General features: G+C 41.7%; 1 protein-coding gene and 1 long non-coding RNA gene across 2 annotated transcripts; both read right to left on the bottom strand.

Moving 5' to 3' along the window:
* Positions 1–209,782: 209,782 nt before the first annotated feature.
* FHIT (fragile histidine triad diadenosine triphosphatase) lies at positions 209,783–1,066,815 on the bottom strand. The gene is made up of 7 exons (XM_070359638.1): positions 1,066,723–1,066,815; positions 1,033,279–1,033,397; positions 510,210–510,355; positions 508,815–508,844; positions 422,211–422,279; positions 235,658–235,764; positions 209,783–210,075 (listed from the first exon to the last, which is right to left on the bottom strand). The coding sequence occupies exons 2-6, from the start codon at positions 1,033,379–1,033,381 to the stop codon at positions 235,663–235,665; spliced, it is 450 nt and encodes a 149-aa protein (XP_070215739.1). The 5' UTR covers positions 1,033,382–1,033,397; positions 1,066,723–1,066,815; the 3' UTR covers positions 209,783–210,075; positions 235,658–235,662.
* Positions 1,004,462–1,005,838, bottom strand: LOC138984710 (uncharacterized). Its single transcript, XR_011461990.1, has 3 exons — positions 1,005,740–1,005,838; positions 1,005,509–1,005,642; positions 1,004,462–1,004,554 (listed from the first exon to the last, which is right to left on the bottom strand). It is a non-coding gene; the product is annotated as an uncharacterized lncRNA (long non-coding RNA).
* Positions 1,066,816–1,153,433: the final 86,618 nt, after the last annotated feature.

The following is a 1,153,433-nucleotide window of genomic DNA, read 5'->3' as shown; positions in this document are numbered from 1 at the left end:
GGACGTCTGGTATCTCTTCCTGGCTGCTCCAGCAAAGCACAGCTGCTGCTCCTTACCTTGGACGAGGGGTATGGCCTCACTGCCGCTGCTTCTGACCTTGGACGTGGGGTATCTTCTCTCTGCTGCTCCTGCTCCTGTGCCGCCCAACTGCTGCCAGCCACTCCTGCACCGCTCGCCACTCAGCCGCCACGCCCTCTCTCAGCACCTACCGTCTTACTTGGGTTTCTCTTACCTTGGACGTGGGGTTTCTCCTTTCTGCTGCCTGCCACTCCTGAGCCATGCAGCTAACCCTGCTGCTGCTGCTAAGTCACTTTAGCCATGTCTGACTCTGTGCAGCCCCATAGTTGGCAGCCTACCAGGCTCTGCAGTCCCTGGGATTCTCCAGGCAAGAACACTGGAGTGGGTTGCCATTTCCTTCTCCAATGCATGAAAGTGAAAGTGAAGTCACTCAGTCGTGTCCAACTCTTCACGACCCCATGGACTGCAGCCTACCAGGCTCCTCCATCCATGGGTTTTCCAGGCAAGAGTACTGCAGTGGGTTGCCTTTGTCTTCTCTGCAGCTTAACCTAGGGAGTATCAAATAGTGAGAACTCACACAAAGGAAACCACTTCAATACCCGGCATCACCCAACCACCAGTAGCACCCTGTGCAGGACACCTCATCTAAACAATAAACAAAAATACAAACCCAACCATCAGAAGACAGGATTATGACCCTCTCAGCCTTGCTCATTATAGGAAAAACAAACAAACAAACAAACAAACAAAACTCAGTGCAAATCTCACTCTATACAAAGCTTACATAAACCACTGGACCAGCCTTAGAAGGGCAGAAACCAAAAGGAAGAAAAAATTCAACCTTGAAGCCTGGGAAAAGGAGACCTCAAACACATTAAGTTAAAAAAATATATAATGAAAAGGCAAAGAAATACTGCACAAATAAAGGAACAAATTAGAAACATAGAAGTCCAAATAAATGAAAAGGAAATAGGCAAACTACCTGAAAAATAATTCAGAATAATGATAGTAAATATGATCAAAAACCTTGAAAACAAAATGGAGAAAATGCAAGAATCAGTTAACAAAGTCCTAGAAGAGTTAAATAATAAACATACAGAGATGAACAACACAAATACTGAAGTTAAAAATACTCTAGAGGGAATCAACAGCAGACTATCTGAAGCATAAGAACGAATCAGGGAGCTGGAAGATAAAATAGTGGAAATAACTTCTGAAGAGCAAAATAAAGTAAAAAGAATGAAAAGAACTGAGGATAGCCTCAGAGACCTCTGGGACAATATCAAATGCACCAACATTCGAATTATAGGGGTCCTAGAAGAAGAAGAGAAAAAGAAAGGGTATGAGAAAATATTTGAAGACATTATAGTTGAAAAGTTCCCCAACATGGAAAAGGAAGTGGTCAACAAAGTCCGAGAGGCACAAAGAGTCCCATATAGGATAAACCCAAGGAGAAGCATGCTAAGACACATACCAATCAAACTAACAAAGACTAAACATAAAGAAAGAATATTAAAAGTAGTAAGGGAAAAGCAACAAGTAACACACAAGGGAAACACCATATGCTTAACAGCTGATGTCCCAGCAGAAACTCTGCAGGCCAGAAGACAATGGCAAGATATATTTAAATTACTAAAAGGGAAAAATCTACAACCAAGATTACTATACCTGGCAAGGATCACATTCAAAATTGATGGAGAATTAAAAAGCTTTTCAGACAAGCAAATGTTAAGAGAATTCAGTACCACCACACCAGCTTTACAACAAATGTTAAAGGAACTTATATAGTGAAGAAATACAAGACAAGAAAAAAGATCTACAAAATCAACCCCAAACAATTAAGAAAATGGAAATAGGAACATACATATCAATAATTACTTTAAATGTAAATGGATTAAATGCTCCAACCAAAAGACACAGACTGGCTGAATGGAATAAAAAACAAGACCCATATATATGCTGACTACAAGAAACCCACTTCAGACCTCAAGACACATACAGACTGAAACTAAGAGGATGGAAAAATATATTCCATGCAAATGGGAAGCAAAAGAAAGCTGCAGTAGCAATCCTCATTTCAGACAAAATAGATCTTAAAATAAAGAATATTACAGGGGATAAGGAAGGACACTAGATGATGATCAGGGGATCAATCCAAGAGGAAGACATAATAATTGTAAATATATATGCACCCAACATAGGGGCACCTCAATACTTAAGACAAACACGAACAGACGTAAAAGGAGAAATTTACAGTAACACAATAATAGTAGGAGACTTTAACACCCCACTCTCACCAATGAACAGAGTATCAAAACAGAAAATTAATAAAGAAACACAATTCTTAAATGATACATTAGATGAGATAGATTTCATTGATATCTTCAGTATATTTCATCCAAATGCAGAATACACCTTCTTCTCAAGTGCACATGGAACATTCTCCAGGATAGACCACATCTTGGGTCACAAATCAAGCCTCAGTAAACTTAAAGAAAATTGGAATTGTACCAAGAATCTTCTCCAACCACAACTCTGTGAGACTAAATATCAATTACAAGAAAAAACTGTAAGAAACACAAACACATCTCCATGAGATTAAACAACACATTTCTAAATAACCAACAGGTTACTGAAGAAATCAAAAGGGAAATTAAAAAAAAAAAATTCTGGAAACAAATGACAATGAAAACACAACAACTCAAAACCTATGGGATGCAGCAAAAGCAGTTCTAAGGGAAAAGTTTATAGCAATACAATCCTACCTCAAGAAATAAGAAAAACATTGAGTAGACAACCTAACTTTACACCTAAAACAACTGGAAAAAGAAGAACAAAAAACCCCCAAAATTAGTAGAAGAAAAGAAATCATAAAGATCCAAGCAGAAATAAATGAAAAAGGAATGAAAGAAGCAATAGTAAAGATTAATAAAACTAAAAGCTGGTTCTTTGAGAAGATAATCAAAATTGACAAACTTTTAGCCAGACTCCTCAAGAAAAAAAGAGAGAAGAATCAAGTCAACAAAATTAGAAATGAAAAAAGGAGAGGTTACAACAGACAATGCAGAAATACAAAGGATTATAAGAGACTATTATGAACAACTATATGGCAAGAAAATGGATAACCTGGAAGAAATGGACAGATTCTTAGAAAAGTTCAATCTTCTAAGATTAAACCGGGAAGAAATAGAAATTATGAACAACCCAGTTACAAGCACTGAAATTGAAGCTGTGATAAAAAAAATCTCCCAAAAAACAAAAGCGCAGGACCAGATGGCTTTACAGGAGAATTCTATCAAACATTTAGAGAAGAGCTGATGCCTATCCTAAAACTCCTTCAAAAAATTGCAGAGGAAGGAATACTTCCAAACTCATTCTATGAGGCCACCATCACCCTGATACCAAAACCAGACAAAGAAACACACACACGCAAAAACTAAAGGCCAATATCACTGATGAACATAGATGCAAAAATCCTCAACAAAATTTTAGCAAGGAGAAATCAGCAATACATCAAAAAGCTCATACACCATGATCGAGTTGGGTTTATTCCAGGGATGCAAGGATTCTTGAATATACACAAATCAATCAATGTGATACAGCACATTAACAAATTGAAAGACAAAAACCATATGACAATCTCAATAGATTAAGAAAAAGCCTTTGACAAAACTCAGTATCCATTTATGATTAAAACTCTTCAAAAGATGGGCATAGAAGGAACCTACATCAACATAGTAAAGGCCATATATGATAAGCTACAGCAAACGTTATTCTCAATAGTGAAACACTGAAAGCATTCCCCCTAAGATTAGGAACAAGACAAGGGTGTCCACTTTCACCACTATTATTCAACATAGTTCTAGAAGTCCTAGCTACAGAAGTCAGAGAAGAAAAAGAAATAAAAGGAATCCAGATCAGAAAAGAAGTAAAGCTCTCACTGTTTGCAGATGATATGATACAATACATAGAAAACCCTAAAGATAGTATCAGAAAATTACTAGAGTTAATCAGTGAATTTCACAAAGTTGTAGGATACAAAATCAATAGACAGAAATTACTTGCATTTCTATATATTAACAATGAAAAATCAGAAAGATAAATTAAGGAATCAATCCCATTCACCACTGTAACAAAAAGAATTAAATATATAAGACACTAATGAAAGAAATCAAAGATGACATAAACAGATATTCCATGTTCCTGGATAGGAAGAATCAATGTTGTGAAAATGACTATATTACTAAATGCAATCTACAGGTTCAATGATATTCCTATCAAATTACCAATTAATAATGACATATTTCACAGAACTAGAACAAAAAATTTCACAATTCATATGGAAACACAAAATACCCTGAATAACCAAAGCAGTCTTGAGAAAGAAGAAGGGAGCTGGCAGAATGAACCTTTCTGACTTTAGATTATGCTACAAAGCTACAGTCATCAAGACAGTATGGCACTGGCCCAAATACAGAAATATAGACCAATGAAACAAGATAGAAAGCCCAGAAATAAACCCATGCACCAGTGGGTACCTTATTTTTGGCAAAGGAGGCAAGAATATACAATGGGGCAAAGATAGCCTCCCAGTTCAAAAGCACTATAGCATCTAATCCATTTTCCCCAGTTAGGTCACTTACATTAATTATTAATAACTAAACAGATTATATGGAGAAGGCAATGGCACCCCACTCCAGTACTCTTGCTTGGAAAATCCCATGGATGGAGGAGCCTGGTAGGCTGTAGTCCATGGGGTCGCTAAGAGTCGGACACGACTGAGCGACTTCCCTTTCACTTTCCACTTTCATGCATTGGAGAAGGAAATGGCAACCCACTCCAGTGTTCTTGCCTGGAGAACCCAGGGACAGGGGAGCCTGGTGGGCTTCCATCTATGGGGTCTCACAGAGTCAGACAAGACTGAAGCAACTTAGCAGCAAACAGATTATAATATTTGAGATATATGGCCATGACATAGGAGGAGGGAACTAACTCAACATAAAAGAAAAAAAAAAAAAAGACCACATTCCACACATGTATGAGTTATGTTCTTCTCCCCTTGCTTTGCTTGTGGGGGACTAGTGGAAAGAAAGGTTGATCTGGTGAATCCCTGACTCAGGAGAAATGAAACATAGAACTCAGTCCACCAACAGCCAGTAATGCTTGCTCTCTGGCTCTGTTTCCTGATTGGTTGTTGGGTGGGATGGGCTCTGTGGGAGTGACATGCCCTTCCAGTGAACATGCAGAGTCTAGTGGAGAACCTAATTCATTGGCTGTAGAAGGTTTTTGTTGATAAGCAGTGTTTCTTGTCTAGAAAACCAAACATGAGAGGAGCACTGAAACATGTATATTACCATATGTGAAATAGATCACCAGTCCAGGTTCAATGCATGAGACAGGGCACTCAGGGCTGGTGCACTGAGATGACCCTGAGGGATGGGATAGGGAGGGAGGTGGGAGGGGGGTTCAGGATGGGGGACACCTGAACATGCATGGCTGATTCATGTCAATGTATGGCAAAAACCACTATAATATTGTAAAGCAATTAGCCTCCAATTAAAATAAATAAGTTAATTAAAAAAGATTCCAGAATGTTCAAAATGAGTAAAATTCCAGATACATGTTGACCAGTTAAGCGTATAGAAAGGGAATTAATTGTTTTTGCTGTTCAGTCACCCAGTCTTGTCTGAATTTCGTATTCATTGCATTGATGATGCTGTCCAGCCATTTCATCCTCTGATGCCCCCTTTTCCTTCTGTCCTCAATCTTTCCCAGCATCAGGAACTTTTCCAATGAATTGTCTGTTCACATTAGAGGACAAAAATGCTGGAGCTTCGGCATCAGTCTTTCCAGTGAGTATTCAGGGTTGATCTCCCTTAAGATTGACTGGTTTGATCTCCTTGCTGCTGTCCAAGGGACTTTCAGGAGTCTTCTCCAGCATCACAGTTCAAAGGCATCAAATCTTTGGTGTTCTGCCTTCTTTATGGTTCAGTTCTCACAACTGTTCGTGACCAATGGGAAGACCGTATCCTTGACAATATGGACCTTTGTTGGCAAAGTAGTGCCTCTGCTTTTCAACACACTGTCTAGATTTGTCATTACTTTCATGCCAAGAAACAACTGTCTTCTGATTTCATGGCTGCAGTCACCATACACAAAAGGAATTGAAGAAAGTACAAAAATCTCAGTTGTCTTCCAGAAAGTTTGGATGTCATGGAATTATTTATTCATATCTATTTATGAAGTTTCTACTATATTTTAAGGATTGTGCTATTAATAATATAAGCATCGTTTGGGTGTGGACTCTATTACTATTATTCTGCAGATAAGCCCAAATCAACTGTTAGGTAATACCCTGGTATTCTTCCTCTCTCCTGTCAAAGCAGAAAGAAACGGTTTGACTAAGTGGAGTAGCGGCAGAGAATCAGTTGAGCTCTTCTCTGCGTGAAGCCCACACCTTCAAAGGTGGAACTCACTTCCCATCAGAGGAATGAAGTGTATATGAATCGAAGCTAAAAGCTTTCTGTCACATTGCCTTTTAACATTTCTTGCTACTTTTAGAAAAGGGAGAGAGAATCAGATTCGGTGATACCTCTTCTAATGGAGTCTTTACCTTTGATGGTTTGTGAAGGAAAAAATCATCGTATGTGCTCTCTAAGAAATGCTTTCTGTCTCACAATGTCGGTTTGCTTTTTCCAGGCAGGGATAAGGATTCATATGCGGCACTGTGATCCTGAGGTCTGGAGCAGATGGACTGGTAGCTCCAAGGAGGTCATGAGGGCAGCCTCTGCTCATGCACTGAAAATGTCTGGGGATGATTTCCCTCTTGAGGGGGCCTGTGTCTGAATCAGGCCCTTTTAAGCCCTGGATTTGATCACGTTGGCATCTTGCTACCTTCTTGCCTCTTTCAGGCAACACCTCATTATGGTAAAGTCAGGCAGGGTCCTCACTAATCGTCCTTACAGCTGGACTGATGCTCTCTCTAGCCATCCAGAGTCCTCCTGCCCCTACCCTGAGTCCCTGGGGGAGTGGTCAGCTTTGCCTGTTTCCATATCCTTTTTCAAAGTTAACATTTAATACATTTATCAATATTAATTGCAAAATTATTGTAGGCTTTCTGAGTTTAGAAAACATAGGAAAGCACAAGAAAAATGTTAGTTCATCTTTCTATTGCAAATATTATATATTTGAAATATATATCTGTTGTTGTTTAGTCACTAAGTCATACCCGACTCTTTGCAAACCCATGGACTACTGTACACCAGGCTCCCCTGTCCTTCACTATCTGCTGGAGTTTGCTTAAAAAAAAAGGAAAAATATAATTTTTAGTTACTTTACATTTCTTTATATATAGAGAGTATACATATTTTATATACTTTAATAATATATAATAAAATATATATAAAGAGAAAACACAGAACAAAGAAATATAAAGTAAAAATATACATTAACTTTTTTTTTCTGAACACAGATCATATTGTATATATCATGCTGTTATTACCTTTCACTCAACATTTTATCGGAATATTGCCTTGTCTTTAAATATTTTGCAAGAGAAGATTAAAACTGAGCATTATTCTAGAGGATTGATGTGCCAAAGCCTATTTAATCTAGGTCTATTATTAGACATTTGCAGGGTTTTTTCCCCCTGTTAACTTTGTGTACTATTCTGCACGAATGCAGAACTATACTTGCCTTCGACTCTTCCTGAACATCTGTGATATTTTTTTCTCCCAGGATAAAATCTTCAAAGTGGAATTTAGCTGTTTTAACCTATTTATTTTAAAAGTTTTAGGAGCTTACATCATCCACTGTTGACCCAGGGGGACCCTTGGATTAAATTGACCTGCACACTGCACGTGGAGGGGTGTGTCTTAGTCGCTCCCTCGTGTCCGACTCTTTGCGACTCCACAGACTGTGCTCCACCAGGCCCCTCTGTCCATGGAATTCCCTGGGTTAGAATGCTGGAGTGGGATGCCATTTCCTTCTCCAGCAGATCTTCCCAACCCAGGGATCGACCCTGGTTCTCCTGCATTGGAGCCTGATCTTTATCATCTGAGCACTTGTAGTGGTTATAATCTTGCTTAATTTTATAGGTCAAAATAGGTATCTAACTGTTAGGAAATTTTTGTTTCTAAAATGTTTTAAAATTGTTGTTTTGATAACTATGCATTTTTAAGTGTTTTCCTCTTAGGTTGACTGTTTTTTTGTGTGTGTTTCCTTTATTATTATTATTTCTACTTTATATTATTTTATGTATTGTCCACTGTAATTAAGATATCTTTTTATTATCTTGTGCTTAACATAATGGATAGTTCAAAGGCTTTTCTCTGACTTTTATATTTTAACAATTAAGTTTTGATTTAATTTTTATGTGGCCAAGTATTTCTAAAATCTGTTTTCATGGTCTCTTCCTTTGCTTTCTGATTACCTCACACAGAAAGTGAATAAATTAGAGGGAAGTGTAAACTACATTCTCCTTTAGTTATTATAGGATTCAATATTTTTTTTTACCTTGGAATTAACTTGGATCTATAAGAGAAGGATATATTTCCTCCCTCCCACAAAAAATTAATGTAGCTACCATTTATGAAATATCTCCTCAACTGATTTAAATGCCTCCTTTTCCCTGTATTGATGATGTATATATTTTAAGATTTAATTAACTTGTATTTTTTTTCCCACCTGTCTACTCTTGGGTCAATGCAATAGTTTTAGTTATTAAAAATTTTACATATATTTTAACTGGACTTTGCATTTCCTGGATTTTTCTTTTTTAATTTGGAAATTATCTCAATTTCTACTTTTTCATGTGAGTTTTCCCTTTTTTATTTTTTTATTTTATTTTTAATTGGAGGATAAAACTTCACAATATCATGACTGTCTGTGCCATATAACAACAAAGGCATAGGTATACATTTGTTCCCTCCCTTTTAAACCTCTCTCCCACGTCCATCTCCATTCCACTCCTCTGGGTTATCACAGAATACTGGCTTTGGGTTCCCTGTGTATATGTATAACAAATTCCCACTGGCTATCTACTTTACATATGGTGATGTATATGTTTTAATGTTATTCTCTCAAATAATCCCACCTTCTTTCTCCCCTACTGTGTCCAAAAGTCTGTTCTCTATGTCTATATCTCCATTGCTGCCTTGTAGATAGATTCATCAGTACCATCTTTCTAGATTCCATATATATGCATTAGTATACCATATTTGTCTTTCTCTTTCTAACTTACTTCACTTTGTATAATAGGCTCTAGGTTCATCCACCTCATTAGAACCAACTTAAATGCCTTTATTTTCATAGCTGAGTAATATTTCATTGTGTATATATGTACCACAGCTTCTTATCCATTCACCTGTTGATGGACATCTAGGTTGCTTCTGAGTTTTCCCTTTTGATTATGTAGAAGAACTTTTGTTGTGAACGTTTCTTGAGTGCTTAAACTGACATTGTCAGCTTTCTCTCAGATTTTCCTCCTTCACTGCCTTATAAAGGCTCCCATCTTAAACCACAAACCTCTATTGCAGGCGTCTCCAATCCCTGGGATGTGGAAAATTGTCTTCCACGAAACTGGTCCCTGGTGCCGTAAAGGTTGGAGATCACAGTTCTATTGAGTGTTAGTCGACACCAGACACCACTAATGGTTATTAATCGTTCTTACCCTTTTCTTTTACCCCTCCTCTTCTCTCTATTTGTATAATGACTGTCTCTCAAACTACACAGTTGAAAAACTCAGACTCTAGGGTAAGTTTTAGTACTGTTTTTTTGTCTCGTATTTCTTTTTTCATCCTGTGGGATTTGGAAAGTACCAACATGCTCTCAAACTCTCTAAAGACCCAAAGAACATCAATAAGAGCAGTAATCTCAACTTGTAACTTGCCACGCAGGTCCATTTGATCTCCCTGGAAAGAAAATGAATGCTCTTCCTCCTGAGGTTTGCTCACTTGATAACGGCTCAGTGATTCATGCTAGAAACTGCCATCTTCTTGACCATAGGGATCAAGAGGTAGAAACTGTATGTCTTTCCTGCTTTCTTCCACAAGTTGAATGATAGGCATTATAGCAAATTCTAATGTAATACTGTGTACCATTGTGGGGGGGGGGCCTTTTATAAATGAAGAGTTAGCATACATGCTTTGCAAGTAAGTTTTCCACCCCACTAGTTTCGCGTTTCCCTGCCACTTGCTCTTTTAAGTGGCCTGGGGTGTCTGTCACTGTTTGGTCTTTTCTAGAGGCTTTGAGTTCATGCAGACATCTTCTGAGAGGCAGTAGGGCATCATGGGCAAGAGCAAGAGTCCATGACCTTTTCTTCATGAGGGAGATAGCACACATTTTTGGCTTTATGAGATGAAGGTCTCTGCTGCAGCTACTCAACTCTGTGGTCATAGTGAAAACCAGTCCTGGACAAGATGCAACTGAATGTGCATGGCTGTGTTCCAATAGAAGTTCATTTACAGAAACAGGTGCCACGTTGTGTTTGGCCTGTGGGACATGGTTTGCTGACCCCTAGTTAAGATTGTAGGTTCTGAAGCCAACTTGCTTGGAAATGGATATCTGTTCCTCAATCTCTAGGCATGCAATCCATAGTAAGCTTCTTAATCTTCTTGTGCTGCAAAATAACAGGGTCCATAAAATGAGGATGGTTCCTGGTGGCTCAGAGGTTAAAGCGTCTGCCTGCAAGGCGGGAGACCCGGGTTCAATCCCTGGGTCAGGAAGATCCCCTGCAGAAGGAAATGGCACCCTACTCCAGTACTCTTGCCCAGAGAATCCCATGGACGGAGGAGCCTGGTGGGCTACAGTCCACGGGGTTGCAAAGAGTCGGACACAACTGAGCGACTTCACTCACTCACTCACTCATACAATCTAAAGGGTCATGGTGGAGTTTGAAGGAATTAGTACAGATAAAGCTTTATAATTTATGTGCCTGGAAAATAATAAGCCCTAAACTGTCAAATGTTGTATTAGAGGTCAGTATACTACACAGATCATTGATAAATTCATCACTGTGAGAACGTTTTCAGCTAGCTTTATTTTAATGTACTATTTTTAAATTTTATTTATTTTTAATTGAAGGATAATTGCTTTACAGTATTGTGTTGGCTTCTGTGTAAATCACAGGTTTACCTGTCTCCTCCCACTTGGACATTCCTCTCACCTCCCTCCACATCCCACCTCTCTAGGTTGTTACTGAGCCCACGTTTGAGTTCCCTGAGTCATACAGCAAATTCCCATTGGCTATCTATTTTACATATGGTAATGTATGTTTCCACGTTACTCTCTTCGTACTCTCTCCCACCCTCTCCTTACCCCCGCCTGCCCAGCCATGTCCATAAGTCTCTTTTCTATGTCTGTGTCACTGCTGCTCAGCAAATGGGTTCATCATCAGTACTATTTTTCTAGATCCTATATGTATGTGTTAGTATATGCTGTTTGCTTTTCTCTTTCTGACTTCCTGCACTCTGTATAATAGGCTCATTTTAAAACATGTTTTAATAAACCTTTTTCTTTCTCTTAATTTCTATTCTTTAGACCTGAGGTCCTCCTTCTTCCCACCCAGTGTAACATCTCTAAGGACCTGCCGATGGAAAAGCGTGTCTGCTGCAGGCTCTTTTGTTTTATTTCCTGGAGGGCAGATTGTAGGGGCACCAGACTCTTCCCAGGGTACTGTGTAAAACAAAACAAGGTCGGCTTTGTTACAGCTACAGAGGATCTCATTGCTTGTATTTCTTTTCACACGGTTTGCCAGTTACTCCATGGTTTCTTGGCTAATTATTTCCAGCATGGCACTGATTGAGCTGTTAATAAAGTGTGAAGGTGCCTCACAGATACATTCTGAGTCCTAAAGAAGCCAGCTACATCTCCAACTGCAAACGTCTGTGTCCTCCAATCTCCCCCAATATTCAGGCGATAGCATCTCCAATTGTAAAATTAATCAAACTTCTCTCGGTGACAAAAATGTTAATTTAAAATTTTTGTCACAATTACAAGGAGTGTTATTGCAGCTTTTGACTTGTAATTAATTTCTCCTTCTCTTTCTCCATCACTGGGTTAGACTCCTTTGTAATAGTGATAAATGAAATAGCTGCCTGACCTTTTTTTTATTATTATTTAAAATAAATTACTTTACAAGAAAAAAATTACCTCTAGGTAATCAACACCTTCAGATAAACAGGGGAACACGGGACATTAGGTACTTTATTGTCTCTCTCTCTTTCTCTCTTTTTAATTTGCATGTCTTTGGTGATTGAAATGACAAATGGGAAAAGAGTGAAGTGAATCTACTTTATGGCTGCATTCTCAAGTGGAACTAATTTGGACTGCTGTGTTGGTTTTTATGGGGATGGGGCAACACGGGCAAAATCAAGAGTTTTGCAAAGGGGAATAAAAGAAATGCACAGAAGGGAAAAAGGAAACAAGATGTTATGTTTACTTGAGCAATCACTAGAGAGTTTAGTGCCCTCTCGGTGTGGAGCAATCCCTGACAACTCCCAGTGTGGGCCTGATGACTGGTGACAGCCGAAAGCTTGCTAGAAATGCAGAATCTCAGGCCCTTCCCTGATCCCGCTGAGTCAAAGAAGCTCTTCATGTAACCTGCATATATACTACAGTATGGAAAACACTGGAGCCCAGACTTAGGGATGGAGTGCCCATGGCAGGGAGGATACGAGTGAGCTTTATAAACAAACAGCCAAGTCCATGGTACATCACCTATACTTGCCCAGAGACTGAAGGATAAGACATTCAAGGTGCATCTTTGAATTGCAAAGTGGATGATTCATGGTCTAGGGATAAAAAGCATACGCACACACAGGAATCGCTTTTCTAGTTCCCCTGCAAATGGCCCCGCTTTGGTGTGGCTATCAGAACCGTCAGCTTTTGAAGGGCAAGGACCATTCGGCTCTATCACAGTACAAAGTCCCCAAACACCTGAGTGAGTGAGCAAAAGGGGAACAGAATCAACTGGACCTTACTGTGGGAATTCAAAGCTGTTGGAGTGAGGTTGTAAAACGCTTTGGTAGAGCCAGTGGCTCTGTTTGTTTGTGTGTTTAGCAAGAGTGTTTGCGAGAGAATGAATAAAGATTGCTTCCCTCTTGAAATCCGGTGACAGGGAATGGGAAAATATTACCTGGCTGAGATGCTGGAGAGTGAGAACAGCATGTAGGTGCAGCAACACTCACCAGGAACCCACAGCATGCCACCCATGCTGGGCACAGAAAGGGCAGTGCCACCATAAAGACAACAGGGGCTCTACTCGGGAGGAAATCAGAGAGTCTGAATACAGTGGGCAACAGACTCTGCCTCTCTGGGGCTTGGTTTACTACTCTCTTTGGAAGGCCTTACTTTTCTCATTAATCCAGTTGGTGGCTCTTTATTTAGCTCCCATTTTTGCTCCAGATCTTATCACAAGTAAAGCTAATGAACAGTGGTGACCTCTGGGGCCACATGCACGCCAGCTGAGACAGTTTGAGTACCACTTCCTGATGTCATTGGGAAGGTGCTTATTTGCTCCTGTTGTTATTAGTCATTAAGGTAATTAAAGAGGACCTTTTTGTTTGTTTGTTTTCCAAACCTCCGTCTTCAGCAGAAGGCTCTGCAAATACAGATTCCATACACAGTGCTTTTCTGGGGAAAATAAGACTGGCTTGGGATTTCTGTTGTGAAATCCTCTGTCAAAATTAATTAAGGGAATCCTTTAATTGCAATTTATGCATCACATGGCCCCCCGACGGCTTGTTTCTTAATATCAGCTTAGTTTTTAAACACATGAAATAACAAAGAAAAGACTAAATGACCCCTCTCCTTTTTTTTTTTAATTAATAAACCTTAAAGGAGCTAAAATATCTTTTATTTAGTTATATCTTAATGACAATAAGGTTAGGAAAAAGCTGTTTCCTCCCCTTTTAAACCTGCTTGTGTTCATTATAAATCCTCAGATTGGGTCCCAGGGATAGGAGCCCCTACAGACAAACTGGTATTATTTTAAAAGCCAGACCACGTTGCAGACAGCCGTATTGCTGGTGGCAAGGCTGGCAGGAGATAATTACCAGCCCCTGGGGTTCAGAAGGAGGCACACGCCTCCAGACTGAGCTCCTCTGGCCCTTGATAGACCGAGTTATCGCTAACACACACATGCCGCCGAATATATTATTTCATTCACCAAGTGGAGATTTAAAATGACTTTATAACATGCCAAATTAGGTTAATTATCTTTTAAGAGTGTTTTGAAATAAAAAGAAAAAACTCTAAATGTTCTGTAATAAGGCTGCAGGGGACTTGATGTGAGTTGGCCTTTTTTATTTAAGAATCAGGCATTTTTGTTCCTTTCTTACCTTTCCCTCCCTTGAGGGAAAGCCAGCGAGTGTCCCTGCAGGGACCTTCTTCTTCTGCCAGTTCAGTGTTACTTTCATGGAGGCCAAGGTCCTCCGGGGACCTCCCCTACCAGCTTTTCTATTCTTATCCCACTCTGTGTCCCTGGGAGTCTGCTGTGAATGAGCCATGACTGCGCTCAGCTCTGGTTCTTAAAGGCTCCCACCCATGTCTGTCATCTTGATTCTTTGACAGAGACATCTCAGGTGAGCAGGGCAGGAGGCTCATGAAGGCAGTCAGGGCTTTCTTCACCAGCATCCTAGCACTGGGCGTATTGTTGAGAAGCGGGCGCTGAGGGGTGTGTGTCCAGTGGATGCTGGGAATGACATCCTGTCCCCAGACTGTTGCTGGACCTCAGAGGTGGTGGACTGTATGAACTGTGTGCTTTCTCAGCTTAAAGTTTCTCCATTCTCTGTTTTCTGTGAGTTTGAGTCAAAACTCTCTAACATCACCTTCAGGGTCCTCTATCAGGAGGTCCTTTCAGACCATTTCTTATTCTGTATACTAGACTTTCATTCTTGGAGAAGGCAATGGCACCCCACTCCAGTACTCTTGCCTGGAAAATCCCATGGATGGAGGAGCCCTGTGGGCTGCAGTCCATGGGGTCGCTAGAGTCGGACACGACTGAGCAACTTCACTTTCACTTTTCACTTTCATGCATTGGAGAAGGAAATGGCAACCCACTCCAGTGTTCTTGCCTGGAGAATCCCAGGGACGGGAAGCCTGGTGGGCTGCCGTCTATGGGGTCGCACAGAGTCGGACACAACTAAAGCAACACAGCAGCAGCAGCAGCAGACTTTCATTCTACTCTGATTTTGAAGACCCAGAAGGCATCACTTGCCCTGTTGATATTGGATGTCCAACATGCTCTTCCCTTTCCCTGCAACAGTCTTCTGTCCTGTACTACCCCTCATGCTCCTTTGCTGGTTGTCTCCTACTCCCCTTTAGCTCTCTCTTTGGTATTATTTTCCTGGACAGCCTCTCTGAGCCTCCACCCCTGGTTCAGGCACACGTCTGCTTCCATAGCACCGCATACCACCCCCTACTCCCAGACTACTCAGGAGTTTCCCCTTCTAGATTGGGAGTTCACTGGGGGCAGAAGACACACCTGCCATTTACGGCTCGATCCCAGCCCCCAGCACGGTGCTCTGCAGAGACCAGGCTCTCAGTCCCTTTGTGTCAAAGGCGTAAGATGCCCCTGCTCAGTCAGGGCAAGCCAGTTGTCCTGAGATTGGAGGCTGAGGCTCCAGATTTAGCGGCATCATTAAGAGTGGAAGACGAACTTGGGAAGAACCTCCAGAGAGAGACTGGAGATGTGCCTGACTGGTAGGGATTCTGCCATTACAGTGACTGAGAAATGTCTTAGTCCGATGGGAGCAGGAATGCCCCAAGGAAGCCCCACAGGACAGTGGGTATCAGTACGTCAGGATCCTTGGGCAATCTGATCTAAACAGTACTCTAGTACCCAAGTGTGGAAGTTGCTCAATCGTATCCGACTCTTTGCAACCCCATGGACTGTCTACCAGGCTCCTCTGTCCATGGCATTCTCCAGGCCAGAATACTGAAGTGGGTAGCTGTTCCCTTCTCCAGGGGATCTTGCAACCCAGGGGTCAAATCCAGGCCTCCCACGTTGCAGGCAGATTCTTTACCATCTGAGCCACCAGGGAAACCCAAGAACTAGTACCCAAAGGCAGGCATTATTTGAAGTGTGTGAACTCCTGGAATTGAATGAAATCTAATTTGTGACTGGTAGAAGTTGTTACACATCTTTGAGTGCCTTGCCTTCTCCACCCCCAGTAAGTAGGATTACATTTTCCTGCTCATCCCTACTCACTCTTATATGGCACAAGATGCAAGATGTCGGTTAAGCAACTCTGTTGGTAAGGGATTCTGAATGCTTTTGTCTCAGGGGTCCTAAGAGTATATAGAATATTTCATTTCATCCTGTGACATTGCTACCAAATTCTTCCTTACTAGGTATATATGAGAACTAGTTTCAATTAGTATGTCAAGGAGCATCGCTAAGTTTGTAGAATGGCCTGGGAAATAAGAATTGCAGCAATTGCTACTCTTTTCTAGGCCTTTCGCTTGTTCTACATACTGAATAGAGTGCTTTTAATAATTCTATTGTGCTTCCCTGATGGCTTGGTGGTAAAGAATCTGCCTTCTAATGCAGGAGATGTGAGTTCGATCTCTGGGTTGGGAAGATCCCCTGGAGAAAGAAATAACAACCCCTCCAGTATTCTTGCCTGAGAAATCATATAGACAGAGGAGCCTGGTGAGTTGCAGTCCGTGGGGTTGCAAGAGAGTCGGACACAACTAAACAACAGAAAGGATTGTATCACCTTGTAACCTTGTAATATTCAGGCAGGTATTATTGTCCCTACTTTATCAGTGAGGAAACTGAGGCCTATAGAGAGAGAGACAGATTTGTCCGACTGCCCTCAGCATGTCGTTAGTAAGAGACAAAGTCACATCTAGGCAATTTGTTTCTAGAACACATGTTCTTACTCCATATATGTTGTAGCTGATCTTTGGGTTTCGTTTCACAGATAAGCAGAGTGTGGTTCAGGTCCCTCTGTGCTCATGGTTGGCAGAGTAAGCTTGGAATCAGCTCTGGTTCCCAAGTCAGTGCTGGTGACCCCTAAGCTGTTCTGTTTCCTGATGGTACTGCTTGTTTGGAAGCAGGGCTTTACCGAAAACTCCAGGGATTCTGCTGATAACGTCCTGCTTTAGCTGTATGGATGCTTCAGCACCGAGCCGCTCGTACCTGGGAGCCTCTTTTGTTCCCCGTTCTCCATGAAGCAGACACTCTGGTTACTTACTTCCCAGCCTCATTGCATCTGTGATTAATGTTGCTCTCGGTGGGTGTTCTGATGGCGGTAATGTTGCTAAATTGTCTTGAATAGAGCTGGTGTGATGTACATTATCACCAGCTATGAATGTCAGTGGGGGCATTACCAGAGTCTCTGGAAGTCTTTTGTCTTGAACACTCTGAGCATGGAATCACTCTTTGTTCTTCACTATTATCAAGTTCAATGTTGCAAAGCTGAAAAATGAGCTCTAACATGGTCCTAGGAATCTTTTAGAAAATATTCTTAATGATGTACCGGTAAAAGTGTTCCTTCTTTTGGCAAGATCTGTTCTCCAGATCACTGAGTTTGTAGGCCAACAATGGGTGTGGTCCAGCTGAGTTTGGTTTATCTGAACCCATCGGCCATCTGGCGGAGAGTATTCTTGCTTGGTGCTGACCTTCCTGACAAGACTTCTTTGCCTGTGTGTGATAGACAACGTTGTTTGCTTTCGTTCAATAATTATTCAGTGCAGGTCAACCTCATGCCAGACATAGAGACAGAGGGTCAATAAGACAGCCGTGACTCTTCACCTTGGGGGAGGTGGAGAATCACCAGAGAAAAGAGAGCCATCAAAGACATAGCTATGCAGCGGCCTAAGTGCCACGAGGGTTGCAAAGGGGAGCAGCGATGGTGATAGGATGGGCGGACCTAAATGCCAAGGACCATTAGGGTGGCCTCTTTGAGGAGGTTATATTTACATTAAACCCGAAAGAAGAGAGAAAGCCATGAAGGGAGAAGTGTTCCAGCAGAGGAAATCACATATCTAAAAACCCTGAGGTAAAGCTTTGGCAGTTTCTGGAACCTGAAAGTGAAGCATGCCGGCAGGACAGTGGGGTGTGAGGGACAGTTGTCATGTGGGATGCTGTTGGAGAAGTAGGTGAAGGGTCTGGGTTGTACAGGACCACATGGATCTTGGTGTATTTATTACACCCACGCAGTCCTGTATGCTAAGTCACTGCAGTGTTTTAGGTAGAGTTCTATTAAAATAGGCAGTGAAGCTACTGAAATGGCTTCCTCTTGTTATTCTATCAAGATTGAATTGGGCAGAAAACTACAAAATATTGCTGAAGGAAATTTAAAAGATAAAAATAAATGCAGAGACACCCCATGTTCAAGGATTGAAAGACTGAATAGCACTATGATGATTGACTTCGACTAGCCTCACCCTTGGAGAAGGCAATGGCACCCCATTCCAGTACTCTTGCCTGGAAAATCCCATGGACAGAGGAGCCTGGTAGGCTGCAGTCCATGGGGTCGTGAAGAGTGGGACACGACTGAGCAACTTCACTTTCACTTTTTACTTTCATGCATTGGAGAAAGAAATGGCAACCCACTCCAGTGTTCTTGCCTGGAGAATCCCAGGGACGGGGAGCCTGGTGGGCTGCTGTCTGTGGGGTTGCACAGAGTCGGACACGACTGAAGCGACTTAGCAGCAGCAGCAGCAGCCTCACCCTAATCCAAGGTACCATCTTCTCTTACCGTAGCCTCTGCACAAAATACTTTCTGACTGGTGTGTGGGTTCACACTCTTTCCCCTTCTTTCAATTCAATTTTCTTTTTAAAGGTGGTAAAATATACCTAACACAAAACTTACCATTTTAACCATTTTAGCTGAAATAAAGAAAAGGGTCCTTGTAGGTCTGTGAGATTTATAGGGATGGAATATCACCCATTAGTTGTTTTTGTTTGTTTGTTTTTTCAAATCTTGAGCCAAAATCAGCACACCTCTTACTTTATTTTACTATGAGTGAGAAGTAAGAGTTGTTCAATGGAAAGAGAAATTCTTTAAAAAGAACCTTGATCCTGGATAAACCAGACTTCACAAAACTCCATGTAAGAGTTTGGTTTATCTGAACCCATAGGCCCTCTACCAGAAAGTATTATTGTTTTGTGCTGACCTTGGGTTTGTGCTGATCTTGTTTTGTGCTGACGGGTGGGTTCAGATAAACCAAATGAGCAAAAACTATCTTTTAGGTGTTGACTCCATTGTGCTTAGGTGTTTGTTTAAATAGCGTTTATCTCCAGAGGGAGGCTGGGATTAGAAAACCTGAAACTCGAATCTTAAGTAGTAAACTATCAAAGACAGCCTTTTATATATCTAATGGAATAATGAGATTCATTTTACAGACCCATAATCTAGCATGAGTTTTTAAGAATTCATATCTTAAGGCAAGAGAAATCTTTTTCCTCTTTTTTTTTTTTTCTTCCACCCAAAGATCTCTTAATCCATTCACTGCCTTCAGAATGATACATTAGCTTTAGAATGTGAGAGCTGGAAGGGAGCTGAGAGAATCCAACCTCCTCATTTTACAAATGAAGAAAATCTGATTAACTCATTTGTCCAAGGTCCCACACCTAATAGTGGTGGGCTCAGGACTAAAACCCAGATGTCCTGATTCCTAAGAAGTGCAGACTTTGCTTCCAGCCTCAGAAGGGGGTAATTGCTTCCATAATTTGAAATTGAGATGTGTCGAAATCCTTCTGAGTTCATTCTCATCCTAAGATGGATGTGTAATTGTCTAAGGCATCATCTGTTATTCTGCCAAAGATTCAACAAACTCCTCAGTGGGAAACCAGTTCTAATTTAAGTCAGAGAAAATGACGATTTTTTTTCCTATTGTGGGGCATGACAGGTTTCAGAAATAATGAGCTCCATTCACCAGACTTCTCTTTGGCTTGGGTATTGCGCTCTAGAATTGTTCTTACTAATATCCTCTGAGGCGTTGAAGGGTTATTCATGGGTTCTCAGAGCCATGTTTTATTATAGAGATCATTCATACCAGTTGTGCATAAGCGCAAAGAGGACTTTGTATTGTGTGTGTGTTTAACTGAATGTGGAATGGTGTAGAGAGGTTTATGATCATATTAAGGTGCAGGTCTTATTTTTATGTAAACCCTCTCTGGCCTGAGGCACTCTTCTCATTACAACCCTACCTGCTATCACCTCCTGCCAAAGGGAGTTCATGGTCACGAATGGACATTTTTCAACTCATTGAAAAATATCAAAAGACAGTTTATTAATGTCAAGCATTTGAACAGCTGGTTGAAATGGAGGGGTGGATATAAATATTCTTAGAAACTCCTACACCTGGAAGGAGGCAGTGCCTTTTGTGTTATCCAAGCTTCACCGTGCTACTCAAATGCCACCACCACCAAAGCTTCTCTTTCTGTCTGCTGTGTGACCTGAATAATGTTTCTTAACCTTCTGAAGGCACAGGCTCTGTGGCACATCTGATGGAAACCATCAGCTTCCTCCAGTACCACACCCCCAGCGCACATGAATATACACACCCAACATTGCTCGTAATTTCAGAGGACTTAATGACCCTCTGGAACACATTGAGAGGCCTGGAGCTAAGAAACCCTGGATAGCATGCTGCTTTCTTTATCTTAGTATTCAGGACTTACAAGCTTTGAGGAAATTGCCTTTGGTTTCCTACTTGACGTTTGGACCATATCAATATCAGATATTGATCAATATCTGGCCACATTCCATAGTAATTGAAATAAATTTCTCATAAAATATTCTCTTAACACATACCAGGAATATCATGCCAGGTAACCTGCGAGTGCCTGAGATACCCTTACTTAGAATTAAAATCTAGTTACGGACAAAGTCAAACTAACACATATGATGCTTATTTGATCACAAAGTAGCGAACCCAACCAGGTAAGGTTCAGAAGGCAGAGAGATCTCCTTGGGTCACAGTGATGAAATGGTCTTTCCAGAGTTGGTAGGAAGTGATCTTATTGTATGAAGCCTCAATAACTTTAGGTAGGAGGAGGAAAGATGTAGGGATGGGAGAAGGATATTTTGAGCAAAGGAGGCAATGCATTAGTAAAGCTGTCGGGGAGAATGTCAGATCAAATAAGCAAGGATGAGTACCAGTGAGTACATAAAATAAAAATTTGCTATTCCTAGACCTGACTAACATAAATCTTCAAAGCTGATGGTTCTATTGACCTAATTCTGGTAAGAAGAAGTGGTTATTTAACCAATCAAACTAAAATGGCCACAGTATGAAGTTAGACATACAAAACATCATTTATTGAATGCCTTGTGTTCTCAGCTAAAAGATCTATTCATTTTAATCTTTTCTCTGTAATTCTTTTCAGTTCACAGGTATTTTCTGTGTGTCAGCAACTCTTAATAGGAGACTCAATATGTCTTCAACTTCTGCTGCAGTCTGTCTTACCTTTTTTATTCTTTTTTTTCCTATGGTTAATAAAACAAGTTAGATTTTTGTGTATTCGAGTACATATATCTAGTATTTGAGTATGTATTGTGTATTTGTGCATCCATATACAATTGCATATGTGCAAACATACTTACATGTGTGCATAAAAATTAGGACAGGACTCTGAAGGCTTTATTATAAAGTGCTGGCAGTGGTTGCCTCTGGGGACTAGAACTGGAAGGCGGTGATGGCAAGAGGGAAACTTTATTTTACTCCACATACTTCTGTATTGTTGCAACTTTTTACAAGGAGCATATATTACTTTTGTAATTAAAGATACAGAGAAAAAAAGAAGGAAAGAAATTGAATTTGACACACCTCCAAGTAATATGAAGCCTTTTGAAGGTATGAAGAAAAACAGTTATGCCTCAAGGGAAATTTATTTCATCAGACCTGTACTTTTTTTTTTTTCTTAATATGATGAAGCATCTTGCCCTGGATTTCCAGTGGGCCTGCTTTGTGTAAATGTGCAGAACTCTGCTAACAATTTGACAATTTATAGTACCTGGAAGAGGTGTTTGTTAGACTGGCTTCTCACCACATGGTCACATGCACACGTGCTTAATAGATACTGGTGCTCCTCACTCTTCCTCTGTAAAATTTCCCATAATCTCTCTCCTCCACCCTGTGGCCGTTTCCTGCACTGTGCCCCCGGTCTCAGGATGAGCTCAAGACCATGACTGTGGTGTACCTGACAAAGCTCCATCCTTCCTTCTGAGTTCTCACCTGTCTGTCATATCCAGAATGCAATGTATGTTCTCAGTGTAACATGAGCTAACCAGACAAACAGAGCTTGCCATTCAGGAGGTAGGGGTATTGTGTGCCTACATAAACAGATGGAAAATATAAAAAGATGGCTAATAATTAAAATGTAAAGATCAAATACATTTGGGGGAATAGAATTTTTACTGTGGAATTATGCTGTAATGTGATGGGGCAAATGAGCAAACAAATGCCATGTCTAATCTAAAGACTACTGTGTAAAATCACTCCTTTAATGGAAAGAGTAATGGCAGGAATACATGAAAACACTTTAACATGCTGTATGAAGAAGGCAGGAACATGGATGTTCTCTAGTTTTGAGAGCATCAGTTGCTCTGCTGCTGCTGCTGCTGCTAAGTCGCTTCAGTCGTGTCCGACTCTGTGCGACCCCATAGACGGCAGCCCACCAGGCTCCCCTATCCCTGGGATTCTCCAGGCAAGAACACTGGAGTGGGTTGCCATTTCCTTCTCCAGTGCATGAGAGTGAAAAGTGAAAGTGAAGTCGCTTAGTCGTGTCCGACTCTTAGCGACCCCATGGACTGTAGCCTACCAGGCTCCTCCACCCATGGGATTTGCCAGGCAAGGGTACTGGAGTGGGGTGCCATTGCCTTCTCCGTCAAGTTGCTCTAGGAAGTAGAAAAAAGTGTTTAAGGAATGACTTACCACATGCCTTTCAGAATGAATGTGGTAACTGGAAGCAATAATATAGAAATGCAGCATGGCATGGTAGCTAAAGGCATGGCCAGAGGAGGTCTGAATTCTGGCTTCTTAAGGGCTGTGTGACCTTGGACAAGCTACTTAACCTCTCTGTGCTTGAGTTGGCTCATTCTATAAAATGAAGTTAGTTGCAGTGACTATCTCTTGGGATTGTTAAGGATTTTAAAGGAGCTCATATTTATACAGCATTTAGAAGGTATGCAGTCCACAGATGATATGATGAAAAACTAAATTAATAAATATATGAAGCATGTATTGAGCTATTAATGCTTGCTAGACCCTGAACCAATTGGGTTGTACATTATTATTCCTCAGAAGCCTGTAAGAGTCTTATGACTGCTTCCATTTCATAGATGAGGACAGTGAAGCTCAGAGTAAAATGTGTATTTAAGATGGTGCCAGCAGCAGAATTTACATACAGGCCATTAGATTTCAGAGCTCATGCCTTCAACTATGACCACCTACTAGAGATGAAAAGGAAGGAATTAAAGAATTCTGATCCCAAACTAAGCATTCCATCCCTGACTTCAGATACTCTAAGTACCGTGGGCACAGGGTTTTCTTTTGGGGTGATGAGAAACTTTTGGAGCTAGATGGTGGCGATGGTTGTACAACATGGTGAATGAACTGAATTGCCAGTGACTCATTCATTTTAAAATGGTTAATTTTACATTGTGTGTATTTTACCACAGTAATACAAAAAGATTGGAGGTGCAAGGAGAAGCTGCTCCCACATGAAGAATATATTAACTGTTAATCTTGTCATCAGCTACTGTAACCAGGGTGCGCTAAGACAACGGTCTATCTTCTCCTTGAGGCTGGTGTCTCTTCCAGAAACAGAGATGCTCTTCCTTTTATTAAAAAGATATTCAATGCAAATTCTGGGTGTAATGAAATCTCCCTGTGGTGAGCACATAACAACTGTCCCTTCCATAAGTTGACAGATGTAATTGTATTCTCCTTCCTGATAATACAGTTCCTTGCATATTTTAAATCCTGAAAGTGAGAAAGTAGAAAAGCTTAGAGTCCAGGAGGGATTTTGTTTTCCATGAATAATAATTTTATAAGATTGAAGGCACCAAAGAGGAATGAAATTAAGGGGGAATATTAAGAAATAAAGCATAATTTGTTTTTAATTTTTGTTTTTGCTGAAGTCTGTATTGAGCCCATTGTCTGGTGGCTGAATAAGAAAAACAGTGGTTTTAAAATTCTTCTTGGCTGCTTACTACCAAAGATTAGGAAAAGTTTAATCCTTTAGTGAAGAGAATAACAATTGACAGTATGTTGTGGTCACGGGGTGCAAATATGAAACAGAACAAAATTGTTGACTGCTCAATTGATAGTAATAAGGAGATTATTTAGGGTAGTCTAAGCTGGGTTGACTCTTTAAGAACTTGTTTGTCTTATTTGTTATATTTACTATTTCTAACCCCAAACAGGGATATCAGAGCGAGTCATAAAATGTATATCCGCAGCATGAATCACAGCATTGTCAGCGACCTTGTGTGTCTTATTTCTTTTGTTGGCCGTGAAGATGAGGGGGATGTCTCCGTCTCATTTAAAGAACTTCTCTCATTACAGACACCTAGAGGCAGTTAGAAGAATTTTTGTCTTGTGGGAAACCAGTATGCAAAACCAGATTCTGATACATCTAAAATGCGTGCTACTTGTGCTGACTAACGAGAGGCCAAAATAATGGAACAGACTGTTGTTGCCACAAATGAAAGCCTGGTTACAGAGCCAAGGCTTGGCTAACACCGGACAAAATTCAGCACCAGCTCCTTACCATTACCCTGCAGGTTGTATGTAATTCCTTAATAAGTCGCCAGAGGAGACTCATGGGGTGATGCTGCCAGCTCCTCAGTTCTCCGGTTTCAGGACATTATGTTCTGCACTTAGGAAACACAATACTGCTTCTGTTGAATTTGAAAAGGGTGGGCTGACTGGAGTTGTCAACTGGGCTGACTACATTTTCCAAGGGATTTAGGATTGCACTGCTCCATCCCATGGAGATCCTCAAGTTAGGAATTAGCGTTTTTATATACTCCTTTTAAGATATGGTATTGTTTATGGCTCAGTCGGTAAACAATCTGCCTGCAATGTAGGAGACCCGGGTTCGATTCCTAGGTCCGGAAGATCCCCTGGAGAAGGAAATGGCAACCCACTCCAATATTCTTGCCTGGAGGATCCCATGGACAGAGGAGCCTGGCGGGCTACAGTCCATGGGGTTGCAAGAGTCGAACACGACTTAGCGACTTAACTACAACTACTACTACTATTGTCTATTACGTTTATTCTTACAACATTTGGTCAGTTCACTTTGCTACTGTTGGGCATGGAGGATATAGAAATGAAACATTTAATAATTCTTTGAAGGAGTTAAAATAAGATTCTTTAGAGAGTTTTTGTTGCCACTGTTGTGGTCAGCCTCAGTAGACTTAGAAATATAAACGCCTGAATTCTATATGATAAAATGGATTTGCATTCTAAAGATAAGCAAGCAAGCAAGCAAACAACCCTGGCGCTGCTATTCTAAAGTCAGCATTACTGGTTTTTGTAGCCTGCGAAAGAGAAAATGAAACCTGTGCAACAACAACAACAAAACAGCAAAATCCCCCCAGAACAACAACAAATAAACAAAGAAACCAAAACGAAAAAGCAAAGCTCCCTGGAAAGGTGAGCTGCCGGGGGCAGTCTCTTGACAATGTCATGTGGCCTCATCCCTCGGATCTCCCTTTTCTAAAGCTTTACTTATTTCAGAAGTGAAGAAGCACAGTATATGGGGAAGTACAGAAGGGTTTCAGGCTGGATGTTGACAATTGTTTTATTTTATTTCACACTTCTATGATTGGAAGCGGAGAAGGCAATGGCACCCCACTCCAGTACTCTTGCCTGGAAAATCCCATGGATGGAGGAGCCTGGTGGGCTGCAGTCCATGGGGTCGCTAAGAGTTGGACACGACTGAGCGACTTCACTTTTACTTTTCTCTTCCATGCATTGGAGAAGGAAATGGCAACCCACTCCAGTGTTCTTGCCTGGAGATTCCCAGGGATGGGGGAGCCTGGTGGGCTGCCGTCTATGGGGTCGCACAGAGTCGGACACGACTGAAGTGACTTAGCAGCAGCAGCATGATTGGAAGATGAGATGGCAGATTCAGTGGTCTAGCTGCTTGGATGGTCTTGGACTCAGGTAAGTAAGTAACATTTCTTTATATTTACTGATGAGAAACCAAGAATCCAGTTATCCCAAAATTGGATAATGTAGACAACAAAATAGTCCATGCTAATGAGTTGTAAGTAAGTAAAACATACATGAGGAGCAAAGTTCGTTTTTGGACTTAATTGGTTTCACTCATTCCCAGGGTGATAAATGTTCTGCTTATATGATAGTATTTTATGCTTTTGAAGGTCTGAATTATTGAACTTTACTAAGTGTTGCAAGATGCATTGTTTCTCAAAATTTCTTTGATGTAAGTGTGATCTGCATCTTAATTGTATGGTCTGGAATGGTTACATTTGTCCAGGATGCCAATCTCTGTTGGAAACATGGTGTCATATTCCCTAGTCTACCATAAGTCATGCATTACTGGTATGAGGATTTGTGGGTTTTCTTTAAATAATGTAGGACATAGCAACAGCAGAGTGTTAGCATAAACTTTTATTCCAGTTATTATGAATGGTATGTGTTACAATGTGAAACGTGTCACCTCTTTTTCTGATTTCTGTTTTTGTAAATAATATTAGGTGTTATAGACTCTCTGGTGATCCCAGAGCATCTTGTCTATGTTAATTTAGAATGGCATCTTGCTTATTTAAAGTAATATGGAAATGCCCAGATGACAAAAATCTTGTAAAATTTAAAAAGGGGTAGGAGGGTAGCAGTATGTCTTTCCCAAGAAAATAGAACTATGCCCTGGGGCTAAACTTGGGTTTTCTTTTCTTGGGTTTGCTGATCTGGATTTTGTTATCTATTCTTGGGATATAAGAGGTTAGATCCTGGTCCTGAAGCAGCTGTTTGTCTTTTGGATGGGGAAATGGATATCTAAGAACCTGCCTTCCTATGTGTCTTAGGACCTTATTTGTCCTCTGGGTATCTTGGACAGTTCTCCCCTTTTGGCCCTTCATACGATAAAGGGCTTCCCCAGTGGCTTAGAGGGTAAAGAATCTGCCTGCAATGCAGGAGTGAAGTTGCTCAGTCGTGTCCGACTTTTGCGACCCCATGGACACCAGGCTCCTCTGCCCTCGGGATTTTCTAGGCAAGAGTACTGAAGTGGGTTGCCATTTCCTTCTCCAGGGATTCTTCTTGACCCAGGTCTCCTGCATTTTAGACAGACGCTTTACCGTCTGAGACACTAGGGAAGTCTCCAGCAATGCAGGAGACCTGGGTTCAATTACTGGGTTGGGAAGATCCCCTAGAGAAGGAAATGGAAACCCACTCCAGTATTCTTGCTTGGAAAATCCCATGGACAGAGGAGCCTGGCGGGCTACAGTCCATGGGGTCGCAAAGAGTCAGACAGGATGGAACGATTCACACACATGATAAAAGTCCTTGGATTACATGGTCTCAGGACCCTTACACCAACAAACTGCTGAGGACTCCAAGGGGCTTCACTTACGTATTAACTACATTATAAATTCAAAGTACAAAAAATTAATTTATATATTTATCTACTTTAAAAATAACAGCAATCAACCCTTGATGTAGTAGCTAAATATTTTTATGAACAATAGCTGTATTTTCCAAAACAAAATGAAATTAGTGAGAAGAACGGTGTTGTTTTACAGTTTTGCAAGCTTTTTTAATGTATAGCTTTATAGAAGACAGATGGGGTCTCTTATCTGTTTCTGTATTCAGTGTACTGTGATACATTTGTTTTGGCTGAGGTGTAAATGTAATCTGGTCTCACACAGATGTGTAGCTATAGAAGAGATGGATATTTTGCTGTCCTCTTTTAGATCATTGTGGGTTTTCTTCTTTGATAATATACCCAAACTTGACAAGTGATAGTTTTTCTCAAGCTAGTTGTATGAAATCTGAAAACAGAAGAATTAGTTTTATGTTTTGTTATGTTACAATCTATTGATCTTGCTAGTATTTTGAGTAGGTCTTTTTTACCTATGAACGATTTTGTGACATCATTCATTGACTATTTGAAAAATATTAGTTCAGACCTTCCAACTGTTAGCACAATGCAATGTACAATATGAAAAAATTCATTAATATCACCATTTATCTTATAAAAAAATCTTTATGTTTTGGGAATCACTTAAGCTCACAAATACAAATATCTAACTTGTGTTTAGAAACTCACTTTTTATCATTGGCAATCTATACTGCAAGATGTTCGGTGGAAATGACAGTTACATTTTCTTTAATTTAGAAAAAGAAGAAAAGTCTGCCAAATACTGAAGTGTCAGTACTATTGCTTGTCCACTGTTCTTGCAAATAAAAGTTGTATTCTAAAAAAAAAAAAGGTTGGGTCCATTATCTGCTCAAATAGTCATTCAAGTGCTTTTCCTTGGGACAACCATCCTATTTCAGTGGTAATAGCAGGGTTTTATGCAACTTTCCTACTTTGTCTTACAAAATAATAAAAAGACATGTACTCAAGGGCCTGAATTTAATAGACTGATTTTTTTGAAAACGCCTTTACCTGGGATATTTTAAAATGTAACCTCCTCCTCCTTGGTCTCCTCTTTCTCCTCCTCCTTGTGTAAGTGCCCCTAAGTGAGGGAGAGGGGAGAGGGAAAGGGAGCGAGAGGGAGAGAAGTAAGAACGGGCAGAGGGAGACCGCTGTGTTCTGTGCTAAGCCACTTCACAGTTTCAGCACGATTACTTTTGCACCATCAGTGTATAGGTGGAGAGTGAAAACAGCAATAAAGTCTTAGGTTGATCACAACCATTGTTTTGACCTGTCGGTTTCCCTAAGAGGCTCCTTGCACCCCACACCTGCCGCCCGCCCCACAAAGGGTTCTGTGGACCCCATTTTGAGAACTGCTGCTCTACGCTAACTCTTGATTCTGGAGGGTTATGCTTCATGAAGCTTTGTTCTTGCTTTCCTTTGTTACTGACTTTCTGAACTTAACTAACTTTTCAACTGTACTGTGACTCCCATCCCAAGTGCTTTGCCTGTGTGAAATATTTATCTCCAAATGAATCGCTTAGCAGACATTCCCACTGAAAAATAAGTTAAGACAGAGATTGTCTGAGAAGAAAAAAAATATTAAAAAGCATTGATCCAAACCTTTAGTGACTAGGTAATATTACTGTGATCTAATCACAGCGGCAGAATGTTCCTCAAGCGTTGAAACGAACAGCTCCGTAATTTTCACACTGTGCTATATGACAGATGGCAAAAACTGTTTTGATTTTCCCAATATCTGAGGAGCAGCAAGTAGAGCTTGTGCCTCCTACTTTACTCTTGCTCTCTGTCATTTCTGGTCGGCCTGACAGCACACCAATTTTTACCTCTGTGATCTGTTCTCTTGATGACTATGTTTTCAATAGCTAGTTAGTATAAAAATAAAATGTGTGGGTCCCATCAAATAAACTAATTAAGGCTTAGAAAGTGTCAAAATCCAAAAGGCAGGGGGAACAGATTAGGCTTTGAGCAGAAGAGACACAGACACCTGACAACTAATGTGTTGCTATGGCAACAGGAGAATCAATATCCCTCAACTGGGCAGCTAGTTGACAGTAATTTTTCCTAGGTCAGAGAATTGGAGAGATGGAATACCACCTTCTGCTATGCAAAGAATCATTCTCTCCTTTGTAATCAAAAAGCTTCTGAAGGATTTGTAAATCCCTGTGGTACAATTCCTACCAAGTCTAAGAGAGAAAGTGATGGACCTGATCTTGGAGAAGGCCCTTGACACGTGAAAGGGAGTTCTGTTGATTATTGCATTTTCTTATGATGCCCTCATTGTCTTCTCCATAATCAAAGTATAAAGATGTGTGTTTCTTATGCATACTGTTTTCTGTAAATTAGTGCCATGAATGTATCTGAAAACTGGGATGTTTCATCTTTTCCTTCCGTTTATGAATAACCATAAAAACAGGAAAAGAGGCAAAGAATTTCTGCACATGATCTTCATTACTGTCTTGCCACATGCGAAATTAGTATTTTCCTGGATGTGGTATGTTGGCAAGGGGCAGATTTCTCCCCCTACTCCTCTTGGGTTCTTGTGGCTGGAGAGTACAAGACTGATTAACAGGAGAAAAACAAATTTTAATCATGCGTACAGAGGTCTTACAGAAATGAGGCCTTAGAAACGGGCCAACACAGGCAACTTTTATACTTCTTAGACAAAGAAACAATAAATTTAAGAGGAGTGGGCAGCACAAAGAAACACCTGGATGTTCAGTTAGTGATGAATCTAAACAGAGGCTGGGCTTGGGGTAGTCAATCAAAGAAGTAACAAGGTTTGTTGATACAGGCTTCTTGGGTTCTGAATCCCCTATCTCTAGAGGTTAGGGTGTCTTTTTTTTGCCTCTGGATGCAGGGAGTACAGTCTTTCACATGAGCAATTTATTTCCTGCTTCCAGGCAGACAGGAGGGTCAGAGTGTCCCTCTTGTGCTGGCTGTTTCTTAAGTAACTTTAATTGAAAATAACAAATGTGCCACAAGGCACATCTGCGGGCAGACTGCCCTGAACCCCAACAGGTGTCCCTGATGCTCTAACACCCCATCATGACTACTGAACAGATTGGAACAGACCTTACTTTGTGCTTTGTGGAAATTTGTCATTGAGCAGAAAGAGTTCCTCAGTGTTAACATCTATTTTCCTAAACATGCTTCTCAGGCATAGCAGGTTTCTGAGTTGGTTGGTGCATAATAATATCTGATCCAGTAGAACAAGAGGTTTCATACCAAACACATTTAAAAAAATGATGCAGTGCCAAATGGAATGGATGATAAATCGCAGAATGAAGAACAAATAGTTATTCCCTCTTGTATAGCAGTTCCTATTCTAAGGGTCTACATGTTCCTTTTTCTTTTCCTTCCTTTCTTCCTTTTTTTTTTTTTTTTTTTGACAACATACTCTTAATGAAACTATTTTGAACACTGTCCAAGAGTCCATATACAACACAGTCACATAAAGTTCCACGATGTCTTTTTGGTGACGGCTCTTGATGACTCTCTCTTATTAAGTGCCATGATGTGACATTACGGCAAAATTAAAATACAGGCATGCAGTTTTAGTACAAAGGCATTAACAGAAATGTCATCCCTAACAAATGAGGCACTGGGAAATCTGCCCCGTAGCCAGAGAACCATGCTTATTTTTGCCTTTTGTTATAACTTATAAAAACAAACATCCTGATGTAAATGCCTCTGGGTTAGATTTCCAGTAGAGAGGCAGGCAACAGGCTCCAGCGGGAAAATGGGGAGAGGCAGAGTTTCTGTTTGTTTATTTCAAAGGATTTCTGGCCTGGGGCAGTCCAGCTGCAACTGTTGTCAGTATTGAGGTGATGCGACTATTTTTCTAACTAGATCAAAAAGAGACAATGCTGACTGTGATTTACTGTATCTGAGAGAATGGGGTGTCGGGAGAGGGGAGAGGAAGAGGAGTAAAGAAATGAGAAACGGGTGATTGTTACTTCTCATGGAAATTATTTGCTGGAGCTGCCACTCTGAAACCAGAACAAACTGCAGCTGGGTCCATTGGCAAGACCAGAGCCTGAAGGAAAGAGGAGGGAAGTCCTGTGGTCCTCTGCTACAGGAGTGGGAGGAGGTGGCAGGTGCTGTGTCTTCTGAGAGAGAAAACTCCAGATCTCCGGTGTGACTCAGATCAGGTTTATACAGAACATGATTTCTTAGCCGCCAACTACATCCTGTTCTAGTTTTTCTGTCCTCGGCATCTCCATGGTACTGTTTGGAGAACATGGCTTTGGGGCCAGCCACGTGTCGGTTCTTCCCAGTAGCTGGGTGAAATGAACAGTGGCCAAAGAGACCTTCTGTGTCCTCACTCCAGCCACCTTGAGTGTGTGGACATGGTGAGAATCTGGACTTGCCTGGGCCTGTGCTCTCTTAGTCTCTTGATACTGACCCATCGCTTGGGCTACTCTGAGAAATCTGAATATATTAAAAAAAATTGTCTCTTTAATTCTACAATCTGCCTTTCCCCATCCATCCTTTTTTACTTTCAGTTGAGAAAATAAATATAGTGAGTGATAAAAACAAGAGAGAAATATATAAAGCTGAGTAATTGAATAGAAGGACTCTATTGGATTTATTTGTGCATAAAAACATTATTGAGGGCTTTCTCCATGGCAGCCGTGTTCCTGGGGATAAACATGCCATAGAACTAGCAGACACAGTCTTTGCCTCCAAAGGCCACAGTGCATTGAATCAGTAAGACTCCTATTCTGGCTCATTTTGTTACTTTGGTTAGACAGATACTTGGAGGTTAGCTTAAGGTATTGACTTTCTTATTGTTCTTAAAGATGTTTGAGTTTTGTATGAATTCAGAATTCATCAATAAAATGAATTAGAGAAGTATTAACTGATTTTATTGGAAATTCCATCCAAATTATCTGTTTTATAACATAGGCCATATTTTATACCTAGGAAAAGCATTATTAAGGTTAATAATGGTGATTTCCAGGCTGCATAGGCATGGTTAAGTAGATCAGAAAAATACCAAACTGGGCTCCAAGTAGCTCCTTCTCTTTGAGTCAGATTAGCTCTTGGAAATAGCTGTGAACCTTTCAGTGGACTGAGGGTGTTGTCCTATTGTTCATTCGCTCAGTAATGTCCAACTCTTTGTGACCCATGGACTTTGCAGCATGCCAGGCTTCCCTGTCCTTCACCATCTCCTGGAGTTTGCTCAAACTCATGCCCATTGAGTCAATCATCCCATCCAACCATCTCATCCTCTGTGTCCCCTTCTCCTGCCCTCAATCTTTCCCAGCATCAGTCTTTTCCAATGAGTCGACTCTTTGCACCAGGTGGCCAAAATATTGGGGGTCCTAAAACTGCTCCAAAATGTCAACCAATACTACATGTGACTATTTAAATTTAAACTTAAGCTAAATTACAAATAAGTTAAATTTAAAACTTAGTTTCTCATTCATGCTAGCCATGTTTCAAGTGCTCAGTAGCCACATTTGGCTAGTAGTTACCACAATGGACAGAACCTCACACAGAATGTTTCCATCACCCCAGAAAGTTCTACTGGGCTGTGCGGCTCACGTTCATCCCCGCCCCTCCGCCACCAGCCGTTCTTGTGCATCTAGTATGTGCCAGGAATGGTCCTGACAGAGTCAAGGCACAGTCTCTGCCCTCAGGGACGTGTGGTCCAGTGTAGAAGCAGGTCATAAAGAAGACAAGCAGAGGCTGTGATAACATAGGTGAAGAGTAGGACCAGGGTGGCTGGGATGGGCAGTAGAGAGACGTGTTACATAACAGGGCAGGGAGGAAAGGCCCTTAAGGAGCTGGTGTTTGAGCTGGAAGCTGACACGTGAGAAGCAGCCAGTCTGGTGAAAGCCAGAACAGTGGTGTTTTGGCACCAGAGATGACATGAGCTGAGCCACTGAGCGGGGAAGAGCTAGCCTTTTCTGTTGCTCCTCTTCATTACAGAGGTTTGCAGGGAACAGTGGAGTGAGGGTGGCTGACAGAGTGACGTTTCTTTCCTTCCCTGAGGTCTACCCCAGCTTACAGGGGTACTTTCCTTGTTTCTGGGCTCTCTTCCTATCCACATTAGAACATTTTTTCTGCTGTGATAAGAGGCCTATTCCCCTCAGCCTCACTATGAAGCTAGGGAGATGCTGAAGAAAGTACCTGTAGCTTTCATGGAAGGTAGTTATGTTTCAGGGACCTGACATGCTCTATCTGATTGGGGTTAACAATGAGCTGGGGAGGCTTGTCTGTGCTAATGTTTTTATTATCTTTATATGCAAAATTTCTTCCCAATTTAGACCTATGGGAGCTTCTCTAGGAAGGTGGGTGTCTGCTTTTGAGGCTTTTGCTGTTCTCTGAGTAGAGTTTTGAGTGCCCAGAGGGGCTGAATACATCTTCCAAGTTCGGGACATCGGGGCCTTTGAACCTGGGAGGGAGTCACACATCGTTCTGTGTATGCTGTCCTCTGAGGACTTGCAGGAAATCACTATGGAGAACTCCTTCCCCTCTGGAACATGCAAGAGGCCACAGCTCACACTGACGCTGGCCAGTGGCCTATGCTTAGAACTCTCTGTGATCTCCAGAAACCCTGGCCCAGTTCTTGGAGAAGGGGAAGCAGTATATGGTTGGCCTGGTAACAAGACTTAGCAGAATTCTTATTGCGTCCACCTCCCATAGACCAACAGTAAGAGCAAGCCTTGGAAAGTAGGGCTTAAAGCATTAAATCTTTTATTTATTTTCAGTAGGACACTCTGAGAACTGGGGCTGGAACTGTTGCTTGCTGAGGAAATGGAGTGGTAATGAAACTAATGAGGCATTAAAACGGGCACATAAAAATGTCACAGTGTTGAGACCGAGCAAACGGAAGGTCTTCTGAGAAAGTTCCCCACTTATCAGGAAAGTTACCTGGAAAGAAAACCCCAACCAAGCAGAAAAATAGTCCCTGAGCATATTCTGTGAAGCTTATTCTCATTCATTGTTCTTTCTGGTTTCCCAGATGCATAATTTGAATCTAACTACAAAGCATACCAAAGAAAGGCAAGGAGCATCTTTTGCAAGTAAGAGATGGATGGTACCGCCTTCTATATTATGTGTCTCTAATAGCTGCAGACATTTTTTATATTCAGGTGTATACTATTGCCCATATCAAGTATGATTTTCAACTGGAGAGAGTTAATCAAATGTGATTGAAAGGCTGCTTTATGAAACTAAAACCAAGCATTATTTAAGGACATGATTCTTTCTTCTTTTCTTATGAGCATATAACAAAAGCAACCACAAAACAGTTTAGTCTCAGTACTTAAACTGAGAGTATTGTGAGTGAGAAGGAGTGCCAGGTACTCTGCAGGGGCTCTAGAGATATTTACAAACTGTTGTCCATTGATGAGTCTTCAGGGCAGAATAACAATCATACTAATTCTTAAAATATTTCATTAATAGGATCCATGGCAGACAGGTATAGAAAGAAATTATGTTTTGGAAGTGTTTAATTTCCCTAGTAGCTTTGTTGGAATTGGGAGAAAATGGTGGAAGGGAGGGTGAGTCAATGTGGTTTATTTGGATTTGATTATTCTTTATGGGAAAAAGTTTATGGCTCTGTGTATGTGTGTATGTGAAAGAGCAGGGGAAAGAGGGAGAAACTTGCTCATTGCCTGCGAATTGAAAGGTGTTAAAAAGGAGGTGTCTCCTAGCTACATACAAACTGGGGCAGCATGCCCTCAAGAAAAATGTGTCTATACACCACTAAGAAATTTTTTCTTAAATTTGATTCATTTTGTACTGAACTGAGTTGCATTCTCTTTGCATTTGTACACAAAAGCTCATGATAAAGCATCTCAAATACACCACATATATTTACTTTGTGGGTAAGTAAAAACAACAACATATATGCAGAGATATGCAGAGATAATGCCATGACATAGGCTACTGGAAGTATATTTCTATTCTGGATAGACTAGGAAGTAACTTTTTCAGAGGTAAAATAAAATTAGAACCTGTTGAGCGAAATTGTCTTCACCATGAATCAGTTTTATTCTTTAGCATCAAACGGGATTCTCTGTGCTCACTGAGGATGTATCTTCTTTTTGTATTTTTCTGAGTACTTAGGGGGGACCTGGTGCATAAAGAAATCTGAAAATACAATAGCATTTTGACTTACTAGCTAGCCAGATCATCTAGGATTATTAATAATTTTATGGATCCAATGAGTCTTTAATAACTTAGTGCTTCCCCCTTTACCACTTTAACCCCAGTTCTGAAAACTGTTTAGTTCCATGAGATTCTTCTGTAGAAATATGAGAAGAAATTATATTTTCTGCATATTCATATAGAGTTTTCAAAAGTTTCATGGTACATTTTTGTTGGATTCCCTTTTCCTTTATTCTCCATATAGGGTGATAAAGAATAACCTACTCATAAAATTCACCCATTCCAGTCCATTTGAGTTCGCTGATTCCTAAAATGTCAATGTTCATTCTTGCCATCTCCTGTTTGATCACTTCCAATTTGCCTTGATTCATGGACCTAGTACTCCAGGTTCCTATGCAATATTGCTCTTTACAGCATCAGACCTCGCTTCCATCACCAGTCTCATCCACAGCTGGGTGTTGTTTTTGCTTTGGCTCCATCTCTTCATTCTTTCTGGAGTTATTTCTCCACTGATCTCCGGTAGCATATTGGGCACCTACTGACCTGGGGAGTTCATCTTTCAGTGTCCTATCTTTTTGCCTTTTCATACTGTTCATGCGATTCTCAAGGCAAGAATACTGAAGTGATTTTCCATTCCCTTCTCCAGTGGACCACATTTTGTCAGAACTCTCTACCATGACCTGTCCGTCTTGGGTGGCCCTACATGGCATGGCTCATAGTTTCATTGAGCTAGACAAGGCTGTGATCCATGTGATCAGTTTGGTTAGCTTTCTGTGATTATGGTTTTCAGTCTACCCTGTGATGGAGAAGGATAAGAGGCTTATGAAAGCTTCCTGATGAGATAGACTGAGGGGGATACTGGGCCTTGTTCTGATGGACAGGGCCATGCTCAGTAAATCTTTAATCTAATTTTCTGTTGATGGGTGAAGCTGTATTCCCTCCCTACTATTTACCTGGGCCAAACTATGGTGGAGGTAATGAAGATAATGGTGACCTCCCTCAAAAGACCCCATGCATGCACTGCTACAGTTCGTGAGTTCGTGCCCCCAACTCTGCAGCAGGCCCCCACCAACCCACACCTTCACCAGAGACTCCTGGACACCCACAGGCAAGTCTGGGACAGTCTCTTGTGGGGTCACTGCTCCTTTCTCCTGGGTCCTGGTGCACAAGGTGCTGTTGTGCCCTCCAAGAGACTATTTTCCAGTCCTGTATAAGTTCTGGCAGTTCTATGGTGGGGTTAATGGCGACCTCCTTCAAGAGGGCTTATGCCATACTCACTCCCAGAGCTCCTGCCCCTGTGGCAGCCCACCACTGACCTGTACCTCCCCAGGAGACGCTCAAACACAGTTCTGTTTCAGTCTCTGTGGGGTCCCTGGGTCCTGGTGCACACAAGGTTTGTTGGAGCCCTCTGAGCGTCTCTGGCGGGAATGGGGTTTGATTCTAAACGCAAATTCACCCCTTCTATCATCTTGCTGGGGCTTCTCCTTTGCCCTCGGACGTGGTGGGGGTATCTCCTCACAGCTGCTCCATTGCCTACCATCTTACTGGGGTTTCTCTGACCTTGGACATGGGGTATCTCCACATGGCTGGTCCAGCGAAGCACAGCCACCGCTCCTTACCTTGGACGTAGGGTATCTGTTCACGGCTGCTCCAGCGAAGCACAGGAATCCCTTAGAAGAAATGGAGTAGCCATAACAGTAAACAAAACAGTCTGAAATGCAGTACTTGGAAGCAGTCTCAGAAATGATAGAATGATCTTCGTTTGTTTCCAAGGCAAATCATTCAATATCACGGTGATCCAAGTCTATACCCTAACAAGTAATGCTGAAAAAGCTGAATTTGAACGGTTCTATGAAGACCTACAAGACCTTCTAGAATTAACACCCAAAAAAGATGTCCTTTTCGTTATAGAGAACTGGAATGCAAAAGTAGGAAGTCAAGAAACACCTGGAGTAACAGGCAAATTTGGCCTTGGAGTGCAGAATGAAGCAGGGCAAAGGCTAACAGAGTTCTGCCAAGAGAATGCACTGGTCATAGCAAACACCCTCTTCCAACAACACAAGAAAAGACTCTATACATGGACATCACCAGATGGTCAATGCCAAAATCAGACTGGTTATATTCTCTGTAGCCAAAGATGGAGAAGCTCTATACAGTCAGCAAAAACAAGACTGGGAGCAGACTTGAGGCACAGATCATGAACTCCTTATTGCCAAATTCAGACTTCAATTGAAGAAACTAGGGAAAACCACTAGACCATTCAGGTATGACCTAAATCAAACCCCTAATGATTATACAGTGGAAGTGAGAAATAGATTTAAGGGCCTAGATCTGATAGACACAGTGCATGATGAATATGGACAGAGGTTCGTGACATTGTACAGGAGACAGGGATCAAGATCATCCCCAAGAAAAAGAAATGCAAAAAAGCAAAATGACTATCTGAGGAGGCCTTACAAATACCTGTGAAAAGAAGAGAAGCAAAAAGCAAAGGAGAAAAGGAAAGATATATCCATTTGAATGCAGAGTTCCAAAGAATAGCAAGGAGAGATAAGAAAGCCTTCCTCAGTGATCAGTATAAAGAAATAGAGGAAAACAATAGAATGGGAAAGACTAGAGATCTCTTCAAGAAAATGAGAGATACCAAGGGAATATTTCATGCAAAGATGGGCTCAATAAAGGACAGAAATGGTATGGACCTAACAGAAGCAGAAGATATTAAGAAGAGGTGGCAAGAATATACAGAACTGTGCAAAAAAGATCTTCACAACCCAGATAATCACGATGGTGTGATCACTCACCTAGAGCCAAACATCCTGGAATTCAAAGTCAAGTGGGCCTTAGGAAGCATCACTACGAACAAAGCTAGTGGAGGTGATAGAATTCCAGTTGAGCTATTTCAAATCCTGAAAGATAATGCTATGAAAGTGCTGCACTCATTGTGTCAGCAAATTTGGAAAACTCAGCAGTGGCCACAGGACTGGAAAAGGTCCGTTTTCATTCCAATCCCAAAGAAAGGCAATGCCAAAGAATGCTCAAACTACTGCACGATTGCACTCATCTCACACGCTAGTAAAGTAATGCTCAAAATTCTCCAAGCCAGGCTTCAGCACTACGTGAACTGTGAACTTCCAGATGTTCAAGCTGGTTTTAGAAGAGACAGAGGAATCAGAGATCAAATTGCCAACATCCATTGGATCATCAAAAAAGCAAAAGAGTTCCAGAAAAACATCTGTTTCTGCTTTATTGACTATGCCAAAGCCTTTGACTGTGTGGATCACAATCAACTGTGGAAAATTCTGAAAGAGATGGGAATACCAGACCACCTGACCTGCCTCCTGAGAAATCTGTATGCAGGTCAGGAAGCAACAGTTAGAACTGGACATGGAATAACAGACTGGTTCCAAATAGGAAAAGGAGTACATCAAGGCTGTATATTGTCACCCTGCTTATTTAACTTCTATGCAGAGTACATCATGAGAAATGCTGGACTGGAAGAAACACAAGCTGGAATCAAGATTGCCGGGAGAAATATCAATAACCTCAGATATGCAGATGACACCACCTTTATAGAAGAAAGCAAAGAAGAACTAAAGAGCCTCTTGATGAATGTGAAAAGGAGAGTGAAAATGTTGGCTTAAAGCTCAACATTCAAAAAACTATGATTATGGCATCTAGTCCCATCACTTCATGGCAAATCAATAGAGAAACATTGGAAACAGTGTCAGACTTTATTTTGGGGGGCTCCAAAATCACTGCAGATGGTGACTGCAGCCATGAAATAAAAAGACGCTTACTCCTTGGAAGAAAAGTTATAACCAACCTAGATAGCATATTCAAAAGCAGAGACATTACTTTGCCAACAAAGGTCCGTCTCGTCAAGGCTATGGTTTTTCCAGTGGTCATGTATGGATGTAAGAGTTGGACTGTGAAGAAAGCTGAGCACTGAAGAATTGATGCTTTTGAACTGTGGTGTTGGAGAAGACTCTTGAGAGTCCCTTGGACTGCAAGGAGATCCAACCAGTCCATCCTAAAGGAGATCAGCCCTGAGTGTTCATTGGAAGGACTGATGTTGAATCTGAAACTCCAGTACTTTGGCCACCTGATGTGAAGAGCTGACTCATTTGAAAAGACCTTGATGCTGGGAAAGATGAAGGCAGGAGGAGAAGGGGACGACAGAGGATGAGATGGTTGGATGGCATCACAGACTCAATCAATGGACATGAGTTTGAGTAAACTCCAGGAGTTGGTGATTTATGGAGAGGCCTGGCGTGCTGCGATTCATGGGGTTGCAAAGAGTCGACACGACTGAGCGACTGAACTGTTGACTCATAAATCGTCAATAGCATTGACTTGTTTCTACCAAAAATTTCTTTTACTCTTTCACCTCACAAAACAGCATAATAGTAAATTGTTTCTTATAGCAAGTGAATCAGATGGTATATGAAGTTCAGACATTATTTGGCCCTTGTAGGAAAACCAAATCATTATTAGTCTTTTGTGAGTACATTTGGTTGATCTTCATGCAACCAACGGGAAGAGTAAATGCACTCTTGGGGAAAAAAAAGACTTTGGAAAAGGTGTAAAGATTCTAAGATGAATTTGTTACCTCCCAAAATTTATTTGTTAAAGCCCAGCATCTCAGAATGTGACCTTTGAAGATAAGATCATTTTCGATGTAATTTGTGGAGGTCATGCTGGGGTACATGTCTGCATGCTAAGTCGCTTCCGTTTTGTCTGACTCTCTGTGACTGTGACCTATAGACTGTAGCCAGGGGATCTTCCTGACCCAGGGAGTGACCCACGCCTCTGACATCTCCTGCATTGGCAGGCAGCTTGTTTACCACCAGTGCCACCTGGGAAGCCATACTGGTGGGTCCCTAATCCAATATGACTGATGACCTTGTAAGAAGGGGAAATTTGGAAGGTACACACACACACACACACAGGGAGAATGGCATGTGAAGATGAAGGCAGAGATCAGGGCGATGCTTCTATAAACCAAGGAGAGTCAAAGATTACTCGAAAACCACCGGAGTTAGGTGAGAGACTTGGAACACATTCTCCCTCTCTCTCTCAGCCCTCAGAAGTAACCAGCCCTACCAATACCTGATCTCAAACGTTTAGCCTCCAGAACTGTGAGATGACGCCTTCCTGTTGTTACTACTCCATCTGCAGTACTTCGTTATAGCGGCCCTAGGAAACTATTACTGACTGCAGGTGGAAACACACCACAGTTGGGCTCACCATAGCCACTTATTGTTTTTACACAGTGGAGGTAAAGAAGGGAAGGCTTACCAAAAAAGAAAAGGTGCTGGCAGTATTGGACTCTTTACCAATGTCGTCCTAAGGAAGCATAGTTATTAAAGGATCCGCAATCGCTGGGTAATTCAGCCCTTGACTTTGATGGATGGAACTTGGCTTTTCCTTTCTGCCAAAGCTGCTGAGTGGATAAATGTTTTATGCATGAGGCCCAGGGCAGGAAGGGATGCCAAAGGTTTAAGAATATTTTAAGAAACTCTCTGAGACGTCAGGCAAGTTGTCAGGAGGCGTTAAGAAAGGAAGCTGAGGTACTCCATCAACCCAGCTGGGCAATAAACCCCTTGCAAAGGCTAGAAATGATGCCTGTGGTCTTGGGAAGCCATTCTGTTTCTCTTTGTGTGTGTCGTATATATTTTGCATTGACTTGTATTCACGGTCAAAGCTCAAAGAAGTAGAAGTTCCTGCTATGGTTTGAGGGTCCTTCTGTCTCACTCAGGAACCCAGTGTACCCAGTTTGGAGGATAGTCACAGGCCTTGAAGTTGTGCCTGCTCATGGATCTAGTTTCAGGGTCTTTCCCCTGGATTGGCAACCGCCTGAGCCGAGGGAGTCGTTTAAGTGACAGCAAATAGCTTTAGCTTAAAGTCTCGGGAGGCCCATTAGCCACACATTTTAATTACCTATTAACAAAACAGTTTTTCAAATTCTTTAGCACAGCAGACTATTTTCTGCTATGAGGAGAGAGAGCAGCTTAAATGTGGATGAGATGGAAACATGACTCTTATCTTTACCTCTCTTAAAAAAGTCTTTCATGTAATAGCAAGTTCTAGAAAATAATGTTTGTACTTACTTAGCATTAATTATGCAAATTCTGAGTATATGCAATGAATTTCATGAAAATGTCCTGTGTCGTTTAATTCTCTATTAAGGTCAGATAATTTAAATAATTTACAATATCTACTAATAAAGTTTTAAAATAACTTGGACTGGAAAATCCCATGGATGGAGGAGCCTGGAAGGTTGCAGTCCATGGGGTTGCTGAGGGTCAGACACGACTGAGCGACTTCACTTTCACTTTTCACTTTCATGCAGTGAAGGAAATGGCAACCCACTCCAGTGTTCTTGCCTGGAGAATCCCAGGGACGGGGGAGCCTGGTGGGCTGCCGTCTATGGGGTCACACAGAGTCGGACACGACTGAAGCGACTTAGCAGCAGCAGCAGCAGCATATAAGAGAACCAAGAATAAAGTGTGGCAATGACATAGCTGTCAACCCAAGCATTTTCTTACTGCCAAGGAAACATGTGCCCAAGTCCATATGACTCTTGCACATTTTAAAACTCTGTTGAAACCATACCAGGTTAAAATGGAGAGATAAAATAGAAAATGTATCAGTGGATGAAAAACAGACAAGTTCTAGGTATCCATTGTTCTTTATGTTTGGGGGGGTTTCTGTATTAAAGACCCTAAGAACTTTCCTTGGATTCCTAGGTAGAAACAAAGAGAAGAAACTGACAGGGACAGCCTCTCTGAAACATGCTGTCAAGATTCATCAAAATATGCCATGGTATCCTCCCCTTTCTATCTGCCAAAACCATTGATTATTTTCAGTAAAGAAAGCCAGTGACAGTTGCTGGAATTGTAGAACTCAGCATAGCAAGAGGTGATTCCTGTCACTCTCTAAATAGACAGGTCAAAAAAAAATTTACTCACTGCATCAGAAGCATTATTTTGGAAGCATGATTAAATATAGTTTCATAAAGGATGACAATAAGATATAGAGAAAACAAATAACTATTAGACCCCAAGATTCTTCCTGGGTTTATTGGAGGTTTCCATGAAACTGCTTATTTTATGTTTCTCTCTCAGAACAGACAGCAACAAGTTAAGAGCTTACTCGAAAATCTTAAAATGTTTAAACTTTGTCCTGTGTCTTTATTGGATCAAGAGGTACTTTGGTAACCCTAGAGTTTTCAAGTCATCTAGAAATGTCATGATTCCTTGGAAGTGCAGCTGGCCAGACACTGCTGGTTACAGGAGTCGCTTTGGATCTGGGTTATGTGGGAGCCGTTGAGTAGCTTGTGTGCATAAAACTGTTCAAGCATACATTCCCTGGCTGTCTGGTTTCCCAGAAGAAGAACAGAACCCAAGATGAAGGTTTACTAAAGCCATACAAAGTAATGAGCACAGGGAAGTCTTGCCAGCAGCAGTGGCATGTCAGCAGTAGCCCATTTCTGGGGGCAGCAGGGCTGTGACCCAGGATCTGGGGATAGTGACAAGATGCAGGGAAGCCATGTGGAGGTTAATGTCAGGGTGCTCTTGCCAGGGATTCCTGGGGCATGATGTGAGCCTGGATCCCATCTTCCCAGGTTCCTTTCATTCTGAGCCTGGTTCTTCAGATTGTTTTCCATGAATGTGAGTTTCCCAGTGTTCTTCCAGTAAATTCTTATTATGTTTCTATCAGCCACAGTCTACTTATAATTTTTTTTCTTAGAACAATTGAAATCCTACTGATGAAATATTGTGATTTCATCTTCCTTGCAAAACCTCAGAGGGCTCAGAATGCAGTCAGGTTAGAGTAAAGCTATTAGCCAGAGCCTACTATATGAATATAAGGTGGTATTTGGTGTTTTTTCTCAGTGTCAGGCTCAGTTACCTCAACGTGCTCAGCCAATGCTAGAGTGCCAGACACTGTGCTAAAAGCCTGTATAAAATTTTTATTGAATCATCTCTATAATCTGAAGCCAGAAGTACTGTTATCACTACCATCCTCTTTATGTAGAAACTGAGGCACAGAGAGGTTATGTAACTCGCTGAGCAGCACACAACTAGGAAATTTGAAATGAGTTTGAATCAGAGAGCTGTCTGATGTGTAAGTTGTGACCCTCACAGGGAAGCCTGGTGTGCTACAGTCCATGGGGTCGCAAAGAGTTGGATACAATGGAGCAACTGAACTGAATTGAAAACCTTGTGTACATTTAGTCATTCTGCTTTTGACTATTAAAAAACCAGAGTGTCAAGATAGTGCTACTGAGACCTTGAGAGAAAATAGGTCTGCAAGTGATCATTAATGAATTGTATGTAAGATAACCCCAGAAACAGATTGTAATTCTGTATGTCTAAACAGGTGTTTAAACAAAAGACATACTGCTTGCTTTTTATGATTAAAAAAAAGGAAGGGAGTGATCTTTGGGAAGGTAGATGAGAACAGGCTGGGGAAACTGGGGATATGGTATATAGTTCTTAAGCATTTAGGTTCACTAGTTATATTAGCTGCCATCACCCAAGGGGGTTCCCTGGGTGGCACTAGTGGTAAAGAACCCACCTGCCAATGCAGGAGACAAAAAAGAAGTGGATTTAATCCCGGGGTGGGGGAGAGCCCCTGAAGGAGAGCATGGCAGTCCACTCCAGTATTCTTGCCTGGAGAATCCCATGGACAGAGGGCCCTGGCGGGCTACAGTCCACAGGGTCACAACGAGTCTGGCACAACCAAAGTGGCTTAGCACAGCACAGTCATCACCCAGTTGTATCTGCAGCTAGAGTTACAGGCAGAGCAATAAGTTTTTTTGAGATCTGCATTGGTTTCAGAAAAGAAAAAAAGATGCAGTGAAGATGTTTGCCTGGTATATTCTGGTGCAACCTCACTTGGAAAGCACAGTATCCCAGTGTTCCTTATACACTGTTCTGCCACTAGCTACTTGCACAAACAACTGCATTATGGGAGACATTTAAAGGATATAAACATCAATGTATCTACTTGGAATTCATAGTAATGAGCCCTGCTCAAAAGGATAATTTAAAGCTCTTCAGAAGAAAGATGTGAAGGATTAACAGCGCTTAATTGAGGAATAAGTATATTGGAACATATCGGTTGGCATGCTCTAATGGGCATTGTCAAAGAATCCCCTAATGCTTGTTCGGGGAAAATGCTGTCTAGTTTATGTACAACATTTTAAACATTTTATACAGTTAAAACATGGAGCCCTTGGAGATATTCTATCTTCAGCTAAGCAAAAATGTGTTCTTTTTTTAAAGTTTCCTTAAAATATTTAAAAACAAATCTATTACAGAAATGTCAAGAAAAGTATCCCAAGGAAGAACTAGCTTACATTCTAAGAGTAAATGTAAAATACACCCATCTCTGCTACTGCTCCTAAGTCACTTCAGTCGTGTCTGACTCTGTGTGACCCCATAGACAGCAGCCCACCAGGCTTCGCCGTCCCTGGGATTCTCCAGGCAAGAACACTGGAGTGGGTTGCCATTTCCTTCTCCAATGCATGAAAGTGAAAAGTGAAAGTGAAGTCACTCAGTTGTGTCCAACCCTCAGCGACCCCATGGACTGCAGCCTTCCAGGCTCCTCCATCCATGGGATTTTCCAGGCAAGAGTACTGGAGTGGGTTGCCATTGCCTTCTCCGACACCCATCTCTAAAATATATTATATATATATTAATTTATGTATTAGTTAAATGTCCTATATAATATATATAATGAAAATATATCTATACACACATGTGAATACATATGTGTTCTATATAATAGTCATAATATTAAAAAATTAGTACAATATAATAGATTAGAACTGGTTCTAATCTGTAACTAATTCTGCTTGTCTTTGGAACACATTAGACCATTAAATCTTGTGATGCTTTGAAAGAAGTATTGCTCCCAGCTGCTGCTGCATAAGCAAACCAAGAGGATAGTTTAAACTGGCATGAGAAGAATTTCCCATATAAGCTTCGTTAGTAAGAATTCCCTCTTCTGCACTCACATTTGCATGCTATTGTTTGAGGTTTAGCAAAGGCAAAATCCCTAAAAGGCTAATAGAATGGGGCAATAATCCATGATCGCTGCTGATATACAAGTGTCAGAGTTCGTGTGTGTGAACTAGCTGTGTCTGATTTGCCTTCTAAAAAGGCTTTCACTTCACTTATACGTTTTCTCTCCAGTCTCCATTTTTTTTCTTCCTTCATTGTTCTGTGGAACTAAAAATGCTTAAGAAAGTGAAGAAATATCAGAGCAAATATTTTGGATTTAAAGACGTTAGACTTGAAAGAACAGTGTTAAAGTAAATAGAACTCAAACTCTATATAGTGTGATATAATGGAATTTGTGAGCCCAGAAATGCTAATTCTTTTCTAAAAAAAAGAAACTTGTGCAGAGAATTTGGTAAATACTTGGATGATTGATCTACAATGAATTAATAAGCAAACTGGGAGTAACTTGGAGTTATTGGGAGAAGTTTGACTTCATGGATACAAACTATCTCCCTCACCAGAAAAGGAATAACTTCCTGAGTAGACAAGTTAAATCTGACTTGATTTACTTCATTGATTCATGAAATACTTATTGGATGTCTATTGTATGCCAGGCTTTGTTCTTGACGGTTAGTGTGTGATGTATGATACAGCCACGTTCCTGGGCTGAATAGGGCTTAACTTCGGGGGGTGAGAGTGATTATGATATTATGTGCTGAATGTAAGGGCAAGTAGAGGATGCCAGTCTCAAGGGGGAGGTTTGCAGGAGGAAGGGATTAAGCTGGCGTTGAAGGGAAGAAGAAATCAGTGGGAAAGGTGAGGGTTGGTGAGTAAGAGGGTTCCACACCAAGGGGAAGCCTGCACAGGTGCTCAGAGGTGAGGGAGAGGCTAGGATACCTGAGGATACAAAGGAGTGCCCTACACTGCAGCCAGTGACCTAGACACACATTGCAGGGAGTGAGGAGAGCTGTGGAAACACACGGCACTAGCCCATAACAAATGCCTTCAGTAACCAGAAAAGGGAAGCGAAACAAGTGAAATGAAGCCAAGTCACTAGGCTAGATTTCAAGACTAAAGGAGAAGCTCTGCCTGGATGCTGGGACAGATGGACTGTACATCACAGAGATGGATTTACTGTGGTGGACACAGGAAGGCTGGCAGTGACAGTGTTTGGGGAAATGGCTGAGTGTGTTTAAAACCCCATTCATTCAGGAACGGGCCTCAAAAGGCTGACATGGTTGATGATGATGAACATGGAAAAAGTGTATTGTTTTGAAGATAGATGGGGGTGAGGGTATATAAAACATGACTTTCCCTTTGGAGGAAATTTGGTAGGTTTTCTAGGGAATCTATTATCAATTCCCAGCAGCTTCTACTCCATATAACTCTGGGGTCACGATTAGTTATCTGTGATTGGCCTGTCTACGTTAAGAAGGCCACTTACTTTTAGAAAGTTCTTTTTAAAAATTAAATGAAATCTTTCAATGAGTATGGAGAATTGCCCAGGAAACACCTGTGTGTCTTCCACCCAACTTTACTAAATATGACTGGTGCCAAATTTGTGTAAGATACTTTTAAGAAATAAAACATCAGGTTGATTTTCCATGTACAACACTCTCCAAACCCATTCCCCTCCTTCCTTCCAAAGGGAATAATTATCTGGAATTTGGTGTTTCTCTCTCCTATATGTGTATGTTTTTTAAAAATAATTTTACTACATTTGCATCTATCCTTAAAGAATACACAGAATTGATATTTTTATCATTGTAAATGGCATTGTGCTTTAGATATATATCATTCTGCTTTATTCTGCTTTTGTGATTTTTCATGTTGATACAGTAAGCTACAAACTATTCAATAGTGTTCCATTCTATGAACATATTATATTGCAACACTTGCTTCTGTTAATAGATATTTACATATTTTTTGAAAAATTTGCTGTTATAAATAATTGTGTGGTGGGAATCATTTTACTCACTTTCTTGTGAAATATTGACTGGGTATGTATGCCTGCATGTGGGATTTCTAAGCCACAGGAAACATCCAGTTACTATTTTACTACATACAGCTCTCCAAAGTGATCTTATCAATTTGCACTCCCACCAGCTGCATATGGAAGTGCATATTTCTCTGTATTTTCATCAGCACATCGTTTCGTCAGCTATTTCAGTTTGTGTCGGTCTAATAAGCGTAAAATGGTCAATGTCTGGCTAGGAACATTCTAGATCTTTCAACAAAGGAAAGTTTATACAAGGAATTGATTAGACAGTTGACGGGACAGCTGAAAAGCAAAACAGTTTGGTGAAAAATCATCCACAGCTGTAGGAAGCCACTGTCAGCCCTAGGCCTAGAGAGAAACTCGGCCAAGTTGATACAGAGACCGGAAGCTAGAGTCCCTGTCAGAAACTAAAGCCGGGGTGGGAGACGGGAGTCGGGAGCTGAAGCCACGGAAGCTGCCAGAGCTGCTACAGGAATCACAGAAAAGAGGGGAGAAACCTTAGGCTCTCCCTCCACTTGTGCTGAAATCTCCCTTTGGTACCTCTCACTGGCTACACTTACCCAGAAATCGTAAGTTACCTGTCCTGTAGAAAGAGCAGAGGAAGAGAAGGTAATAGATCTGAAAGCAGACAGTTCAACGGAGCAAATGCTGTTGCGTTGTGGTTTTAGCTTGCGTGTCTCCGGAGTGAGCCTTTTAAAAATGTTTATTGGCCATTTTGTTTTCTGTGATTTTTTTAAATGTGTTTTTCCTATTGGCTGTCCATTTCTAATTTATTATTAGGGATTCTTTATAGATTCTGAATATTATTCAATTGTATGTATTGTGATTGTTACTCAGCCTGTGGCTGATTTTCCATTTTGTTTATGGTGGTGGTTTAATCACTAAGTTGTGTCCGACTCTTGCGACCCCATGGACTGTAGCCTGCCAAGTTCCTCTGCCCATGGATTTTCCAAGCAAGAATACTGGAGTGAGTTGCCATTTTCTTCTCTAGGGGATTTTCCCAACCCAGGGATTGAACCCGAGTCTCTTGAACTGCAAGAAGATTCTTTATCGACTGAGCTAAACAGGGAATTCCCTTGTTTATGATAAAAAGTTTTAAAATCTAATATACAAACTTGTCAGTCTTTACCTTTAAGGTTAGAACTGTGTTTTGTTCAAGGAGTTCTTCCCTATCCTGAGTTGTACTCCACAATAATCTGTTTCTATAAATTAATTTCAGTTTTCATATTTGTTTTTAATGCACTGGGGGCTCATTTTGTCTATCAGATCAGATCAGATCAGTCGCTCAGTCGTGTCCGACTCTTTGTGACCCCATGAATCGCAGCACGCCAGGCCTCCCTGTCCATCACCAACTCCCGGAGTTCACTCAGACTCACATCCATCGAGTCAGTGATGCCATCCAGCCATCTCATCCTCTGTCGTCCCCTTCTCCTCTTGCCCCCAATCCCTCCCAGCATCAGAGTCTTTTCCAATGAGTCAACTCTTCACATGAGGTGGCCAAAGTACTGGAGTTTCAGCTTTAGCATCATTCCTTCCAAAGAAATTCCAGGGCTGATCTCCTTCAGAATGGACTGCTTGGATCTCCTTGCAGTCCAAGGGACTCTCAAGAGTCTTCTCCAACACCACAGTTCAAAAGCATCAATTCTTCGGCTCTCAGCCTTCTTCACAGTCCAACTCTCACATCCATACATGACCACAGGAAAAACCATAGCCTTGACTAGACGAACCTTTGTTGGCAAAGTAATGTCTCTGCTTTTGAATATGCTATCTAGGTTGGTCATAACTTTCCTTCCAAGGAGTAAGCGTCTTTTAATTTCATGGCTGCAGTCACCATCTGCAGTGATTTGGGAGCCCAGAAAAATGAAGTCTGACACTGTTTCCACTGCTTCTCCATCTATTTCCCATGAAATGATGGGACCAGATGCCATGATCTTCGTTTTCTTCATGTTGAGCTTTAAGCCAACTTTTTCACTCTCCACTTTCACTTTCATCAAGAGGCTTTTGAGTTCCTCTTCACTTTCTGCCATAAGGGTGGTGTCATCTGCATATCTGAGCTTATTGATATTTCTTCCGGCAATCTTGATTCCAGCTTGTGTTTCTTCCAGTCCAGCGTTTCTCATGATGTACTCTGCATATAAGTTAAATAAGCAGGGTGACAATATACAGCCTTGACGAACTCCTTTTCCTATTTGGAACCAGTCTGTTGTTCCATGTCCAGTTCTAACTGTTGCTTCCTGACCTGCGTACAGATTTCTCAAGAGGCAGATCAGGTGGTCTGGTATTCCCATCTCTTTCAGAATTTTCCAGTTTATTGTGATCCTTATACTGTGGCTTATATCTTAAATTTTTCTTCTGTAAAGATAATCAATATTCCCAGGCCATTTAAAAATACTATTTTATTTAATTTTTTTGCTATATATATGTGTGTGTGTGTGTGTGTGTGTTGGTTCCTTCTGGTATCAGACTATTTTGGGGCATCTACTCTGTGTCTTTGGTGTAGTTTATATCCATGAACCACAACTCACTGTCTTAATACAGTTTTGAAATAAGACCTGATTTTTAGTAAGGTTAGTATATTCACCTAGTTTTATTTCATATTTGGCTAGGATATTTAAGACTTTTTGATGCTTTGAATGAATTTCAAGATTCTTTTTTCAAGTACCGTGAAAACCTGTTAAAATTTTAATTTATGTTTTGCTGAATTTGTAGATTAATATGAGCAAAATGATCACTTTTATAATTTTATCTTCACATTCATTAACAACGTATGTCTCTCATTGTTTAGTCATATTTTATATATTCTTTTGTTTTCAATATAAAAACATTATATATATTATAATTTCCTCCACAGAGTTATTACACACTTTTGATTTTTTCTTGATATGTGATAGTTTGGATTACCATTAAAATGGCATTTCAAAAAGAACATTTTTAATGCATTATTGCTTGTGCCAAAGAACATAGGTAATTCTATGGATCTACATAACATCCAGAAATCTTGCTAAACCTCTTTATTAGTTCTAACTAAGTCTGTAGGTTGTCTTGGATTTTCATGAAGACAAAATCATACTGAGTATGAATATGGTAAATTTATTTCTTCTTATCCAACCTTATGCCTTTGACTGACTTTTTGTGTCCTACACTGGCCTGAACATTTTGAACAGACATGGTGACAGCTGCTTGTTCCTAGGTTTGAAAGGTATTCTATTGTTTCACCATTAAATAGAATTTTAACTCTAGGATTTTTTGGTTAATTTTTTTCAGCTTACAATATCACTTTTTCCCCTCATTTGCTGAAAATGTTTTTTTTTTAATTTAATGAAATAAGTATCATTTATATCAATTGTGTTTTCTGCATTTATTGAGATGATCACATGCTTTTTCTGAAGAGTTCTTTGAAGAATGATGCTCTGCTGGAGTCCAATCTAAGCTTGAAAAACACAAAAATCAATACTATGTATTTTGTATGAACATGTGAAAAATGCTTTTTAAAAGGACTGTAAAGAAAAGTTATGACCAACCTAGATAGCGTATTGAAAAGCAAAGACATTACTTTGCCAACAAAGGTCCGTCTAGTCAAGGCTATGGTTTTTCCTGTGGTCATGTATGGATGTGAGAGTTGGACTGTGAAGAAAGATGAGCACTGAAGAATTGATGCTTTTGAACTGTGGTGTTGGAGAAGACTCTTGAGAGTCCCTTGGACTGCAAGGAGATCCAAGCAGTCCATTCTGAAGGAGATCAGCCCTGGGTGTTCTTTGGAAGGAATGATGCTAAAGCTGAAACTCCAGTACTTTGGCCACCTCATGTGAAGAGTTGACTCATTGGAAAAGACTCTGATGCTGGGAGGGATTGGGGGCAGGGGGAGAAGGGGACGACAGAGGATGAGATGGCTGGATGGCATCACTGACTCGATGGACGTGAGTCTGAGTGAACTCCGGGAGTTGGTGATGGACAGGGAGGCCTGGCGTGCTGCGATTCATGGGGTCACAAAGAGTTGGACACGACTGAGCGACTGAACTGAACTGAACTGAAGACTACATACGAAAATGATTACAACTGGTCCTTTTGGAGGAGAAAGAAAAAGAGATTGAAAGGAGATGGGTGGAGACAGGACAAGGATGGTGAAAAAAGACTCATTAGCTTTACCTGTAATGGTTTACTGTTTCTTTTAAAGGGGAATGCATTCATATCAAACTTTTATAATTGTTTTAATAGTGTGTGCAGATAAAGCACAAGTAGCAAATGAATAATGAGAAATTTTGAGTCACAGATATATGGGTGAACACTACTCCTTTCTTTGTGCTTTGCTATACCTTTATAATTTATAAGAACAACAACAATGGAAAACAAAGTATTATGCATCTTGATTATGGGTGGCATATGATTTAAGTTGTGCAAGTTCAAGTTTGGTCTTAATATTTGGAATCAGGAAGTTGAAAGTGTGAACTTTGCTTCTTCATGCACATTGTCAATAATTGAAACTCACGTATTTAAATATGTAATTGAGTATGGATTGGGCAAGACAATTATATAGACTTATCTAATAATATAGATGGAAAATATAGGCAGACTTTTTTCAAAGAAGCATTAAACCAACATGTGAATCAAAGTGAAATATTGCTATCTCATACAAACCAATAACGGTGTTTCTTGTCTGGATGTAACCATATTTCAGGTGTCCAGTTCATATTCCCTCTATATTTAAACAGTGTACTTTTCTCTGGGAGTCTGTCTTCCTTAATTTTTATATTTTCCTGAGTTTGGAACCCAGGAACTTGAAAAATCAAGCTTTTGCCTCATGTATGACATAGAGTAAAATGTCGCAGCATAAGCTTCTGAGTACTCACTGCTGGGTCGTCCAGCCAGCAGATTGTCAGTGTGAACATAGGCCAAGCCTGCCAGCATAACACTGATAGATAGAGCTTTACACACACGGTACATATTTGTGTGTATAGATGCACACACACACATGTATATACCTATATATATGTATAGGTATATCTGTGTGTGTGTATACACATATACACATCTATATATGTAAATATGTGATACTTCAAGGAAAAGTGGCTTCCCTTTTGGCTCAGACAGTAAAGAATCCTCCTGCGCTGCAGGAGACTTAGCAGAGACATGGGTTCAATCCCTGCATTAGGAAGATTCCCCTGGAGAAGGGAATGGCTACCCACTCCAGTATTCTTGCCTGGAGAATTCCATGGACAAAGCCTGATTGCAAAGAATCAGACATGACTGAGTGACTCACACTTTTTCAAGTAAAAGAGTGAAAGTAACCATATTCAGAAAAAGTAGAGTTGGATTCATGCTTGTTTCATGCTCTGTTCTTGATTTAGTTTGGGATGACATGTGAGGAGGGAATGAATAGAGGAGTGAGTATCAACCCTTCCAGCGCTTGGGCAGTTAAACATTTAAACCTGGTCTTGTGAGCCTGTCTGCTAGTGAGCAAAACAAAGGAGAAAGGGACTTAGTGAGATTTTTTTTTTTTTTCTGGCAGGTAATCCAGATATTTGCAAAAGACCTGAAATGACCTGAAAGCTGTATCAGGAAGGATGTACACAGAGTGAAGATGAAGTGGGTCATAGAGGTGTGTGTGTGTGCGAGCACATGTGTGTATAAAATATAGATTTAATCTTGAACAAGGTGAAAAAAATAATCAAATCTTCTCTGATTAAATGTCAAATGGCTTCAAAGAAAAATGTTTTCCCAGATGGTAATAGAGGATTAGCCTACGGAGGTGAAATCAAAAGCTAGACTCTGAGCGCGTGGGGGTAGGAGACGGGGAGGCCACGCTTGCTGCTGTGAAGAAGAGCATCTAGGGAGGAAAGAGGACAAAGGCATGAGGAATAGGCTGGATGGTATCCACTCTCACTGTTTCTCTTCTGACAGCCACAATCGATGCCTCTCCCTGAACTTGTTCATGCTTCTCAAAACTTCATCCTTTATGATGTTTCCCAGCTCCAGAATCCATCCTCATGTGGTCAAAATAAGTCCAGAGGAGTGAGGGCTCCGTGCCTAGGCTATTAATAACTCCACACATCACTGTTAGATACACAGATAGGCTTTTTTTTTTTTCCTGAGTATGCACAGAGCTTGCAGATATGTTTTTCACACTTTGTCATGCTGTTTGTGGTTACAAACAAAAAGAAAAGAAATTGGAATTTGTTAGGCTTGCATAATATCAGCAAGGATATTTTATTAAAACATCGAGTCTGCAGATATTAGAGATTTAGGTTCATCTTAATCTTTGCTCTTAGGACTATTATTGTACTAAACATCAGGATAATAGCATTTTCAAAATACCAGCCATGTTGCTTTATGTGGTTTCATAAGGATGGACACATGAGCAAATCATGTGGCTGGAGTCAGGTTTGAATCCCAGAGCTTTACTATATTCTAGCTGAGTAACCTTGGACAAGTTGTTTAATTACCTAGAGCTTCAGTTTTCTCATGTATAAAATGTGATAACCACAGCTGTCTCGTAAGTTTCCTGTAAGGAATATAATGGAAGAAAATTCAGCGTAACACCTTGAACAATGCAGAGTACTCAGGAAATAGTGACAGTGATACTGAGGTGGTAATTACTAGCATTGAATTTATCGGTAGTGTATTTTGTGCTTTTATGGCAGTAGTACTGTAAGCAGCGGCATATACACACATCCAACTTCAATGACTTAAAACCAAGTGCTGGCATATTTTTCTCACGTACAAGGAGAGGTACCCCAGAGTTCATATGGCTGATAGAGTAAATCCTGAAGTACCCAAACTCCTTCCATTTTTCTGTTGCACCGCCCTGAGCCAACGACCCTAAGCTTCACGGCTGCAACATTCTCCTGACCCTTCAGAAATCCTGCCGGTGATCCAGCAGAAAGAAGAGAAAGCACAAATGGCAGAAGGTGTGAGCCAGCTGAATCTGTCCTTTATCCATCTGGAAAACAAAGATTCTAGAAACTCTACCCAGTGCTTCTTATACCTCACTGGTTGGAATTTAATCACAGGAGCATCCCTGGTACAGGCAGCCTGGGAAATCATCTCCCTTAGTTAGGAAATTTGCTTCCCCAAGCAGAACTGTGGTCCTGATAGTAAGAAAAGAAGGAAGAACAGACATTGAATAGGCAACCAGCAGTGTTTGACATAGTTTGACATTAAGAATTATTTGCTGCCTGCCCTCTCCAAATGTCTATGGCCTAAGTAGTGAGAGGGAGGGAGGAAGAGGGAGAAGAAGGGAAAGAGAAGAGGAGACATAGTATTGTCTGGTTTAATAGAGGAGCTGGACAGTGCATGGCAAAGCCCAGTAACTTTTAAGAAGTAAACAAACATTAAGTGATAAGCAAGAATTTTTAGTTCCTCCTAAACGTTCTCCTGTCATAGAGGACCTCATGGTGTATTGGTTAAGAATGCGGTTCAGAAATGAAGCAGCCGTGACTTGGCATTTTGGGCATGCCCCTAGTTCAGTGCTCAATGTTGGACAAGTTATTTAATCTTCTATAATATAAACTCCTGTGAGGACAGTAGCTTTGTTGGTTTTGTCACTACCGTATCTCCATCCCCTAGGAAAGAGCTTTGCTATCAAAGGCTCTCAGATATTTGTTGGATGGATGGATGGGTGGATGGACTTAGTTGAACTCCTTAGCAATGAAAGGAACTACTAGAGACCATCTTCAGAGGCCATCATGAGGCTTAAATGAGAGCGTGTGTTGTAGAACTCGCCATTGACTGTATTGTTAGAAAAATAGATTTCACTTGGAGCTTCTCCAAGGCTCCCTGAACCTAGGAATCTCTGTGTGCTTGTTTGTTTTTTTTCCTCTGCCTATCAGCATGGGAGTTTTGATCTGCTCCATTTCTGACCAGGGCTGATCCAACCCTCCTTAGGCAACCTGGTAGTCCTCTGCTGCCAGGAGGTCACCACGTTGATGCCAAATTTAGTGTGACACCCTACCCACACAGCACCCTATGGCCCATACCTCCCGGGCTTTACCTGTTCTCCTAACCCACCTCACTTTGGAGTAATATGCGTTTGCAGGGCTGTGGGCTTTTTTTTCTAGGGCAGCTGTTGATTTCCAAGTCTGTTGGCTTCTAAGATGAGACACACTATTATGGTAACATTTAACTTTAGTACTATTGTGTTTAAAGCAAATATCCATGAAGTATATTTCCAAAATGTATTGGATGGCGGGATGAAGGTATATGGGCATGCATCTGTGTACTAATCTGTATACATACTTGTATTTGTGACTTTATTTTAGAAAGTTTGCTGAGCTTTCAATATCAGCTCTTTCAAACCTGGCTTTTTGCTAATTAAGGGTTAGCATGCTAAATTAGCTGTAAATTAACACTCATTTTTGTGCTAGCACACTGGAGTGGCAGGGAAATTACCTAAATTAGACTCAGGTAGTGATACGCATCACGGCCAAGAATAATGGAATCTAAAAGGGACTATTTTTTCTGTGAAACACTGAGAGTGAGGGATATCCATAACATCAAAAACTCTGGTATCCTTATTTAGTTACTTACAGTAGAGGAGTCCTTAAAAGTGGTGATTTAAAAGAAAATCTCCCTCAGTAGCACGTGCCAACCCACACAACACTTAGCAGAAGCCAACTTAGAAGGTTTATGGGAAAATTCAGAATTAAGGCTCAGACTGGCCTCATGCTGACAAAGCGGAGGTCGCCGGCTTGGGTTGCAGTGCAAGCAAATGCAACACGAGCAGGCTACCAAAAGCCAAATGATTCCCTAACACTCATGAGCCATTTCAGGATAGTTCACCATCATCAACTCCTCTCCATTACACAGCAGGGTTTCGGCACCAATGCCAAAGCTGGGATACCGTCTTTGGGGATAGTAGTCCTTGCTTATGCTTTCTAATTTGAATTATTCATTGCCTAGGCATAGTCGTGTTATCCATGGCCCTTTAAAATGTGTTCTCCTCTATCAGAGTAGACAGCATCACCAAATGCAAAAGTAACTACAACCAGCTTGATGCCATGTTTCTTCTCAGAAGAATGACTCACTCGTCTATAGAAGTTTACAATTTACAGAGGTTGTTCACATGCATTGTGTCATCACGAAAAGACATGATTTCCGACCCCATGTAACACCAACTGTGGGAAAGCATCAACCCATGCCTGACCATGCCTCTGAGCTCTGTGGTTCTTGAGGCCTGGTCTGGCCAACTCTGGGGTCTGGACCCATGGGTTTGGGTCTGGTTTGTGTTTCTACCCCAACCATTCACCCTGCTCTGGCTCTTCCTGAGACTACTGACCAGTCATTGGCCAGGTCTGGACAGGCCGACTTTGCAGTAATTATGAGTGAAAGATGCCAGTGGCAAAGCATCACATTCTGGATATTTCTACACATAGTCAGTATCTGCTTTTGTAAGCATGACTGAGCTCCAGATGGCTTTGCAGTCATAAGGGAATGACCAATTGAATAGCTATTATTTTATCCAATTGATGCTGTGCTTTTTGTGCAAAGTGAAACAGGAATGCAGGAGCATGCACATTTTACACCCGCCTGGTTCTTGCTTTCAATAGCTGCTTAAAAATATAAGCCATTCTCCCTAGGAAGCAAACTCCTGGGGAAAGGCTGCATGCAGCAAGTGGAAAACCATGTTAATTTTCAGCAAATGGTTATCCAAAAAAGATAGAGATTTCTACCGGAACTTAATCATTCGTGCACTTACTCCCAAGAGAAATATGAGTATTTATTTCATGGAATCTCCTGAATCCTCCTCCACCAGTAAAATAAATCTGAGGAAATAATCCAAATTAAAACACAGTTATCTTATCGGTCTTGTTCAAAGTCCATGAGTCCAGGCAAGGACAAAAATAAAGCTTTCCATCTGACGACAGGCTGTTGGATACTCTGAGATCAGTCCATGTTCATAGAGAAGAGAATATTCTCTCTTTCTCTTTTTTTCTTTTAATTGTGAAGTATAGTTGATCTACAATGTTGTATTAGTTTCTGGTGGACAGCAAAGTGATTCAGTTATACACACACACACGTGTTCTTTTCCACATTCTTTTCCATGAAGTTTATCACATAATTTTGAATCCAATTCCTTGTGTTATACAGTACGACCTTGTTGATCTGTTGTATATATAACAATTTGTCTTTGCTAATCCCAAACTCCTTATTCATCCCTCCCCTACCGGCTTCCTCCTTTGGTAACTGTAAGTTTGTTTTCAATGTCTGTGAGTCTGTTTCTATTTCATAAATAATTTCAGTTGTCACATTTTAGATTTTACATTTAAGTGATAGTATATGGTATTTGCCTTTCTCTTTCTGGTTTACTTCACTTACCATGATCATCTCTAATTTGAAACGATACACGCACCCCGGTGTTTATAGCGGCCTTATTTACTATAGCCAAGACGTGGAGGCAGCCTAAATGTTCATCTATAAATGAATGGATGGAGATGTTTTACATGTATGTGATAGAATATTTCTCAGCCAGTAAAAAATAATGAAATAATGCCTAGATGGACCTAGAAATCTCTTTTATTTTTTTTTACATTCTAAGATGCCATTGTATACCAGTGCCTCTTTACTTTTTTTTTTTAATGTGGACCATTGTTTATCATATTTTTATTGAATTTATTACAATATTGCTTCTGTTTTATGCTGGGTTTTTGTTTCTTTGTTTGCTTTTCACTGCAAAGCACGTTGGGTCTTAGCTTCCTGGCCAGGGATTGAACCTGCACACCGTGCATTGAAAGGCACAGTCGCAACCACTGGACTGCCAGAGAAGTCCCCTTTACATTTTTAGGGTTACTATCCAAATATCTAGAGATTGTTTTCATTTGCTCTCAATTATCTTGGTAATGAAGGCTTAATTATTTTAGCAAATAGTGAGAGTGGTTAGTTGGCACCTTTCAAAGCCACATTTCCCAACTACTGAAATGTCTAGAAAATGAGAGATGGAGGGAGCACATTTGGAGGTAGTTATAGTTGTCACAAATCCAACCAGTCCATTCTAAAGGAGATCAGCCCTGGGTGTTCTTTGGAAGGAATGATGTTAAAGCTGAAACTCCAGTACTTTAGCCAACTCATGCGAAGAGTTGACTCATTGGAAAAGACTCTGATGCTGGGAGGGATTGGGGGCAAGAGGAGAAGGGGATGACAGAGGATGAGATGGCTGAATGGCATCACTGACTCGATGGACGTGAGTCTGAGTGAACTCCGGGAGTTGGTGATAGACAGGGAGGCCTGACGTGCTGCGATTCATGGGGTCGCAAAGAGTCGGACACGACTGAGCGACTGATCTGATCTGATAGTTGTCACAAGAACACACAGCTATTAAGTGGCAAAACCAAGAACTAACTAAAGTGGACACTTCTGATCACTGTGTTCTATAGTCTCTCCACTACAGGCTTCCTGTGGCAATAAGATGAGTTAACAGTAGTGGCCGTATAAAAATAATAATAATAGTAGCAACAGTAGCATCAGTCATTGTTGGCTGCTCTCAGTTCTTTGACACACGGCTTTCTCCATAAGACAGCTTATTTCATCAGGGCGAGCAAGGAGAGTCTACCGACAGTATGGGGCTGACAGTTTTCAGTGATGTAATCCTAGAAGTGACATCACATCACCTTTGCTGTAGTCTATTGTTTAGTTGCCAGTCCTGCTCAGGACTCAACCGGAGGGACTTACGGAAGTTCATGATGAGTTCTGCAGTCTTGCATCAACGTTCAGGAGTGCAACATGACATGATGCCTTCCACCAGAGGGAAGTCTTGGGGCTGACTTTGTGAGTTAGCCACGGTTGAAAGTTCTCCTATGTTTGGGCCATAAACAAAGGCTCAGAGAATCCAGTGCAATGCTATTTCCTTAATTAAACAGATGAATGAGAATTGCATTCTGCAGAGTGAGCTTTAAGTAATAAGGCTAACTTAGGATAGTTCTGTCTATAAAAGGAAATGGCACCCACTCCAGTATTCTTGCTTGGGAAATCCCATGGACAGAGACGGGCTACAGTCCATGGGGTCACAAACAGTTGGACACAACTAAGCAACTAAACAACAAGGATAGTTCTTAGGAGGGGACTTTGCAGTCTATTCTCGATTTCTGCCACACTCATTGCCTTTCTGTTCAGTGTCTCCTTGAATTTTTCATCTCACATTTTTCTGCATCAGGATGATGGTGTGTGTGTGTGTATATGTGTGTGAAATATTCATTTTTAATTACACAGGCTTGGTAATAAGTGTGTAGTCATGTTGGATCTGCCTCAGATGCAAAACTCCTTATTTTCAGCTGATTATATCTTGAAAGGATTTGTAACCTCGGGCATCTGGAAATTGGAATGCATCATTGTTTACTAGTCGAACATCAAGGGACAGAAATTAAAGGAGAAGGGAGGACAGTGGCAGTTGTGGCCCTTGAATCAGCTGAGATGAAGGTGGATTGAACGACATTTGATAACTTGGGGTGGGTCCAAATGTCCACCCTGTTGCCTCCTCGTGATGGCATGCAGTGGCAAGCCACAGCCAAAGGTACCACAGGCCCTTCCCACAGGGAAGGGTTAAGAAGTAGGTCAAGCACGATGGCTTAGAGTCTAGTGTGATGTGGCAGGCAGGACCAGGTGTGGAAGGCAGAATGCCCCAGGGCAGTCATGGGTGAAGCGAGAAATACCCATCTCACTAGTCACAGAGGCCCGAGGCCCCCTCTCCCCACCTTTACAGCTTGACTCCTGCGGTATGACCGTGTGGTAGCAAGAGACAGCCTTGTCTCTGAAGCCATAAAAACAAAGACCTGGAAATAGGATGCTCAGACCGGTGGGTAGAGAAGCAGTCAGAGTCATTGGTTCTTAGACCCACAAGGAACTTTTTAATGCCTCTCTATCTGATGCGTTCATTTGGCAGACAGGGAAACTCAGTCCAGAGGAACTTGCATGAGAGCCCACAGATGGAGCCCTGTGAAAGCACACAGGCCCTTTACACCCTTTGCCCCTTTTAAGTGAGCATCCCCGAATGCTGGCGCCTGTACGAGCTTCACCGGCGTGGAGTGGGAAAAGCCAGGTTTTTGTCTTGTTTCTTCGGTCAGTGTTGTGACTGGGTTTATGGCCACTTCTAGCCATCGTGGACCGTGTAACCATCTCATCGTGTCTTCCAGTGGCCTTCCCAGTGAATCGTGTATCTCTGCCCCCACTTAACTCCAGTAATCCACGTGACTTGTTTTGGCCAATGCAATGTGAGTAAAAGGACAATGCTTCTCTTGAGAGGCTACTCAAGGTTCTTTCTGTCTTTTCCTCTGCCTTGAGATGGGCAGTGTTCCAGACAGGCTGACCCATCAGCTTGGATCCCAGAGGGAACATGAAGCTGGACAGGGACATGGCCAGCTGGTGACGGATCAGCGGTGCGAGCCGCCTTCGTTATGGAGACTACTTCAGGCTATCACCACGGCAGGAACTGGCCCATCCTGTCTGACTCGCGTGATGGGTGGACTGCATACACTCATACATGTGTGTAAAATCACTCTTCCCAGGCATACAGCCTTTCTCCGGTGTACCTGGAGTCGCCACTGCTTCCTCTTCCTCCTCCACCCTCCAGCAGGCCACCAGGTGCTGCATTTCCACTTTCTAAGTCTCATATCTCTCCATCCCCACTGCCTCCGCCCTCTTGCAGGCCCCTCATTGCTACTGAAGCTCACCCTGCCCCCTCAAGCCATCCTCCTCAATCAGCAGCCAGAGGGAGCGAAGAGTTGCTGCAAGATCAGATTTAATGTGGCTGACACAGTCCTTCCAGCAGTGGCCCTGCTCCTCCCTGTGTTCCTACTAGGACCCTTCTCTTCACTCTTGTACAAATCCTCTATTTTATTTTATTTGTTTGTTGGTTGTTTGACTTTCCCTCCCACCTGCACCGCTTCGCCCCCAGATGTCCTTGCGCGAACCCCCACCGCCGTTTTCTTGGTCCCTCCTACTTACTCGCTGCACCTCGCTCTTCAAGCCTCAGTGTGGAACCCCCTTCTCTGGGCAGCCATTCCTGGTCGCCGGAGTGTGACGTAGGCGTGAGTCCCCCGGTTCACAGCACCTAGTGCTGCCCTCGTCACCGCCCTGTGTGACACTGTACTGAGATTGACGAGTGGCTGTTCCCTGGTTAGACTGTACCCACTGCTGGGTTCTCAAAACTTTGCAGAGCAGTCGTTGCTCCTTCAAGCATTTTTTTTTTTTTGAATGTTGCTTTTTTCCCTAAAACAAAAGAAAATCATGCCCAGATACTGGAATAAAGACTTTATCTTGAAAATATATATATTTTTTTATACCAAGTGTTTATGTTTCACATGGAGGAAAGATAAAGTTGTTGGAAGGAACTAGAATTTCCAAAAATACATGGAATGAGCTACATATATTGTGAAATATGGGTCATAGTTCTGTCTGTTTTGAGGGTACAAAAATCACATTTTAAAAAATCAAGATAAATATTTAAAACCAAGTGTTAAAAAAAGCAACCATAGGTGCTTGGAGAGTTTGGCTAGGAGTGTGAAGTGAGGGAGGAGCAGAGGGTGAGTAAGAACTTGCTTGGTTCTGTGGGTCCTGGTGGATTCAGTGGGGGGTTTGTGTGCATGAGAACAGTGTTTTATTTAAAAAAAAAAATACTTCCTCCAGAGACTTTTCACCAGGGAGTCCAACCTTTTCTTTCCTGTTCTACAAACTCACCCTGGTTCAGGAAACAGAGTTGGAAGAGATGTTAAGAAATAAGAATCAATGGAGTCAGTGAGGAGATGAGAGGTGGGAGACCAAACGTGAGGCAGACCTGGGGGTCCATGAGCGTATCCTGGTAGCTGTGGCCTGTGTGCTGGGCAAAGAAGCTTGACTGGGTAGTGGTCTTCCTCTCAGTGACTCTTAGGGGATTGTTCCCAGTACATGTTGATTCCTGTAAGAATTATGGGTCAGTTTTTATGGCTAGAGTGTCCCCACTTCTGGTCAGTCCAGAATGTAAGGCACAGTGGCAGCATCAAGTTTCTCAAATAGGAGAAACATGAGCTTCGGGTTGACATAGTGTGACTCTGAATGGCCATAGGGCCTCACACGTATTCATGATAAGAATCCACTTGGGCATAGCTACTAGATAAAATGACTTTGTCAGTAAGTAGGTAAGTAGGTAGATATGTACACAGACAGGCTGACTGACGGATGGATGGTGATATGTACCAATGCAGGGGTATATACGAGTAGATAAATGAAGACTTTATAAGGAGCACAATCATGGAAATAGAATCCTCCATGACACACATCTGTGATTTATTAAAAGTCAATACAGAAAGTCTAAATAAATATGAAGTCCCACCAGAGGCTTAATTGAATTAATCCAACCTTTAAAACATCTATAATTGATTTGTATATTCAAAGCATGATTAATACATCATTTAGAATGAGGTATCACCCAGGACACGTTGATAAATGTAAAAACCCCTTCATCCAGGCATGAGAGAATTTCTCAAGTAACAGAGAGCTCATTTCTTCCTGTGATAACACAATTGGTCTCCACTCATAAAAAGACGTAAGCAGCATAATGAACAGATTAGGTGCAGAATCAACAAGGTAACAGACCTGCTAAAGCAACTAGCCCTTTGAGCTGACCCTCAGTGAGAAGTGGACCCAGGTTACATACAAAATGCGAGGGCTGCACACAAGCTAAGCATGATGCTTTGTCCACAACCAGCTGCAGCATGGCTGACCTCAAAGAGTATGTAGGAGGAGGCAGATTTGACACGGCTCTTGCCCCAGAACCAGCCATCCTTCCTTTCCCGCTGCAGTGGCCTTGCAGGCTGTGTCAGCCCCACACCTTGCCCTTCTTCAGAACACAGACACCTTTCTCTTTAGGTGAAAGGTAAAAGGGTTAGTATCTCGGATGCATCCTACTCTTTGTGAGCCCATGGACTGTAGCCCACCAGACTCCTCTGTCCATGGGATTTCCCAGGCAAGAATACCGGAGTGGGTTGCCATTTCCTTCTCCAGGGAATCTTCCCGACCCATTGCAGGCAGATTCTTTACCATTTGAGCCACCAGGGAAGCCCTTGCAATCACTAGAACCAACTCTGAGGTTCTAATGCTGCTGCTACTAAGTCACTTCAGTCATGTTCGACTCTGTGTGACCCCATAGACGGCAGCCACCAGGCTCCCCCATCCCTGGGATTCTCCAGGCAAGAACACTGGAGTGGGTTGCCATTTCCTTCTCCAATGCAGGAAAGTGAAAAGTGAAAGTGAAGTCGCTCAGTCATGTCCGACTCTTCGAGACCCCATCGACTGCAGCCTAGCAGGCTCCTCCATCCATGGGATTTTCCAGGCAAGAGTACTGGAGTGGGGTGCCATTGCCTTCCTGGCTGCTAATCCCATGACCCAGACTCAGAAGTAGATACACAATGATTCCAGGTGAACGAGTCACAAAAACCCAGACCATGAGTCAAGCCAATCAGAATTCTTCGTGGGGTGTTTCTTTCTAAGGGGATGGAGACCTTTCTTTTCTAGTTGTAAAGCCACGAGGATTGGCCATTAGGGAAATGAAGCCAATGTGCAGAAAAGAAAATGAGGAACAGCCAGGAAAAGGAGAGCATCAGCTTCCAGATGACATCCGAGTCCCTGAAATCCCTCCATTGGCCCCAATCTTGCCCTCCTGAGACCTTGCTGTTGGGCCTGTGCAGAGCTGTGAGCTTCCTCCCGTGTCCTTTCAGTAAGTACCAATTGTCTTAATTTGATCTACATTTGTGTCATTTGCAATGAAATGAGTCCCATATAGCTTCCTTCCTATCATGCCTGTTGCTGAATTCCTACAGTATGGATAAAGAATCCCCCAAATTTACCCTGAAGAGCGTCATGCTTCATGAAGGGCAGAAAAAGAGACATTGATGACTTCTTGTTTAGGACAGCGATCGCTGTTTCCTGAAATGTTACAACTTCTGTCCACATTATAAAAATCCAGTTCAGGTTGTAATATGGTGAAGTTTTCCTAAAATGACTCTGAAGGTAAATAGTTCTCTTGCGTCTCATAGTGTGAGTTGGTGTTTTAATTAAAACATTTGAAAACAAAAGTTTTCTGAGTGAAAGAGGTATGGAAAATACCAAGTAATGCAAAAGTATGCTGCGGGAACTTTCCGAGCCTCTAAAGCTAGTGCATTTTGGAGTATTGAAGAGAGGACCTGAGTGTGCAGAAAAGGAACACGGATTTCCAGCACACTCCTGAAAAGGCTGAGATTAAACTTCAGTGACGGCAGCAGAGCTTCCTGTTGGCTCCAAAGTTTACCTCTGCTGCTCCAGGGGCACAGAGGAATTGAACTTTGGGGAATGGAGACATTTCTCTGACTCACCGCAGTACCTTGGGGCAGGATATCAGAATGCCATCTCTATTTTTAACGAGGCAGGAGCTCACATTTTCCATTTATATTCTAGCTTATTGTCTCAGTTTCGTGTACCTTTATGCTTTTGCTATTTATTGATTTGACCAACGTGATTCCACTGTTGAGCAAACAGGGCCGCGTTAATGCGTTAAAAGCTCATTATGAGGATAATGGACACAAAGTAAAAAGGAATCAAATGATGCCAGTGTAAAAGGTTTTTCCCTAGACAGCTGAAAATAAATTGAAAACAAATTCAATTAAAATAACAGTCAACCTCTTTATTCCCTCCTTGGTGTGATTCCTCTAAGGGAGGGGCCCAAAGTCAGCACATTGGTTTGAAAGGCCGCCCCTCCTGACCTGGGCAGACCCAGGTGGACTAGAGGGGTCGTGCGCTGACCAGGGGGCTGGTTTGGGGCACTGTGCTCAAAAGCCACGTGTTCCTGCCTCTCTCACACGTCTCTGCCTCTGTTTTCACAATCCTTTCTACTTTCTTTCGGTGAGAACTTATGCAGATTTCTGGAGGTGAGGTAGATTTCCTATCATCTCCTACTCTTCCTTCATCTCAACCTTAGGGCCCAACCGGAAACCTTGCTGGTCCCAGCCTGTGTCCCCCTCCACCCCCACCTACATGCGTGCACCCTGTTGCTGCTTCAGTTTCCCTCAAGCATGATCGTAAACCTCTGCCAACAGGATTTTCAAGCCAGACCTGGGAGTTTTTCACTTCTTGCCTTTGCTTGTTTACTTTTCCACTCTTTTCATCATAAAAGTAATGCTTCCTCTATTAGCAAGACAAATGATGCAGTGGTGTATTTTAAAAGAAAATCTTCATCTCCCCTTCGTTCCTTCTAACCAAAGTGCTTCTGCCCTGGCCTGCCAAACATCACCGTGTCAGCCACGTCGACGTCTCCCCCTCCCCTCGCTTTCCTGTATCCAGCCAGCCCATCATAAAGTTCTTGGTTCTACCTTTAAAACTGTTTCCCATCAGTGCATCTTTTCCCTGCCTAGTTATCTATCCTCCTCGCCTTTGTCACCCTTACAAGATGTGTTAGGTGCCTAAGGCTGCTGTAACAATGGCCCAGAAACTGGGCAGCTGAGCCAATGAAAGAGTATCATCTCGCAGGTCTAGGAGCTCAAAGTCTGTAAATCAGAGTTGACAGGGTCATGCTCCCTCTGGGACCTGCAGGGAAATCCTTCCTGGCCTCTTGCTGGCTCCTAAAGGTTTGCCGGCCATCCTTGGCATTGCCTGGCTCTCGGCTGCATGAATCAGTCTGTACCCTGGTGGTCAGGTGGCGTTCGCCCTGTGTTTCTGTCTTCATGTGGCCATTTCTTCATAAGGACACTAGTGGTGTCGGATGTGACCCCCATCAAAACTAATTACATCTGTAGTGACTCCATTTCCAAACAAAGTCATGTTCTGTAGGGCTGGGGATGAGAACTTCAACATATCTGGAGAGGAAGGGGAGACACATTTCAACCCATAACATGAGGCTACAGGTGACTGCCCTCCCACACCCTAATTTGTACCTTTTCCTTTCCCAAAGCAGAGCATGCGCAGCAGTCAGAGGGTTCTTTTGGATTTGCATCCGATCCCAGCACTCTGCTTACAGCTGGGGAAAGGGTTTCACTGGAACCAGGATAGAATCCAGGCTCCCTGGTGTGGCCCAGGCCCTGTGTGCGCTCGGGATGCCTCCCAGCTCTGCTGCCCTTGTCCTAAAGCAGCCTCCTCCTGTTCCACCCCACCCCACACTGCCCCATTCTGCCTGGTTTTTTTCCCCTGTATTCATCAAAACTTCCTCCATCAAATTACACCATAGATTTTCTTTTCCTTAGAGGCTTCCTCAAACCCCTCCAAAGTCATCCCCCAAAATAGATTGTTTTTCTCCCTTCCTCTGCTGTAGGCTTATAACATCTGTGAAAGTGATAGTCCTTCAGTCATGTCCGGCTCCTTGCGATCCCGTGGATTGTAGCCCACCAGGCTCCTCTGTCCATGGAATCCTCCAGGCAATCCCCCTTCTCCAGGGAATCTTCCCAACCCAGGGATCAAAGCCCAGTCTTCCACATTGCAGGCAGATTCTTTACTGTCTGAGTCCCTGGGAAAGCCCTATAACATCTGTACTTATGTGATTATTAGGATGCTTGCCTCTCTTACACAGGACTTGACAAATTATAGCTAATGGGATGAATTTGACCCATGGCCAAATTTGAAAGTTCCTTGAGATAAGAATGATTTGTACAGTTTTAAAGACCGGACAAAAATTTGGCAAAGGGAAATATGTTATCGAGTCTTCACGTGGCCTGTACAACCTCAGATATTTACTCTCCGGCTCTCTATAGAAGCTTTGTTGGCCCTTGGTCTTACCCACTGTTGGCTCCCTGAGACTCAGGGTCTTGTGTCATTCGCTGATGTCCCTGGAAAACTTTATAAGGTGCCAGACACCTAGGAGGTCCCAGTAGATAGATGATGGTGAAATAAATAAGTTGTTCAATGAATGGTTGATTACCTATGACTATTGGTTAATCTAAGAGGAAAAAAACAAAAATCTTTTAATAACCATCAAAGGAAATTCTGTGGTAGTAGGTACAGATTTTGAAGATCTGGTAATGCAGTCATTAAATACTTAGTGAGGACAGGTACTGTTTCAGACAATGGGTTAGACTCCTTGGAAGAAGAGTGTTAAAGCATTTCTCTTGGGAACTCAGCTGCTGCTAAGTCACTTCAGCCCTGTCTGACTCTGTGCAACCCCATAGACGGCAGCCCACCAGGCTCCCCCATCCCTGGGATTCTCCAGGCAAGAACACTGCTAGAGGGGAAGAAATAGAGTGTAGGGAAGGTTTTACACAGGGAAGCATGTGATGAACTGGTAAGAAATTGTCACAGTGGATTGTTGAAAGGTCAGCTCCACCTCTGTGCTGGGAAACAGGAAGTAGGTAAAGAAAGGGAAGACCTAATTTATTTTCTCAACACACAGATGTCCTCCCCCAGCGACAGCCAAGTCCTGCCCAAATGCCCACGTTGCCGCTTTGCCTCTGGCCCCGACAGGACCGTGTCTGCTGAGTCAGTCCCCTGGTTGGTTCCTTGACCTCCTGCAGCTGTAGTGGACAAAACAAAAAGCTTAGCAGCTCTCAACCCCTCAGAGGAAGAGAGAAGGCTTGTCGGCTTGTGCCTTCCGTGGAAACTCTTGAAGAAACAGCTAACGGCTGCAGCCACCAGACACCATCTCTCCCCACGGGGCTGGTCATGAAGGCTGTCATGAGAAATTCTGCCTCTGCCTGTATTTTTCTTTCTGGATCACTGCAGTTCTAATCCCTATTTTCAGAAGCAGGATGAATCTGAGATGCACAATTTGCTGGGTGACCTAGCTTCTTATAATTCATCAAATCATTTCAAATTTGTTCTCTTGAGCCTCAAGGAATCAAGCTGAAGGGTAGCACTAAGCTGTGGGGGAGGTCATTGTTTTCCCCACTTTTGGCGAAATTAGAATCAGTTTGTCTTGGACTTAATTCAGAGCTTCAACTACAGAATTTACCAGGATCTTTTATTTCCTGCCTGTATTTAAATGTTCTTTTTAATGTAAGTCCTGAAGAGGCGCCTTTGTCGTGCAAATGTGCAGGAGTGTGAGCACAGAGTCGGCAGTTCCTCCCTCTGCCTCACCTGGCCCTTACCTTCTCTTCCTGCAGGTCTCCCCTGAAGCTACACCCTCATCCCAGGGGTCTTAGTTCAACAGGAGATGCTGAACATGCCTTTTTTTTTTTTTTTTTCTTCCTTTTTTTGAGGCTCTCGGCCAAAGTGTATTAGTCGCTCAGTCGTGTCCTACTCTCTGCAACCTCATGGACTGTAGCCCGCCAGGCTCCTCTGTCTGTGGGATTTTCGAGGCAAGAATACTTTCATCTTTATTCATCAGTGCCCAGATTTCAGAACATTTAAAATATTTGAAAGTGAAAGTGTCAGGCAATCGGTTGTATCCGACTCTTTGCGACTCCATGGACTGTAGCCTGCCAGACTCCTCTATCCATGGGATGGATCTTCCAGGCAAGAATACTGGAGTGGGTTGCCATTTTCTCCTTCAGGGGATCTTCCTGACCCAGGGATCGAACCCACATCTCCTGTGTCTCCTGCATTGGCAGGTAGATTCTTTACCATCTAAGCCACCTGAATTATATTATTTATATACAGCAATATAAAATACAATAAAGCTCAAATTCATTTATTCACAAGATGATGGAGAATTTCTTTTGTAGACAGGCCATGTAGCATAGTAAGTCCTGAGCTTTGGTGCTGAGGTCCTCCGTTGGAGTTGCACGAGGCCATCGCCATCCATCTGTGCCAGTTTCCTCCTGTGCCTCTCTGGGGATCCTCACCCAGAGGTGCCGTCAGCACTGGCCGTCCAAGGCCCCTGGAAATGAGGGCCCTGGATATACTGCGCTGGTCATCTTCTCTGTGGAAAAGGTCTCTGACTTTCCTATTATTCTCTGGCACAGTGTCCTGTTTGTTTTCTTTAGAGCATGTTTTCTGATGTATGACTATCTTATCTAATTTACTTGCTTGCATTCTGTCTACCCCTCCACTAGAATGTAAGCTTGTGAGAGTGGGGTTCATAGGGTGCCAGTCACCCCAGTATCCTCAGTGCCCGCCATCCAGTAGTGGGGGTGGGGTGTCTGTGAGCCCCATCCCACGGCGGGGAGGGGTGTCTGTGAGCCATCTGCGATGCACAAGGTGTGGAGATGGTGCCCCAGCTGCTGTGGGACAGTGGTTCAAACCACAGGCAAGCACCTGGTCTGGCAATTAAACCTCCACTGGTTTCCTTAGCAGCATTGTCTCGGCTACTTGGGTGCATGGCTGAGATGAACTTGATTAGTTTTTAGATTTTGAATGTGAAGCACTGTATAAGTCTTTCGGCCTTGATCTTCATTTTCTTCCTGTCCTCTTGCTTTCTTACTCTGTAATTTACTGCAGTGGCTCATCTCGGACTCTCCCTGGTTTCTGCTGTCATCCTGTTTCCCGAATTCCTCTTCCTTTACTCCATCCATCACCATCACGACTGATTCTTTCTCTGTCAAGTTGGGTCCTCGTTATCAGGACAGGGGGCTGGTTAACTGGATCTCCTCTGCCAGTGACTTGGGGCTCCATCATCCCATGACCTCTCTATCTGATGGCAGTATTTGGCCTTCAGTGTTAACTAAGTATCTAGATCAAATGTAGAGAATAGAAATGTGACTTCTGGAGGCAGGCAGACTTGGCATCCCAGCTCATCCTTAACCCGTGGTGAATCCTTGTACAAATGGCTTAACCTTTCTGAGTTTCAGTCTCCTCACCTTTAAAACAAGGACAGTGATAGTATCTTCCTCACAGAGTTGCTGTGAGGATGAAATGCATTCCAACAAGAAGCACATAAAACAGCATCTGGAGTATAGTAAGTGCCCGGTATGGGTCAGCTTCTTTGGCATTCTCACGTCTGCACATATGGCTTGGGGACAGTCTCTTAAGGAGCCCTCCTGTGGGGCGCTGGGAGCCGACATGGTGTGGGAGGATGTCTGTGCGCCGCTGCAGGCATTGGTTTAAATGTGGGCTTGGCCTGCACTCCTGCCTGGGGAGGAAAGCTGGGGACCTTGGCAGCGACCCCTGGGACGTCAGCATCTCTCCCCACCCCTCTCGCTGAGGCAGTGGCCACAGCTCCGTGTCCCTCTCTTCTTGACGCGCCACGGGGCCTGACGCACGGCTGAGGCCCGAGGGAGACGAAAGGAGAAAGTAAAGGAGACCTGAAAGCCGTGGAGGCCTGAGCCCAAGCCACGGCCGGGAAGCAACAGGCTGTGATGAATTGCTAGGCCGGGAGTGGGACAGAGTGCCAAGGAGCAGCATGAGGGGCACATCGGAGCTGCTCCCTGCTGAATCGTCATCTGCTTCGCAAGTAGCAAAGGCAGGTGCTGTCTTGAGAGACGGGGGGCTAGTGCCAAATGCCACAGACCCAGTGGCACAGCACTGAGACTCAAGCTGTGAGCATCCAGAGACCATCAGTGACAACTGAGCCCTCCACACCCCCTGGAGCCCAAAACATTGGACAGAGGACTTTCCGCCCCATTGCAGCTTTACCACTCCCAGTATTTACACGGCTCTCGGCAGCTTCCCCCAAGCAGTTCTCAGGAGCAGCCAGCAGATGGCGCGGTTTCTCCTGTGTTCCAGCCAAAAGTTCTCAACCGGCTAAGAGTTTTAGCTGCTGAGGACCAGGGATAATAAATACTTGTAATATTTTGAATATAAAATGTAAGAAGCAAAATACATTGGCGGCCACACATTGGGATGGCTTTTATTTTTAATTTTGTAGACACAAAATTGAATATTCATCAGAATGTACAAAACATTTTCACATTCATTATCTTGCACGAAAGAGATCAAAATAGATTTTTAACTCCCCTTTTGAAAAATAGGTAAGCTCCATCTGAGTCCCCTATCTGCATTTAATTGGAAGATTTTAAATTAGATCAACCCAAGATTGTGTGGCAATATTATCATTGCTGTAATAATATTGATAATGATAATTGCAGAAATTATAGCTATTATTTATTAAATGCCACTGCAGACTAAACATTTTACATGAATTATCTTGTTTAATTCACATAACAAGAGCACAAGGCATGGATCACATAGTGATTTTTCTGACAAATCTTGAGAATATGTCTGTATTTATGCTCACTGTCTCAGAAATAACCAGGAGCATCTTTAGAACATAATACTATTGCAGGGTGTGTGCGTGTGTGCTATGTGGCTTCAATTGTGTCTGACCGTTTGCAGCTCTGTAGATTGTAGCCCGCCAGGCTCCTCTGTCCATGGTATTCTCCAGGCAAGAATACTGAAGGGTTGTTATTTCTTCCTCCAAGGGATCTTCCCGATGGAGAGATCAAACCCTCACCCCTTCCATCTCCTGCATTGGCAGGTGGGTTCTTCACCACTAACGTCACTTGGAAAGCCCAGAATTACTGGGTAGGAACTCTAATCATCAAATCGCTGATGAGGGGGATACGGCCCAGAGAGGTTTAGTAATACTTCTAAAGTCACACAGCTAGCAAGCAACAGTTAACTCCAGAGTGTGCACTCCATCAGCTGCCAAGTTAATGGCCCTCAGATCTTAATTGCCTGAGTGAATCTGCCTCTGTTTAGTTCTTGGATTCACAGCAGTTTCTTCATTACTCCGAGGTTTTACTTACAAGAGCATTTTCTCAGCGCTCTGTCCTCTGCCTCTGTGGGGTTTGTTGGATTGGGGTTCGTCTCTGAGCTTCCATCCGCACGGCTACTGAACTGAACACCCAGCCCCAGTTGGCTAGTCCAGACTGGTGTATGGAGCACACACTCAATAGTCCAGAATAATCCCTTTTTTCTGAGTTATTAGGGGAATGTGACTGCTTCGCAGAGCACGTTGGTGTGTGAAATGTTCGCCTCAGCAGTTGCTCCATGTCCTTTGCGAGAGTCTCTCCTCTGTCTCAGGTGCGGGAGAGCCTGCTCCCTGCCTCCCCAGTTGTTTGAGAATCAGCACGGGGCTGAGCAGATGGTTCCTGCCTTCTTAACTCAGGACCACCCTTCGTTCAGTCTCCCTTCTCGCCTTCCTCTTCTCTGTCTCTTCCCACCCCGCTTTCCTTCACTGCTTGTGCACTTCATTTCCAGACACACATTTGTGCACCCATTTGGATGCGAAGGGGCTGGTTAGATGTGTGCTTTTCAGCTTCCCGTGAGAGCTTTCTCTTATTCACACTTGTGTTTTGAAAGTGCCTCATTGGCATACAGGATGGAATTTTTGTCAGAGGGCTTATTTTGAGGACTACTGAGAATTTCTGTCTGGAGAAGACAGCTGTCTCTTACTAATAGACTGAATCATCCCCAGTGCCAAGTTAGGAATCCTGTTGCCTCTGAAAATGGCGCTGTTGCTGGTATCCCAATTACCACCTCTCCCTCAGCCTTCATCAATGGCTCCGTCTTCATGGTTCTGTCCTGGTTTCTCCAAGTCTCAGCTGCTAAGGCTCAGATGGACCACTTCCTTCTTCCCTTCTGCTGCAGTGAGAATGTCCTGTGCCCAGGAAGATGTCCTGGTTCAGAAGTCACCCTTCAAGTGGGGAGCCACAGAGCATGTCCTGGAGCTGAGGGAGCCGTGAGGAAGCAGGAAAGGCAGGTGGCATGCTTCCAATTCCATCTGTGTGGCCAGAGAAACATTCCCTAGTGTTCCGTGGAGTGATATTGGGTGCCCCTTGTACACACATGTGTGCATGCACACACACACACACACACACGGAAGCAAAATGGTTTTCTGGTCCAACCCCCCTTGGGAACCATTGGGTCACAATGCTTTCTCTCAGAACGCTTAGTTCTTAAAAGGGGCCATAGCTTGAAGCAGTGTCTGCATTTTGTAGGCCAAGGAACCTCTTCTGGAAGATTATTTCATGGGGCTAATAGTCTATGGAATGCATGCTTAGGTATTAAGAAGTTAAAGGGCATGAAGTAGACAGTGTACTCTCAACTGACTCATAAAAACACGTTCTAACATGGATGTGTGAAAAATAAATGTTAGAAATGGGTGAACCTGTGTACAGATTATACAGGAGTCCTCCATATTTTGTTACTTTTTTCAGTAACTTTGGGATTATTTCAAAATACTCTCCAAGACGGTGGTTGTTTAGAAATAAGGTCCACCTCTGTGATATGAAATGAGAAAACACACACCGCCAACCCTGAGAAGCTGTGGATAGGGGGTTACATATTGGCTTCCGGTCCCCTCGATGGGGAGCCCTGTGCTCCACGTGGCCTCTTTCAGGAGCTGGGCAGAAAGCTTGACACTTTCGGTCTAGGTCTTGGTGCGAGGTCTGAGCTTGTTCTCCTCCCAGAGGACGTTAAAGAGGGCCGCTTCTGCCCCTGGTGGTTGGGATTGGGGCTGAAAGTAGCAGCGAAGGAGAATGAAGACACCACATGGCAACAGCTGCTTCGGCGGGGTTTGGGAGGGCCTTTCCCTCACCTAGAGAGTTCTGCAGGTTTGGATGAATGCTAATCTCATTATAAAGTTTATGGATTCCAAACCAGCATTTTCAGTCTTCTGATTCTATGAGTATGATGTCAGAGCATTCGTTGTTGTTGTTCACTCACTCAGCCACGGCCTATTTCTGGTGACCTCATAGACTGCAGCACGCCAGGCTGCCCTGTTCCTCACCATCTCCCAGAGTTTGCTTAAACTCATGTCCATTGGGTCAATGATGCCATCCAACCATCTCATCCTCTGATGACCCCTTCTCCTCCTGCCATCAGTCCTTCCCAGCATCTAGGTCTTTCCCAATGAGTCAGCGCTTTGCATCAGGTGACAAAAGTATTGGAACTTCAGTCCTTCCAACGAATATTCAGGGTTGATTCCCTTTGGGATGGACTGGTTTGATCTCCTTGCAGTCCAAGGGACTCTCAGAAGTCTTCAGCACCGCAATTTGAAAGCATCAATTCTTAAGATGTAAGAGCATAAAAGATCAAACTCAATGGCTGTTTACGATCCCATAATTAGAAGTTGGCCACCCAGACACTTCCCCACATGGCGCCTCGCATTTGCTCCTGGACGGATCTGCGAGCTGCTGTCTGTCCTGTGTCTGTCTCCCCTAACTTGGACCTGCCGCCCTGGGTCCAGCTCTCCACATCGGTTAGTGCCAGACCGCTGGGCAGAAACTTCCAGGCACCAGGGTTGACCTTGAGAGCTCCAACAGGGCTGACTTTCTGTGCTCCTGGAGCGCTCAGTCCTGGGTGCCAGGATGTGGCTGGCGCCAGGCAGTGGCAAAAAAGAAGCTCTCCTCCCAAATCCTCTCATACTTGGTCCCCTGGACCTCAAGGCCACCCTAATCACGCCCAGAGTTTCCCCACTTTTCTCAGGAACCGTGATTCTGCTCTGAGCTAAAATCTTGCCAAGACTCATATGTGAAACACTAAGTACACAAATAAAAATAGAACAGACAGAAGACAAAAGGACCTTGTCCTCCTCTGACTGAACAGTCTCCGTCTCCGCCTGTTATCCCAGCTGCAGGCACACCCAGCACTGGGTACTTCCTCCCCGCTTAACGTTTCCCGCCCCAGACTCCTCTCTGCTCCCAGACACGACACCTGCTCTCTGTATTTGAAGAGCCCTCAGGAGACGGTGAGAGAGTGGACATAGCAAGAGGAATCGTAGGCGCCCCACTCGGTCCCTTTCTGTGTGTCTAGCTCAGTGCTGATTGCATTCCTGTGGCTTATCTTCTTCAGCCCTTCCTGTCGCCAAGTTCTGGTGGTTTTCCCATTTTTCAGATGACAAAACTGAGAGGGTAGATAACTTGCTCGGGGTCTCACAGTTAGCCAGCACTGGGACCTGAACAAGTATCCAGAGCTGGTGGACCCCAGAGCCTGTGTCCTTAGTCCACTCGGTGATTTTGCCCCCCTCTTCCAAACCACAGAACTGATGGGGGTGCTGTCTTCCAGAGTCTGGGCTCTGGGGAAGTCTGTCCCAAATGGCCTGTCCCCATCACTCCTGTCAGGAGAGACGTAGGGCCTTTCTTAATCATTCTTACCCTCATTAATACCTGTGTTACAAATCTTAATGATGGAGTTGTTAAACTAGTCAACTCTTAATTCAGTTCAGTTCAGTTCAGTCGCTCAGTCGTGTCCGACTTTTTGCGACCCCCTGAACCGCAGCTCGCCAGGCCTCCCTGTCCATCACCAACTCCCAGACGTTCCTCAAACTCATGTCCATTGAGTCGGTGAAGCCATCCAACCATCTTATCCTCTGTCACCCCCTTCTCTTCCTGCCTTCAATCTTTCCCAGCATTAGGATTTTTCCCAGTGACAGTTCTTTGCATCGGTTCAGTTCAGTTCAGTCGCTCAATCGTGTCCGACTCTTTGCAACCCCATGAATTGCAGCACGCCAGGCCTCCCTGTCCATCACCAACTCCCAGAGTTCACTCAAACTCATGTCCATCAAGTCAGTGATGCCATCCAGCCATCTCATCCTCTGTCATCCCCTTCTCCTCCTGCCCCCAATCCCTCCCAGCATCAGAGTCTTTTCCAGTGAGTCAACTCTTCACATGAGGTGGCCAAAGTACTGGAGTTTCAGCTTTAGCATCATTCCTTCCAAAGAACACCCAGGACTGATCTCCTTCAGAATGGACTGCTTGGATCTCCTTGCAGTCCAAGGGACTCTCAAGAGTCTTCTCCAACACCACAGTTCAAAAGCATCAATTCTTTGGCACTCAGGTTTCTTCACAGTCCAACTCTCACATCCATACATGACTACTGGAAAAACCATAGCCTTGACTAGATGACTTTTGTTGGCAAAGTAATGTCTCTGCTTTTGAATATGCTATCTAGGTTGGTCATAACTTTCCTTCCAAGGAGTAAGCATCGTTTAATTTCATGGCTGCAATCATCATCTGCAGTGATTTTGGAGCCCAGAAAAATAAAGTCTGACACTGTTTCCACTGTTTCCCCATCTATTTCCCATGAAGTGATGGGACCAGATGCCATAATCTTAGTTTTCTTAATGTTGAGCTTTAAGCCAACTTTTTCACTCTCCTCTTTCACTTTCATCAAGAGGCTTTTTAGTTCCTCTTCACTTTCTGCCATAAGGGTGATGTCATCTGAATAATCTAATAGAAACCAGCGCAACTCCTAATATATCCACCTTTTATATTTGACTTTGGGTTACATTAAGGTTTTGTGGAACAGCAGACTCTCTTCCTTTATCTCCTTGGCTCTGGCTGATATTAAACTGAGTTTGTCTTCCCTGGGTGCCAGTGAATCCAAAGAAACATGAATAGCTCAAAAGTACATTGAGACCCCAAGAAAAGTTGGCCTGGGAGTTGACCATCTAAAATAGATAACCTACCATGTAATTATTTGAAAGCAGATGGTGCAGATTTCATGTGGGTTGCCAAATGGGTTTCAGGTGAGAAACCTGTTGCTTCTCGATCTAGTTGAGTTCTGAATCCATGCAGGAAAATACAGGTGAAATTCTGCTGACAGACACTCATTCATCCTCCGTTTTGTCCCCATGATCTACACTTGTCTTAATTTCCTCTCAATTATTCTCAGACATTAACTAATACTGACTAACTGCAACTGAAAATAATTATTGCTATCTGTTCCCTCTGTAAATATAACTCGAGCACAGAGCTAGAAGAGTAATGGCGTATTTACAGAAGGCAGCTAATTAAACTGAGTTCCAATTGCTTTCACTTTGCCAGAAGGAGCCGTTTTCACAGCAAAAATTGGGTGGATGCATGCATGCTTACCGGGAACAACTCAAGGTAACATAATTCAGGGTTCCCAAGACAAAAATTTAGCACAAGACAAATTTACATGAGCAATAAAAATCTCATTAAGAAAGATGTGAAGATTTTTTTTACTGCAGTGCAACAGCCTAAAAAGGGTATCATTCCGGTGGGTTTATTTAAGGAATAGTATATATTTCATTATTTCATAATAGGAGTTGCAGGGGACTCTTAGGCAATCTTTGAAGAACCCTTTAATCTTATTTTTGAATCTCTCCTTTTCAGTTTATGAAAATACTTCAGTGTTCTTGGTCTTGTAATTTCTGAACTTTCTAACATATCTGAGCATTGCTGAACTCAATGTAAAAAACTGTGAGAGTGGACCTCTCACCCTTTCTGTTTCTATTTCAGAAATTTGGTCTTAAACACAACTTAAGAAAGGTCACGTTGCTGCAGTGGTTTGGTTCCTGGAGTTTAGTGGAGCTCATTAGAAACGGGCGCATGAAGGAAACTCTCTGACAAATCTGGGTTTGAAAAACAGGACTTTACATTCGCCCTTTCTTTTGGATTTGTTCAAACTCAAACCAAACATAAACCACAGCTTCCCAAAACAACAACAGAGAAGCCACACTGGGCGGTGTAAAGTGCTAGATTCCACCCCTCTAAGGAAGAGTGTGCCCCCGTCCCGGCTTCAGGGGAGGAGCTCGGAAGCCTGCTGGTGCGTTCAGACTGGTCCTCTTACAAAACCTCCTCAGTGGCACCTCTCCTCTGTGTTTCCGGATGCTGTGTTGATTTTTCTTCCTGCCCGTGTGAAATTCCTGAACTTGTTCCTACCTACTGGAAGTAGTGATTTGGCAGACGTGGGCACTTTTTCCATGTTTAATTAATTCCTCTAATTTTGTGGTAAATGAGAATAATGGGGCTTAATTTTGCTATTTATGTAAAATTGATCGGTGATAATAGAGAGCACAGAGGATTTGGCTTTACAAAGGGAAATTAAATGACCTCTCCATCACGGTGCCTTGGCACACCTCATTCCCTCACCTGGAAAAAGCAGAAATGGCAGCACAGCAGATGTTGAGTGGGAAACGAATGTAGTTTCTGTGACCTTTGCAGCAGTTGAAATACGAAAGTTTGTGAGATTTTGTTTAGCATTTAAATGAGCTCAAACTGGACTCATCTTAGATGAGAAGATGTGCAGACAAAACCTGTCTGGCTGGGTTTTCTCATCTCATATTGGGTACAGTTTGGTCACTTTAATTGTAGTATATTCCTATTCATTGTGCTCTGAACAAAGCAGGAGGTGGGTGAAGGAGAGAGGGGGTCTCTTCCTGGAGGTGCTTTGTGTTAAAAGGAGAGCGCACAGAAGGTGGTTTCAGGGTAGAGGGTTTTAGAATTCTCTTGCTCTTGAAGCTTTGCTTACAGATCCAGATGATCACAGATTTTCAGTAAATGATACATTGTAAGTAATAAGAAATAGCTAAGGTGTTGTTTAGTTCCTAAGTCCTGCGGGACTCTGTGACCTCATAGACTGAAGACCGCTAGGCTCTTCAGGACTCTTGCCTGGAAAATCCCATGGACGGAGAGGCCTGGTGGGCTGCAGTCCATGGGGTCGCTAAGAGTTGGGAACAACTGAATGACTTTACTTTCCACTTTTCACTTTCATGCATTGGAGAAGGAAATGACAACCCACTCCAGTGTTCTTGCCTGGAGAATCCCAGGGACGGGGGAGCCTAGTTGCCTGCCATCTATGGGGTCGCACAGAGTCGGACACGACTGAAGTGACTTAGCAGTAGCAGTAGCAGGCTCTTCTGTCCATGGGACTCTCCAGGCAAGAATACTGGCGTGGGTTGCTATGCCCTCCTCCAGAGGATCTTCATGACCCAGGGATCAAACCCATGTCTCCTGCATTGCAGGCAGATTCTTTACCACTGAACCAGTGGAGAAGCCCTCATGGTTAGCTATAGGTAGGATTTAAGTGTAAACGTCTGCATCTATATGGCTGTATCTGTTTCTCTAAGTCTGTCCCTCTGTCTCTCTCTCTCGGCTTTCTATCTGAGAAGACTTCAGCACCTGACTGTTGTAACAATGAAAATTATTATCCATAAGTATCAAGATTTAGTTATTATCAGGGTGGATTTTTTTTTTTTAAGAAATCAGACAAAGGGGATTGCTTTTGCTTCTGTTTGGCACCATCAAAACTCAGTTCCTTGCTGGACAGCATTCAAAGTATGCTGAATGGCCAATAGGACTGGAAGAGACAGACACGAAAGATAAGGCAAATCATGTGCTTTCTTCCTGACAGTATGGCCTGGAAATTCTCAGGTGAGACAGAAAAAATGTTGAATCCTGGAAGCTGATGCCAAACTCCAAAGATCCTCTGGAATGGACTCGTATTGTTTAGGCACATAAAGAAAATCAAGTGAAGTCACTCAGTCGTGTCCGACTCTTTGCGACCTCCATGGACTGTAGCCTACTAGACTCCTCCATGCATGGAACTTTCCAGGCAAGAGTACTGGAAGGGTTTGCTATTTCCTTCTCCAGGGAATCTTCCTGACCCACCCAGGGATCAAACCTGGGTCTCCCACATTGCAGGCAGATGCTTTACCTTCTGAGCCACCAGGGAAGCCCATTTAGCCATATAGAGCTATTTAAAATTATTGACAGTGTATTTATTAGTTGATGCTAATTACTCTACATATTGTACATCTTTCATTTTTGGAAGTCCTGAGAATAATACCTTAAAGTTATAATTATTACTTTTGAAATAAGTAGGATATTTTTTATCAATACCATCCCTTGTGTGCTAGTCTGATGTTGTACCACAGTGGAATGGACAGAAATATCTGGTAGTATTATTTTCCCATAAGTCAATTTTTTTTTCTCCAATAAAGTAATTCACCCTACCTGTACTTTGAAGGTCAACACATAATTATAGGAAGATTTGCATTTAAGAAAGCCTCTGCTCCTAACTGAAAGCAAGAATGGAGTGCCCAGAGCACAGACACTGCCAGCAGGCCCTGCCCTGGTTTGGTAATTTGCTGGCTGTGGTCCATTTAGAGTCAGATCGTCAGTGATCAGCCTCAACTTTCTAAGTGCTTTAGAACATTCCATCCACTGAGGTTTAGGTGGAAAGTAGAGTTGAGAAAACAGAGAGACCTAGGGGATCAATTGCAAATATCACTGCATGATTAAAGATATTTCCTTATTTTTTTTTTATTGACTCCACACCTGTGTTCTCCCAGTATAGTTTTGATAACATTAAAATTCAGGAACTAGCATTGCCCTCCTGAAAAACAAATTTAAAAGTACCCAGAAAAACACCCAGATTCACTTGTCCAGATACACTTTCTTCCTTTAAAACCCTTCATGGTAAGTCAAATCAGATGATCATTTTTGCTTGTTGAAGCTACTGAATCAGAGGATTAGGCAAGATATGCAGTGGCTGTGAAATGTTTGGATCTTCTTGAATCATCAGGTAAAATCAGACAGAGAAACTAGCAAAATCAGAATCCATGGAATAAGCCTGAAGGAAAACCAAATGACAAGGTATCCACAGTCCTCAGAAGACAAGTAGGCGGCAGTAAGTGTCAGGAGTTGGGGAGGGGACAGAGGCAAGCAGTGCGGCCTCAGGAAGACCTGAGAACAGGAGCAAGAGCCCCTGAAAGACGCAGCAGACACTGGATGCGTGAAGGCTTGCCAGGCCAGTTTACAGTGGCAGCTAACACTGGGAGTGGTCTTGTATCCCATCACAGGGAGAATTCTGCTAGCTGTGAAGGAGCTGGAACAATCTTTCCTGTATCAAAACGGACCCACACAGTTTTGTTCTTTTTTCAGGACAGGGTACTAGGCCAAGGAAAACTGCTGGCAGTGGAATCAAACTGAACAGGAGAGGGTCAGTAGATACAAAAGAAAGGGAAGGTCCAGATAAACATGTGAGATGGGAATAGAGATAAAAAATCCCAAAAGAGCAGGCCACCAGTTTTAATACTACATTCGATAGTGGTTGGAAGTACTTAATACTACTTAATGCATAAGTAGTAGTTCAGTTGACTTTCCAGTTCTGAACTTAACAACAAAAAAAATAAAAACAGTTTGCCCCAACCAGGCTTCCTTCTAAAAGTTTAAGGAGACTAATTTCACATAGAAAAAGACCAATTGAAAATATCCAGATTAAATCTCATACAAAGTTGTTAAAAGAAAGAGAGAATACGTAGTAAAATATATCCTTTTTTAAGTATGAAAGTGTGACAAAAATGTATGATCAGAAAACAGATCAAAATTGTGACATTCTATTTCAAAACAAGTTAACACATTAAAAAATTATATAAGATATGAAAAATAACAAAAATCAAAATTAGAAAAATTCAAATTACATGACAGAACTCAAGAAAGGATTAGAAATAAAAAGATAAAAAAAGATTTTAGAAATACAGTTACTGGCTAAACTAGAAGAACCAAAAGAGTTAATAAAATAGTGTCATAAGAGAATAAGAAAAGGAAGGCTTTTTTTTTAAAAAAAAAACAACAACCAACCAAGAAGATTTGCATGGAATTGAGAAATACCGAAGATAGGCAAAGAAGCTTCAATGTACGAATAATGAGAGTTCCTAAAAAAGAAAACTGAAGCAAAGGACCAGAGCAAATGCCAAAAACTGTAAATGAGATTTTTATGGATTTAAAAAAAGAAAATTTAAATGCATATTGAAAAGGCATCAGATCAGATCATATGAGATCAGTCGCTCAATTGTGTCTGACCTTTTTCGACCCCATGAATCACAGCGCGCCAGGCCTTCCTGTCCATCACCAACTCCCAGAGTTCACTCAGACTCATGTCCATCGAGTCAGTGATGCCATCCAGCCATCTCATCCTCTGTCATCCCCTTCTCCTCCTGCCCCCAATCCCTCCCAGCATCAGAGTCTTTTCCAATGAGTCAACTCTTCGCATGAGGTGGCCAAAGTACCGGAGTTTCAGCTTTAGCATCATTCCTTCCAAAGAACACCCAGGGCTGATCTCCTTCAGAATGGACTGGTTGGATATCCTTGCAGTCCAAGGGATCTCAAGAGTCTTCTCCAACACCACAGTTCAAAAGCATCAATTCTTCGGTGCTCAGCCTTCTTCACAGTCCAACTCTCACATCCATTCATGACCACAGGAAAAACCATAACCTTGACTAGATGGACCTTTGTTGGCAAAGTAATGTCTCTGCTTTTGAATATGCTATCTAGGTTGGTCATAACTTTCCTTCCAAGGAGTAAGCATCTTTTAATTTCATGACTGCAGTCACCATCTGCAGTGATTTTGGAGCCCAGAAATAAAGTCTGACACTGTTTCCACTGTTTCCCCATCTATTTCCCATGAAGTGGTGGGACCGGATGCCATGATCTTCGTTTTCTGAATGTTGAGCTTTAAGCCAACTTTTTCACTCTCCACTTTCACTTTCATCAAGAGACTTTTGAGTTCCTCTTCACTTTGTGCCATAAGGGTGGTGTCATCTGCATATCTGAGGTTATTGATATTTCTTCTGGCAATCTTGATTCCAGTTTGTGTTTCTTCGAGTCCAGCGTTTCTCATGATATACTCTGCATGTAAGTTAAATAAACAGGGTGACAATATACAGCCTTGACGAACTCCTTTTCCTATTTGGAACCAGTCTGTTGTTCCATGTCCAGTTCTAACTGTTGCTTCCTGACCTGCATACAAATTTCTCAAGAGGCAGATCAGGTGGTCTGGTATTCCCATCTCTTTCAGAATTTTCCACAGTTGATTGTGATCCACACAGTCAAAGGCTTTGGCATAGTCAATAAAGCAGAAATAGATGTTTTTCTGGAACTCTCTTGCTTTTTCCATGATCCAGTGGGTGTTGGCAATTTGATCTCTGGTTCCTCTGCCTTTTCTAAAACCAGCTTGAACATCAGGAAGTTCACGGTTCACATATTGCTGAAGCCTGGCTTGGAGAATTTTGAGCATTACTTTACTAGCGAGTGAGATGAGTGCAATTGTGCTGTAGTTTGAGCATTCTTTGGCATTGCCTTTCTTTGGGATTGGAATGAAAACTGACCTTTTCCAGTCTTGGTAGACATAGGGGAGAGTTAATGTCTACCAAAAATAATCTTCCAGTGTAAAGGGCACAGACAGTTATAACATGTGAAAATTCAGGGAATAGAAAATTCAGGGAATATCATCCCATTTAAATGAATCTCCTAGAATGTCACCTTTATGTCACTAAAATGACTATAAGCATCATTATACAAACCAGCAGAGGACATTAGATGAACTGTAACTTGTATATCTTTAACTAAAAAGGGAGAAGATGATGCTAAATAGTGGCTCTATGACCTGACAATGCAGATGTAGTACAACCCTAAGATGGGGGTGGGGGGAGGTGATTTTAAGAAGTATGTAAAAGAAGCATTTTAACTATTTTCAGGAATAATAATTGGTGGTGTTAATATTACTGTTCTGAGACTTAGGTGTGTATATAGGTGCAATCTAGAAAAACTGAGTAAAATTCCTGTAGTCCTGAATTTGAGTTTTGTTGTCCCAAATTATTACACACTCATGAGGTACTCGGGCATTGAGCATTAATGACTGCCAACTTCAAGAAAGAGTAAAAACAGCAGCACATGTCTCCAGGAAAAATTGCACGCTACCACTATCAACTTTGCTAAAGGAATTAAACCTGATCTGACCAAGCCTCTGGGCTTGACTGTTATTTTTTAAGAAATACCGAGGACAGAGGAATATATCAAATTGCCCTGAGTGTACAACCAGCAGAACTCCAAACCATAGGAAATTCCACAAGTCAAATGCACAGACTCTCCAGCAGGTACATACTGAAGGAAAGAAATGGATGGAGGCAATGATCTCAACTCAGAGACCTTCTCCATCTCGCTTATGTATTGGAAAAAATAGTAGGAGTATCTAAGAACGAACACTTCTGGAATTATTTTAAACTTTGGTAGCAGGATAAGAGAACTTAGGAAAGATGTGAGGATTCAGTTTGACAGTGATAGAAATAGCTGTTATTTATGGAAAGTGTAGCATGTGACTGTTCTGTAATTTAGAACCATAGATGTATTATTCCCAATCTTCAAAAGTACTGTGAAATAGTGACTACTATCCCCATTTTATAGCTGAGAAAATAGAGACACTGACAGGTTTAATAAATTGTGCAAGTGCTTAACTAATGTTTAGCTGAGCTGACACATATTTAACTCAGGTCTACGGACTCTCCATTGCCATAATGTTCAACTACATCATGTAAAAATTATATTTAAAAATCCATATTGAGAAACCTACCTTGTAACCTTAATGCTATCATTTAGGAATTTTAAAAGGCTATTTGTGTTAATATCTTTTGTTACTATCCAGACATAAAGCTAAAGACTGGTGTGGGATTATTATTAATAAATACTTGAGTCTTAACCAAACGGTACTGGGATTGAATTGCCAGTGTACCAGAAAGAATTTATTTTGGATATTAATTTTCAGCTCACTTGAAACGTCATATTTTTTAACTCTTATTCTGTGCTTTGAGAATTGTCAACGACAGCTTCTAAACATTTTATCACTATCAATCTTATTTTGCATGTTTCATTTCATGGAGATTTTGTTTAACTACTTGCTTAAAATCTTGGTTTCTGATAGAATCAGAACAAGAAGATTTTGATGATGCCCCTGAAGGCAAAGTGAGAAATCTTTAAACAGTGATCAGTATTCTATAACCCATCCCTTGTACAAGGGAACTAAGCTTGAGGAAAAGAACTGCTGAGACGCTGACCCCGTGTAACTGGTTCTCTGCTTAGCACAGGCCAAACATCCCATGTGGAGTAAGCAGGGAGCAGTCTCAGAAAATGGCACTGGTTTCAAGAAATTTCTCACCCTGGTTGGGTGGCATATAAATTTACAATTTATTCTACCCTATAATATCTTCATTCAGATGCCACCATGAGAAACAGCATGATCTGAGAGCATCATGGACCACCCCAGAGATTTCTGGAGGAGATTGCAATAATAATATTTCAATTTGCTGTAAGGCCAGGAGTTTCAACTATAGAACCTTCCTCTTCCTTCCTATTTCTTTTCCTATCCAACTCATTCACACTGAACTTAAAGCCCATCTTGAAATGGTGTTAAATCTAATACCACGCTCAGATTTCATCAATCTTTGAAGCTGGCCAGGACTGCATAGAGTAAAAAGGCAAGCAAAAACAGGCCCCTGAAAATTAGAGATTGGCAAGTATTCATTAGAACACTCAGGTTCTGAAGAAACTTTCCCCTCGAAAATACAGGGATTGAAAACTGAACTGGTTTTCTGTTCTAAAATGCCTCAATGAATTTAAAACTCTCCTTTGTATTTGTTTGTGAGACCCTGTGTGTCCATGGCTCGTACTACCTTAGTTTCTTTATATTCGATTTAAAAGCAGAGGTGGTAACTTTCGCTGCTTTACAGATTTACCAGAATCCCATATTTCCCCATCATCTGCGTGTTGTTGATTTAGTCCCTGTCGCGATGGCTTTTGCATCCTCCAGAAAAGATGTAGATGAACCCCGCCCAGAAATATGGAGAGCCACAATGCAGCATTTCACATTGAAGGTCAGTGCATATTTAGGAATATAGAGATAAACAATTAGCCACAGATTTTTTTCAGGTCCAGGAAAGATGAAGCCAGAGGGAAAAAACCACCCTCTTCTCCTTAGGAGATTTTGTAGAGGAAGGGGATTTTTTAGGAACTGTTTAAATGATGGATGAGAGACCACTAACTTCATAAGGATTCGGTATTGGTGAATAAAATAGCTTCAAATCACTTAGGTATTGTGAGGAGAGTACTACACAAATACACAGCCAGATCTAGGTTAGAAGTGGTCCTTTAAATTTGATCACCCACCTATTTAGATTATCTAATTCCTCTTCTGAATGTCCGTGTGTTTGTGACTGTGTGTGTGGAGTATCCAATTTTGGTTGATACAGGGAATAATTTTAAGGATGATATAAAATAATTCCATAGGATCTTTGGAAAATGTAATGAATTTGCAGAGTGAAGTGTCTTTGGGACTGACGAGGGCTATTTTGCATGGCTTAGTAAAGGCGAGTGTCAGCTCTCTTCTCTTCAGAAAAAATGAGTTTAGTTATCTCAGTGAAAGATTTTTATGGACAATGATCATATGCTTTTCTAGTATAAACTTTCAGACTGTAACTTTTATAATGGCCAGGTCTCCCTAATTATGTTTTATTAGAAAATTTGACTTCTTCTTTCAATTCTTAAGAAGTTATCAGTATCAAAACCTTATCATCTTTAGTAAATACCCTTAATCTCAGTGGTTCATTAATTCATAAGCTATAAGTAAGAAAAACAACAGAAACCCCTGAAAGATTTAATCAAAGTTTCTAATTTTAGACAAAACATTGTTTGAGTTCTTTTGGTAAGTCACTTATCCTCAGGCTTCAATCTTCCCCTTTGTGCAAAATCCAACATATCTTCCACCCAAAACTTATTCTCCCAAATGGATAGATATATGAATAAGATGCATGGGTGATTCATGGATGGATGAATGAATGGGAGAACGAACGAATGCATGGTTGAGTACATGGACAGATGTGTGTTTGAGTGTGTAGATGGATACATGGCTGGATGTGTGGGTGAGTGCACAGATGAATACAGGTTGATGAGTGCATGAGTGGATCCATGAATTAAAGGAGAGTGGGAAGGAAGCTCAACATTCAGAAAATTAAGATCATGGCATCTGGTCCCATCTCTTCATGGGAAATAGATGGGGAAACAGTGGAAACAGTGTCAGACTATTTTTGGGGGCTCCAAAATCACTGCAGATGGTGACTGCAGCCATGAAATTAAAAGACGCTTACTCCTTGGAAGGAAAGTTATGACCAACCTAGATAGCATATTGAAAAGCAGAGACATTACTTTGCCAACAAAGGTTCGTCTAGTCAAGGCTATGGTTTTTCCTGTGGTCATGTATGGATGTGAGAGTTGGACTGTGAAGAAAGCTGAGTGCCAAAGAATTGATACTTTTGAACTGTGGTATTGGAGAAGATTCTTTAGAGTCCCTTGGACTGCAAGGAGATCCAACCAGTCCATTCTGAAGGAGATCAGCCCTGGGTGTTCTTTGGAAGGAATGATGCTAAAGCTGAAACTCCAGTACTTTGGCCACCTCATGCCAAGAGTTGACTCATTGGAAAAGACTCTGATGCTGGGAGGGATTGGGGGCAGGAGGAGAAGGGGATGACAGAGGATGAGATGGCTGGATGGCATCACCAACTCGATGGACAAGAGTTTGGGTGAACTCCGGGAGTTGGTGATGGACAGGGAGGCCTGGCGTGCTGCAATTCATGGGGTTGTAAAGAGTCAGACACGACTGAGCAACTGAACTGAACTGAACTGGGAAGAAAGGATAGGACCCAGAAAATGAAATATTTTTATGAAAATGAATTCAGAAGTAAAATGTGCTGAAATACAGGTGGAGGAAACACTAAAATTCATTTAACTGTGTCTTCCATCCCCAAAGATACTATAGTGCCTGAAATACTTAAAAAATTTAAAAAAAATTTATTTGTGCCAATCCCCATGCTAGATGTTTCGTATGTTTTCATTTGTAGGAAGCCCCTGTGGTTTTTGTGACTGGCACTTCATAGTGAGAATCCTCCATCATTAGAACATGATCTTTGCAGTTAACCACCTCTTAGTATTTGTCTTATGACCCAGCCCATAATCAGTTCATTGCCAGATCAGTTCATTGCCTGATCTGTAAAGAGAGGTACTAAACACTAGTCTGAAGGGTTCCTCAGTCCATCTACAGCCCCACAGTATACATAAAACCCACCAGAAGAGCTCTTGTTGTGTTAATTTGTTTTGTTAGATTAATGATTCTTCTGTTAATATTTAACCTTCTGTCAAATTGTGATGCATAGGGTTGTACATCTAGATCAATACAAATGAATAATGGGACAGGCATTTTTTTTTCCATCTCATTTCTTTTCCCACTAGTACACAACACTCTGCTTTATGGGCAGTGTGTTTTAAATGGAGCATAATTAATTAAACAGAAGATGACGTATGCTTTCACCACATGAAAAGAAACACCCATATGCAGATTACCAAGTCCACATTCTTTCTGTGAAGCAAACTGGGGCCAATTTGTTTAGCTTTTCTAAGACATCTCTCTGTAACCTTTCCTGAGGATTTGGAATATTGAAGGAATCTTTCTAAGGTATGAATTGAGGGGAGAGAGGCAGTATGCTTCATGGAGTGCATGCAGATCAGGTGTCTGGCAAAGCAAATCTGAAATCTTCTTTGTGTTTAGGTGATTAGCAACATCCAGGACATTATTGCCCTTCCCTCCAGTGGCTCAGATGGTAAAGAATCAGCCTGCAATGCTGGAGACAAGACCCAGGTTCGATTCCTGGGTAGGGAAGATCCCCTGGAGAAAGAAATGGCAACCCACTCCAGTATTCTTGCCTGGAAAATCCCATGGACAGAGGAGACTGGTGGGCTATAGTCCATGCGGTCACAAAGAGTTAGACACACCTGAGTGACTAGCGCTTCCCATTTCCCTACAAGTAGACAGAGTCAGAGGGCATTATTGGCAATGATACTAAATAAGAAGTGAAGAATACTTGGGATTTCTAATAACATAGCCTACATTCTACAGTTATAAAGCCTTCTCCTAGAATAAAGAAGTACAGGTGGATCCCTCACAATATCATTTTGCCAGCTCTTAATTATAAGAGCATTCTTGTTTATTCATTCTCTTAACAGATTTTGTCAGGGCCAAGTCCTCACTTCATATAGTACCCAGGCTACACAGCTTAATGCCATGGAACATGGCACACACCGATAATCTCCTCTGCTGTTTCTCTTCTTGTTGAAGTGAGGCCATTTCCTTGAATTGCTGTAGTTGAGAACTTCTTAGTCATCCCTTACATGCTAGGTCCCTGAGATTGGATAAATGAGTAGAGAAGTTGTAGAACCGAAGTGTTTGGCTTCAGTGATCATTTCTTCAATGGCGAGAATCATGAGGCCATTGTCCAGTGCTGTTCATTCCCTGAAAAGGTGATTTTTATTCTGCAAAGGGTGCCTGTGGCCGTGAACACTTAGCTCAGGAACTGTCTTCCAAGTCCCTGTGAACACCAGAGTCTTGTAGGACACACTTGTTCTTTCTGACTTGAGACTGTGACCATCGGCTGCATTTCCACAATTTCCAGCTCTAAGGTGCACCATTGCTTTTCCTTGCCCGTTGCCAGTCTGAAGCAGGAGCCATGGGGTCTTAATGTTGAGGGCAGTCACATCAGCCTCTGTTTCCAGTGACCTGTGGGCTCACGCTTCCTGCCTAAAGGCTGACCTAGAATCCTAATGAGCTGAATTCAAGCTGAACTTGCTCTTCTGGTTGGTTCGTTGGCCATCAATTGACCTTCTGCAGCTCAGGAAAGAGTTTTTAGGCCTGGCAGCATAGATAAAAGAGACATGGGTTGCATCTGCCAGCTCGCCTGTGTTTTTTGCACTCTTCCCTGTGTTTTTTACTTTTTTCACTTCCCAAGTCAGTGAGCAGCAAGTTTAAGCTGCATAAAGCATCCACTATTTGCATACTTGGTGCACTTAGCTGTTTCTGTCTTTAGACTATAGGGCCAAAATGATTCCGGTCTTATGGGGTTCTGTCCAACAATACTGGTGGAATAAATGAAGTGATAGATGAATGAATAAATAGTATTCAAATGAATTAAAGGTGGTTTTGCACTCATAATTATTGTTGACGTTAAGGACTTTTACCCAATGTGGATGCACCAACTCTGACCCTCTAGTCTGATCTAACCTACCTTCTTTGAAGATAACATCATGAACTACATTAATAGGACAACAGCCTTGAGTTCTTCCAATTGGTGGTGAAAGAGCCTATCAACAGAAAACCACTGTTAAAATAACTAGCTTATGATTATTATGGTCACATGTAAATGGCTTCCTGGTTCAGGTAAGCAGCATGTTTGCATAATGGCCCCTCCACTCTGCCTTTAACTCTAGCTCCTCTCCCCCCAGCCTCCCACTCTGAACTCCTGACTGCTGACTCTGGAGAGTACACACCATGCTCCAGGGAGCCAGTGTTGTTCTGGACGCTGGGCCCTCTCCCCTTGCTCAGGCTTCCTTTGCACCTGTTCCAGTGTTTACACAATACTCCTGTATGCTACCTTGACAGCTTGTGCGGCCCTTAGCTTTGCTGCTCTTCAGATAAGATCAGTGAGGTTATTAGCAGTGATAATTACTCCTCCAAGGCTTCTCTGCTGGCTCAGTTATAAAGAACCCACCTGTCAGTGCAGGAGACTGGGGTTGGATCCCCAGATTGGGAAGATCCTCTGGAGAAGGAAATAATAATCCAAGTATTCTTGCCTGAGAAATCCTATGGACAGAGGAGCCTGGTGGGCTACAGTCCACGGGGTTGCATAAGAGTCAGACATGACCAAGCAACTAAACAACAATAACAATTTCTCTTCTAGCCCTTCAAGTCTATATTCCAGAGCTTAGCTTATCCCTTAAAGAGTAACATCCAAAAAGCCCACACTCAAGGGAGAAGATGACCGTGATTCCAGGAAAGAACCATAGACTTGAACTAATAATCAGAGAGTACAAGCTACCCAGAGCTGACATGCAAACAGCATTGAGAGTGCTTCAGCCATCTGTGTCATGGTGTTTCTGGGACTCTTCTTTAGGAAAGGCACTGTTTGCTAACACACTATAAAATCTTGTATAATAATAACTATTACAATTACTAAATGCTAACGACTTCTTGGAAGGAAAGTTACGACCAACCTAGGTAGCATATTCAAAAGCAGAGACATTACTTTGCCAACAAAGGTCCATCTAGTCAAGGCTATGGTTTTTCCAGTGGTCATGTTTGGATGTGAGAGTTGCACTGTGAAGAAAGCTGAGAGCCGAAGAATTGATGCTTTTGAACTGTGGTGTTGGAGAAGACTCTTGAGAGTCCCTTGGACTGCAAGGAGATTCAACCAGTCCATCCTAAAGGAGTTCAGTCCTGGGTGTTCTTTGGAAGGACTGATGCTGAAGCTGAAACTCCAGTACTTTGGCCACCTCATGCGAAGAGTTGACTCACTGGAAAAGACCCTGATGCTGGGAGGGATTGGGGGCAGGAGGAGAAGGGGACGACAGAGGATGAGATGGCTGGATGGCATCACTGACTCAATGGACGTGAGTCTGAGTGAACTCCGGGAGTTGGTGATCGACAGGGAGGCCTGGCGTGCTGCAATTCATGGGGTCGCAAAGAGTTGGACACGACTGAGCGACTGAACTGAACGTACTAAGTGCTTCTATGTCCTAGGCTCTTAATTTAATTATCATAAAACATTGACATGGTAAATTCTATTACATCAATTTAAGACCCAGGAAAGTGAAGTTCAAAGAAATTTTGTATCTTGACCAAGAACACAGAGCTAATGAGTGAAGGAGCCAAGATCTGGACCTAATCTGGAGTCCTTAACCACTATTGCCACCAATTCTCCTCCTCCCCCCAAGAAATGAACCTCTCTGGGCAAAAATATCTTCTCATTTATAACACAGAGAATTAGCATTATAGCATTCCAGGTCCCCAGGAAGATTGCAAATATCAGGAAATACAATTGTTGTCAAGTGCAATGCATATAGGAAATGCTAAATCAAACTAAATTAAATTCAACAGAGTTCTAGACAGTTAACAAGTCTTTATTAAACCCCTGCTGTGCTGGGCACCCAGCCGTGACTTGGGTTAAGCCTAGTACTACTTAATTTATGAAAATGTTGCTATAATTATTCGGTTTCTTAAATTTAGGTGCCCTTAAGAAGAAAGTACGATTTATAATTAAATATAAGTTATTCATCCCAATTCTGATTTCCATTCCATATAACACACTTTTAGGAGGTACCAGATGTTAGTAGACACATTTTAGAGGGTCTGCCTAGGTCACAATTACTGCCTCTCTCCCACAGTTACCTCCCTTGACACCCCTGTGGAGGTGGGTTACTTACAGCCACACTGGAGCATCTGTTCTAAGTAGGGCCATTCAGGTTCATTCTCCTGTGACTTAACTAAAGTTCAGAATCTTCTCATCAGTTTTTTTTTTTTTTTAATGTGGCTGACATCTACCTCTTGAACTTGGAGAGATTAGACTATTTTGGTGCCATTTAGATGGAGCCAAGGGAGACCAGACTACAAAAGTGGGGAGGGAGCCACAATACATTTGCAGGAGACAAACAAAGATAAGAAAAATATGCATTGAGAGACACACACAGAGATGAACTGACCAGAGCAAGAGAGCCCAGAGCCATGATGAGAGATGTGGACTTGAAAATGGAAATTCTTGGCATAGTCCATACGTGGTGGTAAAGCTCGCCACTCTTAATGCTGTTCTTTGTAGAATGAGGACTTTGTCCTGATAAAATTCATTGAGAGCATGGATAGATAAGGATGTCTTGAAAATTAAGAACTGGCAAAGTCATACTTCAAGGAACTAAGGAAAACCTAAACTTTATCCTTCTTTTCTGTTCTCAGACAGAGTCTTGAAATTTTATATCATGAATCAGAAGGAATTCCCAGGTGATGTTTTACATCTGATTCAGCATCATTGCCAGTAATGGCCTAGGCATTACTAAAGGATACTATTAGGACTGGCCATTAATTACCACTTTGCTTCCTATTCTCTCCTCTCCTTAGCCCTTTTGATACCAAGACTAGCTTTCTGGTTTGAGTACTACTACTTCTTTGTAAAATGTGCTAGTCTGTATAAGGAGCTCCTGGGCAAGGCAGAGGTCATAGGGAAGTGTTGGAGAGCCACCTCTCCTTCCCACTACAACTAGGGTTTCCAGAATGGCCTCACCTGTACTGGTAAACCCTTGATGCACTTCCCTGGTGGCTCAGAGGTTAAAGTGTCTGCCTGCAATATGGGAGACCCAGGTTTGACCCCTGGGGCGGGAAGATCCCCTGGAGAAGGAAATGACAACCCACTCCAGAATTCTTGCCTGGAGAATCCTATGGACAGAGAAGCCTGGTGGGCTACAGTCCATGGGGTCGCAAAGAGTCGGACATGACTGAGTGACTTCACTTACTTACTTATTTACTTCACCCACTTAACTTCTGACCTGTGTCATCTTCTGAAAGTTTTCCTCCAAAGTTTCTAACTGCATTCTTGACTACTCTTAGCTGGGCCATTTCTGGTCTTCAGAGTCATTCCAGGACATTTCTGAAGGCCCTGGAGAAGGAGCTAGGGATAGGTCCCTGCCTTCGTGGTGTTGATGGCGTATGGAAGAGACAAAGAGGAAAACATGTGAGTATACCACGGAGGGTGATGACTGCCATATTGGGCTGTCTGAGCACCCTAGAGGGTGCCCCTCTGAGAGACACAGAATATCTTAGAAGGCTCTCTAGCAGAAGCAGCCTGCACTGAAGCTGTGTTGGAATGAGCTGGGTGAAGGGTGAGTGGATGGATGATGTTCAAGGTTGAGGGGCCGCCTGTACAAAGACCCAGAGTTAAGAAATGCATGGTGCTCTGCTGACCAAACATGACTGGTCAAACTGGGGCCTTGGGCTGTAGGACAGGGAGCTTGGCAAGTTGGTGGTCTGATCATGAAAGGTCTTACAAGCCTTGTTAGAGGGCTTTTGATTTGAAAGAATTGAAGAGTGGTGGGAGAGCAAGGAAAGTCACACACGCATTTTAGCTTGAATGTTCCGAAGATCCAAGTGGTTGAATTAAATCCAGAGCCACTGGTCAATTGAACTTACAAGACAACCTACATGCTTGCCTTGGTTGCAGAAACTCTCTCTCTTTTTTTTTGGGTAACTGTAAGAGGCAGAAGTCCCAAGAAATTAAACATAACAGGTGTTTTCATTTTTGTCTTGTGACCTCAGCTCACCAGAGGAATCAGTCATGTTGTGTTTGCCCTATGAATGCTTCTCAGAATTTTCATTTCCATGGCAATATCTCAAGAGACAATCAGAAAGTTGAACAAGCAGGATTTGTGGGACATGATCACTGGAGCAACTTTACTTTTGTCTGACTCAGACCGCTTAAGATTCATTGAGTGGAAGGCATTCTTCCAGTGTTGCTAGTTGAAAGTTCAGCTGTTCTCACAATTTTCTGATCTCTCTAAGCACTGTAATCACTTAAAAATTTCACAAATAAATTTAGTGGCTTAAGTCAAATGTTTCAGTCTCTGGGGGAACAACTTGCCACTCCATTCAAAGCTGCAGTCTGGGAAGGGATGTTTAGTCGCTAAGGAGTGTCTAAGTCTTTTGTGACCCCAGATTGTAGCCCACCAGGCTCCTCTGTCCATGAAATTCTCCAGGCAAGAATACTGACTCGAGTGGGTTGCCATTTCCTCCTCCAGGGGATCTTCCTGACCCAGGGATCAAAACCGCATCTCCTTCATTGCAGGCAGATTCTTTACCACTGAGCCACCTGGGAAGCACAATATTCTATTATGTAGACTTACAAGCTCAGTGCAGCATGTTGGGAAGGACTGGGCAAAAAGGAAAGTGGTGTTTCTCATGCTCCTTGCTTATGAAAAATGGGTATGGGACAGAGAGGGATTCACTGGCAGAAGTTAGGAAGAGCTTGAAGGAGGGAGACGAATGAAACAGAGAAGGAAGAAATCATAGCAAAATGCACTTTCAATGGATCTTTTGAGAAACACTCTTTCAGGAGACGAGTCATTTCTCTGGCTAGAAGTCATAACTGATCAAATAGATAGGCTTAGTTGGAGCCTTAGTCTGTAGCCTAGAGTGTTGTTTTAGTTTTAGGGAAGCATCCCAGGGATTCCTGAGAACGCATAGCTTATAAAAGAGCCTTTGGGTTTGTAAGAAAAAGTCTCACTTAGGATTCCTCAGCAGTCAGACAGACCATTAGCTTCCTCCATCCCCAAAGGACTCTATATTACATTATAAACCTTCCCAGGTGGCGCTAATGGTAAAGAAATCTCCTGACAATGCAGGAGACATAAGAGACATGGGTTCCATCTCCGGGTCAGGAAAATCCCCTGGAGGAAGGTATGGCAACCCACTCCAGTATTCTTGCCTGAAGAATCCCATAAAGAGAGGAGCCTGAAGGGTTAAGATCCCTAAGGTTGCAAAGAGTCAGATGCAACTGAAGAGACACACACACATAAATCACCTCACTGAAGACCAAAAGGCTTAATATCAGGCCTGATGCTCAACTCTGCAATTGGAAAGCATTTGTAGTTTTACTTCCCAATTTTTGCTTTTCTCTTTCATGTGCATGATATTTGGGGCCTTCTAATCAGAAAGCATCTGGACAAAGCAGAGTCATCTTGTGTCTGTAGTAAGATGCATTCTGGGGTACGTACACTGTGGTCCCAGGAAAGGCCACAGAGTCCCCATTCTCACTAGGGTGATGGTGAGCAGCCACGGTCCACCCTCCAGGACTGGCAGAGCAGCCCCCACTGTACCCGGTCTGGAGGGCAGAGCAGAAGTCCTCACTGTAAGTCTCTGGGGTTGGGCTGCTGAATAGAATTTTTTTTTTTTTTTTGAATGTCAAGATCTCAGTGGTAAATTTTGGGATTCAAATTACCAATTGCATTATCCCACTCAGAAAACAAGAAACTTATGTGGATGAAAACTGGAAGGTCAATTTAAATTCATCTCATAAAAACTCTTATTGACTAGGACATTCTAGCTATCTTTATTCAATGCCTATTCCTTTCCAGGTACTGTGTCAGCTCATATATTCTTACAAAAGGTAGTGAATACATTTTAGGGGTGTCCTTCAAGGTCACTGGTTCCCCTTAAACTAACCTTGCTATCAAAAGCAGTAGATCTCCTCCACAGGAGCCATCCTGTACAGAATGACCCTCTGTCCCAACCTCATCAGATCAGAGCAAACTTGGGTACCATATTACCCCAGCTGGACCAATCAGAATTCCTTCCTTGTGACTGGGAATTGAGATCAACAGAAATCAGTGGGGAATCTTCTTCATGTGGCTGGACAGGGAGCAGCTACGTTCAGAAACTCTGGTAATGCCGGCTTCTGCTAGCAGCCTGGAGCTAAATGAGAAGCCAAAAAAGTGGGGAAAGATGATGTAGATTCACAGAGAGAAACAGTCAAGAGATGGGGAAAGAGCACTGGATGAGTTCCTGGCAGCATCCCATGCCCAGTGTCAACCTTTCCTGAGGCCTGGATACCCTCTTGGCCTTGGTCTCCATGGAGGGTGACAGCATATTCTGGAGCTCCCTTCCATCGTTCAGACAGTCCACAGTTAACCCTATTTCTCTGAGGCCTTAATTTTCTCCTTGTAAGAGAACCCCCTTTTGCCCAAGTTAGCTCAAGCTGGTTTCTCTTATATACGTAAGGGCCAATGCATATATAAGGACCAATGCATGAAGCAGCCTGAACAAATATACATTTTAGGGAGTTACCGCCATCTTGCAGAAGAGAAAACTGAAGCTCTGCAGAGTTGGGCAAGTCACCCAAGATCAAACAGCTAATAAATGATTAAGTTGGAATTTGAACCAGATCTGGCTATCTCTAAAGCCTTCAGGTTTCAGTGTTTCTCAAGGACACAGACTTGGGTTGCTTTTGTAGTCAACAGCAATTTTGTCTGTCTCAAAGCCTCTGAAGACAGATTGGGTGTCCAAAAAATGAATCTCAAACTTTTCTGATTAAATATCTGCTTTCCAATCACTCTTTGAAATATGAGATAGAAAATGGCAATGCTGATGAAGATGAAATGAACTCAGGCGGAAGCCTGAGCTGAATTTAGGAAAGATGATTAGAGAATAGAGTGCTGGTAAGAAACAAAGAGGTTGTTTGCCTTTTTCTTATTATCCATGTGCTACTGAAGAGGCAGACACATTCCCACCTGAGAGCACTCTAATTAAAAAGGTTTTTTGGATAAGAATCCAGATGCACCAGAGGGACAATAAATTAAAGTGTATGTGTTCTTTGTACTGTTCTGGTTTCATTAGCCACTGGACCACATCTTTTTCTATTACACACCAGGGATCGTTATATAGAAGGGTGGTGAATGCAACCACCGGCAGAGTCTAGAAGGCCCATTGGACACTGTTTCTTAGACTTTCTTCTTTCCATGTAAAGTCACATCTTGCAGAAATGAGTCATTATATATATTTTAGTTAACCTTTGCTGGGTGCCACTTTTTTCATATAGGTCAGCTCTGACACAGTAAGTATAATGTGGCTGGATTGTCTCTGCAGAGATGACCTGCTTCTGCTTAGAACTGCAGAAGGGGTTTTGAACTGGACTTACCACGTGGCATTAGTGATAAAGAACCTGCCTGCCGATGCAGGGGATGTAAGAGACACGAGTTTGATCCCTAGGTCAGGCAGATCCTCTGGAGTAGGAAATGGCAACCCACTCTAGTGTTCTTGCCTGGACAATCCCATGGACAAAGGAGCCTGGTGGATACAGTCCATGGGGTCTCAAAGAGTCAGACACAACTGATCAACTAACACTATATCACTATGTCCCTAAAACAAGCAACGTCTTCTCAGAGACGGACCCAAACTGCCACCAGAGGGAACCCCATCCTGACACCACCACCCACAAAATCCCACCACCTTTCCTGATACATCCATTGTTGGCACCAGTCAGGGATCCTGGAAGCTAAAAAATCCCAACCCCAAGAGGATGACTGTTGGCATACTTATCTGAGTAAAGTGCTTACATTTTCTCTTGCATTTCGCCCTGTTCTCTAATGGCAAAGGAAGTGGCACTAACTTTACTGGTCAGCAATCAGCAGAGATGAATAAGAGAGCAGAACTGCCAATTTGTAGGAGAAGTGTTATTTCTTAAATAGCACGCCAGACTCCAGAATTACCTTGAACTTTTAAGAGCCAAGAATGGGTAAACCAGGTTTCATGACTTTTTCTTCTTTCTTCTTTTCACTATATTATCATTGTTTTGTTTGCTAATATAATTTGCTCTCGCTGTTTCCAAAGGGGAAGGGTTGTGGGAAGGAAGGAAAAGAAAGATGAAGGGGCAGAGGGGTCATGCAAGGAACTGGGAAAGTCCCATAAATGATCAGGGCCCAGAGGATGACATAATACCAGCTAGCAACTTTAAATTGTCTGGCAGCGTATGCATTGCTGACTGTCTTAATGGCTGGTCCTCACTGAGAAAGATCATTTAATGCAAATTCGTCATTTCATTACAATTCTCCAGTTAGTGTAAATCAAATTTCAAGATTTTTTTCAACCTTGAGCCTAAAGCCACAGACAGAGAACAGATACAGTTCAATGCCTGGGGCAATTTCTCCTCCTGCAGGCCCCTTTCTCTGAACAGAGTTGTCCAGTTTTGCTGTTTTACTGATGAGGCTTTAGGAAAGAGGCCCCAGACCCATGGAGCATCTTCTCTATTTATATGGTGCGCCCTGGATGTGGAATAAATGGTGGTGGGGAATCTAACGCTGAAGGAGAACAGTACAGGGTATGCATGATGACTCTTGATCTGCCAGTTGGTAAACCAAAGTGCGCTATCCCCATTGATGGGAAATATGCCGGTAAAGGGACCCCTGGGGGCAGGGGAGGAAACATTTGGTTTTTCAGAATATTCTTCACATTTCAGTTTGGAGGAACATATATCCCTTTTGTGTTTTTGCTATTAGATATTCCAGAAGAAGGAGGGGGGTGGTCAGGTTATTAAAAAAAAAAAAAATTGTCTAAAATTGGAGTTAGGGGCAAATCATGCTTTGTTCACATTTGAAGGAAAAGGGCCCTTGAACAGACACATGGAAAAATAATTCCCAGATGATTCTTTTCCTTCAGCTTAAGATATTTCTATGTGGTGAGAGTCACACATTCTCAAATATATTTACACCTAAATTACTGTACCAACATTTAGATCATTCCCAAGTAACAGTGTGAAACCAGCAGCCTCAGAAATATTTATAACTGAGCCACGTGATTGGTGGCACAGGAATTGCTTTATAAAATACTACACCTATCATTTTCGATTGCTGACTTAAGGTGAATGATCTGTATACAAATATAAATTATCTGTGTTAAGGAAGTGGTGATTAAATATGGGCTTTGTGTATTAGTCATTAATCATTCCATTTAAATGCAAATTCTTCATTTCAACCACTACCTAAAGATACTCACATCTAATAAGAAACAAGTTGGATCTTCTGATTTATTATTTCAGACAAGGCTTTTAAAAATATGCATTTTCTTGTCATAGGGAAGGGTGGGTTCTATTTACATTTAAAAAATATGCACCCTAAAAACCCAGCCAACCAAATATTACATGAAACTCAGATATAAACTTTATATTTTAAATTTGTGACCATGGGGTGTGTGTTTAAGACAGGGGTCTGGTGTTGGATACCCTTTCTCCTTTGGTGATTCACAGGTCATGGACTACTGAGGGGCTTGGAATTAATATTGGATTTTACCAACACTTGTCCCCACCAGGCATTATCTTAATAGTCAAAAAAGAATTATGTCTGGCCTACATATTTTAATAGTAATTAATAGCATTGTATGGTAGAAGGTCGCCATATCAAACTCTCAACTAGACTTCCTCATTTAATCCTTGAAATGATGTGGGTGTTATTTTTATCTCTAGTTGACAGATCAGGGGTGAGACCCAGAGATTAAGGAGCTGGACTAAGATTACGTGGATGTTGAAAGAGCCAGGACTCAAGCCCAGAGCAGCTGACAACCTGTGAATTTACCTCTAGACCCTGCTGCCTTCCTAGATTAAATTTTACTTAAAGACATTTCTGGCTAGTTATTATTTTTTTTAATCAGTGTTTAAAAAAATATGGTTCTTAAGTCTGAGAAGCCTGGGAGCCCTTCTCTAATTGAATGAGGGTCTATAGTTAATTGACTTGGGTGTTATCAGCAGGAAGCTTCCTGAAACTAGGAGATCAAGACAAGGTGGGGCAGGGAGTAGGCTATGGTGTGCAGCCATTCATTTGCTAGCTCACGTGCCACTCCGAGGCCATGGCACAGACTTCACAGCAGGTTCTCAGGTACCCTTCCGAGAGATGAACCATAGAGTTGTAACTACTAACGAACCATTCTGTGAATATAAGCTCTCCTGTTCCTTACTAGGTGACCAAGGCAGGATGGCCCCAAAGCAAAAATTAGTAGGTGATATGAAACCCAGACTGAGTTAGAAAACAGATTTGGTGAGGTATACTTCCTCCCTTAAAAATATTTGAGAAAAAAAAAAATGTTAGTAGCATCATCTAGTAATGTGTGGTAAGATTACTCTGTGATACTCCTACCAGTTACTCTGTGACAGCCCTACCTGAAGCATCCATAGAATGGACATACTTTTTTTTTTTTTTTTAACTCATTGATTTTAGAGGTGAGATCGAATAGAAGAAAGACCGTGGTGCCAGCTTCTTGGAAATGGCTTTGCCCTGACAGTGTTAGGATGGAGCTTGGAGTTGGCCATAATGTGAGCATCACTGACTCAATGGACATGAGTATGAGCAAACTCTTTGAGATGGTGAAGGACAGGGAAGCCTGGTGTGCTGCAGTCCATAGGGTCGTAAAGAGGTGGACATGACTGAGCGACTGAACACCATTACCTTGGAAATCAGCAAGTTCTATAAACCAGGGCTGCTGCCCGAGCCTCCCTCTTTCTTCCCTCCCCACCTTCCCGCCCGCCGCCCACCCCCACCCCCCGCCCCCACCACCCACATCCAGTTGATCATGAAAGATTTGACAGCAGAGCCACTGACTCTTCTCTGCCTCCACTTGGGTGATTTTGGGCAATAGCGTTCTGTGCAGAGTACTTCAGTGTCTTTGTCTATAAAATGGGAATAGTAATCTTAGTGGCTAATCATCTAATTTTGGAGTGAGTTAAATGAGATCAAGGTGAAACATGCTTCAGGGTGCTTGGCACCTGGTCAGTACTTGAGGAGTTTTGGCTCATTCATTCTAATTGCCATTCATTAACCAGAATGGACACGGTCTTTCTAATACAGACTCTTTCCCTGTGATTTCTCTACTTAAATCCTTCAGTGACCCTACCTGGCACCCTCCCTGCTCATGGGTCTCAGCATCTAATCATAGCTCCTTAGTGGAGAAAATGAAGCAAATGGCCCTTTGGGAGGCAACCCAGTGGCCTTCACCTCCCACTCTAGAAGGAGCATTTCCCCTTGGCTGGTAGAGGCCACAGAAGCTCTGGTACTATTTAAGGCTCTGTCCTTGGAGCCCCTAGGAAGTAATAATAAAGGACAAGAAGGGCTATTGTGGCTCATTTTGTGGGCCACAAAATCCGTCCAGGTGTGCAGTTGCAGAAAGAGGTCAGAAACTGGCAAAGGCTTATTTCAGAGACTCTTTAGGACCCTTGCCTGCATGCTAAGTCTCTTCAGTTGTGTCAGACTTTTTGTGATCCCGTGGACTGTAGCCTGCCAGGTTCCTCTGTCCATGGAATTCTTCAGACAAGAATACCGGAGTGAGTTGCCATGCCCTCCCCCAGGGGATCTTCCTGACCAAGGGATCCAATGCGTGTCTCTTATATCTCCTGCATCGGCAGGCAGATTCTTTACCACTAGCACCACCTAGGAAGCCCTATAGGACTCTTAGGTAGCTAATAAACTTTAGTCCATTCCACCCACAGGGCTTTATTAGGCATCAGAAGGTCTTCAGCTGAGAGTTCACTCCACAGCCTACTAACTGCATGGCTGTAGACACGTTTCTTTAAAACCTGTTTGACCTTGGTTACTCTTCTATACAATGAGCAATCAATTGCCAGCTTCATGGACTTGTCATAAGGACTACATGAGAGTAACATCCAGAAAGCCCTTCAGCCCAGTGCGGGCTAGAAGCCCCATCCCTGCTACTTTATCACCCCTCCCTGGACAAAGTGATAAACCCAGTGATGGGAAGAGGGCTATTCCACTGCATTTTTCTTTGTTCATTCGGATGAGATATTTGTTATAGCTACCTCTGTGATTCTAGAAATATTCTCTTTTCCTTTAGGCATGAGCTAAACCAGTTAGTAGCTTCAGTCAGTGATGAAAACTGACTTCATGTATCTAGTGCCTGTAGAGATCAGCCCATATCTGACCTCTCCAGCGTTCCCTTGGTTTCTGCACCGGGCAGCCCAACCCCACCCTGCTCCAAGCATGGCTAACCTGCCGTGAGAGCAGGAAGTGGGCAGCCTCTGAAAACAGAAATAATTGTAAAGGTTACAGTTGTTCATGGGGTTACAATTAACTGCTCTATTAGGTGTTTTACAGTCTCGGCACCACTGCAGACAGAAAATGTTTAATCAGGATGGAAAGCACCTCCGAGTTAATCCAGTTTTATGGTGGAAATTGCAGTGAAGTTACGAAATCAGGCACAGGAGAAAGAGCCAGCCCATCTTCCTTGCACGCTGGATCCCCATTGCTGTCTCTCCTGCTGCGGGTGGGAACTTCATCACTCAGAACTGTCCATGCGATGGAGTAACTTTTTGTTATAGCAGAATCTCCGTATCAGCCCTTTTTGAGGTCAGGATTCTTAACAGTGGCTCTACCATCAGAGGTCTGTAAGCCTTGGGCTATGTGGAAAATCACAGTGTGCAGCCCGGTCAAGCCTGAAAGATAAAGTGGGTTTTCTTACCTCTCCTCTTGGACTTGGGCCTCTGACCCTTCCCTGCAAGAGCACGGAACCTATCCCCCTGCCCCCATCCAGCCCTGCCCAAGGAGGGGGAGACAGGTGCTGAAAGTGTTCAAAGGTGGCTGAGCCCGGGTCCCCAGTGGCTTTGTGCTCTGTCACCACGTACATAACGGCCCTGAGTACAGCTGGCTCCACTGCTCTGCTGCTGGGCTGGGCCAGGTCCTTTGATTGTTCCACATTCCCCTTTCTTCACTGTAAAAATGACTTTGAGGGACTCTTGTAAGAAACAGAACTACAGTATAGTATGTATCCCACAGGTGGAAGCCACTGGCTTCCCCTTGCTGCAGTGATGAATGGATTCCATTGTGTTCTGCAACAGAGAATGTTTATTGTAGATGCCATTGTTCCTATTAATCTAACAGCTATTTTGACCAACTTTGTCCTAGATAAAGGACAAAGGCCACCCTATTTATTGAATAATATTATTAATATTCTCAGACAAATGTATTTGCTGACTTCAAAACCTCTTAGCTTTTACACAGGCAAAAATAAATATGTACCATAAAAAATTAACCCCTACTATTTTTTTCAGTCACATCCTCATCTTTATTTTAAGAATAGGAGGTCTTGTCCTTGGTGGTGATGAACTTCAAAGGAGTCACTTGGACAGCCTGTACCCATTCCACCAACAGCAGGCGTTTGCCTGTCACTGCCCAGCTGATGGGCAGTTTGAACTTGGTTTCTAGCACCTCTGCAACGCAGAGGTCCCTGTGCAAACACTTGACTGGCTCTGGATGGGGAACAACCAGGCTCCCGAGGCATTCAGGTCTAGAGGGTGCCAGGTCATCTCTTTGTACAGCGTCTGTCCCTACCTGAAGAAGGTGTTTATTTTTAGCTCTTCACAGTGTTTCTAGCACCATCCCTCCTTTGGAGGCCGACAGCTTGTTCAAGGGATCTTAAACAAGCTGTTAAAAGCAAGAAACTCTGAAAGCACAGAGGCAGCCGAGCAGCTGAGTAGGTGATTAGAACAGAGTTTACCTTCCGTGTTAGAGGCAGAAGGCAGTTTGGGTGGAGTGTCAAGCAAGTTGGCCAACAAAGTTTTAAAAGATGGCCTCGGTGACACTCGCTTGGAGATTTAAAGAAACAATGCTTGAAAGAACCTGAGAGCATGAAGGCAGCCAGGCACAGAGGCTCAGGCTGAATGTGCGACTTCTCACAAATAGCAGGACTCCTGAGCTCAGACTGCAAGCGCCAAGGGCAGACGCAGGGAAAGAAATCCAGGGTCGGTGACATTCCCACAGGGCCAGCTGGCTGGTGCCTGTTCAGGCTAATTCGAGGTGGCGGGAGGTCTGTGTTTGAGATCACAGCCCCGGTTGTGATGGTTAGTGTCAGAAGCCTGACACCACCCAGACAGTCCCTGGACACCTGCGGGGAACAGAGCTCCAAGGTTAAAGAAATCAGCAAGGACAGAATCTCCGAGCAAGTTAAGTCCCCCAGGGTGAGATGCTCTGTGGCAAGGAAGGAAGGGGGAGAGGCTGGGAACATTGCCTGTCGGAGGAGTGCCAGTGTGCGGAGTGCCCTTGATGAATATTAAATAGCAGTGGTGACATCATATGTCACCAAGTGTGCCTGCAGGGCTCAGGTCAGCCTGGCCGGGTCAGCTCGCACTGAGGGCTGTGACAGTCACCAGGGGCTTGAGCCCAAGGGAGTTCAGCACAAAAGGGGCAAATGGGAAGCAATACAGTAAATCCCAGAGGCTGTGAGGACAGCTGCCCGTCCCAGACCTGCTGTGGACATGAAGGAGCTCATTAGCACGACCACTGGGCAGCAAGCTGGCCGCCTGGCTGTTGTCATCTGTAGCAGACACAAAGGATGCAAGTGGATTCACAGAGCACCCAGGGAAGCAGGAGAGAGGATGGTCCTTCCCCCCAAGGTGTGTACCCCTGGCTGGGTCTTCGGGACAGGTTCAGAATCCTAGAGGCAGCTGAGAGGAAGCGTGGGCTTTTGGCTGCTCGAGAATATTGCAAAGAAATACATACCCTGCTGCTAGATAGCAAGGCAAGCATTCTCCTCTGGTTGGGAGAGACCTGCAGAAACAGGACACTGACCTCTCAAAAGGCACAGTGTTCTCCTTTTGAGTTCCTTGCAGTCTCCATTGATGACCATTTCTCTGAGGGTGAGCTGTGCATGGATAGTTGGCTGACTTCCTTGGGTCATGCGGCAGCCAGTATGGCTGAACCCCAGTGACTCGGTTGGTTGTTTGTGAAGGATGTTCAACCTTAAAATAAGTGAGGTAACTGGACATCAAGTCACCCAAAAGCTGAGTTGGGTGGGGCAGTTTTGAGAAGATCATGGCCTTAGAAATCAGAGTGAACTTCAACTCAAACCCAGGTCCTCTGTTTACTAGCTCCATGACTGTGGCTAAGTTCCTCAGCCTCTGAGCCTCAACTTCCACATCTGCAGTCTGGGGAGAAACCATGCCACCTTGGTGAGGCTGAGAGACAGTGTGTGTCAGACACGGCGGAGTGTCTGCCAAAGTTGCCATTTAGTTAATCCTCTCAATCTATGTTAAATAATCAAACCAACAAGAAAGCAGAATCCAAACAGCCATGTTTGTGGTCAGAATCCACAATGAGCTGAAACAGGCTAAGGACCCACGGCTTCAGATTGTGTCTTATGGTGTTCAAACTGACGTCATAGCTACTTAAGTGTACGCTGTGGGTAATCCTCTAGAGTAATGTGTTACAAGCAAATGACACTATCTCCCTGGTGTTTACCAGTTAGTCTATTTCATGGAAGGAAGAGAGCAAGTAGGAGAGTCTGGGCCATCGAGGAGAATCATGTGTGGATTTGTGTTTTTCAAGTTTGGGAAGGTGAGTAAATAAATAAATCAGTGATGCTGAAAGACAGGGTTCTTCCAGCCCCGGGCAATGGGAAATGGAGAGGAAGAAGGATTTCTAGCCACTTGGATGGGGGAGAAGGGCAGAGCAAGGTGAAGACCACCCTGGGGAGGCATCTGAGAGTCAGCACCCACCATACACAGAAATGAGTCTGGAGGTAGCTGAGCTCTTCTCAGGGGTCTTCTGAGCATGATCATGAGTGAAATGTGGATCGTGAGTTTGTTCAATTTGAACAAGAGCCAACATCAGCAACCAGGCAGCATCCATCAGCTCAAGCTGGAAGCAGGGGACTTGGGGAACACGGAGCCTACTAGATATGAACAACCTGTATCATCATCGTAAATATTTTATATGGGCACATATGAGCAGAGGCCATATTTCACACATTCACTGTAAATCTAAATACATTATTGTTGCCAGTTTTACCATTGCCCTCCACTGAAATGAGCCATTTATTGAGATTAACAGTATTTGGTTATATCACCAGTGATCATTCCTGGTTATCAGCAACTGGCCTGATAATTTCTCCCAAGAAAATGTTTGCCTCCTACTGGCAAACCCTGGAGACTGATGGGTGTGTTTGCCTTAAAGTGATTTCCGAAAGATGTACTGCTATGTGCATATAGTAAGGGAAAGGCTTATCTTCTAGCATACAGTAAATGGAGAAGAGTCGACTCATTGGAAAAACCCCCAGTGCTGGGAAAGATGGAGGGCAGGAAGAGAAGGGGATGATGAGGATGAGATGGTTGAATGGCATCATCGACTCAGTGGACATGAGTTTGGGCAAACTCCAGGAGACTATGAAGGACAGGGAAGCCTGGTGTGCTGCAGTCCATAGGGTGGCAGAGAATCGGACAAGAATGGGCCACTAAACAGCAACATTAGAGAGGAAATCACTTACTGAGCTTTACTGAGGTACGGAAAAGGCAAAAAAAGGCTCTAAATGAAGACCTTGATGTAATTTATATTTCTGTGTAAAATTGTGAGTGTGAATAAATACCCAAATCATGGTATATCCATAAACTGGAATAGTCTCCCATGACAAAAGAGAGTGCTGTGCCCATACATGCTACAATGTGGATAAATCTCAGAAGGATTATGCCAAATGAAAAAAGCCAGGCACAAAAGGGCAAATACTGAATGATTCCATTTGCGCAGATGTCCAGAATAGGCAAATCCACAGAGACAGAAAGTAGATTAGCGGCTGCCTAAGGCTGGGGATGGAAACAAGGAGTGACTGCTCGCAGGCACTGAGGTCTCTTCTTTCGGTGGTTGAAATAGTCTAAAATCAAATTGTGGTGACGGTTGCAGAACTCTGTGAATTTAATAAAAGATTATTGAATTTGTGCACTTAAAATGGAGGACTTTTATGGCATGTAAATGATAGCCTAATAAAGCTATTAAAATGAAAAAAAAAAGGGGAGGATGACTTTTGCTAGATGCAACTAGAAGATTTCTTTAGAGCCAAGGTACTGAAAGAAGTTTTGAAACTTCCTAGAAGGATAATAAAGTGGGGCACTGGCTGAACCAAAGATTCCGTTCCTCCTGGTTATAACAGCACCCTTCACTGTCTGGCAAAGATAGGACCAGTTTCTCTCAAAGTTGGCCAGCTGGCATCAAAACATGAGTCAGTATATGCACGGAGACAGATGCCCCAGCTCAAGGGAGAGAGGAACACAATGAAACTGGATGGGACCCATCCTCATGGTGGGGCAAAGAGGCAGTAACAACACCAGGAAAAAAAAAAAGGAAAACTGGATCAGGGGAGACACAATCCCCAGATAAAAGAGGAATTCAGCAAGAGTCAAGAGCCCAAATTGAGCGCAAGCCGGAGACAGTTGTATTACAAGCAGTGCTTATATCCTGATATAGCACCACAGAGCAGAGGGGCAAGGTTCACTGCCCAGCACAGGAAGGGGCGCCTCACACAGCATCTCCCTGGCAGTGTGACATCCTGCCAGAAGGAGCAATCCAGCTTATTATTCGTAAATGTGATTGGGAACCACACTTGGGTATTTTTCCACATCTATCTAATTAAATGTAAGTCCCAAAAGGCAGAGACCAGCAGGAGCTCCAGTTCATGCTCTCAGCAGAGTTTTTGGTGCTGGGTAAATATTAAACAATAGTCTAGTAATAAAAGACTAGCATTTTCCACAGGGCTTTTGTAGCTGAAGTGAAAAGAAACCCTTTGAATGGAGTAGCAGGAGTTCCTCCTGGTTTTCATATTTCTCAGCAAGAGGCTTGCTCTCCATTGTCAATCACATTTTTCATACTTGGTAAACCAAGGTGACTAAGGATTATAAATGAAATAGTTTCATGTTTGAGGATAGCTTTGTAAGACCTCAGGTGATAACTAGTTCTTGTTAGAACTAAGAAGCAACTGAGGAGTCAGTTCATCATGTCAGTTCCTCTGAAAGACTTTGACTCGGCTCAAGCTAATGCTAGATGGGCACTGTCTAATGGATTTTTTGTGATATTGTAAGTGTCCTGTAGCATAGAAATTGCATGCAGCTGGTGGCTACCATATTGTGTAATGGGGCACTAGAGGTTCTTAAGTGAGAAAAATTCAACAACTTTTTGGTAACCCACATCAAAGTTCATTTGTATACGACAATGAAAAATTATCAGTAGAAATAATCATGATGATCTCTCCTGGCCATTCAGCAAATATTCATTGTGGGATTTCTGAATGCCAGGCCCTCCTTCAGACTCTGGAGATACCTCAGTGAAAAACACACGCACACACACAAACAAACAGAAAAATGCAAACAAACAAAAAAATTTGGCAAGATCCCTCCTTGCTCTTAAGGAATTTATAGAAGCAAAATAAAACTGAAAGGGAAGAAGCAAATGAATGAATGGTTACAAATAATAATCAGTGTTTTCAAGAAGCACACAAGTGGTGAGATAGATACTGAGGTCCTTTATGCTGATCGGGGGAGGTCTCTTTGAGAGGTGGGATGAAAGCTTTAGTGGAAAGAGAAGTGCGAGGGAAAGATTGTTCCAAGCAGAGCAGATATGCTACAATGACATCCCAAGCAGGGCGGAAGAGCTTGAGGCAAGTGAGAAACTAAATGAAGGTGAAGGGCATGATCAGTGAAGAAGAGAGAGGAACAGATGGTATCGGTGATATAAGGCAGGAGGCAAAACATACATGGCTCTATACTCTGTTAAGATGCACTGGAAAGTCTCGGGAGGATTTCACATAGGAGACTGACATCAACAAGATATGATGCAAAAGTTTATTCTGACTGCAGAGTGGAGGGTGACTCCGAGAGGACAGGAGAAAGAGCGGGGACAACGGTCAGGAGGCTGCTGTGGCGATGAGTGAAAGGGAAGTGGTGATGTTGAAGTCAGAGTCTGAGCTGGGACATAAATGTTGGGGATGGATTTGAACAATGAGTTTGGGAAAATGATGGAACTGACTGGTGGATTGGATATTAGAACAAGAAGAAAATGGAGGCATCGAAGATCATTCCCAGATTTGGGGTTTGAGAAACTGATGGACTTCTGGTATCACTGGTGATATCGGAAATGGAATGGAGATCTCTCTTCCCACTCTAACACTGTCTTGGCTTTGCATGTCCACTAGTCTTTCACTGATTGTGCAACGTTGAGTGATAAGAGGAACTGAACAGGGCCTTCCCATTTAGTGCTGACGTGTTTCTGTTCCCAGACTCTCCCTTAAAAGTACCTTTTACATGAAGTGTTACTTGCTCAGTCATGCCCCACTGTTTGTGACCCCAGGGACTGTAGTCTGCCAGGCTTTTCTGTCCATAGAATTCTCCAGGCAAGAATATATATATATATATAGAGAGAGAGAGAGAGAGAGAGAGAGAGACAGGGAGGCCTGGCGTGCTGCGGTTCATAGGGTCGCAAAGACTCGGACACAACTGAGTGACTGAACTGAACTGATCCAGGGAGAGAAGGCACAGTGTGTGGTCAAATGGGGTAGGTCTTCCTCTCATTTTGTGCTGTATCCTGGAAAGCCTGTTCCTGCTCTGTGCCCTATATCACTTACCCCAGGCCAGCAGGGCCTGCACTGATCCCTTTTGTGCATTATCTCACCTTAATGTTCACAAAAATCCCATGAGATAGACTTCATGTTTTATACTGTTAACAGATGGGGGTGTTGAGCCTTCAACAGATAAAGAGTAACCTTTGGTTATCCACTGATTAAGAAAATATATACCAACAAAACTGCCATAAATTCAACAGTGGTTTTGGATAAGTTTGTGTCTCATTCATTTCAGCGACATTTTTCTACTTTGGAAAATTAGTTACAATGACATTCACATAATATTTTAATTGTGTTTAGAATGTCAAGGATTTGAGATCCTCTTGCAATTATCATGCTCCTCCCAGGGGTCTTATGGTGAAGATTGACATCTTCTTATCAAACCAAGCCCAAATTACTTGAAGTAATTTTAGAAAATTAAAATTTAAAGGGGGCCAGTGATTTGGCCAAGGGCAAAGCACTTGCTGATCACACAGTGGGCCTTCCATCTTTCTATTCAAATTTTTTACTACTGTGCCTCGTTCCCTTGTAAGGGAAATAGGTCATCTGCTTAAGACCTTAGAAAAGAATGGTGAATAAATGAGCCTCTCCAGGAGAGTTGAAAATCCTGTTGGTAGATGTTGCCTGGAGAGTATTGGAGAGTAGGATCCAGAGGCCCTATCTGAATTCTCTGGAGAAAAGTGTTGTTGTTCCGTTGCTCAGTCATGTCTGACTCTTTGGGATCACATAAAATGTAGTGCACCAGGATTCCCTGTCCTTCACTATCTCCCAGAGTTTGCTCAAACTTGTATCCATTGAGTTGATGTCATTCAACCATCTCATCCCCTGTCATCTGCTTCTCCTCCTACCCTTAATCTTCCCCAGCATCAGAGTCTTTTTGGCTCTTTGCATCAGGTGGCCAAAGTATTGGAGCTTCAACATCAGTCCTTCCAATGAATATTCTGGGTTGATTTCCTTTAGGACTGACTGATTTGATCTCCTTGCAGTCTAAAGGACTCTCAAGAGTCTTCTCCAACACCACAGTTCAAAAGCATCAATTATTCAGTGCTCAGGCTTCTTTATGGTCCAACTCTTACATCTGTACATGACTACTGGAAAAACCATAGCTTTGACTATACAAAACGTTGTCAGCAAAGTGATGTCTCTGCTTTTTAATATGCTGTCGAGGTTTGCCATAGATTTTCTTCCCAGGAGCAAGCATCTTTTAATTTCATGGCTGCAGTCACTGACCACAGTGATTTTGGAGCACAAGAACATGAAGTCTCCCCATCTATTTGCCATGAAGTGATAGGACCAGATGCCATGATCTTACTGTTTTGAATGTTGAGTTTCAAGCCAGCTTTCTCACTCTCCTCTTTCACCTTCATCAAGAAGCTTTTTAGTTCCTTTTTGCTTTCTGCCATTAGGGTGGTATCATCTGCATATTGGAGGGAGCTTGTTGATATTTCTCCCAGCAATCTTGATTCCAGCTTGTGATTCATCTAGCCTGTCATTTTGCATGATGTACTCTTTATATAAGTTAAATAAGCAGGGTGACGATCTGCAGCCTTGATATACTCCTTTCCAAATTTTGAACTAGTCTGTTGTCCCATGTCCAGTTCTAACCATTGCTGCTTGACCTGCATACAGATTTCTCAGGAGGAAGGTAAGGCGGTCTGGTATTCCCATCTCTAAGAATTTTCCACAGTTTGTTGTGATCCACACAGTCAAAAGCTTTAGTGTAGTCAGTGAAGCAGAAGTAGATGTTTTTCTGGAATTCCCTTACTTTTTCTATGATCCTATGAATGTTGGCAATTTGATCTCTGGTTCCTGTGCCTTTTCGAAATTCAGCTTATACATCTAGAAGTTCTTGATCCTCATACTGCTGAGGTCTAGCTCGAAGGATTTTGAGCGTTACCTTGCTAGCATGTGAAATGAGTGCAATTGTACAGTATTTGGAACATTCTTTGGCATTGCCTTCTTTGGGATTAGAATGAAAGCTTACCAGCATCTTATTTTAGGATTTGAAATATCTTCCTGATGTAGTGATTGATTTATGATTTCTTCCATGAGTACTTGACTGGGAGTTAAGTCACTTGTGCCATGCTTTTTGCTATGAAGTAGTCCTGCCTTTGTGGCTTTTAGGTGAATTTAGGCTGCTTGTCTTCATAGCGTGGAGCTGAGCTCCACATTCTTTGTGTCTATAAGTGCCAGGTCAAATGCCTTTTAAAAAAGAACAGAATTGCACTAGTTCTGGGAACTGAAAGAAATTGTCCATCTCCTTCCTGTCCCACTCATCAGCTTATGATTTTTTTCCTTACAAGCAGACACTGGCCGTGAAAAAAGTTTCAAGCCCAGTGTACAAAAACTTTCTCTGGCAAGGAAACAGTGGACAGGCTGAACTGAGAGACATGGGATTATGATAACTACGGAGTTTCCCTTGACCTTTATTTAGACATTTAAGTTAAAAAAAAAACAAACAGTAGCATTTAAAATTTTCACCACTCCTGTTTACCTCCAAACAGCAATTATATATCTGAGTATAGAGCTGTGCTTGTAAGTAGCATTGAGAAAGCAGAATTTTCAGTAGGAAACCTGAAACCCAGACAGAGGTATTGACCAGAAATATCAGGGCAAACTAATTCAATTACTTTCAGTGGAGTTTAACCTATAATCTTCACCCAAGCACACGGGTACCTCAGACAAAGAGAAAGACCTCTTAAAATTGATTGTTACCCCAGGAAAGAGTGAGCAGGAAGCTAGCCTTATGTGTATGAGGTTTCTTTGGAGGGCCAGAAATCTGTTTCTGTCAGCACAGGATAAACCATTATGGAACTAGGAAAGAAATGAAAATCAAAGTGAAAGTTATATACTCTTTTTTTTTCTTTTTTTTTCAGATGACCTGGTATAATTACTAAAATGCTGAATTGCTTCTTCTAAAGGTTTTTCCACTAGAAGGAAGAATGTCAGGGCCACTCCCTTAAACCTGCTCACTTTTTCAGAACATCTCTGAGAGAAAATAAGATGAAAAATGTATTTATATTCTTCTTTTCTTATGAGGGACTGGTAAGCAATTTGATCTCTTTTATCTGAAAGTTTTGCCAATGTTTTCATCAGTTCCTGCGGAGATGGCTGTGATTCCACTTTTCCTTTGAACAAAAAATAAATTGGGTTTCTTTGCGGTGGAAAATAGAAGGCTTGCTAAAAGCATTGACTTCAAAATAGTGCTTATGGTACATTTGGGAAGAGCATATTGCAAAACCCGTGCCTGGTGCTGCCTGTACCGAGAAGCCCACTTTGGCTTACATTAGGCAGCTGTGATCTTCTGGAAAAAGCCCTAGAGATGTACTCAGCTAGAGACAGTGTTGGTATTTTGCTTGGACTCACTTTCTGATTCGTTCATTCGTGTCTCCATTAGCAATTTATTTTTAATTCAGTGTTCTGTGGAGAAAGCATCTTGCTGGGCACATTTTGGGTGCATATGCCTGACATGTTGAGAAGTGAGTGTAACGCAACTCCACACTCAAAATAAACAAGTTGTCTTTCTCTTTCCCCACCAAACGATATTTATAAACCTCCAGGATGAGATTGCTAACGTATTTTCCACTGTCAGTACACTTTCCACTGTCAGTATACCTGACCTGGCTGTGTAAATGCTTGGCCGTATCCTTTGAAAGAACTCGGTTCTGCCCTGACCACCCAAGGTGCAGGGGTCACTGGCCGTCAGGAAGGCTGACCTCCAGGTGACCTGGATTCAGGATGGCAGTGCTTCAGCACTAATCTAAGAAACTCCCTTCGGTTTCCATGTTCCTAGTGGACACTCTGTGTGTCCTTGGCTTCTTGTAGGGATCTACTTCCTCTGGGTTCTACACATTCAGTAATAAAATCCGTTAGCACCCAGCAGATCTGTGGTGAATTCCAATTCCACTATTCTTTGAGATACTTAACTTCTCTAAGGCAGGTTACTCTTCTGTTTTAAAATAGGTATTAAATATATGTTTATACACACTCTTAAAAGGCTATTGTAAGGATTAAATGAGAAGATGCTTGTAAAGTGCTTAGCACAGAACTGCACATATTCATAACTGTTAGTTGCTAAGCCAATGACTAGATAACATTATTGGCATTTATAAATAGCTTTGCATTTGTTTACTGTCTTGAACAGCATCTGGAAAACAATTTATCCACATTAACATCCCTACTGCCATTTGATTTTAATAGCATAGATGATTTATCTGGGCTGGATTCTGAAGCCCATGTTAAGACAATTAGACTGCAACTGGGCCTACTTCCTCCAGGGCCCTGACCTACTGGGCAGTCATGATGTTCTGAAGAAAATTGCCACTTCTACGTACTGGCCTTGGATTGAGTCTTAGGGACTTAATCAAGTGCAAAAAGGATTTTTTTTCCTAATAATTAAAAAAGTCTGCAAAGCCAAAAAGAAAAAAAGTTATCTGTACATTCTTCAGCTGAATATTAGTGTCTCTTCAATTATAGACAATTCTTAGCCCTCTGTATATTCTTCTTCTGAAGCTTCTCTGAAACATTGATTTGGAACCAGTCCCTGTTGTCTCTATATTTGTAATGTATTCTGAATGGTATTCTGAGTGGTTTCCTCAATTCCAATTTAATTCTTTTTTTTTTCCTGGTGTATCTGATATGCTGTGAAACTTGCTGATTATGGTCTTAAAGTTAATGATTATAATAGGTTCTGTTGCAAATACTATATTTGGTTCTCTTTTGACTCTTCATGATCCTTTAAAAATAATGTTCTTTCTCTAGAGTTCCTCTACTTCTTTGTATTTTTTATTTTGAACGTATGTACTTTATAGTTTCAGTCAGATGATAATCTTCAGTTCTTGAGATGTGAATTCTCCAACTTATTGTATCAGCTGATTCTCCCTCATGGGTTTAATTTTTTTCTATTATTTTCTTGTGAAGATCATCTTTTTAAAAAATCATTAAACTTATCATTGGTGCTGGGGTGAGGTAGGGTGGAAACTTCTCAGCAAGTCCTTCATGTCCTGGATTATAGAAATACCACCACAGAGCAGTTACACATGGGATCTCCTATACTTATTTTTAGGTTTATTTCTAAGCTGGGGGTTCCCACGTCACATGGCAGTTGGAACTACCCCTGATCATCATGTGATGTAGGCTGCAGGTTTTGATGTCTTTGTGTGTAACTATTTCTCCCGCCCGTAACTCGGGCAGATTGAAGCCTGATATGCTGTAACTCTAGGCAAATAGAGCAGGTTTCTAGTCTTCCTCTCAGAGAAAGAAAAGTATTTAAAAACTTCAGCATTTTTGTTGTGGGCTCAAGTCGAGTCCCCAGCCTCTCATTATCCAGAACGGTCCCCATGCACCAGGTCTATTCAGATTCTGTGGCCCTCCTTGTTTCTGGGGATTACGTCTTGCTCACAAGCTCTGATATGTAAGTACTTGCTTGTTTTGTTCTTTTCATGTTTTCCCCTCCATTCCTTGTGTTTTTAATAGGATTCTCTCCTGGGCGCATTTGGTGTTCCGGGTCACCGCAGAACCTTTTCTTAGAGAGCACTGCTCAGGCCTGGCGTAACTCACGGAAGCTGCCCACTCAAAGCCTGCAGCTCAGAACTAATCCAGTGCTTTGATGGCAGCTTCGGACCCTTTGCTAAAGCTGTGCCACTGTTTTCTTTAATTAGTTGTCTTGAAAGCTATTGTGTGAGAGTGCATGTATGTGTAAAAATGCCCTAGGCATGTAATCATTAAAAAAATACAAAGAGCATTTTCTCATGAGGATGCTTCCTTACCTAAAGAGTGGACTAGAAATGCAGCTATACACCAGCTCCAGATTGTCTCAAAATCTAAAAGATTAAATGAAGGCAGTTTTTTTTACCCCTAGCACTGCTAGTCAGTATTTGCGTTTTCAGCAGTAAATAGACCCCGTCACTGGTGAGTTAGTTTTCAAACAGTGTCCACGTGGTATGTAAGGTATGAAATCTTTATGAAAACTTTGTCTACAAAGGTCAACACCCTTTCTTATTGACATGTTTTATTGACCCAGGCATCTCCCTAGTTCTTATTCTGTAGAAATATAGTTTGAGTCCTAGAAATATTCTGTTGTTAACAACAATAATAAAATAGTTTATTCTTATAGACTTTTCTCTTTTGTCTTAGAAAAAAATTCCTATGGTATAAAATAGCCACGTTTCCCTGGAGTAGAACAAGCGGAAGATGAAAAATCAGGACCTAAGACTTGGGAAGTTGGGGAAGAGTAGAGCAAGAATGATAAGGACCTTTCTTTCTAGGTGCTGAGACAATAGGTCTAGGATGAGGTCAGGCAAGTGAGGTGTTTACCTTGGCACAAAATTTAGAGAGACTCCAAGACACTCAGTAATTACTGTACATTATAATTTTTATATAGTATATTTAAAAATTTGGCAAACCGTAAGCCCCAGGGCATGGCCTGCTTTGGTAAATAACATTTTATTTTACCAAATCCTCAATCAGGTGCAGGATTAGGCTGTAGTGAGGAAGATATAGCTAAGTGCAGGGTCAGATACTGTTCTTATTTAAATGTTAATATGATGCCCACCATTTTTTTTTCATTAATGATTTTTAAGATAGTGCCTTAAAATATTATTTATTTTCATTACCCCTTTTATATATTATTCAAGGGGAGCGTCTTTATTTATGTCTCTGTGGGCCTGGCCCTTACTTGGAAAACTATCACAGAATTGGTGATATTCCAGCGGTGATGGTTAAGCAGTTATATTTGCGTAGCTGCTGATAACAGCGCCAAGCCAACACTCTGGGAGGTATGAACTTTGAGGTGTCTCATCCTCAGTTTTGTCATCTGCAAAGTGGTGGCACTAACAGCACTTCCTTTACAGGATCACACTGAGGGGTAGGGTAGGCTGCTCAGCACAGTGCCAAGCACATGGGCCCAGTGAGTGGAACAGCAGTAATACAGAACAGGGAAGGTAAGTTGAGTAATTTCTAAACAAAGGCCTCGGTTTGTTTAGGGCCTCAGTTGTCTAAGGACCTTTTTTTATTAGGGGTCAAACATATATAACATAAGATTTACCATTTTAACCATATTTTCGCATACAGTTCTGCGGCATTAAGTACATTCCCATTATTCTGTAGCCATCTCCAGAACCTCTAAAGGGTGTGAACTCTATCCCACAAGCTTGAAAGGACCATCAAAGGCTTTGGAGCAGGAAAACTGGGCTAAGGGAACAGGTGGGGAAGATGAATCTGGGAAGAGACCTGCCAGTGATGTAGAGGAAGAAAGAAGAGGAAACAGGGCACCGTTAGGAGGGCTCTGCAGGGGTCCAGGTGTGAAAGAGCCAGGGCATTGCCGAAAGTGACAGCAGGAGTAGTAAGAAAGGGCAGAGAAAGAGGCAGGCGGGTGTCACGAGACAAGCAGGGAAGGGCAGGAGGGATCAGATGAGTGAGTGAGGTCTGCAAGGAAGATACAGCTCATCGTAAAGCTCCCTTAGGCTTAGAGACAGTAGAGCTGTGAGTTATAGACGTGCCTGGCTACCAGTGCGGCTACTGTCATCAGCTCCTGCTGGTGGAGCCACTTCTTCAATTTTTAGGAATTTTATGAGCCACTTGTTAAACGCAACCTTAATTAAAAATTAAATATACATTTAAAATTAAATAAATTACATAAGGAACAAAGGTTATAAAGATTCCATACCTATCACTTCCTAATTATCTCACTACTTTTAGTATGATCACTGCTCTTGAGGTTATTTGATCTATTCTATTAATAACTGTATAGTAAAATACTATATAAGAGTATGTCATGGAACATCTTTTCACAATTCCACTTTCATTGACATTCTGTTAGTAGCTGGAAACTGACCTTGGTGAGAGTATTTACACCAGGAAATTAGCAAGCTACAAATTGGGACTGGATTCATTTTTACATTGACTGTCTAAGATCTAAGAATGTGATAGAAAAAGTTAATAATGCTGATTACACTTAGGGATGTGTTGTGTCAGTAGCCATTATCCTAGAAATATATCTTAAATCGAGGTTGAATGGCTATGAATAGAAGAGTTCAGCAAAAATAAAAAGCCATTCTATAACAATCAATTGAAATTTAAAATATAGAACATTGTATGTTTTACTATTACTTGTAAATTGTGCTCTGCATATACTTTGTGGGCTTCCCTGGTGGCTTAGTGGTAAAAAAATCGGCCTGCCAATGAAGGAGATGTGGGTTCGATCCCTGGATTGCCAAGTCCCCCTGGAGAAGGAAATGGCAACCCATTCTAGTATTTGTGCCTAGAAAACCCCCTGAACAGAGGAGCTTAGTGCTTTATAGTCCATGGGGTCACAAAAGAATCACCTTCAACTTAGCAATTGAACAACAACAGATATACTTTGTGTCAGTAAAATGTATTGTTGTTCTTTAGTCACCCAGTCATGTCCGACTGTACGCGACCCCATGGACTACAGCATGCCAGGCCTCCTTGTCCCTCACCATCTCCCTTATGTTAAACTTACAATAAGTAATTGTACAGTAAAACTTAAAATGAGATTATCTTTATTTATGCATAATTATTTTTGGCAAGTCAGTTGTTGGACATTTACCAGCACACTGCTAACCATAATCTAATCTGATAAAGAGATTTATTTGCATAACGTGAGTTAATCATTCTCTCAACCTTAAGCCTGTCTTTCCAAAGGACAAATGACTTGTTCTCCAGTAAAAATGAAAAACCAGACACATCCTCTACCTAATCAACACTGAAATTATTTTTCTCCAGGCGGCCACACTATTTCAGCATCTTACTTGTTTTCCTCTTACCTCCAGCAAAAGTCAGTGTTCTTTGAGCACCAGTACACCAGGTACTATGCAGTGTGGCTTATTCACATTTCAGCTCTCACTTGCCTCTTCAAGTTTCCAGTGTTCCATTTTATAGACAGAAAGACCAAGGTAGCTTTATTCTCCTACATTGTCTAGGTAGTAAGTAGTGAGGGAGAGATTTGAATGCAGACCTTTCTGGTTCTTTCTGATCATTTGCTTCTGATGCCTTTTCTACTATATTGCCTGCAAAAAAAAAAAAAAGTGTCTACTTACAAATAGATATATTTGGCAACAGTGAGCGATCACTCACTATGCCCCAGGTGCAGTGCTGGGCGCCAGGAAATTGACATGAAAAGTCTCTGAAGCGTCTTCTGACTCCCAGGAGTTCGTCCTGCTCCCCAGTGCTTACATGACCAAGTGGCCCCAGGTCTTCAGCAGCTGCTGCAGCTTTGCAGTCAGAGAAAGCTCTTCCCAAACAAGCTGCACTCTCCTCACAGGCTGATTCCAGTCCGATTCCATCTGCTCCAAGGTGGAGACATTCATTTCTTACATCCCTTCTGCTTGCCTCCTGAATCTCCCTCGAAGATCTGCCTCTCAGTGCACACTGATGCAGAAGTGAAGCAGTAGGTGCCTGCAGCCAGGAGGTCCACACGGTGGCACAATTATCTTCAGTTACAGGCCGTCTATCAAAGCCGTGTGCCGCTGTGCGTGCTCTCGGCTCCTCTACCTGAGATGCGTCCACAAGACATTTCAAGGGCCACCGAGCACCGTCATTTCCCAAGTGGATCAGTACAGAGATCATTTAACATTGGAGGCTTAGAACTAGGGACATGGTAGAGGAAGTTTTCAGTACTGGGTCTTCCTGAACATCCCTTTCCCCTGCTATTCCAAAGCAGCCTGAGTTTACAAACGCCTCAAGATTCTGGTCCTTGCTCTGTGTTTCCTCTCTCCCTCTCTCCACTTACCAAGACATTCCCCTCACTGTGTGCTTTGAAACTAGACCACTAATTAAGAGAGGAGTCAGAAATCATGTTGATGCATATCTGTGATGCAAACAGAAGCAAGACAGAAACAAGGTCTGCTAAAGATAGAAAAGCGATCCTTCTGTGCACCAGTGATGGAGACATAAAGATTCTGAAACATTAACAGTATAAATAGACCAAAGATAAACAAACATATATATTGACTTATATAAAAGTTGGAGCAGGCCCACATATAATGTAATGGCATTTATTCTTTTCTTTTTCTCAAGAGAAAAAGAAAGGGCCATTCACAAATGGGAGAACCCACTATCTAAACGTCTGTGTGGATCTGCCCTGTGTTTTGAATCTATATAAATACAGAGCTGGTCCTTGTCCTTGAGCGGTCTGCAGCCTACATTTCCCAAACTGGGAAATACATGCTGGTTCGTGCAAAGCCTAGCATCTCCAATGGTGCATGTTTTCCTGCTCACCAACAATCGTCTGTGTGCCAGGCTCAGGGGAAGAGCTTCCAGTACGTGGGCTGACCTGTGTCCTCTGCCCACCATACCCAGAGGAGGGGGCAGCAATCATCTCACATTGCAGGAAGGGGAGGTGGAGGGAGCTTGTGCTGTTTGTTCACTCTTACGGAGATGGTGATGAGGCGAGGCTGCAATTCAAACCCAAGTCATCTGGTTTGGAGGCTTGGCACTTGGCCTCCATGAGGCGGGGGCCCAGAGACCACCCAGACCTGGATTCAAAGCCCTCTCTGTCTCCTCCTACATTAATGTTGGCGGTGGGGATGGGAAAACAGACTTAGGTTTCCTTCCCTAGCCTCAATTTCCTCCACAGCAAATAGAAACCAACCTCTCCAGGTATCCTGAGGATGGCAGAGAATGTGAGGGAAGAGCTTCAAATAGGGCCTGGCAGGTAGCTGACAGTAATTAGTCACTGACTTGGATGACTAGCTCTGTTGTGAAATACTGCCCAAACTTCAACCAGTAAACATTAGATGTGACTACAGAGAGAATTATTATAAAAACTTGAATTCATCTGACGTTGATTCACTCATTATTTGCTCCTCTGTTCATCCATTCAACAAATATTTATTAATCATCTACTCTGCTGTGAGACATTTTCTTCAGTTTTTTATGTGTAGTATTTTTTTTTTAATGCAATCTGAAAATCACAGTGGGCAGGAGATAGGATTTCTGAGGCATCTTTTCAGCATCCACCAATCTAAGCTTTTGGATCACCTGTTGTATTGCAGGTACCAAGCTTGGCTCCAGGGTGACCCAGATGCACTCCTAGCTATGTCTGGGGGAGGGCTCCTCAAGAGCCAGCATGTGGCATCTGCAGGGTGCGAACAGAGACTTCTGAGTGCTAAGCAGAGGCAGGGATTCAGAGGATGGAAGACTTCACCTCTAATACAACTTTTGAAGGTGTTGGGGAGACAGGAGGGAGCAGGCAGGCCAGGGAAACAGTGAGAAACCCAGTTGAAGCATGAGGTGCAAGGCAGCTTGGGGGTGGAGCGTCCATTTACCCTTTGGAATCCAGTCTTCCTGTTGGCATGGCAACTGCTGCAAAATAAATTCAAGGTGGTACTTCAGACGATGCCTTGGAGACTGTCCAGGAGTCATTTAAATTGCTTGTTTGTTATATGTAAGCATTTGCCTAACCTCCAACCTACAGTTGCTGTTCGGCGATCTCTTGTTTATGGTGCTGATATTGTTTCTTGGGTCATTATCTTCCTTAAACCTTTGTATGTGTGTGTGTTTTATTCTTCCCATCTCGCAAATATGCCCAGATAGCATGTTGATTTTTCCCAGGCTCCCGTGAGATTCCCTCGGCCTTCTCTCTCTTGCTCTGATGGAAATGCTGTCAGGGTAGTGTTTGCCATCTCGTTTCTCAGCCCCGGATCCCTGCGCTGAGCTGTGGTGGGTGTCACAGTGCACTCAGCAACCCCCTCCCCAGCCTGTGGGATTCCAGAGACGGTCTGGAACCCAGGATCCTCATAGGAAGACACAGGTTGCTCCTTCTTGGCTGGGGATGGCAGTCAGTGCTGATGCTATAAAAGTCTCCTAGATACAGAACTGCCCTGCAGATCAGAGCCACATGTCTGCTGTCCCTGACTGATTCTAAAAGCAGAATAAAAGAGAATTCATGAAACACAAATGAATGATTTAGGGTTCCTTTCTGACTGGGGTTTTAAAACCAACAGAAGTCTTCAGCTTCTTAGATCAGTGGTAGATTTGCTAAAGCAGAAGAAGTGTCTACATCTCCTCTTCCTGCTGCTCGTAAGTGTGTGTGTGTGTATAAGAGACTGACAGACAAACAGACAAACCACAGGGACACAGGGTTGGGGAGGGGCGAGTCGGAAGGAGCCAGCGTGGCTTCTGCCTTTATAGGGAGAGTTGGTGTGCACGCCTCCAGGAAACGCTGAGTACAACTTTTCCTGCACATAAAGGGACCCCCCATATGTGGACTCTGGGGATTCAGTTCACACCTTTCTCTGCTTTCTTTCTCCATGTCTCTTTTGAACTTCAGGGGAAAACATTTCCTATGCTGCTCGCTTCCCTAGCTCTCAGATAATAAAGAGAAAGAACGAAGGGGCTTAAATATCAAGATTGGTAAAGCTGGGCAAGCTGGCTTCTCGAGGTTTGGAGCCAGAGTGACGAGCCTGCGTCGGGCTTGGTGATGATGGGAGGGAGTCCAGCAGGCAACGCACGCAGCAGACCCTTCTCTCGCCTTCACTCCCTTCCAGGTGGTGCTCTGAGAGCTCTGCAGGCTTAGTCGTCTAACTCTCCCGACTGTCTCTTGAGGTTATAACATTATTATTAGTGTTGCTTTATGTCCTTTTTGCAGGTGGGGAGCCTGATGTCTGATATGTACGTAATTTGCCCAAGACCTCACAGATAAAAGTATGAGTGCGGGAATTTGAATCTCTGCCTCCAACTATAGATGAGTGGTTTTCCAGTTGGGGGCAGTTTTTTGCCTCCCATGGGATTGTGAGACATTTTTAACTTGGTGGAGGACTGTTACTGGCATCTAGTGGAAAGAAGTGCGGGATGCTGCTAAATACCCCATTTAACATCCCTAAATGTCCTGGGTTTCCCAAGTACCTCAGATGGTAAAGCATCTGCCTGCAATGCAAGAGACCTGGGTTTGATCCCTGGGTTGGGAAGATCCCCTGGAGAAGGAAGTAGCAACCCACTCCAGTATTCTTGCCTGAAGAAGTTCATGGACAGAGGAGCCTGGCAGGCTGCAGTCCATGGGGTTGCAGAGAGTCAGATACGACTAAGCGACTAACACATACACAAACATCCTGAGAGCTGAGGCTAAGGGCCTCTGCCCTGGATATGTCACATCTCACACTGCTGGTGCCGAGCAGGATGGCCGAAGCTGAGCACCAGATATAAAACTCAAGGTCAAATGTTCATGCTGTGAATAGCCCAAATCCCCACTGGCCGGCCAGGCCGCCCCACTTCTGAGTTCTATGATGCAGGGAGCGAGGTTCTTCTGAATGACTTCTGCTTGGCTTCTGGCTGAGCTTGGCAGGGATCTGTTGGCTTTTTGCCTAAGTCATCGCAGGGGACCTGGGTTTGGAATCTCAAGACCACATGGTAGGGAACAAGAATTCCTTGCCTGCCTGTCCCCCCACCCCTGCCCTGGAAATCTTCCATATGAGAAGCTTTCTAAGTGGGGGTCCTTAGGAAACAGTCTGTGACTTTATAGGAAGCAACTGCAGGAGAATGGAGGCCTATGCAATCCTTCACTGAGGGACTTTTTAAGAGTTTCATCATGGTGGTTTGCTTTCAGTGTTATAGGAATCAAGCTTTCTCCCTGGGTTCCCCAAGGGTTTGCTTCCCTTGACCTAGAAAGGCTTAGTTTTAAGACTACCATCAGGTTTGCTGTGTTCAATCTGAATTTCCCATGTGCTTTTGGTGAAGCGTGGTCCTTGGCCCAGCAGTCCTGGCATCACTTGGGAGCTTGCTAGAAAAGCATCACCTTGGGCCGTGCCCCAGATCTACTCAATTAGAATTTATCGTGTAGCAAGGCCCCAAGTTTCTCATATACACTGGTCTGTAGAATTTTGATTTTCACTTTGAAAATTGTTCTTAGAACTGTGGGTTCAAATAAATGGGAACTCTCCTCTGTGTAAGCCCTGGATTCTGAAATTATAGAATGTTTGTCAAAGGGCTCCAGGGCCTTGCTGCAGCTCAAAAATGCTATGATGTCCCAGATTCAGGAGATCAAATAGTTTCCAAACAATCCTACCAATGAATCAATGCAGAAATGTTTGAGCTGCTTCACCAGTGATATTTCATATGCTTTCAGTTGAGCCCAGGCTCCTTGCAGGGACCCCTCCCACTGAGAAGGAAGATTTCTATTAACAGCCACTCTTCCTGGTTGTGACAGGTCATCACTCTTTTGACTTGACTTCTTTCATCACTCAGCAGTTCTTAACCCAGTTGCCGTGTCTCTAAAGGGATGCAAGTTTATCTGCTGCCCGGTCCTCTGTCACATGCTCTTAAAAGTGATCCCTATTTTTTTAGTTTAAGGTCTGGTTTTAAAAGGGGCTTCCCAGGTGGTGCTAGCGGTGAAGAACCTGCCTGCCTATGCAGGAGACCCAAGAGACACAGGTTCGATCCCTGGGAAGACCCCCAGAGGGAGGGCATGGCAACCCACTCCAGTATTCTTGCCCAGAGAATCCCCATGGACAGAGGAGCTTGGTGGGCTGCAGTCCGTAGGTTCGCACAGAGTTGGACATGACTGAAGCAACTTAGCACGCACATGCTAATTTTAAAAACCTTGCTCCAGGATTCTTAAACCAATGTCTCCACCCTCCATCTGAATGTGAGCACATGTCTCATAATCTCTGTCATGTTAGACCCACTCTTCCCTCTCATTTAAGCCACAAGGCTGTAGGCTCTGCCTCTATCAGCTGAACAGTTGATGTTGTAACATAGGTCTCAGCTAAGGGGGCTGCGGCCCTGGTGAGATGCTGGGATCATCAAAGAGGTGCGGCTGGGCAGTGCACGCGGGGTCACAAGAGCAGTGTCTGCGGGGGACCACAGGGAAGGGGCAGCGCATGTTACTGCAGGGTCTGTGGGACTCTGATGGAGAGGTGACACAAGGCGTGTGTACAGTCCCAGCTGGTCGTTTCCAGACAAAGAGCATCAGTGCCTTTATATGATCTGATGTATTCTTTTTTTTTCAAGTGCTATGTGTGCTCAGTCAAGTCCAACTCTTTGCGACCCTATGGACTGTAGCCCACTAGGCTCCTCTGTCCATGGAATACTCCAGGCAAGAATACTGAAGTGGGTTGCCATTCCCTTCTCCAGGGGATCTTCCCAACCCAGGGATCACACCAGCATCTCTAGCATTCAGGAGATGATGCAAATTTAGCTTGTGACATCTTCATATGTTTCAATACTGGTTATAATTCAGTCTCTTTTTGTTGTCCCCGCCTCCGCCCCACCCCCACCCCCCTGCAAAACTGGGTGGACAGAAAGAAGGTCTCACATCTGCAGATCTGAGTCAGACTTCAGGCTGGTGGCGATGAGTCACTTTTTGCATCTTTACACTGACGCTGTGAAGACGGGCACATGATCATCCCCATTTGATAGGTGAGACAACTGAAGTGAGGAAACTTGCCCAGCGTTTGAGTGCTAGTGAGTGTCAGAGCCAGGAGAGGATGCAGGTGAGCTGAGTCATGGGGACGGCGGAAGCCCAGCCAGGGTCAGGTTCAAGGTTAGCACTTGGAAGTGGGGTGGGGCGAAGACTGGCCCTTCTGTGGCCTGCAGATCCTAGATCTCTGCTCTCATCACCCTTTACTTGCCAAGCCCAGCTAGGAACAGCTTGGACTATGACAGCCAGAGCAGTAAATTACGTGGACTGCTCCTCTGTTTGACAAGAATTACCCAGGAATCAAGGAGAAGGAACCCTCAGATAGGCAGAAATTCTCGAACGTTCCCCTTGAGAAATAGTAACGCCTTGCCGGTGAGCTCGCTGTGCACATTTGCTGCTCTCTGGATGGGTCCCAGTTGGGCCAACTTCTGTTCCTGGCTGTTTGTCTGTATCCTGGCAGCTCAGAGGTGTGATTTCTCCAAATGCCACATTCCTGCTGAGCCCACGGGATGAATTGTGCAATTTCAGGTGAGCGCATCTTTAAACCTTAGCAAGGGCTTATAGTTTCTCCCCTCCTGCTTGCACGGCAGGCTCCACTTGGAAGATTGAGGGCCTGCAAGGATGCAGAGCTGAGAGTGGAGAAGGTGAGATGCTGGCTGGAGACTGGGGAGGACTGCAAGAGGGGTGTGGAGCAGCACTGACTGTCTGGGCAGATGCTGGGCCCCACTTTGAGAATCGGGGTCATATTTTATTGTCTGAAGTTTCCACTCATTCATACATTGAGTTGTAATAAATATTTTCTGAGTATCTGTTGGGAGCTACATACTGCTGAGTATCTGGGGGAATCTTAATGATTAGGAAGGCGTGCACGCGTGCTAAATTGCTTCATTCATGTCCAAATCTTGGCAACACGTGGACTGTAGCCCACTAGGCTCCTCTGTCCATGGGATTTCCCGGCGAGCATATTGGAGTGGGTTGCCGTTCCCTTCTCCAGGGCATCTTCCCGACGCAGGGAGCAAACCCTCATCTCTTATGTCTCCTGCATTGGCAGACAGGTTCTTTACCAGTAGTGCCTCCTTAGGAAGGCAACTCCACATTATTATGAGTGTGTATGATGGGAGGTGGAGGGTTGACTTAGTCAAGGCCAGGGACACCATCTTGGGAGAACATGTGACCCAGCAGTGATAGGAAGGTCAGAAGCGGTTAATATGCTCATGAGGAGCAGGAAGAGTCTGAGACAGAAGGAACAGCCCGTGGAAAGGGCAGGCAGAGGGCTTTTGAGTGTATGAGGAGCCTGAAGAGGACCTGACTCCTCCATGACCCATTTCTGAGCACTGACCGAGTGCTGGCCCTGAGCTGTGAGCTTTACAGACTTACAATGAAGAAAGGGCTTGTCTCTGCTTGTTTAATGGAGTCTCTCTGTTCCTCGGAGACCCACTGACTTCTACAGGCTGGGAACTGAAGAACCTAACAGGTCAGTTCTTTGCAGAGGTCCACACGTTTGGCAAACAGGGACAAGAGAAGGAACTTAGCCAAGGAGACATGATCGTTAGCCTAGATTTGAAGTCTGTCTCCTCCCTTCCTTCCTAGCGGTTTGATTCTCTTTCCATATCAGACATTGTGGCGGGTACTTTTCTGTGTTATCTCCACTCATTCCTGCCAGTCACCTGTGAGGTATGTTTTATCTCGAGTGCACGTCCCCGGGGAAGGGGAGTGAGGCTCAGAGAGGCTAAGTGTCTTGCCCAAGGTCTCCCAGCCAGGAGGCTGAGAACCACATCCTCTCTCCCCCTGAGGCCATATAAACTTGGTGGTGGGTGGCAGGTTCTCACTCACACAGAGAATCCTGAGGAAGAGCAGGCCTCCTTCTCATGTGAGCGGAGTCGGCAGTCAGTTCGTCTGGGCACAGCAGTGCTGAGTCCAGGGAAGGGCACGTCTTGCCCTGGGCATCAGCCAGCTGTAGGCAGCCCAGCCCAGCTCCTCGCACACTGGGCTCTCCTTGCAGCGTCTGCCGGAGGTGTCACCCATGCTCACTGGAGGCCTCCTGGGAACCCACAGAGCAGGGAGCACAGCACAGGTTTGAGGCCAAGGCTTGTAATCAAATCAAGTCCCAACTGGGCCCTTTAGAAGCAGCGTCTTGGCACAGGTTTCACAATCTCTCTGATTCTTCCTTTCTTTGTGTCTAAAGTGAGAATCATAACAGAATTCAGTTCACAGGTTCAAGTGAGGTTTTAAATAAGGTGATCAGTATGAAATAGCACACACAGTGCCCACCACTGAGGAGGGCCCCTAAAAGGGTAGTTTCTTCTAACCGTATCATCTTCGTCATTATCGATCATCATCATCAAAGACCTCATGGGAACAGGCCTTTGACACTCTTTCAGGAAATCGCCACAGACATGCAGTGGGAGGGGTGGGGTGGCCCCTCCGTGGTGCTGGAGGGCTGTCGAAGCAGTCAACCCTAGCTCCAGCAGAGCAGCACTCAGGTTAAGCTCCGAGGGTACACTTTATACCACAGCAGTGAACCCAAGGTGAGGAAGAAACACAGAAGGGCATGGGCATTTGCAGGGCTTCCCCAGAGAGCTGAATTGCTTATTTATTTCTCTCCACCACCAAAAGGCAAGCTTTGTGAGAAAAGGAACTTCGTCTTATGTCTTCTTAATTCTTTTCTGCTAGAACAGATTCTCAGCCATTGTAGGTACTTAATACTTCCTGAGTGAATGAGGGAGTGAATGAATGGATTATCCTCTGGCCTGGTGCAGAGATCACTTTGCTAGAGAATCAGGAAATGGAAATGACAAATTACTTAAGAAGTGGGTAGCATTATGTGGGAGACGTGGGTTTGATCCCTGGGTTGGGAAGATCCCCTGGAAAAGGGAAGGCTACCCACTCCAGTATTCTGGCCCAGTGAATTCCATGGACTACAGTCCATGGGGTCGCAAAGTCGGACATGACTGATTGACTTTCACTTTCACTTCACTCATGTCATCAGTACATGGGCATAGCTTGCCATAAATTGCAACAATTACTAAGTCTTATTAATTGCCTTCATTAATACTAAGTGCTCAATGTGAGTTATCTCACAATACTCAACAGGTATGCATTATTGTCATCCCCATTTTACAGATGAAGAAAAATAAGATTTGGAAAGCTTAAGCAGCCTATTCAAGATCATGTGTCCGTGAAGTGGTGAGTCCTGGGTTGGTTCCTGACTCTGATTGCAGAGCCTGTACTTCTAAGCCTCTCTAGCCTTTCCCTTTCCCAACTCAAGATTGAAAAAGGCTTCGGCCTCATTCTTTCCAGGACATAAGGATGCATTTTGGGAATGACAGACCATGTGACATTGAGAGTCCAAGTTCATTTTCCGGTCCTCTGGCCTGTGTAGTGCCTCCTCCCTGCAGCAACCAAGTTCTCTCTTTGTGGAGCCAGACGCACAGCCGCATGTCTCTACCCCCAGCCACAGCTCATGTATCAAAATATGTTTGTTCAGCGCCCCATTTCTTCCAAGTTTCTCTGTGCCCTAGTTATCCCAAGTAGCTAATTTGAGCCAAGTTATTAAACTGTTGTTTCAGACAGTTTCTCCAATCTCTAGTGCGTATCACCAGAAGGGACTGGAGAACCGAGGGCCAGAGCTCCCAGCCTCCCACCCTTGCTTCAAACAAAAGGGCTCAGCTTCTAACTCACCTCAGTCCTGTCCTTTGGCTTCTGCATGTAAAGAAAGGATTTTAAGGAGTAAGCAAGGACATGAAAAACTTTAAATACTGTTGGCTTACTGTAATCGTTAGTTCAATCATTTAGAAATATTTTGGGGTGCACTCCCTGTGCTTGGCACTGTTGTCAACATTAGAGGGGAACAAGAGGCCGTATGGTGGAGAGATACAAATTTAACTAACAAACAATTTGATATGGAAATAAACAAGAACACTAACAGGGTTAAACGGAAGGCTAAAAACCAATGACTTGCCATGGTGCAGTTAAATAAAAATATATGTCTGAGTCCTAATCCCTGGGACTTACAATATTCCCTTCTATGGGAAAGATATAATAAAGTTAAGAATCTTGAGAGAAGGAGCTTATCCCGGATTATCCAGGTGAGGTATAAATGCAGTCACATGTCTTCATATAAGAAAGAGGCAGAGCGGGTTTTAAGACAGAAGAGAAGCAGAGAAACCACAGAGGCAAAGACTGGAATGATGCAGTCACCAATCAAGGAATGCCTGGACCCCCTGGAGCTGGAATTGTCTCAGGAAGTATTCTTCTCTAGAACCTTCAGAGGGACATGGATGGTGCTCATATACTAATTATTTGCTCTCTGACTTCCAGAACTGACAGAGAAAGATATCTGTCACTTTAAGCTATCCATTTTGTGGTCGTATGTTACATCAGCACCAGGTAATTCGTAGGATCAGCCATATACATGGCTGCTTTAGACTGAGTGGTCACGAAAACCTTCTCAGAAGAGATAACACATGAGCTACTATATCAATTACGAGAAAGATTACTATGAAGATCTGGGGGAAGGACGTTCAGATGGCAGAAGCAGTCAGCGCAAAGGCCCTAAGGCAGGAATGAGATTGGCTGTTCCATGAACTCAGAGAAAGAACAGTGTAGTTGGAATATCACATGTAAAGAAAAGGCATGCAGGAAGTGATGTTGGAGATGAAGGGAGGAAACAGATTACAAGAAGTTTCATTAAGCTGGAAGAAGGAGTGTGGATGTTATTCTAAGTGTGAGGGAGATCCAGTGAAGGTTTTATAGAAGAGGTTGGTGTGTTCACTTTACATTTTTAAAAGGTTACTGGCTGCTGTGTGGAGATTAGACTGAAAGAGGCAAAGTTTTGAGCAGGGAGGCTAGTAGAACTCTTTTACAGGGTTGTGCCTCTCTCGAGATAAAGTGGTCACTGAGAAGGGAAAAGTAAACGGATTTGGAATTACTGTTCTTGTTCAGTCGCTCAGTTATGTCCAACTCTTTGCGACCCCATGGACTGAAGCACGCCAGACTTCCTTGTCCATCACCAGCTCCCAGAGCTTGCTCAAACTCATGTCCATCGAGTTGGTAATGCTATCCAACCATCTCATCCTTCATCATCCCCTTTCCTCGTACCTTCAGTCTTTCCCATCATCAGAGTCTTTTCCAGTGAGTCAGCTCTTCGCATCAGGGGCCCAAAGTATTGGAGTTTCAGCCTCATCATCAGTCCTTCCAATGAGTATTCAGGGTTGATTTCCTTTAGGATTGACTGGTTTGATCTCATTGCTGTCCAGGGGATTTTCAGGAGTCTTCTCCAGCCACTTTTTAATAACGCTTTTGTTATTGCTTTTGGTTTATAGGTTTATAGGTTTGTCATTGCTTTTCTTCCAAGGAGCAAGCTTCTTTTAATTTCATGGCTGCAGTCACCATCTGCAGTGATTTTGAAGCCCAGGAAAATAAAGTCTGTCACTGTCTCCATTGTTTCCCCATCTATTTGACATGAAATGATGGAATGGATGTCATGATTTTTATTTTTTGAATGTTGAGTTTTAAGCCAGCTTTTTCACTCTCCTCTTTCATTTTCATCAAGAGGCTCTTTTGTTCCTCTTCACTTTCTGCCATAAGAGTGGTATCATCTGCATATCTGAGGTTATTGATATTTCTCCCCACAATTTTGATTCTGGCATGTGCTTCATCCAGTCCAGCCTTTTTCATGATGTACTCTGAATATAAGTTAAATAAGCAGGGTGACAATAAACAGCCTTGACATGCTCCTTTCCCAATTTTGAACCCAGTTTGTTGTTCCATGTCCAGTTCTAACTGTTGCTTCTTGACCTGCATAGAGGTTTTGCAGGAGGCAAATGAGGTGGTCTGGTATTCCCATCTCTTTAATAATTTTCCACAGTTTGTTGTGATCCACACAGTCAAAGTCTTTAGCGGAGTCAATGAAGCAGAAGTAAATGTTAGGTCATGGAATAAAGTCAATGGGAATTGTTTCTGGAATAGATAGGATGTTGTGGGGAAAATAAGATTTGGCTTGAACTGCAAGGAGATCCAACCAGTCCATCCTAAAGGAGATCAGTCCTGGGTGTTCACTGGAAGGACTGATGCTGAAGCTGAAACTCCAATACTTTGGCCACCTGATGCAAAGAGCTGCCTCATTTGAAAAGACCCTGATGCTGGGAAAGATTGAGGGCAGGAGGAGAAGGGGACAACAGAGGGTGAGGTGGCTGGATGGCATAACCGCCTTGCTGGACTTGGGTTTGGGTGGACTCCAGGAGTTGGTGATGGACAGGGAGACCTGGCTTGCTGCTGTTCACAGGGTCGCAAAGAGTCGGACACAACCGAGCGACTGAACTGAACTGGAGAGAGAATGGTGTTGCTCACTGAGATGGAGAAAGAGCAAGTTGGGAAAGAAATCAAGAGATCTACCCTTCGTTGTACGGGACAGGCTTCTCAGGTGGCACTAGTGGTAAAGAACCTGCCAGCCAGTGCAGGAGACGTAAGAGATGTGAGTTCAATCCCTGGGTTGGGAAGATCCCCTGGAGAAGGGCATGGCAACCCACTCCGCTATTCTTGCCTGGAGAATCCCATGGACAGAGGAGCCTGGCTGGCTATGGTCCATAGTGTTGCAAAGAGCCAGACACGACTGAAGCAACTTAGAACACACACATGGGCTTCTGAGTTTGGGATTAAAAGCTGAATTTGTTTTGTAGATGTAGATTTGGTATCCACTGACAGACATCTGTACTATGGGACTTGGTGAGATTGTGTGGAGAGAAAGTATAGACAGAGAGAGAAAGGGACCAGAATAGGGCCCTGAGGTACCAACCTGAAGAGACCAGGATGATGAGGAAACAGACAGGGGAGCAGGCAGACTGGCAGACACAGCAAGAAGGAAACAAGTGGAGTGTGAAATCTCAGAAGCCAAGAGACGGAAGAGTTTCTCTAAAGAGGGAGTCATCAACCATGTCAAAATGAGTTCTTCTTGCCTGGTAACTTACATACGTTTTCACTGGGGAATTAGTGTCTTAGGTTTCAGGCCAATAGGTTTCTCCTCAACTGTCATGTCATATAACTGGTAGTGACTCTCTAGAGTTCTGGGATGATGAATATTCTGGTGTCTTACCTGAGCTTGGCAGGAAAGCCTGCTATGATCCTTTGGTGATATCTGTGTGAGAAGTTGGGGCAAGAGTTCCATGTATTTTATGACCCTACCCAATCCAAAGCAGACATGAGTTATGACGATTTCAGAGACTTTAGTAAGTCACAGGAGGTTAATTGAAGCTAGGGCAACCCATCAAATCACATGTCAAAAGTCACACCCATCTTTATGTAAGAGGCATCCTGCAGTGGATACAGGCCCATCTCTGAAAGAGGGACATGTGGAGGGACAGAGACCAGAGTGAGGACTGTGATTTAACCACCAGTGAGGCATCAAGGGACTGCCCCAGTGATGCAGTGACAAAGAACCCACCTGCCAATGCCGGAGACACACGAGACAACGGTTCAACCCCTGGGTCAGGAAGATCCCCTGGAGAAGGAAACAACCCACTCCAGTACTGTTGCCTGGAGAATTCCGTGAACAGAGGATCCTGCAGGCTACAGTCCATGAGGCTGCAAAGGGTCAGACATGACTGAGCACACGTGCATGAAACATCAAGGGCTTTGGAGTCTGACATTTTGATTCAGCTCTGAATATGATGATATGGGTAAGGTCATCTAACCTCCCTGAGCCTTATTTCCTCATCTGCTGAGTGGTATTAATAGAGTTGTGGCCACAGCAATATATAAGACCTTGTCTGCTGGGGATTCTAAAGCAAGATCTGTTGGTTGAGGGTCCAGGGTGACATCCTTACTTTGGGTTTTCTGTGATATAGTGAGAAAGGCCACAGCACCCACCTTATAGAGAATCTTGGACATGACAGGTTCTCAGTAAATGATCTAACAGACTTGCATTGTCGTGTCATTGATCGCGTGCTGTTGTGACATATGTTATCAGATTTCCTTAGATAGCAATCCCTTATTAAAGATACAACAATGCAAAGCACGTGACTTCGATTTTCTTATGCTCCTGGGCTTTTAGGAGAGTGCCGTGTTGACACGAGTGGATCACTACCGGCTGTCAGCTCTCTGTCAGTCAGATCAGGGTAATGGGTAGAGAGGCTGAGGGGAAGAAACTTACAGAATGGGACGCAGATTTCTCGACACAAGTCAGCATGTGGAGCAAGACATGGGGAGAGGGTAGAAATTACCTAGAAGTCTGGAGGAGGGGTTGAAGAGAAGGGGAAAGTAAGAGGTGTGGTCAGCATGGGCTAGACTACTTGAAGACAGGAGAGATCATTGAACAGCTATTAACACCAGGAAGAAAGAGGTATTGGGGAAAGAGATATCTAAGAAGCTGTTTTAGGAGGATTTTTCAGGGTGTGTGATATAAATCCTCTTTGCCACCCCAAGGGCCATTCAGTATAAATGGACATTGCTTTTCAGCACTTTTTGGAATTGTGGGGTGTGTGTTTAATAACTTTGTACTGAAATTGGCCTCAAAGTGGCCCAGTTTTATTTAGGTTCCATTGATGATAAGGTGTCTTCATGCTCATCTTTTACTCTGACCTTCATATCACATAGCTTAGACAAAAACTTAACAGGCTTTTGTTTTAAATTGTTTGCCATCCAAATAAGGGGGTAGCAAGCCTTGTGCTGTGTCTTTGAGTTCATGATCGGCAGGCTGTAGACTAAGGCCAGGTTTCCTGACCCTCAGACCAGTGGCTTCTCTGCTTCCCTCCCTCCATCACCCCCGTTTCCTCTCCCCTTCCTCTCCCCTCGTCCCCTCTCCCTGTTTCTCACTCTGCAGGCAATAACGTCGGCAGTGAACCGCAAGCAGGAGACATTTCCTAACCTGCTTCCGAACCTGTAGCTGAAAGGTTTTAGTCCCAGAGTCCCGAGCAGTGTCTTTGGGGAACAAGAAGGCCTGTGTGCGGTGCTTAGACAATGATGATGCCAGAAGACTGGCCTCGCTTTTCAGCGGAGAGGCTCGCGGAGAGCAGGCTCATGGTGGTGTGCGCATCTCAGCATCAGTCTCCGCAGGCAGAGGACCCAGACCACCTGGGGATTTGACACCTTGCTTGGGCCACGCTGACTTAATAACCCGGGAACACAGAAGCCACCTTACAGGCTTTTGTGCTGCTATTTAACATCCCATCCCATCTGGGAGAGCTGCTGTTCCCTGGGGCCCACACGCCTGCTCTCCTCCTCTCTCCTTGGGCTTCTAGAAGAGCCCATTCGTGTGTAGTTTGGCTAAGAAATATCCTGTTGCCTTCCAAGTGGATGCTTTGTTGTTTCTGTTACACAAACATCTGAAAAATCAGCATTTCCTGCTCAGCATCGAGCCCAAATTGACGGCTGCCTCCATATAATAAAGCGGCACATTTCCCTCCTCTCTTCTAATTGGAAGACAGAAGGTCTCAACAGAGAGAGAGAACGTGTTTATTTTTGATCAAGTTTCATCCCAGAAACTGGACTGCACCATGGGGACTTAGCAGAGAGGGGTGGGGGAGAGAGCAGGCCGATTTTAAATACCCTGTAAATGCTCCTTTAGCTGTATTAGTGAGCAGAGGCCTGTGAGGTGCCTAGAGCCCTCATGCGAATAAGCGAAGGCAGAGTGTAACATTTCATAATGACCCCAAAATTCACTGGTAGGTGGAAGGGGGAAGGACTATTCATTTCCTGGGTGGCCCATCCTCTTCGCTTATTTGGAAATGCATTGGTTCCCCAAATGCAGAGTGAATAAAACTCTCATGAATGCAGAGACAGGCCTGTAGGCTTGTAGGGAAAATAGGAACTCTTCACTGTGATCTCCAAAGAAGCCACAGAGGGATAGAATCTGGGGATAGAATAGTGCATCTGAGCAGAAGCCAAGCAGAGATTCACCCCTGGCCCTGGACATGAAGCCAGGAAGCAGGAAGGATCCAACTTTTCCTTCTCCAGTCTTGCTCCCTGCTAAGGCAATGGCACCCCACTCCAGTACTCTTGCCTGGAAAATCCCATGGATGGAGGAGCCTGGTAGGCTGCAGTCCACGGGGTCACGAAGAGTCGGACACGACTCAGCGACTTCACTTTCACTTTGCACTTTCATACATTGGAGAAGGAAATGGCAACCCACTCCAGTGTTCTTGCCTGGAGAATCCCAGGGACGGTGGAGCCTGCTGGACTGCCATCTAATGGGTCGCACAGAGTCGGACACGACTGAAGCGACTTAGCAGCAGCAGCAGCATCCCGGCCCCACCAGCTCACTGAGCCAGGCAGGCCTGCAATTGTCTGGGTCTGGCCTCCAGGGCCCCTCTATGGCCCCTTGAACCCTCCAGAATGAGCTTGCAGAGTCTCAGGCATGGCCTGCTGACAGCGGGAGGTGAGCCTCTGGCAGAACCCCCTGCTGACCCCTTCCAGCGGTCTGTGGAAAGCAGAGGGCACAGCTGCTGCCTGCCTGGCTTCTGTCGCCCCCCTTCACCCATAATGGCTGCCTTTTTATTTGCTGTACCCAGTGCTGTCAAGTCACCTTCTTTACAGACAAACTCCTGGGGTTACTTATTCTCCAGCTGCAGAACAGCTGTTGTAAGATCTGAGCCTTATTCCCATCAAGAACATGAGCAGCCATCAGATGAGTTCAGTTCAAGCACTCAGTCGTGTCTGATTCTTTGCGACCCCTTGGACTGCAGCACATCAGGCTTCCCTTTCCATCACTCAAACTCATGTCCATCGAGTTGGTGATGCCATCCAACCATCTCATCCTCTGTCGTCCCCTCCTCCTCCTGCCCTCAAACTTTCCCAGCATCAGGGTCTTTTCCAATGAGTCAGTTCTTCACACCAGTGGCCAAATCATGGAGTTTCAGCTTCAGCATCAGTCCTTCAAATGAATATTCAGGACTGATTTCATTTAGGATTGACTGATTGGATCTCCTTGCAGTCCAAGGGACTCAAGAGTCTTCTCCAACACCACAGTTCAAAAGCATCAATTCCTTAGCACTCAGATTTCTTTACAGTCCAACTCTCACATCCATACATGACTACTGGAAAAACCATAGCCTTGACTAGATGGACCATTGTTAGCAAGTAATGTCTTTGCTTTTTGTATGCTGTCTAGTTTGGCCATAGCTTTTCTTCCAAGGTGCAAGCGTCTTTTAATTTCATGGCTACAGTCACCATCAGTAAGTGATTTTGCAGCTCCTCCAATAAATAATGTCGGTCACTGTCTCCATTGTTCCCCCATCTATTTGCCATGAAGTGATGGGACCAGATGCCATGATCTTAGTTTTCTGAATGTTGAGTTTTAAGCCAACTTTTTCACTCTCCTCTTTCACTTTCATCAAGAGGCTCTTTAGTTCCTCTTCACTTTCTGCCATAAGGGTGGTGTCATCTGCATATCTGAGGTTATTGATATTTCTCCCCACAATTTTGATTCTGGCTTATGCTTCATCCAGCTGGGCATTTCATATGATGTACTGTGCATATAAGTTACATAAACAGGGTGACAATATACAGCCTTGACGTACTCCTTTCCCTGTTTGGAACCAGTCTTCCCATGTCGGATTCTAACTGCTGCTTCTTGATCTGCATACAGATTTCTCAAGAGGCAGGTCAGGTGGTCTGGTATTCCCATCTTTTTAAGAATTTTCCACAGTTTGTTTTTATCCACACAGTCAAAAACTTTGGCATAGTCAGTAAAGCAGAAGTAGAAGCTTTTCTGGAACTGTTTTGCTTTTTCGATGATCCAACAGATGTTGGCAATTTGATCTCTGGTTCCTCTGCCTTTTCTAAATCCAGCTTGAACATCTGGAAATTCATGGTTCATGCACTATTGAGGCCTGTTTTAGAGAATTTTGAGCATTACTTTGCTAGCGTGTGAGATGAGTGCAATTGTGTGGTAGTTTGAGCATTCGTTGTCATTGCCTTTCTTTGGCATTGGAATGAAAACTGACATTTTGCAGTCCGGTGGTCACTGCTGAGTTTTCCAAATTTGCTGGGATATTGAGTACAGCACTTTCACAGCATCATCTTTTAGGATTTGAAATAGCTCAACTGGAATTCCATCACCTCCACTAGCTTTGTTCATAGTGATGCTTCCTAAGGCCCACTTGACTTCACATTCCAGGATGCCTGGCTCTAGGTGAGTGATCACACCATCGTGGTTATCTGGATCATGACGATCTTTTTAATATAGTTCTTCTGTGTATTCTTGCCACCTCTTAATCTCTTCTGCTTCTGTTAGGTCCATACCATTTCTGTCTTTTATTGTGCTCATCTTTGCATGAAATGTTCCCTTGGTATGTCTAATTTTCTTAAAGAGATCTCTAGTCTTTCCCATTCTATTGTTTTCTTCTGTTTCTTTGCATTGTTCATTTAGGAAGGCTTTCTTATCTCTCCTTGCTATTCTTTTGCATTCAAATGGGTCTATCTTTCCTTTTCTCCTTTGCCTTTAGCTTCTCTTCTTTTTTCAGCTATCTGTAAGGCCTTTTTGTCTTTTTGCATTTTTTTTTCTTGGGAATGGCCTTGATCACTGCCTCCTGTACAATGTCATGAACCTCTGTCCATAGTTCTTTAGGCACTCTGTCTATCAGATCTAATCCCTTGATTCTATTTGTCACGTCCACTGTGTGATCACAAGGGGTTTGATTCAGGTCATACCTGAATGGTCTAGTGGTTTACCCTACTTTCCTCAATTTAAGTCTGAATTTTGAAATAAGGAGTTCATGATCTGGGCCACGGTCAGCTCCCGGTCTTGTTTTTGCTGATTGTATAGAGCTTCTGCATCTTTGGCTGCAAAAAAATGTCATCAATCTGATTTTGGTATTGACCATCTGGTGATGTCCATGTGTAGAGTCTTCTCTTGCGTTGTTGGAAGAGAGTGTTTGCTATGACTAATGCATTCTCTTGGCAAAACCCTGTTAGCCTTTGCCCTGCTTCATTCTGTACTCCAAGGCCAAACTTGACTATTACTCCAGGTATCTCTTGACTTCCTACTTTTGCATTCGAGTCCCCTATAATGAAAAGGGCATCTTTTTTGGCATGTTAGTTCTAGAAGGTCTTGAAGGTCTTCATAGAACCATTCAACTTCAGCTTCTTCAGCATTACTGATTGGGGTATAGAGTTGGATCACTGTGATATTGAATGGTTTGCCTTGGAAACTAACAGAGATCATTCTGCCATTTTTGAGATTGCACCCAAGTATTGCATTTCAAACTCTTTTGCTGACTATGAGGGCTACTCCATCCTTCTAAGGGATTCTTGCCCACAGTAGTAGATATAATGGTCATCTGAAATAAATTTGCCCATTTCAGTCCATTTTAGTTCACTGATTCCCGAAATGTCAATGTTCATTCTGGCCATCTCCTGTTTGACCACTTCCAATATGCCTTGATTCATGGGCCTGACATTCCAGTTTCCTATGCAATATTGTTCTTTACAGCATCAGACTTTATTTTCATCACTAATCACATACCCAACTGGGTGTTGTTTTCACTTGGGCTCCATCTCTTCATTCTTTCTGGAGTTATTTCTCCACTGATCTCCAGTAGCATATTGGGCACCTACCAACCTGGGGACTTCATCTTTCAGTGTCATGCCTTTTTGCCTTTTCATCCTGTTCATGGGGTTCTCAAGGCAAGAACACTGAAGTGGTTTGACAAATCAGTGAATACGTAATTTAAATACACTGAGAAATTGGGCTAAATATTGTAATGAATTCAGCTCTTAACCCAAAGTCAGAAGATCTGGTTTTGAGCTCTGACTCTAAAATTGAACTGAGGGAACTGTAGAAGAAATTTGGTTTTGAAAAATTTTATTTAGTTTTTTTTTTATTGTATTCTGATGATTTTTTTTTAATTTGGCAAAAAGTAAAAATGTAATATTTACCATTTTAATAATTCTAGGTATATAATTTAGTGGCATAAAGTACATTCACAGTATTGTACAGTACAACCATCATCACTATCTCCTTCTAAAACTTAATCACCCCAAATAGAAACTCTATATCCAGAGCAACAGCTCTCTGTTTCCCCCAGCCCCAATACCTCTAAGCTATTTTCTGTCGCTATGAATGTACCTATTCTAGATATTTTATATATGTGGGATCATATAATACTTGTTCTGTGTGTCTGGTTTACTTCACTTAGCATAATGTTTGTAAGGTTCATCCATGTAACATCACGATTCAGAACGTCATTCCTTTTGTGGCTGAATAATATAACATTGTATGTACATTCCACGTTTTGTTTATCCTTTGAATTGTTTAGGACATTTTGAGTTTGTTTTTATATTTTGGCTGTTAGGAATAGTACTGCATTGAACACTGGTTTACAAGTATCTGCATCTCTGCTTTCAGTTATTTTGAATCTGGACACAGGGATGGAAGTCCTGGGTCTTTCGGTAATTCTAGGAGTCAGCTTAAAGGAGAGTTCCTGGGTCTTGACTCTGGGGAGAGGCAGTGGGCCCAGGAACCCCTGGGAAATGTCTGAGGGTGAAAAGCAGAAGCTCACAGACTGGAAGGGAGGGAGTTGTCCCTACCTGTCTCCTGCATCGCACTCCTTCTAGGTACCTAGAAGGAAAATGCTCCAACTTAGGAGGAGGAGAAGAACAAGTAAGAAATTGAAAACGCACACACACACGTTCATCAGCCTTACAGTGAGGCAGTGTGACTGGCAGAGTTGGGAGCAGAAGCACGGGGTACGATCAGTTCAGTGATCAGGAGAATGGTGAGGCTGGGTCTCCTGGGTGCCTGATGATCATGGTGACAGCCCTGGCTCAAGGGAGGGCAGAGCACTTCCTCTCAAAGCAACAGAGAAAAATCCTCTGATTTGGCATCTTTGCAGCCAGGTAGGGGTTTTGTGGTACAGAGGGAAGGATAAACCCTCTCGTTACGGAACTTCACAGCACCTGGCTGAGGAGAGCTAGACATTGGAGTCTTAGAGGCTAATTCAAGAATTTCTCCACTAATTGCTAAAGAGGAGGTTCAGGTTAGCATGGATGTGGGCTGGTGCTTTGAGATGTCTGTAGGTGGAGGACGCTTCCTGCCAGAAAAGGCCAGAGGCCACTTGCAGTAGAAAATTGTTATTTGCTATCTGTTGAAACAATAGAAGAAAATTAAGCAGTCACCTAAGAGCACATTTGGTGAGCTGTTAAATGCAAAAAAAAAAAAAAAAAAAAAGACGGAGAGACAAAGAGAGGGAGAGATAGATAGGAGAAATGGTAATGGAAGAGAAGCATTGACTATCCGTCAGTCCGCTGGCTAATGGATGCCCATCTCTTTGTCCAAACATGACACCAGGCTGTACAACAGGCTCTCATGCCAGGCAGCAGCAGAAGCATTCTGCTGTATTCTTTGTAACCCTTTGCCTTGCCAAATGCCTGTGAAGGAAGCTCTCCCCTAGCCCGTCAACAATCAAGACTAACAGGGTAATTCTGGCAAGGGTTGTTGGCAGAAATCTCTGCCATCTCAAGCGCCGGGCTCTAAGGAGGGACCCAGTCCCCTCGTTACATAAACAAAATGTTGGCAGGCCAGAGAGTGGAAAAAGAAGCATGGCAAAAATGTATACTTTTGGAGGAAAAAAAATCTCAACTTAAGCCATATTGTTTTTATTGTCTCTGGAAAAACCTTTCTACTGTGTGTTTCCAATTGGAAACCATTTGAGGCGCTTTTCTTTCTACTGGAAAAACAGGGATAGCAAGATCTGCTTCCTGCATGAGGGAGAACAGGCTGAGAGCCAGGGAGAGGAAAGGTCAGTGTGCTCAGACCTGATCTCCATCTGTAGGGAGCAGAAAGTGGGCCGGGCGTGGAGAGCCCTCCATGTCCTTCTCTCCAGGCGGTGTGTCAGCTGCGCGTGCCCCCAGCCCTGGGGAAGCGGTGTTCACTTAGTAAGGTTGGTGGCTGCCCTGCACTATGAAGAGCACTGATCCCTGTAGCCGTGTCGAGAATTGGCCATGGGGCAGCCCAGGACTGGGGGTGGTGGACCAGGCTCCAGAGCTGAACTGCCTGGGCTTGCCTGGCTCCACTGGCCCCTTGCACAGGGACTTGGGGCAAGTTACCTAACTCTCAGTGCCTTGATTTCCTTCTGGCATGACAGTTAGCCAGGTAGTTAATAGTGAAGGCTCAGAGCCAGGCTGCCTGGGTTTGAATCCTCCACTTGCTGGCTGTGTGACTATGGGCAAAATTTACCTTGTCCTGGGTGGCATTTTTTCATCTGGAAGAAGGTGACTGTGATAGGGTGTCTGGGAGCCTGGGATGAGCTAATACGGGGGAGTGCTGAGAATGAATGGCTGCTGATGGGCAGGGCTAGGCCCCTCCTCCCAGCCTAGTCCCGCCCTCTCTCTCTCGACCTTTCTCCCTTCACTCTGGCTACTCCTGCCTCCTTTCAGTCTTGAACAGCCTGGGCTTTCTCCTGCCTGAGGGTTTTTCCCCAGACTGTCCCTTCTGCCTACAGCAACTGTCCGCCGACTTGTGACTTCACTTCTGCCTCCAGCTCTCAGCTCCTACATCACCAGGGAGGTTTTTCATAAACTCCTGGACAAGATCAGGCACACCACCCCACCCCTCATTTCATATATTTCCCTTTATCCCATTTATCACAGTTTTCATGTTTTAACTTGTCAAGGGATTGTCCCAGAGTCCTTGTTAGAATGCCAACTTGCTTCTTCACCATTATATCCTCAGCATTTTAGTATATGGCCTTTGCTGGGTGTTTGTGGAATGAATGGAGAGTGAGTGAGTGAATATATGAAGAATGTACCCTTCCCTTGAGCCAGCCTCTCTCCTTCTTATCTAAGAATGAGAATTGGGTTGTCATGGAGCCAAGCTTAAATCCACTCTGATTTTTTGCAAGGATGAGTGTTAACAATAAAGTCGTTTTGGCATTAGGGACAGACACTAGTGATGGCTTGGAGACACAGTGGTACACGCTGGTGCCCCTGAACCTGCAGGGGACAGAAAGGTGGTCTTGGACTCAAGAAGGTAGTCAGGTGGAATAACTAAGAGTGTGAGCTCTTCAAGCAGACTGCCTGGGCTGGAATTATTGCCAGCCTCATTAGCTGTGTGGTCAAAATCTTGGTCAAAATCTATGCTTTTACTATGTTCTCATTGACAAAAAGCTTCCTGGGATCATTGTGAAGAAAAAAGAAGTATTTGTATACAAAGCATATACTATGTCCTCTATAAATGCTAGTGATTTTTTTTTACTTCAGGTATTATTTTTTCAAACACTCATAATCAAATCCCAGGGACAGAAAAAAGAAAAAAAAATCTGACATTTCTGAATCCTGGTCTCATTTAATGTGTCAGATTCCTGACTCTAGCTGAGTGGAAATGTAATTAACAGAGCCATTTAAATTTATGTGTGTTCAGGATAGCTTGGTTGATGTTAACCCAAGCGTTTATGATCCCTTAAGGTATGTTTACAGTAGCTCCTGGAAAAAATGTAAAATGTGCACAGTGATTTGGAGAGGCAGGCTTTGGTGTCTGCAGCCGCCTGGAGCATGCAAATAAAAATTCAGCCCATCCAGGTGAACGTGCCTGGTGCCTCGAGGGCATCATTGAAATGCATGCGTATGTCCTCAGACCACACTTTGCTTTCCAAGGTTGCACAGCGAAGCCCACTGAAGCATGATCTGCCTGGACATTTGGCTAAAGATTGATATTTCAAACTGTGTCCCACTATGAAAAGGTGTTTGTTTTTTTTTTCCTGCCAATATCAACAGTTCTTCTGCCTACTGTTGCTGTTCAGTCACTAAATCATGTCCAGCTCTTTGCGACCCCATGGGCTGCAGCACACCAAGCTTCCTGGCCCTTCACTGACTCCTGGAATTTGCTCAATAGACTTCAGCCTATTAGCAGTGGAAATTTTTCTCCATTGCTCCTTCACCACCATCTCCATTTTCTAGAGAGAATAGCCTAATGTACCCAGTCTGCTAATGACCTGTGTGCAGCCTGAAGAGGAGGGGCCCTTCTAGCCTCGGCCTCCCAGGAACCTGCCAGCACTGTGTTTCTTTGGACTTTGGATGGAGGGTGGCTCATGGTATTCCCACTGACTAATTGCACCTCTGAGTTACTGGAGCCAAAAGAGTGTCTGGATGGTGCCTGGAAGACTAATGTTCATTGGACGGTGCCTGGAAGACTAATGCTCATTGCATGTTGGCTTGCGTGGGCAGTGCGTGATAAGCAAAGTTTTTGATTAATTGCTCCATAGCCCCATTTATGTATGGATTAAATACTGTGGTGTAGGCAGGCATTCTGATGGAGAAATTACTCAATGTTTCCAAGCTCACTGATTACAAAAATATGTATTGAGTCTCAGCTACATCCTAGGGACTGATCTAGTCTCTGATTACTCCGTGATGAACAAGATAAGCCAGATCTCTGCTCCTAAGCAGTTTACACTCTAAGCAGGGATGTAGATGATAAATCAACTAAGTGAAATAAATAAGCAAAAAGATAATTTCAGGTGTGGTACATGTGAAGCATTTAAAGAGGCTGGATGGCACAATGGGGTGTTGCTGCAGTTAGGAGCAAGTAATTGCAGTGCTAGAGATGACTCTTGAGAGTCTTTTGGATTGCAAGGAGATCAAACCAGTCAATCCTAAAGGAAATCAACCCTGAATATTACTGGAAGGACTGATGCTGAAGCTGAAGTTCCAGTACTTTGTCCAACTGATGGGAAAAGCCAACTCGTTGGAAAAGACCCTGATGCTGGGAAAGATTGAAGACAGGAGGAGAAGGCGGGGTGACAGAAGATGAGGTTAGATAGCATCACTGACTCAACGGACATGAATTTTGAGCAAACTGGGAGACAGTGAAGGATGGAGGAGGCTGGCATGCAGCAGTCCATGGGGCTGCAAAGAGTTGGATATGACTGAGCGACTGAGCAACAACGACAGGAGCAACTACATAGGCGGTGAGACCTCTATGGTAGAAAGGAGCCAGGGTTAGGAGGATCTGGGGAAAGAGGCTTCCATGCAGGGGAAGAGCAAGTTCAAAGGCCTTGAAGACATAAAAAGAACTTGGTCCTGTGAGAGAGGTTAGGAGCCTACCTGGGTGGCTGATGTCTGGTGAACAAGAGGGAGGCAGGAAAGAGCTAGGTCAGGTGGAGCCTAGTAGATACTGTTCAGAAGTTGGGTATCAATCCTGAAGGTAGGGGCAGTATTGTGAGTTTTGAATAGGGATACAACATGACCTCTCTGAACTCTGTAACAGACCACCCTGGATGCTGTGGTATCCTGACAACAGGGGTTCCTGCACACATTCAGATCTGTTTTTCCATCTGCGATCCTATTCTGAAGACTGACATAAAAATGAGCTACTTTTCCTCTTACCAGTACCAGTGAAGTTGCTCAGTCATGTCTGACACTTTGCGATCCCATGGACTGTAGCCTACCAGGCTCCTCCATCCATGGAATTTTCCAGGCAAGAGTACTGGGTTGCCATTTCCTTCTCCAGGGGTTCTTCCCAACCCAGGGATCTAACCCAGGTCTCCCACATTGCAGGTAGAGGCTTTACCATCTGAACCACCAGGGAAGCCCCTCACTTTTCCTCTTACTTTGAAATAATTATTTGGTGCCCTGATATTCAGAGAAGGCAATGGCACCCCACTCCAGCACTCTTGCCTGGAAAATCCCATGGACAGAGGAGCCTGGTGGGCTGCAGTGGGCCTACCAGGGGTCGCTAAGAGTCAGACATTACTGAGCGACTTCACTTTCACTTTTCACTTTCATGCATTGGAGAAGGAAATGGCAACCCACTCCAGTGTTCTTGCCTGGAGAATCCCAGGGATGGGGGAGCCTGGTGGGCTGCAGTCTCTGGGGTCACACAGAGTCAGACACGACTGAAGCGACTTAGCAGCAGCAGCAGCAGCCCTGATATTACGCAGTCACTGTAAGGACCGTGTTCTTATGCTTCCAAAGCTGCTGGCTTTGGCTTAGGTTTAGGAGTATATTTGATTTCTGTTATTTAAAAGTCACCCTGGTTGGGGAGGAGGGGGTAAACCCTTTATTTCCAGTGGGGATTTGAGGAGTACTTTTGCAATGCATCAAGTGGAGAAAACTGATACAAGCAGTAAAGAAAAGGTCTACGTAAGATAGATAGTGCCTGCAAAGGCATTTCTCAGCTAGTTCCATCTAGTGGTCTTAGTAGAAAGGAGTCGAACAAATGCAGACTCACAGTAGTCCAGGTCATGATTTTTCTCTCTTCGGAGCCTGGAGAGAATTGTGTGGAAGGCAAGTGGATTTAACTCCCAACAATGAGAGTGGTTTCTTATGAATGAGTATTTCAGAGACGACTTCTGGATGATGGACATCTGAATGTTTGGTCACCCATAAGCTGGAAGGTTAGAGCTCCAGTGACTCTACCCATCTGGGCCATCACTGTCCCTAGCACTTCATAGATGCTCAATAAATGCCTACTGAGAATGAATGGATTTCTCCTGTGCATCTGTTGTATTAAGTAGCTTGGCAGGAAATGATGGCAAGGCCATTTGCCCTGCAGTGGTTGGAAAGACAAAAATATAAAAATATATCCTCTTCTGCTCATAAGATTCAAGATACGACCTGTGGGTAGGTAACAGATCACTGGCACATGGAGGAGTGACTCATTAGAGATGAAGATGGTAGACCCTGAGATGTCACAGTGTAGATGGATTGTCACAAAAAAAGCAGGGGTTGGATGGAGTGCAAGTCCCTGATTTAGATACCCAAATGTCTGATGTGTGAGGAGGAATGGCCAGTATATGACAGTGACGGGGGTGGCGGGGTGGTAGAGCAAGAGGGTGTTACAGTTCAGTGGTACACATATCAAAGGATCACAGCTTTTTGCAGCTCCTATGGGGCTGAATTGCCATGAGCTGTTTGCCAGGCTTTCTGTTTACTAGACCACAAGCTTCTTGAGGGTCGTGACAGCACCTCATTCAATGTTGAACCCCCTGTGCCTGGACCATGGTATGTAGTCAATACGTCTTTGCTGGACAAAAAAAAAAAAAAAATCCCTTCCTGGTATGTTCACCTGGAAAACTCCTTCATGATTCACCAACTCCTGGTCACTAGCAGTGAGCTGCTCAAGTCCCTTTTCTCAGGTACTTGCCTCTTTAAACAGCACTTTTCTCCTCATTTGTGATTACTTACTTTTGTGACTCTCCTATAAAACAGCAGGCTCTGGGAGCAGGAGAATTGTCCCAGTCATCTCTGCAGTCCTGTGCTCAGTGCATTAAGTGCTATTTAGTAGATGCTAAGTGGCTTCGCAGGAAGCTCAGTAGTAAAGAATCTGCCAGCAATGCAGGAGCTATAGGAGACACAGGTTCGATCCCTGGATCCAGAAGATCCCCTGGAGGAGGACATGGCAAGCCACTCCAGTATTCTTGCCTGGAGAATCCCACGGAGAGAGAAGCCTGGAGGCCTGCAGTCCATGGGGTCACAGAAGAGTCAGGCACAACTGCATGCATGCATAAGTAGACGGTTAGTACCTTCAGTTAAAAATAAAAAGATTTTAAGGACATTCTACATGTTTCCTATCTTCTAAATCGAAAGATTTAAGTTGACTTAAGAGTTTTTCTGAGACAAAATGTGGTAAACGCATATGATTGTGTGTTAGTCACTCGGTTGTGTCTGACTCTGTCACCCTGCCAGGCTCCTCTGTCCATGGAACTCTCCAGGCAAGAATACTGGAGTGGATTGCCATGTTCTTATCCAGAGGATGTTCCTGACCCAGGGATTGAACCCAGGTCTCCCGCATTGCAGACAGACTCTTTACCAACTGAGCCAAACCCATGTGAAAGAGATGAGTTAACAGAATAGAAGGATGTATGATAAGTTGCAAGACCTACAGTGCACAGTTTTGCAATAAGAATCATCCTTATATACATGTGACCTGACCAATGTGTGTATAGTTCTGACCTTTTAGGAGATAAGCAGATCAGAGGATGTATACAGAACCCATAGATGCAGTGAATGGATGGTGGTGGCAGTCTACTTGAGTAGACTTTGACAAGTGGAGAAGTATGGCAGAAGCAGAGTGTGGACTGAGCCTTCCCCCGGGGTTCATTGAGAGTGAATTGAGAGATGTTCTCTGATAGCTGTTGAAAGCCAGGGTTCATCTTGAGTAGATAAAGCTTTTCAAGGTGCCACCAGTAGATGAAAGAGCTACGGAGATCAAATCTGACTGGTGTCAGTCTCAATAAGCTCCCCTGCTCCCCACAGAAAGGACACGCTCACTCTTCCTCTGCAAGAGTAAACTCTGCTATGTAAACATCCAGTTAAATGCATCAGGCACCTGCAAGGATGGCCAAGAAATTGTGAAATGCCCAGGGAGGAAGGGCCTCTTGGCCCTGGATTCAGTCTAATTTCACACTAAACTGGCTCCTGCCAGGTCCCCATCCCTGTATCGGGATCAACAAGTCTAGTTAGGTCAGAGCCCAACGTGGTTTCCACTGGCCACCTCCAAAACTGTTCAAAAGGCTCAGCTGAGACCACCACTAGCCTATTCTTGCTCCAGGAGATATGCCGACCTTATTTACTCAGTTAAGAAATGCATGCTATACACCAAGTGCTAGCCAAGCATTAGAACTGCAGGGAGCCTTGCCGGCCTTCAAGATGGTGGTGGGGAGGCGGACACACAGCCAGGGCTAATGAGCTGTGCTGGGGCAGCTGTGCGTGGTGGTTTTGCCTTTTAACTCTGGACTGAGTTAGGCCTGAGTTAGGCCTTCTACTACTTACTAGCTAGGTGATTCCAGGTAATTTAAATGACCTCTAGAAGCCTCAGGCCCACCCCGTGTGGTGGCTGTTATTGCTCAGCGGCTAGCTTGCATCCCACTCTTTGCAACCCCACGGACTGCAGCACACCAGGCTTCCCTGTCCTTCACTATCTCCTGGAGCTTGCTCAAGCTCATGTCCATTGAATGGGTGATGCCATCCAACCGTCTCGTCCTCTGTCACCCCCTTCTCCTTCCCTCAATCTTCCCAGAGTCAGGGTCTCTTCCAGTGAGTTGGCTCTTTGCATCAGGTGGCCAAAGTACTGCAGCTTCAGCATCAGTCCTTCCAATGAATATTCACGGTTGATTTCCTTTAGGATGGACTGGTTTGATCTCCTTATTGTCCAAGGGACTCTCAAGAGTCTTCTCCATCACCATGTGTAGAGTGATGAAGATAACTGCCGTGGTAAGGACTCAGTAAAAATAATGAACATAAAATAATTTTTTAGCCCAGTTTCTAGAAATAGCAAATGCTAAATACATCTATCTTCTTCTCTTCCTCCTCCTTTTATTATGCCTAGTACTGTTCCCATCCCTCCTGAAATTGTTCTGATTGCTTCTAGTATTTCACTCCTGCTGCACAGAGGCAGAGGCTAAGTAGGGGAGAGAGCCTGGAGGGTGGGAAGAGGATTCTTACAAAGCTTCGGGATAAAGAAGTATTAATTTCAGATCTTAGAGAATGAATACAGTTTCCCTAGGAAGGGAAGGCATATGAAGTCACCTTGGGCAGACGAATCAGTGGGACCTGACTACCTACCTACCTATGCACCCAGCCACCCGATTCTTTTTTTTTCATGTGTTCAGCTCATATTTTCCACATATCTCTTGAGTACACAATATAACCTCTACAAACTCCCGCCCTGATGCACTCCAGACAGACCTTATTTGAAAAACCAGAAGGCGCAATTTCTAAGGTCCAGTACCTCCTGCATTAGATGCACTTTCAAAAGGTAACCTGTCAGTTGGTTTTTCATAAATTGGATCAAACGGTCAAGCTTTCAGATGGCCCAGGAAAGCTTTCTACAAAAATTCTATGACAGACCTTCTGATGAAGTAGAAAATCCTTACATGATATGAGATGTCATCAGTCTTGCATTTATTTGTTGATAAACCTAAATATCGGATCCAGTCTCTCCTCTCACCCAAGGTATGCCGAGACACATGTTCCGCCAAATGGTGTGCTGTGCCAAGCAGGGGAAAAACATACTTCTACAAGGAAACATCATTTAGAATGGGATTTTGATATTTGTATCATGCCTTTTTAATTTGGTTGGCAACATCGGAGCTAGTTCCTTAGAGCGAACCAATGAAGGACATTAATGTGGTTCATTGTAGTTTTAGAAATCTGGACACTAAAAGCTGGGAAATGTATTAATAATTTGGTCCGTGTGGTACCACAACCAGCAAGGATGAAGTGTAGTTCACTGGTTCACAACTTCTGATTCCAGCAGCAGCCAGGACCTGTGTGGGTGCTGCTAAGACTAAACTTTGGGGGAGGGTGTGTGTGTGTGTGTGTGTGTGGCTAATCGTAACTCAGGTTTTCAAAGGTAACTCAGGTTTCAAATACTGGAGAAAGTGACTAGCTGGGGAAAGGAGCAGTTAAGGGATTTTGAAACATCGAGGAGATGTCTAAAATAAGTATTTTGGGCTCATAAGTTAGAACATCACATAAACAAAATATAAACATAGTCTAAAGATAAATACCTATTTGTCTTTAGTGTTGCACATTTTAGATTTCTCGTTGCTGATGTATAATGAAGTGTAATCAGAATTTCCATACAGGAATATTTAGGAAAGGAACCATTTTTGCTGTTTCCACTTCAGCCCACAGAAAAATCTTGGGAAAGACAAGGTAACAACTTACCCCCAGGAATCTTTGGAGAATTTTTTAACAGTCATAAAATGGTGTTGATTATCACTTAGATAACAGGAACACATGCCACAATTATTTCAAAATGTAATGTTTATGTATCAAAACATTATACTGTGGGTTTCTTGCCCAGTGGGCATAGAGAGTGATCTAGTCTCTCAGGAGAACTTAACATCTTTAATAATTAGGATGGCTCTCAACCATGTGGCCCTTTGTGGTTTTATACAGGACTTAGAACGGTATTGTTTTATTTATCCCCCATGGCAACCTGTGGCTGGTTAGTTGTCACCTTCATTTCATTCATTCATTCACTTCATTTCATAAGTGAATCTGAAGCTCACACGGGTTAAATCTTCCAATAAGGGTAACAGAATAAGTGGAGTGCTGTCGACTAAACTGTGTCCTCATTTCCAGTATCTGAATGGGAAGCTAGTTTCTGGGGGGTGGGGGGAAACACGCCTTACTCACTTTATCCTCAAACTCTAGCCCAACCTGGAATTCTGCTTCTTCTGTGACCCACTTAGATCTGTTTGTGCCTCAGTATTTAGGGAGTTCTACGTCCTTTGGACACAGAACTCTTCCACCAAATTAAAAGTGAATTTGAAAGAGCAGGGCTACAGAAATGGCAAATCTGTGGTTACATGTTGCTTCTCTCGGCATTGAACCTGGGTATGGACGCCCTGCCTGTGTTCCCTCTTGGCCGTTAGCTAACTGTTTGTCGCTCTACTTCATTTGTGCTCATTTATTAGCGAAGATTGGAGTCAGCAGCGGGTGTCTGTTTCAAATGAGAACAGAGTGAGGTTAGGTTTTCATTTTTATTTGAAGTCCGAGGCGAGTTTATTAAAGATAATTAGGTCTTTGGAATTGTGAAATTACAATTGACACAGGCCTTTTGCCAAGTTAGGCGAGCACAGTTTTCTAGTTACAAAGAGGCACGAAGTATCCTAAAGGAGTAGGATATCTTCAGACCCTCGGGCCTCCTCCATGCTTTCTGAGGGGATTAAGTTCCTTCTATTCAGATGCTCTCTCTGCCTGGAACATTCTCCACCTGGAATTTAAAACAGACTCTACCCAAAGCTGGACTGAAATGTCACCCCAAAGAGAACTTCACTGTCCAGAGCAGAGAGCCAGTCATGTTTAAAATCCTACCATGATACAGTAGTGTTTGTCGGTTATGTTCATGTCTGTGTCTTCGCTCCTCGTCTTTGTGCGATTAGACAAAGATCCATGAGAAAGGGCCTTTGACTGCTCTTTGCTGTATCCCCAGAACCTCACTATATGCCTGTCAGTTAATGTTGAATGAAGGGAGGACCTTGAGGAAATAAGCCAAATCCATCCTCTTTGATTGCCCAATGTGGTTTTTTTTTTAAATAGTTTTATGTATTTATTTTTGGCTGTGCTGGATCTTCATCAGTGTGCAGGTTTTTCTTTAGTTGCGGTGAGCAGGACCTGCTCTCTAGAGGTTCATGAGCTTCTCATTGCAGTGGCGTCTCTGGTTGCGGGGCACGGCTTCTAGGGCGTGCAGGCTCGTAGTTTGGCTCTCGGGCTCTAGAGCACTGACTCAGTAGTTGTGGCTCATGGGCTTAATTGCTCAGTGGTGTGTGAGATCTTCTTGGACCAGGGATCAAACCCGTGTCTCCTGCATCTCCTGCACTGGCAGGCAGATTCTTTACCACTGAGCCACCAGGGAAGCCCCTGCCCAATGTGTTAACTATTGAGTTATTAATTTGTAACATGCTCCCTGAAAATCAGTGGCTTAGGGTAGCAGCCATTGATCATTCATCGTGCAGAGTGCAGGCTGAGTGAGAGTGGTCTGGTCTAGGCTGGGCTTGGCTGGGGTAGGTCCCTAGGGTTGATTTACTGAGGTGAGGTCCCAATAAGCTGGGGCTGTACTTGACACTGTAAGTCTGAGGGTCCAGGTCGGTTGCACAAGTCTCCCAACCTTTTTGGACAAGCGGGCTGCCTGGGACGTGTGTTTCTCAATGTAATGGCAGAGGCACAAGAGAGCAATCTCTGAGGCCTCTTAACGCCAGGCTCGGAGTGCCCACTGGCACTCTTGCACGCATTGCCATTCATTTAAACAAGACAGATGACTGTGTCCAAATCAAGGGGTGGGAAGGTACATGTTGCCCATGATGAAGCTATGGCATAGTTGTGGATGGAGGGAAGGCAGAAGAACAGGAGCCAGTAATGCCACCCACCACACCCAGAGATACAGAACAATCACACATGCGTAATACAAAAAAAAAAAAAAAAAGAAAGAAAGAAAAGCACACAAATAGCACTGTGCCGGGTACAAAAGGCTCATCTCCTGCATTTTGCTGTGCCTGGCGTTCTCTTTCTCCCACGTCAGTCTCCTTGTATGACATCTTTCTGTGTCTTTTCTCTTTTTCTCTGTCCCTCTTGCATTAATGTGCTTTTCTTGAGTTTTATTAGCATTTTCTTCTATCATCTTAGCACTTTTATATCTTCTCTTAAATAAAAAGATATTTTTATTTTAATGGTATTTATTTCATAGTTTTAAATTCCCTATTACAAAATTTAGGAGACAAGTGAAACAGTTACACTAAATTCAGCAGCTTTCTATTTAATGTAGCCTTGTATTGATTTTTCTATATGTTATTTATACTCTGTATAAAACTACCTCTTTATCTGACACACATACATGCACCTTACATAAAGTGCTTCCCTTCTTCCAGACATTGTTGATGAGAATATAAATTGTAAGCCCTCTCAGGTGGACAATTTGGTAGTCCATGTCAAAATTTAAAACACATGTACGATTTAACTCAAAGTTCCCATTTGAGAAATTTATCTGACACAAATATTTGTACACGTACTCAAGAGTGTTCATTGCAGCACTGTTTATATTGAAAAATAAATCTGTAAAGAACTTAAATATCCATTAATAGGGGGCTAGTTAGATAAAGTGTGATACATCTACACAGTGGGAACTCATGTAGCTTTTTAAATGAGTGAGGTAGCTCTTTATATGACAATATAAAAAGACCTCCAAGGCATATTATTAAGTGATGAATTCAATGTATAAGCTATCCAATGTACAGAGTGCACAATAGAACTTAAAATAGACATACAAGTTTGTGCATAAATACTTAAACACATGTACATGCTTGTGTATATATATGAAAATTTCCTGGAAGAATGAGTAGGAAACTGTTCACAGTAGCTATCTTTTAAGTGATTTGTGTAGAAGAAGAAACTTTTTCTCATCAGGTATTTTGATGACTTGAAAATTTAATGGTCTGCTTTATTCTTGAACAAGAGCTAGCAAATTGCAGCCCATGGGCCAAATCTAATCTCCTATTTTTTTCTGTAAATGAACTTCCATGAGAACCCAGCCCTGCCCACTCATTTAAGCATTGTCTATAGCCGCTTTCACACTCTGGTGGTAGAGCTGAGAAGTTGTGACAGAGACTGCTGCTGCTGCTGCTAAGTCGCTTCAGTCGTGTCCGACTCTGCGCGACCCCATAGACGGCAGCCCACCAGGCTCCGCCGTCCCTGGGATTCTCCAGGCAAGAACACTGGAGTGGGTTGCCACTTCCTTCTCCAATGCATGAAAGTGAAAAGTGAAAGTGAAGTCGCTCAGTCATTCCCGACCCTCAGTGACCCCATGGACTGCAGCCTACTAGGCTCCTCCGTCCATGGGATTTTCTAGGCAAGAGTGCTGGAGTGGGGTGCCATTGCCTTCTCTGGTGACAGAGACTAGTGAAGCATAAAACATGTGCTATCTGGCCTTGCACGGAAAACATTTGCCAAAAAGCTTGCTAAACAGACGAGTTCTAGAGAGCTGAAGAGTAGACACTAACAAGAGTAGAAGAAGGTTCATTTCTGAAGGGTGAACAAAGAATAATCTATCTTGGGGAGAGATTTTTTCAGTGCAACAGGCAATGAACATTTATTGAGTAACCACCAGGTGCTGCCAGAGCTACTCCAGAATGTGTCGGGGAAAGACAGAGGGTGAATACAACGTGCTGTCTTCCCTGAAGGTGCTCACCATCTGGAGGGGGAGAAAGACACACGCTCATACAGGGTTCCATAAAGTCAGAAATAGGCGAGAAGGTATCATGCCATCCTGATCCTCTTTTATCTGTGAAAACAAAGGTTTCCTCACTGTAGCTACTCTGTCAGTAACCTTCAGGTAAGGTTTGGAGGACAGACATAAAGGAGAGGTTTTGGGAATATGAGGGACCTAGCCCGTGTGCTCTGGGGCATCCCTGGTGAGGACAGACCCTCTGAACTGCCCTTGAGAGTTACGTTTTCTGACGAGGGAGCAGAGCATGAATCAGGGACAGTGTGACCCATCAGTACCAGGGCACCTCCCCACTGCGGGTGGCACAGTTCATGCCCCATGGTCTGAGCCCCTCTGCTTGTGGAAGTCACCGTCTGCTGGGAGGATGGACAGCAGATGTTGGAACATCCAGCTGCCTGTCTCAGAACCAGAGGATCTGGGGCTCCACATCATGAATAGCTTCCTCATATCCCTCCCCACATATAGGTACATATCCCATGCCCACTCTATATTGCACCTACCTTGGTTAAGACTCTGGGTGGAAACCACTGCAGAATAATGTAGATGAAAAGAGAGGTTTAGCTTAAGAAAACAGGGTGTCTCTGGGAACCTCGGAGCTGAGACGGATTTGAATTAAGTTGTGGGAAGGCCTTTGGATCTGAGACTGACCCTCTCTTTATCTTTAAAATTATATAGTCTCTCATCTCTGTTTACTTCTTGTGTGTTCTCAGTTTTGACCTCCTGGCTTCCTTCGTTATTCCGTCAATCTTGAGTTTGCTTTTCCCCCTTCAAATAGTCAGGTCAGGCTGAGGTTATGATCTATTGATCCAATGCCAAATATGATACAAGAGATCATTAGATTGACCCACCTCATGGCAGTCAGCTGAGGTCCAGGCCAGCGATCATGTAGCATAAACCTAGCTTCTAGGGACCCAAGTCAGGTGTATATGTGTGTGTCCCTCTGTGTATAAAATATTACTCTACCTCAGCATCTAGCTAGAAAGGGTCAGAAATTAGGCACTCCATTTTTCAAAACTTGCCAATCTTGCCAGTCAGATTAATATCCATAGGCCTTCTTGACAGCATGCTTGAATTCCAGTTAATTACCTATAATCTTTGGTATGGACTTGGGCCAACCTACCCCTTTCCCCCATACAAGTCACAATTAAAAAAAAAAAAAAAAGGCGGGGGAGACTTCTTCCTCTCTTAAAAAAGGCATAAACATATGTTTGTTTGTTTGTTTTAATTTTATTTTATTTTTAAACTTTACAATATTGTATTGGTTTTGCCAACTATCGAAATGAATCCACCACAGGTATACATGTGTTCCCCATCCTGAACCCTCCTCCCTCCTCCCTCCCCATACCATCCCTCTGGGTCGTCCCAGAGCACCAGCCCCAAGCATCCAGTATCGTGCATTGAACCTGGACTGGCAACTTGTTCCATATATGATATTTAACGTATTTCAATGCCATTCTCCCAAATCATCCCACCCTCTCCCTTTCCCACAGAGTCCAAAGGACTGTTCTATATACATCTGTGTCTCTTTTGCTGTCTCGTATACAGGGTTATTGTTACCATCTTTCTAAATTCCATATATGCGTTAGTATACTATATTGGTGTTTTTCTTTCTGGCTTACTTCACTCTGTATAATAGGCTCCAGTTTCATCCACCTCATTAGAACTGATTCAAATGTTTTCTTTTTAATGGCTGAGTAATACTCCATTGTGTATACGTACCACTGCTTTCTTATCCATTCATCTGCTGATGGACATCTAGGTTGCTTCCATGTCCTGGCTATTATAAACAGTGCTGCGATGAACATTGGGGTACACGTGTCTCTTTCCCTTCTGGTTTCCTCAGTGTGTATGCCCAGCAGTGGGATTGCTGGATCATAAGGCAGTTCTATTTCCAGTTTTTAGGAATCTCACACTGTTCTCCATAGTGGCTGTACTAGTTTGCATTCCCACCAACAGTGTAAGAGGGTTCCCTTTTCTCCACACCTTCTCCAGCATTTATTGCTTGTAGACTTTTGGATTGCAGCCATTCTGACTGGTGTGAAATGGTACCTCATAGTGGTTTTGATTTGCATTTCTCTGATAATGAGTGATGTTGAGCATCTTTTCATGTGTTTGTTAGCCTTCTGTATGTCTTCTTTGGAGAAACGTCTATTTAGTTCTTTGGCCCATTTTTTGATTGGGTCATTTATTTTTCTGGAGTTGAACTGTAGGAGGTGCTTGTATATTTTTGAGATTAGTTGTTTGTCAGTTGCTTCATTTGCTATTATTTTCTCCCATGCTTTTAAAAAATGTTTTATATTTCATTATAGTTTGGATTTGAGGGGCCATGAATTGCACAGCCATCCTGGTTATCTTCCAGCTACCCTGGTTATCTTCTAGATCTCACACAGACCCTTGTGATCTCAACCCGAAGTTTTGGCATTTTTCTACTAGAACAGGTTTTTAGACGTTTGAACTGTTCTGTTACTTATGAGGTTTGGGGACAGTGGAGATGGCTTACACTTTTAATTAATCATATGCATGATGGCCTAATCCATCTTCTTGACTGTGAACCCCCTTGGGGTCAAGAGTCAATCCATAGGGCACTGCATCCCAGTTAAATAAGTTAAATAAACACTTAATTGATCAAATGTTAAATTAAAAAATCCCTTTATTTAGAAGTCCAGCTTTACCTAAAATTGCAAGTTATGGCATGCTCTGAGATTAGATGAGATTCTCCTTAAGAAAACTAGCTGGAAAAAAATTCAAGTTTTAAAACCACTTATTTAGACTAATTATTAGACAATGCTGTCCAAATATGTGCCAAGCCACATGTTGAATTTTAGATATTTTAGTAACAGGCACATTAGAAAAAGTGAGAAAAATAACCAGGGAAAACTGATTTTAATAATATATTTATTCAACTCACTATATCTCAGATATCGTTATTCAACATATAATCATTATAAAAATTTAATAAGATATTTTATGCTTTCCTGTATATATTTTATTCTTAAAAGCCATCTCAGTCTGGACCAGTTGCATGTCAAGTCCTCAGTGGGCACCTGTGGGCAGTGGGTACCCCATGAGTCAGTGTAGCTGTAGTAGCTCATGGCATTTGATCAATTATTCATCATAAGATCCTTCTAAATCAAGTGCTGTTTCGGAACATTTAAAATGAATTTCAAGTCACAAAGGTGAAATTTACATTAGAGCCCTTTAAGAATGACTCCATTTAATAGAAGAAAGTAAACTTTAAAGTGAAATATTATGGAATGGAGTTAAAAGCTCATCTTTAGTGTGGATTACTGATAACCAAATCACTTCTGAAGGAAAATTTAAGTATTTTAAACAAGGTTCAGAAGTTATAGACCACACCCAGTAAACACTTTGCTGGTGGTGAAACAGCATTTTTAACAGCAAGGGCCTCCAGGTAGGGGGAGAGTTCAGAATCTTTGCAGCATGTGTGTGAGAAGGGTCTGGAACCATGTCCTCTCTGGTGTTTAATGGGCAGCCTGTCAGTGGCACTTCAGCCACTTTAAGCCAGAAATGAGAAACTTCAAGGGCTGTTGAACACTTAGAGAATTTTCACAGTGGAGTGGGCAGGGTTGTTTGTGCAGAAGTTGTGTAAATTGTCACGGGCTGGGAAAACTCTTAATGCCCAGTGGCCTCAAACCCCTAGCTGCCTGGTGGATGAGTAGCAGACAGTGTCTACGTGATGAATGGGGACGTGAAGCCCTTGAAACCAGTGGTGGCCCCCAGATTCTCGTGACGCAGTGGACATTCCCCCATCACACAGGTAAGATCCTGGACTTTGAGCCAGAGGAGCTAGGACAAAGCTCTTGACTGCCGCCAGTCTTACTGTGAGAGTGAAACAAGCCATTGCAGTTTTCTCCATTTTAAGTGCTGTCTTTGTCAGTGTTCTTGAGCTAGAGATTTATCATAAGGGATTGGGTCCTGTGAATAAAGAGGCTGAGAAGCCCATAGTCTGCTGTTCGCAGGCTGGAGGCACAGAGGGAGCAGCAGTGTGTTTTGAAGGTCTGAGAGCTGGAGAGCCAGGGATGTGGACTCCAGTCTGAAGGCCTGAGAATCAATGCTGTCTGGAGCATTGAGGGCAGGAGAGGATCTATGCCTCAGCTCAGCATTCAGGCAGAAAGTGAATTCAACCTTTCTCTGCCTTTTTGTTCTGTTCAGGCCCTCAGAGGACCCACCTTGGGGAGGGCCACCATCTGCTTTCTGCCCAGTTCAGCTATTCAAATGCTAATGTCTTCCAGAAACACCTTCACAGACACTCCTCAAAGTAATGCTTAATCAGATACCTGGGAGTCCTCAGCCTAATCAAACAGACACACAAAACTAACCATCACAAAGTGCCTTATCTCAAAAACAGGAGGATTGAATGGGATCACCTCCAAGGTCTCTGGTGTCTCCATTATCTGATTCTGTGATTCCAAGGGAATTGTGTTAGTAGATGTGGGCATGCGAATGTGTGTGTAGCAAAATAGGGGAAGTGTTAGCTCCTGATATGAGCAAAGAGCAGTTAAACAAAAGGTGAACAGTTCAGCTTAGTCAATGATGTAGGTTCACGGGGACTCAGAAATAACTAAAATTCTCTTTTTTGGTCCTTTGAAAAATTTATGTTAGTAACATATGTATAACTCTGATTCAACCTATGTAGAAATATATATGGAAAACAATGAAAAGTTTCCTTCACCTTTTCTTACTCCAACTCAGCTTCCGAGAGGTAACTATTGTCACTGGTTAAGTGTGCATTTTTTCAATCCCTTTCTATGCACTTGACTGTATATTTAGGAACTCTACATACATTCTTATTTTTAATATATGTGGCAGCATATAATATGTGCTATCCTGGAAAGTGTTTTTTTTTTTTTTTTTCTTCCCACCAATAATATGTCTTTAGAGATTTTTTTTGTCAGTATATATAGGTCAACTTCATCCTTTTGAACAGATTCCATAGAATTACTGTCAGTTCAGTCACTCAGTCCTGTCTGACTCTTTGTGACCCCATGAGCTGCAGCATACCAGGCCTCCCTGTACATCACCAACTCCTGGAGCCCAGCCAAACTCCTGTCCATTGAGTCAGTGATGCCATCCAACCATCTCATCCTCTGTCATCCCCTTCTCCTCCTGCCCTCAATCTTTCCCAGCATCAGGGTCTTCTCAAAGACCCTGGTAAATAACTATGTACAATAATTTATTTAAACATTCTCCTAACTGATGAGTATTTAGGTTGCTTCCAGTTTTTTCCTGTTATAAGGTTGCAATGAAAGTGAAAGTGGAGAGTGAAAAAGTTGGCTTAAAGCTCAACATTCAGAAAACGAAGATCATGGCATCTGGTCCCATCACTTCATGGGAAATAGATGGGGAAACAGTGGAAACAGTGTCAGACTTTATTTTGGGGGGCTCCAAAATCACTACAGATGGTGACTGCAGCCATGAAATTAAAAGATGCTTACTCCTTGGAAGAAAAGTTATGACCAACCTAGATAGCATATTGAAAAGCAGAGACATTACTTTGCGAACAAAGTTCCGTCTAGTCAAGGCTATGGTTTTTCCTGTGGTCATGTATGGATGTGAGAGTTGGACTGTGAAGAAGGCTGAGTGCCGAAGAATTGATGCTTTTGAACTGTGGTGTTGGAGAAGACTCTTGAGAGTCCCTTGGACTGCAAGGAGATCCAACCAGTCCATTCTGAAGGAGATCAGCCCTGGGGTTTCTTTGGAAGGAATGATGCTAAAGCTGAAACTCCACTACTTTGGCCACCTCATGCGAAGAGTTGACTCATTGGAAAAGACTCTGATGCTGGGAGAGATTGGGGGCAGGAGGAGAAGGGGACGACAGAGGATGAGATGGCTGGATGGCATCACTGACTCGATGGATGTGAGTCTGAGTGAACTCTGGGAGTTGGTGATGGACAGGGAGGCCTGGCATGCTGCGATTCATGGGGTCGCAGAGAGTCGGACACGACTGAGCGACTGATCTGATCTGATCTGATCTGATGAATACCCCCGGGATCTCATTTTTTATGTGCATGTATATTTCAAGAGATAAAGTTCAAGAAATGGAAATTCTAAGTCAAAAGATCTGGCATTTTTACTTTTGATGAATACTGCTAAATTACCTTCAAAATTACAAAAGCCCCATGCATTTATGCTCTTAAACAGTATATGAAAAGGCCCATCTCTACACAAAGAACTAACACACTAACGGTCTTTTTAGAAAAATTTTCTAACCTTAAGGTTGTATTTTATAATTCCCTAACTTCTGGAGAGCTTGGGATCTTTTCAAATATGATTTGCACTTCTGCATTTTCTATGAGATGTTCTCTTCATGTGTTTCTAGGGAGTTATTTGTCTATTCCTTACTGATTGACAGGAGCACTGGTCAAAGTCTGGACATTAATGGTGTCCTTTGTCTTTCAAATACCTTGCATAATTTTTTCCAGTATATGTATATATTTTTTTAACTTTATGGTATACTTTGCCACATAGAAATCTTTAATCTTTACCTATTTCTTTGTTGGTTCTTAGTTTAAGATTATTTTGCAATAATCCTCCCAGACTTTTGATTCTATGGTTCTGAAATGTAAATATTCTTCAGTTCAGTTCAGTTCGGTTGCTCAGTCCTGTCTGACTCTTTGCAACCCCATGAATCGCAGCATGCCAGGCCTCCCTGTCCATCACCAACTCCCAGAGTTCACTCAGACTCACATCCATCGAGTCAGTGATGCCATCCAGCCATCTCATCCTCTGTCGTCCCCTTCTCCTCCTGCCCCAATCTCTCCCAGCATCAGAGTTTTTTCCAATGAGTCAACTCTTCGCATGAGGTGGCCAAAGTACCGGAGTTTCAGCTTTAGCATCATTCCTTCCAAAGAAATCCCAGGGCTGATCTCCTTTAGAATGGACTGGTTGGATCTCCTTGCAGTCCAAGGGACTCTCAAGAGTCTTCTCCAGCACCACAGTTCAAAAGCATCAATTCTTTGGCACTCAGCCTTCTTCACAGTCCAACTCTCACATCCATACATGACCACAGGAAAAACCATAGCCTTGACTAGACAGAACTTTGTTCTCAAAGTAATGTCTCTGCTTTTCAATATGTTATCTAGGTTGGTCATAACTTTTCTTCCAAGGAGTAAGCATCTTTTAATTTCATGGTTGCAGTCACCATCTGCAGTGATTTTAACCCCCCAAAATAAAGTCTGACACTGTTTCCACTTTTTCCCCATCTATTTCCCATGAAGTGATGGGACCAGATGCCATGATCTTCGTTTTCTGACTGTTGAGTTTTAAGCCAACTTTTTCACTCTCCTCTTTCACCTTCATCAAGAGGCTTTTTAGTTCCTCTTCACTTTCTGCCATAAGGGTGGTGTCATCTGCATATCTGAGGTGATTGATATTTCTCCTGGCAATCTTGATTCCAGCTTGTGCTTCTTCCAGCCCAGCGTTTCTCATGATGTACTCTGCATAGGAGTTAAATAACCAGGGTGACAATATACAGCTTTGACGAACTCCTTTTCCTATTTGGAACCAATCTGTTGTTCCATGTCGAGTTCTAACTGTTGATTCCTGACCTGCATACAAATTTCTCAAGAGGCAGGTCAGGTGTCTGGTATTCCCATCTCTTTTTTGCCACAGTTTATTGTGATCCACACAGTCAAAGGCTTTGGCATAGTCAATAAAGCAGAAATAGATGTTTTTCTGGAACTCTCTTGCTTTTTCCATGATCCCTCAGATGTTGGCAATTTGGTCTCTGGTTCTTCTGCCTTTTCTACAACCAGCTTATATTTATGTATATTATTGTTGGCGTCAAAATAATGGTACAGGGATTCACAATAGGCGTCATGACTGATGTTTCTGAAGATCTCTTGTCAGTGGGAGTGTGCTGTTTCTCGCATGCCATCCCCTCCTTCCTCCACAGGGCACTCCTGGCAGCTTGTCTTCCTGCCCTCGCAGAGAACAAGCCCGAGCCCGCCGCGGTGGACTGACCTGTCAGGGGTTAAACCTCGCCTTCCAGTCGGTTTTGCGGCAGTGACAGTAGCAGCTGCATTTACTCCAGCTTCCCCTGGCCTTTGCTTTCATAACCAGAATACACTAACTTCCATCTTCCCAAAGAGTATTTTCCCCACCCTCTTTTACTCCGTCCATCCCGCCTTCTCTTCCTTCCTCTTTCTCTTTCCCTTCCTTCCCTTTCCCTCCCTCCTTCCTTCCCTCCTCCTCTCACTTCTCTGCTTGCCTCCCTCCTTCCCTCCCTCCCCCGACCCCTTCGTACCCACACACTGAGTGTTCCCGGGGCTCTGGGGACACATCAGTGACCAGGGCAGACAAGTCCTGCCCTTGTGGAGCTCACATTGGCTTTTTCCAGCACTGCTGTATTTGTCAGGCTTGCAGTCTTCAGAGCTCACATTCAGACACACCACAGAAGCGGTGAAGAGCGTAGGTTTTGGCATCTGAGCGATCTGAGTTAGACTCTGGCTCTGCCTCTGAGATTCTATGTGACTTCGGTCAAGTTGCCTCAGTTCTTCCTGAGTTTTGATTTGCCCTTTGCCTTCGTGCTGTATGATGGAATGTGTTTAATTTGTTGTAAAGCCCTATATTAAGATCTTAAATGATGAGTTAAGTACTATTAACCCCCATTTTACAGATGCAGAAACTGAGATTCAGATAAATGAACCTACGTTCTTGTGATCATAGAGCTGACAAGTGACAGAGCTAAGATTCAGATCTACTTTTGAAGCAAGTGTTTAAATGATGGGTTTTCGAAGTGAAAATATCCTGCTGAAGGAAACAGGTGCATGAGCTGTGTGGTCGGCTTTCAGATTGTGATCCCTCCCCTCACCCCACACAGAGGCTGAATGGTATTTCAAAGGCATGGCAGGATCATGACGGATGAGCTAGAGGAATTCTAACCCCCTTCTAGGTTCACATTCCTTGAATCTAATCTCCACAAGATGCCACCTTCTCTTCTGTCTGTGTGCTAACATGAGGGGTGATTCTTCCATAACCCTAGGATGTTTAGACCATCCCTGAGAAGGTCGCTTGCCTTCCTGGCTAAGCCACTGGCCTGAGCTGCTGCAGGGCATTAAAGCAGCCCCCAGAGGCTTTCTCTTCCAACCCAGGTGGCAGCCGGAGATGCTGGAGGAAAGTGAAAGGACTCTTGAGCCCAGGAGAAACTGAAAGGCCTGGGTAGATTTTGCCTTTTAATTATCACTTTCAAAGTCTCCTTTATCTTGCTACCTCCACTCCAATGGTCTTTTGAGGGCAGGGCATCCACATGTCTTTTCATGCCTAACTGGACAGATGGGAAAACTTTGCAAACCAGGAACACGACTGCAGACAACGTGAGGAGAGAAGTTTTTTAATGTCCCCTCTGGCATTTCCCCTGATAACCAGACAAGCCCAAGAGAGTCTTTGCTGAGGCAGTGACATGGAGCATAATTAAAGAATAATTAAAACACTGTTGAATCATTTCTTCACCTCTGCTTGCTGAACTCCCCAGAGCAGAGTAGGGAGACCTGCCCTGACTGGAGAGTAAACAGCACTGCTGGGGAAGGGGTGGGTGGAGAGAGGGGGCAATGACACCTGAGTGAGCAGAGCCTGTCCAGTCACATGCACGGCCCCCTCCATGCAGGCCCAACAGGCCCTCATGGTGGGTGGGGAGGGGCGAGCCTTGGAGAAATAAGTTGCGTCCCCTACCAGGCCATTTTCAAATGACTTTCCTGGTGGCTCAGACGGTAAAGCGTCTGCCTACAGTGCAGGAGACCCAGGTTTGATCCCTGGGTCAGGAAGATCCCCTGGAGAACGCAATGGCACCCCACTCCAGTACTCTTGCCTGGAAAATCCCATGGACGGAGGAGCGTGGTAGGTGCACTCCATAGGATCGCGAAGAGTCGGACACGACTAAGCGACTTCACTTCACTTTTACTCAGATCAATTCATTTCTCTCTCCACTCATAGGAAACTCAGTTACTGCAGCAGGTTTGTGAACAAAATAAGCCCAACAAACAGTTGCTTGAAAATCAACAACAATCACAATTCATGTTTCTGTCGAAAGGTTTCTAAGCTTGGGAAGTTGCTCTTGCTCCTTATCTGATTTCAGCTCTCCGTAGGATGCTGTTCCTATCTGCTGCTCCTGCTGTCTGTGTGTGTGTGTGTGCTATATTTGAGCTTGCTTATTCTTAATCAAGGAGATATCTTCCAGAATATAGCAAAAAAAGAAAAAGAAAAAGCCTAACAGATGAGCTAGAGTGATTGCTGTGTGGTTTTGTGCAAACTCAGAAAGTGTGTCCCTGTCCTGAGATGCAGGAAGCCTTATGCCAGGATCCCTGTCTTGAGGAACAGAGGAGGGGGATGTGGCTACAGCCCCTGGCCAGTCTCAGTAGGCACCCTTGTTCAGGGGCAACCAGGCATGAACCCCTGTCTTGGTTCATTAAAAGCCCAATAGAACTGAACAAGGATGGGGCCCAAGAGCCCACATTTTCCGCTGACAATACTGGATTCTCAAGTAGGTTCTTCAGTTATGTAGATATGTAGATTCTTGAGTTGCTCAGTGATGTCTGACTCTTTGCAACCTCATGGACTGTAGCTTGCCAGGCTCCTCTGTCCATGGGATTCTCCAGGCAAGAATACTGGATTGGATTGCCATTTCCTCCTGCAGGGATCTTCTGACCCAGGGATCGAACGCAAGTCTCCTGTGTCTCCTGCATTGGCAGGCAGGTTCTTTACCACTGTGCCACCTGGCGAGTCCCTTGAGCAGTACAGTGGAGTTCAAACTGGCCTTTGAAGACCCTTTCACATTCCAAAGAGGAGCCGCAGGGGCTGATACAAAGAATGAGGTAGGGGGTCAAGAACATGTCTTTTTCATCAGTTCAAGCTTTATGACCAGCACAACATTGAGCTCTGGGATAAAAGTGGTGAGGGGGAAGGGATCCTGTGGCTACTAACAACAGATTGAACATAATCTAGTCTGTACTTCAGATCCAGCTGTCTAGTCAGTGGGAACCTTCTGGAAAAGGCTGTGTGTCCTTACCACTTACGCTGAGCATAGGTACAGAGCAGATTGTTTACCATCTTATTTTCTGGTTGTGATGATCACTGGCAAGTTTCCAGATATTTCTAGGTGTTTCCAGGTGGGGAGGAAGAGAAGAGTTTCTGGATGCTCCAGAGTTGTGCGCATCCTGAGGGGGTTTGGAGGCTTGAGTGTCGATGGCAGCTGGTCCCCCACCTATTGCTCATCCAGTGGACCTGACTGTGAGCAAGAAGGAGCCGTGCCAGAGTTATCAAGCCTGTGATTCAGGGATGGACTGACTCCACTGCTCATTGCTACATGTGTGAGGTGCGCTGCCATGCCACATGCTAAAGTGTCGTCAGCGCTAACTATCCCAAGGGCTGGGAAGTGGAACCTCATGCGTGTTTGCTTGTCTTCAGATGGCACGTGTCCCAGACAACCAGTTTGCTCCAAGAAGTCCACAGATAGAGTAGGGGGCTTAGGTCACTCCTGGAATAACAGAGCTGCTTTTGGAGCCCAGAGGACAACTCAATTGGGCTTTGTTTCCACAGACAATTGAATCGCACTTCCAGTTCTGAGCACCCAGTCCAATTGCTGATGACATGTGACTGTCCCTGAAAAAGAGACTGAGCTCCAGTGGGTATGCTCTCTGACCCGCTCAGCTGTGGGGCATCCACCTTGGGCTGAGTCATCAGCCTACTTGTCTCCTGGGGACAAGCCTGACGAGAAGCTGGGAGAGGAAGGCTGGTTTTTGGCCCAGATTGGCCCATGTAGAAGCTGTCCTTGGACTACCCAGGTGGAGCTGGAGCTTTCTCAATTGCACCTGGTAAATCACACAATAATCTTGGTGACTCAGTTGGTAAAGAGTCTGCCTGCAGTGTGGGAGACTCGAGTTCAATCCCTGGGTCGGGGAGATCCCCTGGAGAGGGAAATAGCAACCCACTCCAGTATTCTTGCCTGGAGAATTCCATGGAGAGAGGAGCCTGGTGGGCTACAGTCCATGGGGTCAGGAAGAGTCGGACACGACTGAGCAACTAACAGTTTCAGTTTCACAATGACTCATGTGTAATAATTCCTTAGGCTTTTACAGGGCTTTTAGACTTACTCTCTTATTAAATCTTGAATATGGGAAGGCTTACTTTCATACCTTTAGGCTATTTTAGACCAAGAAGAAAAAGTGGAAGGAGGAAAAAAGAGAATAAAAGACAAAGCAGGAAACTGATTCGTGGCTGTGAGTTCGCAGCTCTTGAGAGTGTGTGTCTCCCTGTTCTCACCATGTATGTGTGTGCCCTCAGTCGTGTCTGACTCTCTGAGACCCCATGGACTGTAGGCTGCCAGGCTCCTCTGTCCATGGAATTCTCCAGGCAAGGATATGAGAGTGGCTTGCCATTTCCTCCTCCAGAAGATCTTCCCTATGCAGGGATCTAACCCAAGTCTACTGTGTCTCCTGTGTTAGCAGGAAGATTCTTTACCACTGAGCCACCTGGGAAGCCCTGTCCTCATTACAAATCCTAATGCTAGTAAAAGCATATCACAACCACCATTTATTGAGTGCTGACTCAATTTTGGAGGGTGCCTCACAAGCATTAATTAATCTAATCATTTATTTGTGAAACAAGCTTTGAGTTTTTTATAATCTGAGTATTGCGCTAGCTACTGGGATTTAATAGTGTGCAAAAATAGCCAGAGTTCCACCTTCAAGGAGATCACATTTCTGGAAAGGAAACTAACAGTCAAATGATTTATCAAAGAAAGAAAATTATAAATGAGGAAGGTGTTATAAAAAAGGAGTGTGAGACAGGATTGGAGCTTCATGGATGCTTGGAATGTAGTTAAGCTGGGATGCAAATGATGCAATGGCCAGGGAAGATGATGAGCAAAGCACTCAGTAGTTTGTGGGCTTGCAGGTATCAAGTAGCAGCTGGAGAGATATAGATGTGCTGAAAGTGACAAAATAGAACATGATGAATACTCTGGGATTCAGAAGAGGGAACCTTCTCTTCCAGTCTGGATGGGATGTGAAATTCTGCTGCCAAAGGGGCCTTGAAAGGGGCCTCGATTGCACCAAGTGTGAGGGGGCTGTGCCCACCTGTTAGCCCTGCTACCTGAGACATTTGGGTGTGCTTCCTCTGTGTATGGGTTTGGCACCCGGAACAATCTCACAGTACCCTACAGCAGCAGTTCTCCACAGGGTCAGCTTTCTCCCCAGGAGACACTGGGCCAGAGCTGAAGGCATTTTTGGTTGTTACATCTGGGGGGTGGGGGCTGCTGCTGCTAAGTCACTTCAGTCGTGGCCAACTCTGTGCGACCCCATAGACGGCAGCCCACCAGGTTCCCCCGTCCTTGGGATTCTCCAGGCAAGAACGCTGGAGTGGGTTGCCATTTCCTTCTCCAATGCATGAAAGTGCAGGTGTCTTTAAAGCCATTTAGTGGGTAGAGGCCAGGGATGCTGCTAAGCATTCTATAAGGCAGAGGATATCTCCCTACAACAAAGTTACTGGACCCAAAATGTCAGCCTTTCCTAGAGTAGGAAACTTGGCCCAATGACTTCAGCAGGTCATAGGATCACCAGTTAGGAACTAATGTCCCTGGTCTCTATAGTACCTTTCAGAGACTTAGCCAGTTTCAATGTCTTTCCCACTATAGGCTGCTTACCTGTATCAACAACTTTATGTTAATAGTTACTCAAATGTTTGTTGTTATTGTTTAGTCACTAATTGTGTCCAAATATTTGTGACACCAATTGGACACAATTTAGTCGCTAAACTGTGTCCAAAGCACCATCGACTGTAGCCCACCAGACTCCTCTGTCCATGGAATTTTCCAAGCAAGAATACTGGAGTGGGTTGCATTTCCTATTCCAGGGGATCCTCCCAACCCATGGATCAAACCTGTGTCTTCTGCACTGGCAGGTGGATTCTTTACCACTGAGGTCCCAGGGGAGCCGTGAAACATTTGTTACTGAATCCTATATTATTCATCTCTCTAGCCCCTGTCATAGGACCTTCTATGAGAGAAGAAGGGAATGATAGAACCAGCAAATGGATGAATAAAGGAATGAGCCACTCTTCCCTTTGACCTCTTAAGATTTTTTAAAGACCGCTAGAAAAATGAAAATCCTAGCTGGACCTCTTCGTTCTCAGGGAGGATCTCAGATCAACTTCAGTTGGTCTTAGAATTGTCTTAGACATCTCTTTCCCTCACACCCTACATCCAGTGTATCAGAAAATCCTGTGGGTTCTATTTGAAAATATATCTCATCTCTGATGTCTACCCCTCCCCTCACCGTCTGGTCAGAGCCAACATGAGTCCTCATCTGGATTTCCTGTTCCTTCTCTTTTTCCCTTTCCCTACAGTGTTTACTTCTCTGCTCACTAGCTGAGGCTCTGACCCCATCTCTTATCCTCAGCCCTGCTTACTCAGTTCCAGTGTGAGCCTCTTTTCTGCTTCTGGGACGTCTATAGCTCTTTTCCTGCCTCAAGGTCTTTTTCATATGCTCTGGCCTCTCCCTGGGACAGATTTTCTCTTGAGATCCTTGTGGCTCATTGCCTTACCTCATCCTGGTGTCTGCTCATCACAGAAGTGTTTCCTGACTTCTCTCTACAAACTAGTAGATCTCATCCTTTTCTGTCCCCTTACTCTGCTTAATTTTCCTTCATAGCATTCAATGTAACCTGACATTATGTTCTGTATCTTTTATTCCTTCTCCTACACTAGGACATATGTTACACAAGGCCCAGGACTTTCAGCCAACCAGACGTATTCTCAGTACCTAGAACAGAGACTGGCCCAGCATGGTGCTCCATAAATTATTTAATCAATGAATGAAGGATTCAACTCCAGTCCATGGGAACAAATGGGGCCTTGAGCCATGGGACAGGAAGGGCAGGAAATTTAAGGAAGAAGAAAGACTTCAGTTCGGGTCTGGCAGTGGGCAGTAAAGTGAGGGGTGGGTCAGAAAGTCCCTGTAAAAGCTGCAGGGGGCGTGAGGCCTCTGAGCTTGTGCATGAGGACAGGTGTGCTTGCCCTTCAGCAACAGCAAGGGCACAAGAGCTGCCAGGACCTACTTGACCGTCTTGGCATGTGTCACCCATTGGCTCTTTCTCCTCCCAAATGTCATGCTGCTCGAGGTGGTCTTACCTTCTGCCAGGGATCAGGGGCCAGCTTCCCTTTGACTTTATCCTAGAACACTGTCAATATCAATTTAATTAGCATTTGCATAATCATCAGTTTATCTTTTCCAAGTCTAATTTATTTTAATTTCATGTGTGCTGATTTGATGATCAAAGAGTTTGTTTGTGCTTTGTTTCCATTCAAAGCATGGCATATTTATCCTCCTTTTAAAACTATTACTCCCACCTGTCTCCATAAAGACCCTCTTGGAACATAAAGAGACACGGCAGATTGGAATGGTTCATCGCATTTAGAATCTCCCTGCTAAGTTTCTTCTTCCCCCCTGTAAGCCATCAAAGAGAACCCATTTACAATAGGGCACTTTTAAAAAATGGATGAGTTGGCTGTGAGTGTTTTTGCCCCCCTCAGCTTGGAGTCTCTTTCAGAACAGATTCCAGATCTTAAAGCTTTAGTCTCCTCATATGGTCAGAGAGTTGGAGACAGGATAATGTCATGATTAACAGCACAGCTTTTGCAGTCAGGCAGATCCAAGTTCAAATATTGGTTCTGTACCACTGTGCTCTTGGGCATGTTACAGAACCTTGCTGAGTACCTATTTTGTTATCCATCATTTGTTTTTCCTCCATCATAATAGGTGGACAATAATGGAATATCATGGATGTGTTTGGCACTTATCTTTTTGTTGTGCTTTGGATGTTCTGTGGAAAGAGATGCAATATGGATACATAGACGTTCCATCAATATCCACTCAGTGTTTATCAGTGGCTACCATTTTTGTGTGTAGTTTCACACAACCAGACATTGCAGTTCATCCGTGGCAGGTGTGAAGCCATATGCAAGGGATACTAGAAATATAAGTAGGACAGCCTTCACTTCACATGTTGTGTTCACGCTTGGTTCAGTGGGAAGACCAGCGTGCACACTCCAGGTGGTGACAGAGTGAGCTGAGCGCAGTGATTGAGGAAGGTCGGTTCTGGGTCATGAGGGAGCTCAAAGTAATTGCAGCATTCTGGGGGAGAGGAGACTGAGGGTGGAGTCACAGAAGGGTCAGAATTTACATTCAGGCCTCAGAGGATGAGTAGGAATCAGCAGAAAAGGGAGGGAAGGCTGCGAGAATGTTCTGTGTGGAGGAAAATCGAATGCAGAGGCTAGCCCAGAACTGGAGTGCTTCTGGGAAGGCAGGTGCTCCAACCTTAGGTTCCCCATTGCCCAGAAACTGCTGAAGGATAGACTGTACCACGTCAGACTATTGGACACATTCGTCATTAGAGAGTCAGTTCAAGATCCCACATGACAACGTATGCCACACTCAATTCCTGAAGTCCTTGTCCTTATTGATTTCCTATCCTTCCAGAAGGCAAATATACTCACAGAGGTTTACAGTGACCGACAGTGATAGCTGGGAAGTTTCCCGTAGGAACTGAACCACTTCTGAAAGATCCCCGGTTCGTTCTTTGATGAGACCATTTCTTTTTGACATTTTGAACTGGACTCTAAAGACCTGTCAGTATGAGTTGGAATATGAGATACATTAAAACCTTTTCATCTTCTCAGTAGGTTTAACTTACTTTTTAATTGGTAATGTGTGTGTTTATCAGAAGGTTCAGTCACATTATAAAATTCCAGCACTGGCCAGCGATCCAGAGCAGTCACGTGGATTCTCACATCTGCTGCTTTGTCCTCTGTTCCTCCTCTCACTCCCATCCTTTCCAGCCCAACTTTCCAGCTGCTGCTGCTGCTGCTGCTGCTGCTAAGTCGCTTCAGTCATGTCCGACTCTGTGCGACCCCATAGATGGCAGCCGACTAGGCTCCCCCGTCCCTGGGATTCTCCAGGCAAGAACACTGGAGTGGGTTGCCATTTCCTTCTCCAATGCATGAAAGTGAAAAGTGAAAGTGAAGTCGCTCAGTCGTGTCCGACTCTTAGCGACCCCATGGACTGCAGCCTACCAGGCTCCTCCATCCATGGGATTTTCCAGACAAGTGTACTCCCTGTGATTTCCTTTTCAACCCATGTGGTCACCCTTCTGATAATGAGCTTCACTGATGTTATTTAAGAAAAAAAGAAAAAAAAAAAAAGGAAGGTTTAGGATAACCCTGCCTGTAGCAAGTCTGTTGGAGCCATTATTCCAACCGCATCCCTTCACTCGCTGTCACATTTTGATGATTCTCATAGTTTTTCAGATTCTTGTACTTGTCATAAAACTTGAATGGATGAAGAGCTGCTTCTTACTGATGAGCAAAGAAAGTGATTTTTTGAGAGGGAATCTGTTCCTGATGGGGATACTGTGAAGGTGGTTGAAAGGGCAATAAAGGATTTAGAATATGACATCAACTTAGTTGATAAAGCAGAGGCAAGTTTGAGAGGATCCACTCCAATTGTGAAAGGAGTGCTAAGGCAGGTAAAGTGCTGTCCAGCAGCACTGCATGCTAGAGAAACTGTTCGTGAAAGGGAGAGTCAATCGATGTGGCACACTCCAGTGTTACCTTTTTTTAAGAGATTGCCACAGCCACCCCCATCTTCAGCAGCCACCACCCTGATCAGTCAGCAGCCATCAACACGGAGGTAAGACCGTCCACCAGCAAAAGGACTACAACTCCCTATAGGCTCAGAGGATGGTTAGCCATTGTTAGCAATAAAATATTTTAAATTAAGATATGTACATTGTTTTTAAGATATAATGCTATTGCATATTTAATAGACCACAATTTCATGTAAATATAGCTTTTATATGCGCCGGGAAACAAAAAAAATGTGTGACTCGCTTCATTCCAACATTCACTTTCTTGTGATCTTGAACCAAACCTACAAGATCTCTGAGATACGCCTGTAATGCTGGTGGGAGTAAAATTGGCACAACTCTCCTGACTATAATTTAGCCATATTCTCATCACTTGCTGTTGAATACCATGGGGGCAAGGTGATGCTAGTTCTAGGAATGTCTCTTAGATAAATCTTTGTGTTAAAGATTTAACCAGAGATATGAACTTGGCCCACTCGTTTAAAAGAATAGAAAATTGAAGAGGAAACTCTTTAGTAACTATTAGTATGGGCTACCATAAATTATGGTATATCATAAAAGAAAATGTTGGCTTATATTTAATGACATTGAAAAAAGTCCGTGTTCTACTGTTAAGTGACAGAAACAGATGATCAAACAGCGTATTCAGTGTGATGCCATTCCAATTAACAAAAACAGGACTCACTCTTACTATAAATAGTGATAGAGGTGGATATAAATACATAGATATGTGACTACCCTTTTCTTCTTTCCTATAGTCTTAAAAATGCCTTTTAAAAAGCACACATTACTTTTAAAATTAGAAGGAAAAAGGTGATGTCCATCTTAGAAAGAAAATGCATGGCCCTGGGTCTCCCTGACCAGATACCCTAGAAGCCATCTGTACTGCAACTTCTTGTTAGCCTAGAGTCCAGAGTGCACACTGGTCTTTAGAATTCCCTAAGTAATGGCTTTCTTGAGGGAGTGGTCATGTTTTCCCCCCAGGAAACCTGGAAATAAATAACTCCCTGCTTTCTACTCTGCCTGGGGAGAGAGTTACCCTCAGCAGACGCCTGAGAAACTCAACCTTAGTGCTGACACAATGGTGTTTATCCCCCCTAGTTGTGGGAGGCTTATCATCTGAGTTTAAAAGAAGGACTTATGTTATGGTCACTGGCAATTTCCTTAGCACACGCATTTATGGTCTGATAAGTGCCATGCTGCTTCTTGTAGTCCAAATAAACCCTTGTCCTGCGATAATTCCTTCACAGTGGCTGAAATCTTGATTTCAGTATCTTCACCATACAGGTGGGATGAGGAAAGCTCATTAGAGAGCTGGCCACTGCTCCTTATATCAGTGATTCATTCTGTAGCCTGGAGCTTAATATAATCTTCCCTCCACATGGTCCATTGAACTTTGAGGATTTCAGATCCTCAAATTCAGAATTAGAAAAGGAATTACATGAACAGTCATGTGTTCAGCCCTTCCTAGGCTTTGCCAGAATCTGTTTATGCCAGAACAAGGAAGGGGCAATGCTTTTCTTTTGGAGCTGTCACACCTCTGTCATGTTCTCTTTTGTGGGTTCATAATTAAGGGCAACAACAAGCAGTAATGAGCTTTTCTCTACCAATTTACCATATGCTTTTGCATCCATCACCTCATCTGATCCTTATAATCACTCTCTGAGTCAGGTATTATAATCCCTGCCATTTTCCAGGTCAGGAAACTGAAACACACAGAAGCTAAGTTTTGTGCTCAAGGGTATTGATCAGGACTCCTTTCGTTGCAAATCCAAAAGCAAAAAAGGGAATTTATAAACTTGTGTAAGTCCAAGAGTAGTGCTAGTTTCAGGCGCAGAAGAACCCAGGTGCCCGGGTGGCACTGTCACGCTTGCCCTCCATGTCTGGGCTCTCTTTCCTCTCTGTTAGCTTTGATTCCAGCAGACTCTTTCCATACAGTTTGGAGTGGCCACTACAATGCCAGTCTGTGTCCTACCAGCTCAGCAACCCCAGCAGAAATAGTTCCCAACTATTATATACAAATTCCTAAGACTGTTACTTGACCCGTCTTTGGTTCTTCTGTCCAGACTGGTACCTGTCTCTGTGCCCAGGAAATGGAACATTCTGCATAACAGCCCTTAGGTGGGGTGAGGTCAGCCCCGTGGTGTTATGTGAACTAGGAAGAGGGCAAAGGAGTTCTTCAAAGTGAGATTTGGTGCTGTTTGCCAAAACGGCATGAACAGGAGGCAGGCAGGAGCAGCCACTTTCTACTGTACCGAGTTGGAGTGCCAATAAGTAGTGAGCCGGCACTCCTCGTGGAAGGTAGCCTCTGCAAGCCTCCGCAGGAAACCTGAAGAAGACTAGAAACCACTGTGCTCTCTGGTCCCTGACCCTTAAAGTACTCGACCATTAGATTATCTGGATAACCTTGAATTCATTGTTCATTCAGTATTTTCCTCTGAATTAATGCATATAGCTATGATTGGTAAAATATAAATCGACCTTAAAACATCACTGAATCTACAATGGGTTTTGGTCATTATGTGTTGTTCTTAATATACAGAAAATGTTTAGGTATTATCCTGTTCAGGATTTCTAGAAACATTTCATCTCTAAAAGGAAGTCTTCTTATTCAAATTGCTTAGTGAAAGAAAGAAGGTGAAGTTGCTCAGTCGTGTCCAGCTCTTTGCGACCCCACGGACTGTAGCCTACCAGGCTCCTCTGTCCATGGGATTTTCCAGGCGATAGTCCTGGAGTGGGTTGCCATTTCCTTCTCCAGGGGATCTTCCCAACCCAGGGATCGAACCCGGGTCTACCACACTGTAGACAGACGCTTCACCGTCTGAGCCACCAGGAAGTCCAAATTGCTTAGGAACTCCTAAAATATTGAAATAATGAAAGGCCCTCTGAAATAGGACTAGGAGCTCATCTCTACCATTTTTCCTAGTGACTTAGTGTTCCTCGGGCCTCAGTTTCCTGACCAGTAGTATGGGCATAAACTCTCCTGTCTACTTAAGGTTATAGTAAGGCTCTTGTGTAGAGGTGGAAGTATAACAGAAATGCTATCAAGTGTTTTTAAACTTGTAAAATATTATTGTTGATACTTTGATTTGATTCCATGTTCAAGGATATTGCTCTTAATGTGTTCTGGAAACCACTAATGGCCCCCAATGCAAAAATGTGTTTGTCCATATTTTTCATATGATTGTGCAGATCAATGAAGGTCTGTCTTACTCCATGATGAGCAAGAAGTTTATAGATTTTTTAAAAAAGATATGCCGCTTCCAATGGTATATATTCCAGGAAGCACATTTTATCTTCCTTATACCGAAAGCACACGAGTGACTGTAAACAGTGATCGACCACTTCAACTTTCTGTTCACTTTCCTCCTATAGTATAACATACAGAAGAGTGCATATGTTTTAAGTACACTCTTGATGAGTTTTCATAACTGAGCACATCTGCATATCCAGCACCCAGTGCAAGAAAGAGGACATCAAGTAGTCCCCAGAAGTACACTCCGTGGCCTCAAGCATACTCTGTGGTCACTTGCTAAAGCCCTCCTAAGGATAAGCTCAACCTGACTTCTAACAGCATAAATATGTTTTGTTTGCTTCTCGAGTCCATCTACATGAACTCATTTTCTGTCTAGTGTCCTTTCTTCAACACTGCATTTGCAAGATAAATTTGTTTTGTGGAGTGATAGATGAAGCATTTTTTTTATTGTTGCATAGTATTCCTCTGTGTGTGTGTGTGTGTGTATGTCTATCACAATCTATTCTATTTGTGGGTATTTGAGTGATCTCCGGTTTGGGACAATTCTTAAAAGCACTGTTATTGATATTCTATTACTGATCTTTAAATTACACATATGTGTAATTCTTTCTGGTCACAGAGAATGCATGAGTGTCAGCTTTAGTAGACACTGCTCACAGCTTTCTGAAGCCAGTGTACTGATGTATAGCCCCATACTTGCTGATATTTGGTGTTTTCTATCTCTCTAATTTTTGCCATTTTAGTGGAGGTGCATACTTTTAATTTGCAGCTTGTATTGTTGCTTTTCATTTGCATTTTCATGATGAGTAATGAAATTAAAACAATTTTTCATATTTATATTGGCCCTTTAGACATCCTTTTTTGTGGGCATGTACTTATTCAAATATTTTGCTTATTTTTTAATTTGGGTTAGTATCTGTTTCCCATTGGTTTGTAGGGAGTAGTTTGCCAGTTTGCTGTGCCTATTTCTTCAGTGGGCATTTTTTTTTTTTTTTAGTTTTAATGTTCATTTTTTAATATAAAATCTTTTAAATATCTCTCAGTCCTCATGTTATTTCATTAATTATCGGCTATCAGGGCAGGGCATTTATTGAGCACCCTTTCTTTGCAAGGACAATACTAGCTATTAGGTATACAGTGGTGAATAAAATGAATGTGGTCCTCACTCATATGGCACTTACTATCCGATGGGAAGGAAAGACCATTAAACAAATACGTACGTCACTGAGAGTTGTGGCCTATTACAAAAGTACCATGAAGGATTCAAATAGGGTTGAGGGTGGGGATTGTAGATTGGAAAGACTTCTTTTCAGTTCCAAAAGCTTGTCTGTCATTTAATCTGAGACCTGAAGGCTAATGAAGATGCAATGTAAAAAGTAAGGGAAGATTATTCTGAGCAGATAGAATGAGATATACTATTCCCTGAGGAGAGGAAACACTCTACATATTCTGAGATTTTTAAATGAAACAGTGTGTCTAGAGCCATGCTGTGCTAAGTCATTTCAGTCATGTCTGACTCTGTGCGACGCTATGGACTGTAGCCTGCCAGGCTCCTCTGTCCATGGGATTCTCCAGACAAGGATACTGGAGAGTGGGTTTGTTTAGAGCACAGGTCAGCAAACTTCTGTAAAGGGTCAAAGAAAGTATCTCAGGCTTTGCAGACCACAGACCAGGTCTGTGTTGCAATCATTCAACTCTACTGATATATTAATAGCATAAAAGCAGCCAAAGACAACATGCAAACAAATGACCATGGTGGTGTTCCAATAAAACTTTATTTACAAAGACAAGCAATGGACCAGATTTGATCCAGAGGCCACAGTTTGCAACCCCTCATGTAGACAATGGAGAAAAATGTCAGTCTGTTTCTTGGACTACCTTTGTAGGCTCCAAGCTAGCCTTCCAGCTTCCACTCTTACTCTCCTACAATTCATCCCCTGCAGAATATCCAGAGCAAATGTTTGAAAGTCCTAAATTATATGATGATACTCTTCTCTAATTAAACCTCTCTGGAAGCTTCCTGTTAAACCTAGATCAAACTGTAAAGCAGGGTCAGGCTTGGGCTAGATGGGACAGGAATTTGTAGCCATTGATTCACAGCTTTTTTTTTTTTTTTTTTAATTTTTATTGGAGTGTAGTTTGTTGTGCTACTTTCTGCTGTTCAGCACAGTGGATCAGTCATACATACACGTATGTTCACTCTTTTGTAGATTCTACTCCCATATTGATTCACAGTCTTGATTTCAGAGTGTATCACTACACGTGGCCTTACATCCCTGTGCTTGGGATCTGTGATGATGGTGGGCATGGAAGGGAGGGACGGGATGTGATACAGTGTATCGTCTCCAGCTACTCTTAAGCTCAGAGCAATCTCCCCTTCTTCTGAAAACCCACACATTCCTCTGTACACATCTTGTTGTCTACTTTCTACCATTCACTAATATGAGAAGCCCTCTAACTGCTGGTTCCTTTCTGGTCGGTCCATATCCACAGTCCAACAGCAGAAGCATGATACCTGAATGAATGATGAATATTATTTGTGTTCTAACCCCTTCAAGCATAGTGAGTAAATCACTGAATAAGAGAATGAGTAGATCAGATTTCGTAGATCAGATTTTGTAGAAGAAAGAAGCAGCAAAGATGATCCTTGAGTTTGAGGCCCGAGGGGCAGGGACGGGTGTGTCATAATTGGGAATTGGGAAGTCAGGTGAAGGGCCTGGCTTGTCAGGTGTCAGAGAAGATGGAAGTCCAGTGTGGCCACCAGCAGTGTCCGGGGGCAGCTAGAAATGACATCTGGAGCTTGGGAGAGTGATCTGGGCTGGGTCTATGAGTCAGGAATAAACTATCAGGGTAAAAACATTACAGCTAAGACTGGATTACATGCTGAGATATAGAAAGAAAAGTGATCCCAGGATGAAAACTATGTTAAAAGGTAAGATGTGAAAAATGGAAAAATTTTCCAGGAATGGCAAAACAGAATGACTGTAATATTTCTAGGTTTTCAAATAATAAAGTTGTTCAATAGGAGTGAAAGCCTGATTAGTCCCTCAAGTTCAATGCCACAGTTGTTTACTTACTTTGGTATAAAGTTACATTCAAATTCATGAAATAGCAAGGAAAGTCATTAATCTAGATTCTCAGTGAGAAACTCACTATCTTAAATGGAAAAACAAAACAAAACAAAACTATCTCTTCTTCGTTCTAAATTAGCCTACTATGAAAGGGCACAGAATACTGCATCCTTAAAAAACTGGATTTAGAATCAGTTAGGGCTTGAGGTCAGGTGATGACCCTGCTATCACCAGCTGCTTGATCTTAAAAATATCTTCACTATGTTAAGTTTCAGTGTCTACTTCTTTAAAGTGGGATGATAGCGTGTTCCTCAGAGCATGGTTATGAGGATTCAATGAGATGATCTGTATAAAAGGTCCTGGAACTAGCAGGGTACAAAGAAATAGATGTTGGCCATTATGAGTTAAAACCCATCTTCCTCATCATGGTATTGAACTCTGTCTCTGGAAGTCCTTGATTAAAACAGACCTCTTGTTGTTCTTGAGTCGCTAAGTCGTGTCTGACTCTTTGCAACCCCATGGACTGCAGCATGCCAGGCTTCCCTGCCCTTCACTATCTCCTGGAGTTTGGTCAGCCTCATGTCCTTTGTCAGCCAAGTGATATCTCTGCTTTTTAATACACCATCTAGGTTTGTCATTGCTTTTCTTCCAAGGAACAGGTATCTTTTAATTTTGTGGCTGCAGTCACCATCTGCAGTGATTTTGGAGCCCAAGAAAATAAAACCTTCCATTGTTTCCACATTCCCCCCATCTATTTGCCTACTTCTTACAGCAGGGTGACCTGAACACTGAACTTAATCTTCCAGTGTCCCCACCTGTAAGTGGGGCAAATAATAGCATTTCCTTCCCAAGAATTAAACTTCTCAACAAAGATTGTTTTGCAATTTGATCATTTTCATCATTACTAGATAGGTAGCCATTTTAAAGCAAGACACAATGGAAATTTTATTTAGTTAGGATTTGAGGTCACCTTAAGAGTACTTCAAGAAGGATGATCATAACATTCAGCATCTCAAACTCAACAAATGATTTCTCACATCTCTTCTTAAAAGTCTGTTAATTTGCCCCAATCAAAGTAACCAGGTTGATAGGAAATAAGAGGAGCATTTGCAGCAGGAAGGAGCACCCAGGTCTGTGCCTCACGGGTTCTCATGCCCAAATTGGAGACCCTGTCTCATCCCCTTCTCTCCATTCCCAGCACCCCTAGTGGAGGGAGATGCCCTATGGGAGAATAATCTGAACAATGGGGGTTATAATCCTACTTGCCTCACCCTATTGAGAGGATTAAATGACAGGGAGCATGAAAAGCCTGTAGCACAGATCCGATGGCTATCAAGTGACCCATAAATAATAATCCTTATAAAAACTGAGACCCAAAACATGACTCCCAGCTGAACTCCAGGGGGAAGGGCAGAGGCATGGAGTTAGCTGCAGAGTCAGACTCACACGAGGTGAGATTTGGAAAGGGCCGTCCCACGCTGCAGAGGTTTCCATCCATTGACTCTCCTGCTGAAGGGTCTCGGCCACCCCTCTGGGCTGTCAAATTATCAGTAGCTAAAATGAATGCAACTCCTATCACATGATGATCTCCTAACACCATGAGCGCTGTGTGGGTGCATGGGAGGGAGAAAAGGGGATGGGGCAGGGAACAGAGACTGCTTTCAGGGTCACCCAGGAGGCAGTGGTTGTTCCTTAAGGCGGGGGGGTCATGGCCTCTATCTCTGGGGTAAATGCACCCACATCCCCCAGTGACTAACACAAAACACTTTGCCTTCTTTGCTGGGGGAAAAAAAAAAGATTCATAAGGGAATTAATAAACAAGCCAAAGAAAATTCTTGTCTGCCTTTTAATTATAGAAGAGTGATTGCTATGCTAATCATAATCAGCATCAAGGTCAAAAGTTTCCACCACTCCGGAATGAACATTTAGAAAATAAATTAACCAGAATACCAGTGCTATTTCTGAACTCCCAGCTCACATGGGTTTGAAATAGAATGCTGTATCTTTTAAGTGTCTTTAAAGAGGAGCTATATAATATTCATACACTGTTTGAATAAATGTCACTCCAAACCTGCTAATGCCCAAGGCAGAGGGTAACCGCGAGCAGGCCCGTGATTCAGTGTGACTGCTTGGACTGCTAACGTAAAGGTTGGTCATCTGTTGGTCTCACCTCATCCTTGGCACGTGTCACCATAAAATGTGTTGAAAGTACTTACATCTCTGGCTGAAGTGGGTGATGAAATACACATATATTTGCAGAATTCTTTTTCATTCCCCCTACCGCATCCCAGTATTGGTCTCTACAATACAATAAAATAACCCTTGAATGTCTATGGTTTTATAGACTTAGATGCCTATCTCACATCATATACAAAAATAGATTCCAATTGTAAAACAAAGCAAAATAAAAGTATGTAATCAATACAATGAAATACTTTTCCACAATAAAAAGGAAAAGTGTACGGATACGCCCTACAACCTAGATGAACCTTGAAAACATTATGCTAAATAAGAGAAGCCAGACCCCTAAGGCCACACATATATTTATAATTCCACTCACATGGAATATCAAGAGGAGGCAAATCTACAAGAATAGAAACGAGATGAGTGGGTTCCGAGGGCTGGGATGGGAGAAAAAAGGGAGTGACTGCTAATGGGTTTGGGTCTTCTTTGGGGTGAAGAAAGTGTTTAGCAATTAAAAAGAAGTAATGGTTGTGGAGGGTTGTGAATGTTCTACATGTCACTCAGTGGTGCGTTTAAAAATATGCAATGACTGGTTTATGTTATAAAAGTTTAAGGACATTAAAATATATAGTGTAATATTTGTATCATCTTTAATGGTGGGAGAGGGTGGCTTCTTAAGTAAGGCAGAGACCTCAAAGCCATCAAGCAGAAAAGGAACCTATTTCCACATGTGAATTAGAAGCATGTGTATAGCAAAAGATACCTTAATCAGTGTAAGAAGACCAACAGTAAATCCGAAGAAAGTTCCAGGAGACCAAAAAAGGTACAATATGGTGACATAAAAAAATTCCTTCAAACTTATAAGGAAAAAGACAAGCTCAGAGGAAAAAACAATGGAAAATAATACAAGTAAGCAGTTCACAGAAAGTGGCATGTAAATGACAAACACTTCAAAAGATATTTCGTTAGTAGCCAAGGAGAAACAAAAGAAGAACAGAAGCTTTGCCCATCAATATGGCAAAAATTGAATTGTTTTTGATGATGTAAGGAAAGGGCATGCTGACAGAGGTGTGACAGGTCAAAACACGCTTGGAAAATAATGTCATAGGATCTATACAAATTTAGATGTGTACTCCTTTAACACAGCAATTCTCTTCTTGAAAATCTACTCCAAGAAGAAGAATGTAACCGTAATTATAATTTTTATTATAGCATTATTGTTAATACAATAACAAGAGACTGTCTGAACATCCACCAGTGAACAGTTAAGTAAATCTATACCTACATATGAGGCTTCCCAGGTGGCTGCGTGGGTAAAGAATCTACCTACAATGCAGGAGATGTAAGACATGCAGGTTCTATCCCTGGGTTAGAAAGATCCCCTAGAGGAGGGCATGGCAACCCACTACAGCATTCTTGTCTGGAGAATCTCATGGACGTAGGAGCCTGGCGGGCTACAGTCCATGGGGTTAGAAAGAGTCAGACACGACTGAAGTGACTGAGCAAGCATGCATGCACGCATACCTACATATATCTATGTCATGGAATGTTAAGCAACTATTAAAAGAATGTGGTGGAAACATACTTATCCATGTGGAAAGGTGTCCATGTTATATTGTTGGGTTAAAGAGAAATGAGTTTCAGAGTAATAATCTTTAAAAATATGAGAAAAGAAGAAAATTACACACACACACACGTTTCCCTCTGAAGAAGATGCCCTATCCAGAGCTTGGCATTTGCAGGCTTCCAGTAAATGGCAACTGCTCTGTTTCATCCTGGAGCCAGACGTAGATGGCTTCTGTCTGTCCTAATACACAGCTCAGAACTAGCACTTTCACTCAGTAATTCACACATGTGTTTGTTCATTCGTTCATCCATTCAGTAAGTATCCAAAGGCCTTACGGTGCCTAGTGTGTCCTGTACAGTCAGGCCACACACTCTCAGTCTTCCTGTCAACTGCCTTACCTCCCACCCTTTCCTGCTTCTTACTCGTCCACTTTGGCCCTATGGGCCTCCTCACTGTTCCTTAAATACATTCAACATGCTCTTGCCTCAGGGCCTTTGCTCTGGCTGTCGGCTCTTTCTAAAATACTCTTCTCACCTGCCATTTCATTCACGTGTCTGCTCACCTGTCACCCAGAGAGAAAAGCCATCCTCGACAGCAGCACCAGTGGCCATCATTTCAATCTTCTTTGTTCTGCGCATTCTCCTTTGAAGCACTGGCATCTATCTGGCTTTGTCTGTCTCATCCAGTTAGAATGTAAGCGTCACAATAATGGGGACTATCTTCCCTAGGTCCCCAATGCCTGTAGAAGAACCTGGCACCTCGTAGGCACTCAGTAACAATCGCTGGGTGGCTGTGTTCTCCAAAATGCATGCGTACCTCCCGTGAGCCACATGTACTCATACAGCGGGGAACAAAACCGGCGAGGTGCTTTCTGCTTCAGTTATAACAATCCTGACACAACACGGTTTTAACAAGCCGGCTAGCAGACTGTCATAGTAAACGTTGTTTATGTACAAGGCATCTTTATGCTGAGGGTAATAAAACAGTCCTCCGGTGCCAAAATCCTCAATCGGAGTGACTGGTTAACTGTTAGGCCATAAATAATTCGAGTCGGCGAGAAATACTCTCACTTAAGCGTGTGGCAGGACGCTGTCACCTTCCTGGATCCCATCTGACAGCATGTTGGCACGTTATAGACTAAATATGCAGCCCTAGGGGGACCACGGCCTGGCATCGGGGGCCTGAGACAGAGGAGGGTGGACCCTGACAAGTGAGGGGTGAGGGGCTGGACCCGTGGCCAGGTTCACCAGCTGCTTTCACTGTGTAGGTTTGTGTAGGCAACAAGTTGGGGACCACGGTTTTATCCAGGTCGGTGGGCCCTGCGAACACTGCGGGAGTGGGACGGGCACTCTCCAAGACTTCCCTCCAGGACGGGAAAGCAACTAGTCGTCCTATGCTGCTAGTGCTTAGGCAGCTTCTTCCCACCAAGCCCGCTGACCTGACGGTGTGTGGGTCATGTTCTCAGTACTCTGAGCATTTCAGAGCTGGAGCATGACAGACCTGGGTTTAGGAAATCAGGCTTGGCTGATGGCTACCTGCGTGCCCCTGAGGAAGGTAGCTGACCTTTCTGAGCCTCAGTTTCTCCAGCTCTAAAACTGGATGAAAACAATTATGATTCCACGAGTAAGGATTAAACATGATAATGCACATCAAGCATGTAATAACATACATGCCTGGCACGTTGCCAGAGCCCAGCTCTCATAATCACATTTGTTCAGATGAGCTTTAATACCTGATTTAAGGATCCCCTCCCATATCCAAAATGAATGGTTGCTTGTATGTCCCATAAAATAGACATGAAACAGACACAAGACAGATGCAGACGTTTCTCTGACGGCTAACGTCCTTGACATAGCCTCCAGGAGGGTGCTCTTGGGGCAAAGAATCCCTGTGGGGCAGACAGGATTCAGTCAGGCCCCCAGTCACTTCCACACCAACCAATTCAGCTACAGTTTCAACTATGTCAGCTTAGCGATTCACATAACACACGGACACAGTATAGCAAGAGCCACAGCCCAGGGGCTGGGGTACCAGATGAATGTGACCACTCTGTGGCTTTGGGAGCTCCCTTCCCCTTGGAGCCTGGGTTTCTTTCGTGTGCATGAAAGCTGTGTCGCAAGAAGTTTTATTCTGAAGCAGCCTTAGAATACCATGGACCCAGACTCCCTTTTATTAGATGCAGATTCACCATCTGAATCAATGTTTGTAATAAACAGATATATAACATATATTACTATCACTGAGGTTTTAACAGGATTAAACATTACATACATATGATTAAAGATATTAAAGAGGAACTCTATTAAAATAGGATTCAGCACCGGCAGCAAGCAAGAACACTTGAATTTTCCGTCCATCCTTCCTGTGCCTCTGGAGAACTGAGAGTTATCCTAAAGGTGAAATTGTTTGATATCTCCCACATCCGCATATAGACTTTTCGTTTTTATCTTTACTCTAGCTTAGTGGTCCTCAGACTGTAGCGTATTTCAGATTTGCTATACATGCCTGGTGACATAAAATAAGCATTTTCTACTTCGTGGGTATTTAAGGGATTTTTAACAGTATTTTGCCCATGTGTTGTACAATTTTCCTCTTGCTTTAGATTGTAGCCTCCATAGCACAGGGCCCCACAATGAAACAAACAACACACTGAACCAGATAATTTCTGCTGTTTCTTCCTTGCCCAGAAAATAAAGGTAATGGCAGTGGCTGTTTTAGAGTAAGACACTGAAAATCAAAATAGGTCACCTCCCAAACCGTCTCCTAGGAATGTGAGTTGCTGGAACGGCCCAGGGGCAGGTTGTACCACAGATGTTTCTGCAGCACCTGAGCTGCACCCCAGCTCTGCAGCGAGGAAGGGACAGTGACCTGGGTAGGGCTGCCTTTGAAGACCCTGATGCAGGATGCACAGTGGAGGGAGGTGGGCTGTCAGCCTGCAGAGCAGACCTGGGATGGTGGGAAAGGGCTAGGTGCTGCCTCAGGTAGCAGAGGGCTGGGCCAGTGGAAGATTCTTTTCTTCTTTCCTAGCGCCAGAGGGTTAAGAAAGTGGAGGGATAGGGAGTGTGGGAGAGAATCTAATCCAAAACCTGGATGCATGGCTCCCGGGCATCTGACGGATGGGCCAGGTCACGTGTCAGAGGGGGACCTCAGCCAGCAGCTCTGTAGGAAGGAGCACCTGAGCGGGCCCTCAAGGGCAGTCCCTGTAGGGGGCTCAGCAGCCAGGCCCCCAGCTCGGGACACTCGGGCCAGATCAAGGGAGTCAGTCAGTCCCCGCAGGCTCTAGGCAATGCCTTGGCAGGTCTTCTCATGTGGGTGAAAGTCCCGGCCCTTCTTCCTGGCGCTGTCATGTAGAGAGGTGACTGAGAGCATGAGCCTGGGGTGGGGAGACGAGGCTTGCAGCAAGCTTTTCAGCATTCTGCAGAAGTTTGAGCCAGGAATCCCATTCAGGATGAAGGGGAGGCTTCTCTGAAATAGAATTTAGTTCGAGAGCCAGCTGAGTTTGATGTTTATACACATTCCCGCAAATGGGAGTGCAGGGAATGTTAAACACTTTCAGAAATGACGACAGAAGCACTGAGTTTAGGAGGCTGAGGCAGAGCAAGGTTGAGCACCTGGAATCCAGCCTGGACCTTGAGGGAGACAGCTGTCCCTATGCCTAACCTTGCAGGGTGTGTGTGCAGGTGTGTGTGTGTATGTGTTAGTGTGTGTGTATGAGTGTGTGTGTGTGTTTGTGTGCGTGTGTGTGTGCGTGTGTGTAAATGTGTGCATGTGTATATGAGTGTGTGTGTGCATTTGTGTGAGTGTGTGTGTGAGAGTGTGTGTGTGACTATGTATGTGAGAGTGTGTGTGTGCATGTGTGTAGATGGCGCATCTCTTCCTGTTGATCTGAAGCCTGTAGAATCTTTACACTCACTCCAAAGGTTGGTGTGAACGCTAACTGAAGCCGTGAATATAAAGCATTTGGCACGGTCTCTGGGATATATTAAGCGTCTAATCAATGGAAGTTGTCGCAGTTGCCACTTCATCTGGTGGGATTTGCCGGGAAGGGAGAGTGAGTCACAGGAGGATGAAGCTCCCCAGTTAAGGGTCCAATTCCTCCTATATTAATGATATCAAATCCCTGAGGGCAGGGAAAGCAACACAGTGGTGTCCACTCTGTGTAGAATATGGCTCAAGGCCAAGATTCCCTCTCTTTCTCCCAACTTGCGGCCTCTCTCCATCTTGAAGGAGGTTTAGCAGAGCTTAAGGGAAAGGGGAGCAGAGCTGACCCCACAAACCCCAAAGAGCAAACACCCCCTTCACCCCAGGACTGGCTGCACCTCGCATGCTCTGACACATCACCCGTGTTTACGAGAAATGGACATCTTCTGCCTCATCCGTGACTTTGGGGATTCCCGTCGTAGTTCAGTGGCTGATGCTTGACACAGAACGGCGTCACCTCTTGCCATTATCTTTTAGTCTTTCTGAAAAGCAAACACAAACTGGACCCAAGGCCTATGAGTTTGTTGCCGGCCTCTCAGGACGTGCTCTCTCCTCAGTTGAACTGACAATGTGAAAGGCTTTGCCCTTGTGCATTTTCTGGGTCGGTGTCTGACAGCAGTACTTGGTTCCAGGCCATGACAATGGGAAATGACAAGGACATTTTCCTGGCAGCGTAGGTCATAGCAGAAGAGGGAGCTGTCATGAATGCATACAGACCCCAGACAGGTCCAACCCCCAGGTGACAGAGACCAGGCCCATCAGGCTCACTGGAAGTGTCTTCCTTTAATCTTTTCTGTATCATTTGAGTGTTGGAATTTGGTTGTAAGCAACAGAGCCCAAGTCTGGCTGACCTGTGCAGACATTAGCTTTGCTTTGAAGGAAAGATGGGTAGCTCACGGAATCGAGAAGATGGACAGCCCAGCCTCAGAAAGGACAGACGGGAGCATGCAGGGGCCTGGGTTAGCAGAAGGGCCCCTGCTGGGGCTTATCTCCCCCACCCCATGCTGCACGTAATCCAGATTTCCTGAAGATAAGGCTGCCTGACCCGCATGGCCCCAGGCCCAGTAGAAAGTGGAGCAGTTCCCCCCAGGAAGTCCAAGTACTTGAACCACAGAGGCAGCAGAAGGCTGCCAGGCGGTAGTGTCCATGGTAGGTCTGCAGCCGGCCCTGCCTCGAGACCCACGGGCCCCTTTCAGCATCGGTCCTTCAGACCAGGTCAACCAGCACAAGCAGAGGAATCTTTTCAGTGCTGCCATCCCCTAGAGAAGGTAATGACCCACCTATTCTGAAGACTCTGCCAAGAGCTGGGTTCAAAGGGCACATCTAAACCACCTCACCTTCCACAGTCTCTCCTGCATGCCTAGCTGGACTGAAACTTTGTTAATTTCTTTCTGCCTAACCTCAACCTCTTTAGCTGCTGAATAAAATCTTTCTTATAAAGCATGACCTAGACTTCTTTGATAATGCCATTCTGACTGGTGTGAAGTGATACGTCCTTGTAGCTTTGATTTGCATTTCTCTAATAATCAGTGGTGCTGAGCATCTTTTCAGGAGATAAGAAAAGTTTCCTATTTAGGTCTTCATAGGGAACTATGGGGCTTCCCTGGTAGCTCAGTTGGTAAAGAAGCTATTTGCAGGAGACCTGGGTTCAATCCCTGGGTTGGGAAGATCCCCTTGGAGAAGGGCATGGCAACCCACTCCAGTATTCTTGCCTGGAGAATCCCCATGGACAGAGGAACTTGGCAGGCCCCAGCCCATGGGGTTGCAAAGAGTTGGACACAGCAGAGTGACTAAGCACAGAACAGCCCAGCATTGGGAACTATACTGAATGCTTTGTGGTGAGCTCAGTGGGAAGGGAATCCAGAAAGGAGGGTATATATGTATACATATGACTGATTCACTTTGTTGTACAGCAGAAAAAAACAACATTATAAAGACATTATAAAGCAACTGTACTCCAATACAAAAAATAAATAGAGAAACAAACAAGGAAACACCATCTACAGGACAGGGTAGACTAAAGAGAAGGAATCTTGTATTTTGAGCCAGAAAGTCTGCCTCTCTCCTTTCTGAGTCTGTTTTCTGCTCTGTGAAATGGGAATGGTCATTTCCTGTACCACCTACAGGAAGGAGGAAAGAATGGAATGTTCTTGAAAGTTGTTTGCAAGCTGTGGTTTGTGATGCATCTGAAAGGAGAAGGACCTGATCAATATCCATGAACAACAGTGAGCACAGATGTGATTTATCAAACGAAAAGTCACTTGGAGCGCAGTGGAGGGACAAAGCAACAATCTAGGTGTCAAACATACCTGAAGATAAAGTTTCAAGAATTCTTTAGAGACTCAAGCAAATACTGGCAAACAGAAGAGTTGGGGGCACTAAAAGAAATTAACTTGAGAGTAAGGAGCTACGGAGATCAGATGTCTTTCATCCATTTGTTAGTTTATGTACCAGATAAACAAAGCATCTGCCACTTGATAGACATTTTATTGAATGCTGGGGATATGAGGTAAATAACACATAATCTCCTAACCCAAGAGGAAAGTTGGGAGTTCTGTCCCTAATGGTATCTTCAAGGTGTGCTAACACAGAGGGTCATCCCAACGTCTTTGTAAAGAAACTAGCAGAAGAAAAGAGACGCTAATGTAGTGCTGAGATGCCTTGTGCTGTGGCTTCCCTGGGTGGACCTCTGAGAAAGAACCCGAGGTCTCTCCCCAGAGGAGGACCCCTGTGGGAATCTCTTTACTCCTCTAGGAACTACCATGTTCCCACAAAGTCAGGGGGAAGTCCTGCTAGGTATAGAAGCAGAATGAAAATTTGAATAATGAATTGTCCATTTCCCTCTCTTCTTTGAAACTAAACAGAAGTGCCCTAACCCTTGGAATCAACTATAATTTCAGCACCTATACCCACTGTGTAGTTATAGCAGGGTGGTTGATGTATAATACATGAGCTAGTGGATGGATATCTTTATTTAAACCAGTATTTTTCAGGTTTGGACTTAATTTTATTTTGATATCTCTGTAGAAAGCAATTGGAAGCCCAAGCTAGTCTTGGGCTCTAAAAAGTTCTCTTCCTTTTTAGTATAGAAGACTCAACTAAGAGAGATGATTTTAATCTCCATGGTGTTAGAGAAATACTTGAGGTTATTACATACTTATCAGAAACAGTTAACAATTGGCCATCACTGTAATTGTTCAGCCACTTTCTGAGAATGACTTCGGTTGCCTCTATAATACCTTTGATCATGCCATTCTCTAAGAATAGAGATGATTGATCATTCTGTTAACTTGACCCACAAAAACCATGGCAGGCAATGACATATATGTGCCTTTATGGTCTCTGGACTAATGAAGAGTATAATTAAATCAAAAGGGAACTTTTCCAAATGAGTGCTTCAGGACCGATACTGAATATGTAGAGACGTGTGTGTGTGTGTGTGTGTGTGTGTTTCTGTTTAACTAAAGAGATTTGGATCAGGGTAAAGAATCCCTTGACAGTGTTAAATCACACAGTAAATTACAGTGAGCTGTCTTGTGCAGCTTCACGTGAGTGATAGGAGCATATTAAATGGAACTGAGCCCACGGGATGTGAATGCAATAACAGGACTCCTGCAGTAAGATCTGTGATTGCAACATTTTAAATAGGATGTTTAATTACCTTTGACTTGCTTCGTTTCCTAACCTCCCCCTCTCTTTTGCCCTGATAGAGGACTATTTAGCAAAATGAAGAATATTCCAGAGAAGGGGAAACAAATAAATACCCTTTAAAAAGAAAGCAAATAAATTAGTGTATTACTGTTTCAAATACAGTAATGCCATTCTCCTTTCTCACCTAAAAGTAGCTTGCCTCATATTTGGCTACCATTTTATTACCAAAAAATCATCTCAGCTTGGTACCTTCTGTGTGCTTCAATTCATTGCAGGTGAAATCCAAAGTAAAATTTTAAGCAAATCTACTCTGTGACAACTTAGAGGGATGGGATGGGGTGGGAGGTGGGAAGATGGCTCAAGAGGGAGGGGAAATCCGTACACCTATGGCTGATTCATGTTGATATATGGCAGAAATGAGCACAGTATTGTGAAACAATTATCCTCCAATTAAAAATAAATACATTTAAAAAATAGCAATTTAAAAATTTAAGTAAATCCAAAATTCCATCATCTTACAGAGAGTGATTTAGCATAAATGAAATTTGATTTTAAGCAACATCACGGATGTTCCCATTTGCTAGTTCAGTCACTTTACATGGCAGTGAAAGCCCAAGGACTTTAACATAAAGCAAATCAAACATGGCCGTTTTCACCTTGCCTTACACTGACGTTTAAAGTCTCGAAATAATATCCTTTAAATTTCGGCAAAAACAATTCTCAAGAGAACTTTGCTGTGCACATATAAAGGCAGCTGACCTTTCTGAGATATTCACTCTCAATATTTGAACAAGCAACATATAACACAAAAATACCCACTGCTATCCCGCTATCATCCCCTGCAAATTCCCCTCCAGAGATTTCCTACATCATGAAGGGAGGCAGTGGGGCTGAAGTTCAGTGATGAGTAGACCCCCTGAGCCTCTCAGGCTCACCAACTTAGAAACATAGCTATTTCTTCCAGTCTCAGATGTACATGTGACAACAGTTATTCTCCTCCTTGACCAGAATAGGATAAAGATGGTTGTTGGGAATTATATTTAATCAAGTTATTTTATGAGCTTAGAGTATTTACAACATTTCAACACCCAGTTGTATGACGAAATGACCCATTTCCACCTCCATCAGCCACGTGGTCAGCCCTCCCCACAGATGGAAATGAAAGATGTTTTGGGAGGGAAATAAAAGCTGGCCCTGGGGACATTTCACAGAAGCCATGGAGAAAATGAACTTTGTGATGTGCCCTAGAAAGTCTTAGACTGACGTTTGTGTGTCAGATCCACAATCTGTTACTCAGAGGTCTCTCTGCTGTGTTGACTTTTCTTGATAAGTTAATAGAAGTGAAGCCACGCGGGACTCTTATTTGTTCAGACTCTTAACTAAAGTTTTAGATGAAGATCAAAATTTCAAAGCCTCTTCCTGTTTCTGAAGTTACCTTAAGTCTGGTTTTAGGAGAGGTAACAGTCTGGCCCTCAAGCCCCTGCCAAAGGAATGTAAGACAGGTTTAAACATGCCATCTGCCATCTCATGATGGGGTATTTCTCTAAGAGAGATGATGAAATGGAAGGGGGCAGGGGAGAGCCTGGGGGCGGGGAGGAGGGCGTAAATATTCTCATCTTGACTTGAGAGAGTTGGGTTGCAGCTGCTGCTTAGTCGCTTAAGTCGTGTCCAACTATTTTGCAATGCTGTGGACTATAGTTCACAAGGCTCCTCTGTCCCTGGGAATTCCCAGGCAAGAATACTGGAGTGGGTTGCCATTTCCTTCTCCAGGGGATTTTTCTGACCCAGGGATCGAACCTGCATCTCCTGCTTGGCGGGTGAACTCTTTACCACTGAGCCACTTGGGTGGGCCCCAAGAGGTGGGTACTGAGGGACAAATGTGTAAGCGTTCAGAAATCGAGCATTTCAGATGTTTCACTTTGCTCTACGTGCACTTTACCTAAATGAAAAGGAATAGAAGGACAGGGAAAAAAAACAAAAAAAGAGCATCATAGTAAAAATCACACATAGGTGCATGCGTGAATAACAGCCCCTGAAAGATGTCCACATGCTGATCCCTGGAGCCTGTGCTTAGGTGATGTTTCCTGATATGAGAGACTCTACCGACTGTGATTAAATTGAGGTTGTGAAATAGAGAGATGGCCGTGGATTGTCCTGGTGGGCTGATGTCATCACAGAGGCTGTTAGGAGGAGTCGGCAGGAGGAGATGGGAGGACAGAAGCGGAGGTCAGAGGGGTGCGCTCTGTGGACAGAGGAAGGAAGGGGCTGAAAGGCTAAGAATACCGGCAGCCTCTAGAAGCTGGGGAAAACCAGGCAAGCACTTTCTCCCCTGGAACCTCCAGAAGGATCGCTGCCCCCCACCACCACCTTGACATTAGCCTAGAGAGACTGGCATCAGTCTTCTGACCCCCAGAACTGCATCATAATAAATTCATGTGTGAGCTAGCCGGTCTGTGGTCCCTGGTAACAGCAGCAATAGGAGGATCAGACAGGGTGTATCACTTGCTAGAATTACAGCCGAGTGCTCTGCCTCATCTCAGTGTGTCTTCCCAACTGTCCTGAGACTGAGGCCGGTGTCAGTATTACAGTCATTCTGTAAATGAGGAAAGTGAAGCTCAGACAGGTCTGCCTACACCCCTTGGCCCCCCACATCCCCCACCACTGAAGTGGAGCAGCCGTGATTGGAGCCCAGACGCCAGAGCTCCAGGCCTTTGTCCCTTGCTGCCACCCCTGGATGGGAGGGGCAGAGCTGCAGAGGTCGTGGTCTGTCCCCACGGGCACGTGCTGGCCTCAGAGTCGGCACGTCCAGCCTGTGGCGCTCACAGCCCGGCCTCCAGGATGCGGGGCTGTGAGGCAGAGATGAGGACCGCGGGGTTGCTGTAATAGCTTTGGGGACTGGAGACTTGCTTCTGGGCCATGGAAATATTTCACATGTGCCCACTGGGCATTGCATTTCACAAACGTGTGTTAACTCAGTCCACTAAAAATCTAAGTCTCCCTGGTTGTCCTGCACGACAACGTGAGGCTGTTGCTGTCAGTTGTGGTGTGTGCACACGAGCATGTGTGTCTGGCTGTGTGAGTGAGAGAATTCCACCAAGCTACTGGCTCTGTCTCCCCCTACCTTTGCGACTCTTTCTATCAGACGCATCTTTATTTACCAAATGGGCAGTCAGAAAACAGAACAACCAGTCTGTGCAGAGAATTCCAGCAACTAATATACGAGCCAAGCCCGTGACATTGGCTTACTGAGCTCCACATTTATCTCAACTGAGCGTAGGATAGTGCTTGCCCAGTTAACAGCAGGGAACGCACATGTTTCTCTCTGCCTTCTGGATGGCTCCTCCGCATCACACAGAGTGGCTCTGTTCTCTATTTTCCCTTTGCCCAAAGATCAGGGCAAACTGGTTAGTATTAAGGACTTTAGGGACAATCAGAACATCAGCTCCGCTTCCCACAAGCTAGGTAATCGTGGCAGGTAACCTATCCCTGTCATACATGGAGGGTCTGAAAGGGGACGCTCTCATTCTTCCAAACCAAAAAGAAGGTCAGATTTTTCAAGAACCTCAGAGATCATCTGGTCCTGTTTCCACATTTTGTAGGTGGAGAAATCTGGCCAAGGGCAGAGGTGAGTAGACAATCAACCAAGAGAGAAGCGGGTGGCCATCCCCATTGTATGGTTGGCTGTCAGTGCAAGGTTGACTGATGGTGAAAAACGCTTCCCATCAGAAGCACTTCCGGTAGACAATTAAGAGCTATGATACGGTAATCATTTGAACAACTATGGTTATTAGTCTTATTTGCAGACACAGCGTTCAATTATGCAGAGCACTCTAGTGCAATAGTCCCTTGGAAATTCTCAGCCATCAGCACAGAGAGTCTATTTTAAATGAATATATTCAGCACTTTCCTCAGACCTACTTATCATACACAGGAGACCAACTGCCTATGGAAAATCAGCTCACTACAAGAGGAGGCATGGGAGCTTTAAAGTTCTTATTGCACAGTAGCCAAATAATTTATTGAAAAAAAGAAAAAGAAAACACAGGCTTACCTTCTTGCCTTTGGGGCTGTCCGGAAGGCTGTATTCAAATCTCTAAGCAAGCAGAGGTTCATTTCGCAGCCTTGTTCTCCAGAACATCCCTATACAAAGAGATCAATAACTCAGTGTCCATGGAGCCCTCCCGATACTCAGAAACTGGTCTTATGTGTTTATTTGCAATGTGAGGGGAAGCAGGCTTAACATAAGCAGCTCTAACAAGACCACAGCACGTCTCTCTCTCTCTCTCACACACACATACACAATTCAATAACTATATCGTATGGAAACTCTTCTGAAAATCTCAGAACCCAAACCATCATGTCAGGTTTCTCAGACCCCTGTCAGAGCCACTGCTCTCACTGTCGAAGCAATAAAGCATGTTTACCAGAATCTTCCTTTCACTGGCTGAGTTGCCCCACTTCCCTGCCACGGACTATGAGCCGGCCAGAGCTCCTCTGAGAAGTCCTAAACAGAAGAACCTTTGCTCACTGGGAGCTTGTCAGAGTTTAGGGAAGTCTGACCACAGAAAACACTGAACAGTGCATCCTACTTTGGACTCGGGGGATTTTTTTTTTTTCACATAGCTTCTATAAAACTGGCCCAAGTGGTACAAAAGGATGAGGGACAGGGCTTGGGCTTGACCTCTCAGTTGGGTCAAATGCATACCATTGATGGGTACGGCTGCAATGGAAGTCCCGAAAGCACAGCTCTGGGTTTGACTTTGTGTCCTGCTGTGAAGGGTTGTAGCTACTTGGGCCCAGAGGCTGGGATGACGAGCTTTTCAAGTCTGTGCTCTCAGCTAAAGAAAAGGCAATGCTTTCAGGGCAGGGAAATTAACAGGAGCCTTTTCTACAGGTTCCTTTCAGGTTAGAAAGGATTCGGTTCAGTGAAGAGGCCATGAATAGGACGTCTGGGGAAACCTTTTGAGTAGATCTGGATACTCACATGGCTTGTCCTCTAGAGGAGCCCAGCGAGAAACCTGAGACCCACCTTCACCATAAAGATTGCACCTTCCTATACCCTCACGTTCTCCCTCTGTCAGCCTCACCCCTTGCTCTGCCCATTGCACTGGGGGTGCCTGAGGTTTCCTTAGCAAGGAAAGAATGGCTGAGGGGATGTCTCCCATTGCCCAGGAGTTTATCCACCTATGGATGTCCTGCTGACTTCGGACACATTGGTGTGATGAAATTCAGTCCCTGGGGAAAGCAAGGCAATACTTGCTATTCTAAAGACATTTTTTTTTTCCCCATTCCACTGAGCATTTGCTCTGTCCTGTAGGAAAAGTCCTGTGCTCAGAGTTTGGGTCCCGCTCAGCTATGAAGGCAGCTGTGGGGTAATGGATGGGAAGGCTGTGCTGCTGTGAGATTGTCAGCTCTTCACTTACTCGTTTATCCAATCTGCATATTCTTATTCAGAATTTCCTGTGTGTCCCTTTGTTAGGTGGTATGGACGCAGCATGAATAAGAAGGTCAGTTCATTGCCATCATGAAGCTTGCAGTCTAGTGAAAGTGTTAGTTGCTCAATCGTGTCCAGCTCTTTGCAACCCCATGGACTGTGTCTTCTGTCCATGGAATTCTCCAGGCAAGAATGCTGGAGTGGGTACCCACTCCTTTCTCCAGGGGATTGCCCCAACCCAGGGATTGAGCCCAGGTATTATGCACTGCAGGTAGATTCTTTACCATCCGAGCCCCCAGGGAAGCTTAGTGAGGGAGGCGGTAAGCAAATATACATGATGTTTCTGGCATGTTATATGGCGGGAGGGATGAAATAGACAGGAGGAGGACATGGCGAGTACTGGAGAGGACCCCCAGCAGAGCATGGGCAGAGAAGATCTCTAGGAGGCAGTATTCATGTTGAGTCTCGAATCTTGGGGGAAAACCACCTGACTCAAGCCAGGAAAAGAACATTCCAACCAAAGGAAAATAGCAGGTGTCAAGGCACTTGGGCAGAAGACATTTCGGTATATTTGAGATTATAGGAAAAGCCATCTAATAAAAGGGGGACTTGCGGAGGAAAAGGAAGAGAACTGTCAGAGAGGTGGGCAGGGGCGGGGTCCTAGGGAGGCTTGGAGACCAGGGACCAGGGGCCGGCGTTCCGGTTTCAGTCTGTGCGGTAGGGGCCCCTATAGGGTTTCAAGTAGAAAATGATGGACTCCAGTTGACACCATCTAGTGAGACTCTGGCTCCTTTGTGGAGAATAAACTAGGAGAAGATCAGAAGCTGGGAGAAGGGGCTGAGGCTGTCACCGAAGTCAGGCCAGAGGTGACAGTGGTCTGGCCTAGGGCAGTGATAGAGGGGAGGTGACGGATTTGCACGGGAGGAGCCCCCACATGCCCCATAGGGGGTGGTATGCAGTAGGTGCTCAATCACGGTTTCATCTGCAGTGAACCCACTGCTGGAGTTTTAGGCTCAAATTCAATGTTCGTCTCTGATGCACCTTTGTGCTGTAGGAAAGGAAAAATGATGTTCCCTCCATCCTTCCGGGTTATTGGCTGAGACCCACCTGTAATGAAAAGGCAGATCAACGTGAGAAAAAAAAATAGAATTACATATGTACCAATAGGAGCCTCACAAAGATATGAGACTCAAAGGCAGCTAGACAGTGGAGGTTGATGCAGCATCCTGAGGGAAAGAAAGGGAGGGGGGCTTGGGCTGCAGAGGAGGGCAGGCAGTTCACAGGAAGGTGAGAGGAGGAGACGCTTGGTAAACCAAGGTCCTCCTGCCAGGCATGTCAGTGTCCCAGGCAGAAAAGTCCTGTCTGGTAAGAGCTCTCTTCCTGATACAGGCCCCCATATGCATCCTTTAGGCAGTTAAAAGGGAAATGAGACCTTTTTTTCCCTGAGTCTGTGTATGAGTGCTCAGTCGTGTACGACTCTGCGACCCCATGAACTGTAGCCCACCAGGCTCCTCTGTCCATGGGATTCTCCAGGCCAGAATATAGGAGGGGTTGCCATGCCCTCCTCCAGGGATCTTCCTGACCCAAGGATCAAACCATAGTGGGTCTCCTCATTGCAGGCGGATTCTTTACTGCTGAGCCGCACTGGGTCTGATTGCCTTCAGTTCCATGTGCCTGAATTACATATTTTGGGGTTACACCTTCTGCTACCCCGCAGGGCAGACCCTCTTACCTCTCTCAGTGAGGGGATAGTGGGTCTGCAAGTCCTTCGTAAGTGGCCAGCCACCCAGACGCAGGGGATGGATGTTTCTGGAGACATCTGTGCATGTACTGATTCTACCAGGGGCTCTTGGAGCTCAGTGACCAAGGCTTAACTGCAGGTAACTGGGGAAACTCTGCATTTTATTTCCACCTCTAACCCTGATTTTGAGCTTAACTCCCCATGGGACCTTTCTACAGCAGGAAAGCAGGTGATTCTCCTTGACCTTCCATCACTGACTTTGGAGGAATCTGCCCAGAACCTTGTCAACTCAGATGCTCACTTGGCTGATGGAACCAGGCTGCTTCCACAGCCCCATCTCAAGAAAATCAAGGGGCGCCCTGGGGGCTTTGGGGGCTCATCCGTCATGGAGAGCATTTGGGTGCATGGCTGATCATATGCTTTATTAGGGATGCTAACGGGTGCTGGACGCTCGCACCGTATTAGCATTTAGCTTCAGTTAATGCCCAACCTCACAATCCAGCTGCACCAGTGTCTCCAGGTCATGGGCGCTGAGTGCGAGGAACACGCTCACCAGCCCAGACTCAAAGAATGGACTTGGAGACTTGAGGTGCAGTGGGAGGTGAGGGCTTAATGACACTCTTGCAAGATGGAGTGTCTGGTGGGCAGGCCCATCCAAAGTCATTGCATGGAGCAAGTTATCCCTGGGATGCAAGTCCCCCCCGTTCCTCATAGCTGAGTACTGTGGGGCAGACGATCTTCCCAGAGGTCGCCTAGGTGTGTTCCCTCCCTCTTTATGGGCTGGCCCCTCCCTGACATCTTGTTTCCTCCTTTCCTGCACACCTAGTCCCGTTCCTCTGTTTTGAATTCACCAATAGAATGAACCCGTGTGAAAATCCTAGGCATCCCACCCTCCCTTTGTTTGCCTGGACTTTGTAGTTTTGTAACCCTGGCTATCAGCTGTTATATCAGTAAGCTGTTCTTGAAAAGGGACCACTGTAAGTTTTGCATTATATGCCAACTTTTGGCAGTTTCACGGAAGGCAGTTCTTCCGTAGGCCACGGGATGGTTTCAGGATGATTCGAGTGCGTGACATTTATTGGGCACTTTATTTCTATTATTATTATATCAACTCCACCTCAGATCCCTGGGTTGGGAAGATCCCCTGAAGAAGGGAATGGCAACCTACTCCAGGATTCTTGCCTGGGAAATCCCATGGACAGTGGAGCCTGGTGGGCTACAGTCCATGGGCTGTCAAAGAATTGGACACGATTTAGCCACTAAACACCAACAATGAAGTGTATCACTGGGTTCACAGTCTCTCCTCTAGGTTGAAACAGCTTGCCGTGGGAAACAGGGCTGATGGTGTTGGGAGTGCACAGAGTGAGTTTCTTCCCGTAACTCTGGGCCGTCTCCCATGTAGCCTTGCGCTTGCACCGTATTGATGTGAGATTATTTTCATTGGGATAAAACCCTGGGCTGTGTTAAAAGAGTAGTATGGGGTTGTTGTGATTACTTCTCAGCATAATCACAAAGAGCCCCCATGTGGCCCTCCAGCAAAGTCAACTGGAGCCCTTCCTTTCTGTGGTTTCTGTCAAGACAGCCTTTGTGTTTTAAGAGAAAGAAAAGGAAAGTGGCGTGCAAACGCATTCAGCGTGTCCCCCTCAGCACTTTCGTAAGTTTAATCCTCGCTGATGACTTGCAAATACAGAGGATACACAAACTTACTTTTGACCTTTGCAGTAAAGAAAGTCATCTATTTGCTCTGCTCTCACTGGTGTTAAGAGAAGTTACACTTGTGAATCCCTAATACATCAATGAGATTACAGACTCCTGGGGGAGCCATTTAATTTTTTTACAACTATACATATATATATATATATATATTTTTTTTTTTAATGTTGAGCTGAAAGAAAGTAGAAAAAAAATTTAAAAACTGGATGTCCTGTATAAAGAACAACTTAGACTGACCTTGAGTCTTAGGTATTCTTTCTCAGAGCCCAGCTCCAGAGACTGGGCACCCAGGAGGGTCTGGTAGGGGGGGTGTTGAGTTGATGGGGCCAGTTACTGGAGCCTCACGCCTTCTGGGAAGGCTGGTTTGATAGTCTGCCTGAGTCCCCATCCTTTATCCCCACCCAGGGCTTCAGTCTTGCTCTTCGTCCTCTAATGGGACTGGCAAAGGCTCCTACCGCCCATAGTCAAATAAGAGGCGGTCTTTCCTTATGTACCTGCTAAAGAACAACCACCATGCTAGGTCCTTGAAATGCAGAGTTTCGCTCAATCCTCACCGGGGCTTCCCTAAGACCAGCAAGCCTGGTGTCCCCAAATCTCAGATGAGAACACCTGGAGAACACACATGACAGGGGAAAGTGACTGCAGTCAGACTGATTGCCAAGCTCAGATCATCAGTCTTTTCTTTTAAGGCACATAGCACATGAGTTTGGCTCTGCTAACCACAAGTTCTTTGTCACAACCCACTTCTGTCCTTGTGGAGGGAAGGCACCATCGACAATATGTAAATGACGGATATGGTCACATTCTGCTAAAATTTTTCCTAAAAAAAGTGGGTAGCCAGGTTCAGCCAGTCATCCAGAGTTTGCTGACCCCTGTCCCTAAATGCTTGCTGTTTTTTGCTCCTCCAGGCTTTTCAGTGAGGACCTCAGGCTTTGGAGTCCCATAGAGCTGGGCTCACACTTAGACTCCGCCACTTGCTTGCTTTGTCATGTTGGAGAAATAAAAAAATAGCTATAGTCCATAGGGTCCAAAGAGTTGGACATAACTGAGCAATTGAAACAAAAGAGGCTTGTTGTCCACCACCGATGCGTGTTCAGAGTAAGCAGGGAATGTTCCAGGTCCATGGACCAGCTTTCAATCCAGTCTCTGTCTCCAAAAGAGCAATTTGGCATCAGGGAACAAAAGTCAGAAACTTACAATAGGAATTCATGCCGCTAAGATCCCAGGGAACATGGGGTCCGATACTAAAAAATATGAGGAAAGCAAGGCGTTTTAAAAATGCTTTTTAGAGCAGGTAAGAGACACAAAGAGCCCCTCACTGCTTTACACTTGTAAGGAGACCCCTGCTGGACTCCCAATTCTAATCTGCAGTAAAAAGCCACAGGGCTTCTTGTTCCCTTGACTTGCTTTCTTGTTTCACCAGAGCCTCTGGCAGGAAAACTCAAACCAGAGAGGCGCCTTAGAATTGGCTTCAGCAGGGACTTCTCTGTCAATCAGCTGCTGAGACGAAACATAAAGGTGGCGACATGACACAGTTTGTTTTTGATTTCTTTGTCTTCTGATGCGATCGTCCTAGAGCACCATGGCCATCAACTGTGTACTCACAGCTCCCTTCGGTACAGAGCTCTGGAAAATTAAACCGTAGAATCAGATTGAAATAATGGTAATGGTGGTGATGAGAACACAGAGGCCTGGGGGGACTGGGGTCCTGGCTGAGCTCACAGAGGCAGGGTAAATGGGGTGGGTCATCTCGTTTAACAACGGAAAAATGGTGTCGTGCGCACGGATCTATTTGTTCCTTCCTCTTCTATCACCTGTCTTGTCGTTGTTTAAGTGCATTTATTAAGCTCACATAGTTTAAAAGTCAGGGGTCTTTTGGTTTCAGGTAGGGCTAGATCCAGGAAATTCAAACTACGCCATTAGAGTTTAGTCTGTGTGTGTCTGTTTCCTCCCCACCCCCCACCTTTCTACCTGTATCTCTCGCTTATTTATTCATGAAGAAGTTAAAAATTAAAAGGTCTCAATGACAATAACATCCCACACTGAGGTACAGAGCTAGGTGGGGGTTAGTCAAAGAAGATATGCTGAAGGAGGAAGTATCTGAGTTTGCGACTGTAACCCCCAGGGAGGAGAGTGATCTAAAGAGGTATTGTTCAACCTGTGGTCTCTGAACACCCACCCACAACACCCATCTGCTGTGCTTGTTGGTCATGCTGCAGTTTCCTGGGCCTCGTCCCAGACCAGCAGAATGAGATACCTGGAGGGGCGAGGCCCTGCTATGCCTTCCTTCAGCGTGTTCCATCTGGATGTTGTGTGTGTTCCAGTTAAAAGCAACCTTCCTGAGTCGTGTACACAGACCACCCTGACTTGGCAGTGAGTTGTGCTGAAGGCAGACAGCCTCCCTGAGGCCCTAAATTATGGCCTCCTCTTTTTCATGCAGCAGTGCAGAAAGCATGGGTATCTTGTGAAGAGCCCACTCTAGGTAGGCATAGTAGATATGAAATGCACAGGAAGTTTCCATGAGTTCCTTTCAACTATCATTGCAATTTTGGAGAAGGAAAGTGTAATGTCCCTAACTCATGTATCTTCTTGCTCTACGAGATCCTAGTGTGGGCTCTGAAGGGAGGTGGCTAGATTCACAATTCCTGCTCTGCCCCTTATGTATAGTCTGAGTGATCTTGAGAAAGTGATTAACATCTGAGTCTCAGTTTTCTCATGGGCAAGACTTGTCCCCCAGATGGTGGGTGAGGATTAAGAGATGAATCTTTGGAGGCATTTAGCATGCTGTCTGACATCTAATAGGTGCTCAGTACACCTCAACCACTGTGATTTCATTGTTCTTATCAGTACTTGATCTATTTCTGCCCAGAGAGGAGAAATAAGATTTTAATCTGAGAAAGCTACCACACTTCTACCTCTTCTGCAAACTACCATAGGGTCAGTAGAACCTTAGGGAAAGATTGGGCTTCTATTAGCTTCTCTGCTGGCCTTAGTTATGTAAAATTAATTGTGGATAATCATACAGAAATGATAATGAATATTTAGTTCATTTCCATCTGGGACTCAACAGAGCATGGTGGTGAAGAACAAAAGTTTTGGTGCAAAACAGATACACGTGTGAGCCTGATTCTGTCACTTACTAACTCTGTGACCTCGGGCAAGTTACTGAACCTCTCTCAGTTTTCTAGTCCATACAATGGGGAGAATAATAGGATTCTTCTCTTCGGCTCGTTGTGAGGATTTACTGGTTGCTGGAAGTAAATCACCTACTTGCTCCATAGAAAGTACTTTACCGTCTCCACCACCAACCTCTACCACCGTCTTCAAAGACTGTCAACTGGGGTGTCTGTCTGTGTGTTCCATGTACTGTATGGAAAGTGACTTTAGTTGGGTTTAATATTTTTCGTATTTCAAAATGGTTATGGAGTAAGTTTTTAAAGCTTCAGTTCAGTTCAGTCACTCAGTCGTGTCCGACTCTTTGCGACCCCATGAATCGCAGCACGCCAGGCCTCCCTGTCCATCACCAACTCCCGGAGTTCACCCAGACTCATGTCCATCGAGTCGGTGTTGCCATCCAGCCATCTCATCCTCTGTCGTCCCCTTTTCCTCCTGCCCCCAATCCTTCCCAGCATCAGAGTATTTTCTAGTGAGTCAACTCTTCACATGAGGTGGCCAAAGTACTGGAGTTTCAGCTTTAGCATCATTCCTTCCAAAGAAATCCCAGGGCTGATCTCCTTCAGAATGGACTGGTTGGATCTCCTTGCAGTCCAAGGGACTCTCAAGGGTCTTCTCCAACAACACAGTTCAAAAGTATCAATTCTTCGGCGCTCAGCTTTCTTCACAGTCCAACTCTCACATCCATACATGACCACAGGAAAAACCATAGCCTTGACTAGATGAACCTTTGTTGGCAAAGTAATGTCTCTGCTTTTCAATATGCAATCTAGGTTGGTCATAACTTTTCTTCCAAGGAGTAAGCGTCTTTTAATTTCATGGCTGCAGTCACCATCTGCAGTGATTTTGGAGCCCAAAAAGATAAAGTCTGACACTGTTTCCCATCTATTTCCCATAAAGTGATGGGACCAGATGCCATGATCTTCGTTTTCTGAATGTTGAGCTTTAAGCCAACTTTTTCACTCTCCTCTTTCACTTTCATCAAGAGGCTTTTTAGTTCCTCTTCACTTTCTGCAATAAGGGTGGTGTCATCTGCATATCTGAGGTGATTGATATTTCTCCCGGCAATCTTGATTCCAGCTTGTGTTTCTTCCAGCCCAGCGTTTCTCATGATGTACTCTGCATAGAAGTTAAATAAGCAGGGTGACAATATACAGCCCTAACGTACTCCTTTTCCTATTTGGAACCAGTCTGTTGTTCCATGTCCAGTTCTAACTGTTGCTTCCTGATTTGCATACAGATTTCTCAAGAGGCAGGTCAGGTGGTCTGGTATTCCCATATCTTTCAGAATTTTCCAGTTTATTGTGATCCACACATTCAAAGGTTTTGGCATAGTCAATAAAGCAGAAATAGATGTTTTTCTGGAACTCTCTTGCTTTTTCGATGATCCAGCAGATGTTGGCAATTTGATCTCTGGTTCCTCTGCCTTTTCTAAATAGTATTTTTACTAACTATATATATATTTTTTGACTGCGCCAAATGTTAGTTGTGGCCCATGGACTCTTCAGTCTTCACTGTGGCGCGCGGGTTCTTTAGCTGGGGCGTGTGAACTCTTACTTTTGGCATGTGGGATCTAGTTCCCTGACCAGGGATCGAACCCGGCATGGGGAGTGTGGAGTCTTAGCCACTGGACCACCCAGGGAATCCCCTATCAACACTCTTTACATTACCAGAAAGACACTCTACCAGCCAGAGAAGAGAAGCTTGGGTGAGAAGAAGGGGAGGAGGGGGATGGAGTGAATTTCTCAGGTTGTTCCAGGACTGACCTTTGGATGTGGGGAAGAGGAGTGGGTGATGAGGCATGTTACTAGGCCCTCCTGGGAGATGTATTTCTCTCCTCCCCATTTCTTGTCCTTCCCTTCTCTTCCCTTTTCTTTCTTTAGATGAATATGGAGATTTAGAGATTTTTTTCCCCCCTGAGATTGGGCCATCACTTTAGATTCTGGCAAAACACAGAAGTGTTTCTTCCTGTGTATTCATTCTCACCACAGAATAACAGAGAACAGAGGGAAGCACTATCAAAGGCATTTCTGTTCAAGGGAAAAGCTCCTCAATGATCACTGTTACCGTTGGAAGTTTCTTCTGCTTCTCTGACTGTGTAATGAGATGATTCTGAAATGATTCTGTAATCTGAAATGATTCTCTGGTGTAATGGTTTTTCTCACCTTGAGTTTTTTTTTTTTTTTTTTTTTTGCTGGTTTTCCCTGAGGCCCCTGAACCTGAGATGGTTCCCCCTCCCACCCACTCAAGACGTGCCCATCGCGTCGGAAGCCTCGGGGGAGCCGCATTTTGGCCACCAGATGCTCAGCCAGGCCACACACCACTGGTTCCATGTGGCCCCCAGTGGGGCAGTAGAGGTATATCAGGGGTCAGTGAACAAAAGATCTAACCCCCTCCTCCCAGTCCCAAGGTGAGAAGTTGCTCTCCTCCCACTTTCCTGTCGGTCCTCAAGGAGCAGGACTCTATCTGCCGCTGGGGTGTTTTCTCAGCTCCCGAACACTCCCTCATGTCCCTTTAAATGAAATGAGGAGGCAGGCCTCTCAGCAGTTGACCGTATGCAGTTAGAATTTAATAACTTTATATATCCCTCCTTGTGGTTAGCTTCTATTTATGGCACGAGATACTGGTTTTCCATTTGCCACAGTGATTTTTAGGTTCCTTGAACACTTGTAAGTCACAGAGAACTGAGTAAAAGAAAAGATTTAAGCAAATAACATAGGCGTCATGTAGGTTCGTCAAAAATGTTGGCTACTAGGGAGGTTGTGAAGGATGGAAGTTTGGGGAAACTGAGCTTGGTGCCGTGACATCTCTTCCCTCCTTGGGGTTCACTTCCAACGTGGAGCCAGCATCTCTTGAAACCAGTTGGCTCCATGCATCAGCTGGTGAGAGTCTTTACAAACTCACAAAGCCCAGCTCTCAGAGGGGCAAAGGCACGGTGCTGGGGAATATCTTTGTGTTGGTCCTCGGTTGGGAATGAAATAGTCCCAGGAGGCTCTTTACCTGGGATGAGAGTCAGAGCAGCAGGGAGATGGGAAGTCAGAGTTTGGTCACCTTGGGTTTCTATCTCAGCCAGGGAAGTATCACCATGGATTCTGGATTCACACCCCTCGGGTTCAAATCCAAAGCTGTGCTCCGGCACTTATTAAACTGGGTAACCACCGGCAGGTTGCCCATCTTTGGGCTGCAGTTTTCCCATCTGTAAAATGGGCTACTAATAGAGCTTACTGGTAGGGTTGTTGTGAAAGTTGAGTTAAGAATACAGAGTACCTACTAAAAAGAACATAGTCTCATGGTAAGTGCTTCATCAATCTGGTGCCACATAGTTACTATTGTCATCGTCGTCATTGTCTCTCCTTGGTTGCAGCATCGGCCGGATATCAGCTGCCTCAAAAGATCAGTGGTCCATGGCGGATACACAATAAATGCTGACTCCCTGCCGTTCCCTGCTTCTGCGAATGATAGACCGGAAGGCTGGTGCAGTCTTGCACAGCTACAGATATATGTGGCTTTGGTAGCTCGAGCAGTGGCATGAGCTCAGCGCAGCTGCCTCCCATGCGCCAGGCCACGGGGATGTTGGGTGTACACAGTTCTGGGAGGTAGATTGAATGTCACTCATTGAGAATGGTACCCATGCCTTATGATGGAGCTCTCTGACCAAGCAAGCCAAGCCAGGCCACCCAACTGTAAGAGTCCTTTTGTAAAAGCACATTCCAGCTCTAGCAGGAGTGACCTCCTCTTCTCTTAAGATCTTTGAGATAGAAACACTAACAACGTCAGTGTCTTCAGCAGCTAAGCCCAGGTTTAACCCCAACCTACTCCTGTAAGTCGGTAGTGAGCTGCCCATATTCCCTTTGTTCATCTACTATTGATCTAAACTAATCAGTTAATTAGCCCAGACAGGAAGTCTTCTGCGGTGTTAAATAGCTCTCAGTATCTGCTGGCGATGTTTGAGTTGCCTTATTGGCTGTGACCTGAAGTTCATTACTTCTACAAAGAGATGTTCCGTGCAGGGTCTGGAGGACAAGCTGGAATCTGCACTGACATCAAATTCTGTTTGTTTATAGGAAAAACAAAATCGTCGCTTTAGATCAGTGGCTTTCAAAGAGCGGGCCCTGAGCCACCAGCATCAGCAGCATCTGGGAATGTGTCAGGCCCCACTCTAGACCCACTGAATCAGACACTCTGCAGGCAAGGCCTTGCCATCAGTTCCTGAAGCCCTCCCAGTGACACTCACGGAGGCAAAAGCTTGAAAATCAGCGCTTTCTACTGTCTCTTCAGATTACAGACTCGTTCCGTCTTCTGGCAGAGAGAAGGGAAAACGGAAAGGATGGAAAAGAGAAAGAGAGAGGAGGGGCAGGAGAGGAAATCAGAAAGATGGGCAAACGAGACCTGAGCAATATGGACGGGAAGTCCGTTTACCAAAGTTTGACCTTGAGTAGCAGCGGGTGGCTCATTTAAGACCTGGGACTATTATTCCAGAGCCATAAAGACAGCATGTGAGAGGAAGATAGTCATCCTCGACCACAGTGAGTGGACAGGGCACAGAGAGTGACCAAAATGCTGCTCTATTGTCAACCGTGTGTGAGAGGACAGTGGGGTGTTTGCAGCGTGAGTAAACAGCGGGGGAAAGCCCCAGTGGTTCTCAGGGGGGACTCACACAGGATACTTAGTAAATGCTCTTTGACTTGATGGAGACCGAACCTTCGAGGCCTAGACTGAGTTCCCCCAGCTCGTCTGGATCTGGAGAAAGTAGGTGGGTTCACTGGGCCTGGTCTGTAGGGGAAGGCAGGGGGTGGCCATTGGGCTTCTGCTGTGCCCCCTCCCCCTGCCTTCTGCGACCCAGCTCGACTCAGGGGAAAGAGCCTCAGGCTTCATTCAGTACAGGGACCCCCACTCTTACTAGTGTGTGACCTTAACAAGTCACACACTAACTTCAGGCTCCTCCTCTACAGAAGGAGGAGAAGGGTCGCTGTGGGATGTTTGTGCTCAGCATTGTAGCAGGGACACCTACCTTCACACACAGTACCTGGCACACACAGCTATTGAGTAAGTATTTATTAAGTAAAAGAAAAAGAAAAGGAGGAAAGAAGGAGAATCGGTTGCTTTTTGTAAGACTTGTATGAAATACTGCTTTGAAAATGCATGGTGTAATTCTTGATACAATGATGCGCTGGAAGTGGTATCTATCATGATGAGGATAAGCAGAAAGAAAGAAAGCCTTCTAGGTGCCTAGAATTGAGTCTGTACTCTTGCTGAGAATGTAGCCCTGCTCCTCCCATTCCTCTTTCTCTGCAGTCCATTCTCCAGCTTTAACTTTGGGGCCCCCTCACTCTTGGAATTGAGTTCACGGCCTTCAAGTTCAATGCGTAGTAGGTGTTCAAATGATCACAGAACTGAAATGGACTGCAAGTTCACTTGAGGTTCTTGGTGGTGGTTGTTCCAAGTGAGACTGACATATTTTCAGTCTCTATAACTAATGAATTACATGTTATTTTACCTTGTCTTATTTCTAAAACAGGTACTCATTAACCATTTGGCTAATACATTTGCCTCACAGTCATAGTAAGCATTTTTACTAACATCCTTCCCATATGTGAAAAGTTATAGAAATGCCATTAGTTGCTTTCATTTATATAATTAAAAGGATGTTCTCATCTTGAAATTTTTGAATATTCCCTGCCTTCCCTTAACTACCCCCTCCTGCTTCCCCTTTGAACATCAGCACAAAGGACCAACCTGTCAAACCCAATACAGGAAAGAAATTGGAAGTGGTATTTATTACATTTGCTGAAAGTCCTTGGTTTTCAGTTTTTCTCCAAAGAGCATACATAGGTTTTGGGAATCAGGCCTGAGTGGATCCCAAATCCACCTACTATTAACTTTGTGACCTTGAGCAAGTTCTCTAACCTCTCTGAGCCTAAATTTGCATCTGTATTCTATATAGATTTTATGTGGATTAAATAAATAACATTTGCAAATGTATCTACAATCAATACACACCAAAAGTTAGTTTCCTTCTTTCACCAGCAAGTCGTGCGAGTATACTCAACAAATATTGACCACTGGCAAAGTAGGTCATTGCCCAGACCTCAGTTTCAAGCTAGGTCACAGAGAAGGGTGCATGGGAGAAGTTTATGTTCCATGAGACATGCAGCTCGTTCTCACCATCTGAAAGAACTGTTGGGGTCTGAGAAGTATTATTCTGTAATCTGGGATCAGCTGTGGCAAAGACACTCAATGGGGAAAGGTCCTTTCAGGCTCCTTGCCAAAAATAGAGTATTGTTCTCTTCTGCATTTTGCATTCTGATGGCAGGTGGACAGTGAAGATAAGAAATGGGCTTAGCGTTTTAAAAGTGAGTAGTCAGAGCTCATCAGAAGACACAGCTTCCTTTGATGCTGTTAACATAGCCACCGCTGTGCTGTTTTGCGTGACAAGCACAGCATTGACAATGGAACCCCCCCCCCCACACACACATACAGTTACCCACTGTTTACCATAAAATAAGCAGCTCTCCAGCTCTTGAGCAAAACAGCAACAACCTCGTGGGTATTTGTGCCCAAGGAGAAATCACAAATAAGGAATCACTCCTGGGGACACTTTCTGGCCTCAGCATGGTTTTCCATCGCCTTTTGTAGGGTCTCTATGCAGACCAGACCTGCCTTAGCAAATGGAGTAATAGCTGGTTTTCCCCTATTAGTATCTGTAGGCTTTATAAGTTCTTGAAACATCTATTATAAAGTCACCCTGAACAGTCCCTGTTGGGTCATCGTGCTTCCCAGCTAAGCATGGGCTCGGGGGCCTTCAGGGCTTCCCTTCTCACTCTCAGCCTCCACGGCCTCCCAACCACGGCAGGGTTGCAGGAAGACACGAACTGAGAAGATGCATGGGAGCACAGGCAGAAACAAGGCTCTTGTAGGGTTTTAACTGCAACATGGAAAGGAAAACTGCAGGTAGGCTTCCAGTACAACTCAACTATCTGTTGCATCAGTGACTAAGTGTCTATTCATGTCTTTGACCAAAAGCCAGCGAGTAAAATGTGGAATTAACCTGGAAGGCAGGGACCAGGGCTTCTGGGGACATTTGCTATTGAAACTGAGGTGGAATCCATGTTTGACCTGCTAGGGATAAAATTAATTGGTATTTTTTAGGGTTCTGCTTTGGACCACAAAGTGGCAAGCCTAGAGCAGGGGGAGATGACCAGCATTGGCCATCTGCCCTCGCTGGCATTTTATCTTCTGAACACATCCTGTTCAGACAGCAGGGCTTTCTACTTTCAGCTAGGCTTGGGAACCAAAGGCTCCCAGGTCTCAAGAAGTCACTGCCAATGATGAATAATTCAGGCTTTGGCGAGGACGTTCAAGGAGACTGGAAACAAGATGCGTTTCCGTCATGCTCAGTCTGCTGGCTTACACTGTGTCAGAAACAGTCAAAGCAGTGGGTTGAATGGTAGACGCCTAAAAGCTATGTCCATGCCACACCCCTGGAATCTGTAAATGTCACCTGATTTTGAAAAGGAGGCTTTGCAGACGTAATGGAGGTAAGGCTGTTAAGATCTTAAGGGCACCATTCTGGATTATCCAAGTGGGCTCTGAGTCCAATGTCAAGTGTCCTTATAAGAGAGGCACACGGGGAGACACACAGAGAACAGCAGCGGGTGTGAGAGAGAGGTGAGACGAGGGGGAGGCCAAGGAACTCCGAGGCTGCCAGCGGAACCTCTGCAGAGAGACTCCCAGAGCCTCCGGGGGAGCCCAGCCTGGCAGGACTGTGGACGTCTGGCCTCCACAACTGGGACGGGGCACACTTCTGCTGTTCTAAGCTGCCTAGTTTGGGGTGAATTTGTCACAGCAGTCACAGGAAACACTCACACCGCACTGGGGATGGCGTCACGGTCAGAGCAGTCCGTAAGCCAAGAGATTCTCAAGGAGGCTTTTTGTGAAGAAGAAAAATCCTGCCTTTGGTTCCTTGTAGAATGCTACTGGTATGTTTTATTTTCCTCTATAAACTCTAATCCCATTTTATTAATCTGCCAGAGGAAAGAAAGGGCCTGCTTCTGTCGTCCTTCCTTGAAGAAACTGACTGTCATGGGCAAGGGGCGTGCTTCCTACACCAACACTGAGAACCTTCCCATTCTTATCCTTGTGTTCCCGCCACTCCAGCGCCCAGACCAAGGAGTCCGATCTGCACATACCGTATTGATCAGTGTCCTGAAGCTGATTTTGCCTCCTTAGGCTCTGTCAGCTCTGTCTCTCGGCACCCAAGGCGAGAAGAGAATATAACCAAGGGAAGGGTGTACATTCCTCCTCCTCCTATCTTACTTACCTCTGCGGAAACTCTCTAAATCTTCTCTCAGCCTTAGCAGACCTTTGGTTTACAAGAAGCACGGCGGGTCTGAGCGATCAATATGCTCATTTGTGAGGTCCCCAAACGTCAGATTTTTCAGTTAGCCAACACGCAAGATAAATATTTTAACGAGCATTTTTATTTCCCATCCAGGCCAAGGGACAAGTTAGAAAAGTTCTATTCTAAGTACGTATCTGAGCAAGTATGGAAGGGCAAGTGGGTGCTGTGATCTTGAAGGCAGCCTGTCAGTCACGGTGATTGAAACATAACCCCTTTGGCTTCCACAAGCATAATAAAATGCTTTGCAAAAGGCTGTCGAATTGTAGGATGTAATAAAGTTTGCTTAGCTGCATTTCCAAGGCCACAGGGCCCTGAAGCATGAGGCCCGTTTCCTTATGCCTGGGGATTTGTTCCTGTTCCTTCCGTGCCTGGAAATGACAGGACATAAAACCAGACATTTAGTGAGAACAAATAGCATTTTTAAAATCATGGCAATAAACACAAGGTAAGTTTGCTCACTGCCGATCTCTCAGATGGCCATTAACATGCTACTTGAAGCCACATAGATGCAGGTATATGACGGGGTGTGGGCGGACTCCAGCCCTGCTAATGCCATGCTCCCTGGATCCCTGCTCTATGCTTTCTGTCCACAGCCCAGGCCCCAGGGGTCAGCTGCACAGTCTCTTAATTTGTTTTCTGGACACACATCTTACATAGCAAATGAACTAAATTCAGACCTTGAATTAGGTCAGAAGAGACTCCCAAGCAGAGCCTTTATCACGAGTACCCAGGAAGCTTGTTAAAAACACAGATTTCCCCAGTCTGTCCACATTCTGAATTAGCAGGTGTGGAGAGAAGGCCAAGAATCTGTGCTTGTTAACAAGTTTTCCATATGAGTCCAAGGCACCTGCCCCCGGACTGGGGAATTCTTGAGCTCGTACGTCTGTAGTGTGCGGAATCAGCTTTGCTGCAAGGCGAGCTACCTGAAGGATTTAGGCTGGGCCTCATGCAAATGAGTAACACTTATAAAGAAGGAAAGTTGGAGGAAGCCCTCTCATCTTATTCCTAGGTCACAGAAATGCATTTCACAGCTCTGACACCCTCTTCACCCTGGAGGAGAACTTGTTGGAGCCTCGGCTCCTGGGCCTTAGTTACTGCGATTAGTTACATGGTTATTACATGGAAGGACTGATGTTGAAGCTGAAACTCCAATACTTTGCCCACCTGATGCGAAGAGCTGACTCATTTGAAAAGACCCTGATGCTGGGAAAGATTGAGGGCAGGAGGAGAAGGGGACGACAGAGGATGAGATGATTGGATGGTATCACCGACTCAATGGACATGAGTTTGAGGGAACTCTGGGAGTTGGTGATGGACCGGGAGGCCTGGCGTGCTGCGATTCATGGGGTCGCAAAGAGTCAGACACGACTGAGCGACTGAAATCAACATGGGTGTGGTCAGGAGTCAGACTAGCTGGGACTGCTTGCTTGAAGGAATTGGAAAGGGCAGACCATTTCAGGAAACAGAAATTTAAGTAAGAAGGGAAGAAAGAGGAGAATTCTACAGCCTAGATTCCATAGTTTGAGGGAAGCTGAAAGAAAGGGGCTCTTAGGACATGTTGGGGCAGCTACCACAGATGTGATAGATGAAGAGATTTTGAGAAACATTTTTCAGAAGTGCAAAGAGACATCCCCTTGGGGTTTTCCAGAGACCTGAGTGAAGATTTACATAGCTTTTCATTTCCTGTTTGCTACTTATGGCTTTGAGTACAACACGTGGGAGGCCTACGTGCAAAGCCCTGCTGCCGGCCAACTCCAGTGTGTACTTCAAGGATATGCTCAATACAGGCCCATTCAACCCACCGGAAATGACACACCAGCACCCACTTCAGCCTCATGGAGTGAGTTGTTAGTGGGTCCAGCGCTATACATTTTCTGCAAGTTCGTGAGAGAGGCAGAAAGCAAAGGGCAGGCAGGGCCTTCCTTTGGAATTACATCGGCTCCCTTCTGGGATCCAGAACACAGCAGCACAGTCACTTCCGCTTCAGCCTTCATGTTTTAGCTCAGGGTACACTCACTGCCTCCCCAGGTCCCGATGTCTGTGAGTGAGGCGGGTATTGCACTCTTCCTGACCCCGCAGAAGGGGGCCTGTCTCCCTGTCGTCTGACACTTGGATCCTCCCCAGTGGTTCCCAGCACCGCCCATCTCCCCGGGACACATGGGTCATCTCCCAGTCATTCATCATCACCCTGGTCTTTGAACAATTACTGACTTAGAGTCAGAGGCACCTGTGCAGGCCTGGAAATGGATGTACCCTTTCTCTTCCTCCGCCTCGCCTGTCCAGGGAAAATTTATGTCCTAGAAGTTTCCCTCGGTTTTATTTTTGGTCTCTGGAACAGCGCGGCCCCGGGTTATTTCCTTCGCCCGCCCTTCCCAGCGCCAGCCCTGGGACTGCTGCCCCTCCCTGGATGCCCGTGTCCCTTCCCGAGCAGGCTTCCTGTCCGTGCACTTCCGACGCCTCCTGCACGTATCCTGTTCACAAACGTGGCACTCACACAGTCCGCCTGGCCGCTGAGGCTCTGTCTTCAGCAGCTCCTTGTCTCCTACTCGTCCGGAAGCTCGTGGGGCACAGGGTCCACTTCTCATGCCAGAGACAGCGAGTGAACAGGCTGAACTTTGAGACGTGGGGCGTGTCATTTCCTGGCTGTGTGTCTCCAGGCGGCATGACGCGTGCGTGGTGGGGTGATGGGGAGGAATGAGGGGGAACACACACAGGGGCTCAGCGCCGTGCTGGCACGTCGGATGGGCCCGCCGCTGTGAGCCTCGGTCGTCCTCACCGCTGTGCATGCTCTGGATGGAGCTGCCGGTCAGGGCCACCAGGCAGCAGGGACCCAGGAAACGCCAAAGCAAGTGGAAGTCAGCGCTCAGATACACAGGGAGAGTCAGCCTCATTGTCGAAGAGGGTGCGTGCGGGCGACGTACTCGCCCCGCGCCATCCTCTGGTCGGACCTCACACATCAGCACCCTGTGTGTCTCCACTTCCCTTTTGATCTCACCTTTAGACGGTAGTATTTTCCGTGTTTATATGGGCATATCAACAAAGGTGTATACTGAAGCGCGAGGGAGGTTCTCAGGAGGGTGCAGATGTGAATAATGAGATCCTCAGAGTGCTCCCGGCTCCTTTGGGGAACCACCTCACCCGGGGGGGAGGCAAGACAGGAGGTCATCAGGTGCCAGGTGAGCAGTCCAGAAAACGGGGGCTTCTGGAGTTTCCGAGAACAGGAGCCCAGAATGTCTGAAGTTTGACTGATCTCCCCGCTGAACACGTGCCTTTCAAATATTTCTGTGTTCCTAAGAAGCACAGGGCAGATGAGCTGAGAATATCCCCTCCCCCACGAGGAGGAGGAAGCGGTGACATCACCAAGGTCAGAGCAGGGCTTGGTTTTGCAAAGCAGGGAGTGACAGCAGAAGGGAGGCCCCGTGGCCCTGGCTGGTAGAAGAGATCTTTGGGGAGGGGACCTTTGAATTAGGAAGGGAAGTAAACTAGTCTGATGGAGAAAATTTAAATAAGTTTATATATATATAATTTTATTTATTTATTTATTTTTGGCTTTGCTGGGTCTTCGTTGCTGCAAGGGTTTTTCTTTACTTGTGGTTCGTGGGCTTCTCGTTGCTGTGGCTTCTCTTGCTGTGAAGCACAGGCTTTAGAACACAGGCTCAGTAGCTGTGGTGCATGGGCTTAGCTGCTATATGGTGTGTGAAATCTTCCCAGATAAGGGATCGAAGCCAAGTCTCCTGCATTGGCAGGCGGATTCTTCACCACCAAGCTACCAGGGAAGCCCTCAGTTAGGTTCTGAGTTAAGACCTGCTGTGGGCTCTTCACCCATCTCTCCCTAAAAGCTTCAGGAGAGTCTCTAGAATCCATCTTCAGTTTGTTGTCGTGACTGAGTGAGTGCAGGGTGAGTGCAGGGGGTCAAGGGATCCCAGCTGGGGTCTGAATGAATCACTCCCGACTTCCCCTTAATATGTGGGAGTCACCAGGCTCCATAAAGTCTCTCTTCACACACACAAAAAAAGGGCAGAATCCTTTGTTTTAAACAGATCCAACCTCTGTGTGTGTGTTCAAGTCAACCTCGTCTTACTGTGTCAGTAAAGGAGGCTCCTCCTCTTGACCCCATCCCTCCTGCATCCTAGAGGGCCAAGGGAGACGGGCCTTCTGCTTTGAAACTAAGAGAACAGATCACTCTCTTTCTAGAGAGGAACCTGGATGGGAGCTGCCCCCAGGTGACCTAACTGGTTGTCTTTGTTCGCTGTTCAGTCACTAAGTTGTGTCATACTCTTTGTGACCCGGTGAACTGCAGCAAGGCAGGCCTCCCTGTCCTTCACCATCTCCTGGAGTTTGCTCAAACTCATGTGCATTGAGTCGGTGATGCCATCCAACCATCTCGTCCTCTGTCGTCCCCTTCTCCTGCCTTCAGTCTTTCCCAGCATCAGGGTCTTTTCCAGTGAGTTGGCTCTTCACATCAGGTGGCCAAAGTATTGAACCTTCAGCTTCAGTCCTTCCAATGAATATTCAGGGTTGATCTCCTTTAGGATTGACCAGTTTGATCTCTGTGCTATCCACGGGACTCTCAAGAGTCTTCTCCAGCACCACAGTTTGAAACCATCAATTCTTCGGCACTCAGCCTTCTTTATGGTCCAACCCTTATATCCATACATGACTACTGGAAAAACCGTGGTGATTTAGGTTTAGTTGCTAAGTCATGTCCTACTCTTGTGACCCCATGGACTGTTGCCTGCCAGGCTCCTTTGTCCATGGGATTCTCCAGGCAAGAATACTGGAGTGGGTTGCCATTTTGGCTTTGACTCTATGGACCTTTTTAGGCAAGATGATGTCTCTGGGTTTTTTTTGTTTTTGTTTTTTTTTAAATTAGAGGCTAATTACTTTACAATAATATGTGGTGTAAGTTTGTCATAGCTTTTCTTCCAAGGAGCAAGAGCCTTTTAATTTCGTTCTAACTGGGTAGAGTGTGAAGGGAACACTTGGGACCATAAACATGCAATCCGCTGTCATCTTTCTTTAGGATACTGTTTCTATCCTGTGCTGCTCTGTGGGAATGCCCTAGGGAGGTCTAAACACAGCCAGGCCTCCCCTCCACCCTCAGAGACTCTGATCTAACTATCTAGAGTGTGGCCTAGTTCTCTGGTGGGGAATTACTGGGCATGAAGCCTTCAGGCCAGTTCCAAAGTGTGCTCCCAATAGAATGCTCTGAAAGCCCCAAAGCCATGTAGGTACTGGAGACAGGTTTCAGGAGGCTTCCGTGGCAAATACTCAGCCTCTACTCTGGTTGTCTGTCCTCTGCTTTCTTAGCAGAGCCACATGTGCAGGGCAAGTATTGTCCATCAAAAGTAATGCCTCTTGCCTCAAAGAGTGAATGAACAAACTCATTTTCCTTCCTTCCCAAAGCTGACGCAGAAATGGTTTTAAAACAAAGACAAATATTGTATATTAACACGTGTGTGGAATCTAGAAAAATAGTCCTGATGAGCCTAATTGCAGGGCAGCAGTGGAGAGACAGACATAGAGGACAGACTTGCAGACACAGTGGGGAAGGAGAGGCTGGGACGAGTGGAGAGAGCAGCGTGGAAGCGTTCTTTATCCTGTGCAACACAGATCGCCAGTGGGAATGCTGCTCTGTGACACAGGGAGCTCAACCCGGAGCTCTGTGACTCCCTAGAGGGGTGGGATGGGGTGGGAAATGGGAGGGAGGTTTAAGAGGCAGGGGACATATATACCTGTGGCGGATTCATGTTGATGTATGGCAGAAACCAGCACAATATTGTAAAGCAAATATCTTGCAATAAAAAACAACAACAACAAAATAACTACACTCACGCACAAAACAAAGCCATGAGACACTAACATAAAATTCCTCTGTGACAGTTCTCTGTTATAAAAGTAGCTCTTGGTTTGTAGCAGGCCTGTGTACGGGGCAGACAGGCATGGACAGTCATCCCACTCACACTGAAAACAAGGTGAGCAACTTTCTAAGAGAAGGCACCCTGACCCCTGCTTCTCAGATTTTTTCTTAATAAACTTGGTCTGAGAAATTGGACCACAAGAGCCGCTGGTGGCAATCTCTTACAGCGTGTAGGTAAAGAAGCTGGGGGAGAAGGGACAAGGATCAGAGAGCAGCTCTGATTAGTAACCGAGGTGATGCAATTGTCCTTCTGCCTGGAGGCAGGAAGGGGTTACTCCACCCAAGTGCAGGCGCCGGAAACCCAGAGATGTGGGGACGGACTCGAGAGAGCAGGGTGATTCCAGCATGTTTTCTCACTCAAAATTGTCCCTCTGCGGATTAATAACAGCTTCCAACTACTAGAGGGTGTTAATTAACTTCCCTTTAAACAAGGTACGGGGAGGTCTGTTTCCCAGTCCTGTGTGTTTGTCATCTCGAAGTGGGTACAGAAAGCAGCCCGGGCACCATGTGGCCAGCCCCCTCAGGAGGGGAGGCGCAGACCTCTCTCTGCCCTGCGGCGAGGCCAGGCCCATCCCCAGGCTGAGTGGCCACAGGCTCAGCATTGTCACTTTGCTCTCTGAAGGGATAAGTCAAACGCCAAGGATAGTGACTATGCAAGAAACACAATGCCAGCGCTCGTGGCTGTGAGTGACTGTGCAGCCCCGCACGGCTGGTCACCACTTTGATCCCATCCTGTCCTGGCAAACGTGACTACACCCACTTCCAGGCTTGGTGAACCCAGCCCTAGGCAACGCTTGCTGCTCTCTGGGCAGGTTCTCATGTCCCGCTTGAAGGTAGTAAGGCTTTTCTCTCCCTTCTTTGGTCCATTGACATCACCTCCTTGTATCTGTGCCTTGAAAAGGCTCTCCCTAAAAGGCTTTCTCATCCAGACAGAGTTTATGAAGAACTGGCTTCTTTATTTGTCTCTAAATCTGCAGCTTGATATTACCTTTCCCCAAGACTCAAGTTGAAATGAAAAAGGATTACTTTATATTTACTTCCATCTTTCATGAAAGAAACTAATTTTGAGAAAGAAAGTCCCTACAATGTGAAACACATTCCCTCCCTTGAAACCCTCTGAGGGGCAGAGGCGAGGCTAGGAGGCCTGCGTGCTGTTTCATTTACTCTGTCTGGCAGGGACTGCTTCTTATCGTGCTTTTGAGGGTCACCTTCCTTCAGCACTCTCCTCCACTCTAGTTGTGCGCTCCCGTTAGAAGAGAATTTTCCAGCCGAGCATGGAGCAGGACACCTTGGGTAATGAATGGCTCTGAGGGTTTGCTGAGTGTGTTATTTAATTAGTGGCACTTGCGTCTGGAGTGTCTACGACTCCATAGTTGAATAAAAGGTGTATTTGCTGAGGGATTACAGACAAACACTCAAGAATTGTCACAGTGAGACTCTGTCGGGGTTCAGCACATTTAACAGACTAATGGGGTTATTATTATTTTTTTTCCTTTCCACCCTTTAAAAGGTACTGAGGTTGACAGAACTCTGTTGCCTTTGCCTTGTGTGTGAGCTGAGATTACAATCCAGAAAAAGAAAAAAAAATCCTTAGGCAAATGGATAAAAGTCTATAACCTGAAGCAGAGCCTCTCACCAAAAACAGAGATGATGTGTTTAATGTTGTATTGCTGAGAAACTGATGGTCAAATAGGTTATGGTTTACCTGTTACTCACAAAGAAGTGCATTGCTTGCAAGCTGTGTATGGCACCCAAAGAGCAAGGGTTCAAACCCTTGACGAAGACACCACTGCAGGGTGTAGGGAACAGAGGCTGTTGTCCACTACCCCGCGCCTCCTGAGGATCTAGTGCTCAGAGCAGAATGCAGACGATGAAATGACAAAGATGACGCGGCCCAGACAGGGCACCGGCCGCCCGCACGGGCGCATCTGTGTGGCTCCTCCGCTGTGTATGTTCAGATGGACTGTAAGTACAGAGGGTCGGCTTGTAATCCTGTGCGTCACTGTGTGCACCCGGGCAGCTGACAGCCGATCTCCAGGCCACGGTCTCTTCCTTTGTAAAACAACAGGTTGAATTATATGTTCTTTAAAGTCCCTTCCAGCCCAAAAATGTAGTCTCTGATTTTTCTCAGTAGAGAGATGGAAGCTTTCTGCGCCTCTGATAGAGCTGATCACTCACTTTGGGGATTTAAGGGCCATTTAGTCTAGGACAAGAGCCCCTGAGGGTGGGAGGGCATATGCAGGGCCCCTTACACGAGGGCTAGAAGGCTCAGCTCTACTCCAGAGCTCAGCGGGATGGTCCAGGAGACGAGGCCTCGGCCTGGGGCCTTTCTCCCCGACTATGTCCCTCCCACTGCAGACCTCCCCACCCTGGCAGACAGTGGGGACAGAGGCTCAGGAGGCTCAACTGGAGTGAGGTGAGGGGCCCCAAGGCTGCTCTTTCCTAGGTGGGAGGGAAACCCATCCATCCAGGGTGTCAGTTGGCCAGCTGCTGTGCTCAGGGGTGTGCAGGCCTACGTGTGGAAAACTCCTTTAATCTTCCCATAAGTCCCGTGGGGTGGATATCAGAGCCCCAGTTTACAGCTGGAACGAGGTCACACAGTAAGTGGGACTGGACCCAGACCCGCCTAACTGCAGAGATCAGCCCCTTCTCAACACTGCAGTGTCCAACGTGGTGGCAGCCAGCAGGCACACGTGGGTAGCAAGCCCTGACAGACGTGGCTTGTCTGAATGGAGGCTGGGGAAACAGGTATCTACTGGCCTTCAGAGACTGACTCTAAACAAAGGACATAAAGCACCACATTTTTTTTTATGCTTATGTAATTTTTATATTATGATTTTTTATATTATTAAGATAGTGAAATGAGAATATTTGGATATATGGGGTAAATGTATTAACACTAATTTGTCCTTAATCTCAGAGAAGGAAATGGCACCCCACTACAGTATTCTTGCCTGGAGAATCCTGTGGATGGAGGAGCCTGGTGGGCTGCTGTCCATAGGATTGCACAGAGTTGGACACGACTGAAGTGACTTAGCATGCATGCGTGCACTGGAGAAGGAAATGGCAACCCACTCCAGTGTTCTTCCCTGGAGAATCCCAGGGACGGGGGAGCCTGGTGGGCTGCCGTCTATGGGGTCGCACAGAGTTGGACACGACTGAAGCAACTTAGCAGCAGCAGCAGCAGCAGCAGTCCTTAATCTAGCTTCTGGAAAATGTCAAAGGACATGTGTAGCTCACATTCTCATCCTGTTGGTCAACATGGCTCTGAGACAGCAGCCCAGGGCCCAGGCTCTGGAAACACAGGGAAGCTGGTCAGGGGGCAAGGGGAGCCCTGGGAATGTCTACAGAGTTGATTTAGTATTTAAGCAGCTGTGCTAACTCAAGTTAGGCCTCTGACTTATGTGTTATCTTTATCAAATTGCCTATCTGGGCCTCAGTTCCATCATCTACAAAACAGGAAAACAGCATCTATGTCACAGAATTGTTCTAAGGATTGAAGACGATACAGGTGATGCACTTAGCATAGTACCTGGTCCAGAGAAAGGTCTAGATGCTACAGAACTATAGTCGCTCATGCATTCACTCAGTGTTTCTGAGCACCCATGAGATGCCAGGGGCTGTTCTAAATGCCAAAGACAATGGCCCTGTCCTCAGACACTTGCTTGCTAGTGGAAGATACAGACAAACCAATGAGTCTATAATATGATGACAGGTGACGCTGAGCACTGTGAAGAAAAATGAGGCAAGTTTAAGGAGGAAATGGGGCTCTGCTTGAGATTGGGCACTTGAGGAAGGCCTTTCTGAGTGGGTGGACGTTTGAGTTGAATACTGAATGGAAGAAGGAAAAAAAAGAATTCCAGGCATGGGGGCCAAAAAATGCCAGGGCCCTGAGGTGGGAGCTTCTGTGATAGAACCTCGTAAGAGCAAGGAAGCAGGAAAGCTGGAAGCAAGCGTATGGGGGAGAGTTGGGCCCATGAGGCTGGATTTTATCCTAAGTCACTGGCTATGGCCTATACGACCCACTGTGATTAGGCCTGGCTGGCTGGCTTTACAAAGTATGGGGAAGGAACATGACCTGATGGCCCATTAAAAGGATTGCAATCTTAACAGATTTACTATTTTAATATGTTCGTTCTTTTTTTATGACCTTGGGTGAGTTTGAGGGTATGTTGCTGTAATTTTAGTTGCTAAGTCATGTCTGATTCCTTTGTGTCCCCATGGACCACCATCTGCCAAGCTCCGCTGTCCATGGGATTTCCCAGGCAAGAATACTGGAGTGAGTTGCCATTTCCTTCTCCAGGGGATCTTCCTGGCTCAGGCTACATTGGCAGGTGGATTCTTTATCGCTGAGCCACCATGGGAACCCTGATTGAGGGTATAGACGTGCATTTTAAGAGTCACAGTCAACAGTTAAAATAGTCTGTATAAAGAAGGTATATTTTTAACTGCAGTATCATGAAACCTCATCCATAATGAGAGGAGTTCTTAGGCTTTACTGAAAATAATTTTCTGTTAAACTCTTACACGACTTTTCATTTCCATTAAGTATCATTCTTTTGAAAGATTAAAGAAATAAAAATTAACCATAAACAATATCTTCAAACTTAAAGGAAAAAAAAAACCCAATGAACTGCCCCAATAGATAAGAGACCCTTAAAAAGAGAGTAATAAAGCAAGTTCTTGATAGGGGTGTCACAGATAAATGCTGATGCACTTCATTGCACATATTCCTTGTTCAAATTGATAACTCTGGAATTTGCAGGAGTCACAGAGAGATAAGAGAGGGGGCAGAGTTCTGAGAGGAGCCCTGAGCAGCCCAGACTGGCATTCTGCCTGGTAGAATGCTCCCCTTTCCCATAGCTCTCCGTGACTCTGGCTTATCATTTCTAATTAAAAAAATGACTCTTGCAATATCATGGGCTTTCATTTCTCCAAAACAATACCACCCCATCAGCTTGCAGCTCAAAATGTCCACAGTTCTGTACTATTTTTTTTGGAGCCTCACTGGAATATGGTATGGAGCGCTAGCAGAGGAAATTTGCTAAGAACATCTAATTACATTCTAAGTCATTTTTTTTGCCTGTCTTAAAGGAATGAAAATGATCTGCCGGTTTTTATAGCCCTTCTTGACCTAAAGATATCTGCTAGCGGAAAGAGAATCCTCAATTGGGCTCTTTTAATGCTTTAATTATTACGTGATCTATCATCTTATGCACTGACTTGCACACTTGGAAAAATCTCTTAAAGATGCATTAAAATTGATTGGCTAATCCTACACCATGGGGGTGGCTCTCGGAGGGCATGTAATTGTCTGTGGGCATGGGAGGTGAGACAGAATTGACACCAAGTCAACTACATCACAATGGGATAAGGGAGGGAAATGGATTTGACCCCAGGTAGGGTTGACACTGCACTGCCGACTTGCTCAGAGTGCAGTCACATGCATTCTCAGTTGCTGTGAGAATTCCTCTCCTCGGTTTATCTTTTGTCTCCCTTTCCTCTGGAGGCTTCTCCTGCATTGCTTTTCCAAATGAGGAGCAAGATGACTGCCAGAAGCCTGAAGTCTAGTCCATATCACCCTTGAGTCCACACACCACATGGCGGAGAAGTTGCCTTGGCTAACTGGTCGACACAACACCTACAGCTGTGCTTTCTGGATGAGACTGGCAGTTACCAAGTCCCATGTCTGCTACACCTGTCCTATTTTCTGCTTGACCCTCTCAACAGTTTTCTAAATGTTTTGAAATCCAAGGGCTAATTACAGACCCTTGGTGAAAACCCCCTATCTCTAAAGAAAACTCAAAACTGAAGGTCTTGAATGGAGCCCTTGGGAGTCCTCACTGATCCCAAGTGGTCCAGGGCTGAGTAACGGTGATCCACTCCTCTTCCTCAAATGCAGTTGTATCTTCCAGGCAAATATTCAGTCCATAATTGTTGTTGCCAAGGGGACCAGGGCAGCACTGTCTCTTTGGCAGGGTGGTTGTGATAAGTGGATAAAGTAACCTACACAAAGCCCCCAGCACAGAAATCACCGAATACTGGTACTTTTCCTGAAGTTCCAGGACAAGTAGGTTCCAGGTGGTTTCCTGAACCACCAATTTTAGTGTAAAGGTAAGTGTGGGCTCCAGAGTCAGACAGTCTGGGTGGCCCTAACTCTCCATGTATAATCTGGGAGTCCTGGGAAAAGTCCCAGAGCAATCTTAAGCTTCAGTTTCTACATCTGAACACTGGGACGATACTAGACGATGGCTGTGGGATTTCACTGAGATAAAACCTGTGAAGTGCTTCGTATAACTTGCCCATAATGAGATCACCATAAGTGGTATCATCAAGGATCATGAAAAATGAAGCAGCGTCAGTGCTGGTTTTTCCTGCTCAGCTCCTGAAATGATGATCTTCTAGGCCAGTGTGGTCCCTTCAAGTCTGGGAGGGTGGCCGAGAGGAGAATGGACTCAGATGCAGTAATGTAACTGAATGTAGGGTCTGGCTGCTCGCTGCTCAAAAGCCAATAAAGAGGCCAGGCTGGTGGAAAGGAAAGTTTGCTTTATTTTGGAGGCTGGCAACCTGGGGGCGGGCTCCTATCCAAAGGCTGACTCCCCGCCCCCTGCAACCCTCAATGACGAGCAGTGGACAACAGCTTTTACAGACAGAGGGAGGGGGCTACATGCAGAAACAGCACAGTTAGCTCTGGCAGTCGTGTTGACGCTGGTCATGGGTGGTCTGATCAGTGTCATCTCGATTGTCTTAAGTACCATTAATCTTCAGTTCCAGGGTCAGTTTGTTTCCATTTCCTTGAGGCCAGTTCTTGGAACTGTGGCAGCTTATGTCATGGCTACAGTCCGGTCATCGTGTAGTTAACTTCTTCCCCCTGGTGAGGGTTTCAATATCTGTAAGACAGCTCACAGAATTTTATCTATAGCACTGGAGGAACTAAAGGCTCCTGACTGTTTACAGACTAAACTATTATTGTTTTGACCTGTTTGACTGTTTTCCTTTGTTTTGGTATTTTCTCATTTCTCTGATTAAACTTATTCTTTGGCTAAAGTTTTCTTCACAGACAAAAGGCAGGCTGAGGATATGTGGTTGAGGGGGGCGGGGTGGAACATATAACCCTGCTCTGTTTCAGGAGCAAAGTGTCTGTGAAGATTATATGCGACAACTGTTCTTTTCTGTTTAAACTTATTCTGGAATAGCTGAATATCCAGCCAGCAGTTAGACCATACATTAGAGTCAATCTCTTCCTGCCTTTTCTCCTTAACTCAAAATTTTTCATGTATCTGATTTATATATAGCCCTTTTTTTACCGTTGAAATATGGGCTTCCCTGGTGACTCAGATGGTAAAGAATCCACCTGCAATGCAGGAGACTCGGGTTCAACCCCTGAGTTGGGAAGATCCCTGGAGAAGGGAATGGCAATCCACTCCAGTATCCTTGTCTGGAGAATCCCATGGACAGAGGAGCCTGGTGGGCTGTAGTCCATGGGGTCCCAAAGAGTCAGACACGACTTAACGACTAACAATAACTGTGAAATATAACATATGCAGAAAAGTGTTTATACACACACACACACACATATACACACTATATATACTTATATAGCTTATAGAATTAATATAAAGCAAACGTGTTTTGCCACCACCGTGACAAGGAACAGAACACTGCCAGCCCTTCTACCCTCCCAGCCCACACTCCTCTTCACAGGCTCCTTCTTGCCTCCTCCACAAAGATAACCACTGGGCTGATTTTTATGGTGATGGAATCTTAGCTTTCCTTTATAATTTTACTTCCTAAATAAATGTATCTCTAAACACTATAATTGAGTTTTGCCTGTTTGTGAACTTGATTTGAACACAGTCACGCAGTATGTCTTCTTTTGTGTTTCTGTTCTACATTCTTGCAGACACTTGATATTGTCAGTCATTTAACATTTTGGCTATTGTGGGTATACAGTGGTATTTCATTGTGTTTAAACTATGTTTCCCTGATGACTAAAGATTATTGGCCAGTCCAAAACCAATTTTCTACAAAGTGCATATTCAAATGGTTTTATAGTTTCTACTGGGCTGTTGACTTTCTCTAAGTGGCTTATACATTTTTTTCTTTTTCTTAAATAATACTGTCTTATGGATACTGGCCCTTCATTGTTCATAATGTGGCAAACACCTTCTCCCACTCTGTATCTTGCATTTTTCATTCTTACTCTCTTAATGGTGTTTTTCATAAACAAAATTAATTTGAATGTAGTCTAGTTTATCCATCTTTTTTATAATAATGCTTTTGTATCATATTTAAAAAGTCTTTCCCTATAGCATGACCATGACAATATTTTCCTATATTCCCTTCTAAAGCTGCACTTCAGACTTTGAACTATAATCCACCTGGAATTGACTTTTGTAAATGGTGTGAGGTGGGATATAGTTGATGGGTTTTCTACATGGATATCCAATTTTTCCAGAATGATTTATTGGAAAGATTTTCCTTTCCCCATAGTTCTTGGGTGTCAGTTTTATCTTATATCAAGCATTCACATATGCCTGGATCTGTTTCTGGGCTTTCTGTCTTATTTCATCAGTCTGTCTATCCTTTTTCCAACATCATGCTGTCTTAGCTTTTGTAGCCCTATAACAAGTCAGTATCCTTTAGAGTAAGCCCTCCTGTGCTTCTGTCTTTTTTTTTTTTTAATAGTCTCAGGCTACATTTCCATAAGCATTTTAGAATTAACTTTTAAATCTTTACAAAAAAAGAAAAAAAAAAGAAACCCATTACCACCAACAAAAATTACAGGAATTTTGATGTGAGTAGCACTGAATTTATAGGTAAATCTGAGAAGACTTGAGTCTTTATAAAATTGAGTCACTCTTATCTCCATTTATTTAATTCCTCAGTAATGGTTCTTAGTAACATTTTACCGTTTTCTACCTAGAAACTTCCATAAATTTTCTTATTTTTTGGTATTTGGTTTCTGAGGTTAATCTAAGCCAACTTTAATCTTTTTCGTTTTCTGTGTGGCTGTTATGGATTGTGTCCTTCCAAAATTCACAGGTTGAAGCTCTAACTCCCAATGTAACAGGACACAGGGCCTTTAGGAGGTGATGGGGTGTGGATGAGGTAGAGGCCCCATGATGGGCTTTGTGTACTTCTCTTCCTCACATGAGGACACAGTCAGCAGGTGGCCGGCTGCAGACCAGGAGGAGGGCTCTTGCCAGAACCCAGATGGATTGGCACCCTTATCTTAGACTTCCAGCCTCTAGCACTGTGAGGAATAATTATCTTTCATTTAAGCTACCCAGTCTACGGCATTTTGTTATGGCAGGCTGAGCTACAACAGTAGCTGAGAAATTCAGAACTTAATAGTCAGAGGCCTGGCTAAGCTTTCTGGTTAATTTTAATCATCTCTCAGTACATTCTTTGGAACGTTCTGCATGTATCATTTTGTCTATGAGCAACAGCAGTTTTATTCTTTCCTTTTTAATCCTTCTAAGTTTTTACTTATGGCTCTTGCTTTACTGCACTAGCTGAGACCTTGTGTAGTCTGTGAAACAGCAGAGCTAATGGCGAATATTTTTATCCCATTTGTAATCTCAGATGAATAGTGTTCAACATTTCATCCTTAACTATAAATCCCTTCCTAGATCAAGTTTTTCTAGAACTTTTATATTTATTAAGTTTGAGGTTGGCTTCTGTCTTTTCTTTCCCAGCATCTACTGAGATGCTTGTATTGTTTATTCTTTATTAGCCTGGTGAAAGGCATAAGACATGAAACACGTTGCATTGGTCATAATGTCTCATCCTTTTCATAGACTGTGCACACACACATGCAGTTTATCTGTATGCCTGTCTATCTACCCATAAGGTATCTGTTTGGTATTTGGTTTCTGAGGTTAATCTAAGCCATTAGATTAACATCCATGTTTCCACGTGCAATTAGCCTACAACTGCTTTCTGTTATGTTCTTGTCAGGTTCGTGTGTAAGGCAACTCATATAACAAATTGAGAATTGGGAGAGATTTTCTTTTTTTTTTTTTCCCTTTTCTCTGCCAGAATTTGTTCCAGCAGTCATAAGATTCTCACTGAAAATCCTACTCAGATTCTTCTGTCTTCATTGTGTGGTAGAATTCACCAGCACAGTTGTCTGGGCCTAACGCTGTCTTTGTGAGATGGGTTTTAGTTCAGGTTTGGGTTCTTCCAGTCCAGTCGCTCAGTCGTGTCTGACTCTTTGCGACCCCATGGACTGCAGAACCCAGGCTTCCCTGTCCATCACCAACTCCCAGAGCTTGCTCAAACTCCTGCCCCTTGAGTCAGAGATGCCATCCAACCATCTCATCCTCTGTCGTCCCCTTCTCCTGCTTTCAGTCTTTCCCAGCATTAGGGTCTTTTCTGACTATCGAGTTCTGTAATAGTTATCAAACTATTCATATTTTATTTTTCACTTTGTGTCACTTTGGGTAAGATAGAAATATGAATTTAAATCCAACCTTCAAGTTTATTGGCCTAAGATCATTCATTATATGCTCTTCTCCTTTTTAATGTGTGCAATAACCAGGAAGATGTTTAGCTTTTAGCTTTTTTCCCAATAAGTGCATAAGAGTCATAATCAAAAAGTAAATTATCCCCTCTAGATATGGGAAAAAGAGAACCCTCTTGCACTGGCAGTGGGAATGTAAACTGATGCAGCTACTATGGGGAACACTATGGAGGCGCCTTAAAAACTAAAAGTAGAAGTACCATACGACCCAGCAACCCCACCACTGGGCATATACTCTGAGGAAACTATAATTCAAAGAGATACATGCACCACAGTGTTCGTTGCAGCTCTATTTACAATAGCCAGGACATGAAAGCAACCTAAATGTCCATCAACAGTGGACTGGATAAAGAAGATGTGGTGCATATACACAATAGAATAGTACTTGGCCACTAAAAGGAATGAAACTGGGTCATTTGTAGTGACCAGAAAATCAGAGAAAAGTCAGTCAGAAAAACAGATATGTACATTAACACATACATACGGAATATTTTAAAAAGGGTACAGATGACTATTTGTAAGGCAAAAATAGAGACAGAAGTAGAGAGCGGACATATGGACACAGCAGGGGGAAGGGGAGTGGGAGGCGGACTGGGGCAGTAGCACTGACATATATGTGCTTCTGTGTGTAAAGCAGCTGGTGGGGAGCTGCTGTGCAGCACAGGGAGTTCTGCTCGGCGCTCCGTGACGACCCAGAGGGGACATACTTACATATTTAAGTATACTTTCCAAGCAGGAATATGGAGTGGGTTGCCACGCCTGCCTCCAAGGGATCTTCCTGACCCAGAGATCAAACCCCCGTCTCTTACATCTTCTGCATTGGCAGGCAGGTTCTTTACCACTAGACAAAAGCTGTTGCCTTTGTCTAATTATTGCTCCTTGGAAAGTAAGCTTTTTTTTTTCCTTCTTACTATTAAATCTAACAAACTACTATTTGATTTTCTGCAGTTGTATCATGATGTGCCTACACCCCCACTCTGGGTTTGGAGTGTTCTTGAATTTTTGGACTGGTGACTTGAAAAATTCTCAGCTACTATCTATTTAAGTATACCTTCCACTAGAATTCTATTTTGGAATTGTGCATATCCATTAGACTTTCTCAGTATATTCTATACTTCTGACCTCTCATATTTTTGCCACTCTCCTTTCATCTCTTCATGGTTCTTTAGGGATATTTTCATTTTGTTGTTGTCCAGTTGCTAAGTTGTGTCTGACTCTGTGCAACCCCATGGGCTGCAGCATTCCAGGCTTCTCTGTCCTTCACCATCTCCTGAAGCTTGCCCAAACTCATGATCACTGAGTTGCTGATGCCATCCAACTATCTCATCCTCTGTCATCCCCTTCTCCTCCTACCCTCAATCTTTCCCAGCATCAAGGCCTTTTCCAACAAGTCAGCTCTTCACATCAGGTGGCCAAATATTGGAGCTTCAGCACCTTCCAATGAATATTCAGGGTTGATTTCCTTTAGGATTACATGGTTTGGTCTCCTTGCTGTTCAAGTGACTCTCAACAGTCTTCTCCAACACCACAGGTAGAAGAAAGCATCAATTCTTTGATGCTTGGCCTTCTTTATGGTCCAACTCTTACACCCATACATGACTACTGGAAAAACCATAGTTTTGACTATATGGACCTTTGTTGGCAAAGTGACGTCTCTGCTTTTTAATATGCTGTCTAGGTTTGTCATAGCTTTTCTTCTAAGGAGGAAGCATCTTTTAATTTCATGGCCGCAGTCATCATTTGCAGTGATTTTAGAGTCCAAGAAAATGAAATCTGTCACCGTTTTTCCACTTTTTCCCCTATTTGAGATGAAATGATGGGACCAGATGCTGTATTTTCATGGCTCATCTGTAAGTTCACTAAATCTCTTCTTGCCTGCCAAACTCAGGCTGCTAAATTCATTCACCGAGTTACTGTATTTTTCAGTTACAGAATTTCTATTTGGTTCTTTTTCACATCATCTCTGTATTTTTAATAGATTCTAGCTTTCTGCGGATTTTTTTTTGAGGGGGGCATAATCTAGTCCTTTTCATTCCAAAAGAAAGTAAACAGATTTATTTTAATGGCTGCCTGGTGATTCTAACCTTGTTTATATTAAATTGCCTCCTCATAAGTTGTGTGTGCGTATGTATACTGGTATTGGACATTTCATTTGAAAACATTTATAGAAATAATTTAAGATTTTGGATGGTATTATTTTCTTCCAGAGGTGGTTTTTTCTTTGCTTCTTCCAGGAATTGAATGGGACTAGCACATCAGAATCCCATTAATTCAGTGTCTGGGTCTGGTCTGTTTAGTAATAGAAATGGAAGTCACACTTCTTTCCTGGTGTTCTCAAAACAGCCTGCCCTACAGGTCTTATTCTTTAATTACTTCTTGAACTAATTTCTTACCAAACATTTCCATAATTTATTATCTCTAAAGTGTAATAGAAATCAGAGGCAACATAACGCATCTACGCATTGGCATAGCCGATGGGTCCTTGCAGTTTTCATGGCTCACCACTCATTATAAACTGGAGATAGTAGAACATACTGCAGTGTCTTTTGGATCCTCAGAGAAGAAATAAATCCAGAAGGAGCACAATTTAGAGCTGCTTTTGCTAGCATATCCTGAATTAATTGGTTGCGAGCCCACATGATAACTTAGTTAGTGCCGGTGGGATGTCAGAATAATGGAGCCCTTCCTATAGAAGACGTGGCTGAGGCACATTTTAGGCATAGGATGGAGTGAATTGTGTAAATATTAGCTATTATTAAATGATGAGTCAAAGATGATTCAGGTGAATTTTCATAGCTTTTCTTCATATTAACCCCCCATGACCTCTTGGAGGGTCTTCTGTGCTCCCCCACCTTCCTTTACAGCAGAGACAAAGACAAAATGCGAAAAGTAGGAAAGAGAGAAGCAAGTAGACAAAGAAGAGTCTTGGGAGTGGGTAGATATTTGTAGAAGGTTTTGGCCTTATGGGACTATGCAGATTGACATGTGATAAATCATCCATTTCTGGAAATGAGATGAGGATAAGGATGATGGTGATGATAGACTTTATCATCTCACAAGATACAAGTAAAGCTTGAAACTTGAAAAAGTTCCTTTTGGCATTTGGACTGCAGTGTTCTGAAAAGGACTCTGTGCTGATGGATGGTGTAGTTCCAAGATTCAGAAGGGTTAAAATTGACTATGGACAGGAGTCATTTCTATGAACAGTTAAATTAAACCTCAGATGAACAGTTCTGTAGATTCTTTAGCCCTTAGAGGCCTGGAAAGCTTCTGCCTGAACTATTGGGTATATTTTATAGAAAGCTAGATCTTGGTAAAACATTTTAAAAATAATGAAACTGAACTAAAAACCCATTTTGGAACTATGAGGTGGACTTATTTCAAAAACTGTTTCTAAAAGGGAGGGTTAAAGTATAACTAAATGGTTTTTCCTTGGAGTTATGATAAAATTATTTAATGGGATGTTGTTGCTCGGTCACTCAGTCATGTCCAGCTATTTGTGACCCAATGGACTGCAGCACGCCAGGCTTCCCTGTCCTTCACCATCTCCTGGAACTTGCTCAAACTCATGTCCATTGAATCAGTGGTGCTATCCAACCATCTCATCCTCTGTTTCCCCCTTCTCCTCTTACCCTCACTCTTTCCTGGCATCAGGATCTTTTATGTTGAGTCAGCTCTGTGCATCAGGTGGCCGAAGTATTGGATCTTCAGCTTCAGCATCAGTCCTTCCAGTGAATATTCAGGACTGATTTCCTTTAGGACTTACTGGTTTGATCTCTTTGCAGTCCAAGGGACTCAAGAGTCTTCTCTAGCACCACAGTTTGAAAGCATCAATTTCTGGTGCTCAGTGTTCTTTAATGGGATAGTAGATTTTACTATTTCTAAAGTCTCTATGATTCTATGGTTTATTACTCCCAGTTTAGACCATAGGGACTTGATTTATATTTAGCTAATCCAAATAACTGAATTTTAAAATCCTTGCTACTGAAATCTGGTTCTGTAAACATACTCTACACAGAAGGAAGGGAGAGTCAGCATAATTCAGTAGAAAGATGCACAGCAGAGAAAGAAAAAGCAAACTAAACTATCTTTTCTTGCTTTACTTAAGGTGATGGATCCTTTATCTAAAGAGATTTAGAACATCATACTAAAGTATCAGTAGGGCAAGGCGGCATCTCTTACTCTCTTCAAGTATCAATTTGGGGATGGGCTGAAAGAGTGATGGCAACGACTTTTGCTGGTATTGATGATGCCCCAACATGGGCCTTACCTCGTAGGTTTAGCACTGAATTGGCCAAGGAGCTGAAGTTACTCTTCCTCCTCCACAAGGAAATAGGAGTGGTCTGACCTGCTCCTTGGGTCTTTTTCATGGGAGGCTGGAGAGCTGAGGACACCCTCGTGGAGGAGGCTGAGATTTTTTCTAAGTGGATGGGGTCGATTTCAAAAGGTACAATTGAGTGATCAGAACATGTACTCAGTAAGTAAACCTGTCCTTTCTTGTCCACCTCGACTGTCCATGAGTATATGATATGATATGTGTGGTCCAGTGGCTGAAATTATGGTGATTTTTCAAAAATTCTAGTGTCCAGATTTTGCTTTGACAGTGCATCTGTAGCTACTAATCATGCCGTTTTGGGCTGACTCAGTTGCTTTGCAATTGCAGTGCTCTGTTCTGAGTAAATGAGAGGCAGCCAATTATCTACAAAATAATGGTGTGCACAGAGGAGGGTTTGATGAATTACAGAAGATCTCTGCTGACACAACAGGGTGTGGAGACCCGCTCCACTATGACTTGCTAACAGTCAGGGGCGATGCTTGCAGATTTTACAAACAACACACCCCACTAAATTCCATCCCGGGGTGGGAGTGGGGACAGGAAGTGATAATATACAATGGTGTGGAGAGGCAGCCAACCCAAGAATTAAATACCTAGAGGGAAATTTAAAAAGAAAAAAAACTGTGAAACTGTGTTCCAGGAAGGGCTTCACTGGTGGCTCAGCTGGTAAAGAATCTGCCTGCAATGCGGGAGACCTGGGTTTGATCCCTGGGCTGGGAAGATCCCCTGGAGAAGGGAAAGGCTACCTACTCCAGTATTCTGGCCTGGAGAGTTCCATGGACCGTATAGTCCATGGGGTCGCAAACAGTCTCAGACATGACTGAGTGACTTTCACTTCACTTCAGGAAGGAATGCAAAGTTAGAAAAAAATGCAGATCCACTGCCATCTAATGTGATTTAGAACAAAGACTAAAAGCCGTCACAGAACACCTTCCCAGGAACTCAGCCCTGTGCGGGGAGGCGATGCATAAATTCACCTAAGCAGAGGGCACATGCTGAATTCGGGAGCCAGAGGATTGCTGACCTCACCAGGGATCTGTCATGTGGACGGTGAGGCCACCACGGCTTCATCCACAACCCCTAGGCTGCTGCTGGCTCTTCCTCTGAGTGCTGAAGGCAGCATCTGCTTTGTACTATTGCTTAAGCAACTGCCAACTCGCAGCCACTCTTCTGCTCAGCCAAGGATTCAGAGTGGCCAAAACACCAAGGCATCCCTCAGGGGTATATGGAAAGATCAGGAAAAGTCTTCTGCACAACTAAGCCCATGTTGGCACTGTGGTGGTTTCAAGAGGCAGAGGACACAGTTTCTGGTTTGGGAATGTTTGTCTCTGTGGTCGTGTGGTGGTCAGGCTGAGGATTAATCCAGGCCTCTGCATAAGGACGCTGTAGAACAGGGTTGGTTACTTACTGAGGGCTTGCTAGGTTTTCCCACACCAGACACTACGCGGAGGGTGGTTGTCTGTCACAGTCCCGTTTCCTAGCTGGGGCATCTCCTGTGGCCTGGCTGCAGCGTGACCAGGGAGGCAGGTACCCGAGTGGCTGGGATTGACAGTAATGGTAACAAAGTCCAGCAGGGGAGGGACGTCCTCACGGAGGAACCAGGGAGGCCAACGGACCAGGAGAAGAGGCTTAAGACACAACGTGGAAGATATAGGAGAGCTGGGGGAGGGTGGCAGTGCTGACTGGAGCCACAGGGTCTTCTACCCAAGGTGAACAGTAAGAGATGAAGGGAAAGCCCTTGGAGGTGGGGCTGTCTGCGTGCAGATCTGAGCTCCACCGCTTACTAGCCATTACCCTGCAATAGCGCTTAGCATCACTGAGTCTTGTCATCACCTGCAAGGAGGGATAATAAGAGAACCTATGTTGTCTATCAAGTCTCAGTAATGGTGGCGGTAATCATCCATTTTGGAGCTGAGCCCTGCCGTCCCTGCCTCCCTGCGTGCTGTGAAGTGTGCGGTCGTGCAGAGTGAGCAGCACCAGGGTCTTCAGACTGGCTCTGCCTGACACTGACTTGCTGATGAGGGAATACTCAGGAAAGCCTGGAGAGGACAAGGATATCTGGATTTCAGATACTGTCGTGAAGTCTAGGTATGTCCATGTCTTGCAGGACAGCCCTATTTATTAACCAACCTCAGAAAGTTCCATGAACCTCTTAACACTGTATGAACATTTGGTGCGTCAATGCATTTTGAAAAGGGAGGAGAGTGGGTATCAAAGAACCAGATTAACCAACCCCATGATCAGGTTTCCTGAAAGGAACGTTTCCTTTCCCCTTTGTCTCTAAAGAGAACGACACCGGGTCTCTCTCTCTTACTATAGGAGGTGATGCCCTTGGCAAAATCTGTGTTGCTGTTCACTCAGTCATGTCTGACTCTTTGCAACCCCGTGGACTGCAGCACGCCAGGCCTCCCTGTCCATCACTATCTCCTGGAGCTTGCTCAAACTCATGTCCATTGAGTCCATGATGCCATCCAAACCATGTCACCCTGTGTAGCTCTGCTTTTTCCCAGTAGCATTCTGGACACCTCCCTAGCCACGGGGCTCACCTTCTGGTGTCATATCTTTTTGCTTTTTCATACTGTTCATGGGGTTCTCAAGGCAAGAACATGGAAGTGGTTTGCCATTCCCTTCTCCAGGTGGTGAAATCTTAGGCCTATGTTTAGTCCCTCGCCTCCAAGTTACTCATCCTGTGCTCTTTGGCCTCCCTCCCATTTCCACTTCCCACAGCTGGCTGCAGGGAAAACTGAAGGTGATTTGTTTGGTCTGTAGCCAAACATCCTTAAAGAGAGATATTACTGTGAGTTCATTCAGAAGCCCATAGGCTCTCTGGCAATAGTTTGTGTAACAAGTTAAGGGGAATATCTTTCTGAAAAGACTTACAAGGCAAGTTGATTCACATGGAAGACAGGCGATGTTAGGCCCCAAGGCAAGACAGAAGCAAAAGCTGACAAAGCAAAGCATTCCAGAAACTCAGCTATGAAATTTCAATTCTCTTAAACAGTCCAGAAAACACACTGTAAGACAGAATCCTACAACTGAGCAAGCCTCAGGGAGAGCCTGCAGTGTTCCCGCCTGGCCCTGAAAGTGCCTGTTACATAAGAAAGCCAGAAAGGGGGGAAAAAAAAAAACAACTCAGACTAGAAAGTGGTGACACCATTTGAAGAGGACAGAGCTTGCAGAAGAGGAATAGAAAGACGTCTGTAGTCATGGCCATAGGCCTGTGTTCTTAGGTAAACTAGCTTGGTCCTACGGTGCGGAGACAAGGGAAGAAAGGGAGAAATGAGAAGGTGAACGGCGGTGGAGAAGATTAAAAAGAAAATATCAATTCATACTGATGCATAGCAAAAACCATCACAATATTGTAAAGTGATTATCCTCCAATTAAATAAAATTTTAAAAAGTCAGCTTCCGCTCCCACCACGCTGTATCCCTTCAGGCAAGTGGGTGAAGAGCTGACAAGCCACTGACGTGGAGAAGGCAGTGGCTTTCTATAATGCCGAGGCCGGAGGCAGCATCGATGTGAGCAATCCCTGGGGGTGTGAGGGGGTGTGTGTTTGATACTGGGTCTCTAAGGAGTTAGAATATTAAAGAGTGTGGCAGGGAGAAAGACCAGGAAATGCACATTTATTTTAAACTAAAACAGACTTACATCTCCAAATGAAAACCTAATACCACAACCAATGTTTTGTAGCTAAAAACCATGCTCATTAAGTGCTTGATACAATTTTATATAATGCAATTGCTACCAATATTTGTTCACTAATTGCATTTTTAATTTGTACCTGATCTACTTCAGCTGCTTATAATATAAACACATTTACACAAGACCAGATGAAACAGACAGTTTTAAAACAGAAAAACAATGTAGAGAAGAGGCTCTTTATTTGGGGTCCATGATCCCTGCAGAGATTTATTAACAGGGTTGTCAGATAAAAGACCCAGTTTAATTTGAATTTTAGATAACGAATAATTCTCTTACTCAAAGTAGGCCCCAGTACTGTTTATTAATATTGATACCTTTCAGAAGATGCCTGAACTCCTTAACATTGCGTACAGACGTGAAAAGGAGATTAGCTATCGCTTTCTATCAGTCTCAAATCTGTGATCTCCCAGTAGTTAAACATCATTAATGTGAAGAGGTAACTCTCTTTCCCTGTGGCCTGATCTTCCTGACAGCCAAGGCTGAAGGGAAACAGAAAGATACTTTACCAAACAGCTGCCAGGAGAGGTATGTGTGCGCTTAGTCTTTCAGTAATGTCCCTCAGTCCTGTCCAACTCTTTGCGACCCCATGGGCTGTAGCCTGCGAGGCTCCTCTGTCCATGGGATTCTCCAGGCCAGAATACTGGAGTGGGCTGCCGTGCCCTCCTCCAGGGGTCGAATCCAGGTCTCCCGCATCACAGGCGGATTCTTTACCTTGTGAACCACCAGAGGAGACCCAGTGAAAGCAGAGTCTGCCTGAGCATGGCTGAGCTGGTTGTGAGCTCTAAGCTGCAAGCTTGAAACAGAAATCTGAGCCTAAGGGCAGTGTGACTTCCTGGGAGGGTTTGGATTTTTTATTCTTCTCTTAATTGGTGAATAATTGCTTTACAATATTGTGATGGTTTCTGCCATACATCAACATGAATCAGTCATAGGGATACATATGGTCCCTTCCCTCTTGAACCTCCCTCCCACTGCTCTAGATTGTCACAGAGCACCTGCAACTTCTCAGTAGCTATCTATTTACACATGGTAATGTATGTACTTCAATGCTACTCTCTCAATTTGTCCCACCCTCTTACGCGCTGTAGTGGGATGGCTGAGTCATATGGTAGTTTAATTCATAGTTTTTTAAGAGGTTTGCCTTAGAGACTATCTCCAGTTGCTTTGTAGAGACTAGATTGGAGAGGACAGAGGGGACAAGGGCCTGGGCAGGAAGGACAGGAACAGAGGGGAGAGGTACAGAGAGGTGGTGTGGAAGTGAGACCCCCAGGTTGGACTAAGTGGCTCAAGGGTCAGAGTCCCCCGCACTCTGGCTTTAAAGTTTGTGCAGCCACCACTGGTGCCAGGGGAGTACGCGGGGCTGCTTCCCCGCCCCCACCCATGCTGGGCAATGAGCCCCGATTCCCGATTCCCGGGAGGCGCCAGCAGGGTCTGCGCGATGCTGAAGTAAACTGCAGTCTTACCTGTGTCACTGAAAGTAGACCCTCAGCGCTGCAGCCTCAGCTGCCATTTCCTCCTCTGACCGCCACAAGGCTGGGGAGTCTTTATCCTCTCTGTCGTGTTTCTCGAGCTTTGGAGGAAGAAAAAAAAAAGAAAAAAGACTCTTGTGTGATCTTCCTTTGGAACATTTATTGTGGGGGATCAAAACAGCATTTCCAAATCATCGGCTGGGGCACATATCTTTTCATTGTATTACTTGGCTAAGAATCCCCCTGCAATGCAGGAGACCCAGGTTCGATCCCTGGGTCGGGAAGATCCTCTGGAGAAGGGCATGGCAACCCACGCCAGTATTCTTGTTTGGAGAACCCCATGGACAGAGGAGCCTGGTGGGCTACAGTTCATGTGGTTGCCAAGAGTCGGACAGGACCAAGGGACTAAGCACAATTACTTGCCGAAATCCAAAAATAGGGAAGGGTTTTGTGTAAAAATCCACATTTCTAACTCCTGTAACACAATAATTAGATTACTCTACACTGGGGGCAGTTCACCGCCTTGTAATGATGCACTGAGGTTGGGAGTGGTGGTCACAGACTGGGGGGCATCCTGACATTTACCAAAACCCCCACCACCTTCTAAAATTATGCTTGACCAGGATCATCCGTTCTTTTCACTTCCCAGCCCCTGAAGACACTGTGTTGGCCACCTACCCACGATCATTTCCCAAGCTCGCCTGTGGTTAACCTACCTTCTCTTCAGCTTCGCCTCTCTTATATGAGCTCTGAGCAGTTTTGCTCACTGAACCAAAATGGCGCAGGCTAATTGATGATAATAATAGAAGCGCCGTGCATACTGAGTAAGAGATAAGAGTTGGTGCTGCTGTGTAGTGGCTAAGTTGTGTCTGGCTCTCTTGCCACCCACGGACTGTAGCCCACCAGAGTCCTCTGTCCATTGGATTCTCCAGGCAAGAGTACTGGAATGGGTTGCCATTTCCTACCTCAGAGGATCTTCCTAGATTCTTTACCAGTGAGTGACCTGGGAATTCTGAAGAAATAAGAGTATGTACATTAAAGAAGCTTCAAGCCTGCAAATGGTTAAAAAAAAAAAACAAAAAAAAAAAACCCACTGAGGAAAGGAATTAAATGAGGAGGCATCAAAAAACAGTCTTAGTCAAAAGAACCCTTTTAAAATCCTCTTCATATACCCATATTTATTAAAAAATATGTATTTTGTGTATGTCTCAGGTTGACATACTGAGTGAGTAAAATTTCAGTTCTATCAGAGAGAGAGAGGGGATGCTGTCAGAATGTTCTTCATTAGAAGAGCTCAATTCCCCCTTAATCTCCTATGCGGTTTAGTTTTATTAACTAAATTTGTTATTCCTGTCTGTAGCTGTAGACACTGTACAATGCTGAGGGTATACATTTCTCCACAGGAGGCACAGTGCAGTATTTCACAGTAAGTCATCTGAGGAGACTGGGGCCAGCTATTTAACAGCACCAATGATGGCTCGTATTTACAATGCGAAGGGCCATTTCTTCCTCTTCATGTATTATTTCCTCGTGCATCATTTCACTTCATTCTTACAATAGCCGATACACGAGGCAGGCACTACCTCGCTCCTTCTTCAGTTCAGTTCAGTCTCTTGGTCATGTCCGACTCTGCGACCCCATGGACTGCAGCACACCAGGCTTCCCTGTCCATCACCAACTCCTGGAGCTTGCTCAGACTCATGTCCATCGAGTCGGTGATGCTGACTCCTTCTTACCAAGGAAGAAACTGAAGTCTGAGGAAGTTCAGTCACCTATCAGAGATCACCCAGCCAGGAGCAGTAGTGCTGGGGGTGTTCCCCACAGTTTTTGCCTTTTTAAAATCTCTCCTGAGGAAGTGCAGCGCCACCAGAGAGCCAACAGTTCCACAGCTCCTGCCCCCCAGGTACCATGACCCAAAGGTCAGATCCTCCGACAAAGAATCTTAGCGACTCGGGCAAGTTGCACAATTAAAATAGCGGAGTTTGCAATCTAAGGCCCCAGTCACTCCCACCCTAACCCAGAGACCCCCACCCCAGCAACTTGCAGCAAATGGAGAAATGTCCCCAGTGTTTCAGAGCCAACTTTGATACAGAAGGAAAAACAGTGGGGGGACCTAGACACTGGTGGGGTGAGTGTGAGCCTAAATGAGGTTCATTAGCATGTACCCCAGCCACGAATGTTTATGAGGGTCATGGATCTTCTGCTCCATATCTGGCTGCCAGCACGCTGGTTTTACACTTTGCCACATAGATTTAATTTCCCTTAGTGGAAGAAAACCACATTAAGAAGTCATTTCCTTCCTCTGCAGAGGCAGAGATGACGCAATGGCTACAGGCGAGTCAAACGGGATTGCTATTTTTCTCCTCAAGAACTAATTTTCATTTTGATACTAGCTTTAGGTCTGTTATAAATCCATCTTGTAACTATTTCAGTAGGATGACAGAGAACAATGCAAAGCCCGGAAAATATGGCCTCCCCACTTCTGGTACTGCCGTCGGAAGACGGAGAAATCAAGCATTAAGTGGCCTCATCAAGGCAGATCGCACCAGATGAATCCAAATAATTTAGAGCCTGCAAACGGTAATGCCTCCTTGGTTATCAGGCTACCGTCTGTTATAGTCATATGCCTCCCAGATGGCAGCATCATGCCAATGCTTAGAAAGTTGTTTATGGGAAATAGGAAATAAGTAAAACAAAAACGAATGGTATTTGCAGAGCTCTATGGTATATGGTTTTTAAAACCTAGGGGTTTCTAGTCCTAAAAGTCCCCAATGGAAGCATGTGGCTTTCTTCAGAACAGCCATGCTCAACCCTGGCTGCCCACAGGAATCACAGAGAGAACTTTAAAAACTACAGATGGTGGCTCCGCCCCAGGGGTTCAGGTTTAATTGGTCCAGGGGGGCAGCCTGGCGGGTGGGGACTGTTTTCAAACCTCTCAGGCAATTCTCAGGTGCACTTGCAGTCAAGAAACAGTGTGTTTGGGAGAAGTTTGTGTGCACAGATAGAACCCACATATATTACAGAAAGAATATTATACATTGGCCTTTAAGCCCATTGTTTGCGACTCAACAGTATGGTGGCTTTCCTTGGCAACCTCTGCTCTGGAACTGCCCTTTTTCTCTATCCAAGGATCGTCTGAGCCACAAGGCTCTTTTCCCAGCTACATCAGGATGCTGGTCTGGTGCAGGAGCTTTTGAATTCATGTAGAGTCTGCAGGAATAGGGAGCCTGGGAGAGGCCTGGTGAGCAAGCCTCATGTCCTGGAAGAGCTGCCTGGGTGACTTAGAAATGAATTGTGCTGTGGGTCAGAGTAAGGTTCTGTTTCCCCAAGCAGCCCAAGAACCTGCTGGCTGGAAACCACTGCCTAGCTAACTAACAGATAAGCCCTAATCATGACTCTAAACAGCGCCTTATCCAAAGGCACTATTTGCCTCAAGTGACCTTCAATGGTGGAGGAGGGGATGGCAACCCATTCAAGTATTCTTGACTGGAGGAGCCCGGCGGGTTATAGTCCATGGGGTTGCAAAGAGTCAGACATGACTGAGCACGCATGTACCCATGAGCTTTAATGGAGGGGTTTCACTTAGAAGAACTTTCCAGATTACCTTAGACCATCCATAGGGAAAGGCAGTGACTACTTATTCATCCACCAGATACTTATGGTGTCCTTGCAATGCCAGGGCACAGCCCTCGCACGAATGCACCTACCAGACTGACTCCTCTACTGCCCTCATGCACCACCCAGGTGGGGAAGGTAACACCAAACAGTTGCTTACAGATGAGATGGGCCTTACCACGCGAGAACAGTGCTGGGCGGGGCTCACCTAGCCTGAAAGGCTTCTAAGAAGTGACTTAGTTTCACAAGGAAAGAAAGAGACTGTTAGAATAAAGAGCGATGGTGGTGGCGGGGAGTGGCAATTACCCTAAGGAACTTCCAGCAAGGGCTCTCCAAGAAGATGAGAAGTGCAAGCTCTCTACCCTCTCTCTGCCTCAGCTTCCCCCTCCGTAAAAGGAGGGAAGAGGTCTTTATGCTGATATGCATGATAGTAAGGGGTGTTGGGTGTTTGCGGCTGCTGCTACTATTACTATCATTATAGTTGTTGTTGTTATAGGCTGGATACACTGTCCCCTGACAGCAATCAATGATCAACCGACAGAGGTTGTATCTAGGCATAAGAGTACCTTTACTATCTTCATGGTTTTCCAGGGACCTTTATCTTTTAAATCTTAACTACTGTGTGGAAGGATTAGCAGTCATCATCAGAATTAAAACTGAACCAACTCATCTAATGAGACATTCAGGTCTGAGGAGGAAACTCAGCCCCTTCAGTCATGAAATACCGGCAATAACCCCTTCTTCTCAGAGTGGTTGTAAGAAGCGAATGAAGTATTAATGGAGGCTCCTGACTGGTAAAGGTTAAGACCCTGGAGTGAAAGCATGTGGAGAAGGTCAAACGCAGTCACAATTACCCTGGGAAGGTAGATGCCGGATTCAGCAACTAAAAGTACAGGGCATCCAGATCATTTGTTTTTAGTATATCTCATGCACTATTTGGGACATACTTATACTAAAAAATATTCAGAGTTTATCTGAAATCAAGTTTAACTGGACATCCTGTATTTTATCTGGCAGCTCATGTATTTTATATGGCAACTCAGGGTCTCAGAGACCCCTTGGAAAGGTACACTTGGAATAGGAAATGCTTGGTTTTATTTCAGTTGTTCCCTAAACTACCTAGCTGTAAATCCAGGAAAAGATAGAGAAGACTGTGTGAAGGAAGGTCAGATTCAAGGCTAGCATTTTATGTACTCTGGGGCTTATTATTATCTTTGCATGAAATGCAGAGGAAATTACCAGCACTGTTTAAATGGCAAAGTTCATCTGTTCTCAGATGTTAAATCACAGCATGTCCTACCATCAATGCTGCTAAGCTGCTAAGTCGCTTCAGTCGTGTCTGACTCTGTGTGACCCCATAGACGGCAGCCTACTAGGCTCATCTGTCCCTGGGATTCTCCAGGCAAGAGTACTGGAGTGGGTAGCCATTGCCTTCTCTGATCAATGGTCTGACATAATTTCATTGGCAGTGTTTTTTTTTTCTTATTAGTACATAAAATAACAGTTTGAATTAACTTCTTTCAAAAACAGTGTCTGGGATTCAACGTCCTAGAGTTCCCGTCTTGCCCCTCTGCAATGGGGCCACAGCACCAAATGATTAATACAATACACTCAGCACCTAGGCTCCTGTAACACTTATGCCTTCCCTTATCTTTATGCAACAGCGAGACTTGAAACTCTTTTCAGAAGCATGGTTCTTTGGAGGAAGGCTCATGCCAAAGTTTGCAGAAACTTGAACCAAAGTCTTTATTCACATTCTACAGAGGCGAGTCTATGAGGGCTCTGCAAAGTGAATTCTATTTCTATGCAACTTTTAAAAGAGGTTCAAGAAAAAACAAAACAAAACAAAACAATGTATCTGCAGTCATCCTGCTTTATCTGCCTGAAAGGATTTCTGGGGAAGGTAGTGTTAACAGGATTCCTGATTGAAGTGTGGATACGTGTCAACTTTGACACTGGGCTGCTTCCTGTCCTCTAAGTGTATTCTCCTGAGGCGTGAGGGGCAGTGCTTAATTCTGCAATGTAATGCTCAAACTGCCTTGACTATTGACATCTTTACAGGTCCATAATGGAATACAGTAGGTGGAATGATTCACAATAATTTAAATGTTTTCTCAGAATTTAGAACTAATCTGTAGTAGTGTCTTCAGAGAGCAAACAATTTAAAACCACTCCTTAAAGAAGCCAGTGGTTGGATACAAACTTGGGTGGTGTTCTAAAATTCATTAGTATCTTTCCTTGTTGTTAGTTTTATAAAACAATGTAAAGAGCAGAGAAACCGTTTCTTATGGTTGGTGGTTCTGTTTAGACAGGTGTTTATATTTATATAAACATTGCAAGGAAAATAATTTCAGTGGGAAGTAAATCTTTGTTTATTTTTTAGATCTGATTCTCTATTACTGCTTTCAGTTTAGACAACAAGCATTTCCTGACTACATAATATATTCCAGGCACTGTTCTAGGTCTTCTGAACGTTATAAAGATGCAGGAGACAAAAATCTTTGCCTGCTGGAGTCTTGCCACCCAACAGGGCAGAGAGATTCATACACACATCACTTAGTCCAAGGCAGTATGGTATAAACACTGGACCAGAAGTTCTCCCATAGTGCTCTCAGGATATATAAAGGAGAGTAATTCTTACTGGGGTAGGGTCTATAGTTAACTCTAAAAAATCAGGATTTGCCCTGGCTTCAAAGATGGTGATAGGATTTTAAGGACAAAGTTGTTTTGCGGAATGGGAATAGCTTCAGAAATGCATGAGGCATTTGCCAGATCTCTTGTAACTTGTGCCCATTGCCAGCTTCACCATCCACTTGTACTGCTCTTTACTTCCTGACGATCCTGCCTTGGCATCCTAGCCATGCTCACCCATCTGTCAAAGCTGTTGAGAGGTCGTGTACTCAGTTGCCATTTTGTGAAGCCTTAGCATTCCATGGTTAAAAGATGGGACCCACAGCCCAGTGGCCCAGAAGACGGCCTCCAGTCCTGCAGTTCAGAGCTGCACACAGGTTAGTACCCTATCAAGACAGATGTGTATGTGCGTGCATGCTAGTTGCTTTAGTTGTGTCCGACTCTGTGCGACCCCATGGACTGTAGCCCAACAGGCTCCTCCGTCCGTGGGATTTCCCAGGCCAGGATCCTGGAGTAGTTGCCATTCCCTTCTCCAGGGGATCTTCCCAACCCAGGGATCGAACCCATGTCTCTTACGTCTCCTGCATTTACCACTTAGCATCACCTGGGAAGCCCCACTGAGACAGATGCTCCATTCCTAATCACCTTTCTGTCTGCTGAGTAATCTAAGTTTCTGTCAGTACCAGCTTGCCCTGAAGATGGTACCAGTGTGACTTCTACCAGAATGAGAGGTGCCATCCAGACTCTAGCTAGAATACAAGACTGCTTTGTGTGGATCTTACTTATTTGAGGCTTATCTCCCATTTATGATGTCATCTCAAATTTCCCTTTAAAGTAAATTTAAGTTACAAATGAGTCGATTTGGACAATGTATTAGGTAAAAACATGGGAAATATGCCATAAAACACGGCACTAACCTTGGGAGATGGTCCAGAGGTGGGAGATGTGCTCGACATCAGGAAGCCTGGGCCTTTGAGAACATGAACTGGACACATGAGGTGGCTGTGTCTACTGAGTTGTGCAGAAGGCATCAGAATGTGTGTTTTTTAATGACAGATGCTTAGAAGTCAGAATGATGTCGTAGTATAAGAGGTCTGAGGAGAATCAGAGCACAGTGGTGTGCAGGGGTGCTGGAGCGTTGGGCAGGGGTTTGGAGCGAGGTCTCATGCAGAGGTGATACTTCAGCTGCGACATGAGCAATGGTTAGATGTCCATGAAGCAAGAGGCTGGGCAGACAGCAAGTGCAGAGCCTTGAGGGAAAAGGAAGCTTGGCATTTGGGTAACTGGCTAGAAGAGTGAGTGCAGGAGATAGCTGACCATTTACGGCTGGTGGGAATGGCTGGGGGTGTGCATTTTATTTTTGGTGTGATACCAGTCACTCAGTCCTGTCCGATTCTTTGCAACACCATGGACTGTAGCCTGCCAGGCTCCTCTGTCCATGGAATTCTCCAGGACAGAATACTGGAGTGGGTTGCCATTTCCTTCTCCAGGGGGTCTTCCTGACCCTGGGATCAAACCCGGTCTCCTGCAATACAGGTGGATTGTTTACCGTCTGTGCCGCTGGGAAATTGATGAGAAGAGTTAAAGGTGTAGAAGCAGAGAAGTAAAAGCACCGAAGTACCTTTTCATCAAGAGTAGCCTGGCTGGGGCCGTAGAGGGAGACAAGCTAGTGCAGCATTCAGAGAAGGGAGGGCGGGAGCCGGGAGGAAGCGGTGAGGAAGCGGCGTGTGCAGTGTGTGTGCGCTCGGCCTCTCCCTGCACGTGGACACTGACATTTCCCTCTGGGGCTTCCTTCCTCTGGGCACTCTGTGAGGCACACATTGATCCTGGCTCCCCTGCTCATGGCTTCCTGGAACCAGTGTGAAAATCACTCTGTTTCTGCACATCTCTCTTTAAGCATACACTCCCTGAGGTCTCCAAGAACCCTTCCCTCCCCATCCAGACGGGCACCAGGTGACAGTTCAGACCTGGATGCTGTTTCACTCTCTCTGTAGCCCTCATACACATACAGTCAGTGCCCGAACACTGAATAACCAGTGCTGCTTATTGAGCAGACTGTCACCGCTCTGGGCTTTCTTGGTGTCCAAATGAATCACCTCTTGCTTTCATTTGAGGCAAAAAAAAAAAAAAAAAAAATCAGTCTTGTGTCATCAAACTCTTACTGCAACTTGTACTTAGAACCCTAAGATTCTTCAAATATCTACTTGTGCAAAACTACGTTAATTTAATCCCTTTTTTCTCTTAATGGGAGGGATCCTGTAACTGTGGACTACACACTAGATAATGGCAACCACATTACCTCTGATTCCCTGTGTTCACTGCCGAGTTTCAAAGCCCAGGTCTTTGCTCTTTCTGGAGAGAAATTCTAGTAATCGATGGAGCATTCATCATCTGATTAGTTGCCAGAGCTTTGACTTGAGTGTTAACGTGCTTGAGTAAAAGCAAAAGTTGCTTTAGTGCTGCCAATGGGGCCAAAATGCTGAAATAAGCTATTACATTAATTAATGGCATCCTACTTTAAGGCGTATAGAGTGTTGACGTTTAAGAATTTGTAACCCCCCAAAGTATTTATGAACTAGAAAATCACAGCAGTGGAAAATAATTATGCCAAACCACTGTACTATAACAGAATCCAATTGCTTATCCAATTATACATTAAAGTATCACGTTGTCAAGCTGATTGCCAAAGCAGCAAATGAGGCTGCCTGCATCACACTGGGGATGGGATACCATCAACCAACTGAACTGTGAGTGGTCGTTACAGCATCCCTCGAGCCGCTAAACTTGCACTAACTGGGCAGGCAGTTCCGGTTTGCGAGAGTGCACACCCACCTACCGCCACACCATCACTCCAATCGGCAAGACATTACAGTTGGCACGTTTCCGTAAGACGATTGTTAGGAACAGTCCAGCAAAAAGCAGCTGTGGCTCCAGGCCCTATGCAGAGTTGGTTTCGCTGAAAACATCAGTGGGATCACTTCCTGTCAGGGGAGGGAGCAGTGAGGCCAACCCCAGGTGGGCATCTGAGAAGGGGTGGCTGACCTGGATCTATTTGCGCTGAATCTCGGCTGGCCGCCCGCCTAGAGCTTCCTGACAATGTGACATCAGGGCCACTGAGTAACAGGACTCAGCCACGGGGCTGCAAGGGAGCTTGGGGGTTGCTACAGGGGGTCACTACATTTGAGAATCATCAGCTTAGACAGACTGAAGAAAGTCTCTAAATTTCTGGAAATACTCCTTTAACACTGTTGCAAACATGGGTTTTAAGCAGTCCAAAAGAAAGCCAAAGTCACAGACAGAGATCAGCCTCTGAGCTGGGGTCAGGATCCACCTGGAGGGGCCTCCTCCTGGGTGGAGTTGTCTCCCAGGGGGCACGGTTTGCAGTAAATAATCACCAGGGCCTCACCCCAGGCTCCTTGCTGTGCGTGCTTTCCTGGCTTTTTTGTGGGGAAATTAGAGAAGGAAATGGCAACCCACTCCAGTATTCTTGCCTGGAGAATCCCATGGACAGAGGAGCTGCTGGCGAGCTACAGTCCACGGGGTTGCGAAGAGTCAGACATGACTGAGTGACTGAGTGCAAGGATGCAGGAAATTAGTCAAGCCCCGGGGACCAGAAACGTCTACCAGTTTGATTGCCTCAGGCCTTCTGTTTCTAGAAACATGCTCACCAAGAAATGAAAAGCCCTCTATATGGGAGTTTTGTGATGAAGCAAACTGCAGAGACAGAAGCATTTATTCAAAAAGCAATTTCCTCAGCCGGTCATGTTCTATAAGCCTCCCCACCACCCCGCCCTGTGTTGAGGATATTGGCGTTGGAGCAGGAGTGTTCTCCCTTATTCCTAGAGTGATGTCAACCTGAGGTGCTCAGGATGAGGAAAGGGAAAAGGCAAAGGGTTAGTTTCTGGTTTTGTTTGAATCTCCTGAGCACTTCATTCTCTCTTTGCTCCTGCTATAGTATGGCTTCTTTTTCCAAAGGCACCTTAGAAAACCTTTAGCAGCGAGGTCCAGGCAAGACAACCATCCCCAAGGAGGGTGCTGAGCCAGGACACAACACACAGGCTAAGCCAACACACAACCAGAACCACACCACCATACACGCAGCTTCAGAATCCTCCTTAACACAGTGTATCTGGGGGCAGTACCTGGGACCTCAAAATAAAACCCATTTGAGAAGCCGAACTAGGTGAAGGGATTGTGGGTCTTCCAAACACTGGAAGTTCATTTGTCTATAGAACTCATTCAATTATTCAACAAATAGTACTGTGTCTTCTGCTTGCTGGCACGGTACATGGAGCCAGCACTGGTGAGCGGGCTGGGCAAGGCTGTGAGCATTCAGGAGGTTTACATTGCAGGAGAGCAGGCAGGCAAATAGCAAGGAATCAAAGCTGTTAGAACCATGAGTGATGGGATGGTCAAGGAAGACTGCCTGGAGGAGGCAGGGAGGCTGAGAGTGAGCAGCAAGTACAGATCCCCAGGGAAGGCCAGAGGTGTCTGCATGGTCTCTGCACTGGCTGAAGGCCAGTTACTGAAGCCACGTAAGGAAGCGCCCACAGAGAGGGTAACAGAGGCAGGCGCTTGTCCCTCCCTGTGGGACCAGTCGTACAAGTGCTGGGAGAGAAGAGGGACTGGATGACTCACTGGTCCCCTCACCCTTGTTCAGCACCTACTTCTTCTAGCCTCAGAAGAGTAGTTATCGGGTGAAGGCGCAGCAAGTTCAGATGCAGAGAGGTGGAGGAGGGGTGGCCAGCCTCTCCTCTGAGCCCGGGCAGTGGTCTTGAGTTCTGCCTTGAGGTCTGCTCAGAGGCTCTCCCGTCCCCTTAGCATCAGGTCTTGCTAACTGGAAACCTTCCATGGAAAAGTAGGTGAGATGGAAGTTATTTGCATAAGTGGTGGCTAGCGGGAACAGCAAGCACGCAGGCTGACCTCAGAAACTCCTCTCCAAACGCCCAGCCTCTGTCCGGCAGAGCCGAAAGAACTTCCCTAGCACCGGAGGCCAGGTGCCTGGCCCCGAGACTACACATTAGCCGATGAGAAGGGACGAATGGAAAATCTACATTCCGGGGATGCTCACCACTCCCCTGGATTGCTCATGCTTCTTTCTCTTTATAAGACGATCGTTCTGCCACCCTCTGACGCTGCTCTGCACCCCTCGGAAGTCACCTACCCTCTGTGACTAAGGAACCCGCTCCTTTCTAATGGACCGGTCCCAGTGCCCTTCAAAGAACCTGGTCCGTGTGTGTTGCACAAACAAATGAGGAGCCAGCCTCTCCCAAACGCCTCTATTTCATTTAAAAGCCTTCTTTAATGAAGACATAAAGCCTTGGATGTGGCTGAAATGCTAAGCTTAACAGGCATGACAACAGATCTTTGTCACAGAGGATTTCACATGCATTAAAAAAAAAAAAAGAATACTTAAAATGAAAGAAATTGAGATGGGGGCTCACTTGTTCATTTTCTACACTCTATAAGTGGCCATAACTCAGAAATCAGCACAGACAATGGAGATATGAGGTGACTCCAAACACATACACACAGCTTCGCCAGAGTGAAAAATTAAAACACAATGCCAGGCTTGGGACTACTTTGAAGCTACTACAGAGTAAAAAAGAGATATCTGCACCTTTTCAGGTTCTTCTTGTGTATCCCGCAATTATTTATTACTGAGATAATCAATAGGCACTATACACGGGCACATATATATACAAAAATCCTGGGCTTGGCATACACACACACATACGACCTGATTTTAAAATATTAGTATCTTTGATGTTCCCATTAAAGCTGAAAATATTATTGTTGGGAGTTATAACTTTATGTATTAAAAAAAACATAAAATCTTTCGAGAGTCCTAATCTTTTAATTAATCTCACCTCAGTACTGCTCAAGGGTTTAAAGGAATTTATTTGGTTGGTTTTAAACGATAAAAGATCAAAATGCTTTAAAATAGCATCTTATAATTTCAGGTATCTATTTAAAGGTCCAGAAACAAATATTTGAAAACAGTTTGATGCTAGAATCAGGGTCTGAAACACATTTTAAAGCTCTCCAGTCTGAACGCCCACGTGACACCTGTATCCCTTCAGCCACATTGCGTCCCAGGGGCAGGAATGCCCTGGGCTGAATGTTCCGGGGATGGACAGCTTAGATAGTCTGTCTAATGCTCCTTAGACAGTCTGACTCCGGTTGACAAGGTGTACTAGGAGACCACTCTTTCTCAGCCTGAGCAACTTCTACTCATGAGTCCTAACTTCAGCTTTTCACCACACAAGATCAAGTTACCGTAAAGATACTACTTCTAAGTACTGACAACTTTGAGCTATACCTAAATCTGGCAATATGGTGGACGGGAGAGGATATAAGCCTTCAGGAGGGCTCCAGTATTAACAGTGAGAGAACAGATCAGAGCAACATCTTTGGAAAACCATTTGTTTTTGTCTCCAAAAGTTGACATCCATGATTCCCCAAAATCTGGCAATACTATGTACCCAGGTGTGTACTTGAGAGAAATTCTTATCCACATGCATAAGAATCTTCCAAGTAGCTCTGATTAAAATAGTGAAAGCCTGGACATGACCACTGCCATTCAGAAAGTATGGGAGTAAAATTCGATATACTCATATGATGGAATATTGCTCAGTGACCAAAATAACTGCTTGATGGAGACAACTAGCCCATAGGGACTGAGCTTCATAAGGAACAGAGGTAATTCCCCAAAGATAAGATGCAGTATGATACTTTTTTATAAACTTAAAAGTATGTATATTTAGTTGTTCTTTAGGAATGCATAGAGATGCCTAAAATGATGTAATAAGAAGTGAAGGGGTGGGGACCATATGATTCAGGGTGATGGACGGATTAGTGTAGGAGAGCAAGTGTGGGGTATAGATATATCACGCGGTTAGACAAAGGATGTGGTAGATATTGACAATGGAATGTTGTTCAGTCATAAAAAAAGAACAACACGATACCAATGTGCGGCAGTGTGGATGGACCTAGGGATTGTGGAACTACATGAAGAAAGACAAAGACAAATACGATGTCGCTTATATGTGGAATCTAAAAAAATGGTACAAATAGAGTCACAGATGTAGAAAACAAGAAAACAAATTTATGTTACTATTATATCTACTACTGCGGGCAGGAATCCCTCAGAAGAAATGGAGTAGCCATCACGGTCAACAAGAGAGTCCGAAATGCAGTACTTGGATGCAGTCTCAAAAATGACAGAATGATCTCTGTTCATTTCCAAGGCAAACCATTCAATATCACAGTAATTCAAGCCTATGCCCCAACCAGTATGCTGAAGAAGCTGAAGTTGAACGGTTCTATGAAGACCTACAAGACGTTTTAGAACTAACACCCCCAAAAGATGTCCTTTTCATTATGGGGGACTGGAATGCAAAAGTAGAAAGTTAAGAAACACCTGGAGTAACAGGCAAATTTGGCCTTGGAGTACAGAATGAAGCAGGCCAAAGGCTAATAGAGTTTTGCCAAGAGAACACACTAGTCATAGCAAACACCCTCTTCCAACAACACAAAAGAAGACTCTACACATGGACATCACCAGACGGTCAACACCGATATCAGACTGATTATATTCTTTGCAGCCAAAGATGGAGAAGCTCTATACAGTCAGCAAAAACAAGACCAGGAGATCACTGTGGCTCAGATCATGAACTCCTATTGCCAAATTCAGACTGAAATTGAAGAAAGTGGAGAAAACCAGTAGACCATTCAGGTATGACCTAAATCAAATCCCTTATGATTATACAGTGAAAGTGAGAAATAGATTTAAAGGACTAGATCTGATAGACAGAGTGCTCGATGAACTATGGACTGAGGTTCATGACATTGTGCAGGAGACAGGGATCAAGACCATCCCCATGGAAAAGAAATGCAAAAAAGCAAAATGGCTGTCTGAGGAGGCCTTACAAATAGCTGTGGAAAGAAGAGAAGCAAAAAGCAAAGGAGAAAAGGAAAGATATAAGCATCTGAATGCAGAGTTCCAAAGAATAGCAAGGAGAGATAAGAAAGCCTTCCTCAGTGATCAAAGCAAAGAAATAGAGGAAAACAACAGAATGGGAAAGACTAGAGATCTCTTCAAGAAAATTAGAGATACCAAGGGAACATTTCATGCAAAGATTGGCTCAATAAAGGACAGAAATGGTATGGACCTAACAGAAGCAGAAGATATTAAGAGGTGGCAAGGATACACAGAAAAACTGTACAAAAAAGATCTTCACGACCCAGATAATCATGATGGTGTGATCATTCACCTAGAGCCAGACATCCTGGAATGTGAAGTGGGCCTTAGAAAGCATCACTACGAACAAAGCTAGTGGAGGTGATGGAATTTCAGTTGAGCTATTTCAAATCCTTAAAGATGATGCTGTGAAAGTGCTGCACTCAACATGCCAGCAAATGTGGAAAACTCAGCAGTGGCCACAGGACTGGAAAAGGTCAGTTTTCATTCCAATCCCATAGAAAGGCAATGCCAAAGAATGCTCAAACTACCGCACAATTGCACTCATCTCACATGCTAGTAAAGTAATACTCAAAATTCTCCAAGGCAGGCTTCAGCAATACGTGAACCATGAACTTCCAGATGTTCAGGCTGGTTTTAGAAAAGTCAGAGGAACCAGAGATCAAATTGCCAACATCTGCTGGATCATCGAAAAAGCAAGAGAGTTCGAGAAGAACATATATTTCTGCTTTATTAACTATGCCAAAACCTTTGACTGTGTGGATCACAATCAACTGTGGAAAATTCTGAAAGAGATGGGAATACCAGACCACCTGACCTGCCTCTTGAGAAACCTATATGCAGGTCAGGAAGCAACAGTTAGAACTGGACATGGAACAACAGACTGGTTCTAAATAGGAAAAGGAGTACGTTAAGGCTGTATATTGTCACCCTGCTTATTTAACTCATATGCAGAGTCCATCATGAGAAATGCTGGGCTGGAAGAAGCACAAGCTGGAATCAAGATTGCCAGGAGAAATATCAATAAACTCAGTTATGCAGATGATACCACCCTTATGGCAGAAAGTAAAGAGGAACTAAAGAGCCTCTTGATGAAAGTGAAAGAGGAGAGTGAAAAAGTTGGCTTAAAGCTCAACATTCAGAAAACTAAGATGATGGCATCTGGTCCCATCACTTCCTGGGAAATAGATGGGGAAACAGTGGAAACAGTGGCAGACTTTATTTTTCTGGGCTCCAAAATCATTGCAGATGGTGACTGATTGCAGCCATGAAATTAAAAGACACTTACTCCTTGGAAGGAAAGTTATGACCAACCTAGATAGCATATTCAAAAGCAGAGACATGACTTTGCCAACAAAGGTTCGTCTAGTCAAGGCTATGGTTTTTCCTGTGGTCATGTATGGATGTGAGAGTTGGACTGTGAAGAAGGCTGAGCGCCGAAGAATTGATGCTTTTGAACTGTGGTGTTGGAGAAGACTCTTGAGAGTCCCTTGGACTGCAAGGAGATCCAACCAGTCCATTCTGAAGGAGATCAGCCCTGGGATTTCTTTGGAAGGAATGATGCTAAAGCTGAAACTCCAGTACTTTGGCCACCTCATGCGAAGAGTTGACTCATTCGAAAAGACTCTGATGCTGGGAGGGATTGGGGGCAGGAGGAGAAGGGGACAACAGAGGATGAGATGGCTGGATGGCATCACCGACTTGATGGATGTGAGTCTGAGTGAACTCCGGGAGTTGGTGATGGACAGGGAGGCCTGACGTGCTGTGATTCATGGGGTCGCAAAGAGTCGGACACGACTGAGCGACTGAACTGAACTGAACTGAATGGGAGAGGGGAGGGATAAATTGGGAAACTGGAATTGACATACACACTACTATATATAAAATAGATAACTAATAAGAACCTAGTGTATAGCATAGGGAACTCTTATTAAGCATTCTATAATGACCTGTATGGGAACAGAATCTAAAAAAGAGTGGATGTATTGTAAGTGATTCACTTAGCTAAAAACCTGAAACTCACATAAAGTTGTAAATCAAGAATACCCCAACTGAAAAAAAAATACTGTATGCCTCAAAAACTATGCTGCATTTTACTGCATCACAAGCCAGAAGCAACCAAAATGTCCACAGGCAGATGGATGGATAAAGAAGATACGGTACACAGATACACAATGGCATATGAATGAAAAAGAATGAAATAATGCCTTTGCCAGCGACATGCATAGACCTGGCGATGATCATCGTAATTGAAGGAAGTCAGATAGAGAAAGAGAAACAGCCTAGGATATCACTTAGGGGTTAGATAGAAAAATCGGTATCAACGAACTCATTTATAAAACAGAAACAGGCTCACAGACTCAGAAAGGTAACTTCTGGTCACCAAAGGGGAAAGGTGGGGTGCAGGGAGGGTAAGTTAGGAGGTCAGGTTTATCATAGTCACAGTAACACATGTACAAGAGATAACCCACAAGGACCTACTGGATAGCACAGGGGACTCTACTCAGCAGTCTGTAATAACTCATGTGGGGAAAGAGCCTGACATGTATCTATCGCTGAACCAGGTTGCTGAACACCCGAAACACACTCCCCTTGGTAAATCAACTCTAGTCAAGTATAAGATAAAATTTTAATTTAAAAATAAAAGAAAGGCCAACGATATTCCCCTCAGACCTGGGTGACCTGGGCTGCTTGTACATCCCTGGAGCCTGAGCAGCCTTGGGTGCTAAGGTGGGCTGAGGGAGCCGGGGAGGATGTGCCAGAAAAGGAGCCCCCCCGACCCTTGGACCTGGGCTGATTGGTCCCCTGTGGATACGACCCCAATCTCCAAATCCAGGCGGGCCCTCCTGGAGCTCACCTAAGCCTAGGGCACCCAAACAACAGTGGGCCTGCTGGGCAGGAAGGGCTTTGACACGGCCCCTGGTCTCCAAGTCTCCTGGGGGTGGGGTTCCCAGCGGCAGTCTCCTTCCAGAGTCTCCCCACCTAAGTACCACAGCACCCTCAGCAGCGAAGTTTGGGGAGGACTTGGGATTTCTCTGGGGTGCAGGGGAAGGGCAAGAAAGCATTAGATACAAGCCCTGGCACATTCCACTCTCTTATACAACCCTCCAAGAGGACTTTGTCTGGGGCTCCAGTGCCTAAGGAACCCAAGTGGGGTATGAAAAGGGCTGCCACCTTGTGGACATTTCCTGTAACTACAACTTGAAAACGGGCGAAAATGAAAGTGTTAGTAGCTCAGTGTGTCGACTCTTTGCGATCCCATGGACCATGGACTGTAGACCGCGGGCTCCTCTGTCTGTGAAATTCTCCAGGCAAGAATACTGGAGTGGGTTGCCATGCCCTTTTCCAGGGGACCTTCCCGACCCAGGGATTGAACCCCGGTCTCTTGCATTGTAGGCTGATTCTTTACTGATGAGCCACGAGGTAATCCCCCGGTAATCAAAAAGCAATCCAAAAGAGGACTGACCTTCAAGAGGCCAATCTCAAGAGGTCAATTTAACTCACACTGTTTTTTTTTTTTTTTTTCTTTTTGTTCTTGGAGACACATGAAAAGATGTTTCACATCGCTAAATATTAGAGAACTGCAAATCCAAACTACAAAGATGTATCAACACACACCGGTCAGAATGGCCATTCTCAAAAAGACCACAGACAGTAAAAGTGGAAGAGGGTGCGGAAAAAAGGGAACCCTCCTACTCTGTTTTGGGGACTGTAAATTGGTAACCGCTACGACAGAGAACACTAGGGAGCTTTGTTAAAATGTAAAAACGGAGCTCCTACAGGATGTGGTGTTCTCACTCCTGGGCCTCTACACGGAGAAACTGCGCTTCTAAAAGGCACAGGCACCCCGATGTTCACTGCAGCACTATCTGCGTTAGCCAAGGCTTGGACGCAGCCAAAACGTCCATCAGCAGACGGATACAGACGATGTGGTGTATATATACACACACACACACGCTGCCTAGTCTTTCTCCTGTGGTATATATGCCACATCTTCTTTATCCATTTGCCAGGACAGAGAGGCCTGGTGGGTCACAGTCCATGGGGTCGCAAAGAGTCTGACACAACTGGGAAACTGAACGATAACAACTCTATTATATCTATACACACACACATATGTATGGAATGTGACTTGGCCATAAAACACAATGAGCTAATAATGCCTTTGTCAACAACATCAATGGACCTGGAGATGATCATACTAAGAGAAGGATGTCAGATAGAGAAGGACAAAGAGCCTAGGATACCACTTATGGGTCGAATAGAAAAATCAGTACAAATGAACTCAGACTCACAGACTTAGAAAAGTAACTTCTGGTCACCAAAGGGGAAAGGTATGGTGGAGGGAGGGATAAGTGAGGGCTGGGGTTAACATATACACAGAAATATATGTAAAATATAACCCACAAGGACCGACTGTGTAACACAGGGAAGTCTACTCAACACTCTGTAATACCCTAGATGAGAAGAGTCCAAAGATACAATGATACAGATACATACATGTGTCTGTATGAATGAATCGGGTTGCTCAACACCCAAAACAAACACCACTGGTAAATCAACTCTACTCCAACACACATAAAAATTAAATTTAGAGAAAACAACAGAAAAGAAATGCCAAGAGTGTTCCTCTCGGGCCTGGGTAACCTGGGCTGGTGTCACATCCCTGGAGCCTGAGCAGCCTTGGGTCTCAAGGTTGGACTGGAGTGGGGCAGAGCTGAGGAAGCTGGGGAGGATGTACCAGCAAAGGAGTCCCTCTTGGACCTGGAGTGATTGGTCTCTGTGAATGGAACCCCAATCTCCAGATCCAGTGGGGCCGGCCTATGGCTCAAGCAGCCTAGTGCACTTAATGATCTGCAGACTCTCTGGACTGCACAAGCTTTGAAAAGTGCCCCCACCTAAGGTGTACAACACCCTCAACATCACTGTTTCAGCAGGACTTGGGATTTGTCCGGCAGTGTAGGGGAAGGGGGAAAAAGTAACGACAGTGGAGCCCTGGCAATTCCCACGCTATAATCTCCAAGATGGAGGCGTGAGTTTCTCGAAGGCTCCTGTTGCCATAGGAACATGCCCCTCGTGGGGCATGAGGAAGTGCTGCCGCCTTGTGGACATTTCCAGTAACAACAACTTGAAAAACCGCGCTCAAGGGATTAGACCTGATGGAGTGCCTGAAGAACTACGGAAAGAGGTTTGTAACACTGTACAGGAGACGGTGACCAAAACCATATCCAAGAAAAAGAAATGCAAGAAGGCAAAATGGTTTTCTGAGGGGGCCTTACAAATAGTTGAGAAAAGAAGTAAAAGGCAAAGGAGAAAGGGAAAGATATACCAAACTGAATGTAGAGTTCCAGAGAATAGCAAGGAAAGATAAAAGTGTTCTTAAGTGAACAATGCAAAGAAATAGAAGAAAATAATAGAATGGGAAAGACTAGAAACTGCTTCAAGAAAACTGAAGATACCAAGGGAATATTTCATGCAAAGATGGATACCATAAAGGGCAGAAATGGCAGGAACCTAACAGAAGCAGAAGAGATTAAGAAGTGGCAAGAATACACAGAAGACCTGTACAAAAAAGGACTTAATGACCAGATAACCACGATGGTGTGATCACTCACCTAGAGCCAGACATCCTGGAGTCCGAAGTCAAGTGGGCCTTAGGAAGCATCACTATGAACAAACCTAGTGGAGGTGATGAAATTCCAGCTGAGCTATTTCAAGTCCTAAAAGATGATGCTGTGAAAGTGCTGCACTCAACATGCTAGGAAATTTGGAAAACTCAGCAGTGGCCAAAATACTGAAAAGGTCAGTTTTCATTCCAGTCTCAAAGAAAGGCAATGCCAAAGAATGTTCAAACTACCATCCAATTGCACTCATTTCACAAGCTAGCAAGGTAATGCTCAAAATCCTTCAAGCTAGGCTTCAACAGCTGAGAACTGTTGAACTGAGAACTTCCAGATGTCCAAGCTAGATTTAGGAAAGGCAGAGGAACAACACATCAAATTGTCAACAGCTATTGGATCATATAAAAAGCAAAAGAATTACAGAAAAACATCTACTTCTGCTTCACTGACTATGCCAAAGCCTTAGACTATGTGGATCACAACAAACCAGGCAAAATTCTTAAACAGATCAGAATACCAGACCACCTTGTCTTCTGAGAAACCTGTATGCAGGTTAGGAAGAAACAATTAGAACCAGACATGGAACAATGGACTGGTTCCAAACTAGGAAGGAGTACCTCAGGGCTGTATATTGTCACCCTGCTTATTTAACTTAAATGCAGAGTACATCACTGGCAATGCCAGGCTGGATGAAGCTCAAGCTGGAATCGAGATTGCCAGGAGAAATATCAATAACCTCAGATATGCTGATGACACAACCCTTATGGCAGAAAGTAAAGAGGAAATAGCCTCTTGATGAAGGTGAAAGAGCAAAGTGAAAAAGCTGCCTGAAAACTCGACATTCAAAAAACTAAGATCACGGCATCTGGTCCCATTACTTCATGGGAAATAGAAGTGGAAACAGTGATAGATTTTATTTTCTTGGACTCCAAAATCACTGCAGATGGTGACTGCAGCCATGAAATTAAAAGATGCTTGCCACTTGGAAGAAAAGCTATGATAAACCTAGACAGCATATTAAAAAGTAGAGACATCACTTTGCTGACAAAGGTTATGTAGTGAAAGCTATGATTTTTCCAATAGTCATGTATTGATATGAGAGCTGGACCATAAAGAAGGCTGAGCACCAAAGAATTGATATTTGTGAATACAGTGCTGGAGAAGACTTTTAAGAGTCCCTTGGACTGCAAGGAGATAAAACCAGTCAATCCTAAAGGAAATCAACCCTGAATATTCATTGGAAGGACTGGTACTGAAACTGAAGCTCCAATACTTTGGCCACCTGATGAGAAGAGCCGACTCATTGGAAAAGACCCAGCTTCTGGGAAAGATTGAAGGCAGGAGGAGAAGGGGACGACAGAAGATGAGATGGTTGGATGGCATCACAGACTCAATGGACAAGAGTCTGAGCAAACTCTGAGAGATAGTGATGGACAGGGAAGCCCGGCGTGCTGCAGTCCATGGGGTCGCAAAGAGTCGGACACGACTAAGCGCCTGAACAATAACAGAGGTCATTTCACATGCACAAACCGTGCCAGACGGTAAAGAACCCCTGACCCCAAGCAGTCCTGCCCACAGGTAACTGAAACACAATTCAAAACACGGGAGACCTTCAAGAAGCCAATCGCAAGAGGACGTTAACTAACACTGTTTTTGCTTTTTTTTTTTTTGAGCCACCTGAATGATGCTTGACATCACTTATTATGGGAGAACTGAAATGGCAACTGCAGCGAGGTAGGACCTCACGCCAGCCGGAATGCCCATCCCTCCAAAGACCACTGGAGTTTTGGGGGAACCGACACCTGGAAGTGTATGGTTGAGTCTCTCTGTCCGCACCTGAAACTCTCACAACATTGTTCAGTGGTTACAGTCAAGTATAAAGTACAGAGTCAAAAGGAACGAAAAGACGACTACAGAGAGTAAGTGGGGGAGACGGCATGGAGAAAAGAGAGACCGCCTGTGCTTTGGGGGGGAGTGTACATTGGTCATAGTCACGACAGACAATAGTACAGAGGTTCCTTAAATAACTAAGACTAGAGTGACCACATGATCCAGCCTTCTCGCTCCTGGACCTCTACAGGTCAGGGGGAACCTTGCAATGCAAACCCACAAGCACCCCAACATCCCTGCAGCACTAATTACATTAGCAAAAAAAAAAAAAAGAGAGCACGCCAAGTGTCCACAGAAGACAGATGGATCAAGAAGCTGTGGTGTGTCTATATAACAGAATATGACTCCACCCTAAAACAGAAAGAACTAATGCCGTTGTCAGTGACATCGATGCTCCTGGAGATGTTCACACTAAGTGGAGGAGGTCAGACAGAGGAGGACAAAAAACCTAGGGTATCACTTGTGGGTCAAATAGAAAAGTCGGTGCAAAAGAACTCATCTATAAAACAGAAACAGACTCACAGACTAGGAAGAAAAAGTTCTGGTTACCAAAGGTTCAAGGTGGGGTGGAGGGAGAGATGAACCAGGAGGTTGGGATTCCTATGCAACTGTAATACATGTGAAATAGATAACCCACAAGGACCTACTCTCTAGAACAGGGAACTGTACTCAGTGCTCTGGAATGGCCTATGTGGGAAAAGAATCTAAAGAAAGTAGATATATGTATAACGGATCCACTTTGCTGTATAGCAGAAACCAGCACAGAAGTGTAAATCAAGTTCAATAACATGTTTTTAAAACAAGAAAGAAAAAAAGTCGGAGCTTTTGTTTTGGGTGATGGGCGTGAAGACACTTCTCAGTCTTCAAGCACAACTACTTAAGTAACTATAGGGCAGCAGGTCATGAATGAAGGCAAACAAGAGGACCAGCCTTGGCCAGCACTGAGGGTTACGACTCTGGATGGCAGCAATTCCCCTCACTGTGGAAATCCAGCTTCCACTCTGAGAGCCTCTGTAAGAATTACAACATAGTAGCATTTGCCGTATACAAGCACGGAAGTTATTAATTGGATTCCAGATGTCTGAAATTGATGTATCCCTTCACCGAGTGCCCCCCTCAGGATCTATTTTGGGTGTAACACCTCACACAGGATGCTGTTCTTAATTAACACGGCTCTGCCATAAGAGCTTTATGTCTGCGAGAGTTATCCAAACACTTCCTCACCATAAATTTGCTCCGATGTCCTATTTCTGAAGCAAAAGTAATACTTGCCTGGATTTTAATAAACATGTCTGCAGTAGTAATATAAATTGCACATGCTTTCTACATTTCATAATATCTCTTGGTCCCTTTCTCTACGCTGATTGCCACGCCTGGACCATATTTTAAAAGGTCTGTAGCCGCTCTGTCTCCATTTCTGCTGCCCACCACCGGGGGCAACACACCATATGCTGATGGCTGTTTAGGTAGGGCGCACAGACATGATGTTGGAAAAGCCATTAAAATATCCAAGCTGTTTTGTTCCTCTCCCTCTTTACTTTTTGATTTTGATTCCAAGTCACTGACACTGGACTGAAGCAGAGTAAGTTATCTGTCCAAGATCTGCAAGTGGTCCTAATTGGTTCTCAGACACCAAAATTAAACATTTTTTTAAACGAAGCAAACTGTTTTTGTACCCAAGAGGCAAAACAACGTGCTGATGGACTAGTTCCTGCACTCCGCAAAAGCTACCTTAGCTTTGGGTGGAGTGGCGACTCATCCACCTATAAAAGGGGTCAAAGTCGGGCCTTGATTCTTCCGCCAAAACGCAGCTGAATCACGAGGAACAAACACTGCTCTATGGCAGGGGAATCCCTGCCCGTGGCTGGGGGCAGAGATGCTCTTGGTCCAGTACTGGGGACCCTTCTGTTCTGGGGACATGGAAACATCCAACATGCGAGCCCACAGTAAAGATGGCATAACTGTGATGTTGTTCTGCTAGTTTTGTTACCATTGATGGAAGGCTCTTGAGTGCTTGCTGAGTATACAGAGAGGATATCTCATTAAACCCTCTCAAGAGCACCAACCACGTGGTGCTGCCAATCCCCTTTTCAGATGAGGGGACTAGGGCTCAGAGACATGCTCCTACAGCCCAGGGGTGGTGGGACCGCGCCGCTCCTTCAGCCAGCGTTCCCTGTCTCATAAAACGGTGCTGAGCATCTGCTGAGCAGCAGGGCTGGGCTAAGGTGTTGCCATCAAAGTACTTTCACCTATGGAACCTCCTTGGATGAGCTTTGGGGTAGGGAGAGGCACAGTGCTATTATTTCCATTTTACAGAGAGGGAAACAAGGCCCAGAGAGATGAAGTGAATTGTTGGGTCTCCTGCAGTCTTCGACTGAAAGCCAATGTGTTTCTCTACTGAAAAGGACCCTCACTTAAAAAAAATAACAGGGTGGCCTGCCTATAATTTCTGAACTGCAACACCACAACTGAAGTATGTATTGGGGTGTCTCTTATGAGGAAACAGAAGGTGAACTAGGCCATGGGCCAGGGCTGTTTCAGCTCAGTCTTTCAACCCTCGCCATCTACGCTCCGGCCCTGAGATCCTGGTCCTTGACACAGCTTTCTTGGCACGGTAGGCCCCCCATTTACCATGTCACCCTCCTCTCTCAACCCTTTGCACTCTTTCCACCCTGTCTGAGTAGCAGTGGTTCTTTAAACAGCCTGTCTCCTCTTTCACCACCAGCCCCTTGCATGTACTCTTCTGTCTGCACAGAATACATTTCCCCTCTTCTACCAAGGTTAGAGTAGGTGACTCCTCAGTAGGGTTCTGTTTGAAGACACTTATTCAAAGTATCTTCCCCACTAAAATTAAAGGCAAAACCATGTCCATGAGCAACGCTGATTCTTCCCTTAATCTTCAAAGCATTACTGCCACGTGGGTCAGTCTAGTATCTTAGCCAATGACCTTACCAAACCACAGCTAGACACACAGAAGTTCACTAAATGCTTCTTGCCCAAATGAGCCAACTATAACAGGCATTTAGAAGGGTGACATGGCTATAACCATCCTCAGTCCTCAGAGAAGGGTTTGAGTCTGTTCTCTTGAGCCAAATGTTGAAAGACTAATGCAGGAACAGGGGTACAGCCTGCAAAAGAGGATTGAGAACAAGATTTCTGTATAGCCCTCATCAACCTGAGATGTATCTTTCTTTGCCTGATGGCATTTCTGTGGTAGATAAACTTAGGAAGAATCTGAGTGAAGAGCCAAACGTTGGGTGTCCCCAGTCTTTGCCTCAGTGGACCCCCAGTGGCATCTCCCCTCTTTCAAGAACTGGAGAGAAAATGTAGACGGGCAAATGAAAGATACGTTTGTGCCACTTAGAGGCCAGCGCCCCACCCTTATTTGTGATCCACAAGTAACAGGCATTTCACGTTTTCAGAGTCTGGAGAAAAACCAAGGCAGCTGACTTCAGCCGTCTCATGGCTAATCATACTTGGAAGGAGAAGCTTGAGGGAAAATAAACACTAGGGTGGCCCCAGGCTGCGGTGGGGGTGTGCTTCCGCGGGCCATGGACAGCCCAGGCCCAGTCGTCCTGCTGCGCTGACCCTGTCCTGACGCCCTCTCATCTTGTGTTGCGTGGAGTGGCATTAGCAGGCCATCCTGAAAAGACCTGGCACGATGCCCGCCTGTTTCGACAACCTTCCTTCTCCTTGTGGGCACGCTCCTCTGTGGATTCCTATTTGTACACATGCACAGGCTATGTCCACAGGAGTTTCCTTTGCCTTTGCTCACAGCATATTGCAGTTTTAATCAGGATATATAATTACTTACCACAAACTGCCAGGCCAGATTTTCTGAGCATTAGTCTAATTAACTTAAGCTTGATGATTATATTTTGGATACCACAGCAGTACACACAGAATTTACAGATTACACCACCAGTTTATTTGATTCCAGTAACATGTCTTCTCAGGCAGTGGGTTAGCTTTGATTTTTTTTTTAATGACCATCTGATAATTACTTAGGTTTCAAAGTTTGCCCTCAAAAAAATCATTTGGCAATTTAAGATAACTTCTCAAATAATTAACACAGACTGCACTGAAATTATAATTTCTGTGCATTTTTACACACACGCTTTTTAAAACTAATATCAGCACAAGCTGCTACTACTGCTAAGTCGCTTCAGTCGTGTCCGACTCTGTGCGACCCCATAGACAGCAGCCCACCAGGCTCCTCCGCCCCTGGGATTCTCCAGGCAAGAACACTGGAGTGGGTTGCCATTTCCTTCTCCAATGCAGGAAAGTGAAAAGTGAAAGTGACGTCGCTCAGTCGTGTCCGACTCTTAGCAACCCCATGGACTGCAGCCCACCAGGCTCCTCCGTCCATGGGATTTTCCAGGCAAGAGTACTGGAGTGGGTTGCCATTACCTTCTCCGCAGCACAAGCTGATGAAATAGTAAAATACAAAGAATCCTGATGGTCAGATGACAGAACCTTCCATGTTTGGACTGGTCTGTGTTTTGCCTTTTCCATTTATACTTGCTTTTGGGTTGATGAAAAGTAAGAGGGGAAAAAAAGAAAAAAGAAACAGAAAACCTTCAAGACTTACTCAGATGGTACAGAAACTATCCCCAATGCAGGACACCTGGGTTTGATCCCTGGGTTGGGAAGATTCCCTGGAGAAGAGAATGGTGACCCACACCAGTATTCTTGCCTGGAGAATCCCATGGACGAGGAGTCTGGTGGGCCACAGTCCATGGGGTCATGAAGAGCTGGACAAGACTGAGAAACTTTCACTTTTCTCACTTTTTTGGGTTGATGAAAAATAGGAGGAAGAAAAAAAAAAAAACAAAAGAGACAGAAAATCTGCAAGACTTGCAGGCAAGAAAGATCAGCTTCTGGTTGAATTATGGAATGATAAATTCTTGGGCTCAAAAATCACTGTGGACAGTGACTACAACCACAAAATTAAAAGACGCTTGCTCCTTGGAAGAGAAGTTATGACAAACCTAGACTGCATACTAAAAAGCAGAGACGTCACTTTGCCGACAAAGGTCTGTAGAGTCAAAGCTATGCTTTTTCCAGTAGTCGTACTGATGTGAGAGTTGGACCATAAAGGAGGCTGAGCACTGATGCTTTCGAGCACACTGATGCTTTCGAACTGTGGTGTTGGAGAGGACTCTTGAGAGTCTCATGGACAGCAAAGAGATCAAGCCAACTAATCCTAAAGGAAATCAACCCTGAATACTCATTGGAAGGACTGATGCTGAAGCTGAAGCTCCAATACTTTGGCCACCGAAAGAGCGAAGAGCGGACTCATTGGAGAAGACCCTGATTCTGGGAAAGATTGAAGGCTGCAGGAGAAGTGTGCAACAGAGGATGAGATGGTGGGATGGTGTCACTGACCCAAAGGACATGAGTTTGAGCAAACCCCAGGAGACAGTGAAGGACAGGGAAGCCTGGCGTGCTGCAGTCCATGGGGTCGCAAAGAGCTGGACGCAACTGAGTGACTGTGAACAGCAACAACACGACTGTGAACAACAACTGTGCCACCAAAATGAACACACCTGCAGGCTCCCCAGCCAGTGTCGCCTCTGCCTGCGATGGCGGCACACACACTGCCCTTCTTTCCCACGTTCCTCGTCCAGCTTGTGTCTGAGGTCTCCCCACTGTAAAGTTTTCAGTGCATCCACAGCCCGGATGTACCTTGGATGGAATTCCAAGTGAAAGGCCCCTCTTGGCTCCCAGGCAGTCAAATGGGGCAGGCTGTGGACAGAGCCATGACAACACCCGTCACGCCTGCCTTCACAGAGGTCAGGAGCCTGAAAATAATCCACCCCACAGAAAGTGTGGCAAGTGCTGTGAGGAGGACAGCGTGGGCAACTGTGGGGCGCAGAATTGCAGAATCAGGGAGCATATTCGAGCCTGCGTGGGAGGGGTCCACAAGCTGTGTATCTCTGCTTTATAACAAAACCCACCCCCGAGATACCAGACTGAGCTCAATGCTGAGTGTCTGCAATCTGACCTCCCTCCCCCAGGACATTTCGAATTCAGCTTTGAGCGCTTTCTCCCCTGTCCTTCTCTTAGTCAGCTCCTCCTGATCCTCTGGGTTTCAACTTGAATGTAACCCCGTTTTAAAGAGCCTGCCTTGCACCCCCTAACTGGCTACCCGCCTCCAGTACCATCATGGTATGTTCCCAGCAGAGGGTGGCTATCGGCAGCCTTAGACTCCCGTGTGGGCCACAGCCCAGCACCGTCTGGGGGCGTGGTAGGAACGCACTGTTTGTGACTCCAGCCCGGGTGAGGGTTAAGGACTGTAAAGTTGCCTTGCCCAGCAGCGGCAGCCACCAGCCCCACTTGAAACATGGCTAGTCGGGGCTGAGATGCGCTGTGAGCATAAAATACACACCAGATCTAGAATATGAAGTAGCAGAGTAATCATTTTCATATTGATCATTATTGAAATGATCATATATTGGGTATTCTGTGGTAAATAAAACTATTGGTAAAATTAATCCTATATATTCTTTTTCCTTTGTTGCTGTTTCGTCACTAAGTCACGGCCGACTCTTTGTGACCCCATGGACTAGAGCCCACCAGGCTATCTGTTCTTTTTAAAAACATGGCTACTATAGAGTTTAAAATCGCATGTGTGGCTCACCTTGTATCAACACTGGACAAAGCTGCTTTAAAATGTGAGAAACGCTGGTTTAGGATAATGGTCGGAAGCCAATGTTCTTGGCACATGATGCCCTGAGGGTCCAAAGTGGCTCAGGGCCAGTTCTGCTAAACAAACTTTCATCACAACAGGGTCACATTCACTCATTACATATTGTCTGTGACTGCCTTCGTGCTCCAAGAGCACAATTAAGCAGGTACGATAGAAACTGAATGGCCCGCATAGCCTAAGCTATTGACCAGCTGGCCCTTCACAGGAAGAGCTTGCTGACCCCAAGTCGGAGCATGGGTTCCAGAGGTGGATGCCTGGCCCCAACTCCTGTCTCCTCTGGTACATGAGGTTGGGCAAGAGACTTCCTGTCTGTTTCTAAACTTCTGTATCTGAGAACAGGGATAAGAGTAGCTATGTGACCAAGGTATTATAAAGATTAAGTCAATTTCTCAATTGTGCCTTGACCTTGCTGCTGCTGCTAAGTCGCTTCAGTCATGTCCGACTCTGTGCGACCCCATAGACGGCAGCCCACCAGGCTCCCCCGTCCCTGGGATTCTCCAGGCAAGAACACTGGAGTGGGTTGCCATTTCCTTCTTGCCTTGACCTTAGTAGGTTCTCAATAAACATTGGCCCCCAGGGATTCCCCGGAGGCTCAATGGTAAAGAATCTGCCCACAGTGCGGGAGATAGATAAGTTTGATCCCTGGGTCGGGAAGATCCCCTAGAGAAGGAAATGGCAACCCACTCTAGTAGTCTTGTCTGGGAAACCCCATGGGCAGAGGAGCCTGGCGGGCTACCGTCCACAGGGTAGCAAAGAGTCGGACACTTCTGAAGCGACTGAGCGTGGTACTTTTGCTAGCAATCTTCACAAATCATGAGTAAACAGTTTGGCATTGTTACCTTTTTCCTTATGGGTTGCCCTACCACAGTACAAACCCCAGGAGAGCAGGGACATTTTCTCTGTTGTTCCAGCTATTTAACTGAGCACACAATAGAAATTCAAAAAAAAAAAAAAAATTTTGCTGAGTGAAGGAATGAGGCACAGAACCAGTAAGCGGCCAGGACTTGAGCCCAGTTCTTTCCGTTTCCCCAAACCCGCAGCTTTTCCTGCTATTTACCACGTGTGGTCTCTGACCAGCAGCAGCATCTGGGAGCTCGTTAGAAATGCAGAATCTTGGGTAGCACCCAGAACCACTGCATCAAAGACCCTGTACTTTAACAAGACCTCCAAGAGATTCATGGGCACGTTTAAGTTTGGGAAGTACTGCTCTGGGCTATAATTCCTAGTTAAGACTCTGCTTATTCACTCAACAAGTAATTAATGTAACATCAGTCTTTCCCCCGAGCACTCTCTTCGACCCCCTAATACAAGAGCCAATTATTTCCATTCTCCCCATTAAGGGCCTGGGGGTGTTGAGGTTCTGCAGTAAAGAGTACGGTGCTGTGTCTGAAAGGGCCCTTCTCCTGCTAGGTTCAAACTGCTGCAACACAGGAATGACTTCTCTGCCCAGAAACCGCTTCACATTCTATGCCAGCTTCTAGAGGCCCGGCCACAGGCCTGGAGGACGCAGAAGATCAAAAATCCACTCCTAAGTCATTTTCCTCTGGGCGCCTACCTCTGTGTACGGGTTCTCCTCTGTGTTTTACACAACAGTGGCTCTGCACCACCAAATCCACACATCCATTCCTCCATGGAATAGCTCAGGCACCGTCCTTTCTGATTCTACAGATGAAAGCAAGTCATCTACTCATCCTACAAACCAACTAAAATTCTCTCCCCATGGAATCCTGTCTTACTCGCTGCCTGGCTCAGAGGTTCTATGTTCTTTGCCTAACTATTTTCTTAGAGATGACCCATTCCACAGTACATCAGAGGACCAGAGCGCTTCAGGTTAGCACAGCATCTTCCACTGCATTCCCGTTTGTCACAGCAAGAAGTTTCCAATTGTGGTCACCAGCCAGACACTTTAAATTAGAAAAAGACTGATTAGCATAATTCCTAAAAGCCTGAACTCTCAACTCAGATGGCCTCTGAGAGGACTGATGGCGCATAAAGGAGATTAAGGTAAATCTAATTAGTTGGGGGTGTTCCTATTTCTGGAGTCAAGTGGTGAGCGATGAAGAAGAAGTGATGGATGGACAGATGGATCTATTGAAGCCCTATTAAAGTCTTTTTGATTCTCTCTTGCAATGATAGGCATATTACCCCATTAATGGTCCTCTGAGCTAACACAAAGTTTGGCGCAGTGACCTCGAAAATGAATCTGAATTGCCCGTCCAGCTCTTTACACATGTCCATGGGATTTAAATGAGGCTGAAGGCTCTGTGTGCCTTTCGTGGAGGCCTCTCTACAGCAGGGGCTGCAAACCCCACTAGGGACCACCTTCCTCCCAGCTAGCTTCTGAAGGCACTCAAGCAGAGGCCCCCCAGCCTTTCTGTTCCCACTGCTCTACAACTTGGCTTTCCCATATCAGTGGTCCCCAACCTTTTTGGCACCAGGGACCGGTTTTGTGGAAGACAATTTTTCCAAAGACTAGGGGGTGGAAGATGGTTCTGAGGTGATTCAAGAGCATTTACATTTATCATGCACTTTATTCCTAATCTAATGCCACCACTGATCTGACAGGAGGTATTGGTGCCTGGCCCGGAGGTTGGGGACCGCTGTCCTAGGAAGTGTGCTGCGCTGTGTGTTCATTCTGATGTGATGAGGTGTGGATGGATCACTGTTGTTCTTTTCATGGGCGGGCGTGACGGCTGCACATTATCACTACCGCATGCTGATCAGGGATGTAAGGGCAGGTTCTGAGGAAGAAAAGTAGCAAGAGAGTGCCCTTCTGTTGAGAGTCTCATGGCTCAGTCACAAACACGTGAGATAAGCAACAGCATACGACGTTTCACAGCTGGTGCAAGACGGCTCCAAGGCTCCAAGAACAGAGTGGAAACAGTGGTGGCCCATTGGGGGGGGGCATGGAAAAAGGTGGGCTCCCCCATTTCTCCCGAGAGGACCACCTAAATGTCTCCGTTCTTCTACAGTAGTAGCAGAATTCATAGACACACTCAGGCATCCAGCCTCCAGAACTCAGATTATCAAGTCCTATAACTCCTATTTTTTGGTCCCCACCCTCCCATCACACATGGAATAAAATCTACACTCCTCCTGACCTCACTGTGCTTCATGTTCTTCCACTCTCGCTGCATTCTAGCCAGGACTCCACGCTAGGTCCTCTCTGGTCCTTTGCACCTGTAGGGCCATCTGTCTGCCTGGACAGTTTGCCCACTCTCTCATATGTGACCTGGAAACATCAGATCAGCCCAGGTTCTCAGCCCTTGACCTTTCCCTATGTCCTTTCCCACTCCAGCAATCTCACGGCCATGGCTTTGCATGCCATCTACATGACTCCCAAATGTGTTTCTAGTCTGGGCTCTCCAATGAGTTCCAGTCACATACGTTCCACTTGCGTGGGTAGTGGGCACCTCGTATTTCTTATAATCAAGAGAGAACATGTGACTTGTAGCTGCCATCCTAGTTCAACCTTTCCAGGAAATATCACTAACCATTCAGGCAGATTGTGGTTGCTTAGTGGCTGAGTCATGTCTGACTCTTTGCGACCCCATGGACTATAGCCCACCAGGCTCCACTGTCCATGGGGTTTCCCAGGCAAGAATACTGGAGTGGGTTGCCATGCCCTTCTGCAACAGATCTTCCCAACTCAGAGATCAAACCCACATTTCCTGCATTGGCAGATAGATTCTTTACTTCTGAGCCTCTGGGGAAGCCCCGTATTCAGCTGGTTGCTCAAGCCCAATACTAGGCATTCCTAGTCTCTGAGGGCCGCCATTCAACTCTATCAACAAAACCTACCTCTGTGTTTCAAACACATTGCACAATAGCCTGCTTCTCTCCACCGCCACTGCACCATTATCTCTACGGTAACCGCTGTGACAACTTCCTAATTGGTCTCCTCTCTTGAGCTTTCAACTGCTCTCAGCCCAGCCAGAGGGACCCCTGTAAGCCTTAGGTCACGCTGTTTCCTTGTCTAACACCCCCCGATTCCAGCCTCATTTGAGGTCTGCGAGAATTCAGGCCACCGCCTGCCTCCATAACCATATCGCCTCTGCCCACTCACCAGGGTTCCAGGCCATGGGTCTTCATGCTATTTCCCAGACATGCCAGGCTCATTCTGAACCTGGGGCTTTTGCAATTGCTACTCACTCTACTGGAAAGCTCTCTGCCCTCGGGTTCTCCAGATTTGCCTCTTGGCCATTACTCTTCAGTTAAGACATTACTTCCCTGGTGAAGCCTCTTCTGACGTCTGTTTGAAGGCACGCTTTTATCTGATTACCCTGTTCCTTCTCGCTCCCTGAAATGATGGCTGGCTGGCTGTGTGTTCACTCATTTTTGTCTGTCTCTCCTACGAGAGTCCTCTCTTAAAGGCCTATGCCTGATCTGGCTGCTCATCACTGTGTCCCTGGCCTCCCACCCCGCCTTGCCTTTGTGGTGGTATCTGCTTCGTCTCCAGGGAGCCTTCAATTAGAATACAGAGCTAGTTCATCCCTGGGTGTCACCGTTTAGACAAATAAGTCCTCAGTTATATGAGGGAGGCATAGAGAGTGTGTGTGCCTTCACCTCATAAAAACAGCACTTTTTTTTTTTTTTTCAAAACAGCAGTTTCTTCTGTGTATTGACTAACTGAGATTGCCAAAGACATCTTAATACTGAGCAATAAAAGGCCTAGATCCTCTGCTCTGGACACACCGAGTCAGTCTTGCTCCCATACCAAGAAGTCCTCAAGCGCCTCTCCCCACTGGGCCATCTCCCCAGTTCCTCTCCCTCCATCTCCATTTCAGCCGGACCACAAGTGTATAACAGGGCCTGGGACCCTCCGCTCAGGCAGCAGAGAACACACGCGCTTAGAGCCTTACTGTACTCCCAGCACTCAGCAGCGTTCACAGAAACACGTAAGCAACAAAGAAATGATAGGGAAACTCCCAAACCATCAGAGCGCCAGGACGCTGAAAGGCATGGTCACGAATGTGCAGGGATAGAGTTAGTGCCCGGCTCGATGGGAAGAAGACTGAAACCGATCTTGTGGACGTACTTCCAGGCAGGAGGCGTACTGTGCTCATGGCTTTCACCTGCCATGTTACTGAATGTTCTCATCATCCCAGCAAAGTCGGTATTTCTAGTCTGTAATTTTATAGACGCTCTTATCTCCTCAAATGAAGACACACTGCCCACACTGAAATGCTGTGGAGGGAACTCAACAAGATATGCTGCATGTTAAGTCTTTAGTCAGCCTCGGGTTTGACACATAAGGGTTCAATGAATGGCAGCTGCTGTCATGATGGCTTCGTCCTTGTTACAGATGAAGAAATAAAGGCTCCATGGTTGACAGTGGCCAGTCCAAGCTACAGAATGTGTCCCAGTTGGGACTGGACCCAATATGTCTCATTCCTTCTCTAGTTACAGGAAGGGATAAGGACAGTATAGTGGCTCCACCCTCCTCTGCTCTCTGCCTTTTCAGCTTTAGCCCCAGGAGTCCCAGAGCTTTCTCAGGATGGCCATAAATTCTGCTCTAAGTGCTACACAGAAGGTTAGAAAATAGATTATACATCCATTATATTGTACACGCTAGACTTCTATGATACCTAATATATAATATATTTAAATAGAATATATATTTATGAGTATATATAATTAGAACTCAAAGATGTGGCTCAGCAGTAAGGAAACTGCCTGCAGTGTAGGAGCCCCAAGAGACACATGTTTGATTCCAGGGTCAGGAAGAGCCCCTGGAGGAGGAAAGGGCAATCCACTCCAGTATTCTTGCCTGGAGAATCCCACGGACAGAGGAGTCTGCAGGACTACAGTCCATAGGGTCACAAAGAATTGGATTTGACTAAAGTGACTTAGCAGCAGAAGCATAAACAGAACTCAAAGGTAATTCTTTGCGTAACAGACTAGAATACGAACCCTTCCTACACCGAGTGTGTGTGCCGATGTCAGCTAAGCCAGCTTCCTTCTTCGCAGGTGAAGACCCTTGGAATCTTAAGGGCGCTACAGGGCTGCATCCCATGAATAGGGCCTGACCTGGAATGATACGTAAGAGCACTAGTGAAATGGGTCCCAAACACGCAGCCAAAGGTCTTAAAGATGTGCAGACATCCTTGGAAAATGAAAGCCTTGCTGGCCATATGACTAACGAGCCTGAAAGGCCATTGCATTTGCCGGACGGATGAGGCAGTTTGCAAAGGGAAGTCGAGGTGCATTTGCTAGCTGACTGTGTCCCTTGGCCTGCTTAGTGGTGTTACTTGGTTCATAAGCCAGGGATTAAGTCAATTTTCATTTCGGCATTTTATTTCACCTTTAAGCAACCCCTAAGGTTTCCAGAAGAATTCTGTTTGACCTTTTTAGCTAAAGTTCAAGCTCTACCAAGTTACCGAGTTTGGATGGTCCCTGAGTGATCACTTAAGACAGATTTCACTATAATTCAATGAAAAGATAATCCCTGGCCTAAGAGTTCACAAAGGAAGGACTCCTGGTAGGCTTAGGGATGGCAAAAGTTATGAGTTTATCCCTGCTAATGAATCTGAGTGGTATTTTCATTGTGTAACATCGATCCCTGAAGTCAGCCTGGGTACATCTGCTAGACATTGAACCTAGGGCGTTTCTTTACCTTCCCCTGGTTCCAAAGGAGGGTTCTCTCAGGGCCCTAGAAAGAAGATGGCCCCACTGGCCCTGATGCCTTTGGAAGCTGTCATTAACTCCCAAAGTTACTGTGGGAATGTTAAACCCATCACTGGACTTGGACCTTGATGCCCAAACTAAGTAGGGTGTCTTTGCTGTAAGCAGATATACTTTAGACCTGCATTTCTCTAACATCTAGTTGTCAAAACTTCTCAGCCACACTCAGGAGATGTGGAGGAGGGTGGTGGAGCAAGAAGCAGGCTCTTCTGATTTAAAGTGGAGAGTGGAACTCTCAAGGTGTTTCCTTCTCATCTATCCGGACTTATTTTGTCTACTAGATCTGCCTGATTCTTCAGGAAGTATGTAAAAGTTTCTCAGTATGTGTATAAATTTAATTAGAGTTGTTTCTCCCCCCGCCTACCTCACATATTTGTGATTACGTAGTTACCAAGTATGGAGAAGGAACTGGCAACCCACTCCAGTATTCTTGCCTGGAGAATCCCATGGACAGAGGAGCCCGGTGGGTTAAAGTCCATGGGGTCACAAAGAGTCAGACATGAGTGAAGTGACTTAGCACGCACGCCATTAGCTAGTAGGCGCTGCACGTACACCATGGAGACAGCACCACCGGTGTTCCCACTCCCAGTCTGCACGAAAGGCGATCCGTTCCTATCCACAGATTGCATCCAATGTCCAGCTCACTCAGGAATCACAACAGGATGTCTGCTCACAGACATAGAAAAGAAAGGTATGGTTACCAAAGGGCAAAGGGAGTTGGGGAAGGATAAATCACAAGTTTGAGATTATCAGATACAAACCACTACTATATAAAAACATTATCCATAGGGACTTCTCCAGTGGTCCACTGGTTAAGAATCCCCCTTAGAGTTCAACGGACATGGGTTTGATCCCTGGCCCAGGAACTAAGATTCCACATACCGTGGGGCAGCTAAGCCCATGTGCCGCAGCTACTACAGCCCACAAGCCCAGAGCCTGTGCTCTGCAACAAGAGAAGCCAGCACAATGGCAAGCCCTCACGCCAGAACTAGAGAGGAGCCCCCACTCCCCACAACTAGGGAAAGCCCGCACAAAGCAACGAAGGCCAAAGCCCTGACCTGGAAACCAAGCAAACCACTGTATATAACAAGGTCCCGTTGTAGAGTTTCCTACAGGGAACTATATTAAATATTCTAAAATAAACCATAATGGAAAATCCTATGAAAGAATGTATAAATTTATAACTGAACCACTTTGCTTTATACACCAGAAACTAATGGAACATCGTAAATCAACTATACTTCAATAGAGAATTGAAAAAATAAAGAACAGGGTGTCTGCACCTGCCACAGTGCTCCCTCCCGCCCCCAGCATCTCCAGGGACAGGAGGATGCTCATTTTAGAGGAAAGGTTCCTAGCTTTCTGCGGAGAGTTCAGTGCCATGATGTGTCAGATTCAGCTTCCTGCATTCTTTTTCTTCCTGATTGGCATACCTCAGGCTATTACATTTATTAATTGCATGATAATTTTTTTTTTGGGGGGGTGAGTATACAAAGAGATAAATGTCTCACAAATAGACTCAAAGCTTGAAGGCAGGAGACACGCAGGGATTTACAAAGTGTTTATCTTCCTGGCTTTTTTTTTTTTTTTTTTTTAAGCCCAGGAAAAAGTAATCACTGCTACCATCCTCTGAAAACAGAGATGCTTGTTTCCTGGGAGGGCCTGCAAACTAGCCAAGAAATTCCTGAAATCTCAACACACCTGCTGGAGTGCTGGGCTGAGCGAGCCGCCCCTGTGGATGTACCTGAACTGCCGATAGAGTCACCCCAAGGCCTCTTCCATCCTCATGAGAGTTGCTGCAGCAGAGCCCAAGGTATCTGAGAGTGAGTGTGGGGCTTACTCAGAGCTTCTGCCTCTCTGATGGGCCACTCGGCCCTACTGTGATTCTAATCCTGGACACCCTTCCCCTCCTGTTTCCACATGTCCATTCTCTACTTCGGCATCTCTACTCCTACCCTGCACATAGGTTCACCTGTCCCACTCTTCTAATGCATATATGTGGGATCTAGAAAAATCATTCCGAGAATATTGAGTTTGGTGTTTCTCTGTCATTCATGTGGCTATAATGCTCAATGGACTCCCATTTTGTACCAGAAAAAAAAAAAAAAAAAGCACACTCTTCAGAGCAAACCACAGGATCCAGAAGAAACTTAATAACATCATTTTATTGTTCATTGTATTTCCTTTTGTAGTCGCCTTCTGCTTATGGCATGTCACACTGCTTTCCTGTTACAAGAATGACAGGATCTTTCCTTTTTCAATCAATTGAAAAGGCAGGTAAAGGAAGTTGATTTGAAAAAACCTTAATAGTAGTAGAAGCAGTTCCTAACTGTTGCAGAAACTGTGCTAAATGATTGATTTTGGGGAAATAAGGAGTTACCTGCATTCACATCAGGTTCGTCCACATTGATGTTGGAAAGAACAATATTGCATAGGAACCTGGAATGTTCAGTCCATGAATCAAGGTAAATTGGAAGTGGTCAAACAGGAAACGGCAAGAGTGAACATTGACATTTTAGGAATCAGTGAACTAAAATGGATGGGGATGGGCAAATTTAATTCAGATGACCATTATACCTACTACTGTGGGCAAGAATCCCTTAGAAGAAATGGAGTGGCCCTCATAGTCAACAAAAGAATCCGAAATGCAGTACTTGGGTGCAATCCCCAAAATGACTGAATGATCTTGGTTAATTTCCAAGGCAAACCATTCAATATCACAGTAATCCAAGTCTACGCCCCAACCACTAATGCTGAAGAAGCTGAAGTTGAAAGGTTCTATGAAGACCTACAAGACCTTCCAGAACTAACACCACAAAAATAACCTTTTCATCATGGGGGACTGGAACGCAAAAGTAGGAAGTCAAGAGATACCTGGAGTAACAGGCCAAGTTTGGCCTTGGAGTACAAAACGAGGCAGGACAAAGATTAACAGAGTTTTGCCAAGAGAACACACTGGTCACAGCAAACAGCCTCTTCCAACAACACAAGAGACGACTCTACACACGGACATCACCGCACCGAAATCAGATTGATTATATTCTTTGCAGCCAAAGATGGAGAAGCTCTATACAGTCAGCAAAAACAAGACCAGGAGCTGCCTGTGGCTCTGATCATGAACTCCCTATTGCAAAATGCAGGCTTAAATTGAAGAAAGTAGGGAAACCACTAAGCCATTCAGGTATGACCTAAATCAAATCCCTTATGATTATACAGTGAAAGTGACAAATAGATTCAAGGGATTAAATCTGATAGACAGAGTGCCTGAAGAACTATGGAAGGAGGTTTGTAACATCATACAGGAAGTGGTCATCAAAACCATCCCCAAGAAAAAGAAATGCAAAAAGGCAAAATGGTTGTCTGCTGAGGCCTTACAAATAGCTGAGAAAAGAAGAGAAGTGAAAGGCAAAGGAGAAAAGGAAAGATATATCCATCTGAATGCAGAGTTCCAAAGAATAGTAAGGAGACATAAGAAAGCCTTTCTCAGTGATCAATGCAAAGAAATAGAGGAAAACAATAGAATGGGAAAGATGAGAAATCTCTTCAAGAAAATTAGAGATACCAAGGGAACATTTCACACAAAGATGGGCACAATAAAGGACAGAAACGGTATGGACCTAACAGAAGCAGAAGATACCAAGAAGAGGTGGCAGGAATACACAGAAGAACTACACAAAAAAGGTCATGCTGCTGCTAAGTTGCTTCAGTCGTGTCCGACTCTGTGCGACCCCATAGACGGCAGCCCACCAGGCTCCCCGTCCCTGGGATTCTCCAGGCAAGAACACTGGAGTGGGTTGCCATTTCCTTCTCCAATGCATGAAAGTGAAGTTGCTCAGTCCTGTCGGTCTCTCCGTGACCCCGTACACTGTAGCGTACCAGGCTCCTCCACCCAGGGGAGTTTCCAGGCAAGAGTACTGGAGTGGGTTGCCATTTCCTTCTCCAAAAAAAGGTCATAATGACCCATATAACCACAGAGGTGTGATCACTCACCTTGAGCCAGACATCCTGAATGTGAAGTCAAGTGGACCTTAGGAGGCATTACTACAAGCAAAGCTAGTGGAGGTGATGGAATTCCAGTTGAGTTATTTTATATCCTAAAAGATGATGCTGTTAAAGTGTTGCACTCAATATACCAAGTTGGAAAACTCAGGAGTGGCCACAGGACTAGAATCCCAAAGAAAGGCAATACCAAAGAATGTTTAAACTACCATCCAACTGTACTTATCTCACATGCTAGCAAGGTAATGCTCAAAATCCTTCAATTCAGACTTTAACAGTACATGAACTGAGAACCTTCAGATGTCCAAGATGGATTTTAAAAAGGCAGAGTAACCAGAAATGAAAGTGCCAACATCCATTGGATCATAGAAAAAGCAAGGGAAACACACAAAAATATATACTTCTCATTCACTGATTATGCTAAAGCCTTTGACTGTGTGGATCACAACAAACTGTGAAAAAATCTTAAAGAGATGGGAATACCAGACCACCTTACCTGCTTTCTGAGAAATCTGTATGCAGGTCAAGAAGCAACAGTTAGAATTAGACATGGAACTACAGTTCAGTTCAGTTCAGTTGCTCAGTCATGTCCGACTCTTTGCAACCCCATGGACTGCAGCACACCAGGCCTCCCTGTCCATCACCAACTCCCGGAGTTTACCCAGACTCATGTCCATTGAGTCAGTGATGCCATCCAACCATCTCATCCTCTGTCATCCCCTTCTTCTCCCACCTTCAATCTTTCCCAGCATCAGGGTCTTTTTAAATGAGTCAGCTCTTTGCATCAGATTGCCAAAGTATTGGAGTTTCAGCTTCAACATCAGTCCTTCCAATGAACCCTCAGGACTGATTTCCTTTAGGATGGACTGGTTGGATCTCCTTGCAGTCCAAGGGACTCTCAAGAGTCTTCTCCAACACCACAGTTCAAAAGCATCAATTCTTTGGCGCTTAGCTTTCTTTATAGTCTAACTCTCACATCCATACATGACCACAGGAAAAACCATAGCCTTGACTAGACAGACCTTTGTTGGCAAAGTAACGTCTCTGCTTTTTAATATGCTGTCTAGGTTGGTCATAACTTTCCTTCCAAGGAGTAAGTGTCTTTTAACTTCATGGCTGCAGTCGCCATCTGCAGTGATTTTGGAGCCCCCAAAAATAAGGTCTGCCACTGTTTCCACTGTTTCCCCATCTATTTGCCATGAGTGATGGGACCGGATGCCATGATCTTTGTTTTCTGAATGTTGAGCTTGAAGCCAACTTTTTCACTCTCTTCTTTCACTTTCATCAAGAGGCTTTTTAGTTCCTCTTCACTTTCTGCCATAAGGGTGGTGTCATCTGTATATCTGAGGTTATTGATATTTCTCCCAGTAATCTTGATTCCAGCTTGTGCTTCTTCCAGCCCAGTGTTTCTCATGATGTACTATGCATATAAGTTAAATAAGCAGAGTGACAATATACAGCCTTGACGTACTCCTTTTCCTATTTGGAACCAGTCTGTTGTTCCATGTCCAGTTCTAACTGTTGCTTCCTGACCTGCATATAGGTTTCTCAAGAGGCAGGTCAGGTGGTCTGGTATTTCCATCTCTTTCAGAATTTTCCACAGTTTATTGTGATTCACACAGTCAAAGGCTTTGGCATAGTCAATAAAGCAGAAATAGATATTTTTCTGGAACTCTCTTGATTTTTTTGAACATCCATCGGATGTTGGCAATTTGAACTCTGGTTCCTCTGTCTTTTCTGAAACCAGTTTGAACATCTGGAATTTCATGGTTCAAGTATTGTTGAAGCCTGGCTTGGAGAATTTTGAGCATTACTTTATTAGCATGTGAGATGAGTGCAATTGTGCGGTAGTTTGAGCATTCTTTGGCATTGCCTTTCTTTGGGATTGGAATGAAAACTGACCTTTTCCAGTCCTGTGGCCACTGCTGAGTTTTCCAAATTTGCTGGCATATTGAGTGCAGCACTTTCATGGCCTCATCTTTCAGGATTTGAAATAGCTCAACTGGAATTCCATCACCTCCACTAGCTCTGTTCATAGTGATACTTTCTAAGGCCCACTTGACATACAGAGTAGTTCAAAATTGGAAAAGGAGTACATCAGGGCTGTATATTGTCACCCTGCTTATTAACTTACATGCAGAGAACATCATGGGAAATGCCAAGCTGGATGAAGCACAAGCTGGAATCAAGATTACCTGGAGAAATATCAACAACCTCAGATATGCAGATGACACCACCTTAATAGCAGAAAGTGAAGAGGAACTAAAAACCTCTTGATGAAGGTGAAAAAGGAGAGTGAAAAAGCTGGCTTGAAACTGGGAGTCCCTGGTGGTCCAGCAGTTAGACTCCTCCACCTTCAAGTGCAGAGGGTTTGGGTTAAATCTCTGGTCAGGAAGCTAAGATCCCACCTGCCTCATGGCCAAAAAACCAAAACACAAAAAAAGAAAAACAAGGAAAGCAATAAATTCAATAAAGATGTAAAAAAAAAAAAAAAAAAAAACCTACAACATTCAGAAAACTAAGACCATGGCATTCAGTCCCATCACTTCATGGTAAATAGATGGGGAAACAACAGAAACAGTGACAGACTTTATTTTCTTGGGCTCCGAAATCACTGCAGATGCTGACTGCAGCCATGAAATTAAAAGACGCTTGCTCCTTAGAAGAAAAGCTATGACAAACAGCGAATTTAAAAGTTAGAGACATCACTTTGCTGACAAAGGTGAGAATGGTCAGAGGTATAGTTTCTCCAGTAGTCATGTACAGATGTGAGAGTTGGACCATAAAGAAGGCTGAGTGCTGAAGAAAGATGCTTTTGAACTGTGGTGTTGGAGAAAACTCTTGAGAGACCCTTGGACAGCAAGGAGATCAAGCCAGTCAATTGTTAAGGAAATCCATCTTGAATATTGGAAGGACTGATGCTGAAGCTGTTGCTCCAATACTTCAGCCCTCTGATGTGAAGAGCTGACTCACTGGAAAAGACCCTGATGCTGGGAAAGATTGAAGGCAGGAGGAGAAGGGGACGACAGAGGATGAGATGGCTGGATGGCATCACCAACTGAATGGATATGAGTTTGAGTAAACTCTGGGAGTTGATGACGAACAGGGAGGCCTGGTGTGCTACAGTCCATGGGGTCACAAAGAGTCGGACGCAACGGAGTGGAACAACAACTTCCACATCTCTGTCTTTCCTGTCACTCTGACTCTCTAAGAAGGTGGAGTGGGCAAGAGCAGAGGGACAGGGCTGTGTCTGGTAATCTCTCATGTATTCTTAGGAGTTTGATGTAGACATCACTCCATTGAAATCTGAGTAAGTCCCCCGCCACGTGCTGGACACCACGCTGGACATCCCCATCATTGACCTGTGGTTTGTGGATTCATGACTGTCAACGCTATTGTGATTTCTACAGTGCCTGGTAAGATCGTGGCAGAAACAAGATGCCAGAAAGATATATCTTGGTTGGATGAAAGAAATGGAGAGAAACATGCAACCTCTTTTAGCCAGGTCTGGACCACACCAAGAGAAAGGCAAAATGAGGTAACCAGAGAATTGGTGTCAGTGAAGACGTTAACCCATTTCCTTGGGAATGGAGACAGAGGGGTTGACGGGAACCAAATGGGTGCTGCTTCTGCTTCTCTTTCTACGTGGAGCTGCAGAACTCGACCTCTCTGGGCCACTGAAATATGCCTGTACCTTGGCCCAGTTGCGTCTTGTGCCCAAGCAGGGAATACCACAAAGAACACGTGGAAACCAGCCAGACATAAGCCTGCTTCTTTCCCGTCTTGCTTTCTACCTGGAGCTTTAACCTTTACAGATTTGTAACACTTGAAGGTATGTTTCCCCAGCCAGTTCTGAATTGTAACAATTCCTTTTTTCCTACTGACAAAATCTGAAACTTAGCCTGGAGCACTTTCCTGCCAAGGAGAGAACCGTGTCAGGCTTGCGATGCGTGATGAAATACCATGGTAATGTGGAATAATGCTTTGAAATGTTGCCAGGGTGAGCATGCATGCAGAATGATTGAGACCGCCCACAAATACAAATGGTAGCTCTGTGGCTCATCTATAACCTCGACGTAGGAAAACTGAGATGTTATTCTCCCTCCTCTGTAATTCTGCGCTGCCTCTCGTCGGAAACTACGGCGATGATGCCACTGAAAGTAATGGCGGTGTTTACTCCACACACAGATTTTCCTAACGAATACGACCTCCCCGTGTAGTCATCGGTCTTGTGAGGGTCCCTCGGTATGCCAAGCTCTTCCCACGGATGCTGCCCCGAATGGCTCATTGAAATAATCACAGCGCTAAACACAAATGCTTTGTGGGAGGGGGTGGAGGTCACTTTTGCAGGGATGCAAATAACACCCACTGTGCCCATCTTAGAAACAGAGGCTGTATAACTCAGTGGGATTTGGTCCCCACTTCCTATCTTCCCTTCCTCTCCCTCCACACACACGACAGTGAATTCAGTGGGATACATCAGCTGGGTGAGCAGCATCATCTCCAGAGCCAACATTATGGGGTCCTTACTTTTATGAGTCAGGCACTGTGCCCTGTTTTAGGTGACTCTCATGACATACTACATGATATGTAGAAATGTCTCCATTTTAGCATTGAGAATGCATAGAAGGGATAACTGGTTTGCTCAAGTTTTCACTTGATAACTTGTGTTCCAGTCAGGATTTACTCCAGGTCTGTCTGTCTCCAAAGCTTGAATTCTTTTCATAAAGAGCATTTGTTCAACTAAAGCCAACTCCTCTCCTTTCCTGAGTTGTGCTTAAACCTTCATTATCTGTGGATCTTAAACATTATTTGCTGGTTGTCCTGTACCCATGACTAGCAGGATACATGGACCAGGGAGAAGTCACTTATTCATGAAGAGCCAGTAGCCTAGGTACTTTCTCATGTACAAAGTATGAACAAGCAGTAGAAGAAAAAGATTTCTCAGCATATTTCAAGGACATCCATCTAAATTTTTCATGAAAAGGGAAACCTCTTTTCCTTTTTCTACAAATGGAAATTAGAAAAATCGAAAAATGAAGTTAGTGACTAAGTAGTTCAATTCTGCTAAGGTAATAATGAGCTCCCCTGGTGGCTCAGCAGTAAAGAATCCACCTGCCAATGCAGGAGACAGAGGTTTGATCCCTGGGTCAGGAAGATCCCCTGGAGCAGGAAATGGCTCCCCACTCCAGTATTCTTTCCTGGAGAAATCCATGGACAGAAAAGCTGAGTGTGCCATAGTGTGGGGGGTTGAAAAAGAGTCAGATATGACCTAGTGGCCAAACAACAACAAGGTAACGATCGTTACTGTGGCTCAGGCACTTCCTTATGCCAGGAACCACACAGAGCACTCTACATGAAGGCTGACATAACCCTTATGACCCAGAGATGGAGGCCCTGCTGTCAGCCCCACTGGGCAAATGTGGGAACTGAGGCTCAGAGCCTGAATGTCTTGGCAAGGTTGGGCAGAGAGGTCGGATTCGTCCAGCTCTCCCAATGATGTCCGTCAATCCCAAGGGCTTCCTGGGCACACAGTGTGTCCAGAGCTGAAATTACTTCCCTAGTTACCTCACTCCTGCCCAGGCTCCAGGCCCCCGACCTTCATTCAGGTCTCCACAGGGCTCCCTGCCACCTCGGAACCCATGCACACGCTGCCACCCGCCGGGACCACGCTTCCCTTCCCTCCTGCTGAGGCCGGCTGCTTTGCCGCCTTCATGTCTCAGCTGCAGGATGCCTTGTCTGACCCCGTGACTAATACCACAGGTCTCCATCATCATGGATTGACCCTTTCTATGGTAACAGTTTCTTGAACCGGCTCCTCTTTGTTCAGATGGATCAGTGCTTGGGTCTCCCACTAGACCCACTTTTGTGTCCCCAAGCACCTAGCCCATATTCTAACTCAGGGGAGCCTCTCAAAACCTGTTGGTGGAAGAACTTGCACACTGATCACTACCCACACCTCCTTTCCCATGCTGACGAGGGGTGAGAGAGAGGATGGTAAACCCATTTCCAGTGGGGTCACAAGACCAGGTCTCCTCTCCAACCACCAAGAGATGGCCCAGAACCATGCTCTCTGCTGAGTTAATTTTCATGCTTTTTTCTCCCATCTCCAAACAGCAAGTGATCTTGCCAATCAATGCCTGAGACCAGAGACTTATGGAATGTTAAGAAGATTATGCACATAAATGTACCAACTATGACAGCCACGCTAAGAAGAATAGTAATACTGTGCCGAGTGCTAGTTTATCAACCTTTGCCACTTACAAAATTCACAGCCAATTTAATTAAAAATATAACAGCTCTGAAAGCTGGTAAAATGACTACAACAACAATCAATCATTTCGTAATAGTGTTGAAGATCCATTAGGGACGTCGCACTAGATGCCAAAATTTTTTAAGCCCCGATAGTAGGGGCATTTCATTCTGCACAATTAATGTCACCGCATTAAAATATTGACTGTCCATAAAGAAGAAAATACTGAACATCTTTATAACCCACATTTTTTATGCTCAAAACTTGCTTAGAAAGGTGCTTTGAATTTATTTGTTATAAGCTGCACATTTCACATTCAGAAAATTGAAATGGTTTCTACTGACTCATTTAATCATTTAGTTGATTTAATGAAAAGCACTATGCGTTTTTCTCTTCTAGGTTGCGAAGATGAATACTTTTTGTTCATTAGCAATCAAATATTGCAGGAAGGTTTACATCTTATTCTCACTTAACTCATTGCCTTTTATTCCCCCCAAATTCTAATAGAGTTTAAATGGTATCTTTTAAATCACTTTGAAATTTTTCTCTTGGTAACTCACTTCGTCTTCTGGAGGACACATTGCTAGTAGTGACACTGAGACATTTATCCCCAACTTCCTTTTCCAATCTTTCTTTTTTGAGTTTGGGGAGGGGGGCATGTATATGGAGGGGAGACAGGGCAGACCTGAGAAAAAATGATGAATCTAGCCTTGAGTGCCCCTAATTCATTAATACATCAGCAACATCAGAGCATCCCTTGAAAGTCTGATAAGAAGGGCTCTTTGATTTATTCTTGGGATTTTATGAGCTACCTGGGAGAATGAACCTATTAAAAATGTTAACTGTAAGCATCTGGCTTTCATTTAAGCAAGAAGTGCAGCCACAGTGTATAGGAGAAGCCTCGCACACACAGCGCACCTCTCCCCTCAATCACAAAGATTCCCCTTGGAAACGCCGCTTCATTGGAGGTGTGGGCCACAGCCATGGGCTCCTCCCTGCTCCCCGTCCCTATGCACAGCGCTGTGTAAGTGGGCAAGTCAGTTCCTCAGCCTGGAAGTACCAACAAAGGCAGATTCTACAGAGGAAACTTTTCGTGACCGGAGTGATTATGAAACAGTATAATCAATTTAAATTCCTGAATAACTGAGTCAGGAGTTTAAAAGCAGCATCTCCAGATTTTCATTGCCTCCCTATCAAAGAATGTGTTCTGAACCCCAAATGCTTGATGAGAGGAAATGAAAAAAGGCAGATGACAGTGTTTATACCGAACAGAAACACAGTGGTTTAAGGATGCAGGGTGTAATAACAGAAGAAAGTACTTTATCTGAACCGCCAAGAGGGTGAGGACAGATTAACCATTTGGGTTGTGTGAAATGGTAGCTTTCAAAGAGGCAGCCATCTAAGTACAGGGACACGTTTCCCTATTTTTTACTCTGTTTCAAGGTGTTGTCTGCTTCTCTTGTGTGAGCCCATGCCCTTGAGTGTGAGTAAATGAATTAAGCCAATGTTTCTCTGTGAGTTATTGTATTATTGGTGGTTGTGGGAGAACGCCATGTTCTTTCCCACTTTATGACTGTGACACAGGCACCCGTGTGCTTTAACCCTGCCGCAGCGACTGCTCCTTCTCAGCACTTCTGGAAAAGTGATCATCCTATCCTTTGTGCAATTACTGGTTTCACGTTTCTCCCCCTGATCTCCCACAGATTTAAGATCCATCAGAGCCAGAGCAGTGCCTGTCTTGTTCGTCCCAACTGTCCCGGCACTAACATGGTCCCTGGCACACAGCTGGTAGATGCTAAGCACATTCTTTTTGAATAACTGAATATTATTTTCCCAGGGCATTCCTCTTGGATCATTAGCACAGCAGGACTAGACCCCAGGTCATCTTCCTGTAGTATTGTTGACTTTTTATTTGCCCTTCAGGATTCTGTTCAAATGCCACCCCCTCTGTGAAGCATTTCTGAGCTTTCTTTCCCACTGCTTTTCTGGAGCGCCTTTAATGCTTTTTGCCCAGCCCTCGGCATGCCCAGCTTTCCCTCTGCCACCTTCTTTCTCAAGATCCCCCCTCTCTCTCTTTTTTTTTTTCTGGGGAACTATTCTATTTCTTGTGCTTAGTCGCTTAGTCGTGTCCCACTCTTTGCGACCCCATGGACTGTAGCCCGCCAGGCTCCTCTGTCCATGGAATTCTCCAGGCAAGAATACTGGAGTGGGTTGCCATGCCCTCCTCCAGGGGATCCTCCCAATTCAGGGACTGAACCCAGGTCTCTTGCATTGCAGGCAGATTCTTGACCATCTGAGCACAAGGGAAGCCTTGTGCTTTACATGGGGACGATTCCATTTCTGCCTGGCTGCAGGGTACATTCAGGATCCATATCTCATTTCACAGGGCACCCCATCCCTCTGGCAATGGTTCTTGGTTCAGCAATGGGCCTGTGATTCAAGTTAGGCCAGAGTTCTCTGAGCATATCTGAGAAAAGCAGTCTTTCTACTGTAAGTGAGTGAGATGGGTTCAATCCCTGGGCCAGAAGATCCCTTGGAGGAGGAAATGGCAACCCACTCCAGTATTCTTGCCTGGAACATCCCATGGACAGAGGAGCCTGGCAGGCTACAGCCCATGAGGTCACAGAGTGTGGGACATGACTGAGCATATAAGCCTCAAGCTGCTGGCATTTACAACACCTTCCTTGGGGAGAGGCCCCCTGAAAGATGCAGAGGCACAAAGCCCGGGTGACATTCTGTGCCCCTAGATCCAGCCGTGCTCTATCAACTCCTCCATTAGACTTCCTGCTACATGAGCTAATCCATTCTTTCTCTTGCCCTTTTAACAGCCTGAGCTGGTTTTGGTCACGTGTAATCGAAGGAGCTCTTCATTTCCTAAGGCTGTAGTCTGCTGACCATGGCTTCTTGAGAGCTGGCCTGGCTCTTTCCCGTAGCACCAGAGCCTGGTACATGCCCCGCCCTCGTGAAAGCCTGCTCAATGAACACACTTCCAGACCACACCCTTCCAGGGCAAGGACATTTCCATGCAGTCAGGCTGCGGGGGTGGAGGGGTGGGTTATCAACAGGAGCTGCCTGGGAGTGGGGCTTTATATATTTTGGATCAAACGCTCATATAATAAGGAAGCAATCACACGGACACTCAGCATTGGAAGTGTCCAGGTCAACCGGAAGAGAAGGAGAAGGGCATTGAGCCAGACAAGGAGGATCTTAGAGGAGCTTAGAATAAGACAGTAGGAGCTGGGCAGCCACCAGGTGGATTTCGCATTTCTGCATTCCTACAGTGACTAAGTCTTAATCATTATGACAGTATTTCTGCGGCAAATGGAATTAACAACCCCGCGTGCTTTGGAAATGTTAAATTGTTAATAAATCCCTTAGAGCTTGGCTTCTTCTTTGAACTCCAGTACTGGTTCAGGGCCAAACATAGGTGTGTTAAACCATCTCACTTTGAACTGGTAACTCAGGGCTTCTCGATGATGCCTAGGAGAGAGTCCCTTCCACTGTGGGGAGACACAGATGGTACTGATATTTGATTCTTGTTTTTAAATCTAAAGCCTGGCCATATCTAGCAAAAGAAGTCAAGAAAACATGACTTTCCAACCTGTTTGGAAGGTGAGGGTGCTAGGTATCCCTTCACCATGATCCAAAAATCTACACTATAGCAAAGCTTCTCCCAGGTTTGGGTTTCAACCCTGGATTTGGGGGCTGAAAGGCCTTAAACAGATAACTTAATGCCCATGTGCCCTGGTGGTCTCATGTGTAAAACAGGACTGCAGCACTTCCTTGCAGATATTTTACAAAGACTACATGAGACTGCTGATGTTAAATGCTCAGCAAGACAGTAAGTCCACAATAAGAGCTCTATGTACAGCAGCAATGACTGTGGTGACAATGATCAACATCATTTCGAAACTTTAAGCCAGACTTTGCAGTGCTGAACGCACTAGTGATGGCTGAACACCCTGTGTGTTTTCCACCTGCCACCGTTTCTCCAGGCACGGCCCACACCAGCACCATGCACGTCAGATTCCCATTCCTTTTGTTCTTATCCTCTGTTTAAGGTCATGAACTCTCGAGCTTCTGACAGAGGCTGAGAGAGGAGCTCCCTCTCTCAAGCTCCAAAAGCACCTTGCTTGCTCCACCTGAACCCACCACACCTCTCAACTACTGCCCCATGATGCCGACTTACTTGCTTCTAGCATCCGAAGAATGGATGCTTTTGAACTGTGGTGTTGGAGAAGACTCTTGAGAGTCCCTTGGACTGCAAGGAGATCCAACCAGCCCATTCTGAAGGAGATCAGCCCTGGGGTTTCTTTGGAAGGAATGATGCTAAAACTGAAACTCCAGTACTTTGGCCACCTCATGCGAAGAGCTAACTCACTGGAAAAGACTCTGATGCTGGGAGGGATTGGGGGCAGGAAGAGAAGGGGACGACAGAGGACAAGATGGCTGGATGGCATCACTGACTCGATGGACGTGAGTCTGGGTGAACTCCGGGAGTTGGTGATGGACAGGGAGGCCTGGCATGCTGCGATTCATGGGGTCGCAAAGAGTCAGACATGACTGAGCGACTGAAATGAACTGAACTGAACTGAGCATTTTCCTGATTAAAATGGAGGTTTTGGGGACTTCCCTGTTGGCACAGTGCATAAGAATCCACCTGCCAATGCAGGGGACACGGGTTCAATCCCTGATTCGGGAAGATGCCACATGACGTGGAGCAACGAAGCCCATGAACCCCAACTACTGAAGCCCGCGTTCCTGGAGCCAGTGCTTCGCAACAAGAGAAGCCACCAGGCGGCGCACCCACAACAAAGAGCAGCCCTGCTCACCGCAAGCAGAGAAAGCCCTTGCAAAGCAACGAAGACCCAGTGCAGCCAAAAGTTAAATAAATGAAAATAAATAAATACTTTTAAAAATACAATAAAATGGAGGCTCTGAGGGGTCATGTACTGTCTTTACTCAGATCTCCATTTTATTTCCGATGCTGAGCTCAGTATCTGGCAGAGAATAGGTGTTCAATATTCACTGAGTGAATAAATGAAAATCATAAAAATTCCCCTTACCCCTTAAATATTCACCTATACTCAAGCTTTAGCAGCTAATTTCAGGGTCTGTCTGGGGACTCCAGGGTAAGGACCTCTATTTTAGGTGATCATTAAAAATGAAGTAGGGCAGTTTGCAAGACGAATAAAGAAGCAGACTTTCTTTATTATAAACCAAAAAAAAAAAAAGAGGGCAAATCAAGCATCAGTCTCAAGAAAGGAAGGGCAAAGATGGCGCTGACACAGTGTAATAGATGTAGGAAACCTTCATCCAGATCCCTCATTTTATTCTAGGTGACAATGAGAGCCAAGGCTGCCCCAAGGTCATGTGACTGGTGGCAGTGCGGCCCCAAGCCTCCTGGCTTCCAGACCAGTCTCATCAAACCCTCACCTCTCCCACCCCTTGCCACCTTCCCCAAAGTGCAATCTCTGCAATAATTCAATATAGCTTCCCTTCAGAGCATTGCCAGAGGATAATTTGAGGAAATGCAGGATTTGCAAGACCTCGGTCTCATCAGGGGACAGGACTTTACAAGAAAGAGCTGATTCAAATTTATGAAAATCTCAGGAGTAAAGTGCTTGCCTTACTGCCTCATTTGAAAGATGATACCATTCTCTATTTTTCACCGGTGGGAATGTGACTTCAGAGGGCAGAAGACGTAGCGCTTGAGAGCAAGCCCAGTAAAGTCAGCGATCGTCCTTTTCTCCTCCTTCAGGTCCAGCGGGACTGTCAGCCTGCCCCCTACAGCACCCCCACAGCACTTCTCAACTGGGCTTCCCCCTCATGTGAACCCTCAGGGAACTTTCTTACATGGTCCACGTTTTCAGAACCCATGAATCCCACTGCCCCATATGCTGGGTGCTTTGCATAAACTTAGGCAGAATTTTTTTTTTTTTTCAAACAGAGAAAAAAAGAAACTTTACACCCCTCATCATACCAGATGCTGTATCAGATAAATATCACAGTTTTTTTTTTTTTTTGAGAGAAATATTATGTGATTTGAGAACATCTGCATTTCTCTAGAACATACTGTTGTCAGAAGTTGACTTAAAGTAAGTATTACACATCAGACTTTCCTTCAAAGGTCTTGCACTAAATTTCCCCATTACAGCACAAATGGGTTCTTTGAAACAGTATCAGACAGAATTAGAAATGTGCCAGCCCATTAGCATTACCACGACTCCATCTCGGATACACTCACGTTATCAATAACGGTGCTCATTCCTGTTTCAGAATTGAAAATGTAGAAGAGAGATGAATGACTTTCCCCCAGTTGTTACTCTGATTTGCAAAGGGTGTTATAGATTCAAGCCATCATTTGTTCTTAGGTTAACAAGAGTAGCCATCACTTTTTACAGAGAGTCTGGGAAAACCCCAGGCTATGTGCTAAGCGCTTTACACACTGAGCCTTCCTAATCCCCTCAGCAGCCCCATACGATGATGATGGCATGGCTGCTATCTTCCCTCCCAGGTCCCCGAGGACCGGCGGCCAAGTGACGTGTTTGTAGAGAACTTGCTGTGTGCTGGGCACTCTGCTGTGAGTCTTATTTAACTCGCACTTAATCTCACCAAAACCCTGTGAGGTCAGTGCCAGCATGAATTTACAGTTGAAGAAACCAAGATAGGTCTCAAACCCAGTCCCGATTTACTCCGAAGTTCAGGCACACTGCCCCCTTGACACGAAGTGGGAAGGTCACTGGTTGGTTAAGGGTAAGGACCTGTAGGCCAACCACTTGGACTCCGCCCTTGTTGACTGCATGGATGTGGGCACGCACCGGTTCACCTTTCTGTGGCTACGTTTCCTCATCTGCAAAGCAACAAAATAACAGCACCTGCCTCACAGGGTTCAGAGGATGCCCTGCAAATCCAAGTGTCTAGCACATAGTAATTACTCAACAAATTGTTACTATGATGCTACATAATGATAATGGCAGTAATAGCTCTTCTTATTTTCATGTGAAATAAAGCTACCTCCTAAAGCGTATGGGGACTAAAATAAACCAAAACAGGACAGTCAGTGTCAATCTTTGTGTTGATGGCTAAGCGTGGCTTTGTGTGTAAAGAGATGCTTCACAAAGCAGAATGGTGCTACGTTCAGTGAGGAGCGGTGGCTGTAAAGGCGCCTTCTCTCACTAGCTCAAACAGGCTCCTGTATCTGCCTCCTTTCAGGATCTCATATGTTGCTCAGGGGTTGCTGTAACACACAAGAAGCCTCTCTGCATTTTCATCTCTACCAGAATCTCTACTGAGTATCCTTCCCTGTGGTCCCAACTCTGGTACTTGGATACATTCTAGTTCCTGGCTCTAGGGAAGAGATGGCAACAGGAAACATCATCTCTGAGTTCAAGAGGGCAGAAGTGTGTACTGGCAGCAAGACATGTTTCACTACAGTCTACACTGAAGACAAAACCATGGCCGCTGACTGGACGCATTCACACTGTTGTCGGGCGAGATGTGGCACCTTCTCTCTGTGCCCAAATTTACTGGATGAGGTCACTCCTCGCTTATGCAGATGACACCACACTTATGGCAGAAAGTGAAGAGGAACTAAAGAGCCTCTTGATAAAAGTGAAAGAGGAGAGTGAAGAAGTTGGCTTAAAACTCAGCATTCAGAAAACTAAGATCGTGGCATCTGGTCCCATCACTTCATGGCAAATAGATGGGGAAACAGTGGAAACAGTGGCTGACTTTTATTTTCTTGGGCTTCAAAATCACTGCAGGTGGTGATTGCAGCCATGAAATTAAAAGACACTTGCTCCTTGGAAGAAAAGTTATGACCAACCTAGATAGCACATTAAACAGAGACATTACTTTGCCAACAAAGGTCCGTCTAGTCAAGGCTATGGTTTTTCCAGTAGTCATGTATGGATGTGAGAGTTGGACTATACAGAAAGCTGAGTGCCAAAGAATTGATGTTTTTGAACTGTGGTGCTGGAGAGGACTCTTGAGTCCCTTGGACTGCAAGGAGGTCCAACCAGTCCATCCTAAAGGAGGTCAGTCCTGGGTGTTCATTGGAAGGACTTGTGCTAAGCTCCAGTACTTTGGCCACCTGATGTGAAGAACTGACTCATTTGAAAAGGCCCTGATGCTGGGAAAGACTGAAGGCGGGAGGAGAAGGGGACGACAGAGGATGAGATGGTTGGAGAGCATCACTGACTCAATGGACATGAGTTTGAGCAAGCTCCAGAAGCTGGTGATGGACAGGGAAGCCTGGCGTGCTGCAGTCCATGGGGTTGCAAAGAGTCAAACACAACTGAGTGACTCAACTGAACTGAATTGAACTCCTTGCTTAATGCTTTGAACTCCTTGCTTAATGCTCTCTGATGGGTGTTCAGTATAGAGAGAGAGAGAGAGAAACAAAACTCCAAACCCTTTTCCACAGTCCTCCCCATCCTGCCTCTCTCCTTCCTCCAAGACCCATTCATGAGTTTCTCCTAAACACAAGGGCTCCTTCCTTCCTAAGCTCTTTACAACAGCCCCTCTCCCTCTGTCTCTGCTTGACTCCCTGTCCCAAGATTTCTCATCATGGCTCCTTCTTCTGGACCTTAGCTCAAAAGTCCATCTTCAAAGAGACCTTCCTTGCAACCCTGCAAACCACCACAATTTTCTTTATTCTTTTCCTCATGGGATCCACTGCTACCTGAAACCATCTTACTGGTATATGTGCTAAGTATTTGTGCCAAGGTAAGCACAAAATCATCTTATTTATCTGTGAGTTTATTGTCTGTCTCCTCCTTCAGAATGGAGATTCCCTGAGGGAAGAGATCATGCCTGAATATCCTGTGCCTAAAACATAGAAAGTGCTCAATGGATACTTCTAGAAAACAAATGAATGAAAACCAGACAGAATGATGGAAAGACCAGGAGTCAGGAGCTCTGTCTTTTCATCCTAAATGACTTGTTACCAGCTCTGGGCCCTGATTCAGTCCCTCCCTTACTGAGTCTTGCTAAACAGGACTGATGATGCTCATCCTTTTCTCACAAAATGTCTTTGATTAGCAAATGGAATTCAAATGTATAGGTCTATGAAAATATTTTATAAATTGTGAGTGATTAGCAGGAATGTGAAAGTTAAAGTCGCTCAGTCGTGTCTGACTCTTTGTGATCCCGTGGACTATACAATCCATGGAATTCTCCAAGACAGAATACTGGAGTGGGTAGCTGTTCCCTTCTCCAGGGGCTCTTCCCAACCCACCCAAGGATCAAACCCAAGTCTCCCACATTGCAGGCAAATTCTTTACCATCTGAGCCACCAGGGAAGCCCACAGGGATGCAAAGTAGGTTACAATTCCCCCATTGAATCCTATAAGATAGGTTTACATGAAGCACAGGCCTATAAGAGACCCCAAGGCTGCACTGTTCTCAGTGAGAACGGTGCAGCAATTGCTTAGTCATGTCTGCTGTGAGACAGGGAGAGGGGATTAGAGGTGCATGTGTCACACATGTGTTATCTGTGCCAAACAAACTTCAAATATGAAAATGCGAAAACTGATCATTTACAAACAGTTTTCTCAAGCTTATAACAAGGACCATGCTGGAAAGTAGGGTTTGCTAGTTTACCCTCTTCCCTCCACACAATTGCAGTTTACTCCGCTCACTGTACTACTTTTGTACTGCAAACAAATGATAAAAAAGCTCTTCAATGATTCCATCCTACATGCAATATCACTGCTAAAATTCTAACATTGCTTTAGCAAATCATCGGAAGAGAAAACACACAGGAGACAGTCAAGGAAGAGAAGACAGAAATTTTCCCTGTGTGACAGTGTAACTCACCGCAAAGTCTCATTTTGATATAATGAATTTCCTGAATAGTCAAAGGCAGCCGAGTGTTATTTATCTTCCCTTTCAAATGAAGCACAAATGGATAAGGGAGATGTTTTAAAGGGTTTCTCCTCTTTTATCCGACAGCAACCAATCACAGCATTCCCTCTGACGCCACTGTTACATAATTGTGAAGACATCCAGACAGATTTTAATTCATTTCATAATTAGGTCAATAAAAACCATTATAGCTGAGAGCTCCATTAAAAGCCCATAATGTTACCTTAATGGGGGAAAAACTAATATAGTTCTGCTGGAATTTCTCCATGAAATTAATATTAGCAAATTTTAGTGGGTGTCTTAAATAGCTTCAATAGACATTTTTATTAACGGAACTAATCATGGATTTAAAAAAATGAAAATCATTACATTTGCTATGATAAAGTATCCATGTTCTCAGGATTTTTATCAGGCCTGTTCCTGTGAAGAACCTGAACATTTACCACTGCAAGAGCAGTCTATTAACCTTGCCTGGATGGCTGCTCACGGCCCCCGGAGGGTGCCCATTGTGTTTGGGTGATCACCCTGTGAACGCTATGGCTCTTGTTTCTCAGAGCTTCTCTGCTGGGAGATGTTCCAGAATCATGGCCACCTCAAATCAAATCCTTTTCTCAGGTCCTCTCTCTGGTTGGTAATATTGAACCCCACCTATGATAGCTAGGACATCTGAAACAGCTCCAAGAAAGCCAAGACACAGAATGAAGTCAACCCTACCCAGAGATGCTGTATTCACGAGCATAGTCACTAAAGGTAAAGAACATGATGAAGTAGACTGCAGTACAGTATTCTGTGATTTGGGTCAATTCTGAGCCAGATCCTAGGAGGGAAAAAAAGCAGACCAACAGCTCACTCTCTCACCACATGAAGCCCACGATTCTATGAGTTACCGAAACACAGGAGTCTGTGTATGGCAGCAGCACTGCTTCTGGGGTATTGGTAACTGCTTTCATTTTTCATAACCACACATTATGGCTTCCGAGGTGGTGTTAGTGGTGAAGAATCCGCTTGCCAGTGCAGGAGATGTAGGAGACGTGAGTTCGATCTGTAGGTCAGGAAGTTCCCCTGGAAAAGGAAATGGCAACCCACTCCAGTATTCTTGCCTGGAGAATCCCATAGACAGAGCAGCCTGGCCGGATACAGTCCGCAGGGTTGCAAAGAGTCAGACACGACTGACGTGACTTGGATGCATGCAACAGCACTGCGTGGATTCAGGGGTGATTGAAACTGATCAAAGGCCAAGGTCGCAGAGACCCATAACACCTTTCTACATCGACGGGACATGCGCTGATACACACAGAGAGGTCGTGGCTGGAGCATGGGTGGGCACACGACGAGCACGGAACACTGGGATGGAAGAAGCTGCATTTAATTTCTGCTCCTCTGCTCCCAACAGTGTGACCATGGAAAGTCATCTCACCTCTCTACCCTTCAACTGAAGCACCTGGAAAATGGGGATAGAGAGTCTGTGATGGTTGGGAGATTCGTAAGAGACTGCTGACGAAAAATATCTAGAACTGTGGCCGGCAGAGAATAAGCCGTGTTTTCTTGTGGAAAGGGAGCCCTCTAAAAGGGTACTTGCACAGATTCCAGGCCTTATTTCTCAGGACACATTTCAAATATGAATGGGACAGATGGGAAAAAAGCTCCAGCTGATCCCCAGCTATATTGGTGTGTGCTTGGATAGCGTATGCATGGCCAGTCACGCTGGAACCACATCAACCCAAGGGAAGATGGATGTCTCTACCATCACTCCATCTCTTTCCCTGGAAAGATTTTCAGCAGAATGTGAATCCTACCAAAATATTTTTATTTATTTTTATTTGCTTTTAAACAACATCTGTCAGAAAATCCCATCTTATAGTTAAAAGGTCTTCCTTTGAAAGTGTGTATAGGCTGATACAGGAACTTCCCTGGGGGCTCAGTGGTAAAGTATCTGCCTGTGATGCAGGAGACACAGGAGATACGGGTTCAATCCCTGGGTCAGGAAGATCCTCTGGAGATGGAAATGGCAACCCAGTATTCTTGCCTGGAGAATCTCATGGACTGAGGAGGCTGGTGGGCTACAGTGCGCGAGGTCACAAAGAGTCAGATGCCTCTGAGTGACGGCACAGCACAGGGCACACAGGCTGATGTGTGGGCGACATTTGCAGCCAGTCAGCATTTCCGGTGACAAGGCAGGTCTTGTGAACTGGGAGGCCCAGTGCAAATGAACAACTGCATTTGGTTTTCCTGACTTCTGGTCAAGAGTCGGTGCCTGGGAGGACGCGGACAGGTCATCTGGGGTAAGGTTGTTATGGTTGTTGTTGTTCAGTCGCTCAGTCGTGTCCGACTCTTCTGCAGCCCCATGGATTGGAGCCTTCTGGGCTCCTCCGTCCACGGGATTTCCCAGGCAAGAATACTGGAGTGGGTTGCCAGGTTATAAAACTGTGCAAAGTGGAGAGAAAAATATCTTAAGGAAAACAAACAAAACAACTAACGGTAGAACTCACGCAGTTTCTTTCTCAAGGCCTATAATCGTCAGGGCACCAAGAAATAGGAATCATCTATGTTTTTTGTGCAGGGGAAGTAGAAGAGAAAAAGTAGAAAAAGTTGAAATAGCAACAATGTGAAGTCTCATATTTGGAAACCAACTGGGACATGTTGCCCTGAAGCAACCAATTCCTGTGAAGAAACCTCATAGCTGCAAAGTCCCATGAAAGAAAGTTCTGGAATCATCCAATAAACTTTATTTTGGAGAGGGATGTTGCAGAGAAGAGACCGTTTCTACAATTTATTTCCTTTCATTTGTGATAGCACTGGGCATTAACGTGGGATTCACTATTCCTGTGGCAAGTACTTACTTTTGCTAAAAATTACCAAATATTCTGTGGAACAGAGAATCTTATCAGAAAATTGATCTCTAATACATAAAGCCATCTTTGCAAGAAAAAAAATCCTTTGGGGGGATTTTTTTTTTAATGGTTCACTGCAGGCCTTTCACAATCTTATGGAAATTTGGAGATTGCTCAGATATTGTTTCCATGGAAGGAGGAAAAAAGGGACAGAGGGAGACATAATACTTGTGACTTTAGAGGTTACTACCATTTTTTCGTTTATTTGGGGGGCGGGGGGCAGCAGAAGTTAATAACAAAGAAGTAAAAACCATTCAGGAATACAGAATTATTTACCAAAAACACCCAGTTTGCACATTGCATTCTTTCCTGTTACTCCACCGGTTGCTGAGAAGTGTGACTGTGCTTGCTCAGTATTATTTAAATTAAATTATCAAATGCAAATGCTAAATATGAACGTCTCAGCAAAGCACTGGATTATAACACCACATTCCCTATGCAGACTAAAAGCTGATTACTGGTTCTGGAGCTATAAACATGTCAGACAATAATTTAATTGCTTTGCAGGTAGACGAATACACAGCATTCTTGTTCTCATTCTGGAACTCGACGAGACTCTTAATACAACATAATGATCATAAACACACACACGGTCTTCACTTGACACCTGCTTTATGGCAAAAAGCAGTGATAGCAGATTCCAGTAAAGCTCCAAGAACTGGGCAGTGCCAGACTTCATCACTAAGCAAAATGGGTTTCTCACCAAGAGGCCCCGGCTTTTCACTCTGGCTCATAGACTTACCAGATGCATTTTCAAAATGGGTTTAAATCTATATTGAATTTCAGGTGCAAAGGACCACCTTCGAGCAGCTAATTTGCTTCCTGTCTTCAACAGAGCTGTTAACCAGAGGCAGGCAACACGTGCACCCGTTCTTGGGCCACAGATGAACACAAACGTCACCATCAATACTCATCAACTCCAGGATCAGGATCCGAGTGGTACTCAGGAAAAGAGGTGGGGTCTAAAATATAACTGGGAGGACTGTGTGAGTGTGGTCTGAATACTCCAGTAGCTGAGGGGTAAGCCCACACAGGAGAGGAGTGGAGAGGTCCTGGGAGAGAAAGCGGAGCGGGGAGAGAGGTGGGGAGATGAGAGAACAACATTTGCTGACTTCCTCTGTCCCCAGAACTCTCCTGGCATGTGCTCATGAAATTCCCAAGGATCCTGGGAGGCTGGTAGAACCATTCACGTCTTGCAGAAGGGAAAAGAGAGGCTCAGAGGGACTCATCTCGCAGCACGCCATTCAGAAATGCCAGAGCTACATCATGAGTCAAGGTCCTCTCTCCATCCCCAGTTCACCACAAACAGGTGCTGACTCTTTGCCAACTGGGGATGAAGAGGAGACCTTGAAGTCTAGGGTCCAACTTGCATATTAGACTTCTACCAAGTGCTGTATGGAACTTATCTCTAGAATCATACAATTGTACCTACTAATTTGTAGTTCACTGCTAACTATTGGACTGGCCAAAAAGTTTGCTTGGGGTTTTCTGTAACATCTTATGGAAAAACCCAGATGAACTTTTTGGACAACCCAATGCTAGGATCTAACTCTGACTGAGTACCCTTTGCCAGGCCCTGTGAAACTTAGATTCTTATTTAATGCCCAAAGCAACCCCGTAAGCTTATAGGAAACATCCATTCTTATAAAATGCACATAAGGCTGTCTAAAATGATACACATCCAATATAATTAATGTTAGGACATAAATATCCAATATAATTAATTATCTTAGGACATAAATGTTTGCCTTTAATTTTTGTACTGTATTATTTTTAAACAAATTTTTTATGGATATGTATCATTTTTCACAAAATCAAGAATAATTTCTTTTTCACAAAAGACTGGATGTAAATACAGATCTGCCAAGAGCTTAACTGTGGTTAAGTTAATTCTTTGTGATCTTATGGACTGTAGCCCACCAGGCTCCCCTGTCCATGGAATTCTCCAGGCAAGAATACTGGAGTGGGTCGCTATGACCTTCTCCAGGGGATCTTCCTGCCCCAGGGATCAAACCTAGTTTCCTGCATTGCAGGCAGATTTCTTACTGTCTGAGCCACCAGGGAAGCCCATAATTAATTAAGTTAAAACATAAATGTTTGTCTTCAATTTTTGGTACCTTATTATTTTTAAATTTTTATTGTGGATATGTATCATTTTTCACAGAATCAAGAATAATTTCTTATTTGTAAAAGACTGGATGCAAATGCAAATCTACAAAGAGCTTAACTGTGGCTAATTCTGCTTGGTAGGAAAGAACATGTATTTGTGTATTAATCTCTCAGTCCTGTCTGACTCTTTGCAACCCCCGGGACTATAGCCCACCAGGCTCCTCTGTCCATGGAATTCTCCAGGCAGGAATACTAGAGTGGGTTGCCATGACCTTTTCCAGGAGATCTTCCCAACCCAGGGATCGAACCCAGTCTCCTGCATTGCAGGCAGATTCCTTACTGTCTGAGCCACCAGGGAAGCCCGAGAAAGAAAGTAAATGATCATTTTCTTCTTTGTACATTTCACAATATTTATCCTTCATAAATAAGTGAAAGCAATCTTTAAAAAAGACTTTTTTTTTTAGTCTTGAAATACAGAATTTTATTTTAAAACTGCTTAAAGTAGGGGAAAAAAACACCTTGTCAAGAAAGAAAACTGGGTTTCCAATAAACTGGAACTTTAGGGCAACTAATGTCTACATGGCCACAAAAGAGAAATAGCACCCTGTTATTTGAACAGTGACTTGTTGCTTTAACTTTGGGGCATTATAAATCACTGAATCAACTCTGAATATTAGAAGGACTGATGCTGAAGCTCCAATACTTTGGCCACCTGATGTGAAGAGTCAACTCATTGGAAAAGACCCCAATGCTTGGAAAGATGAAGGCAGGAGGAGAAGGGGACGACAGAAGTGGAGATGGTTGAATGGCAACACTGATTCAATGGACATGAGTTTGAGTAAGCTCCAGGAGTTGGTGATGGACAGGGAAGCCTGGTGTGCTGCAGTCCATGGGGTCTCAAAGGGTCGGACACGACTGAACAGCAACAAAATAATAGACTAGGAGGAAGAAATTTGACCTCCAAATCTTTCTGATCTCAAAAATTAGAGTTTTTTTTTTTTTGGAGGTGGGGAGTGGGAGTTATTTCTCTGCTGATCTCCAGTAGCATATTGGGCACCTACTGACCTGGGGAGTTCCTCTTTCAGTATCCTATCATTTTGCCTTTTCATACTGTTCATGGAGTTCTCAAGGCAAGAATACTGAAGTGGTTTGCCATTCCCTTCTCCAGTGGACCACATTCTGTCAGATCTCTCCACCATGATCCGCCCATTTTGGGTTGCCCCACGGGCATGGCTTAGTTTCACTGAGTTAGACAAGGCTGTGGTCCTAGTGTGATTAGATTCACTAGTTTTCTGTGAGTATGGTTTCAGTGTATCTGCCCTCTGATGCCCTCTTGCAACACCTACCCTCTTACTTGGGTTTCTCTTACCTTGGGCGTGGGGTATCTCTTCACGGCTACTCCAGCAAAGCGCAGCCGCTGCATCTGAATGCAGAGTTTCAAAGAATAACAAGAAGAGATAAGAAAGCCTTCTTCAGCGATCAATGCAAAGAAATAGAGGAAAACAACAGAATGGGAAAGACTAGGGATCTCTTCAAGAAAATTAGAGATACCAAAGGAACATTTCATGCAAAGATGGGCTCGATAAAGGACAGAAATGGTATGGACCTAACAGAAGCAGAAGATATTAAGAAAAGATGGCAAGAATACACAGAAGAACTGTACAAAAAAGATCTTCACGACCCAGATAATCACGATGGTGTGATCACTGACCTAGAGGCAGACATCCTGGAATGTGAAGTCAAGTGGGCCTTAGAAAGCATCACTACGAACAAAGCTAGTGGAGGTGATGGAATTCCAGTTGAGCTATTTCAAATCCTGAAAGATGATGCTGTGAAAGTGCTGCACTCAATATGCCAGCAAATGTGGAAAACTCAGCAGTAGCCACAGGACTGGAAAAGGTTAGTTTTCATTCCAATCCCAAAGAAAGGCAATGCCAAAGAATGCTTAAACTACTGCACAATTGCACTCATCTCACACGCTAGTAAAGTAATGCTCAAAATTCTCCAAGCCAGGCTTCAGCAATATGTGAACCATGAACTTCCTGATGTTCAAGCTGGTTTTAGAAAAGTCAGAGGAACCAGAGGTCAAATTGCCAACATCTGCTGGATCATGGAAAAAGCAAGAGAGTTCCAGAAAAACATCCATTTCTGCTTTATTGACTATGCCAAAGCCTTTGACTATGTGGATCACAATAAACTGTGGAAAATTCTGAAAGAGATGGGAATACCAGACCACCTGATCTGCCTCTTGAGAAATTTGTATGCAGGTCAGGAAGCAACAGTTAGAACTGGACATGGAACAACAGACTGGTTCCAAATAGGAAAAGGAGTACATCAAGGCTGTATATTGTCACCCTGCTTATTTAACTTATATGCAGAGTCCATCATAAGAAACGCTGGACTGGAAGAAACACAAGCTGGAATCAAGATTGCCGGGAGACATATCAATAACCTCAGATATGCAGATGACACCACCCTTATGGAAGAAAGTGAAGAGGAACTAAAAAGCCTCTTGATGAAAGTGAAAGTGGAGAGTGAAAAAGTTGGCTTAAAGCTCAACATTCAGAAAACGAAGATCAAGGCATCCGGTCCCATCACTTCATGGGAAATAGATGGGAAAACAGTGGAAACAGTGTCAGACTTTATTTTTCTGGGCTCCAAAATCACTGCAGATGGTGACTGCAGCCATGAAATTAAAAGATGCTTACTCCTTGGAAGGAAAGTTATGAACAACCTAGATAGCATATTCAAAAGCAGAGACATTCCTTTGCCAACAAAGGTTTGTCTAGTCAAGGCTATGGTTTTTCCAAGTGGTCATGTATGGATGTGAGAGTTGGACTGTGAAGAAGGTTGAGCACCGAAGAATTGATGCTTTTGAACTGTGGTGTTGGAGAAGACTCTTGAGTCCCTTGGACTGCAAGGAGATCCAACCAGCCCATTCTGAAGGAGATCAGCCCTGGGGTTTCTTTGGAAGGAATGATGCTAAAGCTGAAACTCTAGTACTTTGGCCACTTCATGCGAAGAGTTGACTCATTGGAAAAGACTCTGATGCTGGGAGGGATTGGGGGCAGGAGGAGAAGGGGACGACAGAGGACGAGATGGCTGGATGGCATCACTGACTCGATGGACATGAGTCTGGGTGAACTCCGGGAGTTGGTGATGGACAGGGAGGCCTGGCGTGCTGCAATTCATGGGGTCACAAAGAGTCGGACACGACTGAGCGACTGAACTGAACTGGAGAGTGGTATGGGAGCATGCTTCCCATTCAGTCTCTAGCTCAGCCTGGTAGTCCTTTATGAAAAGTAAAATTTGCTTTTATTAAAGCAAGCAGATATACTTATGTGAGTACTACAGACATAACTAGGGTTTGTTTCATGGGTCGTCCCAGAAGACTGGGCAGAATTCTGGGTCCTGTGGACACTGGAAGGGCGGGATGAGGTCAGCTCTGCAACTGAATCTCAACAATCACTGAATATGAGTTTCCTCTGAGTTCGGCACAGTGCATGTGCTACAAAATTTTATCATGAACTACCTGCTTGCTACACACATTTCAGGACAAGCTCAGGTATACATGGATATTGGTGTTCTCATTGTACAGAGGAGGATGTGGAGGTTTCAAGCAGGTCAGTCGCCTGCACGGGGTCACTGAGATGCGGCCTCCATTGATTTCTCTGGCCTGAGGTTCCATGGCTTCTCCCCTGACCCTTGTCAGACCCTGGGCTCCCATGACCAGAGTTCTTGGCCTTGTATGCCCACAACCTCCAAGTTCCCAGGTCCACACGTCTGCTCACTCTGCTCTTGGAAAACCTCTGTCCTGCCTCCGTCCATTCCTCCAGACCCACATCAAATGTTCCTCCTTCCAGAAGATTTCCCCGAGACACCTGGCTGTCCTGAACGCACCCCTCCCCGACATTCCCCAAGGTACACACCAGCGTGTGCCAAGCAGCAGGCTCCCAGCCAGGTCAGGCCCTCGGGATGCCTCAGACGGCTTATCTAGCATTTGGAGAACTTAAAAATAGTGATCAATACTCACAAATTGAGAGATTTTACACAAAACCTCTATATATCTAGTGGCCCAAGCCCCCTAGTTTGACAATCATGACTTGTAGCTAAGTGACCATGGCTCTGTTTAGATAAGAAGTGTTGGCTCCCGTTCTAATAATCTTCTCTTAATTCTGCTTATCCTTGGCCCATGTCTCATCACTCACTGCTACTGCCTGACCCCTCTGAACAGGTATGTCTTAGGCGCTTGAGCACAGCTTGCCAGGGATTATTGTTTCCGAGATACTTTATCTCCTCCTCTCTACCTGGAGACAAACCTGGTATATATCCGGTGTTCCTGCCCTCCTCGGCCCAGCACAAAGTAGGCGCTCAGTGAAGACCAGAAAACCCTGAAATCATGATTGCTGTAATCCCAGGGACAGAGAACAGTGACATGAGAGATAAAAAGAAAAAGAATGGCTCTTTGGAAATGACAGCTTTTATCCATTTCTTTGAACACTTTCTACCTTGGGCTGTGATAATAGGGACGCATATCTCACCTATTCTATGAGCCTGAACCCTCCATAAAGCATTGTGAGTGCGGTTTTTGCCCTGTGACACTCCTAGTGCAGCCCAGAGGCATGGTGCATACATACTAGGTACTAGATGGACATTATCATAAACTTTAATCCTGAAACCTAGCACTTAATGTTTCCACGACATTTTGTTGTTGATGTTTAGTTGCTAAGTTGCTACCGACTCTTCCAGCACCACAGACTCTACCCTGCCAGGCTCCTCTGGCCATGGAATTTCCTAGGAATACTGGAGTGTGTAGGCATTTCCTTCTCCAGGGGATCTTCCCAACCCAGGGATCGAACTTGGGTGCAAGTGGATTCTTTACCACTAAGCCACCAGGGAAGCCCCATTCCGCTACATTTAAAAACCAACAAAACACACATCCTTCCCTCCCACTCATTCAACTGACAGCTACAGTCAAGAGCCTAGGCTATTCCTTCCACTTTGTGGATGGGGACTGGCCCAATTTTTCCCCAAGTTGTTGGGACAGAAAGAAGACCAAAGAATGACGACCTTAAAGGCGGGCATAGGGCAGTCCGGGTGTCAGTTTCCCTGTCATCTCACGAGCTCATTAGCGATGCTCTTCATCTGGGTGAACAGGAGCGTCTTCACTGATAGGGATGTGAGCTGCCTCCCGTCGCATTAATAGTCCCCGAATGTGATTTGGCAGCGGTACAGGTCTCATTAGAGTGGAAGGGCGTGCGCGAAGGCAGACGGCCTCCCCTTTCTAAGAAAACACTTTGCATGTGAACAAAGGTGGACGGATGTTGGGCTTTTACAGACCATCTGGATCTCACTCATCACTTGGCGAAGTCCTCTGGAGACCCCGCTAAGGAAAGAACTTTGTGACCTTTTCAAGCTATCAAAGGTGACCCAATAAAGCTCAGGGGGCTTTGTTCCCCAAGTTTCTTTTCACCGGTTGCCTCCGACAACCAAGCCTGAACAAAACAGCCTCTGGGAGACCGCCACATAATAACCCCCTATTTGCTTCAGCAAAGAGCAGCTCAAAGAAAAGATTTTTTTTTTTTTTAAAGAAGAAAAAGAATATCAGAATGAAAGGAGGAACAAGGAATCTGACGATTCATGACACACAGATCCTGAGTAGTGATGTATGTACCCGGGGACTGATTGTCAGGGTGAGGTCTCCTAGCATTTCTAACAAGCAGCCTGGCATCCAGCAAGATGTGGATGTTCTTCACTGGAGTGACTATATTCCTGGAAGATTCTGCGTCCTTGAGTGGGGAAGGACCTCAAAAGCATCTTGCATAGTGACCATCACAGCAGGTGATACCCTTGCCTTTGATGCTTTTGGGGAAGGAAAGGAATCATAGAAACCACAAGAGGGGACTCACAACTTCTCACATGCAAATCCAGCCAGAGATGCTGTGGGTTGGTCAAGTTAGAAGAAATGTTCAAATGTAGAAAACAGGCCATACGTTTGCTACACCACAGCAATGTAGGGGTGATATCTGTCTGTCTTCTCATCCCACCTGGCTGGGTTTTCCCTTGAGGAAGAAGGCACAGCCATCTTGGTCTCACCGAGCAACTCTTTGCTGACTCTCTTTCCCAGGAACAGTAAGGCAAATCCTTTATACATATATATATTTTAAATTAATTTTTATTGGAGTGCACTTGCTTTATAGTGTTGTGTTTATTTCTACTGTACAGCACAGTGAATCGACCCCACGTTTTTGGGTTTCCTTCCCATTTAGTTCCCCTCAGCACTGAGTCGAGGGCCCTGTGCCACACAGCAGGTTCTCACTGGTTATGTCTTACACGTAGTATCCATAGTGTATCTGCGTCAATCCCCACCTCCCAATTCATCCCCCCTCCATGTTCTTTCTCTGTTTGGACTGGTCATGGCTACATCAGAACTTTCAACGTGGAACTTCCTGATCCCCGGGGGCATTTCCTACCAAGGTGACCTTTGTCACGGGCCCCCTCCCATCACCCGCAGTCACTGCTGCGTCATTCGAGCACCGCAGGCCAACAAACAACACACGTCCCCGCGGGCAGGCCCTGACGTGGCTGTGGAACATGAAGTAGTCCTCCTGGTGACCTGGCCCCACTCACTGCTGGAGCAACAACAACAAAAACCTAATACAGACCGCAGATCACAAGCCTAGGCCACCTCAAGATAAACGCAAGGGAGAGAGACCTTCGGCAAAGTCCGTGGCATAGTCACAAACAGGGCTGGGGGGACGCGAAGGACACCTGGACGGGGGTCTCCCCTGGACCGTCGTAGGCTCTGGCTCTGCCTCCTTCCATTCAAAACTCTACAGGGACCTGTTTGAGGACATGCAGAGATTTCTGGATCTCAGCTAAATCAGAGCAATATAAATAGGTTAGATATTGCAATCAACTTCTAAAATTTTATTTTGGAATGTTGTACCATATCTAATTATATGGGATTTAATCAAAATCCCAGGGAAGCTTTCATCTGTCCTCCCAAAGCAGATACCATTCATTTGGGGTGGGCTGGGTGAGGGAGGGAAGATCTCCCTTAAGGGTAATGAGAGTTGCAAAAAAGCTGGAGTTGCAGTGGCGGGGAGGTCAGGAGTGCTAAACAGGAATTCACTCTTGGGTGCCATCAGCTAGAATAAGGTCCAGAGCAAGGCAGCAGTTTATAAAGTTTGAGAGTAGAAAAGACATCAGCGGTCCTTTCAATTTACAAGTGAAGAAACTGAGCCTCAGAGAGGCTGACTGACTTTTTGAAGGATGCACAGTGAATTCAATTTAGGACCCAGGCTGACACCCAGATGTCACAAGTCCCAGGCCAAAGCAGGTGATTATTCCATCATAGCATATGCCAGCCACATGTCACAGCAGCAGTAAACTCCAGGGGCAGTGTCATCTCAGAAAAGCAGTGGAAAAGGGGGCGCATCTAGTGGAAGTTACCCATCCTGGATAAGGGACTTCAAAGATGAACAGCTGAAGGAAACAGGGTGACTAGTCTGGAAAAGCAGAGATACGGGGGTGTGACGATGCCTGCAGAGGTAGAGGAACAAAAGCTGGCCCTTTAAAAGGTGGCCCCATGGACAAGCAGGCAGAGCTCAGTTTGGTTTCATGGGGCAAATAGAGAACCAGTGGGTGGACTGGAAGGAAGGTTCTGTTTTGTTTTTATATTGTGGGGAAATATGCACATAACATACGGTTTCCCTGGGGGCTCAGCAGTCAAGAATCCACCTGCAGTGCAGGAGATGAAGGGGTCGAGGGTTGGATCCCTAGGTCGGGAAGATCCCCTGGAGGAGGGAATGGCAGCCCACTCCAATATTCATGCCTGGAGAATCCCTGTGGACAGAGGAAGCCGGCAGGTTGCAGTCCATGTGGTCACAAAGAGTTGGACACGACTGAAGCGACTGAGCATGCAGGCAGACATAACATAAAATTCACCATTTTATCCGATTTAAAGTGTGTACTTCAGCGATGTTTAGCACAGTCACAGTGTCGTGAAACAATCACCACCATCTAGTTCCAGAAGGCTTCCATGCCCCAAAGGGCAAGCCCTTCGCCCGTAAGCAGCAGTCCCTCCACTGGCCCTTGCCTCCAGTCCCTGGAAACCACTACTCTGCTTCTGTTTGTCCATCTGCCTGGGGGGTATTTCACATAGAAGAATCACACGGTACGTGGCCGTTAGTGTCTGGGGAAACTGGTGTGCCTTATACCTAGAATGGCAGAAGAATCGTGTACTCTGGGAGGGTTCTGCGTAGTCAGTCTGAGTTCTATGATCCTTGATTTCAGGCCAGGGCTAGAAGCCTGCATGATGGGGGCTCAGGTCCAACAAATGGGTGAGAAAGGATGGCTAGTCAGGGCTTCTGGACAAGCCCCTCCCTCCCCTGTGCTTGTTATCACCTCCTTCCTCACCACGCTGAGCCTGCCCCTGCGGCCACCCTTGGCTGTACACCCCAACACCCCAATCGTCCCCTGCCCCGTCTCCTGATGCTCTCCTCCCACCTCCTGTCCTGTTGACACTTGCCTGCAGATTTGCTTGACACATCATAGAACATCTTCTCACTCAAGTGTTTGAGCTGAATGCATAGCTTTCCGCGGAGCTGATCTGCAGTTTCAGCTAGCTGTGGGTGCAGCCAGGTACAGAAAAGGGGCTTCTGGGTGTCCTGATTTGGCCCAATAAGCTCAGAGATCATCTATAAATCCCGACAGCAAGGGCAATAAAATGAGCTGCAGAGGGACCGCAGGGTAGCAGCGTTGTCTTCAACTGCTCAGAGCCAACACCCCATCACACACAAGAGCCACTAGAAACGCTGATGCAAGTCTTCCAACAGCTGGGAGGACAGGCAACATGTTTGAGAAGCTGGATTAAAACGTCCGAGAGGATCTAGGGGGATCACAGAAGGGTCACTTTCCAGGTGGTGATAACAGATTTCATCCATGACCTGGAAATCATTCTAGATCAAGAACATCAGCCCTGCTTTGTGTTCAGGATCACAAGGTCAAAAGCTCTTTAAAAAAAACAGTAGCTAAGGGGACTTCCCTGGTGGTCCAGTGGTTAAGAATCTGCCTGCCAAAGCAAGAGACACTGGTTTGATTCCTGGTCCAGGAATGTCCCATGTGCCTTGGAGCTACTAAGCGTGTGCTCTAGAGCCCAGGGGCTGCAACGAGAGAAACCATGGCCACTGGAAGCCCACACACCATGACAAAGAGTTAGCTCTACTCTCTGTGACTAGGGAAAGCCCAACCACACCAATGAAGACCCAGTGCAGCCAAAAATACTATAAACAAATAAATGAGGCTATGTTGCACATGCAACTAATCCACTGAGTCTTGTGTCTTTTGTATCCATGTAACAGAAGAAAAGATCAATGTTAAAAAAAAAATTAGCTAAGGAACATGTAATTGGGTTCAATAGAGTCTCCAAAAACTCATGTCTCCCTGAAACCTCAGCATGTGACTTGATATGGAAATAGGGTGTTTGGATATGTATTTAGTTATGTGAAGTCATACTGGGTTAGACTGGGCCCTGAGTCCAGTGTCCTCATAAAGAGAGGGGGATTTGAAGCCGCACAGACACCCGCAGAGGGAAGGAGGCAGAAATTGCAGTGATGCAGCTGTAAGGCAAGAGAGGCCAGGTAGCACCAGCCACCTCTGGAGGCTAGGGGCAAAAGAGCAAGAACTCCTCCCCGACAAGAGCAGGGGGAGTGTGGCCCTGCTGATGCCCTGATTTTGGACTTCTAGCCTCCAAAATTTAAAGAGAATCACTTCCTGCTGTTTCAAACCACTCAGCATGTGGTGATGTGTTCCAGTAGCCCTAGCAGACTATAGAGAATACTCCCGATTCTCTTTTTTAAACAACTGTTCAAACCTATTTTAAAACCGATGGAAAAGACGTTAGCCCTTATGTGTTACATTTGGAGTTCGACCTCTGAACACAGCTTCAGAAACGAGTGCAGCGTCTAATTCTTCTGACTCAAGAAGGGCTTTCTTCCTACAGAGCGGGACTCATCTTATTTATTTGTCTGGTTGTTTGGCTTGTTAGCCGGTGAAGGCAAGGACTGGTCCTCAGACCCCTTTGTCTGCACAACTGCTCCTCCCTCTCCGGGATCCAATTCCTTGAGCCACCAGACAGTCTTACCCATGGCTGCTCATCCTCTGTGCTGACTTCTCTTTTTCCAGAGAGACACACCCAGGCCTCAGAGGCAAGCCCACACTGGGCTGGCTGAGCTGCGATTCCTCCATTTTGATTTTACTTTTTATCACATTATATGGGATCCCTCTGGTGGTTACTAAGAGACACGTCAGTTTGGAGAGATTAGAGGCAAAGGACAGAGTCTTCAAATCCAGAGGCTAAAGGACATGGGCTTTACAAGTCCCTGCGAGGCAAACAGATGCTCGACTGCTCGGGGCACCTCCCTGGGTCTGTGGGAAAGCTCCTGGGCCCACAGGGTTCCATTTATCTGGGGTATGACAGGTTGCATGGGTGACGCTTGAAAACCATCACCATTGTGTTACTGGGAACAGTGGATGCAGAGCTGTCTGGCCATAAGAAAAACAGCACAGAGGATCCTAGTCACATCTGAGTGGTTTCTGGCTGCAGGGGCTCAGAGGCTGTGACAAAGAAAGATCGAGGTGATGTCCATGGGAATGCGTGTTGGCATGGGGCATGTTTCTAAGCATCTCGTCAGACGTCTACACAAACTACTCCTGCTACTGACCCTCTGAAGTCAGTCAAGGCCAGCCCCCTTTCTTACTTACGGCTTCAGTATAAAACATCCATCTGGTGGGACCCGGCCTGTCCCTTGGTCTGTCACAGTGACAGAATGAGAAATCACTTACGAAATGAGTGCATTTTCTTGACCGGCTGGGCACTCTGAGTTGATGCTGGGAAGGCTTTATGAAGATGCCTTTATGTCCTCAGATGTATAGATGTGTTCATTTATAGCATATTCATCAGAGGACCTAAGTTAATTGCTCTCTGATGAATTGCGTAACACCTCCTCTCTGCTTCTCCACCCTCCCCGCCTCAAAGCACACTGAAAAGGTCAATGGCACTCTCACATGCAACACACTTCAACTTCCTTCCAAGCTTATAATTAAAGCTAATTAGTACTTTTGGTAATTAGCACATGTAAGCTCTCCACTCTCTGAATTAGTAAGACTTACTGAGGTTTTGAGCCACATAGACTTTTTAGTCCCGGGTTCTGAGTCCTGAGCTGCGTGTGGTTGGTTAATTTAAAGTGTTTCCCTGGGTCAGGAAGATCTCTTGGAGGAAGAAATGGCAACTCACTCCAGTATGCTTGCCGGAAAAATCCCATGGACAGAGGAGCCTGGCGGGCTACAGTTCATGGGGTTGCAAAGAGTTGGAGAGGACTGAGTATGTCAAAACTGGAATACTGGGAAAACTATTCCTTTTGGGGCCTATCCTCAAGACAAAGTGTGAGTTAGCAAGAGGCAAAGTCGAATTATTGCCCCCGCATAAGATCAGAGCCTTTTAGCGTCTCTGGGAACTGATTAATCTCAGCCTCTGGATGTGCAATGGTTGTGTCCAATTACTATGTCACTTGCACTCAACCCATCTCCAGAACCCCCTGCTTCACTGTGTCAACCACTGCCAGCCATGCTGAACACATCAGACCTTCTTTAGTAAAATGCAGAGGCGACGGCTTGGGGTGCCAAGAAATAACTGCTCATTTTGTTTCAAACAAAAGTCAAAGAGGAGAAGAATCGTTAAGTCAAATCAGCTTCTGCTCTTGTGTAGACAAAGTGATTCTTCACATAGCTTCATGGGTCTTTTTTTAGTCAGCGTGTGGGCATCCTGCAGGCCCAGAGAGAATTAAGTGTGTGTGAGTGTGTGTGTGTGTGTGTGTGTTTTAATCAAGAAATCTAATCTATATTCTATTAAAAGAGGAAAAAAAAAAAAACCTCTGTGATTTGTTTTCAGACTTTAGAAACAGTTTGAGAAAAATCTTCCATGGGTGATCTCCTTGTGCCTTCCCCCTCCCCTCAATACAAATCTTAGGTGCAAAAAAGAAAAAAATAGAACAATGATTTACTGGAGTCCTTGTAAATCCACAATAGTGGTGGTTGCTCATAGCACCAGTCATTTTGAAGCATAAAGGGAAGGCAACAGTCATTTCTGCGTGAACTACAAGGCAGCCCTGGGTCACCCGAGTGAATGGTTCTGATTTTAATGGCATTGTTACCATGGCTTATTTGGACCCATAGGGGTAGTGATATTATTTAGGAGCAAAGACATCTGGTCCCATGTATGGCTGCAACGTGATCATGACCAGGACTATGGGTTTCCATAGCCTCCTGGTCCAGTTTAGTGGGGGGGCCTTGTCTCCCATTGACTGATGCCCATGCCAAGACACAAGTAAGTAAGTCCCATAAACAGTGGACCTCAGCCAGGGGTAATCCTGCCCCCAGGGAACATCTTGCAATGTCTGGAGAGATTAGTGATTGTCACAACTCCATGGGTTTAGTGAGAGTTCCTATGGACATCAAGCAGGTGGCGACCCAGGATGTTGCTAAACATCCAACAATGTGCAGGACAAACCCCGACAATGAAGGTGATCTGGCCTCAAGAGCCAATAGTGCAGAAATGGAGGCACCCTCATACGGAAGGTCTACAGAGGATCTGACCCTCCTGACATTCACTGTGTAAGAGTCAAACATGAGCCTTCTTGCTCGATGGTGGACTGACTGTGGCCTTCTAACAGTTGGGCCTCCCGGGTGGCATTGGTGGTAAAGAATCTGCCTGCTAATGTAGAAGATGTAAGAGGCGTGGGTTTGGTCCTAGAGAATCTCCCGTGGACAGAGGAGCCTGGTGGGCTAGAGTCCTTAGCGTGGCAAAGTTAGACATGACTGAAGCAACTAAGCGTGAGAGCCCCTGGAAGGACTGGAGCTGAGCCCGGCGGGAAGCAGCAGACACACCAGGGTAGTCCTGGTGTGGGATGTGGGGCATCTTCCCCGCTGCAGCTTAGATGGACATCTTGCATCATGGATGAGCTCGCGTGCCATGGCGAACGGTTTAAGAACGATGCTTTCATTTAATGACTCCTAAGTGGTTGATTACTGAGGGTCAAGTTCCCGCTTCCTGTGGGAATCTGACATTTATGAAAAGCCCCGTGCATTAATTATTCAGCGGAGACGTCCTTCCTATGGAAATTCCCTCTCCTGATGCACTTGACACAGCCCTACCATTCCCTGTCTGCGCCAGCTACTTTGTTGTTAATCCTCCAAGCATTAATTAAATAAAATTTACAACTGAGCCAGGATGCATGTACCCTCAAATATTATGCAAAAAAGACGGCTAAATGCTCTTTGATTTTTTCCTGCTAGTAGCCAATCATCACCCGTAGCTGTTTACGTTCTTCCTTTTGTTCTTTAAAGCATAAACCTGGTATCTCTTCCCACTGAGAAGAAAATTCTGCTTAGTAATTAAATTACACCGCATTAAACTTACTTAACTTAAGTTCACCAGCAGGGAAAATTCCATGCCCCTGGGTTTCACAGTAACTCCTAATCGCACTTGCAAGCCCTATCTTTTCAGTGACTTGTTATAATTTTCGTTCCTGAAATTCCATTAAAAATGGTAATGTCATTACTCCTGTTAATGCTCAAAACCAGCAGCATAATCCTGCATTTTAATTAGTAATTATAATTAATCATTATTTCATTAATGAAATGTTTAGTCGGTAATTGTCTTTAAGCACCTCACTCCCTGGGCTTACAAGCATTTCGTAACATCGAATTCACTGCCTCTTTCTGATGAAGTGGTGCTGTCAAACTTATTTTATTTTAACACTTTCACATGGCTCTGCAGCTCAGGCCCGTGACCTCGCCTGCATATTTACACTTAGGAGATGTGTGGTTTCTGGCTCTCGATAAGGTCTGCACGAAGACTCACCCTCGCACACGGCTCTGCCAACTTAAGAAGGCAAGTCATCACGTTCCCAGTGAGCACAGCGTGTGAAGAGAAAAGCAGTTCTTGGAACCCTTCGTTAATAACAAATGTGGGATCCAAATTCATGGATTTCTGAGAGAGGATAGAGCAAGGATTTGGAGGTACTCTTTAGAGCATGAAGGTTGATTTTAGAGCTTACAGAATTAAGAATAAACTGAGAGATGTCAAGAATTTCATATGAGGCAGGATTTTTGTTGATCCTTTCGCAATATCATTGATATTCTTATTTACTTGGATTTTTTTTTTTTTTGAGGGGAGGGGAAAAGCCTGTCTTCTCCATGAAAATGTAAACGCCGAAGTACAGGTACCCCCATATGCCTTGTACCCGACTGCATTCTGCCTCCTAGAGCAGAACCCAGGATACACACCACTCAACAACCAGACGTGGGAGTAACTCTTCCAGGGTGGCATGTGGTTGGGCCGTGGAGAGGGCGAGGTGCCAGATGTAACAAATGCAGCTGTGGTTTTCTGATGGGAGTGAGTTGTTGGATGCTAAGGGTTAGCAAACTGGTAGACTGGCATGCTCATGAATGACCTGGGGTCAGAGCTGTCTCTGGGAATCCTCAGTGAAGACAGATGCATCTTAATGGCCTCTATGCAAAATATATCTTAATGTGTGTGTGTGTGTATACACTGTCTGTATGTACACACTGCCCCCCACCCCCACGCCCCCACCAACACACACACGCCACATAAACACCTACCACACACTGAACACAAAGAATTATTCAGGGAAGGAAAATCTGCTATCCTGAGAAAATTACACAGGAGGGTTTGAACCAACGAAGGATGTTCTGCTGATATCTCAAGGAAGAACTCGCAACTTCCAAGGGAAGCTGAGCTACAACACCAGGCTGGCTGGAGAATGCTCCGTGTCTGTTACGTATGTCAGGCAAGGCAGTAAGAAACTTCCAAACATATGTTAAGAAGGAAATGGTGGCCAAGAGCTTGGCCTCGGCCCGAGTATCAGAGTATGTACAGTTGTGGCCTGAGGTGACAGAAAGACAGGCTCTGCGATCCAGAGAGGGCCTTCCCACTGGTCGTCTTCATTTTACAAAATGAACACATATCAGAGGAAAGCTTAATTTTTTTCATCTTTTCTGAATATCTGTGCATAAGTTAGTGCTTCAGCACACAGAAACCATATGACAACTCGTATGAAATAGCATCAAAAGTCCTAATGAGAGACGCTTGGTGAATGGGGACGGGGGCCAACTAGACCTCCGACCTTGTCTCCACGCAGATTCTCTTTCTTTTCAAGGCGACGTTGAGATAATACGTTTCCCTTACCCGTCCGCTCAGTTTGCATTCAGCGCCCGGCTTGTTCCCGGAGCTGGGGAATGGAGCCCCTCCCTCAGGAAGCTCCCAGTCTGGAGCCAGTCCCCTCTGGTTTCCTGCCACTGGCCATCACCTTTTCTTTTCTAGCTCCCTTTGCTGCCTCTCTGCGTATCATCCAGGTCTCACAAAGGCTACTGTGATGGTGGGGAATAAATACGAAAAAGCCACTAAGATCGTTATGCCCACAGGTTCCTGTTTGTGAGGTTAGAGCAGGATCATCGATACAAACAGATGTGGCCTGCTGCACATGCCCCAGGCGTGGGTACTGTGCTGAGTACCCCACATGGGTCACTGGGCTTAGTCGGCTTTGGAGAAGCCGAGTGCAGTGAAAACTGGCAGCAGGCCCATTCCAAGCATGGCCAGGTCTGTCCTGTGCTTCGCTAACTACCTGGAGGGGAGCTCCTGCTTGTTAAACTCTGACTGGAACTGAGGTCCAGACCACTGTGGGGAGAAAAGGAACATGGCCTCACAGATGCCTTGGCCCGAGTCGAGCAGAAAGAGTAAGACAAATCGACTCCAGAAAAAAGCATGGCATCCTCTCAGGGGAGGAGAGAAAACATGCCGCCATTTCCTGCTGTTCTCACAAAGGAGAATCCGCTTGCCTGCTGAGCAGGTCTTGCTGAACCAAAAAACAGCGAAGTCCTGACCAGCCCTTGTGTGGGCCCTGTCCGTGTCTCACGGAGACTGACAGCACAGACTTGGCTGCAAGTCAGCTGGTCCTCCCTGCTCCCACCGACCCCCGTGCCTCAGTTTCCTTCCATGTAAAACAGGGACAGCAAGGCCTAGACTCCAGGTTTGCTGGGATGATGACATGAAATCATGAGCGTAAAAAGACGTGAATGCCGAAGCTGACCCATGGTTAACACTCAACTGTTACCATACTGCCATGTTCAATGAGATGTGATGTAGCCCTTCTGCTTCCATTAAAAATGTAAACAACAGCAAGGACAGCAGCAGTCACAACGGACTTAGGTTTGTAAGTCTGTGGGCTCCCCCCTTGGTGTGATTTGAACAGGAGGGAGGGACAGCCCGATGGTGCTCTGAGGTCCTGGGGAAGATATGACAGAGAATTCTGCTGTCAGCCTCATCCCACTCCAGTGGGAACAAGAAGAGCCACTGGAGCGACCTAAATGCGGTAATAAGAGCTGGAAAGTAGATCACTGGTCGACCACAGAATGTAGGCATGCCTGCGTACTAAGTCGCTCAGGCGTGGCCAACTCTTTGTGACCCTGTGGAATATAGCCTACTAGGCTCCTCTGTCCGCGGGATTCTCCAGGCAAGAATACTGGAGTGGGTTGCCATGTCCTCCTACAGGGGATCTTCTCAACCCAAGGATCAAACCTGAGTTTCCTGCATCTCCTGCATTGGCAAGCGGATTCTTTACCACTAGCACCACCAGGGAAGTACCAGAAGGTAGGGGCAGAGATAATTATTTGCTATATAAACACAGGATAAGAAAACTGTCTTCTCCAAAGTGCCATGGCTGTCATACCCTTCTTAACATGCCAACCTTATCCCTCTCCTGAACTACATTCCTGTTTAAAGAGCAGGTCACCCTAATGTTCACATTTATACCCCTTCAAGGATTGACAACTGGTTTATACTCAGGAAATGTTTGCTAAGTAAATAATCTGAGGGTCTGCAGACAATCAGCACCAACCACGACCGCCGTTCCCAGGGCGACAACAGGGATTCGAGTGAGAAAACCGGGGTGGGAGCGAAGGTCTCTTGAAAAGCATTTGTTCAAGGCTGGGATGGACCTACAGGAAGTGGACCAGAGTGACCCCGATCACCGATCTTTCCATGAGAAAGATTCCCAGGGATCCAGCTGAAACAGATGGAGTCAGCTCCACACGCCGCCTGCACTCCCCGCAGACCTCAGAGTTTTCGCAGATCGGAGGTTTAGCAGATGGTGTTTCTGCATTAATTGTCTAAATTACCATCTATAAGATCCTCTGTTTTCTAAAAACTAGTTGCCTTAAGCCTTTAAGGTTTGAATTTAACTCAAATGTTTGTGTGGAATGGCAGCATACCTATTTTGCAAGTTTTCTGTTGTGCAAAACAGGTACACAAGGGGCTGTGGGGGGATCTGAGGAGGGTGGGTTGGCAGCAGAACCCAGCCTGTAAAGCTGTAGCCTTGGTTCTCACTGCACTGCCTGCCAAGCAGGTGGGGGACCAGCCTCTGAGTTGAGCCTGAGAACAGCCGCGGTAGCATGGTCTCCTGCATCGTGGCTACTACAGCATCAGTGTCAGAAACAGACAACTTCTGGAGCTACGACACGAGTGGTCCCAGAAACTGTCCTCCAGCTTTGGGGAGGCACTAAAAAGCTTTGTTCACACTCACAATAGCTTTCACAGCAACTTGGGATGCCAGTTTCATTGGTTTTACTCACAACAGTTTTTTTCTCTCCAAATCCAAACTCCCCTTTCTTTTTCTTTTCCCTTTTCTGGAGGTGAGCTCCAAGAAAAAGAAAAAGAAATCTAATAGTCCTTGTTTTACTATCTAAAAAGGAGGCTGCAGAGCACTGCAAAGAGCCAGTACCAGAGGCTGAGGTTGACAACCTCCAGGGGGATTCCAAAAAAGACCACCAGAAGGAGCAGGAAGGAGGGGGAGAAACCCTGATGATGAGAGTGTTGGCACCCCCAGGATTCTGGGCTGGTGGAGAGGGGCGTTGTGGGACCAGAAGAAACACATCATGAGGAGGGCACTGGATTAAGACTTTATATGAATTCTGGAAAGGGAGAAAAAAAAGGCCTTTGATCCACTCCAAAGAGGGAGACACAAAACTTCAAAGCCGAGTAACAATCTCCCGCACTTTGCCCTGCATTCAGTACAAGGAGTATTATTCGCTGTGGATCAGCTCACCTGGTGCCCCCACCACACACACACACCCACACACATACACACGTGGCGGCTACAGACATGACATTTGGCTAGTTCAGCCTCCCTGAGAAGTCAGCACATGCCAGGTTTAAGAATATAAATACATGAGGCTGTCTGGTCCTAAATGGGGTCAATTCACTGGCCCCTCTGATGCTGAAGGAATCTCCACCTATGACAGTTGCCATTAAATACTAACCTCCTTTGCAAGATTCAAAAGAAGGAGTGGCATTTTGTTTCCCTGACGCCATGTGTCACTCACAGTGACAGGTAACTAAATCATAGCTCATAAAGAAGGCTGAGCAGAGAAGAACTGATGGTTTCAAACTGTGGTGCTGAGAGTCCCTTGGGTAACAAGGAGATCAAAACAAATCTATCCTAAAGGAAATCAACCCTGAATATTCATCCGAAGGACTGATGCTGAAGCTGAAACTCCCATAACTTTGGCCACCTCATGTGAAGAGCTGATTCATTGATGCTGGGAAAGATTGAGGGCAGGAGGAGCAGGGGATGACAGAGGATGAGATGGCTGGATGGCATTATGGACTTAATGGACATAAGTTTGAGCAAACTCTGGGAGATGGTGAAGGTAGGGAAGCCTGGCGTGCTGCAGTCCATGGGGTCACAAAGAGTCGGATATGACTGAGCAACTCAACAACAAAATAATAGTCCAGGAGGAAGAAATTTGATCTTCTCAAAATCTTTTTTTTTTTTTTTTTAGTCTTCTTTTTAATCTCAAAAATTAGAGTTGTTTGTTTGTTTTTTAGGGGGGTAAGAGTGGGATGGGAGTGTGCTTCCCATTCAGTCTCTAGCTCAGTATGGTAGCCCTTTATGAAAAGTAAAATCTGCTTTTATTAAAGTAAGCAGATCTGCTGTGAGCACCACAGACATAACTGGGGCTTGTTCCCTGGGTCGTCCCAGAAGGCCGGGCCAACTTCTGGCTCCCGTGGACTCAGGAAGTATGGGATGAGGTCACCAAACAGAGCTGGTCACCTGGACAGAGTTGGGGGGATGCCACACACAGGAAACATTCTCCTCCGCAGCAAGCCCCCCACGAGAGAAATCAGACAACTTGTCAGCACCTATCTGAGAGCAGCCCTCATATTTTTTGCAATGACTCACTTGTATGAGAATCAGAATCAATCAAAATGGCAATGCAGAGAAGACAGAGATAAAAAGAAGCATCCTGGAGAATTTTCCTGGTTATTTTAAAAATATTGTCTCTGTTGACTTGACGTGGTATAGAAACAGTTCCATATGCTGTATTTCTTTTTTTCCCCCATTGCATCTTACAGTTTAAACATAGATCTTCTATCGGATACAACGTCTGTTAACAATATGGCCTACTAGGTTAGCAAAGGAACTGTGTTCCCTGATAGCCTCTGGGTTTGGGAGGGCTGGTAAGTCATTGTCCTGATTCCCCTGCTCACATTTAATTGTGGAAAGCATTACACTCAAGTTCTTTGCCAGTCCATTTCTGTAACACAAACTGAAAGGACATACTTGTTTCTCTGGGTTCTTGCCTGGTTTGGACCCAGTTAATTCCCAGAAATCCCCCATCTTAGCAAGTGTGTCTCTGTTATTGAATATGAGACAATACGTTTGTCTGCGTTTCGTGTTGTGTTCTGGAGATTATTACTGGTGCTTCTTTACCGTTTTATTTTTCTTAAAAAATGTTTTCACTTATGCAACTTAGTAAATTTACTCACATATTTGTATAATACAACTTTAAAACAGATGCAAGATTAGAATCCCCTTTCACTACCCTGTCCTGGTTTCTCATTCCCTCCCTGGAGGTAATAGTATTACCAAATTGGCTCAAATTCTTTTACACATTTTTCTGTATATTTGCACAGATCTATGTGTATAGTCACGTGTCTTGTTTTTGTTGCTATTGTTGGTAGAGAAAAAGAATCAGACCCATAGAATGCACACTTCATGATTTATTTACCCTTTCCACTACTGATGGGTTATATACTTTGCCTGTTAATTCACTAAAATCCTGCTGCTGCTGCTGCTGCTGCTGCTGCTGCTAAGTAGCTTCAGTCGTGTCCTAGGGTCCAGTTTGAACCAGGCTGGAGTTGTAAAAAAGAATACAGAACTAGATTGGACTTTAGTCCAACTGTCACTAATGTCCAGGTGGTCTTGGGGAGTCAGTGTCACCCTAGGATCAACCTCCTCTGTTGGAGGTTGGGGGAGGGTGAGCGCAGTGGCCATCAGCCTGTCTGATCACAGTTTAGCCCCCAACTAAAGTGAAAAGTATTAGTTGCTCAGTCGTGTCTGACTCTTTGTGACCCCAGGAACTGTAGCCCACCAGGCTCCTCTGCCCATAGGGTTTCCCAGGCAAGAATACCTGAATGGATTGCCATTCCCTTCTCCAGGGGATCTTCCCGACCCAGGGATTAAACTCGGGTCTCCTGCATTGCAGGCAGATTCTTCACCTTCTGAGCCATGAGGGAAGCTCCAGAACTAAGGCCAGACTTTGCACATTGCAACGTGAGTGACTTAATCGAAAAGAAACGTATTTCTTATTTGTGAAAAATGTACCCATGTTCTCTATTATTCAAAGGCTTCTGCTCTTAGAATTATGCAGGTTTTATAGGGGTTGGTGGCACCACATTCTAACTCATAGGTCAACAACTTGATGGATTATGGAGTCTACAGACAGATTTTTCTCTGAGTCATGCAGAGGTTTTAACTGATTTAGTTATCAATATTTTAAAATAAGGATATTTCCTAGAAAAAAACTGTCTATTACTTCTCTTTGGAGAAAATCATCTTTCATCAAAACAGGTTTGTACATCTAGGCAAAGAAAAATTGCTAGTTGTTTAAGAAAGATGGGATCCCATGCTTTAGAAAGATCTTGGTGATGACCCAGACAATGTGGAAAGCAGAAAATAAAAGAAAAAGGAATGATTCAGAGTGATTAAGACAAGTATGGAGCTGAGCAATTCTCCCATCCACTCCCCTAAGCCTTCCCCAGTATTCCTAATCCTCCTTTGCTATTTTATTTTTCTCCCATCATTCCCACAGGCCATCTGATACATCTTATCTTTTATTTACATATCCATCTAGTGTCTCTCTCCTTATTATTCCAATAGTAGCTCCATGAGAGCAAATATTTTTATTCCTCTTATTTATTTTCCAATCTCAACATTAAGAAGGCCTGGTACATAGCAGTCACTCAAAAAAAAAAAAAGATTTATTGAATTCATAGAAAATACATGGAAGGATGGATGGAAGGAAGAGAAACACCGTTAACCTGGGGCTTGATCCTGGTGGCCATCTTTAGATGGGCTACTTGTCCTTAAGACAGCTACCAGCTTTGCAGCCCATTCTCCTCCTTTAAGTTTCCTTCTTGGCTCACCCCAGAAGCATCTGAGCTTGAGATGCCAGTTCTAGGATTCGTTTATTGAAATATACCCAAGTAGCTGACCAGAAATCAGCTCCCAGAGAGGAACCTTAGCAGCAGGGGTGGCAACTAGAGTGAGGTGAGGGAGGCTGTGGGCCTCTCATTCTCGGGGAGGCACTCCCTCTCAGGGTGGTCATCAGGTGCAGAACTGACATCAAACAACCCTGAGAGAAAGTGCTTCTTTCAAGTTTGTTTCCTGGGTCCCTCACCAGGCTTCCACCCCAGACCCACCCCGGCTAGCAGAGCCTGGGCACAGACAGCCTTGAATGCCGGTTCATCCCCGCTCGGTGCAGGGGGCCTGGCAGGCACGGCGGCGTGGAGATGCTTCTATCCCTGAAGAGAATCACAGTCCATCTAGTATGGGAGACACCTGTGCGTGCAGTTACCGAGCAAAAGAAGATGGGAAGCGTGAGCGTGATGAACCAAGCATTAGCACTGAGTAGGGGAGAAAGAAAGTTAGCAGAGTCAATGAGGGGAGAGTCTCAGAAGAAATGATATTAGAACAGAGCCAGAGAGGAATGACTAGAATCTCCCCACCTAGAGAAGAGCTCAGAAGTACATCCCACAAACACGCAGCTCAGTGTGCAAAGGGGAGGACATAGGAGCCTGCCTGGAGGATCTGAGACCACCACCCACAAGCTGCTGGACGGGGTGTAGCGCTCCAGTCAGCTGGCTTGTACGCAAGAAGCGGGTAAGGTGAGTGACATACTCGGACAGAATCCACAGCCCTTTCTAGTTGACTGAATGTACGAACAGAAAGCAAAGAGTCAACGGTTTCTCATTTCCAACTTGGAACATGAGGGAATGCCACCAACCAAGACGAGGATTGTGAAAGGAAAGATGTTTGTGACAAGGTGAGTAGAATCCAAGTTAGGGAACTTCTGAATTCAAGGTGGAGATAGGGACTTCCCTGGCAGTTTAGCGGTTAAGGCTTGGTGCTTTCAATGCAGAGGCCCTGAGTTCGATCCCTGGTCAGAGAACTAAGATCCCACATGCCATGCAGCATGGTCAAAAAATTAAAAAAAAAAAGAAAGTGTTGATAAAGATGCCCAGGAAGCAAAGGGAATATGAACCTAATCTTTAGGAAGGAAGTAGGGGCTGACAATAAAGACTCAGGCCCTACTGTCAAGGAGTGGGAGCAGAATTCATGGAGCACACCAGACCAGACTAGACCACACCTGGAGGCAAGTGAGTTCAGGAAGAAATTCTGAGAAAGCCCACTGGCTAAGGGGCTGGCCAAGAAAAAACCGAAGGAGCAGTAGTGAGAAGGGTAGGGGAAAATAAAGAGGAATAAATAGCATTAGCTGGAATCAAGACTGCTGGAGAAATATCAATAACCTCAGATATGCAGATGACACCACCCTTATGGCAGAAATTGAAGAAGAACTAAAGAGCCTCTTGATGAAAGTGAAAGAGGAGAGCAAAAAAGCTGGCTTAAAACTCAACATTCAAAAAATGAAGATCACGGCATCCAGTCCCATAGATGGGGAAACAATGGAACAGTAAGAGACTTCATTTTCTTGGGCTCCAAATTCACTGCAGATGGTGGCTGCAGCCATGAAATTAGAAGACGCTTGCCCCTTGGAAAAAAGTTATGACCAACCTAGACAGCATATTAAAAAGCAGAGATATAACTTTGCCAACAAAGGTCCGTCTAGTCAAAGCTATGGTTTTTCCAGTGGTCATGTATGCATGTGAGAGTTGAACTATAAAGAAAGCTGAGCACTGAAGAATTGATGCTTTTGAACTGTGGTGTTGGAGAAGACTCTTGAGAGACCCTTGGACTGCAAGGAGATCCAACCAGTCCATCCTAAAGGAGATCAGTCCTGAATATTCACTGGAAGGACTGATGCTGAAGCTGAAGCTCCAAAACTTTGGCCACCTACTGCGAAGAACTGACTCATTGGAAAAGACTCTTATGCTGCAAAAGATTGAAGACAGAAGGAGAAGGAGACAACAGAGGATGAGATGGTTGGATGGCATCACTGACTCGATGGATACGAGTTTGAGAAAGCTCTGGGAGTTGGTGACGGGCAGGGAAGCCAGGTGTGCTGCAGTCCAAGGCATCTCAAAGAGTCGGACACGACTGAGTGAGTGAACTGAACTGAACTGAGTCTTTGTGGAAGCAGAGCAACTGATAACTGGCTCTGGCAGATTGTCTTTGCTGGGCTCAGGAGGCATGCGCAAAGGAGAATACCCTGGAAAACCAAGCGGGTGCCTCCTGCCTCCTGTGGAAATGACCGTGGAAAACACCCACCACCCACCTTCTGCAAGGAGGCAGCGGCAGTTTTGCCTTTTCATGTGGCTTCCTCACACCCACCCCCTGGGAAGTGCGATATAATCTTCCCACGGAGCAGACGGGCTGCTGCTGGAGCTGCTCCTGCCCAGCAGAGCGCTCCCCCAGTGCAGTTCTGGCAGCGCCTGTAGAGCCGACGAGGCTGGCGCACCAGTGCTCACGCCCAGTAGCCACTGTGCCAGCCCTGCCTGTGCCTGCTTTATACCAACCGACAAAGCGTCCAGTGCCAAGACTGGAACTGCTTCCTTTTGCTCCCAATTCTTAGACTGTTACCTTCTTCATATATTTGGAGAGAGACAGAGACAAAAAGAGCAAAGGAGAGACAGAGGGAAAGGAGGAGGGAAGGAACTACAGGAAAGAAGGAGGGAAGGAGAAGGGAAAGAATAGAGGCAGAGGGTGGAAACTGACCAGGGGAGGAGCCAGGGACCTCGCACTGGGGGGTTGACGTGATGAGCCAAGCGACCTTGAAGGTGCCAGCATCGGCAAGGCTTCTGGCACAATACTGGACATATTCTGAGCCTCAGCATGTGTCTGCTATGACTATGTGGCTGAGTCTCCAGGAAACCGTTTGCTAATTTTCACACAGCCATGGAGCAAAACTCATCTTACACGAGTTGGGGGAATTCTACCTTACACTACATTATTTTTGCACTCTCGGTGGCAAGAGATTTTTGGCTTGAGTGGAAGCTGATACTTTAAAAGTAGTAACTTGAAAGAATGAAATAATGCCATGTGCTGCAACGTGGATGGACCTAGAGATTGTCATACTGAGTTAAGTCAGATGGAGGACAGATATCATATGATATCGCTTATACGTGGAATCTAAAAAAAAAAAAAAAATGGTACCAGTGAACTTCTTTACGAAACAGAAATAGAGCTACAGATGTAGAAAACAAACCCATGGTTGTTACCAGAGGGGGAGCAGCAGGGAAGGTATAACCTGGGAGATTGGGATTGACAGATACACACTACGGTATATAAAGCAGATAACCCGCAAGGACCTTCTGTATAGCACAGGGAACCTTACTCAGTACTCTGCAATGACCCATACGGGAAAAGAATCTAAAAAAGAGTGGAAATACGTACATGCATAGCTGATTCACTTTGCTGCACACTTGAAACTAACACAGCTCTGCAATCAACTATACACCAATAATTTTTTAAAGTACTAACTTGCTAAAGTGAGACATGAGCCTACCTTCTTTTATCAATAAAGAGAAATGACAACTATATTAAGACTATGAAGATCCAGTGTGTTTTATCAATATGTTGGAAGTACTTTAAATGCCCAAGGCTAGTTTCCAGCTGCTAACTTTGCTCTGTCTCCCCACCGCGTCCCTCGCTTTCCCCGTTGTTTTCCACTGCTGTTTCCTTATTCTTTTTATCCATTCTTCCTCCCATCCCAGTTGCGGCAGACTGATTTTGTTGTTGTTGGGGTGGGGGTCGACTTCCTAAGCCTTTGAAAATTTCTCCCTTTGGGAAGCTCTGCTATTAAGATCTTCCAGCTAGTTCTGCAAAGCTACTTTCAAAGAACTTTTGAAATCAGCAGCTCTACGTATGTTTTGGTAAAAGGAAGCGAAGGTTATGTTTGTTTGGTTCGGCATGCTGTTTGAAGTACTTCAGCCCCGCTCTGCAGCCTCCTACCATCTTCCAACTGTCCCCTCGAGAACATCCTTTGCTGCTGACTTGAAGAGAGCTGGATTCTTTTTCAATAGTGCATGTGCTGCTGTACTGTTGACTGTTTGCTTTAGTTCATAGTTCTTCTCTGGATGGATTTTCTATGAAGATCATCCCTACTCATTTGATCTTTAATTTCAGATCTTGTCGTTTTCTTTTCGAATGTGCTTCTTTTTAAAATGGATGTTTCTTTTGGCACTACAGCTTCCTATGGGCCTCAGCGGGTGTTAATGGCATTTTCATTTATTCTCATAGACAACTTCAATTTCTAGGTGGGGGGCAGTCGAGTTCTGTTGTGGTTCACAGGAGAAATACATCCTCTGGCAATTCTGGCCATTTTATTTCACTTCTGTGGCCTCAGATAGGGAGAGCACCTGAGAACACTGGCTGTATATGTCCACAAAGAGTTCTCTGTGATCAATTTGCTCCCCAGGCTGGAGTGTTGAACACTCAGAAAAATGCTCAGGCTCACCTAATTCCTTGGGTCTGTAGAAGAGTGAAACTATGGCTAAGGCACACAGACAGTTTAGGGAACAGGCTTTGAAAGAAAGCCTCAGTGTATCTTAACATCAGTGAGCCTCATGCCAGAGATGACGAATGGCCTCCATGCGGGCCTTCGGTGGAGAAGCAGATAGGTCACTGGACTGGCACTATGTTGGTCCCAGAAAACCATTTTCCCATTGTCCCCTGGGCAGGTTTTGAGAAAGCTCTCAACCAGAATGAGCTGAATTAATGGGGTGATTACAGGTGAACACAAAAATTTTTAATATTCTTTCCTTATCATTTAATGATCATTTTAAATGGCCGTTTTACACCCACGCACTGACCCATCCACCCATCTACCCAGCCAGCCATCCATCCATTCATCCATCTACCCAGCCATCCATCCATCATTAGTGGTAATGCCCCTACAACTGCTTTCGGTTAACACAAGGAATCTAAACAGCTAACCTAATGAAACTCATTCCAGTATCCTGTCACATTATTGAGCATCTTCCAAAACAGGAGTCCTTTGACTATTTCCAATTTAATTCCACAATATGCTTCCATATCCAGAATAAATACAAGTGTATCCACATCGCACTCAATTATTCTCGTCTACTCTGATCCCCGATTTTAACCCTGCAGTGTAACTCTCTCTCCAGCAACCCCCATTCTCCATAGACTATTTGTTACTCTATCACACTTATCACCTCCCAGCCTAATATGTACTGTACTCGTGATGTTTATGGCTTCTTGCCTGTTTCTAGCATGTCAACTCCACGAAGGTAGGGATCGCTGACTACTCGCTAATATACCATAAGTAAGTGACACATGGATTGATAAATATGCTTGACTAAGTCTTAAGCTCTAAGAGGGTATGGACCTCCGGTGCTTCCACCCAACACTCAGCATGTTTTCCGACTCTATGCTGGCATCGTAGGAGAGACAGATCCTCCACGCTCGAGTCTCAGACCTGCTGCAGACACGTGACCTGCTTGGTCCCTGCACACCTACTGCCAGCAGAATCCCCACTCCTATGGTCAGTGCAACAATTAAAAACATGCCTGTATGTTTCCAAATTCCCCTCATGGCTCTGTAAGGCTGTGCTTGATAACTACAGCAAGTCTTAGAACAAATCTTTTTTTTTTTTTCACACTGGACTTAGTGGATAACTTGTCCACTTTATGTCATTTTAGGGGTCCTCTCGGTGATGATATACTCTCCCACCTCACTCAACAGACTTCAGGATCCTTTCACACAATTAAAGAGAGTGATATTTTACAGTAAAACTCAGCTGTCATACATGTTTTCTATGTCAGTTGTTAACAGGCCAGTACACCAATATTTACCAAGTGCTTTGGGGTCTGACTCCATGGGTATTTTAAAGCAAAAATGACACCCTACCCACCAAGGTTGTGCATATGCAGGACTCTTATCAAATCCTTCCCCACATTTTAGGGAAATCTCAGACACTGCAATCAGAGAACAAGTAACTGATTTTTTTTCACTGGGCTGGTCAGTTATTCAACCGTGACAGACAAACTCATGAGTTAAACTGGACAACACAGTCCGAGAGAATGATATCTCAAGTCAGGGTTGGCAAAAATAATAGACATTTCTATGACAGAACATCAACAAATAATTACTGATTGTCTACTAGATACAAAGTATGGTGCTACAGAACACCAAAGGTGTGGTCAACATGGCATCAAAGGTCATTCTGCCGGGTGACGATGAAATGTGTGCATGGATACAAATTCAGAAATGCCTATACCGACAGCAGCTGTAGGAATGCTGGATGTGTTCTATCTCAGTTAATTGCTGACATGGATACTACGTGCTGTGCTGGGTACGCTGTGCTCAGTCATGTCCAACTCCGTGCGACCCCATGGACTGTATCCCACCAGGTTCCTCTATCCATGGGGTTTCTCAGGCAAGAATTCTGGAGTAGGTTGCCATTTACTCCTCCTGGGGATCTTCCTGACCCAGGGGTCAAACCTGCATCCCCTGCTTTGCAGGCTGATTCCTTACCTGCTGAGTCATCCATAAGGAGTCCAAAGTGTCTGTGTTTTGCAGATGAGGAAAATAGAGCACAAAGAAATAAAAGAATAAGGTCTCACTCAGCTGGGAATTGGTGGGGCTGGTACTTAAGTTACAGTTTGTTTGAGGCCCAAGAATTAAGTATGATGTGACAAATGAGCACTTTTTTATTGCCTGAAATTGTCAGTTTTTGTTTACCTTCGTTGTATTGAAACAAACACAAGGAGATAGGTTACATATATTTTAACTTTTTAAAAGCAATGTGTGTTGAATGCTCTGTAACTTACAAATCATGTCAATCTCTGTACCTCTAATATGTTAGTTTCTGCAAATTTGACATTTGATCATAAATTGCCCATGTTGAAATGAATTACAACTTCCCACATTAAAGAAGCACTTAGAGATCCATCTCTATTCCATTTGAAGGGAGTTCTATATGAAATCTTTTTGATCTTTCCTAAAATTAAAATGAAAAGCCAAACTCTGGCAATATCATCGAATAACACAAGTGTTTAATTCTGTGAATGAGGCAGAAGCATAATCAATTATTTGATGTTTAAGGCAAAGATTTACTTGTTTCATTTGCTTTTTCATTTTGGAACTCTACTGTCAGACCACGATCCTTTCTATCTTCACACAGCTTTTCTAAAATTATCATCAAAAATAAGAAACAACAAAAAAAGAAATAAGCTGTATTTTCTGTGCCTGCAGGATTTAAGACATTTTCCTCTTGGCGTGCACCCTAATAAGTAGGAAAATCTAGAATGAAAGTTGCAGTGTTGCTTCAGTAACTTCTATGAAATCGATACAATTGTGGTTTTCTACTATAACTCTCAAGGAAGGAACATTTGATGAGATTTCTTAGTCACTGACAGCTCTCTTCACACTCTATCCTGACCAAGTGTATGTGCCTACATATATAAAGGGAGGTTTTTGGTTTTTTTTAAGTTTGCATTTTTCTAAAGAGAGATGCAAAGATCCGAGACAAATAACTAGATATGACATATCCCACAGACTTTATCAAGCACTTGCCTAATTTCTTGGGTCAAATTCCATTAAGTCTTTGGGCAAAGACAATTAGCTTGCCACTCACTGAAAAACAATATATTAATGATGTCATATCCTTGGGTAAGGGAGCTCTATGGGAAAATCTCTAATACTCTATGATATTTCAAAAGTAAGCAGTTTGTTGAGTTTTTGCACTTTAAAGGAATAGAGGGTTTCTTAAAACAGCTACACACATACACACACACACCACCAAGTCATGTAGCTAACAGGTAAAACAATTTGCTCACTTCACTTGGTATCACGTAGACTTTCCAAGAAAGAAAATCTTAATCGAGTCTTCAAGCCCCTCTAGTTTAATCACAATGCCTATGAAGAAACAACCAGAAAATAAATAAAAAGTGAAAGATAAATACTGTAAAATAAAACATAAAAACAAAATATTTAATAAAATATAAAGAAATAAAAGATGAAAGATGTAAAGGTGAAACATAAATACCATAAAATAAATAAAATATAAGATATAAAAAGTAAATAGTCATGAAAGATGGAAAGTAGACACAGAATTATGTTTATTTTACATGTATATGTTATCCATTGGATACCACGAAGTAATAATCACTCCAGGTCAGTTAAAAAACATGGAACTAACAACATGAATTTCCATGGGCAAGGATACCAAATAAGTTGAGGCAACCACGGCATAATTAATGATATATATAATTCTAGTGCTTTGGCTTCTGAAAATTTATCTTGTTCTGTATGCAGGTCAAGAAGCAACAGTTAGAACTGGACATGGAACAACAGACTGGTTCCAAATTGGGAAAGGAACCCAATATACGCCATGGCTGTATATTGTCACCCTGCTTATTTAACTTACATGCGGAGTACATCATCTGAAATGCCAGGCTGGATGAAGCACAAGCTGGAATCAAGATTGCCGGGAGAAATATCAATAACCTCAGATATACACCACTCTTATGGCAGAAAATGAAGAGGAACTAAAAAGCCTCTTGATGAAAGTGAAAGAAGAGAGTTAAAAAGCTGGCTTAAAACGCAATATTCAGAAAACTAAGATCATGGCATCCTGTCCCATCAGATCAGATCACATCAGCTCAGTCGCTCAGTCGTGTCCGACTCTCTGTGACCCCATGAATCGCAGCACGCCAGGCCTCCCTGTCCATCACCAACCCCCGGAGTTCACTGAGACTCACATCCATTGAGTCAGTGATGCCATCCAGCCATCTCATCCTCTGTCGTCCCCTTCTCCTCTTGCCCCCAATCCCTCCCAGCATCAGAGTCTTTTCCAATGAGTCAACTCTTCGCATGAGGTGGCCAAAGTACTGGAGTTTCAGCTTTAGCATCACTCCTTCCAAAGAAATCCCAGGGCTGATCTCCTTCAGAATGGACTGGTTGGATCTCCTTGCAGTCCAAGGGACTCTCAAGAGTCTTCTCCAACACCACAGTTCAAAAGCATCAATTCTTCGGCGCTCAACCTTCTTCACAGTCCAACTCTCACATCCATACATGACCACAGGAAAAACCATAGCCTTGACTAGACGGACCTTTGTTGGCAAAGTAATGTCTCTGCTTTTGAATATGCTATCTAGGTTGGTCATAACTTTCCTTCCAAGGAGTAAGAGTCTTTTAATTTCATGGCTGCAGTCACCATCTGCAGTGATTTTGGAGCCCAGAAAAATAAAGTCTGACACTGTTTCCCCATCTATTTCCCATGAAGTGATGGGACCGGATGCCATGATCTTCGTTTTCTGAATGTTGAGCTTTAAGCCAACTTTTTCACTCTCCACTTTCACTTTCATCAAGAGGCTTTTTAGTTCTTCTTCACTTTCTGCCATAAGGGTGGTGTCATCTGCGTATCTGAGGTTATTGATATTTCTCCCGGCAATCTTGATTCCAGCTTGTGTTTCTTCCAGCCCAGCATTTCTCATGATGTACTCTACATATAGGTTAAATGAATAGGGTGACAATATACAGCCTTGACGTACTCCTTTTCCTATTTGGAACCAGTCTGTTGTTCCATGCCCAGTTCTAACTGTTGTTTCCTGACCTGCATACAAATTTCTCAAGAGGCAGATCAGGTGGTCTGGTATTCCCATCCAGTCCCCTCACTTCATGGCAAATAGATGGGGAAACAATGGGAACAGTGACAGACTTTATTTTTCAGGCTCCAAAATCACTGCAGATGGCGACTGGAGTCATGAAATTGAAAGAGGCTTGCTCCTTGGAAGGAAAGATATGACCAACCTAGACATTAAAAAGCAGAGACATTACTATGCCAACAAAGGTCAGTCCAATCAAAGCTATGGTTTTTCCAGTAGTCATGTATGGATGTGAGAGTTGGACTATAAAGAAAGTTGAGCACCGAAGAATTGATGCTTTTGAACTGTGGTGTTGGAGAAGACTCTTGAGAGTCCCTTGGACTGCAAGGAGATCCAACCAGTCCATCCTAAAGGAAATCAGTCCTGAATATTCATTGGAAGGACTGATGTTGAAGCTGAAACCCCAACACTTTAGCCACCTGGTGAGAAGAACTGACTCATTTGAAAAGACCCTCATGCTGGGAAAGATCGAAGGCAGAAGGAGAAGGGTATGTGATAGAGGATAAGAAGGTTGGATGGCATCACCAATGTGATGGACATGAGTTTGAGTAAGCTCCAGGAGTTGGTGATGGACAGGGAAGCCTGGCAGGCTGCAGTCCTTGGGGTCGCAAAGAATTGGACATGACTGAGTGCCTGAACTGAACTGAATGCTTTGGCTTCTGAAAATTTATCTTTGTCCTATGTGGATCTATATGGATCTAACTAAAGAATTCATTTCCACAAGTCAAAGTCCCGGGCAAGGGAAATAAAATATGTGATTTCTCTAGTGTTTCCCCAAGTTCATGGTCATCCACACTCCCTTATCTCTGCATCAGCAGGAGGAGAATGTGAGAGACCAAGAAGCCCTCAAATTCACCATCAGACCTGTAGGAGAAAACCCCCAAAACTCAGCCAGGTAAGTCTATGCCTCCTGGTTCTCTCATGCTATCTTAGTTACAGCACCAAGAGCATGTGTAACCTTGCTGGAAAGCTGACTTGAGTAAGTAGTACAGAAGTGGCACTGACTGCTCCATGAATATCCACATGCTCAGCTGCATTCCCAAACCCCTTGCAGATAAGGGACCCACATTGACCTGTTCTGGCCAATGGGTTCTGAGTGAAAACACCACATTGAGGACTAGAGAATTTAAGAGCCAGATATGACCTTCTAGCTCTTTCTTGTTCTGCCTCAGTGGTACCAAGAATGCATGAGCAGATGTCAGACTTGTAAGTTGCAGAAGACTAGATCCCTCATAAGGGAGCTGGCCCTGGAGAGCCACCAGTCCCTCCACACACTTTGGAAATGAGCTGTATGTGTTCTGCTTCTAACATTGAGATCTGCAGAGTCAAAGCTACGGTTTTTCCAGTGGTCATGTATAGATGTGAGAGTTGGACCATAAAGAATACTGAGAGCCAAAGAATTGATGCTTTTGAACTGTGGAGAAGACTCTTGAGAGTCCCTTGGACTGCAAGGAGATCGAACCAGTCAATCCCAAAGGAAACCAACCTTGAATATTCATTGGAAGGACTAATGTTGAAGCTGAAACTCCAATACTTTGGCTACGCATCAATACTTTGATGCAAAGAGCTGACTCAGTGGAAAAGACCCTGATGCTGGGAAAGATTGAGGGCAGGAGGAGAAGAGGGCAACAGAGGATGAGATGGTTGTCTGGCATTAACAACTCAATGGACATGAGTTTGAGCAAACTCCAGGAGAGAGTGAAGGACAGGGAAACCTGGCGTGTTGTAGTCCATGGAGTTGCAAACAGTCGGACGTGACTTAGCGACTGAAAAACAACATTTCTTTGATAGCAATTTACCCCGATTATCTATATCATCTATTAAAATAACCAAATTCATCTAAAGTACTACAGTGGGACACACACGCTAAACACCAAACATTGGTTTTCATACCTATTCTAACAGAGGGACTCAAGACAACCAACTATATGATCGACATTTCAAGGTGGAAAGAAGGGAATTTCAGGGAATTTCTCACTCTCATGGGACAGCTGTTGGGAATAAGCATATGACTTTGATCGAGGCATTTTCAGGTACTCAGAGATACCTTTAATGCTAAGCATATGCATAACTGGTTCACTGTTAGGGACTTTAAAATGTGCCCTGTCCAAACTGTTTCCTGAGAATGTTACATTGCAATTCGGAAAGCAAAGGTTGTTGAGAAATCTCTAGGAGTTTACAGTGTGCAGTTTTCTTCGACAGGCCTAAAAAGAATCATTAGACAAACCTTCCAACTCTCCCATTCTTCCATAGCCTAAACCCTAAACACAAGATCGTAATTCTGCAGATATAAATTCCCTCATTATCTGTGGACTGGGTCAACCACGACACAGACTGCCAGCCCCAGCTGACCTCCGAGCAGGGCCTTTGGCAAAGGCAGAGCGCTGGCCCTCAAAGAGCCTCGCAGCCAAGCTCGACAGGAGGCTCCAAGCTTGCACAGCAGCCAACCTTTATAATTGGGCCATTTGTTCACTGGGTGATTTATACAGTGTGCACTCCAGGCTGATGTTCTCAGAATAGCATGTCGGCTTTCCCTCAGCCACACAGGATGAAGCAGGATTGGGGTGCCTGCATTTACAACCTGTCCAGTCACCCTGGACCCGCAGAAACTCTGAGATGAGCAGTAGTTCCGTGGTATTGTGAGAAGCAGCATGTGTAATGCTCAGAGCCCGGACTCTGGAGCCAGCCCACTAGGGCTGAAAGACCTATTCCATCTCTTCCTAATTATGTCACCCTGGCAAGCTGTTAACCACCTGTGAACCTTAGTTGCTTCCTCTGTAAAATGGGGGGTTATAATCCTACCTACCTCTCTGTGGTTCTTGTAAAGATGTGCTTGAGAAGAGCTCAGAAGCCTGCCTGGCACAGGGAAGACGTTTGGTAACTGTTAACCAGGCATGTTGCTGAGCATTACTGACATGCAACATCAGCGACACATTATGGGTAGAATGATTTTCATCTTCATTATCCACAGTGATGGTGATGATGTGGTGATGATGATGATGATGATAGTCATATTAATAATAATCACTTCCTAAGTGCTTGCCATGTGCTTGGCACTCTGTTAAGTACCTTATGTGGATTATCTCATTGAATCCTCGGGGCGACTCTTTAGACTGTTATTATCTCCTTTTGACGGATGAAGACACTGAGACTCAGGCAGGTTAAGAAGCTAGCTCGAATCAAAGAGATAATGAAGCCAGAAGAGAAGCCAGGCAGGCTGCTCTGGAGCTGTGCCCTGTGTGACCAGTGCACACGCCCCTGTGGACCCAAACGCAGCCACAGCTGTTGGCCATCCTGACACTGACTCGGCACCATCAGACAGTTTTCACAGGATGGAGCCAAAACTTACTTAATGTACTCCAGCTGCCAGTAGCAGGAACCTGCTAGAGAACTACAATGTCTGAGTGTCCTGCCTCCTTATTTGAGCTTGAAAATCGGGGCTATAGGGGATGGGAATTCTGCCTGGAAGTAGAACATTTGCGATGGGAAAGGGTAGGGAAGGGGCTGCACCAAACAGAACTGCCAGAAATACAGGGCGGGCTTCAAGGGGATTGTTCCTCTGTGGTTCCTAGCGCGGGATTCAGTCTGTGGCCAAGAGACGACTGGGTTTGTACTGGAGCCTTGGAGAATGAAGCAAATGGCTCCTTTCATCCCCTGCTCCTACCACCTCTTAGCAGCTGTCTTCACCTCGTCTTCCCTCCACCAGGGACTTACTCCAGTTATCCTCTCACCCAGTGTCATCCAGCGATCCGCCTGCTCCCCTGTTTGCTTCAGAAATTCTGAGCACACAGAGAGAGCCAAGATGCCTTCTGCCCCGTTGGGAAAAGGCCTTGGCCACCCCTATGTCCAAGTCTAGCCTTCTAGCCCATCCTTTACCACACTGCCTGCTTCACTTCATTCTAGTCTATTGACTAGAACATTCTTCTAGAATATTGAGTTGTTTCTCCTCAATTTCTGGAGCCCTGGGGGCAAGACAAGAGGCATGAGTTACTTTTCCATCTTCCCAGTCATTTCTCAACCATTGAGTCACAGGGAGGTTTATCTTCCATAACTTAACCCCCACCTCATAGTGGTAGCTGGTATTTTTTTTTTTCCAACTTTTTATTCTTGGTCCAAGAGAATTATACATCTTTATATTATCTGTTGGGCTTCCCAGGTGGCACTAATAGTAAAGACTCCACCTGCCAAAGCAGGACACTTACTCTAGTATTCTTGCATAAAGAATCCCATGGACAGAGGAGCCTGGCAGGCTACAGTCCATAGGGTCCAAAACACTCAGACACGACTGAACTGACTTAGCACGTTATCTGTGCCTTCCTGCCACACTGTCAGACTTGGCCACATGACCTTCTTTGGCCAATGGGATGTAAGCAGATATAAAAAACCCCAGGTCTAAGCAGAAACTCTAAGTGCAGTTCCAGGGCTTAATGCCTTCTTTTGCCTTTCTGTTCTCTACAGTGAGAACAGTGTGACCCAGAAGGGGGCTCCTCCAGCCTGGGTCTCGGAAAACCAGAAACAGAGCTGAGCCATTGCTGACCACAGACTTGTGAGAGGGGAATAAAAACCTATTTATTTGGAGGTTATTACTGTAGCTAAGTCTAGGACACAGAATATTCGACAGCAAGAACGTGGTGTCCGCACAACACACAGAGATAGAAGGTGTAAAGGAGGCGGCATGCTTGTGTGGTCACACGTACTGGCTGAGAGGTCAAGACAACCCAAGCTCAAGGCCTGACTCCAATGTCCTTATTTACTCAGCTGGAATATCCGTGTTCTATTTATGATGTTTTATAAAGATTAAACGAGGTAATGCACTAGAGGTGCTTTTCACTGTGCCTGGCAGAGAACACGCGTCAAACAATTGATGGACAGAGATATACACACCTAGAAAGACTTCCCAATGTGTAAGTCTATAGATATAAAGATCTATATCCCTATGTAGTTATATAAAATGTAATTTAAAATGATTGGAAATCAAGTAATCAGTGAACCTCCTTAACAAGTTCCTAAATAGTTTTAAATTAATTAACACGTTGTACTGTTGGTGGCTTTCCTGTTTTTTTTCCTACACTGAATTTGATCAACCCAAGTTTATAAAGATATGTCCACCTTGTTCTGTCAACATCCCACTCCACTGTTTTCACAAACGCAATCTTTCCCTAATGGTTACAGTCGACTCTTGCCACACTGACTGCATGGATCAGAGGCCCTTTGACTTACATCAGCCTGGGCCAAAATAGTCACTGCAACAGATTTTGCACTTTCCCTCTTTAATGGACTCAACTTTTAGGATCTGGCTATAGTTTAGAAGTCAAATCAAGATCTGAACATTCTTTTGGGTGCAGAAGAAAGTGAGACTGATAATATTCCTGTTTTTCATCATTGGAGTTCTCTCTCTTGTCCTGTCTCTTCTAGCCAATGAAATTTTGCACTCAGTATCAACCTTTCCCAGTCTTCACTAACCTCCATAATAAGGAGAGTCTTTGTGTGGATTATTTCTTATACGCTTACAAAGACAGGCGAGGGTTATGCTAAAGCTAGAATTGTTGACATTTTTATGGATGCCAACCATAACTCATAACTCACTCATGATTACCAGGAGCAAACCTAGTTCCAATGGGTGAGTCTGACCAAGTCTCACACATAAAAGATCTACCAAGAGGCAACACCTGGACTAGTCTGAGGACTTAAAGACATTACTCTTACTCTGTCTTCCTTAGGAACCTAGGTCAGGACTGCATATCTTCCTGCCATGAGAATTACTCTATCAAAATACTCTATTAAAAAGCATCCATATGAGATGGTTAGAAACACCCTCATACTTGAAGACTATTAGCTTAATAACTGGATTAGTTCCTTGCCATCTTACAAAGAAATTTCAGGGCCTTGAGGGAATGAGATATTGGGTGATTAAATTTGGACCAAGCAAGGCATTACTAAAGGAACAAGTAAGAGGACGGAGGTTGCCCTGATAGCTTGAGAATGAGTCAGTCAAGGGGGCAGAAATCATCTAAGAGGACATGGTTCCCAAATGGCCCCTGTCTGGACAGGCACCCAGATTTTTACCATTCTCCCTTACTCCCTAGAATGCCTTAAATCAAGAATATCCATGGATGCCAACAAAGACAGCAGTCCCTCCACAGAGTCTTCCCCTGAGTTAATTAAATGGATAGAACCCACAAGTCAGTGAGACTCAACCTTGAGAGGAGCAAGTTTCTCACTAGATACTGCAAGAAAGTAGAGGATGAGCACATAGTTTGTGATTCTCTCCAAACTGTACAAGCTCAGCTCCTTTGCACCACCCCGTGCTGTCAGGTTGGGGCTTCTCATCCTTTGTGATGGCTGCACAAGAAAGAAAGTGAGCCATACTATATCTCTTCAAAGGGACTTAGTGCTAGTCTGATGTGCTTGTTAGCAGGCTCAAGCTAACTCAGTAGGAGGCATTGTAGGTGAGTCGCTACTGGCAAGGATGTCAGAGGCAGGAGGACCCAGGAAACCCACTTGGGGTTTCTTGGGCCTTCCTGCTGGCCCTCAGGTTTTCCCTCTGCCTGAGAATATGGAGTGAGCCCTCTGTAGGGGTGTCATTAGAAAGACTGCTGCTTCACTGTAGCAATTGAAGTCCAAATTTTTTAAGAGTAATTGGGCCGGGGCTGTTAAAGGGGGCAGCCACTTCCTTCTAGTGAGAAAGAACACCCACCATGTGTGTTACACACGGTGGACTCAGCAGGAAGCTGCCCGTCAAGAGGGATGCAGAGCCTGAGCAGAAGGAGGAGCATGATGCTGAGTCTGAGTGATGAATGGACGAGGCTCCCTGCAAAGGCAGGATGGACCCCAGCTCCTAATTGAGACACTCTCTTACCTCCAAATGGCTGGGTTTTACTTGTACTGCTATTTCTGGCCCCAAACTCACAGAATGTTTATGACACTGTTTCCTAAATTATACCGCACATGACACTTGTGTTTGCAGAAGCACAAGCGAATCTGCTGTGAGAAAAGAGTTCTGTTTTACATCTTTTCTTGGGAAACCCTGCTTTGTGCGGGCTCCTTCTGGCAATTCTCAGGGTTCATCATCCCATTAAAGAGCGCCTGAAAGGTCCTGGATTGCAGAAGCATGGCAAATTCAATTATTCTTTCTCACTCCAATGTATATTTGCAATGATAAATGTCCCACAGATTACTAGTTGAGAAAGTCTGGCTGATATAAGTAAACACACAAAAATAGAGACAATAGGATTTCCATGGCAAATTTGGCAAAGATCTCTGCTCCCACCATGGCTCACCTTCTATGAGATGTGGCTATACTTACAGGGCTCACAGGAATAGGTTTGGGACCACACTGTGTGGGTTTGAATACTGTCCCCACATCCATTAGTTTTGAGGCCCTGAACAAATTCCCAAACCTCTTTATGGCTAGTTTTCTCCAGTGAGGAACAAAGATAGTTGCAATGTTTTCTCCAGAGGATTCTGGGCAGACTCAGTCAGGCAGTCAGTTAGCGTATGAACAGAGTTGAGATAGTGCTTGGAACCCAGGAAGCAAGAGGTCATTGTTTACCATCGTTCCATCCCACCATCACCAAAATCATCTCACTGTCTCTCACTTGTTCTCTCAAATTCAGATTCTGAAAGTTGTTCTGACTTTCCCTTCTTCATCCACTTCTGCCCAAGCTGTACTATCCTGATCAATTCTCTAGTGCATTTAGGGTCAAGGTAACCATTAAGAATTCATGCTTCCAAACTGCGGTATTGGAGAAGACTCTTGAAAGTCCCTTGGACAGCAAGGAGATCAAACCAGTCAATTCTAAAGGAAACCAACCCTAAATATTCATTGGAAAGACTGATGCTGAAGCTCCAATACTTTGGCCACCTGACGTGAAGAACTGACTCATTGAAAAAGACCCTGAGGCTGGGAAAGATTGAAGACAGGAGAAGAAGGGGGCGACAGAGGATGAGATGGTTGGATGGCATCACTCTCAATGGACATGAGTTTGAGCAAGCTCTGGGATATAGTAAAGGGCATGGAAACCTGGGGTGCTACAGTCCATGGGGTCGCAAGGAGTCAGACACAACTTCACAACTAAACAACCACACAGAACCATTAAGTAGGAAAACAAACAAAGCACAACAACAGCAACAAAAGCATGCTAATCCAAAGAAACAAAGAAGAAAACCACCGTTCTGTGTGGATCGGGACCGACCATGAGAAGCACACGCAGCCCCACTCATACACTGCTTTCCACAGCACTTGCTCTAACCGTGACCACGCTGCCCATCTCCCTGGGTGTTTCCTGAGTTCCTTAGGAGCACGGCCTGAGTTTCCTCTAAACATGTAGTTCCCTCTAAACATGTACTTTCCTCTGTAAGGGCTTAAACACTTCCCAATGTCTTGCTCCCCACCTGCTCCACCAGAAATCACCCATTTCAAGTTCAAGCGCATTACATGATTCCCTTTCCATCCCCTGAGCAGGAGGCCCAGGCTCCCATATATCTGCTCCTCCCCACCTTCTGGCAAGATCTCCTTCAGCCTCTGACCCACCATCTCTCTCTCCTAGCACCAAACGCCAGCCAGAGAAGAGCTGCCTAGCGCCGCATTTCCTTAGCAGGATTCAGAGGATCACAGATATTAGAGACGAAGGAGAAAAAAAAAAAAAAACCCATCAGGACATCTCAGCCTCTCCTTGTGCAAAATGGTTCCAGCCTGAACATTTTCTAAATATTTGTCAGGCCTGGTATTAAAGGCTTGAAGCGACAGGGCCCCTCAGGGGAGAAAGTTGGTGTCAAACCTTACTATTTAAGATGATTTCTCTGACTGACTTTTCAGCCTCCCATTTCACCACTGAATCTCACCTCTCACTTCTAGTTAAAGGCCTTCTCACTACATGGGCTGTGATGAGAGGTGACTAGAGAAAGGCCACAGGAGGGGTCGGAGGAGGACAAAGCCGTCATTCTGTGGGCTGTGCGCCCTCTGGCTCCAGGAAATTAAAAGGACGGGCAAGGTGAAATCCTGACCTCCTGCTGCAACTTCTATCCTAAAGAAAAGGCACACTCTCAGTCTTACAGATCTCCTCTTTTCCATTCAGAGAGCCAAAATGCAATCTTGTCATTATAGGCATACCTCGGAGATACAGTGGGTTCAGTTCCAGAGCACCACAGGAAAGCAAATAATGCAATAAATCGAGTCACATGAGTTTTGGTTTTGTAGTGCCTGTAAACAGTGCGTTAACACTGTACCGTAATCTCCTAAGCATGCAATAGCATTATGTCTGAAGAAACAACGTCCATTCTTCAATTTTTTAAAATGCTTTATGGCTAAAAAAGGCTAATCAGTATATGAACCTTCAGACAGTCATCTTTTTGCTGGTGGAGGGTCTTGCTTTGAGCTGTTGATGAGTGCTGACTGATCAGGGTGGAATGGTTGCTCAAAGTTAGGGAGGCGATCTCAATTTCTTAAAAGAAGACAATGAAATCTGCTGCATTGATAGATGCAGCATATGCTGCTGTGTGATAATATTTTACCCACCTGAGCATGTCTTTCAAAACTGGAGTCAATCCTCTCAAATCTGCCCCTGGTTTATCAACTAAGCTGATGTAACATACTAAATCCTGTGTTGTCATTTCAACCATATTCACAGCATCTTTACCAGGAGTAGATTCCATCTCAAGAAACTACTTTCTTTGCTCATCCACACAAAGTATGTACTCATTTGTCATAGTTTTATCATGAGATTGCAGCAGTGCAGTCACATCTTCAGGCCCCACTCCTAGTTCTCTTGCTATTTCTATCATGTCTGTGGTTACTTCCTCCACCCAAGGTTTGAACCTCTCAAAGTCATCTGTGAAGGCTTGAATCAACTTCTGGCAAATTCCTGTTAATACTGGCATTTTAATCTCTTCCCATTAATCATGAATGTTCTTCATGGAACCTAGAATGGCAAATCCTTTCCAGTAAGTTTTCAGATGAATGCCCAAACCCATTAGAGAAATCACTATATATGGCAGCTATGGAATGGGTGAATTTAACTCAGATGACCATTATATCTACTACGGTGGGCAGGAATGCCACAGAAGAAATGGAGTGGCCATCATGGTCAACAAAACAGTCCGAAATGCAGTACTTGGATGCAATCTCAAAAACGACAGAATGATCTCTGTTCATTTCCAAGGCAAACCATTCAATATCACAGTAATCCAAGTCTATGCCCCAACCAGTAATGCTGAAGAAGCTGAAGTTGAACGGTTCTATGAAGACCTACAAGACCTTTTAGAACTAACACCCAAAAAAGATGTCCTTTTCATTATAGGGGACTGGAATGCAAAAGTAGCAAGTCAAGAAATACCTGAAGTAACAGGCAAATTTGGCCTTGGAATACGGAATGAAGCAGGGCAAAGACTAATAGAGTTTTGCCAAGAAAATGCACTGGTCATAACAAACACCCTCTTCCAACAACACAAGAGAAGACCCTATACATGGACATCACCAGATGGTCAACACCAAAACCAGATTGATTATATTCTTTGCAGCCAAAGATGGAGAAGCTCTATACAGTCAGCAAAAACAAGACCAGGAGCTGACTATGGCTCAGACCATGAACTCCTTATTGCCAAATTCAGACTTAAATTGAAGAAAGTAGGGAAAACCACTAGACCATTCAGGTATGACCTAAATCAAATCCCTTATGATTATACAGTGGAAGTGAGAAATAGATTTAAGGGCCTAGATCTGATAGATAGAGTGCCTGATGAACTATGGACAGAGGTTCCTGACACTGTACAGGAGACAGGGATCAAGACCATCCACAAGGAAAAGAAATGCAAAAAAGCAAAATGGCTGTCTGGGGAGGCCTTACAAATACCTGTGAAAAGAAGAGAAGTGAAAAGCAAAGGAGAAAAGGAAAGATATAAGCATTTGAATGCAGAGTTCCAAAGAATAGCAAGGAGAGATAAGAAAGCCTTCTTCAGGGACCAATGCAAAGAAATAGAGGAAAACAACAGAATGGGAAAGACTAGGGATCTCTTCAAGAAAATCAGAGATACCAAAGGAACATTTCATGCAAAGATGGGCTCAATAAAGGACAGAAATGGTAGGGACCTAACAGAAGCAAAAGATATTAAGAAAAGATGGCAAGAATACACAGAAGAACTGTACAAAAAAGATCTTCATGACCCAGATAATCACGACGGTGTGATCACTGACCTAGAGCCAGACATCCTGGAATGTGAAGTCAAGTGGGCCTTAGAAAGCATCACTATGAACAAAGCTAGTGGAGGTGATGGAATTCCAGTTGAGCTATTCCGAATCCTGAAAGATGATGCTGTGAAAGTGCTGCACTCAATATGCCAGAAAATCTGGAAAACTCAGCAGTGGCCACAGGACTGGAAAAGGTCAGTTTTCATTCCAATCCCAAAGAAAGGCAATGCCAAAGAATGCTCATACTACCGCACAATTGCATCTCACATGCTAGTAAAGTAATGCTCAAAATTCTCCAAGCCAGGCTTCAGCAGTACGTGAACTGTGAACTTCCTGATGTTCAAGCTGGTTTTAGAAAACGCAGAGGAACCAGAGATCAAATTGCCAACGTTCGCTGGATCATGGAAAAAGCAAGAGAGTTCCAGAAAAGCATATATTTCTGCTTCATTGACTATGCCAAAGCCTTTGACTGTGTGGATCACAATCAACTGTGGAAAATCCTGAAAGAGATGGGAATACCAGACCACCTGATCTGCCTCTTGAGAAATTTGTATGCAGGTCAGGAAGCAACAGTTAGAACTGGGCATGGAACAACAGACTGGTTCCAAATAGGAAAAGGAGTATGTCAAGGCTGTATATTGTCACCCTGCTTATTTAACTTATATGCAGAGTACATCATGAGAAACGCTGGACTGGAAGAAGCACAAGCTGGAATCAAGATTGCTGGGAGAAATATCAATAACCTCAGATATGCAGATGACACCACCCTTATGGCAGAAAGTGAAGAAGAACTAAAAAGTCTCTTGATGAAAGTGAAGTGGAGAGTGAAAAAGTTGGCTTAAAGTTCAACATTCAGAAAACGAAGATCATGGCATCTGGTCCCATCACTTCATGGGAAATAGATGGGGAAACAGTGGAAACAGTGTCAGACTTTATTTTTCTGGGCTCCAAAACCACTACAGATGGTGACTGCAGCCATGAAATTAAAAGACGCTTACTCCTTGGAAGGAAAGTTATGACCAACCTAGATAGCATATTCAAAAGCAGAGACATGACTTTGCCAACAAAGGTTTGTCTAGTCAAGGCTATGGTTTTTCCTGTGGTCATGTATGGATGTGAGAGTTGGACTGTGAAGAAGGCTGAGCGCCGAAGAATTGATGCTTTTGAACTGTGGTGTTGGTGAAGACTCTTGAGAGTCCCTTGGACTGCAAGGAAATCCAACCAGTCCATTCTGAAGGAGATCAGCCCTGGGATTTCTTTGGAAGGAATGATGCTAAAGCTGAAACTCCAGTACTTTGGCCACCTCATGCGAAGAGTTGACTCATTGGAAAAGACTCTGATGCTGGGAGGGATTGGGGGCAAGAGGAGAAGGGGACGATAGAGGATGAGATGGCTGGATGGCATCACTGACTCGATGGATGTGAGTCTCAGTGAACTCTGGGAGTTGGTGATGGACAGGGAGGCCTGGCATGCTGCGATTCATGGGGTCGCAGAGAGTCGGACACGACTGAGCGACTGATCTGATCTGATCTGATAGCCTTATGGAGTGCCTTCAGATCAGATCAGATCAGTCGCTCAGTCGTGTCCGACTGTTTGTGACCCCATGAATCCAGCTTTGCAATGTAGACAAAACAACCAGTTATGTCTACATTGCAAAACAACAAAAGAGTTATGGAGCGCCTTGCGTTGGTCGAAAAGTTAGTTTGGGCTCTGGAACACCTGGAATGAAATTTTTAGCCAACCCAATATTTCTCAGATAATATAACTTTAAAGTTGAAGTTACTCCTGGATCCACAGGCCACAGAATGGATGCTGTGTTAGCTGGCAAAAGGACAACTTGAGTCTCATTGTACATCTCCACTGGAGCTCTTGGATGATCAAGTGCTTTGTCAATGCTTAGCAAGATTTTGAAAGGAATCTTTTTTTTTTTCCCCCCTAGCAGAGAAGGCAATGGCACCCCACTCCAGTACTCTTGCCTGGAGAGTCCCATGGATGGAGGAGCCTGGTGGGCTGCAGTCCATGGGGTCATGGAGAGTTGGACACGACTGAGTGACTTCACTTTCACTTTTCACTTTCATGCATTGGAGAAGGAAATGGCAACCCATTCCATTGTTCTTGCCTGAAGAATCCCAGGGACGGGGGAGCCTGGTGGGCTGCTGTCTATGGAGTCGCACAGAGTCGGACACGACTGAAGTGACTTAGTAGTAGTAGTAGAGCGGTAAGTGGGTTTAAAATGTTCAGTAAACTATGTTATAAACACCATAAATGTAAAGGATGTGTTGTCATTCCGGCTTTGTTGTTCCATTTATGGAGCTTGGGCAGAGTAGACTTAGCATGATTCTTAAGGGTCCTAGGATTTAAAAATGGTGAGTGAGTGAGTGAGTGAAATCGCTCAGTCGTGTCCGACTCTTTGCTACCCCATGGACTGTAGCCTACCAGGCTCCTCCCTCCATGGGATTCTCCAGGCAAGAGTTCTGGAGTGGGTTGCCATTTCCTTCTCCAGGGGATCTTCCTGACCCAGGGATCGAGCCTGGGTCTCCAGCATTCCAGGCAGACACTTTAACCTCTGAGCCACCAGGGAAGCCCTTAAAAGAAAGTGGTAAATGGCTTCAACTTAAGGTCACCAGCTGCATCAGCTCCCAACAAGAGAATCAGCCTATTTTTGAAACTTTGAGGCCAGGCATCTACTTCTCTCTAGCTCTGAAAGTCCTAGATGGCATATTCTTCCAATATATGGTTGTCTTGTCTACACTGCAAAGCTGGTGTTTAGTGGAGCCACCTTCATGAATCATCCCAGCCAGATCTTCTGGATAACTCGCTGCAGCTTCTACATCAGCACTTTCTGCTTGACCTTGCATTTCTATGTATGGAGACTGTTTCTTTCCTAAAACTTCATGAATCAACCTTTGTTTACTTCAGACCTTGCTTCTGTAGCTTCCTCACCTCTCTCGGGCTTCAGAGAAATGAAGAGAGTTTGGGCCTGGTTCTGGGTTAACATAAGGGAATGGTGTGGCTCGTTTGATCTTCTCTCCACAGCACTCACACTTTCTCCATATCAGCAGTAAGGCTGTTTCACTCTCATCATTCATGTGTTCACTGGAGAAGCACTGTAAATTTCCACACGAACTTTTCCTTTGCATTCACAACTTGGCTGTTTGGCTCAAGAGGGAGGCCAAGCTTTTTGGCCTGTCTCAGCTTTTGACATGCCTTCTCACTCAGCTTCATCGTTTCAAGTTGTTGCTCTAAAGTGAGATGCCTGACTGCTCCTTCCAGCTGGACACTTAGAGGCCCCTTTGTTGCTCTTGTTGGTGTTTAGTGGCTATGTTGTGTCCAACTCTTTACGACTACCACGCAAGCCAGGCTCCTCCCATGGGATTCTGCAGGCAAGAATACTGGACTGGGTTGCCATGTCCTCCTCCAGGGGATCTCCCTGACCCAGGGATCGAACCTGCATTGGCAGGCAGGTTCTTTATCACTGAGCCATCAGGAAATCCCACAGAGGCCACTTCAGGGTTACTAATGGTTCTACTTTCAATAGTGTTGTGTCTCAGGGAATAGGGAGACCCAAGGAGAGGGACAGAGACAGGGAACTACAGGTCAGAGAGGCCAGAACACACACGACATTTATAGATTAAGTTCTCTGTGTTATATGGGTGCAGTTCACGATGCCCCAGAATAATTACAATGGTAATATCCAGTATCACTGATCACAGATCACCATATCAAATATAATGATGATGAATATAATTGAAGTGCTAGACAATTACCAAGATGTGGCACAGAGACACTAAGTGAGCAAATCCTGCTGGGAAACTGGCCAATGCAAGGTTGCCCACTGGAAGGTGGCCACAAACCTTCAGTGTATAAAAGTGCAGCATCTGTGAAGTGCAGTAAAATGACATATGTCTATATACGACAATGAGGAAGTCTTACATTCATGTCCCTACTGAGATTACCAACTTATATACCTAAAGGGGCCCCTCAAGACTGGCAAAGAGCCAGAACATGGAAGCAACCTAGATGTCCATTGACAGATGAATGGATAAAGAAAATGTGTCACATATATAGAATGGAATATCACTCAGCCATAGAAAAGAATGAATTTGAGTCAGTTCTATTGAGGTGGACGAATCTAGAAAATGATATTGATGAACCTATTTGCAAGGAAGGAATGAGATGCAGATATAAAGAATGAATTTGTGGACACAGTAGGGGAGGGAGAGAGTGGGACGAGTGGAGAAAGTAGCATCAACATATACACACCATTGGGCCTAAGATGAGTAACTAGTGAGAAGCTGCTGTGCAGCCCAGGGAGCCCAGCCTGGTGATGACCTGGAAGGATGGGATCGGGGGAGGGGAGGGAGGCTCAGGAAGGAAGGGATGCATGTACTGATTTGCATTATCATACAGCAAAAGCCAACACAACATTGTAAAAAAAAACCAAACAAAAAAAAAGATGGGCAAAACCCCCACTTTCAGCAGATTGCCATCTCCCAGGAAAGCATACCCTGTGTTGCCAGAAATCCAGATTTAAATATGAAATGTTATAATTTTTAAATGAATATTCAGGGTTGATGCCTAATAAACAAACACCTTACACCCCAGACTCCCTCTCACACCTATCATACACATGTGCACAGACATGCACACCCAGTCTTAAAGCTCTAAAAGCCTTTAAAACCGAGTCTTTTTAATAAATAGGAAGCAGTCAAGGTTGGTCACGAGGAAGACCAGTTTTGCATGGAAATCCATAAGCTTTATAGTCAGACATATCTACAGAGTTGGGAAGGAATATCAATTCTACTTTAATCTCTCTGTATTTACAGAGAGGAAATGCCAAGAAGATAAAAAGAACACAGCCTTCCCACAGATTTCTGGATCTTTGAGTACTTTCAGTAATATTTGTGTCTTCTAAAATAATGTTGGTGTTTGGGAAATTATTTTTAATAATACAAAAATAATAAATGACTCCTTTGTGTTAACACTCAATAATTTCCTCTCTGAAATCCCCAAAGTATTCATGGTTAAGGGAATATTACGGGAAGGGGGTAATGCAATGCAAAAATTATTCTATGCTGAAGTGTTCCAGCTTTGTTACTATGCAATGAACAAGCCATATAACCTGTTGCTGTTCAGATTGGCTAAAAGGCCTCTGCAAATGTGGTACCATATAAATATCATTGAAGAGCTCTACCAGAAAAGTAGTATTTCAAAGATAATTTCTCACATTCCCAAGAACAATAAAATATTGCAGGACAAAGATACCATGTCAGAGTCCATGTGTCTCATCCTTCACCCTGAGCACACAGCTGCATCTGTTATTCTCTGTTGCCTTTATATTCTGTTTTGCTCAAATACCTCCTCATCTTCAACGGAAGACACTGTGTTATCACACAAATCCTATGTTAGGACAGTGCTCTCATATAGCAACGTCAGGTTCACATCCTTTTGGAGGCCATTTAAGCTAATATATATAGTTGGTTGTTTAAAAATAAGATTTTCTCTTTGTAAAATGCATGTGAAAAAGATGAAACGACAGTGCATGCAAGATGGGCTGTGTCTAAGCTACAATCAAATTGAGGCAAAAATATCAAGATGCATATGAGTGATATCTGAAAACTACCCTCAACCTCCAACTAATAAATATATGAGACGTGGAAGAGACTTGGCTTCTGGGAATCTTTTCCTCAAATCTTTTCCAACAGATGCACCCGAGGGACTGTGGGGAAGGGATGGACAGGAGGGGCCCGTTTACTAGGAAGGAACTACTTGTTTTCCAATAAGACCAAAATATCTAAAACTGTCTGGTTCTCTAAAAGAAAGATTATTGTTCTTTAGTCGCTAAGTCATGTCTGACTCTTTGCGACCCCACGAACTGTAGCCTACCAGGCTCCTCTGTCCATGGGATTCTCCAGGCAAGAATACTGGAATGGGTAGCCATTCCCTTCTCCAGGGGATCTTCCCGACCCAGGGATTGAACCTGCGTCTCCTGTATCAGCAAGTGGATTCTTTACTGCTGAGGCACCTGGGAAGCCAAATGAATGATGAGCATTGTCCTCAGAAATAAAAATGAATTATTCTGAAAGGATTATATATAATCATATAAATATGAGTAGCTAAAAGACTGAGGTATGTATTAATTCTGCAGTAAAGGAAAAGTCTCATTCAATTTTGGACAGAGTTCAACAATATTACAGGAAAATATACTAAGTACACAGAGGCTACTTTTGACTGTAGTTCCTTACAATAAATATACATACCCAACTGTACATATGACAGCCTCAAAGATAAGCCATGCTGGGTTTTGTTTCACACAGCTTTCGTTAGGTATACGTTTTACAATGTCTTTTGAAATGATTTGCTAGGACCAAAGGCTAACATGAAATTTCCTGCATGCTGGCAGCTAATTCAATAAAAATTAGAGAGGTGAAGCTCTGTTCCCTGGAAGGGGAAGGTCTTAACACAAAACATTCATTATTTCCATGTAAATTGCAAGAGAAAAGATGCTGGATTTAGCACTGAGGCAGGAGGAAACTGTCACTTTTCATTACCAGTAGAAAAATGTTTGAATTTGCAATATTCCCTGGCAGATTTTGATTTGGCAACTCTACTTCTTTATCAGCATCTACCTTAATCCATTAATTTGCAACTTCACAGGTACTATGTTGGGCCAATGACTCTGGGTACTTCTCTTTGAAGGAATGGCACCCTGTGTTCCTTTTCCGGCACTGTCTCATTAAAATGAAACTCTGATTTGGAATAACCCTGGAAGACCTAAGCCCTCTGACGGAAAAAAAAAAGAAAGCAGTATGTCTCTCCTCTTAAATTACACAGCAGAAGTGAAACCTGGTACATCACACAAGGCAGAGAAGCTAAAGGCCAAACTATTAAAGTTAATGAGCTGATGCAAGCTCAGGGTCTAACCAGAGAGGTGAGGGACAGAAAAGATGGCCACCACTAAGGAACTTTCTTTAAAATATCAATTAAAACCGTGTCACCTCTCTACTCGGCTTCCACACTCAGCACTTGACACCAGCTATATGGGGCGATGACGGAGGATTCATGCAAGTCTGAGAACAGGCAGCTTGGAGGTGTGACCTGCCATAAGCAAGAGCCTTTCTTCATTCATACGTGTGGCGGTGAGCCGACAGGGGAAGTGGAGGTGGCCGCTACGGCGTTTCAGGAGCCTGATTTGATGTACTAATCAGCTTCAACCCAACCACAGCTCTTCTTTTCGACAAGGACCAGATGGGGGCTGAAGGTATTCGCTAAGTCTTTCACTATTGTTCCTTTACAAGAGTTGACCAACCAAAGACCAGCTCTTGGAGCCAGGTCTTCTCCATCCTGGAGCAGGATGAAGTTACGATGTTCTGATTCAGGACCAGATAGCTCTTCTTGGGTCCTGGGACAAGGTCAACCTGGCTGAGTCCCTCAGCTGATGCGTCTTCTCACACGTGACATCTAAAGGTGACCGTGGTTATAGAAGTGGTGGTAATCCTCACGGCTCCAAAACTAGCATCAGTTCAGTTCAGTCGCTCAGTTGTGTCCGACTCTTTGCGACCCCATGAATTGCAGCACGCCAGGCCTCCCTGTCCATCACCAACTCCTGGAGTTCACCCAAACTCATGTCCATCGAGTCAGTGATGCCATCCAGCCATCTCATCCTCTGTCGTCCCCTTCTCCTCCTGCCCCCAATCCCTCGCATAACTTATTAATTATTAAATCTGAACTGCCATAGATCATTAGCTATTAGTTAAATATCAGTTACAATGTAAGATTTAATTATGAATCATGACGATTAGAAGTAGCAATTTATGGAGCATTTCTTATGCCAGTCCCTGTACTAACTATTTTACATACATTATTGTATTTAATCCTTACAACCTCCATGCAAGGGACTTATTTTTAGCCTTATTTTTATAGACAAGCTGAGTGTGAGAGGCTCAGTAACTCATCTGAAGTTAAACAACTATTGAGCAGTAGACTTGAGGCTCACACCCAGGTCTGGCCAAGTCCACAGCCATTCGATATCACTTGATACATACCCAGCCTCTGCAATGCTTAGCTTTATTCTCAGAAACCTCTACACCATAGAGAAGTTCCTCTCACTCCCCATATCAGGCATATTAAATATAATGTGTTCTCAGTGTGTGTGTGTGTGTGTGTGTGTGTGTGCTCAGTCATTCAGTCATATCTGACTCTTGGCAACCCTATGGATTGTTACCCACCAGGTTCCTCTCTCCATGGGATTCTCCAGGCAAGAATACTGGAGTGAGTTGCCCTTTTCTTTTCCAGGGGATCTTTCCGACCCAGGGATCAAACCCGTATCTTCTGTGTCTCCTGTACTGGCAGGTGAGTTCTTTACCTCTGAGCCACTGGGGAAGCCCCATGTTCTCAACAGACAATAATATGTTGCCCAAAACAGCACAGAGTGTCACCATCCAAAGTCATCTTTCTCACCAGGATTCACCTTGACCTCTAGTGAGTCTGTAGTCCTCGTCAAGCTAGTTTCTTCATGGAAGTACAATGTTTAAACTGCAAGTTTAAAGCTTGTAGAAGCTTCTGACAATATGAAGATCAGGCATTACTTTGGAATTATTTTTAAACAAATCAGTAGGAATATTCCAATTAAGAGACAAAGAGTAGTCACACATACCTGTAGAACTGATTCTAATTTACACCTTAATCATGTTTCAATACACACTACATTAATCTCAGCTTAGACAGAGATAACAGTCACCCAGAAGGGGGATATTAGTCCAAGTATTTTAATTAAAAAAAAAAAAAGAAAAACACTATTATCCTGAAGAGCTTCTGCAAATCTCACATGAATGACAGTGTACTATGGAGTCCTGGTCTCTAGTATATGGGCCCCACCCCCACCCCCAAACAGCCACTTTCCATCTCCTTAGGCAAACAAGGAAAAGACCTTCCACGTAAATTTTTTTTTCATTTTTTAAACCTTAAATGACATTGTTTTTCCTGGAGTAGAGAGTAGAGCAAGGGGATGAACCACCAAACAGTATACCATTAGCACAGTGGCTAGCATTTATAGCATACTTACTAGTACCAAGAGATATGTTATATCCTTTGCAGAATATTCATTTTTTTTAAGGAGGCCCAAAGGATATTACCATCTTCATTCTATAGCTGAGGAATTTGACACTCAAAGAATGCGCATATTTCACATTAGTCACTATATGCTTCAAAGGGAAGCTGTGAAACCAAGTTTAGTGAATTTCATAGTCTGTTGATTTCATCACTGCAGTAGGATATACTTAAAATACACCATCATATAACAAAGTGGAATCATTGGTCCATCAGATATCCTCTACTTAAAAAATAGCAAGCTCAAAGCTTAATCTAAATTGACAAAACTTTAACTATCATCATAAGGGAACAGGGTTTTAAATGGGGAACAGGGATTTATAGTTTCCAGATTGAGAATAATTTCCATGGAGATACTTCTTTTTTCATCATGCTCCATTATGTGAGTGTATGTAAAAGAGAGAGACAAAGAAACCCTATCCTCTTATCCTATGTTGGAAATTTCCAGACACAATTAACTCAGCTACTTTCCATAAGTATCAAAATAAAACTATACTTATTTAGACTATAGAGTTCCTAACTGTCATGAAGATTCTGGAGTTGAAAAGCATGGGAGGCATGGAATGCCCTCATTTCTTTCCTACAATTCCACAGTCCCACCGTAATTCAAAAATCATCAATAGATAACGTCATCAGGAGCTACTTAGTCCCTTATAAAGGGAAGCCAAAGAAAAGACTTTAAAAAAAAAATCCTCTCCTCCCCCCTAACCGAACCAACAACAACAAATCGTTGGAACCATTGAGTAGTTTGAGGACATGAAAACTGTGAAGTAAATTAATTAGCTTTGCATCGATTGGTATCAAAAGTCATTATCCTGCGCTGCAAGGGAATCCCAAGAAGCCTGAATGTGGGGAAGAAAAGTCTGAGAAAGAAATCAATCTGTGCTCTTCAGCACTGATGCTTTAAAGGGTCCCCACTGTATAACTTGCCCAGAGGCATTCCAGGGGGAAGAACCCGTGGATTTATATCTGCTACACGTGTCACTGAACACAAATACAGCTGATAAATAATTGAAGCCGGGTCGAGAAAACTCCTCCAGCGTGCTCACGTTGCAGGGTGGAAGAACAGGGAGGGGAAGGCAAAGCGGTCAGATTGCCCATGTGAATTTCCACTTGGCAGCCCTCATCAGCTAGACCATTGCCCCACGCAAGCACCAGCTCATTGTCTTAGGGAATCCAGGCTCCTGCATCATACATTCAGCCAGGGAAGTTTCCTTCTCTTCCACATGACAGACTCTTTTCCTGAGTCCAAGCCCAGATCAGGACATAATTCATAATCATCACAACTATCCTGTGATTTGTACAGATAAAAAAACTAACACCCGGGGACAGAGGGCTGTGTATCACAGGGCACAAAGCTAGTAAGGAGGGTGAGGATGTGAACCCAGGTTTCAGAAAACTCTAGAGCCTGTATTATTGCCATACCAGCCCTATTCCCTGAATAATATTTATATCAAGTGAGCAAGGCGGCAGCCAGACTGCTCAGGAGCCTTCAGTATTAATATGAAGACGACTAAGAAGCTCATGGGTCCAGGTCTCTCATGCAATGGCACTTCCCTGGAAGGGGCAGGTGGTCTCTGCTGGAATCTCTCCACTGACAGGGAGCTCTCTACCTCATGGAACCTGGTTACTCGGAAGATAACAACTTGCTCTTCCATATACCTGATATCCAGTGATCTCAGTCATAACTTGTAAGCAGCTTGATCCAGTACAGCTTAGCATTACAGAAAGATCACCTTACTTCGGAATATGCCATTTTCCTAGCTGTATGATGTATGAATGTTGTCTAAACTTTCCAGTACTTAGTCTCCCTCTCTGAAAAGTGGTGTTTTCATATCTATTTAATTCTGTGACAATTAATGAGGTAAATAATACAAAGCCCTGAGCTCAGTGTCCGGAAGCAACAATAAGCAATAATGAGTCATAGCTACTATTTATCAAACGCTTAGTTACTTAGCTCAGCATTTTGTTTTAAACCCCTTTTAATGCTCACAGTCTCCAGAAAGGTAGATAGTATTATCCCCACTTAAGGAATGAAGTAACTGAGTCAAGAAGAATTTCAACAACTTGCCCAATGTCACACAAATTGCAAAAAGCCAGGCTAGTGCAACAATCACGTACAGTGTGAACGCCAGTGCACCATGAGCACTTCCAGTTGGAGGCAATGGCTGCTACTAAGACAGCACTTCCTCTGAGAGGCACTCTAGTTCCTTCCACGAGCACGGGATGTGTTCAACATTTTCGGGAAAGGTAGTTTCAAGTTGGGGTTTGATTTGTGACACGTGAGATTAAATTGTAACATTTCTACTGGAAAGGCTTCAGAGGGCAGGTATGAGTGATGCGCTGTCATTTATCCATCCCTGCATGGGGAACCTTGGACTTTCATGAGATCCGACATGTCATGGTAGCTCCCTCCACTCCTACCACAATTCTAGGTCAGATTTTTTTCTTCTCCACCCAACATACTGGCCACCTGCTTACCCACATGGGACTCTGCAGATTCCTGAAATATAAGATTTATGATAACTTCTCTTAGGCAGGGCTTATGACTTTGTTCCATTAAGGTTACCGAGAACAGTGCCAATAATACATTTCATATTTTCCTAGGAAAAGATTATTTAGATAAACAAGCAATCTAGGAAAATGAATGAGAGTTCTCAATTGAAGGGCAAGATGAATGGCAGGAAACTTATGAGGCTTGGGGACTCAGCTGGCTTGAAAAATTAGTCAAGGAAATATAGTGTTCCACTCTATTCTTCCCCCAGAGAAATTCGCCCATCGATTAGACGCAGTGAACAAACAAAGATTCAAGAATCAATTTGCTCTGTGAGTGTGGAAAACACGACCCCTGTTAAAGATTACACAGTGACACAGTTTATTACTATGCTCTGCAAGGTGCTTTCTTTGTATCTTAAGAGGCTTTATGTGTGCCTTTGTAGTACTGGTTCCTTGGAAGGGAAAACAACAAGAATGAGTCAGTTTCTCACCATTTTATGTCCAAAGTGATACTGAAAACTGTGAATGTTAACATATTTTCAAAGAGCTTTGATAGAGAAAACAACATGGTGAATGACAGTATTAAACAAGCCTGGAGACAGAAAGATCTTGAGCTAAACCTCTGGGTCCCAGCTGCTAGTCCCCTGACACCACCACCCAAACCATCCAGCTCTCTTCATTTTCTCTAGGGGAAGAGCTTTATGCCTAGTTGGCTCAGTGAATATTCTCAAATGAGTTCTGTTTTCAACTAGATGGAGACACAGCCTTGGAGAGAAGTAGGGAATGCTGAGAGAGTAAAGGAAAGCAAGTGGATAGAGAAGAAAGATTTGTTCATTAAACACAAATGCATATGTGTTGTGGAAAACATTTGGGAGAGTCTCAAACCCATCCATCAGTGAAAAGGCATAGTGATCTTCCCTTCCCTCACTTCCCACCTTCCTGCTCCTTTCCATCCTGGAGAGAGAGAGATAACAGCATCTTAGAAGCTGGGTGGGGAGAGGGAGGGGAATTTGGTGAGTGACGGTGGCAGCATGGGTAGTCGAAGCCTCAGCGTAAGGAGGGGATGTCGCATAGAGTGGGGCAGTGGTATGCGCTGCGTCTGAGGAAGCGGAGTAGAGAGGATGAGAGCAGAGGGAAGGATGGCAGAACATTTAGGAGAGTCCTTACACTGAACAAATGATTATATTTGTTGAGGAGAATGAGAGCCAGGTTTCTCACTGTCTGAGAAGGAATCTGAAAACAAGGAAATGGAAAAGGAGATTTGATTTGGTATAAAAGCATGACAAGAAGTGCATGTAAACACATGCATATTCATACACATACATAAATAATGATACATGTATTGGTAAACATATATGCATATATTTTCTAGCTCTGTGCTATAGCAATGACATCCCAGGAGCCATGAGCACACTAAGCACTGAGATTCTGGTCTCTAAAACCCTCTTGCACTAAAAGGAACCAAGGCTGCTTGGAGAAATGAGTGTTCCAAGGCTGGACAGGGAAAGTATAAGATGGTCCAGGAACTTCTCATGTGGTACGAGAAAGTAAAGACATGCTTAAGAAATGATGAGGAAACCTGGCAGACACCAACTACACTTGATGATCAACCGAGGGGACTGGTAATTGTAGTCTGGCTTCCAATGCTGTACAGTGAGAAAACCATCATTACACAGCATCATTACTGCACAATTCCTGCTAGGAATTTATGCAAGAGTACATGACTTGGGTCTAATCATGAAGAAATCTTGAAAGATCCATGTACAAGGTCATCCTACAGGGAAATGTGAGACAATGAAAGACTGAGAGATGGTTCAAGATCGAAGGGAACAGATAAACAATAACTCAGTGCAACATATGTTCCTGCATAGGATCCTAGACCAGCAGAAAAAAAGGAGTCATTGTTGAGACTGTTGGCAAAATCTTAATGGGGTCTGTGGATTGGATGTTAGGGCTCTGTCAGTGATATCCCAACCAGGACGGTTTTTACGGTAGAAATGAGAAGACACTCCTTGTTTGGGCAAGGCAAACACTGATAACTAGGGGTAATAAGGCAACATACCAGAAAAAAAAATCTGTATCTATATGACGAAAGAGGAAGAAAATAAATGAATTACTGTGTCAGAAGTTGAATAATCTGGGTGAAAGAGATGTGATAGTTCTTGCAGTTCTTCTATAGGCTTTATACAGTTTCAAAATAAAAATAACTAGTAAAAGTGCTGACCTCTAAAAAGAAGAAAACAATATATGTTTCAGGGGAAATTACATTATATATGGCTAGAATCCCTTCGGGGCTTGCTGAGAAGTACAGCTCCTAAAGAAGACTCTTTTTTGGGAATAATTGATAAGCAAGATGCTAATGAGAACTTTTAAAGGTGAGCCAGATGACTTAAGAAAAGGAAAGGCTCAGTATAAGGAAAGGAGAGGAGAGTGGTTGGGTGTGTGGATAATAAAAAAAAAAATTGCTAGCTAGATACTGATAGAGAGACAAATACACACACAAACACACACAAAACACTGCTATAGAGAATGGAACTTTAGGGAAAAGAAGATGATTACATTAAAGTTGAATGCATTCAGTTCAGGTCAGTTCATTTCAGTCGCTCAGTCGTGTCTGACTCTTTGCAACCCCATGGGCTGCAGCACGCCAGGTCTCCCTGTCCATCACCAACTCCTGGAGTTTACTCAAACTCATGTCCATTGAGTTGATGATGCCATCTAACCATCTCATCCTCTGTTATCCCCTTATCCTCCCACCTTCAATCTTTCCCAGCATCAGGGTCTTTTCAGATGAGTCAGTTCTTCACATCAAGTGGCCAAAGTATTGGAGTTTCAGCTTCAGCATCAGTCCTTCCAATGAATACTCAGGACTGATCTCCTTTAGGATGGACTGGTTGGATCTCCTTGCTATCCAAGGGACTCTCAAGAGTCTTCTCCAACACCGCAGTTCAAAAGGATCAATTCTTGAATGCATTAGGGTTGTATAATATAGTCCTTCCAATATTCCAAGACACCATCAATAACAACCACATGATTCATCAATACCATTTGGATGAACATAAATTTACACCTTTGTGTGCTGGTTTGGTTCGATGACTAGTATGAGGCTGACTGGAGGGCAGGTGTTGAGCACGCACAGGGCCACCCAAAGTGCACAAGTACATTTGAGTTTCATATAAAGAGGGAGATGAAACATAGTCATAAATGCCCTAGTACAAGGTAGGAAAGACTAAAACCAGGCTGCCAGAGACGGGCAGAGACAGCGTGAGAGGACTTCAGAGGATGGAATAAAAGGGAACATTCCAGTCCTTGAGCTACCAACCTGAAGTAGGGCTTTTTTATATCTGCTGTCACATTTACTCCTCACAATATTCTTAGGGGATGGAAATTAGATACATAAAATGGAAGACATGGAGTTTCAGTAACAGACCAAGCTCCCCCAGCTTGTAAATGGCAGGGCCGAGATATGACTCCCATGTCCATAGGACCACAAATATCAGTTTTATTCCATCCCTGGAGGCTGCCTTCTGCCTGGGCTTGGAGAAGGTTGATAAGGGAGGGAAGGCTTCATGGAGGAAGAGGCACTGAATAGAAATCTAAAGTAACCTTCGACCGGCTCGCGGGATGAGAAGAATGGACTCCTGGCAGAAGATGGAGTAAGTGCAAGCACATGGAGGTAAAGAAGCCTGGGTCGGGGGATGGGGTTGCTGAAACCTGTTTCAAAGATGGCGAGAATACAGGATGATCCATTCTGGGGCAAACACAGATGACAAGACCAAACACAGGATGATGGTGGCGAGGAATGTTGAGTCTAGTGATGCTGACTGAGGGGCTGTAGAACAGACAGCATTGGTGACATTTCTCTGCACTCCCCTGCCACACACTGAAGCTTCAGGTCAAAACCACATGAGCACTATTGCACAGGGAAATGTTAATTTTCAGACATCATTTAAGGAAAGCAATGACTGAAAGACTGAACGTGCAAATTTTCAAGGTGCTATTTCTGAAACTGCAGAAACTTCCAGTTTGGATTTTTTTCTGAAAATTTCCCTCATCACTATTAGCACTTTTGTGGAATAATCACATCCCTAAAAAGATTCCTTCCTTGATAATGCACGAGTGAGATCTCTTCACTGAGGGGAAGCAATGAGAGGAAGGTTGATGAATTGCAAATCAATCATAATTTATGCAGATATTCTACTGAAAACTACATTCATCACCTTTTCCAAATAACACCACATGAATTTCCTTGAAGTACAAGAAGTCTATTTTCATAAATTGGACCCTAATTTATTTCCCTAATCAATATATTTTTATGCCCCAAAGTCAAATAGTAAACAGTGTAGTTATGGAGGGAGTTATGAACTGGAAGGACATGAAATATGTTGCTCAGAAGGGAGAAACTGGAACAGCCAAATACATTTTCTATGGCCTTAATTCGGCTTTACAGTGCTTTTCTGAAAAGAACTTTGTGATGTAATTTGCCCTAGTCAGGCTGAATATGAATACAAAAACACCAGATTACTACAGATGCATTTGGGCAAAAACCTGCAATCGGTGCTACCGTGTACGCTGTCAGCTGCAGATACGACTACTAAATGAGCGGAGCTGTGCTGCATGGCAACCCACTCCAGTATTCTCGCCGGGAGAACCCCATGGACAGAGAAGCCTGGCAGGCTATAGGGTCGCAAGAGTCGGACACGACTGAAGTGACTTAGCACGTGCACGCATATTATCAAAAGTGCTGTCACAAAAGAGACCGGCATCTGAGGACCACTGGTCACTTAGCAGGACTTGCTTGCTATTTCTCTCACAAACAACTTTCTTTTTCTTTTCCTCTTGGCATCTCATTTGTAAAGGGGCAGCCAAAGAAAAATTCAAAGGCCTTGACTCTGGGGATTACTGATTATACATCTACATATGCTTGTCTCTGCTTTAGAGTTCCTCTAAAGCAAATCCTAAAACGAGATGGAGAGCAAACAGCTGGGTAGGAAGGCGATTCCAGAAAACACCAGTAGGGGAGAGGGAAAGTGAGATGGAGGATTATATCCTTCAAGTGTGTGTCATCAAGCAGGTTACCGCTTTGGCCAAGGGGAAGGCAGTGTAGACGTGTTTCAGTTATTTCACCAAGGAAGCGAGGAAACCTAAGCATTTATCCAAATTCCACTGGTCATGGGTGATAGCTGCTACCAAAGGGAGGTGGGGTGATGGGGAATTCCCAGCACTTTCGGTCCATTCTGTACTGTACACAGATGAAGTAGACACCAGTGGCTACAGAAAGCCCTTAACCAGAATGGCATGATTCGAGATGGAACCCAATATCAATGTCTAGTGGAATGTCAAGGTCCAGGTGCTGTGGGCAGGGGTCCTTTTATATGGAAATGCTCAGAAGCCTGGGTCAACATTTGATTCTAAGCCAATGAATGCAGTGTCTGCCTGTCTCCTCCCCACCCCTACCACCCTTTCTCTTTCTCTTTCCAGGATAAAGTCTAAGCAAGCATCAATGAGACCATCAGATGTCCATTTCAAGAAACATAGACATAGAGAGCATACTGGTGGCCACAGTGAGGGAAGGAGAGGGTGGATCAAATTGCCAGAGTAGAACTGAAACATATGCCACGTGTAAAGCATGGTAGCTCCCAACTTGTCATGGAAGTTGCTATATGATACAGGGAGCTCAATCCAGTGCAGTGTGACAACCCAGAGGGGTGGCATGGGGTGGGAGGTGGGAGGGAGGTTCAAGAGGGAGGCAACAAATGTATACTTATGGCGCTTCATGTTGTACGCAGAAACCAACACAACACTGTAAAGCAATTATCCTCCAATTACAAATAAATAAATAAAAAGACCTGCTTTGGGATGCACATTACTGCTTAGACTCTTCTGGTGCTCATCAATGTCTTAAAGACCAAGTAGTGTCAATTATCTGTACCTTTGTCCAATTATCTGCTTAAAGGACTCAAAACTGTTAGTTGATTTTGAAAAGTCAAGACACTGCATAAGAAGTTAGAATGCTTATACGTATAACTTATTTATTGTTGGATGACCCCATGGCCCCCTACACATCTCCTTCCTTTATCCTTCATCACATTTGTAATTATTTCTCTTTTCATTATCTGTCTTCTCTGAGAAGCCACAAACTCAAAGGGCCCAAAGGCCACATTTGATTATCCACAGCTCTATTCCCTGTGTCCAGCACAGACTGAGGACTCCATCATCTCTTCTGAATGGGATGAATAAAGAATAAGAATAAATGAAGACTACCACCATCATCCATAAGGCAAAAATGGATTATATATCTGAGGTGCTGGACTGCTGCTATCCATGAGGCAACTTTCTATAAATTAGACAAAGGTGTTCCTTACTCAATGCATATCAAGCTCTAAGTCAGGACTTGCTGCTTATCAAAAGGAATGTGGACTGGAATTCAACCCTTGTGTACCTACCCATCAGCAGGGTGCCAGTGATAGTCATAAAAGCTATACACTGATATTTCAGGTTTTCCTTCTTCCTGTGAATGAAAGGATCACACCTCCCTGTTCCCATGAAAAAAGGTAAGGCCTTGCGACTTGCTGTGCCCAATGAACAAAAGCAGAAATGAGCTACTTAGAGGTATGACCTTCAAGAGTTATCATTAACTTTCTGATAATGGGAACTTCCCGGGACTTCCCTGAGAACATCACTGGGACTTCCCTGGTAGTCCGGTGGTTAAGGATATCCTTCCAGGGGATACACCGTGCAGGGCAAGCAGATTTGATCCCTGCTCAGGAAACTAAGATCCCACATGTCTTGGAACAACTAAGCCTGAACGTTGCAACTATTGGGCCCACGAGCCACAACGGAAGAGTCAATGAGCCACGACGAAAGATGCCACGTGACAATGAAGATTTGGCATGCTGCAACCAAGGCCGAGTGCAGCGAAATCAATAAATATTAACAACAGCAAAAAAGGAAGCATTACCACAGTCATTTCCTTTGCCACTGCTGCTGCTGCTGCTAAGTCGCTTCAGTCGTGTCCGACACTGTGCGACCCCATAGACGGCGGCCCACCAGGCTCCCCCGTCCCTGGGATTCTCCAGGCAAGAACACTGGAGTGGGTTGCCTTTTCCTTCTCCAATGCATGAAAGTGAAAAGTGAAAGTGAAGTCGCTCAGTCGTGTCCGACTCTTCACGACCCCATGGTCTGCAGCCTACCAGGCTCCTCTGTCCATGGGATTTTCCAGGCAAGAGTACTGGAGTGGGGTGCCATTGCCTTCTCCTCCTTTGCCACAGTCACCAGCAATTCCCTAGATAGGAGAGCATCATTCTGCCTACATTCCCAAAGGGAAAGAGACATATTAATGAATGGCCAACTAATCTGCAAAGGATTTGTGGCATACAGTAGAAATAATCCTTCTACTATTTATATACTGAGGCTGTTTGCTACTACGGCACCTGTAGCCCATTCTGACTGATACAGTGGACAACCTACAGCCCCATACTCCATGGCCCTGGATAGATTAATATGACTAGTACATTCTCTGCTCCCAGGAACTATACCCTCAGGCACTCATTCATCTCCTCTCTGCAAACAACAGAACCCTCTAACCAGCATTGCTCTTCTAGGTGGAGAAGAAGACAGACAGGGTATGAGGCGTGGGCTTAACTTCCACTCAGAGAGGCACTTCTGAAGTCATGGGATGGAGAAAAAAATTCTACACACTCTTTATTTAGAAGGGAGTCCTGATTCTTCCATCCTCCCCAGAGCAATTGCTACACCATCAAGGCTGCCACTCCCCAGGGGGTCAGGGCTGCGGGCTCATCATTAGTTGTACTAGTACTACTATCGCTGCTAATTAATGCTCAATGTGCAGCTTAAATTGAAAACTGCCCATTTCTGCCTCCTACACTCTAAGTCAAATAGACAGTTCCCCATTTCCAAACTCTGCACTTTATCTTAATAGTGCAATTTCCTTAAAAAAAAAAAAAAATTAAAGCAAGGAAGAAATGACATTCTCCAAACTAGTTAGTTGGGTTATCAAAAGTAAAAGCATAAAAAATATTAATAATACAGGATTAGTACTATTAGAGAAATGCATTCAATCTTTTATTAAAATACAATTCTTTTAAACCATGGCTGTCATAGTTAAAATGTTAATAGTATTTAAACATAAATCCTTCTCCCCATGAAGCAAGAATCATTGTGCAGGCATGTTAGCTATTCTATTCACTTGGAGATGCTGCCTGGAAGAACATTTTAGCGGAAGCCTTGTCAGTGCTAATCCTGATGTCTGATGCTGAGATGTGTGGTACATTACTTTATGTAACTGAAAAATGGGAAGCCTTTATGTCGGATTACAGGCTGAAATAATGACCTCCCCTTGGAAGCAGGGCCTGGGACATAACGAGATGCCAAATGGGATTCTAGGTCGGAGCCTCTGCAGGACTTGAAAGAAGCCAGGTCTCTTGTTAAGACACATTCAGTCGCTAACAGAATGCTTTTACCCCATGCCGCCTACTTACAGCTCATCTACAAAGCATAAGCAAGCAAGACGGACCTGACTCATGGGCGGATGACCAGCTAAGTTTTGGACCTGAGTGGACAACAATGGAAATGTCCCAGCTAGCCCCTTCCCCACCGTGACCAGTGGTCTATTGCTATGCTGTTCAAACTCTGTTCATGGAGTCCAAGGCGGGGTGAGGGAGGGAGAGGCCACGTGGGCTCAGTGCCTTTTCCTCCACATACTGCAGCCACGAAGGGTCTGCTCATATCTTTTTCAGACACCAATGTTTTGTGAATGATGGCCTATGCAATTTACTTCTACCTTTAAGATAATTCACTAGTCCAATAAACATTTCCAGGAACAGACAGTAAACCCCTAAAAAGTAAGAACGTTTTAGGTAGTGATAGATGGTACACAGACAAGAAATCATGATGACGGGACAAGGAGAACTGGGGTACATACCACTTTCATATATGGTGGTGGAGAAAGCCTAGCTGAAGGGGTAGAATTTGAGGGGAGACATGAATAACTAGGGGCTTCCCAGGTAGCACCAGAGGCAAAAAACACGCCTGCCAATGCAGGAGACGTCAGAGACACGGTTCATTCCTGGGTTGGGAAGATCGCCTGGAGGAGGGCATGGGAGCCCACTCCAGTATTCTTGCCTGGAGAATCCCATGGACAGAGGAGCCTGGCGGGCTATAGTACAGGGGGTCAGAGAGAGTAGGACATGACTGAAGTGACTTAGCAAGCAAGCAAGTAATGAATGAGTAGAAATCATCCACCATGTGAGAGATACAGGAGAGAAACATTCCAGACAGAGGAAGCAGCCAGTACAAAGACCCCCAGGGAGGAACAGGTTCCATGTCTGCAGGAACAGGAAGAGGGTCAGTGAACAAAGGGAGACATGGAAAGACGAGGAGAACAGACCATGCGGGGCCCTGTAGACTCAAACAAGGACTTTGGATGTCACTGTATGAAGAATGGAAAGCAATGCAAGGAAGGGGTATGGCGAGATCTAAGTTTTAAAGACTTCTACCACAGGTAAGAAGACTCTTGGAGACAGGCAGACTCTTGGAGCAACAAGAAAATGTATACATATTCAGGCAGGAGAAAATGAGGCCCAGAAGAGAGAGACAGGAGCACTGAAGATGGTAAAGATTGCTTGTGTAACAGTAACTCTGGTAGGATGTGATGACAATCTGAAATTACTGACTCCAATTTCAGCAGGGCCGGGTGTATGCTATGTGTGGGAAAGGAGGAGGGGGCGGATACTGCTCAGAAAGAATAGAAAAATTGCCACTTCTATAGATAAATACATTAGTCACTCAGTTGTGTCTGACTCTTTGCAATGCTATGGACTGTAGCCCGCCAGGCCCCTCTGTCCATGGGATTCTCCAGGTAAGAATACTGGAGTGGGTTGCCATTCCCTTCTCGAGGGGATCTTCCCAACCCAGAGATTGAACCCTGGGCTCCTACATTGCAGGCACATTCTTTGTGGCCTGAGCCACCCAGGAAGCCCTACTTCCGTAGATAGCTTCTTGCTAAATGATTTGCTAAGGATCAGGACATCATCTCTGGGCTGAGGCTGGACTATTCTGCCTCTTTTTGTCCTTAAAGATTTCTATCTTTCTCTTTATTTGGCTGTGCTGGGTCTTCATCGCTGTGTGGGCTTTCTCTGGTTGTGGAGAGTGGAGGCTACTCTCTAACTGTGGTGTGGGGACTTCTCACTGTGGTGGCTCCTCTTGTCTGGTGCACAGGCTCCAGGCACAGGGGCTTCAGCAGTTGATGGGCGTTGTTGCCCTGAGGTATGTGGGATCTTCCTGAAGCAGGGATTGAACCTGTGTCACCTGCCTTGGCAGACAGATTCTTAACCACTGGACTACCAAGGAAGCCTCGGAGTGTTCTGCCTTTGTCTCTTCTCACCTAGTTCATTCTTCCTTCCCAATCTGAACAAGAATTAAGATGATTTCACAGCACCACAGCTTGAACTCTTTTTGTATTTCGGTTACCTCTTCCCTCATTTGAAGGTGGCCACAAACAGAATACATTCTTTCTTCTTCCTATGACAAATGAGGGATCTGTAAACTTCAGTAATGTAGGGACTAATTTTTTTTCCCAAGTTCACAACCATTCCATATAAATAGGATCTAATTAGTTAAAAGACTCTACAAATTATACCATCAGAGCAAAGTATGGCAAAATCTGATGGCTCTAATTATCTTAATAATCACCAGGACCATTCTCAACCTCATAAGAGAATGAGTCATATATGGCAATTTATGAAGATTGCTCACCTTCTCTCTTTTTGCTATGGAGTTTGCCCTTTCCAGGTTAAAATCTGGAAGCACTTTCTATTTGCATCTAAAAAGGCTGATTTATAAGAAGTTACTGAAGTAATACAAGATCAAAATGTAAGTAATAACCGCATTCATTCTCAATTAACATTACTGTAAAAGGAATTTATTGTAGAACACATAATTAAGTTATAAATGAAATCTCAAGACAGAAACTGCCTCCCCTTTTAAGACTGCTCATTGTCTGCACACTGAGAAATGGCAACAAGGACATTCTCCTTCTGATCCTCTATCTACCACTGAAATGGGGACTTCTTTGCTTTCCTGCTAGTTGTTTTATTTCGTGATTACCTTATCTTACGCCCCTCCCGTTTCTGCTTTGTGATTGCTTTAATCCTTTTATCTAGAACCAGAGGGAAATCTATTCCCATCACCTTTTTCAGCTGCTCCTCAGCTGAAGAAAAACTACTGTGTAATTCAAAATTAGTCCAAAATTCAGGACCAAATATCACGCACTACACACTTTCTAAAACTCTGATAGTTTCACATGAAATTCAAGAACAAAACCCTCCCTCATGAGGTCATTTCAGTTGCTCAGTCCTGTCCAATTCTTTGTGACCCCATGGACTGCAGCCCACCAGGCTTCGCTCTATATAACCAACTCCCAGAGTTTACTCAAACACATTTCCATCAAATCAGTGATGACATCCAACCATCTCATCCTCTGTCGTCCCCTTCTCCTCCTGCCTTCTGGGTCTTTTCCAAGGAGTCTGTTTTTCGCATCAGGTGGCCAAGGTATTAGAGTTTCAGCTTCAACAGCAGTCATTCCAATCAACACTCAGAACTGATTTCCTTTAGGACTGACTGGTTGGATCTCTTCGTAGTCCAAGAGACTCTCAAGAGTCTTTCCCAACACCACTGATCAAAAGCATAAATTCTTCAGCACTCAGCTTTCTTTAGAGTCCAACTTTCACATCAATATGTGACTACTGGGAAAACCATAGCTTTGACTGGACAGACCTTTGTTGGCAAAGTAATGTCTAAGCTCTTTAGTATGCTGTCTACGTTGGTCATAGCTTTTCTTCCAAGGAGCAAGCATCTTTTAATTTCCTGGCTGCAGTCACCATCTGCAGTGATTTTGGAGCCTCCAAAAATAAAGGCTGTCACTGTTTTCATTGTTTCCCCATCTATTTGCCATGAAGTGATGGGACCGGATGCCATGATCTTAGTTTTCTTAATGCTGAGTTTTAAGCCAGCTTTTTCCCTGTCTTCTTTCACTTCATCAAGAGGCTCCTTAATTCTGCTTTGCTTTCTGCCATAAGGGTGGTGTCATCTGTATATCCGAAGTTATTGATATTTTTCCAGGCAATCTTGATTCCAGCTTGTGCATCATCCAGTCTGGCATTTTTCATAATGTGCTCTGCACAGAAGTTAAATAAGCAGGGTTACAATATACAGCCTTGATGTACTCCTTTCCTGATTTGGAACCAGTCTGTTGTTCCATGTCCAGTTTTAGCTGTTGCTTCTTGACCTGCATACAGGTTTCTCAGGAGGCAGGTAAGATTTTCTGGTATTGTCATCTCTTGAAGAATTTTCCACAGCTTATTGGGTTCCACACAGTCAAAGGCTTTGGCATAGTCAATAAAGCAGAAGTAGATGTCTTTCTGGAAATCTCTTGCTTTTTTGATGATCCAACGGATGTTGGCAATTTGATCTCTGGTTCCTCTGCCTTTTCTAAAACCAGCTTGAACATCTGGAAGTTCGTGGTTCACATACTGCTGAAGCCTGGCTTGGAGAATTTTGAGTATTACTTTGCTAGCGTGTGAGATGAGTACAGTTGTGTGGTAGTTTGAACATTCTTTGGCATTGCTTTTCTTTGGGATTGGAATGAAAACTGACCTTTTCCAGTCCTGTGGCCACTACTGAGTTTTTCAAATTTGCTGACATACTGAATGCAGCACTTTCACAGCATCGTCTTTCAGGATTTGAAATAACTCAAATGGAATTTCATTACCTCCACTAGCTTTGTTTGTAGTGATGCTTCCTAAGACCCACTTGACTTCATATTCTAGGATGTCTGGCTCTAGGTGAGTGATCACACCATCATGGTTATCTGGGTATGAAGATCTTTTTTGTATAGTTCTTCTATGTATTCTTGTTACCTCTTCTTAATATCTTCTGCTTCTGTTAGGTCCATACCATTTCTGTCCTTTATATCTCCAATTTTCTTGAAGAGATCTCTAGTCTTTCCCATTCTATTGTTTCCATTTCTTTGCATTGATCACTGAGGAAGGCTTTCTTATCTCTTCTTGCTATTCTTTGGAACTCTGCATTCAGATAGGTATATCTTTCCTTTTCTCCTTTGCCTTTAGCATCTCTTCTTTACTCAGCTATTTGTAAGGCCTCATCAGACAGCCATTTCACCTTTTTGCGTTTCTTTTTCTTGGGGATGGTCTTGATCACTGCTCCTGTACCATGTCATGAACCTCCGTCCATAGTTCTTAAGTCACTCTGTCTATCAGGTCTAATCCCTTGAATCTATTTGTCACTTCCTCTGTATGTTCGTAAGGGATTTGATTTAGGTCATACCTGAATGGTCTAGTGGTTTTCCCTACTTCCTTCAATTTAAGTCTGAATTTGGCAATAAGGAGTTCATGGTCTGAGCCACCCTAAGTGTAAGTGTGTCTCCTTCAATAACCTCTTGTTGTTCTGACAAAAACGAGTCCAAGGAAAAAGTAAGGACTGAAGTCACACAAGAGGCTGGTAATAATCTGGCAACCAAGGCCCAACTTATTTTACTCCTTGTTAATGCTCTTTTAGTCTCAGTGAATGAACCGCTACTGAAACATTTTGAAAATAACTTGTGTCTCTTTGCATTGTGTTTCACCACTGTAAAGAACATGGCCCTACTGGAAAAGCTAATTTTAATATTTAAAAAAAATTAATCTTCTCAAAGAATCAATATATCCAAAAGGTGACCCCTTTTCTCTCTACACAGCTATATACCAAGACACCGTTCTCTACAAACACACGTTCTGGATTTGAAAGCAGGGAGATTAATGTTCTTCCATTTCCAACTCACAGTATTACATGAAGGAATAAGATTAGTGTTGTGCCATTTCCACACAAAAAAATTATTTTCTTCGTATGACTTTCAGTGTATGTGCTTAAAAAATGATAATGGAGAATGTTTAATACAAGGAATTGTTCCTTATTGATGGATTGTGAAAAGAAAATTGGCTCATGTATCCCTTGATAGAGAAAACACATATGAAGACTTGAATTACACCTTCTTGCTATCAATATTGTTTTGCTACAAGTCAAGTCAATTTATGCCTCTCCCTCATCCAGTACCACTTGGTTTGCCGTGCATTTCTCCAACAGCAACTCGAGCCCCAGACATGTATCACTCTTGCCTCCAAACCAACCAACATCAGGTGCAAGCTCTAGTCCTGAACTCCATGATATTTTGCAACTCAGAAGAATTCCCCTCAGATTCACTATCTCTTCTATCTGATTTTCTATGGGTGTTGGGCTAATTTCTTACTCATGTTGGGGTGAGGAGCCTGCAGGAGGAAGTGGATGGTTTTTGCCATTTCTAAGTTGAAATTATACCAGGACAGTGAGTCTAGATTGAAAGAGAAAGAGAAGAAAAATTCTTTCTTACTGTTCATATATAAAATTCAAGGAAAATAGTCTGATGATTCTGTTTGAATCATATGCTCACTTCTTAGTCCAATTGTTAGGTAGTTAGAATAGGAAAAAGAAGTCCAAAATGGTGGTGGCTAAAAGACAAAGAAAGGGAAAAGCCTGAGAAGACAGAACAAAAGAAAATCCATGGACGGGAGTGAGAACTTCAGGTGAAAAAAAACACACCCCCTTCTTGGCCAGCCCAATTGGTATAGAGCAGGCTCAAGGCAGGGAGGAGACAAATGTGTAAAAGGAGGAAGCCAAGACGATTGAGGTCTCTCCTTCTGCGTCGGCCTGCCCTCACACCTCCTTTGCTTGCCAAATAAAACTGAGCTGTAACAAAGCTGTAACACCGGTCCACCATTTCAGATCTTTGCTGTGGTGAGACAGAACCGAAGAAATTACACACTTCCTGACACAATCACTGTGGCCAAGAGAGGGAATAACTTGATTATATATGTCTGGTCAGGGCTTCCCTGGTGACTCAGAGGTAAGGAATCCACATTTTTGCCTGGAGAATTCCAAGGAGACTGGAGCCTGGTGGGCTACAGTCCATGGGATCACAAAGAGTCAGACATGACTTAACGACTAAGTTACTACCACCATGTGTCTGGTCACATTCTCATCCTACAACTTGGGAAGGGGATACTATGACTAGTAGACCACCACCCCCCCAAAAAAAAATCATATGAAATGTCGGGAAAATTGGTAATCCAGGAAGATGGGGTAGTATTACCAGAAATGTTTAAAAGTTATGCCTGTCATATAGAAATAACAGGTGTCGTCTACTATTTCCAATGGGTTTATTAAGAAAGGAAAATCTGGGCCCTCAATTCCAAAATAAGAAGTTAAACATTTATCATAAGCCAATAAACTCAAAGAGTTCAGTTCCTTCTAGTAAATGAATCAAGAAGCATAAGCAATGAATAAGAGTCTCTCAGGTTAATCTTTCTTTTCTGCCAAATTCCATAACTGCATCCACAAGGTATTCAGTAGTTGACACATTTCTTAACTTACATGTCACATTAAGGAAAATAAACATACCCTTTATCAAGTTGTTGTGTTCAGTGCTGAATGCTTGTATTTTCATATACTAGTCATTGTCCCACCCCCCCTTACAGTACATTCTTCCTCTGATCTAAAGTTATCAGATGAAAGTAAAAGTGGTACATAGTTTCCAGTGTTTAGATTTATCTCAGACAAGACCCTCCAGTTACATTAGTCAAATACAAAAATTGTGCCTAGCAGGAAGTAAGCTATGTAAGCCATCATTATATGTCTTTAAAAATTTTTATTTTTAATTGGAAGATAATTACTTTGCAATAATGTAATGGTTTCTGCCATACATCAACATGAAGAAGCCATAGGGGGGTGTGTGTGTGTGTGTGTGTGTGTGTGTGTGTATTTATATATATATAATCTCCTCCCTATTAAACCTCCCTCCCACCTCCCTCCCCTTCCCACACCTCTAGGTAGTCACAGAGTACCAGTTTTGGGTTCCCTGAGTCATACAGCAAATTCCCACTGGCTATTTACTTTACATATGGTAATGCATACATTTCAGTGCTACTCTCTCAAATCATCACACTTCTCTCCCTCCCCTACCATATCCAAAAGCCTGTTCTCTATGTCTGCATCTCCACTGCTGCCCTGGAGATAGGTTCATCTGGAGAAGGAAATGGCAACCCACTCCAGCATTCTTGCCTGGAGAATCCCAGGGACAGAGGAGCCTGGTGGGCTGCCATCTATGGGGTCGCACAGAGTCGGACACGACTGAAGTGACTTAGCAGCAGCAGATAGGTTCATCGGTACCATCTTTTTAGATTACATATATATGGGGCTCTTCCAAGGGTTCAGGGAAGGAGAGGAAAAATGGCAATGGAAAAAGAGGTTAGGAAATTTGGTGTCATCTTGGGGTTCATAATACTCAAACACAACCTCATACTTAGCAGGTAAAAGGTCACCTGAGCTCAGACAGTTACAGGAAGAAACAAATGACCATAAAGCAGCAGCAGCAGCACATGGAAGCTTGTGAGGAGAACAGGGACATAGGTGAGGAGACCGGCTTTTACTCTTGTGACTCAATGTCGAAGACAATAGTACTTCAAAAATGCCGTGGATCCGTGTATACTTAAGAATGAGAAAAAGTGAAGGTGAAATTCACTATATGAAGGTATCTTTGAAATTCCAGAGGGACAGTTCTTTTGGGGGAATAATAATGTCTATGTATCAGTAACAGAAGAGTTTCAGGGCTTAATGCAAAGTTGTCCACTAGGTCACACAACAAGAGACATATCTAGAATAGATACATAGCAAAAATAAATAAAACCCCACAAAAACCTGTAGATTTCAAGATGCTTCTCAAGAAGACTAGAGATTCTGGGCTCAGCAGATCACCCCATATTCCCTAGCTGTTGCAGTGATGATACCATACCCTTCAGAGTTTCAGCTCAGAGGCAGAAGTGGCTTCTAAGGGGGGCTTCCAGCATCCTGTTGTTCCTAGGCTTCAAATCCACATTTCCAGTTGCCTGTTGGGTGACTACACCATACCTGGCTAGCACACTGAACTCAGTAGGTACAGTTAAACACATCAGTTTTTTCTTATCAAACAGTACTGTTTTTACATCACCAGGCTCTTTCTTAGATTCAAAATCTAGAAGTAGTCCTGGACACCTCCAATCACCTTTACAGCCCAAATGAGTCAATTGCAGCTGGATTATTCATTTTTGATGAAATATCCTCTCTCCTCTTTCTATCTTCTGAATATTTCCTTGTTTATGTGCTCATTGCCTTTCCTCCACTTGTTTCCTCATCTCAACTGACTACTCATTTCAATCTACCCTTTAAAACTACCCTTTAAACAATCTACCCAATTTACTCCTGTAAAGCCTACTTCCACATTCAGCAGTCAGCACTTTGGCTGGCACAGGGTGGGTATTTAGCTTACATTTGTTAGGCTGATGAATGGATGGACAAATAGCATATTCTCTGATTCTTTACCATAGGCCTGACATCAGGCTATGCAGTGGAGATGAAACAGGAAACAAGGTATTTTCTAACAACACTTTTCTGCTCTTTAGTCTTTGGTCTTCATGGCCAATTACTATCTACAGCTCATCCTAGCATTCAACAGCCTAGTCCCAATAACTGTCTGACCCTAATCACTTAACTCTATATACAGACTCTAACCAAAGGTTCTGCAGATATCACCAAGCAAATATTCATCATCAATCAGGACTGTAAGCAAAATACTTGTGCAAAATACGTTTTAAAAAGCCACCATTATCCCCTACAATCCTAGGGGATGAGGGAGTTAAACAGAACACGATAGAGTCATCTGCAACAGAAAGTAAGAACAAAATAAAGATAACTTGCTTCTGCAGAATTAGCAGGAAGCATGGAGGCTCAGATGGTAAAGAATCTGCCTGCAATGTGGGAGACCCAGATTCAATCCCTGGGTCAGGAAGATCCCCTGAAGAAGGGAATGGCAATCCACTCCAGTGTTCTTGCCTGGATAATTTCATGGACAGAGTTGCCTGGCAGGCTACAGTCCATGGGATCTCAAGGAGTTGAACACAACTAAGGGGTGGCAGTGCGTTTTTTTTTAAAAATAAATTTATATAAATTTATTTACTTTTTAATATATTTATATAAATGTATTCACTTTTTAAATAAATTTATATCTTCTGGGGTGGATGGTGAGTGGGATGGTGGTAAATAGATACTTGTAAGATAAATCTTTGAGAAAGATGGAGTAAAGGTTAAAACACAGCAGAACCAATCAATTTAAACCACCCAAGAATGCCTTGGTGTTAAATAATTGCAGTGTCAATACACAATTACAAGGCTGGTTCAACCCTAAGCAGGGTTCTGGATAACTCTGTTGTGGGAGGGCTGTCCTGTTCATTGTAACATGTTGAGCAGTGTCCTAAGCCTCCACTGACTTGATGCTAGCAACACACCTCCCCATACCAGTTGCGGCAACCACAGATGCCTGCAGACAATGTCAAAATTCCCCAGGGAAGGGAGAGTGGCAAATAGGGGGCATAGAGGGTAAAGGGGTGGAGATGACAAAATCACCCAGTTGAGAACCACTGGTCTAGGGTGAGGCCCAGTTTATACCTATTGTCCCAGAGAAATTACTTACTGGTCCTGCCCTTCACTTTCAAAAATGTCCCAGTTTGGAAGACAAGTTATGTTATCTCCCTAACTTCTGTCTCCCGAGACATTCTTCTTCCTTCATATATGTGGTTCTGGGAGGCAAAACTGCCACCAAAACCTTTCTGCAGGAAAATATAAAGATTGTAAACCATCCCTGCCTTTCAAAACAGTCACATAAATGTTTACAACTTTTCTCAAGAAGCTGTATATCCCATAGATACCCTTCAGTGTTATGCTAACCTCAAATGCCTCAAAAAGTTGAAAGCACTCAAATCCACTGACCATCTTCTTTTCTAGGCAAGAAATGATTTCATTCCACACATTAATACCAAAGGCTCATTCGCTACTCATGAGAGAAGCCAAGGCACTTTGTTAAAAAGTTTAAAATGGGTCAGTAAATTTGAATAGTACAGAGCTGCTCAAGCTTTACTGTGATCTATCTTGTGGTCCCTATAGTGGTCTTGTTAAGCCAGAGACTGGAAAGCCTCACTCTCAGACTTCAGGAGGTCAGAGGGGTCAGATAATCAGCATTTATAACAAGTTCCCAGGTTGATACTGCTGGTCCACTGATCTAGAGGATGCCAACTGCTCTCTGCTTATTTCCTCACACACCGAGAGACCCTTCATGGGGTGGATTCGAGGAAGAGTGGAGCGAGGCCAGAAATTGGAATCAGATTGCTCGTTCAGGCATTTGTTGTTGTTGTTCAGTCACTAAATCATGTCCAACTCTTTGTGATCCCATGGACTGCAGCATACCAGGCTTTCCTGCCCTTCACTGTCTCCTGGAGTTTGCTTAAACTCAGGTCCATTGATTTGGTGACGCCATGCAACCATCGCATCTTCTGTCATCCCCTTCTCCTCCTGCCCTCAGTCTTTCCCAGCATCAGGCTCTTTTCCAATGAGTCAGCTCTTTGGATCAGGGTTTAAAGTACTGGAGCTTCAGCTTCCGCATCAGTCCTTCCAGTGAATTTTCAGGGTTGATTTCCTTTAGGATTGCTTGAGTATTGGGTTGGCCAAAAAGATGTTTCTGTAACATCTTAAAGAAAAACCCTAACAAGCTTTTTTGGCCAACCCAATGTTTGCTTTTCAGATAATCAGGAGAAAATTTTCCCATCCATGCCTGTGCCAGACACCAGGTGAGGCCCTGGGGATGTGGGGAAAACAGGACAGACAGGACCTCTTCCATGCACTGACTTCCCCCTGCCCACCCAACCACTGGTTCCCCTTTTAGAGATGGAAGCCCTGCTATGGGCTGCTGTTCCATCATTTCCCTGCCATTCCATTCTTCCCAGCACTCTGTTCTATTTATCAGCTGCTAATCAGAACCTTCAATCACTTTCCAGATCCCCATGAGACAGGTCCCATTTTTCAAAATCAAAGCCAAAGAAGCCAGGATAACAAAACAAAACAGAAAACCAAGAGTTTCTAGAAGCATCTGTCTCCTATGTTAGCAAGTGCCTCTCTTTTTCTGTGACTCTGATCATATCGTGGAAAACGCTTACTAGCACTGCGCTTACCAGTCACATCCTTTAAGTTCGCTCTGGAGCCAGGAGGGGCATGGGTCTACTCCTCATTTATCTGGGGTCCTAAGGAGAGCAGTGCTTTGTTCCCACACTGAGGATCAAGTCCGGAGTGCAGACTTGTTTCCAAGGAACAGTAATTCAGACTCTGATTTACGATGTTTCCTTTCTTCTGCCACTGTAACCAAGGCCTCTGGGAAAGCAATCTACATTTTCGTTGACCTCTAAGGTGACTGCCAGAGGTGTCAGTGTTTCTCCTTAACGACTCCTCACTGTTTACTTTTAAAGAACTTCCATGTCCCAGGGAAGACATTTCTCTGGCTCACCTTGTCATCATCATTTGGGTAGGTGAGAGGAAGTGTAGGCTAAGGCTCTCTCACTGGAGTCATCAAGACACTTATCTCATGCTGGGCTCTTTCTGGATCTGCTATCTTTGTTCAGGTAATACAGAAAGTATCCTGTGATTTGTAATCCTTCCAGTGCAGTGAAGGAGAAGCCTTTAAAATAACTATTTATATATATATTTTTTGCGATATTAGGAGCATCCAGATGGTTTTGCTTACTCTCAGTTTTTAGGGAAGGAAAATGTGCCTTTCTTTACAACTAGAAATGTGTTTTAGAGACAGTTATTTTGGGTTAACTCTAAATTAACAGACACTTAACCATGTTTTGACAGCACAAGGCGGCGAGGTCAGGGGTGGGCTAGTTTAGGAAGTACTCTATATGGAAAGATGGCTCATGACATGGATTATTAAGGCATTCATGGGTCATACTCTGAGAGAATGCAGAGTAGAAAGAAGGGAAGAAATTATATTCCTCATGACAATGTTTGTGCCAATGAGATAACCAACCATGGAATATCCTACTTTTGAATTTATTGGTTGAATTTTTTGAATTAGGAATACTATAATGTGCAATCAAGAACATTTTGCCTAATTGATTCAGAATTGTGATTCCTTCATGTATTCCTTGAGTCACCAAAAAATGTTTTGTTGGAAATGGCAGGCTACTGTTGTCCATGCCTTTGGAAAATTAAGAGAAAGCTGATAGTACAGATGGGATAAGTGTCTTTGGGAAAACAATGTTATAATGCTGATGAGTACAGACAGGATGAAGTGGCTTTGGGAAAACAAGAGGTGATGATGAGGGAGGCCCAGAGCAGTGACCCACAGCCTGAAGTGACAAATGACATCAGAGATGAACTTGTGTGACATGAAAACAAGCCCTGGGAATCTTCAGAAATAAGACCAGAGAGGAATTCACCTAAGACCTTGACCTTATTTAGACATACAGAATAGCAAGGAGATTTAAGAAAGCCTTCCTCAGTGATTAATGCAAAGAAATAGAGGAAAACAACAGAATGGGAAAGACTAGCGATCTCTTCAAGAAAATTAGAGATATCAAGAGAACTTTTCATGCAAAGATGGGCACAATAAAATACAGTAAATGGTATGGATGTAACAGAACTGGAAGATCTTAAGAAGAGGTGGCAATCAATGAAGGAAACTGTAAGCAAGGTGAAAAGACAGCCTTCAGAATGAGAGAAAATAATAGCAAAAGAAGCAACTGACAAAGAATTAATCTCAAAAATATACAAGCAACTCCTCCAGCTCAATTCCAGAAAAATAAGCAACCCAATAAAAAAAAATGAGCCAAAGAACTAAACAGACATTTCTCCAAAGAAGGCATACAGACAGCTAACAAACACATAAAAAGATGCTCAACATCACTCATCACTCATGCAAATCAAAACCACAATAGGGTACCACCTCACACCTGTCAGAATGGCTGCTATCAAAAAGTCTACAAACAATAAATGCTGGAGATGGTGTGGAGAAAAGGGAACCCTCTTACACTGTTGGTGGGAATGCAAACTAGTACAGCCACTATGGAGAACAGTGTGGAGATTCCTTAAAAAACTGGAAATAGAACTGCCTTATGACCCAGCAATCCCAGTGCTGGGCACACACACCGAGGAAACCAGAATTGAAAGAGACACATGTACCCCAATGTTTATCGCAGCACTGTTTATAATAGCCAGGACATGGAAGCAACCTAGATGTCCATCAGCAGATGAATGGATAAGAAAGTTGTGGTACATACACACAATGGAATATTACTTAGCTATTAAAAAGAATGCATTTGAATTAGTTCTAATGAGGTGGATAAAACTGGAGCCTATTATACAAAGCAAGGAAAGTCAGAAATAAAAACACTAATACAGTATATTAATGCATATATATGGAATTTAGAAGGAGAAGGCAATGGCACCCCACTCCAGTACTCTTGCCTGGAAAATCCCATGGACAGAGGAGCCTGGTAGGCGGCGTCCCACAGAGTCAGACACGACTGAGCGACTTCACTTTCACTTTTCACTTTCATGCATTGGAGAAGGAAATGGCAACCCACTCCAGTGTTCTTGCCTGGAGAATCCCAGGGATGGAGAAGCCTGGTGGGCTGCTGTCTATGGGGTCGCACAGAGTCAGACACGACTGAAGTGACTTAGCAGCAGCAGCATGGAATTTAGACAGATGGTAACAATGACCCTATATGTGAGACAGCAAATGAGACATAGATGTAAAAAAAAGACTTCTGGACTCTGTGGAAGAAGGCAAGGGTGGGGTGATTTGAGAGAATAGTATTGAAACATGTATATTATCATATGTGAAATAGATCGCCAGTCCAGGTTCAATGCATGAGACAGGGTGCTCAGGGCTGGTGCACTGGGATGACCCTGAGGGATGAGATGGGGAGGGAGGTGGGAGGGGGGTTCAGGATGGGGAACACATGTACACCCTTGGCTGATTCATGTGAATGTATGGCAAAAATGACAACAATGTTGTAAAGTAATTAGCTTCCAATTAAAATTAAAAAAAAAAAAGAGGTGGCAAGAATATACAGAAGAACTATACATGAAAGATCTTCACAACCCAGATAATCATAATGGTGTGTTCACTCACCTAGAGACAGACATCCTGGAATGTGAAGTCAAGAGGGCCTTAGGAAGCATCACTATGAACAAAGCTAGTGGAGGTGATGGAATTCCAGTTGAGCTACTTCAAATCCTGAAAGATGATGCTGTGAAAGTGCTGCACTCAATATGCCAACAAATTTGGAAAACTCAGCAGTGGCCATAGGACTGGAAAAGGTCAGTTTTCATTTCAATCCCAAAGAAAAGCAATGCCAAAGAATGCTCAAACTACCGCACAATTGCACTCATCTCACACACTAGAAAGTAATGCTCAAAATTCTCCAAGCCAGGCTTCAACAAAAAATGAACCATGAACATCCAGATGTTCAAGCTGGATTTAGAAAAGGCAGAGAAACCAGAGGTCAAATTACCAACATCCATTAGATCATCGAAAAGCAAGAGAGTTCCAGAAAAACATCTACTTCTGCTTTATTGACTATGCCAAAGCCTTTGACTGTGTGGATCACAACAAACTGGAAAATTCTTAAAGAGATAGCAATACCAGACCACCCTACCTGCCTCCCAAGAAATCTGCATGCAGGTTAAGAACAACAGTTAGAACTGGGTATGGAACAGCAAACAGGTTCCAAATCAGGAAAGGAGTACGTCAAGGCTGTATATTGTCACCCTGCTTATTTAACTTCTATGCAGAGTATATCATGTGAAATGCTGGGCTGGAGGAAGCACAAGCTGGAATCAAGATTGCTGGGAGAAATATCAATAACCTCAGATATGCAGATGGCACCACCCTTATGGCAGAAAGCAAAGAACTAAAGAGCCTCTTGATAAGAGTAAAAGAGTAGAGTGAAAAATTGGCTTAAAATTCAACATTCAGAAAAATAAAATCATGGCATCCAGTCCCATCACTTCATGGCAAATAGATGGGGAAACAGTGGAAACAGTGGCTGACTTTATTTTTGGGGCTCCAAAATCACTGCAGATGGTGGTTGCAGCCAGGAAATTAAAAGACACTTGCTACTTGGAAGAAAAGTCATGACCAATCTAGAAAGCTGATTAAAAAGCAGAGACATTACTTTGTCAATAAAGGTCCTCTAGTCAAAGCTATGGTTTTTCCAGTCGTTATGTATGGATGTAAAAGTTGGACTATAAAGAAAGCTGAGCACCAAATTTTTGAACTATGGTTTGGAGAAGACTCTTGAGAGTCCCTTGGACAGCAAGGAGATCCAACCAGTCCATCCTAAAGGAAATCAGTTCTGAATATTCATTGGAAGGACCGATGTTGAAGCTGAAGCTCCAATACTTTGGCCACCTGATGCGAAGAACTGATTCATTTGAAAAGACCCTGGTGCTGGGAAAGGCTGACAGTGGGAGGAGAAAGGAATGACTGAGGATGAGATGGTTAGATGGCATCACTGACTCAATGGACATGAGTTTGCGTAAGCTCCGGGAGTCGGTGATGGACAGGGAGGCCAGCGTGCTGCAGTCCACGGGGTCGCAAAGAGTGAGACATGACTGAGCATCTGAACTGAACTGAGACATGCAGAATAGGGACTAGGGTTACCATCATCAGATAGTAAAGAGAAAGGTAAAGGCTAGAAGCAGAAAATCTGGAGGCTTTCAGATAATACTGGCTGGAAAGAATCTCATAATATTGCCTTTCAAGAAAATGAGAGATTCTGATCTGATTTCCTACATCTCTCTTTGTATTTTCTATAATGATATTCATCAACAGAATGACAAATCAAAATTGTTACACTCAAACAAATGGAAGGGAAGACCCTTCCCCCACTGAGTTTGGTAACCATGTTGGTGATGCAGATGATACCAAGAATGTAAACACCCTCACTCAGGCCTGGGAAAAGTGTGAAAAGATAAAACTGGATGGTCAAAAACATGGTTTTCATTTTAATGGTTTACTTTCAGCTCTTTGTTAGAGCGTGTGCATATAGGCAAAACTATTAAGGAATGAGAAGGAATATTTCAGGTTAATAGCTGTACCGTGATTGGAACTCCTGGATCATACAAATGCAGCTAGGAGCATTTTCTGCCTGTTAAAAAATATTATTAATATAATGAAAGGAATGATTGATTGCACTTGGCGTATTTTTCTCTCTGTGGTTGTATTCCACTGCGATTATAAAAACACAATATAATTTTCCCATAGGCCATGGCTACCTGACAGAGGCATTTGAAAACAAACTCTCCTTTGGATGTCCAGGCATGTGTGCGTGTGTGTAGTCTGACAGTTCAGAGGAGAAACTCATATTTGACAACCAGGGCTCTGTCTTGCTGCTTCAGGGGGCTTCCCAGGTGTACTTATGCTATTCTTACCCAAGTTTCAATAAAATTGGTTTGTCAGAGATTCTTACTAGCTCTAACTGACAGCTTTCCATTGTACCCAGAACTGTCATCTTCATCGGAAAGTTAGAAGCCCACTGCTGACTCTCAAGGAGTATAAAGAAATGTTGCCTCCAAAAGTGAAATTCTGTCTCAAACACGTTCACCCCTGAAGCACCAGACAGAAGACAGACCTTTCAAACGTGCTAGAGGTTTAAAGATTTCACAGCATCAGGAACACAGCTTGGGAGAACACAGGAGAAACACATTAAAAAACAGCATCAACTGTGATCTCACACAAGTGGGGCATCAAGACGGCTGACCTCATGGCTTCTGATGGGCGTTTGGAGATGAACATACACCACGTGATGCTAATGAGAGGTGGTTTGGTACAAGTTTCTAGTGCAGAAGGAGGGAAAACTCCAGCTCCGTGACCATGGTTGCCAATGCTCTAGATCTGAGCACCCTGCATGTGATTATTTTTACCCACCTTGCTCACATCTTATGCTGTGATTAAACCAAACCATTCTGACTGTAAACCCTTTTGTTCTGTCTCACTATTTCACAGAGGCTTGGTGTGTTAATCAAACTGTCAGCAAAGAGAAAAAAAGAAAGAGAGAGAGCACATTTTCTTCAAATGAAGAAAAATTTGAGCTTTCTACAATAAACACATTTTCCAGCGGATGAGCTTTTCACAGAGTAATTATTTCACTTCTCCCCAAGATTACTGATTATAGCACACAGAAAAACTAAGAGAGGCCTGTTTTATCTTCCCCATCTATCTATGGTTCTTGTGCAAACTTATCCTTGTTACCATGAAAAATGACAAATTTGCCATCTGATCAAAATGTTAACAAGGTAACTGTCAGTGAGATGGATCTCTGACTGTCACTGCAAGCCAGAACATGAGGATACATTGATATTTCTCCATACAGCCACTGCTTCCCCAATGTTCACTAACAACATTTCCACAGTGGGAGTAATAAATCACCTGGAAATAACAAGCTATATAAGATCTCTGGGATATGATAGATTCATCCTACCAGCACTATCTGCAAGGTAGAAAACAATTGATAATGATCTAAAGAAAGCCCTAATCAACTGCCATTTGCCATAATGGGGTAGATGAAGCAAAGATATGAAATCTTAACTGTGTAATGCATGCTGTGACAAAATTGAAGTGCCTGGAAAAAACAAACAAACAAACACATAACAACAAATAAAACACAAATGAGTTAACATTCTATGGGGTCAAATAAGTGGAAAATAAAGTTAATAACAAAGTCCAGATACAATCATTACATTAGACACTGGAAGGAATGGGATAATCATAGCAATTGGTAGGTTCATAAGTAACCAACTCATGGAAGGTTCCTCATAGGACATGAATAATGACTCTGGCTCACTGCTTGGTTTAATAGACCTTCCCCCAGTACTTTTATGTTCCTTAAGACTCTCTGGGCCACACTGTCTCTGATCCTTTAATTCAATAGTTTAGCTAATGAAATCATTTTTGTCCCACTAGCATTATGACCAAGTGCCCCAACAGAGATATAAACAGAGAGAAGGGAACATCCACTTGGAAATAAGAAGAAATAGGAAATGAACCACAAGAAAGGAAAATTCTATAAGAAGATCATGACATTAGGTCACTCAGACAAAGAAATAAGACTTCAAACTGCCCAAGAGCTGCCCCATACCTACGTCATTTTAGGTTTCAAGAGTAAGACATTTTCACATGGATACAGTCTAACTCTTCCCTACTTGTCCATTCCTCTTTGGCCATTCGGACTTCTGCCGTTTCCAGACTACTCCAGGTTTCTTCCTTCCCAGGGCCTTGTGTTTGTGCTTCTCTCTGTTGGACCTGCGTCTCTTCCCTGGCTCCTCCCCTTCCTTCGGTTTAAAGCCCCTCCCAGGGTTCTTCCATGTCCACTTGTTTCGGAACAACCTTAACTCCCAGCCCCTTTAGTTTTGCTCACAGCCTCTTCTTCCAAGGCAGAGGGAATGTGTCTGTCTGGATCATGGCCACGTCTACGCTTCTAGCACACTGGCTGCCACAGAGAGGGACTAGGCGCGATCCAGATCTTGGGCTCTGGGAGATGAGACTGCCCGACTTTGAATCTTGGTGCCAGAGTATAGCAGATGTGTAATCCTGTGCAAATCCTCAATTTCTGCCTGCCTCTGTTTCCTTTCTTATAAAATGGGGAGAAGTGTGATGCCTACCAACAGCAGTGCTGTGAAGATTAAATGAGATAATTGATGTAAAGATCTTCAGAGAGTAACAGACACATAGGAAGCTACTGCAAATCATTAGTTGTTATGATTGCAAGAAGAGAAGCAATTTAACATATTTAACTGAATTCATTCATGATCAGATCAATGAGCCCTCTTCTTCATTGTGATTTGGTCGCTGAGTTGTGTCTGATTCTTTGCAACCCCATGAACTGTACAGCCCACCAGGCTCCTCTGTTCATGGGATTCTCCAGGCAAGAATACTGGAGTGGGTTGCCATTTCCTTCTCCAGGGGATCTTGCTGACCCAGGGATCAAACCTGAATCTCTTGTGTCTCCTGCACTGACAGGTTGATTCTTTACCACTGAGCCAACAGGGACGCCTCTGGGATTATTATAGCACATTATTTTTTACTAATAAGCAGAGCAGCCAGTAATTGAGTGTTTTTTTAGAAATTTCTCTGCTGGTACCTAGTGGAGAACTCCAAACTTGGCAACAGAGTGTAGTCTCCCCTTAGTGATGCTATCTCAGTCAAGGGGACAGATAACCCTCACCTTCCCACAAAGCAAACTATTTCTGCAGAAGACTGTAAAGGAGAGAGGAGGGAGGTGCTGAGAGGTTAGGCTCTCCGAACAACTTCAGATCAGGGGTAAGAAAGTCTAGAAAACCGAGCCATACTGTGAAGAGAGAGGCAGATGCTGTCACAAAAAATGGCTTCCTTAAAATGCCTGGCATCTTGGCTCTTTGGGCCTCCTTTCCTGTTACAGCCCTGGTTGTCTTATGTCACTAAAGAAACAGGCATCATCCCCAAACACTGAAAATATGAGGCTAGAGCTGATCCAAATTTTCCTGAGATCATAAAAGACAAAATGAAATTGAAACTGGTCACGAATGTGCTTCTAAGGAAAGGGTGATGATCAAGTTTTCAGTGGAAATTATTTTCTCGGGAGCATTCTTACTAAATCAGCTTCATTCTTCCCAAACTTTCTGAGTCTCTTGCTTATTTTGTCATTTACTTCAGTAGGCTACAGTAATGTGCTGGAACCGGTTTGAACTGGCGGCTTAAAAGAGCTATTAGTAGAATTTTGCGAAATTTTGCAAGTTAGTTGTTTAAACAATCATTAAGAATCAAATTTTATAACATAGCTAAATAATAAAACAAAGATAATAATAGAAATTTCTCACTTCTTAATTATTTCACTACATTTTACCATTATCTATGCTTTTAGGTTATTGATGTCTATTGCATCTGTACATGGAAACACTGTAATATCGTGTGCTCCTGTCTGTCTCTTTTCAACTTTGTGCAGTAGTGTCAAATTTGTAGTTTGAAATCAGTCATTGTGATTGGCAGACATTATAGAGTTATCGCCTTGTTGGTTATCTAACCTTGAGGAAATGATAGACAAAATATTAATAATCAGATTAAAATTAAAAAGCATGTTGTAGCTTTAGCTGTTACATTGTAAATAGCACAACAAATTGGGAAAATATTCTCCCAGTATCTAAAACCTATCTCATTCAGCAAAATGTCACTCCTGTTAATTGATGTATGAGTAAGGTTTCGACATCTATCGTCATTGTTTCATTTTTGTCTTAAGTGTTAATGTAACCAAAATATCATCTAACATTCATGTCCAAAACACACTTGTTTGTCAATGATGTTTGTCAAAGTTTTGTTGAATTGGATAGTGACCCAGCAATATTCCTCATCTGGATTTCTCAAGCTGAATTGCAACCAGAGGCTGACTACAAATACAAGAGTTCAGGCAACACATCACAGAAGCATTCTGAGAATCAAACTGTGTGCTGTACATACTTTGTATCAGTCAAACTTGAGATAAACGTGAACACAGGGATGGAGATGGATATAGATATAGACATTCACATATATTTTACTTTTCCTGAGGGACGGCTGTTAAACAATTACCAGCACACAACTGGATACAAACACAATAAATATACTTAGCAAGAGATGATCATTCAACTTTCCTAGGGACAATTTTATTACGGTTAGAAACTAGAAGCTTGGAGGTTTACTGGGCCATGATTAAAGTTCAATGAAGTCCTCTTAAAACTCTAAAGTTAGTTACATTGGGCCATAATATCAGCTATACAGCTACTTCCCCAAACAGATAGTGACGGACCCCAAATCTCTTCCTCTTACTTTGGGGGTTCACAGAGGGGTCTGGCTGGGGGATGGTGGGTACATTCACAGTTAGCAGGCAGGGAAGAACAGGAGAGGGCAATGCCTTGCCGCTGCCGGTAGACTGTGGAAAAGTCGCTACTGGATGTGATGGGAAATACTGAGCTGAAAGGTCATGAATGTGCAATCCTTGGGCCAATATGTACTTTGTGTTGAAATACTATTAAAAGATTGTTTGGCTTTTGACTATATTCAAAGCAGTTTAGAACTGTAATTAATGTGATTTCAAGGAGACGAGAAATCCCAAGTCAGATTGCCTGTGGTTTTATATTTCAGAAAACAGTAAACACACACACACACACACCTCCCCCTCCACACACCAAAAACAAAGCAACAAAATGAGACACTAAAATATACTTCCTAAATTTTAAAAATATTTCCAAGTAAAGACTTTATTTAACCTTTCTTTCCCTTATCATCCTCATGTCCCCTAAGGAAACATACCAATTAGAGTCATTTAGAGGGACCAGAAGTACATTTAACTACCAACCCTGAGAAGACACAGGACAAGTTTTGGGCTCAGCTGCTGCAAACCAGAGCTCCATCATGGCCGAGGCTAAGCTTCAGCTGCATAAACATTGCCTAAGACATGTAAAGGGCAGCCTGCCACGTGTGTCCTCTACTCAGGAGCGCCTGAAGGATGCAGCAACCTCAGGAAGAAAAATGCCCTCGGGAACAGCGACCCAAAGTGCTTCTAGCAAACAACACAGTGCTATATTTTTTCTTTTAAACTATTTACCTTTCTAATTTGACTTGCTCCAAGCTCTTTCAGCATCTGTAATGGAAGGAGAACACCAAGAGCTGCAGTCTGTGCGATCTGTCTGCTTTAGCAGAGTGTGTGCTAGGTCGTCTCTGACTCTTTGGGACCCCATGGACTGTAGCCCACCAGGCTACTCTGTCCATGGGATTCTCCAAGCGAGAATATCGGAGTGGGTTATACTCCAGGGGATTTTTCCGACCCAGGGAATCAACCTGCGTGTCTTACATCTCCTGCGTTGGCAGCGGGTTCTTTGCCACTGGTGCCGCCCGGGAAGCAGAGTGTTGTGCTCTTTCTAAGATCCAGTTTCACCTCCTAAGCACAGCGTCCTTGCAAAACTTTTCTATTTGAATGCTGCCTTTTCCAGTCCCTTAAGTACGTATGCCTGTGTTACCAACAGGTGGGGTTCTCTTAGACTTTCCTCCATGGAAGCTGCATGTAAGAAGGATGAGACGGCCTTCATTTTCCAAAAGATACCCGCTTTCTACCGGGAATTACAAGGATGTGCCAGGTCCCTGTGATGGCTTTTAAGAACTCCCACACATTCAGGATGGGTAAAAGCACCAGAGGGGGGTCTTGGTCAAGAAGACATTGCCTAATTTGGCTTGAAGTTTTCAGAACTCAGACCCCAAGAGAAGGCATTGTCAGGCATTCTGACTTGTAAAGGATAGGAGAGTCATGGGATGAACATTCAAGGGGACCTCTCTACTGGGCAATACTCCTCTAATATGGAGGTTCTCAGGCAGTTTTTTCTACCTCTGAACACCACCATCCTTTAGGTCTGTGGTTACACTTAATATTTTCTGCTACATGAAGACAGCAACAGAAGCAAGGCACTCCACACCCCCATTGTATATGACGGCGTGGAAACTCTCTCTTCCGTGAAGCGGAGAAAAACAAAAGCACTCCCCATCCCATTCTCCCCTCTCCTTAGCTCCACTTTCACCTGAGCATCTCAGCCCAAAGAGCTCAGAGGAAACAAAGAACCTCACGCACATGATTTAAGGACCTGACCAGGCCCTCCGTGAGCATTGTCTCATTCAGCGATTCACCCCACAGCCCTGTAGAGGTGGCATTTGGATCCCTGGTTTACAGATCAGGAAAGTAAACTCTTTCACTAAGTAAATATACATTTATGGATCATTGACCTCTTGCCAGAAACTTGGCTGCAGGGTTTCCAAAGAAGAGAAAGAAGGGGCCCCGACCTTATAGAATTCACATCCCAGTGGAGCTCCACAGCTAAGAAACTTCTGGCTGGCTGGGTAAATGACAGAAAGGCAGGATAGGAAGGATGGGGGGCAGTACAGGAACGGAAGAAAAGAGAGAAAACAAAGGAAAGGGAAGCAACTGTCCAAGGGTGCCCAGGGGCAAAGTTGAAGATCCCCAATTTTATATTCTAGCCTATGCATTTTCCACATAGCCAAGGGACCATCACCCTTGCCCCTTCCTGGCTAACCTTCACTGTGGTACATATACACAATGGAATATTACTCAGCTATTAAAAAGAATGCATTTGAATCTAGAATTCTAATGAGGTGGATGAAATTGGAGCCTATTATACAGAGTGAAGAAAGTCAGAAAGAAAAACACTGATATAGTTTATTAATGCTTATACATGGAATTTAGAAAGATGGTAAAGACAATCCATTTGCTTTCAATCCTATATGCGAGATGGCAAAAGAGACACAGATATAAAGAACAGACTTTTGGACTCTGTGGGAGAAGGCAAGGGTGGGAGGATTTAAGAGGATAGCATTGAAACATGTATATTACCATATGTGAAATAGATGACCAAAGTTCCATGCTTGAAACGGGGCACTCAAAGCCAGTGCACTGGGACAACCCAGAGGGATGGGATGGGGAGGGAGGTGGGAGGGGGTTCAGGATGGGGACACAGGTACACCCGTGGCTGATTCATGTCAATGCATGGCAAAAACCACCACAATATTATAAAGTAATTAGCCTCCAATTAAAATAAATAAATTTTTAAAAATTAATGAGAGAAAGAACAGTAGCTGAGGACCTTTTGCATGGCCTGACTTCATGCACTGGAGTCTGAGCCTCATTTTTGGGACAAGAGCTTTCTTTCACAGCTGTGAGAAAAGGAGTTGAATTCCAGAGTTAAGGCGGAGCACTGGAAAGTTTCAGAACACAGCCTGCCCTTTTAAACTCCTCTTTATAAATATTCTTCAGGCACATAGGTGCAATGAGAAAGTGCAAAATATAGCTCCCTCTGGTTGCAGCAGCAAGGAAATCAAAAAAAAAAAAAAAGAAGAAGATGGCACATCATGCCACCCTATTATAATAATGGATTAAAAGGGTACAAATAGGGTGCTAATTAGTGCTCATAAAAACTCGAAGCTGCAGATTGCTCATCTTCATAGCTGGGCACTAAAAGTGCCACATGTGCAGATAACATGGAAGTAAAATAGCGGAGAGGAATCTCACAGGATTCAGGCAGCAAGAGCCAGAGGAGGCCGCCAGCTCCAGCCACACCACCTGTATGCACTCAGGAATCCAAAGACATTCAGATGACGGCCCCAGAATGAACAATCAGCCATCCCAGACAGAGGCAAGCATCTCCGAACTCAGCAAGGGACGCTGGGGGACCTTGCCAACTTCTGATTGATTGTCTTCGAGTCCCTGTCCCCAAGATGTATTCCTGTCCATGGGCTCCCCTGGATTATATGCAGAGGGCTACTTCTGAGAAATGAGATGGTTTTATTAGTATGCAGAGGCCAAAGTGTAGCCTGAAGGAGAGATACCTTCATCAATAAAATCTTTTTTGATTAAATTCAGCCTTTCTTCTTGGGTCCTCTCAGAGCTTAGAAAATAAGCCAGGAGTGCTTTCTAACTTTTGTCCCCAATTTGTTCCCTGAGGATTTCAAGGATTCTGTTGCCATTAGAGCAATCCATAAGAACAAAGAAAGAAGTCTGCTTTCTTTAACTAGTTGCCTCTTTATAAATTCAGACCCAGTGACTCAGATTTGGAAATCCACAGCACTCAAATACCTACCTTAGCCAAGTGACTATGTATTCCAGGCTAACCAATTAATTCATAAATGACCATACACAGCACATATGGAGAGCCACCTTTTTAAAAAGAATGTGAACCTTTTTTTAATAAGGAGATAAGTATGTCCATGCATGCTCTTCACTGCCTGTGAAACTGAAGCTTAGTGATTTCCTTTTATGAATACACAAAAGTTAAAAAGGCTAAACTGAAGGCAAAAAAAATGAGGCAAATGAACTATGCAATAACCACTCTCACATTCATTCCATTTTCAAAATTATAAGGGATATGTATTATTTAACGGTATATACTCACTGTGCCCTGAAAAATGTGGAGGAAAAGATCAAGACTTTTTAAAAACAAAACAAACAAAAAACATCAGTTCTACCCTAGAATAAGAACTATTGCCCATATTTATTTATTTGCCTCCAGAAACCTGAGTAAATATCACTGGGATGGACTGAGTCCTAGTCTGTACAATCAGTGGTCTGGCCGGCTCAGTATGAGCCTTTAGAGGACTCAGAGTTTGTATTTCTCATCATGCTCCCTTTGCCTGAATGTGTCCCTACTGCTTGGAATGACGTTCAGAAATGTTCGACAATATGTGAGCACTGGCCAGTCAGAGTGGGACCAGATGCCAGGAAATCAACAGCCAGTCCCGGCTACCGAGTACACATGGCCTGTATATCCATCCAACCCAGCTGGTGCAAAGCTTCTGATGATAATGTGGGCTCCTTCCCAAGAACCTGTCTTCTTAACTGGATGCCTAAAAAGACAATTCATGAATGTCCAGTGGTGATAACTCTAGTACATGTGCCATAGGCCCATAGGAGAACCATTCTGACTCCATGAAGACTCTTCAGAGCCTCGAATTACACCATGGAAGTGAAGCCCTCACTGTAGTCCCTGACACAATGGACAACCATGGCCAAGCCATTTACACTCACCAGAAAAACCTGTTCTCCTACATAAAAAAACAGCTTTGACCCTGCTTTTCCTCAAAGCGATGGTAAAAGGTCAGGTAAGAGGAAGATACTGGAATGTGCTTTGAATGCGTCTGAAGAGAAGCACTCCTAATCCCAAGCCATAATTGCTAATGAATGACTTCTCTTTAACATAAGGGTTAAAGGATTTTTAATGCATATATTCTTTGGTGCTCATTAAGAAGACACTAATTCTTTATGGGTTCATAAGTGCAAACATAACTGAGAATAATTTGCAGCGACGGTGCAGTAATGAATGTAAAACCCTACTGAGAGAACGCACATTGGCTGGAAACATGTATTGTTCTTTCTGGCCTTCCTTCCTTTTGTTAGAGATATTGTTGAATTTTCTTCAGAGGATTTATTAGTGTCTGTTTAACATTATCCCTCTATTTCATATGAACACTTTCATTAGAATCTTAGGCAAAGCTTTAGGCTTTCGATGAAGAGGTTATTAAAAAATAATTAATATGTAAACGGTGCTCAAAATACCACATTACAGCTAATCAACAGGATTGGCACAAGGCACAGAGATGGAGACAATATTAAATACCAGAGAGCCCACCCTGATCCATCATCAATTTCACTATTTCCAAGCACAAAATTAACTTTATTTTTGAGAAGGGGGAGACTGATAGGGCTTCTGAAGGCTTCATTTGGTCCAAGCAGATGATTTCCTTGTGGGGACTCCACGGTGGGAATTAAACCTGAGTTTTTAGTGGTTTAAAGGCTGGTTCTCCACTTTTCCTATTTGTCAAGCTAGGATTGCCTTTAGTACAGTCCTGGGAATCACCCTGGGCCTCTCCTGGATTGAACAGAGAGTCAACCATTGGGATAGAATGGCAACCCATGAGCCTCCTACTTCACTGGAGGGACTCAAGGGGAGGCTGGCCTGAGGGTCCCCAAACAAGCAAGGCTGCCTCACTTCATTTCCTGTTCTGAAGCTCATTTGTTAGCTTTACAAGGAAAATGGTTACTTTATATACAAAATGAGAACCAGTTCAATACAAAATGAGAACCAGTTCAATCTTTCTCTTTACTACTGTGAAATCAGCCAAACCAGTTAATGAATCCTAGCAGTCTAAATCAGCAGTTCCCAAGGATGATGTTTGAAACACTATTACCACGCAACTGGAAGGGGGGGAGGGAGGTAGGAAGAAAGAGAAAGAGAAAAAGAAATACCATGGTTCAGAGTACTCTTGGAAATGCTGCTTATTTTATCTCTTTTTAAAGTTTCAGGAAGAATCCTAAGGTGTGAGAATTTCTGCAATTAAGAATTATATTTAATTTTGTTTAGCTGTGCATTTTACAAGGTTATTTACCACAGACTTTTCTTCATTTTTCCCTCCTCTGCTTCACTGCTGAAAATATCACTTTGGGAAGTGATGGTCTAAGGTAACTCGCACCTGCACCTTGCATTAGGTGACTGCCATCAATTTTGATGTAATTACACAAACACACACTCAGCATTCCTCCAACGTAAGGTGAGAATGAAGACAGTGCACTCTTCAAGGGTAAGTTCCCAAACTGGTGTGACACACACCAGCCCCTCCAAGGGCTTATATACTTTCCAGAAACCTCAACATCTAGAGCTGAAGACTATTAATCCAACCTTCCAGCTGCCCAGTAGAGGTTAAGGGCCAACTCTATGGTGGTGGAAATGTCAAGAACCAGGGAGACGAATAGGAACATGGTGTGACCTCCACCCTCAGGAGTTCACCGGGACACAGTCACAGACCACTCACCATAAGATGTACAATGCAGAAAAAAAGGAGGGGTGCATTCTGCAAGAGCACAGAGGAAAGTTGGCAAAGATAGTGACTGTCTAGTGGACTAGACTCCAACATAAGGATTTTTCTTGATGGAAGATGACAAATGAGTAAGTGGCATGGTGAGCAGTACAGAAGCTATAGACGTGAAATGGACGGTCCTTCCAAGATGTTAATCATCACTCCAACATGGGTGAACAAATGTTAGCTAATTCCTTCAGGCCAGGAAGGGGCTTCCCTTGGTGGCTGAGACAGTAAAGAATCTGCCTGCAATGTGGGAGACCTGGATTCGATCCTGGGGTCAGGAAGACCCCCTGGAGAAGGGAATGGCTATCTACTCCAGTATTCTGGCCCAGAGAATTCAGTGGACAGAGAAGCCTGGTGGGCTACAGCCCATGGGATCACAAAGAGTCATACATGACTGAGCAAGTAACACTTTCAGATCAGGAAACCACAGGACATCTTGCTAGACTACATCTTGCTAGACGGCAGGCATGGAGTGAGCCTCTGTGTTCCCTTCATATTGATCCACCAAGCCTCTCCATGTCTGTCACCCAGTAGCAAGCTTTCCATCTGAGTCATCTCTCTGAGGCCCAGCAGTGTATGGATAAGCATTTGTGTCTTGCCTTATAAAACAAAGGGCTTCCCTGGTGGCTCAGATGGTAAAGAACCTACCTGCAATGAGGGAGACCCAGGTTCAATCTCTGAGTCAGGATGATACCCTAGAGAAGGGAATAACTATCCACTCTAGTATTCTTGCCTGGAGAATTCCATGGACAGAGGTTACAGTCCATGGGGTTGCAAAGAGTCAGACATGACTGAGTGACTAACACTTTGTGAAACAAAAAGGTTCTTAAAGATTGGGTCTTCATGGATGTCGTACATGAAATCATTTTACACATCCATAAAGAATGACCCATGAAAAGAATTCCTGTATTGAATTACCTGGGAAGCAAGGAATCACATCCACTCTGATTTTCCTGAATAGAACATATTCCTTTTAAGGGACTATTGAATTTAGAGCAATGCTGTTTAGTAGACACATGAAAAATTCACTGTTTGCAAACTAGAGAAAAAAAGATAAAAGTAAACTTAGAAGCTACATACGTCATTTGACAATGATTTGATGTGAAATTATAGTCCCATCCATAAATTGAGTGAGCAAGGTTCATACCTTCTGGGACACTTGAATTGCCTCAGCCAGTTCAAAATAATGACCTCATAATTTGCAAGTTGAAGAATGTAAGAGTGGAACTAACAGATTTTACATCATTGGGAGGGACACAGCGAAACAGGCAGTGGTGTTTAAGCACAACAGAGTAAGCTTTGAACCTCTTAAGCAAACTGACAAATTGCCCTCCGGAGTCCAATTTCCCGCCTCAGCACCACTTGGCCATGATGGCTTGTCTCTTGCCTCTCCTGCCTAATGGCTCTCCATGCCAAGAAGGGCCGTCCATGCAATTAAAATAACCATCAACAAAATAGCCCAGTAATTAGCGGTATTCTTTGTTAAATATAATTCTGGTCAGCAAGATTGATAGGTTCTTTGGTCATTAACAATCTATTTAACAACTGTAAATTTGAAGTCATCACTTTCTTGAGTCCCAGCGTTGAAGAGGTTAGGGAGCAGATGAGACTCAGGCAAAGTCAAGAGCTGGAAAATTAAGCCAGATGTGAAAACCAAGAGTTACAAAGTATTATTTCTCAGAGAGTACTGTGGACCTACATGCAAATAGGGCATGATTAATGCCAGGAAATCTGTTCAACTACTTTTTTAAAGGGAAAAGAACTGTGGCCCTATGCCACAGTTGTATAACTTAGCGGGAGTTGGAAATCCTTAAAGATCAAACCCAGGCAAAATCAAGACTGTACTGAAAATGAACCACTGATCCACGAATCATAAAAATATTCATGTTTGTGCTCAGTCACTCAGTTGTGCCCAACTTTTTGTGCCATCCTGGACTGTAGTCCTCCAGGCTTCTCTGTCCATGGGATTTCCCTACTGGAGTGGGTTGCCATTTCCTCCTCCAGGAAATCTTCCCACCTTAGGGATCAAACACATCTCCTGCACTGGCAGGCGGATTCTTTACCACATCAGGAAAGACCCCTTCTCATGCCCGGACATCCTGAAAATATTGATCCCTGAAAAGTACTTTTTGTATTTTGCATAAAAATAGGTATAGAAACTTGGAAAACTAGTCTTAAAGTCATATTTTGAAAGATGAAACACCATTAGACACAGTCATTATAACTCACTACATTTTTTTAATATTCAGTTTTAATGTTTCCACCATGAATAAACCATTAAAACTTTGTACATATCAGTATAGTTACAGAACACCTCTGTCTAGTTATAAAATGCCTCAATTTTTCTTTTGATCAATTCAGGATTCCAACTCACTTTCTCAGTCAGCTAGAGAATTCCCTAAGGTCTCAGTACCCGGAACTGGTGGCTTCTTCTTTTTTTAATTGGGGAAAATTGCTTTACAAGGTTGTGTTGGTTTCTGCTAAGCAACAACACAAATCAATCATAATTTTATATATATCCCCTCCCTCTTGAGCCTCTCTCCCTTCCGCCATCCCACCCTGCTAGGCCATCACAGAGTGCCAAGCTGGGCTCTCGGAACACATTGTAAAACTGCGTCTATAAAATTCATAATTTTATAGTCAGTTGTGTGGTCCAGGTCCAGTTGGTGGCATTATTATCTTCATGCCACCAAGCTCTGACCTTCCAGTTTACAGAAGCAGTGACTGGTGTTGGCCCACTTGTTTTACTTGATGTTCTTGGATCATCCGCAGGGAAAGACACCTAACTCTCCCAGTGTCGTTCTCACTAGTTGCACAGAGAATCCATCTCAGGCTTCAAAGTGCCAGCTGGCGACCAAGCCCAGTCTTGCTCTACCCGGAGTGAAATAAAGGGTCACATGGCAAGAATCAGAAGCAAGGCCGTCTCCCCACAGCCCTCAGGATTTAGACTGCTGTACACAGCTCTTTCTAACTCAAGAAGAATATAACATATACTAAATTAGTGCAGGAAGCTAAACTGGATTTTGTAGACTCTCATCTAGAACAAACATTACTGGAATTGATCCTCAAAGGTATCCCCCACCAATGGAGACACTTGGGGTCATCTTCAAGGGTCTAAGGCTGGGACCTGCAATGTAGCAACATCACAAGTCTGCTGAATGCCACCTTGGTAAAAAAGGTATTCTACCTGCCTTTGTAAAATGAAAAAGGGAAATAAGACAACAGAGCAGAAAAGTACTAGTTCTATTGATTAAATTTCAGAGGAACCTAAAATGTTACTTAGGAGAAATATGTCAACCGTTTTTACCTGGCCTTACAAATTAACTGGCCATCAACTCACATGTATCTATAGCAACCCCACATTCTGTCTCAGAAGAATTTAAGCCTACTACTTGAGGAGAGAGAACTAAGGTACTGATGGGCAAGTAGGTTTGTTCTCAAATATCAAGTCTAATCAAGCAGTAGTGGCCTGTTTTGCAAATGATTCTAAGGCTATATCTGGACTCAGTGAAAAATAATTACTTGATCAATTAATAGTGCCTCCAGAGGTTAAGAGCATGGATGCTGAGGACACACTGACGTTTGAATCCTAGCCCTAAAACTTTGGGGTATCCCCAGTGGTGCAGATGTAAAGAATTTGTCTGCACTGTAGGAGACCTGGGTTCGATCCCTGGGTTTGGAATATCCCCTGGAGAAGGGCATGGCAATCCACTCTAGTATTCTTGCCTGGAGAATCCCATGGACAGAGGAGCCTGGTAGACTATAGTCCATAGGGTCGGAAAGAGTCAGACATGACTGAATGACTGACACACTTTCCTAAAACTTACCACAGGGCAAGATATTTAACCTTCATTTACCATGCACAAAATGGTAAAAATAGCAACAATGACGCTACAGAATTGTTATGAGCATTGAATACATATTATACTTTAGGCAACTTTTACAATGTCTAGCACATATTTGTCATTTAATAAGTGTTAGCATCATCACCAGCGGGACTAATCACCACTGTTGTAACTGACATTGCACAGTATCGCTGTGATGTGTCTTTTGCCCCCAAAGCTGACTAGATTCTAGAATCTGCTCCTCAACTCAAAGAGTAGAACTGGCAAGTACCATCCTCTGAAGTCAAGGTGGCAGTGGAGGGGTGGAATAAATAAAATCCATATAGTTCTTTGTATGATATAATGAACACATGAACTTTGTAGAACTAATCTCCAAAGTGCAATGTGTTATAAATGTGGTGTTATAACACCCTTAGATTGTGAGAGTTCAAAATGTCTTTCAATGATTCATATTTTCAGGGTGCTACAAAGTGCTCAAAATTGACGCATCTTGATTTAAACAATCACTTAAACTTCTAGGTTACTAATAGCATGTGATTCCACATTTCCTATGTTCAACCAACTGAATAAAGGATCAAAAGGACATGAGTTCCATTTCATGTGTTACAAGCTGCCTTCATGACAGTTTGCTTTTACTAAGAGGCAAGGGGACACTCTCAGACCTGACAGGTGATGAGAACAGGCTTCTGAACTTTACTGTATCAGGGCTTCTGCTGCTTTCTGTCATCAGGCAACATGGGTTGGAATTAAGGCATGACTTCTCAATTTGCCATACTGGGTATATTTAATGATGTCTGAACAGATTTCTGGTTGTCACAACTTGGAAGAAGGTGCTGGGGGCACCTAGCTGGTAGAAACCAGACGTGCTTCTAAACATCCTACTATGCACGGCCCCACTTCTACAGCTAAGGATTATTTAGGTCAGCCCACAAATAAACCCGTGCACTTAAGGACAATCAGTCTACAACAAATGAGGCAAGTATATACAATGGATAAAGCATAGTGTCCTCAATAACTGAAGCTAGAAAAGCTGGACAACTACATGTAAAAGAATGAAATAGAACTTTTTCTCACATCATATAAAAATAAACTCAATATGAATTTAACCATCTGAAATCATATAACTTTTAGTAGAAATCATATAACTTCTAGTAGAAAACATAGAACAGTCTTTGATATAAATTGCATCAATTCTTTTTTGGATTTCTCTAAGGGAAAGGCAATAAAAGCAAAAATAAACAAATAAATGTAATTAAATTTAAAAGTTTTTGCACAGTAAACAAAACCACTGATAAAATTAAAATTAAAAGACAACCTACTGAGTGGGAGAAGTATCAGCAAATGATATGACTGAAAAGGGGTTGTTAATATCTCAAATATATTAACAAATCATATAGCTCAATATCAAAAAGACAATCTGACTAAAAAATGGGCAGAAGACATGAATAGACATTTATCCAAAGAAGACAGAGAGATGCACCAACAGGCACACACACAGATGCTCAGTTTCACTAATTCTCAGAGAAATGCAAGTCAAAACCACAGTGAGCTATTACCTCACATCTGTCAGAATGACTCTCACCAGAAAGTCTACAAATAACCAACTAGGGTATGGAGAGATGGGAATCCTAGTATCCTGTTGGGAGAAGGCAATGGCACCCCACTCCAGTACTGTTGCCTGGAAAGTCCCATGGATGGAGGAGCCTGGTAGGCTGCAGTCCATGGGGTCTCGAAGAGTCAGACACGACTGAAGCGACTTACCAGCAGCAGCAGCAGTACCCTGTTGGTAGGAATTTAAATTGGTGCAGCCACAGTACAAGAAAGTAGGGGAAGTTCCTCAAAAAACTAGGAATATACCCATCCTATGATCTAGCAATTCCACACTTGGGTATATATCTGCTGCTGCTGCGTCGCTTCAGTCGTGTCCGACCCTGTGGGACTCCATAGACGGCAGCCCACCAGGCTCCCCCATCCCTGGGATTCTCCAGGCAATAACATTGGAGTCGGTTGCCATTTCCTGCTCCAATGCATGAAACTGAAAAGTGAAAGTGAAGTCGCTCAGTCGTGTCTGACTCTTAGCGAACCCATGGACTGCAGCCTACCAGGCTCCTCGGTCCATGGGATTTTCCAGGCAAGAGTACTGCAGTGGGATGCCATTGCCTTCTCCGGTATATATCTGAAGAAAATGAAAACTCATTAGAAGGTATACATGAAGTGCAGTGTTCATAGCAGAACCATTGACCACAGCCAAGATATGGAATCAACCTAAGTGTCCATCAACACACGAATGGATAAAGAAGACGTGGTAAACGTATACATGTGTGTAAGATTACCCAAACAAAAAAAGAACGAAATCCTGCCATTTGCAAAAATGTGGACAGACAGAGAGGGCATTATGCTTAGAGAAATAAGTCAGAGAAAGACAAATACTGTACATTATTGCTTATATGTGGAATCTAAAAAATGAAACAAGTGGATGAATATAACAAAACAGAAACAGACTCACAGATAAAGAGAACAAATTAATCGTTACCAGCGAGGAGAGAGAAGGGGAGGGTAGCAAGAGAAGGTAAGGGGAGAAAGAGGTAGAAACCACGATGCATAGAATTAATAAGCTACACAGATACAGCACGGGGAAATATGTATGTATACTTAGTCACTCAGTCGTGTCCGACTCTTAGTTGACCCCATGGACTGCAGCCCACCAGGCTCCTCTGTGCATGGGGATTCTCCAGGCAAGAATACTGGAATGGGTTGCCATGCTCTCCTCGAGGGGATCTTCCCAACCCAGGGATCAAACCGAAGTCTCCCGCATTACAGGTAGATTCTTTACCATCTGAGCCACCAGGGAAGCACAGGGAAATAAAGTCATTAATTTATATTAACTTTCAGCAGGATATAATCTATAAACATTTTGAATCACTATGTCGTACACCTGAAACTAAAGCATTTTACATTATCCATCCTTCAATAAAAATAATTAAAAGTAAAATAAATTGACATAAAAAAAAGAATTATCTGGTTCAATACATTGATACTGCAGAGGTAAAACTCGGCACTAGTATGGAACACAAATCCGTGTGGACTCATTTGCTAACCGTTTCCCTCTCTAGACTGGAAACTCTGCATAGGCAGGAACTGTTGCATCAAGAGTGCTTGGCATGGAACCTCATGCTTGTTAAGGACTTTATTAATTTTTGTGGAGTGAATGAACTATAACAGTAGAAAACAATGCAAGTTATCATATTTCTCCACAGCAGAACAAGTATTTCTTCCATAGCAAAGCCACATAAAATAAGGTGAAAATAGAAGATACAGGCAAACACGATTTGGGGGCACCTAGCACACTAGACACCTTCAATCAATCTGTCCCTTTCTCTGACACGCCTGTGTTCTCCACGGCAGTAACCGGTACCACATCCAGACCCAGCAGTAAGCTGTGTCAATTATTTCTAGAATCCACTCATTTCTCTCCACTGTTACTGCTACCAGGCATGCCCAAGCCATCATCATCAACATGTCTAATGGGTCACCCTGCTTTTGATCTTGGCTTCTCACTTCCATTCTGCACACAGGGTAATAACACTTTACAGTCACCAATCAGGCACATCATCCCTGTGTTTAAGACGTGCTGAAGTCCTTGTATGCTCAGTCACTCAATCGTCTCCAACTCTCTGTGACCCCATGGACTGTAGCCCGCCAGGCTCCTCTGTCCATGGGATCTTCCAGGCAAGGATACTGGAGTGGGCTGCCATTTCCTCCTCCAGCTAAAGTCTTTACTGGAGCTTAAAATGCCTTATACTGTCTGGTACCTGCTGACCTCTTCACGTTCTAAGCAGAGTAGCCATCTTCCTATGGAATCAATGCCCCAGTTCCTTCTCCTCTGAGAGTCTGTGCTATGGCTTGGAATGCTCTTCTTCCAAATGCTTCTATGGCTGGCACTTGCACATCATTCAGGACTGAGCTGAAAGTCAACTCATCCAGGAGAAATTTTCTGACAACACAGAATCGAGAACTGCCTTCTCCCCGCCTTTATCAGACAGATCACTTTCTTTTATTGTTTTCAGATTATGAGGCACAATCAGCGAGTTATTTTTTATTTGTTCAGTTATACTTGTGCATTAGCCATGCCGCCCCCATTAGAATGTCCACTCTGTGACAACAGGAAATCTGACTGTCTTGCTCTCTGCTGCATCTCAAACACAGTCCCTGGCACAACATAAGGATACCAGCTGAATGAACAGAGCTCTGAAGAATGAATGGATGGATATGTAAATGGGTATGTAAACTAAGAGCAAAAAAGACATCATCTGGAAGGAAATATGTGTTAACTGTCACTTGCAGGAGAGTTTCCCAGCATTTCTAAATTAAACCCCAAATCTCATTCTTTGTTTAACTGAGATCAATCCTACATAAGACTGATCATCAAAATAATAAAGAAAAGTGGTTCATCAATACCAAATATAACTCAGAAATAAAATTAACAATTTTTTATTATAAATCTCTCTCAGTCTCTTCATGAGAACTAAATTAAAATTCATCCTACATTTTTAAATCTCTTACTGAAGTTGAAGCTCCAATACTATGGCACCTGATGCAAAGGGTTGACTCATTGGAAAAGATCCTGATGCTAGAAAAGATTGAGGGCAGGGAGAAAAGGGGGCAACAGAGGATGAGATGTTGGATGGCATCACTGATTCAATGGACATGAGTTTGAGCAAACTCCAGGAGATAGTGAAGGACAAGGAAGCCTGGCGTGCTGCAGTCCATGGGGTCACAAAGAATTGAACACAACTTAGCAATTGAACAAGAAGCAAAGAGACAATGAAATAATGAAAGTACAAGGATTTTAAGAATGCTAACTATAACCACAGCAATGACTTTACAAGTCTCCAAATACGGTTCAGCAATGAGGACCAGTATAGAATGAAAAAAAAAAAATTGGGTGTTTTCCTTTTTTAATTTTTGTTTCTGTGAAAAACATCATTAAAATAGTTAATATTCACAGGCAGTATCTGAGGCAAGAGTAAGTGTGTCACCCTTTGCAGAAACATGGAGCGTGTACAAGTATAATGTTGCTTTTTTTTTTAGAATCGTGTGATATATTTGAACATATAGCAGCTATAAGAAAAAAATGCTGCCAGTATGTTGGTAATGGTTGGGAGGATGGTTAGATGGCTGCATATTGAATTAAGCAGAATCAAGGTCCAGAAGAACAAGGCTGAACTGCCACACACATCCTTACTACCTCCTGCGTACCTGACTCCAAGTATTATTGCTCCAGTAACACCCCAAAACTTACAGTGTTCTGAACTTGATAGTGTCTTGGGGTATCTGTATCTTTTTTTGACACTGTAATTCTTGATTGGCCATTAGAATTTTCTGCAGTGTCTCATATGGTAGCTGCTAACCATATGTGGCCACCGAGCACCTGAAACGTGGCTTACGTAGCCTGGGAACTGAGCATTTCATTTTATTGATTTATTATGTAATTTAAATTTAAACAGCCATATGTGGCAAGGGGCTGCTGGTGGTTGCATAACACAGGCCTAGATGGCTCCCTTTCTTCCTTTCCTAACTGGTCCAGCAAACTCCTGCTCATCCTTCAAGACCCAACTCAAATGCCCCTTCCTCCAGACTGCCCTTCCTGTTCCCTCTATAGCAGCTGTATGGACCTCCAGAATATATACTTATCATACTGTATTAGTTATTTTATGACATTGATCCTCCCACTAGGTGAGAATCTCTTGAGGGAGGGGAATCTGTCTGGCTCATCTCTAAATACTTAGTTGAGTGCTTGGAACATGAGAATTTTTTGACAAATATTTGCTAGATGCTCAAGCGAGACAGTGAAACCATCTTTAGATATGAACAAATATGAGCAGAGCTTCCCAAGAAAGTTCTTCCCCAGAGAAGGTTTTGCTGCCTTCACACAAGAAGTTGCAAACCAGTTATGACCTTCAGAGTTGGCAGTATTTTGTCATGTGTATTTTTTTTTAATGGAAACTGCTTTTCAGTGTTAAAAACTAAAGATTTCCAACATTTCTAGGAAAGATAATTGGCTCTGGCAATTTTAGTCCCACATTCCTGCTTGGCAACAATGAAACAGAATAGAATATGCAGCTGTGTCTTTTAGATAATAAATACAACCTACAGATTCTCTTTTCTTACTCTTAGCCAACTCTAATCACTCGTGGACTCTGTCTGTCTTCTGTGGGCATTTTACCTTTCAACTTCAGACACTGCATGAAGAGCCACAAAGCTCAAGCTCAGACACTGTCCTCTTGCTTACAGAAATAAAATAAGTTTCAGAATAAGAACAGCAACACTCTTAACAACACAGCAAAAATAATAATGGCTGCTAACATTAAGTGAGCATCACAAGCCAGGTATTCTGTTATTAGGCAATGAAGAAACACTGTCAGATGAAATCTTCCAAACCACCCCAGGACCTAGAAAATACTCTTAGCCTCATTTTATACATGAGGAGACCAAGATTCCAATGGGTGATACTGGGCATCAGCAGGAAGTTCAGTCCCCAGGTCTGACTATCACCAGGGTCCTTGCTGATGTTTCTCCATGATAAAGCCACATCCCTCCACCTTTTCCCTGCCCTGGATTACACCCTGAGTGTGATTCAAAGAGAGAGCTTGGACAAGTGACATAACCCCTCTGTGCTTCACTCCTCTACCAGCAATGAACTTCAGAGATAAGAGCTAAGGTTACTAAGGGCACATGTGGGCACTTGATATGATGCAGGTAAAATGGTGAACTTCTTAGACACTGTAACAAATGGAAAATGATCTCATCTGAGTAGGTGGATAATGGCTGGGGGAGGCTGACATTCCTGGTCTAGGCAGACAGGAGAGGTTTAAATCATTTAAAGAAAACAATGGCACTGTGGCTTCTCCTGGCACCTAGCCATGAGCATCAGGCACCCTCACTGCTAAGTCACTTCAATTGTGTTCGACTCTGTGTGATCCCATAGATGGCAGCCCACCAGGCTCCCCCGTCCCTGGGATTCTCCAGGCAAGAACACTGGAGTGGGTTGCCATTTCTTTCTCCAATGCAGGAAAGTGAAAAGTGAGAGTGAAGTTGCTCGGTCGTGTCTGACTCTTAGCGACCCCGTGGACTACAGCCTACCAGGCTCCTCCGTCCATGGGATTTTTCCAGGCAAGAGTAGTGGAGTGGGGCGCCATTGCCTTCTCTGCAGGCACCCTCACTAGGGAGAGTATATCTCAGTGGATCTAACAAAGATTTGACTTCCCAAAGGGTGCCTGTAGCTTTGTGCCAATTAAGTAACATTAAAAAGATGCAAATCAATGGAAGTTTCAGCTGTTGTGGGCCCGGCACTCTGCCAGACTAGGAATCAGCAAGCTTTTTCAGTAAAGATCCAGAAAGTAACAATTTAGGCTTTGCAGCCCATTTGTGAACAAACAACCATGGCAGTGTGCCAATAAAACTTTCTTTACAAAACTAGGCCAAGGGGCCACTCGTCATTGTTTGCTAACCCCTGAGCTAGGCAACAGGAAGGCAGAGTAGACACATTTCACCTGCTCTTCACTGACATTGAGCACAATAACAGGGACAATATAAGACAGTGCCTATTGGACTCATCTCTCTGTGTAGCTCCAACCTCTGAGGTCGGTGCCTGATAGTGACAGCGATTTAAGTAACAGGCCCTTAGTGGCTTTCAGTCCTGATTAGGCCCAGAGAGCTGAGGGCACTTTGTCTCTGTCTTTCTCCCAGTGAATGGTTTTTCCCAGGAACTACGAAGGCTGGACAGCAAAACAGGTGAGGTGACCCGGTCTTTCGGCCACATGATACGTAAGAAGCACTCAGGCAGTTGCCACACTAGGACGCGTTATAGATTTAGGCAAAATTGAATGGCTTTTCTCTTCTTGAGTGAGAGAAGAGCCATCCTCCTGTGCTTGAACTGCTCATTCTGTATGTGCCAGGCACACACCAAGACCAGGGGTGGCTTCTGCCTTAAGCCAAATAGTTTGCAGCCTGTGTAGTTCTCCCTTGATGTGACAACCCTGAGCTCAGTTGTTTTTCTTCCTACTGTGTGGCCAGTGTGATTCAAAGAAACAAAAATGTACATCATGTTTTGTCTGCTAACCGGGTCCCTCACTGTCCTTACGCTTTTAGTTTTGTTCTCATTTGACCCTGCTTTCCCTTTATAGTATCAAGTCTGCTTGTTTCTACACTACCTTTTGAACTTTATTGCACTAACGTATGTTTTACTGTCATTCTTCACTGTTTTACTTTTGAAGTGCAATGATGGTAAATATAAGAGGAGGCACACTATTGGGAAATGTCCTTGTGTCAGAGTCAGAAAGCCAGAGCTTCGGTCCTAGTCTGTTCGTGCAGTCTACGGAAACCTGGGCTGATGAGTGAACACCTTCAATTGCTTTACCTACAGCAATAAAGGTAAACATGCCAATCCCAGAGAGACTTTTCAGGGTTAAATGAGTTAACTCTGAAGATTTTTCAAGAACATACAATCTGATTTTTTTAAATCGGCATAGGATCTGAACAGACATTTCACCAAAGAAGTCACACAAGTGGCTAATAAGCATGTGCAAAGATGCTCAACATTATTAGCCATTTGGGATGGCCAATCCAATCACACTGCAATAAAATACCACTTCACACCCATTAGGATGACTATAATCAAAAAGAAAATAACAAGTGTTGATGAGAATGCAGAGAAATTAGAACCTTCACACAGTACTGGTAAGAATGTAAAACAGTAGAGATGCTTTGGAAAATAATCTGATGGTACTTCAAATACATAGAGTTACCATATGATCCAACAATTCCACTCCTAGGTATATACCCAAGAGACATTAAAACATAGGTCCACATAGACATGCATAAATGAATAGGGGTATTTATAGCATCATGATTCATAAGCATCATTCACAAATGGTGTTATTGATAAAGATGTAAAAACAATGCAAATGGCCACTAAATGATGAATGGATAAAGGACAAAATGGTAGAGTCATACAACGGAATATCATTTGACAATAAAAGGAAATGAAGTACGGATTCATGTTACATCAATCTATGAACCTTGAAAATGTGTGATTTGGACTTGCATCGACACCTCCTACCCCAATCTTCAGTAATAGATTAGGGAAAGAATACAAATTGAGATTTTTCTCTAATTTCACCCATTATCAAGACAGAAATAGCCTGAGAACATGATTTGGGAAACTTGGGAAAGGCCCAGAAAAACCTCAGAGAGTAGAATCCTGAGACTTCTGTCCAGCCATGCATAGGAAGAACCATGAGAGGTGTTTGGCAGGAAACACTGATGAACAAACAACTTGGTGAACAACAAGTTCTATCTCAAGGACAAAATTCAAGGATGAAGCTGATGCTGGAGGTGCATCAAGTTTTCTGAACTGGATCGTTCAGAATGGGGGTGCCAAGAGTAAGCATGGGCAGAAGAGGGGGGCATTTTAAGGGAAAAGGGTTGCATTCTCTTTTCAGATGCTTGAAGTTTGAGCAACTTTTCCCTTGCATTTAAATGCCTGAATGAAACTAACCTAGAACCTCCCAAGTAGTAAGCCTTTTAGAAATGAGGTGACTATATAGAAAATGTTAATTGAAAATGAAAAAAGATGGCACTTGCAAACTTAGATATTTTATATTACTTTTTCCCCCAACCACTATGAAATCAACAAGCTCAACAACTCTGAAAAATTTTCAAATTTCAAACTGTATTGTAGATATTACAGAGCCACAATCTGAGTCATCTTGCACTTAACAAATAACCATGACAAGCATATCAGAGAATTTAAAAAAATTGAGTATGGAACTTCGCTGATAGAAAAGACAAAAAATCCAATTCTTACAACTTATTTAAAGGCTGTTCAATATTTCAAGAAGATTTATGATAGGTAAGTGTCAAGATAATTGTTTTCTATACCTAGATTATATTCTATAATCCTCAGACATCAGAAATCAAGTCAATTCACAAACTCAAAAGTGCAAATATTAATGCTATGTGCAACAGTATGGCCTGCTTTTTGGAAGCTACTGTGTGATTCTGAAACTGAATTTTTAATTAAACAGAAGGTGAAAGATCCAACCATCAGATGGTTGGTGGGTTCAACCATGGGCTCACTAACAGAACTCACCACCCCGCATCTAGGGAATATTTCCTTTTCAAAAGACCCCATTCTCTCTTCACATACTCTGACACTTGCTCTAAGAGAGAATATTTAAATAGTTGAACCTTCTTAAGTGGAGAGAGGTGGATCTTGAGTGGACCCAATGAGCCTCAAGGATGTGAACACAATTCCCTGTCTTGTGTATATACATGTATGTGTATGTGACTGTGTGCATACAACTTCTGGCACAAAATCAATCTTATTCGTTTACTAGACTTTGAGAACATTCTTCTCTCTACCTCAAGTTGGGTATTATTAACCTGAGACTTAAAAAAAATACTAATATTAAATGCAATTCTTTAAGGTATCTGTGTAAATATTTAAATTTTTTCTTAGCTAAGAACTCCCCAGTCTTCAGCAGCATTCTCAAAGGGGTCTGTACTCAAATGGATCGAGAACCATAGCCAGTGGGAGCCCTAAAAATCAAAGACACTGAAAATGTATTTAGTGACTGCATGAGACAAAGAGCCAAATTGAGAGTGATTCTTGGGATTGGTTCCCAGAAGTCCCAATCACTCAGTGGTCGGGTTACAGCTATGTCTCAGCTGCCCCCATGATTGTGTGTACATGCTCATTTGCTTAGTCATGTCCAATTCTTTACGACCCCATGACGTGTAACCCCGTCAAGCTCCTCTGTCCATGAGATTTCCCAGGCAAGAATACTGGAGTGGCTTGCCATTCTCTTCTCCAGGGGATCTTCCCAACCCAGGGATCAAACTTGCATCTCTTTTATCTCCTGCATTGGCAGGTGGGTTCTTTCCCACTGAGCCACCTGGGAAGCCCCACTTGTTTGATTTTCCCTCCCTATTATTCTCATATCCAGTGAATTATTATCTTATTTCCAACCATAAAATAACATTCCAAGGGCTTTAGAATCAATCTTAGAACAGCCTTTCCTCCTTTTGAAAGGCTATTGTTGTCACTTTGAAAACTGTAAATAGCATTCAAGATGATATTTAATTTTTCCTTTGTGCCAGCATATAGTGGAAATGTCTAAGTTTTGAAATAGTAGGGAGCTCACATTCCATCTGGTATGTTTTCATTTCATCTCTCCTTCTCAGTGAATTTTAAAAGTCAACTGCGGTGTCAATATCCTTTCCGCTATGCTAATGCGGCCTCCGTGCGGAAATCAAAGGGAAGGAGTCCTCAGGGCCAGTGGTTCTTTCTCAGTTGAACTAGTTAGTGTCATGGAATTGCAGAGTGTCAGAGCAGAAGGTATGCTTAGAGGTGACCTGGATGAGACGAATGCCTCTCAGTTTGATGACAGGGAAACTGAACCCAGACAAAGGGAGCTGACCAGGGTCTCATTAGCAGCAGTGCCAGGACGTGAGCCTCTACAGGCAGGAGGGAAGGTGGTCATTTTGCAACTGGACCTCTGTCACAGCGCACTGCCCTGCAGTACTCAGGGGTTCCTACTCTCTCCATACTCGCTGTCGCTCATTTCTTAGCCAGAGGAGGCAAGTTAGTATTTCAAAGCACTCACTGACGTGTCCTTTAGTTCTTGACTCTCTGCTAGCTGAGTGAAAGCATCTCTACTGGGTAACGGTAGTCTCCTGCCCTCACCAACTTGGATTCTAAGTGCAAAAGGCAGTGTGAGAGAGAAATAATTCACGCAGGACTAAGGAAGAGGGATTAGCTCTACCTGCCTGTGCCCAGACTTGAATAAAAAAAAAAAAACAAAACAACAACAACAACAGAAGTTTCAAACTGGAGCAGGATCAGAGTTAAGAGAGAGAAACCCAGAAAGAGAGAAAGCAAGTGTATGTACTAGGGCGACACACTCTACTCTTCCCCTTACCCCGAACTCCAGGCTGAATCCTGAGTTTTCCTGATACAATAAGTCCCCTATGTTCGAACGAGCTCTGAGAGCGTGTTCATAAAGTCCAATTTGTTCATAAATCCAAAAAAGTTAGCCTAGGTAGCCTACAAACACAGTTGGCTGTAATAGGTTTATAATAATTTTCAGCACAAATAATACATAAAAAACAAGCACAGAAATAAAGAAGACACTTTTGATCTTACAGTACAGTACTCTGGAAAGTACAGCAGTACCAGCCACATCACTGCTGCGTTTACACTTGCTTTTGGACATCCTGGGCTTGAATTAAAGATGCTATGCCACTGCACTCTATGCAATGTGGTTGTCAAGTACACAAAGCACAAGCACCTGCAGAGGATGCATATATGTAACAATGTACAGCAGACACGTGAACTAACTAACGTGATCGGACATGTGAACACACGTTTTTGTCTTTGAAAGTTCGAAACTTGAAGGTTCATCGGTAGGGGACTCACTTATTGTACATTAGTTTTCTGTTTGTTACTGTAACTAATTTCCACCAACTTAGTGGCTTAAAACAGCACCAATGTAACATCTAATAGTTTTGGAGGCCAGAAGTCTGAAATGGGTCTTAACCAGTTAACATTAAGGTATCATCAGGTCTGTGTTCCTCTCTGGAAGTCTAGGGGAAAATCTGTTTTCTTGCCTTTCCCAGTTTCTAGGGACTTCCTGCATCCCTTGGTTCATGGCCTCTTCCATCTTCAAGGCCAGCGATGACCAGGAGCTTCTTTCTCATGGTATATCACTCCTGATACCAACTCTTCTGTCCTCTTCCACAGTTAAGCACTGTGTGGTTATACTAGGTCCACTGGATAATCCAGGGTGATCTTCCTATCTTCAGGTCAGCTGATGGAAGTTAACACAACCTGTTACCTTAACTCTTCTTTCTCATGTAACATGTTTACAGGCTTTGGAGATTAGGATGCAGACAACCTTGAGAGGCCAAGATTCTGCCTTCTGGGTGACTAAGTGGAAAATATCATGAAGAAAGAAATTTTCTTCTGCCCTTCTAGGTTCTTTTGTCTGGTCTAAGAATTAAACTGACATGAGACAGATGAACAGGAAGATACTGAACAAGAGTTTAATAACATGTATACTTGGGAGAGACCCCAGAAAACTGAGGAACTTACCATAATGGCCCAAATACCCACCTTCGATACCATCTTCAACTAAAAATAAAAGGGGATATTTGGGCTGATGATTTGGGATTTCAAAAGGGAGGAAGGCAATTCACAAGACCACGGGAAAGCAAGTGTTTGGTAAAGAGATGTTTTTTGGGGTCAGGGAGAGACTTCCCAGGCGACACTAGTGGTAAAGAACCCACTCGCCGATGCAGGTGGATGTAGAAGACGCAGGCTCAATCCTGGGATCTGGAGGACCTCCTGGAGGGGGGCACGGCGACCCACTCTGTTCTTGCCTAGAGAGTCCCATGAACCGAGGGGCTTGGTGGGCTACAGTCCGCAGGGCTGCACAGAGTTGGACATGACTAAAGTGACTTAGCCAGAGACAACTGGACATGGAGAGTCCCTGATCTCTAGGCTCTGCCTCAAGATTCCCTCACCACACCTAGCCCATAACCTTGGCAGATATCTCCAATGATAGCTCTATTCTAGGAACTGATCCTTTACTAAATTCTCTGGGCATCTAAGAGGGAGATAAAAAGAAAGACATCCTGAGTCTTCTGTTGGTTAAAAATCATCAACCTAAATTAATCTTCATGCCAAAGAGACAGGTTTCAGGAAGGCAAATTTTGCTCCCCCTACAAAATCTTCCCTTTGGATTTGGGGATCCAAGAGTAGAGTGGACTCGACTCTGCTCTCCCCATCTAGAACACTGACAGTAAACAGCTCTGTAAAGAAAGTGATGAAGGACTATGGTGACAGCATGAGTGGCTGCTGGGGATTCCTTGATCTCCTGAAGGCCTCAGGAAAGTTTGGAAGAACAGAACATTTCTTTGTGTGTGTGTGTATATGCTCATGAGAATAGTACTGAAAATCTGGCCAAGGGTACAAAGTAGGTGTCCTTCATGTGCTGAGACCAGAGGCCATATCAGGACCATGGACACCTTAGGGATGCAAAAGACCAATAATAGCCACCCTCAAAAGATGACTGTTCTCTTTATGGGTGTTGTCATTGACCAGGGATACACCCAAGGACCAGGAAAGGCAGATTACTTGGACACCAAATGCCAAAGAGCACATAATCCCTGTCCACCTCATGTGACAGAATGTTTACAACAGTTGGACCAGAACGCTGAATACAGAGATTATACACCAGAATGGGGCATAATTATAGGCTTGAGCTGACTGAGAAACCACTGAACCTGCATTGGAAAACCTGATTCTGGGATGATGAAATGGTTGCTGTCATAGCTCAGACGTAAACTAAGTTTGAGGAATAAACAGCGTTTCATTTTTGTAATCATGCTGGTGATTGTTAAATTAATGACTGTTACACTCAAAATAAAGAAAGCTGAGCATCAAAGAATTGATGCTTTTGAAATATGGTGTTGGAGAAGACTCTTGAGAGTCCTTTGGACTGCAAGGAGAGCCAATCAGTCCATGCTAAAGGAAATTCATCCTGAATATTCATTGGAAGGACTGATGCTGAAGCTGAAACTCCAATTCTTTGGCCACCTGACGCAAAGAACTGACTCATCGGAAAAGACCCTGATGCTGGGAAAGATTGAAGGCGGGAGGAGAAGGGGATGACAGAGGATGAGATGGTTGGATGGCATCACCGACTCGATGGACATTAGTTTGAGTAAGCTCCCTCCGGGAGTTGGTGATGGACAGGGAAGCCTGGCGTGCTGCAGTCCATGGGGTCGCAAAGAGTCAGACATAACTGAATGACTGAACTGAACTGAACACTCAAATGACCCTCAGAAAGAGAAGAGATGACTCAGCAGTGGAGGGGAAATCCAAGACAAGATCAAATGGATGGGGAACATGAGACCACAGGACATCACAGCGGTATGAGAGCTTGTATTAAGGTATCCTTTCCCCTGCCTCTCAGAGCAGGAAGTCAGGGAAAATGTTATCCTGAAAAAAAAAATTTTTTTTTTTTTTTTTTTCAAAAAAGTCTGAGAGTGGAAGCCCCCAAAAGGCCATCCGTCAATTAAGTGGTAGGTCACAAACGACTATCCCCCATGAGATCCTTTCCAAAACTAAAGTCTGTGTCTTTCTGTTCACCACTTGGTTGCTGCTCAGTGTTTTCCTTACATTACAGAATCATTACTCAGTTATTATATAAAGTTTGGGAAATGCCAAGGAGTATGAAGAAAGAACGGAGAAGGCAATGGCACCCCACTCCAGTACTCTTGCCTGGAAAATTCCACAGACGGAGGAGCCTGGTGGGCTGCAGTCCATGGGGTCGCTAAGAGTCAGGCACGACTGAGCGACTTCACTGTCACTTTTCACTTTCATGCATTGGAGAAGGAAATGGCAACCCACTCCAGTGTTCTTGCCTGGAGAATCCCAGGGACGGGGGAGCCTGGTGGGCTGCCGTCTATGGGGTTGCACAGAGTCAGACAAAACTGAAGTGACTTAGCAGCAGCAGCATAAAGAAAGAAAGAGGAGTGATCTACGATTCCATTTGCCAGCCATGACCGCTTGCAATTACTAGGTACGTCTGCTTCTACTCTATTCTTGATTTACATGCCACTTTCCCCCCTCAATATTATATTCCAATCTTTTATATTTCAAAACACTCATTTGTATATATGAACATATACCAGTAAAGTAGACTCTTCTATTATTTGGCCTTTAAATTATTTCCCAGGTGATGATTATTCAGATTAAATAGAGAAGTTATACAAGCTTTATGGACCCATGCCCCAAGGTAATATGGACACTATGACACAGACAACAACATTTTTGAGCCCAGACAGGACAAAATATAAATATCTATTATTCTCTTGGCAGGGTGTTACACATTTCCACAATATGAAGGTGCATGTGAACTGTTCCGTCTTAGGTTGGTCTATCTTAGAGAGCTAATGGAGCCCTCATTGGCCATTTAGCAAAGTAATTTCAAGTAGATTCCAGAAACCAGTACCAGGTCTAGAGCCAGTCTTTGTGATTTGATTCTGGAGCTACCAGCAAAGCCTTACTTCTAGTGAGCCTGATCTCAGCTTAAAAAATCTCATTCTTTTCCCATCAGGCTTAGCTAGTTTGAAAAATACTTTCTTATCTCAGGAAATGTAATACTTTGTACTGCTGTCCTCATTATGACGGCATAGGCTCTTTCTGTGGTTTGTTTCTTTCCCTTCAGTTTTACTCAGCAACAATTGACATACATCATTGTAGAGAGGAGGTTTCAATAGATAGGAAGGTATTCCCCCCGGCCCCCACCTCCCCCCAAAAAAGAGGGAAGGCTGCAACTGATAAAAGAAAGCAATAGAGCTGAGGAATGGGAGGTCCGGGCTCTGAATTCAGAGGGCTGGGGCTTCAGCAGAACAAGTACCCCTCGCGAGCCTCTTCCATTAGGCAGTGGGGTTTACCGGGTATGAGGAGGTAGAAAGGACAGAAGTGAACGCCTCTGGGCATTCTCAGAGGCAGCAGAGTAAACAAGAACTCAGACTCGGGAAAGAGAAAGCCTGACTATGAATCCCAGGTCTGTTTCTTATTCTTTCTATGACTTTGGAAGAATTACCAGGTCTTCACGCACCTCGGTGTTGTCATTACTTATCTGTTGGAGGCAAACGTGATTCCCTGCTCCGCCTGTATTTTACTGGATGCACTAATTCACCAGCATGCTCAGTCCTAATCACACCACATCCTCCCTCTCCACTGAACGGGGGGAACCAACCAAGGACACCTAACTTCTAACCCTGTAATTAAATGAACAAGTTTCATTCAGCCCTAGACCAGATCACCAATAGATGAAACCCCTTCAAGCTCCTTAAGCTCTTGATTCAGAGATGAGTTCTGAAAGAAGCCGCTATTCCAGGGCCACAAGGAAGGAAGGTAAACAGTAGACACATTATGTGGATGGGAAATGGTCTAAGAAGACAGGTCAGATTGCTCATCACATCATTTCAGGCTGCTAAAAACATTCAGCCTCCGATTTGACAACAGCCTGTTAGGGTGGGGATCCCCAACCCCCTAACCAGTCTGCAGCCTGTTAAGAACTGAGCTGCACAGCAGGAGGTGAGTGGCTGGCAAGCGAGCTCAGCTTCATCTGCCATTCCCCATCACTCTCATTACTGCCTGAACCATGGGAGGTGGAGGGCGGCTGTGTTAGGGAACTATAGATAGAAACCACCCACCTTGGCCAGGCCCACTTGCCTGAGGTGTCTAACAGCAGGAGATCCTGGTAAGGAACAGGGTGCTGCCACTGAAAGTAACTGGGAGAACTGAGGACAGGCCAAAAGGAGGAGGAGAACATCAACTTTCCAGACTCCTTCTCACTGTCCGTCTTGGCTGAGAGATGCACGTGCCACCAGGAAGGACTCTGAGTGAGACTACGGGCCAAGCAAGACGATCGGCCAGACATAACCCAGAAATTAACTCCATTATCATAAAGCCCGAGACTGTGAGCCACGTGGCAGAGCAGTTCTCCTGGGTTTCTTACCCTGCTGCTCTTCGCCCAAATGCCCCTTCTCAATGAACTCTCTTGCTTTGTCAGCACACGTGTCTCCTCGGACAATTCATTTTGGAAAGTTAGACAAGAGCCCATACTTGGGCCCTGGAAGGGGTTCCCCTTCCTGCAACAAACTGGTATGGTCAAAACTACTGGAGAAGCCAGCTCAAAGTTCATACATGAATTTGACCCAAACATGCAAATTTCTCTTTAATACCTGAAGAGTTTTCTAAGAAGAACTAAAATTCTTTGAAAGGAAAAAGAAGATGCTGGATCAAGGCTTCATTTCAGTGTAAAGGGAATATTCTATGAGTTCCTTAGTTACTGCTAATGTAAGAAGGATTCACAACAGGTACTGGGGCAGCTGGCCTAGAAGATATTTATGGTCCATTGAGAGTTGTAAGCAACGACTGTTTCTTTTTGAGGGGGGTGAAAAAAGGCAACAATTTCCTTTTAAATATTTTAGTGTGCTACCATGACATGAATACATTATAAGGCATGCAAAAGTATTTAAGAGGTTCAGCGTGCAAAACCAACTCAGAAAGGATGGCCTTGGAAAGTGTAGAAGCTTGGCTAGAGTGTGTTAATGACTTCTTCGTGTTAAACAAAAAGGCAAACAAACAAAAAAACTATAATAAAGTTTCTAAATGGGTGCTAGGGGCTTATATACTAAAAGCAGAGAAAATGTCTAATTCTGGAAAATGCCAATTGCTCACATTTTAAATCTTGCATACTTGATTAGCAGTCATGTGTCAAGACCTCTGGGGTTGAGTGCAAAGCTAGGATGTGAGGTGTATGTGTGTGTGCATGTATGTGCAAATGTCTCTAAAGTTGAAAACAGTTCTGGAAATTGTTCAAAGTTTAGCACTGGAAGGTAGAGCCTCTAGGAAAAACACTTATTTCATTATCCTCGAGTTTTCCATGAAAGGGAAGTTAATATTTGCCTCAGACCAAAGGCTTTGTAGTCAAACAAATTTTAGTATAAACAAGTTTGCCACAAGCTGGCTAAAAGGTAAGGCAAACACCCTCTGTGAAACTTAGCTTCCGTATAATGGTATTAATGATACTTATCCAGTGAGGTTTATAAAGATTAAAGTAATATATGCATATCACCCAGCATAGATTCCAATCCACTGTGGACTCTCATTAAATAACAATACTAATTCTATTATTATTTTTCATTAGTCTTCTCCCTAGGAACAAAGATGAAGAACTAGAATCATTTATTACTGTTAATCTGTTGTCTATCCATTAGCCCAAATCTATTAGATTTTTTTCTCCCCATTTCAATATGAGGAACATGAAAAACACTGAGATTTAAATAGCAATTCACTATTAAAGAACTTGTAACAAGTTACTGTATTGATCCAATGCATAGAATCTAGACCTATGCATGTGTAGGAGCCTTTTCGAGATTTTTCATTAGAAAGAAAATTAGGCATCTTTCAACTTGCTCTTTTAAGTTGGGGGTGGGGTCATAAAAATCTCTATAAAGCACTGCTTGCCACAAATCTAAAGCAAATTGAAAGACAGAATGAAACCTTAAGTCAGAATTTCTTCTTCTTGGAAAGGAGTCCCTCACTGTGCCTGAATGTCTGGATAGTGTGGGCTGCATACTTGGGGCAGCTTAAAAATTTAATGTACTCACAGATTACTGAGCTGCTGTGTCTGTGAAGGCTTCTCACCCACAGGCATGCATGATAAAAGTCATAAGCAATGACACTGAACCTGTATGATCTCCCCTTAATGGGTTCTTTGGATTTCAAAAATCTCTGGGGTCTCCAGCAAAGGTGGTCTCTGTCCCATGAGACTCCTCATCGCTCCCAGCAGCTTCTTAGAATGCTTCCAACATGACCTCAGGGTGATGATGATGATAACATCAATAATTACAACAATTATCAAAGCTAATATTTACTGAGCATTAACTGTCCACCAGGCATTGTTTTAGGGCTTTACATGTAATAACACTTAATTATCACAGCAGCCTCATCACACTCCCCATCTTATAGATGAGGGAATTGAGATATAGGAAAAGTTGGGCAACTTGTACAAGAACACAGAGTTGAGAATGAACCCCAGGAGATCTGGAGTCAGAGCCCCAGTCTCAACCCCTAGATGATGATACTGACTCAAAAAGCCATTCAATGTGTTTCTTTTCAAAAGTGGAACAGGAAAGTTCAGCCATCTGAATAATGTTTAACTGGGCCACCCTTAGAAAAGTGATGACCTTCAGAAACAGTGGTTAAATGGTCCTCCAAAATTCATGGATTATTCTTGGAGCATCCCTTATGATATTATTAGCAGAAAGATAAAAAAATAATAATAAATAAACTTTGTGTAGCAGGATCCATTTGGTTATCTTTGAGGTCCTTTCAACCTTTAAAACTTCAACAAAGTCTTGATCAAGGATGATAGAACCTAACCCAATTATTACACGACATAATTCTTATGTTATCATTTTCAAGACCAGGGAAAAGAAATGACTGTCCTCTGGATGTGGAGGATAAGGGTGAACAAATTGAGAGGTTTTATATCAAACCACACCTTATGAAAACTAATGAGGCTAACTGGATTGAATAAATTGTGGAACTGCACCACCCAGTCTGGGAGACACTAACCACATGGAGCTAGTCTGAGTTGAGCTGTGCTGGAAAAGCTAAAAACACTGGATTTCAAGAACTTAAACAAAAAAGAGGTGCAACTATCTCACTAACAATGGCTTATATTAGTTACATATTGAATGATAATATTTGTGCTATACTGGATTAAAAATTGTATCATTACAGTTAATTTCACCTATTTCTTTTCTCTTGTTTTAATGTGAGAGCTGGACCGTAAAGAAGGCCGAGAGCCAAAGAACTGATGCTTCTGAACTGTGGTGCTGGAGTAGACTCTTGAGAGTCCCTTGGACAGCAAGGAGATCAAAACAGTCAATCCTGAAGGAAATCAACCCTGAATATTCACTAGAAGGACTGATGCTGAAGCTGAAGCTCCAACACTTTGGCCACCTGGTGCAAAGAGCCAACTCACTGGAAAAGACCCTGATGCTGGAAAAGATTGAGGGCAGAAGAAGAGGGTGGCAGAGGATGAGATGGTTGGATGGCATCACCGACTCAATGGACATGAAATTGAGCAAACCCGTGAGTTAGTGAAGGACAGAGAGGCCTGGCCGGCTGTAGTCCATGGAGTCACATAGAGTTAAACACAACTTAGCAACTGAACAACAGCAAATGTGGCTACTAATCATTTTTAATTGTGTACGTAACTCATAGTCTATCTATATGGGGCAGTCTTGCTTTAGAATGCAACGTGCAAATTTCAGACTGGGGGCACTGAAGATAGATGTAACCCGATAGTAACAAAAGCACACACTGTGGTCACCCAAGCTGCAATTACAAATGCCAGGCTATGTTTCCAGGGTTCTATGTGCCATTCTCTGAAGCTGGCAACTCAGAGGCCTATTGTTCATCTCTGCTCGTGTACAAGACACGATAGTTTTAAAGACTGAGCCCTGCTCCAAGCTAAGGGGTAATGGGATTTATTTATAAAGGTTATTTGAATAAGTTCATCTTTCTTCGTTTAATGAATGACAGATGAGAACTGAAAAACAGCAAAGGCCTTTTCAAATGCTTTGGGGCTTTAAAATGGTGCTTTTATCTTCCTTTCCACCCTAATTCTTGCTTATTTTGCTTTTCTTCTTTAAAAGAGAGATCAAGCGAAATATTTAGGGGCTTTCCTCTTTGAGGCCGTTGTAATTTATATTGATAGAAATGTGTCAGCGTTTAATCCATATCTTTCTTCTTCTTGCTGTATTTATCCATTTCTGCTCAGCACTTATTCCTCCTATAATTTTTTTCCTATCCCCATTCCCCACACTCTCAACTCTCCAAGTAAAATGGATTTGAAAAAATTTCTTATGGGTGATGTTTATTTAAAAAAATATTTAAAATAAAAAAAAAAGCTTCTTTATTAAAAATATGTATTTATATATTTATTTGGCTGTCTCACGTCTTGGTTGTGGCATGTGGCAACCAGTTCCCTGATCAGGGACTGAAACCAGATTCCCAGTATTGGGAGTAAGGAACCCCAGTGTTGGTTCAGCCCTTGAACCAACAGGGAGTCCCCTTAGGGGAGATCTTGATAGTTGGCTTTAGTGGGTCATGAGCTCCAAAGTTATCAAAACTTTTTCAGACACTCCTCGTAAGAGACTGTTCATTGATTGCTATGCTAAGAACTATGATTACAAACCTAATTAAGACTACAAAAAACACAAAGATGTCTCAGTCTTCAAGTCTTGATATTAATTGAGGTTTGACACAATTAACAGTAACTAAGAACAGAATTGTGAGAAAAAGACAGACAGAAAGATACCCTGGCAACAAGACTTCTTACAGCAGATATCGTCCACCTTAACTAGCAAGTACCTTATATGTTTCTTCTGGAATGTGTCTGTAGAGAGCATTCCCAGTGGAGGGCACACACAAAGCCTTATTTAGGAAATAAGGAGGGAGGGCGCGTAGGACAGTTTGACGCCGTGGTTTTACTTGGTACTAGGGAAAGACTAACATGTAACTCATTTTCTCTTGCTTATTTCTCACTAACATGTAGCTGAGCATATTCAACTGAGAGAGAAGAGCAGCTTTGGGAAAACCCCAGGGTAGCAGTCCTTTGGAAACTAACTCTAGGAAAAACCATAGAGGTGGCATCATTTGCCTTTCAGCTCATCCTGCAGACCCTTGTCCTCTCATCGTCAGCTACTCTTCTGCCTTCTTCCTTCTTTTTCTCCTCTGAAGTGACCAGTGATGCCATGATTTGCTCTGGAGGCCCCCAGCCCACCATCATACCCTTCCATGCTTCTCAACATTCCACATGTGTAGACTCCACCAAATGTGAATAATCTGAATTACATCCTCCCTGAATTCTTACCTCTACCAGGAAAAATAGGTGGAAATAATTTTTAACCAGATAAAGTCTACTCTGCTAACTGTGTTTCTCTAATCCAAAGGACATACAGATTGAACTCAGTAATAATCTGATACAGGTAAGCGTAAGCCAGATGTCTACCAAGATCTTTTATCATTAAAATAGCTATCAAAAGACCCCTCGGAGATCCACTCAGTGAGAATTTGAGATCATTCAATTACCACTATTATGTATTTATTTGCTGGTTATGTCATACCCAGCTTCTTTGAGTTAAAAGTTCTCATGAGCTGAAGAGGAAGCAAAGGTGTATCCTTAACAAGTGGTGCTGGGAAAACTGGTCAACGACTTGTAAAAAAATGAAACTAGAACAGTTTCTAACACCATACACAAAAATAAACTCAAAATGGATTAAAGATCTAAACATAAGGCCAGAAACTATAAAACTCCTAGAGGAAAACATAGACAAAACACTCTCTGACATACATCACAGAAGGTCCTCTATGACCCACCTTCCAGAATATTGGAAATAAAAGCAAAAATAAACAAATGGGACCTAATTAAAATTAAAAGCTTTTGCACAACAAAGGAAACTATAAGCAAGGTGAAAAGACAGCCTTCAGAATGGGAGAAAATAATAGCAAATGAAGCAACTGACAAAGAATTAATCTCAAAAATATACAAGCAACTCCTGCAGCTCAATTCCAGAAAAATAGATGACCCAATCAAAAAATGGGCCAAAGAACTAAACAGACATTTCTCCACAGAAGACATACAGATGGCTAACAAACACATGAAAAGATGCTCAACATCACTCATTATTCAGTTCAGTTCAGTCGCTCAGTCATGTCTGACTCTTTGTGACCCCATGAATCACAGCACGCCAGGCCTCCCTGTCCATCACCAACTCCCGGAGTTTACTCAAACTCATGTCCATCGAGTCGGTGATGCCATCCAGCCATCTCATCCTCTGTCGTCCCCTTTTCCTCCTGCCCGCAATCCTTCCCAGCATCAGGGTCTTTTCCAATGAGACAACTCTTGGCATGAGGTGGCCAAAGTACTGGAGTTTCAGCTTTAGCATCAGTCCTTCCAATGAACACCCAGGACTGATCTCCTTTAGAATGGACTGGTTGGATCTCTTTGCTGTCCCAGGGACTCTCAGGAGTCTTCTCCAACACCACAGTTCAAAAGCATCAATTCTTTGGTGTTCAGCTTTCTTCACAGTCCAATTCTCGCATCCATACATGACCACAGGAAAAACCATAGCCTTGACTAGGTGGACCTTTGTTGGCAAAGTAATGTCTCTGCTTTTCAATATGCGATCTAGGTTGATCATAACTTTTCTTCCAAGGAGTAAGCATCTTTTAATTTCATGACTGCAGTCACCATCTGCAGTGATTTTGGAGCACAGAAAAATAAAGTCTGACACTGTTTCCACTGTTTCCCCATCTATTTCCCATGAAGTGATGGGACCAGATGCCATGATTTTTGTTTTCTGAATGTTGAGCTTTAGGCCAACTTTTTCACTCTCCTCTTCACTTTCGTCAAGAGGCTCTTTAGTTCCTCTTTACTTTCTGCCATAAGGGTGGTGTCATCTGCATATCTGAGGTTATTGATATTTCTCCCATTGATCTTGATTCCAGCTTGTGCTTCTTCCAGCCCAGCATTTCTCATGCTGTACTCTGCATATAAGTTAAATAAACAGGGTGACAATATACAGCCTTGACGTACTCCTTTTCCTATTGGGAACCAGTCTGTTGTTCCATGTCCAGTTCTAACTGTTGCTTCCTGACCTGTATATAGGTTTTTCCTGACCTGTATATAGGCAGGTCAAATGGCCTGGTATTCCCATCTCTTTCAGAATTTTCCACAGTTTATTGTGATCCACACAGTCAAAGGCTTTGGCATAGTCAATAAAGCAGAAACAGATGTTATTCTGGAACTCTCTTGCTTTTTCGATGATCCAGCGAATGTTGGCAATTTGATCTCTGGTTCCTCTGCCTTTTCCAAAACCAGCTTGAACATCTGGAAATTCATGGTTCACATATTGCTGAAGCCTGGCTTGGAGAATTTTGAGCATTATTTTACTAGCATGTGAGATGAGTGCAATTGTGTGGTAGTTTGAGCATTCTTTGACATTGCCTTTCTTTGGGACTGGCACTCATTACTAGAGAAATGCAAATCAAAACCACAATGAGGTACCATTTCACGCCAGTCAGAATGGCTGCTATCCAGAAGTTTACAAGTAATAAATGCTGGAGAGGGTGTGGAGAAAAGGGAACCATTTTACACTGTTGGTGGGAATGCAAACTAGTACAGCCACTATGGAGAACAGTGTGGAGATTCCTTAAAAAACTGGAAATAGAACTGCCATATGACTCAGCAATCCCACTGCTGGGCATACACACCGAGGAAACCAGAATTGAAAGAGACATATGTACCTCAATGTTCATCACAGCACTGTTTATAATAGCCAGGACACGGAAGCAACCTAGATGTCCATCAGCAGATGAATGGATAAGAGAGCTGTGGTACATATACACAATGGAGTATTACTCAGCCATTAAAAAGAATATATGTGAATCAGTTCTAATGAGGTGGATGAAACTGGAGCCTATTATACAGAGTGAAGTAAGCCAGAGAGAAAAACACCAATACAGTATACTAACGCATATATATGGAATTTAGAAAGATGGTAATGATAACCCTGTCTGCAAGACAGCAAAAGAGACACAGATGTATATAGAACAGTCTTTTGGACTCTGTGGGAGAGGGGGAGGGTGGGATGATTTGGGAGAATGGCATTGAAACATGTATATTATCATATGTGAAATGAATAGCCAGTCCAGGTTCGATGCATGATACAGGGTGCTCGGGGCTGGTGCACTCAGATGACCCAGAGGGATGGGATTGGGAGGGAGGTAGGAGAGGGTTTCAGGATGGGGAACACATGTATACCCATGGCGGATTCATGTCAATGTATGACAGAACCAATACAATATTGTAAAGTAATTAGCCTCCAAAAAAATAAATTAATTAAAAAAAAACCAAGAGGTAACAAAGTTTTCAAGCTGAAATTCTCCAACACCGCAAAACGCATGATGAGGACATCATTGAACCCAGAGGAAAAAAGCTAATTAACTGTCTCAATGAAACATTCCTTCCCTTTTGGAGAGTCAACTGGGGACCCATGGACTTTGAGCCCATTGTCAAATGGTGTGTGAAAGAGATCCAAGTTCAACAATAAATATTATCAGCAATATAATAGTTTTCTGCAGCTCTCAGGGCCAAATGACCTGCATTTTAGCAAATTGATTTTGTTCATGCATTGTGTTTAGCCAAGCAATCGTTTCCCATGATATGCTTGAACCCACAGTTGCTCTGTCTATGAAATTCATGGTTGAGTTTTTCCAATTGCTGATTGCTAGTCACATTGGCTTTAATAATAGTCACTTGCTTAGTCAGTAATGGGTTTTATACACAGTGCACAATCACAACCATTCAATGTCACCCATAAACATTTAATGAATTGTCCAATACAGTTATGAGAGTTGCTTATTTGGGACACAGCTAGGGCAAGCCTTACTGGGTTAATGAGATGATGTAGCATGGCATTAAGCAAGGGGTGTTTCCATTCCCCACAGTAGCTGTACATGATCTCTTATCCAAGGACACATTTATGTCATTATCATAATCTTCATCAACTTGTCAAGATAATGGAGGGTCCACTGACTTCAGAGAAAGTCTCATGTATTTCATGGAAATTTAAATAACCAGAAAGGGTCTAGGAGCACCACATAAATAAGATCTGCATGGAGAACTGCAAAGACAGGGCTTTACGAGAGGTCTGGCCTTGGAAAGGATGGAGCTTGAACTGTTTTGAGGCAGACAAGACAGACTAATCTTCTGAAATAAGGAGTATAAATTACTGAGCAAAATTCATAAGGGAAAACTCGGGACAGAGAGCTGGAGGAAGAGCAGATGAAGATAAACTCAGAAACGATAATCAAGGTTGGAAAGAAAGGAGGAGAAACTTTAGTGCTTTTTGTCAGCAAATCCCACATATGTGTTTGTTACAGACAAGCAAGTTTGGGTTTGAGAGGGGGTTTCTTATCAGCTTTGACATTGCTTAGCAATCAGACAAGTTTATAACGACTTCACCAAGCCCTTCTGATGTGCCGCAATCTGTAGCCCTGTGTACACTGATTTCTGGTCAACAGACTTCATTCCATCAATGCTCCATTACATTAACCTCAGATGGCTGATAATGCCATGTCAGAATCTCAACTAATGTAGCTATGAATTCATAAATCGACCTTCTGAAAAGCAAGATGTTCTCTTCTTTTAAATTATGTAAGGACTAGTAGAGAATTTCAAGTTTCTCTATTTCAACGCCCTGTTCTTTCAGGTATTCACTCATTTAACAAGTATTTATTTACCTGTTCTGTATCAGATTAGGTCCCTGTTCTCATGGCTTGATAGCACAGTTGGGGAAGTGGGCAGTGAATAACACACTAAGTTATTTTCAGTGTGATGTTATGAAGAAATAAGCATGGAAATACAATAGTCTTACCACAGAGGGGAGAGGGGATTAGCTATCTTAGATGAGGTGCAGGAGGATCAGTAAAAAGGACTCTTGGAGGAAGTTATATTTGTACTTGGATTTGGTAGAAGATATGGGAGCCGCATGAAGGAGAAGAGAAAACGGAAGAAGTCACAGGTGAGGAAAACAATCTATACAAAGAACAAGAATTTGACTAAAGCAAGTGGTGAGAGAGAATGAGACTGAGAGGAACTGGGGATGTGGGCAGACCCTCTGTTGACGTGAAAGGACTCGCCCAGGGCATTGTAAACAAGGGAGCAAGGAGGTGAAGCAGGTGTTACAGGTAAGTGGCATGCAGACTGGATGGAGGATACTGGGGACTAGTGATATTTGAAGCGTGAGCCATGACATAGAGATTGCAAACTCAAATGCCTTCAAGGGCCAAGCAGGTGAAAACAAGTGGGGCGAGTCAGGTAAGAGGCCAACAGTGGTTGTGACCCAGAGAGTGAGTGACATGCCTAATAGCATCCGGGCTCATTAAAAATGTGTTGCAGGCAAAATAGAGCCTGTCATTAAAAAACTCTTCACAAGCAAAATAAAACACACATGAGGAGGCAAACAAAGCCTGTGGAACATCAAAGGCAATGCAGAGCCAGAGGAAAACCAGGAAGGAGGCTGGGAAGAAGATTAATCATTCAAGTAATCGCATGCAAGTCAAGGAAGAGTTATTGCTTATATTTCCATGAACTGAACAAGAAAGACTATTTTTTATTAGGAAGCAACCCAAATGCTGGAATACTAACAACAAAAACCCTAACCCTAACTCTATTTGTTACAGAACTTATGTAACCTAAAGATGAAATAGCCAGATAGGTAAAAACAGGAGTCACAGAACCATGTGGCCCATCCAAGAACTGGATTGACAAGTCGTCCGGAAGAAACACAGCCATCCTCTCCATGCTTGCATAGGTCCAGTGATGGGAAGCTCACCTCCTCGCAAGGCACTCTAAGCGTTTACAAGTTTCTATCAATTTGACCTGCTCTTCTGTGGAACTGGTGACTGCCTCCTGGACGCCTAAGAGTTCCAGATCTGCTCTCTGGAACCATTTAAAACAGCTTCAATACCTTTCCTACCTGCCAGCCCTTCAGGTATTTAGAAATGGTAACCTGTTATTGCCTTCCCTCTACGAACCACACATGTTCTTCAGACAACACATCTTCACCTTCAGTGACTCCCCAGGTAACTGTTTCCGGGCTCTGTCATCCCCATCACCTCTGTGAACCTTCTCCGATTTGTCACCATCCTGCAAATAGCGCCTGGGGAGAACACAGCATTCCTAGCCCATTTGTAATGCAGAGCTTCTGCAGGCATCATCTTCTATTTCTGCAGCAGTGGGGATACAATTACGCCTTACGGAGCTCTGTCTCCTGCCGTCCCTACTCCACTCCCGGCCCTCCCAGGCAGCCTGTTTGCTGTGTTTCATGGAGAGATGCATAATCTGGAGCCAGTGCTCCCACCAGGATAAAGAATGCTGCCCCTCATCGCTCCATCACTCCTGATTAAGATCACTCAGTCTAATGTCCGTTACGTCTTGTACCAATAACGCCTGTGTAATGCCTCATGTTTCTCATGCTGCTTTCTAGACATTATCTTATTATGTGCTCAAACTGGAGATGTATTTTTGCACAAAGAGGAAGATGAATCTCAAAATGCATGATTTAAAACAGAGGGAAAATTGGATATCTGACCCTTGAAAAAAGTGCTCAGTGGGGGCATCCAATAACCTGGCTTCAAATCCAGGTTCTCCATTGACCCACTGTGGCTGTTTTTGTTTTTTTGAAAAACAAAACAAAACTAATAGCATTAATAAGAAGAGAAACAGTTACTTACTCATAAATGCTTAGTATGCACCAGTCTCTGCAGTAAGCTTTTCATGCAGTCCTCAACCTTTTCAGGATCAGGGATCAATTTCATGGAAGGCCATTTTTCCACAGACCATGGGTAGAGGGGATGGTTTCCGGATGATTCAAGCATGTTCCATTTGTCGTGCACTTTATTTCTAATCTAATGTTGCTTCTGATCTGACAGGAGGTACAGGTTTACAGTCTGGAGGCTGAGGACCCCCGCAGTCACATCATATATTACATGCAACAACATTTTGAAGAGTATGTTTTATATATATCTGCATTTTAAAGGCAAGGGGATTAAGTGACTTGTCCAATGTCACACAAGCAGTAGGTGGCACTGGAATTGGAACCTAACTCTGGCTGTCTCCAAAGTTCAATCTCTTCAAGTTTCTTAGCAGTTTCCCTTACTGGGTACTTATAACTCACCAAGTAATGGGAGGAAAAAAAAAAAAAAACAACAACTCTTTTAGCATTTACCTCTCCTGAGAAGCTTCTCCTAATAGGTAGGAGGTAGGGACACGTGTTGTGGGGCTGGAGACCCCGGAAGAGGGTACGCACGAGAGCAAAAGCGTGAGAGGGGAGAGAAAGGCCACGTGCCAACCTTGACCTTGGGCTCCGTGTCTCCACCAGGGCTGAAAGGTAGCCCTGCAGCTTTTGTCACAAGCACATTTGAAATACAAACAAGATTTCAAGGTGACAGTTCAGTCTAAGAAAACAGTGTTTTAAAGTACTTTTAATACCACTTTAGCAGTATTCACTTGTATATAAATCATGTGCTAATGTATTCATTAAAATGGCCTGTACTTGGCAACATTTTATTAACCTCAGTTTATGCTAATAAGATCAGTACTTGGATTTTTTCAAAATGCATCTCTTTTATAATTACTCCATAATTCTAATTTTCTTCCAACTCAAACTAAGCCCTTACTAACCCCCAAAATACATTCCACATCCAATGAAAATGAGTTCAGTTTAAAATACTATAGGACATAACTTTGAGAAAGTATACATTTGGGAGGAAAGCACATTCCCAAGCCTAGCCATGCATCAGAATCTCCTGGGGACTTTCTTATGCACATACAATTACTGACTCTTATGTGGCTCTGTAATATACTGGTTCAGTATTTCTGGGAATAGGACCTCTTGAGAACTGAGATTTGCAGCAATTGGTCTACAGAGCAGCACTTAGGAACCAGTGATTAGACTGTGTCTACCCTACACAGGTGGACTGCAGCCCTTGGAAAACACAGGATACCTAAGACAGTGAGAGATGCCCCAGACATGCTCACTTGTCACCTCGGAGAATTCAGTGACTCCCAGATAAATGATTTATAAGTCCCATTACTAACTGTTGACTTCTTGATCTTAATTTTCAGGGTTTGGGTAGCCATTTTAATACTTAGTTACTACAAAGAAACCTTATAAATATAAACATATTTTTAAAAGATGCATAAAAATCCCTATAAATTAAAAAAAAAAGTTTCTGACTGCTGGAAACCAGATGGGAATCATCAAAGAGGTCGAGTACCATGACAAACAATTAAAATTATAAAATGTGTTTGAAACATTATTCTCAAAGGGATAGAACAGGAGTGTCAAATAAATGGCTCCTCTCTCATATTTGATACCCATGGCAGACGCATCCAGAACAGCCTCAGAACCCTTCCCAACTAAGCACCCCAGGCCCCCACTACCATCTGATCAGCTCTTACATGTGGGGAACATATGTGCCCTTTCCTAGCTAGAAGAAATAGTCACACTGAAATCATTTCTTTTTTCTTCACACCAACACATCTATTACAGACTGCACAGTTCACGTAGCACAGACAGACACGCCCAGGTTCTCATGTAGGTGTGGTCCTAGGAGCAGATCTCCTGGCTCTTGCTGTTCATCTCTACACTGGGGCCACACTTACATCTTTGAAGGGAAGTAATAAGTTAACTGCTCAGTGCTTATGACACAGGGGTCACCCTCTTATTGTTGGGTGAAACACTGACTGAGGCCACCTGCCCTGGCCAGGAAGACACGTGAATGAGTCACTTGCATGGGTTACCTTACAGCAGGAGGTCCTGGTTAGGGACTCGGAACTAACAAACCACCATAAACCGAAGAAATCAGGAAAGGTCCAAAGGAGAGAGGAGATGCCAGTCCATATGTCTTACCAACCTTCCAGAGTCCTTCTGGCTGGAATCCATCTTGGCTGAGCCATGCGTGGGCCACCCAGAAGGGTTAGGGTTAGGGGTTGGGGTTAGGGTGAGGGTTAGGGTGAGGGTGAGGGTGAGGGTAAGGGACTCGGAAAGGACTCGTGAGTCAGAATGATTGGCCAGAGACAACCCGGAAACTAATCCCATCACCATAAAAGCCGAGGCTGCGAGTCACGTGGCAGAGCAGTCCTCCTGGGTTCCCTTACCCTCCTGCTTTCCAACTAGGTGCCTCTTCCCAGTAAAGTGTCTTTCTTTTTAGCCTGTGTGTTTCCTTGGACAATTCACTTCTGCTTGTGAGACAAGAGCACACTCTCAGGCCCTGGAAGGGGTCACCCTTCCTGCAACATTATCGTTCAAATCAACCTAGTTTCTGCTGGCCACAATTCAAAGTCCCACTCTGAATAAATGCTATTAGGAAAGACAAACTGGATTTCAAAGTGGTTTTAAAACTAAATGTAGTATTCAACTAAAAAAAAGTCATACATCAATCTGCTCGGTTTCCATTGGTGGCACTCTAAATTACCTCCTATGGAACCTCTGCGCTGTATCTCCACACAAATGTTCAGTGCCCTGGTAAATGACAGGGCAGAAATCACAAGGACACCTGGCTTCTGCCAGATTTCATTTGAAAAAGAAAATCATTGTAATTCATTTGCCTTCAGTTTCTGCAGTGGCCATTCTTGGCTTCTTGGCCTCTACGGCCCCTTTCCAAGTCTTACTGGGTAGAATATCACTGAAGACCACACCTCCAGTGTTCCTGATTCATCAGATTGATTTCATCACTCTGATGGCACCAGTGATCAAACAGTAAGATCAGAGAGAGCAGACCTACCGCATCATAGATGCTGTCATTCCTGTGAAAATCTCCAGCCTTCCTTGGAAGAATGTGGACGTGAACATGCTGAAAAATAAAAGAAAGAATAAAATGTGATTATTTCCTCATATATTTCGAGACTTGACAGCGATGCTCTCGTGAAGTCCAATTACTCCACATGGGTTCCTGCTGGATTATTTTTCAGAGGAAGATGATTATCATCTCCAGTAATCATATCTGAAATCTGCAGAGAGGAGAGAGGCAAAAAAACAAGACAGGACAATGTGGTGGCATATACGAGAGTTTGAGTGAAATGCCAGTGTTTTAGGGGCTCTGTGGAATTATTCATAGTTGTCAGTCTTGGTTGTATTTAGCCAGTGCTTTGAAATGACAGCACGTCTTCAAAGGTGACCATGGCGACTCTGAAACTGAGAAATGAGAACTGGCTAACAGAGAACTGCATAAGCAAAGAGCAGATGAGCGAGAGTAGAAAGGACTATGAACCAAATTACAGAGCCAGGACTTCAAATAATAATCATATAATAGTAACGTAAATAGTTCTCACTTATTAGGTGTTGAATTACTGTAAGAAAGCACTGTGCTTGGCTTTTGTCTCATTTAATGATCTAAATAACCCCCTACAAAGTTCTACTTTGATCTCCATTTTACAGATGAGAGCATCTATACTCAGAGAGGTCAAGGGCCCACCGGAAGTGGTAGGGTCAGCGCAGGAAGCCCACCAATCTGGCTCTTACTCCCACATTCTTCATCAGTACGTTAACACTGATTCTGTGAAGTTAATCTTTTAAACAGCCCATTTCTCTAGTATACTAAAGCACCCAGGTAATATACTTAGCAATGCTATTATGCAGAGATCATGAATCAAAGCACACTGCATATCTAATTCAATATATCCTTCAAGGCTAACTTGCCATTTGAAAGTTTTATTTTCCAAATAGCCTCTACTGTACTTCAACTGAAGTTAAACCTCATGCCTGCCCTTGAGCTATGTCCCCTCCTTTATTACAAACCAAGGGGAGGAATGCAAAAAGGAAAAGCCTAAATGTGGAGAAGCAGACAAAGAATCAGACCCAGTCTCTGATCATACCCACCCCTTCTTGATTACAGCGATCAGGCTCCAAGCCTCCCAACAGCCTCTGGAGACTGTGAGATTAAGCGTCCCTGTGGCTTTGCTGCAGGAGGAAGAGAAAATGATACACTATTAAAGCAGAGGCAGGGAGCAAGACCGTCCAAGGTGAATGAAGCAGACAGGAGCTTCACAACAGCCTCTGAGCACACGGTCCCCAAAGAGTCACATGTTTTTCCCAGAATATTCTCCAGTTAATGAGAAAGCCATTTACGGATTCCTTAGCACCTGGGATGAGCACATGCCTACGTCACAAAGACAAGGTGAGCAGTGGGAGACAGGGAGAAGAAACAACAGGGGGGAGCCTATCACTGACTATCCATGGAGCCAAACTCTTAGAAAGAACCAGTGCTGGATAAGCCCACACTGAAACTGACTGACGCACACGGGCTAGTTGACTTAACAGCAAGACTGGAAAAATGCCATAGTACATGGAAAGAGCCTATCCTTCATTCCATCTTTACTTCCTAAGCCTGCAGCTACCCTTTCCATCTTCTTTCCTCTTTCCTTCCTTCTCTACTTCTTTCTTCCTGTCCTCCTTGCCTTCTTTCCTTCCTTTCTTCCATCTATCCACCTACCCACCATCTACCTTGGCCTTTCTAATAATCAGGTATTCCAGACCAGTGTTCTGCAGCCAAAGGGCCTAATGCAACTTCTGGAACTTCCACTTACTAGCTTGTGTGGTCTTGCCTCATAAGTCCTGAATCTCAATACCATTACAGATAATGGGGACTGCAACCATTTCAACCGCACAGAGTTGTTAAGGGGACCAAATCAGCTAACCATGTCCTTAGCTTGCTGCTTAGTACATAGGTAATGCTCAGTACCGGAGAAGGCAATGGCACCCCACTCCAGTACTCTTGCCTGGAAAAATCCCATGGACAGAGGAGCCTGGTAGGCTGCAGTCCATGGGGTCGCTAAGTCAGGCACGACTGAGCGACTTCACTTTCACTTTTCACTTTCATGCATTGGAGAAGGAAATGGCAACCCACTCCAGTGTTCTTGCCTGGAGAATCCCAGGAATGAGGGAGCCTGGTGGGCTGCCGTCTATGGGGTCGCACAGAGTCGGACATGACTGAAGTGACTTAGCAGCAGCAGCAGTGATACTCAACACACATAACTGCAGTAGTATTACTCTTACTTTTTACTTATGTTTATTATTTTTCTAACTGGCAGATAGAGTAGAAATCACATTCAGGGGTTGGTTCCCATACCAGAAGGGAATATACTTATGAAGCTTCTTGAATGGAATATTAAAGTTATCCTGTTGCTAAAGCTTATTTCTGTTGCTATGACTAGTGGTTTTCAAATCTGAGCATGCATCTGTGGCTTGGTGAAACACGGATCACTAGACCCTTAAATTTTGCATTTCGAACAAACTCCCAGTGATATCAATGTTGCTGGTCCAGGGCCATACCTTGAGAACCACTGGTTCAGATTATCCATGTGGTTCTTGACCTCCTCTCCTGAAAACATGCTAACATGGGCATCCGAGTCACTCACTACTTTGCCTGCCCTATTGCATTCTGGGAGTCATATTCCTGAATGCTTGCCTGACTTCCCTCTCAATGGTCACCCTCTGTGCCTTGTCCTTAGGAATATGCCCATCTTCATTCACCAAGGACATATAGGTAGTTGTGAACTTACATTAGGGAAACTTCCTGGGTCCAGGCCCACACCACACCTCTGTTCCTTTACCTTGCTGTCCTGGGTTTAGTGTTCAGGGCTATCTCTATAGGCTCAGTTACCACCCAGTCTTGGAATGCTGCTCTTGATGACTGGTAACCACTTTAAATTCACCGTGACATTGATGAAAGCAAACAGCTCACCATACAGGTGATTTCCCCCAAGGGCATAGATCTCAACCCAGCCTGATGGCTTGACTTAAATTCTTAAGTGACAGATCGATCACAAGATCCTGACAACCCACTCAACTTCTCAGAAAAGGGAAGTGATGATAAAGCCAGCTCAAAACCTTGCTGTTGTGAAGGAACACCATTGCCATTGCCTTCCAATAGAATGGCCTTCTGATAAGCAGCACATACAGGGATAATTTGACCTAAGTTGTTCTTAGTGAATTCATGTTGAGCTTTGGTGATCACAATTGACTTTTCTAAGTGCTAATAAAACCTCTAATTAAATGTTGCAATATAAGAGTATTTTTAAAAATCTATGATGCACTACATACCAAAAAATTTTTCATGGTCAACTACAATTTCACAATGCTCACCAGTACACTGTCACAGAAGAGGCACCCAAAAGACACACGGTTACGTTTGTTCAATTAGCAATCCAGAAGCTTATTTAATTACGGAGATCTCTGTTCTTTATTCAGATAACATCTGTCTACATTTTTTAATAGATTTATTCATGCAAAAATTATTTAGAACCAGGTGTTATTCTGGAAACCAGGGATATAGTAATAAACAAGACAAAGTCACTGCCTCCTTAGAACTATACTGCAATGGGTGATGCAGAAAATAAACAAGTAAATAAATATACAACTTAATTTCAGGGGGATATAAATGTCATGCAAAAAATGGAGTGTGCAGAGCTACAGAACTGGAACACTTCAGCATTTGAAGTCTGGGAAGAGAAGTAGTAGGACTAAGACTAAGGATACAGCAAAGAATGAGGCCAATCAAGAGAGGGTAAGTTCCAAAATTGATGAAAGGAGGAGTTTCATGGAGAATATAATCAACAGAGTCAGCACTGTTGAAAGCCTATGTTGATTTCGATGAAACTGGTAAAATAAAAATTTAACTAAAAAGCACATAAGATGTTCAATATCACCAGCCATTAGTGAAATGAAAATAAAACCACACTGAGATATCACTTAGCAGTCAACAGCATGGCAATACAAAAAAAAAAAAGAGAGAAAATAACAAGTGTGTATGAGAATGTGGACAATTAGAACATTCATAGGCTGTTTTGGGGACTGTAAAATGACGCCACTGTTTTGGAAAATAGTTTGGCACTTCCTCAAAAAGTTAACTTGGGCAAATTCCAAGAATAGTGAAGGACAGGTAAGCCTGGCGTGTTGAAGTCTGTGAGGTCACAAAGAGTAGGACACGACTTAGTGAATGAACAACAACAAAAAGTTAAACACAGACTGACCATACGATTCAGGATTCCACTCCTAAGTACCCACCCCAAAGATCTGAAAACATGTCCACAGAAAAACTTGTACATGAATATTTATAGTAGTATTATTCATCATAGCCAAACAGGGAAAAGAACCCAAGTGTCCAGCAAGTAGGGAATGTATAAACGAAATGTGGTATAGCCAGATGGTGGAATATGATTTGGCCATAAACAGGAATGAAGTACTGCTACAGGAAAGAATTCACTAAGTGAGTTATGCTAGTGAAAGAAGTCAGACACAAAAGGCCAGATAGTGTATCATTGTGTTTATATGAAATGTCCGAAACAGGCACATTTGCAGAGAGAGAGAAAAAATTAGCAGCTGTCAGGGGGAATGGGGAGTGACTGCTAATAGACACGTCGTTTGTTTTGGGGAGGATGAGTATGTTCTGAAATTATATAGTCGTGATGGTTGTGCAACTTTGTGAACATACTAGAAAAACACGAAACTGTATAGAGAGAGTGCATTTTATGATATGTGAATTTTATTCCCATTAAGTTGTTATTTAAAAAACTGATGTGGGTTTAAGAGAGAGTAGAAGGTGAAGAAAAGGAGATAAGTAAGCATGGATGACTTTTCTAAGGAAAAGGAGTTTTGCAAAGAAATCAGTGGCGGTGGATGTAGCGGAGGAAAGAAATACAGGTTTAAGTTTCCTGAATCTTTAGGTCTCTACAATTATTATTATCCTTAGTAGTAGTAATTTTTTTGTTAATATTTATTGAAAGATCACTACATACCAGTCCCTGGGTTGATTCACATCATTACTTTAATTAATCCTTACAATGCTGCCCAGAGGTTGTTAATAAATCCATCACCATTCCCAAGAGACAAAGTAGACCAAAGGGGTTAAGCAAGGAGGTCACACCCCTGCAGGGAGTGACCAGTAGCTGATATCTGACTCTGAGTCTGTCATCAGAGGCCAGAACATTTGCTCTTACCACACGTGACACCTTATCTCAGGAGGCCACCCTCTCTCCTGATTCCAAATATAAGGACCACTCTTCAACATGGGCTCTTGATGTCTCTGCCAACTCTGTGACTTCTCAGTCATGTCTTTGATCACATCTCTAAGTTCTCTCAGACTTGCATCCCCTGGGGGATGGAACCTACCTTTGCCCTGAGACTTCAGATCACTTAAAGCAAGGATGCTACATCTTAAATTCCACTTCTACCTTACACCTTCCTAGTTCAAAGCCATGCCAGGTATAATATAGATTAGCCAAGTTGGTCAATATCAAGTTTTCTGCCCCTAATCTGTTAACTGTATATAGTTTGCCCCATGCAGTAGACCCACCCTTTCCTGGCTCATCTGCTTGAGAAAATTTTAACTTTAAAAGCCCTTTTTGTTATCTTTTCCTCCAAATGTAGGCTCTCCCTGATAATTAATACCTTAATGACATTTTTATAGGTTTTGCTTCTTTCGTACAACCTGTGTGTCTCCTTCCATGCTTTTGAATGAATTTAGTTTACCCCATACTCACCTGAGGATGGTTAGTATAGTCACATGGATGCTTTTTGTCCTTTTCAGAATACATTCTAATTTGGTTATAAAGGATAAAATCATGGTGGGGGAAAGGGCAGGCAAGACTAGAGACAGAGAGATACCCTTCTTCATAACTGGAGACCAGCAATCTCCACCAATTGCCCCTCAGTGTGTGAACACCTCACCCTCAAATCAATGAATAATCACAGAAGGGCAAGTCTGATTCTAAAGAATCAAAGCAAAAACTGCTGTGGGAGGCAGACTGTGGGCCCTTCAGTATCCTAACCCCAGGGCTGGTGAATATACTAAATTGTATAGCAAAGGAGAATTATGGATGCAGAAGGATTAGCATTGCAACCAATGTTAAACCAAGGTAGAGTATGAATGACCCTGAATTATCCATCTGTACCCCGTGTAATGAACAAACTCTAGGAGACAGCAGAGGACAGGGGAGCATGGCAGGCTACCTTCCCTGGGGTTACAAAGAGTCGGAAATGACTTAGCAACTGAACAACAACCCAGCGTAATCATAGGGGTCCTTAAAATTGGAAGAAGGTGAACATCACCAAAATTTAAAACTTTGTGCTTCAAAGGATACAGTTAAGAAAGTGAAAGGTAAACCATGGAATGAGAGAAAAAAAATTCTGCAAATCATCCATCTGATAAGAGACTTTTATCTACAACTTGTACATAACTGTTCCAACTCAGGAGTAAAGACACAAATCCCAACTATAAAGAATGAGCAAAGGATGAACAGGCATTTCTCCAAAGAAGATGCATTAAAATGGTCAATAAGCAGAGGACCAGAATGTGAAGGCTATGCCTTCAAAACTGCCTTCCTCCCTTCCTTGTTTCCCCCCTTAGAGGGGGGAAAGAGGCAGGTAAGACTGCTTAAAACCAGTAGAAATCAGGTTTCCCAACGTGAAACATACTATTGGTTAAGGGTGATACAGTTTGTTGTCCAAAGGGGAACTTCTGAGACTGAAAGGGGCATTGTTCATCACTGCATTCGCCTGTTTATGGCTACAGATGGGCCCCGACTTTCAATGGTTCTACTTACCATTCTCTAACTTTATGATGGTGTGAGTACAATAAGCATTCAGTAGAAACCACACTTTGATCTTTTCCTGGGCTAGCAATCAATATGTGGTTCCATATTCTCTCCTGACGCTGGGCAGTGGCATTCCCCACAGCAGCCACTCGATCACAAGGGGAAACAAGAGGTACATACATTGGCAACCATCTGTACTAGACAGCCATTCTGGTTCTCACTCTCAGTATAGTATTCAATAAGATCCATGAGCTACTAACACTTTGTTATAAAATAGGCTTTATGTTAGATGATTCTTCCCAACTGCAGTTGAATGTAAGTGTTCTGAGCATATTTAAGGTAGGCTGACTAAGCTATGATATTCTGTAGGTGTGTATTAAATGTATTTTCACCTTAATGATATTTTCAACTTACAATGGGTTTATTGGGGTGTAACCGTGTCATCACTCTTGCCTGGAAAATCCCATGGACGGAGGAGCCTGATGGGCCGCAGTCCATGGGGTCACTAAGAGTTGGACACGACTGAGCGACTTCACTTTCACTTTTCACTTTCATGCATTGGAGAAGGAAATGGCAACCCACTCCAGTGTTCTTGCCTTGAGAATCCCAGGGATGGGGGAGCCTGGTGGGCTTCCGTCTATGGGGTCGCACAGAGTCAGACATGACTGAAGCGACTTAGCAGCAGCAGCAGCAGCAACCGTGTCATAAATCAAACAAGATATGTACAGGTCTAAAGTCCATGGGGTCACTGAGAGTCGGACACGACTAAATGACTTCACTTTCACTTTTCACTTTCATGCATTGGAGAAGGAAATGGCAACCCACTCCAGTGTTCTTGCCTGGAGAATCCCAGGGACAGGGGAGCCTGGTGGGCTGCTGTCTATGGGGTCGCACAGAGTCGGACACAGCTGAAGTGACTTAGCAGCAGCAGCAGCAAAGTCAGACTTCTTCAAATAAACCAGGGAATACACTCACCCAGATATTGTTGCTTACATGGGAAGGATGAGAGCGTAAATAAATTGGGATCTGATATCCTCTCAACCTGGCTTAGGGGCTTCCCAGGTGGTACCAGTGGTAAAGAACCCACTTGCAATGCAGGAGACCCAGGTTCGATCCCTGGATCTAGAAGATCCCCTGGAGAAGGGAATGACTACCTACTTCAGTATTTGTGCCTGGGAATCCCATGGACAGAAGAGTCTGGCAGGCTACAGTCCACAGGGTTGTAGAGTCAGACATGACCGAGAGACTAAGCACCAAGATGCATGCTACCAGGCTTAGAATCGAGACCCACCACCATGACCAGTTTGGTGACCTTTGACAATGTACCTGCTCTCTGTAAGCCTTACTTTCCTCATCTAGTACAAGGGAGACAGCAGGAGTTCCTACATCTTAGTATTTTGGTGAGGATATGGTAATGCATATACAGAACTCTGCACAGTTGCTCATTCAGAGTAGTGGGTGATGCATTTATTTTCTGTGCTACTGTCAGTGAGGAAGAAAACTTTCTTCCACCCTCCTAGGTTCTTCTGACTGGTCTAAGAATTAACTGGACATAAGACAGATAGATCAATAGAAGAAAATTAAATGTACTACTGTACCTATGGGAACCCCAGATATACGAGAGGCTCAGCAACAGAAAGGTAAAATGAGGTACATGTGCTATCATGAGCTAAGGGATGGGATCAAGAATTTCAAGGACAGGAGGGTCATCCACAGGACAATAGGAAGAAGAGCAAAGTTTGCTAATTAGATGTCTTCCTTGCCATCTAGAACGGGCATTTAGATAAAATTTATCTCTGGTAATAACTCTTTTTCTGGGAAAAGTCCCCAAATGAAATTCTTCTAGGTAATTAAAGGAGGGGAAGTGGTCTCTCTTGAGCCCACGGGGTCTCCACTGCCTTTATATCAAAATAATCCACTTGCCTAAGTGCACATCCTGGGGAGATCTGTGCTGAATGCTTACATTACGTAGATTATACACTTAAGCCTCTAGAACAGGAGAAAATACGCTTGGGACTTCTTTTTGAGACAGTAAGTGGTTCTATTTGATGAAAAGAGGATGTTCTGCCCTTTGGAAGTCATGGAGGGGTAGGAGTAAGATGCCAAGAATCTATAGTAATTTGAGATGTAGAATCTCCTGGAGGAAGCCAGAGGAGTGAAAAAAACTAGAGGCAAGATAATAGGGAGGGCGCCTGTGTTAACGCGTCACGCCCAGATGCTTCTCTTCACGTGGCAGTAACTCATCCACCACTCTTCCCTTTAATTCACTTAGGAAAGGAAAACGGGAGAAGCCACTTGAAATGTAATTGTCTCTCGCTGGTCCTGTTTGAGGCTATTATGCAAAGAGTACGGAGATTTCTCATTTTGTTCTGTTTACTGGAGTAAGGTTAAAAAAAAAAAAAAAGGAGGAGGACCAGTCCTTTCAGCACCTGCTTTCTTAATTGTCAGTGATTTCCTTGCTCCCAAAAGTGAGTGGTTTTTAAACAAAGCAGATACATTCTCATAAGTGACATCGCCATCTTATAAACATATTGTTACAGCAGGAGAGGGGATGGAACCATGACAACAGGTCCCATTTCCTGCTCAAGGTCAGTGGCCCACATGTCACTCACCTTTTCTTTTTCTTCTCACTTGCAATCAGTGCTTCTTTTGCTTTACAAAGACACATGATAGAAAAGCTGTTTTCTTCCCTTATGTCCTGTTTTGAACTTGTGAGCAGTGGCTAAGGAAGTTGATCTACTTTTTATCTGTCCTATTTGTTCTACATTTCAGAGGAGGAAAGTCTTAAAGAAAACAAACTTCTCCTGGGTTTACCCACTGCCTATTGCAACATCTCCAGTGATCCAGCTCTTCGTGATAAAGATAAAGCTAGTCTTGCTTGCAGTGTGGAAGATGGGGGAAATTGATTGGCAAAATACATGCACTGACACTGGCTCATGTTTGTTCAGTTCTCTGGGCTTCTCTTCTCGTGGAGGAGGAATTGAGGAAGAGCCTGCCAATTATTTCCACCTCATGAGCTTAAAAGCTAAAGGAAAAGTCACATACCCACGTTTTCAGAGTTCGGTGACCCTCTCTACAGCATCAGATTTCATCAGCTTGCTTTTATTTGACTGGAAAAAACCTTAATTTGTAAAAAAAAAAAAAAAAAAAAATTTTTGAAATTTAAAGTTATCTAGTGAGGAGAAGCTCCTTTAAACTCTCATTGTGGTTTGGAGCCATGCATCATCAAAGGCGGGATGCTCAGATGATGTACTGCTCCCGTACATCATTGGAGCGCCATCCCTCTCATGATATATTATTACATCTCACAATTGGAACACCGCCAGTGATGTATGGCTGAAAAACACAATCGTTAAGCCACGAGACTCCACAGGGTCTCGACAAACTCAGGGTTTTATTTTTCTTTTTTTGGAAACTGGATTTGTTCTTTATCTTTTACTTTTTCTTCAAATTTCTCAGCTTGACTGGGACAACTGGGGTACCAGGAACACTGTGTGTTTCCTGCATTTCACGACAGGGACAGCAACTGCATGTGCTACAGGAAGGAGCCTGCCAGCACAACCAGAGACCATCACATGCCCACGCCTTTTGACAGATGACTATTTCTACCCCTGAGTTGACAGTGTCAAGGTGTCTGCAAGGCCCTTGAGCAGAAGCACTTCCAGGGACATTTATTTTGGAACTAAGGAGCTGGTAGTGTTTTCATGCTGACCTTAAGCTTAGCAGTAGAAGGTGAGGCCTCCCCCAACCGAGTAAGGAAGAATCCAGCCAGGAAGAAAACACAAGCTTTGGGGCTGGTGATGTCCTGGAATGGAATCTTCTTAGCAAAAGTCCCTGCAGAACCAAGCCTTCTGATTGAGAGAAGAAGCAGGTTGCCTAAAATATTTTCAAAACTACTTCTGTATAATATAGTAATAATATATGCCAGTTGGAATATGCCAGCATTAGTCTATATACTTTATCAATATATTTCATATAATCCACAATAACCTTATGCATTTTCTTCCCTGGTGGCTCAGACGGTAAAGAATCAGCCTGCCAATGCAGGAGACCCAAGTTTGATCCCTGGGTTGGGAAGATCCCCTGGAGGAGGAAATGGCTACCCACTCCAGTATTCTTGCTCAGGAAATCCCATGGACTGTAGCCCACCAGGCTCCTCTCTCCATGGGGTTGCAAAGAGTTGGACATGACCGAAGCGACTCAGTACACACACACAACATTATGCATTAGAATACTGGTTTTATCTCCACTTGAAAGATGAGGCAAAACGGAGGGAGTTATAGATAAAGAAATGGAGGCCTTGGGAGGGAGAGTGGATAGATTTTCTCAACTCCAAAGTCCAAATACAACATTTTCTATTGGCACTGTGGTATAGTAACACACAGCCCAGCAGAAGGCACCCCAAATACTACTCATCTCAGGCTTCTGAGCACGAATGTGAGGAGGTCCATGAGAGACTAGTTCTCTTACAAACTTACAATCTTGTAAAACATTCCATATTATCTTCTGTCTCATGACTGATTTTCAAAGTGGCATAATAGCTTCAAATTCTTAAAACCATTTAACAAAAAGAAAGAACTTGTAATTATCACTCTTAAAAAAGTTGACCAACTCACCCAAGATCTGAAAAACCATGATATTCTTCAAATCAGGTCATTTCTACAACATTAGGTTATGCTCCTGCAATAAGACAGGTGGAATCCAGGTAGACCCTTCCGGGGTAAGAGTCTTCCTGTTGACCCACACTATTCTTGCTTGAAGAATTTCACGGACAGAGGAGCCTGGTGGGCTACAGTTCATGGGGTTGCTAAGAGTCAGACATGACTGAAAGCGACTTAGCACAAACTCACATTGACACACACAGGCAGGAGGTCAGAGGTTCTCTGTGAAAATGATTCTGTTTGCTGTCTTGCAGGGAAAGCACCTTAATGAGGTTTCCAGCAAAACAACTTTCAAGAGCTACAAGAATATTTCAGGATTTGTCATCCTTGTGTTTTATGAGCTACCGTTGTAGCTGTTGCATTTACATATTCTTGCTAGAAAAAATTAGAAATTGGTCTTCCCTCCATGTGGAGCTCCTTTCTCTCCTATCTTCCTCTCACTTTTTAAGGGCCAGTTCAGATGCCACCTCTTCTGTGTGACGTTCAGACTCTCCAGGGCTCCTGTGATTCTTCGTATCAATCTCAGTAACTGCTTTCAGTACAAAATATCCAGAACTATAGTTCTCTGTTTCATTAATCTGGACCTCTAGGTGAGTCTTTACCATATTTTCCTTCTGATTATTTATTTTCCTCTCCTCCCAGATTCCTAGCTTTGAGAATACATTATGTAAGACTGTGGTCTATGCAGAGCCATTCTGACTGCATGGCATATGCCTTTCTTCCCCATGGAAAAGTTTCTTTTTATCAAAATGTAAGTTTGAAGACCTTATCTTCCCAACTTCCTTTTAAAAAACTGCTCAAATATGCTTGAGTGTCTGAAGCAAATAGCTTATCCTGAAAACAATCAGGACCCAGCTGACTGTCAAGAGGACAGATTCTTTGTTCAGCATTAACTGTGATAAGAGTCATTGTGACTGCCTCAAGAGAGAAGCAGAAACCCACCCTTTCTTTGGATACCTTCTGACCTTCACAAATTAATTCTAGGATGCATTATTCGCCAGCAAGCATACCTAGAATATGTACTTTCTATTTCCACACCGTATCAGACCATTAATCTGCAGAGCTGTTCCCTCTGGGTGCCTTTCTGTCAGGTACACAATAAAGGATTTGGATGCAAATGCAAGAGTGATGGCATTTTTCCTTGTCTTACTCATTTCATGACAAATGCACGTTGCTTTACTGTTTGCTGTACACATAATTACAGTTCTTTAATTTATGTTTCAATAAAATGTATAATAATAAACGTTTACTGCTCCATGAATAAACATTCAAATGAAGCCTCTAATGGAGGTTACATGTTTTGAAGCAGTTCTGTGGCTCTCCAGAATCTCGCCCTCTACTTAATGAGCATCATTTCCATAATCTGTGCATTATTGCTTAAGCCTCCCTTTAGGAATATTTTACAAAGCCAAAATTTTTATGAAATATTATCCATCCAAAGGGGGGAAATGTGAAGGGGATTAGCAACTTGTCCTGTTAAAGGGACAGGACAAGCTTTCATGTCCCTCCAGAGATACTGACACGGTAATTACAGAGATGGTGCTTCCTCATTATCTCACCAGGCAAGTGTATCACTGGTACAGTTTTTGCCTTTAATATTTGGTTTAAATAAAAGGAATGAGAAATTCAGAAAGGTCAGTCATGAAGGGCAAGCTTGGGCTAATTCCTTTTCTACTGCTAAAAAAGGGACCAGGAAGTAGACCTATAAATTGAGGGAAGGCTAGGATACCGTTCAGTGACTGCAGCCATGAAATTAAAAGATCCTTGCTCCTTGGAAGAAAAACTATGACAAACCTAGACAGCCTCTTAAAAAGCAGAGATGTTGCTTTGCTGACAAAGGTCCATATAGTTAAATCTATGGTTTTTCCAGTAGTCATGTACGGATGTGACAGTTGGACCTTAAAGAGGCTGGGCACCAAAGAACTGATGCTTTCAAATTGTGGTGCTGTCAAAGACTCTTGAGAGTTCCTTGGATGGCAAGGATCAAACCAGTCAAACTTACAAGAAATCTACCCTGAATACTCATTGGAAGGACTGAGGCTGAAGCTGAAACTCCAATAATTTTGCCACCTGATTCGAAGAGCTGACTCATTGGAAGGGACCCTGATGCTGAGAAAGATTGAGGGCAGGAGGAGAAGGGGGCGACAGAGGATGAGATGGTTGGATGGCATCACCGACTCAGTGGACATGAGTTTGAGCAAATTTTGGGAGATAGTAAAGGACAGGGAAACCTGGCATGCTGCAGTTCATGGGGTCACTAAGGGTCAGACATGACTTAGTGACTGAACAACAACAATAACAGGACACCACAGACTGGACATTTCTGAAAATGGAAACAGTCACAGGACTTGAATATCAAATGGTCACGCTGACGTAACTGAATCCAGACAAGATCGCAGGTTGGGCTTCAAGTTGATGGTGTCACACATTACTATCAGTGTGAGTTATTATTTAGGAAAATGACAATACAATTTAATGGTATTATCATTTCAAGTGGTTAAAAATTAAATGATTTTTGTAAACTGTTCTTAAAAGCAGGTGCTTTAAAAAATCACCAAAGCGTAATGATAGATCTATTTATTGGTTCTTTGTCCAAAAGTTAAGACTGGATTGTTTAGGAGAAAAAAAGTTACCAGGAAAAATCAAGAAACAAAGATCCTTGGCAGTGTGCTGAGATCCAGATACTGGTCCTCTCCTGAGAGGTGATGAAATGTGTTAAAGCAAAAACTGTCACTTCAGGACGTATTAGCCTGCTTTGGCAGGTCAGGAAAATTTATTTAAACTTAGGAGACACTCATTTACACGCTTTGAATAACTTTTGAATAACTATTGCTGGACTTGCATGCTACATCATGAGACAGTGTTGTTATCTACAGTAGGAACTACAGCAAGAAATTAAAAGTTCCTAAAAGGAGATGTGCCCTCTCCTAAGATTTTATCATTTGCTCTAAGCTCCTTTGCTATATGCTCTTTTCACTGTTACTGCAAAATTTTTCCAATGAACATTATCTTTCCTTCACACAAGTTCAATTCAAGCTTTCCACCACTTCAATACGGCTATTTTCACATAAGACTTCAACGAAATAAGACATTCAGCATAAATAGAATTTAGCGTGATCCAAATTTTATCATATTTCTCCTTTGGATTGCTTTTTTTGTTATTCACATCCTGCTTTTCTCTTGATCCATATGCTGTCTTGTTCTCTAATGCTCCTGAATTAGAAAGAATTAGGCAGAACCATCTTTTAGAGCATGACATTTTCCTCCTCACTCAAGCGAGCAGGTATTTATTTCGGAGTCATGCTTTAGAAGTGACATCCTCTTTGAGGATGGAGTAAATCTCCGCCTACAGAACTGCTAAGTGGAGCTGCTACTTCTTGAAAGGGTTCTACCCAGATATGCTACAGAGAGCATTAACTTCATAAATGAGATTCTTTTCAAAGTAGTCATTGTAAAATATACCAGGAAAACCGCCCCCACCCAACTCCCTGCAACCCGTGAGCATGGACTTGATAGCTCAAGACAGGATGAATGACTCCGATTAGGCCAATGATCCCTAGTTTTATAGGGCCCTCCTAAATCACATCTCAGTTTGGGTTTAGAAGGAACGCTGCTGGGAGCATCCAGAGGGCTGCATATCATCTCAGCCTGGCTCCCACACATGGAGCCAGGGAGATTTGTGGGACCCTGTCTGGTAGCTCGGAGGCACAGCGATGATACTACCAAAGCAATAATAATAAAAAAGGAAATAGGCAGTGGGGAAGCCCTGGAACCATCCCTCATTTTTCTCCTAATATACTTTACTGTTCAGTGAGACAGAATGATTCCACAGACAGAGCCCAGAAATTAGATAATATGAGACATTGATAATGTTTCTTTTTCTGAATGATTTTGGTAACTGAGGCCTGGGATTTCTGTTGACTAAACTTCTTTGATTCTTTCATCCAGAATGGAACACTTGCTAACTTCAGTCTCGCTGGTTCACCATTCATGGAAGACACGCTGCGTCATGTCCGAATCCTCCTTGAAACAGTCTGAATCCTCCTTTACAGAAGGAATTGCAGTAGAATTTTAATAACATCTTAAATTTGCTGGGACTCTGGCCACAGACCCAGGATTTATAGTGATGGAGACTTTTTTAGGAACATTTAGCATAAATGCTCCCTCATGGCACAGGTCAGGATTGCCTGTGCAGGAGGTGAGGTCAGAGGAAGCGTTTATGATGACTTTCCTGTGCCTCTTAACCTTTGGAATTAATTTTTGGTCAAGAGGACCATCCAATGCCTGACTGTGTGTTACTGTACAAAAACAAAAACATTTCTTTGCATTGGTTTAGGACACTGTCTGGCCCTGGTTACTGCCCACATTGGCTTAATTCATGAAAGTGATTAACCAACAATCCATCTCTTAAAATGAGTTGCATGAGCAGGCCATGCCAGGCTCAAGGATGTGAAAGTTGGGGGTCATATTCTAAGGAACATCATACATACACCATCAAGAAGTCTAGACAGAGAGCATCACAGGTTACACTGAATGAGTGAGAAGTCCCACATACAGTGCACGTTGTCAAGTGCTGACAACGGACACACAGCGGCCAAGTCTAGAGCACAGCAGGCGTAGAATTCACTTTAAACCAAGTGATGAGGGATGTAAAGTCTATGACAGGTCCCAAATCCTGTTTCACGGGATCACAATATAGAGATTCTGCAGCTAGACCACCTGAGCTCAACACCTGGTTCTGGTTATTACAAGCTGTGGGATGTCACCCATCTCAGAACCTCAGATTCCTCTTCTATAAGATGAACCTACCCCATGGGGTGGCTGAGAGGACTGAATGGGTTAGTACTGCAAAGTGCTTAGACTCATCTCATGCTTGGAGCTGAATCAGCATCAAGCTCAGTGTTTGCAGCTATCACTGCTGTTGCCGCTGCAGCCCCCACCTCTACTACAGCTGCCTTATCACCAAAAACGCTAAATTTTAAAATAAAATTTTAAATAAATACTCAAGAAACAAGTCATCTTCCAACTTTCTTTTAAGGAGTTCAACCCATTATTTAAAAAAATGTATTCACTAGAATCCTAACCTGTAAGGCAAACAGAAGTATCCCTAGAAACACATTCGAGACCCCTGCACACACATATCCTGGCCTCTAAAAGCCCTGGGGCTCCCATAAAGCACCACGCGAAAACCTTTGCTTTCAACTCCCTGGGGAAGGAGGCTGAATGCAGAGACCTGGGGGCCCTCCCTTAGGGATACAAAGCCTCAGGCAGTGGAGCTTAATGGTTAAGACAATGAAGTTCCAAGGTCACATGACCTAGGATGACATTCCCACTCCCACTCTCACTGTCTGAGTGAACAGGGGGATAGTTTGATACCGGTAAGCCTTGGGTTCCACACACATAAAATGCAGATAATAATGTGCCTTCTTCAAAGCGCTGTGGAGAGGATGAGATAACGCAGAAAGAGCCCTGAGCACAGCTCCTGTGGCCATAAGGAAATGCACGGCCAATCTGAGCGGCTTTCCTGGTTATTGTCACTTACATCTCTGTTCCACTCTTACCTCCTGCTGCAAGCTTGTGTGCCCCTAAAATTCACATGCTGAAACCCTAACCCTTCACGTAACCGTATTGGGAGGTAGAGCCTTCGAGAGGTAATTAGGTCAGGAGAGTGGAGCCCTCGTGAATAGGATCAGGGATCTTATAAAAGACACAAGTAAGTTTGTCCCCACACGTAAGGACACAAGAAGGGTGTCATCTGCACACCAGGAAGCAGGCTCGCACCCGACACCAGCTTTGTGGGGGCCTCTATCATAGACTTCCCAGCCTCCACAACCTCGGAACACACTGTTGTTTAACACACCCAGCCAGCCAATGGTGTCCTGTTACAGTAATCTGAACTAAGACACCTCCCTGACAAGTACTCCCCTCATTCCTTCATACGAAAGAGTCCCCCATCATAATGGTCTCCATGACACCATCCCCTTTCCCTTCTTGTAATTACGGTCTGCATTTGTTTACTCTTTAAGTTTCCTGACACATTCATAGTGGTGACTCCAGCACCTGAAGTGATGCGTGGCACACCGAGGACACTCAGGAGATAAGCACAGAACGAACCAATGAAGTGAAACAGGAGGAGAAGGAACAGAAAGGAGGCGTTCCCGCTCAGCATTCAAGAGATCAGAGGAATGAATCTCTTCACCTCTTGGACTTGAAACCAGGGGGTGCAGTTCTTTATAGAAATAGCAGAAATAAATGTGATGGCATGCACTTTTGTGTATACAGTAGGAAAAGATGATTGTGTTCAAACTCAACTACGCTTAACAGTGCTCTCTGCGGAGAAGTGTAGGCAGTGGGGAAATCAAACTAACTTAGAGGTTTGCCAAAATCAGAGTCCAGTCAAAATAGCAAGGACACAGAACACCACTGTTTCCAGCAGCCTCTCACCTTTTTCTTATCCTGAAAATTGCAGGAGACAGATAGAGACCTCTCTCTCTCTCTCTTGGTCTCTGTCTCTCTGTTTCACTCATACTTGGCTTCATTGTGTCCAAGCAAAAGGGTTCCTGTGATGTCACATATTTTATTTTGTCCTAAAATATTGTCTAGCTGCCTGTTGCGGGTTCTGTGTATACAGTTAAAGTTGGGAATCTTCACTGGCTTTATGTCTACTTTGAGAATCTGTGATGTATTAGGATTCAAAACATGCTATCAGACACTGGAAAGACTGCATGAGACCCAGAGCTGCAGGGCAGCCACCAGGCTATCTTGAGGCCCATGAGAGGCGGGTTCTGCTGCAGGGGCTGCAGGATACCCAGGAGATGAAGGCATATGGCCCCATCAGATCCTGTGAGGGCAGATGCCCCCAGTCTTTCCTGACAACAATCTCAAACACATGATTTGTTAAGGTGAGAAGGGTTGTAATGCAGAGAGGACAGTTGATCTGGGAAGGGTTCGGAATGGGGAGTCTGATCATGTGTGGAAAGTCGTGTTACCTTTGAGGGGCCCTTACTCTTGGAAATGACTCTCTTCCATCAACTGCCTGGCCCCATATATGGTCAATGAATCATCCTAAGATCCTAGGGTCTGGACTCTTCTCATGACCTCAAAGTGGCCTCAGAAACTAGGGATGATGGCTTCTGGGGAAATGAATTGGCATCACCACCATCAGGAAGGCTGTAGGCCCCTGACAGAGGGTCTCCAGTTGTCCTGTTTAAGCCTCTATTCTGGCTCTGGTAGCCCCAATTCCCCCATCTTGCTCTCCCAGCTTCAGCCTCCATGCTGTACATCCATATTTATCAATAGAGTCTCAGCCTGAATCTTTTATACATGGCCCTTCCTACAGGGGGCCTCTTAATTCTCAGGCAAACCCGATCCCAGACCCCACCTTTTCAGCGATCTGTAGAACCTGTACCCGGTGCCTCTTGCAGGAACCATCTTCTCAACACTCCCGTGCCTTAATTTGACTCTCCAAACCCGGCATGAAGCCACATCTCATTTCCACATCCTAACATGTCTATGGATGTTTTCTATCAGATTGTTAGCTAAATATCCCACCAAAAATAGGGGTGGTCAAAGAAATCTCACTTATGAGACAGAAATAAAGGCTTTCCCTTGGACAGAACAAAATAGCCACTCTCCTTTTCCCAGGTGGCCTCAGGAGCACATTCCTACAGCGGACCTCTTTCCTCTCTCCCCCTCAGCAACTCAGCTCTCTGTTAGAATTCTAGCTAAGCAGTTCCGCCTGAGAGATTATGATAGTTGAACTGGTTTCAACCAGAAAGCTAAGCCCCACTACTCTGAGCACAGACCTGCTCTCCTATTACACCAGTGAGAAGAAAAACCAAGGCATTGCAATAAATTTCTGGGTGTGTACTGGAAATCACACAGCTTTGCTCAGCTTTACTCCTGGCATCCCACACACATAGATGACACAGGTAACAAAGCGGAACATGGGGATCAGAGGGAGGCAAGGAGAAGGCTGACAAGCACCAAGAATTTTCAGGTTGACAGAAGTCAACGATTTTCTTTTTCAAGCCTGGGATGAAAGGGAGATTAGGCCAGCTGGATAGGGAGTGGACAAAGAACTATGTTCCATCGCAAATAAATCAGTATGGAAACTGGAGGACTTCTATCTCAGGGATGGAAGAGGAAGGAGACCACTCACACCTACTTTATTTGAAATGCCCTTGTCCTCCCAGCCTTTCTCTACAGTGACTATGAGAGGAGGGGCCCTTGGGAACTGAGGAATGGAATATATCCTGTCATAGCAGTAAGCAAGGATGTCACAGTCTTCAGGGATTCCAGCCCTCCAATGTGGGTTCCTGAGCCCTAGGGCAGGAGAAGAATACCTGCGGTCTAACAGCCATCACGTTGTTTAGCCACTCCCTAAAGGGAAGCCCAGGGGAGCTCAGGATGTTAAAAAACACAGGATACTGGCCCCAGCATAGCTGACATGCATATGAAGGGAATGCTTTCAGGAGCGCAGGCTCTTGTACCTTCCCATATATAGAAAAGCACTAAATTCGTTAACTTGGTATATCTGGTTTTCTTTAATTCAGTTCAGTTCATTCGCTCAGTCGCATCCGACTCTTTGCGACCCCATGGACTGTAGCACACCAGGCTTCCCTGTCCATCACCAACTCCTGGAGCTTACTCAAACTCATGTCCATCAAGTCAGTGATGCCATCCAACCATCTTAGCAATAATCTTTTGATATTCAAACTACCCGCCCTTTGTGGCAAAATTTCTCTACAAGCTGGTTCCTCCTCTAGCATCCTCAGAGCAGTTTTCTCAGGGTTACTTAAGATGCTGTCTCCTGGGCTTGAAGTTCTAAATACTCCCACCAAATAAAACATAACTCTTTAGGTTATGTCTATTTTTTAAGCCAATGCCCCTTATATTCACATTTCCACCCCTACCCTCATGGTTCCTAACTGCTGGCAATCAATAATCTATTCTCCAACAGTATAATTTTGTCATTTTAAGAATGCTATATTGGAACCATACTTTATTTGACCTGTTGACGCTGGCTTTTTTCACTTAGTATGTTAATGCCCTTGAGATCCAAGCTGTTGCCTATACCAACAGCTCATGCTTTTTCCTTGCATGCAGTTCACCCAAGGTAACGATGTAGCATATTGTGTTAAACCATTCACCCATGGAAGGACTCTCTGGTTGTGTCCAATTTGGGGCTCCTCCAAACACTCTACCAGGAATACTCATGTACTGATACATGTGTTTATGTGTACTTACATTTTAATTCTCTGGATAAATGCCCAGGAGTAAAACTAGTGGGTCTTATGGTTAGCATTTGTTTTTTTAAGAAACTACAAACCATCTCTCAGACTGAGAGTAGCGTGTTTTTTTTTTTAATCCCCACCTGCGAGATTCAGTTTCTCTACAACTTCACTGGCATTTGGTGTTGTCACTGTATTGTATGTGCTCTAATCTGTGTGTAGTGATATCTCCTGTAGTTTTACTTTGCATTTCCCCAAGACCTAGTGACGCTGAGCATCTTTTCATATGCTTATTTGCCATCATGTGTCCACATCAGGGAAATGTTTCCTTAGACCTTTTGTCTATTTTCTAATTGGGTCTTTCATGTTTTTCTACTACAGTTTTAAGAGTTCTTTTAATATTCTAAATAGGAGTTCCTTATTGGTAACTTTTTAAATTTCAGGAATCCTTCCTTGGTCCATTGAGCTAACCTCTTCTTTCTCTAACTCAGGATCTTTATTGCTCTCTACCCTGACTCTTCCAGAGATAACACTCCTAGCTACCTCACTAAACCATCAGCAGAATCCATGGCTGTCTTCCCCTCAGCTCTTTGGGAAGACTTGGGCATCTATCTAGCTTTCCACTGACGTCCACCAAGTGACTGAATCAAGCACACCTGGCTTTTCATTCAGTCACTATAAGACTTCAACCCAAATTAAAAAAAAAAAAAAAATCATGGTTACTATGGATACACAGCTTGGGAGGAATGTAAATCATTTAATACCTTGGAAAGGATAACTAATTACAAGAAGAAATACACAGACCCAGATGTGTTAGCGATTAATTTCTTCTCGGCTACCACACTTCTAGCTAACGTGGCGACACACGGCCGTTTATTGAGGAGTATCTATTTATGCCAACCTGGAGCTCACATTTGGCTAATTAAGCACACAGGCATTTCAGAAGTTGTGATCTGTGGGCTGTGTTTACATATGAACACCACATTCGATACCCAGGCCGTTGCTTCACACCTCTAACCTATTTCAAGCCTTATATTTAATTACATTTCTTATATTTAATGAGGAAGAGTTGCTAAGGGGAATGCAGGGGATGGCTTTGAATTAAATAAACAGCTATCTTCCTTACAAATTGCAACAATACATAATTAAATAATGAGATACCTGAGCTTTGTAGTCTTTCTTCCAAAGGAATTAAAGCTCCAAAGAAGACCAGGTCACAGGGGGAGTTGCAGAAGGCGGGTAAGAAAACATGGGGCTGGAGTAGATAGATTCTAGCCTGCTGTCTGGCCTCCCTGGGTCTCAGTGTTGTCACTACTTGTAAAATGAAGACACAAATAGAATCCTTTCCACCTTTCTCTGCTGTGGGTGTTCTAAGGATCAAGTGTAATAACAGGCACATTTCTTTGTTAAAAGAAAGCCACAATACAAAACACCAGAGATATCAGTGCAATTAGGTACGTGAATTGCATTACTTTTGTTTTACATGCAGACAAGAAACAATTGCCATTCAAGGAGGCTCTCCATGCCCACTCCCTCAACTCCCTCCCAACCTCACCTCCTGTTCTTCCTCCCCTCGTCCGGCCACCTTCACTTCCTGTCCGGCCACCTTTACTTCCTGTCTTCCCCATAACACCAAGCACCCTCTGTCCTTGGGGTTCCACACCTGCAAATGCCCTTCCACAGGGAACCTTCCCCTGCCTCACTCTCTAATCAAAGTTATCACACCCGCTCCCTTTACACTGCCCATTTAAATGTCTTCACATTTCTTATGACTATCTAAAAGCATTATGACTGATTCACATTGTTTTAAGGCAGAAACCAAGACAACACTGTAAAGCAATTTAAAAAAGATTTTTTAGTTTAAAAAAAATAATAAAAGCACTTTGTTTCTTTGCTTACTTGCCTTCTTTTCAGCTCCCCACCCTCCACCTTCCACCAGCCTGTACAAGAGCAAACTTGATGGCTTGGTGTTACTTTTATGCTAAGACCTCAGATGAGTTCACTGGAGTCTCCAGAAGGGGAAGGCATATTCTGTTCTCCAGGACAGACCTTATAGGCACTGGGCAGAAATCTTCCTTTTACTCTACTTGACTTTGGAAAATATAATTGATAGCCACTATTCTCCTGTTGAGTTCTCAATAGATCTAAGAATCTTACAGCCCATAAATGAGACAACTTCACAGGAGTAAACAGCAGCACTCAAGGTAATAGTATTATTTTGAATCCTATGAAATGGATGAGACTCGCTGTTTTGACCCAAATATGTCCATATGGTTCCACGGTAACAAAAATAGCAGCAGGAGCCCTTGCTATGCGTCAGGCTTTGTAATAAGAGTTTGATATCAATGCTGACAAAAAAAAATCACAACCTAAAAGCCGATAATTATGTCTTATTCTGCAAACATGCTGAAGATTTAAGTCCAGGAGACAGTCTCTCAGATAGCTCTGAGGGACTGTTCTGAAGAGGTAAGGGGGGAGTCAGGATGTATAGGAGTTTTGCAAAAAAACAAAACAAAACAAACTAGGTTGCTGAATATCAAAAGATTTCTGCTAACTAAAGACAAAGCAGACATGCGTGTGTGACCCAGGGATTGCACCCAAGTCTCTGACACCTCCTGTATTGGCAGGCTCCTGCTAAACCACCCGGGAAGCCCATAAAATGTAGACAACTTGAGTTAATCAATTTACTACTTTTCTTTGTATGGAAAGAGTCAAGAGTCTGGGCTCACTGAAATCATTCCTTTGATATGCAACTTAACCATCCAGGGCCAGTATCCTGTTTTTATCCATCCTGAATCCTGTCACGGTCCACAGTCAGGTGTGGCTGCAAAGCTACAGCGACGGGTAGCTTTTGAGCCACTAAACATCAGCAAACATCCTTTGTTTACTGATACGGCAGGAGACGTTCTGTCCACACCATCTCAGCTTGTACACTTCTTGCCACAGTCCTATAACCTATTACTATCATTCACATGCTACGGAAGAGAACACCAAGGTTTGTGGAGGTTAAGAGATTTTCCCAGAGACGATACGGCACCATCAGGCTACAGAGTGGGAACCCCTAAACTACACCGACCCCCAGAATTATATGAGTTAACAGGTTTCATGACCACAGAATCTGCTTCCAAAAGGAACAGAAACTGTTGATAAAATAGTATAGAAATATATATTAGCACTTCTTGTTGATGGTTCTTAAGACAGAGAAGAACTCTGAAGATGAGCCTGATACTAGCATGCAACGCCTCAGTCACCTCTGCAGCCTTGAACACTCGCAACTCTTCCGTCACTTCTACACCCTCAATCCAGCAGAAAGACCTAAGGCCTCTCACCTTGGGAAGGTGACTCTTCCTGTCCCATGTTGCATCTAAGCTCCCACCAGAACTTTAGGGTTTCTGAGCCCCACGCAGACCTCCTAACCTTCTGCCTCCCTCCCTCCCTGGATCTGCAACCACTATTCCTCTGGAAAGCCCCTGCACCCAGCAATCGCCAGTTCCACCATCCCTCCTTATCCAGTTCTTCAAATGGCTCACCTTCCCCAACCACAACCTTGGCATCTCAAAGCTAAGAATTGGGACAGGTCTTCTCTTGCCTCTAATGTCCCTGAGAACACTGATCTACAATCTTCACTCAATAGTCACCTCCTTTAAACTTGCATTGTTGGGTCTGTAGAACCCTTTTCAGTCTTGCTGATGTGACTATTGGCCTCCAATAGCTTTCCCCAGATTCTTCTCATGGGGCCTCCCACAGTCCTCGTCTCTGCCTGGTCCGGGATCTCATACAGGGCATCCACGGTGTGGCTATTAATAGCATCACCTAGAAGCTCCTGTGTTCCTTGATATGCAGTGATTTCACTACCCTCTGTTAGGTGGTTAGAATAGGAAAAAGGAGTCCTGAATGGTGGTGGCTAAAAGACAAGGAAGGGAAAAGCCTGTGAAAATGGAACGAAGGAAGGTCCGAGGACCAGAGTGAGGACCTCAGGTAGGACAAACAGCACTCCTGGCTGGCCCAATTTACATAGGGCAGGCCCAGGGGGAGGAAGACATATCAAAAGAGGAGTCAAAGGGCCAGGGCTCCCCTTCCTTCTCTTCAAGTCTTTGGGTCGGCATGCCCTCACGCCTCGAAGATGTATTTTCCTGTATTTTCTAAATAAAATTGAGCTGTAACACGGAGCTGTAGCACTGATCTGTCTAAGAGCTATAACATGGTCTGTTCGAGACCTGAAAGCTATAATACAGTCTGTCTAAGACCTGAGAGCTATAACATGGTCTGTCTGAGAGGTATGACATGCTGAGGTCTCTAACGTCCATCACTTCAAATTTTTGTTGAGACAAGACAGAACCAAGGAGAATACACTTGCCTGACACCTTCATTTAGCTACTATCCTCATGGTGTTTTAACATTGGCTTCATTATTATTTAAGTGTGGTGGAACCAACAGATCAGAAAATGATTGCCATTGAACTGAAAAGACAATTCAAGAGAGAGGGGACACATGTATACTTCCAGCTGATTGATGTTGTACGGAAGAAACCAACAGAACATTGTAAAGCAATCATCATCCAATTAAAAATAAATGAAAGAAAATATAAAATATAGGTGAGAAGCAAAATAATAAAACATGGAGAAAAAAAAAAAAAGACAGTTCATTATACTCCAAAGGAGGGCAGGGGACAGGCCATGTCATGGCAGCCAGATGGGGAAAAACAGATTGGTCAGGAGGCAGGGGGATGGGGAACCAAGAGTAAGAGCCTTTCTCTGGTTTCCATGGAAGGGAATAGGGGTAAGGCAGGATAAGCAGGTTTAGGATTGGCTGGTGTGAATAACTTCAGCAGGCTATAGGGCAGGGGCTGCCCCTAGCTGTCTGGTGCCTGGTTCTAGGGTGACCAGAGCAGGTGGATGGTGGTCTAGGATGTAAGAGCCATGTGAGAGCCTCATAAAAAAAGGTGGTTGGGGTGAAAGGGCGCTGGATTGGTTGATGTTAATATGAAAGGCTTATACACAGGCTAGTCTTTCCCTGTCTCTAGAAACTGGCTTGCCCAGGATGAACAGTCCCTCCAGGGTCATTGAAGTTCCAGAATTAAAGCATCAGAAATACAATACATTAAAAACTAAAAGACATGTGCTCACTTTGTGTCTTGAAGAGTCTTTCATTGCATGTTTATGTCCAGTAGATAATTAATACGTGACTTCAGTGATGTACTTAATATGACGTTTACTGAGCACTTACTTGGACTCGGGTTTTGCTCTGACTCAATTTCTATAACACCCCTACAAAATAGGTACTAAAGTCTTTACTATCTTATTTCTGAGATGAGGGCACTGAAGCACAGAAAATGCATTAATAAAAATGCCTCGAGTAAATTGCATGAGAAGCATAACAATAAAAAGTAAATAAAAGACATGGGAAACACCTATAGACACACTGTGGTTTCTTCTCATCATCCAAACTGCTCTACCTCCCCGGATGAAAACTCCTTAACAGCCCTTTCTGAAACAACCTGCTGAGTATCTCTATAAGAACAGCTAGACTGCACATTAAGTTCACCAGGCGTAACACTTAGGTTGTCATTTCATCACCAAAGCCAGTGTTCCAGACACACCAGGTTAGAGACCCTTGGGTCACACTGATCAATCCCTGCTCTCCCCCAGCCAGTCAGCTAAAATACTAGGCTCCATGGAGTATCTTCCTTCTCATGACCATTCCTTCAGCCACATCCAGTGTGACAGGCCATCTCCAGGTGCTGATTTTCCTGACCAGATAGAGGCATGGCCTTTTGACCGTCCTGTTTCTCGTTTCACCCCATAGAGACCACAGTCATGCTCACCAATATGTGTGATTATTTCAAGCTACTCTTCACTCGCATAAGATGAGGTTCTGAAAGTAGCAGCAAGGTGAAAAGTGTGGATGGTTAGGCTGCCCTGAAAAGATCCCTTAAGTGTGAAACTGAAAGTGTTAGTTACTCAGTCATGCCCAACTCTTTGTGATGCCATGGACTACAGCCTACCAGGTTCCTCTGTCCATGGGATTTTCCAGGCAAGGATACTGGAGTGGTTTGCCATTTCCTTCTCCAGGGGATCTTCCCAACCCAACCTGGGTCCCTGCACTGCACTGCAGACAGATTCTTTACCAACTGAGCTACCAGGGAAGCCCAAAGATCCCTTAAATCAACGTGCATTCCATGAATGGATTTCCCCTCAACAAGTCTGAAAATTCCCATTTTTCTCTCATTGGAACCAAACACTGCTTCTATAATTGAGCACCAGTTAGAGTCCTGGTTTGGGCTGAGGGGGCAAGAGGAAGCCAAGAAAACACCCTTAACCACCAGGATCACACACCCACAGCAAGATGCTCACGTGTGAGGTGTGTGGGACCGGGACCGCAGCCAGTGAGGGTGACGGTGGCCACCTTGGAGCATGTGTTCCATGACTGACATCAGAGGTTCACTTCCTTTCTCCCTATGTGTCTGCCTCTATTCATCATCACTGCATCTGGCTCTTCGTCGCCATTTCTGTTTTTCAAGTGTGTGTCTCTGTTTCCCCTTGTCCTTCTCCATCTGTCCTTCAGGGCTCCCGTCCTGACGTCTGTCATGTGTCTGTCTCTATGTGTGCACACCTGTGTGTCTTTATCTGCATCTCTCTGTGTTTGTGCATGTGTCTCTTTCTCTGTGTGAATGTCTCCCTGTGCATACATTTCTCAGGATGAAGGTGCCTGCCCAGCACTTTGAGTTGACTGATTTCACAAATGTTAACGGCACACTATTCTGAGCCACACTCAGTCCTGTTCTTTCCTCACAGCCTCAAGGGCTCCCCAGGCTGCAGGGTCAGGTTGAATTCTTTAGCATGACTCACCAGGCCCTCTGCAACCTGTCCCCATCAGGTGGGCCAGCCCCATATTCTGCATCACCACATGGATGGCACAATCTGGCTTAGCAAATATATTTTTTTAGCAAGGTACACTTTCCTTCTTTTCCCCAAAAACTCATACTGAAGGAATCTTCACATATAAAAGGGAAGGGTGTGAACTGCAGCAGGTAACTCATGTGAGGATGGTGGGGCCAGAGCCATGCTCGGCCTTCCCTCAACACCCTGCAGACAGAGACCAAATGAGTCCCCAAACCACCACTGGAACCTCTGTAGCCTCTGCAATTCCTTTGTTGTTCTGTGCATCAGAGAACACAGAGAGCTCCCGAGTCAAGCTCATGTGCCAACCAGTGGCATGCTGGTCTCTGAGTGTTTGCCCATTTGCTGAGGCACCTTCACGGTGAGAGATCCCAGCACCTGTAGTAAGAGCCCAGTGAGTGTGTGAAATGAGTGTTCTGCTTCAGCTTTTACGGCCAAGCTGCAGAAGTGTTGTCTGTCCTTTTGCCCTCTTTGTGCCCAAGGGGCAAGTCTCTGTGAGGGGGCTGTATTCTGGTCTTAATGCTCAGCTTAGGAAATGGCCTGAGCAAGAGAACAGCAGTTAAGTGAAGAATGGAGAAGAGAGAAATAAGGAGGAAACCAAATGCTAGAAGCAAATCAGCAGCCTTCATGGATACTCCAACAATTGGTGATAGTAATTCAGGGAGGGAACCTAACATTTTTTAGAGGATTTAGTTGTTGCTGTTGCTGCGTTTTGCTTTTCCAAATGTGTGTTTGTGCTTCCTTGTTAAAATATAGCTCACATTCATTCTAATTCCTTCAGCTCACCTGAATGAATCCTCTGAAAGACCTAGGGCTTTCAGAACGCAGACCTAGGGCTTTCATAATTTACAAATGATCCAATTCAACAAAGATCATTTGAGAAAAGCATTGTGCTTTGGCTTATTGTAGATGTACAAGAAAGGAGTATGTACTGTTGAAGTAGGCTTCAACAGTACATGAATCGAGAACTTCCAGATGCTCAAGCTGGATTCAGAAGAGGCAGAGGAACTAGAAATCAAACTGTCAACATCAATTAGATCATAGAAAAAGCAAGAGAATTCCAGAAAAACATCTCCTTCTGCTTTATTGACTATGCTAAAGCCTTTGACTGTGCGGATCACAACAAACAGTGGAAAATTCTTAAAGAGATGGCAATACCAGAGCACCTGACCTGCCTCCTAAGAAACCTGTATGCAGGTCAGAAAGCAACAGTTAGAACTGGACATGGAACAACAGACTGGTTCCAAACTGGGAAAGGAGTGTGTCAAGGCAGTATACTGTCACCCTGCTTAATTAATTTATATGCAGAGTACATCACATGAAATGACCAGCTGGATGAAGCACAAGCTGGAATCAAGATTGCCGGGAGAAATATCAATAACCTCAGAAATGCAAATGATACCACCCTTATGGCAGAAAGTGAAGAGGAACTAAAGAGCCTCTGGATGAAAGTGAAAGAGGAAAATGAAAAAAAGCTGACTTAAAACTCAGCATTCAAAAAACTAAGATCATGGCATCCAGTTCCATCACTTCATGGCAAATAGATGGGGAAACAATGGAAACAGTGACAATCTTTATTTTGAGGGGCTCCAAAATCACTGCAGATGGTGACATTGGCCATGAAATTAAAAGATGCTTGCTCCTTGGGAGAAAAGCTATGATCAACCTAGATAGCATATTCAAAAGCAGAGACATTACTTTGCCAACAAAGGTCCATCTAGTCAAAGCTATGGTTTTTCCAGTGGTCATGTATGGATGTGAGAGTCAGACCATAAAGAAAGCTGAGTGCTGAAGAATTGATGCTTTTGAACTGTGGTGTTGGAGAAGACTCTTGAGAGTCCCTTGGACTGCAAGGAGATCCAACCAGCCCATCCATCCTAAAGGAAATCAGTCCTGAATGTTCATTGAAAGGACTGATGCTGAAGCTGAAACTCCAATACTTTGGCCACCTGATGTGAAGAACTGACTCATTTGAAAAGACCCTGATGCTGGGAAACATTGAAGGCAGGCAAGGAAGGGGACGAGAAGATGCGATAGTTGGATGGCATCACTGATTCAATGACATGACTTTGAGCAAGCTTCAGGAGTTCATGGCAGACAGGGAAGCCTGGCATGCTACAGAGTCCATGGGGTGGCAAAGAGTCAGACACAACTGAGTGACTGAACTGATTGAACTGACAAGGAGAAATCATGGTCCTTTGCCTCTGGCATCAAACTATATAGGGACACACATGCACACTCACACACTCATGCGTCCTCTAAGGACAACTGTGATAAGTGTTAAAGGGCATGAGGGGACTCTCTTATTCTGAAAGATGGTGTGATCTGAGATAAAGGGAGACAGGAGTAAAGGACATGCCAGGTATAGGAACAGCCTGTGTAAATACCTAGAAAGGAGAGGATTTGGCATATTCCAGGTATGTACAATGAAACTTACACTAAATGCATTTATGGTGAACATGTTCACGTTGAATGTGAGCTCAAGGCCAGCATGGCATTGAAGTGGAGATGTTTCACAACTTCCTTTTGGAAGTTTCCTATATCATGTTAATGAGATTTAAGTTAAACTAAAATTAAATGCAGGTTCAGTTCAGTCACTCAGTCACGTCCAACTCTTTGAGACCCCATGGAGTGCAGCATGCTAGGCTTCCCTGTCCATCACCAACTCCCAGAGCTTACTCAAACTCAGGTCCATTGAGTCAGTGATGCCATCCAACTATCTCATCCTCTGTAATCCCCTTCTCCTCCTGCCTTCAGTGTTTCCCAGCATCAGGGTCTTCTCACGTGAGTCAGTTCTTCATATCAGGTGGCCAAATTACTTGAGTTTCAGCTTCAGCATCAATCCTTCCAATGAATGTTCAGGACTGATTTCCTTTAGGATGGACTGGTTGGATCTCCTTGCAGTCCAAGGGACTCTCAAGAGTCTTCTCCAACACCACAGTTCAAAAGCATCAATTTTTTGGTGCTCGTCTTTCTTGATAGTCCAACTCTCACATCCATACATGAATACTGGAAAAACCATAACTTGGACTAGACAGAACTTTATCAGCAAAGTAACATCTCTGCCTTTTAATATGCTGTCTAGGTTGGGCATAACTTTTCTTTCAAGGAGCAAATGTCTTTTAATTTCATGGCTGTAGTCACAATCTGCAGTGATTCTGGAGCCAAAAAAATAAAGTCTCTCACTGTTTCCATTGTTCCCCCATCTATTTGCCATAAAGTGATGGGACCGGATGCCATGATCTTCATTTTCTAGATGTTGAGTTTTAAGCCAACTTTTTTTTGCTCTCCTTTTTCACTTTCATCAAGAGACTTTTTAGTTCCTCTTCACTTTCTGCCATAAGGGTGGTGTCATCTGCATATCTGAGGTTATTGATATTTCTCCCGGCAATCTTGATTCCAGCTTGTGCTTCTTCCAGCCCAGCATTTCTCATGATGTACTCTGCATATAAGTTAAATAAGCCGGGTGACAATATACAGCCTTGACGTACTCCTTTTCCTATTTGGAACCAGTCTGTTGTTCCATGTCCAGTTCTAACTGTTGCTTCCTGACCTGCATACAAATTTCTCAAGAGGCAGATCAGGTGGTCTGGTATTCCCATCTCTTTCAGAATTTTCCACAGTTTATTGTGATCCACACATTCAAAGGTTTTGGCATAGTCAGTAAAGCATTGCTTTTTCAATGATCCAGTGGATGCTGGCAATTTGATCTCTGGTTCCTCTGCCTTTTCTAAAACCAGCTTGAACATCAGGAAGTTCACGGTTCATGTATTGCTGAAGCCTGGCTTGAAGAATTTTGAGCATTACTTTACTAGCGTGTGAGATGAGTGCAATTGTGCAGTAGTTTGAGCATTCTTTGGCATTGCCTTTCTTTGTATGCGTGTATATAATTTTCCCATTGACTCTAACTACATTATATGCCATCATAAGTTCTCAAGACAGACAGCATAGGTAACTATATGACCTACATTTACCAAACTACCTTCAAAATAAAGCCCTTCTATATCTGAGACATGTATTTATTACAAGGAAATACTAAAAAGAAGTATTTAAAAATCATAACAAAATTGCAAGACGTGGCACAGTTTTTGACCGAAGCACCATCTCTTGTATGCTGGTCCCTTGCACCAGAGCTCCATACGTGTCTAATACAGCAAGGTACTGGCTCACAGTAAGAAACAGCACATACACCGATTCTTTAACTAGATCTTGCAAATAAAACACATGATCCCTTTCAAAGAACTGTAAAGAATCACCAAGGTGATCCCTCCACAGTGAGAACTGACGGACATAGTTTAGGCTGTGGAGGAAAGGTGGGTGATTTCTCTTATGAAGAAAGCTCTCCTCTTACAGACTGATTTTCTACTGAAGAAGAAAAAAATATAGTGAACTAATATAACTATGTATCTCATATATAAATAAAGAGAGATAAACAAGATCGGGAGTAGCAGAGAGGTTTGGAAGCCAAGTGTCAACCACGTAGCATGAACTGCTGCTACCTAGAGGGTTATATCAAGAAGTCCGAACTTGAGAGGAAAAGTCAGCTGTGAGGAATGAGGATGTCTACCACGGGTGTCAAATGGAGAGGAGCAGACGCCTGGTTTATATTTGCTCTCCTGAATCAAACGTCTCTAAGTCCTTTCCAGTGTTAACTTTCTATGACCCTCTCCTCTTTTCTGCTCTTTCCTTACTCTTGCTCGTACAGTTGAGAAGAACAAGTCAGAATCTCTTGAGAATCCCAACTTGCTCCTCCAGTGTAAAGTCAAGTCTGGCTCAGTCTTCAACCTCAGGACTCAAAATAGCAACCTCTACCTCCCATTTGGTGTCATTCTAATCGTGTGTGGCTTTGGTATGTGCACTGAAGATCAGTACCAGTGTGTTGACTATCATTTAAATAATCAGACTAACCTATCTTAGACAAAGTGAGGTAACTCCTGGAGACTCAGATTTGTGAATGACCTCCAGGGTCCTCTCCTGTGGCAGGAGGCAGGCAGATGAAGCACCAAGAATACAGTACATGGTGCATGTCACGTGTAGTTACAATAATGCATTCAGTGAGGATGGGTCCATGCTCTGCTCTGTGGATGGAGAGCTGATAGAGAACATCACCACCACCAAAGCTACAGAATTCTTCCCCCACTTCTCTGATGCCTCTCAATCGTTATCACTGCTGTTGTTCAGTCATTAAGTTGTTTCTTACTCTTTGTGATTCCATGGACAGTAGCACACCAGGCTCCTCTATCCTCCACTATCTTCCAGAGTTCGTTCAAATTCATGTCCACTGAATTGGTAATGCTATTTAACCATCTCATCCTCTGTCGCACCCTTGTCCTCCTGCCCTCAATCTTTCTCAGCATGAGGGTCTTTTCTAATGAGTTGGTTCTTCTCATCAGGGGGTCCAAAGTACTGAAGCTTCAGCTTTAGCAACAGTCCTTCTGATGAACATTCAGGGTTGATTTCCTTTAGGATTGACTGGCTCGATCTCCTTTCCCTCAAGAGTCTTCTTCATCAGCATAAGTCGAAAGCATCAATTCTTTAGTGCTCAGCCTTCTTTATGGTCCAACTTTCACATCTTTACATGACTACTGGAAAAATCATAGCTTTGATTATCCAGATCTTTGTTGGCAAAGTGAGGTCTCTGCTTTTTAATACACTGTCTTATCATTGTCATAGATACTATTTAATGACTTCACTATAAATAATCAGTATGCCAAGAACTAAGCACAGACTATTTAATTTAATCCCTCAACCACTGAACCTATAAGACAGTACTGCCTTTATCTTACAGAAAAAATGAGGTCTAGGGAGACAGTGTAAGTAACATACAAGTAAAAGATTCTAATGAAGTGTTCTGACTTGGAACCCATATTCCTAAATATTTGGGATACCATTTCTCATCTCAATGCATAAAATATGTGGCAAGGCACTTAGAGAGGTGAAAAGTCTCACAGGAAGTAATCTGAGTTATTTATCCATTCATTCATTCAACCATCCATCCATCCATCCATCTCTCCATTCATTATTGCTTCAAGAGATATTCACATGCACCTATTCATGTACTTGGCCCTGAGACACAGTGCTGAGTAAAACAGACAAGACCCTTGACCTCACAGAGCCCCAGTCTAATGAAAGAGCAGACATTCATTGATGGTATGAATGTATAATCACAAATTAACTTCTTTCTTTAGGGAAAGGAATACAGTTCAGTGAGAGCCTATGACTAAGAAGGTAGACTTAGGCTGGGAGTCAGGTCTGAAGAAATGAGGCCTAAGATGAGAAGTAAAGGGTGAGTCAGCATTCATTAGATGGAAGAAAGGTGACAGAATAAAAGTAGAGCACTGCAGAGGGGAAAACAGCATATGCAAAGGCCTAGGGGCGGAAGTGCCGTGCAGTGTTCAAGGAGCTGATGAACTGTGTGGCTGGAACAAGTCAGTGAGGGGAACAGTGATGAGTGGGGAAGTGTGATAAGAGAAAAGTCTGTTGAAGTAAGTGCGAGTCAGATGAAGTTAAGGCGCATGGGTTGCAGTGGGAAACAATGGGAAGATTAGAGCATGAGAGATCGAGAGGGAGGGAGAAAGAAGTTGGCAATGGAACATTTTCATATGCAGTCAAATCTCAGGGGGCATAAGTAATATAGAAGCATGGCAGGGACCATATTCCGATGATCAATGAATAGGCCACCCAGTGGTTCAGATAAGAGAAGCTGGCAGCTTTGACTAAGTGGTGGCAGTGGTAATGAGCAGAAATGGATAGTTTTAAGAAACATGATGAGGTAAAATCTAAAGAATCTTTTGATCAATTGGTTTGGGGAAGATGAGAAAACAGGAGGAATCAGTGGTCATCCCTAGATTTCTACTTGATACTTAGGTTGTAGCATTCACTGGTAAGAAACTCCAGAAGGCAGTCCCACTGACTTGGAGGTACGTTTTAGGGTCCCTAGTAGAGAGGGTTAATAGGCTGTTAGGTGACAGAGGTCAGGAGGGAGCAAAGAAGTCTGGGATGGTCATATTAACTTGAGAGTTCACTATATACAGAGACAGATGGTTGTTGAGGCCTCTGGGAATAGAGAAGGTTACTGTGGAGAACAATGCTTATGGAAACCTGGATAAAATGCACTTTCCAATTAACTGTATTCTTGTAATTACTTTTCCTTTTGTTATGAGTACTTGCATCTCTCTTTCACTTCCACATTAACGGACCTTTCAATTGTCATTTACTTTTCCCATTGATTTTGAGTTTATAGTTTTTTTGCACATTCCTTTTATACTATGGATCCACATAGCTACTGCAGCTTTTGAGAAATGAGAAGAGAGAGAAAGGATCAATCACTAGCCATCAGTATATCCAGATGAGACGCTAAGAGTCAGATTACCCCAACAGCTAACACAGCAAGCAACAGATTAAATTCCCTCACTAATAGTGCATCCAAAGAAATTGTCTTTGAGATGATCTTTGATGCCTTCCTATCATGAACACCAAAATGTTTGAAAGTGGTGGAGATGGGGGACTGGATCCAGAATTTGATGCCTAAGTGATTCCTCAATGTTTGGTTTTTGGGTGCATTAAATTCACCATGACTAATTCAGAGAAAATTTCAAAGAAAATTCAGAGATGTTAGGACATACTAACTATTACAGCCATTTCCCTCATCTTCGAACTTACTGCTTAATTGATTTATAGCTCAAACTGATAGTTAGAGAAATGGAAATGAAGAGATAAAGCAGTCCCCAGAGGAGAGGGAAAAAAAATCCTAGAAACATGTAAACATGATACCTGTACCAAGTAATGAGTTTAATCAGTTAATTACTAGATACTAAGCACTCACATTTAATCAACACCTGGTACCTCAAGAATAAAATCACTCAATTTCATTGTTCTCATAGCCCTCTATTATGCCTTTCACAATATCTTAAAGCTCACTTTTTCATTTTTCTGAAGCTAGGCTATGAGTTTTCTGAGAGACAGGACGTGGTTTCTTTTTTTTTTTTAATTTCCCAGGCCCAGCAGTGTCTGGGACACAGCAACTGAATTAATGCTACCAGTTGAGCGATTGTTCTCAATACACAGCAGAAAAATACCACAAAATAATTTGTTAATAAAACAAATAAGAGATGTTCCATTAACACTTTTTGAACCAGAACGTTTAATTCAGCAGCCCTGATCACATCCCAAACAAAAGGAACTCTATGATGAGTATTTTCATCTTAAAACAGAACTAATATGGCAAACTGTTTCCAAAAACTATGAAAATAGTGAACAGAGTCAGCCTTCTGTTTTTGAACAAAAACTCCACCAACTAGAGATGGGGTTTTTAGAAAATACTTGGTGTTGCGCGTTCTCTCTCGCTCGCTTTTCTTAAGACCTACTTTGTCCAAAGTTTAGTCAAAATAAAAGAAAGCATAATCTATTTACAGTAAGCCAATACTCCATAGGATTACCTTACTGTATTTCAGCTAATTGCAAGTGTCAATCAACAGTTCTGGAAAGGAGAAGGCTCTGGAAAGGAAATATGATCCGCATGTCATTGGAGTGAGGGGGTGTTAAGGTATTAAATTATTATTGTTCTAAGTGAAAGGATGGCTAATGAGCTCCTAAATTACAGAGTTTAATCCCCAGGCTTATTGACTACAAGGTTATAGAGCTCTCTTCATTTCCATCATTAAAGAGATATTTAAACGTGAATGTCTTTTCTAACCTTGCAAGCAAACTGATAGAAAATGGTGACTATTTTCTCAGTACAATTTTATTTTCCTTTAAATTATTAGTTAAATATTAAAATCCAACTTCAAGCAATTATTCACATGTGTGTTTGCTAGGTCAAAAGCACCAACATCTCATGGGGGGATGAGAATCACATATAGAAAATAACAAAAGAATAGCTTGATGCATACATTTTTCTAATATACATTAAGTATGCATTTTGCATTATGCACAGAACTCAGGACTGCCAATATTTTATTTCTAACAACCCAGGTACACAATAGAAAAAGCATATAAATATTGCTAGTGTTACCGGTGTTTGTATCAAAAAACTAAAGCTCATGCTCAGTCATCCAAAGTCCAAATTTATATTCTATGAGTTAAATACTAGTAGAATTAGAACGAACCTTCACTGAGTAGCTATCAGGTTTCACTGAGCATCTATCATACCCAAGTAGTTTCTATTTTACAACCTTATTTATGGTGGCGCTGGTGGTGAAGAACTCTCCTGTCAAAGCAGGAGAGATAAGAGACTGAGTTGGACCACTGGGTCAGGAAGATCCCCTGAGGAGGGCATGGCAACCCACTCCAGTATTCTTGCTTGGAGAATTCAATGGACAGAGGAGCCTGATGGGCTACTGTCCATAGCATCACAAAGAGTCAGACACGAGTGAAACTCCTGAGCGTGCACACATGCACCACGTTAGGAACTTTCTTCTTTACACTCTTGTGCTGAGCTGTGTGGGTTGTGCTGTGCGTAGTCACTCAGTTGTGTCGGACTCTGCAACTCCATGGACTGTAGCCTGCCAGGCTCCTCTATCCATGGGGATTCCCCAGGCAAGGATATTGGACTGGGTGTCACGATGTTGAAGCTGAAACTCCAATACTTTGGCCACCTGATGCGAAGAGCTGACTCATTTGAAAAGACCCTGATGATGGGAAAGATTGAATGTGAAAGGAGAAGGGGATGACAGAGGATGAGACCATTGGATGGCATCACCAACTCAATGGACATGAGTTTGGGTAAATTCTGGGAGTTGGTGATGGACAGGGAGGCCTGGCGTGCTGCAGTCCATGGGGTCACAAAGAGTTGGACACAACTGGGAGACTGAACTGAACTGAGCTGTCACGCCCTCCTCCAGGGGATCTTCCCAACCCAGCGATCAAACCCAGGTCTCCTGCATTGCCGGCAGTTTTACAAAGTTATTTATTCCTAAAAAATTGAGTTTTTGAAAAATAGATTTTCCAGAGATTATTCATGAAGGAGTATTATTATTTCAAGGACAGATCTGTCAGACTCCATGATGATGTCTCTTTCCATTAAGCTGCACTACAAACTGGGGGAAATGGCTTATCTTAAAATAACTTGTGAATAAATAAATGAAGTTTTCATGGGAATATAGGCAAGGAAATGAAGAGAACAGTTTAGAATGTTGGATGTGAATTGGTTAACAGATGCATGACACTAAAAAGTCACATTTTTCATCATAATAGTTTGCTGTCTGTTGGCAAAGACCTCAGCAAAGCTGTTTTCATACAACAACAGCACAGCTGGTTGAAAAAGGAAAAAATCTGGTCAACCAACTAAAGTTTTCAATTCATTTAACGCCAAGTATCTATACGATTTTTTTTTTAATAAAGCAATCCATAAGTAAACTGACCCATAATAATTTGTGTTTTGGCTTTTTTTTTTAATTTAATGAGTGATTTTTTGGTCAAGGTCTTTACTAATAGACTATATATTATTCATGGTAAAAGCTCAAATACTGTATACTAAAATCGATTTTAGACCCAGGAAAATTCCTTTTCACAGAGGTATGAAACTAGAATATTCGAAATTAGCTTGAGATTTTAGTATATTTCAGATATAACATGCTATTCATGCTCACATGTTCTTCTATTCTCCACAAACAATGGGCTGTGTGGACAAATGTTTATCATCTTTAAGCCACTACTTTATCAATTGACATGTAGTATACAAAAGTATGTTCACGTCCATTATCCTATGTGATGGGCATTTAATTCATTTTCAGAGTGTAACATAAAACTATAAGGGTTTATACTTCACATGTGTGTGTGTGTGTGTGTGTGCGCGCGCTAAGTTGCTTTAGTCGTGCCCGATTCTGCTTCCCTATGGACTGCAGCCCACCAGGCTCCTCTATCCATGGGATTTTCAGGCAAGAATACTTGAGTGATAAATATAAATTAAAAAAATATATATATATATACACAAAAGAACACTGGAGTGGGTGGGTTGCCATGCCCTCTCCAGGGGATCTTCCCAACCCAGGTATCAAACCCGTGTCTCTTATGTTTTCTACACTGGCAGGGAGTTCTTTACTATTAGCGCCCACCTGAGAAATCCTATACTTCACATATCAAAGCTATTTATCTAATTTTTCTTTAGGGTTTGGTTAACTAGAACAGAAGTCTCTTGCATGCATATGTGTTAATTATAAAATGCCCCACAAAGCCCACAAAATAAATTATAACAAATAACAGCAGCACTCAAATACTGAACCTTTAGGAAGTAACAAGAGAAGACACACATCACTACCTATTCCCAATTAAAAATGTCATCAATTCAGAATTCTGGATTTAGACACTTATAAAATGAATCACATGATATTGAGCATAAATCTTAATTTCAGTGTGCATAAGCATAAAAAAGTGTATTGTATATGTATAATTATTCAGTGTTATTATTTTTAAAAGCCCTATATATCATACCAAAACAAATCAATATAATGCCACCAATGTGAATATCATTAGGCTCAGCATCTTGAACTCAGCATGAAATCTACCAGACCATAAATTTGAAAGGAAGAAATTCAACATCAGTCCCATAAATCAAATTACCATCAGGATAAAATCTATCAGAGCAAATAGTCTTATTCGGGGGAAAAGGATGTTCTCGCGGTTGGGGCAGGGAAGATGGTTTGTGTGACACTGCTCTATTAATCTCATATCCTGGGAAATATCTAATTATAGGAAGGTTTTAAGGCAAGTAGATCACAGAGTTAGCAAAACAACGCTTACATCATGACAGAAATTGATAGCGTACATTTTCATTAAACATTATGTCCTAAATTTGTAAGGCTTTAACTTGTCCAGCAGAACACACCATGAAATACAACACATGGATGCAGGTATCTGTGCTCATAGAAAATACAGACTCCATTAAGGAGATGTATCTGAGACATACGCATGCATATATGTGAGAATATATATAATGGTATACTAAATATCACAGAGCTACAGAAATATCTCCCTGCTTGCTTTATACCTTTACTGTAAGAGAATATTATTTGAGAGATGACAGTATTTACTATTTATTTTGTCTCTTGCAGAATTGTGTTCTCTTTGAGCTAGAGAATAAAACTTCTTGGTAGCATAGCATAATGTAAACTCTTAGAGTTTACATTAACACACTGATCAGTGATCAACTTTCTTCCATCCTCAACAAGAGAGGGGTAGACCTTCCAAGTCAAATGTAACAGTGGGGTTTAAGTTTATTAGACAAATTCATACCTCTAAGTGATTCTTAAAGAAACTTTTTAAAGAATATTAAGTACATCTAATTTCTAGCACACACAATACAATATCCAGGATTATAACTAACTTTATATTAAAGTCGATATTCAAAACTATAAATATTAAATATCCTTTGATCTACAAATACAACTAGATCATCAGAAAAGAAGTTGAATCAGCTTCTAATTTCCTGCTTTCTGCTCTGCCAAAAAGAATTATCAAGCTAGAAAAGGCAAATCAAACTGGTCACCCAGAGAACCAATGGCCAGACTGGGAAAGGAGACCACGAGGGAACATGTCATGTTTAAAGGCCTTTCTAGACTGGATGAATGGAAAGAATGTGTAGATGAAACTGCTGAACTGATGTGAGGTTTCTGAGAAAATGTCATCATGTGCAAATGTGTCCAAGAAAGGAAAACCCTAGAATTGGCAGATAAAATTGCTAAACTGCTTTGGGAGCCTGTGATGAACCAGTGTCATAAGCAGAGGTCTCCAAACGTGGATGACTGTAGCACTCAACCTTCTACTGGGTTAGTACCAAGGTGGCAGAGAAGGGGGAAAGTGCCCTTTTTTGGCCCCCATGTCTGGGGCTTACAGTGGAAGCCTCAACTGCACGGCATCCTCACTTCCACTTTGTCCGGGAACTGTCAGGCAAGACATAACCTGTGCAACCCACACATGTTGACCTTGACCTAAAAGAACCAACTACAGCCTAAAAACCTGAAAAAAGCTATGTAAAATTCTAAAACACAGTGCTTATAAATTGTGTTTTGGCAAAGATGTTCAAAGTTTTGGCAGAATTTGGCAAAGATGTTCACTAAGAATGAGCATGGTTCCCAGATGTACCTCAGTTTCTATATGTGTTGGATACACTTGGTAAATCTAAGGAGTGTGACATAATATCATGGAACGTGTTTAGAGCCACCACGATTCTTTATTAGGGAAGGACAGGGGAGAGAAGACTAAAAAAAAAATAAGAAAAAGAGTAGAAAAGGAGAAGGAAGGGGTGGAGGGGCAAAAAAGAAAAACAGAAGAAATAGAATGGAAAAAATGAGATACTTAGGAAAATAAAAAAAGGAAAATGGAGTAAAAAACAAAGAAACAATTAAGACCTATAACCCCATCTCTCACAACAGCATTGCAAAGAATGTCACTTCAATCGAACAGGGCAGAACATAAGCAACAAAAAGACCCTGCTGCCGGGAAAGACTGAAGTCAAAAGGAGAAGGGGGTGGCAGAGGATGAGATGGTTAGATAGCATCACGGATTCAATGAACATGAATTTGAGGAAACTCCGGGAGATAGTGAAGGCCAGAAAGCCCAGGGGGACTGGAGTCCATGGGATCACAGAGTTGGACACGACCTACAAATGAACAACAGCAGCAGCTATTCTAAAGGATCAAGGGTAGGTGGGAAATTTTTGTCCTTCATCAATTTGGAGAGACACTGAAATCAGGAAAAATACCCCCTCTCTAAGGAGGCATTTTTAATATATATGGAAGGCTGTGAAAGGCAAGGTGCCCACTGCTAACCTCAACTGTGTACTTTCCTACAAAGGTCAGGTGTCCAGGACTCTCAGCTGCAGGTGGTGAGATCAAACTGTTTCAATCTGATTTCACAATGTAAACTACGCGTTTTTGACAAAGTGAAGAACTACCCAGAGAGAAGGCAGAAACCTATGACAAACCTGAAGCAATTCAGGAAGCCCAGATGCATTTACAACCTATTTTAGACTCAGGGAAATGGGCTACAGGAAAACAAAATCAGAGATGCATCATCAAGGTATCTTTTATAAGGAAGGCTATTCCACCAAGAATCAGGCTATTCCTGATTCCAAAGATCCAATACCCTCACAATGCCTCCAGTTACATAGCTCTGCAGTTTCCTATCAGAGTTCTCTGTCCTCCTAGAGAACTACAGAAACAGCACCTCCGCACTTTTAATCCAATATTCCCCATCAAACGCATCAGCTACACAGCCTAGAAGACATCACCGTAGGTCACCATTTGCCAAAGTGTGTTTCCACAAACACTTGTGCTGAATGATGCGAAAACACGCTCTGTGAACAGAAGGACTTGCTTGTCAAACAAGTTTGAGAGATGCTGGAATTTAACAAAGCTAAAGTTGTTTATTTATTGCTAGATTTCTCAGCGCCTTTAAGATGCTAATAGAGCCTGTGAATGTCTAAGAGTGCTACATTGCCCAAACATGCTTCACGGGGGTCTCATCACCTTTTCATTTTGCTAAGCATCCTGACAGACAAGTGTTTTGTCAAACGCATTTTGGGAAATATGGAGACAAAGAACAGGTCTGCTAGATGGGAGGAGAAATTCCTATCTCACATATTGCTTGCACATTTAACTTTTTGCACAGATGCATTATGTAATTATCCTTCACTTCTGTGAACAAGAAATCCTTTGTACCTAAATTCACAGGGATATGACCTGCTGTATGCATAGGTGTGATGCTGCTTGGGAATGTCTGGCTATTTTTTAGTTCTAATTTTCATTCCATTATTCAATAAAAGAAACAGTTAATCACATTGCACCTAACCCTTTCATTCCCTTCACTTGTATGTGGTAGCAGGCTTTAAGTGAAATTCCTTGAGTGTTTTTCAAGGAAAGGTTTTACTCATACGGAAGAGCCCTCCAAAACTCTATATTTGGGAACTCCAGTATGAGTTAAATGGAAAAGTAAATGCTAATATTTCACTAATCCTTGAATTTCACCCTGACTTCTGCTGTGCTCTACTCTTTCTAAAGTTCTTGACTGCTTTTTAGTTCATCAAGAGCTCTGGTTAAATAAATGTTAAACTAACAGGAACTGTGTTCTATATAATGTGGGGTCATCATCAGTGATTTTGGGTTTTAATTGTACGTTCGTGTACAGTATATGCAACTCTGTTAAGCTCACCCGAGCTCACTGCCCTCAGCGGGGATAAACTCATGGTGCCTTTAAGATGACTTCAGTGACTATAGCTGCATCGCTTTTGCTAATACTCCCTTGACCGCAAGATATTTTCTCAAAAGAAAAATAACAAAGCGCTCTGCCTGCCAGATACTGCAGGGGACACTTAAACTGTCTATCACAAACCCAGCAAAAGGATCACTGAAGTCAACCAGCCTTGAGAATTTCTAATATTATACCTCCCTTTGGTAAAGCCGTTTCCAAAGATCGTCATTTCAAATGTTCCTCTCCGTTCAGCAAACTTTGCGTTTCCTTTACACCCCGCACCCAGGACAGGGCCAGACATCACTTTGCCGGGTCCCTGCTCTCCCTCTCATTCACGCCTCATACATTTTCATTTAACCACAGTCCTCAGCGAACACCACTGCTTTGCCACGTGTACCTCTGGCAGGACGGAAAAAGGATGGTCCTTATGAACAGATGGTCTTTTCAAGGAAAAGTAGCTACATTTAAATACAGATAAATGTACTGTAAATAATGGCCTTAAAAGGATTTAGGTCTTTAGGGGGGGAAATATGTGAGCATAAAATACTATTCTTTAATTACATGAGTTTTTTTTTTCCTTCCCTTGAAGACAAAACCAATTCCTAATGAAGCATAATGAATCGTAAAGAGGCACCAATGCTCATTCCAACAGATGTTTATTGATTAGTGTTGACTGAACACAAACAGCCAAGTGCCGCTTGCCACCGCTGGTTAAGTGGTGGGAAGAGGCACTGGCTCCCCTTACCACCACCCCCCCTTATGTTACTTCCAAAGACAAGTTGACTTTTTTTTTTGTCTCCAGCAGCTGAGCTCTTATTTTTAAAGGACTGCCTTATAACTAGGAAAGCAAGTGGAGGGAACAGGCTTTCCATGTCCAATGCGTTATCTGGCAAGGACAGATTGTTTTAGGGTGTAATGGGAAAGATTTTTCATGAAGCTACATTTCAAACGAGCAGCATATGCTTGATTTTCCCTTCTGCTACTCATCCTGCCATTTGTTAATTTTTGTTATTGTTGTTCTCCGGGACTCCTAAATTTTCATACAAGCTGTCTCATCTGAAACTAACACAGCTTGGGGTGGATTACCGCTTGCGATACAAAAACCTCCACCTCCACTCTAGCCTTTTTTTGTTTGTTTCCACATTTTCCATATTTAACCAGTGTTCACTGGTGAATGAGTGATTTCTAACCGAACGACGGGGCGGGGCGGTGGGGCAGTGAGGGGGTGGGGATTCTCCCTTTATATTAGCTGTCAAAGGCTGGAATGTGACTTTAGGATACGTGAGAACTCAGCCACCTAAGCTGCCCACACTCACGGGGTCACAGCCCAGAACAGAAGTCTTGAGCAATTCTGAAACTGGGAATTAGAGTGAATTTTTTCCCCGTTTAACACTGTAATGATTCTGTGGCCCTGTTAAATAAAGTTCAAGGAGATGAATTTCCGTCATGCAATCTGAGGCCTATTTGAAAGCAGTCAGCTTTACAAGATTAAAAAAAGAATTACAGCGAATAGGTAATCTATGGATAGCAGGTGCTTCGATAGAAGCAAGGATATTTTTCTTAAAAATGTGAACACACCTGGGAGGAGGCACCACTATCAGTATCTTTGCTGGGAAGGCCTTCTAATCAGAATCATCTTGTGTTTGGAGACTTAAGGCATGAACAGCTCTGTCTGAAGGGTTCTGACTCCAGGGGTGATTTCAGTACAATGGAAGCTATGGAAGTAGCTTTCAGTAGATTTCAGTACAACGGAAGCGTTTATAAACTCTGGGGCTAACATCCTTCTATGATCAGTTGAGGAACCTGGGGAGGTTCACTCCTCTAGGTGGGTTCACTTACAGGAAATCTGCTGAGACAGAGTTTGCCAAGAGACAAAGAGAATGCCCTGACGTTTATTTCTATAACATGTGCATCAACCAATTCTAAGAAAAGGATCTTGGAATCTGCCCAGTGTCTTTGGTTGGCTCTGGGCTTTTCATTCCTAGATTTCCCCATTCATATGTTCTATGACTGTGGGCAAGCTAAGTCAACTCCTTAGGGTTCAGTTCCCTCATCTATTATAAGGGCAAGATCATGTCCACTTCAAGGGTCACTGGGCAGATGAAATGAGATAGCAAAGGGTCGAGCATGCAGGAAGGGCACATTAAACGGTAATAAAATATAATCATATATATCACCAATGTCATTTCCTTACTCTATTTCATTTCTCCCATTTAGTTCATCTGGTCTAAACGCTTGGCTGTTTTCTAAACTCTCTCCTTTCCACTCATATCCTCCAGTCTGTATCCACTCAAACAGTACAGTGACCTTATCGAGAAACAAATCTGATTCCCTCTGTCCCTGGCCCCTCAGTGGTTTCCCACCGTCCGTGAGATAAAGATGAAGATCCTAAGCACAATCCAGAAGACCTCAGTTGGCCCTGCTCATCTTCAGTCTCATCTGACACCTTTGGCCTTCTCTAATCCTTTGCTCTCACTGTGTCAACCCCTCCCCCCTTGCCACAGGGCCTCTGTGCACGCTCCCCTACCTCATCTACTGGGTTGGCCAAAAAGTTATTTTGCACTTTCTGTAAGATGTTATGGGGAAATCTGAGCAAACTTTTTGGTCAACCCAATACTTCCCCCATCTCTGATTCAACTTAGTGAACACCTATCCATCTTTCACATCTCAATTCAATCATCAATTTCCAAACAAGATCTCTTATGGCCTTCCCAGTTAGGCAACTTCTCTTTGGTTAAAATCTTCCAGCACTAATATACCTTCTTTAAAGCACATATCAGATGCATAATTTTATGTTTTTGTATTTTTTTAATTAATTTCCAGCTATCCTATGAGACTACAGACCTTCTGAGTGTGGAACATGTTAGCTTGTATTCAACATCTCATCAGGAGGGTTCTGCATTATATGTATAATAGTTGCTCAATTAATATCTGGTAACTGGAGTTATTTGGGCCAAAAGGGAGGTTTTATTTTTCTCCTTATCCCACCACTTTCTGGCACATAGGAGGCTGCATACCTTACCTGCATTAATGAAAATATGAGTATAATGTCTAAAAGTTTCCTGTCTCTCCTAGTACTGCTATTAAGTAGAACGACAGTAGCAGGACCTCACAGGGCACTGTGGAGGCTTCCTGTATAAAATCTTTTGGGGAAAAATCTAGTCAGTGCCATATAAAAGGAACAATATGGTCCTCTTGGGCCACAATGGCATTTCTCAACAACTGATATGGATTGCTTCATAATTGCTACAGCCACAGCAATCTATTCTGGCCATAAAGGCAGGCCAGTGTGAACTGTTATGACCCCTGCATGTTACCTTTGCCAATGTTTTGCCAAGTTGTACCCCAACCTCAAAATGATAGATGGTTTTCTACAAATTGCCCAAGTAACAAAAAAGTAAAGTTGTGCATGGTTTTACCTCCATTTGCATAATAAGTATAAAAACTCTTTTGTGTTAGAAGTTCTCCAAAAGGAAAAACAGTGAACTTGTCCTCTTAAACCCTGCTCCTCCATGTGGTGGGTAGAGGCTTCCCTTCTGCAGTTAAACACCTACAGAAAGACTTCAGGTGTGTAGGCCATGATGGCTGAGCTCTGAAACAGGAGGAAGGGGGCAGGGCACAACCTTTGAAAGAATGACATAGCCCAAGGCACAAAATAAACTGGTTAGAAACCAGATGAGTCCAGGGTTGAAGGCAAGTGACTTCCACTAAACCTTGAGCCTCAGCACATGCTCACTGTAACACATCAGCAAGATTGAAGGCAAGTGACTTCCACTAAACCTAGAGCGTCAGCACACGCTCACTGTAACACATCAGCAAGCTAAGTAACACACCCACAGGTGCCATGACAGTTCCAAGGCCAACCATCAAAGACCAACAAGTGGGCAGGGGCCCAATTCCTGGAAATTTCCACCCCTTCCCCAAAATAGTGTAATCTAATAATCCTCCCACTTATTAGCATATGAAATTATCCAGCCCATAAAAACTAACCACATCATATTTCAAGGGCACTTTCACCTTCTAAGATGATCTGTACGCTCTGTCTGATGGGATGTTTCTCTAAATAAACCACTATTTTTTTTCCAAAGTTTAAACTTTTATTTTGTATTGGGGTACAGCTATTTAACAATGTTTTGATAGTTTCAGGTGAATAGTGAAGGGACTCAGCCATACATATGTCTTTCCATTCTCCCCCAAACCCCCTTTCCATAGGGATTGCCACCTAATATTGAGCAGAGTCCCTTGTGCTATATAGTAAGTCCTTGTTGGTTATCCATTTTGAATATACCAGTGTGTACATGTTGATCCCAAACTAAACAAACTGACTTCTTATCTATCACTTTGTCTCTCTCTGAATTCTTTCTGTGATGAGACGTCAAGAACCTGAGCTTCATTAAGTCCTGAAATCAGGTGCATGATCTCAGAAGACCATGGGTTTTGACAAGGTTCAAGTCTCAGCCGCATGCAGTCAAGTACCAATCTAACTTACACAGTTTCAGTTCCCCTGGCCGCTCCAGTGCACATAAGACATCTTTACCCAGTATAAGAAACAGACAGACTCTTTCCTAGCTCATCTATCATGCATTTCCTGAGGCTTGATGCTGCCACATATTACGTGACACTAATGCAATCAGCAAACACAGTGAAGGATGGTTTTGTGAAAGGCAACCACGCTTGCAGGCAGAGAGGACTGACTTTACATACATATAAATGCCAGCACTGTGCACAGTGGCCAAGCCCAGTAAATGCTGTATCTCAAAACTCCCATTAGAAGCCAAATGGACTTTGGGTGGGTGAATTCTAATGTCATGTTCCAAAGTTGTCTAATATACGAAGGTGGAAGGGGTATGTGAAAACAGTACAGGGAAGAGAGAAAAGTGTATATTACCAGCTGCTGAACTTACAGTGGTTGGGAGAATGAGGACAAGAGCAGGTCTCATCACTACCATGACTATTCATAAATAAGGACTCTAGTTACACATGATATTCTAATTCTCTGGCATGCGGTAGCCTCTGTTCTGACTTTATTTTTCTCCACTGCCTTTACCATCATCTGACACAAACAACTGTACCTATTTTATTTTTTGTGTGCCCCACCCCCTCCACGGGATGTAAACTGTATCATGGAAGGTTTTCTCCTTGCTTTTTTTTTTTTTTAAATCAGCCAGTGGTTGGGACACAGGAGACTCTACACGATTGTCTGTTGAAATGATGACGAGTCCTTACCATTTGCTATGCACTGTGGCTACTGCTTTTCAGGAATCAGGACAAGGTGGTAAAAACAAAGAGCCAAGAAACTTGGGCAATGAAGTCTGGATTGGTCCCTGGAGCACATGTGAGCCGGGTAAGGCCAGCGATGACGTACATCTATCTTAGCAGGTTTGGAGCTGGGGATGCTCTGGAGAGGGCCAAATGGTGAGGTGGGGACTCACAGGTTGGGCTAGGAATCCAGGCTACATGAGTTGCAACTCTGATCCCCTGGCTCCATTCCCTTTTACACTCAAAAAAGACTGAGAGCTTCAGTTCGCTCTCCAGCATTAGAATGTTCCAGGACTGCATGGATATTAGTGAGAGTGTAAGCTCTGTATTCACATGGACTTGGGTTCAAGCACAACTAAATCACTTATAAGTTGAGTGAACTTGGATGAGTTACTTAATCCATCTGAGTCTCAGGTTTCTGGTTTTTCTTTCATGTGCAAAACAGGAGTACTAACTGTATCTTCTCCACAGGGTTGGCATGAAAATAAAAAGAGATGATTCCCGAACAGTGTTCTGTGCTGTGTGTGCGGAAAGAAAATTTTCCATAATCACACAAACAGAGGCAGCATGCCATTTTGTGGAGCAAATGCTTTTCATAAAATCAACAAGTTTTCACTTCCCTGTCTTGACTCCCCAGGTATGCTGCTGCTGCTAAGTCACTTCAGTCGTGTCTGACTCTGTGCGACCCCAAAGACGGCAGCTCACCAGGCTCCCCCGTCCCTGGGATTCTCCAGGCAAGAACACTGGAGTGGGTTGCCATTTCCTTCTCCAATGCATGAAAGTGAAAAGTGAAAGTGAAGTCGCTCAGTCGTATACGACCCTTAGGGACCCCATGGACTGCAGCCTACCAGGCTTCTCTGTTTCAGGCAAGAGTAGTAGAGTGGGTTGCCATTGCCTTCTCCGCTCCCCAAGTATTAAAAAAACAAATAATATATGGTATTTGTTGTCATTGTTTTGTTGCTAGATTGTGTCTGACTCTTTTGCAAATCTAAAACCAGCCTCCAAAATCGTGTGAACAGTCAGCAGCTATCTTTCTTAACATCTTGGACAAATTAGCCCAGTTTCCAAACACAAAAAACTCTCAAAGAATTAGGTACTCTACAAATTAAAGTTGGAAAGTTTTTTTAGGAACTTTGTCTTAAGAATCAGACAAACCCAAACCCTGTATTATGCCATGGGGGTGCTCATAAAGAAAGAGAACTAGGAAAGCAGGAAGGGAGGTTCAAATTCTAGTATTCAATATCCTCATGCACATAAGGAGAAGGCGATGGCACCCCACTCCAGTACTCTTGCCTGGAAAACCCCATGGACAGAGGAGCCTGGTAGGCTGCAGTCCATGGGGTAGCGAAGAGTCGGACATGACTGAGCGACTTCACTTTCACCTTTTGCTTTCATGCATTGGAGAAGGAAATGGCAACCCACTCCAGTGTTCTTGCCTGGAGAATCCCAGGGACGGGGGAGCCTGGTGGGCTGCCGTCTCTGGGGGTCGCACAGAGTCAGACACGACTGAAGCAACTTAGCAGCAGCAGCAGCATGCACATATTCCCTTCCCCAAAACAGCCTTATATGACAATCAACCAACAAACTTGATGCTTGAAATCTGCCTAAAATGAATCTAGCTATGCCTTAGCACTTTCCAAATATCTTCATTTCTGGACTGATCCTATACTAATACTGACAAGGAAGAGCAAATTTCAGCTTAGATTTTAAGGCCAGTCATTTCAAAATGCCAAGCGAAATAGCAAATCCGCCATTGTGTTGATAAACTTAGATACAACAAAGAGATCCTGACCACAGAGATCAACCATTTAAGCATGGGAACAAGTACGAAAGGGATTTTTCCCAGCACAGGGAGAAATATTTTGGAGCCAAACATGGCTTAGAGGTACCATTTATAGGGAGCTCTCAATGAAGGCTCTGTCCACCAGCAGGGGATCTCTGAGTGGGGTGGGGTGGGGCAAGTGAGAACCTGGTGAAATTGTCTGCAAATATGGTTTCTATTCTCTTCTGTTTTTGTTTTTGGTAGAGCTGGGGCATAGCTTTCATCAACTTAGCAGAGGGGTTCCAAGAACCAGAAGAGGTGGAGAATTTCAAATGCAGTTTCAGCTCTCATTGTGTAGGGAGTACAACTGAGGCCCAGAGAGAACAGAAGTGCTTCTCTCAACATCACACATCTGCCAATGGGCATGGCTTTGCCACTAGGCAAGTACCCCCCAGACTCCAGCCTGCTATTTCTTTCATCTATCAAGGCTTCTTTGAAAGCTACTTGGAGGGCTTTCCTTGCAAAGACAACTACAATGTACATTCCTTTCCCAACATTTTGATTTATTTCTAGAGAAAAAGTAGGTTCTCTGAAGAACTTATTTAAAATAAAGCCAGCCTGCCAAACCAGCAGTGAAGTGAAATCTGAACCGAAGAATCCACCATCAGCCACAACAATAGCCAAACAAAAAGATCCTACAAAGAAGAAACACATTTATGTTTCCAAGCTTCAAAGAGATTATTACATATGATGGCAGGTCTTCTCTTTGTGCTGAAGTTGAACAAACAAACTGGATTCAATTCTACATTTTGATGACAGTAGCTGAGACAGAGCCATTGTGTTACCTAACAATTAGAAATAGAAATATGATATGTGAACAATTTGAAAGCACTTTCTCATGCCAGATGTGAATATATTTATAAATATTTATCTGTAGCTCCAGGACAAAAGACTTACATATACACACACAAATGAAACCATAAAAATAAAGTTTATTGACACTTTTTGGCCAAATTTCTAATACCTCTAGTTATGCTACTCATTAATTGATTGAGACACAGTGGCAGAAGAGAAAGAATGAAGTAACTGGAATATTCATAAGTGGATGGTCAATTGGCCAGCCTGTTTTTCAGCATCACTGTTTTAGAAGGACAGCCATGAAATTACAAGTTAAGAACCTCAGGCAAGTATACGGTATTATTAAGTATACCTAGCGAGCATTAACTGTGTCTCAGACACTACGCGCTGTATGGTTTTTCTCATGTACCATCTCAGGTAACCCTCACAATAACCCTCGTACCATTGTTAATTCCAGTGTACAGATGAGGAAACTGAGGCCTCCAAACAGGTTAAACAACTTGCTCCAATCGAACGGCTAATAAATCGAAATCTGGATTCAAACTGCAAAGTCCACGTGTCCTCTCTTCCGACGCTCTCTGATCACGGCCAGTGAATTTGGAGAAGCCCTGCTCTAAAGCTGTGCTCATAGGGCCACCTTGTGTGCCAATTAAGAGTGTATTTAAAATTTAAAGTACTTAATTTCTGCCCGAAAAGGGAAATAGAACATGAGACACCTCCAACATAACTATGCTGAAGTCAAAGCCTCTAAAATCACTCATGTATAATTAGCTATACCTGTGATCTGAATATTTAAAATATCATTAAAAACCCTTCTATAAATATTAGAGACTAGAATAAAGAGCTAATTAACTATCTATGCACTTCGGTTCACCTCTTATCATTTCTCTAACTTAGTTCTCAAAAACAACCAAAACCACTCTCTTGGCAGAAGCTTAGAACCCAAGGGTCCTTATATGCACCTTGGAGGGTGGGGCAGGAAGGGATTCCATGCTCAGAAATTACTGAAAAACAACTAGAGAGACATATGTAAATTTTTCTCAGGACAAAGTCCAAAGCTACTCTTGAAAGGGTCGGGGCCTAAAAAACAAAAGCTAAAAACTCAACTCAGATGCCACGATATGTGTAAGACTGTATGTGTGTGTTGGTTGCTCAGTCATGTCCAACTCTTTCTGACCACATGGACCATAGCCCACCAGGCTCCTCTGTCCATGGGATTCTCCAGGCAAGAATACTGGAGTGGGTAGCCATTCCCTTCTCCAGAGGATCTTCCCAAACAGGGATTGAACCCAGGTCTACTGCATTGCAGGCAGATTCTTTACCATCTGAGCTATCAGAGAAGTCCTTGAAACACTGTATATCCTGCAAACTAGATTACTTCTCCCCAGGTCCTGTTCCTCGGGAAGAAATGCATCTTTTCAAAATTATGGCAAATGTATTGAGAAGCAAGTGTAAAGCTAATACTTGAAACCATCCCCCACCTCCCATGAACAGCTCCTTCTGCACTTGGAATCTTGGGAATTCAGCAGACAGATGCATTCACACCATTCTGTGGACCTGCTGGAGAGCTGCTCTCACCTGACCTTGTTCTGGTTTCCCAATAAATATCTGAAGATCACTTTGACCTATGTTATGACAACTGTCACACCAACACTGTGATACCCCAGGGTGAGGACCGAAGCCAGACTTCTCCAAATCACCTCACCCGAGTACTGAGGACGACTCTGACACTGCTCCTGTGGATCTGAAGAACAAGGGAGATGAGGTAGCACTGTCTACGCACCGACTGCTTGTGTGCTTAATGCAATAACACCTAGCTCATTGGAGCCAGAGACACATTCATAAGTTACTGTTTCCCTCAATGCATTTTTATCACGTATTTTGCACATTTCTATTTCCAAGATTCATAGAAAATGAGACGTTTAGTTGAAAATGTTTACAGTGGGGACCTTATAAATTACTTGATAGTCTTGGGAGACAGAAGTATTTTGCAAAATACCAGCTACGGGAATCAAATATCAATATTTCACAGCATCCCTTGGGATCACTTTTGTATGGAGATAAAAATTCTTCCTAAATAGAAAAATCTCAAGTGAGCCTAAGAAAGTGCTGATAAAGCCCACTTAGGACTTGCATGCCTTCATAGAACATCTCAGGTGACGGGGGGCAGACTGAAACTCCAGACTAAGATGTGAGGGGCTGTTCTGTGGGGGTTTACTGCATGACTGAGGAACAGGTGGGTTACTGACTCCTGGGCCTCTCACAGGTCACTGGGTCCCATGACAGTGACTTTATCTCTCACGGGTCATTGAGTCCAGTGACTTTATTTCCAACCTGACAGAAACTGTGAAAATGGGTACCACCATGCTCCCACCTAAAGACCGTCGGTAAAAGCAATGGGTGTGTGCGTGCACGCATGCCTAGTCGCTCAGTCATGTCTAAGTCTTTGAGACCTGATGGACTGGGTCAAAGCTGGGTCTCCTGCATTGCAGGTGGATCCTTTACCATCTGAGCCACCGGGGAAACCCACAGAGAGTGCACCACCTTCTTCATGGGGCGTTCTAGTCACCCGGGGTTGGGGAGGGGGGTGAAGCAGCAGCTCTCTGCCAGCCCCTTCCCCGCATATGAAGGTCAGCTGGCAGCACTGCTCGACAAAGAACAGTTAATGTGTCTGACAGATGGCAAATACACCATATTGACTCTTCCTCCTAATTTAACAAATTTGACTCTTTTGTCAATTTTATTTCCCCAGCGAAAAGATGTTATAAAGCACCACTTAAGCTTCCATCGCTTTTCCCCTACTCTCCCTCTCACATATTATCTTTGACACTGTCTCAAGAAACTGAAACCAGCTCACTAAATTAACTCATCTTCCCAGCTTCCTTTGTAGCTCAGTTGGTAAAGAATGTGCCTACAATACAGGATACCTGGGTTCAATTCTTGGGTCGGGAAAATCCCCTGGAGAAGGAACTGGCAACCCACTCCAGTATCCTTGCCTGGAGAATCCCAAGGACAGAGGAGCTGGCAGGTACACTCTACGGGGTCGCAAGAGTCGGACACGACTTAGCAACCGAACTACCTACTACCTCCCAGCTATCAGTGATCATTGCAAATTCTGACATTGGCCTGAGTGTGTATTCCTCATTTTTGCTAACTATTATGAAGCTCTGCGTCAGGTGATGGGTAGCTAACTAACAGACAATGGGATCCTTGAACTCCTAGAAATAACACACAAAAGTATGTGTTTGTGTTCTTCACTTGAAGGAAAGAAAGGGACCCTAGTTTATCAGATACCCAAAGATGTGGTGCGTCTGCTTTGGCTGGAGGTGATTACATGGAGCCGAAACACTGCAAGCTCTGTTAGCCTTTGGGATTTCAGAGGATTTGCCTATGTCAGGTGGGCGGGGTGAGGGCAGAGAAGGGCTTTGGGCTGTGGTGGAGCTCTCTGGAATGCCAGGCTGTATAAGGAGCACTAAATGACATCAAGTTCAGTGTGGAGGAGTCATGGTCAAGTATAGCCTGCTGCCACAAGGTAGCAAAGGTCCTTCCACCACTGCCGGTGGTGGTCAAACCCCCACCAAGAGCCACCCCACAGGTGTCAGAGGAGGGCTTCAAGTAGGCCCGGGGGAAACTTGGATGGGCTGTGGAATTAGGCTATGAATCTAGATCTGGCAGAGTCTTCACTTTAGATTTCAGAAGCAGGGGAATTGCGCCCGACAGAGGTGCCTCTGATTTCCACCCCTCCTTTAAAGAGCAGTTCCTGATCCTCCCCATAATGGTGGTGATTCTTCTCACTTCCTTCCTGTGGTGTCTTGTGATGCTTACCCCCACCACACGCTCTTACTCTGGGGTGGGAACCAAGTGCCTGCCCTCAGACAGCTTATACTCTGGAGTGTGAGTGTATGGAGTAGTGGGTAGAGATGGGTGAAACGATTTCCTTTTTTTTTTTTTTTTTAAAGGAAATATTCTGATAGCAAAGGCAGCTCAGAAGAAAATAATATAATAGGGGAACCAACTGGAGAGCTACCCAGGTAGGTAAGACGGGCTCAGAGATCAACAGAAGGCTCTGATAAGTGACACAGGGAGAAAGGGCTAATCAGAAAGGGGAGCCCTGTGTAGAAATGTGGTGCAAGAAAATTCCAGGCAGAGGGAACCCCTAGTACAAAGGAAAAGGGAATGCACTTGTGTGCTTCATGAAGAGAGAAAACACCAGGATGAGTTCATCATAATAAAAGGGAGAGAGTGACCGCAGCAGAGAGAGAAGCCGTGCTGAGCTGTGGTATATCTTATTCGAACAAACACTGAAAGCGATCAGAGGGTTTTAATCAAAAAGGATGACATGAATTGATTCTGTCTCAAAAAGGGTAATGATGGCTATTTATCATAAGTTCCAGCGTGAGCTAAAATTAAGTTTAATCCTAACTATAAACCTAAAATTATAATGAACAACCCTTTTCTAATAATACCACTAATGCCTCCCCCAAATCTTGGTAGTTCTATTACCAAAGAGTGACTAGAGATCAAGCATCTACAGAGCTTTGTGTTTCTGTGTAAATGTTACTAAATGATCATCATAGACAATCAACAGTCCTTATGGAGTTTCTAGTATGATAAATGGTTAAATAGAGAAGTTAAACAAACATAAAACATTTAACATGACATGGCCTAAATATACCAAATTAGCCTTATATGAATCTGAAAGACCTTGGGTTCTGGAATTACTATTAATTACTTTTGGGAACTCAAGGAAAGCCTGATATGGTCAATTTTCAATCATATTTTGTGATAGAAAGCAATACAATCCCACAGGACTCAAGGTATCCATTCATTTACCTTCTTGCCAGAGTTAGGAAAAAAAAAAAACAAAACAACACTATTGATCAGCTATTAAAAATCAGTTGACTTCACTTCTCTCTGAATAGGTCCTCTCCAAGTTCTGAGCACTGGCTCTTCTTACCTCTGCCTCGTGACAGCATGAAGAGATAAATAGACTATTCAAAGGGAGCTCTTCACATCCCATTAGCTGAATAAATAGTGATGTATGTGTTTCTTTTCTCAAGCGCTACTTTAGCTTGCAGAGATGAGAGCCAGAAAGATGGGGCTTTACAAATCCTATTAGAATATTCAAAACAAACACAAAATAACTTCCCTGAAGATCATGGTTTAAAGGGGAAGAATAATATTTTGTTTTTTAATTGTAACTTTGGGGGCAACAAAAAGGTCTATACTAAACCTTTGAGGTTCAGAAGTTATACAAAATCACACACAAAAAATGTAATTTACTGTTTCATGAGCAGTATTCAGAAGAAACAGGATGAAGGCCCTGTTGTACTTCAGCAGGTTATACAATTATCACAAACCAATTTGGCTAAATCAAAGTGTGTTATCAAAATAACAGTTTTGTTCTGAGATTATTTTAGAATAGTTTTTACCCTCTAGAACCTGTTCCTAAGGATGCTGTGCTCAATATCCAGGGCAGACCAGTTGTTACAGAACAGGGGGAATCTCTGAGCCAGGGTTAGTGACAGTGGCCGATCACCAATATACGAAAGCAGTGTAATCAGTGCTTTGAACAGCATCACGTCCATTGGAAGCCACTGCACACACAGAAAGGGAGAGTGTACTCAGTAATGACATCAGCCACAGTACATCTGCTCTCTAAACTGTGAGTCCAGAACATTGCAGTGGCTTCTACACAAAACGGGCATCATTGCCAAACCCTAAGTTTTAGTAAATGAGAGATCATGGCAAGGAAAAGGAGCAGATGAAGCCCTATGCATCATAAATTCATCAGGATTCTTCTGGACCAAAAGCAGTGGGTGTTTTTAATTGATTCACATGAACATGCCCTAGAATGACCAAGCAGAGCTGGCAGAGGGGCCTTTGCCTCTCTGGGTTTTGGCTTCATTGTCTCAGAATAAAGATGACAGCCTGATTACAGAATGTGGTCTCAGGAAGTTCCCAACCTTGGAACCAGAGAGGAATGGGCGAATGTCCCCATCGGCACCAGAAAAGCCCCAAATAAGCAAAAGGGGGTCCTGACCTGGGTCAAGTATCCATTCCTTTATCACCACTCTGGCCAAAGGGGATTAAATTAGTAAAACTAGCCTGGTGATGAGGAAGGGGTGCTTGGTAGGCCAAAAACAATAACATTCATAGACCAGAAGAACTGGGTACCAAATACACCTTTATGAATTATGGTTAACCAAGTATACAACATATGAGAATGCTTTACAGGATCAGTACTTACTTCTTCGGGAATAATTTTTTGCCTCATAACTAGCATGCCGTTTTTAAAGTACCAGGATGAAATCCTGAGTCACTGGTAGCTGAGTAGGCTGTCCAAACATGTTTCCCCAGTTATAGTAGTAGATATGCTTAACTTCTGATTCTGCTCCTTATTGCTTTCTTACTAGTGTCTTAGACTGCATTCTCCAGAACAGACCCCGAGATGAGAAATTAAGTGTCGATAGGTTATTTGAGAGATGCTCTTGGAAAGCCCCATTAGGAGAGTAGAGGAAACAGGAAAGAGAAGGGAAGAAAGCTACTACAAGGTATATCCATATGCAGTTTACTACTTCCAAAAACTGGAGCTCAATCTGCTGGGACACTCTAGGACATAGCATGGAACAGGCCTCAGAACTGCCCATCAAGGGGCAAGGAGGCTGGAAGACATATCCTTCCACTCTTGCCTGTCATTGGCAGAGGGTCACTCTTGGGGAGCCATCAGCTCCCCAGAACTTCATGCCCGCTCCCTAGAGTGGTGACAGAAAGAAGCCCTGAAGTGGGGAGGACAAGAAACGTGTCAGAGGACGGCCTCAACATGAACATGAAGGGTGAGGCACGGGGGATATGGCCAAGGCACACGGCTTTGGCTCCCACCAGTAATACACATGTATGAAAACATGGCATCATTGATTCAACATCTACTTAGCAAGCTCTTATTATGTGCAGACACTCTTGTAGGTACTGGGAATACACTGAGGGGCAAAACAGAGATTATAGTCTTAATTAATACCCAGCACAACTGGGCTGGGCAGAGGCAGATTCTGTGGGCTACATATCACAATCTAGTTCACAGCATTGACTTTAACAGGAGTAGCAGGGTCATCATTATTGGACTTTCCCATCACCGTTCAGGTGTGCTGTGGCCTGTGATCTAGTTATGACCTTGAATCAAGAACTGGAGCAAGAGGGCTTCCCTGGTGCTCAGTGATAAAGAGTCCACCTGCCAATGCAGGACACACGGGTCCAATCCCCGCTCCAGGAAGATCCCACATGCCGTGGGGGGAGCTAAGCTCATGCACCACAACTCTGCTTTCCAGACCAGAAGCCAAAACTAGAGAAAAGCCCATGCAGCAATGAAGACCCAGCACTGCAATGAATAAAGAAATAAAAGAAAAATGAACTAGAGCAAGCAGATAGGTACTGGAAGGAAGTAGAGTTTTCCATTAAAGGACAGTGAAGTGTATTTTGCTTTCGAACTCTTTGGGGACATCTTTCCTGTAATGGCTTATGCCCAGAAGCACCGCAGACCTTCCTGCTATAGTTATGACAGCTGAGCAGGGTGTGTAGCCTCTAGACATAGAAAGGACTCATGTTAGTTTGACCACCTGGGGATTATACTGGCATTGGCAACTTCACATATGCCCTGCAGAAACTAAGTGATCTCCATTTCAAACAAAAAAATACTCTGCCTTCCAAATGATACAGAATTCTATTTTATCGACACCGGCCAGGTAGAACCAAGTATTTGCCAGAACTCTAGATGTGGGTAGCTGTTTATAAAACCTTAGAATATCGTCAAGTGTTGTTTTAAATAAACCATTACACTTACAAAGAAAGCAATAAATTGTGCGATTCAGGTGAAAGACATAATATACCAATCTGAAAAAAAAAGTATAAACAAATAAACATTTTTCTATTGTACCCTCCTATGTACATACTTTAGAATATGGTAAAAGTCAATTTTTACCTATTCTGGTGGTCTTTCCCATTTGGCATTTCCCATCTCATGGAAATAAGGTCAACTTAACAGGTATTGCTTAGCTCTGAGTATTCTAGTTATATTGGATTAAATATTGTTAAGATGAACTATGAATAATGGACTTCCCAGGTGGTACAGCGGTAAACAATCCATGTGCCAATGCAGGAGATACCAGAGATGCAAGATTGATCTCTGGATAGGGAAGATCCCCTGGAGAAGGGCATGGCAACCCACTCCAGTATTCTTGCCTGGAAAATTCCATGGACAGAGGAGCCTGGCGGACTACAGTCCGTGCGGTCACAAAGAATTGGACATGACTAAGTGCATACACACACAAGATAAATAGAAAACAAAGTATCAGTGGGATCTGGCAGGAGTCTAGACTGCCCTGCAGCAGGGTGAGCAAATAATGTGGCATGCGGCTTGGACAGACAGCATTCATGGATTACAACTCATTCTCCCCACACAGTCCTCCAGACAACATTGACTGATCTTCCAGAAGTGGACCTCAAGATGAGACCTATTTGACATTCATGAGATATTGAAAAAGCCTGATCCCCTTGATATCACATCACCAGGGGGCGGGGCTGGGAAGAAAAGACTGAAAGGGAAGGAGAGGGAGGGAGGAAGAGAAGGAGAGAGGGGAAGATGGGAAGGAGGGAATGAGGTGGGAGGAGGGAGGGAGAGGAAAAGGAAACACACTTTTAAAACAAATACCTCTTCCTTTGTTCCCTGCAAAGACTACCAATTAGGGGTTCAGAATAGAGGAGATGAGAACATGCTCCACCAAAATATGCCTCTTGCCAGATTAATTATTTTCACTGAAAGCAGTTAAAAAATAACACATGCAGGAAGGTCTCTCTGATTGCCTCCTTTTACAGAGCATACATTTTCTGTGAGAAAGCTATCCTCCGTGTACCAGGAAGGAGAAAACATTCTTATCACCAGGAGTTGATGCTGAATTCAATCTATTCAAATAAACCTACTAAAATCATGATCATCTTTCATTGGTTTCCCCCATATATTTCCTGGTCATCTTCCCACAATTTATTTCCCCTAGAACAAACCCCATTTTCCTTTGTCGTATCATGTCTCCACACTTTTATTTTTATTAAAATGCTCTATAAGCTCTCAAGCCTATCTGCTTCTTGAGTCATATATCTATATCTATATATATATACACACACACATATATGCCTCTGTACATCTAAAAATATTTCCATCGAGTGAAATTTAATGTTTTCCTCCTGCTTATCTGTCTTTTTTCAGCTAAATTTCAGGCCTAGACACAGAATTTAGGAAGGTAGAAGAAAAGCCTTTCTCCCCCTACCACACTTTATGACTACCCACCACAAAACTGTATCAAGCTAAGCTTCTTGTAAAAAGTCAGACACACTCTGTCTTGACAGAATTAAAGAAAGAAAAATGAAAAATGCCCACATTCTTAAGATAACTGAGCAATTCTCAGCATGAAGAAATTGCCCAAATAAAACTCAGTAACATTCTACTTTTAGAAGGATGGACAAGACTAGATACACAAAAAAATGTTTAAAAGTCCCAAGACCATATTCTCCCAAACTGTTCTCATTTTTTTCTCGTACTCTCCAAAGAACCATTCCTCTGCTTTATCGCCCCGCTGGCTGTGACTGGGTCTCCCTCAGAGCCCAAGGGACTGTGGGTAGGAGAAAGCAGTATAATACGTATTTTTTTTTTCCTGAAACTCTGTAGAAGTTTTCCTCACACCAGCTACTTTTCGTGGTGACCTAGATCATCATTCACCTGGTATAAATGAGCTTGGCTGTGAACAAGGTTAAGAATTAGACCTGAGGATGATCTATTAGTTCATCTTGCTTGTCTCATGGGGCAAAGCAGAATTGTTTCTCTGGAGAGTTTTCTTGAATGCTTTTCCCAAGTCTAACTTGAAATCTCATTCAAAATCTTGTGACTTTCCTCTTTCTTGCATTCCACGAGTAATTAGTTGTTTTAACACTTGAACAGCAATTGTAGCCAATCAGAACCAAAGGCTGATTCATGGTGAGGTTTGACAGAAAACAACAAAATCCTGTAAAGCAATTGTCCTTCAATTAAAAAAAAAGAACACAAACTGTATTTACACACAGCGTCTCCTGGTGCTGGACTGCAAGCTCACTTTTAGGCGTTATTTGTTTTCATAAACTGGAGCTAGGATGACTCTTTCCTCACTGCCTTTAATTAATAAGGAAAGCTTAATATGCACTTTCCCCCCCATCAATCTGGCACAAAAAATGCTGAATTGCTTTTGTAGTAATTTGAAAGGAGAGTTTGGGGCTATTAGAAGAAATTCACATCAGGCATTTCTTTCCATGGCCTAGTTATATTTTTCAAAGTGAAAGAATGTTTCAAGGAAAATGAAAAAACTTGGGGTACTAGGAAACTCTGCCCCATCTAAAGCTCTATTTTTCGATTTTCTACACAAAGACGCCTTATGGTGCATTTTAATAATGCAACTTGAAATATATTTTGAAAGAAGGAACAAGTCATAATCTGACCCAAAACAGAACAATGCCTCTTACAGATTCTTGAACAGATATCTGACTATAGGAGCCCTGCTCTTTTGTCTCATGGTAATTATTTCATACATCTGGGGGCTTTGGAGGGAACCCATTTGAGCTTTTTAAGTAAAATGGTGTGAGGCTCTATTTCTGGAAATCTGGAGGAAAATGAGAATATGAAATTAACAGGTAGTCTTCAAACCTGAACCAGAGACCCTGCAGGTCACCTTCAGCGCTGAATATTCCAAAGTTGCCTTCGTTAAAAATGTAGACACAGCTTGAGAACATATCTGACTTTACCTTTTAAAAGTAGAATTAAAACTGTAAGAAGCTTCATGAGTTTCCCTCCAATCAGGAAAGAAAATCCTCTGAATGAGATCTCTGCCTCCTTGCTCTCGGGGGCACTATCTGGCATTACAAGACAGAGGGGGAAAGTGTGCAGGCTCTCAGCACCACGTGGCCGGTTGCTTCAGTCAAAGTGCTTTCTAATTCTGTTTCCTGTGGATTTCATCTGTTGCTAGTTCATTTAAATCAGCTATTGAATGAATACATGTGAAATCTTAGAATACATTTAGAGATAGTATATTGTTTCATATTAAGCAAGCAGTCAGTGTTTCCGATTATTTGCAAGTACATGAGGGGCATCAGCTCTCACTTACCAGGCCTCAATCCACTTTAAAAACTGCTTACCCCTCAACTTTCCTCCCTAATTAGAGCATTTTGTCTTTGTGAACCTTCACCGTGACCGTGTCGTGATAACTCTTGGATAATACTCTGTGAAGAAATAGTTGCTAATAATCCACGCCAGCCTGAAGCAGATAGAGCAATGTGAGCAAAGAACTAGGTTGGTGTGAAATGGCTCAATGGCCACTTGGGGAAAAACACTGGAAGGGTTTTTATTGACCAACATGCTTTAACAAATGACACTTAAGTGATCTATTGGCATACTAGAACAGAGGTAAGATTACTGACCTACTGAGTCATTATAAAAATATGATAGGGTTTTTGCCATAAATTAAGAAAAAAAGATTTCAGGAAATAATTTTTCATGAAAAATTTCAAACATATATAGTACGGTCGAGAGAAGGAATTTGGAGCAGAATAGGGCTATTGATTACATTTTCCAGATGTCTTTCCTAAAAATCATCTTTATAAGAATCAGGATGAGCTGTTTTAGGTAAATGTGGGGGTTGAGAGACCTTGGCAGACTATCAGCTTCATGAGGTTAGGGGTCACATGTGTCCTGTTTACAACATGTGTGTACAAAATGCTAGGCTGTGTTTTGACCCTGAATGCTCCTCAGGAGGTGCTTGGGAAACACTCAACAAACAAATGAATGAGATTTCCTAGTACTGCCTGATTTTGCAAACAGAAAATCACAGCCTTTCTGAATTTAAACTTACAGGGTAAAACTCAATACTGTACAGGCTGTTAATGGTATTTTGGTATTTAGAAAGAGGATTAAGACCTTCTTCAGGTAAAAGGATGCATTACCCAGTATCTGCTGCTTGATCTGATTTGGCCTACAATGTAAATGATCCTGATAGAATTCTAGGCTCTGTGGGGTTCTACTAAAATGCTTTAGCTAATGGGATCTTGAATTTAACTCATATTTATCACTTCCTTATAAATTCACTTGCCTTACCCTGGCTCTATTATAATCTCTAGAAGATAGTAGACTTTTTCGGTGGAACCAAGGAAGTGAGTGAATATTCACCAAGTGAATAACAATCCTCCTGTCAGCGCAGGAGGACATGGGTTCCACCCCTGGTCTGGGAAGATTCCATAGGCCATGGAGCAACTAAGCCTACAACTGCTGAAGCCTGTGCGCCTAGAGTTCTTGCTCTGCAACAAGAGATGCCATGACAATGAGAAGCCCTCGCACCACAAGGAGGAGTAGCCCCTGCTCATCGCAATTAGAGAAAGCTTGCACAAAAGAATGAAGACCCAGCATAACCAAAAATTAAATAAATAAAATTATTTAGAAAAAGAGAAGAAGATAGGTACTTTAGTATACCAGGTTCAGGCTCGTCCAGCTCACGGCTCTCTTGTTATTCTCTATGGAGCATCTTTCTTCTCACCTCAGTCTCTTCCTCAGTATCTCAGTGGGTACTGAATTCTTTTGGAATGAAATTGAGATGACACACCTTGGCTCTCGAATATCTTTATGAACAGACTCCAAGCCAGCTAACGAGACACCCATCTCCCTGCTGCTCCTTACATAGACATTCATCAGCCAGGATGCTTAACTCACCACTGCCATCTCTGCATCGAGGTGAATGCCTGTTCCTGTGATTTGCAAGTGATGCACAGAGAGAGGAACACACAGAGAAAGAGAGGGAAACACTGAGGCACTGGCTCCTGGATCGAGCCATACCTGAAGCCAGTAACTTGACCTGGACTCTCTAACTGTGGCTCTATAAATCCTCCACTTCCATTAGCCAGTTTGGGTATTCTGCCACTTGAAGCTCAGAGTCCTAACACATGTAAGAAGGAGGAGATGAGGGAAAGGGGGAGGAAGAAAAAGGAGGCAGGAGAAGGGAAACGAGAGATTTGTCCAAGGTGATAGGACTTGCCAGTATGGAATAAAAATCCAGAGCATTAAGACCAGAGTTTACTCTCTTTTCCCTACTATGCCCCTACACAAATGGTTCTATTCTTCATTCCTACACATAGTTACTTTGAAGCTAAACAAATGAGAACTGGCCTGCTGATAAGACCCCACAAATACAAGGCATACATCAGCCTTGAGTGACTTGTGCTCTGTTTTCCTGGTGGTGTACATTTAAGAATGCTTTCATAATTAAACTTCCCAAGGGGGATGAGGATGCCAGTTTTAATTTAAAGAAATACTAATGCTAAAATCAATTTGTAGGATATTTCAGTTGGATGGATGGATGTCTTTGTCACTAAAACCAAATTATTTCCCTACTAACACTTCTTTGTAAGTATGTACCAAGACCAATCAAACTTTCTAGGAAGCTGCTACAAAGGCAGTATTTCCAGCGCCTAGATCAAATAGCCAGTGATCAAAACACAAGGTGAAATCTAGTCTTTCATCCTTGAATGCAGAGCACTTGCATTTTATTAAACCACTTATTAGAGATTTTACATAGAATATGGGCTTCCTGGGTGGCTTAGTGCTAAAGAATCTGGCTGCCAATGCAAGAGACACAAGAGACAAGGGTTTCATCCCTGGGTGGGAAAGATCCCCTGGAGGAGGAAATGGCAACCCACTCCAGTATTCTTACCTGGGAAGTCCCATGGACAGAGGAGCCTGGTGGGCTACAGTCCATGGGGTTGCAAAGAGTTGGACACGACTGACTGAGCACACATACACACACATACACACACACACACAAGGTCGTGTGCCTCCCTATATTCATCTTCCAAATGGTTTCATGATGCTCTCTATGTAGCACAGCAGAAGAAAGGCACTAGAAATGGATGTTATCTGTGCACGTGATATTGACAGCAGCTTAGTCACAGAACAGAGAGAACGTGTGAGAATCACCACCACAGCTTTGCAACTGTGTCAGCAATAAGGACCCAGGCCCCCGAGCATGACAATGGGACTGGGAGTGTCTCTGGATGCAATGCTGATAAGCCTACAGCACAATTACTAACTCTATTGATGCTGATGTGTTTCTTTAAAGACTGGATTTAATGATTCTACTTTTAAGATGTCCAAGTTATTAATGAAATGACATGCTAAAACCTGAAAACAAGCAACCACAGTTAATCCTTCTAGTGGCTGCTGCCTCTAATATTTTGCACAGGCCATTCATTATCCTCTCTTTTTCTTGTAGAACAGCTTCACTGACAGAAAATTCTCTTACATCCAGGGAACTTCCCTAACCATCTGAATCCACGTCTTTACTTTTGACCTTAAACTTAACATGTGGTCCTTATGACATGCCTCTTGGCATTTCTGGCTATTTTTGTGGTTTCACATCCTTCCTACACAACTGCAAATGCCTAGAGGACAGGTACTGAGTCTTACAGAACTTCTGAATCTGAAGCTTAGAACAACACCCTACGAAGGATGTTACTGGTCACCACATACTCTTTTAGGTTAGTAGTTGATCATTTTTTTAAAAAGATAAAACTGGTTATACATGGGCTGTATTTTAAAAATGTGTTATGCATATTCTTAAACAATATCCAAGTGTGAGCATGTAATGTGTTTGTAACTGAAGAGAGGTGCCTACTCATCCTGTGAAGAGGAGGATTTAGGACATCTCAAATACCAGTTTACAAAGCCCTCTCTGCCTTCTCAGCTTAGAAAATGCTACCCGAGAGAGACTTCTCTGTAAAGCAAACTTCCAGATTCCATTCTGCTCTGACCCAGACAATGAAATGTTGTGGTTTAAAAGCTATCGCTGGGAGCTGTGCTTATTGGCCACATTCCGAGGAGGCTGGGGCTACAGAAACCAGGCTGTGTGAGTGAATTCAGTTGGACTCGGCCAACATTTTCTCAGTAAATGAGATGTCATGGGTCTGTATTTCCATTCAGCTGTCCCTCTGATTGGATTCTAGCCCCTGAGCAGGTCACTTTTTTTTCCCTCCGAGCCTCAGTCACCTCACCTTTTAAATAAAGATAAAATGCACACTTCACACAATGTTGGAAATATAAAAATGTTTTATAATATAAAACTATTATAATAGTGCCTGCAAAGCCAGGCACTACCACTATCACCTTTTTACAGATGAGGTAACTGAAGATCAGAGCTGTTGAACAACTAGCCCAAGGTCACACAGCTATTAAGGAGGAGAACCAGAATCTGAACCTCTGCATTCTGGTTACAAAGCCTTACCCTCTTCACTATTCTGCTGCATGTAAAAAAATTAAAGCATGCAATGTGAAGCACTTTTAAAACTTGCAATTTATTTTTAAAAAGTATTATTATTAATACAAATGATGCTCATTATGTTTTTTAAAACGTGACGGTAACCAACAATTTTCTTAATGAAGGTGCACACACTTTTGTCAGTGACACTGACAAGCTACTGTCAAGGGAAACAATTAGAATGAATTAACACATCATCGCAAAAGAACTTCCACTGACATCATTTCAGCCAAAGAACTTATTCTTCACTGGAATTTAAAAACGGAAAAAGAAATCCATGCTTCATCTGACAAGAGGAACACATTCTTGCAGCTCTGACAATGCCAAGCCTCTGAAAAAACAGGTTAAGGGAGGTGCTTCCACTGCAAAGCATGAGTCCAGCGTGAATCCCACAGAGGGATTCACACCACCATGCCAATTTCCACCAGCAAGTCAAATGCCAGCCCCAAGCATCCTACCATAAAGCCTCGGGGTACCGAACTGGAGCCCAAAAGAGACACGAAGGGCCAGCCACTGACGAGGCACGGCATGGCTGGTCCAGGCTCCATGGGTCAACAATGAAGCTCAAAACAGAGCGGGCTGTTCTCCAATCCTGCCTTCAACCTGTTTACTCACTAAGCTGCTTTGACACCACACCTGTTTCTGGACTAGCCTGGAAGCCCCCACAGCACAGCAGATGGCAGAGTGTTTGCATAACAAATGTTCTCAAGAGTCAGCCTGTGGAAGTGGCTGCAAGGACTGCTGAGGGTGGGACAGGACGGGCGGCAGGGGCCCTCTCGGGGGGCCACAGCACAGCCATCAATCCCAGACTTTGCTGGGGACGCATCCCAACCATGTAAGGGTTGCATGAGTCTGAGCTCTGAGTGTACTGGGCTCTGCTCTTCCTTCTGACAGTGCTGTCCAGGATAACAAAAACCCATGGCTGTAAGATCAAGCTACAAAGGAGATCTTTGTTGATATTTAGTTGCTAAGTCATAATAGACTCTTTTGTGACCCCACAGAATGCAGCCCAGCAGGCTTCTCTGTCCATGGGATTTTCTAGGCAAGAATACTGGAGTGGGTTGCCATTTCTTTCTGCAGGGGATCTTCCTGACCCAGGGATCAAACATGCATCTCCCATATTGGAAGGCAGATTCTTTACCACTGAGCCACCCAGGAAGCCCACAGAGGAAATCTAGTAAGGACATTAAGAACATACATACATATATAATACACACACACACACACACGAAAGAACAAAACCATATCAATTTTAAAACCTAACTTCAAACATAGTTTCAGCTAAACTTCCAACTTTGCACTCTTGAATTTAACTTGAGATTTAACTCAAGTCTAAACTTTGTAACTCTCAAATTTCAATTCCTAACTCTCAAGTTTCTTAATTGTAATGTCAAGTCATGCTTAGTCTTTTGAAGAGGGAAATCAAGTTTAATAGCTGACTGGAATGAGTTCCTATGATTTGTAAGATTGGTTTAAGGTCATACCTAGTCTTCAAAGGTTAAGAAAATCCCCACTTCATGTTGTAGAGTTTGATGCCAGAATACTGTCCTATCTTGTCAGGGCTATGGAAGAAATGGTTGCTCAATCATTCAATTGTCCATTAAAAAAAAAAAAAAGAATCCATGATACAAGAAATATAGCATAAAGCTCCTCAGTGGAGCAAATAGCCATCTTAGGGGCCATGCTTCACAGACAACCTGCATGTCTGCAGAGACTATCCACCCCACCCTCCTCCCCCAGTGACATCTGATAGACTACAGTTTTCAACATGAAGAACTAGCTCTGCATGTTCAGCTCCTTTTGACTAGGGAGTCAAACTCAGGTTACTTGGAAACCAGTGTGCTCAATATCAATAAGAATCCGGGGCCCATTAACAGGGTGAGTTGAGGGGACTGGAAATAAGCTGAGATTCACCTTCACTCCTCTCCCAGGGTTTCTGTTGACTCTCTGATCAGCCTTCCTTCACCCAGGGGCGATGGCAAAACTGCTGAGGTGATGATGACAAAGCAAGTGAGAAGATGCTCTCTGAGGGCAGGGACCACCTCTCTTTGTTCTCTGCTGTCCTAACAGAAGCTAGAAGACAAGCTGGCCTGTGGCTGGGTCGCAATAAATAACTGATACATACAAATAGAGTGCTCCAAGAAAGCCATTTGTGGCCTCCTGAATTACTCACAAAATCCTATGCAGGAGGGAACTGTATTCTTATTTCAGTTTCAGGGTCAAGAAAACAAAGCCAGAGAGAGTATCAAGACACTTGCCTAAAGCCACATAACTAACAGTGAGCAGAGCTAGTCTCAATCTTCAGAGCAAAGAATTCTCATAAGTGAGGGAAATAGTTTATAATTTCAAATCTCTCAGATGGGGAGGACATGGCTCTTTGTAACCTGCCTCAAGATTCATCCCATCAATTTAGGTTAGTGATACTAACTATGCCAAATACTGAAGTGGAAGACAACAATTCAGGTAAATTCAGTTAAAGAATCAGTGGATAGGTGTCAGGGGCAAGGGGAGCTCCCAAAATTAAATGCAAACATTGAATGTGTACCTGAATTGTTCTACAGAAAATGCCCAGAGCTTTCAGACTGAAAAGATTCTACGACCCTGCCAATGTTTAATGAATTCGCTGCTTATCATTAAATTATGCTTCCAATTGTCACCCCAAGCTTACTCCTTGGAAGAAAAGCTATGACAAGCCTAGACAGCATATTAAAAAGCAGAGACATTACTTTAGCAACAAACATCCATCTAGTCAAAGCTATGGGTTTTCCCGCAGTCATGTATGGATGTGAGAGTTGGAATATAAAGATAGCTGAGCACTGAAGAACTGATGCTTTTGAACTGTGGTGTTAGAAAAGACTCTTGAGAGTCCCATGGACTGCAAGGAAATCAACCAGTCCTTTTTCCTAAAGGAAAGCAGTCCTGGATATTCATTGGAAGGACTGATGCTGAAGCTGAAACTCCAATACTTTGGCCACCTGATGCAAAGAACTGATTCACTGGAAAAGACCCTGATGCTGGGAAAGATTGAAGGTAAGAGGAGAAGGGGATGACAGAGGATGAGATGGTTGGATGGCATCACCTACTCAATGGACATGAGTTTGAGTAAGCTCTGGGAGTTGTTGATGAACAGGGAAGCCTAGCATGCTGCAGTCCATGGGGTCGCAAAGAGTTGGACATGACTGAGTGACTAAACTGAACTGAAAGAGTCCAATGGGCTCCAAATGCCTTTTGTATACCTGCTATGAGGGAAATAACTAGCATAAACGCTTGGTGAGCGTTAGGTAGGAGAACAGTCAGTGTCTGCAAATACCCCAGGTGTGGAAAAAACCCTCTGAGATTGGTTAAGGAAGAATATTAGTTCACAATTCACGCTGCTGTCAGCTTTCATTCACAGTGAGACCAAAGAGCAAATCTATCAATAACCAATTGGTCTTGAGGATGGTTTACACCATGGGACTTCATATCAAGGAACAGACTTGATGGTCTTCAAAAATATGGAAAGGATACAAGAAATACCACCTGATAGCAGTGCCTGCCAAGAGGATCTTTCTAACCATTTAATTTTCAATGATCTTCATCTGCAGTAAGAATGTCCAGACTTAGGTAAGGCTCTGTACTTGGGGAAATCACCCTCAAGCTTAAGACATATACAAGATGTTCCAAGAACTGCAATATACCACTTGCTCCTATATCATCTTCAGAATCCCTTGTGATTCTAGGCAACATGTTTAACACAAAAGAGTCATCAAACAGACAACATCTAGATGTGGGGAACCAGTTTGGCAAATTGCTGCTGGCTGCCTATACAGTTAAAGGCACCAATGAGTCCTTAAAGGAAGGAGGACACATTTCTTTCAAATCCTACAGAATTAATAGGATTAATTAATTAATTAATTCTTTCTCTTAAGAAAGGAGAGAAAGTACAGAATTAATCCAGAATGCCCAGACTCCAGAGAGAAAGATGAAAGAGTAAGCATTCCGCTCTTGCCATGCTGATTCACAGAAAAGATAAAAGAAGAGGAAGCAAAAGAGGAAGAGCAAGAGGGAAAAGAAAGGAAGAAGAGGATATTAAAAAAGAGGAAGGAGAAGCAGCAGCAGCAGCTGTGGCAGCTACAGTAAACCTTTCTACCTGGAGTTCTCCAAACTGGAATAAGATGGCTGTTAAAACAGCGAGCTAGCCATCACTCTAGGCATTTTACATGGACTTATATGTGAACTAAACCTAAGGCTATAAAATAGAGAAGATGGGTAAGTACAAGATGACTGTACTAAAACACCGAGAAACAAACACATGTAGTCCGTGCGTGATCCTTTAACGCTAGTATGATGATGAGGCAGTTTACAGAGAACAACGAGGTTCACAAAGCAACTCATCGCAAATTACACGCTTACTAGGTCTATTAACGTGATGACCTTGGGAGTTGACTCAGAGTCTTCCTTAACCTAACAAGCATGCTAAATATCATCAGTTAGGTTGGCAATTAAAATTATAATTTATCTAACACATTTCTCTCACCCAATTCCTGCCTCTTTCTACGGCTCAAGAAGCTGTTGGGTGATCAATAGCAGCTCTTAGGCTGTGACGCTCGCTCGTGCTCTCTCTCTCTCCCTTTCCTCTCTCTCTTTTAAGCACTTCTATTATGGATAATTTATTAAACCTTAAATTTCTTTCCTATTTGTAAGTTTCAGCAAAATTTAGTCAGGTTTCAACAGAGTGTCAAGGGATAATTAGGACAGTTAGCAGTAGTTTATCATTTCTCAGCTGGTTTTTCAAGCTTCCACTGACTGTCTGCAAAAGTCCGTCAGCCCGTTCTACAAAGATCACTATGAAATCTCATTTACCTTTGTGCAAATCACTTTTCCACTTAACTGAAGTGAGTTGAAAGAGAGTCAACCCATCCCTGAAAATCCAGCCACCAGTGTGTGCGTACGTGCGTGTGTGTGTGTGTGTGTGACTGGAGGCCGTCTGAGGCCGGAGCTTCCAGTGAACTCTTATAATGGCTAGTGGGTGTTACAATGCCATGGCAGCTTTTTCCACATGCTATGTGTTAGAACTGTAAATCAGGCAGCCCAACTTCAGGTTAGATCTTCAGAAAATATGTGTGGGACCCTACAGAGAGGCCGACAGCACCTTTTACAGAGCAAATATCGCCTCACATGTAGTCCACCAAAGATGGAAAGCCTGGAGAAGGCAGAGACAGCAGCTCTGCACCGCTTCTGTGGAGAAGAAGGATTTTATTAAGCCGGAGCTGAAAAGGAGGACCTTGTGTTCTTTTGAGAGACTCATTTACTAGATGGTGAAAAATGAATGCTCTGGGTAATTTCATTTCGAATTGATTTATTTCTAAACGGGAGAAAATTGACACTTGGTGAAGAAAGTAAAAAGCAAGTCTCTGGGAAGAATCAGCTAGTCTCAGGTATAACCTAATTATTTGAACAAAGGAAATAAGAACAGAAGGCAAGGTGCAAGGTCACCCAGGAAAGTCATTCCTTGCGATGAATACCTTCTTTTTCCCCTCCTGACAGACTCCCAAAAAAGTGTAAATTGACCCCTATCTCCAGTTTATTTCTGACACCTAAAACCTAATCAAACTTCACTTTAAAGAAAATCTAATAGTTATTCTCAATTAGATTGCACAGCAAATTAAATCATAAATTTCTCTCTCCTAGCCCTGGTTTGTCACATTCCTAAAATACAACTTTCTACCCTCTGGCACTTTATTTAAATCTCTGAGGCCAGGCTCAGAAGCAAGTTATGGATTTGATAATTTGCTAATGTGGCCACAGTCATTGTTCTGAGCCATATTTATGATTTTATTGGATCTTAGAACAATCAATAATAATCCATCGATGTCCCTGACTCTGGGGTTTTCTCACAGTCCACAAATGGGGCAGTGGATTCATTTTTAATGTACTCACTTAGCACTCCTTCCCTGAGAGAGAGTCCTGCATATATTAATAAAGGCCAAGGAATGAATGGCATCGGTGCACATACCTTACCCTGAAGAATTAGCTGCAGGAGAAGATTTAACACAGAAAGAAGGGGAAGAATAGACTAACAGGACCCATTTTGTACAGCACCAGTCATTAAAGTTAATGGAATTACCCTGTGGTCATGCACTAAAGGGAGCCTTTGGGAAGTTAAGCTCTTCTAGGGCCATTGATTCGCAGACTTTCACTCCACAATCCCCATTGGCATCTGATGAGTATTGCAGATATTGCAGAAACACTTTAGAAATTGTTGACTCAAACTGCCAGTTAAGCATACTAAGGAGTAACAATAACTGAATATTTTAGAGGAGATGATCAAATGGAGGATGGTTTTCGTGGACAGTAGCAGAAAGTTCAAGTCTTCCTGGATGAAACAACATGGGGACTTTATTAAATCATGTATCCAAAAGGTCTAGATGTCATACAGGATTCAGGGCTGGTTAATTCAGAACCCCCTATCATGTGACCAAGGATCCAACTTCTTTCCATCTCTGCCATTCGGGCCTCAGCACCTGGTTCATTCTAAAGCAGGTTGGAATCCTGGGAATACTAAGATGGTGGCCAGCAGCATCAGGGTCAGTGCCTTCTTATTTACAAGCATGCCTTCCCACATATCCTTCAGGATCTGGGAACAGCTATTTCTGAAGCCAAGGGAATCTTACTCTCTAAGTGACTTAGGTCAGGCTGATCAAGGTCATCGCTGTGGCAAAGAGTTGGCTGAAGCCAGCGATGGGCAGCCCCTGGGCCAAATCTTGCTCAACTGTGCTTTTGCAAATACAGTTTGATTGGAATACAGGCACACCCATTTTTACAAATCCATTTACATACTTTGAATAGCTGCCTTTGTGCTATAAAGGTAATCGTATAATTGTGACAGAGACCATCAAGCCCTCAAAGCCTAAAATGTTTACCATTTGGGCTTTTATGAAAAAACTTGCCATCCTCTGGATTAACTAAATGAGGTTGGCACCTGGAGCTAGAGATGGATTCGCATGCATCCTGTCTCCTTGGCTGCTAAATAGCAGAGTATGGAGAGTATTCTGGGGAGACAAGCAGTGCCCAGAAGATATATGACACCAAACTATTCAACTTCCTAGAAACTTGAAAGCCAGATCACTGTAGAGGATCCACCATACTGAGCACAGGTGAAATACCCTCTGTCCTTAGAATACAATCCAAACAATAGGTACATTAAAAATAGAAGTATGACTCCTTACAGTGGTGTTGTACTTATGCCGGTAGAACAATCTTGCTCATCTCTTCAAACGTATCTTCCATCATCACCTCTCTCTCCACCCTGAAGCCCTGCCCACCCAGGCTCCAGCAATCTCCTTGACTTTGCCAAGCTCATCTCTGCTGCTGTTTCCTCGGCTCAGAAGTTTTTCCCTCCCCAGCTCTTTCTTTGGCTGGACTCTGCTCATTCCTCAGGTCTCAGCTTATGGGTCACCTTTGCAGTGGGCCTGTTCTGACCACCCTACCTGAAGCAGCGCATTCCCCCATCCCCCATCCCCCTCACTCTCCCCATGTTCTCCGCTTTCACAGCACCATTTACAGCCTTTCTAAAACTCCTCAAAATCTGCAATCATTTTACTTGTTCATTTCCATGTAGAGAAAGACAATAAGGTGAGAGTTATTCCTTGGCAGTCTTTCCTCTCATTGTATCCCAGTTCCCTGAAGTGCTTGAAACATAGTAGGTACTCAATCAACACAGGTAGAAGGAATTAATATGAACTATACAACTTCTGTGCTTCCCTGGTGGCTCAGTGGTAAAAAATCCTCCTGCACTGCAGGAGATATGGGTTCAATCCCTGGGCTAGGAAGTTCCCCTGGAAAGGAAATGGCAACCCACTCCAATATTCTTGCCTGGAGAATCCCATGGAGAGAGGAGCCTGGGGGAGTAGAGTCCATGGGGTTGCAAAGAGTCAGATGGGACTTAGTGAGTAAACAACAATATACAACTTCTACAGCCTTCTTAGTCTTCCTCTCTTATAGCCCTTATTTTACCTGTCCTTAAAGACAGACAAGGACTATGCCTCATTCCTCTTGTTCTCCCAGGACCTGTACCAATATGTGGAACACAGCAGGCAATGGACGAATGAATTAAAGAATGAATCCTAGATATTGGGTTGGCCAGAAAGTTCATTCAAGTTTTTCTGTAAGATGTTATGGACAAACCCCGAACGAACATTTTGGTCAACCCAATACAAAAGCACGGGCAGGCAGGATGTTCATTTCCTGGGAGGCCGTAACAGGATGCTGTTGGCAGCGAGGGAATCCTCACCCTCAATCACAGAGCAGAGCGGTTCCAGGCTGGAAACAGCTACCGTAGAGCACACTGGGTTGCCAGGTGTAGAGAAGGATGTAGGACCGATTTAAAGGCTACAGAGGGGGATCATTTACGGGAAGGCAGAGATACTACAGGACTTTCAAGGTCACGTGCCTGTCTGGGGTTCTCTGAGTCATCCCCTGCTCTGAGGTTCTTCCTCAAGAATGAGTTTCATCCCTGGTCATGTGACAGAAGAACTGAGCTTGGAATCACATTTATTCCTTCTAAGATTAAACAGTGTCCTCAAAATTACCCTTCTAGAACTGGATTACATATGGGAGTTCATACAATTTATAACCAACAGAAGAATTGAAACACAAATAAAAGGTCCTGTTGGGCGATTTTCAGGGCATCCATCTAGCAAGTATGATTAGAAAAAAATTTTTTCAGGGACCAAACACTGATACACAGACCCTGGGGCAGGGGGCAGAGATGTGAATATGAACATTAGGATAAATGGATTTCGCCACAAAGTAAAAGAATATGTGAGGAGTTTACTTTGTTCACTCTATGTTGGTTATTCTTCTAAACCACTTTAGGCAAGGTCAACATCCTAAACAGCTTCATGTTTATTTTTCATGAACCATCAGGAACAAGAAAAGCGTATTCAAAACTACAGGGGAAAGAAATGTGGGTTTTCATTACAAGAGCCAAACCAATTATCTTTATATTGAATGAGCCCAGAAGGATTGCAAACCATCATTTTCATCCTTTCCCTCTGTGGCGTGGGATTAATCTGATTCAGAAGGCTTCTAGCAATTTATGTCTCTCTCTCCCTCGTCTTGGTGGATGAGCAGCTCTTCCAGCAAGAGGATTTGCTATGAGGCTGAAGGTGTAGGATTGATGTTTCGTGACACATCAGGTTAAAATTTCAAAACTATCCTTTCTCAGCACTGACATACTTCACAAATAAATTGGAGGACAATTTCTCACTGTGTTTGGCCCCACAGCCATTACACATTCTCACCAACCCAATGTTTTTCACTCAGATGTCTTTAGAAAGGACATTATTTGAATTCTTCCATGTACGCGCCTCTGCACCTCGCCATGTCTATTATTCATTACCCTGCCTTCCCTCTGACCCAGGCTTGGTCATCAAACCCTTAAGTCTTCCAGCTGCTTTTCAAGCCTTGAGAATTACTTTAGTAATGGCTGTGGCATAAAGGACAAACAGAATAATTCAGGATGAATTTGGGAATAAGAATCAAATCTAGGTCATCTAGATCAAGAATTCAAAACTTATTAATATTAAACAAATAAAACAGCAGTTCATAAATCTGGGTAACCACCAGAATCAATTGCGAGTTTAGGTCACATAGACTGAGAATCAAAACATATTTAGCTACACAAATAAAATGGCAGTTCATAAATCTGTGTAACCATCATAATCAATTGGGGACTTTTCAAAAACCATTTTTTAGGGGCCCCATCCTCAGAGCCCACTCATTGGAAAAGACTCTGGTGCTGGGAAAGATTGAGGACAGGAGGAGAAGGAGGTGACAGAGGATGAGATGATTAGATGGCATCATCAACTCAATGGACATGAGTTTGAGCAAACTCTGGGAAATGGTGAAGGACAGAGAAGCCTGGTGTGCTGTGTTCCATGGAGTTTCAAAGAGTCAGACATGACTGAAGAACTGAACAACAAAATTAGAGATTTGAACATAGGAAGTCTGAGCACTAGTGATGTGCTTAAGATAAAGACAGAAGAAAGAATGGATGAGCAGAATCATGTCCCAGTGGAAAATTCTTCTGATGGGATGCCTGTGAAATAAAAAATTATAGAGATAGTTTTCTATATTTCTTCATAAATTATAAATAATATAACGGAAAACCAGGACCATATTACGTAGGCGGTGAAAGGTCCCTGCACCCTGGGCAAGCCAGGGTGCCCCTTCCACCTGGCCCTGAAACCAGGGGCATCTCAACACAGGGCTGCCTCTTTCACTAAGCAATACGTAGATCCACACACTTTACACTCAAACAGATGTCTCCTTTTATATTTTATTCTTTTTACTGAGTACTGAAACAAATGTTTTCAGTTCTGTCTGGATCTGTTTGAGCTGAAATGTCCAGTTTCAACCAAAGCGCCCATTATTTTAGGGCCTTTCACTCCCTGTTCTGTATTCAAGGTGTGTAATGTGGCCTGTAACAAATTAATCATCTGAGAAGACTGGACTGACCACTCATATTTAGTCCAAACTATTCAATCCTTGTCACAGGATTCATCGGAACAAGTTTAACTACTTATTTTTTTTTAACAAAATAAACATTTTACCCAAGCCAGTTATTTAGATGTCACAGGTTTAAAACTTTAAACTTAAAATGAAGTGGTTACATGGAGTTAGAGAATTTTATGCACATTGTCCTAGACCTGAAACATATACAGCAAAATAGTGAGAGAATAATATCTTCAGCGATTACTAGTACTTAGCACCTAGTATTTCACAGCAAAATGACAGAGAATAAATGCCCCAACTGCATCAACAGAGGGAAGAAGGTGAGTCTGAATAATAATGCCTTACATTTACGTAGCACTTTAAGGTCTATAAAGCACTTTGCCTTTCACAGTATATTTGATTTGACAGTGACTAAAATAACCCCCCAAACTCTGAGCATCAGGTGGAAAAGATAGTCCACCGAAACCTGTAAAACACTGACATTAAAAAAGCATCAAAATATTTGCCACATTTTTGTGTCACAGATCCCCAAATAAATTTAACAGCCAATACCCACTTTGCTATATGTCAGGACCTCCAATTACTAAAGGAATTTGTTTGGTAGCACTAATGAAAAATTAAACATCTAAAACATATAATTCTGCTGTAAATTGACATCCAGCAATAAAGTAGCATTTAAGTTAGTTAACCTTCACCTGTATAATAAAATTATAGAGAGAGTCCCCTGGGTAGTTTTAGATGGAAGTCACATTATTCTAAGCAGAGAAAAACAATGCAGATGAATCTATGTTGAGGGAGACAAAATATTTACAAAACATCTCCTTATGTATCTTTGGCTATGCTTACAGAGTGCAAAGCAGTCAATCCTAAAGGAAATCAACCCTAAAAATTCATTGGAAGGACTGATGCTGAAGCTGAAGCTCCAATATTCTGGCTACCTGATGCGAAGAACCAACTCATTTGAAAAGACCCTGATGCAGTTTGGGTCAAATGCCATTTGGGAAAGATTGAGGGCAAGAGGACAATGGGGCAACAGAAGATGAACTGGTTGGATGACATCATCAACTCAATGGACATGAGTTTGAGCCAACTCTGGGAGACAGTGAAGGACAGGGAAGACTGGCAGGCTACAGTCCATGGGGTCGCAAAGAGTCAGATACAACTGAAGAACTGAACAACAGCAACTGAGTACAAGGTGTTCTGAGGATCAGCTCAGATGATAAAATGGAAAATCAGGCTTTCAGACAAGCCTGGGTTTGAATCCCAACTCTCCTATCTGTAACTTGTGTTTTGTTCTTATCGTTGTTGTTAAGTGACTGCCTCCATAAACCTTAGTCTAAGTATAAAATATCAATGCCCTATTTTTAGATTCATGAGGATTAAGTGAAAATTATAAACTAATAGCAGATATTTATTGAGACTTTCCTGTATGTCAAGTGCTATGTCAAAGACATTTACATGTATTATCATCTGTTTGATCTTCACAACACCCCTATGAGGCAGGATACTATTAAGACCCCCATTTTATAACCTTATAAATAGATGAGGCTAAAAAGGTTGACTTTTGCAAGAGTCATAGAAATGATAGGTGTTAGCTCTGGGAAGGAAACCAGGCCATCTGGCTGCAGAGTCCTTCCCCTTCATCAGGAGTGTAGTCCTGATGACATTCCCCTTCCACCCTCACTCCATCCGCGGCATTCCCCTCCGATCCACCTAAGCTGCCCTGGAGTTTGAGAGAACAGGGGGGAAATTAACAAATAGAAATGGAAGAAGACCAGAGAGTTTGGTTAATTTTCCTTTCAGTGCTTTGACCCACATGGCATCATGCAATTCAAGATTAACTACTTAGAAATGGAAAAACTCAGTGATTTGATACTCACTTAGAAGAGGGCTGGTTTAGAAGAAGAAAGAAACTTTCCCACAGGGGAAAGACAGGCTCATTTCCCTTTCCTGCCCAGAAAGCTAGGGATGAGGGCTTTTGCCTCCAAATCACCAGGCAGGGAAGGAAAGTCAATGGGAAGGATGGGATTGGAGGTGCCCACTCCCACCTGTACACCCAACCCATCCCCTGAACACCAAACTGAATTTCGATTTACCAAACTCAGGAAAACTGGGTTCATTTTCAGAGCAGAGAAGCAAATTGTAAGGCAACTGCAGAAGATAAAAGTGATTGCATCCTGAAGATACTAATTCTTCAGCAGTAGACACAGGCATTAGATATAAACACAGGCAAGGTGATTTTCCTCATGTTTTAATCAAATGATAAAAGTTCTCTGGCAAATTATAGCTCTCATGAAATTTCTTTCCAGATGAAAATAATAAATACCAGTCAAGTAAGAATCATTTTGATTTTTGAGATGTTGGTTTCTCCTTTCTCTGCACACCAAATATGAGAAATTCTTCTGGATTGGAAAGCAAGCTGCTATGTGGACACCCCTCCACATCCCATCACTTCTTTGCTAAGTGGCTCTGCACTGGAGAGATCTGTACATGAACATCACTGACTGTGTCTGTTAAAATGCGGTGCCCTGGGTCTCACATCTGACCTACTGAGCCAGCAGTAGGGGGCAGACAAGTTTCTGTCCTATTGAAGCCTACTTTAAGCTGTGGTGAAGTACACTGTTGGTTCAGGAGCACAGCTTACTCATTACCACCAAGGGATACAGCAGAGGTTGAAAGTTATCAGGGCTGAGATTTCATACCCCGAGTAATAAGGCAGATGTCTGAATGTTCAAGTGGTCAATTTTGTAAGTTCAAACTAGATATTCAAACTAGGCAAGTGATATGATCAGAACCAAGTGGTTTTTTTTCCCCAAGAATGTAAGCTAAAAGGCAGTAATTAATAGTGAGAGAATTTACTGTATGAATAAATGAACTAGACAGGGCTACAAACAACCCGTATACCAGAAACAGTCTCATAAAGTGACACCTTAGCCTGTCTTAAGGACAAGAAAGCTGAGAGTAAGATTAAAATTAACAAAAACATGGACTTCCCTGGTGGTCCAAGGGTTAAGAATATGCCTGTGAATGCAGGGGACATGGGTTTGATCCCTGGTCTGGGATGATCACACACGTCTTGGAGTAACTAAGCCTGTGTGCCCCAACCACTGAGCCTGCACTCTAGAGCCCTAGAGATGCAACTCCTGAGTCCACGTGCCCTAGGGCCTGTGCTCTGCAACAACAGAAGCCACCACAGTGAGAAGCCCGCACACCACGACTAGAGAATAGCCCCTCATTGGAAAAGACTCTGATGCTGGGAGGGGTTGGGGGCAAGAGGAGAAGGGGACGATAGAGGATGAGATGGCTGGATGGCATCACTGACTCAATGGACGTGAGTCTGAGTGAACTCCAGGAGTTGGTGATGGACAGGGAGGCCTGGCATGCTGCAATTCATGGGGTCACAAAGAGTTGGACACAACTGAGCGACTGATCTGATCTGATCTGATCATGTCACTAAAGAAAGCCCACACAAAGCAATGAAGACCCAGCACAGCCAAAAATTAAGTAAGTAAGTAAGTAATAAAAAAAGAAAGAAACATGCATAAGGCCCTAGGAATAAGATGTGGTGGGCTGGGCATTCTATTCCCATTTTCATACTGGTTTCTTCTCATCATCACTCAATATATTTGCTAGGGTTTCCCCCCATTTGAAATATGAGGAAATAAATGTTCATAGAGGTTAAGAGGCTGGCCCAAACTTATAAAACTAAAACTTCTATGGAGCCTCTTACTGATGTCAAAGTGTATTAGCTCCTGGACTTTTACTTAGAGCTAAAATGTCCTCTAAGTTCATGAATTGCAAAGATTAGCAAATCTTATGGAAGGGACCAAAGAAACTCCTCAGTGAATGGAGAGCTTGTTTATTGCTATTTTAATTCGTAAATCACATTTCTTTGAAGGATTTCTTTCTTTGTTCTTCTGAAAGCAATCCAAAAAAGTAATCACTAATGTATCAACAGTTAATAAGAGACACTTCCCACAGTGTTAACACTATAAAATTAAATATCTAAGTAGAGGATTCAAGCACCATAAACACAGAAGAGTGTAAGCAAGCATATTTTATAAATAGCTCTTATAAAATTCTAAATTACCTGCCTGCCATAAATCTCTCTCTTTAATATATCTAAAGCACTCTCCCACCTAAGGACGCACATAGTAATTGCTCTAAAAGCTCACATTAAACTTACTCAGTAGCATCTCTTTTAAAGGACAGAACATTGCCTTAATGATGTGGCTAGTTGAAATTACATTTTCGAGTGTGATTTGGGAATTGGATTAGTGGAAATTCTGGTCTTTGTCAGTGATGGCAGAATAAGGGAGAGTCTTGACAGAAACTCCAGAAAACCCACACCTCCGACTGCACATTGAAATACAACACATCATGTGCTTCTATAAAGTTAGGAGCATAGATCTGTTCCATCATTAGCATCTCCACCCTCCTCCCCATACCACCCAAGAGAGCCATAGTAAACAATGACAGAATGCAGGTTCTCAAGAAGCTTACATTCTCCAGGGACTAAAGAAACAATATGGTACAGGAAAAAAAAAGTAACATACCAACAAATAAAAGACAGTGAAGAAGACCCTGAAGGAAATCAAAAGGCCTGGACAAAGAACGTTGCCTGCCATTAAGCCATCAGCTATCGCAGCAGCTCCTACAGTGCACCCTGAGGGGAATTCAGGAAGGAGAAAAAGTGGATATTGGCCCTAGATAGTAAAGATGTGCATCAAAGAGATTTCAACAAGCCAGACTCTTGCACCTTCCCATACATAAAAAAGCAGTAAAATCATTCCCTGAGATGAAGGGTTTTTTTGTGTGTGATTATCAGTAATCTTTTGATGTTCTACTACATTTTTTCCCAGTAAAACTCCTATATATCCCAGCTTCTCTTTTATCTCTTTGGAACAGTTCGTCCGAGCTATCTGAGAGGCTGTCTTCCCAGGCTATAGTCCTCAGTAGGGTCTTAGAATAAAACATAACCCACAACTGTTAGGTTATGGGGTTTTGTTTTCAGTAGAGGATGGCAAACAGGATAGGGAGTGAGGGGCTTAGGAGGGCTACTTCAGATGGGAGGGGGTGTCTGGGAGGGCCAATGCTAAAGCAACATCTGGTTGTATATGTACATGATGAGGTGCTGTGCACTTAGCTGCTCAGTTGTATCTGACTGTGTGGTCCCATGGACCATACCCCACCAGCTCCTCTCTCCATGGAATTTTCCATGCAAGAATATTGGGGCAGGTTGCCATTTCATACTCCATGGGATCTTCCCAACCCAGGGATTGAACCCTCATCTCTTGTGACTCCTGCATCAGCAGGTGGCTTCTTTACTACTAGCACCGCATGGGAAGCCCCTTGTAATGGTGATATGTATCAAGATATGTATACATATGTACATATGTATGCATGTGTAGACACATATGGTGGTGCGTGGTTGAGGCCAGAAAAAAGGGGTCATTTCTCAAGCCTGTAGGATATTCAAATTGCTTCACCAATCATCTGGTGGATAACGGTGCCCTCTTACTTTTAAACTCAAACAGGAGAGTGAATAATCAGCTGAGAAGTAAGAGGTCACTTTTTTCGTTTGATATTTCTCTTTCCTGTCACAAATGCCTCTCTGAGTAAGCTAGTCCACCTTGTTCTTTGCAAAGAAGAATTTAAAGCCCACAAAACAAAAATCCTAAAGGGACAGCATGTTCAAGAGGCTCACTCAGTGGTGCACCTCCTCTAACAACAACGGTTGCTTCAGAGGAAGAGACCATTACTGGGCTTATTGCTATTACCACGCAGTGTGAGACAAAAAAGGTTTAGAAGCCAGGCATTAGGTGGGATATCAAGAGACAGAAGCAAAGATGAACAAAATAGTCATTGCGTTTTCCATGGCAGGTTGTCAAATACTGCCTCATAATATTTGACTGTATGAATTTCAAAATCTGAAATGCTCAGTCAGATTTTGTTTTCAAAACCCAATAGCTAGGGGCTTCCCTGGTGGTCGAGTGATTAAGAATCCACCATGCAATGCAGGGGAAACGGGTTCAATTCCTGGTCTGGGAAGATCCCACATGCCACAGAGCAACTAAGCCCGGTTCAACACAACTACTGAGCCTGTGCTCTCAAGCCCAAGGACCGCAATGAGAGAAGCTACCGCAATAAGAAGTCCTGCGCCACAGCTGGAGAGAGCCCCTGCCCACTGCAACTGGAGAAAAGCCCGTGCAGCAACAAAGACTCAGCGCAGCCAAAAGCCATAATAAAAAAATGATTAAAAAACAAAACCCAACAGCTAAATACTGACGATGCAGTTTTGCTCTCTGGCAGGGCTGACTTCTGGCTTCCTAGGGTCAAGGTTACGGGGCCATCACCGCATACTATCTTTTTTTTTTTTAATATGTGAATGTTTAGTGGTTTATTTATAATTATCCAAAACAACCAATGTCCCTCAGATGTAAACAAGCTTATAGTTACTAAAAAGGAACAGATTACTGATACATGCAAAACAGATCATCTCAAAGGCATCATGCTAAGTAAAGAAACCAGATTCAAAGGCTACATATGGTATCAATTCAAGTATGTGACACTGCTAAAAATCGAAACGGGGAAAGAATATAGGTCAGTAGTTACCAAGAATAAGAGGCAGAGAAGAGTGATCGACCACACAGGGACGTGGGGAATTTGGGAGGGGGAAAGGTGATGGGAATATTCTATACCATGATTGTGGTAAATAAACTGTTTTTTGGTAAACTTTATCAAAACTTGCAAAATGCTTTTTACAGGGTAAATTTACAGGGTAAATCAATGAAAAAAGTGGTAAGAACTTTAAAATATTCCGCTAACTTTTCTATTATTGCTTACTTGAAATATTAACATGCTCTTTGTTGTCACTGAGCACTCAAGGCTTGGCGATCCATGGACCTGCTGAAGGTTGTCCAAGGTATATGACAAATTCACTAATCTCACTTATTTCTATTAACAGCAGGACTATGCAGCATAACCTGTTTAGGAAAGAAACCCATATGATCCTTTCCAAGTTTGCCATTGGATCAGAGGTCAATGACCTCTCAGAAGCCATGTGGCAATTTCCAAAGTTTTTTCTAAATCACTATCACCTGAGCAAGCAATGCAACTTCAACTGTGATTTTAACTAGTCTAGGAAGTTACTGTGGAACAGCAACACTAGTAAATATCTACAATCTGAGAAGACTCATAGGATGCACGTGTTAACAGTGAAGACGCAAAAGCCCCAAACACAAAGATTCTAAGTCAGTAGATTTAGAATAAAAATGGAATCAACCTTTCTACTAAAGTAACATGAAAAGTAATTCTTAGGTAGGTAGTACACGACTTTAGTGACTTAGCAGCAGCAGTGTAAGAATCATACTTAGAAAAAATAGATTAGACAATTTTTGATACATAGACTTGTTCTAAAAGGACAGTTTTCAAAACTTTGTCATCCACTGAGATTATAGTTGTATGTACGTGCATGCTCAGTCAATTTAGTCACATCCAACTCTGTGACACTATGGACTGTTGCCTACCAGGATCCTCTGTCCATGGGATTCTCCAGGCAAGAATATTGGAATGGGTTGCCATGCCCTCCTCCAGGGGATCTTCCTGACTCAGGGATTGAACCCTTGTCTACTGTGTTGCAGGTAGATTCTTTACTGCTGAGCCACTGGGGAAGCCCAGTTGTATGTACAGCTGACTCTTAAAACCTGGGGGTTAACAGTTCCAAACCTCCCTCGAGGTGGAAAATCCATGTATAATTTATAGTCAGCCCAGATACATGCACTTCTGCATCTGCAGATTCCACCAACCACTGATCTGTATTACTGTAGTATTTACTACTGAAAAAATGCCCATATAAGTGAACCCTCACCATTCAAACTTCTGTTATTCAAGGGTCGAATGCATGTGGATGGTTTCTTTCAGCCATTTAATATTACACAAAGGGTTTAAGATGGCCCAGCTAATTCATATGGGAGAAATCCTCTGATCACATAGGAAACAACTGAAAGATGTCCAAAAGAATATAATCTACCAAAAACTGTAAAGAAAAATAAAAAATTTCCAAAAACTGTAATCTAAAAACAAACAGCTTAACATAAAATACAATGGTAATAATGATAAGAACCACACTCAACAATTTATATCTGAGTGCTATACTCTGAAAATTACTCCATCATCACCACCAAAGCTAACAAAATCATTAAACATTTTGGCCAGATCACTGGGACATGAAAAAGTAGTCACTGCTAGAGTCAGAGAGTCTACAGCCATGGTAGTCAGCCATACTAGATTCGGTGCTTGTTAGGTTTTTTTTTTTTTTTTTTTTTTCTTTTTTAAGTTTTATTGCCATTTTTAATTGAGATAAAACTCAAATAACATAAAAGCTACCATTTTCAAATGCGCAATTCAGTAGGTTTTAAAAATATTCAAAATGTTGCGCAACTATCACCACTAATTCCACCACTAATCATCCCCAAAAGAAACCCTTACTCAGTACTCATTTCCCATTCCCTTCTTCCTACAGCCCTTGGTAACCACTAATCTACTCTTGTCTCTATTCAGTGCCTGCTTGTCTAGGAAATGTTTTAATGTTCCATTCAGAATCCTGAAACACCGTTTTGAGATAGTATAACCCATATACTCATACACATTTCAGCTGTGTATCATTTGTACACTCTATCAACCTGCGCCGGCCTCTTGACAAGGTCTCAATTTCTCCCCTGTTACTCCTATGCCTTCGCAGCATTACTGTGAGTGGCTGAAGGAATTCCATTAAATAGATACTGCACGAAGTACGCATCTAACTCATCTGCTAGTTTGGGGATTTATATCTGAATATTGATTTTTTTAAAAAGTCTAGCAACTGGGTCTCTGTATTTCAAAAAACAATTTCAAAATGAAGCTACTCCTATTAGACTGTTGTGGGGTTTTTTGGTTTTTGTTTTTTACCATTTGCATGTTTGGAAGCCAGGCACAGAGGCTGAGAAAAGCTGAGAATTCATCTTTATCACACTGCGTGTCTGGAGCAAGCCTAAACTTTTTTTTTCATAAGGAATTACATTTGTTCCTTAAAGAACTTCCCAGAGATTCGATGTTAAAAGCCCCGTGGTAGCTGTGTTAAGCATTACAGCCACATGCAGATGAGCATCAAAGGCACATTAAGTTTATCTGGCATCGCTTGGAACCAAGCATTGCCTTACTTGCTCACAGCCAGTCTCAAAGCCATAAAACCTTATTTCACAAAAATGTAACATTAACACCCCAGTTAAACTTGCTTCTGATTTCTAACATGGAGGTGGGGAAAAAAAAAAGAACTTTTCTATGATTTTGGCTTAGGAACTAACTGCATAGGAATTTGCATTTGTATGAAAGAGACTGAAACTCAGCTTCAGAATCATCCAGGATTTCATTCTCTTATTTTATTTTATTAAGAAAGCAGAGACTCTCCCAATAAATCCTCCTCCCCTCTTCTGGCACACTTAAAACCCATTTCTGAGCTCCACTGACCACATCACGTTGACCTTTGGTATTGAGTACCAAGGGAGGAAAAGAGTAGGTGTGTGGGTGGAGAGAAAGAGAACAGAGGGGAACACGGGTCGAGGAGTGAGGGGACAACCCAAATGTGGGGCCACCACATGAGCAAGCCCTCTGCTCCACATTAGCAAAGCAACAAAAGACGGCATAGAACCAGAACCAGAAGGCGGTCAGAGGCGCCCCGGCCTCACCGGAGACACAGCAATCCAAACCCGGCATCTGCGCTGCTTCCCAGACACCACCTCCCACGAGCTCCCTGGACTCGGGCTTGCATTTCAGGACTCCATGATTTAGTTTCTGTTTGAGCATTTGGACAATAATCATTTTACTACAAAAGGTAAATGTCTTGTAAACTAATGGGAAACATATTGCTTGGCAAAGTTTATAATGTCAGGATTTATGGCTCTAATGCCTAGGGTCTCTCTGACCTCGAAGATAACATAGTGAAACAGTAATGTGCTCTAAATGACTCAGTGTGATTTTTTATTAGTTCTCGTAATCACCCCCTATTAATTTGTATGCACATAATAAGCACTCACCTTCACAGTCTGTCCGGCTTCGGGGCCATCCTGGAAACAGGAAAACAAAGAAAAAACAAGAGGTGAGAACAGATAGATGGTATCTCCTGCTTATTCAGAAATAGCGCCCATTAATAATTTAGATCCAATTTCATTGTGTGTTAATTTATAGTTTCCTCAAGGGGACCATGAGCTTCAAATGTGTAGAACCTGACAGTTCTCCATTTCTGTCTGAGAGTAAGTGAGAAGTTATGTATAAAAATGATACAAATTATCCAGTGAGCCAACCCCCTTCCTACTGTTCATGCTCTTTGCTTTTGGCTATGGTTTTAATTCCATTAATAGAAGACTGGAAATGTTCGGGGAGGTGAAGTATCATACCTTTTGGTTATCTTTAAACCAGATGTAGTTTAATTAATGTCTGATGACTTTAAGTCTCAATTTAGGAAATCTGCTATAAACACAATCCATTGAGCAAAAATATGGGCTCTCACGTGGCAACAGCAGGGAAAGTGGGCCCTTCCTAGCTGTTCTGACCTTGAGAGAAAAGGCGGAACTGTTATTCTAGCTGGACTCTTTCCCTATTCTGGGTTCTCCCCTGGGATTTCTGAAGCTATTTCCACAAAACTATTTGTTGAAATAGTTGAAAATAAGCAAACAAATCCAGTCATTAGCCATGACATAAAGCAAAAGTAAGTGTTCATCTGGTTTGGAATAGCAGAACAAGCATTGTTTTTAAAATCAGAAATTTCAAAGTTACACTAGAACTCCGCAAATTTAGGAAAGTCTTTTGACTCCTAGGACCCAGACTACCTGGGTGAGAGTTTGTGCCTGGCTGTAGCCAAGATGAAGCACACCTGTGTCATCAGGGCTTTTCAGACGTGTTGGTTCTCAATCCATTAGCGGGTCCTAAAGTCAACCTGATGGGTTGTGATCTGCACTCCAGACAAACTACAGACAAAAGAAATCATGTAAGAGGGAAACAACTAAAGAAAAACAAAACTACTGTGTTGGCCAAAAAGTTTGTTTGGACTTTTTCTTTTTTATGACATCTTAAAGAAAACCCTTAACGGACTTTTTTGGCCAACCCAGTACCAGGCTGCATGCGTGCTCAGTTGCTCAGTCATGTCTGACTCTTTGCGACCCCATGGACTGTAGCCCGCCAACCTCCTCTGTCCATAGAATTCTCCAGGCAAGAATACTGGAGTGGGTAGCCGTTCCCTTCTCCAGGGGATTTTCCTGACCCAGGAATCGAACCCAAATCTCCTGCATCTACTGTACTGGCAGGTGGATTCTTTACCACTGAGCCACTTGAGAAGCCAATATTACACTGCACAGAATGGGGAAACGCTGTCACGGGAGAGAGTTCAATGTGAAAAGGATGAAAACTAATTTCTGAGCTCTCTGTATACTCACCTGCATGGAAAACGTGAGCGAGGTGCCCTGGAAATGCTTCTCTACCACCGTGCCGACTCTCTGTGCTGCCTGAAACAAGTCAGCCACTTCTTCGGGACTCATGTCTCGGAAGCGCTCCACTGGCCGGAGGGGACACACGAGGACATCTGCAGTGAGGTCTGTTAAGGTACATTCTGCTTGCTTTAGGGAACGTTTTCGCCAAGAAGTTTATACCCATCGCACTGAATCAGGCCCAGGGCCTGAACTCACAAAGGCTAAGGGATAAAAGAACAAATATTTACCAACCACTGAACTCCAAGGAGTTCAAACAGAGCTGACGGCTAATTATACTCTGAAGGAGAAGCTGTGGTGCCCTGAGAAAGTTCTTTTAAGAGAAAAAGACATCAGTGTTCAAAAAGGCTTAAGTGCTGGCTGAAGTAATTATGCCACGAGGCACGATCTATTCTGGACCGTTATCTCCTGAACTCTATTCTGAAGCTCAGTCTTCTCAAGGAGCCAAAGGCTCTGGGTTGGAAAAGCAACTGGAATATTTATTTGGTTTTTCTATGAAGAGCATCATGGTTAAGACTTTAATATCAAAATCTCTCTAGAAAAACAGCTCATGAAAAGATAATAGCAGTTTTCTTTTTTAAAGGAGTGTAGACATTCTGAAAATGTACAGCCAACTTCATTTATAACAAGCAGATGTGCCACATGGTTAAGCAATTTAGGTTGTCTGTGCAACTGAAACCATCTTAATGTATTCTATTAGTCAGACTAACCAACATATTTACATTACTGGTCTGAACAAACAAGAGTCTAGAGAAAAAGGATACATGTTTGATCATTTGTGGGTAGCAAATAAATATTCAATGTCACATCATCGATAACATTTCACTTCCTTTTTGTATTTGAACTCATCATATATGTATGGGCATACATGTAGAGACATGTACACATCCATATGTATACACACACAAGCTACACTGAATTTCTTATTTATTTATCAGGTACCAGCAGGAGAAAAAAAGCTAATGTTCTTTTCTGTGTCTTTCGTTGTTCTTGTTTAAAAAAAAAAGCATGCTTCTGCCTTGAGCCAAGGAGCTAAGGGGCATAATAAAACCACAAGTTTGCAATTGCTAGTCTCACCAGAATATCAAGCACTTTAGCTCCCCAAACTATTGGTAGGACTCAGGGCCCAGGGGGAAATGCACTGAGCTCAGCTGGGCGGGCTTGATTTCCATAAGACAAGGGGGAAAAAGAAAAGGAGAAAACTGATTACTTTTGCTCATAACCAGGAAATTCATGTCAATGGTAAACTAGGAAAAGGAGTATTTGTTTAATCTCAGTTCATTTTTCAAGAGAGGAGAAGGGAGGCCTTTACCCACAGGGCATCTGATACTTAAAAAGATAATTATCCTTCTTTGCAGGGCTGCTTTATTATCATGGGTCAATGAACCGTTTAGAAATGAAGAATTTCCTTTCATTTCCTTTTAGCAGATTGCCAGCCTCCACTCCCACTGAGTTGCTTTTTTTTTTTGGTCGTTGTTAAAAGAGACCTTTCCCAGTCTTCCTCCTCTCTGCTTTAATTTACACCCTCCCTTAGGCTCTGACTTCACCAAACCACAGCAAGATGACAACTTTGCAAGCTTCCAACAACATCCATAATTACTGTGGTTGGCAGTGTCTGTACACAGCAACTAGGTGGGGAAGGGAATGATATTTTATTTAAACAACTGCTGACTGTGAAAACGGGTGGAATGAATCTGGCAATCTTTGTGTCTAATGTAACTTTAGTAATATGAATAACATCTAAAATGTTTTTCATTTTCAGTGTCATAAAAATCGCAATACCTGTTCATTTTGCTTGTCTGGTGCTAAAGGCTTAGCTTAACCTAATGTTTAATGACTCCAGCTGTTTATGAAACTGAACCAAAATGGCTGAATTGAGGTATTTTATCTTGTGTATACCTAACTGCAGGGTGATACATCACATTCATTTATCATTTTAACTGAATATTAGTAATACAACATGTCACAAAACAGATAAACAGACTTAACACATTCTCATTTAGGTAAACATTTTTCACCAACCCATTTAGGCAACATTGTCCTGACGTAATATTCCTGGCAACCCAACCCTTTAATAAAAAGTCATCTTATCTGCATATAACACACACACACACACATGCTGCTGCTGCTGCTAAGTCGCTTCAGTCATGTCTGACTCTGTGCGACCCCATAGACGGCAGCACACACACACACATATCTTGATGCAAAAAAAAAGTGAAATGGAGATTACTGTCAAATGTGCTTACTTCAGCTGGTGGTCACACGTATGAGCACTTCTTTGTTCTGCCGGGACTCTGAGGATGGCCACACGGGCATCTACACCTAGAAATGACCCACACACGTGGGCTCCACGTCACTCTACAGGGAGGCAGCGGGGCCTGCCGTTACACAGTGGGGGTCAGCAGCCCCTGGGTGCAGTGTGAGAGGTTGACCTGGCCAGCAGCAGAGTTGCTCAGCAACACACTTCCTGGGGTCATTCCAGGCACTACTTGGGGATCAGAAAGTCAGGATCAATTATCTTTTCTCAGTTCCTCTACAGCCAGAGCAGAGCCCGAGTCTCACCCTCAGATAGGCTGCATCGTGAGTGAGGCTTACCCACCGCCCCAGTCTCTTTTTCCTCACCACTCTCCTGTAGACTGTGCTGTCACTGTTTAGTTGCTAAATCATGTCTGATTCTTTGAAACTCCATGGACTGTAGCCCGCCAGGCTCCTCTGTCCTTGGGATTCTCCAGGCAAAAACACTGGAGTCGGTTGCCATTTCCGCCTCCAGGGGATCTTCCCCACCTAGAGATTGAACAGCATCCCCTGTCTTGGCAGGCGGATGCTTTTCCACTGAGTCACTTGGGAAGCCCATGTATACTAACCATCTGCGGTATTTGCTTTCTTTCTGTTCTTCAAACAGACTAAGCTCCTTCCTAGATTTGGGGGAGGTTTGTTCCAGTTATTTGTTCTGACTGGATCAATTCCCCCTGATCTTCCTATGGCTGCTTCTAATTCAGATCCTAATCTGAATGCCAGTCTCTCAAAAGAGCATTTAACTGCTAGGGTGTTTATCCGCTGCCTATCATCACTCTCCCTTTCCCCTGTTTTAATCTTTCCATAGCCCTCGCCACCAGCTGGCACTTTTGTCGCTTCATTACTAAGTATCCAGATGAGAATGGAAGCTCCACACAAGCGAAGCATGTGTCTCGTTTACTGCTAATTTACCACCACCTACAACAACAGGGATACTTACTACGTCTTGCTGGAACGAGCAAATAAACAGCAAACCAGATCTTTGCATCAGACACTCCTGAGTACTAAGATCCTGATCAAACGGTGATGACGTCCAGTTACCTTACAATCATCTACACGAGACTGGGATAGACTGCAATGTATGTTTTCTAGTCAAAGCACGGTTAGAATTAATGTTGGATGAGAGCTAGAGAAATGTCAACTCATTTTTAATGTAAACTAAATTTTCATGTGAGCCCAAAGGGAAATAAAATTATAAAGGTAAAATCCTTTAAAAAAAAAAAAACTCATTTATACCTGGAAAATAGTAGTTCCTACCTAGAATACTCAGGGTCTCAGACAAACTTTATCTATTAAAGCCCATACAGCAATAAAGGCCCAGCATGTTCAAAAATTTTTAAAAAATGAATACATAAATAAATGAACTCACAACTCTCATATTAAAAAGAAGAAAATAGCATACTACCCTAAGACAGTGGGTCCCATGTGCTACATGTTGTTCCTAGAGAAACAACTCAGGGAAAGCAAATTAATCTTGAAGAAGAGCAGACAGCTCTCGAAATTCTGCTGCCACTGTTTATATGCCAATTGGTTTAAGGTAATATCACAGATGCAACATAATTTAATTTGAAGACTCTTAGGCCTTGTTAGTGGGCAAATCCCATATTACTCATAGGCTACAAGAGCACCCTTTCTCCTGGGTCCTCTTGGTGCATAATTAACACCTCTGAAGAGACTATTCTGCCAACATGCATGATAACCCTCCAAGAAGGTAACCTACTCTGTTGAATTTAATATATTTATCCAGCACTCATCATGTCTGAAAGGCTGTGAAAGAGATTATCAAACAGGATCTAGCCTCACCCAATAATCTAAAGTATAGACATTAATTTAGTAATAACTGTTTTTTTTTTTTAAAGAAGAGAAGATCAACAATCATGATTTAGTTCCTGTGGTAGACCAAGGGATTTCTCACAGCTGAAGAAAGTCAACAAAGGCATTTAAGTTCAGATGAGATTTACAGTGGACTTCACAAATAGGAGTGAACCAACCAGAGGGTTGGCTGGCAACCCATTCATCCATCCATCCATCCTACGTCTATAGCCTGCTTTCAGTCTGGGGTTTGTGTGAAGATGTAGGATGCCAAGATGAATGCAACAGAGTAACTGACTTTGAAGAGTTCACTCTCTATTATCCCAAACTGTCATGTAGCATTAACAATCTGTTATGACACAGAGAAAGTGAGGTGTTAGTTGCTCAGTCGTATCAGATTCTTTGTGACACCATCAACTGCAGCCTGCCAGGCTCCTCTGTGGGATTCTCCAGGCAAAATTACTGGACTGGGTAGCCATTCCCTCCTCCAGGGGATATTCCTGACTCAGGGATCGAACCTGGGTCTCCTGCACTGCAGGCGGATTCTTTACCATCAGAGCCACCAGGGAAGACCATGATGCAGTGAAGTGAAAGTTGCTCAGTTGTGTCTGATTCTTTGAGACTCAATGGACTAGACAGTCCATGGAATTTTCTAGGCCAGGATACTGGAGTGGGTAGCCTTTTCCTTCTCTAGGGGATCTTCCCAACCCAGGGGTCAAACCCAGGTCTCCCACATTGCAGGTGGATTCTTTACCAGCTAAGTCACAAGGGAAGCCCCATGATGCAGAGATGAGTGCTATTGATAGAAATCAGTACTGACTGTTGTGGGAGCACAGAGGAGGCAGATCTAACTGACTAGGGGTCTTAGATCAACTTTTCAGTGTGGTCCTGCATTTCCACCTTCTAAAATCAGAAGGTATTTCTCCAAATTTGAACCAGAATATTTTGTCCTTGAAAATGGCCTAGAAACGGATGCATCAAAGTTGCCAGGCATTCTTCCTTTGGCCAAAATCACTGTTTGCCTTATATGTGTACTCTCTCTCTCTCGTTGACTTCTTCTTTCCAACAAATCAGTGAAGTACTATTATAATTCCTATTTTTCAGATGAGGAAATTACAGCTTATAGAAAATAAGAAATATGTGCAAGAGAGCACATTTCAGATGAGACTAAAAGTAGAATTCAACTCAAGTCCATCTGAGTCCAAAGTCCATGTTATTAAGTATAGCTTTGTGATGTTATACTTTTTATAGGTTTCATGACTCAGTCTCTGTGAGTCCTCTTATTAAAAGCATGCCCTCCATTGCCAGAGTCCTTCTGTTCATGGAAGAGATTCATGCTTTTCCTGAAATACAAATACACTGTGCAAAACTGCCAAGGGCCAGAGAAAAACTCAGCTTCAAATGAAGAAAGGAGACATATAACCCTACAGTGGAAGGGGGCTCAGTGCTGGGCAGAGGAAGCCCTGAGAATGCCCTTGTTCTACCAAGGAACTGTGAACAACGGGATCAAGAATAAGAGACCTATCTCATATCAGCAGGAGCAAGCCAGAAGGTTACAGAGCCTGTGTTTTCGCCCTTTTCCATCTTTGAGCTTCAGTTTCTTCAAGGTATCTTGGGCTCCCTTGGGCTGACAGATCGGAGGAAGATTAGATATTACAGTCAATGTCAATGAGTCAGGCTGTCAGATGAACTGAAAATCCCATTGCTTGTTAGACAGTCTAATTATTGGGAGCCATTGACTTTCTCATAGCATCATCTGTATCACCAAGGACTACCAAAAACTGGATAATGCCTTTTCTTTCCCTCTTCCTCTCCGCTCTCATCACCAGTCCAGAAGTGACTGTCTCTGTCCTTTTGGATAAACATGTAGGGAGTTTTTGTCACATTAAAGTGAGGTGGCAACATTCCAGGCCCTGTGCTGAACTCTTACTGACACACAGCCAATTCAGAATACTCAAAATTCAGGAAAGAAATCAAGTGAAATGTCTAAAGATATTTATCCACCAATAAAACACGAGAATCCCTCCCATGCTACATGTCCTTTTGCAAAGTGACTTTGCTGCTCCTCTCACCAAGAGTTGGAGTCTATTTCCCTTCCTGTTGAGTTTGGGCCGGGCTTTGGCTTGCTATGATCAGTGGAAGGTGATGAGTGTCGCTGTGTGACTTCCCAAAGTCAGGCCTTTACAGTCCTTGCAACTTCTAGGGTTTTTGTTGTTGTTATTCTTTTGGAAACCTGAGACCAATATGCTATTAAAAAATCCCAGCTAGGCTTCTGCAGAAAAATCACTAAGTCATGTCCCACTCTTTGTGACCCCATGGACTGTAGCCCACCAGGTTCCTCTGTCCATGGGATTTTCCAGGCAAGAATATTGGAGTGGGGTGCCATTTCCTCCTCCAGGGGATCTTCCCGACATAGGGATTGAATCCGCATCTCCTGCATTGGCAGTTGGGTTCTTTATCACCGAGCTGCCAAGGAAGCCCCACCTCTGAGCAGTCAACCACCCACTGGAGTGTGCTTGTCACAGGAGGCCCATATATTCTCTCTGGGGCTTCCCATACCACTTCATGAACCAAAAAGAAAAAAAAAACTGCAACGGTCTGCTTGAGTTGAAAACAAAATGAGATGCTGTAAAACTGAGAACCATCCCAACTACAGCAAATGATCGTTATTGTTGCTGCATTTCTGTTTAAAAAAATTTTGATAAGTTTGGAATTTGCTCATCAAGGATAATAATTGATGATTTAAAAATAATCTTATGAGCATTTCCATGACGAATATGAACTATTTAAATATAGAGTCGTGACAGAGAAATGGAAATGTACTGATTCTGATGATTAATTAAGACAAGCAGAATATTATTCTCAAAGCTGCTCAGGCTTGCTCCCATTTATTTTTCCATATCTGATCTATTCTAGGGATTCAGAATAGAAAAGTCACTAAAATAAATCAAACCATCAAAATATTACTGATTCTGATGAAGCTGATTAGCATGTGCATGTATGAATATGGAGTAAGTCAGCATCAAATAATATGATGAAGAATTAAAAAGAAAAGAATCAGTCATTCTTCTGAACTAATTTTAAAAAATCTGTATTCATCTCTACGAAGATCAGTATGTCGTTTAATGACAAACAAGGAACATTCCAGCTTGTACTGCAGACTTCCGCAGACCCTGTAAAATGAAGTATTTGCTCTAACAAATAATCCTAGTCCTTGCAAATATTTAAAATAATTCTTAATTCACTTCAAAAAACAACACCAGGATGACCATGAAGTATTTTTAAGAAAGATTCAATTAATTTGAGTTAAGTAGCACAGTTGAGAAGCACAGTTGCAGAGTTTTGAATCAAAGTAGGTGGCATCTCAAAAGTCATCTCCTACTCACAATGTAGGCACTTCTGTGACATTTTTTAAATAAGAAAGGTAGAAATATTACCCCCAAAATTAACTAATATAATTCTAAAGAAGCATATTGACAGTTTGGGCCATACCTTTCTTTACTGGATATTAACATATCCACTGCAGTAACTCAAAGAAGACTTCATGGAATATTCATCAACCATAAATATAAATGGCATGAATGTAATTTTAACAAAATTTAATTTCCAGAGTATGATACATTCCAGGACAATGGAATTAAGATAATGACAGTATTCTGCTCATACCTGGATCTTAGGGCAACCATCTCACAAGTTTCCTCTAGAATTCTCATGTTGTGTCCTGGAGAATGCTTTGAGCCAAAGACACAAGCCCTTAGTCATCTGTGGGAGAAGAATCAGATATCTTTTTCCTGATAGATCTGCCCTGAGCAAACCCCAAAACTTCTGCACTGATTTGGCTGCTCAGAGGGGATAGCCACACTTGTAGGGAGAAGTAAATGGGTGACTTTCACAGTTGAAGCTCAATATTGAAAAAACAAACAATCCAATCAAAAAATGGTCAGAAGACCTAAATATACATATATCCAAAGAAGATGGCCAAGAGGCACATGAAAAATGGTGAACCTCACTAATCGTTAGAGAAATATAAATCAAAACCACCACCTCACACTGGTCAGAAAGGCCACCGACAAAAAAAAAAAAAAAAATCTGCAAACAATAAATGCTGGAGAGGGAATAGAGAAAGGGAACCCTCTTGCACTGTTGGTAGGAATGTAAATTGATAGAGTCACTGCAAAACAGTATGAAGGTTACTTAAAAAACTGAAAATAGAACTACCATATGACTCAGCAATCTCACTACTGGGCATATACCCTGAGAAAGTGAAAAGTGAAAGTCTCTCAGTCGTGTCTGACTCTTTGCAACCCCACAGACTGTAGCCTGCCAGGCTCCTCTGTCCATGGAGTTCTCCATGCCAGAATACTGGAGTGGGTAGAAAACTGTAATTCAAAAAGACACATGTACCCCACTGCTTACTGCAGCACTATTTACAGTAGCTGGGATATGTAAGCAACCTAAATGCCCACCAACAGGTGAGTGGATAAAAAAGATGTGGTACATATACATGATGGACTAAGTCAGCCATAAAAACAAAGAGAACTGGGTCATTTGTAGAGATATGGATGGATCTAGAGTCTGTCAAACAGATTGTAGTACGTCAGAAAGAGAAAAATATCATATATTTAAGCAGATATGTGGAATCTAGAAAAATGGTACTGATGAAACTGTTTGCAAGCAGGAATAGAGACACAAGATGTAGAGAATGAATATGTGGACATGGGGTGTGGGGGGATGAATTGGGAGATTAAGACTGACGTATGTGCACTGCCGTGTGTAAAACAGATAGCTAGTGGGAGCCTGCTTTATAGTACAAGCAGCTCAGTGCTCTTTGATGTCCAAGTGCTCTGTGATGACTTAGAGGGGAGGGGTGGGGTGGGGTGGGATGGAAGACCAAGAGGGAGGGGACACACAAACACACACACACACACACACACAGCTGATTCATTTTGTGGTAGAGCAGAAACTAACACAACACTGTAAAACAATACCCCCCCCAAAAAAAAGAAATCAAAAACCTCAACAATAACAACCCAAATAATGAAAGTAAAATGAAAGAGGAGCCTTCACCCAGAAAACATTCTTGTGCAGATTCTTTGGTTTAAATTTCACATACTCTGTGAATATTTCAAGGAAAAAGAATCCTATATTATCCTAATAGAATTGGAAAAGAAAAAAGAAAAAAAAAGTTACATCCTTATATTAAACTAAGTATGTGGGGGAAACATAATATCAGAAAGGGAAGGAAAAAATAACATAACACTTGCTTGCTGCCTACTATGTCCTAGTGATAATCAGCAATCCTTTGAGGTAGATAGTATCAACCTTATTTTCCCACATTCAAACGTAGAGAACAAAAAAAGTGCAACTACGCATCCAAGGCCATGCAGTACTAAGGTGAAAACCTAAAGTAGGGCCATGCATGAAAACCATCCATGCTGTTTCACTGCCTCCCAGGGTCACAGAAGTCTCCAGGCGCCTGGTAGAGTCTTTGCTACCGTGGTTCCCCAGAACACTGCCCCCATGAGATGTTAATAGACAGTACACAAGAGAAAACAAAGCATTGGTGTGGTCAAAGAAAGTTAAGAAACACTGAAATGAGGCAAAACAGGTTTCTTTACAACTCATCAAGGTAAACTGTGTACTAATGTGTATTTCTGGGAGAAGGCAATGGCACCCCACTCCAGGACTCTTGCCTGGAAAATCCCATGGATGGAGGAGCCTGGTAGGCTGCAGTCCATGAGGTCGCACAGAGTCGGACACGACTGAGTGACGTCACTTTCACTTTTCACTTTCCTGCATTGGAGAAGGAAATGGCAACCCACTCCAGTGTTCTTGCCTGGAGAATCCCAGGGACGGGGGAGCCTGGTGGGCTGCCCGTCCATGGGGTTGCACAGAGTCGGACACGACTTGGGTGACTTAGCAGCAGCAGCAGCAATGTGTATTTCTGACTTCAAAAAAAAAAAAAAAGATACTAAGCAGTTTTTCTTATATTTTTTTAATAGTAAGACTACTTTTTTTGTAGAATATTGTATACAACAAGTGTTTCAGAGGAATTTTGGTCTACTAAACCTCTTCTGGGAATACTGAGTATCCTTTACCTATACCAAGAGATAGATGCCTGAAGATTTCTGTGTTGTAACCAAAAAGCAGAGCACATATCCTAGTAATATGAGCAAAGCAAGAGGGCCTTCTGCTTCTTGAAATTCATGGGGAAGCTGAGCATTAAAATACATTGAATAGGACATGGCAGTCATTGGTGCAAAAGGCTCACTATTTCTATTTTTGTCAGGTCTAGGCATGTGACAGGATTATACTCCCTGGATCCTCACGGTTGGGTAAAGTGGAAGGAATTCCAGCCAAGGAGTCATGAGCAAAAGTGATTATGTCACTTATAAACTAGAGCATTTAACTGCCAGTATGAGCCATCAAAGCTCTTCCCCCTTCTCCAAGCCAACCAGCAACGTCACTGTGTCTTTGGAACTAGGACTAGGACCAGCCAGCCAGCGGGGTGGGGGCTCTGCTCATCACCTGTTCTCCTAGCACAACACCAAGTTTAGGAAATGGGTTTCCTCTCTTCTGCTAACTCCAAGTAACCTGTGCAGCTGCTTAGAGCAGTCTGTTGAAGACTCTGAGGCCTTGGTAGGGATAAGGAGGGAAGAATGGGGAGATTTACTAGTTCAGTGATGGACAGAGAAAACTGATGTGCTGCACTTCATAGGGTCACAAAGACAGGATTTAGCAACTGAACAACAACGAGCAACAACAGCTGCCATGAGGGAAGGAAGAATATCAGCCTACAAACAAACGATCTGCCATTCTCTAATTAGGGCAAAAGGAGACTATTTCCAAGACTCTTTTTCCTCTTCCTTAACAATATGGAATCATTTCTAACTCTTACAACATCTCTAAGTAATTGTTATGAAAATTCAGTATTCTTGGTATGGTCCCAGAAATATACAGAAGCAAGTGAACTTTAAATAAGTATGGTGAGGAGAGTACTGACAAAGAAACTTACTGCCACGCAGAAGTATCTGTCCATAATGTGCCAGCGTAGGCATAAGAATACAGCATAATGACAATGCCATAAAAATGCTCTTAGGTGTTAAGAGTCGGAGAAGAATTTCAGTAGAAGAGGAATGAAGTACACTCAGCAGCTGAAAGAAATATTTAAGGATCATTCCCAATGAGAGATTAAAAAAAAAAAAAAAAAAAAACCAACCCACATATACACTCTGCTGTGAGAATCGCTTCAAAAAGTCTGTGAAAAGCTTTTTCGTCTAGTATAGATCAGAAAGTAATGCTAAAGATCTGCAATTCATGGGAGAGCTGCTGGAAAACCACAAGCAACATAAATAATTTAATAGCACTTTACCATGTACACATTTATATTCTACCCAGTTTGGGAATAAGGAGAGCTCACGTTCAGTATCTACTTCTAGAGGGTAGCCAGATCGAAATCCAGCTGTCTCCCTGTAGACAGCATCCATCCAGGGCAAATTCCATCAGGTCCTGAAAAGCACGGATTTCAGCTTCAGGCTTGTTTATGCCCCTCAAAAGCCACGGAAAATTCCATTTCCCAGGAGATCTTCAGTGTGGATGGACAAGTCAATGAAGCACCCTAATATCACAGTTCACGTTCTATGTGAAAGCAAAGAGCAAGCAAGTATGAATTATAGAATAGCAGAGACTCCTAAATGAGAGAAAATAGAAAATGAGAGACAGAAGAAAGGGAAGAAGACATTAAAAGGGAATATTTGGCAGGTAGAGCATTCTTAGAAGACAGGAAACATTCCCTAGTCATGTTCACCCGGCATCCGTGGTGTTCCATGTAGGACAGGCCTTTAATGAATATTCAGTGAACGAATAAATGGCATGGATGCTTATTCAATGCTCAATCTAGAAAACCTTTCCTCCTAAGAGACTATAGAAACTGACCAGACTCAACTTACTAACATGAAAATTACTGAGGGAAATACACTTAAAAAAGAAAAAAAAGCTAAGTTCTAAATTTCTAATCTAAAAGACACCCAGTTAAATGTAAGTTAGTGAAGCCACTGTGGAAAACAGTTTGGAGGTTCCTCAAAACACTAAAACTAGAACTACCATATGACTCAGCAATTCCACACCTAGGTATGCATCTGGAAAAAAAACAAAAAAAAACACCGATTCGAAAAGATACATGGAGCCCAATGTTCATAGCACAATTCACAATTTTCAAAGTACATAAACAATTCACATAGCAAAATTCACAATTCACATAGCAAAATTCACAATTTTCAAAGTATTTAAGAAACCTAAGTGTACATCAACAGATGAGTGGATTAAGAAGGTATGGTGTGTATATATACACATACATGCATACAATGGAATACTACTTAGTCACAAAAAGAAAGAAGTTTTGCCATTTGCAGCAACATGGGTAGACATGGAGGGCACTATGTTAAGTGAAATAAGTCAGAAAGAAGGATAAATACTGTTTGATGTATGGAACCTAAAAAACGTAACAAACTAGTGGACATGATAAAAAGAAAAAGCAGCAGACTCACAGATACAGACAACAGACTAGTAAACCAGGCCTGTTCCCCTGGAGTTGGCACTTTGGATTAATTCTACATGCCTCGGGTTGCCTCCAAAACATTTCAGCCACTGGGGAGTGAAGGTTTGTGACAGAATCTGAGTTCTCTTTTCAAAAGATCACTCTAAATGTTGTGTAGGAAAAAAATTTTTTTTCAATCAAAGCAAGGATGAAAGCTGAAGGCCACTGGGGATGTCTTTACCAGAGACTAGATAAGAGATTGAAAACAGGCCTGGGTAAAGGTGGTGGCAGTGGGGTTGCAGAAATTTTAAGACATATTTCTGAGGCAGGAGCAACAGGACTTACTGATGGAGGTGGGGAGCAAAGGAAAAAGGGGGATCAAAGAAGACTCCAGGGTTTTGGCTGAGGAGGTGGGTAGAAAGTGATATAATTTAGGAGATAGATGAATGGAGTCTATGACATATGGCTCACTGTTTAGAGACTCTGGCTTCCTGAATTTTCAGATTTCCTGGAACCAGCTAAACAGACTTTCCTAAGCTGGGTGTCTAGATGGACTCCAGAGCTCCTATGAATCTCCTGAATCTGTTCACAAAATGGAATATGGTGTGTGTGCTTGTATGTATCTATTGCTGTCCTTTGGTCTTCATCATACAAAGTACTATTAGTCTCTGGACCCCAACAAAGGTAAGAATCACTGATTTAAATTAGCAGAATTATCTGAAATTCATCTCCAAGAGTGGTTACAAACAAACTCATACTTCTATTCATTTTAGCTTAGACTCTAATAGACCCACTCCTGAAGAGTGAAAAAAAAATTTACTCTGTGTCTGAGCAACTTGTTCACAAGAATGAACCCTCCACAAAAGACATACTAAAGATTTTTTAAAATAGACTAACACTAAAGTCATTTTAATCTGATTCAGCAGTGAGCAATTTAAAACATGTCTCTTTTAACAAAAGACAGCTGGACACATAAAGATAATTGTGTGATTCATTCAAAATTAAAGAATGGGCTAAATCATTTACAACAATAAAAATGCAGAAAACCCTACCAGGAAAAAAAAAAAAAAGAGTGAAAACTCTAAGTAGCAAGTGATTTCCAAATGCTTCCAAAACAAGAAGCAAAAGACATTTTATTGTCACTCTGGGACTTCCAGACTAGAATAAGCTAATCAGGCATCCTCTAAAAACAAAAAGATAATTCATAGAAAAAAAAAACTTCAGCAATGAACAACATTGCCAAAGTGTTAAGAAAGCAGGGTTTTTCAAGATAGTGATTTGTATGCAAATATAGCTCAGCATTTATCACTAAACCTCCAAAGCCAGCAAAGGGAAAAAGTTTTGTTCTTTCCATCTGCTTAGACTCTTCTCCTAATAAAGTCAACTACCAATGACAAAAGAAGCTCTGATATCTCCAAAATAATAATAATACAAGAAACGCATTTAGAAATACAGTGTTTCAAACCAGAAACACATTCAGAGTCACTCTTTCTTCCTTAAATCTCTTAGCTTGGTTTCATTGTTAACACTGGGTTAATATTTTTTCTAACTTTATAAGGGTTATAAGGTTTGGGGGTTTTGGAGCTGTGTTTGCTTCCCTAGAGGTTCAGATGGTAAAGAATCTGCCTGTAATGCAGGACACCCAGGTTTGATTCCCAGGTTGGGAAGATCCCCTGGAGAAGGAAATGGCAACCCACTCCAGTACTTTCTGCCTGGAGAATCCCATGAACTGAGTGGCAGCATAGACTGCAGTCCATGGGATCGCAGAGAGTCGGATATGACTATGTGACTAACTTACTTACTTTTTACTTTTTAAGAATAGCATATTTCAGGCAATAAGTGAAAGCTGAATAATAGTTGCTTAAAACAAAGTCAACAGAATTCCTTCAAGACCCCCTTCCGTTGAGCACACCCCTCTTTGCCTCTTGGGTATGTGACTTAAATACTGTTGCTCACCAGCACCGGTGCTCATTTAGAACCAGGAACTTCACTGACTCCACATTTAAAACTTCACCCTTACTCTTCCACAGTCCATTTTTCCATATTATCTCCGTCAGTATTTTCCTTCCCTTTACAACTTAGAACGTCACTGGAGGCAGGGTCCAGGAATTAGTCATCTTATAATTTCTTTTTCCTCTCTAGTTTTAACTAAATTTTTCAAGACAAGATTTTTCTATAAAAGACTCTCAAAACACAAAACAAGCCCTGCAAAAATATTTAAAATACCTAAGTTCATTTAGAATTCATACCTTTTTCTGACCTTCATTTTTCAAGTTCTGTGCTTAGACAGCATATAATATTTCCTAATGTTTCAATTAGGAGACCAAATATACTAAAAGGGTCTACAAAAATACCAACGAAAACATAAGATTTTGACATATTTTAATTTCATGTGTATATAATTGAAAAAAAAATTTTAAGCATGCCTAAGGAAAGCAAAAATTGTAGAAACAGATGCTCTGGCAATTCTGTAAGAGCTTTACGTTCATACATTGTCATGCCTCCCACAGGATCCTAAAACTCACTCCCATATTCTTTATATGCTTAGATAATACAAACATATCCTTGTCACCCAACAGTTTTCTGGCATGGAGACTCAGACACAGGCCTCAATCTCTCTCATTACCAACATCACATCGCTTAAAAGAAAGCTAAAATTTATTTTTTGTTTGTTTGTTCTGGCTGAGCCACACAGCTTGTGGGATCTTAACTCGCTGACCAGGGATCAAACCTGTGCCCTCAGCAGCAAAAGCGTGGGGTCTTAACCACTGGACTACCAGGGGATTCCCCAAAATTGAAATTTCTTGACTCTTAATCATTGGTTAAATGTCACATATTTCTTACTGATGACTAAATGTTCCTCCAGTAGGCCGCAATTTCAAGTACTATGCCACAGAGTAGAGAGATTCCATCATTAATATTTCTATATAGAAAAAACACAAGCCTTTCTATGAAATGATTGCTGTTCAGTAGCTAAGTTGTGTCTGACTCTTTGTGACCCCATGAACTGCAGCACCCCAGACTTCCCTGTCCTTCACTATCTCCTGGAGTTTGTTCAAACTCATGTCCACTGAAAAGATATGCTTACTCAGAATCTCATCTGGTTCAGCTTAATAGATGAAAAGGGGGGCCAAAAAAGAAAAAATGAAAATTGAGAGGAAGCAATATTATAGATTTTCAGTGTTATCCATATCCCACGTCACTTCTTTCAAAGCCCTATCAATGACTGGTCACTTTGCATCTGTCATTCAGTCACACACAGCCAGCAAAATATGTAGTTAACAGTCTTCTACTAATTAAAACTATAAAAATAGACAATCAGAAGAGGCAAATGGCCACCAAATACGAAAGCGCAACAAAGAAACAAAAAGTGATAATGCTGGAAGTGAAATGTGAGTTGCAAGTAAATGATGTTACAAAAGAAATAGCTGACTATGGGAACCGCGCTGTTCAAAAAACCGCATATGCAACGAGAAGAGCTCAGTGAAGGCAAACTTACGGACAAAAATGTAGGAGGTGATTATTGCGAAAAGATGGAAGATGTGCTAGAGGAAGCAATGCCCGTAAAACACTCAACAATGTAAAAACAAAACCTTCACTATTTATCACATTGAGAGCACAGAGGATGAAAGGCTGGAAACTGACCCAAACTTAGAAAGTTCTGAGTACGGAAATTTGCCAAGGTACAGAAAAGATGCTCAGTCTGACTTGAGAGTCATACTATCAGAAAAAGGAGGCAGGTGTTGTTTAAACTACTCTTGATAAGTGTTTTCCAAAGGAAAACCAAAAAGAAAGTGCTTTAATTATAATATTTCTAATGTTTTAAATTCCACTGTACTTGTATTAGTCAGCTGTATTAGTCTTAATATCATTATTTTCCTATACATGTTTAACAGACAATAAGATAGCTTTAATTGCTTTGATGGAAATTTTAAAGGTCATGGAAGCTACAGTTTTCACCATCTATGATTATGATTGCTTTCTACAGTTCCAGTTTGCATGCAGTCCCACACGGCTGCACACAGGACACCATCTGTACTTCAAATTCACGACAAGCACTGCATGGGGAAATAAAAGTTATGGCTGCTGCTGCTGAGTCGCTTCAGTCATGTCTGACTGTGCGACCCCATAGACGGCAGCCCACCAGGCTCCCCCGTCCCTGGGATTCTCCAGGCAAGAACACTGGAGTGGGTTGCCATTTTCTTCTCCAAAAGTTATGGCTAGTGGATCACAAATTTAAAACCTGTGCCAGGAACTAGAGTCTTATTCAATGTGTATCCTAGTGATAGCAGGGGAGAGTGGATTCAGAAATTCAGGGACTATACCTGGCTTTAAAAAGATGTATTCATCCAACACGCTGTCCAGGAAGGATACGCCTACTGTCACACATTCCTGAATTCTCCCAACAGATTGTCTGGCAAAAATAAAGTTGATTTTTTTTTTTTTTAATGTCCAGATAACTTAGTTGAGAACTGCATGGTATCAGATCTCCTGACCCCTGCATACATCATTAAATCTGCTGTTAAGCATTAAGTTTTCTCCACCAAATGTTCTCTTGTATACAACACTGTGAAGGGAGGGGATTATATAACAATAATATCAATACCATGCATGTCCTCCATTTCTTATTGATGATGAACAACAAGCAAAATTCCTGCCAACTGCTTGGTTTGAGACAACTAAGAAGATATGCATGTAGCTCCATCCTTCCCCACACAGTGCTCTATACTAGGCCCTTTCCATAGCGTACCACCTGCCACCCATCTGAGAACTCTTCAAAAACAAAGGCCACTTCTCATTCTTCCCTCAATCCAAAGGCCAACACTTGGAGCCCTGGCTAGGTCTCAGTTCAAACGTCACCTCTTAAGGGATGTGTCTATTCCACTGAAAGCATCTTTCTTCCATATCTCCTCATAGGTTTGTATCTTTTAGAACCTGTTTCAAATGCTGGAATTGTAGTACTTGCTTATGTGTACTTGTTTCCTATCTATAATGTAAACTGGACTGAGAGCAGGAGTCAATTTTTCTTCTGTCTCCTGGAACCCAGCTGAGTTCCCAGTCACAAAGCCCTTGCTAAACGTTGACTGAATGGGTGAATGGATGGCTTGAATAAATGTCTGCTTCAGTAAATGACTACTTGAGGGAAAGTCTATTGAAATGACTGATTAATAAATGAATTAAAGTAAAACTATTATCTTACTTTTTAGGGCTTCCCAAGTGGCTCAGGGGGCTTCCCTGGTGGCCCAGACAGTTAAGAATCTGCCTGCAATGCAGGAGACCTGGGTTTGATCCCTGGGTTGGGAAGGTCCCCTGGAGAAGGGCATGACAACCCACTCCAGTCTTCCTGCCTGGAGAATTCCATGGACAGAGCAGCCTGGTGGGCTACCGTCCATGCGGCTGCAAAGAGTCAGACTCAACTTAGTGACTAACAGAAGTGGCTCAGTGGTAAAGAATCTGCCTGACAATGTAGGAAACTTGGGTTTGATCCCCTGGGTCAGGAAGATCCCCGTAGAGAAAGAAAAGGCAAGCCACTGCAGTATTCTTGCCTGGGCAAGTCCATGGAGAGGAGCCTGGTGGGCTACAGTCCATGGGGTCTCAAAGAGTCGGACATAACTAAGAGACTAAAGAACAACAAATGACCTTACTTCAAGAAGCAAATATTAGATAACTTATTCTTCTAGATGATGTTTCATACCCACAAAAGAAAAATTCTCTAGGTTGTCTTCTTTTTCCTATGTTTTGCCCTCAGATAAATTTCAAAATGAGAATCCTTCCAGTCTGTGAGCCCCGCATCTAGCCGACCATTGGCTAAGCTACAGGATGGAGGAATTTCACTTCACAGCAGCATGTGTGAAAACAGCTTGGGAGTTTTTGTTGAGAATAAGCTCAAGATGAGTCGACAGAGAAATGTTGTTTCCACAAAACACATTTTATCTCAGACTGTGAATGTGAGTCTGGAATTAGGCTGAGGGATGCGATTTCTCACTCTGGTCTTTGTTGGCAAGGCTACTCATGGAGTTTTCTGTCAACTTGGGAACCACCAGGGACGGTGTATAGCACATTCACAGAAGGGGTAAGCATAGATGTGGAGGAACAGAGAACAAGAAAAGGAATATACAAGGTCCTTGTTGTTCAGTCGCTAAGTTGTGTACAACTCTGCAACCCCACAGACTGCAGCACGCCAGGTTCCTCTGTCTTCCGCTGTGTCTCAGAGGAAGAAACGGCAACCCGCTATTCCTTTCACTTTTAGAACTAGAAAACTTTAAATAACTTTCCGCCTCTGGAGCTCTTTGGTTACCTTGAAATACACAGTTCAAACAGAATAAACGATACCCATTTTGCAGATGAGGTCACTGAGACTCAGAGAGTTTATATTCCCAAAGTCAATTAGGTAAAATGTGGTAGAGGTAAAATCACATTGAGTCACTGCACAGCACATGAAGGCAACCCCGGGAATAGTATGATAAGGCAGTAAAAATATACAAGGACCCATCTTCAAACCACAACAGTGGAAAGATGTCATTTAGGAAGGAGAGAAGTGAAGCCGCTCAGTCGTGTCTGACTATTTGTAGCCCCACAGGCTCCTCAGTCCATGGGATTTTCCAGGCATGAATACTGGAGTGGGTTGCTATTTCCTTCTCCAGATGCAGGTTAACCAACAAGTAAACACTAGAACAGAAACTGCTAAATGGTAGAAGAGACCTTGACTCTTGTGTGTGTAATGTGGAGTGACCCAATATGAATTCATGTGCTGTGCAGTGACTCAATGTGATTTTACCTCTACGACATTTTACCTAATTGACTTTGGGAATATAAACTCTGAGTCTCAGTGACCTCATCTGCAAAATGGGTATCGTTTATTCTGTTTGAACTGTGTATTTCAAGGTAACCAAAGAGCTCCAGAGGCGGAAAGTTATTTAAAGTTTTCTAGTTCTAAAAGTGAAAGGAATAACAGACTTACACAAGCCACTATTTTCTATCCTTAATGAAACAACTGAATTATGTAAAATTATTAATAGTTAATTTAGGACTCAGGTCAGGGGTTCTTAACCTGTGGGAAGTCGGGGGGGTGGGTAGAGCTCCAAGGACACTTAAGGAAAGATGGATGAAGAGAAGAGGGAGAATACATAAAGATGAGAGAGAAAAAAAAGTGCTTATTCGTTTTCACTAACTTATGACTGAAATTTTACATCTTCTTAAATCACAAATGTAAGCAACAAACCAGAGTAACAGTAGTGCTTATGATTTTTTCATAATATTTATCACACATATTTTTAAAAATACAAAGTGATAACTTTATGGTTATTGCAGATATCTTGAAGCATTATTTACTCCACAATGATTCATCAGCTCTACGAGTATTACAAAATTCTAGCAGTCATTATACCTGCCAACAGTTCTGGTTATTTACTATGTAATAAAGTAGTGTATATTTCACTGTACCATAAATTTGCCTTTAATATTATAATAACCTCTATTCAGTAACATCAATTTCCTTTGTGTTTTTCTAGACTTAATTTTCCTCATATAAAAATGTTTTCAGGAGAAGAAAGCTACAGGTTTCACCAAGTGACAAATAGGACCCCTGATTAAAACCATTAAGGACTCCTGCTTTAGGTGAAAGATTGCTGGGACATTCATCATGGGGGGACCTAGGTGTCACCGCCTAAATGTGCTGATCAGTTTCAGGATCCTCAGAGCAGGACATCCAGACCCTGTGACTCCTGTAAGATGTGATACGAAGCGCACAGCACTACTACAAATGCTTCAACCTGAAAATCACCAACTCTTAGACCACACTGCTTAGGGGTACTCTCTGAAAGTATCAGAGGTTTTCTGCTTATGCTACCCAAAATTTTAGCCACAGGCATACGCTTGAAATGTGGCCAAAGCAAGGGAGCAACTCAATATTTAATTTTTAAAACCTTTTATTTGGTACTTATTTAGATAGTCAGATGTAGCTAGTATCCACACTACTAGACAACCCTCCCTACAGCTAACTTAATTTTCACAAAACACAAAATATAGAGAAACAAGTTAAACAGCACCAAGGGAAAGTTCAATTCATTTCAGTTCACTCACTCAGTCATGTCCAACTCTTTGCAACCCCATGAACTGCAGCACACCAGGCCTCCCTGTCCATCACCAGCTCCCAGAGTCCACCCAAAGCCATGTCCATTGACTCAGTGATGCCATCCAACCATCTCATCCTCTGTCATCCCCTTCTCCTCCTGCCCTCAATCTTTCCCAGCATAAGGGTCTTTTCCAATGAGTCAACCCTTCGCATCAGATGGCCAAAGTATTGGAGTTTCAGCTTCAACATCAGTCCTTCCAATGAACACCCAGGACTGATTTCCTTTAGGATGGACTGGTTGGATCTCCTTGCAGTCCAAAGGACTCTCAAGAGTCTTCTCCAACACCACAGTTCAAAAGCATCAATTCTTCGGCACTCAGCTTCCTTTATAGTCCAACTCTCACATCTATACATGACTACTGGAAAAACCATAGCCTTGACTAGACAGACCTTTGTTTACAAAGTAATGTCTCTGCTTTTGAATATGCTATCTAGGTTGGTCATAACTTTCCTTCCAAGGAGTAAGCATCTTTTAATTTCATGACTGCAATCACCATCTACAGTGATTTTGGAGCCCAGAAAAATAAAGTCAGCCACTGTTTCCACTGTTGCCCCATTTATTTCCCATGAAGTGATGGGACCAGATGCCATGATCTTCGTTTTCTGAATGTTGAGTTTTAAGCCAACTTTTTCACTCTCCTCTTTCACTTTTATCAAGGGGTTCTTTAGTTCTTCTTCACTTTCTGTCATAAGGGTGGTGTTATCTGCATATATGAGGTTATTGATATTTCTCCTGGAAATCTTGATTCCAGCTTGTGTTTCTTCCAGCCCAGTGTTTCTCATGATGTACTCTGCATATAAGTTAAATAAGCAGGGTGACAATATACAGCCTTGACATACTCCTTTTCCTATTTGGAACCAGTCTGTTGTTCTATGTCCAGTTCTAACTGTTGCTTCCTGACCTGCATACAGGTTTCTCAAGAGGCAGGCCTGGTGGTCTGGTATTCCCATCTTTTTCAAAATTTTCCACAGTTTATTATGATCCACACAGTCATAGGCTTTGGCATAGTCAATAAAGCAGAAACAAATGTTTTTCTGGAACTCTCTTGCTTTTTCGATGATCCAGCGGATATGGGCAATTTGATTTCTGGTTCCTCTGCCTTTTCTAAAACCAGCTTGAACATTTGGAAGTTCACAGATCACGTATTGCTGAAGCCTAGCTTGGAGAATTTTAAGTATTACTTTAGGAAAACCATAGAATTGGAAAGACTAGAGATCTCTTCAAGAAAATTAGAGATACCAAGGGAATATTTCAATCAAAGATGGGCTCAATAAAGGACAGAAATGGTAGGGACCTAACAGAAGCAGATCACGAAGGGAAAGCAAACAAAAAAATTCAGATTATAGAATGGTCCACAAGGAAACTGACCCAGCTTTTTTTAAAAAATCAAAATCTATAAAAGATTGTACTAAAAGAGTACTAAAATAAATAAGCCAATATAATGTGAGGGTCTTACTTGGATTCTGATCCAACCAACTGTTTTTTTATTACTATTTTAATTAGAGGCTAATTACTTTATAATATTGTGGTGGTTTCTGCCATACATTCACATGAATCAGCCATGCGTGTACATGTGTTCCCCATCCTGAACCCCCGCCCAACTCTCTCCCCATCCCATCCCTCAGGATCATCCCAGTGCACCAGCCCTGAGCACCCTGTCTCATGCATTGAACCTGGACTGGCGATCTGTTTCACACTTGATAACATACATGTTTCAATGCTATTCTGTCAAGTCATCCCACCCTCACCTTCTCCCACAGAGTCCAAAAGTCTGTTCTTTACATCTGTGTCTCTTTTCCTGTCTCATTTAGGGTCATCGTTACCATCTTTCTAAATTCCATATATGTGTGTTAATATATACTGTATTGGTGTTTTCTTTCTGACTTACTTTGCTCCGTATAATGGGCTCCAGTTTCATCCACCTCATTAGAACTGATTCAAGTGCATTCTTTTTAATAGCTGAGTAATATTCCATTGTGTATATGTACCACAGCTTTCTTATCCATTCATCTGCTGATGGACCTCTAGGTTGCTTCCATGTCCTGGCTATTGTAAACAGTGCTGCAATGAACATTGGGGTACATGTGTCTCTTTCAAACCAACTGTTGATAATAAAACATTTTGAAACAATTGCAGAAACTTGAATGTAATATAATATCAATAAATGACTATTAATTTTGTGAAATATCATGGCATTCTAGTTATAACAGGATATTTCTTTAGTTTTTAAAGATGCACACCAATGTATGCAGAGTTAAGATCAAATTATTTCTAAGAACTGACTTAAAATATGTGAGCAAAAGCAGAAGAGTATAGAGGAAGCAAGTATGCGAAAACCTTAGACCACTGAATCTGATTGAAGGTAAATGGGTATCCTTCATAATATTCCTACTCCTACTGAGACAAAAGGAGAAGACGGCAGCAGAGGGTGAGATGGTTGGATGGCATTACCAATTTAACAGACATGAGTTTGAGCAAACTCTGGGAAATAGTCAAGGACAGAAAAGCCTAGCACACTTCAGTCCATGGAGATGCAAAGAGTCAGACCCAACTTGGTGACTGAGAACATCCTTTTGAGTACTTTGACGTAATCTACAATAATTTTTAAAGTGACCATGCACTGGTTACAGTGACTGACACATAGTAAGCACTCAATAAACGTTAATAAGCAGCTGTTGGCATCATCATTATCATCCATGATTCCTAAAGCCCAAACTACTATGAGTTATTAAGTATAAAAATTACCTTTTGGCTCAATATAAGAATGAGCATTTTAAAAGTAAAAGGTCTATGAAGATGGAGATACACTGTCTCCAGAGGTGGTGGCCCACAGAACACTCATAATAAAAAAAATCAGCAGCATTTACTCAGCACTTATAACGTGGCAGACATGGGTCTAAGCACTTTCCACATATTGCCTCACTTAATCTTTGCAACACCACAGGAAGAAAAGTACCCTTACTATCCCCAGCAGAGCAATGCCAGCAGAGATTGATCACTTAGGGGGAATGCTGCAGAGGAGGGTCAAGGTGAACGGCTTTGCTAGTTGCCTTTCACCATCCCTGACAACCCTGAACTCTTCTGATTCAATGTACATGTCACTCGAATGAATTGTGCAGGCCAAGCCAGCTGGCTTGTGCACAGCCAGAGAGCAGGCAGATATTCTTTGTTTTACTTATTGGAAGGTCTTTAAACATCACCTTTTCCTTTCAGGCTGGAGACTAAACCCCTTAAGAATTTAATTATCTGTAAGCAAGGGGATAACATTGTCAAGAAAAATGCTACATTTCAATTAGCTCATTTATCCATTTTCAAATTTCCCATAAATTAGAGGGAAGCATTTTCCCCAGCCTGCCATTTGACCAGGAATGTCCATAGTATGTCTTTGTCAACAAGTTTCAGAATGTAAATCCACATTACAAAAAACTAAAGTTGGTGTAAAAGCTGTCGTCATATATTATATTATTTGGAAAGAAATACTGGTGACCTTATCCAGTATGACTGTTATAATAGTAATAAAATTGAATCTTGGAAGATTACACTTCTGGTCAAAGTAGTAAAATGTGACCTTATTCTATTCAACATTGACATTTATTATATTAATTCACATGTAAAAAGCTGCATTAAAATGCTATTAAATCCCTGGTTAGGAATGGGAATATTTAAGAACTACAGAAATAAGATTTAACTTTACCAGTCATTCACAGCATTAAGCCTGTTTGATGCAAATCAAACTAAATCTCCTTCACCAGTATCTGGTTCAGTTCTCACTTTATTATTATTATTACCATCTCATTCATACAGAGGTTTTTTTTCTTTTTTTTTTCCTGATGTCTCTTCAAACATTTTATAAACCTTAACTCATTTTCATCACACTCTGGAGGAAAAGGTAACACAGAGCAATGAATACACAAACTTGACTGGGAGGATCAAGACATTTGCTCGTGACAGAGAGCTCCTGCTCACCCCAATAAAAGCACACTTAGCGTTAAGTTCTATCAGTCGCTATACAAAGCCCCAGGAAGAGTGCCGAGGTGCAGGGGTGAGGGGCCACAGTCAGGCCGCTAGGCAGACTTCCCTGAATGGCCACCGTGTGGAAAGAAGGTGGCATTTCAGATATTACACCAGCAAAGTGGTTTATTTCTTAAGGCTGGTCAAGGTTTTACAGGAAGTTCCCTCCCTTAAATATAAGTTCTGCAAAAGTTTCAGTCTATGGGTAAAATATAAAATAGCACAGTGAATTAAAGGCAAAGCCCAGACACAAGGTTTGCTTTCTCTTAATCATTAACCCAAAGTCCCAGGCTAGCTGTTGTCAGCTCTGTCCACTTTTTTCACTCAAGCATCCAGGCAGACAGGGCAACCACTGGCTCTAACATCACTAGGAGACCTTCCAAGGCAAAAGAAAACTCTACAAGATCTTGCACCAGAAGTCAGGTGCTCAGTCTCGACATGATTCATAGCCATAACTAGTCAAGAACCAGAAGTGCAATTCAACCACGGGCCTGGATGAAAGGAGAAGTGAACATATCTAGCCACCATCACCAATCACTCGTTATTTCCACATCTCCCAAGTCTTACAATTCTTCCACATACAAGGTGACTTCTGCTCCCTCAGAAAGACAGCCCTGGTGCCTCTTGCTGAAAGGCAACTGTTCACACTCTTAATACACAAAGCAAGTTATTCTGCTTCTTAAGGCCCTTGTGACTGTGCGAGAACAGCGTCTTCGCTGGGATTCTATGCTTCCCAGAATGCCTTGCCAGAATGATTGAACAAGGATGTCTGCATAATGAGAGGTTCAACTCTAAAGACTTCAAATACCCTGGAGGCTAGTAACATCTGACATGTAATAAAGCTGTAAATTTTTTTTTCCTATTTATATCACAAAGATGCTTAAAACCACATTAAAAAGATCATAAAGATGAAATAAAAATAAGCCCATAATCCCACCACCCTAAACCAACAACTGTTTTCATTTCTTTTCTGTCAAGCCTTGCTTAAAGAATATCCATGTCCTTTATGTATCTATGTGCACAGAGGGACAGGGAGAATTCTAAATAGAAGGTAAGTGATGGCCCAGTCAACATGCTTTTTACCCTTCCCCAAGACAAGAAGACATCAGTTTGAATCATAAGACTGATTTGTATTTTCTACAATATCAGTGCCGGTGACTTAAAGATTCTAAGCTGTGTAACAGTCACCTTCATTCAGGAATAACAGTATATTTATATCCTTCATCACCAGTTCTACTCCTTGACTGAGCTCTAGAAGACATTGCCTCTAGTGATAGAAGCTTGGTTTCCATCATTAGAGGAAGAGAACAAAGTAAGACTTATGTGCTAAGTCTCGCACCAGCGTAGAGAATATCAGTGGAAAGAAGAAAACTGCCATTGTTATCACGTTCTGGTTCATTGTTAAGACACGGTTTACAAGACCTAACAACATGAAAGTTTTAACCACACTCTTGAATTCATCTTATTTTATTGTCCTTCTGTTTTATTTGACTCATCTACTTCATTTGTTTTTAAATATGGTTCTAAGGGGAAAGGTAGACAACATGTAGGAACAGATGGGGAATGTAAGCAGAGGGGAGTTTCTAAGCTGATGAGTTTCTTTGCATGACACATTAATGGTGAATGCATAGCACTGTGCTTCTGGGTTTTGTTGTTTTTTAATTTTTTCACAAATTTCTATCCCTTGCGGTCATTTCTCCCACCCACCACCCTGTCTCTGATAACTACCAATCTGATATGTGCATCCGTGAGTTTCTTTTTTTGCTGTTCTTTTGATTTTTGTTTTTAAGATTCCACATACAAGACAGATCATATGGCGTTTCTCTGATTTATTTCCCATAGCATAATGCTATCTACATCCAAACATGCTGTCACAAACAGATTTCATTCTTGTTTTGTGGTTGAATAATATTTCATTTACACACACACACACCACAATGCCTTTATGTAAAGACACTTTAGTTTTTCCATATCTTGGCTGCTGTAAATAATGCTGCAATGAACACGGAGGTGCATATATCTTTGTGACCTAGTGTTTTCATTTTCTTTAGGTAAATACCTAAAAGTGGAATTTCTAGATCACCTGGTAATCCTATTTTTAATTTTTTTTGGAACTTCCATACTGTTTTCCATAGTGGTTATATGAATTTATATCCCCACTCTACTTCGTGGTTCATATGGTGAAGAATCTGCCTGCAATGCCAGAGACCCAGGTTCGATCCCTGGCTTGGGAAGATCCCCTTGAGAAGGGAATGGCTACCCACTCCAGTATCCTGGTCTGGAGAATTCAATGGACAGAGATGCCTGATAAGCAATAGCCAATGGAATTACAAAGACTTGGACACAACCAAGCTACCACTGAAAGTGCACTAAGGGTCCTTTTTCTCCACATCCTTGCTGACACTTGTTATTCTTGTGTTTTGATAACTGCTATTTTAACAGGTAGGTATAAGGTCTACTCTCATTGTGGTTTTCATTTGCATTCCCTGATGATTCATTATGTTAAGTATTTTTTCATGTATCTATTTACCATCTGTATGTCTTACTTGGAAAAATATCTATTCAGATATTCCATCTTTTTAATTAGATTTTTTTGTTTTCTTACTATTGAGTTGTATGAGTACCTCATATATTTTAGATGTTAACCTCCAGTTTCATTCTTTTCTCTGTGGTTGTCCAGTTTCCCCAATACCATTTATTGAAGACTCCTTATCTGATTGTACATTCTTTCATCTGTGTTGCCTCCTTAATAGATCACATATGCCTGGGTTTATTTCCGGAATCCCTATCCTCTTGCATTTATTTATGTGCCTGCTTGTAGGTCAATATCATACTGTTTCATTTGCTACAGCTTGGTAATATAATTTGCTATATCTTTGAAATCAGGGCATGTGATGACTTCAGCTTTGTTGTTCTTTTTTGAGATTGCTTTGGCTGGCTGGGGTTTTATGTGGCTCTATACAAATGGTAGCTCAGTTGGTAAAGAATCTGCCTGCAATGCTGGAGACCCCAGTTCGATTCCTGGGTCAGGAAGGTCTGCTGGAGAAGGGAAAGGCTACCCACTCCAGTGTTCTGGCCTGGAGAATGCTATGGACTGTATAGTCCATGGGGTCACAGAGTTGGACAGGACTGAGCGACTTTTACTTTCATAAAATTTTTAGGATTGTTTGTACTATTTCTTTTAAAAATGCAATTGGAATTTTCATAAAGGTTGCATTGATGGCTTTAGAGTTTTCTGTATATAATATCATGTCATCTGCAAGCAGTGACAGTTTTGCTTCTTTCTTTTCAATTTGGATATCTTTTTTTCTGTTTTTTTTTTTTTTTTCTTGCCTGACTGCTTTGGTAAGACTTCCAAGACTAGGCTGAATAGGATTGGTGAGAATGGGCATGCTTGTCTTTTTCCTGATCTTAGAAGGAAGGGTTTCAGCTTTTCAGCACTGAGAATAATGTTAGGTATGGGCTTGTCATATAGGCCTTTATTGCCTTGAGGTAAATTCCCTCTATACTCACTTTATTGAGAACATTTTTCATAAAAGAGATGTCAAATTTTGACAAATGCTTCTTTTGCATCTACTGATATGGTTGTATAACTGTTATCCTTAATTTGGCTAACATGATGTATCACGTTGACTGATCTGTGGACCATCCTTGCATCCCTGGAACATCCCACTTGATCATGGTGTATGATCATTCTACTGTATTGTTGAATTCGGTTTGCTAATATTTTGTTGACAATTTTTTTGCATGTATGTTAATCAGGGATTCATGCGTGCATGCTCAGTCACTTCAGTTGTGCCCAACTCTTTGTGACCCCATGGACTATAGCCTGCCAGGCTTCTCTGTCCATGGAATTTTCCAGGGAAGAATACGGGAGTAGGTTGCCATTTCTTCCTTCAGGGGATCTTCCTGACCCAGGGATTGAATCCCATCTCCTGTGTTTCCTGCAATGGCAAGTGAATTTTTTACCAATGACTCTGAGAAGCCCTCATCAGTGATATTGGCCTGTAATTCTGTTTTCCTGTGGCATTCTTGTCTGCCATTGGCATTAGGGTAACATAAAACAAGTTTGGAATTTTTCCCTCCTCTTTTAATTTTTGGATGAGTTTGAGAAGGACTAGTTATTAATTCTTTTTCAAGGTTTGCCAGAATTCACCAGTGAAGCTGTCTGAATTCTCATTTACCAGGAAGCTTTTGGTTACTAAACTGGTCTGTTCAGATTTTCTATTTAATCACCATTCAGTCTTGGTAGGTTGTATACTTCTAGGAATTTAAAATTTTTTTCTAGGTTGCTCAATTTGTTTGCATGCAGTTGTTCATCACAGTCTCTTGTGGTCCTTTGCATTTCTGTGGTTTAAGTTGAAATGTCTTCTCTTTTCTCATTTTATTTATTTGAGTCTTCTCTCTTTTTACTTGGTGATCAAGACAAAGTTTGTCAATTTTGTTTCTTTTTTCAAAGAACCAGATCTTAGTTTTGCAGCTATTTTCTATTATCTTATTAGCTTCTATTTCACTTATTTCTGCCCTAATCTTCATTATTTCCTTCCCTCTACTAACTTGAGGATTTGTTATCTTCTTTTTCTAGTTCCTTGAGGTGCAAAGTTTGAGACTTTTCTTGTTGCCTTCTGTAGGCACTTATTGTTATCAACTTCCCTCTTAGAACTGCTTTTGCTGATCCCACAAGTTTTGGTATATTTCCATTTCTATTTGTCTCAAGGTATTTTTTGACTTTTCTATTTCTTCTTTGATTCACTGGTTGGTTCAATAGCATGGTGTTTAGTCTCACATATTTGTGAATTTTCCAGGTTTATTCATTTAATTAATTTTTGTTTTTATTTTATTGTGTACTTTCTATTTATGTAAGATGAGTTGAACACTTTCTTGAACAAGGTAGAATACCCATGCATAGTTCAATTTTCCTGTTACCCATACTACCAAACAGGCACTAAGAAGTCTTACCAGAGTTAATAAACAACCTGGTTGGTCATTTAATCCATTTAGTTTACTTAAGAGCAAGTAAGTCTTAAACTGTACTCAGAACTGCTTCTATATACTAAGCAAGAAAAATGACCCAAACATCTTGAAATCTTATTAAATTTCACAGTAGTGATTTCTTGTCTATTTTATATTTTAAATTGATAGATTATTACATTTTCAAGGTTTAATATTTTTAAAATTTTGTGTTCAGCTTTCACCACCTCCACAAGCACATATAATTTATAATCTTACATTTAAAAAAGAGTTTTGTTATATACCATAGTTATTGATCTAAATAAAATATTCCTTACCTGTTTCAAAAGAATACAGTGGGAATACAATATGACTATTTACAAATATTTACCACTCTACAATTCATACAGAATCTTCCAAACCTACTCTATTATAAATAATATTGTCTATTTTTTTAAGAGTTTGATAATAGCTACTTCAAATATAAACATTCTCTGGGAATTCGTTAAAATGAAAGAACTATCTTCTCACAAATGACGATAGACAGTTGCTAGTACATTTCTCTTCAATTTTAATACTGTTTCAATATTCATGAAACGTTCAACAGTTCAATAACTGTTTTCATGAGCTGTGCCTTCGTTAAAATGCAAAACATTAAACACCTGAAATGCCGCTCAAGCTATTCCTAAGGGAGAAATTTTGGTAATAAATGAAAGGGATACATGTTTTAGATGAAAAAGTCAGTCACTGCTGATAAAGAATTTATAGCAGAATGTTCCAATAGAGTAGAAGAAAGCAATATGAAAAGAAAACCAATATTCACTGATAAACAGCTACCACAATATGAAACAAAGATCAAAAAGCCTAAATTAAACAGTGATCAAATTTCTATACAAAAAATTAAACACACACAGAACCTACATTTCCAGTTACCTAAATCTGTATAATGAAATGCCACAAAACTCAGAGACTTAAATAACAGTTGTCATTCATTACTTCTCTGGTCTCTTTAGATCAAGAGTTCTGGAGCATCTCCAACAGCATGTCTGTCCCTGGACCTTGATGAGGTTGCAGTCAGACAATGGCTAGTGCTGGGTTGTAGCGAAGGCTTCTTTGTACACACGACTAGCTGGGAAGACTCTAACCACGAGGGGCACCCGCGTTTAGTTTTATACGGCATCTCCTTGTGGTCTCTCCAGCACAGTCACTTCAGGGTGGTCAGATTTCTCACATGTTACTTTGGGATTGCCAAGACATATGTCCCAAGAGAGAGAATAAACCAAGCAAAGCCAAAATTCTTTAAGGACCCATCCTTAAAACTCACACAGCCTCACTTCTGCCACTTTCTGTTGGTCAAGGCATCTACAAAAGTCCACCCAGATTTAAGCAGAGGGAACACACACTCTCCTCTCGATAAGAGTATCCCTGTCATACTGCAGTAAAAGCATGTAGCGTAGTACATATTTTGATGTGCTCATATCTCTGGAAAATCCAACCTACCATGCTTAGCCAAACAGGTCACCTACACTTGGAAAATTGATCAACAATATAATCTGCAAGGAAAAAAATAATACCCAAACTTCAATGTCTGCTTGAGGTTTACAAATTGAATCTGGAAGAATAAACACTTATTAACTCAAAATACCAGACTTGATCAGAGTCTCAGTTCTTGAAAATATTATTGTTATTGTTGTTTAGTTGGCAAGATATGTCCAGCTCTTTGCGAACCCATGAACTATAGCCTGCCAAGCCCCTCTGTCCATGGAATTTCCCAGGCAAGACTACTGGAGTGGATTGCCATTTCCTTCTCTAGGTAATCTTCCCTACCCAGGAATCAAACCATCACCTGCACTGGCAGCTGGGTATTTACCACTGAGACACCAGGGAAGCCCTTGAAAATATTAACCTGACTAGAACTAGCATGAAAAGGAAACTATAAGATTGAAACAGCAATTATAATTCAAATACATTATCACTTCTTCTGGAATATCACTGGCTTTAACAGATTCATTTTGAACAGTTAGCGCTGGTGATATCTGTGTAGAGAGGTGCTTGTTTTTCTTTGGGGAAGGCATTAGCTTCGTTTTGAAATTTTTGCTAAAACAAACCTTAAGTTGAAAGTGACAAAGCTACAAAGTCAAACTGATTCAGGACAGGGTGACCATTCATCCATCCATCCATCCATTGTTTTCTAGGTATCTGCTACAAGCCAAATACTGGGCTAGGCACTGGAGACACAGCAGTGAGTAAATCATACAGAAATCTCTGCCAGCATAGGTCCTATATTCTAATATGTTTCTAGTTTTCATGTTGCTGCAGAAGAGCAAGTGCATTGTCTAGGTCAGCCATGAGAAGAGAAGGCAACTGGGGATACAGCCAGGAGGGGCTCCAGCATCCTGATGGGTTGGTTTAGGGAGATGCACCTACAGAGAAAAGTAAAAAGGAATTTCCAGGACATAGGAAAATAGGAGGAATGGGAGGTATCTAGAAAGTCAGGAGAAAACTATGGTTCTAGAAAAAGGGAGGGCTCAAGCGTATTAAGTAATCTGAAGACCAAAGTCTGTAACAAATAGAGCTTGGCAAACTCTACTAGAGGAAAATAGGGAATACATAACGCCTGCTGCTTCCAACAGCCTCTAAGTGGGCAGAAACAGTACTGTTTTCTCATCCTACAGAGAAGGATTGTTAGGTGAATACTACAAAATTCTAAACCACATTTTTGTGGATAAGATGCTCTAGGGAAGGGTTTCTTAACCATGGTTCCATACCACAAGTGGTGTGGTTAGGTGTAAGGTGCATCTCATGATGTTTAAAGAGAGAGGAGGAGTAGAGATCCAGCTCAACAAGACTTACATATCCTGGGAAATTATGTCTGACCCCCAGAGCACCCTGCATTCAGATCTACATCAACACATGTGTCAATGAGCAAGGATTTCTGGGAGCCACCCTCCCACAGTACCTGACAAGTGTTAGGCATGGGAAGATTACAGTGAAGCAACTATGCAAACTATTTAAGTGAATGAGAGAGAATTCCCAGCGTTACATGGGACACCGGGAGGTACTGAGTTGGGAAGTAGAAAGAGTGATCAGGAGCGTGGTTCTGGCCAACCCTTGCTTTCTGGCTGTGTGACTTTAAGTAAGTATGATTAACTACATTAATTTCAGCATTAGATCATGTGTCAGCAAAGTCTGTCTCAGTGAAAAACAAAACAAAAATTTTAAAAGTCAGTGGTTTGAATGGGGTCTAATGCCCCAAATTTTCACAAGGTAAGGTGATGGGCTTCCTGGAGAATTCAGATACTCCTAACAACAACTAATTAAGATGTAACTGAGAGCTGGTTTATCACAAATCCAAGACCTTTTGTGTATGTATGATGGTTGCACTAAGTTTATCATTTTCAATGTGTCTTATATTCACCCCAGCCTTCCGGCCTGGTTCCTGGCTCTCTTGGGCTGAAAAATGGGTAAAAGCGGCTCAAAGGGCCTAAATAGAGAAAAGAACTAGGGAGCTAGGTCTATATTATAAGGATTCTGGATTGCAGAAGAGGAAGCAAGAAGAAATCTGGACCAAGTAAGAACTCGGGGGATAGATCAGGAAAGTGGTGTTTGAATGGCTCTGGAGGGCCCCAAAATGATGGGAAGTGGAAAAATACTGCTGAGGGAAATGAACTGGCTCTTGCTTTTTTTTTTTTTTTTCCTCTTTGAGAGAAGCAAGACTGAGTTTCCTTTGAATTAACCTTAAGCATCTGAGCCATACTTCTTAAATGCAGCTCTGTATAGGGAATGAGCCACCCGAGGACCTCAAAATGCATTCAGATGTCACAGCATCAAGCCCACAGCTCTCCTACAAGCTGAAAAGGGAAGTTTACCAAGTAGACAATCTGGGAGTGACAAATATGTACCCAAAACCCATCCCTGAAGGGTTTCTCCACGTAGAGAAACGCCTGATGCATTTTAAAATAAGTCACAGAACCAGAAATAACTACAGATAGAATACTCCAGCCCACCCCATCAGCAACCCATGAGCCATTAGCAACCTATGCTCAGACACTCGGCATGATCCTACATAGGAAGTCAGTAGACCCCACTGCCCTCCTGCACCTCCCCCTCACACGGGGTCACCCTACTGCATAAGGGGCATGCACTGCCTTGATGATAAGCACAGAGGAGGAGAAGATAAACCAGCCCAGAAGTACTTTGATCCTCTTTTTTATTTTGTCTCTTGTATTTTCCTTTTGGGCCAATGACTTCTTTGAGACACTAATAATTTACACTTCAGGCAGATGTCAAAGCATAGGAATGCCCTGAATAATAATTACCACCCTGGTGAGAGAATCAAACCTCTCAAAGAAACTGCAAGTTAATTAGCTACAGACCTATTTACCTTTAGGACAGAGAAGAAGGCAAGGAACGGTGGATTAGAACTTGCCTTTAATTTATGGTCTTTATTAATTCTAGCATCTCAGTCAGTCTGTGAGACCTAATTTCTGTCAATCCAGCAAGGACCAGAATGAGGAAGGGAAAGAAGCATTCTCCTGGGCTGAGGACACCAACTGAGCATCAGGACACCCAGAGGAGAAATTTGAACTTTCGTTGCTTTCTGTCAGTATGTTCCCAATGATTCTGCAATTTTGTTTATCATTACAGGAAATGATCTCTTGTAACCTTACTACAACACCGGTACCTATGTTTTGGAAAAAGTTTAAGAGGACAGGTTGAGAAATAAGATTTATAACCAAGGGAAGAGAAATGTTAGTTGCTAACTTGTGCCTGACTCTCTGCAACCCTATGGACTGTAGCCCGTCAGGGTCCTCTGTCCTAGAATTTCTCCAGGAAAGAATACTGGAGTGGGTTGCTGTTTCCTCTCCAGGGAATCTTCTGGACCCAGGTCTCCCTCATTGCAGGCAGATTCTTTACCATCTGAGCCACCAGGGAAGCCCAAAAATCTATTCAAAATCATGTTTCTATTTTATTTTTATCATTCCTAATTCTTATTCCCGTTTCTGAGAAATATTTTACTTAGCTTTTTGGAAAAAGCCACATTTTAAAGAAGCATTTGATAAGACTCTCCTTCCTTGTTTACATGTTTCTGCAATGATGGCTGCTTTTCCACATGACCCTCTTAGAAGAAGACCCACTCTGCTAGCTGATGTTGGATGTTACCAAAGGTGTGGACAAGCACGCCTCCTGCAGAGGGCTGAGGGCTGTTTCTCCCAGGTTTACTCTGAATTCTTATGTTCAAGCAATCCCCTAGGAGAAGCCATTAGAAATTTATCAGAAGCGGCTCCTGTTCTCAGTTGCTGAGAAGAAACTGCAAGCTACGAATATACCCACACTGAATGAGCATCTTGAATAGAAAATAGAACCTCAAGATTTTTTTTTTTTAACAGTCCTACTCTCAAAACATCCTGTGTTTTATTTGAGCTGTATTAGTTTGCTGAGGCTGTCGTTACAAAGTGCTACAAAGTAGGTGGCTTAAACAACAGAAGTTTGCTGTCTCAGTTTGAAGGTTAGACGTTCAAAATCAAGGTGTCAGCAGGCTGGGTTCCTTGTGAGGTCTGTGAGAGAGGGATCTACCTTTGGTCTGTAAATGGCTGTCTGGAGATTGTTTCTCTTCGCATCATCTTCCTGTTGCGACTATCTCTGTGTTCCTATTTCTTTTTTAGTAAACACATCAGTCACATTGATGAGAGCTAGCTCTAACCACCTCATTTTAACTGGATTCCCTCTGTAAAGACCCTATCTCCACATGCATTAATAGTTACTTTCTAAGGTATTAGGATTAGGACTCTAACATACCTTTTTTTTTTTTTTTATTGGAGGGGACACAACTAACAGGGACAAAGGAAAAAAACCTCTCACTTTTAAAAGTCACCTGTCAAAGAGAAATGATATCATTGTTACTTCTTATACTGTTTGTTTCTTGCATAAGCATCTATTCTCTGCTGTGTGGTGGGAAATGGGGAAACGCCACGTAATCCCCATGCTCCTGAAGCCACCTGCTCTTAGAGATGTGGATGACCTGAAGACCAGTCTTCACGTTGTGCTAGAGTCTGAATTTCTATTTCCTTCTCCCTTGCTCTAGTTAAAAGCAGCAGCATTGCGACGCTGGATAGAAAAGGTGCTCAACTTATCAACCTTGAACAATGGATTCATCTTGTGAGTTCATATAGAAGTGACCCTTCTCTCACCAATTTCCTTGGGGCATTAAGCCCATGATAATTATTTTAATGGAATTGTGTGTGAACAAATAATGATGCCAAACCACCCATTTTTATCCCTAGTTGATAACAGGAAAAGTGATAATATCGTCCATCTCCCCCAATACTTTCTTTCTGGCACTGCCAGGTAGGTACTATGCACAATTGAATGCCCTTTTCATAAGATGAGACCGTCATTGGTGTCCTTTTACAGATGAGAAAACTGGGGCTTGGGAGATGAAATATCTTGCTAAAACCACCCGCTAATACACCATGAAGGTAAAATGTAAAATCAGGGTGTCTGAATACAAACCCCATACTCCTGAGCTCTATGTTATAGACCCAGCTCAACCTTTGAACTTGTCATTTGCCCAATATTAGGCTTACATGTGAATATAGAGATGAAGTATATATTTTCACCCCCAAATCTGTGAGCATTGCTTTTCTTTTAGCAGTAAACCTTGCATTCATTAGAAAGAAACTTGTGACTTTTTCTCATGTTTATACCTGCGACATAACATAATTCAGCCAAAAAACCATGAGCCAACTGATTAGTATTTGTGCTGAAAAGCCTAATGGCTTTTTATGTGAAACATCTGACAACATGCAGCTTGCTTAATCACTTGCTGGATTTTACAACTTCAAAAGAGAAAAACAAAATGATCTAAATGACTGGCCAACACGGTGAGTGATATTTTAACATCCAGGCAACCCTCAAACTGTGAAGCAAAACTACTTATCCAAAATCCAATACTTCCAATTTTTCTTTTAACGGTTATAAGTCAAAACCAGCTCAATTGATTTTTTTTTCCTTTGACTTCTGCTAAAAAGTTCATTCCTGAACAGATTACATGTGCTGCTCTGTAGCCCAGAGGACATTTTCCAGCCAAGTAAAACCCTGAATTCAGGAAAATATGGGTTTACTTGAGAAGGTGGAAGAATTTGACAGCTCTTTAATTATAACAGAATTATAACAGATGAGTTGCCTTTTATGAATCAGACTTATTTTTAACTCCTCAACTGGCCTTTACCCATTGACATCCTAAAAAGTTTTGGGGTAATGTCTTTAAACTTTCTGCCAACACAGGCAGAAAGCCCTGGAACATTATTCAGTGAATTTTCAGTATGTGAACCCAGGGCTCCCTCCCCCACAACACCACAAAGCAAATGTTATTCCTCTTATGTTTTTCTACTGCGAGGGTACATAAGTGTCTCTAATGTGCATGTGATGACAATGGTGGAGAGAGAGGAATAGGGGCGGGAGGAACAGGAGGAAGAGAATGAACAATGGACATCTAGCATGCCTACGTGCCTGACAACACAGGCACCTAGAAACCGACCTACCAGATAAAAACCAAGAGTTCATATGATGCGGGATTCTGCTGGCAAACACTTACTCATAAGTAAATGAAAATGAGACTCAAACTCAGATCCTATATCTCATTCTCCAGCAGCAAGCTCTCATCTAAATGGTAAATTGCCAAAAACAAACAAAAATGACTATCCTCGGTCATCTTCCCTTCTGTACAGATTGCTGAAATGAAGGCAGTGTAAGACACCCATGAAACCACTGGGAAGAGCCCAGGGCCAAGTCCTGGGAGCACTGTGAGCACAGAGGCCAGAGCCATGGATGAGCCATCTCACCGGAAACTCATCATTTAGGTATGTGTCAAAATAAGTGAGTGCTGAGAAATTGACATCATGTTGATCTGAAGTTTTATCTCTCTTATTTTGGTTGACCACATTGTCCATAAAAAAGAAAGAGAGGAAAGGAAGAAAAGAAAGAGGGAGGGAAGGAAGAGAGTGAGAGAGAAAGAAAGAGAAAGAGGGAGGGAGAGATTGATGTTTAGTGGGCGTAGAGTTTCAATTTTGCAAGATGAGAAGGTTCTGGAGATCTGTTCTACACTGTGAGTGTCCAACCCTCCTGGACAGTACAGGCAAAAACGGTTAAGATGATAAATTTGGGGGGATGGAAAGAGTGGACCTATTTGAGCAGTATTTAGGATGCAGAACTGAAAGGATGGGATGTATTACTGACTGTGGGGATGCAGGTGAGGAAGGGCGTTAAGTGCTTTCCAAGTTTCCTGAGAACCACAGAACGGCAGTCAAGGAGGACTTGCACAGGAGAGCGGGGATGGAAAAGCCTGTGGGGTTTGGCTCTGCGGATCTGGAGCTTAGAAAGGGGAGCTAGAATGGAGATTCTGTGTGCTTCTACTGAGAACTCTAATTTTTGGTCGCAATCAAATCCTGTGCCCTCCAAAAATCTCCTGCTCCAATCATTAATGATGAGCATGTACTTCCAGGTGTAAGTATGAGTTTATACTATGTTTCTGATCCATATTTCATATATGAACAATACTGTACAGGCACTGAGCCATGTGCGTAAAAGCATCTACTCCAACAGAAACATTTAATGAACTTACTTTTCACATAACTTCATTTACTAGTTCTCAATGCCTTTTTTTTTTAAAAAAGAAAAGCTGTTACCGTCTCATACATGGCCAATTTTGTCCATTTCTTCAGAATCAAGTGCTGAATTTAGGCAAACACAGGTATTCAATCAACAGCTGGATTTCTAAGAGAACACCAGTCAATGCAATAAGCATGGTCAAGGCAGCTGTGCCTGTCGATGTGATAATCAGTACCTGGCAGCATTTGCTCAGGCTGGCTGGCCATGGGTGTTTACACACTGGAACGGAAGAGGGCTCGCCAAGCAGACTGCAAAGGCCTAGGTAGCACGTGTCTCAAGTATATACGACAGCCTCCAGGCAATCCCATCAGTCCTCAACTCGCATGGATACCAGGACTTCTTCACAAATTTAGGGGGGAAATAAAAAAGACAAAGAGAGCAAGCCTCTGGCAGAGAAAGGGCACTTGAATCAGAAGCACCTCGCTCTGGGAAACACACAGGGGAGGAGGGAACGAGAAAGGCATGAAATCACTACACACAGCCAGTCATGGCTCACAGGTAGGAGAATAGTTGAGCATGAGAAATTAGGCTTAGCAACATTTTTTTTTAAACATCAGAGATATTCTTGAGAAATATGCCCAAACCTGGACCAGGCTTTGTGATGCAAGTTCTTCAAGGTATATTGCCATCCAGGGGGGTAAGTACTTAAAATGGAACTTTGTAACCTGTTTATATAACATAGTAACAGCTTTCTCAGATCTAACTACCTCTTTTATGTATCACAAGATAACAAAAGGTTAGGTGATTTTAGGAAATTGAGCACAGAAACAGAGATATTCTCAGCATGCTGCTGCTGCTGCTAAGTCGCTTCAGTCGTGTCCGACTCTGTGTGACCCCATAGACAGTAGCCCACCAGGCTCCCCCGTCCCTGGGATTCTCCAGGCAAGAACACTGGAGTGGGTTGCCATTTCCTTCTCCAATGCATGAAAGTGAAAAGAAGTCGGACCCAATGAATATTAAGTGCCCTTTTTTATCTCCTTGACTTGCAAAGGTAACCAGCTTAAACATACTGTTGAGATTTACATTCAGAGTGACACTCTGATGAGAATTTATTGTATTTTAAAATGCAAAAGTATTATAGTACTGTTCCACAAAACAAAAGAGTGGGTGAATAGCAGGGCTGCCCTCTGACTTATGAAAGCTAATTCTATCCACAATCCCTTCCAGAAGAAAAACATAGTATTAGAGATATAACCGGAGAAGGCAATGGCACCCCACTCCAGTACTCTTGCATGGAAAATCCCGTGGATGGAGGAGCCTGGTGGGCTGCAGTCTATGGCGTTGCTAAGAGTCAGACACGACTGAGCGACTTCACTTTCACTTTTCACTCTCATGTATTGGAGAAGGAAATGGCAACCCACTCCAGTGTTCTTGCCTGGAGAATCCCAGGGACGGGGGAGCCTGGTGGGCTGCTGTATATGGGGTCGTACAGAGTCGGACACGATTGAAGCGACTTAGCAGCAGCAGCGGAAATATGACCGAATGGGAAAACTGCACTGTACTGTTACACTGCTGCTTCTGTCTGAAGCAAGTGGTCGCACATAAGGCTAGTAATGTGTGTTTGTGTGTGTGCACGCGTGCACGCACATGCTCAGTTGTGTTTGATTCTTTGCAATGCCATGGACTGGAGGCCACCAGGCTCCTCTGTCCATGGAATTCTTCAGGCAAGAATACTGGAGCAAGTTACCATTTCCTGCTCCAGGGGATCTTCCCAACCCAGGGACTGAACCTGGGTCTCCTGCATTACAGGCAGATTTTTTACCTCTGAGCCACAGGGGAAGCCCCTCATATTATAGGAAGGCTCCATAAAACACAACAGTGAGGGGATGGCAGTACTGCCCTCTGGATTTATCCCTTCAGTGAGCTTTGTTATACAGGAGCTAGTTTTGGATTTCCTACATTTAACAGGTTCTGAGAACATGATGTTTAGAAACTATGTTTATCAAAAGAATGAAGGGCCCTCAGGCAAATGTCTTCTGATTTTTTTTTTCCATGCTAATGTCCTCTGATGACTGTGTTTAGGAGTTCCCAGCATGATTCAGTTTGCTGTTTTAGAAGGAACATCAACTGGGCTATTTGAAAATGTGATCATTAAACCATAATTCTTCATTAAGATTCCAATTTTGTCAGTGTTTTGAGCAGAGCTAATTCTCACTGGATTTTAAAAAATATTTTTAAAGATTTTATTTTTTAAAAGAAGCTTTAGGTTAGGTTTACAACAAATTGAAAGGAAGAAACAGAGATATTCTACATACGCCCTGTCTCTGCACAAATACACATCTTCCCCCATGATCACTACCGCTCATCAGAGTGGCACATTTATTACCAAGGATTGACATCATAATCGTCTAAAGCCCATTGTTTACCTTAGGGCTCACTCTTGCTGTTGTACATTCTACGGATTTGGTGAAACGTACAATGACATGTATCCATTATCATATCACACAGAGTACTTTCATTGCCCTAAAAATCTTCCGTGCTCCACCTAGTCCTCTCTTCCTCTACCCCTGGCAACCACGGATCTTTTCATCGCTCCCCTGGTTTTTGTCTTTTCTGGAACGTTATATATGTAGTTGGAATCATACAGTACGTAGCCCTTTCAGATCGGCTTCTTTTGCTTGAGGTATGCATTGAAGGGCTCTTCCATGTCTTTTCATGGCTCATTTATTTTTAGCACTCGATAATCACCATCTGGATGTACTTCTCATTGCTTTCTATCTTAACCCTAGATGTCTATAACCGAGCTGGGTAAGCACCTTGACCTGCAGCACACTAGTAGCCTAGGCCTTCTCTGGATGTCACTCACGTTTCCCCTGTTGATCCCTCTGTTTTGGATTCTAGGCTGCCTAACTGTACAGATATAGGTGCATCCCTCTCAAATATTTCCCATATATTTAATTACATGTATTAGTTACTTGTGGAAAAAAAGTTACTGATTTTTTATGTGTTCAATGGATGCAAATAGTATCTTACTATAAATTTTGTTCTTTTTTTTTTTTTATTCTACCATTTTGTTATAAAAAACACCTAAATATTACAGGTAGCCTCCATCTTTGCTATCCAGTATGGCAGCCATTACTCATATATGGCTAGTGAGCATTTGAAATATGGTGAATGCAAATAAGAAACTGAATTCTTAATTTCTAATCAATTTAAATTTAAAAGCCAGTATTCTAATCAATGACCAGGACACTTTTAAGTATTTTTGGAACATCCCGAGTATATAAATCTATTTTTTGGGCTGTGCATTTTATGAAAGCTAAATAAGTATCAAGTACTTCCAACGAAAATTTAGTTTTGACTTAGCTGTGTTATACATGCAGAACTCCCTTGGGCTTCTCAGGTGGCTCAGTGGTAAAGAATCCACCTGCCAATGCAAGAGACAGAAGAGATGTGGGTTTGATCCCTAGGTCAGGAAGATCCCCTGCAGAAAGAAATGGCAACCCACTCCAGTATTCTTGCCTGAGAAATCCCATGGACAGAGGAGCCTGGTGGGCTGCAGTCCATGGGGTTGCATAAGAGCTGGACACAACTGACTGACTAAATAACAACAACAACAACTGTAGAATACAAGCCAGATTTTGAAGACAATATAAAAAAAGTAATTTAAAAATCCTTCCTTAATAATTGGTCATTGATAATTTGAAATGACAATACTAGCTATGTTGGCCTGAATGAAATATAAAATTATTTTCACTTGTTTCTTTGTACTTTTCTGATGCAGCTACCAAGAAGCTTCAGATAACACATGTGGCTCACATTAATTCTTAATTGGACGCTGGTGGTCTAAGTTTTAACCACACCCCGCCATTCGACCACTGCCCAGTATTCTCTCCTAAGGGCAAATCAAAATTTTACTTCTCTATTACCCTATCAACAGGCAGGTAAATTGCTTCTGATTCTTCGCCAAACTAAACAACCTCCCAAATTCCTGTTTTCATGCATCCTCAGGTATATTTCTTATTATCTGATTCTTTAAATTTTTTAAGCAACATAGTGGGTACAGAGATACTAGTGTCTCTCATTTTAATAGTCATGTCTCTGAATGCTAATGAGACTGAATATTTCTTTCAAAACATCCTGGCCATTCATGATCCCCCTCTATGAAATGCCCACTGACTTTTGCCCATTTAAACATCTGTTTATCAATTATCAGATGTTTTTTAGAAAGTGTATCCACAGTACAAATCTCTTATTAGCTCTTAGAGAGAGTGTCAGTATTTTCTCTGTTTGTCCTGTTCATTTTTCATGGCTTCCTTCACTGAACATGAATCTTTAATTATGACTTAATTAAATTCCTCAAGTTTTAGCTTTATTACTTTAAGGAACTCTACCCCTGAATGAAATTGTAAAGACATTTCTTATCTTTTCTATTTCCCTTCTTTAATGTCTAGATCTTTAGTTCATCATAAATGTCTATTGCTCTTGCAGCAGATGGTTCTCAACAATTCTGACTAGAGTCGGGTGCTTCCCCTTTGAGACTGCGATCAAAGCTCTAACTCTCTCACCAGAAGAAAGAACATGCATATGATACTGTGCACATAATGCCAGTGAGTTCTCAGACCGCTACCCCAAGCCCTCTCACATCAATAGCATCCTGTGGTCCATAGAGCCCAGGTTCATGATCCCCAAGTCTTATCAATCTACCACTTATTCTAATACTTTACTGCATTTCCTATGGCTGTCTTCACTATTGATATTCTGAGTTATCTCCTATTCTCAACTGGTTTATGAGCTCCTTAAGGGCAGAGACCTAGATTCAGATATCGCCAAGATTTTTCATAGTGCCTGACAGCAGGAAGGGCTCAATAAATAAATCCTTTAGTGATAGATATCTCAGAAATTGGACTCAGGGCAGACTGTGGCTTATTAACCCGAGAGTTACTCTAAAGAAGCCTTGCAGTTCACTCACTTGTTCACTAAGCCAGACCCTGGACTAGTCACCAGAAAACCAAGGAGGGAAAATACACAGTTTGTGCCCTCAGAGGGTTCCTAGTCTAGCAGGGAGGACAGAGGAGAGGCGATGACAACATGTGGCATAAATGTTCTGCTGAAGGCAAGAGGGGGGCTTTGGGACTGCATGAGAGGAGGCCACCCAGGGGAAGTATGGGTTTCTCAGGAGGAGCCACATTCTGAGACCCAGAAAATAAGACAGGCAGCTCACCTAAGAATAACAGGAAGGAAAAGAGGGATTCCTAGAAACCACCCTGTAATTAATATTGTGAACCAACCACAGCATCGTTCCTGTTTCTGGGAATCAAAAAAGTAGCACATGAAACAGTCAGCAAGGAAACCAAGTGGACTGATTTTTCACAAACATACGTCAGCTCACATTCCTCCCCCACTTACAAGGCTGCCAGAAAAAAATACAAGGCATCCAGTTAAATGTGACCCACAGATAAACAACGGATACTTTTGTTTGTTTGTTTTTTAGTGTAAGTATGCTCCATGGAATATTTGGGCCATACTCATACAGAGAAAGCGTGTGCTTGTTTATTAGACTGTCAAATGTAACTAGGAATCCTGTGCTTCTGTTTGCTAAATATCCCAGCCCAACGCAGGGAATACTGCACTTAAATGCAGTCCTCAGGGGGTCTGGCTCCTTTATGTTTCTATTCCATCTGAGCCCTCACTCTGCCTTGCTCCCCATGCTCCAGGCACACTGACATTCTGGAAGTATGAGAACATGCCTTGCTCCTACCCCACTCAGCCCTTTGTTGCTGTCTCTTCTCTCTGCTTGAAATGCTCTTCTCCTTTGCTCCTGTGCAGCTGGTCCCTTCTCACCTTTCAGCTATCAGTGTAGATGGCATCTCCTAGAAAGGTCTTTCCTAGTCATAACATCCCAAATAGATCATCCCAGTTGGTCCCTGGAAGAAAAGCTATGACTAACCTAGACAGCATATTAAAAAGCAGAGACATTACTTTGTAAACAAAGGTCTGTCTAGTCAAGGCTATGGTTTTTCCAGTAGTCATGTATGGATGTGAGAGTTAGACTATAAAGAAAGCTGAGCACCAAAGAATTGATGCTTTTGAATTGTGGTGTTGGAGAAGACTCTTGAGAGTCCCTTGGATAGCAAGGAGATCCAACCAGTCCATCCTAAAGGAGATCAGCCCTGACTATTCATTGGAAGGGCTGATGCTGAAGCTGAAACTCCAATACGTTGGCCACCTAATGCGAAGAACTGACTTATTTGAAAAGACCCTGATGCTGGGAAAGATTGAGGGCAGAAGGAGAAGGGGACGACAGAGGATGAGATGGTTGGATGGCATCACCAACTCAATGGGCACAAGTTTGAGTAAACTCCAGGAGCTGGTGATGGACAGGCAGGCCTGGCAAGCTGCAGTCCATGGGGTCGCAAAGAGTCAGACATGACTGAGCGACTGAACTGAACTGAACTGAATCATTCCCTTTCCTCTCCAGATATATAACAGCCCATTCCCTGGTAGCTCAGCTGGTAAAGAATCTGCCTGCCATGCAGGGGACCCCAGTTCAATTCCTGGGTCAGGAAGATCCGCTGGAGAGGGGATAGACTACCCACTCCAATATTCTTGGGCTTCCCTGGTGGTTCAGCTGGTAAAGAATCTGCCTGCACTGTGGGAGACCTGGGTTTGATCCCTGGGTTGGGAGGATCCCCTGAAGAAGGGAAAGGCTACTCACTCCAATATTCTGGCCTGGAGAATTCCATGTACTGTATAGTCCATGGGGTCACAAAGAGTCGAACACAACTGAGTGACTTTCACTTTCATATTTATTTGATTTTTTTTTAAACTTGCTTCCATATAGTGTCAGGGCCCTCTTCTACCTTTTGTACTTTTGCGTCCCAAGTATTCAGCAATCTGCCTGCTGCATAGGAGGTACCCAAAAACTCTTTATCAAATAAAAGAGTGTCTTCCACAGCTTGCACAGGGAAACCTTCTCACGCGCTCAAGGGAAGATGAAAGGACTACCAGATGGAGGGAGGTTAAGACGCTTTCAACCTTGATGTCTTAGGAAGAACATTTCCAGACAGATAAATAGTTGGAGAGAAATCAAGCCCATGTGACAACACTCCCCAGTTCTTTTTTCCTTCCTAAGTAAAGTCATACTTAAGATACGCCTAAGTTACTCAGGCTGTGCCTGCTCAGCATTCTTCATCTCTTACTGCTTCATCTCTTTCACTTCACCTCCTTCCAACAGTCCTTTCCTAATGTAACCTTGCATGATACTCACAGGGCAAATAAAGCCCAAATATAGGAAAACAGTTTTCTGGAAAACATATATAGACATGGCTTTCCTGGTGGCTCAGAGGGTAAAGCATCTGCCTACAATGCAGGAGACCCGGGTTCAATCCCTGGGTCAGGAAGATCCCCTGGAGAAGGAAATGGCAACCCACTCCAGTACTCTAGCTTGGAAAATTCCATGGTCTGAGAAGCCTGGTAGGCTACAGTCCATGGGGTCTCAAAGAGTTGGACACGACTGAGTGACTTCAATTCACTTCTATATAGACATACATATATATACAATTAAATATTTTCTTTCAACATGCTTCTACTTTTATACTGATAAATGTATCCACAGCCATATTCAAACAATGCATTTGATACATGTTAATCAGGACCATGTACACTACAGTCTTCCAGAGATTATTCTGAGTAAAAAAAATAAAACCCACTTGCATTTACTGAGAGGAGAATAAATTTAATGACTTTGTTCAGTCATTGAATAATTTTATAAAATGAGCTATTATAAGCAGAAAGATCACTTTAAATTGATAATAACTCTACATATGAGTTATTTAGCTTTTTAGTCATAAAATTTACAAAAGTTTTGGATTAGATTCAAATTTCCTTTTGGAACCAAATGACAAGTTTGCAAACAATTATTGGGAAGAAATAGGAAGAGACAAAAGCAAAAGAAAGCAGGAAGCTTACGCACTGTAAAATCATTTTAAATCACAAAGTTAAAAAAAAATCTAACACCGAACCTGGGAAAAACTTTATACAGGTGTGAAATACATGAAAGTGTTGAGGTCAGACTAGAAAAAATGCAAGGTTTTTCCTGCCACATAAATGAAAGAACAAATGTAAACGAGTCTTATGATCCTGTCATCCATGAATGCTGCCTGATATTCCCACCCCAACCTCCCAGCCAACACTTGTCAACGAGCATCATCATTTTGAAATTACTAGGAAATCTATGATGGTGATGGAGCAAGGAAGTCCATTCAGTATCTTGACAACAATATATAATTTTCCTTAAAGATACTACTGAGAAACTGACATTAAAGTTTCTGCCCAAAATGAGCATTTACTGAGTTCCTAGGTATCAAGTGCTTGTTGAGCATAGGACAAGAGTCCATGAGTGCAACCTTCTTTTCTGTGCTTTTGTAATGGTTAAAGTGTTAGTCGCTCAGTTGCGATTGACTCTTTGTGACCTCATGGACTGTAGCCTGCCCGGCTCCTCTGTCCATGGGTTCTCCAGGCGAGAATACTGGAGTGGGTAGCCATTCCCTTTTCCAGGGGATCTTCCCGACCCAAGGACCATAGTCAGGTCTACTGCACTGCAGGCAGATTCTTTGCCATCTCAGCCACTGTGATGGTCGCTGTAGTTGTGACTTCATGTCTCTTTGTACACTAAGTCTTTTTTAAAAATTGTCATTGGCGTATATAGTTGATTTACAAAGTTGTATCAGTTTCGGGTGTACAGCAAAGCGAATCAGTTACACATATAAACGTATCTACTCATTTTATATTCTTTTCCCATAAAGGTCATTACAGAGTTTTGAGTAGAGTTCCCTGTTCTATACAGTAAGTCCTTATTAGTTATCTATTTTATGTACACTAAATCTTGATGTGAAAAATTTTAAATCCCAGCCTTAACCTCTACCCAAATAGTATTTCATTACCTGTCACTGGTGAGAAATGCATTTTTTACAATTATGTAACAATTAAGTGAGAAAGGATGCCTTTGCTCCATGCTCCAAATCCTTACAAAAGGTACCACATGAATCACTACAAAGCTAGTGGAGGTGATGGAATTTCAGCTTAGCTATTTCAGATCCTAAAAGGTGATGCTGTTACAGTGCTGCATTAATATGCCAGCAAATTTGGAAACTCAGCAGTGGCCACAGGACTGGAAAAGGTCAGTTTTCATTCCAATCCCAAAGAAAGGCAATGCCAAAGAATGTTCAAACTACTGTACAATTGCATTCATTTCACAAGCTAGCAAGGTAACGCTCAAAATCTTCTAAGCTAGGCTTCAACAATACATGAACTGAGAACCTGCAGATGTTCCACCTGGATTTAGAAAAGGCAGAAGAACTAGAGATCAAATTGCAAACATCCATTGGATCATAGAAAACGCAAGAGAGTTTCAGAAAAACAACTACTTCTGCTTCATTGACTATGCTAAAGCCTTTGACTGGTGGATCACAACAAACTGGGGAAAATTCTTAAACAGATTGGAATACCAGACCACCTTACCTGCCTCCTGCCTTACGCAGGTCAATAAGCAACAGTTAGAACTGAACATGGAACAACAGACTGGTTCCAAACTGGGAAAGGAGTACGTCAAGGATGTATATTGTCACCATGCCTATTTAACTTATATGCAGAGTACATCATGAGAAACGCTAGGCTGGATGAACCACAGGCTGGAATGAAGATTGCTGGGAGAATATCAATCACCTCAGATACGCAGATGACACCACCCTTATGGCAGAAAGGGAAGAGGAACTGAAGAGTCTCTTGATGAAAGTGAAAGAGGAGAATAAAAAAGCTGGTTTAAAACTCAACATTCAAAAAACTAAGATCATGGCATCCAGTCCCATCTCTTCATGGCAAACAGATGGGGAAATAAAAAAGACTTTATTTTCTTGGGCTCCAGAATCATTGCAGATGGTGACTGCCACCATGAAACTAAAAAATGTATGCTCCTTGGAAGAAAAGCTATGACAAACTTAGACAGCATATTAAAAATCAAAGACATTACTTTGCCGACACACACGTCTGTCTAGTCAAAGCTATAGTTTCTCCAGTAGTCATGTATGGATGTGAGAGTTGGACTGTAAAGAAGGTTGAGCATTGAATAATTGATGTTTTTGAACTGTGGTGTTGGAAAAGACTCTTAAGAGTCCCTTGGAGGGCAAGGAGATCAAAACAGTCAATCCTAAAGGAAATCAACCCTGAATATTCATTGGAAGGATTGATGCTGAAGCTGAAGCTCCAATACTTTGGCCAACTGATGTGAAGAGCTGATGTTGGGCAAGATTGAAGGCAGAAGGAGAAGGGGACAACAGAGAATGAGATGGTTAGATGGCATCACCGACTTGATGGACATGAGTTTGAGCAAGCTCCAGGAGATGGCGAAGGACTGGGAAGCCTGTCATGCTGCAGTCCATGGGGTCTCAAAGTGTCAGACATGACTGAGTGACAGAAAAACGACAAGAACAAACCTACATGCCTCCGTGTGTGTGTGTGTATGTGAGTATGTGTCTTTGATCAGAGAGGACATTTGCCCAACACAGGAAAAAAATCTTGTCACAATCTGATTCTCTATAGAGGTAAAAAGAACAGACTCACCCCATTCCAAAACATAGCATCCTATCTTTGCATCCTCCCTGAAACACTTTTCTCCCATGAGTAGAGAGGCAGCCTTGACTTTGAGGTGCCTCTCTCTCCTCCTGACTCAGACACATTCCAACCCTCCGTTCTGGTTTTACCAACAGGACATGATTGTCAGCTCCCGTGTGCAGCACAGTGAAGTGACATCTTAAATGGGCCCCTCCTTGTCACCTTACCCACTCTCTGACAAACACAAAATGCTTGTCAAACACTATCTTACACACATGGCTTCAAGGATAGGAAACAATAAATAAATATGAAAGACTAGCTAGAAAAGGCAAAGAGATGCCAACTGAGAAAAGCATGGTGATAAGCTTTCTTTTTCTTCCTAATTCTCAGCTTTATCCATGTGTTTCCTGACCAATTTCTACATAGTAAAGACGGTAATGCACAGAGCCTGTGAGCTTTGCCATTTGCACCAAGAGAAATTGTGCCACAAACTGGGAGAAGAAAGAAGAGAAAAAAATATTTTCTTGGCCCTTGTTACACGGCAAACACTATGAAACACATTTAGAAAACATTATTTGATTTTATTTACTCTTGGGGACCAACCTGTTGAAGAGGCAGGCTTATCATTATTTCACAGAGAAGCAAACTTTAGCTCAGAGTGGTTGGATGACTTGCCAAATGTCACACAGCTTAGAGGAGCGGGGAGGGTAACTTAGATCTGATTCCAAAGCTTATGCTCAATTTCCTGGCCCACAAACCACTTTTAGGCAGCCTTGAGGACACTGCAAAAGGGCTCCTGAGGACTCCACGAGCACTGCGTCCCCCAGTCCACATGGAGACATTGCGTAGTATCCAGGTACTTAGTAAGAAATATCAACTTTAAGTGAAAAGAGCCATTTCATGCACAACCAAATCTCATTCATGTCCTCCAAAAACAACTCATGACTAGCCCCGTTCTACAGGAAAATATCTGAGAACACATCTCTATAAGCGCCAGCACCATTATGGAATTTTCACAGGCAAAGCTTCTAAGGCAGGTCAGGGTGAAAGGTCAGCATACAATACTTCCGCTTTACTTCTCTTCAGTTTAACTTGCCTATAACTCTGCAGAGACCCACAGAGAGAATGGAGTCTACAGAGGACTTCCCCCAGGAATGATGGAGTTGATTAGAGAGCTCAGGTTGCCTGTAGTTCTATTACTTTTGATTTATTTGGAACCACAAGCTTTTCTGCCTGAAGGTAACCATTTAATATATTTGGGGGGTGGGGGAAGAGAATAAGAGTGCAGGATACTGTATTCAGTTTTTGCTGTTCCCACCACCACATCCGGATTCTATTATTTCCTGCAAGTTCTTTAACAAAAACTCTGCTTTACTCCTGACTGTGTTGCAAGCTTAGATGCGCCCAAACAATGAACAGTTAGACTCCAAGCACAGGCTTCCGACTTAGGAGGGGCTGTGTTTCGCTCTTTGTTCCTCCAGCCATCTCCCTTGCCAGGTGCTGCAATGGTGCCATGACGGTCTCCGAGTCATGCAGATTTTACACCCTGATACCAGGAAAGCATAAGCACTTCTCACAGAGTCCTTCCTGACTGGGTAGGAAGACAGAAATTGCTTTTTATCAAAATGAAAAAGAGTTTTTCATGAGAAGCAGCAAAAGCAGCCTGAAAGCAGGGCAGACACTTATCTTAGAAAAGGTCTTTTCAGGATGGCAGACAGAAAGGCAGGCTTTCCTCCTCCTCCTGAGACCAGCCTGACCCATGGAGCCAGCTATGTCCAGATCATGTTAAGGGTTACAAGGAGTGGTAAAACCCCAAGGCCACTCTTGCCGGTCTGAGGACAGTGCCTTTCCTGCCTGACAGTTCTCAAACCAATGGCTTGGGTGCTCAGGGTCCTGTTTTATTTTTTTTTCCTAGACCATAAGAGAAACACACCCGCCAGTAAGCCTCTTCATTTTTATCATGGACGGGGATTCTGGGAGTGGGATTCACTTTCTGAACACCTACTATGTGCCAAGCCAGGCACATCCTGTGCCTTATCTCAGATAAACATCACAGCAGGCCTTTAAGAGGCATTACTATGTTCAAAGATGGACGATGACAAAGAATTGGTTTGGGAGAGTCACTTAAAAATGTCAAAGGTCATACTACTACTAAGAAGAATACTACAGAAATCTAGAATAAGACCCTCGCTTTATCTGTTACTTCTGCGTCTTCCCATGCTGCCAAGCTGCTTTACTATACCTTTCTTCACTAGAGAGCCTGGTTAAAATGTCATCCCTTGGATAAACAAAATGTGTGTGTATATACATATATGTATACATGCCATGGAGTACTATTCAGCCATAAAGAAGAATGACATTCTGGTACTTTTACAACATGGAACCTTGAAAATACCATCCTTAGTCAAATAACTCAGACACACGAAGGATGGGTGGTTCCACTTTTATAGGATATCTAGAGTAGATTCATAGATAAAGAAAATACTATATAAGTTACCAGCTGGTGGGAGTAGGGAAGGTTTGGGACTTAAAAAATAAAGTTTTGGCAATGGATAATGATGATGGTCGCATGACAATGCAAATATACTCAATGCTACTGAATTGAAATGATTAAGGTAGTAAATTTTACATTATGCATACTTTACTACCATAAAAATAGCAGTATTTCCTACTTTTCTCTTTGATAGAATACACATCGGCCCTTTTTCCAAAGCTCTGTCTTAGAATTACTTCTTATTAGTAGTAAAGAGACAAAAGATTATCAACTTTAGGCACATCAACTCTAATCCATTTACACGTGCATGCATGCTCGGTTATGCCAGACTCCACAACCCCATGAATTGTTTCCCACCAGGCTCTGCTGTGCATGGAACTTTCCAGGCAAGAATACTGAAGTGGGTTGCCATTTCCTCCTCTAGGGCTCTTCCTGACCCAGGGATTAGACCCACATCTCCTGCATTGGCGGGCAGATTTTTTTTTTTTTTTTTTACCACTGTCCCACCTGGGAAGCCCTAACCCGTTTATAGTCGCTGCCAAGAATGTTATATTAAGGAGGATCCTAAAGATGCTTCCAAGTACAAAAGGGGATAGATATCATGATTGATTTTTAAAGTCTTCTCACTAAGACACACAAAAATGTCAGATAAAATACAATAAAATATTTTAATTGCTCTTGGAAATGTGAATTAGGAGACTTAGACCAAATGTCTAAGATTTCAGGCAGAGAGGTTTTGGTACAGAGAGAACAGGATGGAGAAGTAGAAGCTGACCTTCCTAAGGGACTGGAACCAAGTAAACAAGAAAATCTTGGGAGCTAGAAAGTAGAAAATAGCAGAGGGTGTCTGTAACCATGAAGTTCATGAGTGAGGCTTGCCTAGAGTGTACTCGTTACCTTTCACTTTTTCCTGGCACTGCAAGAATCCATGCAGCCTTGCAATGAATCTCCCTTCCCTTCCTAACACTTTACTATTTATTCCTTAAATCAAAAATAGTCTAACTTCAATGGGGTCTCAGTAGGTAGTAGTCATATAATATGTCATCTGCAGAGCAGTTTCAATTCACAGGCATTTTACTATGCTCTGTGAGCTTTCTGTGCTGTGACAGAAAAGATGCTCAGATATATGGAGAAAAAATGGGTAGCTGTCCAATTTCTTATTACTCGTAGGAACATGGCAATAGGAAAGCGGTACTCTTAACCCTGGGGAATCTCTAAAATTTGTCTGAAGCATAAATAAACATGAAGAACATACTGGAAATTATCATTAGCCTTTGAGAAATGTTTGGTAAATTCCATCCCCATGTTACATGAAAAATTCTTTCCTGGAAAGAAAGAAATGCTTCAACTCAAAAATCAACTTGCTAGATATCTAAAAATCAACTTAAAATGAGTTTAGATCACAGAATCAATACTTAGGGACTAACCAAGGATCACTAAATCCTATGTTATTGATTACTTGCACTATCTTTTTAAATATGCATCATATAACATAGTCTTCACTCCTAAAAACATACCCCAAATCCTACCAACACATGGTCTATGTAATGATCAATCTTTTGTACTAATTGCTTTATATGTCATAAATATTGGAGTGCATATTAACTGTTCTTGGTAAACTATTTCATATAGTTTGTCCTATAAAGTGCTGTAGCAGCTTTGAATGTTACATGAAAACGGCTGCAGATTTGGGGGGGGGTAGCCTATTAGGAGAAAAATGATATTTTGAATTATAAGGAATCAATGTATGGTTGTCTCAGACATTTTCAGATTTTAAAAATGTACAACCAGTTTTTGCCCACAGTGTAATACAAAAATCAATTCCTCTGTTCTTTATTTTTGTTTTCCTTTTTGTTTAAGCTGGGGAGTACTTGTTGTCTTTAATCATAAAGAAGAATCTTGTTTTGATTTTTCTCCATCAGTTACTTCTTGGAAAAATACATTGTGGCAATCCTTTTCAGAATCTCAGATACAAAAATGTTTTTCGTTTTTCAAACTGTAGTGCAGGTGGGGTGAATTTGCAAAGGAGCTAAAATCTGCATGTATGGAAGCTCCTATCTCTATGTTCTGATAGCTCAGCTGGTAAAGAATTGGCCTGCAATGCAGAAAACTCTGCTTCAATTCCTGGATCAGGAAGATCCCCTGGAATAGGGATAGGCTACCCACTCTAGTATTCTTGGGCTTCCCTGGTGGCTCAGACAGTAAAGAATCTGCCTACAATGCCAGAGACCTGGGTTTGATCCTTGAGTAGGGAAGATCCCCTGGAGGAGGGCATAGGAACCCATTCCAGTATTCTTGCCTGGAGAATCCCCATGGACAGAGCCTGGTGGGTTATAGAACATGTGCTTGCAAAGAGCTGGACATGACTGAGTGACTAAGCACAGCACACATCTGTGTATCCAGGGAAGGGTTTTTCACTCCAGTGGAAATCAAGGAGGAGCTATCAGCTAGTGCACACAATGTGCAAGCTGCAGCTGCCATGCACCACTCAGGTCGACAATTCCATCGAAACATGTCCCTTCAAGAATGCAAATGTCAGTTTAAAAAACATTCCCAACCTAAAAGTTCAGAGTAATGTTTTATTCGTTGGGAATTTTTAGGACTTCAAGCCCAGGAGACAGCATACCAAATGACTCTGAGAGAACCTCTTGGAGGAAGCAGTGGAAGAAGTCAGGTTATATAAAATTTGCCACAAAAAGGAGAGGTAGGCTTGAATCTTAAAAGCATTTTTGTGAATTAAAGAAAATCAGACATCTCAGGTTAAGGAACTTAGTACTTTCCTATGTATGGAAAGATGCAAGAGTCTGGGCTCACTGAAATCATTCCTCTCATCTGCATCTCAGCTATCTGGGGCCAGTATCCTGTGATTTTTCACATCCTGAGTTCTTCAGTGCTTACCATAGGGAGTGGCTGCAGCCTGGTGGCTGCCAGATCAAGCAGGCAATTCTTCTCTCTGAGTACCCGGATGGCTGGAATCACTGATGACTGTAACATCCTCATTTATTGATATGGCTACAAATATTCCATTTCTCAGAAAGAAATGGAGGGATAAAGAACACCAGAGTCAGACATTCTATCACAAGAGCCCAGTGGATTTCTTCTTTTTCATCTAAGAAATTTCAGTGGTTTCAGAGCAGATCCATAGATGCAACTCAGTGAAAGCACTGGCTCAAAATCACAGGGAGAGTCTGGGGTAAGAGAGGCAATGTCACGATCCTGGGCCATCCTCTCCAACTCAAAGTCCACATCACAGTATTTCCTTAAAAACCTTTTTGAAAGCCCTACAAGTTTCAACTTTGGTTTGGGTCTTACTGCTGCAGTTAGTTTGTGAAGATGGAGATCTGACTAAGCGAGCTTTCCTTTTTTATGCTCTCTCCTGAACTGAGGGTTTTTTTCACGTTCCAAAATAAAATGCAAACCGAGAGCATTCTGTATTTTTGCATTTCGATTCCCTGTTTTGTCAGTGAGTAATTATAGCAAATAAAATATTGCAGCTGAATGTAAATTGTTAGGCAACCAGATCACACCAGGATATTTTTCTTCTACAAGTTTTACATCATAGCATGTTAAATATTAAAATATTGCAAGTCAAGTAAACAGAGAGGGTTCTTTGCTCAAAGCATTAATTTTAAACAAACATTTCACTGTTATTCAGATCAGATGCTAGGAAACAAATGATGTTTTCTTTCAAACAAGATGAATGTATCTTCTGGAGGGAAAGTAGGCAGGAGAATCACATAGACATAAGGGTATTTATGACACCAGAGATGAATTTCAACCACAAGAATAGGAGAGAATTCATGTGTAGGTGAGAAAGAGAAAGACTAACAAAAGGGAATTTGGAAAGGAGCAAGAAATGAGAAAGATTGATTTCTCCTTAGAAGGAAAAAAAATAAAAATGAAGATAAGTTTCATGTCAGAACATAGGAATCTGAGTCAAAGTAAGGCAGGCAGGGAAGAAATCAAACATTTTTTAATAGAGTAAATTTCTGAATCTTTAGGTTGTTCTCAGGAAGGCAAAAGGAAGAAGAATTTTCAGATCTCAGAAAGACTGTCAATCAATAAAATACCAATCAATAAGTACTGGCAGAGTACCTAATGTGTTCTTGACAACCAGAGAATGAGACATAGTCTTCTCCTGAGACACTTTAGCATGGGGTTAAGAAAAGGAAACATTGAAACAATGAGCAGTGGGAATGTGTGTGCATGCCACACTGTGAATCAGCAAAACACGTCGCTCGGAAGGAAGCCAGTGACATGGACTGTGAGGAAAAGTTAGGGATGTGGCCTAACACTCCCACTTTCTGAGCACCTCCTACTTTCTAAGCCCTGAACTTGATGCCTGATGTTTATGATTTCCAGTGTTTAAAACAATCCATTAAGAACTACCCCCTGTAGATTACTGAAGAGAATTAGGTTCAAAAGTTAAGTTACTTATGTTATGCAGAGAGTGAAGACTAGGGCGTGGATTTAACCCAGGTTTCCTTTTCTGCAAAGGTCAAGTTCTTTCTTGAAAGGCTAGATTTAACCCGAGAAAATCTTCCTCTATAATCCTTATAGCCAAATAGCACCCAATTAAAACAAAAACAAACAGAAAAGCAGCATGGGAAAGTTTCTTTGTAAGGGAATGCTCTCAGTATGGTTAAAGGAAAAAGCTAGTAATGATACAGAGGTTCTTTTTCTGCTTTAACTTTTTTTCCTTTGGGAAAACATGTCATATTTGCTTGAAAGTCAAGCCTTTTAAACCATCTGAGACTTGAGGATTGGAAGGCACGGATGCTGGTGGTCATCAAGGCTTCACAGAAAGAGGCAAAACTTTGCCAAAGAGGAACTAGGAAGGGGTGACGGGGAAGTGAGTTGACCTCTGATTTCTTCAAGTTTGCCACTAAGCTTGAAAAAAGGACTGGAGAGATGATTACAATGGATAAATGTATATAATTTACACCTCATGTTGAGTGGAGCAAAATACTATACAACACATAGACAGAGGAGTCAAAGAAATGTACAGAAGTTGTGGAGCAAACAAACTCTTACAGACTATGAAATTGCTAGTTTGGGTCAATTATACTTACATCTCTATGAGGCAAGGAGGCCCCCACTGACATGTGGAATATAGGATCAATTCTCTGGCAGTAAGGTAATTGTGTGGACAATTATTAGATGAGATTGAATATAAGCAAAAAAAATAATAATAACGATCTCGCATTTGAAGAAAGTGATATAATCCAGATACATCACCATACCTTATGAGATTTCTTTAATTAGAAAAATAGCCCAGCTAAATTCATGTTAGTTGAGGAGAGCCAGAACACGAGCCCTGTATTCACTGCACTTTACAAGCCTCCCTTCTTCTCTGAAAAGTGCTGTAAGCAAAAGCCCAGAGAGATGGGTAAATCAAACCAAACAGACATAACATTCTTAATTTTTTAGAAAGCTACTGAAAGGCAAGTAAATGAAGTTGGGGGAAGGTGATGAGCAAGAGATACTTTGCCTACCTGGTTTTTAAAAGGGGAAATTTGGTGTGAGCTTTCTTGGATGTTGGACATTTAGCTATTTCTTATCAGAATGGCAAATTCGCACACTCTTTAACCTAGTCCATTCATGGTTAAGAATTTTCCCTATAAATAGGCTTAAAAAATATGCAGAAAGCGTGCAAGAATTTTCTTTGTAACACTGCATATAAAAACAAAAAGTTGGAAGGAATCCATATGCCATCGGTTGGGTTTAATAAGATATTCTGGCTCATCAGTACAAAGCAATAGGTATGGCTATTAAGAATAGTGAGGTAGAGCAAGGTGTGAAGAACGGATATAATATCATGCCATCTCAATAACGTTTTAAAGGCTCTGTGTGTGTTGTTTCAATTCACGGTCAACATCTGTATAATTTATCCTTGTGAAAAATTACAGAAGAAATTTCACAATGGTAGTATTTGGAGAAGAGGCCAGAAGATCAAAGTAGGGGAAAAAAGGAGACATTCACTTGTCTTCTTAAATCTTTTGCTGTTGTTGTCGTTTGGAGTTCTACTATGCGCATTTCTATTTTGACTAAGATAAATAAGTAATACCAATGAAAAATGAAAAAGTATGGGAGACAAAGTTTTATAGCACACACCAGGTGAACTGCCAATAAAACAAAGCCCGATACCTGTTGCAGCTACAGCTAACTTGAGTTCACATAGTGGACATGTGACAAAGCAAAAGAGAGTGTGCGTGTGGGCACATACACATGTGTGAACGGTGAGAACACAGGAGGTCCATGTTCCCTGGTGCTGTAACCATTTCCACAGTTGTCAGTTCCCTAGGACCTACCCTGTACCTGGTTCCACATTATGTCAAGCACTTCATGTGCATTATCTCACTCGTTTCTCATCAAAAAAGCCACTGATTTGGCTCCATATGCCATGGTGATCTGTCTCCCTTAATTCAGTCAAACTCCCAGTCCCCTGAGCACAATTCACTCAACCCATGATTAAGAGGAAAGCAAATCATTCTAAAATGTAATTGAAAAGAGTCACATAACCTTCAAAATGGTATTTACATTTTAAAGAGAAGATGTTTTTCTAACCTAAATGAATTGAGAATTAATGTCATTCCAATGAGGAAAATATTAATAGGGTCAGCTCCCCTAAGCTGGTTTTATTCTTTTTTCCACTTTTTCTCCATAAGGTATTTAAAAGTCATAGTGGTTTCCCCCTCCCCCCCCCATAATGATTCCTAAAGCGATAGGAGTGGAGGATTCTGGTTCAAAAGGTAGGACATGGGTGGGATACTCATTTCTATGTATGAGTAGAGTATACAGTATGTGTTTATAAGTATGACAACTTTCTGTTTAAAACAGAGTAAAGCTGTTCACCAAATCAGAAACCCCTATGAAGAGGTTTACATTTAATTGGTTTTTACATAAGCATTTTATATACTTTACAGTATGCTTATAAAATAATAAAGCATGATACATTTGAAGAAAGCTCAACATAAAAAAGCCATTGGTTAATACTATGATCTTCCCGTTGCATATGAATAAAGTAACCCTTAGGAGATCATGTAACTTTCTAAAGTCACTTATTTAGCAAGTCACATATGAAAACTGGGGTTCAGATGTAAATACAACAGGCCTCAAAGCCAGGAGAGTACACTGCATTCATTCCTGGTTCCAGTCTCATCCTTTGACCTGAGACTGTGTCGTCGAACACAGATCAGGCAGAAAGCAAGCCATTCACACAGCAAAGGACTTTCTGAACACAAACTGTGAAGTTTTGAAAAATGAAAACTGTGAAAACATTTGTATCATATAAACAGCCAGGCTGTAAAGATAGAATCCATTCAAACGTGAAGCTGCCCTGCAAGCTATATAGCTCAGTGCCTAAGAGAAAGGTCTTTGGTGTCAGCCACCCTAGGATGAAACCTGACCCGGCCACCACCTAGATAGGTCACCAAGAGGCAGTTACTTAACCTGCTCCTAACTTTGTTCCTTTCACCTGTAAAATGGACAGCGTCACACTGCCTGCCTCACAGGAGTGTGATGAGGACTGAGGAAGAGCATGCATATTAAGTACTTAAAGTACCGGGGACACAGTAATCCCTTGATAAATGTGCTATGTTTGTTATGAGAAAGTTTTCAGTCATTATAAAAGTATCAGAGGGCTTCCATGGTGGCTCAGTGGTGAAGAGTTTGCCTGCCAATGCAGGAGACACAGGTTCGATCCCTGATCTGGGAAGGTCCCACATGCGTTGGAGCAGCTGAGCTCATGCACCACATCTGTTGAGGCCACGTGCCGCAACTGCTGAAGCCCACACACCACAGCGACTGTGCTCTGCAGCGAAAGAAGCTGCCCCAATGCCAAGCCTGCTCACCGCAACTAGACAATAGCCCCCGTTTGCCTCAACTAGAGAAAAGCCCACACAGCGACAAAGACCCAACAGAGCCATAAATAAATAAATTTTAAAATAAAAATAGTTCTATTTTTTTTAAAAAGTATCTGAGAAATTCTAGAAGGCTGTAGCTGGAAAACATCTTAAACAACAGATCATCGCTTGTTTTCCACAGCAAGAAGGGTAAACCTGATCAATCAAAGGATGAATACCACTTAAAGTTAGACTTCTTAGTTTTAATTTTGTACTAAACGCCACCTCTATGAAACTTCCTGTAGCAGGAACTCTTGGTGGACTCACCCACTTCTCATTCCCAACCCCTTCTCTCCTGTCTCGCCATCCCATAGTAAACTAACCACTCTCCAAGCCCCCCTGGAAACCAAGTGTGCATGTCACAGTAAAGTTCTTACTGGGGACAGGTAGACTCAAATCTGTTGGCGGGTACTCTGGGGAAGTGTGTACTTTTCCAATAAAAGGAACAGACACAGTTCCTGCCATCTTTCTCTCTTTCTTCCTGACATGAATTTGATCAACACGTCCAGGAAACAGGGCCGTCATCTTGAAAAATGATAGGAAAAAATAAAAAAGAACTGACGTGCCTTGTGTCTGGAGGACTTCTTGTCACACAAGAAAAGATCCCCCTGTTTAAGACCCTAGTGGGCAGGTTTTCTGTTACACGCAGCTGAACTCATTCCTAAATGACAAAGCTTCTTTCCCATGGATATTGACGTGCCCTGGGCCCAGGGGTTGGCAAGTATTAGTTCAAAATCTGAGGACAGTACCCAGGTGTCTGGGAAATCCCTAGGAGTGAGAGTTCTGTTTCTCTTTCCTTTTTCCTAAATCAAACAGAAGTTGATTTTCAGCTTATTTTTGAAGCTCAACTCTCATCTTGTTCTCATTTTTATCTTGATCCTCAGAATGAATTTCCCAATGATATTCAAGAGTTTCCCATTCTCATACTGACCCAGTGTACTTCAGAGAATTAGATTTTCCTGAAGCTGAGTTGTTGTTTTACTTGATTATTAATGTTCAACTAATTAGAGCACTTGGTCAATAACTCCATGCACACATTGCATGCTCAGGTCCACAGCGTGTGCTTGAAACATGGGAATAATGAGATGGGGATTTACACTGCTTTAAGCCTCTTCATCTCCCTGCCTCTCAAAATGCCTACATAATTTGGTCACAGAATCCTGCTATCTCGTAGTGTCAATTAACTATTTGTTGGAAGTCCAATTTTACTCCTTGATCAAATTATAAACCAGGGGGCATTGAGAAAGCATTTTATAATTTTTTTCCCTAGTCATTCTTGGTGTCTGTCTCAGTGGTAGGCATTTCAAACATTCTCATTAAGTACTATAAAATAGATACCACCCTCCTCTACCAATAAGCACAGCATAAGAAAAGACCCAGGCTTCCACAGTGGCTCAGTTGGTAAAGAATCCGCCTGCAATGCAGGAGACCCAGGTTTGATCACTGGGTCCAGAAGATCCCCTGGAGAAGGAAAAGGCAACCCACTCCACTATTTGTGCCTAGGAAAGTTCCTGGACAGAAAAGTCTGGCAGGCTACAGTCCATGGAGTCATACATGACTTAGTGATTAAACCACCACCACCACCAAGAAAAGACCCGTGGCTAAAAGTGCCCAACTCTGGCATCAAACTGTTCATGACTTTGAGTCTCTAATCATCTGATCAGGTAATTTGAGTTCCGAGGTTTAATGGTAAAGATAGATTCATGTGAGGGAAAATACCTTACACAAGGGTACTTATAGGTACATTTTGCTATACAGTCGTGAAAGTATATACTAAGGCTTAGCATATGGCAGCTACATAACAGCCTCTCTATAAATATGAGTTGAATGAATGAATAAGCATACACATGCACATGGCAGGAATACTCACTATGGATGAATGTTCTTTTCTTCTAAAGATAGATAATCTTAACTAAAACAGTTGGGCAGACAAAACTCCACACTCTGATTTAAGCCAGCAAAGTGAAAGAAACCTCTTTCTTCTTTGCTCTCTTCCTTACATGATGTAAAACGTGAAGGACTTGCTGGTCACATTTGTCAAGAGAGCCCACAGGTACTGTCTGGCTCATCACGACTTATCAATTGCCTTTGTTGTTTAGTGGATATTGATCTGGGAAGACCTCGTATCTTGCAAAAATCACTTGTACAGCAACTCTTCCCTTTTTATTTTTACTCCACATGAAGGCTCCTGTGAGGCTCCTGTGTCGTGGGCTTCCACCCGACAGGCCCCTTCCGACATTAAACGCCAGGTTAGAGCTCGTTATCTAGACGAATGTACCAGTTAAACCAGCACAGGCATGCCAACATGCTTACAGTGGCAACAAGTTCAGGCCCACACTCTGAGAGGCATTTGTTGATGTAGGAAAGGGGCTGAGGAGTCACGAGTTTAGTTTGGTTTCATTCATTTGTCCATTCAACAAAACATTTATCAACAAGTTTCAATGTTTATTTCTATCCTGAAAATGTTGTCTGCTTTCATGAAAGGGACATCTAACTTTGCCAATTTTTCTCAACAGCACAGTTTAACTGATCCCTGTCTCTTCATCCAAAGTACCCAATGGTGAACTGTAGATCTTGAGAAGAGGGGAAGGATAACAACAGTGACACCATGGAGAACTCTGGACATCAAGGTGGTTCCGTGCAGTTGTGTGGGTTGTGCACTGTTCAAGTGCAGGGCACTCTTGCCCTAATTATTCTGTGAACAACTGGGGAGCGATGGGAACCCCATGTGCATGTTGGGGCAGCATACCCCTGGGTCGACCGTGTTCCTGGTGTAAAGGGCACAAATTATTCAATCCTCCAAACTATTTCATTCTTCAGTTTGGAAACCAACTGTTTATTGTGTGCATGAAATACACGATTCCACAGTATATTTATATTCCACAATTAAATTTTCAAATGCGGGGCCTCCCTGGCGGTCTAGTGGTGCAGATTCCATGTTCCCAATGCAGGAGCCCAGGTTTGATCCCTGCTCGGTGAACTAGATCCTACATGCTGCAACTAAGAGTCCACGTGACTCAAAAAGGACCCAGCAGAGACAAATTAAAAAAAAAAAAAATTTTTTTTTTTTTTCAAATGAAGAGGTGCCAACTAAAACTGCATCATAGAAACCAATCTGTTGTATACCTGATTTTTAGTAAAAAGAGACCAAAAAGCTCAGGAAAACAATTGAATAACAGAAATGCTATTCTTAAAAAAAAATTCAGAAGTTCTGAGAATCTGCTGCTGCTGTGTCGCTTCAGTCGTGTCTGACTCTGTGCGGCCCCACAGACAGCAGCCCACCAGGCTCCCTCACCCCTGGGATTCTCCAGGCAAGAACACTGGAGTGGGTTGCCATTTCCTTCTCCAAGGCGTGAGTGAGAAGTGAAAGTGAAGTTGCTCAGTCGTGTCCAACTCTTAGTGACCCCATGGACTGCAGCCCACCAGGCTCCTCCGTCCATGGGATCTTCCAGGCAAGAGTACTGGAGTGGGGTGCCATTGCCTAAGAATCTATGCCACACAAATACATTAATGTGCGTGAAATATATGTACAAGGATGTTGATGCAAACACTTTAAGTAAATTACTAAAACAGAGGAGTCACTAAATAAGTGATGGTACTTTTATACAGGAAATCCTATGAAGTCACTGAAATGAATGTGTAGCCTTATAAATTCCCTCCCAAGGACACTGCTCCAAAACTTACTCTTTGGGCAAAAATGGAAATAGAACAGTACGAATAGTGCGATCCTGTCAGGATATTTCTTAAATTCTGTATGTTGTACATGAAAAGACGTTAAGGAACAGAATGGAGTCTAGAAGGATGCACAGCAGTCTTCTGACAGTGGTAACTTCTGGAGAGAGAGACAGATAAATAGAGGAATTTTATGCCTTGTACTGTAGAATTTGAAATACATTTTTTTTTTTTTTGGTAATGCAAAGTATTTATGTGTCCATTACATTAGGAAAAAATAGTCCAAAATGACAGCAAACTACAGCCAGGGTAGTTTATGTGTACTTTAATCTCAACAATTAAAATTCAGGACAAAACAACATGTTGTTTCAAGATAACATGCCTCTCGTTAACGTCCCACTTCAATTACCCCTCGCAACAGCTGTGTGCGCGGAGCACAGGTACTGGTCAAACGTGCTCCAGGCACTGGAGGTCCAAGGAAAAAACAGGCCAGGGCTTTTGGAGCCTGACCTTCGGAGCTTTAATCCAAGCCAGTGAAAGGGGCATACGTCCTGGAGAGAGATTTTCAGATTAACTATTATTTTCCTATTAAATAATTAACCACAACATCCTGGACCCCGTGACTGAGGGAGAGGTGTGCTGTGATTCCGTTCAAGTTCCTTCTCAGAGACTTTCTCTGCCGCAGAGCTCATTCTTTGCCCATCAAATATTCATTGCCTCACCCATCAATCAACCTAGGTTCCCTCAAACAGAATCCATAAAATAATAACGCTTTACATTCGTAGAGGGCTTTCTACCTTTCCAAACACTTTCACATACACGGCATCCTAGGAGAGGGATGGTTATGATGTGGGAGCAAGGAAACATAAATTTATGATATACAAAGCTTCTTCTGCCTGGGTCAAGTTTCTCTCAGCTCTCTACTCACCCAACCTGTCCTTGTCCTCCAGTTTACAGTTGAGATGTCACCTCTTCCAGGGAGCATTCTGAGCTACAAGCTTACATTGCTTTCTCGTGCTCCATCCCCCACTCTACAGGGTACTGACCATACTGTTATGTGATGGGGACAGCTTGGTGTCCCTGTTCATGGCACTGAGGCCAGAATCACCTGGGAGGGCTCTGCAGCTCAACCTCAACTTCAAGGTCTGACAAAGATGGATGTCACATCTTTCCCTATCATTTTAAAAGCTTTCCAGCTGTTTTGAAGCAGTTAATCCCAATAAATTATCATGGAGGCATGGACGGTGTCTGTCTCCACATTATCAGCCATTGTATCAGTACCTTCTAACAGCACATGTATGTTTTTGGTGCCCAGTAGAGTTGCTCTTTCAGAGAAGACGATGGCACCCCACTCCAGTACTCTTGCCTGGAAAATCCCATGGACGGGGGAGCCTGGTGGGCTGCCATCTATAGGGTCGCACGGAGTTGGACACGACTGAGCACCTTCACTTTTCGCTTTCATGCATTTGAGAAGGAAATGGCAACCCACTCCAGTGTTCTTGCCTGGAGAATCCCAGGGACAGGGGAGCCTGGTGGGCTGCTGTCTATGGGGTCGCACAGAGTCAGACATGACTGAGGCGACTTAGCAGCAGCAGCAGCAAAGTTGCTCTTTAATCCTCTGGCTTTTTCAGCACATACTAACTGAGCACCTTCAGGATAGTGCCAGACTCCTATTGAACGATGAAATGAACCGAGGTCACAACCACTCCATAGCTCTCATCATTAAGATGAAGTTACCTGATACTAGAAGCATCTAGAGGCACCCAATTGGTATATGTGCCCCGGAGTCCCACGACCGGTGGATCAGAGAAGACCAATAATGGTCTTCTTATTGGGCGTTAAGTTATAATCCTTAGAGGCCAGTGTTCAGATACTTCTGGGAGGGTAGCAGTGGGTCCTGCTGCCCAACTGTGTTTGGAGGTGAGATGCAAGCAAGGGAGGTCAGCACAGGACAAGAGGGTCATTTGATTCTTGAGCCCTCATTCATCAGAAATTCTGATGAGCATCATATGTATCTTCTGTTCTTTGAGGGCTGTGCCCATATTCTAGAAACGCTTCTATTGTCGGTCCAGTAACTGAAACAAAACCAGACCACGTGACACTAAGTCAGAAAACACAAAGACTCAAATGCAGGGTCCGCTTTGTTCTTTCCTGGCACAGAGCTCAGGATTACAGAGCTTATTTCCAGGAAGCAAGTTTCCAGCCACTTGACTGAGAGAAGCTGAGACTGGGACAAAAGGGTACATTAGCCTAAGACGTACTGAAAACACATGATGAGAGCAGAGAAAGAAATGTCCTGCATACCAATGACCATGGCTCATCAGTCAGGGAAAATAAGCAAAGCATTGAAGTCTTAAACTTGATCCCATCAAAGTCAACCTGGATTCCTCATAACCTTGCATTTCTCTAAGCACTCAGTATGCTGGGATCTTTTATGGAGCTCGTTCTTTTCTGCCTTGCAACTAAAACTACTATCCCTTCTACCACTCTACTGTAATTAATACTGACAGCAGCCAAAGCAGCAACAGCTCACACTGCACACAGCTGTCTCTATCCCAAGCACTGCCCCAAGGACTCTAGTATGTTACCTTCCTTCATGTTTATAACAGTTATAAGTACTATTTTTATTCTGTTCTAAAGATGGGGAACTTGAGATACACTTGAGACAAGTAACCTGCCCCAAACGACAAAGCCAGTAGGTGCAGTTAACCATCCTTCATTTGCCAAATATTACAGCTTCCGTTACTGTGGGTCAGGGGCTTTGGCAACTGCACTTCCAGCACTTAATCCTTACCCCCAGTCCTGGGCAGGAAGGAGAATTATTCCTATTCTTACAGAAGTAGAAACCGAGGCACACAAAGGTTAAGGAATTTGTCCAAGATCACTCAGCTAGGAGGCAGTGGAGTAATGCTTGAAAGGCAGGTCCCTGGTGGCTGATTGCCTGGAATGGACTCAATCAATAGACTCTGAAGGAATGCGTGAACATCCTTGAAAGCCAGCGTTCTTATCCAATGGGGAATATAAAAGAAGTTAAAGCAGAAAGCCCTGGGCGTTCTTCTCATTCGACCCATACCTCTTTCACCCCAGGCTGCTCACTTCTTACCCCACTTCTGAATTGTACACCCAATTATCTGGTCAACCCAGGACCATGCTCTTGGGGGAAACTTAGGAGAAATCCACACTTAATATCCCAAAGCACCATCCTGCAGGCGGCAAGGAAAGCCTAGTCAGTGTGTAGTCTATATCACCTCAATAACACAACAAAACCCCGCCAAGCCAGCAACCACAGAACACCACCACCGAAGACAAAAACAAGAACACCTGAGTCCATGCATGCTTCTCTACATGCCGGACACTGTTCAGCATTTTTTATATATCGATTTACTTAACCTTTCCAGTAACTCTGTGGTAGCCAATTTTACTACCCCTATTAAACAGATGGAGAAACAGAGACTAAAAGAGGTCAAGTTACGTGCCTAATGACACAGAGCTAGGAGGTGAATAAGTCAGGATTTGAACCCTCAAAATCTGATGTCAAGTTTTGTCTCTAACCCTTTCAGCATCTGCCACTTACCTGCGTTCTTCTCTCCTGACAGCATCTAGCTAGCACTCCATGGGCATAATCCTTTCTTAATTACTCATTATTTCATTTATGCTTGCCTTCTCTTCCCAGCCAGAATGGCTACTGGTGAAGGAGAGAGCTTCAACTATTGCTCCCATATTGGCCTTTCCGATTTGGATCCCAAATCAATGGGCCCTATTTTGAGCTCTTGGTCAGTATATACTCAGTGGAAAACAGCATTACCTCACACAATCCCAGGGAACAGAAAGAGCAGTGATGACTTAAACATTCAAGGGGATAAAATCTCCTCTCTAATCACCCACTGTTGAAACTATGTCTTCTCTACTAGTGGAGGAAATGTCTGCAGGTGTGAGCAATTAAAGTATTAAACATTAATTAACAACTCAAGTGACTGTGTTAGTGAGTCGCTTGTCAGCCACACAGGTAAATATTGTGCCCCCACCTAATGTTTGAAAATACGGTTTCCCGAACATTCTAAGTAGTAGGGCGTAAATAACCTTCTCAGGATTGAAGGGTTCAATGCACCCCTCCGCGTGTCACATTTAGAAGTTTTTGTCTAGCAAAGCTATTGAGAGAGAGGATGGCCTTACTCATTAACCTTGCCTTAGCACCTTACAAAATACACTGAATGCAAGACAAGGATGAGAACTCGATTTTAACCATCCACGTCTCGGTATTCTGGGACACAAAATGAGCCCGGAACCATCCTCCTTTGAATATAAGCCCTCATGGCACATGCGTGTGTCTCTTCTCTCACTTCTGCTCCCATTTCAAAACCACGTTTCTCATCTTCCCTTCATGTTTTCAGAGGCACTGAAACTACCTGCCTCTGCTCCACTCTCTCTCTAGCTTCTTACAATCTTTGATTGTAAGATTCCTGCTTTGATTCCTCTACTAAATCTGTTTTCTCAAAAGCTGTCACAATCAGCCTGCTACGTAAATGTTTTTGAAGCGGTATTCTTAGTTCCCATCTTCGCTGATCGTTCTGTGAACCTTGATTCACCTTAAGAACTCACTCCACGCTCATCCTTTGTGCTATTACCATCTCTCTCCCCCTTGCAATCTCCTTTACCCTTTTAGGACCTAAACCCCACAGCTTCTCAACTGGTTTCCAGACACACAGAATAACCCTCTATTCCCCACTGAGGTAGATCAGACTGTTATTCAGAGAACACTGCTGGGAGGAGTGTATTTTCTCCTCTTTTGAATAGAAGGCTTGATTCGGTCAATGGGATATTTAGAAATACGATGTAAGTAGGGGTTTGAAATATGACTTGTGTTCCTTTCACCCTAAGAATGTGTCCTGGTTTCTGTTAGATCTCAGAGGATGTGAGCTACATGGACCTAACCTGCAGCCTGGAGCCCAGCCCTGACCAGCTGACCCCAAGACACAGGAGTTAGAATAAATGCTTCCTGTTTCCAGATACCAATGTTGGCATGGTTTGTTACACGGCAGTATTTTGAAATACCTAACTGAGGTACTCATAAAAAATATTAAACCTTTGTTCATTTGTTTTCCTTTCACCTCGAATAGTCCCTGCTGACCCCGATGGGAATTTTCCTTCGTTTCTAAACCTGGCTGGTACTAGTTCTCCCACAGTGGTTTTCGACCTTTGCATCCACCTCCTCTGCCTTATTATATTAGAAACCCTACAAGGAAAAATGCATCTCATCCATCTCTGGACTTCAGAGGTTCAAACATTCCTACCTCTAGACAGAGCCAAATTAAAATCTGTTCAGACCCTCATTCATTCAGCAAATGGCTATACTTTAGAACTAAATCTCCATCTCAAAGGCATCTAATACAACAGCTGGCTCTGCCTTTCTGGCCAGGAGGAGACACATTACATCTGATGTGATGATGTCATTGTTTTGGGGTATTCCTGCTAACTACTTATATGGGCGGGGGGAATGACATTTACTTTAAGACCATGATATTCTTGTTGGTAGAAACCAGAAAAGTTTATTCTCTTGGTATTTATCCCCCACTACTTTTCTCAGCTTTCCATATCTGATATCTCATTATTCTCTTTCTGCTTAGCTCTTCCTAACTTTCCTGAAGTGATATCCCTGGAAAACTTCACTGTATACACTAGCATTCATTTGGATAAGCTGATTTACTTACTAAGGTCACTGAATCTATAGCCTCTTATTACACTCGATGCACCCCCTTCCTTCTACTGGATCCAGGACACAAAGAAATGAAACCAAATGAGCATTACGGCAACACAACCAAAAGTTATCTTGGTTGAATTCAAGAAACAGACTAACATGCTAGCCAATTACAGCCCCTTTTACACGTCACCATTTGGACTGACACAACCCTCAGCAAGATTTGGAAGCAAAGTGCCTATGACCAGAAACAGCTGAAGATGTATTTGTCATACACAGGCAAGAATGACATATTCTTAACTAGAACTGATGGGTTGTCTGTGAAACCATCAGGCTGACTGTCAAGAGAACCAATGAAATAACAAATTGCTATATTTAAAGTGAGAGTTTCTTTAAAATGCTAGGACTACAGAGTCTGAGTGTAAAGTAAACAGCTGTGAGTGAACAGTCCCTCAGCCAAGGTCCACAGATGAAGCATTAGTGTGAACAGCACTAGGCCAGGAGTCTAAGAAAAAAGGTAGTGTGACCTCGAACCAGTCACTTTTCATTCACATTATATAAAAAAAGAATGCAAGAGTATTCTGTGGATTTAATTCAATTCAATTCTATATGATTCAAATGATTTGTCCAAAATGACATTTCTCCAGGCAATGGTCAAATTCATTTGAGAATCATTGGGTCAAAGGAGGTTAAACAGTTTTCTTTATCATGGAACTTTTCAGAGCCTTCACTACTTCGCTGTGGATCGTAAAGCTCTAAGAGCTGGTGGATCTGATATACAGTATTTCCCAAGGTGATATGATTAAACTTCCCTGTGAACATGGATCATCCCGTAGAAGACTGTTCTCTATAAGGCATGTCCTTGTATTATATGAGACACAGAAAAGCTAAGAGAATGGTCTCCTTGGTTCCTAGCTCTGAGGCCTGCCCTTCCCACAGTACCCAGTTTACTCCCTTGCTTTCACGATATCTGCCACATCCCTGAATCCTACAATGATGTCTCCTTTTGCTCTTGAGATAGGTTAAACAAAACGATAGTTCAACTAAGGAAAATATGTACATAGGTGTTATGGGTAAATACTGCTGATTTGTTCCTGTCTGCAGTGGTTGGTCACTTGGGCTGAAACAAAAGTACCAGGTAAACATGACTGCCAACTTGTTCTGGGAATCCCAGTCCTTGAGTTGAAATATTTTTACATGCTAAGATGCAATCATCTCATATGGATATAAGGAAAGCCATTAAGAAATACCATTACTACAAAAACTTAGACCTTTCGCAGGAGAACAGACAATCATGATTTCCATTATAAGTGCTTCCCTTTTTCATGTTCTCCTTCTTCTACTTTAAAATGAAAGTGACTTCATTTTCAAGTGACCTTTTAAAAAGTCCAAATAGCAAGCACCATAAATATTCAAAATACTCAGAATGAATCCCAGTACTGTACTATTAAGCTGGATATGCCTGAAATTCAGAAAAGCATATTGTTCTGTCTCTAAATAGCCAACCTACAAAATGATTCATATTTTCTTCATAGACTCTCATTATGTTACTTTTGGAGGAAAGTTAGTTTTTTCTTTTTTTTAACAAACTAAACCATAGAGTAATAAACTGGACCAGAAGCCTTCAGCTTTTTGAAGGAATCTGCTCTTCTCTTTTCTCCCATTTTTTTTTTTTTTGAGAGATGATTTTTAAAGACAGATTGTGATTAGCAATGCACGTTTGTATATAGAGAGATTATGGGTGGTTATTACCTCATGTCACCTAATAGTGATAATAATGGTACTTTAGCACGGTGACACAGCTGTGGAGGATTCCTAGGAGGAAAATAATTATTTTTTTAAAATAATTTTGAAAAGAAAAAGGAAAGAAACACAGATTGAAAGCATTATAGCCATCTTGATCAAGAGAAAAATCAAACACGGTGTTTTACTACTAAGGGAAGCATGAACAGAAAAAAGGCACCAAAGTGACGTATGCTTTAAATGTGGTGGGAAAATTCATTTTCTCCTTCCCTATGAAACAATAACTGAAGAAATTTAACTCCAAAAGCTAAGCTGATTTTCTATGTGTGGAGGAGGGTGGGGGAGTTTGGGGACCTGTATTAAATGCGGGTGATTTGTTTGCAAAAAAGAAATGGTTTTAAAAGATAGATCAAACTTAGTAGACACAGAAAAATATTTTTCCCATAGGGGAAAAATATAGCATTCAAAAGTATTATTGAAAACAATGACTACTAAAGATTACTGAAACGATTTGATTGCTATTTCATGCAGAAGGAGAGGAGCCTATATAGGGCTTAAGAGTGATAGAAAGAACCACTGGGAACTTGTAGTTTTTAATGTACAAGCTGAAAGACAGACATAGATGGAGAGTGTAAACGCACATGCATATATTTCATAGCTGTATGCACAGACAGGCCACGAAGCAACGAGAGCCTAGTACCAGTCATCACACTTGACATCCAGACCTTGATTTCTAAATATCACTCTCCAATAGAAAGAACCAGAGTTCCCTGGAGAAATGACTTATTTCAGGATGGGACAGAACTAGAAGAGCCTGAAATATCTTATGGTGACAGAAAACAAGAAATGGTTGGGAAAAAAAAGTTACAGAGGGGCAGCAAATGGAGACACATAAGCCAGCATGTAAGGGCTCCCCTGGCTAAACCTGGGACGATTCGAGCACAACAAAATGACAGTAATGAAGTATAACCCTTAGGATAAAAATAAACCTATGAGTCAATACTAACATAAATAAATAAAAAGATGAGAAAGGAAAGTTTTTTCCTCAGAGTAGAATCCTAACTAATATATACAAATGCAATGATTCATTAGAAAATAATGATTTGTCAATCATCACAATAATTGTTTCAGGTAAGAAGCATCAGTGAATTCTACAATGAATGGGCAAGACTACAACAGAAAAGATACTTAAGTTGTCAAAAACATATATGCCAAATATATATGTCAAACATATATGAGTAAGTAAGATACTCATTGCAAAGGGAAAAATAATGACTTTATAGTGGAGAAACTGGAAGACACTCCATTAACCAACAATCAGTATTAACAAGTGTCACCAAGAATGGGACAAATAGATACAACAGGTCTCCTGATGTAATGCACTAAGAAAGATAAAATATTACTTGTGTGGTGTTCCTGCCAAAAATCCAAAATTTGACTCTGATCATGAAGAAGCATCACGCCAAAGAAACCAACTTAAGGAACAGATCCAAAAATGTCAAGGTCACAAAAGACTAAGAGTCTGGAGAATTGTTTGAGACTAAAGAATGCTAAGACATGTGACAACTATATGTAAAGTATGGTCCTGGAATGGGTCATGGACCACAAAAAAAAAAAAAAAAAAAAAAGGCATTGGCAAAATCTTAGTGAGATTTGTATTATCAGAAAGTATATCAGTATTAATTTCCTGGCTTGATTAGTGTCTCTGTTCTTCTAAGAGAATGATCTTCTTTTTAGAAATTACACATTAAAGAAGCAAGGGACATCATCTGTAACTTGCTTTCAAAGGTTTCACAAAAAACAATTTGCATATAGAGGATATGATGAAGTGAAGTGCAGTCAAGAATTAACATCTAAGAATCTGAAGGAAGAGCACAGAGGAATTCTTATCATCCTTCCAACTTTTTTGAAAATCTAAAATTGTTTCAAAATTAAAAGGTAGAAAAGACAGCCAACCAGACAGACACCCATACTAGAGTTCACATATCAGCTCTACCACTTAAAAGTACGTGTGTGCATCTGTGCTCAGTCTTTGCTGCCCTATGGACTGTAGACCGCCAGGTTCCTCTGCCTAAGTGATTCTCCAGGCAAGAATACATGAGTGGGTTGTCATTTCCTCCTCCAGGGGATCCTCCTGATCCAGGGATCAAACCCTCCTCTTCTGCCTTGGCAGGTGGATTCTTTACCACTGAGACACCTGGGAAGCCCAGTTAAAAGTACACTTGAAAAAATTACTTTTGTAATTAAGTAATTACTTGGCCAGTACTTTGGCCACCTCATGTGAAGAGTTGACTCATTGGAAAAGACCCTGATGCTGGGAGGGATTGGGGGCAGGAGGAGAAGGGGACGACAGAGGATGAGATGGCTGGATGGCATCACTGACTCGATGGACGTGAGTCTGAGTGAACTCCGGGAGTTGGTGATGGACAGGGAGGCCTAGCGTGCTGCGATTCATGGGGGGTCGCAAAGAGTCGGACCCGACTGAGCGACTGGACTGAACTGAACTGAACTGGCCTCCCTTGGGTTTAAGGAGCTTCAGTCGCTCCTCTGTTCAGTGGAGTTAACATGATTTCATCTGATTTCTGTGAGGACAAACCAGACCCTGCAAAGATCACAGCACAAGACCTGGCTGCTGCTGCTGCTGCTGCTAAGTCACTTCAGTCATGTCCCACCCCGTAGACGGCAGCCTATCAGGCTCCCCCGTCCCTGGGATTCTCCAGGCAAGAACACTGGAGTGGGTTGCCATTTCCTTCTCCAATACATGAAAGTGAAAAGTGAAAGTGAAATCTCTCAGTCGTGTACGACTCTTCGCGACGCCATGGACTGCAGACTACCAGGCTTCTCTATCTATGGGATTCTCCAGGCAAGAGTACTGGGTGGGGTATCATCGCCTTCTCCGAAGACCTGGTTGAGGAAGCCTTTAACAAGTATGGCTACTGTTGTTTTTGAGAATCTAAAAATACAGCAACATGACTAGGGGGCACTACTACTTTAAAAGCAATCTGGCGAGCACATGAGGTCATGTGAGCTCTGGAGACACAGTGCTGTTATGTAAGGAACAGGAACACAGGTGCCTCACACCTGCTTTTAAATGTCACTACCCCCCCCCTTTTTTTTCAAATGTTTCTACACAATTGAAGACAACATTACTCTTTCCAGAGTGGGAGGCTGAAGACAACTGTGGGTGGGGGCTTCTTTAGAAGAAGGATTGAGTGTTTACTTTTAAAGCAGTCTCAGAACATTTAAAAATAGGGATTCCCTTTGCCAAGCCTCCTGGGGCTCCCACTCCCCCAACAGCTGCTCTCTCTCCTGGCCTTTTCTGCTTTTTGCCCCTTCCTCACCTCCTTCTCCTTCCTTTTTGCTTCTAATCACTCATTTGCCACCCACTCCAGGAAAAAAAAAACCTGTCTTCTCCCCTCTTATTTTTTGTTTGCTTTTGTTTTGAAAAATAATAATTCCAAATGAACAAAAAAGATGCGTGGGAAGGAGATGATTTGTGAGCTCTTAGTTATTCCACCAACTGCCAAGTTTTAAGTTCTTCCTGCAGCTCACACTAACCTCTTGAGCAACCAGAAATTGCAATTCCTCACTAAAGCCTAGATGATTCTAAGCATAAAGCAGAACATGAATAAGGGGCAGGGGATGCATTCTGATTATTCATGAGCTCTGAAAAATGCCCCAAGAATGTCTAATGGTTTTATGTTAACTATTAAAAACTTGTGGGCTTCTTAGGTGGCTCAGCCATAAAGAATCCATATGTCAGTGCAGGAGATGTAGGTTAGGAAGATCCCCTGGAGAAGGAAATGGCAACCCACTCCAGTATTCTTGCCTGGGAGATCCCATGGACAGGGGAGCCTGGTAGGCTACAGTCCATGGGGTTGCAAAAGAGTCCAGCATGACTTAGTTACTGAAACAACAACTAACAAATTAACAAGTTATACCAAAAATGTACTAATTATAGATTTTTCCATTTTAATGTGTTTTCAACATTGAAACCTCCCATTTACTGTCATTATTTTAATGATGGAGAATGTCTAGAACCCAATCTGGGTTAATCTACAAATGTAGAATCTTGAAAGGGTGGGGGAAATTTTTCTAGTTTATTTCAATGTGATTTCCCCTTATGTGTATTCACAAAAAAAAAATTTTTTTTTTTTTAATTTACAAAGGTCTAGAGGGTTTAAGCAACTAATAAGGTACATAAATCTCAAAAAACTACTTTTGTGAAATACCTTGCTCAATTTTGGAAACCTGAAAACAATAGAAAAATCCAGTATTTTGCTTGACAATGCACCTGATTACAGACTGTGTTTGGGAGTCAAGGACCATCTGTTTGGAGGGGAGAAGGCAATGGCATCCCACTCCAGTACTCTTGCCTGGAAAATCCCATGGGTGGAGGAGCCTGGTAGGCTGCAGTCCATGGGGTCGCTAAGAGTCGGACATGACTGAGCGACTTCACTTTCACTTTTCACTTTCATGCATTGGAGAAGGAAATGGCAACCCTCTCCAGTGTTCTTGCCTGGAGAATCCCAGGGACGGGGGAGCCTGGTAGTCTGCCATCTATGGGGTCGCACAGAGTCGGACAGTGTCGAACATGACTGAAGTGACTTAGCAGTAGCAAGCTGCCACATACACATTCAAATCTGATTAAAAAAAAAAAAAACACTTATCAAATCAAGTCTCTAAATAGAATCCAATTTCTAGATGGGATGAATTTGTTTCAGGTAGATAAAATGTCAGGAGGACCTTATAGCTCTAATTAGCTGCTAGAAACATTTCTGAGGTTCCTCCGCCCTGCTTCATTCCATGTAAACATTGATTATTCTATTCGTTCTTTATTCACCAAATATTTCCTGAGCACTTAGTTATTAACCCAATGCTGTGCTACTGTGGGACATGATGAACAAGACAGGCCAGGTCTCATGGAGCTGATAGTCTGTCATAGCTCATCTGAATTCACAGAATTCCTGAGAAGGATGAAATAGATGAGGATTAGCAACCCTGATTGAAGATCACTTGGAAGAAGCGAATCAGGGAGAAGAAAGTGACACCGTGACTCTGGAAAGCCCGGGAGGGCGTTACCAAGGGCGTGGTTTACTTGATGGTAAAATTGGCCCAGAATTGAATCCAGTGATTTTCTTAGATGCAAACATTTGTGACAGTGAAAGGAAGGGAAGGGAGGGAGAGAGAGTGGGGAAGAGAAATGTATTTGTGAACTTGGCAGGACAGAGCAAGAACTACAGGAGTAAAGGCGAAGGCCCGAGTTCCAGTTTCCTTCCTGGGGGTCTGTGTGTGCATGTGTGCATGGAACCTGACATTGAATGTGAGTGAGACATGGAGACCAGGTAAAAGACAGCAGAGAAGAAGAAAAGTCAGAGGGTTACGGTATAAGTAGATAAATGCAAGACGAAGCCAGTGCTTCTCCATGTTTGGTCCAGGAATTGCTCCCAGCAGAACACCTGAGTGGTTGATTTAAAATGCAGATTCCCAGGCTCCCAACCAAGTCTACTGAAGCTGAACCTCTGAGTCTCAGATTCTCGGATTGGCATTTTATACCAGCTTCTGGGTCATTCTAGGTATTAAAATTTAAGACCCAGTCCTCTGACAAAACCCAAGTTCTCTATTTTACTGTCAAGTTGGCCAAGGCCTGCAGTTAATGGATGCCTTTAAAGCTTCGTCATCCTCCAGGAAACCTGGAACCTTCCTTGCATCACATCTCCTTCTATTGCACTGAGAAAGCCAGAGTGATCTTGAAGTTAACTCAAGTTCACCCAGGCTAGCACTCCCCTCCGGTAAGAAGGACCTGTTCAAGAAGCATCTGGCTGAGCATTTATACTTCTCCTGAGAGGCCAGCATATCATACCCAAATAGTAACTGTGGATGAATTCCAACCACAAAATCCAAGACTGCGTACTTCACACAGTGAGCTACTCACTGCGTGATGGTAATAAACATGGGTAATTACTTAATCATGCCCTGCTTTAGTAACTTTGTGAGAATAAACAGAAATGCCCTTTTTATTAATAAACACATAGATGTGAGGAGTATGTGTCTGGGTGAGCATTTGAGAATTGTAAACAGAATATTAAGTAGTGAAACTGCACTAATAATAACGTGCACAGACCAGGTATCTTCTCTCTCTCCTTTCCAGTTACCTGGATCACTTGTCAAAACTTGCCAAAAGAAAGAGGAAACGCAACTGTTGACAAATACTAAGTGATTTTAGTGTTTCCTCTAAGTCTACTGCATTATCCTTCATACTGGATCCTGGCCAGGCCATCAAGATAGAGATAGCCCTCACCAGAGGTAAGCCAACATTTTTGTTTGTTTTAAGTAATGGAGTAAATATTTTAGGTTTTGCAGGGCAGATAGTCTTTGTCGCAATATCGCAACTCTGCTAGTAAAGCATAGAAGTTGCCATAGCCAATATGTAGGCAAATGAGTGTGTCTGGGTTCCAATAAAATTTTATTTAAAAAGACAAATGGTGGGCCAGATTCAGCTTGCAGGCTATAGTCAGCTGAGCTCAGCTGAATTCATCCTCAGGCAAAAGCTAGGCAGCTATAAATAAGGGCGAGGCCATGCTTCATTGTACTGGTTATTAAGCTACTGTCTCTCCCCATCAAATTCACCCTTTGGTACTCTCTTCTGTGATAAATACATTGACAAGAAAGATGTCCATCATACATTAAGTGGGAGAAAAAAATCAAAATGTTGATAGCCATATCATTTGTTAAACAAATAAGAAAATATAATTGTATGTTTGTGTCTGTGTGTATTATGCTATGCAATAATTATCTATTTTTAGGGAGAAAAATACCAAAAGGCTCAGAGGAGCAACTTCTGGAATGAGGGATTGGGATGAAAAGACCCTCCTTTCACTCTCTTCTCTTTGGTTAACTTTTGTTAACCCATTTCTACTACTTCCTAATTAGGCTTTATATGGGATGCTGTTGTCAAGCAATCATTCATTCATTTATTCCACATATGTCTGGAATAACCACTGCAAGTGAAACACTAGACTAGTGGTGAGGTTTCATGAAGTTTAGCTTCTAGCTGGGCCAACAGACATCAATCAATTATACAAGAAAGCTAACATGCCAGTTGAGACCAGTGATACGAAGGAGACTCGGTATCATTCACTCCTTTACTAAACTATTTGTTGAAAACCATAGCCCATTATTGTGGGAGTGTAAAGTCTGTGACAGTGAACACAGAAAGATGATACAGAGGAAGGGATAGGAGTAAACATTCCGGAGTTTATACTCGGCACACAGGAGTATTGTGCCTGGCACACCATCTACTTACAATATTTTTGAAATCACTATGAATATGAAAATACGATTGCTATTTGAAAAAGATTGAAATTGAAATTCCAAGATACAAAGCAAATAGAAGTCTTCCTTGGCGTAGTTCCTGCATTGATATTGCCTGTTCTTTTCACGGTTTCAGAATTAGAGGCGGTAGAGATGTGCTAACCTTACTACTACTTCAGTCACCTCTTGTCAGCACTCTCCCTAATGAGAGACCAAAGACAGGGGCCACGTATTCTCTGTGCTGGGGCACCATCTTTTAGGTTGCATGTCCAGGGCCTTCTCTGCAAGTGGCTTTCCCTTTCCAAAGGGCTGGGATCCCCACAGCCATGTTTGTGTCATCATGAGAATGAACTTGGACATCTGATCCCAGCTGGGCCAGAGTCCCTTCACATGGCTATTTAGAATAGGGACAACAGAGAGTGGTCTGGATTTTATAATGTGCCAATTCAAGAGATGTGGGCCTCCGTGTGTGGTACTGTGTGGACTGAACACAGGCAGACCAACGACCTCAGAAAGAAAAGACTGGTACGGACAGAAGATGACCTAGGGCAGATCACTTTACCCAGGTTTCTGTCTTTGAAGAGTGAGGTTCTTCCAAAGGCCCTGCAACATCTTTCACCTGGGTTCCAAAAGACACTATTCTATACTTAGAGTAAACCCTCATTTGTCACATAAGCAGTTATAAACCAAAAGAGCAATTACTTTCTTGATGGTGAGCATTTTTAACTCACAGTGTTTGGAAGCCAAAACAAATCCTAAGGTTCTTTTCTCTCCAGAATGTTTTTTTTCCCCAAAAGTTTCCATCAGTCTGAGAAAAGTTGGATGCCAGGTGGTGTCATTTCAGAACCTCATATATTCTTTAAAAGCCAGAAACATAGCAATAGGGGAGCAGGTCAGGAGACACTACTTCAGAGCTCTTTAAAGGGCCTCTCCTCTGCCTTTCCATGGTTCTCTTATCAATCCTGCCAGTTACTGGCTGTGTGACCTTGAATAAGCTGCTTACCCTCTTTGAATTTTAGTTGCCTCTTTTGTATGTAGACAATACTACCAAATTTACAAAAGTACCGGGAAGGTAAGCGAAAAACCATTAGAAAAGTGACTCATAGGTGGTAAGCTCTCAGGTAAAGGTGGCTCTTGATATGAAGTTTTACATTTAGAGATACCATCTTAGAAAGATCTCAGGGTACAGTGGCAGGACCCTTGACACTTGAATGCCAATCGGGGAACCTTCATTTCCTGCTGCCACTAACTACTTGCACGGCCATGATGGTTACTTCTTCCCCCAAAGTGTATAATTTTGTATGTAAAGTGCTGTCCCCTCCATCTGAAATGCCATCCCACGTTATCATGTCACAGAAACCCTAATTGCAATTTACAAGTATCTCAGTCCTGACTCCTTTGGAAATGCCTCCCTGCTTTCCACAGTCAGAGGCGAACTCTCCTTCCTTTCTATAAACAAACACTGTGTATCAGCCTCTCTTACCAAAATTATGAGACCCTACCCTAATTTAGAGATGCAACAGTGTTCCCTTCCCATCTGTTTACTTTGTTTAAAGACAATGCATCCTCCAAAGTCATGTAAGAACTAAAAGCTTATCTATCCTCCACTATTGATGTCCAACAAATGTACCTAATTGGATGATGAAGTTGATCATCATCAGGTTTAGACATACAATTCACTATTACTCTCCCACACCAGAAAATGCCTGCCACATGACAAGTAGACTTGAATGAGTACATTCATACTCAGACTTGATCAAGAAGGAGTACAGAGGTAATATTTTCAAGAAAATTGTGTTTTCATGCCAATGCAGTTTGTCCAAATGTGGGTGTGAGGTTGAAAAGAAGCTGGGGACTTATAAAAACAAGTGGCTCCATGCATGATGACAGGCCACCACAAACTATCATTTATGAGATGGAGTCCATCATGTGGGGAGGACAGATGGCAGCTGGCTACTTAATTCCAAATGTTTCCACAAAAAGTGATTTTGGATATGGGGAATTATTTCAAGCTACCTTCACATAAAGAGCCATCATCAATGGTCCAAATAAACACAAGTAATTAATCTTTGTCACCTTCACAGTACACTTCATTTCTTTAGAGCACTTTTCAAAGTTTATAGTAATTTTTTAAAATCTGCTCACTATTCCTTCTTTTTTTTTGGCAGGGGTCGGGGGGGAGGGTGGTGGTGGATTGTGTCCCCAACACATAACAAACTCTGGGTAGGAAGGAACTCTGACTCTTTGGTCCAGTTTTGCATGTCCACTGTCTGTCAGAGATCAGGCTCAATAAGTGTTGAATGAATACATGTGCAGATGGCATCCTGAATGGGTGGCAGAGTGGAAGGAGGAAAGGATGGAAGCCAGGAAGCCAGCAAGAAGGGCCTTCTGGGTAACAGATCCCAATAATGAAAGCAAGTCTCGAGGATGACAAAATCTCAGTCTCATTACACTACAGGAGAAGTAAAGACTCGCCCACCTACAGATGCAGGAAAACAACAAAAATGGGTTTATTTAAACAAGTGGGATAGCAATAGAAAAAACCAATACTAATAGCAGTCAGCAATTACGCAGCACATGCTGTGTGCCGGGTGCTATTCTAAATGCTTTATATACATAAACTCTTAATTCTTAATGAGGAAAAAGTGAGTATTCTTTCTTGATCCAGAGGCAAAATTATATCAATCAGGGGAATCTGCCCATGGCCATGCATGGCCCACATAACTAACATACACACACACACACACACACACACACACACACCCCAATGGTCCATGATCACCTGGCAGCATTTAATTCTACAAGCAAATTTAACCCCTCATTAAGTGTCTAGCCAAGAAGACTACATAGTTTTCAGGTCTGGAAATCTGAAGAATCAATCTGCAATTTGTTTCCTGCAAAAATGTCATTGCCTTCTTCATACCCATCACTGGAGAAATTACTTTTCAGACCCTTCTACGGCTTGGGAATAAGTAAGCCCTAATGAGTTCAAAAGTTGGTAATGACACTGCTAATTTGGAGGCTTGTCTGGCAGCCAGTCAGGCTCCCTTCTTCACTGGAAAAAACAGGATTATCAAGTGTGCTAGAAGAACTGTCTCCGCATGATTGATGGGAAGAAAAAGTAATCACCTTTGAAGTGCCACAACATATAATACCTCTGCAGTGTTCTCTTTCTTCTTCTGACACCCATGAGTAATTGAAGGGAAGGGAGCTTCTTAGAATGACCAATGAAGTGAAGATGACAACCCTCCCTCTGCCATCTACCAAGAAACTGACACGCTGAAGTCTTAGACAGTGGAGAGCTGATATGATGTACAGTGTCTTTGATGGGCTCCTCTGATGCTTGGCTCAGCGTGTACCTGCTACCAATCAGACTGCCTAGGCTTTGGGTAAAACATAGATCCAAAGATATAAGAGTTACTGCTTCTTGGAGGTCAAAGGCCTGGGACCTGTTGTGAGAATAGCAGCTTGAGGGTGAAGGGAAAGTCCTCAGGGTACAAGTGAATGAAATCCATGAGGAAAGCAAGATGGAACAGGTAAGAAATGCTGCATGTTACTTCAAAATGTTATCTCAGCATACTCACATACTCAGCTATTGTGGCTGACCAGCCACAGTATTCAGACTGACAATCAGAAGACCATTAAGTTCTTGGCCTCAGCTCACTGACAAAGAACTAGACAGTTCTCCCCTTGGAAAATGCACTATCCTAAAGCAGTTTAATTAGTAACTGTATTTTCACAAATACAAATAATTCAGCTGAAACAGAGCTGACTTTCAGAAACCTTAAGAAGCTGGAATGATCAGGCCAGTGATCATTTTTATTCTCATAAGCTTATTCTTTCTGAATTCTGCTAAGGCTTGTCTAGACAGTCTGACCTGCAGTAAAAAATAATGCTTGGAGGACAGATTTATAGGAAGGAAGAGTCTTTGTTTGTTAAAAAAAAAAAAAAAAAAAAAAACTTTCTGGTTTTATAGCCAAAACATCACCTAAAATACCCCTGACCGTGTCCTAGATCCTGTTGGATGAAGAACAGATAGCTGCCACTGGTTGGCAGCAGGGGGTGGTCAGGGGCTGGGGGGATGGGACGGCTCCATGTCATTTGGCTAGAAAAGTCCTTTCTGGGGCATCCCCTGTACAGAAGAGAATTAGGTCGATTTAGGATATACCATGATCCCCCCAGAGCTTCGCAAGTGGCTCAGCGGTAAAGAATCTGTCTGCCAATGCAGGAGATGTGACTTCAATCTCTGGGTTGGAAAGATCCCCCAGAGAAGGAAACAGCAAACCACCCCAGTATTCTTGCCTAAAATATCCTATGAACAGAGGAGCCTGGCGGGCTACAGTCCACAGGGCTGCAAAGAGTCAGACACAGCTGAGCAGGGAGCACTACAATATCTCCAACCTGCTAATCAGCCTCAGGTAGCTGCTTTTGGTTCTTGCTATTCACGGCCCTCTTACTCCTGACTCAATAAGAAAGACAAAGATATTTTAAGAAACAATAAATCAAGAATCCTCTAGATATACCCGCAACCAAACAACAGCCAGCCTTCTCAGAAGCTCTTCCTGGCATGAGCAGACATATACATATACTGTCCTGATTTTAAAGCTGGTTGGTGCAGAGCTATCAAAATTTTGTTCAGTTAATTTTCTTTTTTAAAATGTCTTTGCACGCTGTTTAGGGTGTCCTTCCTTCAATAAAGGAAGAGTAGGAGAACCTTAGAACTTTTGAGGGAATAAAATCCTAAAACTTGCAATGTTCTGTAGCTAAATATTTTACATGAATGACAGAAATATTCTGAATTTTAAAAAACTGAACATTGTTAAAAAATGTGTTAATATGTAATAAATTTATTTTCATGAATCAAAAAATATCTACATGTTGAATGAATGATTATATAGCACAGTCATTCCATAAATACAACTATTTTACACTGATTCAAATGTCTGTGTGATACCATGTGATATCTGATTGTGTAAAGACCTTCAGTCTTTGTATGGCATAGCCTCAGAACACAGCCAACATCGTCTTCTAATTCTCCACTCAAGAAACAGTGATCTATTCCAAAGATAGGAGGCAGACCAATGATGGAAAAGGTAGAAAGCAGTGTTGGATCTATGTAGTAGTCTAGGGATGACATGGAATATTTTCAAGGTAATTTTTTTTTTTTTTTTTACTATACACAATTTCTAAGTTAAAGTACCTCTTTAAATTAAAAACATGTACTGCACTGCACTGCTAAGTCATGTCAGTTGTGTCCAACTCTGTGCGACCCCATAGACAGCAGCCCACCAGGCTCCTCTGTCCCTGGGATTCTCCAGGCAAGAATACTAGAGTGGGTTGCCATCGCCTTCTCCAATGCATGAAAGTGAAAAGTGAAAGTGAAGTTGCTCAGCAGTGTCTGACTCCTCCCGACCCCATGGACTGCAGCCTACCAGGCTCCTCCATCCATAGGATTTTCCAGGCAAGAGTACTGGAGTGGGTTGCCACTGCCTTAACCTCGTAGAATTTCTTGATTATTCAACTCTAGCGTTGCCTTTATTTCAGACATACATTTGAGACAAAGGATGAGTCAAGCGAGAACAAGGTCTACAAGAAACCATCAGGAGAGGATTAAGAAGTAGAGGTAAAGGAAAGCAGAATGAGACAAGGGCAAATTCAAGTGTAACAAGATGCGCTGAGCTCTCTGAGCTAGATGGCACAGCAAAACAATAACACAAATGACGACAATAACAACCACATTCACTGCGGGCAAAGCACTCTGCCAGTAAATAAAAAAGATCGGCCTTAAGGGTCTTAATAGCTGATTGGTAACTAATTCCTTCATGTATTCTCAGGGAGCAGGAAGGAGAAAACAGATTGCATGTCTGCTCCAACTGAACATACTGAATACTAGAACCAGCTTAGTGCCAACAACATCTCTGTCATATAGAGGGAAAAATTCCAAGCGGGAAAAAAAAAAAAAAATTCTACTTTATGCTCCAACATTACGAATTCAGGAAAGCAAATGAAGAAATCACTGCTTCACTTAGGAGGAACTGCCTCAGGTTCCTACAATTGCTGTGTCAAATGGCCACAAACATAGTGGTTTTAAACAGCCCAAATGTAGCATCTCACTGCTATGTATGTTGAAAGTCAGACATAGGACTCAGTGGGTTAAAACCAAAGTGTGGACAGAACTGAAATCCTTTCTGGAGGTTTCTTCCTAGCTTTGAGATGCACCTACACTCCTCAACTGACAGCCCATTTCCTCCATATTCAACATCAGCCATAGTAACTCACATCTTTTCCACATGACATCAGTTTGATGTCCTTTTCTACCTCCCTCTTCTACGTTTAGGGCTCCTATGATGACATCAGGCATACTGAGATAGTCTAGGATAACCACCCTGCTTTCAGGTCAGTTACTTAGCAACCTCAGTTTCACTTGCAACCTTCATTCTGCACTGCCATGTAAGAACACTGATCCACATTGCCCACGGATTAGGACATGGACACCTATGGGGAGGGGGGCGGTATTCTGTATTCTGCCTACTAAAGGAACCAACATTCAGGAGTAACTTCATTTTCAAAAAGTCTGTCTAACTTCTACAAGGGTAAATGAGGTCTCTCATTTGTATAAATTGTATATGTATATATATAAATTGTGTGTATACATAGAGAGAGAGTATATATAAATTTATATATATATATATATGTTATGAGAATCATACTTGCCAGGTGGAACTGAATATAAATACTTAAAAAAAAACAGGAACCCAAAATTAACAAGTAATGTTGGGAAGAAGGGGAAGATGATAGTGTCTGTAAATAGTCTGACTTAATTCTGTACACAGGTTCTAGGGGCATCTACCCACTTACAGCCTTTCCCCATCTAGTTCTCAATCACTTATTTTGTTCTCATATATTTAGAATATGATTTCTAATGAGTTTCATTGCTATTAGCAGTCTAGACATTTATGATAAATTAAAACCCCATTAAGTGTGAAGGTATCAAAACAATAGCAGATCTGCCTTCCACTGAATATATTTTAGGATGACAGCTCTGCTTCATCCGACTCCCTTAACAAGAACAACTCATCACAGTCACAATTCTAGAGACAGAGCACAACCGGCACCTATTTCTGTAGCACCTGAGAAAGAAAGAAAAAGCAGCCACAGCAGTCCATACAGGCAGCACATCTGGCTCAGAAATGAAATTAAACACAGTAATATGGAGGCATCAGGCACTCAGATCCATTCTGCTGTTTCCCTGCAGAGACACCCTAATCGAAGGTGGCATTCTAAGGTTAAATCCCAGCTCCGACAGCATCTTGTGTCAGACACCTGTCAAAATGTAATGAGACGCCTGTGAAAGGGAAACGGATGCCAAAACTGCATGGCGTTTCCCTGCAACATGAGTCCTGACTTGGAGAGTTCAGGTCACCAGGCACACAGGGTGGCAGCTGGGTACCATAGGGGCTGTACCATCATTTGCAGGCAAGGGAGAGAAAAAGACAGAAAGATGACCCCTCGGAAGGAAGTGCCACAGTGTTTTAAGTTTAGTAAATGATTATGAGCATAAACGGGCAGCTCTGAAGGAGCTTAAACTTCAGGATTCAGCTGCAGTCTTGATCCTGGGTAGAGGCAGGGAGTTACTATTTTTTTTTTTTTTAATATCTGTTTTACATAATGAAGGGACACTGGCTTTTATGCAGAAGAGTGCTTTGAATGTTCACAACACCAAATGGGCTGCATTAGCTTAGCTGGGCAATTATAAAGCAGGAAGTGAAAAACCAAGATAAAGTCTTATCTTCAAAAACGTCTGAAGCAGGATGTGCTAATAGTTAAGAGGCGATGACGATGCATTTTCTACGTTTATTCACTTGGAGGCAAAACTTCTATAGCTCTTGATAGCTTTGAAAGCAGTGCATACATCTCATTTAAGCCCCAAATGAGAGAAACAGGTGGTGTGTTTAAGACCCTGCAGAAAGTCTTGAAGTATTTCCCAAACATTTGCAGGTTTTACCAAGCCTTCCTTTATTTGTTCTAAATGCCTTTTCTATTGTTTTCCAATTGCTTTCTTCATTTCCCTCCCATGCACATTTCAAACGAAATTGGAGAGCTTAAAATGTGGCTAAATATAATACCCCACTAAGCAAACAGTGAATAAAACCTTAAAAATTCTTTTAGATGCATATTCCTCCTCCTCTGATCAGGAAACTGCAATATCACAAATAAGTCTTATTCAGGAGAAAGGCTATTTGTTTACCAGGCAGCCAAGGACTGAAGAGGGGAAGCTCTGGCTGAAAGGACTAAATTCAATTGTGAACTATTTCAATACAGATGTTCTTCTAGATAATCAGTCACATATATTTGTTGAAGAATGAGATTAATCACATCTTTCAAGGGCTGAGAAAGGCAAAAACATAGCCTGTTAGCTCCACAAAGGACCATCCAAGCTGGTCTAATCTGATGTAGCCACCTCAGTTAAAAGACAAGATACTGAGTGGCCACAAAAGGTTACTGACAGTCCAGAATATCACCAAGTCACTAACAGGATTGAGCCCCAGAGTCCCTGTTTCTCATGCTGGGCTTTTCCCATTCTTCTGCGCCACCTCCCAGGCAGCCGGCTCCAAGAGGAAGAGTCCTAGAGAGATCAGGTTTACATATATGCCTGGAAGGGTCAGCTGCCAGCCTTGTTTCTGCAGGTTTTCTTTCTCCCAGGCATTCCAGTGGCAACTTTCTGTTTTGTTTTTGTATGTTTCCCTCCCCCTTTCCGGAGAAGGCAGTAGCACCCCACTCCAGTACTCCTGCCTGGAAAATCCCATGGACAGAGGAGCCTGGTGGGCTGCAGTCCATGGGGTCGCTGGGAGTCGGACACGACTGAGCGACTTCACTTTCACTTTTCACTTTCATGCATTGGAGAAGGAAATGGCAACCCACTCCGGTGTTCTTGCCTGGAGAATCCCAGGGACGGGGGCGGGGGGCCTGGTGGGCTGCCGTCTATGGGGTCGCACAGAGTCGGACACGACTGAAGCAACTTAGCAGCAGCAGCGGCTCCCCCTTTCCCAGTTCCTACTGAAGAAGATGAGCTGTGTTGTGCTCAGTCACTTAGTCATGTCCAGCTCTTTGAGACCCCCATAGACTGTAGACGCCAGGCTCCTCTGTCCATGGACTTTTCCAGGCAAGAATACTGGAGTGGGTTGCCATTTCTTCCTCCAGGGCATCTTCCCTACCCAGGGATCGACCTGCGTCTCCACTTAGCCACCTGGGAAGCCCACTGAAGAAGATACACAAACTCAAAGGAATGAAGTACTGGCTAAAAGTGAAGGCCTGTCTCCTCCTCTCTCCTCACAGCATTTTACAGAGCAAATGGTTTGAGGACCCAGAGACTAGGAAAAGCTTAGACTGGGAAAGGAGAAGTGTCACACAGAAGGGCCACCTCTAGGGCGTAGAAGGAATGGAAGAGCATGAGTCTTTGAAGAGTTAGGGTCCCAATCTAGAGGATTACTTCAATCTCAAGTGAGGACGTTGGCCAGTGTCCCCAGACTGCAGTCAAGGTACCAGCGTCAACCTGGATTGACTCATCCACTAAGGACAATTCAGTACCCTATGGTCTACGAGACACATCAGCAACCCAGACTTACACAGAACAGTAAGAAGGGGCGGCTTCAGTCTCTGGCCTCCAGGATGGGTCTGAACAGAATGAAAGGAATTTCCCCAGGAGCCCAGGGCGGCAGTGTACAGAGGAGACACCCTCCCTCTGATGTGCACTGTATTCATTCGGTATCTTGCTCCAGTTTTCTAGGAGTTAACCTCCAGGAAACATTCGATTAGCTCACCACTTTGTTATCTCCTCTCATCGGCCGCTTGATCTGACTTCTAACATGGAAAGGCTAGTTGTTTCACTTAGTAGACTGCTTAGATCTGTCTGGTGACCCTGGTACTCAAGACCTCTCCAGACCACTGCACCTGCCCTTCTCACCTCCTCTGTGACCCAAAACCAAATCCTCTAGCCAAATGAGATCACGTGCCGTTGCCAGAATATGTCCCACGTATGCTTGTACTAGGGCTTGCTGATTCAGGTATTCCTATCTGAAAGGCCCTCCCTACCTTTTCTCATCTCTTAATAGTTTATCCATCCGCGAATTAACAATTTTTGACTTTGAGATTATTCACAAAGGGAATGAGAGGAGGAGGAAGAGAATCTATCACACCACAGGTGTCCAAGGAGAAAGATAAGACAGCAAAATGTTAAAATTATATCAGACAGGGGTGGGGCTAAAACACTAAAAATACAACAGCTTCTTGGTGTCAGAAACTAGCATGGATCATACAATATCCTCAAAACCACCCCAGGAAGGAGGTACAGTGATCTTCACTTTATAGGTGAAGCCCAGGAAGGTCAAGCGTCCACTATCACACACCTCTCTAGGTCTCTAAGAGTCTTCCCAATGCTGTAATCCTGGGGTCTTATAATGTCATTGTTCCCATTCCTTGGGGCGCTGAGTGCCTCAATGGGGGTGTCACTGCTCCTTCCTTCGAACACCCTTAGCTCTTCTTCGGAATGTTCTCACCAGCATTACCTGATGTATTTGTACATGGTCTTACCTCATCTCAGCTTCCCTGGTGGCTCAGATGGTAAAGAATCTGCCTGTAGTGTGGGATATCTGGGTTCAACCCCTGGGTCAGGAAGATCCCTGGAGAAGGCGATTGCAACCCACTCCGGTATTCTTGCCTGGAGAATTCCATGAATAGGAGCCTGGCGAGCTACAGTCCATGGGGTTGTGAGCAGTCAGAAACGACTGAGTGACTAACACTTACCTCATCTCACCAACTATAGTCTCAGGTCCCAGGAAGCAGCTCCTCCAGAGCATCCCTCCCCAGAGCCCGCATGAAACCTGAGGTACAGCAGACATTCAAGTTCTCTATCTTGAATGAACACCTTTCACAATGCTTGATACACCCAGTACAGTCCTTTACTAAGGGTCCTTGTGTGCTCCTTAGCTCCTTTGCTGAAGATCACCTCTCAGATTACTGTCAGGAATCAAGGTCCCCTTTGTTGGCTGACAGCACCGCCCTGACCTTGACAAGCTGGCCAAATGGACGGTGTGTTCTCATCAGGCTCAGGGCAAAACCAAGAAGCCTTCTTCTCCAGCCAAGAAGTGGCATTATAAAATTTGTTGTGAGTGTCTGAAGCCGTAAAATTCTTCACCGGTGCCAAAGTGCAAACGAAATCATTTGCTTTTGGCATTTGGACAAGTCCAGAATTGCATTATTTACAAAAGCTGCTTTTTAAAACCCCTAAGTGGTTTCCACCTGCAAGCATGTTCAGGGCAACCTTCTTTGCCTTACCACACGACCTTGAACTGAGCAAGCTCTCTCATTCTATGGAGTATCCTCTATGGTCGTGCATCAGAAACATCACAAATGACCAGGCGTGCTCTGTCTTGGAGTCAAAGGGGCTGTGAGGACAATGGCTACCTGGACACTAGAATGAATTCATTCCCCTCTTACTAACAGTAAAGTCGACTCCTTTTCTTACCCCTGAAACTGACAGGTAAAGCTATGTTAGAGCAATCAGGCAAAATTAAAGCAAAGATGGATATGCCCTTGTTTTACCCAATTTTATTTTCCGATTATGGCATGTTTGACATTAAAGACCTACTTTCCCTTTCTACCGCAGAATAGTTACACATGAAGCCATTTACAGCTAAGGTCCTGATTTTGCAGGCAAAGAATATTCACTAGTTCACATTCCTCTTGGTTTTATTTCCAAACTATAGTCTCAAATTGTCTGTTTCTTTCCATCCCAAATTCCACCACCCCAGTGCTAACCACCATGGCCTCTGACCTGGAGAGGACTGCCACATCCTCTCCCGAATGGCCTTTCAGGGTCCCCTCACGCCCAATTCATCCCTTCTCCCTACAGCAGCCAGAGACAAAGGTCAATCAGGTCACTGTCACCTCTGCCTCAATGACTCTGCACTGCACTGAGAATAACCTAGCTGGCCAGTAAATCCTTGTGTGCTGTGACGTGGCACATGTCCAGAAGGCCACTCCCTGTCACACTTCCTAGGCCCAGGCTGCTGGGCTCCTCTCGCGGCTTAGCACCCGCTGTTCCCCAGGCCCAGAGTTCCCTTCTCTCACCTCTCCCTCGCTGCCTCCTGCTCCTCCTTTAGACCCCAGCTGAGTGTCACCTCCTCACAATGTCCACTCTGACTACCCTTTCTGCAAGTACCTCTGCCTTCTTACTCTACTTCTGCTATTTTCTATGTGTATTTTTCTTCCTGGGATTCATTACTCAGTTTTCAATTATTGTCCTTATATATGTATACGGATTTGTCTTCAGTTTTTCCTACTGATCTGTAAGTTCCATGGGACATAGACTTGGTTCATTTCATTTGACACTGTATCACCCATTGATCTGAAATTTATCACATATATGCAAATAATATCCATGAAAAGAATAAACCAATGAACCCATGTTCCATCACAAGATCTGTAAAAACCTGGGCTCCTGCCTCTCTTTCCAACCTCATCAACCAGTTACATACGGTGCCCTGAGTCCTTTGCTTTCACATGAACAAGTTGCTCTTTTTTCTTGGCTCTGTAATTCTGTATCAGCTCTTGCCTCTTGCTGGGACATCTTTTCCTCTACCCAAATCAAGTCCTCATCTGCTCAAGGCCCAGCTTAACTGTCACTTCCTCTAAGATTTCAAGGGAATTTTGATGGTCCCAAGGTAAAGTTAATTGCAGCTACAATATGTCAAAACATCTGCCTTCCTGTGGGTGAGTACTAAAAGTGTATCAAAGAAAAGTTGTATCAACATTGATCTCAGCATAAAAATGGGCAGGCAGAAGGCATTCAATACGTGCTAAACACATGAGTGAGTTCAATTTATCATTTATTGAGCACCATCCATATACCAACCACTAGGCTCAGTGAAGGGTAAGGCTGAGGGTTTCCAATGCTGGAAGCAGCAAAGTTGGCTACATTGAACAGTAGACCATTTAGTGATAAGTACAGAGTGTTGTGGGTGTGTAAGAAAGGAATGAATTCCAGATGATACACACGGGGACAGAGGGGAGTAGGCAACACTGAGCCCACAGCCAGGCACTTTCTACTTTCACTTCTAGTGCTTGGAGACACTTAGTCCAAAACGATCTGACGTTCCTGGCTTGTGTTTCTAGGAGGGCCTCCAGGGCCCTGAGCATATACAACCATAATCCAAAACTCCTTGAAGACGTAAAGTAAGAGTCTTCAAATTCAATGTACTTGACGTGCCCATTAAGCTGTTTGGGAAAATTAATGCTAAATGAGTAAGACTTTAAAAACAGCCTTCATCTTTAATGCATAATAGAGCATCTCTTAGCAATAAAGGTCACTGATGTCAATAACACTCCCACTGTAGAGCTTTCTTTCATTCTCATTCTTAAATTCATAAAGACTATTGTCACTAAGATCATTATAAAATTCAAGGGAGAATAAAATGAAAAAGGATGTGCAGGGTAATTTTTTTTTAAATAAAGAGAAATAACACACCGACATCACAAAGTACTTCAGTCTTGTGTTAGATAAAATCATAATTATAGTCAAGGATACATTTAACTGCTCATACTTTGAATGCTCTCTATGGGGAACTGTCAAAAGTCAAACAATTCCCAAACTCTTTATTTCTGAACACATGGAACAGTTAATACTATTCACCACCGCACTATGAAAATTATGATGCTTATGGTCCCATTCCTCTTTCTTAAAAAAAAAAAAAGTAGCATATAGCACACCTGTCAGATTGATCTGGACCACCCTTTTCCCTACATTCTCCTTTCTAGGTAGCTTTCCCTCCTGTGTGCTATGGAAGAAGATGGCTGTGCTCCTATAGTGACAGATGTATCTTTTTGCTTGATAGATACAGTGCATATATTTGCCCCCCCATAATATGTTTTCATTTGCTTTTCAATTGAATATTAAGTTAAACCAATGTTAAACATGTCTTGCAGGAACACAATCCTATCACTTCTAAAAAGGAGATCATTTTCTGAATTAGAAGGCGTATCCTTGCAGGCAACTTTGAGGCAGAAAGAAAGCAATGCTTGTGCATAATGGGTCTTTTATCAGATACATGCTTACATTTCTGTTCCAAATTTATATTCCTTGATTCCTAAGTGGTTTTGTTGGGAGTGAGAAAGGGAGACTCTTTTACAACTCTGCCACAATACAAAATTCAGAATGCATTTTGAGCTGCACCCTCCCCCCTCAAAAAAGGGCTTCCCAGTTGGCACTAGTGGTAAAGAACCAGCCTGCCAATGCAGGAGACATAAGAGATGCAGGTACGATCCCTGGATTGGGAAGATTCCCTGGAGGAGGGCACAGCAACCCACTCTATTATTCTTGCCTGGAGAGTCCCATGGACAGAGGAGCCTGGTGGGCTACAGTCCACAGGGTCACAAAGAGTCAGACATGACTGAAGCAATTTAGCACATACTCATGCCCACCCTCAAAACGTACTGGTACCAAACCCATATTCTATAGACTAAACAATGTGACCAACGGTAAGTTTTCATTTCATTTTCATCACTGAATGGCACTTGGAGCCTTGAGAAAGCCACCTTGTCAACCCATCATCAACCAACCCATGTTCATTAAATGCCAACTCTGCTGAAACTTACTTGATGCAAAGAAACCTATTTGGTTTTCAATGTTTTTGTTCTGTGCCTTGGTGGTAACTATCTTTGAGATGATCTTAATCATTTCAAATTTCTATAACTGACTGTATCATGAGTAGCATGAGATTGACTTGAACACACAATGAGAAAAAGTTGCAGGGAGCATGAGTTAAATGCTACTTTTTACTATCAATTGTCTTCTAGAAAAGAGAGGAAGAGAGCAAGGAGGGAGACATGTTTTTATCACTGAGAATTACAATGTGACCCAAAAGGACACGAAAAGAACAATCGCTAAAAGATGAAGGGTTGAGAATTCATACTAAAAATAGCATTGAAATCAAGCAAAATTCAATTAATAACCTCTGAGAATGTGAGATCAGAAAGAGAAACTAAGACCTTTTTAGACCTCCCTTTATGCCAGCTCACATTTTGTTATCTGCAGTGAAAACCAGGGAAACCAGCTACCTCATAAAAGTTAAATTCAAATGTAGTCACTTAAGTCACCTGGAATCCATTCAACTTAGTTGCCAGGGGAACTGAACCTCCTTTTCAGAAAGGAGAGTGATATTTCTTTTAAACTCCACCAGCTTTAGTCAGTTAAATCCAAGATCAAAGAGGGTTGTTTAATTCCTCTCTTGAAGCTCTTACTGTCTTAGTGAATTTTAAAATAAAATAAAAAGCCAACAATAAAAGAGAACAATTAAGCCTAACTTGGGTGCTTCAACATCTGGCTGAGTAACTGCTCCCCGCACTTCACATATGTATTGGAAAGCACTGTACTTTTTAATTAAGACCACTCCTGTTTTCCCAACCAACGATGAAGTTACTGTTTGGATACAAAACTCTCCAGGAAAAGGGGTAAGGTAACCAAGTGCCAACCAAACACTGGTTCAGAGCGAGGCTCCTGTCCAACCGTGAAGCTGCTGTCAACTTTATTTTACAGACACTACGTAGAAATGAATGTACATAGATGGGCAGACACACACACACACACACACCCAATCTCTCAATAATCCTGCAAAGTAAAAGAGCTTTGTGCTCTATCTCAATATGGAGCAGAATACCTGTAAAATCACAAACAGAGAAATACCCTGATTTTAGGGGGGATCAAAGATATTTGTAATGTCTCTACTTTGCTGGGATTTATTAATGCTCAAAATCTCCAAGCCAGGCTTCAGCAATACGTGAACCGTGAACTTCCAGATGTTCAAGCTGGTTTTAGAAAAGGCAGAGGAACCAGAGATCAAATTGCCAACATCCACTGGATCATCAAAAAAGCAAGAGAGTTCCAGAAAAACATCTATTTCTGCTTTATTGACTATGCCAAAGCCTTTGACTGTGTGGATCACAATAAACTGTGGAAAATTCTGGAAGAGATGGGAATACCAGACCATCTGACCTGTCTCTTGAGAAACCTGTATGCAGGTCAGGAAGCAACAGTTAGAACTGGACATGGAACAACAGACTGGTTCCAAATAGGAAAAGGAGTTCGTCAAGGTTGTATATTGTCACCCTGCTTATTTAACTTACATGCAGAGTACATCATGAGAAATGCTGGGCTGGAAGAAGCATAAGCTGGAATCAAGATTGCCGGGAGAAACATCAATAACCTCAGATATGCAGATGACACCACCCTTACGGCAGAAAGTGAAGAGGAACTCAAAAGCCTCTTGATGCAAGTGAAAGAGAAGAGTGAAAAAGTTGGCTTAAAGTTCAACATTCAGAAAACTAAGATCATGGCATCCGGTCCCATCACTTCATGGGAAATAGATGGGGAAACAGTGGAAACAGTGGCTGATTTTATTTTGGGGGCTCCAAAATCACTGCAGATGGTGATTGCAGCCATTAAATTATAAGATGCTTATTCCTTGGAAGGAAAGTTATGATCAACCTAGATAGCATATTAAAAAGCAGAGACATTACTTTGCCAACAAAGGTCTATCTAGTCAAGGCTATGGTTTTTCCAGTAGTCATGTATGGATGTGAGAATTGGACAGTGAAGAAAGCTGAGAGCCAAAGAACTGATGCTTTTGAACTGTGGTGTTGGAGAAGACTCTTGAGAGTCCCTTGGACTGCAAGGAGATCCAACCAGTCCATCCTAAAGGAGATCAGTCCTGGGTGTTCATTGGAAGGACTGATGATGAAGCTGAAACTCCAATACTTTGGCCACCTCATGCGAAGAGTTGACTCATTGGAAAAGACCCTAATGCTGGAAAGGATTGGGGGCAGGAGGAGAAGGGGACGACAGAGGATGAGATGGCTGGATGGCATCACCGACTCTATGGACATGATTTTGGGTAGACTCTGGGAGTTGGTGAAGGACAGGAAGGCCTGGCGTGCTGCGATTCCTGGGGTCACAAAGAGTCGGACACAACTGAGCAACTGAACTGAACTGAGATTTAAAATACCTGGAGAAGGGAATGACTAACCACTCCAGTAGTCTTTCCTGGAGAATTCCATGGACAGAGAAGCCTGGCGGTTTACAGCTGATGGGATCTCACAAAGTCAGACATGACTGAGGGACTAACACATATTTAAAATATAGAAAAGCGGATTCATTCTGATATATGGCAAAACCAATACAATATTGTAAAGTTAAAAAATAAAATAAAATAAAAATTTAAAAAAAAAACAGACCTCACCTGACCTGTTACAATGGCTTTAGTGATCAGAATAGATCAAACAGAAGAATATAAGACTCCAAAGCTGTGCTTTCTACCCAGCTAATGGTACTGGTAAAGAAATATCTCTTCATTAGCTTTACCCTGAGCTCAACTTCCTCTGATCTGCCATGTATAATTACATATGTTAGCAAGACAGAAATGTGAGATGCAGTAGCTTTCACACCCAAATTTTCAACTCCAAATTTGTAAAAAGATAAATGTGGGCTGTTTTTTTTTTTTTTAGTTGAAAGCCCATCTTGAAGAATTTTATTTTGACTCTAAAAACTTCCAACATTACATTAAAAGAGGAAAAGGGAGGAAAGAGTAATGATACTTGTGGCAAAGGGATGAATTTTCAGAGAAAAGAACACTACATCAAACTAGAAGATGCCCACCCAAGGACATGGACACAATTCAGAAGAGATGCGAATCCCTGATCCTGTGTCCCAAAGGGTGCAAGTGGTGCCTGCCTCATTCTCTGGTCTCCCAGTTTTAGGAATAAGTCTAAAAGCCACAACGTTGATGCAAGGCAGAAAACACCCACCACTCAGGCAATGAAGAACCTGGAAAGCGAAATCCTGCCCTACCTTTAGAGTACCTGTATATGATTAATTTAAATAAAAAAATTTTTTTAATACTTTTTGACTTGAAGCCCTTTAGAAATGTAAAACTTCCTGCTGAAAATTTCTGTATATATAAAGAAATGAAACAGTCTTGGAATATAGGGCTCTCCTATATTTGTGCCTCATGAGTGCATGCTCAGCTATATTGCCTGCCAGGCTCTTCTGTCCATGGAATTTTCTAGGCAAAAATACTGGAGTAGGTTGCCATTTCCTTCTCCAGGGTATCTTCCCAACCCAGGGATCGAACTCACATTTCCTATATTGTCAGGCAGATTCTTTACCACCGAGCCGCCTGGGAAGCTAAATTAACTAAGAAAGATGAGTGATAATTCACATCGGTTCTATAGTAAGCAAATAAATTCCTTTTTAAAAGCGTGGTATTTTACCTGCTTTTGAAAATAAACCTGGCCAGTATTTTCCTAGGAAAGGACTTATTTGATTAGACAAATTTTGACCTTTAAAAGTCTTAATACTTTTTCCCCCCACAACAGATGAATCAATCTACACATTCAGAGCATGTAACACAGATAGAACTTCACAGTAAACTATCTTGTACAAGATAGGTTTTCTTACAGATAAAAATGAAGATATACAATTCATGCTCTTATCAGAATAACCTACCAAGTAGGAGATTAAAAGACTTTAGGAATGCAAATAATTTTTCAATATAATCTTTTGTAAATACCAGAAAGGTTTTCTTCTATGTGGACACTCTCAGTTTGCTTTGAAAAAGCAATATTTATTTGATGAGACACATCTATTTTAATGATTAATTAAAATACACACACACACTATTCTCGGAAAGCTTTGAAAGGGTAGTTCGAGTCCCTAAAAGGTCTTATAAAATGTCTCCAAGGTTTCATCTTCAGGAATGCGTTAGTTTGATTACTTTGACAGATTGGTTAATTTCACATTAATTCAGTGTTATGGATTTGGAGACTGGTTTTGCTTGATTTTTACCATATGCATCATCCCAGTAAAATTACTTGCATGCTCAGTCACTCAGTCCTGTCTGACTCTCTGCCAGCCCGTGGACTGTAAAAGCTAATTCAGTGAGTACACTTGACAGTTATCTTTATAAAAAAGCATTATTTTTTTTCCCTTGGAGTTTTTTGAGGGAGTCCCTCTGGATTGAGGAAGAAGACCAGAGTTTTAGATACAACTTAGGACTCTGTACTTGTAGGAGTAACTGTTTGAGGACTCCTGAAACTAGTTCAGCAGTAGCTCAAAAGTTGGTTCTAGGACTTCCCTGGTGCTTCGGTAGTTAAGAATCCACCTGCCAATGCAGGGAACACGGTCCAATCCCTCATCCGAGAAGATGTGACATGCTGACTAAGCCTGTGCTCCACAAATACTGGGCCCTTGCACTCTATGGCCTGAGCTCCACAACAGGAGAAGCTGCCGTAACGAGAAGCCCACACACCGCATCTAGAGAGCAGTCCCTGCTCGCTGCAACTAGAGGAAGTCTGGGAGCAGCAACAAACACACAGTCAGTGCAGCCAAAAATAATAGATAAATAGATACTTAAAAAAAAAAAAAAAGATACTGGTTCTCAGCCGGTTAAGCCAAAAACAAAAGTAAGTCATTTCTGTGTATTTGCTTGGTTTTTATCAAAGAGCTTATCCAGTACTACCCCATCCTATTTTGCTGCAATTGTTCCTGTGTGGACTCTTGGTTGGATACCCAGTGCCTATTTCCCATTACCAGCCATATCCTTCCCACTTTCCTGCCAAAACCTGTATAGCACAGAGGCCTCCTGGCCTGACTGCTTTTGCTAAAATGTGTTGTCGTTTTCATTTCCTAGCTATCAAACCCACCTTAGTTTCTTCTCTTTCTAAGTATTGGCTGTTGCATGCTAAGCCACTTCAATCATGTCTGACTCTGTGACCCTGTGGCCTGTAGCCCACCAGGCTCCTCCGTCCATGGGATTCTCCAGGCAAGAACACTGGAGTGGGTTGCCATGCCCTTGCCATGCCAAGATCCAGGGGATCTTCCTGACCCAGGGATTGAACCTGAGACTCTTATGTCTCCTGCATTGGCAGACAGGTTCTTAACCACTAGCACCACCGTAGCCACTTGGATTCCTGAGCTTTCACTGTCGATCTAGCAATTCTCCATTTCCTAAAGACAACCCAAGCCAGTCGCCACAGTGTCAGAGGGCCACTTGGAACTGGAAGAGCCACACATGCTGTTAATCCTGCTCTAGGGCATAGGAGAGAGCAAGAGGAGGAAGAGAGGGAGATGAAGATGACAACAGGGAAAGGCTTTTTCAGCTAGGATGTTTCTTCAGCCACACCTCAGGTCTGAAAATGGGGCTAATTTTTTAAGTTCAGCAGGAGAGCCCGAGAAGAAATACTAGTTCTTCTGTTAACACCACTCACACAAGGAATGTGTCAGCAAAGTCTGTATTTGAACTCGTCAAGTCACTTCATGCATCTCAGAGGGTATTAAGCTCCATAAAACTCACTTCCAAAAGTGCAATAATTTTCCATTTGACACTATAAGTAAGCCTTAGGGGGTGGAAAAAAGAAATGAAACTATCTCTGGCTTATTCCTAAAGAGAGAATAAATAGGAGATATTTCTTGGGCAAAATAACTGGAAAGACAACAACCCTTAGGGTTCCTAGTCCAAAGGCCTCCAAGTCCCAGCAGGTCTAGCAAAGCAGAACAGAGAAGGGGCTGGGCACAGCCAAGTGGTTGATGGTTTTCTTAAATGCTGCAGAAAATGGCTTGTGTGTAAATAAGTATCTTAGAGTATTGAGACTTAGCAAGATGAAAAGGTGAAAACGGAACTCAAGGGACCCAGAAACCCTGTTCTCAGCTAGCCTGCTTGTGTCTGCAGAAATCTGACCTTTCTGTAGGTGAAGCTTTTTTTTTTTTCCTTACAGTCAGTAGCTGAAGCTGAGGCTCTCGGTTGGTTGCTAACCCCTTGGAGCCCCTGGAAGTAAACCAGTGGCACGTTTACAGTAGCCCTCTCCCTTTCTTTAAATAAGACAATAATTGCCCAAAGTGGCATTTTAAGCTGACTGTTCTGACAGACGCTTTATGAAAAACTACAGGGAAATGTGAAAGGACTTCTGTTTTTGAGGCTTGGATCGTAAATTCAAAGATTCACACAATTGAAATAGGCTAAAATTGGTCCCATGTCAGGGCTGTGTAGAAAACAGAAAAACTATATTCCAAGGACAATTTCCTTGACCTTTCTGTCCTCAGGGTCCTCTCCTGTTCAGAGGTAAGCTATGCTATGTATCACTTACACTAAAGAGCAGCCTTCTATGCCAAAAAAAAAAAAAAAGTATAAATTGTTTCTCTACCAAAGAATGCCACTGAATATTGATTTTTCCAGTCTTCTAAATAGTCTGTGTTTGGAATTTAGACCAATTTACAAATGCATGTAAATAAAGTTAAAGGCTTAGCTTAAATCTAGAATAAGCAGAAGCAAAGGGAATAGTTAAAGTTAAAAATAGCCTTCTGATAAGATAAACATCCGCTCTTTAACCAACGGTGCAGTCAAAGCTCAGTAATAAAAGGTGATGGTGGCATTCTTCTAAAACTGAGAATGTGTGATAGACTTCTGAGCTTGTGGAGAGATGTTTCCACCCCAAGCAGAGGAGACTGCTTCCAGCAATGGGTCAACTGGGTTATCCTGCCTTTAATGGGCACTGGGGAAATCTCTTTCATTTATATCACATTTTGCGCTAATAAAATATCTGAACTGCTATACGTGGTTGTCCTTTAATTAAATACTTGGAAATTCAGTATTTTTGTCTTAAAACAACAACAACAAAAACAAGAACACCAACTCACAAACAGGCTGAAATGTTGACAAACTGCCTGCCGATGCAGGAGACATAAGAGACATGCGTTTGATCCTTGGTTTGGGAAGATCCCCTGGAGGAGGGCATGGCAACCCACTCTAGTAGTCCTGCCTGGGAAATCCCATGCACAGAGGAGACTGGTGGGCTACCATCCATAGGGTTGCAAAGAGGAGGACATGACTAATGCACTTTAGCACGCACACGCGCTGCCTCTGGCTAGCTCTTGAACTACTGCTTTATGTCTACAAACCTTACTTTTCTGCTCAGAATTTTGACTTGAAGAGCAAAAGCCTTCTAGGTACTTCCACCCAGCTAAAAGAGGTCTCAATTCAAACACCGCCCTATTCTGGGCCTGAAGCAACATTCCGCAAGATCCTCCCAGGTTTTTATCCTCTCAACTCTAATATCTACACCTCTAAAAGTTGCTTTTAGCTGCAAGAAAAAGAAGACCCCCAGTAAAATGACTTGAACAATATAGAAATTCATCATCTTAGTGATATAGGATATGATAAGTAGCTGCTTCCCTGATAGTTCAGTTGGGAAAGAATCCTCCTGCAAGGCAGGAGACCCTGGTTTGATTCCTGGGTTGGGAGGATTCGTTGGAGAAGGGATAGGCTACCCACTCCAGTATTCTGGCCTGGAGAATTCCATGGACTGTATAGTCCACGGGGTCGCAAAGAGTCCGACCCCTGACACAACTGAGTGACTTTCACTTCACTGTCTACAATGAAGTTACTAGCATGGGTCAGTTCTTTCTCTTTGCTCTCTTCATCAGTTCTTTCTCTTTGCTCTCTTTGTCAATTCTTTCTCAAATCAATCCCATCTACCACAGGGAAGTTACAAAGACATGCTTTCTCGGAGGCGATCTCAGAGCCACAATGTGATCAAGAGCCTGCCCCCATCTTACTAGCCTCTGGGCATGCCATGAAGTGAAAAAGCCATATTTGCAGCTATGGTTCAGAGCTCAAGAAGCCAGATCAGAGCTCTGCCAGCACTGCTTCTGCCACTTCCATCACTGCTTAAACCTCACAAAGCTGGAGAATGGACAAAGGAATATGACTGCAAGGAATCCCCACATCTTCAGCCACGCTTGCCAATCAAAATAGCAAAAGGAGGGCTAAAAATGGCCTCCACCTCACTTGTACCAGTCAGATATCCCATGAATATTTTGAACTGGAGCAACCCTTTCTGGACCTAGAATCTGACTATGAGAGAATCTGAGAAACATTGATTTCAGATTCCCAACCAATCTAACTTGACTGAGAATAGGATGGAAACTGGGTAAACTCATCTAGAATAGACACAGAAATCAGCATCCTGGAGTCCCAAGTAGAAGCACAGCAGAAGTCAGCAGCTGTCAAGCCTGCCTGAGCCTTTGTGGTCAGGCAGCAGAGAAAGAACAGGCCCCTCCCCGGTAACCATACACACAGCATCTTATTTGGCCAACTTGGGCTGCTTACCGACCCATGGCAAGACTATGGGCTCACTGACTTGGATGGGACATCGGTGGAGAGTCAACCACAGTGTCCTCTACAGCTCTCTGCTTGAAAAAGAGAAGTGAAAGTATCTCAGTTGTGTCCAACTCTTTGCGACCCTGTGGACAGCGTAACCTGGCAGCCTTGCCAAATTCTCCAGGCAAGAATACTGGAGTGGGTAGCTGTTCCCTTCTCCAGGGGATCTTTCCAACCCAGGGATTTAACCCAGGTCTCCAGCATTGCAGGCAGATTCTTTACCATCTCAGCCACCAGGGAAGCCCTCTGCTTACCCACCATCCAATAAAGGAGACCTTTCCTGACCAGTCTGTCTAAAGTAGCCTCTCCTACCCCCTGAATGCTGTGTCCTCTTACCCCATGGCCAAATCTTCACGTTACTTATGATGCTCTGTGATGATCTTTCTCATTTAATTCTCTGCGTATATATTAACTTCTTTCCTTACCAGGAAGTAGCTCCATGAAGGTGAAGAGCCCGTCTCTCTTTTTACTTCTGTAACTACATGACTTATAACTATGTGAGATATATATTAGCCATTCAATAAACTATTGGATACACAAATAAAGACACTAGCATACGTATATTATATAAACATCATTACTACAACTCTTAAATCCTTCTTAGTTAGATCAGTTTAGCAGCTAAGTTAAAAAAGGATGAAAAAATAAGAGCTGTTAAATTTGTGTGTGATCTGTACAACTAACCTAGTAAGTGGGGCTTAATCTTCTGGGATTTGTTGTTTTGTCCTGTAGCATTTCAGTCACTGCATCCTGCTCTTAGCATTGACCCTAATGAGCTCCAATGATACGTGAGGATTAGGAGTACTACTGAACTGAATACTTAAAAATGGTTAAAATGGTAACTACTATGTTATGTATATTTAACCACAATGAAAACTTTTAAGAATTAAAACACACACACACACATTATAAGCCAAGCACAACAGTTTATATAAATTACTTAATCTTCATGATTACAAAAGGTGTTGTGAGAACACTCTTATTTTTAAAATTTGGACACAGAAAAAAAAGATAAATTAACTTGAACAAGGTTACATCTACTTGGGGGCAAGACTGGGACCAGAATTTAAAATCTTGAAAGATCATGCTCTTAAGTACCATAAAGATACATAAAGAAAAACAGTATCATGTCCTCAAATGGTATATGTGCATGTATGTGTGTTCTCGGTTGGGTCTGACTCGTTTGAGACCCCTTGGACTATAGCTTGCCACGGTCTTCTGTCCATGGGATTCTCCAGGCAAGAATATTGGAGTGGGTAGCCATTCCCTTTTCCAGGGGATCTTCCCAACCCAGAGTTTGAACCTACGTCTTCTGTGATTCCTACATTGGCAGCTGGATTCTTTACCACTGAGCTACCTAGGAAGCTCCAAATGGTCTATTACCCTTTTATTTACTTATTTTATTCCTATTAAGACAAAATTTCCCTCTGTTTTTACAGATAGGCCATTAAGTACATACACTTATGTACAAATGCTGCTCCTAAATTAAGTGAGAACATTAGAAAGCTTCCACTCATGAGATAAACCTACTTTTGGGGAAAAAAAAATTCTTTAAAATAACCAGTGAAACTACAATGGTTGGAAGCATATTGATCTAAGGATATTTAGGTCAATGGACAGAAGAGAAAGGCCAGAAAGAGACCATATGGGCTGTAGCCCGCCAGGCTCCTCTGTCCATGGGACTCTCCAGGCAAGAATACTGGAGAGGGTTGTAATGCCCTGCTCTTGGGGATCTTCCAGATCCAGGGGTCAAACCTGTGTCTCTTATGTCTCCTACATTAGTAGGCAGGTTCTTTACCACTAGCGCCACCTGGGAAGATCCTAGTGTTTATATAAATCACAGTACAAATCTCAGAGAAGCAAAGACTACAGCAAATAACGGCAGAAATATTGGTTGACTATTTATAGGAAACAAGTTACATCTCTTTCTCCTGTCAAATGCTAAAATAAATCACACATCTACTAATGAAATAAAAGCAGCAAACGGAGCCATTAGATAAGAAGAAAAAAATACGGCTTATTTATCTGGATTAGAATGAATTTTTTAAGTATAATGATGCTCAAATGTCAATGGAAACAATGATACATATCACAACCGAAAATTAAAACCTTCAGCTCCCCAAAATCATTACAAACAAAATGAAGTGAGCAACGTATGGGAAAAAATGTATTTGAAAAATGTATTCTAGACTAACAACTAATATCTTTGGATAAAGAGCTATTACAAAGCGATAAGATACAAACACTTCATTAGAAAACTAGATTAAAACCATGAAGAAAATATAAATGGATAAGTACAATACGAAAAATACATTCAACTTCACTATGTTCAATTAACCATAGTTTTAAACAATGAAATAGCATTTTTATTAGGAAAAAGGCAAAAAAAGACTTCCAATAAAAATACTCAGATCCATGGAAGCTACAAGGAAACAGGCACAAGTATACACTACTATTAAGGGCAAATTGGCAAATAATATCAAAATATTTATCCACAGCCTTCAAAAATTTATGCCAATGTAATTATCAGAGATCAAGACAAAGATTATTTGTAAGACATATGTCACAGTTTTATGTATAACAATAACAAAATTACTAAAAACAGGGACAGTTAAATAAATTTGGATATGCAATGGCTAATATTCAAAAAGCATTACAAAATCAGGTTTTCAAAGAATACTTAATAATGTGGAAATAAGTTGACATAGCTAAGTGTTAAAAAAGTAAAACAAAATGTGCAAATATATGTGACTGCATGTATATGCAAACTTTATAAATATACAAAAGACCACCAAATGCATATTTTCAGTTAGTTATAGAACAGTGGGCCACCTGATGTGAAGACCTGACTCATTAGAAAAGACCCTGATGCTGGGAAAGATTGAAGGTAGGAGGAGAAGGGGATGACAGAGGGCAAGATGGTTACATGGCATCACCGACTCAATGGATGTGAGTTTTAGCAAGCTCCAGGAGATGGTGAAGGACAGGGAAGCCTGGCGTGCAACAGTCCATGGGGTCACAAAGAATCAGACACGACTGAGCGACTGAACAACAATAATAGAACCATGGGAGGAAATTCACCTGATTGTTAAGAACGGTTATGTCTGAGAAGCAGAATTAATGTGGACTTGTTTCCTCTTTTTATTTTTTCTGTATTTTTCAAATATTCCTTAGTAAATAGAACCATATTTAGAAGATCATAGTTTCCGTGATATCATAAATACTCTCTCTATATATTAAATCTGTTAACCTTTATTGTAGATCATTGTATTGTGCTAGGAGACTGTGACAGAGAAAAAGCAACAGTAGACATAGAAATAACTCCTGAAATGAAATTTCCTGGGAAAAGAGGCACATGGTGGTATAATGTTTTCACTGTAAGTAAAGTAGAAATAGAAGCATAAAGGCATGGGAACCAATATTGTAGTTGAAAGCCAGGAAGGCTTCTTGGAGGAGGTGACATATAACCTTGCTATGAAAAAGGCTGGAGCCCCATCTGGTGGAACTGGGAAATAAGGCTTTCTCAACAGTGAGCATCACTCACTACTTAGAGAACCCCAGATTCTAGTAAAAATAGTAAAGTCAAGCTTCAGTGCCTCCCTTTCCTTGCTTCTGTGTAGTTCCCTTCTTTCTCAGCCTCCTTCGGCCACTGTTTACTTAGAAGTGAGTCAATCTACCTTTCAGAGTCCATCTCTGATTATTCCTGCTATCAGAGGAAAGAAAGAGTCCCTTCATTCATTATAACCTAATGTGAAATCAGGCTCCTAAAATAACTCTTCTTGGTATTTGTGATTATATACTTAGCCTACCTATTCTTTCATGGTGAAATAAATGGTGTACGCAATCTTAAGGTTCATTTTGAATACCAGCAAGCAGGTAGGAATGTTTAGCCAAGAGGACAGAGCAAGCAAAATCACACCATATGGCTAATGACTATGTCTCTATTTATTACTTAGTTGATCAATTGTTTGCTGTTTAGGTAATTTTGACATACTCCATCTTATTTGGCAATCAAAAAATTAAGGGATACAACTAAATTCACCCTCCACCTCATTTAAAAAAAAAAAATTACTTACTGCCAGCAATCTCTTCCTAGGACAAAATTTACAACTGAAAGGTGTTAATGAAAATATGCACAAAACAAAGCATGGGTTAAAAGAAATGAAGATTTAAACACAGGAAATAATCTTTGTTAAATATGTCTTCTAGGGAGATCCACTGTGTCCCAATCCTTAAATGAGAAAGTCAGCAAAAAGATGAACTGAACCCCAGATGTTAATTGCACAGGCTTACTGGATTAGAACCAGAGATAATTAATTGCTCAATTTTAATATGCATTGGACTAAACGGATGATAAGATTTCCAGTAGTTGGTTTTGAAGTCCAGAAGAGAAAGATTATTTCTTTACAGGTTTGGGAGCCCTAGGGGCCAAAGACATTTAAAATGTCTGTATTTAGTGAATAAAAATCTAGGTAAATAGCAGAAGAGGTTAGGGAATAGGGTAAATTTCTAGTAAAGGAGTACAGAGATTCAAGTTCAAACTGCCTTTTCCCATTTGAAATGTAGAATATAATTTTGTATGAGAAAGGTTTTAACATTTCTAAGTTTTTATTGCAGCGTCAATGATTAGCATTCCTGCCCTATACTGTCAACATTAAATCCAGAGAGAGGCAAACCCATTACTTCCTACCTGGAAAAAGAAAAGGACACTGTTTATCATCTACATAATTAGATTTTTTTAATGTTCCTTAGATTTCAGGAGCATGCTATGGTTAATTAGGAAAATTGTGAATTATGTCTAATAAGTTGTATTTTTTTTTCATTAAACTTTTACCAAAGCAAATGATGAAGAAACAATTTGCCAATGTTGCAATATCCAGACAATGCTTAGAGAATCCAAAGAAGCTGATCCCATTAAAATGTGGGATATAAGGGTGAATGATAAAGTTGGGAAGAGATAGCATTGCAGAAACCACCAGTAACCCAAAAAACAAAGTCCCCGACCCCTACACCACATTTAGGCTGTTCTAACAGAAGGAAAGATCACCAACTGTAGGATCACTATGCTGATCCCCTAGAATCCAGGTAAGGCTGTCCAGGCACCTCAGATATCAACTCTGTTCATGCATCAGAATAACCTGTGGAGCTTATCAGGAAGATGAGATTCCAGACTCCATTCCCCAAAAGTCCTGATTTAAGAGGTGAAGGTAAGACCCAAGATATTCTTTTATATTTTGAATAAACTTCCCAGTGAATATGGATGAATAGCTAGGTTTGATCATTTCTTTAGATTTTTCCCACTCTTTAAAATTCAACTACAGGTAACATTTGATGATCTTTCATTCTAGCTTTAATTATGGGATGTATTAAGGGGTGAATGACATGATAGAGATAAAATAACATTAAGGGTTTCCTATAGTGCTTTTTATCAATGTACTTCAGAATCTTTGTTGCACTTTCCACCCTGCAGAGGTAAAATGACTTTCCCAAGGTTGCAGAGAGTCAGTATACAAAAGTGGTGAAATTCTAGTATTACGAACTGGTAAAAATTCTAATATTAGAAAGTATGTACCAGCTACGATTACCTGATTGTCCAATATACTGCTGCTGCTGCTGCTAAGTTGCTTCAGTCGTGTCCGACTCTGTGCGACCCCATAGACGGCCACCCACCAGGCTCCCCTGTCCCTGGGATTCTCCAGGCAAGAACACTGGAGTGGGTTGCCATTTCCTTCTCCAATGCATGAAAGTGAAGTCACTCAGTCGTGTCTGATTCTTAGCAACCCCATGGACTACAGCCCACCAGGCTCCTCCGTCCATGGGATTTTCTAGGCAAGAGTACTGGAGTGGGGTGCCATAGCCTTCTCTGGTCCAATATACTATAAGTTAGTAAATGCTAATAACTGAAGGGTGATTGCCCTATTTCCTAAATTTTAAGATGCTTATATCTACATTGTTAACATAAGTAAATGGAGATGCATCTTATAATTGACTTAGGTGTTTAATATGTTAGCATATGCAATCAGTGGTGTTCTTACAACCAGTAACATCACAAAATCAAGGAAGTGTGATGTATATGTGCTATGCATATGTATCATTTCTCTGAAGCAAGGTTTTATAATAATTAGTTCTATCTCTGTATGGTTTATTGTCAATGTCTCAGTTAAAGAAATCAAGACATATACACCACCATGTGTAAAATAGAGAGCTAGTGGGACGCTGCTGTACAGCACCGGGAGCTCAGCTCAGCGCTCTGTGATGACCTAGAGAGATGGGATGGGGGGCGGGGGAGGAGTGGAGTAGGAGAGGGGCTCAAAGGAGAGGGGATATATGTATACTTAAAGGTGATTCATGTTATTGTACAGCAGAAACTAACTCAACATTGCAAAGTAATCATTCTCCCATTAAGACATAAATTTCAAAAAAAAAAGAACACCAAGGTGGGGGTGGGGTACTCACTTGGGCTGGAAACAAACTTTTGGGGAGACCTGCCTCCTACTGTTAGTATCTCACCGAGTACTGGTGACTCCATTTCTATTTTATCAGCCTTTTCTCTCCTTCCCAGTTTTCCTACTTCAACTCTTCCCTATACTGTAGCACTAACACAAGCTACCACCGAAGGGCCACATTTAATCTCATGAAACACATCGTTGATCCTGTTACTTCCTTTCCTAAAACGTCTGGTGCTTCTGAAATGACGTCCAAAGCCTCCCAAATGGCATTTAGGATTCTGTGAAACGTATGCTGCTCTACCCCTCCAGTCTCATAGCTGTCCCTTATCTCTGTCCTGGTTAATCAGTCAAATTACTATTTCTAGAATTTTACAGCCTTTTGGACACATTTCTACTAGTTGAAACTTTCAAGGACTAGCTCAGAAGTCACACTGTCTGTGAAACTTTTCCAGTCCTCCCATCAAAATAAATATCCACCACCTCAGTATTCTCATAGCACGGAGAACCACCAGTCTGTAACAGCCCAAATCCTGTCACGTGGTACCCTCTGTCTATCCAAATAGGTGGTAAGCTTCTTGACAGCAGAAACCAGGTCTTCATTTCGTTTCTTCCACACAGATCAGCACAGTGAGCTGCACAGAATGGGCAATGAGTGAACACTCGTCTTTAACAAAGCCGTAACACGTGCTACAGTCACACAAGTACAGGTTACGGATATCATAAGGAAAACGTCACTGAACTGAAATTCTTAGTCTCCTGCTGGGCACCTGCAGATTTTTGTTAGGTTCCATCACGAATGACATAATTTTAGTTAATGTTATGCTGATGATGCACAATATTCCTTCTCAATCTCGGCCAAACCCAGGAAAGTAATTTCCTATTTGATTGAGAATATGACAGTAGCATGAACTGGACTATAAACATTTACTCTAGGGTTGAGAATGTAAGGCTAACTATGGATCAAATGGGAAACATTCCCACACTTTTTAAGAAAGTATGTGAACAGCCTAGTTAAGAAAATGCAGCATCATCTTTAGCATTATACCAAGCTTTGGTAACTACCTAATTTCAAGACAGGTACTTATTATTCTCCTTTCTATGGCATCAAGAAAGGGGGTGGTAGCGATTCGGTGCCTCAGCGTATCAATTCTTCCCTTAGTTATATCTCAACTAGAGGATTTTTACCATTTGTTTACATAACACTGAACAAGTTTTACAAGATATCAGTCTTCACATAGCAGCTTCCAGATTTTACCTTTAGATTTGCATTTATGTTTCATGATAAGATTTAAATGAAGATGCCTTCTCCTTGACATGGAGATTTTCAAAATCTTTCTAAAATCCTAGGACATTCTTTAAGTTTTCCTCCTCTACCTCACCTCAGGAAATCCTCAAAGGATCCCATCAGAAGCCACAGTGCTGTCTCTGCATCCCAGCCCTGCAACAGTGAAATCCAGGTGACCCTACTCCATCCCTCTAAAACTGAAACTCAACTTTATGGTTCTAGGTCTATGAAATCTCTCACAAAAAAATTTCCTCCCTAAATTAAACTTTCCTCCCAAACCCCAAGCTCTATTACCAGTTCTTCTCAAAATTCTGGTCAGATTTTGGTATCTATGGTCAGCAAACAAATTGTGTGGGGGGTGGCGGGGAGTGGAGGGGGCAGGCTTCCCAGGTGGCTCAGTGGGTAAAGAATCTGCCTGCAATGTGGGAGACTCCAGTTCAATCCATGGGTCAGGAAGATCCCCTCGAGAAGAGCAGGGCAACCCACTTCACTACTCTTGCCTGGAGAATTTCATGGACAGAGAAGTCTGGTGGGCTACAGTTCATGGGATGACAGAGAGTCAGACACGACTGAGTGACTTTCAATTTCACTCGAGGTTTGTACAAGAATCAGAGGTAAATAGATATAAAACACCACATTCATAAAAGCAATTTAGTAAATGGTCACTTTTATTATTATTATCCCAATAAAGATAATACATTAGTGTGACATTTGCTATTTAGAAAGAAATTCCGCTCACAACCATCCCATTAGATAAAATTCTGTGATATGTGTTATCTGATGAAAACAGGAATTTGGTGAAACATGAAACAAGTTTGTGCTGAATCCCTTCCCTCAAGGAACACGTGAGTTCATGAACTAAAGCTCGGAAGAACCGAGCAAGATTTGTTTCACCAGAAGTGCAGGATGTATCCAAGAAAGACAAATGCTTTGAAAATCAACCAAGAGCCTGGGGTAGAAATCCAGGGGGTATGTAAAAAGAATCACAAGCGAAGTATAAACATCTAAGAGATCATTTTACAGGAAAAAGCAGCTGTACCTGAGAAGTTGAGGACATGTAGGACATAAATGAGAGGCAGGGGCCTGTATTCAGAGCCTGGAGAAGAGACAGTATGGTGGAACTTTTTCCAGAAATGGGAGCCTGAAAGAAGCTACTGGTTTGGAAGTTGCTGAGCTGAAGAAGCCTGCTGCTGCTGCTGCTGCTAAGTCGCTTCAGTCGTGTCCGACTCTGTGCGACCCCATAGACGGCAGCCCACCAGGCTCCCCCGTCCCTGGGATTCTCCAGGCAAGAACACGAGTGGGTTGCCATTTCCTTCTCCAATGCATGAAAGTGAAAAGTGAAAGTGAAGTCGCTCAGTTGTGTCTGACTCTCGACCCCATGGACTGCAGCCTACCACGCTCCTCCTTCCATGGGATTTTCCAGGCAAGAGTACTGGAGTGGGGTGCCATTGCCTTCTCCGGAAAAAGCCTAGTAAAGTCTTATGAAAAGACAGAGGCAACTCTTCACAATTTATACCAACAGAAAGCACTTAGAAAGAAAGAATAAATGTTAGTTAAACCTTAAAGATTAAATTACTAATTTACTCAAGTGATTTAAACTTTTACTACCCAAGTAGCAATTTTAAGTCATAAGGGATCTGAAATGTTTCCAGAGGTTTAAAACCGACTGTTTTTATTCTAGCAAAAAGAGATCTTCACTTCCAGTGCTGAGCACATAAAGCAAATCCTTCGCCTTGTAATGGGCTGCTGGAATTGCAGAGTTTCATGGAAATAATTTTATTGCTAACTTACTAGTTTTCTGTTAATTGTCATTTCAGAATAATAAAACCTATTACTTTTAAAACCTACATTAAAGTGAGCTTAAGCAAGCATGGAAATGAAAGGCCACAGAAGAAAATAGAAAAAGATGCAATTAATACTAACAGTTATAGTTGGATACTTGTTCATTTAATAAATCTTCGCAATATTAGCAAGATGGATGAGATGTAGTACAAATGAGAAGAACATGAGATAACTGATCATTTGTTATCATTACTGAGATGTAAAGTATGATTCAGTGTTTCATAATGGATGTTAAATTTGATTTAACATATGGTTGACTCATTTGCTAAGAACTATCCTTAAAGACATAAACTCATTCTAAAGTCAAAGCCATTGTCTTAATAACAGACTATGAATTATTTCTCCATAAGAGAATGAATAAACTCAGTAAATACAAGCTTAGTGAGAAGATGTGCAAGAGCTCTTTGTCAAAAAAAAAAGAAAAAAAAAAACAACACAGACTCATGGAACAAATCATAGAAAATACTGTTGCCTACACTGAAAGAATGAAGATTTAACATACATTAAATACCAGTACAGACAGAATCTATGAAAACAGATGCTCAAATGATCAGTACAGAAGCCTGTCACTGTTGGAACTGCTCTATCAGCTCCCTAAGAAATCCTCCTTTGTCAATGTCATCTCCGTAACCATGAAGGAACATCAGTTCCCACTTTAAGTTCCACGGATTAAGCAGATCATTGAAAGTCTTGTTAAAACAATTTATAACTTATCATTATACTTCAGGAGTGATGTGACCTGGAATGAGGGACACTCAGAAACATTTGTCACATGAGTGTGCTCTTATGAGTCACTGAATTTTGTCCACATTTTCAGTTCTATGAGGAGAAATTCATCACTTTTTTTGAACAGTTTATCTGCCACCAAGAGACACAAGACCAGTTTGGAGACTAGAGGTCTTTAGTAATCCTGGTGTTCATTCTGTCATTGAAGGCTTATTTTTACACTAGCCAGTATCGGCACCAAAACCAGATTCATTAATAAAAGGTCCACCTTACAAATGAAAACGGCATCTTCTATTCTCACTGATGACTTTGTCTTTCCACATCTTTGGGTATCCATTCTTATAATTCAACCTACACTCATCTGCAAAAGCTGACCGCTAGGCAGCTCCATTATCCTGTCTTTGAAAGTGACCTAGACGTGGGGTGCCGTATTTCACATTGTTACCTGTGTTAAATCACTATCTGTTGTTAGGGTGCATCTTCTCTGATCACAGTGTCATCTAATTCACCTTTAGCTATCAGGAGCACCTCTACAAAAGAGCACTTAAGTCAAATAAGTTTTATGCACTCACTCTTCTGTTATATACTTTAGTGAGTATTACTCTTATTTGATGCTGATTTTATTTACTGACAACATGAAAACCTGTGTTTGACACCAACTGGCCTTGTATCACCAAACTAGTCACACTGATTTTCTGAGCATCATTTCTTTCCTTTGTAAAATTAGGAGTCTGGGTTTCATCAGTGATTCATGAAAGCAGAGTTCACTCTCAGGCTGGCTACCCTATCCATTAAGGATTCTGCAAGGAGTCCAACACAACAGATTAGACCTGGTGGAGACTGTCAAAATTCTTCATTTTAGTAAGTTCCCAGATGATTCACACCGGTACCTCTGATAGGAACAATGAGCTAGATACTGCTAAACCCATCTACAATAGTATTTACTGAACTCATTCAACCATTAGGTGAAAAAAGAAAAAGCATGTTCAATCAGATCAATAATCCTTTCTGTGGAGTCATAGAACCAGGATGGAATGATGAATGTGAGGATCCTAGTAGCCAGCATTTGGATTCCCATTCCACCCTCTGTATGACTCTGGACATATCTGTTAATCTCTCAAAATTTAGGGCTTCTTCTTCATAAGATGGGGATAGTAAATCCTACTTTAGAGGGAGATGGTACAAATTAATGCAAAAAATATAAAGTCCTTTAAAAAATGGACACGTTGTGGATACCCAGGAAGACTAAGGTTGAGCTTTATTCATTGTTCCAGGCTTTATGGCAATTAGCACACAGGAAGTGCTAAGAAAACAATGGTTTGAAGGAACACAATTTAATTCAACTACCTATGAGATGCTATTTATTCAATATATTTTTATTGAGTGCTCACTATGTGTGAGACACTGTGATAGTTGGGTTGCCCCTTAGATCCATCCGTCCACTTACTGCCCTGTTCTCTGCTCCAGAAGGCTGACCTGCATCGGCTACGCTGATTGGAGTCCCTTGCCTCTGGGCTTCCCGTATCAACTGGCTGGAGAGGGTTCCAGTAGGAGATCAGATGAAGAGACAAAAGAGAAGTTAAGTCCCATTCCCAAAGCTCCACGGCTCCTCCAGAGTCAGCATGCTCTTCCAATTCTCTTTCCTGCTATGTTGCAGGATCATACCTTCCCCTCACCTCTCTGAGTTTCAGTCATGAGAACTCCTCTGTAGCTCCCTCTATTCCCTATGGTTCTTCTCCACCTGAGCCCCATTCCTCCACATATGTCCTTGGAAATAATCTCTCCTGAGCTCATCCTCATTCAAGTGTGCCCTCTGTCTGGGAGTCCAGGGCAAGCACTGAACTTGGACTGGGAGTTGCGGGATAAAGTATTAAACAACAACAAAATGTCCTCTTTTGCCCTTTCTGGGTTCTAACAATGACCACTATCATTCCAAAAATCCTAATAAGCAGCTACCATTTATTTCTTGGACACATATCCCATGCTAAATTCTACAGAAACTGCACTGAGGTTGGTACAATTATGGTATCTATTTAGACAGTAAAAAACAAAAACTGAAGTTCCAAAATAGCATCAGTACTTAGATTCAAGCCAGGGTCAACCCAATCTAGAGCACATCCTCTCAAACACAGCAGTGTTGGTAGGTTGTCCTCAACAATGCCCCTGACAAAGGATCCTCAGTGTGAGTGATAGGAAATTCCCCCAGACCCTTATTCAGACCTGACCACACTCAGAAAGCCCAGTTCATCCATTAGGGAGAACTGAAATCTATCCTCTTATCACTTCTACACATCCATTGGCTTACAAGTTCCCTCCCTGGTAAGCGAATACACACCTGCATTTTCCTGTAACTAGCAGGCTTTGTCAGAGAAGGCAATGGCACCCCACTCCAGTACTCTTGCCTGGAAAAAAATCCCATGGACAGAGGAGCCTGGTAGGCTGCAGTCCATGGGATCATGAACAGTTGGACACGACTGAGCAACTTCACTTTCACTTTTCACTTTCATGCACTGAAGGAAATGGCAACCCACTCCAGTGTTCTTGCCTGGAGAATCCCAGGGACAGGGGAACCTGGTGGGCTGCTGTCTATGGGGTCACACAGAGTCGAACACGACTGAAGTGACTTAGCAGCAGCAGCAGCAGCAGGCTTTGTTCACCCTACTGAATCTGCCATCTTCTTACACAACTCAAGAGCAATGCAGAAAAGCCGTTGAGAGGACCCCGGATGCTGGGAGTGTGTCCTGGCACTTGGTTGGCCTGCATGGTGAGGTCAGGCACTTTCTCCCACTTGCCTGAGCTACCCCTCTCTATTAAAGGTGGTCGTCCTCTCCGACCCAGAAGCCAAAGAACTTGGCTCATCTGTTTTTAAAATAGACAACCTAACCCAAGCTAGTCTGACAGACACACAGCTGAATGAACTTTACTAATTAGTACCCAGACCTTTTGAAAATTGATTTCCACTTTGATCCCAGCCTGTGTGTTTTTATCTCTGATATCTAAATAGCAAATCATGTTATCTTATAATTAAGTGATAACCTTTATGACAGAGGAGATGACAGGACTATAAATGGCCTATGCAAGTGATTAAAATAACTTCCTCCCTCTTCTCACCCAACCCTGGAAATGTTCTCCAACTTCATAGGGCTATTAGTTTTTAATAAACTTCTCTGACATCATGATATGACCCTCATTCCAATTCAAGAAGATCACATACACACTAAGTCACTCTCCAGAAACCATACAGGCTTTACTCTTTATGCTTAAATAAGTATAACCCAATAGCTTTGAGGAGCTCACAAATCCAGTAAAAACAATTGACTTTACTGCTTTACTATTTTCCAAGCCAGGCTTCACCAATATGTAAACCGTGAACTTCCAGATGTTCAAGCTGGTTTTAGAAAAGGCAGAGGAACCAGAGATCAAATTGCCAACATCCGCTGGATCATCGAAAAAGCAAAAGAGTTCCAGAAAAACATCTATTTCTGCTTTACTGACTATACCAAAGCCTTTGACTCTGTGGATCATGACAAACTGTGGAAAATTCTGAAAGAGATGGGAATACCAGACCGCCTGACCTGCCTCTTGAGAAACCTGTATGCAGGTCAGGAAGCAACAGTTAGAACTGGACATGGAACAACAGACTGGTTCCAAATAGGAAAAGGTGTACGTCAAGGCTGTATATTGTCACCCTGCTTATTTGATTTATATGCAGTGTACATCATGAGAAATGCCAGGCTGGTTGAAGTACAAGCTGGAATCAAGATTGCCAGGAGAAATAACAATAACCTCAGATATGTAGATGACAGCACCCTTATGGCAGAAATTGAAGAACTAAAGAGCCTCTTGATGAAAGTGAAAGAGGAGAGTGGAAAAGTTGGCTTAAAACTCAACATTCAGAAAGCTAAGATTGTGGCATCCAATCCCATCACTTCATGGCAAATAGATGGGGAAACAGTGGCAGACTTCATTTTTGGGGGCTCCAAAATCACTCCAGATGGTGAGTGCAGCCATGAAATTAAAAGATGCTTACTCCTTGGAAGGAAAGTTATGACCAACCTAGACAGCATATTAAAAAGCAGAGACATTACTTTGCCAACAAAGGTCTGTCTGGTCAAGGCTATGGTTTTTCCAGTAGTCACGTATGGATGTGAAAGTTGGACGATGAAGAAAGCTGAGAGCCAAAGAATTGATGCTTTTGAACTGTGGTATTGGAGAAGACTCTTGAGAGTCCCTTGGACAGCAGGGAGATCCAACCAGTCCATCCTAAAGGAGATCAGTCCTAAGTGTTCATTGGAAGGACTGATGTTGAAGCTGAACCTCCAATACTTTGGCTACCTAATGCAAAGAGATGACTCATTTGAAAAGACCCTAATGATGGGAAAGATTGAAGGCAGGAGGAGAAGGGAATGACAGAGGATGAGATGGTTGGATGGCATCACCAACTCAATGGACACGAGTTTGGGTAAACTCCAGGAGTTGGTGATGGACAGGGAGGCCTGGTGTGCTACAGTCCATGGAGCCACAAAGAATCAGACATGACTGAACAACTGAACTGAACTGTAGTATTCAAATAGATAAATCTTGCAGATATAGCTGTATGTCTAGGTCTGCCAAAATATATATTATACACATGCATACTTACACATTGGTTTAAAGTAACCTTAGGGTTACTATTGATATATTAGTAAGCATTTAATATATAATAAGAAAAAATGGCTGTAAGTAGGTAAGTTTTACTTTAATGAATAAATGAGTGTTTACTGAGTATTTATTGGTACTGATTACTCTTGGAGTTCAGGATATTATAATAAAAAGATACAATCTCTGTCTTTAAGGCAGAGCAGTACCAAGTGTAAGGACAGCAATAACAGTTATTTTACAGCTAACTGGATACCACAGTAATTGAGGATTGGGGGAAAGAGTGCTAAGGTTGATTAGCAATGTCTGCCATTACTGTTGACAGGAATAACAGTCCATCCATGTATGCTTGATGAACACTACACAAAGAGATGCCTGAGTGCCATCTTCCTCATTGTGCTAAAAGCTCCTCTGAAAATGAAAACCACACCCCCTTCTATTGTCTTAGAGGCCAGTTGTCCAGATCACCACACTTACTGAGTTGGCCAAAAAATTTGTGTTTTTCCATATGATGTTATGGAAAACCCAAACAAGTGTTTCGGTCAACCCAATATAATGTGTCAGCTGGTCTTACCGTCAAAAAAAAAATAAATAAATTTTTTTGCCAAACTCTAGACCTTCACCTAGAACATCTTCCTTCCTATGCACCTTCTACAGCCAGAACTTCCCACTTTCAGAGCTGAAATGTCACCCCTTTTCCAGACAGCTTCCCATGTTCTCCTTACTGTTGTCATTGCCTCTCTCCTCCCCTTGTAATACTTATTTTTGATAATTATTATATTCATTTCCTTGTGTATGTGTGTCTGTATGTGTCCTGTTTTCCATGACTATAACACAAGCCACACAAACGTGAGAAATAGGCTGGCCTTGCTCATAGATATACTATCCCCAGCACTGAAGTCAGAGCCCAGGATGGGTTAGATGGTCAATAGTTATTTATTAAATGACCTCAAATCTTTTCACCTTAAGAGGAAGAATGTAAACCATTTGATAAGAGGAAAAAATTAAAAGGTTAGCAACAGTTAATGGTTGCAGCAAACATGATTATGGACCCTTGACAGATATTAAAAGAATGGAGACAATCCTTTAGCATATTTGCTGCATCATCCTTACTTCAAGGGGCTTCCCAGGCGGCTCAGTGGTAAAGAACCTACCTACCAATGCAAAAGACGCAGGTTCCATCCCTGGGTCGGGAAGATCCCCTGGAGTAGGAAATGATAACCCATTCCAGTATTCTTGCTTGGAGAATCTCACGGACAGAGGACACTGGAGGGCTATAGTCCATGGGGTTGCGAAGAGTTGGACATGACTAAGCAAATTGAGCATGCATGCATGCCCTACGTGAAAGGGAATTTTAAGTTGTCTATGTCCATTACTTAATAAATGAGAATTTCTGTATGACTAACAGGGGTAAGGAATTGATAAGTGTGTACTGGGTGAGGGTGGGTGCAAATCTGAGAATTTCCTCTACGCTTGCCTCTGCTTTATTGACTACACCAAAGCCTTTGACTGTGTGGATCACAGTAAACTGTGGAAAATTCTGAAAGAAATGGGAATACCAGACCACCTGACATGCCTCCTGAGAAATCTGTATGCAGGTCAGGAAGCAACAGTTAGAACTGGACATGGAACAACAGACTGGTTCCAAATAGGAAAATGAGTACGTCAAGGCTATATGTTGTCATCCTGCTTATTTAACTTCTATGCAGAGTACATCATGAGAAATGCTGGGCTGGAGGAAGCACAAGCTGGAATCAGGATTGCTAGGAGAAATATCAATAACCTCAGATATGCAGATGACACCACCTTTATGGCAGAAAGTAAGGAAGAACTAAAGAGCCTCTTGATGAAAGTGAAAAAGGAGAGTGAAAAAGTTGGCTTAAAGCTCAACATTCAGAAAATGAAGATCATGGCATCTGGTCCCATCACTTCATGGCAAATAGATGGGGAAACAGTGGAAACAGTGTCAGACTTTATTTTTTTGGGCTCCAAAATCACTGCAGATGGTGATTGCAGCCATGATATTAAAAGACGCTTACTCCTTGGAAGGAAAGTTATGACCAACCTAGGCAGCATATTAAAAAGCAGAGACATTACTTTGTCAACAAAGGTCCATCTAGTCAAGACTATGGTTTTTCCAGTGGTCATGTATGGATGTGAAAGTTGGACTATAAAGAAAGCTGAGCACAGAAGAATTGATGCTTTTGAACTGTGGTGTTGGAGAAGACTCTTGAGAGTCCCTTGGACAGTGAGGAGATCCAACCAGTCCATCCTAAAGGAGATCAGTCCTGGGTGTTCATTGGAAGGACTGATGTTGAAGCTGAAACTCCAATACTTTGGCCACCTGATGCGAAGAGTTGACTCACTGGAAAAGACCCTGATGCTGGGAAAGACTGAGGGAAGGAGGAGAAGGGGACGACAGAGGATGAGATGGTTGGACGGCATCACCAACTCAATGGACATGGGTTTGGGTGGACTCCGGGAGTTGGTGATGGACTCCAGGAGGGAGGCCTGGTGTGCTGCGGTTCACGGGGTTGCAAAGAGTTGGACATGACTGAGTGACTGAACTGAACTGAACTTCCTTTCTTTCTAATGGCTTATTTTTACACTGATTTTTATGGCTCTGCATTCAACAGTGAAGGTAAATTGAATGAAATTCTGGAGACTGATCAGCAGAACCATAGTACAAAAATTTTTTAAATCGAAATTTCCAAAAGTGGTTGCTGAGCCTACCATCTAACATATTTTATTATACATGAGTGATATTTAGAAGAACATCACACTTAAACTTGCTCCTGAGTTATGTTACTGGAGATAAATGAGATTCTGAAATAATAACTAGAAATAAGTTAATACATAAACATCCATCCAATAGAGAATTAAAAAATAAAGAAGTGATATTGTACCTACTGAAATATGAAAGAGGACGGTAAGATCGGAATTTAACGTGAATTGGTATTATAAAATCTGATGGAAACATAGTAGTCTTTATTACTGTGATGGAACATGCTTTATGGCTCTGAAAGCATCTGAAGTTTCGACTGCCATGGTCAGATGGTAAAGACATGAGAATCAGTGCTGCTTTGGGAGGGCAGACCCCAAACCCATGAACCTCAAAACCAGATATGTTTAGCTGAAGAAACTCCAAAGGTCTCCATGTCTTGACTCTACTGCACGCCACCCCACCAATTTCCACTCTTCCCTCTCTAATGAAATACTGAAGGGAAGTCATAAAAGACTTGGGGGACAGCTCCTTGCCAGGATTTCTCCTGTACAGAGGGATGCACAGGGCATGGGTCAAAGTAAACAGAGATCTCTCTCCATCACACATTGGGAGTGACATAGAATATCACTCAGTGTCCCAGGCCTCTTGTGTAACTGGCTAATGTGATGAATAGAGAAGGGAAGGGGCATTACCTGAAGGTGGAAGGCTCCTTTGTTTTATTTCCTTATTTACATCCCCAAGCAGCCCCCTACCACTCTGCCCGCCCCACCCCACCCCCCACCCTGCACCATTTGAAGACCTGGAGGACAGAATTCAGAGTCAGGAATAAGGCCAGCTGTGTGGCAGCTGTAGCAGCAGCAAGACCAATCCACTGGGCAGAGCCCTCTCAGCATTAACCACGACCATAGCTACCCCATCCCTGTTTTAATCTTAAACGAAGAAGCATTTCAAATGACCTAAATCTAAAAATAGCATACTTAATGGTCTTGACTATTTTAAACAGCATCTAAAGTAAAGGGGAGGGGGGAAACCCCATGTTTGCATTTCTGTGACTTCCCCTCCCCCCTGGAAAAAGAGAAAATACTGTAGCTTGGTTGTCATTCAAACTGAAATCAGACCTTGTGCCAGCTGGAATCCTAGGTCTATTTATTACTGTGCACAGTTCTTACATTAACCGTTTGTTAAGGACTGATTTTACTACCACTGAGACATAATAATATAACTGAAGATCACCATGTGGTACCAGAAAGATTGATTCAAGTGTGACCATTTGGGAAAAAATGCCATTAAAGGACAAGCATAGCGATACTACTCAGTAACTGATCTAACTGTATTTTCTGAGAAATCAAATTTAAATGTAAATAACTGCTTAATGAGTTTGGGCCAAGATGGAGACAGGAAAATATCCCTGGCATTTGCCACATTTGCGTAACAGGTTCAGAAATAAATTCACAACTTTTTCATGGTCTGTAACACAGTTTGAGAGACACCTGGAAAAGGTAATCTAATAGGAACAGTATCTTATTCTCCACTTTGGAGAACTGTTCACATTTGTTCCTTATGAGAGTTCTGAATGTAGTGGTTCTCAGCTCAGGTTGTAATTTTAGAAAGCAGAGAATCAGAATTTCTGGGCATGGAGCCAAATGCCTTTACAAAATTTCGTTAAGTTTATACCTTCTCAGCTCGTAGACTGAACACAACAGACAACCCAGTAACTGTGTTCAGGGACACACATATACATGCAGCCACGCCTGACCTAGATTTATAGGTCTTAGAAGGTCTGACTTCTGCAAGAGCAGGTTCCTGCTCAGACTCTCTTGACAAGGAGAGAGAGAGAGATGGACATACACTCCTCCAAACCTAGAGTTTTTATCAAGCTCGCACTCAATGAACAAGAGATGAAGCAGAGTGGGGTGGAGTGGAGGCAAGGGGAAAAGAAAGAAGGGAATGCTGGACAGAAAGGAAAGAGGGAGGCAACGAAGTACCAGGGAAGTGTGAAGTGTTAGTCCTCAGTCATGTACAACTCTGCAACCCCATGGACTGTAACCTGTCAGGCTCCTTTGTCCATGGGATTCTTCAGACAAGAATCCTGGAGTGGGTAGGTATTCCCTTCTCCAGGGGATCTTCCCCATCCAGGGATCATACCTTGGTCTCCTGCATTTGCAGACAGATTCCTTACTGCCTGGGCCACCAGGAAAGCCCAGCAGGGGACAGAAGGAAGCAAGAGGCTACTAAGGAGCCTACTAAGCAGCTGAGAATAGAAGAATCAGTTCAGTTCAATCGCTCAGTTGTGTCTGACTCTTTGCAACCTCATGAATCGCAGCACGCCAGGCCTCCCTGGGCATCACCAACTCCCGGAGTCCACCCAAACCCATGTCCATTGAGTCGGTGATGCCATCCAACCATCTCATCCTCTGTCGTCCCCTTCTCCTGCTCTCAATCTTTCCCAGCGTCAGGGTCTTTTCAAATGAGTTAACTCTTCACATCAGGTGGCCAAAGTATTAGAGTTTCAGCTTTAGCATCATTCCTTCCAATGAACACCCAGGACTGATCTCCTTTAGGATGGACTGGATGGATCTCCTCACTGTCCAAGGGACTCTCAAGAGTCTTCTCCAACACCACAGTTCAAAAGCACCAATTCTTCTGTGCTCAGCTTTCTTTATAGTCCAACTCTCACATTCGTACATGACCACTGGAAAAACCATAGCCTTGACTAGACAGACCTTTGTTGACAAAGTAATGTCTCTGCTTTTTAATATGCTGTCTAGGTTGGTCATAACTTTCCTTCCAAGGAGTAAGCGTCTTTTAATATCATGGCTGCAATCACCATCTGCAGTGATTTTGGAGCCCCCAAAAATAAAGTCAGCCACTGTTTCCACTGTTTCCCCATCTATTTGCCATGAAGTGATGGGACCGGATGCCATGATCTTAGTTTTCTGAATGTTGAGCTTTAAGCCAACTTTTTCACTCTCCTTTTTCACTTTCTTTTTTTTTTTTTTTTTCCTTTTTCACTTTCATCAAGAGGATCTTTAGTTCCTCTTCACTTTCTGCCATAAGGGTGGTGTTATCTTGGGAACCAAGAAGAAGAAGGAAATCCTCCAATGCATTGTCCTCAGAAAGACAAAAGAGGAGAGGAAACTGGCCACAGGAGCTATAAGGTCAAATGCTTTCAGAAGAGATGGGGAGATTCCTAAGATTGGCACCCACTGGTGATACCATTTCCTTGCCAGGAATACGAGCAAACAAATGAATTCTGCAGCCGGGACTATGTTGATCAATGGTCACATCTTCAAAATGCCTCCAGAGATCAAGCAAATAGCATCCATATAAGACCACAGGTGAGAGGATGCTTGAATATCAAGCACAGTATCTATTTAATGGGGGAAAAAAAACTGTGCAGACCAAATGGTAAGCCCAGATTCTGTCCCCACAGCCCAGAGCTAACAAATCAATTCAATCCAAGCACTTGTGAAACATCTGCAGTGGGGTTTTAATCAGAAAACTTTACTTAAATAACTGCAACCTTCACCCTCTCTGAGCCTCATCACAGAGAGACGAGCACAAGCATTTCAGTGTTTTTGAAGAGGAGGCAAGGTTTTTATAAGAAGTAACCCAACTCCGATTTCTTGGTACTGGGAAAGGAGAACCAACCAGCCTACACCTGGCAGAACTTCTCATCTTGGCCATTGGTGGTGGGCAGCAGTCTCCACAGCAAGAGCCTACAAAGCCCCAAAAGATGCTGTAGAGAAACAGCACATTGCACAAACCTGCTTGACATGCTGTGTGATTCAGGCTGAGCCACTATCAAGGTCTGTTCTTACAGAAGGTTTTCTTTTAGAGTATCCTCACACATCCCCCAGTGCCAGACAAGTGCGGAAATTATGTTCCCATACAACTTACACAATGCTTCCCAGGTATTCCCAAGTATTCGCCTGCCCATTCAGGAGAGGCAGGAGACCCAGGTTCAATCCCTGGGTTGGGAAGATCCCCTGGAGGAGGAAATGGCAACCCACTCCAGTGTTCTTGCCTGAAAAGTTCCATGGAGAGAAGAGCCTGGCAGGCTACAGTCCATGGAGATCACACAGTGCTGACCCATGAGATGCGCTTGGGGCTGATATTCAGCTGGGCTCTTCTCATTAGGCATGCCCCTCAGTGTGGGGCTGTGTCCCTAGAAGGGGTGTGCACTTTCTTCCCACAAATATGCTCTATGGTCTAATAACAGTATTGATTTTTTAAAAAAGAAGCAAAGGTAAAACTCAACAGCATGTCGCAAGTAAAACCCAGTGATTTAGTAAGATGTATCATATCACTTCTAGTTTAATATGTTATCTGGTCTAATTAGGAAAAAATATTCACTAGGCACTTTAAAAAATACAGTATCCTTTTGGCATCAGCAAGGATAACTCTAGGGAGCTGTATTATTCAAACAATTTTCTATTCCAAAATACACAGGTAGTGAGAAGTAACAAATTATTACATTTCCACTAAATGCACAGACACCACAAAGTTAATTAAGAAAACACTGAAGCAGCTTTTCCCAAATGGTACTCTGCTTCCCCAGGGCAGAAGGATTTCCCTGTAAGGAATCAGCCCCACCTGATGGTAGAGCCACCTTGTACGGGTAATTAATGATATTTTAACCTTTTAACCACTGAGCTCACTTCTCATTTCCTTTCACAATGGGAAGTGAAGGTGATGAGGGGCAAAAGTCCCCTTGGAACACAAAAGGCATTTTTTTCAAGAGCTCCTAAAATCCCATTTCAGTGATACAGCTGTATCTTCATGCTTAAACAAAAGTTAAAAATAAGAATAATAATTCAAGTGTGAGTTAGACTGGAAAAACCACCTACCATCTGTGATTCCCACTCTGGCAGGGAACTGATTAAGTAGCCAGCTGTCAATCACGCTTGTCTCAGCAATCCTGTGACTAAGATGTGGGCTGGTGTCCTGATGAATGAATTTAATGTCATTAAATGAAGCTAAATCAGGGTACTGATACTAATGGGGCCAAAGGTAAGAGTGGGTCAAAGAAGTACCAGATAAAAATCTAAATATTATCTCTGTCAGGCAAGGTCTCCTTGTAGTTGAAAATACCTGAAAATCTTCCAGGAAATCTGAGGCCTTTGGATCCATATTTAAAGGGAAGAAACTGGAAACTAGACTCACAAAGTCAGTATCAATGCAAACAAGCCGATTACACTGAGTCAACAACTTCACCTGTAAAATGGGGACAGGAAAGAGCTACCTAAATGTGTGCTATGGAGATAAAGTTATGTAACATACATAAATATTTTAACAATGCCTGTACCTAAGAGACCTTGACTAATATTAATGGAAATAAAAGAATGGCTACCTGTTTATTTTATCTTTCGACGCATTGAGTTAGTCAAACATTTTCTTAAATGCCACCACCTTCACCTAGGTATGAACTACCTGTGAGTAGGGCCTTCCTATTGTGCAGCTTGATGCTCCCAACAACTTTGTGAGGCAGCAGTGATTACACCTATTTTAAAGGTAATAAGACTGAAACTCAGTTCACACTCTCAGAGGCTTAGCATAAAGGTCTTTCACTGTAACAGCCCGTTCCCTGCTTACTGATCCCTCAATTGGACACAGGTTTTGGGCTCTACAAAAATTTCACTCTTCAGCTGATTACAGCAAGTCAGAATTTACAGTTATCCAATCCAGAGACCCGTACTAATGAAAAGTGATTGCTGTTAAGTATTTGTGAACCACATGAGTGAGTGATTAAAGCCAAAGAAAGACACTTTGGCATTAGCTGGCCATGGCTGAGAAAGGGTGAGCCATGTGGAATCCAAGAAACAAACAATCAATCAAAAAAGGGAGAAAAAAAAGACACCTTCTTTCCTGCTCTAAGAAGATGAGGGAAAACATTTTTCTTGATTTCAACAATATTTCTTATAGACAGAAATTTTCTAATCTAACACATAAACCACAAGTTCAAACTAGTTAACCCTTTGCCCCAAGATGCCCTTCCCTCAGTAGCTTGCCTATATGCCTTTGCTCAGCGCATTCTCATGAACAACTTTAAGAGTCAGGTTCTGCAATCTCCACTTTTTGGACAGACACTGAGGCTCAGAGGAAGTGAGTGGTTTTATCAGTCAGAGTCGAGCTGCTCCAAACAGATAAAACAAGCTGATGCGACACATCAAAGTCACTGGGAGGGCTGGACGTGTGGACTCCAGGAAGACATGCAGAATGACTCATGAGCACTGCTGCTACTTCTGCCACCATTAGGAAGACAGAAAGTCAGGAAGCCACTGACAGAGCCATTGGTATGAGAAACATGTCGCCAGTATCGTGAACAGGGTTCAGAAAGCCGCCATCATCAACGTCTCTGAATTTATAAGAAAACCATACCAGCCAAGAAATAGGCTCCTCATGCTTTGCTTTTCAATGACCCTGAAGTTAGAGACTGGATGCCAAAACACTGCTGCCGAAAAGCGTGATGTGTCCACCGATGTTCTAGCAACAGAAACTGGAGAACAGAAAAAGACAGCCTCATCATCAAATTCAATATCAAAAACCCATAGAATCCAATTGAAAAAAAAATTGAAAAGGACCTGAACAGACATTTTTCCAAAGAAGACATGCAAATGGCCAAACAGGTACATGAACAGGTGTTCAACGTCACTAATAATCAAAGAAATATAATAAAAATCACAGTGATGTATCAATCTACACCGAACATACATACATTACTGTGTACAAAACCAACAAGGACCTACTGCATAGCACAGGGAGCTGTACTTAATACTTTATAACAACCGATAAAGGAAAATAATTTGAAAAAATAGGTATATATGTATGCATAACAATCACTTTGCTGTATACCTGCCTGACACTAACACAATATTGCAAGTCAACTGTACCTCAATCAAAAACAACAAAAAAAAAGCATGAAAATGGAAAAAGAAAACAACCTAACCTTAACTCTAACCAAAAAAAAAAAAAGACAAAAGATAAATGCTTACCAAGATGTGGAGAAAAGCGAACAGTTGTACACTGTTGTTGATAATATAAACTGGTATAGCAAACTGGTATGAAAAACTGTACGGAGGTTTCTCAAGAAATTAAAAACAGAACTACCATATGATCCAGTAACATTACTTCTGGATATTCACCCCAAGGAAACAAAATTATTATCTCAAGTAGATAACTGTTCTCCCATAATCACTGTAGCATTATTCACAATACTCAAGGTATGGAAACAACCTAAATGGCTGAATAGATGAATGGATCAGAATATATGGTATATGCATAAAACAGAAAGCTATTAAGCTCTGAAAAAGAAGGAAACACTGTCATTTGCAACAACATGGATGAACCTGGAGAGTTTGTGTATGTATACGATCACTCAGTTTTGTCCAACTCTCCGCAACCCCATGGACTGTGTAGCCCACCAGAGTCCTCTGTCCATGGAATTCTCCAGGCAAGAATGGGTTGACATTTCCTTCTCCAGGGGGACCTTCCCAACCCTGGGACTGAACATGTGTCTTTACGTGGTAAAGGCAGGTTCTTTACCACTTGAACCATCAGGAAAGCTCAAACACTAAATGAAACCAGACAGAGAAAGACAAATACTGCATAGTTTCACTTACATGTGAAATCTTTAAAAAACAAAACAAAACAAATGAGTTGCCAGGAACTAGGGTGTGAAGCAGAATAGGGAGAGGTTTAGAATAGTACAAACTTTCAGTTAGAGATGAGTGAGGTGTGAGGATCTAGCGTGTAACATGGTGACTACAGTTAACTACAACTGTAGTTGCATAATTCACATTTTCTGAGAGAGTAGAAGCTAAAGGTTTTGACCAAAAAAAAAATAAAAGGAAGGAAGGGAGGGAGAAAAAGTTCTGCGACTCAATTCTGCCTTTGAAAACTCAAATTCTTCTAACTGGCAGAAAAGGGATGGTACCCAGAAGCCTAGCTGTAGGCGAGCATGGGGAATGTAGCTGTTCAGTAGAGGAAGGCACAAGACCAGAGGTTAGAAAGGCTCCTTGGAGCCCAGTCACCATGCCTACTGCAGAAGGCAGGCCATCCAATAGGTGGCTCAGAATGAAGGGGTGTGAGAATGAAAAAAGCAGGCAAGACCAACTGTATGGCTAAATGGATGGAGACAGGACAGATGAGGCGTTAGCTGAAGAGCCAAAAAGGATTTAGGACAACTAAAGTCAGGGGTCCATTTGGGAACTTTGCAAGGGATGAAGCAGAAGAGGCATAAAAAGGGCCAGATAATGCTGAGTCACTCACCCCAGCTAAGAAGCACCCTCAGCCTAGGCGAGACATCCCTCTTGAGTGTCCAAGAAACCTGAACAATCCTGAGCTTTTGCAGTTGTCACATGGAACTGCAGCTACTCATTGTCTTGTCTTCTGCACTAACTCCCTGGAAAATGAGGACCAGAGGTCAAGGGCAGGGAGGAGCTATGTCATTTTTGTTCCTCCAGAACATGGAAGAGTCCATGGCACATAACAAATGTTCAGTAAGTGTTTGTTGTATAGAATGACATCCCAGTTAAAGTTCTTTCCAGAATGCATATCCAATTGGCTAAAATACAATTAATCATCCACTTAGAAAAAGAGAATGTTTCTCTTACTTTAAATGCCTTTCATTATTTAAAAAAATCAGTTAATAACAGATTATAGATTGGTAACACAATTAAGAATATATCCCTGTAGTTTATTTTCGTGTGTTTATATATTGTAGTGAAAGTGAAAGTCACTCAGTCGTGTCCCACTTTTTGCAACCCCATGGACAATACAGTCCATGGAATCCTCCAGGCCAGAATACTGGAGTGTGTAGCCTTTCCCTTTCCCAGGGGATCTTCCCAACCCAGGTCTCCCGCATTGTGGGCAGATTCTTTACCAGCTGAGCCACAAGGGAAGCCCAAGAATACTGGAGTGGGTAGCCTATCCTTTCTCCAGTGGATCTTCCCGACCCAGGAATTGAACCAGGGTCTCCTGCATTGCAGGCAGATTCTTTACCAACTGAGCTATCAGGGAAGTGACTAGTATTTCTGTTAACTGAGCAAACATTCCTGCATTCTGCTAATAGCACTTCTATTTTCCTGTAGGAAAACACAGCTACTTCCCCCACAGGAAGGAATTAATCTAACGGGCTTGATCTCAGCTCTGAGGTTTCGGGTGGGCACATGATCTGGATGAATAAATGAGAGTCTTATGTGAGATCCTAGCAATGAGTTAGTGAGTAAAGATTTTTTTATGCTGAGATCGATGCTGCTGTAAGATGGTAGCCTCGGACTGCCAAGGGCCACCATAAGAAATAAGGTATCCAACCAATAAACTAGCCTACATAGTACCATCAGAGCCCCAAAATAGAGAGAGAGTTCTTTTTAATCAGAGGATAATTGTTTTACAATATTGTATTAGTTTCTGCTGTATAATGATGTGAATCAACTATAATTATACATATATCCCCTTCCTCTTGAGCCTCTCTCCTAAGCCCCTACCCACACCCCCTCCAGCTCTCTAGGTCATCAAAGAGCACCAGCTTGAGCTCTCTGTGCTATATAGCTGCTTCCTGCTCGAAATATATTTTACCCATGGGAGTGTGTGTGTGTGTGTGTGTGTGTGTGTGTGTGTGTGTGTGTATGTCAACTAAAAGTGGGTACCTGGATCTAGGGTGTCAAAGCTACCACAGGTCAATAGATTCCATTTAGGGGGTTAAAAAGTCACATATGGTTACTGCCTTCTCCCACCAAAAAGAACTCACGTTTTTTTCATTTACCATAGTTACGTTATTGGTTGAAGCAATGACTAAAAGCAGTAGAAGAATGGAACCCAGTTTGGGAGACATCTATCTGTCAGCGATCTACCCAGCCGTCATTCCAATGACACACAGTCATCACGTGGCTGGTCTTAAGAGAATTAAGGGAGAACCACAGGAAGCCCTTTACCTGTCTCTATGCACAGATAACTGATCAACAGAAAACAATCATTACTAAAATGGCTTCAGAGATGTTCAGGGTTGTGCAAACTACACATGATTTGAACAAAAAGTGATTACTTCAAGTGTCTCCCCAAAATGTTACTTGTAGAGTAATTAGTGACAGTGAAACAGCAGGATGCCCATTTAAAAATCATTCAGACTTCCCCCCAAATGTAGCCAAATGTGATACTAAAAGATCAAAGCAAGAAAGCCCCATCACTAAATTTATATAAATACAAGGTCAGCCATTAAAACACAGGAAGAGCTGTTGTCATCTAAAATGGCCTTTGCTTGTCATTCACACACATATAAAATTCCTAAAATCTGTCAGTGTAGTAGTTTCTAAGTGATATGTCAACAAATATTCACTGAGAACAGTTATCCTGCCTAGAGCCAATGTTTTTATAAGAACATCCTAAAGAGTCAACTGTTAAATCAATAAAATGAATGTTCTGAACAGGTGTTTGGAATTGTGCTGATTTATCCATATTTTCCAGTTTAATTTCCACATTTACCACCAAACTTCTGCAGGAAAACATAAAACGTACCCGGAAGTATTATGCTCATCATAAATACGAGGACAGTTGTGCTAAACCTATCTGTGCTGGTAAAGGGGATTCATAAATCATTTTCATTTGCTTAAATTCTTAAAGTCTTCTGTTCAACCCACAGTGATTGGAATGCCAAATGTCATGCAGTTTAAATGGCATTTCTAAGCCATTTGCAGCTGATGTTTTCATTAGGTATATTTATAAGACACACAAAGGAAAAAAAATAGAAGAAGAAGGAATGAAATCTGACTCAAGGACTCAGGAAAGAAGAAATGAGCTACTATCCATTTCTTTTATCTTTTTCTTTAGCACATCTGTCTATAGCAGTGTAAGAGTGGTCAAGAATATGAGATCAAAAGCCAGCCTTCACCAGCTCAAATCATAGCTGTGGCATTTACCACCTGCCAGACCCTGAAAAAGTTGTATAAACTGCGTTTGCTTTGAAAAGGATAATGCCAGGACATGCTTCATGAGGTTGTTGAGAGAATGGATTCTGGCATTGCTCAAAAACATTTTGCATGGAGTTAGAAGAGGAAAGAAGTGTTCAATAAATGCTAGCTATTATAATGCTATGCTATTTGCAGCCTTGCCTACTGGGTAATGAATAGTGGCAAGGAATTGTTTCAAGTTTTAGTTATATAGTTATATTTCTTTCTGCACAAGAAATAATGTAAGACATTCTTAAAAACATATGAGAGACAATAAAATAGTCCAATATAAGAATCATATTTAGTTAACTATGGTTAATGACAAAGGTTAATGACAAAAATAGAGGTAGGAATGAGATAAACAGTAAGAATCAGAGAGATATGGCTGCTACAATCAACTACAAACTTGTCTTAAGCTTTCTGGCATCCATGTGAGATAATTGAAAAAAAACACAGATTTCTTTACATATTCACAATATTTATATAGATTCATATTAATATTCTGTAGACAGATACATATCTGCCTCAGATTTCTCATACACAGCTCCTAAAGCCCTTATAATTTCCTAAGTAATAAGAACACTAGAAGCATCTTTTGTTTAATCTTTGTCCAGAGTTCGTGACACAGGGCTTCTGAAATGTTGGAATTCAGTGGGTGATAGGAGTATCTTCTGTTCAAATGGGGTGACTATGGGTGGACTCTCGGACGGACGCTGGTCACTGGAAAGACCAAGCCATGATTAGAAGCTTGGAATTTTTACTCCTCACTCCCAGCCGCTTCTCTTGAGAAGGGACAAGTGCTGAAAATGGAGTTAATGATTGGTGATGCCTCCTTGATGAAAGCTCCAGAAAAATCCCCATAGAATGGGGTCTGGGGAGTTTCCAGATTGTCAGCCTTCCATGTACCTGGGGGATGATGCACCCCAACTCCACAGAGGCAAAAGTTCCTGCACTTAGGAGTCTCCCAGGCCTTGCCCTTATCTTCCTTCCTCTAGTTGTTCATCTGTATTCTTCACCATACCCTTTAATAAACCGGTAAATAAAAGTAAATGTTTCCTTGAGCTGTGTGAGCCACTCCAGTAAAGTAATGGAATCCAAAGTGGGGCAAGGTCATGGAAATCTCTGGTTTTCGCAAAGTCAGGCAAAAATTGTGGATAACCTGAGGATCTACTACTTGTGAGTGGGCAGCGTCATGGGATCCAAGGCTATCTCCAGGTAGCGCCGGAACTGAGTTAAACTGTAGGACACTCAGCTGGTGTCACAGAGGATTGCTTGGTGGGGGAAATGTCTACATATTTCGGTGACTAGAAGTGTCAGAAGTGTTATGACTATGATATGACAGTGGGGAGAAGAACCACCACAAATGAAGGATGACTGGATTTTTCTAACATATTAATTCAAGAAAGAAAACTGGGTCTGCAGCACAAATTTAGTACCCATGAGATTAAATACACCAAATGCTTGGGAAGAATATAGTGATTTTGTGAGAGACAGCAAACTAATGCCAACAAATGTAAGATATTTCTGGGGGCACACAACTAATAATAATCATGGTAATAACATTATTGACCATAATTCTGTACCCATCTTTGCATCACATCTGTAATACAGTCTCTACGTCTACATATAGTCCCTGTACTTTGAACTTGGTTCTAAGATTTTCTTTGGCCTTAACATACGGGCGGAAATGGTAGTATGTCCTAACTAATTTCAAGTTCTCGGCCTTAAAATGTCTCAAGTACCTCTGCCTGCCCTAATGAATCTCTGCCAAAGCATGAGACGTGAATGACAGGGCTAGTCTGGTGGCTAGTCTAAGGAAGACGAAAGACAGGGAGCAGAATCAGACCATGCGGCGTGGAGAAGAGTCACCGCCAAGCCCAGGCTAGATCATCCAAACCATAAATAATTCACACAGACACAACGAATAAAACCCGATTGCTATTTTATATCTCTGAGTTTTGGGATGATTTGTTATGCAACAGTGGCAAACTATAATACACCAACCAGATAATGGCAGTTCTTTAGGCAGTATATGCATTGGCAACTATAAGCCAAAAATAGGTATGAAATACCATGGCCCAGATAAAAAGGGGCATAAAGCATATCAGTACATATCTTCATAGCTTTAATTTGTTAACTCACTAGCTTCATCATCATGATTTCTGACACCATAATAACTAAATAAATAAAATAAAATTTCTGTGTATCATTCACTGTGTTAGTAGTTCAGTTGTGTCCAACTCTATGGGGCCGCACGGAGTATAGCTCGCCAGGCTCCTCTGTCCATGGGATTCTCCAGGCAAGAATACTAGAGTGGGTTGCCATTACCTTCTCCAGGGGATCTTCCGGACCCAGAAATTAAACCTGGGTCTCCTGCACTGCAGGCTGATTCTTTACTATCTGAGCCACCAGGGAAGCCCACTTTCACACACTAACTTCACTATTATATTTCTGACACCATGATAATTAACATAAATAAAATTTCTGTGTATTGTTCGTCACATTAGATGAACAATGCCCAGGTAATCACCAAAACTGAATGATAGATTTGAGGTAATTAGTCTCTAAATTCATAAACAAAATTCACTGGAGGGTGGGATATGATGAGGGAGGAGGTTATACCCTTAAGAGGTTGGCCAACAGCCGCAGAAACACAGGGCGTGACAAGTGACAATGTGCCTGGAGCTCAGTAGAGATGCCGTGTGTATGAAGATGTTGGACAGAGAAATCAAAATCTCCAAACGTGTGACTTATTTAAAAGTCACAAGGACATGTTTCAAATGGTCGTGTTGATCTAAGATGAGGTGGTATCTCACATGGCCAAGTCGACCTGGAGTGCACAGAAAAGAAGTAGTCAGGATTTATTTATTCAACCACACTAGTTTTGTTAAACTAGTTCTTTTTTCTCATGAGAAAGGCTGGTACCTGTAATAAGAATAGCTAATACCCATTTGTCAGTATGCATGTGCAATACAGTGTGCTAAGCTCTAGGCATCATTTATTCCACTCAATTCAGGAAAAATTCATGATCACCCAAGATGTAGGTACTTTTATCCCCTTCTTTACCCCACTTGCCCTTTTCTTTCACAGTTTTTACCGACAGGTACTATGAAGTGACTTCTCATGGTTACGCAGACACTTTTCATCTAAGAGGACGTACAGGGAAAATCAGGATGGATATACTTGATTACCATTTGCTTTACATAAATCTTGAACATTTTCTGGGTTGATTTGCATTTTAATTCTTTTTTCTTGAACCTAAAGCTTTCCTAATTTGAACTGGTCTGTAAAAACATTTTGCCAAACAGAAAGCACTTTGTAAACAGAAAGAAACATGATACAGTGTGAATACTGCCCAACTGTTTTACAGAGAAAAGATCAATTCCAATGACATTATTTTAGAATACCCCCACAGATCCAGATTGACTCAAAGACCCATGGTCCAATCCCTCAATATGACCCTTTATCTCACTCTGACACACAGGGGATCCTATTGCTCTGTTCTTATTGTCAGATGGACAACATACATTGTTTGTCTCCTCTGAATTATCTTCTACTGAAAATAATACACAAATGTCAGTGGTATAAAAAATTGCATTGTTGAACACGTATGGGGTTTTTTGTTTGTTTTGTATACTTTTAAACTTTGTTTCTTCTTTTGGCAACTAAACAGATGACAGATTCTGCAACCGTATTATATGTAAATTATGTAGGAGTTTCCCCCCTTGGGCTTGCATAGTATCTAATGATTTGCAAACAGTGGCATGTAGGACACATGATAATACCCAGCCATAAATCATTAGGAATTAAATTCAAACCCAGTTAACACTGGATGTAAGCATTTCTTACTCATTATGCATCAAAATTAACTCACAGGACTAAAAGCAGACCTGTGCGACTGTTTAAAGGAACTAAATCCCTGCGAAATCCTATAGTTCTTTGAGATGTACACTCTGCTCCACAATATTCAGCAATTAGCAGACACTGAAGCAAGCAGAGTTCACACACGCAAAGTGATAGAAGGGATGGGCCTACGAGACATAGCAGCTTGATTCAACTGATTATTAACGGCCCAACGTGCAACTTGTTAACGACACTCACCCTGGTCAAGTTTATTTCAGACACAAAACAATAGTCACTATTGTCTCAAAAGTCCCTGCAGCCCAGGTACTTCTCTCAAAGGTTATTAATCTCACACTGTAACCATTGACTCACAAAGCAAACAGTTTTGTTCCTTCCCTTTGCCATTTAAAGGTTCCCCAAAGACAGTGAATCTATCAGATTGGTACAATGACTCATCAAAACATTTTAGAAATTTCACAGTACTTTTTTTGCATATTTTATAACACCCAATAGAAGTATGCAGCTCTTTTTTAAAAAAAGTATGCAGCTTTTTCATCAAAAGCTGTGTTAGTTCCTTCATCTGATCAACATACATATAAAAGAAAGATATTTATCATAACAGCAAAAAATAAATTACCTGGTCAAACTATAACTTGGCTGGCCACGTATTACATGTGATGGTAAGTCAACTCAAACTAACTTAAGTAAAATAAAGGTAGGGAGATGATAGGGATTTAATTAGCTCACATGACAAGAGGTCATGTGATTTTATTGAAGGTGGGCCCAGGCAGTGGTGGTTGAGAAATGTTTAACCATATCTCCTTCCTTCTTAGGTAGGGGAGCTGATTTGTGACATCTGCCAATTTCAAGCTACCAACATGTCATCAAACAGCTCACAAAATTCCTGAAGATTTAACAGAAGGCCCATGTGGGCTGGTATGAGTTAGCTCCAGGACCTCATTCTCAAATGATATCACTATTAAATGGTACTCAAATGGTATCATAACCAGCCCCACTCCCTGCCCTTTTTGCTTCACTCCCTCTGATTTTATTCCCAGGTTGATTACAAGGTAGCAAGGATGACAGCAGGGGCATGTGGTCAGATGGGCTCTAAACAACTTGGCTTCTGATCTGCTCTCTTAGAATCAAACACAATGGCCAGGGAATAAAATATCCTCATCACTTAGCTTTGGAGCTAAAGAGAATGAGGTCAGCTACCTTTGAATCATATGTATTAAGCAGGATTCATCTGCAATGAGCAAAGGTTAGTCCTAAGAAACTGTGCAGATGACTACCATGAAGACCATCTAAGTTTCAAGAGGTCTAAGATTAAATCTACAGCAACATTTACTCCATTTCCGGATATGGAAAATAATTCTCCATCAGGTGTCCACTTTGGATGGAAATTTGAGGCAACAGTTTAAGATTCAAGAAGTTGAGACGTGTCTTGAAGAAAAATATGCTCTTGCAACATAAAGAAGCTGTCTTCAGTCATGGATAGATTCAAAATGTGAAGATATATAATTGCTGCACAAATTTATTAATAGAAGTGCTAATGCCATAAATCATACATCTCCATTTGGACACACAATCTTTTATTTTCCTTTCAAATAAGGAAGGAAAAATAAAGGAGCAGAACTAGTAATATTGCTTGCAACTAAATTGGATTTTCCTCCAGAGAAAGCTGTGCAGAAAAAGCTATTCACAAAAGCAGAGGAGTACTCACAAAAAGGTATTAATGAGCCCAACCAGGAAGAAAAAGCCCCAACAATACAAACAAACATTTGCAAAACCTCTTTCAGTACTGGGAGCTAAAGGAATGATTTGAAGTTTCTATCTGTACAGAAACAATCTCACCGGCCAGTCAAGTAAAGCCGGTTGAATTTTATGAGTAACTCTTACAGCTACAAGTCTTACCAATGATTCAAGAGACAAGAACTCAGCAGCTCTGGGTTTAGAAGGAAACTAAGCTGCCCTGCCATTAAATTGTGAGGCTAGATAGGACCAAAATGCAGACCACACGGTGTGTTTGCGCTGCTGCCTCGACTGCTGTGGATGTCATACTGTAGAGGTTCAGTCAAATCCAAGACAAGGGGGATGAAGTGAACGATGGCAGGAAAGTTAGCAAAGAAGACTTAGGCTTTACCCCCCAAGAACAGAGGAATCGTGTTCGGCCACCTTTCCACTGCTTCTCCGTACCACTAAGTCAGCTACCAGAATATACCTGCTATAGCTTAGTGTGCCACAGGAGGGATTCTGCAGTTACAAAATGACATTCAGAATGCTTATTATTAAACAAATCCAGGCCTAGGTATGCATTTTTCGGTCTATCACCATGGTGCCAGAGCGCTTAGCCGGCCCACTATTAGGACAGTGGAAAACTGGGCTGGAAGGCTCTGCGTAACACAATTGTCACCAAGTGTTCTCACCAATGGAGAGGCTTCCTTGTAGGAATGTAATACTAAAACTATCCCTTCTGTGTGGTATACAGATTAATGCATCCAACCAGAGGGACACATGGCGCTTGCTGTGTCATATTCACAAAAAAGAAAAGAAAATTTTACCTTCAACGACAAAGAAGGACACTAGAAATACTGCCAAATGCCAGTTCTCTTGTCAATCTAGTAATAGTATTTGGTTGGCCAAAAAGTTCATTTGGGTTTTTCTGTACAATCTTACCAAAAGCCTTGAACCAACTTTTTGGCCAATCCAGTATTATAAGACCTTGTGTATTAATAAACCCAAGGTTCCCCTACTGTGCATGCTATATGGATAAATACATGGCGTACAAGAAAAGTAGTATTTTAAATGGAATATTTTCATCAGATCAGGGATGAGGCAACTGTTTCAAGATGGGAAAAATAAACATATTCTAGCATTACCTGGTGAGAAAAACATATGGTATACAGGACAGAAGAGGAGGAGCTGCGACATAATTCATTTTTATCCTCTTAAATTACAACTGACCTTTCTGTTAGAAGTTTACCTTTGTACCATTTGCTAATACTGTATATAGTCTCAGCAGCATATTTTACTTAAAACCACAAATATTAGGTGGAAAAATGTGTTGAGGGAGATTTACCAGACTGTTTTCATGGGCAAAGTAATCAGACTTGGCATCTGAAATGCTTGACAGGTCATAGTACATTGGCTCCAAAGAACACATATCTGTCAGAATCCCCAGCAAGAAAAGATAACTGAAATCAGGGGTTATCTCTTGCAGAATTAAAACCTTAACATTCTTTCAGAGCCTGAGCATGTAACTCTTGCTCAGAAGAGGAATATAGGCTATTTAATTTTTTTTTTAATTTTTTTCTTGAATATGGGCTTTTGAGGGGCTTCCCGGGCGGCACTAGGGGTAAAGAACCGGCCTGTCAATGCAGGAAATGAAAGAGGTGTGGTTCGAACCCTGGGTTGGAAAGATTTCCTGAAGAAGGAAATGGTAACCCACTCCAATATTCTTGCTTGGAGAATCCCACGGACAAAAGAGCCCCAGCAGGCTACAGTTCATGGGGTCACGAAGAGTCAGATACGACTGAAGTGACTTGGCATGCACGCAAGGGCTGTGTGAATAAAGGTAGAATTTCTCACTTAAAAATAAACTTAGCCTTAACAAAGTGTAAACATGCCCCTAATTTTCATTCTGCCACCTCTCCTTCCCTGCTGTGAACATTAGCTACTGTTTTTTGACCTTGGACATGTAACAGCAATCCCTAGTGCGAGTTCTCTTCTACCCTCTAGAAGAGGTGCCCCCCACTGTGGTAACGTTTTTATTAGTTGTTGACATACAGGGTAACATATCCCTTTGGACACAAAAGCCTTCTTCAAAACTAGCTCCTTCTGACAACTCGCCTAGTAGGATCTTAAAGGTCTGAAACACCCCTGTATGAGAACTTGAATACAGTTAAGTTCTTATTTCTTTGTCTTCCACAGCATTTCTCCACTCATTTTCTGGCAACTATGTAACAGGATTTAGAAAAGAGAATTACAAAAACAGGCACCATCAATGTCTGCTTCCAAGAGGGAAATCTGTATGTGGATCACAATAAACCACAGGAAAGAGGGGATTACTGAATATACTCCAACATGTTTTTTCAGGATCAACATTGATGGGCTCTGTTGAAAACAAAATGCATTTCTTCTACTCTGCTGTTCTGAGAACTATCAAAGTTTTACTTCCTTTGTTCCTTATAAGGACATAGCAAATAAAAAGAACTTGTGGTATTTCAAGCAAAATATCTCCGTCACTCAAATGAGGGGTCCAGAGTTCCATGGCGTCTAAAGGATAGCTCACAGAAGGCAGGTAGCCTGAGGATGCTACAATGCTATCACAGGGCAGTGAACACCTTGCTCCCCACAGTCCTTCCCCTCTTCCTCCAGCAACAAACCTGGCATCAACTGCAAACTGAATCTACTCCAAGTCTGTAAGTAGGGCTCCATTCTTAGGGATCAAGAATGAGTTAGACTATAAAAATAATTTTAATGTTAATTTAAAACAGTGTGCAGGTATGCTCAGTTGCTAGTGACTTGAAGAAAGTCTACAGATGCCATCTTGACATCGACAGCCGTAATGCCACCACTAAGTTAGTCCAGACAAAGTGTAAGGCCTTCAGCAGGTAGTGGGGCCTTGCAGGAATGCCGCACTGTAGTCAGTCTCTCTTTAGGGATAAAATATATTGAAGTCAATTTCTGCTGCCCCTACACTAACTAGAGTATGGTAATGGTTTAAACCCCTGGGACAAAATCCAGAACTCTCTACCTCAGAATTTCATCGAGCTTTGGTCATTTTCTTGTACAAATATAATGCTTAGTTTAATAATCGGAGAAGGCAATGGTACTCCACTCCAGTACTCTTGCTTGGAAAATCCCGTGGACGGAGGAGCCTGGTGGGCTGCAGTCCACGGGGTCGTGAAGAGTTGGACACGACTGAGCGACTTCACTTTCACTTTTCACTTTCATGCATTGGAGAAGGAAATGGCAACCCACTCCAGTGTTCTTGCCTGGAGAATCCCAGGGATGGGGGAGCCTGGTGGGCTGCCGTCCATGGGTCTCACAGAATCGGACACAACTGAACCGACTTAGCAGCAGCAGCAGCTTAATAATAATAAAAAGTCAGCATGAACTTATATTTACTTCACAGTAGACTTAAAGACTTTCAATAAGTCATAATAGGATAATATGGCAATATTGTATTTTGTCAGGTATACAGTTGGATGAATCTGTACTGGCACCTTTTCAACGTTTTAGCAGAACATAAAGTATCTCAAGAATGCTGATGCAACAGATGGGACATGAGAGTCATCAGAGCTTTGCAATCCTGTCTGTCCTTACCCATTTAGTCCAACTTAAGAACAAATTGTTCCTACCTAACTAAAACTTAGGCTCTGAAGCCAGCATATAAACCATATAATCATGTGATATGTCTTGATCATATTCACATTCCTAGATTATATAATACGGTACAAGATCCTCAAAATATATCAAGATTCTGATCAGTTCTCACTATCTCCACCAGTATCACCACACCCAAGCCACCATCACCTCTTTTCTGAATTATTCCCAAAGACTGTAGCCAATCTTTCTTCTTTCAAACTTATTCCCATAATCTGTTCTCCACAGAACACCATAAAATTCCTTTTTTTTTTTTTTTTTTTAATAAAACAAGTCAGATCACAACACTATTTATCACTCCCCACTTCTTCCCATTGCAAATTCCTTATCAGAGCCTATAAAGTTCTCTTGACTTAATCTGGCCAGGCTTAGCCATCCAGCCTCAATTCTTATCAGTATCACAAAGCTCTAGCTCCACTGGCTTTCTTTCTGTTCCTTCAATATCCCAATCTCTTTCATATATGAAGGCCTTCATCCTACTGAACACTTTTCCCCTTAATCTATCCAGGGCCTTTCCCTGGCTTCATTCACTTCAAATATCATATCTTTGAAAATATGTTATTACACTCTATTACAACATTATTAACACTCTATTAAAAATAGTGTGCATGTGAGCTCAGTTGCAAATTTATGTCTGCCTCTTTGAGACCCCATGGACTGTAGCCCATTAGGCTCCTCTGTCCATGGGATTTCCCAGACAAGAATACTGGAGTGGGTTGCATTTCCTTCTCCAGGGAACTGAACCCACATCTCCTGCACTGCAGGCAGATTCTTTACCACTGAGCCACCTGGGAAGCTCATCAAAAATAGCACTGCTTACCAACACTCACTATTCCCTTGTCTTAGTTTTCTCATCCACAAGTATCACTGTCTGCAACTACATTAATTTCTTGCTGACTTGTTGATTATTTTCTCCACTGAGATGTAATCTCTATAGGCAGAAGGATTTTTGTTTGTCTTATTTGCTGCTGAACCATAATGCAAAGAAAGGAGCCTGGCACATACAAGTTACTTTATTAAATACTTGGCGAATGAATGAATGAATCAGTGAATAAGTAAATTCTTCCATAAAATGATCCAAAGGTAAACCAATGTTCAGATACTACTAGATCTATTTATGTGATTAAAGACGCAGGTATCCTTAATACAGCTTAGTCAACATCAGAAGTGCTCAGTGAAAGACAATCATACTTCATATTTGAAAGTTTGTAGGCAAGGTGACTTTATTTTGAGGCTGTGTAATAGAAATATTACACTTACTCCTTGGAAGGAAGTTATGACCAACCTAGATAGCATATTAAAAAGCAGAGATATTATTTTGCCAACAAAGGTCCATCTAGTCAAGGCTATGGTTTTTCCAGTGGTCATGTATGGATGTGAGATTTGGAATGTGAAGAAAGCTGAGAGCCAAAGAATTGATGCTTTTGAACTGTGGTGTTGGAGAAGACTCTTGAGAGTCCCTTGGACTGCAAGAAGATCCAACCAGTCCATCCTAAAGGAGAACAGTCCTGGCTGTTCATTGGAAGGACTGATGATGAAGCTGAAACTCCAGTACTTTGGCCACCTCATGCGAAGAGCTGACTCATTGGAAAAGACCCTGGGAGGGACTGGGGGCAGGAGGAGAAGGGGACAACAGAGGATAAGATGGCTGGATGGCATCACCAACTCAATGCACATGAGTTTGGGTGAACTCCCGGAGTTAGTGATGGACAGGGAGGCCTGGTGTGCTGTGATTCATGGGGTCACAAAGAGTCGGACACAACTGAGCAACTGAACTGAACTGAATAGGAAATAGCATCCCTTAATAGGTAGTACACACACACACACACACAACTGGTTTCTAATATCTTAAATAATTTGACTACATTCTTATATAAAAAATGCTTTGCGATATTAGTAATGTGATAGTTCACCCAGAGAGAAAAACATATTGAGCTTTCTCCAAGACAGAAAGGAGGTCATAGCCACTTTCAGAGAGTCAAAAGATCAGGGCATGCCTTTGTAAGACCTCTATGGATTTTTCTGCCCACAGGCAGTTTTCGAACAATACAGAAATAGAGAAAAAACCAACATGCTCCCAATAAAGAGAAAAACCAAGAAGTTTCAAGAATTGCTCTGAACCCAATGCAACACAGTGAAGGAAGACTTGAAAAGCTACAAAGGTAGTTATCTCCAAACTCTGCCACAACTCCCCACCTACGTCGTCTTTTACACATTGCTTTGCCTTCAATCTGTACTGCATGGGCTTTCTGTACCCCACCAGGAGGGGATGAGAATACCCAGAAAGTTTCACCCTTGTCTATGATGAGGCATCATGATTTTTTTAAAAGTTATTTTTTAAAAAATAGAAACTAACATAGAAAAATAGAAACTAGAAATATAATATTGCAAGTCAACGATACTGTGATTTAAATATTTAAAAAATCATTTCCAAAAGGATAGTTTAAAACACTGCATCTCATTGCTTTAATGTGGATATCTTTAAGTTGTTTAACATAATTTCAGTATCACTTACACTTTCAAGTTAAAAAAAAAAAAGTGTGGGGGTGCGTGATAACTGAAAGCTCCGCAGGAAAGCTAGATGGAATCTTCAATGTCTGGCACAATGAAAAATTAAGAGCTGCTACTTCTGTTTGGCCAAGAGTCAATCCAGGTTGCCCCTGGGAAGTTCTTTATTACTGCTATTCTTACTCCTGAGCTAACATGAATAATAGCAATACCTTGCATCTGCCTTATGATTTACAAAGTGCATTCATTTATGTTCCTCAATTATCTTTACAAAAATTCTGTACAATGTACAAGACAGATGTCTCTGTTCTCCAGATGACATTCAAGAAACTGAGATTCCCTCAGTCTTCAGTTATTAAGTAAGAAAGGCTGCAGTAGGACCTGTGTTGCCAATGGCCTGCTGAAAGCTCTCTCTCCACCCTGCCATGTTTCTGTATTTCACAGCAAGTGAAAGCACAGTAAGCTCCACACACGATTCACCATTTTAAAAAAAGGCCAAAAAAAGTCCCAGTTTTCCCAATGCTAATCCTCTTCCCCCACCTTCATGGACTTTCAACTCCAACTAAAATTACCTTCCTATAACTTCAAGGCTACACCCAGCTGAGTATGTTTGGTTTCTATGGGCTTTAACAAAAGTGACAATTATTACATTGAAATTCTATTTTGAGGTTTATTATGAATGTGGGTTTCAACAAAATTCTTAATTAAGAAGTGTTAGAAAACACAACTCTCACTCAATTGTCAGGAGACACAATACCAAGAGACTCTTTCAGTTCCTTGTTTTCCCCAGTCTCAGGGACACCAATCTAGAGTGAATTAAATTCAGTCATCTCCTAAGGCCAGGTTTCTATAACACAAACGCCAAGGGCACAGAATGACCTGAGGATAAATTTTAGGTCCAGCATTTTATCATTCTGCCCTAGACCCCACAGTTAACCTGTACGGAAAGATTACGTAGCTTGAACAGTAATTCACCCTCCCCAGGTTCTTCTAGCCTAAGTCAGGATCCAGTGATCCAGCCAACAGCTATTTACTGTCCGTCTGCATTGAGCGAGGTGCTGGGGGTACAATGAACGAGACAGATGCTGTTCCTGTTCTCTAGAGATGTCATACTAGAGAGAAAACAAACAACAGGCGGATACACAAACACAGTTATAATTGGTCATACGTGCTCTAAAGGAAATAACCAGGAGTGCTAAAGGAACCTAGTGAAGGGAGCTTCTTTGGTTATGGTGTCCAAGCCAGGGCTCCCTGGGGAGGTGAGTCACTGACAGAACCTCATCAAAGAGCATCCCTTCCTTGACCCATACTCACCTCACTCTATATTCCTTCCCTTAGCAGTTGACGAATGAACAGGGAAAAGACCGAGGAGACCTTGGTGGGATGGTACCAGGGTTACCAAAAGGTCCTGCTATAGAGAGATCTGTCATAAAGGGCTATTCCAGCCTAAAATAAAATCAACACAGAAGAACCAGAAACTCCAACTGGTGAAAAATAGCCTCTTTATATTCCATCAAGGAATCGTTTCTCTAAGATGACAAGAGGTATATTGCCAATAAATCCACAATTCTGTTTCCAATTAATGCAAACTTATAATATTCTAAGCTGTTATTAGATTTCAATTAATAACCTGTGATGCCTCATTAATGCAAATATGCTCCTAGTGGTGCTAAACCTTCATTAAGCGAAATGGGTCCGATGACATGACTGTTTCATATGATAATGGAACTATGATTAAAAGGCACAATTAATCATCTTCAACTATGAAATGATCTCTATGACAGTTTACTTATTCCTATATGAAACATTTGCTTCTTCCAAAAAGTCAATTTATATTTAAACTATTCAGTGGCAAAGAAAAAAGGAGAAACATCACCCTGAAATATCTCTAATAGTGGCACAGAATCCCAGAAACAAGTCAGGTTCTTCAAGAATAAGAAAGGTCATAGAGCTGGCACCATACTCCATTTCAGGTAATATGTTGTGCAAAAGTATAAAGTGTAAGCTGCAAATCTCAGTCCTACAGCTGAATGATGGTGCTTTATAGTTCTGTCTGTGAACTTTTCCATTCCTTAAACCCTGAATCCCTCCATCTGCAGCTTCAAGCTGGTCACACATCCTGAGTCAAATGTGGCAAAAGCAGGACACTTTCCCAACCCCCACCTCCTCCACCACTCCACAGGGGAAGCTAGACACGAAACAAAACTGCCTGCAACAGATTCTGTTATTCCTTCCCACCCAGCATCCTTCCCCAATTCTGACAATAACATTTGGTTTTGCCTTTGCAGAACTGCTCCTCTCTTATACCTGTATGGTCCTAGTTAGGTGGTCAAATACAACTCTTTTCTCACGCAAGCAGAGAGGAGAGTCATGAACCAGCCTGGCGCATCAAAATCCCCCAACACCCAGCAGAGTAACTGACCCAGGTGTGGGCGTCTGAACCCAACACAGTCTCTTGGGTCTTTCTTCAGATTCCTTCACCATAACTCGTAACATGGATCATTGTCACTCCATGTTTTAGCTTTGGTCTGTTGTTTGTGAGTTTTGTGGAATCCCAGAAATAAAAGGTAAGCAGTTTAACAGAGGTACCTGTCCTATCCCAGCAAACACCTTGGTAAAGCTGTTTTTCTTCCTCTCTGTCACTTATGGCCAAGAGACATCAAGTGTGCAAAAGCCATATGTTTCTCCCTCTGAAGTAAATAAAATCTTTAAGAATTCGTTGAGATTTCTTTTTAATTGTTGCTTAGTAACCATCACAAGATTAGAACTATTTTCTAGCTAAGAAAATAACATTATAAAAAAGAACATTTCGATATTTAAAATTAACAAACTGTCTTAAAATGGAGTTGTTTAAAAACTCAGTTATTGCAGTAATCTGACATCAGATACACAATCCTAAAAATTAAAAATAACACAAAAGCTTTAGGGATTCTTACAAAACTGTAAGTCCATCCCTTTTCAATATTTTGTACAATACTGCACACATTATGACTCTTTCCCCTAGGTAATGAAAGTAACATTGGGCCTTAATTAATGTCCATTAAAATGCTGGAAAAACTACACTTCTTTGATATATAGTTACATATCAGATATGCAAGACACGAGCATTAGATATGGCACTGTGATTAAAATGTACCTGCATATTTAAATAGCTGCCCCTTATTAAGAAATAAATATTGATGTATAAAGTGTACATGGTACAGAAATGGTATCAATGCATATGCCAACAATGACGGATGGGGCGCAACTGATGAGTTGCTGGAGCGCAGCACTGAGGATCGTAAGGTGGCCTGGGTACCTGGTTGAAAGGAACGCAGTGAGTGATTAGTCATGCCTGCCAAGGATGTAGGATTCAAAGTGGTCGCAGGCACACCAAGCGTCTTTTTAATCCTGTGCAGCATGGAAAAGTCCAGCTTTTTCGCCAGAAGCTGCTTGACCTTTGTGAAGTCCCGATTCTCCGGGTCTCGGTGTACTCATCTTTAAAATGAGGGTTTTGATTAGATGACCTCTGAGGTCCCTTTCAGTTTGAACAGTCTGTGATATTCTCAGGAAAGAATAATAATAGCCCTTGTATGAGAAGCCAGAGCAGTATGGTATGTGGCCAACTATAGAGGCAGGCAGCAAAGAGAGCCTGCATGTGAGAGCTCGGAAGAAAGGGGAGAAGGAAGGAGGCAAATCTGCAATAAACTGTCCCTCGTAACCCTGGCGCGGAGAGTAAGGCCCAAAGAGCAAAATATTGTCCCGTGAATAAATAGTGCATCCTCTTTCCACTTAAATATTTTCCAAAGTTTTTCATAGAATTATTTTGCAAAAGGAATTAATGTCCATGATTTAAAAACATTTTTTTTCTTTACATACAACATTTCAGATATGTGTGTACCTCACTGAAGGGAATACGCAAGAGCATTAGTCAGGAGGCTCTCAGCTACAGAACCTAGCAAGTCACTAACTCCCCAAACAGGAAGTGCAGGGAGCAGGCAGCCTCAGTGACTTGCCATGTCATCGGTGGCCTCTGACCTTTTGAGCTCTCTGCTCTATAGACCTGGAGAAGGCTTTGTCCTAAGGCGAGCTCCCCACATGGCGATAAGATGCCTGCCAGGACTAACCGGTGCCCTGTGTTGCCTGTTCAATGCCTAAAGCTTTTCATCCTTAGAAATCCTCGACAGCTTATCCTTGCTGCTCCATGGCAGCAAGGTTCAGAGCAGCTCATCTTTGAATCAGTATCTGGTGTGATTCATGGAAAGACTCTAGGGGTGAAGGAAGGAAGCAGGGGAATGGTGGTGGTGGGTGGGTGTGGGGGCGGAGGGGAATTCAGGGCCCCAGACCTCTGAGCACTGGTCTGACACAGCCCAGCCTCAGTGAGAGAAGCTAGTCTGGCTTGCACAGCCAGGCCATACCGCCCTTCTGCTGGACACAAACAACCTCACAGAACACCAACAACTCAGGAAAGGTCACTCTGAGATCAAGTTAAGTTAGATAAGGCCCCTTGACAATTTTGTCTGAGCACAGACAGAAATAAGGTTACTGTACGACTCACAAAGTATTGAACATTGCCCTCCCTTGGCTAATATGAGGGAAAGCTGCTTCTTTATGAGATAGCGTCAGCCTCACTCTAGTCTTCCCACCCCATAGAGAGGGTTTATTGAGATACCCAATAATAGAATTGCCCCAAACTTAATTACAGCATGTGACCCAGAATGAACCTCATCCCCACAGAAGTTCCCTAAATCACCCAAACAAAGCTTAAATCCTTTCTAACACACTCTTACTTAGACACCCCATGGCTCCCCATGGTGTGTGTTCTCTCTCTTACAATCAATAATAAACCCAACTTGTTCTACTCCAGGTGTGTTCCAAGTAGTCTTTAGCTGGAGGGTATCAGTACTCGTTTAAGACAGTCTTCCAAAAAAAATTTTTTTTTTATCTAAAGAAGCTCTTTAGATACTTTTTTTCCCCTAATCATCCTCAACCTATAAAATATTAAAACCACAGATACACTGAATCTCTATTTATTGTATGTACATCTGTGCTGTATACATACAAGGAGGCCAATCTTGTCAACACATGCACAGACGCATTCATGAACCAATTTTCACATAGTTTAGATAAAATTATGTGGGGTAGCATGGATGTTAAAGAGTCTATCACAAAAAAGCACAAATCCTCTCAGCAATATACCTCTTTAGCACAGTAGTAATAGTAACAATTAACATTTTTTAGTGCTTTCAATATATCAGTCACTGCTCTTATGTATCTATTAATTTCTACATGGATTAGCTCTTTTCACCCATCCAAAAACTTCTCTGATTGGTTCTATAATTATCCCCATTTTGAAGCTGAGAGAACTAAGCCACAAAGCAACCAAGTATTTATGATGCCCAAGTCACAGGTTCATAAACAGTAGAGCCCACGGCAAGACGGTAGTCCAGACTCCAGGGGACATGCTATTAGGCTTCAGGATACACTGCCCCTCACTCAGCAACACTTCCATAAATACTTGGTAAACACTATGAACAAACATACAGCCAATATGCAGTGCGATTTTCATGACAGTACTTCCAAACACTCATGAATAAGGCAATGAAAACTTGAGAACATGGGATAAGAGCCCGAGGTCTTCCCACCCACTGCAACGGAGACCCAGCGCAGGGAGAAAAGAAAGGTGAGGGTTTGAGAGGAGGCTGGGTATTTTTTCCCTAAAACTCAGGAATTGAAAAGTGATGATGACAGCACACAACCGCCAGAGGGGGCGCAGTTCAGCCTCTCCACCGACCGCTGCAGCTCCCCTGTGCTCAGCCTCACAGCCGTGCGGCCCCCGAGCCTGTCCTCCCCAGGGGCCACCGCATCGTGCATGTCTTCAGAGCATTTCTCTCACAGAAGAAACCAGGTTAGCACGGTTGGTATTTTCACAACTGCTTTTTTGTTGCCAACATTGCCAGAGAATTCTAGATCAAAAAAAAAAAAAAAAACAACATTTCCCTTATGAGGTCAAGCAAATCACTCCCAGGACTTGTGCTCTCAAGTCAGAGCCTTTAGCAAAGCTGGTTTTACACAATCAGATGGGAGGAGGAAAATGGCTTTTGTGATGAGCATCTGCTGTTTTGTTAAAAATGTGGTTAAAGACATTAACAAAAGTGACATTACCAGCTGTTCGAATGTCAAGCAGCTTAGCTAAACTGTTTTTTATCAAATGACAACATATGACACCCAAATCAATTCCAAACCAATAACACATTGTTACTTGTAAAACGGAGCTGAGGGAGAGGGAGACGGAGCTCCGGAGCAAGAGAACACAGGAGCGGGAGCAAGAGAAGTTAATTAAAACACAGATTCAAATTTCTCCTGTCGTAGGAATGGCAAACAATACGGTGCGGGTCCTTTCCACAAATGCTTTTACCTCTATTTCCAACAAAGCAAAGGAAGACCATTAGCCGTTCCATGTTCTGACACAGAAACACGTGTTTCTTTTGTGACTCGCTTGTCATGGCAGAAAAACACGACAGGGAGGTACCGGCCAGGTGCAGTCTGGCTTGGCTTCTGCCCTTGAGCCACAACCCTCCTGAGGAAAGTGGCAGTCAGGAGGGCAGAACTGTCTTGTGCGGCTGCATTCGCCTCCTCTATTTTTATCTGCCCATCATTCTGAATTATCAGGCCATGAAAAAGGTGGCGGGTCTACAGCATTGCCAACTGCGTCGTCCTTATGGCTGAAATGTCTGTGGCCGTCAACGGGACGATCACCGGCTCAGTCTTTGTTACAGAGCTTTGCGAAAGCAAAAACGCCTGCCACGGTCATGTTTCGACTCCTGAATACATGCTTAGTTTCCATGACTGTGACCAGGACAGGGCTTGAGTTGTGCCCGGGGCTTAGGATTCCACAGGCATTTCGTATGCACAATTATTAATAATGCAATTCACAAATGCCAAGTCCACTAATGAGACCTGAGCTGGGTCCCCCTTCCAAAAGAGTTGAAGCGGTTTAGTCAACAGGAAAGACACATCCAAGGGCATGGTTCCTCCCGAATGGAAACAAAGGGGCCTGCTTTGGGGAGAGGAAGTTTGCCAGGAACAGAAGGTGCACTGCGTGTGGAGTTTCAAGATAGGTAACTCCGGAGGGACCTCTATTGGGGGAGGCGGGGAGGAATTGTGCCAGAACCAACTGAAGAGGCAGAAATAAGCAAGCAGCTGTGCGCCTCTGTTTCTATTAAATGAAAAGAAGACAGGGCTGAAAGTCACAGTCAGCATATGGAGACACACACAGAGGGATCACCTGGGAAAAGCCAGCGTGCATCGTGCAGGCTCCATGGCACCTGCCTCCTCTCAGATCGCACCATGTAGGCACACGGTGGACACGGTCACCTTAAATCGGCACGAGTGGATGCTGTGTCTCTGCTGAGAATGGATAAAGGCCACACTGATGACAACAGCAAGAAGAATCTCAGCCTGATGCTGGAAAGAACTTTCAACAGCAAAGGTGCAACACAGCACAGATCTCAGGAAGAAAGAATGTTAGGGAAGCAGGGGGAGCCCTTCTGAAATGTTAAGAGTCCAGCTCTGTGAAGAGATAGAGGGATGGCAAGAATGACCTCTTAAAGGTCATTCCAACCTTATTTCTATAGGAAAGAAAAGCTTTTGTGAAGGCACTGGGTTTTAGATTTCCTATAGAGGAAAGACCATTTTGTAGTTATTTTTCAAAACCATTTTGGTTGTCTTCTAGTAACATCTAAGGCAGGTCTTTTCATTTCACTTTTGAAATCAATCTTATATTTTCTACAGTCACCTCTCTAAATCCCCTGGAATTTAAAGGATGGAATTTGGACCAAACACCAGAAATAGTGGTCAGCTACTAATATTCACATTTGCTTGTTCATTCCTGGATTCATTTATTCACTCATTTATTTAACCAATTAGAGCTTGCATTCAAAACTCAGTTTCCCTAAGTATTTATAAAAGAGATTCATCATGATTTGCCAATAAAAGTGTTTAATAATCAGCTAAAATTTAATCTCTGAATATTCAAAGGTTAAAATAAAAGCAAACACAGAAAAAAAGACAGTGAGATTTGCCATGGGATTCACACTAGTGAGAACTCTGACTTTCTCTTCTCAGACAGCACTACTTGTTGTAAGGGCTCTGTACCTCTCAGCTGCCTTCCTAATGTGAACTTTATGAGATGTGTTTCATCTTTAGCTTTCTTTTAGATGGGAAACTGTCTAGAGAAGAAATAACAGTTAATAAGAGAAGTCTGGATCAGAATCCAGGACTGGCTTCAGAGCTAGTACCTTTGGCCACTATATTATATTTCTCTCCATTGACTGCTGAAAATACATGTCACAGATGAACTTACTCACCAATATATTCCTAAGCTAGAATGCTCCCCTGTGGTTCCTTGGCTATTAGGAAGCCAGAATTATAATTGGCATTTTCAGCGAAAGTAAATAACTAAACCACAAGATTCTATAAGGTCTCTCCTATGAGGGAAAGACTCAGGCTCACAACAAAACTGGTCACAGTTTAATAGGGTGAAGGATGCTCTGTCCTTAATTGTGGGACACAGAACTTCAAAAAAATCTACAAAAAGCCTCAGGTTCCTATGCAGTCCTCCTGGTTTTTGATAAGATCCCTTTAGCCTGAGTCAGAACTAAATATCAGAGTAGAAATTTCTGCAGAAGACACAGGACAGGAGTTATCTCTCTTACTTTCCACATGGCCTCTACAAGTGAGCATTATGACCCCACATGGAAATGGAGGGTGGGCCAGGTCAAGCAACGTGTCCAAACTCAGCCAGGGCATACGAAACAGAGCTGGGATCCCAGCTCCAAAATGCAGTTTCTTTTCTGTGGCAACACATGTTGCTGGGTTACTTCCAGAGGCTGGGGGAAGAAGGGTCTGCTTTTACCACACTCAAGTTCTTGAATTCACCTTAGGCCTCATCTCATATGACAAGCCTGCATGACCCTTTGGGGCCTTCAAGGCCGCTAGTGGCCTATAGCCTCTGCCACCACCCTCCCCCCGACCGCCCGGCATCACATTCAATCTGATCTCTTCGTGTTCACAGTGTCTCTTTCAGTTCTTACCAGACTCCATGCCTCTTCCTTGTCCATATGTCCTCCTGTCTAGAACTCTTTCCCACCCATCACCGCCACCCTGCTAACTCCTACCCATCCTTCAAAACTCAGATAAGGAAGCCTCCTTGTCATCCCAGGCCTGTTTCCCAAGCTCCAGAGCAGTTCTGCAGCCTAGGCGTTACTGCTAGTGGGGCCAGGCAATTCCTTGGTGTGGGGTCTATCCTGTCCAGTGTGGAAGGTTAGCCTGCCAATACAGGAGACATAAGAGACGTGGGTTCGATCCCTAGGTCAGGAAGATCACCCAGAGAAGAAAATGGCAACCCACTTCAGTATTTTTGCCTGGAGAATCCCATGGACAGAGGAGCCTGGCGGGCTGCAGTCCACAGGGCTGCGAAGAGTCGGACATGAATGAAGCAACTTAGTACTCACAGAAAGTTAGCAGTATTCACAAGATGCTAGAAGCACACACCTCTCAGTTTTAACAATCAAAGGAGTCTCCAGACATTGTCAAACGACCCTGGGAAGCCAAGCCACTTCCAGCCGAGAGCTTGCCTCACCTTCAGAGCATCGACCTGCACTTGATTATGTGGTTATTTGACTCCAGTGCAGCCCAGTGTACTGGTTTATGTGATGACATGACCATTTCAGCGACTTGACAGTGAGTCCCACGAAGGTATGGGAAGTGCTGGCATCTGTTTACCCTTATTCACCCACTGTTCAGGGTAGTACCTGGCTCAAATGGGATTCCAAGAAAAAATAAAGACTTTTTGAATTTGTACCTAGTCGATTATCATATACTTACGTCAAAAATTACTGGACAATTGCTGGGCTTCCCTAGTGGTTCAGTGATAAAGAGTCTGCCTGCCAACGCAGGAGACACGGGTTCAATCGCTGGTGCAGAAGGATCTCACATGCCGAGCAGCAAGTATAAGTCCATACACCACACCTGTCGAGCCTGTGCTCTAGAGCCCAGGAACCACAGCTACTGAAGCCTGCAAGCCCAAGAGCCCTGTTGCTCTGCAGCGAGAGGGGTCACCCGCGCACCGCAATTCGAGTAGCCCCCACTCGCCACCACTGCAGGAAAGCCCACGCAGGAAGAAAGATTCAGCAGAGCCAAAATAAAATAAATAAAATTAAACTAAAAACATTTTTAAATTGTTGGACAATGGCTGAAGCTTTCTGGAACAGGAAAATAATGCTCCCGTATTTGGGCTCTGGGCAGGATGGATATTAGCCAAATGAATATCAGGAGAACTTCCTGCTGAAGGAGTGGGTTGAGGTTATTAACAGGGCTCCTGATAGCACATGAAGATTACAGAATGACATCCCACCAAGACGTCAGTGGTCTCCTGATTAAAACAAGAGCCTGTCCTGTGCCAAGTGTTTCCATGCAGCCATGGCACTGCTCGGACAGCGTATGGCACACCACACCAACCGGAAAGCGCACACCACAACCTGGCATCTCTGCCTCACCATCCCTTGCCTCCCTGATGGAAATGAGAAAATAACGTAACCTCAGCTGACAGGTTTATTAAGACACAGAAGACATTACAAAAGCCCTTTGACATTATAATCTCTAACGCAGTCAGGGAGAGATGCAGACTTGCCATCATTATTGAAAGTAATTGGTCAAAAAAAAAAAAAAAAAAGATGCAGAAAAGGAGAGCATTCCTATAAAGCTGTCAAGTTAATTATCTGGTCTACAGGTGTGTTCAGGGATCTTGACTCTGCCTCTGACGGTGTTTGCCAGCCCTGCACGAGTGATCTCCTGCCAGCAGGCTACACCCCTGCTCTGGGGTAGTTGCAGGGCACACTGCAGGCAGAATTCTGTCTTCACCAAAGTTTCTCTTTGACCAATTACATTGCCATGCTGATTTCACTCTTGAGACACCCCTATTGCTCTGCCATGTTGACACTTCAAACACCAATTTTCTAGGACAAATAACCCAGATAAAAACAACCCAGGAGTTTGAAATGCCACATAGGGTCACAAAGCAAAAGCGAGTTTTATTCAGATTGAATTTAAGTGCTTAGGAAGTTTAGATTAGTGATCAGAAACCCATATATTTTCAAGAGTCAGGCGGATAACCCACATGAGTCAAGTAAGCCAGATGGAAGTAAGAGGGGAGTGGCTGGGACTATGAGACAAGGGAAGGCAGATGACAAGCTCAGTGTTACTAGAAAATCCTGCTGTTTCAGGCAGGCTGATGATGCTCCGGACCTGAGCCGAGGACCATCTCATGCAGAACACATGCTCAGCTAGTCTTGGCTGAGTGAATGAATTCCTGTCTGAGGGTCCACCCTGTTATTTCCAGGCCCTGCGCTCCATCACCAGAGAAGCAGGCATCTTCTGGTGGAATTCCAGGAATTCCATCTCCAGGCAGCCCACTCCAGTGTTCTTGCCTGGAGAATCCCAGGGACGGGGGAGCCTGGTGGGCTGCTGTCTATGGGGTCACACAGAGTCGGACACGACTGAAGCGACTTAGCAGCAACAGCAGCAGCGCTCCATCACCAGAACACTTTTCATGTGCCCACTGACTATGAGTGCCGGCAATCTCCAGTGCCTTTAGCACAACTGTCATTTGCAAAGTGATGGACTTAAGAATTAAAAAATGAAACCAAAGGGTGAGTGGGAGCCACTGAGGTGTGGAGGGGACACCATTAATGTTACTTCCAGAAATTCAAAGTGCATATAGCTCATTGTCATGAATGATTTTATTTCCAACTGGTTATAGGTGGGCATTACTCAGAATAATGTAGGAGACCATTCAGTTTTGCAAAAGACTCAGTAGCTTGTCAGGTCTACAAAAATGAAGACAAAGGATATCACATGAGATTATGTGTTGCTCAGATAAGGGAAGGAAATAAAGCATTCCTACGCTCTCCTTCTCTCCTTAGAGATACTCACTTTTTCCTCACCATTTACTACTCACAAGGACTAAAATACAAATATAAATATGCTCAGAAACCATAAAATGTATGTTGGAAGAAATTTCAAACAGTACAGAATAGCATAATAAGAAAAATATAGACTCCACACTACTCAGAGGTGCCTTGGTGCACAATTTCAGGGTGTATATGACATAAATTGGGCTTCCCTGGTGGCTTAGTGGTAAAGAATCCCCATGCCAAGCAAGAGCTGCAAGTTCGAGCCCTGGGTCAGGAAGATCCCCTGGAGAAGGAAATGGCAACCCACTCTAGCATTCTTGCCTGAGAAATCCCACGAACAGAGGAGCTAGGACATGACTTTAGCAACAAAACAACAACAACAAATGACATAAACAGGATCAGACACACACAGAGCAACTACTTTTTCTTCAACATCTTGGGCATCTTTCTATGTCTATAAATACAATCTCCTTTGCTCTTCTTGCCTACTGCTTAGTAGAAACCCACATTACACGTCTCTACGGTCCATTTAGGGCTTCCTAGGTGGCACTGGTGGCACAGAACCCGCCTGCTAACAGACTTGGGTTCAATCCCTGGGTCAGGAAGATCCCTGCAGGACCCACTCCAGTATTCTTGCCCGGAAAATTCCATGGACAGAGGAGCCTGGTGGGATACAGTCTGTGGGGTAGCAAAGAGTCAGATACGACTGAAGTGACTTAGCATGCACTCATGCAAGTTCTATTTATCTCTATACTCATCTTGGGAAGTCTTCTACAATATGGGCTTTTTCTTATCCCTCCAGTATTATGATACTTAAATCATCAGAATCAAACAGCAGTGGCTGCCATTGTCTAGTTTTTGTTGTAAAGATTTGATTTTACTTAATTTGGGCTGATTAAAAAAAAACAACAACAACTTAGAAATGCCGGTGTACGAGGTGATGTGGAGGGGTACGAGATATGAAGAGCATCCCGTAGGAGTGTAAGGAAGGAGAAGAGGATTCTTGAGGAAGAGTTTGGAAGGTGAGTTACAAATTTGAAAGGTTCAGACTACATGCCAATTACTCCAAGGTACACACTGACTACTTTACATACATCATGTAAGAACTGGAAAGTACACTCATCTTTGGTTTCTATTTCAAGTTTGCAGGGATACTTGTCCACAGGATTAGGATTTAGCATTGTGCTAAGCACTGCCCATGGCCTATGTTATTATTTAATCCTCACTCTTACCCTCAGAATGAGGTATTACTCGCTCCAATGCAAAGAAGAGGAAATTAAGGCTTACAGTTACACAAAGATTGGTGAAGCAGCAAAGCTGAACCCAAGCCATCAATCTCAAGACCCCGAACTCAACAAGCATTGCATTTTAGCTCTTCAAAAGCCAGAGATATCTGGACAGAAAAAAGAAAAAAGAAAACTGTGAGCCTTCATGTTTTGGGTTTTGCCTCTAAATGTAAAAACAACACAAAACATAGTTTTGTTTTCCCTTTGCCTAAGTAAATTTCCATTTTCTTTGGCTGGGGTAGTGGGGTCGCAAAGAGGCAGACACGACTGAGTGACTGAACTGAACTGAATTGAGTGAGGATAGTGGCTTAAGGCAGTGCCTTATCAGCTTCAATTAACAACACAGATTTTTCAAAGGGGTGAGAAGCAGAGAGGAAGAGCAGGAAGATCTGTGAAAATGATTTGTACCTAAGAGAGGAGAGGGGACTTGTGTCAGCGTGGCCAAGAGTCCAGCACTTTACTCACGCTCCTGCGAGACCACCTGCAGCTCTCCTGATAGATCAGACACACGAAGTGCCTTGCAAGAGTTAGTCCTGCCTGGGGGACTCCCCTCCCACCCCAGCTTACTCACATGGGGGAGCTTCACTGGTGCCAGAGTGCTGCTTCTTTCTGCCTCCACTCCCTATCCCATAATCTACTCAGTGTTAGTGTTAATACTTACATGAAAACATTTAAGGAATTTGTGATGGTCACCCTTACTATAAACCCCGTATGTGTCCACAGCTCCTGGAATAATATTAGTACAGGCTCAATAAATATTTGTTGAATGAGAAAATATGCTATTTACTAGTCTGAAACGTCTCTTTTGGTGTTCTGATAGGCATTCTAAATCAAAGTGTGTGTATCTCTGTACATACAAACATATAAATATATATTACATATACATGTATACATGTATGTTTACATTTTGAAATGTGTATGTTTATCAATAAATACTTTTATTATTATCACCAGCATCATCAGTAATACTCATAATCCAACAAACATCAATGAATTGAATTAGAAGCACAGAACTCACAGGTTACTTGGACATCACAATAACTTTGAAGGAGGACAGTGGTTAATTTGCAGGTAACAATATTGCGTTATTTATAAATAAAATGTTTGATTGTCGTGGACTTCATGGAAAATCTATCTCCTGCTGCTTATCCTACTATGAAAATGAAAATTTCCTCAGAGTCCTACTTTAGCTATTAACATTTATTGAAATTTAAATGTATTATCAGATCTTCCTGAACTGATCAAGTCCCTATGGTTAACCAGCAATTTATTTCCCATTTGGTAATCACGATGACAGAGGCTCCAAAAACCCTAGTCAGTACTCACTGGCATTCAATGGGGGAAGAACTGGCAATAAACACTTGAGAATCCCCTTTCAGAAGAATGAATGAAACAGAAGACAGGCTTCATGTCTCCAGAGAGTCATCTTCTACCCCTTCTCTATGACCATTAGGCTGATGGAATGAATCAAGCACATGGAACAGATTTCACCCTTCATTTTCAAGTACATTGTCTACTAACAGTTGTCATGAGCACTGTGATTATGCAAGGCTCTTGTCAGTGGAGCCCTGCCAATGCCAACCATCAAGCTAATGACCTGTGCTTGCCAGCTGCAAGGTGAAGGACCACTTTTGGGCATATCTCGCCAGAGCTCAAAGAGGAATCATCTCTGCAAATGATCTCCGAGTAGCAGGTATCCACTGCCTTACTGCCAGAGGTTGCCTGAGCTCAGAGTGGGGCATTAGGGAGGGGGGAAGAAAATCTACTAATTCATAGTGGTTTAGATCACTGGCTTTACGTTCATGGGTGATAAAATAAAAAAGGAAGAGTCTTGATTTTGGAAGGTGAGACTGAGAATTTTAGCCTGCATTTCATCCATGTCATTATTTTTATGTTGGGCAACGGAATATATCCTGTGACTTGTCAATGGCACCACACAGTGAAGCTGAGAGGTTGTAGGTTATTTCTATAATGATTGATACTTTCTGCCACAGCAGTCCAGCCCCTGCAGATTCTCCTTTTCTCCTCTGCTCTGGTGAATCCTGTTTAAAGTTGGGTGAACGAGCTGTAAACCCCAGCAGACATCAAACCTGAACCACTGACTTGACCATGGCAGGATGTGTGATGCTATTCTCTGCCTAACTTCAAGCACCTTCAGGAGTGCTTGAAGCACAGAAGGCTCTTTGAAAACGGGGTAAAGCTGCGTGGATGACCTACATTGTCACTGGCGTCTCTTCAGCCAAACACGAAAACTGCTTTGGGTCAGCACTCTTCCCCAGCTAACAGAAAGATTGCCCCAAATCATGAGGACCAGAATCATGGAAAAATGTGCAGACAAGTCAGTCCGTGACTTTCCCCGCCCCTGTTCTTTCCATTTTACAAATCTAAATCCAAAGACCAAAGGGAATTCTAATGAAATGGAATGCACATGAAGAATCTCAAAAATCCTTGTGGGGTACTATAACACCCTTGAGAACAGTGTGATTATTTGGGGCCTCCCAAATAATGTAAAAATAAACATGCATTGTGTATAGGGAAAGAAAGATGGACAAAAGCTGCAAAAGTACGTTTTCTGTTTCATAAAATTCACATACAGCATTCTTTGCTTCAGTGGATGGCAAGGCAAAGTGTAACAAAAATCTAAAAACTTTTTTGGGGGAGTAATCACTTTTTAAAAACTGACAAACTATAAGCCAAATTGAGATAATCTTTCTAACTCCACAGAGAAACAGAAAAGTATTAAGTCCCTTATAACATCACCATCCATGTTCTCCCATCAAAGGTTAGGATAATCCTCAGTATATTTCAGGAAAGTAATGTCTCAAATCAATAAAGGGTCAAAGACAGTAGGGGCTCTTACACATCTTTAGGACACAAAAGCCCTCTGGGGAGGAGAAACCAGGTTGCCTCCTGATATTCAGCAGAAATATTTAAGCTGTTAGAAGAACGTGGATCCACATGGCCCCCACACTTCAGCGTAAAAATGCAGCACAGGAAAAACGTAATCCCCAGGAGGCAAAATGAAGAATAAAAATGCTAACAGCAATAACCTATAGTATTAATCTGTAAATCTGCTTCAAGAAGCAAGAAAAAAAAAATGAAGTAGCACAAACGCCAGGAATTGTAATGCTACATTGAATAGACATGCTCTGTTTCTGATTATCCAGCATCGATTCATCTATCAGTGGTCATTCCCCTGGCGAAAATCATATTTTGTTGACTCTTAATTCATACAGTTTGAGAGGGGGCTTCCAAGCACCAGTACAGGATCAGAGAGAAACATGCCCTCCTCTGACCTCATCCCCCCATAAGAGTTGGTCTAAGAGATCGTGTTGAAGCTATTAGAAGAGAGGTTTCCTTGATGATGGTTTAACATGACAGTTGGAGGTAGACAGGGTGACAGCGAGGCCTGTAGACAGGTGACCATTTTTGTGTCATAAAAGAAAAAACTGTCAGAGAATAAAGGTATCACACTAGAAAGCAGAGTTGAGAGGTGGTGACAGATTGTTTTTGCTTTGTTTAGTTGCTAAGTCATGTGTGACACTTTTGTGACTCCATGGACTGTAGTCAGCCAGACTCCTCTGTCCATGGGATTTCCCAGGAAAGAATACTTGAGTGGGTGCCATTTCCTTCTCCAGGGGATCTTCCCAACCCAGGGATCAAACCCACATCTCTTGCATTGGCAGGAGTGTTTATTGACTGAGTCACCTTTATTGACTGAGTCACCAGGGAAGCCTGATGGCCAGAGATACCTGATGACATATGAGTCCCTAAATACAACCATGAATGAAGCTAGGTGTCCTTGGTACTTGAAATGATAACTTCTCTTGTTTGTCTAAGTACCTTTTATATGTTTCTATCACTTGCAAGTGATGATCCATTTCACACGAGGTAAAATGTGGGATATTCTTCACAAGAACAAACAGCCTTACCGAAAGCACCATGCCCTGCTCATCGGAACACCCCCAACCCTTAGAACAATAACTGAGAGGAGAAGACTGTGTAACTGCTCAATGAATAGAGAATTTTTAAAAACATGAATCTTTGTTGACTCAAGAATTATCTCCCAAGTTCACAGTTTCAGAAAAAAGCAATGAAACATAAAACAAATTTCAACAAAGTCCCAGAAAGATCAAACACTGGACAAAAACACATTCTCTGATATATGACTTGCAACAAATTATTACTTCCACACAGTACCAATTTTTGACAGATATTAATGAATGGATAATCTACATACCAGAGAAACCAGTAAGATGGTAGGCACTGGAGCAGCTGTGAGGAGATATCCCATGTCCAAGAGCAAAGAGAAGCCCCAGCAAGATGTTAGGAGGGGCGAATTCACATTTAGAATTAAATCCCATTCCTGCCAGAGACACTCAGAGGGCTCAAACAACCCTTGTGCACCCCAGGACCCAGAGACCCCACAGAGACCGTGTTTGAGTGTCTCCTGTGGAGGTACAGGTTGGCGGTGGTCTGATGCATGGACAGGGGCTCTGGGTGCAGCAGTCTTGGGTATGGCATAAACCCTCTTGGAGGAGGTCACCAATAACCCCACCGTAGAGCTGCCAGAACTTACACAGGACTGGGAAATATTCTCTTGGAGGGCACAACAGAAACTTGTGCACCAGGACCCAGGAGAAAGGAGCAGTGACCCCACAGGAGACTGTCCCAGACTTGCCTGTGGGTGTCCGGGAGTCTCTGGCAGAGGCGTGGGTTGGTGGTGGCCTGCTGCAGGTTGGGGGCACTGAGTGTAGCAGTGCATGCATGGGATCTTTTGAGGGAGTTATCATCATCTTCATTACCTCCACCATAGTTTGGCCCCAGGTAAACAGCTGGGAGGGAACACAGTTCTACCCATCAACAGAAAATTAGATTAAAGATTTACTGAGCATGGCCCAGCCCAACAGAACAAGACCCAGTTTCCCCTCAGTCAACCTATCCCATTAGGAAGCTTCCATAAGCCTCTTATTCTTCTCTATCAGAGGGCAGACAGACTGAAAACCACAAGCACAGAAAACAAACCAATCTAATCACATGGACCACAGCCTTGTCTAACTCAATGAATCTATGAGCCATGCCATGTAGGGCCACCCAAGACAGACAGGTCATGGTGGAGAGTTCTGACTAAATGTGGTCCACTGGAGAAGGGAATGGCAAACCATTTCAGTATTCTTGCCTTGAGAACCTCATGAACAGTATGAAAAGGCAAAAAGATAGGGCCCTGAAAGATGAACTCCCCATGTAGGTAGGTGCCTAATATGCTACTGGAGATCAGTGGATAAATAACTCCAGAAAGAATGAAGAGACAGAGAAAAAGCAAAAATAACACCCAGTTGTGGATATGACTGGTGAGAGAAGCAAGGTCCAATGCTGTAAAGAGAAATATTGCATAGGAACCTGGAATGTTAGGTCTATGAATCAAGGCCAATTGGAAGTGGTCAAACAGGAGATAGCAAGAATGAACATCAACATTTTAGGAATCAGAGAACTAAAATGGACTGGAATGGGTGAATTTAACTCAGATGACGATTATACCTACTACTGTGGGCAAGAATCCCTTAGAAGGAATGGAGTAACTGTCATAGTCAACAAGAGAGTCTGAAATGCAGTACTTGGATGCAATCTCAAAAACAACAGAATGATCTCTGTTCATTTCCAAGAGAAACCATTCAATATCACAGTAATCCAAGTTTATGCCCTAACCAGTAATGCTAAAGAAGCTGAAGTTGAATGGTTCTATGAAGACCTACAAGATATTCTAGAACTAACACCCAAAAAAGATGTTCTTTTTATTATAGGGGACTGGAAGGCAAAAGTAGGAAGTCAAGAAACACCTGGAGTAACAGGTAAATTTGGCCTTGGAGAACAGAAAGAAGCAGGGAAAAGGCTAATAGAGTTTTGCCAAAAAAATGCACTGGTCATAGAAAACACCCTCTTCCAACGACACAAGAGAAGACTCTACACATGGACATCACCAGATGGTCAACACCGAAATCAGACCGATTATAATTTTTTCAGCCAAAGATGGAGAAGCTCTATACAGTCAGCAAAAACAAGACCGAGAGCTGACTGTGGCTCAGATCATGAACTCCTTATTGCCAAATTCAGACTGAAATTGAAGAAAATAGGGAAAACCACTAGACCACTCAGGTATGACCTACATCAAAATGTAATGATTATACAGTGGAAATGAGATTAGATTTAAGGGACTAGATCTGATAGACAGAGTGTCTGATGAACTATGGGTGGAGGTTTGTGACACTGTACAGGAGACAGGGAGTAAGACCATCTCCAAGAAAAAGAAATGCAAAAAAGCAAAAGGGCTGTCTGAAGAGGCCTTACAAATAACTTTGAACAGAACAGAAGTGAAAAGCAAAGGAGAAAAGAAAAGATACATCCATTTGAATGCAGAGTCCCAAAGAATAGCAAGGAGAGAAAAGAAAGCCTTCCTCAGTGATCAGTGCAAAGAAATAGAGGAAAACAATAGAATGGGAAAGACTAGAAATCGCTTCAGGAAAATTAGAGATACCAAGGGAATATTTCATGCAAAGATGGGCTCAATAAAGGGCAGAAATGATATGGACCTAACAGAAGTGGATGATATTAAGAAGAGGTGGCAAGAATACACAGAAGAACTGTACAAAAAAGATCTTCACGACCCAGATAATCACAATAGTGTGATCACTCACCTAGAGCCAGACACCCTGGAATGTGAAGTCAAGTGGGTCTTAGAAAGCATCACTGCAAACAAAGCTAGGGGAGGTGATGGAATTCCAGTTGAGCTTTTCAAATCCTGAAAGATGATGCACTCAGTGTGCCAGCAAATTTGGAAAACTCCACAGTGGCCACAGGACTGGAAAAGGTCAGTTTTTATTCCAATCCCAAAGAAAGGCATTCCAAAGAATGCTCAGACTACCCCACAATTGCACTCACCTCACACGCTAGTAAAGTAATGCTCAAAATTCTCCAAGCCAGGCTTCAACAATGCATGATGTTCAAGCTGGTTTCAGAAAAGGCAGAGGAACCAGAGATCAAATTGACAACATCCACTGGATCATCAAAAAAGCAAGAGAGTTCCAGAAAAACATCTACTTCTGCTTCATTGACTATGCCAAAGCCTTTGACTGTGTGGATCACAATAAACTGTGGAAAATTCTGAAAGAGATGGGAGTACCAGACCACCTGACCTGCCTCTTGAGAAACCTATATGCAGGTCAGGAAGCAACAGTTAGAACTGAACATGAAACAACAGACTGGTTCCAAATTGGCAAAGGAGTACATCAAGGCTATATATTGTCACCCTGCTTATTTAACTTATATGCAGAGTACATCATGAGAAATGCTGGACTGGATGAAGCACAAGCTGGAATCAAGATTGCTGGGAGAAATATCAATAACCTCAGATATGCAGGTGACACCACCCTTATGGCAGAAAGTGAAGAACTAAAGAGCCTCTTGATGAAAGTGAAGGAGGAGAGTGAAAAAGTTGGCTTAAAGCTCAACATTCAGAAAACAAAGATCGTGTCATCTGCTCCCATCACTTCATGGCAAATACAAATACAGGGGAAACAATGGAAACAGTAACAGACTTTATTTTCTTGGGCTCCAAAATCACTGCAGCCATGAATTAAAAGACGCTTGCTCCCTGGAAGAAAAGTTATGACCAACCTAGACAGCATATTAAAAAGCAGAGACTTTACTTTGCCAACAAAGAACCATCTAGTCAAAGCTATGGTTTTTCCAGTAGTCATGTATGGATGTGAGAGTTGGACTATAAAGAAAGCTGAGTGCCGAAGAATTGGTGCTTTTGAACTGTGGTGTTGGAGAAGACTCTTGAGAGTCCCTTGGACTGCAAGGAGATCTAACCAGTCCATTGTAAAGGAGATCAGTCCTGAATATTCATTGGAAGAACTGATGCTGAAACTCAAACTCCAATACTTTAGCCACCTGATGAGAAGTACTGACTTATTTGAAAAGATCTTGATGCTGGGAAAGACTGAAGGCAGAAGGAGGAGGAGACAATAGAGGATGGGATGGTTGGATGGCGTCACTGACTCGATGGACATAAGTTTGAGTGAACTCCGGGAGTTGGTGATGGACAGGGAAGCCTGGTGTGCTGCAGTCTATGGGGTCGCAAAGAGTCAGACACGACTGAGCGACTGAACTGAACTGAAAGAACAGCAGCTACACAAACTCTGTGGTAGGAACAAGTGGCCAGTGGCTGGACACCAAGACAAAGTTGGTGTGAGACGGGAGCGAAAGGCTGGGAGTAAGACCTTCTAGGATGCTTCAGGACAGAGGTCTTTATCCTGGGAGTGATAACAAGGATTCAATTTCTTCATTAAATAAAAAAAAAAAAAAAGAAGAAGAAGAACTGGTTAAATTCAACACATTTTCTGTACAGCTAATCAACATTTCAAAAGAACTGATATGGAAAGTTCCGCCTCATGCTCTCCTTGCTCCACCTAAATTATCTAAGTCTCCTACATACAAAATAAGTTTCCCTCTGAGAGTGCATCTATAAGTCCAGTTCGTTTGCAAGTCCAGCAGAGTTAGTCCAGGCACTCAACTCTGTGCTGTGCTAAGTCGCATCAGTCTTGTCCAACTCTTTGTGACCCCATGAACTGTATTCTGCCAGAGTCCTCTGTCCATGGGATTCTCTGGGAAAGAATACCAGAGTGGGTTGCCATGACCTCCTCCAGGGGATCTTCCTGACCCAGGGATCGAACCCTCATCTCTTATGTCTCCTGCACTGGCAGGTGGGTTCTTTACAACTAGAACCACCTCAGAAGCCCAAGTACCCAACTAACTGTACTGTAACAGGCTTATAATACTTTTCACAGAAATAACACATAAAAAGCAAACACAAAAAATAAAGAAAACACTGTTAGTCGTATAGTATATCACCTTGAACAATCCAGGATAACAGCTGGCCTGCAGGGGCTGACACTGAGTGAACAGGGAGGAAGTTACTGACTGCAGGAGGGGAAGAGGTGGGAGATGGTGGAGCTGAAGGACCGCTGCCTATGCTTTTGGTATCACATAGAAGAATCCATCATCCAATCCAAGGTCATGATGATTTTTCCTGTTTTTTCCTCTAATACTTTTATGGTTTTAGATGCTATATTTAGTCACTAATCTACTTTGAATTAATTTTTATGTGGTGTGTGGTATCTAGGTCCATGCTTCTAATCTCTAACGTATATAAAAGGCTGTTTTCAAGCCTGATGTAAAGGTTATCTTTTGAAAATGAAAATGGGAAAAATGAAATCAGCCCTCTGTACAAGAAGACTATATCTGTAAAGAAGTGGGAAGAAATTTCTAGTTCTCAGAAAGGATTTTAGGGTTTACATGCTGTTACTAAGGATCATATGTGGCCAACAGACAAGTTCTATTTGGCCATCAGTATGTGTAAATATTTTACATTAGTAGCTAATACAAAATGAGAAATTTTTCTGTAAGAATTCAGGCTTCCTACTCTCTTTGGAGTAATGGAGGTTCTGGCCTAGTTTGCTGTGTGCTTTGGACCCTTGATAGAAGAAAGTCTCTTCAGTGTATCACAGACCTCAGAAGGCCTACTTTATTAATTGTTCATTCACTCAATAGGCCCTTGTCAACACTTGGGTTGTAAACTGTGCTTATGAAAAAAGTCATATGTTATAGCCTGATCAATCTTACAGATCATGTCTGAAGAAAGACAGCCATACAAAGAATGAGTGAAAGTCACTCAGTCATGTCTGACTCTGTGACCCAAAGACTATACAGTCCATGGGATTCTCCAGGCCAGAATACTGGAGTGGGTAGCCGTTCCCTTCTCCAGGGGATCTTCCCAACCCAGGAATTGAACCCAGGTCTCCTGCATTGCAGGTGGATTCTTTACCAGCTGAGCCACACGGGAAGCCCAAGAATACTGGAGTGGGTAGCCTATCCCTTCTCCAGCAGATCTCCCCGACCCAGGAATCAAACTGGGGTCTCCTGCATTGCAGGCAGATTCTTTACCAACTAAGCTATCAGGGAAGCCCATACAAAGAGAAATCAAAGGGTAAAAACTGTTGGCCTCTAAGGGTAGGTCCATGAGACAAGTACATTTCTAAGACGAAGATGGCGGCAAAGGGACTTCTCTGGTTGTCCAGTGGCTAAGACTCCATGCTCCCAATGCAGGGGACCCAAGTACAATCCCTGGTCAAGGAACTAGATTCCACATGCTGCAACTAAAAATCCCACGTGCTACAACTAACACCCAGTGCATCCACATAAGTAAATAAAAATCAATAACGTAAAAAAAAAAAGATGGCGGCGTAATAGTTTGGTGAAACTCACCAGTAACATTACAGCTCTGCCCTGTCCACCTACAGCTTGTTATGAGGTTCTCTCTGTCACTGTTCTTTGTTGGGCCAATTGTTTCCCCTTCACATCTCAATGCAGATGTCACCTCCTCCAGGATGCCTTTCCAAATCCTTCACATGAGGACTAAGGAACCCTCTCATGTCTCACTACAATACTGCTCCAAAATGGGCAACATAATTTGGAAAGCTCGGTACAAAATGAAAATCTGGGGCCTCTTGTTTAAAATTCTTAAAAATATCAAGGCAGTGACAGTGGGCATTGAGCCAAGTGGGGGACTCTTCTAAACCTGGGCAGCTACACAGGTCACAGGTCTAGGGCGTAGATCTTTACTTTTCCTCTTCATCATGGCACTCACTTCTTTTCACTACCATTGTTTCCTCTAGCCTTTGAATCACCCCGGTAGAAAACACAGTGCCTGGCATGCAGTAAAGTTTAAGAAATAAAGCTTGACTGGCTGAATGAGAGGATGGGGGTGGATAATGATTAAGCCACCATGAAATCCTGAGCTATTGTTCTAACATCCATTGTCAGCTGCTCCACAAATGTTCCTTCAGAGTTTATCTTCTGTAACAATGACACTATGTCAACCTATCCAGGGAACCCAATAATGGTAATGCTGCATGTTAATAAAACTCCCTGCCTTTCCCCAAAGAGCTATTTATTAACATGAAGTTTTAGAACCTAGATAATCAGGGCACAGTACGCTGGATGTCCACACAGTAGAACTGTGCGAAGCTAAGCTAGACATATTGCTACATTAAATATAAAACTACTGTTACCTGAGCACCTAAAGGGGAAAATATGAAATTTTGAGTAGGGTGAACCTTCTGTTACCAGCCTGGAAATGATCACCTGGTACTTAGCTTGTGCTATGGGGTATCTCGGGGCCTGAGATAATGCCATAATTCCACACACGAACTCTTCCTAGTTTGGTATCTTAGAAGCTGGAAGATGTGGACAGGAGGTGGGAAAAGGTAAAACTAAACAAAAAGACTAAATTAGTTTTATACAATATAATGGCTCCTTGGAAGGTCTAAATAGCAATGTTAGCAAAATTATAAAGTATACCCCAGGATAAAAAGAGAGCAGATAGCAGACAAAATTTTAGTTTATTATATATTCCACAAAGGATGATGAAGATAGGAAATGCACAATTTTTCAGAGGTGCAACAGGGTGAAAACCTTCATCTCCTTTAAGAATTAGCGTATCACTAAATGCTAAAAGGAGTTATTCAAGATGGAACAAAAGGACATTAATTAATAACATAAAAATATATTACTCACTGAAAAAGGTATGTACACAGTAAGATTCCGAATACTCCAACACAGTAGTATGTTAACTACTTTAGTAAAAAGACTAATGAAGAAAAGTATTAAAATAACTGTATCTACAATAATTTGTTAATGAATACACCATATAAAAAGAGGTAAATGGTGACATCAAAAACAGAGAGTAAAAGAGTAAAGTTTTGTTTGTGATTGAAAGTAAGGTCTTATCAGTATAAAATAGACTATAACTAACTCACAGTTATATCTATAAGATGCCTTATATAAGCCTAATAATAACCTCAAAGCAAAAACCTGTAGCAGATACACAAAGGATAAAGGGAAGTGAATCAAAACATACCACTACAGAAAGTCATCAATTCACAAAAAAAGGACAGTAAGGAAGGAAGAAAGGAACAGGATAATTACAAAAGAGCTAGATAACAATAAGATGGCATTAGTACAAAACTAGTCAGCAAATTTAAGAAGATGGAAATTACACCAAGTCATGTTAAAATGGTATGACTTTACTAACTAATAGGAGGAAAGCTAAGGAATCCAAAACCATGTGGCAACTAACCAGTACCACTCTGAATAACCAACCAGTCAAAGAGAAAAATCAAAAAGGAAATTAAAAAAAAATCTCAAAACAAATGAAAACAGAATCACAGCACACATCAAGATCTATAGGGTGCTGCTACTGCTACTGCTAAGTCACTTCAGTCGTGTCTGACTCTCTGCGACCCCAGAGATGGCAGCCCACCAGGCTCCCCTCCCTGGGATTTTCCAGGCAAGAACACTGGAGTGGGTTGCCATTTCCTTCTCCAATGCGTGAAAGTGACAAGTGAAAGTGAAGTCGCTCAGTTGTGTCTGACTCTTAGCGACACCATGGACTGCAGCCTTCCAGGCTCCTCTGTCCATGGGATTTTCCAGGCAAGAGTACTGGAGTGGGGTGCCATTGCCTTCTCCGATAGGGTGCTACAACAGCAGTTCTTTGGGAGAAATTTATAGCAATAAATAAATATAAGAAAATAAAAAGATCTCAAATAACCTAGCATTACATCCCAAGAACTAAAAAAATTTGAACAGAGTCTGAAGTTAGGAAAAGGAAGGAAATAACAAAAATTAGAGCAGAAAAAAACTGAGACCAGTAAAACAATAGGGGAAAAGAGAAAAAACAGAAAACAAAAAAAAACACAAAATCTAAAACTGTTTTTCAAAAAAGATAAAACAAAACCACAAACTTTTAGCTTAGACTAAGAAAAGAAAAAGCAACAGGAGACAATGTGATGTCACCTCACACCTGTTAGAATGACTATCACAAAAAAAAGACAAGAGACTATGTGTTGGCAAGGATATAGAGAAAAGAGAACCCTTGTGCACTGCTGTCGAGAATGTACATTGGTGTAACCACTGTAGAAAACAGTATGGAAGTTTCTCAAAAAATTAAAAATATAACTACCACATGATGCAGCAATCCCACTTCCGTGTATATAGCAAAGGAAATAAAATCTTGACCTCAGAAAGTCATGAGAGACCCTACATTAAGTGCAGCATTACTTATGATAGCCAAGGTAAGGTAACAACTTCAATGTCTATCTTTGGATGAATGGACAAAGAAGATTTGGTATATGTAAACACTGAATTATTATTCAGCCATGAGAAAGAAAGAAATCCTGTCATTTATGACAATATGGAAAAACCCTGAGGAAATTATGCTAAGTGAAATAAGTCAGAAACAGGAAGATACCACTTACATGTGGAATTTAAAACAGCTAGTCTCACAGGAGTGTATAATGGTGGTTGCCAGGGGCTTAGAGGTAGGGAAAATGAGGGGATGGTGGGCCAAGGATAACAAATCTCCAATATAGTTAACAATACTGTATTCTATACCATGGACGTTGCTAAGAGTAAACTTTAAATGTTCTCATCACACCAAAAAAAAATATATATATATATATATAGTTATTGTATGAGGTGATGGAGGTGTTCACTGACTCTATTGTAATTATTTCACAAACTATGTGTATATGAAATCATCACATTGTAATTTAAACAATGTTACCTGTCAATTATATCTCAATAAAGCTAGGAAAAAACAGGGAATCACCAACAAAGTAGTCACCGACTTAGAAGTCGAAGTATTAACAGGACTCAAAGCAACTAACAACGGCATACCTTAAAGCTAGCGGAAGCCAGTGGAGTTGATGACTGTTAACTACTTGATTCAACTCAGATAAAACATGACTCAGTCTTCAGCAGAGCACTTCAACAGAACCTTCTGTGATAACAGAAACATTCCATATTTGTCCTGTCCAAAATGATAGCCACTAGACCCATTCTAGTACTTTTGCCTAGAAAATCCCATGGACGGAGGAGCCTGGTAGGCTGCAGTCCATGGGGTCGCTAGAGTCGGACATGACTGAGCGACTTCACTTTCACTTGTCACTTTCATGCATTGGAGAAGGAAATGGCAACCCACTCCAGTGTTCTTGCCTGGGGAGTCCCAGGGACGGGGGAGCCTGGTAGGCTGCCATCTCTGGGGTCGCACAGAGTCGGACACGACTAAAGAGACACAGCAGCAACAGCAGCAGCAGACATATGTATATCTTGAGTATGAGAAATAGGGCTAATGATACTAAACAAAAAATTTATTTTACTCAATAGTTACCTATTTAGGTTTAAATTTAAATAGTACCATGTGATGAATAGTTACTATATTGGAAGAGAAGCTTGAGAGAAACAGAGAAACAGTGACCTTGACAAAGCTCAAGGGATAATCTCTGTGGACTAGTCAGATATTAACAAGCAAAGAAGTGGAAATACTCTCAAGCAAAACTTAACGGCTTTTCATAAAGACAATCAAAATTGCCTTATGAAAGTGTTGAAATGATAATTCCACAAATTGTGAGGCCTTTTAATGTATAAATAAACATCTGGTAACTGCCACATGGAAAGAGACAATCCTCTAGGCAATCAAGGTGAGGAAAATACAAGTCAAGTAAACCAGAGAGCTCATGGTAAGGCTGGTGGCTGGAGTCCCAGGGATTTGCAGAGGCTTGAGGAGTCAGCTTTCCTCAGGAGACTGCCACCTAATAGAGATGAGTATGGGTAGATGCGAACAGGAACGTTAAGACATTTCACATATTCAGGAAGCTGGTTTAATGTAAAGAGCTGTAGGGATCTTGTGTCACTGGACATCCAGCTGTGGACTTCTATGTCAAGTCATAAAATTGGTTCCTTGGAAATGAGAATCCCTCTTGCTTTCTCTGAGTCTTCAAACTGCAGGAAGAGAGGTCATGAAAAGAAAATGCGGAAGGCAAAGCAAGAGCAAGAGATCCAAAGGAGAAGGCCAGGAACAGGAAACAAATTAAAAAATGAGATATCAAGAGGCAATGAAAAGTTCATAAGGAGATGGGATGCTCCCAGGGAGACGATGATGAAAAATCAGAAGGGAGAAAGCATGCCCAAGCAGCTCACAAGGACCTCTGTGAACTTATGTACAAAATCACAAATTACATGCATCCCAGGAACTAGAAGGGCTACACAGAAAACTAAACACTTGCTATTAAATAAAAGGAGGGGAAATGATACAATAAGCCAAGACCAAAATAAAAACAAAACAAAGGCTAGGAAACTTGATCTAGAATCTGACAGCAGTGAGTAGCTTAATGCAGAAAAAATTAAAATGATTGACAAATGTACTCACACAATGGACTGAGACAAAACTGAATGTATTAACAGAGATATTGGTAACCCAGAGGAATCGCTTATAATCAATTTCTCCCTAACACTGTAGTTCCCAATTAAAAAACACGATGAAACAAAACCTGAAGGATAAGCTATGCTTCTAAATGCAGTCCCTTCGCACAGCAGTAAGTCAGAACAGAATAGGCTAACCAGGGCTGGGAAACAGACAAATTCCACCTCACAACACACCACAGAGGAAGGTGTTTATTGAAAGTACAGACTTTAGCACTGATGTTTTGCACCTTGAGATGAGTGCTTTTTGAATCACTTCCTAAGGTAATACTATATGACTGTGCATACAACGATGTCAGCTGAGACATAATTATGCCAAATCTATGACAGTCTCATCTTTCGCAGGTTCAGATCAACAGCTCTCTTTTGACCAAGATTTTTTTTTTTCCTCGCTAGAAATGATTCCAACAAAAATAGCATTATTTCCTTTGCTGGATCCCAGTCACATTTTGGTACAAGTTGGACTGGGTCAGGGCAGTGAATCTGAGAGGAGACACATAATGGAAGTCCCCAAGCATGTTTGGTTGCTAATGCACTACTCAGAGTTAACAGTACCATTCAAGACAAACAGTCTGAGCAATGGGGATGGAGATTAGATTTGGTTTCACACCCAGTTGTAGCCTTGTAGACTTAGATTTAACATAAAGTGCTCCAGTGATCTACTTTCACAGAACATCAAAAGGAGACATTTCTACTAAGGAAGAATTTAAGAGAATTGAGGAAGGGCAAGGGGTTGATTAGTGCCAGAGATGCAACTAAAGTTTCTGATTTCCACTTGCTTATTCAGTGTACACCACTTGTGATGAAGTCCATCTTTTCACTTAACAATTGTAAACGTCCCAAAAGGGTTACCAGGAGAAAACCATCACTAGTTTAAAAGGCACAGATATGTCAAGCCAAATATACCTCATCAACTCTGAGTTTTATATACACTTAGTTCACAAAGATTTTTTTCCCCTAAAAAAACAAAACAAAACTCTTCTTCTTCACCATTCTTGTCCCGTAAGATGTATCTTGAAGAAAGGCTCTTGCAGATCAAATATGGTAGGGAATTTTGTATACTAAATTCTCTTTCAGGATATTTACCAAGGAGCATATTAAAAATTCTGAGAAGTTCCAAAGTAAAGAAATCAGATTTTGCTTCAACATCCTCCCAAAGTGTTTGGTCTTGAAGCCAGCTTTCCTTTGTTCTCTCTATAAAAGTCCAATTATTATTGTGTATCTAGAGTACCATGGGAGATTCAGGATATACTGAAGTACCACTAAGATCATTACACTGTAAGACTCTTAAGACATAGTAGGTATGCAAAGAGAGAGTAGAAGAGACCAAATATTCCTCAGACTTAGCTGTTTATGGGCAAATAAGAAAGAGATCTACTGAAAACAAGAACAGGAACAAGAAAGATGATTTACACACCATCTACTGTGTGGTGGAATTCCATTTACTGCCATTCTCTAAGGTGTAAATCATCACAATGATTCTGTGGTTTGTATCAACTTTCTCTTACTTGCAGAAGAGGAAACCAAAGTTCAGGAATGCCAAACAACCCACTCAAGGTCATACGGCCAAGAGATGACAAGGCAGGAATTTGAAAGCCTTACACTCCATTTCCTGTATCACACAGGTACCATCTTTCCATGGATTACACAGATTTCTATAAAACTAAACATTCTGAAAGAGCTGTCCTGTGTGACATCACATCATTGTTAGTGGTTTCCCTCTGCTCTCAACTGTCCCCTTTTAGTATAACGAAGAAAACCATTTAAATGGAAATCCAACTTGTTCTGTGACCTTGTCTTGTTAGAACATGCCAAAGTAAATCAACAGGAGGTTTTTGGAGGACATGCCATTTATTAAAGAATGGCATGCCAAGACAGAAAAAGCTGTAGAAATTAAAATATAGTGCTACAGAACCTCAGATGTCATTTTGCAGTACAAGTTTCTTTCGGTTACAAGAAACAGGCAAAAGGATACTTTAGGTTAAAGAAACCCAACAGCAGGAAAAAAGGCAACAGTCTGGCCTAAGGTACAACAAGATTTTAGAACACTAAAGAAAACTCAAGCCATCTTTCATCTCCTTCTGACATCTGAGTCACCCTACACCGCTTTCCTTCATCTGCTGCTGCTGCTGCTAAGTCACTTCAGTAGTGTCCAACTCTGTGCGACCCCATAGATGGCAGCCCACCAGGCTCCCCCATCCCTGGGATTCTCCAGGCAAGAACACTGGAGTGGGTTGCCATTTCCTTCTCCAGTGCATGAAAGTGAAAAGTGAAAGTGAAGTCGCTCAGTTGTGTCCAACTCCTAGCAACCCCATGGACTGCGGCCCACCAGGCTCCTCTGTCCATGGGATTTTCCAGGCAAGAGTGCTGGAGTGGGGTGCAATTGCCTTCTCTGTTCCTTCATCTACTGATCAGTAACTCTCCAGCAAATCTCCCTTCTCATATGTGAGACCAAGTCGATTCGAAATAGAATCGGAGCCACAATTCTAAATTCTTTAAGGGAGGGCCCCAACTTTGGTGCCATCTTCCATAGGGACTCTACACATGGCTAATGGAAAATCCATGAAATGGAATGGGAAAAAGCAATCTCCAGATAGGTTGGGGCAGTGCCCGTACAGCAACCAAGGTAATCTATAAAGATTTGCCCCCAAGCCCATAAGCCCTTCAGTAGAAAATGCCCATGGTAATATTCAAGTAATTTTTAACTAGGAAGATCGGGGTGGGGAGGGGATGAAATGAGTCTAGTTTCAAATGAAAAGTAGAGAAATTTATCATGCTGTTGCAACAAAAATAACTCAATGTATGCTAAAGTTATAAAAAGGAGGAAGGGAAAAACTTTTCACACCTGCAACAGAATCATTAAAACATGACAGGATGGTTGGGGTTTGTCAGAATTAAGGGCCACGTGCTGTTACACATCTCACCCTCAATCCTAGTCCCAGCCTTGAAAAGAAAGCTGAGGGAAAGTTCACCAAGACAACATCAAGCAGAGAATGGATCTGCCGAAGACTATTTTTTCTACTCTGGAAGAAATGTTGTGAAGTCCTGTTTCTAACAGCTCAGTTTTTATGTTGACTCTTTTTTTTGTTGTTTTGGTCATTCAAAAGGACATCTGTTTTATTTTTTTAATTCTCTGTTAGAAAAGCAGGGAATACGTTGTAAGAATGCAGAGAGGTTTCAGGTCTGAGTCGGTGTTGATGTTCTTTCAGAAAAAAAGATACCCAGATAAAAGACCAAATGTGAAATCTGGAATTCAAGTCTGCATCCAGGCAGACCCAGCATAATGTTCACCATTCCTCTTTAAATGACTAGGTTTCAGGATTAAATACAGAGCATCAAGCATCCCGATATTACTTTAGAGTGCATTTACAAAATTTAAAATACTCTATATATTTTAAACAAACTAAGCAACTGCTTCTACTTCATGATCCTAAAATTTCTTCTATTTCCTATTTTAAAATAGGATTTAGGAAGAAAAATCACAATCTTTTTAAACTACCGTCAATTAAACTGCCACAGTGACGGAGATCCTTACAAAGCAACTACATGAAGTCATGAAATAAAGAGCTTTATGAATAAAATAATTAACTCCATAATGATTCTACAGATTTCAGATTATTATCTTCATCTTAAAGATGGGAAAACATAGGTTTAGGTAAAGGGACTCCTAAGGGACATACAGCTAAGAGGCTGAACCATCCGTGTTACAGTGACATCTTCAGAGCAGAGGAGCAGAGGCTAGGTTGTTGGTAAAGACAGATGAGTAAGTACAAAGCCTCTTTGTAATAATGGAAATTAAAAGTCGATGCAGTCGTGACTTGCTCTCATATTGACAAGTTAAAATGTTTCAAAGCATTCCTTCAGCATTTATTGATGTTAGTTTCTATTTCCATAGCTCTTTATAGCCTATAAAGAATTACCACAGTATTTCACTCTGACACTATTATACCCTTCATATTTTAATTGGTATTGATTAATTTATTCTGTGTCTGACTCCAAAAGGAACGTGACATGTATTCTATTCTTGATACACAACCTTTCATTGTACCCTAGTTTCTCTTACTTTCCTCATACGTATAGGTTTCAGCAACCCAACCCACCACTATGATTAAAAAAATAATAATAATCAGAGACTTCCCTGGTGGTCCGGGGGTTAAGACTCTGTGCTTCCAATGCAGGGGATGTGGGTTCAATTCCTGGTCAGGCCCTAAGATCCCACACATGGTGTGGCACAGCCAGGAAATTAAAATAAGAACAATAAAATATTTTTTTAAATCAGAAATAGGTGAGCGTATAGATAAATGGCAGCCAAAATCCTCAGTGCAAGAGAAATATTTTGTTGCATTGTATTCCTCCAGGCTTCCAAGGAAGGAAGCATCAACTGTTTTCAGAATATACCTTAAGCCAACAACACCATGAATGATGGATTCTATCACAGCTGCACCTATCTGCAACTTCAGACAGTGTGAGAGAGGCCAGCAGACCGTCCTCATTCATACTGAGATGCGTCCAGTCATAGTAGGTAAAATCTTGGTTGGTGTTCTTTCTTTCATAGTGAGAAAGTGTTAGTCACTCAGTCGTGTCCAACTCTTTGCGACCTCATGGACTGTAGCCTGCCAGGCTCCTCTGTCCATGGGATTCTCCAGGCAAGAATCCTGGAGTGGGTTGCCATGCCCTTTTCCAAGGGCCATCTTCCTGACCCAGGGATTGAACCCAGGTCTCCTGCATTGAAGGTAGATTCTTTATCTTTACCATCTGGGCCACCAGGAAAGATCTTTTTATAAAACTTGCTCAAAAAGAGTCAGTAGGTTATTTATTTTGTTATTCTCTAGGAATGTTGTGGGAGGAGGGGGTGTGCATAAAAAGCAGAAAATTAAAATCAAAGAAAATACTGAAGAAAGTTTCTCCCTTCTCAAGGAGGTCTTATCAAGAACTACCTTCTGGACGCATTTAAGGGAAAAAAGGACACAGTCTTTTCTCTCTCGTGGTCTCTGATAGAAAGCATCATCTTCAACACAATTGAAAAGCAAAATATCTAGAAAAATGGGGGGATGAGCATTGTTTTGTTTTGTTTAGGGTCTGCACCATCACCAACAAGTTTGACTGACATTGTCCTCAATCAAAACAGATAGGCCCAAATACTCCACAAACTTGAACAAAGGGTCCACAGACCCCTTGAGGACTTTTCAATGAACATTCCAAAGGCTCAAATGTCCAATGTTCCACTTACTGTTTGCAAAAACTGACAACGGCTTAGTTGTAAAACAGTGATTAAATGAGGTTAACACTCCTCTCCCAAACACTGTTTCCAAATGAAGCCCAGCTTTGTCCAATCACTTTTACATGGGCAAGAAAAAAAAAATACAAAACACTTTCCTTTGGGGCTCGACTGTGATCCTAGATACCTGCTCTTTTTCTTTCTTTTTGCTTTTTAATAAGCTTTTTATATTTATATTTTTATATATTTGTAGTTTTAAAACTACAAAAAAAAGTGAAGGCAATACAGAGTTCCTATATACCCTATATCCAGTTTCCACTGTTACTGACATCTTTCATTTGTACAGAGTTGCCCCAATTATCGAACTACCACTAATACATTATTATTAACTAAAATTCATACTTCATTCACATTTTCTTAGTTTTTAACCAAATACACCCCCTTTTTCTTCATGATATCCCATTTAATATTGCTCATTATATCTCCCTAGCCTCCTATTGGCTAAGATCATATATTCAACATTCCTTTTCTACACCTTGATAGTTTTAAGAAGTAATGGTCAGATATTTTATACAGTGTCTCTCAATTGAGAGTTGTTTAATGTGTTTCTCATGATTAGATCGGGGCTATGGGTTTTGGGGAAGAGCATCACAAAGGCAAAGTTCTACCGCCATCACGTCACATCAAGGGTACACACAATCAATGTGACTTATCACCTCTGATGTTAAGTGGAGTCATCTGGCGGAGGTAGCATCTTTAAGGTTTCTATTCACTAAAGTTTTTACTACTTTCTGCCCTTTTCAAACTGTTCTCTTCGGACGAACACGCTATGAATGTTCCGTACTTAAGGAATGTAGAGTTATGCTCCACTTTCTTGAGGGCAGAATATCTACAAAAATTATCTAGACTTTTTCTGCATAGATTTGTCCACTTCCATTTATTTATATCTATATCTACTCACATATAACTCTTTCATTCTTTGTGTTATAGTCAACACTACTTTATTGCTCTAAGTGATCCATTTTTGGTTACCATGAGCTCTTTGGGTCAGTTCCTGTTTCCTTTTGCCATACCCCCATTACTGCAGATTTAGGCAGGGGCATTTTCTTCTTTATTGCCACTACAAGATGGTCCAGGATTATCTTGTACATTTCTTGCCCTAGTAGACTCAGTCATTTCTTCAAGGAACTCTGGTTTCTCTTACCAGAACACAGCATATGAAAAGACATTCAACATCTCATTAAAACAATGAGATGTTGCCACACAGCTATTAGAATGTGCTCTAGGAAGGGCAGTATGAGCTTTTTTAATTTAACCAGTCTAATAGCTGTGTGTTGGTGGCTCTGTTTTAATATGCAATTCTCTGTCGACATATGATGTTGAGCATCTTTTCATATGGGCATTTTTTCCATCTGTATATTTTTAATGAGGTGTCTATTCAGGTCTTTTGCTCATTTTTAAGTTAACCTCTTTTGTTACTGTTGAACTGTAAGAGTTCTTTCTATATTGTGGACACAAGTCCCTTATCTGATGCCTGACTTGTATTTTTTGAAAAGAAGTTTATAATTTTAATAAAATCCAACTTACCAATGTTTCTTCCACAGACTGTGCTTTGCGTGCTCTATCTACAATCTCATCACCAAACCCAAGATCACAGATTTTTCTTGTATGTTTTCTTTCAGAAATTTTGTAGTTTTACATTTTTTAAATTTTATTTTTAAACTTTACAATGTTGTATTAGTTTTGCCAAATATCAAAATGAATCCGCCACATTTTGTACTTAGTTCTTTCATCCACTTTGAATTAAATTTTGAGACAATTTCAGGTCCATGTCTAGGTTTATAGTTTTGTGTATAAATGCCTAGCTATTCCTGTTTTGAACTGTCTTTATGTCTTTGTCCAAGATCAAATTTGCATGGGTTAATCAACCTTTTTTTTTTTCTTTCTTTCTGTTCAGCATTAGTGAAAAATCAAAGAAAACAAAGAGATTCAACTTTAAGACAAGAGCAACTTGATAACGGCAGGTCACTGTCATCACTGTTAAGATAATCAGAATGGAACTAGGCCATGGACAGAATGTTCTGTATCTCCTCAACGACTCGTAATCGCTGATTAATGCTCTGCTAGTATAGGTGGGCCTCATTAGCTCTGAGAGCAAGGAGAAAAGATGTCAAACTGATAATGCTAAGGGTGGGGAAGAAAAATTAGAGCAGAAAAGCTGTTAAAAGGGTGGAAAATGCCCTGCCCCTGAATGTTATAAATGGGATATATAACTATATTTGAACAAATATGATCATCTCTTCATTTTCTCCCTACATCCCACATTCTTTCAAATTAGGAGACACCAGAGATTGAAATTCCACTGGGGTCTTTTTTTTTTAACACCTTCTACTTATTGTTACTAAAGCTGTGTGATCGTTTTGTATTTCACTAGTGCACATCTATGTAGAATTCATTTTATAAAAAATGAAAGAGTTCCTGATTAGAGCCTGCTGAAAACATGCAGACCAAGACAAGGTCAAAGCAACCTTTCTGTCTTTCAGAGGGGCCTGTGGGGGATCCAGGGCCTCTGACTATGATTCGTTTCCAATTCCTCTTTTTGCATGTCAGCCATAGAACACAAAACAAAAAGGATGGCTGGAGTCAGCCTGAAAAATGTGAAACCCTCTAATGTCAAATTGGAATCAACACATCATAAGCCTATCATTAAAATGCTTTCATGAAGTTACAATGAAAACAAAGATGGATGAAATAACCATAAATAACACAGATTTAAAGGGGATGAGGCTGAAGTTTAGATGAGAGATTTTACTATGAGGATCAAAGTTGGTAAGTTTTTTTTTTTTTTTTTTTAATTGGGCCATCGAAGAGAAGCCTAAGATTCTTTAATTACTGGTGCTGGGTTTCCCTGCAAATCACTACATAGTAAAACAGCAAGTGCAGAATCTGATCCCATCCCCATGCTAATCCTGATCAGTCTTCAGTTTGCAGAGTATGTGATCACTTACTAAAACGGCAGGCATCCCGCTGAACCCCCAGCCCTGCTTATTACACACACCCTGTTCCTGCAGGGAGCCAGAACAACCCAACAATGAGTGGCAAATACATTTCAATAAACAGATTCATTGTCCTATTTCAATACAAATCACACTCTGTTAAGAATAATGCACTCTAGACCAGGTTCTGACAGTCAAAAATGCTGATTTAAGAAGAGATTTGTGTTCCTAATTTAATTCATTCATTTGCATGTCTCTCCTCTAAGTATGCTATAATTCAGGCTTACTGATCAAAACTGGTAATCATTCCTCCTTTTAGTGGTCCAAATTGAGCTTTTAAAATCACAACTCTACTTATTTATTTAGAGATTTTTATATTTAATTGCTCTAGGATGAATGCTTATTAGATGATGATAATGAAAAGAAAGGTTATTCAAAGTGACCTCTGAAACGATCCTATATATTTTCCAAATAACATATAGGTATCACATGGAGCTTCGCAGAATCCAAGCACATTTTCTGTAACTGATGACCTGACCTGGTCCATTTTCACCTTTTCTCAGCACCGTCTTCTGATTTCATAGCAAAATCTGCTTGGAATCAGATAGTACCAGGCAGCAATGAAGCCAAAGAGTCTTGACAATTTTACTTTTTTTTTAAAAAATCATTACAACCTTAAAGGAAAACAGGATTCGGTTACTTCAAATTAAGATACTTTCAACCTGTTTATAGCTTCTTTTCTTCTTCTTGGTATAAAGGAATACATTATACTGTAGATGCTGCCAGGCTTCGATCACATATTACATTTCTGGTGGGGTGGTATTTTTTAAATGAAAGACTAAGTTCTGTAAAATTAGATATGATGAGGAGTTTAACTGGATTCGATGTACGTAAGTTTTTTTCTGAAGGATTCCTTTTTTTTTTATTCCCCTTCCTTCAAACATAAAATCCTTAATGAGAAAAGAAAGTGTTTGACATAGACACAGAGTTTACAAAGTTTCATATAGCGAGGTTGCCTCCCTATGGTGTCGCCTTCATTATCTTTCATATTTTGACAGAAACCTCTTTCTGTTTGATGAAAATTTGTAAATTATATCACAATGTATATGATATTATGATGAAAAACACTGCATCTATTTCTGTTAAAGACAAACACAAGGTTTTCAACTCAAGTTCAGTCTTGAACAGGGATGCAGATTTCTTAAGAAAAGAAGTAATAATAGACCACTTAGTGTTCTTAACAATGCAGAATTTCAAAATGAGATATTATCAGGCCATGTCTCACAAAGCAATTTCTTTTTATCTGCAGGGTACCCCAGTAGATGTTAAAAATAGATTACACTTCTATTCATCCCAAAGAAGGACAGTAATATGAGCACTGTAGCTTTCTGCGTCTCAGTAAAAATCAGAAATGATCTGCAGGCCTGTGTACAAAGTTGACTCGCTTACAGAATACCAGCGTTTCTCTCCTAGCCTAGCTTTTTAAAGCCAGCCTGAAGCAACCCTTGCCTACAAAATTGCAGAGGAATTACTCTCAATTACAGGCTTCTGTCTGTTAAAAAGTAGAGTTGGTGATCCGTTTTGACCTTTTTCCTCTGACAAGACAAAGAAATGAAAGGTGGGGAAAAAATCTGGCAGATATTCAATTTAGAGGCTGAGGATGGGAGAAAGAAGGTGGGGGAAAAAGAAAAGCTTATATTACACGACTAGATCTCAGGTTTTTTTGTGAATCTCTTTTTGTATTATTCATCGTATTTTAAAAATTCCTTTTAAGCAAATAAACTACACGTGGTAATGTCATTTTGCTGAAAGTCCCTCTCTTAATGTTTTAATTTGCATATCATTTACCCAAACCTTGCCACAGTCAATCATTCAGGTTTCTAGTTTCACACTCTGGGGTATTTTTGCCTCGTGGTGAAAGTGAAAGTGTTAGTCACTCAGTGTATCCAGCTCTTTGCCACCCCATGGACTGTACTGCACCAGGCTCCTCTGTCCATGGAACTCTTCAGGCAAGAATACTGGAGTGGGTAGCCATTCCCTTCTCTTGAGTATCTTCCTGACCCGGGCATCTAACCTGGCTTTCCTGTGTTACAGGCAAAGCAACCAGGAAAACCAGGCTCTTTACCGTCAGAGCCACCAGGGAAATACAGCTATGCTTCCCTCCCCAGACCCCAACCCCTACCCCGGCCATCTTCTTTCTTATTAGCAGGTTATAAATGACTACAGAAAAATGACTTTTCTGAATCCCTGCTAACACATCAGCATTATTGCAAGGTGTGGCTTATAAACATCAGTGCCAACATTTTACCTATGTCCGTAGTCATTACTGAATTGACTAGGTTTTGGTTGAGATTGGGTTTAATTGAATGGGAAGGTTTTAGAAGTGACATGAACAGGTTTCCATTCTCTCTGACATTGACCCATGATTTTCCATTTTAGAAGCATATTTTGCTGAGGTCTGAAAAAGTTCTGATGAAAGCTAAAACTGAAATAGTCTGTATTCCTGGAAGCTGGTTAAGTTCTTGATAATCTAGCACTTATGCAGCAAAACTGAAAATTTGAGATGGAAGCCATGTCTGCACTGGGAAGTCATCTCTCCAAACTTCAAAGAGGAGGGAAAAAAAAAAAAAAAAACCCAAAGAGCCCACTCTTGCCCCGGAATCCATCTGAGGTCAGTTAATAACAGCTCCTACTCAGATTTGAAACATGTTGCTATGAAGTCAGCTGCTTTTCAGTAGGGAAAAACTATTTTGAGAAGAATGAATGATTCTAGAACGTCATGCAGAAGTCAACCAGTCAAAATATCACAATCCTAAACAAGGCTGCAAACAACACTTGGAAATTCAGATTCTGATTGACTGATGACATCACAGAACCAAAATAATGTCCCATATTCTCTTCTTACTCTGCTATTTTTGTTGCCTTTAGAACAGTCAGATCTGCTTTTCTGAGATGGGTGCGATAATGTGCTCAGAAGTGACACGTGGAAGTGCCTGATGGCCAGAAAGTGGGAAGCTAGAAAGAAAGAAAACTAAATGAAAATAGGTGAGAAAGGGTCACAGATAACGTACACAGCACTCCAAAAGCAGGAAAAGACAGTCACAGTAAAAACACTTAGCAAGATTGGTCTTGTTTTCTGTTTTTTCTCCTAAAAGCTAAGCAAATCTCATTGAGGATTTGCTCTTTCCTGGAGGCAGGGTCTTCCTGATACCTCCTTTCTAGCTTAAGTGAGGTGCTATCCTACAAGGGGAAAAAAAAGTCACTTCCTGTGAATAGGCAGCCAGAGATGAGCTAGAGAACAAACAGCACACTGACTGACACTGCAGAGCTGGCACCAACGCCAGCAAGTCAAAGGGCCAGTGGCAAAGGGACACAGAAATTTATGCCTGTTTAAGTCATGCTTCCAGAACCCATTTTGTTAAAGGCTTCAGAAAGAAGCCTTTCTGAAGAAAGGCTTTAAATTAGAAAGAAAAGAGTTTTTTGGACCTTAGTAACCATTTGTTGGTTAGCCTGTTCCTTTGGGAGGGGCAGGCTGTCACCTATTATAACACCCAAGGCCTTTCTACTAGAAAGTTTGCTGACCTGAAAGGAATGTACTGTAGGAACATATAGGCGATTTTCATGGCTCACATGCAAAAATATAAAGCCATAGGGATTAAAATAATATTGCACTTGCATATGACCCAAAGGAAAATTGACTCAAACACAGAGAAAAATAGTAGATGGTAAAGATGGCATTTCAAATCTGTGGGGAGAAAATAGTCAGCAAATGGCATTTGGGACCAGGAGGCCACTGAAAAGAATAAATTTGATCTGTGTCTCAGATCTTATTTGAAATACATTCAAGACATATCAAAGATATAAACATTAAAAATGTTATATTTACAACATAAAAACATTACAAGTACTTGAAAACAAATTAAACCTTCCTACAGTGGTGTTGCTGTTTCTTAAAAGAAAAGAGTAAAAATAAAACCTAATCACACAAAAACAGAAAGCTCAGTACAATTTTAAGCAAATAAACAGAAAATAAACAAACCAATAACCTCCTCAGCCTACATACAAAAGACAGACAGACAAAGCTGAGTGAGCCTGAAGGAAATCTGTATAGTAAACTGAGCCCCATGGAAAACTCTAGAGCAAGGAGACAAATGGGGATGTATCCATGCAACTCTGCAGACAAGATGGAGACCTGGGAATGGGACAGATGCTTTTCACAAAAGCCAGCAGAGACCATGCCTCGCTACTACCAAATGGGTACAGAGGAGCCCAGTGACCCTGACACATACTGTGGAGGTGTGGGGCCTTGGGAATAGCAATCTTGTTAGAGTGGTGCCCTTTCCATATCAAAATCCTAGACCTGCCACTGACACGTCCTCATCTTTTCTGATTAAATTAGGTTGGCTGACTTCCTATTAATGGTACTTGGTTGAGAACTCTTAGGAGAGCTATCTATAGGGATGATAAAGAATGCTTTATAAAGAAGGTATTGAAGAGGAAGAGTGTATGGGAGAGAAAACAGCATACACCTTTACACACTAGGGGTAAAAGGAGAATATTCTTGGAAAAAAGGAAAGCATAGAACAATTTTGAACAGTTTGAAAATAAATGTGCAAGATGAGGTATTTTGGTTACATTATTTTTGAACTGCAAGATGCCTGCATCTTCTTACAGGTTCTGGCAGATCTAAACCCTGAGTGGCCTCAGTACCAGCAGGAAGCACCTGGTGAAGATTAGCTTGAAAAGAGATCTGACTGGCCTTGAAGCCTGGACCACATTTTCCATCCTACCTACTCAAAATGTGGTGGGACCTCATTAAAGTTAAAAGCTTTTGCACAGCAAAGGAAACTACAAACAAGGTCAAAAGACAACCCTCAGAATGGGAGAAAATAATAGCAAAGGAAACAACTGATAAAGAATTAATTTCCAAAATATACAACTCATACAACTCAATACCAGAAAAGCAAACAACCCAATCAAAAAGTGGGAAAGAGACCTGAAGGGACATTTCTCCAAAGAAGACATACAGTGTCTTCACACAGTGTCTTTCATGGCTAACAAACTCATGAAAAGATGCTCAGTATCACTCATTATTAGAGAAATGCAAATCAAAACTACAATGAGATACCACATCACACCAGTCAGAATGGCCCTCATCAAAAAGTCTACAAACAATAAATGCTAGAACGGGTGTGGAGAAAGGGGAGCACTCTCGCATTGCTGGTGGGAATGTAAACATACAGCCACTATGGAAGACGGTATGGAGACTCCTTAAAAAGCCAGGAATAAAACCACCACAGGACCCAGCAATCCCACTCCTAGGCGTATACCCTGAGGAAACCCAAACTGAAAAAGACACATGTACTCCAATGTTCCCTGCAGCACTATTTACAATAGCTAGAACGGAGAAGCAACCTAGATGTCCATTGGCCGATGAATGGATAAAGAAGCTGTGGTACATATACACAATGGAATACTACTCAGCCATAAAAAGAACACATTTGAATCTGTTCTAATGAGGTGGATGAAATTAGAGCCTATTATACAGAATGAAGTAAGTCAGAAAGAGAAATATAAATATCGAATAGTAAACCATATGTATGGAATCTGAAGAGATGGCACTGATGAATTTATTTTAAGGGCAGCAAGGGAGAAACAGACATACAGAACAGACCTATGGATACAGTGGGAGGAGAGGAGGAGAAGGGGAGATGTATGAAGAGAGTAACACAGAAATTTACAACACCATATGTAAAATAGATGGTCAATGGGAATTTGCTATACAACTCAGAGAACTCAAACAGGGGCTTTGTGACAGGCTGAAGGGTGGGGTGGGGAGGGAGATGGGAGCGGAATGAGAGGGAGGTGCGGGAGGGAGGGGACATGGATATCCCTGGGGCTGATTCTTATTGACATATGACAGAAAACCACAAAATTCTGTAAAGCAATTATCCTTAAATTAAAAAATTAAAAAACAAAAACCAAACATGGTCCCCAGACTCGAAGTGCTGGCATCACCTGGGAACTAGCCAGAAAGGGCCCTGCCCTGGGAACAAGTGGATCAGATTACGTATTCTTACAGGGACTCCAGGTAATTTGTATGCACAATCAAGTTTAAGATTACTTTGTCCTTGAGTGTCTGGGGTCCATCCACTCCTAATAAACTGAGCAGGCCTGTGATGATATTGTTGATTTTATCCTCTGAGATCTGTGCCTTCCTAGTTGTCACATTCGTTCCTAATTCTTAACCTTTCAGATTGAAGTGCAACTTGCTCTCTGTTTGCCTACGTGGTATTACCCTGCTTCTACAGTGGTTCTTACTATATGCTTCCACTGCCTCTTACTCTTTATTTAAAAATGAACAAACGAAAACCAACATTAACGACAGGTTTCAATTTAATGGCCAGTTTTGATCAATGTAGAAAATGTCTCTGTTGAGAGGATTCCAAGGTCACGTACGTCAGCTAAGTAAATGAGATTTCCTAGTTCAATCAGCCCCAGGGGAGTCGTGGCCGGGGTTACATATTTGCATCTTCATTCTACATTCGGCTTACCTACCCAGGACCTCAACTTGGGTGTCTTTCTACTCGACCCTACACTCTACCTCTGGGTCTTAACTCCCTGTCTTCTTGCATGACTCCACTACCACTCATGGAAGAGTAGAACTGGTAAAAAATAAAAATGAAAATAAAAACTGCACGGCTCACAGCATGTTTTGACTTCCTCCTAATCACAAGCAACAAGAAGCTTTTTCAAATAACGGCTCCTATTTTGTGCCAACTTTATACTATTAAATGGCACAAATTCCTCTCAGAGTGATTGGTGCATCACTTCCAGTGCAAGTGAAAGAATACTTCTAATGCCTTTTTAAAGCATTCATTTCTAAATGACATTGGGTTAAGATGACCACAAACTAAGCAAATGACATTTTGCTTAAAAGGTAGCACAGTAAATACCAGGCTGGACTCAACAGGAAAATGGAAATTTCTCAGTTTAAAATCCCTCACCTTGTGCAGCATAATTAAAAAAGATATACTTCTAAAGTATGAACACTTAGAATACATGTGGGCACTTTATAAGAATAACCATCATCTTCTCCAAACCCTAATGCAGGGATGAGTAGAATCACCAGCTAGATGAAGGAATATAGCTCCTGAAAATAGACCTGCCTCAGGCCACACATTGCAGAAATGAGACAGTCTCGGTACCAGTAGGTCTCAGTGGATAAGACCATATCCAGGATGTATCCAGTGACTCAAACACGTGTTTCCCCAGGCTGGGAGAGGAGGAGATAATTAGACTCCACATCAACTCCCAGTAAAACTCTGTAAAGTGATGACAATTTTCTAAAATAAAGCCAAATGAAAGAAAAACATCAACACTATTTAGTTGGCTAGAGCGCGCTCAAATGTTAGTTGCCAAGAAAGTTTCAGACAGTTTCAGAAAGTAAATGGACAATCTTGCACCACTGTGGGGAAGAACACAAAGCAACACACACACCTGTGACTGTGTGCTTCACGGGCCATGTATTGCAGTGTAGGATGGAGGTCTTCAGGTGCTCAGTTAACTTCTGGGGCTGAGGTTATGTAGCACCCTGGTCTTGAAAACAGTCTAGTGGGGAGACAGGCTTCATTACATGAGAAAGATACATGCAGTGTCAAGGCCAGCATCGAGAATGGTGGGGGCTAAAAGAGGAGGAGCCCTCGTCACAACCAAACTATTCGGTTGACCAAAATGTTTGTTCAGGTTTTTTCCTTACATCTTACGGAAAAGCCTGAAGGAGGCCAGGCCAACAGTTAAGAAAGTCTCCCAAGGTAAGAGCTGCTTGACTTAGGTGCCAAAAAGTCTTCTTTTCCAAACAAAAGAAGTCAAAAGTGATGCATTTTTAACCATCTCCTTGCTCAGGATGGGTGTAGTATTAGTTTCCTATTGTTGCCATAGCAAATGACCGCAAACTTAACAGTTGAAAACAACACAAAGTTCTCCCACGGTTCTGAAGGTCAGAAGTCTGAAATGGACTAAGATCAAGATGTCATTAGGGCTGTGTTCCTACTGAAGACTGGAGGAGAGAATCCATTTTCTTGACCTGTCCAGTTTCTAAAGGCCACCAGCAGCCCTTGGCTTACGGATCCATCCCTCTACCTCCCAAGCTAGCAGCAGCATGTGGAGTCCTCCTCATGTCCCATCACTCTGACCTCTGCTTCCATCACCACATTTCCTCCTCTTGGCTCTCCCTGACGCCCGTGCCTCCCCCCATTCATTTGTAACGACCCAGTGATTACACTGGGCCAGTCCAAATAAACCAGGATAGCATCCCCATACCAAGATATTAATTTAAATCACACTCCCCCACCTTTCTGTCATTTAAGGAAATATTTGTAGGTTTTGGGAATTAGAATGTACACATCTTTGGGGTGCCTTATTGTGCCTACCACAATTGGTTAGATATCCCACACTGGCCCCAAATGGAAATAAAAGAGGCAACGGTCTGAAATATTTGATCTTCAGGGGAGGTCTTAATCCTCAGGTCAGGTGGGTGATACAGCTGGACTGGCTTCAGCTCTGCAGGAAACAGTAAGGAATTTGATCCCATTAATAACTGTACATGTGTGTATCACTTCCCAGGTAGCTCAGTGGTAAAGAACCCAGCTGCCATCGGAGGAGACGCAAGAGATACAGGTCTGATCCCTGGGTTAGGAATAGCCCCTAGAGGAGGAAATGGGAAGCCACTCCAGTATTCTTGCTTGGAGAATCCCAGGGACAGAGGAGCCTGGTGGGCTTGCAAAGAGTTGGACATGACTGAGCGTGCATGCACATATATAGCATCAACATTTAAGTATGTTATACAGATACTATATGAGTAAACATTTTATTTGTAAAGATACATGAAGCAGGATTACATGGATCTCTTTCTCTTAAACTCTCTTATGTTTGTATATGAGTAAAAGAAAAAAATGTGTTTATGGCTCATATGCTGTCATCATGAATATGATAGCTTAACACTACTCTGATCAATACAGTGTGCACTTAGGGGCTCTCCATATGGGCTCTCAAGCACCTAAAATGTGATATAGAGATGTGCTGTATGTGTAAAATGCACACAGGATTTCAAAGTTCAGTATCAAAAATAAGATTTCATTAAAAAATTTTCACTATGGGGGAGGCTGGTGGGCTGCCATCTATGGGGTCGCAGAGAGTCAGACACGACTGAAGCAACTTAGCAGCAGCAACAGCACATGTTGAATAACAGGATATATTGGTTTAAATATAAGACATTATAATTAATTTCATCTGCTTATTTTTCACTTCTTTAATGTGGCTACTAGAAAATTTTATATATGCCTTGCAGTGTATTTTTATTAAATAGCACTGACTTAGAACAAAGGCAAAGTAGTCCTTTAGTTAGAACAAAGGAAATTGAGCTGAGGTAAATGACAGTAAGTTAGCCTAAAGACATCACACTTATTTTGAAACTTGCACGTTAATGACTGATGTTTAGTACTACTGCATACCATTGCTGGACAAGAGAATCCAGCTTTTGATTATTTTCTGGGAAAGAGATCTTAGTACTTTTGAAGCTATTTAATCCACTGCCAGGTAGGGCCAACTGATTAAAAAACATTTTTTTCTCTGTATTTACTGGAAACCTGTAAATCCTTTGTAGATTTCTCTCCATTGGCCTTAGTTCTGGCTGATAAATCAAAAAACAAACCTACTCTCTACTACCCACAACAAACTGGTCTTAGGCTTTTGAACTTCCAGTTTTAAGGCAAAAGGCTCTTGTGAAACTAACTTTATAAACTTGAAAGGCCACGTTGCTGGAGAAAGATTCTCACTGCAGGTGCTGGCATTCCCCATTGATGAACTTAAGTCAGTTACTATGAGGTTCTGTACACACTTTCTGATGATGGATAAAACAAATGGATATGCCTCGGAGGCACAGCAGGAATTAAAAATACATTCGTTCATTCAAAGTTCAAATTGGGGATTGAGGAATGTCTGGATGATTTTTTTTTTTCAAACAAAGTTTAAATGAGGCAGGAATTCAGCATGGAGCATAGTTCTGAGACTCCCCCAGTCCAACTGAGGACTTGGAGGGGTATCAGACACATTTTACCTCAGGTATGGCACTAACTTCCATCAAAAAATTATCATATGCTTAGTCACAAATAGTTATTGTAAAATCTTTATTAACCTAAGTGCATATAAAAATTGTGAATTCCTAATACAAAGCAGTATTTGACTTTTAAATTTCATTTTAAGCTTGGCCCGTTCACTTGGAATGTGATTACAGAGTAAATTAAAAAGTAATCACATGTGAATTACATTTCCTCATGAATGTAATGACTTCAGGAGGCTGATTAATGTTAAACAGCGCCTGTCCCACCGCATGCCTGCCTTCCCAGGTGACACAGGCAGGACGGCTGTCGTGAGTTGATTTAATTTTCTTTTACCAGCATCCCAGAGAGAATACCTGCTCACGTAACAGGCTCCTCGTGTGCATCGGGACTGAGGATCTTCTTCCCTTTTGTCTGTCCAAGATGCACCAGGACAACACTATCACTTATCACTGCCAACTTATGGTTATGAGAAGTACCCAGTAGAGGGGTCCAGCTCTGGTTAGCACTGTCTCATCAACCAAGTCTCAGTTTCTGAATCTCTCTCTCGTTGGCAAATTCTTCCAATTCAGATAGAATAATTCAAGAGAATCACTGAAAAATGAATTTGTACTGGTGTAAAGGTAACAAATTGTCTCAAACGGAATGAAAGCTTATTAATAATCTATAGCAGTATTACTGCAGAGAACAAAATTTGGACTATAAATTTAAACCATGTGGAGCACAAGATCATTAAAATGTTTCCCTCTTGGGTAATGAGGTATGGAGAAGTCTACAATATTTACTTCTTTTCAGTATATACAGGCTGAGGTATTGTTTTCTAAAAAGAAGTCATCTAAGGCATTGCCCTATTGTTAGCAGTGGGAAAGGCCAGTGCTTCTGTTATTCTCAGCCCATAGAGGAGGAGATCCTTACAGAGGATTTGGTAATAAGCCAAGTAAAGCCAGATACTGAGAGTTATTTTAGGTTCCGAGTTAAAGTTCATGCCTCTGATCCCCCACACCATTGTGGGGGATGATGAACTGGTGCAGTATCATTAGGTGGACATTTTACATCATAATCTAGGACATACAGACAAGAGAGTCGATGCCATAACATTGTTATAAACAAACACCTACTCTTAATATAAGTGATACTCTCAGACATTATCTATTCTGTAGTTTTTATTTGTCTGTTTGTTTGGTGAGCCATATTAAACTGAAATCAGATTCCATGAATGAGTTATAATCAGCACTTGGAGGCATTCTAGACTAGGGAAATTTGGGAATCATCGGAGTTGGTTGATCAACATGTCATTTTACTGACATTTAATTGTGGGCCCTCAGAGGAAATTGTTCCAAATGTCAGGTGTTCCTAACTTTGAGTGGGAGGACAAGGGAAAAGGTGACAGGGAGAGAATTAATGTCAGGAGAGTAAGATAGAAAAGGCACAGAATTGTGTAGTTTCTCCTAAAACTGGCCTTTAGGATCCCTTTTAATTTTGTTTTGTTTTGTTTTTAATTTTCTGTTTTTGGGCATGTTAAATATTTTCAGCCTGGGTATATGAACTTCTCAATTGTCCTGTGTAAATTTCAAGAATAGTAGAAATTCCTGTTTAAGTATAAATTTTAAAACACTCAGGAATTAAGAAGAAATCCATGACAACTCTGAGCAGATGACCTGTACTTATCCTACATTAGGAGGAGGATGGAGATAATTGTTCTTCTACTTTATATTGGGGATGCTGCATGTAGGTGACTACAAATATACAAGGATATACCAATGTAGAGTATTTCTGTTGCCTTAATTTGTGTAGATAATACCAGTACTCTTTTATTATACTGAAGATTTTATTTTCTATCCTGTTCTTCCTTGTGGGCTGTTGAAGCTGAAACTCTAATACTTTGGCCACCTGATGCGAAGAGTTGACTCATTTGAAAAGACCCTGATGTTGGGAAAGAGTGAGGGCAGGAGGAGAAGGGGATGACAGAGGATGAGATGGTTGGATGGCATCACCAACTCAATGGGCATGGGTTTGGGTGAACTCCGGGAGTTGGTGATAGACAGGGAGGCCTGGCGTGCTGCAGTTCATGGGGTTGCAAAGAGTCGGACAGGACTGAACTGAACTGAACTTCCTTGTGGGTTAATTTGCTTCAGTCATGCCCAGCTCTTTGCAACCCCATGGACTATAGTCTGCCAGGCTCCCCTGTCCACGAGATTCTCCAGGTAAGAATACTGGAGTAGGTTGTCATTTCCTTCTCCAGGGGATCTTCCCAACCCAGGGATCATACCTGCATCTCCTGCATTGAAGGCAGTTTCTTATTGTTTGAGCCACCAAGAAGCATCTAAGCATTTTAAGCCCTTTTCTAACAGAAGAGGGTGATGAAGACATCCAGATAGAGCCCTTTTATATCCAGAGGAAGGTGAAAAAGACAGTGAAAGAGAAAACACTTCATGCAATAATGGGTGAGAAGCTTCACTCTTCTCCCAGGATCTGTCACTGGAATTATACTACACACTACCAAAATTGTTTCTTACAACCTGGAATTTAGCGTACAGTGGGTCCAGAACAAGGGAAGGTAATCACTGAAAGGTGAAAAGGACACGATATTACCTTTACCCAGCATTCATAGTTTGCATAGCATTAAACTAGGGAATCAATGATTTCTTTTGGAGTCAAAACACTTTTGTTGCCACATTTTTTAAAAAAAAGACTGTCACTGAACTTTTAATTAGGTTCCAAAAATGCAACCTGAGGCAATAATAGAATGACCTATTTTAATGCTACATCGCTCTTAATGGTATCTGCTTACAAATGGGCCACGCTTTGAAATGCCCTGCCATCACACTCTGACATCTAGAACACTGAGACTACTAATTCAGTTTTATTTCCTAAGGTGCCTTTCTTGACTCCTTTGTTCATCCACACACCCATTTATTTACTCATCCGTTCAAACAACACCTGCATATATTGCCTGGCATTAAAGAAAGACAAGCAGTGAGAAGAAAATGGTTCCTGTCTTCAACCGAGCTTATCCAAGTCCAGTTGAGAAGGCTACCGCTTACCTAACTTAAAACGGTGTGTGCAATTTCGCTGGTGGTCCAGTGGCGATGAGTCCACATTCCCAGTGCAGGGGGCCTGGGACCAATCCCTGGCTGGGAAACTAGATCCCACCTGCCTCAACTAAGACGCAGCACAGCCAAATAAATATTAAAAAAAGCAACATCCGTTGCCAGTACGCAGCCACATTTGAAGAGACTACGATTTCCATGTTTCGGTCTCTCTAACACAGATCCCACTCTTAGTTTGGCCATTTAGTCACTGTTACATCAAACACCCTGCACATATTTCAAATGTCCCACATCTCTTTTATCAGTCCTGAGGCAACCAGCCTCCCCGTGGAAAATGTAGCTCCCTCTGGTGTTGTAAATGGCAACATGGTCACCCACAGACAATTTCAATCATTGCTCTCAATTCTATGCTGTGGATTTATATTTCTGAGAGGCCCTAGGGCCCTAATAACATTTTAAAGTACTATCTAGAGCCGTTCAGATGAAGAGAGATGCCAAATTAGGCAGACAATCAGATGAAAAGAATCATTTAATATTCCCAGAAACTGTCCCTCCACAGAAAGAATAGAAAAGCCAGGAAACAAAATCACTCATACATAACTATTGTTTGTTTTCTGTCAGGAAACAAAATCACTCATACATAACTATTCCAAAATCAACATTTGACCACCTATTTCAGTACTGAAAGCCACGACATGAGAATTTATTAGGGCTTCCCAGGTGGCTCAGTGGTAAAAAAAAAAAAATCTGCTCGCCAATGCAGGAGATGGAAGAGACGTGGGTTTGATCCTTGGGTCAAGAAGATCCCCTGGAGTAGGAACTAGTGACCCATTCCAGTATTCTTGCCGGGAAAACTCCAAGGACAGAGGAGCCTGGAGGGTTATAGCTGACAGGGTCGCAAAGAGTCACAATGACTGAAGCAACTTAGCGTACACGCACTCATGTCTCTAAGAGCATTCATCAGAAGGGGCTAACCTTGGCCAGAGGCATAGGGCAGAGGGTAGGAGCTAATGGTAAAGAATCCACACACTAATGCTGGAGCTGCAAGAGACATGAGTTCAATCCCTGGGTTGGGAAGATCCCCTGGAATAGGAAATGGAGTGTCACTCTAGTTTTTGCATATGTTTAATATATTTCATAAAAACTTTGTTTCTAGACAGTCATTGCACATGAACAGCTGAGTTAGTCCATAGTATATTGGATGTAGAGATTACCCAAACTTTCAGCCAAACCCTAGCTAGATCCCAATTCAACTTATTTTGGATCTGTGGGGGGAAAAAAGAAAAATAAAAATTTTAGAAAACTGTGAATCATGCCATGTTAGCCTAGTATAAGAATTTGAGCCATCACACCTACTGTTACCAGTCAGATGTCTATTTTGAGAGACAACTCCCTGTCCTGGGAGCTTCTATGTCCCCTTAGAATAATCAAGTGACAGAGAGAAGAAAAACAACCTTGGAGAATTGTGTAGGCTATTAACAGGCTGTTAGGACTTTTTAATCCACTGATCTAATGCATAAAAATGAGCAGAGTACTACAGTGTTAGAGCAGAAAGAACATCTTTCCAGAGGAAAATCCCTGAATTTTAGTCAAGATTTTGTCACTAATTATGTGCCTTGAAGTACAGCACTTCAAGCTTCAGGACCGTATTTACTGACAAGAAAATTTAAGGAGTTGAACCTAAGAGCTGTGAAGGCAGATTTCTGTGTCTTATAGCTGATGTAGTCCATGGACACTATAACAGAAAGTATCACAAGGCTGCATCTCCAGGGGGATCAGCAAGGCTCCCTTCACTTCTCCTGACACTAGTAAAGTACCTGAGATGCCCCCTAGGACAACTGGTAAGAGAGAAGGGAGGTGCGTGTGTGAGTGCTTAGTCGCTTCAGTTGTGTCCGACTCTTTGCGACCCTATGGACTGTAGCCCAACAGGCTCCTCTGTTGGGATCCTCCAGGCAAGAATACTAGAGTGGGTTGCCATGACCTACTCCAGGGGATCTTCTTGACCAGGGATCGAACCAGCATCTCTTAGTCTCATGCACTGGCAGGCAGGTCCTTTACCACTAACGCCACCTGGGAAGCTTGGAGAAGGGAGGTGCTGTCGCCCAAATACACATTCTTTGTCAGGGCATGTGATCTGATGCTCGTTGGCACTAATTTACATCTTCACAATTGCATGTGAGGCATTACTTCTAAAGAGTAGCTATGGTTGCCTGATTGCAGATACGTAATTAATTTAGAAAAAGGCTGCTATAAAATTACAATCCAAGGAATCTCAGCAGGTGTCATTGTAGTTAGAAGAACGTATCTTTCCACAAATACTCATTATTTATTTCTTTCTTCTTAGATAAGAGACAGTCCCTCCTGGCCTGGTGTAGAAGCACAGAAGCTCATTTCTCATGAGAGGCCTGGATGCAGCAACCATGGGCTCTTCAGAGAGCACCCTGTGTATGCCCTGCCTGCATGTGCATCTGTGGGAAGCTGTACCAACCCGGAAGCACATTTCTTTATTTCATTTTAAGGTCACACACAGGAGGCATCCCACATTATCACTCAAAACACTCCTTCAACATCTCAGTCTTTCTATGACCTCAGTTCTACCTACTTTCACTTATGAAACTGGAGCATAGAATCTAAGTGATAGTATTCATTTCACACATTAAAGTTAAAAACAAAATAACCCAATTAGAACTACACACATACACATGTGCTCAGAACTAGTGAAATCTGAATAAATTCTGTGGATTAGACAGGTAGCAATTTCCTCACGTTAGCAATAGCCTATAATTAAGCTAGACACCAACATTAAGGCGTCCATGTGAAGTGTACATGGGACCTCCCTGTACATTACTTGTAACTTCCTGGGAATCTACAATCACTTTAAAAGACAAAGTTTAAAAAAAAGAAAAAATGAGAGTCCATAAAATGAAACTCATACATTTAAAAAGGAGATTCAAAAAGCAATCAGAAACCTCACAGAACACCATTCCTTCCAAAAATATATACATTTGTCATGATAAAATTAATATCCTTCAATGAAGCCATAAAAATTACTCCAGGAGACAAAGACTATTTTAAAAATATTTATAGGCCCTGAAATGACCTTCCCATCCCTAGATTACACAGAGAGTGTTTACTACTGAAAGCTCTTTCTTAAAACTACTAGTTGCAAAATTATAGTCCCTCAAAATACTGAATTAGAGATTTTCAGTGGCCTTGAAACAATTCCCACAAATAATTCTTGAAACAGAAAAGAGTCAATAGAATCCCAATGTTGTAAAAAAAGTAACAAAAAACCCTTCCTTGTATGTATGTGTAAATATTGACTAGACACATGCGTGTGTGTCATTATACTGATAATATTAGCATGGTTAAAGATATGGAGGCATAACCTTAAGTCAGGACTTTACAACTATTTTCATATCTCAGTACAAATATACAAGAAAAACTTTAATATGTCACACTGGGGTAAAAGAACTGAAGTTATGCATGGTCAGGTGCCCAGTCCAAGGATCCAGCCACCGATGAATGAGTATTTGAGCACAGTGGATGGAGAGCTGTACAGGAACTTGTTCACTATAGGTGATCTGCACAGGGAAGAAGTGGCACGGATGACGGGTGTGGATAGTGAGGGTGTTGAGAACGGTGAGGGCACAGCACTGAGAGAAACCGGAGCAGGAAGGGGCTGACGATACAGAAATATTTTACACAGATGCGTACATATATTTACATGTGTGCATGTGTATACGTAAACTGTGTAATCATATTTATGCATTTTTGTGAAACTATGTTTTAAAACCTTATTTTATGTCTTAAAAATAACACAGAATATGATGAGTTCCACTAGATGATCCACCTAGAGTTTCTCCCTTGGAATCTCTTTTTCTTGATGTTGTTAAAATCAAGAGGGCACGTGGTTTCTCCTTTCTTGCTTCTAAGACCAGGTGCTTGTGATGTAAGAACCATGCTGTAAGAGGTCTCAGTTAAGTGCTCCTGTGTGTATAAGTTTCAGAGGGAAAGTGGCTCTTCAGGGCTCCAGAGTCACTGGAGTTTGTAGATGGCCACCTGGCAAATCTGGGGAGGTGTTGAGTTTCTCCACAGGTGAAGATTTATTGCCCAAAGCACAATCTTTTCTCTTTAGTTTTGACTTAACGTGTCAGAAAAACAACACAAGACTGTAAGAATTAAACCAAATCCATTATAGCTAAGCTCTCTAAGGTGTAAATGAGGCAAGGGTTGAACCAAAACGAATTTATCAATCATGCTGTGCAGGGCCACTGCTGTGATTAGCATAATTCTTTACAATAATGCAGAACAGGTAGGCAGTGCTGCCATTAAATTATCCTGTTTAAGGAAGATGAAGACTTGGCAAGCATTTCTAAGTGGGACAGTCTTAGTTTCAATACAGTGCTTCACTGAGTACGTGTGTGTCATGATAAAAAGAAGCTGCCTTTTCAAAATTCCCACACCATATAACATTTTTGTTGATTTAATTTAAAGTCAATGATACCTTTACCAGTTCGTGCGTCACGCTGTCACTTCAGTCATGTCCAACTCTTTGCAACCCTATGGTCTGTAGCCCACCAGGCTTCTCTGTCCATGAGGATTTTCCAGGCAAGAAGCCTAGAGTGGGTTGCCATGCCCTCCTCCAGAGGATCTTCCCACCCCAAGGATCAAACCTGCATCTCTTATGTCTCCTGCATTGGCAGGAGGGTTCTTTAACACTAATGCCACCTGGGAAGCACCACCCTCTTAACAGTTCACTTCTGTTGAAATCACTATTGCAGCTTAGTTTCACATATACTGTCATCTTTTCATTGAAACTCTTATCTCAATAAAAAGAAAATATGCCCTGCATTAGATTCACCTCAAAAGAACATCTTTGTGAACCAACACACCGACACAGTAACACACACACACACATCATAAGTGTGCTGAAATTATTGCTTTTGAATTGCGGTGCTGGAGAAGACTCTTGAGATTCCCTTGGAAAGCAAGGAGATCAAACCAATCAATACTAAAGGAAATCAACCCTGAATATTCATTGGAAGGACTGATGCTAAGGCTGAAGTTCCAATATTTGGCCACCTGATACAAAGAGCTGACTCACTGGAAAAGACCCTGATGCTGCCAAAGCTTAAGGGTAAGAGGAGAAGGGAGTAACAGAGGATCAGATGCTTGGATGGCATCACTGACTCAATGAACATGAATTTGAGCAAACTCCAAGAGATAGTGAAGGACAGGGAATCCTGGCATGCTGCAGTTCATAGAATCGCAGAGTAAGAGATGACTTAGCAACAGAAAAACAATACCCTTTAGGGATCTGGCAAAAGTGTTTTCTAAAACTATCTCAAAATACACCTAGGAAAGCCAAATTTACTTCCTTATCTAGCAAAGTGCCATCTCAAACATGTTAAGTAAGTAGAGTGCGAGTGTGTGTGTATACCAATAAATACCTAGGGGGAAAATCAATATAACTCTTTAGAAAATTTCAAAAAGATATGGAAGACATCTACATGTAAGTTTCACTTATTGCTCCTTAAGAAAACCTTTATGATGGGTTTCTTTAGGCATTACACTGAGAACACATGAAAAATGTCAGGCACCCAAAACATGAAAACTGAGGATGTTGGTTGGTGAGGGTATGAAACGGGCTATGTCTCCTTAGAATAGAGACTGTGTTCTTTTTGCAGATGAATTTTGGATTTTGTGTGTGTGTGTGTGTGTGTGTGTGTGTGTGCGTGTACAACTTAGAACACAACATCTTCCTAGATCAGTTCACACAAGGGGAAACTGGAGGGCTAGTGAACTGGGTGAGGCAGGAGTGTGGAGATCCAACTGAGGTAACAGACCAGGTTCGGTAAGCACTTGATGATTTTTTATTAGAAATGCGTGGCCTGTGCCATTTTCCTAGCAGTTCCTCTAGTACTGGGATACATTTAAATCTGTCATTTTAAATGAGTTCACACTTAATCTGTGTACACGGATTGCTGACCAAACCAAGCATGACATGCCACACTGATGATGTGTTAAGCTGAGGAAATTCAAAGTGTCCCAGGCAGAACCTGAACCTTAGCAGACATTTGAATCACATTGTTGCTGGAGAAGCTTATTAAGCGATACAAGTTTTCAGAACTTGACCAATTTTCTTTATCCTGTGCCAGGTCTGAGGTAAGCCAAGTGTACTCTAAAACCACCTACTCAAAATTGTAAACTCATCTTCAGAAATTAGAGGTTGACATTTAAGTGTCTTATAAAAAGTCAAAGTTTCCTAGGGTTGTTGAGAAGTTTAAGATCCTAAATGCCTACATTATGGGAAGAGACATTAAGACAGACACCAATACAGTGAATACATTTAAAATTAAGTTTATCTACTTTTCTGTGTTAGTCACGTGCTAAGAATGTACTCATTCTTTTATATACAATGTATGTATTTAAGAAATAGTCCTTTATCTTTTCAAAGCATTGGTTATTATTTTCCACAAAAGCTTGGTTTTTCAACAGTATGATTTCATGTTTGTGGACTGTAATAGTATGGCTCTGAGAATATAAAAGAATATAATCACTAGGGAAGGCAATGGATTTCTGTGTGGGCAAAAGTTTTAGACCTTTCTTTTAGCTGAATGACATGAGAGAGCCATTGAGATCTAAGTTTCCATGACGGGCTGTAAAATGGAGATAGCATTCATTCACTCACTTGATAAATATTAAGGGAATATCTGCATTATTTCAGGCACAGAGCAGGGTGACAAAGAACGCACGGATTCTGGCTTTAAGAAAACTTGCAATCTACTGCTTTCCATCTACTTCAGCTCAGAGACAAAGAATGTTTTTAAAGCTGATTGAAATTCTCAGCATAAAAGTACTCTATAGAGAATGCTCAAAATTCAAAGAGGACTCAAAAACAAATACTAAAACATTTAGCCAACGTATTCAGGCCTTATGAACCTAGCAATTAATATATTTTAAAATAGCTTATTTTAACCACACTATAGTTAGTCTGTCTGAAGCAGAGAATGGCAACCCACTCCAGTATTCTTACCTGGGAAATTGGACAGAAGACACTGGTGGGCTAAGTCCAGGGGGTTGCAAAGAGTCAGACATGACTAAGCACATGCATACATATACACAGACACACAGACACACACACACACACACACAGAGTGCATAAAAAAAAAAAACAGTTGATTTATTTTAAAACCACAGTAAGTAGCACTATGCCAGCTAAGTACTCTTTTGTAAGCGTTTACACACCTGTGATGTGTCTAGACACTGTACAAATGGCAAGGGGCATAGGACACATTAGAAGTCTGTGACCTTGAGTCCCGAAAGGAAACCTAATGCATTGTTGGTTATGTGATATCCATCCCCAACTCTCCTTCACTCCATCTCTTCTATATAGCTACCTCAGATTTAGTCCAGGCAATCCACTCCCCTCCACCACCCCCAACAGAGTCTAAGGCTTTCACTATGTCAATAGTTGGAAACCCATCCCCTTTGCAAGACACTGGCTTTGGAAAGGCATGTGACCAAGTTTTGAACAATAAGGAAAGTGAGGGAAAGTCTGTTAAATGGGGATTTTGAAGACCTTTCTTCACTCTTTACAAAAGTAGATGAATATTTAGAATGTGGTATTTAGAATATGATAAATATTGAACCCAACTGAATATTTAGAATATGATAAATATTGCATCCTCCAACTATTGGTGGGAAATAGAGTTTTTAATGGCACTCTGAATAATCAGACAGTCACATGAAGTAAGATAAAACCAGATCAATTTGTTGGACTATAAATCAGGCTAAGTTCCAATCGGATCAAATAGTTAACTCTTAAAGGTGAAATTAAGTATTTGAATAAAACAGACATAAATTTCTCAATAATCTATGAATGAGGAATCCTAGGATTCTTAACTATGAATTAGTTAAACCATGGGAATTCTAACTATGATTTAAAATGCAGAGGCAGTGAGGGCAAGGACAGGAACTTGTGATTACACTTCTGTATGGAAAAGATTCAAAACCAGACTGGAAAAAGATACTTGTAACTTATTTCAGAGACAAAAGTTCCCAATTTATACAGGACTTCAAAGATTAGAAAAGACGTCAACAATTAAGAGTGAAAAATAAGTTAAAAATATGAAATGGTCAGTCATAGGCAAATATATACAAACGGATCTTAACCACATGAAAAAAATCAACTGTGTTTTCAAGAAGAGAAATGCAAATTAAAAGTATACTGAGATGACATTTCTTCCCTATCAGATAGGCAGATCTTTTAGTTTGACAGCATAGTATTTTGGCCAAACTTGTGGAAACAGTAAGTCTCATATAGTTCTGTTATGAATGCAGTATGGTACTTACAAACCCTACAGAAGGGGATTTGTCAATACTGAGCAAAATTCCAAAGGCATTTACCCTCTGACAGCAATTCCACTTGGTAGAATCCATTCAAAAGACATACAGGCCCAGCAGGGGGGCGGGGGGAGGCGAGCAGCAGGGCAGGAATATGTATGCACAAAGCTATTCACTACGGTATTATTTACAGTAACAAATACTGGAAACAATCAAAATATCTGTAATAGAGGACGTGTTGCATAAAGCATGATCAAAACCACACAATGGAATACTATGAAACTGTAAAAAAAAAAAAAATATATATATATATATATATGTATCTAGAAAATGCAGTGGAGTGTTCTTCATTTTTGTTAAGGAAAAATGAAAGCCCAAGAAAACTGAACAGAAAACTGTCCTAAACTTACCAAAGAAAGGATGCGATGCCAAGCGTGTATGTGCATACATATATGTGTATATGTACACATACACACACATATGCACAACTCTATCTATATCCAAGTATGTGTTTGTCTTAAAAGTAGAATAAAAAATGAATACAAATCTGTGGGAGGAAGAGACAGGATAAAGGGAAGAGAAAGAAATTAGACTTCTTTGAGTATAATTTGTTTTACAGATTTGATTTTAGAATCATGTAGTAAATTTTCTATGTAATTATAAAGTAAAACTAAATATAAAAAAGCAGTCTCTATAAATCGGAAGTGAAATAAGACAAATGAACCTAATTTCACACTTAGTTGGTTGTAACTATTCACAGAGGGACTATTCCAAGTGACTTTATTTAATAACAAGGTAATTTGGAGAAAAAATAGTAAACTATTCATAGTAATTAACAAATGCATCATCAACTTGATGGACATGAGGTTGAGTAAGCTCCAGGGTTGGTCATGGACAGAGAAGCCTGGAGTGCTGCAGTCCATTGGGTCACAAAGAGTCAGACACAACTGAGTAACTGAACTGAACTGATTCATAGTAATTACGTTATTCATGGTAAGACTGGCATTGTTATTCTGAGAATCTTGTGCATGCACTGTGGATAAGCCAGAGTATCAGTAACTATAACAGTATCATTGAGAACCGAGGGGCATTTTTTTTTGTTTGTTTGCTTGTTTTTGTTGTAGTTGAAAAGGTGTTCTAACTGGAGAAACCCATGTTCCTAATGTCTATTCTACACATTGTCTTAGCTTCCTCCACAGATTTCTTTATTTCATGTTATTGCCATGATATCTATTCTTGAGCTGTTGTTTATTTTTCATACAATAAGGTCAACACGTGTGCACAGACACAGAAGTATATTTAATATGTATATAGACACATACAACCATTTATTTAGATAACATCCTCTTATGCGTTTGGTACATTTTTGACTTGAAGAAATCTCTCTCTGGCTCCGTTCTCCCGGGGTGAGTGTCAGAGTCTGCTCTTGCCCAACATCAGCCCTCACCTTCTTCCCACCAACTTCTAAGTTCTTGGCTCCTTCCAGTCAACAGGCAGAAAACATTTCTCAAGTGTGTGCCATCTTTCTAGCTTGAATTCATCAATGTGGATTTCAGAGCCACTAGTAGAAACAAATTTAAGGTATGAGTTGTAGTTAAAATGAGTCCTGTTTCCAGCCAAACTCTTATCTTCAATAAAGGAGAAACTAAAGCACTCCCAACATCAGGACACACAGCCGAGAAGTCATGTGATGTCCATTGGTAGGAAGGGCCAAAGGTAATTTAATGTGGAAAACATGTTTGGACATCGGCTTGGGTATCAGACCTCCAATTACTAGAAGACAGACTCTCAAGACCTCAAGGAATAGCAGAGATTCGGGTAGAAGACACCTCTAGAGACAAAACTTTTATCTATTTCTAGGACAGTTTAGGACATTTTCTCCAGGAAAAAAAAAAAAAAAAAAGCTATCTCTTTACCATAATAGATGTATAAGCAGAAATATTTCTGAAGTCAACTTGCCTTTTAAGAATAAAGAGGGACTTCTCTGGTGGTGCAGTGGCTAAGACTTTACCTTCCAATGGAGAGAGTGGGAGTTCAATTCCTGATTGGGGTGCTAAGATTGCACATGCCCCGGGCCAAAAACCAAAACATAAAACAGAAACAATATTTTATATTGTTATTTTAACAATATTAAATTATTAAATATTAACAACGTTAATATTTTAACAAATTCAATAAAGACTTCACAGATGGTCCACATCAAAAAAAGGAAGTAAAAGAAAAATCTAAAAAATTAGTAAGAAGAGAAGAAAAAAATCTATGTGCAAAGTAATTGTAATTATTTAGTTTGGAAAAATAAATGTGAAAAGAAGTAATACTGGAAAGGGAGCTATAAAGGATCATACAAGAAAAACCAGATTGAAATGGAAGACGTACAAAGTTAAAATAGACTTCAGGAAAAAGCAATGGGGGAGCCATCCTGAGTGCTAATGGTTTTCTAAGAGACCAAGAAACAGTGGCTGTCGGGTGACACATCCATTAACCTGAAGCAAAACCAAAGAGAAAGATCTTTCTCCCTTTGAATGTACATAGTACCTTATACCATAAGAGCTTAATATTCTTCAGCAGTTTCTTGTGTTCTATTATTCATGACTCCATGGTTGCAGATGGCAAGAAAGCAAATCAAATTCTTTTTGGCTAGAAAGAGATTTCATTGGCTTACATAAGTAGGTGCTCTAAAGACAGAAGGAACATCAGATAAATCTGGATCAAGGTACATACCATGTCTTATTCTTTCTCCCCTATTTCCAAATTCTCTTTGTTTCTTATTATTTTGGGTTTTTGACCTCATATGCCTCTTCCACAAGCAGACTCTGAAACCCCAAATCCACAGCTTTCCATTTCAAGCCTTCTTTCTTCCTTTACCAGATCTCATGGAAGGTTCAGAATGGTTCCACTTACGAAATGCAAGAGCTCACCAGATCAATCATTAAGAGTATATGTCTGTGGTAGCAAAATTGTCCAGGCCTAAGTCAAGTAAGTGCCCACCTCAGGCAGACAGGACACTGTGCTTACCGATTCCATCAGAACCACACAGGATGGGGAAGGAGCAGTTTTCTAATGTATCCCAACAACAGATGCCTCTTACTATCCCTTTAAATAAGATTATTTGCCCTCTGGGGACAGGGTTATCTCAAAGTTGTTTGGCCTTCTCTATACTTTCCTGCCATACTTCTCTCATACATGCCTTGTGAGGAAGCAGACATGACCCAGAGTTTTCACAAATTCATTGACTGCAATCACCTAACTAGCAGATGCAAACTGTTCAGAGTTTAGGAAGCATAAAGGAGACAAGGATATGTACATTTCAAAACACCGTCATTAGAAAGCAGGGTCTATCCACACTCCCCATCTCTAAGTTATCACCTGAAATCATTTAAAATACAATCAAAGATTTTTAGAGATGAAAACTGGATTGTTCACATAATCCTAGGACCTTGTAATGGAGGTGTGTGGAGCACAGGGGTTGTACTGCGTTATCTCCTGGAGTGAGAAGTTCATAGAGTACTCACAGGTAGGGAAACAAGGAAGACACTAAGCCAAAGAGATTCCAGACCTCATCCTCACTACAAACAGCAGGTAAAAGATTCTATTTCTGTCTTATTTGAGAGGGTCACATCAGCCTTTGAAGAAGGCTATAACTGACAAACCAAAAAAAAAAAAAAAAAAAAAAGAAGAAGAAACTATACAAACAACCAAAAGACTGCTGTATTTGGCTAATCACTTCATTTTACCAAAGAGAAAAACAGCTCTTACAGCTCTTAAATTACAGGCCTAGACTGAATATGAGATCACCCAGCTCTCACTCCAGGATTCTTTTACTTTACCAAGGTGTGTTTCCTAATTCAATTCTGCAAAAAAAAATTTAGAAGCACAGACTTTGATGCTTGAATCCTTAAACTACATATAAATATGTGAATTACATAAAATTCTTACCAGAATTTAAGAAGTCTTTCTGAACCCCCAAAGCTCATAAAGCAACATCAGTTTCAGATATGAACTTAATAAGAAAGAATTATCTACCTACCAATCTCATGAAGTATTGATGTATCTATTTAGTAAAAGCTTATGAAAGGATACTTAATCAAAATGAATAGCCCCAGAAAATACTTTGGTTGACAACATTTAGAATCAAAAGTAAGCAGTACTTAAAGATCACTCCATGATGCTTCTCTTCTGTTTTCATACACATAACATGGATGATCCTTGCACTTGGTAATATAAAATTTCCCATAGTCTTTAAGGGATCATTCAAAGACTTTACAATTAAAGATAATAACTTTTGGAATACCTTTGAATCATTTTCTAAAACTAAATGATGTTTTAAAGGCTTAATTATCATGAAAATAAATGCATATATTTGTACAGGTAATGATAATAAAATGAGCATGCCCTACATCAAGCACATTTCTCTAAGACAAGATGGCAATAAGACAAATTTCCACAAACAGTTCACATTACTGAAAGGTCAGGACCAAGACTATATTTTTGAATGCCAACTGAAAGCTTTGACCATGGAAGGGAAGAGATATTGGCCTGTTGCCTAAGAAATCACCTGCTATATGGGATTTTAATTCATTCCCAAAACAAGAGAATTTGTATATCAACTGTGGACAATTATAATAAGGTTTTGGAGTAATCTCAGCAGATAGTCCTAAAGAACCTGTCTAGGACAGCTACATGCAATTCCTTCTAAGAGTCAAATATGTTTGTTTGTTAATCTTGTTATTCAGAGATAAAAATCAAATACTAATATACATTAGAGTTTAAACTGCTAGTTCAATGAAAAGCTAAAACTCTGAAGAATTATTGCATTTTACCACCTGTCTCAAGTTCTTTTTAACAGTAATAGGTCAGATTCTATTTTCTCACAGGATAAAGATAAAACAGTGTAATGGCCCAAATGTATTAGAGCCATAAGCAAAAACGTTCACAAATCATTTCTAAAATTACTCAATGTACTGCCTGTCTACTACTAGGCTGAAACAAACTGATCAGAGCAAGTGTGAAATCTACTAATCCTATGGCTTGTACTTAAACAAGACTGGTTGGCTAGATAATCCAGACACACACAGGGTTCCATAGCACAAATTATTTTTGAATGTCTTAGGCTACCACTTAAGCCACAAGAAAAATTGATTTTTCCAGGCATGTTCCAGTGTATGCTCACCCTTTTCTGCTACCAACTGTCATCTCACTCTCCTGATAAAACTTTTGACATATTCTGCACTATCCTCTACTCCTTTCCCATTCTAAACAGCTGTCTCCCCTTGCTGGCAGGAACTCCCCAACATCTGGACACTCAGAATGGGTACTCTTATGATATACAGATTCCATTTTATCCAAATACCCAGCCCTTAGAATATAAAATGAGCCTAAAGAGGGAGAGTGCAAACACTTCATGTGTTAAACAAATATTAGTTCAAGGAATGACTGCAAAGAAGCCATAGAACTGAGAACAATTTCTTTTAAAGCACAGTATTGTGACATCTGTAAGATGGCAAAAAATATAAAATGCCATAATTCTAAAAGGATAAATGATGACATGCTTCCTAAGTTTCTACCCAGGTGGTGATAAACTCCTAACTCAAATAGAATTTCTACTTCATGGTCTAATTTGATGTTTGGTTTTGTTTTTCCCCCCATGATTTAAGAACAAAAACATTTGTGTTCAATGAAAATGGATGAGTTGAAGAAAAATAAAACATAAATCATCTTCCTTAAGCTCATTGCGCATATCCAATCAATCACTAGTTCCACCTTGTACAACTTCCTAAACATGTATGATCTCTCACATATTCTGCTACAATAGTTTTTGTAACTGTTTTCCTGTAGCCATTCTTCCCAACACTTCTTCTATTCTCTGTAAGCAGCTAGAGTGATAGCTTTTTTAAAGTTCAAATTAGGTTGTGTCATCCTTAATACTCCCTTCCTAAATCCCATTTATGTTTCCTCACACTTGTCCACGTGGACCCCAAATCCTTGCATGATCCTGACCCCAGCTTCTTTCTCAGGCCTCACCTTGAGCCTCTAGTCTTCTCATTCAACATAATCAACAGGGGTCTATTTTTCACCATCCAAAATCATCACACTCCTTTCACGTTTAAGTTCCTCCTATGCTCTGTTCTTTGCCAGGTTGCCTCCTACTCCTGTTCAGATCTTGATTTATGCATCACTTCCTAAGAGAATTACTCTTTGGCTCATGGAAATATGTTAGGTATCCTTTTATACCTCTCAAGGGATCATGTAATTTTTCTTTGTGGCAGACTTTACAACTGTATTTAATTAACTTATTAAGTCAAACATTAAAGAGATTTGCAAAACTATAAAACAATGCCATTCTCATTTTTTGTATTCAAAAGTACAGGTGTCTTTTAATGTTATATTAATCTATAATGGGTTTATTAATGATATTTTAAATGAATATCTTAAACATCTCTGATATTAATTTCTATTATAGTAAATATCAGTAGACACCATATAAACATAAACATTTTGGGTCTTCATTTTTTAAAAGCATAAAGGGTCTTGAGACCAAAACACTTAACAACCACTGGATAAGAAATTATCTGACGGTTTAAGAAAGAACAAGATAGTGATTTATGATTAAAAATAAATCTTTTAGAAATACTTATTTTAAATTTTACTTAAATATACTTTATGTGAGAAAGAATTTCATGTAATATTGCTAACTTGGAAAAAAAAAGTTCTAGTCTAATACAGGGCTAACTAAATTATAACAGGATCAGATAGGTTGGGTCCTAAGTAATATGCTCATTACAAGAGACCTGATAAGAAAATTCAACTTCCCCTAACAAGCATAGTTTACAACTTGAAATGAAAAATTTGCTCCTTTAAAAGCATGCTAACAAATGTCACCTTTAATAGCAATACATATAAGGGCTTCCCTGGTAGCTCAGATGGTAAAGAATCTGCCTGCAATGCAGGAGACCAGGGTTTGATCCCTGGGTCGGGAAGATCCCCTGGAGAAGGGAATGGCAATCTAGTATTCCTGCCTGGAGTATTCTATGGACAGAGGAGCCTGGCAGGCAAACTTTTGAGGCAAACAAGCTTGAAAATCACAAATAAAACAAACCTTTTGGGACTTCCCTGGTGGTCCAACAGTTAAGAATCTGCCTTCTAATGCAGGGTACACAGGTTCTGATCTCTGGTCAGGGAACTAAGATCCCACATGCCTCACTATGAAAGGAGCAAATAAGCCCATGTAATCCAACTGCTGAGCCTGCGTGCTCCAGGCTCCGTGTGCCACAACTAGAGAGTCCAGTGTATGCATGACTGCATGAAGAGAGAGAAAGGTTCCACATGACGCAATGAAGAGCCCAGCTGCCACAGCTAAGACCTGACTCAGCCAAATGAATAAATATAACAAAACACCCTTTTGATTTATTTTGATGTAATACCACTAAGTGGTGCTTGTGGTAAAGCACCTTCCAATGCAAGACATGTAAGAGATGCAGGTTTGATCACTGAGTTGGCAAGATCCCCTGAAGGGAATGGCAACCCACTCCAGTATTCTCGCCTGGAGAATCCCACGGACAGAGGAGCCTCCATAGCTGTAGTCCATGGAGTCCCAAAGAATCGGACACAACTGAAGAGACATAATACACACACCTAAGAACAGAAAAGTTCTTAACAGAAGAAACAATTTTTTGATGACAAAAGAGAAAAACGTGTGTTCATAGTAATGCTGATAATTATTATCACAGAAAAACAGTCTCACATACACCACCGTTCTAAGAGCTCTGCAATTTTTACTTACTAAACCTTCCCTGGTGGTTCAGATGGTAAAGAATATGCCAAAAACGCAGGAGACTCTGGGTTTGATCCTCGGGTTGGGAAGATCCCCTGAGAAGGGAATGGCAATCCACTCCAGTATTCTTGCCTGCAAAATCCCACAGACGGAGAGCCTGGTGGGCTACAGTCCATAGGGCCCTAAAGACTCAAAGACAGACATGGGAGAGAACAAGATGGCAGAGGAGTAGGTGGACATGGAGTACATCTTTCTCTAGATACATCAGGAATACACCTTCTGACACAGAAGTGCATACAGAACACCAGCTAAGAGCAGACAGGAGTACCTGACCAGTGGAAAAGAATATATAAAACCACGCAAAACTCAGTAGGATGAAGAAGTAGGGGGGGAAACAGGAGTGTTAGGAGGACTGGACATGCCCTCAGCAGGTTCGGAGAACTGAAGCAGGGTTCCAATCTCCACATTGGGGCAATTGTCTGAGTCTGAGAAACATTTAAGGCTGAGTGAAACAGCTGACCTGTGACAGCCTAAATGGAATGAGAATCAGACAGTCCTTGCTGCAGCCATACATACCCAGTGACTCAAGAAAAACATTTATTCTTCTTCTGTTCTGACTTGTTCTGTAGATTCTTTCAGATTTTTTTCTTTTCCTTTCTGTTATAGTTGTCAATTTTATTGGCACTATGAAATGTAATTAAGCTATTTTCCCCCTCAGTCACATTTTTTATTGTTGTTATAAACCTCTGCCTCTACATCGGGTTTTTGCAGTACTGTGGAGTTTTCCTCTTTTTTCTTTTCTATTTTTTAAAATTTTTTTAACCTATTACATTTATTCCTTAGTTTGCTTTTCTTACTATTCTTTTCCCTTTGCCATTAATCTTTAATGTATATAAATCTTTATCTACCTCTATTTAATTTGAATATCTATTCTTTCTTCTTTTTCTTTTCTTTCCTCTTATTTCTTAGTTTTACTTTCATAGCTTTATTCCCCAATAGGCACCTTGCTTTGGTTTTGTTTTCCAGTTTGTGCTTTATTTAGTGTTGTTCTGGTAGATATAACTTTAGGTTTCCTTTATTCACCGGGTCAATATACTATATTTTTGTTGGACTGTTTTGATTTTGTGTATGGGTATATATGTATATGTGTATATTCAGTCACACTTTTTATTGTTGTTATAAACCTCTGCCTCTACACTGGGCTTTTGCAGTTCTGCGGAGTTTTCCTTTTTTATATCTTTTTTCTTTCTTCTTCCGTTTTTTCTTTTTTATAATTTTAATGTTTTAAAACCTATATATTTTTTCCACATTTATTCCTTTGTTTGCCTTTCCTACTGTTCTTTTCCACTTGAGTTAATCTTTAATGTATATAAATCTTCTTAATCTACCTCTATTTAACTATGCATAGCTATTCTTTCTTCCTTTTCTTTCTTTCCTTTCCTCTCAACATATTTGTTAGTTTCGTTTTCATTGCTTTATTCCCCACATGGCACCTTGCTTTAGTTTTGTTTTCCAGTTTGTGCTTTAGTTAGTTTTGTTCTTAACTGATATTTATTATTTTTGACTTCCTTTGTTCGCTGGGTCAATCTACCGTACTTTATTTTTGTTGGACTGTTTTGACTTTGCTCATGGGTGTATACATATATGTGTATATTCCATTATTTTAATTATTATTTGCCTGATTTTGTAACTGCCAGTTGTCTGGGATTCATCTTAGGTTTCTCATTTTTGGATATTTGTTTCAATCTCACTTAATGCCATAGCAAACCACTTGTGGAATCTTCGTTCCTGACCAGAGATCAAGCCCTGAGCTTTTGGAGTGGGAGCACTGACTCCAAGACCCTAGAGTATCAGAGAACTAACCCCAGGGAGTATCAAATAGTGAGAACTCACATAAAGGAAACCACTAGAATACAAGACCTGGCATCACCAGTAGCAGCCTGTGCAGGACACCTCATCTAAACAATAAACAACAAAAATACAAACCCAATTATGAGCTGACAGGATTACCACATCTCTCAGCCTTGCCCATCAGAGGAAAAACAAGCAAGCAAGCAAGCAAGCAAGCAAGCAAAAACTCTGCACAAATCTCACCCTGAAGCTTACACAAACCACTGGACCAACCTTAGGAGGGCAGAAACCAAAAGGAAGAAAGAATTCAACACTGAAACCTGGAAAAAGGAAACCTCAAACACAATAAGATTAAAAAAAAGGAAGATAAATACTATACAAATGAAGAAACAAAATCAAAAAGGAAACCTCAAACACAATAAGATAAAAAAAAAAAAAAGGAAGAGATAAGGTGTCCATATGTGTGTGGACTTATCTCTGGGTTTTCTATTTTGTTCTATTGATCTATATTTCTGTCTTTGTGCCAGTACCATACTGTCTTGATAACTGTGGCTTTGTAGTAGAGCCTGAAGTCAGGTAGGTTGATTCCTCCAGTTCCATTCTTCTTTCTCAAGATAGCTTTGGCTATTTGAGGTTTTTTGTATTTCCATACAAATTGTGAAATTATTTGTTCTAGCTCCGTGAAGAATACCGTTGGTAGCTTGATAGGGATTGCATTGAATCTATAAATTGCTTTGGGTAGTATACTCATTTTCACTATATTGATTCTTCCAATCCATGAACATGGTGTATTTCTCCATCTATTAGTGTCCTCTTTGATTTCTTTCACCAGTGTTTTATAGTTTTCTATATATAGGTCTTTCAAGAATATACAATGGATCAAAGACAATCTCTTTAACAAGTGGTTCTGAGAAATCTGGTCAACCACTTGTAAAAGAATGAAACTAGAACATTTTATAACACCATACACAAAAATAAACTCAAAATGGATTAAAGATCTAAACATAAGACCAGAAACTATAAAACTCCTAGAGGAGAACATAGGCAAAACACTCTCTGACATACATCACAGCAGTATCCTCTGTGACCCACCTCCCAGAATATTGGAAATAAAAGCAAAAATAAACAAATGGGACCTAATTAAACTTAAAAGCTTCTGCACAACAAAGGAAACTATTAGCAAGGTGAAAAGGCAGCCTTCAGAATGGGAGAAAATAATAGCAAATGAAGCAACTGACAAACAACTCATCTCAAAAATATACAAGCAACTCCTACAGCTCAACTCCAGAAAATAAATGACCCAATCAAAAAATGGGCCAAAGAACTAAATAGACATTTCTCCAAAGAAGACATACAGATGGCTAACAAACACATGAAAAGATGCTCAACATCACTCATTATCAGAGAAATGCAAATCAAAACCACTATGAGGTACCATTTCACACCAGTCAGAATGGCTGTGATCCAAAAGTCTATAAGCAATAAATGCTGGAGAGGGTGTGGAGAAAAGGGAACCATCTTACACTGTTGGTGGGAATGCAAACTAGTACAGCCACTATGGAGAACAGTGTGGAGATTCCTTAAAAAACTGGAAATGGAACTGCCTTATGATCCAGCAATCCCACTGCTGGGCATACACACCGAGGAAACCAGAAGGGAAAGAGACACGTGTACCCCAATGTTCATCGCAGCACTGTTTATAATAGCCAGGACATGGAAGCAACCTAGATGTCCATCAGCAGATGAATGGATAAGAAAGCTATGGTACATATACACAATGGAGTGTTACTCAGCCATTAAAAAGAATACATTTGAATCACTTCTAATGAGGTGGATGAAACTGGAGCCTATTATACAGAGTGAAGTAAGCCAGAAAGAAAAACACCAATACAGTATACTAACGCATATATATGGAATTTAGAAAGAGGGTAACAATAACTCTGTGTACAAGACAGCAAAAGAGACACTGATGTATAGAACAGTCTTATGGACTCTGTTGGAGAGGGAGAGGGTGGGAAGATTTGGGAGAATGGCATTGAAACATGTATAATATCATGTATGAAACGAGTCACCAGTACAGGTTCGATGCACGATACTGGATGCTTGGGGCTGGTGCACTGGGACGGCCCAGAGGGATGGTATGGGGAGGGAGGAGGGAGGAGGGTTCAGGATGGGGAACACAAGTATACCTGTGGTGGATTCATTTCGATATTTGGCAAAACTAATACAATATTGTAAAGTTTAAAAATAAAATAAAATTTTAAAAAAAGGAAGGTAAATACTACACAAATGAAGAAACAAAATCAATACACAGAAATCACTTACATTTCTATATACTAACAATAAAAAATTAGAAAGAGAAATTAAGGAATCAATCCCATTCACCATGGCAACAAAAAGAACTAAATATCTAGGAATAAACTTATCTAAAGAAATGGCAACCCACTCCAGTGTTCTTTCCTGGAGAATCCCAGGGATGGGGGAGCCTGGTGGGCTGCCGTCTATAGGGTTGCACAGAGTTGGACACAACTGAAGCAACTTAGCAGTGGCAGCAGAAAGGAGACAAAAGAACTGTACACAAAAAATTATAAGACACTAATGAAATAAATCAAAGATGACATAAACGGAGAGATTATTCCATGATCCTGGGCAGGAAGAATCAATATTGTGAAAATGACTATACTACCAAATGCAATCTACAGATTCAATGTGATCCCTATCAAATTACCAATGGCATTTTTCACAGAACTAGAACAAAAAAATTTCACAATTTATATGTAAACACAAAAGACCCTGAATAAACAAAGCAGTCTTGGGAAAGAAGAATGGAGCTGGAGGAATCAACTTTCCTGACTTCAGATTATACTACAAAGCTACAGTCATCAAGACGGTATGGCACTGGCACAAAAACAGAAATACAGACCAATGGAACAAGATAAAAAGCCCCAAAATAAACCAATGGATACCTTATTTTTGACAAAGGAGGCAAGAATATACAATGGGGCAAAGATCACCTCTTCAATAAATGGTGCTGGGAAAACTGGACAGCTCCATGTAAAAGAATGAAATTAGGACACTTCCTAAAACCATACACAAAGAAAACTCAAAATGGATTAAAGACCTAAACGTAAGACCAGAAACTATAAAACTCTTAGAGGAAAACATAGGCAGAACACTCACTGACATAAATCAAAGCAAGATCCTCTATGACCCATCTCCTAGAGTAATGGAAATAAAAACAAAAGTAAACAAGTGGGACCTCAATTAAACTTAAAAGCTTTTGCACAGCAAAGGAAACTATAAGCAAGGTGAAAAGACAACCCTCAGAATAGGAGAAAATAATAGCAAATGAAACAACAGACAAAGGATTAATTTCTGAAATATAGAAGCAGCTTGGAAATGTAAATTGATACAGCCACTATGGAAGACGGTATACAGATTCCTTAAAAAACTAGGAATGAAACCACCATATGACCCAGCAACCCCACTCCTAGGCATATACCCTGAGGAAACCAAAATTGAAAGAGACACATGTATCCCATTGTTCATTGCAGCACTATCTACAATAGTTAGAACATGGAAGCAACCTAGATGTCCATTGACAGATGAGTGGATAAAGAAGTTGTACATTTACACAATGGAATATTACTCAGCCATAAAAGGCAGGCATTTGAGTCACTTCTTATGAGGTGGATGAACCTAGAACCTATTATACAGAGTGAAGTGAGTCAGAGAATGATAAATATCATATTCTAACACACATATTGGAGAAGGCAATGGCAACCCACTCCAGTACTCTTGCCTTGAAAATCCCATGGATGGAGGAGCCTGGTGGGCTGCCGTCTATGGGGTCACTAAGAGTCGGACATGACTGAGCGACTTCACTTTCACTTTTCACATTCATGCACTGGAGAAAGAAATGGCAACCCACTCCAGTGTTCTTGCCTGGAGAATCCCAGGGCCGGGGGAGCCTGGTGGGCTGCCGTCTATGGGGTCGCACAGAGTCGGAACACGACTGAAGCGACTTAGCAGCAGCAGCAGCAACACATGTATAAGGAATCTATAAAATGGTACTGAAGAACTTATTTACAGGGCAGCAATGGAGAAATAGACATAGAGAAGAGACTTATGGACATGGGGAGGGGGAAGAGAGGGTGATATGTATGGAAAGAGTAACATAGAAACTTACATTACCATACATAAAATAGATAGCCAATGGGAATTTGCTCTATGGCTCAGGAAACTCAAACAGGGGCTCTGTATCAACCTAGAGGGGTGGGATGGGGAGGGGATGGGAGGGAGGTTTTAAAGGGAGGGGATATATGTATTCCTATGGCTGATTCATGTTGACGTTTGACAGAAAACAACAAATTCTGTAAAATAATCATCCTTCAATAAAAAAATTAATTAAAAAAAGCATATGATGCTAGGAAGAAAATGGATCTACTCACAAAAAATAAAGGACACTGGAAATTGGGGAAAAAAAAAAAGAGTCAGACATGACTGAGTGACTAACCCTGTCATTTTCACACTTTCAAATCTTTCCTACAACCTTAGATGCTATTATTATCAGCTCTAGTACATGGACCTTGCCCCAAGTCGTACGGTTAAGTGAGAACAAGAATTGGGATTTGATTATTACTGTTGTACTAATGAGTATGCATATATATAAAGAAACCTCCTTTCCTATCCTGCTTATAATCAAAGGTAAGAGCTAACCCGATCCAGTCTTTATTTTCTCCAAATACTCATTCCAGCAGCTTCAAAGACTCTTCTGCAGCTTCACTGTAACTAGCAATCTCTGATTTTACTATAATTTGAAAGTGAAGTCATGTCCGACTCTTTGTGACCCCATGGACTGTAGCCTACCAGGTTCCTCTGTCCATGGGATTTTCCAGGCAAGAGTACTGGAGTGGGTTGCCATTTCCTTCTCAAGGGGATCTTCCTGACCCAGGGATCGAACCCAGGTCTCCCGCATTGTAGGAAGATGCTTCACTGTCTGAGCCACCAGGGAAGAATACTGTAATTTAACCAATGCCAAATGAAATGATTTAGAGCTTAAGAGAATTTATTTACCTATGATCTAGCCACCCACTTCTCTGTGCTACACACACACACACACACACAGCAAAACACTAATTTTCCCACTACATCTGGTTTCCGCTTTTCAGATTTTTAATCACTACTGAAGATTTTTCTTTTTTTTTGACAACGCTGAGTTCCTGTCTATTCACCATCCTTTCTGAAGGCATTCAATATCAAATACTAATGTTTCTCAGCCTTCAGACTATAAGAAAGCTATACTGTGAAACCTTTGCTTCCTTAATAGTCCAATTCTTTGTTCAATATCTATTTCATTTGTTTTGCAGCATATACTGTAAATAACTAGAGTTGAGAGTCTCCAGTAATTGAAAGAAAATATTACCCAAGGTCAATGTATTTATGTAAAACAGAAGGCAGTTTGTATTCCTGAAATGAACACAGTTATTTCTCTTGACATCTTCCTGATTAAAATAGTAAACTCTGTATGGAATAAGGAAGCTCGAAAGTAGTCAAAATTTTTTACATAAAGTATCACTTAAAAATACGTAACCAGATAAGAGGGCTTCCAGATTACAGAACAGCACTTTTTATTTTCTCTGTTGAAATGTCAGTGTAAGTGATACCTCTGTATCCCGTAGCACGTCTCCAAAAACACAAACTATGCGTTCTCCTGTGAGTTTTGTTTTTTTTTATCCCCCTTTCACTTCATTTCTTCTTGTCCTCACCCAGAGGCTAATGAAACTGGGATTTCAGGTGCCTCACTTTAAGGCCCCCTCCAAGACTCTGTATCTAATTGAGTGGTTTTAATTTTGTATGCTTTATGCTATGGAGCATTCTAAAAATTGTGTAAGCTTCAGATCCTACCAAGCCTGCATTTGCCTCATCTAAATTCTAAATATTTCAGCGAACTTACAGGTACTGAATGTATTTATCTATTCATACTTTCGTTTCCCTGGAACTGCATCCAGGGAAAGCCCTTTGGTGTGACACATGGACATTAGGTACCTTGGCTACGAAAGCTTATGTCAACAGGAAATTGTCAAAGTATTACAAGTCAGAATAGGTGGTAAACATGAAATTTTGATCTAAATGTGTAGCAATGGGTGATTACATTAAAAATAAGCTAATGGTACAGCTGGACCTATTCTGCAGGGCAGGGATAGAGAGACAAATGTAAGGAACAGAACTGTGGATGGGGTGAACTGGGAGATTAGGACTGACTTACATACACCGCCATGTGTAAAACAGATCGCTAATGGGAACTTGCTATAAAGCACAAGGAGCTCATGCTAATGACCTAGCTGATGACCTAGAGGCGTAGGACAGGGATGAGGGGAGGGAGGCCCCTCAAGGAGGGGATGCATGTATACATCCAGCTGGTTCATGCTGTTATACAGCATAAACTAACACAACATTGTAAAACAACTGTATTTCAATTAAAAAAAAAAATAAGGTAAATTTGTGTTAAAAACCAAGTGGATGCTTCTGTTCCTAATTGGGCCGCTGTAATTTAAAAACAACCGAGAAATGGGGGGATTTCACATAAAAATCCAAACATCAAGCTTCTTTCAAAAAATTAGAAGATCTGACAGAACTGGACAAAATTATGCTTTGGCCTGAATGTGTTTCCTATCCACTAGTCTTCATTAATTTCTATTGTCTGGGTCTCATTTGCCACCCTCAAATGATATGAAAAATATCCAAGAGACACTATTAAGGAAAAAAAAAATTCAGCTGACAGTATAGCATTCATCGTACACTTCCACTTTCATTTTAAATGACATACAAGATAAATTTTAAGATTAATGCAGACAATAAGTGTTTTTATGGTATGCAAGTTTTAACATTCAGGGTGAAAAGTAGAGATACAATTTTAGATTTTTTTTTTTTTAATAAAAAACATTTCCTACCACATTTAAATACAACTCCAGTATCAACTGCTATGCTGATGATTTAGCCAGAAGGAGGAGGAGGCAATGGTATATGCTCACATCCAGGGACTGGGGCACCAGAAATTTATTTTCCGGGCCAGAGCGCAGATGGAAGAAGCACAGATTAAGCATTTAGAGTTGGCACTTTCTTCACAGCATTATGAGAAAAGAAAAACCACAATAGATGCCATTTCTGTCTAGCTGCCTCCAAACCTTTCTGGATCCCAAATAACATCCAATTAACCGATACCACTAGAGCAACTTGTGTGGATGGTTTTAATATATATTCACAGCGTGTGTCATTATGGCTCCTGGCTGCTATTAAAAGAGTGGGCTAGCAACATGAATTAACAATAAGACATGTGGTGTATTATGGCTCCATAATGCCTAAAGCATTTAGCCAATGTCCTTATTATTCTTAATGCACCCTCACAGCTCCCGAGAATAATGTAACTGTGAATTCAACTGGTCCCAAATGATAAATGGAAAGTAAAATATTTTGTAAGTGTATTTTTGAGTAACCACTCCACCCACCTCTCTTCCTTTCTCATCCACTAACTCAGTGTATGTTACCATCAATAGACAGGTCCGTTTTCTAAATCTTTTTTGCCTTGTTTTGGACAAACAGAAGAATTTTTTTTTAATATAGTTGCTTTACAATGTGTTATTTCCACCGTACAGCAAAATGAATCAGCTGTACACATACATACATCCCCTCTTCACATTCCCTTCCAATATAGTCATTCACCTCTCACATAGCTTGTGCCATTTCTCAGTACCACATGTACCGATTATTTATTCATTTGTTTACACATATTTTTTACTCACATCTCACTGCTAATCAACAATACTTGTAAAATAGTAGGTTTTCTGGGAACTATCAATACACATATATATGTGTGTGTGTGCATAAATTTTTTCCCCAAATTACATTACAGTTAACCTTTGGCTATTAAGACACACACACATTCATGTTCACACAGTTAGTTTTTCATCCAAAAGGATCTTTTCCTTGAGGAAACAGTTCATTACAAAAGAAGCGAGACCCTCCTCCTGGGATTCAAGTTCCCTTCAGGCAGACATAACCCAGCAGAGTTCCTTGGGGAGAGCTGATGTTCACTAAGCACTAGCTCTATGGCAGGCCCTGGGCAAGCACTTTATTGAAACGCCCCATTTGAGGAGGTACTTACCTGTTTTGCAGAAGAAGATTAGGTATGAAGAGCTTAAGTATTTGCTCAAGGTCATTGTTATGGATAGAATGTCTGCACCCCCTCCTAAATCCATATGTTGAAGCCTTAACCCCCAATGGGATGGTACTTAGAAATGGGGCCAAGAGGCCATAATCAGATTAGGTCATGGTGCCCTCACGATGGGATCTGCGTTCTCATCACAAGAAGAGAAGAGCAGAGTGCTCACTCTCTGCCATATGAGGACATAGCAAGAAGGTGTGCATCTGCAAACCAGGAAGACGGGCCTCACCAGAAGCCACCACGCTGATCTCAGGATGTCCGGCCTCCAGAATTGTGAGAAATAAATGTCTGTCGCTTAAGTCACCAACCCATAGTATTTTATTATAGCAGCCCAAGCTAAGACAGTCACATAGCTAGGAAACAGCAGAAGCAGGGTTCAGTCAGGTGTGTCAGGCACCGGAATCTGCTCTCTGAGCTCTGTATTATACAGCATCTATGCAGTGCATAATCAATCCGTGCTTTGTTTCATAATAGAAACACATCTTTCCTGAGGTACTAATGGGAGAGTTTTCATTTACTAATATAAAAGCTACACACACAGCTGACTTCCCTTCATGACTTCTAAGCAACAAGCTTATTGCGACTCTACAAACTCAGCCCTCTTTTCACTATTCAATGATTTTAAGTGTCACTAATCTAATCACTGTCTTTTATACTATTAGACTTTTATTTTCATAATTACTGGCTGCCAAGGGCTTCTTCCAAAGCCCCCTGCTAAGTCTCCAACCCAGACAGAGGTACACATCACTTTCTTAGCACCACTGGGAATTCTCTGAGAAATGACTGAACCTTTGGATCTCAGGACCTAGGAAAGACCTCTGGTTTCTTGCCACCTCAGCAGCCCTTGGAGGAAGGCAGACCTCTCCACAGCTCCACAGCTGAACTGCCTGCCCCCAAATCTCCTCTCCTCACTCTCAAATACCTTTGTGTTCCAGTGGTTAAGACTCCATGCTTCCAAGGGGGTGTGGGTTCCAACTGGTCGGTGAACTAGGATCTCACAATGCCACTCAGGATGGTCAATAAATAAATATAAAAATCAAAGTCCAGTTCTATACCTGTGCTTTGTCGCCTTTTATCGTGATGCTTGCATGGCTGGCAAAACAACATGGTAAGCTTAGTGGCTTTTTTTTTTTTTTTTTTTAGCTTTTATTTTCAGAACATTTACTCATAAAAATATTATAAAAATGTACAATTTTTCCTTTTACAAAATGTTTCATAAAGCATGAGTGTGTGTGTGTGTGTGTGTGTGTGTGTGTATGTGTTCAGTCATGTCCAACTCTTTTGAGACCCAAGGACAGTAACCCGCCAGGCTCCTCTATCCATGGGATTTCCCAGGCAAGAATACTAGAGTGGGTTGCCATTTCCTTCTCCAGGCGGTTATGCTCTGTAGCTACAGGTAAGAAGACATTGAAAAAATGAGAAACAGAGCCCAGGCTGGAAGGAAGCAAGAAAGGGAAACAACAGTTGTGACCAGAGCCTAGAAATAACGGAGGGAGGAGCATTCAGGAAGGGGACTCAGGGGAGGGTGTGTATGCCTCTAGGGATCAGAATGAGCAGTAGTAATCACGCTGCAGTCCTTTTTCCCTGACAAATGCTGGCTTCTTCTGCAGACACTCAAGGTCTCAGCTCCTGTCTAATACTGTCCTGGCCCTCCATGCGAATGTGAGCCTTTCTCTTCTTCAGCCAGGACATCTATCTATCAAATGTGGTAATTGAATCAGATCTAATTTGAAGAAAAATCAAAAGTCCTCTCAATGCATTCACTAAAGAAAGCAGTTGATTTCAATAAACTAGCAGTTAGGAGGATGAGAAAATGTCCAAGAGCTCAGAGGTACGCAGCAAATCAAAATCCTTACCATTCATGGGAAGGAATAAAGCCAAAACAAGCTTTCTTCTCTGACTAAACCATATAACATAACACATAATAAAGAGATGTGATGTGGTGGGATTCCCAAACACTGCCCACCAATTTCACAAAACTACACAGGCACCAGAAAATGACATTTACCCAGAGTCTAAATAAAATGAACATATTTGGCTGTTTCATATGCTACTGGATTTCTTTTTTTTTTTTGGCATATATTTCAAAACTCAAATACCTTAACTCTGCCTGTAAGTGAGACAGGGGTCCCCACAGAACCACCCACCCACCTCTGAAAATATTTTCATTACCCAAGTCTGAGTAAGTGAGGAAATGAAAGTGTCCTGACTCTTGCCAGGTAGATAGTTTAATTCAGGAGTCTTACATTTTCATTATTTGTATTTTCCCTTGAAATGTGAGGGCTGTCTGCAAATCTTGCGGCATCCGTTTTTCAACCTGCCTCTGTTCAGTGATTCCCTGGGAGAGGAAGAATGTGACCTAAGTGAGCTAATGCCAGGATCCTGCCTTCATATTTACAGTATTTATTCCCAACTGGGTTAACTATGGATCCTTATTCAAAAATATTCTTCCAGAGCTCTTGAATAAAACAAGTATTACATAGCAATTTGTTCTGAGTTGGGGCCAGTCACTTATGGTCTCTGGGCTTAATTTATCTCGTGTTGAGAATGAAGGAAGTTGGCTCCCCACATGGCTTCCAACTTCAAGAGTCTAGACAATGCTGAACTGACACTGGTTTTCTGCTGCTTTTGCTTTCTTTAATTAGTCTTCTCTATTTTGCCTCTTCTTTTTTTTTTTTTAATATTTATTACTTATTTGGCTGCCTTATATCTTAGTTGCAGCATGCATGAAATTTAGTTGAGACCTGTGGCATCTAGTTCCCTGACCAGGGATTGAAACTGGGCCCCCTACATTGAGAGTACAAAAGCTTAGCCATTCAACTACCAGGGAAGTCCCTTTGCCTCCTCTTCTTGACCATTTTTTTAAAAACAAAATGGAAAATGTTTTACAAATCATTTATTGAGTTTTAAGAACTATGATAATGGTGGAGATGGTTACAAGACAGAGAGCTCCCAATTTTTGTTGTGGTTGTTGTTAATCATTTTTTTAATATTATAAATTCATTCTCTATAGATCTTGACTTAAACCACAAAGAGATGACAATATCACTCCAGGCTGTGTTTCACAGTGGCAATAACAACAATAAGAGTACAAACTGTTCATTTTCAAACTCCCACCATGTGGCAGACCTTTACTGCTTACTGACTTCGTACTACGTCCCAGGATCTTGGAGATACAGCCCTCAAGAGGGCCAGAGCCTGTGATGGTAGAGAAAGGACCGTGCCTAGAAGATTAAGGAAATGAAGGAATAGGTGAGTTGGTAAGAATCCAAAAGTAGGGTTTTTTGCTATATGATTAAGAACCTTAAGAACTCCTGCTGTCTTTACAAGTGGACTTATCCACCAGAAGACCAGACTAATGAGGCTGAGAAAAAAAAAAAAATCTAGTAGATGAACTTACGAGAATTTCTATAAAAAGAATTAAGCACAACCAGACACTAACCTGTATTTTACTTAGATTTCAAAACTCATTGTCCAACACTTTAGCCAGTAGTCAAATGCAGCTATTTAAATTTAAATCAATTAAAATCAAATAATACTAACATTTTTCCTCGCAGTTCATGAGGCACATTTCAAGTTGCGTGTTGGCCACATGTGACTAGTGGCTGCCATACTGGACAGCACAGGTAATAGGAAACACCCATTATGGCAGGAAGCCCTGTTGGACAGTGCTGACTTAAAATATAAAATGACATCATCAAAAGTCAAATATTAAGGGGAAATATAACATTTTATTTAATATCCTAAAAATGGGTATTGGAATCCACACAAATATCTACACATAAAACTGTTCACCTTTATCACTATAAAATGATAGTATAATTTAATACTCTTAAAAAATGTCAGATTATATTACTCTGCTGCAGATGTAGGATTTTTTTTCTTATTAAATTGCTTTCCTAGACTCTGTCTTATCACAGAAAAGAAAATGCAAGTAGCCTAAGACAAACAGGTAATGAGCATGCAAGCTCACTGCATTTGTGTTTTGAAAGAGACAACTTAACTGGTCTTGCAAGGAAAAGTTCAGTTCATAAAGGGAAATTCAATTTCTCTGGTCCCTGAGTTAATAGTCTTGTGAGAATAATGCCTTTTTGTCCAAAAGAATTCTAAAACTGTTTTGATAACCATTCTATTTTCAGTAGATACAGCCACAGACACTGCACAGAAATAATCTTAGGAGACAGGGTCAAATATGCTAATGAAGGCCCTCTTCCGTCTTTCCTCTGAGCCATTGTCCTCTGAAATTTGGGAGGAAAGAGTTTTCTACTTACTGCCTTACTGTGAGGTAATAAAAAATACACCCACACCTTCACATACAACCAGGTTATTTACCCGTAATATTAGTATCTATCATCTAATTTTATTTAAACCTTTATATAATTATAGCCAGTATACATATAACTTCAATGAATTTTTACAATCTGAGCACTTCCATATAATCAACACTCAGAATCAGAAACAGAATATATCAGCACCCCAAAGCCCACCTCATAGAGCCTTCCAGAGACCACTCCCTCAAGGGCAATCAATATCCTGACTTCCAACACCACTGATGGATTCTGATCATTTTCATATCTTATATGCATGGCGCTCCTTTGTGTCTAGCTTCTGGCACTCGACAAGTGACAAGATTTTTCAGATGTAATTCAAATTTCTAATCATTTGATTTTCAATTATGGGGCTTCCCAGGTGGTGTTAGTGGTAAAGAATCTGCCTGCCAATGTAAGAGATGTAAGAGACGTGGGTTCGACCCCTAAGAAATGACAACTCGCTCCAGTATTCTTGCCTAGGAAATCCCATGGGCACAGGAGCCCAGCAGGCTACAGTCCATTGGGCCACAAAAAGTCAGACATGACTGAGTGATCGAGCACAGCAATCCTGGAGTGGGCCTGATTTAGTTAAACAGAAGGCCTCAAAAGCAAGGTGAGGCTTCCAAGAGAAAGGAGAAGAAAAAGGAGGAGGTGGGGAGAGACTTTTTCTGGAATAAGTAATAATGAGCAATGATCATACATCAATTTACACTTGCTAATTATAGATGGTAAACCAATTCAAAGACCAGTGTCTTCAGAGCATTTGTTAGTGGGAACTAATAGGAGAAATAGTGGGGATCATAGTTATTAAGGTTTCCAGTTTGTTTTCTTTCCCCCAAGCCAGTTCTGATGTCCTATATTCTTGTATACTGTCCTTATAAGTAAACTCTCAATTTTCAAATCCTTGGTTTCGATTTCAGGTTCACAAAGTAAGGTCACCATATTTGTGGTAAGCCGGTGGAAGGAAGTGTTACCGGACAGCCAGACGTCTCAGACTTGTTATTATCTTTCAAAGCAGTCACTGTGGAAAGCTTTACTTGAGTGGACCTGAATACATTTTAAGTAAAGCTCTAAGTTTGTTTTCTTGTTTGTTTCGTTTTGTTTTTAAGAACACAAACTGTTTCCTCCATTATCATATTCCCCTTAACATATATCCTAGAGCAGGATTAAAGATACCATTCATCTTTTCTATTTCTGTTTTAAGGCTGATATAAACATCATTTTCCATCATCAGAGGTGAAATTAAGGCCAAAACAAAAATTTTAACTTCCCCTTCCACAACTGTTCCTTCTCAAGTCTTCTCCAATTCAATTGTTTTTCTTCCCCCCGTCACTCCATGACTGAAGCCAAAATTATAGGAAAGACCAGCAAGTGGGTTTTCCCTCCAAACATGTTCCAAAACTGGCCACTTCTCTTCGTCTCCATCATCACACCCTTACTCAGGCTACACTGATGCCAAACACAGAGTCAAGGTGATCTCCCAGCTCCTACTAAGCTCTGATACCTACAACAAGGTAGGAGCTCTTTTTTAAATTGGAAATTAGGTGCTGTAACTCCTCTGCTTAAAGTCTCAACTGAGACTAGACATTTGATGACACTAAAGAATTACTAAAAAGTTATAGATGTGACTATGGAACTGTGGCTATGTTTTTAAAAAGAGTTTCTATGTTTCAGAGATATATACTGAAATATTCATGAACAAAATGACAGGTTGCTGGCTCCAAATTATATGATGGGGTTGGGGAAAGAGAATAGATAAAACAAAATTGGCCATGAGTTGCTAATTATTGAAGCTGCGTAATGGGTACATAGGGAGTCGTTTTATTTTCCATTTTCATGTATGTTTGAAATTTTTGTAATAAAAAGTTTAAAAATCTCCATCAGCTCTTGAATGCACTTAGAGTAAAATTGCAAGAGCTTACCTTGATCCAAAAGGCCTCTTATGATCTCATTCTTGCTCACCACTCTCAGATCGCTTCCAGTACCAGCTCTGCCCAGTAACTACCATAAAGAGCTGTAAGAGTTATCCCTGTGCCTTAATCACACTGAACGTTTGGACACTTCAAGGCCTCGAAGGAGTTCTTCCATCAGTTAGGAGAGCTCCTCCCCAGATGTTCTCACGGATGGCGACTTCAGGTGGCATCACTCCTCTGCAGAGCCTTCTCTCATCGTTTAAAGTCATCTTCCCTCCTTGCCTTCTCCCACCCACCTGCTCCACTCCCCTTTCCCTGTTGTCGTTCAGTCACTAAATCGTGTCTGACTCTGCGACCCCATAGACTTTAGCCCGCCAGGCTCCTCTGTCCACAGGACTTCCCAGGCAAGAATACAGGGGTGGGTTGCCATTTCCTACTCCAGGGGATCTTCTCAACCCAGGGATCAAACTCACGTCAGGTGGCAACCCACTCCAGTATTGCTACATGGGAAATCCCAGGGACAGAGGAACCTGGAAGGCTACAGTTCATGGGGTTACAAGAGTCGGATGTGACTTAGCAACTAAACCACCACCACAATGAATAATTAAATGCTTATGTATATTCCTATAATTAATTAATAGTTAATCTTTTCAAGTTACCCTTGGATTACATACAGTATATCCATTCACATACATACACAGTATTATTCTGACACCAAATATCTGATGATTACTGGTTAATATAGAAATGACAGTTTGCAATTGCTACACTTTCAGCAAAAGATTTTGCTAAATGTATTGTTGCCAGACTTCAGACTTTAAAATTAATTTTTAAGATTCTTAGCTGGTGTTAAACCATGTCAGCACAATAAGTACGTTTTGATTTTTTTTAAGATGTTCCTGAAAAATTGATTTTTAAAATTTTCCCCAGTGACCTACAAGGCTGTGAAGAAGAGAGAATTCTTCTTCATCTCAAAGATCCAAGCTAAGCTCAAAGTCCCTGGCCATTGTGCAGGTTTCACCTTCTGTGTCCACCTCTTTATGCATCTCTGAAACAGCACGAATGTATTAGTGATGGAGCGCCGACTGGTAGGTTTTTAACTGTCTTTAAATGAACCAACTGACGAAACAGAAAAAGAATCACAGATGTAGAAAACAAACTTATGGTTACAAGGGGGAAAGGGAAGGGAGGGATAAGCTGGGAGATTGAGACTGATACATGTACACTGCCATGTGTAAAACAGATAACTTATAAGAACCTACTATATAGCCTAGGGAACTCTACTCAAAACTCTGTAATGGCCTTTGTGGGAAAATAATCTAAAAAAGAGCGGATAGTTACACAATTGAATCACTTTGCTGTGTAGCAGAAAAACATTGTAAATCAACTATATTCCAATAAAAAGTTATTTAAAAAATACATACAATGCCACTGACAGGACATTTAAAGCAAACTGGCTTTCTATCTGGTAAATCTTAATGAGGCAGGAACAGTAACAAAAGGAAGACATAGCTTCCCAAATCCACCCATTTCTTTAAAACCAGATCAGCCTAAATCCTAATCATTTGCTGACCAGCAAAAGCCATTCCCCACCTTCTTCTCTGTCAAAGCAATTAAAATATCACATATTTCAATCTTCAAATAAGTGGCAAGACAGTTCTATGTTAAAGACTTTGTAAATGTATATACTATGAAGTATTTTCTCGGGTAAACAGTTAAAATTCTACCCTGGCCAGTGTTTTAAAAAGAACCCACAGTTATACTGTTCATTTAAGAAATTTGACCTAATATTACAGACAAACATCTATACTGAGGAAACAAAATAACTTTCATATCACTCAAATAGCTCTATTAAGAAAATTTTAAGAGTTATGTTTTTTAGCGCTAACTAAAATGAACAGAAAAATGCTTTCTAAAATGTTGAAAAGCATGAAATGAAAGGTTAAAGTATTTCACTATATGTATGTTATGCTGGAACCTTGAAGCTACCGCCTATACAAGAAGATACTTTAAAGATTACTTGAATGTGTTTTCTGAAAATATGAACTGATCCATTCATTTTTAAAACCCTTAATGTAGTAGTACTCTTACTTTGCCTGACAGATGACAAGGCTCAGGAAAGGGAAAGATCAGAGTTGCAGGAACAATAACAAAAAAGGTTGGCACCGAATCCATTTCCCCTTCATGCCAACACTTTTTCTCCCTTATCATACAACAAAGCAACAGGAAAAGTATTGAATATGAAAAGCAAAGAGATTCCACATGACTGAACCTTGGCAGGTACAAATGCATTAGTAATGGAGCTGACTCCTGTGACCTTTTCAATTATGATAATCCCTCAAAGAAAATTAAAACCATTTTATAAAACATCATCCAAGGAGTTCCACAGATAATTGAAGAAAACATTTAGGAACATCCCTGACATTTTTCTAAGTATGTACGTACTTAACACATGTCTGTTCTCACTCTATATAGCCTCTCCAGGCATGATTATTTGTGAGCAAAATGTCAAACTTAATTTGAAAAACATTTTTTTAAAATCTGTATTTCCAGAGTTTTTGACCTTCATTTTCCTATTATATATATATTTGTGTTTTGAAATGGGAAGATCTCAAGAGAGGAGGGAGGTTGGGGAATGAGTGAAATGGGTGAGAGAAGTGTAGATGTACAAACTTCCAGTTACAACAGAAACAAGTCATAGTGCTGAAATGTACAGCATGGCAAACACAGGCAGTGGTAATGTAACATCTGTGTATGCGAAGAGACGGTAGCTAGATTTATCACGGTGATCATTCTGTAATGTGTAGAAACACCAACTCACTGCATTGTGTACCAGAAACTAATACAGTGTTGTAAGTCAACTATACTTCAAAAATCAAACTCTTAGTAAAAGAAATCAGATTTGTGGTTACCAGAGATGAAGAGCTGGGGAGAAGGAAGAATCACAGGAAGGTGATCAAAAGGTACAAACTTCCAGTTATAAGATAAACAAGGAACAGGGATGCAATGCATGACATGAAAAATAGAGTCAGCACTGTTGTGGGTTATATATAAAAGATACTAAGAAAGCAAATGTTAAAGAGTTCTAATCACAAGGGAAAAATAAATTTCTTTTCTATAATTTTTTTTATTTTTTAATCTACATGAGATGATGAATGCTCACTACTAAGGTTATTGTGCTAAGTGTGTGTGTGTGTGTGTGTGTGTGTGTGAAAGTCGCTCAGTCGTGCCTGACTCTCTGTGATGCCATGGACTGCAGCCCACCAGGCTTCTCTATCCATGGGATTTTCTAGCTAAGTATTTTATGAAATATGCAGGTCAAATCATTATACTGTACATCTCAAACATATAAAACATTAGTCACTCAGTTGTGTCCAACTCTTTGCAACCCCATGGGCTGTACAGTGCCAGGCTCCTCTGTCCATGGAATTCTCCAGGCAAGAATATTGGAGTGAATTGCCATTCCCTTCTCCAGGGGATCTTCCTGACTCAGGGATTGAACCTGAGTCTCCTGCATTGCAGGCGGATTCTTTACCATCTGAGCCACTAGGGAAGCCCAACAGTGCTGTATGTCAATTATATCTCAAGCAAAACTAGAAGGAAAAACTATTTAAGACACTGTTATATAGCATCCTAAAGCTAAAAGTGTTTATTTTGCAGATAAAGCATTTTATAGACAGTCTAAAATTCTGTAAATTATCATTAAAAATACACAGAAGCAGTGCATCTGAACATGTTTTTTTTTTTTTACCTTTTCTGATTTTTTCCAATTAAAATGAACATTTAAATATAAAATATTATGGTTTTTAAAAGGGTGACTATATTTACTCTTCTGGACATGAATTTGCGCAAACTCTGGGAGATAGTGAAGGACAGGGAAGCCTGGCATGCTACAGTCGATGGGGATGCAATCAGTCAGACACGACTTAGTGACTGAACAACAACAATGTACTCTTCTCTGCTTCATGAGAATTTGAAAGTCAGTTAAGCAATTAATACTTCATTTAAAATGTATCCTTTTGTTTGGGATATGACAAACATGTAAAGTGGCTTTCCAGTCCCTAGAATGTTCAACAACTTTCTAGTCAGCAAAAATATTGCCAAAGCATAGTGACATGTAGAGATTTAAATTTAAATAAGGTTTAAAAAAAGAAAAATGAGCCACCAAGTTTGACCTAGTTCAATTTCCACGAAGTGAGTAAGTAGACGGAATATTTAAGGACATCAAAGATCACTTCATTGCTGGACTGAATAAACTGACTTCACGTGAGTGCCCAGAAGAGAAGCCACATCTACAGACATAATATTCAAGACACCGAAGCCTTGGTTCTTCACCCAGCTCTACTCCTTATTGGCCTTATGGAAATTAGCCGGGTATTCGACCAATGGGAGCCGCCATTTCTCATGAACTGAATGGGAATGCTGGCATATGCTATCATATGGATCAGCCCAAAAAGGTTTTGAAAGTCATATAACATGGAAACAAGCACATGGTGTTATCATTACTAGTTCTGGTTTATACTCAGTATTAGCAGCACTGATCTAACACAGCAGGTCAGAGACAAGTCACCCTGCACTGGAAACTATAAAATGGATTCTGATCAACAGAAGCCATTTTACTGTTTTCTGAACCTTCCAAGAGAAATTGAGAGCCTTCACTGGAGAGAATTAAAAAAAAAAAAAAAATCTTTGTCTCAAATTTATATTTCTGTTGCTGATACCTATTAAGAACCAGGACTGTGAAAGTGTTAGTCACTCAGTCGTGTCCAACTCTTTGCCACCCCATGGACTGTAGCCCACCAGGCTCCTCTGTCCATGCATTCTCCAGGCAAGAATACTGGAGTGGGTTGCCATTCCCTTCTCCAAGGGGTCTTCCTGACACAGGGACCAAAGCTAGGTCTTCTGCACAGCAGGCAGATAGCTATTAAGCTACAGTTGGCAAGTTTAAAACAAACGAACCAACCAACAAAAAAATGACTACTAACTCAGCCTTTTCAATGCTACCATCAGAACAGAAAGTCAGTCTAAAGCACATGCTACAAAGGATGCAAAATAGCTAACGATGCCTTCAGTTTCAGGATTAAGACCCTTCATTTCAATAGGTGTATGTTCTGTTTTTAGAACTGTTGCATAATGAGAAAAACCATCATGGGAGCACAAATGACTACCTCATAAAAGAGTACTTAGCCTTGGTTCAAGAATAATTTTATTTTTATCTAATTCAAATACCACAGAACAAAGCACTAGGAGGACAAGGGATGACAGAAGCAGAGCACTTCAGAAGTAGCTGGCCCTGCATGAAGTGAGGTAGGTGGGAAAGGACCGCGTGACCAGTGCTTCTGTGTTGGGGGGGACCAAGGAGGGACCCGCTGCAGAAGTAAGAAGATGTTGCCTTGGCAATTCGCTTCAAAACCTATCAGCAACACTCAGACCCAAGACTTCTAACTCTTAAATAAACAGTGGGAAATGGAGAAGCAGTAATCTCATTGGGAGAAAAAAAATAGTTTACAACTGGTAAAATATGCCAGGGTTTCTTCACCTAGGACGAGTAAAGGAAATTATTTTAAAATTTGTGGGGACCTCTTACTACAAAGCAGACTACTTGCAAGAATCTAGCTGTACCTATTCCTTTATGTGAACTCATCACAGTAAGGACTGTTTGACCACTGAAGCTAGTAAGGCACCTGCAAGACATTTTAGGAAAATGAGTAGGGTGGTAGCCACTTCACCAGAGAAAATTTAAGTACACATTGTCTATGCATTTTGTTTCTTTTCTAAATTCTTTTTGATCATCCCAAAAGGTAATATTAATGAGATTTGCATTCTTTACTAGATACCAAGGAAACAGAGACAATATATCTAATGATAAGACTCTATATGCTACAAACAAGGAATGCTGCGGAGGGTGTGGAAAGAAGGGGACCTTCCTACACCATTATTTTTTTTTTATTTATGCTGAAAATTGTGAACCTTTTAGGGATTTGAAATACTCTTCCTAACATTTTCCAGTCAAGAGGATAATGAACATGTAAATAAATACATCTATATACATAAGTTTATTATACATCAACCAAGAAGACATTTCTAAATCAATTTCTTGTGTCCCTTCTATAATCTACAGCATTTGCCGTTTCCTCAAAAGTTGAAAGGAAAGGAAAATAATGCATTGCGAGTAAGAGTCAAAACAAAGAGAGATGATAGAAAAACAAGTTCTCAAGCATCAAGTCATCACCTTGAAAGAGTGCTGAGTGGGAATGTAAACTAGAAAGCCACTATAGAGAACAGTATGGAGGTCCCTTAAAAAACTAAAAACAAAGCTACCATAAGACTCTGCAATCCCATTCTTGGACTGATATCTACAGAAAACCATGATCCAAAGGATACAGGCACCCCAGTGTTAACGGCAGCACTGTTTACAACAGCCAAGACATGGAAGCAATCTAGATGTCCATTGACAGAGGAATGGATTAGGAAGATGTGGTACATATAGATAATGGAATATGATTCAACCACTGACAAGAATAAAATAATACCATTTGCAGAGACATGGGTAGACCTAGAGAGTGTCATACTGAGTGAAGTAAGGCAGACAGAGAAAGAGAAATATCCTATGATATCCCTTATATGTGGAATCTAAAAAGAAATTATGCAAATGAACTTATGTACACAACAGAAACAGGCTCACAGACTTGAAGAATGAACTCACGGTTACAAGGAGGGAAGGATGTGGGTAAGGGATAGTTAGGGCCTTTGGGATCAACAGGTACACACTGCTATATTTAAAATGGATAATCAACGAGGACTTACTGTAGAGCACAGGGAACTCTGCTCAATGTTATGCGGCAGCCTGGATGGGAGGGGAGTTTGGGGGAGAACGGATACATGTATATGTATGGCTGAGTCGCTCTGCTGTCCACCTGAAATTATCTCAACGTTGTTAATTGGCTGTACTCCAATATAAAATAAAAAGGTAAAGAAAAAAAAAACTGGATGTGAAGCCCCACGGTAAAGATCACCGGCATTCATTCTCCCCACAAGATCTTCATTACTTTTGTCCAACAATCGGTACGCAAACGGCAACACAAGAGAACTGCCTGTGTACTTGTTAGCTTCTCCCAACAAGCCGCCAACTCCAGGAGATCTGGGTTCTCCACCTACACCCCAGTGTCGGCCCTGTGCCTCATACACAGAGAAAGCTCACACATACGCTAGGAAGTTTTGTTGTTTCAATTATCATCACCTGGGTATTACTTTTTTTTTTTTTTTAACTACATTTACATCGAAAATCTTGAATTTTTCAGGGATTTCAAAATCTCGTCCTAATATTTTCCGGTAAGAAAGATAGTGAACATGTAAAGAAATACATTTATTCACATATGTTTATTACACATAGGCCAAAAAGGTATTTCAATATCAATTTCCTGTGTTCCTTCTAATCTACAGCTTTTGCCTTTTCCACCAAAGTTGAAAGAAAGAGTGAAGCAATGGGACAAGTGGGAGTCAAGGCAAAGACAGACGGGAGAGAAACAAGTTCTCAAATGTTAAAGAGTCGCCTGGAAAGTGTGTTGATCACCTGGGAAATTCTGATTCTATGGACCTATCCCCAGAGAGCTACCCCATAGTCCTAAGCACTGAAAGGGAAGAGATGAGCTACAAGTATCCATAACTAAATTGTTGTTGTCTGCTAAGTTGTGTCCAACTCTTTTGCAACCCCATGGACTGTAGCCCTCCAGGCTCCTCTGTCCATGGAATTCTCCAGGCAAGAATACTGGAGTGGGTCTCCATTTTCTTCTCCCGATCTTCCTGTCCCAGGGATCAAACCCATACCATCTGCATGGGCAGGCAGATTCTTTACCCCTGAGTCACCTGGGAAGGAGTTAGCTTTTCATGCTTTTGTTTTTAAATTTTAGTTTCAGAACAAAGAGGACTGTTAAAACAGGAAGATATGGGGCTTACTGTAATTACATTTTATTATTCTCCTGATCACTATCACCTCCGGTAATTTCATAATTTATTATTGTTATTTACTTAAGTTTCCAAAGGATTTTGATATGTTCCTTAGCTTCTACGTAGAGAAGGATTTTGCTAACAAACTAATGACTGGTCACAATTACCAATGAGGAAAAGGGAAATCAGAGTCATAATGTTTATAATCATTAATAACCGAAGCTATGTAAATTACATGTCAAAGGTTACAGCCTCTTTAAAACTGGGGAGTAACTAAAAAATAAGCATATTACACATTGCACATTTTCCTATTTCCCATTTTCTGTCCTCTCTTTTTTCATAACATGAGTAAAAGAGTATTACCAAAAACAAGGGAAACCTTGTAGCATGGTATGAGTAGGTTTTCTCCTATCTGTAGTTGAGAATTTCAAATACAATAGATATTTTACTTACTTTCACAGCACATTTACTTCAAATCCTACAATGTTTCCTTTTGGTTTGAAAGTCTGTGTTTCACCCTTAAATCATTTCTCAGTACTTAAATTCTTTTTCATTTAAAATTTCACAAAATCTATATGAGTGTTTGTTTTTCAGCAAAGTACATATTACTATCAGACATGTCATCAATATCCCTTCAGTTCTCCCTTCTTTATAATGGCATTCTTGTTTTTCATCTGAGCATATAGTGCCCTGAAATAGAGACCACATCTTCCAATCTCAAACTGATGGCCTTTTCCCCTTCTCTTTCCTTCTTCCTGCCAGATAAAATGTGGTCATAATGACTGAAAAGTTCTATCAAATATCACTAGTTAGATTATTCCTCTTCCTAGTATAGGCACATGTTCACGTATATACATTATATGTGGACATGAGCACATACACACAAAAGTACTTCCCCATGCTCCATCTCCTTTTTTCTCAAAATACCAACAAACTGGGAGAAATATTAATCTACTCCCTAAGCTGATAGGCCTTTTCTTGAATCAGTAAGAACATTTTCAAGTGAGCCCATGACACTGAATCAGTTTTTCAGGCTATCACTATGGATTGTTTGCTTTTTTCTTTTTCTACTTCGAGCCACATATTTGCCACTGTTCAAACAGAAACCGCAAGGTTATCTCTGCAGCTAAGTCGCTTCAGTCATGTCTGACTCTGTGCGACCCCATAGACGGCAGCCCACCAGGCTCCCCTGTCCCTGGGATTCTCCAGGCAAGAACACTGGAGTGGGTTGCCATTTCCTTCTCCAATGCATGAAAGTAAAAAGTGAAAGTGAAGTTGCTCAGTCGTGTCCGACTCTTAGTGACCCCATGGACTGCAGCCCACCAGGCTCCCCTGTCCCTGGGATTCTCCAGGCAAGAACACTGGAGTGGGTTGCCTTTGCCTTCTCTGAGGTTATCCCTAGGCAGCCTTATTTTGCCCACTTGTGTGACTACTTGGTTAAGTACCCACAGGACAACGAAAAGAATAATAATTAATGTAATGTAATCATTCATTCAATGACTGAACAAAATTGACATGGTCCCTGCACTTAAAAAGCTTACATTCTAATGGAGGAAAAAAGAGATAAGCAAAAATATGATAAACTGTCATAACAGAATTAGACATGACTGGCGAATGTCCAACAACTCCTTGCCATGAGGGAATGGAGGTGAGGTGTGCTACTTGGACTGTGTTTTAAACACTGTACAGGCTACAATTAAAGTCAGGACTTTCTTTAAGCTCAATAAATGGCTATGCCTTCTGACTAAATTCCACCAGAGGCTCTAAGCTACTAACCTCCTTTAGAAGACTGAAGCAACATTTCTTATGTAATCGACAGCATCAGTTCAGTGGCAGAATCTGTTATCTTTAACAGGGCAACATTTATAATCATGAGGAATGTTAACTACCTTCTTATACTCTGAATATGTAACATGACTACAGAGGCAGCTGATGCTTTACATTGTTTTACAATATTAGTCAACCACCCAGTTGTATGATAAACTTTTACTTTTTTCCTTTAAGCCAAGAAAGGAGATTAAAAAAAAAAAATCAGTGCGATGTCAACGCAGAGCAGATGCACAAGACCAAATGTAGTCTGTAAATAATGTTCTACAAGAGTCCACAGGAAAAGTGGAAATAATTTATTCTAGGAATCCTGACAGTTACCATCATCTAGATTGTGTTGTTTGTATTTTTTTAAGGAAAACTTAGATGAGTCTTTCACCATTGCGTGTACTTCCACCACTTAAAGAAATTTGATCAGAAGCTGAAGTTACGGATACAGGTTTTTGTTAAGTAAAGATATTGAAGGCGGCATTTCTCATCCTAGCACTTCGCAGAAAGTTTAGATACAGTGATGGACCTGCAAGTACAATGTGATATATTTCCAACTGTGCATTCCAATGTTCAATACTTCTACTGTACTTCATAGTTCACCCTATAAAACAGCAGATGTTATCTACCACACAAATACATATAAACACAAATATATTAATATGTATATGTATATATCAAGAGATAGATTTCTGGTTTTTTTTTTATAAATACATGAGAAGAAAGGCCACACCATTGTTATTGTCTAAAAATAATTTCCTAGGATCTATAATCTCCAAAGCTGTGCCGAGTTATTCATTTAATCTTATTAAAACTAAAAATTTAAGTAATACCTCTGAATATGACTCAGAATAAAATAATCATGAATACATCACAAAAATTCATGTTGATTAACAGTAAATAGCTTTTGGACTGACTTCTGTTTAAGAATTGAGAGCATCATCTAAACAAATTCTGTTGCCAAAAAAGCCACAAAATTATCAAAGCAATTCCTTTCTGAAATGATGCCTCAGTGCAAAGTGTAATCCTTAGGATCATTCCCCATCTTCTGAATTGCGCACTAGAGTATTTATTATACATGTTGTTTATTTATAAGACAGACACTACAAACAACACCCAGAATGAGAATTTTATCTAAAATTCTGTATATTTCACATGTTTTAAAACAGAAGGTCTTATATTTGATCAGCTTGGCTTTAATCTTAGTTATAGTGATCTTCAAATATGCTAAGATATTCCTGACATCTCAAAAGAACGAATTATTACTGTCTGTCAACTTATTTTTAGGAAAGCTATATCATAAAAAATGTATAGCCTCACATAATTAAAACAATTCAAGCAGTGTGCATTGACTAAAGTAATATGGACTATTAAATAATTCAAAATTGTGTTTAGCAGCAGCAGCTGTTTAATTAAAAGGTAAAAACTGCAACTAATCCACTTCGGTTGACAGAAATACAGCCTATATCAGTAGTGAGATCCCCTAGGACAGAGAATATGGATATGAATTCCAGAAGTCATGAGCCTCATTTAATGAATATAATGAAAATAACTACAATAAATCTGTAAAGAAACATATTTTACATCAAAGATCTTCTGAATGTTCCCTCGCTTTTAATTTCCTTGAAGCTAATAATTCTGCATCTCAGTGTAGCAAAAAATCCTCTAATGTACATATTGTTAACCATCAACACATACAGCTTGTATCAGAGGGCCCACAGGCTGAAGTTCAGCCTACAAGGAGACTAGAAAAACTCTCAGAACCTGTTGTTCCTTGACAGTTCTGATTTTCAGGTTCAATATTCAACGTATTTGCTCATAGTTGCCCCTTATCCTGGAGTAACACAACTGGTCAATGAACACATGAAAGTAACAAACCCAACCAATAACTGAGGAATTGAACTTCACAACTTTATTGAGAAACTACTTTCACCTACCATATTAGAGGGGCAACTCTTTGGTAACTGAAAAAATGGAGAGTGACAATGACGTAAGTATTTATAAAGATGATTAAGGGATATGCACAGTGCTTCCATCCTTTGATCTGGAAATCCCAGTCCAGTTATCTTTCTTCTGAAATAAGACAGGCATAACTTAATGTATAAAAAACCTAACTGCAGAAATGTTTTTAATATTTATTCTTTCCAATTTTTCCTGGTATCAATCTCATTACCGGGAACTGATCAAGAAATTTTGTCACAGTCATACAATGTACCAGAGAAGGCAATGGCACCCTACTCCGGTACTCTTGCCTGGAAAATCCCATGGAAGGAGGAGCCTGGTGGGCTGCAGTCCATGGGGTCGCTTAGAGTCGGACACGACTGAGCGACTTCACTTTCACTTTTCACTTTCATGCATTGGAGAAGGAAATGGCAACCCACTCCAGTGTTCTTGCCTAGAGAATCCCAGGGACGGGGGAGCCTGGTGGGCTGCCGTCTATGGGGTCGCACAGAGTCGGACATGACTGAAGCGATTTAGCAGCAGTAGCAGAAACAATGTACTAGTAGATGGCCATTACAAATCAGCAAAACTATCTGTATGTTTATCCTCTATATGACAAAGAAGTCAATAATTGAATAAATTAATTTTTATCAAATAAGTAATCATAAGATCAAAAGACAAAAAATACAAAGACTAATTCATAACTTGGCATATGTTTAAGCTAAAGTAAATAACAGTAACTCACTTCATAATTTTCTGCTAAAAACATGCTTATTTTTGTAAGTTTCCCAGTTTACCCTGGCTGTGTTTTAGAAAGCAGTTTTTAAAAGTATGAAATCGGGTAGCTCATAAGAGGCACTGCAGTAATAGAAATGAGTGAAGTAGAAATAAAAATGAAAAGCCAGTAGAGATATGAATTATTATTTTAGAGCAATTACCTGATCAAATATACACACACACACACACACATATACTTTTCTTGTTTTCTTTAAAGGAGAAATACCAAACTATTTCTATAGGGTTTCTTTACTTCTAGAAGGAAAGGGGAAAAGTCCTCCTAAAACAGCGAGGTGAAAAAGGGAAAGGTCCCTTTTATGCTTTACAAATGAGAAAGACAAATGGTCTATAGGTTGTTTTAACATTCCTATCATATGTCCTGTGGACTTTGTTTATTTGCAAATTATGGGGCCAGCAGAGCAGAAAATGGAAGTCTTTAATTAGGCAGAGCAGGTGGCTGAAAGCCACAGTGTGACTGTTGGTCATATCTCTGTCCAGTACCAAAAAGCACGGACTTGAACTACAGAAAGCATTTTAAGGGTGAGAGTTAACTGTCTCTAAGCAGTCCTCTCTTGAGTGGAGTTCAAGCTCCATGGCTGGGTTTGCTAAATTATGTTTACTCTACTTAATGGGAAATGGTTTGCTCTTCAGCCTCAATTGGAATTTACCACCTTATAAATTATGAAATTCTCCAAACAGTCTCCAACCCTCCTTGCTGCAGTTGAGACAAATTCTTGAACTGCTCAAAAGTTCTTTTTCTCTTATTGGATTTTGGAAATGGCTCTCCTTAACAGTTTAATGGGTTTCTCTGGCGGCTCAGCAGTAAAGAATCCGCCTGCCAATGCAGGAGACTAGGGTTTGATCCCTGGGTCAGGAAGATCCCCTGGAGAAGGTCATGGCTACTCACTCCATTATTCTTGCCTGGGACACCTCATGGATAGAGGAGCCTGGAGAGCTGTAGTTCACGGGGTTGTAAAGAGCGGGACACGACTTAGCGACTAAACAACAATAAAAAACAGTAAGTATTAGAAAGTTAGAATGAGTTAATGTATGGCATAAAAATACTTATATACGTGGAACACAGAGGGTTTTCAGAGCTTGAAACTACTCTGATATAGTAATGGTAGATACATGGCACTATACATTTGTCCAAATTCAGAGAATACACACCACAAAAGTGTACCCTAGCATAAACTGCAGACTTTGGGTGATAATGCATGGATTTAGGTTCATTGACTGTAACAAATGTACCACTCTCATGAGGGATGCTGAAAATGGGGAGCAAATATACGGAAAATCTCTGGACCTTCTGCTCAATTTTGCTGTCTAAAGTGTCTAAAAAATATATAAGTATTTTTAATAGAATTTATTTTTTAGAAAAAAATAAACGAGATGCCAGTCCAGGTTTAAAAATGGGAAGGCCCAGGGGATGGTATGGGAGGTTGGGAGGGAGGAGGGTTCAGGATGGGAGCATGTGATTTTTTAAAAAATAAAATTAAAAAAAAAAAAACTTATATATAGATAGAGATTTACCATAACTTTTCTGCCATAAAAAGACTTGGGGTTACAAAATCCAACATTCTGACATGCTTGTCTAAAAACAGCAGTGATCTTACCTAATCATTTACGGCTTCAGATTCTCAATTGTACAGCTCTGTCACTTATGGGCAGATTTTAATGCACTGAATAAATAGCATTTCATATTAACACAGGTTCACAACCAAGTGTCATAATTTACCACCTGCTCAGTCTTGGGGAAGTCCCCTAATATTCTATGACTCAGTTTCCTCAACTATAAAATGGGAGAAGTAATGGTATTGACTTCACTTGGTTGTCAGAAAATCAAATGAAAGGTGGTGGTTAAAAGGGCTCATGAAGTGTGGGGCCTCTGAGTATTACAAAATACAAAAAACTTATTTTGTAGTGATTAACCCCCAACTTAATGCCAGTAAATCTCTTTTATTTTTACCAATATCAGTTATAGTCATCAGAGGAGAAAAATGGTGTCTTCAAGAATGAATAGGAAATGTTTGAAATTCATTACTTTAGTAAAGAATTTTTACTGTGTTTCAATTTTGTAATCAGACTTACTCAGTATAATAAACCACTAGATGAATTACTTAATACCATATCTAGAAATTGTAATTCTTTAGTTCTTTATCTGGATTTGAACTACCTAGCTGTAAAAAGGCCTCAAAATAAATAATTTCAGTTTTTCTACTTATGAGTTCAAAATCTACTCCCTGGTTTATTCTTTGATTCAGGAAAATTTCAAAAGCGGATTTGCTGATGATAACAAATTTATTTTCAGGAATAATATTCCTGATCTAATATGAGACAATAAATAATTCAGAAGTTTCATATTATCAGGGAATTTCATTTAGGAGATCAACTGGGGATTGGTGTAATGAGAAGCATTCACCTTGCTCAGACTGCTACTCTGCATTTAATCTTATAATATTCCCTTTAGGGTGTACAAGACAGCTTGTTGGAAAATTCTTTGCTATATTAAGCAAGAGAACAAAAGAGAGAAGGCAGGTAAAGGACACAGCACTATGGAAATGACATTTAGTTTCTATTTGAATTCTCAAGTATTGAACTTTTTAAAATCTTCATTTGAAGAAATTCTGAGAAATTTGTCAAGAGTCAGAACAAAACAGGATATAGCCTGCCACCGAAGATAGAGTGCTAAAAAAAAAACCCTTAACAATTGTTCAACCTAAATGGTTGGTGATCAGTGTTCATTTCACTATTCTTGCAACTCTCCCTATGTTTGACAATTTTTAACAACAAAAAGTTTAGTGGGGGAAACCTGTTGCTAAAAAAGTAGGGGAAAGATTCTGTACAGTTTTCTCTTTTGGCACAACTAATATCTATTCACTCTTCACTTGGGAACAGCATCTTTCCCCCTATAAAACCCATGTGCTCTAGGGGGTGGGATGCAGTGGGTGGCTGCATGCATCACCTGGACAGCCACACCTCTCCCTAAGAACAGTCAGCACACATCTGTCCCCCTGGCCGTTTGGACTGACTCAGAGATGGGCGAGAGACTAAATCTGAACCAAGTAGAGTGAAGCCCAGGATTTTTGTTCCACAGTTATGGGAAAAGCTTTTACTTTTCCTAGTCAACACGAACGGAGGAAAGATAAAGGCCCATAAACTAGGGGTGATCACATTAGGACCATAATTAGAGAGTTCACCAGAGACTGAACTCAGCAACAAGGAAATAGTTGACAGAAAGACAGACAGACAGAGAGAGAGAGAGAAAGCTACTCCTAGGATTTCCCTGGTGGTACAGTGGATAGGAATCCACCCATCAATGCAGAGGACACAAGTTCCACCCCTGGTCCTCTAAGATTCCACATGCCACAGAACAAAAATTCCCATGTGCCACAACTACTGAGCTTGACTTCTAGAGCCTGTGGCTGTCCAGGTGATGCATGCAGCCACCCACTGCACCCCACCCCCTAGAGCGCATGGGTTTTGTAGGGGGAAAGATGCTATTCCCAAGTGAAGAGTGAATAGATATTAATTGTGCCAAAAGAGAAAACTGTACAGAATCTTTCCCCTACTTTTTTAGTGAGCTGCAACTAAAGAGCCTGCACGCTGCTGCTACCGAAGCCCATGTGCCTGGACTCTGCTCTGCAGTAAGAGAAGCCACCATGATGAGAAGCCCACGTACCACAATGGAGAGTAGCCTCCACTCGCCACAATTAGAGAAAGTTGGTGTGCAGCAAGGAAGACCTAGTGCAGTCACAATAAATCAATCTTTAAAAAAAAAAAGTTACTTCAGTCAAATCTAGAACTTTTCAATTATTTGAGACAATAATTGTCACTGTTTGCTTAAGCTAGAATGGTTCTGTTTTTCTGTTGTTTGCAAGTGAAATTATCCCTACAGCAAGACAAAAACAGTCCAAGCAACGATTAAAGGAACCCATTTTTTACCTCATATGCAGACACTCTGAGAGCATTATTGTATCATTTGCTGCTGAATGGAGAGGAAAGTTGGTTCCTAAGGACCCCCTCAGCCAAAGAAGTACAAAACATCTGCTGAAGTCATGAGTGACTCGTTAGTGAAGTTCAGCAGCAGTAAAGCTGTCTAAAAAACACATCTATTCTCACCAGTGGGTATTTATATAATTAGGGTCAATTACAATTTAGAATTTCTGGGGCATGGGGCTAAATTACAGTGACATTTAAGAGCTCTGTTAAATTTTCCCCATTCATTGTGAAGATTTCTGGAGTAACTATGTTGTAATTAAGTAATTTCATCTCTTCATTTTTATTATAATTTTCTTCTTCAGGCTTGGCAGTTACCCACTGCTCCAGGGCACCTTCCTTCACAGGAAATGAAAAAAAGGTCACTGGACTTTTAACCAATGCTTGGATGAGGTTCTGTTGCCCGCTACATGACGAGTGCTGATGTGTGCAGCATCCTCAAAATGAGTTGTTTCAACAAGATTCTCTCAGCTCCAGACTTCCCTCCATCAGAAGCCTTCCTCCAAATCATTAAGTTGTCTGCATGGGTAATCAAAACCAAGACAAAAAGAGGAACCTGATACAAGAGGTCAAGTTTTCAGTTGTTTTAGATGCTAGCTCTTGTCCAACTCTTTGTGACGCTATGGACTGCAGCCCATAAGGCTCCTCTGTCTATGGGATTTCCCAGGCAAGAATACTGGGGTGGGTTGCCATTTCCTTTTCTAGGGGATCTTCCTGACCCAGGGATGGAACTCATGTCTCCTGCATTAGTAGGCAGATTCTTTACCATAGAACCACCTGGGAAACATGAGTTTTAAGTAGTCCCTAGGAAATGTGCAAGCAAAGCCTATTACTTGCCTGTGGGTTTCACACTGGCCTCACAAGTACAAGTTTTATGAAGATACACCTTTTGAGCTTAAAACAAGAGAGACAGAGAGGAATGATAGCTGTCATTGCATCAAGCTATTTCAACTGCATTTACTTCTAGCAACAAAGTACATCACAGCCATAAAAAATAGCCAGAAGCCTTTAAATTTTAAGTCAATAGCACTTGACTATTATATGTTCCTAAGAGAAGGTATAATAAATTGTGTTGATGTTATAGAATATTCAGCTTTCTCCGAAGAGGGAGTAGGAAGGGAATACTGATAACAATGACACCAATTATTATCAACCTCCGATAAGGATTCACTCCATCCAAGCACCCAGTCCCTTAGAGGAAACATATTATAAGCAACATTTGGGGAAAAATGAGAAAAATATTTTTGTAAAAGTTGGTTGTATTTTTGAGCTCATGAGTGAAAGAATCAAGACTGAAACCTCATCACACTGATTATCAAGCCTGCATTCTAAATTGTAATACAAGTGTTGAAACCTGAGCATGAGAGTAGTTATTCTAGTTTCTGACTCCATACATGATGTTCATATATGTTGCAAGTAACTCTAAAAGCATCATCCTTGATCAAGCCTAGACATTTATAATTAGGGATTCCTTCAACCAATTTTATCCTCATCCAGCCTCTTCTGCTGCTGCTCATTCCATGACATGTGACATACACCTTCCATTCCTACCTACAGAAAACTTACTTGTAACTAAAATCCCTGCTATTCCTTCTTTCCACAAGTATTCAGCAGGTGCCAACTACATGCAAGGCATGATAAAGAAGTAAAAGACAGACATAGCTCCCTTGTCATATACTACACAGTAACACAGGGCAGATGATAGTGTCTCTGAGTTTATGAAGGCATTCCAGTGCATTCCACAAACAGCTAAAATTCACACTAACTCTAAAAGTGTATTCCAAAGATGACCAACTAGAATAAAAGGAGACTTTTACTTCACAAATGCCAAATTTATGTCAGGTATTTCCATATGCATCTAAATTAATCATTAGACAAATTTTGGATGTAAACATATTAATACATTCATTCAAAACTATTTTGCAACACCTACACTGTTTAAGATGATACCTTAGACACTAGATGCCACACAAAGATGAATCAGACCACATGAAATGAAGTCAGCATAAATAGTCAAAGCAAAGGCAGTGTTTTATATTGGGAGCTGCAAAAAAGACATGAGAGTACTCTAATGTCATTTGCTTCTGGCTAGTAAGGAGAGCTATCTCTGAAGGATCCCTTCAGCCCTAAAAGTTCACATCTGGTGAAGTTCTGAAGCTCCTCTAGGATAGGAATTGGATGCTGGTAAGCGCTACCCTGGTGGCTCACTGGTAAAGAATCCGCCTGTCACTACAGGTGATTCAAGAGACGCAGGTTTGATCTCTGCATCAAGAAGATCCCCTGGAGAAGGAAATGGCAACCCACTCCAGTATTCTTGCCTGAAAAATCCCATGGATGGAGGAGTCTGGCGGGCTACAGTCTGTAGGGTCACAAACAGCTGGACACAACTGAGCACGCACGCACGCACACAAACACACACACACTTTTATTCCAGTAGCTATCACCACAACAGGGAAACAGCAGTTTCTCAAAAAATAGTTGGGTAAAAGGTAGAGACAGAGCCCTCATGGACTTTCTAGTCCAGCAAATTGCTTAAGAAACAAAGAATGTTGCAGTGATCAAACTACTTACATTTCTAAGCTTTAATTTCCATTGTACAGTCAATTTGGCAAATTAAAATACCTACACCCCAAAATGGCTAATCATAATTAATATAAATTTTGCTTATAATGAAGGGTATCATTAGCAAATCATTAATGAATGTCAGAAAGGGAAGATTATTGCAGTGTTCTGGATAAATATTTTAAGAAGAAAAAGGTACTTGGATGAGAAATATTGCAGCCTGTTTCCAGTTATTAAAAATAACTGTTTTGAACGGCAATTTGGAAAGATGTGCAGTGAAACAAAGGATACTATTCATTATAGTCAGGGTGGCAATCAGTTGGCAATAATCTATAAATGGATTGCAGTAAAGATGTGGTATCAAATCCAGGCAGAGTCAAAATTGCGAATAACACAGAAAAACACAAGCATGGACTATACTAAAACAGTCACACCTTTCTCTCTCTTTTGCTAACACTGGCTTTTTCCTTTGTCTTCTCCAATACTGTGAGCTCCTCAGCACAGAGATTATATATGTTCACCATATACAATCTCTTGCATATGGTCTTTAAAAACAAGGAAGGAAAGAAGTCAGAACTTCTCTCTGAAAATCAGTACAGTACTCAGTCTACCTTCTTATCAATCAATATGTTTGCCCTCAGGAAGCAGCTATCAAAGAACTGGTGAAAGAAAAGACCAGGACAAAAATATATTATCTTTCTCCAGAGAGTGTAAGGAAACTATGACTATTACCAGGAATTAAATATATTTGGTATATATCCCCAAACTGGCCAACCCCACTGTGAGTGACTAATCTGGTCACAAATGCTTCTTTCAACTTTTTGTTTTGAAATAATCCACATCTACAATAAGTTGCAAGAGTAGTATAAGAAATAACTCTTCACTATACCCTTCATCAAGTATTCACATTTTGCTCTACTTTCTCTCTCTCAACACACACGGGGCTGCACATAATGCACACACTCACTGTCGCTATCCTAATCATTCGTCTTCCTGTTCTTGATGGCAGGACGGCTTAGGTATTCCAGAAAAGAGAATGAAAGGTTTTATCACCCCTACAAAACAGAGATGAAGCCTTGCACGAGATGTTTTCAGTACCTTGCATAAAGTCATCTCCCTGACGTGAAGAGTTTGGTACAGTGGAAAGTGGGAAATATAACCGGAAAACAGGTGGGAAAGATGCCAAGGACTCTATATGTTATCCAACAGAACAATTTTTTTAAAGCATTGTAAGATTTTTGAGTAGGCTTGCAATCGAACATAAATGTTATTTTTCTGAGATAATTTGGGGATGACACACCAATGACACAACAGAAACAATAGAGAATAGTGACAGAACAACATAGTGAGTTCAAAACACACCGAGTTTTAGCAAAAAGATAATGCAACTGGGTTATTTCTTTCATATAAGAAAAGAAAGCTAGGGAGGTTTGAAAAGTCAGTGGCCAATACTTTTTAATACAAATATATTCAAATAGCACATATTTCAATTAATTAGGTTTCGAGAGGACTAACGTGGTATTTGGACTTGGACATTAAATCCATATGGGTCTTACAGATAGTCCCCATGTTCTTCAGCCCCCACTCCAATCCCTTCCCCTCCCCAGAAAAATCAATACAAAAACCTTCTATCAGTCAAAAAGGACTGTACTATTTAAGTGGAAATAGCTATCTACATTACAATTGTAAATGTCTAAAGCTCATAAGTCTGGGGTTTTCCTAATGGGAGTATATGATCTGACTTCTTGTTATTCTTATGGTTGTGTTCACAAGAACATCACAAGAGCGGTTTAAAGGCCTAAGTGCCATAAATTAGATTTTCTTTAAGAAATCATGTCCTTGACATATTTTTTCATTATCTGAGAAGAATGAAACAGATTTTTCAGTTAATTAGTGCTAAGGCATGTATTTTGCATTAGCATTAAGTTTACCAAAATGGCTTTAAAAACTTGAACAGATGGCAGAATTATAATAACTTTTCCTTATGATTTAGGTTAAGAATAAAGTGTCAAGAGAATTCTCCTAACTTTTCTGTAAAGTTAATGCAATGAATAGATACGATGTACTGCTTTTCTCATAGAGGTGTGAACATCTCTGTCTCACCTTAGATGAATATAATGAGCTGGGGGAATACATTTCAGTATTATCTATCTAGGGTAAAGGGGTTTCCCAGGGCTTAAACATGAGTCCACATAGAAACAAATCTAAACCCTAGACAGTAACTGAGTGGGGTTGGGCACGGATTGCAAAGATCAGGGTCTACAGGGCCCTGGCAGGTAAAGTAAGTGAGTCGCGTGGCGCTGCTCTAAGAATAATAGGGAAGAACGGGGACTGCAACAAGCTGGGCAGATGAGGCATCATCCAAAGGCCGTGGGATCTAGGCCACCGACAAGCTGCTCAGAGGAGATTTTTCCAAAGTGTAAAATCTTAAGTGTAAAATCTCCCAATTAAAACTTTGGCAGCTATACCGTATTTTCTTTTCTTTTAAAGTAAATAAATAAAGCCAAAAGGACCAGGGAAAATAGTCTGTGGCCTCCAGTTGGCCACGGAGACCTCAGTCTGCAACCCTGGATGGGCAAGAGCAGATACCAATAATTAGAGTTTATGGTCAGTTGTTGTGTAGTTGCAAAGTCGTGTCCAACTCTTTTGTGACCCCAAGGACTGTAGCCCTTCAGGTTCCTCTGTCCCTGAGATTTCCCATGCAGGAATACTGGAGTGGGTTCCCATTTCCTTCTCCAGGGGATCTTTGTAACCCAGGGATTGAACTCACGTCTCTTGCACTGGCAGGAGGATTCTTTACCACTGAGCTACTACGGAAGTCTTTATGGTCAGAACTATGACTTAAGTCATGCCCTGTCCTTACCAGGAACTCAGCCCCTGAGTGAAACACTTTAAGTTAGCACATGTGGATCTACTCTACAGCCTGGTTTTCAAAAGCAAATTGTAGTGAGAAATGCCTGAATTCTAGTGACTAGATCGCCATGATACCCTACACGGATGATCCAGAGTTTAGGGACTTCCACTGCGCTTTCCATGGACTTTCCTGGTGGCTCAGACGGTAAAGCGTCTGTCTACAATGCAGTAGGCCTGGGTTCAATCCCTGGGTTGGGAGGACCCCCTGAAGAAGGAAATGGCAGTCCACTCCAGGACTACTGCCTGGAAAATCCCATGGACAGAGGAGTCTGGTAGGCTATAGTCCATGGGGTCGCAAAGAGTTGGACACAACTGAGCGACTTCACTTTCTTTCACTGCACTGACCACTACTCAGCTAGCTCTTCATTGTCTCTTGACTCCTTAAATTCTCTATAGTGCCTATTCTAAACTCTTACCCCATGTCCTTAAAAAGTCATTAGTAATTGAAATTAGAAAGTAAGGAGAGAATCCGCACATTCTCCTAGTCTTCATATGCTTTAACTGCACTGCAGCATTGATTGTCTCACATCTGTGCGTCTCTCATCATTCACATCAAGCCTCTGAAATTTCCTCATCCCACTAAACTCACCCTTCTTTCTTGAACATTCTCCGAATCTCTCTCCTCTCATCGCTTGGTTAATACCCACTCTTGGATTCTTCCTAGATCAACTCTCTCCATATACAATAATTTGATAATAAAGGGTAACAAACACTACCCATCCACCTATTTTTCATTAACTTCTTGCCTAATTAATGGAATCTTCTAGCTTTATACTCTTTTTCTCAGGTAAGGATTTTATTCACTCTTTGGTTTTCATCCTTACTCTGTTCAGGATGACTCCCAAATCAGTCAATATGTTAAAATTCATATTCCCCTAATCGAAGTTTAAAACCTTAAAGAAGAAAAAAAGAGAGAGAGAAATGGAGATGGAATAATAGTAACAATATCAGCTAACACTGATTGACCTTTTATTATGAGCCAAGCTTACTTACTTAGTCATTCAGTCGTGTCTGACTCTTAGCGACCCCATGAACCTCAGCACACCAGGCCTCCCTGTCCATCAGCAACTCCTGGAGTCCACCCAAACCCATGTCCATTGAGTCGGTGATGCCATTCAACCACCTCATCCTCTGTCGTCCCCTTCTCCTCCTCCCCTCAATCTTTCCCATCATCAGGGTATTTTCTTTCTTTTTTTTTTTACATTTTATTTTATTTTTGAACTTTACATAATTGTATTAGTTTTGTCAAATATCAAAATGAATCGGCCACAGGTATACATGTGTTCCCCATCCTGAACCCTCCTCCCTCCTCCCTCCCCATACCATCCCTCTGGGTCGTCCCAGTGCACTAGCCCCAAGCATCCAGTATCGTTCATCGAACCTGGACTGGCAACTCATTTCATACATGATATTTTACATGTTTCAATGCCATTCTCCCAAATCTTCCCACCCTCTCCCTCTCCCACAGAGTCCATAAGACTAAATGAGTCAGCCCTTCACATCAGGTGGACAAAGTATTGGAGTTTCAGCTTCAATATCATTCCTTCCAATGAACACCCAGGGCTGATCTCCTTCAGAATGGACTGGTTGGATCTCCTTGCAGTCCAAGGCACTCTTGAGTCTTCTCCAACACCACAGTTCAAAAGCATCAATTCTTTGGCACCCATCTTTCTTTATAGTCCAACTCTCACATCCATACTTGACCACTGGAAAAAGCAGTGGTAGTACTTAATATGTACTACCTCATTTTTCACAAAACTAGAAGATAGGTTTTAGGGTTGTTTTAGAGATGACCAAACTCAAGCTAAGAGCTCCAAGTCCCTCACAGTTGTGTGAGGTCACCTGATAACTAGGTGGATCCAGGACCCAAATATGAGTATTGTTTTGGCCACAAGGTTCATCTTCTTCCTTCCTACATGTAAATCAACTGACAATTTCGGTAGGCCCCAGCGTGGCTTAGTAACTTGCTGCTTCCACTTTGTTCCACTCCAGAGCCATCACCCTCATCACAGCCTTCAAGACTCCTGTCTTTTGGACACTGCAAAATCTCCCACCTGTCCTTTATGCATCTAGTTTCTTCCTTGTCAAACCAAATTTTCACTGTGGTGATCTTACTAATATCCAGCTTATAACAAATCCTTTAGAAAAAAAAAAAAAGTATGCCTTAGTGGAAAACAACCCACTGCCTAGCCCTGTTCATTGCTTTAGCTATTTTACTTATAGCTTATAGCTATTTTATAACTTATAGCTATTTACTTATAACTTATAGCTATTTCATCTATAAGTTATAGGTAACTAACAGTAATGAAAATATTAGACATAAAAATTATTTCCTGTCTGGTAGGCATTTAACTGACTTCCTGCCTACTCCATCTTACCTCATCACCTGCAGAAAAACCAATTTGGATGCCATTTGCACATTCATCTCAATATCCTCATTCTATAAATGTGAAAGCTTTTCCAGTTCTCTTTTGAACCCATTACATCTGCAGGTTCCCTTATGAATTAACTAAAAATCTTTAACACACTGTTATTTTTGTATATATGTATAACAGTCATGACTTGGGATTATAGAAAATAATTTTTTACAAATATCCAGCTTGTAATAGGTCCATTCTTTGCTCAAAAGCTTTTGATGGACACTGTTTGCCAAATGAATTAAGTCCAAAGACCTCAACGCGCAGTTCAAATTCCACATTACAACCTAGTCTGTCAGCTGTATATTCATTCTGCTTTCCTCACTATTCACAACCTCCACACAGGCCAACAGCAATTCTCGGATCTCAGATACACATTTCACTCTCCGAGTTTTCCTCCTTTGTTGATGCTAATTCTTTCACCTAGAATGTTGCTATTCATCTAGGGTTCTATATAAATAGCTGATGTGGAGGCTTTAGGCCCATGTTTCTCAAATATTTTCATGGAAATAAGGCAGGCAAACAAAATTCCTATTTGCTTCACTAGGGTGAAAGAAAGGGGAGGAGGAGAAAATAAAGTGGACTAACAGAAGCAGAAATTTTATAAACTTCTCATGCTTTACCTTAAAGATGTACATAATTTTTATCCATTCCATAACATATCAAGCTTTCCTGAAAAATAACAACTCCATACACACATATTATAGTAAAGTTGACATTCCAGGAAGGTGATTTACCTAATCTGTGGATTTACAGACCCAGGTAAATTATTTGATGATGTGGAACTGTACACTGTACTCCCAGAAAACAGGAATGGTTAAGAAACCCTCCCCCACCCTACCCTTTTATGAAAGAACCCACCCTCCCATCTTCAAAAGGATTCCTTTATTTACCTGCCTCTAAATTGGAGAAGGCAATGGCACCCCACTCCAGTACTTTTGCCTGGAAAATCCCATGGACAGAGGAGCCTGGTAGGCTGCAGTCCATGGGATCGCTAGAGTCGGACACGACTGAGCGACTTCACTTTCACTTTTCACTTTCATGCATTGGAGGAGGAAATGGCAACCCACTCCAGTGCTCTTGCCTGGAGAATCCCAGGGACCGGGGAGCCTGGTGGGCTACGTCTATGGGGTCGCACAGAGTCGGACATGACTGAAGCGACTTAGCAACAGCAGCAACAAATTGAAGAAAGTAGGGAAAACCACTAGACCATTCAGGTATGACCTAAATCAAATCCCTAATGATTATACAGTGGAAATGAGATTAGATTCAAGGGACTAGATCTAACACACAGAGTGCCTGATGAACTATGGATTGAGGTTCATGACATTGTACAGGAGACAGGGATCAAGACCATCCCCAAGAAAAAGAAATGCAGAAAAGCAAAATGGCTGTCTGAGGAAGGCTTACAAATAGCTGTTAAAAGAAGAGAAGCAAAAAGCAAAGGAGAAAAGGAAAGGTATACCCATTTGAATGCAGACTTCCAAAGAATAGCAAGGAGACATAAGAAAGCCTTCCTCAGTGATCAGTGCAAACAGAGGAAAACAACAGAATGGGAAAGACTAGAGATCTCTTCAAGAAAATTAGAGATACCAAGGGAACATTTCATGCAAAGATGGGCTCGATAAAGGACAGAAATGGCATGTACCTAACAGAAGCAGAAGATACTAAGAAGAGGTGGCAAGAATACACAGAAGAACTGTACAAAAAAGATCTTCATGACCCAGATCAGTCACCTAGAGCCAGACATCCTGGAATGTGAAGTCAAGTGGACCTTAGGAAGCATCACTATGAACAAAGCTAGTAGAGGTGATAGAATTCCAGTTGAGCTTTTCAAATCCTAAAAGATGATGCTGTGAAAGAGCTGCACTCAATATGCCAGCAAATTTGGAAAACTCAGCAGTGGCCGTGGGACTGGAAAAGGTCAGTTTTCATTCTAATGCCAAAAAACGTTGAAACTATCACACAACTGCTCTCATTTCACACACTAGCAAAGTAATGCTCAAAATTCTCCAAGCCAAGCCTCAACAGTATGTGACCCATGAAATTCCAGATGTTCAAGCTGGTTTTAGAAAAGGCAGAGGAACCAGAGATCAAATTGACAACATCTGTTGGATCATCAAAAAAGCAAGAGAGTTCCAGAAAAACATCTACTTCTGCTTTATTGACTATACCAAAGTCTTTGACTGTGTGGATCACAATAAACTATGGAAAATTCTGAAAGAGATGGGAATACCAGATCACTTGACCTGCCTCTTGACAAACCTGTATGCAGGTCAGGAAGCAACAGTTAGAACTGGACATGGAACAACAGACTGATTAGAAATCAGGAAAGGAGTACCTCGAGGCTGTATATTGCCACCCTGCTTATTTAATTTATATGCAGAATACATCATGAGAAACACTGGGCTGGATGAAGCACAAGCTGGAATCATGATTGCCGGGAGAAATATCAATAACCTCAGATATGCAGATGACACCACCCTTATGGCAAAAAATGAAGAAGAACTAAAGAGCCTCTTGATGAAAGTGAAAGAGGAGAGTGGAAAAGTTGGCTTAAAATTCAACATTCAGAAAACGAAGATCATGGCATCTGGTCCCATCACTTCATGGGAAATAGATGGGGAAACAGTGACTGACTATTTTGTTGGGCTCCAAAATCACTGCAGATGGTGACTGCAGCCATGAAATTAAAGGATGCTTACTCTTTGGAAGAAAAGTTATGACCAAACCAGACAGCATACTAAAAAGCAGAGACATTACTTTGCCAACAAAGGTCCATCTAGTCAAGGTTATGGTTTTCTCCAGTAGTCACATATGGATGTGAGAGTTGGACTATAAAGAAAGGTGACTGCGAAGAATTGATGCTTTTGAACTGTGGTGTTGGAGAAGACTCTTGAGAGTCCCTTGGCGTGCAAGGAGATCCAACCAGTCCATTCTAAAAGAGATCAGTCCTGAGTGTTCATTGGAAGGACTGATATTAAAGCTGAAACTTCAATACTTTGGCCACTTGATGCAACGAACTGACTCATATGAAAAGACCCTGATGCTGGGAAAGATTGAAGGCTGAAGGAGAAGGGGATGACAGAGGATGAGATCGTTAGATGGCATCACCGACTCAATGGATATGAGTTTTAGTGGACTCCAGGAGTTGGTAACGGACAGCAAGGCCTGGCGTGCTGTGGTCCATGCGGTCACAAAGAGTAGGACATGACTGAGCGACTGAACTGAACTTATGAAACTCCAATGACCCCTTCCTCTTCTTTGAGATGTTATTTATGAATCTTTTTACACAATAGCCTGAATAAAGCTATATCCTTAATTGCACAGATTATGTATTTTTCACATGACATTCCTAAGAGTATGTTCCATTTTAAAAAGTTTGTGAGTTTATGTGATAGTTTTCAAGATTATAAATGTGGAATCTTGGATTTAATGGCACAATACATTATGATAGTAGGAAATAATTTGAAACTTTTTATGTTTCTGAAAGATTTTTCTCACCCCTGCTTCCACTGAAATTAATAAATTTAAAGTAAATCCTTTTCCTACACCATACACAAAATTAACTCAAAATTGATCAAAGATTTAAATGTTATATCTTAAATGGTAAAACTCCTAGAAGAAAACATAGGGAAAAATCTCTATGACGTTGGTCTTGGCAGTGACTTTTTGCATATGTCACCAAAAACAGAGGAAACAAAAGTAAAAATAAATAAGTAGGGCTTTTTCAAACTGAAATGTTTCTGTTCAGAAAAAAAAAAGAAAGCCAAACAGAAACAGATAATCAGCAAAATGAAAAGGCAACCCATAGGAGGAAATATTTGCAAACTATGTATCTGACAATGGTTTAACAGACAAACTATATAAAAAATTCATACAATTCAACAATGAAAACAACGCAATTAAAAACGGCACAGGATCTGAATAGTCGTGCTTTCCAAAGAAGAGACACAGATGTCCAGTAGGTATATGAAAAGGTGTTGAACATCACTAACAAAAGTAATGCAAATGAAAACTACACTGAGATATCATTTCATAACTATCAGGATGGCTATTAACAAAAAGTCAAAAGATAACAAGTATCAGCAAGGAAGTGGAGAAAAGGAAATTGCTGTTGGGAATGTAAACTGATATAGCCATTGGGGAAAACAATACAAAGTTTCCTCAAAAACTTAAAAATAGATTATATGATCCAGTACTCTCACTTCTTGGCATATATCCAAAGGAAATTAAGTCACTATCCCCAAGAGATAACCGTACTCCCATGTTTGATGCAGGATTATTCACAATAGTCAAGAACGGAAATAACCAAAGTGTCTGTTGAAAGATAAAGAAAATGTGAGAGAGATATATATGCATATATAGATGCAGCAGCAGATGCAAGGGAATATTATTCAGCCTTACAAAAGAAAGATTTTTTTTTTTTTTTTGCCATTTGCAACAGTATGGATGAATCCAGAGGACATTGTACTAAGTTAAATAGGCCAAATACAGCAAGACAAAAATTGCATGATGTCACTTACATGTGAAATCTAAAAAGTTAAACTCAAACAGAGAGTAGAAGGGTGGTTACCAGAGTACAGGTAATAGGAGAAATGGGAGACATTGGTCCAAAAATACAAACTTCCAATTATAAAATGAGCAAGTTTCAAAGACCTAACATATATCATGATGAGTACACTTAAAACTATATATTATGTAGTTGAAATCTGCTAAGAGTGCCTCAAGTACTCTCAATAAATGCACGAACATGGTAAAGGGAACTATGTGAGATGATGGATATATTAATTGGCCCAATTATTGTAGCATCTAACAATTTGTACATCAAAATATACCAAAATACTATGTTGTATACCTACAAAATATGCAACTATACCATTTTTATATATTAATTCCACCTCAAACCTGGGGGGAAACATGACTACCAAGGTTACAGCCGTAAGAACTAGCTACACAGGACTCACTGAGCAGGTCAGGCATTGCTGAGGCTGGGGAAAAGGAGGTGCACAGAGATCCTTCGTAAGACCTTTAAGATTTCTGGAAATTAAGACTGTTAGAAACAGACACTAGTTTTCATTCCGCGTCTGTCAACAAATATTGTGAGGACATAGATGAGGGGCTGGGAACTAGAGATACAGCTTGTTCAAGGGAAAGCTATAGAATCTTTATTAAAACTTTGAAATTCAAACCAAAGATAGGGTTCAAAGGATGAAGATGAATGGGGGTGGGTGGGGAAATGCTTTAGGGCTGCCTCAAAACATCAAACATTCTGAGAACACGATGGAAAGAGCTTTAGTTATGGAAACACTTGCATTAAAAAAAAAATCTTAAAATATGCAGGAACTGGGCTAAGTAATTTATATTCATTACCTCACTAAATCTGTAAAGTAACTCCAAGACCTAAGTACTATTATTATCCCCATTTAACATAAAAGGTAATATAGCCTCAGAGAGGTTAACTAGCCCAGGGTCTGGTAGACAGTAGGCAGCTGGGCTGTCCAACTCAAAACCATATTGCAACAATGCTTCCCAGCTGCTCCCATAGGGCTTTCAGAAAGGGTGTCCATGTAAATTGGAATCTGGAATTGGGAGGGAAGGAAAGAAAAAGTAAACAGGAGGCCAAACCTCCTATTCCTCACCAGTGAGCCTTAACTTCATCCTGGAGGCTATGAGAAAATAAGCGAACTCTAGCAAAGAATGAGGTGGAGAACTAGCAACACATACTCCAGTACTGGGTGGACTAAAAATGGGTCCCCTCCAGAGCACCAAAATCAATTAGAATCAAGGAAAATTCAACCACAGATTAAAGTTCTGCAGTAAGTACAAAGTAAGAAAGAATTTGAGAGATACCAGAATATGTCACTCCAAAATACACCTTTTTGGGCTATGGATTACTTGGAGATAAACTCCATTTGAAACCAACAGACTCAGGAAAAGCTCTAAAAATGGGATTACAAACATGAAAAGGAAATTTTCATGTATAAAGAAAATTTCCATATGTGAAGTTAAGAGCTGGACTCTTAAACACTCTTATCAAGGGAGAAGTGTGGAAGTGTTAGTTGCTCAGTCATGTCCAATTCTTTGCGACCCCGTGGATTGTAGCCTGCCAGGCTACTCTGTCTGTGGAATTCTCCAGGCAAGAATACTGGAATGGGAAAGCATATGATTAAATCTTTGTAACAAACCTTACTAAACAACTCTTATTTACCATACTTCTACGGGTCACTTTCCCATAATGTGCTTTCCCCACTCAAAAATCCAAAACCTGTTTTCCTTTAGCCGAAGATGGTATATGGGTTTCCCTGGTGGCTCATTGGTAAAGAACCCTGACAATATAGGATACATGAGTTTGATCCCTAGGTTGGGAGGATCCCCTACCCAAGTAAAGAGTAACCCACTCCAGTATTCTTGCCTGGGAAATCCCACGGACAGAGGAGCCTGGTGGGCTACCATCATCCATGGGTTGCAAGAGAGTCAGAAATGACTTAGTGACTAAACAACACCAACAAAGATGGTTTATCAGTACAAGTTCTAACCAGCACTTTGAGTTACTCATCTCTGGGTACCCCCATGTTTTACATGTGTGATACACATGTTAATCAACTTATGTTTGTTTCTTTCTTACTAATCTGCCTTTGGCCAACCTCATTTACAGGACCCCAAGTGGAGAAACTAAGATGAGTAAAGAAAAAGATTTGTCCTTCCCTAAGATTTGTGATAAAACAATATTCAAAACATCTTTAAACACATGTGAAAAATCAAGTTTGAATTTTGTGCAACTATAATTACCTGAGGGGGGTGGAATGTGTTATTATGGAAGACCTAGAAAAAACATCCTATCAGTGCTTAGGGTCACTGAGGTGTAGGAGGCTGGTTCACACGTGAAGGTGTGCCAATTAAATATGATGACTATGGCAAATGAGTGAGTAATGCAGTAAGATATTTAAGTACCTTGCTTACTGGATTACTGTCACTGTGGGAGCCTTTTCTCTCCCTAAAAGCACGCACACACACAAAAAAGAGTGTCAGGAGAGGTAGAGTGTTATTTTTCCTACTCCAAAGTGGGAGTATTAGGAAACTTGGTGTATTAACTTTTATTTAGAAGTTTGCAAATTTTTAACATATGAATAGACTACCAAACTAAAAACAATTTTTTTACAGTTTTAGATTTAACATATTGTTTTATATATAAGTACTTTTGGAACCCTAATGAATTCTAATAAAATGTTTCATTATGTCCCTTTTTTACTTACATGTAAAACACAGAAGAAAAGGAAAATAAAATACATATTCTACATCAACTCTAAGATGGCACTGACTGTAAAAACATAATGATTTCAGAGACCTAAAATGGTGGGCGGGGGGGTTGCCAGGAATGAACATATCAGAATTTCAAAAATGCAATGTTATGATCACATTATCAGTCTGGCTGATGTGGAAGTTCTTTCACTATTTTAAAATAAAGGAGTTTTTAACAAGGTAATCTATTCAAATGTAAGAGATCCTGCTGATGATTCAGGAGTGAAGCAGAAATAAACTTCAAGACATATAGAGAAGAAACCAGTCAATGAGAGTGAACCTGAAGCTCCAATACTTTGGCCAACTGATGCAAAGACTCAACTCACTGGAAAAGCCCCTGATGTTGGGAAAAATTGGGGACAACAATCTTTTGGAGAAAGAAGGAGGACGACAGAGGATGAGATGGTTGGATGGCATCACTGACTCAATGGACGTGAGTTTGAGCAAACTCCGGGAGACAGTGGAGGACAGGGGAGCCTGGTGGGTTTCCCAATCGGTGCTAGTGGTAAAGAACCTGCCCCCCAACGCAGATAGATGTAAGACACATGGGTTTGATTCCAGGGTAGGGAAGATCCCCTGGAGGAGGACACAGCAACCCGTTCCAGTATTTTTGCTTGGATATCCCCACAGATAGAGGAGCCTGGCATGCTGTAGTCCATGCGGTCATAAAGAGTCGGACACGATTGAAGTGACTGAACAACAATGTCAAATCAGATGAAAACTGCTCTTATGGTAAACTAAATCAAGGAGATACTTTAAGGAATAAACTTGGCTTTATAAATGTGACCACCAAACTAATATTTGGTACATGGCAAGAGTTAAAGCATATCAATGCATAATCTTTTAAAGTTAAGAACATTACTTTCAACAAATACAAATTAAACATGTCAAAAATTAATGTATGTTATTAACGAGAGAATCAGCAGGATGGCAAGGTGTATCAGAATACACCAACTCTTTGATATGTGGATTCGTTTGAGCTAACAGACTCAGCAACCAGCTTTTTTTTTTTTTTTTTTAGGACACAGGCTTTCCTTTTATAAAAGAAATTTCCATTTATAAGGGAAATTTCCATTTGTAAAGATCTCTACACTCTTGGCAGTCTTATGAATGGAGAAGACACTGACTTCAACATGCTTAACAAGCCTTATTAAACAACCCTTGTCTACCATAGTTTTCCTGGTCATCTTCCCATAACTTGCCTCCCCAAACTACCTTTTGTTTTAGCCTAAGACAGTATATAAACCTAGGTTTTAGCCACCTCTTTGGGTTACTCTTTGGACTGCAAGGAGATCAAACCAGTCAATCCTAAAGGAAATCAGTCCTGAATATTCACTGGAAGAACTGATGCTGAAGCTGAAGCTCCAAACTTTGGCCACCTGATGCAAAGAACAGATTCATTGGAAAAGACCCTGATGCTGGGAAAGACTGAAGGCAGGAGGAGAGGGGGATGACAGAGGATGAGATGGTTGGATGGTATCACTGACACAATGCACATGAGTTTGAGTAAGCTCCATGAGTTGGTGATGGACAGAGAAGCATGGCATGCTGCAGTCCATGGGGTTGCAAAAAGTTGGACATGACTGAGCGACTGAACTGAACTGGGTTACTCATCACTTGTGCTTCCATGTATACACGTGCAATGCCCGTGTTAACGATTTCTGCTTGTTTTTCAGTTGTCATCTGTCTTTGGCAGTCTCATTCAAAGCACCCTAGTTGGAAAACTTAAGATTGGCAGAAGAAAATAATTTTTCTCCCTCTACAATGTTAATATTGGTTCAAAGAGAATTAGAGAGTCAACTAAAAAATAGGTAATGACAGCATTCAAAATTATCTGACTTCTTGCTTCTGGAAACCAGTGATAGTTGAGAAATTCCCTTTAATTTTTTTCTTTTCCAAGAGCTCCCCACCTTTCTGTCTCTTGGGAAATAACTTAGGAAAGGAAACAGCCTTGCCGCTGCTGCTGCTGCTAAAGTCGCTTCAGTCGTGTCCGACTCTGTGCAACCCCACAGACAGCAGCCCACCAGGTTCCCCCATCCCTGGGATTCTCCAGGCAAGAACACTGGAGTGGGTTGCCATTTCCTTCTCCAATGCATGAAAGTGAAAACTGAAAGTGAAGTTGCTCAGTCGTGTCTGATTCTTCCAGACCCCATGGACTGCAGCCTTCCAGGCTCCTCCATCCATGGGAGTTTCCAGGCAAGAGTACTGAAGTGGGGTGCCACTGCCTTCTCCGAACCAGCCTTGTTAGTATGACTTAGATAAGACTTGCTCTCATAACTTCCATAAGATGGCATATGTTTACCTGTGTCAAGGCCAGACACAGACCCTTCTTCTTCTATATCTAGCTAACTTCGCATTCTTGGCCTCATGATTAGCTGAGATTGAAACCCTGTGTAACTCCCAAATCACCTCCACCCAAAGATATACATTTCCTGTTCAGCTAACTGACTGCCCAACAACCCCAACTAATGTTTAGGATGTTTAGGTCTTTTTGCTGATTTGGTCCCTTCATCACTATGAAACTACTCTCTTTATTCCTGCTACTATGCCTTCTCTGAAATTGTAAAAAATGACTAATTATAAAACATATGTGAAATCACAAAGGAAATGACCAAATCAATTTTGAAAAAGAAGAACAAAGTCTGAAAAATTAACACTACATAGTTTCCTAAGGTAATAGAAATCTACAGTAATCAAGACAGTATGGTTATTATTTTAAAGATAGATATATGCATAGCTCAACAAAACAGAAAAAAGAATCCAGAATAGACCCATACATTTATGATCAATAATTTCAGTAAAGGTGGCAAGGTACCACAATAAATAAAATAATTCTTTTTCAACAAATGGTCCTGGTACAAATGGCTACCCTCTCAGAAAATCTCAATCTTCTTTTTGCTCCATACACAAAAGATGACTCAAAATTAATTGTAGATCTAAGAAAGTAAGCTAATACCATAAAACTTTCAGAGAAAAAAATTACAGCAGAAAATATTCACAACTTTGGATGAAACAAAAATTCCTTAGCACATAGAAAGCATAACCAACAAAGAAAAAAAATGACTCAGATTTGCAGAAAGTTTAAAACTCTAGTTCCTTAAAAGACACAGATGAAAATTTAAAATGTAAGTTGCAGACTAAAAGAAAATATTTCTAATGTATGTATATAATAAAGGACTTATATCCAGGATAATAAATAACATACACTCAATAGTAAGATAGCCCAATTACAATGAGTAAAAGAGTTGAAATGACAGTACACACACAAAAAAAATCTCTAAGCACAAGAAAGTGTGTAGTTGCTCAGTCACGTCTGACTTTTGCAACCCTATGGACTGACTGTAGCCCACCAGGCTCCTCTGTCCATGGAATTCTCCAGGCAAGAATACTAGAGTGGGTTGCCATTCCCTTCTTCAGGGGATCTTCCCCACTCAGGGACTGAACCCAGGTCTTGCACAATGCAGGCAGTTTCTCAGATATCTAAGCCACCAGGGAAGCCCAAGAAAGATGCTTATTATTAGACATTCAGTTCAGTTGCTCAGTTGTGTCCGACCTGCAACCCCATGAATCGCAGCATGCCAGGCCTGCCTGTCCATCACCAACTCCTGGAGTTCACCCAGACTCATGTGCATCTAGACATTAGGGAAATGCAAAGTAAAACACAATGAGATAGCACTATAATCAATAGAATGGCTAAAATTTACAAGTCTGAAAATATCAAGCATTGAGAAGGACAGACAGCAAAGTTCCATGAAGTATAAATTGATAAAACCACTTCATAGTTGGCAATTTCTTATAAAAATTAATTATAAATACATAATATGACTCTGTATTCATACTTCTGAGTATTTAATCAAGAGAAATGCAAACAAATTCTCCAAAATGACTTGTACATAGACAATCATAACAGCTTTCTTCATAGTAGCCACAAAACAGAAACAACTCAAATGTCTACTGCTAGATAGCTAAATTGTGAAATATGTAAAATTCTAGAAGAACCAAACTAAGCTATAAGTGACAGAAAGCAAATCAGTAGACATCCAGGTTGGGGTACAGGGAGGAGTTAGACTACAAAAGAGCTTGGAGGAACCACTGGGTTGGCCAAAAAGTTCGGATTTTTGCATAAACTGTTACAGAAAAAAATCCGAAAAAAACTTTTTGGCCAAGCCAATATTTGGTTTCATGGAAGTGTTCTACAGCTTGTGCGGTCACACATATATACATTTCACAAAATTCAACACATTAGTACACTTTAAATAGCTGTGTTTTCTTCTATACAAACTGTATCAAAAACTAAAACTAAAGAAATAATGTACTTGGCTTTTACCCATTTTTCAACCTGTTCTTCCCTTTACAATCTAGCTGATCATACTGGAATAATTTGCAGCCTCCCTTGAAACAGGTCTGGGAGAAAGTGAAAGTAACTATTTTTTAAATTGAATATATTTTAGATTTATTTTGGGAACGTCACCAATTATCTGAAAAATCGGGGGTGGATTTCTTTTGACTCATTTTGATCTACTGAAATTAAACGTGTTATATCCTGAGGTAGTTGGGTAAGAATACTACCAACAAAATATGCACCATCATCTTCTACTGTATTCACCAAAATGGGGGAGAAAAATAATAGAGATGAGTCCAAAGAGACAACCACCCATCAAAGTTTCCATTCATCCTTAATTCTCAACATTTAAAATCTTTGGGGGGTGCGGAATGTTCTCCAAGGACTGCCCTGTGGCACTACCAAGTGGTGCCCTAGTAGACAAAAGTAACGCTCTTCTGTACAGACAGGATCAAGCAGCGAAAGCAGAAACAGGAACAGACATACTTAAGCATTAAAGGGATTTTCAATTCATTTAGCTGTACATTCACTAGGAAAGCCCTTCCACCAATAATTTACTTCACATTAGACATATCAAAACCAGTGGTTAGAAAAGCTTTAAGAAAAAAAGAAAGACAAAGAAGTCTGACCATGGAAGGTTATCACAAGGGATGTGATTTAAGAAAAGATTCAGAAAGCTCCCATGCACACATCTCACCTCACCACTAAAAGATGCAGGCTAGAGCCTGCCTGTCTTATTTAATCCTCATAAAAACTAAAGATATATCTATTAAAAGATATTAAAGTAATAGATAGCTCATATAAAAGTGCAAAGGAGCAAATACCACAAGTGAAGTCTCTAGAATTCTCTGCAAAGTGGGGATGACTTCAATATCCAGGCATTGGATATAGATTTCTTGTTGTCTTCCTTCCTTTATTTAGGTAGTTCTGAAATGCTCAAGTGAATTACAGTTACTATACAGTGTCACCTACCGAAATCACTTAAACATCATGGGCCACTAAGGAATTTCTCAAGGAAATTTTGAAGCAATGTGATTTTCACCTAACCTAGAGCTTCTAAAGTTTTTATTCATATCATGTCCCTAATGAGCCTTTTTAAACATTTTCCCCTAATTGTTCCCCTAAAGTTTTAACACCACAGATTTCTTGTGCATCTGTTTATGTACTATGTTTATATCTTTTATACATGAACAAAAGCAAGATGTTTATTGCTTTCCAAAACTAACTCTTACCCACTAGAGGGTAATATCACCCCCACTGAAAAAAAGTATGACCTAATGTGATCTCTAGCTTAGTGCGTGCCCTCCTCTCATACCTTCAGTGGCTTCTGTCAAAGGAAGGTCTATTTCCAAGAGCCTTCTTACTTGGGTGAACATACTGAAGTTTGTTTTCTTCACACCAGTTGTTTCTGAATTTGTCTAATAAAGCACATGTTGGTTGTGAACAAGGAATGCACACTGTGAAGATGAAAACAAGTTGTATACATACTCAGCAAAGGAGGTGTGATTTGGGAAAGAATTGTCTTTTTAACAGTGATCCTGGAACAAATAGATATCCACAAGTAAAATAATACATTTGGGCACCTACCTCACATCATATACAAAACTTAAGTCAAAAGGGATCAAAGGTCTAAATGTAAGTGTTCAAACCGTACAACTTAGAAGAAAACATAAGTATAAATTTTGTGATCACAGATGAGGCAATGTTTCTTAGATGTGACACCAAAAGCACAGGCAACAATAATAACAAAAATAGATAAAGTGAACTTCATCAAAATTTAAGTTTGTGCTTCAAAGACACCACCAAGAAAGTGAGAAGACAACCAAAAGAAGGGGAGAAGAAATTTGTAGATCATATATCTGATAAGGAATCTGTGTGTAGTGTATGTAAAATTCTTATAACTCAATAAATACATAGACAACACAATTTTTTAAAAAGGAGGAAAGGCTCTAAATCCTTCTCTCCAAACACAACAGACAAATGACCAGTAAACACAGGAAAAAGACACTGAACATCATCAGCTGCTAGAGAAATACAAATCAAAAGCACAGTGAGGTATAGAGAAATACAAATCAAAAGCACAGTGAGGTATCACCTCCCAGCCATAAAAATAGCTATAACAAAAAACACAAGTTAACAAGTGGTGACAGGTGGGAGAAATTAGAACCCTCTGTTGATGATAATGTAAAATGGTAGACAATGGTGCTGCCCCTTTGGAAAATATTAAGCATTTCCTCCACAGGTTGAACATAGAGTGACTCTATAATCTGGTAATTGCACCCCTACAAGTATGCCCAAGAGAAAGAAAAATCTCTGTCCACACAAAAATTTGTGCATGTCTATAACAACATTATTCACAGTTATTTGTATTTGCCAAAAGTAGAAAGAACTCAAATATTCATCAATTGATAAAAAAGATAGAATGTAATATTATTAGCAACAAAAATAAGTGAAATTTCTGATATATCCAATGTGGATAAACCTTGAAAACATGATACTAAGTGATATTAACAGGCATAAAGAGTCACATATTGTCTGATGCCATTTACATGAAATACCTGGAGTAGGCCAATATAGAGTCAGAAAGTAGATTAGTGATTGCCTAGGGATGCTGAGGAGAAGGCAATGTCACCCCAATCCAGTACTCTTGCCTGGAAAATCCCATGGAAGGAGGAGCCTGGTGGGCTGCAGTCCATGGGGTCACTAAGAGTCTGACAAGACTGAGCGACTTCACTTTCACTTTTCACTTTCACACAATGGAGAAGGAAATGGCAACCCACTCCAGTGTTCTTGCCTGGAGAATCCCAGGGATGGGGGAGCCTGGCGGGCTGCCATCTATGGGGCTGCACAGAGTCAGACATGACTGCAGTGACTTAGTAGCAGAGATGCTGGGGTTAGTGACAAATGGAGAGTAAGTGCTACAACTATGGGGTTTCTCTTTTGGGTGATGAAAATTGATTGTGGTGATGGTTGCATAACTCTGTGAATATACTAAAAACTATGGAATTGTACATGTTACATGGGCAACTGTTATGGTACATGAATTAAATTTTAAAAAGCTATTACCTAAAAAAATCAGAAACAAAGAAGAAAGAAACGTTCAGATTCTCAGATCCTCCTTCCACTCCCTAGAACCAGGGGGATGCCATGACTCTACCCTGGTCAATGACTCCAGCTTTGTCCTTACAGAGAATAAAACAGAGGTTCTCTGGACCTGGAGGATGCCACGCATGTTAATAGCAAGGCTCTGGGAAGAGAACTCCTCAGGAATATGGAAGTGATAACCCTGGAAGTGCATGAACATCTGGAGCAGGAACTGAGACAACTGGTGAAGAGCTTGGGGCTGAGAGAGTGATAAGTATTTAGAAAACAAAATGAGTTACAAGGCAAGACAGTTATTACTTACAGAGAAAACAATAGGCAGTAAAAGGACAGGGACGGTAGGAATGCCAGTGTTCAGCTTTAAGAGGCACTTCAAAAAAACAGAAAACTAATCTACTGTCTGTTTTCTAGCTTTGTCACTAGTGTCCGTTTTTTATAGTATGTATCTTCCTTCTTTCCAGTACAAGATTAATTCTAAATGTCACATATTGCATTTAGCTGTAACCTTTGATACAGTTTAATCCTCATTTTTTTCCTTTTTTTTTGACTGTGCCTCACAACATGTAGGATCTTGTTCCCCAACCAGGGATCAAACCCATGCCCCTTGCAGTGGAAGTGTGGAGTCTTATCCATTGGACTGCCAGGGAAGTCCCTAGATGGCATTTAAACAGTACATTGATGTATATATTGAATATTCATTTCATCATAATTAGAGTAAAACTAAGGGTTCCCCTGGTGTCTCAAATGGTAAAGAATCCGCCTGCGGTGCAGGAGACCCAGGTTCCATCTCTGGGTCTGGAAGATCCCCTGGAGAGGGGAATGGCAACCCACTCCAGTATTCCTGCCTGGAGAATCCCATGGACAGAACAGTCTGGCAGGCTATATAGTTCATGGGGTTGCAAAGAGTCAGACATGAGTGAACGACTAACACTTTCACTTTTTCATACTGGGGTAAAGAAGGGAAGGAAGAAAGCATTATCTTTTAAATACAAGTGGAAGGATAAAGGAAAGTTAAGGCAGAAAATAAATTGCCAAAGTTTGAAATTAAAAAAAATAAGCAATACAAAAACAGTTTTTTGAAATATAGAGGCAAAAAATAAAATAATCATTGTAAAAGAGGTGATGGGGAGTGAGGGAGAAGGAAGAAGGATTATAGACTTTGTTTTTGCAAAAGTGGTAGAATTATTTGATTTTATACATACATACAGTCAATGTGAAGTGCTTGTAAGTTGTATAATGTAATAATAAATCTCAAATGCCTTTTTGTCATTATCAAAAAAAAAAAGTTATGTGAATTTTGTTCCCAATGATGCTTTTATATATATGTAAGGATTTTCACAGTAATAGCAAATAACTTATTTAGCAGGTAAAATGTTTAACCTAATTCCCTCAAATATTGAAGTAAAACTGCTTTTTAAGAAGATTTGCAATGTTTATCCTATGTTTCTGTGAGCCTTTTAACAGGAGGACAATTATCACTACCTATAAAATCTCAGTTTGAGACAGAGAAGGAATTAACTAGCATCTGACTATTCTTCTATACTTAGCACTTTCTAACTTATATAGCATCCACTCATTCATTCAGCAAATATGCAAGGGTTTAATAACAGTTAATTCAGGTGAAAAACAAAACAAGCAAAAATCACCTGGCCTGGGATGGCTCTTGACACATATTTCTGACATTATATTTGCGGCTAGATTGCCAACCAACATCAACATATGGCTGCAAACCCACTTACAGAGGCTGAGTTTGATATTTTACGAAACTTGGACTTCAGATCCTATGAAGCTATTATATGCACACATATTTGAAGGACATTTTAAAAAGTGCTAAACTATAAATATTCTGATTCACTGCTCTTTCACACCTACTAAAAATGACTTCGCACAACCACTAATCAGGAAGAAGGCTTTGGATCTCACTGAAAATGTCACTTAATAAATAACCTTCAAATTTAAATGCAAACTATGAATATCATTCATAGGTCCTCAAACTTGTCCTTGAAAGCTAAATGGGCAAAGAAGGCAACTAAAAAATTATTTTCTACCATTACCATTCTATTGCTTAACTCTTTGAAAATGAGTCCAAACTTTAAAGATTTTAGCGTAATATTCTTATGTTTAAAAATCTGTATCTCTTATAGCACTTAGAATGAGAATGTTAAATATGACTTTGGGATAATTTACAATTGTCACTTCTCTGATTAAATCACTACCAGTTTTAGGGGAAATTATGCCTATATTTTATTTATAATAATATTAATTTATTTAGATAAAAAGTGCTTTTTTAAATAATATACTCCAATATAGTGAACATAAGTTTTGATACATATAGTTGATGCTCAGTTGCTGCTGCTGCTGCTAAGTCGCTTCAGTCGTGTCTGACTCTGTGCGACCCCAGAGATGACAGCCCACCAGGCTCCCCCGTCCCTGGGATTCTCCAGGCAAGAACACTGGAGTGGGTTGCCATTTCCTTCTCCAATGAATGAAAGTGAAAAGTGAAAGTGAAGTCGCTCAGTCATGTCTGACTCTTCGCGACCCCATGGACTGCAGCCTACCAGGCTCCTCCATCCATGGGATTTTCCAGGCAAAAGTACGGGAGTGGGGTGCCATTGCCTTCTCCATGGTGCAATCCTAAAATTATGGCTAGGAAACATGACCTGGGACGAGCACGGTCAAAGACCAAGAGACTGAGTATTTGAGTAAATGGTGAGGGAAATTCTGAGACAGAATTTGCTGCCAGATACGAATTAGATTATCTGGAGTTGGCTTTTTCATGAGATTAAAAAAAAAAAAAAAAAACTTGATTGTAACATTTTGTATGCCTTTATATCCTCCATAGTACCTATGTCCACAAGGTCTGGTTGGCAGAATAATGGTCTCCTAAAGATATCCACCTCCTAACCTCTGGAACCTTTGAATGTGCTGCCTTACATGGCACAGGGGCCTCAAGTTTGTACGTGAAGTCAAGATAGCTCATCAGCTGACTTTAAAAGTAGGAGATTATCTGATATCCTCTAGATAGGTTCAGTGTAATAAACAAAAGGGTCCTTAAAACATGGAAGGAGAAGGCTGATGAAGTCACAGAGAAGAATGAAAAGGACTTGATTGGACCTTGCTGGCATTGAAGATGGAGAAAGGGGCCATGATCCAAGGAATACTAGCAGCTTTTAATAGCTGAAAAAGGCAAAGGAATGAATTCTCTTCTGGAGCCTCCAGAAAGTAAGTGAGCCCTGCCAACACCTTGATTTTAGTTCAGTGAGACCTGTTCCAGACTTCTGACCTCCAGGACTACAAAATAAGCAGTTGTTGGGCTTCTCTGGTGGTCCGTGGGTTAAGAATCTGCCCTGTAATGCAAGGGACACCAGTTCCATCCCTGCTCCAGGACGATTCCATATGCTGCAGAGCAATTAAGCCTGTGAAGCACAACTTCTGAAGCCGGCAAGCCTTAGAGCTGCAACAAGAGAAGCCAGTGCAATCAGAAGCCCGCACACCACAGCTAAGAAAGACTGTGCATAGCAACGAAGACCAGCACAGCCAAAAAATAAAGAAAGAAATAAACTATTGTTGCTTTAGACCACTAAGTTTAGGTAATATGGATACACTAGAAAAGGAATACAGTTTTAATCAGTAAATACTCTCAAAATAAAAATCAGAATTGAGAACAAAACAGCTAAGAAGATACATATGGCCATTTGGCATCTTCAGTTTGCTGTATCTTCAAATTACTTGAAACCTTAAGTTGGCACACTCAGTCGCTGAAATTTTATCCATTTATCCACTCATTTGAAATCTCACATTTGAACTGGAAACAGTTTTCCCCACTGCCCAACAGCTACAGTATCTGGGAAAGAAGTCCTGTGTGGCCATTTTCCTGATGCTCTGTGACTGCACTGTGGGTAATACATCTCAACAACATAAAAAATGGTTTTGCTCATCACTTTAGGGATATATTTTTACGTCTTTTCATTGTTTATGCTTTAAACATAAAATAGATTTTACAGACTATGAGTACAAAGAACCATCTTTTGATATAAACAGTTCATCTTTTGTCTATTTCTTCACTTGACCAGCATTTACTAAAATTACAATATGCTCATGTTGAGAATCTGAAGGTTTGAGGACTAACACATGGTCACTGTCCTTGAGGATTGAGTGTCCTCAAGAATCTAGGGGAATTGAAGGAGACAGGAATGTCTTAAAGCAAAAGTTTAAAAATGGAATTCACAAAACTCAGAAGGAAAAATGATCAACTTCATTAAAAGATTTATTTCAAAACATAAAAAATAAGAGGGAACATATTTATGGATGAACGTACTCTGAAGCTAAGATTAGTTTGAAACAAATGTATTCTGCTGGCTCATAATCATTCTCTTAGAATGACCCGTTCACTTGTGTCTGTACACACTCAGACTAAAATGACTGAGGGTTACCTCTGGCCTATATAGGCCAGACAATCAGATTCTTTCAGTCTAGAGAATTTACAACTAGAATTCAAGGAAGGAGTTCATCTCTGCTGATCAAGTGAAGTTACAGAGAGGCAGACCTGTGTGTCTATAACATAGAATCCTTATGTTGTTTCAAGTTACTCTGAGTTCTGCTGCTTGCACAGTGAGGTAGTTCTATCTTCATGAAACAGATTCCACATTTCTCTAATCCAGGCATTCACCTCAATGACCTCCCCAACTATGGGGATAGGGAAGCAGTTTCCCCTTTCAGGGATCAGGTAGCAGAATTCAGGTAAAGCTGGGCAGATACAAAAGCACTTGAACTCTAAATTATCATATAAATGCAAAACTTCAAAAACTGTAACTGGTTATGAAATATTCACAGAATGACTCCTATTAAAACCAAATGGGAGGATTTTTCAGCCAAAAAAAAAAAAGGTAGGAAAAAAAAGCTCAAATTAAAATTGGCTACAGTAGAAAGCAGGGCTTTATATTTGACTTCAGAGATTAGTGCAGCTTTGGCCATTTCAAAAAGTGAAAGAGAGATGGGAGAGAAGGAGGTAATGGTGGGAAGAGAAACCACACAGAAGCCAAGGGATGACAACTGGAAAGGATTCACAACTGGAAAGGAGAAAGCTGGTTTTTCTATTAAACCATGTCATACAGCAGACTGTACAAAAGATGATTTTCTTTCACTAGCAGATAGAAATGGCATCAAAAAATAACTTTTAAAAATCTCCAACTAGAAAAGGCAGGTGTTCTACCAAAATCGGCAGAATGGGACTAATGTCCGACCTACAGGGGATGTGCTTCCTGTTGTGTGTTATCAAGAATCGATAGAATGCTACAGAGGCACAGCTGCTGTTTGGGGGCTACTTTATGCCACCTTGTCCTTGATGTTCTGATGGCTTGTTATCTTTGAGGCCAGCATAGACAAGAAAAATAAGAAAGTGAAACCTTATTTTATGCTAGCACCCTATGAACATCTCTGATCACAGGCTTATTTAATAAGGAGCTAGAAATTGGCTAAAACAGAGTTGAGCAATGGTCTAAAAACAATTTCACGTAGCGATGCTAGAAACCAGCTCTCTACACACTAAAGTGTTTAGTAACTATCTAAATCAAACAATAGACATTTTTTGGTGCATGTGCTCTCCTTTACCACAGAATGCACTTCACCACATCGCTGCCACAATGGAATAAAATTTATGCCACAAGGAAAAAAACTCCTTGACATGGGTCTTATTAATGTTTTCTCGGATATAACACTTTAAAGTGTCATATGCAACGAAAGCACATGCAACAAAAACAAATGGAACCTGGTCAAACTAAAAACTGCTCTATATAGCAAGATAAAGTATCAGTGAAGTGAAAAGGAAACCTACAGATTGGGGAAAAACTATTTGCAAATTAAGTATGTAATAAGGAGTTAATATCCAAAATACATAGGAAACTCATGCAACTCAATAGCAAGAAAACAAATAACTCAGTTTTAAAAATGGGCAAAGAACCTGAACATTTTTCTAAAGAAAAAATGATATATGAAAGTCCAACAGGTACATGAAAAGATGCTCAACATCACTAGCGATAAACTAAAGGCAAATTAAAACCACAATGAGATATCACCTCATGCTTGCTAGAATGGTGATCATCAAAAATATAGCCAGTTAAAAAATGCTAGTGTGGATGTGAGAAAAGAGAACCCTTCTGCAGGTGAGATTATAAGCTGATACATCCACTATGGAAAACAGTATGAAAGAGACTCAAAAAATTAAAATGGAACTATCGAATGATCTAGCAGTTTCACTTTAGGGAATATATCCAAAGGAAATAAAAACACTAGCTCAAAAAGTATCCCGATTCTCATGTTCATAGCAGCACCATTTCCAATAGCCAAGATATGGAACAATGTTGAATGTCTACCTTTGTATGAATAGACAAAGAAGTTGTGACATACACACACACATAAAGTCATATATAAATACATGAATATAGAGTGGATTATTAGTTAGCCATTAAAAATGAGAAAATCCTGCCATTTGTGACAACACAGGTGATCTTGAAAGCATTATACTAAGTGAAATAATCCAAAAAGAGGACAAATACTCTATGATCCCAGTTATATGTGAAATCAAAACGACAACAACAAACATACAGTTGTAAGATAAGTAACTGCTAGGGATGGGATGTAACGTACCCCACAGCGACTGCAGTTAACACTGCTGTAGGGTACAGAGTTGTTGAGAGTAACTCCTAGGAAGTATTATCAAGAAAAGAAAAAAAAAAAAAGAGCCTTATGTTACGCCAGGCTGAGTTTTTGTTGATGGTGTCGATCCTTCCTCTTCTGTTCTATGAAGATATTTAGCCTTCATTCTTGCAGTATCAACAGTTAGCATAGCACAGAGGTGATATTCAAACAACATCTGCATATGCTAAGAGAGTAGACAGTAATGTTTAGGCTGTATGCACATTCTGAATTCCTGCGAGCTCTCACTAAACTCCAGGTGTAAAGCACTACTTTTTGTTTATTGCTTCATTAAATCTTTACAACCACCTAAGGAGAAAACCGAGGCACAGGAACCAGTCTAAGGCCATCAAGGCAGCTACTTGGAGTGGAGGCCTAGATCGAGTCAGCCTAGCTCCAGACTCAAGCCCTACACCACTCTTCAGTGCTGTCATTCATGTTCCCGTCAATCCATCCATGCTTTGCTGATGGGCTAGCAGATGCGCAGTGCTCTGAGGGATACAAAAACAGGACTGTAATCTCGCTCTCAAGGAGTTACAGTGGTGTTAACACAACTATTCCAGTAGGAGGCAGAATCTGACAAACACTCCTAGAAATGAGGCTCAAGGTGCATCAAGCAGAAACACAACTCTTACCTAGCACGGACCAGCGACAATGGCCTTGGCCTCAGGAACATAAATACTGAAGAATTTTAAAGATTTGCAGAGATGGAGGACCAGATAATATTCAGCAAAATCACCACACGACAGGAAAAGCGGTGTGTCTGGAATCACGTGGGGCATTAGACACCTATATTGTATGTGCTCTGTCTCTCAGTCGTGTCCAACTCTTTGAGACCCCATGGACTGTAGTCGAACAGGCTTCTCTGTTCATGGGGACAGAGACATTCTCCAGGCAAGAATACTGGAGGGGATAGCCATTGCTTACTCCAGGGGCTCTTTCTAACCAAGGGATCGAACCCAGGTCTCCTGCATTGCAGGCAGATTCTTTACAGTCTGAGCCACCAGGGAAGCCTATGACACCTCTAGGGAGAGCTAATGATGAGTTCTTTGTAATTCATACTCTACTTGAGGCATACAGAGGTAGACTCACTGAGGACTCCAGAACTAAGCAGAGAATACTCTGATGTTCTGTACTTTAGTGACCATGAACATGTCAGTAAATGGTTGCTTTTGTACAAACTGAGTCTGAAGTTACACAGACAGAAATGTTAGAGTTATTAACATAGTCCCTAAACTCAGTAGAGAGGGAGATGAATGTACCTATCAATGAAGATAGATAAAATCTCCACTGCAAATGCCACATGATACACTTGTGAAGGGCTTTGGATTTAGAAAAGGCAGAGGAACCATAGACCAAATTGCCAACATCTGTTGTATCATAGAAAAATCCAGAAAACCATCTACTTCTGCCTTACTGACTATGCCAAAGCCTTTGACTATGTGGATCACAAAAAACTATGGAAAATTCTTCAGGAGATGGGAATACCAGACCACCTTACCAGCCTCCTGAGAAATCTGTAGGCAGGTCAAGAAGCAACAATTAGAACTGGACATGGAACAATGGACTGGTTCCAAGTTGAGAAAGGAGTACATCAAGGGTGTATATTGTCACCCTGCTTATTTAACTGATATGCAGAGTACATCATGAGAAATGCTGGGTTAGATGAAGCACAAGCTGGAATCATGATTGCCAGGATAAATATCAATAACCTCAGATATGCAGATGACACCATCCTTATGGCAGAAAGTGAAGAAATAAAGAGCCCTTGATGAAAGTGAAAAAGGAGAGTGAAAAAGTTGGCTTAAAGCTCAACATTCAAAAAAATGAAGATCATGGCATCCGGTCCCATCATTTCGTGGCAAATAGATGGGGAAACAATGGAAACAGTAACAGACTTTATTTTTGGGGCTCCAAAATCACTGCAGATGGTGACTGCTGCCATAAAATCGAAAGACATTTGCTCCTTGGAAGAAAAGCTATGACCAACCTAGACAGCTTATTAAAAAGCAGAGACATTACTTTGCCAACAAAAGTCTGTCTAGTCAAGGCTATGGTTTTTCCAGTGGTCATGTATGGATGTGAGAGTTGGACTACAAAGAAAGGTGACTGCCAAGGAATTGATGCTTTTGAACTGTGGTGTTGGAGAAGACTCTTGAGAGTCCCTTGGACAGCAAGGAGGTCCAACCAGTCCATCCTAAAGGAGATCAGTCCTGAGTGTTCATTGGAAGGACTGATGTTGAAGATAAAACTCTAATACTTTGGTCATCTGATGCAAAGAGCTGACTCAATGGAAAAGACCCTGATGCTGGGAAAGATTGAAGGCGGGAGAGAAGGGGACAACAGAGGATGAGATAGTTGGATGGCATCACTGACTTGATGAACATAAGTTTGAACAAGCTCTGGGAGTTGGTGATAGACAGGGAAGCCTGGTATGCTGCAGTCTATGGGGTTGCAAAGAGTTGGACATGACTGAGCGACTGAACTGAACTGAATTGTTCCACTAAGTCAAGTGTAAACAATCACAGTGACTTTGAAAATGGAACTCTAGAGCTCCATCCATTCACACCAACAAAAGCAGATGACTGACAGTGATGGTTAATCGAGTGGTATCCTTTGAATTGGACCTTGGATAGACTCTCAAAGTAACCAGTGGCTAAGAATTCAGTTGGTGCACTGGGATGACCCAGAGGGATGGTATGGGGAGGGAGGAGGGATGAGAGTTCAGGATGGGGAACACATGTATACCTGTGGCGGATTCATTTCAATATTTGGCAAAACTAATACAATATTGTAAAGTTTAAAAATAAAATAAAATTTAAAAAAAAAATGCCAGCAAAAAAAAAAAAATTCTGTTTCAGCTTAAACGTCTCACTGACACACTCAGTGAGCTAATGTGCTCACTATTTTTCCAAAAGCCAAACAATAGGTTGATGGAAAAACTGCACATACCAGGCCTGATAAGGTACTATACTCAAAATGCAAGATTTACAGAAAGAGAATTTGTATGGTAAGAAATAATGTTCATTTCTTTAAGGCAACTTTATCACTGCCTCTCAGTTAGCTGGAAAATGAAGATTTAGAGATTTGGGGATTTCTCTAATGTTCTGCATAAGCACAAGGTAAAATTTTAAAACTTTCTATTTCTTTGAAGTAATATTCAGTTCTCTTTTAGAAGAAATTGTATTAATTTAGAAATGTAATTCTTCTCTCTAAAAGAAAAGTTTCACAATTCTTTTTGATGACTACATGGGTAGTGTGTTTCTAGTCACTATCAATAAACAAAGTTACAGTAAATAACCATGTATAGGTAGCAATTAACATAACAATACCTCCTAAGTTCTAGGTTTGTTTATTTAACCTGAAAGCACTATTTCTGTTGGCAGGTGAGTGTGCCCATCTTGAGGAAGAACATGTTAAAAGGCCTTCCCAAATGTTTAAAATCACAAAAAGAGTAATGTTCTAAAACACAGAGATATTAAATATTAATAGAAGCATTTCATTTCTACAGAGCTTAACTATCAAGGAATATTTATATAACCTTCGTTAAAATAATTAACATTTTAAGACAACAATTTACAGCACACACTATGACAGATTACATTTTGGGAGTACTGACTGGCCCTTAAGTACTACTTTTTTCTTCTTGGGGGGTTCCTGCAAGTCTGTCTTCTCTATCTAGATCCATTAATGTAGCTATACCTTTCTATAACACCAGATCACTCTTTTTTCACACCACTTACTAGAGCTCTGATACTAGTTTCAATCTCATTGATGCTTTATCACCCTTCTCCCTTACTAGGTCATAAGGTCGCCGAGGGAAGGCATTGGTTCCGTCTTGTTCATCACTAAGTCCCCAGCTCCAGATCCCTAGCACTCAGAATATACACTGTCATGTACATATCAGTCACTCAAAGCATATTTGAGGAAGGAATGGACCAAAAAATCTTTACCTGACTATTGCCCCCAAATGTATCTTATATTTGGGATGAGTGAAATAAATTTAGCATTTATTATGTGAGTGGGTGCTAAGTTGCTTCAGTCATGTCCGACCCTTTACAACCCTATGGACTGTAGCCCTCCAGGCTCCTCTATCCAAGAGATTGTCCAGACAAGAATCCTGGAGTGGATTGCCATTTCCTTCTTCAGGGGATTTCCTGACCCAGGGATCGAACCTACAAGCCTGCATCTCCTGCATTGGCAGGCGGATTTTTACCACAGCACCACCTGGGAAACCATCATTTAAATGTTATACTTCACTTTCTAGATTTGAGACTAGTAGTCATTCTCTGGGCTTCCCTGATGGCTCAGCAGTAAAGGATCTGCCTGCCAATGCAGGAGATGTAAGAGACTCAGGTTTAATCCCTGGGTTGGGAAGATCCCCTGGAGAAGGAAATGGCAACCCACCCCTGTATTCTTGCCTGGAAAATGGACAGAGGAGCCTGGCAGCCTGCAGTCCATGGGATCACAGAGAGTCGGACACGAATGAGCGACTTAGCACTATGAGTGAGTAATAAGCCATGTTTACAATGAATGAATTTTATGGAAACTAAGATGTGCGATTCATGGGGTTGCAAAGAGTCGGACACGACTGAGCGACTGAACTCAACTGAACTGAACTGAAGATGTATCTATAATAAAAATGTATCTATCAGGGAGTAGGAAATTTTCTTTTTTCCTTCTAGATTATTCTTGCTTGGTTTAAGAATTAAATTGACATGAGACAGATTAACAAGAGAAAATCAATGAAATTTTAATAACAAGAATATATATAGGAGAGATCTAGGAGAACTGAATAACTCACCAAGTGGCCCAAACCTTTACCTTAAATACCGTCTTCAGCTAAAGACAAAAGAGGATGTTGGGGATAATGGTTTGGGATTTCAGAGGGGAGGAAGGCAATTCACATGTAGATGGAAAAGCACATTTTTTAAACAAATTTGCTAACAAATTTTGTTTACAAGTATTGCAAACAAAAGTTTTCTGGGCCATGCGGAGAGAGTGGGACAGAGTGGACTCTGATCTCTAGGTCCTGTGGAATTTCCCCTCCATGCCTAGACCATACTCTGCAGATCTCTCTGGCGATAGCTCTTTTCTGGAAACAGGCCCTCTACCTACATTTCTTCAGGCAGTTAGAGGAAAGATCAAAGGTTTTTCCTGAGTCTCTAGGCCTTGGTGTTTTCAGCTCCTACTAATACATATGTCAGAGATATTTTGGGGGTGGCAAATTTTGTTCTCATACACATCCATAAAAATAACAGTAATGAAAACAAATGATTCCAAAATTAAAGCTATAGTCCAGATATTTCAACTAATTTGAGTAGAGCATAAATCTATTAAAATAAAGAGAAGAGAATTAGAGTACCCCAGAATGAGTTAAAGAATGAGTCCACTCAGGTCCACCGAAGACAAGTCTTTCAGAGAGCTATTAGAAAGAAGTGTGCACATGCCAGGCCTGAGTGCCCAGTAAGTAGGTGAGGCCCAGCCCAGCAATAGCATTGAAGACTTTAGTGAAAACACTCATGTCTGCAAATTTAGAATGGATCATTGCAACTTTAATAGGCTGTAAAAATGTTTTATTAAAAAGGCCTATAACTTTGCTTTGGGAAAAAAATTCTGTTTTAATTTGCATCCCCAAATAGAATTATGCTAGAATAACAAAACGCATTTCCACACATTCATCTAATTATAAGAAAAAATGAGAGTATCAACAAAGGGAAACTTTGTTTTCTTTCATTTAAGAAGGAAAAGATTTTGCCTTTTACTTAAATCCTCCTGATGGCTACACTTTAAGAATTTAAGTTCACTTATGGTGACAATTACCAACAAAGCTAGTGGAGGTGATGGAATTTCAGGTGAGCTATTTAAACTCCTTAAAGATGATGCCATTAAAGTGCTGTACTCAGTATGTCAGCAAATTTGGAAAAATCAGCAGTGGCCACAGGACTGAAAAGGGTCAGTTTTTATTCCAGTCCCAAAGAAGGGCACTCACTTAAATAAAGATCATCCTTCCATACAGATGGCTAATAAACTCATGAAAAGATGCTTAACATTGCTCATTATTAGAGACATGCAAATCAAAACTACAATGAGATATCACATTAGTCAGAATGCCTATCATCAAAAAATATACAAATAAATGCTAGAGGGGGTGTGGAGAAAAAGGAACTATCTTGCATTGATGGTGGGAATGTAAATAGATACATCTACTATGGAGAATAGTATGGAGATTCCTTTAAAAACCTAGGAATAAAACTACTATATGACCCAACAATCCCACTACTGGGCATATACCCTGAGGAAACCATAACTGAAAAACACACGTGTCCCAGTGTTCATCACAGCACTGTTTACAATCGCTCAGACATGGTAGCAATCTAGATGTCCATCAATTGATGAATGGATAAACAAGTTGAAGTACATATATACAATAGAATATTCCTTAACCATAAAAAGAAACGCATTTGAGTCAGCTCTAATGAGGTGGATGAACCTAAAGCCTATTATACAGAGTGAAGTAAGTCAGAAAGAGAAAAACAAATATTGCATATTAACACATGTATATGGAATCTAAAGAGCACTGATGAACCTATCTGCAGGGAAGCAGTGGAGACACGGACATACACAGCAGACACAGTGCAGGAAGGAGCGAGTGGGATGACAGAGAGAGTAGCACTGAAATATACACACCACTACATGCAAAATAGATGGTCAGTGGAAATTCACTGTATGACTCAAGGAGCTCAAACCCAGTGCTCTGTGACTGCCTAGAGGGGTGGGGTGGGGAGGGAGGTGGGAGGGAGATTCAAGAAGGAGGAGACGTATGTATGCCTATGGTTGAGTCATGCTGATATATGGCAGAAACCAACACAATATTGTAAAGCACCTATCCTCCAATTAAAAATAAAATTTTAAAAATGAATGATACAAAGGAAAAACTCATAGTGGGACTTTATTAAAATTAAATACTTCTACAAATCACTTAAAAGGGAATGAAAAGACAAGCCACAGACTGGTAGAAAATACGTGTAAAACACATATTTGATTAAGGACTTGCTTCTAAAATATATAAACAACTCCTAAAACTCAACAGTAAGAAAGAACTCAATTTAAAAAGAGGGGAAATTACTTAATGAGACACTTCACCAAAGAAGACATCAGATCAGATCAGTCGCTCAGTCATGTCCGACTCTTTTCGACCCCATGAATCACAGCACGCCAGGCCTCCCTGTCCATCACCAACTCCCGGAGTTCACTCAGACTCACGTCCTTCGAGTCAGTGATGCCATCCAGCCATCTCATCCTCTGTCATCCCCTTCTCCTCCTGCCCCCAATCCCTCCCACCATCAGAGTCTTTTCCAATGAGTGAACTCTTCGCATGAGGTGGCCAAAGTACTGGAGTTTCAGCTTTAGCATCATTCCCTCCAAAGAAATTCCAGGGCTGATCTCCTTCAGAATGGCCTGGTTGGATGTCCTTGCAGTCCAAGGGACTTTCAAGAGTCTTCTCCAACACCACAGTTCAAAAGCATCAATTCTTCGGCACTAAGCCTTCACAGTCCAACTCTCACATGCATACATGACCACAGGAAAAACCATAGCCTTGACTAAACGAATCTTTGTTGGCAAAATAATGTCTCTGCTTTTGAATATGCTATCTAGGTTGATCATAACTTTCCTTCCAAGGAGTAAGCGTCTTTTAATTTCATGGCTGCAGTCACCATCTGCAGTGATTTTGGAGCCCCCCAAAATAAAGTCTGACACTGTTTCCATTGTTTCCCCATCTATTTCCCATGAAGTGGTGGGACCAGTTGCCATGATCTTCGTTTTCTGAATGTTGAGCTTTAAGCCAACTTTTTCACTCTCCACTTTCACTTTCATCAAGAGGCTTTGTAGTTCTTCTTCAGTTTCTGCCATAAGGGTGGTGTCATCTGCATATCTGAAGTTATTGATATTTCTCCCGGCAATCTTGATTCCAGTTTGTGTTTCGTCCAGTCCAGCGTTTCTCATGATGTACTCTGCATATAAGTTAAATAAACAGGGTGACAATATACAGCCTTGATGAACTCCTTTTCCTATCTGGAACCAGTCTGTTGTTCCATGTCCAGTTCTAACGTTGCTTCCTGACCTGCATACAAATTTCTCAAGAGGCAGGTCAGGTGGTCTTGTATTCCCATCTCCTTCAGGATTTTCCACAGTTTATTGTGATCCACACAGTCAAAGGCTTTGGCATAGTCAATAAAGCAGAAATAGATGTTTTTCTGGAACTCTCTTGCTTTTTCCATGATCCAGCAGATGCTGGCAATTTGATCTCTGGTTCCTCTGCCTTTTCTAAAACCAGCTTGAACATCAGGAAGTTCATGGTTCACATATTGCTGAAGCCTGGCTTGGAGAATTTTGAGCATTACTTTACTAGCGTGTGAGATGAGTGCATGTTAAGTGGCAAATATGCATAGGATAAGATGCTTCACATCACATATTATGAGGGAACTACAAGTTAAAACAATGAGCTATCACTGGACAACTATTAGGAGGACTAAGATCAAAAACCCTGACACAACCAAATACTAGCATGGAAGCACAGCAAAAGGAACACACATTTATTGCTGGTGGGAATGTAAAGTGGGACAGAAACTTTGGAAGACAGGCAGTTTCTCATAAGCCTTATATAGTCTTACCACAGCATGCAGTAATCACACTCCTACACATTTACCCAATTGAGATGAAAACTTACATCTGCACTAAATCTACTCAGGAATGTCTATATCAACTTCATCCATAATTTCTCAAAACTGGAAGCAATCAAGATGTCCTTCTATAGGTGAATGTATAAACAAACTTTGGCGCATCCATACAATCGGAATGTTCTGCTATAATATATAAGAAATGAACTACCAATTCTTGGAAAGGCATGAAGGGATCTTAAATGTACATTCTGAAGTGAAAGAAGTCAGTCTGAAAAGTCTACATAGTATGATTCCAACTATATGACTGTCTGGAAGAGACAAAACTACAGAGACAATTAAAAAGACCAGAGGTTACCAGAGCTTCAGAGGAAAGGAGAAAGGGATGAAGTACAGAGAATTTTTAGGTTGGTGTCACTGTTCTGTATGATACTGTGTTGGTCAGATATACAAAAAAAAAAACATTTGTTAAAAGTCACAGAACTGTACACTTACGCAAAACGTCAACTTTATTGCAACCTACAGATCATAGATAATAATCACGTGTCAATAGTGTTTCATTAATTATAAGGGAAGCACCACACTAGGATATTAATAAGAGAACCTGCTTATGCACAGAGGGTGGTGGTAGGGGTTAAGAAACTGTACTACATGTTCAACTTTTCTGTGAGCATAAAACTGTTCTAAACAATAAAGTCTATTATTTTTTTTAAAGAAAGCACACCTAAAAGAAGTCACTGGGGATGCTCTTTGGGAGTGGGATCCAGGAAACTCTGTTGCAAGCAGCTGCTGCTGCTACTGCTAAGTCGCTTCAGTCGTGTCCGACTCTGTGCGACCCCATAGACAGCAGCCCACCAGGCTTCCCCGTCCCTGGGATTCTCCAGGCAAGAACACTGGAGTGGGTTACCATTTCCTTCTCGATTGTGTGAAAGTGAAAAGTGAAAGTGAAGTCGCTTAGTCGTGTCCGACTCGTAGCGACCGCATGGACTGCAGCCCACCAGGTTCCTCCATCCATGGGATTTTCTAGGCAAGAGTACTGGAGTGGCTTGCCATTGCCTTCTCCAGTTGCAAGCAGCTAGGAAGAGTTTTAAGGCTGTGAAATTTCCGTCCACAGCTTCAGTTATACCGTGCTTCAAGGTGGACACAACAGTCAGTTTGAAACCAGTTTAGTTCCAAAAACAGGACTTGAATTTGAAAGAATAGAGGGAAGCTGGCCGGCTGTTTTAGAGGTAACGGAGGGCAGAGCCAAATTCCCTCAGGGTCAAGTCATTCTCAGTGAAAAAAGACTGCAGGAGATGCTCACGGGTGTAAACACGTCCCAGGGTTAGGTTCTTCCGTAATAAAGTTTTACACTGGATGGATTTCATAAGCAAGTCAAAATTCCCCTCACTAGAGACATGGAAAGAATTTCTGTATGACAGCGAATAACACCTAAATGTGTGTGCCTACACACGTGCATGTGTATTTGTCATTTCAGGAAATGCTCAGCTCTGCTCCTGCAATTTATGCAGTCCAAATATTTTTAATTGAGATACATATAAAAAATCCATACACATATATGTGCGTATTTATGAGTATCTGTACAAAATTCACATACCGTAAACCCCTTTTAAAGTATAAAATTCAAAGGTTTTTACTGCATTTACAAAGTCACGTACCCATTACCACTACCTAATTCCAAAATCCAACTTTTGTTTTTAACAGCTGCCTCATACTCAGAGTATGCAAAACAAACATTCAGTTACAGGTATGGCCAGTAAGGAGAATCATTGATGTTTTTCAAATATTTATTAATATGCACATTAGTAAGTCTATATCCTTCCAGTATTTAGGAAGATTTTCTTTCTCTCTAACAATCATGTAGGCTGATACGTATTAAAGTTTCCACACAGAAAACAAGTCATTCTCACCTGGAAAAAAATCTAAGTGTGAAAATGTACATATTTGGACTAAACAATGAAAAAGAGGTTGAAAGAAAGTGCACAGGAAAAGGCAAAAGAGGAAACCATGGGCCAAAGGTATACAATAGGGAACATTAAAAAAGTTTCTAGGGCACTGCAGAAAGACAATGTGTTCTAGTGATTACCTTTATTAGACTCTATTGGATCAGGAGCCAATTCATTAAACATTAATGGCAGGGGAATGCCATCCATATATTATAAATGGCCATTAAGCTGAGATAGACAGCTCTGCACAGGGTCAGTATGAATTAATAAAAAAACTGAAGCTGGCATTTCAGAATCGTAAAAGGGTAGATTTAGTAGAAAATATTCAATAAGAATAAAGAAGAACAGTCTATATTACACTATTTGTCTAAAGAAGAAACTAGAAATTAGAATAAATTTACAATAAACCTAAAAATATCCTTCATAACGAAACACTTACTTCTTCAAAATGGGTGTCAATTACATTTAAGAATCTTTGCAGTTCAATGTGTGACATTGGTGAATGGTACATGCAAAGACAAATGAGAAATAGATATTCAGGTGGAGATTAGACAAAATGTTAATGAAACCAGAATCATCTTACTGAATACAGCTCCAAGAATATGTGACAGCAGCAGAACTGAGATTATTAAAGATAAGGTCTAATTTCAAATTTCTCTCCTGAGTTAATTCTGAAATCTATTCCACTTGATAGTATTTATAAGGCAATTCATCTACAAAGTAACCATAATTTTGTTAGTTTTGCCACCCGTTTTCAGGGTTTATAGCTTCCCTGGTGGCTTAGATGGTAAAGAATCCACCTACAAAGCAGGAGACCCCAGTTTAGTCCCTGGGCTGGGAAGATCCCCGGAGAAGGAAATGGCAACCCAATCCACTATTCTTGCCTGGAGGACTCAATGGACAGAAAAACCTGGAGGGCTACAGTCCATGGGGTCGCAAAGGTGTCAGACACAACTGAGCGACTAATACTTTTCACTGATTAGAGAGTGAAACCGTGTGATAAAAAAATATGGTACTGATGGATACTTAAATAGGTCGCTACATTTGTATAACTTATTTTTCTTACCTTCTTTGCTAAGTTACCCCCGTATTTTCACAATACTTTGAAGAAAGAACTCAAAGATTCATGTGGGATTCTTTTGTTATCTTAGTATTTCTAGAATAATAACACAGGGACTTTTGTAAGAACCTCTTGTGCCAGCTATTCTAACACAAAAAGTATTATGTCACTTGTTAAGAAAAATTATCATAAACTTGGAAGTGAGACAAGCATGGTAGTGGTAGTGATATGTGGCATGTCCTTTCAGTATGATACTAAGATAGCATTTATTTCATTGTCTAGGAGAATAGACCTGTGTCTGATTTTAAGTACTTTCTGATTATTGTACAGCTACTGTGAAGTAACAAGTCAACTTGTTACTTGTTAAATTCTTGTCTCCTACAGAAACTATTACTGCCCTGTAGGATATTAACCAGTCTTATATCTAACCTAGCAGTCCTATTGTAGTATTCTCTCTGTGTGTCATGCTTATCCCACTCTTTTGTTAAATTGTTTATAACTACCCAGGTGCCCAGTTCCTCAAAATGCTCTGGACTACATTGGTTTCCTCATTGAAGACTTAATAAAATGTGTTACATATGTGTTTTTTATGTGTACTAGAGTCATATTTTTAACTCTCTGAAAATAATACTTTGTCCTTCATCAAGCGCCTGTGTAACATTTTTTTAAAAAATAAGCCAACACCTCTCTCATGAATCTACACAAACCAAGGCTTAAATGAATTGCCTTGTGACAGTCAAGCTGGAGGAAAACTGACAGCAGGTAACAGCATTATTTATTGACAAGGCAAAAGCCTCAATTTAAGAGCTTCCACTGAAAATATAATTTTAGACATGGAGTATCAAATGCAACAACTAGAACAAACTCCATTTTGCTTTTGCCAGTATTTTGAAAGGTAAGTCAACTGTATAGTTAGGTATCATCAACAATGCCAAAAAAAGGTTTATGAAATATTCTTCCTGGGGTCTGTCATTTCACCCTTTCTAGAAGCATATCTTTGAGTCACAGTACAAAATGAGAGAGGTATACATAATGCAATACTTTTAATTTATGACATCCTCACTGTCCCTGTGATGGCTTTTTAATATGCTGATATAGCTACACTGAACTATAATCCCCAGTTATTCAATCAAACACTAATCTAGATGTTGCTGGAAAGGGATTTTTGCATATGCAATTAAAGTATCTAGTCAGCTGGGTTTAATTTGGGGGAGATTATCTTGGCTGAGCCTGACTTAACCAATGAAAAGTCCTCTTAAGAGGACTTTGCATGTCACTTATTTGATGTTGGCTTCCAGCTGAGACCTTGGCTGGGGTTGTTGGCTAGAAGGTTCATACCTCATGGCTAGCCTCTCCACATGGTTAGGGTCCCCTCACAGCAAGGTGGTTGGATTCCAAGGGACACCAGACTAAGAGGTGGGGGGGAGATGGAGGGAAGAAGAATGAGGAGGGAGTAGAAGAGGGTTCAGGAGAGGGGAAAGTGAGAAAGACGGAGAGAAATAGAGAGGGGAACAAGCAAGGGAGTGGGATCGGGCACCAGCTAGGTAATAGGCAGTCACAGAGTCCCACCAAGCTGCAAGAAAAAGAGAAACAGACCTTACATCTCAGTTAGGCATAGAGAGAAGAACTAGAAATATAGCTGTGGCCACTTCTGGAAAACATATTAAGCCACAATATTCTTTGGCTATTTTTCTGTCTGATTACTGATCATTTTCATAATGACTTCTAGAAGCTTTGAATAAATTAGGGAATTTAACTTTATGAATGACATGAATTATGAGCAATTTTCTGTCGAATAAAAATATTTGGGACATTATTTTTATGTATCTTTCTCTTTTCTAACTCCCTTGATAGGATGCAGATTTCATTGAGTGAAATTGAATTTTTAAAAGAAGTACTTATAATGGACATTTTCAATATTAATGCATATCAGCTAAGTGATTTACTATATTCTCACAGTGCCCAATTTTTCTCTCAAATAAACTGATATTTACAAGTTTAAATGTATTTTGGTTTAAGTCCTCCTTCTAACTAGCAGGCTAATCTACTACAGAAACAATAATAAAAATGTTATTTAAAAATGAGACAGAAGAGCAACAGGAAAATCAGTGTTTGGTTATTTAAATTATGCTTTTATATCAACAGGCTTAGAACGCTGCAGATGTATCATTTAGTTTTCTTTCATTTTGATGTCATCAAAAGGTCAAGGGATAATCTAGAGCTCAATTCACCATCCGACACACACAGCTTTCCCCAGTTTGGGAATATAAATTAAATGTAAGATGGTCTTTACTCAAGGTCTTCCAAAAAATTTTAACGACTCAAATCTTTTTATATCTATAGCAGTAGAGAAGGCACTACTTCAAATAAATGCTGTACAAATTAGCCTGGTGACTCTCCTTTTATCTTTTAATACTTTTATATCTGCAGGATAGATTAGCTCAAATCAACAAAAGCAGGTTCTACTTTTGACTCTAACACAGAAAAACTATGCTGCTTTAGCAAGTCCCGTTAATATTAAACTCAGTCAAGTTATCCAGAAAATGGGACAAGTCACCTCTCTTCATTCCTAACAAGGTGACTGTGGGGATCAAGTGAATTTTATTTATTTCCTTGTCACTTTAGGTTGGTAAAAATATAACACACATGATTATTATTGGGATTTATTTCAATACTTAGAACTCCATAGAGAATACATATTAATTGCTTAATATGTGTTACTTTTTAAAATTACATTGCTTGATTTTCTTTAACAATTTAAGGGAATTAAGTGAGGATACAGACGATCCACACTTCATCAATTGTCAATTCCTGTGTATCTGTGGTATGTGACAGGAAGAGGAGGAGAAGGGACACAGGGCACCTGACTATCTCAGAACACTACTGTCCTGCTAACATAGGGAAAACAGATACTCCATCAACAACAGTTGCATGGCCATCTGGCCTCAGTTATTTATGAGTTACCTGACCTTAGGAAAGTTCCATAAGCCCTCTGTGTCAGTTATCTATAGCCATTTAACAAATTATTTCCCAAACCTAAGAACCTAAAACAACCATAAAGGATTATAGTCTTGCACAGTTTCTGTGGGTCAGGAATTTTGTAAGTAGCTTAGCTCAGTGTCTTTAGGGAGGTAGGAGTCAAAATGTCTACCAGGACTTGAATCATCTGTAGGCTCAACTAAGGCTGGAAGATCCACTTAAAAGATAGCTCACTTACAAGGCTAAGAAGCTGGTCATGGCTGCTAGAAGGAGACCTCATTCCTTGCCTGGTAGACCTCTTTGTAAAACTGCTTAAGTGTTTTCAAGAATAAGGTGACTAGCTTCCCCCAAGCTTGGGGTTTCCCTGGTGGCTCAGTTGATAAAGAATCTGCCTACAATGCAGGAGACCCGGGTTCGATCCCTGGGTCAAGAAGATCCCCTGGAGAAGGACATGGCAACCCACTCCAATATTCTTGCCTGGAGAATCCCATGGACAGAGGAGCCTAGCAGGCTACAGTCCATGGGGTTGCAAGAGTCAGACAAGGCTTAGTGACTAAACCAGCTTCCCCCAAAGTGAGTAGTCTTTTGTGACCTGGCCTCATAAACCACACACTGTTGTTGCCACTGTGTTCTACTGGTCAAAGAGATCAACCTGACCCTGCTCAGGAGGGGACTTCACCAGAGGGTGAACACAATGAGGTGAGGATCACTGGAGGGCATCTGGGAGGCTGGTTATGCCAACTAAGTCTGATTCAACACCTGTAAGAAGACAGAGATAATACAGGTACCTCACAGGGCTGGTGGAAAGATTAAAGGATGCCATCTATTCAAAGTGCTTATTATCTAATTATGCAACAACCTAAATGGGGAAATAATTTGTAAATGTATATATATATATATATATATATAAGTAACCACTTTGCTGAACACCTGAAACTAACATAACATTATTAATCACCTATACTCCAACATAAAAGTAAAAGTTAAAAATGCCTATTATCCAGCACTTGCTCATTGAATCTCAGGTTTCTTTACTCTTCATTCCTTCTAGTGTCTAGCACAATGTGTGTGTGTGTGTGTGTGTGTGTGTGTGTGTGTGGTGTGTGTGTGTGTGGTGTGTGTGTGTGTGCGCGCGCATACCGGATGGCCACTTGATGAAGCCTATACACTGCTTCTAAGAATTATATTTTTTAAATAAAGAAGTACAGAGAACATAAACTATACTGAAATATAACTATCAGCATATTTCAAAACATACTTGTGATATAGCACATTTGTGGCATAATTTCTTTGTTATTCATAAGACTCCAAACAATGAAACCCAATAGCAAGTCTAATGATTACTGTGTTTTCAAAGGGATGATAAGGCAAATGATATCTGGAGACATCTGCAATAGCCATAATACGATGAAACAATATTGTTTTTACCACTGGTGACAAAGTCACAAGTTCTACCAATATTACTATGGTCTTATGCCTACATTCATATTTTTTTTTAATTTTATTTTTAAACTTTACATAATTGTATTAGTTTTGCCAAATATCAAAATGAATCCGCCACAGGTATACATGTGTTCCCCATCCTGAACCCTATGTAAAAGAAATGTTAAATTCCAGTTAGAATTAAATGTGAATGAAGATACATTTTTTTTCCCCAATTCAAGTTCTCAAATCTCATGAACACTGTTTAATGGGGGTCACTGGACTAAACTTCTAGCCATGCTAAACTTTAAAAAAAAAAGGGGGGGAGAAAGTAAAAAATGTAGTTATAATATTTAATATTCTCTACAAGTAAAATAATTTTGCTCCTACTAAATTTCCTACAGCACACGAATTTCTAATGTCTTCCATGGCATTCTCATTTCAAAATGATCACCCTTTGAATTGGACATATAACTCTATAATGCTTTCATTTAAATGGATTTTAATGAATCTTTAGACCCAGATAAATGGATTTACAGAAGTGGTACATTAAAAGGCCATTTTAAGTTTGGGACTGAAAGGACCTCTAATTTATAGCTCCAGAAAATATCCATTCTGTGGCTCAAAGATCCTTGTGGATTATAAAAGAGGAAACGACTAACAGAAAAGGAATTATTCACCACATTATTAAACATGACAAAAAGCTTCTGAATTGGAGCTTAAAATGGGCTATTTAAGATTCCAGCAATCCCTGGGACTTTGGCAACAAAAATGTTCAAAAGCCTTTTATAGTTGCTGTCAGATTTCTGTAAAGCATTTGAGATTCCTGTGAACTTATTTATATAACAAGCTAAAACCTGAAGCCGACTTGAAAGTCTTTCTATTCTAATTATGTAGAATTGGAAATGCCTAGAAATGATGTTCAGTGTTCTCCCAAGAATATCGTCCTGAAATGGCTGTTTCAGAACCGGGTGTTTAGAACAAGGAACGAGAGTATAAGCTGCGATGACTTATTACAAGGAGCGGTTACGGCAGATATACAAACTGTAGCTTGGTAAAGTGGTTTCAAAGAACTGCCATTTAGCAATTCTCCCTGCAGTGGCACAGTCTAAATGACTGCTCATAGTGTTCCCTCCTGGCCTACTTTAATGGTTTCTTTCTGAAGCTCTGTAGTTCATGTGTAATCACGCAACAAAATAATTCAGGAGATAGTGACCCACCAGGATATCAGCTGATTTACGTTCTTACCACGATACTGTTCCTCACTCTCTGGGGCTTCCCAAACCAGCTCTAACTCTCTTATGCTTCAGTACTCCAATTTGACATTTGGTCCTTCTGTGCTCAGAAGACACAACAGGAGACAAAAGTCTGTACATACCTCAAGCTAGAAATACTAGATGATACTCCACAGAAAAATACTTAAATGGCTTTGAGGGAAGGGTACTACACTTAAAAGCTTCTAAAATGACTCCTAATGATCCCACCCTCAGGATTCACATTCTTGTGTAATATTCTCTCTTTCTGATTATATACTGGGTCTAGTGACTTCTTTTCAAAAAGTGGATTGGCACAAGTATTGGAATGCTTACTGTGAGATTAGTTTATGGAAACTCCCATCTTTTGGGATCTTCTCACTTGCTGCATTAGAAGAAGCAAGGTGCCCTGTGGAGAGCCCCACGTGGCGAGGAACTGAGACCAACAGACGAACAACCCTAGAAGAACTGAACCCTGCCAACCACCCCGTGAGTGAGCTTGGAAGTAGATTATCTCCAGTTCTCACCACAAGGTACAGACAGCAATTTTAGAGATGGTAAGTAACTCATTTGAATCTCACAGGTAGCAAGGGAAGATCTAGAATGGAAAAAGAAACAAGCTCTTCCTAACTCCAAAGACAGTGCTTCATTCACTGCATTATATTCTCTCTCCAAATGAAACTGAAAGTGAAAGTCACTCAGTTGTGTCTGACTCTTTGCGACCCCATGGACTATACAGTCCCTGGAATCCTCCAGGCCAGGATACTGGAGTGAGTAGTCTTTCCCTTTTTCAGGGAATCTTCCCAACCCAGGGATCGAACCCAGATCTCCCACATTGCAGGCGGATTCTTTACCAGCTGAGCCACAAGGGAAGACCAAGAATACTGCAGTGGGTAGCCTATCCCTTCTCCATGGGATCTTCCCAACCCAGCAATCAAGGCAGGGTCTCCTGCATTGCAGGCGGATTCTTTACCAACTGAGCCATCAGGAAAGCCCCTTTCCAAATGAATTCTGTTTCAAATACTGGATTGTGGGTTGCCCGTTTGGAAGTTAAAACACCTTTCCCTAGAGTGTGACTGAAACATACAAGGCTTTAAAACAACAGAAGAGAGGGGAAGGCAAAGTAAATACAAGGGTGAGGAGAAGAGGTGGATATATACATAGGATAGACTCCTTCACCAAAAACTCCTGAGTCTTGGCAGTCTGGTCCAAGGGGCTGCACAGAAGTGGAGGAATGGAGACAAGTATAAATGCCTGAAGAACCTGAGAAAATCAAGGGGCCCCAACCTACACTTCCTGACTTGGAGTTAGCTTTGACTTGATCCTAGAATCTTTGCAGATGTAATAATTAAGCTTATCAAAATGAAATCATCCAAGATTTAGGGTGGGCCTTAAATCCAAGGACTGGTGTTTTTATAAGAGAAAGGAGGGACAGATTTAGATACAGAGAAGTGGCAGGAATGCAAAGAGTAGAGCTAAGGTGTCACAAGCACAGGAACCTGAGGAGCCACAAGAAGCTAAAGGAAACAAATAAGGACTTTTAAGTCAATGGGTGAAAAAGAATTTTATATAGGATAGTGTAAGGGATTTAATCGGAGAAGGCAATGGCACCCAACTCCAGTACTCTTGCCTGGAAACCCCCATGAGTTTGCATGAACTCTGGGAGTTGGTGATGGACAGGGAGGCCTGGTGTGCTGAGATTCATGGGGTTGCAAAGAGCTGGACACAACTGAGCGACTGAACTGAACTGCACTGAGGCACAAAGATCATCAAAAGGGGAAGTGTCCTTCCCCATCAGGAATAAAAGTTGAGGATCCTGAGAAAATCTGGTGGTTGCATCCTAACTTGGTTGTTAGCTGCTGTTCACAGCTCTTGACCTCTTTTATTTTAAATATTGTTAAATGAAACCTTTATAGGATATCATGCTTTAAGAAAATGTTAGGAGACAGGATAAGGGAATATCATACCTGGGACAAAATGGTGCCACTAGAGCAAAATCATTCTATCTGTGACTTCAAAGTTAGATGTAATTAAATTGCTGGCCAAGATACTCCACACCCAAGCAATTATAAATACTAATGAAGGCGGGAAATCAAAGGATGAATACTTAATAATATGAGTAGGCATATCAAAAAGATCAGAAAGCTTTCTATGCAGAAAAAGTGTGCAATTCTTTTAAAATGTTTTCTCTTACAAAGTCATAAAGTGATATTGAAATGTGTATTTTTTCTTGCTTATTGGCTTTGTTTCAAATGGATATTATTAAATCTTGATAGTCGATTAAAAAACATTCACCAAACTAAAAATGTGCTGAAGTATATGTATATAAGCATGCATAAATATATTATAAACTACTGAATTGAAACATTAAAATATTCTCCATAGCAACCCTAAATCAAACTGATATTTCATTTTGGTTCCCCTGATGCCAATATATATAATACATTAAACCCAGTGCTTTCAAAGTATAAAAATGCCTTTGAAAACATAAGCAATGTAGAAATGATGTTCAAATACACTATAATGTACACCTTGGTTTATAGCTATTCTTTCTTTCCCAAGATTACATTTCTATGTGAAAATATCAGTCTAAATACAATATTGGGTCATTAATTGTAATAGTGGAAAGAGATATTTTTACTTTGCAAATTCTATTGGGGGTTTCTATGCCCATAATGATAATTTATTTATTTCTAATTTGCACTTTTACTAAAAAGCTCAAGTCAAATACCACAGAATTTATAAACTACAAAAGTTAAGGAGACAGCACACTGGTGTTAACTAAGAAAAATGTGAAGATCCTAGTCTTTGACTTCAAAGTCACTGTTCTCCATAGAAATGAAGAACACATATACTTTATCAACCTTCTATAACAGCAGAAAATGCTTAATAAATGTCTGTCAACTGAGAAAGAGGTCAAGTATAGATCTTAAAGTCAACTCACTACATGCCTCCTTTCCAGTATTGTAGGGCATAAGAGAAAAGACTAAAATATACCTGCTAGTTGGCTTTGAAAATAGTGCCATGTTTAATGCCGTGAAAACCATCCTGAGAAGGTGCAATTCTCAGTCTGTTCCCTTCCAAGGATTTAGGGAAAATTAACAGTGCTTTCTGGACTAACTCAATTCACATGAAGAGTCTTGGGCAAGTTAAGGGTTCACAAAATGTACTGAAAAGGTCAAAAAACATGTTTTAAAATCACATCAACACTTTGATAAGAATGAAGACCTATCTGGAGCTAAGATCCGTCACCTTGCGACAAAAAACAAAATCTAAACAAACAAACAGAAACAGTTTAAAATATTAACTACGCCAAGATACTGCCACGACATTTTTTAGAAGGTAAAACCACTGATAACTGCATTCTAAAATGCAATCTAAGTAATACGGTCTACCCTGAAACCAGCAATTCCTCTCCAACCAACATTCACTCTGAGTCCTTTCCAACACCCTTCCACGAGCAGCCCAGCACTCTTCAGAGGCACAAGAGGGGATCTGCTGTACTTAGAGAACTCTAACTGCAAGAGGGGAATTGGGGGATCTTGACCTTTGGGATGATGGAAAGAAATGCTAATTAAGTTCCACACATTAAAATAACCCATGCAAAAACATTCTTGATGAAATAAAATAAATAACATAACAGACTCACTGTTGCATGTCTGAGTGTACTTTTGAGATGCTGAAATGCAATTGATGCATTCAAACATGAAACCATCAAATTCTACAGCTGGAAGGGACCTCTGACAGTAATTATTCCAAAACCCTCAAGAGGAGCCTAAGTTCCAGTAAATTTGAAGAACATGACCAAGGTCACAACTTAGTTAGCAATAGAAGTTGGACCAGAATAATGAACTAGTTTCATTATATCACACTTTTAATTTCTAAACACCAATTGGCATGAGTGCAGAAGCAATGACTATAATCACATGCTGTGTCTAAAATAACAATCACAAAAATAAACCTGCAGCCTCAGTTAAATCATTCACTTTTGTATGTTTTTCTCAAAAGACAGAACATTCCCATTCTCAAAGATCCCTCATATTGCCTTTTGTGACCAAAGCCATTTTTTCCCTTCCACTGCAGTTCCCTGTCCATCACTAAACACTTGCAACCACTCATCTGTTCTCCATTTCTCTACTTCTATCATTTTAATAATACTGTATGTGAATATACAGAATCATACAACATATAACCTTTAGAAACTGGCCTTCTTCACTCAGCGTAACTCTCAGGTGATACATGCAAGTTTTTATGTAGCTTAATAGTTCATTCTTCTGGGTGCTGAATAATCCCCACGATGTAGACATACCACATTTCCTTTACTCATTCACCTGCCTAATCACATCTAGGTTGTACTTCTGGGCAGCAGACAAATCTGTCCACTTCACTCCATTGGCCCCAAATCCAGCCCCCATTGTCTTTAACATCTCTTATTAAGGACATGGTACTGGTTTCCCTGATTTCAAGCTCTTTTCTAAACAGTATCCACCTTTCCAGTCCACAAATCAGATCTCCTCAAAATATCCTAGATTCTCTAGGGTACCTTAGATTCCTGGATTTTGACGCAGGCCTCCCCACTGTCAAGAATCTCATCTGTTCATTCATTCACAGCAGTGACATGGTTTTCCTTTAAGTGATTTATTCTAAAATAGAAATCTGATCTAACAATTATTCTAACTCTTTGTTAGTTTTATGATCAACAAGATAAAACTAACACTGGTGTTTTAAAATGGAAAAGTAACTCTGTGACATATGGCATTAGCATTGCTTCACAAGAACAAGAAGAAGAATTGGAAATTTACGGTAGGGCTAGTATTACTTCATCAGAAGAGTCTTATGTATCACTTGAGAATGGAAATAACAACGGTATATTGCAAATCTGTACTATGACTCATGAGACAAAGAAGCTGTACCTAACCAAAGCATAATTACAGACTAAGCTTAAAATCCTCATCATTAGTTCATTCAAAGTCATGCATTTTTCTCATAGACTCAAAAACTGTTCCAGAAACTGCCTACTTGACATATTCTGACAAATATCTACTAAGAACGTCACATGAATAATTCTAGCCCCCTAAATCTTCTATTACCCTTTCTCTAATTCTTCCCTTTGAGACATCCCACAGCTCTGATGCGTGTTCACTCTTGCTCCAAACCTATCTTGGAATTCAAGTACACTCCTGATGATTTTTAGTCATTAGGTTTGAGCAAAACACAAACACACACACACGCAAAATTCACATCTAACTTTCTTTTTCTAGCTATTTTAAATTTTTTTCTGTTTTTATTGGAGTGTAATTGCTTTTAAAAGTTGCATTAGTCTCTGCTTTACAACAAAGTGAGTCAGCTTGTATATATATATCCCCACCTCCATCGTGGTCCTCCCTCCCACCACCTCCCACCCTACCCATCAGACGGCACCAAACTGAGCTCCCTGTGCTGTACAGCAGATGCCCACTCGCTGCCTATTTTGCACATGGCAGTCCATGTCAATCCTAATTTCCTGATTCGTCCCCACCCTGCCATGTCCACATGTCAATTCTCTGTGTCTGCCTCTCTATTTCTGCCCTGCAAGTAGGTTCATCTGCACCATTTTTCTAGATTCCACATATATGCATTAATGGGTGACATTTGTTCTCCTCTTTCTAACTTAACTTCACTCCATGTGACAGACTCTAGGTCCATCCACATCTCTAGAAATGACCTTAATGTTCCTTTTAATGGCTGAATTATACTCTATTGTATATATGTACCACATCTTCTTTATCCATTTCTCTGTTGATAGATATTTAGGTTGCTTCCATGTCTTGGCTATTGTCAACAGCGCTGCAGTGAACACTGGCACACCTAACTGTTGAGCCTCTTGATAGAGGAGAAAGACTGAGGGCAAGAAGGGGAGTGGATGGGGGTGCAGATTACTCTATTTTTCTGTAGCACCTGAATTTCAAACAATGAAAATGATCTTGTATATTACCTCTGTGGTTTTAAAAACATTAAATGCTAAATACAACTCTTACCAGTTTAGAAAAGAAAAAAAAAAAGCAGTTTACTCTCAGGAGATAAACACACTGACTTCTGACTACATGTATTTAAAGTGGTTATGATTCATTGTCAGACTAATATTTTTTGCATCTATTTTAAACTGAATTTTAAAAGAAATATCAGGAGGTTCCAATTAGAAATGAACTGAAGGCCACTTTGAATCAGTATACGGTGGGAATTAAATGATGCTGTTTGTTTTTTTTTTTTTTCCTTTTTTTTAATCACTAAGAGTTGAAAGAAAGCTTGGTTTTTACTGAAAGAGGCAAAAAAGCAGGTTCTGATTAAGTGTCTAAGGCTTCAGTGTGGGGTCCACTACATCCCCTCTCTCCTCCTGGCATATCTAATCAATGAAATGTTTGGCATTTTTTTTTTTTCCCCCCTACAGCAAGCCCCTTGTTTTTTTTCTCCTTCACCCTGAGCTATTGCTCCTCTGACTAGCCTTAGCTCCTCTGACTTTTTAATCACAAAAAACATGGCTAACCAGTTGATTATGTATTTTACCATATCTTTCGCATTCCCCAATGTCTCAGTTTCTATTTATAGAAAATTCCTCTGCAAGGAGATCCAACCAGTCCATCCTAAAGGAGATCAGTCCTGGGTGTTCATTGGAAGGACTGATGTTGAAGCTGAAACTCCAATACTTTGGCCATCTGATGCAAAGAGCTGATTCATTGGAAAAGACCCTGATGCTGGGAAAGATTGAAGGCAGGAGGAGAAGGGGACGACAGAGGATGAGATGGTTGGATGGCATCACCGACTTGATGGACATGGGTTTGGGTGGATTCCGGGAGTTGGCGATGGACAGGGAGGGCTGGCGTGCTGCGGTTCATGGGGTCGCAAAGAGTTGGACACAACTGAGTGACTGAACTGAACTACAACTTAATGTTCATCACAGTGTCTAGCACTCTGCCTTGAACTGAACACCTATTCAAAGAAAACACTGGCAATAAATATTGCTGATTAAGACTGGTATGAACAACCAAACTGTATGGGGGGAAAAAAAAAAAAACTTGAAATGTAATTCCCCAATTCAAAGATGTCTTGACTATTCTCCAGTCTTCCAGGAATCAGACCTCACTGACATATAACTCATACTCCTGACCTGAGAACATTCTCAGGCTCTGCCCCTTCATCACAGTTAATTGGGAGAAAGTGTCAGTCACCAGAAAACTTCCACCTAACTGAAGACTGAACTGAAATGGCCAGGCTCAAATGTGATCTGAATTTCTCATCAAGCAGTACTTTAAGGTAACACAGGCAAGATTGCCTAGAGCTGGAAAAAGCTTTAATACCATCAATTTTACACTGGGATAAAACAAAAACAATTTTCAACCTTTATTGCAAGCTTTGTTAATAAGTTTCTCCCCTTTTCCTCACAGTTATGAAAAACTCCTAATACTTGGGTTGCATGGGAATAAAGCTAGGAAGGACTTAAATTTCAGGCCAATTGGAGATACATTTTATTTTAAATATTACCATCAAGATTGCTAATTGGGATACCCGGAAACTACCTTTTCCCGAATCACACAGAGCCTGGAGTGATGGTAAATTCAAATCAGTAAGCCTGTGATAAAGACTGTCCGAATAATCTATTTTACTGATTTCTAAAACTCTGACCACTGTGCATGACGTTCAAACTCCTACCGCAATAGATGTTTTCTTTGGCTTCTGGGAGCAGGGCAGCAATGGCCTACAGGTTTCGGCTCTCTTGCCAGCTTTGATTGCCAACTACTGTGTGCCGCACAGTGAAGAGGGATGTTAAAGTTGCCTCTGAGCTTTGTGGAAAGAAATCGCAAAATCCATTCCATCAGCTACATTCTGTCAATGTGGCGAGCTAGTGCTAATTGCTCTGGGTCCTCTCTCAGAAAGTCCATTGCTTGACACGTGGAAGGCTATGTATGTTTCAGAACCCCCTTTGCAGCTGGACAGGGTCACATGACCAGTTTGGGGCCACAGGCTGTGATCAGTGTTAACATGTTCCACTTAACTGTCCACATGCACCTGTCCATGTCTCTTCTCTACAACTGTGGTAAACCTTGAAGTCTCAAAGACTCCACGAGACAGGAGTGGACTAAACTGATGAGGTGCTCCTTGGAGAAGAGCAGCCCTGGAGAGACCCCTGCAACCAAGATGGAACGTGCAAGGATGAGACATAAATGATGGTTGGTTAAGACACAGAGATTTTGTGACTGCATTATAGCCCAGCCTGCTGTAACTTCTACACCGATTCCTAGAGCAGGAGCAGGTGTTTCTTATGGGTCACAAGTGAATATTCAGGAACACTGCCTGATCTTTCATTTAAAACATCTACCAACCCCACTGTGAATTTCCATCTAGTGTAGTAAGAATTCTTGTGTTCACATTGCTGATCTTCATTGTGATTATTACCAACTGTGACTAGCACTTTGGCTCATACCTGGCTCCTTTATCCTTTCTCTGCTCTTTTCTTAAGGACACATATGTTCCAAAGCAAACTTGACATCTCATGATAATAAATACAATGTGCTTCTATAAAAGCCAAAGGAAAAGTTGCCACCACTGTGGCTCTTTTCAATGCCTGTAAGCAAGCTAACATTTTGAACTTTCATTTGTTTCAGTCACAGGGCCACTTGTATTTGGTAAATGAACTATACTTGTTGTCAATGACATCAGGGAGATTCTTTCCACAATTTTACATATCTGTAACAACAGGCTTCCAATAGGAAAGATGTCTAACATTGGAACAAATGATCATTTGAGAACAAAAGCTTATGCTTCCACTTACTAGATGCTAGGAATTTTTCCATGAGCTTTACCGGTATCAACGTGTGCAATATCCCCAATGGTCTTGGAATTTTTACTGTCATTTGACAGATTAAAAAAACTTTACATGCTTGCAAAAAACACTGATCTTTTATTGTCATAAACTAGAATAGAGTCCTCAGATGAAACATAGAATGAGCAACTGAATTTTCAGACAAATAAGACTTAAAAGTAAATATGTGCCATGTATCATGTGGGATATACTTATACTAAACAAATTTAACTGAAATTTACCAAGAACCAATTTTGCATTTTCCATCTTTCCTTTGCTCTATTCTTTTACAACTGTTAATCCTAGTAATTTCACAACATTTTCACTGAAGAAACAGATATTAAAATACTCTAAAATCTAACAAAAAATATGAATTTATTTGAAATTCAAATTTACCTGGACTCCTGTATTCTTATTTGCTTAATCTGGCAACTGAAAATTAGAAGCAAGATTTGAAATTTTCATCAGTACTCAGTATTTGTAACTTAATTAAGCAGCTAAGTGGACGATACATGTCTCTATCAAAAACAGTTAAAGAATGAGGAAAAATAAAATCTTTCACTCTAGTCTATGATAAAATGCCAAAATACATTTCATTTTAAAATGTGCTTTTCCTTTTCCTTTCCTATTTCTCAGCCTGCACCATTTGAGAAGGATCCAGATGTTGATATGTGATTCTGCTAGCTGCCATCTTTCACGTCTAAATTGGTGAAAGTCCTATCTGTGAGTCTCTAAGGCATTCACTCTGTTTGAATCTGGGGGTGAGGTGGTTCGCAAAGAAGCAGAATTTTTTTTTCTTTTTATTACTTCTACAACATGAATATTCTAGCTCAGGCAGAGATGAAAGGACATAATAAATAGGAAACATTGCTCTCCCAATGTATTCCTGAAAAAGTCCTTGTCAATCATATTCAGTAAAGTGCATCAAAAATAATGCTTACCCTGGCAGGAGCCTGTGCAGAGTTTAACATTCTGGGGACAAATAATGAAATAGGTGTAGAGTGAGACTAATAAAATGTTCAAATCTGAGGTTCCTCCGAATAAAGTGCTTTCAGAGACTCTTAATAACATCGTTTTAAACTCTTGGTCTCCCTTCTGGGGTCTGTTTCATGCAGGGCAGTGAGTTATTGCCAACAAGTTAATATCTACTCTCAGCCTGAGAACAGTATGCCTCCCATAGCCATTCATCAAGAGCTTCAAAACAATGTGTTTATCTTTCTGCTTGTTGTGAATATTAATAAATTAGGATCTTTAAACTGTCTAGAAAGAAGTAAGAAATAACTGCCAAGAGCTTCGGTGCCGATGATGTATTTACATACATTAGAGAAGTACCATTAACAGTAATTAATGGTGCTTTTACATCTCAAAATGCATTGCAATTGACTACCGATTTGTTTTGGAGGTGTTTGCAATCATAAAATAAATCTCATCCTAAATGGATACTTAGTAATTTTTAATAATTTTAAACTGTGATGCTCTATTAATGCTTTAGCAATAACACACTGTTTTATGAAGACAGTTTTTTTTTTAATTTAGACTTTTTATTGGACTTTATTAAAGTTAATGAGACTGCATTACTTATGTTCTATCTTAATTCAGAATGTTTTTAAAGGTCACAAAGGCTAATTTAAAAATTTGTATTTTGGAAAAAGCAAATTCAGTCAGTTAATGACTGTACAATTAAAATGTAATTCTACTACGTTCTTTTATTGGTTCACTAATTTTTAAAGGAACCCACGTTTAGTAACGTAGTATGTCTTTGTGAGCACTTTTTAACATGAAAAGTTTAGGACATATCACTGTTAGGAAGTAGAATGGACAGAATGCTGAGGAGAATTTCATCAACTCCCATTCTCTTCTGGACTTTGTGTGCCTTTAGAAGGCAATGGCACCCCACTCCAGTACTCTTGCCTGGAAAATCCCATGGATGGAGGAGCCTGGTGGGCTGCAGTCCATGGGGTCGCTAAGAGTCGGACACGACTGAGCGACTTCACTTTCACTTTTCACTTCCATGCATTGGAGAAGGAAATGGCAACCCACTCCAGTGTTCTTGCCTGGGGAATCCCAGGGATGGGGGAGCCTGGTGGGCTGTCATCTCTGGGGTCGCACAGAGTTGGAAGTACTCTGGTGGCTCAGTGGTAAAGAATTCACCTCCAACGCAGGAGACACAGGAGATGTGGGTTTGATCCCTGGGTGGGAAGATCCCTTGGTAGAGGGCATGGCAACCCACTCCAGTATTCTTGCCTGGAGAACCCCATGAACAGAGGGGCCTGGCAGGCTACAGTCCAAGGGGCCACAAAGAGTCAGACACTACTGAAGCAACTTGGCATGCAGAGGGCACAGTGCGTAGGAACTACCCTGAAGGATATGTATACAACTTAGCTTCTAAAGAAATTAAAATTAGAAAACATATCTAAGTCAACACATCCTGCAATATTTCACTAGTGACTTCCGTCTCCTTTTGGTTGAGAAAACTAAGAGGAAAATGAAAAATATATTTGCTTTGAGGGTACTTAGGCCATGTGGAATAGAAATTTGAGCTAAAATACTTAACCCTTTCCACAGCCTTTCCATGCAAGATGGAAACTATAAAAACAGATTGCAGCAATCCTGACATGAGTTACTAAGATATCATTTGTAAGTCTCTTCAATGTCTCTTTCAGTCTATTTTATTTCCAGTAGGAACAACTGTTCAACCCTTTGAGTAGTTCTCCACAACCATTCCTCACATCAATATATGTGCAAAATTAAACTGAGTTTCTTTGAACTGTTCACAATATGTTGAGAGAGTTTATAAGGCAATAATTCTAAATATACAACAAAAAACCAAATGTTTCACGATTTTACAAATTTAAGGAAATACGTAGGAGGAGTACCAAACACATTTGGCATGTTTAAAAATACACTTGATGCTTGTCAGCTCTCAAACAGCACAGACATATTGTTTGCATTATCAATAATAACAGGAAAATCACAAAGAATTAATCATGAGTATCTGTCTTCATCTTAGGATCACAATAACAAGACCTACATGCTGCATTTCTCTTGTGGTGAGGCAAAAGGGGTCAGACTGCTACTGCTGCTAAGTCGCTTCAGTCGTGTCCGACTCTGTGCGACCCCATAGACAGCAGCCCACCAGGCTCCCCCATCCCTGGGATTCTCCAGGCAAGAACACTGGAGTGGGTTGCCATTTTCTGCTCCAATGCATGAAAGTGAAAAGTGAGAGTGAAGTCACTCAGTCGTGTCCGACCCTTAGCATGAACTGCAACCTACCAGGCTCCTCCATTCATGGGATTTTCCAGGCAAGAGTACTGGAGTGGGGTGCCATTGCCTTAAGGAGTCAGACACAACTTAGCAAATCTGAACAACAGCAACAACAAAAATATAACACGTGAATATTATGAAGACAAAGCTACTCATTTTTATGTGTTCTTAAAGAATTTTAAATCAAGATAGCACATCCTCCTTTTGACATGGATATTTCCTTCTACCCCACACAACAAAGATGAGAGCATAAACAGAAATTTTTGATACATCTGAATAACTAAATGTACGTATGCTGACTGCAACAATGCTCTCAGGATAAGAAGATAAGGAACCAGTATAGAAATGTGTCTCCAGTAAAGTATCTCCTCAAATTATAACTTCTTTAATATCTACAGAAAAATCTCATTTCTAAAAAGTGGCAAATTCCCACATCATTTTGTCATTTGACCTTTGACTTCTGTCCCTTTGACACTCCCTAACTCCAAAATACAGGATTGATACTGATGGTTCCAACCTCTCATCTGCTCAGAACAAGGCAGTGAGATGATATCCAACAAAAGACCTGAACATTTCAACTCCATCGTCACTGACGGAAGGCAATATGAACTCTAGGAAGAAAAGACTGAATGCCATGCTTGGATTTTTGCCATTGTGAAAGATGGGCCCTAATAGGTGTTTTATGACACTGATTTTTACTTTGAGTACGTTTTTAAAATGATCCCTGCTACAGTTATAATGGATTCATGTGTCCTTAAACCTTTATAGGGAATAGCAGGCAAATCTTTTCACAAGCTACATGGCAGTGTTGTTGTTTTGTTCCCAGAGGGAAGAGATACTTGACCAAGTATTGTACAGCCTTTCTATTCCTGGGGTCAGTAAAAGCTTGTCGTGATCCCGGACAAAAACTGTAATAGCTGATTTTCTGTGATAGAGATTCCTGGAGGTCGTATTCTGCATGTGCCCAGACTCTTAAGGCAACCACGGCTGATCAAGGTGGACAAAGCGAGGGCACTGCTATGTTCAAGACACGCTGGTGGTGCGTGGTCACGCTAATCATTACTGATGATACAACAGCTGCCAGCATTTATAGATGGAGTGCTCTGTTGTGTACACCATGCACAGACCTTTAACGGGTGACCTCACTGTATCCCTACAACACCACTGTGAGTTAAAAACTAGTAGCAACAGTACTTCACACGTGTAAAAATAAAGGCACAGGAGCTACCTGGCCCAGGGTCGCTGGGAGTTCAACTCAAACCCATTTGTTTGGTGAGCTCATGCTGCCCATCACCACAGTGCCAGCTGTGGGAGGAGTCAGACTCAAGTCAGTCCCCGCTCCATCTCTTACACAACCTTGGGTAAGTTACTTAACATCACAAAGCCTCAGTGTCCTCATCTATCATTTGGTATCAGAAAAAAACTTTTCAAACTTTGAAATAGGCAGATGAGATTAACTGGATTCCTTCAGAAAAGTGTCACCAAGGCTGGGCATCACTTACTGTTTACAGGACTATTTTACAACTGACATGAGAGAGTAAATTGTAAGAGCTGTTATGGATCAGATAGACATTATGCTCTTTTGTGTCTGGCCCCAAAATCATTCAAATTGTATACACACACATGCGTGTACACACACACAGAGACACAAACACACATATATTTTTATGAAAAAACCTTAAATTTGGGCTGATTTTAACGTCTTACTAGGTCCTTCACCCTCAAATAATGAGCTGAGTAAGATCCTGAATTGTGTTTATAATCGTACAACAGCCATGAATCTGCCCTTCTGTAAACTGATTTTTAACACTAGATATTTCAAGAATTAAATGAGACAATACATATGAAATTTTCAGTGTAGGAGCTGTCACATATGATTCAACAAATGCCATTCATTACATCATTGCTATGATCATCTCAATAACTTATCACCACTACCATGCTATTAAAAATTTTTAATGTTAAGTATATTCTGTTTACTTATATTCAAATATTAACAGGGGTTAACACTGAAGAGTTAATAAGTAGTTCTGAGACTAGCTCCAAAATGACACTGTTACCCAGAGCTGAAGCTACTTTATAATCTGGCCTTGAGAGCGGTTATCTTGCAAACCACACACAGAACAGAAATGGCAATTTTAAGGAATACATTTTTGATGCACAGAAGGTTGTGCATCAGCCGGCTGCCCGTCACCTCCGTTAAGCAGGATTCATTAGAGTGATAATTGACAGTTGCTTCCCCCTCTAAGTGATTGCTCTGTAGTTCCATTATGTTCTATCAAGGAAGTCCTAGTCATTAATTACCAGTAAACTGAGCACCAACTTTGCTCGCAGCAGAAGGGTTGGACCTGTTCATTGTGGGGTGGTGAGGTAGCAGGGAGAGGGAGAACTCCATGGTGCAGGAGACTCACAGTGACCGGATGTTACTACAGGCCTGGGTGGGGATGGACACTGCTTCTGCAAGGATGAGAGACCTCTGCTTTTGAGGCTTCTACTCCACTTAGAAAAGCAAAAAGGAAGAAATCTCAAACCAGCGGCCCAAAAAGTATGGTTCACATTAAAGAAAAAATGAAAAAATAAAATCAAAGTACTTAAACTATTCCTGAAGTGACAACAAAACTTTTTTTTTCCTTTAGTTAAATTTAAAGTGTGTGGCAGGTGAGTATAACAGAGGGTTTTTTGCGTTTCCAACTAAAACACTTCTGTAACTCTCCTCTTTGGGAAATAGTAAGTCTAAACTAGGCCTTTTGTGAAGATGCAAGCTGAGACCCAAGGGTTGAGCCCTCTTCTCTCAGCCCTCAGACCCTGAGCTCTGATTTGTAGCCAGCCCTCCGACATCCTGTGCCCCAGTGCTGGTCTCAAACCTGCTTGTTCTGTCTCTCGCGATTGAGCCATTAGGGGCTCTTTTGAGAGGTCCTGGGAAACACATCCTAGCTGCTCTCCAGCTTCTTCCGTTAGTTCCAGCCGTCCCCGCAGCCACAATGGTCTCCTGGTTTTTCCGATTCCCGCCATGTATTACCTGTTATAATTCTTCTGAATGCACTTAATCATACAAGCTGTCAGTCGGTTTCACATCCAGCCATCTCACCTCATCAATAAGACTGTACCTTCCTAAAGACAAGGACACGGCTTCGGAGGATAATTAAGAATTACAGAGCGCCACTGCTTTGAAATCTGTCTGGCCATGTGGGCACTTGGCAGAGCAGACAAGCAAGAACCACCTCTGTTTATTATTCCAGCATTCCTCTGCCATATGAAAGGAAGATCACTGCTTTTTCAAAATGTCCTTAAAAGTATCTATAGATTTCTGGCTTCCATAGGGACTAAGACCTACCACTAGAAGCCTCTGGACTCCCTGGTACATGCAAACATCTGCTGGTAACTGAGTACCTGTTCTACAGGGATTTTCAAAAGAGGATCCTGGGTTTCTTTCAAGATCAAAAAAGAGCAGTGCTCTCGAAGTCGCAAAGCAGTCTCAAAGAGACTGGTGCTGAAAGGTGGGAGGATTCAGCTAACAGGGCCAAAAGGACAAGAACTGGGTAGAGATTAAGGTCAACCAAAGACCAAGTGAGAAAGGCGAATCACTACTATATCTGGAGCTAGGGTAGGTATCATAGAAAAGGGGCAGACCAAAAGTCCTGAGGGACAAGGGCAGAGAGAGCGAGCTCCAGGAAACTAGAGAATACTGGAGGCTCCAGCTTGGCCCAAGCTGGCCTTACATAGGCGCAGCCCCTAAGGCAAAAGCACTCCAGGAATTCTGGAAACAAAGGGGCACAATCAGAGGAGAGAAGGAAAAATGGGGTCATTTCAAAACTTTTACTTTGGAATTAATTTCAATATATCCCCCAATTTCAAGAACTAGAATAGCATAAGGAACATCCATCTACACCCCAGATCCATCTATTGTTAACATTTTTCCTATCTGCTTATCATTTGCACTTTCTCCCTATACACACACTATTTATTTCCTGCCCTTATTTTGAAAATAAGTTTCATTCAGTACACATTTATGAATAAGGACAGTCTCTCTTACCAGCACAGTACAGCAAGCAACTTCAGTAAATGTAACATTGGTACCATGTTTTATCTAATCAACCAGCTTCTCTTTCCCAGTTTTGTCCATTAACCAGCAATGTCCCTTATGACATGCTCTTGGTCCAGTGTAAGACTCAGCATACAATCTCGTTTATTTAGTGGTCATCTCTGTAATCCCCTTTGATCTCAAACATTTCTTTGTCTCTCTCTGACTTCTTCTGTTTCACAGTATGTCCCTACTTCTATCTTCCACATACATTTTTTTTTAAAATAGAACTAGTCCTTATTGGGGTTTCTCTGATGTGTCCTGGAGATTGCATTTCTGTTACGTACTCCTTGGCCGAGTAGCACATTGGTCACTTTGTGCCCTTCTCAGGGCAGCACATTTGGAGGGACATGATGACTGTCTGCCTTTCACTGGTGATGTCAATTCTGATCACTGGTCAAGGTGTTGTCAGCTTTCTGCACTGTAGCGTTAGCATTTTTCCTAAACAGAAGACTGCTTAACATTCTGATTGTGTGCTAGACAGGAAGAGGATTTAAGTTCACGATGTTTTCGTTGCATAATGACAAAGTATACACATTTTAAAAAGCTTAAAGGTACGTTTTGTTTTAAACAATGACACAAGTTTAGGACCTGCACATAATTGTTCACTTCGCACTGTCTACCACTCTGCGCTGCGAGCTTTCATTATGCAAAAGCTGTGGTTCATGAGCCATTGTTTGTCTGTGCTCCTTCTCAATAAAAACTACACATACAATAACCAATGAACAAGCCCTTTGAAAAATCCAGTCCAGAGATGCATTTTCACATTTTAAAATGCATCACAGACTGTTCAAACTAACTAAGAGACAATTTCAGTCAATTGATCTACATACCTGCTTTTATAGGTGAGAAAAATCTAGGCCTGGGGAGGAAAAAAGGATTGGTCCAAGCTTGTGTAACACAATGGTTCTTTACTAACCCATTATGAAATCAATTTAAGGTGCCATGGCTGGTATGTTTTAAACTGAAACAAATATCTGAGGGCTCAGTATACAGCTAGGGTAAATACTGTTTGGTACAACTTTTGTTTTCATTACATGGGTTTATAAATACATACGTTCCCCTTTATGGGTAATGATATTAAATCTATTTCTTACTGAATGTCATGGTTAAAAACCTTAAAAAAAAAAAAAAAAAACTCCATAAAAACTTTGGTCTTCTAAATGAAGAACCAGTAGTCGCTCTACTAGAAAAATTCTCCTTTAACTTTTGTGTGAAAATAAAGGTTGAAATGTAGATTCTGTTTCAAAAGTTCTGGGATGGGATCTGAGATTCTGTATTTTGCATTGGCCTGTGGGTAATGATAACAGTGAGGTTGGCTTGTGGACACCTTTGAAAAGCCTGATGGAAACACTACATCCTAGGAGGGACTGAGTTTATTGTGAAGACTATCTACATGAAGTAGGTATCAGATCTCTATCTATCTATCTACATATATAGTATATATTCATATTTAAATTGTTAACAAATTGATATATATATATATATGCACACAATTCTAGAGTTGGACAACCACATTCATTTCCTCTCACTCATCTCTGACATATATATATATATATATATATATATATATATATATATCCATTTGTTAACTATTTAAATATGATTAATTCTGGGAAAAGCTTAAATTAAAACAAACACCGAAAAGCGTTCTAGAGAGAATAAGCTCAACTCACAGCTGAGAAAATGTGCTAACTCTGACAGTCCTAAGATCGTGGGGGCTTCTAAAATTCATGATACTCCACACACGAGACTCAGTGTATCAATAAGCCTGCCAGTTGGGATTGCTGCTGCTAAGTCACTTCAGTCGTGTCCCACTCTGTGTGACCCCATAAACGGCAGCCCACTAGGCTCCCCCGTCCCTGGGATTCTCCAGGCAAGAACACTGGAGTGGGTTGCCATTTCCTTCTCCAATGCATAAAACTGAAAAGTGAAAGCGAAGTCACTCAGTCGTGTCCGACTCAGAGACCTCATGGACTGCAGCCTACCAGGCTCCTCCGTCCATGGGATTTTCCAGGCAAGAATACTGGAGTGGGGTGCCATTGCCTTCTCCAAATTGAGGTTAGTTCCCCCAAATGACAGATGAGCAAACAAATTCAAACATCTTATTTTGTCCAAGGTTATACTGCTTGACAGCAGAGGGGAATAGATCAGAATCCACCCAATCCCTAAGGTCATGCTCTGTCATACTCACTGACTCACACACGGATATTATTCACTCACATGCTTTAGACTTGAGATTTATTTAAACACACATACAGATATGCACATTGGCATTTTAATAAGCAATCTAGAGTATTCAAGGGTCAGAGATGAGTGAGAGGAAACAAATGTGCTCATCAGACTCTAGAATTGTGTGCCTTCTGATGCGGCTCAAGCAACGCCATTAACACTGTCTAAGTGACGTGAAAGTCGCTCAGTCATGTCCAACTCTTTGCGACCCCATGGACTATACGGTCCATGGAATTCTCTAGGCCCGAATACTGGAGTGGATGCCCTTTTCCTTCTCCAGGGGAACTTCCCAACCCAGGGATTGAACCCAAGTCTCCTGCATTGCAGACAGATTCTTTACCAGCTGAGGTACAAGGGAAGCCCAAGAATACTGGAATGGGTAGCCTATCCCTTCTCCAGCAGGTCTTCCCGACCCAGGAATTGAACCTGGTCTCCTGCATTGCAGGCGGATTCTTTACCAACTGAGCTATCAGGAAGCCCTGTCTAAGTTAAAGGGGTCTCTTACAGATAGTCCCATTTGGGCTTCCCTGGTGGTCCATTGGCTAAGACTCCATGCTCCCAATGCAGGTGGCCTAGGTTTGGTCCCTGGTCAGGGAACTAGAGCCCACATGCCACACCTAAGACCCAGTGCAGTCAAATAAAAAAAAAATAAAAAAATAAAACAGTCCCATTCAATGCGGGGTGGGGGGGCGGGGGCGGCGTGAAGTGGAGGAACTAACATAGAAGGCTGGGGGGATAGAGTGAGCAGCAAATGACAAGCATCACAAACAAGATTCCATCATCTACAACTTAGATTTCATGCGGTATATTTAGTTCAAATCCTGGCACTTTATACAAATAGGTTGTCATGTAAAGTGCAAACAACTCTCTTTTGACAAAGTGATACGGCTTTGAAGCTGGGTTGACGGCTTTATATACCGCAAAGCTCTTTAAGTGACAAATGAAAGCAGGGTCTTGAAATTATGGTGATATGGAATTACTACATAAATCCTTTCTGGTTCTGCAGGGGGTGGAGGGGAGGGAGCCAGAGGATAGCAGCATTTTGCAATTAATTGAAAAGAAAAATCTGAGAGGATGAGGCTAGATTTTTCTAATCTTGACTCTGTAGAATGGACTTTGAACTTCCTGGCACAGAAAATGAGATATGGCCCTGAAAATTTCAAATGAGATGTACAATGCTGCTTGAAGATCTGGCTAAAGTGCTTCTCTTGACCTAAATTATGCCAGGCATGAGCGTAATAATTATCTCTGATAGAGACATTGGGCGTGCTGACACTAAAACCTTTTGATATGTTTGATAATGCAGCTTTTTGTGTACACAAGCTGCTTTCCCAAGCTGTCCACATCAGTGGTGTGTTCGAATGGAGCTGAATAGTTTAAAAGGATCTGCTTTCATGCTGGTTTTATTTAGCTTGAATAAACATTTCCAGTCAATCTCAAATAAAACCTCACTTCATAAACGCAGCTGTTCTGTGCTCATCTCTTAATAAGGATTTGTACAAAGAGACCTGTTGGGTAACATAGCTCTGACAGATGATTAATAAGAGATATAGGATTTCTTTCTTAAAAAATCATACTTTGACTATAAGATGGCAAATTCATTATCCATGAATCAAAAGGAGCAAAGGATTTCAGTTGTATCAGAAGCCTTATCTGACTTCAATCTGACAGTTAACTCTAGGCCGTAAATGATTAAATAAAAGTCTAAGTTCATCCAAGCCTGGCAAAAATAAAACTCAAAGCCCAGAAACTTCAAATAACATAAGAAAAAGTCACTGACTTTTCAGCCTCAAAAAGAAATGCAGAGGAGATACATGATATGATAGAAACTGTGATTTCAGATGGAGGGTCTCTTTTGCTGTTTGTGTTTTTCAGAACTAGATTTAAATTTTGCAATGCTTTCCAACAGGTAAGAAAGTTTTGAGAGTAATGTGACTGACTAACTTTTTAACAAAAACTTTAAAATTGAGATATAGCATCTATACAGGGTGGCCACAGAATCTTTAACATCTCTCCCAGTAAGAAGTAGGGGGGTCTGTCCTCTCTCTCCTTGAGTCTGGTGGGCTCAGTAAGTGCTCTGACCAAGAGAATTCAGCAGAACTTACTCCGCCCAGGTCTTAAGAAACCAATGTGTCCACTTGATCTCTTAAAAGAGCAGCTCTTACAGTCATACATTGCTCTAAGGTAAGAAGTCTGACCACCTTGAGGTCAACATGTCATGAAAAAGCCCATTTAGATAGTCGCAGGGAGGGAGGGGAGATAGAGAGAGAGAGAGGGACCTAACCAACTTTCCGCCACTGGAGTCCCTCCAGTCCCAGCATCAGACTTCATTAAACTGAGATAAGCCAATCACTCCTGGAGTATCTTATCTGAATCCCTGCTCCACAGCCTTGCAAGGTATAACAGCAACAAGCTGCTTTCAGCTGTTACGCTTTTGGGTGGTTATACACGGCAGTGAGTATCCGAATTACATAGGAAGGTGGGATAATCTCACGTTATTGTTGCCGTGTAGTCACAAAGTCTTGTCTGAGTCATTTGCGACTCCACGCACTGTAGCCTGCCAGGCTTCTCGGTCCATGGGATTTCCCAGGCAAGAATATTGGAGAGGGCTGCCATTTCCTCCTCCAGGGGATCTTGCCAACCCAGAGACTGAACCCACATGACCAGCATTGGCAGGAGGACTGGGAAGCCCAATCTTAACTTTACTGCTCTGCGTTTTTGCATTGGTATACACACTGGTAACCAGGCCCCAGATCATGAAGCACAGTGTTTCTATTACTCCAGAAGACTCCTCCTGCCGCTTTGCAGACAGTGCCCTTGTTAAACCTCCCTACTATCCCCGCGTGCGCACAAACACACACACAACTGCTATGCTAACTTCTATCTCCAGTGGTCAGTTCTGTCAGTTTCTAAGGTTTGCAATACTGTACCTCATACAGTAGGTACTCTTCAGCAGCTTCCATGCAACTGTCTGTGAGATTCATTAATGTTGCTGCATGGGGCAGTAGGTGGTATGCTTTAACAGCTGTGAAGTACCTCATTTATTACTCTACTACATTTATCCATTCGGTTGCTGATGGAAATTTGGGCTGCTTCCATTTTGGGCTTTTCTAAACAAAGCTGTTACGAATGTCCTTGTATAGTCTTTTGGTGGATAAATGCATTCAGTGTGGGGGTATAAACCTAGAGAAGGGCTTCTGAACTTCAGGGTGGGGTACATGTTAACCAAAGTATTAGTTCAGATTCTGACTACTTAGGGGTCTGCTCACCAGGGGTGTTTTTTTTTTTTTTTTCCTATCCCTGTATCTAGTGAATATTCAGAAATAATCACAGGAAGCATTAAATTAAGCTATTTATGATTTGTCCTTCCATATTTGACCTCTTCTGACTGACCGCACAATAGTATTGTTGTCAACAATGTCTGCTGTCATGAAAATGACACTGTTCTTGGAAAAATCCTATCAGGCAAAGTCAACCTCTAAAATAGCATTGTAATAAATATGCAGAAATGTCACTTTTTGCATTAGCCCAAAGGTTTTGTATAGCTTAAGGATATGTGCAGTAAGCCAACTATAAAAATAGAAACTTGACAGTGGGGATGTATGTGTGTGTCAAAATAATATTACTCTTTCTGGGAGTATGGCAGAAAAAATGACACTACAACCACCAGCATGATTTTTATAGATCTGCCTCTTTGCCAGATGTCACCTTTTATAAACTGCTTTATAAAAATACGACAGTATAAGTGCAATAGTGTGTTTATTGCTTGATAAACTTTAGTAATAAACTTAAGATAGGCTAGAAATTAAAGCCTTAGAGAGCCTATTCATTAAGAATTTAGGACAAGTGAATAAGCAAAAAAATGCCAACCATTAAGTCCTCAGTGTGTGCGGATCAAGCAAGCACTATTTCTTAGTAGGTGTGTCTTACAGAAATATCTGCCAGTTGCCTTGTCATTGAGCTAAACACATTGCCGCCATAGCCAAAGGATGCTGGCTGCAATGCTACCAATTTGAGTGGAATCCATGAACCTTACAATTGCCATAGCTCCCTCAAAACACATAAAGCCTTTTTCTAAAGTGTTCTTTAACTCAGCATGGCCTATCTTCAAATGGCAAACGGTGTTTCTGATAACGGTTTTTCAAAAAAACCTTCAGGAATTTCTTAAAATAATTTCATAAAACACACTACTTTCTTTATTGAGAGGATATATATAGCAGTGTTTCTTCAAGAATATCCTGACAATCATTGAATTACCTAAGCTATGCTGTGCTCAGTCGTGTTCAACACTTTGTAACCCCCTGGAATGTAAGCCCACCCGGCTTCTCTGTCCATGGAATCTTCCAGGTAAGAATACTGGAGTGCATTGCTATTTCCTCCTCCAGGGGATCTTCCCAACCCAGGAATCAAACCCTTCTCTTTCGTCTCCTGCATTGGCACGCAGATTCTTTACCACTGTGCCACGAGGGAAGCCCTGAATTATTGATAGTGATTGCTAAAAACAGAAATTCCAGAGGCTACTCTTAATTGATTGAAGCAAAATCTCTGAGGTAAGAGGTCCAAGAAGTAACTCCAATAGGAGAATGTATAAACCACAATATCCAGGAATCTTATGATAAATTTCAAGGCAAGGTATATGGTTCCAGCAGGGTGTCAGTTTTAGGTGGATAATACATATTCTCACTCTTTTACTCAACTTGTTGCTCTGTATTTAATAATAAAAAAAAAATCAAACAATTTGTATCAATTTTAAATGTCCTGTTTTTTTTTTTTTTTCCTTATAGGTGCTTATGAGAATTGACAAAACAAAGTTTGGTTAAGGACTTTCGAAAATCAGTCCCCATAACAATTTCCCTTGCTAAACTTCCTGAGGATTCTATGTATCCTGAGACTGACATTCATAATCTTTGATAAACATGGAATACAGCCATTATTAAAATTAAACCATCCCTTTATCAGAGGGTCTGGTAGAATTCCTCTGCTGCTCATTAGATTTTTCTGTTGCTTACTACTCAGTGAATTCCATTGGTACTCAAGTATTGTAATAGTTAACTACCACAAAGCTACCAATACATAGATTTGGTGGTATGGAAGCACATAAAAATGCTGCTAAATAAAATAATGATACTACTTTTCCATTAGCAAATTACTGTACCAATGTGACAACCAATACGTTGGAAAAACTGTCAAAACATCCTGGGTGCTCCAGAACAGCGTTACTGCAAATTACTATACTATTCCAAGATTCCGTATCAGCCATCTAAAAATGCTCAATACCTCATGACACAAATGTGGCAACAAAGCGGTTACAGGACTTTTTGGACCAGAGAGATCCTGAAATTTCTGCCCCCTCCTCCATCCTCCCATTCCCGCCCCCGTCCAAATCCCAGTGAGACGCATTGAGTTCCTGACTCTTTACTTGCAAATTAAAACACAGCAGTGGCCGAAACAAAGGCAGGCTCAATTTCAGCTAGCTTTAATTTTCTTCTCCAAAAAGAATAGCACTGAATCAAGAGTGAAGTAGAAATCAGGAAAAAAAAAAAAAAAACAACCGTGGGGTAACTTGAAGAGAAAGGTATGGGAATAGCAGAGGGAAACACATTCAGTTGTTTTTTAAAAAAAAGAGAGAGAGAGAAAAAAAAGGAAAAATAACCTTCAGGAAGCAGTGAAATACATCAAGTAAATTCCCCCCAAGTCTCTGTTCCTTTGGGCCTTGTCACAACACACGCACCTCACCAGAAGGTCAGCAGCACAATTGCTAGCACCCTGACCATGAAATGCAGTGGAGAGAACCCTGCGTTCCTGATCAGCAGAACTATACCCCGTTAGACTGAAGTTTCGGAGAGGGCAATGGCACCTCACTCCAGTACTCTTGCTTGGAAAATCCCTTGGACGGAGGAGCCTGTTAGGCTATAATCCATGGGGTCGCTAAGAGTCGGACACGACTGAGCGACTTCACTTTCACTTGTCACTTTCATGCATTGGAGAAGGAAATGGCAGCCCACTCCAGTGTTCTTGCCTGGAGAATCCCAGGGATGGGGGAGCCTGGTGGGCTGCCGTCTATGGGGTTGCACAGAGTCGGACACGACTGAAGTGACTTAGCATAGCATAGACTGAAGTTTATGAATCTCTGTGTTAGGTTCCTATTACTGCTGTAACAAGTTCCTGTAAACATAGTGGTTTAGAATGACACAAATTTATCCTCTTACAGTTTTGGAGACCAGAGGTCCAAAGTCAGCTTCACAGGGCTGAAGGTAAGGTGTTGACTGAGCTGGTTCCTTCTGGAGGGTCTAAGGGGGAAATTCATTTCCACAGCTTTTCCAGTTTCCAGTGGCTGTCTGCACTCCTTGTTCTGTGACCCATTCGGCAATCTTCAGGGAGCATCACTCCAGTCTCTGCTTCTGTTGTCCTGTTTCCTCCTAATACTGACTCTCTTGCCTTCCTCTTAAAAAGGCCCTTTGATAATGCTGTGCCCACCAAGATGATTCAGGGTATCTCCTTATCTCAAGATTCTGAATTTGGGGCAGCTTCCCTTGTGGGTCAGCTAGTAAAGAATCTGCCAATGTGAGAGACCTGGGTTCGATCCCTGGGTTGGGAAGATCCCCTGAAGAAGGGAAAGGCTACCCACTCCAGTATTCTGGCCTGGAGAATTCCGTGGACTGTATAGTCCATGGAGTTGCAAAGAGTCGGACACAACTGAGCAACTTTCACTTTCACTGGAAGGCCAAGGATTAAGAATCTGCCTTCCAATGAAGGGAACATGGTTTTGATCTCTGGTCAGGGAACTAATATCCCACATGCCACTGAGCAATGAAGCCTACCAGCCACAACTAGAGTCTGTGTGTCACGATGAAAGATCCCACATAACTCAATGAAGAACCCACGTGCTACAACTAAGATTTGTCACAGCCAAATAAATAAATATTTTTCAAAATATTCTTAATTAAATCACATCTGTGAAGACCCTTCTGCCATATAAGGCAATATTGACAGGTTCCAGGAACTAAGATGTGAATATATTTGCAGGCCATTACTCAACCTCCATAATCTCTGAATTTTCCTTTTAATTCTTAATCATTTACTCACTCACCCACCCACCCACCTACTCCTCCTTCACTCTACAGGAGTTGGTCAGGCCATACAGCTGAACAAACTGCATGCTGTGAACTTTCAAAAGACATGCTGACTAATTCTGATCAATACGAAAAATTGATCTTTACTTCAATTGAGTATGCATTCTGGCAGGATGATGTTTCTTAGAAACAAACAAACAAACAAACATTAAGCAGAGGAGGAGATGGTATACTGTATAGATTAGGATAACTAGCTGCCAGTAAAAGGGCAGAGACAGTGCTTGACATTAAAGTGGTATCTAGAGAAATGCATCAGATTTTCTGGAATGTGTAGACTGTGTTTACAGGAAGATACAGGAATTTCCCTTATGAGCATGTAAAAGACCATGGCAAGGACAGCAAGTGGCCCAACTGGAACTGTAGCAGGGCCATGGGGAGATCAGTTAGATAAAATAATAACTGGGGAAGCATCCAGAGATGCTGGGGAAGTTGCTGCTCTGCAGTGTGACTGCACTGTGATTATCACATGTTTTGGGTTGCTTTTTTTTTTCATAGCAACATGGACCTTAGCCCTGGGGAGAGGCATCTTTCCATAATCTTTTGGGTGAAGGCTGGGGAGGTGGGGTAGAAATGCCTACACATAACAGGATTCTCTTGGGAAGAAAAAGAGGGAAACTCTTCCAGATAGTCCACTAAGAGGGGGCACCACAGAATCTCTGCGCACACACACAGTCACTTGGGCTCTTCTGCAGCTCAGTTTAAAGTGTTCCACAGGATGGCAGTTTCCACCCGAATTTCTCAAACACAAGTTCTCTCTCAAGTGAATGTCCATATGCACCTATCAGTTCATATTTCAAGTAAAACCATGTAAAGCAAACTTTTCAAATTCAGTAAAAAATCATCCGGCCATTCTCACATGTTCACACTGTTTATGTAGAAATGAAAACAATGACCGTGTGAAGCTCCACCTTTACTTTCTGTTTCTTTATCCTGTGTAAGGTCCGAGAAGCAAGCACGGCCACTAAGGGACAAGAAGAGCTGGAGGAGGCGGGGGCAGGGACATGGTGGAAATATCACTGTGAGCGAATGGTGGCTGAGAAAGTACTTTCAGGACAAAACCTCAAGATAAAATTTGAGTGCCGCAAGTAAACACAAATGAAGCAATAGCAAGTGACAAAAAGTGGCGAACTAGAGATAAATTTTCTTCTGTACTTTTAAACATATCACAAATAGTCTACAATAAAGAAGCATCTTAACAGGCGCACAGTAAAAATAATGCTTTTTACTTTGATTTAAATTCTTGTGTTACGCCTTGTCCAATAACTATGTATATCCTGACTGTTACATTTGAATTAGGTGGCAATTCTCTTCCTTGTATCAATTTCAGGCATTTATGTAAATCTTAAAAAAATGATTAAGTTATTGAACTGAACTAAAAACACCCAATCAAATAAACACACACACATTTCTATAAACTGTGTGCAATAAATCAAAAATTACAAGTGACATACAAGGAAAGATGGATATTTATAATTAGTGAGATTATAAATTTGAAATAAGGGGACATATTAATATTTTAATCTTTCTAATAATTCTTCCAAATTACCTAATATTTTTATATCAGCAAATATTGCCTCAAGGACTCAAATGAAACCCAAATCATAATGATCACCCATTTAACTAATTTATTAAATCAAACATGTTCAATTATACACTAAATCTAATGATATGGCCAGAATGATGGCAGAGTAACAAATTTCAGTGAGAATTAGGAATATTAAAGGTCTTTTAACTTGTTATCTGTTGAATCTGGGATACCCCAAAACATACCCCAAACATGCCTGGCCCAATTACTTCTGTAGGATCGGGACTTTCCCGACCAAATATAATAGTTACCATAGCATTTGCTACATGGTTCCCAGCTTTCAAAAGACAGCCAGTATCTCATCTAATCTGTCCAGCAAGTTGAAAGAGAGGTGTTCCTGTCCCCGCTTTTGAGATGAGGAATCAAGCACTGAGAGATTCAATAACTTACTCATGATTATAGAACTAGTGAGTCACAGAAGAACCCCGAAGTCTGGAGAGAAATTGCTAGAATCCAAGGACTTCCTATATATAAAAGGTACCCATCAGGGCTTCTCAACACTGATTCCACATCGGAATTTCCCATGGATGTTTTTAGAAACATGCTTGTTCAGGAAGCAACCACAGAAATACCGTGGTCTCAGCATCTTGTTCTAAGTATACATCTTCATGCGATCATGATGCCTACCACATGTACAGAAGTCCTAGTCTCTGTATTTCAAGAGATGGTGGAATATATGAGGACTAAAAATTCTGTTTCTTTTTTTTTTTAGTAATACTACATCACGATGGCATTATAACTCCATGAAATAGAGGGCATGCCTACATGTTAAGGTGCTTTCACCTATGTGACCACAAGTGACATCTCAGCTTGTCAGGGTGACAGGGCAAGACTGACTGTTATACACAATTCAGGTCTGAGCCAACGGCACAAAGGAAGCATCGACTTCTTGATCTTGGAAATAACTCCAACATTCTATCACCCAGTCCTTCTGTTGCATTAACAAGAAGTCAGAGGCCCAGGGAGGAACACCAAATTGTTCAGTATCAGTCAGCTAGAAACCCAGGGTACATGGGCTTCCCTGGTGACTCAGATGGTAAAGAATCCACCTGCAATGCGGGAGACCTGGGTTTGATCCCTGGGTTGGGAAGATCCCCTGGAGGAGGGCATGGCAACCCACTCTAGTATTGTTGCCTGGAGAATGGCCATGGACAGAGGAGCCTGGTAGGCTACAGTTCATGGGGTCGCAAAGAGTCAGACATAACTAAAGACATTAGAACTCGCTTCTATAATGTCAAATGCAGTGCATTTCTTCTAGTACCCACATGGCCTGCCTGCTGCCTTCTTAACTCTAAGTACCATTCTCCCATTATTTTCACTTTGCCAATCACATAGATAATAAACAGAGAATGAGGAATTTTGGAACTGAAAGATTCCTAAAGGGCAATTTTGAATACTTCCTGAGGATCATACCCTTGCACGTGTTGTCTTGTTAGAGTAGAGAGAACACAGTGAGCCAGTGTCCCCGGAGACGCAGAAAATGTCGCCCAGAAAGGCTGTGCGACTTGCTCCAGGCCACACTGCAGGATGGAGGCAAGGCCAGGAGCCTGAAGTCTCCAGAGGCCACACCAGGAGGCTGAACTTACAGGAGCAGCTCCCCGCCTACAGTTACCTTGTGCAGCACCACCCCTCACCTCCACCCCGCCCCCCCCACCCCCCCCCACACACACACTGTCATCTGGTGTCTATTTTCTGTGCATCTGCTCAGTTTGCCTTTAAGTTACTTTGAAATAGTGGAAATGTTCTATCTCTACTGGCAAACCAGTATCACCTGCCATAGACAAAGAGTTAACCCCGTTAACCTTGAAACAAAAGAGATGTTAAACTCTTGCTAGGAGGGATCCCTGCCTGAGGCGCTGAGCCTGGGGCTGCTGCACAAGCTGTTGAAAAGATTACTGGTGTTAGAAAGGTGATAAAACTTCCCTTTGGCTAATGAGCAGAACAGAGAGAAGACAACTTCCCAAGCTTGCAGAAAATGCCAATTTAGAAGAGTGGTATTGACAACTCTGCCGCTCTGCTTGAAAGGGGATTCTGGAGGTGGAGCTCTGCCTCCTTCATCTTCCCACAGAAGCTCTGCTCCGCGGTTATGAACAAATGACAGATGAAGAGCCTTTGAATCTACTGTATGACTTGATTACTTGAGGATTATTCATGATTTTACATAACCTTTTGTTTTCCTTAAGGTAATCACTTTTAACCCACTCCTCTTTTTAGTTGGCTGATGTGGCTCAGTGGTGAAGAATCCGCCTGTCAGCACAGGACGTGCAGGTTTGATCCCTGGGCCCTGGGTCAGGAAGACTTCCTGGAGAAGGGAAAGGCAACCTGCTCCAGTATTCTTACCTGGGAAATCCCATGGACAAGAGGAGCCTGGTGGGCTACAGTCTATAGCGTTGCAAAGATTTGGACACGACTCAGCAACTGAGCACGCGGACAGGCAGAATGATAATCTAGTGCATTCACTTCTTTTTCTTGTTTTGGTTAACATAGTTACTAAACCAGCACCCTCAATGGATTAAAATCCCTTGGAGAGTGAGATTTTCCCTTTTCTTGAATATAGGCATCAGTGATGAGCATCTGATGATCTGAGCCTTCTAGACATTTATGAATTCACTGCAAAGGTCACAGAACAGTGCCAGGTTATTTCCACAATGGTAATATGTCCCTCTGATTCTCATTCTTAGGACTTGTCAAAGAAAACATCAGCACTTTATACACAGACAGTGAAACAACTGGAGTTTTTTCCGTATTATTTATATACATATTTTTATAGATGATTAAAAGAAGAAAAACAGGATGGAAATTCAGAAATATGAAGGCATGATACATATTTTATGATTACATTTTATGCATTCTGTTAAGTGACCAGAGGGTTTTGAAGACAAAGATGCTTTCAAATTAAGTTATTATTAAACCCCTTAAGCCTCATATTAAGTTTAGACTGTTGCTAGAAACTTTTGATAAATTAAATAATATGCAGTATATAAGCACTAAACCTAGTTTAATATATTTAAAATAGATTCCTTACATGTCTATAAGTGCAAACTAAGACCTGAAATGTTTTAAATACATTTTTCCTTTGGCGGAAGTGTTTTGTTTTAAATTTGTTTTTAAGAAATCTAATTAAGGAAAGCTACTGAGCAATAATCTAACATAGAGAAATGCCTTGAGAGTTGGGAGTTTTTAATGCTTACCTCTAAATTTATTCAGTTGCTGAAAATGATTTTTTTTTTTTTTACTTTGGATCTAATAGGATTTGGTGAATAAAATAATAATGTGAATATGTAGCTAAATTTCTAATAGCAAAAGAAATTTCGAGTGTAATAAACCAACCCAAAAGGGGATTAATAATACAGAGTCAAACTACAATGGCCACTTCAGAATGAAATTGAATCAATGTTCCTTGTCCTGCAAGGAGGGCATCCGTTGGTCCAAGAAGAAGATTAGCTTTACAAGATAATCATGTTATGTTACACTTTTATTGAATGTACTTGCATTTTGGACTATACAACTATTCTTGTAATGTTTCCAAATGTATATCATCATCAGCCACGGAATGGCAGGTTTCTACCTAAATTCTGCCATCAAAGGAGAACAGGCTTCAAATACATCTAGTGTGGACGCTTAAGATCACTTAAAACAGATAAGTGTTTACCCATCAACTAGCAGTACATTTGCCAATGTACTAAGTTTTACATACATCCCCTTGCCCCATCCTACGGGAAATGGTGATCACTTCACATTGAAGAGATGCAGTCTCCCTCACCAGAATTCTCTTCTTTGCCAAGAGCTGCCAGTGGTAGTAACCATCAGCTGAGGGTGGGGCTGGAGTAAAACATATGCCTTCCCTAGGACCCTACCTCCCCTCTGGTGAAGAAGAGACATGTAAGAAATGCTTCCTAGAGGAAGCATTTTCTGAGGCTGAAGAAATACCTCCATTTTTTCCACCACCTTTCAATTACCAGGGGACCCCAATAACTGAAAAATCACATTCTGCTTTTTGGATTTAAAATTGGTAGAATCCAGCAATGTTAATTCAGAGAAGGCAATGGCAACCCATTCCAGTACTCTTGCCTGGAAAATCCCATGGATGGAGGAGCCTGGAAGGCTGCAGTCCATGGGGTCTCTATGAGTTGGACACGACTGAGCAATTTCACTTTCACTTTTCACTTTCATGCATTGGAGAAGGAAATGGCAACCCACTCCAGTGTTCTTGCCTGGAGAATCCCAGGGACGGGGGAGCCTAGTGGGCTGTTGTTTATGGGGTTGCACAGAGTCAGACACGACTGAAGCAACTTAGCAGCAGCAGCAGCAGCAGCAGCAATGCTAGTTATGTAAGTGAGAAGAGACAAGAGGTGGAAAATGCAGGAAAGAAATGTGGAAAACGAGGCTCAAGTCCTCTTCACTGAGTCTTCCCAGCCATTCTATGTACATCACAGCATCCTCTGCTCCCAACACCGCCCATCCTCCTTCCTGGCTTTATTTTTCTCCCTTGGGCTTATCACTCTGTAACACAGTGTCTGCTTTACACCTCGTCTTCCTTATTGCCTTCTGTGTTTCCCATAAAATGCATTCCACCAGGGAAAGGACTTGGCATTGTCTGATTCACGGCTGTGTCCCCAACAGTAGACTACAGACGATGCTGCCTTATTGACAATATATCCCCAGGATCGAGTTTAGGGATCTATTGCCTTTTTCACTTCAAGCATCAGATGGCAGACAGTTCAGGCTTTGCAAGCCACATAGTCTATATTGCAACTATTTAACTCAGACACTGATGAGCAAGAGCAGCCATAGACAATATGTAAATGGATGGGCGTGGCTATGTTCTAGAGGGCCAGATTTGGTCCAGGGCTACAGTTTGATGACCCCAATCCACACTGTATCTTGCATACAGTAGGTGCTGAAGAAATATTTGAGTAAGTAAATGAGTATGATATCCCTAAAGGCTAGCTTTCCTGTTTACCACTCAGATCAAAGCAGACTCTCAAAAGACAACTATTGCTAGTTGCTTTAAGGTAATATGTATCAAAGGATACTAAAATCACAGGGTAAATAAGATACGCAGTTTGTCCTGAATAATGACTGGGGATGGTCTCTGCTGAAAGAAAATCAGTTGCTCGTCACCAATTGGTCTGTTTCATTTTTGATGAGAATAGCCAGTTTGCACCTCACATGTGATCATGGAAAAAGAAAAACAAAGAACAGATGCGCAGGAAAAAGTATCAAGTACTTAGTATTGTAAGTACTGAGTACTGTAATACCAAGTACTGAGTGCTTAGTACTCAAGTACTAAGTACTATGTATTATCACTTTGTTCTGAGGCCAGAGCTCTTCAAAGTTTTAGAATCACTTGGGAGCTCCTGTAAAGAGCAGATTCTAGAAACTCACTTCAGATATACTGAAGAATTCTCCCAAAGATTAGAGACCAAGAACATGGATTTTTTTTTTTTTTAAACAAATCCACGTTTGAGAATCACTACTGAACGGCATTAGGTTCCCAGAGGAAGAAGTATCCACCTCAGATGGTCCAAATGAAGAGACTCTATGCAAGTTTTATTAGCGGAAGAGCAGGCAGGGAAAGGGATCGGCACGGGACATGGAGGCACTCAGAGTAACAGCAGCAGGAAGCTAGGGCGTCCCTAGGTCTCCAAGGCCAAGGGGAAGCAATGGTGACGCCAGAGCCCAGTGAGGGCTGCAGGCAGGCAACCAAGAAGGGTTGCCGTGGTGAGCTGCCATGCTCCATCAAGGAAGGAGCAGGAGAGAGGGTTCCCACTGCTTTCTGCTTCAGTCCTCTGACTTGTCTAATCCTCGCATGAGGCAGTCCTAGATCCAAGGGAAGCTGGGCAGCATGGTCCACAGGATAGGAGGAGGCAGAGACTGGACAACAAAAAAGGCAGAAGGGGCAGAGACAGGGATGTGGGAGAGAGTGGCAGAGTCATCAGCTCACTGACGGATGACAATCAACACAAGATCATCCTGGCTGAATACAGACACGAATCTCTGAAATTCCATACCCTCCTACATAGAGGATTACAAAAGGGACCAACGGTCAGGGTGTTCCCCACGGGTGTACAATCACCAACTCCAAGCCAAAACTCTGTTTTGATTTATGTGCCATGGTCTATTCTAGGGGCAGCTTCCCCACCCAGGTCACACTATTCCAAAATTGAAACGAACAGTACCCCTAGAGTCAGCCATAAATGAAAATGGTGCCTTCAATTTCAAATTATAAAGTAACACGTTGATGAATAACCATGGCATGATTAGTCGATTCAGGACCTCAATGCACAATGGAAGAATCCATCCATTATCTGCTCAACGTAATTCGTTCGTCCCGGCAACTTTACAAAACAACCGAGGAAAATTACTGTCCCTTAGTGAAGCCTTGTGAATTTCATATGCATTTAATTAGGTAACTGCCAGCTCAAGGACGAGAACCATGACAAATAGTTGTTCTTTTCAAATTAGAAGAATAGACTGCTCAATGAGCAATATTGATGTTTCCCGCATCTACTTATACAGGAGTTTTCCTATCTTGTTTTTTTTTGTTTTTTTCCTTTTCAGTTTAGCTAACCATTTTAACATTTAATGAAGCTTTTGTGACCACGGTTCTCTAGCTGAGAGTTCTAGTCGTTAACTTTTCAAAGCAGCCAGGAGCAGCCTCCCGGTGGGTGAGATATACCTTGCATCTCATCAGAGGCCAATGGTGCTCCACACAGCCATGAAACAATTTTAACAAAAACATCTCTATGAGCAGAGAATATGGATCACTAGGCAAGGCTCTCTACTCATCATAAAGGTGTTTACCTTAAGCTATAGTAGTGACCCCAGTCCAGTTGCTCAGAGCAGGCTGACCTCACGTCTTTTAAATCAAGGAACAACCTGAAGGGTGGTAAATGAATTAGGACTTGGGGAGGAGGTTTAATGGGTAACTAACAGCAGCAAGTGTGAGATTTGGAGATGATGCTGCTATTCCACTTGCATCTCTGCCTTTCCTTGAGGGGACGACCGAGCAGAGAGGGGCAGTGAGAACCAAGATGGCCCATCCTATTTGCTTGTGATTCCCTACATCCCAGTGGTGCCCCTCCCTTCCCCTGATGCACCTGCCCTTCCAAACACAGGTGAAGAAACTCAGAAGGTGAGAGACACACTTTGTAGTTACTTGCGAACATCGCATATATGTGTTTACATGTCTGTAGATCTTAGAAGTTTCTTGTGCCATATATGGCAGGTAAACATTCCCACTGAAGTTTGCTGTTTAGTTGCTAAGTTGTGTCCAACCCTTTGCAACCCCACAGACTGTAGCCCACCAGGCTCCTCTGTCCATGGGATTTCCCAGGCAAGAATCCTGGAGCAGGTTGTCGTTTCCTTCTCCAAGGGATCTTCCTGAACCAGGCATCCAACCCACATCTCCTGCACTGGCAGGTGGACTCTTTACCACTGAGGCACCTGGGAAACCCAGTTCCTACTGTAGACCAGGGCCAAAAGGCAAAGACAAAATCATCTTATACAGTACGATCAAGATTAAAACATCATTGCCTTGGAATTTCAAATAGTTTATAGTTGAATGTGGTAAGTTACATTTTGGATACAGGGTCTGATGAGCTCATCAATTTATTTAGCAAACATAGCTGTGCCATGTGGCAATAACACAGTTCCAGTCCCTTGGTCTTCTTGATAATTCACTCTGTGTTTTACAAACAGTCGGGCTCCTAGGTTTCCAAGGGATTCTAAGCACATCGCTCAGACTGACAGAGCAAGTATTCCAGACAATTGGTTCCCTGAGGGTCAAGACAGTGATGCTCGATCAGGATTCAAACGGGTCATAAACCCTTCATGGATCTCTCTCAAGTGGGTGGTGATGTCTCCCCAGGGCTGCTCATCATTGCTGCTGCAGTCAAGCACTTGTCATTATAGACAGATACCCCGTCAGTCTTAGGTACTCATCCAATCAAGTCTTAACCACAAACAGGGAAGAGAATCAGCAGTACAAAGAAGTCCAGAGAGGAAAATTAGGCATGCGTGCCCACCCAGGCATGACAGCTCACTGTACACTTCATTTCTGTATCTGCGCTTTCGGCGTTGCTGCACGATTCAGCACCTGTTTATCTACTCTGATTACAGACATCTAAATCGCTCTGGGACCACATATATCAAGCCCCCTATAACACCTAACCCATTTCTAGGATTATCCTAAGGAAATAATTGGACAAGCGCCTAAGAGATGTATGTACAAGGTTGTTTGCTGCTGTGTTCTTTACAGACGCAAAAGATTGGAAACACATCAATCTCAGTTTCGTTGTCCTCCAAGCCAGATTGCAAAATCTTATTTATACCTGTTACAATTGCATCGTGCCACCTAATGCCAGGAGCAGACTATATATGGCTTTCAGCTAAAGGAACGTCGCAGTCTTGAGGGCTTTGGAAAACAGAAAGCCGCCATTGTATGCGTTTTAAAGCAGAAGGTCCAGCATTCAGTCTTGCTCACATCTCTTAGTTCTCTGAAAGGTGGCCAGACCGAAGTTTCATTGCACAAAGAGGACCTCAGCCACTCCTTGTTAAAAACTCTTTTAAGCCTTCCTATTGTTCCTCCGCATGCCAGGGTGTGGGTTTGAAGACACTGCTGCTCCTCACCTACACTGTGCTCCAGCCCCACTGGACTGCACCAGGTGCCCTTATCTTTAGACCTCTGCACATGCCGTTCATTCATTTGTCCTTGGCCTAGAATACCCTTCCCCTGGTGGCTCAGATGATAAAGAACCTGCCTGCCAATGCAGGAGACCCAGGTTCGATCCCTGGATTGGGAAGATTCCCTGGAGAAGGGAATGGCTACCCACTACCCACTCCAGTATTCTTGCTTGGAGAATTCCATGGACAGAGGAGCCTGGCAGGCTATAGTCCATGGGGTCACAAAGAGTCAGACATGACTCAGTGACTCACATTAACATCCCTTCTTCTCTTCAGCTCAGTTTCTCTGACCTGCCCTGCCTCTCTCAGAGGCCTGGCGTTACTCCTCTCGCACTCTTTCCATGATTGGACCCAGATGTCCTCTGCCCATGCGTGGGTTTTCACGTTTGTTATTACTTTACACACGATCGTTTAGCTGTCTGTTTTCTTATCTGTCTTCCCCAGGGACTGTTAAGCACTTTGGTGTCAGGGAGTATGACTTGTTCATATTTCGGAAGACAAAAAAAAAAATTCGGGGGCCATCTCCAACCTCTACTCCCACACTTGCCCTGGGATGCTAGTATTCAGTGGCTTCTTTCCCACTTTCAATTCCATAATCTGGAACTAGACACCGCCGACTCAGGAAGACAACCCTCAGAACCGCTTCTCCTGCTCCTCCCACATTATTAAGGTACAATAGTCCTGAATGCATGGACCCCTTCTTACCAGTTCTGTTATGTACACAAAATGAGGGGTGGGCTGAGCAGAGGAGCTACAAAGTAGCACAGGTGCCATTAGGCTATTTTATTCCTCAGTGCTTCTTCAGCATCATACCACCACAGGTGTGCATGGACTTACGGCCACTGTATGCCAGGTGCCACTCCAAGCATTTACATACATTAGTTCATGCGGCTTTCACAACCACCTGAGGAGGCATGGCCCACTACTATCTACGTCAGACATGCTCATGCCCGAGTCTTTGCGACCCCATGGACGATAGCCCGCCAGGCTCCTCTGTCCGTGGGAATTTTCAGGCAAGAATATTGGAGTGGGTTGCCACTTCCTCCTCCAGGAAATCTTCCCAACCCAAGGATTGAGCCCATATCTCCAGCATCTCCTGCCCCATCAGATGGATTCTTTACCACTGCGCCACCTAGGAAGCCCTCTACTTCAGACAGGAGAGAATTTTAAAAAAATCACTTATAGTCTCCAAGCTTCTAAAAGGAGAAGCTGGGTTTGAATCCAGACAGCCTGGCTGCCACATCTGTGCCTTTAAACATCAAGCAGTGCTGCCTCTCCAACAGACCTGAGGTGGTTTAGCCCCTGGGCCAAAGGAGAGGGGTTAGACTATACCATCAGAGCAGTGGAGGAAAACGTGAGAGGGGGTATCATCAGAGAGGAAACTGACTCAGGCTGAGGAACAGAAAGGGAACCAAACGGACACAGTGGAACAGAAATGGATAAAGATGAGAGCGACAAAGTAGCTCAACAGCTGCATTTTTTTCCTCCCTGAAGGCATGGCATGAGCGGGGAATAGATGTTAATAATCACAACACTCCTGAAGCTCACACAGGCAGGCAAAGTGTGGGGGAGCCCCTAAGGGGATGGAGTGATGGCCAAGTAGCTCACTGGGTGATTCTCCTCCCAATCATTCCAGGAATCCCCTGGTATGAAAATGCAACTATTTCAGGGAGAACCACGTTTAATAATACACGACTTTAGACAACCAAATTCTATACCTCTAAGCCAAACTTCCACTCCCTCCACCTCTAACACAACCAGGAATGTACTCTCCAGAAACAAAGATGACAGATATAAAAGCAGAAACACAGAGATATTATCACAATGGACTCAGAGAAACATTTGTACCCCCTCCCCTCATCTGAAAACTTGCCTTGGCCGACTTCATGTCTGGTCCCAGACGTCACTTAACAAAAGACTTTAGAAACTTCAGGAACAATTTATTTAAAGAAAACTCCATTTCCAGGATCCTATGACTGTATTCCAAGGTAATAAAATATAAATGAGAATAAAGAACAAGCTAATAAACTGAATTGAAGGCTGCATTTCAATAATAAGGTTTGGGAGCCATTTACTTGCCACGTGTATCTCACTCTCCTGACTTACAACATCATCTGAATTACTTAACAGAGTTGAAAGCTGGTGCTGCTTCTGTTATCTGATGGAGATGCTTTTTGGAGTTGAACAATGTGACATTTGCTTCAGAGCGCTTCTATCTGATCAATACGCAATGCTAAATGTGATTTAAAATCAATTTAATTGTACTGTTGCTCTCCCCATGAGTCAAGAGGGAAACAAAGGTAACATCTGAGATATGAAACCATCCAGCTATTTCCCAAAGAAGGCATAGATCTCTTGTTTCTAATGAAGTCCAAGCCATAGATACAGTGGGTTCATACTACAAACTTCACAGGAAATGTGCTGAAGCAGCTAGGATACTGTACCCTGAAAGGTATAGGGCAACTCTGTTTCTCGTCTCCAACCCATTTAATTATTAAAAGCCTCTCTACTTGCTATAGCATTTTTTTTTCCAAATTACAGGAAATGTAAAAAAGAAAAAAGAAGTCTAATAATACATGTAATACAAATATTTAATTTCCTATAGTATTTCCTAAAGATTCCTTTGTGTAATTCTTGCTGTCCTACATATTTTCCATATATAATTTGTAGTAACTCTCCATGGAGAGCTAACCTTGAGTGTTTACAATGGTCTGGACTTGGGGATACCAAAAGCATCCATTTGTCTGACCAACAGTAACTGACTCCCAACTCTGTGCCAGGCTATATTATTTGCACTCAAGGAATATTAGACTTGCAGAGATTTTAAAAACAGCCAAATTGGAGCTCAAATATCTTTTGATGCAACAGAATCTAGAGACTCTATATAAGAATGTTTACACAACCAAAACAGCCAGTAAATTTCACCTGAACATCAGTTCAAATTTCAAGCTTAATTGTAAAAAATTACATATTAATTAAACCAACTGACTATTCATGGTTAACAGTAGATATAGCCTCTGAGTAATAGTTACTATTTTTTTTTTTCCTGTCTGGGATTCAAGCAACTGTGCAGCTATGATACTTAAAGAAGAGCAATTTTTAATGCCTTTTCTAGCTACAATTGAAAATAGCCCTCTACAACATACCCATGCAAAATATGCCTTTTTTCAAAACTTGGATTTAATTTACAAAATTATAAAATAACTAAATAAGGTTGTATTAAAAGACCACCTAAAGTACTAGTAGTAGTTAATCAAGATAGAAGAATTTTGTCTTACAAGAATAAAGCAAATGACTCAGTTACACCCACAGGACAATCCACCCTTGTGATTTGTAAAGTAAAAAAAAAAAAAGTAGTCCACAAAAAAAATTTGCAAGTTTTATGGGTTTTGTGTTGGAATAGAGACAAAATGATATTTCATACACTTAGCATTTCAAAATGTCTTTAGAAGTTGTCATCACAATTTGAACAAGGAAAACTTGAATTGTACCAACAGTTTCTAAAAAAATTTTCTCCCTAAGTATGTTCTGACAAATGGTCCCAGATTATTGTTCCCTCTTAAACACAGATTCAGACGACACTGGGTTGATGCCAGTCAATGTAGTCGCTCTTCTGCTGGGTATTTGATGATCCCTGTTTTCCTTTTGGCAAAGCACCCTCATAGATTCAAACATGGTTCACTATGCCCTAAACAAGGACCTAGAGTTGTGCTGTCCAGCAGGGTAGCCACTGACCTCATGTCATTATCGTACACATGATATGTGGCCAGTCTACATCACGTGCTGTTAATCTAAAATACACACTCAATTTCAAAGACTGATCACAGAAAAAGAATACAAAATATCACATTAATTTTTAAAAACTAATTACACATTGAAGTATTTGAGATACCAGGTTGAATAAACTATATTAAAATTAAATTCACTTACACCTTTTTACTTTTTAAATGTGATGATTAGAAAATGTAAAAATTACATTTGTGGTTTGCCTTTTATTTCTACTGGGTATGGGTATAGAGGGTAAGGAGAAAAAATAAGATGATGAGCTCCCATTTCTGGCTAATATATATATTTTTTAATTTGTCATATTACCAGTTATATTTTTTTTCAGATTAAACATGCACATTTTCACACAGAACATATTCTGACAGAAGACATGAGAAGTGTGCACTTGCTATCATAATGATTATTTTGTAGATAACAACAGCTGTTTGCCTATACAAGCAGGAGACTGTTTTTCCACATACCACCAAGTACTAGCGTTTAATCATGAAAGAAACATAATTCTCCCTGGACTTTCCCCACATGGTATACATGAGTAGCAAGCTGTGCATGCGTATGTAGTCTAAAAATATGAACCAAGTTGGGGCCGCTTTCTGGCGGATGACTTTGCCCCTTCTCTCTTAATATGGCAAATACAGAGTGCTCACATCAGGCTGACAGAGAAGCAAGTGAATCATTAAGGCCCATACAAAATCCACACAGGATAGGTGAGCACCATTTCTGTTCTTCCTTACAGAGGAGATTAGAAGACATTTATTCCCTGATGGAGTATGAAAACACTGAGTAAAAGTCAACTATTAAAGAACATACAGTTTGTTTTATGACACTTGAAGAGTCGCTTGAAAGTCTCACAATTCTCACAATTCCATCAATCATATTGTGTAATTAAAAATGCATTGTGGGGCTATCATTAAAAAAGTCTACAAATAATAAATGCTGGAGAGGGTGTGGAGAAAAGGGAACCCTCTTCCCTGCTGGTGGGAACATAAATTGATACAGGCACTGTGGAGATCAGTATGAGAGTGCCTTGAACAATGAAAAACAGAACTACTATATGACCCAGCAATCCTGCTACTAGGCATATACCCAGAGAAAACCATAATTCCAAAAGGTACATGCCTCCCAATGTTCCGTGCAGCACTATTCACAAAAGACATGACACGGAAACAACCCAAGTGCCCATCAGCAGAGGAATGGATAGAGAGGTGGTGCATATATGTAATGGAATAGTACTCAGCCGTGAAAAGGGATGAAACTGGGTCATTTATAGAGACACGGATGGACCAAGAGACTGTCATACAGAGCGAAGTCAGAGAGACAAAAACAAACACTGCATATTAATGCATTTACATGGAACCTAGAAACATGGTATAGATCATCTTATTTGCAAAACAGAAATAGGGACAAAGACATAGAGAACAAATGTATGGACCCCAAAGGAGGGAAGGGAGGTGGGACGAATCGAGAGACTGAGATTGATATATATAAACTACTTATAGTATGTATGAAATGGTCACTCATGAGACCTTATTGAATAGCTCAGGGAACTTTACTCATTTCTCTGTGGTGACCTAAATGGGAAGAAAATACAAAAAACTGGGAATATATGTATGGATCTATACATACCCAACATTGTAAATCAATTATACTCCAATAAAAATTAAAAAAAAAAAACAACCCTTCTGTCAAAATCTAATTAGATTGGTGCTATTCAAAACGGAAGCCAATAGCCACATGTGGCTATTTAAATTTAAATGAACTAAAATAAGAAATGCGGTTCCTCGGTGTAGGCATTATTTAAAGTTTTATTGAAGTACAGTTGATTTACAACGTTATGTTAATTTCTGCCATACAGCAAAGTGATTCAGTTATACACATATATGTTCTTTTTCATATTCTTTTCCATTATGTTTATCACAGGATGCTGAATATAATTCCCTGAGCTATATAGTAGGGCCTTGTTGTTTATCCATCCCATATATGACAGTTTGCATCTGCTGATCCCAAACCCCTAATCCTTCCCTTCTTGTCCCCTTGCCCCTTCACTCCAGGCAAGCACAAGTCTGTTCTCTATGTCTGTGAGTCTGTTTCACAGATATGTCCATTTGCATCACATTTTAGATTCCACGTGTAAGTGATATTATATGGTATTTGTCTCTCATTGGGTAAATTTCAAGTATTAAATAATCGCATGTGGCTGGTGGCTACTGCAGAGGATGGTATAGAACACTTGCATCATTGAAGAAAGTTCTGTTGGACAGGGTCAAATTAGATAACTTGGAACAAATTAGCAATCCAGAAAACTTAAAAAAGAGAGAAGTAAGATGGAGACAGGCATGTGACTGGAATGCAAACCAAGGGACTATTTTAAAACAAAACATATTCCATCACTGGAGACAAGAAAGTAAAGTAAGTGGACAGAAATTTCATGTATAAATACTGGTTTGATACTCGCCATGCCTACACTCAGACTACAACTAGGCAAAAACACAGCTACTGATGAACTCCAGCTTTCCTTTTCTGAAAGAGAAAGCTAGTCTTGGTGATATTTTCTCCTGGGCTAAGCACACAGCTGAGACACTGACTCTCTCCTTAATGAGATAAATTGTGGTGTTATGCATGCATTAGAGAATAAATGCTTTTTTAAAAATCAGTAGGTAGGAAAAACAACAATACTATGTTCATTTTCCCTTTCTTCTCACTTACTAGGAAGAACTGAAGCAGTATCAGGGAGTTAAGATAGTCAGTGGTTCAAAGCCTGGCTCTGGAATTCAGGAGACTGGTCTTTGTGGCTTCACTTTTCCTGTTATGTGAGCTTGGCCTGCGCCTGTGTGTCCCCACCTGCACAGCCTACAAGAGATAACACCTGAATAATTCTTGGGGCACACAAGTTCTGACAAAAGAAGCGCTTACCAGATGCAACTCTTCTTATTTTGCTGCTAATTACTAATTTTAAAAATGCCTAGCAATTTAACCATGGTGGTTTAGTCACTAAGTTGTGTCCGACTCTTTGTGACCCCATGGATTGTAGCCCACCAGGCTCCTCTGTCCATGAGATTTTCCAGACAAGAATACTGGAGTGGGCTGCCATTTCCTTCACCAGGGGATCTTCCCAACCCAGCGATAGAACCCAGGTCTCCTGCATTGCTGGCAGATTCTTTACTGACTGAGCCACCAGGGAAGCCCAATCGGGTCATAGTGGATACAAATAAGTACAACTTAGGTGACAATATGACAAAACTATGGCAGTAACACCACAAACTGCCTGTATCCCCCACAGGCTGCTTTCAAGTCACACAAGCTGCTAGCATTGTACTATATACATTTCCAGTACAGTGAGTTGCTCTAGAAACTCTAGGTTATCGAACTAGAAGAGAGGACTGAAATGAGAAATGAGACAGGCACTAAAATCTTCCTTGGGAGACCACCTGAGATACGGGATCACTTAGGATTTCCAAAGACTCGAACATAGCACACGCATGAGGCCCTGGAACATTTGAGAGCTTCCCAAAGAAACAGTTATCATCCACAGCCACTGGATACAATCAAATTTAGAGAATTCCCTGACGGGCACCATACTGTCAAGCCTGAGCATTTCCAAGTTTGAAAAATCACATATCCAACTTGTCTTTTGTAAAAAAAAAAATAATAATAATATTCCTTAACAATTTTTTTCCCATTTGTGTAGAGACCTGGAGAAAAGTGTCACATCCCAGCAGCAGCAGCAGCAGAAGGCAAGACGAAACAAATTTCCTACAGAAGCTTCGACAAACAGAATCATAAATATGTTCTGCATCAATAACATTAATCATAGGAAACTGTCCCAATTCTGCCACATTCCACTTCAAGACCATAGCTTTTCCATCAATCGCCACTACCCTGGAGACGTGCCTAGCATTGTAACAGTGCACGACAGACCACGTGTCCTCACTTTTCTACAAAAGTCTGTACTACAAAAAACGATCTTACTGTCTCTACAAATCATCTGAACATTCAAAGATTTCAATAGTTTAATATCCAGGCTGTATACATCAGATTATCTCTTGTACCTGGAATTGACAGAAAAATCCTTCATCACACCCTGTCTTCAAAAGTGAGTTCAGGAAAGACAGTAAAGAATTCCAGTTACTAAACTTGTTAGATTCGGCTCAAGAGAGAGACAGCATGTGTTGTTCTCTGTATGATATGCCATATCTGCACAACTCCAGTGAACACAGAAAACCATGACACATCACGGTAGCAGAGTCATGGGGACTGAACAGTGGATTTATTTATTAGAGCGCATAAGTGACCAGCTGGTATATAAAGCACCAACTGCAAAGTCAGCCTTCCCTCAGAAGGAGAGTGGAAAGACATTGTGGCTGTGGGAGTCAGACAGGTCTGCCTCTAACGGCCCCCTTTCCTTAAGCACATAACACCTGTGTGATCTCAGTTTCCCCAACTCTGGAGAAAAGGCAACAATGCATCCCTCCCAGACTTCACACGGGAAGCGGAGAAGGTGACCAACACAAGAACAGAAGATGCCACCTGATGTATAAAGGAATGATGGACTGGGCAATCCATTCCCCGTGTCCTAGCAGTGTCACTTACCAGCCTCTACACCTTCTATTTCTGTTATGGATGTGTAAATATACACATTTACATGTTTCTATCGGGGTGGCTCAGTGGTAATGAATCTGCTTGGCAATGCAGGAGATGCAGGTTCGATCCCTGGGTCAGGAAGATCCCCTGGAGATGGGACTGGCAAGCCACTCTAGTATTCTTGCCTGGGAAATCCCGAAGACGGAGGCTGGTGGTGGCTGGCGGTCTATAGTCCACGGGGTCACAAAGAGTTGGACAGGATATAGCAACTGAGCACAGCACAGTATGTATATTTCTATTGTGATGGATTTAACCACTGAAATGCATGCATAAGCGAATTTGTGTATGTATATGCACTTGTGCTTTTATATATAAAATAACTGACTCTTGCTCTTTGATCTTCAAATATTTTCTTTGGATAGCAACTTTTCTTTCCAGTTTTGTTTCTGGATTTGGATGTCAAGATCAAAAGCAACCCAGCTCCCTCCCCATTCCGCTACCCAAATCCCCAAACTCTCATGAAAGTAAAAGTGTCAGTCGCTCAGCGGTGTCCTGACTCCTTGCGACCCCATGGACTGTAGCCTGCCAGGCTCCTTTGTCCTTGGAATCCTCCAGGCTAGAATACTGGAGTGGATTGCCATTACCTTCTCCAGGGCACCTTGCGGACCCAGGGATCTAAAGCGAGCCTCCTGCATTGCAGGCAGTTTATGATCTGAGCCACCAGGAAAGCCCACCCCCACCTCGCAAATCTCTCTCATATTTGTTAACTAAGAAGTCATTCGTTTTGAAGCAACATGCTATTATTTCTTTTCCATACCTTAAATCGGAGGAGAATCTCTCAGAGTAAAATGTTTATTTCGAGCGCTCATCTAATAAATCCATGGAAGATAAGAAAGTTATCAGACACCAGTCATTTCTGCAATTCTATCCCCAAAGTGCTCAGCACACACAGGTTTTCTGTTGCAATCAGCTCTCAACACCTCAAGTATATGTCAGAGGAATTCTTGAGCCCATCAACTCACCCAAGCTCCTTACTTATTCTAATTTACCCTCTTGAATTTTATTTCCTCCCTCAGAAGAAAAAAGAAGCCCATCTGCTAGAAGGAAATATTTGTGGCCAACATGACAAAAGTGGAATCCTTGCTTCCTAACAGCTGTGAATCAAAACAGGAGTGGCTGAAATTAACTGCATTGTGCTCTGGAGCAGATGTGCGCTCAGATACTGACTCAAGCTCTTTTGTTTCTAGGCACCCTGTGTAAATCATCTATAGGCAGCACAGTGGGTCCTATTCTCACCTCACTGTTATTCATGCTAACTCTTAATGTTCCTGAACTACTGCAGACTTCAAAATTCTTTAAAAATAAAAAGTTTAGGATCTTTTTTTTTTCCTCCAAAAGAGAGATTCTGAAAGTTGCCAATCACTCACTACAAGTCTTGACTAAACAGATGGGTTTTGACACGTCTGGTTTGATTTTAAATGCAAACATGTCAATTTATGCTCTGGCACAGGTTCTTCTGTCTCTAAATCTTTTGGGGGGGGGTGGCGGTTATAGAAGGTTTTTTAAGTTTCGTTTTCTAAATTCAGTTGTTCCTATATTAGCAATAATGCCAACAGAGATCTTATCACAGAAACAGCTATATAATCCCTCTATTTTAATCTAGTGGTCTTAAGTAATTTTAAATTGTGAAATGAAAATATTTCCTGCCATATCAATAAACAAGAAATGCCACAGCCATCAGCGATTGCTAGCCTCCATATGTGAATGAGGGCTCCCAAAACTGAGATCCAGTGGATGTTACCACCCCATAAGGTGTTCGCTAAGGAGCTGGGGGAGTGCAAGAGGCAAGGTCAACAAGGAAATAGGATTAGCCCCGGAAGCTGAGATGCATATGAAAGGAATGGATTCCGTGAGCCCAGAGGCTTGCACCTTCCCATACATAGAATGCAAAATTCCTTAACGTGGTACCTGATCTTTGATGTTCAGACTGCCTGCTCCCTTTGTTGCAAACTTATATACAGCCTGACTTCCCCTCCTGCCTCCTTGGAGCAGATTTCTCACAACTCTCCAGGGCTGGGAGTGCTAAACATTCCCACCAAATAAAGTAACTCTCTACCTTCAGGTTGTGACTATATTTTTTTAGTCAAGAAAATCATTACTAAAAACTCAACAGCATAAACTCCAAGTGAGAGAAGAGACACAAGCAATTGAAGTTACACATTTATATGAAGGTAAAGGTACCAAAAAAAAAAAAAAAAAAAAAGTCAGGCTTGCTGTCCTGGTGACTCTTTCTATACTCAGTAAGTATGTATTATGTTCCTACAGCCAGAACCAGCAAGAACAAAAACCTCTAATTTTTGTTCTTGTTCCCATGAGAGACATTGGGAATCCACTGTGCTACTTCTGCCATCACTGCCTTCCAGATGCACCAGACTCACTGAAGTGCTCTTGTGAGATATGGTTAGGGGAAGCACACTGACGGAAACCGCCCACCCTGGCCAGGCACCACAGTAACCATCTGCATGAGGTCCTGCTAAGGAACACGGAACTAATAAACCACCACCGACCGAAGAGTTCAGGAAAGGTCAAAAGGAGACACCACATGTCCGACCACCTCCCAGAAGCCTTCTCTCTGGCATCCATCTTGGCTGAACAAGGCGGGCACCACCAGGAAGGACTCAGAGTCAGAATGGTTTGCTAAAGACAACCCGGAAATTAATCCCATCACCAATAAAATCTCCTGCTTTGTCAGCACATGTGTGTCTCCTCGGATAATTCATTTCCAAGTGTTAGACAAGAGCCCAGTTTTGGGCCCGGGAAGGGGTCCCCCTTCCTGTAAAAATATTACCTTAACATCAAATACTAAATTACCCAGTTAGAAAGATGGAATGTGCACAAATGAAATGACTTGAGAATGTTCTAAGCAAAACATCAAAATACGTAAAATGATAGATTACAGGATAATTACTCAATTATTGAAAGAGCCTGTTTGTTTTATTCCAGCATGGAGCAGTGTTGTTTTGGGGTTGTTTATGTCCATAGAGCACTTTAGTTCTAGTGGTAATTCTATAGTAAGCCTTTTTTCACGGTAATATATTGAATTTATTATTTTACTTTAAATGATTAAATACGCAATACAATTTTAAAACAGCAAAATTAAAATCTGTTCAATTACAGCACTGTATTTCAAACCCAGAGATATGGGAATTCTACAGAAGTCTGAAGAATTGGGTCCACCTGAAACCAATGGCCAACAGAGAACGGGAAAAACAGTTTCTATCACAAATCAGAAGCACTTGTATAAAATCTTTTTTTACTGCACTCTAAACTCTGTTAGGAGCTGCACCTTGAAAGTAACCCACTATTTATTGGTTCTCCCCTTTTCTTCTAAGACATCTTTTTCATAGGTGGAAGATAGGAAAGTCTATGTGCTTAACTCTGAGAATATGCCTCTAGACAGCTCTCTCTGCTTTACAATTAGTATCATTCTTTCCCAAATTCTAGGTTAACTTCCATCTTCATTATGGGTATTGTAGTTCATTGTTCTTTTTGTGTTTCTGGGTATTTTAGTGAGAGATAGGCAAAGGCTGCCAGAGAAATGCTCACAGCCCCGGTCAGTGGCTGTATGCAGTCTGAGCTTAGTAAGCAGTTACTGAATGAAAAACTGCATGAGTGAAGTTTCAAAAGCAGAGACAGATCTCTACATAGCAGAGCAGACAGCCGACAACTTGGTATGATTAGAAAGGTGCTGAAAAAACTGCCTTTACTCCTTGATCTAGTAGATGTTATAGAGTTCCTGGGATTCTTACTTTATGAAAAATTTATATTTGGGCACGAAATGTTCTGTTGTCATTTTGTTTGCTGTGTTTTTTGGTAAAATATATGTGTGTGTGTGAAAGTGTTAGTCACTCAGTCTTGTCTGACTCTTTGCAATGCCGTGGACTGTAGCCCACCAGGCTCCTCTGTCCATGGAATTCTCCAAGCAAGAATACTGGAGTGGGTTGCCATTCCCTTCTCCAGATTCTGTTCTCCAAGGGATCTTACCGACCCAGGGATCAAAACCAGGTCTTCTGCATTGCAGGCAGATTCTTTACTGTCTGAGCCACCAATAAGGTCCCCAGGAAACCCATATGTATGTATGTATGTATGTATGTATGTATGTATGTATGTATATATATATCCAAATTTACCACTTTAACTATTTTAAGTGTATAGTTCTGTGACATATATATTCACATTAATGTGAATCATCTCTTTATAAAAAAAAAACAGATTAAGTATCCTTTTCTTCTGATCAATAGCAAGATGATGCACAAAATTCTGTAAAACTCTGAGTTGCCCTCTCCCTCAAATAAGACACAGAGATTCAAAATCAACATGGAACATGGGAAGAGAAGAACTTGGAGATTGATAAGATTTTTGTCTTTGAATAAGGAGCCAAAAATTTAACTGAGGCTTAAAGGAGGTAAAAATGTTGGCTGGAGGCATTGAGAGTTGAGCATTATTATAGTGGCCAGAAATGAAGAAAAATAGATTAGAGGAAAAATTGGAAATAAACTCACATTTGTTGGCTTTCTAAGCAAATGCTGTCACAAAGATCTCTCTCCCAACTTTCTCCAGCAATCCATCAGCAGCCCTATTTTTACATCTAATTTTGACACAGAAAAGTCACAGTACATGCCCAGAACAAATAAGGAGGAGCATTTAGATTCAAGACCTTATTTTTAGATTCCCACTTTTATGCTTATTAAACCCTGCTCTATTGTCATCGCATAAGAAGACTGACATCCTTTAAATGAAAAATAAGCATCTATAGACGTTTGTTTCCTATATCAACTGACAGTTACCCCCTGATCTCTTCTTCTCTCCTTTGTCCCACTCTTTATTCAAGAAGCTGGGCCATTCTGTATTCATTTCCTTTGGAGAGGAATGTGACAATGCAGAAAAATGAGGAAAAAGAGACAATCTCTTTGACTTTTGTGAATCAATATCTAGGATATGAAGAAACAAATTGGGTTACCAAAACAAAACAAAAAGAAAATACCATGATTAAGATCATGGTTCTCCTTACTCAATCTAAAACACCATTCTCTCCATCTAGACAACTTAGACTAGAAATAGGGAAAAGAGTAGAGTGAAAGCAAGGATAACAAAAAATCAGATTCCTGGCCCCCTGGCCAGGCCTGGGAGATGGTAGACACCTCAGCTGACATGGGGGAAGAGTAGAAGGAAGATCTGATCCCTCCTTCCATAAGGGAGAGCCCTATGAGAAGGGCACCGTTCTTCTTTCAGCCCTTTTCTTTTAGGATTTTATACACCTAGCATTCCCACCCACATTTCTTGGTATTCTAACATAGCATGCAAGCCAGTGAAAGAGCCCTGTGCTCTAACTAGCACCATGGACAGAGCAGGAACCGCATGACTCAAAAGCTTTGCAGACCCAGCCATATGTGGGTCCATGTTGATGCCACAAAGAGGACCAGGTTTCTCCTTGATGCCAGAGTGGACAGGTGACACTGGGGACCACATGGGGCCCTGCCCCATCCCCATAAAAACCCAGGAAAGAGAACCCCAAATACATCAATATCATGTCCTCCCACCACCCTGATAGAATAGATATCTAAAATAAAAATTAAAAGACAGAAAATGGCTATTTTTGCATATCTTAGTTTGTGCAATGATCATATCTACTATACAATACTTTAAATGTAACTCAGTATACTGAAATATTACAGACAGCCAGCATAAATTGTTAGCTGTGAGTGTCTAGTACATCAACACAAATATTTCAAGGGAAATTTTTTTTGTACAGTCTGTTGAGATACTGAAACTCGCTTGTAGTTCTGTAAGTGTGGAGAATGGAAGTTGAGGGTGGGGCAGAGGGTTGGGGCAGGAACTTATCTAATCATAAATGAAAGTGAAAGCTGCTTAGCAGTGTTGGACTCTTTGCGACCCCTTGGACTAGACATGGAATTCTCCAAGCCAGAATACTGGAGTGGGTAGCCTTTTCCTTCTCCAGCTGATCTCCCCAACCCAGGAATCAAACCAAGGTCTCCTGCATTGCAGGTGGATTCTTTAGCAGCTGAGCCACCAGGGAAGCCCAGGCTGATCTAAATGGAGGCATTCTCTAGCAGTCTACGGCAAAATTACAGGAAGGCAGCACACAATGAAAATGGAGAGCTGTAACTCTATAGGTATAGCTCCAGTTATGTATTCTGCTGTTCGATTAGACTTCATCTGGAACAGTATACGTAGATGTGGGGGACAAAGGGAAAGCATTAATTATTCCAAATGCCACCTCCCCATATATGTTACTAATACCACCCCAATCTCCCCAATCTCCTCACTCTCATTCCAATTAATAATGTTTTCTTTTCTTTTTACACTGGCCTACCCTACTATTTGGGGCTTCCCAGATAGTGTACTGGTAAAGAATCCACCTGGGCTTTCCTGGTGGCTCAGATGCCAGCAATGCAAGAGACTTGGGTTCGATCCTGGGATCAGGAAGATACCTTGGAGAAGGGAGTGGCTACCCACTGTAGTATTCTTGCCTGGAGAATTCCATGGACAGAGGAGCCTAGGGTATTACAGTCCATGGGATCACAAAGAGCCAGACATGAGGAAGTAACTAATACTTCTCTTTTTTTTTCACTTTCAGGCTATAATTTAGGGCTTCCCAGAGAGCACAGTGGTAAAGAATCCATCTGACTAGCAGATCCAAGGAGTTTGACCCTTGGATCTGGAAGATCCCTTGTAGGAGAAAATGGCAACCCACTCCAGTATTCTTGCCTGAAAAATCCCATGGACAGAGGAGCCTGGCGGGCTATAGTCCATGGGACCACAAAGACTCAGACACGAGTTAGCGATTAAACAGCAACAGCAAAATTTTAAATTAGTTAGACCTGCATCACTTTCTACAGTAGAATCTCTCTCTTTCCCCTGTTTACACTCTAATTCACTATAGATGGAACTGTCCACAGCAGTAGAAAAACTTCCCTTTTCTGTTTGAAAGACCCCCTTTTAAAGTCCTGGATCCTGTTAATTTCTGATGGAAAATAACTTCTAACATTGGTGGACAGCTAGAATGTCAGTGAGCCTGCTTTGGGTGGCGTGTTTATAAAATCGTGTATCGCTTCCTCCTGTGACCTGTCATAAAACGTGACATAACGCAACGTGACAGCTCCAGTTTTCAGGATGGCATCTTGTGTTCTGCTTTCAAACTCCACCGTTTCAGTTACCCAACAGAAGTTGGCTGACCTCAGTAGAGCAGACGGGGAACTGTTAACAGGTTGCCAACTCTAAATGAGTGTGGAGCAGCTTAGCGTATCTCTAGAATAATTCCTTTAAAACACAGTTAATCATCATTTCACATACGTCCTCAGTGAAGTGTATTTTCTTTTACTTATAGGAGGCATTTTGTTGAAACCTGTCTTTTCAAGCTCACGGACAAAGACAAATCATTAAGATCTCTGATGTAAGCAAGGGCTCATAGGCTGGATAGAGTAAGGGTCTAGAAGACAGACAAAATCAAGCTTGAGACTAAAAGAGGACATTGTTCCTTCAACCAAATTCATGAAAGTAGACATTTGTTTAAAAACAGTAACATCATTTTTACCTCCCGTTACCGGGAACAAAGTAATAAGATCCCAAACCTCAGTACTTCACTGAATCTCAGATGACCTGGAAGTTAAGACCCACCACTATTTTATGTAATTTAGGACAATATACTTTTTATAAAACTATGACATGCTATTGGTTATAAGAGCCTGATTTCACAAATGTTACAACACAAAAAGGCACTCTTTTATTTCTTTTAAGATAACATTTGTTATTTGAATTTGCACTAGTTATTTCTTGTAAAACAAAATCACTTCTCAATCTGAGGATAGTTTTTCAGTTTTATTGCTGTGCAAAATGTGACATTACCTCTTTTTCCCTTTTATTTTTCATTTCCACCAAAGCAATCCTTAGGGCAATGGGATTAAAACAATAGAGAAAGTCCTGGCTAGGGAAGAAATGCCTGTTCTCTGCCAATGCTTGCCTTCATCTGTGCCCAAACCACAGTGACTACTTTAAAAGAACCCAGAAAAAGTTCGTTATCTCATATTTTTATTCTTAAGGGGTGGCACCCTTGACGCTGAGGCAGGAGACAGATGGGCTCCAAACTAGACATTTACTATAAGCCTACTGTTTACATTTCCTGAGGAAGGATGCAGATATTTATAATCAGCCTCTTGTTTGTACTTTGAGGTGGAAACAACAGAAACAGGATACATAGCTGGGTTCTGTCTCCTGTGAACACTTTAACATAATAGTTATGGCAGGGACAGAGGGGCTAAACCCTTTTGGAGTAAAAGATCAAAAGGTCACATATTCCCCATCCTTGGGGAAGACAAGGGAGACACTGCACACACAGAGAGAGGTGCACTGGGAGCCAAAAAGAGAGGACACCATGCCAAAATACATAATGCTGGGCCCCAGCTCCCCAGAGGACTCTGGGCTGGAATCCATCTTGGGTAAAAGGTGTACACACATGTCAGGGAGGATCCTAGGGCAGGGCAGGTGTGGACAACGAAGCAAGATAATTGGCCAAAGGTAAACAAAGACCTGGAAGAATCGCCCTGTATAAATGGTTTACTAGCCTTTTTACTGCACTCGTCGTCTCTGGGGGGACGCCCATCCCCTTTTCTCTCCAGGTGTGTGTCTCCGCCCCGCTTCTGTCTTCAGCTGTTTCTCTGTGCAGTCTTCCACTTGTCCTGTGCCTCTAATACTACATTTTGTACCTGTTTTTACAGTCTTTGCCTCCTTGAAACACTCTTGCTTTCAAATGAGGGTAAGAGCCAGGGCAGCATCTAGCCTTTGCTGGTCAGTGGCTAGGATTCCTGGTTTTCATCCAGGCTAAGAATCTTGCTTTTCAAGATCTTACTGCTTACTGCTGTCTCTCCAAGACCAGCTTTGGAGACCTAGAAATTCTGCCAGTGCAGGCAGACTATGGTGCCCATATCAGAAGGTGGTGGGCGGGGGCACGGAAACAGTTGGCAATGCCATCTTGTTGTTTTTACTGATCAGAGTAGCCTTAAGCTTAAAGAGAGCCATTGAATTACAAATATGAAATTAATAATAATAACAATATCAGATTTGTCACTGGAATATTGAGGAGTAAATGCTTATAACATTTTATTGCAAACAATAAAGACACTTGGGATTTGAAGGTGGAACTGGTAGTTGCCACCAGACTCCACTAAAACAAGATGTAATGTGCAAGATCATTTTTGACACCAGTATCTCCTTTTGGTAAGGCAGAGAATCAAAGCCAATGAGGTCAAATCGAAAAGGATGTGAATTTAGGTTTGTTTGTTTGTTTATGCAATCCATTGCTCAGAAGTTGCTTTTGTAGAATTTTATATCTTATAATGCTACTGGGCTTCCCTGTGGCTCAGATGGTCAAGCGTCTGCCCACAATGCATTAGACCCTGGTTTGATCCCTGGGTAGGGAAGATCCCCTGGAGAAGGAAAAGTCAACCCACTCCAACACTCTTGCCTGAAAAACTCCATGGACTGTCTGCTGAGGAGCCTGGTAGCCAACAGTCCATGGAGTCGCAAAGAGCTGGACACGATTGAGCGACTTTCTCTAATGCTACTGCTTAAAGTTACCATGTATTAACCCCTATGCTGAGCCCTATACATGTATTATATAAGTTATCTCTCTTGGTTATTTTTAAAATGTTTCAATACTATTAATAACAGAAATATGTAACTGTGCATTATATGTCAAAAAATTTTATATCTTAAAATAGGTTTTCTTTCTTTTCTCCTGTATTTCTAGAGAAGTAATATTTTTCCCTTTATAAGTATCCTATGGATACTTGATATCTTTGATAAGGCATATCCACTTGCAATACAATGCCTGCATTAAAAATACATTACCTTATAATTTGATAAAAAAAAAAAAAGTTGGGGTTGCAAATGCACTTTTATGATGTTCTTCTTCTTTTTTTTTTTTTTAATGCAAAGATTCCCAATCCGCCTACCAACTAAACTGTTCTGGTCATGAAACATTACCTTCTCAGCATGTGGTATGCCCATCAGCAGAAAAGTAGTAAAGAAGAACAGACTAACTTTATTTATTACATTTCCATTGCCTACAAAGCCATTTACTTAATGGATGAGTCTCATTAGCAGTCCAACCACAATATAAAGAATACAATGATGTGTTTCATAGGTTCATTAAAATAATATTTCAAAGGAGTCATTAGAAAAGAAGCTAAAGATTCAACAGACAGTAAGTTGTCTGCAAATAAATGAGATGGAAACACGTTTTCAAGTAAGTTAAGAAACATGTTTACAAATATATTACAGCCATTAAAAAAGGAAGCATCAACTTAGCAAGTGCTGGGGGGACAATTACTCATGCAATTTACAAAAAAACAAAACTAACACTTTCATATCAACATTTATTATGGATGCAAAGGGCTGTAGGTATTAAAAAAAAAAAAAAAGTGTCTGAAGAAGGAAAACTCATTCTATAGCCCCAAGATGATTCTCCTGGTTGAAGCAAAATTTAAAACATCCAACCCCTGTTTTGAGCTCACTACTGTATTTTTATGCTTGCATTTGTATGATTTATCCCCAATCTGCCTATCTTTTAATTAAAAAAAGAAAACCATAATAATTAACAAAATGGATAGTCCTGTCAAGACAGAACCTACACCAAGAAAAACTGTGCTTATTTATACCTTTGCATTCAAAAACAGTTCTTTAACCATGCCTAAGGGTTATGTTCAACAAATGAATGGATGATTGAAGGAAAGAGCAAAACAATTACTTAAGAGGAGTTTTTAGGTTAAGCTGTTAATTACTGTTGTTTGATAGACTTTTTTTGATCCAATATTTCCACGTTTAAGCAAATAATGCTTTATACCGTATATTGCCAGTAATGTTGAAGTCCTTTCACATAAAATAGTGTCAAAGTTTTCACTAAAATCATAGTGTCTATATTAAAAGAAACAATTTCAAAGGAAATCACGTCTAGATTTTTTTCACAAATACAAAGATGTACGGTACAACCGCTAAAGAAAAAAGGATTGTAGCTATATATTAACTTCCAGTCTTTGAAACGGCTAGGTTTTCTAGTTCTATAAAGGGCAAAGACTGTATTATTCCCTCTCACAGAGTGTTTCTTAACAAACTCACTTACAAGCCCCTGCAAAAATCAGGCATATTCTTTACTGCTCAGTCACAGCTCCGGCTGACCCCTGGGACTTCTAAAGATTTAACTAGGTAGCCCTTACTCCAAGAAGGCTTCCTTGATGACTCAGTCCCTCTCCTCACTGCTTCTTTAACACCCTGTGTTACCTCTATTATTTGACTTTATGCCTTGTATGATTACCTCTTCGGGCAACTATCTTACCCACGAGAGTAATTTCTATTTGAGATGAGGGAACATGGCTCTCATATTTGTACTTTCAGCATGTGCTTTGACCATAGTAGGTGCTCAGCAAATGGGAAGTGAAGGGTAAATAAATGAATGCCAATACCCAAGACTGTGCCAGAGCTAAGGGAAGCCACTTAACCATGATAAGGAAAAAATAAGCTTGGATAATGCAAGGGAAAATATACTGAGAACTTTGAAAACACTAAACCTGTTGGCAGTGAGCCTGAGGCAGGGGGTCTTCAAAGATAACAGATTCAAACAGAACAATAGTAAGCTAAGAATTTTACAACCTAATATATGTTGAAATTGTAAGAAATATTATAGGCACCCATATACCCAGATGTAATTTTTTCATTCCTTGCTTCAAGCAATAAATGCATATCATTGTTGTTCAGCCACTGAGTCCTGTCTGGTCATTCACTCATATCAAATGTAATGAGTTGTGCCTTTCTAAGAACACTTCTTACATTCCTTCTCTTCTAGTTTTGTCACTTATCAGCAAAGAAGGGAGCTCCCTCTTGTCCCAGTGGCCTTGCAGCTCCGTGAGGAAGATTCAGTTCTCCGTTCCTTAAAATGCAAGAGATGATTTGCCAGACAGTCTCGATTTTCAGCTGAACAACTGTGGTTTGTATAGAGGGCAGTCCTTCACATTTATTTCAGTGGTTTAAGAGGATAAACTTGAAACCATTCCTCCTGAAGAAACGTCAAGGTGATCTTAATGTTATTCTGCTACTCCTGCTATGACTCCTTCAGAGTAAGAACAATAAATAAAGTCAACCCTTTAGAAATGAGATGGGCAAAGGTAACAAAAAAACACTACACAGAAAAATATTATTCCAGTAGTTGAAAAACAAAGGGGGAAAAAAGGCTATCTCAATACACAAAAATTCACATTAAAACAAGACATTAGATTCATTGTTAATATTACAAACTCTTTTTAAGTTAAGACACATACAAGGAAAAGAACATTCATGCAGTCATGGTGAGCCCGATAGCTTTTCTGAGGTAGCATGCATCAAAAACCTGAACACATTGTATACATTTGTCCTAACTATTCTACTCCTTGGAAATCTAAGGAAGAAAGCAGGTATCTAGAGATTTATGTACTGGAATGGTTCAATCATGATCACGAGCTGGATTATCTAAATGTCCCATAGTAAATAGTTGGTAATATCAAATATGCTATATGGTACAATGGCTACTATGTTATGAATAATAAAGGAGGCAAATGACATGCTCACAAACGGTGAGCAGAAGCAGGTACCAAACATTGTTTAAAATACAATTTCCATTTTATTTTTAAAATGTATATATATAAATGCATAAGAAGGTATATACATTAACATGCTATTATCAGCTATGTGTGAAAAACAGACTTGCCAGTGACACTTTCTTATTTATAATTTTACTTGAAACTTTTCCTACCCAGGTATGTGTCAGCCCAGCTCCGGTTCAGTCACTCAGTCATGTCTGACTCTTTGTGACCCCGTGAACTGCAGCACACCAGGCCTTCCTGTTCATCACCAACTCCTGGAGTTTACTCAAACTTGTGCCCATTGAGTTGGTGATGCCATCCAACCATCTCATCCTCTGTTGTCCCCTTCTCCTCCTGCCTTCAATCTTTCCCAGCATCAGGGCCTTTTCAAATGAGTCAGTTCTTCACATCAGGTGGCCAAAGTATTGGGGTTTCAGCTTCAGCATCAGCCCTTCCAATGAATATTCAGGACTTATTTCCTTTAGGATTAGACTGGTTAGATCTCTGTGATGTCCAAGGGACTCTAAGAGTCTTTTCCAACACCACAAGTTCAAAAGCATCAATTCTTCGGTGCTCAGCTTTCTTTGTAGTCCAACTCTCACATCCATACATGACTACTGGAAAAACCATAGCCTTGACTAGATGGACATTTGTTGGCAAAGTAATGTCTCTGTTTTTTAATATGCTGTCTAGGTAGGTCATAGCTTTTCTTCCAAGGAGCAAGCGTCTTTTGATTTCATGGCTGCAGTCACACCCATCAGAGCCATAAAAAAAGAAAAATCCAAGGCATAGGAATAGAAAGCATAAAGTTCCTAGGACCTGCTAAGTAAAGATTCAGTTTTAATGATATCATCTTAGGTTCTGACAGAGGGTAACTCTCCCCAAAGCCCCAGGCCAAGCAAACCTCAACAGTATAATTAATTCATTTTCACAAAGGATGTGAAGAAACAGGAAAAGTATAGATACTCAGGATCCAATACCAGTTAAACCACTTTCACCAAATTCAATTACAATAATAGGTCCATGCTGAAGAGCAAAAGTTCAAGCCATTTAGCATTACAGAGGATTAGCTCATCGATGAGTGAATATGAAAAACAATTCCAAATTTAAAACCAGTGATCCAATCTCACTTTTAAATGTCAGCAGGTACAGTTTCCTCAAATTAAGCAGGTCCGACTGTTGGTACCCTGATTCTGTTTAACTCTGCTAAATATATATATCATTGTGCACTTTATTCTGGTTATTCTTTGGTATTTCATCAGTGATTATAAAATTGGATTTAAGTTTGATGACAGCATCGGCATGGTAAGGGCAGACGGCCCTATGGTCTTTTTCAGTCCTGTGGATCTGTGATTGGTTATACTTAAATATCCCCACTAATCTTATGTTTGGGTTTCCCTGGTGGCTCAGACGGTAAAGCGTCTGCCTGCAATGCGGGAGACCTGGGTTCGATTCCTGGGTCGGGAAGATCCCCTGGAGAAGGAAATGGCAATCCACTCCAGCACTCTTGCCTGGAAAATCCCATGGATGGAGGAGCCTGATAGGCTACAGTCCATGGGGTCACAAAGAGTTGGACACGACTGAGCGACTTCACTTTCACAATCTTATGTTTTAATTATACATCACTAATCTGTAAGCTAAGATTTTAAAAAATTTTGAATCATAAATCCTTTTAGTTGTCAATGAATTATACTCTCTGCATCTGTTAATAATTCAGCCAAAAAAATAATGGTAATATAGTCATTATCTGTGTCACATAAAACATGTAAATACACAGAGTAAAGGATTATTTGTTCTCAAAGGATATTATATAATCTTCACTCACTTGTCATGTAAACCTGAAACAAAATGGTTACATTAATTGCCAAAATCAAGCTTCACTTCTCAATTTATAAGCTTTTCCATTTTATTCTATAAATTCTTAACTGTCATGGACTCTGAAAATTATTACTGTCGTCAATAGAAAGATTGTTATAGTGGTGCAGATGGCTGTCCTTTTATAGGCCAACTTAATGACTTGTTCTTATCTAATCTGTCATCTGTTATTTAGCTGTCATTATGAACTTTCTGAGTTTCATATCAATCAATTTTCCATGTTTACTAAACAGATGGCTTTATTAAAAAATAAATAAATAAAGCAAAGCAAGAAAATGACACTAAATGATAAAAAAAAGATAAAAACTCCAAAGGCTACATACACTTTCTAGTGTGTCTAAATAAAATTAAAAATCGCTATTAAGAAAAAGTATATTTCAAACCAAAGTGAAATAGGTTTTAAAACTCAATGGACATGCAAAGCCACAATCAGCAGCAGCTGTCTACAAGGAGAAAGAGTTACATAGAAATAGGGATAAGTTCTTCCAGGTTTTATCAGAAACATTTAAAATCTATTCTGACAAATAAAAATGACAAATGTCAATTGATACAAATCATCAATTCAGAAGCTCTTTATGTTGCAATTCACAGGTGTATTTCCTTTGTTAGTAATCTTTTTTAGAGGGTAGGTTAATTACATAAATACTTTCATTAGTGAAAGTTATTCTTTATCTTTGCCATTTTTAAGATTTTTTTTGTTTAATCATGAGGTTATTATCAAATAGACACCCAAGCTCAAGAAACATAAAGGTAAATTTAAATGGCTTGTATGAATGAGATTAGAGCTTAGACAATAAGAAGTGGCACTGTGCCATGGAAGAGCACTGTTAGTTGAGGCTGTATTAGAGGAAACTTGATAGTTACAGGTGACTAAAATATATTATTGTGAAATAATCTTTGCTATTGTTGTTCTTTCACTAAGTTGTGTCCAACTATTTGCAACCACATGGATGGCCGCACACCAGGCTTCCCTGTCCTTCACTATCTCCCAGAGTTTGCTCAAACTCAAGTCCACTGACTTGGTGATGCTATCCAACCATCTCATCCTCTGTCATCCCTCCTCCTCCTGCCCTAAATATTTCCCAGCATCAAAGTCTTTTCCAGTGAGTTGGCTCTTCGCATCAGGTAGCCAAAGTATTGTATCTACAGCTTCAGCATCAGTCCTTCCAATGAATATTCAGGACTGATTTCCTTTAGGATTGACTGATTTAATCTCCTTGTGTCCAGGGGACTCTCAAGAGTTTTCTTCAGCACCACAGTTCGAAAGCATCAGTTCTTCAGCACTCAGCCTTCTTTATGGTCCAACTCTCACATGACTACTGGAAAAATGGTACCTTTTAATCTATGGACCTTTGTTCAGGAAAGTGATGTCTCTGCTTTTTTAATAGGCTGTCTAGGTTTGTCGTAGCTTTTCTTCCAAGGGGCAAGCATCTTGGGGGTTACTGTATCAGTAAACTTGTTACAGAACATAAAACAAAAAGGTCATTAAGTCAGGGGCAGAAAGCTATCAGTGCTTACCCAGCCCTAGGGGCACAGTAGGTATTTAGTGAACATGGGCCGCATAGGATGGATTATACCACAATACCAAGAAGTCTCCCCCATAATTCCTCTTGAGAATTACTCAGCAGAGGCTTCACCACTTCACAGAACTGAGTAGACTGACTTGAATTTATCATACCTGGATGACAAAACTGAGAAAAGTAAATTACCCAAATACCTAATTGTTCTAAATATTAAAATATCTTTTCCTAAATTGGTGACAGCCTGCACCCCCATCTCCATAACAACCCATAGACACTCCTTCCTTAACCAAGGAGACAAGAAATTCTGGTGTTTATCACCTGGCCCTTTTCTTCTTGAAAAACAAGGGAAAAAACAGACAAACAAAAAATTCCAACCACTTGTAATCTATAGATAAAAGATACTGCCCCAGGCAGAGGAGGTTAAATAGAGTCAACATGCAGTGTGTAACTGAGTAATTATTTAGTATTTATTAAAGGCTTCCCTTGTAGCTCGGTAAAGAATCTTTGCACAATGCAGGAGACCTGGGGTCGATCCTGGGCTGAGAAGATCCCCTGGAGAAGGAAATGGCAACCCACTCCAGTATCCGTGCCTAGAAAATCTCATGGACAGAGGAGCCTGGTAGGCTGTGGTCCATGGGATCACAGAGTCAGGCACACTGAGCGACTAAGACTTACTTACTTGAAAAGTGAAGTCGCTCAGTTGTGTCCGATTCTTTGCGACCCCATGGACTGTAGCCTACCAGGCTTTTCTGTCCACGGGCTTTTCCAGGCAAGGGTACTGGAGTGGGTTGCTATTTCCTTCTTTTCTGGGAGGAACCAGGAATAACAAAGGATGGGTTCTTCAGGATGCAGTGGCAATGATTAAGAGTTCCTCTGGGCAATTATTGGGCCAGTTACCAAAATAAAGGAGGTAGTGATTTGGAGATCAAACAAATAAAAGATGAGAAAAGCAACACAACATTATAGACATTAGCACTCCACTGGCCAAAACAAGAAAGAAAGGGTTAGGGAAGGCAGTTTTAATACTCAGTGACAGTGAACACAGAGCTTATTACTTTTGAAATAAATATTCTTATCACAACCCCTCCCGACCCCCAGAAACACTCAAGAGTGGCAGGAGGATAAGTCATTTTGAGGGCAGCAAGCTTTAATGTCACCTCCTACCTAACCTCACGTGGATCCACTCATGGGAGAGTCAAATCCAGAGGCCTATTTCATTACAGACCTCACTTTAAAAAAATATCCTCCCTCCATTCTTAAAGCAAGTGACACAGGTCAGTTCAAGATCTGCAGCATCACACAGCATCTCAACCAATTTGCACACAAATCTCCTGACACGGTGCCCTGAATCTTCAGTTGAAACTGATTTATTTCTTAGAAGCTCAACACATGTCAAATATGAAAGCTTTTCTGCTTGAATTTTGGGAAGGGAGGGGCAGGACGTATTTTCATCTCCTTTTCTGATCAAATTAGTCTCCTTTACCATAGCTGTTTGTTTGTTTCTAGTCCTAATGATACTACCAGGTGTGTGCTGTGTACTCATCATAGAGGAGAAGGGGGCCTTCCTCCTCCCCACCACCTGCACAGGGTCTGGCATTTAAGTGTTAGATTAATTGTGGGAGAGAGGAGTAAATGGCATGCATATGTTACAGCGTAAAGGAATACTTTACCATACAGGTGAATGAGGCTGAGCTCTTTTTCTATTCAATGGTACCTCCAGTTTTATGAATTCTTCCATGATACTATTTCTTTATTAATAAAATTTGCCTCAATCTGCCTTGCCCCCTAGGTTGTGATGGACGATCAACAGGGTAAGATATGTTGAGGTATGTTCCTTCTATTCCTGCTTTCTGGAGAGTTTTTATCATAAATGGGTGTTGAATTTTGTCAAAGGCTTTCTCTGCATCTATTGAGATAATCATATGGTTTTTGTTTTTCAATTTGTTAATGTGGTGTATTACATTGATTGATTTGCGGATATTGAAGAATCCTTGCATCCCTGGGATAAAGCCCACTTGGTCATGGTGTATGATCTTTTTAATGTGTTGTTGGATTCTGATTGCTAGAATTTTGTTTAGGATTTTTGCAGTGCACGATGCTGGATGCTTGGGGCTGGTGCGCTGGGACGGCCCAGGGGGATGGTATGGGGAGGGGGGAGGGAGGAGGGTTCAGGATGGGGAGCATGTGTATACCTAAAAAAAAAAAAAAAAAAAAAAAACAGGGTAAGATATACAAAAGCCTAATGAGACTTTCATAAAAGCCAATGAAATATGGAACAAACCCATGCTTTTTTGACAAGTAAGAAGTTGAGCAACAGTGACGATAACTATATGTAACAGAGCCTCAGAGGTACCCCAAGCCTCTCAGGAAGCTCTTTCAACTTACTCATGTTGGGTAACTCTATGAATCAAAACAATGTTTTGTCTAAATGTAGATGATGGTTAAGAGAATTAGGGTATGTATGTGCTAAGTCGCTTCAGTCATGTCCCACTCTGTGCAACCCAACGGACTGTAACACACCAGGATCCTCTGTCCATGGGATCCTCCAGGGAAGAATACTGGAATAAATGGGTTGCCATGCCCTCCTCCAGGGGATCTTCCCAACCCAGGATCGAACCTGTGTCTCTTACGTCTTATGCATTGGAGAGTGGGTTCTTTGCCACTAGCGCCACCTTGGAAGCCCCAGAGAAGCAGGGTGGATGACAGGTAAAAAGTCTTCAGGGAAGCTGATGTAAAGAAAACAGGTAGGAATCCCAGATTCCACTTGCCCATGAAAAAGGCTCACTATTTTCCTAAAGAAAGGCCAAGCAGGAGATGGGAAGAAGGGAAGAGAGTTGATAATGGTATTTATCCTCTAGCTCCTCCCTGGGAGGTCCCCTCTATCTGGCTTCCTCAATGGAAGGTCACAGTCTTCTCAAGGCAAGCTCCTCCCCACACCTTGATCCTTTGTGGTTTCAACACCCACTCCCTCCCCTTGTCCCTTCATGTCAAGAAATAACAGCTCTGTTATCACTGATTCCACTTTATACACTCTCTGTGGTTTCCCTACACTCAGTCCACAGCTGATAGTGCCCTTGTAAATAAACTCTTCAATTCATCATGATTTTGAATCTGCCATCTGTTTCCTGTTGAGAACCCAACTGATAGAGCCTTGCAAATAGTACTTTTGGTCTAGGAGTGCCATGCCACCACTGTGCTCCAGACATGCTGAGCTTTTCTACATTGTCTATGCATTCCATCCTGGTTTTAAGGTAAAGACTTGCCCACTCCTGACTGTCTGATTTTTCAAGACAGTTCTTTTAATCAAATCTCCTTTGATCCTACCATGGGTAGAATTAGGGGGTCCTTCTGTCACACTCTACAACTTTGACAACACATTATATTGCATGCATGTGGGGAATGGCTAGGCTAAGTCTCAACAGCTACCACTACACCTGATCCCCAGTAGATAAAGGCAAATGAGCATTGAATGCCTATACTGCTGTTACATATATTCTTCATACAGTTTTACTTGTTCAATCACCTGTTACTGGCAATCCATGTAGCAACATGGAAGCACCAAATACTGAGAGTTCTGAAACTGAGATCTTCTTGGGAACTCAAAATTCACCATAGATTTAAGATTTCTTTATTAAAAAACACATAGAGGAGGCAAATAAGACATGCTTTGAATCTAAGCTTGCAGGTTATGCATTTTCTTTAATAGCCTGGTTTACTGAAAAAATATACGGCAAACTGTTGAAAAATGAAGGTGTTTTTTCCAGCAGTTACTGAGTTTTAGGGCTTTCCCCCCCCACTATTTCACCTACTTTTTCACTGTTAACATCATATATACATAAATATACATACATATATATTAAAATACTAGCTTATTTAGATTCACCTGAATAGCTTAGATTCACTAAAATAACCTGTTTTGTTAAGTAATAATATTTTCTCCTATCCCACAATTCATTTCTCATTTAGATTTTTCTAAGGAAGGCTATGTTACTGTCACAGACCCCTCTCTTCTGTTCTTAGGACTTAGAAGGTCATCTCTTATAGAGGAAAATGTCTGACACTTACATGAAGATCTGCAAAGATTTAGCATCTTTCTTAGTTCTTAAGATCTACTATGATGTCATTGCTCAGAAAGTCAACTCCTAGTCAAGAATTTTAAAATAATCTGACTCTGGATATTCAGAACTTTAGCTAGCTCTCTGTTGCTATAGTTGTAGATTTTTTTTTTTTTTTTCACTTCTCTCTTGAAAATACATAGCAATAAAACACACCTGATTAACAGCCTAGTCCAAGTGGCATGCAAAATTCATAGATGCTAATGCCTCTTAGCAAGCAGAGCACTTAGTATTTACAAATCATTTTGCCCCCATTGAATGACCAAAACAGTGGTGTTCTAAATAAAACATATACAGTGTGGCAACAATTTACTTGCCAGTGAATGGCTATTGCTTTCCATTATTCATTTCAACTTCAGAAAATGCATCCTCAAGAAATCCTACAAACCACTTTTTTGTATAGAGCTGCGTTTTTGTAAAAGGAGGGAGGGACCATCATTACTTAACATACCATAGGCTACTTAGCACTTATCACACGATATTTCATTTCATCCTTCAGCAACCCTTCAAGACAAGGTTGGAAAGGCTAAGAGACTTGCCCAAGGTCCCACAGTTCACAAGCAGTCAAGTCTGTTGTGATGCTCCGTCTCAAGGTCTTCCTATTACATCACGCTGACCCCAAGTGTAGCTTAAGGTGACACATGCAACAACTGAAAACACCCATGTGATAAGGTCAGCCCATGATTCTTCTTAGCCCCATTATGTCTGCCCTCTGAGGAGAATGGGGGACAAGAAGATATTTTTTGTGTCAGTCCATTATCACTGATTCTTATCACCAGAGAACTATTCTGGAAAATGAACACAATCTTCCCCTAACAATGCTAAATGCTAGTAGACCCTGGTCTGACCCTTTTGCTTTCATTCTTAGAGGATCAGTGTTCTTAATGTTGTAGTATCAATTCTTTTCAATTAAGTCAGGTCCTATTCCTGCCTGTACATTCAGCTCTCAGACAAATGGCTTCAATTATCCAGGGCCTGTTTCTCAACCAGCAGCCAATTCCCTGGAATAAAATAACTAACGTTCCTCAATGTCCCTCCAGAGTATTTTTCAAAAAAAAAATTTAAGGTTATACCATTTCAGTGAATTGTCTAGGGAATTACCTGTTTTTATCGGAGAGAAATTTGCTAATTCTGCTCCTTTCTGAAGACAACAGAATTTCTAAGCAAACCTTTATCCTAAAAAAACCATGAAAACTAGTAAAAATACAAATCAAATCATAAAACAACAAACGAACCCTCCTAGATTATGTTCTTAGCCAAAATACAATTGATGGATTTGAAACACTGGATATGTTAATGAACAAACTTATTTTGATTTATTACACAAAATCATCAGCAGCAATTTGGATTATTTCACTGCCTATTTTTAAAAATTCTGTATCTTTAAATTATTGAGGTAAAAGTTGCATGTGATGAAATAGATTTTACAGTGTATACACACATGAGATGAAGACTTGAGTCAAGTTAGGGAAAATTTCCATCACCCTAAGAAGCTTCCAGCGGTCCCTTCATTCAAGCACCATCACCTCTACCAGCAACCACTGATGTGATTTTTATCCTTACATGTGAGCTTTGACTGTTTTATAATATAAATGTAATCATACAATAGGTACTGTCTTTCATCTCCTCCTTTCAGCTGTTTAAGATTCATCCATGCTCTGTGTTTATCAGTAACTATAATTACGATGGCTCAATAGTATTGCACTATACAAATGAGCACCCAACAATTTATTTATTCTCTTGAAGGAGTTATGTGCTATTTCCAGTATAGGAAATAAAGTAATGAATAAAGTTACTATGAACATTTGTATAGAAAAATTTTTTGTGGATGTTTTAATTTTTCTTGGGTAAATACATAGAGAGCAGCACTGCTGAGTAATAAAGTCATATGTTTAACATTATGAGAAATGGAATTATTTTCCAAAGTTGTTCTATCATTTTGTATTTTGACCAGCAATGTGTAAGAGTTTCTGTCACTCATAATCATCACTCACCACAGATGTTAACTGTGGCTATTCCAGTGGGAATCAAGAGAAATTCTGTTTTTTTTCCCCTCATAGTCATAATAACTAATGATATTGAATATCTTTTAACAGAATCATTGGTCATATAAAAAAATACACATTTAGATAATGCACGTTGAAATCTTTTTGCCCTTTCTGTAAATTGAGGCTTTTTTGGTTATTTTTTGGTTATTTAAGTGTAGGAGCTTGTTGCTGTTTTTTTAAAATATATATTCTAGATACCTGTCCTTTATTAGACATATTGTATAAATATTTTCTTCCAGACAGTAGCTTGCCTTTTCATTTTTCTTAACTGAGTCTTTAGATAAGCAGAAGTTTATAATTTTAATGAAGCCCAGTTAATCAATTGTTCTCTTCTGTAATTACTGCTTTTTCTTTAAGTTATCTGTCTAGCCCAAGGTCACTAAGATATTTTCTACACTTTGCTCTGAAACTTAACAGTTTCTTTTTTTACATTTAAGTCTATGATCCACCTCAGAATAATTCCTTTTTTTTTTTTCTTTTTTTATCACTGTTCTTTAGCTTGGATAATTTCTATTTATATGACTTTAAGTGCACTAACCTCTTATCATGCAGAATCTAATTGGCTGCTAATCTCATCTATTACATTTTTCATTTCAGTCATTGCACCTTTCAATTCTTGTATTTCCATTTCTTTTTATAGTTATCATTTCTTATCCAAAATTCCCCATCTGTTTATGCAGTACATCAAACTTTTCCTTTATGCCCTTGAACACTGTTATAATAGCTATAATTCCAATATCTTGGTCATTGGTCATCATGGCATTCGTTTCCAATGACTGCTTGCTTTCTTTTTTTTGTTGTTGTTGTTTCTTTTTTTTTTTATTTTTATTTAAAGGCTTTCTCTGCATCTATTGAGATAATCATGTGGTTTTTGTTTTTCAATTTGTTAATGTGGTGTATTACATTGATTGATTTGCGGATATTGAAGAATCCTTGCATCCCTGGGATAAAGCCCACTTGGTCATGGTGTATGATCTTTTTAATGTGTTGTTGGATTCTGATTGCTAGAATTTTGTTTAGGATTTTTGCATCTATGTTCATCAGTGATATTGGCCTGTAGTTTTCTTTTTTTGTGGGATCTTGTCAGGTTTTGGTATTAGGGTGATGGTGGCCTCATAGAATGAGTTTGGAAGTTTACCTTCCTCTGCAATTTTCTGGAAGAGTTTGAGCAGGATAGGTGTTAGCTCTTCTCTAAATTTTTGGTAGAATTCAGCTGTGAAGCCGTCTGGACCTGGGCTTTTGTTTGCTGGAAGATTTTTGATTACAGTTTCAATTTCTGTGCTTGTGATGGGTCTGTTAAGGTTTTCTATTTCTTCCTGGTCTGAGTTTTGGAAAGTTGTACTTTTCTAAGAATTTGTCCATTTCTTCCTCGTTGTCCATTTTATTGACATATAATTGTTGATAATAGTCTCTTATAATCCTTTGTATTTCTGTGTTGTCTGTTGTGATCTCTCCATTGTCATTTCTAATTTTATTGATTTGATTTTTCTCCTTTGTTTCTTGATGAGTCTGGCTAATGGTTTGTCAATTTTATTTATCCTTTCAAAGAACCAGCTTTTGGCTTTGTTGATTTTTGCTATAGTCTCTTTTGTTTCTTTTGCATTTATTTCTGCTCTAATTTTTAAGATTTCTTTCCTTCTACTAACCCTGGGGTTCTTCATTTCTTCCTTTTCTAGTTGCTTTAGGTGTAGAGTTAGGTTATTTATTTGACTTTTTTCTTGTTTCTTGAGGTGTGCCTGTATTGCTATGAACTTTCCCCTTAGGATTGCTTTTACTGTGTCCCACAGGTTTTGGGTTGTTGTGTTTGCATTTTCATTTGTTTCTATGCAAATTTTGATTTCTTTTTTGATTTCTTCTGTGATTTGTTGGTTATTCAGCAGCGTGTTGTTCAGCCTCCATATGTTGGAATTTTTAATAGTTTTTCTCCTGTAATTGAGATCTAATCTTACTGCATTGTGGTCAGAAAAGATGCTTGGAATGATTTCTATTTTTTTGAATTTACCAAGGCTAGCTTTATGGCCCAGGATGTGATCTATCCTGGAGAAGGTTCCATGTGCACTTGAGAAAAAGGTGAAATTCATTGTTTTGGGATGAAATGTCCTATAGATATCAATTAGGTCTAACTGGTCTATTGTATTGTTTAAAGTTTGTGTTTCCTTGTTAATTTTCTGTTTAGTTGATCTATCCATAGGTGTGAGTGGGGTATTAAAATCTCCCACTATTATTGTGTTATTGTTAATTTCTCCTTTCATACTTGTTAGCATTTGTCTTACATACTGTGGTGCTCCCATGTCGGGTGCATATATATTTATAATTGTTACATCTTCTTCTTGGATTGATCCTTTGATCATTATGTAGTGACCTTCTTTGTCTCTTTTCACAGCCTTTGTTTTAAAGTCTATTTTATCTGATATGAGTATTGCTACTCCTGCTTTCTTTTGGTCCCTATTTGCATGGAAAATCTTTTTCCAGCCCTTCACTTTCAGTCTGCATGTGTCCCCTGTTTTGAGGTGGGTCTCCTGTAGACAACATATGTAGGGGTCTTGTTTTTGTATCCATTCAGCCAGTCTTTGTCTTTTGGTTGGGGCATTCAACCCATTTACGTTTAAGGTAATTACTGATAAGTATGATCCCGTTGCCATTTACTTTATTGTTTGGGGTTCGAATTTATACACCATTTTTGTGTTTCCTGTCTAGAGAATATCCTTTAGTATTTGTTGAGAGCTGGTTTGGTGGTGCAGAATTCTCTCAGCTTTTGCTTGTCTGAGAAGCTTTTGATTTCTCCTTCATACTTGAATGAAATCCTTGCTGGGTACAATAATCTGGGCTGTAGGTTATTTTCTTTCATCATTTTAAGTATGTCTTGCCATTCCCTCCTGGCTTGAAGAGTTTCTATTGAAAGATCAGCTGTTATCCTTATGGAATTCCCTTGTGTGTTATTTGTTGTTTTTCCCTTGCTGCTTTTAATATTTGTTCTTTGTGTTTGATCTTTGTTAATTTGATTAATATGTGTCTTGGGGTGTTTCTCCTTGGGTTTATCCTGTTTGGGACTCTCTGGGTTTCTTGGACTTGGGTGATTATTTCCTTCCCCAGTTTAGGAAGTTTTCAACTATTATCTCCTCAAGTATTTTCTCATGGTCTTTCTTTTTGTCTTCTTCTTCTGGAACCCTATGATTGAATGTTGTAGCGTTTAATATTGTCCTGGAGGTCTCTGAGATTGTCCTAATTTCTTTTAATTCGTTTTTCTTTTATCCTCTCTGATTCATTTATTTCTACCATTCTATCTTCTAATTCACTAATCCTATCTTCTGCCTCTGTTATTCTACTATTTGTTGCCTCCAGAGTGTTTTTAATTTCATTTATTGCATTATTCATTATATATTGACTCTTTTTATTTCTTCTAGGTCCTTGTTAAACCTTTCTTGCATCTTCTCAATCCTTGTCTCCAAGCTATTTATCTGTGATTCCATTTTAATTTCAAGATTTTGGATCAATTTCATTATCATTATTCGGAATTCTTTATCAGGTAGATTCCCTATCTCTTCCTCTTTTGTTTGGTTTGGTGGGCATTTATCCTGTTCCTTTATCTGCTGGCTATTCCTCTGTTTCTTCATCTTGTTTAAATTGCTGAGTTTGGGGTGTCCTTTCTGTATTCTGGCAGTTTGTGGAGTTCTCTTTATTGTGGCTTTTCCTCGCTGTGTGTGGGTTTGTACAGGTGGCTTGTCAAGGTTTCCTGGTTAGGGAAGCTTGTGTCGGTGTTCTGATGGGTGGAGCTGTATTTCTTCTCTTTGTTCAGTCGCGCTGTGGGGAGGGAGGGAGGGATGCTGCAAACAAATAACACTGGCGTGCGCTCGCAGTGCCTCAGCCACACTGGGTCTGCCCCCGCTCATGGCGCGTGTAGCCTCCCTGCCCACACTGCTCAGGCTCTAGGTTGTTCCGCCGGGAACAATCCGAGGCTGGCCCTGAGTTGCATGTACCTCCCAGGTCCAAGCCACTCAGGTTCAGGCACTCGGGTAGTCCTCAGAGGCGCAGACTCAGTTGGGCCTGAGTTTTGTGCTCTTCCCAGGTCCGAGCAGCTCAAGTGATGAGGTGTTTGGCGAGCGCCAATGCTGTGACTTATCGCCTCCCTGCCACTCGGTTATCTGGGTGTAAAACCGGCGCACCTTCTCAGGCAGATTTTAACCGTCCAGACCCCCAAAAAGTTTCAGTTAGCAAAGAAGCCTGCTTACAGTTTTATAGATAATGTCTCTCTGGGGCTGCGATTGCCCCCTTCCAGCTCTGGCTGCCTGTCCCCGGAGGGGGAAGGTCTGCAGCCGGCTATCTCTGTTCAATTCTTTGTTCCGTGTGCGGGCCTGGCGGTGTCTTAGGTTGGGGCTGGCTTTTCGTGTGGTAGATATCCCACAGTCTGGTTTGCTAGCCCAAATTATTTCGCTCAGATAGTGCTCAGGGTATTCAGGCCAGATTCTTACTCTCAGCGATGCAGCCCGCGCCTCCCTGCCCAGCCCCCGCTTGCTAATGGCGCGTGCAGGCGTCTGCGCTGCTTCTCCGCTGGGGGAGTTACCGTAGGACTCGCAATCTTCGAGTTTTAATTGTTTATTTATTTTTTCTTCCTGTTATGTTGCCCTCTGTGCTTCCAAAGCTCGGCACGGATTCGGCAGTGAGAAGGTTTCCTGGTGTTTGGAAACTTCTCTCTTTTTAAGACTCCCTTCCCGGGACGGAACTCCGTCCCTCCCTCTTTTGTCTCTTTTTTTGTCTTTTATATTTTTTCCTACCTCCTTTCGAAGAGTTGGATTGCTTTTCTGGGTGCCTGATGTCCTCTGCCGGCATTCAGAAGTTGTTTTGTGGAATTTACTTGGCGTTTAAATGCTCTTTTGATGAATTTGTGGGGGAGAAAGTGTTCTTCCCGTCCTACTCCTCCGCCATCTTGGCTCCTCCTCTCGACTGCTTGCTTTCTTGATTGAATATCATATTCTCCTGCTTCTTCACACGTATGATTACACATGATGCACACCAATGTGTCTGGATTATCTTTTCTTCCCTTAGAGATATAAAATATTATTTGGGCAGTTAATTAAATTTTTGGCAGATCTTCTTGATCTGGTCGCTTCCCTTGTAGCTCAGTTGGTAAAAAGTCTGCCTGCAATGCAGGAGACCTGGGTTCGAATCCTGGGTCGGGAAGATTCCCTGGAGAAGGAAGTGGCAACCCACTCCAGTATTCTTGCCTGGAGAATCCCATGGACAGAGGAGCCTGGCAGACTACAGTCCATGGACTTGCAAAAAGCCGGACGTGACTTAGTGACTAAACCACCACCTTGATCCTGTCAGGGTTTTTTAAAATACTCTGTTAGAGAGGGCCTATTTGGTTTTATTGTTAGTTTGAAGGAAATGATCCTCATTCTAGATTGTGATTCTTGCTCCTAAAGTGTTGCTTTTCTAAATTTTCAATTCAGTTTCTCAGCAGCTCAGCCAGAACTTTCAACACTAGCCGAGATTCCAATGTCTCTCATCTCTGTATGACTGGGAACCTCTGTTAAGCATTCGGTCCTACAGAAGTCATCCTCTGCTGAGGCTGAGAGAGTCCCACTCTGGTCATGCACAGCCCTTGGCAAATGACACACGGGAAACCACCATGGTCTGCTTCCATGTCTGTTCTGCCCAGATTCCTCTCTCCAGTACCGTGAATGTCAAAGTTTAGCCACCTTAGCAGCTCTGAACTTCCAACTTGAACACTTCAATTCAGAGAAACCACAGCTCTCCACTGTGGCTCCCCTCCCTGTATGGATATCAGGCAATCTTGCCCATTACCTTCAAGGATCATATCTATACTAGCTATTTTCCATGGCCTCAAATCAATTGTCTTATACATTGTGTCCAGTTTTAGAGTGGTTTACTGTGGTACGGTAAACTGCACCAGTTATTCTATCATGGTGGAGACAGAGGTTGATAGTCAATGTTAACATTAAACTGGTAGGCAGTAGACCAACCTCAGATATGCAGATGACACCACCCTTATGGCAGAAGGTGAAGAGGAACTAAAGAGCCTCCTGATGAAAGTGAAAGATGAGACTGAAAAAGTTGCCTTAAAGCTCAACATTCAGAAAACTAAGATCATGGCATCCGGTCCCATCACTTTATGGCAAATAGATGGGGAAACAGTGGCTGACTTTATTTTGGGGGGCTCCAAAATTACTGCACATGGTGACTGCAGCCATGAAATTAAAAGATGCTTACTCCTTGGAAGGAAAGTTATGACCAATCTAGACAGCATATTAAAAAGCAGAGACATTACTTTGCCAACAAAGGTCTGTCTAGTCAAGGCTATGGTTTTTCCAGTGGTCATGTATGGATGTGAGAGTTGGACTATAAAGAAAGCTGAGCACTGAAGAATTGATGTTTTTGAACTGTGGTGTTAGAAAAAGACTCTTGAGAGTCCCTTGGACTGCAAGGAGATCCAAATCCAACCAGTCCATCCTAAAGGAAATCAGTCCTGAATATTCATTGGAAGGACTGATGCTGAAACGGAAACTCCAATACTTTGGCCACCTGATGTGAAGAACTGACTTATTTGAAAAAACCCTGATGCTGGGAAAGATTGAGGGCAGGAGAAGAAGGGGACGACGGAGGATGAGATGGTTAGATGGCATCACTGACTCGATGGACATGAGTCTGGGTGAACTCCGGGAGTTGGTGATGGACAGGGAGGCCTGGCGTGCTGTGGTTCATTGGGTTGCAAAGTGTTGGACACGACCGAGTGACTGAACTGAACTGAGATCAACTACATATATTTATTTCAACTGATCACCTCTGCTCAAGTGAAATTCTAATCAAGGTAACTGATATAAAGACAGGCTTAAGAGTATTTTATACAATGTCTTTAAGTCACAAAGAAAAAGTCACCATCAACCATGTTGGCAGTAATTCCTATGCTACATAAAAAAGGTGTCTGTAACACATGTGTATTGACCTAATAAAGAAGAGTGACTTTATAGCAGTAAGTGATTCCCTGCCTATGTCAGAGAGCATTGGAACCTCATTCTTCATACGTAGTCTAAGTTCTTCATAGTATGCTGGAAGAGCCATTAGAAAAACTTATGTCAGAAATATTAAGTTTACAGATATATGCTTGATTTAACAACATATTTGGCCAAGATTCAAAATGATTTCATGTTTTCTGAGGTCCAGTTCAGTCAGAACTCGAGGTCAAGCAAAAGAAAGAAAAAATTAGGTCTAAAAACTGACAGAAAAATAGATTTCCTCTCCATCCTCTTTCAGGTACTAATTAAGTTCACTGAGGGTGTTTTCTATTCTAACTCCAGATCCTCTCCCAGAAAGAAACTCCTTCTAAGACTTTCATGAGCATTAGCTCATTGAAGACGCCTGAATCAATATTCCAAGGTCAACCTTTCCCCAAAGTTTAAATATTCACCTAGGTATCCACTTTGAACTCAACATCCCCAAAATAGAATTCCTTCTCTTCCTACAAAAATATGTACCTTTTCCTGAACCTCCATTCTGGCTAAACTATGAATCTAGTCACCTTGATGTCAACTTCTTTCTCTCCTTTCGTTCACCTTTTCGTGTATCTAATCCATTACTAAGTCCCAGCTTTCATTATATTTCACGTCTGTCTTCTTGTTTCCATTCCTGCTCTAGTGAAAATGTTTATTCATCACTTAATCTGTTTCCACAACCTTTAAATGGTCCCTTCCCTTCAATCTATTCACACCACAGCTCCCAACTGCTCTTCTTAAAACACCAGTTTGACCATATATTTTCCTCTTTCAAAAGGTGACCAAATACTTTCAAACATCTTCAGCCTAAAGTTCACATTGCTTTTGCTTCTTCCTATCTGTCCTGCCTTAAGTCCCATATGTCCTTATTGATCATTTATACTCTAGCCACACCAAACCACAGAGAAGTTGCTTGAATGTATCATATAATTTCAAGATCTCAACCTTTTGCAACAGCCAAGTCATAAGCCTAAAATAAAATTCCTACTCATCCTTGGGACCCAGATCAAATGTCTCTTCCTCTGAGCTTTTTTTTTTTGTAGAATAGCCTGCTTCTTCTAGCTTCTGCTTTGTCTTTACTACACTACATTTAAAATGATCGGTTGGTCCCCTACCAGATTGTAAATGCCTTGTAGAAAGCAAGTGTAACGAATGTATCTTTCCTTACTCATCATGATCTAGCACAATGCTTCACCCACAGGCTGCCTCCAAGAAATGCTCGGTGACGGATGAGTTACAGAAAAATATTCAGTTCCATTAAAGCACAGAGGGAGCGCTGAAACTGCTCTCAGTGGCGAGCCTGAAGTGTGGGGAGTTGCCCAGTGGCTGTGACTGAAGCTATTGAAATCAACATCAGTATAACAACTGGCACTTCAAAATTCAGAAAAATGTAATTATTGTTATGACCAGCCACTGTCTACAGCCTATATTTCCTTTCCTTATCTAAAATATGACTAGACTAGCTTTCAAATCTATGTAATTTTTAGCTCATCACATGTGTTGTTGTGCTTAGTTGCTCAGGCACATCCGACTCTTTCGTGACTCCATGGACTGTAGCCTGCCAGGATCCTCTGTCCATGGAATTTTCTAGGAAAGAATACTAGAGTGGGGTGCCATTTCCTTCTTTGGGGGATCTTTTTGACCTAGGGATCAAGTCCGAGTCTCCTGCGTCTCCTGCATTGCAGGTGGATACTTTACCTGCTGAGCCATCAGGGAAGTGTGTATATATCTATCTATCTATATATATAATATATGAATAGATGAGTATGTATTATACATTTTTAAAAAACTGAAACAATCTAGAGATAATAAATGTTAGGTTTTTCTCCTTATCTTGTGATGATCCTTTGGCAAATGATTTTAAGTTTTCAGTAATTACTTTAAAATATTTGAACTGGCAAACTAAGAGCATGAATTTGCCCAAAAGGAATATCTTTGGTAGATCTGGACTTCACACATCACTTTCCATTTTTTACCTCAAAATTCTCTCTAAATCTTATCCTAATTTTATAGTGACAGTGAAAGTGAAGTAGCTCAGTCGTGTCTGACTCCTTGCGACCCCGTGGACTGTAGCCCACCAGGCTCCTCCCTCCATGGGATTCTCCAGGCAAGAATACTGGAATGGGGTGCCATTTCCTTCTCCAGGGGATCTTCCCAACCCAGGGATTGAACCTGCATCTCCCGCATTGCAGGCAGATGCTTTAACCTCTGAACCACCAGGGAAGAAAATGCTAAAGAAAACTAGAAAATTGTTCTAGGGGGTCTACCTTGTTCATGGCAGATCCAGAACTGCAGGCTATACAAAGAGCTTGGGACAGGCCCATACCATTAGGGCAGATGCCTTTCCAAATCACATAGTAGATACTCAATAAACATTTGAATGGTTGATGATGCTAATGATATGAATTTTAATTACTCTTAATAAGCACTATGTGTGGAGCTGCCTGTTGAAGTGGCTTATATGCACTGTCTCATTAGTCAGGTTAATGATGAGAAGGAAAAGAAGAGCAGAACTCCATCAAGAAGACCCAAGTCTTATTCGGCCTCTGATAACAGCTTCCTCTGCAGGGACTAAGACCAGACTGTCTGTAATGTTGCTTCTAGCTTCAGCATTCCAGGATCTGAGTCAAAGTGTTATTAGAATCATTTGTGAAGAGAAACAGAGGTCGTGCTTTATAATAAAATCTCTATTAAAAATGCATTTTTTTAGCATAGGAAATCTTAGCAAAGGAAATGAAGAGGATTAAATCAAAGTAGTCTAACATCACTAGAAGTACATAGACTGTGTCCTTGTCAGGAGCAGTTTTTAACAATAAGACGATGCAGCAATTGCTTCAGGGCCCTTCCTGTTATGTTTCAATATTATTGGAATGAAAAGCAATAATAATTTCTAATATTAAAGTTATCATTCTTTTCTATGATTTAATTTAGAATATATTAAAAAAACCACAACACTATTTCCAATATGCATTTTAAAAAAATACACCCAGAGAGATGAACATTCACAAATTATTTGATGGCTATTTGCTAAGGGAGGAGCAGGATTAGGGGTGTAAGAGGGGAGGGAGGGCAATGACTGGTTATTTGAGAGCTTAATCTTGATTTTTGGGTTGTTTCTTTTGACTCCAACTGTCTCCCTAAAAGGTTATTATTTAAAGTGAGGTTTCTGCACCTATCCCATTAAAATTCTCATTAATTTTCATAATAGAATCCTCATAATTATATAGAAAGTGGCAAGGTCCTGTTAGTGACAATTCCTATGCTTTTACACCTTGAGGCCAGGATAAAAGAGGTGCCAGAAGAGGCATCTTCATCACACGTGTCACTGTCTGGCAGGGTTCTCTCTGGGATGGCTTAAACGCTTCCTCGAGCTTTACCCAAAAGGTATCTGAACACAAGTGTTGGTATAAATCCCAGTGCTAGGGAACTGGGAATGCTGTTAACCAAACCAGCAAGACTGGGAAATGCTGAATATTCTACCTCTTTCTTTGAAAAGTCAAAAAACAAAGAGACCCTTGAAGCTCCATTTAAACCAATCTTCCAGATTGACCTGAGCAATGACAAAGAGCCCTTCACCACCATCATTTTCCTTCCCTCCAGAATACCTATTTACACTCTGTAGAAAATAAGTGAAGGATTAACCTATGACCGTGACTTATCTGTAGTTTATCTATTTAGTATAATATACTATATTGTAGATTTAATGTCAGTCTGTTTGCCTGTCTTTACCTCATTTTATTTTTCTCTTCTCTTCTTGATCTCTTTTCCTTCTTCCACCTCCACACTTGCATTATTAATTACTGGTCCAAGGCCGAAATAAGTCAGGAGTACAAATTCAATGAACAAACAACCCAAAGCTCTTAACTTCCTGATGGCAAATTTTTATGAAATTAGTGACATCTACTTCAATATGCATTAACCTCCTCCTCACAAGCTGCTGCTTTTATCTCAGGTTCTCAATATGCTTTAGGATGTCTTTCATTTCTTCCTTATCTCCGCTCCTACTCCCCCCAAAGACTTTAAAAAAAACATGTTTGGTGGTTGATAGGATCGGTGCACTTCCTCTGAAATCAAAGTTTCTTTGGATATTGAGCTCAGAATATTTAGAGTGGAAATCAAATGACTTAGGCTGGCTATAAAGATTTAAGCCAACAGTGAAGAATTTAATATGCTGGTGAAGAATTTAATCAAACAGAGAAGAACCTGTTTCTGCTCTAAAATCTTCTAAGCCAAAATTTCAAAATGTCTTCATAATTATACTAAATTTGTATCAAATAGAAATATTAAAAAAACAGTTAGTAAAGGACTTTAAGTGCCAGGCACAGCTTTGGGTTCTGGGGATATAATGCAACCCGCCTAGACATAACTCTTGATTTTAGGAGTTTTAGTCTGGCAGAGAGATTAGATATTAATTTTACAATTAATTGGTAGTGGTCTAATTAACAATTGTGCTCACTGCCATGAAGACAAAAACTGAGCTGATCTCACCTAGTCTGTTGCACGGGAAAGTGAGTGAGGATGGGATCAGAGAAGATGACCTCAGAAAGAGGCATTTAAGCCAAGACCTAAAGAATAAAGGGGACTCAGTGAACTTCCAGATAGACAGAGCAGCATCAAATGGGAAGAAGCTTGCCATGTCTGAGAAGAGAGAAGGTCAGTGTGGTTGCAGTACAGAGAGCAAGGCAGAATGGTGTCAGACTGGTCAGAAAATAAGCTCCGCCATCATCATAGGAGCTCAGAGGTCGTCTTAATAATTTAGGACCTTAGTTGAAAGCAATAGCAAGTCATCAAAGGTCTTCAAAGCAGCAGACTAACATGTCCAGATTCTCCTGGCTCAGAGAAGAGATGCAACATTTCCTGGTGAACAGTGGGGAAGCCAGTGCTTATCCCCATGTATGTGCATGCGTGACAAGTCGTTTCAGCCGTGTCTGACTCTCTGTGACCCTATGGACTGTACCTAGCCAGTCCATGGTCAGATCCTCTGTCCATGGGGATCCTCCAGGCAAGAATAATGCAGTGGATTGTCATGCCCTCCTCCAGGGGATCTTCCCGACCCAGGGATGGAACCTGCATCTCTTATGTCTCCTGCATTGACAGGTGGGCCCTTTCTTTACCTCTAGCGCCACCTGGGAAGCCCACTTATCCCCGTGGTGTCTATTCATTATTGGAAAAACACACCGCTGCATACACACAAAGAACAAGCAACTGAGGAAAGAGTACAATTTCAATGGAATTACCTCAGCTTCCACCCTCTAACCAAACTGCCATTCTTAAACCTCTATTTTTGATTTCTAGCACAAACAGCTCTGGCAGCCATGTGAGAACAGGTCAAAGGCAAGTAAGTAGGACTGAAAGCCAATGGACTAATTAGAGGGTTATCACCTAGGTAAGAAATCTTGGTGACTCAGGAGCAGAGAAAAGTGAAAGGACAGGAGCCACAGAGAAGGCAGAATCTATTCTACATGGTGAATCTCTTTATTGGGATTATTACTTTTTAAAAGGAATTCTGATTTTTTTTTCCTCTTGAAGTTCATACAATATGCGCGTATGCTCACAAATTCTAATTACTTTTTCAAATATGAAACAAATAAAAATTTACCTTACCAGATGCTGAAAACAAAGGAATAAAGCCAACAAATATTTAGTTGATTTCAAATCCTTTGGAACTTAACAAAACAACTCATAGTTTAATTAGAAAAAATCCTCACCTAATTATTTAAAAAGATATATTGAGAATGTGTGACAGGCAACACAGTCTAGATTTACTTTTTGCAACTGGAATTATCAAGTCCTGGGCTTCTACTTCTTCAAAATTAACTTTCTCTCCCACTAATACAACTCTGTACGATTTTACTCAATGTTACTCTACATAAACTGGACTAAAAGTATTAAATTGAGTGATAGTACATCTTTCAATAAAAAACAAACCACATGAGTTATAACAACAGATTTTAGAGACTAAAAGGTATAATCAGTGGGATCTTCCATCCTGGCTTTCTTACTTCCAGTGTACTAAGGAAAAACAAAAAAACAAACAAAAAAAACCACTCACTAGACTACAGGAGAGCCTCTCAGGGAAAGTAATGACATTTACATAAAAACAATTCCAGCATGGAACTATAGAATATGCATATCAAAGCAACAGCTTGGTTCTAAAACCTGTGGAGACCAAAGTCAAGACCAACTAGCATAATCAAATTTCCTATAAGCATTTAGAATGTTTCCTTAATGTTGAATTGCGATAATAGTTGAGTGGCAGTATCTTCTTGAAAAAGTCCATTAAGGAGGAGAGACTGCTTGCTACTCGCTGAATAAGCACTCGCAGTTTCCTTTGTTGTCCAATAGCCAGAGAGCAGGATATCATAAAAAAAACGAAACAAATGAGAAACAGGACAAATTAAAGCATGTGATAAAAAGCTGAGTTAGACAAGATTTATAAGACATCTGGAATTCTGGAAGAAAAAAACAGAGAGCCTTTAAGGGTGGGAGTGATGTATGTTAGTAAGAAGGGAGAGAATGATGAAACATCTCTATTCACATTATGAAAGAATTCCTTTTTTACTTTTTTTGCCAAAAAAAAAAAAAAACCTAAGAAGATTTTTAAATGCTTTTGAATTATTTTGGATGCCAGATCTATTATTCTTTTAATGTAATACCATCCTTAAGCAGAGCCAAGTAAGACATAATTTTATATGGTTACAGTAATATTGCAAATGCCCATACTATTATACCTTCTTAAAATAGGCAAGCATGAAAAAATGGTAAATACCATTCTAAGAACATAACAGATCAAGTTTAATACAGTTTATCTCCATATGCTAGAGCATTCCTCTACCAAAACTGTTCTCCCCTCTATCCCAAATTGTCATGGGGTCATTGCCTACTCAGATATATCTAAGTTTAAACATCTGTTCTGCACAGAGATCCTTTCAGAGACTATAGCTACAATGCTGTCCAAGAGGATTCCCTGAAATGACGAAAGCATCCTAGAGTCATGTTGTCCAGTATGGTAGCCTCATGGGATCACCAAACACTTGAAACACTTGAATACTATGACTGGGAAATGCAATTTTAATTGTAATTAAATATCTTTAAGATCAAAGAAATCAAAACAAAGAAATCTAAATTATATTTCAATAGCCACATGGGACTAAAGAATACAGCAAAGACAAGCCTCTGGTCTATATCTCCTTACTGTTCCACTTGTCTTCTTTGTAGCCCTTGCAACAAGGACTACAGTCATATAGTATATATGCCTATTTGTTTAATGACCATCTTCCCCACTAAACTGTCAAGATTGCCTTGATCCCACCCCGATAGTCCACACCTGACACATAGCACCTACTCAAAGAGCTATTGACTTATTTAAATAAAAGTTTTCATTAATTTATCACTTAATATTAGATGGTAATTTGTTGGTTATATAAATAATATGCAGAGTACATCATGAGAAACGCTGGGCTGGAAGAAGCACAAGCTGAAATCAAGATTGCTGGGAGAAGTATCAATAACCTCACATATGCAGATGACACCACCCTTATGGCAGAAAGTGAAGATGAACTCAAAAGCCTCTTGATGAAAGTGAAAGAGGAGAGTGAAAAAGTTGGCTTAAAGCTCAACATTCAGAAAACGAAGATCATGGCATCTGGTCCCATCACTTCATGGGAAATAGATGGGGAAACAGTGGCAACAGTGTCAGACTTTATTTTTCTGGGCTCCAAAATCACTGTGGATGGTGACTGCAGCCATGAAATTAAAAGACACTTACTCCTTGGAAGGAAAGTTATGACCAACCTAGATAGCATATTCAAAAGCAGAGACATTACTTTGCCAACAAAGGTCCGTCTAGTTGAGGCTATGGTTTTTCCAGTGGTCATGTATGGATGTGAGAGTTGGACTGTGAAGAAAGCTGAGCGCCGAAGACTTGATGCTTTTGAACTGTGGTGTTGGAGAAGACTCTTGAGAGTCCCTTGGACTGTGAGGAGATCCAACCAGTCCATTCTGAAGGAGATCAGTCCTGGGTGTTCTTTGGAAGGAATGATGCTAAAGCTGAAACTCCAGTACTTTGGCCACCTCATGCGAAGAGTTGACTCATTGGAAAAGACTCTGATGCTGGGAGGGATTGGGGGCAGGAGGAAAAGGGGACGACAGAGGATGAGATGGCTGGATGGCATCACTGACTCGATGGACATGAGTCTGAGTGAACTCCGGGAGTTGGTGATGGACAGGGAGGCCTGGCGTGCTGCGATTCATGGGGTCGCAAAGAGTCGGACACAACTGAGTGACTGAACTGAACTGATGTAAGAAACACCAGCTGTTTACAAGTTGTAAAGTCCAGATAATGCTACCAAAAATTATCAAAATCTGCAGGAAAATGGGTTTGCCACAGATTTTTCCTAAACACACACACACACACACACACACACAGCTGCCTTTAGCAAAGTCTTCTGTTTTGCTCTATAATCTATTCTGGCAGTGAAAATGATGACACTTTTCTGCAAAAGAGAAAATCCAATGCAAAACAGATTCACAGTTTAGCACAGGATGGCATGAGAAAACTGACACAAAGATGCTGTTCCTCCCTAGTTTAAATGAACATCTTATCTTCAGAGCAAAGCAGCTAATTTTCTTAAATCCTTTTAAACATGTTAACTTCTTCACAAGCAAATGTTCAATAGGTATTCTTTGTCAATTTTGAAAATGAAAGAAAAATATATCACTGTAATACAGTATGCAGAACAGTTATTTTAATACTCCCAGTGGGAGTGGCAACAGACGGGCCTGGACAGTATAGGTGAAGATACACATTCCAGAGAAAAATGGCGACTGTAATTCATGGGGAAATACACGTAGTCTCTTCATTCTTAGTTAACTGGTTTGATCATTCATCCATATACACAGCTCTCCCCACACAGGTCTGCCCTTTACAGTTACAGTATCTTTCACCATGGAACACAGAGTCCATGTTCAAAATCAGAAAAGTACACGGGCAATGAAGATATAAGGCCCGAGGGAAACCTGCACTCAAGAGGAGTAGACAGCTCATCCTGGGGGAACCAGTAAGATAAGATGGACCCAATGACACAACAAGGAGAGATCCCAACTGCTTCCATTAAGAATTTCTAACAACAACAACAAACAGGACGTGTACACAGCTTTCCTTCTCGTCCTGAAGTCTTGAATTGAAAACATGGGGTGGGATTGGAGGAACACACAAAAAAGTACTAATGTGAATGTGGATTCATTAATGTGAATGTAAATTCATGGATTAATGATTAAGACAATTAGTCAACAATTTAAATCTATAAGGGAGCTCATTGCAGCAATGCTTTTTTTAAAAAAATGAAGCAATGTGGGGACCATTATTATAAAATCTTATATGATTAACCCAAATAAGTTCACTATGAGGAGTGATAGAAAAGCATACAATTATAACTCATGTCTAAATTTTCTTCATCTGTGTCTTTTTAGGAGGCTTAGCAGGTAAAGCTTAGAAACCTAGACCATCAGGGCGCTTGCGAGCCTTTCATGTCTCGTCTCATGATGGGTCTAGAGACATTTAATCATTTAAAGGCTGAAATACTAAGAAATTTCTGCCAAGCGCTATTACCATTCAGCAATCACGTAAACAATGGAAGCATCGCTCTAAAGAATAGACCTATATATACACACTGAACATGTCAAACCAATAGGATACAATTATTTTATTATTAAGGCAATTTTAAGATGGGTGTGACATTTTGCTTTCTTGTCTTCTTCTAAAAAACGACTTTGAATATTGTTAGAAATTCCAACCTGCAATCACATTGGTGGTGGAAGTAACGCAGAGATCACGGTGATCGTCACCACATGAAATCTGAGCCCCAAGACCCTGGCTGGGAATTCATTCTGTTATCACTAAGCAACTTGAAGGGAGATTCAGTGTGGATTCATGAAAATAAAGCAGTCAACCAGAAGGAGAACGCCATTCCCTACTGAAAGCATTACAAATCAAGTTAAGTGATGCACATTCCGAACCCTGGAGATTGGCTCATGTGCCCTGGCTGAAACTGGTCTTGAGAGTTTGACTTCTGTCTTTAGCTGTACAATTGAAGAATACATGTAATCCCACAGCAGTGAAAATGAGAGCACATCACTACTATGGGGTGAACAGCTAAAAGATAATTGAGTTTTAGATACTCATCCCTAATTGTTAAAGATTTTATCCTAGTATCAATTTCTGCATTAATGCACAGGCACCCTGGGCCATAAGGAATACATGTCATTCTAAATTTAAATACATCCTTCCACCTGAAAAGAGAAGCATTTTTTCCCCCAGATAACTCTCATAATCAGAATGCAACTTCCCAGACGAAATAGGTCAAATTAGTCAAACATTCCTCAAAACACTGCTTTAAGTGAGTGAATGACTGAAAGAGTTATCTAGCCAATCCAAGTACTATAGATACTCTATGTTGATAATTTGAGATATTAAATATAAATATGAAAATACACAGTGTCAGCTACAAATGGGCACTTGCCATTTACCTCTATCAGATCATGTGCCGCTGCAGCTGCTGCCCTTCAACACCCCCTGAAAGGAGTTCAGGGTGGAGAGCAGAAATGAGGCCCTCTATGCTCAAGGGAAAACCTGGCAAGACAGGTCCTCAGAGAGTTAAATGCTTTTAAGAGCTGATTTTATGAATCCAATTTGTGTATCTGCTGTATCTAGGAAAGCACTAAAATCCTTCATGGTGATGACTGTTCTTCGTGACTAGCAAAACTTCACAAGACTAGTAGAAACTTTCTGGAAAAATACGTGCTTGATTGCATGAACTCCCCCCTTCACAAAAATCTCATATATACTGACCTGCCCCCTGCCCCTTTGGAGCAGTTTCTCAGAGCTGTCTAAGGTGTGGTCTCCTGGGCTGCAGTCCTCATTTTGCCCCAAACAAATCTCAAGTCTCATGTTGTACACTTTTTTAAGTTGACAACAGCATACAATCTTTCTTAGGGAACTAGATATTTAAACACTAACACTTCAACTTAAAAAGTTAGAGACACTTTTCATTTTTCTTAAGTAGACAACTGAGTCATCTTGATTCAATGAGAGGAAGCTTGGCATGCCATTTACTCCAGCATTCAAGGCAGGTCATTATATTAAAAAAAAAAAAAAAAAAAGTAAGGAAGAAAAAAGCTACCATAAGTATATTTAAGTCATTGGGACATGATTTTGTATAATCAGATAATATCTTAAAAGATACACCTATTTACTGTCACAATAAACCACCTGGTAAGTTTGAGAGAGCCATTTTTAGAGGTCAGAATGTGCCTAGCTTTCAGAACACCTGGTATAAAAAACTCTTAACCAACAACAAAATTAAGGAAGATTGATTTGCATGGCAGAAGAACTCTCAGGTTACAGAAAGAAAAAAAAAACCTGCATTTGTATATTTGAATTTACAGTATCATCATTAATATATAACCTTTAAGAGATACAAAAGCAGCCACATCAATAACAACAGCTACAATTTATGGAGCAATTCATGTGGTCCAGGCACTATGAATCTATATATTTATTATTTCATTTAAGCCTCACAGCACTCCCATGAGTTAGGTGATCTTGTTACTTCCCTTTAAAAATGAAAACAATGGGACTTAGAGGAACTTCTCAAGGTTACATAACTTTGTTGGAAAAAGATAATAAAGCAAAAATAAATTTTAATATTTAAAAGGCTTTAGAGGAGTGCTACCATGAATATTTACATACTTTCACATACGTCAAAGTTCAATCTTTGACTGCAGAAGTATTTTCCATCTTTTCAGATATCTTTTAGAAATAAAAAACAATCATCAAATTATTATCCTTACCAGCTTTCAACCACTCTGAGCCTTTTGAACTGATAAGGGAAAGACGGAGGGATGTTTCTTAAGGTGATTTCATTCATCATATGGTATCCACTAGAGAACAGGGAACTAGCAATGTCTGGGTTCAAGCACGACTAGAAGCTTTATAATCTCAAAAGCATTTACCAGTTCCAATCACTTCCTAGTTCTACCATGCCAGCAGGATGGTAACCACACAGCAAAAGAGTTTCACAATGGTTTCTAGTATTTATTTTCAGGACCAAGAACCTTACATCATTTGAAAAGCCATGATGTATGACAGAACTAAATAGTTCATGATTAACACCTTGGTGCTTGATGTCATACAAAAAACAATTCTACATTTTCCAAATATTCTGTTCTTGTGACTTGCCACCAAGCTTTTTTTCCAACTTAGCAGAGCTGTGCTAAATTGCTTAAGGAAGAATATAAGGATAAAAAAATACTATTATATACAAAACAACAAAAAACAGATGTATTGCACTCCATAGATGCAATTTCAAAGAACAGGGAAGAGACTGGATTAAAAAGTACCTGCCTGCATTAACTTACCTTCCCTGCTTTAATTTAATTTTCGATATCTGAGATGCCTGCGTTTACTACTGTGCTCAGTCACTCAGTCGTGTCCAACTCTTTGCCACCCTGTGGACTGTAGCCCAACCAGGCTCCTCTGTCTATGGAATTTTTCAGTCAAGAATACTGCAGTGGGTTGCCATTTCCTCCTCCAGGGGATGTTCCCAATCCAGGGATCAAACTTGGGTCTCCTGCATTGACAGGAGGATTCTTTACCAGTGCCACCTGGGAAGTCCCGTGTTTAATATCAGGCGTTCCTAAACCAGACTTCCACAACCTTAACTTACCAGGATTGTTGGCATACACAACCATTATTCTTTTTCTGTCCAAGTGGATAGACAAAAGGCCTCGACTAAGTGGATAGACTAAGTGAGAACTGCTCTGTGAGTATGGTCTGTTCCAAAGACCCAGAGTAACCACAATCGCAGGTCCACAGAGCAACCACAATCGCAGGTCCACAGAGTAACCACAATCGCGGGTCCACAATTGTGTCTGAAAATGTTTCTCAAAAGCCTAGAAGTGCACTGTCCAGTATCATACCTGGTAGCCACAAGTTGCTATTTCTATTTAAATTTCATCAAATAATTAAAATGTCATTCTTTGGTCAGACTAGCTATATTTCAAATTTTCAATAGGGATATATGGCTTAATGGCTACTATATGGAGGGATGGCACAAATACAGTTCCACTAAACTGTTCTGGCCTAGAGTAACATTTCCTCACTTGCTACTTTAACCAGGGTTTATGTCAAGACCAGTCAGCGGGTTGGGCTCACATGTCAACACTGGTCACTTTGAATTGGATTCCCTGAGGAGGAAAAAACTGCACTGCCTGAAACAGCGATGTCTCTCTGGGTCATAGTGCTGGGACATTAGGCACATATGTCAAACAAGACCTCTAAAGACCTTCTATTAGCAGGTCTTTATATAAATATAAAACCACCAAATATCGAAAACTAAGACTAATAGACCTCAGAGATTATCCATGTCTCTCCATGGGCCACTTTCAAAATAAGCATGAAAAAAGTTTTTCCCCCAGGCACTTACAGTTAAATAAAGTTTTTATATATTTTAAATATATAAAATATATTTAATATATACAAACTTTTAAATAAAGTTTTATATTATACCAACCCTAATCACAATCTGGGCTTGCCTGGTGGCTCAGTCAGTAAAGAGTCTGCATGCAATGCAGGAGACTCGGGTTCAGTCCCTGGGTCAGGAAGATCCCCTGGAGAAAACGGCAACCCACTCCAGTATTCTTGCCTTGAGAATCCCATGGACAGAGGAGGCTGGGGGGCTACAGTCCATGGGGTCGCAAAGAGTTGGACGTGCTCTAGTGACTAACACTTTCACTTTCAGAATCACAATCTAGGTCGAATGCAAGACAGAGCAGTCTAACTAATTAAGTCAGAAAATACTCTACAAAAGGGTAATAGAGACAAACTGATAAATTTTTTAAAATTCATGTTTACCTCTAAATAACACTCCTCTTTTTTTCTGTTGAGTAAACAACTGTGCGACTGGTAACAGCTCTAACCTAGCGTTCATATTCTTCCCTGACAGAACTCAGTAATCTCATCAGAGTTTTTTTTCTCCTAAGGAATCATTTTAGGGTCCTCTGACTCCAAAAGGCCTCTCGTAAACCACACAGAACTGTACACAGCATATCAAATGCAGCATCTGGTCTAGCATGTGGAATTAGGCAGAGAATGAGAAATCGGGCCTCTAGCTATCAGTGGCAATCATCTTCCCAGACACCGCCTCCACTCCCTGCGACACCAGCTTTACCTGCCAGAGACCTCGTGCTGATGTCACAGTTACCTGGTCAAGTCAAATTTAGCAGTACACGAGCATCAAGAGCAACATTTCTCCTTTTGTGTTGTCATTCACTATCTACTTAGGAGGCAGACGCTCCATTCATTATCTACTGCAAGTCTAAACTGTTTGAGTTGCATTACTAAAATGAATTGGCAGTCAAAACAAAGTAATGAGGATGTATACTGACTGAAAAGTAGGTAGGGACTAGGGGTCTCTATTGTGCTGAATTTCCAGTGAAGGCTTAAAACTTCGATGACGTCAGAGTGGTGTAGTTTATTTCAGCTGGGACCACTGGGTGAGATTTCATTTCATTAAGGCCTGAAGCACTTGCCGGTCATGGCTGTGACTCGTAATAAACCATAGGTCACTAGGAACTTGAATTAGGTATTCCTGTGTCTAAATCTCTACATCAGTTGTTCTCAACCAAGGGCCCATTCTCCTCCTTTCTCGCCCCTTAGCAGTATTCAGCAATGCCTACTAACGTTTTTGCTTGAGGGGCTGCTGCCAACTAGTGAGTAGAGATCAGAGATGCCGTTAAACATCCTGCAATGCACAGGAAACCTCCCTTCACAGCAAAGAATAATTCAGCCCAAAATGTCACTAATTCCAAGCTCGAAAATCATACCCTGAGTCTATGCATGGTCTCTATCATTTATTTGATTTTTTAAGGATTTAACAATTTGCATGGACATGCACTCCTGTCAGGAGGGGAGATTCCTTCTGTCCATTCACAGATTTCAAAAGCTTAACACAGTCACTGCTACAATTGGTAAAAAGATACATCTATTAATAAAAATATTTTTCATTGTGGGCTATTTTACCATTTGTTCAATCTTCTCTCCCTAACTAATTAATAGGCTAATTTAATTTTTAATCTATCATTTGCATTTAAATATTGTTGGATCAAGTCCTTACTGCCAAAAAGACATTCATTACTAAAAACCAGAATATGACCATCTTGACAAACAAGATATTTTCTGGAAAAATGTCAAAATTGCCTTATAATTTTAAAGAAAGTTTTTTTTTTTTTTAAAGTTCTAGAAGTACTACTTAAAAACAATGCCTTACACAATTCTTAAAAGTTCATAACAGAAATGATGGCATAAAGCATAATTAAGTGGTATTAAGTTATTACTCATCTTTGAGAGAATCCAACTATAGTTGGAAGGTTTGGTATCTCTGTGCCTGTTCAATAATTGGGTACAGTATTTTTCTCCCACATGTGCTACAGAAGGTTAAAGAGAACACACAGCAGTTAACCCCTAATTGTTGATTCGTCCTGTTTTTGCTAGGTCATTTTCTTACCATGTAAGAGTCAGTGTTATGTACACACATGTGTGGTACATACACATATGTACAAAGAATGAGAATCAATATTCCTCAGCACTTTCTCCCATTAAAGGCGTAATTAAAACCTGGCAACATGCTGTGTTCACCTGTTACAACTTTCTTTGTCCTAAGCCTTTAGTAGCATTACCAGTAAAAGAAAATATCACAGCTTTAACTGCAGAAGAAAATGTTTGCACTTTGAAGGTAGGGTCTAAACCCTCAATAATAATTGAATACACCAGACTAAACTATTCACTGAGAAAAAAATGACACCGTGTATGTGCTGTCATCTCCAAACCTCACTTTTTCTCTGAATTTTCAAATTATTTCATAAAATACCAGTGATGAGTAAATAAATAAAAGTGACTCCAAGATACCTTTATCTGGTTCAGATGTAAGTTCTGATGTGTATGATATATTATATTTATCTTAAAAGTAGGAACTACTTCAGAAGGAACCTGGATCTTCCAATGTGGGAAAATAAAATGGTACTGAAGAATTATTTACAGGGCAACAACCGAGAAACAGACATAGAGAATAGACTATGGACATGGGGAGAGGGGAAGAGAGGGTGAGATATACAGAAACAGCAACGTGGAAACTTACAATACCATATATAAAATAGATAGCCAACAGTAATTTGCTTTATGGCTCGGGAAACTGAAACAGGGGCTCCATATCAACCAAGAGGGGTGGGATGGGGAGGAGATGGGAGGGAGGCTCAAAAGGGAGGGCATATATGTCTACCTATGGCTGATTCATGTTGAGGTTTGGCAGAAAACAGCAAAATTCTGTAAAGCAATTATCCTTCAATAAAAGATAAATTAATTTTAAAAAATCAACATTTTATGTGTGGATTCTGATGTCACAGTAGAAACAGAAAACCTGCAAAGAGGAAGCAGGCTTTCACTCATATAAAATTTGCCAAAGGATAGCTCCATTTTGAATCACTATGGAACCTAATTACAAAATCTTACAAAAAAAAAAAAATCACCACTTTAAACCAAGGTAGCCCCTCAGCACACTCAAAAGATACACAATTGTTCAAAAAATGAAAACAAACTTGCTATTCATTTCCCAAGTACATATAACACATCAAGACAAACCCGGTGTGAGAGAACAAAGCTAGAAAGCAGTTATATACTAGCAAAAAAAAAAAAAAACCCAAAATCCCAGACATCATTTAAATGAAAACCTGTTGTCAAGAGTCTAATTTTATGCTCAATGCATTCTCCTCCTTCTCCTCTATGCAGCTTTTAAATATGCTCATCTTGCTGTTAATTGCTCAGTAATGGACATAGCTTTCTAAGCAAAACCCTATTATTACAGCAAAGAAAAATGAACAGGTAAGCTGTTAACATAACAGGCTCTTGTTACAGTTAAAAAGAAAAAAAAAATCAAGCAAAATAACATTTCCTATATAACCAACATCTAGCCTACCCTGGTGTCCTACACATGCCTACTCTTCATTCTGCAACTTAAGGAGGAACAGAAGTGAGAAATATCTTCTCCAGCCGACTGAAAATACAAGGCAGCCATTAAGTCTTGTGACCACAAGCCAACCAGCCTCGGTGGAGAGGTATCCACTGAGGATGAAGCTCTCAAATCCTCAGTAACTTTTGACATGCCTCAAATAACCCACAAAATACAGAATACATAGGTCTATGTATGATGAAGGTGAAAGTGGAGAGTGAAAAAGTGGGCTTAAAGCTCAACATTCAGAAAACGAAGATCACGGCATCTGGTCCCATCACTTCATGGGAAAGATGGGGAAACAGTGGAAACAGTGTCAGACTGTATTTTTGGGGGCTCCAAAATCACTGTGGATGGTGACTGCAGCCATGAAATTAAAAGACGCTTACTCCTTGGAAGAAAAGTTATGACCAACCTAGATAGCATATTCAAAAGCAGAGACATTACTTTGCCAACAAAGGTTCGTCTAGTCAAGGTTATGGTTTTTCCTGTGGTCATGTATGGATGTGAGAGTTGGACTGTGAAGAAGGCAGAGAGCCGAAGAATTGATGCTTTTGAACTGTGGTGTTGGAGAAGACTCTTGAGAGTCCCTTGGACTGCAAGGAGATCTAACCAGTCCATTCTGAAGGAGATCAGCCCTGGGATTTCTTTGGAAGGAATGATGCTAAAGCTGAAACTCCAGTACTTTGGCCACCTCATGCGAAGAGTTGACTCAATGGAAAAGACTCTGATGCTGGGAGAGATTGGGGGCAGGAGGAGAAGGGGATGACAGAGGATGAGATGGCTGGATGGCATCACTGACTCGATGGACATGAGTCTGAGTGAACTCTGGGGATTGGTGATGGACAGGGAGGCCTGGCGTGCTGCAATTCATGGGGTCACCAAGAGTCGGACACAACTGAGCAACTGAACTTAACTGATACAATTCTTAAATGTAATAGTAAAATCTATACTTCTGGGCACAGTAAATAAAAAGCAGTCCATCTGAAAGCTTAATTTTATAGTATTTAATTACCACACTTTAGAGATAAAGATGCAGAAGACAAAAAGAAGAGAAGAAAACAGCAGCTCTGAACAGTCATATACATGGTTATATATATGTTAGTTATCCTAAAGGCATGTAGAGCACAATTCTTGAGTTAAATGTTAACGTGATTTTACAGTATTACTCTAAGAGGTCACCTTGAATTTCTTCAGTGCTCTGGGAAAACTGTAAAAGGTTGTGAGTATCCTTCTTTACATGAAATAATAGAAATAATAACTAACCTGGACTTCCCTGGTGGTCTAGGGATTAAGAATCTGCCTGCCAAAGCAGGGGACATGGGTTTGATCCCTGGTCTGGCAAGATTCCACACAACACAAGGCAACTAAGCCCAAGCACCGCAACTACTGAGCCCAGATACCACAACTGATGAAGCCCGCTTTCCCTAAAGCCCGTGCTCTGCAAGAGAAGCCTCCACAATGAGAAGCCCAAGCACTGCAACTAGAGAGTAGCCCCCTGCTCTCCACAGCACATAACTAACCCTCCAGTGCTAATGATGTAGCTGGTGATGCTATACATGTGCTAACTCAACCCTAGGTTACACGTGAGGAAACTGAGCCATGGGGCAAGTAACTTGGTCAGAGGCACCCAACAAGCATGCAGCAGAGCCAAGATTTAAGGCAGGAAGTGTGGTGCCACAGACCATGCCTATTGGTCTCTTCTGCCTCCAGAAGATTCCCTCCGTTCCCACTTTCTCCGTGCTCCCCCATCCTCCCATTGTTTGCTTAGCACCAAACAGCCAGGATCCACAGCCATCATGTGTGAGCTGCACATTTGTCAAGAATCACTGTTCTGGCAGCACACTGAGCGGTTCAAGGACTTAGAACACCATGAAACAAGTCAGCAGTAATGATAAGGCAGTAACTCTTGAAGGGCAACCTCACCTTACAGTGTCCATAAAAGCATCTGCAGTTATTGTACTATTCCCTTATTCCTCTTCCTACACACCATCCCTATCTCAGCAGAAACCAGTGACTGCCCTGCCCACTCCCTCAAATACCCAGAGAACAAGAGCCACACAGTTTTTGGTAAACAGCAATCTTTCTTCCGGCTGTCGTGACCTCGAGGTCCACTTCTTGTCTTTTCTTCAAGCAATGTCTTGTGTTCTACACACTGCTACCATCACAGTATACAAGGCCGAAACCACTAATCTAAAACCCAGGACTCTACCTGCAAAAGACTAGCACCCAACAAACCAACAAGCCCACAGCCTCACTAAGGAAGGGCCTATTGTGCACCACAGTGGTGCAGGGGTAAAGAATCTACCTGCCAATTCAGGAGACGAAAGAGACATGGGTTCGATCCCTGGGTGGGGAAGATCCCCAGGAGTAGGAAATGGTACCCCCCTCCAGTACCCTTGACTGGATTCTTTGGACAGAGGAGCCTAGCGGACTACAGTCCATGGGGCCACAAAGAGCTGGACATGACTCAGCATGCACACAGGCACTGTGTACCCCAGGCAATAAATGGCACATGCCTGACATGCATCCACAGTCCTTTAAATCAGAACCACCTGCACTACAAGCATGAGTTCCCTGCGGGTTTACAAAGGATAAGCAATATGTCCAAGACTTCACAGCTAAACGGGGTTGAAGGCAGGGTTATAACCAGGATTCTGTTCTAGAAAATCCATACTTGATAACACTGTTCTCTCCCCTCCTTTGTCTAAGGATATCTTATTTACTCTTCAATTTCTTTCCCACTTGTCTGCATTCTCCTTGGAGGCAGTGAGTATGCTTTCTCACCCTCACATCTATTATACTCCCTAAGATGGGTGCTGAACAATCAAAACACGAGAGGCCAGCACTTAGCACCCCTAAGCACCTAAGTGGTTATGGTACAAATGGATGTGCACAGATTAGGGTTAATAGTAGAATTATAATCAGTACAGTGTAGTATTAGAAATAATATATTTAGAATACTAATAGAAACACTGAATTTAACTTATGTCTAAAGCATTGTTATACAACAAGAGCCCTGAGTTTCCAGTTTTTTGTCACCTTCCTATTTCTGTCCTCACTCTTCTCCATCACTATCTCTCAGTCTCTTTCTGCTTCTTTCTTCTCTCCATTTTTCTCTGTCTGGTTCATACACCATCACAGTTGCCACTAGTCACTGAAGCTACTACATTAACAAACCATACACCTGGTCAACAGTCTCGTGAAATATTCTTCACATTTGAGATAAAACCCTACTGTGTAGATCACAACAAACCGGAACATTCTTCAGGAGATGGGAATACCAGACAGCCTGATCTGCCTCCTGAGAAATATGTGTGCAGGTCAAGAAGCAACAGTTAGAACTGGACATGGAACAACAGATTGGTTCCAAATCGGGAAAGGAGTACATCAAGGCTGTATATTGTCACCCTGCTTATTTAACTTCTATGCAGAGGACATCATGCAAAATGCCAGGCTGGATGAATCACAGCCTGGAATCAAGACTGCTGGCAGAAATATCAATAAACTCAGATATGCAGATGACACCACCCTTATAGCAGAAAGTGAAGGGGATCTGAAGAGCTTCTTGTTGAAAGTGAAAGAGGACAGTGAAAAAATTGGCTTAAAACTCAACATTCAAAAAACTAAGATCATGGCATCAGGTCCCCTCACTTCATGGCAAATAGATGGAGAAACAATGGAAACAGTGACAGACTTTATTTTCTTGGGCTCCAAAATCACTGCAGATTGTGATTGCAGCTATGAAATTAAAAGCCACTTGCTTCTTGGAAGAAAAGTTATGACCAACCTAGACAGCATATTAAAAAGCAGAGACATTACTTTGCCAACAAAAGCCCATCTAGTCCAAGATATCGTTTTTCCAGTAGTCATGAATGAATGTGAGAGTTGGACTATAAAGAAAGCTGAGCACTGAAGAATTGATGCTTTTGAACTGTGGTGTTAGAGAAGACTCTTGAGAGTCCATTGGACAGCAAGGAGATCCAACCAGTCAATCCTTAAAGCAATCAGTCCTGAATACTCATTGGAAGGACTGATGTGGAAGCTGAAATTCTAATACTTTGGCCACCTGATGTGAAGAACTGACTCATTGGAAAAGACCCTAATTTCTGGGAAAGATTGAAAGCAGGAGGAGAAGGGGACAACAGAGGATGAGATGATTGGATGGCATCATCAACTTGATGGACACGAGTTTGAGCAAGCTCTGGGAGTTGGTGATGGACAAGGAAGCCTGGCGTGCTGCAGTCCATGGGGTCAGAGAGAGTCAGACACGACTGAGTGACTGAGCTGAAATGAATGGTATTGATATGATAAAGAGCTCACCTCAACTGCACCTCAGGTAGCTTTCTGCACAAGACACGTTCCCTAGGCTAAGTGGCCCTAAACCTGAAAACACGTGATGCCTTTCCATCTCTCCAATATATATATAAGTGTGTATATATATATAGTCTGAATGTGCCCACACAAAATTCACATGTTTGGATCTGTGCAACCGTTATGATAGTGTTAGAAAACAGAGCCTTGGGAGGTGATTAGGTCATGAGGGTTGAGTCCCCATGGATGGATTAGTGCTCTTATAAAAGAGATCTCACAGGGTCCTCCCTGGTGGTCCAGTGGTTATGAATCTGCCTTGCAAGGTCATGGATTTGATCCCTCGCTGGGGAATTCTGCAGGATGTGGGGAACATCTCACGTGCTGCAGAGTAACTAAGCCCTCACACTGCAACTCCTAAGCCCACGCACTCTAAACCCCATGCACCACCACAGAAGATCCTGATTGACAAAACAAAGACCTGATGCGACTAAATAATGAAGATTTCACAGATACCTCACGGAGCTCCCGAGATGCTTCCAACGTGAGGACACAATGAGAAGTCTGCAGCACAGAAGAGGGCCCTTACTCAACCATGCTGCCACCTTGATTTCATGCTCCAAACCTGTAGAACTGTGAGAAATACATTTCTTTTGCTCATAAGCTAGTCTGTGATATTTTGTTACAGCAACCTGAACAGACTGAGACCTATATGCACTGATACACAGTTACATTCCTTTGGAACACCATGACATCTTTACATAATAATACAGCTCACTCTACACACCAGTTCTTATTCTGAAAGTTTTCCACACACCCTCTCATGGAAGCTGTCTCCAAATTTCTACAGGGACTACTATCATCTGCTTGTGACAGACGAGGAGGCCGAGGTGCCGAGTGGCTCCGTAACTATCCCAAAGTCACAAGGTTACCAAGTGGAAGATACTCATTCCTAGAACCCACTTTCTGAACCCAGTTTCCTGCAGCACCACTCTGGCTGCTTTTGGTCAACCTGGTGGTACTCTGTGTGGCAGGAAGTTCCTCACTGAGAATTACCCCAGTTTCCACTGCACTGGGACAGCGTCATGCTTGTGTAGGTGCTACATTTAGTAATTCATTTGCATTCACTAATTGGTTTTCTATATAAGATGTTGGCTAAGTGTGGTCCCTAGGCCAACAGCATCAGCATCAATTGGGACTGGATTAGAAATGCACATCTTCTGGCCCCTTCCCAGACCTGCTGCATCACAAATCTGGGACTGGTCCCCAATCGTGTCAGACTTAATAAGCCTTCCAGGTAATTCTGATGCACGCTAGAGTTTGAGAATTACCACTCTCCCCCCACATTTACTGAATGTTTTAGGTAATGGTCTCTTTGAAGACTCACTGTCAGAAATGAGGATAGAAAATGCACAGTGAGGCATCCTGCTTCACAACACCCAGGGGCACATTCTGTCTACAATTCCTCACACTGTCACCTGTCCTCACACATTAGGCTTTCTGCTCATGATTTCCAAATTATAACCACCTAACAGCTTCTAAAATGAGTGTTTGGCTTGGCAGATTTCAAAATGCTACAAGAATAAGTATCTCTGCTTCAAGATAGGGCTCATCCAATGCAAACAAGAGGCAAGGCCACAGCTGACCCTTCATTCGACCTGTGAGAGCCAATTAATTAGCCCTCAACATAAGTATCATATTTATGTGCCAAATATGGTCTATAATGAGATCCTTACCATGCAACCATATTTCAAGCAATCGTTCAATTAAGTCAACACTTAATTACAGTCATTTCCTTCATTATTTATTCACTAGCCTACAATACACCTGTCAAAAGAAACACTTCTTGCTTGCTTGTCTCCTTCCTCGAGTCCTGTGTATACCTCCACCAACCCCACCTCCCTATTTTCTCTCTTAAGCACCACACACATTCTTGGGGACTTGGAGGCTACTGAGATGGCTGACCATCTCTAGTGGTTGGTGGAGACTTTGATCTGTTCTACTGAGAACCCTTTTCATACATTCTCATAGTACATCTGTCAGCTGCAATTAGGGGGTTGCAGAGCTGTTGGTGATAAAGTGACATTTGCTCTAAGCATTGTCACTTTGAAGAATACCCAAGAAGCACAAGGAAAATCAATATAATTACAAGTCATCAGCTTCAGATTTGATTCACTCACTTGCTTCAAAACTGCCAAATGAAAATAATTTCAGTTTACCTGAGTAACAATAGATGGATATTAAAATGTTATAAAAGCTTAATTTTGAATCTCAATTTCTAATATTAAAAAGAGGAAAAGCACTCAGTCCAATTTTCTCTAGTCAGAAAACTCTAATTCTTCACAAAATATGTGCAATTGAGGGCTTGCCTGATAACTCACTAATGTAAGTATTGAAATGGATGTTTTAAGCCAAATGCTTACTAAACTCTCTGCTGCTGCCTTTACAAAAAAAAATTTTTTTTAATTCTAATCACTGCATGGGACAGAAGGTGGCACCCAAATAAGGTATTATTTATTGACTTATTTTTGACAGAAATGAGTGTGTTTATTTGGAATTTAAATTTCACTGGTGATCCTGTATTTCATCTGGCCGCCCTGCCAGGAGCATTCTAGTTTACAATGAAATAATGTCTAACAGGAAGACAGTCAGCAGCAGCCTCAGTTTCATGATGAAGTACTGATAACCAGTGAGACACGCCTTCTTTGGAAGAAGAACAACACATAGCAAAAACTTATAAAACCACGGTCTATAGCAAAGTAGGAAAACAAACTCCCAAGGGAAAATAAATCATCATTCAAAGATCCTAACTGATGTGAATAGAACCCCACTAGGTTCCAGTATCCTCCTAAGTTCTTCACAGTTTGTATCACAGAGGTAACAAATCATCCTGAATGTCCTCCTTGGCGCAGAAGGGACTTGGGCCTGAGGGCGGGATCGTGAGTGAGAGATTTAGAATGGCTTTCCTGGTGATATACGAAAGTCGCCAGCCGATGGAAGGTACTGTGACACTCGGGACACACGTAGGGTTTGAGCCAAGAGTGGGTGCGTCAGTGAACACTGCGGTCCCCACTGTGGCTGAAGGGCTTGTCACAGAGCTCACACTGGAAAGCTTCTCCTGGGTGCGGGTCCTCTCATGAGCAGGCAGTGTGGAGATGCTGGTGAACTTCTTGGGGCACAGATCACAGCAGTATGGCTTCTTGCCTGTGTGGATCCACTGGTGAACCCAAAAATTTGAAGGCTGCATGAACCTTTGACACAAATACTGCATTTAAAGGAGCTCTTGCCTGCATGTGTCCTCTGGTGCAGAGTAAGCTGAGATTGATAAGGAAATTTCTTCTTGCATACCCTATATTCATAGGATGCCCTACCCCAGGTTTCTTTTCCTTTAGGAAGACTGGTGGATCCCACAGTGCCAGGTGAACCAATGGAAAGAGACCCAAGTTTTCCTGAGAACGCTTTGTCCAAAGATGTGGTTTCTTCTTGACGCACTTCTTGGAATGTGGGGCTGTTGGTCCATTTCCTTTTGAAACATCTGTGACTCCTAAGAGAATGTCTTCTGAATGCACTGTTAGTTCAAACTTCTCCCTCAGGAGCCTTCAGAAGTCCAGGCTTTTCAGATTGATGGGTTCTTATCTCTTCCATGTCTCCCATCAAGTCCTTCTCCAAGTTCTCCTTGGGTGCCATACCCTCCATTTAACCTCTTTCAGGAATGGTCTTGGGCAAGGGACTTTTCTGGTCCTGCTGGCCCTTCTCTGGAAGTATAACACTGACCATAGACCAGGCCTCCCTGGATAGGTCTCTTTCATCATCCATGTCACTGAGCTCAACTTATAGTATCTCAACGTCTGAGTTTTGCACCAGAAATTCCTGTCCTTGTATACTGACTATGGTTCATTTCTTCAGTTTCTGCTTATTTTTTAGCACATCCCCCAGGTCTTTACAAGTCTCCACACCACTTTTTTTGACTAAGACCTGGCACTCCAGCAGCATGCAGATTATGAACCACTTCAGCACCAGCTTTTCCATCATCTACTCTTTGGTGTGAAGATCTGGCCTCAGCCACTGATAACAGAATTCACAAAAGTCTTCTCAGATCCTGGACGGGGCTGAACTTCTCCAAACTGCTAAATGTTCTGAAGCTAACGTGCCATTTTTCAGGGTCACAGTCTGGCTTTTCCAGAAGTATGCCTTGGCGTGGCGTGGATGCTGGTGACTGATGCAGGATGGCCTGGGACATTTCCATGACCCCAGAAAACCGTCTGGTCCTCAGCCGTATTGATGAAGTAAACTTGCAACAGGACTCTGAGTAAACACTTCTAGCAGCTGGTGCCTAATTTTCTCCTATGGAAAGGGATTTCTTCTTTTCGTAAGCAATAGGGTCATTGTTCAGTTCAAAAGTCTCCTTGAAGCCCTCTTGCCTTCATTCTCCTTAGCTGGGGACTTGCTCTCAAACTGTGAATGTATTATTTATGATCAATTCAATACAGTGAATAGTTTGATTACCTGGTATTTGATTCTACTATGCTCACATTTTTTTTGTACCAACTGTTATGAAAAAAGATACGCTCGCAAAAGGAACAACTAAGGATGAGTTTCTTCAAAACTTAGAAACTAATCAAACAGACAACTTCTAGCAGACAGTATGGGCCACTTCCAACCGATAAATGTGTACAACACATTGCTTAAAGAAAGACAAAGCCCAAAGGCTGCCCCATACAAATTTTGTTTCAGTTCAGTTCAGTTCAGTCGCTCAGTCGTGTCCGACTCTTTGCAACCCCATGAATCGCAGCACACGAGGCCTCCCTGTCCATCACAAACTCCCGGAGTTCACTCAGACTCACATCCATCGAGTCAGTGATGCCATCCAGCGATCTCATCCCCTGTCGTCCCCTTCTCCTCCTGCCCCCAATCCCTCCCAGCATCAGAGTCTTTTCCAATGAGTCAACTCTTCGCATGAGGTGGCCAAAGTACTGGAGTTTCAGCTTCAGCATCATTCCCTCCAAAGAAATCCCAGGGCTGATCTCCTTCAGAATGGACAGGTTGGATCTCCTTGCAGTCCAAGGGACTCTCAAGAGTCTTCTCCAACACCACAGTTCAAAAGCATCAATAGTTCTTTATTTTAAATTGTCAACCTTAAAAATTCAAGAGACTGCACTGAAGATCTGTAGATTTTCATCACCTCTTGGAAAACTGGTAACAGTGAGCTCTTCACCACATATGGCAACGCTGGCTGACTTCACTCCATGCTTCCTGTCTGTTTTCCTGAGAGCCTCTGAGACTGTCATCCTACTTCTGTGTTCTGTGGTAGTTGGAGGAACATTATCTTATTATCAGCTTGGAGTCATCCAAGAAGATACTAAAAAGAGTTGGGACAGGCGGTAAACTTGGGAGAATTCACAGGAAAGAAAACGGGGAGTGAAGGCAGGGTCCCTTAGGATATAGTTATGGTGTAAACAAAGCCTCAGGAGGAAAGATGCTGGACGGACGTTTGGGGCGAGGTCAAACAGTGAGTGGGCTGGTTGGTCTGACTGGCTGAGGCGTAGCAATGGGAGTAGTACCAGGAAGGCTTGAGAAGCCTAGAGGGTGACTGAAGAGAGCCTCGGATGCCAACTCAAGGAGCTTCTGGGACATTGTCCAAGTTACAGCTTTTAACTTCTTTTTGAGAAACAAATCAACTCACTCTGCATGCAATTTCAGTGTATTTAAATGCCCACTTAGTGTGGACAACATGTGCTACCTAACAACCCCTGATCTTTTCAGTCAAGGAGTAACATTTATTAAATACTATAGTAACCTGGCAGCAATGGTGCCCAAACTCAAGGAGGCCTGGCAATGGGAGCACAGAGAGCATTTGGCAAGGAAGGAGAAAGGCTAAGGTGCAACAGACAGTTGTTAAGCACACAGGCACCCGAGTGCTGGGCTGTGTTCACATTCTGACACTACCAACTCTAAGTCCCACAGTCTTCTACAGGTCATTTAATATCTCTGAGCCTCAGTTTTTTCATCTCCAATGGAGGAAATAGTACCTACATAAGAGGACTGTTATGAGAATTAAGTGAGGTGATATACTTTATGTTGTAGCTGTTCAGTCACTAAGTCATATCAGCTTTTTGGGACCCCATGGACTGCAGCATGCCAGGCTCCCCTGTCCTTCACTCTCTCCCAAAGTTTGCTCAAACTCATGTCCATTGAGTCAGTGATGCCATCCAACCAACTCATCTTCTGTCTCTCCCTTCTCCTCCTGCCCTCAATCTTTCCCAGTATCAGGGTCTTTTCCACTGAGTCAGTTCTTCGCATCAGGTGGCCAAAGTATTGGAGCTTCAGCTTCAGCATCAGTTCTTCCAATGAGTATTCAGGACTGATTTGCTTTAGGATTGACTGGTTTGATCTTGCTGTCCAAGGGACTCTCAAGAGTCTTCTCAGGCAACACAATTCAAAAGCATCAATTCTTTGGTGCTCCCTTTATGCATACACTTTACAGATACATAGAATAGTTCCCAACACAAAGAGCTCAAAAAAATATTAGCTGTGCTGCTGCTTTCAACATCATCCCCACCACTACCACTTAAGAAATGGCACTGAGTCCTGAAAGGTGGTGTCTGAACTTTCGTCTATGATCTTGGACATAGAAATGTAAGTAAACAAATGACAAACAGGTTGTGAGGTAAGAATATATACAGGACTCAGTTATCTTAGACATGTGGGGGAAAGAGGTATTCAGAAGTATTCAAAGATCGCTGCATGAACCTACAGCTGGGTGATACAATAAGACAGGATAGAAAAGGTCAGAAAAGATGATCATCTTTGAAGAAGTCATATTTAAGGTGACAGCAGAATGATGGAGTGCAACTATTCAGAAAGCAGTTGAAAAGGCAGAAATAGAATCCAGTGGCAAGAACTCAGACAAGAGGCAGAGGTAACGGCTAGTGATGTTCGGTGAGATTAATTTCCACAAGATAAAGAGATGAGGAGCCACATCATCACGTCCATCATTACTAGGTAATTTTCACCGTGAGCTTCCCTGGTAGCTCAGTGGTAAAGAATCTGCCTGCCAATGCAGGAGATATGGCCTAGGCCAGGAAGATCCCCTGGAGAAGGGCACGGCAACCCACTCCAGTATTCTTGCCTGGAGAAGCCCATGGACAGAGGCGCCTGGTGGGCTACAGCCCATGAGGCTGCAGAGTCGGATACAACTCACAAGGAAACAACATTCACTATATGCGCCAACGGCCCTAAGCATTTCACATGGTCTGTCTTGTTCAGCCCTCAGCATAACCGCCTCCCCATCTTATAGATGAAGACGCTGAGGAGGAGAGAGGTTAGGTACCAGCTTCTAGGCAGTACAGATGAAAACTAAAATCCAGAGCCCTGACTCTTTTCTACATGTCTTCCCATAAAGGGAAAGAGAAACCCTACATGCGTTTATAGGCAAAGAGAAAGATATATGATGTCAAGAGGCGAAAGTGACTGAGTAATGCCTCGGAGAAAGAAGGCAGGTCATGAGTTTACGAGCAGTGAGCAAGCCATCACAAGGCTCACCTGTGCTCTGAACACAGAAAAACGTGAAAAGAAGAGGAGGAGGAGGAGGAGGGAGGGTCAGGGGGCTAAAAGGCAGGCAGGTAGACTTGGTAAGTTGAACTCTAGTTACGAAAGCAGCTCATCCCAAGACCAAGTGCCAGTCTCCATTAGAACGTAGAACAAGCAGCAGGATTTCATTTGCCCAGTTTCACACACACACAAAAGAAGTGGGTACCCGAATTCTGAATTCACATTCATTTACAATAGAATTTGGGAATTACCTGTTGTCCTTTTCACCAGCTTGGACAGAGGTATCATATTTTGCTTGGAAGGTTGCCAATGTTTAGAATTTATCCTTATAAAGACACTGGGCTCAGAGACACATGTCCTGTGGTAGCAAATAATACCAAGTCCACAATCACCACAACTAACACACCACTCAGCAACCACAACCACAAACCATACACAGCACCATACCATAGCCACAGCAACAACTAACACAGAACAGCTAACACAGAGCTTACGACCCATCAGGCACCTCACTAATTGGGGCCAATACCCCATTTCATTTAATTTCACAGCTACCCCCTTGTGGCTAGTCCCATGGTAGGCCACATTTACAGATAATGACCTAAGGCTTAGTACACAATTAACATACTCAGTAAGTGGCCAAGACAAGTCAGTCTTTGAAACCAGTCCTATCTCCCTTTGCTACTCATCGTGTGACCTTCTTTTTGATATCTGGCTAAGTCCCTTGGAACTTGAAACATCTATTTATTCCATCAGAAATTTAAGAACTTATTTGTTCTGACAGCCACTACAGCATTATATAAAGTTCATGGTCGCCGTACATGCTCTCTGTCACTCACAGATAGGCATCTAGAGAAAGCGGCTATGTGGTGTGGGAAAAGAGAAAGCCGTCTTGCTCTCTGGCAAAGTTTGTAAAGAACTGACAAAAAGAAAAAGAAAAAAATGTAACGAAGATTCTTCCTATGCTTTGAAAGAAGACAGTGCTTGGGGGGAAAAGAAAATACCACTCTTGTGCAGAATGGAATGATTGTAATTGCCAAGGACATTTTTGATTAGGAAATAAACACAAGATTAAATTATAGGTACTGAGTGAACGGAGGCAGACACAAAAGGTTACATATTGTATGCTTCCTTCTATGTGAAATATCCAGAATAGATGAATTCACAGAACCAGAGTACAGATCAGCGGTTACCAAGGGCTGGGCGGGGAGGAGGGTGGGGAGGAACTGTCCACTGGGTCAGGGGTTCTAGTCTGGAATGATGGAAACGTGCTGAAACTGGATGGAGACACTGATGGCAACAACACCTTGAAAGTACTAAACCCAACTCCAAAATGGTTAGTTTTCTATGAATTTCATTAAATTATGTTTAAAATGGGAAATGATTAAATTCTAGGATGTAGACTAATACAGGGGTCTTCCACATTTTTTCCAGAACATTTTAAAAAATTACTATGAAAGATGAAAACCTTTTCTCTCTCATGTTCGAGCTCAATTTCAGGGTAAGTCAGGAAGCACTGTTTCCCTCCCTCCCTCTTTACCCCTCCCCAACAAAATCACATATACAAAAGGTACCATGGCGACAGTGAAACTTTTCTATGGGTTAAGCCAAAGCTACAATATAAGAATATAGGAAATGAATCACATGATTAAACCAACTCTGTACTTGGTGGCTCAGACGGTAAAACGTCGTCTACAATGTGGGAGACCTGGGTTCGATCCCTGGGTCGGGAAGTTCCCTGGAAAAGGAAATGGCAACCCACTCCAGTACTCTTGCCTAGAAAATCCCATAAACAGAGGAGCCTGGTATCCATGGGGTCGCAAAGACTCGGACATGACTGAGCGACTTCACTTCACTTCCACTTTACTGTGAAGATGGTACCCACTCCACTCCAAGTGTTCAAAGAGTAACTTCAACTGCAGGAAAGAAAGACTCCTTTAAAAACAATTTAGAGGAAGAGTTTAGTTTGTGATCTGTTTAAGTTCAGGTCTGACCAGCAGACACTGGGTCAGAGTTTAATACTCAAGAGGTGTATTGCGGGACAGAGAGGAAGAGGAGCCAGCAGGGACGGCAACTTCCAGATCATGAAGCAGGTCTGACTACTGTGAAGGAGGGGCAAAATGTAGTAGGTTTGGGAGAGAGGAGTCTCAAGCTCCTGAGTAATTTGAGAAAGGTTTGGCATGGCCCAGAAGAAGCTCTCGAGATAGTCATCCAAAGGAAGATGCTCATTTATCACAATTATAGGTGTGTTCTACTAGCTCACCAGGGTTCATTTAACAGCAGCAACTGGGTTTTTGAATCAATTTTGCTCCATAGATCTAAGCGGCACATTTTTGTAGAACTATATTTGCATATTTTCAAAGTCACTGTATGTATAGATTTGCCAGTGAGTGAGCTCTCTACGTCCTGCAGCAGTAAGAGACAGAAGGGTGTGACTAACTGAAAAGTGAAATTGATACCCAGTTTTATTTTAAGGAAAAGTTTCTGCAAGTTATCTCCTCTAAACCTGTGAGGTATATTGCTGAGTTGGGAGGGGAAAGAATACACACAGCAATGAAAGTATAATTGTCCACCTCCTAAGCAAAATTTCAGGCAGTGAAGAAGCTAACCAAATGAGCAAGTGAAAACCAAGGGTGTAAACCACAAACGACAAGTCAGATCCTGCACATCAAGTGTGGCAGTTAATTAGCATTAATTGCAAGTTTTACAAAGATATATGGATTTTTTTTTTTTGGGTCCATATAACCATATGTGGAACAGGGTCACTCACATGAAGTGTTAGCACTCCCCTATCCCAAATGAGTAATAAACCTGTTCTATTAGAGCAATATGAACATTTTATAATGTATCTGTCAGTTCTGTACTTACAATTTTTGTCTGAAATCTAGAGAGATACTTATGATATGTTAGAAAACTATTAAGCTTACCATGACCTAATAAATCAAATTACATGGGAGGAGTAAGATACCTGGAATCAGTCTATGTCATTTCACAGGAACCAAATTAAAGTATTATTTGCATAGTATATAGGCAGAAACAAAGTCTATGTTCGGCGAAAAAATCTGGATGTGTAACAAGAAAAGGCTTTAAATTTTAATACAAATAATAAAAGCATTTAAATATGCACAAATAAGTACATCCCTATATAATTTTAAAAATAAGATGGTTTAGAAGAGGAAAGTAAATACTGGGTTGGCCAAAAAGTTTGTTCAAGTTTTCTGTAACATTTATGGAAAACCTGAATGAACACTTTTGCCAACCCGATACTCTGCTTAACATGGAGTATTTTGAAAGCTAATGCTCATACATCTATTTGAGGTTGGATAATCAGTCCCTCTTCACTTTCTGTCACCTTTCCAGTCTTTGTAGGAATAATTTGCTAAACAGGAACTAAATAAACCACGTTAAAGTCATCTTAAAGTGTTTCATTTATATCCTAAGAAACAAAACATTTTGAATTGTTACAGTACCTTAAATTTAAGGGCTATTGAGGAAAGATCTCTGTGGAGTTTTGTTTTTCCAACAACATTATTTTTCCCCTAGTTTAAAGTGAATATGGGCTTCCCTCGTGGCTCAGAGGTAAAGAATCCTCTTGCCAGTACAGGAGACATGGGTTCCATCTCTGGGTCAGGAAGATCCCCTGGAGGGGAGAATGGCAACCCACTTTGATATTCTTGCCTGAGAAATCTCATGGACAGAGGGTGGTGGGCTGCAGTCCATGGGATTGCAGAATCGGACGTGACTGAGCGACTCAGTAATAACAACAAAGCGAACAGAACAGCGTCTTCAGTTCTTAGCCCTGTGATGAAGGAAATCATACTCTCCAACATTTTGTGAACACTACTTTCCCTCAAAGTTAAGTTCAAGGAGACAGATACTGAGACTATCAACTGCCTGTGCGTTTACTGTCTCCCACTGTGACCAAAAGCCAGGATGCTGACTGCAATCTGATTACACATCTGTCTCACGCTGAGCTTTGGACTAGCTTCACCTGGGATCTGAAGAGTAGAAACACCTATTTCCTGGTCAGTAGTAGTCCAACAGTCATGCATACAATGGAGCAATCAAAAAGGTTGGACAGATGAATATCCCCTTTCAGAGGATAAATTACCTTTTCCTGGAAAATGATTATTGGCTGACAATGAGGTGGCAATTTACTTCCCTCCAGCCTATAATAAACAAAAATACAAAGTAGGACACCATTTACAACAGCTGTGTGGGTGATTATAATCACCTTTTAGCCTGGAAACCAGTCCCTATCTCATCAGCTACGATACATAATTTTCCTAGCCTTGCATACCTTCCAAAAGAAAAGCTTTTGTATATCCTATCTCATCAGTCATTTTATATATATATATATATTTTTTTTTTTTTTTTAACATTTCTATGCTTTCTAAAGTTTGCTTGGGCAAATTCTGGAAGATAGCGAAGGGCAGGGAGGCCTGGCATGCTGCAGTTCACGAGGTCACCAAGAGTCAGACATGACTTAGCGAATGAACAACTCCTTTCTAAAATGAGAGCTTTCATGTGTCTCAGCTTGGTAAGCTGTCCCTACCTCCCCCGATTGCCAGACTCTTCAGAGTTGGAGATTTCTTTTGAGGGAAACCCTGTTTCTCAGTTCGGAGCACCCTCTTGTTCCTGCCCTCAGGAAGGCAGTTCGGTTATGGGAACAGGACAAGAGAGCAATGATTGACCTGGCTGCTCTAGGAGGATAACAGCATTCAAGGTAGAAAAATAAATGTTCTTTTAGGTAGGACTGCTTGTTTCAGGGGTGGGAGGGGGGCTCTTGGTGATTTAAGAGACTAGACCGAAGCAGGAGACATTGCAACGAAGACTATGGCAGCAATTAGACAGCACAGGGATTTGGGAGTCGTCTCTAGGTGCTGTAATAAAGCAGGGAACAGTACATGTTGGGGATGTGGAGGAGATGGAAGAGACGCTGAATCAAAAGCACAGGGTGAGGACCCCGAGTCCTAAAAAGAGCTTGAGAAGAAGCTCCAGTGAAGAGGATGGCCTAGCTTGTGCCAGCAGACTTTGCATTGTTAGTGGATTCTGCTTCGTCACAGAATTACCCTCTGCTCTCTCAACACCTCCAGGAAAAAAAATCTCTTAGAAACAATCACTTTAGGTTGGTAATCTAGGGGACTGGAGGAAGAGGTAGAGATGTGCCTGTCGCCAAAGGCTGAGTGGGGATGCCGGCCTGGACAAAGCAGGAATCTGGAACAAGAGGTGAGAAAAACGCAACAGGAGCGTGGACTTCTCTGGTGCTCCGGTGGCTTAGACTCCGTGCTCCCAAGGCAGAGCTCAGGGTTTGATCCCTGGTTAGGGATCTAGATCCCACATCCTGCAACTTCAGAGTTTGCATGGCAAACTAGAGATCCTGTGTGCTGCAACTAAGACCTGGTGCAGCCAAATAAATAAATACTGAGGGAAAAAAAAACACATCAACAGGAGGGACCTCACACATGTTTGGAGTTACTGAGGGTAGGAAGCCGGCCTTCCTGCATCAAGTAAGATCGGGTCATTGCCTTTGGAACAGGACAAAGTGGCACTCAACAGACCAAAGAACTTCAAGGCATCAGGATTCAGTGAGAAAAGTTTGTTAGTCTAAACTTGAGGACTGGGAAAAGCAAAATTCATTTAATTGCTAATATTTAAAAATGAGTTGATTAAAGAAAAATCCATCATATTGCTTCTATGGTTAAAAAAAAAATATGAGACTATCTGAAAATGTCAGCCTTGAATTCCTAGGTGTTGCATAGTGACTGCTGCCTTTACTGAGAGCACAGGCGAAAGAGTCTGTAAGAGACCCAGTGCTGACTGCCACCTACCACCTAGTCCAGTTCACTCAGTTACGTGGTCCACCCGCCTGGATGCACTAGTTCTGCAAACCCCAATAACACAGGATTTGAAGGATCCATCTATAAGGAAAGCCATTTTCTATGCATTGACAGTGGTTATTTTCACCTTGCCCCATAGTGTCTGCTTAATATACCTGTAGTAAATTCTTTGGTTCTGAACTTGCAAGTGAATTTCAAGTTAATCCACTAACATTCATGTGATCTTTATACCAGTTTAACATTAATGAAAGGCAAGTATGTGGCCATTTGTCCCCAGATCCATTCTCTGCCCTTCCTGACCTGTGTTCTGCAAAGTTATTTCCTATGTATCTACCAGACCCATGTATCCCCTAACGGGTTAGGTTTGGCCAGTGAGAATCATCAGCAGGGTATGGAGGCCAGGAAAGGAGAAAAGATGGGTAATTCCTTGCTCCCATTTCTCATCATGCTCCAGTAATGTGTGCCTGCTCCCCTTGGACAGAGTCAGCTCTTGTGTGCCTCTGGCAACACATACGCCCCTCCTGGGCTAGAGAAGATTCCAGCTTCTTGCCAAGGTTAGTCCCCTGATTCTTCTCCACTCCCTATAATTCCCTGAGCCCTGCTCATACCTCACAAATAGTCCCTTTGCTCAAATTCCTCCCACTAAGTCCTCAGATTGTGCCATCTGTTTCCTGCTATGACTTGCAAGTTCAGATGTGAATCCCAAATCCAGGCACAAAAGCAGCTGGGACTGAAAAAAAATAACAAAAGGTAGAGGAAAAAAAAATGTAGATTCTGAATGAGTGTTGAAAAAAATTGGGAGAAGTGCAATCTTGCAGTTTGGTTTTGACAAGCCTTCTTCGCCTTCATCAGATACTCAAATAGTTGAGTGTTCTGGATCATTTCTTCTCTGAGGCCTTTCATTTCGTGTGTAATTAGAAACATGCCAATCTGCGATGATGGCAGCCTTCAAAATGGTCAGTCTGTCACTTTCACAGCCCTAACTCCAGACACAATTGCCTGCCTGATTACTAAGAGTCTTATTAAGGGACTATTGTCTCCACCTCCCTGCCATCTCCTGATCTTTATCATCTTCCATTCTACTTAAAGAAGGGTTTCAAAAGAAGATAGAAAATCCTACAGATATGCGATCAGACTGTATTCATAACCGAGGTAAAGTGCATCTGGTCTTGTCACTCACCAGTTTTGTTTTTCCATCTGAATCTAAGAATAATCTGCAATTGGTTGCAAAACAGGATGGAAGTTTTCCAAGGAGCATGTGGGTGGCAGAAGTCAACCATGATGGAAATTTCAAAGTCAAAGAGTCAGAATTGTTGGATTCCACTACAGCGGCCAGTTAACTCTCTTAACTCTTTTGATTATGATATTTAGTGTTATAAACTTTAGGTATAGCAACTATCCTTAGTAAAACTTATCAGATCTGGCAGATAGTGTCTCTTGAAAAGGACACATTCTAAAAACTGCCTGGTTTCTCTGTTGGATACGATGGAGAAAAATAAGCTTAATTTTTTTGTAAGTGATTAATCCTACTCACTTAAAAAAATCTATTACTGCAACCATATGTAGTAGATTTCTCACAGACACCTGTCTTCAAATTATCTAAGTTTCAGAGCAGAAAGCAGATGCTGATTTAGAAAATGTATTTTACCTAAAGTATGATTACACTGAGAGCTAGAAGTAGTTCAAAAATGGAACAGATACTTTTTTTGTTCCTTGAGGATTGAGGATATTAGTCACTGTATCTTCATTAATAAACACAGTGCCTGGCACATAACAGATGCTCAAAAGAAAGCGTTTGTGGCCAACCGTCTGAGGCTTCACACACTCTCAAGTCAACACTTGGACTAAGTGTCTACTCTTAAAGAATCCCTTTTCACAGTGTTGCTCATCCAGAAGTCAGTTCTTATTTGACAGAGATCCTACCGTACCACACAAAGGTTCTTGCTGGTTCTCTGTGTAGTTTACAAAGCATACATTGTAGCCTACAGAGGGTAATGGGAGCCCAAAGTCCCCATCTTCCTCAAGTGATACTTATTTCCTCTGAAAAGAAAAGCCCAGGTAGGCAAAGACAGAAAAAAGCAAGCACTGAAATGACCAGTGTGACAAAGCAGAATTGTCATGACAAAGTGAAGCAAAAAAGGAGACCAATGAGGTTTGTCTTCATGCAGCTTCAAAAGTGCTGGTTGTTAAAACTATCTCAAGAGCTGCTGGCACTTGGATTTCCTTTCAGCAGACCTGGAGCTATGCAATGTTTAAGCTCCTTTCCTGAGAAGCAGCCAGTGAAATTGAACAGGCGTAAACACATATATCTACTTCTAGATGACCATGGTCAAGAGCTTCTAAGCTTTCTTTAGTAGCAGAACAAATGCAGTAATGAAGACCAATGGTTACGATGATAGATCTTTTGGTGGTATTGAATCCTTTCAGAGACAGTTACACTTGAAAATTTGTATGGTAAATATACATATACCATCAGTCATCATGAATTAAAATTGTTTTCCAATAGCCTAACGCACCAATTAAGAAATAACTTGCCCTTCAGTAAAGATTTGTTCTGATTGTATCAAACAGGGAGAGGCTTACCTAGGTGCTAAGTTTTCATCACCACCCACATATCTTTCATCTGCATTGTTAACCTCCATTAGAAAAAAGGGAGACTTCTGTAGCTTAGAGGTCCCTTGGCAGCATCAAGAAACCCTGAGGCAATGAAACCATGACAGCCCTTGGAGCAGAAAAACTGTCAACACTTGGTAAGTCATCAGAACTGTGAAAAGAATTTAAAATCTTCGCTCTAAGACCGAAGAGACTATTCATTACCTAACAAATGAACAAAAAAAGAATACATTTTAAACCGGGCCTTGCAAGAATGAGAATCTATCATTTTAAGCCATCAAGAATATACTAGAGGTTGTGTCAGGATTTAGCAGGAAAAAAGTCATTCATTCTTCAGGACAAGGTTTAAAGTCACCTCCTCTGGACACATTCCCTGGGCCCAGGTTGATACCTGTTTCATTGAATGTACATGGGTAGCTGTTTGTCCTGTCTCCATCATAGTACTGAGATCACAGTGTTACTTTATCTGTTTCTAAGGAGACAGTAGGCTCCACAAGACCGTCGGCCCTAGGACCATGTCTATCTTCTGAATTTCCAGTACCTGCCACTGGGCTTGGCTTTTAAGAACAGTAGATCTAGAATATGTCATACAGAGTGAAGGAAGTCAGAAAGAGAAAAGCATTGTATACTAATGCACATGCAAGGAATCTAGAAAAATGGTACTGATGAACATATTTGCAAAGCAAGACAGACACGCAATTGTAGGGAACGAACATGCACACACAGGGACAGAGGAGAGTAGCACTGACACATGTACACTTACATGTAAAACAGAGAGCTAGTGGAAAGCTGCTGTATTACAGCACAGGGAGCTCAGCACAGAGATCCTGTCGTATATTTCTCTTCCCCTCATGCTAGCTAGAATAGGGGTTTCTAACTGTGTTCAATTTTGCCATCTTGGTCCTCTCCTCACAATGCCTATGAATATTTACCAATTTTTAGAGACATTTTTGGCTGTCAAAACTGGAAGAATGCTAAAGGGTCTTTTTTCTTTTTTTTTTTTTGCAACCCTGTAGCCCACCATGCTCCTCTGTCCATAGTATTTCCCAGGCAAGAACACTGGAATGGGTTCCCTTTTCTTTCTCCAGGGCATCTCCCCAACCCAGGGATCGAACCTGTGCCTCCTGCACGGGCAGGCAGTCTGTTTACCACTAGCCACTACTGAAGCCCGTGAAGGCCAAGGACGGTGCTACATACCCTGCAGTGCAGAGAACAGTTTTCCTTCCATCCCCAACACCTCCTCCCCTGTCAAGAGAATGTCCACAAAGTAGAGGTTGAGAATCCCTGTGGAAGACTAATTTTTGTTGTCTGCAACTAAAAATGCCCACCTGTGCCTTCTAAGCCAAAATTTCCTCATCGGTAACAAAGCAACGATAATCACGTTTATAAGTGTTAAGGGGTTGCCTATTAGGTAGCAAGTGCTCATTATTATCAGATATTTGTAGTAACCATTATAATAAAAGTCAACATCTATTCTGCACTTACTATGGATATCAGGTACCATGATAATTATCTTAAAAATTTGTGCTATAATTGCATATTCCCTAGCGCTCAAAACACACTTAGTGGATTTATAAATGTTGATGAATGACTGTTTATTAAATGGACACACACACAGTCACATACATAAGACATAAAAATGTTTATTGGGACACAATGCTCAAAACAGCAAATTAAATTCCTCTTATTCCATTAAGAATGCTTTCCTCTAAAAAGTTCCTGATCTTTAGAACAAGATAATCTTACAGGCAAACTCAAACCTGCCAAACTCAAATTGCCCTTCAATTCAGACAGAACACAATCAAACAAGGCGTGGTTGAAACCTATTACTGCTGGCCCGGCAGACCGCTGGAGCCAAGGCAGCCACTAATTCAGTCCTGCTACATGCAGGAAAGTGAAAGAGACACAGGGCACTTCAAATAAATCAATTTCCTTTATTAGCTTCCTTTCTTTATCGTTTGCTTTTACTGTATGTTTTGTGGATCAAGTTAATCATTTTCATGTAAAGATCAATCTCAATATACACTTTCACTTCAAAGTCGTCATCAGATTTTGCGGAGACGCCAAAATTCTAAAGGATGAGAAATTACACACTAGATTTTTCTCTCCAGTAGCCCAACCATTTGGATTGCTTTTTGACTATCGCATCCCCAAATCACCTTCTCTGCTTGTGGCAACCATTAGTGAAAATGTGTCCTTGCCAAGATTGGGCCCATTTCCCAATTTATGCCAATTGGATACTTGCCCCTTGAAATCTGAATCTTGATTACAGTAACCAAAAGACTCGAACGAACTGAAATTTTTGTTTCCAATAGTGATATCCTCATAAAACCATTAAGTAGCACTTGCTGTCTGTAACCACGTCTCTATCCCGTGTGCTGTCCATTCCCAAGTCTCATCTTCCAATCTCCTACAACCTGTACAGTGAACCACACAAGAGACTGTCAATATTAAGACATTGCTTGCTTTAACTACAATCTACTTTTATTTTTGCTTAAAATTAAGGCATTGCTATTAACAACTTCCTGGTAAAAACACCAGATGACTTAGGACATTACAAAACTCTACTGATACAAGCAGATGTGGATTCAGGGTATGATGCTTCTTTTTCTCCTTTATCTGACCTGTTATCCGTCTCAGGCCTCAGTTCATAGGTCTGTGGAGCAATAAACACTGAGAAAGTATAGCAATGAGAGATGCTTAGTAAGCCAAGAAAGTTGCCATTACAAAGGTTCCTATCGATTAGTCTACTTGAAACCATAAGCAAGTGATTACATCTTTTTGAATATTGTGAAGTTTATCTAGATCAAATACTTACTAAGAAGGATCGTGCAACTTTTAAAATAAATAATCAACTTCAGACAACACTCAAAAGTAAGATACATATTTAAATATTTGTGAAAGTGAAAAGTGAAAGTCACTCAGTTGTGTCTGACTCTTTGTGACCCCATGGACTATAAAGTCCATGGAATTCTCCAGGCCAGAATACTGAAGTGGGTAGCCTTTCCCTTCTTCAGGAATCTTCCCAACCCAGGGATCAAACCCAGGTCTCCTGCATTGCAGGCAGATTTTTTACCAGCTGAGCCACAAGGGAAGCCCAAGAATACTGGAGTGGGTAGCCTATTCCTTCTCCAGCAGATCTTCCCACCCTGAAATTGGACGGGAGTCTCCTGCATTGCAGGCAGATTCTTTACCAAATGAGCTATCAGGAATATTTGTAAACACATATGAATACACACATATATTTTAACAATACTTAAAGGGTTTTTTTTCCCCTTTCATGAGGTGTTGATCTATAAAGCAGAATTTCTTATGATCATTACCAGAATTTGTTGAAGCCACTCACAGTGAAAGCCATATATCAGTTTCTAAGTATCTGTTAACTACTAAACAAAGGTTCTACTGAAGACAGTACATGTCTCATTTTGAAAGTATCTAAGAAAACTTTTTTCAAGTTTCTTCTATCAGTATCTATCAAGTAACTTTTTAAAAAACACAGGAAAATTTATATATAAATATGTATGGACATGTTAGGCACACCTATTCTGTAAACACTCATTTCAAATAAGCTGTACTGGGAACAGCACAGCCTGTATCAGTTAAGCTCACTGAACACATAGGAGGTGATGTCAAGTTTCAACAGTCTTCCTCCATTGAGACTTAAATTGAAAATGGGGGTTTTACTGGGCTTCCAGACTTAGACCTGAACATTTAAGACCTTGATTTTAAGCAAACGTAAGTAGATTGTAGTTAAAGCGAGAAATGACTTAATATTGACAGTCTCTTCTGTGGTTCACTGTACAGGTTGTAGGAGATTGGAAGATGAGACTTGGGAATGCACAGCACACAGGATAGAAACATGGTTACAGACAGCAAGTGCTACTTAATGGTTTTAAGAGGATACCACTATTGAAAACAAAAAAGTCCCATCCTAGGTCCCCTCCCCCAACTCTCGAGCCACCTTTGCCTACTAGGTACCGTCTAGGACAACTACCTACATTCATAATACTTAAGAATACAGATGTCCCAGAAGTTCATTACATGTGAAATCCAACGTGGCAAGAAATCACAGGCAAAAGAACAAAGAGAATGAGATTTGAGGATCTTGAAAGATAAATGACAGAAAGTGAGGAAAAATAGGAAAGCAAGAAAGTCCCGGCAAAGTCATGGAAAGAATGAAATGAGGGAGATGGAGAGAGACAGTCAGGGAGAGAACCAGGGGTGATAAGGGCTTAGGCTAGGAATAAGCGACAGTAGAAAATGAAGGTCAGTAATTTGAGCCAAGTTTGTCATTTATTTATCAATTGAGTATTTCCTAAGAGCTAACAGTAAAGTTGACGCTACAGAAATTAGCAAAAATAGTATTTAAAAAATATTAATATTAGTATCAAAACTCTGGCAGTGACACGGTTCTATCTTGGCATCTGCCTCAAAGGAAAGATCAATTTTCATTCCTGGGGATGAACATTTTTTTTTCAGTTCAATTCAATCACTCAGTTGTGTCCGATTCTTTGTGACCCCATGAACCACAGCACACCAGGCCTCCCTGTCCATCACCAACCCCTGGAGTCTACCCAAACCCATGTCCATTGAGTCAGTGATGCCATCCAACCATTTCATCCTCTGTCGTCCCCTTCTCCTCCTGCCCTCAATCTTTCCCAGCATCAGGGTCTTTTCAAATGAGTCAGCTCTTCACATCAGGTAGCCAAAGTACTGGAGCTTCAGCTTCAACATCAGTCCTTCCAAAGAACACCCAGGACTGATCTCCTTTAGAAAGGACTGGTTGGATCTCCTTGCAGTCCAAGGGACTCTCAAGAGTCTTCTCCAACACCACAGTTCAAAAGCATCAATTCTTCGGCGCTCAGCTTTCATTATAGTCCAACTCTCACATCCATACATGACTACTGGAAAAACCATAGCCTTGACTAGACAGACCTTTGTTGGCAAAGTAATATCTCTGTTTTTTAATATGTTGTCTAGGTTGGTCATAACTTTCCTTCCAAGGAGTAAGTGTCTTTTAATTTCATGGCTGCAATCACCATCTGCAGTGATTTTGGAGCCCAGAAAAATAAAGTCAACCATCGTTTCCACTGTTTCCCCATCTATTTGCCATGAAGTGATGGGACCGGATGCCATGATCTTAGTTTTCTGAATGTTGAGCTTTAAGCCAACTTTTTCATTTTCCTCTTTCACTTTCATCAAGAGGCTCTTTAGTTCCTCTTCACTTTCTGCCATAAGGGTGGTGTCATCTGCATATCTGAGGTTATTGATATTTCTCCAGGCAATCTTGATTCCAGCTTGTGCTTCCTCCAGCCCAGCATTTCTCCTGATGTACTCTGCATATAAGTTAAATAAGCAGGGTGACAATAAACATACTCCTTTTCCTATTTGGAACCAGTCTGTTGTTCCATGTCCAGTTGTTTTAAATGGTCCCAAATGTCTTTCCTGAGAGTATTTAGAAGAGTTTCTTGCCATAGGTTAAAGAATGTATATCCTTCAGCAGATAAAAACAAGGACCTATATAGCACAGAGATTAAATATTGGGTTGACCAGATAGTTTGTTCAGGTTTTTCCATGTTACAGAAAAACCCAAACAAGCTTTTAGGCCAAGCAAATACATGAGTCTCAAGTCTGAAGTCATGCTTCCTGAACTCAAACCTCCACAGTGTATCTTATTGTGTTCTTGAGGCTCAATTTTCTCCTCTGTAAAACAGAATACCTACTTCATTTGATTCTTATAAAGATTAAATATGATAGCATATATTAGAAAATTAAATAAGTTTCAAGTTCTTTTAGTCTCTTTTGATTAAAATTATAATTAAAATCACTGGCCATTAATTTCAGAGCAGTTAGTGAAAAACTAACTAAAGAAATTGTTGACCCAAGGGCTATTGCAAATAAGAGTTCTAGAGTAATCATAATCCTTTGTTTAGAGAGAAAGAAGTGGTCTAAAGCAAGACAAATTTAGACAAATTTGTACTTTTCAAGTTCTCAAGTTGAATATTTGCATAATTCAGTTTACTGAAGGTGGCAATGATCTATATACAAATTGAAAGATTTGCTTTAATAAATAACAGTCAGTTTGTAACTTTGGACTCTGAGTGTTTATAATGAAAAACCACATTTGTTGAAAAGTTTGTATTACACAGGAAGTTAGTTTTTTACCTAATCCTGTAACAGCAACTGACTAAGACTTCAATGATCTAGTTATAACTTACTCAAGCTGTTTTAAAAAGCAGACCATGTTCTGGCTTTCAGTAATTCATCTAGTTATCCTTCCAAGGGAGAAAGTTATTTTCCAACCAAAATAAATAAGAGAGAAACAGAATATTATCAAAGCAATGCTAAATCTTCCTTTTTTACAACAATGCAATTCATTTGCAAGTTAAAGTTCATTGCACAATGGTGTTCAACTCTTTGTGATCCCCTGGACTGTAGTCTGCCCAACTCTTCTTTTCATGGAATTCTCCAGGCAAGGGAGTACTGGAGTGCGTTGCCATTTCCTTCTCCAGGGGATCTTCCCGACCTACGGATCAAACCTGGGTTCCTGCATTGCAGGCAGATTCTTTAACAACTGAGCCACCAGGGAAGCAATTCATTTAGCATCCCTAAGTATTCCTATGCAAAACTCAACTGTTTTATGGACTTTTCAGGTGGCTCTAGTGGTAAAGAATCCACCTGCCAGTGCAGGAGATCCAGAAAGGAGGGTTTGATCTCTGAGTCAGAAAGATCCCCTGGAGAAGGAAATGGCAACCCATTACAGTATTCTTGCCTGGAGAATTCCATGGACAGAGGAGCCTGGCAGGCTACAATTCACGGTGTCCTAAAAAGCCAGGCACGACTGAGCGACTGAGAACTTTAGGTTTCCTCCTGGATGTATTTTTAAAGTATGAGGAATATTTACTATGCTTCCAAAAGCAAACAGGTATGCACCCCATCTGTTTGAAGTCTTACAAGCTGACATAGAGCAAGATTAAAAAAAAAAAAAAAACCTTTCAACTTTAATAATAAAAAGCATTCAACTTTAAATAATGGGGAAATCGAGCAAACACGAAACCTTAACAACAAAAATGCCATTTTAATGCTTATAATTCTGACAAGAAGCACAATTTATAGGAATAGAAACAAAACAGAGGCTAATTCAGAATACTAAGAGTCTGTTACTGTTCAGCTGAAAGCATAGATAAAATTAAATAGGAAAAATGAAGTCAAGTTTTCTGCAGCTATTTAGTAACTGCATCTAGAGACACAGACCAGTAGATCTTAAGCACTCCTGCTCAATCTAGATGATACTTTTCACCACCAAGAAGCAAACAGGAATAAATTTTCTTTACTGTAAAGAAAATTAAAAAATAAGATTATATTTTTTTGGTAACAGACGGCAGGTAATTCTGAATTTGTAAGCACCTCTAGAATTCAGAGTATCAAAGAACACAAAGCCAGCAAGGAAAGAGGAGAAAGGAATAAAAAAACCAGTTGGTTACAGCGGGTACTCTAGTTACAAGACTGATGTATTAAGTTGGTGCAAGAGTAATTGCTGTTTTGCCTGTAGGATTTGCCATTTGATATTGGAGTATATTCTTAAATAAATGTGGTTATGTTACACGTCATTTTAATGCACATTTCTCACTTTATGTTTTTTTGCTAATGACTTATTACTTGCTCTTTTTTAAATATTTATTTTAGACTAGGGAAAAAATGTTTGACAAAAACCAAATTTGAGTGATATTTTTATTTGAGTTCAAGATGGGTCATAAAGCAGCAGAGACAATTTGCAACATCAGCAATGCACCTGGCCCAGGAACTGCTAACAGACATTCAGTGCAGTGGTGGTTCAAGAAGTTTTGCAAAGGAGAGGAGAGGCTCAAAGATGAGGAGCACAGTGGATGGCCAACAGAAGTTGACAAGGACCAATTGAGAGGATCACTGAGACCAGTCCTCTTACAACTACACAAGAAGTTGCCAAAGGGCTCAGTGTCAACCATTCTGTGGTCATTCGGCATTTGAAGCAAAGTAGGTGAAAAAGCTCAATAAGTGGATGCCTCATGAGGTGACCACAAAATGAAAAAGTTATCATTTTTGAGTGTCCTCTTTTTTTTTAATATACAACAAAAATGAATCATTTCTCAGTCAGATTGTGATGTGCAACAAAAACTGGATTTTATATGACAGCCAGTGACAACCAATTCAGTGGTTGGACTGACAAGAAGCTCCTAAGCCCTGCCTAAAGCCAAACTTACAGCAAAACAAGTCATGGCCACTGTTTGGTGGTCTGCTGCCCGTCTGATCCACTACAGCTTTCTGAGTCCCAGCAAAACCGTTACATCTGGTAAGTATGCTCAGGAAACCGATTAGATGCACTGACAACGGCACCACCTGCAGCCAGCACTGGTCAACAGAATGGCCCTGATTCTTCTCACAACGCCCGACAGCGCGCCACAAAGCCAGTGCTTCACAAGGGAAACTGATTGGGCTACGAAGTCTTGCCTCATCCACCACATTCACCTGACCTCTTGCCAGACAACTACACTTAAGGCATCTCGACAACTTTTTTCAGGGAAAATGCGTTCACAATCAACAGGAGCAGAAAATGCTTTCCAAGAGTTTGTGGAATCCTGAAGCACGGATTTTTACGTCACAGGAATCAACAAACTTATTTGTCATTGGCAAAAATGTGTTGATTGTAATGGTTCCTATCTTGATTAATAAAGATATGGTTGAGCCTAGTTATAATGATTTAAAATTCACAGTCCAAAACTGCAACTACATTTGTACCAACCTAATAGGTTAACCTCATTCTATCCAAGCAAGTATCAATAGATTCTCTTAAAGTCAGTGGATAAAAGTACTGCAAGAAATGGTTTAGAATACTTTGATTGGCAAAAGATAAGCTTACAATGTGTTCAAACTGCTTTTTTCACTTTGAAGATAATTGACATAAGCAGATAACACCGTATGGATAACTACTCAAAATATACACTAGTCACTTTTCACAACATGGTATTAAAAGTCAGAATTGAATTTTCATATGTAGGATGAACAGTATATTCTTCATTTTATTTTATAAATGCAAGATAGTTAATGAGTTAAGTAATTTCCCTGGAAAATTATTGAACAGGACAGATGACTTTTCAAATGTTATTTAAGATGTTTATATTGGGTTGGCCAAAAAGTTCCTTTGGGTTTTTGATAATATCTTGGAAAAACCTGAACGAATTTTTCAGCCAACCCAATATATATGTATATATATATAGTGAAAGCGTTAGTTGCTCAGTAGTGTCCAACTCTTTGCGACCCCATGGACTACAGCCCACCAGGCTTCAGTGGGCAAGAATACTGGAGTGGGCAGCCACGCCCTTCTCCAAGTGATCTTCCTGACCCAGGGATCAAACCTGGGTTTCCCGCACTGCAGGTAGATTCTCTACCATCTGAGCCACCAGCCTCCGCTTTCTCTTGAGATACATATATATATATATATATAGAGAGAGAGAGAGAGATATTAGAATCTAATATATATATTAGAACTAATTAAAACTAATTACAAGAAACATATCATCAAAACAACTTTAAATATTCCTTTTTCACAATAATGCAACTCATTTAGCATCCTAGGTATTCCTATGTGACACCAAACTACTTTAGGTTTTTTCCTGGATGTGTATGTATGTATGTACATACATATAGGTTTGCTTCTCTTCTCATAAACATTCTGCTTACTTAGTGACTCCCTGTAGACACACAGAGCAATCCAAGATCTTTCTTATTCCTATATCAGGTAAAAGGACAAAATATTTAAAATTTTAAGTCTGTGCAAAATACATGTACCTTCGGGCTGACCAATGGTTCTAGGACTCTGAGTTAGAAAGGAAAAGTTCAAAAGTCAATGAGAAGAACTGGGGAGAGCATTAACCTCTCATACATATATCTAAGGCTTTATGTTACATGTGTTAAACACACATAAAGGACTTTCACCTGCACCAGTGTATAATGATCTCAGTTCCAAAGTAACCTGGATTACAAGATTTTGATGTCAATATTCTTTACCAATCAGAAAATACTTAAATTAATGAAGTCTGATGAATTAATTTTCCCCAGTCTATTCCGTAAGACATTTTGCCTCCCAGTTAAGAAGCCAAGCTTATCTTATTTCTTATTTCAAATTGGAAATTATCAGAGAAACCAGCATCTGCTACAGGAGGAAGAAAGGCATATTATTTTTCATAATCTCTTCTCCTCTAAGAAAGTAATTCACTTAATGTGTCCAGAAGGACAATCCTACTAGTATACTGGGGAATGCAGACTCCCAAGGAACAGAGCCATTTATGAAAATATTAAGCAGCTGCCAAACACTGAAGGGTTCATACAGTCGCTGCTAATTACTCTGTATATTGTAATTCTGGAACTACTGGCAATGTATTGGCTGATCTTTCTGGATTGTGTCTTTCCAGCTGAATGTTGTTTATTTCCTGCATAATGCAAATGACAGGGAGGGTGTTGGTTTATTCATGATTGGCAAGGTAAAAACTTAAAAGTCATGTTTTAGATTAGGTTACAAAAAATGTGCCAGATGGTCATTGTGAAAAAGAAAGGGCTTTCAGCAAACCTCACACATTTTATAATTTGGGGTAAAATACAAAACCTATAGATTCCTGCCATAAATACACTTGAGCTGGATTTACTTGACAATGCTCAAATCTCTAGTGGAAACAGTTTCCCAAAAGATGTGAAAAGTTTTCCCCACTGGAAAATTCCTGGATGATGCTTTAGAAAAGTGAAGTTGGAAAGCATGTTTTCAACATTTTTCAAGGGTAGTTTTATATTTATTATTTTAATGGAAAGCCTTTTCACGGGTGTTATCATCACTTTGAGGATTTTAGTCTGGCATGTTCATCAAAATAAAAGGAGGGCAGTGTATTATCATTTATTTAAGAAGAATCATGAGGAGGGGGAAAAGGGGCACGTATTAGTCTGCATTCTTCATAATTAATTAGCAGGTACTTTTCTCAATAGTATATGAGGACAGGAAAATAAGACTACTTTCATATTTATTTCCCTATGAGATACACAATCTGCATCTCCTTTCCGTCTGCCATGATTTAAATTTTAATTTTTAATGTAGCATGTTACAAATTCTCCTCCCTCTGCAGCTTTCCTAGTCTCTTTCAAGTTCATGGGGACTGTACCCAACTTATTTCAATGGTGAGGACCATCCAGCAAGAACCAACAATGAGCTGGGTAAGCTGAAAATCCCACTTCATTCATTCTCACAGCCACAACAGGAAGGTTTTTTTGTTTTTTTTTTCTTCTCTCCGTTTTACACGTGGACAATCTCTGGCTCAGGAACGGTAAGAATTGAACTCAAACTTTCTTACCTAAGAAGGGACTGAGCTGAGATTCAAAACCACATCTAACTCCTAGACTTGCTGATGATAATGATAAAAGGACAAAGTTCAGTTCTAGAAGTCTCTTAAATTCTTTTACCTACATGCGACAAATGATTTTCACCAGCCCTTTTGGAGAAGATCTGAAGGACTAATCAGAGGGGAAACCTATCAAAAAGAACAGAAAGCTATCATGGAGTTAATAAATTCAAAGACTTTGCAAGTGAGTGAGGAATGAAAGAGAAGGAGAGCCAGACATGGGACTGGAGGGGTAAAGGGGGAGGGGGGGGAGCCATAGTGAGGGAAATAAAGGCAGAGCTGTGGAACAGCTTTCCTGAGTTTAACCTTCACAATGCGAGTGGCTCAGACACTGGAGGTGCTGCTGCTGCTAAGTCGCTTCAGTCGTGTCCGACTCTGTGCGACCCCATAGACGGCAGCCCATCAGGCTCCCCTGTCCCTGGGATTCTCCAGGCAGGAACACTGGAGTGGGTTGCCATTTCCTTCTCCAATGCATGAAAGTGAAAAGTGATAGTGAAGTCGCTCAATCGTGTCCAACTCATAGCGACCCCATGGACTGCAGCCTACCAGGCTCCTCCATCCATGGGATTTTCCAGGCAAGAGTAGTGGAATGGGGTGCCACTGCCTTCTCCGACTGGAGGTGCTAGGCCAATGCAATTAGAAATCTTAGTCAAAAAGTATCATTCCAACTCTAGTACTGGCTGCCTGACCCTGACATGAGCACGTTAGTTCCTCAGTAAGTACATGTTAAGTGAAATGAACAGTCTCTCCTGAAATTGAAAATACATTGCCAATGGATTTGAAAGTTGCAGAGCAAGTTGGATGCAGGAAGTAGAGTGTGTGTGTGTGTGTGTGTAGCAAGTAAATTATCCTTACAAGTTACTTATGAAACTAGTAGTGTATGGTTGTCTACGTATATAACAAAAAAAAGCAAAAAATTCAGATAATAAATATAATCTCATTGACTTCATTAACCAATCATTCACTCATCCATTTGCTTAAATATTTATCTAATACCTACCACATGCTTTGGAATTGTGGTTCTGGAGAAGACTCTAGAGAGTCCCTTGGACTGCAAGGAGATCAAACCAGTCAATCCTAAAGGAAATCAACCCTGAATAGTCTTTGGAAGGACTGATGCTGAAGTTGAAGCTCCAATACTTTGGCTACCTGATGTGAAGAGCTGACTCACTGGAAAAGACCCTGATGCTGGGAAATATTGAAGGCAGGAGGAGAAGGGGACGACAGAAGATGAGATGGTTAGATAGCATCACTGACTCAATGGACATGAGTTTGAACAAACTCTGGGAGACAGTGAAGGATAGGGAAGCCTGTCTTGCTGCAGTCCATGGAGTCACAAAGAGTCAGACACGACTTAGTGAGTGAAGAACAACCACTTACCAGGTACTGTGCTATGTGCTAGGGGATATGTTGGTGAGAAAATAGGTATGGTTTTAGTACTTACAAAGCTTACGATCTAATTCAGAAAACAGATGAGTTTCAAGTAAAACAGAAAATATATACACAACTATAAATCATGATAGAGTATAAAAGGAAAAAACTGGGTGCAAAGGTAAAAACTGGCAAGGCAGGTGGGTGGACCAGCGAGAGACAGATTTAGACCAGGTGATAAGGAAATACCTTAGACTAAACTCTGGGACCCAGCTGTTTCTCAGGCTTGAGCATGCATCAGAATCACCGAGAAGGCTTGACACTAGACTGCTAATCTAGTTTCTTCCATGTTTCTGATTCACTGGCTCTGGAGTTGTGCAGATAATTCACATTTATAATAAGCTACCAGGTGATGCTCACAGTGATGTCACTGCACTGGGAAACACTGAGAACTGCTTCAGAACACGGTGCGTGAACAAAGGTTGGGAGATGAGGCAGGCTGTAGATGTCCTTACAAATGATTGCTGACAGTATGAGCGCCAAACTAAAACACTGTTGAGGACTTTGATTCAGTCTAGATGATCAAGACAATAAGGACTGTTTTCCTTTCTAAAAGGACGGACTCTATTACCCTCTTCTAAGCTAAGAATCTATAAGAAAACTGACCAGGAAATACAAAGAACCAACTCTATAAAGCATTACTAAATTAATATATCATCTATCATCCAAAACCCTTGATGCTATCAGACCATATTTAATAGAGAAGATAAAGGAGTTCAGAGGGTGACATTATAAGGATTATGGCAAAGATGGCATTTCTCCTGAAAGAAGAGGATATGATCTTCCGATTATTGTCAGAGGAATTGAAGTTACATATAAAGAACGTATCCTTGACCTCATATGGTTTGAAATATTGAACTGGCTTTCAAAGGAGGATAATCTAATCCTTTAAAATAATTTAAATGCTAATTTTAAAATTAGCATTTAAAAAAATAGAAAGCCCCCAGAATTTTGACATTCTGGTAGTTCTCAAACTTTAATCTGCCCCCAAACGATCTGGGAAATTTGTTAAATTTCCAAGAGCATCCTCAGCATCTGATGATTAAATCATAAGACATGAAGCCCAGGAATCTGCATTTTAATAGATATTCTCAGACATTCTGACAGTGGTAAACTATGGATTACAGTTGGTGAGAAACCAAACATACATTTTAGGGCCAGGATCCCCATAAAAGGCAAAACTCAGATGGATTATCTTTTACACCTTTGAAAGAGATGCAGTTGTTATTGAAGAATTACTATCTGCCTCCTGAGAAATCTGTATGCAGGTCAAGAAGCAACAGTTAGAACTGGGCATGAAACAACAGACTGGTTCCAAATCAGGAAAGGAGTACGTCAAGGCTGTATATCATCACCCTGCTTATTTAACTTCTATGCAGAGTACATCATAAGAAATGCTGCACTGGATGAAGCACAAGCTGGAATCAATATTCTGGAAGAAATATCAACTTCAGATATGCAGATGACACCACCCTTACGGCAGAAAGTAAAGAAGAACTAAAGAGCCACTTGATGACAGTGAAAGAAGAGAGGGAAAAGTTGGCTTAAAACTCAACATTCAGAGAACTAAAATCGTGGCATCTGATCCCATCACTTCATGGCAAGTAGATGGGGAAACAATGGAAACAGTGACAGACTGTATTTTGGGGGGTTGCAAAATCACTGCAGATGGTATATTCACAGTCATGAAATTAAAAGACACTTGCTCCTTGGAAGGAAAGTTATGACCAACCTAGACAGCATATTAAAAAGCAGAGACATTACTTTGCCAACAAAGGTCCATCTAGTCAAAGCTATGGTTTTCCAGTAGTCATGTATGGATATGAAAGTTGGACTATAAAGAAAGCTGAGCACCAAAGAACTGATGCTTTTGCACTGTGGTGTTGGAGAAGACTCTTGAGAGTCCCTTGGACTGCAAGGAGATCCAACCAGTCCATTCTAAAGGAAATCAGTCCTGAATATTCATTGGAAGGACTGATGCTGAATCTGAAACTCCAATACTTAGGACACCTGATGCGAAGAACTGACTCACTGGAAAAGCCCCTGATGCTGGGAAAGAGTGAAGGCGGGAGGAGAAGGGGCCAAAAGGGGATGAGATGGTTGGATGGCATCACCAACTCAATGGACATGAGTTTGAGTAGACTCCGGAAGTTGGTGATGGACAGGGAAGCCTGGCATGCTGTAGTCCATGGGGTCACAAAGAATCGGACATGACTGATCAACTGTATTGAAATGATGTGCCAGGTACTGTGCTGGGCACTTCTCAAAAGCATATCCTTTAATCTTTAACAGCTGTATTATTTATATTTAAGTGAACAATGAAGAAAATGGGACCAAGCAAGGCAAAAGAGCATCCAAGACCAGGTAGCAAATAAGTTAGGGACCCAAGATGCAAATGGGAGGTTTTGACTCCAGTAATAGATACTTCAACTACATTGAACTCATGGTTGCAAACCTCTGAGAAACTACAACCATCACAAAGTGATTTCTGGCACGCACAGATCCTCTTAAAGTAGTATGTGAAATACACTTGTAAATCCAAGAGAAATTTAACTATGTCTTGAGACTTTGGAATATCCTTGGAAACTTGAAAATGAACAGTCTGCTAACTTGAATTTTTTTGCCACTCACATTTCACTTGACATAGTTATCCTGCACTGGACTCAGAGCTGACATCCAACAGCAAAGGGAGGGACTGCAGACAAAGGTCTGTTTCTATCATGAATCAGCTGTGTGATTGTAAGTGATTTAACCTCTGAGTATTACTTTCCTTATCTATAAAATGAGATAATGTCAATAGTTACCAGGGATAGTTATGATGCTTATATAATATTTGTGAAACACTCCACATAGTACCTTGCACATAAGGAGATGTTCAATAAATGTTATTCTTTACTTATTGTTTATTAAAATAAATAAGAATAAAATAAACTTGTTATTAAAATATGATCCCTGAGAGGCATGTTATACAGTTACAAAAATAGAGAAGAAGAAATGCAAAGGGCCAAGAAGCATGAAAAGATGGAAAAGGCAAAAACAAATCAGAAGAGCAAAATACCATTGTGCCCCATAAGTGAAAGTGAAAGTGAAGTCGCTCAGTCGTGTCCGACTCTTAGCGACCCCATGTACTGCAGCCTTCCAGGCTCCTCCATCCATGGGATTTTCCAGGCAAGAGTACTGGAGTAGGGTGCCATCGCCTTCTCCGGTGTATACATTACCATGTATAAAATAGACAGCTGGTGGGAAGCAGTTGCACAACATGGGAAGCTCAGCTCAGTGCTCTGACGTTGCGGGGAGGGATGGAGGGGGTAGGATGGGGTACATGTATACTTATGGCTGATTCACACTGCTGTATGACGGAAATTAACACAACCTTGTACAGTAGGTATCCTCCGATTACCAATAAATTTTCAATAAATGAATAAAAATAGGAAGTAAAAACATGAAATATTATTCACCTTTTGAAATTTTTAACTATTTAAAATATTAAAACAATTGTTAGCATGAGGGCCATACAGAAACAGCAATGGGCTGGATTTGCCTAAGTGGCTTATCACAGTTTCCCAACCTAACAGTGGTCTTTACACACACAAACCAAGGAGGCATGGACAAAGATGTTCATTAAAGTGTGAAAAGCTGCAAACAGCTATCAGTTCATCAACAAGGAGTGGGGCCACATAAATTGTGGCATATCTATACTCTGGAATACCATGCTAGTAAAAAAGAACAAAATGATTCCAAACACACTAATAAGAAGACACTCCATAAACTGTTCCCTCAAAAAGCTGCTACAATATGATTCGACTAGCTAAAAACGAAAGCAAAAAAACTCCTAATTGGACAAAGCTATAAATTTGCAACTGAAAATCCTACTGATATGCAAATACAACTCTTCCAAAAGTTTGGCCGAATCAGCACCAACTGTCTCCAGGGGTAGGGAAGGGAGGAGGAACCAAGATGAGGGTTAGGGTATAAAAGGATAAATCACATTTATATCCTTTCCATTTTGTCCAAGGAGACTGGATTCATGGGAAAACACTGGATTCATGGGAAAACAACTGAAAGAGCTGAGCGGGAACTTAGAGCACAAAGGCTCTAACTCTTGCATCAGAGCGGCACTGAGAACATTTGTAAAAGCGTCAAGTATTTCACCATGGGTCAGACACTCTGAGATCCCAGACACAGAAGCAGTCCACTTGCTGGGACTGAGTTACCTGCTATTCACAAATGTTTGGATTTGTCTCTTAACAATTAACTGACAAATCAGATACAGACTGGAATGAGAAAAGAGGCAAAGAAACAAAAAAAGAACACTAAGGAACACGCATTCATTAAAGAGCACTCCTGGGGACTTTTGGACAGATTCCTTCTGTGCTTTTATTGTGAATGTCACAGTACTCAGTGATCAAGAGACTGATGACAGCAAAAAAAAAAAAATATATATATATATATATTTATATATAATGCCGAATAACATTTCAGTGTCGATGTGGGGTGGGGTTCTGATCAGCACTTGCTTGCCTAACCAAGTCAGAGAAGAAAGTGGTCACAGCAGACACCCTGTCTCAGCTCATTACTCAACACCTGTTAAACGTGATTAACAGCCCTGGCTAATTGTGTGTTAAGAGCATCTTGAGCTGTAATGGATCCCAGAGGTCTGTGAAGTTGACTTCATTTACATGTTTGTCTCCTTTCACAAGGTCTCAGCCAAACGTCATCGCAAAAATCTCCTGAGCATTTTATGAACTCCTATGTGATCAACTCAGTTTCCATTATGCCCTGTCTTCCCTACAAAGGACTGAGTACCTGAGATGTACATTTGCTTTATAAATAAAACAGGCAAGGTTTGTATTTTATGGGGCGCAAATGGACCTCTTGTTGCAATTAATGCCAGAAAAGATTGCTAATCTGTGTAAATTATTCATTACATTTTGTGACCTCAACTAAAACACTCAACAGCATTTAGGTGGCAGAATGCACCCAAACCCTCCTCTATTTCACAGTAAGAAAACCAAAACTGAAAAAATCATGTATTAGGAGACGATTTAGAGAAGGCTTTCTGTATACATGTGTGTGTGTATAGGAATAGAGCCATAAAAACAAGACTATTATGTCAAAGGCAACATGTATTTTTTAATTTAAAATGATAGGACCAAACTGCCAACATATTTCTGCATTCTAAATAGCATGTTGTTGTTCAGTCACTAAGTTGTGTCCGAGTCTTTGTGATACCATGGACTGCAGCACGCCAGGCTTCCTTGTTCTTCATGGTCTCCCAGCAGTTTACTCAGACTCATGTCCATTGAGTCGGTGATGCTATCCAACCATCTCATTCTCTATTGCCCCCCTCTCCTCCCGCCCTCAGTAAAGCTATGTGCCATGCCATGTATGGGACAGGTCATGCGGGAGAGTTCTGACGAAACATGCTCCACTGGAGGGGGGAATGGCAAACCACTCCCATATTCTTGCCTCCACCCCATGCTTTGTCACCATCCTCTCTCTTCCTTGTCCCTCTTGCTTTGGAAGCTCTAACTTTTTCTTCTCTATTTCCTGCTGGACTAAGATTTCTCCCCATCTCCTGAGCCTTTTCTTTTATCCCTTTATCAAAAAGAAGAATAAAGTTTTGACTGATGACAGTTGTGATGAGATGGCTAGAAAAACTGCTTTGCTTCATTGGCATTTTAAAAATATTGCTCAGTGGCTTGGGACCCATTTGTTTCTACCACTGCCATCTATCTTTGCTTTATGGCTTTTGACTTCTGCGCCTTTAACTCCACATTCTGTTTCGCTCCACTTCCACTCTTTAGCTGCCTGGTTTGGTCTGCTTTCACTGACTTACTGGATCTAACCTCATTCCCTCTCTGGGCTCTGAATCCCATCCTAGAGAAGGCTGCTTCCAGCTCCCAGTGTCATCTCACTATTGACTGGATGGAGTTTGGGCCAATCAATAAACATTTTAGCATAAGTGGGTTCAATTCCAGTAGCACAGATGTTTTCAGACAGTTTCAGATGGTGAGACCCAGAAATTTTAATTATTTTTGCAAAACACCATTAAATCATGACATATTAAATTTCATCCTATGAACTAAAAAATGTCAGCTTAGGGGTAAATCATGATACAGACAGATACAACAAAGCATCATTTCATTTATTTTATATTATATATTCTATTTATTACTATAGACATTAAGCTATTTGTTACTATTGAAGGATTATAATAATAAAATACCAGGCATAGTCCCAATTTAAGTTTTTAAACATTTTCCAATTTTTTTTCCTCATTAGTGTCTATTTGCTAGGCTTTGCTTGTTTGGGAGCTAAAATCAAATATTTAAGAAAATATTGAGGTCAAGTAACTAGAAATGGAGGACATTCTGCTAAAATCCCGACATCTTCACCCCTGAGAATTGAGAGAGCACAACTTTTGTTCCTTATGGGTGAGAAAAATCTCAGGAGAAACAGAGAAACTAGTTCAGAGGCTGTGGCAAAACTTCACAGGAAAGTACTTTCAGCCTGGAGCAAGGTTGTGGCAATAAGCTAAGAGATAAGAGATCCCCTTTAAAGGGAGGACTATTACCATGATTTTCTGAGAGCTCTTAGGCGAGGTGAGGATATTCTTTCCCATTAAAACCTTAATCTATCTATCCTTGCTTATATGGATGTGGTATCACTTTTCTTTGACTTGACTGCCCAAACAAAACAGCAGTTTTCAGCATTCAAGTACTTCTCATTCTTTATCACATGACCCAAAGTCCAAACACCAGCGATACAGAAACATCCCAAAGATGTAAATACAGAAGGCTGACATGTGAAGAGACAACAGGCAACAGATTCATTAACTCTGAGAAGTTTTGCAGAAGAATCACTCCCGTAGCCAGTGCTGCAAGGCTTGTGATCAAGCCGCATTCAGATTAAATACCTGCATGTTCCCCAACAAAGCACATCCTTTATAGCTGGTCCCTCTCATGACTATTCTAAGGGTTCTGAAGCTCCTCTCATATCTTATCACATTCTAAATACCTAAAAGAATCAATATTTGTTCTTTATAACATTCTGGTTTTTGTTGTTGTTGCTATTGCTGAAGGACGATCAATTGTGATTTGCATAAACTCAAGGGCAACTTAAAAGACAGCCGCAGTAACGAAGATTGAAACCAGCATGGCTTTCCCTGGTGAGGTGTCAGACACAAAAATGGCTTTCATTTCATAACGGAGAAAAAGAGTGAGGTGTCTCAGATACACCACTCTGCTGTCTCATCTTTTCTCCAAACAGTAGCCTTGGTGACCTTTTCAACATGAAAATCCTATGTTACTCCACATGCTGAACTTTTCCCATAGTTTTCCATTGTCCTAAGGATGCGATCCAAATTTCTTAAAGTGGCTTCTGAGCCTCTACCTTAGAGCTCTCAGCGCTATCGGACTGGTCCCATTTTAACACAAATATTTTGTAATGCCCTCCTTAGTCTCTGGAAATGAAATCCACCATTAAATAATTTAACTGCAGGCTTCAGGCAGTGTCATAACTTCAAAGTCATTATAATGCCTTAATTTTACTATAAAGGAGGAAGGCTAGAACAGAATGTGTTAACAGCAGCTCTTATCTCTGGACGTGCACAAGGCAACATGTGGCCTCAATTGCCCTGAGCAGGTACCCATTGTTCTGAGGAACCAGTGCGAGATGGAGCAAACTCTCCACAGCAGAGCAGAGAAAGGGAAAACCCAGGTCATGGTGACTTCACAGAGAGGCCAACCAACCAATCCTGAAAGCCATACTACGTTAAACCTTCCGATGATCCAAGCCAATAAATTCCCTTAAGATGAAACTTTCTCAACTCTTCTGCCCATGACACAAAACATCATAACCAATACATCCAACCAATCACAGAAAATGAGGAATAGAGTGAGCTCTCTCAGTGTCTAAAGTATGCTTGATACAATCACCCCCCAAAAGTAAGAAAATCAGTGCTTTTCTCTGATTGATGAGATATTATGAACTTCCTAAAAATGACGTGTTATTAGAATAGCGTAAGTGTTTAGGAACATGTCTCTTCCTAATAATCTCTTAAAGGTTAAGATGCAAGTTCCTTGATTCTTTATGTGCTTTAAGGTTTAACACAGCATTCAGTGCTTTAGAGTGATACCACTCTAATGGCAAAAAGTGAAGAGGAACTAAAGAGCCTCTTAATGAGAGTGACTGCAGCCATGAAATTAAAAGATGCTTATTCCTTGGAAGAAAAGTTATGACCAACCTAGATAGCATATTCAAAAGCAAAGACATTACTTTGCCAACAAAGGTTTTGTCTAGTCAAGGCTATGGTTTTTCCAGTGGTCATGTATGGATGTGAGAGTTGGACTGTGAAGGCTGAGCGCCGAAGAATTGATGCTTTTGAACTGTGGTGTTGGAGAAGACTCTTGAGAGTCCCTTGGACTGCAAAGAGATCCAACCAGTCCATTCTGAAGGAGATCAGCCCTGGGATTTCTTTGGAAGGAATGATGCTAAAGCTGAAACTCCAGTACTTTGGCCACCTCATGTGAAGAGTTGACTCACTGGAAAAGACTCTGATGTTGGGAGGGATTGGGGGCAGGAGGAGAAGGGGACGACAGAGGATGAGATGGCTGGATGGCATCACTGACTCAGTGGACGTGAGTCTGAGTGAACTCCGGGAGTTGGTGATGGACAGGGAGGCCTGGTGTGCTGTGATTCATGGGGTCGCAAAGAGTCGGACACGACTGAGTGACTGAACTGACTGAACTGAAAGAGAGTGAAAGAGGAGAGTGAAAAAGTTGGCTTAAAACTAAGTGTTCAAAAAGGTAAGATCATGGTATCTGATGCCATCACTTTGTGACAAATAGAAGGGGGGAAAGTGGAAGCAGTGACAGATTTTATTTCCTTGGGCTCCGAAATCACTGTGGATGGCAAGTGAAGCAGGAAGTTAAAAGACACTTGTTCCTTGGAAGGAAAGCTATGACAGACCTAGGCAGCATATTAAAAAGCAGCGTCACTTTGCCAACAAAGGTCTGTATAGTCAAAGCTCTGGTTTTTCCAGTAGTAAGGTACAAATGAGAGAGTTGGACCATAAAGAAGGCTGAGCACTGAAGAACTGATGCTTTTGAACTGTGGTGTTGGAGCAGACTCTTGAGAGTCACTTGGAATGCAAGGAGATCCAGCCAGTCAATCCGAAAGGAAATCAACCCCGACTATTCACTGGAAGGACCGATGCTGAAGCTCCAACATTTTGGCTACCTGATGTAAAGAGCTGACTCATTGGAAACGAAACTGATGCTAGGAAAGATTGAAGGCAAAAGGAGAAGGAGGCAACAGAGGATGAGATGGTTGGATGGCATCATCAATTCACTGGACATGAATCTGAGCAAACTCTGGGAGATACTGAAGGCCAGGTGAGCGTGACATGATACAGTCCTTATGGTCACAAAGAGTCGCACACCACTTAGCAACTGAACGACAATAGCGTTAGGACAATGCTGCAAATAGTAACCAAAATTACTGGAGCTGGTTACCCTACCTCCTCCAACCAGTCCTAGGGCAGCGAAGTAAGGCAGCTGACCTTAAGCACACCTGAAATGTCACATTACTGTGGATTTCCATGGGTGGGGTGAGAAAATGAAAAGCCCCGTATCAGCTTCTTATAAGCGAATATCTATTATTTCCATAAGTATAATCTTCCTAATGTCATCATAAAATCATATCCCTCATCCCTTCCAAAAAGTAAAATTGCTACTAAAATATGTAACAACTTACACTGCACTCCTCCCTGACATTATAATTACTCTTCAATAATTACAGAAATGAGAGCAAAGTCTTGAAAGGAACCATTTGTGTGCCAGGTATCTATACTGAACGCTTAGAAAACACTTCTTCAATTTAGTAATAAGGCTTCAAGGGTAGCTATTATTTTGTATCACCGTTTTACTGATGAGAACTCTAAGGCTCCAAGAAATTAAAGCACTTACCCAAAGTCACACAGTTGTAAGAAAGATATGAACAGAGGGTAGGTGGTCTTAATCATGACACCACACTGTCTCTCAATACAGAACATGCTGGGGATGGGGGTTCGGGGTGGAAACTCAGTGATATAGGAAAGCATGTCTTGAGATTATTTAAAAAAATGACCTTGTGGCAATCTCGAAACTTTTAGACGCAGGCAGATAAATACGATTATACAAAGAGAACAAAGGTAACCAAAAAGTAGTTTGTGAAGAGCTTTCGAAGCTCAAGTAAGAAACTCCTCACTCTTCTGTTTATCTGATCATCTTTAAATTTCCCAAAGCCAAAAAGCTTTGGTTTCAAAATCAGTCACAATTTCTTGCTCTCTGACATATTCACATTTACACACTCACTCACACTGTGCATATATGCACACACACACAGTGTACAAATATGTACAAATACATGGGAGGAAAATACAATAAAATCAGCCCTCTTCTCTTTGCTGTTGATCAAATGCAGCTAGAGTCAGTGGGGGAGAAGTACCTTGATGTGTACTTCATGTACAAGTACTTTGAAGAACAACAGAGAGGAGTAACTTATTATGTAGCATTCTGAAGGGGGAAAAAAAAAAACACTGTAAAATCAAACTCCCCTGAGGAGTGTCATTTCTAGCAATGGGTTTTTTTTCCCCCCCGCTGCAGTGCCTCTAGGTGATCAAACCAAAAATAACTGGTTCCTGGGCTCAGAAGTCTTCATCAGTAATCACCTTTTGCATTCATAAATAAATCAAAAGGTAATTTTAATCCTATCTTCCCTCTCCCTCCTAACATTGCAGCAGATACTTTTGTAATAGGCAAGGGGCAAATGAAGGGATGTTCTCAGATACAAGTGGGGAAGGATAGACATCCTTCACTGGGTTTCTTTTCCTATATGGGAGAAACACACGGGTTACAAAGTGGAATGGGGTGGTCCAGTGGTTAAAAATTTGCCTTGCAATGCAGGGGACATGGGTTTGATCCCTGGTTGGAAAATTATGATCCCACATGCCACAGAGCAACTAAGCCCATGAGCTCCAACTACTGAGCCAGCACAGCACAGCTAGAGAGTCCCCACACTGCAATGAAAGATTCCACATGGTATAAGGAAGATCTTGCATGCCCCAACTAAAACCTAGGAAGTCAAATAAACAAACACACACTTAAAAAATAAAAGCAGAAAGCCACATCTCCATCAGGGCCAATCCCAGTTATCTGAAGCACCCCCATACACTAGGGAATGGAACATGTTACCCTGCAGTGGGTCCGTGAAGACAGAAACAATCATTAAGCTCAATTATTAATAGTGATTGGCACCATCAGAAAAGCAACTATTTTCTTTAATTGCTTAAAAACAGCAAAGAATATACCAGCAATACCAGCAAGGGGGTACAAGAATGACAAGACTTCTGCCAAAGTTGACTGATTTTCCTCTCCAATGTTCAGTAACATTGCCTCAAGTCCATGGTGCTCTCCTACTACACACCACCATCATTTGGGGATTAAAACATAATCTAAGAAGCCACAGGCAATCATCTCCTTTCCCTTACTGCTAATGGTTCTCAGAACTGTGATATGCTCATTCTCTCTTTTTTATTTTTTAATTAGGTGAAATCTATTTTATAAAGCAAGAAACTCCTGAAAGAGGTCACAGATTTATCATGATGTTGAAAGTCATAAAATCACAGTTACAGGCTAAGTAGTTAAATCCAAATTACATACCACCCCATTAATTTTATAATCAATAGCGATTAAAGCAAATGAGAAAGTAAAGTAAATGGTAGGATCCTAGCTTAAGTCAAATCAATACATATTTATTGGCATCTATTATGTTTAAGATGCCGTGAAGGAGGAAGGGCAGCGTGGAGCCCTGTCCTGAGCCTTCCAGGAGCTTACCATCTGGCTGAAGAACCTGATGCAGATAATGATGAAGGATTCCCAGTAGAACAGTAGCAATGAGAAGGGTGTCACAAGGCACCCCACAAGTCATGGCCAAGAGAAGCATGCATGAGAGACGGCAAGTGATAGTGCAATGGTTAAGACCATGGGGTTCTGGGACTGAATCCTAACTCTACTATTTACAAGCTCATTGACCTTGGGCCTGTTATGTATTATGAGTTGATACTTGCCAAGTGTTTACAAGTAAGGACAGGCACATAGTAAGTGCCATGTGACTGTCTGTTAAATAACAGAAAAATACTACTAAGAGAAGAGAAAGATACCTATCACTCTGAAGTTTCCTAAAGTGCTGAATCTTAGGAAACTCAAGTAGAATTCGAGTATGGTGAGAAAACAAAGTGTTCATTACCCCCATTCCATTGATTATTTCCCTGTTGCTGCTGCTAAGTCACTTCAGTCATGTTCAACTCTGTGTGACCCCATGGACGGCAGCCCACCAGGCTCCCCCGTCCCTGGGATTCTCCAGGCAAGAACACTGGAGTGGGTTGCCACTTCCTTCTCCAATGCATGAAAGTGAAAAGTGAAAGTGAAGTCGCTCAGTCATGTCTGACTCTTAGCGACCCTGTGGACTGCAGCCTACCAAGCTTCTCCATCCATGGGATTTTCCAGGCAAGAGTCCTGGAGTGGGGTGCCATTGCCTTCTCCTTCCCTGTTGCTACAAACATGCTAAAAAACAGAAGTGATAACTGGTCCTCTACTATGTTAATCAACTGTGGAAAATTCTGAAAGAGATGGGAATAGCAGACCACCTGACCTGCCTCTTGAGAAACCTGTATGCAGGTCAGGAAGCAACAGTTAGAAATGGACATGGAACAGCAGACTGGTTCCAAATAGGAAAAGGGGTCCGTCACGGCTGTATATTGTCACCGTGCTTATTTAACTTATATGTGGAGTACATTATCACTGCAGATGGTGACTGCAGCCATGAAATTAAAAGACGCTTACTCCTTGGAAGAAAAGTTATGACCAACCGAGATAGCATATTCAAAAGCAGAGACATTACTTTGCCAACAAAGGTCCGTCTAGTCAAGGCTATGGTTTTTCCTGTGGTCATGTATGGATGTGAGAGTTGGACTGTGAAGAAGGCTGAGCGCCGAAGAATTGATGCTTTTGAACTGTGGTGTTGGAGAAGACTCTTGAGAGTCCCTTGGACTGCAAAGAGATCCAACCAGTCCATTCTGAAGGAGATCAGCCCTGGGATTTCTTTGGAAGGAATGATGCTAAAGCTGAAACTCCAGTACTTTGGCCACCTCATGCGAAGAGTTGACTTATTGGAAAAGACTCTGATGCTGGGAGGGATTGGGGGCAAGAGGAGAAGGGGACGACAGAGAATGCGATGGCTGGATGGCATCACTGACTCGATGGACATGAGTCTGAGTGAACTCCGGGAGTTGGTGATGGACAGGGAGGCCTGGCGTGCTGCGATTCATGGGGTCACAAAGAGTCAGATATGACTGAGCAACTGATCTGATCTGATCTGGAGGAAGCACAAGCTGGAATCAAGATTGCCAGGAGAAATATCAATAACCTCAGATATGCAGATGACACAATCCTTATGGCAGAAAGTGAAGAGGAACTAAACAGCCTCTTGATGAAAGTGAAAGACGAGAGTGAAAAAGTTGCCTTAAAGCTCCACATTCAGAAAACTAAGATCATGGCATCTGGTCCCATCACTTCATGGCAAATAAATGGGAAACAGTGAGAGACTTTAGTTTTTTGGGCTCCAAAATCACTGCAGATGGTGATTGAAGCCATGAAAGTAAAAGACACTTACTCCTTTGAAGGAAAGTTATGACCAACCTAGACAGCATATTAAAAAGCAGAGACATTACTTTGCCAACACAGGTCCGTCTAGTCAAGGCTATGGTTTTTCCAGTGGTCATGTATGGATGTGAGAGTCAGATTATAAAGAAAGCTGAGCGCTGAAGGATTGATGCTTTTGAACTGTGGTATTGGAGAAGACTCTTGAGACTCCCTTGGACTTCAAGGAGATCAAACCAGTTCATCCTAAAGGAGATCAGTCCTGGGTGTTCATTGGAAGGTGTGATGTTGAAGCTGAAACTCCAATACTTTGGCCACCTGATGCAAAGAGCTGACTCATTTGAAAAGACCCTGATGTTGGGAAAGATTGAGGGCAGGAGAAGAAGGGGACGACAGAAGATAAATGGTTGGATGGCATCACTGACTCAATGGACATGAGTTTGGGTAGGCTCTGGGAGTTGGTGATGGACAGGGAGACCTGGTGCGCTGTGGTTCACGGGGTCGCAAAGAGTCGGACACGACTGAGTGACTGAACTGACTATGTTAACCCCTGTAAGTATCCTGTCTTCCTCTATTCAAGGATAAACTTTCTAAGGCTCTTATAAGCATGCACATATTACTTGTTCATGATCATTCATTTCCCTGCCACTCAAAACCTGACCCTAAGCCCCACCACTCTGCTCTGCTGCTGCTAAGTCGCTTCAGTCATGTCCGACTCTGTGCGACCCCATAGACAGCAGCCCACCAGGCTCCCCCGTCCCTGGGATTCTCCAGGCAGGAACACTGGAGTGGGTTGCTATTTCCTTCTCCAATGCATCAAAGTGAAAAGTGAAAGTGAAGTCGCTCAGTTGTGTCCGATTCTTAGCGACCCCATGGACTGCAGCCTACCAGGCTCCTCCATCCATGGGATTTTCCAGGCAAGAGTACTGGAGTGGTGTGCCATTGCCTTCTCCACCACCACTCTGCTCAGAGCACTACAAAAAGCTTAACATCTAAATCCAACATTCCCCTCCCCCTAAATTATTATCATTTTTAGTATAGTTGCTTTACTGTGTGTTGGTTTCTGCTATACAGCAAAGTGAATCAGCTGTACATATACATATATTCCCATATATCTTTTTTAGATTTCCTTCCCATTTAGGTCACCACGGAGCACTGAGTAGAGTTCCCCATGCTATACAGCAGGGTCTCATCATTCTATATACAGTAGTGTATATACCAACATCCTTTTTTAATCAGTCAGCATCCTCTCATCTCTCTAGAATATTAAAAACTGTTTACCATTCTAGGCTCCGTCACTGTCACTAGATTCTTGACTCCTAGAAGCAAAGGACTTTCTTACTCAAACTTACATCTCTTGGTACTCAGTAGTCTGTCAAAAAAGAAATTTCTTTGCTAGACTGGGCTTTCTGCTCTGGGGGAAGGACATTTCTAAGACGTCCCCAAGAAACCCACCTCTGCCATATATAACCCATAATCATGGGCAGGACTGCGATATGAAGTCGTTCACTCCGGAAATGAGGCTATGTCATAGGACAAAGAGGGATTCTGCAGATGTAAGAAAGACCCCCAAATGAGTTAACTTCGAGTTAATTAAAGGGGAGGTTTTGCTGGGTGGGCCTGGCCTAATGAGGTAAGTTCTTAGAGGCTGGGCCCTTCCAGACATAAAAAAATCTAAATCTAAAAAAAATTTGGCTGCATTCCATGATAAAAATAAGCTTCCATGTAGTAAGAGGGTGTAAGAAGACGGCCTTGTGGCAAAGACCTAAGAACATCTTCTAGGAGCTACTAGTGGTTACTATCCCACAGCTAATGGGATAATGGAGAAGTCAACCCTACAACTTCAAGGATATGAACATGTGAGAGTTTGGAAGTGGATCTTTCCTTAATCAAGTGTCCAGATAAGAACACAGAGAGCTGACACCTTAATTTCAGCCTTGAGGGGCCTTAGCAGAGGATTCAGGTAATTGATGCCCGATTCCAGCCCATGAAAATGATGACATATCAAATGTGGGTTCTTTCAAGCCACTAAGTTATTACAGAGTAACGGCAATCTAACCTACCACATCCCTGTTTTCCTCTGCCTTCCACAGTCTCCTCTGCTAACGCTATTGTCTTTAGCTAACACCTAGCTGTATATTGTTTCCTGTCTCACAATTCTCCAAACTCATCACGTCTAGTTGAATCATTTTAATAACCAACCATATGTAGCTACCTCTAGATCTCTGAACTATTCTTCCCTCTTAGGTCCAAGTCTTATTTTTCCCATTGCTTGATGGCCAGCTTCATGTGGCCACCAAACTCCTTATTAGACGGGTCCAAATATGTCTTGTATTGCCCCATCTGCCTCTTGCTCAGAGTCAGTCCTCCTATTACACGGGTTGCCATGTTCACAACAGCTCCATCTGCCCAGCATTTTGTCTGCAAGCACCCCTGGGAGACTCACCCTCTCTCCCCTCTGCATAATTAGAACCAATGACTGGCCACGTTCTGCTGGCTTTTAATAATCGCAGTTCACATTTAAGCCCTGTTTTCTATTCCCAGTGGAATTTAGACTCTTATTACTACTGTACTACTGGTCTGGCCTTTTTCCTGGTTTATCCAAAACCTATTTCAAAATCTCTAAGTATTTACAAGTAGAGGTCTTTAAAAAGGTAATGGAACTAGCATTGCCTCTGATGGGCTCTTAAAAGTCCACACATGTAAATTTCAAGTCTCAGCTCTGTCACGTAATAGCAATGGCCACATAATACTTTTTAATGTATCTGGGCCTCAGCTTCCTATCCGATTATTGGGGAAGATAACATTTCTTGTAAGGATGAAAAGAAATCCAATAAATGAAGACTGTTGTAATTATTACCTAGAATATTGGCAACAGGACCAGTTTCCCTGTCAATCAGGATTGACAGCTTTCCAAGGTCTTCAATATGCTTTTTTCCAAGTTCCTTTACTAAACTATCAAGGTGACCTCAACTGATGTCTCGCATAGTAACTCCATCAGAGCGTGTTTTGAGGCACCATTCAACTTGCATACTTTTGGAGAGCGTTAATAACTCTGCTTGTTTACCCTTGTCTCCCTGAACACTGACTACTAGATGCTATGATAAACATTGGAAAAGAAACTGAGAAGTGGATAAAACGGAAACTTGGGAGCAGAAGGGAGGACGGACAGAGAAGAAAGAGAAAGGCATAAAGTAATGGGCATGCTTCAACTCAGCAAAAATCTGTTTGAAGCAAAGATGCCCCTGCGTGTCTGAGGTTACTCTTAATAAGCAATTCCCCTTGGGACACATGAGTCATTACTGAAATCAGTTCTTCTTCTGAATAGTTACAATTTTCCCATGGGAGGAAGGGGGCAGGTTTTAGTATCATTCCACTCATCATATGCCACCCAAAGAAAATACCCAGTGGAATATCAATTAAATTCTTTTGTTATAAAGGGAAAGAATGAAGTAATTGGATATGCCTGACAACCTTCAGTTAGCTCATTTGCCCCAGAAGAAAATAGTTGAAAACCTAATTTTTTTTCTTCCTGAAGCTGAAAAATCTCTCAATGATACAATTTTATTTTCTGCCAAACACTGGGGACATGACATTTCTAAAATTTCTGATTGGTTTTAATTTATGAGAAAGAAACCAGAAGACATCAGTTTAAAATTTTTTTAAATATATATCCTTAGGAGCTTTAAAAAAAACCCTCATTGATTTCTTTGAGAATCAGAATCAGAAGAAAATAAAAGGCCCAAAAGTGGATATGTGCTGATCAATACTGGAGCATACAAAAACTGTGTATAGAAAGTCTGAAAGAAGAGAAGGGGCTGAAAATGCAGATGAAAATAACAGAAACGAAAGCCGGAAGGAGGTAGGGAGTCAGGAGGCACAGTAACTTGAGGTCCTGTAGGGGACGGGGAAACGAGGAGTGAAGGTTCTAGTTGGCTTTGCCAGATAGACTGGCAGAGAAAAGAGCAGGGCCCAGACAACAGCACCTCCAGGCAGCAATCTGCTCCTGCCGGACTGATGTGTATCACACGGTGATGGACACACTTTGATAACACTCTTCAGGGGACGAAGGAGAGGAGGACAGAACTTACAAATCAGAGATGCTAGGGATGCGGGTCAGAAGGTCAAGAAGAGAGAAAAAGGTTCAGACATTGAGAACACTTAGATGTGATTTTAGACACATGATCCCCACAACTCGCTAAGGTAAATCATGACATCCATGTACAGGTGTGGAAGTACAGGCACCAAAAGGCCGAGAAGGTGAGGTTTGTTTTGTTTAGTCGCTCAGTCGTGTCTGACTCTTTGCGACCCACCAGACTCCTATGCCCATGTGATCTCCCAGGCAAGAATCCTGGAGCGGGTTGCCGTTTCCTCCCCCAGGACATCTTCCAGACCCAGGGACTGAACCAGCATCTCCTGCACTGACAGGTAGATTCTTCATCGACTGAGCCACCAGGGAAGCCCAAATGGGGTTTCTGTTGAGCAAGCATCCTTTTCCTTTCCCTGACATCCATGAGAGAAGCTTACCTCTCTGGGCTTTGACAGTGGCCTTGGTATGTGACTTACATGGGCCGCAGATGGAACACAGCACAATATCCCTAAGTTTACACCCTAGGGAGTTTCTGCCTGTTCCTCTGGGAGCTTCTGACCACCGTGAGAAAAATACACTTGAGAGGTGCGACCGTGAAGTCTGCACCCTGGTGTCAACACAGGACACGAGCAGAGCCACCACCCCCGCAGGCTCGCAAAATCAACAGAGGTCCGCAGAGGTGGAAGGATACAATGACACGGACGCATCCCAGTGACTACTACAGTGACAAACCGATTTAGTGAGGTGTCTAAAAATGATTTTTTCCCCCATAATTGCCACGTATTAGCCCTTGGCACCATGGCTGAAACACAGAGGCGATTTTCTAAACAAATGTCAGTGTTCTTCTTGCTCAGAAAAGAGCAAGAGAAGTTTAATATAGAAACCTATTTCTGATTTCCACCTCACAGTTTCTAAATATAGCACACTTCTTATTTGGTATGTCTTACTTCTGGGTAAACTTGATTCTTACAGAGTGAACCTCATTAGGCTCTGGCTTCTTGCGGCTTACAAGCTGAGTTTTCGGTTTTTCCGCCTCTCCCCAAAGCTGCCTGTTTGTGCTGTTATTTTTACAAATCGCATTAACTAAGAAGATTGCATTTTATTCTTTTACATCATTAGCTCCCCAATCAGTGCACTTTACTCTTCACCATATTTTTGTAAATCTCATCTGCTATTTTTTTATGTTCCTGCTTCCTGCACTTATCTCCATCAAGTTTAGATAATAGTCACTGACTATTTGATGACTTGAAGCTTTTACTGAACATTGTGGGATTACATCCATAAAAGGTTTTGATGCACTCTGCTAAGCAAAGATCTCTTTCTATCACTACCAGAAGTTTTCATCCTTTGAGATTAAGCCAATAGTTCCAAGGGCAGTGGGCTTCAGGGCAGCAATAATCAACTACTCTGAAGTTAAGACTGCTCCTTTTTCTTAGACTTGGTTTTCTTGAATATATCTCCCTTTGCTTTTCCTTTCTTACTCAACTTCTTGATTAAAATTAAATTAACATTAATTTCACTCTGTCCCCTGCATCCAAGACCCTTGCTCCATAATTCCCCTTTATGATGTTGGCCTGAGAATTTACTGTTTCATTTGTTTTGTTTTGTTTTTTTCCCTGACAAACTGATTAACAATAACACAATATAGGAGTGTGGAAGCTCTCTGAACTTAAAAACCTCTGTTTTCTCCCCCTCATCTATCAAATCAATTCTGATCTCCTTGGCCTGGTTTATCTGCCTATTGTACTAGCCTCATCTTTTGGCAAAGACCCCTCAGCCACCAACTCATTTCAACACTCCCCACACTTTCTTAAAAATGAACTAATGTGGTTTTAGTGTATTATTTTAATTATTTTAAACTATTTATCATTTTATTAGTGACAGAAAAAGGCTCAGCCAAGCAAAATATCCTGCCTGAGGCCACCCACCCAGTCAATGGCAGAGCTGTCATTTCAAAGTCCCTTCTCATCTCCTAAGCCTTCCCCTCCTGTGCCTTGGTTGTCAAACTCCCCCTGCCAGTGATCACTTACTGACTCTCTAATGCCAGCTCAGTCTTCTCTTAGCACGTTTTCACAACCACCCTGAGACAAATTGAACCACTGGTCCATTCATGTACCCAGGGCCCCTTGCCTACTCCTGTTAGGGGAAGAGTAAACCCCTTTGTATGTATATCAATATCTTTCTACTCCAGCTCCTTGAAGGCAGGGCCCTCAGTTTTAATTCTTGGAGCTGACTGTAGGTCCTGACACACTGCAGGTGTTCAGAACATGACTGCTGACCCCAGTCTAGATACCAGAGAAAAATGTAGATAGTTGTCACAATTATCAAAGAAAAGGAAAGATTTGGGGGTGGGGGGACATGTGTGAATATGTATCCATATTGTTGTTTGTTGTTTAGTCATTAAGTCACATCTGACTCTTTGCCACCCTGTGGACTGTAGCCCGCCAGGCTCCTCTGTCCATGGAATTTCCCAAGCAAGAACACTCAAGGGGTTGCCATTTCCTACTTCAGAGGATCTTCCCAACCCAGAGATCAAAGCCACGACTCTCGTGTTGGCAAGTGGGTTCTTTACCACTGAGTTACCTGGGAAGCCCTGTATCCATAGAGGTTTGGTTATATACTAACGTACACGTGAGTTCTATATAATATGTGGATTATCTGTATAGATAATCCATTAAGTTAAGAAGGTACTATAGCTATCCCACAGGAATTATAATATGTTGATGGGATAAAGATAAAAATGGAGCACAAAGCAAACAGTGGCTAAATATCCCTTTGATGTTTTTACCTTAACACAGAAACTCTTTTAAAAAGCCTTTGAGGACAGCTTATCAATACTTTATAAGCAAGAGGTGGTTAGAGTGCAGGCCACTTTACAAATAAACTTCTAATTTTCATAACTCAACAACTGAGAAGAGTCATGGGATCCTTAAGTCTTTTGCAAAAAGAGAGCCCTGGGCTCATATAACTCACAGAGTTCTACTCGGGGAAGAACTTGAGATACGGTAAAATTACAATGTTTCCCCACTATACAATTTGCATTCTTAGATTTTGCCACCTAACATCACATGCCATATACTCATTTATATTTGATAATGTTTCTTAAAAAATGCTTCACGTTTGTTTCTCACTCAAAAGATAAGGTCAAGAGAGACTGAAACATACACCAGAAGAATTGTCAACAACAGTTTAAGTGACGGCTGGTGGCTATCGCACACCTCTTCTGTATTCTCTTTTTCTCTTAACATTTCCATTTCCCTCTGGGAACCCTTCAATGCTGCATTCCCACTCTCTACCTCTCAGCAGTTGCAGAAGAAGTATTTTCTCTTCCAGGTCACTATTGACAGCAAAAATTCAATGAAAATATATATGCTTTAGTCACTTTGAAAGAACAGGTGAGTTAAAATACTCAGCAAGAATCCAAGGACCCACAGCTCTACCTTTCTCTTTTTGACATATTCTCTCCCTTTCCTCCTCCCTCCATGCTCTGTGGTGAGGACCTGTGGGGGTGCATATGAAGTAATTTCAAGGTGTACATCAATCTGACCCATGAGGGCGAGAATTATCATGCCCCTCTAGTAGTACTCCAAAAGGCTGTCTGGACGGATGTGGCCACATTTATCTGTCACTGGACATGCTGCCTGATGTACATTAGTCACCATTTCGGGTTTTAATAATAAATTCAAACTGTCTTTTTAAGCCATTTTCTTTAATGCTTTGACAGACTTATACCAGCAATGCTCTAGATAAATGCATGCTTCATCCCAAAGAGATATCAGAAATAATAATTTCTCTTCAATTTACTCCTGCATTTTGCCTGTTAATTATTTTAAACATTTTGCAGCAGATTGCTCAGTCTCATTAAATAAAAGCGCTCTCTTCAACTCCTTACCCACTCCCATCCACCCCCCAATCATAGTTTTTACACTTTGTGGTTTCAGTTTTGAAACATTTTACTAACTACAACATTCATAGTTAAACCAAAGGAGAGACATCATTTGTAACAATGTTTTTCTCATCTGTAACATCTATCAGAGGTTTTCTTTTCCAGTTTATTTTATATCACCTTCAAACAAATAAATCTGGGGTTACAATAGTATCCCTCCTTTTCTAGACTGTGCAAAGAAAAAGGTAATTTACACAGTGCATCGCTAAACTATACTGACTGCACAGGATCGATGGTGCAGGAGGAAAGCAGTAATGCATCACAGGACCACCCCTTATCCATCAGTCAGAGCAGAGATGACAGTGCCAGTGGCAAGCCATCAGCATACACGTTTTCCTCTGTGATCTGTGCCGAAATGTAAGCTGTCCAGTTCATACCAGCCTTTGGCCAAAGCCTATTGAAAAGTAACTGCAAACCACAAACTTCCCATCCTCTAAGAACATTTTAAATGGATAAAGTATGCAAACACAGCCACTGACATTTCCAGGGAGTCTAAACTGTAAATGACTGAGTGTTAGTCGAGTTGATTTTTAAATGAAAAATTTAGGTATGATGGCAAGGCAGTTTTTCACAATCCCCTGATGTTATCCAGGAGTTGATGTAGTATTGGGGAATTATATAAGATGATGTAATTATTTTTTTTAATGTGCTTTTTTTTTTTTTTTACCACCAGCTTGGTTTATGAAGAAAGATGCACACGCCTGCTGAAGTACATCTGTGTAAGTGAGGAGGCAAGAAGACTAGAGCCTGATAAGCACATAAAAGCCTAGACTTTCCTCTGTTTCCTTTTCAGAGTGGAGACAAAAAGCCAGACTGAGTTACTTCCATTCAACGATCTAAGCAACAAATATGTTTTCATACCTACTATATGCCAGGCACTGTTGTAGGTCCTGGGAACACAGAAGTGAAAAAAACACATTAGAAAAATAACCAAAACCCTACCTTCATGGAGTATATTCTAATCAACCTACTTTGTTCATCTTCATAGATCTGCATCAGAAGATATGTATTTTCATCTTTAAAGTATTTCATATTGAAATTAATCCAACTAAAATTTTATTCCTTTTCCTAAAGAGTATGGATTTTTAAGAGTTAATCATCTCCAAAAAATGTTTGCCTATGTCTACAAAAAGCATTTTTAGCTTGAAATTCTTTTAACTACTCACCTACTTTGCAGAATGCTATCCTGTGAATGGAAATGACCAAAAAACAGGAAAAATAAACTTTTTCCCCCCAAGAATAAATGAAGCAGAACATCTAATGTGTATCTATTTTGTATTTTCCTATTGGATTTTATTTTTTATGACATCCATTTCTGCCCCAAGTTCACAAATGAAGCCCATTAAAACCTCCAATTCAGTACAGATTTCTTGAAAATCTGCAAAGTAACAAACAAATTGAGATGATCATCTATCTTAAAACTCATCACAGATGCCATTGATCAATAGCTGGTATCAGTAAATCTCAGATAGACATGTGGGCAAGACTGTTGGAGCCAGGCAAGGATACTTCTTAATATGGATACTGATGTCATTTAGGCAGAAAGAAGCTGGGCAGATTTGCAATAAAAGGAAAGTGATTATATAATACATCCAAGCCATAAATACACACTCCATTAAGTTATAAAATTCTATATGTCTTTAGGAGTGCTTCCTGTCAGCCACTTAACTTAGAGAAAAAAAGAGGAATGCTCCATTAATCATTCATTCGGCTGAAATTTACTGAACCCTTACTCTCCGTCCAGCACAAGACATCACCCTTATCAGTACCGGGCGTTGAGTTCACTGTGTACCAGACACTGTGCTTGTTGGTTACATGCCTCATCTCAGGCAATCAATGAGTAACCCTCCAAGCTGAATGGAAACTGTATCCTCATTTTATAGATGAAGCTTATGATACTCAGAGAGGCCATTTGTCTGCTTGTCATCTAACAGCAAACTAAGTATTCAGGCACCAAACAAGAGTCTGTCAATCTCCTAAACCCATGGTCTGCCCTGGCCCCCCATCAGCTTTGTTAACATATATTTGACATTTAACAATGCTAAGTTTAAGGTGCACAGTGTGTTGACTTGATACACCTATATACTGCAAAATTACTGCCACCCTAGCATTAACTGCTTTCATCACGTCACATAAGAACAATTTCTTTCGTGAGTGGGGGGGCGCACTTTTAAGATCTATTCCATAAGTCCTTTACTGATCCCCATCACTCGCTAAGGTACTTTCACCGCCGCTTGTACATCCAGAGCCCCACAACTCCTCACACTCATGTTCAAAGCCCTGCAAGTTCAAATGTGACCTTGTCCCTTGAGTCTCATTTTATAGACAATGGAATTAACAGCAGTATTCACTGACAAGTCAAAAATTTCTTAAATAATCAAATGGTCCCTAAGTTTCTCTCAGTGGTGCCAGTAACAACTCACTGCCTTGGATCTGCTTCTCCTCCCCATTCAAATTCCAGACTAGATTCTGGTATTTACTCCACCAAGGCTAGGTTTTCTCCCAGTGGATGGGCAACTGGGCTTTCTGCATTTCCAAGTCATTTGATTCTGAATATCCAGCTGCCCGTCTCTATGTAGAAGATGACATATAAATGAAATCATTTATACAACAGCCAATCTAATTTTTTAAATAAACCTTAGACATGTCAAATTAGGCATATGGCATATACCAAAAATATACTAAATAATTAGAGACTGTATATTAAACATTTACTGTGTACCATGTCCCATGCCTAGAACTTTACTTGCATCATCAATTAATTCTATCAGCATCCCTATGAGAAATGTACAATAGCTATTCTGTCATGAGAAAGTGAAAGTCACTCAGTCGTGTCCGACTCTGCAACCCCATGGAGCCTGCCAGGCTCCTCTGTCCACGGAATTCTCCAGGCAAGAATCCTGGAGTGGGTAGCTGTTCCCTTCTTCAGGGGATCTTCCCAATCCAGGGATCAAACCCAGGTCTCCCGCATTGCAGGCAGATTCTTAACCATCTGAGCCACCAGAGAAGCCTAAGAATAGTGGAGTGGGTAGCCTATCCCTTCTCCAGGGGATCTTCCCAATCCAGGAATCGAACCAGTGTCTCCTGCATTGCAGGCAGGTTCTTTACCAGCTGAGCTACCAGGGAAGAAGCCCAGTCATAAGAAAGCTAAACCTAAAAACCCTGCCCAGGGAGTTTCCTGGTCATCTAGTGGTTAGGATTCAGCACTTTCACTGCCATGGCCCAGGTTCAATCCCTGGCTGGGGAAGTGAGATCCTGCAACCCATGCAGCACAGTCAAAATCTAAAAAAAAAATTTTTTTTAATTAAAAAATGTGTTTTTTTTTTTTAAATTCAGGGTGCTGGTGCACTGGGATGACCCTGAGGGATGGGATGGGGAGGGAGGTGGGAGGGGGTTCAGGATGGGGACACATGTACACCCATGGAGGATTCATGTCAATGTATGGCAAATTTTTAATTCTTAAAGATTAAAAAAAACCTGCCAATAGTCATAGGGAATGTGAATTTGTGACAAATTCTCAGTTCAAACTACACAGCTCATAGAATCTCAAAATGTTATCAAATAAGTAAAATGTATACAGATCTACAGTAGTTTCTCTCTTGACTTTCTCACTGTTTCTACAATATTCAATAGGGCAAAAAATCTCTAGAAGGTCTCATTTCAGGGTATTTTCATTGACTCAAGTTCTTTCATAAAACACTATTAGTGTCTCTCTCCAGTTGTTCAACTGTTGAAAATGAACCTAAGTGCAACTAATACAGGGTGATGCACTGTATTTATCACTTAAGGTGCTTTAGTGTCTACAATGGAATATGATTCTGACACTCTAGTAAATTGCAACCCAGAAAGAGCAACATACTGTAAACATCTAAGATGTAACAACAAGTTTTATGAAATCATCTTTTCTTGGAAATCTGTAAGTTCATCTTTTTTTTTGTTGCTGTTGTTTTGTTCTTAGAGTCCTTTCAAAGTCCAACAAGGTAGAAGCAGATGATATCCCTGTCTTTATATGATGGAGCTGGTAGAAAAGCAGAATAATGCAAGAAAAAAGGGGAATTTTGCACTGAAAGAACGTAGTTCTGAATATTTCATCAACACTTGCTGAATCACTGATGAACTCAAACTCTAGTTTTATCCTCTTCAGATTCCTTCTAGATCGTGCTACTAATAAGTTTGACCAAGTCACTTGTCTGCTCACAGAATTGCCAACAGGAGGAGTTAATTCACCAAACTGTACAAGTTACCAAAATAGCACATTGTTTACCTTCTGAGCCACCAGGGAAGATTTAAAAATGGCTAGCGATGTCTAAACAATACACATAGATACTCTTCTTAAATATTTTCTTGGAAGGAGGGAGAGTGTCCACTTAACAATAGTTTTAAAAGTTAAAAGGCCATTTTAAAAGTGGCCTGGAAAAAAATTAAAAAATAAAATAAAATAAAAGTGGCCTGGAAAAAACAATAAGATCCTTAAGACCCTTTATCATCTCAAACTTCTTAAACAACTGTGCCACTCTTTGTGTGTACCTTAGAGAGCGCAGGAAAAAAAAAAATCACTTAACCAGTGGAGATTACAACACAGAGACATATTTTTCAAAATAGCCACATTCAAACTGGTTAAAATAACAAGGCCATGGATGAATCACTGTTGGAAATCTTAGACCAAGAATTTACAAGATAATATTATGTATCACTGATCCTATATGTATATATAAAGTATATGCATTTTATATGCATTTATAAATATGAACATATAACACTTATTTTTTTAAAAAATGCCTTTTATGATACACCCAAGGATGCCTTTAGAAGTTTGACTTCCTGTCCCAAGTATCCACTGTCCCTCTAAAAGCTGTATTCTCCAAGCACCACTGTTCTTATCCGTCATTTTAGGTCATTTTTCCCTCTAAGTCACTTTTAAAGGAATGTGATTCTCTCTTTTTTCAAAAGAGATACGAATTTCTCACAATGCCAGATGGCTTTATTATCTAGTTGAGGTGCCTGATTCATCTTCCAAAGTAATAACAATTTTTTACATAGTCTTTATTTACACAGTTGTCTTCAAAGATAACTTCTTGTGATTGGTGAAAGAATGGTCTATAGGAAATGCAAAATCAGACTCAAGTGTCTTTTTTTTTAATCCCCTCTAATATATGAGAAAGATCATAGGATTTTTCTGATAGTGGAGAGACTGCCCAAAGACCCTAACTCCATTAGATTAGAACACACATGAATGCCTAGTGCAATTTTCTGGATATGGTCACAGCAGCGTCACCAGGGATGGGTCTTAGGTATCCTGGCCCTATGTAGTGACTACGTATGGATTATCACCAATGGTCTAGAGCAGCGGTTCTCAAATATAAAGCACTTAAGTGTCACTTAGAGAGCTGACTCAGTCTCCTGGGAACCATCTCCAGAGATCTCAGTGCTCTAGGTCTCAGTGCAGCCCACACATTTGCACTGTTAACAAGATCTCAGGCGATGCCAAATGCTAGTTTTGAGGTCACACTTTGAAAGTCACTCTAGAGCACTGTGATTCCAAAGCACTTAGGGTCACCTGTACCCTTGCTCCGCTTCTGAATTCCTGTTCTGGATGATCCTGGTCTGCTGCTTTAAGAAGCACTTGTTCTTCAAAGAAAGGACACTGTGCAAGTGGGAGGCTATCCTCCTTTGTCTAAAAAAATAAATAAAAAATTGGAACTTGAAGCTCTTCACTTGGAACAGAGAGCAAGCTGACACTGGTTTACAAAGGCCTATCCTATTTCTGATCCTTTATCATTTGAGAGAGATGTGAGCAGTCCATGTCAAAAATGCACATTGCACATTCCCAGAAAGCCACTCACAGGGCCAACTGTAATTTTATTTAAGCCTGTCTGAACTTGCTTTTTCTCTTTTTGCCCCCTGTACCCACTCCTATTTTTTCCTTTGCAAGAAAGAACTCAGAAACCAATAAAAAAAAAAAAATCAAGCATTTCTGTTTATATCAAGATTTACACTGTAAACCCCTCTACTCATCCTCCTATGCAAAAAGAAAACGTAAGACCATTAACAGTCATTCTTCAAAAACGATTAGTAAAAAAATCTGAAAGATGGATTGTCCGTAATATTTCCTCTCCCTTTGTGTGCAAATCCATATGGTGGTGGCTGGAAGACCAACTATCTAAGAATAAAACAGATATACTCCTTGCTGTAAAGCAGCAGATGTAAACCCAAATGCCTACAGCATAAATAATGTAATTTAATGGATCAAGCCAGGAGTAAGACAAAAGAGAGAGGGACAATGGAGAACTGGAGAGCTAGTTTCATCTAAAGAAAGCTGCTACTGCTTGGCTGCAGACCAAAGTGCAATTTCAGTACCATCCATAATCTAGTCATTCTTTGGATTGTTACTGCTTTCCGTTTTTCGCCTAGTCCTATTTCTTGGCGTATTCAGAGATTTTAAGTTAAATTACAGATGTTAAGTATGAAAAATCAGAGAGAAAATGGATGATGGCGACTTCTGGATAAGGTTCATCCTCGTCTGTGATAGGCAGCCTGAGATGGGACAAGTCTCATTTCTCCAATTCAGGACTTTCTGTGACCTGATGGAGTGTGGCCTGCCAGGCTCCTCTGTCCATGGGATTCTCCAGGTAAGAATACTGGAGTGGGGTGGCATGCCTTCCTCCAGGTGACCCACGGATGGAAGCCGTGTTCTTACCTCTCCTGCATTGGCAGGTGAGTTCTTCACCACTAACGCCACCTGGGAAGCCCACGATCTGGGCTGAGTGCATAGCTTCCTATGTGCGATCTTCTGCCTGGTTTCTCAGCTTTTCATCACAGCCCCAGAATTGGCAAGTCTCCTGAAGGGAAGGGTGGACAGGATGCTGGCTCACGACTCCACAGTTCACTTGCTGTAGAAGTCTTGGTTTTCTCGGAAGCTCTTTGATTTCTTCAAATTAGGTATGTTTCAGATTCTGTTTATATTTGGCTTTTCTATTGTTTTCTAAGAAGAACTGGTTGGCCATAGGCCACTCCAACTTATCAAGAAGTAGAAGTTCCCAGGTTAATTCAATATGGTAATATATCTACTTCCCTTGGAAACAATGCTTTTATTCTGAAATTTGGTGTTTAAAGTCAAATTTAAACACCTAATCCACAAAAGCTATGTAGCAATTTTTTTAAAAAGAACTGAGTACAGATGTCATTGCTTATGCATGTATATGTATTCAATTTCAAACAAGACATCAATTATTTTTTTTTTTTTTTTTGTCCAGTACTCTCCTTTAAGACAGATATGTCAGGCAATTTTTGTAATTTGTCAGCAGCCTTAAAAGAAATTTCAAACAGCCACAAATCAATGTTATGGTTTAGAGTACTTGAGATACTCTAGATAAATATTTGATGATAGATGGACAGTAGGTAGAGGAATGGTTTCATCCAACACAGTAATAAAAAATAAGTGACAAGATGCACCCCCGTGTGCTTATCAGGGAACACGATGAGAATGGTGCTGACAGAACATCACTCTCTTAGTTGCAAGTAACTGGTCCAACTTAAAGCTAAGAGAAATCTAAATATAAACACTGTCTGCCTTCAGCCTTTCTGTGTAATACAGTATCTTGGATGAACAGGTACAGAAGACGGATGGTAAAATAACCAAATTATTTCCATTAGTATGTGTCAATTATAAATTGGCACTTGCCAAGAGCATTTTCCACTGACTGAACAACAACAAGGGCATTTGCCATCTGCCTCTGCGGAGACTGAACCCTGTGCTCTGCAGCTGCTCACCTTCAACACCCCCTGAGCGGAATTTGGGAGGCAGAGTGAGGCACTCTGTGCTCCAGGGAAACCCGTGGAACAGGCCTTTAGATAGTTCAATATTTTCAGGAACCGATTTCATGATTCCTATCCTTGCATCTCTTCTTATCTAGAAAATTACTTAAATTCCTTCATGGTGACATCAGCTCCTCCTGACTAGCAGAAAACCTTTTGTAAAGTAAGCGTTTGATTGTACTGAACTCCCCCTTCACCAAAATCATATATATTGACCTTTCCCCACTGCCTCTTTGGAGCAGTCTCTCAGAGCTATCTGAGGTACTGTCTCCCAAGCTGCAGTCCTCCTTTTTGCCCCCAAATAAACGTTAACTCACAACTCTCCTGTTGTGCATCTTTTCAGTCTAATACATGTGTTATGTCCAATGGTGGTTTCTGATATTCCTGAGAATTCATCTGTAGAAGAAAAGTAAAAGAGCAATCACAGATTGTCTTTATCAAAAATGTTGAAGGCTCTCTGAGATTATTGCCCTGTTAGGACAACTAGCCTAATGAGTAAGGAGCTCATCACCATGTAGGTAGCTTGAGAATGTGGCCAAGGGCATGGTATGAGATCATCCATTATGAATGCTGGCTTAAGTTCCTTTGGGATTGTAACTGACTACATGGCAGGGGGTGGGGGGTGGGTCTCTGCTGAGAGGGCTCTAGTCTTTTTCAATAACAGGCCTACACTGGAGGTAATCACTAAGAGCAAATAGCCAGACACTTGTATGATGGGGGTGTGCGAAGACATCAGAGTATGGCACGTTTCTTGAACTAATTGTTTGATTATTATCTAGTCTTAAGATTGAGGCATGCTTGTGGACACAGTGGAAGAAGGAGAAAGTGGGACAAATTGAGAAAGTAGCATTGACATATATACTCTATTCTGTATAAAATAAAGAGCCAGTGGGAAGCTGCTGTATAGCATCGGGAGATCAGCTTGGTGCTCCGTGATGACCTTGAGGGGTAGGAGGTGGGTGCTGTGGGAAGGAGGCTCAAGAGGGCGGGGATACGCATACACTTAGAGCTGACTCCCAGTGGTGCTAGTGGTAAAGAATCCACCTGCCAGTGCAGGAGACATAAGAGACATGGGTTCAGTCTCTGGGTTAGGAAGATCCCCTGGATGAGGGCATGGCAACCCACTCCTGCCGGGGACCAGCCCCGGCTGATCCAGGGTACTCGAAGGAGAGACGGCGTCAGCGAGGGTCAGGATACGATAGTTTCAATTAGATATTAATTAGAGATATAAAGAGTAATAGAATAAGGATAGCTCAGTAGGAAAATTCAGTGGAGAAAAGAGGCTGAGTAGCTTGGTTTACACGGGGGACCAATAAAACTTCAAGACAAGAAGCTTGCACCACTTACGTAGGCCGCAGGCGTCCTTCCGTTCTCCCGAAGGAGAGGAGACACTGAGGCCTCCCCGGTCGGATCTTAGAAGCCCAGGCAAAATTAGTAAGCTTGGTGGGTTCCGCGCTCCAGATGGAGACTCAGCCAGAGGGAGAGAGAGACATGGGGAGACCAGTATTTTGAGAAACTGATCCTAATTCTTTATTTTCCAGAGTCTGTTTTTATACACTAAGATGTTATACAAAAGTCACGTGGGGACAGCAGTCCTGACTTTTATTAAAGTCAGGTGCTTCACACAAATGTATACAGAGGTCTTAGGGGTGTTACATCATCTTCTGGCCAGGGGGGCCTGCTGACGATTTACGACCCTCTCCTTGTGACAGCGGTCAGTCAATCAGGACACTTATTTCTCCAGGGCTGATTATTCTCAAAACAGACGCCACCCAAGTAAAGTTACATTCCTACAGGGTGAGGGTGTAGTGGGTTTTAGTTAAGGAAAGAATTTACTTAGCCTAAGGTCTAAAGTGATTAATATCAAAGGTTAATACTTATTTCTTCTATATATTCATTAATGTGTGTAAGGGCAGGAGATGTGGAGACTTAGCAACAAACATTGGCTCAACAAATGAAAAACCCTTCACCAATACAATTTCTAATCAGCCCATTATACTTATACTAATAGTTTTCTAACTTTTCTAAGGAACCTGTTTTTAGAAGGTTTAAAGCATCTCGTGCCTCTCACGGTTGGGAGGCTGTGAGCAATCACATGTGGCCGGACGAGCCTGTCAGGCAGGCTAGAGAACCTTCAGAGGAGTTTGTAGGTTAAAACACTCTTGTCACACCCAAGAGTTTTTATTGACTGGAGCTCTAGGTTAACTCCTTCTCCGAAAGAGGTGGTGGGGGACAGCCCCCCGTAAAGTCAGAGGTGTAGGTAAGAGCACAAAGTAGTAAAGTAGGCAGGCTCTGGTTATGGGGGTAGACGCTCGGGGATTTCCAGGGGGACTCCTGAGGCTCGATCCCGCCTTTGCGTATGTCGAGCCTCCTTCCTCATGACCTTTGCCATGGGCGGAGTACCTCACTCTGGCCCCCAACACTCCAGTATTTTTTTTTTCCCTACTCCAGTATTATTGCCTGGAGAATCGCATGGACAGAGCAGCCCAGTGGGCTACAGTCCATGGGATCAGACACGACTGAGGCGACTTAGTACACACCCATGAAGTTGATTCATGTTGCTATACAGCAAAAATTAACACCATTTTAAAGCAACTATTCTTCAATTAAAAAACAAACAAACCAAAAAAAAAAAAAAAAAAAAAGATTGAGACACCCAAAAGACTTCTGCCTAAAAACAAATAATCAAAATGACTTTAGCTTGGTGTGCAAGTTTCCAAGAATAGGACAAAGGAGCACTACCCGTATGTTGCCAAGGGTATTACATGGAATCTGTTCATCTTCACAACAGTTCTGCAAGGTGAACATGAATACTGTCATAATCCTCATTTTTACAGATGAGGAAAACGAGGCACAGAGTGGTTTAATAATTTATTCTAGGTAGTAAGTACCAGAGAGCTGACCAGAAACTAGGTCTCTGGTTACTACACCTCAAGTCCTTCACCACACAGCTTTATTGGCCTCCTGGAATGAACTGGTCATCTTAACGCTTAGCTTGTAGTCTCTGTACTTGAATAATGTGGCTACATATTAGACATGTGTCTTTCCCTGCTGTCCTTAAATTCTGAGCTAAATATAAAATTAATGACATCCTGGGAGCCGTGATTCTTCCTTAGCACATTGGACTAAGAACATGGTTTATGAAATCTTTATATTTAGTTGAAATGTGTTTACTAAGTCTTGCCAGGAAGTTTGTTTTATGGGGATATTACACACGGGTCACAGAAATGGCCACAAGGGTCAAGAAGCCTTCTTTCCAACCAGCCGTTGACCTCCAAATAATAAGTAAGTAGATTTGGAAAATCAAGCACCTGAGTTATTCCCTTTGACAAGTCACTAGGTCTGTATAAAGAATAGTCACTTAATACAAAAAGGGTGGGAAGATTCCATGGAGTTGTCCTCCCTTGACATTGATGCAAAAACACATATTGGTGTTTAGATCAATCATCTTTGAGGAGGCAAAACCTGGTTTGACTGCTTAGAGACTATACACTGAAAATCTGCTTTTCAAGGGGTATTCACTAAGCACCAAAGGAAAGAGAACTGGTATCCCTGTCTGCAGGCCAACATCTTGTTTCTGGCTTTTCTATTATCTATGCAACCAAGAGCAAGGCACACTGTGAGCCTCCATTTCCTCTTCAACAAAAGCTGCCAACCTGCCTCATGATGTTTTGTAAAGGTGGCACCTCTGGAAGCAATTACTATTCACCCATGTGCTGTGCTTAGTCACTCAGTCGTGTCCAACTCTTTTCGACCCCACCAGGCTTCTTTGTCCATGGAGATTCTCCAGGCAAGAATACTGGAGTGGGTTGCCATGCCCTCCTCCAGGAAACGTTCCCGATCCAGGGATTGAACCCAGGTCTCCCACATCACAGGTAGATTCTTTACCTGCTGAGCCACCAGGAAAGCCCACAAATACTGGAGTGGGCAGCTTAGCCCTCTGACCCAGGAATTGAACTGGAGCCTCCTGCACTGCAGGAGCTTGACCAGCTGAGCTACTAGGGAAGCCCACTACTCACACATAAGATAACATATATGATATATGCATGTATACAACATTCATACACACACACACAGCACTAAGGCTACGCCGTGCATATTATCCAGATTCCAAGGACTCTATCAGCAACAAGGTAGAAAGAGAGCAAACAAGTCCACTAAGCCACCCCAGAAGAAGTGAGCCTGAGACAAGATGCTGGGTTTCCACAGTGATGGGAAACGGGCAGAGTAATCCGAGTAAAGGAATAGGAAGGGAAAGGACTACAGAGATTGGCTACAGAAGTGGGTCCCAGAGAGCCTTGCTAATGTGCACTGGATAAGTGTGGAATTTTGGAACAAAGTAGCAGCCAACAAGACTTACTCATGAATAGAAAATCATTTGTAATAGAAAAATCTGTGTGAGAGGTATCATAAACCAAAAATACCAACATGCAGGATCCCACTTGCTCCTGATAACAGGTCCATGGAAGGTATGCCTTTGACTTACTGATCAGGTACCAGAGGCCCTGACAAATGTATCAGTTATTGTCAGGTCAACATAGAGAGTGAGAGGTAGAAGACGGGTTCAAACAGGGGGTCTGTTTGACTCCAGGAACCGTGCTTCTTGCCCACCTTGCTGTGTTGCCTCTCTTTATACCACGTCAGGATATAAGCCAGCTTGTGGGCTAGCCTGTCTTTCTGTAGATGAGAACAACTTTGTATTTAAATGCATGGGGGAAAAATGAATCACTATATACACTCAAATGCTTCACAGTATTTCTGTGTTGTGAGATCACAGGGGACTTTTCCAACATCCTGAAGTATATTATCTTTCTTAATGAGAAAGAGAAAACAAATAAAATATTAAAATACATCAGCATCTTTCCTCCTAAAGGATATTTCTATTTTTGTTTTTGCTTTACTGTGTTTTTGTTGTTGGTGTTGTTTTTCAAAATGATTCAGAACATCTGTGTCAAAAATAGAAATGAGGGAGTCAAAAGGGAGAGCTTGTTTAGGGTTCAATAGTATAGATGTCAGAGAAGGCAATGGCACCCCACTCCAGTACTCTTGCCTGGCAAATCCCATGGATGGAGGAGCCTGGTATGCTGCAGTCCATGGGGTCGCTAAGAGTCAGACACAACTGAGCGACTTCCCTTTCACTTTTCACTTTCATGCATTGGAGAAGGAAATGGCAACCCACTCCAGTGTTCTTGCCTGGAGAATCCCAGGGACGGGGGAGCCTGGTGGGCTGTTGTCTATGGGGTCACACAGAGTCAGACACTACTGAAGTGACTTAGAAGCAGCAGCAGCAGTATAGATGTGATTTTTTTTTATGATTGCAAGTATCTATGGGACATGAGGAAGCAGCTGAAAACATCTGAGTGGACCTAGTCTAGTAAGGGGTTGGACTTGGGGTTCATGATTACAGGGGGTAGGGATTCTCAGGGCCTGGGGCAGAGGGTCACTATATAGCTCTTCACAAACTGGGTATTCCCCACCTCAAGACGCTCAGAGGAAGCTTTAGTGATTAGTGAGAACCACTAATCTAGAATGCACTGTGCTGGTGGGAATAAGCAGTTACGCCTCAAATATGTGGGCCTGGAGAATAGCAAGGAATCACTGATACACAAAGAGATATTTTCTAGAGAGCTATTCAATCAGATGGGCTTTCCTGGTGACTCAGTGGTAAAGAATCCACCTGCCAAGTAGGAGAGGTGGGTTCAGTCCCTGGTTTGGGAAGATCTCCTGGAGGAGGAAATGGCCAGCTCACTCCAGTATTCTTGCCTGGGAAACCCCATGGACAGAGGAGAATGGAGGACTACAGTCCATGGGGTCATAAAGAGTCAGATACGACTTAGTGACTAAAACACACACACACGTGCAATTAGATAAGACAGTATAGGGAGAAGGTAAAAGAAAAGTAGGAAGCTCAGGACAGACCTATGGGAGTTCCGTATTTGGAGATTAGAAAGAAGATAAAGGGAAATGAAAGGTAAGGGAGAAAAGAGAGAACAGAAGTGTGGGTGGGTAGGAGGGTATTCAAAAGAACATTCTAATATGAATCCTTATTGCTTAAAATGAAGGGAAGCTTCAGAATGTAAAACTATTTTCAAAAGAAATATTTCATAACATATGTAAATCTTTACCTGGATTAATAGAGAAAATGAAGACACTGGCTCCCATTTAGCAATATGGAAATTCATAAGCTCTCACATTATTGGGAGGGAACCACAGACTATTTCAATGAGATTTATAAGCAGATAAAACTTTTTCCAAATTAGTTTTTTCTAATAGTTAGGAGTTAATGTGGATACTTGTAATCTGTATGATGAAAAGCTTGTTTCAGGAGTTCAGGGGCAACTAAGAAAGCAATCACAATATTAATTAATATTGTGCTTTAAACACCAGTGAAACAGCAATTAACAAAAAGCCCATTATGCAGTTATTACTATTCAGAAAAGAACCTTTTCTACAAAGTTTTACGTATTCGGCAATCTTGAACTTAATCTAAGCCCTGTACTCACAGAAAATAGTCAAGGTCAAGAAATCTTTACCCTTTCAGGAAACAGTCAGAACCGCAAGGACCAATGTCCCCTTGGATATTCTAAGACACTTCCTCAATGTCCACCATGTTTCATAAAACCTCATTTTTTTTCTTTCTTGAGACATTCCTCATGAATGAATGTCCCCCCATTAAAAGGTCCTGAATGAAGTCATGTCTTTAATTGTCTGGTACATTTTTGTTTGACATATTCCACTGTTTTCCAGAGAGTTTTCCAGTGAGATATAGCATGCTTTTTCCATGCTCTTTTTCAGAAAGATGTGTGAAGGCAAACTATCAGCTAAATGAAATTTCACAAAGGATATCAACTGATGACACTAGTGCCCCAACTCCAAGAAAAAATGAGTATTTAAGTAAAAATCTCATTTTGCATGAAAAGAAATCAGTACAATTGAAAACTGATTCAAATTTCTTATTTAAATAACAAGGTAAATAACAATAATAAGGAAGTCTACCTCCCCAGCAACAAGAAACACTCCCAACTTTGCATAACCCCACAGGCGGCACGGGGCCATTTCATAAGAGCCAGCAGGATTGACCAGTTCTAATAATGTGTGAACAGAGAAAACTCACAATTTCAGCCAAGCAGCAAGGTCCTAACCATGAAGATGACTTAAAAATAAAAACTTTATGCCCACATGGGACTCAGGAATCACCCAAATCCAAATTTCTGCAGCCTCCTGCATTACAAAATCCAGATACAATTCAGTGTAGCAAATCCAACTGATGTTTTAAGACTTGTGATTTTCCACTCCCTGGTTTCAGACTGTGTTGCAAAGCTACAGTAGTCAAAACAGCATGGTATTTGCACAAAAACAGGTATGTAGATCAGTGAAAGAGGATAGAGAGCCTTGAAATGAACCCACATACTTATTGTCAATTAATCTACAACAAAGGAGGCAAGAATATACAATAGAGAAAATACAGTCTCCTCAATAAGTGGTGCTGGGAAAATTGGACAGCTACATGTAATACAATGAAATTAAAACATTATGTAACACCACACACAAAAATAAGCTCAAAATGGATTAAAGGCCTAAATGAAAGGCCAGAAACCATGAAATTTCTAGAGGAAATCATAAGCAGAACACTCTTTGACATCAACTGTAGTGATATTTTTTGGATCCATCTCCTAAAGCAAAGGAAATAAAAGCAAAAATAAACAAATGGGACCTTATTAAACTTAAAAGCTTTTGCAAAGAAACCATTGACAAAATGAAAAGACAACTTACAGAATGGGATAAATATTTGCAAATGATTTAACTGATAATCCAACACATTTGAACAGCTCATATAACTCATCATCAAAAAAACAACCCAATTTTAAAATGGGTGGAAAAGCTGAATAGATATTTTTCCAAATAGGAAATTCATAGGCCAACAGGCACATGAAAAGATGCTCAACATTGTTTATCACCAGGGAAATACAAATCAAAATCACAATGAGATATCACCTCACACTTGTCAGAAAGGTTATCCACAAAAAGAACACAAATAATGAATGTTGGTGAGGATACGGAGCAAAGGTGAACCACCTACATTGTTGGTGGGATACAGCCACCGCGAAAAATAGTGTGGAGGTTTCTAAAAAACCTAAAAATAGAACTCAGCAATTCCATTTCTGGGTATACTTCTGAAAATAAAGTTAAAACACTAATTCAAAAAGATATACACACCTCGATGTTCATAGCAGCAGTATTTACAATTTCATGCAGCAGTATTTACAATTACATGGAAGCAACCTAATGTAAGTAAACAGATTGAGGGGTAAAAAAGATGTAATAGATCTGTACGTATACACACACAATGAAACGCTACACTATTCAGCCATCAAAATGAAAGGAATTTTACCACTTGCAGCAACATGGAAATGACTTGGAGGATATGATGCTAAGTGAAATAAGTCAGACAGAGAAAGACAAATACTGTATGATATCAGTGTAATTAGTGAAAATAATAAAGAAGCAGACTCACAGAGAATAAACCAGTGTTTACCATGGGGAGAGGTATGGGGTAAGAGATTCAGAGGTACAAACCATTATGTATGAAATAAGCTACAAGGATTCATTGTACGAGGGGAATACAGCCAATATCTTATAATAACTATAAATGGAATACAAGCTTTAACAAGTGTGAATCACTACATTGTACACCTATAACTTATATAATACTGTACACCAACTATTCTTTAATTTAAAAAATTAAGGGAAAAAAATGTGATTTTTCTTTAAGTTTATTGTGCTTAGAAGGAAATGATTAAATATAGCACACTACATTTCTATATTTCTCTGAAGTAAATTCACACCACAACTTTAAGGCAGAAAAGTTTGCAATAGAATCGGCCACATTTGATAACAAAATTGGCCTAATTTGGACTAAATGTTAGCAACCCATTTCCTGAGTACTGCACCAAATTATGCATATGGTTTATCTCAGTTAAGTCTCAGAAACCCTGATCAAGATTCCATTTGACAGATGCAAGGATGACACTTGGAGAAGCTTTTCTGTGTGCCCAGGACAACCAGGTTGGTAGAAAGTAAGTGGTGAAAAGTGAAAACAAAAGTTTTGCTCACTGTGTCTGACTCTTTGGGACCCCATTGGACTACACAGTCCATGGAATTCTCCAGGCCAGAATACTGGAGTGGGTAGCTGTTCCCTTCTTCAGGGATCTTTCCAACCCAGGGATCAAACCCAGGTCTCCCGCATTACAGGTGGATTCTTTACCAGCTGAACCACAAGGGAAGCCCAAGTAAGTGGTAAATAGTGATTATTAAGAAAGGATTCAGCATACAGCATTATTATAGTGGAAGGACTGAAATTTGTATGAGACCTACAGGATGTAGCCAAACCAAACCATTTAAAGTGATCAGTTTAATTAATTCAAAACAATGATAAGTAATTAACACATCAATCTTTGGAATGTCAATGGCTAGTTCTAAAGTGCTACCGCTTGCTTGAAAAGTTTCTTGAGTTGATTAAATATTCTTTCCAAAATCTTGTTTACATTATTAATTTGCTCAGCAACCCCTGTCTGCAGAGAAGCACAAATTTCTACCTGGTCCCCAAAGAGTCAGCACATATTTCTAATTAAAATGGTCTTGAATAAATTGAGTTGTTATTCTCACAGGTTATAGTACTAATCGTACTAAGTCTAAATACTACAGAAGAAGAATATAGAAGGTTAAAAAACAGAATATGTAGGCAAATATAGGTGCATTGGACACTGAAAGATACACTATACCTCATACAAAGACTAAACTCCAGGTTATGAAAAATGGACACTAAGTCATTTCTATTGTTTTCATGAATGGTTCACAGCAGCAAAGAATGTACAAAGGTATCAAAACTTCACAAGTTTAAAGTACAAACTGAACAGTTCCTTTGAAAGTGAAGTTGCTCATTTGTGTCCGACTCTTTGTGACCCCAGGGATTGTAGTCTACCAGGCTTCTCCATCCATGGGATTTTCCAGCCAAGAGTACTGGAGTGGGTTGCCATTTCCTTCTCCAGGGGATCTTCCCGACCCAGAGATCGAACCCAGGTCTCCTACACTGTAGGCAGACACTTTTACCATCTGAGCCACCAGGGACAGTTCCTTTAGGAAAAGCTAAAACAGAATTAAACACCATTAGAAAGATTTTGACACTTTGCTCTCTTGTGTTCTAAATTATAGTAACAGAGTTGTGTACGTAATGATGCAATTATATGCTGTCATGAACAGTTTAATTAGTATATGCCTGAGTGGATTTTTAAAAATATATCAAGTACCCCAAAGAACGTCTACACCTGAATGCTTCTCAACTTGGCTTTGCCATACTTTCACGACATTCAATTTTCTATGGACACAGAGGAGTGGCTTTAAAATGATTCTATTCAAAATTATTTCCCTTGACTTGTAAGCCCTTAATGATTAGGTGCCATTTTATCAGCATCTACTCTGCAGAGGGGCTGAACTCATTCATTCACTCTTCTCAACATCTGAATGCCTCCCACACACCAGGTTCCAGGCTGGGATGTGAGATGGACATATGAAGGAGGCCGCGGGGTTGTAAAACAAAGAAGAGGACTGGAAACAAACAGACACACACCTTTTGAGTCTTGTCTATGTACTTCAGGCCCACAGTCAGATCTAGTTTATTCCTAGGTGTGACTTTAGGTGAGTTACAGAAACTCTCTAACTCAACCTCTTCATCGGGAAAAAGGCGGCAAAAGTCTCTTCATGAAGTTTTTGTGAGGATTAAATGAGATGATGATAATGCCAAGCTCTTCTTAATATAATTCCTGGCACAGACTATATGTTCAGTGACTACTGCCATAGGATGATCATTATATTATCAATATTATTACTTTTTTTTGCATTACAGTTAAGTGTCATGATGAGCTATGTAGAGGATGCTAATGGGAGTGCCAGGGAAGACCAATAAATCTTTCTGGAGCAGCTGCTCAGCCTGAATGATCAGAATTGTAGAGAAGAAAATATAAAATAACGGGTCTTCAGAGTTTGTTCAAGAAAAACTTTTAAGAACAGATGTCATGTTCGTTTAAATGACTGTTTTGTCTTAAGAAAGCAGCCTGCAGCTACTGATCAGACCGGAACCCTGGCCACGCTGATGCTGATTATCATCATCATCCATAAATTCATTTGCTGCACCGCATCTTGGCATACAAATGCTCATTTGTTACAATTATCCTTTCAGTTTGACATGGAGAGAAAGCAACCAGAAAGTAACTTCTATTACCCTGGGAAGCTCCTCCAAATAATTAAAATTCTGAAGCTCTCCTCAAGCTGAAGGCAGATCAGACCCTCATTGAGGGCACGTTCTATTAAATAAGCAGACTCTTGTCTGTTGTTCTTCGGCACAAGTCCTTGAAGCTTGCAAATCCCAAAACACTGAAAGTCATTATTTTTTAACCTAATTTAATTTTTAAAGCTCCGTATCTTCTGAAAAGGTCAACATTTCTTCCATAGGTCTTGGGCCCCTTCTAGGCACTAGTCACTGTGCTAGGATTGTGGAATCTCATCACCTATCATCTTTCCAGGGAGACGCTGCTGTTACTTAGAATTCCCACGACAAAGAAACTGATGTACAGAAAGGCGAAGTCATTTACCCAAGTTTCATTAGCTGAAACATACTACTAGAGCTATAGTTTGAACACAACTTTGAACTCAACGTCCATAACCACTGCATAGGCATCTTGAGGACAGATTATAATTTCTTTCTTTTCTTCAGTTTTTTAAAGTACAATACTCACTTTCAAAACAAAATTAAGGTAGAAGTGAGGGTAAGGTGTAGTAAAATGAGTTGAGGTGGGGTGAATGATGGCAAAAGGAAAATGAAAGCAAATTATTCAGCACTGTGTGTGCTGTGCTTAGTCATTCAGTTTTGTCCAGCTCTTTGCGACCCCATGGACTGTAGCCCACCAGGTTCCTTTGTCCATGGGGATTCTCCAGGCAAGAATAATGGAATGGGTTGTCATGCCATCCTCCAGGGGATCTTCCCAACCCAGGAATGGAACTAGGGTCTCCTGCATTGTAGGTGGATTCTTTACCAGCTGAGCTACCTGGGAAGCCCTGTTGTCAGATGTTAAAGTGCAATTCAGGAATGACACCAATCTGTCATGAAGATTACCATGAAGATTAGACAGGGTTCTCTTTCTAACCAGACACTGAACTCAGTTTTGAGTCAGCATCCTAGACAACAAGGGCCACACACTTCCTAGAAGACTGTGACACTTACCCCCTATCATTTCCCCACAGTTTTGCCTTGCCCATTTCCCCCCTTTACTGAGCTTTATACCAGAAACCTTCTCCCAGGCATTTACAAGATAACTGACTAGCCTTCCTCATAAAACAGGATTAAAGCAACTTGCTGCTGCTAAGTCGCTTCAGTCGTGTCCGACTCTGTGTGACCCATAGACGGCAGCCCACAAGGCTCTGCCATCCCTGGTATCGTCCAGGCAAGAACACTGGAGTGGGTTGCCATTTCCTTCTCCAATGCATGAAAGTGAAAAGTGAAAGTGAAGATTCTCAGTCGTGTCCGACTCTTAGCGACCCCATGGACTGCAGCCTACCAGGCTCCTCCGTCCATGGGGTTTTCCAGGCAAGAGTACTGGAGTTGGGCGCCACTGCCTCCTTATCTACATGCAAATTTCCAGGACCAACTCATTGACAATAATAGATGAATGCAAGGTTGCCATAAAGATAAAAATGAGACAATGTTTTGTTTAGAAGTGTCAGACGCCCAGTGGACACTTAACACATGTTCGTTCCATGGGGACAAGAAATAGGGGGTTTGAGATTGACATATACACACTTGGGGGCAAGAGGAGAAGGGGACGACAGAGGATGAGATGGCTGGATGGCATCACTGACTCAATGGACGTGAGTCTCAGTGAACCCCGGGAGTTGGTGATGGACAGGGAGGCCTGGCGTGCTGTGATTCATGGGGTTGCAAAGAGTTGGACACAACTGAGCAACTGATCTGATCTGATATTTAAAATGGATAACCAACAAGGTCCTACTGCATAGCACATGGAACTCTGCTCAATTGTTATGTGGCAGCCAATATAGGAGGAGAATTTGGGGAAGAATATATATGTATGATTGAGTCCCTTCTCTGCCCACTTGAAACTATTACAACACTATTAATCAGCTATACTTCAATATGAAAGTTTAGAAAATAATAATAATTCTATGGATATTATCATCATTCCTGAAGAGAGTCACTTAACTAGCATGAGAGTAATATCCCATCTCAAATGCCCTTTTCTCAAGGTTATGTTTTACAAGTAACTAAAACAAATGACTAGCTTCTGCAAAGAAGGAGTCCAGCAAATGATTGCCCTGTTTGACTTGTGGTGACAGCCACATGCTCCACCAGAGGAAAATTACTTTAATAGGACTTCATAAATGGAGAGAAATAGGCCAGAATTAGGGGGCCTCAGAGATAGGAAGTTCATAAAGAGGGAAAAAATAATTTTATTTTAAAGGGTGAAAATCCATTGCTAGACATACCTCCTTACCAAACGCAGTTCCAATTAAATACCACTAACAATTAGATAAACTGAGTCCAACAGGGATTAGATTTGTGCAATGAGCTGATCAATTTAACTAGTCTATTAATTCTAAAGATACCCAATCCACGTGCACAAAGCCACTGCCATGAGCTAGATGAGCAGAAAGAGTTGGCATAGAAAAAGCCCCCAGACTCTATTAATTCCCATTTCATCAGATGCCCCTGGATAATGTTGGCTCACAGCTGGATTTGTACAACACAAAATACACAGAGCTGCATTTAAATATTTATAAGTATAAATATTTAAAAGGGTGTATCATTTTTACTTATCATGCAGCCCACAGAAAAAAAGTTGCAAAACTCTCAGAAGGCTCAAATGGGGGTGAAAGGGAAAGTCGCTCAGTTGTGCTCAACTCTCTGAGACCCCATGGACTGTAGCCCACCTGGCTTCTCTGCGTTGGATTCTCCAGGCAAGAGTACTGGAGTGGGTAGCCATTGCCTTCTCCGGTGGATCTTTCCGAGCCAAGGATCGAAACTGGGTCTCCCACACTGCAAGGCGATTCTTTACCATCTGAGCCACCAGGGAAGCCCCCAAAATAAGGGTGGCCATCAGTCTTTCTCCAATGAACTTGAAAAGCATGTATTTTGCCACTACCCAGCTGCCAAGAAAAAAACTGACTAGTTACTTCCCTTCCATACTGACTTTGGACACAACTGTCAATTGTACAAAGTCACACTTTCGGGAATACTGTCTCTCTTAAAGACAACACTAATTATAGAACTAACCTGTTTAGCTTCTTGCCCGAAAGATTTCAGCATTTAACTTGACTCTCCCATAATTCACTGTAGTGCAGCAATTAAATTAATGGCAAAGCTACAGCATGGAATCCTTTAAACCCCAATGGACTTGTTTCTTTGATTAGACCAGATCAAGGAAGCTGCAGCTATTTGCAGGCAGATTAGAGGGGCTCCCTTTTTTATTGCCATCAGTGCTGAAGATTGAAAGGTCATGTGTGTTGACGTATCACCTATATGCATCTGAGACAGGTTACGTTGAGGTTATTCTTTCTATTCTCTTTATTTTTTAACTTATCAAAGTATAATAATACACAGGAGACTTAGAAAATACAGAATCAAGTTACATGTGAAAAGTCATTTTGATATTTGGCAAAACTAATACAATTTTGTAAAGTTTAAAATAAAAAAAATAAAATAAAATAAAATAAAATTAAGAGTTTAAAAAAAAAAGAAAAGTCAAAGTGGAAAAGACATTCCAGAAATTCTAGAAAAAAAATCTCAGTGTATAGTAGTAAACAGACTTTTCACAAAACAGAGTAGGCTCTTTCCTCTCACTCAATTCTTTACACTCAATACTAAGTGTGGGTTAGGCTAATTATAATGAGTAAATTAGAACTAAAAGCTACATTAACTCTAAGGCATCACCAATTCACTAATCGCTTTCCTGAAGTTAAAGAAATGAAACACATATGTGATGATTGTACATTACATCCAAGTTTCAACAACATTAAAATTCCCTGGGCTCAGGTGAGACGAGAGACTGATGTCATACAGAATCCAGCAAAGTCTGTATGAACAGGAGTACATGTGCCAGCCATACATAGAGTCCTTCTGCAGAAATGCTATTATCAGAACAAGAGCCCTACGAGATACTCTAGATGCAGATAACTTGGGAATCACTGACTACTACTTCCCTCTTCACTACACCTGTCTCCTTAGATTTATAATGCATTTCGATGCATACACACATACTAAAAAATATGAAAGTTGAGAAATCTTTTGACAAAAATACCAACTGAACTTGGCTTGGACTTTTCCTTCTTACCCTTTGGGGAATAAACCGTATCAAGACATATTATGAGAAACAGTAAATTAAGGCCAAGTTTCTTGGCTACACTAATTATGAAAATCTTTGTTTAAGCATCATGTCTGTTTATAATGAGAGGTCCCTGGGGAAAGGAGCTTTATGTCTTTAGAACAACCACAGGAATCACAACTTCCAAGGGTGCTAAGACCCTTTCATGATGTTGTTTATTGGATTTTTAAAAATGAACCATGAGAAAACAGTGAAAGCCATTATTTATTCTAAGGAAACTTTCAATTGAAAACATTATTGAGCATATAAAATGCATGATAATTTGACAGACACTTTTACAGTTTTTAATTATTTCAGTGATAAGATTAAAATCTAGGAAATGTTTATTCAGATTTACCTTGGTAAAATAAAAATATTCAATAAACAGAGGGTACAGATAGCTTTATTTTTTACATGTGGGCTGGGAGGATTCATTTCTCCCAAAACATATATCATCCCATATGTGCTGTGATTTACAATCCCCAAAGCATTAAAGCTTGAATAGCAAATCTACTGTTTCAGAATCATTGGAATTCTGATCCCATATTCACTCTGAATAGATGCAGGCTAGAAGAAAATTTCCCACATTTCAAAGCCAGATGGCCTATATCAGCTAAATATTTTTTCATGGCTTGTTTAGAAAATTCCTGTTGGAAGTAGTGAGTTAATTTCAGTAAATATGAACTTAAGGGATCCTTAGTCATCAATCCCAAACTTGGGACTCTATTTCAAGAAAATATATTTATTTAATTAAGTTAAAAATAACAACCACAAAAGTATACATACGACAACTCTGGAATAGAAAATGTTTAAGAAAAGTACCTTAATGTGGAGGGGAAAAAAGTGAAACAATGCTCCCTCGTTCCATTGTGTGATCAAATAAAAATTCTTCTTCACACTGAAAAATGAGATCTTTATTTGAACTACTTCTGAAATCAACAAAACACAGTCTGATTATTAAATTCTCTGATATGAAATATGTTAGTCCCTACCCCTAAATCTAATTTGTAAACAAGATTTAACAACAACAAAATCCAAAAAATGCAGTTCTACCACTTCTAAACTTAGACTTCTAGAAACCCAGGACCTGGATTATACTATGCAATATTCATAGCTTGTATTCATAAACCAACTCTTAGGCTTTCTCTAGTATAGATACAAATATAGGTATACCCCAGAGACACTGCGCGCCTGGTTCTAGACCACCACAATAAAGCTATTATCACAATGACATGAATCCCACCAATTGTATTGGTTTCCTAGTGTATATAAAAGTTAATACTTACACTATGCTAAGTGTACAATAACATCATGTCTGAGAAAAAGAATGCACACTTCTTAATTAAAAAATATTTTATTGCCAAAAAGTGCTATCATCAGACTATGCAGGGTTAACACATTTTTAATTTGTAAAAAATGCAATATCTGCAAAGCACAAAAGCCAAGTGCAATAAAACAAGGTATGCCTGTACATGTAAATATACATAGAAATACTCTCCAATAGTTTGAGAGGCATTACTACACTGAGTGATTCAGCTAAACAAAATCAAGCAACTAATAAAAAGAACTGCAACTCTGTTCTCTTCAACACATTTAAATCTCCTTTTTTAAGATGAAAGAAGGCAGCTACATCATAGCCTTAAAAAAGCAGAGTAAGTTATAGTGGGATCTTTCCTCTATCAATGTTAGAACCATTCATTGTGCATGACATGACCACATCAAATTATTTCTTATTTAAAGTAAAAAAGTTGGAAGCTTTTCCTTTCTGCAAGTTACCTCCCTGTTTGCCCAGTAAGCATTCAAAGTTCATCTCTCACTTTCTAAGAGTCTTAGAAAATGTATCATCACTTTATTTAGGGCAAAGGTCTTCAGAGGCAGAGACAGGCTAAGGATGGGAAACCCCAAAAAAGCCATGCTCTGCCTAACTAGAGTACCCCTACTTGGAATGCTGATAACTTACTATAGTGATAAAGGAATGTGCAGATGAAACATAAAGTTCTGAAAATCACTGATTTAGTGGAAGTAGGACATGGATCCAAGACGAGACTCACTCTTGCATCAAGCTGAGGGTTTTAGGTAGGATGTCCTGTTTTCTGAGACAGCCCCTGTACCTAAAGGTCCATAAGAAAGGGCCACATTATGGAGAGTGCCCTGCCTGCTAGATAAGAACCAGCGACAGCTCTGTGCTAAGAGTGTGGCTCTGAATCCTAACTCTGAGTATTGAGTCAGAGGTTGAAGTGTTCAAGTTTGTCTAAGGCTGTACTGGCCTCCATAAAGGCACATGCAGAATGGGTGCCATTAATTAGCTAGGCATTGTGCCAGGAACAAGAGCCATCCTTGAACCACAATAGTCCCAGTCCCTGTCTGCCTGCAGTTCTAGTCTAACGGAAGTACACTCATTAATCAAATAATAAAAGACCTAGCCAAATAATGGGCCCCTTCTCTGCACTGGTTTCCCTGGTGGCTCAGATGGTAAAGAATCTGCCAGCAAAGCAGGAGACCAGTGTTTGATCCCTGGGTTGGAAGATTCCCTGGAGAAGGGAATGTCAACGCACTCCAGTATTCTTGCCTGGAGAATTCAATACAGTCCATGGGGTTGCAAAGAGTTGGACATGACTGAGCAAATGAGCAGCTAACATACGCGTCAGGGACATTTGAACATCAACTCACTCAAACCTCACCACACCTCTAAGAATGAGGTCCTATGACATCCTCAACTAACAGAGGAGTCACGGAGAGCGAGAATCTGGGCAGAGGTCAAAGGAGCAACACAGCAAGCGTGGTTGGGGGAAGGGCAGGGTGAGCATGGAGAACTGAAGTCCAGCCAGTCAGGCAGAGAGCACAGACAGGGTGGGAGAATGGGGTGCTGATCGCAGGAGGCAAGAGGGGAAAGATGTATCTAGGCCGTGCTGGGGAGATCCCTGTTGGCCACTGGAAGGAGTTTTCATCTTTATCCTACAACTAATCAATGGCAACTCAATGCCTGGAGGTCACTTGGCCATACATGTGTGTTTTGGAAGCTCTCTCTGGGTTAATCTATATACCTTTTGACCACAGGCAGGATGTACATGGTACAGTCTTCTCTACAGACTGACCAACACAAAACCAACCCCATTGTGGGTCATTCGGAATGTTCCTGACATGTCTACACAGCCTGTCCTGGACTGACCACCCAAATGATTTCTACCTCAGTATCACCATGTGGGAGCATACATCAACTCCTTATATCTTACCATGGAAGGGGAACTTTGAGAACAGAAAAGTTTAAAAACAATGCTATTCTCTTTAAGATCTTTTAGTCTTTGGTGGGTGGTAGAAAAAGACAGAAATCATATCACATTATGGAATAACATGGGAGATTTGTTCACACTTTCAAGTATTTAGGTGTTATTATAGGTAAGTGTTGAGAAGAAAAAAATTCCTTTTTTTCTTAAATCTCTTAGGAACCAGGTTTTGTTTTTGAAAATACTCCTCAAATTAACAGAAAATGATATATCTGTATGTATCTCACTGCAGAGAAAGTAATTTTTCTTCTTTCAGTATATAAGGGTTTAATCGCATTTATAAAGATTTAATCACATAAGACCAACCACTGAACCCCTGGCCAAGGGCAGAATTCCATGGGACTCAGTCTTTGAAACAGAACTACTGTTTCTAAAACCATAATTCCATTGACAGAGATTAAATACTCATTACTGCACCCTCCCTCCGTCCCTCCCTCTCTGAAGAGAGAAAGGAAACCTTTACTATCAATAAGTCCGTTATTTATTAGGAGGTGGAAAGCATAAAATCTTGAATTCGAATAAACATGATCTTGCAAAACCTTCTGTTCAAGAGAGGTTAGTGTGTCTGGAGGGATGGCCTTGGATATGGACATGAACTTTCACTGAAAGAAACTGGACTTCAGGAGAGACTCTGGCTTTGGACAATTAACTTAACCCCTCTGGGCTTCAGTATCTACATAAGTATAATGGAAAAGGTAACAACATCTAAGACTGTGGTAAGATTAAACATTTAGCACAGGGCCTGGAAGAATAAAGGGTAGTGGTAGCACTTTTTTATTATCACTCACAAATCCCCTGGAGGAGAGCCCAGCAACCCACTCCAGTATTCTTGCCTAGAGAGAATCCCATGGACAGAGGAGCCTGGTGGGCTACAGTCTATTGGGCTTACAGGTTGGGTACTACTGAAGCGACTTAGCATAGCACCTAAGAAATAACATCCGCTTTGAGAGGGACCAATGACCCTTCAAGACTGTTGCAAAGAGAAATATCAGAGAGTTCTTCTGTGAGAAAATATATCATTTGCTCTTTACCTGCAGAGCTTGAGAGTGTCACCACAACATTTTCATTTTCCCTTAAATCCTTTGGAAGTGTAGAAGTAAACAGAAGCAAAACCACCACTTAACAAGCAGCACTATGGCAGAACTGAGCCCCTAAGACATCCTTTAGTCTCTTGCTCAAAAAGGCATGACCTAAGGAAAGAGATTTTTCTAGGTTCTCCTGCATTCTTGACAAAGATATAGAAAGCCTCTGGGCCAAGTCCATGCTTTTGAATCTTTCACTGTTGAATTAGAAGAGGGGCTGAGTCAAATTTTAATTAAAGGGATGAATTTGGTATTAGCCACATTTTTACTAACTTATTAAGCCAATGTTATAGCAAGATGGCCTTGTAAGAGTTGATCTTTTAAACAATTCACTCTTAGGCCCATTTATTTTCTCAAACTAAATCCCTGGTCTTTTGATTCTGGGGAGTTTTGTACAATGCTCTGTTATAAAAAGCAGTCTAGTCTTTGCTGCCTTTCAACTTTACATTCTTTGTTTTCTCATAGAGAACATAAAAATATTCGTAATCCTTCAAGAACTTCTGACAGGATAGGTAAATGCCTTTATGTGTCCAAAAACCCCCCAAACCCAAGACATCTAAGCAACCTAAGTTCGGGGAAAATTATTAAATAGCAGTAATTATCATAACTCCAATTGCAAGAAAAACAAATGCTTCAAATACCGTTATTCATTTAAGTTTTCTGACAACCCGACATTTATCTCTTTTGCTGTTATATTACAGAAATGTCTTTTATTATATTCATTTTACAGAGACAGTACTTTTAATGCTAATGAGATACATGTCCCAGAGTTGATCCTTTTCTGTAAGATTTAAAAAAAAAATGTTGCAAAAATCTAAGATTATTATGCTAACTACAAACCAAAGTGTGTTGCAGTAAATGATGCAAAGAAAATTTAACAAATAGGTATATGCACCTGAAATTGGTACTTCTCTACTGTCAAGGTGCTGGTTGGAAGATAAGCACCAACACTGAGAAATCCATCCCCATATAGATGGCCATTTCTTCAATAAAATTTAATTTGAATCCAAGAGTGATTAAAGCACTTAATTTGTATGAGCACTCTTCCAAGATTAACTAAGGGCTTCGGGAGCTGGAGGCAAGGAGATCAATTAGGAACCTAGGAAAACATTCCGAGAGAGAGTGGGGGTGGAGAGAGGGAGGAAGGGACAAGGACAGAAAGGGAGAAGGGGAGGGAGGGGGCTCCAGAGGAAAGGGGAGAGAGAGAACCCACACTTGGGATACACAGAGGATGTGAGAGACAATCACGAGAGGAGGGTTAGAATCTGGAGAGAACACAGGACACTGAAGAACATTTCGAGGCTTCAGAATTGTGGCAACGGGAAGGCTGTCACCAAGCACACAAACGGAAGGAGCACAGTGTGTGGTCGCCACGAGTTTTCTTTTGGAAATACTGAGCGTGAGGCATTTGCCCATGAAATCTGACCTCATTGAGAATCGCATTTGACGACACTGAGAGACATATTAGAGGTAGAGGTGTCTGGGGAGATGGTTACAGAAACTTATTCTCCAAAGGGGAACTGGAAAAAAGACGTCTCCATAAATCCCAATGTATTTTTTCCCCTAACGCCAGCAGTGACACACAGGATGGGGACTGTCTGCTTACCCAGCAATCGAGAGAGAAAAAGCACATAAGACCCACAGCGGGCAGAGGGTCCATCCTGGCCAGACCAACACTAAATGTGAGGTTTTCAGAATTAATGAAAAAATAAGCCCCAGAATCTTAAATCAACTGAATATAGCAACAGAGAATGGATGAAACCCCAAAGGGCTTTGGTCACACTCATGTATAATAAGAACACCAGACATGTTTACAGACCAATTTTATGGGACTAAATTAATGAGTAGTTTTGGAATATTCTGGAAATTCTATGATATTCATTTTTATATTACAGCTTGTGCATTTAGTAATGCTTGGATAAGAAAATTATTAACTACACCTTCAAAATAGTAGAAGTGAGGCTCAGGAGGCTCCATTTCACTTGTGTGTTACTCTTAAAACATAACTCTAATTTTTACATAGCATTGTTTAAATAGCAAACACAACTGACTTTTACAATGATCCATGTTTGAATTTGTTGCCATTTCCCACATCGAGAACTTTGCTCACCCCAGAAAACATATGATTTACACTCACTTCAATATAAACCAGCTGCTTGGGAAAGAACGAAGAACTAGGAATAAAAATAATAATAGCAGCAAGAACTGAGCAGATATTTACTATGCGCCAGGCATGGGGCCAGACAGAGACTCTGTGTTCATCATCTTTTTAAATTTCATTTCTATCAATTAGGTATTCTGTGATAGCCACTGAATAGATGAGGAAACCAAAGGTCATGGAGGTTAAGAACTCAGTTATATAAACACTTTTCTCTTTGGATAAACTGACATATGCCACAGAGGTACGGGGTTTCTTCTTCTATCACTATATTTCAGGAACGCGGGGCTCAAGCAAAGATTAATATTATCACAAAGAGAACCATACATACATAGTTCCGTACGTTTAAGGAAAGAACTTATAGTGATATCAGATTCAAACCATAACCACTGGGTGTTTTTCCCCTATAAAAATAGGAAATCTGTAAGAGGTTAAAAGAAAAGTATCTCTTTAACCCATGGGGGTGGGGGGAACAATTTTAACGTCTTGAGAATTTTATAAGTGTATTTTATATTTTTTTCATTTCTTCTTTGAATGCAATTTCATTAGAGTGTTTCACAATCTCAAATATGGCAAATTCCAGAAAAATGGTTGATGCGTAAAAGAAAGCTACTAAGACAAACTGGGGCTTTCTTGGTGGCTCAGATGGTAAAGAATCTGCCTGCAATGCAGGAGACCTGGGTTTGATCCCTGAATCTGGAAGATCCCCTGGAGAAGGGATTGGCAACCCACTCCAGTATTCTTGCCTGGAGAATTCCATGGACAGAGAAGCCTGGAGGGCTACTGTCTATAGGGTCACAAAGAGTTGAACACAGCTGAGTGATTAATGTGTGTGCACACACACACACATACACAAACACAACTGGGAAATATGCCATTCTTTTCCTGTCATTATCCATTCATTGTTTTTTAAGTGAGACGCCAGAGGGAATCTGAGTATTTACATCTCTCTTTGGGTTTCAAACAGAGTTAGGTCTTCTATTAAGTCTTCTTTGATATGATTATTAGCTTATGTATTTGAATGTGTGCTATCTTGCCAGGTTTCACCCTAACCACATTATGTAGTACTTACTGCAGACCTCCACACAGTCCACTGAGGGCAGTACTATCATTAAAATGTTTCATATAAATTTTTGCATTCTAGAAGTACTGTGAAGAACCATAAGTTATTATTCTGGTACACAAATGTAATGCCAAAAGGTTAATTAAAGTTTTCATCTGTAACAATCAGTATAGGCATGCAGATATAATCACATACAGAGCATAAACTTGCAGGATTCAAGGATCAAGTAGAGGATATATTAAACATTTTTATCTCAGTGGGCAGGAAGTTCAGAGCTTGATTTAATGATCAGTCTAGAACCCATAATGATTTTCACTCCAACTTCTCTAATAAGAGAAGGGAACAGCATTGTTCCACTCTGTTTATGCTGTGACTAAAAGGTGAATTATATTGATCTGGTTTGAGAACTGCTTGCTCAATTCACAAAGTAGAAAGGACAAGCATACAGAAACATGGAGGCCCTTAGTTGGGCAACAGGCAGGAAACTGGTCCTCATTGCAGAAAAAACAACAATAGCAACAAAAATAGCAGCAACTAACAGTAATAACAATTAGGGCAATAATAAAAATTGTGGCATAAATATATTGATTGCTTATGACCTGCCAGGCATTGGGTGAGTCACAAACTTTATTATCAAATTTAATCCTTCCAACAAGCATTAGTCTTATGATCCCCATTTATTTTTTTATGATCCCCATTTAGAGATGAAGGGATGACTGAGTGTTAAGGTTACACAGTACCAAGAATGGGAACCAGGAACTGAGCTCAGGCAGTCTGACTGCAGAGTTAAGGCCCTTCAAAATAATTGGGCTGAATGACTTGGGTCCTGTCGTGGTCAATCTATCAGCAAATCATCTTGACCCACAAATACAAGGGGAAGGGAGTCTAGCAAATTAGAATGAACTTCATTTATTGAAAACATAGAAGGCTTTGATACCATGTTGTCACCTCTAAACCAGCTACCTAACCATGATCATTTCATTTCTTAGTGCCTTTCTCAGCAAAGAAATTACTCTCTACATAAACAAGAGAATGAAACCTGGCAAAAACACTAGAAACATGATGATGATGGTGATGATAGCTAGAGATGGTAATGATGATGGTGATGATAGCTAGATGACGACAACAAGATTTTCCATTAAAACCATCATTTACGTGCTGCCCTCTCATAATGCTATGAGCATTATGTATTGCCTTTTCCCCCTACTATGTTGCATGTTCACTCACCTTGCAAAATGTTTTACACACAACAGACACTCTGTTATTTATTGCATTAATAAATGAACAAATGAAAGAAACAACAGTATGGTGAAGTTATAAAAAAAAATATTTGTAATACATGCTCAAAATTCTCAATGACACAGAGAGTATAATCATACCACATATTAAATCCAAGCCACATACTGTGGAGTGTGCCACTGAAATGAAATGTAATATACCTATTGCCTTGGGAGTGACAGATGGAATCTGGTAAAAGACACTATTAATTATATTGTTTTCCATGGAACTTTTCTCAGGTTGCCCAGGACAGCAAGACTGTAGAACATTCATGATGAAACTGTCAAAGAGGACTAGACTGGAGGGGACCTTTGGGAGCAAAGAGATTTGAAAATAATGTACTGCCTGTCCATGGTTTAGATGTGCCTGTCTCTGCAAGTATGACCACATTATTGATTCTCCAAGGAAGAAAGAAAATATGACTTTGTCCCTTAACTGACATCAAAGTTATCATACTATGCAACAGTGCCCAAAAGCATTTGCAAATATTTTTATTCAGACACAAAGCCTGAGTGTCCTAGGAGAAGACTGTAATTCTCACTGATCTAAAATGCAGTGGTCAGAGGCACTCGGGGTGGTCCAGGAAAGAGGCGGGATAAGTCAATATTTTAAATAGACCAGTCTCTAGAATCAAAGGCTTTGAAATTCTATGACAAAACAAGGAGCCCTCAGAAATTTCACCTTGTCATGTACACAGCCCAAAGTGATCATTAATGGCAGAGAGACCACAGAAAAAAATAAAAGTCTGTCTCTGAGCTGAAGACATTTCCATGCATCTGTTAGAGAATGTCCTTGTTCCAACAGCTCTCTCTCTCTAAACTAATAAATGCTTCCAACTCTAATGGGAAGTGGAAAAGGTACTATTTCCCAAGCATGATAGAAGGTACAATATATATTTCCATAATATTTTAAATGAGTGCAACCTAAATAAAAATAGAAATCAAACGATTCAAAGCTGACATTGCCAGTTCAGTTAAGTCACTCAGTCGTGTCTGACTCTTTGTGACTCTATGGACTGCAGCATGCCAGGCTTCCCTGTCGATCACCAACTCCTGGAGCTTGCTCAAACAAACTCATGTCCATCAAGTCGGTGATTCCATCCAACTATCTCATCCTCTGTTGTCCCCTTCTCCTCCTGCCTTCAATCTTTCCCAGCATCAGGGTCTTTTCCAAGGAGTCAGTTCTTCACATCAGGTGGCCAAAGTATTGGAGTTTCAGCTTCAACATCAGTCCTTCCAACGAATTTCAGGACTGATTTCCTTTAGGATGGACTGGTTGGATCTCCTTGAAGTCCAAGGGACTCTCAAGAGTCTTCAACACCTCAGGTTCAAAAGCATCTTCAGTGCTCAGTTTCGTTTATAGTCCAACTCTCACATTCATTCATGACTACTGGAAAAACCATAGCTTTGACTAGATGGACCTTTGTCAGCAAAGTAATGTCTCTGCTTTTTATTATGCTGTCTAAGTTGGTCGTAGCTTTTCTTCCAAGGATCAAGTGTCTTTTAATGTGATGACTGCAGTCACCATCTGTAGTGATTTTGGAGCCCAAGAAAATAAAGTCTGTCCTTGTTTCGACTGTTTCTCCATCTATTTGCTATCAAGTGATGGGACTGGATGCCATGATCTTAGCTTTATGAATGCTGAGTTTTAAGCCAGGTTTTTCACTCTTCTCTTTCACTTTCATCAAGAGGCTTTTTAGTTCCTCTTCACCTTCTGTCGTAAGGGTGGTGTCATCTACATATCTGAGGTTATTGATATTTCTCCTGGCTATCTTGATTCCAGCTTGTGATTCATCCAGCCTGGCATTTCACATGATGTATTCTACATATAAGTTAAATAAGCAGGGTGACAATATATAGCCTTGACATACTCCTTTCCCAATTTGGAATGAATCTGCTGTTCCATGTCTAGTTCTAACTGTTGCTTCTTGACCTGCATACAGATATCTCAGGAGGCTGGTAAGGTGTTCTGGCATTCCCATTTCTTGAAGAATTTTCCACCGTTTGTTGTGATCTACATAGTCAAAGGCTTTGGTGTAGTCAATAAAGCAGAAGTAGATGTTTTTTTGGAACTTTGATGCTTTTTTGATGATCCAGCAGATGTTGGCAATTTGATCTCTGGTTCCCTTGCCTTTTCTAAAACTAGCTTGAACATCTAGAAGTTCATGGTTCACATACTATTGAAGCCTGGCTTGGAGAATTTTGAGCATTACTTTGCTAGTGTGTGAGATGAGCACATTTGTGCAATAGTTTGAACATTCTCTGGCATTGCCCTTCTTTGGGATTAGAATGAAAACTGACCTTTTCCAGTCCTATGGCCACTGCAGAGTTTTCCAAATTTGCTGGCATTGACTATAGCACTTGAACAACATCATTTTTAGGATTTGAAACACCTCAACTGGAATTCCATCACTTCCACCAGCTTTGTTCATAGTGATGCTTGCTAAAGCACATTTGACTTTGCATTCTAGGATGTCTGGCTCTAGGTGAGTGATCACACCATCATGGTTATCTGGGTCATGAAGATCTTTTTTGTACAGTTCTTCTGTGTATTCTTGCCACCTCTTCTTAATATCTTCTGCTTCTGTTAGGTCCATGCCATTTCTGTCCCTTATTGTGCCCATCTTTGCATGAAATGTTCCCTTGGTATCTCTAATTTTCTTGAAGAGATCTCTAGTCTTTCCCATTCTATTATTTTCCTCCATTTCTTTGCACTGATCACTGAGAAAGGCTTTCTTATCTCTCCTTCCTCTTCTTTGGAACTCTGCATTTAATGGGTATATCTTTCCTTTTCTCCTTTACATTTAGCTTTTCTTCTTTTCTCAGCTATTTGTAAGGCCTCCTCAGACAACCCTTTTGCTTTTTGCATTTCTTTTTCTTGGGGCTGGTCTTCATCACTGCCTCCTGTACGATATCATGGACCTCTGTCCATAGTTCTTCAGGCACTCTGTCATATCCAATCACTTGAATCTATTTGTCACTTCTACTGTATAATCATAAGGGATTTGATTTAGTTCATACTTGAATGATCTAAGATTCAGGTATGGTCTAAGAAACTTCTAGGAGGAAGTTTCATTTCGTGTTTTTAATTAGAGAAACAAAGATCAACTCATATATCAGCTGCCATCTAGCTTATTTTTTTAAAAGCATAATCTCATAGTAAAATATAGGGTCACAAAGGGCTTGAGTGGAATTGATCATAAGAAGCATATATTTCCATGCACTACAAACAGCCATAATCCCTTAAACGATTCCCCCAAAGCTGCCTAACATCAAACATTAGTCAGTCCATTTAGGATCTATTAGCAAATTTAGGAGACCTCCAAAAGGGCCTGACAGTTTAGGCAAAGAAAGCCTTGTATGGCGTCCCTTCATTCAATGATGACTAAAGATCTGCAGGTCACAGACAGGCATGCTGTGATGTCTCCTTCATTAATTATTTAAGGTAATATCCTGGATGCAAGTAAATCCTGGTGACTTCAAAATAAAGCCCTTTGTGCTTCAAAGCTGTGTTTTCAATCAACAAGCCAAAACATGACTCTTTCCCCAAATGATATTTTTAATGCATATTTTATCTTTCAATAAACATTCTTTCACCAAAATAAAATAAATTTGGATTTTTTCTTATAGTTTGATTCAACTTACAATGACAGACAGGTTCTTTTCTCTCATTTATTGCACATTTTCTGCCCCTTCTAGCCATTAGCTAATATACCTATGGAATCAACCCTGGTTACCTAGGTGTAGATGACTAGAGCTTGCGATAAATCTGTTCACTAGTAGTAATGACTGGGTTTCAAGACTCTATAACCTAGTTTATTTTTTTTAATGGCACATTTCAAGTATATAAAAAACAGACAAACTAGAAAAATGAAGCTTGATGTACCTACAACCTTGCAGAGGATCCTGGTGGGCTATAGTCCATGGGGTTGCAAAGAGTCAGGCATGACTGAGTGACTAATACTTCTCTTCAAGCTTATATTAATATTTATTCATCTTACATTCATTTTAGGACTGCTAAGAGGCAACATTTGATAAACGATAGGCACCTAGAAGCTAGCTGGTAGTATTGCAGGAGTGGGGTCTTGGAGGCCCTCTGTGAGCTGAGGACTAATTCTATGGTTGCTGGATCAGGATCATAGGAAGGTCTGGGGTGTGTGGTTTGCTGGGGGAGAACCTAGGACCTCCAGAGTGACAGCTGGGAGCTGGGAACTCAGGGCAATAGGTACATTCAGCAGTTACATCTTGGTATTTTCATCAGCAGATGATTAAAGCAGCATTTATGACTAAAACAGAATCTCAGCAATCCTGTATTATCTAGCATGGATGAACAAGCCCAAGCCCTGTATTCAGGCTAACAGTATGTTATACCTCAAATACGTATCATATAGATTTTACATAAACAGAAAAAAACACAGGTTATCTTGGACTTTTCAAGTTTTTGTTGAAAGTATGTCAAATAGCAAATGTGCAAAGATTTTAGAAAAATACTTTTCCAACTTCCTTTCTCCAATACAAGCTTTACTATACCACATGTCAATTCTTATGTGAAACATGAAGCCATAAAAATGTTTCCTGAATGATGATGATGACGACGACAAATGAATAGTCTGTTTCACCTTCACTAGCTGCTTTTCTGTTTTAACTCACAGATCCCATGCTTTCTGCTATGGACAGGACTTCCACGGTGGGTCAAGGGTTCAACTGTATGACATTCAATGGCTGGGGATTTCCAAGAGAGACTGAACAATGCTGAGAGGTGTTATAAAAGAAAGAAACATATGACCATAATGCATAATACATAACAAGTAACATTTTCAGAAAAAAAATAGTATCTTCTCTTCATTTAACTAAATATCATTAATTATTTCCCTCCAGAACAGGGATGGTGTGCTAACATAAAGCTACCTATTTACTTTACCTTTTTTCCCTTCAGAGGTATGAGTCTTGTTTGGAATATTTGAAATATCAAATTCAAGCTGCAACTGAGATAGTTAGCAAATCACTTTTAGAAGGCAGAGAAAAAACAAGCAAGCTCTCATTAGAAAGCATGGGCTTTACACTCTTCACTTCTTCGATAGCAATCAAAATCCTGGCTTCCAACACTGTCTAGTTTAACAGAGCATTAGTGAAACTCTATCAGTGTTTTAATTTTGAAAAACACACTGAATTAAACATGGATACCAAGACTAAGATCAAATAGCAGTCTTCTTGAATCAAGCTTATACTCTTGAGGCCCAGACAGTATGGCCCAACGTCCATGGGGTCGCTAAGAGTTGGGCACAACTGAGCGACATCACTTTCACTTTTCACTTTCATGCACTGGAGAAGGAAATGGCAACCCACTCCAGTGTTTTTGCTTGGAGAATCCCAGGGACGGCAGAGCCTGGTGGGCTGCCGTCTATGGGGTCGCAGAGAGTCTTAGCAGCAGCAGCACAAACTAAAGCCACCACACCACTCCCTAATCACTGATACCTGCTTTCAGCATTCTGCTAAGACACCAACCAGAACATCTGTCCACTTTAAAGGTTCTGTGCTCATCTCAATTTACACATAAGCTTTTAAACTTTTACTGCAAAAAAGAGCAGTCAATATGTTACTTTTTGAGGCTCTCTATTTTCATTAGGCTAACCCCAATTTCTTTTTCCTCTTTGGAAACAGGGCTTCTGGTTATTTTTATCACCAAATATTGGCCACACTCACATACAACCCAAGAAATATGAGGAATTCCTTCTACTTCAAGTTTCTCAGGCACAAAACGGAGAACATCCAACTACTATCATTTGCCTGACATCATTTTTATTTCTGAGTCAGCTACATCACATACTGGGCTTTGGTGTACTTCATGTATTAAATAAAGTGGACATGAGACTTCCCTGGCAGGCCAGCGGCTAGAACTTCCAGTTTCCACTGCAGGGGGGGCCAGGTTTGTTTGATCCCTAGTCAGGGAACTAAGATCTCACAAGCTGTGTAGTATGGCCAAACAGTCAGAAAAAAAAGTGGACAGTATCACTTCCAGCTTTAATATTGAATATGCTTACTTTTGACCAAACAGGCAACAAATCTCAAGGTATAGGGACATGGTCAAGTTTTAAAGCTCTGAAGAAACAAATGAACACTGAGGACCACATTTTCCTAGTAATTAGGTAATCACAGGCCAAGATGTTCAATAGTCATTATGTTTCTGTGAGTCAGACATGTGTTCAGCCGATCTTACTTGGCTGTCTGTATTAGGCAAAAAAAACCCCGAAAGTCTCTCAGTCGTGTCCGACTCTGCAACCCCATGGATTATGCAGTCCATGGAATTCTCTAGGTCAGAATACTGGAGTGGATAGCCTTTCCTTCTCCAGGGGATCTTCCAAAACCAGGGATCGAACCAGGTCTCCGACACTGCAGGCAGATTCTTTACCAACTGAGCCACAAGGGAAGCCCAAGAATACTAGAGTGGGTAGCCTATCCCTTCTCCAGGGGATCTTCCTGACACAGGAATTGAACCAGGGTCTCCTGCATTACAGGTGGATTCTTTACCAACTGAGCTATGAAGGAAGTTACCAGGCCAAAAACAAAAGTGGTAAGCTGCTATTTTCATAATACCTAATCATTAAAGGAGTAAAAAGTTGCATTAGACACCATTCCCACTTCCCTCCAAAAAAACTCGCAGTTTCAACAGGTTAAAAAAAATGTGATTTAGGTGTCATAAAAAGAATAAATAGCTACTGAACTCTAATTGTATTTCAGATATATATTTTATTTTCAAATAACAAGTAACATTTATTTCTAGCAACTGATTACTTATTTACCATAATTATCCTTCATTCTAGAAAAATGAAAACCAAGTCCTAAAATGTTTATTTTTCCCAAGGTCAAAACCATAAATGTTCAAAGCCCAGGTATCTTCCTAAAACCTCTCATTTTCAAATAACTTGAATGTGGAAGGAATTCAAGCAGTGATTTCAATCATGTTTCACTTGATTTGTATAAAGAAAATTTGACTAGATTTAAGTTTCAGCTCTTCTCTCTTTGACTAAAACTCTAAAGCAGGAATTAATAACAGCTAGACCCCATAGATGGCAGCCCAACAGGCTCCCCCGTCCCCGGGATTCTCCAGGCAAGAACACTGGAGCGGGTTGCCATTTCCTTCTCCAATGCATGAAACTGAAAAGTCAAAGTGAAGTCGCTCAGTCATGTCCGACTCTTCACGGCCTCATGGACTGCAGCCTACCAGGCTCCTTTGTCCATGGGATTTTCCAGGCAAGAGTACTGGAGTGGGGTGCCATTGGAGTGACTTAGCAGCCGCAGCAGCACTTACTGAGTGCTTTTTGGCTCCAAACTCATGTGATATAACTAATTTTCAACTCAACCCTATAAAGTAGGTATGGTAGGAGGTCTCATACATACAAACGAGTTCCACTCAGAGACCATGCTTGTAAGTCCAATTTGTTGCTCAGTCTAACAAAGTTAGCCTAGGTACCCAACTAACACAATCAGCTATGTAGTACTATACTGTATTAGGTTTATAATACTTCTTGTACAAATAATACATAAAAAACCAAATAGAACATTTTTTATCTCAAAGTACCTTGAAAAGTCCAGTAGTACAGTACAAGAGCTGGCATACAGGGGCTAGCATTAAGTGAACATGCACTGACTGACTGGAAGAGGGAGAAGAGGCGGAAGACGGTGGGAAGAGGTGGAAGACAGTGGAGCTTAAGGATCATCAACCTCAAAGGGAGATGGAGGGCAGGCTGCAATTTCACTCACGTCTGACATCGATGGCACAGGTTCTGGTTCCTTGCTGGACTCAATTCTAACTATAAAGTACTGTGCCACAGTAGTCTGTGCAGCACTGTAAAATATCCAGAAGCATAGCCACTATATAAAGGATGCACGGGTGTGACAATGTATGCCAGACCTATAAACTAACTTACATGACTGGACACGCAAATACACATTCATATCTTTGAAAGTTCGCAACTTGAAGGTTCATATGGAGGGAGCTTACTATATTATTGTTACATTATTTTAAAGGTGAGGATACAGGTACCAAGATTTTAACTCAAATCACCAAGGCACAAATACAGACCTCTAACCAAGGCATTTTGGGCCCAAAGTCCATGCTTCCACCACTGTGCTACATTACCCTTAGCCTCTGAAAACAAAAGTTAATTGCAAAGCAAAAGAAAAGAAATGATGTTAGTTTTGAAGCAAAAGACTAGATCTCCTAACCTGAAAAGCACACCGTGCACTCAAGCCCTCCTTACACTTCCAAATTCAGGAGATCTATTGATTGGAAGGTGGAAGGCAATCTGGTGGTTCAACAGTAACTGGATAAAATCAAATAGTGCTGAGTTGTTCATTAAAAACATATTAAAACACTTACCAAGTCAACTCAGATCTGAGAAGCAGACAATAACCTACCGAAATGGGATCTTACAATTGAGCAATAGCAAACTAGAGTGTATTTATATTTCAAGAAAAAAATGGAAATAATTCATCAACAAGACAAAACAGAGTCAGTCAAACCGGCAGTTTCCTGCCTCTATATACACTCTTCTTTCTCTCAACTAGTAGCCCTACAGAAAACAAGGTCGTAACAGAAATGCTGACACAACCAACCTTAAAACATATCATAATGAAAGCTATAATTATATCTTCTAATTGTATACTCGGTGAAGGAAATGCCAACCAGAACAAAAACACAGCTAGCTAGCAACAGTCCATCAGAATTCTTAGAAAATGTATATGAAACTCTATTATCTTCAGACACAGCCAGAAGATGTCAGACAATCAATTCATATAACATGCCAGCTTAATAAAATCTGCATACAAAATTTATGAAGGCAGTAATATTCCTTTTTATCACAAGTTATTAATGGTCAATTGAATGAACATCTACAGCTGGAGTGATATGGTTCTGTATGATATTTTAATCATCTTTAGCCATAGATTTAAGTGCATTTCATTTTATAACCATCAGCTACACAAGATAAGAAAGCTTTTACATAAGTAAAGATATTTGGGGTAGGCTACCAATTTCATCTTTCTACTGCTATTGATTTCCTTGAAAAAAATTTTTTTTAAAGTGCAACAAATATTCCATCACAATAATATTTGCTTTAATATCTATATTTGAACACAAAAGTTTTCTTGAAGTTTTATTACATGTTCAGTTAGATTAAAACTTCCTTTCTGTTCCTCTTCCAATAAAAACTTTCAGTCTTATTTATATAAAACAATCTTCCTCAACACTATTATCCTCTAAAAAACACCCTACTGGAATTTTGATGTCTCTGATATAAATATTCTCAGAAATTAATACATCCTGTTCTCTAAAGTGAAATGTCTTACTTATTCCCACTCATTGGTTGACATGTTCTTTTAAAAACTTACCTTATTCAAGTCAACATTTCCCACAGATTTTTGGCTAAAACTAAACTTTACCATGGAGAAGGTAATGGCACCCCACTCCAGTACTTTTGCCTGGAAAATCCCATGGACAGAGGAGCCTGGTAGGCTGCAGTCCATGGGGTCCCTAGAGTCGGACACGACTGAGTGATTTCACTTTCACTTTTCACTTTCATGCATCAGAGAAGGAAATGGCAACCCACTCCAGTGTTCTTGTCTGGAGAATCCCAGGGACGGGGGAGCCTGGTGGGCTGCTGTCTATGGGGTCGCACAGAGTCGGACTCGACTGAAGTGACTTAGCAGCAGCAGTAGCAGCAAGTTTACCATGGGCTTCCCTGATGGCTCTGTAGTAAAGAATTCATCTGCCAATGAAGGAGATGCAGATTTGATCCCTGGGTCAGGAAGATCTCCTGGAAAAGGAAATGGTAACCCATTCCAGTATTCTTGACTGGGAAATCCCACAGACAGAGGAGCCTAGAGGGCTACAGTCCATGAAGGTCGCAAAAGAGCTGGCCATGACCTAACAACTAAAAAAATAACAGAGGGGGAAGGCGCCAAGATGGCGGAGGACTAGGACGGGGAAAACACTTTCTCCCCCACAAATTCATCAAAAGAGCATTTAAACGTCGAGTAAATTCCACAAAACAACTTCTGAATGCCAGCAGAGGACATCAGGCACCCAGAAAAGCAACCCAACTCCTCGAAAGGAGGTAGGAAAAAATATTAAAGACAATAAAAGAGACAAAAGAGGGAGGGATGGAGTTCCGTCCCGGGAAGGAGTCTTAAAAAGAGAAGTTTCCAAACACCAGGAAACCTTCTCACTGCGAATCCGTGCCGAGCTTTGGAAGCACAGAGGGCAACATAACAGGAAGAAAAAATAAATAAACAATTAAAACTCACAGATCGCGAGCCCTACGGTAACTCCTCCAGCGGAGAAGCAGCGCAGACGCCTGCATCCGCCATTATTAGCGGGGGCTGGGCAGGGGCCTTGGCTTGGGCTGCATCGCTGAGAGTAAGAATCTGGCCTGAATACCTTGAGCACTATCTGAGCGAAATAATTTGGGCTAGCAAACCAGACTGTGGGATATCTACCATGCGAAAAGCCAGCCCTAACCTAAGACACCAGCCCCGCACGGAACAAAGGACTAAACAGAGGTAGCCGGCTGCAAACCTTCCCCCTCCGGTGACAGGCAGCCAGAGCCGGAAGGGGGCAATCGCAGCCCCAGAGAGACATTATCTATAAAACTGGCTTCTTTGCTAACCAAAACTTATTGGGGGTCTGGACGGTCAACATCTGCCTGAGAAGGTGCGCCGGTTTTACACCCAGATAACCAAGTGGCGGGGAGGCGATAAGTCGCAGCATTGGCGCTCGCCAAACACCTCATCACCTGAGCTGCTCGGACCTGGGAAGAGCACAAAACGCAGCCCCAACTGAGTCTGCACCTCTGAGGACTACCTGAGTGCCTGAACCTGAGCGGCTTGGACCTGGGAGGTGCATGCAACCCAGGGCCAGCCTCGGATTGTTCCCGGCGGAACAACCTAGAGCCTGAGCAGTGTGGGCAGGGAGGCTACATGTGCCGTGAGCGGGGGCAGACCCAGTGTGGCTGAGGCACTGCGAGCGCACGCCAGTGTCATTTGTTTGCAGCATCCCTCCCTCCCTACCCATAGCGCGACAGAACAAAGAGAAGAAATACAGCTCCACCCACCAGAACACCGACACAAGCTTCCCTAACCAGGAAACCTTGACAAGCCACCTCTACATACCCACACACAGCGAGGAAACGCCACAATAAAGAGAACTCCACAAACTGCCAGAACACAGAAAGGACTCCCAAACTCAGCAATTTAAACAAGATGAAGAGACAGAGGAATACCCAGCAGATAAAGGAACAGGATAAATGCCCACCAAACCAAAGAGGAAGAGATAGGGAATCTACCTGATAAAGAATTCCAAATAATGATAGTGAAATTGATCCAAAATCTTGAAATTAAAATGGAATCACAGATAAATAGCCTGGAGACAAGGATTGAGAAGATGCAAGAAAGGTTTAACAAGGACCTAGAAGAAATAAAAAAGAGTCAATATATAATGAATAATGCAATAAATGAAATTAAAAACACTCTGGAGGCAACAAATAGTAGAATAACAGAGGCAGAAGATAGGATTAGTGAATTAGAAGACAGAATGGTAGAAATAAATGAATCAGAGAGGATAAAAGAAAAACGAATTAAAAGAAATGAGGACAATCTCAGAGACCTCCAGGACAATATTAAACGCTACAACATTGAATCATAGGGGTTCCAGAAGAAGAAGACAAAAGAAAGACCATGAGAAAATACTTGAGGAGATAATAGTTGAAAACTTCCTAAAATGGGGAAGGAAATAATCACCCAAGTCCAAGAAACCCAGAGAGTCCCAAACAGGATAAACCCAAGTGAAACACCCCAAGACACATATTAATCAAATTAACAAAGATCAAACACAAAGAACAAATATTAAAAGCAGCAAGGGAAAAACAACAAATAACACACAAGGGAATTCCCATAAGGATAACAGCTGATCTTTCAATAGAAACTCTTCAAGCCAGGAGGGAATGGCAAGACATACTTAAAATGATGAAGGAAAATAACCTACAGCCCAGATTATTGTACCCAGCAAGGATCTCATTCAAGTATGAAGGAGAAATCAAAAGCTTTTCAGACAAGGAAAAGCTGAGAGAATTCTGCACCACCAAACCAGCTCTCCAACAAATACTAAAGGATATTCTCTAGACAGGAAACACAAAAATGGTGTATAAACTCGAACCCAAAACAATAAAGTAAATGGCAACGGGATCATACTTATCAGTAATTACCTTAAACGTAAATGGGTTGAATGCCCCAACCAAAAGACAAAGACTGGCTGAATGGATACAAAAACAAGACCCCTACATATGTTGTCTACAAGAGACCCACCTCAAAACAGGGGACACATACAGACTGAAAGTGAAGGGCTGGAAAAAGATTTTCCATGCAAATTGGGACCAAAAGAAAGCAGGAGTCACAATACTCGTATCAGATAAATTAGACTTTAAAACAAAGGCTGTGAAAAGAGACAAAGAAGGTCACTACATAATGATCAAAGGATCAATCCAAGAAGAAGATATAACAATTATAAATATATATCCACCCAACATGGGAGCACCACAGTATGTAAGACAAATCCTAACAAGTATGAAAGGAGAAATTAACAATAACACAATAATAGTGGGAGACTTTAATACCCCACTCACACTTATGGATAGATCAACTAAACAGAAAATTAACAAGGAAAAAAAAAAAAAACATGTATCTATAAGGTTCACTAAAGCAAAGCACAGTAAAATGAGGTATGGCAATAAAAGGCGTTAAATTTATCAAATAAAAAAATAAATAAATAAAGTGCTGAAAAATTAAAAAAATAAATAAATAAAACACAGATTTTACATGTGAATAAAAATAAAAAATAAATAAATAAAATAAAATAAAGCCAATAACCAAGAAAAAAAAAAATAACAGAAACTTTTACCATATGGTGAGAACAATGGAGGGACCAGGCAACATTTACAAAAACAACAGTGGATATGTGGAAACACAAAAATTCAGAATTTAAAATGTTGGCACCTATATATGGTCACAAGTCAAAACCTAGGTGATTCTTACATTTTAGCATTAGAGGCTTGGTATAAAAACTACACTCAGCTTTCGCAGTCATCTCAATAATCTGGATACTGAGCAAAAGACTTTGGAATCTAAATTATAGTCTTAAGGCCAAGAGTTGCCTCGTTGAACTAGGAAGACACAACAATCACTAGTTAACTGTATATAGCCTTATGTGCCCACTCCAGTACTCTTGCCTGGAAAATCCCATGGATGGAGGAGCCTGGTAGGCTGCAGTCCATGGGGTTGCTAAGGGTTGGACACGACTGAGCGACTTCACTTTCACTTTTCACTTTCATGCATTGGAGAAGGAAATGGCAACCCACTCCAGTGTTCTTGCCTGGAGAATCCCAGGGACGGGGGAGCCTGGTGGGCTGCTGTCTATGGGGTCACACAGAGTTGGACATGACTGAAGTGATTTAGCAGCAGCAGCAGCCTTATGTGTCTTTTTTCACTCATTATTCCTTCTGTTGTTTCAATAATTTCTTTCTAAGCACCTGTCATTTAATTTGTGCTTACTCTAGGGGAATAATTCCTGATCTTAAGGATCTAGTCATCTAAAATGGATCACAGTGTGTGTATACACACACTTGTTTAAAAAAGGGGGTTAAGAACCTGGAGAAATACAAAGTAGGGATTCAGAGTAGGCTGTTGCTACCTATAGAGAAGAGAACAAGGGGAAACTTTATAAAATAGGACAGTTGTAATTTGTAGGGAAAGAAGAAATAGGGGTAACTTTAGATAAAGGGAATAACATGAAATTGACTTAAGGATAATATAAAGGACAAAAGTGCTAGAATTTTAGGCTTGAAATACTGACTCTGAACAATGAATAGAACTGTAGACGGCAGGCATTTTCCAAACTTCTCTAGTAAGTAGGATGTGCCTATATCCAGGAAGATCACAATTCATTAAATTTCATGTTAAGCTTCATGAATCTGCCTAAACTTTCTCATCTTATCACGCAAGCCAATATATGCTTACACTGTGAGGTTAAAACAATGAACTTGTGAAGAGAACCCATCAAATCAAATTATCAACCAGCAATAATTCCACTACTGGGGAGTATCTTAGGCTCAATGTCAATTTTAAAGAAGTGTGCTTATATTTGCATTTTAATTAGGTCACACCTTCAACATCATCATATTCATTTTGGTTTATTGCTGTATTTTATTGTCATTTCCAAAATGACAGTTTTGAATGTGGACATAAAGGAAAAAAAAAAATCTCTACTTCTATTTTGACAATTCAAATACTAAACTGTGAGTAGTATGAATAGACTGTGCTCAGACACAGTCATGTCTGACTCTTTACAACCCCATGGACTGTAGCCTGCCAGGCTCCTCTGCCCATGGGATTCTCTCAGCAAGAATACTGGAGTGCGCTGCCATTTCCTTCTCCAGGGGATCTTCTTGACCCAGGGATGGAACCCAAGTCTTCTGTAATGGCAGGTAGATTTTTTTTTTTTACCACTAGTGTCAGCTGGGAAGCCCAAGTGCGAACAGAGATATGACTATGTCTAAAATTCTAAATATTTAGAATGATTGGGTTTTTAAAATGTTTCAAGAACAAATTATTAGATCCGTAAGTAAGAGCAAAATGGAGTCTTGGATGGAACATGAAATTTAGGTTCTTGTGAGTCACCACAAGCTAAACACGGACAGCTCATTAAGGAAAAATAGGTAAATGTCACTTTGGTCAAGAATTTTCCATTAGAAGTTAGACATTATTTGTATTGTTCTTTGGGGAAGGGGACATGGACAGACAAACTAACAGCTCTTTCTCTACACTTAAAAAACAAAAATACACACCAATACACTTTTTAACAGTGATAAATTTCATCAACTGAAGCTTTTTGAAGTGTAAAATTCAATGCCATTCAATACATTCATGATGTTGTGCAACCTTCATCATTATCTGTTTTCAGAATGTTTCCATCACCTGAAAAGGAAACCCAAAGTTCATTAAGCAGAAGCTCCTACCAACAGCTTCTCGCTACACTAATCCTCTATCTATGAGTCTTCCTATTCTTAATATTTCATATAAATATAATCATATAATATCAGGCCTTCAGTATCTGGCTTATTTTACTTTGCATAATGTTTCAAATATATCTTAACTAAGAATATCTGTGAAGAAGACATGGTCAAATCCTTCACTTCTCAGGTTTTTGGGGGTTTTTTTGCATTTTTCTCTTCCCAAAATTATTCCAAAATTCTATGAGGCTTTGTATTCACTGTTTATGCAGTAAATAAATAGGAGTTTTCATGCCCTACTTTTTCCAAGCTAAAAAGTCAATGACAAACATCTATTATATTAAAAATCCAAGCCATTATTGACATCAGAACTTGATTCTACAAAAGGACAAAAGAAGACTTATGAATACAGAGACCATGGCCAGGGAAATCCAGTATGACCAATGTGCCAGGTTTCCCTAAATTAATCATTCAATGTCATTCTCTTTAAGAAAATCTCAACAGGTTTTTCCACACAACTTGAAAACATGGAAAAAATACACTTGAATGAATCAAGGGGTAAGGCCAGCCGAAAAATGTGATAAAAAATAAGGAATAACTTACCCTTCTGGACATAAAGATACCTGTCAACTTATAGTAAATCAAAGCACTAATAATTAAAACTCAAAGAGACCAACCAAACTTGGGCAGACAGGAAACAAACCTACACACATTTACAAGACCATGTGGCAGGAATGAACTCAAATACTGATTACCTACATGAGGCAAAGTGGGTTTGTAATTCATACTACATGTAAAAATATTCAGATGACAACAAGGCATACATAAAAAGAAAGATCTTTATAAAAATTATAGCAAAATACTGTTATGACCACAGCATTGGGAAAAAATGTTCTAACCTGTATGTAAAATGCATGGAACATAAATGAAAAGCTAAATTTGGCTATATTAAAATTTTTTTAAAAATCTTGATTATCTAAAGGCTTGCACAGACATAAACTCACTAAAAACCCAAGCCAAAACTTAGAATCTAATTTGAAATGCATCTAATCACAAACTAGTTCAATCTAGAAAATATAAAAATATAAACTAGTTGAAAACGATCACCCAGTGGAAAAGTAGAGAAAGAACACACATAGGCAAGTGATGGAAAAAAAGGTATCTAGGGAACAACTGAAAGAATGCTTGACCCCACAGATAATCATGGAACTTGGATGAAAATTAAAACGGTAATGAGATTAACATTTTATACCTACCCACCAGAGTAGAAAAAATTTAAAAATTACACTGACGCAAGTGTTGATGAGGACATGAGAAATAGGAATTCTCACACATTGCTACAGAGTGTTAACCAGTTCAATAATTTAATTGAGATTGTGAAACTACCCTCTAAAGAAATGTACTCCTTCTCAAGTGGAAATTCCATTGCGGGTCAATATTCTATAGAGATTCAGTCACCAACACACCAGGAAATACATACAAGGATATTCATTTTACATTGCCTTAATGAAAAAAATTAGAAAAAAAAAAAAGAATAAAGGGAAAAGGAAATTAGCTTGTCATCTATTCAGACAATGAAATACCCTACAGTAGATAAAGAATCAAAGACTTAGATCTTCAGTTATCACTGTGGCTGTATCTCAAAAACAATGCTGAGAGAAACAAAGCATGTACAGAAGAACACTGTCCATGAAAATACCAAACAAATAAAACTATTTGCTTTGTAGGGATACAGACTCAAATAGGAAACAAACGAACTTCAGCAGGTAGAAAGACAGAAGCTTCTGGATAGCAAATACCTCTGAAGAAGTAGTTCTCACAGGGACATCTGTTGTTCCCACAAAGACATTTTTGTCTACCAAGGATATGTAGAAACATGTGGAGACGTTTTTGGTTGTCACAAGTAGGAAAGGGCATGTATGCCACGTCTAGTAGACAGAGAGCACAGGTGCTGCCAAAAACCTACCATGCAGGACAGCCCTCCACAAGAGAGAAGATCTAGTGCCCAAGCGTCAACGGTTCACAGCCGGAAAAGCCAGCTTTAAACAGAGAGGAAGGAGCCTAAGATGTTAGTGGACATGGGCATATCTAAAACACTCTTTTTAAAAAGATATGAAGCATGCACAGAAATACATTGTTAATAAAAATCTGTAGCACACAGACATTAGTCTGTACATTTTTTTTTTATATTTGAAGTATCTCATAAACTTTAGAAGTTTAAATAATTTAACATATCAGCACAGGGTTAATTTTTTAAATTGATAGTGGTTACCAGACCACCTGACCTGCCCCTTGAGAAACCTATATGCAGGTCAGGAAGCAACAGTTAGAATTGGACACGGAACAACAGACTGGTTCCAAATAGGAAAAGGAGTATGTCAAGGCTGTATATTGTCACCCTGCTTATTTAACTTATATGCAGAGTACATCATGAGAAATGCTGGACTGCAAGAAGCACAAGCTGGAATCAAGATTGCTGGGAGAAATATCAATAACCTCAGATATGCAGACGACACCACCCTTATGGCAGAAAGTGAAGAGGAACTCAAAAGCCTCTTGATGAAAGTGAAAGTGGAGAGTGGAAAAGTTGGCTTAAAACTCAACATTCAGAAAACGAAGATCATGGCATCTGGTCCCATCACTTCATGGCAAATAGATGGGGAAACAGTGTAAACAGTGTCAGACTTTATTTTGGGGGGCTCCAAAATCACTGCAGATGGTGACTGCAGCCATGAAATTTTTTAAAAGACACTTACTCCTTGGAAGAAAAGTTATGACCAACCTAGATAGCATATTGAAAAGCAGAGATATTACTTTGCCAACAAAGGTCTGTCTAGTTAATGCTATGGTTTTTCCAGTGGTCATGTATGGATGTGAGAGTTGGACTGTGAAGAAGGCTGAGCGCCGAAGAATTGATGCTTTTGAACTGTGGTGTTGGAGAAGACTCTTGAGAGTCCCTTGGACTGCAAGGAGATCCAACCAGTCCATTCTGAAGGAGATCAGCCCTGGGTGTTCTTTGGAAGGAATGATGCTAAAGCTGAAACTCCAGTACTTTGGCCACCTCATGTGAAGAGTTGACTCATTGGAAAAGACTCTGATGCTGGGAGGGATTGGGGGCAGGAGGAGAAGGCGACAACAGAGGATGAGATGGCTGGATGGCATCGCCGACTCGATGGATGAGTTTGATTGAACTCTGAGAGTTGTTGATGGACAGGGAGGCCTGGCATGCTGCGATTCACGGTGTCGCAAAGAGTCGGACACAACTGAGCGACTGAACTGAACTGAACATGTATCTTTTATTGGCATAATTCTGCAAACATATTTTTGGAAAAATATTCTCACACTCATAACCAAATGTTACTTGCACATTTTTTTCTTGTTCATTCCATACAGTGCAATGTGGAAGAACTCAGAATTTATCTATTTGATCACAGTTGCAGGCAAGAACACCCTAAGACCATCCCCAAGAAAGCTAATTTAGTCATTTTCAGTTTTTACAGCATATGCCATAATTCTAGCCAGTTTTCTGAAGAAGCTGATTGTCTACAATGGTGGACCTTTATAATACATGTCTCATGCTTCCTTAACTAGATAGCCCCCCCGTGGAAATTTCCCCCAGCCTTATGGATTCCAGGGGTTCCTTAAACCTGCTTTGAAACGAACCAGGGTACATTTTTATTTTGAGGTTGGCAAACATTTTCTGCAAGGACCAAATAACAAGTGTTTCAGGCACTGCAGGCCATATGGTCTCTGTCACAAGTACTCAACTCTGTCACTGCAGCACGGAAACAGCCACAGACACACAGGAAGTACCACGTGCACCTGGGTTCCAATAAAACTTCAGTGACAAAAATACGGAGTGGAATTGGGCTCCAGGCCATGGTCTGTACATGACTGGAGGGTAAGAAAGAAATACAATTACTTTCAAACATGGCTTCAAATTTAAGGCATTGCTCAAATCTCTCAAAGTAAATAAACTTCAATTGTTACAGAAAATTTACACAACTAAAAGTGAACTCATAAAGATGAAAAAAGTCCATAAATGATCAAAATGTTAATTTTATTTTTACATTTACAGTACAGCAGCTTCTCTCTGGAACTGTGTTATATGATCTGATTTACCAAATAACTAATTATAATTGATTTCATTTGTATAAATTATGTTATTAATGTTTCTTTGTAGTAAAATAAATACACATATCTTTTCTTCAATTTGACTAAAGGTTGGAATGACAAGAACAGTGAGACTATACTCCCTGCACAAATAATAGCTTTCTATTAGATTTGCCATTTCACCTGAATAATTCCTTATGATCATGAATAATGATGTTATTCGACAACCTAATGATATCATGGTATGTAGCTTCCATCCATCTGTCTTTGTCAAGAAGGTCAAATATTTGTATTCCACTGCACTAGGCCAAGATGAACAAACAGTTAAATAATATCATGGCCTTTAATTACTTCTCCAAATAAAGCCAGCAAGTCCCATTTTGCGTTGTAGATGTATGCACTACAAATCTACTTCAAAGAAACTGAATGCCTACTCAGTTTTACTCAGTTTTTAACACAAGTTTAATTTAAGCTCAACTTTTTTAAACGTGGTTTAAACTTAAAGAAAAAGCCCCAAGATTGTGTAAGGATATTCTTAATGGGTTGTTGCTGGAAACTTACTCTACATAGAGATGTGTAACTCAACTCTTAAAATATAGCAGGAATCTTATATATAGGAAGCTGAATAATAGGAATCTTATTATACAGGAAGCTGAAATACCCAATGTGATTTCTTGAAATTGGTGCATAAGGTAAGAATAAAATAATTTATGATATACCCAAACTACAGCATTAATAAAGAAATTCTGGATAGTGTTGCCTTGCCTGGAGCATCTATGAATGACTTCTCCTGGAAAACAAGGCCAAACGGCAGATGTAAATGGACATGCCTCATTCAGTGTTTTTTTGTTTTTTTGTTTTATATTTTATTTTATTTTTTTTCCAATTTTATTTTATTTTTAAACTTTACATAATTGTATTAGTTTTGCCAAATATCAAAATGAATCCGCCACAGGTATACATGTGTTCCCCATCCCGAACCCTCCTCCCTCCTCCCTCCCCATACCATCCCTCTGGGCCGTCCCAGTGCACCAGCCCCAAGCATCCAGCATCGTTTTAACAGGGCTCCTACAAGACCTGGGCCCCTGGGTATGGAGGACAGTGTGAACAGCAAGGACATGAGGAAACCTGACTGACAGCTCAGGAAGATTGTGTGTGTGTGTGAATCTTCTTTCATTCTTTGAATCCCAAGGTTTCTCACTCCACTGAAATAAAGTACCTAGAAGGCCTTATAAATCTGGTTCTCAGCTCTGAAGACTTACCCATTTCCTTGTCAGGCTTCATCCACATAGGTTTTCTTTCTGTTTTCCAAACATTCTCAAGCCTGTAAACTTGGGTCTGTCCCAGGAATTTTGTTCTTGTCTCCCTCTATCTGGAATTCTCTATGACTGTCCTTTGGGGGACTTCTCTCTCTGTTACTCAGTTCTTAGATCCTAGATCACTTCCAAAGAGAAGCCTTCCATGACCACTCAGGTTCAAGCAGTCATAATCTAACAGCATATTGTTCATGGCTTGTGGGTTTCATCTTTCACTGTCAGCCTCTGCACACAGGAATAAAACTAGGACCCTATCTGTCTGTTGCCTGTCGTATACCCAGGGCCTAGCACATAATAGGAACTAAATACTTACTACACGGTAAATGAACATATTCACTCATTCCCAATAGACAACTATGGCTCTAATGTGAGGTCAGCAAGTTGTGACCCCAGAGGCCAAACCAGCCTGACATCTATTTTTGTAAATAAAGTGTCACTGGAACACAGACATGTTCATTTATTGACTTATTGTTTATGGCAGCTTTCACATTACAACATAGTTGAGTAGCTGCAACAAAGACTGTGCGGTCCAGAAAGTATTTATTACCTATTCTTTTACAAAGAATGTTTGCTGAGTCCTGGCCCAGGGCACAGTATATGTTCTTAATACATAAAATTAATGAAGAACTGCCTTTGCTTTTAAAGAGGTTACAGTCCACTGCATGTTTTTATTCAAACCCCTTTGAATTAAAATCCTCTAACCCAAAGAAAGCTCCTTCAAAGCTGCGTCATCTAGCAAGAAATGTAATGGTGTTCTATTCATGAGGCTGTTAGCTGAAAGCTTGTCAAGTAGGACTCGCCCAAAGCAGGCTTCAGAAAGGTCAATGAAAGCAATGGTGAAAAGATTGACCTGGAGCTTCACTGTTGAACACAGCAGCCACTAAGATCTGTGGCTATTCAGATTAATTAAAATTAAGTTAAAAATTCAATACCTCAATCATAAAATATTAGCCACATTTCAAGTGCTCAGGAGCTACCTGTGGCTACTGTGTAAAGATAGAATAGATTTATACTACTTTTCCATCATCACAGAAAGGTCTAGTGGCTAGCACTGGTCCACAGTTTCAAACATATACATCTGATGGGTTCAGTGGACAGTGTTAATTCCTTAGAAGCTAAAAGGGAAGCCAGGATCATGTGGCTCTCATCTTTTCAGGAACCTACCCCTGAATAACACAAATCAAAACTGAATTATGGTTTAAAAAAGTCTGAAAAATATTGCATTCTGTTCTACATATAATGTTCCAAGAGAATAGAAGTCACGCCTTCCTGTTCATCAGTATAACTTTGAGGTTAAGAGGAGAGGTGCCAGCATTTCTCCAAAGAAGACATACAGATAGACAGTAAGCATATGAAAAGATGTTCAGCATCACTAATTATCAGAGAAATGCAAATCAAAACTAAAATGAACTATCACTTCACACTAGTCAGAATGTAGGTTAGTTACTCAGTCATGTTCAACTCTTTGCAATCCCATGGATTATAGCTGGGCAGGCTCCTCTGTCCACGGAATTCTCCAGGCAAGAAGACTGGAGTGGGTTGTGATTCCCTTCTCCAGGGGATCTTCCCAACCCAGGGATTTAACCTGGGTCTCCAGCATTGCAGGCAGACTCTTTACTGTCTGAACCCCCAGGAAAGCACATTCCCACTAGTCAGAATGGCTATCATTAAAAAGTCCACAAACAATAAATGTTGGAGAGAGTATGGAGAAAAGGGAACCATCCTATATTGTTGGTGGGAATGTAAATTGGTGCAGCCACCAAGGAAAACAATATGGAGGTTCCTTAAAAACTAAAAATAAAGTTACTATATGATCCAGTAATTCCACTCCTGGGCATATAACCAGAGAAAACTCTAATCTGAAAAGATGCATGCATCTCAATGTTCATAGCACCACTGTTTACAATAGCCAAGACATAGAAGCAACCTGAATACCCATTAATGGATGAATGAATGAAGAAGACACGGTGTATATATACCATGGAATATTACTCAGCCATAAAAAGGAATGAGATTATGCCATTTGCAGCAACATGGATGAACCTAGAGATTGTCATACTAAGTGCAGTAAGACAGAGAAAGAGAAATATCATAATTTACTTATATGTAAAATGCAAAATATGGTAAATATTGACCTATTTACAGAACAGAAACAGACTCACAAACAGAAAACTCCTGGTTACCAAAGGGGAAGGAGAGGCGGGTAAATTAAGCCTGGGATCAGCAGATTCACACGACTATATATAAAAGAGATAAACAACAAGACAGAATAGGGAACTATATTCAACATATTGTAATAACCTACAGGACTGGAAAAGGTCAGTTTTCATTCCAGTTCCAAAGAAAGACAATGCCACAGCATGCTCAAACTACCGCACAATTGCACTCATCTCACACGCTAGTAAAGTAATGCTCAAAATTCTCCAAGCCAGGCTTCAGCAGTACGTGAACCATGAACTTCCAGATGTTCAAGCTGGTTTTAGAAAAGGCAGAGGAACCAGAGATCAAATTGCCAACATCCGCTGGATCATCGAAAAAGCAAGAGAGTTCCAGAAAAACATCTATTTCTGCTTTACTGACTATGCCAAAGCCTTTGACTGTGTGGATCACAATAAACTGTGGAAAATCCTGAAAGAGATGGGAATACCAGACCACCTGACCTGCCTCCTGAGAAACCTATATGCAGGTCAGGAAGCAACAGTTAGAATTGGACACAGAACAACAGACTGGTTCCAAATAGGAAAAGGAGTACATCAAGGCTGTATATTGTCACCCTGCTTATTTAACTTATATGCAGAGTACATTATGAGAAACGCTGGGCTGGAGGAAGCACAAGCTGGAATCAAGATTGCCAGGAAAAATATCAGTAACCTCAGATATGCAGATGACACCACCCTTATGGCAGAAAGTGAAGAGGAACTCAAAAGCCTCTTGATGAAAGTGAAACAGGAGAGTGAAAAAGTTGGCTTAAAGCTCAACATTCAGAAAACGAAGATCATGGCATCTGGTCCCATCACTTCATGGCAAATAGATGGGGAAACAGTGGAAACAGTGTCAGACTTTATTTTGGGGGCTCCAAAATCACTGCAGATGGTGATTGCAGCCATGAAATTAAAAGACGCTTACTCCTTGGAAGGAAAGTTATGACCAACCTAGATAGCATATTGAAAAGCAGAGATATTACTTTGCCAACAAAGGTCTGTCTAGTCAATGTTATGGTTTTTCCAGTGGTCATGTATGGATGTGAGAGTTGGACTGTGAAGAAGGCTGAGCGCTGAAGAATTGATGCTTTTGAACTGTGGTGTTGGAGAAGACACTTGAGAGTCCCTTGGACTGCAAGGAGATCCAACCAGTCCATTCTAAAGGAGATGGGCCCTGGGTGTTCTTTGGAAGGAATGATGCTAAAGCTGAAACTCCAGTACTTTGGCCACCTCATGTGAAGAGTTGCCTCATTGGAAAAGACTCTGATGCTGGGAGAGATTGGGGTCAGGAGGAGAAGGGGACAACAGAGGATGAGATGGCTGGATAGCATCACTGACTCGATGGATGTGAGTTTGAGTGAACTCTGAGAGTTGGTGATGGACAGAGAGGCCTGGTGTGCTGTGATTCATGGGGTCGCAAAGAGTCGGACACAGCTGAGTGACTGAACTTAGCTGATAAAGGAATATGAAAAAGGATATATATGTGTATATATATGTATGTATGTATGTATGTATAAATGTAGGGCTTTCCTGGTGGCTCAGATGGTAAAGAATCTGCCTGCAGTACAGCAAATGCAGGTTTGATCCCCGGGTCAGGAATATTCCCTGGAGAAGGAAATGGCAACCCACTCTAGTATTCTTGCCTGGAGAATTCCATGGACAGAGGAGCCTGGCAGGTTATGGCCCACGGCATCACAGAGTTGGACATGACTGAGTGACTAACAGTTCCACTTTTTCAATAAACAGAATTGAAAACAAAAGGAGTGGGTCAGCAGCATTAGGCTGCTCAGGCTATTGTCCGCCTAAGGTAGACAACTTAACTAACCCTCTCAATCTATCTCCTTATTTGTTAGATGGTCACAACAACTTCAATGTTTTTTTGTGAAAATTAAGTGGGTTAATATAAAGAAAGCACTGACACAGCACCTGGGCCATTGTGAGTACTGTACAAGTGGTGGCTTAAAAAAAAAAAAAAAACAATTAGAACAACTAGCACAGGACTCGGCACACAGCAGGTAATCTTCAAGATTTGTTGACTTGAAACACAACTGAAGTAAACTCTTGAGTCAGAGGCATTAAGAGGCCAACTTGCAGAATGAGTAGGCAGAAAATGGACTTATCTAAGAATAAGCCATACTGGAAAATAGGCTGGTCGCTAGGAAACCATCTCCCATCACCCTTTCCAAAGGATAACAAAGTAATACAATGAACCCAATTTCTATATATAGTAAACATTTTTGATAACTTATATACAGTCACTATTTGAGTTATATAAAGATGTACCAAGACAACATTTAAATAATTCAAGCTACAGTCTTCCAGAATGGTCATGCTATCCTCTAACACTCATCTCTGTAGATACTTTTTAATTAAGAGACCCCACTAACCTACATTTTCACGTCTCTCAATCATTATTAACTTCTGCACGTTTTGAGGTTGGACACTCTCAACCTCGAGTGTCCAGTCCATCATCACCTCTCAGAGTTGCTTCATGGATGTGCATCTGAAGTGTCTGGGGTGATTTGCTTGTTTTAACTTCCAATTCCTGGACCCTATGGAGAATGAAATGGCAACCCACTCCAGTGTTCTTGCCTGGAGAGTCCCAGGGACGGGGGAGCCTGGTGGGCTGCCGTCTATGGGGTCTCACAGAGTTGGACACGACTGAAATGACTTAGCAGCCTGGACCCTATATTCACCTTTTCAATTCAGAATCCCCAGGGTGGAAAAGTCAGAGCAAAGACCAGGAACAGGCATTGTCACCAACAAATTTCAGGTGATTTTTAGTCCTCTTGGCATGTTGTTATTTTAGATCAAGATTTCACATATACGCAATGAGAAGAAATTCCAAGCAGTGAAATACTGTGGAATCACTACCTCTCCCTTTTGGAAAGGTAATGGAGTGACCATATATGCTTGACTCACACTCCTCATGTATATTACATACATATACACACAGTACTTGCAGGTGCAAAGTATTCAAAGAAACTCTAAGCTTTTTGCCATCAGTGAGCTTCTTGAATAAGGTGCATACACTTAAGTGATACTAACAAATGTTATGATGATATATGATTGAGAGCTCAATGAGTGCAAGTATAATAAGATTTCAGAGGAAAAAGCAATCAAGCCAGTCTAGGTTGTCAGCAATGTGAAAAATGGCCTTCTTTGGATCTGGTAGTCGGGGCAGGCAGGAAAAAAGTGATAGTAGATATTAAACTCAGTGGGTTTCCCAGGTCTTTGTTCTTCTCTCAGTTTAGAGCTTCGATCTTCAGACATAAAAAGACTAAAGCAAAAACGGCAGCCTTCCTAGTTATTAACCCAAGCGGCCTGGGAAAGATTACTAAGGCTTCATAAGATGGACAAAGGAATTGCATCTCAGTGGTCACAGAGGAATGATACTCTGGGGCACCATGAACTGAGGCAGCACGCAGCCCCCAGGTCTAAGAGGCTGTCCTGCAAGACCTTGCACAGAACAGCAGGCTCTTATCTTCCCATGGTATGTGCAGTGAAAAACCATTGGCTGGTCTCCTCATTTGACATCTAATCAAATACTTCATCCTAAAGTAATGTTTCTCATGGTTCAGGTCTTAACCCTCCAATGATTCTGTCAAGTTCTTGAAAGACAAGCAAGCATCTTATTTCTTGGCAACTCCCCCAGTGCCCAGCACAGTGAACTCACACATCAAAAAAAGGTTTTGAATGAATCATTTAGAAAACCCTGATGCAGCACCTACTATGTATCACACACTGTGTTAGGTGCTCAATGGAACAGACTGCTAGGTCACTGCCAGTGGCCGTGACAAAGCAGTCTGTGATCAGGATGGCTGAAGACAGCCCTGTGATGCACAAAAACCATTAACCTGCACACTTCAGATTGGTGAACTGAATGGTGTGAATTGTATGTTAATAAAGCTGTATAATAACAAAGGAGTAAATAACATCCAGATAAAAAATGGCCAAAGATGGTCATACCTTACAAGTCTACTCGGTGAAGGTTTAAGGGGAAAAAAAAATACAGAGCTTAGTCATTGCTATTTAGACTGACTGTGATACATTGATAATATTTGATGGCATTGTATGTAAACACTGAAAAATGGAATACTTCTAAGAGACAACAAAACAATAAAACTAAATTTATACAATTCTGGTTAAGTACACAGGCAGTATAATCAGAAAAACATGGGGTCAACTCATGGTTCTCTTCTTCAGTGGTGTGACTTTGATCAAATCACCTAGCTTATCTGAGCTGCAAATTCTACATCAGTAAAATTGAAATATACTTATAAAACATTTTCAATCATAATACACTTCTAGTAATTAAATAAATGTAAGTTAGCATGGCACCATTTGCACTTATAAAACTAGCATAGATTGTTAAAAACTATTTAACATATGCAACAAACAGCAAAATATTTTCCTACTCTGCTTCTGGATACAAACTTTACGATGCTTGCAGCACGATTCGTAATAGTGAACATTCAGAAACAAAGTAAACATTCAATACTTGATGAAATAAATCAATTATGGAAAACCCAATCAATGGAATATTGTGGAGCCAATGCTAATTAACAAACAGTTTTAGTAAGAAAAAATCCTGTGTTACTAAAAATGAAGGAATATATTATAATATTATATGTAAAGTATGATGCTAGTTTTACTTAAAACTGTTTAGGGGAAGATCAAGAGAAAAGAAAACATCTTAAAAGATTAACAAGGATTATCTCTGGATGTGGCATTATCAGTCTTTTTTACTTGCTTCTTCAGAGTTTTATGGATTTAAAAAAATGAACAGCATTAAAACTTTTGCTTATTTCATTCATAACAAATACATGCAGTTACCCATTTGTAAGAACTGAAAAAGAAAGCTTGTTTTTTATATGATGGCATCAGATTATATTATAAACTGAAGTTAATTTTACTATACAGATCAATAGTTACATGGCACAAATGATCAAAATAAGAAATGTGAAGTATATTCTCAAAATATAACCATACCTGCTAATCTAACATTTTCACAGCCACCAATGTCAAGGGTTGTAGTATTTTTTTAAACTTTCGGTTTAAGAAAAGGTCATAAATGGGTAATTTGAAAGTCTTTATTGTTAGGACCAATCTGCTAAGTCACTTAAGTTGTGTCCAACTCTGTGCGACCCCATAGACGGCAGCCCACCAGGCTCCCCCGTCCCTGGGATTCTCCAGGCAAGAACAATGGAGTGGGTTGCCATTTCCTTCTCCATAGGACCAATCTAGACAGCATATTAAAAAGCAGAGACATTAATTTGCCAACAATGGTCCATCTAGTCAAAGCTATGGTTTCTCCAGTAGTCATGTATGGATGTGAGAGTTGGACTATAAAGAAAGCTGAGCTCCGAAGCATTGATGCTTTTGAACTGTGGTGTTCGAGAAGACTCTTGAGAGTCCCTTGGACTGCAAGGAGATCCAACCAGTCCATCCTAAAGGAAATCAGTCCTGAATACTCATTGGAAGGACTGATGTTGAAGCTGAAACTCCAATACTTTGGTCACCTGATGTGAAGAGCCGATTCATTTGAAAAGACCCTGATGCTGGGAAAGATTGAAGGCAGGAGGAGAAGGGGACGACAGAGGATGAGATGGTTGAGTGGGAGTACTGACTCAATGGATATGAGTTTGAGTGAACTCCGGGAGTTGGTGATGGACAGGGAGGCCTGGTATGCTGCAGTCCATGGGGTCGCAAAGAACTGGACACAAACTGAGTGACTGAACTGAACTGAAACATTTCACATCACAGCCATTTGTCAATTATAAAATAATGGTTGTGATTTAGTCTCTAAGTCGTGCCCACCTCTTTTGCAACCCCATGGATTGTAGCCTGCCAGGCTCCTCTGCCCACAGGATTCCCAAGCAAGAATACTGGAGTGGGTTGTCATTTCCATCTCTAGAGGATCTTCCCAACCAGGGATTGAACTTGAGCCTCCTGCATTGGCAGGTGAGTTCTTTATCATTGAGCCACCAAGGAAGCCCTAAAATAAAGGTATAATACAGTTAATAAAAAAACTGCCAAACACAATATTGATCTGAGGAGTCTCATGAAGCTTGCACAGCTTCAGTGATAGTACATAATGTCTGTATTCAACCATGACCTCCAGAAGTAAAAGGGATTAACCAAATAATGAAGGAAAATATGAAGAGAAAATATGCTTTAAAAAAGATTTTCTTAAAAATAATTTGTGAAAAGGAACAGATAGTTCCCTAAGATCCTATCACTGTTAGCTACATGGCTGGATAAGCCTTTCTGCTCTATGGTAAGCCTGATCACGGAAATCAAATTTAGCCATGATTTAATTTACAATTATTTTTCAGACTTTGAGGAAAAGGAATAACTACATTATGTTCAATGAGCTGAACAAATTCTGAACTTTGAGTTCAGGGTAGACATCAAAATGCTGTATGCTAGGATGACATCATGAAGATGGTACCAGGGGGTTAGAGGGAAGAGTCACTTCACTACTCCCCATCACCCCAAAAGGTTTGGCTCTCTAGTGGTCCTTGGACATTTATCATGGCTATTTTCTCCTTACCTATTTGGATCATGGGCCATAAAACCAGAGGGAGGAAAACAAAACCCCAAGAGACAGAAATTCATCTGAATCTCACTACTTTTTTTTCTTTTCTTAAATAAGTCAAGGACTTAACTGGGTCAGCCTGGGTACTTAGAATAAAGCTGTTTCCAACCTTGATATGATCCAGTGGTTAAGGAAATGATTTTTGCAATTCATTCATATTGGGACTCCACTACTTACAAGCCAGGTGAATTTGGATAGGTTACTTCCCTAATATTAGATTTCTTTCTGAATATATGTAAAGTTCTGAATATATGTAAAACTTTCAATATGCGGTAGCAGTTTAATTAATGATATGGAAGCTTCATAGAAAAAGACTGTTAATAAATGTTTGTTATTAGAAATAAAATTTTCCCTAAGATCCATTTTAAATGTTTTATATCAAAGCTACAAAAATGTGTTTAGCCGTTTACTAATGCAAATCCACATTCTCTCTTACATTTATACTTGTCACCTTCATTTCTCTTCTGGATGAGATCACCTCTTGAGGTTTCTTTCAGCTCTATCATTCTATGATAGTAGGACTGGATGGGGAAAACATATTATTCAGGCTCTGCTTTTGATTGCTATTTTTCATGTGTTAAATCTCAGAGAGCTGCCCAAATCCCCTACTGATTGTCTCGGTCAAGATGTTGATAAACTCTCAGAATTCTGCCTCCAGTGGCACTCACGTTCATGAACAAATGGCTCTTTTCAAATTCTGAAAATTTCTATACCATCTTCTATCTTCTAATGCTAATAACTTTTAATTTGATGACATTAACCCCAAGGTTACCGAGTATGGTCTCCTCTTGTCAACCCATCTCAGCTTTTTGTAGAAGAGGCCATTACCAAAAGTCAGATTCGATTACTTTTCATTTTCAGCCAGTTTCATAACTACAATCAACTTTATCTTCAGTCTTATCAACAAAAGCCTTTAGAGAAATGTGAAAGCTTGATGACATTTTCTAACGATAATATGCTTCATAGTGAATAGAACTGAGCTATACATTCCACTTTACAGCTTCTTTTTATATAGTGATAATAATGAAAGAGTCCATAAATACATGTCATACAGGACTGGTATCTTTTTTCCCCCCACAGTACATTTTTGGGCATGGTGGATAGATGGGAAAGGATGGACTGATGTGTTTCACAGGATCTGTAGCACAAATCTGAAGCTCATTTCATTTTGTAAGCCAACCCTTCAACACTAGTCACCTGAGAGAAATCATTTAAAATTTCCTATATTATAGAGAGTCCTTGTGTTTGGCAAATCCAAGTCTTTAGCTAGTATCAGAGACAGATATTCTTTGGTCTTAAGATCTTGGACTAGTTTATTTACCCTCTATCATAGGCACCAGTATTTACAAATTCATTCTCTTTGATGTACTGATAACAGGATGGCCGCAACTTGTTTGGTCCACAGAACATGAAGAGCTATTACATATGGCCTTTCTGAGCAAAAGCCTTCAATATGTGCATGTGGTCTGGCTTACCCTTGTAAGCTCCTATCTTCTACTAGAAGACCAACGGGATTCAGATAGTGCCTGCTTCTTCAGCCTGGGTACAGAGTAGAAGACGACAGATGGAAAAGATCCAGGCCTGCAAGAGGCACAGCTGATACACAGGCCTGTGTGCAGGAAATTCATGATGATACATTCACAGTAACGAAATGAGAACATCCTCTAACACTATATACAAAAATGAACTCAAAATGGATTACAAACCTAAATACAGGACCAAATACTATAGAAATCCTTGAGAAAAACATAGGCAGAACACTCCGTGACATAAATTGCTGCAATATCTTTTTCAATCTGTCTCCTAGAGTAATGGAAACAAAAACAAAAATAAACAAATGGGACCTAATTAAACTTAAAATCTTTGCATATCAAAGGAAACCATAACAAAATGAAAAGAATCTACAGAATGGGATAAAATATTTGCAAACAGTGCAACCTACAAGGGATTAATTTTCAAAATATACAAATAACTCTTATAGCTCAATAAAAAAAAAAAAGTCAAACAGTGAGCAAAAGATCTAAATAGTCATTTCTCCAAAGAAATCACACAGATAGCCAATAGGCACATGAAAAAATACTCACCATTGCTAATTATTAAAGAAATGTAAATCAAAACTATAATGAAGTATTACCTCACACCAGTCAGAATGGCCATTATCAAGAAGTCTACAAATAATGAATGCTAGCAAGGGTGCGAAGAAACAGAGACTCTTCTACACTACTGGGAATGTAAACTGGTACAGCCACTATGGCGAACAGCATGGAGGTTCTTTAAAAACTAAAAATAGAGCTACCGTATGACCGTGCAATCCTACTTGAGGCCTATACCTGGAGAAAACTATAATTTGAAAAGATACATCCCAATGTTCACTGCAGCACTATTTACAATAGCCAAGACATGGAAGCAGCCTAAATGCCCATCAACAGATGAATGGATAAAGATGTGATACACACACACACATATATACATACACACACAGATACACACACAAAACTACTCAATCATAAAAAAGAATGAAATAATGTCATTTGCAGCAACAAGACTGAACCTAGAGATTATCATACTAAGTAAATGAAACAAAGATAAATATGATGTCACTTTATATGTGAATCTAACAAATTATGCAAAGGAACTTATTTACAAAACAGAAAAAAGACTCAAAGCCATCAAAAAGAAAATAATAACCTATGGTTACCAAAGAGGAAAAGGGAACAGGGATAAATTAGGAGTTTGGGATTAGCAGATACAAACTACTACACATAAAACAGATAAACAACAAGCTTCTACTGAATAGCAAAGGGAACTATATTCAATATTGTGTGCATGCGTGCTCAGTCACGTTCGACTCTTGGGGACTCCATGGACTGTAGCCCGCCAGGCTACTCTGTCTGTGAAATCATTCAGGCAAGAATACTGGAGTGGGTTGCCATTGTTCAGTGACCTATAATGGAAAAGAATCTGAAAAATATACAGATATATAGATGTATAACAATCACTTTGCTGTACACCAGAAACTAATACAACATTGTAAATCAACCCTGCTTATAAACAAAAAGTCTTTGTCTTGAGTGTAAAAGAAGCTGTCAAAGGATTTTTCCTGGGGATGAAGTGAGGGATCCTGTAATTAGATTTGAGTTTTGTAAAGCGTTCTCTGACTATGACAGAGAGAACAACCTGAAGAGAAGGTAAATAAAAGTTTAGATGAGAAATACTGAGAGCTTGATTTCAGGCACTAGCATTGGAAATCAGAAAAACAGATGGGCTTTTGAAATTAGGAAGTGAAACTAGAAGAACCCTGTCAAAGACAGTAGTGAATGTGAAGGGACAAAGGATACTCTAGAGTATCACCATCTACGAAGAGACACATCCTACCATAAAGAAGGACTACAGGAAATAATGTCTCTGGGTTATGAGTTTGACTAAGTTTATCAATTAATTTTGACTACTTCAAAATAACCCATAATGGTAGGCAAATTAAACTCCCTGCCACTGCAGTTACAGAAGTAAATTTTATTACTGAATAATGCTGCTGCTGCCAAGTCTCTTCAGTTGTGTCCAACTCTGGGCGACCCCATAGACGGCAGCCCACCAGGATCCCCAGTCCGTGGGATTCTCCAGGCAAGAACACTGGAGTGGGTTGCCATTTCCTTCTCCAATACATGAAAGTGAAGTCGCTCAGTCATGTCCGACTCTTCTCGACCCCATGGACTGCAGCCTACCAGGCTCCTCTGTCCATGGGATTTTCCAGGCAAGAGTACTGGAATGGGTTGCCATTGCCTTCTCCGTACTGAATAATGATGTATACATAAATCACAATTGTGAATCTCAGGAAGAAACTTTGAAGAAGTAGATGAATATCGACATTGATTTATTGAGAAATTACATTTGAGTTTTCTACTTTAATATGTATCATGATTTTAGAAAATATGTAAACAAAAATATAACTATATAGACATAATCCTAATGATCATCTCAGTGGTACTAAAATGTACCTCAACACACCAACCACTCTGCTCCCTGAGTTAGCTCAAATACTATTCCTCTTACATAAGATTTGGAAAATAATTATAAGGGCTTTTTTTGTGTGTCCTAAAAGTTCAAAGAAGAATTCCAACAATCTTTGGAGTAATGGCTCATGGAAACGAAGTTTAGCTTCTGAAACAGACAACTATAAAGCACAGTTGTCATCTGTCTAAATTCTGTGTGCTTGATTTAAAAAAAAATCTTAATTCTACACCTGGTTCAGAAAGCAGACATGGATAATTTTCATAGAATATGCCCTCATGCACATACACACATACACACAAACACATATCTCTGGTTCAACTTCTCCTCAATAAACCCACAGAGCAGACATCTGTGTATCCACCAACAAAGCTTCTATTCCCACCCAAATCCTCTCAGGATACCTGTCCTCACTCATAGCATGCAGTTATGGTAGGCAGTCCAACAAAACACCTCACCTGCCCCAGGCAAGAGACTCAGGCCAGGCCAAACAGATGGCCTGCTCTGGGAACCTGACTCTTGGCATTTGAGTGATCCTAGGACATGCATGGCTGCATCATTTCAATGGCACCATCCTGAGGAGACTGTCATTTCTGCAACCAAGACGTCCAGAGCCACCCCGCTACTGTTCAGCTTTCCCTTTGGACTCTGTGACCTGTTTCCCATAATTTTCAATCCATTCCTTTTACAGAAGTAGAGGTTGATTCTCAGAGAGGATAACTAAGTTGTCCAAAGTCACATAGATAAGAATGCCTGCACTGGGATTCACATTTCTGTTCATTTGATCTCAGATCCATGATCAGATACGGTCAGTATATTGCTTCCTCCTATCATATTTCAAATGGAATTTGTAAAAAGACTGGTAATATTTGTGTATTGCCCTGGAGTACTGCTTAGAACTTCCAATGAAATGTAACTGCATCAGCTATTTTGCCCTTTGTAAGTGACAGGTGACTTAAAAAGCATGTCCACTTTAACTAGCCCTCTAAAACCATTTATGTTTTCCTATCACCTTCAGATGACTTTTCTGTGGCTGTCTTACTAATTCAGAACTATCTTTCATCCTCTGTTGACAATAATAAGTTTCAATTTCAGAGATAACTGTCCAGTGAGCCCTTTAAACATTATGGATAAGGTTTTCCTTTGGAAATGGAGATAAAGAAGACATGATATTTGTTTACATTTTCTGACAGATTCTTCTTGCTCTGAGTACTGCATGTGCCTGGTTCGGAGAACTACTAATTCAATCCTTATCATCATTACCACTTACAGACATGCCAATGAGAGAGATAAATCTCAACAATTTCAGGCTATAGCTTTGTGAGGCTGACCACCAAGAAAACTCATTCCCAGAGTCACCAGTGTTCTTATTACCCGTCCTTTACACCTTTGTCTCCTGACAGTCAATACAATGACAGCTCTGATAGCGAACTACTGTGAAACTCACAAAACCAAAGTCAGGAATGAAGAATGCAGGAAACCTAGGGTAGGAAGGGAAATCGGAGGCCTGAGCAGGGCGTCTTCTTAGTGAGAGGGAAAGACTGAGTCAGCACTGAAAACCAAGCACAGTAAGGCTAGAATTTATGGGCAATTTGAAATTATGGGCATCTGAAATTCAAATCCAATTTCACATATTCTGTAAGCCCAGAATAGTCCAATCGTCATTAAGTTTCTACAAGAGTTTGGTTAAAACAGCCATGCTTCGTTTTTGTTCTCCTTGCAGGGATTTTGGGACCCTTAGGAATTCTTACCTCTTTCACATTTTATTTTTACACCTTGAATTTGAATAGAGTTATCTGCTCAGTATAATGGCACCTTTTTTGGCCTTTATCTCTGTCATGTGTTGTAAAGTCAGTCAAATACCTACCCTTCCACTAGGATCAGTACCAAAGAACTGGACTGGGCAGAATTTCATTCAAAAAAGAAATGCCATGGGAGACAATAAAGACCAGGCTTCTAACACAAGAATATCTGGTTCAAGTGCCAACCCTAGTATTTACTAGATGAAATGCTTCGGGCAATCACACTACCTTTCTGAATCTGCTTATCTCACAATAGGGATAATGATACCTAACCAGAATGACTGCTCTAAGAATTCAAAATAATAAATGTAAAGTTTTCGCACAATGTCTGGGCACATGGAAATCATGATGATACTGCATTATTAAAAATTCAATGAGAGCATTTACGTAGCACGTACTGTATATATGCTGTGGATTCAACTGTAAATGATATAAGGATGATCTCTAACGTCTCAGATCTTATACTTCTAATGTGAAAGACAAAACAAGAAGTAATTCCCATAAGAGATGAAAAGTGTTCCAACAGGGAGATTAAAGTTTGCATTTTTATTAATTATAAAGTGCATATACAACATAGAAGTTAAGAATCTGAGCTCTTTTCAGACAATGTGGGTTGTAGTCCCATATCTGCCTGTTAATATCATGTGACTTTACAAAAGAACTTTCAACAGTGAAATAAGAGATAGTAGTAGGGACTTCCCTGGTGGTCCAGTGGTTAAGACTTTGCCTTCCAATGTAGGGCGTGTGGGTTTGATTCCTGGTCAGGGAGTTAAGATCACAAATGCCCAGGGTCAGAAAACCAAAACATAAAACAGAAGCAATATTGTAACAAGTTCAATAAAGACTTTAATGGTTCACATAAAAAAAAACCTTTAAAAAAAGAAACTAGTAGTAACATTAAAAACTAGCATTTTTTATGAGCATTAACAGAGAAAACATTCAAAGTACTTACAACAGTGATGGATTAAGTCTCTGTAACCCCTGAACTGGAGCCCACCAGGCTCTTCTGTCAATGGAATTCTCCAGGCAAGAATTTCAGAGTGAGTTTCCATTTCCTTCTCCAGGAGATCTTCCCAACCCAGGGATCAAACCTGGGTCTCTGGCATTTTAGGCAGATTCTTTACTGTCTGAGCTACCAGCGAAGACCACTTAATCTTTCAGTAAATGCTAATTATAATTACTAGCACTACCACAATTCTGTCAGTACTGAGCTTTACTGAAATGACTATCACCCTTCAGAATACCTTTTTCTGAGCAAACTAGCATTTCTTCATGTGTTTTGAGCCATTCAAGCTGTAACTAGAACAAAATCTAAGGTATCTCTGAAGATACTTTCAACTCAGACCACTCATCTTATTTTCAGAAGTTTACAAATGTTGGTGTTGTAACTGAAATTATTTTGAGTGTACTGTGGGATTGTAAAGAAAGAAAGAAAGAGGGATACAAATATGAAATAGAAGAATGTGAGAATGGATCTCCCCCCATAGTGCTGGATTTTAAAGATGATATCAGTATGAACCCATAATTTAGATTATATACATATACACATACATATTTTCTAATCCTTTCCAAAAAAGGGCCTACAAACAACATTATCCCAGTAGCAGTGACACATTCAGCATCGAGATCTTAGTTTCCAAATATCATTTTCTACTGAAATGAGCTACAGTGCTTGGAAACTGCTAATTCCAGGTCTGGAGCAGGGAAAGTATAATATGAACTTGAAACATTTTGTGCCAGAAAATAAGGAATTGCTCAAAGACTGAATGAGGTATGTTAAAAGGGTACAAGAAGTTGTATCGGGGGTATCTGCTACAAAATGGAGTTAATTTGTACATTGAAATCACATAAACTATGGATTATAACATCTTAAATTTTAAAAAACTTGAGTTGACTAGGTGAGCAGAGACAAAGGTAAAAAAAAAAAAAAACAAAGCAAAACAAAGAGAGTCAAGTTCTTCCTTGCAGAAAAATGTTATGTATACCTATCTGAAAGTTGCTCAGTCATGTCTGACTCTTTGCGACCCCTTGAACTATACAGTCCATGGCATTCTCCAGAATACTGGAGTGGGTAGCCTGTTCCCTTTTCCAGGGGACCTTCCCAATAAAAATGCTAGAAAATAAATGTATAAAAAATGATAGAATTAGATAGTCAACACCTTGTTAAGTCCCATATTATGGCTCACATGAAGATTATCTATGAATGCTAAAACTAAATTACTAAAAGAAAATTATTGGGAAAAGATATTCAGATTTGAGTTCATGTTGCCATAAGCCTAGGAAAAAACAGCTTGTTTTGTAGCCATGGTAACAAGCAGCTTCAAGAATCAGACTGAAGCCTATTCAAATGACCCTCTTTTGATAGTCAACCAGTTACAGGCTTTTGTTGATGGAAGTCAGACACTCAAAAACAGACTCACATACCTCCAAGTACCAACTAATCAACTCAACTTCTCTCTCACTTAAGTAAACATGCTTCCAAATACCTTATCAATCCATTTACAGCTATAAAAATCTACCAATCCCTCACTCCACACTCCCTAGTTTAATCAGCTCAGAGAGACTGTAGTTAACTAGTACAGCTCTTCCTTACATAAATTCAGCTCTATCTTTTTATTTTAGTGGTAGTCGGCACCATTATCCCACTAAATATTAAGAACTTTAAAGATGTGTTTTGTTTTGGTTTTTTACAATATGAGAGTCATCATCTACCCAAGCGGTCAAGTCTGGTGGTACCAACAGTAAGTAATTCAACTGGCCAGATATGATGTGCCCAGGTATGATACAGTGGTAAATAGGAAACATCACCCATTTGGTGTCCTTGCCAGAAATGTTTGACCTCATCTGAATGATGAGAAAATTATCAGATGGATCAAGAAAGTAAAATATTACATGGGACAACTGGCCTGCAGTCTTTAAATGATTTAGTGACACCAAGAACCAAGGGAGGAGGTAGGGACATCTTATAGAAGATATTAAGAGGATTTAATAACCAATTGCAATGAATTGACCTCGACTTGATCATGTATCATGAGGAAAGAAGAAAATGCGAGCAAGGAAAGTATGTTGTTATCACTGAATTGATTTGGATTTTCTGCAGCAATGGTGGGTATGGTTTTATAGGTTATTCTTGGGAGAGACAGGCTGCATTATAGGAGTAAAGTGTCTTTATGGCTACAGCATGTTTCTGTTGGATGGTTTGGAAAAAGGGAAAGTCTCAATGCTGAGAAACACTGTGGGTGTTACCAAGAAGGCAAAGTTCATGAATTTTGATTAGAGAGAAACAGGTGATCATGAAATTGTTTTTTTTCCCCCCAACTTTAAGTTTAAAATTTTAAAATCCTCATTCATTTTTATTTTGAAAATTACATTCCCAAATATTTCCCTGCTGCCCCAATTTCTCACTTACTATCAAAATAAATCTGTTATGCTGCAACTGTTTTTGTAAGTCAGCTCCTATCTCTATTGGCAGAAAGCATGGTTCAAATAAGTGAAGTCCAAAATATTTAATTCACAAAATGATTTTCCTAGCACAATAAAAAAGAAAAAAAAGACAAATGTTTTCAGTTTAGAATAGCTAAGATTCTCTTTGGAGTTTAAATATCCTCCAGTCTTTATCACAGACATTTTATTTCTAGAGTCAGTTATGTCGCTGGAAGCCAGTGAGAGGGGAATCTTCCTCAATCCCTCAGTGGAAAAGGAGACCATCTGGATGCATTTGGACAGACACCCAGAGATGCCACAGGCATCAGTAGACCCTGAGGAGTCTCCCTCTGCCTCCTGCATTGACACTAGTCTTTGGTGTTTCCATGAGGAGTCCCTTGTGGGAAGACCAGCCTTAATCTGACAGAAGGGCATATGAACAGAGGCCGCCTGGCAGGAATGCAGCTGTTGCCACATCCCCCAGAGGGAACTGGGGATGACTGAAGAGAAGATAAAACAAGGTGGACGAGAGAGTGGGTGCTACAGATGAACAGATCAACCACTGGTGCCTGGAGAAAAAACCCTGTCCTCGGAGCACAGGACTGTGGCTTGAGAAACATGTTATTAGGCAAAGGTACTATGATTCTAGTGTGAGTTAGAGCCATAGAGAAAGACAACCGTGTGCTCTGGAGTGGGAGGCAGCTTTGATTACAGCAGGCAGGAAGGCTGCAGAGCCTCCTGCATGCACAGGAGGTCCTGTCCCTGTTTATAGGTACCAAGTAGAAACAGCAATACTTGATATGGTGGCCAAGAGAGGAAGGAAAATCTATATGTTTACAGGATGTGAATCACAACCAAGGGAATTCCATGGGGGAGGAGGGTGATAGCTTTAGTACTTATGGATTTGCAGGAAGAAAAGGCATTCTGGTAGCAACCCCACCCCAAAAGGAACTAACCACACAATTAAGAAAAAAAGTCCACTTTTATAGACCCTGTCCTGCTAAGGAAAATAGACTAGAAAGGGAGGTTCAGGCTTTAATAATATTCAGAAAGAGGAAAAGGAAAACTTTAAGAACCCTGTGGAATAGTATATATCACATTTCAGTCTTCTAGAACTCTGGTAACTCCTTAGAAACCTAACAAAATAGCTAATATCTGACCCTTCATACAGTCCAGGGCTAGAGTAGGAAATGGCAAACTCACTCCAGAATTCTTGCTTGGAAAATTCCATGGGCATAGGAGCCTGGCAGGCTATACAGTCCATGGGGTAGCAAAGAGTTGGACACGACTGCGCACACACACATATATGTTCAATGGACCATTTAAGCATATTACCTGTGTTAGCTCACGTGATGTTCAGAGCAACCCCATGAGGCAGATACCATTACCCCACCTTAAGCATGAGATAACTAAAGCGAAGACAGCTGAAATAACTTCTGGGTTAAGAATCCTACCCATGGGGAACTGAGCTAGGATTCACACAAAGGCATGAGCTAAAGCTTACACTCCCTCAGCCCTACGGCTACTATTTCTGTGTTCCAAATCACCTATGCCCTTAGGAGATGAGCTTTGTGAAATTAAAGCAGCAATAGTGAGGACAATAGGAGAAACTGGAGCTGAGGCAAAGGAGTGGCTGCTGAGGAGCCCTCCACAAAACTTTCAGTCTTCATACCCCGTAAAACTGGTGAAAAGATTGATAACACCAAAGAGCTTGTGTTCATGTGGATTCTATCTATTGATATTTAAGTAGAAATTAGAACTGAGAAAATACTATCTAATGATTCAAACAATAAATCCACATCATGGTAACATAAACAATATTTTTATGATAAGCATATTTTCCAAAACAAACAAAAATATTGCTTTGCAGAGTGGCAATATTTTACAGTTTTGTCAAACTCTCATGAAGGACCTTGATGAAATCCTACATTTAGGAAAAATCATCTAACTCAAAGCCTACTTTATAATAAAGCGTTGACTATCTCATGTAATTTATTGAATAGTGAACTGAAAGTGAAAAAAGGAATGATGGTCTGGGTTGAAGAGTATCGGTTGCTAATCCTTCTGACTGTGTGGCTGACTGGGAGCTGTGGCGGCTGCCAGCACCCAGCAACATGATAGAGCGTTTTGTTAGTCTGGGAAAAGACCACACTGAGAATTCTAAATACGGTTTCTACTGAATGTGTATCACTTTTGTACCGTATTAAAGCCCAAAACTCATAAGCTGAACCATCTTCAGTCAGGGACCATTCGTATTGTTTTTTGTAGAATGAAAAAGCACAGGTCTGCTTCTGGAAACAGGCTATCTGATGCAGTGCCCCACCCCCAGTCTCTTCACTGATAACTTGGGAATAGCAATCTCTACCTCCTTCAAAGGGCTGCCAGGAAGATAAAGTGAATTTTTAAAGCATGCCTATGAAGTACTATGAAATTCTTGGTGTTAGTAGACTAAAAAAGAAAAAGAATATTTTTTTAAAAATGCAGAAAATAAATATTTAACTGATCTCTGCATAGAAATGCGTTGTAAGCTTAAAAGAACTGGAAAATCTCACAAATGATAAAGTTGACAAGCTTAACTACAACAAAACTGAAATTTCTGTATGTAATTATCATAAGCAACTGAAGAGGATGAGTCAAAGTAGGAATAATATTTGCAACAAATAAAACAGGGAGAGGGCTAATTCCTAGAAGCTCTCTGAGTTTTAATAAATACACAAATAGGACACTAATAATTAAGTCATTAAAAATAATTCATAAACACACTGAAAAGTTCATCATATTATCAATTAAGTAATTTAAATGGAAAACAATGACATGTGTAAAATCTATCACATTGGCAAAGGTTAAGAGAAGCCCCTACATCTTAAACTTTCAAAGTTGAAGAGACTATCATGAGATGTATATTTTCATGTGTTGCTGGTAAAAAACAAATTTGGGGATATTTGTCAGCTTAAATACTGCATAACATTTTATCAAATGATTCCAGTTTAAGAAATTTATCAGGAATGTGACCAAAGACCTTTCACTAAAATATTCCTTACATGTGGTTTGAATAGTGAATATTATAGTAGATCCATATGGTACACTAGAAACTCATTAATAAAAATCTCAGTGTTATTAAAACATCAGAAAATGTCAATAGTAGCTTAAAAATCAGGTTATAAAATATTTATCTTTCCTAAAGAAACACAAAAAATAGGAAAAAAATTAGATAGAAATAAACTGCAATTTTGGAAGACAGTGTTTGTGGGTAATGAGATTATGGATAGTTTTTATTTTCTATAATGGAAAGATATTCTTACAATTAGAAAAAATAAATGCAAGATTTAAAAATCTGTTACACCTGATATAAACTAGATTGCTTTTTACAGAGACATAATTTAAACAAAACATTTATTTAGCCAAGCAATTCATTAGCTGGTTACTAAAAGACTGCAATGAGAATACTGAATGCTTTGAATATAGGTTAACCTCTTTTCTCAGTAACATTTTAGTAGTTTCAGAGCTCCATGAGTACTGAATACCTACTGTGTACTTATTATTATATTCAGGACACTGAGATGTAAAAAGGAAAAAAAGACATGAAGAAAAGAAAGAAAAGGGGGCAAAGAGTAGTTTCATTGGAAATAAAGTGAGTCAGTCAGTTCTGGGCCCAAATCACTCCAGCATATATAGGTTGAACACTGCAAAACGAAGGACTATTGCTAATCAGCAAATTGGTAGCAATCTTATTGCCCTGAGGTTTGTACAGAGATGCTACACTTAAAAAAAAAAAAATCCATTAAAATTATTTCAAAGAGCAAGACACAAAGGTGGTATGAGGGGGTTATTTTTCAGTTCTGCGTGTGAAGGAGAGAGATGTACACAGTAACTCCCATTACAATTAATGAGAGTGGAGCATCCAGACCGCTGGTTTAGACTAATCTAAACCCCGGGAGGATTTAGCAATCACTGTGGCAAAGCAACTCTCAGCCATGAATGAACCCCAGGATTGCTCACTCACATATTCTTCCCAGGCACTAAAGACAGTAGAAAATAATTTTTTTAAACACATCTTACAGGGAAAAAAAATAAAAAGGCTCATAAAATGTCAAATTCTCATCATTTTGCAGGTTTATTTTAAATCCTGGGTATTATTTTAATGCCATTCTTAATTGAGTAGTTTAAAAGTGGGCTTGGGGTTATTCCAATTGTTATGTGATATTCACATAGAAATCCAGAAATTAATTTGGTTTAAGCTTCAGTTTTATGAACTTTGGGCCACAATTAAATGGCGCCCCTTATCCAATCCCAAGCCCTTGGTTAGCCTCAAAGTGTCAGGATAATGACAAAGAAAAAAGTGGCATTATTATGCCATGCTTTCACAGCCAAATCCATTCATTCTTCTGACTTACACATCATCTTGATTTAGTCCAGGAAGCTATCTTTATTTTTAGATTAGGAAAAAAAAAAGATGAACTCACTTGACTAGAATCCCCAGATAGGACTAAAAACCAGTTCTCCAACTCCCTGTCCCAAATTCACTGGCAGTTTCAACAAGTATAAATGGCTCTGCACTGGAAGAGGGTACACAAAATATTAGACCCACTATCAGGTAGAGTCTTTCTCCTCCCTGTATGTTCAATGATGCTGGTCACGGGACAGGAAGAGACCCTCTTTAATCACCACTGATCATTGCTTTCCATGGTTTGAGTTCTGTAGTGGGGTCAGGGAAGGCCTCTGTGAGGAGGTGACGACATGGGGACTGGAGCAGAGCAGATGAGAACCAGGGAGGCATGCATGAGAGGGTCAGAGGGAAGCTCATTCCTGGTGAAGACAAGGCTGGTGCAAAACCCCAGTGGCTGAAACAGCTCACTGAGGCAAGGGCCAGAAACCCAGGAGGCCTAAGTGAAGACTCGAGATGCTATTCTAATTGAAAGAAACAGCCACTGAAAATCTTACAGGCAGGGAATAATGTGGTCTAATATCTATGTTAAGGAGCCCATGCCAGGTGCTGTGTGATGTTAGGTTGAAGGGCAGAGGAGGGAAGTGGTTGGGAGGTGTAAACGAGGAAGTAGAGAAGTGGTCGTGCCCGGTCCAGGCACACATGGGCAGGGGTGGTGGAGATGGCGAGCGGCACTGTAAGGATATGCTGAGGATGCTCTCCATTACAAGTTCTGGCATCACTTCCGTAAGGAAAGAGCCACAGAAACTACATCTTATCCCTGTTGTTGGTCACGTTTCTGCACTTCCTGAACAATCAGCCTTTTTCTTCCTCAAGGACAGCATCTCTCTCTCCTTCCTTAGGTTGGTGCCAGAGAGTTCAGGGCCAACTCTGTAACCCATCTCTGACAACTTTATGGACATTTGGTATCTATTTCATGCCCTACTTTCACTTTTGGCTCCATCTTATTTTCCTTATTTTCTTTTTGACTCTTGCTTGTTTGCTCTTATTTTTAAAGCACTTAATCTTACTAACTCACTACACTTTATTAGTCAACTTAAGTCATTTTCTAAACACTTTCAGGAAGTAAACAAGTAGACAAACTGCCTCAGTGATGCCCTGGTTGCTGTATAAATAACAATAAATCTAAAAAAGGCTTTATCAAAGGAATTCATTAGAAACAAGGATGTATAAATAAGTATATATGTAAGAGAACCTGTATGTGTGAGAAGCCGAGAAGAAGGGGCCATAAAAATTGATTGAAGGACTGAAGAAATTGCATATGCACTTGCCCTAGACTCCTGAGGAAGACAAGATGGTGAAAAATAAAATCTTGGGAAGCTGAAGTTCATCATCTGCTGAGATACCAAACCCTGTTTAATTTGTGACATTTAGGAGAATATTAAATATCATCTCTGACACAGGGCTGAGCCAAGAAAGGCTGGTTTCACTGGCCTGGCTGGAATCTACACAGAAATCTTTAGCCACTGTGCTGGGGTGGACAAAGGGAAGGTTTTTTGTGTGTTTTTTTTTTTTTTTTTTTTCCATTCTGAAACCACCTGTTAGTCCTCTCTCGCAAAGCCATGCACTTTGGAACAATAAATTTCAACTATGCATCCACGTGTGAGTGTGTGCATGTGTGGAGATGTGTAAAAATTCAAGCGGATGCTCCTAACCACCATACTGAATTGCCAGGTGTAAAAATTTATCACATTATTCTACTTGCTAAGTGAGGACCCTTGTCTTTTTTAGGTTTTAAAGATAAAAATTTCAGATAGTCAACCATAGTTACTCATTGAACAAATATTTACTGGTTGTCTGTCACATGCCAGGCACATGGGGAGGCAGTCATGAATTCCCACCCTCACAGCAATTCTGACTTTCACAGAGCTTGCATTCTGGTCAGCCTGAGACACAAAGGAGTTATATAGTAAGTTCAAATATGATTAATGCCACAAAGAAAAAAAGTAAATGTGGTACTGAAACCTTAAAGAGGAGGACCATCCCGAGAAGACGCTTGTGTACAACGTGTGTTCAACAATCCAATCTCAGATTAAAATTTCCAGTCCTGTCTAACACACATTTGAGATGGAACCTTGAGCAGTTAGAGCTCTCTACCAACTTCTCCCCAGCTCCTGACAGCTACTCTGGGATTGGAGGCAGAGTTCTGTGTCAGTAGGTGAAGGGCAGGTTTCCCTGGCCCCATTCAGGTCCATCTGCCGAGAGTTTCTGCAAATATGGTGGTCTCTGCATGTTTCAGAATTCACAGATTTGAAGGTCTTCAAGTTCCACCTTCACTCTATCTGCTTCTGAGAACCCACTCACAAAAGGGTGGTCATGTCTCCCTTTATAACTTTGCCAGTGGTTTATGATCCAATCACTTTCTCCACAGGCCAGTGCCTCAGTTGGAACAACAAATCTACCTGACCAGCCTTGTGGCACCTACTGCTGATATTCATGGGGTTTATAAGAACCAGGGGAGGTATCTGTGTGTTTCCTCCTGGGGCTGTGGGAAATTGGGATGGAGTAGAAAAGTTGCTCCCATCTTCTTCTCAAGAAAATTATTCTCCTTGCCCTGCAAAAAGCCTCTCCCGATTTCCTTACCCACTACTCAGAAATAGGCAGATGAGAAGCAAGCACTGGCCTATGTTCGGGTGCAATCCTAATCTCTGTAGGGCAAAGGGGAAGCCTCCTATGGCCCTAAAGAGCCTGGGCTTGCACTGTGCCCCCACTGTGTGGATAGCAGTGTCAACACAGCCTGCAGGTTCTGCTCAGCCAGCATCACTCCAAGGAACAAGATGCCAGCATCCTTTCATCAAGGATGAAACAAGCCCCTGCTCAGGGCTTTGAGCACATGACACTTGGTGGGGGGTGGAGGAGGGGTAGGAATAATCACTCTAGAAAAGAGTTTAGAGAACAGCCTCTCAGCATTCTTCATTGCTCTCTACTTCCCCTGACCACTTCTCCCCTTACAAGGTTTGTGAGCATGGAGGTGGGATTCAACAGGTGCGTCTGGGTCTGCTGCTGCCATGAGAGTGGCTCTCTCTCACACATGGGTATCTCACCAGAAATGATGTCAACCTTTCTGTTTAGGTTCACACTCCAGGGCAATATGAAAAGTCCCACTCATTGTCTGTTCCAACCCTGAATTTCAATTTCATTATTGCAGCTATAGCTCCATGACTTAAAAGCTTCTAGGAGTCATTCGGCCCCTAAACAGAACAGAAAATACTAACTAGTATCATATTAATAGATGTCGGCATGAGAAACATGCTTCAGAATTTAATGTAATTTCTGTTGATTCATTTTATCTTGACACATCTTATTTAATAAATTTGAAAGCAATCATCTTTGGTAAATGGAAGGGGATCCATGGTTTACTGTTAAAGTATTAGCACTCAACAGACAATTCTTAGTTTCAACAAATCTATTGAACTGGAAATAAATCTCAAAGATGAAAAGATCTCTTGGTAACTACAGCCATTTTGAAACCTATTAGAAAAGAGAAAATGTAGAGAACCAGCTGAATTTCACTCTTCCTGGACTCATCTTACCTGGGAGTGAATTATGCTGCTTGCCAAGCAAGGTGTTCGGCCCTGCACTCACAGCACTGCAGAGTCACGCTTAAGCCACACAGGCTTTTCAGAAGTCCTCAAAGTTAGTCTTATTCCTAAACGATGACGATTGCAACCAAACAACAAAGACACCAAAATGGCAGCAAACATTGTGAATGACAGAGTGTAGACTGACTGCAATATAGCACTGGAAAACAGGAATAATGGGGATGTTTAGGACTCCAGGGAAATGAACGCCTCAAAACACCTAACCAATGGAACAAAACGGTTTGGAGCACATAGGACAGCAACTAGAAGTGGGAGAAAGAGCAACAGAATGAGGATCCAGAGTTTTGGGTGAAGTCTTGACTCCCATGAAGTACGGCCAACACTGGCCTGAGACCCTGTCTTCCCATTCCAACTGGTCAGAGGGGATAGAACAAAATAGTGACCTCAACAATGCATTGCTCATCATAAAATATTATTTAATTCGCTTCTTTCAATTTCAGCATCACAGCTCCAATACTCTGGCCACCTGATGCGAAGAGCTGACTCATTAGGGAAAAAACCATGATGCTGGGAAAAACTGAGGGCAGGAGAAGGGGCGTGACAGAGGATGAGATGGTTGGATGGCATCAACGACACAAGGGACATGAGTTTGAGCAAACTCTGGGAGATGGTGAAGGACACAGAAGCCTGGCATGCTGCAGTCCACGGGGTTGGCAAAGAGTCGGACGTGACTGAGTGCCAACAACAGAAACGTCTTTCTTTCTTTTTTTTTTCACAGTATTTGTTCTTTTGTGACTGGGCTTATTCCATTTAGCTATTTTCAAGGTGTATCTATGTTGTAATCTGTGTTAGAATTTGCTTCCTTTTTATTTTTTATGTTAATAAACTTCTGTTTGATTTTGTCCTGCTATTCTGTCATTTCTTACAGAGATCCTCAGCTAAGAACTCAGAAGGGTAAAGGGAAATAAGCCTCTATGTCACCCTAAGTCAGCTTCAATAATTGCCATAGTGAGCAGTCTTTTTTTTGGGGGGGGGGATGAAATGTCCTATAGCTATCAATTAGGTCTAACTGGTCTATTGTATCGTTTAAAGTTTGTGTTTCCTTGTTAATTTTCTGTTTAGTTGATCTATCCATAGGTGTGAGTGGGGTATTAAAGTCTCCCACTATTATTGTGTTATTGTTAATTTCTCCTTTCATACTTGTTAGCATTTGTCTTACATACTGCAGTGCTCCCATGTTGGGTGCATATATATTTATAATTGTTATATCTTCTTCTTGGATTGATCCTTTGATCATTATGTAGTGACCTTCTTTGTCTCTTTTCATAGCTTTTGTTTTAAAGTCTAATTTATCTGATCCCAGTATTGTGACTCCTGCTTTCTTTTGGTCCCTATTTGCATGGAAAATCTTTTCCAGCCCTTCACTTTCAGTCTGTATGTGTCCCTGTTTTGAGGTGGGTCTCTTGTAGACAACATATGTAGGGGTCTTGTTTTTGTATCCATTCAACCAGTCTTTGTCTTTTGGTTGGGGCATTCAACCCATTTACGTTTAAGGTAATTACTGATAAGTATGATCCCGTTGCCATTTACTTTATTGTTTTGGGTTCGAGTTTATACACCATTTTTGTGTTTCCTGTCTAGAGAACATCCTTTAGTATTTGTTGGAGAGCTGGTTTGGTGGTGCAGAATTCTCTCAGCTTTTGCTTGTCTGAAAAGCTTTTGATTTCTCCTTCATACTTGAATGAGATCCTTGCTGGGTACAATAATCTGGGCTGTAGATTATTTTCTTTCATCATTTTAAGTATGTCTTGCCATTCCCTCCTGGCTTGAAGAGTTTCTATTGAAAGATCAGCTGTTATCCTTATGGGAATTCCCTTGTGTGTTATTTGTTGTTTTTCCCTTGCTGCTTTTAATATTTGTTCTTTGTGTTTGATCTTTGTTAATTTGATTAATATGTGTCTTGGGGTGTTTCTCCTTGGGTTTATCCTGTTTGGGACTCTCTGGGTTTCTTGGACTTGGGTGATTATTTCCTTCCCCATTTTAGGGAAGTTTTCAACTATTATCTCCTCAAGTATTTTCTCATGGTCTTTCTTTTTGTCTTCTTCTTCTGGAACCCCTATGATTCGAATGTTGTAGCGTTTAATATTGTCCTGGAGGTCTCTGAGATTGTCCTCATTTCTTTTAATTCGTTTTTCTTTTATCCTCTCTGATTCATTTATTTCTACCATTCTATCTTCTAATTCACTAATCCTATCTTCTGCCTCTGTTATTCTACTATTTGTTGCCTCCAGAGTGTTTTTAATTTCATTTATTGCATTATTCGTTATATATTGACTCTTTTTTATTTCTTCTAGGTCCCTGTTAAACCTTTCTTGCATCTTCTCAATCCTTGTCTCCAGGCTATTTATCTGTGATTCCATTTTAATTTCAAGATTTTGTATCAATTTCACTATCATTATTTGGAATTCTTTATCAGGTAGATTCCCTATCTCTTCTTCTTTTGTTTGGTTTGGTGGGCATTTATCCTGTTCCTTTATCTGCTGGGTATTCCTCTGTCTCTTCATCTTGTTTAAATTGCTGAGTTTGGGAGTCCTTTCTGTGTTCTGGCAGTTTGTGGAGTTCTCTTTATTGTGGCGTTTCCTCGCTGTGTGTGGGTTTGTACAGGTGGCTTGTCAAGGTTTCCTGGTTAGGGAAGCTTGTGTCGGTGTTCTGGTGGGTGGAGCTGTATTTCTTCTCTTTGTTCAGTCGCGCTGTGGGGAGGGAGGGAGGGATGCTGCAAACAAATGACACTGGCGTGCGCTCGCAGTGCCTCAGCCACACTGGGTCTGCCCCCGCTCACGGCACGTGTAGCCTCCCTGCCCACACTGCTCAGGCTCTAGGTTGTTCCGCCGGGAACAATCCGAGGCTGGGCCTGGGTTGCATGCACCTCCCAGGTCCAAGCCGCTCAGGTTCAGGCACTCAGGTAGTCCTCAGAGGCGCAGACTCAGTTGGGGCTGCGTTTTGTGCTCTTCCCAGGTCCGAGCAGCTCAGGTGATGAGGTGTTTGGTGAGCGCCAATGCTGCGACTTATCGCCTCCCCACCACTCGGTTATCTGGGTGTAAAACTGGCGCACCTTCTCAGGCAGATGTTGACCGTCCAGACCCCCAATAAGTTTTAGTTAGCAAAGAAGCCAGTTTTATAGATAATGTCTCTCTGGGGCTGCGATTGCCCCCTTCCGGCTCTGGCTGCCTGTCACCAGAGGGGGAAGGTCTGCAGCCAGCTATCTCTGTTTAGTCCTTTGTTCCGTGTGCGGGCTGGCAGTGTCTTAGGTTAGGGCTGGCTTTTCGCATGGTAGATATCCCACAGTCTGGTTTGCTAGCCCAAATTATTTCGCTCAGATAGTGCTCAGGGTATTCAGGCCAGATTCTTACTCTCAGCGATGCAGCCCGCGCCGTGCCTCCCTGCCCAGCCCCCGCTTGCTAATGGCGGATGCAGGCGTCTGCGCTGCTTCTCCGCTGGAGGAGTTACCGTAGGGCTCGCAATCTGCGAGTTTTAATTGTTTGTTTATTTTTTCTCCCTGTTATGTTGCCCTCTGTGCTTCCAAAGCTCGGCACGGATTCGGCAGTGAGAAGGTTTCCTGGTGTTTGGAAACTTCTCTCTTTTTAAGACTCCCTTCCCGGGACGGAACTCCGTCTCTCCCTCTTTTGTCTCTTTTATTGTCTTTAATATTTTTTCCTACCTCCTTTCGAAGAGTTGGGTTGCTTTTCTGGGTGCCTGATGTCCTCTGCCGGCATTCAGAAGTTGTTTTGTGGAATTTACTCGACGTTTAAATGCTCTTTTGATGAATTTGTGGGGGAGAAAGGGTTTTCCCCGTCCTACTCCTCCGCCATCTTGGCGCCTCCCCACGTCTTTCAATTAATTTATTTCTATGACATTATTTTCCATAAAAGATATAAGCAAGTTGAATTCATGTATATACATACTCTTCATCCCTACCACATTCACACACATGAGACAGACAGACCAAGAAACCACTGCCTCAATCCTTTCCTGCTACACTTAAGTTTTCCCCTGTAATGGCATTAGGCAGTTACCATTCCACTGTGAGGAAGCCAGCCATTTAAAACAAAGAAAGAATTTTGTTGTTTTTAAATTCATTGGTGACTCTGCTATTATATGCCAGTCTCCATGGTGTTTAAGAGCAAATACCAGGCTTGAGCCATAGGATGTAAACAAAGCTTCCTCCTGTCAGTGTTCATTTCTAAAACCAGGGCTGTAACTGAGTGCATCCACTGGCATGCCCATTCCTGTTATTAAAATATTACAACAGTTCTGTCCATACTGCCTCCTGGGAGCTGCTCACACTTCTCTGCCTCTTCCCCTGGGTCTCTCCAGATCTTCCCACAAAGTAGAAATTAACAGGATGATGCTGTAACAGAGCAGAGAACTTCCAGGAATTACACTGACATTAGGGCATTGGTCACTGCTGTGTGTCATATTAATTGCTGTATCTAAAAATAATTCCTCTGCCTAAGACATATCCAGCCATATACCCGATCCCCAGCTGTGGGTCCATCTAAATCAAGCCAAGACTCGAGGCATATTTAAAGCCTGGAACAGAACTCTCAGGAAAACAATTTAGATGGCAAAACTAGTTCAGATACCTACTATTACAGAGAGTTCTGAGGATAAGGCCAATTTAGGATTTGTGCCCAAGAGCCATTTGCAAATTTATAGTTATTTTTTCAGTCTATTAGTTTGAGAAAGGAAATGGGAGCTAAGTAAATAAATTAGATCATTAATTTGCAATAAATATAAATTAATTATGCTAATTCTAAGACTGGAACATATATATAAATTATGTATATATAATAAACAAGGCATACACATAAGACTCTATTAGCAAAAGAAAGCCATCTTGACTTATTGTGTTGTGGAAAATCCATGTATATTCATTCAATAGATTTTAACAGTTTTGATATGTGTATGAAAATATAGGATAAACATTAAACTGCCTACTGATGTTCTAACAAATCTATTTTCATTCCAAATGGAAATTAGGATATATTTTGCATTATCTGAGTTAATTACATGACATTTCTTGTGAATAATGATGTATTATTCTATTCATTATTTCTAATTATGTTCTGTTACAAGTGCAAGGCTGGCAACACCATGACCAGCCTTTTCCTATTGCTCACAATCTGATAGCTTGCATGGGAAGCAGGTCAAAAATATGCCCAGAATATAATGAACGAGTTCAGATACTGTTAACCATGACAGTTTAAAATTACCTGAGGAAAGTTTCACATGGAAATAAATAGAAATGGGGAATGGCATTCTATACAGGATATTCATTTTTGCAATTAATATGAAGACTATTCAAAGTGTTATTTTAACACATATAATTATCATCCCACCATTTGCTGGAGCTGGAGACAGAGCATCTCCTGTTCCCTAACTCACTCACATACACACATACACACACTCTAATAGGATTATGTTCTGTGAGAGACTAGCAGGTGGCAAAGGTATCTTTTTCTGGTTGTAAAATAATTCTGTGGGCTTTGTGCAATTCTAAGAGAACACAGAAACCTCCTAAAAGCTCTGATTTAAAAGCCATCAGGACTTTCCTCCTCAAATGCATCACCATGGTCAAGCCAGCTCATCTCACCCCACTCACAGTAGGTCCTGAAGCTAGAAGGTAAATCCTATTATGGAGAAGCAGTCAAGGTCAAAGGAAAACAGTCACAAATAAGGGATGAAGTGTAGGGACAAAGTGAACCACAAAATCACCACTCACCAGTGTCATCACCAATCAGCAGGCTGCAAGGAGCCAGGGAGAGACGGTGGACAGCAGGAAGGGGGCTGGATGAAGTCTAGAGACCAGTGTATACATGCCTCAGGCCACTGTTTCATGAGTGAGTCACCCTTATTTGAAGTCATGGGGCAAAATCTATAAAATCCCCACATTTTTCTCCATCCAATTTCAAATGTTCGTTGCGCACACACACACACACACACACACACACACACACACACACACTCTACTAAACCCTTCAGTGTCAGGTGCCAACAATCCATCATTCTGTCTATAATAAAAAATAAAGATGCCAGTCTCAGTTCCAAGAATGAGAAATAAGTCCGGGAGGAAGAATCTTGGCAAGGAGCCTTTCTACTCTGCTACCTGTGGTAGTTACTACCCACTGCCCCTGCATACAGCCTCAGAATCCTACTCAACGCTGTGAGCTCACTACCAACCCAAGAAACAGCATTTGACATAACCATATTTTCTCTCTTGTAACTCTTCAGACAAGCCAAGATAGATGACAGTCACACAAGGTTCATCTTGTAATGGGGGCTGAACCTCTGTGCTAGGTTCTGGACACTGAAAAAAGACATCAGTCAATTTAGTGCATGCCGAAAGCACAGAAGAGCTTTCTGTGTTCCTCTTGACACATGCTGTAAAAACTGTTCAAGCTGGAGGCAATGTACTCTACTGACCCAAAGGTAGGCGCACATGTATATGGAAACCTTTCCCATCAGTTCAGTTCAGTTCAGTCGCTCAGTCGTGTCCGACTCTCTGCAATCCCATGAATCGCACCACGCCAGGCCTCCCTGTCCATCACCAACTCCCGGAGTTCACCCAGACTCACATCCATCGAGTCAGTGATGCCATCCAGCCATCTCATCCTCTGTTGTCCCCTTCTCCTCCTGCCCCCAATCCCTCCCAGCATCAGTCTTTTCCAATGAGTCAACTCTTCGCATGAGGTGGCCAAAGTACTGGAGTTTCAGCTTTAGCATCATTCCTTCCAAAGAAACAGCATAAGAACACTCTGAGCAATCACTGCTGCTTGCAGATCTTTTGGACACAACAATCTGCCAAATAAAGTCAAGAAAAATATGGCCACAAGGAAACCAACTTTTCCCACTACTCAGCTCAGGACAAAGGGTGTATGCTCAACTTTGAACACGTCTCTTACAGTATTTTTAAGCTGGGTAATATACAACAGGCCCAAAAATGGTAGAGGGGTGGGGGGCTGGGGTAGGCATATGTTTAGGGAAATTTCTAGAGCAAAAAGGTCTATCTTTAGTAATAAAGACATTAAAATAGTGCTTGCACTCATTTTATTTGCACAGGGAAGGTTTTAAAAGAAACTCTTTTTCAGAAATGAAAAGATCATGAGATCACTAATAACTGCAGTTTCCTGAACAATTAAAGAAATTCACAAGATTACACCCTACTCAGGAAATGACAAATATTTCTGATTTTTACGGAAGGACTAAAAGGGCACTTTTATCTATAGCATCTATTCCGTAAGAAGCACTGTTAAGTAATGAAGCTATTTTTATTATCTGTTCCTTTATTTCAAGAATACTCAATATGGCAATGGCCTGAAAACAGAATGCTGCTCGCTTAGGGAGGTAAAATTTTGTATAAAAGGCAGTTGCCAGATTTTTCTTTTTTATCTATTGAAGCTGGACCTTAGAACACAATTTCCCTTGCACCAAACTTTTGTTTCTAATATGTCAGCAGAAATGTCCTTTAAGTTACCTAGTCTAATTCTTCACAAATACACTTCGTAAGGCTGTCCTCAATGTATCATCCTAACGTGGCTGGGCCCTGATAACATTGTGTGTGTAATGCTCCCGCTTGGAAGAATCTGCTCTTTTTAATAACAGATTCAATAAACTGTTGACAAATGATTTGTGTAATATAGTACGGCCAGCAAGCCAGGTTTGTTTCTGTCATTACACAACGCATTCAACCTGTCCACAAACGTGGCCATGTTCCGCTTATGTCAGAGCCCCGTATGCCATGCTGAATAGCAATTCGAAGATCAATACATGGTCTGCTGAAAACTACAGGACATAACAAATGAATAATTTTATTTACAATAAAAGCCCCAGTCCCCAAATGGATTCCACTAATGCTCAAATTCATTTTTCATGCTCACCTCAAGATGAGAGGTAGACACAGCCTGATGCAAGGGGAGCGGAGTGGAGACAAGTATTAACCACGTTGACTCAAATGTTTTCAAGCCACGAACAATAGCTGGGCTGCACCAACTACCTGAATAAAATGTTGGCTGCAGAATTCTGAAGATGCAACCTCCAAAATGCTTCTGTTCTCTGTCCAAGACTCCCTGAAAAGCATTTTCCAGCAACAGGAAATTAAGGGATTAAAGACCTTCAGACATATGCTTCCAGGTGTTGCACCACAGAGGACAAAGCCTATTCAATCAACTTTAAACACTGTTTGCAACAAGCAGAAGTGTCTGCTTTAGGTGGGGACGAGGAGGGACGTAAGTGGCTCTTCTGAGAATGGAAGCAAACAGCCTTGCTTCAAAAGCATATCTGCAGGCCCCGATCTGATGGTTCTTTTCCTCCTCAGGAAAGAATAAAGTGAGCCAGTGAGCAAAGTCAAAAAGAAAAGGTTGAGGAGTGGGGAGCAAAATGTTAAGAGAGGACACAAGTTCAAAGATGACATTTACAAGTCTCTTCTGAATGGCACATTCCCCAGAGGCCACTTAAACACTCTTTTAAAAAATAAATCAAAAACACAAAATAGAATTTTCCAGTTCATAAGATAGCAATATACTGCCCTTAAAATACAGACTCGTCCATTGGCCAATTAACACAGTCAGAAAAAAATGGAAAAGAATCTCTTCCCATCTGCCATCAGTCCATTCACTGCATTTAGACTTAATACAGGACACTCATAACAGCAGTGTAAACAGGACTGTAACTGACAGAGCATACAGGGAAAGTTGGATGAGATACTAATAAATCTGGAATAAAATGGTGATAAGACATGGCTTTGTGCATGGGAATATAGGAAAGGCAGGGTCTCAGTATTAACTGAAACTATCCACAAGCTCCTGATGTTTACAGGTTCACTTTAAATTCAGTCAACACAGTATTCTGGGTGCTAAGAACAAGAGACATACTAAGAGTAGATTTTGCGCCCACCTCTTCCCAGGAACGCAACTCCACATACACAAACAGTCTGGGGCAGACTGGGATTAGTGTTTGGCATGGTGCCTGGAAGAGAGTAGCTCAGTAATAAACTGTTGAATAAATCAACATGTGAATAAGGAATCAAGTGTCACAAAAAGGATGGAATTTATTTTTTCCCTAAGAAGGCAGGACAGGTATCGAAGTAAGCACTTTAGTTCAAGTGAAAACGAAGGGAAGGACCTTGAGGTGAAGAGAAAAGCATGAGGAAGAGCGGGAGTCAGCAGGTAAAGGAAAATACAACACTTCTTTAAGGAAATAGCTGGAAAGTGGGGAGGGTGAGTTAAGATAATGAAAATCTTTTAAAGGGATGCTAAGAAATTTGGACTTTATCCTCAAATTGGAAAAGACCCTGATGCTGGGAAAGGCTGAGGTCAAAAGGAGAAGGGGACAACAGAGAATGAGATGACTGGATGGCGTCACCGACTCAATGGACGTGAATTTGAGTAAACTCTGGGAGATAGTGAATGACAGGGAAGCCTGGTGTGCTGCAGTTCATGGGATCACAAAGAGTTGGACACATCTGAGCCACTGAACAATTCTCAGATAAAAGGATATCCATTATATTCAACAGTGATTTTTTGCGAAGGAATAGGAGAGTGATAACATCAGAGCTGTGGTTTAGAGAGAGCTGTAGGCTGGGCTGGGGAAGTCCAGGGGTAGAGAATCAGAAGACCTAGAAGACCCACAACAAGGGGCTTCTTTAGGCAGGCAGGGTAGAGCACTGCGGAGGACGGGGGTGGGGGGCAGGGATGGTCTGCTGCAACCGTTTCACCCTTTATTTTATGAAATGTTAGTAGGCAGAGCTATTCACTGTTTCAATTTCCAAATCACAGGACAAAAGAATATTACTTCACGCAAGCAGATGAGTAACTTATTAAAATTCTTTTCACAGTTGTCACCTAAGAGAGTTTACCAAGGTAAAGTAAAATATAAAGTTTCAGAATCATCATATAAAAAGGATTACTTGAATCCATTATCCACTGCCCCTGAAATTACCTTAAACACTGTAGACGTAAAAGAGCTTTACAGAGTACGCCGATTGCACTGAGTGTACCATTCGCAGCCTTGGACAGAGCTGAATCCTTCTTGCTACCTTCCAAACAAACTGAGGTTGTTGATTTTAATACAATGCTCCCCTTGTCCTTGGCATTTACTCAACGAGGTGATAATCAACCAGGACTCATTTTCAAAATGGCAATTTCAGTGCCATCTGGAACAAAACTAGTCATCACTCACTAACTGCTCATTGTTCACTATAAATATTTTCCTTGAAGCAGACACCTCTATTTCAGTTCAAACACGTATATGACCCAGGTCTTACACAGCACACTTTCAGAGGTGGTTAAAAAGACCATGGAAAAATCAAGTTTCTTACCATCAATATAGGAGTTAAAAAAAATCAAAGTTCATTCCATTATTAACCCTTTTGAAAAAAGTACAGCTCTACAACCTCATATTCTGTCAGTCCAAAGCATCAAGATTCGTTCATCTAAATTCACATTTTCATCCCAAATTCCTTCAGTTCTTTAACAAAAGTCACTTAAAACTGATACCCAAAGAGAGATGGCATTTAAACATTATCCTTTTGACACAGGAATTAGACATTTTGCTTAAAAAAATATTCCTCAAAGGAAAAAGGCAACCACAGACTTGCAGCAAAATCAAATGAGAAAATAAAATGCCTATGTTATTTCAAGAACTTCAAGGTCTTTTGGAGAAACTCAATATGAAAATATTATACAACTTAAAAACTATCATTTTATAGGAGCATTCTGCATCATTTTAGAGTTTTTACTTTAATAAATAGAAGATGAAATTTTCTGATCTTACATACTTATAAAATTAAATTTTTAAATTTAAAAGTTAAATATTATCAAGGAAAATATATATTATTTACTAGCTTATTGATATTATCATTAGTTTTATAAATTTATGAAATTTATTTAGGTTAAAAGTTCAAATCAAGAAATTTGGGAGTCTACCACAAAAACCACAATTATCTTTTGCTGCATGTTTTATTAGTAGTTACATGGTCAAGAAAGAAGATGATTCATCAAGTTTTCAAGCATTTTCAAAAATCGCATTAAAAAAGATATAACTCACTCTTGGAAAAAATCTTGACACCTTTATATACTCAAAATTACTGAGAAATTCATTTCAAAGTAGAAGCATGTCCCAATGTGGAAATGCTTATTATCTTAAAATACAACATTTCTTACTTTGCTGCCTTCTGCCTAGTAAATTAAGTTGGGGTGGGGGGGAAATAAAATTTTTGAAGAGTTAGTACAAATGTCATCCACATACAGTCACGAGTGGTACTTTCAACAACATAAAAATAACTCTCCAGAGCATTTCACCAAATTGTGCCTCTCCCACTGCAAAGAATAAAGCTTCTACTGAAATCGATGGCCAGAGGGAAATAAAATACCCCACATCACCAATGGCACCAGACAGCGATCTAGAAGCTGGGATATTTTCCAAGAGGAAATGCTATCTCAGACTCTAACATAAAATATATATATATATTATAGTATATTTATGTGTTTGAATGCAATTAAAATTCACAGTTTGAATGATCTCCAAGAGGTAAAGAAACCAAGCCAGTCTCAAATCTTCATGTAACACCTTACTTCCACATCACAAGTGTGCCACCCAATCTCGTATCTTACTATTAAAGTGTACACTTGATACCTGAAAACAAAGTGCTAAGGATATTCATTGGATCCATTTTAGAAGCACCTATTTATTTACACAGCTACAACAGTGAAAAGGTCAAGCAAAAACTCACCTCCAAAGCCACAGTTGCTAAGCAACTCATTTTCAGAAGTTTTGCAGCGTTGATCAAGCATATTACTGGTGCCACCAACTGGATTCAGAATAAATGTGATTATTGTCCTACCTGGTTTCTCCAAAGGGGGAGGCAGGAGGATTCCTTGCTTACCTTTTTGGTTGGATACTAGAGGTTCATGTCTGTGTTCATTTGGTCTGTTTTCTCTCTTAAAAAAAAAAAAAAAAAAAAAGGATACGTCCAGGTACCACAGGCTTCCTGTTCACCAGGGCAAAGGACAGTTCTGTTTTGAGAAACACCACCGAGGGCTTGATGAGATGTTGGCCAAATCTGAACGACATTTCCTCAGATTGAAGTCTGGAAGAGAAGAGGATGTAGAAAACGGACATTCATCAAATTCCATTGAGAAACTCAGATCATACACAAATTTAAAGAAAGCAGAGTCTATTACTACAGATCCTCAGCTATCAAGAAGACATCATTTAGCTGCCCCACATTTAATGTTCACTAAGATGTATGGATGTGAGAGTTGGACTGTGAAGAAAGCTGAGCACCAAAGAATTGATGCTTTTGAACTGTGTTGTTGGAGAAGACTCTTGAGAGTCCCTTGGACTGCAAGGAGATCCAACCAGTCCATTCTGAAGGAGATCAGCCCTGGGATTTCTTTGGAAGGAATGATGCCAAAGCCGAAACTCCAGTACTTTGGCCACTTCATGCGAAGAGTTGACTCATTGGAACAGACTCTGATGCTGGGAGGGATTGGGGGCAGGAGGAGAAGGGGATGACAGAGGATGAGATGGCTGGATGGCATCACTGACTCGATGGACATGAGTCTGAGTGAACTGTGGGAGTTGGTGATGGACAGGGAGGCCTGGCATGCTGCGATTCATGGGGTCGCAAAGAGTCGGACACGACCGAGAGACTGAACTGAACTGAAGATGTAGTCTGGGTAAGTCCTCTTAAAATATCCCACTCTTCCTACTATTGGATTTAGTGTTTTCAAGCAAAAGCTCACACACAGACAACCAAAACAGTCTTCTTAAATCCCTCTGCCCTTCAAGTAGCCACCTTAAATCCCCTAGGTCCAATCTGACAGGTATTGTTTTTACCCATCTGCTTCATTTTTGCTAAGCTGAAAATTTTCATGGTTAAGCATTGACTATAAACCTTCTAATTCTTAAAGAGGTATCTCTGGGGTCTCTCTTTTCTCAAATGGTTTTATCTTTATCTAAAAGCAATTTATAAAAAGTACACACACTGTTTGACCTTGTGTACAATTACAAAAACATGTGTGTACTCCCAGAGAACTGTTACAGCAAACTTTCAAAAAAGGAGAAAAAAATTCGAGGAAAAAGAAGAAGAAACAAAATAGAGTTCAAAATGAAAACAATTCCTGGTTGATGTAGAGGCAGTATGGAGCAAGACAGGTGAAGTGTTTCACATCCTCCTTCCTAGGGAGGGCCACAGGCTGGGGCTGGGTAAGGAGATGGGGAGAAGCACGATTTGACACTTGACATCCAGGGTACCAAGGAATGATTTTTTTATGAGTCAATGTCTATACACGACAGAGTTTCTTTCTGAATGGAAGAAAACACACATCCACCTTGGGAAACCACTTTGGCTTTCTAATTCAGGAACAACCCTACTACAAAACTGATGAAAACTGAATCCTCATGGGAAAACAGAAATAGGATTACAAAGAGGATGACATGAGAAAATGGAGGACTGTTTTATAAAGCATACCAATTAAGTGTGCAGTTGCTTAATGGCTCTAATGTTTTCAGTGACCCAACAGTTAACAGAGAGCTATGCAAAATCCATCTACTTTAGAAGTACCCATATAGCCAGAATTTAACACATTTCAGGTATGAAGGAATAGTATGGATAATTTGCCTCAATATACAAATTCTGCTTTCTGGAACATCAATAGCCTGAGATATGCAGATGATATTACCCTTATGGCAGGAAGAAAAGAGGAGCAAAAGAGCCTCTTGATGAAAGTGTAAGAGGAGACTGAAAAAATTGCTTAAAACTCAACATTCAAAAAATGAAGATCATGGCATCTGGTCCCATCACTTCATGGCAAATAGATGGGGAAATAAAGGGAACAGTGGGAAACTTTATTTTGGGGGGCTCCAAAATCACTGCAGATGGTGACTGCAGCCATGTAATTGAAAGACGCTTGCTCCTTGGGAGAAAAGCTATGACCAACCTAGACAGCATATTAAAAAGCAGAGACAAAGGTAAGTCTTTGTCAAAGTTATCGTTTTTCCAGTAGTCATGTATGGATGTGAGAGTTGGACTGTGAAGAAAGCTGAGCGCCAAAGAATTGATACTTTTGAACTGTGGTGTTGGAGAAGACTCTTGAGAGTCCTTTGGATGGCAAGGAGATCCAACCAGTCCATCCTAAAGGAAATCAATCCTGAATATTCACTGGAAGGACAGATGCTGAAGCTGAAACTCCAACACTTTGGTCACATGATGTGAAGAGCTGACTCATTTGAAAAGACCCTGATGTTGGGAAAGATTGGGAGGAGAAGGGGACAACAAAGGATAAGATGGTTGGATGGCATCATCAACTCAATGGACAAGAGTTTGAGCAAACTCTGGGAGTTGGTGATGGATAGGAAAGTCTGACATGCTGCAGTTCAAGGGGTCACAAAGAGTGACACGACTGAGCAACTGAACTGAGAACAAGTACAACTATCTCACAAAAATGAAAGGTCATTGTGGATACTGAAAATCATCTAACCCAGAGGTTTTCAAGGTGTGTTCCCTGGAGCAATAGTATCAAATCACCTGGGGAAATTAGAAATGCAAATTCTTGAGTCCTACTCCAAAGCTACCAAACTGTGAACTCTTGGAGAAGGGCCCAGAATTCTAAGCTTTAATAAGATATCTGGATGATTCAGAACCACTGGTTAAACCCAACTATTCTCCCAATCTTTTCCTACAGAATCTTTGCCAGGTAGCTGGCTAGCCTATGCTCGAATATACACAGTGATATGAAATCCACCAACCAATCCTTTTCAGATAACCAGCTTCAGCAATTACATAGTTGCCCTTCCTACCAAGTTCACCTTTCATCATGGATTGATGGTTTGACGGGTCATATGAAACAAGTATCATGCCAGTGGAAGTGCTTTAGATATTTGAAGTCAACCTGTGTTTTTTATTTCCCCCAGTTTTTCTAGAACGAGCATGCAATTCATTTCAATCATTCTTCAAGCAGCATTGATTCAAGTTCCCTAAAGTGACCTGTGTGTTTTTGCTCCCTTAGCATCCATTTTCCGTGATTCTGGTCGTATCACTGTAATTTCTGCTTGGGTAGTATCCCACCATATTCCGTACGTTGGGTTCTTCCTACTGCCTGGTTCTAGGGATGGGCAAGTGACCCAGGCACCCTTGGTCCTTTGGCACATGACTGATTCAGGGGTGCTCACAGGAGAAAAAATGAACCAAAGAAAGGAGATTCATGAGAGGATGAGCGCTCATACTCTGGGGAAAGTGCATTCTTTCTGCTTAGTTGCCGTGAACTTGAAAGAGCTAAAGAATACCCTAGAAAGAGTCTGCCTCTTATCAGAGCCAACACTGAGGCCAGGAAGACCAAAATACAGAGAGAGACCCATACCTGATGACACTGGTTGAGCATCTGAACAGTTCTGAAAGGACTAACGTCCGTGGACTTTGTTTCCTCTAGTGGATAAGTTTACAGAGTTGACTTAAGCATACTCTTGAGTTGATGAGCTACTATTGCCAATCCATGAAAGACTCTCTTCTGATTTTCATTTTTCTTATTTTCACTTCATCCTCTATGCCCAAACCCATTCCTACCTTTCCCAGCCTGGGGCTTCATTTTTTTTTTTTTTTTACCAAATATAATGCTATATTTATAAGCTTCACTGTATTATTTTTTTATAAATAAATACATGGTAAAGAGTCTGCCTGGAATGCAGGAGACCCAGGTTTCATCCCTGGGTCTGGAAGATCTCCTGGAGAAGGAAATGGCAACCTGCTCCAGTATTCTTGCCTGGAGAATCCCATGGACAGAAAAGCCTGGTGAGCCCCCAGCTATGGGATCAGAGTCGGACACGACTGAGCAACTAACACACACTAATGCTGTATTTATAAGCTTCACTGTATTTTTCATAAATACTTTAAGTGTCAAAGGACTTCCCTGGTGGCTCAGACGGTAAAGCATCTGCCTACAATACAGGAGACCCGGGTTCAATCCCTGGGTGAGGAAGATCCCCTGGAGAAGGAAATGGCACCCCACTCCAGTACTCTTGCCTGGAAAATCCCATGGACGGAGGAGCCTGGTAGGCTGCAGTCCATGGGGTCGCACAGAGTCGGACACGACTGAGCAACCTTTGTGTCAAACTCCTGTACATAGTTTTAAAATTTGTATAGAAGTTGTATCATGCTTTAAATCTGTCTTTTTCTCTCAACTGTGTTTTAGAGAATGTTATAAATAGATGTAATTCACTCTTTCTAACTGCTTATTCTCTCATTGCACTCCACTGTCTTTTTCCTTTTCTATTCTTTTAGTGCAGAAGAACTAGCTTTCTCAGTCTTTCACTGCAAATAACACTGAGATAATCATACTTACGTATATTTCTGTGGGCATCTACGCTAGTCCCATTATTGGGTTTTAGCTTATACAGATACTTATAATCTTAAAAACATTATGGATCATTTTGCATTCCTAGAAGCAATATATTCAGATTTCTATTTTCCCCACACCCTTGTCAACACTTTAGAGTACCTGATTTCCAAGGTTTTACTTCTATGATAGGCAAAAAGGCATTTTTGAATTTTAACTAGCTAGTCTCCAATGTGAATTTGCCTGCCAATGTAGGAAACACTGGTGTGATCCCTGGCTTGGGAAGATTCTCTGGAGGAGTAAATGGCAACTCACTCCAGTATTCTTGCCTGGACAATCCCATGTACAGAGGAGCCAGGTGGGCCAGGGGTCACAGAGAGTCCGACGCGACTGAGCACACACGCACACAGTGCAATCTGCGTGTATGTGTATTTCTCTTTGTATGAATCACCAACTCATAGATTTCCCTCTTTTGTCTTGGTTTCTTCCCTCCTATTTTCTGATTTTTTTGAGTCTCTTGTGTATTTAAATATTAATCTTAGTGTATTAAACATGACAGTTGTATTTTCACCATCTGTTAGTTTTTCTATCACAGACTCCAATGAACAAAAGCATTCATTTTGATGTACTCGTCAACTTTCTCTCATGGTTTGTGCTCTGTGAATATTTCACAACAAACCCTTTTCTACTGTAAGATTACAAAAATGTATTCTTAAATTTTCATCTACTAGCTTTATATGTTCACTCTTAACAGTTAGGTATTTAATCTACTTGGAGCTGTTTCTGAAGTACAGAAATGGTTTCATTTTTCTCTTTTTGTGCACCAACTTTCCTAGCACCAGCTGCTGAAAATGATTACACTGAGTTCCCCTATGTACACAGGAGTGAGTCTAGACTTTATTATATCCTTTTCTATGCTAGATGCTAGAGAACAGGAGAAGACATTTTTTCTCTAAAGGGCCAGGTTCAGTCTATCTTGTCAGCATAAAGATAGCCATAGACAATAAATAAAGGAATGGATGTGGCTGTGTCCCAATAAAACTTTATTTTTAAGAACAGAAGGAAGGCTGCATTTGGCATATGGACTGTAGTTTGCCAACTTCTGCTATATATATATTAATGCCTTGCAAAGAGAAGGTCCTTCTTTATCTCTTATTTATTCTCTTATATAAATATTAGATTCAATTATACCCCTTCAAAACAACTCTTGTTCAGGCATTGATTAGAATTACAATGAGTTTAAATTTTATTGGAAGAAATACAATACCTTCACAATATTCAATCTATTTATTATAAACGCTGCATTTATGATCTATAATTCTATAATAAAACCCTTATAATAGGGTTTTAAATTTCCCTTATATGTATTATGAATTCCTTCTTAGATTTATTCCTAGATAGCTTAGTTTATGTCAGTATTATAAATGGTATCTTATCATAGTTTATAATTGGTTACTCCCAATACAGACAAAAGCTGTTGATTTATTTGTGTTGCTCTTATGAGCTTGCAACCTAGCTAAATACTTCTATTGCTAACAGTTTCTGCTGATTCTCTTTGGTTTTCTGAATAAATAATTTTATTATAAATAATAATTATATCTTTCAATTATTCTACTGATATCGATTTGTCTTACTACATTGGTCAGGTATCTGGTAATATGTTGATAAATAGCAGCAATACAAGTGTTCTTGTCTTATTCCCAGTCTTAACAAGAATGAGTTTAAACTTTTGTCTTTTCCCATTAAAAATGACATCTGCTATAGATTCTAAGGATAAAGCCTTTACTAAGCTAAAAAATTTTTCCTGTTTCAATTTTGGTAAGAGCTGTTTCTATTTGAAAAAGAAAAAACTTTATTAAATGGTGTTTATCAATGATCATGCAATTTCTCATTCTTTGCTATTAATGTGGTACATTACAGTAAAAGATTTTTTAAAGCATTGAAACATCCTTTCACTGTTATGATTAATTCAACTTAGTCTCAATGTACTATTAGTATTTTTTAATACATGACTAGATTTGAATTATTTGTGTTTTTAATGTCACAAGTGAATCTGGTCAATATTTTTTTACTTGCTTTTTGTTTTCAAAATTAAACTTAATAGTTTGGCTTTTATTCTTTGTTCTATAAGAAGTTGTGCAAACAAGAATTTTCTGTTCCATAAGAGTTGAATAGAATTCACTGGTCAAACTGTCTGGGACTCTTTTTATATTGCAAGGAAGATTAAGTTTTGATAATCATTACATACAATTTATTTAATGGTTGTTAACTTTTTCTTCCATCAGTGTTTTTAGACATACATCCTTTTCATTTTCACATAAATGTTCATCTGTACTGGTAAAAATGTACATCCTTTTTAACAAAGTATTCAGAGTACTATATTTTGGTTCTTTGCTTTTATTAATTTTCTCTGTCCCTTATTTTCCGTATTTATATTTGTTTCCCTTTTTTTCTCTCTTTGTTTTCTTCAGGTTACCATGTTACAGTTATTTTCTATTTGTGTCATACATTGAGCTTACAGAGTTGCAGACTTTCTAGTTTTTTCTTGAGTAACAAAAGCTACATATTGCCATCAAAGAACTCCATTAGCTATCTCTCTCAGTTTTGAACTACTGTGCTTTTATTATCACTCAGCTTTAAAATTCTGCTATTCTTGTTATCTTTTCCTATTTAACCTGAGGGTTATTTCATAGTATGTCTTTTCATTTCAAACATATGGAACACTTTTGCTATCTTACTGTTAATAATGACTGATTTGAAAGCACTGTAGTTAGAGAAAAGAACCTCTATAATGTTGATTTGGTGGAAGGTGAGGCTTCCTTCCTGATGCATTAAAATTTAAAGCATGTACCTAATCTACATGCCCTCCAAGATAAAACATATTCCTGCACTTGTTGAGTAAGAAGTTCTACATACATGGTGGAGCAAATCATTGCTTGTTTTCCACATCTTCCTCTGCTTACTTTTTGTCTCGTCTCATCAGTTTCTGAAAACACTCTATTAGATTTCTAACAGCAACTGCTTAATCAATGTCACATGCCAGAAATTACTGTTTTCTACATTATGGCATGGGCATATGTCCCTGCTTAATTTATTCCCTTCATCTGTTGTTCCTTTTTCTTTTTGTCTGTATCTGACAAGTGTACATTTTTCCATCCCCTTATCTTCCACCTGTGTCCTTTGAAATGTCGTTTATTTTTTTTTTTATAAACATAGCATTTTGCTTTCTATACATTGGACAATCTGTCTTGATTAGTTTAACCTCCATACTCGTTTATCTTTTTGTTTCACTTTTTTTCTTCTCCCCTTACCTTCCACAGGCTAAAGCAAGTGTTTTCCTATATTACAAAAATTACACATTCTATTTTGTTTCAATACTATTATGCTTATCTTATTACTAATGCTCAATTTCCTCAGCAATATCTAAAAGCAGACCAGTATCTCTGTCCTTAGCATATTCTTAACCATCCTGGATCTCTTTCAGATCTCATCCCCCATCTTTCCCTTGTCCAATTTCTGATGTTTTAAAATAACATGATGTTATAATTTCAAATAGTTACTGGTATGCTGGTTTTGTTTTTTTGGCCACTGCTTACTCTAGGGATCGTAATTTTCATATATCTTATTTTCAAAGGCCCACAGACATTCCCTTACACCAGGCAGCAGTGGGCTCAGCACTGCTTCCTCTTGTAAATTTTAGCTCCCTCTTTGGTTTTTGTCCCCCATGCCTTTTTTCAAAGCTCAACTATGCTTTTGAGTAAATATTTGTATATTTTATGTAATATTACAAATTAATTTTTTTTAGGGAACAATTTTCCAATACCTACCCTGTAATATTCCTAGAGACAAGTTGTCACAGCAGTCTCCTATGTTCTGTTCATATAGAGACACAAGTCATTGATTCAGGGCCCCCTCCAACCCAGGATAACCTCATCTTAACTAATTGTATCTGCAAAGATCCTATTTTCAAATAAGATAGTTCTGAGGTTCCTTTCAGTGATGATATTATTCATCCCACTACAGACTACTTTCCTGATTTCTACCCTTTGGATGTCTATTAACCTTTTCCACAGAAGGTCTTTAGTTTTAGTAGATACTTTATATTCTTGGTTGCTATTTTTTCCAAATATTCCTTGACCTCAGTTTACTTCTCTGCCTTTCAGGGATTCTATCTGCTGGGGTTCTGGAAGGCCACCCCAAAGTGTGCCTCAGTGGCATATTGATCATTCTGTATTAAAGCTACTTAAGCAATAGCCAATGCAAGAGGGACACTCTGACCACCCCCATCTGTCTCCCTGAAAGCAGGAAGTAAATCTCCCCTGTGCAAGGTGCCTTCCCGGCATTTGGAGGTAGAACTCCCTTATCCCCAGGGATAGGGAATTCAGGCCAAGAAGCCTATATGAACAAACCTTGTTACTTCTTTAATTTACTAAGGCAAGTCTAAACTGTTTAGATTCTTCACTGATTGAACACCCCACACCTGTTTATTTGTCTTGTCAATTCCTCACACATTTGTCTAAAAAGTATAAAAGCTGTCTGCTTTGGCCACTTCTTAGTTCCTAGACGACCATGCACATGAATTAATTTTTTTTTTCTCCTGTTAGCTCTCTGGTGTCACTTGTATCATGAGTCTAGCCACCAGAATTCAAGAGGGGAAGAAGGGGAAATTTTTCCCTCTCCAACATATCTAACACCTCTATTCCTTCTCCCTCTCAAGTCTTTCTTCAGTTTTCTCATGTTTTTTTCTTCCTGATGTCTTTTGGGAGATGGCCTCAATCCATCTGACTGCTGATGAGTATCAGCATGAACATAAGTCTTCCAGGATGCTGGTTCCTAGTGTTCATGTTAGGTTTAATTATGACCCATCTCTGCTCTACTCGAGGCTACCTTGCCTCTCGCTTGCCTCCTTTTCAGCTATCACTTTTGCCAAAGAGCTCATTCATTTCTATTTCTTTTCTTTTCATGAGTTTAGCTTGTCAACAATTTGAAATGTTAGCTGCTCTCTTCACTATTTCTTCCTTTTTGGTACATTCAGACAACTCACAAACTACTCATTGTTGAGAGGAAGCATCAAGAGGTGGAATGAGTGTCCAAAGCACATAAACTAGTCTTGGTTCCACCACTACCTGACCCTCAGTGATTCACTGAACTTCTCACTCTCAAGTATCTCATCTGAAAGGAAGAGATGACAGATACTATACAGCTCTGGAGAAGGAAATGGCAACCCACTTCAGTATTCTTGCCTGAAGAATCCCATGGACAGAGGAGCCTGGCAGGCTACAGTACACGGGGTCACAAGAGTCAGACACGACTTAGGGACTAAACCACCACCACTATATAGCACAGGGAGCTATACTGATATCTTGCAATAACCTATAATGGAAAAGAATCTGAAAAGGTTATAGGTTATCTTGCAATAACCTATAATGGAAAAGAATCTGAAAAGGAATATGTGTGTTTGCTGTACAGTAGAAACACAACCATTGTAAATTACCTGTACTTTTATAAAATTAAAAAACAATAATGGATGACGGAGCACATCTCACTATGTCTGTTACATGACATAGGCAGCCCCAAATGGTAATATTTTTATATTTCCTTGCTCAAATCCAGTTCTGCTTCTTCTTAAACTGTGGTCAATTCTGCCCACTTGCAATGCTAGCAGACATGCTTCCTCAAGTTTTAATTTCAGTGGAGAAGAAAAACACCTCAGTAACTGTAAACAGAACAAAGGTAGAAAAGAATAAGAGCCAATATTGTGTGATGGGAAGATTCCTACATCTCCAGAATCTGAAACTGTCTGCAATTCTGAGATAAATATTAAATACTTCCCTCTCATATGAAAAGTACAGAAAGCAATTTATTTTACGGTAAAGTAAAATTGCTGAATCTTTTTTAAAACCAAGCACAATGGCTGAATGTACCATATTTTGTGAAATTCTCAGGGAAAAATCATCTCCTGAGATGTATTTCTTAATAAATGTGAAGAAGCTAACTTCTGGCATCCAGAGAACCAAGAACTGTGTCAGGGACCTCAGTGTAAGGCTTAGGACCTTAGTCTTACTTGTGGTCTTAGCTAAGACAGAAATAGAAGGGACCAGGTTCATTCCAGAAAGTGACTGAGGCCTGCATGTGTCTCTATATAAATAATGACAGAAGTAAATCTATTAAAACTCAAATATTTTCAGCCAATTAATTTTTAAATTTGTATTTAATAACAAGTTATTTTGAACTAAAAATAATACAACTTTCAGGTATTTAATGAGTCTCCATTTCCCATCATTTCAGCTACAAAATCTATCTGCACCCTCTCTTGACCTCTCCACCTTTTATAACCAATCTCTACCCCTCTATCTCCCATAATTTTTACCAGCTAGTAGCATCATATTATTTTTAGAACATCATCTTCAAAATTTAGTCAACAGAAAGGAAGTAATGAAAAGCTCTCTATTCACATTTAATTTTGTGACTCAGTGAATTTGATCAGTCAACTCTTCAATAGGGCTAGAAAGGTGACCCAACGTGTAGTGGAAAAAATTTCAACAGCCACAAAAGCAAATGCCTCAAAATGTGAGATTTCCCCCATTGACAGCAGGAGATGACAATGGCTTACTTTAGAGTAGATCAGGTTTCTTCCTGATTTGCCAACAAATGTTATATTCATGTCCAACTAAAATAAGTATCACAGACTTCTAATACTGTCTCCAAAAAAAAAACAAAAAGTCAACCCTAGGATGCAACTAGAGTTTGTCAAACTAAGTGAAATCAGAAAGGGAAAGACAAATACCATATGATATCACTTACAAGTGGGATCTAAAAAGTGACGCAAATGAACCTATCTACAAAACAGAAACAGACCCACAGACTGGTGGTTGCCAAGGGGAACAGTGGTCCGGGAGTGAAGGGCTGCGAGTTTGGGGTTAGCAGATATAAACTACTAAGTATAGGATGGATCAACAGCAAGGTTCTACTCTACAGCACAGGGAACTATATTCAATATCCTGTGATAAAACCTAAAGGAAAAGAATATTAAAAAAAAGAATGCCTATACATATAAAACTGAGTCACTCTTCTGTATGGCAGAGAGAAGGCACAACATTGTAAATCAACTGTACTTGAAAAAAAAAAAAAACAGAAGATAAAAATCAATCCTAGAGTTTTGAACATAAAAAGGCCAAAAAGATTATTTAGATCCAGTCCTCTCATTTTAGAGATGCTGAGTAAATCTAGCAAGTGGCTGACTCAAAGTCATTCGGATCCTTATTGGGTCCCCCTTAGAGGGCCCAATTGTTTACAGAGGACACTTGGTAATTTCTCAAACTTGGTACTTTAGGACTTCAGAAACTCCACTTTCAGAAAGGTTGAATTAAAGTTAACCATCACTTTAGGGGATTCCTTGGTGCAAAAACCACATGACAATACCCTCTTCTTATATATATGCCTGTTACTTTCACAATATTTCACTAAATGGAGAACCCAAAATATAAACTCCTTTTTAAGAATGTGAATCTTCAAGACTCGACAACTCAAGTTTGAGAAACTCAGGCCTTCAGCAAATGACCTACAAGGCCAAGCTCATCAGGATGTGAAGTCCTAACCAACAGGCATTATTCCATGATTATCTTTCCCTACAGCAAAGGATTTCTTTGGACAAATGAAACGTGCAACTACTTCCATAAGCAACATAGTAGACTGGCTACTCAAAGTGTGGTATGCTAGTCAACAACATCTGTGTTACTTGAGAGTTGTTACAAATGCATATACCCACCCCAAATCTACTGCATCAACTTGTATTTCAACAAGCTTCCCAGTTGTGTTATCTGAACATTAAAGTTTAAGTATTTCTCCAAGCACTAGTTCCAAAACTAGGTTTATTGAAATTATCTTGGGAGGTTTCTAAAACAATAGATTTTTGAACAATAGATATCTCTATCTTAGCCCAACCCTCTAGCAGAACCTCTAGGATGCTGAGGTTAAAAAAAAAAAAAAACAGCTCAAGGGTCAGTCTGTGAAACAGTGATAATAATATCTCTTCTCAAGGACACACATAAAGCACTTAATAAATATTCAGTAAATGCTGGTCATTGTATTAATGTTAGCATTTTACTCTGGCATAAAGTAATAGCCAATTTTACTCAATAAGCAATTGTTACTTGTCAACTAACAAGGCAGATAATAGTAAGTTACTTGGAATAGTGCTTTTCATATACAGGATACATAATTTTTAGTTAGTTCAGTTCGGTTCAGTCGCTCAGTCATGTCTGACTCTTTGCAAGTCCATGAATCAGCATGCCAAGCCTCCCTGTCCATCACCATCTCTCGGAGTTTATTCAAACTCACGTCCATTGAGTCGGTAATGCCATCCAGCCATCTCCTCCTCTGTCGTCCCCTTCTCCTCCTGTCCCCAATCCCTCCCAACATCAGAGTCTTTTCCCATGAGTCAACTCTTCGCATGAGGTGGCCAAAGTACTGGAGTTTCAGCTTCAGCATCAGTCCTTCCAAGAACACCTGGGGCTGATTTCCTTCAGAATGGACTGGCTGGATCTCCTTGCAGTCCAAGGGACTCTCAAGAGTCTTCTCCAACACCACAGTTGAAAAGCATCAACTCTTCTTTGGTGCTCAGCCTTCTTCACAGTCCAACTCTCAAAAATTGGCACTACACTACCATTAGATGATTGCTGACACCTTTCTATATTAGAGACGGCAATGTCAATTAAAAAGTAGCATGTGATTCAAGAGTAGATGTAACAACTAACAGTTACTCCTTATTTCATCATTCTAGAAATTTATAACAACTTAATCTCCTGAAAACCCTGAGGGAGGTCCTTCATAAATCAACATTCAAGCATCTCTTTGATTACTTCTCATGTATCAGTTCCTACATTTCAGAATCACTGTGTTCAAAAGATAGTGACCTTTCAAGGCTATTGATACGTACTGCCAAATATCTCTCAGGAAATGTTTCTATAAATTTACATTCAAAAGTAATATATGGAGAAGGGCCATTTTCCCATAATTTTGTCAACACTGGGCATTCTGATTCCACAAACCCGTAATAAAAATTGCTATTACATAAAAATATCTTAGTGTAGTTAGAAATGACTTCTAAGTATTCTAGCTAAAACAATCTGCTATGAAAACTGACATCTCCTAGGCAATCAAGAAGCCAGACATGATGAAAAGGAAATATTGTTCTTTTGATTTAAAGAATGAAAAAGTTGTGTTGGAACTTGGTTTATTCCATAATGAATAATATGTGTATTTTTACCTTGAAAAATAAACATTATTCGATTATGGCTGGGAGTGGCAAGATCTACTTTAAAAATAATCTAGTTTTATATCCTGACATGATTCCGCAAATAGCAGGAATCTAAACCAATCCTAGAAGACATGACCAATCCTTTTGGGTTGTCATTAGAAGAAGTCTACTGCAAATAATTCCAGACACTTCTACCAACAAGTAAGTAAGTTCTATTTCAATGAATTTCATTAAAAAAGGAGGCTCAGCTGTTAAGCAAAAATGTAAATACATTTGAAAGCTACTGGCTAATGGATGCTAAGACTAAACTCAACGGGAAAAATGCCTTGTCATCTGAGGAACAGCAGCCTTTCTGCTGGCTAGGCTCTGAAACACATTTTATTGATGACTTGAAAAGCAATCAAGGTATATAAATGGATAGCTCGAGATAAACATTTAGGTTTAGATGATTGATGAAACATTTAAGGCTTACAGGCAAACATCAGAACTCCACAGGAGACAGCCTAAGAACATCCCACAAGAAGAACAAAAAGAAACAGAAAACAGCTTAAAGTGTCTCAGGATTCAAGCAAACAAAAGTAACATTTTAACACAAAGAAGAAAACGCAAATTTTAGTAAACTGTATTAATTCATCAACCCATGGTGTCACTAAAGACAAATTTTCAATTGTTAGCAAGTCAAAAAAAAAAAAACTGAAGCTCAGCTATTTATAAACAGAAAACACACAGATATTTCAAAATGTCAACTACTACTTCAATCTCTCACTTCATCAGCTACTCCTCTCCCCCCATCACTTTAATGTTTTCCAGCATTTCCTTGCGTAGCATCTCTAATCTCACTCTCACTGGTTCCTTCCCCTTCTCCAACAAATATCTTCAGGGATTGATTACACTGAAATAATCTTTCCTTGAATTGGTTGGTCCCTAAACTGTAATCACTAATTTATACATTCAAGAAACATTACACACTTGCCGTATTCTAGGTACTATTCTACTGGTAAACGTGGCGGCCCTGACACTAATCGAGCACTCTCGGGGTAGGGTGAAGAGGAACAGTAAGTGGTGGAGACCACAAATCAGTCAGCAAAGCAAAAGCGTTTCTGATTGTGAAGGAAATAATCAAGAGCAAAAACAGATAGAGAATTGGAGGGAGTGGAAGGGACTGGTTCAGCACAGATGGAAAGGGAAGGCAACAGCTGACCTGAAACCTGAATGAGGAATAGTCTGCTATGTTCCTCTGGGGACAGAAGTTTCCTGATGGAAGAAACAGCAAGTGTCAATGCAAGAATGAGCTTAGGGTCTGAGAAGAATGGAAGGAGCAGTGGGATGGTGGAATCTGAGAAAAGAAAGCGAGACAAAGAGGTGAGGAGATGGGCTTGAAAGGTGGACAGGGACCAGACCAGGCAGGGTCTAAACTGGTGTTCCAGTGAGTGAGTGATGAGAAATTTATGAAGGAGATTTAAGCTACAGTGTGTTCAGTTTTCAAATCTCAATTAAAAAAAGAAAAAAAAAGATATTTACTATTGCACATTAAAATCATCTCAGGAGCTTATAAAAGATCCCCATACTCCAGTATCTTTTCCAAAGATTTTTAAACATTGAGATACAATTCATGTATCTTAAAGTTAACCATTTTAAACTGTATAGTCCAGAGGTTTTCAGTATTTTCAAAGTTTTGCAATTATCACCATCTAGTTTCTGAACATTTTCATCATTCCCAAAAGAAACCTCATGTAGTTAATCCACACTTACGCCTCTCTGCAGGCTCTGGAAAACATTATTTTGTCGCTATGAATTTGCCTGGACTTCCCTAGTGGTGCAATGGTGAAGAATCTGCCTGCCAATGCAGGAGATCCAGGTTTGATCCCTGGGTTGGGAAGATCACCGGGAGTAGGAAATGGCAACCCCCTTTAGTATTCTCGCCTGGAAAATTCCATGGACAGAGGAACCTGGTGGGCCACAGTCCATGAGGTTGCAAAGAGCCAGATACAAATGAAGCACACACACACACGGAGCTGCCTATTCTAAACATTCATACAACAGAATCCCTTGGGTGTCTGGTTTCTTTCACTTCAGAGTGTTTTCAATGTTCATCCATGTAGCATTTTTCAGTAGTAGATCCCTTTTAAAGACTGAATAATATCCTATTTCCAGTATATTCACATTTTTTTAGTCCATTACTCAGTTTAGGACATTTGGGTTGTTTCTGCTTTTTGGCTATTATGAACAGTGTTCCTACGAGTATTTGGGTGCAAGTTTTTACATGGATTTATGTTTTCAGTTCTCTTAAGGTGGTGGTGGTTTAGTCGCTAAGTCGTGTCTGACTCTTGCAACCCAATGGACTGTAGCCTGCCAGGCTCCACTGTCCATGGGATTCTCCAGGCAAGAATACTGGAGTGGGTTGCCATTTTCTTCTCCCTCAGCTCTCTTAAGGATGTAGCAATATTTAGGAGAATTGCTGGGTCATATGAAAACTCTTCTAAGGAACAGCTGAACTGTTTTCCTTAGTGATCCCATCATTTTACATGACCACCATCAATGAATGAAGGTTCCAAGTTTTCAACATCCTCGCCAACAGCCCATTACAATATATTTTAATTTAATTGGTCTGGCTGAGAACTGGACATTAAGGGCTTTTTTCTTTTTATAGTTTTGTTATTTTTCAGAGTTCCCACAGTAATTCTAATGTTCACTGAAAGTCAAGAACCCCTTACTCCCGCCCATTCACTGCCAATTTCCTGACAAGTATTTACACCTATTCCTTGAAGTGCCCCAAAGCTCTTTGGACCAACACGTTCTTGCCACAACCCACCCCTCAGTAATGACATCTGATTTGTAGCTAATGAGAGAATGAAATACGAGTAAGGAGGACAAAACCTTATATTTATGGAATACATAACCTTTTTTCCAAATAGGAAAAGGAGTACGTCAAGGCTGTATATTGTCACCCTGCTTACTTAACTTATATGCAGAGTACATCATGAGAAACGCTGGACTGGAAGAAGCACAAGCTGGAATCAAGATTGCTGGGAGAAATATCAATAACCTCAGATATGCAGATGACACCACCCTTATGGCAGAAAGTGAAGAAGAACTAAAGAGCCTCTTGATGAAAGTGAAAGAGGAGAGTGAAAAAGTTGGCTTAAAGCTCAACATTCAGAAAACAAAGATCATGGCATCCGGTCCCATCACTTCATGGGAAATAGATGGGGAAACAGTGTCAGACTTTATTTTTCGGGGCTCCAAAATCACTGTAGATGGTGACTGCAGCCATGAAATTAAAAGACGCTTACTCCTTGGAAGGAAAGTTATGGCCAACCTAGATAGCATATTCAAAGCAGAGACATTACTTTGCCAACAAAGTTTCGTCTAGTCAAGGCTATGGTTTTTCCAGTGGTCATGTATGGATGTGAGAGTTGGACTGTGAAGAAGGCTGAGCACCAAAGAATTGATGCTTTTGAACTGTGGTATTGGAGAAGACTCTTGAGAGTCCCTTGGACTGCAAGGAGATCCAACCAGTCCATTCTGAAGGAGATCAGCCCTGGGATTTCTTTGGAAGGAATGATGCTAAAGCTGAAACTCCAGTACTTTGGCCACCTCATGCGAAGAGTTGACTCATTGGAAAAGACTCTGATGCTGGGAGGGATTGGGGGCAGGAGGAGAAGGGGACGACAGAGGATGAGATGGCAGGATGGCATCACCGACTCAATTGATGTGAGTTTGAGTGAACTCCAGGAGTTGGTGGTGGACAGGGAGGCCTGGCGTGCTGTGATTCATGGGGTCGCAAAGAGTCGGACACGACTGAGCGACTGAACTGAACTGACTGAACCTTTTTTTATATAATTATATGTATAACTTTGTATTTATATAATTACAATAGAACTTGGCACTCATGCTATACAAATATGTCATTTATTTTCAAAGAAGAGCAAGCACACATATTAAACTATTTTAAAGTCATTTGCATGAGTGTATACATGTACTTACGGGAAGTCTGGAAGTTAAGAATGCTTTTCCGCTGAGAAAATGGGTTTGGAATCAGTTCTATTACCTTTTATGCATATTTTTAATTTCTACTATGATTATGTGCTGGGGAAGATATTTAGAGATTTTTTTTTTCAAATATCCTTGTGTGATATGAATTGCCAACCCCCTTCTCCCACTGATCCACTGGAGACATGGCCTTCAAAAACAGCCTACCAGCAAAAATATTTGCTCCTAAAGCTCTCTTCATCAAGCAGAAAAATACATAGGTAATGAATGGATGACTTCTACATGTTTACTTTTCAACTTGACCTTGAGTATTAAACACAATACCATAAGTACAAAAAAGTACAAAATCTAAAATTATTCACGTCATTTTAAAAATGCATCCTGCCAAAGCAAACACAGGTGGCGACGGTCTTAAAGACCAGCCTCGAGGCCTGGAGCCATTTAAAAATCAACAGCCTGTCCTTGTAGATAACCAGCTCTGGTGGCAAAGAGAGAAGCCTGAATTAAAAACTAAGATTTCCCAAGTGAAGGACAAAATATGGCATGCCTTCTCAGTCTGATGGAAGCTGAGATTCATTCTCAGCAGTAGAAATCACCGAAACCATATCTTCAGTGGACTGCAATGGCAGAGGGGAACTTACAGGTTATGATTTGAAAACAATACTTCTGGGGAGCTCAAACTGGTGCTCTGAGACAACCTAGAGGGGTGGGGTTGGGTGGAAGGAGGGAGGGAGGTTCAAGAGGGAAGGGACATATGTATACCTATGACCGAGCCATGCTGATGTATGGCAGAAACCAACACAATATTGTAAAGCAATTATCCTTCAATAAGAAACAAATAAATTAAAAAAAAAAAAAAACAGTACTTCAGGAAGAGAATTACAGGTTGAAAAACCACCTTAGTGTCATTTTATCTTTCTGGAGTAAATTTTCTACTGCATTCCTGTTCTACAGTATTCCTTACGTCATCATAAAAGAGTCTTAAGACTTCATCCCCATGGATATACATGTTGGAAGATCAACTTAGAACTGATGCCAGAAGTAAGGTAAATCTATCAACCTTAATCTTCCAGAAGCAGGAATTGCATGTTAGCATCCCCTCATCAGGGCACAGGCTGCTCAGAGGTTAAAGTGCAAGTTGATCAGTCATGTCCAACTCTTTGTGACCCCATGGACTGTAGCCTTCCAGGCTCCTCTGTCCATGGAATTCTCCAGGCAAGAATACTGGAGTAGGTAGTCATTCCCTTCTCCAGGGAATCTTCCCAACTGAGGGATCAAACCAAAGATCTGCAGGCAGATTCTTTACTATCTGAGCCACCAGGGAAGCCTAGAGGTTAAGAGACATCCAAGGTCCTTTACTTTTTAAAATTTTACTTTACCGTAAATTTTGAAGGTTTCTGGTATGTTAAAAAAAAAAAATATGCCAAAGCAAAATTACCCAAATTGTGTTACATTTTAAACATTAACAGTGAACAAATTAAGCTCCCGACATGAATACATAACAATGATTACCATCGCTTCACAGAGGAAAGATGGTTTCACCACTTTTTAAACTAATGTGAAGTGCCTGGTTTTTTGTGATGAAGCAATGTCACGCACAGGTTTTCACTAAAATTTGAACAGTAAGGCTAATTACAGTGTCGATTATAGCTCCTGTGTCACTAGCTATTTGTAGACGGACATACTTCTATTTTAAGTGTGTTACCATATTCAGGAATTTCTAATTGTGCTAGTCAGAAGATAACTGCATGATGGATAAAACCTAGTAACAGTCTGCCACAGGTGGTTTGATCCAGGTAAAGGCACAAGTTCAAAAATGCATGAGGATCTTCCTTCAGTCCTGTTCAATAGCATATGGGAAGCTCATTCATGGTAAGATCTAAGTTCACATCCCTCAACCCAAGGCCACTCTGGACCACCCATCCACTGGCTTCTCCCAGGTCCTCAGAAGATGTTGGCTAAACGAAAGCACAAACCGTCAAATACAGCCTCTAGTTAGGTCCTCACCAGACCTGTAGCAGCAGCAGACAATCAAGAGGAAGTCTCACTCATGAACCCCACTACTGCATATTTCACTATCACCAAAGACTAAAACATGAATGTGAAGTCAGTCCAATCTTGATCCTTCTTCCCTCAGCACGAATTCTGCAGCACAGCCTCATCCAGGGTTCCATCTGCAACGTTTCACTTTTCAGTACCTAATAAATGCTTTCCCATTTCCCCGTGCCACAGACAACAGGTACTTTTCAGAATCCCAAGGAGTGACAACGGTGTCTTTTTCATTTTCCTCGTCCTCTCACCGTGATCGGCACTCGTCAGGGGATCTCCATGTCTATCCGTCTCGTTACCTCTTCATTTGTCACCATTTGGAATCTCAGAATTCTTAATTATTAGCTTACTCTTATGAACAGTAATGAGGCTCTGGCTGCCTACTGGGGAGCATCATCCAACACTAATGAGCGTACAGACTGAGACCCAAAGCTGAATCCCATCACATGGCTCCACTGTTCCGGCCAGGTGGGATGTTTCTATCTGCAGGCAAGCTTCTGCAGCAGAGCTGGAGTTTGCAGGGTGGCTATTATGCAGTCACTTTGGTCTTATGATTCACATCGACTCAAAACAGCTTTCCTCCGTGGTTGTCCTCATTTACATTCTGGCTATCACCTCCCTTATAATAATGCTGCACTGTTTCATTCTTTCCTGTCCTCCTCACTTGTGTGACAGCTTCCCGGAGCTGAGCGTTCTCAAAAGGGAAGACTAATTGGTCATTTTCTTATTGCCTCTCCTGGTTTCCTTCTGACCTCCAAAGAAAAACGAGGCTCTTACAGTTATCTAGGTGCTCTGGCCCTACACATACATACCTTCCATGATATCTCCCACAGTGTCCAGCATGTTGCCTCGAACATAAGAGGTGCTGGATAAATGTTAATTTAACATCTGCACAGAGCACCCAGGAAAGACAAGCCCAGATCCATAGGAGACCGAAATATCCAGCTTGAAGAACGAACCAGTCCCCCTTGAAACTATGACAAGGATATCTTTGTAGTTAATGGAGGAAAATTGGACTGACCTGAAATCCATTTCTTCCTGGACTTCACATCTGTCAACAGTAGCAAGAGCCTTGCACTAATGACAAAAATGAGCATTGATTGAATCCTCTCGTGTGCCATGGCCTGTACTAGCTCTTGACTTGCATGAACTCATTTAAAGAGCCTATACAGTAGATATGGAGGAAACAAAACCCACGGAAGTGAAATGACTTGATCAAAGTCATCTATTACCTCCAAGCTCATCTCAGTTAACCAAATTGGCTACCCAAGCATTGCTCAGAGAAGGGCAGGGCAAGATGAGGGCATGGGGGAGCTTTGAGGAGAGGTGATGCAGGCCAGGATCAGAGGTGAGGAGTAGTGGCCTCATTCAGGTGCAACACTCGACCTGTGTCCTGTGTAGCTGCTTCCTCACATCCACCATGAACAGCATGCTGAACACTGTCTAGGAATGACTGTGGCACAGGGATAAGAACATTCTTTCCATGGCTTTATAAAGCTCAGAGAAGCCATTTCTGAGAACAGTACTCAGGGTCACCATTTATACACATGAGGTCAGCAAGCACACTTCAGACAGATAACCATTGTGCAGAGATAGTTAGAAGACTTATGTAGTAACTTACATGAAATTGGCATTTGTTAATCATACGAATAATGAGCTAATAGTCCCACAGCCCTTGCTATAAACCAGGCACTATGCTAAATGTTTTATGTAAGTATCTCACTTATCTTCTTAATAGACTTGTAAGGAGGAATTTTCATTATCCTGGTTTTACGGAAGAGGAAAGCACGGAGAGTAGAAGTCACCTGCCAAAAGCCACACAGCAAGTAAAAGCTGAACCTATGATTTTCACCCAGGGCATCTGACATCCTCCTCCTCTTTACCTCCATCAGTGCTAGGACCTTCTGCCCACACGACACCACTTGTACTTTCTCTAATATAAATGTCTTCTTCCAGGTGGCTGAGAAAAGGAGGTGAAAGAAAGAACACAGAAAAGAGTGTGTTGTCAGGAAAGGAATTAATTTTCAAATGCACAATTGTTGCTGCCTGCAATAGTCAGCCCAGATGGCTCAGTGGTAAACCATCCACCTGCCAACGCAGGAGAAGCAACTTCAATCCCTGGGTTGGGCAGATCCCCTGGAGAAGGAAATGGCAACCTCCTCCAATTTTCTTGCCTGGAGAATCCCATGGACAGACAAGCCAGGCAGGCTACAGTCCATGGGGTTGCAAGAGAGTTAGACATGATTTAACGGCTGAACAAGTCAGTCATGGGAAAACATGAGTCAATCTGGTTTTCCGCAAGTGGAAAGAGAGAACTCAGAGCCCACCGCATGGTCATGCCATTTCTCTGCAGGCCAAAGGAACAGGCCAAGGGCACAGTGAGGCTCTTCCACATCCTGCATGGCTCTGCCATATCTGCTCCCTTGGTTCACCCACTACATGAGACACAGGAAGAGTGAGGGGCAGCTTTCTTTCCGGCCTGTACCATTGTTAGGGGTGATTTATGGCATCTTTCATTGCTAACTGGGCTGAGCCATACAACACAGTAATTAAAAGGCAGACAAGCAATCACTAACGAAGTGCATATACACAGCTGAATGGATTTTGCGTCCTCAGAAAACCGATGATGAGTGTACTCCCAAAGGAGCATCTCTATAGCTCAGTGGCCTTAAAGGCTCTTGCTTTCAAAATAACAGTTCAAATGCCAGTGATTATTAACCTAAATATGCGAACCTGAGTTTGATGACCAGTGTGAAGAAGGCTATTGCTTTTTGAAAATTAAAAAACAAGTGGACTTTAAAACAATTCTCTTTAAAAGGTTTACCCCAGTTTGAAAGGATTTTGTTCAAATGATGCCTACTTCAAGAGCCCTGCTGGGACAGAAGCTTTGTTGGCACAACCAAGCTCCTACATTTGCTGCCCTCCCCTTTGTGTGCCAGGGGCAGGCTGTCAGACGCCACTGGCGGAACCCCTGCTGACAGAGAGAGGTGTCCCCTCTAAGCCCTGCCCCAGCCCTTTTCTGTTTTCAGGAAACAAACTCGGAGCCATTCACTCAGACCCTGGTGAGCTCCCTGCCCTCCTTCCCTGTACACACATGGCCACAGGAAGCCTTTTCATAGCTCAGGTCAGAGTTCCACTCAGCAAGCTCTTCAGAGTTCCAGCACGGCATCATTTACTCCTCCTGCCACAACGTCCAGGAAGAGCATCTCAGCAGCTAACCCCAGATTCTCAGGAGCTCTGATGCCCAGTGAAAAGCGCAGAAGCTGCTTGGGAAGCTCCCTGCCCTGGTCTGTTTCCGGGAAGGCCCATACCTGGCACTCACGCTGTGGCTTTCTCCTCTGGTACCCGGGACCGACATCACTGACCAGCTATAACTTGTTCTCTGGGAAGAGCATCTTAACAGAACCTTTCAGATAGGTGTTGCCAATCAACCATAATTGCAGCATGACATGCAAAACCTACTCTTCTTGCCAGGTCTAGGCTTTAGAGATCCAGGGAAAACTCTCATGGTAGCCTTTGAGATGGTTCCCCCTATTTCAAGTAAAGATGTGATAACCCATGTCATCTCCCAGAATCTCAACTCTTTGAATTAGGAACATGAATAATAAACTTCAAGCATTGAAATAACATGTCCTATGGTAATCCTCTGACTAATCACCTTGTTAACAAATATCTAAAGATTACATTTTTCTTGGGGCTTCCAGCTTCCATGGGAACATTCTGATGGTGATTTAATTTTTAAATTAGTAGGTTTACTCATAGTTTTATATTAGTAAATGTCAAGCTTCTTGCTAATTAGCAAATTCTGTAAATCCACAGTAGTATTAATTATCAACTGTAGAGGGAATTAATATAAGGGGGAGAAAAAGAAATAGACAAGTAACATTTCCCAAGGGCACTTATTTCTATGAAATTCTGTACAAAGCAAGAAAACATTAACCCGTTTTGAGGGTGCACTGAGAAAAGATTATAAAAGACGTCACTGTCACCGAGGAGTGAAGAGCACATTTGCTGTGGAGCACCCTCAGCTACAACTAAAGCCTCTGATGACTTCTCAGGTTGCAGCTGCTAAGATTACCCTGCTCGTCTTCAATTCTGTTAAATGCGCTTTTCCAGAAGTTTTCAGTTTAACAGGGTTTTATTATTTCTCTACTGATGTTTCCACTCAAGTTGCTAATATAGTTTCTCTGGCTTTAGACGTTCTGATCTTCAAACACTGCCCCACTGCCCCACAAGACGTCTTTTGTTCTCCAAGCACTCGCTAATATCAGTCTCGCTTTCTCCATTGACTCACTGAGAGGATGAAAAACACACGTTTATCTGGGAGGTTCTTTAACCTCCCAGCTCCAGGACAGGAGCACAAGTGTGTCTCTCCTACCGGCACTTACACCATTTGTTTACAGAGCCATTCTACAAACGGTGTTACAACAAACCTGCTTGCTCTTCCAAACCCTCCTTCAACTGCCTGAGCCTGCTGCTAAAATGCGGTATCTTCCTGTGTTAGTAGTTCACTTGTCTGGGCATGCCAGGCTGCTGGAGACAGGCCAGAGCACCTATGTCCAGAGAAGTTAAATACAGAAGTTTCGGGATGACGGCTCCCAGAGGTTTCAGATCACAGTAAGTAAGGCCTAAATTAAACTGGAGCATGGTATGCTCTGCTGAGAAAACTGTGGTTTTTAAGCATACAAACAAGACAGTGAACAGACAATTGTAGCTGATACTGAGGGCAACTTCTTTCCTTTAACATGGCTATCGAGGATGCCATCTGTGGCAGGATGAGATCGTAATCCATTCGTGAAACACATGGAGAAGCACTCATCCTATAGTGACGCATTTGATTTTCCACCGCACATACTAGATAATGATCTCCTTGAGGATAGGGAACGTCTGAGGTCAGGGTTATCTATCAGTCCCCGTCCCCAAGCAGACCCAGAAGTCACACAGAGAAGCGAGAACAGCTTTGTGAATGGCTGGGTAGCTCCTAGTAGTCTCTCAATTCTCTCAAGTCAACCGTATACAACTTAGTTCAAGCCAAAAACTGAGTGGGCCTTCCTGCTTCCCCACCCCAAGACCCCAGTCCACAAGCCCCGCCCGCCCCCTGAGTCCAAGGTTGAAAATGATAATTGGGAGGAATCAGGCAGGCCACATACTGAACTGGAGAATGACAGTATGCCCTTCACAGCTACGGGCAAGTCCAAGAGAAAGAGCACAGGCTGGAGTCCCTTGTCCACTGTTAGTTGATGAACTTCTCCCTACGAGCACGGAGGCCACAGCCCAGAAGATGCCAAGCTGCCACCTGGCAGGGCAGTTGCTACTTTTCCTGATGAAAACAGTGCATGTGTGTGTGTGTCTAAGAAAGAAATGAAGGGAAGGAAGCAGCCAGAGATGAGAAAGAAAAATCTGTTCATAGCATGAGTGAAGATTTCCATCTAACATTCCCATATGCACAGCAGGCAGCAGAGTGCTAAGCAAATAGTGAATAGGCAATAAACATCAGCTGAATAATGGATTCAGTCACTGCACTTTTCAAATCTTTATCTCTAGATAACAGTTACTTTATATATATGGTGAGACCCTACTCTTTTAAACCAAACCAATACAGTTATCACCATTTTGGGTTGTGAGGATGAATTCTTATTCTCTTTACCTGGGATAGAAGATTATAGGAAATGGGGAGGGGAGTGAGAGAGAAGGGGGGAAACTTTTACCCAAGTAACAAAGATATGAGACTTTTTAATGTTTCAGTATCCTTTCTTTTCTTTCTTCCTGTTACTTTCTTGAGCCAACCTGGGGCCATAAAATCCCTCGTGGATCAGATTATAAAGAGTCTGTCCACAAACTGAGAGACCCAGGTTTGATCCCTGGGTGAGAAAGTCCCCTGGAGAAGGAAATGGCAACCCACTGCAGTATTCTTGCCTGGAAAACCCCATGGACAGAGGAGCTGGGTGGGCTACAGTCCGTGGGGTCGCAAAGAATCGAACATAGAACTGAGCGACTAACACTAATACAGTAGAATGCCCTATACATTGACTCAGATGTTGGAATTAGACCTCAAATGACCAATCAGAAATATACAAAACAGGACCCATGTGAAAACCAATCCCATTCTGGAAACAAAGAACAAGGCCAATCTTCGAGGCCAGGCTTTCTATTTAACTATTCTTACAAAGCACCAGGACTACAAGACATACTCAACAAATTTTAGTTCCATTGGTCTTTCCCTCTTCTGCATTTAATCTAGTTACAGTTGAGGTATAGAAGTGGAACCCTCAAAAACTTTATTGACAGAGTAAGAGACAGTCAAAGAATGTTTGAGACATTTTTGCTAGCCTCAGATGCTGATGAAATGAAAAAAAGAAAAACCATCTGTCAAGAATGTTGAAATGAGAAAATCTACAGTAGCCATTTGGGGAAAGGACAAAGTAACAGGCCAATTTTTACAGTGATGAAAAAAAGTTTTAAGGCCATTATCCACTGTAACTTGAAAAGGCAACTCAGTGACTGAACTCAGTGGTTCTGGCATCACTGAAAAGAAAAAGAAAAAAAAAAAATGACAGGTAAAGGATGAGGACTGATGGCTCACTCTCTTTCAGGAATGTGTGTGCCTCTGCTCAGAAGTGTCCGTGGAGAATGGCTTCCGATCAAATGATACAGTCTTCAAAAGCCTCTCAATAATATATTGCCTCCATACCCCTCAAAACAGTCCTGTTACCAACTACTTGGACACAATTCTTAATATCAACACAAAGACTAAGGAAGTATGGAGATGACCGTACCCTAACACGTGTCTGCTGACTTGATCCATTAACTATTACTTTACAATACTCTTTCCCTATGTTTAACCTGAGTTCTCATTCACTTACTCAACGCCTACCGCGTGCCACGTTCTGTGTTAGGTGTTGGAGAAACAATGATAAACAAGAAAGAAAGGGCTCCATCATCAGGGAACCTTAGAGTCAGTCTGTCTCAAATTCACTACTCCGTATTATTTTATTCAGTAACTACAGTAAACACCGCCTTTTACGGTTATGGAGATACAGTTTTGAACAAGACGAGATAAACTCTCTTCTCTAACCAGGGAAAAGACAGTAAGTAAAATTAGATTTTCAGATCATTGTGAGAGATGGAAAAAAATAATGAAATGGGATAATGGAGCTGAGAGAGATGGGCAGTAGGATCACTGATTCCAAGATCTGATGATCAGGTGGAATCCCTCTGACCCACTGGAGAAGGAAAGTCTCACTTGAGATGGACAAGTTAAGAGGCCAGTCATCCAGGCAGGCTGCTAGTAAGGATAGGCTGCTTTTCCCTACCCCCAGGTTTCAGGAGGAGACTGGCACTGAACATTTCACAAGGTAAGTTAGTTAGCCTAAGTGGGGAGTTTAGTATCACATCTTAATATTCAAGATGTGGTCTGGAGAGGAACAGTGTCAGCATTACCTGGGAGCTTGTTGGGAATACACATTTTCAGCTCCACTTCTGACCCACTGGATCAGGATATTCACTGAACTTGATAGACAGTTTATATATGTATTAACATTGAGAATTGCTAAGCTAGTCCCTTGCCTAAGATCTGATGCCGTGTCCACCAAGCCTGGTCTCTATCAGCCATTCCTAAAACCATTTAGATTTTAAAGAGTGCTCGGGGGCTGTGTGGAGAATGGTCTATGGCTGGACAAGCTTAGAAAAGGCTGCATAATTAAGTCAGGGGCTTGAACTAGTGAGGCAGCAGTGAGAGAGTAAGAAGTGGTCACATTTTGGACATATTTTGGAAAAAGAGCTGAATGTATTTACTGGTGGATGGAGATGTGACGGGAGTGCATCCAGGTGGACACACCAGCCCGGCTACCTGAGCCCCACCCCCGAAGGGACACATCAGCCTGATGATCAGTAACAATCAGCAGAGCTGATCCCTTATACATCATATAAGGATTCATAAGCAATACAATCTTTCCATTTGCTAGAGAATGCCAGAATGCCTGTTGTTGTTTCATCACTAAGTGTCAGGCTCTTTTGTGACTCCACGGATTGTAGCCTACCAGGTTCCTCTGTTCATGGGATTTTGCAGGCAAGAATACTGCAGTGGGTTGCCATTTCCTTCTCAGGGGAACTTCCCGACCCAGGAATGGAACCTTCATCTCTTCTGTCTCCTACATTGGCAGGCGGGTTCTTTTCCCCTGAGCCGCCAGGGAAGCCCCGCCAGAAGGCCCAGTTTCTACTTTATTCCTCACTCCTGGATTCTAACAGGCACTCCTCCTCCCTCGAAAAATATTATTACAATGGATTTCATTGACTTAAAAAAGAGAAATGAATATTAATTTAAAAACAGAACAAACACTAATGCAAGCAAATACTTCAGGCAACTACAGACGAAGCCAGTTTTTTTTTCAATCTTAAATATTTAAGATAATTCAGTCTCCCAGCTGATACTTGGCAATGAGAAACAGATTACAAATTGCTGCATACCAACAGCCAACACTTGAGAAGATACTGAGTATCCAACTACTAAAGCAAAGCTAGCTAAGCTCCTCTCTGGAGCTCAACCTTTAAGCCTCTAGAAAGGCCAGTTTTACTGGCTTCCCTTTCAGCTCTGAGCTGAGCTCATCTTTTTGAACTCTATCTTTATTCAGAAAGGGGAGCACATAGGTAGAGCAGCAGCGGCCACCAAGAGGTCAGCCATGAGCATCTGAAGAGACAAAGCATTCCTCTCAGGAAGGTCGCCGTGCTGCTCTGGGGACTTACACCTTCAGCTTTCCTTCCAGAAAACACTTTCATGACAATTTATTATGAAGAGGCTCATCATTTCCCTTTGTGTTTTCCTGAGACTGGTCAAAGTAGGCCTTCCAATCAGATGTGCCTTTTTCCTGACCTGCAGCCAAAACCCAAACATTCTCCCATTATAGTTGAACTATCTTTGTGTGTGTTTTTATATCCAAATTCAGTAGAGGGTTGACAAAGGTTAACATTCCAGGCAGTATCTTTTAAATAGAATTCTATTTTCGGGTTCCAGGATGTGGAACAGTTGGTTTTGAATTTCTAACTTTGATACCTGCATGTCCCTCTTTCAGTGTGCTTCTGAGAATGCCTCCTGGCTACCAAAGATGACTGGCTCAGCCCGTTTCAGTACTGTGATAAAGAGCCTGAGGATTTTATTCCCAAGGAGGCTAATTCCTTTATCTTGTCCTAAAGCCAATGATTTTGCAAATTAGATTCATTGGTTATATAACATGACATGTCAAGGCGCGTGGATAGATGGGAGCAAATCCATCACTACTTCTCCAAGCATATGCTGTGGAGTCATGGGATAGCAGAACCATCTCCATGTTTGAAGACTACCATTTCCTCCTCCAGGAGATCTTCCCAACCTGGGGACCGAACCCACATCTCTTATGTGCCATGCATTGGCAAGTGGGTTTCTACTAGCACCACCTGGGAAGCCCTTGTAGGCAACAGGATGAAGTAATTAATAAGAACAAACTCTGGGGGCAGACTGCCTTGATTCTGAGTCATCCCAGGCTAGCTATGAGAGATTGAGTATGTCACTAAGCTCCAAGTCTCAGTTTCTCCACTTACTTTATAGCAGTTCTGTACAAATTAATCACCGAGGATTTTGACAATAGAAGAGCTATATTGGGATATAATTTTACTTACCATAGGATTCATTCAAAGTGTCCAGTTTAATGGTTTTTAATCTATTCATAGAGTTGAACAACCATCACCATAATCAATTTTAAACCATATTCGTCACCATCTGGGGATCTTCTAAAAACCCCAAAGCCCAGGTTATGCTCCTCAATTAAATCACAGCCTTTAGTGCTGGGACAGAGGCATCAATAGTTTGGGATGCCCCCCAGAGAATTCCAATGTGCAGACAAGTTTGGGAAGTAATGTTTCATGGGATCGTGGTCAGGATTACATATCAAGAAGTGGGAGCTGCTCAGCACAGAAGCTGACCTATAACAAGGGCTGCTGCTGCTGCTGCTAAGTCGCTTCAGTCGTGTCTGACTCTGTGCGACCACATAGACGGCAGCCCACCAGGCTCCTCGTCCATGGGATTCTCCAGGCAAGAATACTGGAGCGGGTTGCCATTTCCTCCTCCCATGCATGAAAGTGAAAAGTCAAAGTGAAGTTGCTCAGTCGTGTCCGACTGTTAGCGACCCCATGGACTGCAGCCTACCAGGCTCCTCCATCCATGGGATTTTCCAGGCAAGAGTACTGGAGTGGGGTGCCATTGCCTTCTCCAATAACAAGGGCTAAGGAGGTGGAAGGAACAGCCATACTGAGAAAGCAGGTAAAGGGAAGGATGCTCAGAGTTACACTGGAATGTGAATGGAAAATATTACATGCCTGCCTTATCAGTAAATAAAGGGTGTTGCAGCCATCACTTTATAGCCACCGGATGGTGAGCGCTGAGGGAGCTCAGGATGGAGGCAGGATGTCCCCGCCCCATCAGTCTAGCAGTCAGCCTCTGCAGCCACCCCAACAGTGCACCCTGAGGTGGCTCAGGATGAGAAGCACAAGATACTGGCCCCAGAGAACTGGCATACATATCAAAGGCCTGATTTCAATGAGCCCAGACTTTGCATCTTCCCACACATAGGAAAACTCTAAATTGCTTAACTTGAGATACTTGGTTTTTCTTATTTAACAGTCATCTCTTGATGGTCTGAGTACCTGGTCTTTGTTGCAAAAACTATATATATCCTAGGTCCCCACCTGTCTCTTCAGAGCAGTCTCTCAGAGTTACCTGAAATGCTGTGTCCCAGGGTTAAGTCCTCAGCTTTGTACACAGAATAAAATGCAGCTCTCAACTTCTGGGTTGTGTGTTTTGTCTTAAGTTTGAGGCAGGAGACAGATGGGCCCCCGGCTGAACAGTTTCTCCCTTGTGGACAGAAACTCCATAAAAGCACGATGATGGAGGAGGCTGGGCCCTGCCCAGATAAGAGGTAACAGAACACACATTCCTCATTCTCAAAGTTAAGGAGGCCTCCCTGACTACACATGTGCCGAAAGGCTCCTCAGAGGTCCAAGGAGAGGGGGCATCACCTCACAGTAAGTGATGCAACTACCCACAGGCCTCATTGCTGTATTCCATCTTGGCTAAAAGATGTGCATACCCATGTGGAGGACCCTGAGGGTTACCAAATACAGACTCAGAACCAGGCAAATTAAGATGATCAGTCAAAGGAAACACAGAGGAATGCCCCATAAAAGTGATTCAAACTACCAAGAGGGTAGGACTCTCTCTGTGTCTATCCACACATAAACGTACATTTTTAACACTTAACTTGTTTCACTACTTTCCATCTTCGTGGGAATGCTTCTCTGCAAAGGAGAAGAGCTGGGGCTCTTGTCGCTGACCACTGGTCTATTGGCTAAGGATCGGTGCTCTCATCCCTGCGGCCTGACCTCAATCTCTGGCCGGGAACCAAAGTCCTGCTTCAAGTCGCTGAAGGCTGAGGCCACCCAAGATCAAGCTGATAGAAACTTGATCAATTTGGATTGAAATGGTGAATTTGTATGTGCAATATTTGACAATAATGTATTTTCCACGTACGGCATATTCTGAGACAGTATCGAAATGGGAACAACAATTTTGGAAGTGGGACATGGACCAGGAGGGCATGGAAGCCCACAACTTATCTACCAACTTCAAGGAATTACCAAGCTTCTTGGCTGTCTCAGATGCTACTGCTCTAAGAAGAATTTAAGGACGTCAAAGTGCTTCATAAAGAATTTACTTCTTTTTGTGTCTTACCCTTCTGAACACCACATAATGCAGCACTTAACACCTCGTGTCATGTTCATTTAGAACCGGGTCTTTTTCACTAGAAGGTGAACTCTTTGTGGGCAGCAACAATGCCAAATACATTAAAAAAAAAAAAAATCTGCAGAACACAGCACGTTTTGACACTGAACAGACCAATGTTTGTGTGATTGAACCATACTGGACTCACATCAAATACTGACAACCATGGGATGAAGGGAACACTGGTTCCAAACTTCTTGGAACACTTAGTAGCCTTTGTAGCTCACAGGAGACTGGCGAACAAGACCTTCAATTTCACTCTTTAAGGCACATCCTGAGAACCTTGGTTAGGGTACTTAATAGCTGGAGTGAACGAGTGGCACAGCCACAAGTCTATTACTAAGAATACTGAATAATGTGTTACCAACACGGAGGTCAAGAAACAAAAATTGTCATCCACGGGAAAAAGATTAATGAATATAAATTAATTTCCTTTTACGGTAGTAGATTGTGCAGGCATTTTTCACCTGAGAATTTGAGAAAATCTTACAGTGCATAGAAACTTGCATATTTTCTGGGAGCAAAGAGCAGGTCCTCAGATTGGTTACCTGGGGTTCTGTTCAAGAGGAAGAACAAAAGACAGCGACATTTCTGCCAGTGTGAAGCCATGGGGGTGGGAATAAAAGGCAGGCACGCTTTAGAGGGAATAGAGAAAGCTTGTGGATTTAAAAGAAATAAAATTATAATTACAATAGAGCTTACGTAGTTACACAATATGCAATACTATTAAGTACCCTCTCTGGAAAGACTGTTCTTTGAAAACCAAAATGCAGAAGAGATCAGAAAACAAGTTAACAAAAGCTATTAAGTAAAGTCCATGAGAGGAAAAATTCCTTTCATTAGCTTCTTCCTTCAGGTACAAGATAATAATGTTTGATTTGGAGCACAGGCAGAGAATTGAGGCCTCATCATATAGCAAACTTGGGAAAATCATCTCTCTGGCCTTTGCTTTTCATTTCTGAAATGAAGGCTTGGAACAAGATAGTGTTTCCCCAAGTTTGTTCTGGAAGATTTAACAGGCATTACATGAAGAAAATGTTCCATGTTCAAACAGATTTGCAAAAAGTTGAATAATTCAACTACACAGGTTCCTTCCTTTTAAGAATTGGCAGAAGTTATCTAGTTTAATGTTGCTTCCAGGAGGGCACTATAATCTACAGCATTTCCCCCAAGCACGGAATTTTTCAGGGATAGACTGTGTCAAGTGACTAGTATTTTTCTGAACTCACATTAGAAAATTTGGATTATAAAGAGCTTGCAGGTACCTCTCTGGGTTTAGAGTCTGAATTCACAATAATGATCATTTGAAATCAATATTACAAGATAACCCATCAATAGCCAACTGACTAAGTTAACAATTAGTAGTATTTGGACAGAAATTAAATGCAAAATCTCCAATTTCAAAGTAGTACCAAAAAAAAAAAAAAAGGAGCCTGAAGGGCTACAGTCCATGGGATTGCAGAGAGTCAGACATGACTGAGCATGCACACACGCAAAGCTAGGTGACAGGCCCTGGAGCTGCACTAGCGTCTCTCCAGGGTCAGAGCACAATCTCTTCCCCCAAAACGCCTGACTTTGTGCCAGAAAAGGCAGACTTCGGAAGGTTAAGTCCCTCACCCAGGTGCAGAGGTTGGACCCAAATCATGAGACTACCAAGGCACACTGCCCTGGAATTATGACCATTTCCCTCAGAAACTTTCTTCCCCTGTAGAAGTCCCTTCCCAGCCTCACCGTGGATCTGAATTTCTGCAGAAGAGCAGATATTTGCTCACAAATGTTCCACCATATTGCAGCCCCACCTCCTGCACTTTTTCTCCCCACATCAGATCCCCAAACTAAGCATCCACAAGGAGAACAGGAAGGAGAGGCCCCAGCAGCGCAAAACTCTGCCTAAAAGACTTGTACGCCTCCCAACCGCTTCTAGTGCCAACTCTTGTTCCCTAGGAATCTGCATGTGCCCAGGCCTGACCTGCAGGTTCCAGAGCAGCTACAGGAAACAGGAGACAGGGCACCCACTCTGCTCTCCCTGAGGCTGTTCCAAAAAGGAAAAGAAGGGAAGGGCAGTTGCCTCCAATAAAGGCTGATGAGGGGGCGGAGTCAGAGAACTCTCATCACCTGGATTCTGACCTTTCTCTCTCAAGACAGAAAGCTCATGATTCTCCCATTGGTGAGGATTCATAGTGTGTTCATTTACATCTTGCCTACTCTCCACTATTGTGTTCTATTTCTTCATTAAAAAACAAAACCCAGTGGCTAGAAGAGCTAGAAAGGGCCAGGAAATAGAACTCTTCAAGACTTCCAAGGCCTCTCCTTTCTTCTTGCCTTTTACTTTTTCACTTTCTGCCTTTTCTTGCAGAGTGACAAGGGAAGCAACCTCAGTGAAGTCACATAAGACTGCAGTTTAGCTCAAAAATTATCAGCTGCAGTTTTGCATCTTGTTCTCCACTTTCTCTTTTTACTTTAGCTATTGAAAAAAAAAAACATAACTTTTCCAACGAACTTTGAACATAAATCAAAATAACACTGACCAATGTCACATTAGCTTCAAACAGTACCACCTGTCCCTCATCTGCTAACCAGGTACCATGAAAGCAGGTGCTAATAAGCTCTTAGAAAAGCAACCAGCCACAGCTGAAAAAGATGTATTGTGGAGTTGCGTGTTGTGGAGTTGCCTGTGAGTACTATACTCCCCTTCTAGCCCCTCAAGAATTACAGATGGGGAATGGAAACTTCAGGATTGTGAAGAATCCATTCGGGACAAAAATTCATACTTTGATTACACCTTGGTCCAACTGACCACTTTGGAACCAAAGGCTTACTTAAATGTGTAGCCCTGGATACCCTCTATAGAAACAAACCAATGAAACACAAACCTCCATCAGCTGACCAATATTTACAAAGTGGCCCTTGCTCATTGTGTCATTCCTCCCACCAGCCAGGGTAAGAAAAACCAGAACCCAGCCTTCTCAGACCTCCCTCCTCCTTCTTGCCTCATTTATGTCTTGTTATGGCCATTTTCACACTGTTCCCCATTCTTATGTTCTGGTTTCTCCGGTTTTCTGTGAGCTTCTTGAGGCTGGGAACAGTGCTCATCTCATCTTGATAGCCCCAAGGACAGAGATGACAGCAAAAAAGTTTGAAGGAGTGGGTAGTGAACAAATAACAAGAAACAAAATTTTCAAAAATCTTAGTCTCCAAAGACATTAAATACCTTCTGGATGGTAAAATGTATGGTGAAATACATGAGACATCGAGGTAAGTGACAAAGGTCAGAATAAGAAGTGAGGGAGGAAGGGATCTCTGGATTTGGCTAAGAAGGTAGATGACAGGCTAGTTAGGAGCATGAGTGCAAAGCAGATGTGCACAGGTCTACAAAGAGGGATGGGGGCTTCCCTGGTGGCTGAGTGGTAAAGAATCCGCCTGCTGATGCAAGAGACCCGGGTTCGATCCCTGATCTGAGATGATCCCACATGCCACAGAGCAACAAAGCCTGTGTGCCATAACTACTGAGCCTGTGCTCCAGAGTCCAGGGACGGCAACTACTGAAGCGCTCTCACTCTAGACCCGTGTTCTGCAACGAGAGACGCCACGGCAACGAGAAGCCTGTGCCCTGCAACTAGAGAGTAGCCCTGCTTGCTGCAACTAGGGAAAAGCCCAAGCAGCAACGATGACTCAGCACCACCTAAATAAATAAATATTCTTTTTTGAAAACTGTAAAAAAAAAAAAAAAAAAAGGACGAAAGAAGGATGAGAAGGTTGTGCTTGCAGTGAAGGAAATCTAGGTCCAGGATTTGATAGGTCCAGGATGATATAAGGGAATCAAAAAGGTAAGCTGAGACCCAGATGCACGAAGACTTTCACCACCAAACAAAAAGTATATATATATATTTTTTTCTCTAGACATTAGACAGGGGTGCATAAGGAATATAAACCTAGTTATGATATTCAAGAGGATGCAGTAGACTGGAACTGAAAGCAGAGAAACCCATCAGACATAGAAATCAGCCTACACAGCAGGAGAGGAAATCCTTACCACTCACCCATTTTAATCAAACAAGACTTTCATTTGAAAGATTAAAAGAGTTTAGAAAAATTAACATTAACAGAGAGCAGGCATCAGAGACAGATGCTATGGGTCAAATGGGAACTTACAAACACAAATTCTAATTAAAGTTCTCAGAGAGATCAAGAACACTCCATAACTGTACATTGAGAACAGGTTGTCCATCCACCAGGAAATAGAACTTATTCCCGATGGTTCCTGTGAAGAGTCTTGAATAAAAGTGTGGACAGTGCTGAAGAGCAAACAGTGGGCATGGGCACCGGAGACTAGGAACGGAGGGAGCCATCACCACCCGCTAAAGGAACAGGGGAAAAATAGTTTTACTCAAGGTGCTATCCCCAGAGACCAAGCTGCCCAGAGGGAGCTTCAGGAACAGAAGGACACGCTCTGCCTAGAGATGAGGCTGTGAGGAAAAAGTCACGGGGTAAAAAATACCCTAACTTTGTTCTCAGCACATCCTCCAAACTCACAGTGATGCCTCCCACTGGGCAAACCAGCAAGGAAGTACAGGGGATGCAAGGCAGGGAAGATGGAGGAATGGACCTAGAGAAAGAGAGATTAATCAACATAGGTGCTATGACGGGGGGAAATCTGAGTGTAAAATTAAGAATATGATTATTACAAACAAAAATTAAAAAAAAAACAAGAAGTGGAAGGCAAGGTATAGAAATTTTCTTAGGGCAAAAAGATAAGGGGATGGAAAACCTAAGAGATTTGGAAGAGGGGTCCCAGAGAGAGCTCTGTGATTACTGAATGCCAAGGGTCTGGTGTCTGGGGATGCTGCGGGGAAAAAAACATAGCAAAAGGGATGCAATGAAACCTGATCATTCTTTAGGATTCAATAACAGTTCCTTTGCCCCTGAGTCCTCCGAGCATCAAGAAATCTGGGACAATCTGTTCTCTCACCATATCAGAAAAGCAGCTTTTTGTTTCAAAAGGTCTGTGGTGAAACACAATTCCATGACGTTAATCAATGTATTTCAATTGAGAGTGAAACATAAATGAAAGGTCCCCATTTCAGAAAAGGCCATGAAAATGTGAAGACGTTATTATTTCCAAGCTGAAAGAAGAGGCAAGATTCTCTGCCTGGCCCATTTCAGAAAGGTTCAATCAGACAGGGCAGGGGAATAGATTTAAAATAGAAAAGTAATGGGAAAAAGGCTTTCCACGTAAGGAGATGGTGACTGATGAAACGCCATCTCCCTGGAGCTAACTCTATTAATACCCATTTTTTTAGGCAGTTTGGAAAGTTTGAAAACCTGCTCCCCATTTCCTACAGCTTGTGAGTCTAAATACATATTTGTATCCACAAATATATTCGTGTATACACAGTGGTCTCATCCACTGATGAGTGCATATCCAATATGGAGATCACCATCATAAAACAGGGCTTCCCAGGTGGCGCTAGTGGTAAAGAACCCACCTGCAAATGCAGATGACATAAGAGATGCAGGTTGGATCCCTGGGTTGGGAAGATCCCGTGGAGGAGGACCTGGGAACCCCCTCCAGTATTCTTGCCTGGAGAATCCCATGGACAGAGAAGCCCAGTGGGCTACAGTCCACAGGGTGGCAAAGAGTTGGACATGATTGAAGCGACTTAGCATGCACACGTCTTAAAATAGATCTAAATATGGAAAAAAACATCTGCATGCTGTTTCTCAAAGAAATAAAAAGGAGAACAGTGGCCCCAGACTGTAACACCCAATTCGTTGATTCATTCATTTATTCAACAGCTATTTATTGGGCAGGTACCTTATCACAGACATAGGGCCTAGCACTCCATGGTTCTGCCTCTTTTAGATGAACACTGAGCCAGGTCAGGAGGGGAGCTCTCATCTGCCAAATTTTAGAGCTGCATTTCAGCAGAAATTTGAAAAATCAAGGGCATAGGCATCCCAAATGTCTAAAAGCTATCCAGCCAGATCCCCTCCCTTTAATTTGTTCCCCTACACTTAGGTGCCCCGTGGTCTCCTGCAGGTCAAAAATAACAGGGACAACTCAATGCCTTATGACTGCCCATTAAATATCTAAATTAGGAGTATTCAGATGGAAGCTGCAGTAATATTTTAATAAAAGTACACTAAATAAGGCAGCTGGTGATAAATCTCTTAATAAACATGTAGTCAGTGGTGCATTTAATTTGATGGCAGAGTCCACTTTCAAATGACCCAAAAATTGCATTTTGTAAGAATAAAGATGCAGAGTCCACCTCTCTCATGCTGTTTTTAAGAAATGTATTTGCACACTTAGAAGATATCAGTGCGAAGAAGCTTCCTTTCACATTTGAATGTGGTTGGAAAGCTTTGTTACTTATTTAAAGAAAAAAAAATATATATATATACTTGTCCAGCTATCCCAGGACATTTATGAAAACAAGATGCTCTGTCTTAATGAGGTGAGCCCTGGAGTGACGTTTGAATCATTAGATGCCTCATTAGTTGCAATGAAAACAGACTTCAATCTTCTGCTTTCCATTCTCTAATAATCAAACCAGTTTAGTCACTCAGTCGTGTTCGACTCTTTACAACCCCATGAATCACAGCACGCCAGGCCTCCCTGTCCATCACCAGCTGCCGGAGTTCACCCAAACTCACGTGCATCAAGTCAGTGATGCCATCCAGCCATCTATCCTCTGTCGTCCCCTTCTCTTCCTGCCCTCAATCCCTCCCAGCATCAGGGTCTTTTCCAATGAGTCAACTCTTCACATGAGGTGGCCAAAGTACTGGAGTTTCAGCCTCAGCATCAGTCCTTCCAATGAACACCCAGGACTGGTCTCCTTTAGGATGTACTGGTTGGATCTCCTTACAGTCCAAGGGATTCGCAAGAGTCTTCTCCAGCACCACAGTTCAAAAGCATCAATTCTTCAGCACTCAGCCTTCTTCACAGTCCAACTCTCACATCCATACATGACCACTGGAAAAACCATAGCCTTGACTAGATGGACCTTTGTTAGCAAAGTAATGTCTCTGCTTTTCAATATGCTATCTAGGTTGGTCATAACTTTCCTCCCAAGGAGTAAGCGTCTTTTAATTTCATGGCTGCAATCACCATCTACAGTGATTTTGGAGGCCCAAAAAAAAAAGTCTGACACTGTTTCCACTGTTTCCCCATCTATTTTCCATGAAGTGATGGAACCAGATGCCATGATCTTCGTTTTCTGAATGTTGAGCTTTAAGCCAACTTTTTCACTTTCCTCTTTCACCTTCATCAAGAGGCTTTTTAGTTCCTCTTCACTTTCTGCCATTAGGGTGGTGTCATCTGCATATCTGAGGTTCTTGATATTTCTCCAAGTAATCTTGATTCCAGCTTGTGCTTCCTCCAGCCCAGCATTTCTCATGATGTACTCTACATATAAGTTAAATAAACAAGGTGACAATATACAGCCTTGACGTACTCCTTTTCCTATTTGGAACCAGTCTGTTGTTCCATGTCCAGTTCTAACTGTTGCTTCCCGACCTGCATATAGGTTTCTCAAGAGGCAGACCAGGTGGTCTGGTATTCCCATCTCTTTCAGAATTTTCCACAGTTTATTTTGTGAGCCACACAGTCAAAAGCTTTGGCATAGTCAATAAAGCAGAAATTGATGTTTTTCTGGAACTCTCTTGCTTTTTTGATGATCCAGCGGATGTTGGCAATTTGATCTCTGGTTCCTCTGCCTTTTCTAAACCCAGCTTGAACATCTGGAAGTTCACGGTTCACGTATTGCTGAAGCCTGGCTTGGAGAATTTTCAGCATTACTTTACTAGAGTGTGAGATGAGTGCAATTGTGCGGTACTTTGAGCATTCTTTGGCATTGCCTTTCTTTGGGATTGGAATGAAAACTGACCTTTTCCAGTCCTGTGGCCACTGCTGAGTTTTCCAAATGTGCTGGCATATTGAGTGCAGCACTTTCACAGCATCATCTTTCAGGATTTGAAAGAGCTCAACTGGAATTCCATCACCTCCACTAGCTTTGTTCATAGTGATGCTTTCTAAGGCCCACTTGACTTCACATTCCAGGATGTCTGGCTCTAGGTGAGTGATCACACCATCGTGATTATCTGGGTCGTGAAGATCTTTTTTGGACAGTTCTTCTGTGTATTTTTGCCACCTCTTCTTAATATCTTCTGCTTCTGTTAGGTCCATACCATTTCTGTCCTTTATCAAGCCCATCTTTGCATGAAATGTTCCCTTGGTATCTCTAATTTTCTTGATATTAGCTAACCATAATTCATTTGCTTCAATAACTCCTGCTACTGCTAAGTCGCTTCAGTCCTGTCCGACTCTGTGTGACCCCATAGACGGCAGCCCACCAGGCTCCCCCGTCCCTGATATTCTCCAGGCAAGAACACTGGAGTGGGTTGCCATTGCCTTCTAATAACTCCAGGTGACTCCAATTTCATAGCAAGCTCTTTGAAAGGCTAAAGGGATAACTGTTAGTTCCTAAAGGCTTGAGACTAAGTGTGTTTAAATCACTCTATATGGGTCCAGCCCAGGATCATGCACTAGGCAGAGGGAGGTGATGAAAGAAGACCGATATATGTTCCAAAAGCCATTTGTGAATACAGAGAATGGACATTTAAATACAGAGAGAGGGATAAAGAATTGCAATCCATACATGTATCTAGTTTATAAACATTTACATCATCTGCCCTTTCTTATTCAGCCTATCATTTAAAACGGGCAGAGGTAGATCTTATTCTTATTAATTATCAGCATAATTTGCTGGAAATTAGCCAGCTTAATTTCTACCTTATGCAGAATGCATTCTTTTCATATGGCGGATATTTTAAGGATAATTTAAAAGAAAACTAATTGAAGAGTTAATACAGAACAAGCCAGTTGAACTATTTACAAAATAGATAAATGGCAAGGACCTGCTTACAGCACAGGGAACTATATTCAATATCTTGTAATAACCTAGAATGAAAAAGAATCTGGAAAAGAATATATATCTATATACATACATATACATAGATAAGTATCAATTTTCTGTATTACTAAAACTAATACCATATTGTAAATCAACTATCCTCAACAAAACACATGCACACAGACACAGACACACAAACCAACAACAATGTATTTGACTCCAAGGAAAAAATGGGTCTTGTTGATTTTTATGTTAGTGTCATAAAAATAAATGAAAGTTTTAATGCAGGAGTCATATTTCATCATCACTGAAGAGAGTCCCAAGGAATTTATACAGATGTCCCTATATTTATTTGTACAGACATATTTCCAAATTTCCTTTTTGATTATTGGAGAGAACTAATTCTTAGAAAGGGCTTCCCAGGTGGCTCAGAGAATCCCCCTGCTAATTCAGAGAGAAGCCCTCTGCTAATGAAGGAGATGCAGGACCATGCAGGTTTGACCCTTGGGGTGGGAAGATTCCCCTGGAGTAGGGTATGGCAACCCACTAAAGGATTTTTGCCTGGAAAATCCCAGGACAGGGGAGCATGGTGGACTACAGTCCATACGGTAGCAACAAGTTGGGCACGACTAAGGGACTGAGCATTCACAATTCTTAGAAAACATTTCCTAGATGTCTTCTTTCATATACCATGCCTTTGGACATGAAATTAATTCCAAGCAAAGAAATAAAATACTCAAAAAAGGAAAGTAGTTTTATGATCTGACCTTTAATGTTATTTCAAGAGACATGTAACAGATCTTTGGTTCTGGTTTTCACGCATCTGCAATTATCCCTCCACCCATCTCTTGTGGCACAGAGTCAAACATACTTGTGTGTGGAAAACTTCCAAATCATAAAAGCCATGTGATATTGACTAAGTTAATGCACTGAGGAGAGAATGGTTGTTTCCTGGAAATTCTGAGAACAGTGATTATACTTTGGTTAAAGTAAATATACATACATAGAACACAGGTTACACACATATACATATACACGCTGCTGCTGCTGCTGCTAAGTCGCTTCAGTCGTGTCCGACTCTGTGCGACCCCATAGACGGCAGCCCACCAGGCTCCCCCGTCCCTGGGATTCTCCAGGCAAGAACACTGGAGTGGGTTGCCATTTCCTTCTCCAATGCATGAAAGTGAAAAGTGAAAGTGAAGTCACTCAGTCGTGTCCGACTCTTAGCGACCCCATGGACTGCAGCCTACCAGGCTCCTTTGTCCATGGGATTTTCCAGGCAAGAGTACTGGAGTGGGGTGCCATTGCCTTCTCCGATACATATACATGCACACCTATATATGTGTACACCCAGAAAACACGTCATAATATATACACAAATACATAGATATAGATATATAAACATATAGTGTTATACATATATATGCAGATATATTAATATATAGTTTTTTAAATTAATAGAGCCTGATTACCTAAACCATTATTACAGCTTGGAATAAACCTGAAATGTGAAAATTGGGAATCGCTTGTTTTATCTTGAGAAGGATAAATTTTGGTATAATCTCCAGAGTGGAATAAGAAGCTCCTATGTGTCAGCCAGCCACATCAGAGGAACATTAACATCTTGAGAGTTCTAGCAAATTAACAGCCCAGGTAACAAAACACAAGGAGCTCTGGCCAGTCTCTTACTCACTCGGTTGGATCTGGCCACTTCTCCATGTATTCCCACCACACTCAATGGAGCATGAGTCATTTGAGTAATGAGTCAGAAAATGTTTAGGAGCCTCAGTGCAACAGCAGACGTGATGCTTAAGATAAATTTCAGAGGTATTAGGACAGTGTTTTCATTTCTGCGCTAGGCAGACCATATCTCCTGTTGGTGATGAACAAAATTCTTCCTTCCTTCCCAGGAGACAGAAGCTGGATCATATGTTATCTCAAGGCTCATCCCAGCCTGAGCTTTAAAATTTCAAGCAAAAATAATTAAAAGAGGCAAAGGCAATGTACAAATGTCTCAAATCAGCGCCCTGTTTGATGTTAGTTTTGCAAAATGGTGTCTAATGGGTTCATTGGCCACTTCAGTGACTCCACCTTCAAGTACTACAAGTTTTTGTTAATATTAAAAAAAAATGTTTAAGTGAAAAAAGTCTGAAAAGAAGGGAAGTTTAGAAATCAGTGGAAGTAACGGATCATCACAGATTCTTTTAAATTCACAATGCCTAGATTATCACAACAGGAATTTCTATCAGGCTTTGAGTTTTGATCATAGAAACACTGTTATCTGATTTTAACCTTCATACATCCATGATCAGTCACTAAGTCATGTCAACTCTTTTGTGACCCCATGGACTGTAGCCCACCAGGCACCTCTGTCCATGGGCTTCTCCAGGCAAGAATACTAGAGTGGGTTGTCATTTCCTCCTCCGGGGGATTTTCCCGACCCAGGGATAAAACTCATATCTTCTGCACTGGCAGGCAGATTATTTACCACGTGATTTTAACCTATTTCTTTTCAACTTGAATGATACCGCTAAATCCTATTTTATCCTTCTGGCTAATATAAATTACCTTTTTTTAACCTGCTAGTTGTTATGAAAAGCCAGCCAGACTATAGCTGTATGTTACTGAATGACATTGTGGAAGCAGTGTGAGGTATGTACATTATTACCAGTTGGAAGTTTACGAGCCCTGAAATGGGAGTCTTGTTTTGGCAATACTGTCTTTCTAGCTCAGGCAAGTCACAGTTCCTATGCAATAAGTTTCTTCTGCTATAGGTTGTATCTTACTTGTCAATTCCTACCAACTAGTTGAAGCTGCCTGGAGTGGTTAGGCAGGATGCTGAGGGGTGGAGTGTCAGGTTTGATGACTGATGGCTGCCAAGGGTGTTCTATAGAGTGGTGGCAGTTTTACTTTGTGTTTGCCATTCATTGACTAGAGAAGTGCTACTCTGACGTGTACACATAGCACCAGGGATCTTTTTAAAATGCAGATTCTGATTCAGTAGTTCTGGGGTGGTGAAGTTACACCTTTCTAACAGGATCCCAACTGGTGCTGATACCTCTGGTTCAGGGGCCACAAGAAGCAAGGTAAGGTCTCTTTCAGCTCTTAACCTCTTTCTCCTTCTCTCCCTCTCTCTCTCTCTCTGTGTCTATCACACACACACCATACTTTCTTCCTTTTATATATATATACATATATATATGTATATATATACACACACACACATATATGAAAAGTGAAAGTTGCTCAGTCCTGTCCAACTCTTTGTGACCCCATGGACTATACAGTCCATGGAATTCTGTAGGCCAGAATACTGGAGTGGGTAGCCTTCCCCTTCTTCAGGGGATCTTCCCAACCCAGGGATCAAACCCAGGTCTCCCGCACTGCAGGTAATTCTTTACCAGCTGAGCCACAAGGGAAGCCCAAGAATATTGGAGTGGGTAGCCTATTCCTTCTCCAGCAGATCTTCCCGACCCAGGAATCAAACTGGTGTCTCCTGCACTGCAGGCAGATTCTTTACCAACTGAGTTATCAGGGAAGCCCCTATATATGAAAACGTGCTTACCAAATGCCAGGAATAGTGATAAGCATATTAATTTGTGATTTCACTTAACTGACTTAATTTTCAACTCTCTTACCACCCCTACCAAAAAAAATTGACTGAAAGTTTCCAGGAGAGGAAATGAAGACTAATGGAGGGAAACTAATTTGCCTAACATTACAGAGCTGACAGGTAGTCTAGACAAGATGTAAACCCAGGGGAACTAAAACAGCACTATCTTTGTCCTTGACCTCTATTATCTTCTTGCCTCAATATCATAACACACCAGTATGCCGACTTGTGCCAACCACTAGGATGCCTCAGACACATTATCTCTTCCCTTTCCTTAACAACCTTAGGAGGTAGGTAATATCATTATTTTTATTTTACAGATAACAAAAATTAATTAACCTTCCTTCAGCAGCCTCAAACTCAGAAACAACTGTAGCGATTCTTATTTAAGTAAAAGATTAGATCAATAAAATATCTATAATGAACTAAACACAAGAAATAATATGTTAATGAGAAGAAAATTTTTCAGCTTGTCTAATCACCAGGCTAAAAAAAAAAAAAAAATGACTGTCAGTGAATACATAGAAAGAATCCCTTCATAAATTCAAGCTACCTCAATGCATTTTTGTCAGGTGAGCCCAAATGCCTCTGTATAGTTTAACCATGACATTACCAAAGTCTAGATAATTACTGGTCCCAAACAGAACCCATCAATGGGATTTACAGTTGGAGAAGCAGCAAAGATTCCTTTCTTATCTTCCTCTTTTACTACCTAAAAGATCCTTCTTTATTAACAAGCAAATGAAAAAAGATTGTATCAGGAAATGTCCCTAGAGATGAGACTCCAATACAAGCAGGTGACAACAGATGCTACACTTACACATGCTCTGGAAGAGCAAACGTCACAGTAACATGAGAGCAGGTTTCTGCTTTGCTTCGTTTAAAAACAAGTTTGCTTAAAAGCCAAAAGGTTTGAAGCTGTGACTGTCACCCTTGGCTGTAGGCTGAACTTTGTGTACAGTGTGTGGTTTGTTATAGTTGTTTAGTTGCTAAGTCGTGTCCAACTCTTCTGCGACCCCACGGACTATAGCCCACCAGACTCCTCTGTCCATGGGAATTCCCAGGCAAGGATACTGGAGAGGGTTGTCATTTGTTTCTCCAGGGGTTCTTCCCGACCCAGGGATCGAACTCATGTCTCCTGAATTGGCAGGCAGCTTCTTTTATCACTAAGCCATGGAGGGGACTTTAAAAATAAAATACTGATTTCTAGATCCCACCCCTAGAGCGTCTGACTTAGTTGAACCGAGGTGCGACCTAGGTATCGGGATATTTTAAAGTATCTTAGTTTCATATTGCTTAATTAAAGCAATGCCTATGCTACATGATAGGGATGGAAGATGGCTGTCAAAGGAATGAAGGTCTAATTGATGAATGCCATCATCAGATCAGAGCAGACCCTGGAGGTTCTGGGACAGTGGGAGAGTTTTCTTAAATTTCATAAACAGATACATTGTATCAGAAAAGAATTACACAGGGCATTTTTTGCATAGTTTTCACTACCAAAATGATTTTCTCCCCTTATCAGAATTGTTTCCACTGGAGGGCAGTCTCCTCTTGGGAAGAAATGAATGGGGACACAACCTTCTCACCAGACCAATGTTTTAAATATTGACTGAAACTGTAACACTTGCATGAGTTTCTTTTTGAGACAATTTCCTGGAGATGGAGTGTTGGGCATGCAAAGAATTCGTGTTATACATCAAGATCCTGCCAAATTAAATATTAATCTCTGTCTGCTAAAACTAAAAGGATAAAACCTTAACCCAAAACATAAATACGCACATGTATGGGAAGCCCTGGGACAGGAAGAGCCCCTGTAGAATGAAATGGCAATCCACTCCACTATTCTTACCTGGAGAATTCCATGGACAGAGAAGCCTGGCAGGCTACAGTCCATGGGGTCACAAACTGAGTGACTAACATCTCCTTTCTCATGGGAGTCCTTGAGGTATACAAACATAGTAAGACTAATAACATATAAACAATAATAACAACAAAAAGTAACAGTTATTACATACTGTGTGTCAGATTCTGTGCTAATCAATTTAAGTATTTTACTTGATACTCAGAACAATTTGATGTTTTATAGGTGAGAAAACTGAAGATGAGAACCATTAAAAGAAATGTGTCCACGACCATATATCAAATAAGGAGCCGAGCTAGGACATGACTCCCAGCTCTCTGACTCCAGAGCCAGCCCTTTAAGTGGTGTAGATGGTACAGTGGCGAGTATGGCTGCCTTCCAAGGCCAGCCCTTGGAACCATCAGTGATCCTCCTCTACTGAGCAGAAGCATCAGGCTCCCGGGTCAGCAGGAGACCACCTAAATCAGCACACATCAAGCTGACAGCACTAGAAGAAAACTCTTCATTTCAGATTATTAAAACAAAACAAACACAAAAAACCTGAAAGGAGATGATTTGGGCAAAGTGAGAAATACGTTATTCTCAATACGTTATCCTCCTTGCTGTTTTTCATATTTTGAGACATTTGTGGTTCTCTCCATTTCCTTTTGCAATGCCTGTCGATCTCATTATGGATGAATTTGGCTTTCCCATGCTATGTCTTCAGTCACCATACAGAACTTTGAACTAACTGGTCACATTTCCTCAGAGACTTGTTCCCCAGATCAGGGGTTGGCAAACATATTCTACAAAGGGCCAGATAGTAAATATTTCAGGCTATGCAGGCCCCATATACTCTTTTGCAACTATTCAACCTTTCTGGTATAGCATAAGAGCAGCCAGAGATGATATGATAACACAGATGATATGATAACATAGAAGATAAGGACGAAAGAGCAAGGCTGTGTTCCGACAGAACTTTATTTATGGTCACTGAAACTATCATTTTCACGTGTCACAATTATTACTCCTCTTTTGACTTTTTTTTTAACTACTCAAAAATGTAAAAACCATCCTTAGATCATGAGCCACATGAAAACAGGCAACAGGCTAGATTTGGTTGATGGAGCGACATTTGCCAGCCTCTGCCCAATACTCCAGTACTGGAGTGGGTTGTTATTACCCTCTCCAGGGGATATTCCCAACCCACAGATCAACCCTGGGTCTCGCGAACTATTACAGGCAGATTCTTTACCATCTGAGCCACTGGGGAAGCCTGTCCTACAAGACAAAGCATCCTATATTAAAGGCATTAGGCACAATGCAAAGTTTCATCATGTTCAAAGATCTCATCTGGTAATGGCTCCATGCTCAAAGAGCAGAAGTATCCACAGGTACCAGTGAGTGAGAATCACTTGCCTTCCCTAAAACCACTTTTTAGTATTTTATACATATTCTATAAAAGTAGCCAAGTTAAATCACCAGCTCTCTCGGAAGCATTAGAAACAAAAAATAATATCAATATAAACTGATATTTAAAGACACTTCATCGCACACAATTACAATGTATTCCAGCTCTAAATTTTTCTTGAGAAAAGATTCTAGAATCTGGGCTCTGAAAGGCATCTTAAAGAGCAGATCGGCCAGTTATTTTCACATGGCTTTTCCCAGAGTCTGCGAGGGCCTTAAGGGTGTCTGCAGAAACAGCCCCACAAGATGACCTGGGGTTAAGGAATTTAGCAAGGGTATGCTGGAGTTGGCTCCCACTAGCTCCATGAGAATTGCTTGTCACATTTTCAGGATACTGTGAACAGTTGATGTCAGGTTGATAAACTGAAATTGGCCACATCAGGAGCATTTACTCCATCGAAGTCCCCAAGTCCTCCAGTGCTCCATATCAAGATTGTTTTTTCCTCCGAGAGCCAATTATTAAGCATTTATCAGGACACAGCTGCCTATTACCCTCTTCCAACAAAGAGGTCCTCTTAGATCTGTTTTATACACACACACATGAACTAGGGAGGCAATATCAGTGAGTCCAGATGAAGTAGGGATTGCCCCAAGCCATAAACAAATGGACAGAAGAGGATCAAGCACTGTTTTGTGGCATCCCTAAGCCACTGTTCCCTTTAGAGTCTCAAATGTACTCTCCTTTTGTATTAAACACCGTCAACTGGAGACTAAGGAATTCAAACATTTTGCCTAGGACTAAAGATTTATCAGAACCTATTGTCTCCTCTAATTATAAGTGTTTATCTAACATGGAAAAGGAGAAAGAAATTACAGAGGACCACACTCTATTATACAACTGTAATCCAAAATGTGGCATTTCACTTCCTTGTAATGCTAGCTAATTATCCACAAAGCTCCAGCCCATTTCCCTTTTTCTTTATTTTTGCTATTGTTGAATGAAGATCCTTTCAACGTAATAACTAGCAATGCCCTAATGTTCCTGGACTATATATGTTTGTTCTTAGGCAAAAGGCTCTCTGATTATTCTTGGTTTTGGGTCTCACTCCACTGAACTACATGAGCCCATAAACCTAATCTAAACAAATCATTTTGAATTTATTTTTTCTGTATTTGCTACCTTCATCTTAGTTTTGCATCACTTCAGGCATCAACAAAACCATTTCAGTAGAGCCCTTTCCTTTTTAGCTTTGCAAGATTAGAAAATAAAAAGAACATTTACAGTTACTAGTTGAGCTGGAATATCTAAAAGGGGATTATGTCCCTGTTTGTCAGTAAATATGATAACAGTTCATAGAAGAGTAGGCTGAAGCTGAGTGGTCTATACCTAATTCTGAAACAAATTTCTCTCTAAGCATTAGAAAAGAATACCCAGGACTCGAATTTCCTGGAACTTCACAACAGCATATTCATGCATAATCAGAAACGTGTAGACTCTAATAAATCTACCTCTCCAATCTTCAGAAAGCAATTTTTGAAGCCAGACACAAATGTATTTCGTTGGAGCTCTATTGAAACTCTTTACATTATATGGCCATGGTGGTATTCACCCTGGGGTTATTCACACACAATTTTAATTATTTATTTATGGACTCACATGGTGTTATTTTTCATTCAGATCCATAGCTACTTAAACATTCTGCAACAAAATATTTAAATGAAATTCTGAGACTCACGAAGTCTTGCAGTGGAGGCAAGAAAGATCCATCAATACTCTGTGAGTCAACAGAGGGCACCTACAAATTAAACTGGGCTTGGTACTCAAATGTACATCTCAACATAAAGTTACCACTTCAAGACATAAATTCTAATTCCAGTTGCTTTTCAAGACAGTTTCCAGGAACCAGATTATTCTACTTTTTTGATTGGTTCACAAATAATAGAGTGGGATCAATTATTTAGAGCCTTTCCATAGTCTATGAAAATACTTCCCAACCTGGGTTCTGTGGAACATGATCATGGGAAATAGATTACAGGTGTGTAGTATTTTTTAAATTTGTAAGTCTGGGAGATGCTGAATTTAACCATTTTTCCTTTCCTTGGGGAATTCTCAGAGCCTTTAAAATCCTTATGTGCACTGAGATTTCCCCCAAGGAGGACAATATAGTATACAGCATCTTCCACACATTTTAAACCAAAGAAACTTTTTTTTCATGGAGCACCTCAAGAGGTGAGTGTCCCATGAACATAGGAGCAGGCTGGATCATAGAACACAACAGAGATTTAAATACGATGTCAAAATTAGAGCTATAGAGAGGGGGAACAATCATCTGAGGTCTCTCTCGTGTGAGCACACTGATGGCAGTGAGCTGACACAATAGAGACTGCTGAGCTCTTCCTCATCCATTTCCAGACTCTATCACAGAAATAAAGAAAGGGGAGTTCAGGGTGGGAACTCAGCAATCCAATAAGATGACCTCCTCACAACCTATTTGACAGTTCCCCTGACTTACCATTCACACATCAAAATAATCAGATGTGTGCTAATTCATCAGATACTTCAAAGAAGTTAGGAATTAAAGAAAAAAGAACTTAACTTCACTTGCAGCTAAGGAGAGTCAACTGGAGACAGAATTCAAATACCCTGCATAGAAAGGATCACAGCCGTCTAAGTTCTATTAATACATACAAAAGGTATATGTATTAATAGACCTGTTATGCACTGGGGTTTTAGGGGGAAAAAAATGGGAATTTTAAAGAAATGTTTTGATTTGTCTCTAGAGTTTAGAGGCAAAACAACAGTGAAGATGAACAAGTTATGCATTTCAAGTTTCTTATTTCACAAATGAAGCTCAAGGAATTGAATGGTTTGATCAAAGTCATGCAAGACATTACCCAGTGGCCACTTTGGAGGTTGCTACTCAGATCTCCTGACTAATGGGTCCATTGAGCTAAAGGGAGGGACTGACGAGCCCACGTTATTATCTCTTTTCTATTTCCTGCTCCTTTTGAAAACATTTAGCAATCATCTATTGAGCTTCTGATAAATGCCAGGCACTGTGCTAAACTGTTTACATATAGTCTCTCATTTTCTCTTGTGACTATGTTAATGTGGTCAGTTTTAGCTTTATTTCTCAGCACAGAGAAGTTTCACACCAAGTTCATCACTGAACAACTTGCCAGGGGTAGAATGTGTATCAGGGGGCAAGTCAGCCTAATTCCAAAGCCCATGCACTTCACTTGACTTTCTCTTTTTTCCCATTCTCCCCCCACTTCTGCCACTCCTTCTCCTTTCATTTCCATTTAAAAGCAGTTGTGATTAAAATCAAAGGTCAGCTGTCCATAATTTAATTCAACTGTTCTTCCTTCCTTGCTTTCAGAGACATATTACTATCTTCCATCATCCACATGGACTGAGAAGGATTTAGGCTGAGATGAGTGTGCATAAAATAATCTGGGTCTCCAGCAAGCTGGGCACCGTGGAGGGGCCATTCTCTGTCTTAAGGAAACAGAACTTGGTCATATTTCCTTTCTCCTCACATCTACTAAAGATCAACTGATACAGAATGGATGAACTTGCTAATAATTTACTCCTGCTTTCTTTAAAATATGTGTCATCAATAAAAAGATGCATAGAGTCAAATGACTTTGGAATCTAGGGACAGGATCTGAGAATTCTCATTCTCCAAATTCCTCAGACAGGAGGGAGGGAGAAGTGTACAGATACATCATTTGCATCAGAATCCCCTGAGAGAGGGGCCTCCTGACCCCGCCCCAGACAAGTCAGTCAGAACCTCTGGAGTCAGCATTTGAATATGCTCCTCTGGCGGTAATTTCCACCAAAGTCGACATAACCTAAGCCGTGACCTGGAAGTGTGTTGGTTTTGAGACTCAGGTGATGGCCAAGTTTCCTTCAAGGAACGGAGTTCAGCTCCAGGAGGGACTGGTCATCAATATAATACTGTCACACGTGGGAGGCAACGTCCGCCGAGCACAGACAGAGTGACGACAACTTCCTCTTGAGAGAGACTGCTCTCTGGGGTGGACGGGGTTTGCCTGGCAGGAGATCATCTGGAACAAGGCTGTGCAACAAGACCCCCTTCCTTGTTGCTATCTTTAAACTCAACCAAGCTCAACAAGAAACTATTCAAGCGTCATTTTAACTTTTTCTTTTCATGAAAACAGATAACATGCAAGCACAGGCTAACACATTTCAAATAGATGTAAACCAAGCACTTAAAGTGAAAAATGAGTCTCCTTCCCACCCTAGCCCTTCTAGGCATAAACACCTGTCTCCCGCATTTCAGAAACACACTTTGCAAAGTAACACATACATACATGTGTGTATCCCTTTCTGTTAGTACAATGGAAGGAAGCCCATTATACAGATAGTTTCGTATTTTTTATTTTCACCTCAGTAACAAATCTTGGAGTCCATTCTCTACCTTACATATATATGTATATATATATATATATATTACATATTTTATATATATACACACACACATATATGTATACATATATACACGTATACATATTTGTATATATACACGTATACATATATGTAATATACATATATATATATTACATCTACCTTATATATATAATACATATTACATATATAATTCTCTTTAACAGAATCACAGTTTATGATATAGATACACCATAAATCATCTGACCAGTTTAATTTGGATAGATACTGAGATTTCTTCCATTCCTAGAATGATACTATAAGGAATACTCTTATGCATATGTCTTTGCTCACATGTCAAGATTCATCTTGAGGATAAATTTATAGAAGCAAAATTTCAAGGGCAAAGGACATATGCATTTTATATGAAATATTGCCAAACTTTCCCTTCAGAGAGGTTATAGCAATTTAAACTTGTATTAATGGCATCTGATACTTCTTGTTTCCCCCACACTCGCAACAGCACAGTCTATTTCTGATTATAATTTAATTTGCCACAGTGACTTCTTACTGGAGAAAGTGCTGACCGGATAACATGAATGTAACTTGGCAGCTATATTTCTCCTGGAGAATGAACACACTGGCATTCTAATTTCTCATCTTCTTATGAGCTAGGAAGCATGACTCAGTGGCCTTGGCCCTTCTCAACTCTGGGTAAATGTACAAACTTCAGTTTCTGGACTCGCAAACCTAGGTAAATAGTGGTGCACCAAGAAACTACTTATCTACGGGACTGTTGAAAGGAATCCTTTAATTTGCTCTTCAAATTCAGAAATAAATTTCAGGGCTCCCCTGATGGCTCAGTGGTAAAGAATCTGCCTACCAAGGCAGGGGACACAGATTTGATCCCTGATCTGAAAAGATCTATATGCGGCGGAGCAACTAAGTCCGTGCCCCACAAATCCTGAGCCCGTGCTCTAAAGCCTGGGAACTCCAGCTACAGAGCCTACACGCTGAACTGCTGAAACTACTCCCGTGCGCCCTAGACCCTGTGCCCTGCAGAAAGACAAGTCACTGCAACGAGAAGCCCGAGCACAGCAACCAGAGTGCAGCCCCTCACTCGCTGCAACTAGAGAAAAGCCAGAGTAACAACGAAGACCCAGTGCTGTCAAAAATAAATAAGCAAATATTAAAAAAAAGAAAGAAATTTCAAAACTAAAATATTTCTTCTCATCAATTAATCATTTAAAATGTAAGTAAACTCTAAAAACTTTTTGAATTACTATAAACAAGTTTTCCTAGGTCAAATCTGCAAGAGGAGAGGAATCCTGTTGGATGCTTCGGGACCAAACCTCCTCAACAAACAGAAGGAATTTGGTTCAAACAAAAATCTACCATAGACTCAACACTCTGCTTCACGGATTCAAAAGTTAATGAAAATTCATAGGACAGATGTTGTCACCCATTGTCATGACAGAAAATCAGAAGCTCTCTTTGCCCATCACCTCTATACTCTGCCCCCAGGGAATAATAGAGTGTGCTGCTGCTTCCAGTAATTCTCAGGATGTTATTGATTTATTGTTTATCCTTCACTAAGTCTATGCACTTAGGAGGAAACAGGGTGTAATATATATGCTCTTTCAGAAAACTGCTTTAATGTTGTAAATAACATCCCAGACCATTAATGAGTCTTTCAGAAGTGTCAGCTTTGCAACAGAGAATTACTTAAGCACTGGAAATCCAATCGACTAATATTTATTTTGCGACTTCTATGCACGTGCCTAAAAATTTCACCCATAAGTACAATAAGTCCCTCTGGAAAAATGCATTAATTCAGCACACATATTTCCTGAGTATTTACTATGGGCCAGGCACTGAGCTGGCACCATTGCTCCCAAAGGAAATAAGGCAGATTCCATGCCTGGAGTTAGAAACATCCAGATGGAAGGCACAGCCAAGACTATAGAAGACTTAGAGCACAGGATATACATGATAAGATCACAGGAAAAGAAGGCTCCTAATCAGGCCTTGAGGGAATACAGGAAGGCTTCTAGGAGGAATCAATCTAGTACGATTCCTAAATGGGATTCAGCCAAGACAAAGAATGAACAGAGTCGGGGAAATGCTGCTTCATCATAGAAATTCCACTGAAACCAAATGAAAGTCGACAATGGAGCAGTATCCACTTGATATACTGAGCCAGGGTTAGAATATATGCAGGTCTCATGACATAAATCCTGAAAAAGTTTTCTGAGAATCTGAGGCCTCCAATAAGGGTAAAAGAAACACTTAGCACCACATATACATATGCTCAAACTATAACAGCTGCATGTATGCACATAGCTAATTCAGTTCCCCTAACAGTAGACACTGACACAGCATTGTAAAGCAACTGTGCTGTGCTGCGCTAAGTCGCTTCAGTGATTTCCGACTCTTTCTGACCCTATGGAATGTAGCCCACCAGCCTCCTCTGTCCAAGGGATTCTCCAGGCAAGAATTTTGCAGTGGGTTGCAATTCCCTTCTCCATGGGATCTTCCCAACTCAGGGATTGAACCTGAGTCTCCTGTGTCTCCTGCATTGGCAGATGGGGCTTCTCTTGTGGCTCATCTGGTAAAGAATCCACCTGCAGTGCAGGAGACCTGGGTTCGATCCCTGGGTTGGAAAGATCCCCTGGAGAAGGGAAAGGCTACCCACTGCAATATTCTGGCGTGGTAACTGTATAGTCCATGGGGTCGCAAAGAGTAGGACACGACTGAGCAACTTTCACTTTTACTTTCTTTACCACTAGCGCCACCTGGGAAGCCCAAAGCAACTATATTCCAGTAGAAATTAATTAAAAAATAATAATAATAAACATACTTTTCATTACATATAATGATCCCATACATTTTCACCAACTCTGAAAAATCAAATGAACTTTTATAGACTCTAGAACATTAATTCATTAACGTTCTCAGTCATGCAGTCATGCGTGACTCTTTGAGGACCTATGGACTGTAACCCCATAGGTAACTAGGGGTAACTGTAACCCCACTGTAACTAGGCTCCTCTGTCCATGGGATTTCCCAGGCAAAAATACTGGAGTGAGTTGACATTTCCTACTATAAGGAATCTTCACAACCCAGGGATTGAACCCATGGCTCTTGTGCCTCCAGCATTGCAGGCAGATTCTTTAATCACTGTGCCACCTGAGAAGCCCACAGATTCTAGAATGTACTCCCTAATTCCCTGCCTGTGCCCCCACCCCCATTAAACTGCAGCATGAGCATCTGGTTTTGAGCCCACCTTCTCTGCACTTAAAACTTTCAGAACCTAATTAGCGATCGTCATAGAGGAAGAAGATAGGCTTGACGGACTGAGATATATATTTTCTGTCCCTGGTGTTTATATTATTTTGACAGCAAGGAGGCCTAAAGTAGGAACTGGTTCGAGGCAAACTCCCCGGAGACTGTCAACAAGGAAAAATAGCCACTGAGCTGTATAAATCCACTTGCTACAGACTCTTACACACACATAATAACTAGGAATGAAGTTTAATCCTTAACAGGAAAACAATTCAAAGTCCAGGTATGCTGATTTGGCCCTCCCCATGTCTTAGAGGACTAAAGCTAGTTCTTCAATATGCTGTGCCAGGAAACAAGATGAAAATGGCAAACAGGAAAATGAAATGAGCCTTCTGAGATTCATTCGTTAGTGTGCTCATTCAAATGTACTGTAGGAGAGAGTGCTTTCCATAAAGAAATTACTCAGTTTTGAACACTAACTGGTGCCATTTGGGGAAGAACTGCCTGGCTCCCCTTAATAAGAGACATTTCCAAGAGTCTCCAGTTATAAGGCTTTGGGAGAAGGAAGACTTTGGGGAAGTTGAAGAAGAGGAACATTCACTGCCACCATATTGAAGTGACTTAAGAGGAATCAGTTGAGGTTGCTACAGTCACTCTTATGTGGTCTATATGCCAAATGCAACAGCTTCCAATGTGTTCTTTTCAGAAGTTAAGGACAGAAATCAGATTTCAAATCTGCCCTTTAATGAAAGGTTGTTAAAGTGATTTATCTTAACAAAGTGAACCTCAAATTAGAAGTTGCAAGTATTCTTATAACTTTTTGAATTGCACATATCCTATCAAAATTAGGGTATAAAAAATGTACACATATAAATACATACACACTTATGATTTTCATATATACATATAACTATATGTTGTTTATTTAGTTGTTAAGTAGTGTCTGACTCTTTTCTCCACCCCAAGGATGATAGCCCGCCAGGATCCTCTGTTCAAGAGATTTCCCAGGCAAGAATACTGCAATGGGTTGCCATTTCCTTCTCCAGGGGATCGTCCTGACCCAGGGATCAAACCTGTGTTTCCTGCATTGTAGGCAGATTCTTTACCACTGACCGACCGGGGAAGCCCCATAATTATACATACACACACACACAGACACACACATATGAATATTACAGATATGCTGTGTATTTGTAACATAATAATATTTTGAGATGCTGAAAGGAGATACAATTATATATAGGGCTTTCCTTGTGGCTCAGACGGGAAAGCGTCTGCCTACAATGCAGGAGACCAGGGTTCAATTCCTGGGTCTAGAAGTTCCCCTGGAGAAGGAAATGGCAACCTACTCCTGTATTCTTGCCTGGAAAATCCCATGGACGGAGGAGCCCGGTAGGCTACAGTCCCTGGGGTCGCAAAAAGTCAGACACGACTGAGCGACTTTACTTCACTTCACTTAATACACACACAAACACACATATGTATAGTCTATTAGTTAGAATCAGACATAACTATATAATATTATACACAGACACACACACACAGACACACAGACACAGACACACACACACACACACACACACTTCAAAATAACAGGGGTTTAAGAGACATATTTTCATTCTGCCACATAAGTCTGGGAACCAACAGACCAGAAGTGGTCTGACCGTTTACTCTGCAGTCATCTAAAACCCAGACTACTTCCAGATTTCTGTTCCACCAACCCTAGAGAATGGTCCACACTCTCATGGTCCAAGATGGCACTCCAGCCATTCCATCCACCGACTAGACAGCCGGATAGAGGCAGGACTGACCTCCAACCTTTAAGGATATGTTTTAGTTGCTGCATGTATCACTTCTCTTCACTCCCATCAACCAGAATTTAGTTATACAGCCACATTTAGAAGCAAAGCGGGTTGGAAACATAGTCATTATTCTAGGCAGTTAGGTAGGCTCACAGAGATTCTTTAGCTCTTTCAACTGGATTGTGCAAGAAGTGAAGACATCACATGTAGGAAGATGACCTGAGTATGGAGAAAGAGAGCGCAGTCTTGTCTTCTCCCAACTCTCAGCACTGGCAGGACTCGCTGTGTATGCTCCTAGTGGCCAGCACTGACCTGATGGTGACAGTACAGGCCCCGGGGAAGTGCTTGGCATGAAACAAGTGAACTGTAGCAATGGCAAAACCTGACCTTGAATTGATGGTTCAGACTAGGACAATGAGCAGCTTGGCCATCACCAAGACATCCTGAAGGCCAGAGCCCTTCTCCAAGTTCTGGGGGACAGATCAGCTTTCACTAAGTGAGCATGAATTGTTTTTCCAGTAGTAATATACAGTTGGTTACATCTAGTTAGAGTCTCTCACTTTGTACCCTTGAGACCACAGGCAAGACTGTTTTTGATCATAAATAGAAAGAGAAGACCATGTTTTTGTCCTTATGATACCAACTAGCCCAAGAAAAGTATTACTTTGAATTGCTATTATAAACAAAGCACTCATGCAAGTGATGTGACGCTTCTATAATAATTTTCCCTGCACATTAGTCTGTACATCTAACATACATCAGTGAAGACAAGTGTTTGGAGTTTCTACCAGAACAACAGACTTGAAAATGCTTAAAAACATTCACAGGCATGATTTTATCCCACCACTTAGTTTTCTACATCAGTAACTTTCAATGTTTGCTGCTCAATGAAATTAATAAATAGTTTAGTGATTTAAAAAAATATTCTTGTAGTGCATTATAGCTCCGTGTTAACTGGAAATGACTGCCGTCTACAATAGGGCTTCCCAGATGGCTCAGTGGTAAAGAATCTGCCTGCCAAAGCAGGAGTCACAGGAGATCTGGGTTTGATCCCTGGATTGGGACGATCCCCTGGAGAAGAAAATGGTAACCCACTCCAGTATTCTGGCCTGGGAAAATTCCATGGACAGAGGAGCCTGGTGGGCAACAGTCCATATGGTAGCAAAGAGTCAGACAGGACTGAGCGACTGAGAATGCGTATGTGCCATCTCCTACTGTCTGACACCATGTTTGACTTTCTGTTTCTCCATCCCCTTGACCTTTCCCATGAACAAAGCAGAGGATATCTAGGTACATCTCTTTTAAGAACACACTGTCTTTCCTGTGAGCTGACATCTCTAGAATTAAGAACTCAGAGCCAGCCAGCGTATAAAAACACTTCTCCCCAGTGCCACACTCTTAGGTGGGTCAGAAAGTCAATCAAATTATACTTCACAAATAAAACTAATTCCTATAATATGAGATGGGAGGCTGCGTTAATATTTCTAAGACCAGATATTCTCCCTCAAGTAATATAAATTTATAGCTGTGACTTTTCCCAATGTTCTATCGACTGATCATGGTATTGAAAGTAATTAGGCTGCTCTGAAAGCCACACTGCACTGAGAACTATATTTGAGTAAACACAGAAGAAGAAGCACTCTGAGTGTTACTTTCAATGTTTCTTTAAAAGTTAACATCTATAAAAATATTGTTTCCAGTTTCTGTTTAGCAGCCAGCCCCCTTAGTTTCTGAAAGGGGATGTAAGAAAGTCTGGAAACACCATGTGCTGGCACGCTGCCACCTGGAAGAATGCAGAGTTCTGAGATAATTTAGATCTCACCAGACCGCAAGCTCCAGCACGTCCTGCAAAACATGGCACATACACAGAGTGAAAATGACCTCTGTAACCCCAGCCCGTGAGAGACTGAATACTCAAAGGACGATGGCCATGTACAAGAGAGGACTCTCACTCACAGTCTGCAGTGACCAGTCTAGGAAGCCAGACCACACCCTCCGAAGCACTTAGCCCTACATAGTTGGTAGTTATTCAATAATGCTTAGTCTCCTCAATTTTTACCCTCAGTCTCCAACTCAGCACCAGCCAGAGAAAGTTAAATAAGTTCCCTTAACCCACTCCAGTGTTCTTGCCTGGAGAATCCCAGGGACAGGGGAGCCTGGTGGGCTGCCGTCTATGGGGTCGAACAGAGTCAGACACGACTGAAGTGACTTAGCAGCAGCAGCCTACCACAGGGGCTTCCCAGGTAGCTCAGTAAGTAAAGAATCTGACTGCAATGCAGGAGACACAGGTTCTATTCCTGGGTTGGGAAGATTTCCTGGAGAAGGAAGGGGCAACCCACTCCAGTATTCCTACCTGGGAAATCCCCTGGACAGAGGAGCTGGTGGGCTACACTCCACGGGGCTGCAAGAGTTGGACATGACTGAAGTGACTGAGCACACACACACACACACACACACACAACCTATCTGCTTCTCCCTTGCTGGTTACAACTTCCCATGTCAACAACCTCTAGTCAGAGCACCCTGGCGGCTTCACTTCTTTCCTCTCTGAAGTTTCCACTCCCATGATTGCCTTTAAGTGTCTGTCAAATGCAAGTACTGGTGGTGGACACCCTGACGTCAGCAAGCTCTGGCTGAATAGCCTTTGCTTGTCCTCATTCGGGTGATCTTCACGTATTTCACACCCTGTTCTCCCTGGTGTCTCTCTAGCCCCCTGGGCCCTGTGCTAGGTGCTTCCTCAGCTACAGCATCTTCACTCTCCCCTGTTGCTAAGGCTGTCTTTCCAGAGACACAATGCTCCTCCTCTATTCTGGGCTGATACTTCCAAGTGTATTTTCCCCAATATCTCTCCTCCTTCTTCCTGTACCGTTTGTTGCCATCCACTGTGCCCTTTCCTGTGTCCCACAGAACTCACTAGCACAGTGAGGGAACAGTCACAGGCCACCCACTGGTACCATGGGTCCCCAACCTCTGGGCCATGAACTGGTACCTCCTGTCAGATCAGTGGCAACTTAGATTAGAAATAAATTGCACAATAAATGTAATGCAGTTGAATCATCCTGAAACCATCCCCCACCCCCAGTGCGTGAAAAAATTGTCTTCCATGAAAACTGGTCCCTGGTGCCAGAAAGGTTGGGGCCTGCTAGGCTAAAGACAGCAGGGCTCCTACGAGGACAGGATATGAAAAGTCAAGACCTTGGCCTCGCCAAGAAAAGAGATCGTTACAGATTGATTACCTGCATTAAATTTTGAGCCCAAACTGGGTAGCCAAGACCCGGTAGCTAAGAAAAAAAAAAGCCAGGAGTCAAGAGCAACTGACTAAGGAGTCAGACGTGGCCAACATCAAGATAGTGGAGTAGACAGAGGTAAGCCAAGAGGAGAAGAATCAAAGGAAAGAAAAACCTCCTCAGGAAGAACAGAGACCGCTCAAGATCAAGCCGAGGACACCATGTCAACCTCTGTTTTCTTTATTCTGGGTTTTGGCAACTCAGCAAGCCACATCATAAAGAAAAAGGATGCGGAGGGTCACCAAGCATTTCTGCCCAAAACATACTTTCCCTTACAACACAGTCTCTAGTTAGGCACTCAAATCCCACATAAATGTGTAAGAAAACACTTCTCCCCAGCTTCCATTGCTCAGAACTTCTCTTTCTTCCATTTCATCTGAATCTCCCCTTTTTTGTTGATTCCTCTACTAATCCTATGTCTCTTCTTTCTTACAAACAAAAGTGTTCTCATGCATGCTAAACTCTCAAGTAGCCAACTGATTTTTCTCCTTTCCTTAACCACAAACATCCCTGACAGAATCATCTGAACACCCAATCTTCCTGTCTCCTCAGCCAGATACAGTGTTGGCTCTTCCCTCTGCCATTCTAACGGAATTGCTTTCCAAGGTCACCCCTAATGACAGCCTCAGGTCCAAGCCTGCTGCCGCCCTGACGGCTGCACACTCTCTTGGTCTACACTGACTTTCTCCAGTCTTGGCTTATCAGTCACCACACTGTCCATCCCCTTCTTCAGCTCAGCTATGTCTTATCCTCACAGTCCTGCCCAGTTCCCTTTCACATCCCTCAGCCTCCTCTTCTATGGAAATTTGACTTTGTCTCCAAAATCCATGCTAAATCACCACTTCCTCTGTCACTCCAGAAACAGACAACACCAAGTCCTCCTTCGTTGTTCTTGGTGTTTGAGTCAATGTCCTACGTGTCTTGATAGTTACGTGATCTGCACTCCTGTGCTCCATTCTCCCTTAGCAAGGTAAGCTCCTTGTAGGCGGTAAAGACTAAAGCTTATCCAGGGCTAACACAGAACTGAACACATAACAGGAGTGGACTCTGGAGTCTGACCACTTACACAGTGTGATCAAAGTGTCTACTCACAGCACAACGTCCAGGGTGCTGGCTCTTATCATCATTACCTTCAAGAGATGAGAGTTCAGTTCTACTAAATCTAAGAATGTGGGGGAAAAGTATCAGTATTATTCCCCTGTGAATTTTCTACTGTATGATTTCAGAAATTTCAGGGTTTTTTAAAGTTGTTTTAAATATCTGGAAGACAACAAAAGCTCAAATGTACCAGATACCTTTCTGGTGTTCTCAGTTTTGTATGGACATAATGTTTCTCAAATTATTTTATACAGCATCATCCCCACCTCATTTTCTGACAGAGAAAGAAATCCTGTAAGAACCATCATGTATTAATTTATCCTAGAGAGAAAAGTGAAGAAATATGAAGGTAATGAGGGGGAAATGGGGATAAGTGCAAAGAAAACAGTCAAAGTCAACTTCAGACAATATGGGTATTGAGAGAAAGCTTTTTTTTCTCACAATCCTGCATCCCAGAACCCCAAACACTTTCACTAACTGCCAATAACAACAGTGAACACTTCTGTTATGTAAGTATTTTTACAGCTATTAAAAAGCATTACATTTTTAATCATTATAACATACATAGGAGAATAGGATTGTTATTTTATAGATAAACTGGGACTCATAGATGTCCAATAGTTTGCTGAAAGTCTTGCATCTAGAAAGTGGACGAACTAGAACATGATCTCTCATCTTTCCAACTCAAGAACCCTTACCCATTTTTAACCATGTCCATACTACCTCCCCAAAATTGCTGTAAGAAAATAATCAATCACCATCCAAAGAAACTGCCTATCTCTTCCTCTGTAACAAACATGGGGTTAGAGGATCTGAGTGAAGTCTAAACCTAAATCCTCAGTTTCCAACACCAACGACCTGACATCAAGTGTTCATATTAAAGGGTAACTCCTGAATCTTCTAAGGAAGTTTAAATGGAACTTCACTCTTTAAAACTTGTAATCAACCTTTATGTTATAAATTTAACTTCAAAGATTCATTCCTTTTGCTTTATCCAGACCCCGTCTTGAAGTTCCAATATGATACAAGCCCATACAATATATACATGAAGGAGATAAAACAACCAAGATATTTAGCAAGGAGCCACAGTCTAGCTGGTGAGAAGAACACCACCACCAGATTTCCAGATGCAGAGAAAGAAGGACTACAACAGAGATACAAAATAAAGGAGTGTTCACAACTATTGATATCAGGAAAGCTTCTCAGAGAAATTAGCATTAGGGCTAATAATGTTTAGATCACATTCTTTCATCTTCAAATTACAAAAAGGTCTAGAAAGATGCACCATGAAAACTACCTACCATCCAACCACCACAGTAGAAATTTAGTTCCAGTATTCATGCCGCAAAGCCCACCGTAACTTAACATTCAGAAACAATTAGCTGTTTGTTTTTTTTTAAACAATTAAAAGACAGGACACTTCCAGATTAATGGATAGCAATTGAGTAAACGCGTTCTTTTGCTTCGAAATCCCAGAACTAATTATTAGGCATAAAAGGTAACCATCAAGCAAAATGCTGACCATTTTTCAAACTGTTTCTTCTTCACTCAGTTATTAATAAACTCACCACATTTTGTTAAAATATTCATTTACAAGGAATATTAATTCCCCCTAAAATGATTAGGGTTATAGTATTTAGAAATGAACTTCACCATCAGACATTAATTTGGGTTGAGTTTTTGAGCATGGATAATTCCACTGGGCAATGGAAGTTACTTAATCTTCCATCTTGTCACAAAAGCAAAGAAAAGCTACTGCATTTAAATGCTTAATTAGAAGTGACACTAAGTTTATATACTGATATACCACATTACCAGCTAGTAATAAAGATAAACATCTTTGTACGTTATCAGCACTGAAAAACACTGTCAAATTTTGCTTTGCCTACAGACTGCAGAAAAAACTTCTATAGTATTACATGGCTTTTCAGATACTACATCTGAGTGTGGTGGTGGTTTTTCTCTTTTTAAAGAACTTGTGGTTGGGATCATTTGAGGTATTAGGGTTTTGACAGTCACTGCTGCTACTAAGTCACGTCAGTCGTGTCCGACTCTGTGCAACCCCATAGACAGCAGCCCACCAGGCTCCCCCGTCCCTGGGATTCTCCAGACAAAAACACTGGAGTAGGTTGCCATTTCCTTCTCCAATTCATGAAGGTGAAAAGTGAAAGTGAAGTTGCTCAGTCGTGTCCGACTCCTAGCAACCCCATGGACTGCAGCCCACCAGGCCCCTCCGTCCATGGGATTTTCCAGGCAAGAGCACTGGAGTGGGTTGCCATTGCCTTCTCCTTTGACAGTCACATTTCCTTGTAATTGAGAGAAGTTTATGAGGTTCAGACATGATTGTGTGTGCCTTTAGCAAACATACTGTTCACACTTTGAGAGAAACTGCTGATGCAGTCTGATGAAACTGTTTCAGGACTGCCAAATAGCCGACAGATGTGCTTCTCTGCCAAGGGATTTCCCTTGGAAAGTTCTAATTTTCTTCTCTCTGCTTAGGGAAAGTTCATTTGAAATCTGTTAAAATGTATGAATGTGTAGTGTTGCATTATACCTGGTTATGGGCCGACTGGCAAAAGAGATGTTATGGAAAGACTGGCACTGGAGTATCTAACAAAAACCTAGAGATCTGTTCAAAGCAGAAGACTTCCTTGGACCGAGTCTTCTGGAAGGGAGGGCTCATGCATTCTGCATAACTTACATTGCATAACTGCAATGTAACTCATAAAGAGTTACAGCAAAAAGGGGCTTATCTATTCCTCCACACCCATTTAAAACATGCTTGTTGTTGGACTTCCCTGGTGGCTCAATGGATAGAAGTCTGCCTGTCAATTCAGGGGACACTGCTTTGATTTCTGGTCTGGGAAGATTCCACGTGCCAAGGGCAATGAAGCCTGTGTGCCACAACTTCTGAGCCCATGCTCTGGAGCCCTTGAGCCAAAACTACTGAGCCCATGTGCTGCAACTGCTGAAGCCTGCTCACCTAGAGCCTATGCTTCCACAACAAGAAAAGCCACCTCAGTGAGAAGCCCGTGCCCTGCAACAAAGTGTAGCTCCCACTTGCTGCAATCAGAGAAAGTGTGTGTGCAGTGATGAAGACTCAGTATAACTAAAATATTAAAGATAAATAAGTAAAAGAAATTTTAAAAATGTTTGTTGTTGTTGACACTGCAGTCTAGAGAGATTAAGCGACTTCTCCATAGTCACATGGTCACTTGTTCAGTGACAAACAATGGGGTCACTTGCAAATACCCACTCGATTGAGAAAACAAAAGGTACTTCTTACTTGTCAGTCTTGTACAAAGGATGTGAGGCTCTGAGGAATAGCAGAATATGTCACCACCACCCCCAAAACACCCTACTTTGGTATGTAGATTGTTTCAAGCTGAAGACAACAGAAAGGAAAAACCTGTTTACCTTCCCCTTAACTACCTAAGGGCTTGCCTGGTAGCTCAGTTGGTAAAGAATTCGCCTGCAATGCAGGAGACCCCAGTTTGATTCCTGGGTCGGAAAGATCTGCTGGAGAAGGGATAGGCCATCCACTCCAGTATTTTTGGGCCTCCCTTGTGGCTCACCTGATTAAGAATCTGGGTGCAATGCGGGAAACCTGGGTTCGATTCCTGGGTTGGAAAAATCCTCTGGAGAAGGGAAAGGCTACCCACTCCAGTATTCTGGCCTAGAGAATTCCATGGACTGTAGTCCATGGGGTTGCAAAGAGTCGGACACAACTGAGCGACTTTCACTAACTACCTAAAAGAATTTAGACAGAGGGCCTATACCAGGAAGAGAGCTAATATCAAAGATAAATTTTTGTATCAGAAAAACTCCTCTGCATGATATGGCAAACATGCATTTACCAAAACTCTGCTCTCATCATCTTCTGTCTTCCTCCCCTTTGAATACACAGATCCCTACCCTCTCCTCCTTAGCCCAGGATGGCATATAAGCCTCAATTATCTGCCTTTGGATCTCATGTCTTTGGGGCTCCGTATATAGAAAAACTATTTCCTTCGGTTAATCTGTCTTATGTCAATTTAATTATTAGGCCAACTGAAGAACCTAGAATGACAAAAGGGAAATGTTTCCTGCCGATATAACTCAAAGATAAGATCCTTTGAGTATGCAGCTAAAATTTTCATATTACCAAATCAATATTTTCCATCATTTCTATGGTGATTATTATGTAGGAATCTAATTTCAAAACTTCATTAGAGTTACAAACTTGACCATTAAGAAAAGAATTAATGTGACTTTCTTTAGTGAATTAAAATTGACTTCTGGGTGTTAGTGCAGGAATAAGACAATCACAGTGACTGTGCCTCCAAGGAAGTAAAAATGTTCATTATTGAATTTAGAAAAAGACAAGTTAAAAAATAAAAAGGAATGCAATATTCAAAGTCTGAATGAAACCAGTATATATACACTCATTCTTGGATTAATGTGAATGCCCTCTGCCAACTGAAAAGTATAACAAATAGCTACTGATCCTGCCCATTTAAACTTCCTTCCTTTATGGAAGGGTTTCTTCACCCCAGCACTACTGACATTCTGCTGCATCAGATAATTCTAGGTCATAAAGCACTGTCCTTTGCATTATAAATATTTATACCCTCTACACATTAGACGTCGTAACATCATCTCCCCATTCATGACAGCCAAAAATGACTCCAGATGTTGTTAAATGTCTCCAGATGGTGGTGGGTGAGAAGGGGATAAATCACCCCCTGTTGAGAACCACGGTTTTAAGAGAAAACCCCTCCTTGCTGCATGGTGGGGCCACCATTCACATCATATGCCCAGTACAAACTTGAAAGTGAAAGTCACTCAGTTGTGTCCAACTCTTTGCAACCCCATAGACTATACAGTCCATGGAATTCTCTTTGACAGAATACTAGAGTGGGTAGCCTTTCTCTTCTCCAGCAGATCTTCCCAACCCAGGGATCTAACCCAGGTCTCCCGCATTGCAGGCAGATTTGTTACCAGCTGAGCTACAAGGGAAGCCCAAGAACACTGGAGTGGGTAGCCTATCCCTTCTCCAGCAGATCTTCCCGATCCAAGAATCAACCCAGGGTCTCCTGCATTGCAGGTGGATTCTTTACCAACTGAGTTATCAGGGAAGCCCCTATATATGAAAATGTGCAATTTTACTAGCAGTTATTAAACCAGGAAAGTGCTGTGAGTTGATGCTAGAAATTTTTGAACTATAAGCTAAGACGAGAAAATGAAGTTGTGGTAAAGTTAACGTCACTAACTGTCCCTACCCTAGCCCTACATACACCCAGAGGCAGCACTGTAAAGAAAGAAAGCAGACAGAATTCTAAAAAATACCCTCAAATTTGTAAAGTTACAGAGCAGGAGAAGGGGAGTGATTAGACAAATCTGGACAACTTCTAGGAACACAGTTTTACTATAGAAGTGCCTACATATCATTTCAAGACCTTACCAGGGCCATTGACAAGTACTACAGATGTTCCTTGTGTGAAGAGATGCCCACTCTGGGCAGACCAGTTAGAAACTGGAACCTCTACCCTGGGCTGATACAGCCCTGCACCAGACACACTCTTGGTCAGCTGAGTGCAAACTAATGTTCGTCCCCTCTCAACCGCCTCAAGTCAGGTGTCCTTATGTAGGTTCATGGCAGCCTTGGCAACAGAGGCAGGAAGGAACACCAGAGCTGGCTGATTTCCAGGGCAACATGGTGAGTAAGGGAATGTGCTAAAGCCCAAACAAGTGGGACAATTGTGGTTGAGGAACAGGCCCAGGGATAGGATCTTAACAGGATCTCAGAAGACAGAGCAGGGCTCAGGTTCTCCCAGGATGGACTGCGCTCTGCACCACCACAGCCTTCCTGCTCCGTGTTGCCACAACACTTAACCGCAACGGCTTTCAAATTTTAAGATATACCAGAATCACCTGGAAAGGTTGTGTAAACACAGACTCTTGGATTTCATGTCCATAGTGTCCAGCTTAATAAGAGTGAGTGGGGGTCCCATAATGTGCTCCATTAATTGATGTCGCTGGTCCCAGGACCACAACTGAAAATCAATCTTTAGAAAAATAGGTAGAAAATAGCATCCAGTTTTCAAACTGTGGCTCAGAAAGGGGAAGACAAACTAGTCCCAAATAATTTGAAAAGAGATCAAGGAAGATCCACTCACATTAGTTCTGAAAACAAAAACAAGGGACTTTCCCACTGGTCCAGCGGTTAAGACTCCATGCTTCTAACGTGGGGGGTGCAGGTCTGATCCCCGGTCAGGGAACTAAGATCCAACATGCATGCCACACAATGTGGCCAAAAATTTTTTAAATAAATAATTTTTTAAAGAAATAAAACAAAACCAACAAAAAAACAGAAACACCTATTTAATTGTGAGCAGGATAAAAAGAGAAGGCATGACCACCATGCAGACATATTACCTGACAGAAGGGATGGGAAGGTGAGGGTGGAGAGGAATAGAACCCACAGAAAAGATGAAGAACTGAGCTGAAGGAAAATGTAATCCAAGGAACAGAGACAAATACCCCATGAGTACTCCTTAACATTAAAGAACTTAATAAGAATATTCAATAGAAGTTCAAATGAAAAGTTAAAAGGAAATTCCAGAGCTAAGGACCCACTGAAAAATATTACATGCCCCTGAAGATCTACTAAGTAAATTAAAAACAGAACTAGAAAAAAGTCAAAGCTAAAAATCAAGTTAATAGAATGATAGAGAAATTTAAAATAATTATAATCAGCACTTAAGGAAAAGGCAAGAAACTTGCAAACAGAAAGCTTAGCATGATTATGTAAGATAGATAAAGGAAACCAACCAAAATATTATTGGTGTCCCCTGAAATAGTGAACCAGAAAAAGAAAAATTGAGTTATCACATAGAAACATTCCCCTAGAAGAGAAAGAACTGAATACACAGATGAAAATGACATATCATATTGAGAAAAAAAATGTAACAATCAGCATTAAGATACTCTAATTAAACTATTACACATCAAAATAAAACTAGAGTTATTTGAGCATCTAAGAATAAGAAAGCAAGTCAACCCTAAGAGGAAAAAAAACAGCCTGGCCTTACACTTTCAGAGGGAAAGGCAACATTCAGAGGGAAAGAAGTTTCAGAGGGAAAGAAAAGGTGTTCTGATAACATCCTATCAGCCAAGCTGTTATTCAAGTGAAAAGGCAGTAGGTCTATTCTCAGGAGTTAGAAACCTAAGAAAATATAACCCTCATGAGATAGCTTAGAAAAAAAGTCTTGACGAATAAAGTTATCCAACCAAGAGAAAAGTCAAAATAAATAAACCTGGGATGTGCAAACCACAGTAAAAAGACTAATAATCAGAAATGGATCCAAATAAAAATCAACTTAGAACGAAACAAATGGGAGAATTACATTTGCAAAACAGACTGAGGATGCTATAAACCCATCAGAGTAAATACAACATAAGGAACAAAACTGGAAGGGGATGAGAGAGGAAGCTGGAAGAAAGGAGTTACTTCTGAGTTACTTCCATCCTCATAAGGTTAATTCTTACTGTCTTTCTATCTTCCTATCTATATATGTGCATTAGGAGATGCTCTTCAACTGTTTACAGTGAATAATTCTGGCAGGTAGCATTTAGGATGATGTGTTTCTTTCTTATTTTTATAACTTTCTGAATTGCTTACATTTTTAATGATGAGCTTTTTACAAGTTACTTGTAAAAACATATAATCATCACTCTAAAATGAATGCATGAAATATGATACCACTTTTCTGACTTACTGAGTATAAGTGGATTTTTTTATGACCATACATCTTGAAATACCTCTGAATAAAGCATGGTTCTGAAAACTCATCCTCATTGTAAAGTGCCATAGAAGGAAATGGCATGTAAGAATGAACTGAATGGAGCCAAGGCAATTACCCTGGAAGATGCTATGCTTTATTTTCTTAAATAAATTTCTAGCTTCTGCTTCTGTAACTAGCAGTATCTAACATGATTGAGGGCCTACAATGTGCTAAGCAATATGCTAACATACTTTATAAATATTTTATTATTTAATCCACAGAATAACTATAGAGTGATTCTAGTAATAATGATGACGAGAGTAATAACAGCTCAGATTTATTGAGAGCCTACTGTGTGCAAGTGGTTTGTATATAGTAACAATTTTCAGTGGGCAGTCCCCATCACAACTGGAGCCACTGGGTAGCAGAAGAGAAAGCCATCAGGGTTAGATTTTAGATAAATGGGATATACATTAGTATATGTATTTGAAAATAACTGCACAGGTGAACCTAACCTTGTGTGAAGAGAAAACACAAAGAGAGAAAGCTGACAGAATTATGGAACTAATTGAATACTTTTGGCCGCAAAAGTGAAAGGAACCAAGACTATAGTAGGACTCTGACCCTGTAGGTACAAAGATCTTGTCAGCTTCTGGTTGTCCTGGAAACAAGATTCCAACCATTTTAACAAGATAAAAATCACATGCCAATATTAATAAATAAAGCAGTAATTAGAGTTGGGGGCACACACAGAGACCAATTCCGTCTTAAGAAACAATCTAAAAGAAGCTTAAGATGTATTTTTGCTGCAAATAATTAAGTCCTGAAGGGGAAGAATTTGGTTTAAGTGTGAAAGGGTGAGGTTAAAACAACATAGCTGGAGAGTTTTGCTATTCTGAGTGTTGCTTCTCCTAGCAGCTCTGACCAATTAAGTGTAGGTAGCAAATTATGCAGCTACATGTAGTCTCCCATCCCACTCATCAGCTTCTGCCCTTTATAGGAAGCAGCTCGGACCAGAAACAAGGAGGGGCATGCTCCTGGTGTCCTACGTGATGAGCCCTGAGACTGCAGCTCTCTGCTCACTCTCCCTCCCCCTACGATTGCCCAGGAGGCTGGAATCTATGCAGGGTGGAGAATAAACCAGGAACCAACAGGTTCACTGAATCCTCATAATAATCTTAGGCATTACACAGCTGTCATCATCCCCATTTCCCAGATTTCACAAACCAGTAGGAATAACAGTAATCAGAAGGTAAGTGGTCTACCCACAGTGCATTTGAAACAAGAGCTTTCTGACTTCATTCAGTCTCCCCTCTGTTTGCTTGTGATTTCTCCCTTCTCTTAAAACTTTATAGCAGCTTTTGTTGTTGCTGTTGTTGTGTGATTTCTATTCTTCCATAGCCACCTTTGTTCATATGATGATTTCTCCCAATAACAGTGCCCATAAATTGAAAGCTTAGGGTATATAGCTTAATATGAGTTGGCTTTGTAAATTAAAAGTGTGATCCCTTGAAACCACTAGGATAAAAGTGATCTGAAATCATACTATTGACAGTCATAATAGAAACAAATGCCTACTTACCACTGACAGCTCAGCTCTAGTGAGAACAAATCAATAGAGTGAAATGCTGTCAGCTTCTCAGAGAAAGGTTCCACCTGACAGATACCAGGAGATCAAATATTCACACTGCTTAGGACCAAGAGGGTATGGATTAGAACACGTTTGAGGAGGCAGTTAGAGAAGGCTCTGTACAGAACCCAACCTTGTGAGGCCTCTGGTCACTATCCCTTTATCTTTCAACTTATTCATCTCCTTGTCCCTATGCTCTGTGTTTAAACTCCCCTAATAAAAGACCAGGTCCCTGCATCAAGGAGCTCGTGGTCCAGTGGGAAACTGTGTAATAAGATTTTTATTTATATTCTGGAAACACAATGAAGGAGAACCTATTTTTGCTTAGGGGGTTTTGAGGAGGTTGTCTGAAATGGAGATTAGAAATTGGAAGAGGAGGACAGAGAAGATGGTAAGGAATCCCAAGATTTGGGGCACACCAAATGTATTTGGTCACTCTATCCCAGATAAAAACATACAAGTGGAAGCCACTCCTAGATACCATATTTCTTTCTTTTTTTTTTTTTTTTTTGCCTTATCACATGGCATATAGGATCTTAAGTTCCCTGATGGAACCCACACCTCCTGCAGTGGAAACATGGCGTCTTAACCACTGGACCACAGTGAAGTCCCTAGATATCATCCTTGAAAGCAGAGGATGCTATCACCCAAGGCCCAAGCTCTAATCTCTCAAAGATTCTTACCCATGAGTGTGACTGGAGTCACAGGGACCAAGTCTTTTTATTACTCTCTAGCTTCCTGCCCAATGAACAATCCTCCTTTATGACGGCCTTGATGAATGTCCATCCAGTTTCTGTACTAAATATTGCTTGCTAATTTTTGGTTCCTTAGCTCCTATTCCCTTTTTGTAATCCTGGTTCCTTCTTGGGGAATTTCCCCCATATTGTAGGCAGTCTTTGTAGGATAGTAAATTAGGTGCCCTACCATTCCACTACAAAATTTGAAAGCATCCCTAGAAACCTCTGGAAGATATTCTGCTGTCCCACTTCATATGGACAAAGAATGAGCATGGTACCCTTAGCTCAGCCAACTGGCCATTCTCTTACAGGATTTTGAGTCCTAACTAGGGTGACACATGACTCAATCATTCATTCATTACCACAGAAGCACCTGAACAGCCAAGTAGACTCAATCTTCATCCATCTCCTATTTCTAAGCCTAGTCCTCCTGCTCCCATCTTGATTCTGTGAGTTCCCAGATAGCCTTCTTATAGTTTTTTTAAACATATATTAGCTCAAGTTGATTGGTCACTTGCTTCTAAAGAACCGTAGTTCAGTTTAAATCCTTCCATTAATAGTATTATCACTATTTTGTGGAAATTATCATTTTGCCAGTAGTCCTTTGTAATTACTGTAAAGCTATTAATTCAGGCTAAAATCAGCTTGCAGTATCAATAATTTGGCCACCCGATGCAAAGAGCCAACTCACTGGAAAAGACCCTGATGATGGGAAAGATTGGAGATTGGAGGAGAAGGGGATGACAGAGGATGAGATGATTGAATGGTATCACCAATTCAATGGACATGACTTTGAACAATCTCCAGGAGATAGTGAAGGACAGGGAAGCCTGGCATGCTGCAGCCCACGGGGTTGCAAAGAGTTGGACATGACTGAGCAATTGAACAACAATATCAGCTTCCCTTTTACTTGCATCCGTCATCAAGAACTAGAAAGAATAAATTTTAGTCCCTCTTCCTTATGACAGCCACTCTCATAACTGAAGACCATAAGTAATTACCACACCACAAAAGTCAAGTCATCCCTTTCTCAAGTTGGAAACCACCAGCAATTTTTTTTTAACAAGTTATAAATTCTAAGACCTTGGATGGCTGACGGATATCTTTCTCATTTTCATGGCACCCCAAGAAGGTAAGAAGGTACTTACTTCCTCAGGGAGTCTTCTTGGAAGATGACACTTTCACATGCATTGTCTGCAAGGGTGGCTGAATGGTAGAATTCTTTCTCAAGATATAGAAGGCTTTCTTATAAAATATCTATTAGTATCTCTATATTCCTCTCCAGTCAGCCCCCAATTAAAAGTATATTATCTTCTCTACTGAAATTGGGATAATTGGTAGTTATTTTCAGAGCAACTCATCAGCATGATAGAGATTGATTATTTTTAATTGAGGTAGTGGAGGTGTTGAACATTTGGTGGGCACTGAGTAAATGTTGCGAAGATTACAATTTTCCAAACCACGTGTCTCATAAACGTTATGTCTCCAACATTTCCAGACAGTCAAAGTCACTCCTCCCCCTATCCAGTCATCCCCTCTGCTCACTCTAACATTCAGTGTAACTACAAGTTTATGCTTCTATACACATTTCACTGGTTTAGAAAAAAAAACATGTCATAAAAATATATCTATTCTTGAGAATTAGGAGAGAAACCTAAAGTTCTGTGAATATCAGAAGAAAAACAGAAAGGATGGAAAGAGGACTGAATATTCTCTTTTGTACCTCTACCACTTAGGTGGCTAAGTGGTAGAGAATCCGCCTGTCAATGCAGGAGACATGGGTTCCATCCCTGGGTTGAAAAGATCCCCTGGAGAAAGAAATGGCAACCCACTCCAGTAATCTTGCCTGGGAAATCGCATGGACAGAGGAGCTTGGTGGGCTACAGTCCATGGGGTCACAATAAGTCGGACACGACTGAGTGACTAAACAGTAACAGCAACAAATCTCTAGGCTAACACTGCAGCAGCTTATCTGCCTCCACTCCAGGTTTCTCTCCTCCCGCCTTCATCTCCTTTGTACCTTCTCAGGATGAGTGAGGACTAAGGGCAAGTAATTCCCCCATTCCAGGGAGAAAGGAACTCCATTCAGAGAACTCTGCTTCCTTGTGATAGAGCTTTCAGAGGTGCACAGTGCAATCTCCGTCTCTCTCTTATCTGCTCATCCAGTGAGTAAATCTCTCTCTTCATTTCCAGCAGCCACCATCCCTAAGGATAAAGGCCTCAGACTGAGTAAGCTTGATGCTAAGTAGCCAGAACCAACACCAACCAGACATAAACCTACTCTCTTACTCTCTGGTTCCATTTCCTCTAGCGCTATGGTGTTCTACATTGACAGCCCCTCCCACTGCTCAGGTGAGATGTGACTCCTAATTAGAGCAGAAGAAAGAGTCAGCTCTGGATCAAGCCCACTGAAGCTACTTGAATGCAGGTAAAAGAATGCACCAAAGGTTCAGTCCAACTTTCCAGGGTTCTCATACGTGCAATGGTCCTAAGACCTAATAATAAAAGATGACTTAGTTTTCCTTTGGCCATGTGTGTGTGTGTGTGTGTGTGTGTACACATGCACGCATCTGTATATGTCTGTGTGTGGCTGTCTGTTTAGCAGGAAGAAAAAGGGCTGGGCTAAATAGAAACTGGACCTGATATCATTATAACAATATCACAAGCTCATGTTCCAGTGCAATGCCACATAGCAAATTAATTTTTTAGGCTAATGAAAATGTATCTCATACAAAAGAAAAATCAAATCTTAAATGATGTGCATTCTTATCCAGCTTTGCCATTCAGTGCGAGTCACATAAACAGAGAGACCAATACTGGATATTTAGGTGACACATGAATAGATGAGCCTGTAAAGAAATGGGGTGATGATGCAGTGAATACCATGAACAGAAATCTTGTTTTAATGCGAAAATAACCATTTTTCTTCACATTTAATGTTTTATAAATGAAAGTTCTTTTCAAATGCTATGCATATTTAATGTAGAGGTTTTTTAATTCTCTAATAACTATATTATTGGTATATTTTTAAATTCATATTATCTCAGAACTAATAAAAATTTGGTAAATCCTATCCTTTGACCTCTGTACCAGAAACCAGCATGTCATAAATCCATCCAGGAAAGACTTCAAAGGTCTTTCCTGGATGGATCAAAATAGTTTTCAAAATAGGTTCAAAATAGTTTTCCTGCTCTTGGTGAAATTTTCTCCCCTGTGGCTTTTAGAAGGTATTCATCATGGCCTATGAGAGAGAGGAATGTCCTGATTGACAATAGCAGTAAGTAAAGTATGCGGAAGTCTTTCACTTTATTCCCCTTCTTACAAATTATGGGCCCCCCGCTTCTGCCAGGTTTGAGCTCTTATCTCTGAAGCTTCCCTAGTGACTCAGACAATAAACAATCTGCCTGCAAAGTGGGAGACCTGAGTTGGATCCCTGGGTCCGGAAGATCCCCTGGAGAAGGGAATGGCAACCCACTCCAGTATTCTTGCCTGGAAAATTCCATGGACAGAGGAGTCTGGCAGGCTACGGGGTCACAAAGAGTCGGACATGACTGAGGAAGTAACCATTTCACTTTCAAAAAATTTCTTCTCTGGAGGAGAAAGCAGAACTGTGTCCTCAGCAGCAGGCTTGGTCCTAAGAGAGGAGAGGAAGCAGGGGAACTGGCTTCCTAATACTGATCCTCAGAGTTAAATACACTCACTTGCCCAACTGCTCTTGTCTGGAGCAAATATTTTCTTGTCTCCTCTTTGAAATATTCCTATAAGCTGGCAAAAGAAAGTAAAAGCTAGGAATGCTATAGCTAGTGATTGGCAGGTTTGAAACAAAAGCCCTGCTCTCCCACCACCAGCCCAGGGCTGGTCACGTAGGACAGTGTTGGTGGTACAGTGGTGGGCATAGCTGCCTTCCTACAGGTAGGACACACACCACCACAGACACATAGAAGAGGGCTGTAGGCACCGCAGGGGCCTGGCATTAAATAATCAAATCACATGATGAGAAATGTAATAATATTTCTGTTTAAATTCCTGTTCAATCGTTTTTATCATATCAAGGATCAGGTCTCAGTGCGGTGTCTCCTGTCTTAATGAGCTAACACTTGTGAATCTCCCCATTAACAAAGGGAGAAGAGGCCTCAGGTTCAGAGGCATAAGCAACACAACGATTAAAAATGCTGGTGGATTTTTTGGATTTCCATTGATGGACACAGTAATGCTTCCCATTAATGGGTAAGGCTTGAGTTTACATACCTATTGGGTAAAATTTGTGTTTTTTTTTTCTTTTGAGTAGATTTGGAAGCAATAAGATCTAATCAAGCATGCATCAATCTTCAAAGTGGCGTGACAGTCTGTGCATAGACAGGTTTGCCTTATCTTTGTATGACCTGATACAGATTTGTGGTTGTTGTTCAGATGCTAAATTGTGTCCAACTCTTTGCAACCCCATGGACTGCAGCATGCCAAGCTCCTCTGTCCTTCACTATCTCCCTGAATTTGCTCCTATGAAGTTCAGTATTTTGTTTTCCCATGGTAAAGCATTTTTCATGATTCTGTCCACTCAGCTCAGGCAGGTATCACCCTGCCTCACACACAGCACACCCATTCATCTCCTCCTGAGCACCCTGTTATACTGTACCCCCAGCTAGACATGCTTCAAAGGTCTCATTCTTTAGATAACAAGTTGGGTAAAACTTCCCACCCTCCTTGTGTCAAGCCCAGAGTTCCTGCTATCAGAATACTGACTGCATACACAAAGCACATATACATAATAAAGACATTTATTCCAAGACTTTGTTTGCAGAAGGAAGAGCAGACTGATTGAATACATTGTTCTATGCTGATTTTAATTGTTGCTATAATCTGATCTGTCTCTAACCAGCTAATCGGTATTTAATCGGTTGCTATAATTTTATTACAAAGCAGCTAGAATGCAGCTGTAGCTAGACACCACACAAGTAGATAAAACGCACTATTATTTTTACTATATTTATGCATATGAGTTTTATTCTACTTGTGTCAAAACTACATTCATTTTCATCCCCCTAGTAATTTGTTTATATTAAGCCATTATTGTGAATTTGCATGGTGAGAAGAGTTAGAAATGTCTATTGCCAAGTGTAAGCTATATAATAAGTTTCTAGATGTACTCACCTTCACCTGCCAAATAATTTTGTGATTCATTTAAATATTTATACAGTGTTTCAATTATTGACATTGTTTCTATTCATTAAAGATATTGGAGTTTAATTCTAAGGAATAAATAAATACAGAGGTTAAAACAACACAACAAATTCACGCACACGAAAAGAATCTGACCTGATTGCCCTGAAATAAAGTCCCATGCTAGAGTTTCCACACAGTTCCCTGGAGAATGAGGCATAACAGCATTAATAAAATTCTGAGTGTTTTAGGAGACTTTCAACATGGGCACAATAGGTGTCAGAGTCCTATGTAAGTATTTGAACAACTTGACCTTATTTCAGTTTCTTGAGAGAACTCTTAGGGACAGTCACAGAATCAACATGAAGAAGTATTAAGGACCCATATAGTGCCTACCTGAAAGGGCTCAGATAACTATGGCAAACTTTAAAAAAATACGTTAATAAAATCAAATTACCTCAAGGCTGCTCTTTCAGATTGCTATCTGTTTTTAAGAGGTAGTTTACCAGAATTTACTCTCTTGTTTTCCCCTGTCATCTAGGCTGTACAGGACACAGTGGCCTCCCCCCAAGTCCGTCTGGAGAACTCTGCCTCTCCCTCTCTCAGGACAAGGATAGTCAAATGGAGAGAAGACAGTCTCCCCACCCTGCTGAGAGGTATGGACTCACCAAATGTTCATGGAGCACCTGTATGGGCCAGATACTGGGCGAGGCACCTGGAACACAACTCTGAAGGTCCAGGGTGAAACACCAAGTCCAGTTGTTCAAAGAGAGAGAGGATGATTAGATATGCCTTTAAATAAAACGTGCCCAGGCAGATATTCCCATCAAAACCAAGCTTAGTATCACGGAAATACACCATAGGATATCAGAGAAGGAGCGGCCCCTTAGTCCAAGCTTCTCCTCATACATATAAGGAAATAAACTATTGTTCATGCATTAGCATCAAAGTAAAACCTGTTATTTTTATAGTACTTTGGAAGTTTTACAGCATTTTTATGTATAACAGGACAAAGACCTCCTAACCTTTAGGTCCATTCTAGACTAGGTTTAAAGATTTGCCTGTCTGAATATCACCACCGCATCACTGAACAATTGAGTTTATCTACCAAGGAGATAATGTCTAACAAAGATACCTGCATAGAATGCCAGGCACATGGTTCTTTGTAGTAGTATAAGATGGCATTTTGATTGTTACAGCAAAACCAAGTGTCTTTTGGTGGAATAATCCACTTGGTATAACTGGAGAAGGTGGTTTACTATTATTCTTGTCCTGAATCTTTAAACTCGTTCTACACACACACCACAGAAATGACAGTCAGTGAGAGCTACTTGTGTGTGTGCTCCGGTGTGCACATGCAGTGGGGGCGGGGGACACTCTGGCTCTGTTCCAGGCAGTCACACAACCCTCCCTTACTTTTCTCCTGTGGTCCATCCTGATACCATCCTGGTTCCTTCAAAGCTCTTGGTGAGACGTCCCATTACTTACCTGGCCCTCACCTGCTCTACCTAAGGACTCTCACCCACTGAATGGGGCTTGCTCACCTGCCAGTCATAGCTCCCCCCACACATAAACCTACGGCTCCCTCTCTGGCAGTGAGCTTGTGTAGGCTCTTCATGGCCTCCAGAGAAAAGCAGTCAGATAGAAGACAGAGGCCAATCCTTTATGCAAAAGAAAGATGAGTTATGAGCTAACTGTGAAGCCCTGAATAAGTCACACAGTCTCTGATCTTCATTCTCCAAATCACATGAATTGAAAGTCATCTAAATTGCCTTATAGGTCTCAAACTCTATAGAAGTACATACGTACATACATACATCTCTACAGCAAATATGTCTGTTATAGAAGCCAAACAAGCCTCACCTTCTCCAATTACACCAAATGGATTATTCCACCAAAAGACTCTTGACTTGGTTGTAACAAAAAAGCAAAATATCTTCTTATACTATTATAAAGAACCATGTGCCTTGCATTAGAAGTAGAGAATAACTATTTGGTTATTGGATAGTTTTTAATATGGGGGCAAAGTCTTCCCCAGTGGCTCAGCTGGTAAAGAATCTGCCTGCAATGGGGGAGAACTGGGTTCGATCCCTGGGTTGGGAAGATCCCCTGGAGAAGGGAAAGGCTCCCCACTCCACTACTCTGGCCTGGAGAATTGCATGGATTGTGTAGTCCATGTTGTCGCAAAGAGTCGGTCACGACTGAGCAATTTTCACTTTCACTTTCAAAGGTATATCTGTTGCTTATTAACATATGCACCCTTCTTACAGTCAGGTTACCTGCAGCAAGATTGAAGAAAATAAATCAGGATGATGGTGAAGGACCATTACAGAACAAAAGTTTCTGAAGGGATTCCATTCCTCTCTGGATATCTAAATCTATAAACTATCTGTGCAAAATACTAAGCGTTCTTATAAAAAGTTTAAGACTGGATCAACAAATGCATGGCACACAGACCACCACTCCCACCTCCTCCTGCTGTAGCAGATACTGCTTTCTGATCACAGAACTCTTTCCAGTGTGTCTACACACAGCCTTCAAATGCCTCTCTACACAGCATCGCAGGTATATGCTGGCAACAAATCACACTTGGCAAGAATGACAAAAGCTATTTGGAATCCACGCTTTATGAGATTGACTCTATTACCCTTGCTGCCATTTCCAGTATTAAGAATCAAAAATATCAAAATGTCATTACTTACATAAAATAGGAAGGGGATCTTGCCTGCAGGAGCATGGCTCTGAATATTAGTAGGAGATGTCAACCCTGAAACTCTCCAGAACTTTCTTATCATTCTGATCTTTGATTTTTACTTCTCTGACTCACCTCCCTATAAAGTATAAGAGTCCTTGGGTTGTTGTTGTTCAGTGGCTAAGTCATGTCCAACTCTTTGCAACCAAAGACTGCAGCATGCCAGGCTTCCCTGTCCTTCACTATCTCCCAGAGTTTGCTCAAACTCATTTCCATTGAGTTGGTGATGCCCATCCAACATTTCGTGCTCTGTTGCCCCCTTCTCCTCCTGTCCTCAATCTTTCCCAGCATCAGGGTCTTTTCCAGTGAATTGGCTCTTCCCATCAGGTGGCCAAAGCATTGGAGCTTCAACTTCAGCAACAGTCCTTGCAATGAGTATTCAGGGTTGATTTCCTTTACGATTGACTGGTTGATCAATCAGTCAATTTAGGATTGACTGACTGATTGATCTCCTTGCAGCCTAAGGGACTCTCAATAGTCTTCTCCAGCACCACAATTCAAAAGTGTCAATTCTCTGGAGCTCAGCCTTCTCCATAGCCCAACTTTCACATCCATATATGACTACTGGAAAAACCATAGCTTTGACTGCTGCTGCTGCTAAGTCACTTCAGTCGTGTCCGACTCTGTGCAACCCCATAGACGGCAGCCCACCAGGCTTCCCCATCCCTGGGATTCTCCAGGCAAGAATACTGGAGTGGGTTGCCATTTCCTTCTCCAATGCATGAAAGTGAAAAGTGAAAGTGAAGTTGCTCAATCATGTCCGACTCTAGCGACCCCATGGACTGCAGCCTACCAGGCTCCTCTGCCCATGGGATTTTCCAGGCAAGAGTACTGGAGTGGGGTGCCATTGCCTTCTCCAGATGAGCTTTTATTGGCAAAGTGATGTCTAGGTTTGTGATGTCTAGACATGCCTAGGTTTGTCATAGCTTTTCTTCAAAGGAGCAAGTATCTTTTAATTTCCTGGCTTCCATCACTGTCTGCAGTGATTTTGGAGCCCAAGAAAACAAAATCTGCCACTGTTCCCAATTTTTTCCCATCTATTTGCCATGAAGTGATGAGAACAGATGCCATGATCTTCAGTTTTTGAATGCTGAGTTTTCAGCCAGCTTTTTCATTCTCCTCTTTTACCTTCATCAAGAGGCTCTTTTAGCTCCTCTTCACTTTCTGCCATTAGGGTGGTATCATCTGCATATCTGAGGTTGTTGATATTTCTCCCAGTAGTCTTGATTCCAACCTGTGATTCATCCTGCTTCGTATTTCGCATAATTGGGTTGAGTTCTGCCCCAAAATGGTAGCATCTAAGAGTCTCACACATCACACTATAAGTGTAATCTTGAAAGCTGGTTGTGAATGCCATGTGAGAGAGAAGGAAAGAGAGCCCATGTTGCTGAGGCAGAAAGGACAGTCTGGGGATAAGCAGGAAGGGTGAGAGGTGGGCTGGAGCAAGGAGGGCAACAAAGGCACCAAGAGAATGGAGTAAAACTAAGCGAACCCTGGAGTTTAGTAAAAAAATGTGAAAACGTTGGCTCTTAAATGAAGAGCACTTTTTCACAGGAATTTGGAATAGCTTTCCTGGCTATAAATATAGCTGGCCCTGGGAATCTGCGTGTTACACATCCTCAGATTAAAACTACTATGGATTGGGTACTGTGTTTACAACTGCAACTGGTTGAATCCATGGATGTGAAGCTTGCTAACACGGAGTGCCTAAACTATGAGGTGACTGTCCTTGGATTTTGGTATTTGCGGAGGGTCCTAGAACCAATCCCTGTGGAACCAAGGGAGGAGTGCACCTTTCCTCCCTTTACTCTTCAGCCCTCCCCTCCTTTCTGTACTCTCCATCCTCTTTTTCCTGCATCCCCTCTTCTTTCCCCATTTCCTCCTCTTTAACTTCCATCTCTTTCTTTTTTTTAATATAAATTTATTTATTTTAATTGGAGGCTAATTACTTTACAATATTGTATTGGTTTTGCCGTACATCAACATGAATCTGCCTCGGGTGTACACGTGTTCCCCCATCTCTTTCTTTTACTCACTTTCTCTCTTATTCCCTCTTGTCCAGGCTTTAGACACTCTTGCCCACCAACCCTTAGGCATTAAACAGCCACTGTGCACCCTTGGAGGAGCTAAGGTGCTTGTAGTTTATCGCCCACATAGTGAAGCATGGAAGGAATTCTAAAGACAGAGGGCAGTTAGTTTTTAGGAGGGGGCCTATTTTGGGGGGGGCGCTCCTGGATGCTCTTCAGCAGAGGTGAGTTGAGCGCAGGTCAACTGCGAGAAGGAGGCAATGAAGCAGAAGGTGAGATGGAGAGTGTATGCAGGTCCACACATAGGATCGGCAAAGTCCCAGAACATCGTTGCAATAAGGCTGAAAGAAAACCAACTGAGCAGAAAATAGCTTAAGGCAGATAGAGATGCAGGGTGGAAAGAGACAGGGAAATCTGAGGCAAGTAAGCAAAGCAGCAGCATTAATGAGCAGCTATGACTACAAATAGACCTGGGGGGATACCTGTTAACAAGTAGGTGCACACCAAGGGTAAGAAGCAAAACCCAAAGTCAAACTGTGTTTTTGTAACCCTTAACTCAACGGAAAAGAGTATACCAGTTCAAAGGCGGCACCACATGAGAAACTCAGTAGATATGTCTTGGTTTTATTTGAATTTTTTGTGTTAATATCACTTTAGAAACATAATTTTTGTTTTGAGATTTTAGAACAAAGTTCTAAACTGAAAGTTAATGACTAGTGCAAACCATCAGGCTGCTAGACTAGGAAAAAAACAGCAATAAAAAATTTTTAAAAAGGACTAATAAATCAGAAATTTAAACAGGGCGTTCATTTTAGTTATAGTTATTAGTCAGAACAAAGTGATGGTACAACTCACTTTTACAGTGACTGTATAACAAGAGCTATGACCTGGGAGGATGTATGTTAACAAGTAGGTGCACACCAAGAGTAAGAAGCAAAAACCAAAGTGAAACTGTGTTTTTGTAACACTTAACTCAAAGGAAAAGAGTATACCAGTTCAAAGGCAGCACCACATGAGAAACTCAGTAGATATTTCTTGGTTTATTTGAATTTTTTGTGTTAATATCACTTTAGAAACATAATTTTTGTTCTGAGATTTTAGAATAACCTAAATTAAGTTGGGAACTAAAATAAAACCAAACACCTATTTTATTTAGACAATAATGTGGACTCACAGCAAAGAAATTCTTTGCTAACCCACCCTATTGAACCTGAAGGTCAATCCAATCATAACAGGGTTCCTTAGAGACTCATCCTTCCTAACTAGTTACCAATTTGTAATAAAAAATCATAAGAGTGTCTTATATCAAATGATTGTTTCTGAATTGTTACCTTGGATCAACAGAGAGTAAATATTGGCATTTTCATATGGCAATCTGCTATTTGGGAATAATCTAGCCTTCCTGGAGGGATGGAAATAAAGCACAAAACAGTCATTTACCAATCATATAATATTAGACACCTGTAATTTGTCATTCACTGCAGTGTTCTAGAATCATTAGAGAAGCCATTCGACTGCTCTCAAACGTACCAGGTACGATGATGCAGGAAACGTGACTCTGCAGACTGAACACAATATGTCTACTAAGGCTTCGCGACTCTGAACTGAAAGTTAATGACTAGTGCAAACCATCAGGCTACTAGACTAGGAAAAAAAAAAAAAAACAGCAATAAAAAATTTTTAAAAAGGACTAATAAATCAGAAATTTAAGCAGGGTGTTCATTTTAGTTATAGTTATTAGTCAGAACAAAGTGATGGTACAACTCACTTTTACAGTGAGTTAAATTGATCAGAACAGTATATCAAGTAATATTATCCATTAATTAATTAAGCACACATTTTATTAGTACCTACTATGTGTCTTATACTGTCAGACACTGCAAGGCATGTTCAGGCATAAAAGAATCTCTGCTGTCAACAGGATTATTATTCAATAGAGGAAGAAGACATTTTGCAGAACTCACATATAAATATGCTTATTTATTATAAGAGATGTACAAAGAGAATGTTTCAAGACTGTAGAAGGAGAACTGAATCATATGGTCACTTTATAGGTAAAGTCAGGTAAAGCTGTATTTTAAAAATTCATTTGCACATGTGTTTAAAAAAAAAAAAGAAGACCTTGGAGAAGCCAAAGTTATAGGGGATGGATATCCTTGTTATAAAAATTGGGACTGACATATACACAGTACTATATATATAACAGATAACTAATAATGACCTACTGTATAGCAGGGGCAACTCTGCTTAAGACTTTGTAATGGCCTGTGTGGGAAAATAATCTAAAAAAGAGTGGATATATGTATTGTTGTTCTTGTTTAGTTACTGTCATGTTCAACTCTTTTGCAAGCCCATGGACTATGGCCCACCAGGCTCTTCTGCCCATAGAATTTCCCAGGCAAGAACAGTGTAGTGGGTTTCCATTTCCTTCTCCAGGGGAGCTTCCTGACCCAGGGATCAAACCCACGTCTCCTGCACTGGGAGGTTGATCCTTTACCACTGACCCACCAGGGAAGCCTGGACACATATATAACTTATTCCCTTTGCTGTACAGCTGAAACTAAAACAACGTTGTAAATCAACTATATGCCAATAAAAATTTTAGAAATAATAAATAAATAAGGAATGTTGGATGATCTATTATCAATCCTGAATTATCAACTTCTTCTCAGCAATCTGCATTGCAAAGCAGACAGCAAGACCTACATTTCTCAGAATATTCTTCTCTGTATGGTTCCAAAGGGAGTCAGCCAACCAGAGAGGAGGTAAGAAGATATAGAAGGCAAAGAGATGAAAAAGCCATCCTTGGGAGTCAGACAAGTGTGCACAAATGTCCTCACTGTTGTACACTGAAAAATTTGGTGAGCCGGGAGAGCTTCCTTCAACATGGCCCTGCTTTCTGTATTGAAACTGTGATGGGGCTCCGAGTCCCTACACCCTTGTCCCTTATATATCTTATCACTGAGCCATGATCATTGGAATTGCCATTGCCTAGATTCTTCTTTTTCACTTGCTTTGCTTCTGTGAATGTTAACTGACTTACATATCTATACATATTATATATGCATATTATTTGGATGTCTCAGTCCATGGGCTTGCAAAAGAGTGGAACATGACAGTGACTAAACAACAACAACAATACATATATCCACTCTTTTTTAGATTATTTTCCCACATAGGCCACTACAAAGTCTTGAGTAGAGTTGCCTCTGCTAGACATCAATATGTCTACTTGGATGTCTATAACCTATTAATTCACACAACACTTCTTATGCATTCATGACAGATGTGTGTGTATGTCAATTAATTATATGAATCTGTATATTTGCAAGTATGAACAAAAGCAATTGCAAGCACTATGGGAAATTCACAAAAGTCATACCTGGTATCAAAATATTTCATCATATTTTAAAGATTATGATATGTGTAGGTCTGCTGGATCAGCTTTCTCCTCAATCTCCTTTGATTCTTTTTTGATAAAACTATACAAGTGATAGTTTCTGAAACTAATAAGTGATTACAGTAGGGTGGTGGGATACCTGGTTAATAGAAGTCAATCACTTTCTTATACATCAGAATCTTACATGTAAAGCACAATGCCATTTAGATTAATATCTAACCCCTCATGCAATACATAGGCACAACTTGGACAAAATATCTCTAAGATCTGCATGAAGAAAACTATAAAACTCTGATGAAAGATGTCAAAGTAGATCTTTAAGAAAACAGATTCCATGGAAATAGATAAGAAGACAATATTATCAAGCTGTTAGTTCCTCCCAACTTAAAATACAAGTTAAATGCAGCCTCAATAAAAGCTTCAGCAAGCTAGTTTGTAGACATCAATAAACTGATTCTAAAGTTTATATGGAAATCCAGAATACCCAACAGAAAATTGAAGGAAAAGAACAAAGTCTGAAGACTGACAGTCTCAAACTTTAAGACTTGTTACAAAGCTACAGTAACCAAGACAGTAGAGTACTGGCAAAAGAACAGACAAATAGATCAATAGAACAGAATAGAGATGTCAGAAACAGAACCACAGAAATACAGTCAAATGATCTTTGACAAAGGAGCAAAGGCAATTGAATGGATAAAGGATAGTCTTTCCCACAGATGGTGCTAGAACAACTAGACGTCCTTATGGAAAGGAAAAAAAATCCAGACAGACCTTCCTAACACCCGTCACAAAAACGAATTCAAAATGGATCATAGGCCTAAATGTAAAATGTAAAGTCCTAGGAAATAACACAGGAGAAAAGACAGATGATTTGGGTATGGTGATGACTTTATAGATATAACACCAAAGGCATAATTCATGAAAGAAATAATTGATAAGCCGAACTTCATTAAAATTAAAAACTTCAGCTCTGTGAAAGACACTGTCAAGAGAACAAGAAGATAAGCCACAGATTGGGAGAAACTATTTGCAAAAGGCATATCTGATAGAGAACTATTATCCAAAACACAGAAATAATTCAAACTTAGTGATAAGAAAAAGAATAACCCAAATGGGCCAAAGACTTGACAGACACCAGATCAAAGAAGATATACAGATAGAAAATAAGCATACTAAAAGATGCTCTAAATCCCATGTTATTAGTGAGTTACAAAGTTAAAATAACATGAGATACCACTGCACATCTATTAGAATAATGCAAATCAAACACATTAACACCGTCAAATACTGGGGAGGATGTGGAGCAACAGGAACTCTCATTCATTGCTGGTGGGAATGCAGAATGGTACACTCACTTTGGAAGGCAGCTTAGCAGTTTCTTTCAAATCAGACATACTATTACTAAATGACCAAACAGTACCTCATACTTACTCAAATGATTTGGAAACTCATGTCCATACAAAACCTGCACAAGAAGGTTTAAAGCAGTTTGATTCATGATTGCCAAAACTTGGAAACAACTAAGATGGCCTTCAATAGGTGAGTGGATAAACAAGCTGTGGTGACTCCAGACGATGAAGAAAAGAGGTACAAAGCCATGAAAAGACATGGACGAACTTTAATAGCATATTGATAAGTGAAAGAAGCCAATCTGAAAAGGTTACATACTGCATAATTCCAATTATATGACATAGTGGAAAAGGAAAACAATGGAGACAGTTACAAAATAAAAACTAGTTGCAAGGTGTTCAGTGGAACTGGAAAGTATGAATGGGTGGAGTACCAGGGATTTATAGGGAAATGAAACTATTCTGTGAAATACTATAATGTTGGATACAGGTCATTAAACATTTGTCAAATTGAACGTATAACACCAAGAATGAAACCTAATATAAACTAGAGACTTTTATGAATAATACTGTGTCAGAATTGGCTCATCAATTGTAATAAATGTACCTATCACACTAACACAGGATATTAACAATAGAGGACCTGGGGAGAGTGATGGGGTATATGGAAAGTCTCTACCTTCTGCTCAGTTTTTCTGTAAGCCTAAAACTTATCCCCAAAAATGTATATTGATTAAAAAAATCAAATTAATACATGATTACATTCTTGATGCAAAAATCTCAAATCATTTAGAAGACTGGACTAAAACATTTAAGCCCCAAATGATTCTTTCATGTCAATCCTTTTTTCACATCTAAGGGTAAATGCTATTAATAACTTGGAACACATGATTTCATTCTGTCTTTTAATATACTTATATATGAATTGGGTTTCCCAGGTGGTGCTAGTGGTAAAGAATCCACCTATCAATACAGAAGACCTAAGAGACACAGGTTCGATCCTTGGATTGGGAAGATCCCCTGGTGGCTGCTGCTGCTAAGTTGCTTCAGTCGTGTCCAACTCTGTGCGACCCCACAGACAGCAGCCCACCAGGCTTCTTTGTCCCTGGGATTCTCCAGGCAAGAACGCCAGAGTGGGTTGCCATTTCCTGCTCCAATACATGAAAGTGAAGAGTGAAAGTGAAGTCACTCAGTCATGTCTGACTCTTCGAGACCCCATGGACTGTAGCCTACCAGGACTCTCCATGCGTGGGATTTTCCAGGCAAGAGTACTAGAGTGGGTTGCCATGTTCTTCTCCAGATCCCCTTGTGGAGGACATGGCAACCCACAATCCCATGGGCAGAGGAGCCTGGCAGACTACAGTCCATGGGGTCACAAAGAGTTGGACATGTCTGAAGTGACTTGGAGAAGGCAATGGCACCCCACTCCAGCACTCTTGCCTGGAAAATCCCATGGATGGAGGAGCTTGGTGGGCTGCAGTCCATGGGGTCGCTAAGAGTCAGACACGACTAAGTGACTTCACTTTCACTTTTCACTTTCACGCATTGGAGAAGGAAATGGCAACCCACTCCAGTGTTCTTGCCTGGAGAATCCCAGGGACGGGGGAGCCTGGTGGGCTGCCGTCTCTGGGGTCGCACAGAGTCGGACATGACTGAAGCGACTTAGCAGCAGCAGCAGCAGAAGTGACTTAGCACACATGCACACATATATGGGTTTATGTCTACCAAGTTTTCTGAACATATAAGAATCCTTCCATACATTTATTCTGAAATTTGCATTTTTTAAAGCATGTACTAGTGATCACACAGAGCATTACATAGAAAAATATTCCAGAAAACACATTTCCATGGTTGATACTCTGTAGTCTGAAGCTTCTTTTGTCTTCCAATATGACTGTACAGTGATGGTCATATAGCGGCAACTCCAGAAATGCTTAAGGTTGGTGTGCAATTGACAAAGTCAAGACAAAAAATAATTAAGCCATTGAAATACTGCTGCGTGGCCTGACAGTTAAACTCTAGGGGGAATTAGCCCTTTGACTGAACACCCAGTATGCCAACAGAGTATCCATTCTCTCTGGAGGAGAAACCTTTTCCTTTTTCATAATGATTTGAGTCCCCAGGGCTATGCACAATGTAGAGATTGCTATCCCCATTTTGGAAACAAAAGTGCTGAGGCTCAGAGAGGTTATATTTCTAGCTCAAAATGATATTAATGGCTGGTAATGGGGCCAAGACTCAAGAGCCAGTCAGGCCTCCAAGTCTCACACTGCTGCTCCAAAGTAACTTCCACAGGTAAACATACCCACTGGCCCTTTTCTCATAATCCTAAATTGGCTGATAAGGTCATTTGCACCCAACACGGACAGGATCATATCCACATTTCACTCAGTTATCATGGCTCCAACTTGCTCTTTCTTTAAAGTGATCTACATTTCATAATGTGGGTTTTTTTAAAGGAAGAATTCTAGACAGGGTTTTCATACAACCTGGCAGTCAGTTGCTTAGGAAACTGTTTTTCTTTTTTCATTAGAGGTGAAGGATGACCACACTGTTAAGTGAGAGAAAGGCAGAGGAGAATATATAGTAAATCCCGAGTGCATGTGAATTTCATCCGCAGGAAACATAGCAAAATAATCACAACTCAATGGGAAAAAAGGAACTCTGAGAGGGTTCTGAAATAAGCTATTAAGTCATGCAAGTAAACCCAATGTCAACACTTCAGTCTAGGCTGACTAGATTTACGTGTTGGAAATCATACTTCGTAAGGATTTAAGGCCCCTGAGGTTCTCAAGAGTTTCGGTTGTTGCTGTTGTTTGGTTGGTCTGTGGTTTTGTTGTTGTTTGTTTGGCAGGAGTGAGGTCTCAGGGAAGGCATGTCTTCTTTAAAGTGGGAAGCACATGGGAAAGGGGTATCTGTGTCCTGCAAGGGTTTAAAAAGTACATCAGTTCAAACCTTGTCCTGCATTGATAGTTTCAGCCTTTGGCACATTTCTGAGCTTTGTGTTCTAAACAAGCATCCTCTCTCCTTCCATCTAACTGTCCCACAAGGCATCTCTGTCCAGCTAGGCAGGGATCCAATAATTATCTAATTATCCATTAGATAATTCTGATGGTATCCCCACCCTCCTAAGAGTCCCTTGGACAGTAAGGAGATCCAACCAGTCAATCCTAAGGGAAATCAACCCTGAGTATTCACTGGAAGGACTGATGGTGAAGCTGAAGCTCCAATACTTTGGCCACCTGATGTGAAGAGCCGACTCATTGGAAAAGACCCTGATGGTGAGAAAGTTGGAAGGCAAGAAGAGAAAGAGGTGGCAGAGGATGAGATGGTTACATAGCATCACCAACCCATTGGATATGAATTTGAGAAAACTCAGGGAGATAGTGAAGGATGGGGGAGCCTGGCATGCTGCACTCCATGAGATGGCAAAGAGTTGGAAACAACTTAGCGAATGAACATCAACAACCCCACCCATGACTTGGAGATGGTGCTGTGACAGACATATACCTTAACCTGTAAGTGGCTGGAAGCACAGACCACCTTTTGCCCCATAAAGCCCATCTTTAGGAGCACTGTGAGACCTTGCCTATCTCCTCCAAGTCCATATTCGTAGTGCCTCCAGTACCTGACACACATAGCAGGCATATGATAAACTGTCATTAATCTGTTATGTGAGCAAGAAATAGTCTTCTGTGTTGTCATGTAATTGCATCCTGGATCTATTTGAAACCAAAGTTCAGCTTCCTCAAATAAATGTCCCATCCTTATATTTTCAGTGCCATACTCAAGTCCTCCTGGCTAAGAAACAACTGTTCTTGATAGTTGCAAAAATGTATATCCTTTTCATAGGTATGGACTATGTTCTCTCCTAAAATGAAGTTTCATGTACATGCATCCCTCAAATGCAGATACTGATGTTTAAGTCCAATACCTTTATGTTTTATTAAGGCCTACAGTGTAGAAGACATTGGGTGATCCACAGACTTAGTTAAACCAGAACCAAAGGAAAAAGCATGAAGATACAATATTCGTGAAACACACATTGAACAACAGTCAGAAATGGATTGTCAGGGTAGAAAAATCCTAGAAAGAGCAAAGAAATGTTCATTCTGAAGTTTCTTTGGGAAAACCTTGGCTAGTTAATAAGTTGCCATAGCCTGAATTGGTCTTTAGCTTGCCTGAAACCAGGTGAAGGGAGTGGAAGGCTTCTCCCAGCATCAATATCTCCCTCTCCACCTCCTTCCGTCAGTATCTCCCATGCATCAGGCAATGTGCCGTACAGTGATGAGTGAGACACAACCTTTACTTTTTAAAACAAAAATCCTACAACACATAAAAAGATAGTCATGGCAAAACATGGTTAGTGCAATGCTAGAGTAACAGAGATAAACTGTTTAGACTACGACTTAAAGGAGTCAGGTGGCTAAAACTTTGATGAGGACAGCATTCCAAGGAGAAGGAATGGTATGGATGCAGGGTAAAGACAAAAACCAGCACAGTGCTTGCAAAGAACTTCCTGCAGATCAATGCAAACAGAACAGATAGCAAGAAGCAAAGAGTCAAAGTGAGAGATGAGCACGAAAGGTTGGTTTACTTTCTAAGTAAGCCATGTTGACAACCTTGAATTTCATCTGACAGTGATAGATATATTTTTGGAGAGCTTAGGCAGAGGACTGGTAGAGTAGATGTGAAGTTTATGAAAATCCCTACAGCTACGGTAGGCTTGAATGCAATCAGACAGAAGGCCAGGGGACCAAGCTAGGAAGCTGGTGCAAAATCTCAGCACAGTATGGAAACCTGAAGAAGAATAGGGATTGTAAGAATGGGAAGAGACAATAGATTCAATAATGATTCAGAATGTAAAATATTTCAGAAGGGTGGGAGAGGATTTTATTATGGAGAAAAAGAACAAAGCAGCAAAAAGGAAGAACTAGAACCAAGGTTTCAGAATCTTAAGGAAATTACTGAGCAATGCTAATAATTTTAAGTTTGCCTGTGGTAGGATTGGCAATGGCACCCCACTCCAGTACTTTTCACTGGAGAATCCCATGGACAGAGAAGAGCCTGGTAGGCTGCAGTCTATGGGGTCGCTCAGAGTCGGACACGACTGAGCGACTTCACTTTCACTTTTCACTTTCATGCATTGGAGAAGGAAATGGCAACCCACTCCAGTGTTCTTGCCTGGAGAATCCCGGGGATGGGGGAACCTGGTAGGCTGCCGTCTCAGGGGTCGCACAGAGTCGGACATGACTGGAGCGACTTAGCAGCATGTCCAGTATGTTCTCTTTTTTGACTAGCTTCTCTCATGTAATAAAATGTTTCCAAGTTTCATCCATGCTGTAGCACACATTGCTAACTTAATTTCTTTTAATTGCTGAATAATACGTCATTGGGGCTTTCCAAGTGGCTCATGGGTAAAGAATCTGCCTGCTAATGCAGGAGACGCAGGTTCAACCCCTGAGTCGGGAAGATCCCCTGAAGGAGGGCATGGCTACCCACTCCACTATTCTTGCCTGGGAAATGCCATGGACAGAGGAGCCTGGCGGGCTACAATACATAAGGTCACAAAGAGTTGGACACAAAGAGACTAAAACAACAACAACAATATGTCATTGAAAGGATATACCACATTTTACTTACACATTCATCAGTTGATGACATTTCAGACATTCTACTGCTAGATACATACCCAAGAGATATGAAAACTTGTCCACATAAAAATTTGTCCATGGATTGTACTTTTTGGCAAGTACACTACTATGAATATTCATGGACAAGTTTTTATGTGGACACATTTTCGTATCTCCTGGGTATATATCTAGCAGTAGAATTGTTGAATTACATAACACTATATTTAACCACATGAGTAACTGCTTTCCAAAGTGTCTGTACCATTTTACATTCCCACCATCAGTGTATAAAGTGGGACACACAACCATGTATCTAATTTCTCTACATCCTTCCTTTGATTATAGCCATCTTGTGGATATGACATGGCATTCTAACTGTAATTTTGATTTACATATTCCTGATGGCTAATGATTTTGAACGTTCCTCCATATGCTATTTATCAGGTTAATGAAGTTCCCTACCCTCCTGCTTCACTGGTTGTTCTTATTATGAAAGGGTATTTCAGTTTTTTCAAATTTTTTTCTGTATCTCTCCATATGATTATGTGTGTTTTGCCTTTTATTCTGTTGATATGGTATATTATATTCATTTAATTTTTCACAAGTTTAACCAATCTTGCCTTCCTGGTATAAATCCGACTTGGCCATGTTGTATTCATTTCATATATTGCTGAATTTAATTTGTTAGTACTTTTTTGAGGATCTTTGTGTTTATATATTGAGATAATGGTCTGTAGTTTTCTTTGCGTGTGATGTCTTTATCCAGTTTTGGTGTCAGGATATTTGTGATCAGAATGCTTTAGGAAGTATTCTCTCTTTGTCTAACTTTTAGAACAGTTTATAAAGAATTAGTATTAATTATTCTTCAAATGTTTGGTAGAACCTACCAGTGAAACTTTCCGTACCTGAGCTTCTTGGTGGGGTATTTTTAATTACTAATTATATCTCTTTATTTTACTTATTATGAATCTACTCAGATTGTATATTTCTTCTGAAATCCAGTTCAGTTCTAGAGTCAGTGTTCCTAATTTTCATATTTCTAGTAATGTGTGTATTTCATCTAATTTGTTGACATATATTTGTTTCTAGTATTCCCTTGTAATCTTTTCTTTCTGTAGAGTCAGTAGTAATGCCCCTTTCATCATATCTGATTTTGGTAGTTTGAGTTTTCTCTTTTTTTCTCCTAGGTCAGTCTAGCTAAAGCTTTGTCAATTTTGTTAATCTTTTCAAAGAGGCAATTTTTGCTTATGTGGATTTCCTTTATTTGTTTTTCTTTTCTCTATTTCATTAATTCTTGCTCCAATCTTTATTATCAAATATTTCTGTCTTTCTGTTCACTTTGGATTCATTTTTCCTCTTTGTTTTACAGTTTAGGATAGGTCACCGATTTGAAATCTTTCTTCCTTTTTAATACAAGTGATTAAAGCTATAAATTTCCCCCAAGCATTGTTTCAGTTGCATCTCACAAATTTGACATGTCTTCATTTTCATTTATCACAACGTTTTTTTTTTTTTTCTCATTTCTCTTGGATAATTTTTTCTTTGGCCCATTGATTATTTAGGAATGTGTTGTTTAATCTCTACATATTTGTAAAGTTCCCAATTTTCTCTTATTGAGTTGTAATTCTACATTGAGTTGTAATTCTACACTGTTCTGATTAGAGAACATACTTCATATGATTTCAATCCTTTTAAACGTTTTGAGGCATGTTTTACAGTGTAGCTGGAGAACACTCCACATACACTGGAGAAGAATGTGCTTCACGGTTCTCTTTTAACTTTCTCCAAACCCCCCCTTCACCCCCCATCCTGCCACCATCTGTTGGGCTGTCTGCATCATTTAGCATCACATCCAGTTGTTAGGCTTCACTAATTTCCTGCTGATCTATTATTTTCAATAATGCCTTGGGAGCACAAATTACTCCACAGTTTGATCCAATTAAATTCAGGTTCCTTTGCAAGGGTCGTTTTTGAAGCCTGTTTTTCAGTTTTTTTCTGACTCCAGGAGGGCAGTTCTTCCCTGATACTCTCTGGGAAACTAGGAGAGGGAAACTTTAACTTGCTGCTCTCATAGAACTACTAACCAAGTCTTAATTGCTCACCACCACAATCCCTGGGCTTCCCAGGGTGACATAGTGGTAAAGAATGAGCCTGCCAATGCAGGAGACATGGATTCAATCCTGGGTTCAATTGCAAAGAGTCAGATGCAACTGAGCGCACACACACAAATGCACACGATGCCTATTGTTTTGGAGAGCACCTCTTAGGCTTAAAATTCTCCACGGCTTCAAATCAAGTGAGTTTCCTATGGTAAGCTTCACACCCCTCTATTGGTTTTTGTTTGTTTGTTTGTTTGTTTTGTTTTTTAAGTCTTTATTGAATTTATTAATTTATTACAATATTGCTTCTGTTTCATGTTTTGGTTTCCTGGCAGCAAGGCATACAGGGTCTTAGCTCCCCAGCTAAGCTGGCAGCCTACCTTTCTCTTTCAAGGAAGAGATACCACAAACCTTGACTAGAATCTGAAGGGAAAGTTAGCTCCATCTTCTTGGCCACATCTGCCCAGAGTGAGCTTCCACCTGGTTTGGCTGGGTGGAATGGGGTAAGGGACGGTAAGGGAGAGGACGGGGCCTCCCTGATGGCTCAGCAGTAAAGAATATGCCTGCCAATGCAGGAGATGCCAAGTTGGGAAGATCCCTGAAAAAGGAAATGGCACCCACTCCAGTATTCTTGCCTGGAAAATTCCATGGACAGAGGAGGCTGACAGGTAGTGAAGCTTGGTGGGCTACAGTACATGGGGTCACAAAGAGTCAGACTCGACTGAGCATGCACACACACAATGAAAACCTCCCTCTAGTGAGAAATTCCAAGTTATTTCAGGCTACTTACAATCTTTACAACACTATCCATTCAAAGACAGCAACGTGGCCATCATGAGAACAGGGACACCATCTATTTTCTTCACCACAGCCTTCCCATATCCTAAAACACCACATGAATTGCCTGACACTTGTTAACTGCTCTCAAAATACAGTTTTTGAATGAATGATAACCTGTTACTGTTCCTTTGTCATACTGGCTTCCTTGAGATGAAAATGATGAGAAGTATTCTTACAGTATTTTTCTGAAAGTGTCCTCCCAGAGACCTGTGACACGACCTGATACCTATGTCTTCAGGGACTCTATGTATCAATAAAATATCCCAAGAGTCTTCTGGCCAAGAGGTCTGGCCTCATTTTCAAAGTGATCTCAGAAAGCAAGAAGCATATTCAGGAATCTGGAAGTGGCACCATAGAATAGAGTGTGGTCCCTTCAATTTTGTAAATGAAAAGCAGCATGAAGAAGCTGACCACCAACAAGCTGGCTGCCTGTTGAAAAGAAGGCAAATTATTCTAAATAATCAGCCTACAGATAGGCCACAGGGAGACCTAAATGCCTAGCAATATCCTGGAAGATCACAGAGGATAGAGGCTTGTCCTTTTATTTGAAAATGAAAGAATCAGGTTTCTTCCCAAAGCAGTTAGAGCCCAGCCTTAAGAGGAACAGGTCTAGAAGTCCTAGAAAATTCCTAAAATAATGATTAAATGGTAGCTATTGAACCACCACCTTCCTGGAAACTAACTGTGTTCTAGACCTAAGGATTGGGTTAAGTGCCTCTCTTATGTGGGACCCTGATGCTAACGTCCACCTACTCACTGAGCCTCACCCCAGTCTTCCTTGCAGACTCTGCTTGGCCCCCTGCCCTCTCTTCCACACTGTCAGCTTCACCAAGAACTTCACCTCATCCAGATCTCTCACTTTCTGTTCCTCCCTCTCACCTGAGACTTACCCACCCCAGTCCTTGTCTGACTCCACTCTGCTTTAATTCATTGGTTAACTGGTGAGGTCAACTAATTTGTCAATCTCCTGCTTGAGTCCCTGTTGAGATTCTGCAACTCTGTGTCTTTAACTTTTTGGGGAAGTAGCCACATCTCAGATGATACCCTCATATCTTTCCCAGGTAATAAAAAGAGTAGAAAAAGAAGGCAGACCAGAAAAAAACTGAGTGGGGAAAAAAAAAAAAAAAAACCAGCTCTCAGTCTCTGCCCCTTGGTATCAGCTTTGAGACACCTGGCCCAGTACAGCCTGTGCTAAGTTTCAAAGAAGAGGCAGATAACTTTGAAGATTTGATTTCACAAGGGACAAAAGATAAAAGTCTCTGTCAAGTTGTCATTAGATGCTTAATGCTATCCGTGGTGGGGTGCTGGAGGCGCCCCTCCTTCTCTGTAGACCTCTAGCAGATTAAGTTTCAGAGCTTTAATTTGAGGAAGGATTTACAGCTGTGAAGAGGTATAATATCGTTTTGATTTGGGTTGTACTAGGCTGGGGAAGCCAGATTACATTTGTATGAAACTGTATTAGAAGATATGACTGAAACCACCAAAATCAAATAAAAGGAAACATTTTCAGAGAGCCTAAAAATAGAAGCCTGTCTTTTCTTTCCAACGCCTGTGCATTGTTTCACTATTATTCTGATTTACACCAGGAGGATCCAAGCAGAAACACAGGAGGCAGATGGCAAAAAAGGCCTGTGCTTGTCAGATCCGTCCATTCATCAGTCTGTCATCAACCTAATCCAGAGGCTGGTTCCTTGGGTAAAGAAACAAAAATTAATTAACCCTTAGAGAAGTGGGAAAGTCAGCAGGGGAGGGAAAAAAAAAAAAACTCATGAAAAATACCTTACTTTCATCTCCTGGGGCACTGTCTAATTCAGAGTGTCAGAGAAATCCATCAAATAGTCTCTGAAGTTTCTCTGGGCCTCAGTCCATCCACCACCACCATATGCCACCCCGTGTGTATCACACAGCATCCCCAGGATAATGACTTACACTGAGACTGTGCCTTTCCTCCAGAGCAATCTTAAAACTGTTTTAAAACCTGACTCTGCTCATTTGCACAGCAAACAATAAATCACTTTGGGTACCGAAAAAACCCAGTTTCCTATAAGATGAGACACGGGAAAGAATTAGCTGTTGCTTGTAATTGTTTGTTCTACACAGCTACACAGAACTGGACAGATTATCAGCATCTTCTAGTAGGATTTAGAGATGAGTAAGTGGAACACCATGGGTGGGATTCCTAAATTTGGAATGACTGTGCCAAAGCTTCTGGCACAATAAGCTGAAGCTTTTAAAAAAAAAAAAAACCTCTTTATTTTGTATTTCGGTATAGCTGGTTAACAGGCTTCCCCCTGGTGGCTCAGTGGTAAAGAATCCGCCTGCAATGCAGGAGACACTGGTTCGATCCCTGGGTTGGGAAGATCCCCTGGATAGAACACGGCAACCCACTCCAACATTCTTGCCTGTAGAATCTCATGGACAGAAGAGCCTGGTGGGCTATGGTCCACGGGGGCCGCAAAGAGCTGGACAGGACTGAAGCGACTGAGCACACACACACAGAGCTGGCAATGTTGTGACGGTTTCAGGGGCACAGTGAAGGCACTCAGTATACATGTATATGTATCCACTCTCCCCCAAACGCCCTTCCCATCCAGGCTGCCACATAACATTGAGCAGAGTTCCCTGTAGGTCCTTGAGTAGGTTTCCATTGTAGGTACAGCTGCTGCTGCTGTGTCACTTCAGTCGTGTGACTCTGTGCAACCCCATAGACGGCAGCCCACCAGGCTTCCCCGTCCCTGGGATTCTCCAGGCAAGAATGCTGGAGTGGGTCGCCATTTCCTTCTCCTGTAAGTACAGCAGTGTGTACATATGAAGCTTCTAGTTTCAACTGGAATGTCTCATGGACAGTTGGGGAGAGTTTGGGGAAGCAGGGCTGCTTCTTATCACCACAGGAGAACTGCTGGCTTGCCAAAATGGGGTAAACCACGAAGACAGTCACAAGCATCTCTCAGGGGTTACCTAATTTTTAAACTGTAAGCTCATTTAAGGATGGTTATAGTAGTCAGGGGGACAATAATGCATAAGGATGATCTTTCTGAACTGTGCCAGAAATTGCGATCTCTCAATTACCGCCGGGATGGAAGGAACAGGTTTTCCACAAGAAGTACTTTTAGTACCTGCTTTTTACACCTGCACATCTCTTTAGATAAAAGAGAACTGTCTTAGCTCCCAAGTTGAAATGGGCCCATTTACCAAAGGGGTCAAAGTCTTTGCTTTTGTAGTCACAGCCAACTGGATTAATCAGAACACAGGAGAGGTGTTAGAGAAAGGTGCCTCTTCTTCAAACAGAGGGTGAAAACACAATTTCCTCAGGATCATAAAGCAGTTGCAAAGATGCAAAGTAAAATTTAGGTCCCCACTTCCAGGTAGGGTTTACTGACAAAACTAATCAGATAAAAATACATCCCACATCTCTCAGATTGCTCAAAAGAACCCCATCGTGATTATTTATAATATATTCTACAATAATCAAGTAGCCATAAATTCTCCCTAATTCCCACAGTTATGAATAGGACACAGTGTTAATGTCCTTATCTTACTCTCAACTGATAAATAAACCTTAGAATGAACGTCATTTCTTATAGTCAGTATCATCAAGAAAAAAGTTAAAAAACAAAGAATTGATTGAAAAGATTTCCCACCTTGTCAGGCAATATAATAGAGGTCTGTTCTAGACCTTAAGGAAAAAAGCACAGTTTCTTCAGCCTTTGAGCACTAAGCAAGTTATTGATAATACAGAGTCTTGAATTTGGTACTGAACTTGGTCAGAAGTGGGTGCCTTGTAAGCAAAGGAAAACGGAGGAAAGAGGGAGGAAGTAAGAAGACAGAGCCATGCTGCTGACATTTCGTTCTCTGGGCTTCATTTTCCTTCTCTGCTGAGTCGCTTCAGTCGTGTCCGACTCTGTGGGACCCCATAGACGGCAGCCAACCAGGCTTCCCGTCCCTGGAATTCTCCAGGCAAGAACGCTGGAGTGGGTTGCCATTTCCTTCTCCAATGCATGAAAGTGAAAAGTGAAAGTGAAGTCGCTCAGTCGTGTCTGACTGTTCACGACCCCATGGACGACTGTTCATGACCCCGTGGACTGCAGCCTACCAGGCTCCTCTGTCCATGGGATTTTCTAGGCAAAAGTACTGGAGTGGGGTGCCATTGCCTTCTCTGTTCCTTCTCTAGAAAATGCAAGTGTAGACCAAGACAAGCCTGAAACAAAAGCCAATCTCTAATTTTAAAAATAAATGAAAAGGCCTTTAACTCTTAAGCAGAAAATGTTGCTCAAAATACTCTCATAGTTTATTAACCCGCAGCAAGAAGGCACCAAGTATGTGCTTAGAAACAGGGGATATAAGCAACACCACCTGATTCCACATCCTGACTGGACCACTTACTAGCTGTGTGATGCTGGGCAAATTCCCTAACCTCTCTGAGTCTCAGTTTTTCTATATGTAAAAGAGAAAGAATGAAAGCTTCTATATGGCAGGACTAGTTCAAGGATTAAATCAAATGATACATATAATGCTGTTACCACAATGCTTAGTCCCCCAGAAAACACACAATAGACATTATTAGTCTATTATCAGTAGTAATAATAATAGTTATCATTATTAGAAATACAATTAATAATAATTCTATTTTAATACAACAAAGGAGATATTTACATACTTAGAACATTCCTTACCTGATAATCTACAAAATGAAGGATCAACACAGAGTTAAGGAAAAAAAAAGCATGATGTGATGTCCTTTAGATTAATAAAAGTGCCAAATAAAGAATCCAACTTTAGAACACTCGAGCTGTTCTGCAGTGACTCTACTATGCCTGCCGTCAGCTGGGGAAAGGAAATTCATGCTCCCCGAGTTCGGAAGAGCTGCTCGGAAATGCTAGCTGACCCCTGACAAACCTGCAGCCTCCCCAAGAACACAGTTAGGCAGCTTAATTTGAGCAAGCAGAGAGAAAGCATGAGCCCACACTCAGGCGCGGCCCCATTTCCATCTGAGCGATTTAAACAGGAGCCACAGTTCGCCTCTGCAGACACCAAACCCAGCTGCCAGGGAAAGGTTTCAGACCCATCCTGGTGCCCCAGCGATTTCCAGTTCAGTAGAAAGCTGCAGAACACACGGTCTCACAGCACATGATTTCCTCATATTTCATCAGGCTTTAAACAATTTTAACCTTCCTTCCTTCCAGGTGAATGCAGAGATGGCTGCGTTTTAAGTGGAAACAGAATGAGAAGCTTAAGCCGGTTTCATGTCCCTGGGTGGGTATGCAATTAGCAGGGTGACCCTGGCCAACTCCTGACTCCTCTGAGCTTTACTGTCCTCATCTGTAAAATGGGCAAAAGCTGGGGAAATGTGCATTCCCCATCAATGCCTAGATACCATTGTTAGTCTTTAAGGCTCCATTTATTTTCTGTCCTGAAGTGAAACAGGCTGACAATCTACTCTAACATCCCCCTCTAATAATAATAATTTTTAAAAAGGTAAAAAAGAAAATTTGCCACCACATAACTTGGCTAGGGGCAAAGCAACTTCAGCAAAACAGTTGGTGTCCCACAATTTATTCCTTAATAACTTCTGCTGTAATATTTCTGGGGCACATCAAAGGACAATAACAGCCCAATGTTGGTAATCCTCTCACATATAAAAACTTTCATTATGGAGTGTTAAAGGCATCGCTCTGTATGAAATACAGCAATCAATAGGAATTGGCCTTTATCCCCCACTTCCTTACCCACAGAGATGGCTTTTTCTCTCCAGTGATGCACACTATTTGGCCACAGCTTCCTCTGATGGCTGGAGAAAAGCAACAAGATGAAAAGCCACCGTGATAAATGAAAAAAGGGGGAAAGAATTTCAGGAGCATGTCCCTATGACAGACACAAAGAAAGGAGTCCATTCTAATTAGTCTAAATGCTGCTCATAAACTTTGGCTTTGATGTGTGTTTAAAAGTCACCAGGATCCATTTCAACTTGGTTATTTTGACGCTGTCACATGTAAAAGATTTTTTATTCAAAAAAATGTTTTATTTTATTTTCAAAAAATGTTTTTAATGAGCACCCTAACAGCAGGATATTTTGGAGATACTGTGGCAGACCCTAGTAAATAACACAAACTAAAAGGGTTGTCAGTAGCCATTAATTTTTTTCCTATTATCTATAATGTAATTACTGGAGTCAGAAATATAACATTCCTTACAGATTTTCTTTTTTTTAAGTCAGCCAAACTATAGGATTAGTTCCCTTGAAAGCATCATTCTAGATTCTCTAACAACCCAGAGTCAGCACATACTTTCCCTTTATTATGAACATATAAAGGTCAGAGGCTATTCATAGCACGTCCCTAGTAAAGTTCATCAACAGACCACACCTTGCCAAAGCCAGTGGCCAACTTCTGGCCTCTCTTTACTTAGCCACTAGCAGTATTTGACAGCAGATCATTCCCTCCTTCTTGAATCATCTTTTCTTTAAGCACACACACACACACACACACAAACCACACAACCAAACCACTCTATCCCTCCACTATTACCCTGTTCTATTTATCAAAATTTGAAACCATCTCATTTATTTTTGTGCATGTTTATTATCTGTCTTCATCTCTGTGCCTAAGAAGGAAGTTCCTGATACATCATAGGGACTCCATAAATATCGGATGTCCGACTGACTCCTAGTATCTCCTTCTGACAAATAAAGAGACTAAACCTCAGAGGAGTTAAGTGACTTGCCTAAGGCTGCACAGTATGCTCTTGCTGCTGCTGCTAAGTCGCTTCAGTCATGTCCAACTCTGTGTGACCCCATAGACGGCAGCCCACCAGGCTCCCCCGTCCCTGGGATTCTCCAGGCAAGATTCTCCAGGCAAGAACACTGGAGTGGGTTGCCATTTCCTTCTCCAATGCATGAAAGTGAAAAGTGAAAGTGAAGTCACTCAGTAGTGTCCGACTCCTAGCGACCCCATGGACTGCAGCCTACCAGGCTCCTGTGTCCATGGGATTTTCCAGGAGTTAAGTGACTTGCCTAAGGCTGCACAGTATGCTCTTAGACTGAGACAAGATTTGAACCCAAGGCCATGTAACACTGAGCCCAGACTCATGACCATTATACCATTGAAAAGAAGTCCCAGGTAAATGTCCAAGAGCAGAGTTGGTAAACTTTACGGTGAAGGAGTAGATAGTAAATACTGTTGGCTTTGTGTTCTGGTCCTAGAACCCCTATGATGATTTGTAGAAAGAATAGATTTTACCTCTGTCCTTGTTGGGCTGCACCCAGAGGGGCCTACGAGTCCTGTGCTTCCCTGGTTCTAAGACCAAAGAAAGAGCCTAGCGTCAGTAACAGAGACACCAATGGTTTAATGAATAAGGAGAGCTTGCATGTCTGAAACAAGGTTCCAGAGCAGCACCCACCATGTGCAGTGGATGGTTGGTGAGACATGGCAACAGTCTCTTCTCCCAGGTTGCAGAGGGAGGAGACTGCCAGTTATAAGCAGAGTCCGTATCAGGCTGACTCAGCAGCTACTGGGGAAACTAGCAGAGGGGCACGCCCCTCACTGCCTCCTCCATAAGAACAATCACCAGCTAGGGCCTGGGGCAAGCATGTAGGGCGGCCAGTCATGTAAGCAGCATGTAGGTGAAGCAGGCACTTGTTGAATAGAGGATATTCAAAGAGAAGAGAACAGCCGCCTTGAGTGGCCTGACCATACAGTCAGCAAGATCACCGAGGGCAAAGGTCAGATGTAGACACCTTGTGCTGCTGTGCTGTGTCATGCTCAGTCGTGTTCGACTCTTTGCAACCCCATGGACTGTCGCCCGCCAGGCTCCTCTGTCCATGGAATTCTCCAGGCAATTCTCCTGGAGTGAGTTGCCATTTCCTACTCTATAGGATTTTCCCCACCGAGGAATCAAACCCGTGTCTCCTGCGTCTGCCGCCTTGGCCGGCAGATTCTTTACCACTGATCCACCTGGGAAGACCACATAGGCAGCTCCTGCAGCTAAAGCAGTCCACTTCCCACAACAGGGAGCTGAATAGATTGCAACCAATTGGTTCACTTACTGAACGGAAGCTGAAGCTTGGGCAATTCCCAGAGATTGGGAATGGCAAAGGCAAACAGTTGAAAACTCTGTGTTATCCCCTTTCCAATTAAGAGGCTTTGTGTCCATGTGGGGAAAGTAAGCAGCTCCCAAAGTGAGAGAGAGGAAAATACCTGCTCTCACCTCGTTGGCTTCCCACACGCCTGCCCTGCTGAGACTGTCCTTTGGCGACTGTGCAAAGAGCCAAAAAAGTGACTCCTTCACAGCATGAGGACACTTTCAGCTGAGGACAAGAGGAGGCTTTCTGTTGGCCTTTTATATAGTCATTCACAGGAAGGGACATCCCGTGACCTCATTCTCACTCCGAAGTAAGTGAGAGCCAAGTGCTTTGCTGCCTCTGGGTTCTTCAGGAACTCTCCCTTTGATGGCACCATTCCACTCCTCTGACGCCAAGTCCTCAGCAAGGGCACATCTCCATTTCCTGAAGGGGTGGTCTCCTTGGGGACCGGCTGCCCACTGGGAACACGGGGCAGCACCAGAGGAAAGGAGCAGAAGGAAGAGAAGCCCCACGTGCAATCCTATGAGTTATTTCAAAGAACCACCCTTTATCAGCAATAATTCTCTCCAGGGAAAGGTGCTTAGGACAAAAATGGAGTGACGGCAATACAAACGGGATGCTTAGATAGAAAACGTTTCAATGTGCCCATTTGGACAGCACCATTTTGAAGCAATAATTTTGATGATGGTATGAAACTACTTGAAATTTCAGTCCTTAACCTAGAGAAATATCTAAGTGAACAATTTTGGATCCATGATAGTAATTTATATTTGACACTTTACTTGTTCTTTGTCTTTCTCCTTAAAGATGTGACAACACCTGTCTTGATTACCACTGCATCCCTAGTGGCCAGTAGAGTACCTCACACATAATTGTTTATTGAAAAGCTAAATGACTATTACTCATACTACTGTGATGACTTCTATTTCTAGTACAATTACCACTTCTGCCAATACTAGTGCTTCAAGTTCAGTTCAGTTAAGTTGCTCAGTCGTGTCCGACTCTGCGACCCAATGAACCATAGCACGCCAGACCTCCCTGTCCATCACCAACTCCCAGACTTTACCCAAACTCATGTCCATTGAGTTGGTGATGCCATCCAGCCATCTCATCCTCTGTCGTCTCCTTCTCCTCCACCCCCAATCCCTCCCAGCATCAGGATCTTTTCCAATGAGTCAGCTCTTCACATCAGGTGGCCAAAATATTGGAGTTTCAGCTTCAACATCAGTCCTTCCAATGAACACCCAGGACTGATCTCCTTTAGAATGGACTGGTTGGATCTCCTTGCAGTCCAAGGGACTCTCAAGAGTCTTCTCCAACACCACAGTTCAAAAGCATCAATTCTTTGGTGCTCAGCTTTCTTTATAGTCCAACTCTCACATCCATACATGACTATTGGAAAAACCATAGCCTTGACTAGATGGACCTTTGTTGACAAAACAATGTCTCTGCTTTTTAATATGCTGTCTAGGTTGGTCATAACTTTCCTTCCAAGAAGTAAGAGTCTTTTAATTTCATAGCTGCAGTCACCATCTGCAGTGATTTTGGAGCCCAGAAAAATAAAGTCAGCCACTGTTTCCCCATTTATTTCCCATGAAGTGATGGGACCAGATGCCATGATCTTAGTTTTCTGAATGTTGAGCTTTAAGCCAACTTTTTCATTCTCCTCTTTCATTTTCATCAAGAGGCTCTTTAGTTTTTCTTCACTTTCTGCCATAAGGGTGGTGTCATCTACATCAGTTCAGTTTAGTTCAGTTCAGTCACTCAGTCGTGTCCGACTCTTTGCGACCCCATGAATCGCAGCACGCCAGGCCTCCCTGTCCATCACCAACTCCCGGAGTTCACTCAGACTCATGTCCATCGAGTCAGTGATGCCATCCAGCCATCTCATCCTCTGTTGTCCCCTTCTTCTCCTGCCTCCAATTCCTCCCAGCATCAGAGTCTTTTCCAATGAGTCAACTCTTCGCATGAGGTGGCCAAAGTACTGGAGTTTCAGCTTTAGCATCCTTCCTTCCAAAGAAATCCCAGGGCTGATCTCCTTCAGAATGGACTGGTTGGATCTCTTTGCAGTCCAAGGGACTTTCAAGAGTCTTCTCCAACACCACAGTTCAAAAGCATCAATTCTTTAGCACTCAGCCTTCTTCACAGTCCAACTCTCACATCCATACATGACCACTGGAAAAACCATAGCCTTGACTACATGGACATTTGTTGGCAAAGTAATGTCTCTGCTTTTGAATATGCTATCTATGTTGGTCATAACTTTCCTTCCAAGGAGTAAGCGTCTTTTAATTTCATGGCTGCAGTCACCATCTACAGTCATTTTGGAGCCCAAAAATATAAAGTCTGACAGTGTTTCCACTGTTTCCCCATCTATTTCCCATGAAGTGATGGGACCAGATGCCATGATCTTTGTTTTCTGAATGTTGAGCTTTAAGCCAACTTTTTCACTCTCCTGTTTCACTTTCATCAAGAGGCTTTTTAGTTCCTCTTCACTTTCTGCCATAAGGGTGGTGTCATCTGCATATCTGAGGTTATTGATATTTCTCCTAGCAATCTTGATTCCAGCTTGTGGTTCACCCAGCCCAGCATTTCTCATGGTGTACTCTGCATATAAGTTAAATAAGCAGATCAGTTCAGTTCAGTTCAGTCACTCAGCTGTGTCCGACTCTTTGCGATACCATGATTCGCAGCACGCCAGGCCTCCCTGTCCACCACCAACTCCCGGAGTTTACCCAAACTCATGTCCATTGCGTCCGTGATGCCATCCAGCCATCTCATCCTCTGTCTTCTCCTTCTCCTCCGCCCCCAATCCCTCCCAGCATCAGGATCTTTTCCAATGGGTCAACTCTTCGCATGAGGTGGCCCAAGTGTTGGAGTTTCAGCTTCAGCATCAGTCCTTCCAATGCAGGTGCATAATAATTTGTGGAAAAAAATGAACAGCCCACTTCACTACTACCATTAGTGCTATATAACAACAAGTACTACCACCACCAGGGCTTCCCAGGTGGCTCAAGTGGTAAGGAATCTGCCTGCCAGTGCAGGAGATGCAGGAGACGTGGGTTTGATTCCTGTGTTAGGAAGATCCCCTGGAGGAAGAAATGGCAACCCACCCCAGTATTCTTGCCTGAAAAATCCTGTGGACAGAGGAGCCTGGGGGGTAACAGTCCATAGGTTTGCCAAGAGTCAGACACAACTGAGTGACTGAACACACATTACTGTCACCACCCCACCATTACTCAAGTTGGCTATCTGTTAAAAACCAATGGGGCTAGCATTATGCAATCTCCATACTCATTTTAGAGATGAGAATACAGGCACAGAGAAGTTAAGTAAGTATCCTAAGACCAACATGAAACAGGTGGTGGAACTAAAATAATGATGTGCTTATTATTACTCTTGGCCAAATAAAGTGGGAGGATTGAGGAACAGACTGAGAATGAAGAAGCCTCGACTTTGGTCTTAAAGCCTCTTTCTGGCCTCTTAAGCACTTCCTTTCTTTGGAAAGGAATCAGGGATCCTTGAAGAAACGGCTGATTTCAGAGCTGGGTCAGGAAATGGACACAGTGATCTAGGAAAGTTTGTCACAGGAATCTATCAAAGACTATTGAGGCATATCAAAATGACTCAAAGCCAACTTGAAAGGGCTCCCACTGGCCAAAGATGGATTAACTTCAACATCAAACAGAACAATTAATATGGTAAAGTGAAACAGATCTACTTTATAAAAATCTGTGAGTTCTGTAATGGTACTTTTTAAAATCACTGGTTTCCTTTGCAAGTTGTGAGGGTAGCAACTCACGATTGAGAAAATACACAGAAAGAGAGAAAAAAATTTAAGCATTTTCTCTGCCTTTCCTGTATGGACTGCACTTCAAGGTAACCAAACAGGGATTACAAGTCCTTCTTTATGGAGGATTCACAGCTAATAGGAGCAGGAGGAATAAAAGAATTAAAATCTTCCCACTCTGCATCAATTTGCAACAAAGAACAATTGGAAAATAAAGCTGAAAGTACAATTCCATTTATTATGCCATCCCAGAATATGAAATACATACAAAACCTTTGCACTGAAACCTATAAAGCATTGCAGACAGAAATTAAAGAGCAAAATAAATGGAAAGATATAGCATATTCATGGATTGAAGGATCCAATATTGTCAAAACACCATTTCTCTCAAAAATCAATCTGAAGTTTCAATGCAATTCCAATCAAAATCCCACTAAGACTTTTTGTAGAAATTGACAAACTGATTCTGAAATTTATTTGAAACACAAATGAACTAAAAGAGCCAAAACAGTTTTAATAAAGAACTACAGAGTTGGAGAACTCACACTACTTGATTTTAAGACTGACTATAAAGCCACACTAATCAAAACAGTGTGTTATTAATGAAAGGATACACGAATGAATCAAGGGAACAGATTGAGGAGTCTAGAAATAGACCCACACAGAAATGGTCAATTTATTTTTGACAACAATGCAAGGTAATGCAATGGGGGAATACAGTGTCTTTTTGATAAAACTGCTAGAACAACTGGGCACCATATTGTGGGGGGGGAGTTGCAGAGTGCTGACCCTTACTTTATACCATACATAAATATTCCATCAAAACAGATCATAGACCACACTTCTAGGATAAATCACAGGAAAAAAAAAATCTTTGCAACCTTGGACTAGAACAAGATTTCTTAGAAAGGAACAAAGGGAATAATAAGTGAAAATTTAAAATTGCTTTTTAAAAGCCACTGTCATGTAACAGAGGAAAACATCTGCAGCATACATATCTGACGAAGGATTTGTATGCAGAATACATAAAGAACTCCTATAAATCAAAGAAAAAAAAAGAAGCAAAGATGTGAAGATACTTCACAAAAGAGTTTATACAGATGGCAAACAATAACATGAAAACATGATCAACATCATCAGTTATCAGGAAATACAAATTAAAAGTGAAACGAGATTAAATTAAAATTTCTAAGAGCAACCTTCCCAAGGGTTGGCAAGGATGTAGAACCATTGCAAGGCTCATAAATTGATTCTGTGAATGTAAAATGGTACAACCACTTTGAAGAAGTGTTATGCCGTTTCTTTAAAATTTTCCATGTATTCATAATACACAACTCAGACACTTCACTCTCCAGTATTTGTTTATCCAAGAGAAATAAAAGTATGCCCACAAAAATATCTGTACTACAAGCAGTTTTATTCATAATAATCCAAATCTGTAAACAACCCTAATGTAAACCAATGAATGAATACACAAAATGAATATATTGACAAAATGAGGGCTGCCTATATAATAGAATGGTTGTGAGCAATAAAAAAAACAAACTAGTAATACATGCAGTTGCACAGATAATTATCTAAATCATACTCACTGAAGGAAGCCAGACAAAAAGAATACATATCATATGACTCAATTTATTAAAAATTCTAGAAAATACAAAAAACAATCCCTAGCGACAGAACATAAATTAATAGTTGCCTGAAAGCTGGGACTAGGGGGAGGGAATGACTACAATATGGGACGAGGGAACTTTTCAGGGTGATAAAAATGCTCTGCGTCTTAATTGTGGTGGTGGTTTCACTGGCACATCCCTCTTTTAAAACTCACTGAACTACACATTTCACATGAGCACAGTTTATTACACACAAATTACACCTAAGTTGAGTTTTTTAAAAGATTTCTACCAAAGCAAAAACACACAAGAATCTGACAATCTGTGTGAATCCATTCATGTGAAGTAAAAAAAAAAAAAAAAAAAAGAAGCATGGTAATAGAACAGTTGCTATCTTGGAAGGCAAGTGTACACATAATGACTGGGCAACTTCTGGGGTGCGAGAGATGTCGCTGTCTTTATCTGAGTAGTAGTTACATGGACAGTTCATCATCTAAGCATTCAATGAGGACTTAAGTTGGGCACTTTCGCTGTATTTCTGTTACTTCGATAAACAAATAAAAAGTAGAGGACTGTTAGAAATTAGCAGACAATAACCAAGTGCAATGTATGAATATTGTACAGCATGTGATCGGAAAAACTCAAAGGTAAAAAATTTATAGAGAATGGAAGAAAACTGAACATGAACTACTTATTAGATATTAAAGAATCACCATTCCCTTCATTGTGTGTGTACTATAGTTACAGCCCCTATCTGTTAAAGAAACATAAAAGAGCACTTACAGGTGAAATGAGATGACGTACAGGATTCACTTTAAAGCAATGGTCCCTAACCTTTTTGGCACCAGAAACTAGTTTCGTGAAAGGCAATCTTTCCACAGACGAAGGGCTTGGCAATGGTTTCAGGATGATCCAAGTGCATTCCATTTATTGTGTACTTTATTTCTATTATTATTACATCAACTCCACTTCAGATCATCAGGCATTAGATCCCGGAGGTTGGAGACCCCTGCTGTAAAGTATTTCAGGAAAAAAATATATATAGTCATTTCTATTTTTAAAAACGTAAAAAAAAAGAAGAATGTAAAGTAAGGGTAAAGTTCAGGGATGGGGCAGAGAGTCAGAGAATGTATGCTGGTATCTATCGTGCATATGACCAAAATCCTATTCTTTGCACTCTGAAGATCAAAATGTTCACATCAAAATGGCTGCATCAAAATGTCCTGCTTCAGAACACACATCGAAAGAAAGGTCTCAGGGGCCCAGAAACATGACAAGCAGGAACAGAATGAAATTTAAGAGAGTCCAATTAGGTTCTGAATGACAGCCAGGCAGATACATGATGACAAACAGTGCCCTTCCTTCCTCCGGAGACAGGTCTATTCTGAGCCCAGAGTGAGGAAAGGGAGTGCATGTTATCCAGGGGATTTCACCACTGTCCTTCTGGTCCCCAGTTATCACCAACTGAGAAGCTCACCCAGGGATTAGGAGGGGGAGAATAAAACAGGAAGCAGAAAACAGATTCTGATGGTATCAGTCAGAATCTCAGCAGACAGAAGTCACATTTGACTGCAACTTTGAAGACAATTAAATATAGGAACTCCTTTCAGAGGTGCAGGCAGGGTCCCAAGTTAAGGATGCTGAGATACCTGGGACCACCTACCTGCAGCATGCGCTCTTTACCTCCCTTAGCCTAAAAGCGCAAAGGGAGGCAATGTGGTGCCAGAGCCTCGTGAGATAAGTGAGGCTGCAGCTGCCACCAAGAGCGGGAGACGTGGGGGGAAAGGCAGGCTACAGAGAGAATGCCCTCCCACCTCTTTATCTCTTTCTGTCACCTCATCTATTTCCTGGATCTCCCAGTGACTGAAACAAACCAGAAACTGCAGTCATGGCAGCCCAGGTGATACAGTCTACCGAGGTCAGTCTCCTGGGTCAAAGAGCGGGGAAGGGCAAGTTGTCTAATAGACTAGGAGGCAGAGGATGGAGAATTCCTCCCATGGAGTAGATAAGGTCTTCAAATCTGCAAAGAGAACTTACGGCCATTTGATAAAATCTCTAATTCAGCTGGACCTACGGCCTCAGATCCTTAGTTAAAATGGGAATATTTCTAAGCATTTTACAGGTGGCCTGAGAACAAGTAATCAAAGATTGTTTCACAATTATATACACAGAACATTCCGTTAAGTAGTTCCGCCTGCTCAGACTTGGACTTGTAAATTAAAAACTTTTCTTCTACACAAAACACTTCCAAGTTACATGGACAGAAAAGTAGAGAAAGCTGGTTGTATTTTCCATGGGGCTTTAACCATCATTCTATTAAAGAAAAGTCAGAGTCAAGTTACCATGGGTGGAAACCCAACTCCAAGGACTGATGGGGAGGAGCATCACCTTGTGAGGCTATGGAATCCTTCTTCTGGCCAACTGGTCCCTGAAGGACTGACCTTTCCCTGCCCTCTGACGGGCAACTCCTATCACTGCTACCCTTACTCCCAGGGGCGTGCGGGACTGTTTTGGCTAGTGATGCCAATGCTGCTTCCTCCCACCAGGGGCTTTGCATCAAATGTGTCCTCTACACTTTACATGCTTCTCTCCATTCTCCTGCAAACTCCTACTTCCATCTCAATTCTCACTTCCCAAGGAAAGCTTTGCCAGCTCCCCTAATGAGCTCAAAAACCCCAAGGCACACTCCTGTAAGACCCAGAACGTGTTCTTCATGGAAGAACTTTCACATATTTTGGTATGACTCTGTCTTACCTGGCTGAATAGTTTCACATGGTAAGGACTGTGTGTGCCTTCATGTGCCATCATATTTTGGGGACCTTATGTACTGTCTGGCTCATGGGAGGCACCAATTATTGATGAATGAATGAGTCTTCACTACAAGAGAACATTCTTCCATTCAAGGAATAGTCTGAATTTTGTTTTATTCTTTTAATAACACAATATTGTAAGGTGTTTTTTTTGTCCCCAAAACTAAATTACAGGGAACTCTCAATTAGCTGATAGTTTCTACCCCATTTTCTTATATCATGTATAAGAAAATAACATTTAATGAGGTTTTTAAAAAAATGTTTAAATTATGCTTAAGATTCACATATATCCAACTTAATCTCATAGACTGTAATTTATATAACTGCTGTTTTAAGAAATTGCTTATAAGTACTCCAGAAAAGAAACAAAAAAACACATACCCTGGGTCCTATTTACTAATGCAGGAAGTTAACCACACAATTCTCTAAAGGTTTTTAAGAGGAGCTGAAACCCAAAGGACTTTAGAATTCTCAGTTAATCTAGAATGAGTGGATATATTCTGGATAAGTGAGGTTTTATTGGAACTTAAGCCCAGTTTTAAAAAAGGTCTTAAAACTTTTATTCTAATGGTAAGCAATAAATTCTTCTATGATTTCAATGCTTAAATGCCTCTTTTATGACTAATAAAATCGGTCAAATTTCCATTTTGTTTTATATCCAATTCAGAATTTGTTTGTCACATGTGTCAGGAGCTATATATTCATGTATCCTGTGTGATACCTTATTTATCTCTGAATCCCCATAAAGTTTAGTTGAGCAGACTGCACTTAGACATACTCAGAAAGGGTGCAGTGAATGAATGACAAGAGAGTAGAAAAGGAAGCTGACATTTGTTGAACACATTATGTGGTAGCTGCTATGCAAGGAGTTTTACATAACAGTGACAAAGCTTAGTAAGTTTTATGTCAGGAAAGTGAAAGTCGCTCACTTGTGTCTGACTCTTTGCAACTCCATGGACTATACAGTCCATGTTATTCTCCAGGCCAGAATACTGGAGTGGGTAGCCTTTCCTTTCTCCAGGGGATCTTCCCAACCCAGGGATCAAACCCAGGTCTCCCACATTGCAGGCAGATTCTTTACCAGTTGAGCCACAAGGGAAGCCCAAGAATATTAGAGTGGGTGCTATGCTAATGCAGACTCTATACGTGATCTCATGCGATAAGGTACTTTGCCCAGACACAGAGAGATTAAGTAATTTGTTGAAGGCTACACAGACAGAGCTGGGATTTCTTTCCAAGCTTTTAGCAGTGGTCGTTCTGCCTCCTCTTCCTGATCTATCTCATTTTATTCTTGACAATACAAGAAGCAGGAAGACAGTGCTCAAAATTCATCTTCAGACATGAAACCTTTACTATAAATGAAATGTTAAGTAGAGCTCAGTATCAGGCAGAATGAAAAAGAGCTGCTCTTAGCTTACCAGGGGGTGATGAACCTAGAATGCTACCCAGCCTCTCCAAGTTCTGACACTGCATTTGAATAAGTTCTGGCAATCTCTGCAGCAAAATTTGGTAAACATTATAAATTAAGAAACTGGACTTGAAATACCAAGATTTCCCAAGGTTAATCATCTAATAAATCATGGAGCAGTAACTTAAACCTTGATTAACTTGACTCCAATGTTTATTTACACATGTGGACAGATGGATGTTGCATAATAGTGATTTTAAAACATTTAAAACTAACCCCAAGTTCTCCTTGTATTTGGACAATTTTCACACAGAGAAAGATTTGGAAGTTTACATATTGTTTCTAAGTTACCCAATATAAAATACACCAGAAGATATGATTTCTTTATTAAATGAATGATAAAGTGGCAAACACTTGGCAAAACCTCCTGACTATACCAAGTAAATCCTGGATCTAGGATCACAAATGCAAAAAGGTGTTTTGATGAAACCAGGCTACTTGTATTCTTCTTTCCATGTATATGCTATGCACATATAACCTTGCAGTCAGGCTTTTTTTAAAAAAGAAAAAATATATACATACATGACCATAGTTTCCCACTACCTTTCCCAAGTAATGTCAGTTCTAGAACAACTTTGGGTTACAAATACAGTGTGAATACAGAAAATAGAAGCTTCAAAACCCTGTACTAGTCAAACTGCTATCCCTGCCCCTGTCTCTCCCCTTCCCAGCCTGGCTCTGCTTCACACTGAAAACCGGCAGTGGGGTGATGACCATGGTGATTTTCTCCTTCTCCCCACATCCCACTTGCTGTTCCCTCACTTTACTGTCTATTACTCGGATTCTCCCAAGGCTGAAGAAACTAGAGGACAGGAGAGCTCTTCCTTATGCAGCTTCTGTTACAAGCTGGCTCTGCTCTCTCTGGGTCTCTCCTGCCCAGGTATGTATCCAGGAGTCACGTCTATATCTGGCAGATAATGAGAGCTTGTGCTGAACTCTCCTGAGGGACTTTCCATGGACTCTGCAAAGGTTTCCCAGAGGCTCTAGGTTGTTGTTTGTGACCCTCTTCCTGCGAAGGAATCTGCCTTGGACCTAACCTATCAGTATACCTGTCAGGATACCTATCAGTATCCTATCCTTCCGTTACCATAACGAACTAGACTCACAGTGATTCCTCCTTGGCTCTCTCCTCTGCAGAGTACATATCTGGTCCCTAGGAAACACATATCTCATGCCCTGAACAAAAATTGGGAAAGCAGGCTAGTTCCCACACAACTGGCCAGCCTGTCTTTGCCTTGTCTTTTGGATTTCCTAGGGTGAGTCAGACCCCAGTGTGTGGACCAATCTAAAGTCCTCAGGCTTGATTCAGACATTAGGCCTCTGGGTCCCCCAAATGCAAGAAGTACAATTCAGAGCTCTCTGATTAGTCCTCTTGATGACCTCCTCTGACTTGATGTTACAAGACAGTACTCACTACTATTTCTCCCAAAAGGTGGTGACAACTCATTGCATGACCACAGGTCTCTCCAAAGAAACTTTGTCTCTAATCTCCTCTGGACTCATGGGGCAGGCTCATGACAGTCTACATATGGAACGGTTCGTCTTTCAATAGCTAGTTCACAGGTGCCTCCGTGGAAACTGAGACAAGAAGAGACCCATTCTAACAGCCAGTTCCCTACCTGCCCATACATACATGTGTGTATATGATATTCTATATCATATACATAGTAACAATTTCAACTAGTTAAGGCTGATATAAGAGCCCTGCTGCTGCTGCTGCTGCTGCTAAGTCGCTTCAGTCGTGTCCAACTCTGTGCGACCCCATAGACCGGCAGCCCACCAGGCTCCCCCGTCCCTGGGACTCTCCAGGCAAGAATACTGGAGTGGGTTGCCATTTCCTTCTCCAATGCATGAGAGTGAAAAGTGAAAGAGAAGTCGCTCAGTCGTGTCTGACTCTTAGAGAACCCACGGACTGTAGCCCACCAGGCTCCTCCATCCATGGGATTTTCCAGGCAAGAGTACTGGAGTGGGGTGCCATTGCCTTCTCCAATAAGAGCCCTAGCACTCCCTAATTCAGTAGTAATCATCAGCTGTCACTGATCACTGCTGGTTTGGGTGATCACCATCATTATAAAATATTTTATAACCAAAAGCATACCTTGAGAATTTTCCATTTCATACATTCTCAGATTAGAAAAAATAAAATCTATTTGAAATATGCAGACTTAAACTAACTTTGCAAAATATTCCTTATACATTAAATTACTCTCACATTACTAGCTGTCGGTGACACCCCTGATAGTGAGTGCCCAGGGCTTCCCTAGTGGCTCAGATGGTAAAGTGTCTGCTGGCAATGAGGGAGACTCGGGTTTGATCCTGGGTTGGGAAGATCCTCTGGAGGAGGAAATGGCAACCCATTCCAGCACTCTTGCCTGGAAAATCCCATTGGTGGAGGACCCCCAGTAGGCTACAGTCCATAGGGTCGCAGAGTCGTACACGACTGAGTGACTTTACTTTCTTTACATTTTTCAACTTTTACAAAAGCCCAGATGGTCAGAAAGAGCTTTACCAAATTTGGATCAAATTTTTAATAGAATGATTTTTAAATATTTTTTAAACAATCAGCTCAGAGTTGTATTCTAAAAAGCTACTTAACAGTATTTGCAGCTAACAGAATATGCAATTACCAGAAAATTCTAGCGAAGTCCTAGTTCTTATATCCTAAGATGAGAAATAATGTGGAAAAACAATGTAAAAATTATATCAGATCAGATCAGATCAGTCGCTCAGTCGTGTCCGACTCTTTGTGACCTCATGAATCGCAGCACACCAGGCCTCCCTGTCCATCACCAACTCCCGGAGTTCACTGAGACTCAGGTCCATCGAGTCAGTGATGCCATCCAGCCATCTCATCCTCTGTTGTCCTCTTCTCCTCCTGCCCCCAATCCCTCCCAGCATCAGAGTCTTTTCCAATGAGTCAACTCTTCGCATGAGGTGTCCAAAGTACTGGAGTTTCAGCTTTAGCATCATTCCTTCCAAAGAAATCCCAGGGCTGATCTCCTTCAGAATGGACTGGTTGGATCTCCTTGCAGTCCAAGTGACTCTCAAGAGTCTTCTCTCTCTCTCTCTATATATATATATATTAAATCTATTTTGTCCATGTCCATCTGAAAGCATTCTGTAAACTGCCTGAGTTTAAAAATAATAATTCTCTAATACACAGTTAAGTCAGATGTCTAACCATCATCCTTTATCTTGGGCTGAAAAATAAATTTTACATCTATTTACAATAAAATATAAGGTACTTCCAGACTCAATCCCTTTTAAGAGTTTTTCCTTCTATATATACTCAAAGATCTACAACAACCAGATTAATGAGCCAAAAAATACATTTTAAAAGATTCTCTAAGAGGATCTTATAAAAAGTAGAATTTGATTATGTGTTAGGAGAGGAAATTTCTTTAACCTAGAGGGAGTCAGCAAATGTGAAATCACAAAAAATATTCAGATTTTTGAAAGGAAAAATGATCTGAGAATCATCTCACCAATGATCTGAGAAGGAGGAGGGGTGAAATGACTTAATTACTCAGAGTAGTGAAAGCTAGAGGGTAAAGATGGGGGTAAAACACATAAGATAACTGTTTCACTCGCTTCACTTGGCCTTGATTTACATCAGAACACTTTCTGCCCTGTATTACTCCAAACAATTTACGAAAAGGGAAAATATTCTTTCTAAGTAACCCAAAGCACAAGTAGCAACAACTGCAATGTTATCATACAGAAATTATGATGCTCTAGCTTATGTTTTAAATAGCTCAGAATTGCACATGCTCACGAAGTGGTCCTGGGTACAGCAGGAGCTCTTCATTTTAATGCAACACTGATTTTCCCAGCAATTTTCCTCTGCCACCTCATATCTTTCTTTCATAACCCTACGTGGTCCTCCATAGAAATATCCCTTTAACCATGAACACTCAGGAAAACAAACCCCCCTATACCCGTGGAAAGGCATGTGAAAGAGTCCAGTATCTTTACTTTCTGCAGAACCAGGCAAAAAATATTTCTTTCAGGGTCACCATCCAATTGAGCTGAGTGTTTTAATATTGATACTCTGCAGCAGGTAATTTAATTCATTTTTAGGAAGGATGAGAATTAAAAGCAACACAAAGAGTAATAATGAATCAGGGGTTAGAATTTTCTCCAAAGTTAAAAACTTTAAATATAGACTCCTTAAATTAGAAAGGGCCTCAACACTGAGGAAATCATTTTGCAGAGGGAAGTGAAAGAAACTGGAAGTGATCTGTCTACAGCCTCCTAGAAGGAATGATTCTCTCACCCCAGTCAAGGGTTCTTTCCATGACCATGCTTTTTCCTTTGCCCTTTCCTTCTGCTTCTTAATCTCTCTGACAAATGCTCAAAGCATCATTTAAATTAGTCCCCTATTCAAAATAACAAGGACTTGCCAAAGGAAGGCAAAGTTTGAGATACAGATTCCAATTAACTACCTCTGATTCCTGGATAACTCAAGTCTTCCAGAAATTGACTCCAGCAGCATGTGTTATTTATTTATACTCAACCCTTTTTCCATAAACAACTTGATATGTTTGCAGAAATATATAAAATGCAACCAGCTAAAAATGAATACAATGGGGAAATTATCACAAAGTGGGGGGAAAGAAAAGGATAAAGCTAGCCTGTTAAAAGCTAGGATCTCGTGGAAAGGACAAGTATTGATATTCCAAAAGAAATCTCCTGGAGAAAGTGTCTTACACCAAGAAAGTAACTTTTATAACTGGTGGCTTGTAGCAAATATCATAAGCAATGCAACAACAGTGACGTATCAGAGGGACTTCCCTGGCAGTCCAGTGGTTAGGACTCCACCCTTTGAATGCACACGGGTGTGGGTTCAATCCCTAGTTGGGGAGCTAAGATCCTACATGCCTCATGGCCAAAAGACCAAAACATAAAACGCAAGTAATATTGTAACAAATTCAATAAAGACAAAAAAATTAGTGACCCACTAGAAATAAGTTGTGGGTTGAAATGAAATATTAATAAGAGTTTGTGAGTAGGGATGAGGCACAGATTTGTCTTTTAATGTCTTAGTATGCAGGAGCCTGGTAGGCTGCCGTCTATGGGGTCGCACAGAGTCGGACACGACGGAAGCGACTTAGCAGCAGCAGCAGCATGCGGGTTTTGGGTTTCTGAAGTACATCATTCCTGAGCCTTGCAAGGTTAGAAAGAAAAAAAACTGAAATGAGAAGAAAGAGGAGAAAATTACAGAGTAGGGGGAGACAGAGGAAACAATGACAGGTTGATGTCAACCTAGGCATCATTTGTTAAAGAATCAAAAAGAATTTATAGCATAATTGGAGGCTCAAATTCATACATCACCTGAATTCAGTTGCACTTTCGCTATGTTATAATGCAATATAGTGTAAATCAATTGTCTCAGAATTTAAAATTAGAGCCCAATTACCTGTGTAAGGGAATCATAAATCCAACTTGTATTTTTCTAACAGGGTTAACAACTCATGATGCCCGCTTAAAATCGAGAAAATCAATTTTCTGAGCTTAAGAGCAATTGTGTGTTGGTATTTTTTTCACCCTGGTCTACAGCCTCAGGTTGAAAGGCTGAGGGTAACGAATATAGTGATTGGGGGAGGGTAGGAGTCTCAAGTAAAGATAACAGAGCATTGAATATGTTCAAAACACCAACCACATGCAGGAAAAACAGGAGCGGGGGCACTTACGTGTAACAGGCAGTCAGAACCTGGACACCTGCTATTCCGTGAAGGAGTAAAGGCAAAACACTCCTACTGTGTTTCCAGTTCAGCAAAAATTTCCCTAGGGCTAAAGAGGAAGATGAAATACTAAGGGCAGAGCTTGCACTCCTGCTAAGAGCATAACAGACCCAGGCCTGCCTGACTGAGGTCACACTTGCATGAAACCCAGAGAGTCCCCTCCCAGAGGGGTTTGCTGGCCTTCTCTTCTACTGAAAACATCTGAGGGAACACCGTGTGGAGAGCAGAGGGCAGTGGAAGAAAGCTGCGGTGATGGAGGCAGAAGCAGCAGTAGGAACAGCCTTCAAGGAGGATGGTTCAGCACCATGGGTGCCTATTCATATATCCTCCGTGCCCACCCATGATATCACACATACATGTATCTACATTCTGACACCGAAATTCCATCTCCATGAAATTCTGCATGAGAAACAATTGAACCAGGTTGCACACATATACATACAAGGTTCCTCATTGCAGTGTTGCTTCTAAGAAGTTGGAAGCAGACTAAAAATGCATCAAGGGGAATAATTTAAGTAAATTTAAGCAATTTAATGATGTACGTAAATTTAAGCATTTCACCCTACAGGGCAATACTATGCTGGAAATGCAGATGATGATGTAACATTCTATGGACACGGCACACTGTAAGATAACATTACAAAAGAGTGGTACTAGATATATTGATTTTGAATGTTGTGTATGTGTGCACAAGTGAAACAGACAGTCTGAGAGAAAATACCTTCACATGTTAGTTAAGGTCATTACTGTGTGGTGGAATGCTAAATCATATTTATTTTTCAAAAAACTTCTCCTGTGGGGTTGGATTTTTGAGTTTTAATTTTACAAAAATGGTAGGTATTCCTTTAATAATCTGAAAAAAACGACTATAACAGTTTCTATTTTGGATTTTTTTTTATTAATAAGGAGGACAAGAGGAAGAGTAGCAATACACAGAAAAGGCAAAAGCCCACATGGCCCACGAGGCTTTCCCTGAACAAAGCACTAGCACCATTCCCAAAAAAGATTTCTGTTTTTACACAAAATTCCACTGACTATGCATATTATTGAGGAGGGGAAACAAATGCACCAAAACAAATCATCTGTCTACCTTACCTTTGTATTCCGTAGGTAAAAATACCCCAGTCTGTACTATGCTTCTGAGATAGCAAAGGATGTCCCTCCAAGACCCAAAATACAGCTAGAAATCTCAGCAATTGTGCCTTTTACACCGGGCTTATTAGTGTCTCTGTTTTTACAAATGGACATGTAAATCTATTACTTCACAAAGCCAAAGTGCTCTTTTTAAAGCACAGAAAATAGCACAGTAACATACCAGTAGAACGCATGCTTCTCACTGAGTCATTTCTGTATTTTAGTTTCACCTGCTCTATGCCAGGGTAAGATATCTGCAAACTCATAGCAAAAGAATTATAAGGACCTTTGAGACCATCCAATGCAATGCTCTCATTTTTCACAAGAAAAAACTCAGAACAGTCACCAAGTGAGTCAGTCAGGACTAAAACTGAGGGTCGGCCTCACAGTCTCCTGTTTTATCACTTCATCTCCAATTCCAGTCAAAGGTACAACTGTGTTTCCCCTTTCTAGAGAATCTGAATATTTTTGTAGCTAATGTTGACATAAATCGACTTTGTGAGATAAAGAAACAGACAGAAAAGCAGCAAACCTAACATAATATACCAGCTAGCTTTTCCAGATATATCTGAGAGATAGTTTCAAAAATGGAAAACACTCCATACACTGCTTTATACAATCCACTCTTGATTCTGTGATAGAAAAAGGTGAAGAGTTCACATGGAAAAGCCATCTGGGTCATTTGGTGACATTTTTAAAAGGTTTACTTTCAGACATGCATGATTTAAAGTGTTTTTCCAAGCATATTCAGTATAAAACACCTGGAAAATACAACAAAACATTAATGAGTAGAGAAAGAAAATATATCACACTATTCTACCAACAAAAGACAACCACAGTTAAAATTTCAGCATAGTTCCTTCTTGTTTTTTTTTTCTTTTCAAATGGTTGATACCTTAATATATATGTCATTTCTAGATTTCCTTTTCACCTAAATTACATCTAAGCATTTAAATAGTTGAGTAACAGCTATTTGTAAACATCCTTTTA

Source organism: Bos mutus, chromosome 22 (assembly GCF_027580195.1).
Source record: "Bos mutus isolate GX-2022 chromosome 22, NWIPB_WYAK_1.1, whole genome shotgun sequence".
Lineage (NCBI taxonomy): Eukaryota > Metazoa > Chordata > Mammalia > Artiodactyla > Bovidae > Bos > Bos mutus.
The sequence above is the reverse complement of the archived record's forward strand: the minus strand, read 5'-3'. Positions and strand labels throughout refer to the sequence as shown.

Coding starts and splice junctions, on each gene's coding strand:
- FHIT (XM_070359638.1), bottom strand. CDS start 1,033,381: ATGTCGTTCAGATTTGGCCAACATCTCATCAAGCCCTCGGTGGTGTTT. Junction 510,356..1,033,278: donor GAAGCCTGTGGTACCTGGAC/GTATCCTTTTTT, acceptor ACCTCACTGCAG/ATGTCCTCGTGTGTCCCCTC. Junction 508,845..510,209: donor CGCTCACGTTTTCCATGCAG/GTGAGTATACAG, acceptor TCCTGTTTCCAG/GATGGCCCCGAAGCCGGACA.